Below are 1,153,433 nucleotides of genomic sequence, written 5' to 3'. Positions count from 1 at the left end.
AAACCGGAGAAAGCATTACCTCTTGCCTAAACTACACTGCCCAGAATTAAGCATGAAGTTCTTTCTACTGCATGTCAAAAAACAAGGCTCCTGAAAGAGGCATTAAGAGAGTAGATGGCACAGGACAGAGGCACTGTCATCAGTGGAGTCTGGGGAGAGGAGAGCAGCCAGCACATAGAGGCTGGAAAGGCCTGGACAAGGGTATTCAAGTATCCAAAGGTAGGAGGAGAGTGGCTACCGATCTGCTCACAAGGAACCTTAACTTGGACCAAGTATTTTAAAAAGAGCCCCTGCCTCACAGTGTGAGCAATTTATGTAACTTGAAACCCTAAGAAATAAAAATAAACATTGGTTCAGACTATAGATGAATTTACAGGTCAAAGCTCCCAAGCTATCTATGAGGGAGGGTCATTCCTGACCATTGGTGGCTGGTGACCTGGACAATAATTGTCTTTTTGTTTTGTTTTGTTTTGGATTTTAGTTGAGATGGGGTTTCACCATGTTAGGCAGACTGGTCTTGAACTCTTGACCTCAGGTAATCTGCCCACCTTGGCCTCCCAAAGTGCCAGGATTTCAGGCGTGAGCCATTGCATCCGGCCTCCTATTGTCCAAAGAAACCTCACCGTCACTGTTCTCAAGAGACTCTGTCTGTCTGTCTATCTATCTATCTATCTATCTATCTGTCTATCTATCTATCTATCTGTCTGTCTTTCAGTTTTTCTGCACTTTGCTTGTTTGATTTAATACATCAATATGTAAAATGCTTCATCACACCTTTTTACATTTACTTATTATTCCAGCGTTTGAGTGTATTTTCATTTATTTAACAAGGGACAGCACTTTCAATCACCTTTTTCATCAATAGGAACTAACTACATGCCATATGTAAAAAGTTAGAAATGGAGAGCTTTCTCCAGGCAAAAAGAAAATATAATCAAAGAACAATTTTTTAAACTGACTCTTTTAAGTTGCCCAATTCAATTAAAAAGCCTTTCAAGTCTATTCTGAAAGCTACAGCTCAGCCCCGTCATTTATCTGCAAGACCTTTGCTAGAGTTGGAGGGGAGGCCAACATGATAGACCTAATTTCAGATACAAGGTAAGTCTTTTGTCTGGAGTTGGGGGATAGGAAGATGATATTCCCACAAAACCAAGACAGGGCCTCTATTGTTCAATTTGCTCGCCTGCTTGTAAAGCCTCTGGCACACATTAAGGATTTGATCAATTATTATTACTTCTCCTCTAGTCATTTCTGTAAGTCCAAATATACTCAAATCACTTTACTCATAACCAGGAAAAATGTTTAGTTTGCTGCTTTCAATGGCTTTTTAATGACACCCCCTGTTTGTTCCCCTCATTAAAGCCGCGTTATTTATCATACTGGCATTCTTGCTATAAACCACCAACGACCGTACCAGTCAACATCGTTACCTTGTCTTTTGAGAACCCTACAATTCCCATCATGGACTCATTTACTCTTCTTCCCTTAAATCTTTCCTAAGTCACCAGGGTCATTATCCTGAACCCTTTTAATCTTTGTTCAAGTATTGATTGTCACATATTTTTTCCTTATTCCACCTTATAAGGCTAATATACCAACTATAAAAATCTAAAAATAAGTTCATTTACTTGGCAAGCTCTCGCTTCTCATCTTCTATGGCTCTAATGGCTTTCCTCTCTAAACTTCTGAGAGATGGTCGCAGGCAGTAAAGCTTGTAGTCACACAGGCAGCATGGGTAGAGATCACACAGGCCACAAGAGCGTGATCGCTTGGAATAGCACAGGCAGTACGGATATGGGTGCAAGTCGCAACAGCAATAGGGGTGCATATACAGGTCGCACAGGCAGCGCGTGCTAAATTCGTCGATGCATCTCAGTTGCCTTAGTTCTCTGTCCACCTTCTTTATGTCCCTTCTGACACTGTCCAAGAGACAACTCAGTGCAGCCATTACAGACACACCTTATTGTTCTGTGAGTACCCTCGGGAAATGGCACTCAGGGGAAAAAATTGTTCTAAGCCCTTCTCAGAAGTTGCTTTTAAAAATAAATGAGGCACGCATGACTCACTTACTTAAAAGCTTGTGTTCTATGACCTCACTGCCCTGTAAAGTATGTCATAGTCTTCTGGTTACCATGTGAACTGGACACAGTCATGGTCTCCAGAGACCCTTCTTAGAGTCACAGAGCTGCTCTCAGAACCACACTCATGTTGAGATTTCATTCACCCTCAAGGAGGATGGGTCTCCCAAGCGGGCGCATCCCGCTTGGGAGACTTTGGGGTGCATGAGCATTAACGTCCTTGTCTTGTGTGTGTTCTGGGGACCAGCCACGGCTGTGAATGTGTGTTTGTTGAACTTCGTGCAGGTGAAGGCAGGAGCTGCCCCCTCCTCTCTCTACACACCCTTCTAGCTCTAGCCTTGACTGGAAGCTTGACTTTGCTCCTTTTGTTCTAGAATTCATTCTGGCTCTAGATAGGTAGACTATAATGTTCTCATCATTCTCCTATCAAGTCAGCCATTGCCCTTGACCTTCTGAGTTACAAGTCTCTGAGTCCTGTCCATTCTTTATTACCTGTGGTCATGGCCGTCTGGGAACCTCATTCCTCTACTGGTTGGGGGTCCTTTCCTTAAGTTCCCATCTGTCAGTGCTCGGGGGCCTGTCCTGGGGAGCTACCTCCCAGCAAGTGTCCCTTTGGTCTTGCATCCAAGCCTCCAGATGCCTTGTCCCTGAGTGCTTCCCAAATGTTGGTCTTTGACTCTCTTGTAGCCAAGTGCCTGAAGGTGCTGGAAGCCAATTGCCTGAAACCCCCCGTTTGCCAGTTTCCTTTACTTCCCGTTCAGTTAACATCCAGACCTCTGACTCAGCCTCAGATCTGGCTCTCGGTGCCTCTGCTCCTCTGGTCCTTTCACCTCAAACTGCGGTCCAGCTCTCGAGTCTCCCTTGTACGGAGTAGAGCACAGGGTATTGATCACAGGTGGTTGGATAGGACACCGGTGACGGAGACAAGGGCCAGGTATGAAGGGACTTGTAGCCAGACTAAGGAGTTTGAACTTTATTTTGAGCCCAAAGGATTGTTGATTTTCTTTTCTATGGACGAAGTGAGATAGCCACACTGAAGGTGAGTTGCTAGGGACCATAGTAGAGGTGTTTTCTGCTGCAAGGCGAGAAGAGACAGCAAAGTCTGAACTGGGAATCATGGCTCTGGGGATGGCAAGGAGGAGGCCAGTGGGATCACCTTCCCCCACCTCCACCCAGGCCCTATTGGACCCATTTTCCACATTGTAGCCAGAGCGACTTCCATATAGAAATCTGTCATCCCTCAACCTTGCCTGCCCACCGTCCCACCCACCTTAAAAGTCTTCTCTGTCGGCAGGGTGTGGTGGCTCACACCTGTAATCTCAGCACTTTGGGAGGCAAAGGCAGGCGGATCAGGAGGTCAGGAGTTCGAGACCAGCCTGACCAACATGGTAACCCTAAAAATACAAAAATTTTCAGGGTTTTTAATTTTCTACTAAAAAAATAAAAATTAGCCAGGTGTGGTGGCATGTGTCTGTAGTCCCAGCTACTCAGGAGGCTGAGGCAGGAGAATCACTTGAACCTGGGAGGTAGAGGTTACAGTGAGCCAAGACTGCCCCACTGCACTCTAGCCTGGGTGACAGAGCAAGACTCCATCTCAAAAAAAAAAAAAAAAAAAAAAAAAGTCTTCTCTGTCCTCTTAGGAAAAGGACCAAAATCTTTACGGGGTACTGAGCAATGAGGCCTCTCCCACTTCCCCAGTGTCCTCTCCCATTGCAGTATTTCTGCAATTCATTACCCCTCAGCCATGATGGCCTTCCTGGAAGACCACTCACTTTCCCGAAAGCCGTTCCTTAGTCTCTTGAAGGACATTCCTCATTCCTTCCACCCCATTTGGAGCTCATACACAGGCCATTCTGTCTGCTTAGAAATTGAACTCCCCACCTATGCCTTTCATCTACTTAATTCTTAAGGGATCCTTTAGATCTCCCCCTTTCTTGGGGAAGCCTTCCCTGTATCCCAGACTAAACACTCCCATAATCTGGGACACATTTCCTTCAGGACATTGATTCCCGAGCTAGACTGTAAGCCATGAGGGCAAGGACCTTGTCTATTTTTGCTTCACAGTAGATACCTAATACAATGCCTGGCACATAGTAGGTGCCTGAAATGTATTCACTGAATGCCCATCTGGTTGAATTAAACAGGATTTAGTGAACAGAGTGAGGATGGAATAAGGGAGGAATGAGTAATGACTTCCAGCTTCCACGCTTGGCAAACCCTTGGTGCCATTGAGATAAAAAATAACACAGGGAGAAGAGTAAGTCTGAGGACTTGGTGAGCAGGTGGCACTAGCAACAACTTTAAGGTAGAAATCTGGAGTATCCTGTGGATAAATGGGTCTGGAATTTGAGAAAAGGCTGGGTTAGAGATATAAATTAGGAAGTCACAATTCTATAGGTAGTTGGAACCCTGAAAGCAGGCAAGACAACTCAGAATGAAAAGAGGGCTGAAGCCGACTCCCAGGGAAAAATAACTAGAAATGAGGGGAGTGAAGGAGCCCGTGGAGCCTATGAAAGGCTCACAGAGGGAGTAATAGAGGCCGGGCATTGTGGGTCACACCTGTAATCCCAGCACTTTGGGAGGCCAAGGCAGGAGGATCACCTGAAGTGGGGAGTTTGACCCCAGACTGACCAACATGGAAAAACCCGATCTCTATTAAAAATACAAAATTAGCCGGGCGTGGTGGCGCATGCCTGTAATCCCAACTACTCCAGAGGCTGAGGCAGGAGAATCACTTGAACCCGGGAGGCGGAGGTTGCAGTGAGGCAAGATTACACCATTGCACTCCAGCCTGGACAAAAAAAAAAAAAAAAACAAAGAAGAAGCAGAGTAATAGGTGAGAGCCCCCTAAGCTGGAGTCCCTTGGGTGTCACTAGATGAAGCATTGCATTCCCAAAGGCTCGATATTCCCCAGTCTTGAATCAGGAGGCCCTTTTCTGTGCAGATGATGTTTCTTAGCAAGGCAAACGAAGTGCCCCTAGAGGTATTAGAATGAGAGGCTGGTTCCTCGAATCACATGGAATGAGTCAAAAAGCAAAGTTGAATAATTCTCCTCTGTGGACAAATTCTCATGTCTTTAAAAGTGGTTCCACTGGGATTCGATTCTGAGGGGTGGAAACATGGCCTGCTCCTTCCTGAGAGTTAATTGTAGGAGCTGTATAGATTTCTCTAGCTCCAGATGATAGAGAAGTCTTCTATCACCTTGAATTCTATCCCTTAGCAAATGTCAGCAAAGGTGAAGCAGGCAAGCTCTCAGTTTAATATTGTTAAATACACAAGTTCAGGTGCATCTGTGTATACACACATCTGTGTATACATGGCACATTATTAAGATGGGTATAGCTATATTTCAACTAGGATTCTCCCGTTATCCCACTTTCCTAGTGTTTTTTGTTTTTTGTTTTTTGTTTTTTTGAGACAGGGTCTTACCCTGTCACCCAGGCTGGAGTGCAGTGGCACCAGCTCTCCACAGCCTTGACCTCCTGAGCTCAGGTGATCCTACCACCTCAGCCTCCCCAGTAGCTGGGGCTACAGGCATGCACCACCATGCCTGGCTAACTTTTGTATTTTTTGTAGAAATGGGGTCTCACCATGTTGCCCAGGCTGGGCTCAAACTCCTAGGCTCAAGTGATCTGCTCACCTTGGCCTTTCAAAGTACTGGAATTACAGGCATGAGCCACCACTCCAGGCCCTTTCTAGTGATTTTACTCTTCATCACTGTCAGGTCTCCATACGCAAGCCTGGAGCCTGAAAGTCTGAAGTCCTGCTTGCCTCGGCTAATGTCTCATCCAACCCTGCCTGCCATCTTAACTGTTCTTATGGTAATGTAAATACCTCTCACCCAACCCTGCCATTGTAACTGAACTTGTGGTCATGTATACTCCTTGTCCCTAACACCCACCATTGTAACTGATCTTACTCTGCAACACCCCTACCCCCCAAAAAACTACCCGAACCTATAAAACCAACCCCACTGCCCTTTGCTAATGCTCTTTTCGGCCTTAGCCCACCTGCACCCAGGTGAATAAACAGCCATGTTGCTCACACAAAGCCTGTTTGGAAGGTCTCTTCATTCAAAGTGTGCATTTTTTCCAACAATCATGAAGTATATTCCTATCATTTTAAGTGACTAAATAAAGGTAGTGTCTTCTTTAAAGATGAGATGGGGCCAGGAGTGGTGGCTCATGCCTGTAATCCCAGCACTTTGGGAGGCCGAGGCGTGTGGATCATTCGGTCAGGAGTTCACAACCAGCCTAGCCAAGATGGTCAAACCCCCGTCTCTACTAAAAATATAAAAATTAGCTGGGCATGGTGGTGAGAACCTGTAATCCCAGCTACTTGGGAGGCTGAGGCAAGAGAATCGCTTGAAGTTGGGCAGCGGAGGTTGCGGTGAGCGGAGATCGTGCCACTGCACTCCAGCCTGGGTGACAGAGGCTCTGTCTCAAAAACAAACAAAAAAGATGAGATGGGAATGTGATCTAGTGACATTAGAAGGACTCTAATATGGATTCTAATATGGTACTAGGACCCTTCCTTATGCAGGACTGTGTCTGTGGAAGCTCCCATTCACCTTGGCTGGTGTCCAGATAGAACCTCCTCTGGATGGAAGGCAGGTCTTGGCACTCTCCCGTTGGGCAACATTTGCTTGGTCCCCAGTATTGGTGAAATCATGAGCCAAAGAACGTCCCTCTTCCTCTTCCAGCAGGTGGTACAGCTACAGCTCAAATCTATTCACTAGACCAATGTTACAAAGACACTTTTCTAGCAGTTGTTAGATGAATACACAGTGTTTAAACATCAAATATGAAAGTATACACATAGTGTAATCTCAACTCTGTAAAAAAGAATCCATAGGCTAGGTGTGGTGGCTCACACCGGTAATTCCAGCACTTTGGGAGGCTGAGATGGAGAGAATCGCTTGAGACCAGGAGTTCGAGACCAGCCTGGGTAACATAGTGAGACCCTATATTCTACAAGAATATTTAAAAATTAGCCAGGTAGGCCAGGTGCAGTGGTTCACACCTGTAATCCCAGCACTTTGGGAGGCTGAGGTGGATCACCTGAGGTTAGGAGTTTGAGACCAGTCTGGCCAACATAGTGAAACCCCATCTCTACTAAAAATACAAAAAAATTAGCCAGATGTGGTGGCGTGCAGCTATAATCCCAGCTACACAGGAGGCTGAGGCTGGGGAATCTCTTGAACCTGAGAGGCAGAGGTTGCAGTGAGCCAAGAATGCACCATTGTACTCCAGACTGGGCAGCTGAGTGAGACTCTGTCTAAAGAAAAAAAAAAATTAGCCAGTTATGGTGGCACATGCCTATGGTCCCAGCTACTCAGTAGAGTGAGGAAGGAGGATCGCTTGAGCTCAGAGGCTCTAGGCTACAGCGTTATGATTGCACTTCTGCACTCCAGCCTGGGAAACAGAGTGAGACCCCGTTTCAAAAAAGAAAGGAGGGAAACACCCTGAAAAATTAGCTATGGTGAACTCTGGCTAATAGAATTATAAATGGCTTCTTAAATTATTTTTTCTAGACTTTTCTGTGATTTCCAAATTTCTTCAATGAGGATATTACCAGTTTTATAGTTAATCACTTTCTGATATTGTACTCTCCAGCAATCAGCTGTGTACTGAGTTGCTAAGCCCACCTTTGGCCCTTGTCATCCCCCTAAGCAGGCCATTAAGGACGTCACCCTGGAACGGACATCTGGAATTTGGTCTGTCCATCATCCATGGCACCTCCTCTTGGGAAAATTAACTTTCTCCACTCCCCACTCCTGCCCTCCACTATTAAATAAGTGCTGCCAATAAAGTTGCCTAGCCAAAGGGCAGGCATGAAACCAAAGCTGGCCAATCCAACTCTCTTCTGGGAGTTTGATCTTTAGCAGAGAAACATAAAGCCTGAAGATGGCTGGAGCTGATTCATTCTGACAGTGCACCCTAAGAGACTGCACGTTAGTTACTTCCCTCTTCCATCATTCTTAAGTTATCTCTGGCTTTTCTTTGGGCCTGAGAGCTTCATCATATCTTTCCAATAAGCTCCTTGTCAGTTACCCAGTCAGTTTCTGTTTCTCGTATTTAAAGAACTCAACTGAGATGACAGCTTGATCCCTGGATCCACCCACAGAAGCCCATTCCAGGCTGACTTTGCAAGTCAGCTGTGGCTCCAGTGGACATTGTTCCACGCAAGTCCAGCTCCTGCCTCTTAACCCAGATCCAGCAGCATCAGGGCAGCGGCCACTCCTGAAGATCCTGTGAGTATGGGTCAATGAAAGTGACCCACACTAGGGAAAATGGCTGGAAATCCCCAGGAAGACTCTTACATGGACACTGTTCCTGGAGCCAGAGAGGCTCCACTGGTGCCAGAATCTCAGAACTTTAGCTTTGGAAAACCCAAGTCATGCAGATAGCTTGCTACTCAGGTAGAAAATCTCTGCTAGAGCACCTTGGGCAGATAAGTATAGAAGAAATGAGAGCGTCTATATGGATTGAGATGCCCTCTTACTGGTGTGAATAACCAATACACCTATGACCAACCATACTGTAGTTAATTTTTTCTCCCTGGCCCACAAGGTCTTAAGCAAATATCTTCCTGCTAAATACAGTGAGGGAAAAGGAGGAGGAGGGTGTTGGCATATTCTCTTGCCGCTGTACACAACAGAAGTGAACCTGAGGGTCCAAGTTGCTATAGAGGAAGGTTGCTTTTGCCTGGCGGGGTCTGAAAGCTGGAGAGCAGTTTACAGTGTGCTTTCCTTTTGCTTTCAGCAGATCTTTCAGATACTGAGAAAGAGTCATGTGAGTTTTACATACCAAATAAATACATGAATAAGTTCTTCAGCTCTGTCTTAAAATTTGAGGAGTAGGCCAGGTGCAGTGGCTCACGCCTATAATCCTGGCACTTTGGGAGGCCGAGGCAGGAGGATCAGCTGAGGTCAGGAGTTCAAGACCAGCTTGGCCAACATGGTGAAACCTGTCTCTAATAAATGCAGCAGATCTGAGTTAAAAGGGAGGAGCTGGACTTGCATGGGACAATGTCCACTGGAGCTACAGCTAATTTGAAAGGTCAGCTTGGAATGGCCTTCTTTGGGTAGATCCAGGGGATAAGCTGTCATCTCAGTTGGATTCTTTAAATACAAAAATTATCCAGGAGTGGTGGCACGTGCCTGTAATCCCAGCTACTTGGGAGGCAGGGGAATCTCTTGAACCCAGGAGGCGGAGTTCACAGTAAGCTGAAATCACACCATTGCACTCCAGCCTGCATGACAAGAGTGAAACTCTTGTCTCAAAAAAATAATTTTTTTTGAGGAGTAGATGGGGGTGTTAGGTTGACCAACCACTCTGATTTGCCCAGAACTGAACCCATATCTGGAATGCAACTTGCATTCCCCGCTTACAACCTCTAAGGGTGGTAAGGAGTGTTTTTTGTTTTTGTTTTTTTTAGAGACAGGATCTTGCTACGCTGCCCAGGGTGGCCTCAAACTCCTGGCCTTAAGTGATACTCCCACCTCAACCTCCAAAAGTGCTGGGATTACAGGTGTGAGCCACTGTCTGGCCCGAAGTCTTATTAGAAGTCCTGAATTCTTTGTGACAGCTTTAGTTTCTCCTCTTTCTAACCCTCTCACCTGCCCTTGCGTGTTTCTCCCTCCTTCCCCTCAGTCTTGTGAATTATCCAAGGAAAATCATTAGCGGCTGTCTAGATCGTTCTTGATGAGAACAGGGACCCAAAAACTTTTCTTCAACTTCACACTGGAGTCATTCAAACATAGGAGCACACATTTTCATGTCCACCTAGGAACAGAAGGGCTTGCTTCTGTCACAGCTGGTGGCCTGATTAGCTTGAGGGAGTTGAAAAAAATATGAAATTCCTACCACTACCACCACCACAGCTGCCTATCTCTTGAAAGAGGTTTACTTGATTAATAATGATATTTCACATTTAATGAGTGCTTGAGTCGGTCCAGGCTAGTCCTCACAATGACCTCATGAAATAGGACAATTATTATACCCATTTTATAGATGAGGACACTGAGGCAGAGCGTCCACACAGGAAGTGGCTCCACCTGGGCAGTCAGCGCTTCGTCTTGGAAGAGCAGTGACCCTTGAGAAGAAAATGTCTCTTGGCTTTGACCTTAAAGATGAAAAAGAAATTGAACTCAAACATGGGGATTTCAGATTCCCTGCTTCGATCATGAACTGCACACATAGAGCTGGACTTGCTGCACGTTTTGTTGAGATGGAGTAAAGTGCCTTTCTGTTCCACGACACCCCTGTGTCCCGCCTGCAGCCACCCTGTGACGGGTGGGGCTGCTTCCTACATGACCCTGCAAGTGATCAACACCTCTTCTTGGCAGCAGGAGTTTTCCTCTCTCCCAAAGGAATGTTTCTCGCCAAGAATGCTTTTCCTCGCATGGCGGGGATGCTTATTCTGTAGAAGAGTATCAACCGTCTTTGTCAATGCATACCAAAATTTCAGAACAAAACATCTTCACAGACAGCCATTCTGCCAGGGCTTCTCTGCATGGGGAATGGATTTTCTACTCACATTTTTTTACCTCCAGCTGGGGTTGCTTTTAAGCAGAGAACATGGAGTCCAAAACCCTCTTTTTACCTGCTGCTCTGTCTGACTCAGCTTCCTAAGTAAAGCTCCCAGGATATGAGGTACATTCTGATCAATGACTGCTTTTCAACTCCCCTCAGGGAAAGAACAAGGTGGGGGCTCCTGGTGCTAAAAGCTGGAGAGAGGACAAGACCCAGGGTCCCTGTGAGTGGTGGGACTGGATGGCCCTAGGAGGAGGAGGGGCAGAAAAGAAGACAGACGGCAGTGTGAATCCCATCTTCTCCATCTCATTTAGAGTCTCAAACTGCTTGGTGTCAAGACCCCTTGACAGACGTCCTTAATGATTATTGAGGACTCCAAAGAGCTTTTTGTGATGTGGGTTTTATCTATCAATATGGACCGTATTAGGAACTAAAACTGAGAAATATACAAAATATGTGTTCATTTAAACATTAATGACAAACCCATTACATCTTAGCACAAATAACATTTTTTATGGGAATCATGTTTTTTAAAAAATTGAGACCAGGGGCATTGGTTTACATTTTTACAAAATTTTCTAGTGTCTGGTTTCACAGAGAGCAGCTCAAATATCTTCTGCCTTCAATCTGTTGCAATATGTTTTTTTGATTTAAATACAGAAGAAAATCCAGCCTTACACAGATGTGCAATCAATGAAGGAAGGACCTCTCAGACCCCTGAAAGGGTTTAGGGGATCACATGTTGAGACTTGCTGCTTTAATTCAGAGTCCTAGCTGCACAGTGCCTCAAAGCCACAATGACTTTGCTTTTCCTAAAGCAATTCAGTCTCACATTGCACAACTTTGTTACAGAGCTTTTGAGAAATCTGTCTACCCAGTAATTCCCTTCTTTAAACTGAACCCCTACCCACAGGGAAGGTTGGGAGGAACTCTGACAGGAATCCTCCTAAAACATGACCTACCTCCACCCTGGGGGCAAGTTTCTGCACCAAGAGAGAACCCAACAACTGCTGGGCCAACCAAGTCCTCTCTTGCGGAGACCTGGCACTGGGGGACGTGGGCTGTGGGGGATTGAACGCAGAAAGCAAGGCTGCAGTTGAGAACCAGCCTCTGTAACTGCAGAGCCCTGGGTTCTTCACAGCCTCTAGGGCCTGCTCTCCAATGAGGGTGCTCCTGGCTGTTGTTTTTGTTTGTTTATTTTGAGATGGAGTTTCATTCTCGTCACCCAAGCTGGAATGCAATGGTATAATCTCAGCTCACTGCAGCCTCCACCTCCGAGATTTAAGCAATTCTCCTGCCTCAGCCTCCTGAGTAGCTGGGACTACAGGCACCTGCCACCATACCCAGCTAATTTTTTGGTATTTTTAGTTCAGATGGGCTTTCAGCATGCTGGCCAGGTTGATCTCGAACTCTTGAACTCAGGTGATCTGCCTGCCTCATCCTCCCAAAGTGCTGGGATTACAGGTGTGAGCCACCGTGCCCGGCCTGAATCTTAAATTTAGAAATTCTACTCTCTGATTGCAATCTGCTACTCTCTAATTTCCTCATTCCCTTAATAACACACTGATTTTTTTTCTTTAACCTTAGGAAGGACTTCTGTCTCTTAACACTTCTCCTTCACCTTCTCCCAGCCTAGGAGCTCTTCCTCACCCCTCACCACCTCCCACCAGTCTGGGTTCCATGGTTCATTCAGATTGGAGGTGGGTGTGGTGGGGCTGGGGACTGTGGGAGAAGTTCCCAAGGGGAAAGTGAGTGTTGACGGCAGAGGTGAGACACACCTCGCTCTTTCCGTCTCAGTGCCTTCACAAAGCTGTTTCTATACCATCCTTCACACTCTGACCCCTCTCCACTCAGCTAACCCCACTCACCGTTCAGACCTCAACTTGAATACCACTTCCCTGGGGTCAGCCTCTTCTGTTTACCCGTAAGGTACCTCTAAGTGCCCAAGCCTTTGTCTCATAGCAGGCGTCATGGTTGTAATGGTTTCCTTACATGTCTGATTCACCCCCAGCCAGTTTCTAGACCTGCTCCGCATATCCACATCTGCAGTACCCAGCATAGTGACCGTGGCTCAACGGGGATGGATGAATGGATTGATGGGGAACAGGTCAGAGCCTGTGCTGATGGGGAGAAGCGAAGAGTGGTGAGGCAGAGCTAGGGCAGGCAGGGGCATCTGTCAGGATCAGAACGGAAGGTTTGTGTTCCTGAGAGCTCTGCTGGGCACCCGTCCTTCTTCCTGCTCCATCGGTTCCCTCTTGGCTCGAGTTGTCAAAACTCTGCACAGAATGGGACCAGCTTCCTTCCTGCCTCTCAAGACTCTGAGCCGGGACACACCCTTTTGGAGGTTTCCAAGGATTCTCCTACTGCTAGCACCTTCAAGGAGACAGTGCAAGGGGCCTAACAACTCCTGTCCTAGGTAGGACTTATGTGGGTGCTTGTACTCAGTCCTGCTTCTCTATTCATGCTGACGTGTGAGCGGTTAGATGGGCAGGATAAGAATGAGTGATTTGAATAGATATATGATAATGTCGCTGACACACTGAACCAGTGCACTCAGGTTACGTAAACCACCCTCCCCCACCACCCCCGACACACAGAGCCCTCCTGGATTATCATCCTTGAGACTGTTTTTATTGAAAGTAACAGAAAACTCCACGAAAAATGGACTAAACAATAAAAGGAACATATTAACTTACATAATTAACATATAAAATCCACTTGTCTATATATCTGGGAGGCAGGTATTGTTTGATCAAGACTCTAGCTCATTTCTCTGCCCTCCTCTGTTGGATTTTCTCCTGCTCATAGACAGCTGATAGCAACAAACAAGGCTACATGCTTCCTGGGTTATGCCTGAAGAGAGACTCCACTCCACAACTGCCAGAGTCCTGAGCTTCATTCTGATTGCAACCCTGCTGCATGCTCACTCTTTACTGCTGTAAAAGGTCATTGCTATTATTATGGTGCTCAGCGGGTCCTTTACTAATTTATTTACTCATACTTGAATGGAAAATTTCAGAGTCTGTGTTTCCTTATGGTTCTGTCTTTGGAAACAAGTCTGATGGCCACTGCCTTTCTCCCTGCCAGAGTCAGAATCTGGCATCAGGGATTTCCAGGGCCCCCTGGGAGAAGTCTACTGTTGCCTAACAGCTACGTGGCTAACAGTACCACTGCCAGCAAGAACACTCCTTTACTTCACAGAAATCACCCCCTTCCTGCTCCACCATCCTAGAGGGCTTGAAATGCCTTGAAATTCTCTCCCTTCGGAGTTGAAATACCACTTCCCTGAAAATAAAATGCACCTTCCTCAAGTGCCTGTCACATAGTGTTATGGACTAAGTTATGTCCCCTCACAATGTATGTGTTGAAGTCCTAACCCCCAATGTAACTGTATTTGGAGATGAGACCTTTAAAGAGGTATTAAGGTTAAATGAGGTCATAAGGGTAGGGCCCTAATCCAGCATGACTGCTGTCATTATAAGAAGAGGAAGATACCGGGCATGGTGGCTCACGTCTATAATCCCAGCATTTTGGGAGGTTGAGGCAGGAGGATCACTTAAGGTCAGCAGTTCAAGACCAGCCTGGCCGACATAGTATAACCCCATCTCCACTAAAAATACAAATAATAGCCAGGAATGATGTGCACACCTGTAGTCCCAGCTACTCGGGAGGCTAAGGCAGGAGAATAACTTGAACCAGGAAGTCAGAGGTTGCAGTGAGCTGAGATGGTTCCACTGCACTCCAACCTGGGCAACAGAACAAGACTCCATCTCAAGGAAAAATAACGAAAAGGAGGAGATGCCAGGAATGTATGTGCAGAGAGAAAGGCCACACCAGGACACATCAAGAAGACAACTGCAGCTCGGTGCAGTGGCTCATGCCTGCAATCCTAGCACTTTGGGAGGCTGAAGTGGGTGGATCACCTGAGGTTAGGAGTTCAAGACCAGCCTGGCCAACATGGTGAAACCCCATCTTTACTAAAAATACAAAAATTAACTGGTGGCAGGTGCCTGTAATCTCAGCTACTTGGGAGGCTGAGGCAGGAGAATCGCTTGATCCCGGGAGGTGGAGGTTGCAGTGAGCTGAGATTGCACCATTGCACTCCAGTCTGGGTGACAGAGTGGGACTCCAACTCAAAAAAAAAAAAAAAAAAATAGCCAGGCATGGTGGCAGGTGCCTGTAATCCCAGCTACTCCAGAGGCTAAGGCATGAGAATTCTTTGAATCCAGGAGGCAGAGGTTGCAGTGAGCCATGATTGCACCACTACACTCCAGCCTGGGTGACAGAGCAAGACTCTGCCTCCAAAAAAAAAAAAAAAAAAAAAAAGACAACTGCCTATAAGCCAAAGAGAGAGGCCTCACCTCAGGAGACACCAAACTCCCTGACACCTTGATCTTGGACTTTCAGCCTCCAGAACTCTGAGAAATAAATGGCTCTCATTTCAGCCACCCAGGCTGTTGCTTTTTGTTATGGCAGCCCAAGCTGACTAATACACATGGTTACAATCCAATCTCAGTAGGATAACCTGCCGGCAGCTGTGTGATGATAGATCTTTAACAACCAGCTCTCCAAGGACAAAAGACCTGGTTTGTAGGATTTGCCAATTACCATGGTGTAAATACTTTCACTATGGCCAGTTTCAAGTTGTTGGTGTGGTATTTCTGAATATCAGGTTAAAAAGAGACGTGTACCGTTGGCTTTTGTGAGCCAATGCAAGCTGGCTGCAGCATGCCACTGCTTGACAGCCAATGCCAGGAGCAAATACTTTTAGTAGCACATTGTATGGCAGGCTCTCATTTGCTTGTTTTTTTAAAAAATAAAATGGTATTTTCCTAGCATGCCTTCATCCCCACCCCCGAAAGCACTCACACACCCTGGATGGGGGTTCTCAAGACGGGAAGGGACTTGAAAATACGGCTGTCTTTCCACCCCTTGCTTCTCACACCTAATGTGCCCAGTACGTCAATGGGACATAGGAACTGACTTGTACAAAGTGGCTGGCTTTTATTTCGGAGCCAAGCCGCTCTCCGTGAGGGCCAAAAAGGGGAAGGATATTTTCCTCAAACCCGGGCTCTGCATTTTCGTGTGGGTTGTTCCCCCATCACCTCTTGCAATGTTTCTTAAGTTACACAAATGAGGAATTTCCCAGAAACCTCTTCTTTCCTTCCCATTATTTACCTAACACATTTTAACTTACTTGGGAAAATGTGTGCTAATTTTATTTCCATGATGGGTTTTACATCTCTCCCAAGAGCAGTTTTTAAAAGTGCTTGAAATTCGTAAATGAGCATCATGGTTCCTTAGACACAAATTTGAATGATTAATTGGATATTTTCCATTCCACAAGTCAGGCTGTGCAGAGCCTGCTCTCTGCCTCCGGCTGCTGCTGTGAAGAATCGGCTTGTCGGCTTGTCCTTGTACCCGGCGGCCAGCAGCATCTCCATTTCCTTTACTGTGAACTCTTCCTCTTTATGAGTGATTCCTAGCTGAATTCGAAAGGGGCCCCTTTCCCACCTGAAATTCTTAGCTCCTGCTTCCTTTGCTCCTCCCCACTTCCTTAGGAAACTGGGCTCTGCCTTAGGCAGGCTGCTGGCTTTGGGTTTGGAAACGCAGGCTTGGCCATTAAGCATCAGCTCCTGGCGCAACAAAAGCTGATCTCTGCAAACCTGCGAGAAGCCCGCTCCCAACCTCACAATCAGTGAGCCCTCCCGCCCAGCCGCTCCCGCCTAGAGGATTCCAGTATGGCCGCATTTTGGTGATGTTGCTGCAGGTCCTGCGGGATAATTGCAGGAAGCTCTTCTTTGAAGACGGGAAACTATGCAGAGGTGTGCCAACAGGAAGAGCCGATTGCGCAGGTCTCTTCCCAACTCCACGTTCAGTGACGTGATGCTGGTGGCAAGGAGATCAGCAAACATTACAAATCAGGGCGTCCCCCGCCACCTCACCACACCCTGGAGCAGCCACTTAGGACACGGCACTGGAAATACCCCTTTTAAAAAATCCCACACAAGAGACAGCAGCCTGTGCAATCAGAATCTTCTCCATCCCACCCTCCCGATCATTTTCTGGAAGCTCCCGGTGCTAAATGGGAGCCAAGCAATTGAGAATTGCACAGCCTCTTTTGAAGGGACATCCTTCTTTTCAGTCCTCATTGACTGCCTTCCCCTTGCTAGGCCCTCTAGTGTCCTCCACGAGCTCAGGTTCACTCAAAGCCCCTGCCATCGGAGCTTTGGCTTCTTTTCTTTACATCAACTTGTCTGTAGGTTTATTTCTGATAACTTCATGATCCAACAGGCAGTCCTGACTGTTCACAGTGGTTCCCAAATCCCAGGGAGGATCGCTACAAATACAGATTTCAGGGTCCAGCCTCCAAGCCAATCAGTGGCACAGGAATCTGTGTTTTTAGTCTGCTCCCCAGGTGGCTCTGGTATAGCCTGCCCAGCTCCAGGCCTGGGGTTGGGATGGCAATCGGAAACCACAGCAAAACCATTGCAAATGAGTATTCTGTGCTCTTCCTCAGCAGCTCCTGAGAGTTAGGACCCAGCCCGTTTGAGGCTGCAGGGCTCACCTGGCTTGTTCTCCTGTTCCAGGCTGACAGGCAACCTCCGAGGGCTTCCGCTCTGTCATCCTTCAGCCCACATGACATGGGGAGTGTCAGTGACTTTCCTGATTACCCAGGGATGCAAAGGCTGGCTCGGAGGTACAAGAGGGGGTGAACTGATTAACTGGCTCATGAAAAGCTTAATTGCACATCGTTTTCTAATTTGTCATTTCCAAATGAAGCATAGGCTGCTAGGTGAGCTCAGCTGCACTCATTCCGAGGTCAGACCCCGCCCCCCGACCTCCTTCATTACCTGAGTGACTCACAGTTACACCCCACCCCCATGCTGATGATGAGGGGGTGGCCCCCATCTCAGTGGCTCCCAAACTCCAGGTTGCAAACTAATCACCTGGGAGCTTGTTAAAATTCAAATTCCTGGGTCCCTGCTTGGGTTTCTGTTTCAGCAGGTCCAGGGTGGGGTCCAGAAAACCCCTCGTTTAATGAGCTCCCAGGTGAGTTCATTTATGCAGCTGGTTCTGCTTCAGCCAAAATGTCTTCCTGAAGTCTGGTCTCCTTAAGGGTATTAGCTTCCCTGAAGGAATTCCTCTGGAGTAACAATGAATCAGCTTTTTCCTTAGTTCCTTTTACAAATAAATACTGAGTTTCAGAAGTCCAGAATTCAGCGGAGGAAAGTGACTCATGGTGGGGGCCATCTGGCCAGCCACCCTTCTCACTGGGAACACTGGGATATGGTGAGTGATGGGGGGAACTCCCGTGGGCTGTTCCCTCGAAGGGAAGGAGGGCACAGATGAGGGCAGAAAAGGCCTCCGTACACGGAGCTGGATGGAATGTTCCCCTACCAGGGTTAATTTGTGCAGTTTCTTTTTGTAAGGATAATCGCCAAATTAAATGTTTTAATTACCGAAATTACTTATGCATTTCGAGAAAAGAGCATATCGGAACACAGTATCCACTCCCCAGAGGGGCAAATGCTTTGCTTCCCGGGAAGTGGGTGTCTGGGGGAGTCCATTTTAATTGCATTATAAAACCGGCTTGAGAAATCAGGGTCTGGGACTGACACGTATTCCCAGCCAGCTGTGACTTAATGAGCACAATTCAAAGCTTGGAACCTGATAGCCACATCCATATTAATATGTCTGTGGGAAAAAACAACATCAGAGAAAGTGACAAACTGCTATCTGAGTATTTGAAATGCATTTTAAATGATTGTTAAATGGCTAACACGGCGAGCATCACGTCGAGGCAGCCCAGCTGTCTGGCCTCTGCTCCCGTCAATAACACCCCTGGTAGGAAGAAGCTGTTTCGCACAGATCGGCAAGTCCTGAGTCCCAGGGGCCAGGTCAGCAGGTTTGGTATCAGAGGTGCAGCTGTGTTCTGAACCGGATCCACCCCCCAAACCCTGGAACCTGGAAGGGCCTCTCCCCTCCTTTGATCTTGAATTGTTTGTTGCATAACCATCAGAGTCATTATGATCATAATAGTCTTTGTGATTCTGATTTTCCCAGGCAGAAGTAAATGAAAATAAGAAAAATGTCTTGTTCGAACATTTTGAGATGCTAAAAATAAAAGGTGCTGGGTAAGCCTGTGGTGTTAATAAGTACAAGGCGAGAGGGTGGGTGTGGGTGGCAAAGACAAAGGAAATGCAGCCAGAGACAAACCAAGGGCTGTTGTGTTTTGACATTCAAGGAGAACAAGCCACCTGCTACTGCTGGGAAGAGGCCCCTGGGCGGAGAAGCCGGTGCCATAGTGTGTGTGGGTGGGGTAAGGCTCCTTTCGGTTCTGGAGAGCAGGGCATGCAGACCCTCAAGGTGAAGGAAGGTCTTTATATCCCCCTAAACTTGCACTCTGCAAGTGTCTGTTGCTGCTGTGTGCTGGGCGGTAGTCCTGACTCAGAGCCTGGACTCTGAAATCCCACAGATCCTGCCTCCTCCACTTCGTTTAGAAGAGTTTCAATTGGGCCATGGGCCTTGATTTTTTCATCTGGAAATTGAATTAAAATACCAATTTCATTGAGCATTTTCTGGGAATTAAATGAGAACGTTTAAGTACATGCTTTGTCTCAGGGTCTGGCACAGAGTAAGCCCTCAGTGGTTCTTGTTCCGTCTCTGACACACAGCTCAGTAGCATGGAGTTTCCAGGTTATTCCTCAATTAAAACCATCTTTTCATGCATGTTGTACACTCATCCTCTGAGACTAATTGAGCAAGCAAATCAAAGAGGGGGATCATTTTGCTTTGAGCTGCACAAACCCTCTTACTCATTTTCTCTTAAAGTGGTGTAGGTGGTGGGGGGGATGGAGGCAGCAAACCACCATGACATGTGTGTACCTTTGCAACAATCCTACAAGATCTGCACATGTACCCCAGAACTCAAAAAAACCCGGTATTGTTCAGACTATGTTCCCTGCAATCTGAGAATTCCTTGGAGAATTCTGTAAACATTTGCTTTCAATTTACATTTCTTTTGTATATTTTGCCAGCTTTAAATGGCAAACCTTTATCAAATTTGGTTGTAATTTTTTTGTAATTTGGTCTTCGGGTCTCTGGAGTGGCCATAAGCCAAGCTAGCCACTCTGTAAGAGAGTGCTAGTGTAGGAGATGGGGATGGGGGGTGGGGTGGGTGATGGTGAAGTTAGGTTCAGGTGTGTGCATCAGGCAGGCCACAATGGGGAAATGAAATCAAAATTTATGATACACATTATAGGTCCCAGAAAGGTTGGGGTCCCAACAGGAGGCCAACAGGAAGTCTGTAGGTGGTGGGGCACACAGCCATCAGATGGCGGGAGGGCTTTGAGACTCAGTCTTTTTTGAGGGGTTTTTGAGACCAAAAAAACACACAGCTCTGTCACCCAGGCTGAAGTGCAGTGTCGTGATCATGGCTCACTGCAGCCTCAACCTCTCAGGCTCAAGTGATCCTCCTGCCTCATCCTCCAGAGTATCTGGGAACTACAGGTGCATGCCACCACACACCCAACTAAATTTTAAATTACTTGTAGAGATGGAGGGTCTCACTATGCAGCCCAGGCTGGTCTCAAACTCCTGGCCTCAGGTGATCCTCCTGCCTCCCAATGTGCTGGGATTACAGGCAGGAGCCCCTGTGCCTGGCTGACCTGTCTTTATTAAGGTTCATGGGCCTTATCCCTTAGGCTTTTCTATAAGGAGTGTCGATTGGCTTGTTTAAAAAAAAAAAAAGAAAAGAAAAGAAATGGGAGGAACCTATTTATATGACTCTGGCATTGACGATTAGGTTTATTAGGGCCAGCAGCTCTGGGCTTTGTTGAGTTTTGTGTCAATGGGATAGAACAATGGAGCTATAGCACAATCACACCTGAAGGGGAGGATGTAACTAGGCCAAAGGTCATGGTTATGACTAGGTTTCAGATAACTTTGTCAGGCCTAAAACTAGACACCTTGGCAGGAACTATATTAAGCAAATTTGTGATGTTATTTACATGAATAGCTCATTTAATCTTCACTATTATCCTATAAAGTGGGTGCTATTGTTATCCTCCTTTTACAGATGAGGAAACTAAGGCACAGAGAATTAAGCAGGTTTTCTAAGGCCATGAAGCTAGAAAATGGCAGAGCTGAGGTTCGAACCCAAGGAATCTTGACTCCAGAGGCTTTCTTGGTCACTATTTCACATGTTGTCTCTACAAACTGTAACAAACACATGCAAACACAAACATGCACATTCAGATGTTCCATATCAGATTGTGACTTGGTGGAAACTACCACAGCACAAACTAGAGGGAAAAAAAACCTTATTCACCCATTCATTCAATGAACAAATGTTCATTGAGTATGTATTCTATGCTTTCATGACCTTCCTATAACTACACGGGTAAGAAACATCATAGCTCTACCCTCATTTCTTTTTTGTTATGTTGGAGATGGAGTTTCATTCTTGATGTCCAGGCTGGAGTGCAGTGGCACGATCTTGGCTCACTGCAACCTCCGCCTCCTGGGTTCAAGCAATTCTCCTGCCTCAGCCTCCCAAGGAGGTAGGATTACAGGCATGCAATAGCATGCCCAGCTAATTTTGTATTTTCAGTAGAGACAGGGTTTCACCATGTTGATCAGGTTGGTCTCGAACTCCTGACCTCAAGTAATCCACCCATCTCAGCCTCCCAAAGTGCTGGGATTACAAACATGAGCCACTGTGCCCAACATCTACCCTTATTTCTTAAAAATCATCAGATCTTGGCTGGGCTTGGTGGCTCACGCTGTAATCCCAACATTTTGGGAGGCCACGCCAGGTGGATCATCTGAGGTCAGGAGTTTGAGACCAGCCTGGCCAACATGGTGAAACCCTGTCTCTACTAAAAAGACAAAAAATAGCCAGGTGTGGTGGCACACACCTGTAATCCCAGCTGCTCGGGGATGCTGAGGCTGGAGAATTGCTTGAACCTGGGAGGCAGAGGTTGCAGTGATACAAGGTCGCACCACTGCACTCCAGCCTGGGCAAGCAAGGAGACAGAGCGAGACTTCATCTCAAAAAAAGAAATTTAGATCTGGTTCTCGCTTTGGCAGCACACATCCTAAAGTTGAAATGATACACAGAGTAGCATGGCCGTGGCCCAAGGATGACATGAAAATTCATGAAATGTTCCATATAAAAAAGAAGTGGAAAAAAAATTCAGGTCTGTACTGATCCATTCACTTTAAATCAAACCCAGCATAAAATAGTGAGCTGTGCAGTAACTGGCAAGTGAGGGCACTGGCTGGTAAATAGAACATATTCATCATTTGAATGTTGATTATGATTTGGATGCTATTCAATGGACTTGTATTCATGACAAGACGTGTTGGCAGTAGATTCCGTTTTTAAACAAAAATCGATTGCTTTTTCAAACATTTAGATTAGTTTAATTGAAGGATATCCTGAGAGTACCAGCAAGTAGTTAAAGGCTGTGACCATTTGTAGTCATGCATAGGTGGGAATCAGGATTGTACTGATTCCATGCAACAGAACCATCAGACAGGAGGAGACACTTGATTCTGAGGCCTAACTAAACCTAATTTAGTTTTTTATTTTTAGGCCAGGCTCAGGGGCTCATGCCTAAATTCCGAGTACTTTGGAGGCTGAGGCAGGAGGATTGCTTGAGTTCAGGAGTTTGAGACCAGCCTGAGACCTTGTCTCTACAAAAAATTTTAAAAATTAACCAAGCATGCTGGTGCTTACTTGTAGTCCCAGCTACTCAGGAGGCTGAGGAGGGAGGATTGCTTGAGCCTGGGAGGTAGAGGTTACAGTGAGTTGTGATTGTGCCACTGCATTCCAGTCTGGGAGACAGAGTGAGACCTTGTCTCAAAAAATGGTAACAATAATTTTTTTTCATTGGGAGAGGGTAACATTTTGATTGAGGTTCAAAATTGCTGTTCCCTATTATCAAAATCTATTGCAAATGTTCATCTGTTAATAATAATTCGTAATGAAATTTTATGTATTTCAACTGTGAAAATGTCTTTTTAGACAGATAGGTACTACCAAATACTGATAGCAATTTATGAGCATATAATTTTAATTAAGCATATTTATTGCTTAGAAGGCACTTACAGAATCTCCTCTGATTGTTCTTCTGTATCCTTTGTAACAAACTGATAAACGTGTGTTTTCCTGAGTTCTATGAGCCATTCTAACAAATGATCGAACCCAAGGAGGAGCTTATGGAAACCTCTGATTTACATCCAGTAGGCGAGAAGTGTAGGAGGCCTGTCCTTGCGACTGAGACCTGAAGCGAGAGCCCATCTTGCAGGACTGAACCCTGAACTTGCGGGTTCTGATGCTAACTCCAGGTAGATGGTGTCAGAATTGATTTAAATTTAGGACAAGCTGGTGTCCACTGCAGAATGGATGTGTGGGAGGAAAAAAACCCCATGCATTTGGTATCAGAAGGAAACAGAGTGAGTGTGAGTACAGAGAGAGAAAACTTTGGTTTTTCCTATTATTCAGCTTGTAAGTGGTGAAGCTGGACTGCAACACAGAATGACTGGCCCCAAGTCTATGCTCATATATTATTTTTTATATTTGTGTCATAGTCTATGAAGTGATTTTATTTTTTACTTTTATTTTTAAATTTTTTTAGATGGAGTCTCGCTCTGTCATGCAAGCTGGAGTACAGTGGTGTGATACTGATTCATTCTAACTTCCCCCTCCTGGGTTCAAGCAATTCTCCCGCCTCAGCCTCCCAAGTAGCTGGAATAGTAGGCAAGCACCACCACACCTGGCTAAGTTTTTTGTACTTTTAGTAGAGATGGGGGTTCACCATGTTGGTGAACTCCTGACCTCAAGTGATCCGCCCACCTCAGCCTCCCAAAATGCTGGGATTACAGGTGTGAGACACCATTCCTGGCCTGATTTTATCTTATTATTTTATTTTAAGATGAAATCTTGCTCTGCTGCCCAGGCTGGAGTGCAGTGGCGTGATCTCAGCTCACTGCAATCTCTGCCTCCTGGGTTCAAGTGATTCTCCTGCCTCAGCCACCCAAGTAGCTGGGACTACAGACCATGCCTGGCTAATTTTTGTATTTTTAGTAAAGATGGGGTTTCATCATGTTGGCCAGGTTGTTCTTGAACTCCCAACCTCTGGTGATCTGCCTGCCTTAGCCTCCCAAAGTGCTGGGATTACAGGCATGAGCCACTGCGCCCCGCCAGCCACTGTGCCTGGCCTGATTTTATTTTGAAAACCACTTTTCCTCCATTTAATTCACCCTGAACATCATAAAGATGCTTCTTGAAAAAATGCTCTAGCTTTGCTTAGACGTGTTAAGTCAGGGCATGTCTGCTAAGGTTCAGGCAAGCATTCTCCTTAAAAAAGCAGTTTATCATACTTGTAGCACCTAGAAGATGAATTTGCTTTTAACAAAGCAGAGTTGGCTGGGTGCAATGACTCAAGCCTGTAATCTCAGCACTTGGGGAGGCCAAGTCAGGTGGATCACAAGGTCGAGATATCGAGACTATCCTAGCCAACATAGCAAAACCCCATCTCCACTGAAAATACAAAAATTAGCTGGGCATGGTGACATGCATCTGTAGTCCCAGCTACTTAGGAGGCTGAGGCAGGAGAATCACTTGAACTGGGAACCAGAGGTTGCAGTGAGCTGAGATCACATCACTGCACTCCAGGTTAGTGAGTGAGACTCTATCTAAAAAAAAGAAAAAAATAAAAAATAAAGCAGAGTTACTCTTCCCTGCTTTGAAACCATAATGGAAGATCACAAGGTCAGGAAATACGATGATTCATGTTGATACCTGTGTTTGTAAAGATTTTTTAGGGGAAAAAAATCACATTCCTTTTTTTCAGGTTTAGTATAAATGGTTACTTGATAACAAAAGTTATAGCTCTGGTTAAGAAGATAAGAATTAGAGGTTAAAAAGAAACTGTAAATAGACTAAATTCCATTTATAGAGTCTTATTAAACTGGCATCATTCTAAAACATATAAGCAAAGATTAATAGTTTGACAATGTAAAAATTTTAAACTCCTTTGTATCAAAACAACAGAAGCCATATATAAAAAATAACAAACCAACTGAAATATTTGCGGAAACAAACCAATAGTTAACATACTTATAAAACACTCCACAAACGAATCAGAATAAATAAACTCCCTGATGGGCAAAAGCAATTCACAAAAGAAAATTTAACATATAAAAAGTACTTGACCTCGCAAGTACTAAAAGGAATGAAAAATGAAGCAATAACAAAATATTCTAGAGGAGGTAATATCCCTGGGACACTGTGCCATCCCTGGCTGGTTTCCTCCCTAAATCCAGCCTACACCTTTGTACCTTTCTTTTATTAGATATCCCTCAATTGCCCAGGTTGAGTGTGCCACCTGTTTCCTGTCCGGCCCTGACTGGTGCTGGCAGGATGTATGACATTAGAATCTAAATTCTATTTATAAGAAAGTTAATTAGCAGCATTAGCTATAATAGCAAAAACTCAAAACAGTAACATATAACCCAAATAAGAGACTGGTTAAGCAAATTATGGTACCTCCATATAGAATATAAAAATATAGATGGGTGAAGTGGTGTGTGTCTGTAACCCTAACTAGCTGGGAGGCTGAGGCAGGAGGATCACTTGAACCCAGGAGTTCAAGGCTAGTCTGAGCAACATGGTGAGACCCCTACCTCAAAAACAAAAGAATATAAAAATATATTAACAATCATCTTGTTAATATTGAAACGATGAAACATACACAATATATGCCTAAATTAAAAACACACAAAAATCAGCTGGGCGCACTGGCTCACACCTGTAATCCCAGCACTTTGGGAGGCTGAGGCAGGCGAATTGCCTGAAGTTAGGAGTTCAAGACCAGCCTGGCCAACATGGTGAAACCCTGTCTCTACTAAAAATACAAAAGTTAGCCAGGCATGGTGGGCGCCTGTAATCCCAGCTACTTGGGAAGCTGAGGTAGGAGAATCTCTTGAACTTGGGAGGCACAGGTTGCAGTGAGCGGAGATAATGCCACTGCACTCCAGCCTGGGTGACAGAATGAGACTTCATCTCAAAATATATATATATATAAATATAAAATAATGTCCTATTTAAAAACTTTAATGGGAAAAATCATATGTTACATTCTAATAGTATATAAATAATTGCTTATATTTACAAATCATATATAAAACAGTATATGTGTTATGTTTGTTGTATATAAGATTTATAATACACTATTACGTTGATATATACTATGTATACTATATATAGATTTATTGATTCATTATATTATGTCATTTTTATGAAGAATTCTCTACATATCTACCTGTATATGTTTATGTCATGCATCTGTTGTATAAACCACGTAATACACGTTACAAATCACAGATATGTATATACATGCATGAATGTACAGCACTCTCCCACGTGTCATCCGAAGTCACTCAGTCCTCTGGGACTGAAATAAAACCGGTTGTATCCTCCAGTCCACGTTGGTATAAAGTACAAATAACAGTATCCTCAAGTTTATCCAGATTCCCAGGGATTCACTGCTTTCTGGACCATGGGGTTCATTCTCAGACCAACCAGACTTATTTTTTTCCCTTCTCTGCCCCAGCTCAGAGGTGGGATTCAGCCATTTCTCCAAAACCACCTTTGTAAGGAAAATGAGCATGTGGCAGATGTTTCCTTTCTTTTTTTCTTTTTAGAGATCGGGTCTGGCTCTGTTGCCCAGGCTGGTCTCGGAATCCTGGTCTCAAACAGTCCTCCCACCTAGGCCTCCCAAAGTGGTGGGATTGCAGGTGTGAGCCTGTACCACACCCAGCCTAACGTTCTCTCAATGTTTAGAGCAGCACAGCGTGGATGCCTCTTGCATAAAAAGCCCAGGCTGCTTGCAGGGCTCTGGCTGCCGGGCGGGGCAGGGCCTCGGAGCTGCGGTGTTGGCGCCCCTCCAGGCTGGCCCTCCCTCTGGGATTTCCTCTCTTCAGTGTGTCCTCCACCTTCCCATCTTGTGCTACACCTCCTGACATTACAGACGTCTGGTCTGGGACAGAAGATAACAAGGAGAAAGCCTCACCAGTCCATTCTCCTACAGCCGCCAGGAGGAGTGAGAACGATGCCAGCACGGCTCAGCACACAGCACACAGCGCACGGCTCAGCACACAGCACACAGCACACAGCACAGCACAGCACAGTGCGCGGAGCACTTCACACAGCGCGCAGCACACAGCACAGCGCACAACACAGCACTGCGCGTGGAGCACAGCACATAGCGCGCAGCACACAGCGCACAGCACAGAGAGCACAGCACACAGCACACAGCACACAGCACAGCACAACACAGAGCACAGCGCACAACACAGCACTACACGGAGCAGAGCACACAGCCCACAGCGCACAGCGCACAGCACAGCACTGAGCGCACAGAGCACAGTGCACAACACAGCACAGAGCTCACAGCGCATACCACACAGCACAGCACAGCACACAGTGCACAGCCCACAACACAGAGCACACAGCACAGATCACTGCACAGCACACAGAGCACAGCACATGGCACAGCACAGCGCATAGCGCATACAGCGCACAGAACACAACAGCACAGAGCGCATAGCACACAGTGCAGAGTACACAGCGCACAGCACAGAGCACACAGCGCACAGCACAGAGCACATAGCACGCAGCCTATGGCACACAGTGCACAGCACAGAGCACACAGCACACAGCACTGAGCGCACAGCACAGAGCGCACAGCACACAGCACTGAGCGCACAGCACAGAGCGCACAGCACACAGCACACAGCACACAGCACAGCACAGCACAGAGGACAACGCACAACACAGCACTGCACGGAGCAGAGCACACAGCCCACAGCGCACAGCGCACAGCACAGCACCGAGCACACAGAGCACAGTGCACAACACAGCACAGCAAACGGAGCATAGCACACAGCACAGAGCACACAGCACACAGCATTGAGCGCACAGCACAGAGCAAACAGCTCACAGCCTACGGCACACAGCGCAGAGCGCACAGCACAGAGCACGCAGCACACAGCACAGCACAGCACAGCACAGCACAGCACAGCACAGCACAGCACAGCACAGCACAGGCTTCTGGAGCAGATTCTGGAGGAAGTCCCGGCTCCACCACTTACCAGTTGTGTGGTTTGGGGCACAGTTCTTTCCCTGCCTTAGTTTCTTTATCTACAAAATGAGAGGGCACTAGTATTGAGTAGGGTTGCTGAGAATTAAATGAGTTACATACACAAGAATATCTTTGAACTTGCAGGCAGTAGACAAAAGTTTCTTGGAGTTAATATGTATGAAGTGCTTAGTGTTTGGCACACAGTAAATAATATTCAATGTTAGCTTTTCTCCATAAATATGAATTATGTCCTCAGCCACCATAACCGCCCAAGGGGTTCGCCTTGCCCACAGCCTAGACAGAGCCGATTCATCATGATGGAGGAACTGCAATAGAGAAAGAGTAATTCATGCAGAGCTGGCTGTGCAGGAGACCAGAGCTCTTTTTATTACTCAAATCAGTCTTCCCAAGCATTCGGGGAGCAGAGTTTTCAAAGATAACTTGGCGGGTTGAGGGAAGCTAGTCAGCCAGAAGTGCTGATTGGTCACGGATGAAATCATAAGAAGTGGAAGCTGTTGTCTTGTGCTGAGTCAGTTCCTGGGGGCAGGGGGCGGGGCACAAGATCAGATGAGCCAGTTTATTGATCTGGGTGGTGCCAGCTAATCCATCAAGCGCAGGGTCTGCAAAATATCTCAAGCACTGATCTTAGGAGGGGTTTCTTGTAGCCTCCAGCTGCATGACTCCTAAACCATAATTTCTAATCTTGTGGCTAATGTTAGTCCTATAAAGGCAATCTAGTTCCCAGACAAGAAGGAGGTCTGCTTTGTCAAAGGGCTGTTACCATCTTTCTTTAAAGTAGAAAAATGAAGTCTCTTCCAAAGTTAGTTCAGCCTACGCCCAGGAAAGAATAAGGACAGCTTGGAGGTTAGAAGCAAGATGGAGTCAGTTTAAGTTAGATCTCTTTAACTATCTCAGTCATAATTTTTTTACAAAAGTGGTTTTGCCACCCCTCCCATCAACATGCAGGAACAGCTAAAGGCAGTTTAGTTTTGAATTACATGTTTGTACTTAAATCTAAACTACCAAAAGAATGTATTTCAAAATGTAGGAGATGGGTGTCAGGCAAGGTGGCTCACACCTATAATCCCAGCACTTTGGGAGGCTGACGGGGGCAGATTACTTGAGTCCAGGAGTTCAACACCAGCCTGGGCAATGCGAGGAAACCCCGTCTCTACAAAAAATACAAAAAGAAATTAGCCGTGCATGGTGGTGTACACCCGTAGTCCCAGCTACCTGGGAGGCAGAGATGGGAGGATTGTTTGAGCCTGGGAGGTCGAGGCTGCAGTCAGCTGCGATTCTGCCGTTGCACTTCAGCCAGTGCAACAAAATGAGGCCCTGTCTCAAAGAAAAAAAAGTGGAAAATGGGATTATGGTGCTTATTTTTTCCCTTTTCTTTTCTTTGTGCCCTTTTAAATTTTCCAAGTTTTGTATATTGAGCATTTGTTATTTTTGCAACTATGGAAGATGCCAGTATTTTTCCCCCAAAAGGCAAGAGAAGCTTCCTGGGGTGATCATGGTGTAGGTTAGGGGAAACTTGTCCCCTGTGAGTTGATTAAACCTCAAACACCAGGCAGGGCTCCTTGGGAAATGGGTGGACCTTAAAAATTAATGATTCCCTGCTGTTTGCATCTCAGAAGAAACCTGTGTTTATTTATTGCTCTTCAGACTTGCCATTTCAGCATGTTGAAAAGAAACCAAACAAAGAGAAATTAAAAGTGCATGACTCGATTCCTTCCTACAAACCAAATTGCTCTGAAAATTTCCACTTGGATACTGAGATTTTAAGAGGCTTAGCCTGCTTCCTGCCCCTAATTGCTCTATTAATTTAATCTGCTCAAAATCTCCCAAGAGTCTAAGTCACTGGCCTTTGGGGCTGGGCTCTGTCTGGTCTGGACTGGTCTCTTCCACAGAGAGTTTTGCTGAGCTGGTTTACATGTTACCTTTATGTTCTATTTTACTGGTTTTCTCCTTCCGAGAGGGTTTCTCCTGACCTAAATAATGAATTCTGGTATTTCCGTGAATTTGCCCATTAAAATGATGTGAACTTCTTTGCCTTTCTTAAGTAGAGACCTGGAGCTACATATTTGTCCTAATTTTCCTGCTTTGAGTTCCAATCATTTGTCTTATGAGCAGTCTGGAGCTTCATGTGTATCTGGCATGAATTGGCTCTTTGCATAAAAACAGACTCAGAAAATTTGTCTTTCTGAGCCTTCATTTCCTCATCTATAAAGTGGGGACAAAAACATACATATTCGGGCCAGGTGCAGTGGCTCATGCTTGTAATCCCAACACTCGGGGAGGCTGAGGCAGGTGGATCACTTGAGGTCAGGAGTTCAAGACTAACCTGACTGACATAGCAAAACCCCATCTCTACTAAAAATACAAAAATTAGCTGGGTGTGGTGGAAGGCATCTGTAATCCCTGCTACTCAGGAGGCTGAGGCAGGAGAATCAGTTGAACCTGGAGGTGGAGGTTGCAGTGAGCTGAGATTGCACCACTGTATTCCAGCCTGGGCAACAGCCTGAGACTCCTTCTCAGAAAAAAAAAAAAAAAAAGGAAGAAAACGATATGGTAATGTGTGTAATGCAGCTAGTATAGAGCTTGGCACACCGTAGGTGCTCAACCAGTAATAATCACCATAATTGCTATAACCACAAGAGTACTTACATTGGGCCAAGCATTATACCATGCCTATCTGTGCCAGAACTGGGGCTTCAACTCAGGTCATTGTGGCTTGGAGCTGATACACTGCTCTGCTGCACTCAACTGTCTTGGTCTTGTCTCTTTACTTCTCTAGCCAGCACCTCCCTGTCTACCCTTTCCACACTTTGCACATTGACCCTGAATTGTGCTTGGTGGTGTTTGTTGGGAAGAATAAGCAATGGAGGATGTGAAAGAGAGAGAAGCTTCTCTGAGTCCTTGTGAGGCCAGCTGACTTACCCCAGGGTGAGTGATCTAAGGAGGGAGTCACAGTGCCTTTTTTGGCCTCATCTGGAAAGTCACATGTCACTTCTGTGGCCCTTTATTGAGTCACTAAGGACAGCCCATACTAACTGGGAGGAGACATAGGTGTCACCCTTTGAAAGAAGTATCAAAGAATCTGTAGACATATTTAAACCCTACCACACTACCCATGGAAGAGAGATGGCCTTTGTCTAGGAACAGAATCAGGCTCTTTAGCCAAGCCACTATGAGTGGTGCAGAGGGAGGCTGCAGCTGGGTTAAAGAGCAGAGGATAAGGAGTGCTAAATTGTTCCAAGGCGTTGCAATCCAATGGGAAGAATTTGAATTTGATATCAAAAGAAGAGAAGAAGATAAAAAGGGGAGTGAGAAGAGAGGATGTAACTGACTGATTGGTTCATTTTGCCTGCTGCCCAGATACAGCCAGTTGATCAAGACAAGGGAATTGCAATAGAGAAAGAGTTTAATGCACGTAAAGATGGCTGAATAGGAGACTGGAGTTTTATTATCACTCAAATCAGCCTCCCCAAAAATTGGAAGTTAGAGTTTTCTAAAGATAGTTTGGCAGGAGGGGCTAGGGAATGGGTGCTGCTGATTGGTTGGAGATGCAGTCATGGGGTGTGGAAATGGTCCTTGTGTACTGACTCCACTTTTAGGTGGGGGCCACAGGACTGGTTGAGGATTGAGTCTCTGGTCCCAGTGGAGTCACCGGTCATCAGAAATGCAAGAGTCTGAAGAGACATCACAAAAGGCCAATCTTAAGTTCTACAATAGTAATGTTATTTACAGAAGTAATTGGGGAAGTCACAAATGTTATGACCTCCAGAACAATGGCTGGTAATAGTTTATGCCTAAATTTTAGCAGAATTCAGACCCCTCTCATCCTCCAAACCTGGTGGCCTTTTATTACTTTTACAAAGCAAGTTTAGTTTTGGAAAGGATTATTATTTAAGGTATAAGTTAAATTTCTCCCAAAGTTAGCTTGGCCCACACCCAGGAATGACCAAGTGCAGTTTGAAGGTTACAGGCAAGAGGTTAGATCAGATCTCTTTCACTGTCATAATTTTCTCAGTGTTGTAATTTTTGCAAAGGCAGTTTCAAGAAGGAAGAGCAGGAGTAAGCCTTTCTGGCCACAGTGGGGTGGCAGAAAGACTTGTAAGAATAAGACTTGCTAATATGTTTGATATTGTGTTGCTGGAATGCAAGACTCCTCCATTTTACCAAATCATCAATCAAGCTTGCTACACATGCTTTACACACACACACACACACACACACACACACACACACACACATTCCTTGTGTGAGAGGCTTTTAATGGTGACTCTAAGGGGCTAAGATTTAGCTCTAGGTTCACAGAGTGCTGAGCAGCGACCACACTTAAGGGCAGCAAGAATTCCCTGAATTTACTTGTGAGAGACAGGAAAGTTCTTCTTCAAAGTTTATATCTCAAACTACATTATAAGGAGTTACAATCTCTTGCTCTATGGCCATTGTCTCTTATTAGCATAAACATATACCCATGTACACATATTCTCTAAATCAGCTACGTCTTAAATCAGCTACCTTGACTCGCTCCAGCATGTCTGAACAGAACTGGGCAAGCTCCAAACCCTGGTACATGCTGTTCCTTGTTTGGAAACACTCCTGACCTTTTGACTAGCTTTGTCTTCTTTCTTATCTTCTTTCCCTCTTATCCAGGAAATTTTCAAGTTTTTAGCCAATTGGGTCAAGCATAGAATGTAAGGTCCCGTTCTGGCCAATGGAAACTGGACATAGCAGTAGGGCGATTGTGTCATGTGACAGTTATAAATGTCCCTGTCTCCTTTGTTCAGGTGTGCTCTCGTGGCAAGACTGCCAGTGAGTTGTACCCTTCCTGCAAGAAGTAAACTAGCCTTGCTGAGTGATCTATTGTCTCTGTGTGAATTTTTCCTGAAGGCATAAACCCGTTTCCAACATCACCTATGCCACAGAAGAAGCTACTTTGACCATGAGGCCCATGGAAATTCTTAGCAATCTAGGAAGAGGCAATGATGTTTCCCTGGGCCTGGAAAAGGAGGCAGTCTTAAGAAATAGTGACCTAGCAGCAGTCCCAACCCACCTCAGCGTGCTCACCTGGGAAGGGCAGAGCCTGTCCCTGTTTCCAGAAACAGCCTTCAGGCAAGAAGAAATCATGATTAGCTACTCTACTACAGCACAGGGGTGGATATCAGCTCTTTGGGATTAATTTTGTTATTAACTGTCCTTCGAGGCCTCCGTGTTTTCTGACAAATTGCTAAGATGTTGTTTTGCAGTTTCTCTTCTTTAAGTCATTTACTCTTATCTTCCATGATAAATGGTGATTTGGGAGTGAGGGTATTTGTGGGCTTCAGGCTTAATAAAGTCTGAAAAGTAGATTTAATGTCACTCAGCTTCAAGCCTGCTTGATAGTGTCTTTCATTCTATTCCATAAAGTTACTGAATTTGTACATAAGTTCTCGTTTGAGAAACATAAGGCCCTGTTGAGCGATCTCTTAGAAGAACGTTCCTGACATTTTAATATTCAACAACAACAACAACAAAAACCCAACCCACTTTTGGCTAAGTAAGCTACCAAAAGAAAGAAGGTTAAGTCTGGGAAAGAGTATTTTAAAGCTTACATGTTGAATGCTTCTTCAAGAATGTTTAGAGGCCAAGTCGTTGTGTATTTCAAAGTCTTTTCTGGATTTTAGTAAGTCATTGTGCTCCACAAGGGTGGGGCTGGGTCTTGGTTCTCTCTGTAACTCCCGGTGCCTGGCATGGTCTGTGCTCAATAAACATTTGTTGACTTGGGCCTTCACAGGAGACCATTAATGCTGAGAGATAAGTTAGGATCTTGTTCTAGAATATTTCCAAAGGTCAAAATATTTTGGAAGTCACAATGAAATTCCTGATCAAAAGGACCTGAGTTTCCTTGTTCCCTTCTAATTTTGATCAGGATTTGAAAGAGGGTAGTTCCCAGGGCAGGGTTTGGGGGAATGTGGGGGAAGATGACAGGTGTCTGGTATGTTTGTCCATGCTATGTACGCACGTTAAGACTAGTGGCTTTAGTCTATGGCCATACCACCCAGAATGTGTCCGATCTTGTCTGATCTTGGAAGACTAGTGTTTTTAGGCAGCTTGTTGACTATTTTCAAAAGCTTTCACTACCAAAGTCCATTCAAAATAACTAAATGGTGATTTTGGAAGGGATCTAGGCTGGATGAGGTGGCTCACATCTGTAATCTCAGCACTTTGGGAGGCCGAGGCATGAGGATTGCTTGAGGTCAGGAGTTCAAGACCAACCTGGGCAACATGGTCTCTACTCTGACTCTATTAAAAAAAAAAAAAAAAACACTGTAGTGGCACACCGCAGCTACTCAGGAGGCTGAGGTGGGAGGATTGCTTGAGTCTGAGAGTTCTAGGCTGAAGTGACCTATGATTGTACCACTACATTCCAGCCTGGGCAACAGAGTAAGACCCTGTTTCTAAAAAAAAAAAAAAAAAAAAATTTAATTTAAAAAACAAAAACAGGGCCGGGCTTGGTGGCTCATGCCTATAATCCCAGCACTTTGGGAGGCCAAGGCGGGTGGATCACAAGGTCAAGAGGTCGAGACCATCCTGGTCAACATGGTGAAACCCCGTCTCTACTAAAAATACAAAAAATTAGCTGGGCATGGTGGCGCGTGCCTGTAATCCCAGCTACTCAGGAGGCTGAGGCAGGAGAATTGCTCGAACCCAGGAGGCAGAGGTTGCAGTGAGCCGAGATCACGCCATTGCACTCCAGCCTGGGAAACAAGAGCGAAACTCCTCAAAAAAAAAAAAAAAAAAAGGAGGGGGGAGGCCACATTAATCTTTCCTTTTGATGCTTAATTAAATAACTTTTTTTCCCCTAAGACAGTGTCTCCCTTTGTTACCCAGGCTGGAGTGCAGTGCTGCAATGACGGCTTACTACAGCCTCAACCTCCTGGGCTCAAGTGATCCTCCCTCCTCAGCCGGCCATGTACCTGAGACTCCAGCTGTGCCAAATATACCTGACTACTTGTTTTAGAAATGGTATCTCATTGTATTGCCCAGATGGTCTAAAACTCCTGGGCTCAAACAGTCCTCCTGCCTTGGCCTCCCAGAGTGTCGGGATTACGGGTGTGAGCCACCTTGCCCAGTGAGATCCCTTCTTCCATTTTTTCATCTGTATATTTGGAATATCCTAATAGTTGTTGAATTCCATAAACATAAGGGCTACATCTATCCCATCTCAACTCCTCACAGCACTCTATTTTGGCCCCCACCCTCCAGCCACATTTGCTACTAGCCTATCCCCAAGCTCACAGATCCTGCCTCCAGGCTGGATACACACACCCAGTTTCTTAAATAATAGAAGAGTCAGCTGGAGCCTTCTTGCCCCTTAAGATCTGGAGATTTTCTGGAGTACACCATTCTACGAACTATAAAGCCCGGTGCCTCCTCTATGACCTCTGCAAGTTCCTAGGAGACCTGAGGTCTGGGTTGCCTCTTGTTCTGACCTTCTGCTTCTGTGAATTAGTTCATCTTAGGGCTCATCTTGCTATTTTGTATAACTCAAATGCAAGCCTCAGCCATTTCCTTATTTTACATAAATTCACACTGACACGTCTTTGCATGTACAGCAGACTATTTTTACTAAAAACTCAGGAAGATGGAGGGCTTTACACTGCAGAAAAGCAGGCAACTTTTTAGAGAAAGTCTTGCTATGTTGTGCAGGCTGATTTCAGACTCCTGATCTCAAGTGATCCTCCCACCTCAGCTGCTCCAGTAGCTGGTACTACAGGCGTGAGCTACCATGCCCAGCAAAACTCAGGCAACTTAAAAGTGAACATTAGTCATACTTTATAATCTCCTTGGTCGTGTTCTTAAAAACATCCCTCCGTCATTTCTACCACCTTCTGTAAGGTTACAGAATTGCCTTTCTGTTTTCTTCCTTTTCTCTTCTTGCCTCTTTTCCGTTCTCCCAGGAGTAAAGAAAACAACACAAAACATCATTACCACTGCTGAAACACACACACACACACACACACACACACACACACACACACACACACACACACAGAGCTCCCATTTTCCAGGCCTTCTTTACATATTCAAGGACTACATTGCAGTTTGTTTTTTTTTTTTCATGCCTGGGAAAACATTTGATGTTTTGTTTTGAGGTGGAGTCTTAGTTTGTCACCCAAGCTGGAGTGCAGTCACGTGATCTCAGCTCACTGCAACCTTGCCTTCTGGGTTCAAGCAATTCTCCTCCCTTAGCACACCCAGTAGCTGGGATTACAGACGCCTGCCCCCACGCCCTGCTAATTTTTATATTTTTAGTAGAGACGGTTTCACCATGTTGGCCAGGCTGGTCTCCAACTCCTGTCCTCAAGTGATCCACCCGCCTCAGCCTCCCAAAGTGCTGGGATTATAGGTGTGAGCCACTGAACCCAACCTGTTTTTTACTTTTATTTATTTATTTTTATTGCAATAGGTTTTTGGGGAACAGGTGGTGTTTGGTTACATAGAAAAATTGTTTAGTGGTGATTTCTGAGATTTTGGTGCACCTATCATTCGAGCAGTATACACTGTACCCAGTGTGTAGTCTTTTATCCCTCACCCCATTCCCACCCTTTCCCCCAGTGCCTAAAGTCCACTGTATCATTCTTATGCCTTTGCATCCCTATAGCTCAGCTTCCTATATTGCAGTTTTGAAAGTACCACTCTTAAAGGGCTGTAAATTCTAGGACAAACCAAGCCCCCCACCCCTGAACTTTGCTTGCATATTAGTAGGGAAATGTGATGATGGTTTAGTTTTCTAATTACTCTGATTCCCAGTTTCTCCATATATAAAATGAGGATATAATGGTGCTTGCTTCACGTAATTGATGTGATAATACGTTAATGTGTAAAGCCCTTAGCACAATGCTTGGCACACAACACGGAGATAAATATTACCTATTCTTACTTCTTCCCTCTTTCTGCCCACTGAGGTCCTGATCAGACACTTAGGCCCAGGTCATGTACCATCACCCCCGTGGACAGGTTTGGGAGCTATTCTGGCCAGGACTAATCACTCCTTCCTTGAATTCTTAAGGCACAGGGTTTACTTCCCTTCTGGCAAAAAGTGCAAAGACAAATAGGAAAGACAAGCCCCTAACCTGGAGGGAAATACACACAAAACCGTAGAGACAAAGGCACGATCCAAGAAAGCTAAGGATGGGGTAGAGGAAGGATTCTAGAACAGAAGCAAATTAGCCAGCTTTAAGATCTTCTTTTTTTTTTTGAGGTGGAGTCTCGTTCTGTTGCCCAAGCCGGAATGCCATGGCACAATCTCAGCTCACTGCAACCTCCGCTTGCCAGGTTCAAGCAATCCTCCTGCCTCAGCCTCCTGAGTACCTGGGGTTACAGGCCTATGCCACCATGCCCAGCTAACTTTTGTATTTTTAGTAGAGATGGGGTTTCATCATGTTGGTCAGGCTGGTCTTGAACTCCTGAATTTGTGATCCGCCCGCCTTAGCTTCCCAAAGTGCTGAGATTACAGGCATGAGCCACTGCGCTGGGCTCAAGATCTTAAATTCAAAACAACAACATGATGATGTTGCCAACGTTGTCAGCCCAGAATATCCATAAGCAGTTTTTCTGTCCATTTTTTATCAGTTGCGGATTTTACCATTTGTCTTTTTAGGGCTTGTCACTTTTACATTTGTTGACTATTTCAGCATACATGTATCAGTCAGGGTTCATTCAGGGAAGCAGGACCACTATAAGTTATGAGATAAGGAATTTATTCTGGGATGTGGACTTTGCACAATTTGGGGAGGAGATACGAGGTAAAAGTCTGGAAAGAGGAGATGAAGAATCAGAGGAAAGTTACTTACTAGCCCCAGCTCGCAAGGAAGCCTGGAATCCAGGCATATTCAGTCTACCAAGGGCTGTGGGATCTACATGACTGCAGCCTGAGTTTACAGCATAGCATGTGCTGGTAGTCCTGGGGTTGCTGTTGTTGTCAGAGTTAGTAGGGAGAAAGGACAGTTGGACCCAGAGTGGGGAAGAGCTATGCCAAACAAAGCTGCTGGCATGTCTGTGTCTGTATCTCATCACCTCTCACCAACATCAATCTTTAGATCACAGTGGTGCCTGCTTCATCTCTGCTTCCTAAATTTCACATAACTTCACTTTTTGCCAACTCAATCCAGAATCATACAAAGAAAGAAACTCTAGGGAACATAGTAGTTCCCAATGGAATAATCCAGAGTAACATCCATTAGAAATCTCAGTGTTCATTGCAAATTGGATAAATGACTGATCATTAATATCTATTTCTTGGAACAAGGAATAAAGAACATTAAGAGGGAAAAGTTATAGGATCTGGGTAAATGGCAGGGTCAGAATTTCAGAATAGAGAGTCCATAATCCGATTCACACTTATGACGATACGTAATATATGTTAGAGATGGTTCTGCTGAACAATGGAGAAAGGAAAGTTATTTTAAATAAATAGTGGCTGACCCAACTGGATGTACAAATGGAGCAAACATCAGTCTTGACCCCTACCTCACAACATATATAAACATGAACATCATGTACATTAAAGACCCAATTGTAAAAAACAAAACAATAAATCTTTTAAAAGATAAAATGTGACATGATCTTCATGACTTTAAGGTTTGCTAAACAGAGTACAGAAACCACTAAGCCTTTTTGGAGAAGATATAGGAAAATTGTAAAATATGTTTGTTGGGTGGAATATAAATTAATTCAACCACTTTGGAACAGTGTGACAGTATTTACTAAAGTTGAATATGACCATACCTTATATTCCAGCCAGCTATTTCACTTAGAGTACTCTATATACATATGTACATAGGTACACCAAACACTTCTATAAAAATGTTTGTGGCAGCTTTATTATTTATTATTATTATTGAAATAAAGTCTTGCTCTATTTTGCAGACTTGACTGCAGTGGAGCAATCTTGGCTCACTGCAACCTCCATCTTCCAGGTCCAAGTGATTCTCCTACGTCAGCCTCCCAAGTAGCTGGGATTACAGGCATGCGCCACCACGCCTGGCTAATTTTGTATTTTTAGTAGAGGTGGGGTTTCACCATATTGGCCAGGCTGGTCTTGAACTCCTGACGTCAGGTGATCCGCCCACCTTATTCTCCCAAAGTGCTGGGATTATAGGCAGGAGCCATCAGGCTTGGCCTGTGGCAGCCTCATTAAAGTCAAAGCCAGGAAGAAAGCTAAATGTCCATCAACAGTAGAATAGACAAATAAATACAGTACATTCATACTATAGAATGCTGTATAGCATTGAAAATGAATAAATTACTGCTACATGCAACAATATGGACGAATTTCTCAAGCATAATTTTGAGCAAAGAAGTCAGATATAGATGAATATGTGCTATAGACTCTATATAAAGTTCAAAATGGGCAAAACTAATTTATGCGGTTAGAAGTAGGACAGTGATTTTTTTTAGGTGGCGACAGTTAATGGTTAAGAGGAATTATTCAAGAGATTCCAGCTATGCTAGGGATATTCTGGTTTTTTAAAATCAGGAACGTGGTTACTTGATTGTGATAATTCTTTAAGCTATACATATATGATATACACTCTCTGTATGTATGTTTACTTCAACTGCTTTTTAAACATTTGCTTTAGAAAAGCATTTAAAACATTCTGTTTTGCCAAGCACAGTGGCTCATACCTATAATTCCAGCACTTTGGGAGGCTGATGCAGACAGATCACTTGAGGTTAGGAGTTCGACACCACCCTGGCCAACATGTTGAAACCCTGTCTCTACTAAAAATACAAAAATTACCCAAGGGTGGTGGTGCACACCTGTAGTCCCAGCTACTTGGGAGGGTGAGGCAGGAGAATCTCTTGAACCCAGGAGGTAGAGGTTACAGTGGGCTGAGATTGCACCACTGCACTCCAGCCTGGGAGACAGAGAAAGACTCCATCTCCCCTCCAGCCAAAAAAAAATTAGCTGGGTGTGGTGGTATGGGGCTGTAGTCCCAGCTACTCGGGAGGCTGAGGCAGGAGCATTGCTTGAACCCATGAGGCAGAGGTTGCAGTAAGCCAACATTGCACCACTGCACTCCAGCCTGGGTGATAGAGCAGGACTGAGTCTCAAAAAAAAAGTTCTGTTTTATCTATCACTAATTGTTGTATTTTGTAGTCTTTTTCTTTTTAAAAATTTAAAAAATAATTTTATTAATATATTTTGTAGAGATGAGATCACACTATGTTGCCCAGGCTGGTCTGGAACTCTTGGCCTTAAGCAATCCTCCCACTTCAACCTCCCAAATTGCTGGGATTGCAGGCATGAGCCACCACGCCTGCCTCTAGTAGTCTTTTTCTGACTTCTCAGCCCCATTTTTTTCCCTAGACAATTTCCTATCACCTTGCTCTAAAAATATTTTTCTTCCATGACTCCTTTTGCATCTTAGTCCCTCACTTCATTCCTCAACAAATATGTCTTGAGTGTCTACCACATGCCGAGCACATAGCCAGACAAAGTGATTATAAGGGTGAATATGTTGGCAAAGAACTGTCCTCATGGAGCTTTAACTTCCAGGACACAGAGGCTTCTGGGCAGGCATTTGATCACCCAAAGCTTTAGATTACGGCCAGCTTCTCAAAATCTGCCGTGTGTACCCATTAATGATGCTGTCACTCCTTGCATTGTCCCTGTGTCATCTTTGACAATTTCCTCCATCCCACATTCAAAGATCAACCTCAACCTGCCCATTTCTACCTCCAAAATGTGCTCATCCATTTCTCCTTTTTCCAGCCCTGATGCTTTTCATCCAAGTAGGAGTCCTTGCTAATTCTGTTGCAATGGCCCCAGTTCATTTGCAGAAACAGCCACTCAAGCTAGTTTCAGGAGAACTCAGGTTCATGTAACTAACACATTGTTAAAAAATCTGGGGAAGATATTTGAAACAGAGCTTCCAGGAGCAACACCTAACTCTTGGAATCCTGCTACCTCTGTTAAAAAAAAAAAGATTGGAAAGCCGTCATTGCCAAGCAGAAGTCCCTGAATGAAGAAGCAAATGACCCCAGCACTAAGCAGCCTCTGTATCACCTATGCCGGCTGCATAAATACTGTCCAGAACTCTAGCTACAAAGAAATGCATGAATTACAGTCTTCAGGTTTCTGATTCTACCAGCATGGGTTGGAATGGAGGCCTGGCCTCCACGTCTCCCTCCCCACCCAGCCCTGCCTCCCAGCTTCCCTGCTCTCCTGCACAGTTCCATTCTCTTTCATGCTGCTGACTGTAATCACACCACTCCCCAGCTCAAAAGCCTCAGATAACTCACCCTTTCCTTATCTGTCATTGAAGGCCCTCCATGATCAGTCCCCAGCTTGTTTTTCTGGTGTTATGTCCTCCTTCACTTCTACAATTTCCTCGACTGCATCCATTCTCCCACCACTCCCCAAATGCATGCTGCTCTGTACCACCTCAGGCCCATGTGGATCCTCTGTTCTTCCCACCATCATTTCCCATTAAAATGGAAAACAGCCTTCTAGGCCCATTCTAAATGTCCCTTCCTTTCTCCTTTGATTCCCTTAACCAAAGTGGCCTGTCATCCCAGCTAACTTCTAACACATTGTGGAAGAATAAGGCAGTTATTCTGACTGCATCTGTGGACAGATGTAGGCTAGAATCCTAGCTAAGCCCGGGCAAGTGAGATCTTCCTGAACTCAAAGCCTCAGTGTCCCGCTCTGTAAAATGGGGCTAATAATGGTACTTACTTCATAGGCAGGTTGGAGGAACTGGCTGAGATCAGCTGCCAGTGCCCACTTCTACACATGGTAAGGGCTACATGAGTATTGTCTTGTTCACCTTTGCACCCCTCACCCAGGTGCTCAGTAAATACTCAACTAATAAATGGACAAGCCAAACCAATCAGCAACGTCAACCTTAGGGAATGTAAGATCAAGCAAATGTGATACTGGGCCCCTGCTCAGAGGTTGGCTTAGGACATAGGAACGAGCGGGTAAAGAGTTTCCATTTGATTTATCAAGTCAGGAGAAAACAGTAACTAAGAGGTTTCGTGGTTGGGCTACAGCACAACCCCACGTGCAGACCACAACAAGTGAGCATGTTTCATGGGTCAAAAAACCCAGTTTAGATTCCCCACAAAAGCCTTTATTTGGAGAGCCCTCATCTCCATGCTCAGAGAAGTAGGTTACTAAACACAGAAAGGTGGAAAGAGGCAGGAGGTGACTCATTTGGCAGAAGGTACATATACCCTGCAGCCCAGGACTTCTAGGTCTCCACTCTAGACAGACCCTCTCACAAGGAGACGTGTCCAAAAAGATGCACTGCTGCATTGTTTACAAAATCAAGAAATTAAAGTAACTGGAATATCTATTAATGGTGAAGAAATAAAATTTGATGCATTTAAATGTTAAAATACAAACTGGCAAATGCAAAGGCATGAGCAAGATTTTTGTGTGTCAATATGGACAGATTTCAAACGTATAATCTTGAATGAAGAAAAATGCCATCAAACCATTTAAAGATATAAAAGCAGCCGGGTGCTGGTGCGGTGGCTCACACCTATAATTCCGGCACTTTGGGAGGCCAAGGTGGGTGGATCACTTGAGGTCCGGAGTTTGAGACAAGCCTGGCCATGGTGAAACACTGCCTGTACTAAAAAGAAAAAAAATAACCACTGTACTCACAGTGTACTCAGGAGGCTGAGCAGGAAAATCACTCGAACCCAGGAAGCGGAGGCTACAGTGAGCTGGTATCACACCACTGCACTCTAGCCTGGGCGACAGAGCAAGACTCAGTCTCAAGCAATACTGTAATATCGTTTAGAACTACATGTCTGTACAAGCTTTGAGCAATGGGCTGAAGGTGCATGCTAACGTCATCGCTGCAGTTACTTTCGGAAAGGGGAATTTGGGAACCAAGAGGAGTTAAATTTTATCTGTAATGTTTTCTCTCTTTCAAATACAAAAACGTTTAGAGTTTTGAAGGACAAATATTAATAATTGAATCCAGGATGATGGTTAGAGTATAAGGATACTTTTCTATCTTAAAAAGTATTTTTTTTTCTCAGAAAACAAAAATATGGCTTCTGTAGTCGGGTTTGGGATACATGTGTATGTTGTGTTGTATTGTGCTGGGTGGGGAGGGATTGGTGAAAAACTTTGACTATGATCCTTTAGAAATATCCTCTTGCTGACAACAGAAATTAATCATTGCCATGGCATTTAAATTCAAACAGTTAGCTGAGGCTTTTAAACACCTACAGCCCTCTTTGACCCTTTGATGGAAGCGGTGTCTTCTTGACTCTAGGGGGAAATGCACATACACAGTTTGGCATATAATTTCGGGGAGGTTGCAGCCCTCAGGTGAAGAGTCTGCACTGCTGCAGAATAGCATGCAGTTGGCTTGTTCTGACCTTTAGAGCTGCCAAGTAGACATGCATAACAGAGACCAAGAAGATTTGTTAAAATAAAATATAAATACAACATTCTCTTGGAAGAAGGAAGGTTTGGACTCCCCCGCCACCACCTCTCTCTCTCTCTCTCTCTCTCTCTTTCTCTCTCTGTGTGTGTGTGTGTGTGTGTGTGTGTGTGTGTAACTGCTGACACCCTAAAAAAGTAAGCACAGCTTCTCGTGAACTCTCAGTTTGCCTCCTGAACTATAATGTAAACAAGTCAGATCATTCTGGGAAACTCGAGACTTAGGAAGCCTGGCTTCTGCCAGTGTAAATGCCAGTGTTCGGGTCCTCGGAATGAGCCTCCCTCAGCCTGGAGCAGGAACTTTGGAGAAACACGGTTGGTCTTGCAGAAGGATGGCTCTGTTTGCTCTCCCTGCAGGGACCACGTGGTGGGCAGACTTTGGTCAGGATGAGCAGCTTGCTCAGGGCACAGCCAGCCTGTGACATTCCTTGATGGAAGGCTTTGGGGATTCATCCAACCTCTGTAATGAAGACAGAGCCTTCCCATCCAGCGCCCAGGCAGTTCTCTTGTGTCTGCCGACCTTAGGCTGGGATTAAGATGACTTTTTAAACAAAATTTTATTTATTTATTTATTTAGAGACAAGGTCTCACTCTGTCACCCAGGCTGGAGTACGTGGTACAATTATAGCTCACTGTAACCTCAAACTCCTTGGCTCAAGCAATCCTCCTGCCTCAGACTCCCCAGTAGCTAGCACTACAGGGATGCACCACCATACCTGAAACTTTTTTTTTATAAAGATGGGAGTCTTGGCTGGGCCTAGTGGCTCATACCTATCATCCCAGCACTTTGGGAGGCTGAGACGGGCTAGTCTCAAACTCCTGGTCTCAAGCAATCCTGCCACCTCAGCCTCCCAAAATGCTGGGATTACAGGTGTGAGCCGCAGTTCCTGGCTCTAAACATTTTTTTCTTTTGGATCATTCTGATCTGGAGACAGGAAATATCATTAAAAAAACCATTTTGGTATTTGGAGTTTTTGAATTTCTTTCTATCAAGGAAAGAAAAATAGAATTTAATTTTTTTTTTTTTTTTTTTGAGATGGAGTTTCACTCTGTGGCCCAGGCTGGAGTGCAGTGGTGCAATCTCAGCTCACTGCAACCTCCATCTCCTGGGTTCAAGCGATTCTCCTGCCTCGGCCTCCCAAGTAGCTGGGATTACAGGTGCGCACCACCAAACACGGCTAATTTTTGTATTTTTAGTAGAGATGGGGGTTTCACCATGTTGGCCAGGCTGATCTTGAACTCCTGAATTCAGGTAATCCTCCCATCTCGGCCTCCTAAAGTGCTGGGATTGCAGGTGTGAGCCACTGTGTCCCGCCTTAATTTTAAAACAATTCTTATAATGGTTAGGTCTGCTGCATTTTTTCTAGTTGATGCAAAAATCTGTTGAGCTGGGGCGATGAACTGCCAGCACCCCAGAGCACTGAGCTTCTCGCCAAGCACGCTTGTTGGCAGGGCTGTGGCCAAAACACTAGGGGATGCATTAGACATTTAGAGGTAACTTAATCACGTCCAAAAACCCAAAGTCAGATGTAGCTTTAAATATTTTATACAAACAATATTTGAAAAAAAAAAAATTGGCAATAAATCACAGCATGATACTCATTAATGTTACTCACTGACTCATTAAAGTTGAAATAATGATCCAGTTGTCAAGATTGTGTGTGTGTGTGTGTGTGTATAATTATTGTTGTTGTTGTTTTAACCTGTTCTGTAACTTTGCCAGGAGGAATTGTTTGGGGATTGGGTAAAACCAGAGGGACTCTAAAGTAGAATGAGCTCATTTCAAATCCAGAGAAGTGAGGGGACGTGGAACAGTAACACAGGGCCCTCACTCCACTTATGCTGAAACCATTTTTTGTGTGTGTGTGGCAGAGTTTCACTCTTGCTGCCCAGGCTGGAGTGTAGTGGGACTTCGCTCACTGCAACCTCTGCCTCCTAGGTTCAAGCAATTTTCCTGCCTCAGCCTCCAGAGTAGCTGGGACTACAGGTATGCGCCACCATGCCCAGCTAATTTTTGTATTTTTAGTAGAGATGGGAGGCTGGGCATGGTGGCTCACACCTGTAATCCCAGCACTTTGGGAGGCTAAGTTGGGCAGATCATCTGAGGTCAGGAGTTCAAGGCCAGCCTCACCAACATGGAGAAAAACCCCATCTCTACTAAAAATACAAAAAATTAGTCGTGGCACATGCCTCTAATCCCAGCTACTTGAGGCATGTGCCACCACAAGGAGGTTGAGGCAGGAGAATCAGTTGAACCCAGGAGGCGGAGGTTGCAGCAAGTCAAGATCACGCCACTGCACTCCAGTCTGGGCAACAAGAGTAAGACTCCATCTCAAAAAACAAAAAAGAAAAAAAAAGTAGAGATGGGGTTTCACTATGTTAGCCAGGTTGGTCTCCATTTCCTGACTTTGTGATCCGCCCACCTCAGCCTCCCAAAGTGCTGGGATTACAGGTGTTAGCCACCATGCCCAGCCATGTTGAAACAATTTAAAAAACATTTTTTTGAGACAGGCTCTTGCTTTGTCACCCAGCCTCAAATGCACTGGCACAATCACAGCTCACTGTAGCCTGGAACTCCCAGGCTCGAGCAATCCTTCTGCCTCAGCCTCCCAAGTAACTGGGACTACAGATGTGCACCACCATGCCCAGATAATTCTTTTTATTTTTTCTAGAGATGGGGTCTTGCTATGTTGCCCGGGCTGTTCTCAAACTTCTGGGCTCAAGCAGTCCTCCTACCTCAGCCTCCCAAAGTGCTGAGATTACAAGCATGAGCCACTGCACCAGGCGAAATAAGAAAAATTAACACCTCGATTCCTATAGCAATGTAACTCTCTTTAAAAATTCCACCTCTGCAGACGGGGGTGGATCTTTAAAAATTCCTTGTCTGTAGACAAGCTTTGGCTCCTGGGCCTCCCCTGGAATCTCCTGCAGGAGTTCTTATTCAGAAACCCGTGCGGCAAATGCACACAGCATTCAGGTGCCAGCTGTCCGGTGAAAACATCTCTACCCTAAAGGGACTATCCAGAGTGGCGCTCCTCTTCCCTTCATTCTGCTTACAGCCTCCATTCCGCTAACTTTGGAAGCTGTGGCAGATGTCAGTGACTCCTTTCTAGAGCTGTGGTTCTCAGACTTGAGCTTTAGAATCACCTGGAGAGTTGATTAAAACCTAGACTGCTAGCACCCCCACCCTGAGTTTCTAATTTGGTCGCTCTGGTGTGAGGGCCCAGAATTTGCATCTCTAGTGAGTTCCCAGGTGATGCTGACGCTGCTGGTCCTGGGATCACATTTGAAGAACCACTACATTTCATCTAAAATGTCATCATTCCTCAGTTTGGGTCTGATCCCAGAATGTAGGCTCAAACACAACCTTCTCTACACAATCATCATGGGAGGAAGGGGATGGAGCAAATGGTCCTATAGCTAGCCAGTGAAACATACACGGAGTCCGGAGTTATGTGTAAAACAGCACTTTCACGTTCAGTTGAATATTCCCACCCGATAGACCACAAAGCGACCAAGTGTCCAGAGTGGCTTGTGTGCTCCTCTCTCAGCAGCTTGCTCTTCTTGGGTTTCTCTCACTAACAAGGATTTCACTGTGACCCTCTGGCATCCAGGTGGCAGCTCCTTCCCTTTGGAGGAAGAGACTTTTCCCCTGGACATTCTATCCTGTCCCTTTCCCCACACAGCCCCTCTTTTGGTTCCTTTCTTCCGCTGAGCTGTGTGTTGTTCTTTTCCATCTTGATAGTATGAGGCTTTAGGACCTGGGGTGCGAAAGACAGAAAAGGGGAGGAGAGGCTTCTGCCTTGTCTGCTCTCAGGATGTGGTGCTTACGAGAGAATCAGAACTTTCACTCGGCCTCATTAACAAGGCTGTGGCTATGACTTATGATATTATGCTAAAAGTCTCCCTCTGTCATCCTAGTCTGTTCTGTGCCTAAACCCAGGGACACGGGAGGAAAGGCAGTCCTGCCACTGCACAATAAGGGGTCAGTGCTGCTAACCTCTCTGACTGCCTTACCCGTCAAAGGTGGGTTTAATGCTCAGAATCTCTATTCAAGTAGCTGAGACAATTTCAGACAGGGAGTTTTGTAATCTTCAGGCCACACCTGCTTAGCAGCTGTTACCTTTACCTACAGCTGGAGGTGGCCCACACATGGGACACATTCACCCTGATTAATATGCAATTTCCTAGCAGTGGTTCGCCAACCTGGCTGTCATTAGAGTCACCTGAGAAACATTTTTAAAAATGTATTTATTTTTAAAAATAGATTTAGAGTCTCCAATGTCTATTATTTCACTCTCTATGGGAAATATTTTTTAAATACGTATTCTGAAAAATATGTACAACACAGAAGGCAAGGGTATATTTATTTCCTTAATATATAAAGAGCGCTTACAAATCAATAAGAAAAGGCTGTTAATCCAATAAAGAAAAAGTACCAAAGGTATGAATAGGCAGTTCACATACTCACAAAAGTTCAAAATATTCATAAACAGACAAAAATATAATTGTTGGCCAGGTGCAGTGGCTCAAACCTGTAATCCCAGCACTTTGGGAGGCCAAGGCAGGTGGATTACAAGGTCAAGAGAGCAAGACCATACTGGCCAACATGGTGAAACCCCATCTCTACTAAAAATACAAACATTAACTTGGCATGGTAATGCGTGCCTGTAATCCCAGCTACTCAAGGGGCTGAGGCAGGAGAATCGCTTGAACCAGGAGGCAAAAGTTGCAGTGAGCCGAGATCACTCCACTGAGCTTCAGCCTGGTGACAGAGCAAGACTTCATCTCAAAAAATAATAATTATCACTCATTATTAAAGTCAAACTTTTAAAATGTTGAGGTACCGTTTTTCACTGTTCAGATTGGCAAAAGTTAAAAAGATTCATCAATACACTGTGTTGTGAAGAATGTGGAGAAAAGACACACTCCACGTGGCAGTAGATGTTGACGTAACCTTTTTGCATGGCAGCTCATCAATATCTATCAAAATGCTACAGGAATCTTCCTTGGTCAGAGATAGCTAAAGGAATAAAAGCAACAAAACAAAATAAAAAATGCTACAGGCATATTCCTTGTTCAGAAACAGCTAAAGGACGAAAAACAACAAAACAAAACAAAACAAAACAAAAAAATGCTGCAGACATAGTCCATTTGACCCAATGATTTTGCTCCTTTGAGTTCAGTACAGTGATATCATAAAGCATGTATGAAAATGTATCTACAGGAAGTTCATAGCAGCACTGCTTATAATGGGACAACCCATAGGTAACCTAAATGTTTATCAATAAGCAGGGTGTTAAATAAACTACACCATGGCTAGCCACTGCCACTAAATCTCTATGCCACTGCAGAAAAGGATGATGTCTGCTATGATCTAAATATGTTCCCTAAAATTCATGTGTTGAAATTTAAGGGCCCATATGATAGTATTAAGAGGTAGGGCCATGGCCGGGCACAGTGGCCCATGCCTGTAATCCCAGCACTGTAGGAGGCTGAGACAGGCAAATCATGAGATCAAGAGATCAAGTCATCCTGACCAACACTGTGAAACCCCATCTCTACTAAAAAATACAAAAATTAGCTGGGCATGGTGGCACACACCTGTAGTCCCAGCTACTTGGGAGGTTGAGACAGGAGAACCGCTTGAACCTAGGAGGCGGAGGTTGCAATAAGCTGAGATCACACCACTGCATTCCAGCCTGGCGATAGAGCAAGACTCCATCTAAAAAAAAAAAAAAAAAGGTGGGGCTTCTGGGAGATCATGAGAACAGAGCCCTCTCACGGATGGGACTAGGGCCCTTGTAGAAGGGCTTGGGAAAGTGGATTTGTTCTCCTCTGCTCTTTAGGATACAGCAACAAGGCGCCATCTTGGAAGTGGAGAGCAGCGCTCACCAGACACTGAGCCTGCTGGTGCTTTGATCTTGGACTTCTCAGTGTCCAGAACCATGAGAACATAAATGTCTGTTCTTTATACATTACCAGTCTTGGGTCTTTTGTTGTAACAGCACAAACAGGCTAAGACAATATTGATCTGTGATCATGTAACAATGTAACAGTCTCCAAAATGTGTTGGTAAGTGAAAACAAGGTTCAATACAGTGTTGGTGTACTGTCATTTCTGTGAAAATATGGGTGATATGTACATATATATGTATCAGAAATATGTGTAGATCATTTATGAAAGAATTTGAAAGACACTGGCAATAGGTTGGCTTTGAGCAGGAAGACTGATACACTTAAACTTTTAACACTGATAGTCCCTTTGCATTGTTTGGATTTATTTTTACCATGAGCATGTGTTATTTCATTTAATAATAATTTAAAAATCATATTCTTGGGTTTTTCTAGATCATCTGGGAGTAGGAGGCAAAAATGTGTGTTTTCTTTTTTAAATACTCCACTTGGGGAAATGGTTGCTTCTAGGACTGGGACAGGGAATGTAGAAGATGAGACCGGAGCATCTTATAATGCCAAAAAGAACAAAGCACCCCAAAACCAAAGTACAGAGCATGTTCAAGGGACACAGGAGCCAATCTGAAAGAAACTTCCATGGCCAAAGCTGGAAATTTTGAGCAATAAAATAAATGACATGGTGTTGGTTTATAAGCCAGAATATAAAATAAACATCCGTGAGCCCATATTGGTATAAATAAATGATTGAATAAATAAAGGGGGAAGAAACAGCACATCTCCCTTATGGCAATCCATTCCCTGCCCAGTTAGCCAAAGATTGGCAATCCAAGTTGATAAGTTATGTTGATAGTGTCTACCTTTGATATAATATGATAAGAAGGCTACTTCACTTCTGCAGTATTCTTCCCTAAATCTGTAACCTCAGTCTGATCATGAGAAAAATATCAGGTAAACTCAAATTGAAGGACATTGTACAAGATACCCAAAAGGTACTCTTCAAAACTATCAAGGGCCAGGTGCAGTGGCTCACACCTGTAATCCCAGCAATTTGGGAGGCCAAGGCGGGCAGATCACCTGAGTTTGGGAGTTCGAGACCAGCTTGTCAACATGGCAAAACCCCATCTCTACTAAAAATACAAAAAATTAGCTGGGCCTAAGTGGCAGCTACTGGGAAGGCCGAGGAGAATCACTTGAACCCGGGAGGCGGAGATGGCAGTGAGCTGAGATCACTCCATTGCACTCCAACCTCGGTGACAAGATCGAAACTCTGTCTCAGGAAAAATAAAAGAAACAATCAAGGTCATGAAAAACAAGGAAACACAGAGAAACTGTCACAGACCAAAGGAGACCAAAGAGGCATGATGACTAAAATGTGATATGGTACTCCAGATGGGGTCCTGGAACCAGAAAAGGATGATAGTAAAACAACTAGTGAAATCCAAATCAAGTGTAGAGTTTAGTTAGTAATTAGAAACAAAACTCCAGGCAGTTATGTAGCCAGCTTGACTCCAGGCTGCCATGAAGCACTTAGAGCCCCTTCAACAGGGTGGAAGTTCTCGAAGTTAAGTGTGCAGCAGAACCCCCAGAGAGTTGCTAGTCCTGTAGATTCCACGGTGGGTATTCTGATTAAGTAGATCCATGGCAGTCTTGTGAATATGGCTTTTTTTTTAAGCCTCCCGAGTAGCTAGGAATACAGACACACACCACCATGCCTGACTTTTTTTTTTTTTTTTTTTTTTTGCATTTTTTTGGTAAAGAAGGGGTTTCACCATGTTGCTCAGGCTGGTTTCCAACTCCTAGGCTCAAGTGATCTGCCCATCTGGGCCTCCCAAAGTGCTAGGGTTATAGGCGTGAACCATCGCCTTCAGCCTGCTTTAAAAAAAAAAAAAGAATCAAGTTTTTTGTTTGTTCATCTCTTGCCTTGGAAGTACAGTACTCTTGGCCAAGTATGGTGGCTCACGCCTGTAATCCCAGCACTTTGGGAGGCTGAGGCAGTCCGATAACAAGGTCAGGAGTTCAAGACAAGCCTGGCCAACATAGAGAAACCCCATCTCTACCAAAAGTACAAAAAATTAGCCAGGCATGGGGCACACACCTGTAATCCCAGCTTCTTGGGAGGTGTAGGCAGGAGAATCGCTTGAATCTGGGAGGCAGAGGTTGCAGTGAACTGAAATCACACCACTGTACTCCAGCCTGAGCAACAGAGCAAGACTCCATCTCAAAAAAAATTAAAAAAAAAAAAAAAAGGAAGCACAGGACTCTGATGACATTCTTGTCTGAGATTCTTTGCCATAGTCCTTAACTACCCCAGAACTTCCCAGAATGGCAACCAACCATTACTGGGCTTTCCCTCTCTTCAATTTCACAGTGGCCTACCCAGCCTCAGTTTCTTGATGTCATCAGCTTATTTAGGTGGATTTGGTGTTCAGCAAAGAGGGTCTCCACCAACTTGCCATCCATAGGCCATCACGGTGGGATACAAGCACACAGAGGTGGGCATGGCACTGGTCTAAGACTGACTGGCAGCTTTCAGAATTCCATTGTGGATGAGAGTGGTCTTTGGCACTTCTTGTAAAGCAATATTAATGCCCATGACACCTCCAGCAGCAATGCCTCCCTCAGCCACAGCAGCTGAATCCTAAATGTATCCAAGCCTTCACCTCCCACAGCTGAGTAGCTGAAGGGGGGTAATGGATATACATTTTTAATACAAACTAGTAGGGCTTCTGAAGTGTCACATTTTGGACACACTGAACTGGAAACCAAAATCTGATATTCTACTCATAATTACTATGCCTATCAATAAGATGTGAGTTCTACAGAAAATCAAACACTGCATGTTCTCTCTCATAGGTGGGTGTTGAACAATGAGAACACATGGACACAGGGAGGGGAGCACTACAAACTGGGGTCCATTGGGGGGAAATGGGGGAGGGACAGGGGAGTGGGGAGGTGCGGAGAGATAGCATGGGGAGAAATGACAGATATAGCTGAGGGAAAGGAAGGCAGCAAATCACACTGCCATGTGTGTACCTATGCAACAATCTTGCATGTTCTTCACATGTACCCCAAAACCTAAAATGCAATTTAAAAAAAAATTAAAAAAAGAAGATGTGAGTTCTATTGGAACAAAAGTCTTCTGAAGATAGAAAGATCATGAACTTCCTTCATTATGTAACATCTCTAGTCTATTTGGGGTACTCAGTGAGTTTCTTAATGGAATTCTTACCACCTCTTAACATGTGGTAAGTGTGAAATGAATAAATACTGAAAATAAGAAATTAATAAGAAACCTGTTGACACGTCATCCCTTTTAATTATCCTGACCTAGTATAACCAGAAGAGGCTATTTCCCCTGGTGCTTAATTCACATTTTGGTTATATTATTTTGTCTTTCTATACAGGTGCAATGCAAATAATCATGAATTCCTTTGCAGAATTAGAGCCATCTCAGGGCACGGTATGCTTCTTCCAGAGCAATCTGTGTGCCCCTTCTTCATGTTTTCCCCACTCACAGTCACTCTTCCTGGGACTTTCTTTTCAAACCAATCCCCAGCCCTTCCCCCATGCCCCAAACACACACAGCTAGTTAATTCCTACTCTAGACTTAGCTTCATGATCATTTCCTTGTCTCACCTCTGTCACGGGTAAGGACCCTTCCAACATCCCCCAGAGCACCCTGCCCTTTTCAGTTATAACTCCCAGTACCTACATTCTGCATCTTCTCATCACCACTAAACAAAGCTTTATGATGACAGGAACTGCATCTGTCACATATCCTGCTGTATCTCTAGCACGTGGCATGGCATGTGGCAAACATTAGGTGCTAAATATTTGCTAAAAGAATGCCAAGTGGATTTATCAGAGATTCCTCAATTAGGGTGTATTTGGACATAAGCCTATCAATAACCTAAACAGAATTCTAAAATCCCCAACAATTGGGATAGTTGTGCTGTCCGTTCTGATTTGCAGCCCATTTTAATGGTCAGCTCATTGTCACTAAGAGTGGCTTCTTTGAGCTGCAGACAGCAGAGTTGTGAAATTCTGTCATGAGACTGACTGGGAATAAGACTCTGGTGGGGTGTTGGGAGGGATGCAAAAGGGAATTTCGAAGACCGGGACATCCCGTTTTATTAAACTGTCATCAGATGCACAGACATTGCAGTGAAGAAAGGAGAGACTGTGGCACTGTGGAAACTCCAACCAAATCAGAGATGTCAGAATAAAACATTACAACTTTGGCATAAATTATAAGGTGATGGATTGGTCGTGAAGACAACCGAAGCTGGTCGAGTTGTATGACAGTGCATTAAGTCTACTGGGCACTTTCTACACACAAGGCATTGAAAGACACAAAGATGAACAAAATATGTCTCTGAACTCAAGAAGCAGTAATCTAGACAGGAGGTAAAAACCACAATTAAAAAGCATGAGAAGCCAGCTGTGTGTGGAGGCTCACACCTGTAATCTCAGCATTTTGGGAGACTGAGGTGGGAGGATCACTTGAGCCTAGGGGTTTGAGACCAGCCTGGGCAACAAAGTGAGACATGCCCCCATCAGCTCCCTATCTCTACATAGAGATGGCAGGTGTGGTGGTGCATACCTATCGTCTCAGCTACTCAGGAGGCTGAAGTGAGAGGACCTCTTGATCCCAGGAGGTGGAGGCTGCAGTGAGCTGAGATTGTGCTATTGCACTCCAACATAGAGCAGCGATAAGATAAAAATCTGATCAGTGTACCAATCATTCAATCAATAAAATGTACTTGGCAACAAAGCAAGACCCTGTCTCCAAAAAAAAAAAAAAAAAAAAAATGAGAAGTGAAGATTGGGCATTCTGAGTGATTTGTTGTAGCCGCAGGAAAATGGGAAGGCTGTGTAGATATATGTACCACTTCAATTGGAACTTAAAAGACTGTTAAACAATAATATAATATTGTTATTAACTGAGCCCAGTAGTTCAAGGTTTTGTGATGAGCCATGACTGTGCCACTGCAGTCTAACCTGAGTGACAGAATGAGACCCTGTCTCTAAAAAAAAAAAAAAAAAAAAAAAAAAAAAAAAAAAGTTAATTAAAAAAATAAAAACAGGCTGCATACAGTGGCTCACTCCTGTAATCCCAGCAAGGAGGTTGAGGTGGGTGGATCGCTTGAGTCCAGATGTTTAAGACCAGCCTGGGGAACATGGCAAAACCCCAGCTCTACAAAAAATAAGCCAGGTATGGTGGCATGCCGGTAGTCCCAGCTACTCAGGAGGCCGAGGTAGAAGGATGCCTTGAGCCCGAGGGTCATGGCTGCAGTGAGCCATGATTGCACCACTGAGCTCCAGCCTGGGTGACAGAGTGGATAAGAGATTAGCTTGCTTTTGAAGAGGGGATTACAGCCCAGAAGGCAAGATACATGTCAACAAATCATTACATGCAGAGGGGAGCGGCTATGGAGATGTGTGCCAAGTGTTACAGGAACACAGTAGGAGGACAGCTAATGTGCAGGAAAGGTTAAAGGAAATTCTCACATAAAAGGTAATATTGAAGGTTGAGAGCAGCCAAGAAGTGTTTTCCTGCAGAACAAGAGAAGTTCCTGCAGGCAGTCAGAACACCATGGACACAGGTTCAGAAGCACAAAACAGCGTGACAAAGAATAGGAGGTCTCTCAGTCACTGTTGTGCCTCAGGAAGAGACAAAGATATTCCCACACAAAAATTTCATATGAGATATGGAAAAAATTGATAATTATAATATTCTGTGTAGGCTAGGCATGGTGGCTCATACCTGTAATCTCACCACTTTGGGAGGCCAAGGCAGGCACGCAGATCACTTGAGGTCACAAGTTTGAGACCAGCCTGGCAAATATGGTGAAACCCTGTCTCTAATAAAAATACAAAAATTAGGCGTGGTGGCACATGCCTGTAGTCCCAGCTACTCAAAAGGCTAAGGCATCAGAATCACTTGAATCCAGCAGGTGGAGGTTGCAGTGAGCCGAGATGGTACCACTGCACTCCAGCCTGGGCAACAGAGCAAGGCTCCATCTCAATAATAACAACACCAACAACATTCTATGTTGTTATATATACAATAAAATTTAGGTAGTAATTGTAAGTCTGCTCTAATATTTAGAACAAAAAACCAAGTTAGTGTTGATTTAGGGTTTCGGGTCTACTTGTCCAGTAGCACATCTGACAAATACGTTGAAGTACTTAGTTTTTTCTCAGCAGCCTCCCTTCACCTACGATTGTCACAGGCTTCTCTTTTGAAGATCCTATTATGTTATCATCCTTGTCAGTGTCTTCTTTAATTGTTATCTGATTAACTCCATGTTTGCTTATGATTCTAGCAGTTCTACAGCATCACTTTCATCAGCTATATGAAACTTGCACAAAGGTTATTCAAAGTATGATTATTTTTGTGTCTCAAACTAACCAGAGACACTTGGATGAGACCAGCTGAAGAACTGCCTGCAGCTGAGTATGAGAGAGTGAGTCAGGGAGCAGTGGACAAAGGCTGACATTTACTAGCTAGAGGCCTTCAGAAAATAACTCCAACTTTCTGACCTTCAGATTCCTCATCTTTCTTGAGAAAATCATTGCAAGAGTTCAAGTAACTGCACTCATGGCCAGTGCAGTGGCTCATATCTGTAATCCCAGCGACTTGGGAGGCTGAGGTGGGAAGATCACTTGAGGCCACATGTTAGAGACCAGCCTGGGCAACATAGAGAGACCTTATCTCTTTTTTTAAAATGTTCTTAATTAGCCAGGTGTGATGGTACACACCCATGGTCCCAGCTACTCAGAACCCTGAAACAGGTGGATCACTTGAGCCGAGGGTTTCTAGCTTTCAATGAGCTCTTATGATTGTACCACTACGTTCCAGCCTGGGTGACAGTGAGACCCCATCGCTAAAATAATAAACTGCACAGTGAAAACACCTAATATTGTGCCAGGAATATGACTGTCCCTCAAAAAACAGCCACATTCTTCCTCCATAATGCCTTCGATATCCTGGAGTACATTTTATTGATTGAATGATTGGTACACTGATCAGATTTTTATCTTATCACTACTCTGTCAAAGAAACAGCAGGCCTGATAGATAAACTTGTGTCCTGCAGAGGAATAACATTTGTCAATTTTCAAGACAGAGGTCCCCATAAAGCTAGTTTCCCACTGAATACAGAGAAAAGGAGAACAGGAGTGGAAGATATTATATATGCTGAGGATGATTTCGCCAAGACTAAACAGAGCTGACATCTGCAAGATATGCAAAGATTTTTTATTCCAGGGCCATGGGATACTGGAATCCAGCCCTTCCCACATGTTGCTCATTCTAGAGAAATAAATTAGATAATGAAACAGGAGAATCAGCATGCCTCATTGCAATTTTAAAACTGAATATATAAATAAAAATTGGAAATGAAGCACACCCTGGACTCTTCTGAGAAATTATCAATAAATATGAGATTTGACTGACAGCTAATCTGAGATGCAATTTTCCTATTATTCTCTAAAATCATTTCTGAATTCATATTTTAGTGTATTTGTTTTTGGAGCATTTTATTTCCCTAAGAATGAAGAGACTCTGAAAAGAATCTTACGTGAAAATTAGCTGAGTGGTTTGCCATCATTTACAATGAAAATTTACATGTAGTGGCAGTAATCTGAAATGTTACATTTACCTTATACGATTCCCATTACTTCAGAGAAACCCCAGAGACTAAATCTCACCAGCAAGTACAGGAGTAAGGTCCTGATGTTCTAATCAAAAACTGAACATTATAATAACGTTTGTTATCAGATCATAATTACAAAACCATGAACAGAGTAAGAAAGAAGATTCATGATTTTAATCTTTGTGACCGTTGTTCCAACATTACTATTACTAATAGCAATAGTGTCTCAAGAGAAATTTCTCACAATATCAGTGAGGTGATAATTGCGGCTATTTTCCTGGTATGGGTTAATTTTATGGAAATAAATCCCAATGATGAATGATCATGTTTAAACAAGAAAAATGCTGATAAGCTGTGTCTTAATTGTACACATTCTTCTTGGGAAATTTTTAACCAAGAAATGAGCATATAAGCATTAAAGGAATATTTAAAGACTATTGATTTGAGAAAGTTTGTTTTGGAAGAGCAGTTCTTGATATTAACAGCTGGGCACAGTGAAATCTAACACAAATGTCAGAAAAGATCCACTTATCCTATCTTACTTGCAATTTCCAGTTCACTAATAAAAGAGCTTTCCTTTAGATAAATTTTTAGTGTATAAATAAACTTAGATAAATTAGTAAGACAAAGTTCCACAACCCCACAGAAGACATGAATAAGCAGTTCACAGAAAAAGAAACACAAATAGCTTTTAAAAATGGAAAATGCTTAAACCAGGCAATTGTTAACTCAGAAAAAATAAGAAGTTGTATAAGAAATGCAATCTGATTCACAACTTGGCTCAGCAACAAATAACATTTATGTAATATTAATACCCTAAATGCTGAACTTAATATACCTATAACAAGCTTACTGAACAAAATGGACTTGAAATGTTCCAGCACAAACCTTTTCATCTCACCTTTGCAGCTCCATGGAGGAAATATCAGACCATTTTTGTAGCTTTTCTGAGTACTCTTGAGTTCTTAATGAATAATCTCTTTTTCCCCCAAGGTAACCCAAAGTCCAATTTAGTCTAATATCAGAATACAAAGCACTTATCCAATTTATAGCTTTCTCCTGCAGCTTGGGCCTGACACAGGCTGAAAGTTGGTAGCGGGCAGGAAGTGTGAGTATTAGAGCAGCCAAATAAAATATAGGATGCTCAGCTAAATAAGAAGTCCAGAAAGCAACAAGTACTTTAATATAATTATGTCCCAAATATGGCATGGGATATACTTATAGTAAAAAAGCATTTATTGTCTATCTAAAATTCAAATTAAACTGGGCATCCAGTTGTTTTTATTTGCTAAATCTGGCAACCCTCAGTTCAGGGCCAATGTCACTACGTCCCGCCTTGCTCACTGTGCAGTCTCTGGCTCCTCTCGGGCTAGAGGAAAACGTGGAAAAGACAGACGTAAGGAGGAGGAGAGCTCTTGCCCACCTGGTTGTCACCTCCATGGGTGCCTTCTTGGTGTATCAGCTGTCCAATGGTGAGTCATGGGACCAGCCCATCACTGTTTTAGATGTACTTCCCTTGACCTGGGAGATGCCTCATTGGGCTGGCCACTGACAACTGTCCCCTTGGCACCTGGCTTCTGGTGGCTCACTCTTGGTTGGAGTCACTTTCCACCCTTCCAGATGGTACTGTTGGATGGAGTTTTCTTTATTATTATTATTATTGTTTTGAGACAGAGTCTCACTATGTCACCCAGGCTGGGATGCAGTGGCATGATTTCAGCTCACTGCAACCTCTGCGTCCCAGATTCAAGTGATTCTCCTACCTTGGCCTCCTGACTAGCTGGGATTACAGGTGTGTGCCACCAAGCCCAACTAATTTTTATATTTTTAGTAGAAATGAGGTTTCACCATGTTGGCCAGGCTGGTTTCGAACTCCTGACCTCAAGTGATCTGCCCACCTTGACTTCCCAAAGTGCTGGGATTACAGTTGTGAGCCACCAAGCCAGGCCAGGTGGAGAATTTCAAAAGCAACCCATTAGCAGTTCTTTTCCACAGAGTCCAATCTGACCCATAGAAAATCCCCCAAGCCCCTGGAAATGCTGGTCAACCTTGACTCTATCAGTCTGCTCCAGCCAGCTCCTGGCCTTCACACACTTTTTTTTTTTTTTTCAGGTTTGAGTCAGTTGCTGAGTATACTGAGTATGTGACTATCTTCCCAAACTTCAGGAAACACCTATCTGACTCGCTGAGGATGCTCTTGAAACCCCGCTCACTAGTTTAGGATGAAAGGGAGGAGTCTTTCATCCCATGTTGCAGATGGGATAGGATATGACAACTCTCCAGAGCAGTCCTCGATACTGGCCCTTCAGCCCCCTGCTTAATTCTTGGCTTTCTTTTTTATAGACTAGAGGTAGTCAGGGTCCAAGGCTGAAAAAGTCACTTTGGGGACACCTCATTTGCAAGCCCTGCCTGGATTGTCTAGAATTTCTGTGTAGAATATGGGAGCTCATTGTACCTATTGCTCTCAGTTTTAGAGTCTCAGTGGTTCTCAAAGACTTAAAATTCTATTTTAACAATCTATTACATAACTAAAAATGGTTATATAATCATGCTGTGAGGATGACAAAAGGGTGTGTGTGTGTGTGTGGAGGGTGTGGGGTGTCATAAACCAAAATCCTCATTTATTGTAACAGGGAGACAGAAGAGAGTTTGTGAAACTGATAAATCAGGAAGCAGCAGCATCAGCACAGCATTTAGAAAGATAGAGACAAATGGTGGAAGGAGGGTCTTAGTAACTGAAAATGCTCGCTTTGGGAAGTGAGACTGGGGGTTGAAGAAGAGTGGGGGAAGATGCTGGATTTTTCATTGCAAGCTTCCTAGTATTAAATTTTTAACAATGTATTGTTTTGATAATAATAAAACTATTTAAGTGATAAATTTTGCCAAAGCCACAAAGAAAACATTATGCAGTCATTAAAAAGAATGAGGCAGGTCAGCTGCAGCGGCTCTTGCCTGTGATCTCAGCACTTTGGGAGGCTGAGGCAGGCAGATCATCTGAGTCCAGGAGTTCGAGAACAGCCTGGGCAATGTGGCAAAACCCTCTCTCTACAAAAAACGGAAAAATTAGCTGGGTATGATGGCTTACACCTGTAGCCCCAGCTAATTGCAAGGCTGAGATGGGAGGATGGCTTGAGTCCAGGAGGCAGAACTGAGATCACATCACTACCCTGCAGCCTGGGTGACAAAGACCCTGTCTCAAAAAAAAAAAAAAAAAAAGGAAAGAACGATGTAGATCTATGTAATAATAATAGCTAATACTCATATAGTATTTCATGAATATCAGGCATAGTCTTAGATTCTGGGCCTATACTAACTCATTTAATGTATGTATATTGGTTTCCTAGGATTGCTGTCACAAAGTACAATACACTGGTTAACTGGGTGGCTTAGAACAACAGAAAGGTATTGTCTCACAGTCTTAAAGGCTAGAAGTCAGAAATCAAGGTGTTGGCAGGATCAACTTACTCCAGCCTGTAGGCAAAGGATCCTTTCTTGCTCCTTCTAGTTTCTAGTAGCCCCAGATGTTCCTTGTCTTGTGGCAGCATAAATCCAATATATTTTTTTAATTTATAAAGAAACAAGGTTTATTTGGCTCGTGTTTCTGCAGGCTACACAAGCTTGGTGCCAAATATGCTTCTGGTAATGACCTCAGGAAGCTTCCACACATGGTGGAAAGTGAAGGGGAGCCTGTATTTCTAAAATACAGAATGTGCAGATTACATGGTGAGAGAGTGGAGGCAAGAAAGAGGGGCAGGAGGTCCCGGGATCTTTTCAACAATCAGCTCTTGGTTGGGCACAGTGGCTCATGCCTGTCCAAGTGTTGTGGGTTATTGTTAAGCTGATAAATTCAGTATTCACATGGTATTCTCTCAGTGTGCATGCCTGTGTGTCTAGTCCAAATTTCTACCCCCACCTCCACCCCCTTTTTTTTGACATTGAGTTTTGCTCTTGTTGCCCAAACCTGGAGTGCAATGGTGCCATCTCAGCTCAGTGCAACCTTCATCTCCTCAGTTCAAGTGATTCTCCTGCCTCAGCTCCCAAGTAGCTGGGATTACAGGCATGTGTCACCACACCTGGCTAATTTTGTATTTTTAGTAGAGACAGGCTTTCTCTATGTTGGTCAGGCTGGTCTGAGACTCCTGACCTCAGGTGATCCACCCGCCTCAGCCTCCCAAAGTGTTGGGATTACAGGCATGAGCCACCGCGCCGGGCTCCCCAAATTTCCCCTTTCTATAAGGACACTAGTCATACTGAATTAGGGCTCACTCTAATGAACTCTATTTGATTACTTCTGCAAAGGCCCTATTTCCAAATAAAGTTACCTTCTAAAATACAGAAGATGAGGACTTTAACATATCTTTTTTGGAAGACACAATTCAATCCATAACACCATGCAAGAAAAGGAAACTGCAGCACAGAGAATTGAGGTCATTTGCCCCAAAATGCATGGCTAGTTAATGGTGGTACTCGAGTTTATTTACTTATTTATTTTTGAGATGGAGTTTCATTCTTGTTGCCCAGGCTGGAGTGCAATGGTGCAGTCTTGGCTCACTGCAACCTCCACCTCCCAGGTTCAAGTGATTCTCCTGCCTCAGCCTCCCAAGTAGCTGGAACTACAGGCAGGTGCCACCATGCCTGGCTAATTTTTTGTAATTTTAGTGGAGATGGGGTTTCACCGTGTTAGCCAGGATGGTTTCAATCTCCTGACCTCGTGATCCGCCTGCCTCGGCCTCCCAAAGTGTTGGGATTACAGGCGTGAGCCACCATGCCCAGCTGGTGCTCGAATTTAAACTCAGGAAGTCTGGTTCCCAAGCCATGTGCTCTTAACCACGAGACCGCACTCTCTATCTCCATTAAGTGCACAAAGCAAGATGAGAACAGTGTACCAAGTATGATGTCATTGCATGAAAAGAAACTGGGGATAACCATGACATGCATGTTTGCATATGCACAGAACATCTTTGGAAGAATGTCCAAGAAACTGGCAGTAGAGGCACCTCTAGGGAGGGAAATGTGGGGAGAAAGGCAGGAGCCATTTCTTTAATATATATACATGTAATACTTTGAAGTTTGCTAGTTGTTTTGTTTGTTTGTTTCCAAAGGCAGGAATTAATTTAAAATAGTTAAATTTAAAATGAAAACAAGAGGAACCTCCTGAGCTGGTTGCAGTGGGTCATGCCCATAATCCCAGCACTTTGGAAGGCAGAGGCTAGAGAATCACTCGAGCCCAGGAGTTCAAGACTACCCTGGGCAACATAGGGAGATCCTGTCTCTACCAAAAGAAAATTAAGAATTAGCTAGGCTTGGTGGTATACACTTGTAGTCCCAGCTACTGGGGGCTAAAGTGGGAGGATCACTTGATGATCAGAGGTTGAGGCTTCTGTGAGCCATGTTTGTGCCACTGCGCTCCAGCCTAGGTGACAGACGAGGCAAGAAAAAACAAAGAGAATGTCCTTTTATTAATGCCATCACCCCAGACTACAGGGGATACTTGGACTTGTGGAATAAATCTGTTTTGGAGGAAATGATCTAAGCGTTGAGCATTGGTTCCCAGACAACTTTTTTTTTTTTTTTTTTTTTTGAAGACAAGATCTCACTCTGTCACCCAGGCTGGAGTGCAGTGGCACAATCACAGCTCACCTCGCTGCAGCCTTGACCTCCTGAGCTCAGTTGATCCTCCCACCTCAATCTCCTGAGTAGCTGGGACTCCAGGCATGCCTTACCACGCCCAGCTATTTTTAAAATATTTTTTGTAGAGATGGGGTTTCACTGTGTTGCCCAGGCTGTCCCAGACAACCTCTTTAATTGCTTTAAAAGACTATTGTGATAGCTTAGTCTGTTCAGGCTGCTGTAGCAAAAATATCATAAACTGGGTAGCTTATAAACCACAGACATCTGTTCATAATTTTGGAAGCTGGGAAGTCCAAGATCAAGGGGATGGTAGACACAGCATCTGTCGAGGGCTAACTCTCTGGTTCATAGATAACGCCTTCCCCACTGAGTCCTCACATGGTGGGAGAGGAAAGGAGTCTCTCTGAGAGCACAAATTCCCTGCATGAGAGCTCCATCCTCATAACCTAACTGCCCCCCAAAGGCCCCACCTTCTAATATTATCGCATTGCAGATTAGGTTTAAATATATAAATTTTGGGACACACAAGCATTGAGACCATGGCAGTGACTATATAACTTTGGAAAGAGCCATAGAGTGAACTATTATAAAGCCATTAAACTTGACATTTGTGGAGAATTTTTTAATGATACTGGGAAATATGTTTATGATGAATATTGTGATCTTGTCTGTATAGATAGCCAATTCTCTTTTAAAAAAAAATACTAAACAGAAAAAGCTGTAAGAAAATATACCTAAATATTAACCGTGATTATTTTGAGTGAAGGTGGAAAGAATTATGGATGATGGGGGAGTTGTACTATTTGTTAATTTAAGCCGGAAGATAGTATTTAAAACATTTATCGAAATGTGCTAGAAGTGCTTCTGGTGAGCTGTAGTTTTACCCACACTAACAAACACTGACAGGCCCAGGAGAGATTTAGTCACATGATGAGTATGTATGCCTCAGAGATTTTTCTTCTTGGGGTGGGGCGCAGTGGCTCATGCTTATAATCCCAGCACTTGGGAGACCAAGGTGGGTGGATCATCTGAGGACAGGAGTTCAAGACCAGCCTGACCAACACAGTGAAACCCTGTCTCTACTAAAAATACAAAAATTAGCCTGGCGTAGTGGCACATGCCTGTAATCCCAGCTCCCTGGGAGGCTGAGGCAGAAGAATCGCTTGAACCTGGGAGGTGGAAGTTGCAGTGAGCCAAAATTGGGCCATTGCACTCCAGCCTGGGCAACAAAAGTGAAATGGGATCTCAAAAAAAAAAAAAAAAAAAAATCAGCCTAGGAATGCATTTTCTCATGTAGACACTTCTACTCTTTACCACTTTCCCTGACTTGATGCTTTGACAAGATTTTGTTTAAGAATCCACAAAAATTTTTAAACCTCCATTGAGAACCAGAGGGACAGGGGTGCTTTGTAGAAGAAAGTGTACATTTTGAGGTCAAAACCAACTTGCTCTGTGTGACTGTGGGAAAGTTATTTAGAATTCCCATGCCTCAGTTTCCTCATTTGTAAAATAGGGATAATTATTTCATTAATTTAACAAGTATTTACTGAGTACCTTCTCTGTGTCATGGACTATTCTGGGTGCTGAGAACACCACAGCGATCAGAGTGGCACAGATCCTGTCCCCATGGAGTGCTGAGTGGGGAGCAAAGACTCTCTCATGTGATTGTTGTAAGGATCAAAGGAACGAATGCATCACTGAAGAATCGGATGTCTTAATCTGATTCAGATGTCTGTAGAACCCCACGTCCTCCAAGTCGCTAGAATCACCCAGTCCTTTATCATTAAATAGAAGTTAAACAAACTCCCATTCCTCTTGCAGTGAGAAGCCCAGCACCCTCCTCTTATCTTAAGGGTTCTCACAGCGGCTGCCATTTCTCCCGGTCTTCTCTGACAACACCTCTTCTTCCACGGATCACTGCTTTCATCTCAGATCTTCTCTGTGCTGCCCCCTTTCAAGAACTCTCTGCCCTGCTGCAGCCATGGCCCCAGTGTCTGCCCTCCCCAAAAAGGCTAGGTGTGATGGCTCAGATGTCTTCTGAGGGTTCGAGACTATGGAGGAGAATTATAATTCAGGGAAGCACGAAGAAAAAATCAGAATCAATATTTTATATCCTTGTTCTTCACAATTCCTCAGCTGTTCCCAACACGTTCCACCCTTCTCTTCAAGCGGACAGTAGCCTTCCCTCAAGCCGCTGAGTTTCCTCTGCCTCTCAGTCCCCAGCCCTCCTCTGTAGAGCCATCTGCCCCTCACAGCCCAAATGCACTCCTCCTGCTGTTCAAGTGAGGGGAGTGAAGTGAGAAGAGGAGCTGTACCTTTCTTCCCAAAGGGGCCCAAACTCAGTATAACATCTCCCCAAGAGGAATTCTGTCTCCAGCTTTCAGAAAAACAACTTTTTTCTCCCTACCATCAATGGAAGTGAAATGTTAGGAGCCTGGGGCTGGGCACAGTGGCTTGTACCTGTAATCCCAGTGCTTTGGGAGGCCAAGGCGGGCAGATCATCTGAGGTCAGGAGTTCGAGACCAGCCTGACTAATATGATGAAACCTCATCTCTACTAAAAATACAAAATTAGCCAGGCGTGGTGGCACATGCCTTTAACCCCAGCTGCTCGGGAGGCTGAGGCAGGAGAATTGCTTGAACCTGGGAGGCGGAGGTTGCAGTGAGCCAAGATCACGCCATTGCACTCTAGCCAGGGCAACAAGAGCAAAATTCCACCTCAAAAAAAAAAAAATTGCATTACATTACATGTTTAAAAAAGAGCCTGGGACATATCAGCAGCTCAAAAGATGCTATTCCCCATTCTTTCTCTTCCTAGTGGAGCAGATTTGCTGCTGACCCTCATAAAATCAGGGTCCTCATTTTAAAGATGAAGACCCATCTTTACAGGCGCATGCCTCAGTGTAATCCGAGCTACCCAGGAGCGAGACAAAACAAAACAAAAACAAACCTTAAGAGCCGCGATGCAATGTTAATGTCTTTATTCTCTTTGTTCCCTTCTCTTTCTGTGGCTTATCTGCTTTTTGGTTTCCTGTAACTGGTACACTTCAGAGATTAAGAGTATGGTTTGGGCCAGGTGCAATGGCTCACACCTGTAATCCCAGCACTTTGGGAGGCCGAAGTGGGCGGATCACCTGAGGTCAGAAGTTTGAGAACAACCTGGCCAACATGGTGAAACACCTTCTCTACTAAAAATACAAAGCTAAGCTGGGCTTGGTGGTGCGTGCCATTAATCCCAGCTACTCAGGAGGCTGAGGTAGGAGAATCACTAGAACCCAGGAGGCAGAGGCTGCAGTGAGTGGAGGTCACGCCATTGCACTCCAGCCTGGGCAATAAGAGTGAAACTTGGTCTCAGAAAAAAAAAAGAGTGTGGTTTAGCCTTTAGTTATTTTTACCCCATTAATAGACTGCAGTTGAAAACCTATTGGCCCCTTAGGGTTTACTGCCCTACCCTTACGCCTCTCCATAACTACCCAGTATTGATTATTTCCTATGTGTGTGCTAGCCCACAGTAACTCCTCACCACATGCCACGAGGGACGAAGTACTAGCTTCATGAGACAGAGGAGGGAACCAGGACTCAGGGAAGGTAAGTTACTTGCTGCAGCCACACCATTTTCAAGGGACATATCTCTACCCTCTACCATTTTCCTTAACTTGAATGCCAGGAGGATTTCACCAGAAAGAGGAAAAAAATATATTGGGAGCCTTAAATATCTGCCCCATTTCCCTGGAGGCAGCATGGAAGGTGGGTAGACACACAGATCTTCAACTCAGAGTGCCAGGATGTGGGCTCTTGCTCTGTCAGTTACAATCTGTGAAACTTTGAACAAGTTGATGAAATTTTCTGTGTTGGCCTTTTCTCATCTGTAAAATGTGATGATGGCCTGCTAAGGCTAACATTTCCCTCATAGGCTGTTGGAAGACTCCAGTGAGGTGATACATGTCCAACACCTAGAGGTGGAGAATGTTTCATCTGAGCGTGGTAGCTCATGCCAGTAATCCCAACTACCCAGGAGGCTAAGGCAGGGGGATCACTTGAATTCAAGGCTGGAGTCTAAGACCAACCTGGGCAACAGAGTGAGACCCCATCTCTGATAAATAGAGTGTGTGGCACATTGGAGGTTCTGTTGCTAGTCATAGTTATTATTATTAGCATTATTTGTCTTCTACCAACTGGCCATAGGATGTAACTCTGTCCTGCAGGCCCAGCCTCAGCTGATCCACAGTGGTCCCATCAGCTAGGACTACTCATGCTGTGTATGGTACAACCCAGGGGTGTCATCCCTATAGACTGTGGTGTGAATAGTGCTGCCTAGTGTGATGCATGGGAGCCCTCGTCACAAAACTTACCTGGTTTTCTGGAATGGTTTCAACTTGTCTTCAGTAACTCATCACAGCAGTATCACAGGTACTGCTGATATAACACAGTCCAGGGATAGCTCTCAGCCCAGTGTCATCTCTGAGGGTATGTGTCTTCATGCTGGGCTTCCCTGGTGCCAGCTGGCACATGACCTCAGATGTCACCAAACTGGTGGTCAGCCCAGAGCTTGGTGCCAGTTCTCCAGAGAGCTGGAGAAGAAGGTCACACTCTCAGTTCAGAGTCAGTGGCCAGCAGCCCTTCCTGGATTACATTCCAGAAAGGATTTTCATGGCATTCTCAAGGAGAGCCACATTGAAAATCAGACTAAAATATAACTTGCTGTAAAGAATCTGTCACGTACTGGAAACACTGATCTCAAGTCCACCCTTCTGATGGGGCTGGGAGGTTCCTCTCAGCCCCAATCATTCTAATAACACAAGAGTATTAAAAGGGCTGCTGCTGTCTACCTGTGCTGGATCACCTAATGGAGAAGAAAAGGTAGATTGCAGGCTGGACACTGTGGCTCATGCCTGTAATCCCAGCACTTTGGGAAACTGAGGTGGGAAGATCACTTTATGCCAGTAGTTCAAGACCAGACTGGGCCAGATGCAGTGGCTCACTCCTGTAATCCCAGCACTTTGGGAGGCCGATGCGGGCAGATCACTTGAGGCAAGGAGTTCAAGACCAGCCTAACCAACATGGTGAAACCCCATCTCTACTAAAAATACAAAAATTAGCTGGGTATGTTGGTGTGGGCCTGTAATCCCAGCTACTTGGGAGGCTGAGGTAGGAGAATTGCTTGAACCCAGGAGGCAGAGGCTGCAGTGAGTGGAGATCACACCAGTGCACTCCAGCTGGGGCAACAAGACCAAAACTTCATCTATAAATAAATAAATAAATAAATAAAATGGAGATAACAATAATTTGCTTCATGAGACTGTGAGGATTAAATGTATTAGTATATGTAAAATACTGAGAACAGTGCTTAAAACATTGAAATGTTCAGTGCTATTTGTATTAGGGTTTTACAGGGAAATAGAATCAATAGAATATTGATAAGTGATAAACAGGTATCTGACCATATATGTAACTGAGTTAGTTGGCTATTACAACTAAATGTCCAGGAGTAAAAATTACTCAGTGATGTAACTTTCCAGGAGATGTGTGTGTGTGTGGATAGAGACAGAGAGAGAGAGAGAGAGAGAAGAGAGAGAGAGAGATTAATTACAGGAATTGACTCACACAATTTTAGAGATGAGGAAGTCCCACAGTCTGCCGTCTGCAAGTTGGAGAACCAGGAAAACCAATCAGAAGGCCTGAAATCCCGGTTCAGACAGAGGGCATATCATCTTTCTTCTGTCTTTTTATTCTATTCAGGACCTCAATGAATTGGATAATGCTCACCCAATTGGTAAGGACAGAACTTTCCTCAGTCCACCAATTTAAATGCTAATCTCTTCCAGAAACACCCTCATAGACATACTCAGAAATCATGTTTTAGCAGTCTGGGTTGTGCTAAAATGGTCCTTCTGCCTCAGCCTCCCAGAGTGCTGGGATTCCAGGCATGAGTACCCAGTCTGGGTACTCCTCAGCCCAGTCAAGCTGACACATACAATTAACCATCAACTACTGTGATTGTGTTGATGATGGTGGTCTTTAGTGTTACTTTTATTGTCGTAACTCCACATGCTACAGTGATGTAGGCAGGAGGGAAATTACTCAGAACAAAAAAGCCAAATTATTTTTGCAAGGCCATGAGCTAGATTAGTGATAGTTGAAAAGAAAGACATTGTAACTGGATTGATAGATTTCTACTGAGAGCCAAGTGGTCTGCTATATTAGTGCAACTGACAATTCATTGGCTACTACAACTAAATGTCAGGGGATAGAAATGCTTCAGCGAGGCAACTTTCCAACAGATAACTTGGCAAGAAACGCAGTGATTTTTAGATTGATGAATTTCAAAGAAATGTATAAAGGTCATAATGAGATAAGAAATTCTATATGAAGTGCCGTTACAATATATTGTAACAGTAATGGCTGTTTTCTCAGCAGAGACCCGTAAATGAGAATGTGGGAGGCTGGGTGCAGTGGCTCATGCTTGGAATCCCTGCACTCTGGGAGGCTGTGTGGCAGGAGGATTGTTTTAGCCTAGAATTTCAAGACCAGCCTGGGCAACATAGCAAAACCCTGTCTCTATAAAAATTAAAAACTAAAAATTAGCCAGGTGTGGTGACTGAAACCTGTAGTCCCAGCTATTCAAGATGCTAAAGCAGGAGGTTCTTGAGCCCAGGCGTTCAAGGCTGCACTCCAGCCTGGGCAACAGAAGGAGAGCCTACCTAAAAAAGAAAAAGAAGAATCTGGGAGGGAAGGGAGTGGGTGGGTGGGAATGGAGTTGTATATATCAAACCCTTGGATTTTCTTTGCAGTGGGGGTCTCTGCCTGGTATGTGTATATTGTAAATGTGTACAGTTCAGGGCTCCATGCTCTCAAAATGGTTGTGCCCTAGGAGCCCAATCCTGTTCGGGAAACACTTGCTCTGAGGCTCTTCCTAATTCAGTTCAAGGCTCGCTTGCCTGTTGGCAATGAAGGTGCCTAGACTTGAATTCCTGGTTCAGATTCCTTCGTCTGATGACAAGTGATAAAGGGTGTGGCAGCAAAGGTAAGTCATCAGTCAACCTGACTTGAACTAGGGAACCCAGGTGAAGAAACCAGTATGTGTCCTTCTCATCACCAATGATAAGCCTCTGAACAAGGCTGTGTGCCCACTAAAGATGTACAACAAGCAGTGATCCGTCACCATTCCACTTAGAGAGATTTAGTGCTTAAAATTCCATAGTAAATGTAGGCACTTTTCACTAGCAATGTCAAAGCTAAAAAGGGGAATTATTGTCAGCAGCATAAACAGATCATGCGTAACAACCAAGTCATAAGAAAGGAGTTCATACTTCTTTCTGGTAGATGAATGCTTTGTCACCCCATGTCACCCTATAGCAAAAGTATAACATTCAAAATCAACTGGTACAAAAGAGACAAAGACAGATTCCTCAAAGGTGTAAATAAAAACTCTTTTCCTATACATATATGAGTTCTTATAAAATAAAAAGTAGCCAGATGTGGTAGTATGTGCCTGTAGTCCCAGCACCTTGGGAGGCTACAGCTGGAGGATTGCTTGAGCCCAGGAGGTCGAGGCTGCAGTAAGCCATGTTTGTGCCACTGCACTCCAGCCTGAGCGACAGAGCAAGTTCCTGTCTCTAAATAAATAAATACTGCATATCCATTTGTTTGAAGTAACATCCAGTTTAGTGAGCTACCAACATGTGCAGGCTCAATGTTGTGTCATTTTGTTTATTTATACTGTACTGAGAAGAGCGATTACTTAGAAAATGAGTTGGAGCCCAGTCTGACATAGACGATGGAAAAAAGCCCAAGGCCTCCAGCCCTATAACAATACAGAAGTCATTTTGACCTTGAAGGTTTTAGAGCAGGTATACCAATGACCACGTGGGTCAATAAAAAAAATAAAAAATAAAAAACCTTTATTGATTTCAGCTGCATAGCTTCTTGGGGCAGCTTCCAAGATAAATAAGCTGCAAGATATTTGCTTGTCAGTATTTGTAGGCTACCAAGCAGCATCCCAAGAGCTTGGAAAGAGATGGTTCTCTGAGAGCTAAACTATAAAATAAAAACATATAGTGAGTTGGCCAGAAGCAGTGGCCTATAATTCCAGCACTTTGGGAGGCCAAGACAGGCGAATCACTTTGAGCCCAGGAGTTCACAACCAGCCTGGTCAACATAGCAAAACCCCGTATCTACAAAAAGTACAAAAATTAGCTGGGCATGATGGTGTGTTCCTGTAGTCACGTCTACTTCAGAGGCTGAGTGGGAAGATTGCTTGAGTTGGGGAGGTGGAGATTGCATTGAGCCGAGATTGCGCCATTGCACTCCAGCCAATGTCACAGAGAGTGAAACCCCATCTCAAAAAACAAACAAAAACAAAAGCAAAACCCATAATGGGTTAAGGTACAAATATTAAAAATTGCCTTCAAAGAAAAAGAATGACTGGCCAGGCACGGTGGCTCATGCCTGTAATCCCAGTACTTTGAGAGGCTGAGGCCAGTAGATCATAAGGTCAGGAGTTTGAGACCAGCCTGGCCAGGATGGCGAAACCCCATCTCTACTAAAATTACAAAAATTAGCTGGGCATAGTGGCACATGCCTGTAATCCCAGCTACTCGGGAGGCTGAGGCAGAAGAATCACTTGAACCCAGGAGGCAGAGGTTGCAGTGAGCTGAGATCATGCCACTGCACTCCAGCCTGGGTGACAGATTTGAGACCGTCTCAAAAAAAAAAAAAAAAAAAAAGAAAGAAAGAAAAGAAAAAGAAAGAAAGAAAGAGAATGACACCCAGGCAGGACTTGGCTGCCTAGAAAAAGCCTGGAGTGAAACTGGGCAATGTGCAGCCAGCGCTGCTTGGAGGAGCAGAAATCTCAGCCAACAGCTTTTGAATCTTGACTGTTTTTTTGCCTAGAAAGGCCATTCCCAATGTGGGGCTAGAAATAGGAGATTGTCACCAAGGGAATATAAATGTTTAGATCCTATAGACAAGACTTTCCCTAATGTGAGTGGTGTGTATCATGCTATGTGTGCCTGATACCATTAAAGATTCAATTAATCTAGCAGGACGGTGGCAGTCTGCTAACGAGTGTGTAACAACTCACTGCCAAAAAAAAAAAAAAAAAAATTCAATTAATCTGGCTCTTCTTGTTTTCATTCCATGTTGATAAGCAATCTCCTGATTACTCTGGCTGCTCATGTCAGTGTCCCTGCAGAGAAATTCTATGTGGAGAATATGGATGCCACGTATTCCCGTCTTCATAACAATTATCTTTGACACTGTAAATGAATTTAATTGATATTCAGTTTATGATTTCGCTTCCCACACAACTTGACTACAGGGAGGGAATGCACCGCCTGTGGCCACTCAGGTATCACAGTCTATGGCATTTGTTTTGATTTTGTAGCTTAAGTCTCAGCGGGCACCCTCATTTCCTGGTTCTTGGAGACTTCTTTATAGTCTCAAAGCATTGATGAAAGCAAATATGAAATATGCCTCTCAGTAAATTAATGCATTGAGTTTTGCTTTTCCATCTAATCTCATATGCCTGGTGAGTATAACTGGCAAAACCAGGTTTCTTAGCCTAAGACCAAAGACCACCCAGTGGACCATGGAAAATTGCTGAAGGTGACCATGCCACCTGAGGCCTCCTGAGAAGGAGTCTGCCTGCCTTCCCTGGAGAGGCACACCCGCTTGTCTCTGAGTGGACACTGCATGTCCCTCTTTGTTTTCTACCCAAGCCGCAGACCATGAGTGAGCTTACTGGTCTTAGGGGCTTATTTGGGGCAGACTGGGAAAATGTTATGGGATATCTGCTCAAAACAGTGAATTTGTGGCCAGGTGCAGTGACTCGCACTTGTAATCCCAGCACTTTGGAAGGCCGAGGAGGGTGGATCACTTGAAGTCAGGAGTTTGAGACCAGCCTGGCCAACATGGTGAAACCCCCCATCTCTACCAAAAATATAAAAAATTAGCCAGGTATAGTTGTGGGTGCCTGTAATTCTAGCTACTCAGGAGGCTGGGACAAGAGAATCATTTGTTCATTTTTTGTAGAGGTAAGGTCTCCGTATGTTGCTCAGGCTGGTCTCAAACTGTTGGGCTCAAGGGATCTTCCTGCCTCTGCTTCCTAAAATGCTGGGATTATATAGGTGTGAGCCACTGGACTTGTCCAAGTTTTCAGGGTTTTTTTCTTCTTCTTCTTCTTCTTTTGAGATGGAGTCTTGTTCTGTAAGCTAGAGTTCAATGTTAGCTCATTGCAACCTCCACCTCCCTAATTCAAGTGATTCTCCTGACACAGCCTCCCAAGTAGCTGGGACTACAGGCATGTACCACCATGACTGGCTAAATTTTGTATTTTTAGTAGAAACGAGGTTTTGCCATGTTGGCCAGGCTGGTCTTGAACTCCTGACCTCAGGTAATCTGACCACCTTGGCATCCAACAGTGCTGGGATTACCAACTTGATCCACTGTGCCCGGTCTTAAATTTTCAGGTTTTGTTTTTTTTTTTTTAAAGACAGAATTGAGCTTTTGTTGCCCAGGCTGGAGTACAATGGCGCAATCTCTGCTCACCACAACCTCCACCTCCTGGTTGGAGCGATTCTCCTGCCTCAGCTTCCCAAGTAACTGGGATTACAGGCATGCGCTACCACACCTGGCTAATTTTTTTTTTTTAAGTAGATGTGGGGTTCTCCATGTTGGTCAGGCTGTTCTCAAGCTCCTGACCTCAGGTGATTCGCCTACTTTGCCTCCTAAAGTGCTGGGATTACAAGCATGAGCCACCACACTTAATTAAATTTCTGTTTTGGGCTGGGCACAGTGGCTCACCTGAGGTCAGGAGTTCAAGACAAGCCTGCCCGGCATGGTGAAACCCTGTCCCTGCTAAAAATACAGAAATTAGCCGGGCATGGTGGTACGCAGCTATAATCCCAGCTACTCGGGAGGCTGAGGCAGAAGAATCACTTGAACCCAGGAGGCAGAGGTTGCAGTGAGCCGAAATCATTCCACTGCACTCCAGCCTGGGCAACAGAGCAAGACTCCATCTCAATAAATAAATAAATAAATAAATAAATAAATAAATTTGTTTTGGGATAACTGTAGATTCATATGCAATTATAAGAAATAGATTCTCAGGCCAGTGCGGTGGCTCACACCTGTAATCCCAACACTTTGGGAGTTGAGGCAGTCAGATGGCTTGAACTCAGAAGTTTGAGACCAGCCTGGGCAACATGGTGAAACCCTGTCTATACAAAAAATACAAAACTAAGCCGAAAGAAAATTAAAAACAAAAAAACATAATCTGGACATGGTGGCACATGCCTGTAATCCCAACTACTCCTGAGGTTGAGGTGGGAGAATCATTTGGGCCTGGGAGTGGGGAGGTTGCAGTGAGCCAAGACCGTACTACTGCACTCCAGGCTGGGCAACAGAGCAAGACCTTGACTCAGCAAAAAAAAGAAAAAAAGAAAGAGATTATCAGGTCTTTCCTGGGGGGGGGGGGAGGAAAGAAGGAAGAAAGGAAGGAAGGGAAGGAGGGAGGGAGGGAGGGAAGGAAGGAAGGGAAGGAAGGAAACAGAGAAATCTTGTGTATACTTTACCCAATTTCCCTCAGTGGTAACATGTTGCAAAACTAGAACACAACCAGGATATTGACATTGATACAGTCCAGATACAAAACAATTTCCATCATAAGGATTATCATGAAGCCCTTTAATAGCCATGGGCCTTCTTCCTATCATTCTGTAATCCCTGGCAACCACTAATCTATTCTCCCTTTCTGTAACTTTGTCATTTCAAGACTATCAAATAAGCCTGGCATGGTGGCTCACACCTGTAATCCCAGCACTTTGGGAGGCCAAGATGTGCAGATCACTTGAGGCCAGGAGTTCGAGACCAGCCTGGCCAGCATGGCAAAACCCTGTATCTACTAAAAATACAAAAATTAGCCAGGTGTGGTGGCGCACCTGTAGTCCCAGCTACTCAGTGGCTGAAGCACAAGAATCACTTGAACCCTGGAAGTGGAGGTTGCAGTGAGCTGATCGCACCACTGTACTCCAGCCTGGGTCACAGAGCCAGACTCCATCTCAAAAAAAGAAATCTCTTTTAGACCAATGATGTAATCATCCATGCCTATGTATGTAATCAACCATAGGTATAACTGAGTCAACAGTCATGCCTACGTCATGAGGCCTCCATAAAAATCCCTATAAAAATCTGAAGGGGAGGTTTTGGAGAGCTTCCAGGCTGGCGAACTTGTGGAGGTACTGGGGGGGTGGCACACCTAGAGAGGACATGGAAGCCCAGTTTCTTCCCACACCCCTTACCCTATGCATCTCTGTCCTAAAACCCTAGGAGGGGGTTGTAGGAACCCAAATTCCTCACATTTATAGCCAGTCAATCAGAAGCACCAATGAAAACATGGACATGAGATTGGCGTCTGAAGTGGGGGGCAGTCTTGTGGGACTGAGCCCTTAACCTGAGTGGTCTATGCTAACTCCAGGTAGATAGCGTCAGAGCTGAGTTGTAGGACACCCAGGTGATGCCTGCGGAGAACTGGAGAATTGCTTGGTGTGGGAAAACCCCCTACATGTCTGGTGTCAGAAGTGTTATGAGTATAAAGAAGACAGTTTCATTGGCTAGAGCAGCAGATGATTAAAAAACAAACACACCCAGTAGGCTGGGTGTGATGGCTGACGCCTGTAATCCCAGCACTTTGGAAGGCCAAGGCGGGTGGATCACCTGAGGTCAGGAGTTCAAGACCAGCCTGGCCAACATGGCAAAACCCTGTCTCTGCTAAAAATACAAAAATTATCTGGGTGTGGTGGCATGTGCCTGTAATCCTAGCTACTTGGGAGGCTGAGGCAGGAGAATTCCTTGAACCCGGGAGGCGGAGGTTGCAGTGAGCTGAGATCACGATCATGCTGCTACACTCCAGCCTGGGTGAGAGAGCAAGACTCTGTCTCAAAACAAAAAAAAACAAAAAAAAACCCAAAGTAGTTTTTCTATACGGTACCTAAAATAATTGCCTACATGATTAATTTGTGTACTACATTGTCTAAAAATAAAAAGACCTTTTGATATTGTTTTTAGAGTGGCAAAAAAAAAAAAAAAAATCTTTGTTCCATTGAATGCCTTCTGCATCTTTGTCAAAATCAACTGGATGACTTTTTCTCTTTGTGGCTTCTCTAGTCTATCCCATTGGTCTAAGTCTATCCTCTACCGGTGCCATACAATCTTAATTACTGTGGCTATATAATAAGTCTTACAATTAGGTAGACTGAGTCTTCTCAACTTATTCTTCTTTTACAAAACTGGATTAGCTATTTTTTGTTCCTCTGCCTTTCCATATAAATTTTAGAATAATCCAGTAAGATCTACAAAATCTTTCTGGAATTTTGATAGAAATTGACTTATGCCTGCATATCAATCTGGGAAGAATTAACATCTTTTTTTTTTTTTTTTTTTTTTTTTGAGACAGAGTCTCACTTTGTTGCCCAGGATGGAGAGCAATGGTGCGATCTCAGCTCACTGAAACCTCACTGCAACCTCCACCTCCTGGGTTCAAAGCGATTCTCCTGCCTCAGCCTCCTAAGTAACTGGGGTTACAGGCCTATAATCTCATGCGCTACCATATCCAGCTAATTTTTGTATTTTTAGTAGAAACAGGCTTTCACCATGTTGGGCAGGCTGGTCTCAAACTCCTGAGCTCATGATCTGTCTGCCTTGGCCTCCCAAAGTGCTGGGATTATAGGTGTGAGCCTTTGAGCCTGGCCGAGAGTTAACATCTTTACCAAATTAAGTTTTCAATCCATGAGCACAATTTTGTCTCTATTTATTTCAACCTTCTTTTATTTCTTTTGTCAGCATTTTGTAGTTTTCAGCATTCAAGTCCTACACGTTTTGTTAGATTTACACTTAGGAATTTCATTTTTAAAGCAATTTTAAATGGTATTATATTTTTATTTTATATGTATTTTGATATTATATACACACATATATGGAAAGAGAGAGAGAGAGACTTGCTCTGTCACTCAGGCTGGAGGGCAGTGGTGCAATCTCTGCCCACTGCAACCCCTGCCTCCTGGGTTCAAACAATTCTCATGCCTCAGCCTCCCAAGTAGCTGGAATTACAGCTGCATGCAACCACACCTGGCTAATTTTTGTATTTTTAGTAGAGATGGGGTTTTGCCATGTTGTCCATGCTGGTCTCTAACTCCTGGCCTGATCCACCCACCTCGGCCTCTCAAAGTGCTAGGATTACAGGCATAAGCCAGTACACCTGGCCTGGTATTGTATTTTTAATTTTGGTATTTGTGTCTTCATTGCTGATATAGAGAAGTATTCTAGTTATAAAGGCTGGGTGCAGTGGCTCATACCTGTAATCCCAGCACTTTGAGAGGCTGAGGTAAGCAGATCACTTGAGCTCAGGAGTTCAAGGTCAGCCTGGGCAACATGGTAAAACCCCATCTCTACCAAAAATACAAAAAATTAGGCAGGCATGGTGACATGTACCTGTGGTCCCAGCTACTCAGGAGGCTGAGGTGGGAGGATCATTTGAGCCCTGAAAGTGGAGGTTACAGTGCGCTGAGCTCATGCCACTACCCTCCAACCTGGGTGACAGAGTGAGTACCCCATCTCACAAAAAGAAAAAGAAAGAAAAAGACAGAAGGAAGGAAGGGAGGGAGGGAGGAAGGGAGGGAAAGGCAGAAAGAAAGAAGGAAAGAAGGAAGAAAAGAAGGAAGGAAGGAAACAGGAAGGAAGAAAGAGAAAGAGAGAGAAAGAAAAGAAAGAAAAAATAAGGAAAGAAAGAAAAAAAGAAAAAGAAGGAGTGGGAGGGAGGAAGGAAGGAAGGAAGGAAGGAGCTATAGAAATATAGTAGATTTTTATGTATTGTCTTGTGTCGGTCAACCTTGATGAACTCACTTATTTTTAGGAGTTTTTTGGTTGGTTGGTTGGCAGATTCCTCAGGACTTTCTATGTAGACAATCGTGTTATCTACATTTAAGGATAGTTTTATTCCTTTTCAATTTGTATGCTTCTTATTTCTCTTTCTTACCTATTGCACTGGCTAGAACTTCCAGCATTATGCTGAATAAGAGTGGTGAGTGCAGACATCCTTGTTCTCTGTCCTTCAGGGAAAGCATTCAGTCTTTCACCATTAAGTTGAATGTTAACTGCAGGTATTTGGTTAAGGTTCGCTCTCCAGTTTGAAGAAGTTCTCCTCTAATTTTACTTTTTCTCAGTGCTTTGACCATGAATGAGTGTCAAACATTATCAAGTGATTTTTCTTTATGGACTGATACAGTCACGCGTTTTTTTCTTCTTTATATGGTGAACCGCGTTAATTAATTTTTGAATATTGGACCAGCCTACATTCCTAGAATAACGCTACTTGGTCATAGTGTATAACTGTTTTATGAGTACCTGAATTCTGTCTGCTAATATTTTGTTCAGTACTTCTGTGTCCGTATTCATGAGGGATGTTGGGCTGCAGTCTTCTCTGTCTGTCTCTATCTTTTGTTGTTGTTGCTGTTCTGTCTTGTCTGGTTTGGGTAGTGTTATATAAGTAAGCTAAAGTTGGCTTTTCTTTGCTGTATTCCAGCTCATTTATTTTTTCACTGTAGGCTATTAGCTCAAAAGCCCATTGGCTTTTCAAACTGAAATTTTTACACATTCAATTATTTTATTTTGTTTTGTTTTGTGTTAGAGACAGGTCTCTGTTACCCAGGCTAGCATACAGTGGCACAACAATAGTTCACTGCAACCTCCAACTCATGGGCTCAAGTGATCCTCCCACCTCAGCCTCCCAAGTAGCTGGGACTGCAGGAGCACCCAACCATGTCTGGCTAGTTTTCTAATTTGTATTTTTACAGAGATGGGATCTTGCTGTTACCAAAGCTGGTCTCAAATTCCTGGTTTCAAGCATTCCTCCCACTTCAGGCTCCCAAAGTGCTGGGATTACAAACATGAGCCACCACACCTGGCTCAATTATTTTAAAAATCAGCCAAATAAGCAAATGTTTGGTCATTTAGGGCCTGCTTTCTTTGCATATCCCATAAAACGTTATCCACATCTGCTGTCTGTTTGTCAGACAGAAGCTTATGGTTATGAGACCCCAAGCCACTGATGGTCTTTAGAGTTCTCTGAACCAGAGACATCCACCGTGCTGCTGAGTGGCATCACCTAGACACAGAAGCCCTCTCTCCCATTCCCCTTCCTCTGGGAGCTCCCTGGCCTTTTTCCCCTTCTGGATAGTGGCGTGCTCACCATAAGTATCTGCATAGTCTCATGCTATGAGTTACCACCTCTTATGGTCAGATCTTTTTTTTTTTCTTCTTTTTTTTGAGATAGAGTCTCACTCTGTCACCCAGGCTGGAGTACAGTGACACAATCTCAGCTCACTGCAACCTCCGCCGTCCAGGTTCAAATGATTCTCGTGCCTCAGTCTCCCAACTAGCTGGGATTACAGGTGCACGTCACCATGTCTGGCTAATTTTTGTATTGTTAGTAGAGACAGGGTTTTGCCATGTTGGCCAGGCTGGTCTTGAACTCCTAGCCTTAAGTGATCTGCCTGCCTTGGCTTCCCAAAGTGCTGGGATTACAGGCATAAGCCAATTTGCCCAGCCCAGATCATTTTTCTTGATTAGCCCTATAATTCTTCAAATCCTTCAAATGCCCTACATGCAGCACTAGCTTCATAAAATGAAATGAAAAGTATTCTGTTTTCTAGACAACATCATGTAGAATTGATGTTAATTTTTCTTTAAGTATTTGGTAGAATTATCCAGTAAAACTCTATCTGGGCCTGGAGATTTTTTGCAGGAGGGGGGGGTGGAATTACATTTTCTTAGTAGTTATAAACTATTCAAATTATCTATTTCATACTAGGTGTGATGTGGTAGTTTCTGTTTTCAAGAAGTTGGTCTATTTCATCTAAATTTGCAATTCTATGTATATAGAATTATTTTAAGAATTCTGTCATTTTTTTAATGTTTGCAGTGTCAGTAACAATAGCCCTTGTTTCATTCTTAATTTTGGGAATTTGGCCTTCTCTGTTTGTTTTGTTTTGTTTTGTTTTGGAGTCTTGCTTAGGGGGTTGTTTATTTTATCCATTTTTTTTTTAAGAAACAGCTTTTTGTTTTACTAATTTTTCTCCATTGTTTTTCTGTCTTGAATTTTATTGATTTCTGTTTTTAATCTTTATTATTTCCTTCCTCTGGCTTGGGCTAATTTTGCTCTCCTTTTCTAGATTTGTTAGGTAGGAGCTTGATTTGAGGCTTTTCCTCTTTTCTTTCTTTCTTTTTTTTTTTTTTTTTTTTTCCCTTGAAACAGAGTTTCACTCTTATCACCCAAGCTGGAAGTACAGTGGCTCAATCTTGGCTCACTGCAACCTCTACCTCCCAGATTCAAGCGATTCTCCTGCCTCAGCCTCTCTAGCTATTACAGGCATGCGCCACCACACCCGGCTAATTTTTTGTATTTTTAGTAGAGCTGGGGTTTCACCATGTTGCCCAGGCTGGTCTCAAACTCTGGACCTCAGGTGATCCATTGGCCTCGCACTCCCAGAGGGCTGGAATTACAGGCATGAAACTACACACCTGACGAGCTTTTCCTCTTTTGGAATGGTTGTATTTAGTGTTCTAGATTTCCTTCTTGGCTCTGTTTTAGTTGTGTCCCACAAATTTTGATAGGCTACCATTTTATTTTCGTTCAGTTCAACGTATTTTTAGTTCCCCTTGAGACTTCCTCTTTGACTCATAGATTACTTAGAAGTGTGTTGTTTATTTTTCAAGTGTTTGTAGTTGCACTCATCATATTTCTTTCATTGATTTCTAATTTGATTCCACTGGCCAGAGAACACACTTGTGTTTTTAATATTTAAAATGTTCTGAAGTTTGTCTCATGGCTCAGGTTGTAATCTGTCTTGGTGTGTGTCCCATGGGTACTTGAAAAGAATGTGCATTCTGCTATTGTTAGGTGGAGTACTCTATAAAGTTTAATTATATCCTGTTGGCTGATGATGTTATTAAGCCTTCTTACAATCTTGATTTTCTGTCTACTTGTCCTAAGCAATTACTGAGAGAGAGGTGTAGAAATCTCCAGCTATAATTGTAGATTTGTCTGTTTCTCTTTTCAGTTTGTGTTAGGCTGTTTTTACATTGCTATAAGGAGCATCTGAGACTGGGTAATTTACAAAGAAAAGAGGTTTAATTGGCTCATGGTTCTTTCAGCTGCACAGGAAGTGTGGTGCCAGCATCTGCCTCTGATGAGGCCTTCAGGAGGCTTACAGTCATGGTAGAAGGCCAAGAGGGAGCATATCACATGATGAGAGAGGAAACAAGAGAGAGAGATGGGGAGAAGGTGCCACACACTTTTAAACACCAGATCTTGCATGAGCTCAGAACAAAAACTCACTCATCACTAAGGGGATGCTGCTAAGCTATTCGTGAGGAATCCTCCCCCATGATCAAACACCTCCCACCAGGTCCCACCTCCAACAATGGAGATTAAATATGAACATGAGATTGTCAGGAACAAACATTCAAACCATAGCACAGTTCTATTAGTTTTGGCTTCATATGTTTTCGCAGCTCAGTTGTTTGATGCTTACACACTGAGGATTGCTGTGTGTTATTAGAGGATTAAATCTTTTATTATATAATGTCCTTTTATGTCCCTAGTAATTTTCTTTGCTCTAAAGTCTACTTTATCTCATATTAATATAGCCATTTCTGAGTTTATTTGATTAATTTTTTTGATACTTCTTATTTCATCCTTTTATTTTCCACCTGCCTGTGTCACTGTATTTGAAGAGAGATTCTTGTATATTATAGCATATGTAGTTGGGTCATGTTTTTTTCTTTTGTTTTTATTTATTTATTTATTTGTTTATGAGACCGAGTCTCTGTCACCCAGGCTGGAGTGCAGTCATGCAATCTCAGTTTACTGCAACCTCTGCCTCCCGGGTTCAACCAATTCTCCTGCCTCAGCATCCCTAGTAGCTGGGACTAGAGGCATGCACCACCACGCCTGGCTAATTTTTAAATTTTTAGTAGAGACCATGTTGGCAAGGCTGGTCTCAAACTCCTGATATCAAGCGATCTGCCCACCTAAGCCTCCCAAAGTGCTGGGATTATAGGCGTGAGCCACCCCACTCAGCTGTAACTTTACCTCCTTTTATGCACTTTACTTTTCCTACTTCTAATATGATTGTCTTAAATTTTTCCTCTACATTCATTTCGAACCACATCAAACGTGTTATAATTTCTGCTTCAACCATCAAACACAATTTAGGAAAGGAAAGTCTACTATACTTACCCTTATTTTTGATTGCCATGTGTTTTCTTCTTCCCAGATATTTCAGGATTATTTCTTGTATCATTTTCTTTCTTTTTTGAGAACTCCTTTTGCCTATTTAAAACATGTCTGCTGATGACACAGTTTTAGTTTTCCTTTGATTGAGGATGCCTTGACTTCTCTTTGTTTCCTGAAGAATATTTTCACTGTGTATGGGATTCTTGGTTCTTTACTTTCAGCACTTGAAAAATGTTGTGCCACTTTCTTCCAGCATCCATGGCTTCTGATGAAAAATCCACTGTCATTAAGATTGATTTCTTTTTTTTTTTTTTTTTTTTTTTGAGACAGACTCTTGCTCTGTCACTCAGACAGGAGTGCAGTGGTGTGATCTCGGCTCACTGCAACCTCTGCCTCCCGGTTTCAAGTGATTCTCCTGCCTCAGCCTCCCAAGTAGCTGGGATTACAGGTGTGTGCCACCATGCCCAGCTAATTTTTGTATTTTTAGTAGAGGTGGGGTTTCACCTTGTTGGTCAGGCTGGTCTTGAACTCCTGACCTCATGATCTGCCCACATTGGCCTCCCAAAGTGCTAGGATTACAGGTGTGAGCACCATTCCCGGCCATTACAATTAATTTCTTTCCCTCTGTAAGCAAGACTTTTTCATTTCTTGCTGCTTTCAAGATTTTTCCTTGATCTTCAGTTTTTAGAAATTTGATTATGAAGTGTGTTGGCCTGGAGTTTTTGTTGCTGTCGTTTTATTCTGTTTTGGGTTTACTCATCTTCTTGAATGCGTAGCTTATGTCTTCTGCCAAACTTGGAAAGTTTTCCCCATTATTTCTTCCAATACTTTTCAGCCTTGGCCTCTTTCTTTTCTTCTTCCAGGAAATCAGTGAAACAAATATTAGCCTTTTTGTTATAGTCCCATAAGTCCTTGCAATTCTGTTCATTTTTCTGTTTTCTCTCTGTTCAGATTGAGTAATGTCTATCATTCCATCTTTAAGTTCACTGATTTGTTTCTCTGTGCCTTCTATTTTGCTGATGAGCACATTTACTGAGTTTATAATTTCTGTTATTTTATTTTTCACCTATAAAGTTTTAATTTGGTTCTACTTTATATCTTCCACTTCTTTGCTGAGGCTTTCTATTTCTTTGCTGAGTTTTTTTGTTTCCTTATTTGTTTGCTTCAAGCTCATTATTAATTGCTCATTGAGGCATTTTTACAATGGCTACTTTAAAATCTTTGAAAGATCATTCTGACCTCTCTGTCATCTTGGTGTTAGCATCTATTGATTTTTTTTTTTTTCCATTCACTTTGAGTTCTTCATGGTTTTTGGATCACTCATAATGTATGATTTTTTAATTTAAACTTGGAATTTGGGGGTAATGAGACTTTGGATCTTATCAATACCTTCTGTTTCTGGTGGCTTTCTATGACATTATTCTGGCAAGGCAAGAGGGAGTGCTGTCTCGTTACTGCTAGATGGAGGTAGAAATCCGGATCTCTCAGTTGGCTCTGTTGATATCTGCTGGGGGAAGGGGTGCTTATTATTATTGCTAGGTGTGGGTGAGAGATCCAGCCTTCCACTAGGCCTGCACGGATACCTCCCTGGCTGGTAGAGGTAGGAATGCCTGGTTACTACACCACATGTGGCCACTGAGGCCACAAGATGCAGAGTGACCTTGTTACTCCTAGGCAGTGGTGAAAATCCTGACCCTCCGCTAGGCTCCTCTGCCACCACTCCAATGGAAAAGCCTCTGCGGGTGCTCATTATAGTGAGTAATGGGGTAGAAGTCCAGGCCCCTCACATGGTCTCCATTGATTCCATAAAGTGGTGTTGCAGGGCAGGATGAGGTCATTACCTCCTGTTAGGGATGAAATTCTTGGCCCTCTTTCATAACGCCCCAGCAGTAGGTTCTATATATGCATTTTATGTTCAGAGTTTACATGATAGCCTCATGAGATGGGACTTCTAGTCTCCCACTCAACATTTAGTAGCATGTGCAGGGGTGAGGGCTAGAGTCAAAAGGAAAACCCAGGGAACTCACCACTGTGCTGTTCCCTGGCTCTCAATGTCCTTAGCCGGTCTGTCTTCTTCTCTTCATCTCTTGGGTTTCTTATGTTTGTTTTTATATAATATTCAGGGTTTTTAGTGGGAAAACCAGGGAGAAGTATGTCTATTCCATCTTCCCAGAAGCAGATGTCCCTAGTTGGCCATCTTGAAAAACAGACAAAACCTACACTCAGGGACAAAGCAGAGAGAACCATCGAAGGTTACTGAGCACTTGAGCTGACTCTTCTGGGTGTTACTCTCAATAACTCTGGGGTCCAGGAATCTCCTGCAGCCATTTATTCAGCTTGTTTAATTAATTAATTAATTAATTAATTTGAGTTGGATTCTTGCTCTGTTGCCCAGGCTGGGCATGATCTTGGCTCACTGCAACCTCTACCTCCTGAGTTCAAGCAATTCTCCTGCCTCAACCTCCTGAGTAGCTGAGATTACAGGTGCACACCACCACACCTGGCTAATTTTCATATTTTTAGTAGAGACAGGGTTTCACCATGTTGGCCAGGCTGGTCTCAAACTCCTGACCTTAAGTGATCCACCTGCCTTGGCCTCCCAAAGTGCTGGGATTACAGGTGTGAGCCACTGTGCCTGGCTGCTTGATGTTTTTTCAATTAACTATTTAAAGTAAGAGATAATTACTAGTATCCAGTCAGAGGAAGATCTGAAACGTTGCCCTTGTTTGGTACAGCGTGGGTCACCCATGTCTCGGGCAGGGGCTTGACTCCATGACTTTAACTGGCAAGTTTTATGTCTTCGCTAACTGTTCCCAGCATCTAAACTCATCACTATTGCTGACAGCCAAATTCATATCCCCCACTGGGATTTGTAGTTCCTACTTTTCTTACGTGATGGGAAATGTATAATTAACTTTAATTTTGATGATATTTTAGTCACATCCTCAAACTTTGTCCACACAAGTATTTGGAGAATGTCTACCAGGTTTGCCAGGACATTCTGCAGGTAGAACTGAGTTTTGGTTCCCAACAATGGCTAAGTGGTAAGAGAAGAAGTCAGAGTTTTAAGGAGATCTCAGCCAGTAAGGGATCAGCAATTGAAAGACTTGACCTCCTCATTCCAATCACATGTGCATTCAGGCTCAGTGTTACAAAGAAAAGAAAGGGAAAAGATTACTTAACACAGAATATTCATTCCAAAGATGGAGGACTTTATCATTTGGGATCCCACTCAGCTGCAAGTGACAGAAAGATCACAGTGACAGTGGCTTAAACAAGATAGCAACTCATTTCTCTCTTACATAAAAATCTGGAAGGGCAGTCCAGAACTGATATGGAAGCTCTGGATTCATCAGAGGCCCAGACCCCTTCCAAATTTCTTGCTCTAGCCTCCCAAGTACCTAGGACCGCAAGCATATGTCACCATGGCCAGCTAATGTTTCTTTTTTTTCTTTTCTTTTTTTCAGTAGAGATGGGGTTTTACCATGTGCCCAGGCTGGTTTCAAACTCCTGAGCTCAGGTGATCCACCCATCTTAGCCTCCCACAGTGCTGGGATTACAGGGGTGAGCCACGGCACCTGGCCCCCGTTTTTAAATTTTTTAATTTTTTTGTAGTGATAGGCTCTCAGTATGTTGCCCAGGATGGTTTTGAATTCCTGGCCTGAAGCAATCCTCCCACTTTGGCCTCCCAAAATGCTGAAATTACAGGCATGAGCCACTGTACTTGGCCTGGGGCAAGTAATTTCTGTCACAGAGATTAACAGTAATAAAAATTTATAATGTGGTCTATGGGTGACCACACCAATCCCTGATTTACCTTCACATACTGCCATTCACAAGGAGGTTGAGGATTTTTCCAGTTGATGACTATATCTGTCTGTAAGAGTGCAGCCCATAAAGAAGGCTCTTCTCTAGCAGCTCCAAGTGTGTGATCAGAATCACCGGCAGGCTTAGGGTTTGGTTCAGGCTCCATCAATGATTAACTTTGCCGTGGAGTCTGTGGGATAAATACAGAATAAATATCACGGCAAAGAGATCACAGTTCCAGGAAAATAGCAGGTCCTCAGCAGGGGAAACAGAAATGTTAAAGCCAATCACAGGCAATTTGCCAGGGAGCCAGATCTAAACCGTAGGAATCACCAGTCTCCCTGAAGTTAGCAGAGGTTTGAGTGACTAATCCACGCTTCTCATCATTTTCCTCCAAAATTGGAAAAATAAATTGACAAATACAGGAAGATTTATTTTAAAGTCTGGGTCGTGGGCAGGCACAGTGGCTCATGCCTGTAATCCCAACACTTTGGGAGGTTGAGGCAGGCTGATCGCTTGAGGTCAGGAGTTTGAGACCAGCCTGGCCAACATAGTGAAATCCTATCTCTACTAAAAATCCAAAAAGTTACCCAGGCAGGGTGGTATACATCTGTAATCCCAGCTACTCAGGAGGCCGAGGCATGAGAATCACTTGAACCTGGGAGGTGGAGGTTGCAGTGAGCCAGGATTACACCACTGCACTCCAGCCTAGGTGACAGAACAAGACTCTGTCTCAAAAAGAAAAAAGTCTGGGTCAGTTGTAAGTATATAATGTGATAACCCACCTGAAAAAAACAACGTTAAAAGGGTCAGAAATTTCGAGTGCCTACTTCCCATGGCACCGGGGACTAAGAACTAAGTAGCTGTCTCTGAAGTTTTACCAAAATTAAACAATTTCTGCTGAGACATAGAAGTTTATTCCAGCCTGGGAAATATAGCAAGACCCCGTCTCTAAAAAGATTTTTTAAAAGTTATTCAGGTGTGGTGGCACATACCTGTAAAGCCAGCTACTCCAGAGGCTGAGGCTGGAGGGTCTCTTGAGCTCAGGAGTTTGAGGTTGCAGTGAGCTATGATTATACCACTGAACCTTAGCCTGGCCAAAGAGCAAGACCCTGTCACAAAATAAAGGTTTACCAATTCACAACCTCTCACTTCTCTAGCAGGCTCAGCAATCTCCACCTGCTTAGGAACACAGCTAAAAACAAAACTGAACCACACATGTCTATGAGAAAATAAAATACAGGTATACCTCGTTTTATTGCATTCCACTTTATTGCACTTCTCCCGAGTAGCTGCGATTACAGGCGCATGCCATGTCGCCCAGCTAATTTTTTTTTCATGTTTTGTAGAGATGGGATTTCACCATGTTGGCCAGACTGGTCTTGAACGCCTGACTACAGGTGATCTGCCAACCTCAGCTTCCCAGCCTGCTTTAAGCAAGTCTATCAGTGCCATCTTTCCAACAGCTAGTGTTCACTTCACCTCTGTGTCACATTTTGGCAATTCTCATATTTCAGATTTTCTTATTATTATATCCGTTATGGTGATTTGTGATCAGTGATCTTTGATGTTACTATTGTAATAGGTTGGTGCAAAAGTAATTGTGCATTTTGTTATTAAAAAATAATAGCAAGCCAGGCGCAGTGGCTCACGCCTGTAATCCCAACACTTTGAGAGGCTGAGGCAGGTGGATCACCTGAGGTTGGGAGTTCGAGACCAGCCTGACCAACATGGAGAAACCCCGTCTCTACTAAAAATACAAAATTAGCCAGATGTGATGGCGCATGCCTATAATCCCAGCTACTCAGGAGGCTGAGGCAGGAGAATTGCTTGAACCCAGGAGGCAGAGGTTGTGGTGAGCTGAGATCGTGCCATTGCACTCCAGCCTGGACAACGAGTGAAACTCCATCTCAAAAAAAAAAAAAAAAAGTAATAGCAAGAACTGCAATTATTTTTGCACCAACCTAAATAATGTTTTTGGGCACTACGAACTGTGCCCATATAAGATGAAAAACTTAATGAGTGTTCTGACTGCTCCACTGACTTGCCATTCCCCGCTCTGTCCCTTTACTTAGGCTCCCTATCCCCTGAGACAAAACAATATTGAAATTAGGTCAATTAATAATCCTGCAATATCCTGTAAGTGTTGAAGTAAAAGGAAGAGTTGCATGTCTCTCATTTTAAATCGAAAGCTGGAAATAATTAGGCTTAGTGAAAAAGGCACGTTGAAAGCTGAGAGGATGAAAGCTGAGTCTCTTACACCAAACAGTTGACCAAGTTGTGAATGCAAAGGAAAAGTTCTGGAAGGAAATTAAAAATGCTACTCCAGTGAACACATGAGTGATAAGAAAGCTAAACAGACTTATTGCTGATATGGAGAAAGTTATATTGGTCTGAATAGAAGATCAAATCCAGGCCGGGTACAGTGGCTCACACCTATAATCCCAGCACTTTGGGAGGCCAAGGCAGGTGGATCACTTGAGGTCGAGAGTTCGAAACCAGCCTGATCAACATGGAGAAACCCCATCTCTACTAAAAATACAAAATTAGCCGGGTGTGGTGGCACATGCCTGTAATCCCAGCTATTCGGGAAGCTGAAGCAGGAGAATCGCTTGAACCTTGGAGGTGGAAGCTGCAGTGAGCCAAGACAGCACTACTGCACTCCAGCCTGGGTGACAGAATGAAACTGTCTAAAAAAAAAAAAAAATCAAATTCACCAAAACACTCCCTTAAGCCAAAACCTAACTCAGAGCAAGGCCTTAACTCACTTCAATTCTATAAAGGCTGAGAGGTGAGTAATCTGCAGAAGAAATGTTTGAAGCTAAGAGAAGTTGGTACAAAAGTAATTGTAGGTTTTGCTATTAAAAGTAATAGCAAGCCTGGCGTGATGGATCACGCCTATACAGAGTAAAAGAGCAAGTGCTGATGGAGAAGCTGCAGCAAATTATCCAGAAGATCTAGCTAAGATCATTAATGAAGCTGGTTATACTGAACAACAGATTTTCAATGCAGACAAAACAGCTTCATTTAGAATAAGATGCAAACCAGGCCTTTCTTACCTAGAGAAGAGTAGTCAATGCCTGGCTTCAAAGTGTCGAAGGACAGGCTGACTCTCTTATTAAGGGATAATGCCACTGGTGACTTTAATTTGAAGCCAGTGCTCATTGACTGTTCTAAAAATCCCAGGGCCCCTAAGAATTATGCTAAATCTACTCTATATATGCTCTATAAATGGAACAACAAAGCCTGGATGATGGCATGTCATTTACAGCATAGTTTTTTGAATATTTTAAGCCCCCTATTGAGACGTACTGTTCAGAAAAAAAAAATATTCCGTTCAAAATATTCCTGCTCAAGAGCTCTAAGGAAGATATACAAGAAAATTAATGTTGTCTCCGTGCCTGCTAACATAACATCCATTCTGGAGTCCATGGGTCAAAGAGTAATTTTGACTTTCAAGTCTTATTATTTAAGAAGTATATTTCCTAAGACTATAGTTGCAATAGAATGATTCTTCTGAAGGCTCTGGGAAAGTAAATTGAAAACCCTCTGGAAAGAATTTACCATTCTAGACGCAATTAAGAATGTTTCTGACTCATGAGAGGAGATCAAATATCAATATTAACAGGAGTTTGGGAGAAGTTGGCTCCCACTCTGATAGATGACTTTGAAGGGATCAAGACTTCAGTAGAGGAAGTAACTGCAGATGAGGTGGAAATAGCAAGACTAGAATTAGAAGTCCAGCCTGAAGATGTGACTGCAGTGCTGCAATCTCATGATCAAATTTGAACGGATGAGGAGTTGCTTCTCATGGATAAGCAAAGAAAGTAGTTTCTTGAGATGGAAGCTATTCCTGGTGAAGATGCTGTGAACATTGTTGAAATAGCAACAAAGGGTTTAGAATATTCCACAATTTAAGTTGATAAAGCACCGGCAGGGTTTGAGAGGATTGCTTCCTTTTTCTTTTTTGGCTGTTCCTTACAGAGCAGGGCTAACTCCAGGCAGTGTGCCCAGAGTCAGCTGACTCCAATTTTGAAAGAAGTGTGGTAAAATGCTATCAGGCAGCATCTCGTGCTACAAAGAAATCCTTTGTGAAAGGAAGAGTCAATCAATGTGGCAGACTTCACTGTTGTCTTATTTTAAGGAATTGCCACAGCCACCCCAATCTTCAGCACCACCACCCTAATCAGTCAGCAGCCATCAACATCGGGACAAGACCCTTCACCAGTGAAATATTGTAACTCACTGAAGGCTCAGATGACCATTAGCATTTTTAACAACGAAATATTTTGAAGTATGTACATTCAGTTTTTTTTCAATACAGAATTTTTTTATTTTTTTATTTTTTTTATTTTTTTGAGATAGGGTCTCGTTCTGTCACCCAGGCTGGAGTGCAGTGACGTGATCACAGCTCACAGCAGCCTCAATTTCCCTGGCTGCAGTGATCCTCCCATCTCAGCCTCTTGAGTAGCTGGGACCACAGGCACATGCCACCATGCCCAGCTAATTTTTGTATTTTTGGTATCACCATGTTGCCTGGGCTGGTCTCAAACTCCCGAGCTTAAGCAATCCACCCGCTTCAGCCTCCCACAGTGCTAGAATTACAGGCATAAGCCATCACACTTGGCCTGTTCTTTTTTTTTTAAACGTAATGCCATTGCATATTTAATAGGTTACAGTATAGGATAAACATAACTTTTATATGTACTAGGAAACAAAAAAATGCGTATGACTCACTTTACTACAATATTTGCTTTTTTATGGTGGTCTGGATCTGTACCTATAATATCTCTGAGGTATGCCTGTGATTTTATAAGCATTCGTGCGTTTTTCCCCTTAAGAAGCCAAGCATATCCATTGGATCCTGACTCACAGCCCATGTAATTTGTACTGCACACAATTCTAATAAGCATGTTACATGGCTTCCAGTTTCCAAGCATATTAGAATTCTGGCCAACAGAATGTAGACAAAAGGGCGATGTATGTGCTTTAAAATTTCTTGTCAAATACTTCATTCTGTCTCTCTCGTATGTCCCCAAATCCAGAGGATTCTGAGATGGAGTGTGAGGCCCTAGAAGATACTGGAGGCCCAGATAGTAGGCTGGTCCCTGAGTGACTGTGGGATGCACAGCACTTCTATAGCCCCACCCTACTGTGAACCCAGCAGGAAATACTTTGTTGGGTTAAAGTAGTGAGGCTTCGGGGTTGTTTGGAACAATACCCAGAATTCCTCATCCCAACTAATACAGAAATTAGGTCCAAAAGTGCTGTTAAAACACACACACACAAACACACACAGACACACACACACATAAATTTGTGCATCAGGTAGTAGGCAGCAAGGAAACAGATTTGGCAAAGTGGATGGCTGCAGATCCATTTTATAAAGTGGCAAGCAGGGTGCTGTGGCTCACACCTGTAATCCCAGCACTGTGGGAGGCTGAGGTGGGTGGATCATTTGAGGTTAGGATTTCGAGACCAGCCTGGCTGACATGGTGAAACCCTATCTCTACTAAAATACAAAAATTAGCTGAGCGTCGTGGCACATGCCTGTAATCCCAGCTACTTGGGAGGCTGAGAGATGAGAATTGCTTGCATCAGGAGGTGGAGGTTGCAGTAAGCTGAGATCACGCTACTGCATTCTAGCCTGGGTGACAGAATGAGAAAAGAAAAGAAAAGAAATGGCCAGCCATGGTGGCTCACACCTGTAATCCCAGTACTTTGGAAGGCTGAGGCAGGCAGATCACATGAGGTCAGGAGTTCAAGACAGCCTGGCCAGCATGGTAAAACCCTGTCTCTACTAAAAATACAAAAAATTAGCCAGATGTGGTGGTGGGCACCTGTAACCACAGCACATTAGTATTGTGTGTTGGTTGTTATTGACCGCACTGGACTGACTATTACAAGAAAGGGATGGGCACTGGAAAAATTGGCCAATTTACAAGCAGATGTATTAAAGGAATAGAGTGCAGAAATTCGGTGTCCTGCTGAGTCGAAAACCCCAACTTTTTTTAGGCTCTGAACTGGAAGATATGAGAACAAGGCTTTGAGTAACAAAGTTCCAAGAAAATTTATGAGTTAAACAAAGTGGCTGAGCCTTGTGCCAAAGATCAAATTAAGAGAATGGGCTCCTAAGCCAGGTATGGTAGTGTGAGGTGGCAACCATTAAGTTGAAAGAGGCATGGGGTGAAGAGGGAGGCAGAAGGGAACTAAAGAAAACAAGGCAGGCTTGAAAACTATGCCTTGGGGCCAGGCAGGGTGGCTCATGCATGTAATCCTAGCACTTTGGGAGGCTGTGGGCAGATCACGAGGTCAGGAGTTCAAGACCAGCCTGGCCAACAGAGTGAAACCCCATCTCTACTAAAAATACAAAAAATTAGCCAGGCATGGTGGCATGTGCTTGTAGTCCCAGCTACTCAGGAGGCTGAGGCAGGAGAATCACTTGAACCCGGGAGGCAGAGGTTGCTGTGAGCCGAGGTCGCACCATTGCACTCCACCCCAGGAAACAGTGTGATACTCTGTCTCAAAAAACAGAAAAAAAACTATGTCTGGGAAAAAAACTTTGAGTTACTGGCACATGGAACTGACTGGAAGTAAAGAGACAGAAAGCCTACAGAGTTTTTGAATCCAGGATCCCAAGCTTTTTGCTTTTGACTATTCAAGCTGTGAGCCTCTAATCTGGCTCAAGAAGGGCATCCTCCAAATACACACTTGAGTTGTGGCCAGGGAAAATGATGGACAATGAATGAAAGCCATGCTAGAGGGTGGATGCAGGTGCCACAGAAAGCAATAGAAAGTTCCTCCCAGAGAGAAAAGTTCAGGCCTAATAGAGGATTTCAGATTTTCTCTTGACCAATGACTGCTGTGTCTTCTATTTCTCTTCCAAAGTGAGTGACAAAGGCAGCAATTCTGTGTTCCATCATTTCATATTAGCATGGTAGGAGGCAGGGCCAGGACTAGAATGAGGCAAGTGAGATGGGAAGGGAACAAAATCTAAGGGAGCGTTCTCTCTCAGACTGCTGTTAAGTGCTGATTTGGCACAGAAGGAGCCACAGCCACACCTGACGGTGCAGGGCTCACTTTTTGAGCTGAATGGAGTAACCAGCTGGAACTTTGAACTGTTCATCTTTGCAAGTGGAAGGGGCAGTATTCTATGTGTAGAAGGAAAAATGAAACAAATATTTGGTTAGCAGAAGCAAATACTGGCTGTTCCCCCACCACCTATGCTTTTATTTCCTTGGCGCACCAGGAGGCCATGCTTGCTTGTTCCTTTGCGTGCGAGTGGGGCCACGTGACTGTGTCCTGTCCAGTAGCATGCATGCTGTCCAACAGGACAGGATACAACTTTCAGCCTTGTATTAGTCCGTTTTGCATTGCTATACAGGAATATCTGAGACTTGGTAATTTATAAAGAAAAAAGGATTATTTGGCTCATGGTTCTGCAGTCTGTACAAGAAGCATGGCACCATCATCAACTTCTGGGAAGGGCCTCAAGAAGCTTTCAATCATAGTGGAAGGCAGAGCGGGACTCAGTGTTTCACATGGCAAGAGAGGAAGAGAGAGCAATGGGAAACAGATCCCAGACTCTTTTTGTTTTGTTTTGTTTTGTTTTGTTTGTTAGAGACAGAGTCTCGCTTTGTCATCCTGGCTGGAGTGCAATGGCACAATCATGGCTCACTGCAGCCTCCACCTTCTGGGGTCAAGCAATCCTTCCATCTCAGCCTCCCAAGTAGTTGGGTCTACAGGTGCACGTCACCACACGTGGCTACACACATACATACACACACACACACACACACACACACACACACAATTTTTTTTTTTGGAGACAGAGTCTCCCTCTGTCACTCAGGATGGAATGCAATGGCATGATCTCGGCTCACTGCAGCCTCTGCCTCCCAGGTTCAAGCAGCAATTCTCCTGCCTCAGACCCCTGAGTAGCTGGGATTACAGGTGCATGTCACCACGTTCAGCTAAGTTTTTGTATTTTTAGTAGAGAGGGTTTTCACTGTGTTGGTCAGGCTGGTCTCAAACTCCTGACCTCAAGTGATCTACCCTCCTCGGCCTCCCGAAGTGCTGGGATTATAGGCGTGCTCCACCACGCCCAGCCTATATATATATAATACATATAATATATATGAGATAGGCCTCACTATGTTGCCTAGGCTGGTCTCGGATTCCTGTGCTCTGATCCTCCCATGCCTCAGCCTCCCAAAGTGCTGGGATTAGTCATGACCCACCATGCACTGGCCCCAGACTTTTTTTAACAACCAGATTTGTGAATTAAAAGAGCAAGAACTCATTCATTATCTCTAGGAGAGCACCAAGCCATTCCTGAGGGATCTGCCCCATGACCCAGACACTTCCTGCCAAGCCCCAACCCCAACCTTAAGGATCAAATTTCATCATGAGATTTGGAGGGAATAAATATCCAAACTATATCAAGCCTGATCCCTAAAACCTTTGGTGCAATCATCAGCTGCCATCAGATGCAAACAGTACAGTGGAACTCTCCCAGGCTCTAAAAGGTAGCAGAACCACAAGGTAGAAGGAGCCTGAAGTCTACTTCATTGGTCGTGATATGTCTTTGAAATGCAATGTTATAAAAAGTGGTGTCAGAGATGGGCTGCTGTGGACAGACAACTAAGGCAATTGGAGAATTAGAAACATTACATCTTGGCTGGGTGCGAAGGCTCACACCTGTAATCCCAGCACTTTGGGAGGCTGAGGCGGGCAGATCACCTGAGGTCAGGAGTTCAAGACCAGCCTGGACAACATGGCAAACCCCCACCTCTACTAAAAATATAAAAATTAGCCAGGCATGGTGTTGGGCACCTGTAATGCCAGCTACTGGGAGACTGAGGCAGGAGAATTGCTTGAACCCAGGAGGTGGAGGTTGCAGTGAGCCGAGATTGTGTCACTGCACTCCAGCCTGGGAGACAAGGGTGAGACTCTGTCTCAAAAAAAATAAAATAAGCAAAACATTAAATATTATTATTGTTAAAACAAGTGCTCTGAATGAAGAGAAGCCCCCAAAACAGGCTTTGTGTGAGCAAATGGCTATTTATTCACCCTGGTGTGAGCGGGCTGAGTCTAAAAAGAGAGTCAGCGGAGGGTGGTGGGATAGGAGCTGGTTTTATAGGTTTGGGGTAGGCAGTGGAAATTACAGAAGTTACAGTTTAGGGCAGTTTTTGCAAGCTGGGAGGGGGTTGTAGGGTCTGGAGTCACGAGGTTGACCAAGGTTGGTTACAAAGTCCAATTGTCTTATTAGTTGAGGGGGGAATAAGGAACAGTAGAAGAATGTCGCAAGTTAATTAGGTGTCACAGAGGTTGATCATTCTTCCCCCGTTCATGGTCTTCCAGTTACTTCAGACTTTCTAGTTCCAGGAAATCATCTGCAGTGTCCGTGCTGGTCACAGAGGTTACCACGGTGTAGTCCATGGTGCAGTCAGTCAGCCTTAAAGACCTTACTTTCCTGTCTTTTTATATCAGTAATATAAAGGAAAAAGAAATGAAGAGTAGAGGGCAGTGGCGTATTAGGAAGGCCAGCACAGAGGGGTGATGGGGCGATGTTTCTCAGGGCTTCTTCAAGCAGGATTGGGGGTGGCGCAGAAACCTAAAAATGGGAAGGAATTTATACTGCTGGGAAATCTCGGGGCAAGGGGTGATATTGTGAGGTTGTTACAAGGAGCATTTGTCCTATTGACTGATTGGTTATCTCCTGTATATGATTTCGTAGGGATTGAGAGATTAATCAGAAAACACAGGGTCCAAATAAGAGAAGGAGAAAGATAGGTATCAGAGGACAAAGGATTGGAAGAAGCCATGATACCCAGTTAGAGAGTGTCCAGCCAGTCCAGCCAGGTCCAGAATAACCATCTCCCTGATTAGTGAGCTTTTGGGCTCTGTCTTTTAATTTATTGATGGTATCATATATGAGGCCAGACTGGTTTACATAAAAACAACATTCTTCATTTAGAAATAGGCAAATACCTCCTTTTTCAGCAGTCAGTAAATCAAGACCACTGTGGTTTTGGAGGCCAATTGCAGCTAGGAAATTTACTTGAGCTTGAAGAAGGGGTAGTGATTGAGTTAATTGTGCAATGCTAGCAGAAAAATCATTAGAGACGCTATGGAAGGTGATGACCGAAGTGGTAAGGCCTGCTATGCCTGTGCCGAGTGCTGTAGTAATTCCTAACCACAGGTAAGGGGATCCATGGAGTAACCCGCTTGTGTCCTGTCGGGACCACAAGGGGAACAGGGAGGCTTTTGTCTGCAATGGCAAACTGAATTTTGGGAGTAAGGAAAACTAGGGTACAAGTGCCTATCCAGTTAGTAGGAAGGCAGATATAAGAAGAAGAACCACAGATGGAAAAAGTCCTTGGCTTAGACAGAACTGGAAGTGTAAACTGAAAAGATGAGAAAGTGTTCTGAGGGGGCTGGGGTCTTGTACCCAGATGCCAAGGGAACCAGAAAGGGCTGCAGCTGTTAAAGGTTGTAGCAGGGTTTGGTAGCGTAACTGTGGTGGGAGAGCTTTTGTTTTCATGGTGTATGAGGAAGCATGTGGTATCTATAAGTAACCACTCACTTTCATTAACAAGACTGGGTATGGGCAGAAAATGGGAGCAAGACTAAGAGTGAGTATAAAAGAAAAGAAGAGGTCTTTATCGGGGTGGAAGGACTGGAGAGTCTTTGCCACTGAAGATCATCTAATCACTCTAAAAGAGAGTCGAGGGTGGCAGCCTGGAGATAAAACCACGAAATATTGGCTATAATTGCCTGGAGGAAAAGTGTAAACCAGCAACTTAAACAAAAGCAGGGCATGTAAAAGTAAATGAGTACAGTGAATCTGAGCACAGTTTGACAGGAACCAATAGAAACAGAGAATTTCTGCGGTGTGGTTTAAGTAGTAAGGGAGATTGCATTAAATAGTGGTGTTAGGAAAAAGATGCCTAATGAAAATAAAAGCTATGTTAGGTTTATATAGGGTTACTCTTCCACTTTAGGGATGCGGGTGAGTTTGAGAGAAGTCAGGGAGAGAACTTGTGACTTCCAGGAGGAGGCAGAGGAGTCAGGCAGATTGTCCGATGGACACAGCTTTATCCTGGAATGATGGACCCACTGTGGAGGGTCTTGTAGACGGACAGTGGTTGGGGTGCTAGAGATGACCAGGAAGGGTCCTGTCCACCAAGGTTGCAGAGACCGAGGGGTTAGGCTTTTAACCAGGACTGACCTTCCGGCTAGGGTGCCTTCATATGGCCGGGTATCTGGAGTGGGTAAGAGGAAATTGGCAGCCTGGTGGATTTCATGTCTCACCTGTTGGAGGACTGGAAGATAGTCACCAAGAGGACTGGTGTCTGGAATAAGGTTAGGCCCAAGCAGAAAGGTGCAGCCATATAGGAGTTCCAAAGGGCTATACCCTGTGGGTTCTTCAGGAGTGGCTCGAATCCTGAGTCCTCTGCAGTTGATAACTCTGGTTTTGGCCGGGAGGAGAGCGGCCTTAAGGAGAGCCTTTGTTAAGGGGGCATTGATAATAGAGGACCCCTGCGTGGTGAGAAAACGTCTTTCTGCCCAAATGGCAGCATGGTGGTGTAGTATGTGTAAGGCGCATTTAGTCAGTATAGATATTAACATGTAGTCCCTTGGCAAGAGTAAGAGCATGGGTTAAGGCAATCAGTTCAGCTTGCTGAGACGTGATGGAAGAAGGGAGTGTGGCAGCCTCAGTAATAGTTGAGTGGGATACAACAGCATAGCCAGCTTTGGCCGGTGCCAACCAACTGGGCTTGGAGGAACTGCCTTCAAAGAAGCATGTGTCTGGAATAGGAAAAAGAAAAATATGGAGAAATGGGGAGGATGCTATATGGATTAGGGAAATGCAGTCGTGGGGCTCCGGGTTTGTGTTGGGTATTAAGTGAGAGGCTGGGCTCAAGTCAGGTCCAAGAGCAATGGTTGCTGTGGGGGTTTCAGTAAAGAGCACATAAAGCCAGAGAAGGCGAGGGGCTGAATGTAAGTGTGTGAGGTGTGAAGACGGAACTAAACTTTGGAGGTTGTGAGAGCTATAGAGAGTAAGTGGGGCATAGCCTATCATTTTACGGGATTTCAAGAGTAAAACAGCAGTGGCTGCCGCAGCATGCAGACACACTAGCCAACCTAGGACTGTAAGATCAAGTTGTTTAGACAGAAAGGCTATGGGTCGTGGGCCTGGTTCTTGAGTAAGAACTCCAGCTGGGCAGCTTTCACTTCTGTCGTGTGTAAGGAGAAGGGTTGGGGGGAGTTGGGAAGCACCAGTGTGGGAGCTGTTTCTAGGGCTTCTTTCAAAGAACACAAAGAAGAATGAGGGAAGGATTTAGGGTCTATGGGGCAGCCAAGTCCCTTTTTGAAAGCTTATAGAGTGGTTTTGCCAGTAAGGCAAAGCCTGGTGTCCAGAGGCAGAAGCATCCTACCACGCCTAGGAAGGAGACAGCTGCTGTTTAGTAGAAAGAGCTGGGGTCTGGGAGATCAACTGGACACGGTTAGCTAGGAGGGTGCGTGTGTTCTGTTGGAGGATTATGCCAAGACAGGTGATGGATGGGGAAGAAATTTGGGCTTTGGAAGGAGATACATGATACCCCTTTGAGTATAGATGCTGAAGAAGCAGGAGGGTATCTTGCTGGGAAGATTCATAAGAGGGACTGCAAAGAAGGTCATCCATGTATTGAATAAGGTGAGAAGCAGATGGAGAGAAGGAAAGTAGGTCATGAGAAAGGGCTTGACTAAAGTAGTGAGGGCTATCTCTGAAGCCTTGGGGCAGAATGGTCCAGGCGAGTGGCTGAGACTGCTGGGTGTCGGGGTCAGCCCACGTGAAGGTGAAAGGAGGCTGAGAAGAGGGGTGTAAAGGGATGGTGAAAAAGGCGTCTTTGAGATTAAGAACAGAACAACGGGTTGTAGAAGGGGGTATTGAGGATAGGAGGGTATAAGGGTTGGGTACAACTGGGTGGATGGGGAGTACAATCTGATTAATGAGGTGGAGGTCTTGGACTAGCCTGTAGCATTTGTCTGGTTTTGGACAGGTAGGATAGCGGAATTGTAAGGAGAATTAGTGGGAACTAAAAGGCCATGTTGTAGTAAGCGAGTAATAACAGGCTTTAGACCCTTCGAGGCTTGTGCTGGGGTGGGGTGCTGGCGCTGGGCAGGATACGGGTGGTTAGGTTTTTCAGGGGAAGATGAGGAGTGAGTGACTTGTAGCAAGGGATGGGGAGGTGGTGTCCCACATCCTAGGGTTAAGGTGGGGGACATATGGGGAGCTGTTGAGGGAGGTAGGGGTTCAGGGAGGAGGGCGGCAATGAGGTGTGGCTATAGTCCAGGAATAGTTAAGGAGGAAGACAATTTTGCTAGGATATCTTGGCCTAACAGGGAAACTGGACAAGTGGGGATGATTAGGAAAGAATGTGAAAAGGTGTGCTGGCCTAATTGACACCAGATTCGGGGAGTTTTGAGAGGCCTGGAGGCCTTGCCATCAATTCCCACAACAGTTATGGAGGCCAAGGAGACAGGTCCTTGAAAAGAAGGGAGCGTACAGTGGGTGGCCCCCGTGTTGATTAAGAAGGGGATGGACTTACCGAGTTACCCAAAGTTTGGCGTCCGTGATGGTCCAGGGGACCTCCAAGATGTCTGGGTAGCGTCAGTCTTCAGCCACTAAGCCGAGGAGATCAGGGAAAGAGTCAGCCTGAGGGCTACAGGGTTGGGCTCCCGGAGCCTTAGAGACATCGGTTTAAGTTGGGCAGTCTGACTTCCAGTGGGGTCCCGCACAGATGTGACACGGCTTAGATGGAATCCCAGGCTGCGGGCATTCCTTGGCCCAGTGGCCAGGTTTCTGACACTTGAAGCAAGGTCCAGAAGGGGCAGCTGGATGCTGCAGTCTGGGCGCCTTGAAGTCTTTGTGAGCCTGTGGTGTGGTGGGGTTTGTCTTACGGCAGAGGCAGCATCTGTAGTTCTGAGAAGTGCTGCTAGGCAGCTTCTTCCCTATTATCGAAGGCGAGGTTGATTAATTCCTGCTGTGGGATTTGAGGGCCAGATTTTAATTTCTGTAGCTTTTTGTAATGTCAGGGGCCGATTAGGTGGTAAAATGCATATTAAGCATTCTTCAAGGGTGAGAGTAGAAGGATGAGAGTATAGGACTAAATTAAGTATTGAAGCTCTTGTATATATTTAGTATGATCTGATGAAAAGGAGCCTAACTGTTGGCCAATTTGGGAAAGGCTGGATAAAGAGAAAGGAACGTGCACCCTAACTATGCCTTCGGCTCTAGCCACCTCTTGAAGGAGAAATTGTTGGGTGAGGTGGAGGAGTTAGCCGCAGGACTAAACTGTAAGCCAGAGCAGGTATGAGGTGGGGAGGTGACAGGAGGGGTGTAAGGAGGTGGGTTGTGGGCAGAGGAGGAGGAGGGAGGCTCTGGGGTGGAAGGGGTTTAGGGCCTGGATTGGGGTCTGGTTTGGATGGGCGGGGAGGAGAAAAGTTGGAAGGGTTGATGGACAAGGAGGATTCTAGGTCACCGGCAGAGGCAGGAGGGGCGGGTGGAAGGGAGAGAAGTAAAAGTTGGGACCGATTGCCTTGAGAGCAGAGATTAGGGAGGCGTTGGAGCGTAAAAGAAATGCCTGGATGTCAGGCACCTCAGACCATTCGCCCGTTTCATTTTGACAAAAATTGCTTAGGTCTTGCAGAATAGAAAAATTGAAAGTACTGTTTTCTGGCCATTTGGAACCATTGTCTAATTTGTATTGAGGTCAGGCTGTGTTGCAGAAAAAATTAGACATTTAGGTTTCAGATCGGGTGACAGTTGAAGAGGTTTTTAGGCTTTTTAGGATACAGGCTAGAGGCGACACAGAGGAATAGAGGGCAGAATATTGCCCATAGTGAAGGAGATAGCGTAGAGATGAGGAGAGAGCAGCTGCCAGGGTTTTCAGTAGGCGTCCCTGCCTGAATCCTGGGCTGTAACCTGGGTGAGTGATCAAGGCACGCATCCTTGCAATTGACCAGACACCAAGGGAAGACTGTCTTCTCAAGCCCATGACCAACACTGGAGTTTTTGAGTGAGAGGGAGAGACTCGTCTCCTCTTCCTCTACATGGATAAAGAGTGTCTCCTGCCTGTAATCCCAGCACTTTGGGAGGCCGAGGAGGGTGGATCACAAGGTCAAGAGATCGAGACCATCCTGGTCAATATGGTGAAACCCCATCTCTACTAAAAATACAAAAAAGTAGCTGGGCATGGTGGCACATGCCTGTAATCCGAGCTACTCAGGAGGCTGAGGCAGGAGAATTGCCTGAACCCAGGAGGCAGAAGTTGCGGTGAGCCGAGATCGCGCCATTGCACTCCAGCCTGGGTAACAAGAGCGAAACTCCGTCTAAAAAAAAAAAAAAAAAAGAGTGTCTCCTTTGTCTCTAGTAGAAGGAGAAAGATTTAAAGGAAAAGAAAGGGAGGGAGAGACTTGTATTCTTTTCTCTACCTAGAAGGAGGAGAAGGATTTAAAGGAAGAGAGAAAGAAAGAGGGAGAGACTGCTTACCTGATGCTGAGCATGAGCTGCTGGGCTGCTCTGATGTGTTGAGGTCTCAGGTGGGTCTCTTTCCAGAGGGGGAGCAGAGACAGGGGATCCATCTCCCAAAGGAGTACCCCATCCTGAATTTCGGCACCAAATGTTAAAACACAAGCTCTGAATGAAGAGATCCCACCAAAGCAGGCTTTGTATAAGCGACATGACTGTTTATTCACCCAGGTGCAGGTGGGCTGAGTCCAAAAAGAGAGTCAGTGGAGGGTGGTGGGATAGGAGCTGGTTTTATACGTTTGGGGTAGGCAGAGGAAAGCTAATGGAAGTTACAGTTTAGGGCGGGTTTTTGCAGGCAGAGAGGGGGTCATAAGATCTGGAGTCATGAGGTTGACCAAGGTTGGTTACAAAGTCCAATTGTCTTATCAGTTGAGGGGGGAATAAGGAACAGTAGAAGAATGTCTCAAGTTAATTAGGCGCCCCAGGGGTTGATCATTCTTCCCCTGTTCGTGGTCTTTAGACTTCAGACTTTCTAGTTCCAGGAATTCATCTGCAGTGTCTGTGCTGGTCACAGAGGTTACCATGGTGTAGTCCATGGTGCAGTCAGTCAGCCTAAAAGACTACAGTTATTGTCACAATTAGTAGTTTCTAATTCTTTCTCTCAGTTGGAAAAGGCTGTGCTAATGATGCCATCTGTGATTGTGGATGAAATCTTCGTGTGTACCAGTGGGTTTTCCTATTCTAAACCAAGGATAAATGCTGCCTATGCAGATCACAGACTGATATCTGTTGCTAGATTAGCGCTAAATAGTCTCTCCTACAATTAAAATAATATCTCAAAGCACATGTATTATTGATAGTATGTGGGTAGTGATGCCTTCATCTATGAAAGACTATTTTTGCATAACAAAGTTTTTTTCAATAGATGAGTCAAAGAAGTGATTTTTTATTGAGCTTGTTTTGAAAGAGTTTGGTCATTTTCTGTATAATAAATAAGACTTACCATATGCTTTTTTGGAAGTCTGTATCTCTGTCCATCACTTTTCATTAAAAATACATCACAAAATGAATAGAGCTGTACATCTTATCTGTGTTTTGCTTTTACTTAAAAGTAATTTTTGTTTTAATGAGACAGGATCTTCAAAAAATTTATATTTAGTTTTTATTTGTTTATTTGGAGGCAGGATATAGCTCTGTCACCCAGGCTGGAGTGCCTTGGTGTGAACATAGCTCACAGCAGCCTCGAACTCCTGGGCTCAAGAGATCCTCCCACCTCAGCCTCTGCTACAGGCACATATCACCACACTTGACTAGTTGTTTTATGTTTTTTTTCCTAGAGAGCTCACTGTATTGCCCATATGAGTCTTGAACTCCTGGACTCAAGTAATCCTCCCTCCTTGGCCTCCCAAAGTGCTGGGATTGCAGGCATGACCCACTGCACCTGGCCTAAAAGTTATCCTTAATGCTACTCACCCATTTAAATTTAAAAAGATGAAAGCGACCTAAGATCTAAATAAAATGGGATTAAATTCCCTAATAAAAAATAAAATCAAACTTACTAAAATCTAGATGGTAGGAGAGGAAATGAAAGGTGTTTGGCATTGGTGAAAGTAGGTAGCAATGGGTGCAGGTGTTCCCACCCAAAGATTTCCAAAAAAATCAGTCTTGATTTTTACCTACATTATGAAAGCTAAAATGTAATTTTCAATTGTGTCTATGGTTCAAAACATTTCTTGAGTTATGAACCACTCTGAGAGTCTAATGAAAGCTATAAACTTTACTCCCAGAAAAATGCATATAAATACATACATAAAACTTGGCATATGATTAATCATATTGCCTTGGAAATGTTTTTCCTTCTCTTAGAAAATTATTTTAAAAGTTATGCTTTTTTAATTTGGTTTTTCAAGCAAAAACGAATGACTATTTTTTGAAAATTAAAATAAATTTAAAAATCGAATGAATGTAAATAAATTAAAATACATTAATTTTTGAATGTTTAATTAAAATTAAATACAAGTACACAAAGAGAAAAATAGAACAAAAGGTAAATTTTAATTCTGCTCAAAAGTAATTTCAACAAAAACAATGCTGACCCTTTGGTTTAATAAGTTGTGGGGTCTTTTAAAAAATAAGACAAACATGTTCCTTACCATAGAATTGACTTTAAGTCTTGCTTTGATAGAAATGAGTGTTGAAACCCTGACTCATGATGGTCTGTGTTAACATATGGAATCTGTGGTCCAGTGATCAGTTGAGAATGGGCTTGGATTAAGAAGCCCATGCAGGATTGGCCGGACATGGTGGCTCATGCCTGTAATCCCAGCACTTTGAGAGGCTGCAGCAGGCATTCAGGTCAGAAGTTTAAGACTAGCCTGGCCAACATGGTGAAACCCTAACTCTACTAAAAAATACAAAAATTAGCCAGGTGCAGTGGCAGGCACCTGCGATCCCAGCTACTTGGGAGGCTGAATAGGGAGAACTGCTTGAACCCAGGAGGCAGAGGTTGCAGCAAGCCGAGATCACACCACTGCACTCCAGCTCTGGGCAACCGAGTGAGACTCCATCTCAAAAAAAAAAAAAAAAAAAAAAAAAAGGCCGGGCGCGGTGGCTCAAGCCTGTAATCCCAGCACTTTGGGAGGCCGAGGCGGGTGGATCACAAGGTCAAGAGATCGAAACCATCTTGGTCAACATGGTGAAACCCCGTCTCTACTAAAAATACAAAAAAAAATAGCTGGGCATGGTGGTGCGTGCCTGTAATCCCAGCTACTCAGGAGGCTGAGGCAGGAGAATTGCCTGAACCCAGGAGGCGGAGGTTGCGGTGAGCCGAGATCGCGCCATTGCACTCCAGCCTGGGTAACAAGAGCGAAACTCCGTCTCAAAAAAAAAAAAAAAAAAAGAAAGAAAGGAAGCCAGGCACAGTGGCTCACGCCTATAATCCCAGCACTTTGGGAGGCTGAGGTAGGTGGATCACCTAAGGTCAGGAGTTTGAGACCAGTCTGACCAATATGGTAAAACCCCGTATCTACTAACAATATGAAAATTAGCCAGGCATGGTGGTGGTGTGTGCCTATAGTCCCAGCTACTTGGGAGGCTGACACAGGAAAATTGCTTGAACCTAGGAAGTGGAGGTTGCAGTGAGCCGAGATCGCACCACTCCACTCCAGCCTGGGTGACAGGGCAAGACTCCATGTCAAAAAAAAAAGAAGAAGAAAAAAAAAATAGAACACCAGGATCCTCTCCAACTTTTCAAGTTCAATTCCTGTTCTTTCATGTCCTTTGTTCTCAAGTCAATGAAGTCATTTTTGGCAGTACTGGCCTTATTACTGCTGTCTCTGTCAACAGGGAAGGAATTACAGATTCACTTTGCACTTGAAGATTGTTGAAACAGAAGTAACACTCCAAAGTATTCTGAGAGTTTTCAGGTTACCACAGTTTCCTGACTGCAGAGAAATTAAGAAAGTGTCTTTGTCACACTCAATTCCAGCCTGCAGAAGAATCTGCTTCAGTGATGAACAGATTTGAAGGTTTGTCCTTCTAAGTTATTCTTCAAGTATATAGGCTTGGCCAAAAGAGCTTGTAGTTCTGTTTTGTTTTGTTTTGTTTTGTTTTCCAGCAGAAATATGTTTGTGATTCCAGGACCTGAACGGGAAGATTTTATTTTTTCAGTACAATCAAACTATCTGTTTAACAAACCAAGCAGTAAATGAACTCCTCCCAAAATTGTTTGGAAAATTGGCATTCCTTTTTCTTTTCTTAAGTATACTCACAAGCTTCTCTTCAAGTTCAATAAGGACTTCATCACCTGTCTTACTCTGTATGGTTGATAATATTGTGCTACAATTACTTGACAAAACCTCTTGGAAAGATGGTAATTCGAGGATCTGGCTTGTAGGAAGTTGAAGATATTCACAGCAGTAGACAATACGGCTAAGGCTGTTGACAGGATCTTTGACACCAATGCATGCCAGCCAACATACAGAGCTGCTTTCCTGTAAAAGGCGGTGTGGGACAGGCACAGTGGCTCACGCCTGTAATCCCAGCACATTAGGAAGCCAAGGCAGTGTATCACTTGAAGTGAGACCAACCTGGCCAACATGGTGAAACTCCATCTCTACTAAAAATATGAAAAAAATTAGCCGGGCGTGGTGGCACGTGTCTGTAGTCCCAACTACTTGGGAGGCTGAGGCAGGAGAATTGCTTGAACCCAGGAGGCAGAAGTTGCAGTGAGCTGAGATCATGCCACTACACTCCAGCCTGGGTGATAGAGATAGACTCTATCTCAAAAAATAAATAAATAAAATAAAAATTAAAAACTACAAGGCAGTGTGACTGGATGGGCTGGCCAATCTCAAAGGGGTGCTTCCCAGGACCTGAGCCAGAGTTTTCTGTCCCTCCGTGTGTACTTGGCAAAGGCTTTTCACAGTTTTGAAGAAGTTAGTGGTATCTATAGTTTCCAAAATGGTCTCAGAAAACATAGTTTTTGTTTTCATTTTTGTTTTTGTTTAGAGGACATTGGCGGTATGCAAATAATGCACAAGACCCAGAAAGTCACAAACAAATGTTTGTAGCTTTGTTCTTTTCCATGCCGCAGGGAAAGAGTATTACTTTCAGTTATTCAAAGATCTGCTTCAAAACATAAGATTTATTATAAAATTTAAAAACATAAGAAAGGAATATGACAAATTTTGGAGTGAGGAATCCAATGGAGATATTCTGCCTCAGCTTCAAGCCCTCAAAGAGACCAATTTCAAGACATGTGCCTTCACCAACATCTCTCCAATCACATGGAGGTTATTTGGCTTGGTAATGGGATAAGAAATCTTATAAGATGTGGCCAAGTGTGTTGACTCATGCCTGTAATCACAGCACTTTGGGAGGCCGAGGCGGACAGATCGCCTGAGGTCAAGAGTTAGAGACCAGTCTGGCCAACATGACAAAACCCCATCTCTACTAAAAATACAAAATTAATGGAGTGTGGTGTTGTAATCTTAGCTGCTCAGGAAGCTGAGGCAGGAGAATTGCTTGAACCCTAGAGGCAGAGATTGCAGTGAACCGAGATGGCGCCATTGCACTCCAGCCTGAATGACAAGAGCAAAACATCATCAAAAAAAAAAAAAAAAAGAAAGAAGATTGCTCATAAGTTCAGTGGAAAGGAAGAAAAAAAAAGAAAGAAAGAAGAGAGAGAGAAAGAAAGAAAGAGAGAGAGAGAGAAAGAAAGAAAGAAATCTAAGATACTTCCAAATAAGGTTATTGATTTGGGATGAATCCATTTGACAAGATTCTTGTCTTCCCCAAACAGGATCCTTCTCATGAATCCACACTGTCTGAGATATATTTCAGGATATGGAGATGTCAGCTGTTTTTTCAGCTTTGTTGGCATCAGGTTCTCATTGGCACAACTTCCCTCATTAGAACCACTAAGAACTGGTACCTGATTGCATTAGCAATGAAAGACAGATCATAGGGCATGAAAATGTGGTCATACTGTACTTTCTTTTTTTTCAACATTTTTAAAATTAAGCTAGATCCAACAAAAGCAAAGGAAGATATTTATATTCAAAATAATAGAGTATACTTTATTTAATTTTCATCAATGGTAAACTATTTTAGAAATCTTAAAGTGGCAATAGTAGCAATTGTGTATTATCCAACCACACACTTACTTATCATGTGATAAAGACAATTTAAGTAAGCAGAAAGTCAAATTTGAAAATCGATTCCAGCAAACTGCTCAATTCACTAGTTACCTGTGTAATTAAAGAGCTGACTGCAAAAGCTTGGAAGTCTTTGAATAATCTCTAGAAGTTCCCCACAGTAGTAAACTATATAATGAACTATTATGACCAATTCTGTAGGTTTAGAAAGAATTACACATCTTCTAGTGTGTTACACTTTCAACTACAGTAATAAACTATTATATTTATTATTTTATTTTACTTTATTTTACTTTCTGAGACAGAGTCTTGCTCTGTTGCCCAGGCTGGAGTACAGTTGTGTGATCTCAGTTCACTGCAACCTCTGCCTCCCGGGCCCAAGCTATTCTCCTGCCTCAACCTCCTGAGTATCTGGGATTACAGGTGCGCACTGCCACGCCAGCTAATTCTTTAACAGTCTTGACTTTTCTTAGCTACACTTGACTATAGCACTCTGTTAACTTTTCACTCATGTTAGCAGCAGTATCTTAGGCATAATCTTGTGTTTTATTCATTTTGACTGTGATCACCTGCAAATACTTCTATAACCCTGGAGAGCTAGTCTTGACCGTGTCTTCATCATCAATAAGACATTCTTTTTTTCTGTTCTTTTTTTTTTTTTTTTTTGAGACAGAGTCTCACTCTGTCGCCCAGGCTGAAGCACAGTGGTATGATATCAGCTCACTGCAACCTCTACCTCCCGGGTTCGAGTGAGTCTCCTGCCTCAGCCTCCCAAGTAGCTGAGATTATAGACACGTGCCACCACATCCGGCTAATTTTTGTATTTTTAGTAGAGAACAGGTTTCATCATGTTGGCCAGACTGGTCTCGAACTCCTGACCTAAAGTGATTCGCCCACCTCAGCCTCCTGAAGTGCTGGAATTACAGGCATGAGCCACTATGCCCGGCAAAAGACTACTTTTAAAGAGTGTCTTGGCCAGGTGTGGTGGCTCACGCCTGTAATTCCAGAACTTTAGGAGGCTGAGGTGGGTGGATAGCTTAAGCCCAGTAATTCGAGACCAGCCTAGGCAACTTGATGAAACTCGTCTCTACTAAAAATACAAAAATTAGCCAGGTGCGGTGGTGCATACCTGTGGCCCCAGCTACTCAGGAGGCTAAGGCAGGACAACCCCTTGAGTCCAGGAGGTCAAGGCTTCAGTGAGCTGAGATCACACCATTGCACTTCAGCCTAGGCAACAGAGCAATACTCTGTCACACACACATACACACACAAAAAAAGTAGTCTTTGAGGAAGGGGAATCAGTTTATCGAAAAGATATCTGCACCACCCACCCTCATGTTTATTGTAGCATTATCACAATAATCAAGATATGGAATCCACCTAAATGTCCATCAACAGATAGATGGATAAAGAAAATGTGGTGTATATATACACAATGGAATGCTATTCAGTCATAAAAAACAAAGATATTCTGTCATTTGCAGCAACAGGGATGAGCCTGGCAGACACTATGTTAAGTGAAATAAGTCAGGCACAGAAAGGTAAATACCATGTGTTCTCACTCATATGCAGGAGCTAAAAAAAATAAATGAACCCATAGAACTATTGTTTATTAGAGGATGGGGAGGGTAAAGGAGAGAGGAAGGTTAGGAGAGATTGGTTAACAAGTACAAAATTCGGCCGGGCACGGTGGCTCAAGCCTGTAATCCCAGCACTTCGGAAGGCCAAGGTGGGTGAATCACGATGTCAGGAGTTCAAGACCAGCCTGGCCAAGATACTGAAAACCCATCTCTACTAAAAATACAAAAAAATTACCTGGGTGTGGTGGTGGGCACCTGTAATCCAAGCTACATGGGAGCTTGAGGCAGAGAATTGCTTGAACCCAGGAGGCAAAGGTTACAGTGAGCCAAGATCGTGCTGCTGCACTCCAGCCTGGGCAACAGAGCCAAACTCTGTCTCAAAAAAAAGAAAAAGAAAAAGAAAAAGTCCTTGGCAGGGCCCAGCATGGTGGCTCATACCTGTAATCCCAGCACTTTGGGAAGCCAAAGGGGTGGCTTAAGCCAAGGAGTTCAAGACCAGCCTGGGCAACACGGTGAAACCCCATCTCTACACAAAATACAAAAATTTGCTGTGTGTGGTGGCATGCACCTATAGTTTGAGCTACTTCAGAGGCTCAGGTGGGAGTATTGCTTGAGCATGGGAGGTTGAGGCTGCCGTGAGCTGTGATTGTGCCACTGCACTCCTGGCTAGGTGACAGAGTGAGACCAGAAAGAGAAGGAAGGGAGGAATGGAGGAAGGGAGGGACGGTGGGAGGGGAAAGAAAGTGACAGAGAGGCTGTTGTAGCTGGAACTGCGGCATGCACTACCACGCGTGGCCGGTTAACAATAATTTCATGTATATGTTCAAAAAGCTAGAGAAGATTTTGGGGCAGGGCACAGTGGCTCATGCCTGTAATCCCAGCACTTTGGGAGGCTGAGGAGGGTGAATCACCTGAAGTCAGGAGTTCGAGACCAGCCTGGCCAATATGGCGAAACCCTGTCTCTACTAAAAATACAAAAATTAGCTGGGCGTGGTGGTAGGTGCCTGTAATCCCAGCTGCTCAGGAGGCTGAGGCAGGAGAATCGCTTGAACCCAGGAGGCAGAGGTTGCAGTGAGCCAAGATCATGCCACTGCACTCCAGCCTGGGCAACAGAGCAAGACTTAATCTCAAAAAAAAAAAAAAAAAAGAAAGAAAGAAAGAAAGAAAGAAAGAAAAAAGAGAAGATTTTGAATATTTCCAATACCAAGAAATGGTAAATATTTGAGGTGATCTATACACTAATTATCCTAATTTGAGTGTTACACATTATATACATGTATTGTAATATGACTCTGAACCCATAAATTTATACAGTTATGTGTCAACTAAAAGGAAAAGGAAATAATGAAGGATGCTAAATGCTTGCCCAACCTATCTTGTAGCATTGATGTCAGTATCGATTAGATTACATAATAAGAAAACATCTTGTAACGTCTCAAGAAAAGAAGTAGTCTTTGATATTTTCTGTGGTCATCTTGCATAAATCAATAGTTTTTTCTTTGTACTATCAGTCTTATAATACAGTATTGAATAAGCCAAGGAAAATAATCTTATTTATGATGTCCTGCAACTATCCTGTCTTTTTCATTTCAATTATTGTGAATTTGTATATTTATAGAAATCAATCCATGGACACTAAAAAATCATTTTTATTATCAGATGAAATTAACTCTTAAAAGCAAGTGCTGGCTGGCCACGGTGGCTCATGCTGGTAATCCCAGCCCTTTGGGAGGCTGAGGTGGGTAGATCACTTGAGCCCAGGAGTTCCAGACCAGCCTGGGCAACATAGTGAAACCCTGTCTCTACAAAAAATATAAAAAATTAGCCAGACGTGGTGGTGCCCACCTGTAGTCCAAGCTACTCGGGAAGCTGAGGAGGGTGGATTGCTTGAGCCCAGGAAGATGAGGGTGTAGTGAGCCAAGATTGTGCTACTGTACTCCAGCCTGGGCGAGAGAGAGAGAGAGAGAGAGAGAGAGAGAAAGAGAAAGAGAGAAAGAGACCCTATCTCAAAAAAAAAAAAAAAAAAAGGGGGAAGTGCTGTTTCCCTGAAATACTTTCACTTAAGAATATCTTACTCTTTTCAACTTGTCTGGAATGAGTGAAGGTAATCTATTGGCAGTGGTTTTAGCCAAAAAAATCAGACCCAGTACAGTGGCTCATGCCTGCCATCCCAGCACTTTTGGAGCCCAAAGTGGGTGGATCACGAGGTTAGGAGATAGAGACCATCCTGGTCAACAAGGTGAAACCCCGCCTCTACTAAAAATACAAAAATCAGCTGGGCGTGGCATATGCCTATAGTTCCAGCTACTGGGGAGGCTGAGGCAGGAGAATTGCTTGAACCCAGGAGGCAGAGGTTGCAGTGAGCCAAAATTGCACCACTGTACTCCAGCCTGGCAACAGAGCAAACTCCATCTCAATAAATAAATAAATAAATAAATAAATGTGCACTCTCAAGTTGCAATATTTTAAAATAAACTTAAACTGTTTCATGCTTTCTGAAAATGTTCAATGCTTCCTAAAAATTGTCAAAACAATTTTCCATCAGGAATTTTTTGTGACTGATTTTTTTTAAGTGGGAGAGAACAATAAGTATAAGTAGCAGAATATTGCATTCTTTGAAGTCCATATGCCACCAAAATTGCATTCTTAAAGCTTTGCAATTTGTAATTTGCAGGTAAGTTTGCATTAATACTGTCTATCACATAATTTTATGAACTTCAAGTTATATGCAGCTTCCCAAGTGGAAGCTGAATCATTCTCTGGCCAATAGATGAACTCTGATTAATTATTATTAATAGGAAATCTCTTCACTGCCCATTACCATCATTGGGATCATTCCTTGATTTATAGTGAAATATTAGCACATTTTATAAAAGATAATAAAAGACTTTTGTTTTGACAATGTTTTAAAATAGTGATGGTTCCAAAACAAACAAAACTCACATAGGTATACATGACTGATAACACTTGAAAAAATCAGACACTAAAGGAGAAAAATAACAACAAAAAAAAACTGTCTGCACCAAGCCTTGCAAAACTGTGCGGTTGCTGACAGAAACAAATCAGACCACGTGAGGAGTAGCAGGCAAAACACCAACTGTACAACAATGCTAGGTTCACTATCATTTTAGGTGAGATGCTCAGTAATGTCCCTAGTTTTAAAATTTTGTCTAGGTAAAAAATGGGGTATTTTTGGCCTGGAGCAGTAGCTCACGCCTGTAATCTCAGTACTTTGGGAGGCCAAGGTGGGTGGATCACAAGGTCAGGAGTTTGAGAACAGCCTGATCAACATGGTGAAGCCTCAACTCTACCGGGCATGGTGACATGTGCCAGTAATCCCAGCTACTCGGGAGACTGAGGCAAGAGAAGCACTTGAACCGGGGAGGTGGAGGTTGCAATGAGCTGAGATTGCACCACTGCACTACAGCCTAGGTGACTGAGACTCTGTCTCAAAAAAAAACACAAAAAACAAAAAAAAACAAATCAAAACCAAAAATGGAATATTTTTATGTTTTCTCAAGGCAAAGAGAACCATGACTTATATTTCATAATTTGCATAGCTTGTTTGAGAGGTATAATTACAGTTATGCTTCTGGGATGCAGAGCAGGCCCACAGCAATGCCTCCCGAATCTCTGCCACTACTTCGTGCCCCTACCTACATTGACACCATGCAGTTCTTCCAGGAACCAAATAACCACTCAGGCATAAGCCTGGTTTTTAGCATATGATAGTTTTTTTTAAAACCTTAAGTACTTTATTATCTCATAGTTGAGAAAAGGGGGCAGTGGTGTTCTCCTTTGAGATTAACAACCAGTTAAGATTTTATTTTGTTTATTTTTTCAGACAGGGTCTCAGTCTGTCGCCCAGGCTGAAGTGCAGTAGTATGATCATGGCTTTACTGCAGCCTCTACCTCCCAGGCTCAAGTGATGCTCCCACCTCAGCCTCCTGAGTAGCTGGAATACAGGCACAAGCCACCATACCTGGCTAATTTTTAAGTTTTTGTAGGGACAGGGTCACATTGTTGCCCAGGTTGGTCTTCAACTCCTGGGCTCAAGCTATCTTTCTGCCTTGGCCTCCCAAAATGCTGGGATTACAGGTGTGAGCCACCACGCCTGGCCCAGTAAGATTTTAAAATGTGTTTTCAAGTATATTTGACAATGATTTCAGAGAAAACAGTGACAAGATTACAAAAGGAACTGGAAAGGATGCAAAGCCTAGTAGCAAAATATCAAGTGTCTTTATTTGCCATGAATGTGCAAATAAGTGACAGGGATATCATAGGGGCCCAGAGAATGGTTTCATGAGCAATTGAGGTATTCCATGAGGAGTTTAGAACTTCTAAAGATGCCCTGGAGACTGCACAAACTACATCACATGCAAATCAAGGGCTCAAAGTCAATAAAATTGATGATATGTTACAGTTTACAGAAAAACTGAGGATGGCTGGGCGCAGCGGCTCATGCCCGTAATCCTAGCACTTTGGGAGGTTGAAGCAGGAAGATCACAAGGTCAGGAGTTCTAGACCAGCCTGGTCAACATGGTGAAACCCCATCTCTACTAAAAATAAATAAAGCTGGATGTGGTGGTGGGTGCCTGTAATCCCAGCTACTCGAGAGGCTGAGGCAGGAGAATCACTTGAACCAGGGAGAGGTTGCAGTGAGCCAATATGGCACCACTGCACTTCAGCTTGGGTGACAGAGTGAGACTCCATCTCAAAAATAAATAAATAAAAATAAAATTGTCTAAATTTCTCCCTTGTTCTCTATTAAATCATTTTTACATCTTTCTAGTTTTTAGGGTGCATTTTTTATTTCCCACCTGTTTCTGAATATACAACCGGGTATTATTTTTAAGTTATCCAATGTTCTCTGAATCATTTCTCTCTTCTTGGGCCAATTTCTCTGTTTAATTTGGTCCTCTTTCTTGCTGTAGCCTTTTCTTGCTGTCTGATGATCCTGGGTTGCTCACTGATATTAAAAGTGAGGCAATCGGAAAGCTTATTTATTGGGAGCTTGACTACGTGGATGAGCTTGTGGAATGGAAGGCTTTGATTTCAGATGAATAATTGGGAGTCAGCCGATTTACTTAGCGACCCCAAAATACTAAAACATAGAGTTCCTACACTGTCATCTAGTTCTCTGCAGAAAGGCTGGTCAATTTACTTAGAGAAGAGTCTTCCTATTTAGCCTCAAGGGTAAATGTTAGGCACCCTGACATTCTTTGAGCAGAGGAAGGAAAGGTGACTGGCCCATGGGCAAACTCTTGTTTTCACGAGTCTGGTTCATGCTTCACATCTGCCCTCTGTTATACTTGCCATTTTTGAGTCTTTGAGTCTTGAATGTCCCTGAGTTTCCACAGGGAAATTAGCCCCCTCCTCAGTTGAAGGCCACACCTGAAATACTCACTATACAATTTCCAGCACTGTGCTGAGCCAGCTACCACTCCATCTTCTTCTTTCTGTCTCCAGAAATGTGGAGGAACTCTCTCATCAGCTTACCATCTTTAACAGAAGGCTTATTTTGTTTTCTTCTTTTTAGTTTTTAGAGGCAGGGTCTTAACTCTGTCACCCAGACTGGAGTGCAGTAGCACAATCATGGCTCACTGCTGTCTCGACCTCCCAGGTTCAAGTGATCCTCCCACCTCAGCCTCCCAAGCAGCTGGGACTGTAAAGTGGGTGCACTGCTATGCCCAGCTAAATTTTAAATTTTTTTGTAGAGACAGTGTCTCACTATGTTGACCAAACTGATCTGAAACTCCTGGCCTCAAGCAGTCCTTCTGCCTCGGTCTCCCAAAGCACTGTGGTATTACAGGCGTGAGCTACCACGCCCAGCCTTTATGCTATTTTTTACTTAAATTCTATTTTGTTAGATATTAGGATTGCTCCCAGGCCAGGCATAGTGACTCATGCCTATAATCTCAGCACATTGGAAGGCCGAGGTGGGTGGATCACTTGAGGTCAGTAGTTCAAGACTAGCCTGGCCAAAATGGTAAAACCTTGTCTTCTACTAAAAACATAAAAAATTAAACAGGTGTGGTGGTGGATGCTTGTAATCCCAGCTACTTGTGAGGCTGAGGCAGGAGAATTGCTTGAACCCAGGAGGCAGAGGTTGCAGTACATCGAGATGGCACCAGCCTGGGCAACAGAGTGAGACTCCATGTAAAAATAATAATAATAATAATAATAAAAAGATTGCTCCCTTGGCTTTCTTTTAATTTCTTATGACTGCCTGGTGTGAATCTTTCTGTTTTAAATGTGTCTTTTATATAAACATCTTTCTTTGACTTCAACATAGGCATCTCTGTTTTTTTTTTTTTTTTTTTTTTTTTTTTTTTGAGACGGAGTTTCGCTCTTGTTACCCCAGGCTGGAGTGCAATGGCGCAATCTCGGCTCACCGCAACCTCCGCCTCCTGGGTTCAGGCAATTCTCCTGCCTCAGCCTCCTGAGTAGCTGGGATTACAGGCACATGCCACCATGCCCAGCTAATTTTTTTGTATTTTTAGTAGAGACGGGGTTTCACCGTGTTGACCGGGATGGTCTCGATCTCTTGACCTCGTGATCCACCCGCCTCGGCCTCCCAAAGTGCTGGGATTACAGGCTGAGCCACCGCGCCCGGCCGGCATCTCTGTTTTTAATTAGTAACTGTGAGGATTAATTTTATGTGTAGTTGACTTCGATATAGGGTGTTTGGATATTTGATCAAACATTCTGGGTGTATCTATGAGGATGTTTCTGGTTGAGATTAACATTTGAATTGGTAGACTGGGTAAAGCCAATTTCCCTCCTCAGTATGGGTGAGTCTCATCCAATCAGTTGTTGGCCTGAATAACAAAAAGGCTGAGTAAGAGGAACACCTGCCATCTGATTGCTTTATCAAGGGCATCATGGGTATGGCTTATCCAGGAAAGACAACTCAGAATCAAAACCTATTGATCCATGCTAAAAGATTTCGCTCTATATTTAAAGACTGGTGTTTACATGTTATACATACTTTTATGTTTTAAGTTAAAATAAAATATATATGGTGTATCTATGTGTCTTTTTTTCCCCAAAAACTCCAAGCTGTAAGCAAGTCTTTTGATTAACAGGCAAACTGTCCATCTTGATTGCCTCTGAAAAGATTTCCTATAAAATAGTGAATCATCAACTGCTTTTTAAAAGCTCTAAACCCCTGTTGTCCCAGGCTTGCGCAGTGGGGTGTTTTGCTTTGTGCACTTGATGGAAAGGTGCCTGTCATGGTGGGGGAGCTTTCCTTACCAGCGGACCTGTAGCTCTCCAGCTACAGCTCTCTGTGTTGTACCTGTGAGGAGGTGTGATTGGTTGTCGTGAATTTTCACAGAAATTTTTTGTTTCCAGGTGGGGTAATATCTGAAACAGTCTCCCTACCACATGAAAGTCCCTGAATCACTGAGCTGATACATTGCTGTCTTCAGTATCTCAGGTTGTTATTGTTTCAGGTGCTGGAAACTGAAATGTTTTAGGGGCAAAGCAGGTAACCTGCATGAGAAAAGTGGGAGAAAGGGGCCAGGTGCTGTGGCTCATGCCTGTAATCCTGGCACTTTGGAAGGCTTAGGCGGGTGGAGCACCCAAGGTCAGGAGTTCGAGACCAGTTTGACCAACATGGTGAAACACCCGTCTTTACTAAAAATACAAAAATTAGTTGGGCATGTTGACAGGTGCCTGCAATCCCAGCTACTCAGGAGGCTGAGACAGGAGAATTGCTTAAACCCGGGAGGCAGAAGTTGCAGTGAGCCAAAATTGCACCACTGCACTCCAGCCTGGGCAACAGAGCGAGACGACTTTGTCAAAAAAAAAAAAAGTTGCAGAAGATAGAAATGAAAAATAAGAGCAAAATAGAAATTTCGAGAGGTGTGCTTGCTTCGGCAGCACATATACTAAAATTAGAATGATACAGAGAAGATTAGCATGGCCCCTGTGCAAGGATGATATGCAAATTCGTGAAGCGTTCCATATTTATTTACAAAAATTAAAAAAAAATATTTTGAGAGGCAGTACGAAAATGGCCTTTGAAATTTTGATGATTGACTCAGAAACTATAGTTGTCTAGATAGTAGGTACACAGTCCACTTCAAAGTAAGTTCAAAAATATTCAATGATTTTTTTTTTTTTTTTTTTTTTTTTTTTTTTTTGAGATGGAGCCTTGTCCTGTCACCCAGGCTGGAGGGCAGTGCCATAATCTCTGTTCACTGCAACCTCTGCCTCCCGGGTTCAAGCGATCCTCCTGCCTCAACCTCCCAAGTAGCTGAGATTACAGGTGCCTACCACTATGCCTGGCTAATTTGTTTAGTAGAGATGGGGTTTTACCGTGTTGGCCAGGCTGGTCTCAAACTTGTGACCTCAAGTGATCCTGCCACCTTGGCCTCCCAAATTGCCAGGATTACAGGTGTGAGCCACCATACCCGGCCCTCATTGACTTTTTAAATACTGTCTTATACTCTGCAGAAGTCATGAAGATTTTCCATGTGCTTTTGAGAAATTTTCTTGAGAGATTCTGCTCTGCTCATCAGTGGGGAATTAATTTTGAGTGACTTCCGAATCTCTTTGATAAAAAATTGTGTGTATTGTTTTCCACTACTCAACTGCATTAGAGCATTAGCGTGAAGATTTTTGGCAGCGCAAAAATCGAGTGTATTATGATTATTTAAGTGTTAAAAGTTTTAGAGCAAGGTTTCATTTTGTCTACAAAGTCTGCCAAACTCTGGCTAAAACAAAGCAAATAGGCCAGCAGTATAAATTTAGACATCAGTTACCTGCCTTTTTTAATGAAATCTATTAGAAGTAGATAATTGAGTAAGAAAATTAGAGCTGTAGTAATAAGAAATTAAAAACTAACTAAAACTCATTAGAACCAAACACCCAGAAAGAGCTCTGCTTTATGATTCAAGCAAACAATAATCAAAAGGTGTAAAAGTTAATTCTCTGATAATGTATATTTTGGGGAGTTATTGAAGTTGCTGAAGGTTAAGGATATTCAAATGATTATAATTTCAGAGGCTGTCTTATGATGTTACCTTTGAACCAGGATGTGATAAGGAGGTGGTTTGTCACTAATAGGAAACAGGCAGCAGCATCTAGAAATAAAATATAGAATAATTGCAAATCAGTTACAACTTGTATAATTCATGGGTTAATTATTAATATTAAAGGTAAAAATATTTGATATTGTAACCTTAAGTAACTAGATAAAATGAAATGTAACACATAGTAGGGGACTTCAGTTTTTTGACATTTTATAACTTATGTGCACTTAAATAAGACTGTTTTGCCATAAATATTGAGTTTTTGAGTGATTATTTTAGGCAATAATCCAATACAGGAAATACAAAATTAGTGTCGAAGTCAAATGCCTGCAAGGGCCAGATAGAGGACACAGTAAATGAAGGTGCCCTGGTATGAGAGCCCAGAGACAGGGACCAACTGGGAATGTAAATTCCATTTGAAAGAGGCAGCTGTTGGCCAGACACGGTGGCTCACACTTATAATCCCAGCACTTTGGGAGGCTGAGGCGGACAGATCACCTGAGGTTGGGAGTTTGAGACCAGCCTGACCAACATGGAGAAACCACATCTCTACTTTAAAAATAATAATAATAATAATACAAAATTAGCCAGGTGTGGTGGCATATGCCTGTAATCTCAGCTACTTGGGAAGCTGAGGCAGGAGAATCACTTGAACCCAGGAGGCAGAGGTTGCAGTGAGCCAAGATTGCTCCATTACATTCCAGCCTGGGCAACAAGAGTGAAACTCCGTCTTAAAGAAATAAACAAAACAAAGTTAGTGTGGGTGCAGTTGCCCTCACCTATAATCCCAGCACTTTGGGAGGCCAAGGCCAAGGGATCATTTGAGGCCAGGAGTTGGAGACCAGCCTGACCAACATGACGAAACCCCATCTCTACTAAAAGTACACAAATTAGCTGGGCATGGTGGCACACGCCTGTATTTCTAACTAGTCAGGAGGTTGAGGCAGATTCCCTGAACCTGGGATGCAGAGGCTATAGTGAGCCGAGATCACATCACTGCACTCTAGCCTGGGTGACAGAACCAGACTCTGTCTCAAAATAAATAAGTAAATAGGCTGGATGTGATGGCTCATGCCTGTAATCACAGCACTTTGGGAGGCCAAGGCAGGCAGATCACTTGAGGTCAGAGTTCGAGTCCAACCTGGCTGACATGGTGAAACTCCATCGCTACTAAAAATATAAAAATTAGCTGGGCATGGTGGTGTACACCTGTAATCCCAGCTGCTCTGGAGGCTGAGGGAAGATAATCACTTGAACTCAGGAGGTGGAGACTGCAGTGAGCCGAGATTGTACCACTGCATTCTAGCTTGGGTGACAGAGCAAGAGTGTCTCAAAAAATAATTTAAAAAATTAAATAAGTAAACAAACAAAAATACTCTGTGAAGCCAACAAAACCCATACTGCCTGGATTCAACTTGCCAACCATCTCTAGATTACCAGAAGAAGGATGACATTTATGTTAATTAAATACCGGGTTATATACATTAAATAAGTATATTTATATTTCAAGTAACTCAGTACAATAGGTACAATCATCTCTACAATGAAATGATGAAATTGAGACTCAGGGAGGTTGGTATACCATTGATAATCACTTCCGTAGGTAGCAAAATGTCTCAAAAGAAAAATAAACAAATCAAGTGATGAATGGACCACAAATGACCTACCATAGAACTGCTGTTTAACTATAGTAGGGGGGAAAATCAGTATGAATCTGGAATACTTGTATGTAAGAGAACACACTTAGAGAGAACCTAGAGAGAACCGCATGAACAATGTAATGTTTCTTTTTTTTTTTTTTTTTAAACGGAGTTTCGCTCTTGTTACCCAGGCTGGAGTGCAATGGCACGATCTCGGCTCACCGCAACCTCCGCCTCCTGGGTTCAGGCAATTCTCCTGCCTCAGCCTCCTGAGTAGCTGGGATTACAGGCACGTGCCACCATGCTCAGCTAATTTTTTTTTTTGTATTTTTAGTAGAGACGGGGTTTCACCATGTTGACCAGGATGGTCTTGATCTCTTGACCTCGTGATCCACCTGCCTCGGCCTCCCAAAGTGCTGGGATTACAGGCTTGAGCCACCGCGCCCAGCGAACAATGTAATGTTTCTATTTAGCTTTTCCTTGTGTGATTTGGACGTGGAAAGGCACTCTGCATTTGTGAACCTGGTTTCCAGTTCAAAACACTCGGATTTTACTGAGATGGCCAAGCTCTTCCTCTGAGTTATGACTCTTTGTTTTTCAGCTTTTCTACTCACAATGGAGGTTGGGGGGCACCTCCTGGGATAAGGAGGAGTTACTGCAGGAATTTCCTCTCTCACTGCATTTGAATGCAAAGTTCCACAGGAGGTAGTTTTTAAGACACATTGCTGAGTTTTGTAACACTTAAAATATAGTAGGGATGCTCGAACCATATAATTACATTAACAAGTTGAGTTATTCTTTGTACTTTCTGAATTTCTAGAATGTTCTATATTTGATAATATTATTTTAAAATCAGAAGTAAATGCTACTTTTGAAGTGTAGTAGAAAATAGTAGATAGCACATACATTTCAAACACTAATTGAATGGAATGTAAACAGGTTGGAGAAACAGCTTTCCTGGACAACCTTAGCCATTAAGTGTTCATTCATCCTATGCTTAACTCCTGAGCTCAGACATTTGTGTCCCTATTTAGGCTTCTTGACTTTCCTGGAATTCCAATGACTGGTTTCTCGGAAGACCCAGTCTGGATGCACTGTCATTTAAAAATAAGTTTCCAGCCGGGGCGCTGTGGCTCACTCCTGTAATCCCAACATTTTGGGAGGCTGAGGCGGGCAGATCACGAGGTTAGGAGTTCAAGACCAGCCTGACCATGGCGAAATCCTGTCTCTACTGAAAATACAAAAAGTAACCAGGCGTGGTGGCAGGTACCTGTAATCTCAGCTACTCAGGAGGCTGAAGCAGGAGAATCACTTGAACCCGGGAGGCAGAGGTTGCGGTAAGCCAAGATTGTGTCATTGCATTCCAGCCTGGAGGACAGAGCGAGATTCCAACTCGAAATAAATAAATAAATAAATAAATAAGTTTCCCCTCTTCACAGCCTGGACTCATCCACATGTACTGGCCAGTCTGGGTGTGGAAAATTCCTTCCAAATCTATCCTCGTGGCATTCTTTTTCTCCTCTCTGAAACCATCATCCATTTTCCTCTCTTCTAGTTTAGAAGCCATTCACTGGATTTCTACTATTTTTGTGTTTATCCTTAAATTTTTAAGTAAGCACATGTAACTTGACGAAGTCTAAGTTAATCATCATTGCCGTATCTTTACTCCTCTCTGAAACCATATGAGACTGTAGAGTAAGTTCACTTGAATTATTTCCATTACTGCTCCATAGTTAAGTCTCACTTCTTCTACTTTTCAGTTTTGCTGTTTTTATTGTTCTTGTTTTCTATAATCAATACTTGCTGAATTTGCCCAGGTGTTTCCTGACTTTTTTTTTGAGGCCAAGTTTCGCTCTTGTTGCCTAAGCTGGAGTGCAATGGCATGATCTCAGCTCACTGCAACCTCTGCCTCCTGGGTTCAAGTAATTCTCCTCCCTCAGCCTTCTGAGTTGCTGGGATTACAGGCACATGCCCACTATGCCTGGCTAATTTTTATATTTTCAGTAGAGACAGGGTTTCACCATGTTGGTCAGGCTGGTCTTGAACACTTGACCTTGTGATTCACCTACCTTGGCTTCCCGAAGTGCTAGGATTACAGGCATGAGCTACCGTGCCCAGCCTGTGTTTCGTGATTTCTTTTTTCATCGTTTCTTGAGTGTTATGGTCTCCTGAGTTCAGTGTCCTTCTTCTGAATATACCTCTGCTAGTAGTCCCTACAGTGAGGCTCTCTTGGTGGTGAGCTCTCTCATATGCTTGAAATGTCTATACTTCACTGTTTCTCAACCATGATAGATAAATTAGAATGGCAGTTATTTTTTTCTCAGCACTTTGAAAATATTATTCCATTAGCTTTTGGTTTTTGTTGTTGCTTTTGTTGTCACTCTTTGTAAGTAAATTGTTCTCTAGCTCATACTTCTTGGTGTTTTGAAATTTTCTATAACATGTCAAGGTGAAGAGTTAATTTTATTTATTCTGGGCTGGGCACAGTGGCTCACCCCTATAATCGCAGCACTTTGGGAGGCCGAGGCAGGCAGATCACTTGAGGTCAGGAATTCAAGAGCAGCCTGGCCAACATGGTGAAACCCCTATGAACCTGCAATCCCAGCTACTCCAGAGGGTGAGGCAGGAGAATCGCTTGAGCCTAGGAGGTGGAGGTCGCAGTGAGTTGAGATCACACCACTGCACTCCAGCCTGGGCGACCGAGTGAGATTCCATCTCAAAAAGAAAAAAAATTATTCTGCTTGGAATCTAGTGTGAATACTAAATTTCTGTTATAATTTCATCTTCAGATTCAGCAGGCTTTTACCAGGACAGCCTCTGTGCAACCTGAGTTGAAGGTATATTTTTCAGAAATGTGTGTGTGTGTGTGTGTGTGTGTGTGTGTTTGCTTGCTTCTGCCAGAGTCCTGTTGTGTTGTGTTTGAGACAGAAATTTGCTGTGTCGCCCGGGCTGCTAGTGGCTGGTCTCAAATTCCTAGGCTTAAATGATCCTGCTGCCTGAGCCTCTTGTATAGAGGGATTACAAGTGCACACCACCATGCTCAGCTCCATGTTCTATATTAATGTCATAGCTTGAAGATTTGTGAATCACAGAAGTAGAATAAACTGAGCTCCAAACTCAACTGAGGGCAAGCCATAGTGAGAAATGATCAGATGTGACTTTTTAAAATCCCTATCTAAAGTCTGAGCTGAAACAGACATGCTTCCTTGTCATCTCCCTGTGTTAGTATGTGGATGTTTTCTAGTTCTTCCCTTTCCGACCGGCATAACCATTCACAGTTTTTAGCTACAAGCAGGGGTCTCAGTTCCAACTCTATGCCTACTCTACTGTCCCCTTGTGGTCATGAAAACCCAAGTGCCCTGATGACCTAGACGGAGGTCAGTACCCGCAGGCAAGCTGCTGCAGCATTAGCCCTTCTGTCTCTAGTTTCCAGTTTCAGCTTTGATTTTGGCCTTTGGATATTTCCCTTGCTTTCTCAGGAGCTCAGCTACACATTTAAAGGGATGTTTGTTGTGTTTTACCCAGCATTTAAAGAAGTTTGTAGCAGGAAGTTTTTGGTGGTGTTTTTTTGTTTTTGTTTTTTTTTTTGAGATAGAATCTCACTCTGTCGCCCAGGCTGGAGTGCAGCAGCACACTTTTGGCTCACTGCAAACTCTGCCTCCCAGGTTGAAGCGATTCTTGTGCCTCAGACTCCTGAATAGCTGGGATTACAGGCACCTGCCACCACACCTGGCTAATTTTTGTATTTTTAGTACAAAAAAATACATGTTCACCATGTTGGCCAACCTGGTCTTGAACTCTGAACCTCAAGTGATCCGCCCACCTCAGGCTCCCAAACTGCTGAAACTATAGGCATGAGCCACCGGCCCAGCCAGAAGATTTTTATGTTATCTCCTAATAGTTCTAGAAATGGAAATTCATGCAGTTCTATTCTTTCGTGTTTTTTTTTCTCTTTCTCCATATTCAAGATGTGGGAGTCTTTGGATTTTTCCGAATAAAGACTCCTCTATCTAGAATATGCACAAGAGTTCCAAATTTGGTCAGCATCCTTCTACACAATAAATCGCATCACAGATCTCCTGGATTAAATATTTTATTCCACTTACAGTTCATTATAAAGTACAAGAAGTCACTCCAAGGAATAGATTCCAGGGAAAACACCCCAAATTGCAACCATAATAGGATCTGTTGCCCGATGCACTCAACAACTCAATACGAGGAGACACCATGTTACAGCAGAGAAGGGGGTTTCATCCTAGGGCCACTGAACGAGGCAACAAAAGGAAACCTCAAATCCATCTTCCCAAGAAGTTTGGGGCTAGAGTGTTTAAGAGTTTGAGAGTGGGCTGAAGAGGGCAGGGTGAAACCATGGGACAGAGATGAAGAAACTATTTTCATGCTGATTTCGTTTTATGGAGGTCTTCAAACTGGCTGGTGTCAGCTGTTTGGCTGGAATTCAGGATCTGAAAAACATCTTAAGCAATTATTAGTATTATTATTTTTTTGTGAGATGGAGTCTTGCTCCGTCATCCAGGCTATACTGCAGTGGTGCAATCTTGGCTCACTGCAACCTCTGCCTCTTGGGTTCGAGTGATTCTCCTTCCTCAGCCTCCTGAGTAGCTGGTATTACAGGCGTGCACCACCACACCTGGCTAATTTTTTTGTATTTTTAGTAGAAACAGTGTTTCACCATGTTGGTTAGGCTGGTCTCAAACTCCTGAGCTTTTGATCCACCCACCTCAGCCCTGCAAAGTGCTGGGATTACACATGTGAGCCATTATGCCCAGCCATTTTAAGCAATTCTTAAAAGTCTTATGATTCTGTCAGAGATCCTATCCATAGGAACAATCAGGATGCAATTGGGCAGTATTAGGGCAACCTGATTCATGCTTAATTATAAATACATTTTGTCTGGCTGGGCTTGGTGGCTCACGCCTGTAATCCTAGTGCTTAGGGAGGCTGAGGTGGGCCAATCACCTGAGGTCAGGAGTTCGAGACCAGCCCAGCTAACATGGTGAAACCCTGTCAGTACTAAAAATATGAAAATTAGCCGGGCGTAGTGGCGGGCACCTGTAATCCCAGCTACTCAGGAGGCTGAGACAGGATTATTGCTTGAACTCAGGAGGTGGAGGCTGCAGTGAGCCAAGATCGTGCCACTGCACTCCAGCCTGGGGAACAAAGAGCAAAACTTCATCTTAAAAATATGAATATTGTCCAGAATTTTTATGTGTTTGTCTTTTGGGGGGGTACTTTTGTTTTTGTGTGATTTTATTTTATTGAGACAGGGACTATCTCTGTTGTCCAGGCTGCAGTGCAGTGGCACAGTCTCAGCTCACTGCAACCTCTGCCTGCCAGGTACAAGCAATCCTCCTGTCTTATCCTCCTGAGTAGCTGGGACTACAGGCGTGTGCCACCACACCGGCTAATTTTTGTATTTTTTTGTAGAGATGGGGTTTCACCATGTTGCCTAAGCTGGTGTCAAACTCCTGGTCTCAAATGAGTCACCTGCCTCAGCCTCCCAAAGTGCTGGGATTACAGGCGTGAGCCACACAATTTTTGTTAATCCTGTAAGGACAGATTCAAAGTCTCCTTTTATTCTTATTTTTGCAAGTTCATTTAGAATTTAAAAAACAATTTCAGCCAGGCACAGTGACTCATGCCTATACTTACAACACCCTGGAAGGCTGAGGCAGGAGGATCACTTGATCCCAGGAGTTTGAGACCAGCCTGGACATTATAGTGAGACCTTGTCTCTACAAAAAATAAACAAGATTAGTCATGTGTGCTGGTGCCCACCTGTGGTCCCAGATATTCAGGAGGCTGAGGTGGGAGAATCACTTGAATCCAGGAGGTGGAGGCTGCAGTCAGCTGAGATTGCACCACTGCACTCCACTTGTCTCAAAAAAATCAAAAAATAAAAATCTAATGCAAATGACCCTGATTGAGATGAAATCTCACCCATATTTTAGAGACTCCCAGGCGCTGGGGGAGACAACAACTCCTTTTATTGGATCTGTTAAAATGAGAGGTGGACCTAGTTTACAAGGCTGCCTTTAACTCATTGATTTGATTTGCTTTACATTTACTTTGGATGAAATTCATTTAAAAAGCGGGCCTGACAATTCTGTTAAAGGGGATTTGGTTGTTGTTGTTGAGGCCAAGAAACATTGCCTTCACTTAGTATACATCAATTGAAATGACCCAGCTTAGTACTAAAGGAACTGACAAGGAAAAAGATGAGCTTTGGTTTTTGTAAAATGAGAAACAGAGGAAAGCAAGAGGAAAATGAGAGAGGATCTCAGGAAAGGGGTGGAAGGTACATACAGACAGGTTGAAGCTTTGGGATGTATAAGAGTTAGGGACCTGGTTGGGTGCAGCGGCTCATACCTATAATCCCAGCACTTTGGGACACCGAGGCAGGAGGATAACCTGAGGTCAGGAGTTCGAGACCAGCCTGGCCAACATAGGAACACCTACTAAAGATACAAAAATTAGCTGGTTGTGGTGCCACATGCCTGTAGCCCCAGCTACTTGGGAGGCTGAGGAGAATTGCTTGAACCTGGGAGGCGGAGGTTGCAGTGAGCCAAGATCATACCATTGCACTCCAGTCTGGGCCACAGACTCCGTCTCCAAAAAAAAAAAAAGGTGGGGGGGGAACCTGCCTGGAATTAGATGGCACTCTTAAAAGTGGTAACTGAGGCTGGGTGCGGTAGCTTACACCTGTAATCCCAGCACTTTGGGAGGCCAAGGCGAGCAGATCACAAGGTCAGGAGTTCAAGACTAGCCTGGCCAATATGGTGAAACCCCATCTCTACTAAAAATACAAAAATTAGCCAGGCATGGTGAGTGCCTATGATCCCAGCTACTCCGGAGGCTCAGGTAGGAGAATTGCTTGAACCTGAGAGACAGAGGTTGCAGTGAGCTGAGATTATGCCATGGCATTCCAGCCTAGGCAACAGAGCAAGATTCCGTCTCAAAAAAAAAAAAAAAAAGAGGTAACTGAATAAAATTTAATAAAGGGACTATTTGAAAAAAAAAAAGAAAAAAAAAAAAAAAAAAAAACAAGGATTGGTGAAGCTCCCAGGGGCAAAGGCAGTTGCTAGAACCTGAGGAGAACCATAGCAGTGGCCTTCAGTCTGGAATGCACTCTTTGTGAAACATTGGCCCAGCAGGGAGAGCTGGGGGAATGAAAACCTGATCTCTCTCTCCTCCACCCATTGGGCAAACACCACTAGAATCCAGAAGACAAGGGACCCTCACCTCTGCAGTCAGGAGAGGTCAGCCTCCCAGGGCAAGAGCAATGTAGAACGGATCTGAAGAGGCAGACAGCACAGGTGGGGCCTGTGCCAGTGGTTGGGGGCTGTGTTAGTGTGGGTACAGGGCAAACACGTAAAACTTAACACTTGTCGATATCTTCATTTTTCACAGTCTTGTTTTCATACTGCTTCCATTAGTTACTTGTCATGTCCACGCAGGACCTTAATGATTGTTGAAAATACACTAGTTGGGCCGGGTACGGTGGCTCAAGCCTGTAATCCGAGCACTTTGGGAGGCTGAGGTGGGTGGGTCACGAAATCAGGAGTTCAAGACCAGGGTGGCCAATATAATGAAACCCCGTCTCCACTAAAATTACAAAAATTAGCCAGGTGTGGTGGTGGGCACCTGTAGTCTCAGCTACTTGGGAGACTGAGGCAGGAGAACGGTTTGAAGATGGGAGGAGGAAATTGCAATGAGCTGAGATTGGGCCACTGCACTCCAGTGTGGGTGACACATTGAGACTCTGTCTCAGAAAAAAAAGAAAAAAGAAAAAAGAAAGAAGGAAAATACACTAGTTTTGGAGACTGTCTTCAGAGAATGTAAATGCTCTCTCGATTTTCCACTTGCCCTACCCAGGTATTACTTCTCATGGAAAAATGACAAAAATTAAGACTATCAGGCCGGGCGTGGTGGCTCAAGCCTGTAATCCCAGCACTTTGGGAGGCCGAGGTGGGCGGATCACGAGGTCAAGAGATCGAGACCATCCTGGTCAACATGGTGAAACCCCGTCTCTACTAAAAATACAAAAAATTAGCTGAGCATGGTGGCACGTGCCTGTAATCCCAGCTACTCAGGAGGCTGAGGCAGGAGAATTGCCTGAACCCAGGAGGCGGAGGTTGCGGTGAGCCGAGATCGCGCCATTGCACTCCAGCCTGGGTAACAAGAGCAAAACTCCGTCTCAAAAAAAAAAAAAAAAAACACTATCGCCTGGTCATGTCTAGTATATTATAGTTCACTATATACAGAGAAACCTTTGGGTTGAACTTAAAATATGTAAGGAAGCAGCTTTAGGTTAAGCTTAATTTAACAATGCTGAAGTTCCAAGACTCTAACCCCAAACTGTGATGTTTATATGACCTTCTCAGAAATCAGGAGAGAGAGAAAGATAATAGCCAAATCCCCAAAGAGGCTGGAATTAGCCAGCAAAATAAGGGAGTTGCCTCTGCTTTAACTTTTATAAGAAAAGTCACTTTGAAAGGACAAATCTGCTCTTTATTTTCTATTACTGCTTTCCTCAGCCCTTTTTGGTCTATAAAATTAAACTCCAGGCCAGGCGTGGTGGCTCACATGTGTAATCCCAACACTTTGGGAAGCAGAGGTGGGTGAATCACCTGAGGTAAGGAGTTCGAGACCAGCCTGACCAACATGGTGAAACTGCATCTCTACTAAAAATACAGAAACTAGCTGGGCATGGTGGTACATGCCTATAGTCCCAGCTACTTGGGAGGCTGAGGCAGGGGAATCACTTGAACCCATGAGGTAGAGCTTGTAGTGAGCAGAGATTGTGCCACTACACTCTAGCCTGGGCGACAGAGTAAAACTCCGTCTCAAAAAAAAAAAAAAAAAAAAAAAAAATCAAACTCCTCTTCTTGGCTCCTTGGAACAATCATTCTATTTTATAAAATGAGGTGTGTTGCCCGATTCCAGAATCACGAATAAAACCTTATTAAGATCTATAACTAGGCCAGGCACGGTGGTTCACACCTGTAATCCCAGCACCTTGGAAGGCCAAGGTAGGTGGATCAAGAGGTCAAGAGCTCAAGATCATCCTGGCCAACATGGTGAAATCCCGTCTCTACTAAAAATACAAAAATTAGCAAGGTATGGTGGTGTGCGCCTGTAGTCCCAGCTACTCAAGAGACTGAGGCAGGAGAATCACTTGAACCCTGGACGCAGAGGTTGCAGTGAGCCTAGATAACACCACTGCACTCTAGCCTGGGCAACGGAGTGAGACTCCGTCTCAAAAAAAAAAAGATCTATAACTACATTGGGCGTGGTGGCTCATGCTTATGATCCAAGCACTTTGGGAAGCTGAGGTGGGCAGATCACCTAAGATCAGGAGTTCGAGACCAACCTGGCCAACATGGCGAAACCCCATCTCTACTAAAAATAAAAAAATTAGCCAGGTATAGTGGTGGCACCTGTAATTCCAGCTACTCGGGGGCTGAGACAGGAAGAATTGCTTGAACATGGGAGGCAGAGCTGAGATTGTGCCATTGCACTCCAGCCTGGGTGACAAAAGCGAAACTCTGTCTCCAAAAAGAAAAATCTATAACTAAATTTGTTGCAACTTTGTCTTTCGACAACCCCTTCCAATCTTGTGTCTCTACTTAACTGTTGACCTTTCCTCATTGGTTAGCTGTAGAGAAAAGAGAGTAAAATGAGAAGCATGAAGTGAAGAAAAGATAAGTGTGTGCCTTTTTCCTCTTCTCTTCATCACTGAAATCATACACCACTGATTTTCCTATGTATGGGTACTTCAGAACTTGAGCTAGTTAAAGGGAGGTGCCAGAGCCAACTTTAATCATTGGTTGATTCAAGAACCATGATCTGTAATATCATTCTCAGCATTTGACAATGACAGTACTCATAATGATTGGTGTCTCTGTGTGAACACGGCTTGGAGACCAAGACTAGGCTAATGGTCCTTTAGAGACTGCACATATAACGCTGATTTTCTTGTCTATGGAAACAGTCACTCAGTCACTTCCCTTTTGCAAAACTCATCATCCATTTCTGATTACAAAACACCAGGTTAGTCTGTCTGCCCTTGTCATTTCCCAGCTAATCACAAGTATGACATTCTGATTCTGCTAAATACCAGGAAAATCAGAAAGACAGAAGTCATAGGCTCTGACCGCAGTAATGAGTATAGCGTTTTACACATTAGGTACTGAAAAACATCTATTGAATGACTAAATACATGTTTTGAGAATTGTGTTTACTACTCCAAGGAAAAAGGATATAATGATACTATGACAGAATTTAAAAGCAATATTGGGGCCAGGCGCAGTGGCTCACACCTGTAATCCCAACACTTTGGGAGGCCAAAGTGGGCAGATCACCTGAGACTGGGAGTTTGAGACCAGCCTGACCAACATGGAGAAACTCCGTCTCTACTAAAAATACAAAATTAGCCGGGCGTGATGGCGCATGCCTGTAATCCCAGCTACTCAGAAGGCTGAGGCAGGAGAATCGGTTGAACCCAGGAGGCAAAGATTGCAGTGAGCTGAGATTGCACCATTGCACTCCAGCCTGGGCAACAAGAGCAAAACTCCATCTCAATAAATAAATAAATAAATAAATGCAAGCAATATTGGGATAATTAATAACATTATCTACTCGCAGATGTTGCTGAAGATGGAATGAACTAATACTGTGAAAACTCCCAGTAAAACTTTAAAGCCCTGGCCCTGTGAGGTGGCTCACACCTGTAATCTCAGCACTTTGGGAGGTGAAGGCAGGTGGATCATCTGACATCAGGAGTTTGAGACCAGCCTGGCCAAAATGGTGAAACCCACCTCTACTAAAACTACAAAAATTAGCTGGGTGTGGTGGCAGCTGCCTATAATCCCAGCTACTCAGGAGGCTGAGGCAAGAGAATCGCTTGAACCTGGGAGGCAGAGATTGCAATGAGCCGAGATCCTCTCACCGTACTTCAGCCTGGGCAACACAGTGACACTCAATCTCAAAACAAAAACAAAAACAAAAACAAAAACTTTAGCTCTTTTTCTTCAGCAAGGCAGCCAAGTTGCAGACACAGAGATGCAGAGCTTTGTGAAGACCCTCACAGGCAAGAACATCACCCTTGAGGTCGAGCCCAGTGACACCACTGAGAATGTCAAAGCCAAAATTCAAGACAAGGAGGGTATCCCACTTGAGCAGCACCATCTGATATTCGCTGGCAGACAGCTGGAGGATGGTGGCACTCACTCAGACTATAACATCCAGAAAGAGTCCACCCTACACGTGGTGCTGCGCCTGCGAGGTGCCATTATTGAGCCTTCCCTCTGCCATCTTGCTCAGAAATACAACTGTGACAAGATGATCTGCCGTAAGTGCTATGCTTCCCTGCACTCCTGTGCTGTCAACTGCTGCAAGAAGTGTGGCCACACCAACAACCTGTGCCCCAAGAAGAAGGTCAAATAAGCCTCTTCCTTCCTTGAAGGGCAGCCTCCTTCCCAGGCCCTATGGCCCTGGAGCATCAACAAAGTGTCCCTTTGGCTGACTGGAGCAGCAAAAAAAAAAAAAAAAAAAAAAAAAAAAAAAAAAATCACACCAAAACTTTAAAGGCCTGTACATGTGTTAATTCATATCAGTATATGGGAAATAGATACTATGGATAACTAGTGCAAAGATTAGAAGTCAAATATTCGTTCTTCCCCAATGGTCCCTAACTGTGTGACCCTGGGAAAGTTACTCAGAGTTGCTCTCTGAGGCTTATTTTTCGCACTTGTAAAGTGGGGATATTCATACAGTTATTTTCCTTCCATGCATAGCTCAGAGAGTCATTGCAAAATGCTTCGGAAGTTGTAAAATATGCTGTGGATGTTGATTTTGGTTTGTTTGGGTGATTAATACCACATAATCCAGTGGACAGAATGTCAATAGGTTACACACTATTATCCCAACAGTGACAATTTAAAAAAATACACTTCTCAGAAAGCATATCCATTTTGGGTCAATGCATATGGTTGTTGAATCTGTGGACCACTCAAGGGTAGACACACCACAGCCTGGCTGCCAGAGTGAAATGTTCCAGCCACTGAGGCAGACAGAATTAAATCAACCTCATTGTAAGTATCAGGAAACCCATCTCCCAATCAGCTCTTTCCATGATTTCTAATGGATAGCAAAATAGGAAAATTTGCATTCCTCATGAGTTTGATAGTGACAACACTGGACAGAGAATTGTGAGCTGGGTTCCAGGCCCAATTGTACTTTCTGACTGTGTGATCACAGACAAGTCATTTATCACTGCTTAGCTGGAAAAGAGAATAATGCAATCTACTCTGCAGGACTTTTAGGAAGCTAAAGTAAGTTTGTGCATGAAATGTCATGTTGTAGACTGCAAAACACCAAACAAATGTAGTATTAGTATTCTTCCCAGATACTGAGGGAGATGTTACTGAGCACTAAAATTTCCTCACACGTAAACAGCAGAAGTAGAAAGAGTGTGGGGCGACGGGGCGGTGGGGCGGTACGGAGGTAAAAAGCAAAAGGCCTGGATAATTCACAAACTGGAATAACCAATTCCTGAGTGATACAGACTTGGCCAACCTCGGTCCAATGTAGAGCTCTGGGCCAATTTCAGTGGCTGGAAAATGGGGCCTATCAGAGAAAGTTGAAGGGGCTGTTTCTTTTATAGAAAAGATAGATGAGGCTGGGCACAGCAGGTCATGCCTGTAATCCCAGCGCTTTGGGAGGCCAAGATGGGTGGATCACGAGGTCAGGAGTTCAAGACCAGCCTGACCAACATGGTGAAACCTTGTCTCTACTAAAAATACAAGAATTAGCTGAGTGTGGTGGCATGCACCTGTAATCCCAGCTACTCAGGAGGCTGAGGCAGGAGAATTGCTTGAACCCGGGAGGCAGAGGTTGCAGTGAGCTGAGATTGCACCACTGCACTCCAGCCTGGGCGACAGAGTTAGACTGTGTCTCAAAAAAAAAAAAAAAAAAAAAAAAAAGATGAGAGGGAACCTGCGCTTTCCAAGTACAAACAGGCAGCCTTGGCAAATGTGGCCAGCAGCTGTGTGCCATTTCCAGAGAAGGGCCTGACAGGTGGCCAGTGAGGATCTGTTTGGTTAGGCAGAGTGGGAGTTTTCTGTACCATACAGCAACTGGGCAGGCCAAAGCCAGTGCTAAAGCTGCTGTGAGCTGGTCACGTACTCAGCTGATAGCCCCTGGCAGGCTGAGCGGAGCAGGGGATGAAGTAGCAGTGTTTGGTCATGCCGAATAAACAGGCTGGCCCCTCAGAGTGAAAGTTTTGTCTTTGTGACACGGAGCTAAAGATGCCCCCTCAGACAGGGACTTGACTTTGGCAGGTAGCTCACCCCAGAACTAAACTGCACTTTAATCCCTAAATTCGTTCCTTGTGACAATTTACTACAGCCTTACATGACTCTAAATACACAGCAAAATTCTAAGCTGGGCATGGTGGGGCATATATGTAATCCCAGCTACTTGGGAGTGGGAGGATCAGGGAGCCCAGGGGTTTGAGTCCAGCCTGGGCAACATAGTGATAGTCTCATTCATTTGTTCATTTCTTATCTATTGAGCTGGTACTAGTGAGAGTTACACACTGGTGGATAAACCAGGGTGAATATCACCTCAGTTTTTCCAGGAGGAAGTACACTGAACAAAGACAAGCTTAGTGAATAACTGTGATATAAAGTAGAGGGATGGGAAGCCAAGGCAGGGGGTGGCTTGAGGCCAGGAGTTCAAGACCATTCTGGGCAACATAACAAGACCCTGTCTCTGCAAAAAATAAAAAAATCAATTAGGCTGGGTGTGGTGGTTCATGCCTATAACCCCGAACTTTGGGAGGCCAAGGCCAGTGGATCACCAGAGGTCACGAGTTCGAGACCAGTTCGGCCAACATGGCAAAACCCCATCTCTAGTAAAAATATAAAAAACATTAGCCAGGCATGGTGATGGGCACCTCTAATCCCAGCTACTCAGGAGGCCGAGGTAGGAGAATCACTGGAACCTGGGAGGTGGAGGTGGCAGTGAGCGGAGATCATGCCACTGCTCTTCAGCCTGGGTGACAGAGCAAGACTCTGTCTAAAAAAAATATATATATATATATAGCCAAAGTGGTGGCACCCAACTGTAGTTTCAGTTACGCAGGAGGCTGAGGCAGGAGGATGACTTGAGCTCAGACAGTCAAGGCTGCAGTAAGCTGTGATTGTGCTACGGCACTCCAGTCTGAGCGACAAGAGCAAGACCCTGTCTCAAAGTAAAACAATAATAATAATAGAGGAAAAAAGGAGAACTATGAAAAGTGAGCCATGGATTCAGGAGTAGATGCCTCTCCTAACTATAGAGGAGAATAATATCATAGAGGAAGTAGCATTGGGGTAAGGGACTGAGGACAGGGAGATTTTGGCAGGGCAACCAACAGCAGGAAGAGTGTTTAGGGCAGTGGCTATAGCATGAATCTTTGTGTGTAAGTGGGTAGTTGATCTTTTATTATTTACGGGTTTTATCATGTCTTTAACAGAAGTGTAGGCTTGTTAAGAACAGTGAGTGTGGCTGGGCTTGGTGGCCCACACCTGTAATCCCAGCACTTTGGGAGGCAGCAGGGTGGTGGGGGGTGGGGTGGGCAGATCACAAGGTCAAGGGCAGGAGTTCAAGACCAGCCTGACCAACGTGGTGAAACACCATCTCTAAAAATAAAAAAATTAAAAAAAAAAAAAAATAGATGGGCGTGGTGGTGCATGCCTGTAATCCCAGCTATTCAGGAGGCTGAGGCAGGAGAATCGCTTGAACCTGGGAGGCAAAGGTCGAAGTGAGCCAAGATCACGCCATTGCACTCCAGTCTAAGAGACAGAGCGAGACTCTGTCTCAAAAAAAAAAAAAAAAAGGAGGAGCGAGTATGCATTACACTTCTTTCATAAGCTGTACAGCTCCCAGCAGTGTTCCCTCCATATCCATGGAATGAATGTCCCATTCTGCCCTGCTTTCCTGCTTCTTGACCACAATTTCTCCTCAGAGACACTGCTCTAACCATATCCTTCCTTTAGGCTTTTATATGTCCTTCACATGTTCAAATCATATCCATCTTGTGAGGCCACCTTCCTTTTTTTTTTTTTTTTCAGACAGAGTCTTGCTCTGTCACCTAGACTGGAGTGCAGTGGTACGGTCTTGGCTCACTGCAGCCTCCACCTCCTGGATTCTCCTGCCTGAGCCTCCAGAGTAGCTGGGATTACAGGCACATGCCACCACGCCAGGCTAACTGAACCAGTTTGAGACCAGTTGGCCAGCTGGTCTCAAACTTCTGATCTCAAAGTGATCTGCTGGCCTCGACCTCCCAAAGTGCTGGGATTACAGGTGTGAGCCACTGCACCTGGCCAACCACCTTCCCTTTTTATCCTGGGGATAAAGGACTGAATCTCTTTTGAACTCCTATTTATAAAGCTGAATCACATGAAATTGTTGTTTCTGTAATCAAAAATGGCCAAACATTGGCTATTTTATGAGATTCAACCTAGTATACTCCCTTTTGCTGACTTGGCTCTCCGTCTTATTTTGTAGTACTTTCTGTTACTAGAATAACGGTTTCTTTCTTTTCTGGCTTTCTCCCTGCTTCCTACTCCCACCCCCACCAAATGGAAGCCCCACGAGAGCAGGACCTGTGCTCTTATTCTTTGTTGTGATTCTAGTGCCCAGCACACTGCATGGTACATGGTAGGAGATGGTTATTCGGATTATTTACAGTTTGAGGTTTTTACAAAGAATGCTGCTATGAACATCTTTTTCCGTGTCTCTTTTGTTCAAGCAATTCTCCTGTCTCAGCCTCTCATGTAGCTGGGATTACAGGTGTGCACCACCTCACCTGGCTAATTTTTGTATTTCAGTAGAGATGGGGTTTTACCATGTTGGCCAGGCTGGTCTTGAACTCCTGACCTCAGGTGATCCACCCCTCTCAGCTTCCCAAAGTGCTGGGATTAAAGGCATGAGCCACCACGCCTGGCCCATCTTTAATTTCTCTTAAAAAAAAAATCTTTTTGGAATAATATAATTTATTTAAAGGAAGGGAAGATCATTCAGCTTGGGTAGATGTAAGGAGAATTGATATCAGAAAAAGTCTTGGGTTAGTCAAGAAGAGATGCCATATGAGCTGAATCTTGGGGGAAAAAATGCAGGAGTAAATTAGGTAAATAGGACGAAAGAATTTCCAGGCAGAGAAACAACACAGGCAAAGGTACCAAGAAACCACGTGATTTATAACTCTAAGTAGCTGGAAATCATTGATAAATAAATATAAAAGGGAGAGTGGCAGGGGTGACTGATCTAGACAGGAATCACTACTTGGGAAGCACAGAATAGTCTACCAAAACTTGGGGATGTGGGTAGACCTTCTAGTTGCTGACAGGCTCACCATCTTCAGGTCCTCTATGCTACCAACCTACTCGCCCATGTTACAATAGAATTCAATGTAGTTGAAGCTTTTGCTCTCTGCGTAGCTTTCTTTTTTCCTTTTCCTTTTTTTTTTTTTTTTAAGATACAGGGTAGGCCGGGTGCAGTGGCTCATGCCTATAATCCCAGCACTTTGGGAAGCCGAGGCAGGTAGATCACAAGGTCAAGAGATCAAGACCATCCTGGTCAACATAGTGAAACCCCGTCTCTACTAAACATACAAAAAATTAGCTGAGTATGGTGGTGCCTATATACATACATTTCTGTAGTGGTCGTTTCAGTTGTCATTGACACATTTATGCTCAATTTGTACCATGAGGTATAGAGGAACATCTGAGAGGTTCCTCTTGTCTTTCAGAGCTTCTTTTTTCTTCATGAGGACATCACATTTGTATTTTCTGAATGCCTGGCTTTGACTTAGGTAGTGCTGTTTCATGAATTCCCTCCAGGAAATATCCTTACTGTGTACAAACAGCCTGCATAGGATGCAAGGCAGGGCCAAGAGAGTGTCCTAGGTCTTGAGAGAGGATGCCATCTCAGTCACCAGGGTCCACCATCTAGATTCCACGTTCCTGTTCACTGGTTGTAGTGGGGATCAGTACATGGATCTGAAGAGCAGAAGGTGTCCTCCTCCTTCTCTTAGACCCCAAGAGGTATTTACCAGGTTACGCTAAAGGATACAACCCAAGAACAGCCAGACGCAAGAGATGTATAGGACTAGGTAGGAGAGAGAAGGGTGAGGAGCTCCCATGCCTTCTGTGGTTGTGCCACTCTCCCAGCACCTCCACGTAGTCAGCAGTCTAGAAGCTCCTTAAAAATGTTTTTTTGTTTTGTTTTGTTTTGCTTTTTGTTTTTTTTGAAACAGAGTCTCTCACTATCACCCGCGCTGGAGCACAGTGGCGCAACCTTGGCTCATTGCAGCCTCAGCCTCTCAGGCTCAAGCAATTCTCCTGCCTCAGGCTCCAGAGTAGCTTGGATTACAGGCACCTGCCACTATGCCAGGCTAATTGTCTTGTATTTTTAGTACAGACGGGGTTTCATTATGTTGGCTAGGATGGTCTCAGACACCTGACCTCGTGATCCACCTGCCTTGGCCTCCCGAAGTGCTAGAATTACCGGTGTGAGCCACAGTGCCCGGCCCAAAAATGTTTTAAACCTGTGTACAGGCTTTGTGCATCTTTCACTGGTTGTTCTTATATATTAGATATTTAATAGTTCTTAATATTATTTTAAATGATATTTGTGGTCAGGCAAGGTGGCTCACGCCTGTAATTCCAGCACTTTGGGAGGCCAAGGCGGGTGGATCACAAGGTCAGGAGTTCGAGACCAGCCTGGCCAAGATGGTAAAACCCTGCCTCTACTAAAAATACATAAAAATTAGCTGGGCATGGTGGTACATGCCTGTAATCCCAGCTACTCAGGAGGCTGAGGCAGAGAACTGCTTGAACCCAGGAGGCAGAGGTTGCAGTAAGCCGAGATCATGACACCGTACTTCAGTCTGGACAACAGAGCCAGACTCTGCCTAAAAAAAAAAAAGGTATGTGTTCATTTCCTAATGCTTTTTTTTTGTATATAAGACAATGAATTTTTGTTGGACATTAACCTAGCTATTAACAGCTTAGCTAGTTAAGCAGTCCAGGAGCAATCCTTAACTACTTTGAGACGGAGTCGATGGATAAATATCCCTAGCTTCCTCCCTCCTTAGTAGGTTCTCAGGTATGTCCTGGTCTCTCAGAGGGTTCCCAGTGGGATTGGGTTCCAGTTGCCTGTGGTAGTAAAACACTTATCAGTCCACCTTTTATTTGTTTCTCCCGTCCTCATACATTTCTCCATTCCCACACAGTGCTTCTTGCAATCGCCTCCTAAATCAATGATTCACAGCCAAATCCTTGTCTCAAGGTCTGCTTTTGGGAAAACCAAATCTAAGATATGGCCTGTTTCAGGGATGGGGTCTTTCAGGTCTGAACACTGAATAAGAGGGGTTCGTTAGCACTCCCCACTGCGCTGGGGGAAACTAGACATCAATCCCTGTTGTCTTAGCCCCAAGTACCTGTAAGATGCTACCTCAGCATCTCACTTTGTATTTCTGGAATTGACAAGCATCCCAAGAGAAAAAGTGGCTCCAAACAGCGGACTCACTTGGGTCTTATTCTTCCCTTGGACCTTGGTTTGGTAATTCATCATGTTGTTAGCTTTCTTGTGCCACTGAACAAATTTGAAGAAATACTTTGCCTAACTTTTCCAGTTGTCCTCAAAGGGAGAATTAGTTCAAATTATTAGAAAGGAGCTCCCCAGGCCGGGCGTGGTGGCTCACGCCTGTAATCCCAACACTTTGGGAGGCCAAGGCGGGTGGATCACGAGGTCAAATACAAAAAATTAGCTGCGCATGGTGGCGTGTGCCTGTAATCCCAGCTACTCAGGAGGCCGAGGCAGGAGAATTGCCTGAACCCAGGAGGCAGAGGTTGTGGTGAGCCGAGATTGTGCCATTGCACTCCAGCCTGGGTAACAAGAGCGAAACTCCGTCTCAAAAAAAAAAAAAAAAAAAAAGAAAAAAAAGAAAGGAGCTCCCCAAGTCTATTTTCTAAGGTTGTATTGCACTCTGACTCTTCCAAGAGCTTCTGCTGACCCCTGCTTATCTCCATTTTCTTCTCTGTATCTCCTCACCCCCACACGCGATGGTCTTTCACAATGCCACGCCTTTACTTGTTTTTCTCTGTTCAAAGTGTGACCCACCAAGATGTTAGAGCCTTGGGAGAGGGAAATTCTTCCTAACTTGCCATCTGGGACAACAAAAAGGTAGCAATGCCAAGATGGTTATCAAAGACCAGATAGGCAGTTTGCCAAGAGGCTGTCTAGAGGGAGCTGACCAACTTTCAACCAGGAGAGAAAGTCTCAGTTCTAGGAAACTAGGAGTGGGTAAATCAAGTTGAAAGCAGGATAAAAGCATAATGAAAAGACCACTAGAGATTTGGAAGAAAGAGAAAAGACGCAAAGTATAGGCATGGTGTGGTCTGTTTGGGGCAATTCTAAAAACACTAGATTTAAGCCAGATATTCTATTTGTTCACAATATTCTTGAAAGCTCAGCTTGGGCGGGCGTGGTGGCACACACCTGTCATCCCAGCATTTTGGGAGGTCGAGGTGGGTGAATCACCTGAGGTCAGAAGTTCGAGACCAGCCTGGCCAACATGGTGAAACTCTTGTCTCTACTAAAAATACAAAAAATTAGCCGGGAGTTGTGGTAGCTGTAATTCCAACTACTCGGGAGGCTGAGGCAGGAGAATCACTTGAACTCAGGTGGTGGAGGCTGCAGTGAGCTGAGATCATGCCATTGCACTCTAGCCTGGGCAACAAGAGTGAAACTATCTCAAAAAAAAAAAAAAAAAAGCTCAGCTTAAGTGCTTTTCTTAATTCTCTTGGCTGGAATCACTTCCTCCTTTAACCTCCACAGTACTCTTCTTCCATTTAGCATATCATTTTTTTCCCCTATTGGCTTTGAATAGACTGTTCCTTCTAAATTATTAACTTCTGGATGGCAGCTGTGGTATAGTGGAAAGAACAATGGAATCCACATCAGAAGACCGGGGTTTCAGTCTCAGCTTCAGCACTTACCTCAGGTGTTTGAGCCCCAGTGTCTTCATCTATATAACAGGGATAATATAATTTACCCTATAGTGTGATTCAAGTATTAAGAGGTATAAGGTGTAAAAGTTGAACATAGATGGGAGGCCGAGGTGGGCTAACTGCTTGAGCCCAGGAGATTGAGACCAGCCTGAGTAACATGGCAAAACCCTGCCTCTACAAAAAATACAATAATTAGGCTGGGTGCTGTGCCTCATGCCTGCAATCCCAGCACTTTGGGAGGCCGCAGCAGGCAGATCATGAGGTCAAGAGATCGAGACCATCTGGCCAACATGGTGAAACCCCATCTCTGCTAAAAATACAAAAATTAACTGGGCTTGGTGGCATGCGCCTGTAGTCCCAGCTACTGGGGAGGCTGAGGCAGGAGAATCACTTGAACCTGCAAGGCAGAGGTTGGAGTGAGCTGAGATCATAGTACTGCACTCCAGCCTGGGCAACAGAGCAAGACTCCATCTCAAAAAACAAAAACAAAAAAATAAATGCCAAAAATTAGCCGGGCATAGTAGCCAGTGCCTGTAGTCCCAGCTACTTGGGAGGCTGAGGCAGAATTGCTTAAGCCTGCCAGGCGGAGGCTGCAGTGAGCTGAGATCATGCCATTGCATTACAGCCTGGGTGATGGGAGTGAAATCCTGCCTCAAAAAAACAAACAAACAAAGAAAACAAAACGGGCCGGGCGCGGTGGCTCAAGCCTGTAATCACAGCACTTTGGAAGGCCGAGGCGGGTGGATCACAAGGTCAAGAGATCGAGACCATCCTGGTCAACGTGGTGAAACCCCGTCTCTACTAAAAATACAAAAAATTAGCTGGGCATGGTGGCGCGTGCCTGTAATCCCAGCTACTCAGGAGGCTGAGGCAGGAGAATTGCTTGAACCCGGGAGGCGGAGGTTGCGGTGAGCCGAGATCGCGCTATTGCACTCCAGTCTGGGTAACAAGAGCGAAACTCTGTCTCAAAAAAAAGAAAAAGAAAAAGAAAAAGAAAACAAAACAACGAAAAAGAAAAAAGAAACAAGTGGAACACCAGACAAATAAAATGTTTCCATTAGCTGAGCTTACTATGTATATAAACTGCCCTAGATATCCAACATACATTATCTTATTTAGACCTCACTGTGTAGAAAGATCTATTACTACAGAATATTTAACAAATGAGAAAAAAGATGCAATGGTAGATTAAATCTAACTAATTTTTTTTTTTTTTTTTTTGAGGCAGATTCTCACTGTGTCTCCCAGGATGAAGTGCAGTGGTGAGATCTTGGCTCACTGCAACCTCTGCCTCCCCGGTCTGAGCAAGCAATTCTCCTGCCTCAGCCTCCAGGGTAGCTGGGACTACAGGTGGCACCACCACTCCTGGCTAATTTTTGTATTTTTAGTAGAGACGGGGTTTTATCATGTTGGGCAGGCTGGTCTCAAACTCCTGACCTCAGGTGATCCACCTGCCTCAGCTTCCCAAAGTGCTGGGATTACAGGCGTGAACCACTGCACCCTGCCAAATCTAACTAGTGTAAATCTAAGTAAGGCCACATAGGAGCAGAAAAAGAATTCAAATTTAGATCTGGGCCTGGCACAGTGGCTCATGCCTGTAATGCTAATACTTCGGGATGCCAAGGGGGGCTGATCGCCTGAGGTCAGGAGTTCGAGATCAGCCTGGACAACATGGTGAAACCCTGTCTCTACTAAAAATACAAAAATTAGCCAGGGATGGTGGTCGTACCTGTAATCCCAGCTACTTGGGAGGCTGAGGCATGAGAATCGCTTGAACCCAGGAGGCGAAGTTTGCAGTGACAGCATGAGAATCTGTCTCAAAAAAAAAAAAAAAAAAAAAAAAAAAAAAAAAAAAGCAGGGCACAGTGGCTCACACCTGTAATCCCAGCACTCTGGGAGACTGAGGCAGGAAGATCACGAGGTCAGGAGTTCGAGACCAGCCTGTCCAACATGGTGAAACCCTGTCTCTACTAAAAACACAAAAATTAACCAGGCGTGGTGGTGGTGCCTGTAATCACTTGAACCCAGGAGGTGGAGGTTGCAGTGAGCAGAGAACTCGACACTGCACTCCAGCCTGGGTGACAGAGCGAGAATCCGTCACACACACACAAAATTTTTTTTAGATCTGTTTGGCTTGAAATCTAGCTGTGTCTACTGGTCTCCCCTCCTTCCCCAGGGCTCACAGGGACTTTTAATAGTGACCTTGAAATGACTTTTTAGTGTAAACTAATTTGGGCCAATGGTGTAGCTGGTGACCTACAAAAGTGTCCCATTAGCTGCTTCAAGGATTACCTGGTCTATCCTGATTTATAAGTAATTTTTCAAATATTTTGCTCAAAAGAACTTCCTAAGGAAAACTGTGTGTGTAATTCATTAACATACCACCTCTGTAGAAGGAACTTTATGTTCTCAGTTTTTGGTTTCAAAGAGGTACTCAGTTTTTTAAAGGAGGTCATAGAAACTTTTGAGAAGAAAGCCATGATTTGTTTCCTTAGGAAAAAAACCAAACACATTTATTCGATAATTTTTTTTTGAGATGGAGTCTCAATCAGTTGCCCAGGCTGGAGTGCAGCGGTTCAATCTCAGCTCACGGCAACCTCCCAGGTTCAAGTGATTCTCCTGCCTCAGCCCCCTAAGTAGCTGGGATTACAGGTGTGCAACACCACGCCTGGCTAATTTTCGTACTTTTAGTAAAGATGGGGTTTCATTAAATTGGCCAGGCTGGTCTCGAACTCCCGACCTCAGGTCTGTTCAAGAATTTTACGTTGTGGGCCAGGTGCGGTGGCTCATGCCTGTAATCCCAGCACTTTGGGAGGCTGAGGAGGGCGGATCACCTGAGGTCGGGAGTTCGAGAGCAGTCTGACCAATATGGAGAAACCCCTTCTCTACTAAACAACAAAACAAACAACAACAACAACAACAACAACACAGCCGGGAGTGGTGGCGCATGCCTGTAATCCCAGCTACTGCGGAGGCTGAGGCAGGAGAATCGCTGGAACCCGGGAGGTGGAGGTTGCAGTGAGCCGAGATCGCGCCACTGTGCTGCCTGGGCAACAAGAGAAAAACTCCGTCTCAAAAAAAGAAAAAAAGAAAAGAAAGAATTTTCCGTTCTGATCCCACTGATCACAAATTGACTCCTTTATGGAATAGGTGTATCATCTTTCATTTAAAAGTAATAAAAAACCACGAATCATTTGTATCAGGAAATCAGTGGAAATTTCCATATTTCCTGTGAAAATCTGATGGTGGTGAGGAAACTGGGGAGGCCGGAGTGATAACAGAAGTTGCCACAAAGTCAATTCCATGATCCTACTATCTCTGTCTGGAAAGGCCCTTACATAACTACCTTACTTTTCCAATAAAAAGCTACATATATGTCTTGCCCCTTAACTGACTTTACCTTTCCACTTTAAATACAACTGCGGATGAAGGATGAGAACAAGAAGAAACACTTAAAGGTCGGCCAAATAATTAGGGCTGCCCCAGGGAATCCGGGCGAGAGCACGCAAAAGCGCCTCTTCCCTCCCACCTCCTCCGGGACACACGCTTACTCGCCCTCCCGGCGGGCTCGCCCGCCGCCTCCTCCTTCCCTAACACGTGCTCTCCGGAACACTCTGGAGCCATCCCACCCCCGGCGGGGCTGGGCTCGGGAGCCGAACGGACCAATCGGCACGCGCTTTACAGCGTCGTGGCCCGACGACGTTGAGCCGCCCAATCCAGGGGGCCTTACCGCCCGTTTCCCGGAGCCCCGCCTCTCGCCGCCGCGCCCCCGCCCGCCGGTCTCCTCCTCCTCCTCCTCCCGTTCGCCCCTCCCCCGCCGCTCGGGAGCGGAGCCTGCCAGACGGAGAAACTGGGGCAGAAGTGAAGATGGCGGCGGCGGTGTTGGTGGCGGCGGCGGCGGCGGCTTCTCGCTAGTGACGCGCGGTGCGGGCTCGTCTCCTTCCCCACGTCCCTTAGTCCGGACCTCTTCCGCCGCCGGGACCAGACTGTCCCCTTAGCCCGTAGCCGGCAGCCGCCCGTCTCCTCGACCAGGCGCCCCTCTCCCGACGCCCGGCTGCCGCTGGCCGGCGGCGCGCCCCACGTCCCGGCCGCCTGCCTCGCACTCCGCGCTGTCGCCGGGGGAGTGGGTGGCGTGTGGATTCGCCCTCCTGCCCGCCCCTCCGGGCCGCGGACACACGCCCGGCAGGGAGGCGGCTGCGGCCCCTGCGTATTTGCTTCCCTCCATTTGAGGACTGGGAGGCGGCGGCGGCTGTGCGTTTTGGGGAGGGGTTGGGGGCTGGGGGGCGGGCGAGAGCGGGAGGGGGCCGCCCTCGGGAGGAGGACGAGAAGGAAAGCACCATGACGTCCATCCATTTCGTGGTTCACCCGCTGCCAGGCACCGAGGACCAGCTCAATGACAGGTAATAGGGCTGGCGGGTCGGCGGGCGCGGGGGAGGGGCGCCCTTCCTTCCCTCCCCTCCCCCACGGGCCGCGTCGGGCGGGTGCGGGTGTTTACGCGCCGGCCGGCCAGCTAGGGTGGGGTGCGGGGGTCCTTACTGCCTCCTGCTAGGCTCCTTCCGGGGCAAACTTCTGGTCCCGGGGGCAGGGGGTCGCGGGGGGAGCGCGGTGTAGACCGGACCCGCGTTGTAAACCGGAGAGCGCGCTGTATACCCCCTCCCCCCTCCCGCGAGGAGCAGCGTTGAACTCGGCGGAGATGGGGGGGGGGCGGTTTCTGGCTCTCGGGGGGCAGGCTGTAATTACTGCCCGGCTCAGGCTCGAGGAATCCATATTAGTCAAAGTTGAATTGAGACAGACAATGCGGATGGGGGATGGTGGAGGTAAAAAGAGAGGGAAGAGGGGAAGTGGGGCAAAGGGCCTCGGGCTGGGCTGGGCTGGGCCACCGGCAGCCGTGTCCGGTGGGGTGGTCTGGACTTGGGGATCCCGGGGTGGGGCGGCGGGGAGGGAGAAGCCGATTCCCGGCAGATCGCTGGGGGCGGGCGGGAGGTGATGGTTGGGGGGAGGGAGTGAGGGAGGAAGCGCCATGATTATTGTTATTATTATTAAATTTGAGCCCCTGCGGTGAGGTTTGCCTGCCCCGGGAGGGAATGGATTCTAGCGGGGGTGGGGAACTGGATTGGATTCCCTTTGCTCTCCTCCTGAAATGGTGCTGGCAGCTCCTGCTACCAGCCCCTGTGGTGTGAGCTTTTTTGTTTCCTTTTCTATTCTAATGATAGTGTTTTCCTGAGTTGTAATTTGACAGCTGAAAACCGTGCGTAGAGTGTCAAAGGAAAACTCTTACGTTTGCAGTTCGCAATGCTGCTTTTCTTAACACGCTGTAAATTTCTGGGTTGGGCTTGCTATGGGCGGAGGATGAACTGTGATTTTATTTTGTTTTTTGTCTTTTATAAGAAGGCTGTTTTGGTTTGGATTTCTCCTTTTCTTCCTCCACGATTCCTTGCCAGTTTAGGATATTGAATTGCAGTGCCGCATGCTCTCAGGGAACTGAGATAAAGCAGGAAAAGTTCCTTCACTGTTGCAAAACAGACTCAGGAGGTTGGGGGAGGCCTTCATTAAAGCGTGTCTTAGAATCTAAGACTCAGAATCTAATGATGGACTAAATGTTTACAGGATGAGAAAGTGGAGCATTCATTTTACGTCTTCCTCTCCCCCAGTACTTCACTGCTCTCTACATTTCTTTTGTGAATAGAAGGCCATCTGGTTCCAAGTATAGAGGTTAGATATAATTTTTGCTAAGTGACCCGGTGACTTAAGTTGCCTGATGCCCTGTTGTCATGCGCTTCCGAGAGGAAGAGGCCTAACTTGCTGCTAAGATACTGACCTCTGTTTCGGTATGTCTAACCGCCTCAAGTGGAGCAGACAGCTTTTAAATCCAGAGCTTGTGGTTTAGTTTCTGCTCTGGGTTCGGATTTGCTAATCTTTGCTGTAGCCATATTGTGTTGAACATGTTTGGGAACCTTTTGAAATACTTACTGAAAATAGTAAACACTCGAGTTGTTACATAGTTCCTTTAAATACTGAAATAACTTTTATTTAACATTTTGTTAATGTGGTTCTTACTCCGACTTTACTTCATTAAAAATCTTTTGGGGACATTAACCAAAATTTTTGGTAAAATTTAGAAACAGGCTAGCAGTGAGGATAGTTTTACGGTCATTAGTGGAACCATGTTGGTAGTGCTTACCTTGTAACTTAGAAAATTGCACCAGAGAGGAGGGAAGTAGGGCATGTTTTCTATATTAGTCCTAACTTTATGTACCAAGAATCCTGACTAGCTTACTCAGTTGGTTGTGCATGCCAAAACCTATTTTGCAGTTGTGTTGGGCACTTTGATTCATTTTTGAGCATTCCTTTTGCTTTAGCTATTTGAGAAGTTTACAAGTAATGTATCTTTTTAAATGCGAATTCTTTTTCCATTCCGAGTATAAACAATCAGCTTTGTTTGATTCTTGTATTATTATACAACATTAAAAATATTTAGATCATTGTGACTTTTCATTTCATGAAATTAGGAAAAAGTTAAGTGGAGTTGAGTCATAACCTGTGCATCAAGGTGGCAGGTAATTGAAAAATAGAAAGGTGCTGTAGGTGAAATTATAAGGACCTATATGGTTGTATCTAGTAGTAGCGGTAAACATGGCGTGTCTGTTGAGATTTGTGAAGGTAGCGTTTAAGATAGTCACACACTCTTAGTTTTGAAGTAATTGATTTGTGGCAGGAGCTGTTCTGTGTCTCCCTTTCAAAAGGAAAGATTCTTTTTGCATGTCTAGTTGCAAAGTAATAGGATGAACCTATCACTTGAGAAGAATCTGTTTCCAAAAGAAACTGATTTTCTGAACCGCTTAATTAACTAGAATAAGCATATTTTCATCTAAAGATAAAAACTTTACCAAGTTTAAGTAAGCAATAAAAAAGAGACTGCTACTATAGCTTGACTTTTATTATGAGAAATGTATGAGAGTCACAAATGAAATGATAAATGATAGATATGAAAAGGGTGTAAATAGAAATACTTTATACTTTACACTAAAAGTAGTAAGACAGGAAGAATGGTACTGCAAATAAATTGCTCAGTTGAAGAAAACCTCTGGTCCTCAAAACATTAGTGTTTTCTTCTGCAAATAAGCTTTCTTTACCCACATCCTGTTAAAAAGTCAAATATTTTGTTCAGCATAATAACCTTATGTCTCAAGTGTCTAAAATGTGCAAAGCATAAAAAGTATCTGGTTTTTTTTCATGATTTGTGTTTTCAAACTTGCCAATAATGAATAATGATGATGCCTGAATGAAGTTGACGAAGAGAGGTGGGGATGGCCGGGGTGGAAAGAAAAGGTTGTTGGCTGTGACTTCCCAGAATGATTACAAGGTCCCTGGCACAGAATGCTGGGCCCTCAAGCAAATATTCATTGAGCTGATTGAAACTGTTCGATGTTCAGATATTTTGGAACATTTTGATTTCCTTTCCAATGGATTTCTTGAGTTAGTACTATGTTCCTACTTAAAACATTGTCTCAGAGAAACAGCAAAACAGTACAAAGAATGTGGTTCTGCATGTCGAGCTTGACGGGGGGAGCTGGAAAGGCCTGCTCACTAATAGCCTGGAAAGTGCTTCTCTAATGAGCTGAAAAAATAGGCCCAGAGATTTACAACGTTTATCCAGGGGTACAGCTACTGAGAGAGAGCTGAGGCCCACATAATGGGCTTCTGACTTTTCTTTTTCCCCCAAGTCCTTTCCACTTCATGTAGCTTGTATTCCAGAATGGTTCTGCTGTCTCAGACATCCCAGCCTTCAGGCAGCCACCTGTCTTAGAGTTTTGCTTCCATTTTCCTGTCAACTGCTCTCTCCAGGGCTCCTGATTGGTTTATGCCTTTTTTTTCCCCCCGCAGAGGCTGAGCCTCTTAACCTTTTCCTGCTACTAGGTTAGGAGAGGTCTTGAGGTGATATAGTTATGGCATTTATTGTCCTTGTTCTGAATTATTCCTCAAGATGCAGGTTCGTTACAATACAAACCAGTCCTCTTACTGCTTTTCTGTATGTGGAATTTTCCTGTGAGCTTTGCCTTTTGGCATTACAATGTATTGTGCAATCATAAACAGTCTTTATTGAGATTGGCATATCAAAAGGATTTTTCTCTACTGAGTTTCCCTTTCCAGGTTCTGTAACACAAGGTAAGATACTATAGATAGAAATTTGAAACTCTGTGCTGGTAGCCTAGCCATTTTACCTCTTACAACCCTCACATCAATCAGTGAATTAGATGTAGCACTCGCCTCAAGGTCAGGGAGGAACAGTTGAGACAGTGGATGGGAAAGATCAATATTATAATATGAATTCTGTGGAAAACATTCAAAGAGATGGTTACTTTTAACTTTTTATGTGTTGCTTGGTTTCCAGATAGCAAAGCAAGAACTCAAAAAAATTGCCCTAGAATGTGCTTACCATTACAGCAGAATTGACTCTTAATTCTAGATTAGTACTTCTCATATTGGTGTGATTTTGCACCCTCCACACCCAACACCCTTCCCATATTGGTCAGTCTCTGGAGACATTTTTTTTTAATTGTCGCAGTTGGGACATTGTTACTGGCCTCTAGTGGATGGAGGCCAGAGATGCTGCTAAACATCCTGTAATGCTCGAGTTAGCCCCCACAACAAAGAATTATGGGGTCCAAAATGTCGGTTGTGGTAAGGTAGAGGAAACCTGTTCTAGATGATCTTAAGTGCATTTAGTTATAAAAATAAGTGAAAATGACTTTCACAAAGAATATTTCAAGCAGTATGCATTTTTTTTTCTTGAGACACAGTTTTGTTCTGTCACGCAGGCTGGAGGCAGTGGCCGATCTCTGCTCAGTGCAACCTCCACCTCCTGGATTCTCCCTCCACAGCCTCCCGAGTAGCTGGAATTACAGATGTGCACCACCATGTCCGGCTAATTTTTGTATTTTTAGTAGAGATGGGGTTTTGTCATGTTGGCTAGGCTGGTCTCGAACCTGACTTCAGGTAATCTCCTGCCTTGGCCTCCCAAAGTACTGGGATTACTGGTGCGAGCCGCTGCACCTGGCTGCAGTATACATTCTTAATTTTTAAAACTTAACTATTTAAGGTTAACGCCTGGCCAGTGGCTCACACTTGTAATCCCAACACTTGGGAGGCCAAGGTAGGTGGGTCGCTTGAGTTCAGCAAGACCAACCTGGCCAACATGGCAAAAACGCTTATCTACTAAAAATAGAAAAATTAGCCAAGTGTGATGGTGGATGCCTATAATCCCAGCTACTCAGGAGGCTGAGGCAGGATAATTGCTTGAGCCCATGAGGCAGAGGTTGCAGTGAGCCGAAATCACGTCACTGCACTCCAGCCTGGGTGACAGAGCAAGACTCTTGTCTTAAAAAAAAAAAAATTATTAAGATTAATTAAAATTAAATAAAAATTTAAGTCACTTCATCCGTAACTAGGTACATTTTAAGTGCTCTGTAGCCCCATATAGCTACTCACTACCGAATTGGACAGTGCAGATACAGAGCAGTATCATCATCACTGAAAGTTTCGTTAGATAGTGTTGATATAGAAAGTGCATTTCTGCACAGATCTTGGCATTTAGTGAGTGTTCATTATGTTTATTAAGAACTTTGAGGTTTTAAAGACTCAGGTCTATCTTCACCCCCTCAGTAGGAGCCAGAAAATATGCCAGGGATTATATGAAGCAGAACAAAGGTTGTGGTGAGTAGAGGTTATAATAGTTGAAAGCTACTTCAAATGTCATTGTGCTGCACCAAAAACCAAAATAAAATATCGACACCCCCCCCCCCCCACAAGCATTAGGTTGTGTGGGATAGAGCATCATATCACCAAATCAATGGGAAATCTCACTATTTTATTATTGAGATTGTTACCTAAAAACAGTACTAAATTCATTATGCTGGGTATGGTGGCTCACGCCTATAATCCCAGCAGTTTGGGGGGCTGAGGTGGACGGATCATCTGAGATCAGAAGTTTGAGACTAGCCTGGCCAACATGGCGAAACCCCATCTACTATATGCCTGTAGTTGCAGCTACTCAGGAGGCTGAGGCAGGAGAATTGCTTGAACTTCAGAGGCTGAGAATGCAGTGAGCTGAGATTGCACCACTACTCTCCAGCTTGGGTTAACAGAGTGAGGCTCCATCAAAACAAACAACAGACAAACAAAAAAAAACCAATACTAGATTTACTGTATTGGAAAAATACAGTCTTGTCTAACTAAAATGTTTAAATGGATTTGTTTAAGGAAAGTAAGATTAAAAACTGTGTAGAATAGCCAAACAAAATAGAAAATCAAAACAAGGGCAGAGCAATTTTATAAATCAGGAAATCTGTGACTGATTCATAGGCCTAGGAATAAACAGACACTTGTGGATACACAGGAATACAACTGGAATAATGGATGAAATTAGGAAAGGTCAGGTTTTTGCCCTCTAACAATTAGACTGTTAGGTTATTTAGGAAATAGTCTCTAAAGAAAAATTTAATTGCTGAAAAATGTTGAGTGACACAGAAGTAGGTCTTACAAGGTAGATTAAAGGGAGAAATTTTATGTTGCAGGAGGATATACTTCATGTTTCCCCTCCCCCATTTTATTATACATACGTCTCTTTTTTTTCTTTTTGAGATGGAGTCTTGCTCTGTCACCCAGGCTGGTGTGCAATGGTGCGATCTCGGCTCACTACAACCTCCGCCTCCCGGGTTCAAGTGATTCTCCTGCCTCAACCTCCTGAGTAGCTGGATTACAGGCACGCGTTACCATTCCCAGCTAATTTTTGTATTTTTAGTAGAGATGGGGTTTCACCATGTTAGTCAGGCTTGTCTTGAACACCTGACCTTGTGATCCACCTGTGTCGGCCTCCCAAAGTGCTGGGATTGCAACCTTGAACCACTGCATCTGGCCGTATCATACACATATTTCTAATTAAGAAAACGGACTCTGGTTAGCGTCCACGTTTCTGTCCTTCTGGCTCCTTGGCATTCTGATCAAATGAAAATTACCTCTTTTCTTGGCTCATTGTAGTTATGAATTGTTGATTTATTTTTAGAATTGATTTTTAAGTTTTCCTCTGAGTATTATTTTTGAACTTTCTGTTTTGGAAAATTTTAAGCATATACAAGCGTAGAGAGAATAGTATAATGAACAATCATGTACCCATCACCCAGTCTCAACAGTTGTCAATTCATGGCCAATCTGATTTCAACCCTCTCTCCATTTATTCTCCTCTATCTGGTAATTTCACTGCTGTGTCTTCACTGTGTATATCAAAATATGTAGCCTTAAAAAAAACCTGAAAAATACCTTAATAACAGTGTTGTCGAGATTTTCCTGTTGTCTCATAAATGCTTATTTTTGATTGACAGTTTTGATAATTTTACTCAGTAAAGCTGATTGGGTTCTAACATGTTGAAATGTTGACATTTATAAAATAAGAGAAAATTGTTTGGATTGTAACCTTAGAAGAAGGGGCTGGATCACATTGGGGAATTATTCAGTTCCTTAAAGCTCAGTGCTGAAGCTTTTTTTTTTTTTTTTTTTGAGTTGGAGTGTCACTCGTTGCCCAGGCTAGATTGCAGCAGTGTGATCTTGGCTCACTGTAATCTCCGCCTCCTGGGTTCAAGCGATTTTCTTGCTTTAGCCTCCCAAGTAGCTGAGATTACAGTCATGCACCACTATGCCTGGCTAATTTTGTATTTTTAGTAGAGACAGGGTTTCTCCACGTTGGTCACGCTAGTCTCGAACTCCTGACCTCTGGTGATTCGCCTGCCTTGGCCTCCCATAGTTTTGGGATTACAGGCGTGAGCCACCGCACCTGGCCTCAGTGCCATAACTTTTTTTTTTTTTTTTTGAGATGGAGTTTCGCTCTTGTTGCCCAGGCTGGAGTGCAGTGGCACGATCTTGGCTGACCACAACCTCTGCCTCTGTTGTTCAAGTGATTGTCCTGCCTCAGCTTCCTGAGTAGCAGGGATTAAAGGCATGCACTACCATGCTTGGCTAATTTTGTGTTTTTAGTAGAGATAGGATTTCTCCATATTGGTCAGGCTAGTCACCTCAGATGATCTGCCTGCCTCAGCCTCCCAAAGTGCTGGGATTACAGGCCTGAGCCACTGTGCCTGGCCTGTGCTATAACTTCGTAACCTCCGGTATGACAACATTTTGTCAGCAGTCACTTGTGATTGTTAGGTAATGATGATAAGATAGGATTCTTGAAATTAAGTGATTTTCCTTGGGGTCACATTGAGAAATAAGATTGTCATGTGAAAAGTTTGCAACATTCTCATAAACTAATTAGAAGTGAGATATAATCTATTGAACTTGTCTGTAAGAAATTATTCTCTGAGATTGTATTTCTTACTACTTTCTTGAGGCAATTAGTGTAGTGGTAACAAAACACCTTCAAAATGAGAATTATGATAAATTCTTAGATAACTGTGGTTTGTAACATGTCATATTTTCAGGATATTAAAGAAGGTGTTAATATTTAATGTTATTTTACTTGTAAATGCACCATTTATGTTACTTGCACAGCTAAAGTACTATATTGGTTCATTTCTGATAGTATTATTCACTTAATAAAATGTCTTTGACTTTATTCTTACTTTCATCTTTATTGAGTTATGCTTTACATTCAGTAAGATTAACTCATTTTAGGTGTACAGTTTGATGAATTTTGGCAAATGTGTACTGTTGTGTAACCACCACCACAGTCAGGATATGGAACATTTTCATTACCCCAAAAAGTTACCTGGTGTCCCTTTGTATTTTCAGTCACTTCCCCCTAGGTCCTGGCTACCTAGCAACCACAGTTCTGCTTCCTCTCACTGTAATTTTTTCCTTTCTGAATTTCACAGAAATGGAATCATGTGTCTGGTTTCTTCCACTTAGAACAATGCTCTTGCGACAGATCTGTGTTGCAGCATGTAGTAGTTTCTTCTTTTATATTAAAAGTAGTATTTCGCTGCTTGAACTGGGGAGGCAGAGGTTGCAGTGAGCCAAGATCGTGCCATTGCTCTCCATCCTGGGCAACAGCGTGAGACTCTGTCTCAAAACAAACAAAAGTAGTAGTTATTGCATGACTGTACCGCAATTTTTAAATCTGTTTTCTAGCTGATGTGAAATTGGGTCGTTTGCTCTTTCTAGCTGTTTTCTATCTTGACTTTTTTCTTGTTTGTTATTTTAATTTTTTTTTTTTTTTTTTTTTTTTAATGAGACAGGCTCTTGTGCTGTTGCTGAGGCTAGAGTACAGTACAGTGGTGTGAACATGGCTCACTGCAGCCTTGACCTTCTGGGCTCAAGGGATCCTGCTGCCTCAGCCTCCTGAGTATCTGGGACTATAGGCTTGCATTACCACACCTGATTAATTTTTAAATTTTTTGTAGAGATGGGGTCTCTCTGTGTTGCCCAGGCTGGTCTCAAACTCCTGGGCTCAAGCAGTTCTCCCGTGTCAGCCTCCTCGGGGTGCTGGGATTACAGGCATGAACTACTGGCCCAGACTTATTTATTTGAAATTAGAGTCTTGCTGTGTTGCCCAGACTGGTCTTAGACTCCTGGCCCCACGCTGTCTTCCTACCTTGGCCTCCCAAAGTGCTGGGATTATAGGCATGAGAGACTATGCCTGGCCTGAAATTTTTCTTGCCTTTAATTTGTTACAATATTTTTCATAAGGAAAAGTCCACTGATAATAAAAACCTAGATTTTTCTTGACAGCAAATTTTTGTGTTAATTAAAAAACATACTAGTATATGTAAAAAGATTATATTTAAAATTCTGTTAAATGTAACGGTTGTGTTCTAGATTGCTAGTTGTAAAGATTACAGTCGTGGCTAGTCTTCAAAGTACTGTGATGAATGGATCAGTAGATAAGTTTTTATTTTCTTCCCCATGAGTTCGGGCCCCTTTTCTGTGATACAGAGGAAGTGTTGAGAACATACTGTTTCAAGAAATTGACTCTGCTCCAGGATGAATCTGCTGTTCCAGGATTCAGGTGATGAATCCTGGTGTTCCAGGTCTTCAATTGAATTCAGATACCAGGTCTACATCACAGACAACCTGGAACTCCAGAGATGGCTTTACTTAAGTGTCTCCAAGACTCTTGCTTAGGGGCATGGTGGAAATTCATTTGGGTGTTTTTCTGTGACAGCCTCCTGGTTATGAAGTGAGAAGTGGAGGAAGATTGTTTTGTAAGCCTTAAGAAAAGCTAAATTTGAGATTAATTTGATGGAAGAAGCTAAGAAAGCACAGACAATATGGTAGGGTTGTTTTAATTTCTAAATGATGAAAACTGTTTTATATGGTAGGTTTTGGGGAGAGGGGTATTAGGGTTTTTCAGCTGATTATCTGTTCTCTTATGTTGTAATACCAGCTTTATTTCTTGTCCAGAATTTGAATTTGTCCAATTACTGCTTTGTATCATCACCTGCCTCTAGAAACCCTGGTTTAAGTCTTTTAAGGAAGTAGCACCAAACAAACACTTTTTATGAAATTGTGGGCAAGTCTAGTTTGTGGTTTTTTTTTTTTTTTTTTTTTTTTTTTTTTTTTTTGGTGAGACAGAGTCTTGCTGTGCCACCCAGGCTGGAGTGCAGTGGCACAATTTTGGCTCACTGCAATCTCTGCCTCCTGGGTTCAGGTGATTCTCCTGCCTCAGCCTCCCCAGTAGCTGGGATTAGGGATGCACACCACTAAACCTGGCTAATTTTTGTATTTTTAGTAGAGACAGCGTTTCTCCATATTGGCCAGACTGGTCTCGATCTCCTGACCTCCTGATACACCCACCTTGGCCTCCCAAACTGCTGGGATTATAGGCGTGAGCCATGCGCCCAGCCTGCGAGTCTAGTTTAAACATTCATTCTCTTTCTCTCTCTTTTTTTCTTTTTGAGACAGGGTCTTACTGTGTCACTCAGGCTGGAGTGCAGTGATGCCATACTGGCTCACTGCAGTCTCAATCTCCCAGGCTCAAGTAGTGCTCCCACCTCAGCTTCCCTAGTAGCTGGGACTACAGGTGTGTGCCGCCACACATGGCTAATTTTTGTATTTTCTATAGAGACAGGGTTTCCTCGTGTTGCCCAGGCTGGTCTCAAACTCTGAGACTTAAGTGATTTCTCCTGGCTCAGCCTCCCAAAGTGCTGGGATTACAGGCATAAGCTACCATGCCTGACTAAACATTCATTCTTCTACTATGCTTTTATTTCTAGTGATGTTTAAACCTGTCTTCATCTTCAGGAAATCCATCGATGCTTTCCTTAAGTGTTTTTTTTCTGTTTATCAGGTGTTCTGATATTATTATTATTTTTTTGTGACAGCTGGAATGCAGTGGTGTGATCTTGGCTGACTGCAACCTCTACCTCCTGGGTTCAAGCGATTCTCCAGCTGGGATTACAGGTGCCTGCTACCACACCCTACTATTTTTTGTATTTTTAGTAGAGACGGGGTTTCACCATGTGGGCTAGGCTGGTCTCGAACTCTTGACCTTGTGATCCACCCACCTCTGCCTCCCAAAGTGCTGGGATTACAGGTGTGAGCCACCGCACCCGGCCTAGTATAGACTTTTAACAATACTGATTCTTCCAATCCTTGAACATGGAATATTTGGAAAAGGGTTTTTGCATTATGGAATGACTCAGGGAGAAAGAACTGTGAATCTATGATTGTCTGTGATTTCTTTTACTTAATGAATGGGAAAAAAAATGAACAAGGAAAGTGGTAAAAAGATTTTTATTCTTTAACTCAATTCAACAGCTATTTTGCCAGCTAACCTGTGTATACATTGGAATACAAAGATGATTGGCCTCTGCCTTCATGGTGGAGCTTTCAGTTTAATGAGGAGACAGACCTTTAAAGAAAGAATTAAGTGCCAGTTGATAATTCAAGTGATAAGGAAGAAGGATCTAATGGTTGCTTAGGACGAACTTTGAAGACAAGGTTGCAGGGTGTGGGGACTGGTTTATCCTCTTCCTTCAGTTCTCCTGAGTCTGATGAATTTTGGTTTATAGGCATTGATGGAGGGACGATGAGATACCTGAACCTTGCAGAGAGTCTGTTTGCTCATTGTGCACAGGCTGGGATTGACTCTGTGGCCTCTTCAAATGCAGCTAGCTAGCAAAGAGATTTTTAAAAATGAGACCAAGCATTGTCTCTTTGATTTACATTGTTGTCTTTATTTGAAATGCTTAGTTTTGGCTGGGTGCGGTTGCTAATGCCTGTGATCCCAGCACTTTGGGAGGCCGAGGCGGGTGGATCACAAAGTCAGGAGGTGAAGACCAGCCTGACCAACGTGGTGAAACCCCGTCTCCAGGGGGCCGGGTGCGGTGGCTCATGCCTGTAATCTCAGCACTTTGGGAGGCCGAGGCGGGTGGATCACGAGGTCAAGAGATCGAGACCATCCTGGTCAACATGGTGAAACCCCGTCTCTACTAAAAATACAAAAAATTAGCTGGGCATGGTGGCCCATGCCTGTAATCGAATCTACTCAGGAGGTTGAGGCAGGAGAATTGCCTGAACCCGGGAGGCGGAGGTTGCGGTGAGCTGAGATCGCGCCATTGCATTCCAGCCTGGGTAACAAGAGCGAAACTCTGTCGGAGAAAGAAAAAAAAAAAAAAGAAACCCCGTCTCTACTACAAATAGAAAAATTAGCTGGGCATCGTGGCTCGCCCCTGTAATCCCAGCTACTCAGGAGACTGAGACAGGAGAATTGCTTGAACCTGGGAGGCGGAGGTGAGATCGCACCACTGCACCCCAGCCTGGGCAACAAAGACTCCATCTCAAAATAAAAGTATATTTTAAAAAAAAGTTAAAAAAAAAAATACTTTTTTTTTTTATTTATTTTTTTTTTTTGAGACGAAGTTTCACTCTTGTTACCCAGGCTGGAGTGCAATGGCGTGATCTCCACTCACTGCAACCTCCGCCTCCTGGGTTCAGGCAATTCTCCTGCCTCAGCCTCCTGAGTAGCTGGGATTACAGGCACGTGCCACCATGCCCAGCTAATTTTTTGTATTTTTAGTAGAGACGGGGTTTCACCATGTTGACCAGGATGGTCTCGATCTCTTGACCTCGTGATCCACCCACCTCGGCCTCCCAAAGTGCTGGGATTACAGGCGTGAGCCACCGCGCCAGGCTTTTTTTTTTTTTTTTTAATTTTAAGTTTTAAAAGTTATAATTTAGAGACAGGGTCTTGCTCTGGTTGCCCAGGCAAGGGTTCAGTGGCACAGTCATAGTTCACTGCAGCCTTGAACTCCTGGGCTCAAGGGATTCTCCTGCCTCAGCCTCCAGACTAAGCAGTACTCTTATGCATACTATGCCCAACTAATTTTATTTTTTTGGTAGAGATGGAGTCTAGCTGTGTTATTGAGGCCGGTCTGAAGCTTCTGGCCTCAAGTGATCCTCCTGCCTCAGCTTCCCAAAGTACTGGGATTATAGATGTCAACCACTGTGCCTGGCAAAAGTGCTTAATTAAAAAAAAATTTTTTTTCTTTCTTTTTCTCAGTGTGAAAAAATATTTAATTTTATAAAGTGCCCTGCCAGTAAATATTTTCAATATTATTTATGTTTATGTATGTTTATGTGATATAACTATTTTAATGGATATAGAATTTCTTATCATACTTAGTCTTCCAAGGTGAGATGAAATAGGTAAAAATATATTTTTGAGGCTGGACGTTGTGGCTCATTTGTGTAATCCCAGCACTTTGGGAGGCTGAGGCAGGCGGATCACAAGGTCAGGAGTTTGAGACCATCTTGGCCAACATGGTGAAACCCCGGCTCTACTAAAAATACAAAAAAATTACCGGGTACAGTGGCTCATGCCTGTAATCGCAGCACTTTAGGAGGCTGAGGCAGGCAGATCACTTGAGGTCAGGAGTTAGAGATGAGCCTGGCTAACACTGTGAAACCTTGTGTCTTAGAAATGCAAAAATTAGCTGGGTGTGGTTGTGGGAGCCTGTAATTCTAGCTACTCTGGAGGCTGAGGCAGGAGAACTGCTTGAACTTGGGAGGCAGAGGTTGCAGTGAGTGAGCCAAGATCGTGCCACTGCACTTCATCCTGGGCGACAAAGCAAGACTCAAATTCAAAAAAAAAAAAAGAAAGAAAATCCAAAAAATTAGCCGGGTGTGGTGTGAGGTACCAGCGATTCCAGCTATTCGGGAGGCTGAGGCAAGAGAACTGCTTGAACCTGGGAGTCGGAGGTTTCAACGGGCTGAGATCGTGCTACTGCACTCCATCCTGGACGACAGAGCGACACTTGGTCCCCGAAAAAAAAAAAAAAAAAAATCCAAAAAATGAGATGTGGTGACGAATGCCTGTAATCCTAGCTACTCGGGAGGCTGAGGCAGGAGAATCGCTTGAACCAGGGAACCGGAGGTTGCAGTGAGCTGAGATTGCGCCACTGTACTCCAGCCTTGGCAACAGAGCGAGACTCAGTCTCAAAAAATGATAATAAATAATAATAATAATCAGAACTTAGATGTGTCTGTTAAGCCCTTTAAGTTTTGTAATAAATTTATCTATCTTTGGAAAGTTTGTTTTATGATCTTGACACTCATTTGCAAGTATTACAGTTCCTACAGCATTTGAAGAGTGATACTGTGTATCTGAAAGATACTGTGTACTTACCGCAATCAGGCTTTATGGGAGAGAGCTCTGAGAACTGGAAAGACTAGAATTGGAGTTAAAAGGCTTGGTCATTCCACTAACCAGTCACGTAGTCATTTTCATGCAGTGAGTTTCAGTTTACTCATTTGTAAGATGAAGAAGTGTATTTAATGTCTGAAAGTTCATTTCAGCCTTGAATCTGTGACTGTAGCAGTATAGATACTGTTTGATGACTTACATTTAATATACATTGGCCAGTTCTGCCATTTTAATGTTTGATTTTTATTTCCTGCCTCAATCCTGCTTTTCTACTTTTTTTTTTTACTTGTTCTAATAGGTATTTAGGAGTTGTGGACAAAAAAATAGAGCATTCTAAATGTTTGCTATTTGGTTAGTGTAACTGAAGAGGAGCTCTTAAAAAACATCCCCAGTTCTTCTGTATTGCTCCTCCATCCCTTCCCCCTTTATTTTACTTAGTTTTGTTTTAGTTTATTTTATTTTTGACATGGAGTTTCGCTCTGTTGCCCAGGCTGGAGTGCAGTGATGCAATTTTGGCTTACTGCAACTTCCACGTCCCGGCTTCAAGCGATTCTCCTGCCTCTGCCTCCCAAGTAGCTAGGATTACAGGCATCCACCACCATGCCTAATTAATTTTTGTATTTTTAGTAGGGAGAGGGTTTCACCAGGTTGGCCAGGCTGGTCTCGGACTCCTGACCTCAGGTGATCTGCCTGCTTTGGCCTCCCAGAGTGCTGGGATTACAGATGTGGGCCACTGCGCCTGTCCCCCTCTTATTTTAATGTGCTGTGACTGATGCATTTAATTTACCATGAATTTAGTCCAGTTATATTTTCTTCTGATTATGCTTTCTATATAAATTGGGTGGGGAAGGCTTTGTATGGGATACAGTTAATTGAAATATGTGTGGTAAAGCAAAAGTGCATTAATGGTGATGTATCACCTTCTGAGTCTGAAAGTGTTTACCTTTGATTTCTAATGGATTAAGAGTGTTGCTCTTGTTTTTGGGAAGGCTGTTTAGGAGGTCCTAGTACTGCCAAGTGCTCAATAAGAAACTTTTTATGTTTTCCAGGAAGCCTGTTATTCTGTATGCTAGACTGCAAAAGATATTACCTGGTGACTTGACACTGCTGAATAGAATGTCATTTTTGAGATATTCATCAAAACTTTACACCAAGGAGGATTTTAGGATGTTTTTTGAGATGGAGTTTTGCTGTGTCACCCAGGCTGGAGTGCAGTGGCATGATCTCAGCTCACTGTAGTCTCTGCCTCCTGGGTTCAAGCAATTCTCCTGCCTCAGTCTCCCAAGTAGCTGGGACTACAGGTGGCCGCCACCATGCCTGGCTAATTTTTAGTATTTTTAGTAGATACAAGGTTTCACTATATTGGCCAAGCTGGTCTCGATCTCCTGACGTCAGGTGATCTATCTACCTTGGCCTCCCAAAGTGCTGGGATTACAGGCATGAACCACTGAGCCTGACTTATTTTATAGCTGAGGAAACTGAGGGCTGGAGTGCTTAGATGACTAGTTAAGTGGCAAAGACTCCAACCTACATTAACTTAGCTTTATTGCTTTTCCTTTGAAAAGGGTAGAGGAAGTTACTTGTTTTTTCTACATGTGTGTATGTAATTATATATTGATACGAACACACTGTGGTTGTGTATATGTGCATTTGTGTATATATGTAATTATAAATATGAACACACTGTGTATATGTATGTAAAAGGGTGTGTATCTATATGTGTGAAGTAATTAAAAGAGTGTTTAATTGTTCAGCAGGATTTGAGGGCTTCTGTTTACTACCTGTCAGTTCTAGTCTTGGGTGTCTGGTGGTGTTTAGCTCATGAAAAAGAGACAATTAATTATAGGACAGTGTGACAAGTACAGTGAAAGAGGAGAGTTCAGGATTCTTCACTAGAAGCACCAGTTAAGTCTTGGACACGGAAAAGCCTACCTGAAGAAGTGTTGAAAATAAGAATTGGAATAGTGAATGAACAGGAGATAGGCTGAGGCCTGGTGCAGGGAGCTGTGGGATGTAGGACAAGATGTTAAAAACTGGAAGAACTCCCTGGCAGAAGGAACAGCACACGTGAAGACCCTAAGGTGAAAGAATGCTGCGTATTTGAGGAACTGAAAGATGCTCAGAATGCTTAGACTACTGAGTACATAGAGTTTCAAATCAGTTGAATAATTTTCTTGTAGAAAAGGATACTTTATTAATTATCTTAAATAATGATTTTGGTAATATCATGATCAAGTAAATTTGATGTGGTAGGCCGTACATTGGTCATAACTGGTTAATTTAGTTGGTTAGGCATAGAGTAATGGAATTAATGCACTAAGGGGTGTGAATTCCATCTTCCATGTAGGCAAGTTGCTTGATTTCATGGCTACAAAGAATGTACTTCTCTCCAGCCAAGTTGTTGGTGTTTGCTATTGTTAATGAGGACGACCAAGCTTGAATGGATGATTCAGTTGAAATGCCTCACTGCTGTTGGGAAAGAGACTGCACATCTTTCGGATAGACCAGTAGTATCATGGAGATGAAGTAAAGACAATGTGTTTTTCTCTCTAAGAGATGAAAAACTCTATGATATTAACCATGATAAAGACTAAAGTTTCCTAAGAAGTGCTAAAACAAAATGACAGTGTACTTGCCTCTGGGTTATGGTTGATTACTTTTGATATTTCTTAATATGGTTTTGTATTTTGTATACTTCTGTATGTGAGTATATATTATTTTAATAAAAAAAAATTAATTCCAATTGGGCGCAGTGGCTCACGCCTGTAATCCCAGCATTTTGGGAGGCCGAGGTGAGTGGATCATGGAGGTCAGTAGTTCAAGACCAGCCTGGCCAATGTGGTGAAACCCCATCTCTACTAAAAATATAAAAAATTATGTGGTTGTGGTGGCAGGTGCCTGTAATCCCAGCTGCTTGGGAGGCTAAGGCAGAATTGGGAAAGGAGAAATTGCTTGAACCCAGAGAGGCAGAGGTTGCAGTGAGCTGAGATTGCACCATTGCATTCCAGCCTGGGTGACAGGAGTGAGAGAGAGAATGAGACTTTGTCTCAAAAAAAAAAAAAAAAAAGAAAAGAAAAGAAAAAGAAAAAAAGAAAAGCATAGTGATTTAGTTTCATTTAAAATATATTTTCCTCTAAATTTTTTTTTTTTTTTTTTTTTTTTTTAAAGACAGAGTCTCATTGCCCAGGCTGGAGTGCAGTGGTAGGATCTTGGTTTACTGCAACCTCCGCCTCCCAGGTTCAAGTGATTCTTGTGCCTCAGCCTCCTGAGTAGCTGGGTCTCCAGGTGTGTGCCAACATGCCCAGCTAATTTTTGTATTTTTAGTAGAGACGAAGTTTGACCATGTTGGTCAGGCTGGTCTTGAATTCCTGGCCTCAAGTGATCCGCCTGCCTCAGCTTCCCAAAGTGCTGGGATTACAGGTATGAGCCACCATGCCTGGCCCTAGAAACTTCTTAAAAGAAGTATGATTGTTTTGTTTTGTTTTGAGATGGAGTCTTGCTCTGTTGCCCAGACTGGGATGCAGTGGCATAATCTTGGCTCACTGCAACCTTTGCCTCTCAGGTTCAAGCAGTTCTCCTGCCTCAGCCTCCTGAGTAGCTGGGACTACAGGTGTGTGCGACAACGCCTAGCTAATTTTTGCATTTTTAGTACAGATGGGGTTTCACCATGTTGGCCAGGCTGGTCTTGAACTGTAGACCTCAGTTGATTCACCCGCCTTCTCCTTCTAAAGTGCTGGGATTATAGATGTGAGCTGCCATGCCCGGCAGGTATATAATTCTTTGGGTAAGACTAACGAGGGATTATTTTATTGATTTATTATTTTAAAAACTTTGTTTTGAGCTTTGATGTTAAACCAAATCCAATGGGATCAGTTTCAGGGGCATAATTTGTGGCTCATGCTTACACAATATTTATTCACATCCTTGCCCCAAAGGAATGGTGTATAATGAAAGCCTTTTTGGGCTTTGGTCAAGAATTTGTTTTCCTTTTTCTTTCTTTATTTTTTTTATTTTTATTTTTGAAGAGACAGAGTCTCACTCTGTCAGCCAGGTTGCAGTGCAGTGGTGCATCTCAGCTCACTGCCGCCTTCACCTTCTGGACTCAAGCAGTTCTCCCACAGCCTTTCAAGTAGCTGAGATTATAGATGTGTGCTACCACGCCTGTCTAATTTTTGTACTTTTTGTATAATAGAGACAGAGTTTTGCCGTGTTGCCCAGGCTGGTCTGGAACTCTGGAACTCCTGGGCTCAAGCGATCTGCCCATGTTGGCCTCCTGCAGTGTTGGGATTACAGGTGTGAGCCACCACACCTGGCCCTTATTGTTTCCATTTTTACATGAAGAATTAATTCAGGGAGAAGGTAACTTGTAAAAAAAAAAAATTATAAAATTTAAAATTTAAGCCCCCCCCCCCTTTTTTTCCTACTAAATTGACCAGAATTTTCATTATAATTTAAAAATAAATGAAGATTCCCACAAGGCATTTTTTAAAAATTGACTTAAAATTTAATTCCTTCATTGTTAGTCAACAAGTATTTACTGAGGGCTTGTTTTGGGCCAGACATTTAGACTATGTCAGTCAGGAAAACAGGCAAAAATGTCTGCCTCTGTGAAGCTCACATTCTAGTGACGTGATTTTGCATGAAACACTTTTGAAATATGTGGTGTTTAATTTTCATACATTTTATCTATTTGAAGTGGCTTCTTAATAAAAATTGTAATCAGTTAAAAATGATAGGAAAGCCACTGAACTACTATTGTTTGTACTATCCTTAAGTGATTTATTACAGGTTCTTATCTTTGGTGCAGTGCAGTGCTTCTCTTTAAACTTGCTCTTCAGTTTGTGCCTGTGAGTGTCATCTGAGGGAACTGGGAGGAGACCTCTTTGATAACAGGCTCTTTGTTGCCTTTACATCCCTAGTACCTGACATACATTAGCATATGTCTCTATTAAATTAATTGGAACTTCAAAACTAAGCAGAATCCTTTATTTTTATAAAAATTAGTTCTTATCACTATATTCTGATCTTTAGAATATAAAGAATGAATCAAGTGTTTGGAATTTTTTTTTTTTTGGTATGTAATAGTCCTGATAACATTAAAAGATAGCACATTATACTTCACCCTTCCTTTTTTTTTTTTCCCCTGTATTTCCTTTAGGAGGCCTTCCTTAAATGGGGATCCTTGACTGTGTGGTTGGGTGGGGGTGGGTGGCTGTGTATGTCTGTGTGTGTGTGTATGTGTGTGTGTGTAGTTTTAGTGAGATTTTTATTTATTTATTTTTTTCTCCAGTATTGTACACATTTTCAAACATGCAGAAGAATTGAAAGAACGAACAGTGAATTATCTGGATAACCTTTTAGAAGGTAGATAATACCTTCTAGATTCATTAAGTTTTTTTTTTTTTTTTTTTTTTTTAAGTGAAAGCAAGTTTATTAAGAGGGTAAAGGAATAGAGAATGGCTATTCTGTGAGCAGTCTCCAAAGACTGCTGATTGCTAATTTTTATGGTTATTTCTTGATTATATGTTAAGCAGTAGCGTATACTCTAGTAAATAATACAACTGACAGGCCAACTTGCAACGGTCACAACTGGTAAATACTGAATAGAATGTTATTTCCTGAATAATAGGGATTATTCGTGAGTTTTTCTGGGAAAGGGGTAGGCAGTTACCCTGAACTAAGGGTTCCTCCCCTTTTTAGATCATAGGGTAACTTCCAGATGTTGCCTTGTCATATTGGCATATGCAAACTGTCATGGTGCTGTTGGGAGTGTAGCAGTAAGGACTACCAGAGGTCACTCACATCACCCTCTTGGTTTTGGGTGTTTTTTTTTTTTTGAGACTTGCTCTGTCACCTGGCTGGAATGCAATGGTGCCGTCTCAGCTCACTGCAACGTTTGCCTCCCAGATTCAAGTGTTTCTTCTGCTTCGGCCTTCCGAGTAGCTGGGACTGTGCATGCCACCATGCCCAGCTAATTTTTGTATTTTTAGTAGAAACTGGGTTTCACCATGTTGGCCAGGATGGTCTCGATATCTTGACCTTGTAATCCTCCCAAAGTGCTGGGATTACAGGCAAGCGCCACCGCGCCTGGCCAGTTTTGGTGGCTTTTAGCCGGCTTCTTAACTGCAACCTGTTTTATCAGCAATGTCTTTATGACCTGTATCTTTTGCTGACCTCCTGTCTCATCCTGTGATGTAGAATGCCTAACCATCTGGGAATGCGGCCTACTAGGTCTCAGCCGTATTTTAACCAGCTTCTAAAATTCAAGATGGATTTGCTATGGTTTGAACGCTTCTGACATATTTCTCCCCCCCCCTTTTTTTTTTAAATAAGAAAACCTATTTAATCTTAAGGATTGTAGAGAGTTGAAGATGTATATTTTGTAACTTTTTGGCTGAATAAGGGTGATGATACGCCTAACTTATTAACATTTTGCTGTATTTGTGAAATATGTGTGTATGTAAATAACTTTGAATTATTTGAAAGTTGCAGTCATTCTAATACTTTGTTTTTAAATACATGTGCTTATATCTTCTAAATATGAACCTTTTTCTCATTTTTCTTTACAATCACTTTACCATTATCACGCTTTATAGGAAATTAACAAACATTTCCTGATATCATCTTATACTCAGTGTGTATTCATTTTTCTCCACCTGTTCTCAAAATGTCTATGTATAATGATGGGAATTTACTTATTTAAGGTTTGAGATGGAGTCTTACTCTTTTGCCCAGGCTGAAGTGAAGTGGTACGATCTCAGCTCAATGCAACTTCTGACTCCACGAGTTCGAGTGATTCTCCTGCTTCAGCCTTACAGACAGCTGGGATTAGAGGTGCATACCACCATGCCTGGCTGATTTTTGTATTTTTCGTAGAGATGGGGTTTTGCTATGTTGGCCAGACTGGTCTTGAACCCCTGACCTCAGGTGATCCACCCACCTGCGGCTTGCAAAGTGCTGGGATCACAAGTGTGAGCCACTGCACCCAGCCCAGTTTTCTTTTCTTTGAGACAGGGTCTTGCTTTGTTGCCCAGGATGGAGTGCAGTAGCACCATCACCATACACTGCAGTGTCAACCTCCCAGGCTCAAATGATTCTCTTGTTACCCAGGCTGGAGTGCAATGGCGCGATCTCGGCTCACCGCAACCTCCGCCTCCTGGGTTCAGGCAATTCTCCTGCCTCAGCCTCCTGAGTAGCTGGGATTACAGGCACGTGCCACCATGCCCAGCTAATTTCTTTGTATTTTTAGTAGAGATGGGGTTTCACCATGTTGACCAGGATGGTCTCGATCTCTTGACCTCGTGATCCACCCGCCTTGGCCTCCCAAAGTGCTGGGATTACAGGCTTGAGCCACCGCATCAAATGATTCTCTTAACTTAGCCTCCCAAGTAGAGACGGGGTCTAACTACGTTGCCCAGGGCTAGTCTTAAACTCCTGGGCTCTAGGGATTCTCCTGCCTTGGCCTACCATAGCATTGAGATTATAGGCGTGAGCCACCACTCAATTTTCATTGTCTTTTAATTGGTCTTTTTATTTGTTTGTTTGTCACTGAAGTGTATGTATGTATTGATGAATTTCTCAACATTGCTTTCTCTAGACCTCATGAAGTGTTGTACCTTTTGCAAGATTTGCAATTTCATTTTGCAAATATTTAGCATTGGACTATGTGGTATTGTCAGATTAACGTTCTATGACTAACAGTGGCTTAGCTTCAAAAGATTTGGAAGCTATAGGCCAGGTTGTGCACTTACTAAATTTACGGGGATGTTTGGAGACCATTTTTCTAAGCAATTGGTGGTGGGTGAGGGTTTTGGCCTTGTCAGCTTTTGTTTCCTTATTCAGTCTCCTGATTGCAGGGATGGGGAAATAACATTCTATCACTATGCGTTACCGGGTATGATTGTTGAGAGTTGTCCTGTCAGTTTTATTATTTACTAGGGTATATAAAAATGTAGCTTTTTTAAAAAAAATTTTTATTTTTGAGACAGAGTCTTGCTTTTGCTGAAGCTGATGTGCAGTGACACAGTCTAGGCTCAGTCTCCTGAGTAGCTGGGATTACAGGTGCCTGCCACCATGCCAGGCTAATTTTTTTTTTTTTTTTGAGACGGAGTTGTTACCCAGGTTGGAGTGCAATGGCGCAATCTCGGCTCACCGCAACCTCCATCTCCTGGGTTCAGGCAATTCTCCTGCCTCAGCCTCCTGAGTAGCTGGGATTACAGGCACGTGCCACCATGCCCAGCTAATTTTGTTTTGTATTTTTAGTGGACACGGGGTTTCACCATGTTGACTAGGATGGTCTTGATCTCTTGACTTCATGATCAACCCGTCTAGGCCTCCCAAAGTGCTGGGATTACAGGCGTCAGCCACCGTGCCTGGCCTTAATTTTTTTATTTTTAGTAGAGACAGGGTTTCACCATGTTGGCCGGTTGGTTTTGAACTTCTGACCTCAAGTGATCCCACCCGCCTCGGCCTCCCAAAGTACTGGGATTACAGGCGTGTACTGGGATTATAGGCATGAGATACCATGCCCGGCCCAAAGTGTTGCTTCCTGATGCTACACAAGGATTAGCTTTTATTTTGAGTAAAGATTTACTATTCAGGCCGGGCGCGGTGGCTCAAGCCTGTAATCCCAGCACTTTGGGAGGCCAAGGCGGGTGGATCACGAGGTCAAAAGATCGAGACCATCCTGATCAACATGGTGAAACCCCGTCTCTACTAAAAATACAAAAAATTAGCTGGGCATGGTGGCACGTGCCTGTAATCCCAGCGACTCAGGAGGCTGAGGCAGGAGAATTGCCTGAACCCAGGAGGCGGAGGTTGCGGTGAGCCGAGATCGCGCCATTGCACTCTAGCCTGGGAAACGAGCGAAACTCCGTCTCAAAAAAAAAAAAAAAAAAAAAAAAAAGATTTACTATTCAGATGAGTCTATGGTTAAATACATTCATAAATAAGTATTTGAAATAAATGTTGAAGGAAGTTCATAGATGTAAATTAATAGAAAGTTTTGTTTTTTAAAAAAATCCTTAATAGGAAGGAAATTTGTTTTTTAAATGTAGTACAATAAAAGGAAGATGGTAAGGAAGATAGTAAAGATGAAGCATAAATGAGGCATTAGTCATATACCAATGGAGCCGGGCCCAGGAAAATGTTGAGGTTCTCTCTTTGTTCATCATCCCGATTTTTTATTGCTGAGCAATAAACCAACCCAAACTTAATGGGTAAAACAACAATCATATATTATTATTCCACACTTCCGGGAATTGACAGTACTTGCTATGTGGTTCTTAGTCTTTGTTTCTCATGCAGTTGCAGTCATATGGTAGCTGGAGTCATCTAGAAGGCCTCTTCATTTGAAGACTCAAACAGCTGGGGTCTGCAACAGCTGGGGTTCCTCAGGCATCTCTATCTGTGTAGTCTCTTTAACATGGAGACTTCAATTAGCCGGAGTCCTTAACGTGGTAGCTCAGGGATTCAAAGGCATGCATCCCAAGAAGTAAAACCAGGCTGCAATTTCTTTTTATTACCTGGCTTTAAAGGTTTGCAGCGTCACTTCTGCCTCATTATCTTTGTGAGAAGCAAGTCATGAGGCTAGCTTATATATGAGGAAGAGTAATTAGACTTTACCTCTTGATGGGAGAAGTATCAAATAATTTATAGATTTCTTTTAAACCACTGTGATCATTAAGAAAAATGATAATAGTAACGCATAATATTTAGAAAGAGGTTTGGGTAGTAAGAATGTTTTAGAAAAGACTGATACCATGTATTTGCAAACAAACTATAAAGACTTAACATTTATGGCATTGGACAGAATAATGCATATTATGGAAGTGTAACTACTAATGCAATTTCCAGAGAGTGATGGACGCGACAGTTGAACAATTCAACATCACAGAGGCCTCTCAAAAGCATCTAGGTCAGAATCACAAGGCACGTCAATATAAATGTGTTCCTTTGACATCATTGGTATTACTCATATAGTCAGGTGATTGATTAGGTGCATTGTTTAGGAAATGTGAAACATTTGAGGTATTCTGAGATTGAAATGTAAGCTAGTGATTAGTTCTTTACTATGACTATTCAGATTCAGCTTGTATTTTCTGTGAAATATTACTTGGTAGAAACTACTCAGGATTTTTAGTCTATAAGCGTGATGATTGGGTTTTCATATGCATATGTGAGATGTGTCACCCTCAAACCTTGTTAAGATGTCATCAGCATGTTACACTTGTGGTATGAAAGAAAGAAAAAACTACTTGGCATCATCCATTTAATTAGAAGCTTTAGGGCTGAGTGTTTTCTATTTTCAGAGGTACATCTGCCCTGAACTCCTACTGTTGTGTATAGGGCGGAGTGTTTTCTATTTTCAGAGCTACATCTGCCCTGAAATACTACTATTGTGTATATTTATTTAATAGTTTACATGCCTGCTGTGTGTCAGGCATTTTACTGGGGACTTGGTATGTTGTGGCACTCTATTTAATCTTAATGTCACATATTTTGTTTCTAATCAAAGTGGGCCTTATATCTGAAAGCCTTGTTGTTACTTGTAAGACGAGGATATGAGACCAGATAGTTTTTAAGGGTCTGCCAAGGTCTAACATTCAGAGGGGAAGGTGTAAGAAGTTCTGGATGGGAAAGATGGTAGAAGTGTTAGTGAAATGTTAAATTAAGTAGAATCATTTTTTAGACTTTTTTGAAGCCAAACAAAAACAATTGCTAAAATATTACAAAGCTCAGTGTATCACAGAAGAACTGTTTTTTTCTTTCCTTTGTTTTTTTTTTTTTGGAGAGAGAGAGTCTCACTCTTTTGCCCAGGCTGAAGTACGGTGGTGTGATCTTAGCTCACTGTGACCTCAGCTCTCCAAGTTCAAGCAATACTCATACCTCAGCCTCCCAAGTAGCTGGGGTTACAGGTCCAGGCTACCATGCCCGGCTACTTTTTGTATTTTTAGTAGAGACAGGGTTTCGGGTTTCACTGTGTTGCCGAGGCTGGTCTCAAACTCCTGGGCTCAAGTGATCTGTCTGCTTTGGCCTCCCAAAGTGCTGGGATTACAGGCATGAGCTACTGTGCCTGACCAGGAACTTAATCATGGTCTGACAGAAATGTTGGGGAATCTTTTACATTAGAGATATTTTTAAAACCTAATGGACTATGAGTTTTATAATTGATACAGAAGTCTTTATGTAATTATGTGGAGCACTGGTAAAAACTGACATTATAGTAAATCACTGTTTTGTGGAGGTCTCCCTATGGAGACTGAGGAATGTAAGTTTCTGGGCTAGAATTATATAATCTTTAGAGGCTGATCAGGTAAATCAGGAAGTTTGCACATTTTAAGTGTTATTTTTAGGATTGTTACTCCTTACTGTGCATGAAGCACTGTGTTTTCCAAACATTATTTTATTTAACATCCTGACAGTGTTGGGGAAGTTTGAGTTGAAGGAGATAGTGTGGTTCCCATGGTGTACAGCTGTGTAGTGGTGGGTCTCTAAGTACAGGTCTTTAGTCATTAGGACACATCAACAGGACCTGCAGCTGAGACTCATGGGCTGAGTTCTTATATGAACAAAAGTTTTATCTTAGTTCTTATATGAACTAAAGTTTTAAATATTTGTAGATAAAAACAAAATGTCATAATGAAGGATTGCACTCCAGCCTTTAAAAACCGTACATTAACTGTAACTTTTTTGTCTACTTGAAATTTTTTTTAAAAAATTGTATCAAAATTTTCATCTATTGTCAGAGGACGGGATCATTATCACATATCTTTTCTTCCCTCTTGCATGGGGTTTGATGGAGGAGAGGAGACCATGTATAAAGTGACAGACTCCATGCTCATTTTTTTTTTTTTTGAAACGGAGTCTTGCTCTCTCACCCTGGCTGGAGTGCAGTGGTGTGATCTCAGCTCACTGCAACCTCCACCTCCCATGTACAAGTGATTCTCCTGCCTCAGCCTCCCAGGTTGCTAGGATTACAGGCGTGTGCTGCCATACCCAACTAATTTTTGTATTTTCAGTAGAGACAGGGTTTCACCATGTTGGCCAGGCTGGTCTCAAACTCCTGACCTCAGGTGATCCACTGGCAGTGGTCACCCAGAGTGTTGGGATTACAGGTGTGAGCCACTGCACCTGGCCTCCATGCTCATTTGAATGTTGAAAAAGGGGCCACGGTTCATTTTTGGAGCCAGTATGCCAGTACCTATTTATGAAGCTTTTACTTCTCCGTCCTAACATGCTAGGGTGTGAGATGGTGGGCTGTACACATCATGTTAGAATCAGTACCATAGTGACACTGAATTGTATCTTTTTTTTTTTTTGGAGATGGAGTTTTGCTCTTGTTGCCCAGGCTGGAGTGCAATGGCGTGATCTCGGCTCACCGCAACCTTCGCATCCCGGGTTCAAGTGATTCTTCTGTCTCAGCCTCCCAAGTAGCTAGGATTACAGGCATATGCTACCATGCCGAGCTAATTTTGTATTTTTAGTAGAGATGGGGTTTCTCCATGTTGGTCAGGCTGGTCTTGAACTCCTGACCTCAGGTGATCTACCCACCTCAGTCTCCCAAAGTGCTGGAATTATAGGCGTGAGCCACTGCGTCCAGCCTTGTTTCTATCTTTTATGTGTTTGGGTGAGAAAGATTGTGAACAGTTGGTCTCTGGTTTTGTATAATATTACAGCATCTTTAGTCAATCCACACAGTACCTACTTTGTACTAAATACCTGGAAGTACAAAAAGTTAAGTGATAGGCCTTATTCTTAAGGGTAAGTTTACCGTAAAGTTGGGAAAATAAAAATGTAAACGGTAGACTAGCAGTATCAGAGTTGACACTTCAAAGCAGTAGATGATTAATTGTAAAATTGAATGGAATTAGCTGGGTGCAGTAGCTTGTTCCTATAGTCCCAGCTACTGGGAAGGCTGAGTGAGAAGGATCACTGGAATCCAGGAGTTTGAGGCTGTAGTGCACCATGATCGTGTCTGAATAGCCACTACATTCCAGCCTAAGCAACATAGTGAGACCCTGTCTCAAAAACAAAACAAAACAAACAAAAAAAAGAGTCGAAATTCTGGAAGAGGTCAAAAGAAGTGCTCCCTGGACTGTGGTAATTCTGGGATAGAAGTAATTCTAAATGTAATTGGGAGAAGTTGAGATAACCAGGATTTTGATAGATGCCATGCTTCACTTATTTTTACAGTAAATATGAAATACAGAACAGTTTATATGTTAACTTCAGTTATGTCCAGGTGTTGTAATGAGTTAGTTATGAGATTTATTTTGAATGTCTTTCAGTGCTTATTTTTTAATGAGGTATAATGATTGATACTTGGATTCACCTTTGATCTCCTCATCCAAAGTGGTACTGATCACAAATAGTAGTGCTTGTAATAACGGCAGTTCTGTGTCCTCAAATTCCTTTTTATGAGTCCCATTTAACAGTTTTTCTTTCCGTCAGAAATGGTAACGGAAGAAACAGCAGGAGCAGCTAGCATTTTGTACTAGGCTCTGTGTTAAGCAAATTATGTCTTGTAATACCCTGTCAATGCAAATGTCTTAAGTAAACTTTGCCATCATAGAAATGAATTTGTTCCAAATTATTTTTTGTATATGTTGAGGGACTCAGTAACCCTGTCTTGGTCAGATCAAAACTCTTGATTTAGTTTAAAGGTCAGGCCTTTAGGACCTGATTTTTATGGTTTAGAGTTTTTCGTGCTTGTCTGGTCAAGCAAATAACTCAAGAAATATTAAGAATTTACAGAAATAAAGTCAAGAACCTTTTAGACTTGCTGGTTTCAGGTAGAACTTGCAACTCCTTTGCAGCTCAGCAGAGTTCTTTGGTTTTTAAAGAGATTTTTGTCCCTAAATTTGTGTGTGTGTGTGTGTGTGTGTGTGTGTGTGTGTGTGTGTGTGTGTTTTATTTTGGTCTTTGCTCTTCTTCACCCCAAACTCATGTCTTCCATCTGCTGTTTACCCATTTCTTCTACTCTTGACTGAAGCATTGTACTGTATTCTCATGCCTTCTGTCTTACATGTTGCTATGCTTCTTTTTAGAGCATCTTGGGGCTTCTCAGTGGCTTCATGGAGCCTGGGGACCCTGTAACGATGGGCTGTCTACCTCTACTCGCTGATGTCCACAATTCAGATTTTTTGTTTTTCTTTTTCTTTTTTTTTTTTCAGACGAGGTCTTGCTTTGTCACTCAGGGTGGAGTACAGTGGCACAGTCATGCCCACTGCAGCCTCAACCTCCAAGGCTGAAAAGTGATACTCTACATCAGCCTCCCAAGTAGTTGCGACTATAGGCGTGTACCACTATGCCCAGCATAATTTTTAAATTTTTTGTAGACATGGGGTCTCATTGTGTTGCCCACATTGGCCTCAAACTTATGGATTCTGGGTTCCTTCTGCTTTGGCTGGGATTACAGGCATAAACCATCATGCCCAGCCGCAATTTAGGTTTTTAAGGCACTCCTGAGGATTTCTGTTGATGTATACTAACCTTTAAAATATTGAAAGGTGATTAAAATTGCCCTGTATACATTTAAAACACAAATAGTACCTTTAATGTTCTATCACCTTTGAAGAAAAGATGAGAATCATTGCTATAAAGTTGGTTGGACCAGTGAATGAGTCTATGTACAGTACTTTATTCATACAAAAAAGACAGGATTGATTTTTTTTTTGGGAGAAGTTGAGATAACCAGGATTTTGATAGATGCCATGCCACTGTTTTAGTGACATTTTAAGGAATTTTGGATCCAGTTTTGATTGTTTAAAAAGTTTTGTGTCGTTTTCAAAAAGGTTTGTCCCTACTCTGTTTTTGGTATGCCATTTTGTTGTTGTTTGTTTATTTAGGTAGAAATGGGGTTTCACCATTTTGGTCAGGATGGTCTCGATCTCTTGACCTGGTGATCCGCCCACTTTGGCCCCCCAAAGTGCTGGGATTACAGGTAGGAGCCACTGGGATTATAGGCATGAGCCTCTGTCCTCGGCCAGGTTTATTAAGATAAAAGCAAATTTATTATTTGGCTGTACGTTGTATTGGCTAGATATAAGATTTCTGGTTGGGAATACTTTTTCCTCAAAATTTTGAAGGCATTGCATCATTGTTTCATTCATGCTTCCAGTATTCCTTTTGAGGAGTTCAGTGCTATGTTGATTCTTTCTGCTTGACACCCCCTAACCCTGTGCCTTACGACCTCACGCTCTAAGATACTTTAGGGTCTTCTTTCAGTCCCTGGTGTTGAGAAATGTCACGTTGATGTACTTTGATGTAAGTCCTTTACTCATTCATTGTGTTTTGGGTCCAAATACTTAATGGGTCCCTTTATTCTGGAAGCTCATGTCATTCAGGAAATTTTCTTACGTTATTTCTTTAATACTTTTCTTTTTCCATTCATTTTATTATTTTTCTCTTTTTGGAATTTCTGGTGGTTGGATATGTGACATTTTCATAGCTACTCTGATTTTCTTACCTTTTCTCCTGTTTTCCATCAGACCAACTTCTTAAAAAAATTCTGTTAAATGTATATATTTTTTTCTTGTTGTACTTGTTTCCCTAAAGAGGAATCCTGGCAGGTAAGAGTGTGGCTGCAAGCATTCTGGGATGGGGGCTGATTACTCATTTCAATAGACAGTTTTCACTTTTGCTTCTGGTCTCTGGCTCCCCTTCTCCCTCTCACCCCAATTCTGAGTGTATTCCCAGGCTATCACTCTGGTTCAGTTTTGCTAAGCAGGAAATATTTAGCCTCTGGAAGAGGAGCAGTCTCCTTTCTCGAGGGTGGGGAGCTAGCAGTTGAAGTGCTCCCTATGCTAATTTCTAACAGTTTTCCTGTTTTGCGTTACCTTCAGGCTTCAGAGGAATGTGATGCCTCCAATTCCTAAAAATTGACCCGCTCATTTTTGGCTTCCCCCTACCATGTAGGGTTTAGGTTTAAAAGTTTTCTCTTGCCATGAAGTCAGTGGCCACTTGTCTGTCAGTTTTCCAGATTCCAAAATTTGTTGAATGTACTAGCCTCCTTTCTGGTTTTGTCCTTGTAACTTTAAAATTCATTTGTTGTCTTTCAAAATTCGTCAACTAAGTGGAATTGCAGGAGGTATTTGAGATATACATACATTTAACTAGAAGTTACATGCATGAAAATCATTCTTATTTTCTCTAAATATACTTCTCCATACCCAGTGTGATTTAAAAAAAAAAAAATGCAATTCTTTAGCGCACACACTTTTCTCACAATCTCTGCTCATGGATCTGTGGTTCTTGATTGTGGTCCTGTTGTTTGCTCTAAAGGAGAGGCTTGAAGCCTGCTATTGACTTGGTAATAATTCTACATTTTCCTACTGAAAATGAATATCCCAGGATATGCACCTTTAATAACTAACTTAACAAAATGCACTCAAGCCTTACTCAGGATTTAATTTTGCAAGCCTTCTGTTGATCTTCAGGCTTCTAAAGTCATTGTAATTAAGAGTTTGTGTTTTGTTTCCTTTTTTGTGTGTGTGCGTGTCTCCCCCTCTACCCTAGTGTTGCTTATTTCTTTTTTTTGAAATGTTTTTCTACTTACTTTGCTTTTACAAGTAGATTGTAAACTACTTGAGATGTGTGGATTCGAATCAGTGGTTCTCAGCTTTCCTTTTTTCCTGAGGAGTAGGCTTCCTGAACGGTAGGTTACACTGGATTCAGTAACTGTGGCCCACTAATAAGGGTGGTATTCCCGAGTATGTAGAGAAGCCCCCTTCACAGGTGATTCTGTTGGTCTCCTCTACCTCACCTCCTCCCTGCCATATTTTATAGTTCATTTTATTTCTCGTAAACCTTATAGGGCATTCAGGAAGTATTTGTTTTTTTTTTCTCTTCTGTTAGATGGTTAGTTTTCTGCATTCCTTTTTTTCCCCTCCCTCTTTTGATTCGAAAGTCATAGACCATGTTTCCATTATTTTAGTGGTTACTATTAAAATTTTCAGTTATAAAGTTTTCTACTAAAACTGTGGGCCCAACTGGCTTCCAGGATGAACCCAGCTCTGGCACCCAGTCTCTTTACTCTATTTTTCTTGTGTGGAGATGTTCATTTTTTATTTCTTCTCAGCTTTGTCTTTTGGTTTTCTCTTTTTTACAGTTGCCTTTCATAGCAACATAGAGTAGAAAAAGTCTTCCTCAGGGTGAACTCAATGCACCATCTCTATTTCAGCCATTCTTTCACTCTACTGGTTTGCATATCTGCATATAATATTCAGTAAATACTTTGTTAAAAAGTATTTTGTACTTTTTTTTTTTTGAGTTATTCACTTTTTTTTTCAACTTTTGATGGAAAGGAGAGAAAGTGGAGATAACAGGACCATCCACATCTGTAGTTTTTTCACTGACTGTCCACAACCAGGGTTGTTGGAGTGGTCAGGGTAAGAAGGAGGTATAGAGAATTTAGTCTGGGACAAAGGAACAAAGGAACTGTATAGCGCAAGTGTGAATTGACAGTATTTATTGATAACATTCTAATAAGACTTCCTCCATTTTGTTAGGTTTGTTTATACACACTGAAGTATTAGACAGATGCCACTTATTTTTGTGGGAAACAGGAGGGCTACACTATTGTGTTTGTAGCTATGATGATGGTGACTGAGTTTTGCATGCATTTGCACTAGTGGTTAATGACTAGTGCAGTTAGAGATGGTGTTTACATATACCCCTACTCACTCCTTCACCATCCTCCCCTTTCAGAAAACTGAAGAGAGGAAGTAGCTGATTATACCATAAAACACTTGTTATGCCTTGAGATGTATCTCTATGACTAGTAAGTAATTTCCACATTTTTTAAAAAAGCATGGAAAAAAAGACAGCAGTTTTGGGGAAGATAATTAGGGACTGGAAGGTAGGCAGCTCTTCTTCATAGTCCTTCCCAAGGTTAGCTCTCTTACTGTCATATCCATGCACTATCTAAAAGACCAAGTTGGCCCCCTCACTGCCCTGCATCTACTGGAAGAAGGTGAGAGTGGATGCTGAGATGGGATGAGATGTTACTTGGTCAGTAATATTAGTCCGTAAACCAGGAACCGCCGTTGAGTAGTCAGTGTACATTGAGTTATTAGGTTAGTGCAAAAGTAATTGCGGTTCTTGCATTTTTTTTTTTTCCCTTTTCTTTTTCTTGAGACGGAGTTTCATTTTTTTTTTTTTTTTAATGAGACGGAGTTTCGCTCTTGTTACCCAGGCTGGAGTGCAATGGCACGATCTCTGCTCACCGCAACCTCCACCTCCTGGGTTCAGGCAATTCTCCTACCTCGGCCTCCTGAGTAGCTGGGATTACAGGCACGTGCCTCCATGCCCAGCTAATTTTTTGTATTTTTGGTAGAGGCGGAGTTTCACCATGTTGACCAGGATGGTCTCGATCTCTTGACCTCATGATCCACCCACCTTGGCCTCCCAAAGTGCTGGGATTACAGGCTTGAACCACCGTGCCCAGCCGGAGTTTCATTCATGTTGTCCAGGCCAGAGTGCAGTGGTGTGACATCAGCTCACTGCAACCTCCCCCTCCTGGGTTTAAAGTGATTCTCCCGCTTCAGCCTTCCAAGTAGCTGGAATTACAGGCGTGCGCCACCATGTCCGGCTAATTTTTTTATTTTTAGTAGACATGGGGTTTCACCCTGGTTTCATGCTGGTCAGGCTGGTCATGAACTCCTGACCTCAAGTGATCCGCCTGCCTCCACCTCCCAGAGTGCCAGGATTACAGGCGTGAGCCACTGTGCCTGGCCTGGTTCTTCCAATTTTTTTTTTTTTTTTTTTTTTTTTTTGAGATGGAGTTTCGCTCTTGTTACCCAGGCTGGAGTGCAATGGCGCGATCTCGGCTCACCGCAATCTCCGCCTCCTGGGCTCAGGCAATTCTCCTGTCTCAGCCTCCTAAGTCGCTGGGATTACAGGCATGCGCCACCACGCCCAGCTAGTTTTTTGTATTTTTAGTGGAGACAGGGTTTCACCATGTTGACCAGGATGGTCTCAATCTCTCGACCTCGTGATCCACCCGCCTCGGCCTCCCAAAGTGCTGGGATTGGTTCTTCCAATTTTAATGGCAAAACCGCAATTACTTTTGTACCAACCTAATATTTATTTTAAGACAACTGGAAGCATTTGCTGGTGGATCCTTGAAGGCTAAAACCAAGCCTTTGTTATTATAGTGGTTGTGATATCAGACAAAGAGGAATCATTTGTGCTCCATACTGGTAAAACATAGTATTAGAGTCCTTAAATTTGGCTGTGGCAGTTTTAAAATTTTGATGACATTTGTTTGACTCCTTGGTTTAGATACCTGAAGGAAGGGTTTCTAGATTAGAGATCCATTAGAGTGCATTCACGTAGGTGCAGACTTCAAAGAGCCATTTGATACAGCTCTCAGACCCATTCTGATTATGCAGATCTGTAGGTTTTCAGTTAAATATGAGGTTGTTAGGTGGTTTGATTGTACAGCTCAGTTGATTAGTCTGGCTCATGAGAATAAAGATGCCCAGTAGAGTCTGCTTATATTGGAGAAAGAAAAACAATACTGAAAATCTATTGCTGTCTCCTAAAACAAGGCACTTTTGAATCATAAAGATCTGAATAAAAATACCTACTGCTGTATTATTTGGGTTTAAAACATGATTGGCTCTAGGTATTTTACTTTTTTTTTTTTTGAGACGGAGTTTCGCTCTTGTTACCCAGGCTGGAGTGCAATGGTGCGATCTCGGCTCACCGCAACCTCCGCCTCCCGGGTTCAAGCAATTCTCCTGCCTCAGCCTCCTGAGTAGCTGGGATTACAGGCACGTGCCACCATGCCCAGCTAATTTTTTGTATTTTTAGTAGAGACAGGGTTTCACCATGTTGACCAGGATGGTCTCGATCTCTTGACCTTGTGATCCACCCGCCTCGGCCTCCCAAAGTGCTGGGATTACAGGCTTGAGCCACCGCGCCCGGCCTACATTTTTTAACAACATGATTTTAGGCACAGTAGATTTTTGTTCTCTTTTAAAAATCCCTTTAGTTGATTAACAATAAGAAAAGTGGGAAACCATTTTTAGACGAGGAGAAAAGACAGAAGTTTGTCACTGTTGAGCTCTACCTTTTGGAAGAGGTTTTTATGTTCTAGATAACACTCTCTTGGGTTGTGGGGTAGAAAGATGACTAAGACATACTGTTTCAGGAGTCTTAGCTCTCAAACCAGTGTCCTCTGGTTACCCAAGGTCTTAGTAGCCTAGCGACTGTTCCATGTTTAGCTTTAATTTTGGAGGCGTAAGATTAAGCATAAACAGGCTTTTTCATTGCAGGGTTTATTGGAGGCTTAATAAAGGTGTATGAATTGTGAATTTCTAAGGAGGGCTGTCCTAAGTAACAGTCTCCAAACTTGAAATAGTATGCTTATTTACTATCTCCCTAAATGGACTCCTACTTTTGTGAATATTTTAATCCTTGTGTGAATTTGTGGTGGTATAGAGTAGTGAGTTCCAAACCTAGTTGAGCCATCAGAATTACTTCGCATGCGTAGACTTTTTTTTTTTTTTAATTTTTAAGTTGGTAATATGTTCATGTGATCTAAAAATAAACAATTGTAAACTGGCATACAATGAAAAGCCTCCGTACCTCTTCTGTTTCCTGGCCTTCTACTTACCTTCCTCATAGGTGATTAGTGTTATTCCTTCCAGAGATATTTCATGCAGGTACCAATATTTATTTAGCCAGAATATAAATTTTTGAGCCTTGTATTTAGAGATTTCTGATTTAGTATGTTTAAATGGGGCCTAAGAATATGTGCTCTTAATTGTTCCCCAGGGATTTCTGTGATGAGCCAGATTTAGGCATTCTTATTTTAGAGGGTATACATTACTTTTGCATGTGATGTTAACTATTTCTTAAAACAACTTTGTGAAACATATATGTTTGACAGAAGTGGAAACATGAGAGCAAGAGATGTTAAATGACATATCCAAGGTTATGCAATGTCAGAGCTGGGAGTCAAAACCCAGGGCTTTTGAGTGTCTAGGTTAGGACCAGGCAGGCACAAATGTTGCCTTTTCATGAAAGTTACAATGCTGATGATTGCCAAAACCAAAGAATAAATTTAATGTGTATGTTTATATCCAATTATTCTTATTCTGGTAAGCATTAGGTGTTAGAACATTTTATTGTATTACTTGTCATTGGAAAATGTCCAGTGATCAGACTTTCTATAATTTTCATATTAAGGCACTTAACCTTTAGATTTCTGTTACCCGTGTAAGGCACTTAGCCAGGCTCTGCACTGTAATAGGCTTTTATCTGTAATTTTGCTTCCTGATGAGCTCTCCTTCCCTTTCCTATTGCTTCCAGCTTCCTTTTGGTCCCTGCAACACGTTTCCCTAACACCAACCCAGATGAAATAAACCACAGAGGAGGGAGAGAGACAGGAGAAAGAAGATTGTCTTCTCAGGGGAGAGGACTGGGAGAGTATCCCACAACTATAAAGTACTGAGTGACTTTCCTGTTTGTGTGGTAAACTCTTTCCCGGGCTAATTCTCAGAGTCTCAAAAATTCCTCATAGTCTTAACAGCACCATTTTAATTGTAATGTAGCCTTCAGGGGGATTATTTTGCAGGACAGCATTTCTTTGATGTGTTTTATAAAACCTACTCTGCTAATACTGGTCACATAGCAGAATGTTTTAAAACCACTTTTTATTTTTTGTTTATTTTATTTTTATTTTTTGAGACAGTCTCACTGTTGCCCACACTGGAGAGCCAGTGCCATAATCTTGACTCACTGAAACCTCCGTCTCGCAGGTTTAAGTGATTCTCGTGCCTCAGCTTCCCAGGTAGCTGGGATCACAGACGTGTACCACTACCCCTGGCTAATTTTTGTATTTTTAGTAGAGGTGGGATTTTGCTGTGTTACCCAGGCTGGTCTTGAATTCCTGGCCTCAAGTGATCTGCCCGCCTCAGCTTCCCAAAGTGCTGAGATTACAGGCGTGAGCCACTGTGCCTGGCCAAAAATTATTTTTTAAACATTTAAAAATTTCAAAAGAAAGGCTTTTTAAAAAGTCTCAAATCCACCATTTTGAAGCAGTGTAGGGCTTAGAGCTAAGACATGAATGTACTTGTATTTAGCCCCCCATCCATATAAATAAGCATTACTATGTGTCAGGTATTGGGGATTTTGAAATTAATAAAACAGAATTCTTGCCATCTTAGAGTTTGTTGGGCAGTGAGAGAGATACTTGTGTATTTCATTATACAAGTAGTTTGAGTATAAGAAACACTATTGAGACCGGGCGCGGTGGCTTATGCCTGTAATCCTAGCACTTTGGGAGGCCAAGGTGGGCAGATCACGAGGTCAGGAGATGAAGACCATCCAGGCCAACATGGTGAAACACTGTCTCTACTAAAAGTACAAAACAAATTAGCTGGGCGTGGTGGTGCATGCCTGTAGTCTCAGCTATTGGGGAGGCTGAGGTAGGAGAACCACTTGAACCTGGGAGGTGGAGGTTGCAGTGAGCCAAGATCACGCCACTGAGCTCCAGTATGGGCAACAAAAGTGAGACTCTGTCTGAAACAGAGAGAGAGAGAGAGAGAGAGAGAGAGAGAGAGAAAGAAAAGAAAGAAACGCTGTTGGGAAGTATGCACTAGGTATATTGGAATTCAGAGAAATGCCTAGTTTAGCCTGGAGTAAAGGGTGAATGAATTAAGGTTTTCCACAGTTCATTTCATTATAGGCTTGAGACTAGTAGCTACACGTGCAGAAGGCAATAAGGATATAGTTACTCTATCAATCGGTCTGATATCTGTCACCTACCTACCTGTTTTCTTTTTTCTGACAGTGCCATTCATGAGGGATATGGATATTCTAAGGGCAAGGGAATAGGTATGTAAACAAAAAGAAGAGAGTAGTTTGTGAGTATAATTTAGTTAGGGAATTGTGTTTGGAGTACAGGCTGCATCTGGAAGAGAAAGAGAGATGTGGTTAGAGTGACAGTAGTGACAAGAAGAGAAAAAACTCTGAAATAAAAACTCATGTATAAGAAACAAAGAGTTATAGTGTCTTCACAGATTTCCTTTTCCAAGAATTCCCAGACTTGGCTGTCATTCCCTGGATCCTCAAGCTCCTAGCAGATCTTAGGAATCAAATTGGGCCCTATTTAGTTTGAGAACCACTTCAAACCAGAACTTGGCAGAGTTGAAGTAGCAATATAGTGAGCCATCCAAGGGTGAAAAATACAGTTGAGTAATATTGATAATGGCTGCCATTTATTGAACACTTAAGTGCCTGCTCTTTCCAAGGTACATTACAAAATTATCTTGAGTCCTTACAGTAACACTACCAGACAAGTGGTAGTTCTATCCTCATTTAATAGATTAAGAAACCTTTCGTGCCTCTGGGGTGTTAAAATAAGCCCTATCAAAATTCCAGAGCCGGTTAACAGTAGAGATGGAATCAAACCCAGGTTTCTGTGACACTAGAGTATGCTCTTCCCACCTCGTCAAGCTGATCCCTCACAAGAGGGTAGGTGTGGTGCCTGGGCCTGATGAGATGGCAGCTTAGGATGTAAAATGACCATTTCAAAGGCAGCAAAACTGCGATTTCATCTTTGATATTAATAAAATGGCAACAAGAAGCCATGTCAGTAAATCTCGTACAATGAATCTCCAGAATCTGATGGCATAAAGATCTTTGATCAGGGATATAACCCCCTGGTTGTCTTGTTTCTCTAGAGAAGTCAGATTTCATTATAGATATTTTATTTCAGTTTACAGTTCTTTCTCAAGGACTGAATAGCTTGCCAGATAGCAGTATTTATGCTGTGAAGTACGTCAGCTATCTCATGAGATGTTTGATTTGTATGTAGAGTTAAAATTGAATTTGTAATAATTTGAATACATTATCTGCATTTGGCAGATGCTTTAAGGAATGAAGTCACAGGTATTCAAAATGTGGATGGTCTATGGGTAAAGAAAGCCAAGTATATTCTCTTGAAATTTTGGTCAGATGTGACACTTTTTTGGTCAGGAGCTCTGAAGAAGTGTTTTGGTCCTATCTGCTAGCATAATTTGATTCTTGTATGTATGTATGTATGTATAGTCTTACTGTTAAGCAAATGAAATTAGTTAAGACAGAAGGACTTAGGAAATTATTAAGAATAGTGTATAAGGGCCATATCTTGAATCTTAGCGTGAGAAGAATGTTTGGCATGTGTATTCTTTCCCCTTTCCTGTCTCGAATGGAGCTGGAAATGACATGATTGATTTTGATTTAAAGGAACATGACTTTGTGTGTGTGCGTGTGCGTGTGTGTGCCTGTGCTTGTTCAGCATTTCGTTTTTCAGAGATGTGTTTATCTTTCAAATGGCCCCAGTAGTTTGGGATTTTGGTCTCCTTTTCACTTAATTAGGAAAAGTGTTATTTGTGATACAATATAGGAATTTCTAATAAGAATATTTTTCAGGTTAGAGGAAGAAATTGGTTGTGGGTATAAATTTTAAAAAAGTTTAGCTGATGAAATGACGATGAATACAATAATTTTTCTCTGGTTTGCAGAGCATTTTTGTTTGCAAACTAAAGAAACGTGAATTTTCTCAGTTTAATAGAAATCTTTTGACAGTTTCAACTAAAAATGATACTAAGGGGAATAGTTAGAAGTAGTTCACATTAAAAAAATTATATCAATTTATGAAGTTACAATATTTAGAAATTTCATTTTCTTTTTGAATGGATTTTGAAGGTGAATATTCTTATTTAGGATAATGTGAATGCATTATATATAAACTGGCATTTGTCATCTTCATAAGCTTTAATAAAAGTGTAAGTGGCCAGGCATGGTGGCTCACACCTGTAATCCCAGCACTTTGGGAGGCTGGGGCGGGTGGATCACCTGAGGTCAGGAGTTTGTGACCAGCCTGACCAAGATGGAGAAACCCTGTCTCTACCAAAAATTCAAAAACTTAGCTGGGCGTAGTGGCGCATGCCTGTAATCCCAACTACTTGGGAGACTGAGGCAGAAGAATCACCTTGAACCTGGGAGGTGGAGGTTGCAGTGAGCTGAGATCACGCCATTGCACTCCAGCCTGGGCAACAGGAGCAAAAATAAAATAAGTAAGTAAAAGTGTTAAGTCCTCCTTACAAACTATGATTCAAGAAGCCAACAGATGGAACTTACTTCACAAAAACCATCTTTCGTTTTTTGTCTTTTGTGTAATTTGGGGTCAGTTAATGTAAGAGTAAAGTCAGTCAGATGTTTGCTCTTGCCACAGATTTATTTGGGTAGGCAGTAAGTGAGAAAAGTGAGACCACTGTTCCTAGAAATAGTTGAGCCAAGTTTAATGAAACAAAATGTGGTTTAAGGCTTGTGACTGAGTAAAGGTTATTAGGGATCAATGTACAAGCTGAAATCTGAATTTTAAGACTGTGATCAGATTACTTTTCACCAAGGAAATAACCTTGTTCAGTGTGTGGAGGAGTAATTCTTTAATTCTTACGTGTTAAACCCAGATGCCTATAGCTGCTAGGCTCTGTGTCCAGGATGTAGTGCAGTGGGGATCATAGTTCAATTTTATTTTAAACTCCTGGAGTCAAAAGATCCTTCTGCCTCAGCCTCCTGAGTTGCTGGGATTACAGACAGACATGAACCATCATACCCAGCTGCTATACTGTTCTATAATTTAAACAGATTCAGGGACTGGGCGTGGTGGCTCACATCTCTAATCCCAGCAACTCTGGGAGGCCAAGGGGAGCAGATCACTTGAGGTCAGGAGTTGGAGACCAGCCTGGCCAACAAGGTGAAACCTCTTCTCTTCTAAGAATACAAAAATTAGCCAGGCATGGTGGCGGGCACCTATAATACCATCTACTCAAGAGGTTGAGGCAGGAGAATCACTTGAACCCTGGAGGCAGAGGTTACAGTGAGCTGAGATCACGCCACTGCACTGACTCGTCTCAAAACAACAACAAACACACACACACACACACACACACACACACACAAGCACAAACAGCAGTAACAAAACCAGAATCAGGTATGGACAAACAGTGTATTCGAAGTGCAGAATTAGACTAACGGATTTTCGTAACAGTGTGAAAAATTCATTGAGAGGGTTTCAGATTTAACATTGTAACTTACTCCTGAGAAACTATGACTTGTTGAGTTTTGGTGTAGTATCAGAGAATATCCAGTGCTGGGTGTGGTGGTATGCATCTATAGTCTTAGCTACTGGGGAGGCTGAGGTGGGAGGCTCACTTGAGTTCAGGAGTTTGAGGCATGGGCAACATAGTTAGACCTTGTTTTTAAACAAACAAAAAAAGGATATTCATAATTTAATGTGGAGAAAGAGAACTCTCATATACTGTTGGTGGGAATGTAAATTAGTACAGCCATTATGGAAAACAGTATGGAGGTTCCTCAAAAAACTAAAAACAGAACTACCATATGATCCAGCAATCACACTGCTGGGTATATGTCCAAAAGAATTAAAATCAGTATATTTAAGAGATGTTTATCACAGCACTAGTCGCAATAGCCAAGATAGGGAATCAACTTAAGTGTCCCCTCAGCAGATGACTGGATTTTTAAAAAGGGGTGTATATATACTATTCAGCCATAAAAAAATAATGAGATCTTGTCATTTGCCACAATGTGGATGAGCCTTGAGGACACTGTATTAAGTGAAATAAGCCAGGCAGAGAAAGACAAAAACATGTTGTCATTCATATGTGGGAGCTAAAAAAAAGTTGATCTCTAAGAAGTGTAGAGTAGAAAGAATGGTGGTTACTAAAGGCTGGGAAAGGTAGCAGGGAAGGTAGGATGAAGAGAGGTTGGTCAACCAGTACACAAATACAGTAATACGGAGTAGGTTCTAATGTTCAGTAGCATAGTATGTTGACTATAGTTATCTTATAACTTATTGTATATTTCAAAATAGCTTGAAGAGAAGATTTGGAAGGTTCTTGTCACAAATGGTAAATGTTTGAGGTGATATCCTGATTACCCTGATTTTATTATTACACATTGTGTACATGTATCAAAATATCACATGTACCCCCTAAATATATCTATCAGTGAATATCCATAATTTAAGAAGCATTTAAAAGGTGTATAAGTAGGAGGTTATTTTGGTTGGCGTTTGTGGCTGTTTGAGTAGGAAGAATGAACTGCTACTAATCCCCCCTCCCCACCCCCATTGATTTAGTATTGGTCACTTTACTGGCACTGTGCGTTTACAGCATGGCAGTTCTCAGAGTATGGTCTGTGGACCTTGGGGCTCTCCAAAACTCTTAAAGGGGCTCTGAGGTCAAAACTGTCTTTTATAATAAAATCGAGACTTTTTCAACATTTTCACATGTGTGCTGTGGTTTAAAAGCAGTAGTGGGTAAAATACTGGCTTTTTGACAGAAATCAAAGCAGTGGCACCAAATTGTACAACTAATTGTCATTATATTCTTTGTGTTTCTTGTAGGGGGCAAATGCCAGTTTCACATCAGAGTGTTCTTGATGAAACAGTAAAAGATACTAACTTTATTAAATCTTTACCTTTGAGCATAAGATCGTTTTAAAAGCACTTTGGCATTTGTTTTAGTTGTACCCTTTCTTCATGGAAACCTTTTTTATTTGAGACTGACTGACAAATAATAGTTATTCAGACTTGGATATTTAACAGACATTTCCTGAAAATGAACAAGTAAGCCTTTACTTTAAGGAAAACAACGAAGTTATTTGTTTATAGTGGTAAATTTGAGCTTTCAAGCAAATTTTAGAATTTTGGGATACTTGTACCCATTGCTGGAAATTTGACACTGTAGATTGATAGTAACATTAGCAAATGTGATTTTTGATTATTTGTGTCAGTCAATAAATCAATGTTTTTCAAATGACCAGTGTATACTGGTTCCGATGGCAAAATCATGCTTGAGTTATTCAAAGTTCATTGATAGGTTTCAGATTTCCACATTGCTCTCAACCTTTAAGAAATCACTTGTTGAATTTTGGTATAATATCAAAGAATAATGGCTGTGGTTATCAGAAAACGATATTAGAATATACCTCACTTTTCCCGTAACTTTTATATCTAGGGCCAGCTTTTCTTCATATACTGTATATACCAAAACAGTATACTGTGATAGAGTGAAGGCAGAAGCAGATCAGAGAATCAGATTTGTATAAAGCTTGATAATAAAGAGATTTGCAAAAATGTAAAACAGTCCGCCTGTTAGATATTTTTGGGAAAATTTTTATAGGAAGGTAATTCGTGTCAATACATAATGAGTTTATTTTAAAATATTCAACAATTTTATGGGTTAACTTCAGTTTTAATAAACATCAACAGATGTAACCCACATAAACAAAAGCTTTTTGTGGTCCTTAGTAGTTCAAGAGTATAAGGTGGTCCTGATATTTAATAAATTTGAGAATCAAACATTATAAGGGGTGAAGAAAGGAAGGTGCTAAGGAAACTGTGTTAAAAGAATATTTTATGTATTTTCCATCACAACCAAAGGTTAGGGTTTACTTTGAGAGAAAACCCTCCTAGGCTGGGCATGATGACTGACTGAAGATAGCCCAGACTCTGAATTTGCTGGGGGTGGGGCTAGAGTGGGAATGTGCCTTCTAGATGCTGGCACAAGTAAATTGATCATCAGAAAGGTCCCAAAGTTTATATAGTCTTTTCCCCCAGCTATCGTGGCTGGCATGTGGGACCACCATGTGATAGTTTGAATTTATTGATATCAGTTGTAACGTGAAACAGTTAGCATGAGAAGAAGCATTTAAGAAGTGGCAGTGTTTATGATATGGTGCAAGAGTTGTGTAAAAGAACTGTGTGAAAATTGAGGACTGACTGCCTGTGTACTTAGGAAAGTGCCTAATTTAACCGAGGACCATGTTCTGTGGTTAGAGAAAGGTTGTCTTGTTATAGAGGTGCTTGTTTCTGCCATCTGTGTAGTACACAGTAGTTGTGCCCCCCCAGCCCCCCCAAAAAAGAGACATGGGCAAAATCACCACTCTGAGACTTAGGCTTTAAGATTTAGATGGTTTGCCTTTGGAGAAATGCCAGAAATTAGATTCCTACAGTATTTCTTTTTCTACCAGAGTATATCTGGTCACAGATTTTAAGACTTTTTGTACAGGAGTCTATGATTTAGTGTAGGTAGTCTTCACTGACTGTATCTGTTGGTTCTTTGCGTGAATTATTAAGTCCTTTACTTCAAAATAGAACTATATGCATATGGAAAAGTTTTATTCCATGAGTGGATATCCAGAGTTGGGGTGGGGTCACTTTAAAGGCAGTTTCCTAATATGATTTATTGAGTTACATAGTGTTTTTTTTCCTTCCATGTTAAGTGACCTTTTACGAGTTTTATGGGCAACTATCTTAAAAGAAATCTGTATATTCACACTGTTCACTTGTCTAATTTGAGATTGAAGACCTGGAGAGTTAGTTTTGTTGAGATTAAGATCTGGAACATTTTCTGCTTCTGAAATGAGTTGTGTACCAGTAATGTACTCTCTTCATTGTTGGAACTGTATCCAGAAAAGCAGAGGGGTAAGGAAAGACTTGGCAAGTTGTATTCTGTCTTTGCTTAGAGTCTGTGAAGACAGTTCAGAGAGAAACACAAATGACTAGATATAAGAAAGAATTTGTGGACTTCTATAGAAAAGAAATTACAACTACCAGGAAAGGTTTGTGGAAGAGGTGGCATTTGAACTGGGTGGGAAATAAGTGGAACGAGACTGGAGGAAATGCACTGGTGGCAGATGATGCCACTCTTGCCATTAAGAAGATTGCTGAGAATCATGAAATATGGGTAGGTGTACCTTGTCTTAACAGTTCCAGGTATGTGGAAACCATCACCTTGTAGAAAATGGGATGTCAGGAATATTTTTCTGTCTTTGAGAATTGAGGCCTTACAGGATTTTTTTTTCTTTAGAAATTCAGCAAGAAAGATTCGTCAGGTTTAATGCAGTTTAGGGGTATTTGTCTGAACATGCAAATGCGTTACATGTCAGAGGTAGACAGAGAATTATGAAACTGAAGAACCTGTATTAAGTGCTGTTGCCAGTTCAGGATCAGTGAGAAGATAAATTATCTTTGAAACTGTAATGTTAAATTTGGGGAGAATGAGACTGAAATTATAGGGGATTTCAGGTATAGCAGTGAAAATATGTTAGCTTTTAGCAAGTACCGTTACACTGTTTTCCTGTCTCTGTTAACATCAGTTTGGTGTTACCTTAACTTTGTTGCTTTAAAGAAAAATTTCAGCCTCCAGATCTGTAAAATGATCTATACATTTAAAGGAATGAAATAGTTTATTTAATCAGAATATAGAATAAATTATAGAGAGTAGAGAGTAGAAGTGTAGAGTACTAAGCCTTGTAAGAAACTTTTTGCCAGCCTGTTCATTGTGTGTTACAACTACCTCACAGAAGTTCACCTGTGTGAGGTTATTTTCCTTTTTCTTTTTTGAGACGTAGTTTTGCTCTGTCACCCAGGCTGCAGTGCAGTGGCGCCATCTCGGCTCACTGATGCTGGCTTTCCACCCACCTCCCACCCCCTGCCCAGTTTCAAGTGATTCTTCTGCCTCAGCCTCCCGAGTAGCTGAGACTACAGGTGTGCACCACCATGCCTGGCTAACTTTTGTATTTTTAGTAGAAACGAGGTTTCGCCATGTTGATCAGGCTGGTCTTGAACTCCTGACCTGAGGTTATCTGCCCACCTCCGTCTCCCAAAGTGCGGGGTTACAGGCATGAGCCACTGCCCCTAGCCAATGAGATTATTTTCTAATGTTGTGCTGTACTCTTAAAATTGTTTTTCATAACCATGTGTAAAGATTTATTCTGAAATAGAATTTGGTGAGCTTTAGTGAGAGGATAAACTTGTTACTATTGCCTATGTAGTATTGCTTATTGTAAACATTGTATGAAGATCCTTTAAAGTGTGTCTCTATTAATTATATAGAATAATTAGCAAAATAAAATTAATTTTTTTTTTGAGGGGCTATAGGAAGGGAACAGCATGGATAGTTCAGCAAATTTAAATGTTATGACCGGCCTGCAGTGATTCCATGATTTGCCTGTCTACTGAGGGCTCTATAATGTAAAAGAGAATCAAGTATTCTTACAGTTTACTTTTTTGGGGGTGAAGATTTATTTGTCACTGTTATCTGGATTCATATAAACTAATTTGTAGGGCCCAGTTTAGTCAGGATAAGTGTCTTGAGATTTGAAAGGATGATACATTTTGTGTAAATCTATGGACTGAATTTAAGAGTTTTAAAAAATTTGGTATTTGGGGAAGTATTTTAAATGTCTATATAAAATGCATTTGAAAGTTTCAGATGGGTACAATAAAAAATGAACATTATAGTAAGTGCTATTTCTGTGTAAACTTGACATATATATCTTCCATTGATACACTGGCTTTTCATACATTCATAAAGATTTCAGGACTGAGGCTGGGCATGGTGGCTTATGCCTGTAATCCCAGCATTTTGGGAGGCCAAGACGAATGGATCCCTTGAGCTTAGGAGTTTATACTGGGCAGCATAGCAAAAACCCGTCTCTACAAAAAATACAAAAATTAGCTGGGTGCGATGGTACACGCCTGTAGTTCTATTTATTCAGGAAATGAGGCAGGAAGATAGATTGAGCCTGGGAGGTTAAGGCTGTAATGAGCAGTAATTGCACCACTGCACTCCAACCTGGGCAACTGAGTGAGACCCAGTCTCAAAAAAGTCTCAAAAAAGACAAAAAATAAAAATTTCAGGAATTAGAATTTTCAGAACCAGAGGTGACTAAAACAGTTCTTCACAGAGATGAGAACTTGAGACCTAGTGGACTTTTAGTGAGCCCAGGTAGTGGTAGATGAGCTGGGAGTAAACCCCAGATTTCTTGTTATTCGGTGGCATTGTTTCCAGTACAAATTGATGTGCATTTCAGATGTGTATTTCAGGTGTGGTTATGAGTCTCACCAGGACTTGTAAGATTAGGAAATTTAATTGATAGCAATAACCATTTGCTGTGTCTCCCCAGTAGCCTGAAATTAGCTGTTGAATTCTTGAGTTTAAATATTTTTTAGCATTCTGATATCCTCAAAGCTTATTTTAGTTTTACAAATATATATTTGGAATGATAATTTGGAGCCATGGAAACATTTAATTCTTAATAGCAGGCATTGTCCAGTTTTGAAAAAGGCCTTGACACTTTTTGTTTCTCTCCCAGTACTATATATTTTGTGACAGTTCTGGAGACAGTTTTGAGCTGCTAACAAAGGAATGGAAATGAACGAGTTTAGTTGCATGCCAGTGAACAAGTTATCTTCTGAAAGTGTCACTACTGCGGTTTTTGCGAAGTAAAACTTCTCTTAGTCCTTTCTAACACTCTGGCTCTACCCTGGTGAAAAGTTTTTGTGAATTACTCATAGTAAATGTGAACCCAGGAAAGTGAGAGTTGCTGCTGCTTCTTAGTGTCTTCTAAAGGCTGCTGTTACTCTCCAGAGCAGACCCACCCATGTTTATCTTCTCCCTATTGTCTAGTCAGCCTCCTCTCAGAGCTCATGGATTCAACAGCGCATTATTAAAGTGTTTTATCTTGGAACACAGAAGTGTGCTTTTTAAGTGGGCAAACTGGAATTCTTTGAAAAAGCTTAGCTTTCTTGGACCAATGAAAACATGTTTTGTTAATGCAAGTAAATGCAAAACTGGGCTACAAAAATGAAAATGTATTTTATTTGGGGCCAAATCACACATGATCAGATGCTGTTCTTTAGGAGTGAGAGTAACATCACCAGTAAGTATCAACTTTTTCAGAGAGAAATAAAATATGGCCGCATTCGAAAGTCACTTTAGGCTGGGCGCAGTGGCTTACACCTGTAATACCAGCATTTTGGGAGGCCAAGGCAGGCGGATCTCTTGAGGTCAGGAGTTTGAGACCAGCCTGGCCCAAATAGCAAAACCCCATCTCTACTAAAATACAAAAATTAGCCGGGTGTGGTGGTGAGCGCCTGTAATGCCAGCGACCCAAGAGTCTGAGGCATGAGAATCACTTGAACCCAAGACATGGAGGTTGCAGTGAGCAGAAAGTGCGCCACTGCACTCCAGTCTGGGCAGTGGGGCGAGACCCCTCCCTTACTTTAGCTACTGAATGCAATTTGGTATTAGTTACTGTGTGCCTTTGAAAGATGCTCTTCACTAGGAGGATAGAACTTACAGGGTAAAGTTAAAGAACAGTTGACTCGTAATTGAATTTCTTACTGAAATAATTATTTGTCCATAGATTATATATGCTTTGTGGCAGTTGTTAAGTCCTAAACTGGCTCTAACATGTCATTTATTTTTGGAGTATGTATAACATTTTCCTCTGTTAGTATAAATGATTTAAATTTGATTTCATTCATTTTTGTTACTCTGAACTGGCTCTAGCATGTCATTTATTTTTGGAATATGTATAACATTTTCCTCTGTTAGTACAAATGATTTAAATTTGATTTGATTCATTTTTGTTACTCGTTAGAGAGCAGAATTCATGGACTTTTCTATTGATTTAATGTTCTAATTTTTCCCATTGCTTCCTAAAATTCTCAGGTTACTTTTACAAGAATTATTTCTGAAAAAAGTTTTAAAAGATCAGATCAGGCAGTATTTTTCTTTTGATGACTTAATAGAATTGAACTCTTAAAATCTCTACATTTGATTACATCTTTACATTGTAAAATGACTTTCTTAGGTTGACAAAGTATCTAGTTTATTTTAGGTATTATCATGTTTTATATTCAAGACTGTTTTCTTAAGAGAAACAACAAAAACGTAACAAAATACAAGTTAATATATCTTTGTTATGTAGCCCTTTCAGATTTTAAAAAATCTGTTCAATACTGTTTTAAATACTATTAAAAGTGAGTGTTATCCTTACTTTATATAGATAAGGACATTGATGCTCTGGTTTATTCAGTTTTGGGTTATAAGACCGTTCACGAACTTGAGATGGTGCCTTAAGTCAGTTAGGCTTTCTATTTTCATTTCATGGTATCCATGTGCACTCAAGAATCCCTTGGCATGGATAACAGTTTTTTTTTTTTTTCTTGTTTTGTTTTTAAACAGATGAGCCTTTGGTTGGGCATTCGTTCAGGTACCAGCTTTACTGCTACCTTTTCTATAAACTCTAGAAGCTTCAGTTTTCTCACCTGGGATTACTGGGAAAATGGGATTAGTACGATTGTTATTGTTACTTGAGGTTGCAAATGGAGGGTGGGGTTGAGAGAAGGGAATCACAGAGACAGCTTGTGATCTTTTTGGGACAAAAATGAAAGAAGATGAAAAACATTCTTACCATAGCAATTGTTTTGTGCACTACTATTGGAAATTACCAACATAATGGTACAAGTACCTGTCAGAATTATTTTGTTTACAAAAGATTTATACATGTTGTTTGTTTTTGTTTTGTTTTAAAGGTTACGGGAAGTTTCTGAGAAGCTGAACAAATATAATTTGAACAGGTAAGAATTTTAAAATATTTTAAATCTGGCAAAGAACGATTTTTCTTTATTAAGAAAAAGCTCATATTTAGGCGGTAGCCTGATGTGATTAAGATTAATGTGATTATTAGACTAAGAATCTTGTAACCTTTTTATGAGTTAGGCTTACTTGAATTATAGATTGTATTTATACTGTTTTTTTTTTTTAAATCTGGCATACAGGGAGATACTATAAATGATTATGGAGATACTATTTTTCAATTATTGCTTTAAAATAAATATTAGTTTAAAAGAGAGGTTTTGCCAACTATTTTTGTATAATTGAATTTGAGTATAAACCTGATGATGTATTTACCATTTAAAAAATAATTTTACTTACTTTTTCTTTCTTTCTTTCTTTTTTTTAAATCTCCCAGCCACCCCCCTTTAAATGTATTGGAACAGGCTACTATTAAACAGTGTGTGGTGGGACCAAATCATGCTGCCTTTCTTCTTGAGGTAACTTATTCACTCTAAGATAGAGAAATGAAAAATAAACAGTTAAAATAGAATTATACTTCATTGTATTTCTTCCTTTATCCCAGGAAAACAGCAGTTACTTGAAAGAGTTATTTTGAAGATCTCCCAGTTCTGTTTCCTCCTCTGACCCAGAGAAAGCTTACATGATTTGCCAGAGCATGAAACTAATTAGTAACAGAATGGGGGAGGCTCCCAAATCCAGTCATTTTCTTACTCTGAATTTTGTCAGATTAAGATCTTGTAAATTATTTTCTGCTGGTTTCTTGATAATGTATGTGTCGCATATTTCCCCAACTCAGGTGTGAGCACCTTTTGGAAGTGAGTTTATTTATTTTCTTCTGAATTGACAATTATGGGCACAGAATCTGTTTGTTGAATAAATTCAAAATTCAATGCACATTTTTACTTGGAGAATTTCTTCTCTTTTCTTTGCTTTTAGGATGGTAGAGTTTGCAGGATTGGTTTTTCAGTACAGCCAGACAGATTGGAATTGGGTAAACCTGATAATAATGATGGGTAAGATATTATGTCCTTTCTATTTAATATGTATTTAGCTCTTAGGTATTAAACTTGTGTTTTGATTTTGGTAACCCTCAACCTAAAGCATCACAGAAAATTAGATACTTTTATATTATTTTTTGAGATGGAGTTTTACTCTTGTTACCCAGGCTGGAGTGCAGTGGCGCGATCTCGGCTCACCGCAGCCTCCACCTCCTGGGTTCAGGCGATTTCTCCTGTCTCAGCCTCCTGATTGGCTGGGATCACAGGTGTCCGCCACCACACCCGGCTGATTTTTGTACATTTAGTAGAGACAGGGTTTCACCATGTTGACCAGGCTGGTCTTTAGCTCCTGACCTCAGGTGATTCACCCTCCTTGGCCACCCAAAGTGCTGGGATTACAGGCATGGGCCACCTCACTCAGCATTAGATGCTTTTAAAACAGAGTGAAACTATTACTTTCTAGTTTGATTTTAATTTTTATGCAAGCAATGATTCATAGCCAAAGTAGTAACATTAAAAGTAGCAGGGAAGCCAGTAATCGCTTAACAGAAACAGGTTACCAGAACAATGGTATTACATGATTGGTAGGTACCAAGTCAAGTCTACTATTTAACTGAAATCATTTTATAGATCATTTCCAAATTAAGCAATGCAATTTGAAATAACAAGGATTTTAAAAATATTGGTCTTCAACAATTTACCTCTTGTTTTCCCCCAGGTCAAAGTTGAACAGCAACTCGGGGGCAGGGAGGACGTCAAGGCCTGGTAGGACAAGTGACTCTCCGTGGTTTCTCTCAGGTTCTGAGACTCTGGGCAGGCTGGCAGGCAACACCTTGGGGTAAGTTGTGACCAGCTGAAGGCACCGTCTTACAGAGATGGTCTGTACCTGTGAATGCTCTCAGTCTGAATGATCATCCTCAATAGTACATCTAGTGATGAAGTAGGAAAATTCTCCTGAACTCTGGGCAGGAGCTCATATTGCACAGGGTGAGCCACCATGATAAAAATAACCCACACAGGCTAATTACAATTAATCTAGGCTCTTGACCTTTTAAAAATGTGCATATTGTTTACATGTGTTTATAATGTCACTTATGCCATTATTTCTTTTTCCTTCCGTCCATCCGTCTTGCACTTGTTGCCCAGACTGGAGTGCAGTGGCGTGATCTTGGCTCACCATAACCTCCGCCTCCTGGGTTCAAGTGATTCTCCTGCCTCAGCCTCCCAAGTAGCTGGGATTACAGGCATGTGCCACCACGCCCGACTAATTTTGTATTTTTAAGAGAGCTGGGTTTCTACATGTTGGTCAGGCTGGTCTTGAACTTCTGACCTCAAGTGATCCACCTGCCTTGGCCTCCCAAAGTGCTGGGTTTGCAGGCATGAGCCACCGCACCTGGTCTGCCATTTATTTCATTTAAAATTTTAAATGATTTTGTCTTTGGTTATCTCTTACAACTTACTTTTGGGTAAAAGAGAGTCTAACATTTATTTATTTCTGGCATCCAAATCTGGTAGTTCCTTCTGAATCCATTTAATGAAGTTTGTAAATCATGTAATTAAACCTTATTTATTTTATTATTTTTTGTAGAGATAGGGTCTTGCTCTTTTGCCCAGGATGGTCTTGAACTCCTTGTCTCAAGTGATCCTCCTGCTTTGGTCTCTCAGAGTTTTGGGATTACACCTGTGAACCATTGCAGTCAGCCACTTTTATCTAAAGTTTATACTGTTAAACTGAAGAAACCCTATACGAATTTCAAGCCAGATGCTTTTATTCATTTTATACCTTGATTCTTGAATGGCCAGATTTTCTGTAAATACCCAGTTAATGATTAGATTATTCTACTTCAGTCGGGATATGTGTTCAAAGGTAGATCATAGAAAGCTAGAAGCAATTCAACTAGTTTCAAAATATAATTAAATGGAGGAAGAAGCAGTGTTTGTTTGTTTGTTTGTTTGTTGTTTTCCCGTATCTACATACCACAAATTGGTATGTAAAGTAAAAGTTAGATTTGAAAATTGGGCCTGGGTGTGGTGGCTCATGCCTTTCAGCATGTCGGGAGGCCTAGGTGTGTGGATGATTTCTTGAGTCCCAGATTTTAGGACCAGCCTGGGCAACATGGCAAAATGCCATTTCTACAAAAAATACAAAAAAGTAGCCCAATGTGGTAGCACACGCCTGTAGTCCTAGCTACTCAGGAGGCTGAGGTGGGAGGATCACTTGAGCCCAGGAAGTTGAGGCTGCTGTGAGCCATCATAATGCCAGTGTACATCATCCTGGGCAATGGGAATGAGAGACCCTATCGGGAAAAAAAAAAAAAAAGCCAGAGGGAGGGAGTGCGGGGGTAATCCCAAAATGATTACTTTCTTGCTTTTGTGTTTTCATGCTGAACTAAATTTATGTTGGAATGTGAGGAAAGTTACTTAGTTGAGTATATTCTTTAGCTATACTAAATAAAGCTCTTGTCTTTATTAAAATGTTATGTATGCTCTTTTAATGGTCCTAGGCACACAGTGTATAAAAAAGAATTCTGAAAGTAGCATATAATAACAAATGAAATTTTATTTCATGTGATAAAACAGGAAAAATTTTGATTATATTTATTTAAGTATGAGTATTACCTGTTATTGCCAAATAGTACCTTTCTTAAAGATGAACTTTTTTTTTTTTTTTTGTTTAGTTCAGGGGTTGGTAAAGTGTAGCCTGCATGCCAAATGCAGCCACCCTTGTTTTGTTTGAAAGACAGCCATACTTACTATCTGTGGCTGCCTTTGTACTATAACGGCAGAGATGAGTAGTTGGGACAGACTAGCCCCAAAGCCTAAACTGTTTATGATTTGGTTCTTTACAGTAAAAGTCTACAAATCCCAGGTTTTGTTTATTAGTTTATAAACTGGCATTTGTTCCTAATCTCATACTCTGTTTATTTTTTTATTTTATTTTTTTTTTATTTTTCGAGATGGAGTATCACTACTGGAGTGCTGTGGCGTGATCTTGGGTCACTGCAACCTCTGCTTCCTGGGTTCAAGCAATTCTTCTTCCTCAGCCTCCTGAGTAGGTGGGATTACAGGTGCATGCCACCATGCCCGGCTAAATTTTGTATTTTTACTATAGAGACGGGGTTTTGCCATGTTGGCCTGGCTGGTCTCAAACTCCTGACCGTGGATGATCCACCCGCCTTGGCATCTCAAAGTGCTGGGATTACAGGTGTGAGCCACTGTGCCTGGCCTACTCTTATCTATTTTTAAATTTAACTTTTCATTTTGAAATAATTTGACCTTCAAAAAAGTTTACAAAAATACCACAAAGAATTTTTGTGTACGTTGCACCCAGCTTTCCTATATATTAACATTTACCTTTACATAACCATATTATCAAAACAAATTAACATTGATCATTGCTTAATATATAGACTTCATTTAAGTCTCCCCAGTTGTCCACTAATACCCTTTCTTTTGTCCAGGATTCAATCCAGGATCCCAGTTGCATTGAGTTGTCCTGCTGCTGCTGCTGCTGCCCTTTTTTTTTTTTTTTTTTTTTTTTTAAAAAATAGAAATAGGATCTTGTGTTGCCCAGGCCTGAGTGCAGTGGCACAGTGATAACTCATTGTAACCTTGAACTCCTGGACTTAACGCCTCCCGCCTCAGCCTCCCAAGTGGCTAGGACTACAGGCATGGGCCACCACCACACCTGGCTGACTTTTTAAATTTTTTTGTGGCTAATTTTTAAATTCTCTATAGAGACAGGGTCTCTCACTATGTTGCCCAGGCAGCCATTCTTCTTTAGTTTCCTCTAATCTGGGCCAGATCCTCAGTCTTTTATCTTTGTAGACCCTGATGAGTTTGACATGTTTGGATTTGTCTGTTGTTTCTCATGATTAAACTCAAGTGATACAGTTTTTGCAAGAATATCAGCGCATTATATCAGGTGGCATGTGATGTTAGTGTGTTTTATTATTGGAAAAGAGGTTTCCTGTGATTAGTTAAGATTGTGTGTACCTGTTTCTCGTTTCCCATTTTTCATTAATATGTATTTCTTGGGGAGATACTATGTGACTGCAAATATCCCATTTCCCATTATACTTTTACTCACTGAGTTTAGCATTTATTGATAATTTTTTTTTTGGTCTGAATCAGTTGCTACTGTGGTGTTGGCCAAATGGTGATTTTTTTTTTTTTTTAAATTCTCATTATTTCTTTTACATTTATTAATTGGAATTTGGCTGTAAGGAAGAACTTTCCCTCCTTTTCCCCATTTCTTTGTTTACTTTGTTATTATTATCTATTTTGAGACAGTGTCCCTCTGTCACCCAGGCTGGAGTGCAGTGGCCCAATCTCAGCTCACTGCAACCTCTGCCTCCTGAGTTCAAGCAATTCTCATGTCGCAGATTACTGAGTAGCTGTGATTACAGGTGTGCACCACCACGCTTGGCTAATTTTTGTATTCTTAGAGTAAGGATTTCATTATGTTGGGCAGGGTGGTCTTGAACTCCTGACCTCGCCTGCCTCAGCCTCCCAAAGTGCTGGGATTACAGGTGTGAACCACCACTCCTGGCCTTATTTATTTTTTATTCTGTTTTATTTCTTTTTCTCTTATCATGGATATTTGTTTTGCTCTCTGGTTTATAACCCGTAGATTCTCTTATTATGTTGCTCAAATTGTCTTAGATTTAAATCCTCTTAAAACTTGGAAATAACCAGTTACGATAGAATCTGTGGCAGAATGACTAAAGTAGAATGGTAGAATTTTGTGACATTAATAAAAATATACAACAGATATAATAAGGGAGTATAGTTGAGTTTGAATAAAACCTCTGTAGACCTACTCTGAAGAAGATTAGGGCTAATTTTAAGACTAAAAGGCAGACAGAATCATTAGTTTTCTGAGTCCCCTTCCCATTGCTATACTCCCCCTAACTTGTGCCTCTCTTCCCTCTGCCACAACAGACTGTGTAAGCATTCTTTAAGCATTAGGTCCATGATTGCAGTACTGAAAAATGTCATAGTGCCTACTGACCAACTTGATGCCAGTCATTTGTTTACTTTTGGGTTTGCAGATGTTTACAAAATGTAAGCCACTTAAATTTTGATTCTCTTAGGCTGTATGAAAATTCTTTGCAATTTGTTGAAGGTGAAATTGTGATCAAGTTATTTTGTAAATCAAATTTATTTTAGAATCACACATATTCTCTTTTATAATGTGTTTCCTTGATTTGTACAGTGCTCTTTTTTTCAATTTCTGTGTTAATTACACTTACCTTTAAAGAAAGTTGCAATTTATAGCATGTATTAGAGAATCTGGGACAGGGAAATCTTGAGTCCTCAAAGGGGAGTCTTTTTTTTTTTTTTTGAGACGGAGTTTCGCTCTTGTTACCCAGGCTGGAGTGCAATGGCGCGATCTCGGCTCACCACAACCTCTGCCTCCTGGGTTCAGGCAATTCTCCTGCCTCAGCCTCCTGAGTAGCTGGGATTATAGGCACGCACCACCATGCCCAGCTAATTTTTAGTATTTTTAGTAGAGACGGGGTTTCACCATGTTGACCAGGCTGGTCTCGATCTCTCGACCTCGTGATCCACCCGCCTCGGCCTCCCAAAGTGCTGGGATTACAGGCTTGAGCCACCGCGCCCGGCCAAAGGGGAGTCTTTAAACCACAAATTTGCCAAATATAATCCAATAAGAAAGAGACTGTCCTCAGAGACCTTGGTCCCCACTCCCATGCTGCAGTTTCCAGGCCTGCTCACGGTTGCTGCTGGGAGTTGTCCTGGATCAAGTAGTGAGTGGTCTCTTTGAAAGCCACATTTGAAAGAGTTTGGGATTATTGGTACTTCTTTGTTGGTTTGTTTGTTTGTTTGAGATGGAGTCTCGCTCTGTTCCCCAGGCTGAAGTGCAGTGGTGTGATCTCAGCTCACTTCAACTTCTGCCTCCTGGGTTCAAGCGATTCTCCTTTCTCAGCCTCCTGAGTAGCTGGGATTATAGGCGTGTGCCACCATGCCCAGCTAATTATTGTACTTTTAGTAGAGATGGGGTTTCACCATGTTGGCCAGGCTGGTCTTGAGCTCCTGACCTTGTGATCCGCCTGCCTCCATCTCCCAGTGCTGGGATTACAGGCATGAGCCACCGTTCCCAGCCATTGGTACTGTTTCTTTTAATCTTGGATTTTTTTTTTTTTTTTTTTTTTTTTTGAGCGTTAGGGTCTCCCTCTGTTGCCCAGGCTGGAGTACAATAATGTGATCTTGACTCATTGCAGCCTCGACTTCCTGGCCTCAAGTGTTCCTCCAACCTCAGCCTCCCAAATAACTGGGATTACAGGCCTGCCCTACCACACCCTGCTAAGTTTTGTATTTTTTGTAGAGCAGGGTTTTGCCATGTTGCTCAGGCTTGTCTTGAACTCCTGACCTCAAGCACTCTGCCTGCCTCAACTTCCCAAAGTGCTAAGATTACAGGCATGAGCCACCATGCCCAGTCAGCGTGAATAATTGAGAATTGATCATTTATTTTGACATTATTTTTAGGAATACGTACTGGTTAATTTTGTTTTCTCGATTTTGCTAATTGTCAGATTTGTGTGCTAAAGATTTCTAGCTGCTACTCTTTTCTCTCTTTAATAATTAAGTTTATCCTCCAAGGTATTTCAAAAATCTCCTAGGTAGTTTTGTTAAACTCATTTAAACTAACTTAAGGGTAAGAGCACCAGATTTATTTGGGAAACAGAAGAAGTTTATTCGTGTTTAATAAATAATAAAGTGAAAATGGACCTGTTAGTGTCGAAAGTTCCTATTTTGCTACTTTTGACCATTGAACAATGATGATAGGTATAAGCTACTTTTCATTGATTTGAGCTACCATATTCCTTTAGGGTTTAATCTGAGTTAATAGTACATGAATTGAAATCATAATTTTACTTGCAAATAGTTGAAACTCCCCTTTAGATGGGTAAGATGGTTAGTAAGTAGCAGGATTCTGACACACTGGATTCCCCATTTCCAAAAGAGGCTGCTGGTAAACTGGTTTTTGCTACAGGGGAATATAGGACCATGGTTGGCAAATTCAAATCCTTGTACCCCTTCCCCAGCTTATTTTGTCCTAAGACAACCTGCAAATCTGGATTGTGTGCTATCTCTTACCTTAAATGTTGGGACTAATTGATACTTTCATGGAAATAAATATACATATATTATACACAGTTACATACATCATTCAAATGTGTGTGTGGACACATATGTATTCACATTTTAAAAACAAACTATTTTAGGACAAGGTTATTTATTTATTTAGAGACAGGATCTGGCTCTTGTCACCTGGGTTGAAATGTAGTGGCATGATTTTGGCTCACTGCAACCTCCACCTCCTGGGCTCAAGCCATCTTCCTACCTCAGCTTCCCAAGCAGCTGGGACTACAGGTACGCGCCACCATGCCTGGCTAATTGTTTGTATTTTTTTTTATAGAGACTGGGTTTCGACAGGTTGCCCAGGCTGTTCTTAAATTCCTGAGCTCAAGATCTGCCCACCTTAGTCTCCAAAAGTGTTGGGATTACAGGCTTGAGCCCAGCCTGCAGTTCTAGATTGACAAAAAAATTTCAAACATTGTACTGAGGGTTCCCACGTACCCCATGTCTAGTTTCCACGATTATTAAAATCTTGTATTAGTATGGTACATTTGTTACAATTAATGAATATCGATGCTAAAGTTGTCCATAGGTTATTCACATTTCCTTAGTTTTTCGTAATGTCCTTTTTCTCTTCTAAGATCCCATCCAGGATTCCCCATTTTATTTAGTCACCATTTCTCATTAGGTTCCTCTTGACTGTGACAGTTTCTCAGACTTTTCCTTGTTTTTGATGATACATACACATTTTAAACCAGCTGATTATGTGGACAGGATTTGGCCCATGGGCTTTAAGTTTGCGAGCTGTGAACTAATTCCATACTAGGTGAGATATATATGTTAGTTCATTTTGAGTCATTCTGTGTACCTTGACAACTATATGAAGGTATCAAAATTGTAGGATTAATTTGATGAGCATACCACAGAAAGTAAAAGGTTTTCCCAGTATTTTTTAGTTTAATATTAAAAATTATATCTCAAACTGTAATTATAGATAAAAGGAATCAACTGATTTCAGTATTGTCTTGTGAGCACTAATAAGCTTCTATTAGAATATGCTTAGTTTAACACATTAATCTTTATATATAGTGAGCTAGTTAGAGGAATGTTCAGGGGAGACTGAGATTTGGAGACCAGTTAGGTGGTTTGGATTCTGATAGTAGAAAATATTGCATAGCAGGCCAGAGTGGGAATACCTGGTATTCTCTGTGGTAGCAGGTGAATGGAGAAACCCGAGAGATATTTTGACGGTTGTCTTTAAACTCAATCAAGGGCTTGTGTAGCAGAGATTGTAAACTGGCAGCTGCTGGTTGTGTAATGGATTAAATCAGCAGTGCTTGAAGAAAAGAAATTGAGTGTTTTTAGATAGGCAGATAGTCTCTCTTGTTACCTTGGCTTCCCTTGTTTACTTAGCTTATCTACCTCTCATGGAGATTTGAGTTTGAGATGCCTGTGAGGTCTGCCAGGGAGCAGATATGTACTTGGATTTTCTTTCTCATCAGGCTTGTAATAGTACTTGCTTGTGGAAAAAAAAATGGTGATGTATTTCTTAGGGAAAATATTGAGTCTTCTCTTTTATCTATGATGGCCATGTAATTTATTGTCTGAACAGGGATATTTTTGAGTGAAATTAATAATTAGGCTTAGCCAGTAGACTTAAACTGGCATATATAGTTAGCATAATTATATCTTTTTAAGAGTCTTTAGTGTGATTTTTTCCTTTCAACTGTTTTCACATTGAAGTGATTTGTGTATTTAGCTCTTGAATACCTGAAGATTAATTTTTCCTGAAAGACTTATAGGAAACTATAAAGCATAAATGCTGATTTAATAGTTGAGGTTTCTTTTGTTGTGTTTTGTTTTGTTTTGAGATGGAGTCTTGTTCTGTCACACAGGCTGGAGTGCAGTGGCATGATCTCAGCTCACTGCAACCTCTGCTTCCTGGGTTCAAGTGATTTTCTTGCCTCAGCTTCCCCAGGTAGCTGCGATTACAGGCACCCACCACTATGCCTGGCTAGTTTTTGTATTTTTGGTAGAGATGGGTTTTCACCATGTTGGCCAGGGCAGTCCCGAACTCCTGACCTAAAGTGCTTTGCCCACCTCAGTCTCCCAAAGTGCTAGGATTACAGGTGTGAGTCACTGTCCGGGCCAATAGTTGATTTTTAATTTTAAAAAGTTAAAAAAAAATTTTTTTTTTAGAGACAGGGTCTCACTCTGTCACCCAGTCTTCAGTGCAGTAGTGTGTTCATAGCTCACTGCAGCCTCAAATTCCTGGGCTCAGGCAATTCTCCTGGCTTAGCCTTTTAAGTAGCTGGGACTATAGGTGGACAAGTTGTTGATTCGTAGTTGATTTTGTTCCCTATCTATGTTTCATTGGTTCTATGTTGTTTTCTGATGCATAATGGTCTTAATATATAACTTGAAAAGAAAACATGTCTACTTTCTAGAGTAGTGCTTTCTTTACTACAACTTAACTTTTAAATGGATTTAAAAGTTATCATTTTAATTGTAAAACCGTAGGATTTACCCTTATAACCATTTTTAAGTATACAGTTTGGTAATGTTAAATATGTCCAAACTGTTGTGAAACAGCTTTCTAGAACTTTTTCATCTTGTAAAGTTGGAACTCTCTCCCCGTTAAATAAATACTCTTCTTTTTTTCTCTCCCCCTAGTACCTGGCAGACACCAATTCTACTTTGTTTCTGTGAATTACTACTTAAGATGCCTCATATAAGTGGAACCATTGAGTATTTGTTTTTTGTTTTTTGGTGACAGGCTTATTTCAGTTCTGAATATTATTCTCATGTTCTGAAAGTTCATCCATGTTGTAGCATGTGATAGGATTTCTTTCCTTTGAAACGCTGAATATAGTAGGTATGTACCACATTTTGTTGACCATTTGGGTTGCTTCTACGTCTTGTCTGTTGTGAATGATGCTGCTTTGAACATGGGTGTGCAAGTTTTTAAGACCCTGCTTTCAGTTCTTTTGAATATATACCAGCAGTGCAGTTGCTGGATCATAGTTCTATTTTTAATGTTTTGAGGAATCTCCATATTTTCCAAAAGTGGTTGTGCCATTTTACCATCCCACCAACAGTGCACATGGGTTCCAGTTTCTGCATATACTTGTAACACTTGTAATTTTTTTTTTTTTTTTTTTTTGGATAGTAGCCATTCTAATCAGTATCAGTTGATATCTCGTTGTTTGGTTTGGATTTCTCTGATGATTAATGGTGTTAAATATCCTGTCATATGCTTGTTGGCCATTTATATATCATGTTTGGAGAAATGTTATTTCAAGTCATTTCAAGTCCTTTGCCCATATTTTAATCAGGTTATTCATTTCTTTTTGGTTGAGTTGTAGAAGTTATATATATATTCTAGATGTTATCCTCTTATCAGATACATGATTTGCAAATATTTTCTCTCATTCTATAGGTTGTCTGTTGATTGTGTCCTTTGATACACAAAGTTTTTAAGTTTGATGTAGTGCCATTTGTTTATTTTTGCTTTTGTTGCCTGTTTTCCTTTGGCGTCATATCTAAGCAATAATCACCAAGTCCATGAAGCTTTTCTCTTATGTTTTCTTGTAGGAGTTTTATAGTTTTAGGTCTTATGTTAAGGTCTTTAATTCATTCTGAGTTAGTTTTTGTGTATAATATAAAGATCCCAGTTCATTCTTTTGCATGTGGATATCCAGTTTTCCCAGCTCCACTTGTTGAAGAGACTATTTTTTTCCCCCCTTGGATCGTCTCAGCACCTAAGATATTATTTCTGGGCTCCATTTTGTTTCATTGGTCCTTTTTTTTTTTTTTGAGACTGAGTTTCGCTCGTTGCCCAGGCTGGAGTGCAATGGCGCGATCTCAGCTCACCGCAACCTCCGCCTCCTGGGTTCAGGCAATTCTTCTGCCTCAGCCTCCTGAGTAGCTGGGATTACAGGCACACACCACCATGCCTAGCTAATTTTTTTGTATTTTTAGTAGAGACGGGGTTTTACCATGTTGACCAGGATGGTCTCAATCTCTTGACCTCGTGATCCACCTGACTCAGCCTCCCAAAGTACTGGGATTACAGGCGTGAGCCACTGCGGGCTCGTTGGTCTTTTTTGTCATTATGCCCATGCCACACTGTTTTGAATACTTTGGCTTTGTTTTTTGCTTTGAAATCGTGAAATGTGAAGTGTGACTCCTTCAACTTAGTTCTTTTTCAAAACTGTTTGGCTATCTGGGCTTGCCTGAGATACCATGTTAACTTTTAGGACAAACTCTTCAATTTTTTTTTTTTTTTTCCAAAGACGGGGTTTTGCTCTGTTACCCTGGAGTGCAGTAGCACAGGCATAGATGGCTCACTGAAGCCTTGACCTACAGGCCTGAAGCATTTTGCCTGCGTTAGTGTCTGGTGGAGCAGGGACCACAGGCCCATGCCACCATGCCTGGCTAATGATTTGATTTCTTCTCTAGAGACAGGATCTCACTGTGTTGCCAGGATCTCACTGTGTTGCCAGGGCTGTTCTGGAACTCCTGGGCTCAAGCGATTCTTCCACCTTGGCCTCCCAAAGTGCTGGGATTACAGATGTGAGCCACCGTGCCCAGCCAATTTTTTTATTGGTTAAAAAAGAAAAGCCACTGAGATTTTGATAGGGATTGTGTTGAATGCTTTGGGTAGTATAGGCATCTTAGCAATATTCAGTCTTTCAATTTATGAACCCAAGCTATCTTTCTTATCTGTGTCTTCTTTAAATTTCTGTCAGTAACGTTTTTTAGTTTTCAGTGTATAAGTCTTAGGTTTTATTCTGAAGCGTTTTATTTTTGATGCTACTGTAAGGGGCACTTGTTTTCTTTTCCTTATCCTTCTTTTCCTCTCCTCTCCCTTTCTCTTTCTGTCACCTTTCTCATTTTGCTCTTCTGTCTCCCCTCTTCCCTCCCGTTTTTTCCCCTTGTCTTATCTCTTTGAGACAGTCTTGCTCTGTAGCCAGGGCCGGAGTGCAGTGGCACAATCATTGCTCACTGCAACCTCCACCTCCTGGACCCAAGCCATTCTTCCACTTCAGCCTCTGCTGGCACTACAGGTTCGTGCCACCATGGCTGGCTAATTTTTTATTTTCTGTGGAGATGAGGTCTTGCCACGTTGCCTAGGCTCATCGTGACCTTCTGGGCTCTAGTTATTCCTCCTGCCTGGGCCTTCCAGTGTGTTGGGATTACAGGTGTGAGCCACTATGCCCAGCCTGGAGTGTTTTTTAAAGTTCCTTTTCTTGTTAATGTAATGTACTCTTAATGAAACCCCTGTTTTTCATCTGGCATATGAATAGTTATTTAAACATGACATTTACTAGCTGAAATAAATGCTGTTTCATACTGCAGCCTTGAGGATGCACTGTATTGCTTTTCTCCAAAGTTATCTTGGGCAGTTCTTAGGCTATAGATACAGATACTACATAAACATGAATTGGTAGTGTGCATCAGCAAGTACAGAACAAAAGGATGACAACAGCTTTTCTAGGTTTATTTTTTCATTTTACTGAGGAAACTATTTAAACAGTTTTTTTTTTTTTTTTTTTTTAGCCAGAGATAGCGCTTTGCCAGTCAAGTAGGAGGAGAAACCACGGAAGTTTGATGTATACTGATTTGAGAATTGTTATTGGTTAATGTATTCCAAACTTTTCTAAAAGTGGGGTAATGGTTTGGAAAATCAAATTGAAATGAGGTCTGTTTGCGTTGGGAGTTTGAAGGTATCAGCCTTAGGTGAGCATAGTAAGAATTGAGAGTAAAATACCTCTCTCTAGGTCAAACGATCTCAAAGTATTAGATTCATTTTAAAGAGAACAGATTCTACCCTAATTGAAAAAGCTGTGTGACCGTTTTCTTTAAGATGTGATTAAGTGCAGAAGGCAAATCATTTTATGGTTATCTAGATGACTTGATTTGAATTTTCTTAATATTTGGGCAGTAAGTGAAGATGTAGATGTCATGCCCTTTCCAATTTTTTTCTTATAAGAAAAAATTAACATTTAAGTAGCAGCTTTCTCTTGGACAAGGTGGTTGATAGTGCTGAATATTAATGCAATACTATCCTAGCAAAATGAATGTTCTGTTTCATGTGAAGCACTTGAATTCTAAACTCTGAATTTTACTTGCTGTGTAACAACATTGGTAGTTAAGTCTCATAGGTCTTTCATGCAAAGGTAAAATGTGTTTATTTTATAGTTGTGATTAGAAACACGTACATGGCTTTAAGAAATTATTTTTCCCAGCAATTTGTGAGTCCGAGGTGGGCCAATCACCTGAGGTTGGGAGTTCGAGACTAGCCTGACCAATATGGTGAAAATCTGTCTCTACTAAAAATACAAAAATTAGGCAGGCTGTGGTGGTGTGCCTGTAACCCCAGCTACTCAGGAGGCTGAGGCGGGAGAATAACCTGGGAGGCAGAGGTTGCAGTGAGCCAAGATCATGCCACTGTACTCCAGCCTAGGCGACAGAGTAAGACCCTGTCTCAAAAAAAAAAAGTAATTTTTAAGGATGCAAAAGTGTAATGTTTATCTTTATAAAAAGCAAAGTTATATTTAAGCATTAAAAAATTGGATTGGACATGGTAGTACATACTGATAATTCCGGCTAGTCGGGAGGCTGAGATGGGAGGATTGCTTAAATCCAGAAGTTTTGAGACTAGTCTGGGCAACATAGCAAGACCTCATCTCAAAAACACAAAAACATTGAGACGATTGTCAGGTATGCTGGTGCATGCCTATAGTCCCTAGCTACTCAGGAGGCTGAGGCAGAAGGATTACTTCAGCCCAGGAATTCTAGGCTGTAGTGTATTTTGTTTGTACTTGTGAATAACCACTGCTCTCCAGCCTGGGCGACATAGCAAGAGCCCATTTCTTTAAAAAAAAAAAGAAACAAAACTATTATTATTTTAAAGCTCAGTTCTATTACCTTATTCTTTGTCAAAACACTATATAACACGTTACTTCAGTTAGACAAATAACTTTATCTTAGCTTAAAATAATAACAATGTGACCCAAGCAATCAGAATGGTTGTTTAAAATGCTAATTTAATAAATTCTTTAATATTTAGTAGCCGCTGGAGTTCTGGAGTGGGCGGAAGCGGTGGAGGATCCTCTGGTAGGTCGTCAGCTGGAGCTCGAGATTCCCGCCGACAGACTCGAGTTATTCGAACAGGACGGGATCGAGGGTCTGGGCTTTTGGGCAGTCAGCCCCAACCAGTTATTCCAGCGTCTGTCATTCCAGAGGAGCTGATTTCACAGGTATGTATCTTGTAGAATACTAAATGTCAGATAATAGGACAAAGTGAGGTTTACTGAATATGGTGGGTTGTAGTCATGACTCATACCATGAATTCGGAAATACTGTTTTTCTAGGAAGCTGATTTTTTAATTTTTTTTGGAGAAGGAGTCTCACTCTGCCACCCAGGCTGGAGTACAGTGGCATGATCTCGGCTCACTGCAACGACCACCTCCTGAGTTCAAGCGATTTTTGTGCCTCAGCCTCCCAAGTAGCTGGAATTATGGGTACACGCCACTATGCCTGGCTATTTTATTTTTTCTTTTGAGATGGAGTCTCGCTCTGTTTCCCGGGCTGGAGTGCAGTGGTGCAATCTTGGCTCCCTGCAACCTTCGCCTCCCGGATTCAAGTGATTCTCCTACCTCAGCTTCCTGAGTACCTGGGATTACAGGTGCACGCCGCTATGCCCAGCTAATTTCTTTGTATTTCTTGGTATTTTTGGTAGAGATGGAGTTTTATCTTTTAGTCAGGCTTGTCTTGAACTCCTGACCTCGTGATCTGCCTGCCTTGACCTCTCAAAGTGCTAGGATTACAGGTGTGAACCACCGTGGCTGGTGGTAATTTTTGTATTTTTTAGTAGAGACGGGGTTTTACTATGTTGGCCAGGTTGGTCTTGAACTGCTGACCTCAGGCGATTAGCCTGCCTTGGCCTACTGAAGTGCTGGAATTATAGGCTTGAGCCACCATGCCTGGTCCTAGAAAGCTGATTTTGATAAAGAATTTAATCAAAACAAAATTACATAGCACTTCTTTTTATTTTTTAATTTCAGGCCCAAGTTGTTTTACAAGGCAAATCCAGAAGTGTCATTATTCGAGAACTTCAGCGAACAAATCTTGATGTGAACCTTGCTGTAAATAATTTACTTAGCCGGGATGACGAAGATGGAGATGATGGGGATGATACAGCCAGTGAATCTTACTTGCCTGGAGGTTGGTGGTTCACTGTCATGTTTTTCTTATTTCTGGAGTGCTCTTTTGACTGGGAAATGGAATTTAACGTACAATAGACTTTTCTGTGTATTCTTTTCAAGGTGGTAGATATTTTTCTCTGTAGAGCTGATTGATTTGATTGTAAAGTTTCTTTTCAGGGAAAAATGAGGAAGTATTTTGACTCAGTGGATTTGTGCTTGTTCACTGTAGAGCTGCTTTATTTGATTGTGAAGTTTCTTTTAAGGGAAAAATGAGGAGGAAGTATTTTCACTCAGTGGATTGGTGCTTGTTTCCTGTAAAGACATGGTTGCATTTGCATGGCTTTATAACTGGGTGACACATGCCTCTAGAATATTGTTTTTTGATGCCCTTACTACTGAAAATATGTAATAACGAAACTACATTTAGATTTTGACCGTCTTATCTCTGTGATGTCACAAGTGTTGTATCTTAACGAGTGATCTTTCTTGTGATTATGTAGTAAGTAGCTCAGACAACATTTATGCATTTGATGTTCTTTAAAATCTTTGTTAATGTAGGTTGTTGTATTTTTCCTCAGATGATGTCAGTCTGTAGTTTTAATGTATTTTAATTTTCAGATATCTTTCAGTAGCCTGCAGATGCTCTTTGTATATATGCTTCAGTGATGTTTGTTTCTGTTTATAGAGGATCTTATGTCTCTCCTTGATGCTGACATTCATTCTGCCCACCCAAGTGTCATTATTGATGCAGATGCCATGTTTTCTGAAGACATTAGCTATTTTGGTTACCCTTCTTTTCGTCGTTCATCGCTTTCCAGGCTAGGCTCATCTCGAGGTAATTTTGCATTTATTTATTTTGATCACAGGCTAGCTGTATGGAAAGATAGTGGTAGAATCTACTTAGGTATTTGAACTTCTGATGTTACAGTTATTACTAGTTTTTTATGGATATTTTGGCATTGAAACTAATATTTTTTATTTTGAAGAGCCACAGTAATATTTTAGAGTTGATCTTACTTACATTGTGGAATTGATGTGAAGGACTATGACTTTACCTAACTGTATTTTTAATTAGGAATATGGATTCTGAACTAAAAGCAGAATTCTACTTCACAGTGACATGCAGCATTCAGAAAACAAGTCTTTGTTTGTTTTTTAAAAATAAGTCATCTGTTTATATTAAATCCTGGTTAGGTAAAATACTGAAATATGAAAAAACTTACTAGAATGTGTTTGGGATCGTTATTAAATGTATAGAAATGTTTAGTTTATTAAAATGCTTTTTTATCTTTTATTTTTTATTTTTTTGAGATGGATTCTCACTCTGTTGCCCAGGAAGGAGTGCAGTGGTACTATCTTGGCTCACTGCAGCCTCCACCTCCTGGGTTCAAGAGATTCTCCTGCCTCAGCCTCCTGAATAGCTGAAATTACAGACGCCCACCACAATGCCTAGCAAATTTTTGTATTTTTAGTAGAGACAGGGTTTCACCATGTTAGCCAGGCTGGTCTCAAACTCCTGACCTCAGGCGATCCACCTGCTTCAGCCTCCCACAGTTCTGGGATTACAGGCATGAGCCACTGTGCCCCGCCTAAAATGTTAGTTTCAAAAGTTTGAAATCCTTAAAAGATAAAGTACATGGTAGAGATTAGAAAGATTTTGAAATAATTAATCCTGCCTTTCTCTGTATATGTTTGTGTATAGCTTGCTTACATTATAGTTGTCAATATTTTTACTTTCCAGAATGTAAAACTACTTGATTCAGATAACAGAAATTACCTGTATTTACTGATCTTTAAACTGGAAAATATGCCATGTTATATTAAGCGCTTGCTGTATATACTTAGTACTTAGAAATAGAGTTTTAAAGTAACAGATCTGTGGTGATCTTTTAATATGTGGAATGCACTATGTAATAGCTTTATGAATTTAAAAATAAATGTATACTTTACAGCCTTAAATGTATCAAGTAATGTATTTTCAAATATTCCATATAAATAACTCCTTTAACCCCCCCCCCCCCACTTTTTTTTTTTTTTTTTGAGATGGAGTTTCACTTTTGTTGCTGTGGCTGGAGTGCAATGGCATGCTCTCAGCTACTGCAACCTCTGCCTCCCGGTTTAAGCAATTTTCTTGCCTCAGCCTCCTACGTAACTTGGATTATGGATTACAGGCGTTCACTGCCACACCTGGCTAATTTTGTATTTCTAGTAGAGACTGGTTTACTCCATGTTGGTCAGGCTGGTCTGGAACTCCTGAACTCGAGTGATCCACCCACCTCAGCCTCCCAAAGTGCTGGGTTTACAGGCATGAGCCACCACACCTGGCCAAATGTCTCTTTTCATATGTTCATCCTATGTAGGCATTACTTTTAGTTTGAAGCTAATACTTGGCCACTTTTAGCCTATATATATGGCAGTTTTGTATGGTTCAGTTATTGTTTCTAATCCTTATTTATCCTAGTCTTAGAAAGTTTATTTTCGTTACTTTATTTAAAAAGCAATATATGAGCAACTCGGGGAAAAAAAACTGGCTTTTTTTTTATAGGCCAGTAGCCACAGGAAGCATTTTGGTAAGGAAATCATTTTATAAAGATTTTTTATTTTTAAAAAGCCTGTTTGGTTCCTCAAAAACATTTAAATAAGACTTATTTGTAAAAATCCATTCTATAAAATTACTCTAAATAAAGGCTTGGATTTTTAGAATTTTTATAATTAGCTTATATTAATGGATTCATAGTTTAACCTTTTTAGGGTTTTTTTCTATGTGTAAATTATTTGAGTTTGCTTATATGCCTACTATGTGAAAGTTCTAAATTTTATGTGCTTTTTAAACCTACCAGTAGACAAATATTTTCTAATATATAAATTGAGTTCATAGTAAGCATTTCTGATGAAAGCCAATAATTTAAAACCCTTACGAAAACACAAATATAGTTCAAAATAAAGCAGTAGCACTCTAAAAACATGTAGTTGAAATATAGAAAAGTCTGCCTCTAATTTTTTTAAATATTAGGTTATAATTTTCTACATTCACTTGAAAGGGTTGATGTTTTGAATGTTGCATGTCAGCCTTATTAGATACACATTTACATAAATTTTTATGAGTAGATAAACTGCTGTTAGTTGCATCCTGAAGGGTCTTTACTAGAGAGTGGCTTACTTTTATCCCACTGGTGTGACCCAATTGCATACCAGTTCTCCTTCTTCCCTTAGAGAGAGACTCTGAGCTGTTGCGTGAACGTGAATCCGTTTTACGTTTACGTGAACGAAGGTGGCTTGATGGAGCCTCATTTGATAATGAAAGGGGCTCTACCAGCAAGGAAGGAGAGCCAAACCTGGATAAGAAGAATACACCTGTTCAAAGTCCAGTATCTCTAGGAGAAGATTTGCAGTGGTGGCCTGATAAGGTATTTGGAAAAAATTCACAGCACTTCCATTTGAATGGGTCCCTGACAACCCCTCCCTCCAAGGTTTCCATTTTATTTATTCTGGTTTTTGTACTATCACTCAATGAAAAACACAAACGTCAAACAATATTTTTGCTTTGTTTTAAAATATAAATAGAATATATCTTTATTTGGCCCTCCATGAGTCATCTCAAGTGAGATGTAGTCAGTGGTGCAATATATCTTACTGCTTGATGAAGTAAATCAGAGAAATTAGGATGGTAGTTCTAGATAACACATCAGCATTTTATTCCAGTACTTCTTTTCTGGTAATAATTACTCCAATGAAGTGATATTACATTCCTTGGTAGAAATTTGTTTTGTTAAATTTATGAAGTCAGGTGGACACCAGTTTCTGCAGGGCATGTTTTTGGTCATCGATACAGCATGTATATCATGACAAGATTAGGGATCTGTGTTTCTTTGATTAGTTAACTATGCCATTTAATGGCATTGAGTTCTGACAGATCCTTTGTGGTGAATGCTATAGGAGACAAGCAGACTGAACAGGAATGGGCTAGGGGAGTTATGCTGTGCATCCTGAGGAATAGTGCTATGACTGGATTATAGAAAGCATCTAGGATTTGGTAATTGATTTGAATCTTTGCAAATACATCACTGCCATCTGTGGCCATACCACCCTGAATGCAAAAAAACACACATCACTGCCATAAGTGAAACAGAGTTGATGCATTCTGTTGATGGTTGTGTATGTAATTGATAGTTCGTCTTCAGAGGCTCTTATTGGAACCCATATGTTTTTCACTTGTATTTTAGTGTGTGTTGTCTTATTTCTAGAACCATGTGGGTAGGAAATTTTCTAAAGCAGAAATAAACTAAAAGAACATGGGAACTTTGAGGCCCTACTAGCAGATAAAGAGAGTCTGATACGGATTTCTTTTCTTTCTTTGATTTTGAACTTGAATTTGGGATATTGAAGGGATATATTATTTAACTTTCCAAATTTATGTTTCCGTAGTTACTTTGAGTCTTGTAGTAGTTCATTTATTTTCCTCTGCATTCAGCTCATGCAGGAAGCTTGAATGCAAGAAGGAACATGAATTTTAATCAGTCTCTTTGGAAGCAAAAGGTTATTCTTTTTTCTTTGGCAGCTGCCATACTTTTCCTGAATTGCGTTCTCTTACTTATTTCCCTAAAACTAGAAATGTCCAGAGTTCGACTTTTATTTCATGTGGTAGGGAGTGATTTAAACCAGTGGGCTTTTACTTTTTTTTTTTTCTCTGTTGGTACATCATTTACCGTGTCCTGTTTCTTTTGCCAGGATCATGTTAGAGCGATGTGAATTTCATATTGGCTGGAAGTAAAAGAGGACTGTTGAAGAATTTCGTTTAAATAGGGCCATCACATTACTAATCAAGGCTTCTTTATCATGTATTATTTTTGATTAATGAAAATATTTCTGAATAGTACAAGTTTAGCAAGCTTTTTTCCCTAACCATTCTACCCTCTGTTAGATTTAACTAGCGCTTGTTGGCCTTGCTAAAAATATGGTAGATATGTTTTTAAGTACACCTTGCTTTTAGAGACATTTTAAGTGCATCGTCAAATCTTGGCACTGTATAGACTTTTAGCGCATCATTTCCTTGGTTTGTTTAGACACTGAGTGAATGGAAGAAGAGTGGTATGTGAAACAAAGTATATCCTACCTATATTCTTTTTATAGTCTTTAAATTTAAATACCAAATTTAAAACAGCAACATCGAAAAAACACTTTTTACTAGCACATGATTGAAATCTAGAAATTGATACTTGATTTCTGGGCAAGAAAGTAGCTTAAGCCTTTAATTAAACTGTTAAGCATTAGCATAGTGATCAGTAAATGCCATTAGGTGCTTGTTTGCAGGGCTGAGTGATACAAGAGAATGCAGAGAGCTGTTAAAGGGAAAGAAGACCTTGTTTTTTTTTTTTTTTTTTTTTTTTTTTGAGACGGAGTTACCCAGGCTGGAGTGCAATGGTGCAATCTCGGCTCACCACAACCTCCACCTCCTGGGTTCAGGCAGTTCTCCTGCCTCAGCCTCCTGAGTAGCTGGGATTACAGGCATGCGCCACCATGCCCAGGTATTTTTTTTTTAGAAGAGATAGGGTTTCACCATGTTGACCAGGATGGTCTCGATCTCTTGACCTTGCGATCCACCCGCCTCGGCCTCCCAAAGTGCTGGGATTACAGGCTTGAGCCACCGCACCCAGCCCTGAAGACCTTGTTTTTAAGAAACTTTAGGAAAACAAAATATTATACAGGGGCACATGATAAATACCATCTGAAGAAACTGGCAATATGTGAGACCTATATAGGTTTCCCAAAATTAGTTAGGGATAGTGATTCCTGAGGAGCACAAGGTTTTAGGGGAAGGCTTGATAGGGAATAGAGAGGTAGGTAGAGAATGCAGGGAATAGGGCGTCGGGATGCACTTGGTATTTACCACTGGTGGGAGGAGGTACCAGCACCAGATGAGAATGGTCTGCCAAGAATAGGGGCTTGTCTAATGAGGGGTCCAGTAGGAATTCCCAGCTCAGAACGGTTTGAATGTCATGCTCAGACTAATATTGGGAAATCGGAGCAGTTGGAGAGCATGAATCTATCATTTTATCTCCTTCACGAAACAGACATTGCTGCTGATTGCCTAGTACCTGGCTATTTTTGGGTGCTATATTAATCACAAGATCGGATATTGAGCCTGTCTTATGAAACTTTTGAGGTTTAGTGCAGGAGAAAGGTGATGATTAGTCATCCAAAGTTAACATTCTTAAAAGGTGGCTTTCTTTATAATCTTGATTGGAGTTTTCTTTTTTAAAAAAATCGTGGTAACTGTTGCATTATTTTGACTGAAAGAGTTATTTCTACATTCTCGACATTATCAGGCTGCTAAAGGATAGTCTTAATTTTGTACACAATAGTAAACTTGGAATAGCTGGAAAAGACCTTTTAGCTTGCCTCTGATCCATTCATTTTTATGGATAAGCAAACTTCATGTCTTGTAAATGGCAGATTCAGCAATGAAGTTACTTTTTAAATATGGAAAGGAGTAGTAGCATTTTTTTTTTTTTAAGGAGTGGGGATAGTCAATATATGCATCCTAGAATTTCAGAAATGACCTAATGCAACACTCTTATATGTTAAGTGTGGTTGTTAGTGTCCGTAATAATTTTCATTTTGCCTTTTGTTAGGGCACAAAGTTAATTCTGTTGGTAAATAAACTAGATTAGTACCTACTTTCCCAGCATCCGTTTAGAGGTACAGCTAGGTCTTCAAAATTTTACTTTTTTGTTTTGAGATGGGGTTTTCTTCTTGTAGCCCAGGCTAGTGTAGTGATGCAATCTCAGTTCACTGCAACCTCTGTCTCTCGGGATTCAAGTGATTCTTGTGCCTCAGCCTCCCCAGTAGCTGGGATTACAGGCAATCTCTACCATGCCTGGCTAATTTGTTGTATTTTTAATAGAGATGGGGGTTTCACCTGTTGGCCAGGCTTGTCACTAACTCCTGACCTCAGATGATCTACCCGCTTTGGCCTCCCAAAGTGTTGGGATTACAGGTGTGAGCCATGGTGCCCGGCGATTTTACCATTTTGTAAGCTAATAGAATTCTTTTGATGGTAGAATGTTCTCTTTTCTTTAAGGTTTTGTGGTATAGTCTTGAACTGAAAATATTTGAAGTGACTGTAAAATACGAATATTTCCTGAAATTACTCTAAGTTAAATGTCAAAACTAATATAATATAAAAGTATAATTAAAAATTATCATAGGGATCTTGAAAGCTCTACAAAGACGGAAGTGAGGGTCATTCGGTCATTATTAATTTAGAAACCTTCATGAAATGTAAGTCATGTGTTAGGCCTTTTGTTAGATGTTAGGGTGAGAGAGTTGGTAGAAAGAAGAAAAATAATGTTTATCTGTTTGAATGAGTACCATAACAGAGTCCATACATAACATGTATAATAGCTACACAGTAGCATACGAGGCATTGGGAAATCTCAGGAGGCTGCACAGAATGATTACAAAGAGTGTGGACTCTGAAGTGAAACTGCTGGATTTCCTGTCCTAACCCTGCCACTATCTAGTTGTGTGACCTTGATCAAGTTTTTTTGACCTTTCTCTGCCTTGGTTTTCTCATAAGATAGAGATAGTAATAATTTTTACATTATGGATTTGTTACGATATTTAAATGAGTTAGTATATGTAAAGTGCAAGGAGCAAGGAGAAGCATGGTCCTATCCTAGGAAGAGAGAACAAGGCAATTCCTGCAGGTCATGGGAGGATGAGAGAGCCCAGTTGGGTATTTCCAAGTAGGTTCATGTGGCAATTGCATTTTATGTGCCAGGTTCTCTGTTAGTAGTGAATTGGGCACAGACCAAAAAGATGCAGATCATGCCTGCCCCCTTGTCTGACTGGTCTAGAATGAATGCAAGTTATGAAAACATTTTATTATAGTAATAATTTAGTGCAATAGGAAATTAAGGGTAGCCTATATGTACCAAAGTGAGAAGGGGAGGGAGTGCCTAAGCCTGTGCTCTAAGTCCAAAGTCTTGATGTTCACAGTCGAACTAGCCAAGTTTATACTGGTTTCTGAAAGTTTTTACACAAAACATCAACTTTCTTATTATGCTGTCTCTACTCCCTAGAATCCTTCTTTTCTCTCTTCTCTCCCCCTCCCTCTCTTCAGTCCTCTCTTCTCCCGTACTCCACCCACTTCTCTCTCCCCGTCCCTTTATTCACCCTTCTCTAGCTATTCTTTCTATCCTTCCATCCATCCACCTATCCATCTAACCATCTATTGCATCTACTGATTTTTAATGTTTTTCTGGCTTATGTGACTGCTCGTTTTATTTTGTATTTCTGGAATTGCTTTGATAATTCAGTTACTTTGGTGAGAATAGGTAATCTTTCAATTAGGTGGTTCTATAATACGGCCCCATTTTTACTTCTCAGTCATTTTTGCAATTTATTTTTCCTAGATTGGAAATGTAGTAATATGCTGCTGAATGTCTGCATGTAAATTATAATTATATATGTGTTTATACCAATCTACTTCCAACAAGAATCTAAACCAAACACATTTTATAAGCCCCAAGCTAGACAAAGAGACCAGAGGAAAAGAAAACCATAGGCTAATAATATCTTTGATACAGAAATCCTCAAAAAAAAAATAGGAAACTGAATTCAATACATAACAAAAAGATTATACATCATGACCAGGTGGAATTTATTCCTGGCATTTAAGTCTGGCTTTATATATACATATTAATCAGTTGATAGATCATGTTAGCAGTATGAAACCTGAAAATCACACCAACACCTTGATTGATGCAGAAAAAGCATTTGAAAAAGTTGAGCGTTCTTTCTTGATAAAAACTCTTTTAACAGTTTGGATGTGGAAGGAAAGCTCCTCAATTTAATGGAGTCCATATGTGAAAAAACTCACAGCTAACAATCAACAGGAAGCAACTCAGAGCTTTTCCACTAACTTTTTCTTTTCTTTTTTGAGTGGAGTCTCGCTCTGTCACCCAGGCTGGAGTGTAGTCCAGTGGCACAATTTCTGCTCACTGCAACCTCTGTCTCCTGGGTTCAAGCAATTTTCCTGCCTCAGCCTCCTGAGTAGCTGGGACTACAGGCGTGTGCCACCACGCCCGCCTAATTTTTTGTATTTTTAGTAGAGATCGTGTTTCACTGTGTTAGCCAGGATGGTCTCGATCTCTTGACCTCGTGATCTACCCATCTTGGCCTCCCAAATTGCTGGGATTACAGGTGTGTGCCACTGCGCCCAGCTGCTTTTCCACTAACATTTAATGCAAGGCAGGGATGCCTACTCTTGCCAGTTCTATTCAGCATAGTACTAGAAGTACTAATGATAATCAAACAAGAAAAAGAAATAAAAGGCATCCAGATTGGAAAGGAAGAAGTATAGTTATCTCTATTTGCGGATGACATGATCCTATATGTAGACCCCCCCCAAACACCAAAATTCCACTAAAAAAACCTGTTAGAACTATTAAATTCAGTAAAGTTGCAGGCTGCAAGGTCAACATACAAAAATCAGTAATATTCCCATACACAGAATAGCAGCCTAGCTAAAAAAGAAATGAAGAAAATAAATCTTGGCCAGGTACTGTGGCTTATGCTTGTTATCTCAGCACTTTGGGAGGCTGAAGTGGGAGAATCACTTGAGCCCAGGGAGCTTCATGGATGGGAAGAATTAGTATTGTTAAACTTAGTCATACTACCAAAAGTAATGTGCAGATTTATATGTAATCGCTATCAGAATTTCAGTGGCATTCTTCACGAAATAGAAAAGGAATCCTAAAATTTGTAAAGAACCATAAAATACCCCAAATTGTGAAAGCAATAATGAGAAAGTTAGAGGCGCCATATTCCTTGATTTAAAATAATATTACAAAACTATAAGCAATCAAAACCATATGGTACCGGCATCAAAACAGAAACATAGACCAATGGAACAGAATAGAGAGCCCAGAAATAAATTCAAACATTTATTATTGACTGATTTTTGACAAGGGCCCCAATGGGGAAAAGATAGTCTCTTCAATAAGTGGTACTGGGAAAATTGGATTCTCACATGTAAAATTGGATGCTTATCTTGGACAATACAAAAATCAACTCAGAATAGACAAAAGACCTGGATGTAAAATATGAAATCATAAACACCATAAGAAAATATAAGGAAAGCTGCTTGACGTTGCTCATGGCAGTGATTTTTTTTGGATTTCACACCAAAAACTCAGATGTCAAAAGCAAGAATAAGTAAATGGAACTACATGAAATGAAAAGCCTTTGTATATAGTACAAAACAATCAGTAAAATAAAAACGCATCCTATAAACTGAAAAAATATTTGTAAACAATGCATCTGATAAGGAGTTAATATTCAGACTTCATTAGAACACTTGAAGTCAATAGCAGAAAAATAACCTGATTAAAAAATGGGTAAGGACCTTAAAAGAGATTTCTCCAAAGAAGACATAAAAATGGCTAATAGATTTTTTAAAAGATGCTTAATGCCAGTAATTGTCAGGGAATGCAAATTAAAACCACTGTGAGATACAATTAGGATGGTTGTTACCAAAAAGACAAGAGTTAGCAAATGCTGCAAGGGTACAGAGAAAAGAGAACCCTTGTATGCTGTTGGGAATGTAGATTGGTTCAGCTACTATGGAAAACAGTATGGAAGTTCCTAAAGAAGTTAGAAATAGAGCCACCGTAGGACCCAGCAATCCCTGTTCTGTAATCATGCCTCATAAAAGTATCTGCACTCTCATGTTCATTCTAGTATTATTTATAATAGGTAATATCTGGAAAAAACTTAAGTGTCCTTCATAGGCAGATGGATGAAGAAAACACACACACACACACACACACACACACACACACACACACACACGGACAAATGGATACAGAAAGAGAAAGAGAGCAGAAGAAAAGGAAAATTATTCAGTTTAAAAAAGGAGATCCTGCCATTTGCCACAACATGCAACATGGATGGACCTGGAGGACATTATGCTAAGTGAAATAAGTCAGAAACAGGGAAAAAACACATTGTATGATCTCACTTATATGTGAAGTAGCGAATAAAGCAGTGGTTACCATGGGCTGACAAGGAGTGGGGTGTGAGGGAGGGAAAATGGGGTTAAAGGATACATAGTAGCAGACACGTAGGCTGCACATCTAGAGCTGTGTGTATGTCAGGAGGATTGCAGTTAATAAAATGGTATTGTATTATGCATTTTTGTTAAGTAGATTTTAGCTGCTCTTGTCACAAAATAGTAACTGTGAAATGATAGATGTGTAAATATCTACGTGTATCCTATAACGTTGTAAACTTCAAATATACACTATAAAATTTATTTAGACAGATATTTGAAAAGGTGCTTTTTTTTGAGATGAGTCTTGCTCTGTCGCCTAGGCTAGAATGCAGTGCCATGATCTTGGCTCACTGCTTCCCAAGTTCAAGTGATTCTTGTGCCTCAGTCTCCCAAGTAGCTGGGATTACAGGGATGTGCCACGATGCCCAGCTACTTCTTGTATTTTTAGTAGAGGACAGGGTTTTGCCATGTTGGCCAGGCTGGTCTCGAACTCCTGACCTCCCTCAAGTGATCTGCCTGCCTCGACCTCCCAAAATGCTGAAATTTACAGGCATGGGCCACGGCGCCTGACCAAAATGTATTTTAATAAAAGGAATCTAAAGGGACTTAAAAGGGGCAAGATGCAGACACAGTAGTCACAGAGACTTAAAAGTCAAACACAAAGAGCTAAGTAATAAAAGTTAAAGGGAAAGGAAGGAGAAAAGTTACAGAGAAGTCTATTCTAGGTAAACTTGCTGAAGCTGAACATAAGAACTTTGCTTTGTGCTCCGTAACAAAACTGTTTCAATTTAAGAGATGCACACTTTGTGTATTTTCACTAAGCTCCCAGAGACATGCTTGGTAAGAGTTGTGTGATGAAGAAGCAAAAGTGATTCAGTGCCGTTGATTAATATTAGTTAAATTTATGTTAGACAGTTGCAGATTTACTGATTCAACCTCTGTCCTTCCAAAATATTCACTTTAAGGAGGTGAACATTACTGGCATGATGGGAGAAAGATAAAAACCAGAAAAATTGAAAGTCAGTTATGAGAATGCTAATGATTGTTCAAGGAAATTCTGAGGATCTCGACCAAAGCAGGGGTATGGGGAAAGAGAAGAATCTGAGAGGAATTTGAGACCAATGTAGACATGGGAACCTGGAGCACCCCTCAACACTTCTTTTCTGCTCATCAATCGATTCGATTGTCATGTCTCCCATTACCGGGTCGGTGATGATGTTATTCATAGAGATAGGGACTACAGGAAAGGCAAAGCTTTGCAGGAAATGGTGATTGCTCTTTAAGACAGCTGTAGGTAAGTCTGGAGATAATGAGATTTACCCATTTAACAGCATGGTGCTGTAGTGGATGCAGTCACTGAGGCTGGAAGGTGAAGCACAGTGTGAATACAGGGACAAGGAATCTGTGGCAGGGAGTGCATGGCAGTGCCAGGGAGATGGAAAAATGATGATGGAGTCATGAGGGCAGGTGGAAGACCAATAGAGAATGGTGACCTGTGAAATGGGGAGAGGATGGGTTCCAGAACAGATAGTGAACAGAGGCAAATTATTTGATGAGCATAAAGAGAAGATGCACTGATTAAGTACATTGGGCATTGATTTGGGAGTTGGAAAAAAGATTGTAACCATCATTGAAAACTAGCAAGATGAAACATATGCCAGGCAATAATTCACTTTACCACTTTGGACTGAAGGAGAGATTAGTTTGGATGGTCATTGGGAGACAGGAGAAGGAGTTGCATCCGTTATGTGTGTGACTTATATTTAAATAGGGGAGGAAGAGCCTTTTTCTCTGAGATGGGGAGAAGGAAGGAGATAAGAATGGTGCTTTCATTAAGCACATCTAGAGCTAGGAATATGAGGAAGTCTCTGCCTGAGAACTATCATTTTCTGCATGAGTCAAAGATGAAGTTAGGGGAGGAGATTAGTCATAGTCGAATTTAATTGTGCATTTTTTGCACTGGGCTCTGTGCTGTGTACTTTATACAGCTGACTCTTGAACTGTGAGGGGGTTAGGAGCACCCATTCCTCATTCAGTTGAAATCCACGTAACTTATGAGTCCCCCAAAACTTAAACTCCTTATAGCCCCCTCTGTTGACTGGGAGCTACTCACAACATAAAGTTGATTAACACATATTTTGTTATGTTATATGTAGTATATGCTGTATTTGTATAATAAAGAAGAAAATGTTAAGAAAATCATAAGGAAAAGAACATATATTTAGTATGCATTAAGTGGAAGTGGATTGCCATTAAGATCTTCATTCTTATCTTCTCATTGAATAGTCTGAGGGAAGGGGATGAAAGAGTTAGAGGAGGAGGAGTTGCTTTTGCTGTCTTAAGGATGGCAGAGGCTGAAGGAAACCCATGTATAAGCAGGTCCTAACAGTTCAAACCCATATTGTTCAAGGGTCAACTATATATCTTACTCCATTTGGTTTCACCCTGCACTCCCCTTTCCCTCACCATGATTTGCATTATCATGATACCCATTTTAGAGATGAAGAAATGGTTTCAGAGAAATGTATAATTTACCTGAAGTCACATACTTAAGTTGGGTCTATGTTTTGGACTCAGTCTGATTCCATTATAATTAATTCTTAACCAAAGGATTGAGAAGAGAATATGAAGTAGAAAGGTGATGCAGCTTCTATGGAAAAAAATCAATAATGGTTTGTAGATCTCCATGGTAAAGGTAAAGGAAGAATTGCTAACTTCGAGAATTTTAAATTTGGTCTCTTTTCCATCCCCCAAGAAAAGTGACTTGAAAATCAGGTTAACTGGTATCGCTAAAATAGAATTACTACTTTTTTATATTTCTATTATTTATAAAATAGACTTATTTATAAGATAGAATTATATTCTTTTTTTTATAAAATAGAATTATTACTTTTTATTATTACCGATAAAATTATAATTATTGCTATTTCTGTACAGCATTGAGGTATAACCTGTTGTTATTGTGTTATATTAATAAATCTTGTAGACTTCATAAACTTTAGCTGAGCACTATAACCCATCTGATCAAATAAGATTGGATTTTGGTAGAAAACCACAAAGACACCATTTGTTTATCATACCCTGGAGCCAGAATCCCAAAGAGAGTAGAGAAGTACTGTGTATAGACCAATAGCATTTTTGTAACCTAAAATCTGTTGTTGGTAATTTTTGCTCTGAGATTTCTAGGTAGCTTGTGCTCTGATCTTTGGTTTTATGTTAAAGAAAATTATTATTTATTTATATTTATTGGTCAAGCTTTTTATAATTTAATTGTATTCCAACTCATTGCATGTATATCAACATAAAAGTGAATGAATTACCTTAAATATGGGCACTTGTTTCCATAGCTTGAAAGAGCTTACAGCAAGAGTCTTCTGATTTGATGTTTTTCTCTGCTTTAGCTCCTTATTTTGTTTTTCTTTTCCCTTCACTCATTCAGCACATTGATTGAGCACCTATTTGTATGCTAAATTCTTAAGTTACAGTGATAAGACAAAGCTTATACTTCAGTGAGATAGTCTGTAAACAAACATGTCAAGTTGTGAAGTGCTGTGAGTTAAAAAGAAAGCAGTGTAAGGAACTGAATGTGAGAGTGATACTTCTGTACATAGTGTCATCAGAGAAAGTCTCTTGAGGGAGTGTCACCTGAGACAGTAACACAGGCAGAGGGAACAACAGGGACAGGATCCTCGGGTAGGGTTGTAGTGGACATGGTACAAGAACAGGAAGAAGGCCAGTGTGAATGGAGGTGAGTGAGTTAATGGAGGGAGCCAGCGCCATCTTAATTGAACACCTTGTAGGCCATGCTGAAAACTTCGTATAGTTGGTTTATGTGTTCACATATTTAATCTAGATCTGATGAAGTGATTAAAGTGACAGTGTTTTTATCATTAGATTTGGCAGTTTTTCTATTTATAGCGTTGTATTTTACTTTATAGGATGGAACAAAATTCATCTGTATTGGGGCTCTATATTCTGAACTTTTGGCTGTCAGCAGTAAAGGAGAACTTTATCAGTGGAAATGGAATGAATCTGAGCCTTACAGAAATGCCCAGGTATTTTATTTTATGAAGTCTTCCATTAAATAGCTCTACATATCAACAAATAAAATAGTAATCATTTTTCTTATGCTTTCAAAGAATCCTTCATTACATCATCCACGAGCAACATTTTTGGGGTTAACCAATGAAAAGATAGTCCTTCTGTCTGCAAATAGCATAAGAGCAACTGTAGCTACAGAAAATAACAAGGTATGAAACGCTTTGCCTTGATAAACATTTCATGCTTTAATTCTTTCTTTTTTAAACATTTTTTTTTTTTGCTCCTTTTCCATCTTTTCATTTTCTCTTTCTGTCTTAACATGAATACAAAGTGTCTCAAGCCTTAATAATCTAATGTATATTTTTGTTGGCTAGTTTATACTGTAACTGTAAAAATAGCTTTCTGCTTTAAGGAGAGGCAAAAATATTCAAGAAAATTGCTAAGAAAAGTTGTTGAGAAGCTAGGAAATACAGATTGAGAAAGTATGAATATTATGCCTCAAATTATCAGTTTGGCTTTAAAATCACTAAAAATTTTTTTGGTGGTGGGGGCGGTTATTTTTGTATTTTTGAGACAGGGTCTTGCTTTGTTGCCCAGGCGGAAGGGCAGTGGTGTGATCATAGCTCACTGCAGCCTTGAACTCAAGCCTTCTGAGTAGCTAGTACTGTAGGCACACACCACCATGCCTGGCCGATTTTTAAAACTTTTTCATAGAGGTGGAGTCTCACTGTGTTGCTCAGGCTAGTCTCAAACTCCTGGCCCCAAGTGATCCTCCCTCCTTGGCCTACCAGAGTGCTGGGATGACAGGCTTTTGACACCTGGCCTAAAGTCACTAAATTCTTTAAAAAATTGTTGGAGCAAATGTTTACTCCTAACCTTAAAGACGGCCGTAGACACTCATTTCAGTAACTGCTGTTTTGATTTGTGTGAAGAAGGTGTTTTAGTTTCTAGTTTTACTAAGAACCTCTCTGAATTACTTATTTTTACAGCATTTAGCTCAAAACATTTTAGAACTCCAAAGTATGTATGTCTTGCCCTAGTTGTTACCACAATCCTTTTGGAAAGATGCCTTGATTTTATTTAAAGTTGTAATATTTTATTCCTTAGGTTGCTACATGGGTGGATGAAACTTTAAGTTCGGTGGCTTCTAAATTAGAGCACACTGCACAGACATACTCTGAACTTCAAGGAGAGCGGATAGTTTCTTTACATTGCTGTGCCCTTTACACCTGCGCCCAGCTGGAGAACAATTTATATTGGTGGTGAGTCTATAGGGAGGAGGAATTTATCAGCAAATGCTTGAATATGTGTAGAGAGGTGCTTTGAGTAGTGGAATACCAACACCAGAAAGTCAATTAAAAGATAATGCCTTATGGAAGGGAAATTTGACTTTCGAACAAAGTAACTGGGTGTGATAGTGGCTACCTGTAATCCCAGTTTCTTGGAAGGCTGAGGTGGGAGGATCTCTTGAGCCCAGGAGGTAGAACTGAGATCAGCCACCTGCTCTCTAACCTGGGCAGCAGAGCAAGGCCCTGTCTCAAAAAGAAAAAAAAAAAAAAATGATGAATTTTCCATAAAATTTAATTATAAAGGTTTAATAAAAGCAGATCCAGTTACTAATAATTAAGATGAAGTTATACATATTAATACTTTCCTGAGGGGAAAATACTGGAGAAATACCAGAAATGCTTAACTGTTAATATGTTTAATTTCAGATTTATGTAATGAACTGTTTTACTGCTTATTTGACGAATTTATCTTTTTTGTTTTCAGGGGTGTAGTACCTTTTAGTCAAAGGAAGAAAATGTTAGAGAAAGCTAGAGCAAAAAACAAAAAGCCTAAATCCAGTGCTGGTATTTCTTCAATGCCAAACATCACTGTTGGCACCCAGGTAAGTGATTAGAATTAAGCCTATCTTGGCTGGGCATGGTGGCTCCCACCTGTAACCGTAGCACTTCAGAAGGTTGAGGTAGGTGGATGGTCTGAGCTCAGGCATTCGAGACCAGCCTGGATAACACATTGAAACCCTATCTCTACTAAAATACGAAAAACTAGCTGGGAGTTGCGGTGTGCACCTGTAATCCCAGCTACTCCGGAGGCTCAGGCAGGAGAATCGCTTGAACCCAGGACGGGGAGGTCGCAGTGAGCCAAGATCGCACCACTGTACTCCAGCCTGAGCAACAGGGCAAGACTCTGTCTCCAAAAAGGAAAGAAGGAGTTAAGCCTGTTTTAAGGGGACCTCATTTCTCTTCAGAATCACTTTCTTCCCTTGTAAGCAATTTTACAGATGAGCATCATTTGAAGACTTCGTTTCCAGTAACATGTTATGTGTCACGTCATTTTTTCTTCTTTCAGTAGTTGAGTAATACTGTATAGATGGTAGCCCAGTGTCAGTAGGTTTTCCTATGGGGCAAGGTAATTTGGGATTTTTTTTTGAGGTGGAGTCTTGCTCTGTCTCCTAGGCTGAAGTGCAGTGGTGTAGTCTCAGCTCACTGCAACCTCTGCCTCTGCCTCCTGAGTTCAAGTGATTCTCCTACCTCAGCCTCCCGAGTAGCTGGGATTACAGGCATGTGCCACCAAACCCGGCTAATGTTTCTACAGTTAGTAGAGACGGGGCTTACCATATTGGCCAGGCTGGTCTTGAACTCCTGACCTTAGGTGATCCACCTGCCTTGGCCTCCTAAAGTGCTGTGATTATAGGCATGAGCCACCACTCCCTGCCAGTTCCTGGTTTTAAGAATCACTTGGTACTTTTAAATGCAGAATCTAGATCCTCTTACTTGAAATGTTTAAGTTTGTTTGGTGGTAGGGCCAGGCACTGTTGTGTTTAACAAACATCCCAGGTGATTCTTAAGGACTAAGCAGTTTGAAAGATAACTGCTCTCTGGGGATGTTGTCAGCATGAGGCAGGCAGCTTTGTCAAATCCCCATTTCTACCACTTTGTGGTTTTTTACCATGAGATGATTTTAGGCTTCTATAGATAGTGTTTTCTGGAAGCTGATAATTCTTACAATGTCAGTGGTTCTCTAAGTACGGTCCGTATAAACCTGCCTTCTCCTCAGCCCTTTCAGGGAATCTGAAAATTTCCTTCCTTTTTCTATTACATATTTGTGTCAGGCTGAATTAGCTTCCTATATGCTTTTGTCAGAATATGGTATCAACAGATCGAATGCAGAAGCAGATGTGAGAATACAGCTGGCTTCTATTAAGTCTGACATTAAGAGATTTGCTAAAATGTAAACAATGTTATTTTTCTTGTTTTTTTTTTTAAATCTATTTTTCATAAAATTGTTCATATGAACATGGGGTTTTACTACTGTTAAATATTTAAAACTTTTCTCAATTTCAAATAATGTGCTTGATTTACTCAGTTTTAATTTACTAATTATTAAAACTAGGTATGATCCATATAAATGTAAGATTTTTAGGATATGCAGTAATTCTTTTTTTTTTTTTAAGGAAAGTTTGCATTGTTTTAATTATTTTTATGTACAGAAAATTCAACAGTGTACATTTAACCCAGTTTAGTGGCAGGTTCTTTAGCCTTTGCCTTTTCGAGCTTGCCAATGCGAGCCACAGACTTGGGACCCAGGACATTGCTTCCCCAGTGACAGCGGATCTCATCATATCCGTTGTTGTAATTTGTCCTGACAGCTTCCACCAGCTTAGCCAAAGCGCCTTGGTCTTCCTGTGTGAAGGCGACAGTGGTGCAGGTCTTCCTGTGGACTAGACGTCCCAGTCTTGCCTTCCTCTTGATAATGCAATAAGGAACCCCCATTTACAACACAGGGCAGGCAAGAAGACAACCAGCTCAATGGGATCCATGTCGTGAGCATCACCACCAGCTGAGCTTTCTGGTTCTCCACCAAGGTGGTGACGGTGTTAACTGCTGCTCGAAGGACAGGTGGTCTCTTAGTGGGGACATCCCTTTTGCCAGCAGCTTTCTTCTCTGCCTGGGCCAACAGCCTCTGCTGCTTCTCCTGCTTTGTCTCTGGTCTATACTTGTGGGCCAGCTTAAGTAGCTTGAGTAGCTGTTTGGCAGTCCAGAGCCTGGGTGAACTGGTTAATTGCAGGAGGCACTTTCAGCCGCTTATAGGGGATGGCTGTCTACCGCTGCAACCTGATATAGTGGGGCCATTTCACAAAGCGGGTGAGTTCTCTTTTGGCCTGGATGTCCTGTCCAATGCCAAAATTCTTAGGCCTTTTCTCAAACAGGGGATTCACCACTTTCTTGGCCTCCTGCTGCTTCACGACAACGGGGGCTGGAGCCACCTTCTTCCCCTTGGCCTTCTTTCCTTTCAGCATCTTGGGCAGCGGGAGGAGAAGGGATATGAGTAATTCTTAATATTGAAACAAGGGTCTGGGCGCAGTGGCTCACACCTGTCATCCCAGCACTTTGGGAGGCCAAGGTGGGTGAATCACTTGAGATCAGGAGTTCAAGACCAGCCTGGCCAGCATGGCGAAACCCACTGTCTCCTAAAAATACAAAAATTAGCCAGGTGTGGTGGCACATGCCTGTAGTCTCAGCTACTCGGGAGGCTAAAGGCAGGAGAATCACTTTAACCCAGGAGGCAGAGACTGTGACACTGCACTCCAGCTTGGGCGGCAGAGGCAGACCTTTGTCTTAAAAAAAAAAAAGAAGATGAAAAGAGGCCTTAAGATCAAGTAAGTCTGAGAACTGTTTTTATACTTCTAATTCATTACGTTGTAGTTGAGGTTTATCTTCTGGGTAAGACTTAATGCTTATATTCATTTCAGCAAATGCTGTTAATGAATATTTAAAAACTTAATAATCCTTAAAACTTAGACAAAATGATAGTTTTAAATTACAGAATGTGGTGTTGATTTCTTCATCTGACACTGTCAATTCAGGTTTTTTTTTTCCTCATTACAAGTGAGTAAAATGTACCAGTTTATTCTCTTTCTGCATGATGCCTTTTTTGGGGTCTTACTCATGGTTTTCTTCTGCCTGTTGGTCTTCCAATCAGAACATTTTTAGCGATTACCCACTATTTTGAACATTATTGATCAGCCTTGTATTAGTTTCTTTGGACAGGGTCTGCTCTCTTTTGCTCCCTCTGCTCCCACCCCTTTCTCATCCTCTGCTCCCACCCCTTTCTCATGTACTAGCAGGATGTTGCAGCAGCTGCCATATCAGCAGGTAGGATGGCATTACCGTAGGCAGGGAGAACAGAAAAAATACTTTAAAGATGCACTGAAGAAAAGCTTTAAATAAAAGTTAGGCACTAAATTGCTGAAAGATAGCATATTAAAATACCTTGGTGTAGAACCAAGTTTGTGTTTTAAACCTATAGAATACTGGAGGTTGAGGGCAGTTACAGATGCAGAACAAGGAAAATATTCATGTCTTAACATCAAAAAGAACTGTTGGTATTCAGCTGCATCTGCATTTATAGGTCATCTTAAGAACTATTCATTTTATTACACAGAGGTAACAAATGGTTAATGATACACAACTATTCTTTGATAGAACTGTACCTCTAAGCCAATGTTTCCAGTTCCTGCACTTCTCAGACGTACCACCATCATCTTATGTTTCTTACATTTAATTATAAGCCACTTAATTAATTACATTTATATGAAAATCATGATGTTCATATACATGTCTGGTCATCTGTCACATAGTAAGAGGGTATTGGAGACATCAAAAGATATCTCCAGAAATTATGTTCTTATCTAAGATGGAGCTGTCGTTGGTAGGTTTGACAGTGCCATCTTGAAGGCCATTGGTTTTCAGAGTATGACCTGAGGTTAGTCCCTGATAGTGAGAGGTATTTTTTTTCCCCTCTCCATAGGTTATTTACTCCTGAACCCAGTTAAACTTCTAAATCTAATGTCTATATATTCTTTTTTAATTTAAAAGAAAAATTATCTATGAAACCTTCTGGCCAGTAGGAAACAGTAGTCTTCTGGGAGAAAGAAACATCTATAGAGATGAAGTTATAGAGCCTATCATGAATTAAGGATTTCCAAATTGTGGGAAACAGACAAGAAGTATAGTTGTTTTATAAGCCCCTTTTAGTTTCTTCTCTGCTATTTCTGCTCTGTTTTTTTTTTTTTTTTTTTTTTTTTTTTTAATATGGAGTCTCATTCTGTCACCAGATTGGAGTGCAGTGGCATGATCTCAGCTCACTGCAACCTCTGCTTCCTGGGTTGAGGTGATACTTCTGCCTCAGCCTCAGTTGTTGGGACTGCAGGCACATACCATCATGCCTGGCTAATTTTTTTATTTGTAGTAGAGACGGGGTTCACCATGTTGGCCAGGTTGGCCTCAATCTCTTGACCTTGTGATCTGCTTGCCTCAGCCTCCCAAAGTGCTGGAATTACAGGTGTGAGCCACTGTGCCTGACCTGTTCTGTTTTTTTAATAGCAGAATGGTTGGAATATTTGCTGTATGAAAATTTAAGGTTAATGCTAAATTTTTAGCAAACATGTTGAAATTATTCCTGTTCCCTAATATTAGAAAAACATTTTCTTAAGACCTTTAAGGTGATGCTTTTTTGGCCCTATTGATTGTGTAAATAAGATTATATTGGGGAACCTAGGAAGCCCAGTACTTTTATGTATTGTATTTCATCCATTTGAAATAAGTATTATATATTTTTAAAAGCTATGTCATTTTGATGGCAGTTTTCTTTTGTTTTCTAGGTATGCTTGAGAAATAATCCTCTTTATCATGCTGGAGCAGTTGCATTTTCAATTAGTGCTGGGATTCCTAAAGTTGGTGTCTTAATGGAGTCAGTTTGGAATATGAATGACAGCTGTAGATTTCAACTTAGATCTCCTGAAAGCTTGAAAAACATGGAAAAAGCTAGCAAAACTACTGAAGCTAAGTAAGTGCTATACCTTAACTAATCTTGCTTTTATACCAGTTCCTTGTTGCTCTGCATATGAATGGGAATAATCAAAGAAGACTTAGAGGTGTATAGTGAAGTTGTAACATAAATTTGAAAGGAATCGCTAAATTTTACTGTTTGTAACATGGCTAATATTTTTATATTAATAGTTGATTTTGATGGCCAGATGACAGTGTTCTCTTTTGATATCCTTGTTTAAGATTGTATCCTTTGCAGGTGTTTTTGTGGCAGTAATAATATGTTTCAGCCTTACTATTAAGCCAATATTCTTCTCTCTCCTTGTGTAATTATCTTCTAACTAACATCCTGCCTACATCTTGATTATTGAAAAGAGTTTTACAGGTTAATGTACTGGAGAGGGAACTATCTGTAAAGAATTTGTAAATATTTTTTTGGGTTGAAGGAATATGTGAATAGAAACACCACTGAGTTTTGTATAGCGCCACATTCTGGGGCTGGCTTATTGTTTGGAGTGTGATACAGAGATCCTTTTTTTTTTTTCTTTTTTTTGAGACGGAGTTTTGCTGTTACTACCCGGGCTGGAGTGCAATGGCACGATCTCGGCTCACCACAACCTCCGCCTCCTGGGTTCTGGTGATTCTTCTGCCTCAACCTTCTGAGTAGCTGGGATTACAGGCATGCTCCACCATGCCCAGCTAATTTTTTGTATTTTTAGTAGAGACGGGGTTTCACCTTGTTGACCAGGATGGTCTCGATCTCTTGACCTCGTGATCCACCCACCTCGGCCTCCCAAAGTGCTGGGATTACAGGCGTGAGCCACCGCACCCGGCGATACAGAGATCTTAACACCTGTGCTTTTAGAAAAATCTGCTCATCTTTAAAAATAATGATTTGTACTATAATTTGGTTATTTGGTACATGAACTTTAAAACTTTACTAAAATTTAAAAATAACTATTTTTCGTAATCTTATAAAAATAGATGACCAGTATAGATACATAGAATTGTAGTGATATCGTGTTCCAGAAATAACATTTAAAACATCGGTGGATTTTTCTTTCCTAAATGTATTCAGGCGTTGAAAAATGATAGGGATTTTACTGTACATAGAGATATTTAAAGTTCTAAAATTTTTTGGTTTACTTTCCACATATACTCAGATGTTATCATTATAAATTTAATAAGTTTACTGCTGTTACTCGTCTCCGTGTTAAAAGTGCAAACTTAAATGTAGAAACAGTGATTACTGTTGTTAAGTGTAATTTTTAACAAACCAAAGCTATTGAACTTCATACCTAATTAAGGTTTTGCTTTCAGTTTTAGTGTTCTCTGTTTTGTTTTTTAAAAAAGGATTTATAGATTTTTCTCCCAATTACATTGAATTTTATATTAAAAAGTAACAAAACATTTTCCTTGTGAATGTTATAAAGAACATTTGAAATAATTTTGATGTGAACAAATATAAACAAGATTAGAATATGCTATTTAAAGCCTGGGATTTATGAACTTTTTAAAGATCTTCCTTGAAATCAGCCATTTCTATTAGCAAAAGAGCTAAGTGAAATTAAATGTTAAGAACATAGTCATTTTCACATCAGTAGTACCGGTGTTTGCTAGTCATTGAAATGCATTCACTTTAAAGGTATGCTAGTGATTAGTCAGTATTGGCTTCTCCCCACCATCACAGGATTTGTGGAGCAGCCAGGAGTATTCACTGTGTGCTTATACTGAACACTCTTGTTAAGATGCCAGTGAAAATCATACTGGTTTTCTTTTGGATTATATCTAAACTCAGGTGAAATTTCTGGTGAGAGTAATAAGAAACAAGAGGTTTAAGATGATAGTCCAGATTATAACAGGTATATAATAACGGATTTGTGAGTAATCAGTGACTTTTCTGATTAAAAATTTACATCTGCCTTTACTGAATAAAAATATTTATTATGTTTTTACTATCTGTAGAATACTGTTTAGTTGCTGTAGTTACTTTCTTAAACAGAGTATTAAATAACTCATTAAAGAGGGCTAAGTTTTTAATCTTGTCATTGGATGGTTTAAGAATAAATTTTTATAAATCATTGTGAATAGTGTTTCTTCTTTGAACTCTAAGAAATTAATGGTCCAATAGGATTTTACTTACTTGCCTTTACCTTTTTTTTCCAGTTAAATTGTCATGCCCAAATCTTAGCAATGTGGAACTTGTTTGCTCAAAAGGCTTTGATAAAGCTGTGTTGATAACTTAAGTATTGATGTTGTTGTTATTTCTAGATAAAGATTATCTGAATTATTGTCTCAAGTTGTCGACAGCCTTTATGTTTTTCCTTCCCATATTAAACCACTGTTTGAAAGCCTACATTGTGTACCTTTTTTCCTTGAGTCTTAAAAATACACAGTGAAAAAAAATTAATATAAATACACAATTTAAAGTTTTTAATATTCTAAGAAAAAAACTTGTCTAAAAAAATAATAGTTTTTATTATTTCATTTCCCTAATTATAAGGAGAATCTTATTTCTTATCTCAGGCCTGAAAGTAAGCAGGAGCCAGTGAAAACAGAAATGGGTCCTCCACCGTCTCCAGCATCCACATGTAGTGATGCGTCCTCAATTGCCAGCAGTGCATCAATGCCATATAGTAAGTTTTATTTGTTGTACACATTGGTCAAAAATAAGGTTTCACGCAGACAATTGTGGATAGTTTGTTTCTGATTTAAAACAACTCTCACCATTTTTTGTATCTTTTTGTATAATTTGTATTTCTACTTCTGTGATTTCTTTGCATAACTTCCTTTGAACAGAAAGATGGCATTTACAGTGTTGACTATTTCCATCGTTTCTCAGAATTAGAGTTTTGTAAAAAATGAGAAATTCATTATAGTAATGGAAATAATTGCCACTAGCTAATCTGTCTACTCACTTTTGTTGAGACTCGTATTATTGTAAATTGGTTATGTCTTGGTCACAACTTTTGCTGAAAATCTGTAGAATTTATAAACCTAGACTTAACTACCACACCATGGATAGAAGGAATTTTTCTAAAAGTTCCTTAAAATAAATTTTATAGTGTAAACTTTAATAGTTATGTGATAGTTTTAACAACAGTCTGGCAGATCTTCCTTTTTAAACTTCAGTCAGATAACCCTAATTTTGAGAGTACAAAATACTTTTTACCCTATTGCTTTGCACTTACTTATAATAGTGTTAATAATTAAACATGAATGGTTATAGCTGTTCTTCACTGTGAATTTATTTGAAGTACAGATTGATCAGAAAACTCCATAAAGCAGTAGCTTAGGAAGTTTTTGAGAAACTTCACTTATGTATCCCTTTAAAGGTAATTTTTCATATAAATGTAGATGAAATCTATAAAGTCTCTTTTACATTTTCTTTTTGGTACTTACCATTTTGTTGTTGTCTAAGAACGACGACGGTCAACCCCTGCACCGAAAGAAGAGGAAAAGGTGAATGAAGAGCAGTGGTCTCTTCGGGAAGTGGTTTTTGTGGAAGATGTCAAGAATGTTCCTGTTGGCAAGGTTTGTTCGAAATACCTAAGAATAAATTAATAACTGAACTGTATTGATGTTGGTTACCCAAGGATTTGTGATTGATACCTGAGTCCTTTCTTCAGGGCTGTTGTATTTACCACCTTCAGTGGTATCTTTAGTTGCACCCCTGCATCTGATGCAGGTCTTTCTTTGTCCCTCACACACAGAGAGATTATGCCTCTCCTTGAGCACTTATGATGATATGTTGCTTTTTAAAAAAAATATATTATTTGGGAATAATTTTAGATTTGTAGAAAAGTTACACAGAGATATATTACCTTTTGATACAGTCCATTCCTTGGATTTGTTAGACAGTTCTAATTGAGGTCATCTTCCGTTACATTTAAAATTCTTCCTTAGTACTGAAAAATCTTACTACAAATCACCTTCCACTTTTTCTCTTCTTGAAGAAAGTTTTGCCTTCTTTGAATGCCATTAATTTCACTCTTCTGCTGACACATATTTAAAATGTACCTGCAGTTGCAGAATATTTGCAAAGTAAAGGTTTTTGTGATTACTCAGTAGTTTCTGAAATGTGATAGTCTTTCATTTATACTTAAAAGGAAAGAGCAGATGTACCAGGTTCTGCAGCTTACAAAGGTCTTTCTCATATACTGTTTCATTTGATTCTCAAAATAGACCTGTAGTTTATGGGTAGGTGTTTTTTCCTAAGAGTAAGATACTGCCTTAAAATGAAAAGCATCAGGTAGCAGAAGTGGGACCCAGATTTGTACTGGTTTTAAATTCTGTGCTTGTCTTTCTGTGCATTACTGACCCTATTCCTGTGTTGACCATGTAGTAGCCACTACCTGTATATGTGGCTATTTAAATTTGTTAAAATTAAATAACTTTAAAAAGTCAGCTCTTTAGTCACATTAGCTTCATTTCAAGTGCTCAGTAGCCACTTAGGGCTAATCACTGCCATGTTGGACACTGCCAATATAGCACGTTGCCATTGTCAAGAAAGTTCTGTCAGAAAGAAAGCTGCTTTAATGTAGTTAAGAGAGGAAGGAGATGGGAAGGTTTCATGGACTATATACTTAAGTTTTTCAATTGATTGCTGAAAACATTTGCAGACTGTAATCACTGGCTTTGTGGGTCAGTTTTCTCCAGCATATGAGTCTTGGATATAGACGTCGATAGCAAAGCTTTGGTGAATCTGTCTAGGTTAATTTTTATAACTTGGTGATCATTGAAGAAACATACCAAGAGTTGGATTCCTTTAATGTTAAATTAGTTCAGCGAATAGAATTTGCGTGTTGATTTTATATAAGCTAATGTTAATGTTCATTGAATTTGCCTGTACTTCCAGGTGCTAAAAGTGGACGGTGCATATGTTGCTGTAAAATTCCCAGGAACATCCAGTAATACAAATTGTCAGAGCAGCTCTGGTCCAGATGCTGACCCTTCCTCTCTACTGCAGGATTGTAGGTTACTTAGAATTGATGAACTGCAGGTAAGGGTAAAGAAGTCATTCAGCAGATGGATATTGGGACAGACTCCTTGAGTTTGTTACGGAGTTTTGAAAAGCAAAATTCCTTTTGTGTCATGCAGGTTGTCAAAACTGGTGGAACACCAAAGGTTCCCGACTGTTTCCAAAGGACTCCTAAAAAGCTTTGTATACCTGAAAAAACAGAAATATTAGCAGTGAATGTAGACTCCAAAGGTAAATTTTGTAACTTTTTCAACTGGCATATTGTATATTTCATTAATACTTGTTCAGGAAATGGGAATATGAAAAAATAATTCAAGGCATTGGCATTTTTTGGTTCCCTATCTGTAACATTATGGAATGGTTTGACTTGACTTAAAGTGTGACCAGAGAAGTTAACTTCTAAAATGTCTTAGATGTTTATTAGAGATAAGATAGATAACATTTTTTCTTCTCATTTATGTGCTTCTGAAGGTGTTCATGCTGTTCTGAAGACTGGAAATTGGGTTCGGTACTGTATCTTTGATCTTGCTACAGGAAAAGCAGAACAGGAAAATAATTTTCCTACAAGCAGTATTGCTTTCCTTGGTCAGAATGAGAGGAATGTAGCCATTTTCACTGCTGGACAGGTAGAGGCTCGTTTTTGCTTTTGAAAAGTGATGACAACACTGGCATTTTTGTGAAGTTAGGGGGTCTGGCTCTGGTTAGCTTGACAGTAAATTATTCAGAAGTTTAGAATATTCGGCACATTTTAATACAAGGTCTCTTATTTGATTATTATCACTAAAATCTAATTTGGAAACAAATGCCTGTCGTAAAAGCGGGATACATTTTTTTTTATTAGGAGTCAAACTTTATTATTTTTCCATTATTACAGGAATCTCCCATTATTCTTCGAGATGGAAATGGTACTATCTATCCAATGGCCAAAGATTGCATGGGAGGAATAAGGGATCCTGATTGGCTTGATCTTCCACCTATTAGTAGTCTTGGAATGGGTGTGCATTCTTTAATAAATCTTCCTGCCAATTCAACAATCAAAAAGAAAGCTGCTATTATCATCATGGCTGTGGAGGTAATTTGAGTTTTGAAACTACTGGGCATTTTAATTCAGAAAACACCACTAATCTTGAATAGATCTTGCAAAAATATTGAATAGATCATTCATTGCCCCTTTCTTCCCTAAAAGAGCTAATAGTCTATTAGGACAACATAGACAAGTAAATCAGTGATTATGGTGTAATTGAAGTGTTTGAGTAAGGTGTGCACATGTTGTCGGAGCACAGAAGGGAGAGATATAAATCATACTGTAACTGTACAGAAGACTTCCTTAAAGAAGTGATACCTGGATGGATCAAATGGAGGTCCCCTAGACACAGGGATGGAGTTGGGAGGTGTCACCCAGGGACCAAGAGCAACCTTTGTGAATCTTAATTAGTAAGTTGGGAGAAAGGGTACTTTCTTTTGATATGACCAGAATTCTGGTAGGTGTCCTATGGGTCAGTGAGTAGCAACTGAAAAGGCTGGAGACAAGGCACTAAGGTGTTTGTGTGCTCACCTAATGTTACCTAAACTTTAGCCTGAAAGCTAGGAGGAGGAGGATTATAAGCCAGTGAATGACATGCTTCTGATTTTTAAGAAAAGATTAGCAGTGGCTGATGGGTGTTTAGAGAGCAGTTGATAGAGATCAGAAGTTTAGACATCAGATAAAAAGGTCAATGTAGGCTGGGTGTGGTGGCTCACACCTGTAATCCCAGCACTTTGGGAGGCAGAGGTGGGCAGATCACCTGAGGTCAGGAGCTCGAGACCAGCCTGGCCAACATGGTAAAGCCCCGTCTGTACTAAAAATACAAAAATTAGCCGGGCATGGTGGCACATGCCTGTAATCTCAGCTACTCAGGAGGCTGAGGCAGAAGAATCACTTGAACCTGGGAGGCAGAGGTTGCAGTGAGCTGAGATTGCACCACTGCACTCCAGCCTGGGCAAACAGCATGACTCCGTCTCAAATAAATAAGTAAATAAATAATTAAGGCAATAATCCAGATTAGAAACAAAGTAAACATCAAGTTTTGGAAATGTGGAAGGAGGGGATGGATTTAAGAGATCTTAAGGAAATAGAAGCTATAAAGCTTGGTAACTAGATTTTAGCAGTGAATGGAAAAAATAAAGCTTGTGATTTGGGCATGGTTGATGGTAGAGAGGAAATCTAGGAGCGGGGAACAAATGGGATAAGGGAAGAGGATGAATTTAGTGTTTTTGTTTGTTTGTTTGTTTGTTTGTTTTTTGAGACAGAGTCTTGCTCTGTCACCAGGTTCCAGGCTGGAGTGCAGTGGCACGATCTCTTCTGACTGCAACCTCCGCCTCCCAGGTTCAAGCAGTTCTCCTACCTCAGCCTCCTGAGTAGCTGGGACTATATACATGCACCACTACGCCCAGCTAATTTTTATATTTTAGTAGAGACGGGGTTTCACTATGTTGGTCAGGATGGTCTCTATCTCTTGACCTTGTGATCTGCCTGCCTTGGCCTCCCAGAGTGCTGGGCTCATGCCCAAATTACAGGCGTGAGCCACTGCGCCCGGCGGATGAATTTAGTTATAAACATGTTATGGTTTGTTGTAGTTGAGTATTTGTTAGATGTGGAGACAATGCATTAGAAGCTGTTGGAACAGTTTAAGTCGAGATTGACCTGATATCACTTAACATTTTAAAAGGATCACTTAGGATGTGCTGAGAGTATTAGGGTGAATGTGAGTAAGTAGGAGTGCCAGTTAAGAGGCTATTATAATAATCCAGGTGGGAGGTGATAGTGATTTAGCCCAGAGGGTGGAGATATGAGTGAGTTGTGACTAGATTCTAGATACATAGTCATGGCTTAATGACAGGGATACATTCTGAGAAATACATTGTTAGGTGATGTCATTGTTGTACAAACATCATGGAGTGTACTTACATGAACCTAGATGGTAAAGCCCATTGCTCCTAGGGAACAAACCTATATAATATATTTCTGTACTGGATACTGTAGGCATTTGTAATGTAGTGATAAGTATTTGTGTACATAAACAATATATCTAAACTTAGAAAAGGTATAGTAAAAATACAGTTTAAAGGATAAAAAGGTGCACCTGTATAGGGCATTTAGCACAAATGAAACTTTGAAGATTGGAGGTTGCTCTGGGTAAGTCAATGAGTGAGTGGTAAGTGAATGTGAAGGCTTATGCTATTACTGTACACTTCAGCTACGCTAAAATTATTTTTTAACCTTTTGACTTGTAATAATAATTCACTTAAAACACGTTATACACAGTTGGGCACAGTGGATCATACCTGTAATCTCAGCACTTTGGTAAGCAAAAGTGGGCAGATCATTTGAGGCCAGGAGTTCGAGGCCATCCTGGGCAACACAGTGAGATCCTGTCTCTACCAAAAAAAAAAAAAAAAATACAAAAATTAGCTGGATGTGGTTGCACCTGTAATCCCAGCTACTCCAGAGGCTCAGGCACGAGAATCACTTGAACCTGAGAGGTGGAGGTTGTAATGAGCTGAGATCGTGCCACTGCACTCTAGCCGGGTGACAGAGTGAGACCCTGTCTTAAACAAAATAAAAAACAGACACATCGTGCAGCTGTATAAAAAATACTTTCTTTATATCCTTAAGATACTTTTTTTGGGGCAGATGTTTATTTTCTTTTTGAAATAAAAAACTTTCAGGCTTGGGGGTACATGTGAAGTTTTACTGCAAAGTAAACTCATGCACAGGGCTTTTTGTACAGATTATTTCATCACCCAGGTATTAAGCACTTTTTTCTATTCTTAAAATTTATCTTTTTAACAAATGTGTAATTTACAATGCCTTCTGTAATATCTCCTGAAGGACCTGCCTTAGGCTGTTTAGTTAACTTAAAAAAAAATAGAAGAAGTACATTCTAAAATAACCAAAGAAAGTACAGTAAATACTTTAGAAAGCAGTAACCTAGTTTTTTAAATAACTATCAGATTTTTATATGATTGGCAGTATGGTAGGTTTATTTATGCCAGCACTGCCACAAACACATGGATAATGTGTTGCAGTATGATTTAACGACAGCTACAATGTCACTAGGCAGTAGGAACTTTTCAGCTCCATTATAATCTTAGACTACAGTCGTATATATGGTCCATCACTGACTATAATGTTTTTTTTTATGCATCACATGACTGTACTAGATTTTTAAGGTAAAACCAATGGGTTTTCTAGTGGCTAAATGTAGGATATCAAATAGATGAAGCAAGACGGTGAAAGGTTTTAGAAAAATGAAGTCATCATTTATTGAGTTGAAGACTGTAGAGTTGAAGATTCAATGAGAGTTTGGTTTTAGACGTGAAGTTTAAGATGTCTCTTCTGATAGAAAAAGTGAGTGTGAAGAAATTCTGATAGATATGTCTCTACTGATAGAAGTGAAGGTGAAGGTTTAGGAGTTTGGTTTTAGACTGGTGAAGATATCTGACAGACAAATTCCTGAACCAAGAGGAGGTGGTTAGTAGAAAGCTAGATGTGTAAGTCTGACCAAGAGAGAAAGGATCAAGCTGGAGAAATTTACTTCAGAGTTATTTTTTAGAGGAATTATATTGAACGAGATTATGGAGGTTGTGAGGAGGAAAGGTCCAAGGACTGAGCCATGAGAACAGTCCCAGCATTTAATTTTCAGGGTGATAAAAGAGTAACCAGCATAGGAGATCGAGAAGGAACATCTACAGGGTTGGAGGAAAGCTAGGATGAGTTGCGTTCTGGAAGCCAAATGAAGACCATGTGTCAAACAGGATGCAGGGATCAACTGTGTCAAATGATGCAGTAGGTCAGTGAAGTGAATACTGAATATTGACTTGGATTTGGCTCCATCTAGGTCGTTGTTGATGAAAGCATCATTCGAGTGAGCTTAGGAGAAAATGAGAGGTGAGAAACTGAAAAATACAACTTTGGAGCAGTTTTTCCATAAAGGATGGAAATGCAACTTAATATGGGAGCATACTCATCCTCCATTAGGTTGGAGGTGAGAAGTACTTTTTAGAACTCCAACCGAAACAGGCTGAATCCAGGTGCTTATGAGCACTGTCTGTAAGCTTTTATTTAGAGACCCAGACATTCTCAGTTTAGCTTTGCTTATAAACCACTACTAGTGGTTTCAAACTGTAAGGAGGTGATGATACGGAGATAGTGGTGGTCTGAACTTGATGCCTAGAAATAGCATTCATATCATTTTAGAATTCTTGATTGGTTACCAGCATTGAAAAATCACAGGATTTATATATAAAATCCAGATTTTCAGTTGCTCTCAAAAAATTAGTTCTGGTATAACTGGGCCTCATAATCTACATCCCCAAAACATTAGTCTGGTCTTTCCAATTCATTGCAGTCCTCCCTACTTAGAGTTTGTTGCTCCAAGTCCTAGTGATGTCGTTTAATATACAGCTTCTGTTATCGTTTTTACACACAGCCTCCCTCCCTCATTTATATTACTTCAGGTGTTGGCATTTGATTCTGTGATCTCTTTGTCAGCATCTGACAGGTTGAGTCATCGTCCCGCAGGTAGGGATAAGGCATGACATCATTAGTCTTTGCACCTCAGTGACTAGGGCCTACCACACAGTAGACCCACAATAAATTTTTTAGTGAGCTCTGACAGTGTGGCAATTCCTCAAGGATCTAGAACTAGAAATACCATTTGACCCAGCAATCCCATTACTGGGTATATACCCAAAGGTTTATAAAACATTCTATTATAAGGACAATGGACACGTATTTATTGTGGCATTCTTCACAGTAGCAAAGACTTGGAACCAAGCCAAGTGTCCATCACTGATAGACTGCATAAAGAAGATGTGACACATATACACCATGGAATACTATACAGCCATAAAAAAGGATGAGCTTATGTCCTTTTGCAGGGACATGGATGAATCTGGAAACCATCATTCTCAGCAAACTGACATAAGAACAGAAAACTAAACACCACATGTTCTCACTCATAAGTGGATGTTGAACAATGAGAACACATAGACACAGGGAGGGGAACATCACACATCAGGGCCTTTCGGGAGGTTGGGGGCTAAGGGAGGGATAGCAGAGGGTTAGGGGATTGGGGAGGGATAGCATTAGGAGAAATACTTAATGTAGGTGACCTGGGGGGATGGATGCAGCAAACCACCATGGCATATGTATACCTATGTGATAAACCTGCATGATTCGCACGTGTACCCCAGAACTTAAAAGTATAATTAAAAAAAAAAAAGTGACAGATATAACATACAGTGATTCAGGGTGAACTTTTCTGTTTGTAACACAACTAAATACTGCTGATACTCTCAGTGTGAGAGCCCATCTACTACAGTCTGACAGGTTGGAGATGAGAGTTTCATGTAGAGTAGCTGCTTCTAACTAAATAACTGGCTATTGCTTGAAACTCTAGTGTACATTACAGCAGTGTACACCAAAATATCTTGATTTTACTTGCCCTTTGGAAGTACTCTGCTCTTTGTTCTTCAGGGAGACTTTGACATTTTCTCTCAACATACTATGTATACATTTCCTTATGTTTTGGCAAGTTTAGAATTAAGCTCCTCTTGAACTGGAGCTTGCTGTTGATGAGGTTACTTTAGAGCCATCGTTAGTTTCACAATCAAAGAGGCCTATTTCACATGTGGTTGGTACTGAAAATAGTTGTTTAGGTGTGTTATCTTGTGTGGACATCTCCACCCACTCTAAAGTTGGGGAGAGGGGAAAGTTTATTTTGACAGTTTTCCAGAGGGTGGCAGGTTGTTCAAATGCAGTTTTTTTCTTTTATATTCCTACATGCTCTTTTCCCTCCTGCTTTTTTCTAGTTACAGTTAAAATGAACAACTTTGTTTTATAAAACTAAAGCTCCATACTCAGTTCATTAAATACTCCATAACTATAGTTTTTCCGTTCTGAAAGAATGAGCTTCTTGGTATGTTCATGCTCTTTGTCAGATAGTTAATGATCTGTTCTATAAATACTTATCAGTACCACCGTGTCTTTGGTAATTAAATTACACCTGTCATGATTACAACCTGCACACTTGAAGGTTTTGGTTTTAATATAACCTTTAAAAGCATAAGAGGTGTGTGGGTGGGTGGCTCACGCCTATAATCCCAGCACTTTGGGACGCTGAGATGGGGGCATCACTTGAGCCCAGGAGTTTGAGACTGGCCTGGGCAACATGGCAAGACTCTGTCTCTACAAAAAGTCAGTTTGCTGTGGTGGTGCATGCCAATGGCCTCAGCTACATGGGAGGCTGAGGTGGGAGGATTACTTGAACCCAGGAGGTCAGTGCTGTAGTGAGCTATGTTCACATCACTGCACTGTAACCTGGACAACAGAGTGAGACTCTGTCTCACACACACACACACACACACACACACACACACACACACACACAAAAGCCTAAGAAGGTGAGAGTAAGCCTGGAATAAAATTCATATCCTTTGCTTAATTGGCTATCATTATTAATAGGGTTCTAATTAGACAGTTACATAACATGAAAAAAAAAACCAGGGATTGACAAACTCTGGCTCAAAGGCCAAATCCAACCACTCATAATCATTTATGCATTGTATGTGGCTGCTTTCCTGTTTCAGTGGCAGAGTTGAGTTAGTTGAGAAAGCTAGAAATACTGTCCTAAACAGAAAGTTTACCCTTCGATCTCTATTCCTGTCGATTGTATGTTCTGCATAAGCTTACCCATAAGTTCTGTTTCTTTTGGTAGGCCACCTGAAATTATCTCTGCTTATTTGCAAATCTGATTATATATTATGGTGTTGGCTGTGAGAAATTTTTAATACAAAATGTGCTACTCAAATTAATTGAGGTTTTTTCCCCCTAATTTGTCTGAGCACAGAAACAAACTTTAATGCAACACATTCTGCGCTGCGACTATGAGGCCTGTCGACAATATCTAATGAATCTTGAGCAAGCGGTTGTTTTAGAGCAGAATCTACAGATGCTACAGACGTTCATCAGCCACAGATGTGATGGAAATCGAAATATTTTGCATGCTTGTGTATCAGTTTGCTTTCCAACCAGCAATAAAGAAACTAAAGAAGAAGAGGGTGAGATTAAGAACTGTAGCAAGGTCTTTGAAAGGAGTTTTTAGACAATTTTGAAAATGTAATAATTGTTAAAAGCAAATCACTATAAAGAATTTGTGTGTACTTTTTTTTTTACTTTCTCAGTCAGTAAAGATGAATATGTAACAAGTAAAATTTTTCATCAGTGTGTTTTCATTGTCTTTAATACTATTCTCTATGATACGTATGAATTGGATTTGTAATGCTAAATGAACTTTACTTATTTTGTAATCACAGATGACTTTTACTACATGGGAATTATTTAGCATGTTAAGCCAAGTTACATTGAGGCAACTTTTATCTAAATTTTCAGAATGTAGATGAAAAAAATAGTGAGGTGTGTTACATGTTTTTGGAAAGTAAACAAGCTTTTTTGCCATAAAGTTTTTAATTGGCTAAATGAAGGGAGAAATTGAAAACAGTGTAAATGTGTAATTGATAAATGTTTTTCTTATTGTGAATTTGCTGATGATATTCTGGCAGCTGCATTTTTGAGTAGTGCTTTGCAGGTTTCTGACCTTTATGTCATTATCATTGAATCAGTAAGGATTATACATAGTATATAAACTAAGACTGAAATACTGGTAAGTAGGTCTTTTTCTATTTTAATAGTTAAAGCTAAATTTCAGTCTTTTTATTAATGACCTTTGGAGTTTGAAAAGTAAGGCAGTATAAGGAAATACATCACATATGAAAGATCATATAGTTCAATCTGTCTTAAGTGTTTGTTACTCTAAGGAGGAAAAATTGAACAATTGGTTATCTAGTATGTGAATTAGAGTACTAAATATATAGAGATTAATGTTCAGTGGACTGTAAATACTCAGCATATTAGTTTTGAAACTTTAATTGATCTTAATTTTTTCTCTTATTTTTCAGAAGCGGAGCGTTCTGAAAGAAATACATTTGCAGAAAGGCTTTCTGCTGTTGAGGCCATTGCAAATGCAATATCAGTTGTTTCAAGTAATGGCCCAGGTAATCGGGCTGGATCGTCAAGTAGCCGAAGGTAATGTGATTTTTACCCGGAAACTTTAATTGGAGGAAAAAACCAAGTACAGAGAGCAGTGTATCTCTTACCTGTCATATACATGAATTGGTGGGTCCTTTTTTTATTTCATTTTTGTTCCTCCCAATAACACCCTGGGAAAAACAATCTGATAACAAATTAGAGTTTAAGTGTAGAGCTGGAACACTTAAAAATTTTCAGATAATTTAGACAAGTAGTTTAAATTTGTTTCTTTCAGTTTGTTCTAAATTCATTATTCTTGCTTCCTAGAAGTTATTTTCTTAGTTGGAGAACAAGTAGTATAATAATTGAAGGAACCTTAATCTTTTATTTCAGACTGCTTATTTAGGTCAGTTTCTCATACATCTTAATGATCTGGGAAAAAATGGAAGGCTGGTGTGTATTATGGATGTTTGGTGTTTAAATTTTCAGGCTGAATTTTGAGATGGACAAACTTTTATAACATTAAAAACTGCTAGCTATTTGACTTAGATAATGAATATGAAGAATTCAGGATATAGTTTTCTTTCTGTAGGAAAAAGCACATTTATTGTCTGACAAGATCATTAATGGAAGCACTGCTCAGTATGTGCTAATGTGGTAGGTTGTAAAGTCTACTTAATATGAAGATTCTCCTTGCCTATTTTCTGTTCCATAGTTATCTACTCCGTTAAAAATGTGTTTTCTTAAATTGGCAACAGGAAGGCTACCAAGTTGATTGATCCGAGTTGATATTTTCCCAGGTTCAAAAACATCCTGAAGTGATATCTATCAAAAAGTATTCATGGGTGACCAAATTATAATTTAAAACAGTGCAAAAACGTTATGTAGACTAAACAAAATGGAAATTACCACCAGTTTATTTATTCAGGACTATAGGCAGACAAAGTGTTTGCTCTAAAGTGGAAAACAACTTAAAATTCTTCATGAAGAAATTAGTGTCTGAATTATTTCAGGTATTTCATTTCCTCAGGGAAATTACAGGTGCAAATCAAGTTGGACTCTGATATGGTTGGTCCAATGCCAGTGCTGCCATCTTTTTTTCATGTCAGGATTATTTTGAAGGCAAAGACTAAAAGGAGCTTCAAGAGTGGGTGATGTGTTGCTCACAGAAATAATTTGCAGAGTAAGCTCCTTTGAGGAATTTGCCGAAGATTTCACTGCAGTGCTCTTAACCAGTTCAAACTCAGGGCTTCCGGTTGGACAGATGAAAGCACAGGAGTCTTATTATCCACGCCGGGCAGTAGGAAGTCCACAGACTGCTTCATTGAAGTGAAACCCTCCTCTAGCCTCCAATGGATTTTCTAGGCGATGCCCCTTGATGAGTATGCAGGCTGGGATTCATGAGCTGTAAGCTCAAAACTGATGCAATTTCAATATTGAATGGAATACTGTTAAATGCCTTCAGATGATGATTTGACTCAGAAGTTTTATTATGTGACTCAATAGTTCCTGAGTACAAAGGGCAGATTTAGTGGAAAGCTTGATTGATGCATCTGATTGCAGGTGTATGTACTCTAGAGATTGTTAATCTGGAAGACACATGACCTTCGCTTTTTTGTCACAGTGTTATGTTTGAACATGACTGGATTCTAAGGCTTCTGTAGCATGGATATAACGTGCTTACAAAGAGGAAATTACATCATCCTTGAATTCTTCCATATTGTCAGAAAATACGATGACTCCAGGCAAGCCTATACGAAGAAATGTCAAAACTCTGAATCTTAGCAGCCAAGGTGGTATCTCCTCAGTATTGTCCTCAGCCACTGAGGATACAGGTGAATCTTCATGAATTGTGTACAACATCTTGAAGAATAATTTTCTTTTTTTGTTTTTTGTTTTTTGTTTTTTAAGAATCTATATGAGGAGCTGGGCATTGTACTTAAAAATGTTCCCAAGACCTAATGAAGAAAAGAGGTTAAGGACAATTTTAAAAATGACAAGGAATGGCCCCCTCATTTAATATTGAATTGACTACATCACAACAACAAAGTTGGGAGTTTGCAAGTTCAAGATGAGACTATGGTCTCAATTTATCTTCATTTATTCTTAATCTGCTTTAAGCTAGAAGTTGGAGAATAGCCCACATATGTTTTTTGTTTGGCCTGCGCAATGTTAAAAATTTTTTTCTTTTAATCTGAATGCCTTTAGATAAGCATGTGTACCTCCAGCTTGTCACTACCCCCGTTTCTTACACCTGACTGCCCTTAATTATTTTGCCTTTCTGACCCATTAGCCATTGAGTTTGTGACTCTGGTGTAAGCATTCTTGATAAGGCCAAAAACATGCATTTATTTTCAGGTTATTTGCAGTGTCTCCCAATTATTGCTGGTTTTTTTTTTTTTTTTTTTTTTTTTTTGGTACTTTGAGTGAAACACATTAGGATACCAGGAGTCTGTTGAGCTTAATTAAAATTGTATAGGAGCATCACAGTGTGAACAGTCACCATGGTGTGTACTGTTACTGGTAAGGAGTCTTCCATTTCCTCTGGGTGATGTCTTTGGACAGGGAAGTGACCTGGACTGAAACAATCACTGTGCCATGCTCCCTCCACATTATAAAAACTCTTAAACTCAAGTTTCTAAATTGGAAAAAAGAAGACGTTGATACTATAAAAGAATTAACTATAGTTATTTTTTAATAGTGACTACTATAATGGCAAACATATTATTTGAGACAGTAACATTTCCATTGCAGAATCTATTCTAGTGTTTTTATTCTAAAAAATACATCAATAATAAGCCTTATAAAATAGATAAGTTCCTGAACATAGTCTCTAAAAGTAGTTTTTGTGAATGCTTTTTTAAAAAAAAAAAGTTCCTTATAAAATTAAAAACGTATTGATATGGAAAAACACATTTATCCGCAAAATTAAATAATAATTGCAATTAGAGATTTAAACATTAATAAAACCTTTGAAATTATTTATAGATGTATTACGCTTATCTAGTAAAGTGTTAGTTCTTTCACATCAGAATGTCATGTCTTTGAGATTCATTCTACACGGGAGAATGAAGTCCCCTATGTGTTGTCTGGCCAAGTTTTTATCCATTTATGAGCGCTAAAATTGTGGCTGAATGAAGGGATTTGCCTTTTGTGCTCTCTCTTAAATCATTGTTAGTTCTAAATGTATTAATTTTGTAGCTGTTGTAAGGTTTTATTCAAAGGTAAAGTATAGATTTTAATACAGGTAGTTACCAGTTCCCCGAACAAGTTCTGTGTTTGTGATTATTTCTTTTTCTTTTTAGTGATGTGTACACCTATACAGTATTTTTTTTTTATAGCAGGAGGAAAAAAAAAATCATGCCCACACATTAATCTAAAAACACATTTTATAAACTCTAGTTTCATTCATTAGTTTCTTTGGGATGCAAGTTGTACTGTTAAAAAATTCTTTTTTTTTTTTTTTTGGTATAAAAATTTAAATTGGTCTTTGTTTTAAAACTACTCATTGTGTGGATGTTAGTTCAGTTGCTTTTGAGATTATAAAAGGGATTTAGCGTTGAACAATACTGGTTTTGTGCTAACCAGTATGATTGCTGATGTCTACTATTAAACTTAATTCTTAACTGATTACAAACGGGGGATAGAAACTCTTTTTTGTTTTAATGTTTAGCTGTTCTTTTATCTGAACTGTATGAAAGATTATTTCTAATCTTACTTCACCGCAGCTTTCGTTCCCTTTGCTTAAGTTTGTGTGGGAGCTTAATATAGTGATTTTAGTGCTGAACGGTGTACTAGGAGCCCCCAGTTTTATTTCTATCCCTCACTGACTTACTCTGTGATTCCAGAATTGGCATTTGTACTTCACATCCCTTGCCTGGAGTGCTTGCTTGTAGGACATACTTTCATCTTCTCAGATGAGAAGTTACACCATTTCATTGTGTGTAGATGTGGTAGTGAGCTCTGATTTTGTTCATGTTCTTTTAGTTTGAGATTACGGGAAATGATGAGACGTTCGTTGAGAGCAGCTGGTTTGGGTAGACATGAAGCTGGAGCTTCATCCAGTGACCACCAGGATCCAGTTTCACCCCCCATAGCTCCCCCTAGTTGGGTTCCTGACCCTCCTGCGATGGATCCTGGTAAGATCTATTATTTGATTTCATTTAGTGTTTAGCAAAAAGAACAGGTCATGAAAGGAAATAATTTTAACATTTTAAAGGGATATTTAGAAATTTGAAATATTTGAAAGTATAGAACGATGAATATTATAACTAGTTATAAAATTAGATTTAAGGTATTTGTATTTTAAAAATTAAAATTCCAGAACTCTTGTCAGGTATTCCACTTTTAATGAAATATTTATTTCTATACCAGTAAGAAGCTCAGTTATTCCTTTATTAGTAATATATCAAGACAAGTCAATAGAGTTGCCTAGTGTATTCCTTCTTCTATAGTTTGGAAAAGAAGTTTCCACTTAAACTCTATCCAGTTTGACCTTTGGCTCGCAGAGAAAAGCCTTAAGCCCAGTTAAGAGAGCATGTTAGGAATATGTTGCCTATAATGATATACATCCTACTGTTCTGTTTACTGAAAGATGGTGACATTGATTTTATCCTGGCCCCCGCTGTGGGATCTCTTACCACAGCAGCGACCGGTACTGGTCAAGGACCAAGCACCTCCACAATTCCAGGTAAGAAACTGTACTCTTTGTCTGCCTAGTCACCTGGAAGAAAAAAGGACACACTTTGGATGTAGGGTTCTGCAGATCTTTTTCTTTGCTTGAGAAACATCTAATTATCTGAATTACCTTCTATATGTCAGTTCAAATATGTGGTGTCTGTGTATATATATTCAGAAATCAGATGAGATTTGTAAAATGTTCATAGGTTTACTTTCTTTGTGATGAAGTTAATCTATTACTGATGCTAGAATATTGTTTTGGTAGCTTATATGCCTGATATATTATTCCAGAATATTCTTTAAAAAAATTCTAACTGCTCTTTACGCTACAATAGGCAGTGTACCCCATTGTCTATGTGCTCATGTGCCCCATAGGCAGAGTAGCCCAGACTATTCTTTTACTCTGTCTTCTTCATTCTTGTTTTGTACCAAATGGATATGCTTAATTACAGGTCCTTCCACAGAGCCATCTGTAGTAGAATCCAAGGATCGAAAGGCGAATGCTCATTTTATATTAAAATTGTTATGTGATAGTGTGGTCCTCCAGCCCTATCTACGAGAACTTCTTTCTGCCAAGTAAGAGGATTTGATATGTTTTTCATATGAAGATTTAGCTTAGCTTAGCTTTTACTGTTAAAGTTTATCTTCTTACACTGTATGGACAACAGTTAAGTAAATTTAAAGTGATTAATCCAAGATGATATTCCCTCTACTACTAAGCTCTGTTCAGTGAAAGAGGCTGTTGCAACATCATGTAGTGTACATTAAATGACTATAAACTGGCTTTTATGTTAGCTTGATCGAGGGTGTATATTTATATATTAAAGACTAAAACAAAATTTAGTTTTTTGTTTTATCATGAACATTTGTAATCAGGAAGGAAAATAGTAATATTTTTACATAGAATTTTTCTTATTTTAGGGATGCAAGAGGGATGACCCCATTTATGTCAGCTGTAAGTGGCCGAGCTTATCCTGCTGCAATTACCATCTTAGAAACTGCTCAGAAAATTGCAAAAGGTAATTACAGATCCTAATGAGTTAGGTATTTTTCAACTTCTGTACACATATTATCATAATTATTCAGACTGAATTTCTGTATATGTAAATGATACAGTTGATTGGAAATGATCAAGATTTGTGTGTATGAAATTCATGGTTTATACTTTTTTCAAGTGTACTGTGTCTTCTAACTTTTCATAAAAAATAGCTAATATAAATTTATTGATTTAAAAATAAATCTTCCATAATGAACAGTGTAAAAGCTTTGGAAAATAAAGGTGGATTACTGATAGAACTTCTTGGTACTTAATTGGTATTAAGTAATATCATTTTATAGGATAATAGGGAGATGTCTTGTTGTTATTTATGACTTAGAATTCCTGCTAAATAGAAAGTATTAAGGATTGTTAGTTTTTACCATCCAGCCTTTGATAGGTTAAAGTAGTTATCTTTTTAAAACACTGATAGTTTATGATATGATCTGTAATTTGCTAAATAGAGCCAGGACTTGAATCTTAACTGCCTGAAACAGAGCTAAGGATTCAAGTGGCTAATGTATAGTGTGTTTGTATTGTCATCATATGCGGATATGATACAATTATGCTTTGCTTTATATTGTTCCAGAATTGGTTAGATTTATTTGCATGCTGTCTCTGTGTATCAATTTTTAAAACTATATATAATTTCTTATTTTATATATATATATTGTGTATACACCTAAAGCCTTTCCATTTGAAGATAATGGATGGCTAATTGAGTTCTTTCCTGAGAGATGAACTGCTATGTTCTTACTTTTTTAGCTGAAGTATCCTCAAGTGAAAAAGAGGAAGATGTATTCATGGGAATGGTTTGCCCATCAGGTACCAACCCTGATGACTCTCCTTTATATGTCTTATGTTGTAATGACACTTGCAGTTTTACATGGACTGGAGCAGAGCATATTAACCAGGTAAGTTATTTTTACATTTTCCTGTATTAATCATATCTTTGTGTCTTTTTTCCCTATGACCATCACTAGACTTTCAGTTTTCAGCTTTGGAGTTGTTAGGTCTGATATAAAGAAAGTTGATTTAATTCCTAAGTAAATGAGGCAAAAGAGCTGATTGCTCAGTTAAATATGGCATATCATGAAAATTTTCACTGGGTAGTATCTGATCCACAAATCTTGATTATAGATATTATAACTATAAAGTCTTTTTGGGGATGATATTTTTTTTCTGTCTGCATACAGTTATAAACTGTGTGTTTGTTGTAGTTCTTTATAATACCTAGTTTTCCAAAGCACATAATTTTGTTTTTTGAGATTGAATTGTTTAAGAAAATATCAGAAATAATTATGATGATGAGATATATGCATACTTTTAATTATTCCTTTAAAAGTACACTCTTAATTTTAGGATATTTTTGAGTGTCGAACTTGTGGCTTGCTGGAATCACTCTGTTGTTGTACAGAATGTGCAAGGGTTTGTCATAAAGGTCATGATTGCAAGTGAGTACAATTCTAGTTTTCTTTAGTTTAATACTATAAACTGTTTAGATTTATATTGCTGTATGGAAATAATCTATACTAAGCTATGTTTTAATTCAGAAAGCATGAGATTACATTTCCCTTGTTTAAGTCAGTTTGTGTATATGTGATTCTTGATTTCAAGTATACTTTGAAATGTTTGATTTCTTTTCTAGTTCTAATGTAGCCCTCCTTAAATAAAAGTAAGTGATTATACGTCATAACTAGGATCAGATTAGTCTTTTGAGAAATAGATCTACAGAATGTTCCTGAGTGTATTATGCAGCGAATTCTGAGGCCCCCTTTAGTAGGGTATACTAGAAGAAAATTGCCATAGACCTTGAGGGAGTCAGGGTGAATGTTTGAACTGTGTCTTTCTTACACTAAATGCAACAGTCTTCCATTCAGCAACAGTTGCCACAGCTTGCTCTGTTAGTTTTCACAAACCTAAGAAGCAACGAAATACCCTAGCACTAACGTCTGGGATGTTTTGGCATTATGGATAGGGACATCAGTATAAATGGCTTACAAATGTTATCATTAATAGAGAATTGGACTGTAAAAACCATCTACCATGCCATTAAGTAATTGTATAGGACAAGTGAAAAATTTTAATGGATATTGCATTGCTTATTTATAATTTTTGTTAAGAGAATTCTGGTTGGTATTTTTGTCTTCCTTATTTTAAGCATCTAAAAGTATAATAATCTGTTTATTATTGATTTTTTGGCAAGTGTACTAGATGCCAGGGTGGTAATGAATAGTCCTGACAGTGTTCACAGTCCTATGAGAGACCACAAGCAAGAAACATCTGCCAGTAGGGTTACAGGGCTCATTAGATGCATATAGGAGGACCACTTGAACTGCATTTGAGTTCATGAAGAGATTCCAAAAGTGACTATACCGGAGTCTTTGAGTACCTCTTCTCATAAGAATGAGAAATTGCTTTATGGACGCCATTACTACTGAGTGATCCTTTTTGTTATATAAGCTTTGACAGTTATACTTTGCATTTAGAAATTAACAAGGGCTCTCTCTAGTTTCAGTGATTTATGCCTTCATAATGTCAACATAAACCATTGTATATTTTAAAAATTCAGTTTTTGTACTTGTGTATGAATTCTCTGTAGACTCAAACGGACGTCACCAACAGCCTACTGTGATTGTTGGGAGAAATGTAAATGTAAAACTCTTATTGCTGGACAGAAATCTGCTCGTCTTGATCTACTTTATCGCCTGCTCACTGCTACTAATCTGGTCACTCTGCCAAACAGCAGGCAAGTAGGATTTTTAGGACAATTTACAATAAGTTAAAAAAGCGCAGCACCCCGGAGTAGCTTTTCAGCCTCCCTCCTCACAGCAGGGTTCTGTTTTGCAGGGGAGAGCACCTCTTACTATTCTTAGTACAGACAGTCGCAAGGCAGACAGTGGAGCATTGCCAGTACAGGCCACCTCGCATCAGGGAAGACCGTAACCGAAAAACAGCCAGTCCTGAAGGTGAGTAAATTAGACATTTAGGACACTTGTGGGAAGCAATATGTTTTATTTTTGTTTTGCTCACTTATTTCTTTTTCATTTTAGATTCAGATATGCCTGATCATGATTTAGAGCCTCCAAGATTTGCCCAACTTGCATTGGAGCGTGTTCTACAAGACTGGAATGCCTTGAAATCTATGATTATGTTTGGGTCACAGGAGAATAAAGACCCGTATGTATTCATTAAAACCTTTTGAGATTTATGTATTTCCTGTGTTAGTGTAGACTTTTTACAGTTCATTCTGTCTTTCCTTCCTCCTCAAGTCTTAGTGCCAGCAGTAGAATAGGCCATCTTTTGCCAGAAGAGCAAGTATACCTCAATCAGCAAAGTGGCACAATTCGGCTCGACTGTTTCACTCATTGCCTTATAGTTAAGTGTACAGCAGATATTTTGGTAAGTTCTTTGAATGTGTATTACAAGTACATGAAAAGTATGTTTTTCAAGTACTCTTTTTTTTGCCCTGAAAGTAGAAAAGAATTTAAACCTTAAGTCCCAGTGCTAATGAGGTTATGGTAATAACACACTCAGATAGGAATGGGGTGGCATTGCATTTCTTCCTCTCCGGAAAACAAATTGGCAATGTCAAATGCCATAAAACTATCAGTGCCTTCAGAATCTGTCATAAAGAAATAATTTACAATATAAGAAAAATAAACTCTTGTCACAGAATAATGTAAAATTTAGAAACAGAAATACTTTATCAGCTCAATAATAGTGGACTCTTGAATCAAATTATTAGCCTGACCACTTATTGGAACATGATGCAGCAATTTAAAAATAAAGCCTATTGTAAATAACATTAAAAAAAAACAAACTGAAAATTGGGGGTTCTCTGTAATTAATATTTATACAAGAAACTGTGCACAGAAAAGAGACTAGAAAGAAATGGTTCCATGAGGGAGGTGTGATTATGAATTTATTCACATAAATATTTGAATCTGCCTTGCTGTTTTGGAAGGTGCCCTAGAGTGAGTTAAATATATTCTGATTTGATGTAGTTGGTATTGTTCATCTAAATATTAGTTAATATATATATGGGACTATGGGACAAAAAATAAGAAATCCTACCTTTAGGACTCACTGTTTTGGTAGGTATATTTCATAAATTGACCTTATAAATGTTTTGGTTAAATTTGTTTTGAGATTTTAATTTGAAATGTTAATACTTAAAAAGTGTTAGCATTTATAACTTTATAAATTTCTGAGCATCTTAATCTTAACATTAATAGAGTGATTATAATTTTTAAAGCTTTTAGATACTCTACTAGGTACACTGGTGAAAGAACTCCAAAACAAATATACACCTGGACGTAGAGAAGAAGCTATTGCTGTGACAATGAGGTTTCTACGTTCAGTGGCAAGAGTTTTTGTCATTCTGAGTGTGGAAATGGCTTCATCCAAAAAGAAAAAGTAAGACATCTTTTTTGATTTTGGCTTGGATACCATTTTTCACACTGTTTTTGTGATAGTGGTTTATGCATATGAAAAGATAGATTGTTACATTTCTCTTTTTGTTCTAGCAACTTTATTCCACAACCAATTGGGAAATGCAAGCGTGTATTCCAAGCTTTGCTACCTTATGCTGTGGAAGAATTGTGCAATGTGGCAGAGTCACTGATTGTTCCTGTCAGAATGGGGATTGCTCGTCCAACTGCACCATTTACTCTGGCTAGTACTAGCATAGATGCCATGCAGGGCAGTGAAGAATTATTTTCAGTGGAACCACTACCACCACGACCATCATCTGATCAGTCTAGCAGGTAAATGCTACCAGTAACAGATTCCAGTTAATTCTCTCTCTGGAAATACCATGTTTGGCTTACTAAAACCTTTGTATAAGCACTCAGGTGGTGTATGTGATCATTTGTGTAATATAAAATAACAAGAAAGCTGGAATTTTAAATATTTTTCTACAGTAGCTGTATTATCAAGGACAGGGCTAAAATGACTCCATGATAAATGTTTCTGATTATAAGATTATTTGTTCTTTAGTCTCATTTATCTTTTCTGTTTGTTTGCTAGTTTCCCCAATTATACTATAAGCTTGTTGAATCAGGATGTTTAGAAACTAGAACTTTAATATGTACAAAAATGTCTTGGGACTCTTATTAAAATATAGATGCCCATTCTGGAGGTCTGGAGTAGGGGCCTCCAACTTCATATGTCTTTCAGGTTCTCAGGTGATGCCAGTTCTGCTGGTTTAGGGGCCATCCTTTTCAGTAGTAATGCTCTAGATCAGGCATCCCCAAACTTTTTACACAGGGAGCCAGTTCACTGTCCCTCAGACCGTTGGAGGGCCGCCACATACTGTGCTCCTCTCACTGACCACCAATGAAAGAGGTGCCCCTTCCTGAAGTGCAGCGGCGGGCCGGATAAATGGCCTCAGGGGGCCGCATGCGGCCGGCGGGCTGTAGTCTGGGGACGCCTGCTCTAGATCTTTGGCAAATATTTAGTGTATTTTGTTTTTCAAGTCTGATTTTATTACCGTGTGCATGTGTGAATGTTTTAATAGGACCTTTAGGATCTAAAGACCCTTTTCTGGAAAACATCTCTGTTAAGGATGGCCTGCTTTATTATTTGGGGTAGTTCCCAACTTGTCATCCCTGGGTTTGATCTGGGTTGGTGTTGAATATCTGCTCTCATCATTCTCCTCTAGGCCAGTATACGTGTCCCAACTTTTTCTTTAATGTCAGGTGTCCCTTTAATCTACATCTAGTTTTGTCTGACAGAGCTCTTCCATAGTGTCCTTGATACTGATATACCTCCAGGACTTGTTGAAAACTGTTATAAATCAAGCTGTGTATCCTCAGATTTGTCAAATCCTATCCCATTATTAAATGATTCTGCTAGTGAGATCTGCTTGGATATATCATGTTCCTAATCTTGATACCCTGTGAGGAACTCATCAATTACTTAAGTGGTATTACTTTGTGAATTCTTGGTATTCCTCCCTTGATCTTGTTCTAGAACATAAAAAATTGATAGCTATTGAACAGATTTCGGGATCATCTCATTTCTAAACACTGTTCATGAAACTGTTCCTAATAAGTTTCAAGATTTTGTGTCATCTTGTTCTTAGTCTCTTTATTAAAGTGTTATATACTCGTAAACTCTCTTTATTGCACTCCCTTTGCTTGATTCTTGAGGCAACTTCCTAAATCTTCGAGAAGGAGATCTCATGTGATAATTAAGAATTAGTGCTGTTTTCTTCAACTGTTAAAAGTTCTTTATTGTAATATAGTACATTCTTACCCATAAAGGGTGTATTTTGACTGGTGTTTCAAGGATGTCTTAAGTTTAAAAACACAGACTTGACCTTGTGCATAAACACGGATTTGAAATGACTTAAAAAGAAAAAGCATATTCTGAGATTTATGTTTTCTGATTTATTATAGATTAAATACTGATGGTTTATAAGAATTCCCAGATTTAAAGTCAGATCCTAGCAAGTGTCTCACATGTAACAAATGAGTTAAATAAAAGTATGTGTTGCCTATCTGAACTGTGGCAGCAGTATACTCACAAGCTCCTGATTGTTTATAGCTCCAGTCAGTCTCAGTCATCCTACATCATCAGGAATCCACAGCAGAGGCGCATCAGCCAGTCACAGCCTGTTCGGGGCAGAGATGAAGAACAGGATGATATTGTTTCAGCAGATGTGGAAGAGGTGGTTTTAATTGTTTTAATTGTGATATATGAAAAAAGCTTTTATTTTGTGGGAAAGGAAGAGTAGTCACTAGAAGCTATATTAATAGTAGCTTGAGATTATTATATGCATTTGCATCCAGTTTGTAGATGTTGTATATTCTCATTTGTGGTTTTACATAATAAAATTATTTTAATAATTCGTGACTTACTGGATATTAGGAAACTGGACACAAACTTGTCTTTACCTAAGGATTGAGAGTGAAGATACTCTTTGTTAACAGCAAAGATATTCTTTTTTTTTTTTTTTTTTAAAAAAAAAAAACAAGAGTCTCACTCTGTCACCCAGGCTAGAGTGCAGTGGCCTTTATCTTGGCTCACTGCAACCTCAGCCTCCTGGGTCCAAGTGATTATCCTGTCTCAACCTCCTGAGTAGCTGGGATTACAGGTGTGCATCACCACGCCTGGCTGGTTTTTGTATTTTTAGTAGAGATGGATTTTCACCATTTGGTCAGGCTGGTCTTGAACTCCTGACCTAATGATCTGCCTCCCAATGTGTTGGGATTAGAGGTGTGAGCCATCACACCCGGCCAAGGTACTCTTAATGTTAGAAAAATTTAGTAGTTTTGTGCAATGCATTTGAAAGAGGATACTACATATTTATGAAGTAAATTTTATCATGGCCACAGTATATAAAAATTTAACTCTCCTCCCTGCCTCCAGTATAATTTTTAAACTTCTAATTTGAGTGTTCTGTATATGTTCGGTAATAAACTTTGGGACCTGTGGATATAATTTTTGACAGCAAATTGTCACTGACAAATGAAGATTTTCAAAACTGCTTGGTATATGATTTAGAATTCTCTGTAGTTAGGGATCTTTGCATTTTAGTTAACTAGTTTCTTTGGGGGAACACTGGTAGAGATACAGGTTTATTATGTACTTTGATTGTCTACAAATAAGATTCTGGATTTAGGTTGAGGTGGTGGAGGGTGTGGCTGGAGAAGAGGATCATCATGATGAACAGGAAGAGCATGGGGAAGAAAATGCTGAGGCAGAGGGACAACATGATGAGCATGATGAAGACGGTATGCAGGTTATTTGAGATATTACTCTGTATGAATAAATCAGGGACTTTCAAAACAGAGAAACCTCTTTTGAATGTATAATGAAGTGGTCAACTTAGTTTCTGCCAAGTGTTTCTGTAGCATCTGTTTCAAAATTTTAGGAGCTATATAAATACATATATAAAATGATTTCCCTTTTTCCTTTTTGTTTAAGTCACTTTCTTAAAAGACTTTTTTAAAACAATCGTAGTCGCATTATGAAACATTTGGAAATAAGAGAAAAGGAAAATAAATCACCCTTAATTACACCTAGGTGCAATGATTTGTATATTTACTTTCAGTCCTCCTCTGCACTGCCCTGTTGTCATAGTCTGTTGACTACCATGATTTCCCTAGTCATTCTTTGAAGGTTGAGTTTTTACTTATTTTTATTGTAGTTATCCTTTCTCTCTCACACCATTCCCCTTCTCCCCAACTCCCACCTCCCATGCCTTCTTAGTTCCCACCCTTATGATATTCTGGCATAACCGACCCTGTTTTAAATCATTGTAGTTTGTGCTTTTTTCTTATTTAAATATATTTTTTAGGGAGTGATATGGAGCTGGACTTGCTAGCAGCAGCTGAAACAGAAAGTGATAGTGAAAGTAACCATAGCAACCAAGATAATGCTAGTGGGCGCAGAAGTGTTGTCACTGCAGCAACTGCTGGTTCAGAAGCAGGTATGTCACCTTATCCCGACAACTTATGCTAAGGCTGTGTGAGTATTCAGCATGGATTGGTTCATACTTCGTGTGATGTATACAAGGGTAGCTGAGCATTTTTATAACTCATCCATGTTCTCTGGATATTAGTAAAGAAAGTATTATTTTAATAATTCTTACCCCAGCGTTTCTGGCTATTAAATAACGAATGGATTTTAAAGTTCATTTAAAGGATTTTGATTTTCTTTTCTTTCTTTTTGTTTTTTTTTTTTGAATTGGGTCTCACTCTGTCACTTAGGCTGGATATTCCAGTGGTGCAGTCAGAGCTCTTTGCAGCCTTGAACACCTGAGTTCCTACCTCAGACTCCTGAGTAGCTGGGACTACAGGTGCAAGCCACCACATCAGGCAAAAATTTTTTTTCAAAGAGACGTGATCTTGCTGTGTTGCCCAGGCTGGTCTTGAGCTCCTAAGCTCCAGCAGTCATCCTACCTCAGCCTCCTCAGTTGTTGGGATTATAGGCATGCGCCACCACACTCAGCCAAAAGTTATTTTCTAATAAAAACCATTTTACTGGTGGGTTTTGTGGATTATTGAATACAGTCTGGCATTCTGTTTAATATGTATGTTTTCCTGAAGGAGGGAGGTACATTGGAATTCTAATTATTAACAAAAACAATGTTTTTGGTTTTAAAAATAAAAATTTTAGGAGCAAGCAGTGTTCCTGCCTTCTTTTCTGAAGATGATTCTCAATCAAATGACTCAAGTGATTCTGATAGCAGTAGTAGTCAGAGTGATGACATAGAACAGGAGACCTTTATGCTCGATGAACCATTAGAAAGAACCACAAATAGCTCCCATGCCAATGGTGCTGCCCAAGCTCCCCGTTCAATGCAGTGGGCTGTCCGCAACACCCAGCATCAGCGAGCAGCGAGTACAGCCCCTTCCAGTACATCTACACCAGCAGGCAAGTCTGAAAACTTGGTATTCCTAAGAATACTTAAATAGATTTTTTAAATTATGCATGCTCATCTAGGGAACAGATTAGTTTTATGATAGTTCGTCATTTTATTGAGTTTCAGATATAAAAATGAGGTGCATATGATAATAGCAGGGTTTCCGAGTCTTTGCATTATTGCAACTTGGGGCTGGATAACTGTGGGAGGCTATCTTGTGCATTGTGGGGTATTAAGCAGCATTCTTAGCCTACACCCACTAGATGCCAGTAAAACCCATCTCAGCTTTCTTCCCCTCCCCTTGCTCCCACAATTGTGATAACCAAAAATGTGATAACCAGATACTGCCAAATGTACCCCCTTTGGCAGGGTAGGGTGGTGGTGTGGGGATCCGGTTTCTCCTAGTTAAGAACTTTATATTAATTATTGTCCTCTCAATACCCCTTCCCCAAAATAGTGTGGTTTAGGCAAAGTTTTTGACTCCGCTACCACAATTGACCATTTAGATTTACATAAGTATGTTCAATGCCAGAGAAGCACAATTAGCACTTGACATTAGCTCACTGTGGTTGTCCTTTTTTCCTTATAGCAAGTTCAGCGGGTTTGATTTATATTGATCCTTCAAACTTACGCCGGAGTGGTACCATCAGTACAAGTGCTGCAGCTGCAGCAGCTGCTTTGGAGGCTAGCAACGCCAGCAGCTACCTAACATCTGCAAGCAGTTTAGCCAGGGCTTACAGCATTGTCATTAGACAAATCTCGGACTTGATGGGCCTTATTCCTAAGTATAATCACCTAGTATACTCTCAGATTCCAGCAGCTGTGAAATTGACTTACCAAGATGCAGTAAACTTACAGGTATGAACCCACTGTGAAGTTTCTCATTCCAATATATTTTTTTGGCTGTCAATTCTGAGAATTCCAGTATTAGGGGAATTAAATGTTAAATGTTTAAATGTTGACATACTGCTGCTATATCGAATTTAGTTCTATTTGGATAGTTTTAACTATTTTAGTTTGGTCTTCATAGAACTATGTAGAAGAAAAGCTTATTCCCACTTGGAACTGGATGGTCAGTATTATGGATTCTACTGAAGCTCAATTACGTTATGGTTCTGCATTAGCATCTGCTGGTGATCCTGGGCATCCAAATCATCCTCTTCACGCTTCTCAGAATTCAGCGAGAAGAGAGAGGATGACTGCGCGAGAAGAAGCTAGCTTACGAACACTTGAAGGCAGACGGTATGAAATTCTTCGTATATACAGAACGTCCCCAACTTACAGTGGATCCCCACCTTACAATCTTTTTTGACTTTATAATGGGGTCTTTGGGGGTATTAAATACATTTAGACTTATGATGTGTTTATCAGGACATAATCACATCTTTACTCGAGGAGTATCTGTACTTAATATTTAGATAGAACCTTTATATCCTGGAAGGTTAAAGCTTTTTAATTGCTATTATGTAAGTCCTCATCTTATTGTGAGAAAGAAATGACTTGTTTGCATGACTTAAATTGTTGAAGCATAATAGGCTGGTTATCATGCAAGCTATTTTTTTTCCTCCCAAGACAGAGTTTCACTCTTGTCCCCCAGGCTGGAGTGCAATGGCGTGATCTTGGCTCACTGCAACCTCTGCCTCTTGGGTTCAAGCAATTCTCTTGCCTCAGCCTTCTGAGTAGCTGGGATTACAGGCGCCTGCCACCATTCCTGGCTAGTTTTTGTATTTTTGGTAGAGATGAGGTTTCACCATGTTGACCAGGCTAGTCTCAAACTCCTGACCTCAGGTGATCCACCCGTCTCGGCCTAGGTGTAAGCCGCCATGCCCGGCTCTCCAAGCTATTTTTAAGAATACATTTACATCATAGGAATCTGATACTAAAGACTTTTCATTTTTTGAAGTTGTTGGTCTATGTCTTTGTCTCATCCCCAAGACTCCCTCACCTTAGAAAGCTAATTTGACTGTGATTGGATATAGATGTAGTTTGTACTCAGGAGGAGGAAAAGTATGTGTGATTACCAGTGCTGCTCTTTCATTTCTCAATTCACATTTCTTTTTTTCTGCCTCCCCTATCCTGTTGAGTTATAATTAAAATATCTATCTATGTATTTGTTATGTTCTTTTTATTCAGTTATAAAGTGATCTTTTTCAGGAGTAGGTATCAGCGCAAACACTGAACATCAGAGCAACAACAGTAGTATAGTGAAAGTGCTTCATGAAGTCAAAGTCCAAGGGTTTGGTTCTAGCTCTGCCTCAGGATAAATGCCTTTGTTAACTCTGGGTGGATCATACAGTGAGGAAAGACAGGGGTCTAGGAGATGACTTGGAAAACAAGACAGTGATAGGTAACAGTTACTAAAGTAGGGCAGTGATGACCAAAAGGAGGTGTGATAAGCACTGAAAGAAAACATAAACAGAATTTAGGGCCTTATTGAGGGATTTTTTTTTTTTTTTTGAGACGGAGTTTCACTCTTGTTACTCAGGCTGGAGTACAATGGTGCGATCTCTGCTTAACGCAACCTCTGGCTCCCAGGTTCAAGCAATTCTCCTGCTTCAGCCTCCTGAGTAGCTGGGACTACAGGCATGCACCACCATGCCTGGCTAATTTTTGTATTTTTAGTAGAGATGAGGTTTCACCATGTTGACCAGGATGGTCTCAATCTCTTGACCTCGTGATTCACCCGCCTTGGCCTCCCAAAGTGCTGGGGTTACAAGCGTGAGCCACCGCGCTGGTCTTTTATTGAGGGATTAAGTAGGAGGGGCATCATTTATATTTAGACCTTGATTCTGAATAACTAATAGGAAAATTAAAGAGAAAAACCTAGGGTACGTGTAATGGACAAATTTGCTTTTGAACACGTGAGAACTGGGCAAAAATAATTGGTAGAAATGTCAAGTATGCAGAATTGAGTGCTTGGCAAAGATAACTGTACTAGAGATAGAGATTTGAGAGGTAGCAGCTTTCCTGTCCTAGAAAATGTGCTCCACAAAGAGACAAAAGCCTTATCTTTGTTAGGCTTTAGTTCTTAACCCCAGGGAACACAGAATTCTGATAACAGGTCTTGATTGGTGGCAGTGTTCTCTCTTCTCTCTCTCTGTCAGCTTTAATGTAGTGATTCACCCATTACATATAATTTACTCATTTAAAGTGTCTAGTTCCATAGTTTTTCAGTCCTGTATAACTTTCATCACAATGAATTTTGCAATGTTTTAATCCTGTCTACTGGAAACCAGTTAGCAGTCATTCTTCATGTGTCCCTCCTTTGCCTCTCTAAGCAACCATTAATCTTTTCCCCTCTCAGTGGATTCTGGATATTTTACGTAAATGGAATTATACAGAATGTGGTCTTTTCTGACTGGGTTCTTTAACTCAGCATAATGATTTTCAGGTTCATCTATATTTAGCATACATCAGTACTTCATTCCATTCTTTTTCATTTCCAAGTAATATTTCATTGTATGAGTATACTATATTTTGTTTATCCATTCATCAGTTGGACATGTGGGTTGTTTCCACCTTTCCACTGTTATGCATAATGCTCCTATGAACCTTTGTATATAGATTTTTGTGTAGATAGGTGTTTTCAGTTGTCTTGAATATATACCTGGTTATGGAATTGTTGGGTCATACGGTAACTCTGTTTGTAACCCTTTGAAGAACTGGCAATACTGTTTTCCAAAGAGGAAAACATTCTCATTAGCAGTGTATGTATGAGAGTTTTTGTTTTTCCACATCTTCACCAGCACTTGTTATTATCTGTCTTTTGTTACAACCATCCCAGTGGGTGTGACCTAGTATCTTATTGTGGCTTTGATGTGCATTTCCCTAATGGTCAATGATGCTGAACATCTTTTCATGTGCTAACTGGCCATTCATATATCTTCTTTGGAGAAATGTGTATTTGGACCCTGAGACTGAGTTTCCTTCTTGTTGCCCAGGCTGGAATGCAAAGGTGTGATCTTGGGTCACTGCAGCCTCTGCCTCCCGGGCTCAAGTGATTCTCCTGCCTCAGCCTCCGGAGTAGCTGGGATTACAGGCATCCGCCACCACGCCCAGCTAATTTTTTGGTACTTTTAGTAGAGACAGGGTTTCATCTTGTTGGCCAGGCTAGTCTTAAACTCCTGTCCTCAAGTGATCCATCCACCTTGGCCTCCCAAAATGCTGGGATTACACGCATGAGCCACCATGCCTGGCCTCACCCATATTTTAAATTGGCCTGTCTTTTAAAATTGAGGTATATGAGTTCTTTATCCTGCATATAAGCCCATTATCAAATACGTAATTTGGGAAGATTTTGTCCATTCTCTGGAATATCTTTTCACTTTCTTGATTGTATGCTTGAAAGTGCAATTTTAATTTTCATAAAGTCCAGTTATATCTGGGTTTCTTTCTTTTGATTTTTGAGACAGAGTCTCAGTCTGTTGCCCAGGCTGGAATGCAGTGGTATGATCCTGGCTCATTGCACCCTCCACCTCCCAGGTTCAAGCAGTTTTGCCTTAGCCTCCCAAGTAGCTGGGATTACAGGCGCCCGCCACCACACCCAGCTAATTTTTGTATCTTTAGTAGAGACATGGTTTCACCATATTTATTGCCCAGGCTGTTTTCTTGTGTTGCTTGTGCTTTTGGCGCCATTTTAATAAAGTGACAAAGTATGATCCCTAGAACAGCACCTAAGAGCTATTTAGAAATGCGAATTTGGGGGCTTTACCCCAGACCTACTAAAACTCTGGGGATTAGGCCAGTGGTCTGTTTTAATAAGCCCTCCAGGTGATTTTGAAGGACCCTGAAGATGGAGAATCACTGTCTTCAGGGAAGGAGTTCCTTTTGCCATTCCAAAGGATGTTGGAATTTCTTTTCTGTACAAAGTATAAGACTGTAAATCATGCACAGTGGTTATATTTCTAAAGCTGAGCAACAGGCTTAATTACTTTCTATTTATGAATATCCTCAGCTCCTAATTTTGCATATGTATGATAGTAAATTTCATATTTGTGGTGGTGTTCTAATAAACATTTTCATTTTTTTCTGTTCTTATAGACGTGCCAAATAAACATTTTCATTTTTTTCTGTTCTTACAGACGTGCCACCTTGCTTAGCGCCCGTCAAGGAATGATGTCTGCACGAGGAGACTTCCTAAATTATGCTCTATCTCTAATGCGGTCTCATAATGATGAGCATTCTGATGTTCTTCCAGTTTTGGATGTTTGCTCTTTGAAGCATGTGGCGTATGTTTTTCAAGCCCTTATATACTGGATTAAGGCAATGAATCAGCAGACGACATTGGACACACCTCAACTAGAACGCAAAAGGTATCATACTTGCCATGAGGTTGATTTAAGAAATAATTGCTTGGTGTGATCTTCTTTAGTACATTGTCAGATTTTGGGGTAAGGAGAATAGCATTGCAAAAGAGAAATAGTACAGGACCATTTCATTTAGGAAGGTGGGCTTGAGTTTAGCCAACCTGTCCCCACTGCCACTCTTCAATTAAAATGGGAAACCTAAGAATCCAGTTAAACTTCCCGCTTGAGATAGTTTTATCTGATTATCTGTCTTTTCATTTTTTTCCTTTTTTGTGTGTTTTGAGACGGAGTTAGCGATCTTGTTGCCCAGGCTGGAGGACAGTGGCGTGATCTTGGCCCACCACAACCTCCACCTCCTGGGTTCAAGCGATTCTCCTGCCTCAGCCTCCCAAGTAGCTAGGATTACAGTCTTGTGCCACCACGCCTGGCTCATTTTGTATTTTTTGTAGAAACGGGGTTTCGCCGTGTTGATCAGGCTGGTCTCAAACTCCCAACCTCAGGTGATCCACCTGCGTCAGCCTCCCAAAGCGCTGGGATTACAGGCATGAGCCAGTGCCTGCCCCCACCCCCCCACCTTTTTTTTTTTTTTAATAAAAGAAACTGAGTCACTCTGTTTCCCAGGGTGGAATGTGATGCAATCAAAGCTCACTGCAACCTTGAACTCTTGGGTTCAGGTGATCCTCCTGCCTTAGTTTTTCCAGTAGATAGAGCTTAAAGGCATATGCCACCATGCCTTGCTAATTTCTTAATGGTTTGAAGAGACAGTGTCTCATCATGTTGCCCTGGCTGGTCTTGAACTCCTGGCCTCAAGTGATCCTCCTGCCTTAGCCTCCCAAAGTATTGGGATTATAGGCATGATTACCATGTCCAGCCCATGTTTTCTGTTAGTTTGTGTAGGCACTCATTATTTCTTGGGTGATTTGCTTTTTCTTCTATTGAGTCCATTTTGTAATAATAGTACATAAACCTGTTGACTCTACCATTTCCCAGATTCTGAAACTATACTGCAGTGTTTGAAATTGATTAAATACATTAGTGATCCTTTTAGTGAGTTTTTGTTTGTATTTCCCCTTACTTTTGCTCCTGTTCATATTATACAAATACTTGGTTTAAATGACTCACTTGTCTTTTTAAAGGACGCGAGAACTCTTGGAACTGGGTATTGATAATGAAGATTCAGAACATGAAAATGATGATGACACCAATCAAAGTTAGTGCACAGAAAATCTGCTAATCCAAGAAATGGCTGCCTCAGTAGTTCCCCTTCAAGCTTTTTAACTTCATTATTTTCTGTCTGGGTGGGAATTTCTCTTTTCTTCTCTATGTCGCATTTCTTACATTTTCTGTCCATTTTTGATTACACATTCTTGCATTATACATTTTAAAACTAAGGATGTATTAAAGAAATGTTACACACTTTCCAACCGTATTTTTAAAATCTATGTCTTTTTGTATTTGTCTTAGTTTTATGGTTACCTTTATTCTTAATATACTCTTAACTACATTTAATAAAATCTTAACAAAACCTTTAATATTGATGCAAAATAGATTTAGCCAAGAAAATGAGAATTACCAGTTATAACTTCCAGATACCAGAACTCTAGTAATTAATGCAATGAAAAGAGAAAATATCCCAACTCCAGACTTTTCTCTAAAAGTTTTAATACCATAACACTTCTGAGTCTAGTGAAGTTTATTTGTGGGTTTCAGTTATTTCAGTTGGTGCCAAATAATGCATTCTCCAGTTTCTTACTATCAACTAGTGCTTTTATTAGGCCTATAGAAAGACAATTGACCTAATTGCTATTTCTTGAGAACCCAGCCATAGCTTACTGCTGTTTATACACAAACAAGGCACTGCCAAAGTTTTATTCCGTTAAGGAGAGTTGGTGCTAGTGTGCTGACTTAGTGTTGAGATACGTAAGTTGCTCAGACATTACTCTCTGTTTAGCAAATGCTCAGGTGTCAGCTCCTGATCATCGCCTCTGGAGTTGTCAGTGAGTTGGGTCCTGAATATACTCATTAATCTAACTGTATTTGGGTGGTGGGTATCTCAGGAGATGAAGAGGAGGATATAGGAAACCTCTGTCTAATATAAAAGGGCACAATATTGATAAATGCTGATTTTTATTTTGCATTTTTTATTGTAACACACATAACATAAAACCATTGTAACCATATTAAACTGTTACATTTACTTTGAAAAAATAACAAAATTTTGGACTATTCACTTGTTTTTGAGTGGCATTACAATTTTTAAAAGAGATAAGAATTTTGGATTGAGCAAATTAGAGGTTTGTTATCCTAATCTAGTAATTAAATAATTTTCCTAAAAAAAAATTTTATCTTTTTATGTTTAGGTGCTACTTTGAATGATAAGGATGATGACTCTCTTCCTGCAGAAACTGGCCAAAACCATCCATTTTTCCGACGTTCAGACTCCATGACATTCCTTGGGTGTATACCCCCAAATCCATTTGAAGTACCTCTGGCTGAAGCCATTCCCTTGGCTGATCAGCCACATCTGCTGCAGGTGAATTAAACAAATTAGTCTTAAGGTTTTTTTCTAATTTTTTTCTTTTAAGTATTCAATGTAACTAGAATATTTCTGTTAAAATTCCAGCCAAATGCTAGAAAAGAGGACCTTTTTGGCCGTCCAAGTCAGGGTCTTTATTCTTCATCTGCCAGTAGTGGGAAATGTTTAATGGAGGTTACAGTGGATAGAAACTGCCTAGAGGTAAGACTGTAAAAGTTTTTCTAGTATATTATTTATTAAGAACAACTTGTTCCAGCATATAGATTTTTAGAAACACAGTAATTCAGAGTATTATATTTTCTGATATAATAGAAGTGTCAGAAATTCCTGCCTTGTGATACAATAGGAAGAATTCCAACACTGTCATTAACTTGCTGTCAGATTACTTCATCTATAAAATGGCAGCCTCCTCATATGCTTTGTTCGTTCCACAGAGCTGATTGTTGTATGTGGCAGAAAATTTAAATTTTCATATATAATAAAAATATGTAGATGACATGTAATTTTGGCTATAACTTGCTGAACTAATTTTACTCAAGACTGAGGATAAATAAGGTAACATTAGTAATGATACCTAATATTTGTTGACTAATTCTGTCTCCTGGGCATTGGTCTCCATCTTTATAACAATGTTTGATAGAATGCATTATCACCCTAATTTTATGGGTAAGAAATTGAGTCTTGAAGAGAGTAAATAAATTTTATGTGGGAATGTTTGTGTCACATAACTAGTTAAGCAGTAGATCTAGTTTTGATCTGATTTGGGAGCTTAAAATTAAATGCTACTGTTTTTCCACTGAAAAAGTAGTAAAACACCAAAAGGCAGGTTTAGAAGACATGTAGTTAAAAAGGATTTTTTTTATTATCTCAGTGATAAAGGAGAATGCACTACTGAAAATATTCAAAATATATGAGACTTAAGTACCGCCAATATTATCAAGATTCCTTTAAAAGTTCCCTGAAGTTCCAAGGCAGAAAGTTAGTTTATTTATTTTTTAAATTTTTTGAGACAAAGAGTCTTGTTCAGTCACCCAGGCTGGAGTGCAGTGGCACAATCTTGGCTCACTGCAACCTCCACCTCCTGGGTTCAAGTGATTCTCCTGCCTAGTCTCCCAAGCAGCTAGGAGTACAGTTGCCTGCCACCACACATGGCTAATTGTTTTGTATTTTTAGTAGAGGTGGGTTTTCACCATGTTGGCCAGGCTGGTTTCCAACTCCTGACCTCAAGCAGTTCGCCCACCTTGGCCTTCCAAAGTGCTAGGATTACAGGAGCAAGCCACAGTGCCCAGCCAAGTGAATTAAAAGAAAAAAAAAAAAAAGTGATTGGGCGCCGGGGGGCTCACACCTGTAATCCTAGCACTTTGGGAGGCTGAGGTGGGTGGATCACGAAGTCAGGAGTTTGAAACTACCCTGGCCAACATGGTGAAACCCCATCTCTAAAAGTGTAAAAAACATTAGCTGGGTGTGGCGGCAGGCACCCGTAATCCCAGCTACTTGGGAGGCTGAGGCAGGAGAATCGCTTGAACTCTGGAGGCGGAGGTTGCAGTAAGCCAAGACTGCGCCACTGCACTCCAGCCTGGGTGACAGAGGGAGGTTGCATCTCAAAAAAAAAAAAAAAAAAGTTACCTGGAGGTTGGTGTGGTAAATGCATTAGAATTGGTGGTCAGCCAGGGCCATCAGACAAAAGAACCACTGAAGCTCCAGAAAGTGAAAAAAAAAAAAAACAACAACAAAACTTGCATATGATTCCTGTATTACTAAGTTGAGGACAAAGTCTAATTAGTTTTTTTCCCCTTAATTTGTAACTTTTAAATGTAAATATTCATAGGTTCTTCCAACAAAAATGTCTTATGCTGCCAATCTGAAAAATGTAATGAACATGCAAAACCGGCAAAAAAAAGAAGGGGAAGAGCAGCCCGTGCTACCAGAAGAAGCTGAGAGTTCAAAACCAGGGCCGTCTGCTCATGATCTTGCTGCACAATTAAAAAGTAGCTTACTAGCAGAAATAGGACTTACCGAAAGTGAAGGGCCACCTCTTACATCGTTCAGGTATTTGCTAAGATCCTTTGTTTTTATTGTTCAATACACAGTTAAAGTGTATATATATATCCATGTCTAGTTACCATTTATAGATTTGGTATTATCAGCTCAGCTAAGGGGAAACTGAATAATTAGAGTAGAACTTTCTAGATTTGTGATTCACACTTATCTATGCTCCTTTGCCAATGTTGTAATTCTCTTACAAGAGGTAGGTTCTTTGCTTATCTAATAAAAATGTTAGTTTATACTGTGGTTCTGTATGATTTGACTGTATATTTTTTGGTCACATGGTATAATAATTTTTTTGCTTAGATTTGAGCTAACACGTTAGTTTTGAAAATAAGATACACTGTATATACATTGTCTAACAATCATATAAGGCAGGGGAGAATTATGGACTTGAGTGGCCCAAGCTTCCTAGAAGCAATATGGATTGAATTGAGATGGTTAGAATGTGCAGAAACCGATTGGAGAGAATTAGAGGTAGGGAGGCCAGTTAGAAAGATGTTTGTTATTATTAATAGTTTCAGTTAGTTGAGGGAAAGGTGCCGAGGCAGAATGTTGACTTCAGGGATAGAAAGGACAACATGGAAAGGAAGAGAAACTTAAGACGGACTTGATCACTTTGAAGGAACAGAAGGAAGAAAAAATCTTTAAGTCTGGGCAGTAGGGAAAGAGGTGGTACTACTGAAAAAAAGTCAGGAGAACTATCATTGTGGTGAAGAAACCATATGAAATGTTAGCCATGCTGAGGTTGAATTGAGCATCACTGATGTGAATATATTTTCAAAAGGGAAATTCTGGTTCATGGCGAAATCTTGAAGTAGAAGGTGGATCTGGGAGTCAGCTAGATGGAGATGGACACTGGACTTTAAGGAGAGGAGGCAAAATGAAAGGTGAAGATAAAACATAGCCCAGGGATTTTTTCATATTTGGAAGACAGAAGGAATAAGGGAGGAAAAATACTAAGTTCTGCAGGGAACAAGTAGCTATGAAAACGTTCTGTAGTAGACAGGACACAGTTTACAGAAGTTAAGAACTCAGAATTTTTTTTTTTAAAAGTAAATTACTACTGTTGTACAAAAACCAGTCAGTCTTTGAAATTGGCTAAATTATTCCGCCCGAATTTACTTACAGGCCACAGTGTAGCTTTATGGGAATGGTTATTTCCCATGATATGCTCCTAGGACGTTGGCGCCTTTCTTTAGAATTGTTCGGCAGGGTATTCATGGAAGATGTTGGAGCAGAACCTGGATCGGTATGTGTTTTGTGCACTTTAAATTCCATTCTGCTCGATAAGCACATATTTCAGAGAATAATCTGTTACGCTTTTCTTTTTTTTTAAGATCCTAACTGAATTGGGTGGTTTTGAGGTAAAAGAATCAAAATTCCGTAGAGAAATGGAAAAACTGAGAAACCAGCAGTCAAGAGATTTATCACTAGAGGTAAAGGTATTTAGATTTTCTTATACTATACCTATAGTATGCTATTTATATAAATTTTAAAACATGCAAAATAATAGCTTTGCTTAGGGTTATGCACTTACAGTTAAAAATTTAAAGAAAATAAAGAAATGTTAACCACCAAGCTTTTTTTTAATGTAACCACCAAATTTAGAATACTGGTTTTCTCTGGCAGTTTGGTTTCCTAGCATCCTCTAGGAATTTTTTTTGTTTCAGTTTTTAAGTATCATTATGCATTCACTGAATAAAACATTTATTTATGTGTTTAATTCCATTGAGACTATTATTCATATTGATGCTCAAATTATATCTTCTTTGGCTAATGGAAGTCTTGAGTCAATTTTGATTCCTGAGTACTTTTGACACGACCCCAATAATTTTTGATAACTTTCTTACTTTCTGGTATGTTTCATCTTGTGCGTTTCTTGTCACAGGCCTTAATTCAGCCATTTCTTCAAGTAGCCCTGACTCTTTTAGTAGGAAATTGCGTTTTGAGATAGGGTTTCATATTGCTACTGGGTTGATCATGGTATCTAGGCCTTTTTAATTGATACAGTTTGGAAATGCACTTTAATTTGTTCTTTTTTAAAAAATCAAATAAGAAATTAATATTGATACTCCCAATTCAAATCCAAAATTTAGGACCACAGGGTGGTGGTTGTTATTTTTGCTGCTTTTTTTTTTTTTTTTTTTCGGAGACAAGAGTCTTGCTCTGTCACCCAGGCACAGTAGCATGATACTGGCTCATTGCAACCTTCACCTCCCAGGTTCAAGCGAGACTCCTGCCTCAGCCTCCTGAGTAGCTGGGATTATAGGTGTCCACCACCATGCCTGGCTAATTTTTATATTTTTAGTAGGGACAGCGTTTTACCCTGTTGGCCCGGCTGGTGTCAAACTCCTGACCTCGAGAGATCACCTGCCTTGGCCTCCCACCTTGCCTTGCTTCTTAGGTCTTTATCTCCTTTCTTTCAAACTGAATATCCAACTTAACAACATTAATCAAATTACTCATTTGGTTTAATGCCCAACATACACAGAAGCAGTCTTAGAATTACATCACTAGAATCTGAGTTGGAAGCATCGCTTGAGTCCAGGAATTCAAGGACAGCCTGGGCACCATAGTGTGAGAGACTCTGTCTCTTAAAAAGAATTATAACATCAACACTACCACTAACAAAATGGTTATTCAAAGTAGTTTATTTGCAGATTTTTGTCCTTAGATCATGTGCAGTTACAGATACACCATTAAATAATTTTGTTTTAAAGTCACTTGAAGTAATTCTTTGTGTGATTTTGCTACCAGCTCTATGTAATTAGGGCCTTTTGTTTAATTTTGTGCTCAGATTTTAGGGATTCCTTTTTTGGTTTTCTTTTGTAATCATTGTAAAATATCTACAATGTGGCAAAGTGAGCTCTACTAGAATGGATATGTCTAGTTTCCATTCTGTCTCTTTTACCATTTTTTCAAAATTTATTTCCTTCCCTCCCTTTTGAAAAATATAAGCATATGTATGCATTAATTACATACCACCTCTCACCTACCCAAACATACTATATATTTTATCCCATCTTGCTTTTCCCAGTTAATAGTATATCCCAGAGAAAATGTGAGATGTTGTTACCTTCCTTTTATAGCTGCTTAGTATACTGCAGCCTGGGTCGTTACCCCGGGTTTGTAGTCAGTCCCTTGCTGACTAGGTATTTGAGCTTGTTTCCAGTCTTTTGCTGTTCCAGATAGTGTGATGAATGGCTTTGTGGGTTTTTTTTTGCTAGTGTGTCCCTGAGATAGATTCTTAGACATGGAGTTGCTAGGTCAAAGAGCATGTGCATGTAATTTTGCTAGACATTCATGAATACTTTTGCACAGTGGTTGCATAATTTTGCATTTTCACTGTCAGTGTGAGAATGCCTGATTCCTCACAGTCTTGCCAGCAGTTACTGAATTTCTAGATTTTTGCTAATCTGATAGGTAAGTAATAGCATCTCAGTATAGTTTGAATTTGAATTTTTCTTATTTTGAGCAAAGTTAAACATTATTTCATATATTTAGGATAGTTATATTTAACTCAGTTAATACGTTTTGCTCATTTTATTTTTCTAAGTTGGCTTTCTCTTAGATTTCAGAGGCTCTTAATGTAGCTGTAGGTGATAGACACACTCATTAATGAATAGGTGTCTTTGTGAGAGAAGGTGCAAACAATTTTTCCAGTTTGGTTAATTCCCTTGCAGCCTCCTGCCTGCTTAGCTTGTCATCAAGGAATTCATTTGTGTGTTTTTCTAGTGTTTTTTTTTTTTCAACATCCCTGACCATTTGGTATTTTGGTATATCCCACAATTGAACAGATTATTGTTTTCCAATAGACCTTTGAAAGCAAGTGTTAGAATTGCATTAAATTCTGTTGTCCTGATTTAATTTGCAAGACAGTCTTGTGTGCTTTAAAGTGTTGTATTTGGTAATGGATAAGCTTCTGAGAACTTCGATTAGTTTTAGCTTTGATTTTCAGATTTTACATAGAAAAATTCAAGCTGTCTTGCAATATTGAATTTATTACTTCTTGACTTCTTGATGTGCTTTAATAGGTTGATCGGGATCGAGATCTTCTCATTCAACAGACTATGAGGCAGCTTAACAATCACTTTGGTCGAAGATGTGCTACTACACCAATGGCTGTACACAGAGTAAAAGTCACATTTAAGGATGAGCCAGGAGAGGGCAGTGGTGTAGCACGAAGTTTTTATACAGCCATTGCACAAGCATTTTTGTCAAATGAAAAATTGCCAAATCTAGAGTGTATCCAAAATGCCAACAAAGGCACCCATACAAGTAAGTACTCTACACAAAACAAGCATCATAAAAATTATTTCCTTATTCATCAACCAACAGTGGTAATCGTGGATTATATATGTGTGAGTGTATAAATTTACATTTTTAAATAATTTTATTCTAGATTGATTTAATCTTGTTTATTCTAATTGACAGCAATTTGATCTTGTACAGACACATTTATTTTGATAAATGTTTGTGATTATGCTAGTTAGTTTTTCATCTCAATTGTTACATGTTGTGGAGGGGCTGGGTAAGAGGTTGTAAGATACATGATGATATAAAAATTCACCAAGCAAATCACAGCATTTCCTCCACTTCAATATTTAACTCACACAGTTTGAGAAAAAAGATGCTATTCAAATTACGATTTCCAAACTTGCTACTGGTCCCCAGTGAGATAAGGACTTGGCAACCAAATGTAAATCAACTGTGTCATGAAGCTCACTGTTTAGCAAGACTTTAAAAAAAAAAATCCCGGTGCGAGCTTATTACCTCACTGAGGATCAGCACTTTTGGGTTAGGACCCTTAGCTAAGATTTAAGATTACAGTGAGCAAAATTTAAAATTTGTGAACATTACAAAAGCCTTAGGAGATGATAACTGGTGGTTCATATCAAGTAGGAGCAGAAGATATCAGACTTGTAGGTAGATAGAGGCTGAATGAGATGTAGAAAGACTTGAGGGTGAAAAAATGCTGAGCGTTTCTAGGTTTTCATCAATTTCACCATTTCACTTTATATAATATTACAATGAAAAGAAATTTGGAGATGTGAATGAGGAAACTGGGAAACCATAACATTTTAGAAGTATCTTTTTTGTACACTTGCTGAAAACCATACTCTAGCTTGGGCTTAGGAATTTAAAAATAATAATAGCTAATATTCTGGCGGCCTTTAATGCTTTCATGCCAAAAACTAAGAACAGAGGATATTTAAATTACTCTAATCATGTGAGAAATTTCAGGATTATTTATAGTGACACTATCATAACCTCAGTTGCTATATATTATTTCACAGCTTTGACATGACAAGGAAGAAAATTCATTAACAAATATTGAGTGAACATCTATTATGTGCCAGGTACTTTCTACACAATCACTTCCAACCCTGAAATCCATAGGGAGAGAAAGGCGTTAGCAACACAGATGCTAGGGAAGATGATCTTTAGCTGTCATTTTTTTTTACATTTGTCTTATTTCTTTGCATTGACTTTGAAATTTAAGGTAGTTGCATTTGCAGTCATCTAAATAAAGTATATTTCTCATTTTCTTCTAGGTTTGATGCAAAGATTAAGGAACCGAGGAGAGAGAGATCGGGAAAGGGAGAGAGAAAGGGAAATGAGGAGGAGTAGTGGCTTGAGAGCAGGTTCTCGGAGGGACCGAGATAGGTAAATTTTGTATCTTTTATTCAATACCACCTGTTTGAATGAATTGGCGATAAGCCTGTAAATGAAAGAATCTTAATTATGGATTTTTTAGAAAAGTAAAGTTTTAATTTTGAATTTATGTTTAGTAACTAAGAATAAAATGCAATAACTAAGAATAGTCTGTTAACTGGTAATTCTGCTTTAAAAACCTAGAGGCAGTTGAAATTGTATTGAAATTATATTCATTTTAAATTTATCTGACTCAAGTTCCTAATTGTTTGAAGTTTTTATTTATTTATTTATTTTTTGAGACCGTCTCACTCCGTCACCAGGCACCAGGCTGGAGTGCAGTGGTGCGACCTCGGCTCACTGCAACCTCCGCCTCCCGGGTTCAAGCAATTCTCCTGCCTCAAGCCTCCTAAGTATCTGGGACTATAGGCATGCACCACCATGGCCAGCTAATTTTTTGTATTTTTAGTAGAGACGGGGTTTCACGATGTTGGCCAGGATGATCTCGATCTCTTGACCTTGTAATCCGCCCGTGTTGGCCTCCCAAAGTGCTGGGATTACAGGCATGAGCCAGCGCGCCCGGCCTGTTTGAAGTTTTTTACCCGTATCATTCTCTCCTAAGTTTATCTTAAAATTCTTAATTTTTCAGGCCGGGCAAGGTGGCTCACGCCTGTAATCCCAGCACTTTGGGAGGCTGAGACGTGTGAATCATCTGAGGTCAGGAGTTCAAGACCAGCCTGACCAACATGGTGAAACCCCATCTCTACGAAAAATACAAAATTAGCCAGGTGTGATGGTGCATGCCTGTAATCCCAGCTACTTGGGAGGCTGAGGCAGGAGACTCCTTGAACTTGGGAGACGGAGGTTGCAGTGACCTGAGATAATGCCATTGCACTGCAGCCTGGGTAATAAGAGCAAAACTCTGTCTCAAAAACATAAAATCTTAATTTTGGCAGATTGTGCTGTTTAAATCTTTGAAGTTTTCTCATCAGAATGGGTTGCACTTTACTTTTGACTAAAATTTCCAGATTTGTGTGTGGACTCTTGATATCTAATATATTAAGGTCCTATTCCCTTACAGTAAAATTTCTAAATTAAATAACTAGATCTAGATAATCTTTATTTCCCAACGATAATGTCTTGGCATTCTACCATCTTGGTACCATAACTGATTAACTTACATGCTCTGGTTTTCTAACGTTTTTACTAGTCGTGCTAATATTTTTACTTGGTAGTCAAAGGAATTGAAGTCATAATAGCTTTCTTCCTCTTACAGAGACTTCAGAAGACAGCTTTCCATTGACACTAGGCCCTTTAGACCAGCCTCTGAAGGGAATCCTAGTGATGATCCTGAACCTTTGCCAGCACATCGACAGGCACTTGGAGAGAGGCTTTACCCTCGTGTACAAGCAATGCAACCAGTGTGTACTGTGTACTTAGTCACCTCTTAACTGGCTGTGATTTTTTTTTTTGCTTTTGAATTAAAGATGGTGTTTAAAAAAATTGTCAACTACTGGCAAAACCACATGGTTGAGGACTGTTTTTAGTTCTGCAGTAAGAAGGAAGCTTAGGGAATAAGGCAGTGTTTACTGGACAATAACTGTATAGCTTGAATTTTTATTTTTCTCCACCCACCTTAGGTTGGGACCTATTCTACCTTCCTTACATACTAAAGAATTTGCTGTGCATTATATTTATTTGTATCTTTATTTGAACAAATTATTACTTCTTTTGGAGTAGACTATCTGTTAGCAAGCTGTAGGTGGAACACATTAATGCTGATTAGTATTGCAGGGAGAATTGTATTTTGAATGTTCTGTCAAGTACACAAATTAGTTATCTTTTTTGTCTTTATGCATAACAGTATATATATATTTTATAGCAAAAGAATAATAGAAAAAACTATTATTTCTTGCAGTAAGTCATCAGCCTTAAACATAGGTATCTTTTTCTCTTCCCTACCTGCCTCTTTTTTTCTATGCTAAATAAAAGATATTTCTGGCTCTCTAATGAAGAAGAAGAAAAAAAGGAAGTTACATATATGTATGTTTAACTCAGAGATTTAAAACTTAAAAAAAAAAAAAAAAAAAACTTGTCATACAAATATTTTAAGTAGCCTTAACAAGATTGTGGTAGTGCATGGACTGTTTATTCCCTTCCAGAGTTCTCTATAATTGATCTTGCAGTTTCATAAAAGACCTTACTGGTTCTGAAATTTTTGTATTTGTTACCCAAGTTTCTTATATTTTTTTTTTTTTTTTAATAAAAAATTATAGATGTAATTAGACTAGAGGTTTTAGAGAGTAGTCAAATAACATTTGTTCATCATTTATAGGCATTTGCAAGTAAAATCACTGGCATGCTGTTGGAATTATCCCCAGCTCAGCTGCTTCTCCTTCTAGCAAGTGAAGATTCTCTGAGAGCAAGAGTGGATGAGGCTATGGAACTCATTATTGCACATGGACGGTGTGTACAATTGGGGACATTTCAGTTTAAACGTCAACTACTTATTTTCATTATGTGGGTGCCATCATATCTTAAAATTTGTCATAAAGTGTAAGATGTTAAATGTAGTTTTACTCTAAAAATTTTTTTAAATGTATTTTTAAATGATAGCTTAAATTCCATTAGTAAGACAGCTCAGTTTCTTCTTATGTATTAGAAACTTAGGGTTTTAGAAGTTACAGGTTATTTAGAAATTACTTGAAAGAAGTACATCTCAAATTCACTTATCAGAATACCCTCATGGCAAAAGCCGTAAGTTTTTTCCACAAAAACTTATACCTGAGTTTTTGTCATAACTATGAATTTCTTTTAGGCTTCCTGATTTATCTTAAAAATTCATGCAAGTTTTTGCTTTCTGTTCTGTAAGGTATGAATTTAATGTAAAATCTAAAAAATAATTAGCAGATTACATACCCCTTTTTCCAAGTTGATAGGTAAAAGTGACTTTAGGAAGTTAAGTCTGGTCACTGTGGCTTGCACCTGTAATCTCAGCACTTTGGGATGTCAAGGCGGGCAGATCACCTGAGGTCAGGAGTTCAAGACCAACCTGGCCAACATGGCAAAACCCTGTCTCTACTAAAAAAATAAATAAAAAATTAGCCGGGCGTGGTGGCAGGTACCTGTAATCCCAGCTACTCAGGAGGCTGAGGCAGGGAGAATTGCTTGAACCCAGGAGATGGAGGTTGCAGTGAGCTGAGCCGAGCCTTGCCACTGCACTCCAGCATGGATGACAGAGCGAGACTCTGTCTCAAAAAAAGGAAAGTGGCCACATTTATGCTATAGCTTCTATCCTGGGCCTACTTTGATACCTAGTTTCCAAGTGTTTATTATTTTAGATGAAAATTTGTATTGTTTTTCTTCCTAATCATGATTTTGAGTTAGGAATTTAGAGTAGTTACAGTCCTAGAGATGTATAAGCTGGTAGGCTGGGCACTAGAGCTAAACAGCCACTTCCACAGCCTTTTAATGGTTCAAGGCAAAGACTACTAAGAGAAATGTATTTTATTTGCTTTGCTCCTACTTTTCTTCTCTGGATTTTATGTACTGTCTGTTTATTTTTCTGCCCTGTCTCTGGAGCTACAGCACACTGGTATAGCTTAGTCCATTAAAGAAAATTCAAGAACAACATGCATTTTTGGTAAAAAGATTTTTGTGAATATATGTAAGAGTTGCATATTTAGTCATGTTTTCTGTTGAATGCAACCAGTATACAATATTGATGGCTTTCACCTGGCTTGATGGAGTAAACAGTGAATTTATTAGTATTATAGAATCATTAAATTCACTAGAGAATTTTACTCCTATTGCATTGCTTTCTGAACATTTTTCTGTTCTTCTACAGTGCTCCCTCTGAGCATTGTAGAAGTGTTCCAGCACCCCATGAAGACTACATTCATTTAGTCAGGTAGCCTTTAGTCCATTATCTTGAATCATACATGTTGCATCTAGTAATAGACTTTTTAAAAGATTTGTATTACCAACTTCTCTGCTCCTATTGCATTAGTACTAGTGGGTGCATAACTTAAATGTATTTTCTCTTTTTAAATTTAAATTATACACTAAACTCGAAGTCTCCATTTTCTGGAATGTGAAAGGCTTTTTGTTTTTAGGGAAAATGGAGCTGATAGTATCCTGGATCTTGGATTAATAGACTCCTCAGAAAAGGTACAGGTAAGGAACATTTTGCACATCTGCTGATAATTACAGAATTTAAATTATAAGAAAATTTAAAGGGGGCAAAAGCAGAATTTCTGAAGAAACTATGTCTTTATAAATAAAATGAATGTAGGCCAGGCGCGGTGGCTCAAGCCTGTAATCCCAGCACTTTGGGAGGCCGAGGCGGGTGGATCACGAGGTCAAGAGATCGAGACCATCCTGGTCAACACGGTGAAACCCCGTCTCTACTAAAAATACAAAAAATTAGCTGGGCATGGTGGCACGTGCCTGTAAACCCAGCTACTCAGGAGACTGAGGCAGGAGAATTGCCTGAACCCAGGAGGCGGAGGTTGCGGTGAGCCAAGATCGTGCCATTGCACTCCAGTCTGGGTAACAAGAGCGAAACTCCGTCTCAAAAAAAATAAATAAATAAAATAAAATAAAATGAATGTTTACAGTACAGAGACAGAAGCAAAGACAAATATATTCGTGTCATGCATAGAATCAAATAATAAGATTGGCTTAGTTAGGCCTCAGTATAATCCCACTCATTGGTTAGCATCCATTTGAGCACAGCCTAAATTAAGCTTTACTTTGGAAATGTAACAAATTGAAGAGCAGAGAAGGAAAGACTATAGAATCCTAGGAGTCATTCTTTAAAGAAGTAGCTGGTACCAACATTGCAAAAACAAGTGACATATAGTGTAAGGGAGGCTTTTTAGTTGGCATTGAAACAGTTGCACATAGAAGGTGAGACTTCAATTGTAACCTAACTATGTTGATTGCCTACTAAATTCATATTAATTTAATAAGACTCAAGAGTTTTCACGGCTAAGGCATTCACAATGTCTAGGATACACTCTAAAATCATTCAGCATACAAAGAGCCAGGAAAGACTGACCTACCTCTCCCAGGAAAAGAACCAATAGATGGTCCATGAGATGACCCACTTGTTGGGATTATCAAAGACTGTATCCCATGTTCTGCAAGATAAAGGTGCACACTAGCGAATGGAAAGATAGAGGTTCTCAGCAGACACATTGGAACTTCAAAAGAGAGAACAAAGGGATATTTTTAGAATTAAAAGTGCAACATCTGAAAGAAAAAAAATCACAGGATGGGTGAGTAGCTGAATGAAGGTGTCAGGAAAGTGTCAGTCAGCTTAAAGATAGATGGAAATTACCCCTTCTGAAGAACAGATAGAGAAAATATTTAAAACAAAAGGACCGTTTCAGGGAGACCTGTGGGACAGCTTCAAAAGATCCAACATTTATGTCACTACTCGGGAAGAGAAGAAATTGCTATAGAAAAAATACTTGAAGAAATAAATCATGGCTGAACACTTCTTAAATTTGATTAAAAAAACAGATTTCCAGATTCAAGAGTCAGTGAAGTCAACAGAATAAACTGAAAGAAAACCATGTCCAGATACATTATAATCAGAGTTCTGTAAAATAAAATATTATTGAAAGCAGCCAAAGAATGGTTCTTTACCTATAGGGAAACAGCGATTTGAAAGACGGTGGATTTCTCACTAGAAAAGTATGGAGGTCAAAATGCAAACTCATCAAAGTGATGAAAGAATTCCATATCAAGTGAAAAGAACTTCAGGCAATAAAGTGAAAGCAGCTTACCTGAGTTTCATTAAATGCCTTTATTTTAACAACAGAGAGACGTTAAAGACTTACAATACTCAATCTTTATAAGTCATATTCTGAAAGAGCAAATTAAAAGTTTATTTAACTTAAATTTTGTTACACACATATATTTAAATATTTATGTTGCTTTTCCTACCTGACTTCATTTGAATGATTTCAGAGAACCATTTCATATGTTTTGTTTTTTTAGTGAATCTTGAGGCTTACTCTCTGATATTCTGTGTTAGCAGGAAAACCGAAAGCGTCATGGCTCTAGTCGAAGTGTAGTAGATATGGATTTAGATGATACAGACGATGGTGATGACAATGCCCCTTTGTTTTACCAACCTGGAAAAAGAGGATTTTATACGCCAAGGCCTGGCAAGAACACAGAAGCAAGGTTGAATTGTTTCAGAAACATTGGCAGGTAAAAGAACTCTAATCTTGTGTTTGAATTTTTAAAAAAATTTCAACTTATGAGATTTTCTAAAATATATTTGTTTTAAAATGTATGTAGGCTGGTCGGGCGCAGTGGCTCAAGCCTGTAATCCCAGCACTTTGGGAGGCCGAGGCGGGTGGATCACGAGGTCGAGAGATCGAGACCATCCTGGTCAACATGGTTAAACCCCGTCTCTACTAAAAATACAAAAGATTAGCTGGGCATGGTGGCACGTGCCTGTAATCCCAGCTACTCAGGAGGCTGAGGCAGGAGAATTGCCTGAACCCAGGAGGCGGAGGTTGCGGTGAGCCGAGATGGCACCACTGCACTCCAGCCTGGGTAACAAGAGCGAAACTCCGTCTCAAAAAAAAAAAAAAAAATGTATGTAGGCTGGGTTCAGTGGCTCACACCTTGTAATCTCAGCGCTTTGGGAGACTGAGGCGGGAGGATCACCTGAGCCCAGGAGTTGGAGACCTGCCTGGGCAACATGGCGAAACCCCATCTCTACTAAAAATACAAAAAAAAATTAGCTGGCATGGTGGTGCACACCTGTGGTCTCAGCTACTTGGGAGGCTGAGGTAGAGCCCAGGGAGGTTGGAGCCACTGTGACTGTGTCACTGCACTTCAGCCTAGGTGACAGAGTGAGACCCTGTCTCAAAAACAAAACACTCTCAGGCTGGTGTTCCTGGTTTGTTTTTGTTTTTTTAAAGTATATATGCTGTACTTTATGCTGGATAGAAATGAGGCTGTAGATAATTTCTCAAAATATTAATATGTATATTTATGTGGGGGCCACATATGTATTTAGAATTATTTAAATCTTATTTCTCTGTCTTTATTTTTAGGATTCTTGGACTATGTCTGTTACAGAATGAACTATGTCCTATCACATTGAATAGACATGTAATTAAAGTATTGCTTGGTAGAAAAGTAAGTGATTTTGATGAACCCAGTTGCATTCACAATTGCAAAAATTTTCTTTTATAAAATAACCAACATGTTAGCATATGTTCGTAGCATTCATTTACTATTAAATCTTAAAGCATTACAGCCATTGTAAATAACTATAAAACATTTAATCAAACAATTATGGTCAACAAAAATAATAAATTACTGAGACAGGAAAAGACTGTGGGGAGATGGCATAGCAGAGTGGATAACACAGGTGGCATTGGAGGTCTCACAGACCTACATCCTGTTGCAAGCAAATATGCTGACATTTCTGCCATATTTCCTAATTTATAAATTGGTAAGAAACACAACATTGTAAATACCTGGCAAATAGTAAATGCTCAGTAAATTGTATCCACGAACTATTACTTGGTACAACTCAGTAAGTTGAACCAAGTGTAGAGAAGGTAGTAGCATTGAAAAGAGCCTTCCAGGCCAAGCACAGTGTGGCTCTTGCCTGACATCTGTAATCCCAACACTTTGGGAGGCCAAGGCAGAAGAATCTCTTGAGCTCAGGAGTTTGAGACCAGCCTGGGCAACATATGAGACCCTGACTCTACCAAAAATTTTAAAAATTAGCTGAGTGTGGTGGCATGCACCTGTGGTCCCAGCTACACTTGGGAGACTGAGGTGGGAGGATCCGCTTGAGCCCAGGAGTTTGAGGCTTCCGTGGGGCATGATTGTACCACTGCACTCCAGCCTGGTGACAGAGCGAGACCCTATCTCAAAAAGGGGGGGGAAAACGCATTTCAGCTTCAAAAATACATATAAGAAGCACATGGGAGTAGCCAAAGAATGTAAGCAGTACAATACAGCATGCTCAGTACTGATCTCTGGGTGATGGAATTAACTTACCTTCTTTATGTGTTTTTACAGGGGGGAAAGAAAAAATGGTTTGCTCTAAAATTAATATACAATGCTAATTTTTCAGCTTTTGATTTAAAACAAAACCGCCTACATTCCTAAAAATATTTAGAGAAATTATGTGAAACAAAATAAATGGAATAGACAGAGGGTTTTTTTGTTTTTTTTTTAAAAAACACCGTCACCCAGGCTGGAATGCAGTAGCGCGATCTTGGCTCACTGCAACCTGTGCCTCCTAGGTTCAAGCAATTCTCATACCTTAATCTCCTGAGTAGCTGGGATTAAGTTCTTACTGTCCTCGATAGGTCCTTGGAAACTGCAACTTTAATTGAAATAATGTATAAAGAAACCAGTTTTTTCTTATCAACGTTCTAATGAAATGTTATTTGAGAACTTGCTGTTTGTCATTTCAAAGTTGCAGCTAAGAACCTATTAACAGCTTCTTTTTTTGAGATGGAATCCCACTCCGTTGTCCATGTTGGAGTGTAGTGGTGTGATCTCGGCTCACTGTAAACCTCCATTTCCTAGGTTCAAGCAGTTCTCCTGTCAGCCTCCCAAGTAGCTGGGACTACTGGCACATACAACCACACCTAGCTAATTTTTGTATTTTTAGTAGAGATGGAGTTTCACCATGTTGACCAGGCTGTTCTTGAACGCCTGACTTCAAATGATGCCTCCACCTTGGCCTCCCAAAATGCTGGGATTACAGGTGTGAGTCATCACATCACTGAGGCTTTGAGGATTTATAGTCTTTTTCCAGAGGTACATGTCACACATTTGATAAATAAGCATTGTGTTAAAGCTTGGTCTCCTAATAATTCTCTTTAATCAGACCTACTGATGAGTAATTTGTTAGTACAAGAATATTATTTTTTTCTTTTTAACTCTGACCGTATTAAATTCTTAATGTGTTTGGCTAAAATGTTCTTCTTTAAAGAACTAGACTCAAAGCTTGACAACATACAATTTTTGTTAGATTGAGTCTTCAGCAGGAGTTAGTAAACAGCTCATGAATCAGATAGACTCAGGTTTAACCCAATAAAGTGACCTGGGGGGCAAGTTACTAAATTTCCTTGAGCATCAGATTTATCATCTGGATTTAATTATATTTTATGTTACTATCAAGAATAAGGTATATATTAAGTTCAGAGCCAGGTGTTCCCTACAATTAGTGTTTGGTAAGTGCAAAGTTTTGCAGTTGTAGAACTTAAAACTATTATGCTTTCGCTTTGTTTTTTCAAAATATAACACTTTGAAAAGCAAATACTGTCAGAGCCAAAAATTTATTAAACTTACCTCTTTAAACAGTAATATACCCAGGGGGAAATATATCAGCATATCTTCAAATTAGATAAAATTCTGTATCATATTATTTTAATTTACTAATTAATTGAACGAAGATGTTGGTTGTTCCTTTCATAACTGAGTTTCATATGATTACTTTTTTAGGTCAATTGGCATGATTTTGCTTTTTTTGACCCTGTAATGTATGAGAGTTTGCGGCAACTAATCCTTGCTTCTCAGAGTTCAGATGCTGATGCTGTTTTCTCAGCAATGGATTTGGCATTTGCAATTGACCTATGTAAAGAAGAAGGTGGAGGACAGGTAAAGCAGTATATACTTTTCTGAATCTGGCAAGAGAATTTGGTTAAACTGCTGTGCTTGTCTTATGTATAGACAGTTTAGTTAGGGACTGAAAGAGATGAATGTGTGTATACATAGAAGAAATAAATACTGTAGGGAGATAAAGATGGATCAAGAGTTAGTGAGATAGACTGAGGTAGAAGGGCTTGTACTTTCTTTTGGCCTAAAATGTTTCCTTCTCTTAAGATTATGGTCAAATAAAGAATTGTCTTTATATTTTAAAATTTTAGGAACTAGTTTTATACACTGTTGATATTTTACTGCTTTGACAAAATTGCCTTTAAATAGCACTGGTAAATTTTTCACAGGTCGAACTCATTCCTAATGGTGTAAATATACCCGTCACTCCCCAGAATGTGTATGAGTATGTGCGGAAATACGCAGAACACAGAATGTTGGTAGTTGCAGAACAGCCCTTACATGTAAGTGTTTTCCTTAAAGTGTGTTGCATGATCTGATGAAGCTATTTGTGCATTAATGTGTGATAAACTAGCAAAGTGTATTCAGCTTGTTTATAAAATGCCAAGTTTTTTAAACCAAAATGAATACACCTAAATTAAGAATCCAAACCAAGTACTTTTTGATAATACTACTTGGAAAAACCATGTCATCGTGAGAAAGTAGTTTTGGCAAACAAAAGTGTGGAAAAGGGGCTTGTGGTACCAAAATGACTGTTTTAGGGTCCTACTGCTTTAGTGGTAGTCAGTGAGACAGACTGACAGGTACAAAGGCTTTGCGTTTTTGTACTAAAATGTTTCCATCTCTTAGGTTCTGGTCAGATAGTCCTTTGTCCTTCTGTGTTAGTGGTAGGACCCTGAAACAATCATTTTGTTACCACAAATACCTTTGGTTTTTTTTTGTTGTTGTTGTTTTTTGGGTTTGTTTTTGTTTTGTTTTAACCAAAGCTACTATAGGTAACCTGCTAAAAGAACTCTCACAGGACTCAAAAGCAGTTGTACTTAATAGTTATTGTTTATTGTAGCAAAAGGACCCACAGCAAGATCAGAAGGGAAAAGAACATAGGCAGCAGAGGAATCCAGGTGCAGGCTTTCAAAGTTTTCTCTCAAGGGAGGGGCATGAGCTATTTCAGAGAATGCACTTCCACCAGTGAGATGTATCGTCATTTATATATTACTTGTGCTTAGGGAAGCCCACTTTGGAGTCAGAGCTCTGTTTTCATTGGAGACTAGTTCCGTGGGCATTTTCTGACTGCACAACCAGCCATGATTACTGAAATTCCAGAATCCCTGAAGAAAGCACATATTCATCTTGAACTGTATTGTTTGCACAAATAGTCTAGGTAGTCTGATACAGCATGGTTCATAGCTCCAGTCAGCCCTGTCAGTTAGTAACTTTGGAATATTCCAAAAAGCAAGTTCTCAGACACTACTCAATGCCAACCCCAACCCTAAAGTCAGGCCCTTCTAAAGAGTAACATCAATCCTACTATGTTAATTTGTTCCCCACCCAGAGTAAAATGTTTTTTTGTTTTTGAGACGGAGTCTCGCTCTGTCACCAGGCTGGAGTGCAGTGGTGAGATCTTGGCTCACTGCAATCTCCACCTCCTGGGTTCAGTTCTCCTGCCTCAGCGTCCTGAGTAGCTGGGGCTACAGGCACATGCGTCCACACCCAGCCAATTTCTGTAGTTTTAGTAGAGACAGGGTTTCACCATGTTGGTCAGGATAGTCTCTTAACCTCGTGATCTGCCCACCTGGGGCTCCCAAAGTGCTGGGATTACAGGTGTGAGCCACCGCACCCGGCTGGTAAAATGTTTATGTAGATTTATGACTGGTGGTGGTTGAGTGTTTCTGATTCCTGTGCTACAGTAATTTTGCAGTCTTTGGAGTCGTACTGTTAAAGTTCAGATCATGGCTCTATCACCCGCTAGCTGTATGATGTTACCAAATTAAGTTTTTTGTGCCTTGGTTCCCTCCTTTGAAACACGAGGATAAGATTAAATTGAATTAGGTAAGGTACTCAGAACAATTTCTGGCACATGATAATTTCTTAGTAAGCCTCTAGCTTTTGGGTTTGTGTCTGGGAGATTTATTGTTGTCCCTGTGTCCTTCCTAAGATGCTGACAGGATAGCACTTTTGACAGATTGAAGCTATTCTTCATGACTAGCCTGTTTGTTATTATTCTTAATGACTAGCCTGTTAGTTATTAACATAATTTTAAAAATTATTTGTTAACCACTGGTATATAATACTACTTCACTTTTGAACCTATAGCTTATTCACTATGCCTTTCCTCCCCATGTTCTGTCTCTTTTGAATCTTAAATAAAAAATACAGGACTGAATTTTGTTTGCTCTCTCGTTTAAAATGGGAACTAATATTCTTAGAGAAGGCTGCTAAAATTAGTTATTGTGCTTTAATATGAATGTTACATGGAAAATGAAGTATTGTTTCTGAAATTCTTTAGGCAATGAGGAAAGGTCTACTAGATGTGCTTCCAAAGAATTCATTAGAAGATTTAACGGCAGAAGATTTTAGGCTTTTGGTAAATGGCTGCGGTGAAGTCAATGTGCAAATGCTGATCAGTTTTACCTCCTTCAATGATGAATCAGGTAGGACATTTTAAAAAAATGTTTAAAGAATGAACTATATAGATAGGTCAGACAGCTTCTGCTTCTTAGACCTATTTATAGGGCTTGGGAATTTGCTATATTATTTAAGCATTAAAAATTTTTTTTACATTGTTTTAAAAGATACGTTTGAACTAAATAGTATTTTGATGGCTTAGTATTAGGTTATTAACTCTTTACTGCTTAATTTTTCTAGGTTTCAAAAAATTTTTCGTGGTGAGCAACTGTGTAAAAAAAGATTTGTATATACTGATAAAGCAAAAGGAATCCCTGGCTGGGGCACGGTGGCTCACACCTGTAATCCCAGCACTTTGGGAGGCCGAGGCGGGTGGATCATGGGGTCAGGAGATTGAGACCGTCCTGGCCAACATGGTGAAACCCCATCTCTACTAAAAATATAAAAATTAGCTGGGCATGGTAGTGCATGCCTGCAGTCCCAGCTACTCGGGAGGCTGAGGCAGGAGAATCACTTGAATCCAGCAGGCAGAGGTTGCAATGAGCCAAGATCACGTCACTGCAGTCCAGCCTGGCAACAGAGTGAGACTCCGTCTCATAAAAGAAAAAGGAATACATATGACAACTCCCGGCTTTTCTGATTCATGTTGCTTGAACTCCCTAATGAAAGAATTTGTATGATGATTGCTTTATAGAGCTGGACCCAAATCATACTTCTAAAAACACAGTAGCACACAAACATGTGGAGAATCTAGGAGGAATAAGGAGTGGTGATGATAATTCTGTTGGAAGAAAAACCTTTATCTCCAGTGTTTGGCTGCAGTTCTTTCTTTTGAAAGTCCTGTGGTCTAGGAATAGGCTTTTTAACCGTGACTATACATTAGAAGCTCCAAGAAATTCTCTGAAAGCATTATACCTATAGTCCAAGATTATTATGTACACAAAGGTACTGTTTTCCTTTATTTTTCCTATTTTGCAAGCAGCTTTAGCCAAACTATATATTGTAATCGTTTTTGTGCTACTTTGTAATACAGTTTTTAATACTAGTAAGAATTTCTCATATACAAACTGAAAATTTAGGAAGGAAAACAAAGTATCCAAAGAAACTGCCTACACTCCCAAATGTGATCCTCAGATCAGCAGCATGGGCATCATCTGAAAGCATTTTAGATATGCAGAATCTCTGGTCTCCCCTCTCTGCATTCCCCACCCAGTGAATGAATGAGAATCTTCATTTCTTGAGGTCCTAAGAATAATGACATACAGATAAGATTAAAGTCATGTGAATATCAATTTTGAGGCTGGTGGTTTGTTGTTTTGGTCATATTAAGTCAGGATTGACTAATGAACTATAGAGGTTTTACATTATGCAAACACCGTTAATTCCCTGTATTAGGAATTAGACCCCCCCAGTTTTAATGTTTTAATCTTGTATCCTATAAGATTAATATTTTATAGATAACTGATATAGTATATTTTATTTACATTTTTCATTCTTAGGAGAAAATGCTGAGAAACTTCTGCAGTTCAAGCGTTGGTTCTGGTCAATAGTAGAGAAGATGAGCATGACAGAACGACAAGATCTTGTAAGTTCACGAGATTTGTAGAAGGAAATATAAAACTTAAAAATACCATGTATGATGGCCTTTTCTTATGGTTGGTCATTTTAATTTTGGGTAGAGCAATTTAAGAAGGTCACAAATAAGGAAGTTCTTGTTTTTCTACTCTATAACAATATCTGAAGTATTACTAAAGCTCTAAGCAGGGTGAAGTACATTTAGCTGTTAATATGCTATCTAGTCCGAGAAGATACCAGTTTATTGTTGCAACATGGCTTTTTATCTTTTTTATTGTACTGCTTACATATGTTTCTCCCTGTATACATCCTTAATCCTTTTGACTAATCTTGATTGTTGTCTGCATACTAAGAGGAGAGTAGCTTGTGATATGTGGGTATTAAGTCTTTCAAAATGTTACTAGTAAAGAGTCCCAGCTAACTTAGAATTATAGATAACAGTACCTTTGATCTTAGTGGAAAGTCTGCCAAGTCAGTGGAACTTATGTCCACCTTCAAGTAAAAGCACAACCAAATCATCTTGCCCATTAATCTTGAAAGGCATTATGCTGCAGACTTTCTTGTAGAAATTTGAAGGACATTCCTTATCAAGAAAACCCTGGAGGGTCCTTTCTATACTCTTACTCTTCATGGTTCCTGGAACATTTCCCTGTCTAACCAGCCTTAGTTCAAAACTAGACTACTCATGGAAAGAAAAGGATCATATTTCTAGATATATCCTTCATTTTATTTGAATAAGGGGAAATGGTTACTTGTGCAGGAAAGAACAAAACTTGCAGATTCCCAGTTACCTTCATTTAGGGAGGAGCTTATTTTGGGGGTAGAGGGGCACTCATGCTTTTAGCACTCCTGAATCTTTACATGGCTGTGAGAGCCTTCTAATATTTCTCTGCTATGGCGAGATAGGTTTGTTCAGCAGTTCTAGCTGCCACCTAGTTCATTTCTCAGTTTTTAGCCACCCTGGTAATTTTGACTTAGGTTGTTCCCCAGGTGGGTTTGACATAATTGGTCAGTATTTGACTTCCCCAGTCTTGCGGCTATTGACGTTCCCACTAGTACCAATATTATACCTGTCCCTGTTGGTTTCAGGATCATCTTAATAGCTTAAGTTCTACCACCTTTAGTCCTTAGATTGAGGGCACTGTGTTTCCTTAAGACAAGGCCCATATCAAGTCTGTAAGAACCACCAAAAACAGAAATAGAAATGATTGGCTGTCCAGTGTAACTTCTAAGTTAACTGTTTTATTCTGTTCCCTAGTTTTAATTTCCTGCTGTTTTTAAACTTGTATTTCCTCAGTCCAGTCAGCCAACTTAAATCTCATGGCAGTTTCTGCCTTTTACTGAAAGAAAAATTTGCTAGTGACTCAATCTTAGAAAAAAGAAAATCTCCTTCTATAAAGACTTCAAAATTTCCTGCAAAAACCTTTAATTTGTGAGTCTTAAACCCTTTTGGAAAATCTGTGTTTAGGGTATAAGCAGTATATCGTGGTATCTTGCTCCCCCTTACCCTTCTCTTTTGGGAAATCATTCTTCACATATTGTTGGTTTTATCCTGTTCCATCTAGAGGACTTAAGTATGGGGTTTCTGAAACAGCTGTCCCGTGAATTAATTAGTCCTGCAAAGTTTATTTCCCTCCTGGAGTGTTATAATTCACTAGTAGGAGTATTTCTCTTCTTCCATCTTCTTGGAGATCCAGCAGCGAGGTCATCTACCCTGGTTAACCACATTCATCCTTGGAGAAACACTACATTAAGCTTGTTTCTTATCTATGAAATGAGTGGTTTGCATCAGCTTCATCTCTAGAGTACCTCTTTTGGATTTCTTTTTTTTTTTTTTTTTTTTTTTTGAGGCGGAGTTTCGCTCTTGTTACCCAGGCTGGAGTGCAATGGCGCGATCTCGGCTCACCGCAACCTCCGCCTCCTGGGTTCAGGCAATTCTCCTGCCTCAGCCTCCTGAGTAGCTGGGATTACAGGCACGTGCCACCATGCCCAGCTAATTTTTTGTATTTTTAGTAGAGACGGGGTTTCACCATGTTGACCAGGATGGTCTCGATCTCTCGACCTCGTGATCCACCCGCCTCGGCCTCCCAAAGTGCTGGGATTACAGGCTTGAGCCACCGCGCCCGGCTTGGATTTCTTTTCAGATTTTATAGATCCTGATACCTTTCTTTTTCTGTTCCTTTATATAGAATTCTAGATGAGCTTTCCCATACAAGGTTTCCTAGTTATTCTAGGAAATTGGATATACTTCACTGTTGAGTTGTGCATTATAAAGGGATTAGATTAAAAAAGAAAAACTTAAGATATGGACACTGAGGAATGATTCATGTGTATGAATGGATGGATTGATGAGGAATGTTACATGTTGAGTGAAATATTTCAGGGAGACATATCCTTGGTTATATTTAAGTTAAAAAGTATAAGTTATTAATAACATTTACTGAGCATCATTTAAACTGTATTGCATCAAGTTTTATTATAGATAAAACTTGGTGTTTATATGGCTTATTGCATGAATTCTGATGCATAGATGTTCCCTAGTAATAACTATTATAAAATGATTCTGTATCACAACGTAGCAGTAAATACTTGTTTGCTTTATTATTTGCTCCTTAGTGTAAAATAACTTTTTAAGATAACCTGTGTGATTTTTTGTTGTTGTTGTTGGGCAGCCTTGTGCCTTTCTTCCACTAATAGACACTTTATGGAATGCAGCTTCCAGAAAGGCTCTTAGAAACCATTTAGTCCCACAGCCTCATGTTACAGGTGAAAACCCTGAGGCTCTGAGATAGTAGAGAGGGGAAAAAATGACTTTCTAACTCTAGACTTACTCCCTTGGGGGGAAGAGTTTAAAAAACAAACAAACAAAAACCTGTGTTGAGGTGTGAATGATCCCTTTCCATTTATAGCTCAGTTTAAAATAATATCTCCTCGAGGTGGCTCATGCCTGTAATCCAAGCACTTTGGAGGCCAAGGCAGGCGAATCACCTGAGGTCAGGAGTTCAAGACCAGCCTGACCAACATGGTGAAACCCTGTCTTTATTTAAAAAAAAAAAAAAAAAAAAAAAAAAAAAAAAAAAAAGCTCCTTTTAGGTTTTAACATAATAGGGCTCTGTATATATTGTCAGAGTTAAAAGTTAAATATTAACCTGTTAAATTCCTGTTTAGGTTTACTTTTGGACATCAAGCCCATCATTGCCAGCCAGTGAAGAAGGATTTCAGCCTATGCCCTCAATCACAATAAGACCACCAGATGACCAACATCTTCCTACTGCAAATACTTGCATTTCTCGACTTTATGTCCCACTTTATTCCTCTAAACAGATTCTCAAACAGAAATTGTTACTCGCCATTAAGACCAAGAATTTTGGTTTTGTGTAGAGTATAAAAAGTGTGTATTGCTGTGTAATATTACTAGCTAATTTTGTAGATTTTTTCCATTTGTCTATAAAAGTTTATGGAAGTTAATGCTGTCATACCCCCCACCCCCCGGGTGGTACCTTAAAGAGAGAAAATGCAAACATTCCTTGCTGAGTTTATAGCTTAAAGGCCTGAGGAACACTAGCAACATTTGGCTATATTGGTTTGCTAGTCAACAACTTCTGGGTCTAATCCCAGCCAAAGATGACAGCAGAACAACATAATTTACACTGTGATTTATCTTTTTGCTGAGGGGAAAAAAAAATGTAAATGTTCTGAAAATTCACTGCTGCCTTTGTGGAAAGTGTTTCAGCAAAGGTTCTTGTATAGAGGGAATAGGGAATTTCAAAATAAAAAATTAAGTATGTTCTGTGTTTTCATTTTAACTTTTTTTATGGTGGTTAATTTGTGGTTGGCTGCAATTGTGTATCATGTATATGGAACTTGTAAAAAAGTTCTTGACATTCAGATAGATCTTAAGAGATGAAATCACTTTTACCTATAAAAACCACTTTTATTGCGGTTTATTTTGACTGCATTGAGCTCTAGGACATTAAATGATATCACTAATATTTTGCATGTAATTTGCTCATTTGAGTGAGGGCACTTTTTTTGTACATACGATGGGGCCAATGCACAATACTTTATCACAATCAACCTTTTCTTTGTATCCCTTTTTCAATGAGCAGTCAGTCAAGGGGTTACTGCACTTCAGTTCTAACTAGACATTTGTACTAAGGTATTTCAGTTATGTAAACTCAGCCCGGGCACTTTCTGATAACTGTAAAATGTTTTATAAGATCATGATTATTGAAGATACATTTTGGAAAATTTTAAATGTTCGTGAGCAGCTTAACTACTTTTGTATCTAGCCTTTTTTAAGTATCTTGTTACATTTACTTTTTTAAATAAATAAATTACAGAAGAAATGTCAAGTAATACTGAAGAAACAATAGTTTTTATTTATGTAGTTGTACATTTTTAAACTAAGGGCAATACACTGACATGGTTATATGCATAAAAATTTTTGATTTAAAGAACTGGAAGTTTATATACATCTGGACTACAAGAAAAAGAAGAAAGTCAGTCCACATTTTACAGTTAGCAGAGAATCCTGAATGGCACTGGCCTGGCCACCTTTTCTTTTTACAAATGGAGGAAGTGAAGTGTGACCCTTACTTGGCATAGGAAGTTAACTTACTTACGCTTAATAACTGACAGGTTCTTTTTTTGATGATCCATTAATTATGTAGTCTAGGATTAATATCCCAAAATTATTGTGGTTTAAGTAGCTTTATTAGTGGCATAACAACACTGTTTTCTTTACTAAGTCTTCAATGAAGTGACTTAAAACAGTCACTTTACATGTTAAAAATGAGGACAGCAAATCTCTGGAATCTCTCCTACCTTTCAGTTCCTTTGTAGGACTTCTGGCCTTGAGGATAATCTTCATGTTCAAAGGCACTATGATTTTATTATATAGCTCTCGTCAGAAGACTGAACCACATGATATTCTCAGCCCTGTTAACACTAAAAATATTTAAAACTTAATGATAGTAGTGACTCATTGTATTACTTAAAACTTATATAACACGCTGTATTAGATGTGTGTAAATTAGCCAAAGGTTATTTTACAAAGCAAGACATTGGTTTTTATGTCTAAATGCTATTTCTGAATAAATGAAATAGTAATTAGATCAAGAGCTGATTAGCATCAATGTGTTTGAAAGATATACAGTTTATCACCTTAACCTTTGTATGCACATATGGGATTGATAAAATATTAAATGAGAACAACCTAGATATGATTAGGACATTTGAAACCCTACTTGTGAATTTATTTTTAATAGTTACTGAAATAATGAAAATATTTAAAATAATGCACAATGTCTTAAGTCTTCCTAAATCAAGATTTTGGTTTAAAAAAACTTTAGTAATATTAAAAGATTTTTTTTTTAAGTAAATCATAAAACGGTTCTAAATGTAAAATAAAGACATGTAAAATAAAGTTCTCTTTTGGTCTTGTTTAGTGTTTAAACTTAACAATTGAATACAAATTTAGGAAGAGAAGACCAAGAATGAACTTTACTGAGTGTTTTCAGAGTTTGCTGCTACCATTTTTTCCCCCTAAATCATCTGAATACGAGACTATACAGTGTAATGGATAACTGGGGCAGACGTGGGAGGGTATTTTAAAAGAATGATTTGACTATTTAGTAGCTGCCCTCAAATAACATCCCTCCCATAAAGATAATATTTTATATGTTAAAGGAAGTCATCAAATCCTATGTTTAAACTCAGGTTGAGACACCTACCTGAGGCAGTAGTTCCCATGCTTCTGTATGTTGTAAAATTCAGATGTAGAGTTTGTGAATGCAGTTTCTTAAGCATTCCTCATCTTCTTGCTCCCTTTCTGCTTCAGTCTTTGGTAGAGGCCACAAATCTTCATTCAGATCATCCCAGGTGATTCTGAAACACTGCCCAAAGAACATTCCTTTTTATTTACAAATATAAATGCCCTGTTGAAAGCTCCTGAGAGCCAAACCTTTCCTACTTACAACCTATGAAAAAGTACATCTATTGATAAACTAGTCCTGGATTGGATTCTTCCTCCTGATAAGGGGCTGGTTGGAAGTGCCTTCAATAGTGAATGAAAACATTTTTACTTTTTACATCAATCTATGTAAGTAGGCATGAACATAGATTCGAAACCATTTGATAACCACAGAAGTGATATCTGTATGAAAAACAATAGAAATATATTTAAAATGTGGCTTTTAAATTTACCTCAAGGTATCTTGGATTAAGCAAAATATCTTCTTACCTCTTAAAATTCAAAAAACACTTGACTGTGAAAATGAAGTTTCTCTAAATTACCGTTATTATAGTACTTACTGTGTGCCATACTTTTTTTTTTTTTTTTTTTTTTGAGAAAGAGTCTCACTCTGTCGCCCAGGCTGGGGAGTGCGGTGGCACGATCTTGGCTCACTGCAACCTCTGCCTTCTGGATTCAAGCAGTTCTCCTGCCTCAGCCTCTGGAGTAGCTGGAACTACAGGTGCGTGCCACCACGCCCGGCTAATTTTTTGTGTTTTTAGAGACAGCGTTTCACCGTGTTAGCCCAGGATGACCAGGATGGTCTCAATCTCCTGACCTCGTGATCCACCCGCCTCGTCCTCCCAAAGTGCTGGGATGACAAGCATAAGCTACTGTGCCTGGCCACATGTTGTTGAGTGTTCCACATGTATTATCTCATTTGACCCCATGAGAAAGAGACTATTAATGATCCTCAAGAGAAGTGGAGTCACAGGTTAAACAACTTGCCCAAAGTTACACATCTAGTTAGTGCTCAAGTGATTTATACCTCCAGGCATTCTGGAACCTGTATATACTACATACAGTGGTATACTGTTCTGTGGAAGGTATGATTATAAGTGAGTTGGTCATAGAATAATCAATATTCCAGTAAAATTCCTGGCTGCGTTATGAAAAGGCAATAATTCATATATTTTTGCTAATTATTTCTAAAAAAAATTTTTGTCCTGCATAATTTTCCCCAAGGATAACAGTGAACTCTGAAGACCTGTCTGAAATCAACCATGGTACTTAAAGTGAAAAGCTTAACTTTTTTTTTTTTCTTTTCTTTTTTTTTGAGACGGAGTTTCGCTCTTGTTACCCAGGCTGGAGTGCAATGGCGCGATCTCGGCTCACCGCAACCTCCGCCTCCTGGGTTCAGGCAATTCTCCTGCCTCCGCCTCCTGAGTAGCTGGGATTACAGGCACGCGCCACCATGCCCAGCTAATTTTTTGTATTTTTAGTAGAGACGGGGTTTCACCATGTTGACGAGGATGGTCTCGATCTCCTGACCTTGTGATCCACCCGCCTCGGCCTCCCAAAGTGCTGGGATTACAGGCTTGAGCCACCGAATTTTGCTCTTGTTACCGAGGCTGGAGTGCAATGGCGTGATCTTGGCTCACCGCAACCTCCGCCTCCTGGGTTCAAGCAATTCTCCTGCCTCAGCCTCCCGAGTAGCTGGGACTACAGGCGTGCGCCACCATGCCCAGCTAATTTTTTTATTTTTAGTAGAGACAGGGTTTCACTATGTTGGCCAGGATGGTCTCGATCTCTTGACCTCGTCATCCGCCCCCCTTGGCCTCCCAAAGTGCTGGGATTACAGGTGTGAGCCACCGCACCCAGCCAAAAAGCTTAACTTTTTAAGTTTTCTCATAAAGTATAAAGAGCTGCTTGCTCCAAAAGAGCAGATACGTGTTTCATGGGTAAAGTAAAATAATTCAATTTCCTGAAACTTTTTCAGACGCTACTTCTGGCAGCTAAACTGTAGCACTGCTACAGGCTGACTGATACAAGTAGGATCTCCAGGAAAAACACTACCAGGCCATGTATTTGTACCTGAGATGCTGTCTTCAATGGGGAAGATGAAATTTGGCTATTTATGATGTTTAAATGCATTGTCATTCTCTGGCAAGCTTATGGCATGGTTCTGGTTAGATGTGTTTTGAGTTAGCCTTAAGAAAGTTATCTGTAAACGAAGTGCCTCAGTCTCCCAGGGGGCCAACTACATTTTTACATGTTCAGTTTTGTCTAATGAAATCACAGGCATTGCTACTACCTACAGAAATGGAAGGCTTATGTGATGATCACTTTTAATATGTTTACTTTTTAGTAACTTTATGGAACAAATATATAAATTTGTGTTTTCTTAAAAATTCTGCCCACATTAAAACAGTCATAGTGATCCTCAACTATTAAAAGGGTTGGGGTATGGAGGAGTGAGCGAAAATAAAATAATCATAATACCCTCAAAATATAGGCACTCAAGTCCAAGTACAGTGATTAAAAGGAGAGAGTTTGATTCCTGGAGGTTTTGATCATCAGGTTTCTGCTTTAAACACAGACCAGAGTAGTAAAATTAAGACTAAGGAAGCTAGAAAACATTCAAAAAGCACAACATAAGTCATTTAATATAGAAACATTTGGTTAGTACTAGGTCTAGAAGTCTGAATACTGCAATGTGCCTACTACATGACATGCCAGCATCCTTACCCAATTTAAAAAAAACAGTACTCAAGGCTAACATTTACTTGAGGTCAGGATGGCTATCCACTAAAAACTGTTCTATATACTCTGGAATAAAGTGGAGAAGCATGCATTTAAAAAGATATGTCTGATGTTGAAAAAGTTTAAGATGTTAAATTTCATAACCTGAAATACAAGGCCTTGAACAAAGCACTCTTTTCCCGCCCCCCAGACAGATGGAGTTTCGCTGTCGTCCAGGCTGGAGTGCAGTGGCACAATCTTGGCTCACTGCAACCTCTGCCTCCAGGTTCAAACAATTCTCTTGCCTCAGCCTCCCGAGTAGCTGGGACTACAGGCTGCTGCCACCATGTCCAGTTAATTTTTGTGTTTCTAGTAGAGACAGGTGACCTTGTGATCCGCCTCGGCCTCCCAAAGTGCTGGGATTACAGGCGTGAGCCACTGTGCCTGGCCCTCACTCATATTTTTTGAATGCAAGAATTTATTTGTAAAAGATGCCAAATATCTGGAACCACTATATTACCTATAATAAATGAGGTAGTAGAGCACTATATAGGAAAGCTATGGTCCTTGACTTGGATGCGAAGTAATGTAAGTTTTCTTGATCACATGAACTTGGAAGCACTGCAACATATTCTCTTATTTTTAAAATAAAACTTAAGCAGATCTTGGGACACCTGTTTAAGGGAGGCAGAAAGTTGCCAATATTAAGGTACAGCAACTTAAGTGTTTAAGTGATCTAAGAAAGTGATAAAGAACTAAGGTTTTTGTGCAATTTTTCATCATTCTGTACTTTCTCCTACTGCTAATGCCCTAAACCAATAGAAGTTGATTGCAGTAACAAGGGGACCCCTGCCTGCCCTCCTACAGCTATGACTTTACCCTGAATGCTTCACAGATACTCCAACTCTCACCACCCTTGGTCCATCCATGTACTATCCGAACTTAGTTTACATGCTCATCATCTGACTTCTAGTGACCCTCCACAATAACAAAGGCTATCAGAAACTCTATCCTTGTTCACTTCTCTTAAGCCCAGTGTGTACAAGAGTGCCTCATCAAAACTCATTTATGAATCAGTAAGTTATCTAGTTACCATGTCAGAAACGTAATCATTCAATTTCTTCTTTACCCCTACATTCTTATTCACTACCAAGCCCTGTAGTTAAATACTGAACTCTTGAGTTCATTTACTTCTCTCCATATTCACTGTCATGACCTAACTCTGTCACCACCTTTTACCTACATTATATCAACAGCTTACAAACTGGTTTCTTCTGTTTGTTTTGTTCTTTTTAATATGTCGAGGCACAACAATTCCTAAAATGCATATTAACCATTTTACTCACCTTTTTAAAATACACTGACTTTCCACCGATGGCCATGTAAGATTAAGTTCAAACTCAACAAGGCCCTTCATGATTGGAATCCTGCTTTACCGCCTTATCTTTACCTGCTACCTTGTTATACTGAAAGACTTGCAGTCCCTTGGTGGGTTATGACCTCTGTCACCTTGAAGCCTGTATAAATACTGCTCCCTCTGACCTTACTGCCCACTCTCTATGGCCCCTCTTGGAATGGTTGGTTCCTATTAATAATTCAGAATCCGGTTTACCCACCTCTTTGAGGTGCTCTCCTTGACCTGCCCTCCACCTTGACAAAACTGTTTTACCCTTTCTTTGTACTCCTCTGAACAATGTATCTGCTCGATTTCCCCTTCTCTATAAGTTCCTTAAGCGTAAAAACTGTGTCTCAATTACCTTTTCCTCTCCAGTGCCCAGTGGAATGTTGAAAGGATCAAATGACCAACTTCAATACAATTTAGGAACATACTGTTGTAACCTGTTGATTTTATCTCACTGGAACTCTGCATCTTTGAAATGTTGTCCTATTATCCAACTCTATGACCCAAAACTACTGTCCTTCCAGTGCTAACACTTATAATCGGTAAAAGAAAGTTGTGTCCTTTCTTTTCTTCTGCATTTAGCCTATACATATTAGCAACTTATTCTGAAATAGTTGTGGGAAATGTTCTTTGTACTGCACTTGAAATATTTTTTTAAAATCTGTATTGCTTGCTGATTCTTTTGCAAAAACTGCTTTATTTATTATTCATTTGAAGGGTTGCTAAGTATGGCTTTCAGGTTGTCAGAGCTGGATCAGATCTATGGCCAAGCCAGTCACTTCTGGACCACATTACTAGAAACCCCCAGTTGGATCTCATGAGAATCATGATCTTGACATGCCCAAAACAACTCATTGTTTTCCTACTAAGACTTCATTGGCAAAAGGAGCTGCTAACTGCCTAGTCTCTGGATTAGAAACTTGTCATCCTAGACTCCTCCCTTTACCCTATACTCCAGCTCCAACCACTGATCAAGTCATCTTGAGTACATTTACTTAACTCGCATGCATTCTTCTTGCATTTTCCAGTACCACTGCCTTATTTCAAGCTTGCTTTATCCTGCACTTGGCCTATTCCAATTAGCTCTAAGCTAATCTACCTCCAACATTTTCACGTTCCTTCACACTGGAGTCTCCTGAATTATAAATGAATGACTCATTAAATATAGACCTGTTTAGCAGTTTTCAAACTAGGGTTCCAGATCTACCAACTTTCCACAAGCATCTTATTTTGATTCTTTATATACATGCAGCATCTTGAATTACCTGGTTGACCATTTATGATGGCACTGATGTCAAGCAATAGAAAAAATTTAGAGTGGAATATGTAAATGACACATTTGTTCCTTATGAAAGGCAACTGATAAAAAGAGTTGTAGAAAAAATTATCTATCCCGTGGCTAGAATGCAAAAGAACATACTTCATTAATGGTCACTGTAAAATTCACACTTATGCAATATAATTTCAGCAAAACATCATCATCATCCATTGCTTTTGGTTGTAAAATGGAATTTTACCATTTCTATACTCTTGTATTTAATTTACAAATCTACTTTTAATTGTGTAAAGCTCCAAGAATAAGGAGTTTATTACTGGTCTTAGGTTTGTACATACTTAAGTAACAATACAGTGGCTGTGAAAGTTTTTTTATTTAAAAGCCATGGTGGCTCACACTTGTAATTTCAGCACTTTGGGAGTCTGAGGCAGGCGGATCACTTGAGGTCAGGGATTTGAGACCAGCCTGGCCAACATGGTAAAACACCACCTCTACAAAAATACAAAAATTAGCTATACAAGGTGGCATGTGCCTGTAGTTTCAGCTACTCAGGAGAGGAGGCTGAGACAGAACTCCTTGAACCTGGGAGGCGGAGACTGCAGTGAGCTGAGATGATGCCACTGCACTCCAGTCTGGGCGACCGAGTTGAAACTCTGTCTCAAAAAAAAAAAAAAAAAAAAAAAAGCGCGGAGGGGGTTGAGACATTAAGTTTGAGAAATGAGGATTTTTTTCAGTGAATTACATACTGTAAGACAGCAGTAGCTTGAAATTACATATTTTCTATACAAAAGGCTAGCTTGTCTTCTTAGGTGATCACCACACAAATCTAAGTGGAATGGATGCTGGACTGTCTACTATGGCTGCATAACAAATTATCCCAAAATTGGTGGCTTATAACAACCATTTGTTATGCTCATGGATTCTGTGGGTTAGAATTTGGACAGAACACAAGATGGTGTTTTTCCTGCTGCATAATGTCTGGGGGTTTCAATTGGAAGGTATGACAGCTAGGAGGTGGATTCCTCTGAAGGCTCATTCATTCACACATCTGGAGGCTGATGTCAGCTATTGGCTGGTGCTTCAGCTGCTTTCCACGTGGGCTTCCCATGTAGTCTGTATGAGCCAGTTTTTGTTAAATGACTTCACTGTTGTGCAAACACTGTAGGGTCTATTTACACAAACCTAGATGGTACTGCCTACTACACATCTAGGCTGGGTATATGGTATAGCCTACTGCTCCAAGGTTACAATTTTGTACAGCATGTTACTGTACTGAATATTGTAGGCAATTGTAACACAAGAGTATTTGTGTATCTAAGCACAGAAAGGTACACTAAAAATATGATATAGGCCGGGCGCAATGGCTCACGCCTGTAATCCCAGCACTTTGGGAGGCCGAGGCGGGTGGATCACCAGGTCAAGAGATCGAGACCATCCTGGTCAACATGGTGAAACCCCGTCTCTACTAAAAATACAAAAAATTAGCTGGGCATGGTGGCGTGTGCCTGTAATCCCAGCTACTCAGGAGGCTGAGGCAGGAGAAATTGCCTGAACCCAGGAGGCGGAGGTGGCGGTGAGCCGAGATTGCGCCATTGCGCTCCAGCCTGGGTAACAAGAGCGAAACTCCGTCTCAAAAAAAAAAAAAGATATAAAGAGTTAAAAAAAGGCACACTTGTATAACAAGGGCACTTACTATGAATGGAGATTGCAGGACTGGAAGTTGCTTTAAGTGAGTCAGTGATTGAATGTAAAGGTTTAGAGTATTACTGCACACTCCTGTAGATGTTATAAATACTGTATGCTTAGGCTACATGAAACATTAAAATATTTTTCTTTCTTCAATAAATTAACCTCGCCTTACTGTAACTTTTTTACAAACTCTTTAATTTTTTAAGTTTTTTTTGACTTTTGTAATAACAGCTTAAAACAGTGTATAGCTGCACAAAATTTCTTCATATCCTTATTCTATAAACTCTTCTATTTTGAAAAATAATTTACTTTTTAAACTGTTTTGTTTAAACTAAGACACACACACATTAGTCTGTGCCTACACAGGGTCAGGATCATCAATATTACTGTTTTCCACCTCCACACCTTGTCCCACTGGAGCATCTCCAGGGCAATAAGTACATGAAGCTGTCATTTCCTCTAATTGCCATGCCTTCTTCTGGAATGCTTCCTGAAGGACCTGCCTAAAGCTATTTTACAGTTACCAATTTCTAAATATATATATGTAAGTAGGAGTATACACTAAAATAGTGATAACTGTACTAAATAAACCAGTAATATAGATTATCACTATCAAATATTATGTATTGTACATAATTATATGAGCTATACTTAATACACTGGCAACACAGATTTGTTTACAGTGGCATCACCACAAACATGAGTAATGCATTGTGCTACGACTATAATGTCACTAGGTGATAGGAACTTTTCAGCTTCATTATTATCTTATAGGAGCACTGCCATATATGGAGTCCATCATTGACCAAACTGTTATCTGGCACCTGACTGTATCCTACTTGTTAGTAGTATCGATGGCCCATATGCAAAGGGAAGTGCATTAGATGCCACCTTCTAGTGGGAGGTGTATCCAAGTTCTGGAACAGCATATGATACCAGAAATACTGCTGTGGCCATTTTTGGAAAATACAATTTGCCATAAAGGCCACATGAAGATGTAGAATCCTCCTACTCCTTGAGCCCTTTCAGTTACACATTTAATTTTTTTATTTGCTCTCCCAATAACTTTGAATATCCTGGGGGAAACTCATACTGCCTATACTATTCTAAGTACTGTGATGTGCTTTTGCTATGTTATTTAAGAATATTCAATTCTGCCATAGAAATTGAGAGAAACTAAGTATGGGAGCAAATAGCTCATTAGACATAATGAAATTTGTAAGGTGTATGAAGTATAAATAGTAAATAATTATGCTGTGAGGCATGTTAAAAATAGGATGAATGTATTCAACATAGTATTGGAAGTTCTGGCCAGGGAATCAGGCAAGAAAAAGAAATAAAGGGAATTTAATTAAGAAAAGAGGAAGTCAAATTGTCTCTATTTGCAGATGACGTGTTTAATTTAGAGATGCCATCGTCTAAGCCCCAAATCTCCTTAAGCTGATAAACAACTTTAGCAAAGTCTTAGGATACAAAATCAATGTGCAAAAATCACAGGCATTTCTATACACCAATAATGGACAAAGAGCCAAATCATGAGTGAACTCCCATTCACAACTGCCACAAAGAGAATAAAATACCTAGGAATATAACTAACAAGGGATGTGAAAGACCTCTTCAAGGAAAATTACAAACCACTGCTCAAGGAAATAAGAGAGAACACAAAGAGATGGAAAAACATTCCATGCTCATGGTTAGGAAGAATCTATATCATCAAAATGGCCATATTGCCCAAAGTAATGTATAGATTCAATGCTGTCCCTATCAAGCTACCACTGACTTTCTTCACAGAACTGGAAAAAAACACCTTAAATTTCATATAAAACCAAAAAAGAGCCTGCATAGCTAAGACAATCCTAAGAAAAAACAAAAACAAAAAAACCAAAGCTAGAGGCATCATGCCACCTGCCTTCAAACTATGCTACAAGGCTACAGTAATCAAACAGCATGGTACTGGTAACAAAACAGATATATAGACCAATGGAAGAGAACAGAGGCCTCAGAAATAACACCACACATCTACAACCATCTGATCTTTGACAAACCTGACAAAAACAAGCAATGGGGAAAGGATTCCCTATTTAATAAATGGTGTTGGGAAAACTGGCTAGCCATATGCAGAAAGCTGAAACTGGATCCCTGCCTTACACCTTATACAAAAATTAAGACAGATTAAAGATTTAAATGTAAGACCTAAAATTGTAACAACCCTAGAAGAAAACCTAGGCAATACCATTCAGGAGATAGACATGGGCAAGAACTTCATGACTAAACCACCACAAGCAATGACAACAAAAGCGAAAATAGACAAATGGGATTTAATTAAACTAAAGAGCTTCTGCACAGCAAAAGAAACTATCATTAGACTGAACAGGAAACCTACAAAATGGGAGAGAATTGTTACCATCTATGCAGCTGACAAATGGCTAATATCCAGAATCTACAAAGAACTTAAACAAATTTACAAGAAAAAAATAACCCCATCAAAAAGTGGGCTAGGGCTATGAACGAACACTTCTCATTAGGAGACATTTATGCAGCCAACAAACATGAAAAAAATCCTCATCATCACTGGTCATTAGAGAAATGCAAATCAAAATCATAATGAGATACCATCCTACACCAGTTAAAATGGTGATCATTAAAAATCAAGAGACAACAGATGCTGGAGAGGATGTGGGGAAATAGGAACACTTACTTTGTTGGTGGGAGTGTAAATTAGTTCAACCATTGTGGAAGACAGTGTGGCGATTCCTCAAGGACCTAGAAACAGAAATTCCATTTGACCCAGCAATCTCATTACTGGGTATATACCCAAAGGATTATACATCGTTCTATTATAAAGACACATGCACATGTATGTTCATTGCAGCACTGTTTACAACAGCAAAGATATGGAACCAACCCAAATGCCCATCAGTGATAGACTGGATAAAGAAAATGTGTCACATATACACCATGGAATACTTTGCAGCCATAAAAAAGGATGAGCTCATGTCCTTTGCAGGGACATGGATGAAGCTGGAAACCATCATTCTCAGCAAACTGACACAAGAACAGAAAACCAAACACTGCATGTTCTCACAAATGAGAGTTGAACAATGAGAACACATGGACACAGGGAGGGGAACATCACACACCAGGGCCTGTTGGAGGGTGGAGGGCTAGGGGAGGGATAGCATTAGGAGAAATACCTAATGTAGATGACGGGGTGATGGATGCAGCAAATCACCATGGTACATGTATAACTATGTAACAAACCTGCACCTTCTGCACATGTACCCCAGAACTTAAAGTATAATAAAAAAAAGGATGAATGGAACATATATGTATTGAACACACACAAAAATAATGGAACACATGAGAGTTTCATTTTTAGATTAAAAGGTCTGGAAGAACCAAGTAAATCTTTTTTTTTTTTTTTTTGAGACAGAGTTTTTCTCTTGTTGCCCATGCTGGAGTGCAATGGTGCAACCTTGGCTCACCACAACCTCTGCCTCCTGGGTTCAAGTAATTCTCCTGCCTTAGCCTCCTGAGTAGATGGGATTACAGGCTACTGCACCACCACGCCTGGCTAATTTTGTATTTTTAGTAGAGACAGGGTTTCTCCATGTTGGTCAGGGTAGTCTTGAACTCCTGACCTCAGGTGATCTGCTAGCCTTGGCCTCTCAAAAAGCTGGGATTACAGGCATGAGCCACCACACCTGGCTCCAAGTAAATCTTAAATATTCATAAGGTAATGATCAGGTTACCACCAGACTGTCAACTATGTTAACCCTAAATCAGCCACTCACTGGTGAAATCCATTCTGGCCCCACATGTGCTCTGTCCAAGAAACACAGATAATATTCATAGCTGCTCAGCAGTTAATTTATGGCAAATTATAGCTGGGGTCAGGTTCCTGCAGTTCTCCAAAAGAAAAGTGTGTGCTGACTACACCTTCTATCTGCTGAGCACTCTTGCTCATCCTCACTATGGTCCTTGTAACTACACCACCGGTGAGGACAGCTGATACATCAAACAATACATCAACAGTAACATTTAAATTCAGATGGTATAATCCTTCCACACTCTCCCCTCCCCACATCCTACCCAAAATATGTTAGTTCACTCCATTTCTTTCCCCTTCCAGTTACCTTTTAAAATGATTTAATAGAATATAGCTTGTGTGCTTGTTTGGCACAGAACTGGTACTCATTTTGTGAAGTGGCAGCTAAGACAACTCTGGTTGACAGAAAGCCCAAGGAAGGAGGCAAGATTGAGAACAATCGTATTAATTTGAAGGTGGCAGGGCAGGATGGGTCAGTGGTGTAGTTTAAGATTAAAAAGCATATTCCAGCTGGGCGCATTGGCTCACACCTGTAATTCCAACACTTCGGGAGGCTGAGGTGGGTGGATCACCTGAGGTCAGGAGTTCAAGTCACGCCTGGCCAACATGGTGAAACCCCATCTCTATTAAAAAATACAAAAATTAGCCAGGTGTGGTGGCAGCCGCTTGTAATCCCAGCTACTTGGGAGGCTGAGGCAGGAGAATTGCTTGAACCCAGGAGGTGGAGGCTGCAGTGAGCCGAGATCACAACACTACACTCCAGCCTGAGCAACAGAGCGGGACTCAGTCAAAAAAAAAAAAAAACAACAAAACAGGGCTGGGCGTGGTGGCTCCCGCCTGTAATCCTAGGACTTTGAGAGGCTGAGGTGGGTGGATCACAAGGTCAAGAGATCAAGACCATCCTGGTCAACATAGTGAAACCCCGTCTCTACTAAAAATACAAAAACTTAGCTGGGCATGGTGGTGCATGCCTGTAATCCCAGCTATTCAGGAAGCTGAGGCAGGAGAATTGCCTGAACCCAGGAGGCGGAGGTTGTGGTGAGCCGAGATCGTGCCATTGCACTCCAGCCTGGGTAACAAGAGCGAAACTCTGTCTCAAGAGGAAAAAACAAAAAAAAACATATACCACTTAGTACAATGAAAACCTATTGTGAACAGATGTGCAATGAGGCTAAGATTCTAGATTTGATGGGCAATCAATCAATGAAATAAGACACACCTGTAAAGTTGGGAGGCTAAAGATACAATTAAGGTGTTCCAACGACAGGAGGTCTTGACTAAAAAAAAGAGTGCTACTTTATCTCAGAACTCTGTTCTTAAGGACCAAGAATGCATTTTCAATTAGAAAACTGCAATTTGGTTCCACCATACCCTGACTACTACAGTAGTTTCCTCTGTCCTTTCATTTTCCTCTTATTACTTTATTGTATGTAAAGCACCTATATTAGTCACAATGTAACTGTATAAAATTAAATGTGTAACTGTAAGATTTCTAGGAGTAACAGGATTCTACATCTTCATACAGTCTTTATGGCATATTGTATATGCCATAGTTATAATGCATATAAGTGTATTGGATTTTATTTTATTATTATTTTTTTTTGAGATGGAGTTTCTCTCTTGTTACCCAGGCTGGAGTGCTATAGCATGATCTCGGCTCACCACAACCTCTGCCTCCTGGGTTCAGGCAATTCTCCTGCCTCAGCCTCCTGACTAGTTGGGATTACAGGCACGCATCACCATGCCCAGCTAATTTTTTGTATTTTTAGTAGAGACGGGGTTTCACCATGTTGACCAGGATGGTCTCGATCTCTTGACCTCGTGATCCACCTGCCCGGCCTCCCAAAGTGCTAGGATTACAGGCGTGAGCCACCATGCCCGGCTCAGCGTATTGGATTTTTTAACCAAATGGCCAATGGTTTCTTTTGATCCACACCAGATGAAGATAGGATGGGGGAGAAAATATGGTTCTGTGAAAAGACTCCTTTCTCCATTAGTGGCATGCTCATTCAGGTCTTATCTTTATATTCTAGTAAGCTACTTTGCTCCGTTTTAACCCTCCACCCCCCACCAAAAAAAACCGCACACACAAAACAAAACAACATTAAAGTTTTTGCATATCTCCTTCAGTTGAAGAATTGTAATGTGTTTTATTTATAATTATAAAGCCAAGCACTTTTTTTTTTTTTTTTTTTAGATAGAGCTTTGTTCTTGTCAAGGCTGGAGTGCAATGGCGCAATCTTAGCTCACTGCAACCTCCACCTGCCTGATTCAAGGGATTCTCCTGCCTCCGCCTCTCAAGAAGCTGGGATTACAGGCATGTACCACCACGGCCTGCTTATTTTTGTATTTTCAGTAGAGATGGGGTTTTGCTATGTTGGTTAGGCTAGTCTCAAACTCCTGGCTTTAGGTGACCCACCAGCCTCATCCTCCCAAAGTGCTGGGATTACAGGCATGAGCCACCGTGCCTGGCCCCAAGTAAATCTTAAATATTTATAAGGTAATGATGTTGTTACTGCCAGACTGACAACTACATTATCACTAAATCAGCCACTCACTGGTGAGATCCATTCTGGCCCCACATGTGCTCTGTCCAAGAAACACAGATAATATCCGTAGCTGCTCAGCAGTTAATTTATGGCAAGTTATAGCTGGGGTTAGGTTCCTGCAGTTCTCCAAAAGAAAAGAGTATGGTGACCACCCTTGCTCATCCTCACTACAGTCCTCATAACTACACCACTGGCAGGGAAGGTTGATGCATCAAATAATACATGAACAGTAACATTAAGGTTCAAATGGTATAATCCTTCCACTCTCTCTCCTCCCCACATCCTACCCAAAATATGTTAGTTTACTCCATCTCTTTCCCCTTGTGGTAATGTTTTAAAATGATCCAATAGGATACAGCTTGTGTGCTTGTTTGGCACAGAACTAGTACCCATTTTGTGAAGTGGCAGCTAAGAAGACTCTGGTTGATAGCCCAAGGAAGGAGACAAGATTGAGAACAACTATCGTATTAATTTGAAGGACGCAGGGGAGGATGAGTCTGTGGTGCAGTTTAAGATTAAAAGGCATATTCCAGCCGAGTGCAGTGTGGCTCACACCTGTAGTCCCAGCACTTTGGGAGGCCAAGGTGGGCGGATCACCTGAGGTCAGGAGTTTGAGATCAGCCTAGTCAACATGGTGAAACCCCATCTCTACTAAAAAATACAAAAGTTAGCCAGGTGTGGTGGCAGGTGCCTGTAATCCTAGCTACTTGGGCGGCTGAGACAGGAGAATCACTTGAACCCAGGAGGCAGAGGCTATAGTGAGCCAAAATCCAGCCACTGCACTCCAGCCTGAGCAACAGAATGAGACTGTCTCAAAGAAAAAAAGAAGATATATACCACTTAGTAAATTAATGAAAGCTTATTGTGAACAGGGTTTGGCAATGAGGCTGAGTTTCTAGATCTAAGGGCAACCAATCAATGAAATAGACACACCTGTAAAGTTGGAGATGGAGGCTAAAGATACCATGTGGTCCAAGGACAGGACATCTTGACTAAAAAAGGAGCCTGTTACTTTATTCTACCCAAGGGCAATTTTGTAAATTTTGTACATAGCTGTTACATGTAAGGCAATCTTTCAGCAGTGATACATTATTCTTAAAAAATCCTAGTTTTCAAGTCAAATGTCTTGTTTAAAATAAACTTATTTAAAATGAAAATAAATTGATTTAGTAAACTGTGACTCTAGGCATCTCAATTTGATCTGAGCCTTTTGAACTCAACCATCTGAGTTCCTTGACCCTCTGGGATGGCCTGCCTCGTAATGTACTTGGAAGCTACCATTGTATCAAGGTAACTTCTCGCCCCAGTGTTGTACAAGTAATATATTATCAAATTGGCACAACCTTAGGAGGAAGGGATTATTGTTCTTATCCTGTTTATGAGAAAGCTGAGTCTCAGAGAAGTGGCCCAAGGTAGCATAGCTAATAAGTGAGGGACCATGATGCCCGAAACACAATTACTGTTTGATGACTTTAAATGAATTTGCTGATTATTTGCCACGTGGCCTATAGTAAATCGAGACTCCATGGCCTCGCAGAACTTATGTGGCTATTAAAGTTCACAGATGAAAAAAGTTTCACTCAGCATTTGACCCCTAGAGAGTCTTTCTTAAAGTCAAGACTCTCTATCCCCACTCTATGGGCAGGTTTCAGAAAGAGCTTTCGGCGTTTTCAACGCGTCAAGTGAGACCTTGAGCCCATTACCATCCTTCAGCCAGCCACAAAACAGGTGCGTGCTGTCTGGGTCGTAACAAGTCGGGTCAATCTGTCAGCTTCAAGCTCCTTCCACAAACCTCTCTTCCACTTTGCTTTTGTTAGACTCAACTATTCTCTCTTTCTTCCTGTGGTAGTTTCCTTTAGCTAGTCCCCCCGCGAGACGGGCATTACTAAGTGAACCCAAGTACTGCCACCACCAGTAGTCACTGTCGGCTGCCATGGCGTGACGCAGAGGACGGTCATGGCCGGAGACCCTGGAGGCTGCGACTTGGGAGCGGGATCACCTGACGGCCTGGCTCGGTCCCTCACCCGCCCTGCGAGGAGAGTCGCTGCGTCCACCCGGGGATTCAATTCGTTCATTTCCACAAGGTGACTTCCCTCACCTTCCACAGTGCCCGGCCCTCAGGAGGATGAGCACCAATCAGTATCACGGAAAAGTGCTGAAACAACGGCACGGCGGTTTTCACGGAGGTTTCCAAATACTTTCCTGACGTGGGTAACGTGCCCCTCTCCCTCGCCCGCATTCACACACGTACACACTCCACCCCCCGCCACGCTCCCTGCTGGGTTGCTTACACACGAAACCCTCGCGCAGCGTCCGGCGGTGAGGCTGCGGCGTCCCGGCGCTTCCCACAGCAACGGTGCGCTCCCTTCGCCTCCCGCGGGCTCTCAGGACAGGCCGGCCTAACTCGAAGTACAGTGTTCTTGAGGCCCCACGAGGGCGAGCTGGGGAATCTCGAGCCGGCCTGCAGGACGCCTCCCGCACCAGGGGACTGGAGCCGAGGAGGCCGAGGCGAGGTGGGGCGCGCGGGGTGGGCCGCGGGCCGACTCCCTCACAGCGCTGGCGGGAAGGCGGGGCCGAGCTGGCCCAGGTCGTGCTCCTCAGGGGCGGGCGCTTGGAGAGGGCGAGCGGAGGAGGCGGGGCCCGGAGGCGCCCGAAGAACCCCTCGGTGGGCAGGCGGGAGGCGGGGCTGACGCGGCGAGGTGGGGCTAGCTGGAGTAGGCGGGGCCTTGCAGAGCAGTGGGCGCCCCCCAGTGAAAAAGCGGGCGAGTGACTGGGCCGTGCAGTAGCGTAAGGCGGCACCGGCGGAGGCAGAGAGATTTCCTTAGGCAGTAGGCGGGGTAAGCGGGGGCTGGCCGAGGTGGGCGGAGCTTCGAGGCGGGGAAGGCGGGGCCGCCGAGGCGGGGAGCATCCCTTTGGCCGCTGGAGGGGAGGCAGGGCTGGCTGAGGTAGGCGGAGCCCCGAGGCGAGGGAGCCGGGGCTGGCCGAAGCAGGGAGAATCCCGTGGGTCGCAGACGGGGAGGCGGGGCCGGCTGAGGTAGGCGGAGTCCCGAGGCGGGGAGGCGGGTCGGGTCGGCGCAGGGAGAGTCCCTCCGTGGGCAGGCGACACAGCGGGGCCGGGGCGGGCCGACCCGGTCCCTGGAGCTGGGGGCTGGGCGGACCCAGCGGACGAGCGGGCCTCCGGGTCCTGTCGTAGTTGGAGGTGGCCTGCGGAGCTCACTTCCCTCGGCGCCCGTAGCTTCGGCAGAGTCTGCGCGATGGGCGACTCGGAAAGGCCGGAAGCGGCCCGGCTGGATCAGGATGAGGTAAATATCGCTGTCGCTCCCTCCCCCGTTGCGCGGTCACGCCCGCGCGTTAGATTGGAAGTCGCAGACCGCTGTGGGCCATGTGATTCGCTGCGGTCAGAACAGGCCTCTCCGCCAGCCCTGGCCGCAGCCTGGCTTCGTCGTTGCGAGCGCCGGGGAGGCCGTGCCCGGGAGGGCGGAGGCAGGAGCCCGCTTTGGGCTTGGGTCTCGCTCCGCCGCTCTGCCCCAGAGCCAGCCAAGGACGACGCTCGGAGGCCTCAGGCCGGGGCGGGGCTCGCCCCTGCGTGCAGCCGCTTCACGCCCTCCCACCGTCCTTTCCTGTTGTGGAGCCCTGGCCAGGGAAACTGAGGCAAGGAACGACGACTGGCGGCCGTGCCGGAGAGGTGCACACCGTTCGAGATGGTGACAAGGAGTTGGAGAACGCTGTGGAAATTGACACAGGTGGATGGGGTGAAGATGGGCAGAAGGGGACACGAAGTCCTCGTGACCTCCTCCCAGTGAAAAAATCGGGGTAGGAGGCCAGTTTTGCTCAGGCCCGGCTCCTTAACTAGCTGAATCTTTGGGGTGTCACTTTCTTCCTTTATACAGTGGAAGTGATACTTCACAGAGGATTAAAAAAATGCTTTATGCAAAGTGCCACGAGAGTTGTCGGTGCTTGGTAAGCCCAAGTTGTTCGTCCCCTCCACAGATCTTATGCTGATAAAAGTGCGTAAAGTAAATAAACCAGGATTTGTTAGACTGTAAGATTGTATGGTAATTTAAACTGTTGCTGTGTAATTTTCGAATACTGTCATTTTGGAAATACTTCTAAGCCGTTTGTGAACAAGAGAAGTGCTTTTTACACTACTGAAACCGGTTTCTGTGTGTGGTATCTTTGATTTAATACTGTGAAGATTTGGAGGAAACGAACGTTTCCATCCCAAGAGAGTCATGCTTGGCCCTACATTTCTTTAGAAAGTTGTAGATTCCAGGTTTGGGATTTTATTTTATTTGACTTGATTTTTGTAAGCATTTAGTAACTAATTAAACTGTAAATATCCCTCAAACTTTTTCTTCCTGTTTTGAAATAAATGCATTTATTATCAACTTCTCCACTCAAAGGGGAAAATTGAGACTGCTGTTTGTGCTAATGGCACCAGCAGTGATTCAGCCTTAACGCCTAGAAGTTAAGTGTTAGTTATTACTCGTATCTCAGTGCTACAGACCCAGACAGACAGAATTTTAGATTCAGAATGAATTTCAGTGAGCAGCTGATCCAAAAGTTTTTAACTTGAGATGCTAGGATGCCTTAAGCACTTTGTTTTTCTAGATGCCAGAGTGCATAATAGGATGCCTGCATCAGAGTCACTTGGAGTATTTCGTAAAAAATGTGAATTGCTGGACCCACACCCCAAACATAGTGAATCAAAATCTCTTGAGATCTGCATTTTTAACAAGTACTTTAGGTGATCCTGGTATACATATTAAAACGAACAAACAAAACCCTACTGTCTTTTTTTTTTTTTTTTTTTTTGAGACGGAGTTTCGCTCTTGTTACCCAGGCTGGAGTGCAATGGCGCGATCTCGGCTCACCGCAACCTCCACCTCCTGGGTTCAGGCAATTCTCCTGCCTCAGCCTCCTGAGTAGCTGGGATTACAGGCATGTGCCACCATGCCCAGCTACTTTTTTGTATTTTTAGTAGAGACGGGGTTTCACCATGTTGACCAGGATGGTCTCGATCTCTTGACCTCGTGATCCACCCGCCTCCGCCTCCCAAAGTGCTGGGATTACAGGCTTGAGCCACTGCACCTGGCCCAACCCTACTATCTTAAAGTGTCCATAAATAGGCTAGAAGTGGCTTTATAAATCTCCCTAAGTGGTGTGTAGATTTTGTGCAGATGCGAATCTATTTGTCAATTTCTCAGAGTTAACTATTGCTAATCTTAATTTGCAGTCTATTTTCAAGATAAAGTTTAGGCCAAAAAAAACACTAAATGGCATGCCCAGGATTCAGTAGAGGAGCTGAATTTAAAACCAAGTTCTTGCACCTGGGCCGGCATCCCATTGGTTTTGTCAGATTTTGTGAGAATGTAATAATGAAAATGATACTTAGAAATAGCATATGACGGCCGGGCGCGGTGGCTCAAGCCTGTAATCCCAGCACTTTGGGAGGCCGAGGCGGGTGGATCACGAGGTCAAGAGATCGAGACCATCCTGGTCAACATGGTGAAACCCCGTCTCTACTAAAAATACAAAAAATTAGCTGGGCATGGTGGCGTGTGCCTGTAATCCCAGCTACTCAGGAGGCTGAGGCAGGAGAATTGCCTGAACCCAGGAGGCGGAGGTTGCGGTGAGCCCAGATCGTGCCATTGCACTCCAGCCTGGGCAACAAGAGCGAAACTCCGTCTCAAAAAAAAAAAAAAAAAAAGAAATAGCATATGACTATGACAACATGCAGGTATTTTACAGTAGTAAAAGAGACATAAAGGCAAAGACACAGAAGTGGTGGAATTGGGGCTGAATGAGAGGTAAGAGCCATGTATGATGCCAGTTTAGATTGGGACATCATAAGTGCTTGCTGGGGAATCTTGACCTAAATTTTCCTGACATGCCCAGGCATGTCTTCCAACTAGGTGACCAGAAATTGAGTCAGTCGGAAACTGGAAGTACCATTCTGGAAAATACAGTAGAATGTCACTAAGGAATGCCTACTGCTAAACTTTATTTCAAATTCTCATCACTTTACACCTGTGCACCCACAATAATTTGGTTGTTTCTGTCTCCTATCTTACCTGCCATTTAATCCTAACTACTATTGCCAAGTTAATCCTTCATTAGACCACTGCCTCCCTGTCACTGACCCTACGCCCCCAAAACTCCCCAAAGGGTCTCAATTCCTGCAAAAAAGCCTAGCCAACGCCTCAGGCTGGCAAAGTCTTGTTGAAGCTGCTTTTTTTCATGCTAACTGCCACATCTTAATTCAGATTCTCATTTCCGTCTTTGAAATTGGTTCCTTAGTTGCTAGGAAAATCTAGATTTTTATCGAATTAATCCTATACATGGGTTTCTGATGAGTCTTCCTAATGCCACCACTATTCATGTTAATTCCCATTCAGAAACTCTCCATGACTATCTTTACCCCCAAATCTGTGGGGTACACATTGTCAAACTACCCTGCAGTGAATGGGAGCACCTGGGATTGGGGGCAAATGGGGAGAATTGGAGTATGAGCCTTCCAGACCTCCAGTGTTTGAAAATCTTTGGCCACAAAATTAATTTCTAACTTCTTAGTCTGCTTTAAGAGTCTGGATTCTTTGCTTTAGCCAAATCACATTATTCCTACTTTTGCTTTTCCTTGTCCTGCATCTATTTCAGTTGATTTTAATCTCAGCTGGCTCCTCTTCTTTCATCTGCCCTTTAAATAACGGCATTCTCTAAGGCTGGATCCTCAGTTGTCTTGCTGCTCTGTATGTTCTCCCTGAATATTTACATCCATTCCCTTGGCAACCACTAATGGGAGCTCCATCACTCCTATGCTATAGTGTTTTATATATATGTATATATATATATATATGTGTGTGTGTGTGTGTGTGTGTGTGTGTGTGTGTGTGTATGTATATATATATATATATGTATTTTTTTTTTGAGACGGAGTTTCTCTCTTGTTACCCAGGCTGGAGTACAATGGCACAATCTCAGCTCACCGCAACCTCTGCCTCCTGGGTTCAAGCAATTCTCCTGCCTCAGCCTCTGTGCCACCACTCCTAGCTAATTTTTTTGGATTTTTAGTGTTGATGGAGTTTCACCATGTTGACCAGGATGGTCTTGATCTGTTGACCAGGATGGTTTTGATCTCTTGACCTCGTGATCCACTCGCCTCGGCCTCCCATAGTGCTGGGATTTCAGGCCTGAGCCACTGCCTGGCCTAGTGATCCATTTTTAACTGCTCACTGGACGTTTTGAAACTGAATTCATTATCTTTTTTAATGACCTAGTCAACTTTGTAAGGATACTGTGTAACTTTGTTGTCGCTTGGGTTGGTGGGAGGAGTTAAATTAAAGTTCTGTTAAACATCTAATGTGAGAAGCAAGATTTTTGTCTGATTTATTCGTTTATTCTCCAGGTATTGAGCACTTTCTGTGTGCCTTTTAGTTCTTGTTATCACCCAAGTTACTGGAGCTGGGAGCATCAAGGGCAACTCTTCCTTGTTTCCTTGTCCCAAATCCAAATTTTTAGCAAGAATAATTCATTCTACTTCTGAATATCTCTTAAATCAGTTTCTTGTGTGTTTCTAGTTCAGGCAAGAGATGGGTAGTACAATAATCTTTTCATTGTTCTGTCTGCCTCCAATTTCTGTTCTAATCTAGCCATATTTCTACAAAAGTGATCTTAAAACACAGATCTGATTATGTTGTTTGCCTGATTAAAAACTTTCAGTGGCTCCCAATAGAATACATGTTAGAGGTGTTAGATGCCAAAGTGTTTTATATCAAAGACCTCTTTGACCTCCGAAATTAAAAAAAAAAATCGGATTACTACTAAACAATTTTGCTCCTTAATTAACCCTGTAAAATATGTAGATACCCATGAGCTTTAGAATTTCTGTAGCTAGTAGGCTGCTCTCTCATACACCCATATATTTATTTTTGTTTTATTTTGATTTTTGAGATGGAGTCTTGCTCCGTTGCCCAGGCTGGAATGCAGTGATCTTGGTTCATTGCAACCTCTGCCTCCTGGGTTCAAGCAATCCTCCTACCTCAGCCTCCCAAGTAGCTGGAATTACAAGCATGTGCCACCACCCCAAGCTAATTTTTTGTATTTTTAGTAGAGATGGGGTTTCACTGTGTTGGCCAGGCTGGTCTCAGACTCCTGACCTCAAGTGATCCCCCCATCTCAGCCTTCCAAAGTGCTGGGATTACAGGTAGGAGCCACCACACCTGGCCAGCCACTGCATTCAGCGGCACTGATATATTTGTTTCCACTAGAGGCTGGGTGAAGTGGCTTATGCCTGTAATCCCAGTGCTTCCGGAGGCTGCTGCAGGAGGATGGCTTGAGGCCAGGAGTTCGAGACCAGCCTAGGCAACATAGCGAGATCCCATCTATACAAAAAATTAAAAAAAAAAGTTAACTAGGTATAGTGTCATGTATCAGTAGTTCCAGCTACTCTGGAGGCTGAGGCAGGAAGTTACCTAGAGCCCAGGAGTTTGAAGCTGCAGTGAGCTGTGATCACACCACTGCATTCCAGTCTGGGCAAAAGAGCAAAACCCTGTCTCTTAAAAAAAAAAAGAAAAATATTGAAACTAGAAAGTGTAGGTGATACATTATGGTGTGGAATGTTCAAAACACTTGGGGCTTCAATCAGCCAAGTCTAAAAAAACAAAAAGCTTTGACCTTAGGGCAGAAGATTAGTAAACATAAATATAAATGTAGTGTTTAGGCTGGGCATGGTGGCTCATCCCCATAATCTTAGCACTTTGGGAGGCTGAGGTGGGCAAATCACCTGAAGTTAGGGGTTTGAGACCAGCCTGGCCAACACGGTGAAACCCCACCTCTACAAAAAATACAAAAGTTAACTGGGTGTGGTGGCATACTCCTGTAATCCCAGCTACTTGGGAGGCTGAGGCAGGAGAATTACTTGAACCCAGGAGGCAGAGGTTGCAGTGAGCTGAGATTATGCCACTGCACTTTAGCCTGGGTGACAGAGAAAGACTCAAAAAGAAAAAATTACATGTTTAAGTCACATTGTTTTCTTATGATTCCTACCGTTAGCCAGTTTTCAACTACCTGTTTGGATCACTTTGAATAATAAGGTCTCTACTGTATTATTGCCACTATAAAATTGTTTTTTCAATTTTGTTTGGTTTTGGGGAAAAAAATTAAAAGCTTGGTTCAATTCCGAAAAATCCATACAAATGGTCACAAGTTTTTTTATTTATTTTTTTAAACTGCCTATTTTTCACTCTCATGGTATTCTTCAGTTAAGCAGAGGTACCCAGAGAAACTTTCATCTGAGGTCATCCAAGAAAAAAAAAAGGGAAGAAAGATAACCTGGAAACACAAGTTTATGCATTGGTGATTTGCTGATTTCCTTTCTGTACAGTAGAAAACATCTGTTTCAGTTATTTTTATTACTATTTTAAAAGGATGAAAACATTTAAAAGTGAAATTTTCTCCTGGTGATCATGACATTAGAGAGATCACAGAGTTCTTCAGAGCACATTTGGAAAAACCACTGGGAACTGCTCTCTGCCTTTTAGGTTTCATCTCCTCCCATTGCTCCCCACATACCATGAAGTCCAGACTTAGAAAATTACTTCTAGTTCTTTAAAAATGTCACATACCATCATATCTTTTTTTTTTTTTTTTTTTTAAACAGAGTTTTGCTCTTGTTGCCCAGGCTGAAGTGCGATGGCGCCATCTTGGCTCACTGCAACCTTCACCTCCTGGGTTCAAAGAATTCTCCTGCCTCAGCCTCCCAAGTAGCTGGGATTTCAGGCGCCCACCACCATGCCCAGCTAATTTTTGTATTTTTAGTAGAGAGGTTTTCGCCATGTTGGCCAGGCTTATCTCGAACTCCTGACCTCAGGTGATCGGCCTGAGTCAGCCTCCTAAAGTGCTGGGACTACAGGTGTGAGCCAACACGCCTGGCCACCATCATACCTTTTTTCATGTTGTTTTTTTCTTCTAAAATATGGGCCCTTAGATCAGGTCCACAGAGGGTACCCTGGAGAGCCTAGGGTTTCAAGATGCATGAACTTTCTGAAATTGTATTTAAATGCATGTTTGTGCACGTATCTAAGCACTATAAAATAATATGTCATCTCTAGCCCAGCTCAAAGGTTGATGTCGGTTAACCTCCTTCTCTTCACATTGCAAAATCCTTTGTAATATACTCCTAATCCAGCTTCTCCTCTTAACAGTCTACAGGTTATCAGGATAGAAAAGGAGACGGTATATACAAATGTGACTTCCATTCTAACTTAAAGGTACTAGTCTTCAGCAGATCAATTATTTATTATTATTTAAAAGCCTCATTCATTGTCAGTGCTTTTGGTGCTAAAGAGTGGCTAATTGTGGTGTCCTTCCCAACTTTCAATAACAAAAGTGTTGGAGTTTCAACTTTCATACTTTCAGTATATCCCAAATTTCAGTAACAAAAATAGCAAAGGCCAGAAGTTTGAGACCAGCCTGGGCAAGACAGCATGACCCCCATCTCTACAAAAAATTTAAAAATTATCCAGGAGTGGTGATGTGCCCACATAGTGCTTGCTACTGGGGAAACTGAGACAGGTGGATCGCTTGTGCACAGAAGTTTGAGACTGCAGTGATCTATGACCACACTACTGTACACTAACCTGGGTGACAGAGCAAGACCCAGTCTTTAAAAAATTGCTCTGGTAGCCGGGCGCGGTGGCTCAAGCCTGTAATCCCAGCACTTTGGGAGGCCGAGGCGGGTGAATCACGAGGTCAAGAGATCAAGACCATCCTGGTCAACATGATGAAACCCCATCTCTACTAAAAATACAAAAAATTAGCTGCGCACGGTGGTGAGTGCCTGTAGTCCCAGCTACTTGGGAGGCTGAGTCAGGAGAATTGCTTGAACTCAGGAGGCGGAGGTTGCAGTGAGCCGAGATCGCGCCATTGCACTCCAGCCTGGGTAACAAGAGCGAAACTCTGTCTCAAAAAAAAAAAAAAAAAAAAAAATTGCTCTGGTATTTTGTGTAATGAGTACCAACTACATGCCAGGTACTGTGCTAGGCACAAGGGAATCTACAAGGGTGAAGATGGTTTTTACTTTCAAGAAGCACAGGAAACTATAGACAATTAACAGGGAATTAAATTGCAGTGAACTATGTATTTATATCTAGAACCTAAACTAGGCCTTTGGGTGATGTGAAGAGGGGGAAACGTGATTGATTTTAGTGGTTATTAGGTTGTCTCACTAATATATTGTGGTCCTCTGTTAAATTAAAATTTTCTAAAGGTACCCAGAAATCTGAGCACAGGAAGAAGAGAAATTAGCAGCCCATTTACTTAGCTAACCATCTCGATATAGTACTAAGCTCTGGGAACATCACAGCAAATGAAAATTTGTTCCTCTTCTCCGGGGCTCAAATGCTGTATCTGAGGAGGCCCACACCTTTAAACAAGTAATTAAATTCAGGACAATCCATACTGTGATGGCAGTCGGTATAAAGCATGCAAGCCCCCCGTATTTGCATAGCCTTATGCTTATATTTTGGGCTTTCTTCTTGATAAGCTTTAGCCTCCTCCGCTATAATGCTTGATTTGGAGAGGTGACAGTGAGTGTGGGCAGGAGTAAGGAACATAACTGGCCTGTCACAGTAGAGGGAGACAGTTTGAGTTAGGAATCTAGAATTTATGTGTTCTAATCCTGATTCATACATGTTTAGCTTATTTGTATGGATTTTGTTTATACTTGTTATGCATGTGCAACTCTTCTGATCCTCTTCTGATGTTCCTACTATTTAAAAAATACATATGTGGCACCATTTACTCTTAGAGTGTCATCATGTTTTGAAGCAGTGTGAATATAGGTATGTGTTTCTCACTTTATTCACGAAGCTTTGAGACAGCCCACAGTGAGATCATCTGCAGTAATGTTAAAATGTAGATACCAGTAACAAATTGGAATACTGGAAGGTTAAAATGAACAAAGATTAAGTTGTAGGTAAATGGTTTTCAGATAGGTATTATAGTATTTCAGTGAAAAGTAGAAAGAAAGTCATAAAGTAGTTTATACCAGTAGCTTATTCATTCCAGCATTCTATATCAGAGAAGCTCTAAGGGACATTTTGTTTACAAACTTAGAAATTTGCCCATCCTGACATTTATGGGTCTAGCTTTGTACTTATCCTCAAACTAGCAATAATTACAATAAATTTTTGAGTGCATATTATATACTAGGCTTTGTTTAAAGCACTTTTAATCATCGGAATAAACCTATGAGGCAGGAATTATTTTACAGCTGAGGAAACTGAGGGTCAGAGAAGTTCAGCAACTCCCTGTGGTCTCACACACACTACTAACAGTATTAGCTACCAGGCAATGGTAAGGATTCAACCCAGGCAGGCAGGCTCTCAAACCAATACTGTCTCCCTGACTTCCCTAGATGAATATTTAGGTATGAATAAAGAGGAAATGTCTATATAAAAAGGCTGTTTGTGCTTTATTTTTCAAAGAGATCATCTTCAGATACCAATGAAAATGAAATAAAGTCAAATGAAGAGCCACTTCTAAGAAAGAGTTCTCGCCGGTTTGTCATCTTCCCAATCCAGTACCCCGATATTTGGAAAATGTATAAACAGGCACAAGCTTCCTTCTGGACAGCAGAAGAGGTACGTGGCATTGCCTTCATGAGCATTCATGTCCAATAGTGCAGTGTTCCCTTCTTGTTTTAAAGGATATTGAAAAACTTTAACTTATACGTTGCAGAAGATCAGTTGTAGAAGTTAAGTTTTGGAATTACTGAGACTAAGTACAATGTTCTCAATGTTTTAGTTTAGATTACTATCTATAAACAAGTTTTCTGCTGCAACAATGGCATCTAATTCTGCCAGATTTTTATTTCCGATGTATTTTAGAACCTTTTATTTTCTTTTGAAATGGAATATCGTTCTGTCACCCAGGCTGGAGTTCAGTGGCACAATCTCAGCTCACTGCAACCTCCACTCCATGGGTTCAAGGGATTCTCCTGCCTTGCCTTCCAAATAGCTGGGACTATGGGTGTGTGCCACCATGCCCAGCTAACTTTTTGTATTTGTAGTAGAGACACAGTTTCACCATGTTAGCCATGATGGTCTCGATCTCCTGGCCTTGTGATCCACTCACTTCAGCCTTCCAAAGTGCAGGGATTACAGGCGTGAGCCACCGCATCTGGCCCTATTTTAGAACATTTTCTATTTTAAACACACTTTAAGTTTAGTATGGCCAAGTAAGGCTAGTCTGACTGGTCTTATAAGGTCAGCAGAATAAGTAAAATTGCAGCTTTAGTCAAAAAATCAGTGAAAGCTGTAGCAACCCCGCTTTCAATTGAGAGACTTAACCTGATTGTAGAAAAGTAGCTGCCACATGAAGAGTTTGATCTTCTAGGAGGTGGAATTCACAGTGCGGCTCCCAATTTGGCCATGCCCTCAGCTACATCAAATGTGACAGATTTGCCACTAATAGATCAGCTGAGAATGCTTTTTGTTAATTCCACCTAGGAAATCATTTACTGAACACAGCAAACTAGAAAATATTTGCTGGTTGATAAGGACAGTGGTCATGAAAATGATTGCCCTGTAGTCTAACTGAACAAATTGTTCTTGTCTTCATCTTTAAATGTGGTGGATAATACCTGTACAGCACTCTTGTTCTCTACAGGTATAGAACACTCTTGTTCTATATCTGTATATGTTTGTATATGTATCTCTATAGATAGATGTATCTATTTGTATAGATATATTTGAATCTATTTTTCAAGAAATTAATTCTATAAATGTAAACACATGCTAAGAATGCAGGCTCTGTGGTCAGACTGCCTAGGTACAAATCCTGTTCCACTACTTACTAACTGTGGAACTGGGAGGGTTGCTTAATCTCTCTGTGTATCCTCATTGGTAAATTAGGCTAATTGTACTTGGCTATTTGGGTTATGAGGATTAATGAGATGTTTAAAATTGTAGTTGGCACTTAGTAAGCACTAAGTAAATGTAAGCTATTATTTTATATACAGAATGGGCGAAGATTTAACCTTTCTAGGTTAAATCAGAAGGCACCAATGTTCAAAGCTTTTGTTACACTAATTTTACCCACTTACCCATCTTTGTTATATTGGAGTATTATATTGTCAACATCTTTGTTACATTATAGTTGATATATGGAGCAAAAAACCAACCACACAAAAACACCCAATATTTTCATACTGGGTCATAATGCTTGACACACCTGACTGTCCCTAACTGTCTGTGGTTTTTAGAAAGTTTTTTTGTTAGATATGGTTCAGAGAGCAAGTGGAACACACAGGTGGCTTTTTTATTCATCATGTTAGAAAGGTACTTATGATTCTTAGGATTCTTGAGATTAATTTGGAAATTAACTTGCATCTTTTAGCAAAGGTAATATATCACCTATAACAAAGAAACATTAATTTTTGAAAACTGGAATTTGGCACGTTTTGTAGGTGTACATCTTTATAGGAAGATTCAAATACATATTTTGAAGATAAGCCAAACACATTTTTAGTTTTACATATTTTTCATTTAAACAAATTATGTAAGTTACCATTTAATCAGCTTAAATGGTTGAACTTAAATCTTAAATATGACTGATCAACAGAAACCCTGATAAAAGGACAATATGTCTGGGGATTGGGACTTTTTTCTTTAAAGCCACTCAGGCAATTATGATAATTGTCTAGTTAGGAATCAGTATTTAAATGATGAAATTGAGAATTTGCTCAAATAAGAAAAAGCTAGGCATGAAGGGAATATGACCAATGTAGTATAAATAAAATGTATAAGACCTTTGAAACTGAGTGTTCAAAGAGATAATATTAAGAGGAAGCATATTACAATATTAACATTTAATATCAAGTATATAATACATAAGAGGCTGGGTATGGTGGCTCACTCTTGCCTGTAATCCCAGCACTTTAGATGCCAAGGTGAGCAGATCACTTGAGGTTAGGAGTTCAAGACCAACCTGGACAACATGGTAAAACCCTGTCTCTACTAAAAACACAAAAATTAGCCAGGCATGGTGGCAGGTGCCTGTAATCCCAGCTACTCAGGACGTTGAGGCAGGAGAATAGCTTGAGCCCAGGTGGTAGAGGCTGCAGTGAGCCAAGATCATGCCACTGTATTCTAGCCTGGGCAACAGAGTGAGATTGTCTCAAAAAATAAAAATTTAAAAAGTGGAGGGTTATAATAAGAACAAAGAAAGAAGATGTCCTTCAGTTAAACCTGAGTTGAGCTTTTAATAGAACAGAACTTGATTTTTAGGTTGCACGTTTTAAATGATGAAGACAAATATTTCCCCCACCCTGCTCTGTTGTATCCCCAGTGCTTAGCACAGTGTCTGATGTGCAGTAAGTGCTTAGCAAACAAAGAATAAATTAATGGGAAAAAGGGTTTTAGAAAATAACATGTGATTAAAAGGATGGGACATTAGTCTTTTTTGGGGAGGTCAAAGAGATTGAGGCTTTGTTAGAGTAAATAAAAGAAGGGCAAAAGACAAGGACAATTACATATTTCAAATGTTTATGAAGTTAATTATGAAAAATATTTAAAATATTTTTTCCGACAAAATTGAAGTAGGATAGTTTCTGGGATCCCTTCTTGGGCGGAAACTGGAGTATGGGCGCTGGAGCTAACTGGCTGCTTCAGTGCTGGCAGAGGCGAACTCTACTCACTTGAACTCATTGTGCTCAACCCCTTGAGGGAGAGAGCATGCAGGTAAGCAGGTACAGGAGCTTGGGCGAGTGCTTTTGGGCACTGGCAGGAGGAAAACTCCATGCCGGCCTGACCCCATGGCAGCATCTGTGGGGAGTACCTGCAACCCTTGAAACCCCAGAAGGAACGTGTTATAGTCAACCCTCTTTTAGCTTTTCCTGTCCGAGGATGGCTTAATTTTTAACAGCTCAGTGTACCCTCTGCCTTTTCACATGAAGCATTTGCTCTCTACGAGCAAGGACAGAGGGTCAGTGTGACAGCCTTTAGCATCTGCAAGCTCTTGTTTAGCATCTAGGAAAAATCAGTTCACATGAACCAATCGAAGGGTGGTGAATACAGAGGATTTTATTGCCAATGAAAGTGGCTCTCAGTGGGAAGGGGAGCTGGAAAGGGAATGGAGTGGAAAGATAATCTTCCCCCGGAGTTTGGCCATCCTGGCTGACTCCTCTGCAAAGCAATGCTGTCAAGCTGTTGCTCTGAAGTTAAGTTGCTTCTCTCCGATGTCCAACCATAGTCTCTGACTTCCAGCTGCCTCTCCTCTTCTTCTCTCCTCTTCTCTGCTAGCAGAACCTGGAGTTTTTATGAGCCCAGAGTCGGGGAGAAGGGCGGGCCATGGGTGGTTTTGGAAAAGGCAACATTTGAATGGGAAAATAGGAATGCACGCTCTCATTTTGGGCCGCAGTTCCAGGATTGAGGGTGGAGCCTTAGCTGGGGACCACCTTCTTCTGCCCAGAATTTTCCTGCCTCCTGTCCCTATCAAAATGATATCTACATATGCTGTCTGGTAGTGTTTGGAGGTGGGGCCTTGGGAGATAATTGGGTCATGTGGGTGGAGCCCTCATGAATAGGATTAGTGCCCTTATAAGAAGAGACATGAGAGATACGAATCTCTCTCTCTGTCTCTGCTATGTGAGGATACAGCAAGAAGGTGGCCATCTGTAAACCAGGAAGAAGATTTTACCAAGAACCCAACCATGCTGGCATCTTGATCTTGGGCTTCCAGCTTCCAGAAATGTTAAGAAATAAAAAATTAAAAAAGGATGTTGTTTAAGCAACCCAGTCTATGGTAATTTGTTATAGCCCCCAGAACTGACTAAGACAAGGTACATTTAAAAACTATTTTTTGGCTGGATGCAGTGGCTCAGGCCTGTACTCCCAGCACTTTGGGAGGCCAAGGCAGGCCGATCACTTGAGCTCACTAGTTTGAAACCAGCCTGGGCAACATGGCAAAACCCTGTCACTACCAAAAATACAAAAAATTAGCCAGGCATGGTGCTGTGTGCCTGTGGTTCCACTTGTTCCTTTGGCGGCTGAGGTGGGAGGATTGCTTGAGCCCAGGAGGCAGAGCTTACAGTGAGCTGAGATTGTGCCACTGCACTCCAAACTGGGTGACAGAGTGAAACCCCATCTAAAAAATTTTTTTAAAAGACAAGTTTTAAATTGTACATTTCACCAAATTGTAAAGTACAACTCCCTTAATTCCAAGGACTAATTCTAATGAACATTTTCACAAATATTTCCATTTCCAATGGAAGCCATCCTTATAAACTGTTTTAAAAAACAGTTTGTTGGCCGGGCGCGGTGGCTCAAGCCTGTAATCCCAGCACTTTGGGAGGCCGAGGCGGGTGGATCATGAGGTCAAGAGATCGAGACCATCCTGGTCAACATGGTGAAGCCCCGTCTCTACTAAAAAAAAAAAAATACAAAAAATTAGCTAGGCATGGTGGCGCATGCCTGTAATCCCAGCTACTCAGGAGGCTGAGGCAGGAGAATTGCCTGAACCCAGGAGGTGGAGGTTGCGGTGAGCCGAGGTCGTGTCATTGCACTCCAGCCTGGATAACAAGAGTGAAACTCTGCCTCAAAAAAAAAAAAAAAAAAAAAAAACAAAAAAACAGTTTGTTGGCCACCTCTGGTGGCTCACGCCTGTAATCCCAACACTTTGACAGGCCAAGGTGGGAGGCTTGCTTGAGGCCGGGAAATTGAGACAAGTCGGCAACATAGTGAGACCCTGTCTCTTTAAAAAAAAAAAAAAAAAACAGAAGCAAAACAAAACTCAGGTCATTACCTGCCTGGCATTACTTCTGGATATAAAAGTAGATTACCTGGTAGTAAAGTAGCAGCTACAGTTGGTTAATAGGTGCCTAATTATCTATCTAACACCATAGCAAGTATTATATAAAATGTTAAAGCAATGACTGTTGAGAAGCATCAGTTCATTCACTTCAATGCCTTCTTGACTAGTTTTTACTCTCCCTTCACCTTTTTTAGGCCTTCTTTTATTTGCTCCAGTGCCACTAGATTATGTTAATTTTAATGTTTTTAAAGTGCATCCTGGCCAACTTAATTAGCCAGAAAATTCAATTCTGTTATAATTTTTTAAAGGTAAGTGTTACTGTGTATGTTTAAGGTGTAGGACATGATGTTATAAGATATATATATATGTAGTGAAATGGTTACCATAGTGTAACAAATTAACATTTCCTTTGCCTCACATGGTTAGCTATTTCCCCCTCCCCCACTAAGAGTAGCAATAATCTACTCATTTAACAAACATCCTGAATACAATACACTATTATTAATGTAATGTTTTTGTTTTATTTATTTGCAATGCTAACATCTTTCTTTTTCCACAGTTTACTGGTAGTGGCATATTCCTACTTAACTTTACAATGGAAGTTAGTTTCCCAAACACGTTGAGAAGAACTTAACTCCAAATTAAAATTTTTGAAAATCTTTTTATTCCAGGTCGACTTATCAAAGGATCTCCCTCACTGGAACAAGCTTAAAGCAGATGAGAAGTATTTCATCTCTCACATCTTAGCCTTTTTTGCAGCCAGTGATGGAATTGTAAATGAAAATTTGGTAAGGTTTTTGTTTGATTTAACTTTTGTTCTCCTTCAGCAGTTAAATGGTGATAATGTCAGTAAGACTATTAAGTTGAGCCAGAGAAAAGATCTCTAAAAAATGAACTAGATGAAGTTTAACTCTTTAAATGTTTTTCTGATGAACTGATTATCCTTTGACCTATTATGAAACCAATCATAAATATACCATACTAGTCAAAACTACTTACAATGCATTAACATGAGTTTGATTTTTACCCTCAGATGGTAAGCTTAATAGAGAACCTGCACCTTAATAACCTTTATAATAATTATGCTCTGTAATAGAACACTGAGTTCCAGCTCCCCATTTTAAAACTTGTTTATGGTTGATCAGGAGGCATAATTTCTTCTTAAAAAGAAAGATAAGAAGTTTCATCATGAACTCGAAGAGGCTTTAAGATCCCTCTACTGTCAGGAAAAAAATGACTTTAGATCAGTTCTACAAAGCAAAGCATTATTTTTGGTAGATGTTCTAAAATGTATTTGGCTCTATAGGCAGTATCTCCACCTAACAGGTCAATTTTTTTAATGCTTAGGAATATATTATGTAACTAATTTACCATGGAGGATTGATGGATAGACAGTGTTGCCTAGGATGCTGCTTAAAATAATCCACAAGGTCTTTCTGACCTGTTTGTTACATGACAGGCAGTTTTTAAGTGATAATGCTGATGTCCAGATTCTGATTTGCAGTGTTTAATGAGAGCCTATAGAACTGGATATATCTGTTTCCCTTATCTTCTTAGGTGGAGCGCTTTAGTCAGGAGGTGCAGGTTCCAGAGGCTCGCTGTTTCTATGGCTTTCAAATTCTCATCGAGAATGTTCACTCAGAGATGTACAGTTTGCTAATAGACACTTACATCAGAGATCCCAAGAAAAGGTATTATTGTTGGGATTTTATTTGCAAAATATTGCTTATTGCATGGTTATGTTCAGAGCAGAATTTATTCCAAAACTCAGTGTTAAGGAAAGATTATTCAAGTATGGAAGTTTCTGAGCATAATATTTTCTATTGCTTAATAATGTGTTGGTTTTTTTTTTTAAAAAAAAACTTGTTATAGAACCAATTAACCTTTAGATATTTTATCTTTAAGAACTGTTCAGTAGCATCTTCTGTTTAGAAATTGAAAATACGAATTTAGCTGGTTTTGTGTGAGACCAAATCTAAATCAATAATTTGAGTTTTATTTCTGTTTTATGGCAAGAAATAAATGTAAATAAAAAATTAAAAATGTAGAAAAACTACAGATCCGGTAGCATACCATAGAGTTACAATTATTATCTCTGATTAAACTATTACAGTGTAGTCCAATTAAGAAAAACAAGTGAATAACTCTGCTCTTCATTCTTTTGTTTTTATAGGGAATTTTTATTTAATGCCATTGAAACCATGCCATATGTTAAGAAAAAAGCAGATTGGGCCTTGCGATGGATAGCAGATAGAAAATCTACTTTTGGTATGTGGCTCTAATTTATGTATGATCAGATTTGCCTCAGGTGATAGGACAGTATTTTATGTGGTGTGACTATCCAGTACTAATCAAAAAGTTACAGCATGGAAAAGGAGTACAGATGTCTCAAATGCACCTTTATCAAAATCATTATTCCTAAGGATTAATTAGAAACTGATGGTTGTCTATTCTACTTAATAAGTTGCAAGTTGAAAAGTTAAGATGTTGGCACATAATGACGGTTAAATAGGAGTCAGTCACATAGACTCTAATGGGATAATATTATAGCAATCCACAGTTTGTACCTGTTTTTATTTTAGGAATTTTTTTTTTTTTTTTTTTTTTTTGAGACAGACGCTCACTCTGCCACTGGAGTGCAGTGACGTGATCTTGGCTCACTGCAACTGCTGCCTCCCAGGTTCAAGCAATTCTCCCTGCCTCAGTCTCCTAAGTAGCTGGGATTACAGGTGCCTGCCACCAAGCCCAGCTAGTTTTTTGTATTTTTTTAGTAGAGATGGGGGTTTCACCATTTTGGACAGGCTGGTCTTGAACTCCTGACTTCAGGTAGTCTGCCTGCCTTGGCCTCCCAAAGTGCTGGGATTACAGATGTGAGCCACCTCAACTGGCCTATTTTAGGAATTTAAAGCAAGTGAAATCTTAACATTTTTCAGGAAACAATCAAGTTTCTTAAAAAGATTAGTGTGGTCAACCAGGACAGAAACCAATTTGTAGTAACAGTCTTATTTTTCATAGATAAACTAAATGCAAACACCCTTCTGGTGAGTTGAGATCCTGTAGCATTTTTTAAGGAAGTATATTGTATTATGTCTTATACATAGTAGTTGCTCAGTAAATATTTACTAATTAAAATATTTATATATTTCATTTGGATAGTTCTAAGTACCCATTTCATTCTTATCTATTTTTAATTGGTGTTCTTTATTTTCTGATTTTATGTGTTATGTGGGGAAGCAAGTCTCAAAATTTTTGATCTCAGTCCCCTTTGTGCTCTTAAAAATTATTGAGAGCTCCAGAGTGCCTTTATTTGGGTAGGTTATAGCTGTTGATATTTCTGCATTAGAAATTAACATTGAGAAAATTTTAAAATATTTATTAGTACATTCTAAGATAGCACTAATTAACCCATTACATTTTAATACAGATAACATTTTTCTATAAGTTTCTATATTTTCCAAAAAAAAGAGTAGCACGCTTTTAAATTTCTATAAATCTTTTAAAGTCCGACTTAATAGAAAACAGTCGGAGTACCACATCTGCCTTTGCATTCAATTTGTTAGTGTGTATATATACTATATACACACATATATATATATATATATATATCAGATTTATATATATATGTGTATATAGTATATGCCTCATTTAAATATGTATTATAGTTAGAAAAGGGAGGAATATTTTGTTAAGCTTTTCAAATTATTATGGATATGTCCTGTAGCCTTTAGAAAATACCATTGTAAAGTATGAGAGACTGGTAGTTAAAACATGTGAATAATCCCTTAATGCTATTATGAAAATAGTTTTGACCTCACAGATCTCCTGGGTCTGTGGATCTCTCAGGGACTCCTGGACCACAGCCAAGAACCAGTGATGTAGTCTGTATATGGGCCAGCATGTAGTATATCAGGGATGAAACAGATATGTTTGCCTCCTTGCCTTCAGTTCATTTCAAGAATGAGAAAAGCAGCCAGGCTTGGTGGCTCATGCCTGTAATCCCAGTGCTTTGGGAGGCTGAGGCAGGATGATCATTTGAGGCCAGCAGTTTAAGACCAGTCTGGGCAACAAAGCAAGACCCCAATCTCTACAACAAATTTAAAAACTAGCCAGGTGTGGTGGTGTTCACCTGTAGACCCTGTTTCTTGGGAAGCTGAGGGAGGAGGACTATTTAAGCCCAGCAGTTTGAGGCTGCAGTTAGCTGTGATCCACTGTGCTCCAGCCTGGGTGACAGAGCAAGATCCAGACTCTAAAAAAATTTTCTTTAAAAAAAGGAAGGAGGAAAGCACTGGTTATCAATATATATAAAGTTCAACTGGAGAATTTGTGGAAAAACTCTTAAGTAACCTGCCAAAGGTAATGTGGGAGGCCCAGGTGGGACTGAGGAATCTGCATTTTGTATTCAGCTGGTTCCCTCACAAGGAGTTTCAGAAACACTTTGGGAAATGCTGGCTTTAGAGAAAAAAGAAGGGAAAAGGCAGGGTGTTCCATATACACTGAAAATATTAGTATGGATAGATAGTGATGGAAAATGATGAGCAGGCCCATGGAAAGCATGTATTTCATGAACTACCCAAGAAAGACAAACTAGAAATAGAGAAAATGGGGCAGGAAGGCTGGCAGTCACCACGTAACTACATGAGGACACCAGCTAGATTATCCGTATTGCTTAATCTCAAGGCAAACCCCATTTGGGGTTCTAATTTAGGGTCTCAGAGGAAAGAGTATGTTCTAAAATTGTGGAGGGGGAGTTGAATGGGTGGATAGTGGAACAGGGCAAGGGAAAAGAGTGAATAGTACATTGGTGGCTCTCCTTTTTGGGAGTGGAGCTAAAAGACAATAACCTGGAAATACATATCGCCTTGTTTTGCCGCACACTGCTACTTTCCTTTAACCAGCTGAGGACGTGCTGTTTTATGAACTGATTGGGCCACCTGCACCGTTGGTAGCTGTAAGTTGACAAAGGGCAGCTTTTTCATCTGGCTCAGGGTTTTGCCTAACATTTTTGGTGACCTTCGTGCTTTTTGTGCTAAGATCCAGCATAGCAACTATTTTTTCCTTATATCCAGACTCTTACAAGCCTTTATTTTGAGCTAAAAAGAAACTAAGAATATTTTTTAAAACATCATTAGTTTGTCTGAAAGTTTACATTATAAGAATATTCAATTCCTACGGAGCTAAAATTTTCCTAATTATATATCTGCATAGTTTTTTTTAAAAAAATTGAGATATCCTGTTTAATTTTTTTTTTTAAACAGAGTCTTGCTCTGTCCCCCAGACTTTAGTACAGTGGTACAGTTTCAGGTCACTGCAACTTCCATCTCCCAGGTTCAAGTGATTCTCCTGCCTTAGCCTTCTGAGTAGCTGGCATTATAGGCCCCTACCACTATGCCTGGCTAATTTTTGTATTTTTAGTGGAGATGGAGTTTTCTATCTTGGTCAAGCTGGTCTTGAACTCTTCACCTCATGATCCACCCACCCCGGCCTTCCAAAGTGCTGGGATTATGGGCATGAGCCACTGCACCTGGCCCATCCTGTTTAATTTTTAAAATATCTTGAAAGAACTTTAAAACATATGTAGATTAAGTCTTAATATATGTAATGAAATTTCGTTTCAAGCCCAAAGAAGTATTAGTCACACAGTCTTAGTACATTGCCATTATAGAGGTCAGCTGTATCTTAAAAATACATGCTACTTTCCCCTCTTTAAAATGAATCTTAAGGTCTTTACATTCACTGTAGTTTTTAGAAAAAATGTTCTGGAAGCCTCTTTTTACTTCATTTATGTTCTCAAAAAATTGTAAAATGTACCATTTATAATACTTTAATCTCCAAAAAAGAATAACCTTCTATAACTATGTTACTATTTTCATTCTTTAGTATTCACATGAATGTGTAGAATGGTTGCAATACCAATTTTCCACTATGCGTAGTGATTTGCACCTGTAATCCCAACTTCTTGTGAGGCTGAGATGAGGATGGCTTGAGCCAGGAGTTCAAACCAGCCAGAGCAACGTAGAGAGACCTTAGCTCTAAAAAAGTAAAAAAATTAGTCAGGCATGGTGATACACACCTATAGTCCCAGTTATGTCAGAGGCTGAGATGGGAGCATTGTTTGAGCCCAAGAGTTTGAGACTGTTTGAACCATTAATGCACCACTGCACTACAGCCCGGGTGACAAGAGTAAGACTGTCTCTAATAAAAATATAAATATCAATTTTTCTTTTATTCACATACTTGTATTTGTGTTTAATTATAGTCTACTTCCCTTACAGATAATTGTCCATATGATGTTACCTTAATGCCAATGAAAAATGTATCAATAACTATCAGTTATCCTAATAGTAAGATAAAAGATACAGTAAGTTTTATGTTAAACTAATGACAAGTCTCTATCTTAAGAATAGTGATGAAGATGATGACGACGATGATGACAACGATTTTTGAGATAGGGGCTCCTCTGTCGCCAGGTGGAGTGCAGTGGTGTGATCATAGTGCACTGCAGCCTTGACCTCCTGGGCTCAAGCATTTCTCCCACATCAGCCTCCCAGGTAGCTGTGACTACAGGTGTGCACCACCACACCCGGCTAATTTTTAAATTTTTTGTAGAGAAGCGGGGTTTGCTGTGTTGCCCAGGCTGGTCTCTAAGTCCTGCATTCAAGTGATCCTCCTACCTCGGCCTACCAAAGTGCTGTTATTACAGATGTGAGCCAGTGCAGTGCTTGACCTAGAATGGATTTTAATGACTTCTATCATCTGGTACTTACATAGGTTCCATTGAGTCAGTTTAGGACTTGTTTATTGACTTCTTTGTGTTTGGTCCTGTGACATGTACTGAGATATAAACTGTGATGTCATCTATAAAAAAGGTTTGTAATGTACTCAAGCACTCAGCTGCCTTTATGTCACAGTTTTATAGACCAAACTTTTCTTCTTAGACATACATAATACTTTTCTCAAGCATATGCAGTGTGGTGACATAAGCACCTTGTGAATGACCTTTTGGGTTAGACCTCTGATCATCCTGGTAATGTTACAGTTAGGATGCCACTGTAGACAATTTATTAACAGGAGATGGACCTCTACAAAGTCCTTGCTTAACCTTTAAAATTGCCCTTTTATATTTAGCAGAAAACAGTATTTTTGCTTATGTTATGGGGACTTTTTATCTAACAGATATATTTATTATCCTCAGTTGGGTTTATCTTTTTTCAATTGCAAATGCATGCCAATTGTTTTTGAAATGTCTACAGATAGTCTCTAAGATACCATAGGTTTCTAAAAATATAAACTTAAGCAACCTTTCCTCCTTTCAGAGGAAGCCATTTGTCATAAAGTCTACCTTCTCTTCTCCAGTGTACACACACATATGTATACATACTGCACACATATGCATGTACCTGCACTCACAGTCATGTGTGGTGCACATGTAAATCACGTCTTGTTTTGAGTATGGAAGGCCATTCTTTGTCCAGACACCAAGACCTATAGAAGTTCATTGTCTGACAGAGGATTTGAAGGAGGCATACCTTTCTGCTCCAGTAGGTGGAGGTGGCACATTTTCTCCTATGGAGATCTTTGGCTATGCTACTAACTTGTGTATTTTGTTTCTTTGCAAAACAGTTGTGGTGTTTATTGTTTATATATATGTGTGTGCAAATGTTTGCAGTATGTGATATTTCAAAAACTGAAACTATTTTACGTCTCCCAGGGGAAAGAGTGGTGGCCTTCGCTGCTGTAGAAGGAGTTTTCTTCTCAGGATCTTTTGCTGCTATATTCTGGCTAAAGAAGAGAGGTCTTATGCCAGGACTCACTTTTTCCAATGAACTTATCAGCAGAGATGAAGTAAGGAATGGAATGTTTTTCTAGTTATATTTGTATTCATATTTGATGTTCATCTATTTTTCTTTCCTTTCTTTCTTTCTTTTTATTTGAGACAGGATCTCACTGTGTCACCCAGGCTGGAGTACAGTGGCACTATCATGGCTCACTGCCACCTTGAGTTCCCTGGGCTCAAGCACTCCTCCCCTCAGCTTCCTGTGTTGCTGGGACTACAGGCATACTCCAGTATAACTGGCCTAATTTTTTTTTTTTTTTTCTGAGACGGAGTCTATCTGGTTCTGTTGCCCAGGCTGGAGTGCAGTGGCGTGACTTTGGCTCACTGCAACCTCCAACTTTTGGTTCAAGCAATTCTCCTGCCTCAGCCTCCTGAGTAGCTGGGACGACAGATGCGTGCCACCACACCTGGCTAGTTTTTTATATTTTTAGTAGAGATGGAGTTTCACCGTGTTAGCCAGGATGGGCTCGATCTCCTAACCTCATGATCTCGGCCTCCCAAAGTGCTGGGATTACAGGTGTGAGCCACTGTACCCGGCCTACCTGGACTAATTTTAGGGTTTTTTTTTTGTTTTTTTTGTTTTTTGTTTTAGACATGAGGTTTCACCATGTTGCTCAGGCTGGTCCTGAACTACTGGGCTCAAGTGATTTGCCTGCCTCAGCCTCCCAAAGTGCAGGGATTACAGACATGAACCACTGTGCCCCTCCCATTTATTTTTCTTTCTCCTGAAAAATGCTGTGGTGACACATGTATTGTGGTAATTAAAATAGGTAGTCACGTCTTCCTGCTTTTAAGACACTGCATTTTCCTCCGATGTCTCTTAATATTTTTCCTTAGTCTCCTGGTCATTCTTAATATCAGTATCCTCCTAGGTTACCACTGTGGCCTGTACATGCCCTCCTGGCTGATCTTATTTACTGCCATGGAATCAGCTACCATCTAAATGCTCGTAACTCCCAAAACTTTCCCTTTGTCCCAGATATTCTTTCCTAAGTTCCAAACCAATGTATGCTAGTACATGTTAGATATTTTCCCCTTGAAGTTCCCTCAGGCATCTCAAACCTATTCTTTCAGAAATCAAACTCATCATCTTCCTCCAAAAATTTGTTGTTCTTTCTGTTTTCCCTGTTTCACTGAGTGTCTTTACCCTTCTTTCCAGTTAACTAATTTGAAATCTAGGAATCATTTTAGATTGCTTCTTTTCTTTTTCAGCCACATCCAATCCGCAACTAAACCTGGTCTCCCTCTGCCTGCTATACCCTTTCCATGTTTCTTACCACCTTTTTTTTTTTTTAAAGCTTTTTTGGATTACGTTCTCAGAAGAGACATCCCAGAACTTTCCTGATCAATTAGGTAGAAGTGTCCACTCTTTCCTTTATGTATCCATTTGAAACCTGAACTGTCTGTGTCTTAGAGTCCACAGCATGTATTGTACTTCTTATTTCTCTCCTCTGCTAGAACTTAAGCTCCTTAGTGCAGGTACCTTGTCTTATTTCTTTCAATTCTTAGTGCTTTTGGCTATTTTAGCCATTCAGTTTACATTTATTGCCTATGCTAATCCTTAACTTCTCTGAACCTTGGTTTCTTCAACTATATAATTTAACCGTTTTGTTAGAATGCAATGAAATAGTGTATATGAAAGTATTTTTTAAATGCCATAAAAGCTTCATATAATTACTTTTTGCTTTGTCATGTCTTTAAATTTCTAATAACTTTTATTAGAAATGTCATATAGAATTATTATAGAGAATTGAGAGAATAAAAAATTAATCTCAACACACAGAACCACATTTACTGTTTTGTTAAAATCTTTCTCGACTTTTTTCTATATTTAATTCTATTTAGATATATAAACATTTTAATCATTCATGTTTTTAGGAGTTGACATGTTCTTTTTCTACTTGGCAAAATACTGCAATCATTTTTCTATGACACTAGCATCTTTTGAAAATAATAGTTTTGTTAAATATATAATATTCTAATGAATGAATCGTTTATTTGACGACCCTGTCTCACTGTAGCTTTGACCTCCTGGGCTCAAGTAGTCCTCCCACCTCAGCCTCCTAAGTAGCTGAACTACATGTGTTTAATTAAGCACCACATCCAGCTAATTTAAAAAAAAGTTTTTTGTAGACACAGGGTCTCACTGTGTTGCTCAGGCTGGTCTGGAACTCCTGGGCCCAAGTGATTTGCCCACCTTGTCCTCCCAAAGTGCCGGGATTACAGGCATGATCTCCTGTGCCCAGCATTCCAGATTAACTTTTGAATTAAAAACAATTCCATTTAGGCAATTGACCTCCATGCCCACTTGGGACTCTTCCAAGCGTACTTTACTTTCTTTTCTCCTCTAAAGCCTTTTAAAATAAATTACACACACACACATTCATTCATTCTCTCCCTCCCTTCTCTACCCTCCTCGGGATTTTGATTGGTATTGCTTTCTGTAATAGATTGCCTGTCACTTTTAATCAACACGTTAACAGCTTTCAGCCTTGATGGTAATTTCTTCTTTCTTCCTCTTGTTTTTTTTGAAGCAGGGTCTCACCGTCCCCCAGGCTAGAGTCCAGTGGCGTGATCTCTGCCCACTGCAGCCTTGACTTCCCAGTTTCAAGTGATCTTCCTGCCTCAGCCTCCTGAGTAGCTTGGACTACAGGCATGTGCCACCATGCCCAGCTAATTTTTGTATTTTTTGTAGAGATGGGGTTTTGCCACTTTGCCCAGGTTGGTCTCGAATTTCTGAGCTCAAGGAATCTGCCGACCTCGGCCTCCCAAAGGGCTGTACTACAGACATGAGCCACCACGCCTGGCCTGGGAATTCCATCTTTATATCTGACCTCTCTCTTTTTTTATTTTGAATTTTTTAAATTTTCTTTTTCTTGATATTCAGCTCTATACTATCAATTTTGTGTTTTGGAGTCCTGATTATTGTAGGTTGACTCTCCTTGGCCTATTCTTCAGTTACTTAACATTCTGTACTATTTATTGTATTTGTATAACCATACTCGGGTTTTTCACAAGTTTATTTTCATTTTTGGTTGAGTTATCTGTAAGATTCTGTCTGTTTTATACGGTGATATTCATCATTGTTCAGTTTCCATTTTCTTATTTATGTATTGGTTTTTTGTTTTTTTTCTTTTTGTAGAGACTGGGTTTTGCCCTGTTGCCCAGGCTGGTCTTGAACTCCTGGACTCAAGCAATCTGCCCACCTTGACCTCCCAAAGTGCTGAGATTACAAGCATGAGCCATTAAGCACCACCTTAGTTTCCATTTTCATTGCAACTGGATTCATTTTTATGAGTCTTTCTTATTTAATTATAAATGTTGTATTTTTGAAATCTGAGTTTCATCTATTATTTAAATACTGCTTTTTAAATCATTCCTTAATTATTTCTAAAATTTAAAAAATGAATTTTCATTTCAGGCTTTCTTATTTTCCTTTCCAAAATGCTTTTATTTGCAGATTTTGTTCATTCATAAATTAATTTTTCTATAATGTTGATGAATTAAGATTTGCTGCCATTGAAAATTTTATTATAGATTCTTGTATTGACATTTAATGAGATTTGAAGGAAGGAAGTTCCTAGTCCTATTAACCCCTCTTCCATTTCCCAGAAGTTCTGTGTTATATCCCTAGAACCACGTTATACGATGCTTGACCCATCATTGTGTGCAAGTAGCTGATTAAAAGTTATTTGGCAATGACATTTTTCTTCTCTTTTAGGGACTTCACTGTGATTTTGCTTGCCTGATGTTTCAGTACTTAGTAAATAAACCTTCAGAAGAAAGGGTCAGGGAGATCATTGTTGATGCTGTCAAAATTGAGCAGGTAAACAAGGAAGTTTGTGTAATTAGCACATCTCTCTTTCTCTGATGTTCATACCGCTATTATATTGACTCATATGAAATTGTCATTTTGTAGATCAACAAAAATACCAGCAATTTTATATGGTCAGTCTGACAATACCAATACATGATATATTACAATTATTATGTCAGTTTATAATTTTCTTTATTAAGTCAGTCTTTATTATATATTAAGGTTTTGTGTATATTAAAACCTGTTTCAGGGCTACTTTTCTGTCTTACTGCTCTCTGTCAAATTTTATGCCATAACCAGCTAATTATAGTAGCTTTGTATTTTTATATTTTTAGTGACTGGAGAACAGTGATGATTTTTTATTTGTTTTGTATTTTTAATAACATAGCTAGGTACCTAGCCTGAATCATACATAAATTTTTATAGAATGAATAAGTAAGTTAATGAATGGTAACAATTAAGTTAGAGTATGTAAAGATTTCTTACTAGAAAGAGCTAGATGCTCTACTTAGGATGTGTTTTTATCATTCTAAAATTACTTTTTTTTTTTTTAACACCGTGTAGTTTAACAGGCATAGTTTGTATACTGGAAGAGGAAAAAGGCATAACAGGCACTTTGGTATCTTTAATAATTTTGCCAACTAAATCCAAGTGGTTATTTTTATTTTTCCTCTATAAACACTTTACCAATATAGTCTTTCAGTATGGTTGGAATTCATTTTGTCTCACAACCCCCAAATCTGCTTCTATCTTTTTTCTCATTTTGTTAATTGAGTTTTTCTCTTTTCTAGCTCCCTTCCATAGTTATGCTCTTCATTATGATCATCTTTCAATCTTTTTCTAGATATTTTAGAACAAAGTATCTCCCTTTTTCTATTAAGAAACGATACCAATCCAAGTCTCATATCTGCTACTTTAAGAAATCCAGTAGTTTGGTAGTTCGTTTCCATTTATTTTGGCTCTTCGAAAACATGAAAAACTGTGAATAGTAATACTTCAAACATTTTTAAACATATGGACATTATTTGCCACATTGAAAGAATTTATCCTAGTATATTTTCCTTGGACAAAATCAGTGTCTTAGAAATAAAACGAAAGTCGTCTTTGTATTTGGAAAATGTATATTTATTGTTTTGTTTGTACTTTATTCTGTTTTTGTTTTCATCCAGGAGTTTTTAACAGAAGCCTTGCCAGTTGGCCTCATTGGAATGAATTGCATCTTGATGAAGCAGTACATTGAGTTTGTAGCTGACAGATTACTTGTGGAACTTGGATTTTCAAAGGTAAGGTGTTTAAAAATGTATTACTACTAGTTAAAATATTATAGGAAGGCAAGGACCCTAAAATATATTTTACTGAAAGCATTTGCAGCATACTATTCTATTTTTAAAATGTTCATGACAGAGACTTGTTTCATATTAACAAGGTTTTGCAAAATCCTTTGAAATTTAAAATTAATAACAGAAGCAGGAGGCTGAAAAATATAACTAATAAGCTCAATAAATTGTTTTTTAATAATCACAGCTATGTATTTAATAAAATTATTTTCAAGGAATTAGATTTAATATCCATATATATATTCACCCTCATATAAATTCTCACGTGTCTATATTGTAGTTTGGGAGTTAATACTTTTAAATAGGGAATAATTATTAAGAAGACATTAACTGTCATAATGTAACCTTTTGAACAGAATTATCCAAGTTATTTTTGTCATTTAACAAAGATAATGTACCAGAATTTTATCACAACATATGGTTTTTCTATTACTTAAGACATGGAGCCTGCAGCCACACTATCTGGGTTTGAATCCTGGGTTCCACCACTTTCTAGCTATATGACTGACCTTTGGCAAGTTACTTAACCTCTATCTGAATTTCTTCACCTATATAATAATATTTACTATTTACTACAAAGGATTGTTGATGAGTTGATACACCAAAAGCAGTTAAAATAATATTAGACACATAGCAAATTCACACTAGATGATCACTTTATACTTACGTGAAACACAGAAATTCACTATGTACTATACTATGGTAATTAGAAATTACAGATTTTGATTTCTTGTCATGAAAATGTAAGTTTAAATTGTCCTTAATGAGAATCCTTAGGAAATCTATGATGCTGTGGTAAATCTTTACTTATCTTGCTAATGTTGTGTTAGCAGATATAACAGAATTGTATTCTGATAACCACCCAAGTACTTAATGAGTCAGGTGTGGTGAAGGTTTTTTTGGTAAGATAAACTACATTTTAATGTTTGAGTTGAAAGATCCTCTTTGTGTTTACTAATTAATGAGAAATAATTTAAGTATAACTATATTAATATATCTTAAACTTATAAACTATGTATATTAAAAGAAATTGTGCTTACTCATAACTTTTACCAATATGTTTGTTATTAGAATTTAATTTGCTTATTTAAGTGAATTCATTATTCTTTTTAAACCCATTACCATATCCTCACATCCAAACATTTATGTTCTTTGGTGTATTAGAAAACCACTGACCCTTGGGTCTAATTTTCCTTTTGGGAACTAGCTAACTGGAGGTATGTAAAACGTGCTGCCTCCTGCAGAAGAAGATCTAATTACAATGTAAAACCTTGTTTTTCCACAGGCTTCAAAATATCTGAGTACATTCTAAAAAGCAGAAATGATAGAGGCCTTAAATTTTTAATGCAATAAAAGTAGAAATTGATTTAAAAATTGCCAAAAGGCTTCATCTACTTAGAGATTAAAAATATATCCTTTAGGCCAGGCACGGTGACTCATACCTGTAATTCCAGAACTTTGGGAGGCTGAAGTGGAAGAGTCTAGGAGTTTGAGACAAGCCTGGGCAACATGGCAAAACCCTATTTCTACAAAAAATTAGCTGGGCATGGTGGCATGCCGATAGTCCCAGTTACTTGGGAGGCTGAGCTGGGAGGATCACTTGAGCCCGGGAGGCAGAGGTTGCAGTGAGCTGAGATTGTGCCACAGCACTCCAACCTGGGCAACAGAGTAGAGACCCTTTCTTTATCTCTCTCTCTCTCTCTCTCTCTCTCTCTCTCTCTCTCTCTCTCTCTCTCCTCTCTCTCTCTCTCTCTTTCTCTCTCTCTCTCTCTATAGATATAGATAGATAGATAGATAGATAGATGGATGGATGGATGGATAGATCTCCCTACCTTGTGATCTGCCCACCTCGGCCTCCCAAAGTGCTGGGATTACAGGCGTGAGCCACTGCACACGGCCTAGAGTACTTCTGTGTGTCAAAAACAAGCCACTTGGCCAGGCATTGTGGCTGACACCTGTAATCCCAGCACTTTGGGAGGCTGAGGTTGGTGGATCACCTGAGGTCAGGAATTTGAGACCAGTCTGGTCAACATGGTAAAACCTTGTCTCTACTAAAAATACAAAAATTGGCTTTTGTGTGTGTGTGTGTGGTGGCAGGTGTCTGTAATCCCAGCTACTTGGGAGGCTGAAGCAAGAGAATCACTTGCACCCAGGAGGCGGAGGTTGGAATGAGCCGAGATTGTGCCATCGCACTCCAGCCTGGGCAACAAAAGTGAAACTTCATCTCAAAAAAAACACAAGCCACTTAATTTAGTTTGGTCTTGGTTAGCTTGTCCATGCCGTGAATGGCTTAGATCCAATTTTTTGAAAAGTCCTCAGTTCTAAAATCCAGTGAGTCTATGGCTATTGGTTCAGTGTCTTTCACTGTATCTTGCTGTGTATTACAGATCCAATTTTACCTCACTTTTACACACAATTTCTGATGGGGAATTTCACAGAATTTCATTCAGCCACACACAGCATATGAGATTTTTTTTAAAAAAAGATATATAGATATTTAAAGCTTTATTTAAAGATGTAAATCACATAGCATGCAATTCACCCATTTAAAATGTACAATTCAGTAGTTCTTAGTGTAGTCACAGAGTTGTGCAACCATCATAACAACCTATTTTAGAACATTTTTATCACCCCGAAAAGAAACTCTGTCCCTATTAGCAGTCACTCACTCCCCTTTCCTCCCCTTAACCACCTTGCCTTAGGCAATTGCTAATCTGATTTTTGTGTCTACAGATTTGCCTATTTTGTATATTCTGTTTCATGCAAATGGAATCATATAGTATTTGGCCTTTTGTGGTTCTCTTCTTTCCTTAGTGTAACGTTTTCATGCTGTATTCATGTTGTAGCATGTATCAGTGCTTTATTCCTTTATACGATCAAATAATATTCCACTGTATGTATATATCAACTGTTATTTATCCATTCAGTGGGCATTTAGGTTGTTTCCACTTTTGAGCTATTGTGAATGATGCTACTGTGAGCGTTCATGTACAGATTTTTGTGTGGACACGTTTTCATTTCTCTTGAGTATATAACTAGGAGTGAAATTGCTGTGTCATATGGTAACTCCATGTTTAATCGTTAGAAGAACTACCAAACTGTTTTCTAAACCAGCTGCACAATTTTAAATTCCCACCGATGTATGAGGGTTCCAATTTCTCCACATCCTCACCAACACTTACTAGCTCTTTTTTAAAAAATTATAGCCATTCAAGTAGGTGTGAAGTGGTATCTCATTGTGATCCTGATTTGCATGTCTCTAATGGATAATGATGTTGAACATCTTTTCATTTTGTATATTTTTTTAAAAGAAGTATCAGTTTGTCTATTTAAACACTGCCCATATTTAAAATCGAGTTACTTAAATATATGTTTATCTGTGGTATTCATATTTTTGCTGGGATACTCCTAAATTGAGAAATCTTCTTTTGCTACACCTTGTGGTTCACTGAAATATCCCACAGCTGGATCCCCAAGTCTGCTTCTTGACATTTTTTTTTTTGGAAATGGAGTCTTGCTCTGTTGCCCAATCTGCAGTACAATGGTACAACCTTGGCTCACTGCAGCCTCCACCTCTCAGGTTCAAGCAGTTCTCCTGCCTCAGCCTCCTAAGTAGCTTGGATTACAAGCACCTGCCACCATGCCCAGCTAATGTATGTATTTTTAGTAGAGATGGGATTTCACCATGTTGGACAGGCCAGTCTCGAACTCCTGGGGTGATCCACCCACCTGGTCCTCTCAAAGTGCTGGGATTACAGGCATGAGCCACTGCGCCCAGCTTTGCTTCTTGAATTCTGGAGCAGTAAAAAGCTTCTTGTCAGCATAGGCCCCCTTTTTATTTGGAGACATCCAGTCACTATGAATAACATTTATTCTGTCTTCCCTGATCATGGTCCCTTAATGTCAATTTGTGATGATCTGTTCTCTTATGAACTAAGAAGCATATTTAGAACCACAGTAGATTGTTGCTAATTTAACATTTTGTAGTATCATGTATGCATGATTATCTATTAGTAGTACTTATTAAAAAATGCTCATAGTTTCTATGGTATATTGGCTATATCAGGCTGCAAGAACATTTCAACTGGTTAGTATTAAATATTTTATTTCCTGAAATAGTTGTTTTTCTATTTGTTAGAATACCAGAGATGCTAGTATAGGAGGTTAGTAGTTGATGTTGGTCATCTTAAAATTTGTCACCCTTGAGTGCCTCCCAAGTCTTACGGGAGTGATGTGATCTTAAAGCTGACTAGACAGGTTTCGAGAAAGCTGACCTCTGTTTTTGTCATCTTTGCTCTTCTTGTGGGATGTAATTTGATCTCTTCAGAATGTCTAATAACATTTCTTTCCTTTTCAGTTTTTTCAGGCAGAAAATCCTTTTGATTTTATGGAAAACATTTCTCTAGAAGGAAAAACAAATTTCTTTGAGAAACGAGTTTCAGAGTATCAGCGCTTTGCAGTTATGGCAGAAACCACAGACAACGTCTTCACCTTGGATGCAGATTTTTAAAAACCTCTCATATTAAAATTCTATAAACTTGTCATTGATAAAAGTAGTCTACTTTCCTCTGCTTTAAAAAAAAAACTTAAAAGTATATTCTTTAAAGAACTGGGGATTTGCTCTAAAGGAAATCCAAAACCTGTTCCAAACAGTTTGCATTTATATAAATTTCCTATTTAACAAGAATGTGATCTAAACGCTTTTGTCTTGTCACTGAAATATAAGATGGCATTATGTAGTTAAGAGCACGGTTGAGGGGCCAGACATGAGTTTAAGGTTCTGTCGTTAACTCCACTGTGTGATCCTTGGCAGGTCAGTTAATCTTGGTAAACCTCAGTGTCCTTGTTTTTAAAATGGGAGTAATAGTGGGTCCTAAATTCTGGATATGAGGATTAGGATGCAAAAGTAAATGCTTAACCAAACACTACTGCTGTTACACCACTACTGATTATCATGTTGTGGATAATATTAATTGCAGTGATGTTGTAATAAAATACTCTCATTTCCTTAAAGTAATTGTGATTCTAGGTCCTAGGATCTAGAATTAGATCTTTGTATTTTTAATGCTTAAGGGAAAGAATATAAGTATCTCCTTAAAAAGAACATAATTCTCATTAACACAAGAATAAGTTATTTGAATTCCTCAGGATGTAGTAAAGAAAATTTAGTTCTTAGTTGCTTTGGGATGACTACTTATGGAGTGGAAACCAGGAGGTTATCCTGGTAGTTGACTTTGTAAGCAAAATGATTCTTCTTCAGAAATTAAAAATATAACTATTGCCAGATTTAGCCCTGGAATGTTCAGAATCAGGTTAGAGTAGCATGTTCCAAAGAATATTTTAGGAGCTGTTAGCCCCTTTAGATATTTTGTGGGGAAAAACGGGATTCTGTGGTCAGATGAGTTTGGGAAATGCTGAACACTTCATTCTTTTGAGCAAGTACAGTCATTACATCAAAGACTGAGCAATTCAGTGGCACATAAATTTATCTCACCCTGCATATCCCCAGCATACTTAACACAGATGTTTTTCACCTGTTAACATCTCATCCAGCTAGTGTTCCTCAGAACAAAGGTTGGAAAAAGCTAGCCTAGAACCATTTATATGTAGAGGAAGGGCTTATGGACTAAGAAAGGGAGAGCACACGGTAGGGATTATTGATTCGTTTCAAATTTATGCCAGGCTGAATAGTGTACCAGCAATTGACTTTGGCTATGCTCCTTTATGCTTTTAAAACTCTTTTGAGCTGTTATAAGAGATAGTTTTATTTTGTTTTTTTGTTTGTTTGTTTATTTGAGATGGAGTCTTGCTCTGTCACCAGGCTGGAGTGCAGTGGCGCGATCTCTGCTCACTGCACCCTTCACCTCCTGGGTTCAAGTAATTCTGCCTCAGCCTCCCAAGTAGCTGGAAGTACAGGCACCTACCACTATGCCCAGCTAATTTTTGTATTTTTAGTAGAGAAAGGGTTTCACCATGTTGGCCAGGATGGTCTGAATCTCTCAACCTTGTGATCCACCCACCTTGGCCTCGCAGCACTTGGGATTATAGGTGTGAGCCACCATGCCCAGCCAAGAGATAGTTCTTTTAATGTGACTATGCTACATGAAAGCCAATGGTGAGGGAAATGGAGGACACTCTAGAAGAGACTGAGGAAAGGCCAGGAACGAAGGTTTTTGAGAAGTCTGCCCCTATTTATTTTCAGTAAGTATCAAGAGGTAGCTTGAGTCTAGTTAGAGTTAAACCTATCTTTGGATGATGAAGTGTTGATACTGAAATACTGGATTTTTAATATATTAGTTTATGATTTGGTATTTTGTATACCCCTTCAGGTAGGTGTTTCCCGCTCCCAACAAACTACTTTATACAATTCTGGATGCTAAAACTTAAGAGATTTTCTCTTTGCATGAATTTTGGCTCCATTCTTTCCACAACAATCTAATCAAAACTGAGAGTTCTCAAGTGAATGCAAAAGGAGCAGGCCATAACTTTATTCGTTAGAGAGACTGTCAGAAACTTGAGCTCTTTTGGCCCATGATAATACCATTTATTTTTGCGTTGCTTCACAGTTTGCCAAGTGTTTTTACATCATCTCATTTGGTCTCAAAACAGCTTGACAGAGCAACTGTTATTGAAATATTACAGATGGAAAGAATGAGGCTCAAGGAAGTTAAATGACTTGGCCAAGATCTGCTTATCGTCACTGTCTGTACAGTGTTTTCTTTAGAGGTGGTAATGTCTTATATTTAGTCCTTTGTCATCTATGTTGATTTACTTTTGTGTATTTCCTCATTCATTGAATGTGCTTTAAATATATAAGTTAAAGTATCAAAATATAGAGAAATATTTGAACTATATTCAGGTAATATGTTTAAAGATATTTATATATTACCATACAAAAACTAAACATTTAAAACTAATAATATATATAACACCAGAATGAAAGAAAAAAGTTGTACAATATATATTCCTTTGTTTTGAATCCAAATCTTTTTCATAGGTAATGAAAAATGCCTTAATGTGAACCTTATTTATAATAGTAGTAAACCTAACTGGATTTGGATGAAGAAGTCTTTATACTGAAATACTGGATTTTTAATGCACTGGTTTATTATTTGGTATTCTATATCCTTTTCCAGGCCTCCAGGTTGCACATTTATTTATTATGTTCAATATTTTGGTTCTTAGTTTTTAAAGAATCAAGAAGATGTGGAATCTTTTTAAAATATTATGTTGCAGGTAAAGAAAAAAATTGAGTGTGTTATTGTGTTTACAACTGTTTTCTCTTTCTTACAGCACTTGTATTTAAATCATTGCTCTAATAGTTAAAGTTAAATTCATTATTTAGGAATCTAAAAACTTGTAGTTCTATGATAGATTGCATTTATTTAAAATGTTTCATTGTAGCACATAGAAATATGGCCAGGAAGGACTTGAGAAGATAGTCTGATCCATTGCTTTTAGACAGGACTGGGTTTTGCTGTCCAATTTTATACAATAATAGTTTTTCTTACAATGTAAGCTGGCCGCAGTCTTGTCTTGATATTAATATATGAAATTTTTACAGTCGTCTCATTGTCTCATTTAGGTACATCCAGATTTTTCTGCTTTTTTTGTTGCCATTTTTGTGCATGAACAAAGTGATTATTGACAAAATGTAGCTGTTTGCATATTTAAAAATAAATCATTTTGTATTTTACACTTAAATATGCTAACATTACTGTCATAGAATTCCCAAATTTCATTTGTGGATATTAAGCTAAGGGCTAATGTCAGGAGCTGATTTTTAATGATAAAGCTGCAGATGTGCTAAACGAAAGGCAAATTAGTCCTACAATTAGGTATTATTAAACAAAGTTTTTTTACGAAGTTGAGTGGATTGATAGTGGACTTGGGAAAATCATCTTCAGCAGAATCTGGATGAGTGGCACAGAATTCTAATCTCTTTGTTTCCCACCGTTTCCCTTTAAGTGGTCTGCTCCTTTGTAAACAGCTAAAGATTTGAAAGAGAATCTAATATTCCTGAGGCATTATGAAGAAAGGATTTAATCCCTTCTACTTGGGGCTTAATCCTGTTAAAGAAAATGTAAGTGAAAATGGAAGGCTGGAGAATGATTGCTTTCTGTACAGTTAAATGAGGTCACAATATTCTTATGTACTTTGTTTTACAACTGTGTTTTCATTTTTTCAAAGGTCTGGTCATTTAACAAAGTTATTTACTATTTACTGTGTACATAGAAAGCTTTATTATGTGTGGTATATCTATTTTTTTTTCTGAAATATGTTATGGTCAATCAAGTCTACCCTGTGTGTTCAGAATTTGTTTTTTTTTTTTTTTCCAAATAAATGAGTTGTTTTCTTATTTTTTTTTGGTTTAGTATGTTGAAATAAACTATTGTAGCTTCATCATTTTGTGTATTTTCTTTTTGAGGAAGATTTCTTTATAAGTGCAAGGGCTACCCTAATAATGGAATGTATGTATTTGCTGTTTTGTGTCTGCAGATAAATACATACTTGTTTTGTTCAATTATCATCCCAACCACAGTTTTTACATTAAAGGAGACCCCCAGTTCTCTCACCTGTCTTTCTCTCCCTATCCATAAGCCTCTCTTCATATCTCTTTGTTTCCAGCTGAGATTCCACAAACCATATTACCAGTTGTAGCACTCATATCAGTATCCTCAATGCTGTTTCTTATCTGCTTTTTACCATGCATAGAAAAATTTAGAAAAATCCCCAAGTCTGTTTTGAATGAAACAACTTAGTTTTTCCAGCATTTGCAACCCAGCAGCCAAATGCTGCCAGAGAAAAAGTCATAGAAGGCAATTGGATTCTCTATGAATTCATGATTACCCTATCTCAGTACTATCTGGTATTCCTACTACAATTTCCTGGTAAAGTTGACCTCCATTGTGCACAATTGCTTTTTCATACCTTCTTCTCTACCTTTACCTCTATTTCACAAAGAGGTGACCATGTCTTTTACTTTGTGGACTTTGCACACATAGAGATATTCTCAGAGTTAGTAGAAAAATTTGACAGTATAGGAGCCCCAAATCTAGAACCTAAGAAGGTGCCAGTAGATATAAATTCCTATATATGATTTCTGCTGTGAAGTCATTACAATCAGGGAGTGATTGAAAATGTCTGGGAGTAACAGCCATTTAATTCTGGGGACTGCTGTTCCCACTCCCACCACGTGGTTCTCCCAGGGCTGCCAGTACTAGTAAGTGCTCCATCTGTCTGGGCACAGGGTTAAGCATGTGATCCAGGCTCAGCCAGGTCCTTACTTAGTTTTTCTAATTGAAACTGAAGAAGGAGAACCACTTTTTTCTAATGACAAAGCCGAGAGAGTCCTAGTTTTAAACTCCTGTGATGCCCAACTGTATTCTTATTCTTTGCATAGTTTCATTTTCAAGGTAATAAATGCCACTTTTGGCCTAAGATAGGTCAAATTATGCTTCTTGATTTGCAGCTGAAAGGATTCTAGTTAAAACAGAAACTGGTCCCTGGAAGAAAAAAAAAAAAAAAAAGGTAATTGGAAATAATGAGGGTATTTATGTGAGCATCAGCCTCAGCAAGAACAGATGGCAATTCAAGTTAGGATAATTCAAAAGAAGTTTGGCAAAAAGTTTAGAAAGTAGGGAATCGTAGGGAATAGTGTAGTACAGGGGGCTACCAATTAATTACAGGGCTGTTACCACCCCTGCATTCAAGGAGTTAAGTTTGAGAGAGCAGTTAAACCAGGGGGAGAGAATTGTGGATAAGATGTGGTCTTAGTTTAGAGGGAGACAGCAAGCCTAAGGCAACTTGGCTGAGAAGGAGCCAGAAAATTCTCTCACTTTCTTCCTCTTGCCTCCTATCTCCTTCAATGGCTCCCCATTAGCCAAAACCAACTAGGAGCAAGAGGGCAAGGGAGCTTGACATTATCCTTTACAGATCAGCCTCCAGGTGCAGGGTGGAGAATGGATCCAGAGGACAAAATGAAAGACATGTCAAAAACAGTGTTAGAAATTATTAGTGATTTCCTCAATTATAAGAAAGAGATGAACTCAGGAAAGAATTGGTGAGTTTGTAGGAAAAACCAGAAGGAAGTTAAAAGACTCCAGAAATCTCCTGCAGGGCTGAAAAAGCAGGCTGATTGTAAACCCCCAAAGTGAGAGTTGGGATTGAGAAAAATTCTTGAGATAAGAATGCAATAAGACAATCTTGGCAAAGGTAAGAAGAGGGATGTGAAAAGGTAATGTAAGCATCTGGAGAAGGTGGGATGATGGAAAGCACAGGTGAAGGGCTTGACCTCAGATACTTCCTCTATTGCATCAGGAGAGAAACGGGAAGGTGGATGGATGGTGATGGGGTATCTCTGTAGTTTAGTAAAGGGACATGATAAACGCTTTGTTTGTTGACTTAATTTCTCTGTGAAAGAGATGATAAGGTCACCTCCTCTGGAAGTAAGAGTAGGGGCAGTGAGGGGAGGTATGAAGAAGCAATTGTGGAGGATGAAGATCACAGTAGATTCAGTTTGCTTTATTGCATAGTTTTTCTCTAGCAACATTTGCTGCTAGGATGCAAATATATAAAAACTGGATTGTTGGTTTCACAATGTAATTTTCCTGGATTTTTCTATGTATGGTAAAATGCAGATGAGGAACAGAGTGAAGGCTATTGATAGGAATGCCACTACTATTAATTATGATAGACTCTGGAATCTTAGCTGGATAGAGAGACATGAAGAGAGGCTCATGGATTTGGAGAAAGTAGATGAGTGAGAAGATTTGGGGTCTTGATTAGGTCTAAGAACTGTGGTGGGGGATGTAGGTGAACAAGTGCTCTGGAAGGGGAGGAGATTGTGGTCAGAATGAGATGCTAGAATTGGTGGTTCAGAACATGGTTACGTGTGGGAGAAGGCAGCTGGGGTTTGATGTTGGAGAAGCAGGTCGGCTCATTGGTAATGAGAACGTCGGGGAGCTGAGAGTCCAGGGTTTTGCATCTTGGGTGGATCTTGAGAGCCAAGGTTTGTTGTTGTTTTTTATTTATTTTTTTTTTTGAGATGGAGTTTTGCTCTTGTTACCCAGGCTGGAGTGCAATGGCGCGATCTCGGCTCACCACAACCTCCGCCTCCTGGGTTCAAGCAATTCTCCTGTCTCAGCCGTCTGAGTAGCTGGGATTACAGGCACGTGCCACCATGCCCAGCTAATTTTTTGTATTTTTAGTAGAGATGGGGTTTCACCATGTTGACTAGGGTGGTCTCGATCTCTCGACCTCGTGATCCACCCGCCTCAGCCTCCCAAAGTGCTGGGATTACAGGCTTGAGCCACCGCACCCAGCATGAGAGCCAAGTTTTAAGTATTCAGTGAAAGAGGTACTGTCAAGAAGACAAGATGAGGAGTAGGAGAGGGAGGTATAGCTGAGTTGTGAGTCTTAAAAGAGCAGGACTGTGGCAAAAGAATGGAGTGTCCATGGTCTGGAGATGTCAGGGGGGATCAAAAAGGACCCCAGCCCAACTTTTCCCACGTACCCAAGAGGTCCATGGGGTGTGAGAAAAGAAAAGCTTTCCTTTCAAAGGTAACATGGGAAGAATTCCCAGGGAAATGCCCTGTTTCAGGTAACATAAGGCCCGCAGAGAGAGGCTCTGACTGACTGATTTTGGAGCAGGGGTTACCAAAGGCTCAGGGCCAGCATTTTGGGAGGGATGGACAAGTGAGGCTGAGTTAGGAATGGGAACATGTACAGCACTGTGGGGACAATTGTGAGGTGACCGTAGATGGCTGGGGGTGGTACTGACTTGTTAAAACTGGCTGAGTTGAGGTACAGTCGGAGGGCAACAAAGATCCACCATGTGAAGGAGAGTTGTCCTGGTTTTATGGGACCTTACTAGGTGACGTGTTTATGGCAGGATAGCACTTACTGTGTATCTGGGCTTTCTGCATCCTGTGCCAACTCTCACAACCACATCTCCTGTTCTCTGATCATTTCTCCAGGTTAGCATGTTTACAGGTCATAGAAAAGAAGGGGTGAGAAGCATCCTCCAGTTGCCTACTCAGTTGTCTGAGTAATGGTCAAAGGCTGTGTTCTTGAGAGTCTCTTATCAATAGTGATAATGTCCAAGTTCTGACAGTAAAGTGCATGCTTCACCGTATCTTTAAAATTTCTCAGTAAACTAATAAATAGGCATACTTTAGAGTTTACAAGCTGATTTTACAGTCATGCCATTGTAATAATTTCATTGGTTCACCAATTTTATGAGAAATGGTTGTCATAATATCACTATTATGATGATAATAATGATATTTGGGACTTGAAGCTCAGAGAAGTTAAGTTCCTTGACCAAAGTCACACAACTAGTGAGTGGTAAAGGCATGACCCCAACCTAGGCATCGTGTTTTAAATCCCATCATCTTTTCACTTGAGTGTACCCAAATTTCTATTCCTACAGCTGGTGGAAGCCAAGACAATTTTTGGCGGGATATGATCCCTTTGACCTACACACACTCCATTGGAGGTTGTCAATTTAGAGCTTCATTTGTCCATCTCAAGGTCATGCTCCATGGCTTGCTGAGAATTGTGTTTGAGCATCACTTCATGACTGGAGTGGCAATAATGTTTGAAGATATCAAGACTGCAAGGGCAGTTGACACTTGTTTGCTAATTACATTTGGAAAATCTTCTTTGAAATTTTTTTTTTTTTTTTTTTTTTTGAGAATGGAGTCTTGCTCTGGTCGCCCAGTCTGGAGTGCAGTAGTGCGATCTTGGCTCACTGATCCCAGCTCTCTGCCTCCCAAGTTCAAGCAATTCTCCTACCTCAACCTACCAATAGCTGGGATTACAGACACACGCCACCAAGCCCAGCTAATTTTTGTGTTTTTAGTAGAGATGGGGTTTCACCATGTTGGCCAGGCTGGTCTCAAACTCCTGACCTCAAGTAATCTGCCCGCCTCAGCCTCCCAAAGTACTGGGGTTACAGGCATGTTTGAAGTAAAAAAGCAACTTAAAAGCATTAAGAAAAGAAATAGTACAGGTGAAACTCACAATGGCATGTCCGGCCAGTGGTTGCATGTGACGAATTTTGGAAACCTGAGAACACATCATGTGGTCTACGGTGTAAAATGTTAGATGCTGCTCAAAGAATTTAGAGGAATTTTCCAAGAAGTCTTGCCCAGAACTCAGGGCAATAAAGTGGTGAAAAATAAAGATATGCTTGCTTCAATTTATTTAAATTCCAGGCTGACATGTTTTGGATTTGTGTCCCCGCCAAAATCTCATGTTGAATTGTAATCCCCACTGTTAGAGGAGGGGCCTGGTGGAAGGTGATTGGATTATAGGGGCAGACGTCCCCCTTGCTGTTCTCGAGATAGTGAGTTCTTGCGAGATCTGATTGAAAGTGTGTAGCACTTCCTGCTTTGCTCTCTTCCTCCTACTCCAGGCTTGTAAGACATGTCTGCTTCCCCTTCACCTTCCACTGTGACTGAAAGCTTCCTGAGGCCTTCCCAGCCATGCTACCTGCACAGCCTGAGGAACTGTGAGTCAATTAAAGCTCTTTTCTTTATAAATTACCCAGTGTCAGGTATTTCTTTTTCTTTTCTTTCCTTTTTTTTTTTTTTTTTTTTTTTGAGATGGAGTCCTGCTCTGTCACCCAGGCTAGAGTGCAGTGGTCTGATTTTGGCTCAATACAACCTCCGCCTTTTGCGTTCAAGCTCAAGTATTTCTTTACAGCAGTACAAGAGCAGACTAATAATACACGGACCATAGGCCGCACCTGTTTCTAATTCCTGCAGTCTGTTGATTTGGTTCTGTTGGAGCCGAAAGTCTCAGAGAACTTGGACTGTGCTTCATACTGTTCTCCAAGAGACAGAGTCTAACTAGCTAAAGGCAACATTCAGATACATCTCTGAGGAAAGAGACTGGTAAAAAATTATTCCAAGCATATCTTTTGTGTGACAAAATTCATCAACTATTCATTTCCAGGGGCTCAGCTTTGTCAATGGGCATCAGAGTTCAACAGACATTTTTTTTCCACCTCCAGATTTTTCCCTGCTCCTGCCTTCTTTCCTGGCTAGTCTGTGTGTGCTCATGGCTCTCTGTATTTATGACTGCTGTGGCACATGGCGTACTGAAATTGTAATTGGACTGCTTTAAAGTAGGGCCATCCTCTTTACATTTTTATTGTCCTATGTGACTTGTAGCTGGTGCTCAGTATTTCTTCAATGAATGAATGGATAAAGTGACAATTATAATTAGTTGAATCAAGAAGTCTTGTGTCGTATAATCATAATAAGCTAGTGGTTAGAAACTACATTTATAGAGCACATGTAACCCAGATTCTTACATGTTATCTCATTTAGTGCTCTTAATCCTATTGGGAAAGTACTTTTTCCTCATTCCCTCCAAAATATTTATTGTCTTCTAAGCACCAGGCACTGTGTTATGTGCTGGAGATAAAACCATGAACAAGATAGGCACAATGTCTGCCCTCAGAGGAGGGTCAACACAGAAACAAGAAAAGGAAATAAAACATTTTTCTCATTTTTGAGATGAGTTTCAGGGAGGTTCTGCTCCTTGTTTAAAGTGATACAGATAGAACCAGACTTCTCTCCCAGTTCTAACTGATACCAAAGCCTATGCTTTCCCCATAATCCCCCAGTCAGCTCTAATGGGCACAGAGTGTCAACCCATCTCACAGGGCTGGAGGCCTGGGATGGAGATGGTGAGAGCTGGTAGTTGCAGGAGTGATCTTGCTCCAGGGGAGAAGCCAGCAGAGGTGAGGGTCAGACACTGCAGCAGCTGGTAAGCAACGCTATTGCAGTCAGTGGGGAATTTAGTGGGCAGAGCTGATGGGATAATTTAGCAAAGCTAATTGCATCTGATTCTCCTAGACGGAGAAATAGCTTTAGCATTTTGTCAGCTGCTACCAATGTAGAACTCAGTCAGTAGCCCCTATGTGCCCAGCATGGGGCGAGGAGAAAGGCAACAGAAGCTGCCATGGCCTTCTGCCTTCCCTGGCGCCAGGAGAAGCAAAAGGCAGGGCAGATGAGGGGACAGGAGAGACACTGTGCTAAGTCCCTTTCCTCACCAGACAGGCCAGAGCCATGACTGGCTGCTCCCCTGGTCCCCAGTCCCCATCTCTGGCCTTGGCCTTCCTGTGGGTAGTACCTGCTTTTGAAAATGACAGAAATGTCTTGCCTGAGGGCTTGTCTCCTGACTTCCTCATGGTGGAGCCCTTGAACCACTGGTTTCTCAGATCAGCGCCTGCTCCTTCATGGAGGGGACTGAGGATGCAGATTTTAAAGAAGATTCTGTTTCCAGAGAAACTTGGTGTCTGGCAAGAGAGATGCCTTTGGACGCAGAAGATATATGTGCTCAGCCCTGGCCCTTTAGTATGGCAAACTCCCAGCAGGAGCCTTTGGAGGAATTCTCCTCCTGGCTGGCTGTACAAAGATGAAAGTCTAGGGGATGGCATCAAGGGGAAGCCCTGCATTTTTGTACCAACTGAAAGAGGAAGAGCTTCTTCCCGTAAAGGGATCCCAAGCAGTTATGAAACAACTGACAAAACCGCACATCTTTTCTAAGTGTCAGGCAGCTTGGACTAGTCACGAATACCTGTGACGTTGATATTTGCTAATCCACCAGTTGGGTGGAGAGGGGAGGGTCAGAAATGTCAGAAAGACAGCACTTCTCCAGCCTGTTCTGAGAAGAGCTGGAGACAGATGGGATGGACTAGCACTTGTCTGTTGTCCCAGGATGGGTCACGTGAGGTGCTTTGGCCCTGGGTATGTGGAGTTGCCCTCAGTCTGAGGAGGGCTGTATCTCTGGTCAGGACAAGATGGGGGAATTTGTACAATTGGGTCTGGAGAGCAGGTTTCCTGGGAGATGGGGGTCATGAGATGCGGGATCCTAGGAAACCTAAATCTATCTTGACGCAGGTAACTCACTGGCAACCCATGGACGGTGCCTCGAGATGTGGGTCACTGCACTGTGAGATGTGGAAGAGCACAGGCTTTAAGGCCAAACTGCTTGGGTTCAAATCCTGGCTTTCCACTTGCTGGCTGAATGACTGGCAAATTGGTTGTCTTTGTGCCTGGAGTTTATTATCTGTGAAAGAACAGTAGTATGAACTTCTTGTGTTGTACAAATATGTGGAACACTTCAAATAGCGCCCAGCACACAATAAGCACTCAGTAATTGAAGGTACTAATATAGTACCTTCAATTACTCAAAGTTTCTATTTAGTACTAAAATTTTAACTCTATGCTGGAACATTTCCATTAGCTTAGAGGGACCTTAAAATCAATGTCTTCTAAGGGCGAGCTAATGGCTTCCTGCTGTATCACCTTTAACAATCTCTTCATTGTGTCGGTTTTCAGTCCCATCTTGCAGACTGGCTGTACACATTTTTAGCATCAATTTCTAAATGTTTTTAGTATCTAGCATTGTAGTTGGCTGGGAAAGCTATTCCTGTGTTTCCTTAACAAATAAGATAGCTTTACTCTGCTGACAGCATTAGGAGCAATTGACATTCCATTCACCTTAATTATCTGTGTAAGTTTAACATCCTTTATTGCTGTTATCATGAACATTTTCTTTTTAAGGCTAATGAACAAATCACAAGCCCTAATAAGGAATAATTTGTATTTCATTCTACAAATGGCAAGTCAAATAACTTTAGCAGCACAATATGTCACTGCTTGGAAAAGTCCCCAGCCCCGGTAGATCTCCTCCTGCTGTCCCTCAACTGGACTGATCGCTCGAGGGTGCAGACTTGTTGCCCCTCTGTCTTTAAAGCCTCTCCTTGCAATGTGTAGAATTCAGACCGGTTATCACTTGCAATACAGAGCTCAATTTGAGACTAGGCCCTACTCATGAATTTGGGCAATGGTGGCTCAACCAAAGTCTCTATGCATAGGCTCTCCTCAGAGAGAACCAACCTGGGGGAAGGAGACAGACCTGAGGGGGGTGTACCCTAAGTGATGGGATGGGGCAGAGATTCTGAATGGAGCATGGATGCCATTATACAAACCTTCCCAGGTAGAACTGAAGGTGGAGCTTCAAAGAATAGTTTTACAAAAGCTTGTCTGTGCTGGGCACAAAGCACAAAGAGGGTAACACAAAAGGAAGAGGGTCATTCTTCTCTCCAGACCAACTCTGTAATTGACCTCCGTGCCTGGCAGAGCAGCAGAACCGGGTGAGTTAGAAGTAGTGTATATATATGCATATATATATGTGTGTATATATGTATATATGTGTGTGCATATATATATATACACATGTACATGTATATATATGCACATACATATATACATATAACTTTGTACATATCCATGATTTTTCCCTGGGGCAAATTGGGTCAGGAATCCAGAATTTTGAAGCTGCCCTGTGGGTGGAGATGTATCTATATATACTCCTGTGTGTGCTTATATACACACATATGCATGTGTGTGTGTGTATATATGTATATACACATATACACAGGCTTTTAAACAAAATTAGAAACTTTCTTTTTACTAAAACTGTAGATACATTCTAAAACCTTTTTTTGGCCTGATGGGAAGAATTTTTATTTTTTTGACCACACATTGATTTATTCACATATCAGATACTCTTAGCTGTCTACCAAAGCCATTCCAAGCCCTTACCCACTTCCAATGTTAGAAGTTGGGAAAGCCACATACTTGGTTTCCCAGACTCCCTTGCTCAAAAGGACCAAGTGGCCCAGTTTAGCTAATGAAATAAAGAAATGTCTATTGGAGTCTCGTGGAGAAATATTTTTTCCTCGTTAAGGGTGAGGCTTGTGAAAACAATGTCTCTGCCAGGCATACCCCATTGTGCCCCTGCCTTCAAACAGTTCTGTGTGGATATGATCCTTTGAACAGTGGCAGCCATCTTGTGACCATGAGGCAGCAAGCACGAGGAGGAATCAGAACGCCAAGATTCTGATCATGAAGAGGAGAAGGAAAAAGAAGCTTGGGACTTGAATATACTGTGACACGGCTGCACCAGCCTTGAAACCTCCTATCACCCATTTTCTGTCCCATGAAACAGTAAATAACAAAATTACCTAAGCCACTCCTACTCATGGCTTCAATTACTTATAAGAAATACATCTTAATTAATTATTTTTTATTATACTTTAAGTTCTGGGGTACATGTGCAGGACATGCAGGTGTGTTACATAGGTATACATGTGCCATGGTGGTTTGCTGCACCCATCAACCTGTCATCTATGTTAGGTACTTCTCCTAATGCTATCCCTCCACCCCACTGATAGGCCCTGGTATGTGATGTTCCCCTCCCTGTGTCCGTTGTGTTCTCATTGTTCAACTCCTACTTATGAGTAAGAACATGCAGTGTTTAGTTTTCTGTTCCTGTGTTAGTTTGCTGAGAATGATGGTTTTCAGCTTCACCCATGTCCCTGCAAAGGACATGAACTCATCTTTTTTTATGGCTGCAAGAAATACATCTTAAACAGCCTCTACTATTTTTTCTTTCCTTGAGATGTGGTCTCACTCTGTCACCCAGGCTTAAGTGCAGTGGTGCAATCTCAGCTCACTGCAACCTCCGCCTCCTGGGTTCAAGTGATTCTCCTGCCTCAGCCTCCCAAGTAGCTGGAATTATAGGTGCTTACCACCACACCCAGCTAATTTTTGTATTTTTTTCAGTAGAGACAGGATTTCACCATGTTGTCCAGGCTGGTCTAGAACTCCCAACCTTAAGTGATCCCTGCCTCAGCCTCCTAAAGTACTGGGATTACAGGGGGTGAGACACTGTGCCTGGCCCCTATTTATTTAAAGACAGGGTCTTACTCTGTCACTGAGGCCAGAGTGCAGTGGCACAATCATAGCTCATTGCCTCCTTGACTTCCTGAGCTCAAGCAATCCTCCCACCTCAGCTTCCCAAGTAGCTGAGACTACAGGTATGCGCCACCACACCCTGCTAATTTTCTAATCTTTTTTGGTAGAGACAGAGTTTCTCTATGTTGACCAGGCTGGTTTCAAACTCCTGGCCTCAAGTGACCCTCCTGCCTTGGCCTCCCAAAGTTCTAGGATTACAGGTGTAAGCCACTGTGTTTGGCCTAGCCTCCCCATTTTAAAACAATTCAAAGTGAGTTCATTATTTCTTCCTTCTCATTCTGTGTTCCTCACCCGTAGGGAGGTTTCAATACTCCTATTCTGATTACATTCCTTACACAACATTTAAAACTGTAAATGGACTCTCATATCCACTTCTTAGCAATGCTGGGATCCTTAATGTACATTCATTTCTCAGCCCTCACTGGGCATGGCTTTTCTGCATTTCAGCAGATGGGACAAGGTGGTCCTCAGTAGTCAGGTGCCTTCCTGGTGGCCTCATCCCTGACAGTGGTGAGGTCACAGAATAAGGTGTCCAAGACACTCTTGGGTTCTGCCATTGAGGTGCCCCGCCTGCTTATCATTTCAGGACCATGCCTCAGCACCCTTCTTACCTAGGGAGGAGTGCTACTGCCTTTTAACTGAGACCAAGTTTAGCAATGCTTAATATTCAAACTAGAATCTTTGTCCTGGAGACAGTATATCGGATATCATGCCTAGAATACAAAGAACTCTGTGGCTCCTGCAGATTGGAAGACAGCTGGAATTGTTTTCCCTTCTGCAGATATGTTTGGACTGAACAAAATGTTTGATTGTATTACTCCCGCATGGCTGCTTTCCTGTTGCGTTGTAGCTAATATTCAAGTTTCCTGTGACTGGAATAAATTACAGAGCTTATTCTAACCTGTAGCTCACACCTTTCACAAACAGCCCATCAGAAGATGGTAGGACCATCTGCTTATGCAGGCAGATTAAGGAGTGGGAAGAGGCAGGCAGGTTAAGAAATGCCCCCTTCCTGGCTTTAGGGTTTTGTAACTGAGGAGGGCATAAAAGGAGGGGCACAGGCTCAAATGGAGCTATTGCCAGGTATGCAAGGCTGAAACCAGGATTCAAAGTGTATGTGGAAAAGAGTACCAGGTTGGGAGTGGTAAACCTGGTACAAAGACTGGTAAAGCGGAAAGATGAAATACTTCAGTCAGAAGAAGAATCTCACTTCCACTATTTATTAGCCATGTGACCTTATTTGAGTTACTTAAGCCCCTCTGAACCTCAGTATTCTTATCTGTAAAATGGGAATATATATTGATCTGTGGTTTGAAGGAGTTGCAGTGTAGACAAGAGTCTGGATCTAAGTTGAGTGTACAAAGGAATGAGTGCTGAGAGAGAAAGGAGAGTCATCCAATCCCAGTTTGTGGTTGGACTAGTCTTGGTGGGTTTTAATCCTGTGGTCAGCCCAGGCTATCCTGAAAGCTGTTACTCTCAGGGTGCCACCTGACAATCTAGTGCCACTTGTATTTTATAAGAGAAGGAGACTAAAGTCCCAAATAGTCAAGAACCTTGCCCAAGTCCATATAGAGCAGTAACTGGAACTAGAACAAGGTCATCAGCTTTAACTTTAAATCCTGCTTGATGACTTGGCTTTTAAAACTTGTTCTCAGCTGGGCATGATGGTTCAAGCCTATAATCCCAACAATTTGGGAAGCCAAGGCAGGAGGATCACTTGAGGCCAGGAGTTCAACATCAGCCTAGACAACACAGGAAGACCCTGACTCTACAAAAAAAAAACATTTTTTTTGAGATGGGGTCTGGCTCTGTTGCCAGGCTGGAGTGCAGTGACGTGATCTCGGCTCACTGCAACCTCTGCCTCCTGAATTCAGGTGGCTCCCCTGCCTCAGCTTCCCAAGTAGTTGGGTTTATAGGTAACTGCCACCACACCCAGCTAATTCTTGTATTTTTAGTAGAGACAGGTTTTCACCATGTTGGCCTGGATGGTCTAGATCTCCTGACCTCATGATCCACCTGCCTCAGCTTCTCAAAGCACTGGGATTATAGGCATGAGCCACTGCACCCAAACAAAAATTAAAAAAAAAAATTAACATGTGTGGTGGTGTACACCTGTGGTCCCACCTACTCAGGAGGCTGAAGTAGAAGGATTGCTGGGGCCCAGGAGGTCAAGGCTGCAGTAAGCCATGGTCATACAATTGCACTCCAGCCTTAGTAAGAGAGCAAGACCCTGTCTCGAAACATAAATAAGTAAATAAATACTCTTAGCCTCAGGTGAGCCATGGGTAAAATGAGGTTAAAATGAATAAATTAGAGGCCATTTCCAGTCTCTGTGCCTTTCCCTTCTCCTTACCCTCTGAACCTCCTCAGATGAAACAGTTTGACTATATGGCCCTGCTAAATCTCGTGGTGAATTGTAATCCCCAGTGTTGGAGGTGGGGCCTGGTGGGCAGTGTTGGGGACATGGGGCGGATCCCTCATGGCTTGGTGCTGTCCTCCCGATAGTGAGTGAGTTCTCACAAGATCTGGTTGGTGTAAAGGGTGACACCTCTGCTTTCCCCAACTCTCTCTTGCTCCTGCTCCCACCATGTGCTGTGCATGTTCCTACTTTGCCTTCTGTAAGTTAAAGCTCCCAGAGGCCTCCCCAGAAGCTGAGCAGGTGCCAGCACCATGCTTCCTGTATAGCCTGTAGAACTGTGAGCGAAATAAACTTCTTCTTAAAATAAATTACCCAGTCTCAGGTATTTCTTTATAGCAGCACAAGAACGACCTAACACAGACAGTTGGTACTGAGAGTGGGGTATTGCTATAAAGATACCTGAAAATGTGGAAGAAGCTTTGGAACTGGGTAAGAGGCAGAAGTTGGAAGGATTTGGAGGGATCAGAAGAAGACAGGAATATGAGGGAGAGTTTGGAATTTCTTAGAGACTGGTTAAATCGTTGTGACCAAAATGCTGATAGTGATATGGACACTGAAGTCCAGGTTGCTGAGGTCTCAGATGGAAATGAAGATCTTATTGGGAACTGGAGCAAAGGTCACCCTTGTTATGCCTTAGCAAAGAATTTGGATGTATTGTGTCCATGTCCTAGGGACCTATGGAGGTCTGAACTTGAGAGTGATGACCTAGAGTATCTGGTGGAGGAAATCATACCTGAACGGATTTCCCTCTCTGGGTTCCCCTCCCACGACAGCGTGGGCTAGCTGTCTTCTTTCTCTCTCTGTGTATAATAAATCACTCCCCTGCAAAACTCTTTGAGTCCATGATATTTATTCCAATGGTAAACTCATCATGCCTCCGGGGCCCCTTTCCCCATTCTCCCGGGTTAGAGAGGCCAAGAACCTAAGAGCACTGGGTAACCTCTGGTAACAAAAGGAGATTATTTTGGATTTTTAAGACTTAATGATTGCCTAGCTGGGTGTTGAACTTCCACAGGGCCTTTCCTCCCTTTCTTTTGGCCAAATTTTGGAATGGGAATGTTTACCCAATGCCTGTACCCTCATTGTACCTTGGAAGTAAATAACTTGCTTTTGATTTTACAAGATCATGGATGGAAGGGACTTGCCTTGTCTCAGATGAGACTTTGGACTTTTGAGTTCATGCTGGAATGAGTTAAGACCTTGGAGTACTCTTGGGAAGGCATGATTATATTTTGCACTATGAGAAGCATATGAAATTTGGGGGGCCAGGGGCAGAATGATATAGTTTGAATATATGTCCTTGCCAAGTCTCATGTTGAATTGTAATCCCCGATGTTGGAGGTGGGGCCTGGTAAGAGGTGTTTGGCTCATGGGGGCAGATCTCTTATGGCTTGGTGCTGTCCTCTTGATAGTGAGTCCTCATGACATCTGGTTGTTATAAAGTGTGCCACCTCCCCCAACCCCCTTGCTCCTGCTCCTGCTATGTAATGTACAAGTTGCCACTTTACCTTTTGCCATGAGTAAAAACTCCCTGTGGCCTCCCCAGAAGCTGAGCAGATGCCAGCACCATGCTTCCTGTGAAGAGCCAATTAAACCTCTTAACCTCCTTTTTTTTTTTTTTTTTTTTTTTACACAGAGTTTTGCTCTTGTTGCCCAGGCTGGAGTGCCATGGCACGATCTCGGGTCACCGCAACCTTCACCTCCCAGGTTCAAGTGATTCTCCTGCCTCAGCCTACTGAGTAGCTGGGATTACAGGTGTGTGCCACCATGCCCAGCTAATTTTGTATTTTTTAGTAGAGACGGGGTTTCTCCATGTTGGTCAGACTGGTCACAAGTTCCTGACCTCAGGTGATCTGCCTGCCTCGGCCTCCCAAAGTTCTGGGATTACAGGTGTGAGCCACCTTGCCTGCCTAAACTTCTTTTTTTATAAGTTACCCAGCCTCAGGTATTTCTTTATAGCAACACAAGAATGGCCCGATACTCAATGGTGGGAGACTGAAAGCTTTCCCACTCAACTCAGGAACAAGACAAGGAAGCCTACTTTCTTCACTGCTAATCAACATTGTACTGGAAGTTCCAGCAAGAACAGTTAAGCTACAGAATAAATAAATAAATAAATAAAAGACATGCAAATTGGAAAGGAAGAAGTAAAATGGTCTATATTCACAGATGACAATCTGACATATAGATATGAAGTTTAAAACTTGCTCAGAGTAAGGTGTAAATGACTGATAAATTTGCTTCCAAATCAAGGCAGTAAATTCTGCATGTGAAGTTTATTGTATCAATCTGCTGATATAAACTTTTTTTATTCTTGACTTTCCCATGGGCGCTGAAATCAGTCTGCATGAAGTGCCCTACCTCCATTGTCACAGACTGCCTCCTACCAGGCTCCTTCTCTTTGTCTCCAGCTTCCTTTGATCTTCTTTCACGTATTTAAAGGAAGGATGCTTTGTATCAGTGGTTTTTAAACAGTGGTACCCAGACCCAGCAGCATCAGCATCACCGTGGAACTTGTGAGAATGCAATTCCGAGGCTTTGGCCCAGCTGAGTCAGAAACCCTGGGTCGGGGCCCACAGACCTGTATTTTGATAAGCCTTCCATGTGGTTCTGATGCACACTAGAGCTGGAGAACCAGTGAACTGTGGAATGAAGAAAAGCCTGGAATTTATGTCTGTCCAACGAAGTTAGAATATTAACTGAATAACAGCTGGAAATAAGTCAGCAGCAATACAATTAAACACATTACATAGAATTCTACCCCTGGCTTAGCTTGGTGTTTTGGCAAGGGCTGCCTTCTGGGCTGTTGCCCTGCCCCCTGCCTCTCTAGCCCTCTCTGTGGGTTCCTGTCTCTCTCAGCTCACCCTTCAGACCTTCTTTCTCTTCCCTACTTCATGCCCTCTGGCTTTTCCTCAGGCTAAGGCAGATACCAACTCCCTTTGAGTTGGTAACACCATTGTGTAGACAGCTCCTTTATCACTGGTCAGGCCAGGCCATCCTTTAGGCTGTGTTACTCTGCCTATTACCTCCCATACCACCCTCACTTTTCATTCCAGGGCTCTGAAGTTTTGGGGACTCAGCTTCTGAAGATTTTATTCTCTCTTGAAAGCTCATAAAGACAATTGTGTTAGTTTCCTTCACTAAGGATGGTTCCTTTGTGTCTTCTTTCTCATCGGACAAGTTAACACATTTTCTTCATTCTACCCACAGAACAAAGCCATGGCACCTTGTTTGTCTGCCTCATTCATTTTTTCAAGGGTCCTTTCATGACTGACTGACTTCTGATCACAAGGCATATATATGGAAGTCGCAAGTGTCCTCAGATTGGTCCTGTTTGCAAAGGCCAGCTTTTCACTTGGCAGCCAGGTTGACACTTTTGTCACCTTTGAGACCTTCAGCAGCAAGACCTTTTTCAAAGATTTTTCCTGCTACCAGCAACAACTTGTTTGAGGACAGCGGCCAAGATAACCATTGGTGTGCAGACGTTCATCTTCAGTCTTATGGGAATTAAAATGTTTTCAATTTTTGGTCATATGAGCCAACTGGGTGGTTTATTACTGTTAGACAGTATTTGTCAAAGCTTAGGCCTTGGTTCACTGCTTGGAAGCACCTGAGGGTGCTTGCGAGCAGATAACCAGGCCTCACCTCACATCTGCTGAGTCAGACTTTCCAGAAATGAGCCCAGAATTTTTTTTTTTTTTTTTTTTTTTTTTTTTTTTTGAGACGGAGTTTCGCTCTTGTTACCCAGGCTGGAGTGCAATGGCACGATCTCGGCTCTCCACAACCTCCGCCTCCTGGGTTCAAGCAATTCTCCTGCCTCAGCCTCCTGACTAGCTGGGATTACAGGCATGTGCCACCATGCCCAGCTACTTTTTTGTGTTTTTAGTAGAGACGGGGTTTCACCATGTTGACCAGGGTGGTCTCGATCTCTCAACCTCGTGATCCACCCGCCTCGGCCTCCCAAAGTGCTGGGATTACAGGCTTGAGCCACCGCGCCCGGCCAAGCCCAGAATTTGCATTTACATGTTCAGAGGGAATTTTGAGATGGTTCTATGCAACCCAAGGTTGGAGTAGGTGCTGGATTGGTTTTCAGTCAGAATTTGCCCCAGATAAGCCCTAACTCATGCAATGTGAGTCATGTTATAAACAGGTTCAACTGTTTTCATAAGAGCTCCCATTGTATACACAGTGCTTCTTGGCTGAATGTCAGGAATCAAGGCTGCATCTGTCTGTGGGAGCACATGAAGGACTGTTACAGTTGGTCTCCTGCATTTCCTGTTCATTCTCTCACCTGATCAGGTGACATCCCCCAGCCTTAGGCATTTTGTGAGACCAGGAGAGGCTGCTTCAGGGACCAGTCCATCAGGCACAGCTGCTGCAGGGATCTGCTACCATCTCCTCTGGCTTTCCTGGCCACTGTCTTCTATTCACAGAACAGCCTGAGAGGCCCAAGTGGTACCTTGTGTTGTGCCTCGTAAGAACAGTGTCCAGGTTAAGGTGTCATCTCCTAGTCCTAGACTCAATGAAAAGTTGGGGAGGATAGTCCCATCTCTAACTTTGTACCTCATTCGTCTCCAGGGTTCCAAAGCAGTATCTCAGGTGGCCAGAGTTGTACACATTCCCTTATGAAAACACTTCTTCCAGTATCTGCCTCAAATTTTTATTCAGAGGTTCAAAAATAATCCAGGGGGCTGGATATGCATGTACACAAACACATACACACCCCTTAGGCCTACCACCCTGGGCAAATAAACACCTGGAAGAGGTCCCAGCCCACAGATTTTTCAAAGAGCCAGATTCTAGACTCCAGTCTGTACTGGACTGGACTAGGACTTCCTGGGACACTAAGTTTATTGGAGTCCTTCAGGGCAGGAACAGAAAGACTTTGACTTTAGGTTTTCCAGTCCATTGTTCAGTGGTGTAGCCAGGACTCCAGTAGCCACAGAGATTGCCCTCCTTCCCATACCTCCTCCTTGCAATAATACACAGCAGAACCTTTGCTTTGCAAGCTCAATTCCACCCATAAATGTTGACTATGGAGTTCTGACCACTGGGAGCTTCTCTGAAACCCTTTGTGTGCTGAAGTTTGGGCCACCAAAGAAGACATTGTTTTGGAATCATTCTGTGGCTAGCAGCGAGAGTTTGAGAAGAACTTCCCCAAAATGTGAAATACAACATTAAAATGTAATTATAAGAATTCACATTCATCTCAAAAGCCAAATGCCTTGGGCTATGTGTCTGCCTTAGGGTGTTTCTTCCAACTTGATATGGTTTGGTTCTTCTTCAACTTGGTAACACTTGGTTCTTTGGCCCTGGGAGAATTACCAAATTGATGGAGAGAATCATACTATCACAGACTGGACCAGAAGCCTGCCTACCTCTTGTGGAGCTCGTGCCTGAGAGAACAGCAAGCAGAGCTTCAGCTTGGCTACCCAGGGCTGGACAGAGGTTATTACCCCACGAGCACTGCTATTGTCTTTCCTGTTGAGTGGAAAAGGAGAACAGGTTTTCCCTGACTGTTTACTCATAATACTTAGTTAGTACTAGGACAGGCAGAGTGGAGTGGCTCTAAAATGGATGTAATTGGGATTTAATTTCAAGATGCCCCAATACAGTAACCAACAGGCACCAAAACAAGTGTAAGACTGATTCCTTCATTTACACAGAAAATTGTGTGGAACTGTTCCATATTGTTGAGCCCTTTAGCCAGATTAAGGAAATAGAGGATTGGAATGGAACAAGGAGAAAGCACGAATGAATTTCTTTGGAGAGAAATGCTGTCTGGTTGTAAGCCCCACAACCCTCCAGCGAGAAGTGAGGGCTACCCCCATTTCAAGTCTGGTGAGAGGGCTGCCATGGGGCCCCCTGGAGAGCTGACATGTGCTCCCTGCAGTTGAGAACACAGGCGACCTGTGAGAACTCACATGTGGTGGCAACAGGTGCCGTGCTGGGGTGGACTTGCAGCAATTCCCATATACAAGAAAAAGAGCTGGCCTGGACCTATCTGAGTCCCAACCAAGAGGGTCTTCACCAGAGAGAAGGGAACACCAACAGGTGCAAGTGGGTGTGGGTAAATTCCCAGGAAAGAGAGCTGTGGGGACTGGAAGCTGCTAGACAGGGGAAAGCTGGTGTCACTCCCCAACCCCCATGACTGAATCATAGCTAGACTAGCCTGCAGGAGAATTTCCCCAGATCAAAAGAGCCTACAAAAGAACACCAGCCTTAAACTTTGGCCAGAGCAGATAGTGTAACTGTAATTGTGAGGGGCACCAGTTTGGACCAGGCAAGCCAGAGCAGGGAGAGAGAAAGGGAAGAAGCCAAGAAGCGCCCCACCAACCAACATCTTTGTGCACATAGGAAAAGGCCTATGAGTATGAATGGTGGGCCTTTCCCACTCCCCTGGAGTTGCCTAGTGCCCAACTTGTACAGCAATGGTCATGAGGCAAAACCAATCACATCACTTTTTGTCACTGCAAGAAAATAGGTTTGAACTGGAGGAAGAGACTATATTTGGTATATATATATGTATTTTTTTTGAGATGGAGTCTCGCTCTCTTGCTCAGGCTGGAGTGCACTGATGCAGTCTCGGCTCACTGCAACCTTCCGCCTCCCAGGTTAAAGCAATTCTCCTGCCTCAGCCTCCTGAGTAGCTGGGATTACAGGTGCCCACCAACACACCCAGCTAATTTTGCATGTTTAGCAGAGATGGGGTTTCACCATGTTGGGCAGGCTGGTCTCAAACTCCTTACCTCATGATCCACCTGCCTTGGCCTCCCAAAGTGCTGGGATTAAAGGTGTGAGCCAACACACCTGGCCATATTTGGTGTATTTAACAGTAAATCAAATTTGAAGTTTTGACTAATGTCTTGGACTGAGCATTCAAATTACTCAGTTGATCTGTTTTGTAATTTATGGACCCCAGGAGAGTCTACAACCCAAGAAAGAACAGAAGAGGCCATGGCACCTATCAAATTTTCATTCAGTGAGAGGGAGTTGATTTTAAAAAGTCAGTGGGTGATACAAATAAAGTTGCACTTTGATTACAGCTCAGTTTGTGCCTGTTTAACACACAAAGAAGGAGGAAAGGAGAAACTCTGAGATATCAAATGGGTTGGACTGAATGGACTCAAACTTACAGATCTGAACTATTTACCATATTGGAATAAACAGCAAATAGGTTTAATTCATGTACTGAGCCTTTTTTTTCCCTGTAGATGAAGTCTTGCTCTGTCTCTAGTGCAGTGGTGTGATCTTGGTTCACTGCAACCTCCGCCTCCAGGGTTCAAGTGATTCTCTTACCCCAGTATCCCAACTAGCTGGGATTACAGGCGACTGCCACTGTGTCTGGCTAATTTTTGTATTTTTAGTAGAGACAAGATTTCACCATCTTGGTCAGGCTGATCTCGAATTCCTGACCTCGTGATTCACCTGCCTCGGCTCCCCAAACTGTTAGGATTACAGGTGTTAGCCACTGCGCCCGGCCATATTGAGACTTCTGTAGGTCAAAGAGTTACAAGCATTCAAGAAGCATTACAGGAAAAGAAAAGGAAGAAAGATAAACTTGAACCACGGAAAGGACCAAATTGATGTTGCTGGGAGAGTGAAGACAAAGTCTCCAGGGAATGGTATGATGACACTAACGTGACAAAGAGCATAGCTCACGGCCTCCGTCTTCAGTGTAGGAACCAGTGGATTGCTAAAGGTTCTGTTTGGTGCAGGACTTTGAGGAAAGACTGACAAGAAGACTTAACCACAGAGTTTCTTTGCTGCAAGCAACCAGGCGCTGAGATCTCTTTTAAGTACTGGATATGGGACTAACCTAGTTAAGGAAAGTCCTTATATGTGGCATTAAGACCAGATACTTGGCTGAGTATGCCCAGGGTTCACCACCCAGGACTCATTTGCAATATGTGAAGACATTCCTTAATGCTCTAATCATTGGAAACAACAAAAGGAATGAGTTGAGAACAAAAATATAACTATGGATGAATGATATAAAGTCTGTTAAAAAAAAAAGCAGTCACATGCATGTCAATCATCTAATATAATGACAGAGGTGTGTTCTTGCTTAAATTCCAATTCCTTCTCAAGATTTTGGCAAACTCTTCCTTCCAGGAATGGCTAATCTCAAATCTGATTCTAGCCCACTTTTTCCAAATCCCATCCTTCTGATCCCGGCCTGTGTTTATTATAATATTTCATACTGGTCTTTACCTCTCTGACTCCTGAATATCTCTTTTTCTATTGTATTTCATTTAATTTTAAATTTAAATTTGAATGTCTCTTAAGGCATGAGTGTTTGCCACCATGCTACAGTGCATTCATATGCAGCTACTCTGGCCTTGCCTTCTCTTGGGCTCAGAGCTTTCCCGTGTTGGGCTTGTTTTTACTCAAATTTTCTTCCACATTTTGTCCTCTACATGATCTCTAAAAGACTTTTTCTTAGGCCCTGCTCCTGAAAGTCAAATCTTCACCTCTAGACCTCTAAAGCAATGTTTCCCGACCTTTTACCCATCAGGGCACACTGAGAACATACTTTTGTTACACACTGTGGCAAACTGGCAAGATTTGGAGCCCCAGTGGAGGCTGCAGAGGCTGAAGGTGGTGACCAGCTTAGGGCTCCAGCCACCCAAAGAGTCAGTGTCTTGGGGTATACTTGCAGGGATGCTTTCTGTACTCTTAGGATCCTAATTGTGGGCCTCAGATCAGCACTGTAAGAATCACTGGGAAGCAGATTGGCAATGCAGAGTCTCAGGCCACACAGACCCACAGCCTAGGCATCTGCATTCTTATTTCTCTCTTCTGGTCCTATTCCTACAGTTTATTCTCATTGCCTTTCGCCATCAGTCTGTTGGTGTGTTTCTCTTCTCTGGAAACAGAGTAATGCAAGTTCTCTCTTTGAGAAAGAAATGTAGGAAACAGAAATATGAGTCTTCCCTTATGAAGAAAATCAGTTTTTATAGGGAAGTTCTCAAGGAGACATGGAAACCATTAATTCCAACACTGTAAATTGCTTTCTTTTCTTTTAGCTGATAAGAAAAGCTACAGAATTCAATATATTTTTGCCATTCAAGAGCTAAATATTTACTAATTAATCAGATGGAGACAAGGTCACAGATAAACTTGGCCTTGCTGTCCTAGGTGGTAAAGGTCTTTGCCATTTTGATCCATGTGACAGGTAAACTTGCCATGTAGTTGTGCCCCTCAAGAACCATGGAATATGTTTTAGACAACTATGGAAAATCATAAAACATGACTAGTATAGAAGGTAATAATGGTTTATAAACTGTATTTCTTAGTTGATTTAGATGTAACTGAACTTAAATCGACCTTCATTTTAAATTCTGTTGCTACCAAAAGCTAAATTCCCTGTTCCAACACTCTAAAAATTCCATTCTAATTTCTGGTATGTGAAATACCAGTTATCTGTCCTTCCTCGTATGGTAGTTAAAATAGAACCAAACCACTAGACAAACTATTTATTCTTTAGTCCTACACTCTCAGTACAATGATTTTACCATCTTTGGCAGGAAAAAATATCTTTGGGATAGAGCATTGCTAAGAAGACAATCCCTCCTGCCACTAAACAGACCCTTCATTTTATTTATTTATTTATTTATTTTTCTTTCTTTTTTATTGCATTTTAGGTTTTGGGGTACATGTGAAGAACATGCAAGATTGTTGCATAGGTACACACGTGGCAGAGTGGTTTGCTGTCTTCCATCCCCTCACCTGTATCTGTCATTTCTCCCCATGCTATCTCTTCCCACCTCCCCACCCCCCCGGCACTCCTCCATTTCCCCCCAACGGACCCCAGTGTGTAGTGTTCCCCTCCCTGTGTCCATGTGTTCTCATTGTTCAATACCCGCCTATGAGTGAGAATATACGGTGTTTGATTTTCTGCTCTTGTGTCAGTTTGCTGAGAATGATGGTTTCCAGGTTCATCCATGTCCCTACAAAGGACGTGAACTCATCCTTTTTGATGGCTGCGTAATATTCCATGGTGTATATGTACCACATTTTCCCTATCCAGTCTATCATCGTTGGGCATTTGGGTTGGTTCCACGTCTTTGCTATTGTAAACAGTGCTGCAATGAACATTCGTGTGCACGTGTCCTTATAGTAGAATGATTTATAATCCTTTGGATATATACCCAGTAATGGGATTGCTGGGTCAAATGGGATTTCTATTTTTAGGTCCTTGAGGAATCGCCACACTGTCTTCCACAATGGTTGAATTAATTTACATTCCCACCAACAGTGTAAAAGTGTTCCTATTTCTCCACATCCTCTCCAGCATCTGTTGTTTCCAGATTTTTTGATGATCGCCATTCTAACTGGTGTGAGATGGTATCTCAATGTGGTTTTGATTTGCATTTCTCTGATGACCAGTGATGATGAGCATTTTTTCATATGTTTGTTGGCATCCTGTATGTCTTCTTTTGTAAAGTATCTGTTCATATCCTTTGCACATTTTTGAATGGGCTTGTTTGGTTTTTTCTTGTAGATCTGCTTTAGTTCTTTGTAAATTCTGGATATCAGCCCCTTGTCAGATGGGTAGACTGCAAAAATTTTTTCCCATTCTGTTGGTTGCCGATTCACTCTACTGACTGTTTCTTTTGCCGTGCAGAAGCTGTGGAGTTTGATTAGGTCCCATTTGTCTATTTGGGCTTTTGTTGCCATTGCTTTTGGCGTTTTGGTCATGAAGTCCTTGCCTGCACCTATGTCCTGAATGGTTTTGCCTAGATTTTCTTCTAGGGTTTTTATGGTGTTAGGTCTGATGTTTAAGTCTTTAATCCATCTGGAGTTAATTTTGGTGTAAGGTGTCAGGAAGGGGTCCTGTTTCTGCTTTCTGCACATGGCTAGCCAGTTTTCCCAACACCATTTATTAAACAGGGAGTCCTTTCCCCATTGCTTGTTTTTGTCAGGTTTGTCAAAGATCAGATGGTTGTGGGTATGTTGTATTTCCTGTGAGGCCTCTGTTCTGTTCCATTGGTCTATATCTCTGTTTTGGTACCAGTACCATGCTGTTTTGATTACTGTAGCCTTGTAGTATAGTTTGAAGTCCGGTAGTGTGATGCCTCCTGCTTTGTTCTTTTTGCTTAGAATTGACTTGGCTATGTGGGCTCTCTTCTGGTTCCATATGAAGCTTAAGGTGTTTTTTTCCAGTTCTGTGAAGAAGGTCATTGGTAGCTTGATGGGAATAGCGTTGAATCTGTAAATTACTTTGGGCAGTATGGCCATTTTCACGATGTTGATTCTTCCTAACCATGAACATGGAATGTTTCTCCATCTGTTTGTATCCTCTCTTATTTCGTTGAGCAATGGCTTGTAGTTCTCCTTGAAGAGGTCCTTTACGTTCCTTGTTAGTTGTATTCCTAGGTATTTTATTCTCTTTGTAGCAATTGTGAATGGCAGTTCGTTCTTGATTTGGCTCTCTTTAAGTCTATTACTGGTGTATAGGAATGCTTGTGATTTTTGCACGTTGATTTTGTATCCTGAGACTTTGCTGAAGTTGTTTATCAGTTTCAGGAGACTTTGGGCTGAGATGATGGGGTCTTCCAGATACACAATCATGTCATCTGCAAATAGAGACAATTTGATTTCCTCCTTTCCAATTTGAATACCCTTTATTTCTTTTTCTTGCCTGATTTCTCTGGCTAGAACTTCCAGTACTATATTGAATAGGAGTGGTGAGAGAGGGCATCCTTGTCTAGTGCCAGATTTCAAAGGGAATGCTTCCAGTTTTTGCCCATTCAGTATGATATTGGCTGTTGGTTTGTCGTAAATAGCTTTTATTGTTTTGAGATACGTTCCGTCAATACCTAGTTTATTGAGGGTTTTTAGCATAAAGCGTTGTTGAATTTTGTCAAAAGCCTTCTCTGCATCAATTGAGATAATCATGTGGTTTTTGTCTTTGGTTCTGTTTATGTGGTGAATTACGTTTATGGACTTGTGTATGTTGAACCAGACTTGCATCCCCGGGATGAATCCTACTTGATCATGGTGGATGAGCTTTTTGATATGCTGCTGCAATCGGTTTGCCAGTATTTTATTGAAGATTTTTGCATCTATGTTCATCATGGATATTGGCCTGAAATTTTCTTTTCTTGTTGAGTCTCTGCCGGGTTTTGGTATCAGGATGATGTTTGTCTCGTAAAATGATTTGGGAAGGATTCCCTCTTTTTGGATTGTCTGGAATAGTTTCAGAAGGAATGGTATCAGCTCCTCTCTGTATGTCTGGTGGAATTCAGCTGTGAGCCCATCTGGACCTGGGCTTTTTTTGGGTGGTAGGCTCTTTATTGCTGCCTCGACTTCAGACCATGTTATTGGACTATTTAGGGTTTCGGCTTCTTCCAGGTTTAGGCTTGGGAGGATGCAGGTGTCCAGGAATTTATCCAATTCTTCCAGGTTTACTAGTTTATGTGCATAGAGTTGTTTGTAATAATCTCTGATGATGGTTTGGATTTCTGTGGAATCTGTGGTGATATCCCCTTTATCGTTTTTTATTGCATCAATTTGGTTATTCTCTCTCTTCTTTTTTATTAATCTGGCTAGTGGTCTGTCTATTTTGTTGATCTTTTCAAAAAACCAGCTCCTGGATTTATTGATTTTTTGAAGTGTTTTTTGTGTCTCTATTTCCTTCAGTTCTGCTCTGATCTTAGTTATTTCCTGTCTTCTGCTAGGTTTTGAGTTTTTTTGATCTTGCTCCTCTAGCTCTTTCAATTTTGATGATAGTGTGTCAATTTTAGATCTCTCCTTTCTTCTCATGTGGGCACTCATTGCTGTATATTTTCCTCTAGAGACTGCTTTAAATGTGTCCCAGAGATTCTGGTATGTTGTGTCTTCGTTCTCATTGGTTTCGAAGAACATCTTTATTTCTGCCTTCATTTCATTGTTTATCCAGTCAACAATCAAGAGCAAGTTGTTCAGTTTCCATGAAGCTGTGCGGTTCTGAGTTAGTTTCTGCATTCTGAGTTCTAACTCGATTGCACTGTGGTCTGAGAGACTGTTTGTTATGATTTCTGTTCTTTTGCATTTGCTGAGGAGTGATTTATTGCCAATTATGTGGTCAATTTTAGAGTAGGTGTGATGTGGTGCTGAGAAGAATGTATATTCTGTGGATTTGGGGTGGAGAGTTCTGTAAATGTCTATTAGGTTTGCTTGTTCCAGGTCTGAGTTCAGGTCCTGGATATCCTTGTTGATTTTCTGTCTGGTTGATCTGTCTAATATTGACAATGGGGTGTTAAAGTCTCCCACTATTATTGTGTGGGAGTCTAAGTCTCTTTGTAAGTCATTAAGAACTTGCCTTATGTATCTGGGTGCTCCTGTATTGGGTGCATATATATTTAGGATTGTTAGCTCTTCTTGTTGCAGTGATCCTTTTACCATTATGTAATGTCCTTCTTTGTCTCTTTTGATCTTTGCTGCTTTAAAGTCTATTTTATCAGAGATGAGAATTGCAACTCCTGCTTTTTTTTGCTCTCCATTTGCTTGGTAGATCTTCCTCCATCCCTTTATTTTGAGCCTTTGTGTATCCTTGCATGTAAGATGGGTTTCCTGGATACAGCACACTGATGGTTTTTGGCTTTTTATCCAATTTGCCAGTCTGTGTCTTTTGATTGGGGCATTTAGTCCATTTACATTTAGGGATAGTATTGTTATGTGTGAATTTGATACTGTCATTTTGATGCTACCTGGCTGTTTTGTTGGTTAGTTGATGCAGGTTCTTGATTGTGTTGATGCTCTTTTACCATTTGGTGTGTTTTTGGAGTGGCTGGTACTGGTTGTTCCTTTATATGTGTAGAGCCTCTTTCAGGAGTTCTTGTAGAGCAGGTTTGGTGGTGATGAAATCTCTGAGTGCTTGCTTGTTCACAAAGGATTTTATTTTTCCTTCACTTATGAAGCTTAGTTTGGCTGGATAGGAGATTCTGGGTTGAAAGTTCTTTTCTTTAAGGATGTTGAATATTGGCCCCCAATCTCTTCTGGCTTGTAGGGTTTCTGCTGAGAGATCTGCTGTGAGTCTAATGGGCTTCCCTTTGTGGGTAACCCGACCTTTCTCTCTGGCTGCCCTTAGCATTTTCTCTTTCACTTCAACCCTGGTGAATCTGACGATTATGTGCCTTGGGGTTGCTCTTCTTGAGGAATATCTTTGTGGTGTTCTCTGTATTTCCTGGATTTGAATATTGGTCTGCGTTGCTAGGTTGGGGAAGTTTTCCTGGATAATATCCTGAAGAGTATTTTCCAGCTTGGATTCATTCTCTTCATCACATTCAGGTACACCTATCAGACGTAGATTAGGTCTTTTCACATAGTCCCACATTTCTTGAAGATTTTGTTCATTCCTTTTTGCGCTTTTTTCTCTGTTCTTGCCTTCTCTTTTTATTTCATTGAGTTGACCTTCGACCTCTGATATCCTTTCTTCTGCTTGGTCAATTCGGCTGTTGAAGCTTGTGCATGCTTCACGAAGTTCTCGTGTTGTTTTTTTCAGCTCCATCAACTCACTTATAATCCTGTCTATGCTGTCCATTCTCGTTAGCAGTTCATCCAATCTTTTTTCAAGGTTCCTATTTTCTTTACGTTGGGTTAGAACATGTTCTTTTAGCTCACTGTAGTTTCTTACTACCCACCTTCTGAAGTCTGATTCTGTCATTTCATCACCCTCCTTCTCCATCCAGTCTGGTTCCCTTGCTGGTGAGGAGTTGTGATCCCTTTTAGGAGGAGAGGTGTTCTGGTTTTGGGAGTTTTCATCCTTTTTGCGCTGGTTTCTTCCCATTTTTGTGGGTTTATCCACTTGTTGTCTTTGTAATTACTGTCTTTCAGATTGGGTCTCTGAGTGAGCTTCTAGTTCGTGGATGCTGAAGTTACTTCTTTTTTTTTTTTTTTTTTTTTTTTTTTAAGCTTTCCTTCTAACAGTCTGGCCCCTCTGCTGTAGGACTGCTGAGGTCCTCTCCAGGCCCTGCTTGCCTGGGGATCACCTGCAGCAGCTGCAGAACTGTAAGGGTTGTTGCCAGTTTCCTCTTCTGCTATCTTTGTCCCAGAAGGATGCTCGCCTACTGTCAGTCCGTTCTCTCCTTTATGAGGTGGGTCTTTGGATCTATGGGGGTCAGGGAGCTACTTGAGGAGACAGTTTATCTTTTATTGGGGCTTAAGTCCTGAGTTGTGAGCTCCGTTGTTCATTCAGAGCTGCTGGGCAGGTATGTTTAGGTCTGCTGCAGCTGAACTCATAAAACACTTTTTGTTCCCAGGTGTTCTGTCCTAGGGAGTTGGAGCTTTATGAGTTTCCGCTGCACTACTGCCTTTTTTGATTTTTCTTTCAGGTCTGACCCGCCCAGCTAGCAGCATGCTTAGCCACTGCCTGCCCGCAGGGGCTTTGCTGAGCTGCTGTGGGCTCCGCCCAGCTGCCCTGAGCTCTTTCCTGCAGTCCTGTTTATATGGGCGTAGTTAGAACTGTCTCTGCAACAGTGGCCCCGCCTCTGTTATGGCAGACTCTCTCTGTTGTGGCAGGTTGCCTTGGCAACAGTGGGTTGCCTCAGCAACGGGGGCCTGCCCCTGTAGGGGTGGAGAGTCTCAGTAATGGTGGAAGCCCCTCCCCCGCCGAGCCCGACCATCCCAGTTCAGCTGTGCTTGGTTTGAAGGGCTCAACCCAGAGGGTTTCATTACTGTTTTTGTTTTCATTGTTGTTGGGGTGGAGGGGTGGGACCAACCGAGCCTGATCACCTGGCTCCCTGACTCAGAGTCTTTTCTTTTAAGTTGAACGACCCCGTGTTCCAGTCGCTTGTTGAAAAGGTGCCGGGCCCTCCGGTGCTGTGACTCACTGAGTCAGCTCGAACTGCGGCGCCGGCTCCTGGCAGATTTTTTGCCTAGGAATCTCCTGGCCTGGCTTGCTATTTCAGATGAATGGGCAACTCTGCCATCTCAGGGCTCTGCTCGCCAGCTAAGAGGGCTCCCAGACCAGTGGTTTTTGTATGGAGAACCGCAGCAACAGGGCGTGGTCACAGCAGCCGCGCGGGCCGAATCAGCCCCACGGGGGCCAAAACAGCCACACCGGCTGGGACTGCGACGCTGGCGACCCCTCTGCCTGGGTATCTCCTGGTCTGTGGGCAATAAGAGTTCGTCTGGAAATGCGGCATCCACTCACCCTCTGCACTTTCACTGGGAGCTGAAGTCCTGAGCTGTTCTTAGGCAGCCATCTTCCCAGCATCCCCGACCCTTCATTTATTATAACGTACTATTTCAGTTTGTAATGTTTCTTCCTTGGCTTTGCAGAACTAGCATTTTAGTGCTAAGTTCTGCTCTCCCAGACTAATAGAAATTATGTTCATGGTTAAAGAAATACCTTATATTATATTTTTAAAAAATCTATGACTAATCCCATCTTCCTAGGGTTGGGTTAATTGTCCTATTTTGTTAGGTGGGTTCCACAGATATGCAGCAGGCTTCTGCTGAATAAGGAAAAATGACCTTAGGGTCAGCATTGCCATTTAGAAGGAAACAAAATGTGAAGCTAAGGTCTAGATTGGACACCTTCAGGGTATATGAGTCCCTGCATGCCATGGAAAGTCAATGCCAGAAATCCTTCATCATTAACCTCTGTCATTCTCTTGGAAAAAGCTGGGATACCTACCTCTCATCTAGGTTTTAAGCTTCCATTTTGATTGAAGGTTGTGTGGCTATGAATACAGCAATGCTTCCTTCCTATCATCTTTATAGTACAGTGGGAAGAACCAGGGGTGTGGGTTAAACATCTGGCTTTGGATCTGTATTAATCCATTCTGATGTGCTGTGAAGAAATACCTGAGACTTGGTAATTTACAAATACAAGAGGTTTAATTGACTCATAGTTTCATGTGGCTGGAGAGGCCTCAGGAAACTTACAATCATGGAAGAAGGCACCTCTTCACAGGTGGCAGGAGAGAGAATGAGTGCTGAGCAAAGTGGGGAAAGCCCCTTATAAAAACTATCAGATCTTGTGAGAACTCACTATTATGAGACCAGCATGAGGGTAACTGCCCCCATGACTCACTTACCTCCCACTGGGATCCTCCCGAGACATGTGGGGATCATGGGAACTATAATTCAAGATGAGATTTGGGTGTGGATGCAGCCAAACCATATCAGGATCCTAGCTCTATCACTTACTATATGACCCTATAGTCCCAGCTATTCAGGTGGCTTGAACAGGAGAATTGCTTGAACCCAGGAGGCAGAGCTTGCAGTGAGCCCAGATTATGCCACTGCACTCTAGCCTCGGTGATAGAGCAAGACTCTATCCAAGAGAGAGAGAAAAAAGAAAAGCTCCCTGTTTATTTTTGCTATATGACCTTATCCACAACCTAACCATGGTCCTGGCTTAACATGAAAGTCCCAGAAAACTGTTTTTTTCTTCTTTTCACAAATGCCATTGCTCTCAATGTGCCAGGTAGAACAGTAAGCACAATCCAAATGGGATTAAGAATAGACTAGGGAATGTAGTAGCTCGCATCAGTGTGGCTTCAGGTGCAACTTGATCTAGGACTCAAGTGATGTCATCTAAATAAGATCTCCCCTCCCTCCATCTCTGTGTCTCCAGTTCATTAGTGTTGGTTCCATACTCTGGTCTCATGTGGTCATAGATGACTGTGGCAGTCTGAGCTACGACATCCTATCTCCTTTGTGTCCAGCAAGAAGAGAGTAAGAGTCTTTCCCAGGATTCCTCTGTGCCTCGGTTTTCTCATTTGTTAAATGGGATAAAACAACTGATTGGTAGGGCTGCTGTGAGAATTAAATACAATAAATTGATAAGAATAAGAATACAAAGTGTTGAGAGCACTATCTGGCATCACTAAGAGCTCAAATGGTGTTAGCTCTTCCTTTGCTTTTCATCTGGCCTCCTCCACTTGTTTCTTGGCTCATGGTTAGTTTAAGAATGCAGATGAACCTGGAGCCCAGCACAGTTCTCCTTCTCTGTATTGTTTAGTTTTGGTGTTCTCCAGCTCCATCTTGGGACCATCTCCTTTCTGTTCTGTCATGACACACTCTTCCAGTGTGATTTCAGGGTTTCCTGAAACACTGCTAACCATGTATCAGCGACTCCTAGATACCCTTCTTCTCTACTGAAACCCAGACCCAGATTTTCATCTACTCACTGGACATCTTACAGACACAGATGTCATTCACATCAAACTCATTATCTTTCCTTCACTTACAACATTATATTACAATTCTTTTTATAAGTATATCTTCCTGATTAGACACCATGATTCTTTTGAGGGCAAGGACTGTTTCTTACTATTAAATACTTAGAACAGATTTTGTTTACTTAAAAAAATCTTAATTTTACTTTCATAAAAGATAATTTTGCTAGGTGTAGAAATCTAGATCGAGCTGCACCCCCACCCCCTGGCCCCAATTCCCACCTGTAACACTTTAAAGATCTCCTTCCATTGTCTTTGGGCTTGTATAGTTTCTGACAAGAAGTCTTTGTAATTCTTACCTTTGTTTCTCTGGATACAATACGTTCTTTTTCTATAGCTGCCTTCAGGACTTTCTCTTCTTCTTTGGTTTACATATTGAAGTTTCAGTATGACGTGTCTATGTGCTTTTGTTGGAGGGTTTCTATCTTACTTTGGTCTCTCTAAGATTTTGAGATCTATAGTTTGATGTATTTCATTATTTTCGAAAAATTCTAAACCATATTCTCTTCAAATACTTCTTCCACCTCATTCTCTTTCTCCTCTCTTGGATTTTTAATTACATGTATGTTAGATTATGAATATTGTCCCACTGCATTTGGATGCTCTGTTCTGTTTGTTTTATTCTTTGTATTTCAGTTTAGGTAATTGTAATTCACTTACCATTAAAGTTCACTTTTTCTTTCCTCAGTTGCATCAGTTCTACTAATGATAACATTGAAGGCCTGCTTCATCTCCATTATTATGTGTGTTTAAACTTTTAAGCATTTATATTGACTTTTTCTCTTTGCTGAAATTTTTCATTTGTTCATACATGTTTTCCTTCCTTTCCACTAGAACCTGTAAGATATTAACCATAGGAATTTTTTATTTCCTGTCAGGTTGTTCAAACATCTAGGTCATCTCTTAGTCTTGTACTGTTAATTGCTTTGTCTTCTGGCAGTGGGTTTTTCCCTTACCTTTGTGTGAGTGTCTTATAATTTTTAATAGAATACTGCCCATTGCATGTAGGATAGAAAAGCATGAGATATCAGTATTTGTGCCTGGAAACGGGCACACAATTTCTTCTGTGAGACCATTAGTGTGTATATGTGATGGTAATGGTAGATGACAGAGGCCATTAGTGTGTATATGTGATGGTAATGGTAGATGACAGAGTCAGGAGTTGAGCTAGATTTGAGTGCTCTATTGTTATGGTCATGTCTGTACACTACTAACTACAAATTCCTTCAAATTCCTCTGTTAACCTTGTTAGAATGGGGACTGTGGTACCAGAGAGTTTTCCTCAATGTTCTGCTTTAGTTTTAGTTTTCTGCTTTCCTTGTGCACCTTTCTGCAGAGGGGTCTCTCTCCATGCTCTTGCCCTGCTCCTAGAGGTAGTCTATTGTTGCTTTTTACTTGGTACTTGCTAAATCTAGTGGTGGAGGTCAGGGTATTTTTTCTGTTATCCTGATCTAGTCTGAGTCTTAGGTCTTCTGTGCCAGCCTTTAGTATGGCATCTCAGTCATCCTGCTCTTCCTCTCCATGGAAGCCAAACTCTGTTTTGTACGTGTGGCAGATCTTGCATGACGGGAGTGTTCTGTTCCCCTCCAGTGGTAGGAGACCTTTAATTGTGTTAGCACAGTATTCTGGGCCGAGGACTCTTACCTTTTTTTCTTTTACTCTTTATTTCCTTTTTTCACCCTTTTTTTCTATTGTTCTTTCCCAAGCTGCAGTGGATCTTCATTTGTTCCCTGGGTTTGCGAGGGTGACAGAATTTGCTGCCCCATACTAGTGACTTAAGGCTTTTGTTTTATAGAGGAGAAGGGAGAAGGGTATAAATAGAGTTTCATGTTTTACCTGTTTGAGTCACAGTGTCAGAACCAGAGTGTCAGAGCTGGTGTACAGAGGTAAGTGCCACCGTGACCTGTTTTTCTTGCCTCCTACTAATGTCTTGCTGGTGCTTTCCATTGATTGAATCCAACTGGAAGCCATGTGGCATGGGAACTTGAAGTGTACAATCCACAGGGGTTAGCCTCCCAGGGCTAGAGCAAGACAGAGAAGCGTGGGGATTGGATGAGGGGTGGAGGAAATAATGAGCAATAACCAGCATACATATACATATTTTTATAATTGAAGTAAAAATAAAATAAATTCAAGAGGTAAGAGAATGTTTGAAGGGATGGGCCATTGGATCTGGCTGTACTGGAAAAGATAGATTTAGGGCCAGGCATGGTGGCTCATGCCTATAATCCCAGCATTGATGTGGCGGAGGCAGGTGGATCACTTGAGATCAGAAGTTTGAGAGAAGCCTGGCCAACATGGTGAAACCACACCTCTGCTGAAAAATACAAAAATTAGCCAGGTGTAGTGTTGTGTGCCTGTAACCCTAGTTACTTAGGAGGCTGACGCAGGACAATTGCTTGAACCCGGGAGGTAGAGGTTGCGGAGAGCTAAGATCACACCACTGCATTCCAGCCTGGGCAATAGAGTGAGATTCTCTCCAAAAAAATATGAATATAGAAGGACCTGATGCAATGGGAGATTAAATAGAGTTCCAGGCTCTGGAAGCCCTGCTGAAGGAGAAAGTTAATGAAATTGAAGTGAAAATTTGAGAGAGTAGAAAGGATCAAACACTGTACTTAGAGAGGAAGATGGAAGCTGAGATTTCTGAGATGCTGTCAAAATTGAGAGCTTGGCCATAGGTAAAGGATGGCTAAAGTGGGTTGTGAGAGTCAAAGTATTTATAAAACCAGAATATTGGATGGGTAATTTTTTAAGACCTTGAGGAACAAAAGATGCTGATAGTGCAGAATTGGAGGACAGAACTTTGGTACCTCACATTGTCCTCAAGGAATGAAAGGATGGAATAAAGAGATCAAGTGCCAGAGGTAAGGAGAGGAGGAGGCAGGTACGGCCACATAACTGGAGCTTGAAAAGAGCTGTTTTATACTACCTACTGCTTCTGCGCTTACTACTTCTGTTATCATTATACTCAGGTCAATTCTCTGATAATAGTATGGGCTTTGTGGTCTGAAAGCATCAGTAGAGAGCCAGAAGAATTCTGATCTGCTTCTCTTTGTTTGGTAGTTCAATTACCCTCTTGCACTTCACAGCATGCCTCAGCTACATTGAGTCTGCGTTTCTTAGATGATGGCCATTTAAGTTGTTTCAGGTTTTTCAATGGCCCATGTTCAGACTCCCAACCCACAGATACCATGAGATAAGAAAAGTTTACTGTTTTAGGCTGCTGAAGTTGTGGTATCAGTGTGCTATGTAGCAATAGAAAATTAATATGCTCTGTAATAAATACTTTGCAGATATTATCTCAATTGATTTTCACAACAGCCCTAAGGAGTTGATGATATTATTATCTCAATGTTTATGAATGAGGATTCTGAGGTTCAGAGAAGTTGAGAAAGCTGTCAAGAGTCACATATCAGGTCATGGATAAGGATTTAAAGACAGGCTTCCAACTCTAGATCCCATGGTCTGTGCTTGCCTTTGATAAGACTTCCAGATTCTTAGTTTTGAAAACACAGTACCAACTTTCAAAAATTTAATATTAAATTTATAGTTTTACCCACAATAGATAAGAGTATCTGTTTCTCAACATTCTTACCAATATTGATTATTTGTTTTAAAAATGATAAATTTAGAATTCCTAAAATTTGCCTTTCTTTGGACGTGTCTTCATATTTTTGTTTCCTATAGTGCCTCTTTCATGTATGGTTCATTTATGAACAGTACTCTCTTGGGGTTTCATAGTAAGAGAGGGTAGCTCATGAGGAAAGCATCTCTAATTTTCATCTTTTCAAGTAAGAATGCAAATTTTAGATTAATAAACACTGAATGAAATGACCATATAGAGAACTGCTGTAGAATGGCATTTTGGTGAAATGAATTGGCAAGCCTGAAGTGCCTGTTCGTTCACTTTTGGGCTATAGTCTAGTAATATGGCTACCATAGCTACCATGGCTTCCAAAGTACCTAGGCAAAAGTCACTCCTGTCTCAGGTATAGTCATACCTCTATGAGCTCTAGATATCCACACAAAATCATTTATTAATGTGTATTTTCCGTGCTTTTGGATGAACTCTAGACTATAATGAAATTTTCCCTACCATATCTTTCTGAAAAACATCATCCTACAAATTGTGCTTTGCCCAGTAACAATTTGATTATGCAAATAAAATAGTTTGGTAGCAATTAAGTTCAGAAGGCAACACTTTTTGGATGGATGTAAGTTTGTCTCTCAAGAGAACCACATAAGGTTGTGAAGTTTTTTTCAAATTTATCCAATGAAGAAATACAAAATGTCTGATTTTTGTGATAATTTTTCCATGGCATTATTATTAGGAGCAGATGCTTTTTCTTTCTGCATGAAGATGAAGAATCACTTCAGTTAATAAAATCACAAATTTCAGATACTTCTCAGTGAGAATGGAAATAGTTCATTTATGAAGACACTCATTTTTGTGGTTCTGTAGTTGCTGCTGAATTTAATGAGAAAAACAATTAGGACTGTAACACCCATATTTTCTAAACCCCTTTAAATAAGGCATTAAATAAATCACTAGTCAGTTAATTAATGAAAGTAATCATGATTTTTTAAAAATCAGAAATCTAGGCTACGTAGCAATATTATGAATGTATTTGTGAAAACCAACATTACCTCCACCAGCCTGTGGAATGTTTTATGATTGAGCTACCTTTGTAGCTCTCTAGATCCTTCGATAGATTGACTCATGATGATGAAGATGAAGATGAAGCTGATGATGATGGATTGGTTGATGACAGCTATGCTTTATTAAGGACTTACCATGTGCCAGGAATATTATCTCATTTAATCTCTACCACAGCCATATTAATAAGGGCTGTTGTTTTCATTTTACAGATAAGAAAATCAATGCTCAGAGAGGTTAGTTTATTCAAGGTCACATGGTTTGTGAGTGGCAGAAATAGGATTCAGAAATAGGATTCAGTCAAGTCTGCTTGACTCTGAAGACCATTAACTTTGCTAGACTATGTCATGCCAACTCCGCAAGCTTGGGTTAGTGCTTGATAGCTGAATTTTATGTCTTGATTTTGGTGGATACTGCCAAGACAGGATCCCTGGCAAAAATCTTTTAATTCTTCTCTGCCTTGCCAAGATCGCCTTTTAGGCATTTCTCTGATATCTGAAGATACAGAAGTAACTGTATTAGGCTGTTGAAGCTCTGTAGTTTCACTAAAATGCTTATATATTAAAGATAAATGTTATTTATTGAAGATAGTTGTTTTTATCTCAAGTATATTTGTATTGTTAGAAACTGCAAGTGGCATTCCATGACTCAAATGTTCCTTTTGTTTGAAAAGATGATAAATCTAGCTATTTATCCTAGAACTTCACACCTTTCAACAAGGAGAAATGTGTCCACTTTTGCATTGAGTTAGTGGGTTGTGCAGAATGCACTTGCCCCAGGACCATGGTGATTTTCTCTGCAGCAAAGGCCTGCCGTGGGAACTGTCCATGGTGGTTCCTGGCAGAACTAATAAGTCGTATTAGGAACTTCCAGCACTGGACAGGTATTGAATTTCTAGGTAGGTCTCCCCTCTTCCTCAATTCTCAATCTCAATCTCTCTCTCCCTCCTTCTCTGTCTCTCTGTCTCTCTGTCTCTCTTTCTCTCTCTCTCTCTCTCTCACACACACACACACACACACACACACTCATGCTCTTCTTCCATCCCTTTATTCATATTTTTGTGAATAAGGATATTAGGAAAAAATATAGGTATCTAGCTCACTTATGCCCTTATAGTTAAGATTTTGAGATTCTAATTGTCTGATGATTATAAATTGCTATATGTTTGTCACATGATAAAACAATGAAAGGATACCCTTTTACAAGAAAGATCACAGAATATGTACCACACATAAAAATATTTGGTGTCTTTAGATTGATTGCCTTTTATTGTTAATCTTTAAATCCAGGAATATAGAAAGGCAAAAAGTACTGTAGTTACAGACCTACTTTAGTTGAATTTCTGAGTATAAGGACCACTTTTTAAGGAGTAAAATAAAGCAACTCACTGTGGTCACCTATATTATAGTTCACTGATAATGTTGGTGCTTCTCTCTATGGTGTCCCTATCTATGGGAAGATTATACATTCCTACCCTGCTGAACCCAGAAGTGGCCATGGGACTTGCTTTGACCAATCAAATGTGGGAAACATTCCACAGATGTGTTTATTCTAAACAAAACAAAACAAATGTCAGCCACTTCTGAGGAGAAGCTGTTAACAGCCAGCGTATATGATTCAAAATGCCATAATAACTGGCAATGTTTCTGATTGAGGTGCTCCATTAGCCTGAGTCCTAAAGTGAAAATTAATCAAATCAGAGCAGCAGCTGACCCTCACTGGATGATATGGTTTGAATACACGTCTCTGCCAAACACCATGTTGAACTTTAATCCCCAATGTTGGAGGTGGGGCTGGGTGGGAGTTGTTTGGATTATGGGGGCAGATTCCTCATGGCTTGCTGCCTTGTGATAGTGAGTGAGTTCTTAGTAGATCTTGATTTTTTTAAATGTGTGGCATTGCCTCCACCCCTTGTTCTGCTCTGCCATGTGAGGCAGTATCTGCTCTTGTTTTGCCTTCCACCATGAGTAAAAGCTCCCTGAGGCCTCCCCAGGAGCCAAGCAGATGGTAGTACCATGCTTGTACAGCCTGTAGAAACATGAACAAATTAAACTTCTTTTCTTCATAAATTCCCAGTCTCAGGTACTTCTTTACAGCAATGTGAGAACAGCCTAACATAGAAATTGGTAATGAGGAGTAGGGCATTGCTATAAAGATGCCTGAAAATATGGAAGCAATCTTGGAACTGGGTAATGGGAAGAGAGGTTGGAAGAGTTGGGAGGGCTCAGAAGAAGACAGATGAGGGAAAGTTTGGAACTTCTTAGAGACTGGTTAAATGGTTGGGACCAAAATACTGACAGTGATATTGATAGTGAAGGCCAGGCTGAAGAGGTCTCAGATGGAAATGAGGAACATATTGGGAAGTGGAGCAAAGGTCACACTTATGCCTTAGCAAGGAACTTGAATGTATTGTGTCCGTGCCCTAGGAAGTCTGTGGAAGACTGAACTAAATAGTGATGATTTAGGGAATCTGGTGGAAGAAATTGCTAAGCAGAAAAGTGTTCAAGAGGTGGCCTCCTGCTTCTAATACCTACATGCAGAGGCAGGAGCAAATAAATGACTTAAAGTCAGAATTTATATTTAAAAGGAAAGCAGAGCATAAAAGTTTGGAAAATTTGCAGATTGGCCATGTGGCAGAGAAAGAAAAAGCTTTTTTGGGGAGAGGAATTCAAGCAGGCTGTAGAGCAACTACTCAATAGAGATATTTGCATGACTGAAAGACAGCCAGGTGCTGATGGCCAAGACAATGGGAAAAAGTACTCAAAAGCATTTCAGAGACCTTCAAGGCAGCCCCTCCCATCACAGGCCCAGAGGCCTAGGAGGGAAGAATGGTTTCGTGGGCCAGCCCCAGGGCCCTGCTTCCCTGGGCAGCTGTGGGACACTGCTCCCTGCATCCTGGCTGCTTTGGCTCCAGCCATGGCTCAAAGTGCCCCAGATACAACATGGGCTGCTACCCCAGAGGACAAAGTTGTAAGCCTTGTTGGCTTCCATATGGTGTTAAGCCTATAGGCACACAGAGTGCACTAGTAAAGGAGGATTGGTATCCTGTCTAGATTTCAGAGGATGTATGAGAAAGCCTGGGTGCCTGGTGCAGAGGCAGAGCCCTCACAGAGAACCTCTACTAGGGGAGTGTGGAGGGGAAATGTGGGGTTTTAGGGCCTATACAAAGTGCCCACTGGGGCACTGCCTAGCGGAGCTGTGAGAAGGGGCCCACTATCCTTCAGATCCCGGAAAGGTAGATCCCTACAGGTTGCACTCCACCTAGAAAAGCTGCAGGCACTCAACAACCTGTGAGAGAAGCCATGGGGGAATGTACCCAACAAAGCTGGAGGGGCAGAGCTGTCCAAATCCTTGGGAGCCCACTCCTTGCAGCGATGTGTCCTGGATCTGGGACATGGAGTCAAAAGAAAGGATTTTGGAGCTTTAGGATTTAATGACTGCCCTACTGGATTTTGAACTTGCATGGGGCCTGTAACCTCTTTGTTTTGCCTAATTTCTGTCTTTTGGAATAGCCAAAAGGCTTACCCCATGCCTGTACTCCCATTGTATCTTAGAAGTAACTAATTTGTTTTTATTTCACATGCTCATAGGTGAAAGGAGCTCATTTCTAGATGAGACTTTGGACTTGGTTCTTTTGATTGAGTTGGTGCTGGAATGAATTAAGACTTTAGGGGACTGTTAGTAAGGCATGATGATACTTTGCAATGTGAGAAGCACATGAGATTTGGAGGGTCAGGGGAGGAATGATATGGTTTGAATATATGTCCTCACCAAATCTCATGTTGAAATGTAACACTCAGTGTTGGAGGTAAGGCCTGGTGGGAGGGGTTCGGGTAATGGAAGTGGATCCCTCATGGCTTGGCCCTGTCCTTGTGATAATGATTGAGTTCTCAGGGGAGCTGGTTTTTTGAAGAATGTGGCACCTCCCTCCACTGCTCTCTCTCGCTCTTGCTCTGCCATATGAGATGCTTGCTACTGCTTCTGTTTCTACCATAAGTAAAAGTTCCCTGGGTCCTCCCGAGAAGCTGAGCAGATGCCAGTGCCATGCTTGTACAGCCTGCAGAACCATGAGCCAATTAAGCCTATTTTCTTTATAAAGTAACCAGTCTCTGGTATTTCTTTAGAGCAATGAAAGAACGGCCTAACACCCTGGATAAGTAGAATGAGGGAGAAACAAACCTTGTCATTATAAGTCACCGGGTAGTTAGAGCCATGTTTTGCTGCATCCTGGCTTATCCTGACTGATGCACTCATCCACTACTGTTTGCCATCACAAATCCCCCAGGGAAAAAGGCAGCCATAAAATAAATTTCTACTGGGGAAACATAATAGACTTTGAATTTAACATAACAAAAACCACGTGTATTACAAAGCTGTTAATCTTTTCTCTCATGCTGGCTATAACCAATCCCTCTTTCCCATCCTGGGATGTTCCAGTTAGCACTTCAGACCAATTTCTCAGCTGTCTGGAAGACACTTTTCGGTGGCTGTATGCCAAGGAAGAGCTGGTGGAGGTAGCTGTGAGAATTCCACTCACTATGTACAATATTTCCCTTTAAAAGCAACAGAGTTCAGCCAGGTGCAGTGGCTCAAGCCTATAATGCTAGCACTTTGGAAGGCTGATGCGTGCAGATCATGAGGTCAGGAGTTCAAGAGCGGACTGGCCAACATGGTGAAACCCCATCTCTACTAAAAAATACAAAAATTAGCTGGATATGGTGGCTTGTGCCTGTAATCTCAGCTACTTGGGAGGCTGAGGTAGGAGAACTGCTTGAACCAGAACCTGGGAGGCAGAGGTTGCAGTGAGCTGAGATCGTGCCACTGCACTCCAGCCTGGGCTACAGAGTGAGACACCATCTCAAAAAAAAAAAAAAAAAGAAAAAAGAAAAAAGAAAAACAACAAATTTGCCTAAAATGAAAAGGAAAATCTGATTGTACCCAGTTCCAATCTAAAACTAAAGAAATTCCTTGTTTTCTTTTCCATTATATTTACTTTGTTACATGATTTTTGCCCATCCCATTAAGTCCATATGTCTCTTTCTCAGATCTTTTTAACCCTGGTATTCCATTTCTCTTTCCAAGCTTCTGACCAACTTGTCAAGCCATTGCCACTCTGCATGAATCTGCATATATTCTTAGCGCAGGCTACTTCTTTTTCCACAAAAAGTGGGTGGCTATGTGCACTTCCTAGAACTCTGCCCATTGGAAGGACCTCCTTATCTTCCAGAGCCATGACTGAGTGGTGTTGTAAGTCAGCAGCAGACTCACATACTCATGCCAAATCAACCCAGCCATGAAACAAGGCTAGCCTACTTTTATCCTCTTTCAAGAGCTTCCCCACCTCCATGTAGCCCTAGGTGTGAGCTGAAGCAGAGGGGTTCTGAGCCTTCCGCATGTGCTGCTTCCGTATGCCCTCTGGCCTCCTTGTGTCTGATCCTGGACACACCACTTCCATCTTACGAAGGATTGCTCACCTTTGACAGAACCTACCTCCTGATGGGCAGCTCTGGCTGCATGGTCACTTAATGGTTCATGCTCTATCTTTACTAAGATGAGATTTTTTTCTCTACTAAGGCTCAGTAGTGCACTAATAGCTCCTTTAGGGTCATGCAAAGTGCATGATTCTCTGCTGGAGATGGCCCTGCTCAAAAACATTAGGGGTCTACATTGGGATGCTCCTCTTGCAGCTTGTGATGAAACACCTCATAGCATCTTTTCTTACCACAGGCACTTCAAGTACCATGGAGACTACTGAGTTGCATGGTTGAAGAAGCAGGGCTACTTGCCCCTCAGCCTGAATCTACTTCAGAGCCTTTTCTTGCCCAGGGCCCCACTTAAAGCTGGCAGCCTCTGGGCTATCCAATAGAGGAGATGAAATGATGTTCCAAATGTGCTTCTTTCTTAATGATGGAAGGTGTGAGATGCAAACGTTTGTATTTTATTTTGGAGAGGATGTCCCAGCATTCCCTGGATCAGTTTGGAATCTTCACTTATGTGGTGGTCTCCTGCATCTTTGTAGAATTTACCTCTCACCCTTGGAGTCTATATTTCTTCCCATGCTCCAACATCCTTTCTACTCCTTGATGATCAGTTCTGATTAACCTGACATCACTGATGTTGTGGACCAAACTGATGTTCTTCAGCGTGTCATGCCGTCTAGGTGCCCTCAGACTGTATTATGCCAGAAAGTAACAGAGATAACATAACCCTGGGGCAAGACCATCATCATGTAGGGTTTTCTGTCCTCTGCGATTGTGAACTACTTATCCCTCTTCCTGGTAGGAATGAACAAGGATCTGGATATTAGGTCAGTGGCCACATACAATGTCCTGAAGGCCCTGGCCAATCAACTGTAACAGAGATATCATGTCTGGCACAGCGGCTGCAACTGGCACTACTACTTGGTTGAGTTTGCTGTAGTCTGTTCTTATCCACCATGTTCCATCTTGTTTTAGTAGAGGCCACATGGTGAATGAAAGGAGGATACAGACTGACCACTGCCCCTGGATTATTTAAAAGCTTTTGAAGGTGGCACTAATCTGTGGTATCTCCCCAAGAAGTAGCCCTATTTTTTATATACGCTCTTGGTCAGGGATTTGGGACAGTTTCAGAGACTTCTACTTGACCTTCTTCCCTACAATATCTTACTTCACAGGTCAAGGAACCTGTATAAAGCATTTGATTCTACCAACTATCAGGTATCTCCATTCTAGTTATTCATGTGAAGATTAGAAAAACAGGTAGTTCTCTGTACCAAGTGGGCCTACTGTGAGCCAGACTTGGCCCAGGATGCCATTTATTGACTGGTCCCAGGCTATGAGGGCACTGAGGGTTTCTGAGTATCAATTTCACTATAGAAATCCTTGAAAGGTCTGGGTACTCCCCTTTCTCCAGTGCATAGCTATCCTAGTAAATAGAAGTAGATTCCTTTGGGGAAGAAACTGGGGAATTACTATGATTACACTTGCTACAGTGTTGCAGGATCACATTCTCCTGGTCACAATTAATACTTCAAGAATAGGCCAATGATAGTCATTAGGAATCCTGGGAAAGACTCTTACTCTCTTCTTGCTGGACACAAAGGAGATAGGATGTCGTAGCTCAGACTGCCACAGTCATCTATGACCACATGAGACCAGAGTATGGAACCAACACTAATGAACTGGAGACACAGAGACGGAGGGAGGGAAGATCTTATTTAGATGACATCACTTGAGTCCTAGATCAAGATGCACCTGAAGCCACATTGAAGCGAGCCACTGCATTCCTTAGTCTATTCTTAATCCCATTTGGATTGTGCTTACTGTCCTACCTGGCACATTGAGGGAAACAGCATTTGAGACAAGAAGAAAAAAAAGGTTTCTGTGACTTTTTCATGTTAAGCCAGGACCATGGCTGGGTTGTGAATAAGGTCATGTAGCAGAATAAACTAGGGAGCTTTTCTTTTCTTTTTCTTTTTTTAGGCAGAGTCTCACTCTATCACCCAGGCTGGAGTGCAGTGGCACGATCTGGACTCACTGCAAACTCTGCCTCCTGGGTTCAAGCAATTCTTCTGTTCAAGCCACCTGAGTAGCTGGGACTATAGACATGTGCCACCAAGCCCGGCCAATTTTAGTAGAGGTGGGGCTTTGCCATTGTTGTCCAGGCTGGTCTTGAATACTTGACCTCAAGCAATCTGCCCAACTCTGTCTCCCACAGTGCTGGGATTACAGACGTGAGCCACTGTGTCCAGCCATTTTCAAACCACTCCTGCTTGCTTTCTCTACCAAGATCCATTCTAGAATTCTCTCTCTCTCTCTCTCTCTTTCTCTCTCTCTTTCCTTCTCTCCCTCTCTCTGTCTCTCTGTGTGTGTGTGCATGCACATACTTATGAATGTGAAAAGTTTACATCACCTCCCCCAGGTGATTCTGATGCAGCCTAGACAAACCCCTGGACTCACTGAACTAAGAGTGAAACCGATTCTGCTGCCCATACCCTGGTCTTAAACATAACGCCTTGTTAATTACATGGGCTTGGTGTGTCACTAAGGACACCCCCAAAAAAATCTCACTTGCTAACTTTGTTCAAAGGGCTGAACACCCTCCCCGCTCTGAGGCCTTCTGTGGTACTCAGTCTTCAGCTTTCCCTCCCTCTGAAAGAACTATCTCATGGGCTCTCACTGCCCCTTTATCCCCATCTCTGCTCTTAGGACTTTATTCAGGTCAAACTTTTAGGTTCTATGAACTCATCTAGTCACAGAACTAAGAAATTCAAGGTGTGAATTCACAATACAATTCCCACTGATAGGAACCGATGACCAGGCACGGAAACAAAGGAATAGATATTTAAAGCAATGAGTGGGAAGCTGATACTAGCAGCAGCTCCTGTGTAGCCTGGAGGTCTGGCCCCTTCCCGCTCCTCCCACAGCGTTGCCGCACCAGTTCTCTCTCCTTTTCTTTCTCCCTACTGAATGGAAAGAGTTGGTGAAGATTTTGTAAGGTAGTTTTTCCTGATGTGAAGCTAGTTGGTCCTCCCTGTGCTTAGCTGGCCCATCAGCATCAAGATTCTGTTTCAAGGAACAGGAGAAGGGACAGGCTCTTGTACCACATTATTGAAACCACAAACGTGAAAGGGGAGTGAATCCAAAAACAAAATTGTGAGCACAGCATCCTTGACTGAAATGTACCATTAAGTAATTAGACAGGCTATCACCAAAGCACTCCTTCCAGCTGCCTCCCACAGACAGGGTAGTGCTAGCTGGCTGGAGAAATAGAAGGGGAGGTCACTGAGCATGAACAGAGAAAGTGACTATTTCTCAAAAGGCTCTGAAACTCCAGAATGTCCCTTTTCTGGTTGTTGTTTGAGACCGAGTCCTGCTCTGTCACCAGGTTGGAATGTAGTGGTGCGATCTCAGCTCGCTGTAGCCTCTGCCTCCCGGATTCACGCAATTCTCCTGCCTCAGCCTCCCAAGTAGCTGGGACTACAGGTGCAAGCTGCCATGCCTGGCTATTTTTTTTTTTTTTTTGTATTTTTAGTAGAGATGGCATTTCACCATATTGGCCAGGATGGTCTTGATCTCCTAACCTCGTGATCTGCCTGCCTTGGCCTCCCAGAGTGCTAGGATTACAGGCAGAAGCCATCGTGCCAGGTCCAGAATGTCCCATTTTGATATTGGAGAAAGACAAAGGTGATCTAGCACTGGTCATGGCCCTGTCCATGAAAAACGTTGGCAGATTTCTTAGAAAATGACGTACTTGATAGGTCACCTAGCACTGTACATGACCCTGTCCATAAAAGATGTTAGTAGATTTCTTAGAAAATGACATACTTGACAGGTCTTACTGAAGTTCCTTCAACCATAGGAGCTGCTAGGTGGGCCTTGATATGCTGTGAATACCTAGAAGGTGGAGGATTCTTTCAAGCACCACACTTTATTCTTTGGAATTCCTCCAGAGACTGAAGAGCATGTGGAGGAACAACCACACATATAATGGGGATAGCCAAGCACTGTATTTTAAGTAACAAAATTTATAGAAAGCAAAAAACTCTTAGCGAAGTCAATCCAATGGAGTTAGATTCCTTAATATTTTTAAACTCCGTCTACTCTGCCAGATCACCTACAGTTCAGCAACGACTTCAAGAGCTCACCTAGGCATAGGCCATTACCAGAGGGTGGGTCTTCTTTTCTTTCTGAGACAGAACCACTGTTGAAATCTTCTCCATTAATTATAATGAATGCTTGTGAGGGTGTAAGCCTTGCAGGCAGATAATCACATTGCGCATATCTTGGGAAAGTTGGTCTAGAAGTATTTAATCCTTGTCATATGCAGGTCATAGTTTTAACAGCACTTTATATGTCATATTGCTCTTAGTTTGTAGAAATAAGCAACAAAGGATGAGTCCCTTGAAAGTTGAAATTGTATTTTACTTTTGTATTCATCTTTTTTGAATTTTAAGTGATTTTGTGTTCTTCATTGTTATGTGTACTTTCTTGTTTTTCTATATGAATACATGTTACACATATATTTAAAAAGTTTACATTGTAAATTATTTATCACATACCATTAATTCCATACCATAAATTCCACCCTTTTAACGTGTATTCAAAATAAATAAATAAAGTGTACTGATCAATAGCTTTTAGAATATTCATAAAGTTTTGCAACTATTACCACTATCTAATTCAAGGATATTTCCTCACCCTACCCCGGCAAAGGAAATCCTCTACCATTAGCAGTTATTTCCCCAGTCTTTCTCAGCCTCTGCTAACCACTCATCTTCCACATAGGACACTGTAATCAGCTCTACAAAGTCATAGGTCGCTGTAAGTCAAGCTATTCTGATTACTTCTTTGTCTGTCTTGCCTTTGGCAATTAAGTGTCATCATTTGGCTTCCATGTTTTCTTTTCTTTTTTTTTTTTGTTTTGCTTTTGTTATTTTTAATTGATGCATAATAATTGTACACATTTAAGTGGGACAGTGTGATATTTCCATACATGGATGCGATGTGTAATGATCAAATCAGGATAATTGGCATATCCATCATCTCAATCGTTTATCATTTCTTTGTGTGGAAACCATTTAAAATCCACACTTCTAGCTATTTGAAAATATACAATAAATTGTGGTTCACAATAGTCACCTCATAGTACTGTAGAACCCTAGAACTTACTTAGGAAAGGAAATCAATATGTTGAAAGAATATCTGCATTCCTCTATCTATTGCAGCAGCATTCACAATAGACAAGATAATAGAATCTACCTAACTGCCCATCAACAGATGAAGAAAATGTGGTGTGTGTATACAATGGAATACTATTTAACCATATAAAGAACACAATTCTATCATTCACAGAGGCTTCCATGTTTTCTATCAACTTGAAGCAGTTGGCTTGATATGATTGTGGAATGGTCCTTTAGAGATTCAATTACAGCCAGCTAGTTGCAATACCTTGCAGGGTGGGGACAGTGTCCTCCATATTGTCATATATGCTCTGAACCAACATCTAATCTGTGGTGGTGTTTCTCCTATAGCCAGAATTCATGAGTCCAGGAGTCAAAAGGTAAAAATGGGCATGGGCAGTGATCCATGAGCAAAGATTTTGCTTTTTGTCCTCATGCACTTAGACTTTGATGGTCCATATAGGTTTTAGTTCCAAAAGGAGAAATACTTCTTCCAAGAGATACAACAATGATCCATTGACCTGGAAGTTGAGACTGCCACCCAGTCATTTTGTGCTCCTCATGCCTGTGAATCCACAAGCAAAGAGTTATTGTACTGGCTGAGGTGACTGATCCTAGATACCAGGATCAACTGAGTACACAGTGGAGGTGAGGAAGAGTTTGTCTAGAATACAGAAGACTCCTTAGAATGCCCCTTAGTACTACCATGTCTTTCGATGACTACAAGTCAATGAAAAACTACAACAACCTGATTTGGGCAGGACTACTAATGTCTCAGATCCTTTAGGAATGAAGCCTCAGTTTGTACTACCAGGTAAAGGGCCACAGCCAGCTCAGGTGCTTGCTAAGGGCAAAGGGAATATGGAATGGGCAGTGGAAGAATGTAGCCATAAATACTGTGACCAGGTAACCAGTTGCAGAAATGAGGATTGCGATTGTATATATATATGACCAATATTGTTTGTTTTCTTCTCATTATACCCTTGTCGTCTCACATAAGATGTGTTAGTAATGGTGACCTATGTATTACAGTATTTAAGTTACAGGCTATCAAAAGAGAAGAGTGAATATCACCTGAGGACTTTGCATCCTTTTTTGAGGAAAAGATTAGCTTGATTTGGGTTGCACAAAAGGTAGTTGTATCATGTGAAGCAGAGCATGACTTTGTTATTGTCCTTATCTGGGGATTAAATAAGGTTTGAGGAGATGTGTATGGGGGCCAAGTTGACAAGGGATGCACTGAGATGATCTTTTTGATGTGTCAACTGCACTTGGCTAAACTTCCCAGTTATTCAGTCACTCATCCAGGTATTGCTGTGAAGGTATTTCTTTAGATATGATAAAAATTCATAATCAGTTGGCTTTAAGTTAGAGAGATTTTCCTAGGTAACCTGGGAGGGTCTGATTCTATTGAAAGGCCTTTAAGAGCAGAGCTGAGGTTTGTTTCCCTGAAGAAGAAATTCTGCCTGTGCCCCAGAGTTCTGCTCTGCTCTTCTAGATGGCCTGTCCTGTGGATCTGGGACTTACCCAGCCAGCCCCTACAGTTACGTAGACCAATTCTCTGCAATAAAATCTATTACTATGTATCTCCTACCAGTTCTGCTTCTCTGTCTGAACCTGACTGAATGAGCCTGACTAAAATGATGTTTATATAATACTAACAGGGATTATTTCTTGCGACTGGGATTGATTTTTAGGAGATGTGCTTTACTTTCTTCTTTGTTCTACTCCATGATGTCCAACAATTTCAAAAGAGCATTGTAAAAATAAAAACAGTAGTTAAAAATAAGCATTTTTACAAAAATAAAACAGTTAAATGTCAATTCCTAATCATTACCTAAAGCCTAATTCTATTCACCAAATGTCTCAGAGAACTCTAGTAAATATTTGTAAAATTTAGAGCTTCTAAAAACACAATGAAAAAACCCTTTAGTTTTTGTCTTTTCCATAGAATTGAACAAAAATATTGTCTATATTGTCATCTCTTGTGCTTTTTTTGTTTCTTGAATGTTTATCGAGCCCAAGGGCCCTCTTTTACTCTTTTCTACTTGCTATAAACAATGTACGTAGGGCTGAAAATATTATAGGTCTCTGTCAATGTTTCTTCGTAAGTACAGCCCATATACATAAATGTGTATGTTCTAACTTCCCTTAAATAATATTTTTCTAGTAATTCACCACAATATCCACATCACCCTTTTAAACTAGAATATGAGCACTTTAGTTTTAAAACATACTAAACACCAAATTATTACATCTGTATTTTCTTTATAACTATAATTTACAGACTCTATTTTTATATAGTTGAAATAGCTATGTACTTACTATTTTGTACTTTGCCCTTTTATTAATATTTCAAGCCTACATAATCTTGAGTTAACATAATCCATAAACTTGTCTGTTTAATGATTACAGGGCAATCCATCATGTAAATATGTCACAGTTTGCTCATCTGTAGCTCTATTTTTGGACATTTGGGTTGTTTCCAGTTTCTTTCTCTTATAAATAATGTGACTGTGAAGGCTTGTTTAGACCAACAACCTTCTAAAATTTTCTCTTTGGGGTCATTTAGTTACTTTGGTATCTCTAAAGATGAATTATTTGGAAAAAAGACATGAACAACTTGTTACTTATTGCCAAATTGCTTTTTAGAAAGATTAAAACAATTTACAGCATCATCAACAATCTATTTCCCTGAAGCCACATTCAAGGAGTGTATTAATAATCCACTCAAGCCACATTGGATTATTAACATTATTAGGTATTTTTGCCAGTGTATAAGGCATAAAATGGCATTCAACTTGCTTTAAATGTGCATTTCTTTAATTGCAAGCAAGAATGTGCTTTCTTCCATCTGAGACACACTGTCTGTAAATCCACGTCTGTGAATTGTTCATCTTTACATTCTGAATGTTGACTTTGTACATGTATGTTTTCCTTATATGTGGTAAGTAAGGTGTGTTTTTAAATTTTTTATTGTATTGTGGTAGGAAAAATAATGGCCACCCAAAGATATCCACACCCTAGTCCCCAGAATCTGTGAATAGGTTACCTTAAATAATAAAAGGGACTTTGCTGATGTGATTTAGGGCCCGGGAAATTATCCTGAGTTATCTGGATGGGCCCAATCTAATCACATACATGTTTTAAAGTAGAGAATCTTTTCAGTCTGTTTGGAGAGAAAAATGATGACAGAAGAACATTAAAAAAGATGTGATATTGCTAGCTTTGAAGACGAAGGAGGGGGCCAAGAACCAAGGAATGTGGGTAGCCTTTAGAGGTTGAAAAAGACAAAAAAACAGATTCTCCGCTAGAGCCTCCAGAAAAAAAAAAAAAACCCTGCAGCCTTGCTAACACCTTGATTTTAACTCAGTGGGAGCCATGTTGGACTTCTGACCTATAAAACAAAAAAATGATAAATTTGTATTGTTTTAAGCCATTGTATTTATGGTAGTTTGTTATGGCAGCAACAGAAAACTAATACGTTTAAACAATGGATTTGTGAAGGGGAGGAAAGAAAAGGAGTGCAATTTAGAGTATTTACAACACATTTTTTCATAAAACTTCCACACTTCCAGATCTATTGTATCTTCTATTTAGATGTTGTTTACTCTCCTTTCTCAGTGAGAAGAGTGTATTCCATGGGAACTGGGTCTTTTATCTCTGCATCTCCAGGTTTTAATCTTGTGCTAGGCACAAAGCTATTCAGTATGTTCAAAAAACAAATAATTGTGGATGTTAAAAGACACTCTCTGTCTTTCCCCAGAATGAAATGGTGACAACATTTATACTTGTGCCTTTAACCCAAGGGACATACTGTCATGGCTATGGGCATGCTGCCCAGATCTTTGTTAAGTTCACGTTTTACTACCTATTGTCTCTCTTTTAACTGCCCTCTCAGCTTGCTTTCCGGGATTCTAAAATAAATTGTGCTTGGGCTATCTTTAAGAAGGGGAAGCAAAGCCCTCCAGGGGTTAAAAACATCGTTACCCTCTTCAGCGTGTCAGGTCAGTTGAGGAAACTAAGTCATGTGACAGAAGTTCTAACCCCTTTCAAATGTTTTCTCTACCTTGCAAAAAGTATGTGGCAGAATTACCTTGGTTCACCAGTTTCTGGCCCTCCTACTTCTGAAACATAATCGGAAGGAGTGGACTTTCCCACCCACCTATAGTTAGACATGGTTAGATGACTTGCTTTGGCCAAAGATATGTAAGCAGAAGTGTCACTTCTGGATGGTAGCTTCTTAATAATTGTTGCAATTTTCTAGACCAGTAAGGGAACTTATTTATTTTCTGCAACAGTAAGGAAACAGGGAAGTAAGACAAACAAGGAAAGGAAGCCTGCAAAGGGTGCCTTATAAAGCCAGTAACTTCTATTGGCAACTGGATTTCAATACAACTGGGGAACTCTTGGAAACAAGGTAGAACTTGCCGCAGAATTATTCCAACTGAGGCTGGGGTATTTATCCACCAATTCCCTATCTGTTACTGGTTTGAGAGCTGTTTCTAGGCATAATAACTGTCTAGCACTTCCAGTTTTTCCTGTAAGCACGCTCTTGGAGCTAGACAACCACTTACTAGAGCAAAGGGTCATAGGCGTTTGGAGAAAGCAGCCATTGGCAGGTTCAAGTGAATGTCAGTGAGGGTGTGGCCTCGACAGTGTCTGCCATACACTGCTTCAGCTATCATGAAAGTACAAGTTGATATCGAGATATTGAGCCATCATGGAGGACAGCTGCCCTATGATTACCCAGACCTGGAGCAAATTTTGTGAGAGACATAAGTCACTGAGATGAGAGAGAATATTTGTCACTACACAAATATAGTATAATACTGATTATTATAAAGCATGAATTGAGTGTTGTCATGCAGATGGGATTTCAAAAACATTTCTTTGTATCCCATAGCTTCCCAGAAAAACATTTATCCATCCAGTTCAGTTTAGCAAACATATATAGAACACCTGGGAAAGATCCTTTCAAGTTATGAAGAACTGTGACATGTGTAGATTTCATCATGTGACAAAGTTATATTTTATGACTGTATGGAAGTAATAAAGACAGAGGAGTTGCACGGCTAGAGCTTTTGGAAGAAGAGGAATTGATCCTTCAGAATATAATTTAGGTTTTAGCAGCTGACCTATTTAGTTTTCCTCTAAGAAGCAAAATCTGTTACTTTCTACTCTACTGCTTTTCTGTTATGGTGTCTCAGCTACTCTCTGCAATCTCTACCACTTCTCTAGGTTACCAACTGCCTATACTTTACTCTTCCTCCTATCTCAGAAGTGTGTCTTATGCTTGCATTGCTTCATAGATCCCAGTGCCTTATGGCCTCTATTGATCCCTGACCTCTATGGCTTCATGGTTTTACTCACATGTACAAGAATTGCAGCTGTTCATCTTACTACCAACTGCTGACTTCTTTTGTGTATTTCACATCATGACTCTTCAATAGAGGATCTGATTGGTTTAGTTGTCACAGTTGGCTATGTTGGGCTAAGCTCTTCTCCTTGGATATTGCAGAATCTGCAATAATGTCAGTTACCTATGACACGGATAATGAGCTGTGGCTAGTGTGACAGAGTCATTTGAAGCCTTTCCTTAGAAAGAAATAAGTGAAAGATACTACTCTCATTCATTTATTCATTATCAGCTAATTTCTTTTCATCTACAATGTGCCATGAACTGTTCTAGGCATTGTGGTTTGTTTCAGTATCTATTGCTGCATCATAAACTACCCTGATACCTAGGGACTTAAAACAGCAATTTTTTATTATATCCCATAATTTTTTAGGTTGACTGGGCTCAGCTTGAAGTTTTTTTCTGTAATGTTGGCAGTGGTTGAATTATCTTAGTGCTCAACTAGGCTGGAACATCCAAGATGCCTCACTCACATGGTTGGCAGTTAGTACTGGCTATTAGTTGGGACCCTGGCTGAGACTATCTAGAACACCTCAGGTTTCCCCCATGTGGCCTCTTTATGTGGCTTGGGCCTCCATAATAAAGTTGCTGGACTGTAAGAGGAGTGAAATGGAAGTTGAAGGCCTGAACTTAGGAGAACTAGATTCTATTGGTCAAAAGCCACATCACACTGGTCAAAAGAGCCACAGAACCAGCCTAGTTAGAAGGAGAGAGGAAATGGAGGAGTGGAATACATACACAGGTCAAGGAGGAATCAATTATGAAGATCTTTGGATAGTATCTACCACAGCCAGCCCTGTGGCCAAAACAATGAATGTCTCTCCCACATGCAGTCATACTCATCTCTTTCCCAAAAGTCATGTTTCTCTGTGGCGTTGTTGCAAGGTTCAGAGGCTTATCAGGCAGGTCAAATTTGAATATGAAGAGCTCCTTAAGTGTGGTGTCTTAGGTGCAACTCCTAGGGGCAGACAGATCTTTGAACTAAAAAGATTATCCATACATCATACATACAGTGGTGAGAAAGGTGCAGGATAATCACCGTAGACATCTCTGATCAAAAGGAAGCTGAGTGTAAGTCTGCCAGATGGAGAAGGCAGATATGAGCGTCTCATACAGAAAGAACATTGTATGAAAAGAGATAAATCTGAGAACACCATGGTAAGAATGTAGGCTGAGTAGAGTGAAGCTTCCAGAATGTGCCTGGAAGAGCAGGTTAGGACTCATTTGTAAAAGGCATGTCATAATATGGAGTTTGATTTTCATCAGGAGATGATTTGGAATTAATGGAAGTTTTCCGAATAGGGAATTATCCCCGTTCAGTTGCCTTTTGGAAAGGTGACTGAGACTTTAATATGGAGAAAGAATTGAGGGAGGGGAGGTAGTCAAGGCTTCAGATATGGAGAAAGCTTGGAGAGAGACTTTTCTAATCGTATATGAAAGAGAAGATGAGGACATGAACTTCAGTGACATTAATGCTTTGTCTTTATGATACCAACTTTTCAGTAGAGAAAATCTGAGGTTGTTGTCAGGAATTAGACAGACCTTAGTTTAAAATCCACTCTTGCCTTGACCTGGTTTTGTAACCAGGCAAGTATTCCTCAATATCTTGGCCTCAGTTTTCTCTTTGAAAATAATGGTTTTTCCATTTTGGGTCATTGTGAGGATTACATTGGATAACACACCTAAAACACTTAGCATGAATCTGGCACAAAATAAGTGTCCCATAGATATTAGAAAGAGTGATGATGATGGTACTGACATTGAACCATCTGGTGTGTGACAGAGATCCAAGTTCACTCTCTTCAGTTTTATTAAATGGTGTCATGGAAACAGCTTGAGATTTGGAAACAGAAGAGGCTAAGTCTCAACACTACCAGTCATTAGCAGTGCCACTTAGAAAAAGACAACCAACTTTTGTGAGCCCCAGTTTCCTTATCTACAAAATAGAGTTACTGTCTTCATACAGGGCTGTTGAGAAGTTCTAGCTACAAGAAGATATGTGAAAACCTTTTGTAAATGATGAGGGTCCAAACACATAAAAATTATTATTTATCTGATTGTTCCCAACTGCTTGTCAGCATGATTCCATTTTTTGTTACTTCTGGGATGTCATTAAAATGTTAAGACTACCAAATTAGAAAATTGGAAATGAAAAGAGACCAATTTCACAATTAAAGAGAGTAGCACTCAGCAAGCTCTGCTCTCCTTCAAACTCTGGCTCCTGAGACAAAGTGGCACATCTCCCTTCATGAAGTCTACAAAGCTGCAGTCATGTTCCCACCCAGACAAGAGCAGGGCATGTGGTAGCCATGAAAAACCAGATAGAGAACAAAATGAACAGAGAAGTTCTGCTCCCTCAGGTGGCCAGAGCTGGTGCCCTGGCTTTGAAAGGGTAGACTTTCGTGGTGTCTGTTTCCTGGATGCCATTGCAAACAGAGCTCATGCAGAGAAATGCTGTGCCAAGCCCATATTTTAATATTGTAGAATTTACTTCATAAGAGCTTCACCAGTAGTTTGCACACCAGGTTGGCTGCCTAAGACTCACTTGGGGGAGCTTATAAACAATTGTATCCACCCAAATATTTATTATATCTCTAACATGTACCAGTACTAACATGAACTCTAGACGCAGGGATACAGCAATGAACAAAACAAAGTTTGGACTCACATGGAATTTACACTTGAATGTAGGGATATAAGTGATAAATACATAAATATATCCTATGTATGAGGAAACACAAAGCAGGATGAAGCAGGCTGCTTCCATCCGTGGCTGTGCCACCTACAGCTCAGCATCTACACCTGCAAGCTGGAGGCAAGGAAAGAGAATATGGAGGGGGTGCCTCCATTTTTAAAATGGCTTGATCTGGAAGTTTTACATGTCATTTCCTTTTGTATTTTATTGGAGTGTACTAGCCACATAGTCACAACTAGCTGCATTCGATAGAAGGGGACAGTGTTTTGGTGGACCTCTAGTTGTCTTTATCATAGTCTGTGGTCATGTTTTCGTCATTATTGTCCTATTATCATGGATACACAGTTTCATGTCTACATTAGAAATCAATATAAGGACCTCGGACCCTATTTTTTTAGTGGGATTGCCAGCTTAATAATTTACTCTTCAGTTATATCTAATGGGTGATTCAAACTATCCCTTGGATATTGAAATTATAGTATCAGACAAGAGTTTTTTTATTATTATACTTTATCCCTTGGATAGTTTGAGTTCACTCAATTAGTGAATTTTTTATGTTTAGAAGTTTTATTTCTTTTTTCAAATCAGTTTGGTCACTCAAAAACCTTGTTCTAAGAAATCCAAATACCACATCTTCTCACTCATAAGTAGGAGCTGAACAATGAGAACACATGGACACAGGGAGGGGACCACCATACACTGGGGCCTGTTGGGGAATTGGGGGAATGGGAGAGGGATGGCGTCAGGACAAATACCTAATGTAGATGAAGGGTTGATGGGTGCAGCAAACCACCACAGCACTTGTATACCTATGTAACAAACCTGCACATTCTGCACATGTACCCCAGAATTTAAAGTATAATAATAATAAAAAAACTCTTGTCTGACACCATAATTTCAATTCCCCCTTCATTTATTTACACACGTTAAGTATTCTAATTTTATCCTCACTGTGTGATTATTTCAGTGCTGGTGGTCTTCATCCCATTTGTTTCCTAGGCTGACTCTCATTCAAGATGGCTCATTTCCCTTGTGCATGTCTGTGTGAAAACGTTCTGAACTTGGATCTTTACTCTTTAAGGCCTGAACTCAGGACATTTCTCCCCAGAGGAAATGGGCTTGCTATTTCCATGCACCTGGCAGGGCTAACAATCCAAAACTATGCTATGATACATTCTCAGCTTGGGTGTTTCTGGCTTTACAGGTAGGTTGGATTCCAGGCCCAAACTTATGACAGGGTAATTTGTTATGAATTTTTAAGTAAGATGTCAAACTTACATCTTAAGAAAAAAAGACTTAAGAGATCAAGCAAGTTTTCGTATCATCCACCTATGTGGAACATCCGTTTTTTTTTTTTGTTTGTTTGTTTTGTTTTTTCTAGTCAACTATTCTACTGTGGATGTCATCTTTTGGGGATCTTGACTTGGTACAAAGGTCTAATTCGATTTCTTTCCACTTCGTGGAGGCTCTAGGCTTTGTTTTCATGGGAACTATTACAACTGAAACTCTAAGCCACCACTGTTGGGGAATAACCCAGGACAGCCACTGCTTTACTTCACTTTATGGCTTTTTCCGTATTTTTGGTTTCTGAGAATGTCTTTTATTTTCTTACCCCTTCAGCAGTACGGAAAGAGATTTTAAAATGTTTTCTCTATCATTTTAGGAATGTGTCAAAGATAGCTGGAAATCATTTGCAGATATTGGGGGAGATACCTAAATATAATGAACGTGAAATTATGACTAAAATAAGTTAAAATCCTAAATATTTTGCTATCTTTCACCAGTGTTTCTATGGAGTCCTAAGAAATGTAAAAAATATAATCCTTTGGAACTAAAAAGATGTTTCTATTTGAACTTGTAGTGTACATTTTCAGTTAGTTCTTTTTGAGATTTCTGGCTCTCTCATGGATCACTGTCCTGTGCTATCTGTGGTCCAGTGTCTGAAACAGTTGTTATGTACATTTGTTTTCAGTTTTCCAACCAAAAAAGGTTAAGTCTAGTCTTTGTTACTCTACTACAATTGGAAACTGAAAGTTTTCGCTTTGGCTTTTTAACTATAGTTCCTTCTATTTATTTTTTATATTGATTGCTCTAAAGATTACATATGCATCATTAGCTTATAGTCTTCTTAGACTTTATACTGAATTATTTCAGAATAAATACAGAAAACTTGCAATAATATAGTTGCAATTTTTTTCTCATCCTTTTTGCATTTTTTTCATATACATCGTATCTATTTATGTTTTTTGGAGATATAATTCACATGCCATATGATTCACCCCTTTAAAGTATACAATTCAATGGTTTTTATTATATTCAGAAAGCTGCAAAACCAGAACATTTAATCCAGAACATTTTCTCACTCCTAAAAGAAAGGCAATACTCATTAGCACTCACTCTCTATTCCTCTCTACCCACAGCTCCTAGAAACCAGTATCTATTTTATGTCTCTATGGATTTGCCTATTTTGAATATTTCATACAAATGGAATCATATAATTTTGACATAAATTTTAGATCTAACAACACTGTGTTATGATTTTTGCTTTAAAGGGTTAAATGTCTTTCACATAAATTAAGAGAAAAAGGAACATGCAGTTTGTTTTAGTGTTGCGTCTCACAGATACACTTACTCATGCCATGAAATAGACCACAATTATGTGCAGGGATTCAAGAGCCCCACACATTGGGCACCAGAATGTAGGGAACCAGCCCACATCACCCATGGGTACCCAGAGTTCAGTGGCAACAAAGGATTGAGAAAAAGACAGATTAAGAATGCAAAGAGTGGGAGCAGGGGGCCATCACTTATTACTGGAGGCAGTGAAGGCACCGAGCTCTGATTTCTCACACTATTTATTGATTACAGTCACTTTGATCTATAGGGTAGGGGTAGAGTGATAGTGGAGAGAGGGTGAGTGATGGTGGAGTAAATCAGTGAGCCAGAACTGAATCAGTGAACTGGAACTGGTGTGTCATTCTAAAGACTGATAACTGTGGTGGTTTGGGAGTTTCACAAAACAAGAACATGTGGTTATCTTTAAGTTATTATCTATGTGCAGCTGGTGGAACTCAGGCCTTACAAGGAGCCTACAAGTCTGGCTACATCATAATGCTACGAAAGGGTTTTATGTCCTTGAGTACAATGTTTATGGTAACAGAGCCTAGGTCACCTTGCACTAGACCAAGAGGCATGGAGAGGTCTTCCTTCTCAGAGGCCTCCTGCAGCCTTCTGCAGTTTATTGGTCCTGATTTCTTTTATGCATGTAACCAGTTTATGTGGGCACACTGTAAGCCCTTCTTCCATTGCTGCTTCTCCCAACATTTCCCTCTTTGGTTTTTGTTCCTGATTTCTTTATACATATTGCCAGTGTATGTAGGCACACTGTAAGCCCTTCCTCATTGCTGCTTCTCCCAACACTTTAGTCCAACAGGACCCAAGGAACTGAATCTTTCCAACAGTAGTTTGAAAGTGAACTTAGAAGAGAATCCTCCCCAGCTGAGCTTTTAGGTGAGACCCCAGCCCTGGCAGATTGCAGCCTTATGGAAGTCCCTGAATGAATGGAATCTTGAGCCACAAAAGCCATGAGATAATAAATTGTGTTATTTTAAGTGGCTACATTTTGGGTAATTTGTTGAGCAGCCCTAGATAACTAAGGAGAGGCAGTGAATCCTTATGCATACTTCTGGGGCCCTTCCCATGTGCAACTCCTTCTTCTTAGGTATCCTGCTCTCGAAATCTTAATAGTTTTAGTAGCCCAGAACTCTGATCTCTATGCATGTCTGGATATTTTAAGGGCAAAGGTTGAGTTACAAACTTCTTAATGTCATGCACAGAACCTAAGTTATAACTAAGTTAAATTTCTAATGAGTATTCCTTTAGTGTTTGTTGACTGACATAGTTTTCAACTTGAACTGCCCCAATAAAGCCTTGATCAGGTACACATCTTAAAAGGGAGAATGTGAAAATCTTTGCAGGACTCCCCAGGTTGGAACTCCAGGGCTTCATGAACTTCCCCTCCACCAGCTCATCTGTGCTAAGTCACTCCTTCCCTTTCTAGCCATGAGTGGAATGCTGTCTTGCAGGATGTGGAATCTGGCTTTTCCAGTGGCCACCTGGTGGCTGGATGACATGGCCTGGCAATATAGGAGAGTTAGGTACCTCTGGGGTAAACCTTAACCAATAGGAAATGGGAGCCATGCATAAACTGGGCAGATAGATTCTATTTCCTTTCTCTCTTCTATAAATTTCTCTAAGGTACAGTTCCTTTTTGAAGCCCTCTCAGAAAAGTCCCATAGCTCCAGGAAATGAACCTGCTCAGTGACCTGTTACATTTCCTGTGACTCACTGTAAAGGAATAGCCAGCACAGTCATAAATCATCCAGTCTTGCTTTCCATCTTTCTTTGTCTCACTCCCACTTTTCTTTACCTTCACTTCCTCCTAGGCTTGCACCTCTCAAAGAAAGCATCTATACCTTGACCCTTGCCTTGGGCTCACCTTTCCAGAGGACCTGGACTTACAGAGATGGCACTCATGGTTTATCTTTGCTTTCCATGTTCATCTCAATAAACAATTTCTGCAGAGTATACTTTCACAGAATAAATCGAACTATGACTCACCTTTGATAATTCGCATAGTCAATGGCACATGTTACCATGTGTCATATTCTGCCACATTTTGGATGTCTTCTCAAAGACATCTAAGTTTTTCAAACTCTATGCTATAGCAATGGATGTTAGAACTGACTGATTTAGGAAAGGATCAATTCAAAGGAAATGATTGAATGCGTAGTTTGCAGGTGGCTCCCAGATTTCATAAAGACAGGACAGAAGGAGTTAAAATACTTTTAAAAGTGGACAATTTTCCAACTTTTCATGTGAAACTCAATCATGAATTTCACTTTTGCTTTTGCCTGCATCCCATGTCACCATCCTGCCAGACTTCTTGCAATTTCTGCCATTACTCTTCAGGCCCATGAAAGTATAAGAATAGTTTGTTGAAAGGGCAGCTCACAAAGAAAGGCACAGACCAGTGTTAGTTGGTCTAACTCCCTTCTCTAACCATTTCTTTTTCTTTTTTTTCAGATGGAGTCTCACTCTGTCACTCAGGCTGGAGTGCAGTGGCACATTCTTGGCTCACTGCAACCTCCACCTTTTGGGTTCAAGTAATTCTTCTGCTTTAGGCTCCCAAGTAGCTGGGACTACAGGCACATGCCACCATGCCTGGCTAATTTTTTTTTCTTTTTTTATTTTATTTTATTTTATTTTATTTTATTGCATTTTAGGTATCGGGGTACATGTGATGAACATGCAAGATTGTTGCATAGGTACACACATGGCAGTGTGGTTTGCTGCCTTCCATCCCCTCGCCTGTGTCTGTCATTTCTCCCCATGCTATCTCTTCCCACTTCTCCACCCCCCACCCCTCCCCCATTTCCCCCCAACGGACCCCAGTGTGTAGTGCTCCCCTCCCTGTGTCCTTGTGTTCTCATTGTTCAACACCCGCCTATGAGTGAGAATATACGGTGTTTGATTTTCTGCTCTTGTGTCAGTTTGCTGAGAATGATGGTTTCCAGGTTCATCCATGTCCCTACAAAGGACGTGAACTCATCGTTTTTGATGGCTGCGTAATATTCCATGGTGTATATGTACCACATTTTCCCTATCCAGTCGATCATCGTTGGGCATTTGGGTTGGTTCCAGGTCTTTGCTATTGTAAACAGTGCTGCAATGAACATTCGTGTGCACGTGTCCTTGTAGTAGAATGATTTATAATCCTTTGGATATATACCCAGTAATGGGATTGCCGGATCAAATGGGATTTCTATTTTTAGGTCCTTGAGGAATCGCCACACTGTCTTCCACAATGGTTGAACTAATTTACATTCCCACCAACAGTGTAGAAGTGTTCCTATTTCTCCACATCCTCTCCAGTATCTGTTGTTTCCCGATTTTTTAATGATCGCCATTCTAACTGGTGTGAGATGGTATCTCAATGTGGTTTTGATTTGCATTTCTCTGATGACCAGTGATGATGAGCATTTTTTCATATGTTTGTTGGCCTCCTGTATGTCTTCTTTTGTAAAGTATCTGTTCATGTCCTTTGCCCATTTTTGAATGGGCTTGTTTGTTTTTTTCTTGTAGATCTGCTTTAGTTCTTTGTAAATTCTGGATATCAGCCCCTTGTCAGATGGGTAGGCTGCAAAAATTTTTTCCCATTCTGTTGGTTGCCGATTCACTCTACTGACTGTTTCTTTTGCCGTGCAGAAGCTGTGGAGTTTGATTAGGTCCCATTTGTCTATTTTGGCTTTTGTTGCCATTGCTTTTGGCATTTTGGTCATGAAGTCCTTGCCTACACCTATGTCCTGAATGGTTTTGCCTAGATTTTCCTCTAAGGTTTTTATGGTATTAGGTCTGATGTTTAAGTCTTTAATCCATCTGGAGTTAATTTTGGTGTAAGGTGTCAGGAAGGGGTCCTGTTTCTACTTTCTGCACATGGCTAGCCAGTTTTCCCAACACCATTTATTAAACAGGGAGTCCTTTCCCCATTGCTTGTTTTTGTCAGGTTTGTCGAAGATCAGATGGTTGTGGGTATGTTGTATTTCCTGTGAGGCCTCTGTTCTGTTCCATTGGTCTATATCTCTGTTTTGGTACCAGTACCATGCTGTTTTGATTACTGTAGCCTTGTAGTATAGTTTGAAGTCCGGTAGTGTGATGCCTCCCGCTTTGTTCTTTTTGCTTAGAATTGACTTGGCTATGCGGGCTCTCTTTTGGTTCCATATGAAGTTTAAGGTGTTTTTTTCCAGTTCTGTGAAGAAGGTCATTGGTAGCTTGATGGGAATAGCGTTGAATCTGTAAATTACTTTGGGCAGTATGGCCATTTTCACGATGTTGATTCTTCCTAACCATGAACATGGAATGTTTCTCCATCTGTTTGTATCCTCTCTTATTTCGTTGAGCAATGGCTTGTAGTTCTCCTTGAAGAGGTCCTTTACGTTCCTTGTTAGTTGTATTCCTAGGTACTTTATTCTCTTTGTAGCAATTGTGAATGGCAGTTCGTTCTTGATTTGGCTCTCTTGAAGTCTATTACTGGTGTACAGGAATGCTTGTGATTTTTGCACGTTGATTTTGTATCCTGAGACTTTGCTGAAGTTGTTTATCAGTTTCAGGAGATTTTGGGCTGAGATGATGGGGTCTTCCAGATATACAATCATGTCATCTGCAAATAGAGACAATTTGATTTCCTCCTTTCCAATTTGAATACCCTTTATTTCTTTTTCTTGCCTGATTGCTCTGGCTAGAACTTCCAGTACTATATTGAATAGGAGTGGTGAGAGAGGGCATCCTTGTCTAGTGCCAGATTTCAAAGGGAATGCTTCCAGTTTTTGCCCATTCAGTATGATATTGGCTGTTGGTTTGTCGTAAATAGCTTTTATTGTTTTGAGATACGTTCCATCAATACCTAGTTTATTGAGGGTTTTTAGCATAAAGGGTTGTTGAATTTTGTCAAAAGCCTTCTCTGCATCAATTGAGATAATCATGTGGTTTTTGTCTTTGGTTCTGTTTATGCGGTGAATTACGTTTATGGACTTGCGTATGTTGAACCAGCCTTGCATCCCCGGGATGAATCCTACTTGATCATGGTGGATGAGCTTTTTGATATGCTGTTGCAATCTGTTTGCCAGTATTTTATTGAAGATTTTTGCATCTATGTTCATCATGGATATTGGCCTGAAATTTTCTTTTCTTGTTGAGTCTCTGCCGGGTTTTGGTATCAGGATGATGTTTGTCTCGTAAAATGATTTGGGAAGGATTCCCTCTTTTTGGATTGTCTGGAATAGTTTCAGAAGGAATGGTATCAGTTCCTCTTTGTATGTCTTGTAGAATTCTGCTGTGAACCCATCTGGACCTGGGCTTTTTTTGGGTGGTAGGCTCTTTATTGCTGCCTCGACTTCAGACCATGTTATTGGTCTATTCAGGGTTTCGGCTTCTTCCAGGTTTAGGCTTGGGAGGATGCAGGTGTCCAGGAATTTATCCATTTCTTCCAGGTTTACTAATTTATGTGCATAGAGTTGTTTGTAATAATCTCTGATGATGGTTTGGATTTCTGTGGAATCTGTGGTGATATCCCCTTTATCGTTTTTTATTGCATCAATTTGGTTATTCTCTCTTTTCTTTTTTATTAATCTGGCTAGTGGTCTGTCTATTTTGTTGATCTTTTCAAAAAACCAGCTCCTGGATTTATTGATTTTTTGAAGAGTTTTTTGTGTCTCTATTTCCTTCAGTTCTGCTCTGATCTTAGATATTTCCTGTCTTCTGCTAGGTTTTGAGTTTTTTTGGTCTTGCTCCTCTAGCTCTTTCAATTTTGATGATAGGGTGTCAATTTTCGACCTCTCCTTTCTTCTCATGTGGGCACTCATTGCTATATATTTTCCTCTAGAGACTGCTTTAAATGTGTCCCAGAGATTCTGGTATGTTGTGTCTTCGTTCTCATTGGTTTCGAAGAACATCTTTATTTCTGCCTTCATTTCATTGTTTATCCAGTCAACATTCGAGAGCAAGTTGTTCAGTTTCCATGAAGCTGTGTGATTCTGAGTTAGTTTCTGCATTCTGAGTTCTAACTCGATTGCACTGTGGTCTGAGAGACTGTTTGTTATTATTTCTGTTCTTTTGCATTTGCTGAGGAGTGATTTATTGCCAATTATGTGGTCAATTTTAGAGTAGGTGTGATGTGGTGCTGAGAAGAATGTATATTCTGTGGATTTGGGGTGGAGAGTTCTGTAAATGTCTATTAGGTTTGCTTGTTCCAGGTCTGAGTTCAGGTCCTGGATATCCTTGTTGATTTTCTGTCTGGATGATCTGTCTAATATTGACAGTGGGGTGTTAAAGTCTCCCACTATTAATGTGTGGGAGTCTAAGTCTCTGTGTAGGTCGTTAAGAACTTGCCTTATGTATCTGGGTGCTCCTGTATTGGGTGCGTATATATTTAGGATCGTTAGCTCTTCTTGTTGCAGTGATCCTTTTACCATTATGTAATGTCCTTCTTTGTCTCTTTTGATCTTTGTTGCTTTAAAGTCTATTTTATCAGAGATGAGAATTGCTCTTTTTTTTTTTTTTAGTAGAGATGGAGTTTTACCACATTGGTCAGGCTGGTCTTGAACTCCTGAACTCATGATCTGCCCACTTCAGCCTCCCAAAGTACTGGGATTATGCACATGAGGCACCGCACCTGGCCATTCCTTTATTTCTGATTTTCAAAAGCATATTGAATAGAAGTAAAAACTCAGAAATGTAGGGTTTTTAAAAAAAATTTAAATAGGTGGGAGCTGACACATAAAATAATTGCATGTCCATGCCTGTTTTTTTCTTTCCACTATGCTGCATACAGTCAGATGAAAGCATTTCTCCCTAAGCCTCTATCTTCATGTAAATTAGACACAATTTATTTTCCCTTTAGCCTCAAAGCTTGATAAGTATAGTCAGACCAAAAAGGCCATTAATAAAAATGGACCCTAAACATTAAGAGAAAGTGAGTTACTTCTAATGCTTTTCATTATTTTGGAGGAGCAAATTACTCGTTCTTTCATTAGCACCCTCAGAGTTCAAGAGAGGCTATCTGTGAGGGCAGCAGTAACACAGTTTCTTCTCCACTCTGATTTCTCTGCATTTACTGTGTCTCCATCATGGTTTAATGGACTTCATCATAGTCTGGAGGTTTGGCAGTCATGTGATTCTATGGTGGTTGTTAAACTTGCTCTGATCCTCATATGCATGAGACATGAGACATCAAACAGAGGCCTCTAATTTAGCTCATAGGATAGGATTGAAGAATATTAAAGGAACATCTTTCAAGAGTTTGACACCATTGAGCTAACTCTCGAAAGCTAAGTGGGAGCTAGCCATGTGAATACATGAGATGAGGGAGTCCTAGAAGTTAAAAAACATGTTCTAAAATGATTTTTGCCTTTAGTGAGTAGACCATGGTATATAATCATTCCTTGGATATCGAGCTTTTATTTTGCCTCAGAGGCACCTTCCTTGGATGATAATAGGTTGTTCACATAACAGGAATAAAATATAAGACAATCTGTACTACCTAGAGCTAAATAAATATATAAACACGTAAAATAAAACGTTTCTTATATTATTATCTTCTAAATAATTTCCTACCCAACTAACCCCCTTTCAACCTGAAAACATGTTCAAGTCATCTCCATCCAGAGAGAGAAATTCTTACCTATCAGTTAGGGTTCTTTCAGGTCAAAGTTGACACTGAGACAGAAAACTTCACTCTAACCTACTTGAATAAAAAGATAATTTATGAATATTTTTGACGGTGTAGGGTTAGTCTAGCTCCAAGGACAGCTGGATGCAGAGGCTGGGGTAATGTCACTAGAACCCGGTTTCTGTCCGTCTCATAGTTCTGACTTCTGCTGTGTTGGTTTCATTGTTTATTAGGCTTTCTTCTCATGGGGCAAGATAACTACAGAGCTCAGAACAGCTTTTCAGTTCAAATGTTTCTCCTTGAAAAAAAAAAAAAAAAAAGAGTATCTGCTTTCCTAAAAGTTCAAATGAAAATTGTAGAGTTGAATCTAGATGCCTTAGATTTCAAAGAACTTGGTTCATTTCTCCATCCATGCCAATTCTCGGGTTGTTTACCAAAAAACGATAGCAAGGCAAATGCTGGTGATACCCAGCATGTCCACTTTTGGGTCATATGAAGTACGTGGGTTGAAAATAGAGAAGTTGCAGCATCCCCATACCAATTATTTTAGAATTGTTATCCGAAGAAGCAGGGAGGTAGGTGCTGAGTGGCCAAAACAATCTGTCGTCTGCCATATTGCCTATGTTGCTTTCTCATCATGCTAGTGCCCTATGTATCTTACTAGTTGTAGGACTTAGCAGGTTTCTTAATGTTTCTGTGCTTCAGTTTCTCTACCTATGAAGTGGAGACAATGGTACCTCACAGGGTTGTTGTGAGGATGCAATAAAGTCATGCACATAGAGAACCTAGAAAACCTCAGCCCCCAGGAAGCACTTGGCAAAGCCTGGTTCCTTTGCTTTCCCAACCTCTTTATCCTTTGCTGCCAAAGTTCACTCTACATTCACTCTCTGTAATTTCCTACCTCTCATTCAATTCTTGATCCAACATAACTCAACTTCTGCCCTATCCACTCTACTGGAAGGTTCTCTGGACAAATGAGCTCTTCTTGGGTCTCATTATATTTGTTGCCCTGCAGCATCTGAAGCCCCTTTTTGAACCTCCATTTCCTCTTTGCACCTGTCACACTCTTCTCTTCTGATGCTGAGCCTATCTCAGTGGCTAGGCTGCTCCGATCCTTCCAGCGCTGTCTTTCCTCTCAGTTCACCCTTTCAGCATTTGTGTCTCCCAGTTCTAGCCATGGTTTGCATATTTTTACTCTGTGTGTTCCCTCTGAGGGCTCTCATCTCCTGTTCACATCTGTTATTTCTTTGCTGTGAACCTTCTGAATCTGAAACTCCACCTCAGATGTTTTCTTTCTTTCTTTCTTTTTTTTTTTTTTTGAGACGGAGTTTCGCTCTTGTTGCCCAGGCTGGAGTGCAATGGCGCGATCTCGGCTCACCGCAACCTCCGCCTCCTGGGTTCAGGCAATTCTCCTGCCTCAGCCTCCCGAGTAGCTGGGATGACAGGCACACGCCACCATGCCCAGCTAATTTTTCAGTATTTTTAGTAGAGACGGGGTTTCACCATGTTGACCAGGATGGTCTCGATCTCTTGACCTCGTGATCCACCCGCCTCGGCCTCCCAAAGTGCTGGGATTACAGGCTTGAGCCACCGCGCCCGGCAGATGTTTTCTTTAGAGTTCCTGATACAAATTTTCATTTGATAAATTAAGTGCTAACCATGTCAGGCTCTTTTCTAGTTTCTGAGGATACATTTGTCTTTAAGACAAATTTGGCCCTTGTACAGTCCGCTCCCAGAGTGCACTGGGGTTGGTCTTTGGAATCAATGGAATGTGACGGAAGTGAAAGCACGCCACTTTCAAGGGTAGGTTATAAAAGGCACTGCAGGTCCATATTCACTACATACTGTCTCAGACCCTGGGGAAAGACATGTATAAGCAGCCCTATAAATGCCACATGGTGAGGAAATGAAGCTGTCTGCCAAGAGCCACGTGGGAGAGCTTGGAAGCAAGTCCTCCAGCCCATTCAAATCTTCAGACCAGAACCCTAGCAAACAACTTGGCAATAACCTTAAGACAGACCCTGAGCCAGAACCACCAGATGAACTGCTCTTGGATTTCTGACTTTCAGGAACTGTGTGCGATAGTAAATGTTTATTGTTTTAAGCTGCTAAGCTTGCAGTTAATTGATCATGCAGTAATAGATAACTAATGAAGACCTTAAGAAGTTTATAGTCTAGTGAGAAAAAAAGGCAACCAAACAAGAAATAACATATGTGCTCAGGGAGACTATGGTAGGAACCTATAACAGTGTTATGGGCAAGGAAGGCTAGAAGAAACGTGAAAGCTAAGACCTGAAGGATGAATAATATGAGAGACTGGCTGTGAGAATTATAGACAGTTCAGAGAGAGGAAAAAGTGCAAAGACCAGGAGGCAAGATAAAAAATTCAAGGTGTTGAAAGGTTAGTATAGTGAAAGGATGGGCTGTGATGGGGTAGTGCCGAGCAACTAGGCAGGAGAGGGATGTCTTCCTTTAATCTCCACACAGATATCCCATTGGCTCCTCAGATTTGAAGTGTCCCAAGGGGAAATAATTCTCTTTCCACCCAAACCTCCTGTTCTTCAAATGTGTCCCAAATTGCTCTCCTTGATACCTCCTTTCCCCTCATCCACCATTTAGTTTCAAAGCTTCTATCTCTTGAATTCACTTTCTTGTTTCTATTCCCACTGCCACTGTTGTGTTTTGATTCTGTGCCATCTTTTTCTTGGTTATTTTGTTACCTCTTTTGGCCCCAGGTTAACTCTACTCACTAATCTTTTCTTCATTTTAAGAACCTAGTTTCAGGAACCCAGTCCCATTCAATTGATTGATACCATGGATTTCTCCATTTTAAGAACCTAGTTTCAGGAATCCAATTCCAAGGATTAAAACGATAAATCCTTGTTACCAGAAGTGTTTCAGTTAGATTTAAGTCAATCCAACTCTTAAAACTCAGGATTGCATTGAATCTGGGAGGATTCAACACATTTATAGTGTAAAGCCTTCTTATACAGAAGAAATAGTTATCTTTCACTAGGTCATTATTAGTTTATGATCTAATAAAAAAAGAAACAGTAATAATCATACAACTGATGATTCAAATGCGTTTTTCCATTCAATAAATATTGAGCATTCATTCACTGTATCTAAAGCTTAGTGCAAGATAAGAGGCAGTTACATTAGATAATGTAGGAGACTGGCTATGAGAATTATAGGCAGTTCAGAGGGAGTGAGCTCGATTGGCGGTTGGGCATTGAAAGATGAGGGATCTGGGGGACATCAGGAGCGGAGGTTAGGGTAAGGAAGCTGGGCTACCAGGAGTGTCTGGGGAGACCCATGTGATGGGAAGAAATGCCTTGAAGGCAGATTTTGTTTCCTAGGAAAGAGTCATATTTTGAAGGATCTTGCTAATTCGATCCTGGAAATCTATTTATATATTGTTTTTCCCAAAGTTGATTTCCTTATTAAACCTTTTAACAGCTTTATTGAGACATAATGGACGTATAATAAACTGCATCTATTCAAAATATGCAGTTTGAGAAGTTTTGACATGTTTATATACCTGTGCAACTATCATCTCAAAATACTGAAGCACCATCTTCCAAAATTTCCTGTGGCTTTTCATCGTTTCTCCTTCCTGCTTCTCCTATCCATCTCCAGGCAACCACTGTTGTGCTTTCTGCCCCTATAGATTGTTTGCGTTTTCTGGTATTTTGTGTAAATTGTGCTTTTTTTTTTTTTTTTTTTTTTTTTTTTTTTAGATGTTATGCCTTCTTTCACTCAGCATAATGATTTTAAGATTCATCCATGTTGCATGTATTCATATTTTGTTTTTATTCCTGAGTTGTATTCCATGATATAGATATATTGTACTTTGTCCATTCACCTGTTGATGGACACTTGAGTTGGTCTGAGTTTTTGGATGTTACAAATCAAACTGCTATGAACATTTACGTATAAGTCTTTGTGTAGACATGTGTTTTTATTTTTCTTGGGTAAATATTTTGGAGTAGAAACTCTGGGACATACAATTGGGATATATTTAACATTTTAAGAAACTGTCAAACTTTCCCCAAAGCAGTTGTATCATTTTATATTCCTGCCAGCAATGAATGAGAGTTCCAGTTGATCTATAATCCGCACATTTAATATGTTCAGTTTTATTAATTTACAGCATTTTAGTGGGTTTGTAGTTGCATCTCATGGTATATAATCTAGGTTTGCTTTTCTGTAATAACTAATGATGTTAAGTATCTTGTGCTATACATATTTACCATATATATATTCTTTTGGTGAAATGCCAATCCAACTCTTTTGTCCATATACTTATTATTTTATTTTATTTTTTATAATATGTTTGCAGCCCAGCCTGAGAAGCTGCAGAGCATGGCTGTTCCCAGAAGAGCTATCTATATTTTAAATTGAAGTTTCCTTTTATTGAAGGATAATGGTTCTTTTTATGTTCTATCTAGAACTCTTTGTTGGATATTTGAAAATAGCTCCACTATAATATATCTTTTTCCATCCTTAAAAAAAAGTACATCCTTATAGAAAAATTGAGAAGATAGTACAGATGGTTCCCATAATTCCCTCACCCAGTTTCCCCTATATTAACCTTTTACATTAGTATGGCACATTTTTACAATTAATGAGCCAGTATTGACACATTATTACTAATGTCTATAATTTATTCAGATAACCTTAGTTTTTATGTAATGTCCTTTTCTGGTTCCAGAATCTCATCTAGGATACCGTGTTATATCCAGTTGTCACATCTCCATAGGCTCCTCTCAACTCTGACAGTTTATCAGACTTTCCTTGTTTTTGATAACCTTGGCAGCTTTGAGACATACTGATTAGGTATTTGGTAGGATGTGCCTTGTTATGGGTTGAATTGTGCCTCCCCAAAATTCATACATGGAAGTTTTAATCTGTATACCTTGGAATGTAACTGTATTTGGCAATAGGGATAAAAAGATACTTAAGGTTAAATGAGGTCATTAAGGTGAGCCCTGTTTTAATATGACTGGTGTCCTTATAAAACGAGATTTGGACACACACACAGACACACACACAAAGGGAAAACTACGTGGAGATACAAAGAGAAGATGACCATCTATAAGCTCAAAGGAGAGGTATCAGAAGTCAACCCTGCCAATATCTTAATCTGAATCTTTGTTCTGCTGCTTGCTTTGACTATGTTTTTTCTTGCATTTTCACATGGCTTGCACCTTTTTTGTCCAAAGCCAGACATGATGTATTGAATGATGAGATCTTGGGCAAATAAGTTTTAATATGAGGTTTTATGCTAATGTTTGCCGAATCTATAAGTGCCAGATTCTTCAATTTCTTCTAGTGTTTTTATTTTTGTCTCTCTTGTTGTCTTTGGATTTTTCTAAGAACTTAAATAGAGACCACGCCTTACAGCTCTTTCAACTATAATCCACTCTTATTCTACTGGCACTCTGTTGATAAGGTGGCAAGATGTGAAAATAGGAAGCATTCTGTAATCTTACAATAAGTTTCAGTTTTTTTGTGAGTCTGTATCCCTGGGCTGTGGCCTCAAAAGTGTTTCTTAACTTTTTCCACTCCACTTCAGGGAGAAAAGGCTAAGGGGGATGTTGTTTAGTAATTTCCTTTTCCCTGGTCAGATAAAGCTCTCGTAGTTTTTGTCCCTCAGTTTATGTCTCCAGCAGCTTCTGCTTTGGGTCAGAAGGGCTAATATGGGCTGTGATTGTCTATATTTGCCTCTATCAATTTTGGGGTGATTTGCCCTGCAACCTCGGTTCTTTGAAGGGTCAAAAAAAGTCATTGATTTTCAATTTGTTCCACTTTTTTCTTGTTGACTTCCAGGTTCTTTATATGTCACAGCTCAAACTGGTCCATTCTCTTAACATATCCATATCACTATATTAAAATGAGTTTCTTGTCAAGAAAGTGTACTTGGATCTTATTTTTTATACAGTCTGATAATCTTTGTTTTTAGTTAGTGTGTTTAAATGATTTGCATTTTGTAATTATTGAGATGGCTGGGTTTAGTTCTACCATTTTATTATTTGTTTCCTTTTTCTCCTTTCCTTTTTCCTGTCTTCTTTTGGGTTTTTTGAAATTCATTAGTATTCCATTTAAACTTATCTATTGGCTTTTTTGACTAAATCTCTGTTTATCATTTAAATAAAAACTGGTTGTTCTAAGAATTACAATATATATTTCTAACCTTTGGTGGTATAATAAGAATTAACATTTTATCACTTCAGGTAATATAAAGAGACTTTTGAACCTTATAGAGTTCTTTATTCTTCACCATTTATGTTAAATTTTCATATGTATTAATCTATATACATTGAAAACCCCACCAGACAATGTTATAATTTCTACTTTCAACAGTCATGCATATTTAAAAAAACTTACAAGGGGAAAAGTATCTATTATACATTTTTATCATAAAAGTCACCTGATTTAAATCACATAACCTGAAATTCATTGTTTCCTTTCTTTTTCTTTCCCCTCTCTACTTTCTAAGCTTTGTGGAAACACTGAGCTCATCCTCTCTTTACTCAGACCTTTACTATTTCTGTTTCCTATTTTATGCAACATCCAAGCTCAATAGCCTCTCTCTTATGACACGATTGATGGGAATGTAAATTGGTGCAGTCTCCTTTGAGGACAATTTAACTATGCTTATCCTATTTTTAAAACGCTTAGACTTTTTGTTCTAGCAATTCTATGAGTTTATCTTATAGGTATGCTATGGTCTGAATGTTTGTGTCTCCTCAAAATTTGTGTGGTAAAATCTGAATCTCCAAAGTGACGGTAGTAGGAGGCAGGAACTTTGGGAGGTGATTATGTCATGAGAATGGAGCCCTCATGAATGGAATTAATGTCCTTATGGAAAGAACTCATAAGAGAACTCTTGCCATTTCCACCATGTGAAGACACTGCAAGAAGGTGCCACCTATGAGCCAGGAAATGGGCCCTAGTCACTAGACACTGAATTTGATGGCAGTTTGATCTGCACTTCTGAATCTCCAGATCTGTAAGAAAGAAATGTCTGTTGTTTACAAGCTACTCATACTCTATGGTATTTTGTTGTAGTAGCCCAAAAGGAATAAGAGAAGATATTGTCATATGAGCTGAAGATTTATGTACAAAATATTCATTATAACATTGCTTATAATAGTAGAGGGTTGAAAGCTCATTTAAACATACATCAATCAGGAACTGGTTAAATAAATCATATTATGGCCATACACTGAAAGACTCTGCAGCCATAAAAAATAAAGAGAATCATGTGCATCCATACGGAACCATCTCCAAACATATTGTTAAGCATAAGAAAGTAGGGGCTACAGAATGTTGTGTATCATATTCTCTCATACATATGCTAATAGATGCATAGAATATTTATGAAACATTTTATAAGAAACGTGTTAGTGCATCTGAAAAGGAAGGAATTAGGGAATTGGGAGCATTAGTGTCATGAGGTGTAAGGAAGACTTACTTTTTAATATATTCCATTTTGTATTGTCTAATTTTTAAAAACCATATGCAAGTATTCTTTTCAATTTGAAATGATAAATAAGACTCTCACACCTGGCCATAGTCAAGTAACAGATATTAAATTTACTCTCTTGCCCCAGTCATCTTAAAACAAGCACAAGTATATGAAAATGACAGTTATCACATATAGAACAGAAAGCACAAGAGAGGAATCTCCAAGAGAAGGCAAACAAACAAAATGAACCTATGATCTACCCCCACTTACTGCTTAAAGAGTCTCCAGACCAAAGCTCAAGGAGGAGGAACCCAGGTGGTGCCCAAAGATCTCTCTGACCTGAAGAGACAGAGTTGAGAATTTGGGAGGAGGGGATAAAACATGACTAGAACTTTTAAGGTCATATACCTGAGGGAACAGAGCTTCCCAGATGGAGAGCTCAAGAGATTCCCAGAGTCCTCCTAGAGATTTCAGCTGGGTATTGCTTACAGCATGAATGTGAAGAAAATGAGGTTGCGGAAAGAACTACCAGAAGAAAAACAGATGGAACAATCCCTAGAGTTCACACAGGGATGAAAATAATTCATATTGCCCCAAGCCAGCATGGAAAAGCCTTGCAATACACAGGGCTTTGGTCAGAATAGATAAAAGTGTTTGCTTCAGTAGTAGAGAAGAAAATTAGGCCTGAAATAAAGACTGCTTTTGTTCTGCCAAACATAGCTTAAGAGGATCAAACTGTTACCAAGTTACTTAACTGCATCATCAAATAAAACTCTAGACATGTAAAGGAATTTAAAGATACCTACAACCCAGAATAGTAGAATTCACAATGTCTGGATCTAAGAAAAATTTTCAGGCATGCAAAGAAGAAGGAAAACATAACTTATAATGAGGTTAAAAATCAATCTATACAAATAGACCTGGAAATGATGTAGATAATAGAAGTCATAGACAAGGATATTGAAATAATCATTATAAATATATTCCAATATGTTCAAGAATACAGAAGAAAAGTATTCATGTCAAGGAGAGCCACAGAAAATATATAAGACTCAAAGTGAAAGTTTAGAGATAAGAGATTCATTGGATAGGATTAAAACAGATTAGACACTGTAGAAGAAATGATTACTGAACCTGAAGACATAGCAATAGAAAATATCTACAGGAAAACACAAAGAGAAAAAAACATTGACCAAAAACAAAAAGGCAAAAAAAAAAAGAACAGAACATCAGTGAACTGTGGGACAACTTTAGCTTAATGCATGTGTATTTTGAGTCCTTAAAGTAGGGTGTGTGTGTGTGTGTGTGTGTGTGTGTGTGGTTGAGTATAATATTGAAAAACTAATGGCTAAAAGTTTTACAAATTTGATGAAAAAGAAACTTAAATGTTGAAAAAACGAAATAAACCTCAAGCACAAGAAACCTGAGGAAAACTACATGATGGCACATCTTAATCAAGTTTCTTGAAACTAGGGATTAAGAGAAATACCTTAAAATTAGCCAGAAGAAAAGACACATAATGGAAGGAAGAGCAAGTATGAGAGCAGACTTCCTGTTGGAAATAATGCAAGTCAGAAGACAATGGATCACCTTTAAAGTACTAAAAGAAAAACTGTCAACTATTTTGACAATAGAATTTTATACACAGCAAAAATATCAAAAATGAAAGTAAAATAAAGACTTTTTCAGATATATAAACTGTGAAAGAATGTGTTCATAGCAAACTCACTACAGAAAGTGTTAAAGGAAGTACTTCAGGTAGAAGGCAAATGATACCAAATAGAAATTTGGATCTATTTAAAAGACTGAAGAATACCAGAAATGGAAAATATATGGGCACATATCAAATACAGTTTTCTTATTTTTAAATATCTCAAAATATAAGTGACTACTTGCAACAAAAATAATGCCATTAGGTTGTGGGGTTTATAATATATGTAGAAGTAAAATGTATAAAAACAGTGCAAAGGTTGAGAAGGGGAAATAGAATTGTATTGCTGTAATGTTATACTATAAGTGAAGTGGTATATTATTACTTGAGAGTATAATATTATTAATTGAGGGCATATCATTACTATGATAGAGTCATCAATAAAAAGGGCATTCAGTAACAAAATAACTAAAGCCATCACTAAAATCACAAAACCAATCATATAAAATAAACAAAAGGAGGCATAGCTAATGGGTCAACAAAGAAAATAAAATGGAATAATAAAAAATAAAGAGGCAGAAAACAAAGAACAAAATAACTGAGGTGACAAATAACAAAGGAACAAAATGGTAGATTTAAGCCCACATATATCTGTAATCGTATTAAATGGAAATAATCTAAACATTAATTAAAAGGCAGAGATTGTCAAACAGGATAAAAAGGCAAAACTCAATGATATCCTACTTAAAAGAAACCAAATTTAAATATAATAATGCAAATTTGCTAAAAGTAAAAAGATAAAGAATATATGACGTGACTACTAATCAAACAAAGCTGGAGTGACTACATTAATATTGAACAAGGTAGATTTCAGAGTACAGACTATGACCAGGAGTCATGAGGATCATTTCACCATAACACACCAGTCAATTAATTAGAGAACATAAACATTTCAAAATGCATGAAGCAAAATACATGAAAGAACTTTAAGGACAAATACATGAAAGAACAAATACAAAATACACGAAAGAACTTTAAGGACAAATACATGAAAGAACAAATACAAAATACATGAAAGAACTTTAAGGACAAATAGGCAAGTTCACAATTACAGTCAGTCAATACCCCTCTCTGAAGATATTTCTAACTTTTCTTTAAACTTCTTTAACCAACAGGTAATTTATAAACGTGTTGTCTAATTTCTGACTATTGGGGGACTTAAATTCTAAATATTGCGTGGTGTGGTGGCTTATGCCTGTAATCCCAGGACTTTGGGAGGTCGAGGTAGGCAGATCACCTGAGGTCAGGAGATGGAGATCAGCCTGGTCAACATGGCAAAACCCCATATTTACTAAAGAAACACAAGAATCAGCTGGGCGTGGTGGCCATTGCCTGTAATCTTGACCATTGGGGAGGCTGAGACAGGAGAATCACTTGAACCCAGGAGGCAGAGGTTGCAGTGAACCGAGATTACACTACTGCACTCCAGCCTGGGTGACAGAGCAAGACTGTCTCAAAAAGAAAAAAATCCAAATATTTAGAGGTTTTTCCAGATATTTTTCTGTGATTGACTTCTAGTTTAATTCTGTTTTACATTCAGAGAACATATTTTGCATAATTTCAATTTTTAAAAATTTATTAAGATTTGTTATATGGCCAAGAATACAGTCTATCATGGTTAATGTTTCATATGAACTTGAAAAGAACACATATTCTGGTGTTATTGGGAGAAGTGCTCTAGTAATGTCAATGAGAACAAGTCAATAGCATTATTTAGGAATTCTATATCCTTTAAGAATTTCCTTCTACTTGTTCACTCTATTAACTACTGAAAAAGTAGTTCTGAAGTCTCCAGCAGCATAGTATAGACAGTGAGTTGAAACTGAAAGACAATAGTTTAATCACTTGATGCAGTTCACCTCTTTGGTCACTCAGCATTCATAACCACTTTTCTACATGTTTATACTTCCATACAACAATAAAAACTTATTTATACTAACTCTTAACAAAAGGTAACTAATTATTGTGTGACCAAATATTCTTTACTCTCTCTCCAAAATGAAGAAACAGAAAGTTCCAAAAGTCATTGAGTCCAACCCTATGAGACACTCATGGTGGCTATCGCTAGACTATGTTAATGACCTTTCAAATTCAGTCACAGTGCCACCTGAATATTTTGTTACCTAACAGTGAATCACGATGTTAACCACCACCATCAATTCTTATATTCAATAATAAAGGAAAAGAGGAGCGAGAATTATAAAGAAATACGATAGTAGGTATATATACACATTAATAATGAACATATATGAATTTTATAGCATATATATGAACACATACACACACATATATACATATACATGCACACACTAAATACATATGACAAGCAAGGAAGGAAATACACGTAACTGTTAAGAGTCCTCATGTCTGTAAATGGTCACAAGGAGGCTGTTGAACTTTCTTATTCCACTTCTATTCCATGTTTCCTTTGCTGTTATCAGAACTTCAGCTGATCAGAGTCATTTACCTGATGAAGTAACTCAAGCCTTCATTCTTGAGGAATCTGCATCTTTAGTAGCCCTGCTTTGTACATTTTTTTTTTTTGGCAATTTTTTTTTTTTTTTTTTTTTTTTTAGACAGAGTACCTCTTTGTCACCCAGGCTGGAGTGCAGTGGCACCATCTTGGCTCACTGCAACCTCCATCTCCTGGATTCAAGCAATTCTCCTGCCTCAGCCTCCTGAGTAGCTGGGCTTACAGGTGCAGAACACATGCCTGGGTAATTTTTGTATTTTTAGTAGAGATGAGGTTTCACCATGTTGGCCAGGCTGGTCTCAAACTCCTGACCTCAAGTGATCTGCCCATCGTGGCCTCTCAAAGTGCTGGGATTATAGGTATGAGCCACTGCGCCTGGTTTTCTTTCTTTCTTTCTTTTTTTTGGTACATTCTTATTAATTTTTATTCTTGGATATGGAAGTATTAAGAAGTACTTAGAGAATGAATCTTCTGGGAAGCAAACATAATGTTCCTCACCACCATTGTGCAACAGCCACCCTATTTCCTTTTGGTAGTTGGGAAAAATCATGCCAGCCAGCCAGAAGAGTAACCCTTTGCCTACTGGGTCAGGGGGACCCAAGGAACCCAGAATGGTCAGGCACCCTTTAAACTTCCAATTCGGTGGCACTTTTGTTGTGGTTTTTTTTTTTTTTTTTTTTTTTGTGGAAGAATTTCTCTTTTAAGAACCAAGACTGGCTGGACGCAGTGGCTCATGACTGTAATCCCAGCACTTTGGGAGGCTGAGGTGGGCAGATCATCTGAGGTCAGGAGTTCAAGACCAGCCTGACCAACATGGTGAAACCCCGTCTCTGCTGAAAATACAAAAAATTAGCTGGGTGTGGTGGCCCGTGTCTGTAATCCCAACTGCTTGGAAGGCTGAGGCAGGAGAATTGCTTGAATCCAGGAGGCGGAGGTTGCAGTGAGCCGAGATGGCGCCACTACACTCCAGCCTGGGCTACAGGGAGAGACAATGTCTCAAACAAAGCAAAGCAAAACAAAACAAAACAAAACACCAAGACCTCCAAACCCACCAAGCTCAAAGTTGCAGGGATGGGTAGAAAAAATTATATAATTGGGTTCATAAATGCAATAGTAAGAGACACTATTCTCATTTCCACCTCTTCATTCCTGGACGTGGATATTCTGCTTATATTCTTTTATACTGGTTGTTAATGTAAAGCCTAACTGCATCCTGTCTTAATCCATTCAGAGTGTTGTCTCCCAACTGTTGCTATAATTGAATTTTCAGCAGGCCATCATCTAGCTAGCTACTTTCTTTCTGGGTGATGGTGTGTATGGATCTATGGCACGAGTCCATTGCTGCGCTTCTTACTGTTACTAGAACCAGAAACTAAGGACTTCTAATATGAAGGGGAGCACCAGTGGTAGAGATTGTGTAGCCTGATAAGAAAACCTGCATAATTTTTAATCCTGAAGTTTGTGTCTGTGTCAGACCCTGAATTTGTTATAGCAGGGATTCAGCCTCTAATGCCATGTAAGGATTAATTAACAGCAAACCTTCTGAGTCTTTGTGGATCTAAAACTCTTATCAGCAAAGATAATACCAGTAAAGATAAAATAAAATGCCCCTTGATCAAGCCATGACAGACTAAGGTTCCTGTAGGGGTGCCTTTTAAATGGAAATGGAAATAAAACTTGTGGTTTATGAAGAAATTAGTATAGATTTGAATCACAGAATGAGAAAGGAGGTCATTCTCCTTTTAATTTGAAATAAATTACCAGCAAGGTGAAAACCTGTCAGAGGCAGAATGCAACATAAAAATGTCAGAGCGGTTAAGGGTACTTTGAATTTTAAAATTACCTTTTTAAGTGTAGTTCAGAATATTCAGAATGCGGTGGAGAAGAATTACTCCATTTATTTCTATTTACTATTAAAATTTAACACCAGACAGGGCATGGTGGCTCACACCTATAATCCCAGCACTTTGGGAGGCCGAGGTGGGTGGATCACAAGGTCAAGAGATTGAGACCATCCTGTTCAACATGGTGAAACCCTGTCTCTACTAAAAATACAAAAATTAGTTGTGCATGGTGGCACGTGCCTATAGTCCCAGCTACTCAGGAGACTGAGGCAGGAGAATTGCTTGAACCCAGGAGGTGGAGGTTGCGGTGAGCTGAGATTGCACCATTACACTCCAGCCTGGGTAACAAGAATGAAACTCCGTCTCAAAAAAAAAAAAAAAAAAAAAAAAAAAAAAAAAAAAAAAAAAATTAGCACCATTCCAGAACCCAGAAGGCAAAATGGTTTCTACTTAGATATCTTAATATATTTTCTCCACTTCCATTTCTTTAAACATGGCCATGATACCGTTTTGTAACATAATCATAAACATACTTCATGATTATACCTATCTATGTCTCATAGGATCTATAAGAAAGAAGAAAAAAACGATGCTTTGAAAGTGTTATCTCCTTAAAGAATAAATCTTTGCTCTGAAAATCTAATATGGAAACCCAGAGTGTCCAGATCTCTGAGGCTGGAGGGAAGGTGTTTATTTAAGAAGACAAAAAAGACCAAAAAGAAAGAAAGAAAGCAAAGCAAAGCATATTTTCCCACGAAAACTGAAAACAAAATAAAAGAAGCATAAGGAAATACTGTCATGTAGAGAAGATAAAGCAAGAAAGATGAGATCTACCTTCCTTGAAAGCACAAACAGATAGAATAGATAAAAGCAGAGCCACTCTGGCTGACTGAGGTTGGGAAATTGGGGATGGGAGTGAGGAAGTCAAGTCCAGATAAACAGTCCCTCCTCCAACTCACCCCGAGCCAAGCTATGCCAGAAGAGGACTCTGTGGGGCTTGATTCTGAAATCACTGTCTTAAGAAAAATGAGAAGATGTTTCTCTTTTCAAAATTACAAGTTTTAAAGGTATAGCTGAACTGATAGCAGTGGCTACATGTCCAGTCTTTTTTGGAGCAACTGTCATGCTCTTCTTACCTCTTCCTCTGTCAGTTTCTGCTTATTCCTTCACGCCTCTACTCACCTTGTACCTTCTGCTTCCCAAATCCTGCCTATCCCTTAAGATTCTGCTCAGGCTGGGCGCAGCGGCTCATGCCTGTAATCTCAGCATTTTGGAAGCCTGAGGTGGGTGGATCACTTGAGATCAGGAATTGGAGACCAGCCTGGCCAACATGGCGAAACCCTGTCTCTACTAAAAACGCAAAAAATTAGCCAGGTATGGTGGTGCACCTGTAATCCCAGCTACTCAGGAGACTGAGGCTGGAGAATCACTTGAACCTGAGAAGTGGAGGTTGCAGTGAGCAGAGATCGCGCCACTGCACTCCAGCCTGGGTGACAGAGCAGGGCTCCACCTTAAAAAGAAAAACAAATTTCAGCTCAAATCCTATCTCTTCTATGAAGTCTTTCCTGATCTTTTCAGTTGAATGTAATCTCTTTCTCTTCTGAAGTCCAATCATTTCACTTCATTTATATTTGTATCAATTCATTAAATATTTGTCATTGAGTGCACTAGGAGTTAGGAATGTGGTGGTAAATGAGATAGGTATGGTCCCTGCCCTTTAAAGAACTGATTTAGTAGTAGGCAGTAGTAGTAGGGATAGCCAATAAAAAAGTAAGCAAATAAATGACTTAAGTACAGTTTACGATAACTTCCATGGAGGAAAGAAACTGGGTGATGTAATAAAGTGTAGCTGGATCTCAGTGTGCACGTGTATATGGGGGTTGCATTGGCACATGGTGTGCCTGCTTGAGGGCTGGCATACGAGCTGAGAGCTACAGGAAGAAAAGGGGAGTGGAAGGCTGGGGAGGACCACACCCAGAATTGTAAATCCACACCCAAAAGTCTGAGGAACAGAGAACAGAAGGCAAGGAGCAGGTCAAATTGGGGTGTCAAGAAGCAGAAAAGCTAAAGATGGAGATAGCAGCAGACACCAAGGAAAACAATCTTGACACAACCCTTGGATGAGAGCCCAGGTGCCCGGGGGGTCCTTCTTGGAGGTCCTTTAAAGTCGCATGTTCTTCTAGGAGAGGATCCCCGTCTGGATTCATCTTTGTATTCCCTGCAGAATCTAGCACAGGGTTTAGCATGTGGGAGGTACTCAGCAATTATTGGTATAACAAGGAATAAAGGCTCAACTGATTCCTCCATGAAGATGCCTCTGATCTTAACCAAATGTTCTTTCTTTCCTCTGAACCTCAGTAAGTGTGTCTGCCCTGCCAATGTAACACATTGTGTTTTTATCTACATTGTATTACAGAGCCAGCGTTGGGCTTGGAAGCTGTACTTTTTCCTCATGGTTGACTGTCCTGTTTTCAGGTCCTCATGGCCTACAAGCTGAATGGCAGTCTTACTTGTCCTGCTGGCGTTTAAAAGCAAATAAATAAGCACCATGTTCAACATGCACACACCAGTGTGACCAGGTGGTATCCTGAGAAACCAGCTGTGGGGCAGGAAGGGGGAGGGGAGAAATCCTGATTTGTGACATTGTCCAATTCTGTTGGGTAAATGCTCCCAGTGGCTTGCAAAATTCCTGACTACTCAACAATCGGCTCTCAGGATTACAGCACACTTCGATGGCCTCAAGGTTGGTGCCCAGGTCCTTCAGCTGCCTGTCAGAAGGATCTTTGCAGAGAACCGCACTTTGTTTTGAGTGGCACCTACGAGAGACCTAGAGAATGTGTTCAAGGCTTGTGAGGTGAACTGCAAAGATGATACAATGATCAGTGGGTTGGTGCCCATGTAAGCAGGGAGAGGAAGCCTCTCTCTTCACTTGCTCTCTTGGTCTCTGGCAGCTTTGCAGAAAGCAGTGAAAACGATCTCTTATAGCCGGGAGCTGGATTCTCCCCTTCACTCATTCTTAGGGAGTTGTAGGCAAGGGAGCTGCCTGAACAAAGGCATTCTTCTCTCTTGAGAATGCCTTGCCTAGAACCAGACCAACTATGTGTTTGTTGGGACATAACTGAGGGCAACAAATCTCTACTTCCTGTCAAGCCACTAAGTATTAGGTTGGTGCAAAAGTAATTGCGGTCTTCACCATTACTTTTCATGATGAAAACCGCAGTTGCTTTTGCACCAACCTAATACTTAGGCTCTCTCCCATAGTCTACAAAAGTTTCAGGAGTGGGTATGATGGGTGCAGGAGTGATAGCCTGGCTGATAGGAGTTGTCACAGTGTGAATGAAAGTGCTGTCCCCTTCTGATAATGTCTTTTGCTTATAATTCTCTGACATTTTGAGCAATGTTCTGCTAGAAAATCAGACCATGAATCCTTCATCCTTCTGGTTTACAGGTGAATCAAAGATACTCTGAGAAATGCCAAAGGGATGGGGCAATGTGTGAAAGTAAAAGGCTGGTGGTGACTTTCAGAGTGGATAAGAATCAAGTAAGGAGTTCTGGGCCAAGTATTCAAAGCTTTATATCAGCTTACATTTTTTTCTAAATACTCAGGAAGAAGGTTCTGGAATTCAGTCCTATCCACTGGAATGAGAAAGAGTTGGACCTTTGCGTGAGACTTTTACTGGCGCTGTAACAAATTACTGCATTGTGGTTGCTTCAAACAACATGATGTGTTATCTTGCAGTTCTGGAGGTCAGAAATCTGAAATGAGTTTCATTAGGCTAAAATCAAGATATTGGCAGGGCTGTTTTCTTTCCAGAAGCTCTGGGGGAAAACCTGTTTCTTTGCCTTTTCCAACTTCTAGAGGAGGCCATCTCCAGGAATGGCCTCCATTCCTTGGGGCCCTTTCTCCATCTCCAAAGCCAGCAATGTTGCATCCCTCTCTGTTTTCTGTGGTTTGTGTCTTCTTCTGCTTCTTTTGCTCCCTTTTGTACATCTAAGGACCCTCATGAATTTGTTGGACCCACCTGGATTATTCGAGCTCATGTTCCTACTTGAGGCCAACTGATTAGCAATTTTAACTTCATCTTTAACTCTTAATTCTCCTTTAGAGCCTGGGATAATGATGTGAACATCTCTGAGAGGTTATTATACTAATGACCTCATGCTGGATTCCAACCCAGCATCTGCAGAGCTTTGTGACCTTGGACAAGTCAATAACATTTTTAAAAGCTTCATTTGACAGTGGGGTAATAGTAGTACTTTCCTTGTGGATTTTTGGTGAAGATTACATGTGCAAGTATGTGCCATGTGCTTAGAGTGCCTGGCACACAGTAAGCACTGAATGTTAGCTATTTTTATTTTAGACTCAAAGATACTGGCTCATCTGAATCTGGATTAGAGACCCCTCTTGTGAACTCTCAAGACAGCTGTCCTTCTCTGACCACAGCCCACCTCTCAATTATTAGATTGGTGCAAAAGTAATTGCTGTTTTCCCCATTACTTTTAGTGGCAAAACCTGCTGTTAACTTTTGCACCAATCTAATGCAATGTCACCATCTGTTTATGTGTCTCTTTCCTCTATTAAACAGTTCCCTAAGAGTAGGAGAATTAACTTATGGATCTTTGTAACCCCATCATGCTTCATACAGAAGAGGCTTTCCAAGAAATGACTGAAGAATGTTACTACTAACAGTAAAAAAAAAAGTCTTTTCATTTTATCAATTTGCCTTATCTTAATAAGGCAAATCAAAGTTAATGGGTACAGTTTTCTCAGTTGTATAATTTTCTCCCATAACATGTTCTTCAAACTTCTGGGACCTCCTACCATTTGTCTTTTATGGAATACTTTCAAGATTAAACAAAATTATCAAATTTATTATTATTAAAAGTGTTAATTGGCTGGGCACAGTGGCTCACTCCTGTAATCCTAGCACTTTGGGAGGCCAAGGCAGTGGATCACCTGTGGTCAGGAGTTTGAGACCAGCCTGGCCAATATGGAGAAGCTCCATCTCTACTAAAAATACGAAAATTAGCCAGACATGGTGGCGCATACCTGTAATCTCAGCTCCCAGGGAGGCTGAGGCAGGAGAATTGTGGGAATCCCAGAGGTAGAGGCTGCAGTGAGTCGAGATCGTGCTACTCCACCCTGGCGACAAAGCAAGACTCTGTCTTAAAAAAAAAAAAAAGTTGATGAAAAGCCTTTATTTCAGAAAATTAGTATTCATGAGAAAAGTTAGAAGATAACTGATCAAGTGTTACTGCCAACATTACTGGTCTGCTTTTTCACATCCATACTTTGGAGATGAAGAGTAGTCCTGAAGTAGTACTGTGCTATGACAGTGGACAACCCATTTTAATGACAACCTCTCTACTCACTCCCCTCCACGCAGTGAAGTTGTGACTTTGGTGGTGTATGTCAGCATATCCTTAGCTAGTAAGCATGAACTATAATCAGATGAAGAGATATTATTAAATACACATGTAGGAGGAACAAAAACCCATAATCTAGATGTAGTGTGTAGAGATATGTTCATCCTTGAATGGAGATAAAGGAAGAGACACTTAAAAGAAATAGAATCCTTTTATAGAGCGTGTAAACTGAAGGGGAAAGAAGAGATCTAAAGGGAAATTACAAAGTCTTAATTAAGATGTCAGGCTTAAATTACCTCAAAGGGAGCCTACAAATTCTGAGGTTTCACAGCCAAGAGAAAGACACTTCAATGGGCAAAATTCAGAAAAGATTGGCTTTTTGGTGGCTACACAGGATGTAGCTTTGATCTAAGGCACCGTGGATTCCGTTAGAGCTCAGTGTGCAGATCTCCTTTCCTTATTCAAGGATCTAGGAAATTAAGAAAGAGTAGAAGCAAATGCATTTGACTGTTAGAGCATTTTCCCTGCAATGAGTCTCTCTCAGTAGACCTTATGGTTGGTGAAGTATGTACTAAGCTTTGATTTCTGTAGATAGAGGGTCCGAAATTGTGCACGTCATATAGAAAACAGAGTAAATGCTTGAGTTGAATAAAGGAGCTTGTCATAGAATTTAAGATCCAGAAGGGAGGAAAGAAGTCTACATTGGTGGGCTCCAAATTTATCTGAACCACTGAATCACCTGTGGGTGGGTGAAGGTGCTTTTTATTAATAAGAATACGAATTCTAAAACACATAGAAGATACATCCCTTACTCTCTCCAACAGAGTCAACTCAAAGTACCCTCCTAACCAGTCTATCCAGGGGCAGATCTTTGCTATATCGACCTGAAATTTTGTGGCCCAGGTAATCAATCTCCCTTGCTTCACCGTCACCCCAGCTCTATCTTCCCAGGTGATTCTAATGAGATTTTGGTTCAGCTGTTTTAAAACCTCTGATGAATGGCATGTTCAATTTAGAGAGCATATGGAAAGCAGCTGGGCCAGGGGCGATGGCTCACGCCTGTAATCCCAGCACTTTAGGAGGCTGAGACGGGTGGATCACGGGGTCAAGAGATCGAGACCATCCTGGTCAACATGGTACCCCGTCTCTACTGAAAATACAAAAATTAGCTGGGCATGGTGGTGCACGCCTGTAGTCCCAGCTACTAGGGAGGCTGAGGCAGGAGAATTGCTTGAGCCCAGGAGACGGAGGTTGTGGTGAGCCAAGATCGCACCATTGCACTCCAGCCTGGGTAACAAGAGCGAAACTCCTTCTCAAAAAAAAAAAAAAAAAAAGAAAAGCAGCTGGGAATGTTTTCTACTGATCAACTCTCTTCCCCAAGCCTTTCCTTTTGTTACAGAGGTTTTGGTATGCCATCCTGAAAGAAAAATGTCTCAAACATTTTTTGCTACTCTAAGTGTGATTCCTGGACAAGCAATATCAGCATCACCTGGGAACTTGTTAGAAATGTGGAATATTAGCCCCAACTCCAGAGGTAGTTAATTACCACCCAATAGCCACAGCTGTCATTCTCCATTTCCCCTTCATCCCTGCAACCCTAGGAAATTGCTAATTTACTTTCTGTCTCTATGGATTTGCCTGTCCTGGACATTCCATATAAAAGGAATCATACAATATGTGATCTTTTGTGGCTGGCTTCTTTCACTTAGCATGATATTCTTAAGGTTCATCCATATTGTAGTATACATCAGTACCTCATTATTTTTATAGCCAGATTATATTCCATTTTATGGATATATCACATTTTGTTTTCCTGTACATTAGTTGACAGAAATTTAATTTGTTTCCACTTTTTGGCTATTATGAATAATGTTGCTGTGAACACTTATGTTCAAGCTTTTGTGTGGATATGTGCTGTGATGGTTAACATTAGATGTCAACCTGATTGTACTGAAGAATGTCTAGATACGTACTGATAAAGTATTGTTTCTGGGTATGTCTTTGAGGGTGTTGCCAGAGGAGATTGACATTTGAGTCAGTGGAGTGGGAGGGGAAGACCCACCCTCAATGTGGGTGGGCACTATCCAATCAGCTGGCTGCCAGTGCAGCTAAAACAAAACAGGAGGAAGAAGGTGGGATAAGCTGGCTTGCCGAGTCTTCTGACTTTCTTCTCCTTCCCTGTGCTGGGTGCTTTCTTCCCTTCCTCCTGCCCTTGGACATTAGACTCCAGGTTCTTTGGCCTTTGGGCTCCTGGACTTATACCAGTGGTTTGTCGGGGGCTCTATGGTCTTTGGCCATAGACTGAAGGCTGCACTGTCAGCTTTCCTGCTTTTAAGGCTTTTGGACTTGGACTGAGCCACTACTTGCCTTCTTTCTTTCCCAGCTTGTAGATGGCCTATTGCAGAACTTCTCCTTGTGATTGTGTGAGCCATTATTCTTAACAAATTCCCTTTCATATAACTGATTTAGTTCTGTCCCTCTGGAGAATCCTGATTAATAAATATACTTTTATTTCTTTTTATATACCTAGGAGTGGAATACTGGGGCATATTGTAACTCTGTGTTTAACATTTTGAGGAACTAATAAATATTTTTGCAAAGTAACTACACCTTTTTCAATCTCATTAGCAATGTATGAGGGTTCTAAGTTTTTCTGGATGATGGCTAATCATATCACAAGAACACTTGGGTCTCAGAATAAAGAATACACAACAAAAAGGTAAATAAAATTCATTTACAACCACACACACACACACACACACACACACACCCCTGAATAGGCAAGGAAATCATGAGCAAAAAGAACAAAGCTGGAGGACTCACACTATCTGCTTCCAATCTATGCCACAAAGCTATAATAATTTAAACAGTAAGGTACTGGCATAAAAATAGACACACTGATCAATGGAACAGAATGGGGAGCCAATAATGAACCATCAATTGATTTTTGACAAAGATGCTAAAAATACACAATGGGCAAAGGATAGTCCCTTCAATAAATGGTGTTAGGAAAAATGGATATACACATAAAAAAGAATTAAATTGGACCTTTATGTCATAACATATACAAAAATCAATTCAAAAGGAATTAAAGACTTAAGAATAAGACTTGAGACTATAAAACTACTAGAAGAAAACATAAGAGAAAAATTACATAACATTGGTCTGGTCACTGAGTTTTTGGATTTGACCCCCAAAGTATAGGCAACAAAATAAAAAATAAATGGGATTGCATCAAACTCTAAAGCTTCTGCACAGCTCAGGAAACATCAGTATGAAGAGACAATCTGTGGATTAGGAGATAGTATTTGAAAGCCATACATCTATTAGAGATTAATATCTAAAATATATAAAGAACTCAATAGCAAGAAGACAAATAATCTGATTTTAAAATGAGCAAGAGGCCTGAATAGACATTTCTCAAAAGAATACATACAAATAGCCAACAGCTATGTGAAAAATACTCAACATTGCTAATCATTAGGGAAATGCAAATTAAAACCACAATGTGGTGTCAGCTTATATGTATCAGAATGGCTATTGTCAAAAAGACAAAAAATTAAGTGTTGGCAAGGAAAGGAAGAAAAGGGGACCCTTGTAGGTTGTTGGTGGGAATATAAATTAGTACAGTCATGGAAAACTATATGGAGCTTCCTTTAGAAACTAAAAATAGAATTACCATATGGCTCAGCAAACTCATTTTTGGGTATTTACCCAAAAGATTTGAAGTTAACTTGTTTAAGAGATGTTTGTATTCCAGTGTTTGTTGCAGCACTGTTCACAATAACCAAAATGGAATCAACCAAATCGAATCAGCCGAAATGTCAACAAAGGAATGGATAAAAAAATCAGAGGAATGGATAAAAAAAAAAAAGTGCTATATAAGTATATACACAATAGGATGCTATACAGCCTTTAAAAGGAAGGGAATCCTGTCATTTGTGACAACATGGATGGATTTGGGGAACATTATGCTAAGTGAAATATGCTAGGCACAGAAAGACGAAAACTGCATGTTCTCACTTACACGTAGAACCTAAAGCAATCAAATGCATAAAAGCAGAGAACTGAATGTTGGTTATCAAGGTTGGGGGTAGGAAGGGGGAAATGACAATCAAAGAATACCAGGTCTTAGACAGGAGGAATAAGTTTTTCTTTTGTGATCTATTATTGCATGTCGTGGCAAATATAGTTAATAATAGTGTATTATACATTTCAAAATTACTAAGAGTAAATCTCAAATGTTCTTACCACAAAAAAATGATAAGTATTTGAGGTAATGGACATACTAATTAGTTTGATTTAATTATTCTACATTGAATTCATAAACCACTTTGTATCCCATAAATATATACCATTATAACTTGTCAATTTACAATAAAATTTTAAAAAGAATAACCAGAACTCTCATATATTGCTGTTGAAATGTAATTTCAAAAACAGTTTGGCAGTTTTGTTTTTATTGATACATAATAATTTTACATATTTGTGGGGTACATATGATATTTTGATAGAAGTATACGATGTGCAATGTGATCAAACCAGAATAATGAGGATATCCATCACCTCAAACATTTATCATTTCTTTGTGTTGAGAACATTTTAGATCTTCTCTTCTAATGATTTTAAAACATAATAAATGATTAGTAACTGTTGTCACCCTCCTGTGCTATCGAACACTAGAACTTATTCCTTCTATCTAACTGTGTTTGTGTACCTATTAAGCAGCTTCCTTTCATGCTTCTCCCCTTCCCAAACTGGTAATCACCCACCATTCTACTCTCCACTTCTATGAGTTTAATTGCTTCAAATTCCACGTATAGTGAGAACGTGGTATTTGTCTTTCTGTGCCTGGCTTAGTTTACTTAGCACAATGTTCTTCTATTCCACCTACATTGCTACAAATGACACATTTTCATTATTTTTTTGGCTGAATAATATTCCATTGTGTGTATATACCACATTTTCTTTATTCATTCATCCATTGACAGACACACTTGATTCCATACCTTGGCTATTTTGGATGCTGTTGCAGTAAATATAGGAGTATAAGTATCTCTTTGATATATTGATTTCCCTTTTTTTGGCTATATACCTAGCAGCTGGATCCTATGGCAGTTCTATTTTTCTTTTTTGGAGGAACCTCCATACAGTTTTCCATAGTGGTTGTACTAATTTACATCTCCACCAGCAGTGTGTTAGCATTCCCCTTTCTCCCCATCCTTGCCAGCATCTGTTATTTTCTGTCTTTTTGATATATATAGTTTAGCTATATATATCATAGTGATACACTTACCATGGGATCTAGCAATGCCAGTACTATGTATTTGACCAAGTATAATAACAACTTCTATTCACACAAAGAATGTAGGCAACTATTTTAGTAGCTTTATTAATAATTGTCCCAAATTGGAAATAACTTTCCGTCAACTGGTGAATGAATAACAACCTTTTTATGGTACATGCATACCATAAAAAGGAATACAACATTGAGATACTCAACAACACAAATGAATCACACATGCTTTATGCTAAGTAAAGCCAGACTTGAAAGGCTACATACTATATGATTCATTGATCTGACCTTCTTGAAAAGAAAGAACCACAGAGGCAAAGAGCACATCAGTGATTGCCAGGGGCTAAGGTTAGGGGAAAGGCTCGACTACAATGGGCAGTAACATTTTTGGAGGGTTGACTGTGCTCTGAATTCTGATAGAAGTGATGGCTACTCAATCATGCATTTATTAAAACTGGTAGAACTGTTTCTTAAGAAAGTAAATTTAATTGCTTGTCAATTAAAAAATAAATTTCAAAAGAGCCTTCAATGACTTTGCATTTTTCTTAGAACAAATTCCAACTGAGAATAACTTTTATGTTCTTGATCCCGAGTTGCAAAACAGTCTGGCCCTGACACTCTGTGAACTTTTTACTCTCCCTTTTGTCCACTGTACTAAACTCATTTTATGCATCCTCTAAGATTGATGATAATGAGCCAGTTTGCTAGAGCAAACCTAGCAGTGGTCTGCACTGTCACTGTGTTCAGGGAGCCAGGTTGCTGCTACTTCTGCTGCTACTTCAGTTTGAGGTGCTCACTGTGGCTGCTGCTCCCAGTCCCTCAGGATGCTCTCAGGTACAGCTAGCCCAGCAGTGCCTCACCTCCTGCTTCCACCTTGGGACTTCCCTGATGTTGTCCAGGCAGCTACTTGGTGGCCACTCACATGCAGCCTAGGAGGGCTAAGTTAACAATGACTAATGGGAGAAGGGAGCCTGCTAATACATTTTCTTTCTTTCAACCACACCAGTAGTCTTCCTCCACTGTTGACAGATGTTTGGAGCTTCAGAAGCATGACATTGTTTCTCTGAAGATCATAGATCAGTACCTCTCTCGGATCCCTCCCAAACTCTCAGTAATGCCCCCATGCTGCCTCCCGACCAACCCATGGGCTCCTGCAGACTTGAGTGGCAATGCCTGGCCACGGAATGCACTTCTTTGTGGTTGCTGTCCCTCTTCTCCTGACTCACTTCCCTTTTCTCTCAGTCCTACTTCCCTGTGATTTCACTTCCTTATGTAATGTTCATGCCTAACCTTTTGCTCAGGCTCTACTTGCTGGGGAGTTCAGCCAAAGGCGTCCCCACCAAGCTCCAGCCACATTTGACTTCCTTGTTTCCAGAATAAGATGTGTATTTTCCCACCCTGCCCCTCCCTCCCAAATTAGAGCCTTTGCTCTGTATTTCCTCTGCCTGGCTCCTTCCTCAGCTGTTCCGTCAATCATTCTTTGTGAATTATTGACATACACACTCATCTAATATGTGTCTCATGTGCTCTACTTTTCTCTCTCATTAAACTATAAGTCCCACAAGAGTTTGAACCTGTCTGTCTTGTTTAGTGTTATATCCTGAGAGCCTGGAGCAGTTCTAAGCACATAGGAGGCCTTAGGAAATATTTCGGTGTGTGAATGAATGAATACTTGCCATTGTTGGCCTGGCTAGTCTAAAATCTATACATTCAGTTGCTTGCTTGACACAAACTTGCCATTCAGTGCCCAAAGTTGACCAAATGAGGTGGTGAGAGAACTGTCCCAGCAAATGAGACCTCTGGAGGTGGGAGGCTCTCACTGTAGACTCACTGCTGCTGTCTCAGTGTTCCCAGTTTCCAATATCACACTGTTAAAAGACCACTTAAAAAAGCAGGGCTTGGCCAAGCGTGGTGGCTCATGCCTGTAATCCCAGCACTTTGGGAGGCTCAGGCAGGTGGATCACCTGAGGTCAGGAATTCAAGACCAGCCTGGCCAACATAGTGAAACCCTGTCTCTTAAAAATACAAAAATTAGCCAGGTATGGTGGCAGGAGCCTGTAATCCCAACTACTTGGGAAGCTGAGGCAGGAGAATTACTTGAACCCAGGAGGCAAAGGTTGCAATGAGCCGAGATGGTGCCATTGCACTCCAGCCTGGGCAACAAGAGTGAAATTTCAACTTACCGAAAAAAAGCAGGGCCCAACATTTAGGCATAAATCTTTGTGGCCTTGAATTAGGCAAAGCCTTTCAGATATGACACTAAAAGTACAAGCATCAAAAGAAAAGATAGATAATTTATGTTTCATCAAAATGGAAAACTTCAAAGGACACCACCAAGAAAATAAAAAGGTAACTCACAGAAATGGAGGAAATTTTGACAAATCATAGATCTGATAAGGGACTTATATCCAGAATATATAAAACAATTCTCACACCTAGATAATAGAATGATAAATGACCAAATTTAAAATGGGCAAAGGACCTGAATAGACATTTCTCTGAAGAAGTTATATAAATGGCCAGTACACACATGAAAAGATCAACACCATGAGCCATTAGGAAAATAGAAATCAATTATCATACCATTGTATGAGAACGCATAGACACAGAAAGGGAACAACACACACTGGGGCCTGTCGGGGGTGGGAGCAAGGGGAGAAAGAGCATTAGGACAAATACCTGATGCATGCGGGACTTAAAAGCTAGGTGATGGGTTGACAGGTGCAGCCAACCACGGTGGCACATGTATGCCTGCGTAACAAACCTGCACAGTTTGCACATGTATCCTGGAACTTAGAGTAAAATTAGAAAAAAAAAAAAAGATATCATTGTACCCCCACTGGGATGGCATAATTTTTTTCAGTGGCAATTAACAAGTGTTGGTGAGGATATGGAAGAAATCTGGAACCTTCATATACTGCTGGTGGGAATGTAGAATGGTACGGCTGCTTTGGGAAAAGGTATGGCAACTCCTCGAAATGTTCAACATGGAGTTACCACGTAACCTGGCAATTTTACTGCTAGGTATATAACCAAGAGAAATGAAAATGTACATCCACACAAAAACTGGAACAGGAATGTTCACAGTGGCATTACCCATAACGGTAAAAAAGTGAAACAATCTAAACGTCTGTCAATTGATAAATGGATAAGCAAAATGTGATAGAGCTATACAAGGAAATCTCATGTGTTCAGAAAGAGGAACAAAGTACGGATGTATGCTACAAGATGCAAGAGCCTTGAAAACATTATGCTGAGTGAAAGAAGCCAGTCACAAAGTCCTCACACTGTGTGAGTCCATTCATAGAAAGTGTCCAGAATTGGCAAATCGATATATAGAGAAAATAGATAAGTGGTCACTGGAAGTTGGGGGTTGGGGAAAGAAGGGAGTGAGTGCTAACAGGTATGGGATTTCTTTTTGGGGTGATGAAAATCAATTCCAAAATTGGTTATGGTAATGGTTTGTACAACTAACCATGCATATGCAAAAAATATTAAATTGCATACTTTGAGTAGTATGTGTGAATTATACCTCAGTAAAATTGTTTTTTTTTCTTTAACAGTAGAGATTATTAAAGAAAAGTCACATCACTAAAAAAGTAGATGAAGTGGACTTTAAAATCACCTCTCTCTCCAAGGAATCCCACCCGAGCACTGCTGTCTTCCTAACTGCTTTCTATACAGTCTATCCAGACCACAGGTGATGAACTGATGACCAGGGGACCACTTGTGGCCTACAAATCCTTTTTTTCTTGGCTTATAGAGCACATTATATGTGTGTGTGTGTGTGTGTGTGTGTGTGTGTGTGTGTGTGTGTATACATTTTGTATCTATCTATCTATCTATATATCTATATATATATATGTATTTTTTTTTTTGAGACAGAGTCTTGTTCTGTCGCCCAAGCTGCAGTACAGTAGTGCTATCTCAGCTCACTGCAACCTCTGCCTCCTGGGTGCAAGTGATCCTCCTGCCTCAGCCTCCTGAGTAGCTGGGACTATAGGCACACACCACCACACCTGGCTAAATTTTTGTATTTTTAGTAGAGATGGGGTTTCATCGTGTCAACCAGGATGGTCTCGATCTCCTGACCTCGTGACCCACTCGCCTCAGTCTCCCAAAGTGCTGGGATTACAGGCGTGAGCCACCGTGCCCAGCCTATTTTTAAAATAAGTTACTGATATTTTAAAATTAGAAGAGTTTACATTAAGCATGGACATCTGGCTCTCTTGGGGGCTGGGAGAACAAAACAAAATACCCCAACTTGATAGCCACACTGGACCTTCATTCACCACATAGAAAAACCAGGCCGCCTTTTTCAGGGCCATCGTGCCCTTCTCAGTTTGTCCCTGTATAACCACTGAAGTCACTTCTTTGTCACTCACTTTTATCCCTTAGGGATATTTGACTTTGCAACTCCTGTGCAGACCTTTCCCTGCATGAAAACTTTTGGTTTTTGGGTCCTGTTGCCTTAGGCCCTGCCTGATGATTGGCTAATCCCCTGGTGGTTTCCAATCCTGGATGTACATCAGAATCTCCTGGGGCCCATGTGAAAAAAATGCCCATACAAAGCTGGACACCCCTGAACCCTAGATTTTTTGACAATTAGACTCTCTTGGGATGGAGCCTAGGATAAGAAAAAAGAAAAAAAAAACCCCAAAACCAAAAAATTCCAACCTTCCAGTGCAAACTTTTGCTCGCATTGGGTCAGCAGGTTAGCCTAGCATTTCTCTTCCTGGTCCACAGTGTGACCTGGAAGGGAAATGCTGGGCTGATCTGCTAATCCAATGCAAGCAAAGGTTTTAGTATTTGATAGTGGTTTAATGGCCTCTCAAATAAATTTTTGTTTTTCAGTTGAAGGCAACCAGTTGAAGTAGGAAAGGGTGCTTTTGGTTAGACGAAACTTTTACTTGATGTTTAAATCAGCGTTGGCAGCTGTCTGGACCTCAGTGTAATTGTCCTTTCTATAACCAGTCATGTTAAAAGATTTTGTAATCATTACAACAAGGAAAGTCAGGTCACGATGCCTTTGCAGCCTTGCTATTTTTAACCAGCAACTTTTTAAACTAATGAAGTTGAGTTGCTGTTGAGACTTTCTTCGGGTTCTGGAAATGTCACCTGGGTTGACAAGCATAAGGAGTTAATGACAGTGACTTTTGAGAGGTCAAGAGTGGATGACACAGCAAGACAGGAAACAGGTGCTGGCAGCCAGCAGGCACTCGATAAATATTGGGTGAATGAATTGACAAGACATTTTCCCTCTCATTATCTACACACGAGATGAAAAATTTGGGGGGAGGAAGAGGAGGCAGGAGAGGACCCTTAGATGTCTTCCTCCGGAGTTTTTTTTAGCCTTCCCTAGACAGTTTACAGGAGGCTCTGGGTAGAGAAGAAACTGGTTAGACAAAAGCAGCCCCCTCCCACCTTGTGGGCATAATGAGCCCAAAGGAGGCCACCTGAGCTTTTCAACCGCCTTGCAAGGCTGCCTTGAACTTCACTGCAGGAGAGCCGGGACCCCAGGCCCCTACTCAAACTGAAGCTTCGAAGGAGGTGCTGCAGGTTGAATCTGACCTCCCATGACCCGAGCAGGCAAACAGATGGCACCCCTTGGAAAGTACCAGTGCAGGTTGGCTAGAGGCCTGGGCGGTGAGCTAGGACTAAGGGGCACAGTGGGGACACGCCGGGCCGCTGCGCCAAGGCAAGGCGGGGGCGTCCACTGCACCTGCAAACCCCGCGCCTCAGCTTGGCCCCCCTCACTCCCGCGGTCCAGTCCACCCCGGAGAGGCTGCCTGCCCGGCTGCAGTGGAGAGGGGGTCTGCGGCCGCGAGGAGGAAGGCTGCGAGCGAGGCTGGGGAGGGGGGCGCGGCTGGCGGCTGTGCTGTCCAGGGGGAGGCGGGCGGAGGGAAGGCGCTGTCGCTGCTGCCGCCGCCTAGCCCGCCGCGACACAGACGCCGGGAGCGGCCGAGGCGGTGAGTCGCAGCGCCTTCCCTCCGCTTCTCCCGAGCCTCCGCTTCTCCGAGCGGAGTCGGAGTTGCAGCCGGGGCGGGTGTGCCGGGGGCGGCGGCGCCGGGAGCGGCTGCTGGGGGGGACCCGCGCGCTTGGGGCGCTGCGGGCGCAGGGGTGGGTTCGAGGAGCGCGCGGTCCTGGGAACCTGATTCCAGCAGCTTCCTCCTGGGTGCAGTTCATCCTGTCAATTCCTCTGTCATTCCCCCAGTGCCTCTGAGGGAAAACAAAACAAAATCACAGACCCTGAGGGTGGGAGGCAGAAAAGGAGAGAGCAACTTTGCAGAGGGCCTCGCAGAGGCGCGCGGGGCCGGCGGGATGGGGCGCGCTGGGCGGAAGGGGGCGTTGGTGAGCCCGGAGGCCCGGGGTATTTGGAGCATCCCGCCCCGGGGCCAGGGCCGGGGTCCAGGGCAGCCGCCGGATCCCGGGCCTGCGGAGTCGGAGGGAAGAGGCCGCAGGAGGCGGGTGCGGGGCGTGGGCGTCTGGGGAAGGGGCCGAGGGAGCGGCCGAAAGGCGCTGGTTGAACCCGGACGAGGAAATGGTCTGCATTTTGGACTCAGGACCTGAAAGATTCGTGTCTCTTGCCCTCGAGGACTCGGGAAGGGTGTGCTGGGGAGATGTGTTTGAGTGTTTTTCAGTGCATACCGATTTATTTTTAGCTCCCAGAGAAGCAGGATGTGCAAAATGGGTTGTATCAGCCCGGGAGGGGCAGGAGGTCTCCCTGTCCGCAGGAAATACACAAGTGTGTGTGTGTGTGTGTGTGTGTGTGTGTGTGTGTGTGTGTTTAAATGCTGCAGATGCTTGCTTTAACTTTTGTGCAGGGAGAAAGAATGCCATTTGGCTCTCTGCAGAGCTCCTGCCAGGGTCAGTTTCTTCCTGCGGGTCTGTCGGAGGCTGCAGGCGAGGCAGCTGTGTGGGCTTCTGTGCTTACACATTAGCCCTGCAAGAAGGTCGGTGTTCTGTACCGTAGGGCAGGTGCGGTGAGACACAGAAGTAGGCTGCCAAGGTCTCACTCTCTCAGAAGAAAACTGCACAAGCTCGCTTGCTCAAAGTTTTCCCAGTTCTGGCTGATTTGAAAATAATAACCTAAGCCACTGTATTACCAAGGGTTGGCTGTCAGGGGTTTCTCAGACCTAACTGGAAATGCTTGTGAGGTTTTTCACTTCAACTGGGAGATCCCTGTGTTTTATGGCCAAAGGCAGTAATGCAAAGACTGCAGAGGAGAGGGGGTGTGGTGTGATGGTGGAGTGTGGGTGCTTGCAGGGGGCGGAGGGGAAGGACAGATCTAGGGAGGAGCTTCAGGGGAGGAGGCTCAAGAAACTGAAATTCACATGTTTACCTACCTAAGCCAGATCCCTGGAAATTGTCCTAGAATCTCCCTTGTCTCAACCACTCAGTGTTCAGTCCTGAAGACCCTCTGTCTACAGCTGTGCTAGGACCGTTGCCAATATGGACATTAGGAGTGTGGACTCTCAGCCAGAGAGCCAGGTTAGAGCTGTGTGGTTCATTCACTAATAGCTCCTGGATCTTGGGGTCCTTACTTAACCTTTTCTGATCTGAGGCCTGAGGTTGATAATAGATAACAAAGCTATCCCAGGGCTACTGTGAAGGTAAAATGAGTTAATACCCAGAAAGCACTAAGTATCATGCCTTGTAAGTGCTGCATAAATGTGAGCTCTTATTATTTTTGTTATTGTGGCTGTACGCCCTCTTCTCCCAATTCCGCTGTCACTGACTTAGTTCATATTCTCAGCACTTCTTGTCTGAATTGTTCCAATTGCTTTTGAGCTTGTTGCTCTCAATCAGGATCATCTTACTCCAGTCCATTCTCCAAACTGTAGATACTCATTCTGAAAACAAAAATCGAAGCCAGTCATTCTGCTTAATTTCCTCTAGAGGTTTTCTGTGGTTTTCAGGATAGAATTCAGACTCCAAGGATTTTCATGGTCCCACCTTTCTCTCCTCATTAACCTCATCTCCCAAGCCTCCCCCACCCCGCCTCACCCCCCCAGTGTAGCCCTGCTCAAACCACTGAGTCTCAGGATCTATCATCTCCCCACCCTTCCTTGTCTGGTCAACTCTGTGCATTCTTTCCAGCTCAGCTGCTGCGACACTGCCTTCCAGCAGGCTGCATGACACTCCCCCTCCCAGCTGATTGAGGTGGCTCTGCTTCATGCTGCCATGCTACTCTGCATATAGCCCTTGCATCATTCTGCACCATTATCTATGTATCTGTCTTCCTATCTGCAAGTGCCTTGAGAGATGGATTCTGATTGTAGGTACATGTTTGTTGAATGAATAAATGAATATCAGTCGGACAAAATCCAGTCCTTTTCACCAATGCCAGAATCAAACACAGAGAAAAATAGAGAGGAGAACCAAACCAAGCTTTAGATCTAACACTCTGCAATAAAAAACCTTGGGAAATACTAAGGAATCAAGAGTTAGTCAAAAGAAATGTGTCATACTATCTTGCAACTTCTTCAGGGGTGTCCTTTTAATGGTGAGGAGCAGACTAACAATGAAGTGTAACGATCCGAACCCTTCTCTTTCCTTACTTCCCTCATAAAAAGGTTGGCCATCTCAGATGTGGCTGTAGGGGATGGAGGTCCAGTTTTTTGAAAGGGTTGTGCAGTGAATTTGGTTCTGGAGGCAGAGGTGAAGTTCATAGCACACATGGATTTTATAGCTTTTCCTTGAATCACAGCATTCGTCAGAGTGTGAATTTCAGATTGCCTGGTATTGGTATAATAACAGGAAACCTCCTGCCAACAAAGCTCTTCTGTTCCTTTTCTGACACTCAGTATGTTCATGGGGTGCTTTTCTGTGCTTTTCTGACTTGGGCACCCACTCCAAGATCTCCCAACTCCTGGGATCCCAGCACCCCGGCACAGGAAGATAGGAAGGTGTCTGCTTCCCTGAGGCAGCCCTAGAGTCTGGTTTCAAAGCTCTAGAGCAGGAATTTTTGTACAACCGAGAGAGCAAAGAATACGCTTTATATTTTTAAAGGGTTGTAAACACAACACAACACAGCACAACAAAACATGGAGAAGAATTTGTGATACAGCTCATGTCTAACATACTTACTACTTAGTTCTTTATAGAAAAACTTTGCTAACTGTTGCGGTGAAGCTGAGACAAATTGGTTTCATTTTGCATGTCATCTGATTGGTAGTGGCTGCTGGGAAAGCTGGGTGGAATAGGAATCCAAAGCTTGATCTGGGCTCAGCCAGAAAGTGTGCTGTGGTCAACTAGTGATGTCTATCTGCGAGGGAATGGGATTAGGAAATACTCCTCACCATTCCTCCCTAGAGAATATCATTTGCAGATAATGAAGACAGAAATGAAGGATAGAGCACATGAGTTAAAAGTCCCTAGATGGCAGGAGCTTTCTACCATAACAATGAGCAATCACCATAGTTAACATTGATAGTTGCTATTTATTGAATGTGTACTATGTGCCTGCTTTACATGGGTTTCCTCATTTAACCTTTATAATAACTTTTCAGAAGATACTTTACTTAGGACTCAATTCTGTTGCAAGTATCAGGATTCAAACTGTTTTCACAAAAAAAGAAATGTTATTTGGCTCTGATAACTCCTCAGTTCGGAGGGAGACATTTCAGCTATGGCCTGATTCAGGCCTCAAGCATTGTTATCAGGACCTCATTTCTCTATTTTTGTCCGTTTGCTTTCATGGAGTCGGCACCATTTTTAGTGCCATCTCATTGATGTCCCATCCCGTTGTAGGATGGCTGGAAGAGCTCCAGACCTGGGCTTTAAATCCAGCCAGAAAGTGAGTCTCCATCGCAGCATTGCTCACCATGACTTACTCTGGCTCATCAGCATTGATGGGGTCTTGTGTCTCTTCCTGTGACCAGGGTGCCACATGTTATTAGGCTTGGGCTTGGTCAAATGTCACATGTTTCATCCTTAGTGATAGGTTAAGAAGTAGCAGCAGGGGTGTTTCTCTAGCAGAACATTGTTATATTGTCATAGATGAGATGAGCCCACAGATTTTGGATTGCAAAACAACCGATGTTCACTATAGGACTGTTAGCATTCCCTCTTCACAGATAAGGGAAACAGCCTTAGGAGCATGCACTAACTTGCTCAAGGTCACATGGCTAGTAAACAGTGGAGTTCTGATCCGAAATCCACAATTTACTCACTTAGTAGAATTACTTGTGAACAGAATATTTAAAGTGAGTTTAGTAAGTTTAGTGTGAAGCTCTAGCCCCTCTATTACCACAAATATAGCTATATAACTTCAAGAAATTTTAAGTTCTGACTAGCCAGAAGATATGAGAAAAATGACATAGATTTCTTTGCCTGATTTTTTTTTTTTTTTTTTTTTTTGAGACAGAGTCTCGCTCTGTTGCCCAGGCTGGAGTGCAGTGGTACGATCTCAGCTCACTGTAGCCTCTGCCTCCTGCGTTCAAGTGATTCTCCTGCCTCAGCCTCCTGAGTTAACTGGGACTACAGGTGCACACGACCACACCTGGCTAATTTTTGTATTTTTAGTGTAGACGGGGTTTCACCATGTTGGCCAGGATGGTCTTGATCTCCTGACCTTGTGATCCACCCACTTCGGCCTCCCAAAGTGCTGGGATTACAGGTGTGAACCACTGCAACCTGGCCTCTGGCTGGATTTTTACTCAACTATTTGACCAATAATTCTTGAGTGGTTTCTACATGCTCAGCATTCTGTTAGGTTGTAGGGGGATACAGGCTGAATAAGATTTTGTCCTGTCTTTAAGAATTTATATTCCAACATGAAAATGTAAGACATAATTAGGGAAGGGATTGACTAGAATCTGGAGCAGGTGGGGGAATGTGCAGGAGCTGAGCTCCCTTCCAGGTGATGGTGGTCTTGCATTTTGCTTCCTGAGGCAGCCCCTGTACAGTGCTTTGTGCCATACATAGGCAAGCAATAAATATTTCTTGAATACATCCTTTTAAAAAACTGTGGTTAAGTATACACAATATAAAATTTACCATTTTAACCCTTTTTTTTTTTTTTGAGACAGAATCTCACTCTGTCGCCCAGACTGGAGTTCAGTGGTGCCATCTCAGCTCACTGCAACCTCCGCCTCTGGGGTTCAAGTGATTCTCCTGCCTCAACCTCCCAAGCTGGATTACAGCTGTGCGCCACCACGCCAAGCTAGTTTTTGTATTTTTAGTAGATACAGGGTTTCACCATATTGGCCAGGATGGTCTCGATCTCTTGACCTCTTGATCCACCCGCCTTGGCCTCCCAAAGTGCTGGGATTACAGGCATGAGCCATCGCACCCGGCCCATTTTAACCATTCTTAAGTACAGTTCAGTGACATTAAGTACATTCATGTTCTTATGCAATCATCACTACTATCCATCTCCAGAACTTCTTCATCTTCCCCAGCTGAAACTCTGTTTCCACTAAACACAAACTCTTATTTCCTCCTCCCTTCCAACTTCTGGCAACCAGTATTCTACCTTCTGTCTCTGTGAATTGACTACTCTAGGTACCTCATATAAATGGTATTTGTCTTTTCTGTGACTGCCTTATTTCACTTATCGTAATGTCCCCAGAGGTCATCCATGTTGTAACATGGGCAGAATTTCTTTCCTTTTTAAGATTGAATAATGTTCCATGTATGTACCATGCTTTGTTTATCCATGCATCTGTTGATGGACGTTTGGTTTACTTCCATCTTTTGGTTATTGTGAAAACACTGCTGTGAGTATGAGTGTACAGTGATATGTTCAAGTTCCTGTTTTCAGTTCTTTTGGGTATATACCCAGAAGTGGAATTGCTGAGTTATATGGCAATTCTGTGTTTAATTTTTGGAGGAACATCCATTGTTTTCCACAGTGGTACCATTTAACATACTCACCAGCAATACACAAGGATTCCATCAACACTTGTTGTTTTCTGTTTTTTCTTTTAATATAATAGCCATCCTAGTAGGTGTGAAATGTAGAACACATTCTTGAAGGCAGGCTGGAATTGAATTGTGAGAAATAGTGGTAGAGTTTCAACTTCATTCTAGGGTCATGGGGAACCACTGGGTATTTGTTGCCTGTGATAATGGCATGATCAGAAGGTTTGGACATTAGAGAAGGAGGGGAGAAGCGGAAAGCAGCAGAAAAGTTACCTTTATTTAGGTGAGAGAATATAATAGTTTTCTCCACATCTGTACAACTGAAAATATTATGTCTATCACTCGTAAATGGTATTGAACTTGGGGAGGAAAGGTAAATACGGCACTGAGAGATGTCTTGGCCCAAGATTCCTTGGAGAAGTTGACTACTGTTGCTAGTAATAGCCCTAATGATAGCTAATGCTGAAAGGTGGTTCAACTATTGATTCATTCTGATAAATCCTATGAAGGATTCCTCCTCCAGCATCCCATAAGGAGACAGATGAACTGCTCAGAAGGGAGTAATTGAGGAAAGTTAATGAAGGGACTATTTACAAAGGTGGGGGAAAGGTCGGGGATCCCACCAGAAGTGGCCAGCAAGGCATGGAAGCCTTCACCGCCCAGCTCCGAAAGCAGGAGGTGAGAGAGCAGTTTCTGGAATGGGTCAGGGGACAGGGCTGCTGGCAGGATCTGTGGTTTTCAGTAGAGGAATATGGCTACTGCCCATTGTGGCCTGGTGGGGAGGCATGCATGTGAATATGGCCCTAACCATTCTCTTCCACCCTCTGGTCTGTTGCTGGTGCCTGCAAATTGTCCGAACTAGCCAGAATCCAGACAGCAAGAAAACCTGTTGATGTGAGACTATCGCATAGTCCACAGAAAGGAGGGAGGGTCTGGAGGTGCAGGGAGGGAGCAGCTGACTCCAAGAAGTGTTCTAATCATCCCTACTTTACAGGTAAGTGAACTGAGGCATTGAGAGGTTGAGTGATTTACCCCACATTGGGAGCTAGTACAGGTTAGGAAATCTGGAGACTGACAAATAGTCAGAAATCATCAGCACATTTCTTCTGTCTACGCAGCTGGGTCTGGAAGGTTACATTTTCCCCAACCTGTGTGTTTTGATTCTTTTTTTTTTTTTTTTTTGAGACGGAGTTTCGCTCTTGTTACCCAGGCTGGAGTGCAATGGCGTGATCTCGGCTCACCGCAACCTCCGCCCCCTGGGTTCAGGCAATTCTCCTGCCTCAGCCTCCTGAGTAGCTGGGATTACAGGCACGCGCCACCATGCCCAGCTAATTTTTTGTATTTTTTAGTAGAGACAGGGTTTCACCATGTTGACCAGGATGGTTTGGATCTCTCGACCTCGTGATCCACCCGCCTCGGCCTCCCAAAGTGCTGGGATAACAGGCTTGAGCCACCGCGCCTGGCCGATTCTTTTTTTTTAAATTGTACTTTAGATGCTGGTACATGTGCTGATCATGCAGGATTGTTGCATAGGTACACACATGGCAAGGTGGTTGGAAATAATCTGATGTGTATCAACTTGGCTTGGCTGTCAATAGGTGGTGTGGGTGCCTGCTCAGATCCCCTCCTTTTTACAAAAACAAAATAATATACTTCTAGGCATATTTCATACTTGATTTATTATGTTTAGATGAAAATAATATTTTCCATATACTCGATGGGAGTGACAACATGTCCTTGAATCACATTTGCTACATATGAAAAGGATGTAACTTATGTTGTTGTTTTTTTTTTGAGTTGAAAATGCCAACGGAGTTGATAGTGCCTCCTGGCTGTTTAAACATTAGTGAGACCTTGGGCTGCAATAAGAGAACACTGCTCAAAGTAAGGGAGAGGATAGTTCCCTCTGTGCTGCCCTGGCTGGTACAAGTTAAGGGGATTTCTCATGAGCTGGCGGATGCTGAGAACAGTAGCTGAGGCTATCTGGCCTGGAATCACTCTGTGGGAGTTTGATATTCTTTTCTTCACAGGCATGAAAGCACTACACTGAGGGAAAGGGATTAGACTCATCTGGGGCCAGAACTAGATCCACTGTGAACACAGAATGGGGCTGCTTTGGAAGGTTTCCTACAGTCCCTGGCTGGAGACTGTGAAGCTGAGGCCACAGGTGAGAAATGGGCTGTGAGCTTGTATTGGTTTCCTGTGGCCGCTGAAACAAATGACCACAGAATGGTGGCTTAATGCAAGAGATATTTATTCTCTCACAGCTCCGGAGGCTGAGATGCTGGCAGGGCCATGCTTCCTGCAGGGGTTCTAGGGGAGAATTCATCCCTTGCTTCTTTTAGCTTCTGGTAGCTGCAGCATTCTTGGACATGAGGTTGTATCACTCGAGCTGCGCTCCAGGTCACGTTGCCTCTTGCTCTTCTCTGTGTGTCTCTCCTCTGTGCATCTTTTAGGAATACATTTGTCATTGCATTTAGAACCCACCTGCATGATCCAGAATGATTTTATTTCAAGATCCTTTATCACATCTGCAAAAACCCTTTTTCCAAATAAGGTCATATTCACTGATTCCAAGGGTTAAAGCTTGGTTATGGTGGGCATGGTGGCTCACGTCTGTAATCCCAGCACTTTTGGAGGCTGAGGCAGGAAGATTGCTTGAGCCCAGGAGTTCAAGACTGGCCTGGCCAACAAGGTGAGATTCCATCTCTACGGTAATAATAAAAATAAAAATAAAATAAAAATTAGGCCTCTTGGCTTGCACCTGTGGTTCCAGCTACTTGGAAGGCTGGACTTTGGTAGGAGAATCTCTTGGGCCTGGGAGGTAGAGGCGGCAGTGAGCCATGCTGATGCTACTACACTTCAGCCTGGGTGACAGAGTGAGAACTTGTCTCAAAACAACACCACCAACCCACACAAAAAAAACCCACAAAAAAGTCTTGGATGTACCTTTTTTGAGGGGTCACCATCATTCGACCCATGACAGAGCTCAGTAGTGTACGTGGCAGCTCTCGAATCTCTGAGTCTGTTACAGTGCTCCTAGATTTGATTTACTGCCTGGATTCTAGGTAGTAGAGGTTTTCCAAATGCTTTTGATTTGATCATTTGGAATTTTAATCTAACTTTGAAGAACAAAATAAACAAACACTTAAAATCTACCATCTTTTATTTCTGAAATAATGGGGTGAGTGAAAGATACTGTCAAAAGTCAGTCTGATCCCTGTCTCAGCTAAAAGTTTCCTGGGCTTCACTTTGCTGGATAGCATTGAAGGAAATGAATGGGGAAAAGAGCTGCCACTGAACCTTCTGTTCTCACCTGAGGCTTTCCTAGATGCTTTTAGAAATGCAGTTCCTCAGAGGAAGGGTAAGGATGTTGGAGTCTTTCATGAAAGGGAAGCAGAAGCAGTAGAGACTCAAGTCTCTCAGCCCATGCTTCTGGAAGCATCCACTACAAATATCGTTTGTGAATGCCATTGGCATATCAGTGGGTCTTTTATTTATGTATTTTCAACAGTGATCCCCAAACTAGGGCCTATGTACATTGGGCACATAGGGCGGGGTAAAGAGTAGCTTTGGCAATGGCCTGGCGAATTCGAAGACTGTAGCCCATCAAATTAGTTGTATCAGAAAAGTCCACTCCAGGGCATCAATTATTCCGTTTTATTGTCTGCATTGATCGCCTTAACTGGGGAAGAGCCAAAATCCATTCAGTCTGTGCTATGGAGAGGCAGTTGTAATTAAGGTCTGTTTTTCTCTAGGGGGCAGCTAATTTTGGTTTCTCAGCTGCTTTACAGTTTGACTTCAAGAGAGGAAGGAAAGAAAAAAAGGTAAAAGCTCCTTCATGTTACCTATCCTACTGTATCATTGTTACTCTGGTTAATATTAACTTTGGATCCTTTTGCTTTGAACTGTGTATCAGAATACTGTGATACAGAATTTGGTCTCACTGCCTGAAGGAAAGGTTTGCCTTGCAGGGGACCAGCCATATAATTTGTGGGGCTCAGAGCAAAATGAGTGTGGGAACTTTGTTTAAAAAAAAATTAAGAATTTCAAGATGGTGCTAGCGGAGGATTGATGCCAGTGTGGGGCCCTGCTGAGCATGGGGTTTGTGTGATGGCACAGGTCATATGCCCGTGAAACTGGCCCTAGCTTTGCATATATGCTGAGGATGATGTCCTTTTGCCTACCTGGCACTCTAACTCCCAAAGAGTGGCCAGGCAGTTTCCTCTGCTTTGATTGGAGCACAGCTCTTCTGTAGGGCAAGGGCAGTAAGTGGCCTGGGAATCTCCCGTTGGCCCTTCCATGTCCCTGGCTCCCTTCTCCACCTGGCTTTGTGCCCCAAGAGGTGATATCTACCACTGGCGTCAATAATCACCTTTTCTTTTGACTCTTGGTATAATTTGGCAAGGAATCAGCAGGAGATTCGAGGGTGGGAGGAGAGTGATGTAGGGTGTCGATTCCCCTGTCCCTCCGCTGGGTTGCACGCTGCAGCTTGGTGTGTGTATGCTAAAGACCACAGCGGCTGCCAGCTGCTCTCTCCATATCACCACCCTCTGTGGGTTCCTTTAGCCACTTCCTTCCCTTGCACCTTCAGGGCCAGGGTGATCATGGCTTCCTGCTATTACTAGCTTTAGAGTCTTGCATCATCCTTCATTGCATTCCTGAACCCCTTTATGACTTTCCTTCCAATAGTCTCTTCAATGGGACTCCTCCGTAGGATGCAAGAACAGCCTCTTTAGTTTTCTGGTTGGGTTTTCACTGATTTGGTAACCCTTGGCCAGAGTTTGGCCACACCTTGCTCTGCTGCAGGGCAGAAAGAGAGAAGCTGATGGCTGGGCCAGCTCCTGGTAGGGATGGGCAATCAGAAGGCAGTACATCCACATCTACAGTCTTTGAGAACTAGACATTAGCATTCTCTGGCCTGACTTTGGGCAAATCATCTCATTCATAAAATGGGCAAGACAGACCTTCACTTACAGGGCTGTTTTGAGCATGAAGTGAGATCATGTGGGCATCATGCTGATCATAGTGCCTGGCACACAGTTAAGAGCTCAAGAGGAATTGTTGCTTTTAGCATTAGTTCCATGGAGTGACCCTCTCCACAGGGTTTCACTCGCTACTTTTCTCTGATCTGAACTAAGGAACCGACTACACCAATGATTCTCAAGTTTTCACTGATTCACTGATGTTCGGGGTGTTACTTCTGTCTTTTCAACTAGATTGTTCTGAAATTGCTCCTATCTTTTTAAAATGAATCTAAACAAATTTAACTGCCCAACCCAGTAGGTAACACATTCTAACTGGCCAAGAAATATTTCTTGGCTAAATATAAGAAGACTATATAGTTTATTGTTCACATCAGGACATTTTTGAGAGTGAAAGGGAAGTGCTTTCCAGTAATTACAGCAAAACGGCAGGTACAAATGGGGACTGTCCTAGGCAAGCCATGTAAACAGAAACATAATTATTCTACTTAAGTGGGACTTAAAGCAGTTTTCAAAATACATGTTTAACATTTGCCAGCTTACCATATTTTGTATTAGTCTGCCCCTGGTTTATGAGATTAAAAATGTGAGATTTGAAAAACACAGGGAAAAATATGTTTAATATGCCTAATAGATAGTTGGCCTGAATTTGAGGCAATGGGCCAGGGTCTCTTACCAGATAGAGAGCTACTTTAATACTTTGTTACCCTACTTTACACTAGGTACCTATTTAGAAACTTTCTTCCGTGCCAACTTTTAAAAAAAGATAATCTCCTAATTATTGTCTTTCTTGCAATAGTGATCATTTATGCTCAAAAGATGGCAAAAATGGATTTATAGACATGTATTTTTTGGAACATCTTTGTCTTTGTATTTCTGGTTGCCTGGGTGACATTTCCAAGAGAATATGTGCTAATCTGCTATAATTAAAACAGAGATAAGGTGGAAACTATTTTTAGGCCTGTCTATACCTTTATTTTTCTCCCCCAGACCATTTAATTGTTTTATTTTTTTCTGTTTCCATTGTCTGAAGGGCATGCATAGCTTCTGTCTTAGTCCGTTTTGCATTGCCATAACAGAGTACCTGAGACTGGGTAATTTATAAAGAAAAAAAGGTTATGGGCCAGGGGCTGTGGCTCACTCCTGTAATCCCAGCACTTTGGGAGGCCAAGGCGAGTAGATCAGAGGTCAGGAGTTCTAGACCAGCCTGGCCAACATGGTGAAACTGTCTATATTAAAAATACAAAAAATTAGCTGGGTGTAGTGGCACGCACCTGTAATCCCAGCTACTTGGGAGCCTGAGGCAGGAGAATTGCTTGAACCCAGGAGGTGGAGTTTGCAGTGAGCTGAGATTGCACCACTGTACTCCAGCCTGGGTGACAGAGTGAGGCTCTATCTCAAGAAAAAAAGAAAGAAAAAAGAAAAAAAGGAAAAAGGTTTATTTGGCTCATAATTCTGATGTCTGGAAAAATTCAAAATTGGGCATCTTTTGAGAGCCTCAGGCTGCTTCCATTAATGATGGAAAGTGAAGGGAAGCTGGCATGTGCAGAGATCACATGGTCAGAGAGGAAGCAAGAGAAGGGGAGGTGCCAGGCTCTCAATAATCAGCTCTCCACTGAACTAATAGAGTGAGAACTCACTCACCTCCCTCCTCCACCCAGGGAGGGCATTAATCTGTTTGTCAGGGACCCACCTCCCCATGACCCAGGCACCTTCCATTAATTCCCACCTCCAACAATGGGGATCAGATTTCAACATAAGATTTGGTGGAGGCAAACAACCACATTTAAACTATAGCAGCTTTCTTCCTGTAGTTCTAATTTGGGGACTGGATAACTTTTTTGAAAATTGATATAGTCGTTTGGTATCTTCTTCATTCACAATAGCTAGATGTGTATTGATAGCCAATTTGGTTCGTTGATAACTTTTTTTTTTTTTAATCACAGTTTGTCTGAAACAAGCTTAGGCAAGTGATATTTTTGGTATAAGAAAAGAATGTGGAGGCAATCTGTAGTTTTCCAGTGGAAAAAGTACATCCCCTCTGGAGGTGGATTAATCTGGTTTTGGCTTGAGTAGGGTCACTTATTTAGCTGTGAGGCCCCCTGGAGCTTGTATCTTCAGGTGATGATGGAAGCAATAGTAGTACCTGCCTTACAGGGCTGTTGTCAAGGTTGCAAGGGTTAAGTAGAGTAAGGCAAGCAAGGAAAAGAGGCAGCATCTCATGAACAGAAGTACTGCTGCTGCTCATCTCAATATCAAAGGCACAGGTGCACCCTACCTTTCAGAAAATAATCTCATACAAGATATTACAAATATTTGAATTTCCTAAAGAGATAAATTAGAGAGTTCATTATTTTCTGTACTAAACTGTTTTTTTTTTTATAAACATTTCAGAGAATTTCTTTCAGTGGCAAACATCCTTGGGTGTATTTATTGAAATTAAAATTTCCAATTTACCCCAAGAGTTTTAGGAACATAACTGTAGTGTTATCACCCATAATTCAAATGTTCAAAGTCAGCCAGAGTTAATATTTGGGGTTTTTTCTTCCCCTATTTTTACATAAAGATGTTTGTGAAGATACATCTATCATTTGCGTGTGATACATAACTGTAGTGTTGTGTAAGAGATTTTGAACATTTATCTGACTGTTGCATGTGCTTGAAGGGGAAATGTTTAGCCTAATTCCTTGAGATAGGGCCTTAAATACTACAGGTAGCGATCTGAGATGAGTAATTGGATTATATGGCAAGTTTGAGAGAAGAGATGGACTTTAACGTGTTGTTATTTAAAACTATTTAATATTGGGGTATTGTTCTGGCTGGGATTCCTTTGGTTCTCACTCATTTACATTGGTGTTGTATTTTTAAAGGCAGATTGTTGCACCATTGCTCTGGAGTTTGTCTTGCTGCCCTTGAAGATAGGGGAAGGAGAGAGGAGGCAACACTCAGACACATATGTGCACACCACACACACACACACCACACACACACACATACACACACACACACACACACCATGTCTCTTTAGACATATGATCTAAATTCTCTCAGTTGTTGGAAGTGGAGGCTGGGGATGTGGGAAGTCGATGATGTTGAGTTCCCACCACCTCACCCTTTGGAGGACATGATGACCATTTCCATGTCAGGCCAAAGGACAAGAAGTGAGAACCAGAAGTCCATTCTAGCCTCTGACGTTTCTTGGGAAAGCAACAGGAAGACATTTAAAGAGTATGTTCCCCGGACCTCTGGTGCTGTTCCCTCGGTGCCATTGTCCCCACAGTTTAAAAGTAAGGTATTATAAAATAAAATATGCACAATATAGAAGATGAGAAAGAAGGAAGAATTACTCTTATTTCAAATATTCAAAGGTAGCCTAGAGTATTTCTTTTCATTACTTAGCATAGAGATTTTTTTTTCTTTTTTCTTTTTTCTTTTTTAGGACAGAGTTTTGCTCTTGTTACCCAGGCTGGAGTGCAATGGCGTGATCTCAGCTCACTGCAACCTCCGTCTCCTGGGTTCAAGCAATTCTCCTGCCTCAGCCTCCCGAGTAGCTGGGACTACAGGCGTGCACCACTATGCCCAGCTAATTTTTGTATTTTTAGTAGAGACGGGGTTTCACCATGTTGACCAGGATGGTCTCGATCTCTTGACCTCCTGATCCAACCACCTTGGCCTCCCAAAGTGCTGGGATTATAGGCGTGAGCCACGGCGCCCGGCCCGAAATTTTTTTTCTTAGTTACGTAGTCGTATTTATCTTTTTTTAAATTATTTTTTTCATTTAACCACGTCTCAAACATTTTATGTTTTATTCTGCAATCTTTGTAGGCAATGCTTTATTGCATGCATAATATTTTATTGAGTGTATTATACCTCAGTTTACTTAGTCATTCCATTTTTGGTCTTTTGATTAACATTGTGTATACATTTTTTGCTGTTACTACTTTTTTACAATAACATTTTTCTCCATTTAACATTATATCCTAGGATTTATTTTTAGTGAATTTAACAGATTGAAGGTCTGAATATTTAAAAAATGTTAACACATCTTTAGCAAAAGTCAGTTTAATTTTCCAAATGGGTTAGAGCAATTCGTGTTGTATGACTGTGTCGATTTCATCTTCTTTTCCCCTGCCTTCAGCATCATTGCTTCAAAATACTTTTACTAACTAATATAAGTGCCCAGCCTAGTAGGTAGCACATCATAACTTGGCTAAGAAATACTTCTTGGCTAAATCTAGGATGACGACATAATTTATTGTTCACATCAGGTAATTTTTGAGAGTGAAAGGGGAGTGCTTTCTAATAATTACAGCAAAATAATAGGCACAAATAGGGACTGTCCTAGGCAATCCAAAATAATTTCTTTTCATTTGTGTTTCTTTGATGGCTAGTGTGCCTGAACATTTCTTTTTTATGTTATTATATACTAGTTGCATTTCTTCTCTCCCTAATTTTCAGTTACATGTTCTTTATCCTTAGATGTTTTTCATATCAGTTAAAATAAAAATTTTTTTTCTTCAAATTATAAAAGTAATATATGCTTGTGATAACAAGAGAAACAATTCAGGATGAAGATCCACAAAGGAAAAGCTTTGATGGCTTAATTCTTCTCCCAGGGAGCCCTTGTTAAAGGCTCAGGTATTTCCTTACCTTTCTTCTTGTGTATGCACACAAATACACTTCATTTCAAAGATACAAAGGGGGCTTGATCTTATGAGTCATAGTATATATAGTATTCTGTAATTTGCTTTATTTTTTGCTTAAAATATATATTGTGGACATAAGATCTTTATCAAAATAAAATACTTTTGGTACTTTTGTTACAAATATTTCCCCAAATGTTAGTATATCGCTTGCCCATTTGACATAGTTTGACATGTGTGAGTGAGCACCTGTTTCCCTGCAATTTCTTCCACTGGTGGGTCAGCCTGCTTTGCCCTTTCATAGAGTTTGCTACTTAGCTCTGCTGTCTGCTGGTTTTAAAAAATTTTTAACTTTCAAAAAAATTATTATTTAATCCAAATATAATTTATTTTGGTGTAGGATGAGGAGGAAATAAGGGGCCAAACTGATTGCTTTTCTCCTTTAACTTACTAATGAATTGTCCCATCACCCTTTATAGAATGAGGCTTAAAAAAAAACCCTTTTATTTCCATAAAGCCAGTTATCCTTTTTATTTGTACCTTTTTTTTTTCATCTATAAACTAGTGGTATGGTAATCAGAAGAGTATTTTTCTAAGGGAGGGAAGAATTTGCATTTACCTGGAATTAGGTGGTTACACTGAGAATAACCTGATTCCTCAGGCCCCAAATCTTTGCCTTGAACTTGAATATGAGGATGCCATGGGAGTGCGCAGTCTGAGAAGCTCAGAGTGCTTCTGCTAACGATTTCACATTCATCTCTACTGCATTGCTATGAGGTAAGAGGGCCACAAATATGATCTCATTTTACAGGGGACAAGACTCAGCCAATCTCAGTGATTCACACACTGTTATTCCTGTTTTCCAATCCGATAATTCACTGTTTTCTATAATTCTATCTGTTGTTGTAGTCATCCTTCTGATTGCCTTTCTTCGTGATAAATCTGCATTTGAAACTTTAATCTTGGTTGGCTACTTTTGTCACTGTGAGGAGAATCTCAGGAAGGCTGCCTAGAATTGATGGCTCTTCCAGGAGCATTATTATTATTATTTAACAAGAATTTGTTGTGAACCTGCTCTGTCCAAGGCACCATGCCAGATATGGGAAATACAAGGTGAATAAAACGCTTTTCCTCTCCTCAAAGAATGTACTAACGACTTGAGCATTGTTGTAGCTCCTGCTATTGTCCTTAGATGTTTACAGAAGGATATCAATATTTCGTGTTGCATCCACTCTGCTGCCTTGATTGCAATGTCGGAGGACGTTTTCTGTCCGGCAAGTCTCGCAAGTGCATTGCATACTACTTCCTATTCAGAGAACTACTATGAGGCGTTTAAAACACCTGAGGACTTGGCTGATGCATATTTTATAAGCTCAGATGGTCTTAGAGATCTTCATGTCAGTGTCCTCTGTTTCTAAATAACTACACTTTTTGGCCCCAACTTCTCTTCCTTTGGGCATTTAGGTTACTCATTTGGTCAACCAGGATCTAAAAATAAACCTAGAAACTTTGAGAATGTTTTTCCCCCCTTGGCTGATTGATGTATGTTTTTGTGTATGCCAAACTGCGCTGTGTAACTATTTACTTTTGCATTATGTATAGCACTTAGCAACCCACAGTGGAAATGAAAGCTGAGAGCACAGGCAGTCCCCAGCTGAGGCGGGGGAGCTGGTCTGCCCAAGTCTCAGCCAAGTCTCCTTCCCTCCCCCATCCTGTACCTTGCTGGCCTCCAGTTCCTGCTTTTTGCCTTCCCTGCTGGCAGCCAAGTGGGAACCAGGAGCAGGGGCAGGAAGGGCCCCTCCTGCCTCTACTCTTGCCCATTGAGATTTCCCTCTGCAGGTCAGCGTGGGTGGGGTGAGGGGAAGGACACAGGCCTTGGCCACCACTGGCATCTTGGCACTGGTGACAGTCCTGTAGGGTGAGAGGCACTGAGACACTATGTCTTATTTGGAACTCTAAATGCATTTCCAAAAAAGAAGGATACGAGTTGTGGCTGGACCCTCAAGACAAAACTATGTGACTTCTCAGGAATACTTTCTTTAGGGTGGCGTAAGTCAGTGCTTACAGCGTTGCTGTTAGAGGAGAATACATTCTAAATTCTAAACATTTCAGGTTAGAAAGAAACTTAGGACATGATCAACTTGTAACTCAAGGGACTGTCTCTAAAGTCAAAAATTGGCTTATTCCCACATGGGAATGCCCCTTTGCTTGGGACTTTGGAGTGTGCTGAATGTGCCCAGCCCTTCTTTCCTTAGCCCTCTTCTGTAGCTGTAAGAATACTTTAGTTCTCTGATTTTTAGAGTAGCAATTGTACTAAAAAATTTACACCTTGATTTTAACAGAAGAATGGGAGAAAGACCTTGGGAGTATAGATTTAATTCCTTGATTATTGCCTTTTAGAAAAGAATGCAAAACAAGGTAATAGGGTTATTGTTAAAGACTCTTACTTTTTTTCCTTAAGAAATCAAACTTTTGTTCCTTTTTAGGACTGTGTGCCTCTTATTTATAATACATTTTGGGGAACAGATTTGAAGAATATTTCTGTGTATATGTATATGTATATGTACGCACACACACATATATATATATAGGCTGTGGATAAAGAGTTTTTAAAATAAAAAGTTCCTTTTAAAGTTGATTTATATCACTTTCTTTAGCAAAATCAGGTTTTTTTTTTGTTTGTTTTGTTTTTTAAGGGCTGGATTGCATACATCAGCAGTTCAGAATGTTAAATAGTACTTACTTGGAAAGGGACAAAGTCTGTGAACTTACTTATGTGGTTTTCACAGACGGAGGTAAAGCAGTAGAAGAATCAAAACCCTCCAGCCTCAGGTGAATTTTCTTTCCAACCTCAGAAGGGGTGGGCCCACTTGACACAGGAAGAATCACAGGACAGTGGTTTGAGTAATGAGAGAAGGCTTATGGATTGGGCTTAGCTGTTGTCTACATACCAAAAGACAGGATGGTCTAAAGAAACTGTCCTCATTCCATGGCCTCTGCATTTTTTTGCAGAGTGCATGCATCACACACAGGACACCTTTCCTACAAGAACAAGGAACTGCAGAAATAGCTAGAGCTGTAGACTGCAATTGAAGAGGAGGCTGAACTTCCAGCAGCTGCAGACCAAGAGAGAAGTCTTAGAGGCTGGCATGTCAGCCCTGGTATATGAAATTAACCAGCCCTGAAGGTTCAGTGCAAGACCCTAGAGGATCAGGGCACAGTGCAGAATGAGGATGAGAAAAGGGATGTGTCCACACATCTGAGACACTTTCCTGTGCTACCCACAGCTGTAGGTATATATACCATTTTATATGTATTATGTAAAAATATATTTATACTTAACCATTTAGAAAATTGTTGTTCTAGGTGGGCCCTCTTGGTGATAAAGGACTAGGATGTCACTCAAACTAATTTGAATAACAGGGGTTCTTGTAGCAATGACTACTACTATCATTGATTCAGACTTCATTATGTGCCAGACACTGTTCTGAGTACGTTATCTCACAGAATCTTCTTGCCCATCCTGGGAGGTAGTGTGTTATTATCCCCATTTTACTGTGGAGGAGCAGGCATAGAGGGTATCCTCTAAGGCAGGTGTGTGAAAAGTGGGAATCAGGAGTCATACCCAGGAGGTAACTCTGGAGTCATGATTTCTAACCAGTATTCTAATCCTGGAAAAGATTTCATGACAGTGAATCAAAGTGCAGCTGGGCCTCATGGGGTCCAAAACAAGGGAATGGCAAATCAGGAATAGAGCCATTTTCTTTCTCAGAGGTCCTGTGGTCTCTGCTTCGTTAGCCCCTCTTTTTCTCTCCTGTCTTGTTTCTTTATCTTACATATGGCCCCTGAAAGGTCAACCAAACCCATAAGGCTGCACCATGAGACTTCAATTTCCCTCAGCATCTCCAGGCATAAATTTATAAGCAAGAGATTCCTATTGGTCCAGCTCATGGAGTCAGGCAACACAAACTGTTGAAGCCTGGGCAGCAAAATAATTACCTGCCTTTGTGTTACTGTTTATCTTCGTTTCATTAGTGGCCATTTTCCTGAGCAAGGGATTGTGGGAAAGGGAGTGCACTGGAATGGGAAGTAGTGCCCATAGCAAGAAATTAACATCTCTGGTATGAACTCATTTTATACTTTGATAAACATTTTTTCTTATCTTTACAAAGTTTTAACTTAAAAGAATATATATATATATATATATATATATATATATATATATATATATATTCTATATCTCTTTAGATTACAAATGATAGTAACCTGATTCAAAGGGACTTAGAAAAATCAGATTAATTGGTTCAGGCAATTGTAAAGGCAAACTTGCCTGGATCAAGGTCTCAAGCAATATTATCAGAAATCTGTCTCTCGGCTCTGTGTTCCTCTGGATTGATGTTATCCTCAGGCAGGTCCTCTCTACATGATACTGAGATACTATCAGAAGCTCCAGGCTTACCTGTTAGCTGAACAACCCCAGCAGAGAGCTTCTCTTTCCCTATAGTTACGGCAAAGTTCCCAGGTGTGATTCTCATTGCCCTAAATTGGTTTCATGCCTATCGCTCAGCCAAGCTGATTGGTCAGGTCTGGGTCGTTGTCCATCCCTGGAAAGGGGTTAAACCTCCTTCCACTCCCCACATGTTCATTAAAGCACATGGACTGGGAATGGGGTAGTGTGGTCTCCTGTGACAATTGACATGTTAGTACCACAAAAAATGGGAATGGATACTGTCCATGCAAAAACAACCCACATCAATGTTGAACATTTTCATGTCTATTACAAGTAACTGGAAATACAGACTGTTCCACAGGCTGATTCTTTTGTGAGAAATTTAAAGACCTAGGAAATCCAAAGTGCGGGGATAGGACTGCCTCCTCTGTGGTTTTTTTAGGTCAGAATCCTGAAAGATGATAATATTAAGTAAAAAAATTGTTATTATTAAGATTTGCAACTTTTTGAGAGAGCCAATCACAGGATGGTTGTCTTTAATTTTTTATCAAATAGAAGGATAAGACTTGAAGGGCCCTTGCTAGCTGCCCCCTATTTGAAGTCTAAGCTGTTCTGGCATTAAAGTGACTTTGGTAAATTACATACAGGCTTTGTGTAAACCTTCACAGTGTCTAGGATTTAAAACCCAGTTTATTTAGCTACTGATTAAAATGGCCAGTTTAGGTATCAGTGATCTTAATACTCACTGGGAAATAATTGCTTGGTTTTTAACTATATAATCAGGGACTAAGTATATAATCAGGGACTTCAAGTCCTGTGGAGGTTAAACCAGCAAGTCTTCATGCTTGCAGGTATAGATTGAGTCTATGTGACCTCAGATGTTCAGTAGCAGTTTGTGTGTGTGCATGTGTGTGCGTGTGCACGCATGCGTGCATGTGTGTATTCGTAGATAGAACTTCGTACTAACACAACTATCATATCTCTTTGCTTCCTCCACTTGCTACAATGATCCCAGCTGTCCACTGGAACAAATTATCAGCTTATTTTGCCCATAAAAATTTTCAGGCAGTTGCCTTAATTTCTTTCACTTACAGAAATTTGTATTTAAGGGATTAAAAAAGTCCCCTTCTATGCCAAAATATTTCTCTTCTGTTGATTTTCATGTAATGGTGACTTTCATATTTAATAATTGTTATTTCTTTACATGCTGTTTCGAGGTTTTCCAATTGCAAACAACAGTGAGATGAGCATGGAGGGAGTCAGAGGGCCTCCCTTCTACTCTAGAGGTTGAGGCAGGAGGATTGCTTGAGCCCAGGAGGTCGAGGCTGCAGTGAACTGTGATTGCACCACTGCCCTCCAGGCTGAGTGACATAGTCAGACCCTGTCTCAAAAAAAAAAAAAAAAAAGGAAAGAAAAGAAAAAAAACCAGCATGGGCTCTGGGGTCTGACTGAGCCTGGGTCTGAATCCTGGTGATGTCTTGCTAGCTGCATCACTATGGTCAAGTTACTTAACCCTTCTGAGCCTTTATTTCTAATAGTTTTATATAATTTCCCTAACACTGTGCAGTATGGACTCTCATTATTCTCTTTTTTAAGAGAGAAGTGGGTGTTAGGGAAATTATATAAAACTATTAGGGCTGTGCCATCCCATAGTCAGCAAGCACTCAATAGGTGTTAACTATTAATATGATTTGAACAGGCAGAGAATGGGTAGAGTGTGTTTAGGGAGAAGAGAGGTGGCAGTTGTCGGCCAGGATAGTAGAGGGGAGGGAAGGCACAGGGACAGCTGGGAGGTTGGCGTGGAGCTGAGTTCACCAAGGTTCCTTTCCTCTGAGTCTGTATTTTCCAAAGAGTCTCCTCCTACTCATCTGGTTTCCCCCAAAGGACTTCAAAACCCAAGAGAAGCATATCCGGATCCACCTGACAATATGTTTCCCAGGGTACACAGTAAAATGGCCTTCTGGTTTATCAATCAGTGTCGTGAGCGTTTAGTTGGCGTGAGTTGGTCCCCTAGGGTTTCATCACCTCCAAGTGAACTGATAAAATCAAATTCCTGCATGTGCAGAGTTGAGGACCAGGCCTGGAACCTGGAGTAACCCCTGAGAGGCACAAGAATTGTGAGGCCCAGCTGGAAACTGAGAGCTCACCCACCTCTCTCTCCTCTCCCTTGATCTTTCCCTTAAACTTTCATAAATGTAGCAAACTGCATCCCAGACATCTGGTGGTATTGGGCAGAGCCTGGCATGCAGAAGGAGGAGCTCAGGAAGTGCTTCTGCAGTAGATGAAGGGCACTCGCTGCTGCTGAGGCCATGGGCAATGAACTGGGGCTGGGAAGGGGGTCATGCCTTAGAAGCTGGGTTCCGGGTTCTGGATCCTTTTTCCCCTTGCTAGGTGCCTTTGGAAAAATCCCTTAACTGAGCCTCAAATACCTTATCTGTGCAATGAAGATCAAATCTGAAGGCAGAAGACTGCTGCATGTCCTCTGATGTTCCTGTCAGCTCTGACACTTATGCCCTACCAAGGGTACTCCCAGCAAGGGATAAGGGTATTATGGCACAAAATGTTTCCTCCCCATGGAACTCAAGGGGAGCTACAGGGGAGTTTCTGCCTTTGTCTGTGCGCTAGTTGTTTCATGTTTGCTTTTCTTGTTGCCCTATTTGAAATGTAAGCTATGTTGTCGGGTGGAGTGTTCATTGTGAGAGGAGGATGGACACAATTTTTTTGTATTACCTACTGTGGCCATCACAATTCTGGACATTGAAAAGGTGCTCAATACACATTTGTTAAAATGAATTGAATATTATTGCCTAGCAATCAATGAACTACATCATATTCTTACTCAAAAGACATTATTTGCTTCATTTATAGCCTAGCAATAATATGAAAAACACAACAAAGAAAATTGATTATTTTGAAGAACAGAGGATGAGTTTTAAGAGCTCTGAGTTCTGTTTCAGAGTTGCATTTAGTTAGTTACAAGTTGTGTTAGTTTATTATAAGATGCTTTATTATTTCGAAGTCATTCTCCATCCTCAGCTTCAACTCCATAAGATAGAAAATGACAACATTGATTTTGTTTTAAACATTTTGTTTCAAAATTCAGGCTCCTCCAGCCCCATGTTTAAGAGTAAAAGGTTTTAATACGGCTATGTTGCCCTTCATGTAATTTGGATAAATGCGGCTCACATCTTTATTATTCTACCCTTTCTTTAAAGGGGCATTCATTTCTAGTCTGAGACTAATGTGGGAATCTATTGCACTGGCCAATAAATGAACAGCCTGTTCTTATACATACAAGAATTCCCAAGGCTCTCATTTTAGCCACACAAAAGCAAAACAAAACACACACATAAAACACCCCATTTCCCCTTGTTCAAAGCTTCCAAGAAGAAAGTTATGGTTGCAATATATTCCTAGGCCTTCCTTCGTGAATGCATAGGCCAGCCCTACAGTCTGGAAATAATTCCCCGCACAAGCTGATACTGTTAGGACTCGGCTTTCTGCCCTGGATCCAGTACAACCTTCGTATATGGAGTGCTGCTAATTCAACACTAAATCAGGTGTCTGCTAAAGGCCTGCACACACCCTTTGTTTGACTTATAGTGTTTTAAAAACTTTTAAAATTTGTTGCTAACTTAAAAAAAAAAAGAGGATATTTTATAAAAATGCAGATTTCAGGCTTCTCCTGAAAAATCATAGTATCCGCATATAATATTGGGTCCAGTTCCTGCCTGGCAGCAATTGGAGAGCTAAGTGATGCATGCTGTCTTTAGAGAGGACATGTGCACACTGGCTCCTGGAATCCCCACCCTTCTTTCTCTCGCACATCCTGACTGGCTTCATGTGCCCACATGTCTGGCTCCTCCTTTAAGCACTTTTGTGGCTTTTTTCTTGCTGGTTGTGGTATAAAATATACGTAATGTAAAGTTTGCCATTTTAACCATTCTTAAGTGTGCTGTTCAGTGGCGTTAAGTACATTCATGTTATTATGCAACCATCACCACCCTCCATGTCCAGAACTTCTTCATCTTCCCCGATGCAAACTCTGTACCCATCAAACCACATCTCCCCACTTCCTCCTCCTCACAGCCCCTGGCAGCCACTATTCTGCTCTATGAATTTGACTATTCTAGGAAACTCATGTAAATGAAATCATGCAGTATTTGTCCTTCTATGACTGGGTTATTTTATTTATAATATCCTCAAGTTTCACCCATGTAGCATGTGTCAGAATTTCCTTCCTTTTTAAGACTGAATAATGTCTCATTGTCTGTATATACCACGTTTTGTTTATCCACTCATTTGCTGATGAACATTTGGGTTCCTTCCACCTCTCGGCTAATGTGAGTGATGCTGCTGTGAACATGTGTGTAAACTGAGTCCCCCAAGCATTTGTGTTTCCTGACAATCTTATCAACAATTTCCCAGCTCTGCTCTTGTAACTCCAGCTTTTATTTCTCTCACTGGTGCCCCAAAGTCTAAACACTCCAGGACTTCAGCTTAAATAATTAACTTTTGAAGAAGTGTTGAAAAACATTCTTCAAGATATCTCATGAAAATGACTTGGATTCTTTAAAATTGCTAAAAGTAGTTCCTGTGGGATTTTCAAGATTTAATATCACGTTAATACAAGTATCTGGATATAACAATTTGTGATTTATTCCTCCTTGAGTTTAGTTAGAAAAGCTCCTATTTGAGAAAGAAATTTGCAATATATATTTGATTTTTTTGATCCAAACAAAACTTGTTCATCTTGGTTTGTGCACTATATAGGCTAAAGAGGCCTTCTGTTGTAAGCGTTGATAAGTGAGGAATATGAAAATAATTTGGGTTTTAGTTCCAAATTTTGATGTTGCATTAAGCTAGGAAAAGTGTGATTTTTTTTTTTCAGTGAGTGTTAAATCAAAAGGACAAAATACAGTTTTTTCTCTTTGTTTTGAGAGATTGCTATTTCTTTCTTTCTTTTTGAGACAGAGTTTTGCTCTGTCATCCAGGCTGGAGTATAGTGGCACAGTCTCAGCTCACTACAACATCTGTCTCTCAGGTTCAAGTGATTCTCCTGCGTTGGCCTCCTGAGTAGCTGGAATTACAGGCATGCACCACCAAGCCCAGCTAATTTTTTTGGTAGTTTTAGTAGAGATGGAGTTCTCCATGTTGGCCAGGCTGATCTCAAACTCCTGACCTCAGGTGATCTGCCCTCCTTGGCCTCCTGAAAATGCTGGGATTGGAGGTGTGAGCACTGCACCCTGCCCTAGAGATTGCTATTTCTGATTTGTTTTTTATTAATGACAACATTAGCCTAAATGTCATTATCTGACAGAGGCACATGGCAATTTGACTTTATTATTATGTGAACAAAATCTTGATGTCAAGATTCGAGGATCAGTTGTGTATCTTGATATGGGCATATTCTCTCTTGATAAGGACTTGACTCTTCCTATTTACTTATGTTAAAACAAATAGATTTAAATTTTAAGACATGTAGGGGAAATCCCTAAAGTTAAGATCTAACATTCTTTTCTCATCTAAGTGTGTTGTACTTTGAAATGTTCTTTCCACCTGCTCCCCATTCTCTAAAGATACCATCAGTGACTGTGTGAAGGAATTCTTTCCCTCAGTAAGTCTTTGGTGCCTTGGACTATTGGTGTAGCATGAGTTAGTAAAGGAAGCCATTTTTACTACTCAGGACTGTTTTGTTTGCAAGTGACAGATATCTAACTCAAATTGCTTAAACAAAATAGCTTGGATAATTGAAAATTCCAGAGGTGGAATTCAGATCGAGGTGTACAAAGAATCTTAGGAACCTGTCTTTCTCATACTTTCGACCTCTCATCTCTGCTTTCATCTGTGTTGACCAAATTCTCAGTTGGTTCTCTCCAACATGGAAGCTAACATGGCCATCAACAGCTCCAGATATACATCACCCTCACAGTTCACAAACTTGGAAGAAAGAAAAAATCTTCTGTAGTAGCTCTGACAAAATTAACAGTGAGAGATAAAGTCAGTGCTGGGTTATATGCTCGTCCCTGAGCCCATCACCGTGGCAGGAGGTGAGTATCATAATTGGCCAAGCCTAGCTCATGTGGCCGTCATGGCACAAGAAACTGAGGAGTGACTGGTTACATTCCAAGTGTTTGGGAGGGCAGGGTCGAGTGCCTTCCTTCCTCATAGGGAGGGCAGAGTCTGACGTGAGAAGAAGAAAAAAGATGCTTAAAAATCGTCTTATGGGAAGGACCAGTTTTATTCATCTTTGTTTCTTTTAGAGTGAATGGCAAGACTTACCAAAGTTGCTCAATTATGGTTGCTGAGTAAATGAACGAGTGACTGAAGACAGTTTAATTGAAGAATTATTTCTATGGTGTCAGCAAGGTTCAGGGAAACCAGCGAGGGATGATGAAACACCCCGGGGCCAGCAACTTGGGAAGCTGTTAGAATCCTCAGGCCAAAAGAAGCTAGGGGAAGAATAATTCCTATAACCCGAGAAAGGATTAGCTGGAGAGGGAAGCCTGGCAGGAGCTGAGCCTGGGGTAGAGGAATGCACCATTGTCAAATGGGCCTGGCGAGGAGGAAATGGGGAAGGTAAATACCCCAATTGCTCTCTCATCCCACCCTCCAACCCTCTGCACTTCTTCCCATTACCTTAGCCCTTCTAGGAGCCAGAGGGTAGGGGACATAGTTATTTTAGCATGTGAAGATCAGTCTCCAGGGATCTGGATGGACCTCTGGAGGTCATCCCAGTCTTCCTTCTCACTCTCAGTTCTCTTTGGACTTAGTCCTAAAGCCTGTCTTAGCTGCATTCACCCCCGACCTACCACCTCTTATGCCCAGACACAGACTATACATATTTTACTGCCTCATACCACATGCCCTTCGCAGGGGCACAGAGATGGCTGTGCAAGAAGTGCTGTGCACATCGTGTGAGTGACATCTTCTGAAACTGTCCAATGCATGGCGTGTTGCAGCCCGGCCTTTGCATTGCATTGTGATTTGTGTTGGCTGCTGGTGAGGGTGGGAGAGTTTAAGGAAATAAGACACAAAGAGCTAGGGTGAAGGCTTGTCATGCCAAAACTTAAAATTAAGAAATAATGGCCTGTTGAGTTTCAGTGGTGAAACTCTGATTTCTCAGGTTATCAGACAGAGGGTGTCAGAGCAGAGAGTGGGAAGACCCAAGTTTTCAGTGGTAAAAATGATGAGCTCAGTTCATAAGAATCTACTATAAGGAGGTACTTTTGAAAAGAGATTATTGATGACTGCCAGAGAGGGATGCTAACAAGTAAGTGATATGCAGTCTCATGGAGGCATCCAGAACTGGTGGGCTTGGCCTTCACAACCCACTCAACTTCTGATGAAATAGCATCTATGTGTGTCACTGGGAAGGGATCTGGAATGAATATCTTATGATGAGCCACAGAAAGCACCAAGCCAAGAGCAAGAAATAATATAGTCACCATGGACTTAAGCACCCGCGCGGTTGGGACTGGGTATGGGGGCCTTTGGTTGTGAGTAAGGACCCTGGCTCACAGGCTTGTTGTGCATATGCATGCAATAATAGGTGGAAAATGCTCACAGACTATCAAGTGCAGTGTGAATATTAGATGCCATGAATGAACTGATTCTCTGTCTTTCATTAATTTTTTTTTCTTCTGTGCTAGTTCCTCTGCGGTTCCTAACTCTTAGTCTCACTTTTTAAAAATGTCTTAGGCTTTGGGACTTAGGTAAGTGAATACTGTGAAATGTAGGTAAGCTATCTGGGAACTGCCAGTCTTCTTAAATCTGTAACACACATGACTTCCGGCGCAGTTCTTGTTTTCAGGGCTGTAATTGCATTTCTTAGATGTCATCCACTGTGTTTAGTATCTTTCCCTTCAAAATTCATGTGTCGAAGACTTAGGCCCCCAGTGCCTCAGAATATGAATGTATTTGAAGATAGGGTCTTTAGAGAGGTAATTAAGGTAAAATTAGGTCATCTTGCTACCAGCGGAAGGTGTCCAGGTTCTTGGGGTTTTGAACAAAGAATTGGATAAAATGCACAAACAAAGCCAGGAAAGAATGAAGCAACAAAATCGGAGATTTATTAAGAACAAAAGTACACTCTACAGGGTGGGAGTGAGCCCTAGCATAGGGGCTCAAGAACTGGGATACAGAATCTTCTTGGGTCCAAATACCCCCTAGAGGTTTCCCATTGGCCACTTAGTGCTCCCCTCAGGTAAATAAAGTGGTGGCCTGCCATCAGTCTAATTGGTTGCAGAAAGCAACCAACCAGAGGCTGAAGTGAAGTTACAAAGGTCACCCTCCTATGCAAATGTCTGATTGGTTGCAAAAGTCAACCTATCAGAGGTTCTTTCAATTTCTCAACTGGAGTTTGCAAAGGGAGTAGTCTCTGGTCCTTTTGCTATTTAGGCTGGAAAATTAGGGTTTTTCTTTCAGTTCAGTTCTAGAAGGTCAGCATGAAACGGCCTTAGTTTCCCTGCCTCAACCCAGGTGACTCCTAATCCAATACAGGTGTCCTTATTGGAAGATGAGATTAGGATACAGACACACACAGAGGAGACAACATGAAGACACAGGGAGAGGATGGCCACCTACAGTCAAGAGAAAGGCCTTAGAAGAAACCAGCCCTGTGGTCATGAGAAGCCAGTGTGAGTGCTCTTGAAAACTGATCTTTGCTCTTTAGCTTGCTGGCCTTGTTTCAGCCTTATCCCTTGGACCAGTATTCGCCTCGTAAGATTCTTCTTTGAATTTGCCTCTTAGATCTCTGGATCAGTTTCCTGCCCTTTGGTGTTCGCTCATGTGACCGTATTCTTCTTTATTAGAGGCAGGGGGACAAAATTCCAGGTCTATCCGGGCCTGGGAAGATTCCTGGGATGCAGGACTTTTAGGGCTAAACATAGGATGTTCCCAGGCACACTGGAATGAGTTGTTTACCCTGATAAGAGAGAAGCCTGGCAAGATTTATTTATTTCAGCTTATTGCCTTTGTTGAAAGGTGATTGGTCTAACAGATTATTGTCTTTGAAATATTTATATACATACATTTAGAAACTATTTTGAAATGGGTGCTTCCACCATGAAGTAAGCCAAATAATGGAAAAACCAGCTTGAGATACTTTTCACTTCCATTATCTCCTACTTAGTTTCATTTTAACAAGAATATTGTCTTGGCTTGGGTTTGTATTATTAATAGTTTCATACATTTCAGGGTATATGTGTTCAGTAATTATCTCCCCAATGCTTCTAAGCATTTTCACCAGTTAACTGAACATTTTAATGAACCCGCTAACATCCTTGGCATTGTATAAAATATACAATTGGAGCCAGTCCCTAGTCAATGGGTTTTAGCTGGTCAAAGCCTAACAGATGCTCAAAATCAAAACACAGGTCCAAGAGGTTTACTTTTGATGGGCTCATTTTGGGCAACTGGAAAAAAACGAGGTCCTTCAGTTCTTTAGATCAAGTAACAAGGGCTCCTGCCTCACCATCGGAACACGTGTTCTTTATTCACATCTTGCTGGCCCAGCTCAGTTCTTTAGCACAAGCCACCCACCACACGTGGTCCTGCCTCCCTCACTCCATCTGCCACCCTCTTTCTTTCTCACTCTTCTCAGTGTCTTCCTGGACGGGGTAGGAGCAAGTACTGGACACATTCCCAGCTCCGTTTGACCATTAGAGCACCCCCATATCACATGACATGGGCATCACTTTATACTCAACAAAACGTAAGTTACTGCTAAAGCCAAGCAGGCCAAAGCCCAGGCTAACTTCTGTGTTCGTTTTTCAGGGCTACTACAACAAAGTACGACAAATTGAGTGGCATAAAACAATGGAATTGTATTCCCTTGCAGTTGTCTGGTGGTTAGAAGCCTGCAGTAAAGATGCCAGCTGGGCCCTGTTCCCTCCAATGGCTCTAGGGAGGCTTGTCCCTTGAATCTCCCTTACTTCTGGTGGCTTCCAGCAATCCTTTGTGTTCCCTGTCTGTGGACACATCACTCCAATCTCTGTCTCCAGCTTCATATGACATTCTTCTTTCTGGGTGTCTCTGTGTCCAGATTTCCCTCTTATAAGGACACCAATCACTGAATGAGAGATTTCCCTAATCCAATATGACCTCGTCTTAATTGATTACATCTATAAAGATTTTATTTCCAAATAAGGTCACATTGACAGGTAATAGGGGTTAGGGCTTCAGCATATCTCTTTGGAAGATAAAATTCAGCCCATAAGAATGTCTTACTATGAATCCCATGAAGAAGAGCATTTGCCAATTAATATGACTTAGTGTGATTTCAACCACACACTCAAGATACTAACAGTTGCTGACTTTGACGCAGAATGGAGTGGTGCAAATAGTACAGGATGTGAGGCAGATGTGTTTAAATCCTAGCCGTATTACTTGAGAGACCTTGGGCAGATCATTTCCCTTTTCTGGTCCTCAGTTTCCTTATTTATAAAATGAGTACAATATTTCCAGAGCTATGGGGAGGCTCCCATAAGATGGTTTATACAAAGCATCTGGCACAGTGCCTGGTACAGACTAAGTGCTCAATTCATGCTATCTCTGACTTCTCTTTTAAATTGAGCTGATTTCATATAAAGAAAGTTGCGAATTTCATTGTATCCCTCATAGAATTTAAAAGTAAAAACTCTCTGGCTAATATTGAGGTTATTAGCCAGACTGAACATCATGTGTTTTGTATTTGAAGACTGACCCTTTTGGAGTGTGATTGGTAATTTTGGATATAACAATAGGAAATGCCTTTCATCATGAAGTGGGTGGTGAAATGTCCGTCATTAGATACTTTATGGATAATCAAAAACCTTGGCTCATTTGTAAATAATTGCCTTAGGGATGCGATTGGAATCGATTAACCCTGATTAATTCTTGCCACACTGGACTCATCTATCCTATCTTCAGGAATTTGTAGGATATTAAGATATTTAAGGGCAGAGTTTGTTTCTTTTCATTAACTATCATATCAGTTAGGAATTGTGTTTGACTGCAGGGAAGAGAGCTGACTTCAGCGGCTCAAAAGCACAAGGATTTATTTTATTTGCTCTTAGAAAAAATGTTGGCAGATAGTAAGACAAAGGACTGTATGGCTATGTTTTGGTCATCAGGGACCCAGGAAACTTGCAGTTTTCTGTTCCATGTTTAGCGCGTATTTTTGTTCTTAAGACAGCCTTATAGTCCAAGATGGCTTTTGGAGCTGAAGCCGTCACATCCATGTTCCAGGTAGACAAATGGAGAAAAGAAGAAAGAGGCAAAGGACTATGTCACGCAGCTGAGTCAATGCTTTTGAGGATCTTTAGCCAAAGCCTACCTTCTGTTTTTGCTTTATGTACTTTTAATCTTACTGACTATACTTACCTTTAAGGAAAGCTGAGGGAATGTAAATATTTTTAGCTGGGCACTTTGCTACTCAATAATGTAGATAGGAGAGAAGGATATGTTGGCAGCTAGCAATCTCTAAGTCGGTTCTCTCAATGCATTTGGTAACCCCCTTCATGATTAAAAACATTTCCTACTGTCCAAACTATTAATCAGACCCCAAAACAGTCACTCTTTTTTTTTTTTTTTTTTTTTTTGAGATGGAGTTTCGCTCTTGTTACCCAGGCTGGAGTGCAATGGCGTGATCTCGGCTCACCGCAACCTCCGCCTCCTGGGTTCAGGCAATTCTCCTGCCTCAGCCTCCTGAGTAGCTGGGATTACAGGCATGCGCCACCATGCCCAGCTAATTTTTTGTATTTTTAGTAGAGACGGGGTTTCACCATGTTGACCAGGATGGTATTGATCTCTTGACCTCATGATCCACCCGCCTCGGCCTACCAAAGTGCTGGGATTACAGGCTTGAGCCACCGCGCCCGGCAACAGTCACTCTTAAAGAACAAAGAGAGTAGTTCTTTCTAGAGCACCTAGTTTAGTTCTTTAACTCATCAGAATTTAGCGAAGTCATTCATTTATACAACAAATAGTGACTTTTTTTTTTGAGGTCTCACTCTGTTGTTCTGGCTGGAGTGCAGTGGTATGATCATGGCTCACTGCAGCCTCAGCCTCACTGGGCTCAGGTGATCCTCCCTCCTCAGCCTCCTGAGAAGCTGGATCTGCAGGTGTAAACAGTGACTTTTTTGTGTGCCTACTAAATATCTGGCAATGTGCAAAGCTCTGTGGTTAGAGCAATGAGTACGACAGACATAGTCCCTGCTCTCACATAGTTATAATCCAGTGGAAGAGTGAAGGTGCATAAGTCAAAGAAGCAGTTGAAGACATGAAGAATTCCTACTGTGATAATGAGGAATGATGTGAGAGGTGCAAAAACTGGAACTGTCTTAATTGTAGAGCTAAGAAAGGCTGCTGGCTCCATGGATGAGTTGGGATTTGATGGCTAGGTAGGAAATAACCAGTTGAAGGGCATGTGTGGGTAAATAGCATTCCTGTAATTCTAGGCCTTCCAGGAAGAAGAAATAGTACAAAGGAAAGGTCAATGTGGGAGGAGCATGGCAAAAGGCTTGTTGCTGTGAGTGGAGCACAGGGAGCAAGAGGAAGCATGTTATGAAATGAGGCAGGGACCAGACGTGGGGAAATACTAGGCTTATTAAGGACTTTAGTCTTCCTTCTAAGAGCAGTGGGAAGCCACTGAGTTTTTAGGTAAGGGTGTTACCAGAAAGGGGTCCCAATCCAGACCCCAAGAGAGGGTTCTTGGATCCCACACAAGAAAGAATTCAGGGCAAGTCCACAGAGTAAAGTGAAAGCAAGTTTATTAGGAAAGCAAAGGAATAAAGAATGGCTACTCCATAGGCAGAGCAGTCCTGAGGGCTGCTGGTTGCCCATTTTTCGTGGTGATTTCTTGATTATATGCTAAACAAGGGGTGGATTATTCATGCCTCCTCTATGTAGACCACATAGGGTAAGTTCCTGATGTTGCCATGGCATTTGTAAACTGTCATGGTGCTGGTGGGAGTATAGCAGTGAGGTCAACCAGGTCACTCTCATTGCCATCTTGATTTTGGTGGGCTTTGGCTGGCTTTTTTTTACTGCAACCTGTTTTATCAGAAATGTCTTTATGACCTGTGTCTTGTGCTGACCTCCTATCTCATCCTGGGAGTTAGAATGCTTTAACAGTCTGGGAATGCAGCCCAGTAGGTTTCAGCCTCATTATACTCAGCCCCTTTTCAAGAAAGATTTGCTCTGGCTCAAACACCTGACAGGGGTGAGGTGTGAGAGCCATACGAAATGATCATATTTGCTCTTTGAAAAGATTACACTTACAGAGGATGGATTGGACTGGACTGAATAGTGGCAGACTAGACGGGAGTCCAGGCAAGAGATGACAGTGACTTGATTCAAGAGGGGGGTAATTATGGGTATGGAGAGAAGTGGCTAGATTTAGGTGGACAGGTTCTTTGAGCCACTTGACTTTTAGGAGCTGATGACAGTATAGGTGTGTCTTTCTGAGATATAAAATTTCATCTTTAATATGGAAAAAGACTGGTTACATTAGATTCATTGGGAGTAAGAGGGCTCTATTCTATAGGTTTGTTTAATCTTAAAATAACCCTGACATCACCAGACCTGGGTTGGTGATATTTCTGTCCTGGTTTGGTCTTAGTGCAGTATTTGTAATTCCATATATTTTTCCAATCATAAACTGATATTTTGAGAAAATGTGCACGAAAGACCTGTACAGTCTTGTACACTCAGATGAGCAATGCTCAAGTGATGTTTTTGTTACCTGTATGAGAATTGTTAGATTTCTTAATTTCTCAAATTTAGAATTTGAGAAAGAATTGAGACATTTTAGATGCCCAAATTTAAACATGTTTTAAACATGGTACCCAAATGTAATGTTTGCTGTTGGCTCTTTCCCATACTTAACACTGCAAAAATGTCAGGAAAAAAGATTAAGCAGCATAAATTCATAAGGACAAAGAAAATAGGAAATCAGATGACTACATATGAGAGTCAACAAAATTTTGACATATGGAGGGCAGTTGGATGAATGGTAATTGACTTGAGTTTTAGCTTTTTTGCTTGATTAAAAGCCTACAGCCAGTTATAAGCTGATTTTGCCACAAAACTCCAGACAGGCTCAGGTATTGGTAGCAGTAGATCCTTTTTCTGTTTGTTTGTTTTTTAGATGGAGACTTGCTATAGCCCAGGCTGGAGTGCACAGTGGTGCAATAGCTCCCTGCAACCTCCACCTTCTGGGTTCAAGCAATTCTCCCTGCCTCAGCCTCTTGAATAGCTAGGATTACAGGCACCCGCCACCATGCCCAGCTAATTTTTGTATTTTTAGTCAAGATGGGTTTCACCATGTTGATCAGGCTGGTCTTGAACTCCTGACATCAAGGGATCCGCCAGCCTTAGCCTCCCAAAGTGCTGGGATTACCTTCCAAAGTGCATGATCCACCATGCCTGGCCAGCACTAGATATTTCTAATGGTAGGGTTGATAGGAAGATTAGTTTAAAAAAGATTCCTCATCATGCTAGGGAAGTACCATTTATTCTGCATAGATAGGAGTTTACTGTCTAGAGAGGGTGACTGGGGAATTCCCAGATACAGGAAAAGTCAGTAGACATTTGGCAATGTTTGGAGGCATTTTTTATAGTTTCACAATTGGGGGGCAGTTTGCTAGTGGCATCTAGTGAGTAGATGGCAGAGTTCTGCTAAATATTCTACAATGCACAGAACATTCCCACAACAAACAATTACCTGGCCCATGTATTAATAGTGTTGAGGTTGAGATACCCCAAGCTAAGTGAAAATCTAGGGTGAGAAGATCTAGGTTTTTGTCTTCCATCCTGCCAGGCATGTGCATGCACAGATCCTGCAGGAATGGGGGAATAGCTCTATAGGGAAATTGACCAGCAAGTCAAAAGATATGGACACCTGCAGATTTCTTACCAAGACAAGTTCCTGCCAATCAGTTACTGTTTTACTTATTCTTTCAGAACTTCCATTCAAATTCTTATGACTCACTGTTAAATATAAGTGGAGGCTACATATGACCAGATAGTTGAGGAGAGTCTTTTACATTAAAAAAAGGAAATAAAATTGAAGAGAAAAAAGAATTAAAGAAGAAGAAAATAATGAATAAAAGCAATAGGAAAAAATGTTAAGAAAAACTTGATCATGGTGTCTCCCCTGCTGGATGTGGTGGCTCACACCTGTAATCCCAGCACTTTGGGATGCCGAGGCTGGAGGATCACCTGAGGTCAGGAGTGCAAGACTAGCTTGATCAACAGGTGCAACCCTTTCTCTACAATAATACACAAATTAGTTGGGTGTTGGTATGTGCCTGTAATCCCAGATACTCTGGAGGCTGAGGCAGGAGAATCACTTGAACCTGGGAGAGGTGGAGGTTGCAGTGAGTCAAGACCACACTGTGCCATTGCACTTCAGCCTGGGCAGCAAGTGTGAAACTCCATCTAAAAAAAAAAAAAAAAAAAAAAAAAAAAAAAAGAATAACTTGATTACAGTATTCTAGAAAGATCAGAGATGTTATTGCACTCCCTAAATTAGAATAATATGCTATTAACAAGAAAGGGATATTGACAAAAGAGTTATCAGAAATTAAAAATATGAGAGCAGGGATAAAAAATGAAGGGTTGGAAAATAAAGTTGAAGAAGTCTCAGAAAGTACAATAGAAAGACCAAGGGATAGGGAAATAGGAGGGAAAAGATAGCAATGAAGAAAAAAATCCAGTAGGCTGACCTCTAACTAATAGAATTCCAGAAAGAACATAGAAAAAAATCAGAAGATTAAAAAATAAAGAAAAAATTTTCCCAAAGGGTATGAGTTTCCAGATTGAAAGGGTCGGTCCACTGGGTATCTAGTAGAAGAGGTGTGTATCATCATAAAGTTTTATACCAGGAATGAAGAAAAATCTTATGAGCTATCACAGAGAATAAGAAGTCAATTATCAGATGGACACTAAACTTTTCAACAGAAATGCTGGAGGTGGAAGATGATGGAGCATGACTCTCAATATTTTGAGGGAAAATTATTTCCATTTAGAATTCCATGTTCTGCAGAAATTCTGACTAATGTATGTATAGGTGAAATAAATACATTTTCAAAGTTATGTGACTAAGGGAATTTCCTTTCTATGTATCTTGCCTTAGGAATAGCTGGGGATGGGCCCCACCAAAAAGACATCTAAATCAGGAGGGAAGAAGAAATGGGATCAGGTCAAGAACCCACAGAGTAAATAGGCGAAGGGAATAGCCAATTTACAGTGTGCATTAGGCCTGCAGAATTTGGAAAGATTCTAACGGGGGGATGAAGCACTCCAAAAGGATGTCTCTAGGGAAAACAAACGAATAAAAACTAAGTCATGTAATATGATTACAGTAGGTAGTTAGACAAAAGCAGAGTGGGAGAGCCCCCACCCCACCAACCCAATGAGGAATGTTGGGAGACCATCAGGTGATGGTCAGGCAGTTGTTAAACTGCCTAAAACAATAATTGGTCTCAAGCAGCACCAGGGAAAGGCAGTCGGCCAATAGGTAGAAAACACCTGAAACTGGTGATCAGCTGCTTCCCGGTAAGATCTCCGGAGCTGGGTGGGTTCAAGCATGTGGACTAAGAGGCAAAATGGTGGAGTTTATCTGGTATGTGGCCTTCTCGGAACACTCTGCTGGTAAGGGAAAAGCGCCTCAAGTAAGCTTGTGCACAGTTTCACACTTGGTCCTGTTCGTTTGACTTCCTTTCGTTTGTACTTGACTTCGTTTCGTTCCTGCTCTAAACTTCTTCGTAAGCTTTCACTCCTGCTCTAAAACCTGCCTTAGTCTCTCACTCAGCCTTATGCTCTTCAAATTACTTCTTCTGAGGAGGCAAGAACTGAAGTTGCTGCAGACTAGAACAGATTCTTGGCCACTAACATACTTTGGTGCTGTGTGACTTGGATACATTCCCTGGTGTATCCGCATACAATATCCACAATCAAAGAAATTTTAGGGTTTTGTTTTCAGGATACATAAGTGAAAGTAATGTAGAAAATTAAGTAAACGAAAAATGAGGCCGGGGCAAAAGAAAAGGCATGAACAAGAAAGGAAATCTATTCTGACTGTGCATTTAGAGAGTGTTCAATCTGCACCTGCCCTTATAAATGTTGGCACGTAATTATTCATTTAATCCTCACAGCAGGCCCATGAAGTAGGTGTGAATACTCTTTTCATTTTACATTTGTTGAACTTGATGCACAAGGTTACACACCCCGTGTCTGGTAGAGGCAGAATTTGGCCAAAGCTGTCTGGGATCATAGTCGTAACAATGTAAATACTGTATTGCTTTAATCAAAATAGCAATATGACTATGTAGAGGTGATGGTGGGGTCAGAAGGGGAGGAAGTAATGCAACAGCTAGGTGATCCTCTTTGATAGCAGGAAGTAGTAGATACTGTCTAAACGGAAAAAGGAAACAATAGCAATGGGAGTTTAATGTAAAAAATGTGGAGATTATGGTCATAGAGAATAGCTAAAAAGAGTTGAGAGTGCTTACTTGGAGGGAGTGAGACTGGGAGGGGATAAGGACGGGGAAAAATTGGCAGCTCGTTTTCTTTCCAGGCTTAGAGTGCTCTTTGACTTTAATAATACATATGTGTTAGTCTGATTTTTGAAAAAGTTAAAAGGAATAAAGGAAACTTTTAAGCTTTGTGTTGGATCACCCAATTGTAATCTAAGTTTCTACACAGGAAAGGTTCATTATCCCCATTCACAGAAGCATTTCACCTTTTTTGTATATTCGTAATTGCAGCCATCAAGCTTTAATTGGTTACGGGAAGGCTTATAGGATGTTCTAGAATGGTCTGCTAGTTGCCAAAGATAAGCCAAAATCATGCTGAGCTGGTTTGAAATACTTGTCTACTATTCATAAATTATTTCAATTAAAAAAAAAAAAGGTCTTCTTGGCTTGAGTTGGTAGATTTAATGAGACAATTTCAAAGTCAAAGTCATGGAATGAGTTGCCATTTTAGGGTTGAGTCAGGCTTTATGAACTCATCTGTCAGGAAGACGCTGAGGTTGTATTTCGCTTTTATGAGCGTTGCCTCCTGTAGTTATTTTTTTGTTCCTTATCTACTGAAGGAACAGTCACTGTTAATAAATACAAGGAGTGAAGTAAATTGACTTTTCTTTTGCCCTTTTGGAATTACGTAGGCATAGGAGACATTTGGATCTCAGTAGTAATTCTTGTTTTTGTTCTGAGCTCTCTGTGGCATTACTCACCCGTGGACTGGCAAATTATCTGACTCAGAGCCCTGGTAGGAATAGCCTCAACCAGGGACTGAGAGGCGGGCCTAAGGCCGCATGAATTTGCAGCCCCATTACAACTGCACCCTGCGTGGGGGAGAGCATAGCCTCCTATGGTCAGGAAGTCTCCTGAAGTGAATAGGCTTCTATTTAGCCACATGTGGTCTTAAAAACTCCCTCCTGTTTCTTTTTTTTCAATTTTAAAAACCTGGTGATTTCTTTCCTGATGTTCTAACAAAAAGAAAGATAATGATTCTAGCCGTGAGTGAGGAAATAGTAATTCCACGTGTTAAACAATGCCAAGGGGTAAGTTTTCGATGTGGGGCATTTGTGGATGCTGCATATTTCACCATCTGGAATGGGAGTTGGAGGTGGCCTGTTGTGATGCTCCACACGTATTTTATTTAGAGAAGGATCCTGGGAAAAGTTGCAACTTGAAGAAGCTCCTTTCATTTGTGTCAGTTTCTGGAGGAGACAGCTCATGTGTCAGTCATACCTTTAAAGAGAGCTTTACTTTTCAAATAACTGCCCATTGAAAGGGCTATTTGAGAATAATAAGCACCAAGAGAAAGTCTCTCAGGACAAATACACCATTTTATTGCTTTTTGCACTCTTAGAGGTAGAAAACAAGCTGCTAACTTGGTTGTGGCAGCATTAATGAGTATCCTTGTGGATGGCGCGAGGGAGCTGCTGGGCTATGAAACCAGATTTAGAAAGGCAGTGTAAAATACAACACTCAACTCTGCTCCTTTCATTGTGCGATTGTTATAAGGCAAAGCAGTAGGTTAGGGCCACTCTGATGGGACCACCTGACACTAATAGCTCATATTTACACCAGTAAACCAAATGGCTGCCTTTAGGGCTGGTCCAGCAGGGGGAGGGGCTTCTTAGGCTTGTGTTGGTGAAAGTGCCAGTCTTGCCCAGCCCAGGGTTTCTCCAGTGCCTTGTAAGGGGGCTGCCAGCAGAACTCTTTAATTTTTATGTTTATCAAATGATGTTCGTGTTTCTTCTTATGATGAAAAAGGAATTACCTTTAAATGTCAGCACGACGCGTGGCTTAAGTCCTCTGGCTGATGGACTGAACTAATGGGGAGAATTGCAGAGTTGGGAAGAGGAGGTAAAGTGTGCATGCACAAAACCAATGGGCTTTTTACTATTATTTGAATGCTCCTTGACTTAAATCAGTAATAGGTGTAAATAAACTAAACTGTTTTGAAGCCCAGGGCCCGTTTGTGCCACAGCATAATTTTATTTCCTTCACTGTGATATGAAGAACATTAAGGATCAATTTTCTGTTTGAAAGGGCTTTATTGAGACAGTGAAAACAACTTGTTAAAGAGATTTAACCTCAAAAATAATGTGTAAATATATTTGAGTTCTAAGCAGACCCAGTTGTAGCTGGTTATATTTTGGTCATGTGATTTTTTGACATTGTGGTAAACAATGTTTTCTAACGTTATTAAAAGCTTGAATATTTTGTTCTCTTCGTTTTTGACAAAGAACCACCAAGAGAAGGGATCATGAAAGAACCCTTTTATCGCTTCTAGTCTTAAGAGAGTAGTTCTGGAATTTGGGGCACTTGTATAAAGCTACCTTCCAGAGGTTTGGATTCCGAAGGTAAAAATAGGGGTCCATGAATCCGAACATTTAAAAAGTGCTGCAGGCAATTATGATGCAGGTGTTCGGACCACCTGCATCACAATCACCTGCAAATAAGATGGACGAGCACTTTGGGGAAAAGAAACCCAAACAAAAAGTTTCCTTCAAAGCTGCTTTGGCATAAAAACTTGTCCCGTGTCTCAAACCCTCAGGCCTTTGCACACTCGGAGAGGCTTTGTCTCACTGTTTAATGAGTGGGGAGGAGACTCAGACCAGCTGGGTCCTCGGAGCCCATTGGACTTGAAAAATCAAGAACCATAGATTAAGTATGACACATGCCAGCCCTGCTGTCTCCTTGCAATCACAGTTTTTATGGGAGCCCCAAGCCCTCATGCCCACCATGCAGCATGTTCACAGAACATTCAGTGTTCCCAGAGGTTCCCCAGAGCCCATGCTTTTGTTTGAGAGCCTTCCTTCTGAGTGAAATTAAACTCCTAAGGCTTTCTCTTTGATGAGTGGGAACACCTGTTAAATTCCTTCTCCCTACCCAGCTCCTGACAAGACTACATTAATCCAGTCGGATTGAGGTCCCCTGAAGTTCTATGACCAGCCTTAACAGGCACAGAACAATAGTTTTCCCAGGAGCCAACCCTTAAAATCTGCAGTGAAATACTTGGCCTGCCTCCCCCTATCTTTGTGCTATCTGAAAAAAATGTGCTGTGCCATGGTGTATTGTTTTTGGGTAATTCTGCAGGCCAGTCTTGAAATGAATGGTTGTAGGAAGCTATCAAGATGAACCTAGCATTAAGCTATAGAGGTCGGTTGGAGGTGGTTTAAATAAAAGCATTTGCTTGGAGTTGTACAGAATAATGGAACTCTTAAGTGAGAAGCTGAAATAGCAAACACTGCTGGCTACCAACAGCACACCGTGCCATTAACCTTTCATGTGAAGTCATTGGAAGATAAATGAATTATAATTCTTGGGTGGATTTTTTTTTTAAGCAGGTGAGTGGCAACAGGGATCTATTTTTATTAAAAAGGCTTGAGAAGTGCAGTGAAATGGCTGTGTGTTTGCAATCAGGTCTTCCCTGTTATTTGACAAGGCCTGAATAATTGGAGGCAGAAGAATCAGTAGTTCTGCCTCATTGCTGTGGCACTGCACTGATGTGCTTTATAATATTTGGGCAAATTTGCCATTATCCTTGTGTCTTAATTTCTCACTTCCCTAAATATGACTTAACACTTCATAGCATGATGGGATTTCCTTAAATGTTGGCAGATTGCTGTATGTGTTCAGATGTGCAAAAAAAAAAAAAATTGAATTAATTATGCCTTGCAGTTCATATTCATTTAAAGCTGTCAAGTGATTAGCTATGGGAAGTGCGTGAGAAAGGGACTGTTAAGATGACAGCAATTGTTGCTATAGATAGGGCTCCTTGCTGCTATGCCCATAACCTCTTAAAGGAATGCACATTGATACTTTAAAGCCTTATTTAATAAAAACCGGATTATGGGCAACAGAGTCGTTTGTATTTCCCCCTTTTTAGCGAGTGAAGGCTATCATGTGATTGTCTTCCTAAAGAGTGCATTCCATGTATAGAGATCACTTTCCATGAGAAGAGGTGCTCATCCTTCCTATTTGCAAATTCTGACTCTGCCAGGTGCTAGCAGGTGCCGTGAGAAAGACACATACACCTGTGGGTCTCAGTTTCTCTCCCTATAAAATAGGGAAAATATTGTGGTTGTGCGGTGTCCTCTTTGGTCCAGCTCACATCCGCAGGATGGGTTTGCTGTTTTGGGGTTAGAAAAGAAACATAACAAGGGTGGCTGGTAGCTCTGCAGTGTCTGAAGCTGGTACTCCATGCTGTTGGTGTGCACAAAGCTGCAGCTCACTGAAGCTAGCTCAGGTAAAGGGGGTTTCATAGAAAGGACACACCAAACTCTCAAACACAGGTATTGAAACGCAGCCAGCCTTCATGGGAACTGCAGCAGGAAATGACCAGAAATGAAGCGGTGGGCTCCAGTGGCAGGAGTTGTCTGGCTTCTCCGTATCTTCTCAGCTAGCTTTCTCCACTAGGTTCAAGCATGTTTCTGATCTCTGCAGTCTAGAACTCACCACTAACTGTCTGTAGATGCTAAGACTCTTATTCCTTTATTTACCAAGTATTAGTAAGTGCCCCAGACACTGTTTTAAGCCCTGCTCTCCTGTGGAAGGTTCAGGCAATAATCAGATAAAAAGCAAATCAATAAACAGTGGAATTTCAGATACTGGATGAGTGAATGTGAAATAAAATAAGATAATAAGGTAATTGGATGGGGGAATGTCATGCTGCTTTAAAGAAAGTGGCCGAAGGAGTATTTGAATAGACTTGACTCATGGGCAGAGCCTGCAATGCAAAGATCTGGGGAAGACAATTCCAGGCAAAGAGGACAGCAAGAGTCAAGGTTGTGTGTCAGGAGTGAAGGTGGTGTTTTGAAAGATTAGCAAGAAGTCATGATGGCTGAAGCGTAATGAATTAGGGGTGAGTAGTGGGGCTTGAGGTCTGAGAGGCAAGAGGTAGGGACATCTCACAAAAGGACTTGCAATGTGGTCAGACATTTGGACTTTTTTTCTTAGTGAAATAAAAAGTCATTGATTGGAAGGGCCTTAAGTTGAGTTACATTTGATCATGATTCACATTTTTAAAAGATCACTGTGGTGGCTGTGTGAAAAATAGAATGTAGAGGAGCAAGAGTAGAAGCAAAGAGACCAGAAAGCAGACTATTACAGTAATCCCCTTGAGAGGTGATGGTGGCTGGGATTAGTGGTGGCAGTGGAGCTGGCCAAAAGGGCCCGTGTAGGATATTGCAGGATTTGTAAGTGAGTTGGTTGTGGGGTGTTAAAATAAAAAGAAATAAGTTGAGGTTGATGGCTAAGTTTTGCCAGACCAACTGGTTGCTGATGTGGGGAAAGATGGAGAAGAGACCAGGATGGAGGTGAGGGAGGAGAGAAAATAAATTCATGTTTTGGACACATTAACTTTTGAGGTGCCTACTAGGTCTCCAAATGAATCTGTCAAGCAGCTACTTGGATATTTGAATCTGGAGCAGGGGAGAGGTCAGGACTGGAGGTCAGCTAAATCTTGCCAGAGGTCTAGCTAAATCACCCAGAGAGAGAATGTGTATAGAGCAGAGGAGGCCTGGAGCTAATCCCTGGAGCTAACCCAATATCTAGAGGTGGAGATGGGGAGGAGAGCCACCAGAGAGGACTGAGGAGCAGCAGCAGTGAGGTAGGAGGTCAAATTGCAGAGGTGGTGAATTCAGCTGTTACCTGGCCCCTTACAGGTATCTGCTCTCTGTCCTTGGCCCAGTCAGGAGTAGCCAAAGGGAATGGGCACATGAGGCCTGCTGTCTACTGCGTTTTGTGGGCAGGTCCAGATTTCATGAGAAGGGGAAGGGGTAGGACAGGCAGACATTCTAACACTTGCCTAAAGTGTAATTGAAATTTTGCTGACAGACTATTAAGGGATACTGTTTCTCTCTCTTTTTATCCTATCTTTTAAAATTTATCTCATTTTTACAGACTTTTTATTAGTTCCCTCTTTCCAAACAATTTTAGAGGCAATGGTACCACCAGTGTCAGGATTTCTTTCTACTCATCTGTCTTCTTTCCTTTCTTGGTCCAGCTTTTGAAGATTTCTTTCCATGCTCCCATCCATGCACACAATGTGGCCTCCGTATTTTGAACCATAGGATGGGGTAATTGTCATATTCAGTTCTTCTCCAGGCATTGGGGAAATGATCCTTGCAATTTGATATGAGTTTTGTTGGAATGAACCTTTCACCCTAGTAGTGCTAAGACATCCCAGGAGGTTCACATTAGCAATTCTCCTCAAAGAAGAGACAGGGAAGGAATAGAGAACAATGCTTAATTTGGGGAGTTATGTGACTAGCTGTTGAGGAAGAGAGACTATATGATTTCAGGATGGGCTTGAAAGGGAAGGGGCATGATTGGGGAAGATGGTATAGCATTGTTTCACTCTGGCCTCGGGTGAAATTCTCAATCCTGGGTAACAGGTCACTGTGCAAGTGTAGGTCGTGGATGGCCCACAGGGGACAGCAGGGTGATAAGTGTAGGCAATTGTACAAGTCTACCATCACCATTGGAAAAACAACTTCAGGTGTGTGTCATTTGAGATGGATGGCATGCTGTTTGCTTTAGGTCATTATACTTACCTGTAATTATAGTCACCTGCTCATCAGCATTTGAGGTTCGTGCTTAAAGATGCAACCAAAGAAGATTTATTCAATCCAGAAGCCTCTTAGGTGAATACATGTATTACTTTGTGCTGGTTCCCTAAATTTTCCTTGCTGTGAGAGGATGCATCGTCTCTGGAGAGTCATTTTAAGCTTCTATTTCTCACATATAAACTGCGGATAATAGAGTTGACCTTTCTCACTCTGATGATTGAGTTTAAGGGCCTTGAGATGTGGCAAATCCTATGTGGCTGCTAAAATCTTATTCTATTTCTATGTTCCCAACCTCTTGGTTTCATTTTTTAGGGAGGCATTTTGTGATAACCGGTACAGGCAGGTGGCTCAGCCTCTGCCAGGGGAGAATGAGACTGATTTTCCTTCTCTGCAAGCCTCTGTGTGGTCACTCATGAACTTGACTTGGCTACTTAAAATAAGTCACCTGTGTTGTCTTAGCAGACGATTTTACACACATTTTAAAAACATTTCAAAAGTTGAGGAAAGAAAGAAGGAAAATCTTCATAATACATTTTCTTTTTTTTAATAATACATTTTCTTAATAAACACGTTTCATGTTTTATAATAAATGTGTTTTCTTTTTTATTCCTTTTTGGTCTTTATACTATTTATATGTATTTTTAGAATTTTGATGATAGCATACATGAGTTGTATATTCCTTTGTAATGTTTTATAATTTTATTTTTTGCATACTGTTTCATAGATTAGAATGACCGTTGTTTATTTGCTATTCTCTTTGTGGGCATTTACTTGGTTTCCAGTTTTTGATACTCTGTCACTGCAGGGCTTTTTCTTTCCTTTTGGGAATAGTCCCAAGGGCAGAAATATGCCAGATAAAACACAAAAGACACCCAGTTAAACTTGAGTTTCAGGTAAATCACAAATACTTACTTAGTATAAGCACGTTTCGTATAACATTTGGGGTCTACTTTTACTAAAAAAAAAAAAAAAAGTGGTAATTTTAATCTGGGATTCAAATTTAACTTGGTGTCCAGTATTTTTACTTGCAAAATCTGGCAACCCTAATTATGGGTCAAATGTTGAAACATTTTCATGAGTGTTGATTCATCTTGCAAAATGCCTCTTAAATTTATTATGAAGATTCTCTTATTGATTTAAATAAGAAAGAACATTTTTCAGAAGAGAGAACTCTAGAGAAAAAAAAAATCCCTAAGAGATACAATAATTATCCAGGTTATTACTTCTAATTTTAGCAGACTTACATAATTCTATAGTATTATACAAACACACATGGTATAACATTGTAGTATTAGACAACCCTCTGGCTTGGTACCACTATTATCCCATTGAGTCCTGAGAAAATGAGAGCAGATTTTAATGAGCTGAACCTCCTGTTAACATTACTATAATCCTATAGTATGATGCAAGTGTAATCCTATAGTTTTATATTTCTGGTTCCATAAATATTCATGGACACATAGGGAAACATCTCCTCTTGGTAACATCTGTGAGGTTTGGATTTTTCTTGGTGTCACACTTGCTGTGAGTTGTCTGCTTGTTATATGTTCTCCTTTCTTACGAAGAGAAATCTGATTTGTTTTTTCCAGAGCAATAGGCCCTATTAAATATTCAGTTTCTCAGCCTGCCTTACAGCTAATTGGCCAGGGGACAAATTTGTAACTAATAAAAAGTAAGCCAAAGTCTGTGATGCTGTCTCTTAGCCTTTCTCGCATTCCTTTTGCCTGGGATGCAGCTGTGATGCACTGAGGTGTAGCAGCCACATTCTCAACTTAGGGAAAAGAAGCCATACATGAGAAGAAATGATGGAGCAGCATAAAAAAATTCACAGCTGAATGGAATAATAATGGCTCCACCCAAAATTGGTTAAAAACCCACAGCTGAATGGAATCATAACTGATATACCCCAAATTTATTTAAAAAAGAAACCCTATTCAAGTTTATTGCATATATTTTACGAGCATCTTCAAGTTCTTTATAGAAAGAAGTAGGTGTAAACCTATATACTCATTAGTAGTAATATTGTGTGGAAATAAATATGCCCACAGGAAGAGGTGAGCATTTCCAGTGGCGCTGACATGAGAGCTGCTGATGAAGTGCAGTTGGCACTTCTGGCACCATTTCCTCCCTCTAAGTCCACCTAATAGCTTAACCAACTCTCTGCCTTGGTACTACTCTTGTCCCATCAACTCCTGAAAAAATAAGAGCAGATGTCGATGAAAGCTGAACCTTCTGTTCCACATCTGATGATTGGGTGATTTTGTTTCCCCTGTGGACTAGCTTCTGGCACTGTACATTTCAAGCCTCGTTTCTCCTTCGCTACCCCCATACTTCAGTGCTAGACACCTGAGGATTTGTTCATGTCTTCTGGCTTTATACCTTCAGTAAATGATACTGGGTGAATCAGCACAGTGGGTGGTAGGAACGTTCCTGAAAGTCTTATCTACAGCAATAACTTAACTACACGTAGAAATGATCACAATACTCATTAATTATTTCCTGCGAAACCCCTAACTTGAAGCATTCCAACTCAACTGGAAGATTCCAAAAATATCTAGTGCAACTCTGGCTACCTTACGTGAGAACGAAGGAGAACTTGTGAAAAGAGAGAACAATTTCAACCAATTGCTGTTGAAATGCCTTATTAATGCAAAAGTTCTAAAAAATATGGCCATGAAGGTACAGCGTTAGGACCCTACCTAGGGCTTTAGAAGGGGCTTGTGTGCCCTCAGAAAGGGCCCTGAAACTTCAGCTCCTGTAGCTTTATGGCGAACCCACCTTTGTATACTCCTTTCAGGAGGTGTGCAAGCGGCACATAGGACACCCTGTGGACTGCTTTGTATGCCACCTGACAATTACAAATAGCTGTAAAAAATAATGTGTATTTGGTTTTGTTTTAAAGTTTTAGGTAATCCATGGTATTGTAAAGAGCAGAAAATATTTTTACTGTAATTCTGCCATTTCATATAATTTCTTTCTGATAATCTTTAGCTTGTGTTCTCTCTCTGTCTCTCTCTCTCTGTCTCTCTCTCTCTCTCTCTCTCTCTCTCTATATATATATATATATATATATATATATATATATATATCCATCTCTCCATCTCTATATCCTCATCACCAAAAACAGGACAACTTCCAAATGTCATTTTAAAGATGAGATTTATTGTGAGCTTTCTTTTATATCATCATATGTCATGAAATAGTCTTATGAAAGGGTGATTTTTTATTTTATTTTTTGAGTCAAGGTCTCACTCCATTGCCCAGGCTGCAGTGCAGCGACCGATCTTGCCTCACTGCAACCTCTGCCTCCCAGGTTCAAGCTATTCTTCTTCCTCAGCCACTTGAGTAGCTGGGGATTACGGGTGTGTGCCACCATGCCCAGCTATAAAAGGGTGATTTAAAAAAACTACAATATTATAAAATTCCCTATATTGGACATTTAGGTTATTTTAACATCTTTTGTATTACACATAAAGTTATGGTAGATATTGTTCTGCATACATATTTATGTTCACTTTTTATTATCCACATAATAAATTTCGAGGATAAATTCCTAGAAGTGAAATTATTGAGTCACAAGATATAGAAAATGTTAAGAATTTTATACATACAGATAAGTCGTTCTGTAGAGTCTCTATGAATTTACACTTATGAAAAGAATGTGTGAGGGTGTTTTTCTAACCCTTGCCAGAAAAATGTAGACTTATTCAGAAAAATCTTTCAAATGGTGTCCCATGGTTAATGCTTATTTCTCTGATGATAGTGATAATGAGCATTTCTTGTATATATTTTGGGTTTATATAACTTCTGTAAATTGTCAACTCTTGGGCAACAGTTTTTAATTAGGTGATTTTTAATTAAGGCAAAACATTCCTCAAAGTGCATAAAGCCTATTAAATATATTGTATTATTATTATTTTGCTTTCTTCCATCTGTCTGCTCTTTCTCTGGCTTTTCTTCTTTTTGCTAAGTAGAGGAGTGCCCAAAGAGCTGCCCTTCACAAACCCTGTTGTTTTCTTCAATTTAAACTGAGCCAGATGATACTGTCATTTCTGGAAGATTGAAAAATGGTTGAATATCAGAAATTTCATGTGGTTAAACCTGATATATTTCTCTTGACAAATCTGATTTAATTTCCCTTTCTCCTTAGAGCCGAATCTTTCCCCTCTTTCAAGGGTCATTTTAAATGTGATTGTCTTGCTGAGTACTGCCCTTCCCATCCTTCAGGGACACAGCTAGAAATTCCACCCTTCAATAACACTTTTCATGCACATCTCCTCTGTAATGTTTGTCCTCCTACCACCTGGTTATTTCAGAACTTTCTTTTATATTGAGATATCATTTACATGTAGTAAAAATACAAAAATCTTAATTGTACAACTTGATGAATTTTTACATATGAATATTTCTGTGCAACAGACACATCAAAATACAGAACATTTTCTTCACTCCAGAGAGTTCTCTCATGCCCCTTCCCAGTTAATAACCACTGCCAGCTACCAAAGGAAATGACTGTTCTGATTTCTATCACAGATTCCTTTTTCATGTCCTTGAAGTCAAATAGATGGCATCATACAATATATACTGTTTCGTGTCTGGCTACTTTTTCTCAACACAATGCCTTGGAGCTTCATGTATGCAATTATATGTATGAACAGCTTTTTTTTTTTTAAACTGTGTAGAATTCCATTGTCTGAATATATAATAGTTTGTTTATACATTCACCTGTTGATGGATACTTGGGTTTTTTCCAGTTTTTCACAACAGTGAACAAAGATGCTGGCCAGGAGTGCTGGCTCATGCCTGTGATCCCAGCACTTTGGTAGGCTGAGCTGGGAGGATCACATGAACCCACAGTTGGTCTACATCCTCACCATCATTTGATGTATACATCTTGTTCATTCTGTGGTATGTGTAGTGGTATTTCATGGTGATTTTAATGAGGCATGTTTTAATTTCCTGATGAATAACAGTATTGAGCACCTTTTCGTGTGTTTAATGTCTCTTTGGATATCTGCTCTTGTAAAGTGCCTATTCAAGTGTTTGGCCCATTGTCTTAATGACTAGTTTTATGGTAAGTCTTGAAGTCTGGCAGCTTAAGTCTTCCACCTTTATTTATTTACTTATTTCCGGAGTTGTCTTGGCCATTTTAGATTTTTTAAATTTCCACATAATTTTCAGAATAAGCTTGCCAATTTCTACAAAATAATACCCACTGGAGTTTTGGTTCGTGAGAACTGATATCTTCATCCATGTACATTGTGTATCTTGCCATTTATGTGGGTCTTCTTTCATTGCCTCAGCAATGTTTTCAATGTAGGGGTCTTGCATATCTTCTGGTAAATGTATTCCTATGTATTTGATTTTTTTATGCCATTGTAAATGCTATTGTTTTAAAATTTCATTTTCTGACTGCTGATTGCTAATATATAGAAATACAACTTGTTTGATATGCTAACTGTATTTTGTTTCTTTCCTTCATATAGTCTTACAGTTTTTAAGATATCTTTGGATTTGCTAGATATACAATTATGTAACCTGCCAATAAAGAAGGTTTACTTCTTCCTTTCTAATATTTATGCCTTTTATTTCCTTTTTTAAAACTTACTGCACAACTTCTGTACATTTTTCTCCCCTTCAGACTGTAAGCTGCCTGAGGCAAGATGCTTTGAGGCAAAACCTGAGCATGGTGCTTGAAAAATAGAAAATGCTAAGAGAAACTTGATTGGGTTATATGAATGATGAAGGGGAAAACAGTGAAATTAAAGCTGCAATTTGCTATTCTATATGATCAGTGAGCCGTCACCAAGAAAAAGGATATTGGTTAAAAACCATTCTTACGAGTTGATACATTTTTATTTGCAAGGGTTGCTGAAGGTATGTTAAAGACTCTTCCAGGTCATTCTGCTTGGTTTGTGGTTCCTGGTTCCTGGTTCCTGGATCCTACACTGATGTTATGTTAGTGTTCATTGCATTCTTTTATAAGACTCTTACTAAGCATTTTGAGAATTCCAAAATAGCAGTAACTGCTTCTCCCCAGGATAGCACAGACGGAGCAGATGGATCCCTGGACCTTATTGCCTTCTATCTCAATTCCCCAAGCTTCTGTTGGTGTAGAAAAAAAAAAAAAAATCTGTACTTTCAATATTGCTGGAGTGAAGCCTGGGAAATTTTCAGCTTTCTGTCTTTAAATTCCAACAAGCAACGTTATTTTTAGATTCCTACTATATACTAGGAGTTTGAGTGAAGTCATATTAAGGGGTGAGGATGAGGGCTTATGTGACTGGGTGGTGGTCTTTTCCCAGTAAGCAGCTCTTCTTGCCAGTTTTGAAGGTACATGGGACTGAACTGCCAGACTGTGAGCTACAGGTGACTCCCAAGGCAGGAGGAAAATCATTCACTGGACATTATTAACTATTTTTGCATTTGGTTGCAGTAGTTATTTTTCTTTTATAGATTCCATTGTCCATGTGGCTGGAAGATGCATGATGAGTTACTTTCTAAGGAGGTAATTCCATGTTTCTCTGCACGCTGCAGATATGCTGTTAAGCATTTAAACAGCAGATTTGTAAAATATTTAAGGCAGTTTTGACTCCGTGGTCACAGGGATCAATCTCTGGTTTTTTCAGAGAGCAGTCCCTGTGAATGAGCTAATTATGTTTTTGCTGTTGAATAAATATGAATCATCTTGAAAAAAATGAAAGTGACATAAAATAATAGAAAAGAGAAAAAAATGAATATTCTTGTATATTTGGATTAAAATAAATGCAGAGTGATAACTTTTTCAAATATTTTATATATGTGGTTCTTTTAAACATTTACATATTGACGTTAAAACAGTATTCTAGAAGTAATTTTGTGACTATTATTAATGGAATGCTTCTGTTTGCCCCAATCACCTGAATTCTTACCATCTAGAAATAATTACTGTTTATAATCATTTGTTATAAACTAATTATAATTGTTATGAAACAATTACATTTTTTTTTTCTTTTTTCAGACAGAGTCTTGCTCTGTCACCCAGGCTGGAGTGCAGTGGTGCGTTCTCAGCTCATTGCACTTCCACCTCCTGGCCTCAAGTGATTCTCATGCCTCCGGAGTAGCTTGGATTATAGGCATGCACCAACACATCTGGCTGAGATTTGTAATTTTAGTAGAGATGGGGTTTCGCCATGTTGCCCAGGCTGATCTTGAACTTCTGGTCTCAACTGATCTGCCTGCCTCGACCTCACAAAGTGCCGGGATCACAGGCATGAGCCACTGTTCCCAGCCTAATCACAATTACTTTCCAAACTTAAAAGAATATTATATATCTTGTTTGGAAACCTGCTGTTGTCACTTAACAATCTATATTACGGGTATGTGTCCATGTCGAGAAATACAGGGCTACATTAATTTAATAGCTACTTAGGATTCCTTGTGTGTGCAGCCACATGTCCATATAATAACCAGTTCTCTGTTGATAGATATTTTTGTTTAGAGTTTTTTTTCCCACTATTATAAACAATATTGCAATGGATATCCTTGTACATAAATATTGAGCATTTATCTGATTAGTTCCTTGGGTTAACTGCTAGGAGTGGAATTCTAGGACTCAAATTGTGGATTTTATTTTTTGATTCATATTGCAAAACTTTCCTGCAGAAAATCTAGATTAATTTATATTCTCATCAACATCAAGTTGAGAGTATTTGTTTGCCTGCACCATTGTCAACACTATTTGTTGTGAATCTTTAACATTTTTATTTTATTTTTAATTGACAATTATTTATATTTATGGGATATAATATGATGTTTTATATAATGGGATGTCATATGTTTGCATTGTGGAAAATTAAATACAGCTAATGAACACATCCATCCCCTCACATATTGATCATTTTGCTGTGGTGAGAACATTTAAAATCTCTTTTAGCAATTTTTAAATATATGATACATTATCATTATACTAGCCATGCTGTGCAATCAATCCCTTAAACTTACTCCTCTGTCTAAAACTTTGCACCCTTTGAACAACATTCTCCCATCTTCCTCTCCCCTCACCCAGCCTCTGGTAACCACCATTCTACTCTCTACATCTATGAGTTTAACTTTTTTAGTTTCCACATATAAGTGAGATCATGCAATGCAGCATGTGTCTTTCTGTGCCTGGCTTATTTCACTTAGCATAATGTCTTCCAGGTTCATTTATGTTGCTGCAAATAACATAATTTTCATCTTTTTTAAGACTGAATCGTATTCCATTGTGTATATAGATCACATTTTCTTTATCCGTTTATCTGTTGATGAACTCTTAGGGCGATACCATATCTTGGTTATTGTGAATAGTGCTGCAACGAACTTTTGTATGTCTTCTTTTGAGAAATGTCTATTCTGGTCCTTTGTCCATTTCTAAATGGGTTGTTTCCCTGCTTTTGAGTTGTTCGAGTTCCTTATATATTTTGAATATTAGCCCCTTATTAGATACAGGGTTTGTGAACATTCTCTCCCATTCTGTAGTTATCGCTTTACTGTTTTCTTTGCTGTGCAGAAGTTTTAAGTTTGATGAAATCCTATTTGTCTATTTTTGTTTCTGTTGCCTGTACTTTTAGGGTTATATCCAAGAAATCATTAACTAGGCCATGTTGTGGTTTGTTGTAAATCTTGCTTCTGTTTTTGAATTTCTATATATTTGTATCTTCAGGAGAATTGTAAACTAAATAAACTAAATTAGTTAGGATTCAGTTGGAAAACCCAAAACCATACCAGGTATTTCTAAGGCCAGAGATTTCATGCAGGGAAATGATTCCACAGGTCTTGGGAATCTGAAAGAGTTAAAAGGAAATGCTGAAGTCACCCAGGCATAGTAATAGAAAGAAGTAGCCATCTTCCCCAGGGCTGACAGTTAGGGTAGGGGGTACTTACTGGGAGAGGCTGGAGGAAGGGAAAGAGGACACAATTCAGACCATGACACCAGTACACAAACACCCTTAAAACGCTGTATTTTCAGCCTCAAAATGCTATGCTAGCTCTTGCTTTTTTCTAGTTCTAGGTACAAATAATGTACTTAATAAATTTTATATTAGATAATACATATTCATATTCAGACTTTTAAGTCTAAAGTCATACATTTTAAATTGAAATTAAAAAGAAAATCTGTCAGATTTTTAAATGTCAAATGTTCTTAAACTTTATAAACAGCTAAATACCACTTACATGCAAAGCGTCCTGAATATTATGAAACTTACTAAATTTAACACAAAAGTGTAAACTTGAGCTATTTCATCATCTCAGTATTTCATTCTTTAAATATTCCTAAGGTTGAAAAATCATTTATCTGGTGAGAAAAATGAGATTTTCCAATTCAAGTAAACTGAGGTTATTTAAGAGGGTGGAGGCTACTTCGTCAATTACTTAAAACCACTATGTAGTTGCTTATGGGTTATGTCTGGGACACAGGACCTGTCTTTTTAGTGTTCCTTCTGGGGATTCAGGAAAATGGAATGTGGCATGCTCTGATCACATTAGAGAATATAACTTGTTGCTATTGTTAGACAAGTAAAATAAAAATCAAATATACAAAGGAAAGCATGTTTTGAGGAAGTTTTGATGAGGAAACAGCAACCGGTTGAAAAATCTGTTGTAAAAAGTCAGATAAGAAATTCAGTTCTGAGAAAGGCTGAGTTTTCAGTTTCAACTGTTTAATACCAGGACTCTGCAACCACTAAAAAGTATACTGAAAAACAAACCAACCTTTTCAGGAGACCCAAGATCATAGATCATGTCCACAGGAGACCATTCCCAAGGGAAGAAGGGGAAATTTCACATCATTCGGAAGGCTTTGTTGGGAATTTACAGAATGGATGTCATGGATAAATTGCTGGGAGATTTTTCATAACATTTACTGTCTTGAACAAACCACTTAAGCACTTTGCTAAATGTGCTTTATGGGTAATAAGCTAAAGGATGTGGGGATGTATTAAAATATATACGATACCATATAGTTATCACACATTATTATAGTCAGGAGGTTCATCTTACCCTGACACTAACTTCATGTACATGGATTACATATAAAAACACTCTTTTGGGAGATGGCATCCAAAAGAGGGAGGAAACTTATGATCTGGGAATGTGGGGGTGGTGAGCGAATCTGGGTTAATTTGGAAAAGATTCATGAAGGGTCTGTTTCCGTCTATTACTAGGGTATTGCTGGGGGTGGACTGCTGCCATCACAGTGGTTAGGCTGAGCCAAGACTGAGGGTGAGTGAGGAGGGGATGCTAGGGAGGCAGTGATCAGGAGCCTGTCTGTCCATTCATTCTACAGTCACCTATCAAGCACCTACCATGGCCAAACGGACACAAACTCATCATTTTTTATGGCTGCATAGTATTTCATGATGTATATGTGCCACATTTTCCTTCTCCAGTGTATTGTTGATGGGCATTTGGGTTGGTTCCAGGTCTTTGCTATTGTAAACAGTGCTGCAATGAACATATGTGTGTATGTCTTTATAGAATGATTTATAATCCTTTGGGTATTGTTCTTAACTGAAACTAGAGTCCCAGCCTTCTACAACTGAATTTCTTTTCCTTTCCCCTTTCCCCTCTTTTTCCTTTTCTTTCATTCTCCCTCTCTCTGTCTCTCTCATGTTTTCTCTTTCTCTCTTTCTTTCTTATACAGTATTGCTCTGTCACCCAGGCTAGAGTGCAGTGGTGTGATCTCAACTCATTGCAACCTCTGCCTCTGGGGTTCAAGTGATTCTCCTGCCTCAGCTTCCCAAGTAATTGGGATTACAGGTGTGTGCCACCACACCCAGCTAATTTTTTTATTTTTAGTAGCAACAGGGTTTTGCCATGTTGTCCAAGCTAGTTTCAAATTCCTATCCTCAAGTAATCTGCCCATCAGTCTCCCAAAGTGCTGGGATTACAGGTGTGGGCCACTGTGCCTGGCCAGAACTGAATTTCTCATCCAACTTTTTATTATACATATTTTTCAATTGGTTGCTATTTCCCATCAAAATTTCCTCAAAATATGCTTTCCTTTATATATTTTAGTTTTGTTTTACTAACAAGTTATATTCTGTGTCAAGTTAAAATTTTTTTTTTAAACTTGGATCTTGTTTGGCTTTTTGTATATTTAATTAAAAATAGAACATTTCATTTGGCAATTAGAACTTTCACCTAACAATAAGAAGATGATATGGGTTATTTTTACATACTATTAGAAGGTCACTACTAATTTGCCCAAGTCTTATCCTATCAGTTCTGTAGGTTAGGAAATTCAACTCAGTCTATTCTGAAAATTATGTGTGTGTTTGTGTATTACTATTATGTGAGCATAAGCTCCATGAGGGGAGATACTTTTGTCAGCTTTGCACACTGATGTATCTCAACCATGCAGAAAAGCACCTGGCATGTAGTAAGTGCTCAGTAAATATTCATTAAAAATTAAATAGTGTGTGTTGGGAATACAGGCAGATGTGATTAAAAGACATCAACATACTAGGTTCAATCAGCAAATTCTCATGGCATTGTATGGCTGGTGATTAACTGAATGTTATTGACTTCATGCTTTTTTTGGTGATGAGTATTTTGCATGTTTTTGCCTTCAAGTGTTTTGGACTGTGGCATTATTAATTTCTATTTAATGTAGCAGGTATAAATTTCAGTCCAAAAATGGGATCTTAGTCATTCTTGAAGCTCCTTTCCATAGGAGGGTATGTGGAACCCAGAATCGAGGTATGTGGAACACAAGTGAAAGGAGGGACCCAGATCTGGGCTGAGGGTCCAGACTTCCTCGCTGTATCACACATGTCCCTTGCCATGATGTCGGAACATTGTCACCAAGTAGTGGTCAGATTCTACCCCTTTCATTGTGTCTCCCGGCCCCATCTAGCTGGCACTAATCCTGGTGGACAACTGTTGAAATAACCTGTGAACCTCAGTGCTTAACATGTTAAATGCATGTAAAATGCACGTATTCTGGTTGCACAGCTTTCTTCCAAGTTCTGACTCAGGGTTCCAGGCTGCTTCCATCTTGTGAAGCCACCATCTTCCAGGGCCTCAGAGTTCTTTGCCCCCACTGTGTGGAAGGAGGAGAGAAGAATGAAGTCTTTGGCCAGGCAGGGACACACATGACTTCCTCTCACTTTCCATTGGTGAGAACTAATCACGTGGCCTCACATAGATGCAAGGCAAGCTGGGAAAGGACCCTGGCTGAGCAGCCAGTTCCTGGCAACAGCTCTACACCTTGGAGAGGGACTATGGATCTTTGGTGCTTGCCCAGCTATTTCTACCATAACCCTTCTATGGTAGAAATAGAAATTAGCTGATGTTAGCTAATTTTTGCCCATATCCCGGTTGTCTTTAAGAGCACTTACTAATATTTTTAATGAGCTCAGGCTTTAGGACAAAAAAGTCAGAAAGGAAAATATCTTGCTGGCAACATCGCTTTGGACCTTGAAAAACAAGGTTTTTCCAAGAGAATTCAGCTTGGCTACTTCTATGGAACAGGGGAGAGAGAAATTAAAAAAAAAAAAAGTTAATTTTTAAATGAATTATCCTGTTGTGCAAAGGATTTATTGAGCAGATACTATAGGCTAGATATTTAAATATAGCAGTGTTCTTCCTCAAGTGCAACCCTAAGAGGAAAAGAAAAATATTGCAGTGCTCAAGACAAATGTTTTTTAAAAGCCAGATTATTTCAGAAGTAAGAGATAGAATGAAGGAAATGAACAGAGTGGTGGAATCTAGAGGGTGGGCAGAGGTAGGGAGGCAACTTTAAACTGGGTAGCCAGGGATGGCCCTTCTGGGGATGAGAAGGTGATTTCTACAGTAGCAACTGGAGCCCTGTGAAGAACAGAGGAAAGAACATTCCAGGCAGAGAAAACAGCAGTGCAGAGGCCATGAGATGGGATACAGTGTGGCCTATGCAAAAAGCAGGAGAGAGGCCAGAGTAGCTTGCACACAGAGAGAAATGGAGGATGCTGTGGATGAGGCTGGAGATGGAGGTAAAGGCCAGGATGCCCAGAGCAGGCCATGGAGGGAGTGAGAATTTTTTCCAGGTGCATTGGGCAGCCACAGGAGGGTTAAGTGGGGGAGTACAAGATCTCCCTGATTATTCTTGGTCTGGTACCTGTCCGTCGGTGTCCAGCTTCTTGATGCCTGATATGCTTCTACTGTGGTGTACTCCTGCATGTAAATACCTGAAATGTTCTCTCTCTCTCCCTCCCTCTCCCTTCTCCCTTACCCCCAACTCCCGGCCCTGGTCCCGCCTTTACATATTCTGGGCTTTCGGTGGTGGTAGGTTGCAAAACTAGTTCTCATGTGTGTCTGTAGATGAAACACTGGAAGATAAAGCCAATTGTGTAGACCTTGACTGATAGAACCGGAGGACTGGAAATGTAAATGCAATTCAACAGAACAGAGCAAAGGGGGAGCCTTCGAGAAAAAGGATTCAGGCATTGTGAAGCCAGATGGAAAGTAATTTTATTAGACCAGGAAAGAGAGAAGGGCAGGAAAACAGGGGCTGGGAGAATGTGACAGGGAAGTCTGTTTGCTAGATGTGATTTGGTTTTGTTCTTGGTTCTCTACCTACTCCCCCTTTTGTGGGGTGCCTGCTTCCTGCTGCAGGATAATGAGGTGTGTTACTGCAATAATATCTGGAGTGGACTTGGGCTACACATTCTGGCAGCTATAAATGATACAGCTCAGGCTGCCTGACAGGTGTATGTTCAACCTTCTGAATCTGGTTTAGAGTCTTCCATTCTTCAAAAATTACCAGTGTTCTGTGGTAGCAAGAGGCAGTTATGATGATTCAGAAAGATAATGGCTAGTGGTGCTTTACTAGATTCTCTTCCTGGAAAGTCCTTGATAAAATCATGTCAAGGTCATATAAGGACAGTTGGTGTGTGCGTGTGTGTGCGCGCATGCATGTGTGAGACAAGCCTGATTCCGTATCATTTTAAAAGTATACACTTGAAAGATGGGTAAAAAACACCAGCAAGGTTGTTTAATATTTTTTCAGTGATACCTGATCTGAGTTTGCTATCCTGACACAGCTGCCACTTTAGGTTTGGTGGTTGTTTTAAGATGGCTTCACATGTTTCCGTGTCACCTCAGGCACTTCAGAAGCCAGTGTGCTAGAAATGAGCACACACAGAAATAAGGCACAGCCTCAGGGTTTGCACATATGAGAAGTAGACCCATTTCTCTCCATGGGTTAGGAATGGGCAATGGTTCAGGGGGCTCTATTGGAGGTGGTTTGATGGGTCAAAGAGATAATTTTATCATTTAAATTTTTAGAATCTGAAAGACTTCTTTCAGTCTTCTGGAATCTTTTTTAAAAATGCAAATAATTCTGAACCAGGCCATTTTTACCCAGTACCTCTGTTAGAATTAGTAGAAATGAGCTTGGAGGTAGGTGTCCAGGTTGGGTAGAGCTTGGAAGAGGCTGGAAGGTGACCGGAGCTATGGAAGGATGACATCAAGGACATCAGGCCACCCACCTGCTTCGTGAGTTGGAGCTGTGTGTTCTCGCTTTCTGAAATGTTGTGCTTTGGTTGAAGAGTTTTCCTCACTATTTTGATTTAACATAAATTTGTGCATTTTGGTGCAAAGCTCATGCTGCTTTCCCAGAGTACAAGAAAGAATTAGGTGGAAGCTTCCTATTCAGACATGCCCCAAGTCACCTTAACCTGTGGGCACACACCTGCCTTGCTTGGGGTTTTTCCTCTCTTCTCTAAGGGCAAGTCTTGAAAGGAAATGGATTTCACAAGTTGTCTTCTTTTAAAGCCATGTTGCAATTGTCACTAGATAGCTAGTTGTGTAGTGAATGGCTGCCTCCCAGGCTATGCCTCAGTCATCTTGTTCTTCATGTGTTATCTGGGTCCTGCACCAGGCCACTCACACAGTGAGTGCCGACCCCGAGGAATGCAGTAAGATTCTGGAATTACTGAACAAATGCTTGAATGACTCCAAGATGGTATTAGAGATACAAACCTTCTCTTACATTAGGCAAAAAGCATACACTGATCCTGGTAGCAAATGAATAAGATCCCAGGAAATGAGAACAAGAACATAAAATATATTTCAGGAAGCCTGAGTGATGAGGGAGTGGTTCTCTTGGGGACAAAAATTATTTCCGGTTCAAAGTTATTGTGACAGTTCTGGAGCACATGATCTGTGATATTTCCTTCCAGGCTTCACCTGCCTGCCTTTTAATCATTTCAGTATTTATTGGCCTCACCTTCAGGGGAAGTGGGGAATGAAGGAATGGCTCATCTTACTACTTGTTAGCAGCTGTGAGTTGGGTCCGGGAGGGTGAAACTAACAGCTGAAAAAATCGTAAGAGTTTTCTGAAGACTTACTTGTTTATTTTCCTATGAATAATTGAGAGCCATATATAGTTAAAAAATCACATATAGTTACAAAAACTGTCAAGAAACCCACAACCCACTCCTGTCTCCTTGGAAATGTGGTATGGAAATGTGCAAGAATTTTATTTATTACTTTATTTTAATTTTGGAGACAGGGTCTTGCTACGTTGCCCAGGCTGGTCTTGAACTCCTGGCCTCAAGCAATCCTCCCAGCCTCCCAAAGTGCTGGAATTACAGGTGCACACCACCTTGCCCAGACTAAAATTTTGCTTTTGAGGCAGCATGGCTATGATATGCATATTAGTGCCTCCAATAGCAACTCCCGTAGCACTGACGAGTTTGAAATTGGTATGACATTGGATGGAGGATGCAGGTGGCAGAGAACGAAGAAAGCTGAATTCCAAAAACGTGCAGCCTCGATGCCCTGACCTTTATGTCTCTAACTGCCGTGTCCTAAAGGCCTGTCATGGAGGGATAACCTCCCAAAGTTTTGCACCAAGCATTCCTGGGGATCTGTTGGTAGCTTGGGTAGAAGGCTGAGTGCCTGGAGCTGTTCACATCCCTACTCTGCCTGCTGTCACTCTGCCATGAGGTAACAGGCAAGCTGCAGAGTGGCTTTCTTAGGTGGAGGTGCCTGAGTATGGAGCAGTGGAAATATATGGGCGGATATGGAAAAAAAAAAAAGCCTCGCTGATTCACATCAGGACCAAGTAATGTGACTGTTCAGATTAGCAGATTGAAATCTGTTGCAGCCACTCAGCATTTCTATTTCGAGCCTGGAGAACATCTCTCCAACTGTTTCTTTCTCCACTCCCACTGCAGCCTTCAAAGCCCCTTCTGCTTTTTAGCTTTTTGGTTCCTCCCGTGATGTAGGGTCCATTGCCTGAGGTTTCTTGATTTTCTTTTTTTCGCTGAGGTGAGAGAAATTGTCGAATCTGGAACTCTATTGTAGGCTGGACTCCACTGAAGGTATGTCAGGGAATGTCAGAGAAGCAGGGCTGGGGTTCCCATACATCCTAGTTGAATGAGCAGGGCCATGAGTGGATGGGGAGACACTTAGGGAAGAGCAAAGCACCAAAGTACAAAGCACAGCAGCGAGGACGCTTCCCACTGACGACACTTAACTTTGCACCCTGGCTCAAATGTGGCGTAAAAAAGTTTTTATTCCTGTGTGGTATGTAATTTCTGTACATTTCATATCATTGGAAAAGCAGGTTCACGGAGTAGCTGCTACATGTAGACACCGCACTTGACCCTGGGGTGTCAGAAGTTAATAAGCTTTAGTTTGATCCCCAAGGGGCTCTCTGTCTGTGGAATGCTGTTGGCTTTGGATCTGCATCACTTATAGAAGTAGAAAGGGCTCAACAAGTATCTGAGAAAGGGGAGTGATGAAAGAATAGAAAGTGATTCAGCAGGCCAGGCGCGGTGGCTCACGCCTGTAATCCCAACACTTTGGGAGGCCAAGGCGGGTGGATCACGAGGTCAGGAGATTGAGACCATCCTGGTCAACATGGTGAAACCCCGTCTCTACTAAAAATACAAAAATTAGCTGGGCATGGTGGCGCGTGCCTGTAATCCCAGCTACTCAGGAGGCTGAGGCAGGAGAATTGCCTGAACCCAGGAGGCGGAGGTTGCAGTGAGCCGAGATCGCGCCATTGCACTCCAGCCTGGGTAACAAGAGCGAAACTCCTTCTCAAAAAAGAAAAAAAAAAAAAGAGATTCAGCAGATATTATTTGTATGTGGTGGACTTGGGCCCAGTGGTGCTGTGGAGGTGTGGGGAGCCGTCCATTCATTCTCCCTCAACCTGCCTTGCCCTGGTGGCACCTGTTTCAGGGACCTGGGTCTAGGTTAGAGGAGCATGTACCTGACTCATACAAGCATCCAGTGACCCTTCCCCTGAGGCCTGGCAGTGTTGGGGAGTGGCTGTTTTTAATGCTCTCTCCTCTTGGTGTCAATATTTCCAGAGCTCTGGGGCTGGAGGATAGACAAGGAAGGGTTAACTCCAGAGTGGTGACAGCTGAATATAAAGCATAAACAGCATTTGGGGATGAGATCACTTCTGTTTTGGGAACCTAAAGGCAAACACAGTTGTATTTGTTCTTGTAATCATTGCCTTGTTTGAGGTTGTTTATGTTTAGAAATTCGTGTTGGAATATTTTATCAGTTGGGGTACAGAAACCACCTCTGGCTACTTAAGCCAAAAAGGAATCCACTGGTGGGCCATGGGGCAGTTCCCAGGATCAAGGGAAAAGCATGAATTGTACGTGGACCAGATATCAAAAGGATGTGGGGCAATTCTCGGGTAATAAATACTGGGAAACTAAGGGATAGTCTTTTCAGTTCTCACCTCAGGATGAATCAGGAGCTGTTTTCCATCCTGAAGTTCTTCCCTGGAGATTCAAATTCCTGGAAGAGCAAGTTGGCTGGGTCATTCTGCCCATCCCCTTGGGTCACTAAAGGAAGTCAAGTGCGAATGCTGGGAAGGCAGACACTGACAGCTGTCCACCCTATGAAATGATGTTTCTTTCTCAGGCCTCCTTCTTCCTAATCTTTCTGGTCTATTTCCTTTTAGACAGGCTTTCAAGAGTAGTTTTGAGCTTTTAGAGCATTGCTTCGGGAGGTAGTGGACATATTGGTAACTGTAACTGAAAGAAACCATGAGAACAGCGTGGAAGCCACACATGGAAAAATCTGAAGTTTCATTTAAATAATGATCTTAAAAATATGTCCCCTTATCTACTTATTCCAGAACATCTGGATGATGTTTAATACCACAATCATCTATTCTTCTATTAATTCATTTTTAGTGCATTTGGATTTTCTGGAGCATTGGTCCAGAGTTGAAATTCATTAATTGTCATGGTCTAATGAGAAACAAATAGGCTTAATATAAAAATAATGCATCTGCATCAAGTATAGGTCAAATGATGTCACAGAATGCTGTTTTTAGAAGAGAAAAATGTTTGGGAAAAGGGGTCTTTATGTGGCACATGGCAGCCCAGGCATGATGAATGCAAGGGAATGTGGGCTGTGGCAGTCAGCTCTGTATCCAAATTGAAAGTGGCAACTTAGTTTCAGCAAAGCAGTATAATCCTTTACATGGTACCAATGTTATTCTGAGTTTTATTGGCTTTGCAGTTTTGGGTTTAATTTGTGCATTCATTTTATAGTGGTAATGAGACTATAAGCATATAAATCATTTTGTATTTCTATATATTTAAGTGAGTTGTAATAAAAATAGCTGGTCAACTGTGAAGGTCCTTGAGGATTTTTTTTTTTCTTTAAAAGGAAAGTACCTTATTTAAGTTTTAGAAATGCTGGCCTATGGGAGAGATTTGCAACCTCTCTGACCCCACCTCTGTGGGAGGACACATGCTGGGCTTGGCCTTGTGACTTGCTTTGGCCAGTGGGATTTTATCTGACATGAAAGCAGAGGCTTTACAGGAGCTGGTGGATTGAGTTGCCCCTTGTACTCCTCTCTTTCTTTGGGAGAAGATCACGTTTCAAATTGCTATTGGGTCAAAGAGGGTGACAGACATGTAGAGCCTACCTGAACCCAGCTGAGCCCAACCTGGATCAGCTAAACTCTAGCCAATCAACAGATTTGTGAGCAAGAAAATAAATGTTTATTGGAGTGTGACACTGAGAGTCTGTGGTTGTGTGACACACAGCATTGTTGTGGCAATAACTGGCTGATATGGTCTAGCATATTGATGAGGTGGCCACACCCTGGCGCATGTGAGTGTAGGATTTACTGAGCACTTACTATGTGCCAGTCATTGTGGTGAGTGCCGAGGCTGCAACAGTGAATAACGAAGACCAAGTCTCAGCCTGTAGAGAGCTTCCATTCTGGTGGGTGTTCAATAATTTTGCTCAACTATTTATCTGATAAAAGCTTTATTTTTTCCTTTTTCAAAAAGACAAACTACCTCTACTCTGACTTCTGTTGTTTGTTTTTGAGATAGTGGCTTGCTCTGTCACTGTAACCTTGAATTGCTGGGCTCTCCTCTCAGCCTCTCCTGCCCTCAAGTGATCCTCCCACTTCAGCCTTTCAGAGTGTTGTGATTACAGGCATGAGCCACTGTGCCCAGCCAACTCTGACTTTTGGTTATTGTTGAGATTGAATCTCATTCTGTTGCCCAGGTCGTAGTGCAGAGGCATGATCTTACTTCACTGCCACCTTCACCTCCCAGGTTCAATTGATTCTCCTGCCTCAGCCTCCCGAGTAGCTGGGACTACTGGCACCCACCACCAAGCCTGGATAATTTTTTGTATTTTTCATAGAGACGGGGTTTCACCGTGTTAGCCAGGATGGTCTCCATCTCCTGCCTTGGCCTCCCAAAGTGTTGGGATTACAGGTGTGAGCCACCATTTCTGGCCGACATTTTTGAAAAGTGAAACATACCTAGGTAGATGTGATCTTATCTACATGTGGATTTTATATTTAACAAAAAAGTCAAGAAATAACTTGGCTAGTGATGTTGTCACCATTATCATCATAATTGCCTTTGTTAAGCCATTTGCTTCTCTTGACTCATGTCTAGAAATGTCTAGAAAGAATATAAAAATAGATGAAAAAATAAGAACATCATCATTTTGTCTACCAATTTTGCTCTTGGTTGATTTTGCTTTATACAAAGTTTTGACTGGGTTCCATAACTAAAAATAATCTCCCTGTGTACGTGAAATTTCACCAGGGTAGTTGTGCTTATATTTATGCACAGCTGAAAATTCTGCCGTGTATGGAGGTCTGTGGCGGCTGGGCTGGAATGAAAACACAGTCCTAGGAAGGGAATTTGAATGTAATGTTGAATACATTTAAAAATATTATTCAAATGACTGCAAAAGTTCAGTTTTATGAATTTAGGACTATTGGGAATCAGCAGCAAAATTTCACATTTCTTGTTTCGTGGAAAGCAGGGCTGAAACGCAGCTGCATATATTATATTCAGTTCTTGGAGGCCTTAAAGCGGCAAAGGCCCATTTCAGGTTTAACTTGAAGGAGTTGTCTAGGCCAGTGCTGGGTAGGTAGTAACAAAGAGCAGGCAGTTTGAAAAATAATCTGTTGCACTCTGGAATGCGTGAAATTGGGAATGTTTTTGCTTGAAGACCAGCTCCCTTTTGCTTAGGTCCCAAATGTCAGCGGTCCAGGGCTGGTGGTAACCCTATGAACCACCGTATGGACACAGTCAGAAAGTACTTGGATGCCCATCAGAGCCATAAAAGAGATTTATCCACTCACCCTGGGGGACTCCTACCAATAAGTGGGTATCTGTCGTTCTCAGAGAATCTGATGCTTCCTCCTTGCTCATTCTGCAGACGGTCATTCCGTACAGACTCAGCCTGACCCACTGTAATCTTTTGGATGGGATTCCTTGGTCTTTCTCCAGAACCTCTGCTTTATCTCACTGAGTTTTCACTTTTGGGGAGGGGAGAAAGGAATAGATTGTTGGGGTGTGGAATGTGTTGTGGGAGCAGGAGTCTGGGACATCTCTAAGTCTAAAAAAGCATGAGCAAGCTAAATGGAAGAAAATGAGGAAAAGCGGCTCTTGCTGTTTGTTTCCAGATGTAAGTAATACTGCCAAGCCATCCAGAGTTGGAAGTGAATTTTAGGTGTAATTTGGAAATGTTAACCATATTGTTTGACCTCATCTGTTTAGCTGTTTTCCCACTTGCCTAGAAACCATGTTTAACTTCTGGTAAAGAAGTCAGTGATTTCTTCTGGGGAGAGGGGATCTGACTGAGTGAAACCCCAAGTACTCGGGACACAGATGACCAGTTGTAATGTGATCTTGTCCTCAAAGCTGTTGAATTTTCCATACTTGTCTGGCAGCCCTGTGCTTCCCAGGCCCACATGCTGTGGCTGAACTGTTTTAATCATCAAGCTCTGGGGTTCAGTCAAGGGAGAGGTGTTGCCATTGTCAATGGAAAAGGAATAAGTACTGGGGAACCTGAAGCTAAATGAAGGTCTGGCTCCATCAGAAATAGTTCTGTATGCTCAGGGAAGGGAGGAAGGAAATTAGCATTTACCTAATCCTACCTTGCCCAGCCAGTGCCTGGACTCAGAAGTGAGGTCTCAGACTGGCTGTCCATAGAAGCCAGAAGTGGTCAGAACCAGACATCCAGGGTGATCTATGCCCTAGAACATTGGTTCTCAAATGTGTGTGTTCTCTGACCAGCATCTTCTGTATCACTGGAACTTGCCAGAAATACAACTTCATAGCCCTACCCCAGACATATTGCATCAGACACTCTGGGGTAGGCCCCCTGGCAGTTGTGTTTTACCAGGCCTCCTGGTGGATGCTGATGCCTGCAAATTTGGAGAACCACAGCCCTATCTTTAGATAGTTAAAGGGGACCAAGAACCCCCAAAATCTGTCACTCGAGACTGGGACAGGGAGTGGGGTGTTCAGGGTTCACCATAGAAAAGAAGACTTTTCCCCCCCCACCTAATAATTAACAAACTTAGCACGTAATTTTTATGAGATCATTAAACACTCAATCATTTGTCTTTCCTAAATGTTACTGTAGCATAGCAGTGATTCATGGAATGTTGTAAACCTAGAAAAATGAGTATTTAGATCCTACTTTGATATTTTACTAATGGTTTTACATGTTTATAGCCTGATTTCTTTCAGGTTTGCCTTGGCTTTTTTTTAGAATTCCAGTCTGTAAATATCCTTCCATCCATTCAGATATCAGGGACTGCCTGCTATGTGCTAGACCCTGAACTTAGATGAGAACACATGGTCTTTGCTATTAAACATACACAGTATAGGGAAATGATGGAGTTCTGTTTATAACAATAATCACAATATACCCACCTGAGGTGAATATATAAATATTTGGGAGCAAAGAGGATGGAGTAGCCCATCAAAGGACCTTGCAAGAGGATGTCCTTGGAAAGTCTTCACGGAGAAGATGCTATTTGAGGAACAGCAAGGAATGAAACATTTACCATGTAGCAGAGGCAGGAAAGAATGTCCTAGGTGGAGGGGAATTCGTGTGAAACTATATTTGATATCACAAACTACTGCAAACATGGTAGATTAAACAGTACAAGTTTGTAACTAGATCAGAAGTCTGACATGGGTCTCACTGGGCTAAAATCAAGGTATTGGCAGAGTGCATTTCTTTCTGGAGGCTTTAGGGGACAATCCATTTTTGTGCCTTTTCCAGCCAAGAAAGGCCGTCTGCATTCCTTTCCTTGTAGCCTCCTCCTCCACCTTCAATGTCAGTGACAGTGGACAGAGTGCTTCTCACATTGCCATTTGTTTGGTTTCCTGGACTCATGTGATTAGGTTGGACCACCCTGAAAAACCTATGATAATCTGCCCGTCTCAAGGTCATTAGTCTTAATTATAGCTGCAAAGTCTTTCTTGCCATGTGGAGTAATATACTCAGGATGTTCTGAGGATTAGGGCATAGGCGTCTTTAGGGGCCATTATGCTGCAACCACCATGGATGCCTGAGACTGTAGACTGTTTTAGAAAGAATAAGAAAGCCAGTGTAACTGTGCCAAGGTCAAGAGTGAGGGAGAGCTGCTGAGAAATGGAAGTGGTGTGTGGTAAAATGGAACAGCAGTGCTCTTAGCAGAGGTCCGAGTTTTTAAAATATTAGCGGCTGACTTAATTCAGTTGATGATTTTAGAGAATTAATTTCTTTCTTTGTGGAGGAAAAAATGAATGGTACCCACAGGGACAGGTATAGGTAGGTAGAAACATTTTATTTCTTCTTTTTCTAGTTTTTCTTATTTTACTTATCTAACACACTGACCCCAAAATTTACTGGGTAAGCCACTGTAACTGACAGGAGTTTGGGTGCAATAGATATGCTTTTCAATAAAAAACTAGTCATTGAATTGCAATAGTAAAAGAAATTTGTATTCATATTGCCTGAGGGGTGCTTTTGCAGTGGACACAGGGTCCCTGGGCAGTCAAATAATGGTAAATCTTGCTCACCTTCCTTTCTAACCATATCATTTGACCTGTGTCCTCATTTTTTTAGCTGCTTTCCTGGTTAAAGATGGCATATCATAAAAGGAGACCTTGCTGGCTGTTTTAAAGCTTCTAACATTTAAGTCTCTCAGCTGGAAAATTATCTTTCTTAGTGCTCTGGAATGCATCTTCAAATGCTCATCAGCTGATATTTATTGAATACTTACAATGAGCAATAGTGAATTTTAAATTGGCTGTAACCTACACACCCTTTTCTGATCCAATCTCCATAAAATGTTTTATTGTATTAAAAGCTCTGATTTTGAGAGCTTAGTGTTCAAGTGTTCCATGCTTCAAAACTACCTTGAATGTGAGTAGGTTATTATTATTCAAAAATGTTTTCCCTTAGTTTCACCCCTGGGAAAAGATAAGAGAAAGGAAAGTTAGGCAGTGAATGTAAGATGGATTTGAGAGATAAATGTGGAGAGTGTGGAATTAAAAGAAGTAATTTTAGCCCAAACTGGGAAGAATAGTAAATCATATGGTCACATAGTGAAAGCATGGGCTTTGGAAGCAGACTGACTTGAATTTAAATCCTAGCTCATCAAGGCAGGTGGAAATGTAAAATGAAACAGTTATGTTTCAGTAAAGACTTCCGTGGCATGAAAATTTTAGCAATATACATTTCTAACAGGAAAATTATAAAATATAGCCAAATGTACCCAGAGACAACTTCTATTAAATATCTGGTTGTGTATTGCAAACCTTCTTTGGTATACTCACAGATGTTGAGGTCATAAGTTGAAGGAGTCTATAAATAGCACTCTTCTTTCCTGCTTCAGTTTATAACTAATTAAGAAAGAGATATGGGAGCCAGACGAATGAGAAATATCTATCTATCTGTACGTGTGTGTGTGTGTGTCTTCACCTAATGTTTCACTATTAGAAACTTTCAGTATTAGAGTGAAGTCCTGAGCCATGAGAACTGCTCCCTAACCGAGGTGTCCCAGCTTGAGTGCCTGGACACAGCAGGTATACAGCATTAGGCTTCTTTCTCTAAAGAGTCTTTAAGTCTCATCAACTAAGATGGGACAAGGGAACACGCCTTTGGTCAGATACAGAGGGAAGGTTAAGTTGTGGTAGCTCCTTGTGGTTTCTCTCAGCTCAGGAAACACGTGGCCAAGATGGAGGATTTGAGTCCCTGGGGCAGCCTGGCCTCCTCACCATGACCAGCCAGCTCCACAGAGGCTCTGGGTGGTGTATTCAGTTGTTCAATTGTGTATCTACCCATTCCTTCAAAAATACACTGCATTTATTGATTAATCACTACTGAAATGTAGGTGTGCAGGGGTCTGTAATGAACATCGAGGGAGGTATGTATTATCTCAGTTTTGCAGATCTCAAAGCTGGTGACTTCCTCAGATCATGTGGCTATTTAAAGGGGCAGGCTCAAAGATCTGACTCAAGTTTGCTTCTCCCTAAATCTCAGGCTCTTAAAACACACACGTAAATAAATAAGGAAAAACAAACATAAGCCCTATTGGTCTTACTAGAGAAGTTACACAAATTCTCTGTCAAAAATTGAGAAAATAAACAATGCAGTTAGAGCTTTCCATGTGTCTTACACTGTTTTCCTTTTGGATGATTTCTCAGAAGTGGAATTAGTTAGTTCAAAGATACAGAAGATGTTAAAGCTTTAAAAGTGAATCTGGCAGACCAACCTCTGGAAGAGCGCCAAGCTACCTGCCAAAAATCCACGTTCTTCATTATACGACACTCTCTAAAAGATCACTAAGGATGTATTGAGACATACCTCTCAGTGTTTGTTTTGTGCTGACCATGAGCTCTCTGTGATGAATTCGAAGGGCTGTGTTTTGATCTACATTAGCGGGTGGGAAGAATGAGGTTTTAAACATAGTTTAGTTCATCAAGACCTAGGAAATAAAAACACAGTAAGAAAGCTGCAGGAGAAAGTTGATTTCAGTTTACTTCAGTTGTAATCAACCATTCATTGTGAAATTTCACACAATGGTATGTTGTGTGTTTAAGAGTGAGAGTGGTCCTCTTACCAACTGCCTGACTAATGATTGACTGATTCCCGCCGTTTGTTGATTTGGTGGAAAAAGAGTAAACCAAGCCATGTCTGAGTCAATGGACTATTCAGTAGAACTGGGTGGTTCCATCAAAAGGGGTCATTTGGCACCACCGTATACAGGGTAGCGATGCTAGAAAGAAGACAGACATGTTATGTAGCAAGTTGCTTAAAATAAAAACAATGAAATGTATAGTTTTGTGTCCTTGGTCATAGCTAATATTTGTCAAGCATGTATATGAAGACACTGTTCTAACGACTTTCTTCTCTTTATGTCATGAATGTAGAGTTTTTGCTCTGGCTTTGAGGACAACAGGCCATTTCTGGGTGGCTGGTACATGAGAGCAGCAGCTGCTTCTCCCTGGGAGAGAATGGGGTCCCAAAGTATTAGGCATGGCCCCACTGGCTGCTGCGGCTGCTGCTTTTTTAGCATATCATGAACGTGACTTAGGTCTCTCATTCTTGAATGATTTGAGATAGTTTTGAAATTGTCTCACTGAGTGGCATCTTTGTGTAAATGCCCTTGGCAATCATTTTGGTCCACTCAGCAATAATTCCTAGTGGGTTTGGCCCTGCAGTCCTTCCTGTTTGCTCTTCTGAGGCCAGGTCACAGGATGAGTGACCTAGATGTTGACAGATTGCTCCTCACAGCGGCTGCACCATCTCTACTCCCAGCAGCAGCCTTCTGTCCACATCTCATCAACACTGGGTGAATTTTAAGAATCCCCCCCACCCCACACACACAGTCTGATGGTTCTGAGGGGCTTGTATTAGTTAGTGTTCTTCAGAGAAACAGAATCAATAAGATGTGTGTGTGGATACAGAGATATAGAGACAGAGGTAGAAATATAGAGATAGAGATATAAAGACAGAGCTTATCTGTCATATATCAATATATATCTATCATTTAATCTATCACATATCTGTATATCTGTCATCTAATCTATCATCTCTCTCTCTGTCTATCTATCTATCTATCATCTATTTGAAGAGAATGAGAGAGACATATGAGGGAGACATATCACATGGAGCCTGGCAAGTCTGAGATCTGTAGGGCAGACCAACAGTCAGGAGAACCAGAGAAGAGCTGATGTAGCTAAAGTCTAAAGGTGGTCTGAATTCTTTCTTTTTTGAGGACCTCAGTCTTTTCTGCTGAAGGACTAATTGGACAAGGCTTATCCACATTATCTTGCTTTGTGATTTATTTTTGTATATTTAGGGGGTGCAGATGCAAGTTTCTTACATGTATAATTGTGTAGTGGTGAAGCTGGCCACCACATTATCAAGGGTAATCTGCTTTACTCTAATTCTGTGGATTTAAAAGCTAATCCCATCCAAAAAATACGTTTACAGTGACATCTAGGGTGGTGTTCAACCAAATATCTGGGTATGGTGGCCTAGCCATGTTGACATGTAAAATGAACCGTCAAGGGACATTATTCATTTTGTAAACCTCCCTGCCCCTGAGACAATGGCTTGCCTATGGTAAGCATGTTCAACGCATGTGTTTCTGACTGAATGTGTGAATGAATGACTGGAAGATCTGATTCTGCTTGATATCTTAGTTCTTTACGTGTATGGCATGCCATGAGGGTCAGTGAGGAAAATCACAGTTGACATGTTCTTCTATTTTAGAAAGAAAAATGTGAAGCATTTCAAATTGTGTAAGAATCACATATGGATAGAATTGGAGAGGATTCAATTTCTATGTGCATAAAGAGTTAAGCTTTTTTGTCCATAGTTGTGTGGCTTCCTTATATATATTTTATCTAAATTGGCAAATCACTTTCAAGACTGAGAGTCCATAAAAATACGCATTTATGTCAGTAAAAGTAAAATATAAATACATTAAAAATGACAGGCCATTGAAATCCTAAAAGATTACTGATTCAAAGTCAAAGAGAAACGACATCTCACTCCTCTGGCATATGCTAGTGTTACTAGGTAGTTAACATTGCCAGCTTTGGAGATGAATTGTCTGGGATCCTGGCTCCACTGTGTATTAGTTTCACGTCTCGGTTTCCACCACTGTAAAATGAGAATAACAAAGATTAGTCTCACAAGCTGCTGTGAGGATTAAATGAATCACACACGGAAAATGGTGAATCCAGTGCCTGATGTAAGTGGTCAAGCAATGTTACTCATTAGCACCTCTCCCTATTTAACTGCTTTCATAGCCAGTTAAGAATAGAAATTACATTTTTAAATATCCCAATTAAAAATATTTAATATTTAAATCTATATTTAAAATACCAAATAGATATTTAATATTAGTATTTATATACATTTCTCAATGTTGAGAGGACATATTAAATTAGATTTTAAAGAAATCAAGATTTCTTCATTAGGTTTGAATTTCATAAGACATAAAATGGGATTATGACATATGGTGGATTTTTAAACATACATACCAAGAATTTCTGGGCATATTGCTCTTTATATTTGCAAATTGGAAGCTTGTCTCCTTGTAGGATCTACAGTTCACTCCACTAGAAGGATCTGGCTCCTGTTTATATGTGACTATCAAATGTTTTGAGATTTCTTTTAGGGCAAACTCTGGTCTGTGGGTTCAGTCTGGCCCAATACTTGTTTTCATATGGCCCTCAGGCTAAGAATGGTTTCAACGTTTTTAAATGGCTGGGAAAAAAATCAAAAGACAGATAATATTTCATGACATATAAAAAATGACATGGAATTTAAAAATGTCCATAAATGAAATTTTGTGGGAATACAGCCACACTGATTCATTTGTGTCTTCTCTGTGGCTGCTTTTTTGCTGCAACTGCAGAGCTGAGTAATTGCAACAGACTCAGAATGGCCTACAAAGCCTAAAATATTTACTCTCTGGCCTTTATGGGCAAAGTTGGCTAATTTCATGCCTATTTCATTTCAAATGTGGGAAAACAAAGCTGAAGAGGTGAGATTCAGCTTTATCCATTTTGGAAACTTATCAGGTGGGGAAAGAGATAGAAGCCTTTAAAGAAAATAAAGTTTCTGAATTATGTGTGGATTTAACCACTTCAAGCTCTCCTTACTGTCCAAAATAACACAAGTGAAAATACTTTTGAGAGGGAGAAGTCCTCTCTGAGAGAAAGGCGGATGCCTTCCGAGTTGATACCAAAACATTGTCACAGCAGGTATGTCTGCTGTCCAGGCAGTCAAAAAGGAGTCTGTGAATGGAGTTCTGTAATTTGTAATTTTCATTAGGTCTTAATACATTCGATAAATTGTGCCTAACCCAGTGGGAGGGGTTTTCCTTTGGATTTCCATACTCTTAGGATGTAATATTTTCAATTGTGTCATCAAGATTGATCTGCTGCAATTACTGAGATCTGTAGCACATGTTATCAACACATCAGAACTAAGGAACCTTTCCTTAAAAATTAAAAAAAAATTATCTTAAGCTGCCAACCATGAAATACTTGAAAAATATTTTGTATAACTTCATACAGTGCTTGAGAGATTCTTCCCATTTACCTGGCTGTTGATAAAAAACCCAAAGAACATTAAATTCATTGTCTTTGCAAATGGACAGAGTCTGGAGGGTTTCATTCTCTGGGCAAGTCAGTTTGGAAATGTGCTTCTGCCCATTGGAAGTTCTACTTTAGTTTTTGCTGAAATTTCTTTTTCAACATAGTTCTTCGTTATTGTTCAGAATGAATATCCTAGAGGAGTATTTTCTAGAAGTCTTGGGTGTTAAGCATACTGAAGTAATGAAACGTGTTAACTTGGTACACTGTAGTTTGGATTTTGTATGGGACACTGTGATTTTGGACTTCTGTGTTCTGATAGCTTGGTCATAAACTGAAAGGGTACAAGGCTATTGTCCTTCAGAGTACAGTGCTGCTGAATAATGCTAATGTCCATTTCAGCAACATTGGAAAAACAGCAGCAGTTGGATTAGCAGAATGAATCTGAGATTCATCCATGTAAATAAGTTTGAGAGTCATCCATTCACCTTTTGTAAACTAGTTAACAAAAGAAAGAATTGTTGTGCAGAAAAGGCAGCTTTATGTTTTTATAACAGTAAAAAAATGAGTTAAAAATTTTAAGAACAATTGAGGTGACGAGGTAAATTGACAAGATTAGAAACTGTGAGAATTGCTTTGGGGAGCACAAAGGCTGCTGCCGTCCAGCCATACTGATCTCTCATAGGTGCCACGGACTGCGACCTGTCCACGTCCTTTTCACGCTTTAGCTCATGGATCCTCACCGAGGCACTCCAGGCAGGAGTTAGTAGCTGCATTTTGTAAATTGAATCTCAGGCTCTAAGAGGTCAGACAACTTACTTAGGGTCACATGGGTCCTAGAGGTGGAGCCAGGATCCAAACCTAGCACCTGCCTCCAGGAAATTAATGAGGCCAACTAAAATTTACAAGCAGGTCAAAACAAGACTGGGAAGAAAGGACACTGTTGGGGGTTGAGAGGGCAGAGAGAGTTGACCTGGACCTCACGCTCAGGCTTTGGACATTTCAGAATTCATGATTTTATATAAAAATACATACGATATATACAAACATATAATATATGCTATATAAATATATACTATATTAAAAATATAAATATAGTTTTTGTCATCTTTTTTGGTGTTTTTGATAAAATGAGATCCTAAAAAAATTGGAAGTGCTGCATTTCTGTCTTCCCCTGAGAGGCCCTATAACATATTATTGAAGTAATACCATTATTTAATACATAGAATAAATAAAAACATTGCATAATAGGTAGTAGTTTCACTTTTAGCACTTTGCATTAATTATATAACATTAACTCTATTCATTTGAAATATTTCGTAATAAATATATGACTATGTCCTGATTATTCTACTCAAAAATGAGATTATTAAGATAATGAAAAGGCAAGTTACAGACTTGGAGAAATCTTCGCAAAACACTTATTTGACCAAGGACTCACATCCAAAGTCTATGAATAATTTTTAGAACTCAACAAAAAGCAGCTCAATTTTTTAAAAAATGGAAAAAAGGTCTGAGAAGATACCTCACCAAAGACGATAAACAGATGGCAACCATGAAAGGTTATTTAACATAATCTGTCATTAGGGACTGTAGATTAAAACAGCAATGAGATACCACTACACATCTACGTTTCAAAACATGGACACCAACCAAATGCTGGTGAGGATGTGGAGTAACATGAACTCTCATATATTTCTGGTGGGAATGAAAAATAGTACAGCCACTTTGGAATACACTATGCTTGTTTCTTACAAAACCAAGTATTCTCTAACCATATAATCTAGCAATTATAATTGTTAGTATTTGCCCAAATGAATCAAAATGTAAGTATATAAAAAAACCTGCACATGAATGTTTACAGCAACTTTGCTTATACTTGCCAAAACTTGGAAGCAACCAAGATGTCCTTCAGTAGACAAATGTATAAACAATGGTACATCCATGCAATGGAATATTTTTTCACCGTTAAAAGGAAGTGAGCTATCAAGCCATGAAAAGACACAGAGGAAACTTAAATGCGTCCAGTTGTCCCTTGGTATCCATGGGGGATTGTATCCATGCAGTTGGCCCTTTGGAATACGTACATGGGAAAAGTTTCCTCTTGCACTCTGCATCCTCGGATTTCATGACCCTTAAAGACTGTTTTTTCTTCAGATGTCAGTTGAAACTGCAGATGCAGAACTATGGATATAGATGGCCACTGGCTGTGGGATCCTGAGTGGTTTATCACAGTGTTTTTCCTCTTTAAAATGGAGGAAAAGGCCATACCTACTATTAATAGATCTGCAAGGATTAAGTTAAGATACATAAAGTGCCTCATATACGATAAGCAAACAAATTGTAAACTTTTCCTTTTCTCTTCCTATGGAATTGGAGGAGCATCAAGGCTGTTACAGGCTTTGCACTCCTTTATCCTAACTCTCCCACCACCACCAGTTTAAAGAAAGTAGTAAGGAAAAGTTCAGTTAGAGGCAGCTGTGTACTCAAGGGTAAGAGACAACTAAGTCTTTAGTTCTGTTTGAGCTGGTAAAGTCAAGGCACCTCTTCTCACAAAGTCCCCATAGAAGTCATTGTTTCAAAGTAGAAGTGTGTACATGTATTTTTTGGTGCTTATTCCTCTTCTTCAAATAGAAGAAAGTACATAAGGAGGCAACACCTGCAAACAAATTCAAAACATTTCGTGAAACCTCTGACACACACATATACATGTCATGTATACACAGCAGTTCCGTTCAACTGCAAGTAAATTAAAACATGCAATTCCCCCTATAGATATTTCCCATGTTGGCCGAAATAGCATGCTTGTAGCCAAGTGGCCACTTGTCTTATTTACTCTTCTCCTGTTCTGCTGGTGTAGAAGGCTGCGAACCCCTATTTCAGTCCAGAGAGAGTCTCTGAGTGGTGAGCAGCAACAGTAGACACAGAGGCCATTCCTCTAGGACCAGTCAGGGAAGCCACATCTGAGTTAGTGATGGATGGACAAAAGGACACTAATATGCTATCAAAAGGTGAGTCTCAGGGTGATAGAACTTCTCAGAGAATTGCCTTTACTGCATTATGTTTTCCGGCAATATTGCCTGCATTTATGGAGGAAGAGAGAGACAGGAATTACTTGACCAATCCCATATCTTTGATGAAGCCTGCACACCAATTTGATTAATTTATTGGTCAAGAAATAACACATTCTGTGTATAACTTAAAACCCCAATATTTTGAGTAATTAGTTAATTTTATTTATATTTTTTGCCTTAGGTGGAAACATTTCGTCAATCTTCTGACTCAGAAATTGGGTGCTTAAAGACCTTTCTTCCATTGCTTTTTTTCCCCAAGTGATCTCTGTTCTTTATGATCCTTAAATGTCTTAAGCACCGTCTAGTTTATAAGCCCTTCAAACCCTCTCAGAAGCTGATAAGAATAAATCTTAAGTAAATGTAAAAATAGTATTATATGGGCAGAGATTCTCCAAATCTCTTGATCTTAACCTTTCTATTTAAATCACAGAGACATTTGGTTTAGAACTGGAGGGATCCTGTATTACAGCTTTTTTCCTGAAAAATGGGAAGAATAATAATAGTACCAACTAGGTAGGATTGTTGGAAGAAGTAAATTATATAAAGTATATAAAAAAGGCTTAGGCAAATGCTTGGTCCCTGATAAATGCTCAATAAATGGTACCTTTTATTGTAATTTTCTTTCATCAGGATTGTTAGCATATTTTAGATAAATAGCCTAGGTCTGCAGTAGTAAAGTAGCTGCAGGGCCCATGTGACTATTTACATTTAAATTAATTAAGATAAAACAAAGCTAAAATTTCAGTTTCTCAGTTGCGTGAGCACATTTCAAGGGCTTAATACCACCCATGGTTAGTGGCTACCATACCAGGCAGTGAAAATATAGAATATTTTCATCATCATAGAAAGCTTTCTGGACAGTGCTGCTCTAGAGCATATTAATGGCATTGGAAATTCATAAGCCAAAAATGTCTTTTAATGAATTAATATGTCAGATATCACCTGTATAACATTTAAAAAATACTCATTGTGCTGTTATGAATAGTGCTGCAATGAAAATGAAATCAACCTAAATGCCCATCAATTGGATAGACAGATTGGATAAAAAAAATGCAGTACATATACATCATGGAATACTATGCATCCATATAAAAGCACGAGATCATGTCTTTTGCAGGAACACCAATGCTGCCAGAGGCTATTATTCTTAGCAAACTAATACAGGAACAGAAAACCAAATACTGCATGTTCTCATTTATGAGTGGGAGCTAAATGATAAGAACCTGTGAACACAAAGATGGAAACAGCAGACACTGGGGTCTATTTGAGGGTGAAGGGTGGGAGGAGGGAGAGGAGCAGAAAAGGTAACTGTTGGGTACTGGGCTTAACACACCTGGTTTATGAAATAATCTGTACAACAAACCCTCATGACACGAGTTTACCTATGTAACTACTATGTAACAAACCTTCATGTGTACCGCCTGAACCTAAACTAAAAGTTAAAAAAAAAAAAGGAAAGAAAAAAAAAAAAACACCTCATTTTGGGCCAGGCATGGTAGCTCACGCCTGTAATCCCAGTACTTTAGGAGGCTGAAATGGGCAGATTGCTTGAGACATGGCAAACCTCATCTCTAGAAAAAATACAAAAATTAGCTGGGATGGTGGAGCACACCTATAGTCCCAGCTACCTGAGAGACTGAGGTGGAAGGATCACTTGATCATGGGAGGTGGAGGCTGTAGTAAGGTGAGATCTCACCACTGCACTTCAGCCTGGGTGACAGAGTGAGACCCTATCTAAAAAATAAAATACTTATTGTGAAATGAATTAAGATAAACCTATAATAATAAAAAAAAGGACTAGAAGATTAGATGTTTAGCTGGCAAAATTAATTGGGCAGTGGAATGCATTGCTATTGCTTTTCTACTTTGTAAAAGTTGCCTAAGAATATGCATGGGGAATACATACATGAGCATGAGTGTCTGATTCTGCCAGAGAAGCTTAAACAGATATGGAATCGTGAGATACAGTAAAGGGAAGGAAAGCCCGGCATCATCTTGGCAACATTTTTTTCTAGGGGAATCCTTTAAGGACCTGGGAGAGTTTCTCATATATTGTTCTCAACTGGTGAAGCACAGTTGATAGATACTTGGTGCAACTTCAGGGCACGTCCAGCCAACAATGAATTACTTTAATGTAATTGGTGAACAGTAAACTATGATCTTTAAAAGCAAAATTAATAACTATTGCTTATTTACAATGTACATGGAGTAATTTTTATCACATGCTAATTATTTTGGGGAATGTATTATCTAATTAGAAAGTTATCTTAGCATTTAGAGGCTAGCTCAGTGATTACCATGTTACAGGCTCAATAAACACTAGTGAACTTTGTCTTTGAGTTTTTAGAAATGGTTGGCAGAAACGATGCAACATAGCGTTGTTTAAATGGTGGGTGGCAACCAATTAGTGATCATGGAATCAGTTTAGTGGGTCATGACCAATATTTAAAAGATGAAATGGAGTGAAATAGAATGGAAAATATTTGAGTACATTGCATGTATTAAGGGAAAATATTGTGTTACAAAATGTCTGCTTTAAATATATATGTATGGGCATACAGAGTCACAATGAATTTTTTTTATTCTCCAGGGATTGTGGTAAAAAAGTTTAAAAGCAAGTGATGTAGAGCAAATTCAACTACCAATTGGTTAGTTGAACCTTGAGTTGGTGATGATGATGATGATGATGATGACAAAAACAGCCACAGTTTGACTGTTTATTATAAACCAATACTTTTTCTTTTTTTAAACACAAATTATTTTTATTTGGAAAATGCTATATATAATCCAGTCACATAATAAAAAATTAAATGTAAAGGGTTTCTAATTTCATTTTCATAAGCATCTGATATGGTAGGTACATAGCATTCCCAGTCTATTTGTGAGCTATGTGCATTTCAGTAAGGTTAAAGTGCAGTGCCCAAGGTCACACAGCTGGTAGAAGTTGAGATGTGATTTGAAGTGACTCTGCCTCTAGGGTTAATGGACTAGAATCACCATGTTGTACTTTAAGACCCCATAGGAGGAGGCAATTTTCAACTGCTTAATGACCCAGTCATAGAATATGGCAAGAGGAAATGAAACTAAACTTGATTTCTTCTAGTTATGGGCCCCTGGTCTCCTGGCAGCACTATGTTACTGTAGAAAGCCCTGGGTTTAGAAGTAGACACTTATGTTTGAGTGTGCTGCTCAACAGTTACTAACCTTTCTGAGTCTTGGCTTTCTTCTCGATTTTCTTTGTTCTTTTTTTTTTTTTTTTTTGGGGGGATGGAGTTTCGCTCTTGTTACCCAGGCTGGAGTGCAATGGCGCGATCTTGGCTCACCGCAACCTCCGCCTCCTGGGTTCAGGCAATTCTCCTGCCTCAGTCTCCTGAGTAGCTGGGATTATAGGCACACGCCACCATGCCCAGCTAATTTTTTGTATTTTTAGTAGAGACGGGGTTTCACCATGTTGATCAGGTTGGTCTCGATCTCTTGACCTCGTGATTCATCCGCCTCGGCCTCCCAAAGTGCTGGGATTACAGGCTTGAGCCACCACGCCCGGCCGATTTTCTTTATTCTTTATTTTTTTATTTTTATTTTTATTTTTATTTTTTGTAGAGCTGTTTTCCAGCAAGGGGCCAGTGCACTTAAATCCACCTTCTGTGCACTTCCCGTGTACTGATGCATTGAATCCTCACAGGGCTCCACCTAGTGGTCCTGCTCACATCCCTGTTCTACTGGTGTCCAAACTGAAGCCTAGAGAGGACCAGTAACTTGTCCAAGCTCACACAGCTACCCTGGAATTCATCCCACGTAGACCTGCTCCTGAGCTATGCTCTTAACCATCAGCTCTTAACTGTGGCACGAACAAGATTGTCCAGAAATGTTAAAGGAGTTGTTCTTAAGGTTTCCCCCCAAGGCTTTGGATACCTCTGTGAGTCCCTTCTGAATATCCATGGAAGTGCTTCCTAGCTTGCAGAAATGTTCACTCAGTAGTGTCATGCCATCTCTCTCCTTGCCTGCTAACTCCATTTGTGGAGTGAAATATGGCCTCATCCTTCTCGTGCCTGCAGAAGTTATGCTAAGTTTTCCCTCAGCCCAGAGGAGCATTTTCCCAAATGTACCTATCTTTCTACACCCATTTCTATGTGTCCTCACATTCCCTAGCAAGGATTAACTATTTTTATTTGCTTAGTCATAAATAATAACTTTACAGCATCTCCAGCTATTTTTCCAAATTCCTCTTCTGTTTCTTCCAGTCTTTGTTAGGCTTAAATTTATCAGACTTAAATTCTCAAAAAAGAATTTTTAAAAAATCCATATAGTAATGTTTCAAATGTTGTTTTAACATATTCTGCCTAAAATGAAGGTCATTACTGGCTGAAAGTAAGTGAACATATGTTGAAATTCCATGTGTTGGTGCTCAGAGATTCTGATACCATTTGAATTTCAGGAATTTGAGGCAAACTAGAGTCTTTGAATGCATGCTCAAATTATTTTTCTTCCCAGTAAGAATGTAACCAGAGCCCTTGTCTCAGGGCTTAGGATATCTTCTTTCTGCCTTGGCCTTTCCTTCAGGTAGGGAGAGGGAAGCAAAGAAAATGAGCAGTGATACAATTTTCTCCTTCCAAGCCCTCTAACTACTTCAGCCTGACTTAACACGACACATACAGCTGCTGCGTCTCCTTCTCCTCCTCCTCCTCCTCCTCCTCCTCTGCCACCGCCTCCTTTGTAATGGAGAAGAACAGCTGCTAACTAACCTCCTAACATTTTACCTTTTACACTTCAAGTCCAATTCGAGTTCACTCCTTAATAGTCTCAGTTCTTTTGACCTTTCCTTCTCCATGTCCTCAAATCCACAGCTTTTATTTTATAGCATTTTGCTTGCATCCAGATTTTCAACCTGTTAATGTTAGTTCATTAATGTTTAGTCAATAATAGAGATGTTTGCTGTGTTAAAGGCAAGATGGCTGTCAACTCTCTGGAAACAATTACAGAAGGCAGCAGGAAGAACACCAAAAACAAAACCAAACAAAACACTAAACGAATTTTAAAAACCTCTGTCTCTTTCATGCTAAAGAAGAGTTTCCAAAGCTTAAACTTTGGTAAATTATCATCCTCATATGGAAATGGGTGAAGAACACACATGATCCTTAGATAAATTGAGAAGTCCAGTTAACTGCCCATAACTGTGTTACGTGAAGCTCACATACAAATAAGCCCATGTGACCAAATGACTTCCTTGTGGGAGAGGTGAGGTTATACTTTGCTCTTAATGCATTGACAGAGCAGATTGAAGATAAATCTTAGCTGTTTTGGTTGGAATAGTATGTTGGCTACTTTCTTCGTGTTCTCTTCTTCCTTTACCTCCAAGACTGGACCATCTGGCTCCTCCACATTGGAATGGAAAGTTAAGGGGAGCCAGAAGTGTTGACTTGGTGTCACTGTTGTTACATCGCTTTGAACTCTCTGGGCCTGGCAGGTGCGTGTAAGGCTAAGATTTTTCCTTCTGGATGTTTCTGTGGATTTTTCAGAGACTACCCACCCCCTAACATCCCCCAACCCCCCTGCTTTCTGCCCTTACCCTTTGCCACCCTCATCACTGGGGTGTTTTCATCTCTAGCTCCTGCGATGAGGATAATGTGCCCTTTCTCCTGTGGCTCTTCACTCATTCCTTCTTCACCCCAAGGGGTCTGGTTGGTAGTCACCTCCAGCTTTCATTAGTTGGGGTCTCATGAAATGTCTAGGAGACCTGGCAAGACATAATCTAAAGTGACCTCACACCAGCTTTCTTGTGAGTGGCTCACTTCTTGTCTGTGGGACACATCCAGGCATCCTCTGCACTCAGAAACTTGTATTCCAACATGGCTACCTCTCCTTGAGCTCATGTCACCAGCTGCCGTGTATCACCTGCTATATGATTAGCAACCATGAAGTCTTCCAAACTGTAGGAGCCCCATGTGAAGCTCTGTGAGTGGCCTCATTGAATTCCCCTTCTCCAGGATTAAAGTGAGAATAGATACTCCCTAACCCTTTCCCAAGGCTTAAAGTACAGCTCTCTCCAAATAAATCCTTCTCACAATTCTTTTCTCAGTAGATTTTCTCTTGTCTCTGACTTTGATGTTCTTGTTGTGGGTGAGAGGTCTCCGTCTTCTAACTGGTTCTTGTTCATTAGCTTTGAAATTCCGCCTTGGAGTCTATTATCTCTAAACTGAGACATAAAATTTTCTTATTTTGGCATCCCATTATACAAATAACGAATAGATCAAACTCTTCAAGGACTGTATGTACTGTTAGGCCTAGACCAAGCTTTGCTAGGGCAACATTTGCTCTCAAGGGATTTTAGCAGGGAATTCCTCCCTGGGGAAAAGCTTATTTTAAAAACCTTCTCTACCCAATAGGTAATGCTCTGATGGGTGGAACTTGCCACTAAATGGTTTAAAACCCACCCTATAATAGTAGGTGATTTCGCTTTTTTGGTTAAAAAGAGAAAACATTTTTCTTTGATCAGCAGCTGAGGCATTTCCTCTTGACTGTGGCCTTTGCATTCAGACTGCTGTGTGGTTCCAGCCTCCTTTTTGGACTGGAACAAGCCGAGTGGAGAATTCTGAGCTCAAAAATCAGCTACGATGGCAGTTTTCTGAAAGCAGTTCTGATTGCTTTGACTTTCTCTTGAGCTCCTCCTGCCTTTTTTTCAGTGTCTGCATTCCCTGTATCAAGCTGGCTTTGAAAGAGCTTCCTATTCTCTAGGCCTTTGGTCATTGCAAGTGAGTGGCCCCAGGTCATATGTGGGTTCACTGTGGGGGTTGTATTGGGCCATTCTGTTAGGCCTGCACAGAGTTTTAAAAGGCGGGTCATCTCCGTTCCTCTGGCTGGTTCCTGCTAACAGCACTCATCCTGCAGGCATTTGGGCTCTACTTCTTGGATCTTCTAGGCCAGGCGTCCCCAAACTTTTTACACAGGGGGCCAGTTCACTGTCCCTCAGACCATTGGAGGGCCGCCACATACTGTGCTCTTCTCACTGACCACCAGTGAAAGAGGTGCCCCTTCCTGAAGTGTGGCGGGGGCAGGATAAATGGCCTCAGGGGGCTGCATGCGGCCCGTGGGCCATAGTTTGGGGACGCCTGGTCTAGGCCATCTTCCAGTGTGAATTAAGGTCTGAAACAAACCAACATGCCTTTGAGTTATTGGGAGATAAGGTTAAGTGATTTTAGTTGTGATTTTCCTTTCCTTTCAGCAATGATTTGATGTTGTTGAGCAGGTTGTTGGGGAATGACTTTTGGAAATAATGAAAAGATAGGGGACACTGGACATGTGTCACTATGTGGCACAAACGCTGCAAAGGTAAGCAATAGATAAAAAAGATAATAAAAGAAAGGAGATCAGTAGATATTTAGTCAGATATGCTTTTTTCCCTCTACCAGTAAGAGTTGTTCTTTAAAACCTGAATTGAGAAGTTAGCAGAACAGGCGAGAGATGACTGAGAATGTCTTCTGGCCCAGGGTACTTTAATGGGATAGAACAGCACAGTGGGAAAATATGCCTGTAACCACCCCTTAAACTTTTACGGAGTATAACAACATCAGCACCCAGAAACCAAAACTCCACCATTGGACCATAGCAGCCCTGAAATAGGGAGCTTCCCATTGGCTTTTTGGTGTATTCTTTGACGAGAAAGTGTCATGTTATGAGTCTGGTTCTGTTATAAAGATGGATGCCTGTTTGTGCTCAAGACTGTGATGCAGCTTATGTAATGCTGATCATAGTGGTAGGGAACCCACTTGGGTCTGTGTTCTCATAACAAGCCCAAAATCTTGTTTGACAAAAGGAAGCAACCATACTCCTCAGCCCTGGATCCTTTTTGGAGTATGCAGCAAACTCATTCATTCTTGCCTGTTTTCCCCTTTTCTAATCAGGATAACAGCTAGAGGTTAGGTGGGTGTTCTTCCCCAGCTACAGGTTACCTTTCTCCAGGTTGATACACAAGCTCTTTATTGCAGTATCTGTTGAAATCTTAGATTTTTTTGTTTTTGTTTTTGTTTTTGTTTTTCTTTCTTTCTTTCTTTCTTTCTTTCTTTCTTTCTTTCTTTCTTTCTTTTTTTTTTTTTTTTTTTTGGGACAAGAGTCTCACTGTGTCACACAGGCTGGAGTGTAGTGGTGTGACCTCAGCTTACTGCAGCCTCCATCTCCTGAGTTCAAGTGATTCTACTGCCTCAGCCTCCAGAGTAGCTGGGATTGCAGGCACACACCATCACGCATGGCTACTTTTAGTAGAGACGGGGTTTCATCATGTTGGCTAGGCTGGTCTCAAAACTTAGATTTCAGTTGTAGTAGCATGTTACAGTAAAAAGTGACCAAAGCCAATTTTGCTTTGCTAGTCTGTTTAAATAATGTCAATCACTGATACAAATAGCAGTAAACATGTATCCAATCCTTACTATAAGCTATACTTTATGTAAACTCATTCAGTGCTCACAAACCCCTAGGAAGTACATGTTATAGCAACCCTGCTGTCTTAGTTCCTTTTGTGCACTGTAAAGGGATACCTGAGTCTACGTAATATATAAAGAAAAATGATTTATTTGGCTCAAAATTCTGATGGCTGGAAAGTTCAGTATTGGGCATCTGGATCTGGTGACGGTCTCAAGCTGCTTAGATTCATGGTGGAAAGTGAAGGGGATCAGGCATGTAGAGATACCACATGTTGGGAGAGGAAGTGTTTGGGGGTGGGTGGTGTGCTAGGTCATGCGGGAACTGAGTAAGAACTCAACCTGAGGGACGGCAGTAATCTATTCATGAGGGATCTACCCCCTTGCCAAACACTTCCCACTAGGCCCCACCTTCCAACATCACCACACTAGAGATTAAATTTCCACATGAGGTTTAGAGAGGATGAACATGCAAACCATAGTACCTGTTTTGCAGGTGATTTAACTGAGGCATAGAGAGGTCAAGGAACTGGACTGAGCTCATCTAGTAAGTGGCAGAATAGGGAAACAGTCCCAAGCAGTCTGGCTCCAGAATCTTAGTTCCTATTCACTACTTCCCAAGCTCTATCATAGCAATGATGTAAAATGCAAATGAGATTGTATAATACATTGTATATGTATTGTACATCTAAAGGTTACTCTCCTTTAGACTCCTTGGGGTGAATATTATGAATACAAATAACACCCCCTAAGCTGTGTTCTTTCTGAAGAGAGTGCAAGTGTGATAAAGAACATCAGCAACCCGTATTCTAACAATGGTCATTATATTCCTTTTCTATCACTGTGTAAGAAAATTACAATTCAGGAGCTTTTGCTTAAATAACATGTATGTATTATCTCATGGGTGCCAGGGGTCAGGAATCCAGGTACAGAGTACCTAGCACAGGCTAGCTAGGTCTGCTGAGTCTCACCAGGCAGAAATCGAGGAGGTAGCATGGCCTGTGAATTCGCATCAAGGCTCAAGTTCCCCTTGGCAGCTTACTGGTTGTTGGCAGAATTCATTTCCTTGAAGTTGTGGGCCTGAAGCCCCTGTTTTCTTGCACGCTGTTGGCGGGGGTCCTTGCTTGGCTTTTAGGGGGCTCCTGTGATTCCTAGCCAAGTAGCCCCCATAGGCAGGTTGCAACACAGAGGTTTGCTTTCTTCCAGGTCAGCAGGAGCGTGTCTCTCTGACTTCTGATCCCTCTCCAGTTGGCTAGTATGGAATGACTAGCTCATCACGATTTGCCGTATAATGTAACCTAATTGAGGAAGTGACCATCCCATCGTTCCACCCACACTCAGTGGGAGGGGATGATACAAGATGTGTCCATTCTAGAATTCTGTCCAATATGATTGTCATGGTTTTGAAGCCCCTGGGGGCTTCAGACACATGGCTAAAGTGAGTTATGGGAAATTCTGGAATGGGGTACTAATGAATATGGATGTACCACTGAAATGTATTCATGTGCTATTCTGGCAAATGCCACAGAAGCTGGAGCCCTACCACTTAGGGCTTCTAGGGGCTTTGCTGCTATGGGAATAATCAAGGCCACCAGATGCCAGCTGTTGCAAATTGCCAAAGCAGTTCCTGGCCTTGATCCTGATGAAAGTTGATGCAGCCTTCTTGCTGGCTTACAGACTCCCTGTATTTCTTACAGACTCTGCAAGCCCCATGCAGAGTATCGTGTGATAAACAAGTCTTCTTCAGAGCAGGGATTGTTCTTGAGAGAATACAATTATTGCCCCTTTTTGCTGACCCATCAGCAATTGTTTTCTTTCCCCGTGGTGTGGGCAGAGTCTGTGTGGGAAGGTCTGTCACATCTCACTTGACCTTTTTTTAGGGGCAATGCATATCTCAAAATTGATTCACTTGGGAATTACCGTTATGAGCTCCAGGGTCAATTTGGAAGGCAAAAGCCACCTGGAAATCTCAGTCATGTGACATAAGGCCCTGTCATAAGCAGCACTCTTCTTCCCAGACTGGAATTTTGTGTGTGAAGTTTAAATTTCTGCAAACTGATAAACTGAGATGACTTATGCATGAAAGGATGTAAAGAAAGACACCTTATTTGGATATATGTTGGGGTCTTTGAAACCTCTGGTATTGAAATAATAAAAATCTTTTATTGATGTTTTTACTTATAAAGTGTTATCTGTTCAGGTCGACGGTTGTTTACTTTTTTGTTATACCAGTATGAAGCACTTCAGCGTGTTCCCCAATGGTCATGCTAAGAACTGGGTCCTCTCAAGTTCAAGGCTGAAGGCAGTGGCCTATCAGGAATACTTAAGAGCTGCTACAAGGAACATTTATGTATTTGCTATTATAAGTGCAATATATGTTAGTTATAAAAAAACCTGGAAAATTAGGAGAAAGTAAAAAATGCCCTTAATCTTAACACCTAGAGATAGCTACTGCTGATATTTTGACATATATAATACATGTGTGATATGTGTATTACATGTATACACACACCATATATACACACAACATCTACAAATACAATTTGGTAACTTCATTTAAAAACATTTTACAGGCATATTTTGAGATTTTTAACACGTTCTTAAATATTCTTCTCTAGTATAATTGTATGTTGGTGAAGAGCATGGAATCTGGGGCCAGATTGCTTGAGTTTGAATACTGGCTTAACATGATCTGATTTCATGGCCTTGGACAAGTTACTTAACTTTTCTATGCCTTTATCTCTGTAAAATAGCGATGATAATAGTACTGATCTCACAGAATTATAGTAAAGATTAAATGAGTTAATATGCTTATAAACTGCTTAGAATAGAGCCTGCCATGTAGCAGTGCCAAATAGCTGCTTGCTTTTGTTAATGGATACATACAGTTCCATCTTCTGAGGGAGCTGTGATTTATTTGACTCATCCATTATTTGATATTTAGGTGTTCCCAATCTTTATTACAGATTATGAAACCCTTGCATATACTTCATGTGTGCTGATTAAAAAAATTTTTTCTTTAGGTTACATTCCAAGAAGTAAAGTTTCTGGATCAAAATATATTAATCTTTTTCAGGTTTCTGTGATTTTTTTTTTTTTGCAAATTAATTTTATAAAAAGTTGACCAATTTGCACTTCCACCTGCGGTATTGAGAATGTCTGTTTCCCTTCGTTCTCACTTGTCAAGGCAATGGTAGTATCTTATATTCGTTTGTTTGTTTGTTTTGAGATGGGGTCTTATTCCATCACCCAGGCTGGAATGCAGTGGTGCCACCTCAGCTCACTGCAGTCTCCACCTCCTGGGTTTAAGGGATTCTTCTGCCTCAGCCTCCCAAGTAGCTGGGATTACAGGTGTGCGTCACCACACCCAGCTAACTTTTGTATTTTTAGTACAGATGGGGTTTCACCATGTCTGACCTCAGGTGATCTGCCCATCTCAGCCTCCCAGAGTGCTGGGATTACAGGTGTGAGCCACCATGTAAACCTCTCATGTTGTTTGATTGGCATTTCTTTGATTACAAACTAGATGTATATTTTGCCTTATGTTTAGCAGTTTATTCTTTATAAATTGTTATATATACATATATATACATATATATGTATACACACACACACACACACACACACATATATATATATATATATATATATATATCTTTTTGAGATTGCGTTTGTCTCTGTTGCCCAGGAGTACAGTGGTTAGATCTCAGGACACTGCACTCTGCAGCCTCAAAGTCCTGGGCTCAATGATCCTCCTGCCTCAGCCTCCTGAATAGCTGGGACTACGGGTATGTATTACTTCACCTGGCTAATTAAATTAATTAATTAATATTTTTAAGAGATGGGTCTCACTATGTTGACCAGGCTGGTTTTGAGCTCCTGGCCTCAAGCAATGTTCCTGCCTCAGCCTCCCAAAGTGCTGGGATTACAGGTATGAGTCACCATGCCCGACTAGCTTCTGATCTTCTATTAGAGATATATTGTTATAGTCTCTGTGTTCTTGAAACTCTTTATTATTAATATTATCATTTGGCTATGTTTCTGTAGCAATGATATAATTTTGTGATATAAGTAACATGTGCAATTAGTTGGGGAAAGGGTTGCCAAGAATGTCGCTAGAAATGCTGCAAGAATGTGACCATGTCCTGCCTCTGCAACTTCAGAAATCATTTTGAATGGGGGTGCTTTTGTGAATTAAATTCTATTAGTGAAAATTTTTATCTTTGCAATTGTGGTAAATGTTGTGACTACTTGGGGGAAAATCTTTTGATTCATTAAAGAGATAAGTAGTTACCTAATGAGAAACCATCTCATGGATATGTGGAAGAATATTTATTTTTAAAAGCCTAGTCAAGCAGAGGGCCTCAGAAACAAATGCTGATTCACTGTTTTCATTAGTTTCTGGATTCTGTTGCCTTTCTCTGGGCTATGGAGACCTCTGGCTACACAGTACACTGTGGCTGAGTGTTGGATCTCAGCAGAAGTTGATATTCTTTGTGTTTTCTGATTTTTTCCATGTGAATCTTTGTCTCATGGCAGGTTAAAACAAGTGTGATAAAAATATGTTTTAAAAATAACATAAAAATATTTAAACTCTGGAAGAGAGAGGCAATATGTTCTGTTCTGGAAAATAGACCAATATAAATGGGTAAAAGGTTACCATTTGGGTTAATATGAGAAAAGAACTTTGTTATTACAGGAAGAGCCCCCCATAGCATGGCTCATCCTTTTAAAGCAGTCACAGATTCTTCCAGCAGAGACTAGCTAATAAAGTATTTTACTGAATTTAAGATGAAAAAGGTGGGGCCCATGCACTGGGTGAGAACTTATACTCGATTACTTCTAATATTGTTTTCAACTCTTGGAGATTCTACACTTATGTAAATAAAAATAAACCACGTGTTGGCCTGGCACGGTGGCTCATGCCTATAATCCCAGCACTTTTGGAAGTGGGTGGATCATGAAGAAGTGGATCATGAGGTTAGGAGTTTGAGACCAGTCTGGTCAACATGGTGAATCTCATCTCTACTAAAAATACAAGAATTAGCTGGGTGTAGTGGTGGACGCCTGTAATCCCAGCTACTCGGGAGGCTAAGGCAGGAAGAATAGCTTTAACTTGGGAAGCAGAAGTTGCGGTGAGCCTAGACCTCGCCAATGCCCTTCAGCCGGTGACGGAGTGAGACTCCATCTCATAGAAATAGAAAAAACTATTTGCGTACTTATCTAAAGTAGTCTAATTCATAGAAATAGAAAATAAAATGGTGATTACCAGGGGCTAAGGGCAGAGGGAAAAGGAATGTTGTTGTTTATTGGGTATAGACTTTCAGATTTGCAAGATGAAGAAGTTTAAGAGGTTCATTACACAACAATGTGAACATAGTGAACACTACTGTACACTTATAAATGTGCCTACTGTGAGGATAGCCCTAGGCCAAGCACTGTAGGGGACACATAAGTTTAAGACAGTACCTGTTATCAGTTGTCTTATGGTCCACTTCTGCTATTAAACCAATGTTCCTGAGCAGCAGCCCAGAAGCCCACACTAGCCAGCCATGATGTCATCACTGCCACTGCCATCGAAGGCACTGCCATAGCCCAAAGAAACAAAAATACTTCTCCTTTCTTCAAGTCTTACAGTATCCTGCTAGTGTCCCCATGACAAAACCCAATAAGAAGCCAGTTGGCGAGTTAGTCGGAGAAAGTGGCATGCTACTTTCCTTCCCCATCAGTAGAGTGGAAGGTATAAGGATGAATGCGAATTTGGGTTGGTGATACACTGTTAGACACAGTCTACCCCTTTGTCTCTTTTTCATCTATACACAGCCCTCCACCCCTATATAAACTTGATAAAGCAACAACAGCAACATTATAATGCTTCTGTTGATGCAGTTATCCCTTGCACAAATGAAGGCATGCTCACCCTTTCCCTAATAAGGGAGATATACAAAGTTCCATGAGTTGGTGCATTTACATTTATATGTTGATGATGTTAATTCCCCTTACAGGTTAGTCAAAATCCTGTTTATCATGTAACTTAAAACACTAAATTGTAAAGTTAAGCACCTAGTTTGTAGTTAACTTATATGACACACCCCTTGTATAACAGACACACTTGGGGGAAAGGAAAAAGGGGAAAATGAGTTTTATATACAAATATGTACAAGGAAGAAAATCCACATAGTTGCTATAGTCCTCACTTCTGTAACTGATCACAAAGCTGTCTGTGTGCATTTATGTATATACATACACATATATAAATACACATATATGTATTTAGGGAGAGGAGAGAGACAGCAAGAAAGAAAAATATATAGGATTTATATTTTTATACATCGATATCTATATGTCTTCTTTCTTCCCTTATCCATTCCTATGTGCTTTTCTCTTTAACCCCTTGGTTGGTGAAGATTTTTTTTCTGAAGGGTTGATACAAATCTTTACTCCTGAAAAGTCTGTGTTCTTAGTCATCCCTCCTTGGTTGATACAGTAGAATCTTCTATTAACTTTAATACTAGACATGGAAATAATAAATGGCACCCCAGAGAATCCTCTGGATTACAGACATTTTTCTTAATGCCTCCATTATCCAGCAAGAATCTTATTTTAGCTTAATAATTGGGACCCCAGTTAGCGCAGTAGAACCTTTTTTGTTTGACAATGGCAGAAAGAGTCTGAATGACCAGGTGGTAATCTCAAATTCTGGTTCAGTGGAATCATTCTGGTTTCTGCAGCTGACTTTTTTTTTTCTTGGAAATGAATAACTCTAAACCAGCAGAGCCCAAAATCTTAGGCACAGGTAGCAAAATTTTTCTGACAGCCTTATTAGGCATAATAGAATAGACCCTCCCATTTTAATTTTTGATTCTCAGACCCATGTATTATAGGTATGGGAGGAATACCACACTCTAGGGGCTGTTGATTCAAAGCATGTACTACATCCTGTAAGTTACAGTGCCATAAGCTTTCAAGAGGTTATCTCCCACTTGGTGACATAATTGAGACTTCAGTAGGTGATTCCATCATTCTACCAGGCCAGCTACTTCTGGATGATGGAGTATATGGCAGGACCAGAGAATTCCATGGCTGCAAGTCAATTGCTGCATTTCTTTTGTTGTGAAATTAGCACCTTGATCAGAAGTGATATTGTGAGGGTTGCCACAATGATAAGTAAAGCATTTTCTAAGTATGTAATTGGTGGTACTTGCAAAAGGCAAACCCATATTCAGAGGAAATGTTTATTCCTCTGAGAAGAAATCTTTGACCACTTCATGATGAAGGAAGCCAGTGTAATTCACTTACCATACAATGGCTAACTAGTCCACCTGGATTATTGCTAGCCCCTGCTGTTGGCGGGGTGAACACATGGTAATGGTGCTAGCCAGATTCATTGTGGTGAGCCTATAGACTCCTTGATTACTGTCATGACCACTCAGAAGATAAGTCCATGGAGAAGGTAGTAGGGCGGCTGAGAAGAAATGGCTGACTGACATCCTCAGAATGTTATCTTGTCCCCAATTATGGACAGCCTCCTCTGCAGTGGACATCCTTTTGTGAGCACAAACATGAGATACAAATGTTTCCCACTCATTGCCCATTCCAAGAGGTCATCCATCTGCCTATTTCTAATTCCTCGTTCTTAGCAGTTTTTCGATTCTGTTCTTTCCAAGTTGCTGACCATCTGTCCAAATCATTATCCATTATGTATGAGTTAGTATAGATTTGTACTTCTGGCCATCTTTCAGTCTAGACAAAACAGATATCCAGATGTGTTATGAAGTTCTACCAGCCTGGAGGATTTTCTCTCTCCACTATTTTTCAGGGGCACCCCTGAGTGGATATACAACAGCCTACTTCCAGCTGGTGCTGATATATAATGGAGAATCCTATGCAAAACATATCTGAGTCTTTTTTTCCCCTTTATCTTCATCTGGTTACAGCAAATTCGTTTTGAAGCCATAGGTGTGGGCTGAGAGAGAGGAAGCAATGTAGTAGGAGTAGGTGGCTGTAGGAATGTGAGCCATCGAACCATATGGCTTTCTTGTATCGATAGGACCTGCTACAGACCCACCTTATATACCACTTCCACTTGGTGACAGAGTGTGGCTTCACTTAGCTGATTTTATGGTTTGGTGGATTAAATGATGACCAGTTAGTTTATGGCGGACAACTCGGCTCATTTCGTCATCAAGTGTCTGTAGGCAGGAGTTCTGCCTCCACAAAAGCCTGAGTATATGCTTTCAAGGGGAAAAATCAGCAACTGTTACTCATAGAGAGAAAATTAGCAGAAGAGGCCATTTTTGCTCCCAAACTCTAGTACTCTAAGGCATGATTCTTACAAAGGGCTTACTCTAGGCTTGTTACACAATCCCCTTTTATACAGGGGAAATGAACTATACCTCCAGGAATCACAGGGAGATCAGAGGCCACAGAGTTCCACAGATTAATGAACATCTTTCCTTTCATGTTTTTATACTCAAATTATATTTCTTCCTAGCTTTTTTTCTAATATTGATCATAGCAATTTATTGAATATATTTTTGCTCACCTTTCTCCGATAGGAATTATTGCCTTATTTACCTGTTATACCTCTGAAAACGAACAGATTTTTCATGTCTTTAGGGAGTTTGATGGAGATATTTTTCTTTACTCTTTTTAAATCAAACTACATCATTATAAAATAAAACATAGATATAAACCCTATTGCAAATCAAATATGTAGCATAATGAATTACCATAAGGCAAACACATTTGTAACCACCACTCAGGCCAGGAAAGAGAACTTCACCAGCCTTCCTAGAACTCTCTTATGTGTGCCCCGTCTCCATCATAACCCCTTTCACTTCATAAGTTACCATTACCTGGACTTTGATATCAGTTGCCCAGCTATGCATCCCTATGTACTATAGCTTAGTTCTGCTCATTTAATAAAAGTTGATATATCTTTATTTTAATTTGTACATCCCTGCTCCATCTCTTTCTTTTTCCTTACAGTTTATCTGTGGATGAACCCAGCCTTCTTACTTGTAGAGTTTTTCATAGGCTAGATTTTGCTGATTGCAATCTTATGGTTCATTTCATTGTGTTCCTCTGTACTTCCTGTAATGTGGTAGCTGGAATTTGAGGTTTGATCAGACTTAGGTGCAATTTCTTTGGCGAGATTATAGGTGTGTTTTTTCCATCAGGAAGCACATAACATTTGTGTCTTCTTTTTGTAATATTAACAGTGGTTAATGCTCAGTGCTTATATTCATTTAGTTATTGGTGTTTCTAAGATGATGATATTCCATTTTGACTTTTCTTTTTCATTTATCAGTTGGGATACCAAGAATTGCTTTCCCTTATCTACTTCATATTTTATTTTATTATTTTTGAGACAGAGTCTTGTTCTGTCACCCAGGCTGGAGTGATCCCAGCTCACTGCAACCTCCACCTCCTGGGTTCAAGTAATTCTTGTGCCTCAGCCTCCCAAGTAGCTGAGATTGCAGGTGTGCACCCCCATATCCAGCTAATTTTTGTATTTTTAGTAGAGATAGGGTTTTGCCATGTTGGCCAGGCTGCTCTTGAAATCCTGACCTCAAGTGATCCACTCACGTCCAAAAGTGCCGGGATTACTTTTGGCATGAGCCACTGTGCCCAGCCCCTTGTTTACTTTTTGGTTACTTGGTGATATCGTTCATACAGAGACAAGATAAATATTCGATTATTTTTATTCACCAGGTTTCAAAATAATAAGTTGATTCTCTTTCATCCTCCAAAGGTTTATATATATACATGAACTTGTGGACTCAATCATTTATAATGGGTTCCATTTAATTGCAGTTATCTTTTTGAAAACTCAAATTACTGTGTCTTTGACCAGAGGAAGCCTTTGAAAGCTGGCTTCTGTTTGTTTTTCCTGGATATTATTCTTGGATGTCCTTTGTGGATATAAAACTCCCATGAACTGAAAAATCAAGAACTACTTCTCCAGCTCAGGCCTTTCTTGAATTCATTTATGGCCTTAAATGACCAGGGAATATGTTTTGAAGAGTGGGGCACACCCTCTATAGAAAGAGAATACATGGTTTCTGTTTACAAATATTGCTGGCTTTGTCTTTAGAGACCAGAACGCTGGCTTCCTGTTGGGCCGTTCTCCTCTGGAAATGAGATTGCTTCACCAGTGTTGTTCACCTTTTCCAGAAAGATCTGATATTAATAGTTTTCTCTAGAATAACTTATTCTTTTAGGAGGCATGTGCTCTTGTCAAATATCTGGAATAAAACTGAAAATAGTTGAAAATCTGCCTTTTAACATTTCCCCCTGAAATTGTCTATGCAATCCAGTAAAGATAAATGAACTTTAGGAATAATTTAATTAATTTTATTAAATGTAAGAGTGCTTCAGGCTTCTTTGCATGTGGTAGAAGGACTTGCATTAAAGTGAGCTGTGCCTTCCAAATGTAATTTCCCAACCTGACAGCAAGCTTATTACATCCCTCCCATCTTAGGGACCTGCTTTTCCTTCAGCTTGAATGCTGTGTTTTCGGTTTTCATCTCTCGCTCGGACAGTTCTGAACATTTTAATTCTCTCGTTTTTGTTACTGTGACAGTGACTTTATGGTAATAGGGATGTGAAGGTTTTTATGATGAAACATTGACAGGAGAAACAGAATTACCCACAAGAAAGAATAAAGGTGATTCTAAAAAGCTTAGAACATCAATGTATGTGACAATTTCTTTTGGCTTAGAGCATTCATGTTTACAGGCTGGGTAATAGGAATTTTCACTTATAAGATCTATTGTAGAAGATTCTTCCCTCTGTAAAGACATGATTCTCTGGCTTTAAGTCTTTTTATCTGACATGTTGGTCCTCTGCACATTTAACTCCCGTCCTCCTCAAAAACACTTAGCAACTTCCTGTTGCCTGTTGGATTAAGTGTACACCTTTCACCATGATTCCATTCTTACCTTTCCAGGCCCATCTCCCTGCCTTTCCTATGGACACCTCTTCAGATAAGCTATTTTAGTTGCCTCTACTTTCCTGATACACTCCACATTATCCTACTTTGGTTTTTGCTCACACAGATTCTTCTATCCAGAATGATCTTTTCTTTTATCTCTATTTGCAGAGATCCTTTCATTATTTAAAAATTCCTCCTCCTCTATGACATCCTTCCAGATTCCTCCAAAGAAATGTCACTACTCTGAATTTCCAGGCAATATCTTTATGAGAGTTTCTTTATGTTATTTTGTTATGTGGTTAGCTGCTGTTGCTATTATTTATGCATTTGTCACCACTCTGGGATGACAACCATACATCCAAATGTTCCTGGGACAGTCCCAGTTTATACCTGTTGTCCCAGCACCTTGTCTGATTATCACCCCCTTTTACTCTCACAATTTTCCTGGTTTGGACATGAATTAAATGGTCACCTTTGGAATAAGTGACCAGAAGATTGGGGCTGCATCATACTCACATTTTAATCTCTGGTCGCTTAACACAAGGAGCAGTGTAATTCACATATGGTGGGCAAAGGAATTAGCAGAAAGGAGAGTGGCTTGTACTGGGGCAGGGACCACTTTGCCTGGGTCATTAGGAAGTACTAACCAGATTAGTTTTGATCCCTCCTAGAGATCATCTTCCTAATGGCACTTCCTGGGGTCCATGATTTTCCCATCAGAACGCTGGATTCCCCCAGGGTTTAATAAACAATCCTTCCCAACATGAAGGCTGTGGGCATTGTTTCTCCATCAGTGGCTAGTGCAGTTAGAGCTTCAAAGGAGCATACTGGGGCATTGTGTAGAATATTTAGTTCACATGTGAAAGAGGCTTGCTTTATTTACTTGCATTCCTTTTATTCAAAAAATAGTACATAGTCATACTCTCTTCATTTTGCTACATTTACTTTCTTTCTCTTGCCTTCTTCCTGTTTATACACATAGACTCAAGTTTGTGTTTAAGATGCATGCACAACTGTTCATATTCTTTTCCTCAACCACTTGAATATAGATTGCGGATATCATGATACTTCACCCTTCAATACTTCTACATGCTTCAGAAAATAAGGACATTTTTCTTTGTAAACACAATATCGTGACTACACCTAAGATAATAATTTCACAAAATCATCTCAAATATAGTTCATATTTAAATTTCCTCAAACTTGTTTGCGATCCAGAATCCATTTGTCCACTCCATCTCTCTGATTTCTTTTAATCTAGCATGTTTCTCACCTGTTTTTGTTATATGTACATGGGTGAGGGACAGCAACACGTATTATCAACATGTAGTGTTTGACATCCTTTCCCCTCATCCTGTTCCAAAAAGACTTTTGTCTTTATCTACTCAGCTTCTTTCTTCACCTTTCCTCTAAAGAGAATTCCATCTTTGCCAGATTTGCTCCCAGGTTTTTAGAGGTCAGCAGTGAAGAATCTGGAGATGGGTCAAAATGCTGGAGTAAAGAAAAGAAGGGAGGAGAGGGGTGTGCTTTAGAGTGACATTGGAGCTTGAGAAAGGCTAACATTTCTCCCACTTGAACTCAGGTGCTGTAAGACCTGAGTGGGTAGGAGATAAGTTCAAGGAGCTTTTAAGAAGTATTGCTATGGGAGGATCCAAGATGGCCAAATAGGAACAGCTCAAGATTGCAGTTCCCAGCAGGAACAATGCAGAGGATGAGTGCCCACCGCATTTCCAAACAAATTTTCACTGCCCACAGACCAGGAGATTCCTAGGCCGAAAAGTTCCAGGAGTTTTCAGCACAGTGGTTTCAGCCAGTGCCAGGTTGGCACACAGAAACTCACACAAATCTGGGCGGCCATTTCAACTGGCCCTGGAACTCCTGGGAGACAGAGCTGCCCATTCAACTGAAAGGGAGGGGGCACAGAAGGCAGCCAGGTGATCTGGCTTGGCAGGTACCACCCCCACAAAGCAATCTGAAACGCTCTGGATTGAGAGTTTCACAGCAAGTGCAGCTGGACCCAGGATGGTCCAGCTTAGTGAGGGGAAGGGCAGCAATCACCACTACTGAGGCAGTCCTCCACTACCAAGGCAGTCCGCCACTACTGAGGCAGTTCATGCAACAGCTGGGCAGAGCCTGTGGTGGCTCAGCAATGCCTCTGCTGGCAGACTGTGACTAGACTACTCTGTGTGGGGCAGGACATCTATGAAAAAAGGCAGCAGCATGATGGGAACTTATAAATAAAGCTGACCTTCCTAGGACAGAGCACCTGGGAAAAGAGGCAGTTATGAGTTCTGCTGCAGCAGACTTAAAAGTACCTGCCCAGCAGCTCTGCACAGAACAACGGAGCTCCCAGCACAGCACTTGAGCTCCTATAAGGGACATACTGTCTCCTCAAGCAACTCATATACCCAAAGAGATACCTCATAAAGGGCACCTCAGGTTGACATCTGGCAGGTACTCTTCTGGAATGAAGATAACAGAAGAAGAAACCGGCAGCAACCCTTACTGTTCTACAGCCCCATGAGTGACCCCCAGGCAAACAGGGTCTGGAGTGGACCTCCAGCAGTCCTGCAGCAGATGGGCCTGACTGTTGGAAAACTAAGAAACAGAAAGAAATAACTACAGCATCAACAAAAAGGATGTCCACTCAGAGACCCTATTTGAAAGTCACCAACTACAAAGACCACAGGTAGATAGAGCCACTAAGATGGGAAGAAAGAAATATCTTCATCAACAAAAAGGATGTCCACTCAGAGACCGCATCCGAAAGTCACCAACTGCAAAGACCACAGGTAGATAAGTGCAAAAAGGATGAAAACACCAAAAACAAGAATGCCTCTCCTCCTCCAAAGGATCACAACTCCTCACCAGCTAGGGAACAAAGATGGATGGAGAATGAATCTGATAAATTGACAGAAACAGGCTTTAGAAGGTAGGTAATAACAAACTTCTCAGAGCTAAAAGAACATGTGCTAATCCAATGCAAAGAAATTAAGAACCTAGAAAAAAGGTTAGATGAGATGCTAACTAGAATAAACAGCTTAGAGAAGAATATAAACGACTTGATGGAGCTGAAAAACACAGTACGAGAACTTCAAGAAGCATACACAAGTTTCAATAGCTGAATCGACCAAGCAGAAGAAAGGATATCAGAGGTTGAAGATCAACTCAATGAAATGAAACAAGAAGGCAAGAATAGAGAAAAAAGAGTGAAAAGAAATGAACAAAGCCTGTAAGAAATATGGGATTATGTGAAAAGACCTAATCTGCATTTGGTAGGTGTACCTGAATGTGACAGAGAGAATGAATCCAAACTGGAAAACACTCTTCAGGATATTATCCAGGAGAACTTCCCCAACCTAGCAAGCCAGGCCATCATTCAAATCCAGGAAATATAGAGAATACCACAAAGATAATCCTCAAGAAGAACAACCCCAAGGCATATAATCATCCGATTCACCAGGGTTTAAATGAAGGAAAAAAATGCTAAGGGAAGTCAGAGAGAAAGGTTGGGTTACCCACAAATGGAAGTCCATCAGACTTACAGCGGATCTTTCAGCAGAAACCCTATAAGTCAGAAGAGAGTGGGGGCCAATATTCAACATCCTTAAAAGAATTTTCAACCTAGAATTTCATATCCAACCAAACTAAGCTTCATAAGTGAAGGATAAAGAAAATCCTTTATGGACAAGCAATTGCTGAGAAATTTCATCACCACCAGGCCTGCCTTACAAGAGCTCCTGAAAGAAGCACTAAACAAAGAAAGGAACAATCAGTACCAGCCACTCCAAATACATACCAAATGGTAAAGACCACTGATACAATGAAAAAGATATGGCAACTAATAGCCAAAACATCCAGCTAGCATCAAAATGGCAGGATCAAATTCATACATAACAATATTAACCTTAAATGTAAATGGGCTAAATGCCCCAATCAAAAGACACAGACTGGCAAATTGGATAAAAAGTCAAGACCCATCAGTGTGCTGTATTCAGGAAACCCATCTCAGTTGCAAGGACACACATAGGCTCAAAATAAAGGGATGGAGGAATATTTATCAAACAAATGGAGAGAAAAAAAAAAGCAGGAGCTGCAATCCTAGTCTCTGATAAAATGGACTTTAAACCAACAAAGACCAAAAGAGACAAAGAAGGGCATTACATAATGGTAAAAGGATCAATGTGTCAAGAAGAGCTTACAATCCTGAATATATATTCACCCAATACAGGAGCATCCAGGTACATAAAGCAAGTTCTTAGCTACCTACAAAGAGACTTAGACTCCCACACAATAAGAGACTTTAACATTCTACTGTCAATATGAGATCAACAAGACTGAAAATTAACAAGGATATTCAGGACTTGAACTCAGATCTGGACCAAGCGGACCTAATAGTCATCTACAGAAATCTCCACTCCAAATCCACAGAATATATATTCTTCTCAGCACTGCATTGCACCTACTCTAAAACTGACCACATAATTGGAAGTAAATCACTCCTCAGCAAATGCAAAAGAATGGAAACCATAATAGTCTCTCAGACCACAGGGCAATCAAATTAAAACTCAGAATTAAGAAACTAACTCAGAAACTGCATAGCTTCATGGAAACGGAAGAAATGGCTCTTGAATGTTGACTGGATAAACAGTGAAATGAAGGCAGAAATAAAGATGTTCTTTGAAACCAATGAGAACGAAGGCACAATGTACCAGAATCTCTGGGACACATTTAAAGCAGTGTCTAGAGGGAAATTTAAAGAAATAAATGCCCACATGAGAAGCAAGGAAAGATCTAAAATCGACACCCTATCATCAAAATTGAAAGAGATAGAGGAACAAGATTTTTTAAAAAATGCAAAAGCTAGCAGAAGACAAGAAATAACTAAGATCAGAGCAGAACTGAAGGAGATAGACACAAAACCCTTTAAAACATCAGTAAATCCAGGAGCTGGTTTTTTGAAAAGATCAACAAAATAGACTGCTGGCCAGATTTAAAAAAAAAAGAAAAGGGAGAAGAATCAAATAGATGCAATAAAAAATGATAAAGGGGATATTAACACTGATTCCACAGAAATACAAACTACAATCAGAGATTACTACAAACAACTTTATGCACATAAGCCAGTAAACCTGGAAGAAATGGATAAATTCCTGGACACTTGCACCCTTCCAAGGCTAAACCAGGAAAAAGTTGAAACCTTGAATAGACCAATAATAAGGGCTGAAGTTGAGGCAGCAATTAAGAGCCTACCAACCAAAAAAAGTCCAGGTCCTGACAGGTTCGCAGCCGAATGCTACCAGACATACAAAGAGGAGCTGATACCATTCGTTCTGAAACTATTCCAAACAATCCAAAAAGAGGGAATCTTTCTCAAATCATTTTATGAGACCAACATAATCCTGATACCAAAACCCGGCAGAGACTCAACAAAAAAAACTTCAGGCCAATATCCATGATGAACATAGATGCAAAAGTCTTCAATAAAATACTGGCAAACTGATTGCAACAGCACATCGAAAAGCTTATCCACCATAATAAAGTAGGCTTTATCTCAGGGATGCAAGGCTGGTTCAACATACACAAGTCTATAAATGTAATCCACCACATAAACAGAACCAAAGAAAAAAAACACATGATTATTTCAATGGATGCAGAGAAAGCCTTCAACAAAATTCACCAGCCATTTATGCCAAAAACTCTCAATAAGCTAAGTATTGAAGGAATATATCTCAAAACAGTAAAAGCTATTTAGACAAACCTCCAGCCAATATCATACTGAATGGGCAAAAACTGGAAGGATTCCCTTTGAAATCTGGTACTACACAAGGATGCCCTCTGTCACCACTCCTATTCTATATAGTATTGGAAGTTCTAGCCAGAGCAATTAGGGAAGCCAAAAAAATAAAGGGTATTCAATTAGAAAATGGGGAAGTCAAATTGTCTCTATTTGCAGATGACATGATTGTATGTTTAGAAGACCCTATCATCTCAGCCCAAAATCTCCTTAAGCTGATAAGCAACTTCAGCAAAGTCTCAGGGTACAAAATCAATGTGCAGAAATCACAGGCATTTCTATACACCAGTAACAGACTAACAGAGAGCCAAATCATGAGCAAACTCCCATTCACAATTGCTACAAAGAGAATAAAATACCTGGGAATACAACTAACAAAGGCTGTAAAGGACCTCTTCAAGGAGAACTACATACCATTGCTCAAGGAAATAAGAGAGGACACAAACAGATGGAGAAACATTCCATGCTCATGGTTAGGAAGAATCCATATTGTGAAAATGGCCATACTGTTTGAAGTAATTTATAGATTCAATGCTATCCCCATCAAGCTACTGAAGACCTTCTTCACAGAACTGGAAAAAACCACCTTAAACTTCATATGGAGCCAAAAGAGAGCCCACATAGCCAAGACAATCCTAAGCAAAAAGAACAAAGCTGGAGGCATCATGCTACCTGATTTCAAACTATACTACAAGGCTACAGTAATCAAAACAGCATAGTACTGGTACCAAAACAGAGATATAGAATGGAACAGAACATAGGCCCTGGAGGCAACGCCACACATCTACAACCATCTGATCTTTGACAAACCTGATAAAAACAAGCAATGGGGAAAGGATTCCCTGTTTAATAAATGGTTTTGGGAAAACTGGCTAGCCATATGCAGAAAGCAGAAAGTGGACCCCTTCCTGACACCTTACACTAAAATTAACTCCAGAAGGATTAAAGACTTAAACATAAGACCTAACACCATAAAAACCCTAGAAGAAAATCTAGGCAAAACCATTGATGACACAGGTATAGACAAGGACTTCATGACTAAAACACCAAAAGCATTGGCAGCAAAAGCCAAAATAGACAAATGGGATCTAATTAAACTCCAGAGCTTCTGTACAGCAAAAAGAAACAACCATTAGAGTAAACCAGCAACCAACAGAATGGGAAAACATTTTTACAATCTACCCATCTGACAAATGGCTAATATCCAGAATCTACAAAGAACTAAAACAGATTTACAAGACAAAAACAAACCCATCCAAAAGTGGGTGAACGATGTGAACAGATACGTTTCAAAAGAAGACATATATGAGGCCAAAAAACATAGGAAAATATGCTCGTCATCACTGATTATTAGAGAAATGCAAATCAAAACCACATTGAGATACTACCTTACACTAGTTGGAATGGCGATCATTAAAAAACCTGGAGACAACAGATGCTGGAGAGGATGTGGGGAAATAGGAATATTTTACACTGTTGGTGGGAGTGTAAACTAGTTCAACCATGTGGAAGACAGTGTGGTGATTCCTCAAGGACCTAGAAATAGAAATTCCATTTGACCCAGCAATCCCATTACTGGGTAAATACCCAAAGTATTAGAAATCATTCTAGTATAAAGACACATGCACACTTATGTTCATAAAGCACTGTTTGCAAAAGCAAAGACCTGGAACCAACCCAAATGCCCATCTAGGATAGACTGGACAAAAAAAAATGTGGCACATATATACCATGAAATACTATGCAGCCATAAAAAGTGATAAGTTTGTGTCCTTTGTAGGGACATGGATGAATCTGGAAACCATCCTTCTCAGCAAACTGACACAAGAACAGAAAATCAAACACCGTATGTTATCAGTCATAGGCGGTGTTGAACAATGAGAACACATGGATACAGGGAGGGGAGCATCACATACTGGTGTCTTTTGCGGGGAGGCTAAGGGAGAGACAGTGGGTGGGGGGAGGGTGGCAGGTCAGGGAGGGATAACATGCAGAGAAATGCCAGATATAGGTGACAGGGGGATGGAGGCAGCAAACCACATTACCATGTGTGTACCTATGCATCAATCTGGCATGATCTGCATATGTACCTCAGAACCTAAAGTACAATTTAAAAAAAGAATTATTGCTGTGGGTTATGTATTGGATCCTCTTTAGTATTCTTTACGGACCAGTAAGATTCAAGGGCCTGGCACTGATGGCTCACACCTGTAATCCCCTTGCTTGAGGAAACCATGGTGGAAGGATTGCTTGAGGCTAGGAGTTCTAGACCAGCCTGGTCAACATAGCCAGAAACCATCTCTCTAAAAAGTTTAAGAATATTAGTTGGACATGGTGGCATGCACCTATACTCCCAGCTACTTGGGAGGCTAAGGATGGAATATTCCTTGAGTCCAAGAGTTGGAAGCTATAGTGAACTATGATGGTGCCACTGCATTCCAGCCTGGGCTATATTGTGAGACCTTATCTCTAAAAAGATAATAAATAAATAGTACAAGTAAAGTTATTCTTATTAGTTACTCTTGGACTGCATTTCCCTGAATATGACCTTCCCTTGTGGAATATCTAGGCTTTCTGGGCAGCCAGCATTTATTCTGATCTTAAATGCTCCTTTCTCTCTGAAGGAGAAAGCATTAACATTGATAGGGAGAGGAACTTTCTTATGGTGATAGTTTGAAGACTTAGGATGTCTTAAGAGGATTTTAGCAGATCACAGAAATTTATCATGCAAATTGGGTCATTTTTGATGGTGAAATATTTATAGTGCATGTGAATATAATAGTGAAATAATTATTCCAGGGAAATAGGCTTAAACCACAATGGTGTCAGGCAAACGAAGACATACAGTCACTTTGGTTATAGACCCCTGTTGTTTTCACTGCAACTTATCTTCTACAAATGGAAAAAAATTATAAAGAAACATAATGGAAAAATGTATGCGTATACACTGCCTCATCTAAGTAATAGTTTGAACTATGTAAAGCTGCCCTACAAAAGCAGCAATTTCATTGGTTTCATCCTAATATAAGATGTCCGTGATTTCAAAATTTTGATATGTCTTCAGTTTATTACTTTAATGGTAAACTATTTGAGGAAAAGAAACATTCACTTTTCATTCTATCATTCAGTGTGTGTGTGTGTGTGGTTTTTTTTTTTTGGCTGTTTTTTTTTGTTCATTCATCAGACATTTATTGAGTACCTATAACAGGCATGTGCTGTGCTAGACACTGGGAATAGACCAGTGGCACAGTGAGGGTGCCTGGTACTCCAGAGCAATGTCATATATTTGAACTCTCTTCCCTATTCCAGCTAGAATTTGATGGTGAATAAAAAAGCATAGTAGGTTGATGTTTACTATTTGATGTTGAAAAATCTAATGTGCAGATTGAAGTACGAAATTATCTTGCTTCCTGATACGGTTTGGCTGTGTCCTCACCCAGATCTTATCTTGAATCATACACCCATAATCCACACGTGTCATAATCCCCATGGACCCAGTGGGAGGTAATTGAATCATGGGGGCAGTTGCCTCTATGCTGCTGGTTTTTTGATAGTGAGTGAGTTCTCACAAGATCTGATGTGCTGTTTTTTTTTTTTTTTTTTTTTGAGATGGAGTCTTGCTCTGTCACCAGGCTGGAATGCAATGGTGCAATCTTGGCTCACTGCAACCTCTGCCTCCTGGGTTCAAGTGATTCTTCTGCCTCAGCCACCTCAAGTAGCTGGGGCTACAGGTGCACGTCACCACGCCCAGCTAATTTTTGTATTTTTAGTAGAGATGAAATTTCACCATGTTGGTTAGGATGGTCACAATCTCTTGATCTTGTGATCCACCCACCTTGGTCTCCCAAAGTGCTGAGATTACAGGCATGAGCCACTGGGCCTGGCCAGATCTGATGGTTTTATAAGGGGCTTTTTCTCCCTTTTGGTCATACTTCTTCCTGCCAGTGTACCAAGAAGGGTGTGTTTGCTTCCACTTCCACCATGATTGTAAGTTTTCTGAGGCCTCCCCAGCCCTGCAGAACTGTGAGTCAATTAAACTCCTTTCCTTTATAAATTACCCAGTCTCAGATATGTTTATATAGCAGCTGTGAGAATGGACTAATACAGTAAATTGGCACCAGCTGTGAGGCACTGCTGTAAAGATACCCGAAAATGTGGGAGCCACTTTGGAACTGGGTAACAGGCAGAGGTTGGAACAGTTTGGAGGGCTCAGAAGATAAGAAGATGTGGAAAAGTTTAAAACTTCCTAGAGACTTGTTGCATGGCTTTGACCAAAATGCTGATAGTGATATTAACAGTGAACTCCAGGCTGAATTGGTCTCAGATGGAAATGGGGAACTTGGGAACTGGAGTAAAGGTCACTCTTGCTATGCAAAGAAACTGGTGGCATTTTGCCCCATCCCAGAGATATGTAGAACTTTGAACTTGAGAGAGATGATTTAGGATATCTGGCAGAAGAAATTTCTTATCAGCAAACCATTCAAGAGGAAACAGAGCATAAAAGTTTGGAAAATTTGGAGCCTGATAATGCAATAGAAAAAATCTATTTTGGGGGGTAGAAATTCAAGCCTGCTGCAGACATTTGCATAAGTAATGAGGAGCCAAATGTTAATCACCAAGACAGTGGGGAAATGTCTCCATGGCATGTCAGAAACCTTCACAGCAGCCCCTCCCATCAAAGGCCTGGAGGCCTAGGAGGGAAAAACATTTTTGTAGGCCAAGCCCAGGGCCGCCCTGCTCTGTGCAGCCTTGGGATATGGTGCCCTGCATGTCACATCTCAGCTGTTTCAGCTCCAGTTGTGGCTAAAAGGGGTCAATGTATAGCTCAGGCTGTTGCTTCAGAGGGTGCAAGCCCCAAGATTTCACATGGTATTGGGCCTTCAGGTGCACATAAGTCAAGAATTGAGGTAGGTTTGTGAACCTCTGCCTAGATGTCAGAAGATGTATGGAAACACCTAGATGTCCAGGCAGAAGTTTACTGCAGGGGCAGAGGCCTCATGGAGAACCTCAGCTAGGGCAGTAAAGAAGGGAAATGTGGGGTCAGAGCCCCCATATAGAGACCCCACTGGGGCACTGACTAGTGGAACTATGAGAAGAGAGCCACCATTCTTCAGACCTCAGAATAGTAGGTCCACTGACAGCTTGCACTGTGTGCCTGAAAAAGCCACAGGCACTCAATACCAACCTATTAAGGAAGCTGACAGGGGGGCTGTACCCTGCAAAGCTACAGAGGTGGAGCTGCTCAAGGCCATGGGAGCCCACCTCTTGCATCATTGTGAGCTGGATGTGAGACATGGAGTCAAAGGAGATTATTTTGTAGCTTTAAAATTTAATTTCTGCCTTGTTGGATTTCAGACTTCCATGGGGCCTTTAATACCTTTGTTTTGGACAATTTTTCCTATTTGGAATGGGTGCATTTACCCAATTCCTGTACCTCTATTGTATTTAGGAAGTAATAACTTGCTTTTGATTTTATGGGCTCATAGGTGGAAGACACTTGTCTTGTGCCAGATGAGACTTTGGACTTGGACTTTTGTATTAATGGTGGAATGAATTGAGACTTTGAGGGACTGTTGGAAAGGCATAATTGTGTTTTGAATTGTTAGGATATGAGATTTGGGAAGGGCCAGGGGCGGAATGTTATGGTTTGGCTGTGTTCCCTACCCAAATCTCATCCTGAATCGTAGTTCTCATGTGTTGTAGGTGGGACCCAGTGCAAGGCAGTTGAATCATGAGTGTGGCTACCCTTATGCTGCTCTCATGATGGTGAGTGAGTTCTTAAAAGATCTTATGGTTTTACAAAGGGCTTTCACCCCTTTTGCTCATACTTCTTCCTGCTGCTGGTGTGAGAAAGAATGTGTTTGCTTTTCCTTCTACCATGATTCTAAGTTTCCTGAGGCTTCCCCAAGCCTGTAGAACTGTGAGTCAATTAAACCTCTTTCTTTTATAAATTACCCAGTCTCAAGTATGTCCTAATAGCAGTGTGAGAATAGACTAATATACTGCCATTTTTGTGGCACCCTTCAAAATTTATACCTGCAGACATATGTTACCCCTCTGCATACCTGTCATTACACTTAAGGATCCATGCCTCAAAGATATAACATGGTTTTTGCCCATGAGAAGTTTGTAGTCTAGTAGAAAAAAGAATATGATGGAAATGCATTAGACATCGTGGGTGCTCCAGTATAACTCTGTTCAGGGCACAGCTGAGTTACTAGGGAGGCAGTGATCTTTTCTACCTGCATGGTGGGGGACAACAGAAAATTATGTACAGAGGGAGTAAGGCTGGAGCTGCCACTCATTGATTTTTAGACTTTTATTGAGTGTTAGGCACTGTGCTAGCCTCTGGAGATGAACTTTGAACCTGAAACATCTCTACTTCACAGAAGAAGTGATTATTCATTGAGGATGATGAGCTTTGAAATAATAACCTCATTATTAAATATATAACCATCAAAGTGATAAATACAATGAAAGAAAAGAATAGTGAACTGCAGAACATGTAGCAAAGACCAGATTTCCTTTTGAGGTGGGAGTCACGGGGGAGGGGGGAGTCTCACTAAGAGAGTCACATTGATCCCGAGTCACATAATGAACCTGAAGAATGAGTTCAAGTTAGGTGAGTGAAGAGTATCTAGTGAGGAGCCTCCATGTTGAAATGTCTCCACTGAGGAGGGAAGCAGAACCTACAGAGGGCTGGCATAGCTGCAGTCAAGCCCAGGAGGAGGGTAGTGTCAGGCTGAGAGAGAAGCAGGGGACAGGTCATACAGGGCCCAGGGAAGATGTTTTTCTCTTGAGAAAAAAAAATTATCAGATGGATTCTTTTGGAGTTGGGATGGGGAGTGGTTGGTTTATTAGGACATGGAGAACAAAGTATCCTGATAATTGGAAAACAAAGCAACTTGACGAGGCTGAAATATGAGGTGTGAGGGAGAATATCATGGTGAATTTTGAGTTCTTCTTAGAAGCAACAGGGAGACATTGAAGGGTGAGTATGATCAGAGGGGTGATATATCGAAAGCGTATTTGAGAAAGAGAAATCTCAGGAATGAATGAATGAATTGAAGATGCTGAAGGGTGGAGGATCTTGCAGTTGTCCAATAGGTAGAAGACGAAGGCTTGATCTAAGGCAATGGAAACAGGGTGGAGACTCGAAGACAAAGATGCCCAGTCAGCACTATCTACAGGATTTGGTTATTGATGAGAAGAGGAGGAAGAGGAGTATTAAATGGTGTTCAGGCTCCTGGCTATGTGATGAGTGGAAAAAGATAGCAAGAGAAGGAATTGTTTGGAGCAATCGATGGTTTTGACTTGCTCCTGGTAAGTTTGATTTGTACCCAGTAAATGATAAGGGAAATCCAGCCTAATGTTACATAAGCAACTGATTAGTTCAGGTTGACTGGGCTTGAAGAGGTTCTCTCTGAATATTTTTGATCTGTTAGCATGGTATTTATTAAGCGAGTTAAAAGCACGTAAACTATTTATAAAGGAGTGCTTGCATTTTACAATTTACAGATCGCTTTATTTGGAATTACTTATGACAGGCTTTTTGTGTGTGTGTTTGAGAGACATTTGACTTTGCCACAGTTTTGAAAATGTGGTATTTCTGGTATGTTTAGATTGTGGGTTTTCAAAACCCGTTAAATATTACAATTAGGCTTGTTGTGTTCTGTTTTTTTTTCCATTAGTTTCCCATGAAATATGCAAGTATAACATCTGGTATTCTTTTGTGTAAGAACTCTGGCAAAAGAGCAACAAGGATTAGATTCAGCACTTGTCAAATCATCCAGTTGTAATATTTTCATTTAGAGTTGATTCTGAAGCTGGGTGAAACTGCTGTGTCAAGAGGAGTCCTGCGTAATGTCACAGAGGGTCCACTTAGGAGAATTCCTTTTACGGTGGGGCATTCTTGAGATGCCTGGAATAGCCCATTTGTATGGTATCATCGAGATGGAAACATAGCAGACGACAAGATCTACACAGCACTTTTTTTCTGTTATTTGTCAGACTAGAGCCCTGCTTAGCTGATAATGGCAGATCTTCCTTCTTAACTTCATTTTTCTATGGCAAATCCTTGATCTCATAACTGGAAAGCCCCTTTCCTAGCTTGAGGGCCGTATATTCTTAGAGCTGGAAGGGACCTTGATAACTCTTTTAATTCAAATCCCTGGCATTTTTGCAGATGAAAAAAATGAGACAGAGAGGTTATGCAATTTGGTCAAGGTTAGTCTGCAAGATACCCAACTCCCTGCCCCTGCTGGATCCCACTTCAGAATGGACAGCCTCTCTCCTCCTTGTATTTTATTTTTAACTTTTTTTTTTGGTCAGAAATCAAAGACTCTTCGTTCACTTTATGAAAGTCATCTGACTCATTTGAAAGTAAAAAAGAGATGTTTTTCTCTGAAAACTTATTTTTGTTTTATTCTAAATGAGTTTTTGTTCTAAGCCAGTGTGATTCCTGTCTATTCTGAGAGAGCTTTCATGGCACAGTATGACATCTCTCTAATGGCCAGTGTTGCCTAGTTGGACTTCAGTATAATGGTTACAGCAAAAACTTATGTGCTTTGGAAGACAGCATCATCTCCAAATTCAGGAAAGAACAGATGCTAGAAACTGTGGTCAGCGTTACTGCCTGGGCCTTTAGGGTGGGTGATGCCAGGAACTTCTTTAGAAGCAGCTATTTATTCAAATGAAATGTTTGAAAGGATCTTTGATTTTTTAAATGACAAATCTTATACCTTGGCCCTAGGACCAAGCACCCCATGACTAGAGAGTGTTGATGGGACTTGGTTGCCACTGAAGGGAGGGTGTGTGATGGGGTGGGTGATACCTGGAGCACTGGCCCAGTCAGGGGAAAGAATGAGAGTTTTAAAAATGAGTTGTGAGGGGGAAGAGGACAAGAACTATGTGTTGCTTACCATTTACTGGCTTGGACCTGGGGAAATGGATTCACCAGAAGCCTCTTTCTCAGGAATCACAATGACTACACAGTTCTAGCCTTCTCTCCATACCTTCCCCCAGCAGAAAAGAATGGTTTCTGGTCTGGATGTGTGGGAGAGGTGGTAAGTATTGCTCTAGTTCTTCATGTTGACTATGTTTTGAGACTTTGTGGGCTTGGCTTAGGAGGCCAAAAACCTTTGCTTTGCTTCTGCTGGAACCTGTTTTCTGTGAGGTAGTGGACACTGCAAGATCCTGTTTCTGAAAAGAAAAGGGTCTGGAGGATGAGCCCGGGGGGAAAACATCAATACTAGCTCAAAACAGAGTCCTCTTACATTGTAAGAGCTCAGTTAGAGAAAAACAGGGTCTGTAGAGTGTGGTGTTCGCAATCTGAACCATTTCCAAGAGCTGTGAGAGAGTGCTGTTATCTGAGCTAAGCACATGGAATGATGAAAAATTGCATCCCGGTGGATTTTCCTCAAGTCCTTGGAAGAAACATAAATCTCTTCTTGCTATTGAAAAGCTTAATGCTTTACTGAAATGATCATAGAATCCTGGATCATTCTCATTTCTATGGGGACTCAGATAATTGCGCTGGGTGTCTCTGTCCCTTTCAGACCCACCCTCCCCATTTTCCACACTCTTCTGGATCCAGGGAGGCTAGTCTCCATGGGGCCCATCAATGGGCTCCCCTGGCCTCTGGTTTCTATTTGGATTTGGTCAATGGGAGGCACCTGCATCACCACCTCTTGGTGGTTCCCTTAACCCTGTTTGCAAATAGTCCCCTGCATTAAAGCTCCCATTTGAGGTATTGTCTTTTTTTCTGCTGGGACCCTGTACAAGTACATCATCGAATTCTGTATGTCCATTTTACAGATGAGGAAACGGAATCACAGAGAAGGCTTTGGCTTTTATGGCCCTGTCCCTTTCCTCGTGTTCCCAGACATGGTTGAGTATTTCCAACCCGAGATCCTGAGTCCTAGAGTGCTGGATGGGAATTAGAAGACCTCAGGCACTCCCATCCTCTCTACTTCAATGAGATGGCACATGCCTAAGAAACTTCTATTTATCAAAAAACTGCGTCCTTAAAAATGGCATTTTAATAAGGCAAAAAAGTAGGGAGAAGAGTCTCTGCTGAGAGGGCACTGTCATCCACTGGGCTAGCAGAAGGTCAGAAGGTGTCTCTTTCCTCACAGTGGAGGCACCTGGTGCCAGGGCTTGGCTAGAGTCCTGTGGGCTGATTGACTTCAACCTACCTCAGCCTGGTGCTCTGGGCTCCCACCTCCCTGTTCCACTGTGTAAGGTGGTGGAGTGTGTGGTCATGCCTCTGACCACGAGTGGGTGAATGAGAGAGAGAGAGAGAGAGAGAGAGAGAGAGAGAGAGAGAGAGAGAGGAATTTGTATTCTTTATTACCTTTCCTAAGTTCTCTGAAGAGTCCTTTTTGAACTCTCATATTTTTTGAGATATTTTTTGTTTTTTTTTTTCTGTACATTTTAATACTCTGATACCACAGGTGTGCTGTGAAACCAAAAGCACCTTTTGCTGTAATTGGTCAGGTGGTAGTTGTGTTGTAGTTGCAATGCCTATGCATGTGTGAAGCTGGCAATTCTGGTCACATGACCAGACAATGGAAACCTCTGTCATTTCAGTCAGTGATCCATTGAATGACCATTTGAGGGAGGAATGTATGGCTTAGGTGTTGCCTGAAATTTTCTGCTGACACCTTTTAGTAAGATTTACTTGCCAACATCAACACTTGTGGAAAGATGTCAGCAGCTAAGAAGAATGTCCCAAATATGACACTTGAGTGTGCTTTTAAAAAATGCCACATCACTAATGCTTTTTGTGGCACAGAGAACAATATTGTTTTGTTAACACTGTAGTTCTGAATGTGAATACATAAGCCAATTATTTCACTTTTATTGTTGTATTTTCCTTTTTTATGGGCATCATAAAAATCCATATATATGTCTAATAGAGCTCTTTTAATATGCATAAAATAAAAATTTTAAGGTTAGCATTGTATCACACTATAATGTGCCACCACTTCTTTATAATTGGTATATAAAATAGTATTGTTTTTATAATCAGTGAGTCCTAATTAATGAAGTATGGTAGGAAAGTTATTATCAGCATGAATCAAAAGATGAATTGGAAAGCTAAGGACTGAGGATGGCTCTATTAATTCTTTTGCTCAATAAATATTTATTAAATGTCTTCTGTGAGACCAGTCCTGGGCTAGGCATTGAGGATCCAACTGTGAAAGACAGAAAGGTGATCTATGAACTTACAGGGAATACAAGAAATACTGAAACACATTTGTATATATGATGTTACAAAAGAAAAAGTGCAGTCTTCTTTGTGAGTGTCGATAAATGTGCTCAAGATGGTCAAGTGCAGCAGATGGCCTGACTGGAGAAGCGACACTTAAGTGGAGAATGGAAGAACAAGTAGGGAGTTAATGAGGTGGAGGTGAGTAGGGAAGGAGAAAAGGTGGTCCTGGCTGAGGGAGCGTGTGTATGACTGCTGGGAGCTGGCAAGGGGTGAGGAGGAACTGAAGGAAGTCTGAAGTATCTGGAGCTCAGACAATGGTACAGAGATGAGAGATGAGGCTAGAGAAATAGGCAGATGCTAAATGATGAAGTACTTTAGATGTCATGGCAAGGAGTTTGGCTTTTATCCACAGGTAAAGAGAAAATTGTTGAAAGGGTTTCAGGCGAAGAGCGTTAGGCTTAAATGTTAGAATGATCACTCTGACTCCTGGGCAGAACCAAGTGCTGTATGTCACAGATGAATCAAGCATGGTAGTAGTCATACTCACTTGATTAGAGGCTTGGAAGTAGGATGAGCAGATGATAGCAAATGATACAAGGGAATCCTGGAGCAAGCAATAATCCCCATCACTGATTGCATTCTGCAGACAGTATATTCTGATTGTAGAAATGATACTATTTTATATACCAATAATAAAGAAATAGTGGCATATTAAAGGTGGTACAATTCTGAGACTTAAAATTTTTATTTTAACATATTAAGAGAACCCTATTAGATGTATTTAGACTTTGTAATTACTTTTTCTTAGTTCCTGATAAGCTAAGCTAAGACAATAACTTCATTTTTGACAGAGTGGTTTCTTCTGATTAGAGTCTGCAGTGTGCTATGAGAGATCCACCACCAGATAAATATAGAACAAGTTTTTCTTAGGTTTATAAACAACACTTTCTCTCAAGATTCTCTAAGACACACATAAACCTAATATTCTATTTAATCCTCATTTTAGCCCTCTGAGTCTTATTCCTGTCTTATACATGAGGAAATTGAGGAACTGGTAACTTAACATGCACAAAAAATGTTCATCATAGCATATAATAGTAAAATAATACAAAATGAAAAGGAGAGAATGTAAATTTCCAACAGTAGGCAAATTGTATTAAATTAATTATGGTATATTCATTTGATGCAAGTATTTTAAAAACATCACCTTAAGATGTTCTCTTCCATTCCTAGTTTGCCAAAACTCTCTATCATAAATAGATGTTGAATTTTATTAAATGTTTTTCTATATCTACTGAGATGATTAAATGATTTTATCCTTTCATCTGTTAATTTTAGTTGGCGTTAATGGATTTTCTAATGTTAACCTACCTTGCATTGCTGAGATAAAACCAACTTTGTAATGATGTGTTATCTTTTCTATACTTAGCTAGATTTAATTTGCTAAGCTTTAGTCATAAGTGAGATTGGCTAAAATAATTTTTCTGTGATTTTTTTTTCAGGAATGCTTTTCAAAATATTGAAATTACTTGCTACTTGAATGTATGGTAGAACTTGACAGTAAAACAGTTTGGGCCAGATGTTTTCTTTGAGAAAAGAAATTTTACTAACTGATTTAGTTTATGATTTATTTAGGTTTTCTATTTCTTCTTGAGTCAGTTTTGTTATAGTTTCAGTTACATATACATATTTCTGTTGAATATATATGCAGGAGGGGAATTTCTGGATCATAAGGTAGGCATATGTTCAGCTTGGGTAGATACTATCAAACAGTTTTTCAAAATGGTTGTATCAGTTAAAAAATTTATACTCCAGGGATGTATGAGGGCTCTAATTAGTTCACATATTTTCCAAAACAAGGTGTTTTCCGTTTTTGTTTGTTTGTTTTAGTTAAGCTTTTCTGGTGGGTATGTAGTAATATCATATAGTTTAAATTTGCATCTCCCTATAGACTAATGAGGTTAGGCACCACTTTGTATATTGACCATTTGGGTATCTTGTTTTGTGAGAAGGCCTTTCAGGTCTTAAGAACGTGAAAAAAATTGGGTTGTTTTAAAAATTAAATTATCTTTCTTACTGAGTTGTAGGCATTTTTAATAATATATATTTTAGATTTATCCTTGGTAGGAAATAGGTGTTACAAGTAGCTTCTCTTTTTCTGTGGTTTACCTTTTTATTCTTTTTTTAGGAACAGAAATTTATTGTTTTATAAATTTCATATATTATTTTACCTTTAAATTTCTATAATATATCTGGAATTGATTTCATTGTACAGGGTGTGAAGTACACCATGTACAGTGTTAATTTTTTTTTTTTTTATGTAAAGATCCAGTTGACCAAGCACCATTCTTTTGCCATGGCACCATCTATCTATTTTGATTAGGGTTACTGAGGTATGATGAACACATAGGAAAATTCATTCTCTTAAAATAAATGATTTGATAAATTTTAAAAAATGTTTGTAATCATTATTTTACCTCACAATCAAGAGGTAGAATGTATCTAACACCTGAAAGTGTGTACCTTTATAGTAAATCTATTCTTTCTACCTCTAGCCCTTGACAACCACAATCTGGATTTGTCTCTATGGTTTTCCTTTTTTCCAGAATGTATAAATGACGTCATATAGTATGCAGCCTTGATTTCAGACTTTTTCGCTTGGCATATTTTTTTTTTTTTTTTTTTTTTGAGATTCATCCATGCTGTTATAAGTATCAGTGGTTTGTTCCTTTTTATTATGGAGTAGAAGAATTCCATTGAATGATATGTCACAAGTTTAACCATTTACCAGATGATGAGCATTTGGGTTGTTTACAGTATTTAGCTACTAGGAATAAAGCTGCTACAAACATTCATAAAGAGGCCTTTGTGTAAACATATGTTTTCCTTTCTCTTGGGTAAATTACTAGGAGTGGGATTATTGTATCATATGGAAAGTATAGCAAGTATATGTTAAGCATTATTCTAAAAAATCCCCAAACTGTTTCCAAAATGACTGTGCCATTTTACATTCCAATCAGTAATATATGAATGTTTTAGTTGCTCCATAGCTTCTCTAGCACTTGGTATTATCACTCTTTGTAATTTTAACAATTGGAGTGTATAGTATTATCTCATCATGGCTTTAATTTTCATTTCCCTAATGATATTGTGCTACTTTGCCATCTGCAAATCTTCTTTGATGAAGTGTCTGTTCAAATCATTCATCCATTTAAAAAATAATTTGCCTTAATGATATGTAGCTAATTGGAATATATTCTGGATACAAATGCTTTATTAAATATGTGCTTTGAAAATACCTTTTCTCAGTCTCTAGTTTTATTTTTTTAATTCTAAAAGTATTATTTAAAGAGTAGAAAGTTTTTCATTTTGGTGAATTTCAATTTATCGATTTTTAAAAATGGAAGAGTAGTTTTAAGTACTATTTAGGAAATCTTTGCTAAAATGAAGGATGCAAAGATTTTCCTAGAAATTTGAAAGCTTGAAGCTTTATATTTAGTTATGTGATCCATTTTCAGGCAATTTTTGTCTTTTGTGAGGTAAGGATAAGAATAACTTTTTATATGGATGTCCAAGTTTTCCAGCACCACATATTGAAAAAGTGACACTTTTCCCATTTTAATTGCTTTACACCTCTATCTTTCTCTCCCCTCTTTGCTACTCTAATTATATGCATATTGGACAACTTCATACTGTTTGACAGCTCTTGCATGATCTTTTTGTTAAAAAATATTCTTCTTTCTCTTTGGATTTCAGTTTGGATAATTTCTATTAGTCTATCTTTAAGTTTGTTTGTTTTCTATAGCTTCCCTCTCTCATATAAGATTCTTCATATTGTCTTGCATTTTCTCTTTCTTTTCCATGAGAGCCTTTAGCATATTAATCATAGCTATTTTAAAGTCTCAGATTGTTCTAACATCTGGGCCATCTCTCTTTCTAGCTCTGTTAATTGCTTCATCTTGACAATGAGTTAAGATTTTTTCTTTCTTTTTTCTTTTTTTTTTTTTTTTTTTTTTTTTTTTTTGCGTTTTTGAGTGTCTTGTAATTTTGATTGCATGTGGGACAGTGTTTGTAGAAGAGCAGTAGATAACAAAGTAAATGATATTGCTACCCAGATTGGGTATATTTTTTCTTCTGTAAGATTGTTGACATGAAGGGTTGAATCAATCTTGTTAGTAGTTAACAATACTGGTAGTTAGTATTGAGTTTGGGTGGAGTAGAATTTGTAATTGCTGTAGTTACTTTCAATGTACCAGACTCCAAAGTTCTCTAGTGGTCGACTGCAGAGACCTTATGCTTGGCATGCCAGAGGGTTTTTCTCCATGTCTAAGCTTCATCCTTAGCTTTCAGCAGATTCTTCACCCTTGTTCCACAAAGGGGACCTCTCTCTCCATGTTTGTGCTCTTTTCCTAGCAGTAGATTGCTCTTGTTCATTGTGCTGGGCAGAGCTGCAGAGGTGGTGGTGAGTTCTCAGTTCACCCGGATCAGCCCCAGTCTTAGGTAGGCCTTATGTTTCTGGGCCTCGGGACTGGAGCACAAGTGTTCCTGTTCTTCTTCAAGGCAGCCAAGCTTTGCCTTGTATTTGTGGAGTGTTTTGTGTGGGAGAGAGTTTCCCGCCCCTCCCTCAATGGTAACAGACCTCTTGTTTGTGTCAGTGCAGGATCCTGGACCTGCAAGTTTCTTTTCCTTCCTTAGGGCAGATGGCAGGCTTTTGCTTGTACCCGTTTTCAAGAATCAGTGTATCTTTGCTTGGGCCTTGGGGCTAGGAAGGTGTTTTGCTTCTCTACGCAGTTGTTGAAAGCTTTTGCTTAATATGAAATGAAGTTTGGGAAGTGGATGGAATTTCCTGCCTGTGCCCTACTAAAAGGAGAACTCCCCAATCTCCAGCCCCACCATTTTTCTTTTAAATGAGCATTCATTGCAGAGTCCTGGCAAAAAGCTTGAGGGAGTCCTGGGGCTCATCTCATGTTTCTGAGGCTCCCAGTGATACTGTCATACTAGCCCACACTTTCCCCTTAGAAATTCATTAATGTTTTAGGTGTTTTCTTATTCCTGCCTTCATGATGGCTGCCTCTTCCTACCATGCCCTGCCAAAGGGGATAGTTTGTGTGACCCCTTTCACCTTGGAAGGACATGTCACTCTTGGTAAACTTAGTTTACTTGGTTGCCTTGTGTCCTTAGCTCTCTAATGGGCTCAATACAAGTATGATTTTGTTGGTGATGAAGCTTTTCTTGTTAACATGAGAGATGTTCTCCATGGTTTTCTGTATCTTACATGGGTGTAGAACTGTGTTGCAACTTTTTAAGAGTCACTGGTTTGAAGAAAAATTTTGGTTGTAAATACAATTGCCATTCAAAAATGACTGGAAACTGAATTAAAAGAAGGCAATAAAACTACAATCTAAAACTTAATGGGAAAACTGAGAGGACTTAAATTTTATTCTTTTGAGTTGGCTGTGTTTGGCAGTTTTCTTTGTTCCTTCTCAGGAAACACATGGCTACAATGGCAGGAATATCACAATAGAATAGATTTATTCTGAGGTCTGGGATAAAGGAGAGAAAGATTGGCCTCTCCCTGCCATAAACACCTTCAAGACAAGGGTGATGAGAAAGGGAGAAAAATGAAAAAAATCCAAAAATGAGACAGTAGAATGGGCATTCTGTAGAAGTTTACAGATTCTCAGAAGAGGGGTATACAATTAAAGATCCTAAAGAAGGACTACTGATGTGTATGGTGTTAAGAAGTGCATCATTCTAATTCCAGAACTTACTGATATCCTAGCCATCTCGGGAGCATCACCTCAAGTTTCAGCTTGGATATATTAACCATCTACATCCTTGCTATTGCTATTCCAAGGGTGGTCCAGGGGCCAGCAGCATCTGCACACACTGAGATTTTGTTAGCAATGGAGAATCACAGGTTCCATCTCAGGCCTGATGAATCAGAATCTGCATTTCAGCAAGATCCTTGAGTGATTCTTGTGTACTGGAATGTTTAGGATGCACTAGATGTGTTTTACATAATGGTTTCTATGTTTTTTTGTAGTTGACTTTGTATTTGAGATTAAAATCTTTCAAAGTCAAAATATTGTGATGGTAACTCTACTGTAAGGATAATCTGTGGGGATATAGTGCACAGAATTAAGGCATTTAAATGCAATTTCTAGTTAAATTATTAATTATTGATACACTTATTTAAAAATTATTTTTCAACATTGTTTTTGAGCTTCGTGCTCCTAGTATTTAAAAATGTTAACTCTTTTTTGTAGCAGGGATTTTTCTGGTGCTTTCTCTCATAAAGAGGTTTTTTTAGACCTATTGCTATGATTTGAACATTTTTATAACCCCCAGAATTCATATGTTAAAACCCAACCCCTGAAGAGATGGTTTTAAGAGGTGAGAGTCTTTGGGAGGTAATTAGATTATGAAAGTGGTGCCCTCATGAATGGAATTAATGCCCTAATAAAAGAAACCGGTGGGAATTTTGCCCCTTCCATCATATGAGGATATAGCAAGAAGACACCATCTATAAATCAGGAAGAGGACCCTCACCAGATGGTAAATCTGCTGGCACTTGAATCTGAGACTTCCCAGACTCCAGAACTATGAGCAATAATATTGCTTATAAGCCACAAAATCTATGGTATTTAATTATAGCAGCCCAAATGGACAGAGACCCACATGAAGCCTGCTTCCTAGGGCAGTTCTGCCATTTCCATATTGGTTTCCACTTAAGAAGCAGGTTCCTGCATAAAGTTGCTATTGATGCTTCAAAAACCTGGCCCACAGGGTTGTAGCAAGGACCTGTTCCTCTGACAAGGTTCTTGCCAAGAGCTCTCAACTTTTTAATCTTCCCAACTTTGAGTATCTTGTTATTCAGTGAAAGGGGTGTGCTGCCAAAATTCTAGTTTTTTCGATTCTTGATAAAGGTTAATTTTACATTTATCCAAATTCTTAAGCTGTTCTCTTTCCTTTAATTCCATAGAAAATGCTAGCCATGATTTCTTGATTATAGCACCTGCTTTCCTTTTGTCTTTCCTTTTGTTTTTGGACTCAAGTATTTTAAGCTCATTCCTTTCCCTGCTTAGGAAGAGACATGAAGTCAAAACATTCTGGCAACATCATTAATTTTTTTTTAACTTATCTTGTTCAGTTTGGGACCATTACCTATGTGCTCCAAGCAGGGAGCCAGAGGAGGGCACAAGGCCATGCCACGCCATGGAGTCAGTCCAGGTAGAATTGTTCTGGTTGCCCTGGTCAGTGAATTCTGCCATAATCTCAATGATCACCCTTAGTTGCAAAGGAGGCTGAGAAATGTATCTTTAAGTTGGGCATGTTCTTTCTGCAAAAGCAACTGTGGTTTGGCCTGCTATGGTCGGAGAACTAAATGCAGACATCAGACCAACAGGGAGCTGAATATTAGTAGTATGACCAGTGCTGCTATATTGGAGAATGAGCTTAAATTATAAACAGGTTCATCTATAATGAAGCCTCCTATTACTTTGATTGCTGAAATCTTTCATGGAAAAGAGAAATACATTCTGCTGAGATCATAGGGATGTACCTAGCCCACCATGAACTTACCCACTCTGTCTCAGCAATTCAGTTCACTCCCTTGGGGAAGCATGGAGAGATATAGTGAGGTAGAAGAACCATCTTCTAGTAGATTCAAGAAGATAACCAGTTTTGTTTTATGTGCCCAGGGAGGAATGTTGAGAAGTAGAGAACGCTTTTTCTTCTAATAATTATATATCTATATGTGTAGGGGTATGTGTGTGTGTGTGTGTGTGTGTGTGTGAGAGAGAGAGAGAGAGAGAGCGCGAGCGAGAGAGCGAGCGAGCGCAGGCATATGTATGTATAAAAACACCTGACTGTTTTATATTATTACATATTGTGGCACAATAATTGTGTTGTATTAGTTGCTTTATATGTTTTTTCAACTCCTGCTATTAATGACCTCGCAGTGTGGTGATCTGCTCTGGAGGCTGAGAAAAGGGAAAATTCATGTGTGCTTTGCCGTCGTGAAGCCCTTTTAAAGGAGATGGGCATGAACTGCTTATAGATCTTAATGAATGGGTAGACTTGTTTCAGGTAAAGAGGAAGGGCGACTCAGGGTAAAGAAGCAGCAAGGACTACAGCCACTAGGCCTTCAGCTGCTTCAGAAGCTCACTGCAAATTCATCATTAGAGCCATCTGCATTGCTTCACAAGAAACAAACCAAATACAGATGACTGGGCAGTAGCTCCTATGATTACACATCCTGCTACTCCCCGAACCAGAGGAGGGTTTGAGGCAGGTGCGCTTGGTGTGTAGCAGGCTCTGGCCTCTCTTTGTGTCCTTGTCATCATTGACTGCTGAGGTAATGCTGATTTGGAAATGCTTAGCAACTAGCCCGGCTCCCTACCCGAGGCTCAGCCCAGGAGTTGGAGTTGACAGCTAATTGTCGCCACTGATTGCTTTGCTGACAGTGCTTTGTGGCTATTTTGGTTTTTCTTGAGAGTTCCTTAATTAGAGAAAATGACATCGTGTGCTGTCCAATCAGTTGCTTGTTAGATATTATTACATTTGTAGGAGAAATCAGGCAACATTCGGGCTTGTTCCTGCCAAGCTGGTATTAGGTTCATGACCTGCAGCACAGTTTGCTTGGCAAAGCAGCAGTGCCCACGCAGCTGAGACTAGTTTGCTACTGACTCAAGAGAAGAGCATTCTGCATTCCCAGTGTGGACTCAAAGTACCCAGGACTCCCTCGGGGCAATGTAGCTTTGCCCATTGAAACTTTACACCTCACAGTAGCCATTACCTTGACTTTCTTTTCGCTGAAATATTTCAGGATTCCTTTGATATTTGCCTTTCTGACTAACATGGAAAGACCCTTTTGTTTTTCCATGGGAGAGATACAAATATGACCTGAAGATGAGTTTCTATTTGGTGAAACTTTAAATGTGGTTTCTCTTACGGTATAGTAAGAGCTCATTATACTGCTTTACCTAACAGGAAGGATGACCTTAAATTAGAAAGTATTCTGAGTTGTAAAATAAGTGTGAAGAGTTTTACAACTCTAAAATACACAATAACTTTTACAAGCTGATTTTTAGGTGTAGTCTCTTCTGAGGCTATGTTTTGGAATTATTTTGGAATAGCACATACCTACTTTATTTACAAATAAACTAGGAAGGAAAGTTTGATATATAAGATTGTCAAATGAGTACTGACCCTCCTAGTTCCTTATTTCTGGCATTAATTCATTGCATCAAAGATATATTGAGCCTTCAGGGGGTACCCTTGGCTTTAGCAAAGAAGTATGAGACACAGTTTTTGTCCTCAAGAAACTTACATCCTAACTGGGAAGTTAACATTCTTAAATGAGACCTCATGATTTCCTTGAAGGGATCTATAAGGTTGTGTAGCTTTTCTCCTGGAGTTATCAGTGTTGGAACAGAGAGTAAAGAATACAAGATTGATCCAGGGTTGAAAAGATAAGAGGATAAGAATATTGAGGATCTATGGAGAGTTCATAAGGTTCTCAGATTGGGCACAGAAAGAAGGAATGCCAAGGTGTATCTGTGTCTGTGTCGGCGGAGTAAGGGTTGAACATAAAGATAGAGAAAGTGGTTAATGCATATGGTGGATGAGTAGAAGCTGAAGAGGACTCCGTAAGGTCAATAAAGAAATGGAGAGTGGGTTAGGGTCAAGAGAGATCAAATAATGTCTCTTTTCCATGTTTCCTGTGGGTCTGTCTTTGCCTTCTCAAACACATGTTAAAAAAGGGACCAGATATGACATTTCTCTTGTGTATTTTTCCCTGAAGAAAAATTCACAGCTCATTCATGGAATCTGTGAAGATCATTTGGTTGAAATTATCAACTTTCTTGTACATAAATAGAAATGAATAAGATGCTCATTTGTTTGTGTGTATGGTGACCTCCAAAGTGTCTCCTGATGCAATCTTATGTGGTATAAACACACCCACATACACAATGATGACGAAGAGGAAGTCCCCATCACCTGATAATTGTTCATTACTTTCAAGTAAAGGGAAATTATTGTCTCCAGGGGATGTCAGAGAGACCCACATGCTGGAGGTGATTTGCCTTACCAGCAAAGCCAAAGTTTCTCTTCCTTCCCACAGGCTGACAGCTCTCCTTTTACTCTTCCCGGGTTTTCAGGCTAAGTGCATTTGAAGGCCCCATAAACAACTTAAACTTCTTTCTGATCCTGTTACTGTTTCCCTGCTCAACACTCAGCTTATTCTCATGTTTATATTTAACCAATACAATCCTCATGAAAGACTTTTACAGTTGAAGTCACAGCAAAAACTAGAGAATAAAATTTTGATTAAAAAGCTAAATTTAAAAAGCTCAGACTTTATGATGTCATAGTTACTCTGTATTCTTGGATATTGTATAATTGCTGGTCCTTGGGCGCCACACCTGTTGGAGGTAGCAACTATTTGGGGCCAATGGCAAGGGCGGTAAAGGAATTTACCAAGACGATTGTAGGTTAAAAAAAAAAAAAAAGGGGGCAGATTTATTAGAGAAAGTATGAAAATATATTGCAAGAATGCAATGGGCAGCATGCAGAGAAGGGAATGTCTACAAAGAGGCAGAGGCTGGAGGGAAGTTTTATAGCATCCTGCCGGAGGGGGCTGCATGTTTGTGATGAGCTGTTTCTCTGAACAATTGATCATTGCTCTCCTCATAGTGGGGCCCTCCCCAACGCGGGATCCCTTCGTCATCGTTGCTTACTTACCTCATCAGGACTCCACAACACCCACTGTAAGTCCCTTGATATAGTGTCTTACATTCATCTTGGCTACCCAAGTGCTGCCCAGTACCATCAGACACAGCGGAGCCTTACAATTGTCTGTGCCTCTGAAGGGAATGTGTCTTATGTCCAGCTCAAACATACCAGCAGTGCCTATTATAAGAGCTTTTTTTCTCAGGTAGCATTTTAAAATTCTTTAAGCTGTATCCCAGACATGAAAGACTTGACCTGAATCACGTGGTTACCATGGCATCTAAAGAGAACCTTTAGGAGCTTATCGATTTTTCCAGACACAAAGATGGTAAACTGCTCCAATAGAACATTTTCTACCTTGCAGGCTGAGAATAAAAACTATATTTATCTGAAAAAGCAAATCTGATCTTTAAAACTTCTCTCTGGCATAATCTTTTATGAGCTATTTGCTGAAAACTGCTTACCAGTTTTTATGCCCCAGTGCTCACTTGTAGCAGCTTTTCTTTCATCTCTGACCTGGAAGCTTCTTTTCAAATAAAATAAAAATATGAAGGACCCCAGCTAAGAAATCCCTTCAAATTTCAGAGAAGAGTCTGACTACCCTTATTCAGGAAGACTGAAGCAAAAACAGGTCTACGCTGAATAAAACGGCAGATCCACTTTCTGCGCAGGCAACCTCTCCCCTTCTGACACAGTTCTTTGATGTTAATCTAATTTTCATTAATTACTAACTCTAAAGCAACAGAGCTTAAATCTTTGAAAGGACTGCTTTTCATACAATCTTATTGTCTGAAATTTGTGCTTAATAGAAAGGTCAGTGGACCACCAGCTTTTTCCCTTAAAGTTAGTAGGCAGGGACTAAGTCATTAATTTCGATTGCTTGACATTTCTATAACACTTGGCAGTATTCAAAACACTTTTATATCCATTGTTATTTGAGCCATAATGGAGTAACAATGCCGTGAGGCAGCAACAGATATTTTTTAAAATTACCCCTCTTCACTTTTTTTTTTTTTTTTTTTTTTTTTTTGGATTAGGGGAATTAGGTGGCACCACGGATTTGAACCATGCTACCGGAGTAGGGTGGTCCATCTTCTCTGAGTATTGCCGGAATTTCTAATCGCGATGGTCATCCCCTCCCTAGAGGAGGTGGACTCCCTCAAGTAGAGAGACCTGCAGAACTTAGCCAAGAGTCTGGGTCTCTGGGCCAACCTGAGGGCAGACAAGTTGTTAAAAGCCTTGAAAGGCCACTTTATTCGTGAGGCAAGAAAAGGAAATGAGAATCGGGATGAAAGTCAAACTTCTGCATCCTCTTGTGATAAGACTGAGATACAGATCAGCAGCCAGGAAGAAGCCGAGAGAGAGCCAATCGGCCATGCCACCAAAACAAGGAGAAGGCGCAAGACTGTCCATGTGGACCCTGACTCCCAGCAGGATCATTAAGAGATAAAAATAGGTGATCAATTTTAGTCTTGCAGATAGCAGGGCAGCCCCTTGGGTCATCAGCCATCCCCTTTAAGGGCATTCTTTTTACAATGTTAAAGTTAATTGTGAGAACAAGCAGAATTTGCAGGTTGCTTTACCAGCATGAATCTCATTTTCCTGGCTTAAAATCTGAGACTGTGAAATTATTCCATAGGAAAGTCAATTTTATTTTGCAGAGATAGCCTCTTAGATAAAAGTAGTTGTTGAAGTGTCTTTAAAATTGCTATCATGAGCAAAACTGGTTGCTATAATGCTTATTTTTCTGTATTTGTTTACACATTAAATTCTTACAAAATTGTGTTCCTTTGTTTTACAGTAAGATGTTTTATTTTGAACTTATTTAAATGTCTATTTGGTAGAGAAAACTAATTTGTTAATACAGATCTTACCTAGTAACTATCTATTGAGCAGGGATGCCTATTACAGATATTCTTGAATAAACTATCACCACAAACAACAACAACAACAACAACAACAACAAAAATAGGTTATCCCACTGAATTCCAGAATCAGGAAAAGCAAGAAAGCCAGGATCTCAGAGCTACTGCAAAAGTTTCTTCTCCAGATGAGCACCAAGGAGCTGAGAATGCTGTTTCCTCAGGAAACGTGAAATAAATGGTAACAGAGATTCAAAGGTACCTTGAGAAAGAAAGAAAGCTCTCTACACAGATGAGTTATCCAAACCTGGAAAAAATAAAAGAACTGCAATCACCACTCCAAACTTTAAGAAGCTTCATGAAGCCCATTTTAAGGAAATGGAGTCCATTGATCAATATATTAAGAGGAAAAAGAAACATTTTGAGGAACACAATTCTATGAGCGAACTGAAGCAGCAGCCCATCAATAAGGGAGGAGTCACGACTCCAGTACTGCCAAAAGGAAGACTCTGTGGCTTCTACTCCCATCAGCCAACGACGCTCGCAAGGCCAGTCTTATGGCCCTACAAGTCAGAGTACCTTGGGTCTGAAGGGGTCACTCAAGTGCTCTGCTAGCTCTGCAGCTGAAACAGGTGCCAGGTTTCCAGCTGCTACTAAAGATAATGAGCATAAGTGTTCACTGACCAAGACTCCAGCCAGAAGGTCTGCACATGTGACCATGTCTGGGAATACCCCAAAAGGCGAGGCTATGCTTGGGACACAAATTAAAGACCACCAAGAGGAATTCTGCTGCTGTTATTACCCCATTCAGGTTGACAACTGAGGCAATGCAGACTTCAGTCTCAAATAAGAAACCAGTGTTTTATCTTAAAGCAAGTTTATCTCGTCCCCTCAACTATGAACCACACAAAGGAAGCTAAAACCACGGAGGCAATCTAAAGAAAATAATTATCTGAATGGTCATGTCGACACAATTAACTTCCACAAGGAAACTTACAAACAACCCTGTCTCCAGACAAAGGAACAGCAACAGAAAAAACATGAGCAAGAATGAAAGGAGAAGAAAGCAAAGGTTTGGGGAGTGCGAAGGAGCCTCATTTTGGCCGAAGATTAGTAATTTTTAACATCTTGTCAATATTCCTGTATTCTGAACTTTTTTCCTTCTGTAATTTTTTTTTTGTTGCTGTCTTCCCCACTTTAGTCACGAGACCTTTTTCTGCCAACTGTTCATATTCTATGTCATGTCCATGGGTTCTTCATGTGCTATGATGTCTGAAAAGATGTCATCACCTTAAAGCTCAAATTATTTGGGATGGTTTTTGCTTAAGTCCCTGTACAACTCAGTTTTCTAGAGACCCATCCTGAGACTCTGGTCCCAGATTTTTAAAGTCAAGTTCCCCCTGCTGGTTCTAGTATGAACAGAACTGCAGTTTTCTGCTAGGCAATAGCATTTACCTTTTGGCAGCGAGTTATACAAGCTTCAGTAGAAATTGAACAATAACAAGAATAGGGTAAGCTGGGGTAGAAGGGCCACCTCTTCACTCTCTGTCTATAGATTATAGTGCCCTTTATGAAACGGGGCCATATGTTTGGTTATGACATCAATATTTTATCTAGGTGAAATTGTTTAGGCTCATATCCACCTTCATTCAAATAGCCTCCTGTAATTGCCATCTGTCACTCACTATATTTGCAAAAATAAAACTCATATAACTAAAAAACATGTTTTATCCTTTAAAAACTATTTTGAACTTTACCTTTCAGTTTGACTTAGTGCAATGTTTTAGAAGCCATCTTCAAAGAATAAAACACTACATGCATGTGGCGTGTTGGTGAACATGATTTTTATTAACATTTATGTATAATTTATTAGGTAATACGATCAGATAATAGGATCTCCATACAATAAAGAATCTGTCATCAGAAAAAAAAATTTTATTCTATTTTTTAATAGAACAAGAAGTTTTTTACTCCCACTCAGTAGTTCCTGGGGCTTTGATGTTGTCATGCATAATTCAAGAAATACCAGGAATCTTCTTTTTTTTTTTTTTTTTTTTTTTTTTTGAGACGGAGTTTCGCCCTTGTTGCCCAGGCTGGAGTGCAATGGCGCGATCTCGGCTCACCGCAACCTCCGCCTCCTGGGTTCAGGCAATTCTCCTGCCTCAGCCTCCTGAGTAGCTGGGATGACAGGCACGTGCCACCATGCCCAGCTAATTTTTTGTATTTTTAGTAGAGACGGGGTTTCACCATGTTGACCCGGATGGTCTCGATCTCTCGACCTCGTGATCCACCCGCCTCGGCCTCCCAAAGTGCTGGGATTACAGGCTTGAGCCACCGCGCCCGGCCAGGAATCTTCTTAATCTCAGTGACCATCTTTAACACCACCTCTACAGGGATCTCATTACCAGGTGTTGCAGGTATACCAGTCGTGAAGTCACTAGTAATAAAGGTTCGAATAACCACAGGTCTCTGGCATGAAGGCTGCTTTTGAAGTGGGTCCTGATCAAAACGCAATAGTGTCAAAATCACCGGCCTCTGGCTGATTTTCCCAGCATACCCAGACTCCCTGAGAATGTTATGGGCCTCAAAATCAGCTTGGCGTAAAGTACGGAGTACTCCTGTTGTCAAGAAAGTGGGAGTAACATCTGCAGGAGGTTCTTTAACTGGTGGGTCAAACATATAAACAACTCTGTTAATGCTGTGGCACATGCGAGGTATAAGCCTAGCCAGAAGAATAAGAGATTACTAGTCAGGTTCATCTTTACTGGAGATTCCACACACTTTTTTTTTTGGGGGGGGGGCTATAAAAATGTTTTATTAGGCCAAATTACTTACTATAAAAATGCTTTAAAATGCAGCAGGAGGAGATGTAAAAACTCAAAGAAGTATATAGTGACAATGGCTATCAGAACACACGAAAGAATCCACACTGCTTCCCCCCTTTACCTAGAAAAGGAAGCCTCTAGGCTACGTCCTCCTCCTCAGCAGTGGCGTTTTGGTATTACTGACATTCTGACACCAGGTCATTAAGGTTGCTCTCAGCCTCGGTGAACTCCGTTTCATCCGTGCCCTCGCCCTGTACCAGTGCAGGAAGGCCTTGCGCCTGAACATAGCTGTAAACTGCTCGGAGACTCGTTTGAAGAGCTCCTAGATGGCTGTGTTGTTACCGATGTAGGTGGCCGACATTTTTAGCCCCCGGGGTGAGATGTCACAGACGGCTGTTTTCATGTTGTGAGGGAGCCTCAGCCAAGTAGCTGCTGTTCTGGTTCTGAATATTGAACATTTGCTCATCCACCTCCCTCATGGACATGTGACCTCTGAAAATGGCAGCCACCTTAGGTAGCGGCCATGACAGGGGTCATAGGTGGCCGTCATATTCTTAGCATCAAAGAGCTGTTGGGTGAACCCAGCCACGGTCAGGGCCCGGTACTGCTGGCTGCCCCGACTGGTCAGCAGGGCAAAGCCAGGCGTGAAGTGCAGCCAGGGAAATGGAACCGTGTTCACGGCCAGCTTCCGCAGGTCAGCATTCAGCTGGTCTGGGAAGCACAGGCACGTGGTGACCCCACTCATGGCAGCAGACACCAGGTGATTCAGGTCACCGTACGTGGGTGCGGTCAGTTTTAAGGTCCGGGAACAGATGTTACAGAGCGCTTCATTATCGATGCAGAACATCTGGTCTGCATTTTCTATGAGCTGGTGGACGGAGCGGGTGGCATTGTAGGGCTCCACCACGGTGTCTGACACCTTGGACGAGGGCGGGACGCTGAATGTGTTTACGATCCTGTCCGGATACTCCTCCCAAATTTTGCCCTTGAGAAGGGTACCCATCCCAGACCCAGTCCCCCCACCCAGGGAGTGGGTCAGCTGGAAACCCTGCAGGCAATCACAGCTCTCAGCCTCTTCTCACAACGTCCATCACTGACTCCATCAGCTCCGCGCCTTCTGTGTAGTACCCCTTGGCCCAGTTGTTCCCGGCCCCACACTGACCAAAGATGAAGTTATCTGGTCTGAAGATCTGCGAAAGGGCCCTGAGCGCACAGAGTCCGTGGTGCCCGGCTTTAGATCCATGAGCGCAGTGCGGGCCATATACCTGCCACCGCTGGCCTCGTTGCAGTACACATTGATGCACTTAGCTGCAGGTCACTTTCCCCGTGGTAGGCTCCAGCAGAGTTGATGCCATGTTCATCAGAGATCACCTCCTAGAACTTTGCGCCAATCCGGTTCCCGCACTGTCCGGTTTGCGTGAACGCGATCTCCCTCATGGCCAAGGCGGGACTAGAGCAGTAGGAGAAACGCGAGGAGGAGGAGCAGTCACACAACTTTTGCCTTTCTGCGCAGGCAACCTCTCCCCTTCTGACACAGTTCTTTGATGTTAATCTAATTTTCAATAATTGCTAACTCTAAAGCAACAGAGCTTAAATCTTTGAAAGGACTGCTTTTCATACAATCTTATTGTCTGAAATTTGTGCTTAATAGAAAGGTCATTGGACCACCAGCTTTTTGCCTTAGAGTTAGTAGGCAGGGACTGTCTAAGTCATTAATTTCTATTGCTTGACATTTCTAGTTAACTCCTGTTGCTTGACATTTCTATAACCCTTGGCAGTATTCAAAACACTTTTATATCCGTTGTTATTTGACCCACAATGGAGTAACAGCCCTGAGGCAGAGAGACAGATATTTTTTAAAATTACCCACTTCATTTTTTTTTTTTTTTTTTTTTTTTTTTTTTTTTTTTTTTTTTTAATTAGGGGATTGAAGGTGTAAGAGAGGCAAAACTTTTCCTCTTCCCTTTTAGGTTTTTTTTTTTTTTTTTTTTTTTTTTTGGTGGGGAGAGGAGTGGTGGCTGGGCCTGGGTATTAAGATAAACAGGAAAAACCCAAATTTATGTAATGCAAGTTTTATGTGGCATGGGGGCCCTTAGGAAATGAAGACCCAAAGAAGCAGTTAGAATCAATTTCTTCTACACTGAATTGCACAAAGAGTAGTAAAGTGTGAAGTGGTGTCAAGGCAAAGGGGCTTGGTCTAGGGTAGTTAATTGGGTAAAGAAACTACTAGGAAAATACAGGTGAGTTTATCAAGGTTTGTTTGTACAGATTTTTCTCAGCCTCAACTTTTCCTTGATGTTAAGAATGTTGCTTTCCTTCTGGTACAGGGAGGACATTTTTCCACATGGAAATTTTATCTCCGACTTTTTTTTTTTTTTTTTTTTTAGCAAACATTTTATTTTATTTTATTTATTTATTTATTTTTTTTTTATTGCATTTTAGGTTTTGGGGTACATGTGATGAACATGCAAGATTGTTGCATAGGTACACACATGGCAGTGTGCTTTGCTGCCTTCCGTCCCCTCACCTGTATCTGTCATTTCTCACCGTGCTATCTCTTCCCACCTCCCCACCCCCCGCCCCTCCCCCATTTCCCCCCAACAGACCCCAGTGTGTAGTGCTCCCCTCCCTGTGTCCATGTGTTCTCATTGTTCAACACCCGCCTATGAGTGAGAATATACGGTGTTTGATTTTCTGCTCTTGTGTCAGTTTGCTGAGAATGATGGTTTCCAGGTTCATCCATGTCCCTATAAAGGACGTGAACTCATCGTTTTTGATGGCTGCATAATATTCCATGGTGTATATGTACCACATTTTCCCTATCCAGTCTATCATCGTTGGGCATTTGGGTTGGTTCCAGGTCTTTGCTATTGTAAACAGTGCTGCAATGAACATTCGTGTGCACGTGTCCTTGTAGTAGAATGATTTATAATCCTTTGGATATATACCCAGTAATGGGATTGCTGGGTCAAATGGGATTTCTATTTTTAAGTCCTTGAGGAATCGCCACACTGTCTTCCACAATGGTTGAATTAATTTACATTCCCACCAACAGTGTAAAAGTGTTCCTATTTCTCCACATCCTCTCCAGCATCTGTTGTTTCCCGATTTTTTAATGATCGCCATTCTAACTGGTGTGAGATGGTATCTCAATGTGGTTTTGATTTGCATTTCTCTGATGACCAGTGATGATGAGCATTTTTTCATATGTTTGTTGGCCTCCTGTATGTCTTCTTTTGTAAAGTATCTGTTCATATCCTTTGCCCATTTTTGAATGGGCTTGTTTGTTTTTTTCTTGTAGATCTGCTTTAGTTCTTTGTAAATTCTGGATATCAGCCCCTTGTCAGATGGGTAGACTGCAAAAATTTTTTCCCATTCTGTTGGTTGCCGATTCACTCTACTGACTGTTTCTTTTGCCGTGCAGAAGCTGTGGAGTTTGATTAGGTCCCATTTGTCTATTTTGGCTTTTGTTGCCATTGCTTTTGGCGTTTTGGTCATGAAGTCCTTGCCTACACCTATGTCCTGAATGGTTTTGCCTAGATTTTCTTCTAAGATTTTTATGGTATTAGGTCTGATGTTTAAGTCTTTAATCCATCTGGAGTTAATTTTGGTGTAAGGTGTCAGGAAGGGGTCCTGTTTCTGCTTTCTGCACATGGCTAGCCAGTTTTCCCAACACCATTTATTAAACAGGGAGTCCTTTCCCCATTGCTTGTTTTTGTCAGGTTTGTCGAAGATCAGATGGTTGTGGGTATGTTGTATTTCCTGTGAGGCCTCTGTTCTGTTCCATTGGTCTATATCTCTGTTTTGGTACCAGTACCATGCTGTTTTGATTACTGTAGCCTTGTAGTATAGTTTGAAGTCCGGTAGTGTGATGCCTCCCGCTTTGTTCTTTTTGCTTAGAATTGACTTGGCTATGCGGGCTCTCTTTTGGTTCCATATGAAGTTTAAGGTGTTTTTTTCCAGTTCTGTGAAGAAGGTCATTGGTAGCTTGATGGGAATAGCGTTGAATCTGTAAATTACTTTGGGCAGTATGGCCATTTTCACGATGTTGATTCTTCCTAACCATGAACATGGAATGTTTCTCCATCTGTTTGTATCCTCTCTTATTTCGTTGAGCAATGGCTTGTAGTTCTCCTTGAAGAGGTCCTTTACGTTCCTTGTTAGTTGTATTCCTAGGTACTTTATTCTCTTTGTAGCAATTGTGAATGGCAGTTCGTTCTTGATTTGGCTCTCTTTAAGTCTATTACTGGTGTATAGGAATGCTTGTGATTTTTGCACGTTGATTTTGTATCCTGAGACTTTGCTGAAGTTGTTTATCAGTTTCAGGAGATTTTGGGCTGAGGTGATGGGGTCTTCCAGATATACAATCATGTCATCTGCAAATAGAGACAATTTGATTTCCTCCTTTCCAATTTGGATACCCTTTATTTCTTTTTCTTGCCTGATTGCTCTGGCTAGAACTTCCAGTACTATATTGAATAGGAGTGGTGAGAGAGGGCATCCTTGTCTAGTGCCAGATTTCAAAGGGAATGCTTCCAGTTTTTGCCCATTCAGTATGATATTGGCTGTTGGTTTGTTGTAAATAGCTTTTATTGTTTTGAGATACGTTCCGTCAATACCTAGTTTATTGAGGGTTTTTAGCATAAAGGGTTGTTGAATTTTGTCAAAAGCCTTCTCTGCATCAATCGAGATAATCATGTGGTTTTTGTCTTTGGTTCTGTTTATGTGGTGAATTACGTTTATGGACTTGCGTATGTTGAACCAGCCTTGCATCCCCGGGATGAATCCTACTTGATCATGGTGGATGAGCTTTTTGATATGCTGTTGCAATCGGTTTGCCAGTATTTTATTGAAGATTTTTGCATCTATGTTCATCATGGATATTGGCCTGAAATTTTATTTTCTTGTTGAGTCTCTGCCGGGTTTTGGTATCAGGATGATGTTTGTCTCGTAAAATGATTTGGGAAGGATTCCCTCTTTTTGGATTGTCTGGAATAGTTTCAGAAGGAATGGTATCAGCTCCTCCTTGTATGTCTGGTAGAATTCAGCTGTGAACCCATCTGGACCTGGGCTTTTTTTGGGTGGTAGGCTCTTTATTGCTGCCTCGACTTCAGACCATGTTATTGGTCTATTCAGGGTTTCGGCTTCTTCCAGGTTTAGGCTTGGGAGGTTGCAGGTGTCCAGGAATTTATCCATTTCTTCCAGGTTTACTAGTTTATGTGCATAGAGTTGTTTGTAATAATCTCTGATGATGGTTTGGATTTCTGTGGAATCTGTGGTGATATCCCCTTTATCGTTTTTTATTGCATCAATTTGGTTATTCTCTCTTTTCTTTTTTATTAATCTGGCTAGTGGTCTGTCTATTTTGTTGATCTTTTCAAAAAACCAGCTCCTGGATTTATTGATTTTTTGAAGAGTTTTTTGTGTCTCTATTTCCTTCAGTTCTGCTCTGATCTTAGTTATTTCCTGTCTTCTGCTAGGTTTTGAGTTTTTTTGATCTTGCTCCTCTAGCTCTTTCAATTTTGATGATAGGGTGTCAATTTTAGATCTCTCCTTTCTTCTCATGTGGGCACTCATTGCTATATATTTTCCTCTAGAGACTGCTTTAAATGTGTCCCAGAGATTCTGGTATGTTGTGTCTTCGTTCTCATTGGTTTCGAAGAACATCTTTATTTCTGCCTTCATTTCATTGTTTATCCAGTCAACATTCAAGAGCAAGTTGTTCAGTTTCCATGAAGCTGTGCGGTTCTGAGTTAGTTTCTGCATTCTGAGTTCTAACTCGATTGCACTGTGGTCTGAGAGACTGTTTGTTATGATTTCTGTTCTTTTGCATTTGCTGAGGAGTGATTTATTGCCAATTATGTGGTCAATTTTAGAGTAGGTGTGATGTGGTGCTGAGAAGAATGTATATTCTGTGGATTTGGGGTGGAGAGTTCTGTAAATGTCTATTAGGTTTGCTCGTTCCAGGTCTGTGTTCAGGTCCTGGATATCCTTGTTGATTTTCTGTCTGGTTGATCTGTCTAATATTGACAATGGGGTGTTAAAGTCTCCCACTATTATTGTGTGGGAGTCTAAGTCTCTTTGTAAGTCATTAAGAACTTGCCTTATGTATCTGGGTGCTCCTGTATTGGGTGCATATATATTTAGGATCGTTAGCTCTTCTTGTTGCAGTGATCCTTTTACCATTATGTAATGTCCTTCTTCGTCTCTTTTGATCTTTGTTGCTTTAAAGTCTATTTTATCAGAGATGAGAATTGCAACTCCTGCCTTTTTTTGCTCTCCATATGCTTGGTAGATCTTCCTCCATCCCTTTATTTTGAGCCTTTGTGTATCCTTGCATGTAAGATGGGTTTCCTGGATACAGCACACTGATGGGTTTTGGCTTTTTATCCAATTTGCCAGTCTGTGTCTTTTGATTGGGGCATTTAGTCCATTGACATTTAGGGATAGTATTGTTATGTGTGAATTTGATGCTGTCATTTTGATGCTACCTGGCTGTTTTGTTGGTTAGTTGATGCAGATTCTTGATTGTGTTGCTGCTTTTTTACCATTTGGTGTGTTTTTGGAGTGGCTGGTACTGGTTGTTCCTTTATATGTGTAGAGCCTCTTTCAGGAGTTCTTGTAGAGCAGGTTTGGTGGTGATGAAATCTCTGAGTGCTTGCTTGTTCACAAAGGATTTTATTTTTCCTTCACTTATGAAGCTGAGTTTGGCTGGATAGGAGATTCTGGGTTCAAAGTTCTTTTCTTTAAGGATGTTGAATATTGGCCCCCAGTCTCTTCTGGCTTGTAGGGTTTCTGCTGAGAGATCTGCTGTGAGTCTAATGGGCTTCCCTTTGTGGGTAACCCGACCTTTCTCTCTGGCTGCCCTTAGCATTTTCTCTTTCATTTCAACCCTGGTGAATCTGACGATTATGTGCCTTGGGGTTGCTCTTCTTGAGGAATATCTCTGTGGTGTTCTCTGTATTTCCTGGATTTGAATATTGGTCTGCCTTGCTAGGTTGGGGAAGTTTTCCTGGATAATATCCTGAAGAGTATTTTCCAGCTTGGATTCATTCTCTTCATCACATTCAGGTACACCTATCAGACGTAGATTAGGTCTTTTCACATAGTCCCACATTTCTTGAAGATTTTGTTCATTCCTTTTTGCGCTTTTTTCTCTGTCCTTGCCTTCTCTTTTTATTTCATTGAGTTGGTCTTCGACCTCTGATATCCTTTCTTCTGCTTGGTCAATTCGGCTGTTGAAGCTTGTGCATGCTTCACGAAGTTCTCGTGTTGCGTTTTTCAGCTCCATCAATTCACTTATTCTCCTCTCTATGCTGTCCATTCTCGTCAGCAGTTCGTCCAATCTTTTTTCAAGGTTCCTATTTTCTTTGCGATGGGTTAGAACATGTTCTTTTAGCTCATTGTAGTTTCTTACTACCCATCTTCTGAAGTCTGATTCTGTCATTTCATCACCCTCCTTCTCCATCCGGTCTGGTTCCCTTGCTGGTGAGGAGTTGTGATCACTTTTAGGAGGAGAGGTGTTCTGGTTTCGGGAGTTTTCATCCTTTTTACGCTGGTTTCTACCCATTTTTGTGGGTTTATCCACCTGTTGTCTGTCTCTGTCCCAGGGAGTTGGAGCTTTATGAGTTTCCGTTGCACTACTGCCTTTTTTTATTTTTTTTTTCAGGTCGGACCCGCCCAGCTAGCAGCACGCCTAGCCTCTGCCTGCCCGCAGGGGCTTTGCTGAGCTGCTGTGGGCTCCGCCCAGCTGCCCTGAGCTCTTCCCTGTAGTCCTTTTTATATGGGCGTAGTTAGAACTGTCTGGGCAATGGTGGCCCCGCCTCTGTTATGGCGGACTCTCTCTGTTGTGGCAGGTTGCCTCGGCAACGGCGGGTTGCCTCGGCAACGGCAGCCTGCCTCCGTAGCGGTGGAGAGTCTCAGTAATGGCGGAAGCCCCTCCCCCACGGAGCCGGACCGTCCGGGTTCAGCTGTGCTTGGTTTGAAGGGCTCAACCCAGAGGGTTTCCAATTACTGTTTTTGTTTTCGTTGTTGTTGGGGGTGGAGGGGTGGGACCAACCGAGCCTGATCACCTGGCTCCCTGACTCAGAGTCTTTTCTTTTAAGTTGAACGACCCCGCGTTCCGGTCGCTTGTTGAAAAGGCGCCGGGATCTCCCGTGCTGCCACTCACGTAGTCGGCTCGGACCGCGGTGCCAGCTCCTGGCGGATTTTTTGCCTAGGAATCTCCTGGCCTGGCTCGCTATTTCAGATGAATGGGCTATTCTGCCGTCTCAAGGCTCTGCTCGCCAGCTAAGAGGGCTCCCAGACCAGTGGCTTTTGTACGGAGAACCGCAGCAACAGGGAGTGGTCACAGCAGCCGCGCGGGCGGAATCAGCCCCGCGGGGGCCAAAACAGCCGCACCGGCTGGGACTGCGACGCTGGCGACCCCTCTGCCTGGGTATCTCCTGGTCTGTGGGCAATAAGAGTTCGTCTGGAAATGCGGCGTCCACTCACCCTCTGCACTTTCACTGGGAGCTGAAGTCCTGAGCTGTTCTTAGGCGGCCATCTTGAAAGTCGGATCCGACTTTTAAGAAATGGAAAGTCACAGTGATCCTGCATGTGCTGCCTTTTTTTTCCCCCTAACTAACTGCCTTTAATTCAGAATAGATAATATGCCAGAGCAGCATATTTTGGAGTGGCACATTCTTAATTATTTTAGAGGTTGTGCCTCTTTTAAAATCAGTTCTTACTAGGAGCAGACCTGGAACTAGAACCTGTTCCTGTCCCTAAGGGTTGCTCAGTCATGACAGGCCAAGTATGAGGATGGGAACAGAGAGCTCACAGATTGTTTGGGAATTGTCTACTTGCTTGTCTGTCTTCTTGCTTTGACTGTCAGCTCCTTGAAGGTGGAGGTTCTTTTATTTATTGTTGGATCCTCAGTGACTAGAATATGACTGGCACATAATAGGTGCTCAGTTAACATTGTTAAGAAACAAGTCATAATGTCGACATTTTCACCTCTGCCTATCCCACCTCTCACCCATGCCAAAGGCATAGAAAATGTTGAACAGAAGAATTCTATCTACAATAAATAGGCCAAAATGTGGGCACAGACGAGGAAGCATAGGTTGTCGATTTGCCAAAAGCACTGGGTGAAGCACAGTGAGCTGAGCTTTAGAAAAGCTCAGAAGAAACTGAGAATCTAGCTCCTTTCTTCGGGGAGCTCAAAGTGTACTCAGAGTAACAGAACACCCACCATGAAAACGATGAGGAAGGTCACTCTCAGTCTGTTTGGTTGGCCCTACCTTCTTGGAAACTCAAAGTTTGGGGGAGGGTGTGGACAGGCACTGCAAACAAACCTTCATCTCAGACGGAGAAGGAAGTAGAAGAACTCTACTCCCATTTTCTTTGGTTCTATAATTACCTGCACCTACATACAAGTGTTTCTATGCATGAAACTAAATTCAGCAACTGGTCGAGGGATGAATCATTCTAATTAACTGGGATAGGTGAACTTTGACAAAGCTTCATTTGGCATTTTTCTTTAAATAGTCAAGTAATCATGCTATAATTTAGCATCAGTACACAATTGTTTCCATCCTTAGCCCTACCAGAACTAATATTTTCCAAGTCCTTTGCAGTTGTACTTTTCAAGGTTCAGTCCTCAAGTCACGTACTTAAGCATCAGCCTGTGAAATTTGGATTCAGGGCACCTGAGAATCTGGTTCTTTTCCCCTTAGTAAACACTTTATTTTGGAATAATTTTATATTTACAGAAATATTGCAACTGTTGCAATAAATGTTGCAAATATACTACAAAGAGTTCCTGTATTTTCTTCACCCAGCTTTTTCTGTTAACTTCTTATAGACCAAAATAACTTGTCAAAATTAATAAATTAACATTGGTATAATAATACGAACTAAGCTACTGACTATTCAGATTTCACCAATTTTTCCACTACTGCCCTTTTTCCGTTTAATCCAGGCTGTCACATTATATTTAATCCTTGTATCTCCTTAGAGTCCTTGGATCTGTGATAGTTGTTTAGTCTTTCCTTGAATCTGCATTTTTAATAAGCTCTCCAGGTGCTTCTTACACACTAGAAGTGAACACCATTGCTCTTCCAAAGCCAGGGCACACCTCACAGGTGCTGAGAAGGGGGACCTTCCCTGGCCTGAGTGGTGCTTTGTGCTCTTTGTCCCAAGCTGTGCCCATATCATTGGGGGATCCAGTAGGACACATAAGGCACACTCTGGAGAGAAGTTAACAAATGGAACACAGCACTATTTACAGAAGTGTAGACAGAAATAAGCGAAGAAATAAGGGTTGTTAAGGCAACCAGGAACTATTTACAGTGAAAAGCTTGATTCACTTTGGGAAGAGGGAAGAAGAGTTGGGGCCACCCAGCGGGAGCAGTAGTCAGAGATGTGCCATTGTAGAACCAGCCTCTGCTAGAATCACCAGGCTCTGAAATATGGAGGAGTGGAGGAGGACAGACCCTGGACTTACCTCCTTTAGCTTAGATCGCCTACTGGTGCCTCCTGTTGATGGAATTCAACAAGAAGCAGAGGGCAGGGAATGGACCATACTGTTCCTGTGCATAGAGAGGGGAGAGAAGGGCAGAGACTTGATGTGGAGACTAGATCCAGGGAGGAGGTGAAGTGACAAGAACCAGAATTGTTTTAAAGTAGAATGCAGTAGAGATCGCCTGGCTAGTTAATTGTGCCTGGATTAAAACTTGCGCTCTGTTTATTAATTTATAGCTACTATGTTATTAGAGGTCCACTGCTTAATTTTTTTTTAAAAAGTGAGAGATCCAATAAAAACATTATGTGTGGCCTTAGGAACTATGCAGTTGCAAATTCAACAAATATCCTTTTAGTGAGTTTATGATATGATGAAAAACCATAGCTTCCAGCTACGTAAGTAAATATCCAAACTGAAGAAAAGAAGTACCATCTAAGATACAGTCTTAGAATTGATAGTGGATTTTGAGAGTGACATATACTACCTTGTAAGGTTTGGATAAAACAGTGCTTGTTTTTTTTTTCTATTAACTCTCCCATTTTTGAAAGGAGAGATGATTACCCTTTCTGCAGTATAGTGAATCAAATTCTGAACTAAATGTAGAACTAAAGAAAAAGATTCAGACAATGTTTTTCAATTTTTTTTGTAATTGCAAAGGAATAAGCTTGAATGGAAAAGAGCTTATATTATTGTTTTTAGAGAATAATAGTCTACTTTTATTTTTTATTTTTAAAATTTTCCATATATATAGCTGCTTTTATTTCAGTAGGTTTTTGGGGACCCAGTAGCGTTTGATTACATAAATAAATTCTTTGATGGTGATTTCTGAGATTCTGGTGCACCCATCACCCGAACAGTATACACTGTACCCAGCGTGTAATCTTTCATTCCTCACCCCCATCCTACCCTTTCACCCGAGTCCCCAAAGCCCATTGTATCATTCTTATACCTTTGCATCCTCATAGCTTAGCTCTCACTTCTGCGTGAGAACATATGATGTTTGGTTTTCCATTTCTGAGTTACTTTACTTGGAATGATGGTCTCCAGTTCCATCCAGGTTGCTGTGAATGCCATTATTTCATTCCTTTTTAATGGCTGAGTAGTATTCCATAGTATAGTATACATCTATATGTACACACATACCATGATTTCTTTATCCACTCATAGATTGGTGGGCATTTGGGCTGATTCCATATTTTTGCAATTGTGAATTGTGCTGCTATAAACATGTGTGCAAGTATCTTTTTTGTATAATGACTTCTAAAGAGGTCATATTATTCAAGCATCCATGGGACTTTTGTGGAATCGCCAGTCTTTAGAACTGGACTTTCTTGGGCATTTTTTTTTTATAGTGAGTGTGAGTGGGTATGATTTTTTCCCCTCATTTCAAACCAGAAGTAGAAGTTAGAAAAGAGGAATATTAGCTATACTTAGCATTTTTTGTCATTAAGTTTGACATTAAATACATTGTTTGCTAAAAGAGAAGGCTAGTGGAAGTTGGTTTTACTCATGCATATTTTTCATAGGTATGGGTCTTTTGTGTTTGCTCATCATTTTCAGCCAGGAAAGGGACACCTTTATCTTTATTTTAAAGAGTGGTTACACTGGGGTCTTGGCTGGAAACAGAATTTTCCTCTGTGGGATTGAATGAAGAGAGTCTAATGAAGGGACTATTTGCAGACCCCTGGGGAGGATTATAGTGATAAACAGAGGGAAAACCAGCAGCAGTGGGAAGCCATCACCATCCTTGGGCCCCGGAAACAAGAGGAGCAAATCACGGGATCTCCTGAGGGTTATAATCACGGTGGAAGGGCCACTGAGGAGAAGCCGGAGCTGTGAAGGGATATGCTTATTGTGGGACGCTGCAGTGAAGTGAAGAGAGTAGGAGAAACAGCTCCCCATCACACTCTTCCTGTTCGTCAAACCCAACAGAAGCCGGGGGCATGGCAGTGTAGATGACATTGGGACAGTGAGAGGTGGAGTATGGCTGGAGGAAGTGTGGGTGGGGAGAGACGGGCATTACCAACAAAATGGCCCATTGCAATTAAGCCCCCCAAATTATTTTTTGTGACATTAGGTTTTCAGGAAATGAAAAGTACATGCATTAAATTAATGAGTAATCAATCCATTTTTTTTTTAAAGAGTCAGTTTTGTTTTAAAATGACTTGCTACTCTCCTAGTCTGTTCTTAAGTTTTAGTGCATAAAGACCCTGTTTCTCTGAGTTTTCTTAGTCTCACTATGTGGAGAGAAAGGTGTTGACCTTTAAGAATGTGGAGTCTGGCCTGGCCAACATGGTGAAACCCCATCTCTAAAAATGCAAAAATTAGCTGGGCGTGGTGGCACATGCCTATAATCCCAGCTACTCAGGAGGCTGAGGCAGGAGAATTGCTTGAACCTGGGAGGTGGAGGTTGCAGTGAGCCAACATCATGCCACTGCACTCCAGCCTGGGCAACAGAGCGAGACTCCATCTCAGAAAAAAAAAAAAAAAAAAAAAAAAAAAAAAAAAAAAAAAAAAAAAAATGTGATGTCTGCATTTGACCGCAAGGGGCCTGGAGGGATGGCACGGTTGTTACTGGTTGCCCTAAATGGCATTTTCACAGTTTAAAATGGCTGTCATTACCTGAATGCTCTTATTGTCTTAATGAGTTACTTCTGTTGGAGCTAAATGTAATTACTAAATAATCATTTCCAGTTGTCTGTTGATTATTTTTGCATAAATTATTTAATGAAAATAGACTTAGATGACCCAGTGGTAGAAAGACCAATTTCTGGGAAAAACATCCACTGTAGCCTCTCACACCCCCAGTTGTAGATGATTGAAAAACAAAAGCAAAGCAACAAAATGATCTTAAATGCTCTCGGCAACTTTAACCAAACCTGGTCCCAGGATCATTCAAGAACTGCTGCTGCGAGGCTCAGAGAAACAGAGCTGAAAATAGACCAGTTGCGGCAGTTTCAGTGGAGCGACCTGAAAATGTTTTCTTTAGAGGGAGTTTTCAGTGAGCAATAAAACGGTATGTCCAGAAGATTACATTCCTGGGAAAAGACATTTGTGTTTGATTTTCCTTTTCCCGGTGGACTACCTCTCTGAAGTATTTGGCATCAAGTCTTTAAACATGATACAGTGAAAGCTTCTCAGCCTCTTATCTGCTGTGCTGTTTTTGTCTTATTTAACCCTTTTCTTCCCCTATTTGTGATGGATTCTTGGGCAAAGCTACCTTCATCCGAAAGCCCCCAGAAAAAAATAAATAGAAGCATGCTCTTTAAAAAAATTATTCATGTATTTACATTGTTCATTCATTTACACTGTTTCCTTTGTTCCCTAGCCTGGAACAATGTCTGCTCTCAGTCATATTGGCTGCTCTCTTTGTATCACATAATGTTAAGTTAAAACGTCAAAAAGCGGTCATAAGCTATTTGCTTCAGTGGCTAATTGGCTTAAAGTTTCAGAGTCTTTGACTCTCAGATATTAAATGAGCTTAATTGAAATTTTGAGCAAAGCTTAAAAAGCCAGATTTCTCTATCATGCCTTGTGAAAGGAATGTCATGACTTTGAGTAGCTGGAATCCATAAGCTGCTCATAGTTAGTGACTCTAAGTAGATACCGAGGCCTATCTTGCTCTTACTGGTCTGACTTGGGCAAAGTGTTCCAGCCTGCAGGTATGGTGAATGCAACACCACGCTCGCTTGTGCTTTAACCTAAGAACCTGAAGCCCGTGACAATGGGGATTAGCACTGATGTAAAGATAGTCTCTGTCCTTTGCAGCTATTCTTGTCTGTGTCGGTATTATTTTCCAAATCACTGTGGTGGCACCATTGATGCGTCTTTAACTCTGTTGCTTGCCACAGTCCCTGGAGGTCAGTTAGTTGCCATGGTTTTCTCTTCTAGCTCTGAAAGAGATCTGTTTCCTTTTCCACTCTAAGTTTCATAGGCAAGGACCTTCTTTCTGTCCTGACTTACCAAGACGACCTCCAGCAAGTCTGCCTGCCCATAGTGTTCCCTTCCTCTTGCCACAGTAGGCTTCTTAGACCTAGATCGTATTTATCAGGATCTGCCTCTGCTTAAAAACTCTCAGCCATTTGTTACTTACAGAGTAAAATCCCTGTCAGTCACCAATGAAAACATTTTTTTTTTTTTTTTTTTTTTTGTGAGCAACTGCTATGGGCAAGATCCAATGCTCCATACTGCAGGAACCCAGATCATGTCCGCTTGCTTATTCACCTTGTGTCCTTGATTAGTTTATAATTTCCTGTAGGCCAGGAATTGTACTTGATGTGTAGAAGTGCCCAGCAACAGGACTGGCTTTTCATCAGCATTCTTGATTACATAGCTTCAGTTGATGATAGCTCATTAAGGTCTACAGCTTGGAAAATTATATACATAGTCCTCTGAAGGTTGTTAGATGTGATGCCTAATGTTTTTGAAACTGTCTATTTAGAATTCTCTTCAGAACTCATAAGTTGTGAAAAGAGTCTTATTACTCTGTCCTTTTGTTCAAGACACAATTTACTGAATGCCTGCTTAGTGCTAGGCACCATGTCAAGCCCTTGGTATGCCAGAATGTGTGAAAGCCCACCAAGCACACTGCCAGGAACACACCAGAGGCAAACAAGCTTAGGTTTATTACTTTGTGCTGCAGTAAGAGACAGTCACACCATGGAGAGGTGTGGGCATTTCAACAGGTGGAAGCTTGGGAAGAATATCTTATAGAGTTTTCAGGAAGAGATTGGTCAGAACTCGTAAAGCAGGAAGTTGCTGGAACAATCACTGCTCATATCTTGAGAACAGGTGACTGTGTGGCATTATAGGTAGATCAGTTTGTCTGTGGCCTTATTTAGAACATATGTGATGTAGTTTGGATACTTGTCCCCACCCAAATCTCATGTTTGGAAAATGTAAGCCCCAGTCTTAGAGGTGAGGCCTGGTGGGAGGTGTTTAGAATATTGGAGTGGATCCCTCATGAATGGCTTTGGCCATCCTCTTGGTGATGAGTGAAGTCTTACTCTGAGTTTACACGAGATCTGGTTGTATAAAAGCATGTGGTCCCTCCCCCTTCTCTTGCTCCTGTTTTTGCCGTGATGTGCCTGCTCCTCCTTTGGCTTCCACCATGATTGGAAGCTTCCTGAGGACTCCTGGGAAGCATAGGCCACTATGCTTTCTCTACAGCCTGTAGAACCATGAACCAATTCAATCTCTTCCCTTATAAATTACCCAGGCTCAGGTGTTTCTTTATAGCAGTGCAAAGATGGCTGAATACAGCATGTGTCTGAATGATCAGGTGTAGAGTCCGAGTTTAGTTTGTTTTGCATGTCATGGCTTAAACAGTTTTTCAGTTTCGTGAATCATAATCCATTTTGCAAGTTATGGTTACGGTTTGATTTTTCAGATCCCCTTCACATCTTAATTGCCAGCTGAATTGGCTTTCCCTTCATCAGAAGGATAATGACAAGTTCCTGTTCTCAGGAAGTCCCCAGTCTGGGCTATTATAATATAATTTGATATGTACTATAATAGAGATATAAATAAGGTGTTAGAGAGTTCAGAAGAAGCAAACTTTTTTTAAAAAACTAAAACTTTGTTGAAATCCTACCATATGTAAAGCTCTACACAATTATGTACTGCTCAAATTATGTACATTATTTTATTTGATCCTCAGCAATCTTACAAAGTAGGTATTATTTTTCTTTTAAAACTTAAAGTTCAAAAAAGTACGATGTCAAAAAAGTTAGATGGCTCACTCAAGCTCACCCAGCTAAGAGATGATTTTAGGACTTTATTAAACAAACATTTGCTGGGTATTGTTCTAGGTGCTTTATATAAACTCCAAAGTAGACCTTTGAAGTAGCTACTACTCTATTCTATTTCATCACTAACAGAAATGAGCCTTGGGGACATGAAGTAACTGGTGTAAAGTCACCAAGCTGGTGACCATGTAGTAGGGGCAGGATTCAGACCCCAGTGGTGTGGTTCTCTGAGCCATGCACATGGCCACTTTGCTCTGCTGCTGCTCCTCAGCCCTTATCATTGGATTTCCACATCTGTGTCTTTAACCACTGTGCTAGTGTGGCTCATGGACAGGAGAAGCTTCATGGAAGGGTTGACATGTGGGCTGGAGTTTGCTAGATAAATAGAGTATCTCTGGATGGATCAGGAAGAGAAGGCTGTGACATTTCATTCAGGAATAGCAGCCCTTGAGGAGCCCTGGGAACAGAAAAGCTCTGCTGGGCCGGGGGTGGGAGGGGTGAGGCTTGAGTGTGTAGAATCAGGGAGCTGTGGGTGGCAGTGGTAGAGATGGAGACAGGCATTGGAACCAAATTGGGACTTCACACTCGCCCCTTGCCTTTGGCCAACAGGACGCTTCTCTTCCCAATACCTCCCCTGGCTCTGAATGGTTACTGTGGTCTCAGTGCATCCCCTAAGGAGAGAGATCACCAAAGATACTCATACTGAAGGCAGTTCCAGAGAAGAAGTTCTAGAAATGTGTTAAGGAAAAGAAGCTTTAGGGAAAAAAAAAAGCTGCCTAGAGATATTCCTGCGGCAATTGCTTTGATGAACATTATACTCATTTTAATGTCTGCATCCTTATAAGTTAGAGAAAGAAAATGTCACTACTTTTCAGTCAGTCCAGAGTCTGGAAGAGCAGCTTTTATTTATGCAGTGCTGGGAGCTGACTTGCATTTAATGTTTACATCAATTTTTATATAAGGGAGATACGGTTCATGTCTCAGTTGTATAGATGAGGAAACTGAGGCTCAGAGGACTCCAAGGAGTTTGGCACACCACACAGTGATAGGTGGTAGAGTCAAAATTTCAACCCAGTTTGATTCCAGAGCTTGTTCTGTCACGTTACTTCAAGAAGTCTATGTCCTTTTAGCTTTTGAAAGTGCAGTATGTCCCAAACACAATGGCCAGTCTTATGTCAAGGAGAGTCAGTAGTACAGAGAGGCAGGAGCAGCCTGGAGTAGTGGGGAGAGGCAGTAGTAGGAGGACCAGGCGGAGGGAACTTGTCAGAGCCTCTCCCACCCTTCCGCATTCTGTGTCAGACCTGCCCGTGCTTCCCATCCTTGGGACTTCCTGGTGTAAAATAGTATCCCACCCAGTTTTACTCCTTAGACAGCAAGAGATAGTCCAAAAACTAGACTGAAATTCCAGGTCCTGCTGTGGGCAGTGGCACTCCTCTTCACTTTCCTGGGACATTGATTCAACAGCCAATTAGCATATGTATTTGTGTTGACCCTTCTGTTATCAACCTGGTAGTTTACTTATTTAACTAACGACAGGTGCCCTTGTTAGGTGCTGTGGCACAGAAAGGTCTTTGGTGGCTCTGGAAAACTGATGATATTTCTTAATTTGGGGTATGACATTCTAAATTTTTGGTAGCAACAGGGAAAAGGTGGTGGCAGCAGGTAATGAGCCCAGGGCTATACATTCTGGAAATAAAAGGAATGATTTGTTACTATCTTTTTTTCCCCCCAGTAGTGTGAACTATGGATCAGTTGTATTAGTTGATTAACTTACTCTAAGTAGGATTTGTCCCTTTGTCCCTTTGCATACCCCAGTGGCTAAAAAGAGTCTCCACATTGAGTTAGGACACCAGTGTCTGAATCCTGATTCCTCAGCTTATTTTGGACAAGTTATTTAAACTTTCTATGCCTTTTTTATTTTGAATATGGAAATAAGAGTACCTACCTTATAGGGTTATTCGAAAGATTAAGTAAAAAAGAATCCTTGAAAATCACTCAGCACATAGTAAAGGCTCAGTAAAGGATAAGAATAGTAAATGTCGAGTGAGCCCCTGTTGTGTTCCAGGCCTGGGCATAGGCTGAGCACTGCATAGCTCCCAGGGGTGCCTTCCACGTGGACAACGATGTGAATATTGCTCTGGAATTGTGCAATGCAATGACCCCATTCCAGAAACTGCTCTGAGTGCTTCACATGTGTTAGCTCTTTAATCCTTAAAACAACCCATTATTATTCCCACTTATAATTCAGACAGAGAGATGTTAATGGCTTTGCTCAAGTTTAGCCAGCTAGTAAGTGGCAAAGCTGGGGTGTGAGCCATTCGTATTACTGTGGTATGGACCAGCACAGTTGACCTGTCAGTCGTGAGATGGAGGAACACTCTCCTTAATAGTTTGGCTTTCTTTATTAACCCATAATGCATGGCTTGTCTTTGTGTATTTTAATATTTCTTAGAAGCAGTTTATATTTTGAGCTCTTTAAAATAATACGTGTAATTGCAGTTTAATAATAGAAATTCAGAAATTCACTTGACCTTGGGAAAAGGTTATATACTTTTACTTATCAAGTTCAACTATATGTGATTAGGGCAAAGGAAAGGAAAGAGGAAATGGGGATTGGTGAGAGAGAGGATGAGAACAAGCCCACTGGACATTTGAGTAGTACCAGCACATCTATCTGCCCATTCATCTGGCTCCACTGAAGGATATGTCACCAGTCCATGTTCTTCACTCAGATGGCTTCAGTTCTCATGTGACTTTCATAATGCAGGCATTGTGCCACGTGGAGTGTAGTAATGTACTTTTCATACAACATAGCCTATAAATGAAGCCAGATACTTAGCTGGTACTCAACCAGACAAGCAAGGATTTGCTCCAATACCAGAAGAAAAATCTAGCTGTGCTAGAATTGTTGACAAGTGACATGGAAAGTCCCCAGTGAGATGCCTTTCTGAGGGATTTTCAAGAGTACCAGCCTCTTCAAGAGACCTTTTTTTTTTTTTTTTTTTTTTTTTTTTTTTTTTGCCTGCGTGGTGATCAGTGACTTTTTGAAATGGTTCTGGACCCTCCATGGCACCTCCCTTGGCCATAGACCAACTAGGAAAAGCACCAACAGGTTTGTTCCATCCTTCTCTATTTTCTCCTACTCTCAACCTGAGTCCTCCCTTGCCCTAGCCAGCCCCTTTGCATAGGACGGTTTACTGAGCTGTATTGTTCTCTCTCTTCAGGGTCCTGTATTGCCTTTCTCTTTTGGCACTAAAAGCCTCTGACCCTCTATGCCCTTCCTGAACTTTCTTGGCTCTTACCTGCCTGGGAGGAGAGCTCAGACACATGAATTAGTACCATTTATGTTATAGGTAACTTTTTGCAACCTTCTGAATATTTCAAAATTAGTTTTCTTCTTTCCAAAATTTCATTCAGGAGGCCAAAATGAGAAGGTTTTTCATTTTAAGGTTAAAGTCTCTGTGATAGTGAGGTTACAATAGAGATAGATCAGTGCTGACCCCTTTTCCCTCAGATTCTCATCCTGCTTGCTGCTCTAAGGGTAGCAGCCTCATAGGAACAGATGGCATTGGTGGCATTTTCATGAGAGCTTCGGGGCACCTGATAATTGAAAGCAGTTATGACAAGGCTGTATAGTTTCTCTGATTGCCACATGGAAGCAACTCAGGGCACCATCAGAATTGGAGGAGATGAGTTTTTATATAAAAATAGGATGTTGTTGATACAATGCAGTCAAAAGATGAATCACCATGCCCTCCACACCCTAACAAAACATGTCTTCCTTTCTGCTTAAGACCCAAATAAATTACTTTCTTCCACTGCCATTCACAGAGTTAAATTAGAGCCTAGCTGAGATGGAGCAGAACTTCTTTTGTCTAGGACAAAGAAAATCAAAATGGCAAGATTACCAGTTGCTACGAGGGCCTAGCCGCAGTGGGTACTCGGTGTTAGTTCATCTGCTGTTTGCTGAGGGGATTTAGTTCCACAAGTTACTTTTGTCAGGGGGCTGTATTAGGAGAATACTTCTTGCCCTAATGCTGTGGGAGTCTGAGAGAATGTAGCTGTATTAGTCTGTTTTTATGCTTCTGATAGAGATATACCTTGGACTGGGCAATTTACAAAAGAAGTAGGTTTAATGAACTCACAGTTCCATGTGGCGCAGAAGCCTCACAATCATGGTGGAATGTGACAGACACATCTCACATGGTGGCAGACCAGAGAAGAAAATTTGTGCAGGAAACTCCCCTTTATAAAACCGTCAGATCTTATGAAACTTACTTATTATTACAAGAACAGCAAGGGAAAGATCCTTCCCCATGATTCAATTACCTCCCACCAGGTCTCCCCCTATGTGGGAATTGTGGGAGCTATAATTCAAGATGAGATTTGGGTGGGGACACAGCCAAATCATATCACTGGCTTAGAAATGTGAATACCGAATCTGAATTGAGCCTATTCTTCATTTTCTCACCTGATTGCTTTGAATTAATCAAGATTGAACTTAAGTGGAATGCTCCCTGGCTTCCTCAAAGCTGGGTTCATTGAACCTCTTAGGTCTTGCTCATAATTTCTCCCTCAAGGTTGTCATCACATTTTGTCAGAATTACCTGTTCTATGCATTTCTTAAAGGTTGAGACTGTGACATAATTCGTACCAAAACCAGTATCTGGCATATAATTGGTGCTTCCTTGTGGAATGAATAAGTGAATGAATGAATGATGTTAAGATGTTATATTTCTCCTTTTTTCAGCAAGTTTCTTAAATAAAAAGCCAGATTGATTCTACAGGGGATATGACAGGATCATGCAGGCTCTCAACAAAAGCACTATCTAGGCATTCTACTTACTGAACCAGCTGTGCTGGGACTTTTATTTAAAGAAATATAATGTGAAAGGCTGTGCTAACCCTCTGAACCCAATTGTTAGAGAATGTGAAATTGTAAAAGCTTGGAAACCTTAAGATGAATGCAAATTCTTTTTCTTACCATTTCTGTAATAGAACTAGGAGAATGAGAGGGCCTAGGACCAGATCTCTTTAAAGTGGAGTGGGCACTTACAGGTACTGCAGTTCTAATCAAATGAGGGTTAGTCCATAAGTCACTTATTCCAAGGAAACTAAAGGAGTTTTGAAAGCCAGGAGAAGCAAGTGAGTTAGCCAGAAGAACATCAGCAAACAGGACTATAGTCCATCACGCTAAGAAAAGGATATTTCCTGTCTCCTTTAAACAGAATCTGGATAGCTCCAGGATTAGAATCAGTGTTCTGGGTTTTTATAATTGAATATTATATCACAAAATTGTTTTCCGAGTTGCCACATTATCATTTTAAACAAAGTCATAGCATCCTATTAAATCATTCTGCTCTTATTTGGCTGGTTGATTATTTCCAATTTTTTTTTTTTTAAAAAACTATAATAAGTAATGTTGTCATGAGCATTTTATTGCATACAAAGTTTATTCCTTTAGGAAGAATTGGTAGTGCATTAAGGGTGAGAACCATTTTTGTGGCTCTGGATACATATTTCTAGAATATTTTTCAAAGGGCTATAGTGAATACATCTAGGGCCTATTTTAGCTCCTTTTGAAAACTGTGTGCTCCCACTCACTGTCATTCACTGCTTTGTGATCACCTGTTCTTGTTATAAATCTGAAACTGTATACGCCACATTGCTCCCTCTTTATCATTTACCACAAAGCTCATACAAAAGCCAGGTTCCCATGAGGTTCAGTCACAGGAGAGCACCAAATTCAAGGAAACGTCCAACAATAAAAGTCAATTAGAAATATTTATTTTCAGTCTTGATTGTTTCTCTCAAAGAAATCTAGTGGACATTCCTAAAACACTGGTCCTCTCATTTTCAGTCATGTCGTACGCTGCACTTGCTAGATGCCTCTCCGTCCCTCATCCCATTGCTGACTCACCTCTCATTGGCTTCTCTTTTTTTTTTTTTTCTGTTAGCACCTGCTGTCTAGTTCCTTTATCCAGCCATCTTCCCAAAGCCCACACAACCCAAAGGGCCTTCTTGCTGTACAGAACCTCTCCAGGGAAATAGAGTCTAAATGTCCTCTGGGGGATTTTCTCACTCTCAGACTCAGACGTCATGTAACAAGGGAAAAACCCTGAAGCTGACCTGGCAAGCAAGAATATACCTTCGTTAGAAGCAGACAAGGATGGGAGAGGACCATGGACCTGTTAATAATTTTGTCTCCACCACAGATGATAACAGCAATAATAACAACAGCACTTACATGTTAGTCCAGGCACTGTTCTAAGCACTTGATGTGTATTGTCACTGAATCCTTATAACAACCTTATGAATTAACTAACATGATCAACCCCATGTTTTAAATGAAGAAAACATGGGGTTGTTTTCTTCATTTAAAACTAGACAATGTTTCAAGTTTCTCGATGTCATACAGTAAGTGACAGAGCTTGGGATATACACTAGGTGGTCTGGCTCTAGAGTCTGGGTTCTTAACTACTGCACCATACTGCTTCAGATTGCTTATATACATATACACACATACATGCATGTGTTAATCTGTGATATATTACATATATAACACTTTTTGGATTTTTCTTATTTTGTCAAAATGTAGAGCAAGAACATGAAAACACTAAGGAGTACGCATTTCTTATGAGTTATTTCTTTTAATTAAAAAATTCCTTTTCCAGGTGACTTTGTGCTACTGCATCAGTCTGTGTGTCAGATCTTATTGATCCAGGCTATGGATCTTAATTACTTCTTGTGATGAAAAAGGCATGTTTTGACAAGGTCAGTGGAAAGATGCAATACATCTTAGACTCTGGAATATCCATCTAGTAAAATAGACGTGCTAGTTTACTGACAGGGGCAGTGCCGAGGCTCTGAAAGAAAGCAGTTTGTAATTTGATTTTTACCAATTTATCAAGTAAATGTACACATCCTGCCTAGGTCTCGGGTTTGTTTTTCATGCATCAGCTTTTATCATTTATGTTTATCTTTCAGATATGCCAATTAGGTGCCCCAGTTCATTGTTTTCAGCCCAGAGACATGCACTATGCAGTGATCAGATAAGATACCCCTTCTCCTTTAGAAAAAATGGTTGCATATTACATACATGGACACACTTTTCTCAGTCAGAGGATGAAAGTAGGAAGTTTTTGATTTTGTTCAAGAAGAAAATGTCTGGCAATTTAAGTCACTGTTCACAGGAAAAATTGCCTTTAAAAACATTAGTCAAACATTCACTTTGAAATGCTGCTGTGAGTCTGCTCTTCAAAGAGGAGTGCGTGTTGAGAAAAGGCAATAGCCATCCAGTTTTCTATAGTGGAAAGAATGCTGGAATAGGAGTGAGGAAATCTGAGGTTGTGGTCATTTCTGCTGATTTGGGGGGTTTATTACTTATCCTCTGAGTTTTACTGTCTTCATTTGTGACATGAAGGTTTGCACTAAATGATATCTATAACTTTCTTCATACATAATAAATTTAAGATAAACCTTTCTACCACCATCTGATCTTTGACAAACCTGACAAAAACAAGCAATGGGGAAAGTATTCTTTCTGCACATGGCTAGCCAGTTATCCCAACACCATTTATTAAGCACTGTTTAATAAATGGTGTTGGGATAACTGGCTAGCCATGTGCAGAAGGCAGAAACTGGACCCCTTCCTGACACCTTACGCTAAAATTAACTCCAAATGGATTAAAGACTTAAACATAAGATTTAATACCACAAAAACCCTAGAAGAAAACCTAGTGAACCATTCAGGACATACGCATAGGCAAGCACTTCATGACTAAAACACCAAAAGCATTGGCAACCAAAAGCCAAAATAGACAAATGGGATCTAATGAAACTCCAGAGCTTCTGTACAGCAAGGGAAAAAATCATTAGAGTGAACCAGCAACCAACAGAATGGGAAAACATCTCTACAATCTACCCATCTGACAAAGGGCTAATATCCAGAATCTACAAAGAACTAAAACAGATTTACAAGAAAAAAAAAAAAAAAACCATTCAAAAGTGGGCAAAGGATATGAACAGACACTTTTCAAAAGAAGACATATATGAGGCCAATGAACATATGAAAAAATGCTCATCATTGCTGGTCATTAGAGTAATGCAAATCAAAACCACATTGAGGTACCATGGCATGCCAGTTAGAATGGTGATCATTAAAAAATCTGGAGACAACAGATACTGGAGAACATGTGGAGAAATAGGATCACTTTTACACTGTTGGTGGGAGTATAAACTAGTCCAACCATTGTGGAAGACAGTGTGATGCTTCCTCAAGGACCTAGAAATAGAAATTCTATTTGACCCAGCAATCCCATTACTGGATATATATCCAAAGGATTATAAATCATTCTATTATAAAGACACATGCACACGTATGTTCACTGCAGCACTGTTTACAATAGCAAAGACCTGGAACCAACCCAAAGGCTCATCAATGATAGATTGGATAAGGAAAATGTGGCACATATACACCATGGAATACTATGCAGCCATCAAAAATGATGAGTTTGTGTCCTTTATAGGGACATGAATGAACCTGGAAACCATCATTCTCAGCAAACTGACATAAGAACAGAAAATCAAATACCGCATTTTCTCACTCATAGGCGGGTGTTGAATAATGAGAACACATGGGCACAGGGAGGGGACTAAGGGAGGCACAGCATGAGGTGGGGAGGTTGGGGAGGGATAATATGGGGAAAAATGCCAGATATAGGTGACAGGGGGATGGAGGCAGCAAACCACATTGCCATGTATGTACCTATGCAACAATCCTGCGTGATCTGCACATGTACCCCAGAATCTAAAGTGCAATAAAAATATAAACATGTATTTATATAAATAAATAAATATAATAAACCTCTATGTAGGTGGCCTTTAAGATCCGTATGTCCTGTGCAGGTGATTCCAGGGACTCCCAGGAATTGACAGTGCCTTCCTGCTGGAGGGTCCTCACTCCCCTCACATTCTTACATATCAACCTGAATTGGCTGGCTGAAACTCAAAATTAGCAATTCTTTCCTTAAGATTAAGCACTAGGTAAGATAAAAATATTCCTGGGAGAATCTTTGTTAGTTATTTGCTATAATTATTTAGTTCAGTTAACTAATAAGCAGTAACTTAGTATACAAACTATTATGCTGTGTTGGGCTCTGGGTGTGTGTGGAGTGGGTGAGGAGGAGTGCAAAGATGCATGAGAGATGGCCCTGCCCTTGATGCTGGAGAATGGGCAAAGCTGCATAGTGTCAGATGAGAGCTGCAAGTGATGAGTGCTGTACGAGTTTAAACGGGGAGAGGGATTGCTGGCAGTTGCAGTGTGCAGGGATTTTTTTTTTTTTTTTTAACTGAGATCAAGTTTGAACATGACTTTGCAAGATGGTTGACTGAACAAAAGACATAGGTAAGAGCCTATGGCTTGACATGAATCAGAACTTATAGATGGGAATAGCCAAGGCATGTTCGCAACCAGTTCAAGGTGAAGCCATAGTACCATGAAAGGCGGACAAAGAAAATTGGAATGTTGTGGGCTGGGTGTGGTGGCTCATGCCTGTAATTCTAGCAATTTGGGATGCTGAGGCAGGCAGATCGCTTGAGGTCAGGAGTTCGAAATCAGCCCGGCCAACATGGTGAAACACTGTCTCTACTAAAAATACAAAACTTAGACAGGCATGGTGACACCTACCTGTAATCCCAGCTACTCAGGAGGCTGAGGCAGGAGAATTGCTTGAACCTGGGAGCTGGAGGTTGCAGTGAGCCGAGATTGCGCTGCTGCACTCCAGCCTGAGCAATAGAGTAAGACTCTGTTTCAGAAAAAAGAAAAGAAAATTGGAATGAATGCAGTAAACAAAAAGGAGTCACCGTTTATTTTTGAACAAGGGAGTGATATACCAATAGCAGATTTGAGAAACTGTGTGTGGCAGGGCAAAATAGTTTTGAAAGGAAAGAGTCCCTAAGGCTTCCAAGTTCCAACCCTTACTCCTTGAATGTTATTGAATGTGTGTTTAAAAAATTTGATCTGAAGATCCTTTTAGGAAGAAATGTTGAGTATAAATAGTCTTTTCAGCCAGTATAAGCAGCTTGGGAAGAAAAAGGAAATGTTTGAGGGATGCTAACGTGAAGAGACAGGGCTTGGAATGCCCACTCAGGCCTGGTTTTCTAATCCCAGCAGCATTAATGTTCATCTTCTTTCTTCCTTCAATTTTTCTGGCCCTTAAGACAGAGCAAAATGTCAAACTGTGAAAGACCACAAGTACTTTTCTTTGTTATATTTAGCTTCTCACAGTTTTAAAAAATATAAAAGCTATAAAATCTGCCTTATCTCTCATTTCTCCACCCTTTCACTGGCTGAGGACGTATATAACAGGTTTCATATTGGAATTGCCAGGAAAAGTTTGGGCTGTTTATGTCTGCATAGCAAATCACCCTTGAGTCTAGGGGCTTAACACAACAGTCACTTCCATACCTCACAAATCTCTAATCTGAGCTGGTCCAGGTAGGGAGGTTCAGGTCTGCTCTGTGTGCCATCAGCTGGGATGGGTCGAGTGGAGGCTGGAGGGTCCACTTTCAAGATGGCTCACTTACATGGCTGGCAGCAGCAGATTGCAGCTGAGGGGTCATTAGAAGACCCAGCATGAGGGGAGCCCTGCTTCCTGTCCATGTGCACCCCTCTGTGGTTTGTTGGCTTCCATACAGCGTGGTGGCTGAGTTCCAAAAGTGAACATCAGGGGTTGTACTATGCTTTATGTGCGTAACTTGGGTTGTGCTTTGAAAATTCTAACCCTTAGAGGGATAAGGGTGGGTCCTTCAGCTACATAGTTCTTTAAAATCCACATCCCTGACTCTGGTGTCCTCTGTCACAGGCTACTTAAAGGACTGATGTCCATGGGAGGTATTCCAGCCCTCAAAGTATGTGGGGTGCCTGAGCTCTCAGCAGAGATGGGAAGTTGAGTCACAGTGATGTGAACTGAGGTGATGGTGGGGACTCCCCGGGTAGAGTTGTCTTGAAGAGGCACAGAATCAATCATTAAATACCATTCTCTGTGATTTAAAAGTCAAGTGCTCAGTTTTCGGCCCTCTCTTAATCTTGCTCAAAAGGAAACTTAGTTAATCAAGAGAATGTTGCTGTCCTGTTTTCTTCAAATGAATTCTGTGTGGCTAAAGTTACACTTAGTAGCTCTTGGCTTGTCTTTAGTTTCAAATGTGGTGGGGAGGGGATGTTGTTTGGAGAGTCCACTAAGCCCTCTCCGCTGATGGAAAGAACATGTTTCGGTGCTTTTTGGCCTCCCAAGTTTCTCCCAAGTTGTTTAGTCATTTAGAAATAATTGAACTGGGTTAAGCAAACCCTTTTGGCTTCAGTGCTTCAACATTTATTAGTCACTTGTCTTATGGAGCAGATTTTTGCCCTATAATCTTCAAGGCTCAGGCCATTTATTCTATGAGTGATACTATCTGATGTCACATTGATATACATCATTATACTGGTATTTATCAAGACTGTTTATGTAATGAAACCATATATTGGAAGAAGTCTATGCCTGTATCATTAGTCTTGGAAGTAGGAGCTTTTTCCATTGGATGCAGTACCTGGGATTGTGGTATATGTTATTTTAATTGAATACAGGATGTTTTGGTATTACAATATCTAGGAAGGTTAAAGAATTAGAAACAGAGAATTGTCCAAGTAATAAGGAGTGAGCCATTTTTATAAACATCCTGTTCCCTAGGTGCTCACGATTTGTGGAAACCTCAGGTGGAGTCATTTCTGAAGAATGCTAGACTGAAAATAATGTCACAGGGTCCAGGCAGGAAACATAGCATATTCAAGCAGATGATTTAGGAGAGACCTATTTACAAAAGTGTTGGCATGGTTAAAAGAAACTAACAAAGGATGACGGAAGCACCCTGAGAGGCCACTGTAACTTCTAAGCCTGGAGGGGGTTGGGTAGGGAACTAAACTCCTATGTGGGAGGTGCCACTGGACAGGGGCTGTGTCTTTCACAGAGGAGCATATCCACCCACCAGGAAGATGGTGGGGAGAGTAAACTCACCAGTTCCTCATCTTTCTGATCACCTGCCAAGGCCTTCCATTGGTAAACCTCAGCCAAAACCCTGAAAGGCCAGAAGGCTAATTGCTACGTTCCATTAAAATTCAGACTTCTGGAGTACAGAGCAGCATTAAGAAGGGTAGGGAGTGGATTTGAAGGAGCCAGTGGAAGGTATCCATCACGACACATACACACAATCTTACAGTTTGGATTTGTTTTACAAAGACAAGCTCATCAGGGAGGCCTAAGTTGTATGGGTAAATTTAACATAAGTCTCTCTCTACTAAGATAAGGGTGAAAATTCAGATTGCATAAAAATCATTTGAAAATCTCATTAGCTCTGGGACAAAGAGAATTTGAGACTTCATATCATTCTTCAGGCCATGGCATAGGGATAGAGTCCTGGGGTTAGAGAACAGGGGAGGGCTAAGGGGTTTGGAACTAATCTTTCCTAAAGAAAAGGAAATCCTAGTTCTGTAACAGAAAATAAGATCTCAGCAGAGCCCCCGAGATGGGCCAGGGGTGGGGTAGAAGAGGAAACATGCCCATTAATTAGGTGACAGCAGCCCTTACTACCTGGTGGCAGAGGGACAGAACCCCAAAGGTAGGTGAAAAATGTGCTCAAAAGGGAGGACAGCTCTGAGACTCATTCAGCCTGTGTTTCAGAAGTATACTTATCTGATAGAATGCAGCCACTTGAAGGTCTATGCACACTGTGGCTTACTGACCGTTTAAAAATGGAATTGTTTAGACTCTGCATACTCAGTGGGTTCATGCTGCGTTTTGGTGCCGAAGCTGCCCAAGATGGAAGGGAAGAGCCTGTGTCTGTTGAACCCCTCACATTTTCCAGTGTATGCTAACTTATTCGAGGTCACAGAACATGTGTTACATGACAATGGTATATGGAATTTTTTATGTATGAGAAATCATAGGAATTTTCAAGGCTATATCCTTTTATGAGAAGCCTAACTGCTTGCACAGTGGCCTTCAATGTACAAGGTAGGTCTGTGGTGTTTCCCATCCAGTCTGCCTTAATCCCTAATATCCTAAAGGACTTGGTGCATGACATGCTCACAGCACCTGCTCAAAAGCAGTATTTTAAGGTAGTTTCAATTTCTTTGGCTTAGATTGTGTGTTAGTCTGTTTATGTGTTGCTGTAAGGGAATACCTGAGACTGGGTAATTGATAAAGAAAAGAGGTTCATTGGGCTCACAATTCTGCAGGGTGTACAAGCATGGCACCAGCATCTGCTTGGCTTCTGATGAGGCCTCAGGAAGCTTACAACAATGCTGGAAGGTGGAGGGGGAGCAAGCACATCATATGATGAGAGTGGAAGCAAGAAAGAGACGGGGGTGGGGGTGCCACACTTTTTTCAACAACCAGATCTCACGTGAACTCAGAGGGAGAACTCACTCATTATCACAAGGAGGACACCAAGCCATTCATGAGGGATCTGTCCTATGACTCAGACACCTCCCAAAAGGCTCCACTTGCAACATTGGGGATCACATTTCAACATGAGATTTGGAGGGGACAAAACATCAAAACCATATCAGAATGAATCTGGCTCTTTCTCCCAAAATAAGGATGTGAACTACCTGTTGATACTTGGAATTCATGTACACTGAAGACTGTTTTTAGAAAAAGAAATGTTCACATAAATATGTTATAGTTCTTTAAAAAGCCAGGTTCAGCAGATGTAGCCATAAAAAGATTCACAGGAGCTGAGAAGTTCCTTATGGCCATTTAATTTGAAAGTCACCTTAATTTGTCATTGGTCTTGAATTCAAATATTCACAAAGGTAACCCTTGGGCAGCAGAATAAATCAGTACTGTTAATTGCACTTGTTTAATTCAACCATGAGAAAAATTAATCCTTTCATAAGCGGCTGGTTTTCTGATGACATTCTGCTGCTGAACCCATCCTTTTATTTTGCGATGGAAAGAAAGGTTATAAAATGTTTTTAATTAAAAGTTTTAATCTTTTTTCCCCTTCTCTAAAAATACATTGTGGAAAAATACTATTTTAATTGGAAGAAATATTTAGCTCAATAATACTAAAATATAACTGGCTATAATCAGGAGATGAAATAATCAAGATAGGACACCTGAAGGAACCCACAAGGTTTCTTATAGGTATGCACATAAGAAATTTACACTGAGATCTGTAGTTTTTCAGAATAGGCACCAAGGAATCTTGGTAATAAAACAACAGATTGGCCATTTGCTATGTGCAAAACTCGTTTGAGAAATATAAGAGGAGATTATTTCCTTCAAGGAGCTAATCTGATTGCAAGGATAAAACCCATGAAAAGTGATTGATATACAAGAATTAAATGACCGTTCAGTTGAAATGATGCCACAAAACTGTACTTATCTTCCAGATAAATAGTACTGGTAATATGTGCTTTATTTGGAAAAGAGAGAGATGGTTGTGGAAAGGTGTGCGGTGAGTTGGAGATGGAACTTGAATTGGATTTGTAAGGAGGAGTAGGACTTGGATAGATTTAGAAGGGCCTTGGACATGACAGAAGAAAAGCAAGAAATAATAGGGCTTAAAATGGCCTGGGATCTTCATGGCCACGCAATCTGGATGGTGCATGAATACTGCCAGTGACTCACTGCTTTCATGTATAACCTGCTCTATTTTTGCACAGCATTAGTCATCGGAAAGTACTTTTGTTTAGTCTTCAGGTGAAATCTATCCCTGCCCCCTTGAGCTTCTATTTGAGTTCTTTCTGTGTAGAGGAATATAAAACCCTCTTCCAAATATGAGCCCTTGAAATGTGTGAAGAGGACTATTTTGGATCCCCTAAGTTTTCTTTTCTTCCCTAGTCCTTCACTACGCCTCATTTTTCATTGTTTCCAGATACTTTGCCTTCTTGTTCAGTTTTCTCTATGTATCTTGATACCCTTCACCAATACGTCCTTCCCTTGCAAAGCATGGTCTGATCCCAGCCCTAATAAAAACCTACAGCCCCTCTGCAGCACTCACAGAATAAATCTGGTCTCCTTGCTTACCTGTGACATAGTTCTTCAATGGGGGCCAAAAAGTGTTTGCACGGTGCACCCTTCCTCCTTTTCGGTAAAATGCCACCTATGCCAGAAGACATGGCATAACTGTGACACAGCATCTAATGTGCCCTCTACCTCCGCTTTTCACCATGAGCGGGCAGGGAGAAATGGGAAGCGGGGTTTTGTGGTTGTACATGTTCCCCCTTTTCCCCTTTGGTGAGAGAGCAAGGCCATTGTCTGAATGCTATAGGCACTGTCTTTTGTTGTCTTGGCTACTATGTGGCTTCCAGGGATGCCAAGGCTGATGTGGAATCATCCAGCACCACCCCCACTGCTCGCCATTTTGGCCGTGGTGTAGTGCTGTGTTCTTGCCCTTCAGAGCTGCAAGCCTTCACAAGGCCACCGCCACACTGTCCTCCTGCAAGTGAGCTTATGAGGCCCCTAGGCCCTGATGTAACAAAAGGACTATCTTGGCCGAGTTTCTGATTTTCCCCATTTCTTGAAGCTAACAGGTTCTCCAGGGCATCTAGACTGGCTGGGAAAGTAGGTTAGCTGCCAGAAGGACAGAGGCTTGCAGAATCCGTGGGGAGTTACTCACTTTTCTATGTGCTGCCCCTGCTCTGTTTTATAATGATTTGAGCTGTTATAGCCTAACTCAGTCACACTTCTTTCAGCATTCTGAAAGGAAAACGACATCTATAAATTCCAGGAAGAAGAAGAGATTGTAGCTTTTGGCTTTACTGAGAAAACTCAGAATGACTTCTTGCTTTTATTCTGTGTTATTTTAAAGTGGGTAGCATGGTTTCGCTGCAGATCCCTCTTCCCATTCTGAGATTTCTCATGGTTAGTTGTTGATTTGCTGTAAGCTCCAAGAATGCTATGGGACTCCATTTGTATTCTCTGCATAGCACTTATTTCCTGATATTTATCATGCACATTTGGTATGATTTGTTGTCAGTTGCCTGAGAGTAGGAACACTGTCTTTGTTCATTACTCCGTCCCGAGCATCTAGGGTGGTAGACATGCAATGGACAGTGGAATGAATGCTAAGCCATTCTTGGTGTAGAATGCATTCTTCTCCATATTTTGGGGAAGGGCTGGCCTTATATAAGAGCCTTGTTACGTTTTAGCACAAGGAAATTTCTGCAGGATGACTGCTGCCTGAAAGACCCCCTCCTGGTTACTGACTAGTCCTTGGGGTTGCTCCCAGTGTCCCCTTGCCAGTGGTCATCTGCCCAGCCTCACTCTTGGAATCTTCTGGAATGAAAATCTGCCCACTGCCTTTTGCTTCTCTGGGGTGTGGCTCTCTGAGCATTTCTTGCCTGTTTGTATGTGGCTTATCTGATTGATCTGAGTAGTCTACCATTTGACTAATAGTTTGCTCCCCATCTTGTTCATTACTCTTTTATATCTCTGAACTCCTGAAAAATGGCATCCTTATTTCTTAAAGGACCATGGCATTCAGATCCAGGAATTAAGCTTCAGATAGTCATGTATTGCTATCTGCTTTTTACTCAACATTGCTTTTTTTTTTGTTTGTTTCTTTTGTTGTTGTTGTTGTTGTTGTTGTTTTTAAACCAAACACTGTTTTCCTTCAAAGAGCTTGCCTGCCTTCTTTTCGTCATTTCTTGCTTCCTTCCTCCCACTTCTCAGCACACATTTGTTGATCCCCTACTTTGTGCCAAGCCCTTGTGCTGAGGATCCATGGTGAATAAGACAAGCAGGATGCCTGCCCTCTCATGCATGTTAGAGATTATTATAAAACAGCGTCTTCACCACCACCACCACCTGCACACATTATACATGCTTCATTTGAAGGGTTCAGTTCCATTCTGACAGATACCATCATGGCATAGAAACTGGGTTGTGGAATCAGGCAGATCTGAGCTGACCTCCTGGGTCTTTCATTTATTACCCAGGTGACCTTGGGCAGGTAACAATGTCTTAAGGCATCAGTTTCCTCATTGGTATAATGCAAAGAATAATAGTCTTCACCTTGCAGAATTCATAGGAAGATAAAATGAAATACAGTTTATATAAAGCACTTAGGATGGGACCTGACTCTTAATCAATGTCAGTAATGAGAGTGAGGATGGTGATAATCTCTGGGAGCCTGGATGGAGGATTTGGAAATAGTTCAACCTTGACTATGATACAAATGCTCTTAATCGCCATTTGCTTAACTAAAGGATAAAAGGTTCTGTTTAAATTAGCAAAGGGGAAAAAAAGAGGTAAACGTAGTTGTGATACATGAGTACAGGAATCATTTTCTGAACTTGAAAAATCAGCCTTTGTAGTATGACCAGCAGGCATGTACACTTCTTGCAGTGGGTGGGGCAGGCACAATATTTGTATTTAGGTCACTGGTTGCTGTGTGGATGGGGCACAACTACCCTAACAAAGAAGCTGCTGAGAGGGGACAAGGGACTTGTTGGTGAGAGAGCACTGAGGGTGGAGAAAAGGAAGAGGAGAGGAAACAAAACCCCTGGGCTTGCTCATTTCCTGCTCTATTTACCGTGACTTACCTAGAGCTCTTTTAGCCTTTGTTTAAATAATTGAAGACCATCTGAAGTACTGGAGCCTTTATGAACGTTAAGTAATATGCCTAGTGGCCCTATGCTAAGCTGGGAGAAAAGTCCTGTGTATTTTAGTCTGAAGGGATTGCTGCATGGTCATAAAGGAGGAATTTGTCACCAAAATGGGAGGGCAGGTACCTGTCTCTACTCGTTCCAGAGTCTAGTTGAGAGCTGTCTAAGGATTGCAGCCCCCAGAAATGCTCACGGCAGAGCAGGTGCACCTGGAAGGACGAACAGTGAGTTATGAGTGTTCACATCTGTATGGCCTTTAGTGGGATGTCTGCTTCAAACAGAGTGAGAGCAGGAAGTGTCTAAGGGGCCAAGCCACTCATTAATAACAAATTTGTTGCTTGAACATTCAGCTAATTTGAAAATTATTTCATTTTTCAATGCCTTTTAGCAATTCAAGCACTTAGAAAATTTCTTTGGGAAACTTAATAACAATTCCAACAACAAAATGTCCTAAAGGATGGAAAAAAAGTCTCCCAATTCTCTTAGAATACTTTTAGCTCTTCAGCAGAGGTATCCAAACATAGAGTGTGAATGTTGAATAAATATAGTTTAGGACAAAAATAGAAAATAGAGACTTGTTCTCCTAGCGCGAAAACACGTGTTAACAACCACAATATTTTTCTTGTTTTTTCCCTGTAAAAAAAAATTCTGGCAATGTTTCATGCTGGGCAGATGGCTATTTTTCCTTTGCATCTTTTCATTACCTGCTGAGAGAGGTAACGAAAAAGTGGAAAGGAGAAATAACCATTTTTCTCTGTAAAAATCACTTACATTTTTAATGTCTTTGTTTCTCTTTAAATTTAAATTTCCATCAGGAAAAGGCTCAGAAAAGACTGTGGTGAGATGAAGTATCTCCATGTAAGCCTGTTATTTCCTAGGCGTGGTCAGGGGCCCACCCCAACTTCCTGGCACTGTCCTCAGCCCCCTACTACCTTCCCCCCACCCCGCCCCTTTGCCTTGGATGCTCTTACAGCGTCCATGTTTCTTCTCCATAGCTCTTATCACAGTAATAATTTATGAATAAATTTTGTGTACTTCCCTTCTTTGCTGGACTGTAATATCCATGAGGGTGGGGGGTCAGACTGTTCACCTGGGTATATACTGGGTCTGGCTACGTGCCTGACAAATAGTAGGAGCTTAGTTTATATTGTTGAAGAACAGCTGATGTTTTTTGAATAACAGGCATCCTCCTAATGAAAGAATCAGCCTTTAAAATACTTAGCAAACCATCAAAAAAATAAATAAGCTTCAAATAAAATCTAAAAGAATCTATGTGTACAATCTATTTTGTATATTGCTTTGGGTATTTAAGCTATTGCATACATCAAATGCTACAACTAGCCTAAACATGAACATTCGAGTTTCCAAAAGTATGAATTGAGTTCAAATAAATTGTTTTATCTCTTCTTCCCTGTGTGAGTGAGGGAAGGGGAAAGGAGTTTTGCTAAACTGAAGTTAACACAGGGAGAGAAGGTCATTGTTGGTGGGGGGTCCCCAAACCCAGGTCTCAGGAGAACAATCAAAGAGACATTGCTTGTGTACCATCCAGGGTTCCAACAGGAGGTGGCAGGCACTCAAATGGGTAATTTGAGGAGCATTTAACAAAGGGATGACTTGTGAAACTGAGGACAGGGTTTATAGAAATCATTTAGAGATAGTGCAGCACCCGGGGCTGACTACAACTGAGAGCCTTTACTCCCTCTAGGCCAGAAAGGTAGGGCATGAAGTTACCAGAACCCACAGAGAAGAGCTGTAAAGAGTTGGGCACCTAAAAGGAGCTTTGAAAATGGTAATGGCGCATAGCAAACCCACAGCATCTTGGCAGGGAGGAAGCTAGAGAAGTGCATGCTTTTCTCCTACCTCCCAACCTCCTGCCAATGCCTTCTATGAGTACAGCAGTCAGAGCATAAGGGAACCATTGCTTTAGTCCATGAGGGCCAATTGTACAAGGCCCAGAGCAGGGTAGAATAGGTTGGAGAGTGAAGGTGAAATGCAAAGAGAAGATACAAGGTAAAAAAGAAGGTAGAAAACACAGCGTGCATACTCTCCACACAAACCCATCAGAGGACACAGAAAGCCCGGAAAGTCTGAAAACTCCATATTAAAATGAGGACATTTATGTGAGCACCTTGGAAGGTCAACCTCAGCACTGTCCCAAGCAGGAGAGGTAATATTGCCAGTGCCAAGTTGCTGCTCACTGGCAGCAGCTAGCCTTAAATCTTAGAGGTCTCGCAAATTCAGTCATTTGAACAAATGCTAGTATTTGCGAGCACCTTCGTGTGTTGGGCACAGGAGCCTTACAAGGGTTATTTTTGGTGCCTCATTTTCCAGTAGAGCAAGGCTGTTTCTGTAGGCTTTTCTTTAGTATGGTGACACTCACTGACACTCACGGTGAGGCCCCAGGAGTAGCACCTGGGAGCTTATTAGTCATGCAAATCCATGACCACACCTCAACATTCTAAATCAGCATCTCTGGGGTTGGGGCTTAGAAAGCCACATTTTAACAGCTCTCCAAGTAATTGCTATGCACACTGAAGTTTGAGGAGCACTAGCTTTGCAGCTATTGCAAACTTTTGGAACATGAAGAAATAAACTTAGGCTGTGAGCAAAACACCCCTCACTGTACCAGTACACACAATTTTTTTCTTACTCTTGGCATATTTTCAAATAGTCCTATAAAATAAGGAAATTGGATTAGAGAGGTGGTTTTCAAACAGTATTAGTTGATCCCCTTAGAGCCAAAGGGGTCACTGGGCCAATTCACTCAACTAATATAATGTTTATCTTTATAACATTTCATCTGTATGTAAGATTCTAAGACTTAAGAAGCATTGAAAAAACCTCTGGTTGAGATGACCTAAAGTCCTCTCTTGCTCAAATGTTCTATGGTGTTGTGTATGTGTGTCAGTTGTATTGATTCATTATGTGTGGTGTCTATATTCAATGCTTACATAGATACATATTTTGTTTCATTTCAAAATATTAGCACTGGCTTATGGCCAGAGGTGCTATTTTCCCATTTCCTGTCCTTTCTGGCTTAACTAAAGTGTTTTCCCATAGATCTTTCTACCCTGAATATATGTATAATTTCTAGAATAGCAGTTACCCCTTGTTGGCATGTCATTAGTTGTTTTACTCGCTTTTATTGGTATTTTGAACATGCAAAAAATTGCAGGAAGTATCACTGCATGTTTGCTTATATCAGCTTATGTGTTTGAGCTAGCCATGTAAGCATTAGGCTATCATATATTTTTTAATGGAGTGGCTTCATCAGGCAGGATCAGAGTTGTTCTAATCCCTGTTGTGTACTTGACTTACATGACATCCCACATGCTCGAGCAAGTGCCTGTCCTTTTTGTGCTTGCATTTTCTTGTCAAAGGGCCATGAAAATATACTGCCTCCCTATGTCACATGGGGTAGCTCCAGAATTTCAACATAGAAGGGGGTTTGGGGCAGTAATCTTTTAGCTGGGGATAGGGAGCTCTCAGCACCTGGTACAGTGCCTGACTCACAGTAGCTCTTCAACAAATAGATAAAGTGCAGAAGAATTTGTAACTCGGATGTTGACTAGGGTCAGCTGATTCTTTGATATATAAAAAGGACTTGAACTCTGTCCTAGGTGCTCTGCAACCTTAGGAGCTTATGGTCTCATGATCCACTCTGGCTCTGATTTTTGGTTGCTACAGAACTCTTGGTCTCATGCTGAGAATGCCTCACCTGTGGCTCTTCCTCTCTCTGCTCTGTGTGAACCCACCACCAACTTATTCTCCTTGGTTTACCCCAAACAATTCTTATACATGCCATTTGTGTGCAGTGGATGCTCTTAAGTTATTTGTGGATACCAGTTGGGGAACAGTAGCACATAGATAATTTAAGGTTAGTTTTCTTTAAAAAAAAAAAAACTATATCCTGGGGAATAGCACCTTTGATACGATGTGATTAAAATAGCACTTTACTTCTGAAGTCTATCTCATCTGAACCCCTAACCTCAATCTAAGTATGAGAGAAACATCAGACAACTTGGAATAGAGGGCCATCCTATGATATGCCTTACCAGGAGTTTTCAAAACTCTCAAGGTCATCAAAAGCAAGGCAAGACTGACAAACAGTCACAGCCAAGAGGAGCCTATGGAGACATGGTGATGAAATGTAATGTGGTATCCCAGATGGGATCCTGGGACAGAAAAAGGACATTAGGGAAACACTAAGGAAATCTGAACAAAGTTTGGTCCTCTGTTCTCATACCTGGAACAGAAAATTTCTTTTTTTTTTTTTTTTTTTTTTTTTTTTTTAATTGCATTTTAGGTTTTGGGGTACATGTGATGAACATGCAAGATTGTTGCATAGGTACACACATGGCAGTGTGCTTTGCTGCCTTCCGTCCCCTCACCTGTATCTGTCATTTCTCCCCATGCTATCTCTTCCCACCTCCCCACCCCCCACCCCTCCCCCATTTCCCCCCAACAGACCCCAGTGTGTAGTGCTCCCCTCCCTGTGTCCATGTGTTCTCATTGTTCAACACCCGCCTATGAGCGAGAATATACGGTGTTTGATTTTCTGCTCTTGTGTCAGTTTGCTGAGAATGATGGTTTCCAGGTTCATCCATGTCCCTATAAAGGACGTGAACTCATCGTTTTTGATGGCTGCATAATATTCCATGGTGTATATGTACCACATTTTCCCTATCCAGTCTATCATCGTTGGGCATTTGGGTTGGTTCCAGGTCTTTGCTATTGTAAACAGTGCTGCAATGAACATTCGTGTGCACGTGTCCTTGTAGTAGAATGATTTATAATCCTTTGGATTTCTTTCTGCGAATTTTCCTCCTTGTTTTCTTTGTCAAGGTGCTGGCCCTGGCCTCCTGCCCCATCCATATCACTGCGCTTCTCCTCATATCACTCCTGCTTTGGGGCACCTCTCAATATCCCCCATAATCATTAATTTTTTTCATGGAGCATTTTGGGGGCTCTTTGTTCCTGGCTCATCTAGTTGCTCTTAAAGTGACAATTGTCTCTTCTCACTGCAAATGAACAAACTGACTGACTGTTGTGGGCTGATGCTCAGTCCAGATCCAGCTCACCCTAGTAGTTTCACCATAGGGTGAAACTCCATCTCTACTAAAAATATAGAAATTAACCAGGCGTGGTGGCACCTGCCTGTAGTCCCAGCTACTTGGGAATAGTGTGGCCTAACTCAGGAGAGCTGAATTGCACCAGCTGGAGCACTGCCCATCATGGAGAAGAAGGGTTTGCTTGTCTTTCAAGGCTTTATCTCAATATTAACTATATGTTTTCCTCACAACGGACATTAAACTACTTCCAAACTATGTATTTAGTTTGGGAAAAAGTAACTTCCAGTCCAGTGCCAGGCACTCAGGACACTCAAAATTGCCCTTAGTAATGAACCTTCTAGAAATAAGTTGAGTTCACTGAGTAGCAGATTTCATGGTAAGTTTTCAAATATCATTGTCCCTGCAGAAATTACGTTCAGGTTGAAAAGTGGGTTCTGAGCCATGTTATTCTTGTCAAGGCCATCCTAACAAAAATAAGGAGAAGAGAAGGAAAAAAATAGTTATACTTTTCTGGAGTAGCAGATGAGTTATCTCATTTAATCCCCACAACAACATTTTAAAATGGGTATTTTTGTCCCAGTTAGAGGCAAGGAAGCTGAGATGTGCATAGTAGTATAGCCTATGAATGGTCCAACCAGAGTCCAGAGTCCAGCTGTGCCTGATCCCAAAGCTTCAGCTCCATTCAAAGTCCTGCCCCCTCACTGTTTTTCCAGCAGTCCTGGTGGCAATGTCATCAGAAGTACTTGATTTTTTCCATGTTCTTGACTTGTGCTTTTATTTGTTGCCAGTGCTTTCTAGAGGTAGAAGTTTAAATATGCATGTCAGTTTTCATCCTCATCGGCATCTTCCTCCTCCTCACATACCTCTAGTGAGCCAGTGGGTTCCTGTGAGAGATTCTGTGAGAATACATTGAAAGCCTGTTCAGGTCCAATTCTCTTCCCACCCAAGATGAATCTAAGAGCCCAACCTCCCAGCTACAGAAGATGGCATGGCTTTCTGCAAGTGATTACATATTTTCTTATGTCTTTTCCAGCTTTCTCATATGTGGCAGCTATAAGATGAAGGGAAGAAGGAGCATAATTTGGTTTAGGTGGGCAGCCAGGTAAAGAAAAATAGAGTCAAGAGGTTGATCAGTCCTTCTGGGGTCTCAGGGTCTTTTATTAAGCCATTTCAGCCATCAACAGAGGACATGCCTTTGTGTTCATGCCCACTATGCATCCAGTTGGCACCACTTGGGACCATCACTGTGTTAGTCCATTCTCACACAGCTATACAGACATACCTGAGACTGAGTAATTTATAAAAGAAGGAGGTTTGATTGACTCACAGTTTCACATTGCTGGAGAGGCCTCAGGAAACTTACAATCATGGCAGAAGGTGAGAGAGAAGCAAAGGCATGTCTTACATGGTGGCAGACAAGAGAGTGCAATTGAGTAAAGTGGGAAGAGCCCCTTATAAAACCATCATATCTCTTGAGAACTCACTCACCACCATGAGAATAGAATAGTGGAAACTGCCCCCATGATCCAATCACCTCCTACCAGGTCCTGCCCTTGACACGTGGGGATTATGGGGATTACAATTTGAGATGAGCTTTGGATGGGGACACAGAGCCAAACTCTATCAATCACCTAACCTTTATTGTCTGAGGGAAGTAGTGATGCTGCAGACAGGAGTCATCAAGCTGAAGACCACAAGACACACTGACACCTCATGCTTCGTATCTGTCTTAGTCCATTCTGTGTGGCTGTAACAGAGTACCCAAGGATGGATAATTGGTAAAGAAAAGAAGTTTATTTGGCTCATGGTTCTGATGTCTGGAGAATCCCAGGCCGTGGTCCCAGTATTTGCTTGGCTTCTGGTGAGGGCCGTGTCCCGCATTAAGACAATGGCAGAGAAGCAGAAAGACAAAGAGGCAAATACAGGGAAGGACCTCAGTCTTTCGAGAATGAACTCCCTCCTCTAAGATGGCATTAACATACTCATAAGCGATCTGTCTCCATGACCCAGACACCTCCCATTAGGCCCTACCTTGCAACATGGCCACAACAGTAATCAAATTTCAGCATGAGTATTGGAGGGGAAACCCATATTTAAACTGTGGCAATATCTTTAGAAGACCTCAAGGGAATTACTTTTGGCATTGGTTGAGGAGGTAGATTTGAACAGCTTTGTAGCAAACACAGTTAATGCAGCTTATTGGGTTTATGGGGTTCTTCTGAATTAAAAAAATTAATCCAATTACAACAATGATAGCAGCAGAATTCTGCCATATGCCTTCTCAGGAGCAGCCTAGTTTCTGTTAAACCATGTTAGGCTTTGAACCCTGAAACTTAACAACTGTATAGAGTACTATACTGCTAGAATATAGTTATCCTATACAGCCAAAACAATTTTGGGAATAGATAGAGCTTTTCTGGTTGGGGCCACAAAAATTCTGCAAAAAGTTCAGACTCTCTTAATGGTAGAAATCTGCCCTCCAGGACGGGGCAGGCAGTACCATTGATGGAAAATTTGCAAGGAAGGAATTTGTTGTTATAGTACTATTACAATGCAATAATACACAATGCAATTAAAGGATGATTGTGGGTGAAAAGAGGTTGGAAGAAAAAGTAGAAACCAGTAGAAACAATTTAAATAAATGAACAAAATCTCCATTGTTTCCTTATTAAATAGTAAAAAGCATTGAAGAGGTTATTTCCTGCCTTCTAATACCCTGCAGAGTAGAAATGGAAGTAAGTAGGGACTTAGTCTGAGAAATGATCTGTGATAGCTAAGTTACTACAGAGACAAATCAGTGATTAAAAAAAATAAAGCCAGTAAGAATCAAGTTACAGGTCAGTTACCTAATATTTATAGAGCTGCTTTTCCTCATCTTTCGTCTCCTTCTCATCATTATTATTACTGTCTGTAGTATTTCTCTGAGAGTATCTTGAGGATTGTACCTAAGTGGCTAGGCTAAATGATGTACGCACTATTATCTGTAAACACGTGTGTGCACACACACGCTCTCTGTCTCTCTCTCTCTCTTAGATTTATTTCTACTTTCTACATTTTTCAGACCTGAAATCAATCGAAGAGCTTCGGCCTATCTAGTCTACAGGAGGATGAAAGTTGTAAAGTATTAGATCAAATCATATGAAATTGTTTTTATAAGTCAAAAACAGAAAAACAGCCAAACAGTCATTTCATATGAGTCAACATGGAAAATTCTAGATGTATCACAAAATGTAATGAAATGTCATCCATTATCTGGTAGTAGTTACCAAGATGAAGTTTCATGCTGGAAGAAATTAAAAGGTCCTTCTGAGGTGTGTCTTTTGTGCCAAGCAGAAGCCACCCTGGGCTCTTAGCCATTGGCCCTGTCTGAAAATCAGAAGAGACCTGCGTTTTACTTAAGTCTTCATTAAAAGATGTGATAATTAATTAATGCTCTCCCCCAATCTGTGTCTTTTTAAAAATTTCTACTAGTCAAATAAATAAATGTTGAAGGGCTTAGAAAAGCTAAAAATTATGTTGAAGTAACCGCATCATCATTTTGAAGTCTTAGGGGAATAGATTGAAGGCTGTTCAGAAACAGAAGAATGGAATCTTGAATAATAAAAACCCACTCAGATTTCTGAATTCATTCAGAGTAGTATATCCACTAGCTAATACAGGCACGAGATTTTTCCCCTTAATGTGAGAATGGGCCTGCAGAGCGTGGCTTAGATAAAAATGGAGACATCATTTGGATGGTACCATATTTTTTAACATTAAAAATAACTGTAGCTTTGTGCTGAGAACTGTAAGGAACAAATGGTTCTGTATGTCACCAGATTTAATGGAGACAGGTGGTGTGCTCGGCTCTGCCCTGGGGGCTTTCCTCACTTGCAGAGACTGCTAATGTTGCCAAATTCCAAGGTGGTTTAAGGCTGCACCGAAGAAAGCTCCAACCTGCTTCTCCTCCTGTGAACACAGTAGAATCTAATCACAACTCATTCAGGACTGGATTCTCAAGCAACTGGGGTCCTCAGAGATGCTTGGATTGCATTTTGCTAGCTGGCATTTTTCACCAGGTAATGGGGCTTCAGGCAAGCTCTTTCAGGATTTTTGCTGAGATTTTACTTGGAGGGGAAAAACTTTACGATAGAATTTGAAGAACACAATGTGAAGGAGGCATATGCCATTTGGACCAGCATGTTTTTTTTTTTTTAATGTGAGAGTGATGTGGAGGGTTTTGGGGCAAGGGGAGCTAGATGGCAGGCACAGGGAGTGGAGAAAGAAACTACAAGCCCTTTCCCTGTGCCAGGTACTGGGCCGTAACAGTGCAGGCATTATAGCATGGATTTTTCACAGCATCCTGAGTCAGGGTCATTGTGACCCATCTTAGGGATAAAAAGACTGAACTCTGACAGCAGAGCACTCTAGGCAGTACCTTGGTGTCCACCTCTGACCGCAAAGAAATGAGGTCATGACTTTTTGTTTACCATGGCTTAGTCCTAGATTTAACTCCAACCTGGAAAAATCTATTTGTCACAAAAATTATGTATTGATCTCCTTGTCTGATCCAGAAACATTGCTTTAAGATATAAGGGGATACATGAAGTGGAAGTTAAATCTATCATTCTTTTTTCTTTTAAGAAAAACTACCCTTTAAAGTTGGCCATTTGTTTCCAGCTTTTGTGATTTTCTCATCTTGGAGCAAAACCTCTTTATTCTTGGAAGACCCACTTGAGTAGCCTCTTTTAGCTATGTAGATATAAAGCTAATACCTACCTACTCTAGAGTTTGGGGCGTGGAGAAACCTGGAGGTCTGTAGATAGGTAGCATTGGTCATACGTTCTCCAAAACTTATTACTATATAAAGCTGAAAGTGATGAGCTGATTTGCTTAACACCTCTTAAGGAGAAACCCATCATATTCTATTTCTATCTGAGACTCAGATTTGTTCTCATGGCTAGGGATGTGGGTGTCACACAACACTGGAGTAGTCAGAGGGGAGGTTGCTGATGCTGAGACTTCTCTGGCTAACCTGCCTTGGCAGAGCATCTGGCCTGAAATGACTCTGAGGGTGAGTGCATGCGTATGTGTGCGTGTGTGTGTGTGTGTGTGTATGTGAATTTCAAGAGCAGGGTCAACAAGCAACTCTTATGCTGGGAATGCAGGCCTACTTTGGGATAGAGAGTCCAAGAGAGTGGGGCTGCGAGAGAAGAATCCTCACCCTCTGCTGCCTTGCTGGTAGCAGTGCGGGGCCTCGGTTCCCAGGACTCTTGTTGGCACTGATAACCCGTTAGGCCCTTGTGTTCTGAGACGCCTGCTAGTTGGCAGGCCTTGGCACTGGAGGACTGTGTTTTTAGCAGCACCACTGTGGGTGTCTCAGTGGCAGAGCATGGGACAGTTAACCAGTTGATTCAACTGTCTTCTTCCTCCTCTTCTAAGAGACACTAGCCACGTCTGACTACTTGGATTGAATAGGGGCCCCTAAGATTTCCGTCCCTTCCAGACTAGGGTTTCTCAGGAAGAAAGGCATTTTTATTACCAAATGAGGAATCGATCTTGGAGTCATATTGTTTTTACATCAAAATGTGGTGAAGATGCACTTGTCTTTCCTCATAAAAATCCTTGGATTTTAAACATTCCTTTGAATTCCTCGATGCTGTTTGCTTTCCTCCTAGAAGAATGGGGGTCCAGCACACTTCCTTAGCAACTTCCACTGTGGTTTACAACACTGTTCACAAATCAATTGCTTAAATTTTAAGAGCATACTAAGCACTATATTATCACCAACAGATAGGTAAAAAATGAAAATAATTTGAATTTTGTTTGTTCCAAAAATTTTTGGCAGCTATTTTGAAAGCTCTAGTTCCTTCCCTTCATCAAGCATTCCAATTGCTATTTATCATAGATACGTTATATACTACTGAACACACTACTGGTGTGTTCTACTGTTAAGTGTTTTAAAATTAGCATCATGAATATATTATTTTATATCCTAATTCGTTCCCCCATATGACATTATTTCATTATTATTTTTCAAAAACATGACTTCTAATGGCTGCATTCGCTTGTATAAATGTGCCGTGGTTTAATTAAGCAATGTTTTGGACACAATGGGCATTTCCATCTTCATCGTTAAAAATAATTCTATGATGAACAAATTTGCACCTGAATCTCTGTGATCTTCTCTGATTATTCCTTTAAGGTAGACTCTTGAATATGAAAGTTTTAGATTGGAGAGCAAGTTTAAGTGTCTCCATACCTAATGTCACACAGTTCCAGATAAGAATGTTAAGTTTACCACATTCTTGCCAACATGTATTCTAATTTTTTTAAAAAAGGGTTGCCAACTTGATTTGTAAAAAAATGTGTAACTTTACTCTTTCTCTCTTTTTTATTTGCTTTGATTGCCATTGAGTTAAACTATTTTATTTTACTGATACTTCGTATTTTGTGAAATGTCTAATAATGTTCTTTATTTTTTCCATCAGAGTATTTACTTTTTATTATTACATTATTTGCAAGTGTTATTTATATTTTAGGGATATTAGCTCTTTGTCATAATCATAGCAAGAATGTTCCTAAAATTTTTATGCTGTTTATTGACATACAAAAGCTTTTCTTTTCACCCAGTGAAACCTATCAGTTTACCCTTTTTGATCTATTTCATTTTATTAAGTGACAAATATGAGTAATGTGGGAATAACACCGCACAGCATTGCTATTCCTTGCAAATTATCCAGGCAATAGAAAATCTTTTCCAAAAATAAGTGTTTTTACTTTCAATCTGCTATTGCTCTTTCTCATGCTTGAGAAGAAGTGGGCATTCCTAACCCACTCCTTAAGAAGCCTTTTGGAGTCACTCTTCCTTCCGTGTTTCCCATTCTGTGCCAAAACATTTTCTATTTTTATGAAATATGTGTGCTGCCATACCTATTTTCCTGTGAGACATCATCTTCTCCCCCTGCAGGCTTCTAAGCAGAGGAAAAAAAAAAAAAAAACAACGAAAAGAGACATCATTCTTCTTTCAAAATTAGGCAAATCCTTGACTGTCCTCATGGATAATTTGGATTTCTGTAAATGTTTAGACATTTAGACAACTGTTTAGACATTTTAATATGGTATTTGTGGCAGAGATTGGCTTGCTCTTCATCAAACTTATATCCTCTTCCTTCTGGTTACATAGCTAAGTCTCTGGGTTATGGCACATCAAATGACTATATGAGCACAAGTCATGTGCACCAGTTCCAAACTTGGCCCAAACCACACCTTTCACCAGATGCTGTCCTCATACTGTTTCTATGGTGGCTTTGGAAGCTCAGCAGTGGAGTGGTGGAGCCACATGATGGAAGGCTACTGGGACCCTGAGTCATCACCAGTCAGAACCTTGCCTTTGAATCTATGCAAGGGAGAAATCAAAACTTCTATTGGCTTATACCAGTGAAATTGGTTATTGGTTATGGAAACTGGTGTTACCTTAACTAATACTGTATTCTTGTGGTCAAGTTAGAGAAACTTTAGATTTGTAATAGATTATATCATTGTATACAAAGAAAGTAGATTAATATAAGCTGATGTCAAAGTTGGGATATATGTCTAGAGGCATGCTACTGAGTTCTGTCCTTCTATTCATAGGTGAGAGGTGGTCAACAGTCTGGAAACTCAAGAATAAGATAGTTTGAAGAAAGCCATGATCAATATTTTCGTATATCTCAAGATTTTTAAATGTGTGGTTTAAGAGAAGATCATTACAACTAGTGACTAGAAATTAAGGAAAAGCTTATTTTAGCTCATTACAAATAATTTAAAATAATAGGATATACTGCCTTGGAAAGACATGATGTTCTATTCATTATAAGAAGCTGGTTATTTCCTGTCATGGATTTTTTTTTTTTTTTTTTTTTTTTTTTGTGGAGACCATTTCCTTTCCATCTCTAAGATTCAGTGAGACTGGGAACTACTGTATGACACTCTTATGATTGACTTCTTAGTGATATCTTTCCAGATGGTTTCTCTCTTCCTGAGATTGTGGAGCTGATAGGCTGTGTTTGTGATGCCCTCATTTGAATTCACAGTAGCTTATTGTGCCAGTAAGGAATTTACCTTTTAGATCCACTGTTAACAGGTTTGTTTTTCAGTTGCAGATGTGAAACTTGGATATTTATTGGCTCATGTAACAGAAAGTTCATAAGAAGAGCAAGTTTCAGGAAAGGTAGATCCAGAAACTCTAATATATTGTCAACACCCAGATTCTTTCCATCCCTTCGTCTGCCATTTGCAGTACCAGTTCTATCCGACAGCAGTTCTGTCCCTCATTGTGAGAAGTGATGCCAGCAACAACTGGGGTCACATGCCTTCTCAGTCATGCCCTCAAGAGTTGATAGGTTGCAGGAACAGAAGTGGGAAGCCTAGTGCCATGTTAAGGAGATCTAGACAATGAAGTGGGATAAGTGAGGTGCAATGAGATGAGAGGGAGTCTTAAGAAAACAGGAAAAGGAGGTTAGTTATGCGTGCTCAGGAATTGATAGTTTCTTAGGTTCTGGAGCAGAGGTATGGCATAATGAAAAGCATGTTTAGAACGTCTAGCTTGGTGTCATTTCATTTGGAAGAGGCTTGAGTGGAAAGAGGTTTCCTTTTCAAGGGCCTTTCAGTGGTATGTTGGAGTAGTTCATAAGAGTTTATAAAAGTCAATTGTTAAATTTTCAGGAATTTTGTATGCCAGCTATTAAACTATTGGCAGCCAGAAATGGACTGTGAAGGAGTATTTACACCATGGAAATTGGCAAAAAGTATGAATCAGGACTCTTCCCCTTTGTAAAGCCAATTTACTACTACATTGCAGGTATTTTGCAATACATCTTTTTTGTTGTTTTTGTTGTTGTTTTTAACCTGCCACAAGAGTATGAGAAATTCTAGTAAATAAAAAGGAAAAATAAATTATAAGACCAAAATAATATCACAAAACCCTCCATGGTGTCAATTATAAGTTATTGCTTTATGAGAAACAAACTTAATAATCTATTCTCCATTATTTCAAATTAATATGGGCTAAGTTTATTTAATTTCAAGTACTTCAAAGGCTTAACTCTAACTTAGTGCTTCTCAAACTTCAGTGTGCATGTCAGTTACCTAGGGATCCTATAAATGCAGATTCTGATTTCGTAAACCTGGAGAGGTATCTGAGATTTTGCGTGTCCAGCAAGATCCCAGGTGATGCCATTGCTACTGGTCTAGGGACTTTGAATAGCAAGTATCCAAACCTCTTTTAGGCACTAATTTTGTAACCTGTTGCAGGAGAAAAGGGTAAAGGAAGCAGGCTGTCAGAAGCATTAAAACTAATTTGATTGAAGCTAGGTCCTACGTAGGCCAGCAACCAGATTGGCTTGACTGGCTCAAGCAAATAAAGAAGTGAGAGCAAACTGAATGGAAGGGATGTTTATCCTTCTTTTGTGTTTGTTTCTGTTGTAGGTAGATCATATTTACTATCAAGGTAAAAAGATGAATTACAGACTCTCAGCTGGAGTTTGGCAGACTGTGTCATGACATAGCTTTGTCTATAAGACACATTGCATTGTTTTCAGACTTGTCGCCCATGAGTCATTTTTCAAGGGCAAATAATTGCCAAGTCACAGAGTTTGGTGTCACTGGGGAGATTATTATGGGTTTTTGAGTAGTAAGGTATAGACTTCTGCATTTTATTTTGAAATAACGAAATGAATAAGCCACATTTGGTCCTTTGCTTTGATAGTGTTTTTAGGAACTCTCTTTTGAGATAAACTGATGTCTCTTGGACTGTAGATTTTTATATAGGGTTTTGAAATTTCACTAAATATATCTGGGTGGCATGCCAAATTTTACTGCTCTTTCTGAGGTTTCTCTGGATTCTGTTTTGATAAATATTTCACTATGGCCCAAGCCAAATGACTGTAAAGCTAAAGCCAACCTCTGTTTTTTCCTTTGGAAATTAGAGTAGAGGAGAGAGTTGAGGTAGAGTGAAAATTCAGGGACCTTGCAGAGTTGGCTAGAAACTCCTTTGTAAATTTGAATTAAAAGCGTAATTAGCATGCTAGACACAGTGGCTCATACCTGTAATCCCAGCTACTTGGGAGGCTGAGGCTGGAGGATATCTGGAGGCCAGGACTTTGAGACCAGCCTGGGCAATATAGTGAAACCCCATCAATTAAAAATAAAAGTATAGTTATCAAATAGACACTGGATCCAAAATACCCCAGGAGTACCACAATCAGCCTTTCAGAGATACTGTGTAGGCAACAGTAGTTCAGTTTTTACCAACAAAGGACTAATTTATCTTTGGACAGGACTGAAAACTTTGACCATGAGATAGAAAAAAATGATTGAACTTTAATCCTGGAAGAGACCTAAGAAATACTCAAATTTACATTGCAGGATTTACAGATGAGAAGACTAAAGTTTAGAAAATATTATGGCTTTCCCAAAGTTATCCTGCTTGCTTGAAACAGAGCCAAGGCTAGAATTCAGTTTCCCTGATATTTTTTATTATACCACAACATAATTGATTTCTTGTTTAGCAGGTTCTGTGCTAAATATTTTACTTACATTATCTCATTTAATTCTCATCAAACCATCTATAATAACTACCATTTATTTATTCGTTTATACTATACATATTTATTACACACCTACCATGTACCAGCCACTGTCCGAGGTGCTAGGGATACAACCAGAGTTACGACACTTATGTTCTTTCTAATGGGAACAGTAGACAATGATTAAATATGCCAAACTGTGATCCTTTAGAAAGCAATGAGCGCTATGGTGAAAATGAAACAGGCTGTTAAGATGATGGTGGGTACCTGAGGAGGAAGAGAATGGTTTCAAATTTGGGAGGTGACATTTGGGTAGAGACCTAAGTAACAAGAAGAGTGTTTCAGGCAGAAGAAACAGCAAATGCAAAGCCCCAAGGAGGGAAGGAGCTTGGAATATTCAAAGAATGGGATCAGTCAGGGTGATCAGACTATATGAGTGAGGGTAAAAGTGAAGTAAAGGGTCCTCAATGCCAAGGTAAATTGCTGAGGGAGTGGAAAGCCTCTGGGGGGTTTTAAAAGCAAAGGAGCCAATCATCCAATTCATGGCTATTATTGTTCCTTTTCTGTTACTTCCTCATTTTACAAGTGAGAAGTCCGAGTTCACAGAGGTTCTGTGACTTGCTTAAAGTCATCCAGCTGTTAAGTGGCACAGGTGTCACCAGCTCTGACTCAAATAACTCCAGATCCCAAGCTGAGCTGTTTCCATTTTTTTTCTGATATCAGTTTTGGTCTCCTCTAGCCACACTATTCCTACTTGTAAAACAGTCATACTAGTATGTTAAATAAAATTTTTTGATTTGAAGTTTTCGATCTATTTTTTTTCCCTGTAAAAAATGGGACAGGGGCAGTATGCTTCACTACATTCTACTCTATTCTTCACTGCATCCTATTCTACCAAAGGAACTTATTTTTTCCTTGGGTAGGTTCTGATGCTTAAAAGTCATCTAGCAGCTACTTCAATGAGTTTTTTCTCTGACTGGTGCTGCCCTTATCTTTTGGATGCTGGTGAGGCTGATGCAACAGAATGGTATGGTAGGTACTAGCTCATCTCAGAAAATGCATAGAAGGTAGAAACAAATGATGTGGGAGCCCTTTAGTGTCTCTTCCAGTGAGCCAGAAAGACTTAGCAAATGATGTCATCTAAAGGCAGGCTCAGTCTTCTTCTTCTGCCCTTCTGGAATATTTCAGTACAAAAGCCCCATTAGATAGGGCTGAAGAAAGTAGGTGTTCACTCACTGTACATGGGCCTGAGTATTGTGGAATATGCTTTGGTGGTTCAAGAAGGACATTGGAGCTCAAGTGGGATGAGGAGGTGTCTGCACAATCTGAAGGTATTGAAGCCTGAGGGGGTGAAAATGTGTCTGCAGTAGGGAGGATGGGCAGGGATCAGCAGCAGTGAGCAATCTCTATGAGCACACCTACTGCCCAGATATTGGTTCCTAAATACCATTTTCCACTAAGAGAAACCAGGGCTCTTTGGAGAAATTACAGATTTCAGAACCAGGGCAGGCAAAGTACAAGTTGAGGCTGCAACAACATGTTGTACCAAAAAGTAAGACTTAAAGAATAATGGGGATGTTTCTGAGGGACATAGAAGCCTGCTGGATGGCCCTCCCACTGGCCAAATCTGGAATAATTTGAACATCAAGAAAAGTGATAACAGATTATAACTCAGTCAGTAAGACAGAAATCTGAGTTCACATTAATATAAATAAATTAACAAATAAATAACTGGAAAGTTTTTTTGAGTACTGGGATATTTATGCAGTCTTAAAGCACCTTCTTATGAAATATCTTCAAATTAAAAAAGAAAAATGAGTACTCTGGTGTGTTTGCCAGGTTTCTCCAGCTAACATCACCAGGAATGGGACAAATTGAGATTATGTGCCACCTGCAAAGTCCAGAAAGAAGAACACAGCATCACTCCTGTGATATTCCCATCAAAGATGCATAACCTGGACCTAATTGTGGGAATACATCAGAAAAACTAAAATTTAGGGCCATTTAAAAAATAACTAGCTTGTCATCTTCAAAAATGCTAAGTTCATGAATGTCAAGATCAAGAATCTGTTGCAGATTGAAGGAAACTCAATAGCCATGACAATTCAAGGCAACCGGTGATTCAGAACTGGCTCCTTTTGCTAGAAAAGACATTGTTGGGACTAATGAATGAACCTAAATGGGGTCTGAAGATGAGATAGCAATAATGATTCAATATTTTGTTTCACAATTTTGAGGTTTGTGTTGTGGTTATGGGATTACTACAGTAAAGCATTCATGGGATGATGAAAATGCCAGCAACTTACTTTCTAATGCTCAAATGTACTGTTTCTGTAACTTTTCTGAATATTAGGAGTTTCTCCCAAATAATACATTTAAAATATAAAATAAAAGTGAGCTAGAAGTTCAAGGAATTAGCATCATTCATATACTGTGCAGTTGTATTTATACTGAAACCTTGCGAAGCATGCTAGCTATGAAACCAGATCCCAGGTTCAAATCCTATTTCTGAATGTCCTTGGGTGAGTTATTTAGCCTCCTTGTCCTCAGTTTCTTCTTTTGCTAGAGCAGTTGAGGGATAATGACCCATTTTTTAGGACTGATGGGAGATTGTAGTGAGATAATCACACAAAGACTCTAGAACAGGTTCTGGCATATGGCAAACTGTCAACATCTCTTAGCGATTGTTCTTCTTATTTCTTAAGCAGGGAAAACATCTATGCAATGTAGCTCCCTCAGTCCTTTAATAACAGCTCCCTTGAAAGAGCTCCAAGAAGTTTCCTCCTTGGGCTCGATTGCTCCCTATGTCAGTGATATAATAATGAAGCTTCAGTTTATGTGACCAATTATGCTGTACAAGTAAATTCCTACAAGCATTATGAGATCACAGCAACAGGGTTATAGAATTTCCTAAAAGCCATTAGGAAGCCTGTTGGTCCATCCTTGGCCCACTAGACTTAATTGTGTGATTTGGCCAGACAAAAACCTGTTGATTACGAGTGCTCACAGCCAAGACTATGGAGGTCCAAAAGTTAATTTCTCTGAATTTAGAATTGTTCATTATAATTCCATTTCTAGAACTGAAAAGGACATCAGTGATTACTCATTCCACCCTCTCATTTTATAGGTGAGAGGACTGAGGCCCTGCATGGTGAAAGATGCCCCAGGTAGGCATACCACTGGAGTTTGAACCCTGAGCTACACTGACACAGAAGTAACATAGTTTGGGTCATGCTGAGGTCTCATAAGATAAAGAGAAAAGTGTTTCTGGAGTAGAAGTGCACATCTTTTATGGTGGCAGGAGGAATTTACTAGTTTCCAAGTAGGGAACCTCTGCTGTGGGGTACCTTAATCTATGACACCCCAGCCTGGGGGCTGCATTCTAATAGCTTGGTAGGGTCTCAGCTCCGAAATCTCTCAGTTTTTCTTAGGAGATCTGCATAACGTGTCTCACACAATAGACAAATCATTGTTTCATCTTTTACTTGCCGTCCTTGTGTTCCTTCAGCCTCTTGTATAACCAGACAAGGTGTCAGGCCTTAGCCCTGGGCTCCTGACTAATCTCTTCTGACTCAGTGGTTGAGCCAGATTCCTCAAGTGCTCTGCTCGCTTTGTGTCCATTTCACATTTTAGGAGACTCCAACTATTTTTGGTAGGAAAACAAATACCCTCCAGGCTGCCAGCAAGTTTGCCAAGACATATCCTGAATCATTATACAACCACCAAGATACAAAGCCCTAAAAATAGGGAACTTGCTTAAATGTTTCATTTGGCATCAGGATGCTAAGTTCATGTTAACTGCAGTCAGTATTTTAGACTCATTTCATTTGATTTCCTGGGTATTATGCTCTTTGGCTGTGGAGGGCAACTTCTTGTTTATCTTCATCTCTGCTTGGCTTCAGATTAAGGTTTTGCACTTTAAAAAAAAACCCAACTTTTCACTACCCATCTGTTTAATAATTATTTTCCCTTTTCCTTTTTTAAGTTCACTTGTTATGCTAACATGACTCTGTCTAAATAGAATATTCATAATTGATTGCACTGTTTGCTTTAAAAGTTTTTCCCTTTGTTTAATTAGAATTTATGGTATGCCAGAACTAGATCCATCTCAACAATGCAAGAATCAAAATTACTTTCAAGCATCCCAGTGAGTTAATGACAGGATCTGAGCTCCATTAAGGAAGAAACCTTTCCTGTTTTCATTTATTTCTTTGGAAGGGGTAATTAAAGTTTCATTTAAATATGGCATTTTCAGAATTTAACTTTTCCCTAATTGCTATCTCTATATTGTATTAAATTGCAGAGTAAACTTTGGGTAAAATGCATTTCGAGAATGAAAGTGAAGTGTAGCCATTACATGATTATATCCTTCCAGCTGAGCACAATGGTGTGGGCTAGGTAAAAGGAATTTCAGCTTTATGAAGGGTGTCCTTTTTTCAGTCATTTTTCTTACTCAGTTTTGTGAGGTTATGTAGGGGACTTTTACCTGGTTGTCCATATCATTTCTTAACTGTCATCCGTTATTTAATGGTCCATAGTAGATGTTTGTTCTCTCCCTCCCTCCCTCCCTGCCTTCCTCCCTCCCTCTTTCTCTTTCTTCTCCATCCCCTTCCTTCTTCAGAATGTATGTAGATACATATGTGTACCTATATTGCTATAAAATTTCAAAGCACTTGCCTTCAGTGTTTACAGTAACATTTGTGTTTACAGTAGCATTTGTGGCTTAGGGACAGTGGGGATTAGTGATTACGGTGACTTGGACAGTCTCACTCTGATTAGGTGCCTCTTTCTGCCAGCTGTGTTTGGGCAAACTTTGAGAAATTGGTTTGAGTTGTTTCATTTAAACATAGTCTTTGGCCTCACATTCTAAAACATGTTACCTTTCCATGCTTGGCATGCAACCATCTTGAGATTTTCTTGTGTTTTGGTTGCAGAAGAAAGGAAAACCATGATTCAGATTCAGTGCTAGCCAAATGAAGTCTCTTTGGGGGTGGATAAACAATGTTCCTTTAACATTCATGTTTTATTCATATCAATCATGAGAGTTTGGGGGTACTTTTAAATTATAATTTCAAATTTATAGAAAAGCATCAAGAGTAGTACCAATATTAATTCTAATTTCCTTACCTAGATTCTCAATAGGTTCACATTTTTGCTTGTTTACTTTCCATCATTTTCTGTTTCTTTCTTTCTCTGTATGTTTTTTTCGAAACTATTGGGGAATAAGTTAAAGATACCACACCCCATCACCCTTGCATACCTGCATGTGTATTTCCTAAAATGGAGCATATTCCTTTCATTTAGGAAATTACATGCTATAATATTAATATCTAAGCTACAGTCTAGATATAAAGTTTCTCAATTGTCTCAATATCTTCTATAACTATTTTTAAGATCAATTATGTTTGAAAACACTGAGTTTTGATTTTTCTACCTCTGCGTTTGGCCATTTCTCTCCTCCTTATTGTATTTAATTAAACTGAAAATATATGAAGAATTATCTTGTTTCAAAAGTACTAATTTATGTTTTACTAGAAACTTGTATAAATATGTGAGCCCAAGTCACTGAAGGGCAGAGTCTGTTATGTTGTTAAACACTGTGTTTCCTAGAGTCCTTAACTTACTGCCTATATTTGCAAAATGAAGAAATGAGTAAAAGCCAAATTTTAGACCCCAGATGTCTCACCTTCCTAATTATTAGTGATCCATGACTTTTGCTTTCTCAGAAGAGTCATGTCCTTGGGCATCAGCTTTTGCCTCTTCTAGGCCCCAAGGTAAGCCCAGTAAGTCTACTTTTTAGTGAGCTTACATGTGTTCACATTTGCCCTCTCTACAGAAGAGAACAGTTAGTGGACTCTCTGGAAGGTGTTTCCCTTTGTTTCCCTAGGGCCAATGTCTTCCTCCCTCTTCAAATATAAAACTAGGTCTAGGGACTTACTGTTCTATCCCTATCTTCTCATTTAATTAATGACTGTGAGGCATTTGGTGACACTTTCTCTTTAAGGTTCTTCTTCGTGGTCCCCTTATTCATTGCTTCTGCCATTTTTTCACTTGGCAAGACAGCAGTTATCTGAAGAGGAGAGGAGGAGCTGTGGGAGGGAGTGAAGATCTTCTCTGGGTTCTGAGCGACATGATCTGGGCCAAATCCTGGCTCGCTTATAGGCTGTTTGTGTGCCAGAATGGGGCAGAGCTCCGTTTTGCAGATAAAGAATTGAGGCTCAGAGAGTATCAAGGACTTGGGGAAGCCATAGATCAACTATCACAGACACAAGACTCCTCATCCCAGCTCTGCTATTTACTAGAGCAAGAGTTAACTTTTCTGCAACACTCATTCATAAAAATATGTTAATTCTAGAATAATACATGGCATTTATGATGATGATAATGATGATTCTTATTTCTATATTGTCTTTAACATAAGTTGTAGTCTACTAGTCTATTTACACTGCCAGGAATGATGAGCCAGTTTTGTCCTGAGTGCTAACTGGATCATTTTGTAGGGCCTGCCTGGAGTGCTGTGGAAGGAGAACTCTGGCTTCAATTCTTTCCTCTCCTCCCTTTGTCCTCTCTTCTCTCTCTTTTGCCCTCATGTCCAAGTTGCTCTTGCTTTTTATTGCAGAACAATGCAGTCATCCTTTCAACTGAAGGAAGACTATGGTTCTTTCTCCCCATGGTAAGAGTATTTTCTTTGATGAGGTATATAGAGAGAGAATGAATGAGGAAGAAGGGAGAAGCATGAGGGGTAGGTTCAGAAGGGAAAGAAGAGCAGAAAGCAGGAAGCCAGGAGAGATCAGGGGACGTGAAGAGGGCCTCAAGGCTCAGGGCGGGGAGTACTTCTGGTTTCTGTGTGGCATGACACACCTGGGAAAGTGAGAAGGGGTCACTCACTGAGCAATTTTTTTTCTTTTTCTTTCTTTTCTTTCTTTTTTTTTTTTTTGAGACAGAGTCTTGCTCTGTCACCCAGGCTGGAGTACAGTGGCACCATCTTGGCCCACTGCAACCTCCACCTCTGCCTCCTGGGTTCAAGTAATTAATACTCCTGCCTCAGCCTCCTGAGTAGCTGGGACTACAGGCACGTGCCACCATGCCTGGCTAATTTTTTTGTAGTTTTAGTAGAGATGGGGTTTCACCATGTTGGCCAGGATGGTCTTGATCTCTCGACCTCGTTATTTGCCCACCTTGGCTTCCCAAAGTGTTGGTATTACAGGCATGAGCCACTGCACCCAGCCTGAGGAATTTTCAAAGGTAAAAATGTTCTGGCCTGAACAAAGTCCTGTTATATTCTGTTGATATCCAAGTCACCATCGTGAATTGCCATCCAAAATGTGGATGAGTAAGAGATAGGCTTTTTCCTGAGGTCCCGAAGTGCTGAGGCTCCTTCTGCCACAGGAACCCCCATGCCAGGAATGTACTTCAAATGCAGCTCCCACAGTACTTGCTAGTGAGTGTCTGTCTGCCATGTTGGCTGGATGCTAAGCCCTTAGAAGGCCAGGACTGTGCCTGTCTTTCTCACCATGGTGTCTACAGAGTCTTTTGGAGTTGCAGGGCAATTCTGTTTGCTGACCACCTGGAGTTAGGTCAAGGGCTCTGTCTACAAGACTTCTCTTATTTTGGACACTAGCAACAAGCTCTGGGATTCTCAGGCCACCTGTACTGTTGACCAACAGGCTAAAAATTTGGGAATCGCCATCACCCCTCATGTTTGATAATTTACTGCATTCAACAAAAGATGAGGCAGTTGCAATTCTGTATGACAGAGATGACTGTACCCTCTAAAATCCACATAGTCATTTTATAATAGCACATCGGCCCGTGTTACCCTCCTTCTATCTCACTGAATGCAGTGTGCATTTATCAAGTGCCTGCCATTAGTGAGGCTCTGGCTGAGCCCTGTTTCTCTTTAAACTGTGTTGTTGCAGGACCCTCTTGAGATCTCTGATCCTTCATTTTAAACCTTGATTCTTGGAAGAAGATCTCTTCGGCTCTTGAGAAGGGCAGTTTGATAATTGCATGTCATTTTGTTTTATATGCCATTGAGTGCAAGGTAGATTTTTCCCTGACTTTGGTGTCTCTCCAGATTAGAGGCAAGATAAAGATGGTTGGCATAAGGTCAGGTCCTAACAGCCATCAGCTGACCCTCGCTCGATTCACATCATGAAGACCTCTGAGGGACTGTGGCAACCTTTCGTCTCCTACAATATATTTCAAGTTAGGAATCACCAGCAATGGGAGATTCTCAATGTTAGGTTGAGAAGCCACCATCAGCAGTGGCTAGTCTTCATCTGGTGACAGGGTGTGAGCCACTGCCCTATCTGCCCCAGGTTGGAAGAGCTGCTGTCATTCTCCCAAATGTGAATGTGATTGTCCTGACAGCTCCTCCGCTCTTGGGCCAGTGGCAGAAGCATTCCTGGGAGAAATCTGGGCTTGTTACCAGAGATCTGGGATGTGCAGCCATCCAAACTCCTCAAAACCTGTGGGAATGGAGGAAAGGAGGAAGATAGAAGGAAACACTGGGAAACAGAAGGTGTTATTTCTTAAAAAGAAAATAACAAGTCTTGCTGTTGCCTCTGACAGCTAGCTCTGTTAGCTGTGTTTGCTGCTATGGAGGCCGTTGGCAAGCTGGGCAGGGAGCTCTCTCTCATCTTCACATGGTGTGGACCTCTTGTGCTTCCTTAGTACCCTGGAAAAGATTAGCCCCAGGAAACCATGCAGTGGTGTCCACATGTACGGCCCCTCTCACCATCACAACATTCTAATTTTTCCCACTGTGTTCCCGTCTTTCTCCTTAGCCGGGGTATGTTAGGTGTGAAGCTCACCTTCAGGCCCTGTGGGCTTTGATTGCTGATGGAAAGCCCCCATCAAGAGGCTCGGACAACACAGGTGCTCTCAGCTATGACTAGAGATGAGGAGGGGCCAGCAGGCCTGGAGATGTCAACGCTGGGAACGATTCTCCCAGAAGGAGGGCTGAGATGTGTCTGATGAGTATCGCCTGAGTGACTTTGCCTAGTGCCTGCAGACCCCAAAACCAGGGGGTAAGAGGAAGTGGGGTTCTGCCAGCCAAGGATGGATGGCAGATGAGGCCACAGGAAGAGGAGATACTGGAATCAGAAAGAGACATCAGAGATTGGTCGAGGAGAGGCAGTTTGGAAGGCTGGTAGATTTCAGCAGGTCTGGTGTGAGAGGGAGCCAAGGAAGAAGATATGAGTGGTCAGTGGTTTCTTGGGACAGACTTGGAGCCCCATAATTGCATTCTTTGTGTGGACAAGACCCAGCACTCTCAGTTTCCTCAGGAACAGAGGACAAGGAGGGCAGCCATCTGGCGCTTCCTCCAGATACACTCAGCAGTTGGTTCCCACTTGCCCTCCTGCCGGGCATCTTCCAGGGAATCGAAAAGGAGCTTGGGTCTAACACTGCCTTAGGAAGAACTTGCTCCTTTTTTTGAGATGACAATAAAGTTATTAAGAAATAAGGTGTTTAAACAGTACTTAAGTAAGATGATCCCCTCTTCCCTCTTGCTTAGTCCACGCACGGCTGTGCCTGGGCTGATATTGGACTCCATGCTCTGGAGAGGACCAGAGGCTCAGCATGGAGGGTGCTGGTTACTTGGTCCTACCTGTGGATGTCTGAGGACAGTCTGAAGTGAGACAAACAAACCCCAGAAGTTCTCAGGTCTCTCTATAGCATGAGAATCAGGATGGATATCCATCATGGAAACTTCTCACTGAACGAGACCCAAGAAACTGAAGTAAGAGGGTTAAATGACTTAAGACCATTTATTTATTTGTTCAAGAAACATTTGCTGAGTACCAGGGACTGGGTGGAACATTAAAATATACACACATGAAGTTTTTCAGGAATCACCGGTTCCAGAAGTCTCCAGAAGGCTGATGGTGGGCACAGGCGCCTCTTCAAACCCAGGTGCCTCCAGATCAAGCCCCAGTGGAGGCAGGATTGAGCTGGGAGTCTGGGCTTACTCAGCCTTAGCCCAGCCTCTTGTGTGCTCCCTCCCCTATGTTTGTGGAGCATGGCCTCGCCCCTAAATTCTCTTGTCTTGGCCAGCTCCTTACTGTCTTTAGTCTAAGATTGCTGAAGATGCTCCAGTTGCCTCTGTCAGTGTGCTGCCTGGACACCTCCCTGCTGAAGGCTTTGAGTTCCTTAGGTATATTTTCAATCTTCCAAGTTACTGTAGGTAACAATTATACCAAACATTTTGCCATTAAAAAACATGGGGCGCCATTTTTCTAGTCTCTTATAATATTTTCCTCATCATTTTTTCTCACCTCTGAAACCATATATATTGCAACATGTTATAGTTATAATATATTTCCACCTATGACCTATTCCCAAAGCCAAGACCAACCCTGGAAGTGATTCTCCTGGAAGGAGGGCCGGCTGAGACGTATCTGGTTGGCACTGCCTGCATGGCTTTACCCTAGCGCCTGAGGCTTCCAGAACCAAAGGGTAAGAAGAAGTTGAGTACCTAGAAGTGGAATGCTGCTGTAATAAAAACTACACACTGTAGCGTTCAGTACTTCTAGGTACCTATTACCGTCTGAGTCAACTCTGCTGTGGAACAAATAACCTCAAAATATTGGTGGCCTATTATAGGTATAAGAGCTTGTTTCTAGCTCATGGGACTGCAGGTCATCTGAGCTTGGTTGGGCTTGGATTCAGGCTGTGGCCCTAAATCAGGTTTGTACCATGTGGCTCATTCTTCTTGGACTGACTGGCTACTCTGGAATTCTCTTCTACTGCAATGTCAGATCTTCAATAGGAACAAGTGGAGGGACACAATGTCTTTTATAGCCCAAGCTCAGACTTTGATCACTATACTTCTCCCCATATTCCATGGGCCAAGAGGCACAGATACACGTTCTGCTTTTAGTGGGAGTGGCTACAAAATCACACAGCAGAGGGAGGGCTGACAAAATGGAAAGATAATGCTGCAATCTATTATACTTACACCGCCGTATAGGAAGGCTATCTGAGGGTCTGATGGTCTCTTAAGAAGACTTCCAATGAATTCTTGCTTTTGGCCCCAACAAAATTTCATTGCTGTTGTGTCTTTTCACGTTTCCTACTTTTAGAAATGCCTAGTCCTGCTAATTCCTGAGCCATTTGGGGATTATGCAACGTAAATCTGGTTGCTGCTTGGCTTTCTGGCTCCCGCCTGAGGATTCATATTTTCAGGTTTGTTGAGTCAGTCACCACTTGCCCATCTGCTTTCCACCTTCCAAAATTTCATTACTGGTGTCTCTTTTCACATTTTCTTTGTCCTTGTGAGTTTATGTCAGCAATAAAATCCTTTTACTGTCATTTTTGTGGGGCTGGGGGAGAGAACAAAGCAAAGAAAAAGCATATTTTCAATCCATCACCCTGCCAACCTGGCTCTTTCTTGACACCTTAATGATCAGCCGCCTTTCCCTTTCTGCTGCTCCGGCTTTAATTACGTGCTACTCAGAGCCCCTTGTTGCCCGGTGACGACCAAGTGGAAGAAATTTGATGAAGTGCCTGATGGGTGGTGACTCACCTCTCAGTCTGGATGGTTGTTGGAATACAATGTCAGCTGCAGAATAACCCTTTCTGACTCAATGTTGTGTCCACAAACACAAATTTTAAGAAACCAACAATCTCTTCAGAGTTTTGAATACATAATATCATCTGATTTTTTTTTGTCTCAACCTGGCATGAGGATCATTCAGTTGCTGGATTTTCTTTTCCTAAGTTAAACTGCAAAAGAATACAAAAACATAACTACTTGATCGATTTGGATGGCCTTCATTTATTTTCTATCAGGCCATTGGAATACTCTGTAATTTACAGTTTGATCAGCTATTTAGCATCTTTCAAATGTGGATTGACCGTTGGAGCTTACCATATGACAGAGGGGGAGGCTAAGTTAAAGAGCAGTAATGACATTTGTGTCCTGATGTTGTTTGACCCACAGCCTCTCTAACAGTACCAGGTCTATACTGCTAGCATAGCAGGAGTTCTGCAGGTTAAAGCCATCTCCAAAATGAATGGAAACATTCTTGGAATGCTGTGGGGACAAGGACCCACAAATGTATTTCCAAGCAGAGAAAGAAGAGAGACTGACCTATGATGACTAGTGAATCTTCAACCAGATAACTAGGCTTCAAACCCTGAGTCTGCATCTTAGATTCTGCATGATCTTGGGTAATTTTCTTGATCTCTTGGATGAGAAAACAACTGTCTTTGCTCACAGGGTTGTGGGGGTAAATTAAAGGAGCAATGAAAGCTCTTTGCTAAATAAAAGTTCTATTCAAATATTATTTGGGGATAGTTATGAATATAAGTAGCTTATACAAGGTGATAGGTAATAAGCAGTTCACTTTTATGCACTTTTTATAACTTGGAACATGACTCCTGGCAAACTAAATGAACTCTGTAAGATGCTTCCCGTAAGATACACTTAACAGGAAGCACCTGATGGGCTCTTGGTACATGCCACGCCCTCTTGTGAGCACTGTATGCATAGTAAGTCACCTGAACCTCAGAACCACTTTATGAAGCAGGTTCTACAGATGTTATTATCACCATTTCCAAATGAGGGAAACTGGGGCCCAGGAAGCTAAGTAAGTTGCTGAAGCTCATCTTGCTTACTAGTGGAGCTAGGACCTCCCCATAGGCAGCCTGGCCCCAGGGTCTTTCAGGGTGACCGCTGCCCTGCACTCTGAGGTTGTGGAATGGCCACCATGTATATTTCCTATTCTTTTCAACTGTTCCTTTCTAGGCTCTTCTTCCTTTGGGTCCTGAAGTGAAAAAGAGGTGCATAGAGATTCTGAAAGAAGTTTACCATGGCTGTAGAAAAAGATGTAAGACAAACTGTGTTGAAATCTGAGGTTAAAGCAGAAGGATGTGGCCAGGTTATGGCCAGTCTTGGAAGCCAAGTTAAGGAAGTTGGCCATTATCTAAGGTCATTAGGAGTCCCTGAAGAGTTCTAAGCAGGAAAATGTATGTCTTGAATTGGTGGAACACAAAATCTTAGTCTTCTGAGTTCTTGCTCAGGCTTTATTCTCATCTCAGTACCCTCTCCCTGAGCAGTAGCTACCTATCTGTGGTTTTAATTATCATCTATATGCTAATGGCTTCCACGTCTGTGTCTAAGCCTGTTCTCTCTCCTGGCGCCCAGAGGGATTATTCAACTGTTTACTGAGTGTCTTGTCTTCCCTGCCTCTGGTCTTGCAATCCTTCAGTACTTATCCCACACTGCAGTCAATAGGACTTTTTCAACACACATATTTTCCTGCTTAGAACTTTTCAAGGACTCCTAATGACCTTAGATAATGGCCAACTTCCTTAACTTGGCTTCCAAGACTGGCCATTACCTGGCCACATCCTACTGCTTTAACCTCAGATTTCAACACAGTTTGTCTTACATCTTTTTCTACAGCCATGGTAAACTTCTTTTAGAATCTCTATGCACCTCTCTCACTTCAGGACCTGAACATGAAGCTGTTGCTTTTGCCTAGAACAGTTTTAATCTCTCACCCACTACACTTTTATGTCTAGCCCCTACTCATCCCTCAGGCATTAACTGAAAGTAAAAACCTTTTCTGGGAAGTCATCCTTGACTTTTCTAGCCTTGTGTTAAGTGCTTTATATGAGAGGGCTTCAGAAAGTTCATGGAAAATGGAATTAAAAGAGAAAAATAAAAAAATATAAACTTGATTTCTCAACAAAAGCTTCATCAAGGTCAATACAACGTTGTAAGTGATGGTATCAGCTATTTAGTCCATCCCTAAAGAACTGAGGGTCCTGGGAATTTAACCATGTCAATGCAGTCTCTTTTACATTATTAACTGAAGAAAAATGGGGGCCCTTTAATAATAAATTTTTTAAAATTAGGGGAAAAAAAAGAAGTCAAAAGGAGCCAGATCATGAATGTAAGGCGAATACCTAATTATTTAACATGAAAACTCTCACAGAATTCCCCTTATTTGATGAGAAGAATGAGCAGGAACGTTGCAATGGTGGAGGACTCTCTGGTGAAGTTTTCCCAGGCATTTTTTTTGCCAAAGCTTTGGCTAACTTTCTCAGAACACTCTCATAATAAGCAGATGTTATCATTCTTTGGCCCTTCAGAAAGTCAACAAGCAAAATTCCTCAAGCGTCCCCAAAACACTGTTGCCATGACTTTTGCTCTTGGTCAGTCACTTTTGTTTTGACTGGATCACTTCCACATCTTGGTAGCCATTGCTATGATTGTGCTTTGTCTTTAGGATTGTGCTGGTGAAGCCGTGTTCCATCTCCTGTTACAGGTCTTTGAGGAAAATACTTCAAGATCTTGATCACATTTGTTTACGATTTCCACTGAAAGCCCTGCTGTTGTCTGCAGCTGACCTGGTGCAATAGTGTTGGCACCCACTGAGTGGAAAATTTGTTCAACTTTAATTTTTTAATCAGAATTGTGTAAGCTGAACCAACTGAGATGTCTATGGTGTTGGCTATTGTTTGGGTCATTAATTATCAGTCCTCTTCAATTAGTGCACAAACAAAATTAATTTTTTTTCACAAATTGATCTGGATGGTCTCCACTACAGGCTTTGTTTTCAACATTATTTCATTTCTTCTTAAAATGCATTATTCATTTGTAAACTGCTTCCATAAACTTTTCATAAAGCAGCAATGATTTCATCATTCCTCTACCCAAGCTTCATCATAAATTTGGTGTTTGTTCTTGCTGCAATTTTAGTAGAATTACTGTTGCTCTGATAGGGCTCAACTGAAAATGATGTCTTACGCTTTTTAGTGACTCAAACTGGATTCTGTTCTGATGTGTTATAACAAGTTAGTATGAGTTGATTTTGGAGCAAAAAAATTGGGCTCCATGCATAGTTTTGAAAATAATATGTATTTTATATAAACTTTTTGAAGACTCAGTTGTAAACTTATGTGACACTTTTACTGTAATTTAATGCAATTGCTTCTTACTTGTCTGTCTCTCTGGCTGCACTGTAAATCCCTTAAGGGCAAGCTCCATGTAGGTCTAGCTCATCTATCCCCTGAGATTAGCACAAAGTCTAACACATAACAGGAGTTCAATAATCATTTATAGAATATTAAAATAATGTTATGTACAAATATCAAAGATTGTAAATTACCCCAGTCTCAAAGTAAGACCCTCCAAAATCCATCCACTTTTTTTCATAAATCACTAAGTGAAATGGCAAACTTAAGACAAAGCTTTGCTTTATTGAAGACATTGGATACCAGAAGAAAGTAAAAGGCAGATTTTCCTCCATCTCTTTTTCAGAAATTGATGCCTATTAACTGGGATTGCTTGTACTCCTAGGGAGGCAGTGATATGATGAGGAGACATTAGTAGATGAGGTAGGAGGGCTTCTGGAGGGTGTTTCTAAATGCTTTGTGCCTGCAGAAAAAGGAAAACATTGAGAACCTTTTTTCTAAATTGAACAAAGGACATGACTGGCACACAATTTAGCCTTGTTTAACAACTGTTCAAACACTAACATTCTTGCATGGCAGAAGATGGGTTTTCTAGAAGCTTAGGAACCTTTGAAAGCAGGGATTGAGGATGATGTCTGGACTAAACTTGGCCATGATAAAACTTGTCTTCCACATGACACATCTATCAAAACCAAGCATTGTCTGTCTTCCGTAGAAGATGCATTGTTGGAGGTGACATGGGTTCACAGTGCCAACCCAAGCATTTTTACCTAAACAGCTTATCTCACTCTCTTTTCTGTACTCACTGTGGTTTAATTTCCTCTGTATCAATCGCTTCAACCATAAGACAGAGAGTCTGGCCGATAGCAACTCCAGTCATTAACTAGAGATGAGGTTCTGCATGAGACCTTCTATCATCCTCTTACCTTGTTTCTATTTTCCTTTAAATAACTTGTCATGGTTTGTGATTATAAACTTGTTTGCATTATTTGTTTACTTTCTGCTCTATTCCCCATTTTAGCCCCTGCTCTTCTCATCCCCTACCTTCATCACCACCCACCATTATAAGGTCATGAGGGCAGGGACTGTGTCTTTTTTCATCCTCTATCTCCAGAGCCTAGCATTATGTCTGGCACATAGTAGGGGCTCAATATATGCTTGTTTGAAAATGGCTGGTTGAATGGTTACCATAATGAGGAAAGTCATGCAGGTGGCTCCCTGGTTTTTTGCATACATTACTGAGGCTCCCCACAGAGTCCTGCTCAGGTTACTGATTTATTGTAACAGAGGAACAAGGAAGAATAAGGCCTCTTAACAGATGTCACATAGGACATGAACATTGCTCTTATAGGCCAGCTGTCATTCCACTGATTTTATGTCAGTTGCTCTCTATTTTGTATTCTGTCACACATCAGCCCCAGCTGAAAGGAAAAGCTACAGACTGGGATTTGAAAGATCATTTAATGAAAGGATTATTTATAGAGGTGTGGGCAAGAGCAGGGGAACCAGATGGGTTGCTGAAGCACTCAGGCACTAGCAATAGTGAGAAGCTGTTGCTACTCTTGGGCCTGACAGGAAAAGCTGGAGCCTGGGAGAATGGAGGTGTGGACAGGGCTATGGACAGGAGCCATAGTTAAAGAGGGCTGCAGTCACCACTGGAAGCTCAGTGTCAGGTAAAGGGGTAAGAGGAAGAAATACTGCAGACTCTCCCGCTCTTTCATCTCTTGGATGGTCTCCAATTGGCACTACCCAATGGGAAAAGGGATCTCAGGTGATACAGATATAGGGCATAGAGGTCAGCCTTCTGGGGCACTGGAGGGCAGGAGAAAAACTGGCGTGTGCCATTACTGTTAGTGATTTTTTCTTTGCAGAGAGGGGTGCTTGTGATCAAGTTCATGCTGCTCACACATACTCCAGTCAAACAGGTGCCTGCTGTTCCTTGACTTCAGTTTATAGCATCTGTTTTTTTTTTTTTTAATTGTACTTTAGGTTCTGTGGTACATGTGCAGATCATGCAGGATTGTCACATAGGTACACACCTGGCAATGTGGTTTGCTGCCTTCATCTCCCGGTCTCCTATATCTGGCATTTCTCCCCATGTTATCCCTCCTTGACCTCCCCCTACCCTGCTGCCCCTCCCTTGGTCCCTCACAACAGACCCCAGTGTGTGATGCTCCCCTCCTTGTGTCCATGTGTTCTCATTGTTCAACACGCACCTATGAGTGAAAATATGCAGTGTTTGATTTTCTGTTCTTGTGTCAGTTTGCTGAGAATGATGGTTTCCAGATTCATCCATGTCCCTACAAAGGACACAAACTCATCATTTTTTATGGCTGCACAGTATTCCATAGTGTATATATACAGTCTATTGTCGACGGGCATTTGTGTTGGTTCCAGGTCTTTGCTATTGTAAACAGTGCCACTAGGAACATATGTGCGCAAGTGTCTTTATAATAGAATGATTTATAATCCTTTGGTTATATACCCAGTAATGAGATTGCTGGGTCAAATGGAATTTCTATTTCTAGGTCCTTGAGGAAGTGCCACACTGTCTTCCACAATGGTTGAACTAGTTTACACTCCCACCAACAGTGTAAAAGTGTTTCTATTTCTCCACATCCTCTCCAGCATCTGTTGTCTCCAGATTTTTTAATGATCGCCATTCTAACTGGTGTGAGATAGTATCTCAATGTGTTTTTGATTTGCATTTCCCTAATAATCAGTGATGATGAGCATTTTTTCATATGTTCATTGGCCTCATATATGTCTTCTTTTGAAAAGTGTCTGTTCATATCCTTTGCCCACTTTTGGATGGGTTTGTTTGTTTGTTTTCTTGTAAATCTATTTTAGTTCTTTGTAGATTCTGGATATTAGCCCTTTGTCAGATGGGTAGATTGTAAAAATGTTTTCCCATTCTGTTGGTTGCCGGTTCACTCTAATGATTGTTTCTTTTGCTGTACAGAAGCTCTGGAGTTTAATTAGTTCCCATTTGTCTATTTTGGCTTTTGGTTGCCAATGCTTTTGGTATTTTAGCCATGAAGCCCTTGCCTATGCCTATGTCCTGAATGGTTTTGATTAGGTTTTCTTCTAGGGTTTTTATGATGTTAGGTCTTATGTTTAAGTCTTTAATCCATTTGGAGTTAATTTTAGTGTAAGGTGTCAGGAAAGTGTCCAGTTTCTGTTTTCTGCACATGGCTAGCCAGTTTACTCAACACCATTTATTAAACAGGGAATCCTTTCCCCGTTGCTTGTTTTTATCAGGTTTGTCAAAGATCAGATGGTTGTAGATATGTGCCACTTTCCCTTTTACTGTTCTTTATATGTCTTGCATTCAGACTCTTCCAGAGAAAATCTGATGGTGTTACCCTCTGGTATTGGACAGGGTACAAAATTTGCCCTGGGGTCAGGCACCTGTCTCTGATCTGGTTAGCTACAAAGCAAGCTGGACTTGCCCGTGATAAAGACTCTCTCAAAAAGAGTGATGGGTGAGCAACTCCTCAGATGAAACAGTCTCATTGGAAGCTACCTTGCATGGCTTGTCTGGTACATTGTCATCCTCACTTCCACTCCAGTGGTGACCATCCTCCCATATGAAGAATAATAATATCCATACTAGGTTGCTGGAAGGGACTAGCTAATGCTCACTATTAGAGTAATGCAGGACAAGTTGCACCTGTTAATTAGATACACCAAATGTGCCCAGCACTGTGGGTCTCCTAATGTGATGCCTCTTCAGCTCTCTCCCCTGCTCCAGGATTAACTGGGATATGTGTCATGCCCTGGATGTTGTGTTTGGGGTCTGGTTCATGAGCTGATTTTCCTCTGCTTTTTATCACAATAGCCATAGCCATTTATATTCATACAAAGTAAACACCTCTGTCAATATGGTTCCTGATAAGAGGAATGGGGAATGATGCCTTTTTAGTCCTAATCAGCCCTGTAAAACCTCCTGCAAATAGGAACGGATTGTTTTCTGGCATTTTATATTATGCTAAAACTTGGATTTTAAAAAAATGATAGCACCTGGTTCTTGGTAAAGTTCTAGGATGGCAGCCTTGGTGGGTGGCAGGGATGCTTTTCTCTTTGAGTGCCTATTCTCCCTGGATGGGGAGTCTCTTTTGTGCCACCTCCTTCAAGAGCAGTCAGTGGGGCAACCCCAGAGTACTTACTGAGCCATTGCAAACCATGTCTCAGTGCCAGAACCCCCCACAATGTTTGCTTCTCTGTCCACACTCTTTGCTTCCCCCTCCAGAACACACTTCCCCTTTGCCTTCATCTTGCAAAATTTTCATCTTTCCAGTCCCAGCTCAAATGCCTCTTCTCATGAGGTAGTGTTTAGGGAAGGAGGCTCTGCTGTCAGCCACTTGCATGCCGTATCTAGTCCACCACTCAGCAGCTGGGTCTTAATTTCTTCATCTGTAAATATGAGATGGTAGTTGGATGAAGCTGTATGTTATAGTAGGTAAGCATGTGAATGTTACAGCCAGATTGTTAGGTTTCAAATGCTGGCTCAACCACCTACTTGCTATATGACCTTGGGAAAGCTAATGAAGCTCTCAAGCCCTCAGTTTCCCCATTTATAAAACAGGGGTAGTAAGATGTATACAAATTTGTTTTGAGGATTAGGTAAATTAATAAATACTATAGTTTCTTATTCTTTTTCTCACTGAGTTGTAAGAATTAGTTAAGTAAAGTGTGTAAACATTTGGGATCATGCCTGCCCCAAACTCTCTTCCTATGTAATTGGGGTAGTTTTTCTGTTCTGTTGCATTTTATTTGTTATTGCCCAATGTGCCAGAGAGTGGTTGTGCCTCCTCTGTATTCTCCTAGTATATTGATCATACCTCTAGTAGTATTTTTCATACTGAATTATCATTGTTTGGATTCTGTTTTCTACATAAGACTGTGATTAGATCTCTTTGCAAGCAAGAATAGATAATTAGTAAATATTTGATATTTGTTAAAATGAAAAGTTGCCTTAGCACAGAAAGGTTTTTGGCCTCAAGATTGGTGTTGGATAGCTCGTCCATGAAGTTTCTCCTGCAGTGAGAGGCCAGCAGCAGATGGGTTAAGACTTTTCCAATGCATTTGCCTCTCTTCATTGTCTCATATGGTTTTCCAAATGTAGTCAGAACATGAATTCCAGTTCTGAGAGTGGGAGTCACCTATTCTTTAGATAAGCTATATGCAGTGTTGGAAATGAATGATGTTAAGTGAGACTTGGATTCTCTCTTTTTCACTTCACTTTAAATAAAGTGTTTGCTTGGATTCAAATGTAGGTTTCATGCCCTTGATTCCAGATGGAATTCTACCACCATGAAGGACTGTTTGCTCTGAAAAAAGATGACTCATTCAGACAATGGCTAACTGAAATCCTGGGGAAAACAGAAAAAGAAAATAAATAATAATTTACCACTTACTGTTTTTGGTTTTCCTTATGCAATCAGACATATACCTTTTTCTATTTTGAAGTTATTTGGCTTGTGCTTGTAAGATATTCACCGTAAAAGAGCTGATATCAAACAATCTTATTTTTGAAGTTGCTGTAGTTAAGGCTGATGGTGCTTTTAGTTAACACCGCATGTCAGCCTATCATTCCTACGTCCCCATAAACATTTTTGCAGGTGCCTACATATGACAAATGTACCACAAAATATCCAGTATGAGCCCTTGTTTGTCATATTAGTTGGAAACATACACATAAGTTATTTATGGAATCTTGTTCGTAAGTTTATGTTATACATGGAAAGAATCACAAACACTTGTGTATATATATCTAGTGAGTGAATGAATGTTATGTTAGATTTCTGATTCAGAGTAGTCTATGTCAGGGATCCCAGGCTGGTGGTGATACTGGTCCATGGCCTGTTGGGAACTAGGTTGCCCAGCAGGAGGTAAGCAGCAGGCAAACCAGTGTTACTGCCTGAGCTCCGCCTCCTGTCAGATCAGCAGTGGTCTTAGATTCTCATAGGAAAGTGAACCTTATTGTGAACTGTGCATGCGAGGGATTTAGATTGCATGCTCCTTATGAGAATATAATGCTTGATGATCTGATTATCTGAGGTGGAACAGTTTTATCCCGAAACCATGTCCCTGTGCCCTAGTCCATGGAAGAATTGTCTTCCAGGAAACCAGTGCCTGGTGCCAAGAAAGGTTGAGGACTGCTGGTCTATGATAGAGAAACATAGACCACTTTTGAAGTTTAAAATGTCATATAGCCTAGACTACAGAGGGAAATTTATGTGATGGAATTTCTCCATTGCATTTTTTATTATTTCAGGCTAGATTAAAATCGTAGCTGTGTTGGTTTTGTTTCTTGGTGAAAAGTTAGTATTTACCATCTTCTTTAAAAAAATCCTTTTAATAAACAATTTTATCTTAAAATTATTTTATAGCTTTGATGGTGGGTTCTCTTAACTCAAGGTCCTGTTTGGAAGCCTGTGGAGCCATCTAAATATTCTGTAGCAAGGGCAGATTTAGCTGTTCTGTGTGATACACCTTTAGCTTAGAAACCACTCAGTTTTGTTTTGCTTTTTTTTGTTTTGTTTTGTTTCTTAAATTCATTGGCTGACCAGTTAGGCTCTGTGCAGTTTATCCAATATGTTGTGATGCTTTATAATGTCTTTTGTCCAAATCTGGAGCTTGTCCCCTTCTGGGTTTAGATCATCTGTTGGCTTAACAGCTGTGTTCATTGTACTGTGTTTGCCCTCTGAGTTTCCCAAAACCTGCTGTGCCAGCTGCTGTTTGTATAGGCTTAGTAGGAGAAAAAATCATCACACTGAAGATTACACAGAGGTGGGAGCTCGATCCACATTCAAATATCTGGGCTATTTGGTATATTTTTACTTTACCTGTTGGTGTCATCAGTTGATGGGGACATGTTGAGGCTATCTGAAATGGACTTCTCTTTTGCTTCCATATACATTTCCTATGATGGATAATGTATTACTGATTGTTATATATGTCCATACAGAGTGTCACTAAATTTTCCTGGTTCACTTCAGTGTTTATCCCTCTTTTTGTCCATAAGTTTTCATTAATATTTAACCCAATTTCTTCCTATTGCCATCTAGGGGAATCAATTTTCCTTGGATCTTTGCCCTAATAATTACTTTTCTAAAAGTATTTGAGATTTATTTCTACATGCCACATCCAGAACATTCTTCTAGGTACTCCTCCTCTTAAAATTGCAAATGGAACAAACTCTGCTATGATCAAGATGTGGACAAATGTTCAAAGAGTACAACTTTAACCTTAAAAAGAATATACGTGAAAAAAATAGCAATAAAGGCAGGCTAATTGCCACTCTCTTAAAAGCAGCTCTTATGCTCTGAGTTGGCTCTGAGAGATTTTGGTCTTTTATAATGTGATGAGAAAAGCACCACGGGCTTTAAAGGAAGACTGGCATATGATCACATGGCCACTTACCAGCTGTCTGATCTTGAGACCATTATTTAATTTCTTGGAATCTCTTAATAGTAGTGGCCTCATGGAATTGTTTGGAGATCAAAAGACATTATAAGATGGAAAATACCTCACCAATGGTAGGCATTCCACAATGCTTATTTCTCCCTTCCAGGTTTGTCAATGCAGTGTGATAGTTATGTAATATGTTGATAAGTACACTGAATTTAATTATTATAAAGTTTCATTAATTACATCAGAATTTGTAGCTGTTTGAATAGGGTTGAGCTGAAGTTTATTTATGTATTTTTTTACTGATAAGAAAGGATTAGTCAAGCAAATTTTTCTGTCAACCAGAATGGAGATAAGAAGAAAAGTTAAGCTACTTAAAGCTTTTAGAAACTTCAATTTGCAGATAAAGAGAAAGAATCAATCAAAAATCATCATTATCTAAGTCATTGAAAGGATTGGGGAGACAACCTACTTAGTAATGCTTGCCACTGGTTCATGTACAATTGGTTTCTTTGTTATTTACAAAGGTGTGCCTCATTAAAACTAGTCTGTATTTCAGACATCTTATCAATTAAGATATGCTTTTCATTCAGTGAATCTGAATCTGTGAATTTCCCTAGCATTGAAAAAATGGAGCATTGAATAGAGGTAAAGTGCTGTTCATTGGTCATCAAAGCTGTGGGAAAGATTTCCATTCACTTGTACTAATTTATGCTATCGCTGCAGTTCCTGTTTTCTATCCCTTCATTAATTTATTGGACATTTACTGAAAGACACCAAGGACTGTGGGCACTCGTTGACTAAAGTAGAATTTTTCTTCTGGCCTCAGGGTACAGAGATAAATCTTGCCTTCCCTAATAGTGAAAATGTGCTTTCTCCCTCTCTATGGAAATTCCAATCAGATCCAAGCACTGATAGATCTCAGACCTAGTAAGGTGTTTAATAATGACATCTATTGCACATTATACACCATCCTTTGAATGAGTACAGATGAGGCAAGAGTTAATTGTTAATTAATTGCAATTCGATTGTGAATACGAGGATAGTAAGCCCTTTGGCAACACAAGGTAGATGCTGGTGATCACTTTGTAATTATCAGGGATATGTGGGGTCATGTCCCTGTGCTCAGTACAGGTGGAGGGTCTGACCTCAGCTTCAGGCTTGAGGATATACCACAGGTAATTACCATTATTAAAACACTTCTTGGATGCAATTATTTGTTGCATCTTTCTATTGCCATTTACAAGTTTTTACCATTATTTCTTTGTTGCATTATTAAGAAATAATTAGAAATAACAAGACTGAGTTAGATTATCTTTCCTATCCTGATGCTATAACTTTGATCTTTTCTTTGCATTATTATCCAAATATATGTGACCTGAAAACTATAGCTGGTTATCTTGGAGAAAAAGACTGCTACTAGACTCTGTAGAATATAATTATTAAGAGCTCTGGCTCTGAATCAGACTGTCTGGCTTCAAATCTCCACAACGCCACTGAAGTATTATGTAACCATGGAGGACTTCTAAACCTCTGAGCTGTGGCTTCACCATCTCTTAAGTGGGCATAAGAATATGTACTTCATAAGAGTATTATAAAGGTTAAGTACAATATAGCATCTAAAATCAATTTTCAAATGTGTGTCTGTGTGTATATGTATATGTATAATATAAAATAAATAGTAGATTTATCATTACAGCCAGAAGTCTAATGAGCCAAATATTCTTACGACAAAATGAGAAAATGATGGATTCTTGAAATAGTTCCTTACTGAGTTCAATAAATTTTAGGATAGATTATTAAGCAGAAGGTTTCTTGGAATTTTTGGAAAGAGTCAGGGAGAAGCAGTAAGGGTTCATAAAGAACAAGTCATGGCACATCATGGTTAGATCAGGAGCATGCATTAGACTTGGAGTCTATGGAGTTCAGAAACATCTTTTCTTTTTTTTTAATTGCATTTTAGGTTCTGGGGGTACATTTGAAGAACATGCAAGATAGTTGTGTAGGTACACCCATGGCAGTGTGATTTGCTGCCTTCCTTCCTTTCAGAAACATCTTTTCTAAGTCTTTCATAATGACCTTATGGACAACTGAGAATTTGGAGCTAATATGTGGCTTAGGGGACCATAACTTTCAGTTATCTTTCTCAGTATTCTCCAGGACAACATTCTGTTTGTTTCCTTTATCACACACCACAAATCTTATTATTTTGCTGATTCATTTGTTTATTTATTGATTATTTTTCTCTTTACAAGAATGTAAGCTCCATGAGGGCAGAAACCCTGCCTGTCTTGATCACACTTGCATCCTATGGCTTCTTACAGGACCTAGCCCTCAAATATTTGTGGAATGAATAAGAAATGAGAAAATTCTTGGCTGGTCAAAAGGTGTGATCCCCATGAATTTCATTCTGGCACCATTCACAATAGCAAAGACATGGAGTCAACCTAAATGCCCATTAATGACCGATTGGATAAAGAAAATGTGCTACATATACACCATGGAATATGTATTAAAAAAGAACAAAGTCATGTTTTTTTCAGGAACATGGATAGAGCTGGAGGCCATTATCCTTAGCAAACTAACGCAGTAACAGAAAAACAGATACCACATTTTCACTTATAAGCAAGTGGGAGCTGAATGATGAGAAATCATGGACACAAGGAAGGGAACAGCAGACACTGGGGTCTACTTGAGGCTGAAAGGTGGGAGGAGGGAGAGGAGCAGAAAAAAAAACTATTGGGTGCTGGGCTTAGTACTTGGTTGACGAAATAATCTGCACAACAAACCCCCATGACATGGGTTTATCTATATAACAAATCTTCACATGTACCCCCAAACTTAAAATAAAAGTTTAAAAAAAAAGGTGTGACCTCAAGAGCACTGGATTCCTGGAAAGATGTCTGTTTTAAAGCATCACTTTTTTGTTAGGTTCTTCTTGGTAAGGCCCATTTGATTGTTTATTCATTTGCAGGAAAACATAGAAGGCTTGCTAATCATCTCCGTGGATGGCAGAAGTTGGAAGACGTAGCTACTATCATGAAACAAAATTTAAAATTATCTCAGTAAGCCAAACATCAAGTCAATAAGATTGAAGGGATTAAGAGGAAAAATAAAATGCCTACATTTATTAGATTTTTAAAACTCAGTTTCCCGGATAGGATACAAGAGACAAGGTCCTGCAGGAGGTCATGTGGAAGAGAGTTGGTTTTTAACTGATCACACATTAATCTGAGCTTAAAATACTATATCATGGTAGATTTTTAAATATAAACGTACCCTAGACCAGTGGTTCTCAAAGTTGACTGCATATCAGAATCTCCTAGGGTACCTACTGGTAAACAAACAAACAGATAAAACATATCGATGCCCAGATCTCACCATCAGAGATTTTGACTCAGTTTGTTTCAGGAAAGATCTGGGTATTCTAATACATTAGCAAGTCTAATGGGGTTAAGAACCTTTACTCTGACTTTGCTCTTTCTGATAACCATGTATCTTCTATAATCTGTTGCTAGCATTCTACTTTTTGATTATTACCTTCTAAATTTCTAAATAACTCCACTGCAACATTTTTTGCCTTCTAGGACCTTTGATCCATCGACTTTGCCATCTCTTGACTGTTTCTTTCTTCATTTCCCCATTTCTCTTCATGGTTCCATTCTAGTAGTCCCGACATTGCATATGCCTTCAATACCTTCCCTCCTCACCTGACAAGTCGTAACCATGATTAAATCTAAGAGAGACTGAATGTGTTTGGAGAAAAATATGCAAACTTGCTGACTGGTCTTACTGAAAATTCATGACTGCAAAAGTCAGGTAGAAAATGCCATGCTAGAATCTTACTAAATCTCCTTGGTCAATTTACTCTCATTCTTATAGATAATTGTTGTACCCTTCTTCCCTCCCAAACCTCAAACTAACCCCCTCCTCACTCTCAGCTGATGGCCCTGCCTTCTTCACAGAGATGAGGCAATCAAAGAACTTCCACAGATTACTGCTGCAAAATCTATTCACCTCCCTGCATCTGGACCTGTGCACTCTTCCCTCCTATTAACTGAGATGAATCATCACTGCTTTGACTAAAACCAGCACTTCTCATATGTCCTGCATCTCATCTTCTCTCTTACTTAGGACTCAGCTTCTGCACTTGGCTGCCAGTCACCACTGCTTCGCTGATTTCCCTGTCTTCCCTGCATCATTTCCATCATCTTACATAGCATGATGTCTTCCATCCTTTAAAAAAAAAAAATCTTGATTCTATAAGCTATAGCTCAATTTCTCTATTCCCGTTAATGGCAAAAGAGTTGTCTGGACTCATCATATCCACTTCCTCACCCCCCTTTCTCTCTGCAACCCACTCCACTCAGAATTACCTCCCCACTGCTCCACCAGAGACTTTGTCAAGGCCGCCATTGACCTTGACATTGCCAAACTCCAGTGATCTTCTCAGATCTCGTCCTGCTGTACTTTTCAACAGCATTTGACGCCACGGATTATCCCCTTTTTGTTCTTTATTTTCCTTTACCATTTAAACCACTTGTTTCCTATTGTAAACTGTAAACTTCTTAGTTTTATGCTAGAGCTATCAAAATCTTATCTGGCCGCTTCATTTTATAAAAAGAATATTTTAACATACTACTTAAACTCAACTTTCATTTTTGTGTTTATTGCTATCAAGTTTCCTTCTGAAGTAAATAAAATCTTGTCTTTCAGGTCAGTGCTTAGGAACTGTTTGCTAAATTTGGGATTAACTGTGGGAACCGGGTTTTTGGAGTACCGATTCCTGTTTCCTACTTCATCATTACATATTAATTATCTGAAATACCTTACCTATATTTAGTTTTTTGCCTTGTAATTTTCACATTTTGTCTTATTATTAATTTTGCCTTTTTGATGTAGAGTCTACTCCTTTGTCTTAAATTTTTCGTACTATTCCCACTTCTTTCTCTAGTGCATCTGCTTTCAGATGTCTTTAATTCTTCTTGTGATCTTTAATTTGAGACTTCTTTGACAAGTTTTTTATATATAGTCTCTTACTTAAAAAAATTTTTTTTCTTCCCAGCCAGCTTACCACACTGTTCTTTGGTGATATTTTCACTTATTTTAGTTTTGCCTAAGTCTGAGGAGGACGGTCCAAGTTGATTCTTATCTTCTCTTTGTGTATTTAAATCTTATCTCTTCTTTTTAGTGGCAGCTTGTAAAGCCTATTTTTGTCTTTAAAGTTTAAAAACCTGACAAGTAGGCCTGGTTCTCATTTCCTTCTCAACCAAGGTACTTGAAAGTGCAGTTACAACACACTGCCTCCACGTCTTCACTTCCATTTAGTTCTAAGATTTTTGCAATCCGTTTGTTTGTTTTTATTTGTCGTAATCTAATAAAACTGCTCTAAGGAAATTCACTCATGGCTTTCTATTGTCCCTTTCAGTACTTGTCTTACTGAACTCGCTCCTTCCTGAAGCTTCTGATTCTCTTAGATCCCATGGTGCCATTTTCTCTAAGCTTTCCTCTTTTTCTTTCTGGACTAATTTATGGGTCTCTTTTCTTTTCTTCTGATGCTTCTTTAACCCCCTAACTCTTCTCCAGGGATCCTTTTTTTTTTTTTTTTTTTTTTTTGAGACGGAGTCTTGCTCTGTCATCCGGGCTGGAGTGTGGTGGCATGATCTCGGCCTCACTGCAACCTCTGCCTCCCAGGTTCAAATGATTCTCCTTCTTCAACCTCCTGAATAGCTGGGATTACAGGGATGTGCCACCATACCCCACTAATTTTTGTATTTTTAGTAGAGACGGGGTTTCACCATGTTGGTCAGGCTGGTCTTGAATTCCTAACCTCGTGATCCTCCCACCTCAGCCTCCCAAAAGTGTTGGGATTACAGGTGTGAGCCACCGCACCCGGCCTCTGTTTTTATTTCTCCATTCTTCTCACTATGCATAATCTTCCTGGGGAAGCTTATCCACTCACTAGCCCCTCTGACTTTGTGCTGTTTTCTGTGACTGGAATTTTCCCCTTTCTTGCTCTCCCCACTCATTTTTCAAAACCCATTTAGCTATTATTCCCTCCAGGAAGGTTTTCTTCAGTGCTTAGGTTGGACTATCTCCTCTATTGTGCCCCTCGAGTACCCTGGTAGACACCATTATGTCACACATTACATTGTAATACAAATTATCTGCGATCTTAAGGAGAGAAACCATGACTATTGTTCTATCTCTGCACGGAGTACAGAATTCTAGAGTTTTTTATGAGGCTTGCTTTCTTCTGAATGATACATAATCCTCTTCATCATCTAACTGACATTGCATTTCAGCTCAAGAAAAAGTTTTAAAAATTATGCTCTGGATCACTTTCTGTTAACTTTCTGTGGTATCTCTGATATACATGTCATTTGCATAACAAATCCTCTTGATCCATTTCCTAGTTCTATCCAAGTCACTATCATGTAGTTACGAAGTCTCTCTGTGGGTTGACTTCAGCTATCACTTATGTGCTAATGATTCAAAATCCTTTTCTGTAGTCCCTACCACTGTCCTGAACTCTAGATTATTCTTGCACATCCTACCCCTTGCTTGCAAGCATTTCTTGTCTTCGTGGTGTAGAGATTCTGCCGCCTAGAGGCCTCCAACACCCAAGACATGTCCTTTAGGACTGATGAGGACCGAGGTACTCCCAGATTCCCTCATTTGAATATAATGTTTAGGTTGTGGGGGTCACGTGGGGTGGAGGTGAGTTCAGCATACAAAGGCAGTTGCAGGGTGAGAGGTAGCCTATCGGTTTCCTATTGCTGCCGTAACAAATCACCACTAACTTAGAGGCTTCAAACAGCACAGGCTTACTCTCTTCAGTTCTGGAGGTCAGAAGTCTGACCTCAGTTTTACCGGGCTAAAGTGAAGGTGGAAGGGCTGGTTTCTTCTGGAAGTTCTGCAGGGAGAATCCATTTCCTTGCCTTTGTCAGCTTCTAGAGGCTGCCGGCATTCCTCAGCTCTGGGCTGCATCCCTCTGGCCTCCACTTCCATCATAACAGTGCTTTCTCCCCTGACTCTGATTGCTCCTGACTTGGTAACATGGTGATCACAGTGGGCTCTCTCAGATATCTCTCCAGCTCAACACCCTTAATCACATCTGTAGTGTCCCTTTTCTCAAACAAACTAACATTTACAGATTATGAGGACTAGGACATGGACATATTCGAGAGGCCATTATTCAGCCTGCAACAGTGATCCTAGGTCAGGGTAGACAGTGATCCTTGGTTGAGGTAGAGACAGAAGCTAACCACTTTAGTAAAAGGAGATCCAGAATATTTGATTTTTAGCGGGTATGTGTATATGTGCATATGTGTGCATCTGGGAAGAAAAATTGTTGCTATCGATGCTATTTCTAGGTAATAGAAAATGAAAAATGTGAAGGGTAAAAAAATTCTAAATTCTGTTTTATGTGTGTGTAAAAGTAACAAACTTTAGAGTCATTTATCTGAACTGCCTGGAATTTATGCCTAAATACTTGACATCAAAATAATATTCTCTAGCTAACTAACTTGTTAGATGATCATCATTTAAGTTCCTTTCATTATAGTGTGCTCAGCGGTCTGCTCCCCACCTTAACAAAGTAAGGGGCTTTGTTCAGTGCTCAGTACCTCTAATGAGCTCTCCTTTTAATGGTGACATGAGGCAGCTGGGCTTGAGGACTCCGAGCAAAGGAAAAGAAGAAAGTTTAGACCTTCCTTTTTTTTTTCTCTCTCTCTCTTGCATTGTTTTCTTTAAAGAAAGCTGTGCTAAGGGAAATAATTGGCTAAGGGGAAAAAAAGTGGGAAGAAAGTCCTTTATTTGTACAGCTTGCCTTGGCCATATAAAAGACACACAGCCTGAGCAGAAGCGCTGCTGAACAAGGCAGGTAGAATGGAAAGAGTTATTGATAGATGGCTTAGTTTGGTTTCCCCTGGAAGTGGATTTTTAATAATTTGGGTAGGCAAATGGGGATGTGATTCTTTTGGGGGACATGCAGAGTATCTCCCAGAGGTGTGTCTGGGGGTCAGGAGGTAGGTATTTACCCATCAGTTCCCAGTCACCATTGGCTGAGGACTGTCCTCAGGGGCTTTTCTCCTCTGCTGCCTGGTCATGTCTGTGGACTGTGAGTCTCTGTGGCAGGGGAGGGGGCCTGGAGGCAGAAAGACAGAACATGCCCAGGACACAACTGACAGATCACAGTCAGCTCTAGAGAAGTCTGCATTCACCTTGATCTGCCTTCTAACTGCCGCTGAAAACAGAGGAGGTAGGTGGGATGTATCTTACAAAGCTCAAGGTGAGGGCTACCGAGTAATCCCTTCTCTAATGGCAGATAGTGTGGCAACGATGGCCTATGATGGCCACCTGCTTCTGAAGGGAAAAATGACAGGTGCTCCTAAGGGCCTGGGCTGTGAGTGAGACAGATATGGGGTCATACCCTATTAATACAGCTGCTCCCTAGCCAAGCCTCTGTTTTTCAATATGTAAAATGAAAACAACAGTATCTCCTTTTTAGGACTGCTTTGTGAAGAGTTAATGTGTGTAGTGTGCTTTGCAGGGCCACTGGGACAGGACTACACCCATACATGAGAGTAGTTTTATTAAAAGGACAGTGGTGCTGATGACACAGCTTTTGCCTCTGCTTATATGGCACTGATAAGGAGCTTCTAGTTCAGAAAGCAAAATCACTAGCAAACCCCCCTAAAAAAGGAATTGCCTAAGCCTTGCCATAGAAACAAATAACAAATCACAGACTAGCAATGTTGCTGCTTCCCTGGAATAGAAAAGGTCAAGGAAATGACCCAGGCACTTGATGTCCTGGCTGCAGAGGGACACACTCCCCCACAACTTTCACACACTCACTTCATGCTGGCGAGGGATTGTTTTGAATAAGTGCTCTCTGTATCGCTATCTCTGGGAAGTCTTTTAGAGCCAAGACTCCATGCAATTCCAGTGGGATGAATGTTGCTCACTCATTCTGCTGCAGTTTCCAGTGTGTGCGCTCTGTGTTGGTTGGTTTTGTGGAACAGGAGATGTGAGCTCTCCTCATTTATTAAACTGGGAGCATAGGCCCTCTCCTGCTTGCCATTTAGGGTGATGAGCGAGGAAGAGGACCCTCTGGCAGTGGAGCTGGAGGAGAAGATAGTGCTGGGCCAGAGGCACTGTGAGCTCAGGAGCTCAAGGTGCCCTGGCATTGAGCTTACATAGTCACGTTTTTGTAAAATTTTTTAAATACAGAGATTTTGCCTATGATTGATTAAGACAATTGTCCCTTTCCATAGGACTTACCCTTACCCTCTGTTGCGTTAATCAGCAGGGAGATGGCGTTGAGTAGCCAGAGGCATTTTGGGAATCAGACTAAAGGAAAACAATTGGAGATGCATTTCATTTGTATTTAATGAAATATGCAATTTACAGTTACTTCCATGTATACATGCATCTGGTAGTTAATTAATAAAATGTCATTTTTCTGGATTTTCGTGATGCTAAGCTGTCCTTTAGTTTTTAAAATTTGTAATTTTTGTTGTTTTTCTTACTCTAAAAAATACTCATATTTGTATCTAATTTTGTGACCATAATTTTTATTTATTTATTTATTTTGAGACAGTCTCACTCAGTTGCCCAGGCTAGAGTGCAGTGGTGTGATCTTGGCTCACAGCATCCTCTGTCTCCCAGGCTCAAGTGATTCTCCTGCCTCAGCTTCCCAAGCAGCTGTGATTATAGGCACCTGTCACCACAATGGGTGGGGCAGTCGTATTTTTGTATTTTTAGTGGAGATGGGCTTTTACCATGTTGGCCAGGCTCGTCTTAAACACTTGACTTCAAGTGATCTGCCCACTTAGGCATCCCAAAGTACTGGGATTACAGGCCATAATTTGCATTTTTAATAAAGGGGCTTGTATTTGTATAAGCTCACAGCCCACAAACCTGGATCTGCCTTCTCATCCCCATGGAAGTACCCTTTCCTCCCTCCCCCTTCTCCTCTCCCCCTCCCCTCCTCCCCTCTCCCCTCCCCCCTCCACTCCTCCCCTCCCCCCTCATCCCCTCCCCCTTGTCCTCTCCCCCTCCCCCTCCTCCCCTCCCCCTTCTCCTCTCCCCCTCCCCCTCCTCCTCCTCCTTCTCCTCCTCCTCCTCCTCCTCCGCCTTCTTTTTCTTCCCCTTCTTTAGGGTCTAGAACTTTTCAGTATTTACCTGGGTTCTTGATTCCTTGCTCCTATTCACATTCTCATAGAATTGAGGATAAAACATTTCATGTTTATAATGGATTAAATAAGATTTTACAGAATGATTTGACAGCCCGACCACCACGTAAAATGGGAATATCCATAAAAAAGTGTGCGCTGAGTTCTGAGCTGCCCACATGGAAGGCCTCCTGGATAACACTGTCTCCTACTTGATCTGGCCTCCCCCCACCATTCAGGCTTGCCTCTCACCTCCCCTGACACCCTGCACGTGCCTCCCTTTCAAGTCAGTCCTCCCAGTACACAGTATATTTCACAGCACAGTGTCTTTGTATCTAATACTGTTGACCCAGCTTCTCTTTATTCATCTTTTACTAAAAATACAAAATCATCAGGTTTCTCAATGTAAGGTAAATAACGACTAGCGCATTAATGTTTAGGGAAAAGTTGCACGAGGCGACCACACTGAAAGTTGCAAGAAGTCCTGAAAGTGAATAAACAGGAGATCAATAAAGAACAAAAAACTCCTGAAAGTTAATGAAGAGAAAGGGAAAAAAATAAAACACAGAAAACTTAAAAAAAAAAAAAAAAGTATCCGTAACCTGAGCCCATTTGGTTTAGAAGCAAGTGTTTGCCCCTCAAAGTACCTGAGGGCAGCATCAGAGATCTCTAATTTCATAATGGTTAATGTGTGGAGTTGGTATATAAAAGCCTGCAATCCAAGTGCTTTGGGAGGCTGAGGTGGGTGGATCACCTGAGGTCAGGAGTTCGAGACCAGCCTGGCCAACCTGATGAAACCCCATCTCTACTAAAAATACAAACATTAGCCAGGTGTGGTGGTGGGCACCTGTAATCCCAACTACTTGGGCGGCTGAGACAGGAGAATCACTTGAACCCAGGAGGCAGAGGTTGCAGGGAGCCAAGATTGCGCCATTGCACTCCAGCCTGGGCAACAAGAGTGAGATTCCATCTCAGGGAAAAAAAAAGGCAAAAATTTGAAAAATTCTCATCCAAAGAGGTATTTGTTTTAAAGGTTTCATTTTAACAGGATCTCTGTGGTCCAGGAGGCTCGTTTCTGTGGCATACATTATTTTTCAGTAGTATTAGTCAAACAAGATGGTATTGTACTAAATTAATGGAATTAGGGGAAAGTACAGCATAATAGTTAAGACTAAATTTGGACTGTTACAAAATAGTTAAGACTGTGACAAGCCTGGCTGTAAATCCTAGTTCTCCTATAGGATTAGCTGTGGGAACCTTCCAAACTTCATTTTTCTAGAAGATGAGAATAATAATCTCTACATCACGGAATCTTTGAGAGATTGTCCATTTATTAATCACGTTCTGTTAGGGACTCATAAAAGAGTTGCTATGTGAGTTTTTCCTTGCTTTTTGCAAGATCATTTTTCAGTTAGTTCCTGGCTTGTCATTCAAATTACGGTCCTGACAGATTTCCAGTGTTGTAAGAGTTTAGCACTTCATCAGTCATCTAGGGATTAAATAGATGTGAAAATAATTGTTAAAATATTTTCTCTTCTGTTATTTTTAGTTTTTAAAAATATTTTTTTTCCCTGAGAGTAATAGGAGAACAGGTTACACTGAGAATAAAATCTGCACTCAACCCAGGCCCTGACTTTGGCTTGAGTTTGGGTTCTCCCCTGTGGTCAGGGGAGTCGAAGTCTGGGATTGATTACCCCATCAAAGCCACATGGAGCTGGGAGGACAGTTCCACAAGGACAGGACACTGGGTAGACACAACTGCCTGGATTCCATAGACCCATTACAAAGGGCTCGGGAGGCCCTGCCCAGCAATCTTCTCTTGCCTGATTTTCCACTTGTTGCCTCAGTGGGCCTCATCTTATGCCACTTTTTTCTGTACCCACTGCTCGGAGGTCGGACCATGCCATACCCATTTCTATCTCTGGGCCTTTGCATGGGCTGTTCCCTCTGCTTGGATTGCCCTTCCCTGGCTCTTGGTAAGGTTGGCAGCTTCTTAGCCTTCACTCTTCCACTCAGCAGACCCTTGCTCAGATGCCTTCATCTCACGCAGACCCTTCTCTGCTATGCTGCATCTCAGGTCTGACTTCTCTGCTGAAGCTCCCTGACAACAGTGCAGCCTTGTTGTATAGATGCGTTTACTTGTATTCCACCTGTCCCCACCCCACCCCTCCCCCCATCTAGACTCTACGCTTCACCAGAGCAGGGACTTGGCTCCACTGTTGGCGGGACACTCCTGGTGCCTAGCACAGATCCTGACACATTTCAGGTCCTCACATGTTTTCTGAATGACTGATAATTAATAATAAACTGGTGAAGAGGTAAAATGAGGTGGGAGGAGGTGTGAGGGTGGGTGACAGAGGATGGCAAGGCGAGGATCTTGCTAGTGGGTAAATGAACTTGCTGGGATCTGGTCCCTGGTGGGCAGTGACTGCAATCCAGCAATACTCAAAGTGAAGGAGGCAGCCGTGGGAGAACGGGACCAGTATCTGTTAATCAAAGAGAGGCTTTGAGGCCACTTGTTTCAGGCACCTGTTTTAGTTCTTCTCAATAGGACACTGACTGCTGTAATTTCTTTGTATGGTATAGGAACAAAAGGTAATAACCCATAACACCATTCAGAACGTGAGAAGAGCATTCCTGGAAAGTGGCCACAGAAATTAGTACCACTTCCCATAACTCTACTCATTCCCTAGGGAGGGAGACCCACCACCCCCTCATCCATAACGGTAACCCTACTTGGCCATGATACAAGTGGCATTTCTAGTTGTTTATGATGTGCTAACACTTCCCAGGAGTTCAGTGAACTTAAGTGGGGGAACAGTGGGGGGAAGTTGTTCAGACTGTGGTCTTGGAAGCCAAACGCTGGCTCTGCCACCTGGTAGATTGTCAGCTTGCACATGTTATTTAACTTCTTTAAGTTAAGTAAGTTAAATTTGTAAACTTACTTAAAATGGAAACAGTCACTAATAGAGATGGTCTGAAGATTAAATTGGATAATTCATATAAAGAGCTTAGCTCAGTACCTGTGCATGGTTAGTGTCAAAAATTCATTACTGAGTCCTTCCAAGCCACAATTATCCTCTAATCAGCCCCTGTGGTTGTAGAAAGCTTAGCATGTAATCAACAGAAATAAACGGAGACTACTGGAGCCAGAAAAGAAAAGTTTATTGGAAGGCTATTAATAGCTTAAAGAACTGCGGGAAGAGCTGACCAAACAGGCCTCGGGAAAGATGAGAACCAGGGGAACTGGGGGTACCAGAAGCAGGAATGCATGAGCCATCTTTCCTGGGTCCTGCCGCTGCTGATGGCTCTGCTGCCAGTGCTCTTGTTATAGTTTTAAATGCCCAGGAGGGAGAATCAGACAGACTACGGTGGGTTTGGGCTCTCCCCTGTGGTCAGAGTCGAAGTCTGGGATTGGTTGCCCCACCAAAGCCACAGGGAACTGGGGAGACAGTGCCACAAGGACAGGACCCTGGGTAGACACAACTGCCTGGATTCCATAGACCCATTGCAAGGGGCTCCCGAGGCTCTGCCCAGAAAACTTCTCTTGCCTGATTTTTCAGGTTCTTCTTTACCAGCATTGAATTGCCTTTAATCACAGCACAGCATCATTTCCTCCTGTCTTTCCGGACAATCAATCATTCCTTCTTTTGAAACCTCTATAATGTTGATTCACTTATACATTTATTTTGCGTTTATTTAGTCAAATGCTATGTGAAGCTTTTATAGGAGCATATTTAATGAACACCTATTAGATATGGGATTTTGTTCAGGGAACTGGTTTAACTCAGTGAACCAAAGAAATCCCATGCCCTTGAGGACATGTCATTGACACCATTGCCACTTGATGCTATGTATCTATTTGACATATAAATAGGCTGGGCACAGTGGCTGACGCCTGTAATCCCAGCACTTTGGGAGGCTGAGGCGAGTGGATCACCTGAGGTCAGGAGTTCGAGACCAGCCTGGCCAACATGGTGAAATCCCATTTCTACTAAAATACAAAAATTAGCCAGGTATGGTGGCAGGTGTCTGTAATCCCAGCTACTCGGGAGGCTGAGACCGGAGAATTGCTTGAACCCAGGAGACACTGGTTGCAGTGAGCCGAGATCGTGCCACTGTACTTCATCCTGAGCAGCTGAGCGAGACTCCGTCTCGGAAAGACAGACTGACAGGCAGATGGATGGATGGAAAGAAGGAAGGAAGGAAGGAGAAAGAGAGAGAGAGAGAGGGAGAGGGAGAAAGAGACAGAGAGAATAATCTGTGAGACAGCCATAAATAAATAAATATATAACATGAAGTGGCAATGGTGCTAGTGAACCAAGTGCTACTGAGAAAGGGAACAGGTGTAGAATGCAGGGGATGTTGCTCACATTGGTTATTCATGTTTATATGCATCTATCCTTCAACTGACCACATTTTTATTGCTTTATTCTTACTTGTCTGGCTTCTGCCTTCTGGAGTGAGCACCTTAAAGTGCCCTACTCCTGCCTCTTGGTGGATGCAGAATAAATGTTTGTTGAATGAGTGGATAAATATACCCCTTATAGTATGGCTATCCAATGTCTGTAGTTTTCTGCATGTGAAGCACCCAGCCACTCTTCCAAGGGGAGCATTGCAGGTGACATGTACAGAAGGGAGAATTATGCCTGGGCTTTTCCCTTTTGGATACTCTATTTTTTTAGCTGACTGATTGACTTAACCCTCATTTAGCCAATCTCTTCTCTGGAATGAAGTTGGTTTCTTTTGTTTTTTTCTTTTGTCATACATGCTTTCTGAATTTAAGACCAACTTTAAGATATAAATGAAGAAAATATTCATCCCTCACAACTGAAGTCACAGAATCGACATCGAAATGAATCATAGCATCTGAAGGAATCTCAGGAGAGTGACAATAACAAGGGTCCTTTAAGGGAAGCCTGAATCCTCCTAAATCTATATTTAATGTCTCTGTTTATGAAAAATGGAAAGAACTAGATACATCCTCATTTAAGGACTCAGTCTAAAAGTAGACAACAAGACAATGGAATGCTTTAAAATTTTTTAGACAGTTGTGTAAAATGGAGCAGTGTGGATTGTATGCTGTTCAGAAATGGCCTCCATCTTAGCAGGATCTTCATCTTAGCAGGTTTTTCACTGCAGATCAATGAATGCGTGGCCATTGACACAGCTCTCTGGTCCAAATGGTAGCTGTGTTTATAAATGGTCAGGTGTGTTGTGTGTATATTTTGCTTATGCTAAATACCCCTGAGAGGATGAGTATCATCTGTTTCCAGTTTAGGTATGATTTGGAGCATGGTAGATTTTTTTCCAGATGAATGAATACTAAGCCTGTTCCACTTCCTGAGGAAAGTTAGGGTTGGATTCTGAACCGTAAATTGCCAAACTTCTTAAATCAAATTAAAACTAAATGTAAAATGCTGTTGACCCTATTTACAAGCACTTGTCAGGATATACTGTACTGCTCAATGAAAATGCCGTGTTTTGAATGAAAGATTACATACCAGCGCTGACAGACCAGAAACCATTTCATTCACCATTAGCATGAATGGATGATATGGCTGACTGATAGGATGACTAGAAATAGTGGCTAAATGGTATTGGTGACTATATAGTATCTATTTAATACTAAAACTTTTCTTAAAAAAACTTTTTAAGAAAAAGAAAATATTTTTTTCCATCTATGAGATCATGAGGGAAAAAAATCACCTTTCTATGGAATCATTAAAAAAAACAACAACAAAACCTCAGATTCACTGAATTACTCAAAACTAAATCAGTGGCCAGGTGCAGTGGCTCACCCCTGTAATCTGGCACTTTGGAAGGCTGAGGCAGGAGGATCGCTTGAGCCCAGGGGTTTGAGGCCAGCCTGAGCAACACAAAAAAATTATTCAGGCATGGTGGTGCACACCTGAACTGTAGCCCCAGCTACTCTGGAGGCTAAAGTGGGAAGGTCACTTGAGCCTGGGAGGCTGAGGCTGCAGTGAGCCATGATGATGCACTTCAGCCTGGGTGACAGAGTGAAACTCTGTCAAAACCAAACACACACAAAAAAACTGAAATAGTGGTACCCCAGGTACACACTCTTGTCCTTTGATTGTTTATAATCTTAGCCTATTTCATTATAGAATTCTAAAATCCTTAATCCATAATTCATAAAAATGTTTACATGACACAAGATTCTCCCCATTTTATAGGTAGGTAAATTATTCAAGAACAGAAAGGCACAGTAATTTACACCAGCATGATATCTCCCTTTAGAGAGCATAAAGTGTTCTACATTCTTTTTATTATTTATTATTTTTTTATTTTTGTTATTATTTTATTTTTAAAGATGGGGTTTCACCATATTGGTCAGGCTGGTCTCGAACTTCTGACCTCAGGTGATCCACCCGCCTCAGCCTCCCAAAGTGCTGGGATTACAGGCGTGAGCCACTGCGCCTGGCAAGTGTTCTACATTCTAAGCATCTCTCATCAATGATGAGAAAATGGGACTGAATTTCAGCTTCATCCCCAATCAACAAAAGATGGCTGCAGAAAGGGCAACAACAGCTGAATTTTTTATTCATGAAAACTCTTAATGACCTCTTCAAACTTCCAGAGTAAAAGCTTTTTTTTGTTGTTTGTTTAAAAAAAATACTAAAACTTTTCAAAGCCATTTTTATCTAAATGTTCTCAGAGTTTTCTATCTCTAAGGATGCAAGAACACACATGATGATAAAGATGGGAACAATAGACCCTGGGGATCAATGGATGGGGAAGGAGGTTGGGAGGCATAGGCTGAAGAACCACGTATTGGGTACGCAGCTTATGGCATGGGTGATGTGACTGTTGGACCTCCAAGCCTCAGCATGCACAGTTTACCCATGTAGTAAACCTGCACCTGTATTCTTTAATCCTAATCTGCACATCTATCCTTTAATCTACAATAAAAATTGAAATAAAAACAGAAGCTATCTTTCCAATAACAGTATCAGCCCTGATAAATTTGTTAATAAAGTCTTTAAAATAGTCAAGCTCAAATATTCCATGTTACATATTTCAAAACACAGAACAAAATGGGATGCTAGTCAATACATTTAATAAAGCAAATGGAACCCCAGCACAAAATATAAGAGAAAGAATTTACTTTAAAAAATTTAATTGTGTATGAAGTCCCTTAAAAAAGACCTTGAAATTTGTACAAACCAAAACATATAAAGTATCGTAAGCATTATCAATATTACAAAAGGATTTACTCTAGGATACTGAGAAAGTGAATTTGGCCAGCTACATTTATTTGTTTATTCATAAGCCATAAATTTCTTGATAGAGATCTTAAAGGAAAAGTTAGAACCAACTTGATGTAGATGTCAGCACTGGAAGGGGCTTTGCAGCAATTACACATCATTTTCTGTGTATAGAGAGCTAGTGACAGTGAGTGACTGCTCCCAGGTCACTTATCGGCTAATAAGTGGCCAAGGAGGGGTTAGATTCCAGACTTCCATTTTACCTATTTTACCTTCTTGCCTCCGGGAGTGAGAATTTAGGTTAGCAAGATAAATGTGTAGTTGTTTTGGTCTTTTCATGCTGCCATAACAAAATACTTGCAGCTGGGTTATTTATGAAGAACAGAAATGTATTTCTTGCAGTTCTGGAGGCTGGGAAGTCCAAGATCAAGGTGCCAGCAAATGTGTCTGGTGAGAGCTGCTGTCTGCTTCCAACATGGTGCTTGTTCTTGTGTCCTCACTTGGAGAAAGGGATGAAAGGGCAAAAAGGGCCAAATGCTGTGTGAAGCCTCTTTTATAGGAACCGCAATTCCATTCATGAGGGAGGAGCCCTCATGGTCTAATCATCTTAAAGCCCCCCTTTAATACTACAGTAGCCCCCTCTTGTCCAGAGTTTCACTTTCCTAGGTACAATACAATAAGATATTTTGAGAAAGAGAGAGAGAGAGACTACATTCACATCATTTTTAATACAGCATATTGTTATAATTACTCTTTTATTATTGATTATGGTTAATCTCTTACTGTGAGTAATTTCTAAATTAAACTTTATCATAGGTATGTATTTATAGAAGAAAACAGTAGTGTATATATAGAAAATATAATATATCAGATTCAGTACTATTTGAGGTTTTAGCATCCACTTGGGGTTCTTGGAATATATATTCCCTGTGGATAATGGAGCACTCCTGTATTGTACTAGAGATACTGTGATTCAACACAAATTTTGTAAAGACACAAAAATTCAAGCCATGGCAGCAATCTGTAGAATTTTCTTTATGTATCTCTTTTAATGAAAGCAGCTGTTATGTAAAGAATGAAATATATAATACTCTGTCAATTATTATCCTTGTGTTCCTACGTGTTCATGCTCTTCCAATCCCACCTTCACTATTTTCTCATTAATTACTGGGAACAAATAGGTAAGATACGGTGTGTTTCAATGTGCTTCTGTGAGTAGGTCAATGAAATGTGTCCAATAACAGAAAAAAGACAGAATTCTTCTCTTGGTCTCACCCAGTTGTCTTATACATCACCAAATAGCTTGGTCTTTAAATGGGCAGCCCACTCTGATGCCACAGAAAGCTGTCAGGGTTCTATCATAGGTCAGCTCTAGTAACTACTCAATTATTTACCTTGTCATTTAACCAAGCAGTTTTTTTTTTTCATGAAGCAACATCATTTACAGAAACACTGTTTGTTTTCAGTAAAATCTCACAGTCTAAAATTGAGTTATTTAAATCATAAAATGCTTTAAATTGACTTTGATGTGTTTCCACATCCTAGCAATAAAAACTTTTAGAATGTCACTTTTCAAGTTGTATTATGTTTGGATGTCAACAATATAACTTTGAAATGAAGGAAAATACATAAAAATTATTTCACAGATTTTTTTTAGTTAAAAACATCATACTTGGAAAGATTACATTTTATTAAGCCAAACATCTTCTATAGTATCTATATTATTAAAATGTACAGGTTATTATGACTAAGAATAAAATTAAGAATCTGTCTTAGATCAGGATTCTTAGATTGTTAGAACTAAAAATAAAATAATAGCTATCATTCGTGGAACATTCCAAGGTTCAATAACTTGCACGAAGTCCTTACCACTGAAATATACCACTTCTAGTCTATGTTCAAAGGGACACCTTTATTAACTCTTTGGTAAAATCCTGATTTCTGCTTTAACAGTATTACATTCTCCATTACGTGCTTAGAGGAATATGAGTCCTTAGTGTATTGACTGAAATGCATTTTGTAATTATTGGTACATCACCAAATACGTAGAAATTGGTAGTTACATGTTTTTCTAATGTTTCCTAACATGTCAGTTGGGATACCTTTTCTTGGGGATTGTTACAATTAATTTTTTAATTAAAAAAGATTTTAGAAATCCAAACAATTGCACATTTATTGATATTCCTTATAAAAATGATTGATATTTACAAATTCCACAATATAATTTGAGATTTTTTTTGTAAAGATTTCCGAAGAGGGCTTTGGTCCTCTTAATGGCATTGAAACTACACTTGACAGACTAATTAGATTGTCTAGACTGGCACTCTCAGAGCTACTTAAATGCACTTATATGTCAGACACAAAATCTGAGAGACCACTCCTTCCTTGTGCCCATTAGTAATGGGATCACACCCACTTCCTTGAAGCTTTCTCAATCAGACATGCTAAGTTAGGCCTTTCACAGGCTGACTAATCATTCTGTTCTTTTGATAAGCTCTTGGCCTATGAATCTAACCAAAATAATATTCCTATTTATTAACCCATTTGATTGTAATTTCCTGTTGTCACATTTCAGGGACTGTGTCTGCTAGTTCCTTTTTTTTTTTTTTTTTGATTTTTATTTTAGATTCAGTGGATATATGTGCAGGTTGTTACCTGATATATTGCATGATGCTAAGGTTTGGGGTTTCAGTGATTCTGTCACCCAGGTACTGAACACAGTACCCAATGGTTAGTTCTTCGCCTCTTCCCGCATTTCTCCTGCTCTCCTCTAGTAGTCCCCAGTGTCTGTTTTCCCCGTGTTTATGTCCATGTATACCAATGTTTACTTCTCACTTATAAGTGAGAACATGTGATATTTGGTTTTCTGCTCCTGTGTTAATTCACTTAAGATAATGGCCTCCAGCCGTATCCATGTTGCTGCAAGGAACATGATTTCATTCTTTTTTATAACTGCATAGTATTCTGTGGCATATATGTGTGCTATATACATACATACATACACACACACACACATATACCCAAATAAATATATATACTATACATAGAAATATATATACTATATATAAATATATATATATATATATATATATATATATACTGCATATATATGGTGTGTGTGTGTGTGTGTGTGTGTGTGTATGTGTGTATGTAGTTTTTTTTTTTGGAGACAGAGTCTCACTCTGTCACCAGGCTGGAGTTTAGTGGCATGATCTCTGCTCACTGCAACTTCTGCCTCCCAGGTTCAATAGATTCTCCTGCCTCAGCCTCCTGAGTAGCTGGGACTACAGGCACATGCCACCATGCCCAGCTAACTTTTGTATTTTTAGTAGAGATGCAGTTTCACCATGTTGACCAAGCTGGTCTTGATCTCCTGACCTCGTGATCCACCCATGTTGGCCTCCCAAAGTGCTGGAACTAACAGGCATGAGCCACCATGCCCAGCCTCAAACTGATTTTCTACAGGGATTGAACTAATCTATATTCCCACCAACAGTGTGTAAGGATTCCCTTTCCTTTGCAGCCTCACCAGCATCTGTTGTTTTTTTGATTTTTTACTAATAGCCTTTCTGACTGGCGTGAGATGGTATCCCATTGTGATTTTGATTTGCATTTCTCTAATAATTGCTGATTTGAAGCATTTTTGCATGTTTGTTGACTGCTTGTGGTTTTTTGGGAGATGTGTCTGTTCATGTTTTTTGCTTGCTGAATTTAAGCTCCTTATAGATTCTGGATATTAGACCTTTGTTGGACGTATAGTTTGCAAATATTTGCTTCCATTCTGCAGATTGTCTGTTTATTCTGTTGATAGTTTCTTTTGCTGTGCAGAAGCTCTTCAGATTAATTAGGTCTCATTTGTCAGTTTTTGTTTTCGTTGCTATCTCTTTTGAGGGCCTAGTCATAAATTCTTTTCCAAGGCTGATGTCCAGAATGGTGTTTTCTAGGTTTTCTTCCAGGATTCTTATAGTTTAAGGTTTTACATCTAAATCTTTAATCCATCTTGAGTTAATTTTTTATATGATGAAAGGTAGGGGTACAGTTTCATTCTTTTGCATGTGGCTAGCCAGCTATCCCAGCATCATTTATTGAATAGGAATTCCTTTCCCTGTTGCTTATTTTTGACTTTGTTGAAGATCAAATGGCTGTAGGTGTGTAGCTTTATTTCTGGGTTCTCTATTCTGTTCCATTAGTCTATGTGTCTGTTTTTGCACCAGTACTATGCTGTTTTGGTGACTGTAGCCATACAGTATAGTTTGAAGTCATAATGTGATGTCTCCAGCTTTGTTCTTTTTGCTTAGGATTGCTTTGGCCATCTGGGTTATTTTTTGGTGCTATGTAAATTTTAGAATTATGTAATTTGATTCTATATGAATTTCTTTTCTAGTTCTCTGAAAAATGATGTTGGTAGTTTGATAGGAACAGCATTGAATCTCTAGGTTTCTTTGGGTAATATGGCCATTTTAACAATATTGATCCTTTTAATCCATGAACATGGAATGTTTTAACATTTGTGTCATCTTTGATATATTTTGACAATGTCTTGTAGTTTTCCTTGTAGAGATCTTTCCTTGGTTAGATGTTTTCCTAGGTATTGTGTGTGTGTGTGTGTGTGTGTGTGTGTGTGTGTATTGTAAATGGGATTGTGTTCCTGATTTGGTGCTCAGCTTGAACATTGTTAGTGCATAGAAATGAGACTGATTTTTGTACATTGATTTTGTAACCTGATACTTTACTGAAGAAGTTTATCAGTTGCAGGAGCCTTTGGACAGAGTCTTTAGGGTTTCCTAGGTATAGAATCATATTGTTTGTGAAGAAAGATAGTTTGATTTTTTCTTTTCCTATTTGGATGCTGTTTAGTTCTTTCTCTTGCCTGAGTGCTCTGGCTAGGACTTCCCATACTATTAATAGATTGAATAGGAATGGTGAGAGTGGGCATACTGGTCTTTTTCCAATGCTCAAGGGTAAGGCTTCCAGTTTTTGCCCCTTAAATATGATATTAGCTATGGATATATCATAGATGGCTCTTAATATTTTGAGATACATTCTTTTGATGCCCAGTTTCTTGAGGGTTTTTATCATGAATAGATGTTGGATTTCATAAAAAACTTTTTCTGTTTTTATCAAGATGATTCTATGGTTTTTGCTTTTAATTCTGTTTTTGTGGTAAATCCAATTTATTGATTTGCATATGTTGAACCAGCCTTGCACCCTAAGGAATAAAGCCTACTTGATCATGGTGAATTAACTTTTTGGTGTGCTGTTGGATTTAGTTTGCTGGTATTTTGTTGAGGATTTTTACATCTGTGTTTATCAGACATATTAGCCTGTAGTTTTCTTTTTTTGCTGTATCTTTGCCAGGTTTTGGTATCAGAGTGATGCTAGCTTTGTAGAATGAGTTAGGGAGGAGTACTTTCTCTTCAATTTTTTTGGAATAGTTTCAATAAAATTGGTACCAGCTCTTCTTTGTACATCTGGTAGAATTTGTCTGTGAATCCATCCAGTCCTGAGCTTTTTGCAATTGATAGGTTTTTTTAAAATTACTGCTTCAAGTTCAGAACTTGATGTTGGTCTGTTAAGGGTTTTAATTTCCTTCTAATTCAGCCTTAGGAGGTTGTGTGTTTCCCAGAATTTACCGTTTTCTTTAAATTTTCTAGTTTGTATCATAGAATTGCTCCTAATAGTCTCTGAGGATCTTTGGTATTTCTGTGGAATTGGTTGTAATGTCACCTTTGTCATCTGTGATTGTGCTTATTTGTATCTTCTCTTTTATCTTTGTTAATCTAGCTAGTGGTCTATCAGTCTTGCTTACCCTTTCAAAGAACCAACTTTTAGTTTTGTTGTTTCTTTGTATGAATTTTTGGGTCTCAATTTTGTTCATTTCTGCTCTGATTTTATTTATTTTCTTCTGCTAGCTTTGGGGTTACTTTCCTCTTGTTTTTCTAGATCTCTAGGTTTGATGTTAGATTGCTAATTTGAGATCTTTTTAAATTTTTGAGATAGGTGTTTAGTTCTACAACTTTCCTCTGTTTTGCAGCATTCCAGAGATTTTGGTATGTTGCATCTCTGTTTTTAATTATTTCAAAGAATTTCTTGATTTCTGCCTTAATTTTATTATTTAGTGAAAGCCACTCAGGAGCATGTTGTTTAATTTTCATGTAATTTTTCAGTTTTGAGAGATCTTAGGGTTTATTTCTATTATTATTGCACTATAGTCTGAGAGTATGGTTGGTATGATTTTGATATTTTTAAATTTATTGAGACTTGCTTTTCAGTTGAGCATGTGGTTAATCTTAGAGTATGTGCAGATGAGAAGAATGTATATTCTATGCTTGATGGATGGAGTATTCCATAGATGTCTATTAGTTCTCACTGGACAAGTGTCAAAATTAAGTCCAGAAATCCTTTATTAGTTTTCTGCCTTGATGATCTGTCAATGGGGTGTTAAAGTCCCCCACTATTATTGTGTGGCTGTGTGATTCTTTTTGTAGGTCTAGGAGTACTTGTTTTATGAATCTGGGTGCTCCAATGTTGGGTGTATATATATTTGGGATAGTTAAATCTTCTTGTTTAACTGAAATTTTTATCATTATGTAATGCCCTTCTTTGTCCTTTTTTTTTTTTTTTTTTTTTTTTTACTGTTGTTAGTTTAAAATCTGTTTGATCTGATAAAAGGACAGCAACTCCTGCTTTTTTTTCTTTTTCCTTTCCATTTGCATGGTAGATCTTTCTCCAACCTTTTACTTTGAGCTTATGGGTCTCTTGAAGACAGCAGAAAATTGGGTCTCATTCTTTATCCACCTTGCCACTCTGTGCCTTTTAAGTGGGAGCTATTAAACCATTTGCATTCAAGTAATATTGACATGTAAGGTTTTGATCCTGTCATAAGTTGCTAGCTTGTTGCTTCATAGTTTCTATTGTGTAGTTGTTTTATAGAGTCTGTGGGCTATGTACTTTAGAGTGCTTTTGTGTAGCAAGTATCATTCTTTTGTTTCCATGTTTAGAACCCTTAAGGACCTCTCATAAGGCTGGCCTAGTGGTAATGAATTCCCTTAGCTCTTGCTTGTCTGGAAAATATTTTATTTCACCTTACTTTATAAAGTTCAATTTGGTGAGATAATTATTTTTTGAATATCCCTAAACTTTGATACATCTGGAAGGCAGCTTATCTGGTGCTTGCTCTGAACTGAAAATGAAGGCCTACATTCTTGAGTATCCCTTCACTTAACTCTCATATCCTCTTCCAAAGACTTATAAATATTAACAAGAAGTCCATTCCAGGTTCCCCATTGTTTCAGTCTCTGCTTTCTTTTCTCAGGGAGTCCATTTTGCGGAACCTCACCTCCACCCCAACCTGCACTCTCTTTTCCAAAACACATTATTAACAAGTAGTAAACCAAGTAATGGGACATAAGTCTTCCAGTGTTCTGCCATTAAAATAGGTGGGATAATGACCTTAGGACAAAGATTCCTTTAAGGTATTTGCATTCACCGTTACTGTTTTGCATGTTTTCTTTCAGACAATCTCAACTTTGGTTTCCTGGGACCACTCATTGGTGACAGTCATAAAGTAAGTGTACAGTTAAAATTTTCTTCTTAAGCTATAAATGGAAATCTCAGTTTTGTTCAGTGGTTTTCACAAGAGACGGTTCTGCTCAAATGTTTTATCAAGAATGGTAACATAATGAATGGTTTCATATATATGAAAGATACTAAAGCCCCTTCAAAAATTTTATGGAAATGATAACTAGAAACAAAGTAAATAAGGTACTGCCTGCCTATCACCTCTGAATATTACTTAGAGCATAATAAAGTATGTTTGCAGCCACTGAGTGTAGTAGTTTTTATGATATCATCATCCCAGGCAGCTGCCAAAGTCTTCTCAAGGGGCACATTACAACAGCCTTCTCCTTCATGTTAAATTGGATTATATTCCTAGAGGTATCTCAAATGGCATTAAGCACCAATTAACAGATATCAGATAGTCTGGCACCTAATCGGCACGTAAGAGATTTGTATTGGAGAACGAACGTGTGGGTGAATTAACTCATCAATTTGTGTGGCCACTCTGCAAGGTCCTCACCACTGTGAGGTAATGTGGAGTCAGCTCTAAATCTAACTCCAATGTGGTTAGCTCCAAATCTGGATCCAGATACTTGGGTTCAATTTCTGGCTCTGTCAGTTACTATCTGGGTGACTATGGGAACAAATCCAAATATCTCTGTTTCTTGTTTTTTGTTTGTTTGTTTGTTTGTTTATAAAATGAGACTAATATCACCTATCTTGTAGTTATGAGATTATTACAAGGATTAAATGAGTTAATATTTTCAAAGTGCTTAAAACTGGCTGGTACATAGTAATGACTGCAAAAAATGTTTGTCAAATTAAATAAGTTAAGAAGATAGGGATATTCTAGGCCCCATATTTAGAGATTGAAAAACTGGTTTGGTCTGGAAGCAAACAATAAATATACCTATTTCCCAGATCTTGGTTTCTGATACTATTTTCCAATGAAAGGAACGGGGTTCCTTGGAGAAATGGCTGATTTAAGAATGTGGCAGGAAATATACAAGATGAGCCTGGATTATCTTGTAGTGCTATAAGGTAAAGAAGTGCAAAAAATAAAAATCTGCAATGATGTTTTTATGTGAAAATAATACAGAAGCCAATAGAAAGTACTTTCAGTATCCAAAGACGGAAAATTCGAGCAAAGAAAGAAAGTTAGAATTAGGATATGATGTAAATACATTATTGAATAAATAAATGAAGAGAATGGACAAACCTCTCATGTGGAAGAATTCCAAATAATGTATGTAAGATACTCTGCCTTTCAGGAGGTAAAGCATGACCCTCCATGGGGGCTGCACAGAATGACTTTCTTCCAAAGAATGTACTAAAGAAAGGGAGTGAAAAAAGTAACTTTACACTGGAGAAACCTGAGCAAACACTATCTCAAGCCAGGTGATTAGGGTTGACATCAGCAGTGGCAAGTCACATTGGTATTAGGTACCCTTGACATGATGTGATGAGAAGGGCACCTTGCTTTTGTGATCTTCTTCCCCAAAACACTTGATCTAAGTCTAATCATGAGAAAAGCATGAGACAAATTATAATAGATGGACGTGCTACAAAATATCTGACCAGTACCCCTGGTCATCAGAAACAAGTGAAGTCTGAGAGAGAGTCACAATCAGGAGAAGCCTAAGGAGACGTGATGACTCAATGTAATGTACCAAAAATAGGACATTAGGTAAAAACTAAAGAAGTTGAACTAAAGTATGGAGTTTAGTTAACAATAATGTATCAACATTGGTTCATTAATTGTGATAAATATACCATGCTAATGTCAGATGTTAATATTTGGGAAAACTGGGCATGGGGTATACAAGAACTTTCTATATTATCTTTATAATAGTTCTGTAAATTTAAAACTGTTTGAAAAATAAAACATTTATTTAAAAAACAGTTAAGTATATATACCAAAACCAAAAACAACAAAAATGAAAGCAAAAAAAAAAAAAAACAAAAAAAAAACTGGTTTGGAGGTATACCCTCCAATTTTTAAGTACCAAAATAGAGTATTTTGATATTTTGAAAAATGTTGAATCCAGTTCATTTGTGTTTCAAGACTTACACATGGAGAATGATATTCTGCATTCAAGTTTCTGCTATATTTCTGTTATCCTCAACAGCAGGAAAAAAATAACAATTGGCAAAGCTGAGCTTTTTTGTCACTAATGGCTGTTATTTGAGTTCAAAGTGGATTATGATATGTGTTAGTTGTGTATTGCTACATAACAAATTACCACAAATATAGTGGCCTAAAGCAATGTGTATTTGTTATGCTCCATCTTTTTGGTCGGGAGTCTGAGTACAGCTTGGGCCTCTGCTTAGGGTCTTGGAAAGGTGTCATCAAGGTCTTGTCTGTGCTGTGTTCTTGTCTGGAGCTTGGGTTTTTCCTTCTAAGTGCACGTAGTTGCACGCGGAATCCAGCTGAGATTGTAGGACTGAGGTCTCCACTTTATTTCTGGCAGTTACCTGGGTCACTCTTATGTCCCAGGAATCACCCACAGTTTCCTCTCATGTGGCATCTCACAGGCTTGTCACAACATGGCCGCTGATGTCTTCAACGTCTATAGGAGACACTCCCCTTGCAAACTGCTAAGACATCAAGGCAGTGACATATTCAATCAAGGCACTGGCTTTGCCATATTCCTTTTGCTAAAAAGCAAGTCACAGGTTGTTCCTGCACTCAGTGAGAGGGGATTACATAGGACATGACTCGGTGGGGATCACCTGAGGGTGTGTCCACTATAACATGAGAGTTACAAAATAGATGCAAGTGGCTGGGCTTTGGGATTCTACCACAGATGAGCAACTCAAGGAGAGGCAAATCAGAAATGCTTGCTGCTTGCTTTCCAGCAAACTATAGCTCAAGGTAAATAAATAGGTTTCACCTCTTGCTCCCAACAAACTCGTTAAAATATACTGTTATCAAGTGAGAATTAGGATTATCTGAAGATGAAGGAGTCGGGGTAAAAGATTTGGAGACAGCTCATAAATATATCATCATTTCCCTGACTAATACTTTCTCTTTTTTAGTGAGGAAATTTGCACAAAAATATGTTCTCAACTCCATAGCAACAATGTCTATGTACCTTAATAACTGACTTTATAAAAGTTCAAATAAAATGATCTCATTTTCAACTTTTCATGACTTAATGTTTTTTCATTTTTGAGACTTTAGTTTTGGTTTTTTTAATGCTTATGTTTTAAAATTCTGTCTGCTAATTATTATTGCTAATAATAAAATTCTGTCTGCTAATAATACAATGATGCTGTTTAGGTTATTTTGTTATATTTTACATGATGTTTGTAAATTTTATATTTTAAATGTTTTCAATATTTATTTTCACTAATTTTTTAATGAGTTCTGAATCCTTTTCTTATAAAATATGAATTACAGAAATACTGGCATGGCCATTTTGCTCCAGCATTGTAATTGCCACCCAGATTTTTAAGACCTCAAAAACGTATTTTATTCTGATTGTTATTTGTAACACTCAACTGTCTAAATCCTTTTACTTAGTTATCTGAAGTGCATTTGCCAAGTTTCTGCTTGCATCTGGAATTAAAGCACAAGATTCCTTATTAGACCGTGTGTCTAACGGTGGGTTTGGATCATGTCATCACTGTGTCTATGAATATCCACAGAGATTACTGCAAACCTCTTAGGGGACTGAACCAGAAACCTTAGCTATTTATGTCTCAGATATGTAGCCACCACGAAGAAAGCAGGTAACCTGTGGAAACGCAGCCCATTACTAGCCAAGTTGAAATGCAAAGGAAACATATATTGCAGTAAATTTAACTAAGAAACTCACAAGAAGGACTGGGTGTGGTGGCTCATACCTGTAATCCCAGCACTTTGGGAGGCTGAGGTGGCAGATCACTTGTGGTCGGAGACTAGCCCGGCCAACATGGTGAAACATGTCTCTACTAAAAATACAAAAATTAGCCCAGCATAGTGTGTATGCCTGTAGTTCCAGCTACTAGGGAGGCTGAGGTGGGAGGATCACTTGAACCTGGGAGGCAGATTGCAGTGAGCAGAGATCATGCTCTTGCACTCCAGCCTGGGCAACAGAGTAAGACTGTCTCCAAAAAAACAAAACAAAACAAAACAAAACAAAACAAAACAAAACAAAACAAAAAAACTGAGAAGAGGAAAGATTTCTTGTGAACTCCTCCCTCTCTTCTCCTCTTTCTTTTTCAGTTCTCTACATACCTATATTTTTCTTTTTCTACTCATTCACAATAAGCCTTAAGCTGTAGCTACTGGTTCCTTTTATGACAAGGGGTACAAAGCGCTGTTATTCAGCACTGTGAGACTGTGATCACCTGTAGCTATTGGTAGCGTAACTCATTTAGCAGATAAAGGTCAGAGCTTACTTGCTTCCTTCTTTCTTCCTTGGGATTGTTTTCTTTGTAGGAATTAAATAAAGGGGTCTTTTTTGAAAATATGAAGTAGATTAAAGTAAATAGAAATAACCTTTCCTGTTTGTGAAGGAGGCATTCAGTGAAAGCACAGAGCAAGTGCATTTATCTTTAGCTGGAAGGTCACAGAGTGAAGTGATTCTTGATCAGGGCTAAATTCAGGGGAAAGATTTTTCAAGGTGGTTGGCCTGTGGTAGTCATCAGAGCTCTTTCTGATGGTTTTAACTGAGCTTCACTGGGGAATTAGGTTTGCCTAGTGGTTTTATCGGATATATTTGCCGTGTATCTTAATATGTAAATCTGGTACATTCACCTTTTACCGAAATTCTGGATCTATTATGTGAATGGAAAAACCACTATATCTTTTTGTCCAAAGAACTGGGTTTATTTTGAAGTAATGCATTTTATAAACAGTATCTTTGTACATTATATCCATCTTTCAGTTTTGTTTCTAGAACATCCTAAATCCTTTTTGTATTATGTTGATTAAATCCACATTGGATTTCCTTGTTAGGGAGTGCCTAGGTAATATGTGGCTGTGGCAGTCTGGGAAGACAGGCATTCACCAACCTGTTTGTCATTTCTCTTTATTTGGTCCTATTCCTGTGGCTGTGTGTCCCCAAAATTACCTCCTCTCATTCTGAGCTCTCCTTTTCTGGGATGTCCTATTTCATATGTATTCTGTATTTGGTCATTCCCTGTCTTATTTACCCATTGTTTGCTATTTATCCTTTTTCTCTTCAGACACTGTAAGCTCTTGGAGGGCAAGGTCCTGCCTTCCTGTCTTTTGTGCCATCACACTACTTAGCACCCTCAGCACTTGATGCCTACCTGCCACCATCCTTCATACCTCCTCCTCTCACATCGGATCAAAACACTGTTTTCTCAAGTCAAGTAAAAAATTACATACCTTCCATTTGCCCTGCCCTGTGCTAAGGGCCACAGAGATGGGGCCAGCCAAGCAAAACTTCCACAGCTGTCTTCAAACCTCCCATCCTCTTCTCACGACCACTTTGTCCATCTCAGAGGTCCTAGGCTCCTTTCTGGCCATTTCTTCTGTATCTCATCCTCTGACATCTTTATCCTCACTGAGGTATCGGTGTAGGATTGCCTCTGCTAGGGCGATCATGTTCAAAGAGAGCAATTCTGAAGACTAGAAAGGCTTCAGGCCAAAAGTAATGCACTCCCAATGGGGAAATTTCAGGCACCATGATAGGTAATGGTGGAGACATCTTTAATCCATCCTTGCCCAGCTTCCTGTGGCAGTCTGGGAAGACAGGCATAAACCACACATCACATTGGTAGACGCATACATTGCTTGCTGTGAGTCTGCCCTGTCTGGGAACTATTAAAAAATGGAAATGTCGGTCGGGAGCAGTGGCTCATGCCTGCAATCCCAGCACTTTGGGAGGCCGAGGCAGATGGATCACTAAAAAGCTCAGTCTCTACTAAAAATACAAAAATTAGCCAGGTGTGGTGGCATGTGTCTGTAGTTCCAGCTACTCAGTGGCTGAGGCAGGAGGATTGCTTGAACCTGGGAGGTGGAGGTTGCAGTGAGCTGAGATGGCACAACTACACTCCAGCCTGGTGACAGAGTGAGACTCTGTCTCAAAAAACAACAACAACAAAAAACGGAAATGTCGATCTCTGTTCTTAAGATGTAAATAATGTAGCAGGGGAGTTACACTAAACGTGCCTATGGGGAAAGATGAATGTACTGTTCCAATCACATAATCCTGAGTTGTCATCTCAGTTTTTCTATACTAGCTGTTTAGCCTTGGACAAGTTTCTGAAAATTTCAGAGTCTCATTTTCTTTGTCAATAACACTGGGATAACAAAGCCTAGTCTCAGGTTGTTATGAAAATTCAATGAGATATTATATGAGCTAGTACATGAGAGAATTATATGTAATTCTTGGTATATAGTAAATAGCATGACGCTTGTGCCATCAATAAGCTTAAGGAAGGCAATGTGGAAGTCTGAGGCTGAGAACAGGAGTGTGGAACAAGGCAGTGATGAAGGGGGAGGAGGCTGGAGGGCTTCACAGGAGGGCATTGCTTTGCCTCATGGGAAGCACTGAGTGTTGTCCACTATCTGTGCTTGCACAGGGTGGGTACTTTCTCCTCTGATCAATTCTTGGAAGCAACCTGCTGAGGAGTGCTGAAAAGTATGAGTGGAACCTATCAAAAGACAAAATTATAACAAATTTAGTTGTAAAATTGAATTGGCTTTTGTGATTTTAGACTTAGGCACCATCTCATTCCATAAAATAGAATGGATGTTCTGATGGGCTCAACAAGAGGGGCTTATAGGCAGTAAAAGGCTGAAGAAAGTAGAAATAGAGAACAAAAAGCAGATCAGTCATTTCAAAGACCGCTTTGAAAAAGACTTTCCTTATAGAGTTAAAACAGAGAGGATTTCTTTATCCTGCTGGCTCAGGTAAACTGGGCCTCTTCTGATTGGTTGCTGTGAATCTCTTGAGCTTTGGAAAACTGGCCCATTTCAAAGTTCCGTTTGTTGATGTGGCACTTAGCACAGGTGACTCCATTTTGATTTGGTCTGGTCTGCTGGGGCCTAGTGCAGGAGCCTAATCCAAAATAATGACCTTCCCTAAGTTTTTGTTTAATAAACCCATGCACATTATCACTCTACAGCTCGAGGGATAAAGGTAGCTTCCTCCCTTATTGTAGCTGTTTGTTTCTAAGTCTGTCTCCTCAATTGGACTATGTGGTCCTCAAAGCAGAGATCTGACATTTCATTCTTATTATCTTCAGGCCGTGAGTATGAGTACATGCTCAGGGCTTAATAATTGGTAGAATGATTGAAAGGGTAGAAGATGCAGGAGTTTTATTGTATGTCATCTTCTAACACCAGTGATCATATGATGCATTTACTAAGATGTTGTATAGAGATGTGATCATATTTTTACTGCATGCAAGAACATGGTTCAGTCAAAGGAAAGATGTTAATATGGTGGTTTGTGGTTCTCCAAAAAAACACTGTGGCGTCAGAGGAAGGAAAAATATGTGACTTAGGAAAGTTCAAACAGCCTAGAAAATGCTGGGTTTGGTGCTTGATGAGAAAGAAACCAAACAACGCCCTCCCCCTAAAACTCCCGAGCACATAAAACTGGAAGAAGAATCTGTGTAAAATCAAGCCGGATGCCAAAAGGGATGGGTTGGCAGATTGGAATGGATCACTGTGAATTCCTGCAGCCACCTGGCATGTGATTTAACACTTTTCTGAGCTTTTGTTTTTCCATGCTATTTGGGGCTGAATTTATTCCTATCTTATTGTCCTTGTCAAAAGCAATGATTTTTAAAAGGCTGTATATCTTCTTTCCATTCTTGTTTACACCTTGCTGTCCTGCTGTTTACAAGACTGGTCTCTCACACTCTGCCTGGGGTGTTTTCTCTTCTTGTGTAGTTAAAATTGCCAGAGGAGATTTTCGAGCTGCTCTATTTTAAAGAATGGGGGAGCCCTGCTGCCTTGTGGAATCCCAGCATGGCATGGCATCTCCCCAATAAAAGAGGCACGTAGCTATTATGAATTTATGACCAACTGTGAAACTTTGCGCATTCAAGTATTTTAAATGCTTGAAAGTGCCTGCTGTGCATCTCGTTACAGAGATGTAATACCAGACATGCTTCTCACGTGGGCTGTTGACTCCTTGGAAGTTGCCTGAAGAAGCATGAAATGTAATTTCTTTCCAAAGTGGAGCACTTGCCATCTTCTCCCTAGCACTGGGTTGGAAATAATGTTCTATTGCCTCCTGTCCAGTCCTCTCTGTGGGTTGTCATGAGAATTAAATGAAATGATGGATACAAAGTCCTTTAGCATAGTGCACCTAGGCACTTAGTAGGAATTTAATAAAATATGAGTTCCTGTCTCTGTTTAACATATCCTTATTCATATCTCTAGAAGTGACTCTAGAGAGCATAGCATAAGAGTGTCTACACACTTCAAATTTACCTGTGTCCTGGGTAGATCCAAGTAAGTGAAAATGGTATCAAAGTAGGCAGGAGGAAAGATCTAGTCCGAAGGCAATGTGAAATAGCTGCATGTCATTCTTCGAAATGAGCATGGATGTTGACAATGCAGAGGGTGTAGCAGGGCTGAGACTAGAGAAGGTAAGACATTTGCTTTTGTGCAAAATTAGAAGGTGTGAAAAACTCCATCATCAACATAAATAGCACTTAGCGCAATATTTTTTAAATATCAAAATGAATGCAAAGCAGCCATGATGGACAAAAGAGCAACGTTTTAAATAAAGACAGGATCAGTAACAGTGCTGTGCAGAGTCACGTTGGAACCCAGGGCAAAGGAAAAAAATCAGTAATAGTGATCCTGTCTTAATTTAAAATGTTGATCTTTTATTAATCATAAACGTCTTCATTCATTTTTACTTTCTTTAAAACATTGCATTAAAATATTATTTATGTTGATTAATGCTTTTGTGGCACCACCTTAAATCTTGTGCTGAAGGCAAGTACACTGCCCCCCTATCTGGCCTCTCCATGCCCTTGCCCTGCGATGATGTCCACTGGGCTGGGGCCTTCAAATATCCACTCCTTATTTTTTCCTGACTCACTCTGGAGTCCTGAGTTTAGCTTAGGTATATTCTTGTGAAAAGACTATACCAACTGAAATTCTGATGTTTTCCCCAATCAGTTGACTGCAGTGAAAGGTATAGTTTGGAAGGAAAACAAAGTAAATCATTCATCAGAAGTTTGGCTTAGGTTGGGGTCAGCAAGCGGTGGCTGGCATCCTGGCTGGCTGTTTTACAGATAAAGTTTTATAGGCACACAGTCCCGCTCATTTGTTTTTGTGTCAACCATGGTCCTTTCTGTGCCACGATGGCAGAGTTGAGTCATTGCAACCAGAGACCATACGGTATGCAAAGCCAAAAATATTTAGCATGTGATCTGTTGCAGAAAGAGGTTTCACCCTTCTGATTTAGGTTGTTAAAGCACTCGCATGTTCTTGGATCAGAATATGGTTTTGGCAGTGGTTTAGAACTTCCAGTTGTTTGGAGATTTACATATCAAAAAATTCAAGGATGTCTACAAAAATCATCTGTAAAAAGTGAGGGAAATGGGGAAGGGATTAGAGTTCCAAAAGAAATCGAGAGAAGCAGTGGGTGTTGTCTGTGTCTGTTCCTGCCCTGTAGAGTCCCATCAGGACCCAGTTGTGACTTGACATTATAGAGATATTAGATACTTGCATGAACGTGACGTCACCCATAATTGATGGTAAGCAAACAATGAGTTTGTAAAAAACTGCATTCATTTGCATAAATGAATCACATAAATGATTCATGGATTTAATTACTTCATTCTGTTAATGTGGTCAATTTCAATCTAACTTACTCCACTAATTCAGCAAGCATTTATGGAGCATCTATTTGTGCAGAAACTGTATGAGTCACCTTCAGAGTGTCAGTCTACATCTGAGTGTCAGCAGATAGGGATAGGGAGACCCTGGAATCATATTCTGATGCTCCTTGAATTTTGGGTACATAGAGGAGACCGCAGGGAGAGAAGAGGAGAAAGAAGGCTCATTGAAGGCTCTGGATGCTGGCTAAGAAGCTTCAACTTTACCCAGTAGCCAATCAGAAACTTCCTTGATCAAGGGAGTGGCATGGCCACATCTGGACTTTAATTAGGATGTTCACTGAGTGGTGGTGTGTGGAAGAGTGGAGGGTAGATGGAAGTAGAAGTTGGAGGACTAGTTAGAAGGCAATTTAAATAGTGTGGGATGATTTGTAGACATAGAGAAATGACAAAGGCCCCAAGTCAGTGGCATCCATGAAAATGGAATAAAAGACATCTGAGAGTGTTGATTAGCATAAAACCAATTAAGTGTTTAGCCACTTACTGATGTTGGCCTCCTAATTTGGAGTTGAAGTGATTGGGAGGCTAGAGAAGATATTAAAAGAAATAGTTCAGATAGAAAAGCAAGTGGGAGGTCAAAAATACTCTGGGGAAACAGAAATGCACCAGTCAGATGAAAGGGTGGGGGGAATTGGTGCTAGAGATAAAGATTTGGGAATTATCTGAGAAAAGATAACCATAGGACCCATGGGCATAGAAAGCATCAACAAGGGAAGAAGTTAGAGAATGGAGATGAGCTCTGAAGAAACAACTACGGTAGGATTGTCAGATTTTAAAAAACAGGAAGCTCAGTTAACATTGAATTTCGGATCAACAAAGAATAAAGTTTTAGTATAAGTGTGTTCCATGCCATATAAAAATTATTCATTTTGAGCTGTAATTTAAATTTAATTGAGCTTTCTATATCTTTATTTGCTAAATGTGGCCACCTCTGATTGTGGGGATTACTCTCATTTTTGGAATGGGCAAAAGAGGAGGAAATTGGAAGAGTCTAGGAATGGACAGATAGATCCCAGGAACACCAGGATGTTGTACTATCACAGAATCAAAGGGCAGAGTGAGTTTCTGAAGGGTGGAACAGAAAAGTCAAAGCCATTGCATTTGGCAGCCTGGAAATCAGTAGGGACCTTGCAGGAGGCAGATAGAGACCTGGTTGCAATAGGTTGAGTAATAAAGGAAGAGTGATGAAAATAATCAGTTAGACCCTTCTTCTGGGATGCATGATGGAGAAGAGGAGAGAGAGAAAATTGTAAAGGGTACTAAAATAGAAGGAACACAGAGGCCAAGGCTGTTTTCCAGCTTTGGGGAAGGATCCCAGAGAGAGGGCATCCAGAAGATGTAAGAGGGGTGGTGGTGAAGGGATAGAGCGAGATGTGGATGATGCTAGAGGGGAGATCAGGATATAAATGGAGGGATTAACCTTTCCCTGGAGGATGCTTCCTCTATTGGAGTCACGAAAGAAGCAAGGGGGAGATGGGAAAAGATGTGATGATTTTGAGAGTAGGGAAGGCAGGCCTTTTATTTCTTTTTGTTGTCAGACTGTGCTATGAGAGTTCATGTTATGAAGGAGGGATTAAGGGAGCAGGAGGGGAAAACTCAGGCTCAGAATACTTCCTCTTTGCTGATTGCACAGGACAGATATGAAGAGCTCAGAGGTGCTAATAATTCATCTAACTGGGAACAATTTATTTTCCTCATCTTGTCTCTTCTTCCAGCTCCAGAGATCCCTATCGATTCACAGCATAGCTGAATTACTCACCAGGGAAGGGAAAATAACAGAAACAGAATGGAACAGGCTTGCTGTCCTTTATTTTGTTCAACCAGGAGACTCTGGCCTCAAAAGGATCAGGGCCATTTAGGCTCATCCCTAGTCCTACAGGAGCACAGGAGGAATGTACAGCAGGAGGCATTTTGGGGAATGTGTGGAATTCCTAGTCTGGAGTTTCTGGCCACCATGCAGATTGTGTCATGTGGGGTTAATGGCTTTGCCATGTCACACCCGGCATACCAGGGACTCACAGATACACAGGAGACACACACTAACCCCAGCTAACCTTCTGTCTTCTAGAAGCTGAGGTCAAAGGCAGCCAGGTTATCCCGCAAGTGGGAGAGGATGAGACTGAGGAACAAAACAGCTTGCAATCTCTTAGCGGCTTTTCCTCTCTGCCGGTAAAGAGCAGGGATGCCTTTGCAGCGCAGGGAGGAGCCATTTGCAGAGCTGAGGAAGCCTGGGAAGGCTGAGAGAGAGAGAGAGTTATTTCAGGGAGGAGGTGGAGGAGTGCTGTCTGCCTAGGGAAGCTCTTCAGTACCTCCACCTCCAGAGAACAGCAACATTTCCAACTTCCCTACAGCCCTCTTTCTCCTCCTCACTCCCTCCTTCAACACAAAAGCACAAATGCAGTTCCTAAAAGTAGGCCGGGCGCGGTGGCTCATGCCTGTAATCCCAGCACTTTGGGAGGCAGAGGCCGGCAGATCACGAAGTCAGGAGATCCGAGACCATCCTGGTCAACATTGTGGAACCCTGTCTCAAAAATACAAAAATCAGCTGGACAGGGTGGCGCTCACCTGTAGTCCCAGCTACTTGGGGGTCTGAGGCAGGAGAATCTTTTGAATCCAGGAGGTGGAGGTTGCAGTGAGCCGAGATTGTGCCACTGCACTCCAGCCTGGCGACACAGCAAGATTCTGTCTCAAAAAAAAAAAAAAAAAAAAAAAATTCCTAAAAGTAAACCACTGCTGTCTAGTTATTTTTAGTATTTGCTATTAGTATTTATCAAACCGTTAAGTGTTAATTTGTCCACCCACTCGTTTCTCTTCCTGCCTCCATGTGTTGGGCTTGGGATGGAAGGAACACAAATAAGAAGCAGCTGGTGACCTCACAGAACTATGTCCTGGAGAGTGGAGGCTGTGGACCTTTAAAATAGATCTTCTCCACTCCTGCCTTGCAGAGAAGAAATGGTCTCTATGCTGTTAGACTTGGAGAGCAACACAGGTGTTGGTGCAAGTGAACCCATTATTAGAATACCTAGGTGGTGTTTAGTTAGATCGGGGGCCCTGGTGGAAGAACTGGGTCAGGGAATCCGCACATGTGCACAATGTCATAATGCAAGCAAAAATGGGTCAGAGGCCAGGTAAACAGGCAGAAATTAGGAGAAAGCACATGCTTGGAGAGAGAAAAGTATAAAAAGCCACGCAATCAGTCATGGATTTGAGAGCTGAAGGTTGAGTGTAAGATGAGTAGGGCTGGCACTGAAAAGGCCGGAGGAGGAAAGCTCTGCAGCACTCCGATAAGCTACGGCTTAATGCTGCAACGCGGCTTCTTCCTGCCTCGGCTGTCTGTCCAGTCACCTGGAGGCAGCCTTGCCCAGAGCAGCCACATTGCTCTGCAGAGGAACTCCAGGACATGTTCTAACAGAGGGCTGTTGAATGGAAGCAGGACCATTCCAAATATGTGTCACATCAGCCTGCATGGTTATTGAACCCGTGGCTACCCCATGAATTTATTCATTTCTTAGGAAGCAGAAAGAAATTGTTTCCTTTTGCTACTTCAAAATATGTATTGGCTTCCGTTTTGAATTCTTTTCTTACTTTATTATTTTTTTCCAGTTTATAGGAAAACATGAAGTAAAAAACTCAGTGGATGGGCTAACATGAGAATGGAGTGGATGGAGGAAAGAATCAGGGAACTTGTAAATAGAATAATAGAAATTACCCTATCTTAAGAAAACATAAATAGGCTGAAGGAAAAAAAAGGGCAGGGATCTTTGATGTTATAAAAATTACCTAATGTGTGTCATCAAGAGAGAAGAATAGGGTGGGTGCAGTGGCTCATGCCTATAATCCCAGCACTTTGGGAGGCCGAAGTAGGTGGATCACTTGAGTTCAGGAGTTTGAGACCAGCCCAGGCAACATGGTGAAACCCCATCTCTACTGCAAATACAAAAATTATCAAGGCATGGTGGTGTGCTCCTGTAATCCAAGCTACTCGGGAGGCTGAGGCAGGAGAATCACTTGAGCCCAGGAGGCAGAGGAGTTGAAATCACGCCATTGCACTCCAGCCTAGGCAACAAGAGTGAGATTTCCATCTCAAAAAAAATAAAAAAAGGAAAGAATAATTCAAAGAAGCAAAACAGGATAAATACAATAAACTTTCCTTCTCTTCTTAAATTTTATAAATTATATTTCATAGTTAAAGTGAAAATAGGCCAAGCACGGTGCCTCATGCCTGTAATCCCAGCACTTTGGGAGGCCGAGACAGGCAGACCACAAAATCAGGAGTTCAAGACTAGCCTGGCCAACTTGGTGAAACCCTGTCTCTACTAAAAATATAAAAATTAGCCAGATGTGGAGGCGGGAGCCTATAATCCCAGCTACTGCTCAAGAGGCTGAGGCAGGAGAATGGGTTGAACCTGGGAGATGGAGGTTGCAGTGAGCAGAGATCACGCCAGTGCACTCCAGCCTGGGTGACCCAGCAAGACTCCATCTTGGGAAAAAAAAAAAAAAAAAAAGCAAAAAATAACACTATCTGATGTAGTTCTTGATGTATATAAATAAATATTTAAGAAAATTATTTTATAAGTAAAGAAGAATAAAGAAATGTAAAGGGAGATAAGAATTCTACCAACAGACTCAGCTAAATTGTGTATATTTATTGTAATAAGGAGAACAACCACTGAAAAACCCATACAAAGATACCTGAAACACTATAGAGAAATAAAAATGAAGTTTTTAAAAAGTCCTAAATAACCACAGTAAGTTTAGAAAATCAAAATAAAGGAAGAAAAGTAGAGAACAAACAGGACGCAACAAAAATGGCAGATATGAGCCCAAATGTGTCAATAATTACATTGACTATAAATGGCCTAAATATACAAATGAAAGATAATGATTGATATAATGGGTAAAAAAAAAAAAAAAAAAAATCCAACTTTATACTGTTTATAGGAAAAGTCCCTTCAGATGTAACTATATAAGAACATAAAAATTATAGAATGAAAAAAATCTCTTAATGTACATATTAATCCAAAAAAGCAGGAATAGCTATATTAATGTTAAAGAAGACTTTAGAGAAAAGAAAATTACCAGGGACAGAGAGGGACTTATATAATGATAAAGGGGCCAATCTATCAAAGAGATATAGCAAGCATACCTATTTTGCATGTAAACTCTAAATATATACCCCAAAAAAGTGAGTTGCAAAATTTGTGAAACAAAATTGATAGAACTGAAAAAAGAAATAGACAAATCCATAATTAGAGTTAAAAACCTCAACACACCTCTCTCAATAATTGATAGACCAACCAGACAGAAAACCAGCAAGCAGAGAAGACAACAACATTATCAATCACCTGGATTTAATTTACATTTATACAATCCACCCAACAACAGAAGAATTGACTAACAAAATATATTCCAAAATATACTATAAATCATAAAAAAAACCTCAACAAGTTTAAGGGAATTGAAATTATACAGAGTATATTCTCTGGCTATAATCAAATCAAATCAAATCAAATCAAATCAAATCAAATCAAATCCTTGGCTAGCTATCCCTAACAGAAAGAAGGTAGGAAATTCTCCAAACAGTTGGAACTAAACAACAAACTTTCAAGTAGAATCTGTAGATTAAAAAAAGTTTCAAGGAAATTTAAAAAATAAATAAAAGTGAATAAAAATGAAAATACAACATCAAAATTTGTGTAACTCAGCTAAAGCAGTTCTGAGAGGAAAATTTATAGCACTAATACAATGCTTGCATTCAAAAACAGGAAAGTCTCAAGTCAATAATCGGAACTCCTATCTCAAGAAACTAGTTTTTCGAGAAACTAGAAAAAGACTCAAATAAACCCAAAGCAAACATAAGAAAGAATATAATAAAAATAAAAACAGAAATTAATACAACTACAAAGAGAAAAACAATAAAGAAAAAAATAAAACAAAAAGCTAGTTCTTTGAAAAGCTCAATAAAATCAATAAACTTCCAGCAACACTGACAAAGAAGAAAGAGAGAAGGCACATATTGCCAATATCTGGAATTAAAAAGGGGACATCACTACAGACCTGCAGAAATCAATGGGAATAATAAGGACATACTACAAATAACTCTACATGTGTAAGTTTGACAACTTACATGAAATGAAGCAATTTTCCAGAAAGCACAAACTACCACAATTCATACAATATAAAAAAGAAAATTCTGATAGTCTTATAACTGAGGAAATTGAATTAGTAATTTAGAAACTTCCAAACAAAGTTTCAGGCCCAGATGATTTCACTAGAAACTTCTATAAAACATTTAATTAATACCAATTCTCTACAACCTCTTCTAGAAAATAAAAGATGAGAAAATATTTCCCAATTAATTTTATGAAGCTGGTATTATTCCGATACCAAAACCAGAAAAAGTGCAATAAAAGAAAACTAGAGACTAACTACTCTTATGAAGATAGATGTGAGAATCCTTAAAATATTAGTAAACAGTGTTCAGTAATATATAAAAGTAATTATATGTCATAACCAAGGGTGCTTTATTCTAGGGGTGCAAGAATGGTTTTATATTTGAAAATCCTCAATGTAATTCACTATATATACAGTCTAAAGAAAAAATCACAATCATACTAATTGATGTACAGAAACCATTTGACAAAATTAAACAATAATTCATGGCAAAAACTCTCAGAAAAATAAGAATAGAGGCTGGGCGTGGTGGCTCAAGCCTGTAATCCTAGCACTTTAGGAGGCCGAGGTGGGTGGATCATGAGGTCAAGAGATCAAGACCATCCCGGTCAACATAGTGAAACCCCGTCTCTCCTAAAAATAAAAAAAATTAGCTGGGCATGGTGGCGCGTGCCTGTAATCCCAGCTACTCAGGAGGCTGAGGAAGGAGAATTGCCTGAACCCAGGAGGCGGAGGTTGTGGTGAGCTGAGATCGCGCCATTGCACTCCAGCCTGGGTAACAAGAGCGAAACTCCTTCCCCCCGCTCCCCCCAAAAAGAATAGAGGGAATCTTCCTCAAATTAATAAAGAGTATCTATAAAAACACCAATAGCTAACATTGTACTTAATAGTAAAACATTGAATTCTTTCTCCAGAAGATCAGATAAGGATGACTGCTCTCACCACTCCTATTCAACATAGTTCTGAAAATTCTACATGGTGCAATAAAGTAAGAAGAGCAAATAAAAGCCATACAAATCAGAAAGGAAGAAATAAAACCATTCCTATTTGCAGGTGACATGATTGTCTACTAGAAAAATTCAACGGAATCTACAAAAAATCCTCCTGGAACTAATAAATGAGTTTAGCTAGGTTTCAGAAGATAAACATATAAAAATAAATTGTTCTTTTATATACTAGCAATGTACATATGAATATTTAAGTTAATTATACAATATCATTTACAATCTCTTGAAAACATATGGAATACATATATATATATATAATTAAACATTTACAGGATTTGTATGCTGGTAACTACAAAATGCCAATAGAATCAATCAAAGAGTATCTAAATAATAGAGAAGTGTAGATTGCATTTGTGTTTGTGGATTGAAAGAGTCAACTTAGTAAAGATGTCAACTCTCCCCCAAATGATATTCAGATTCTGGTTTAATGAAATTCTTATAAAAATCCCAACAAGAATTTTGGAGACATGTACAAAATTATTTTAAAATTTATATGAAAAAGTAAAGCAACTAGAATGTCTAAAATAATTTCAAAAAAGAAAGAGAGAAATCACTGAACCTAATTAATTTCAAAATGAGTATAGCTACCATAGTCAAGACTGTGTGGAATTAGCAAAAGAGATCGACCATAGGACAGAAGAGAGAACCTGAAAACAGTCACATATACATCACCGCACAACCTAAAAACCAATTCAAAATGAACCATACATTTAAAATAAAACATAAAACTAGAAAACTTTTAAAAGAATACACACCAGAAAATCTTCAGTACCTATTGACTGTGTGAAGAGTTCCTAAACACGATATTGTAGCATGATCTATAAAAGGGAAAAAAAACCCAATAAATTAGACTTCATCCAAATGTAGAATGTTTGTTCTATGAAGAACTCTGTTAGAAGGATGAAAAAAGCTATAGACTAGGAGAAAATATTTGCAAAACACCTCTCTAGATTAGACTAAAGACCTCAAAAGTCAACAATTTTTTTAAAAAACCAAAAATCCAATGAGGAAATAGGCAAAAGATATATCTTACTCTGAAGTATACTTAGATAGCAAATAAACTCATGAAAAGATGTTCAGCATCCCTAGCTACTGGGGGAATGCAAATAAATGCCATTATGAGAGCACCACACACCTATAAGAACAGCTAAAATAAAAATAGTGATAATGCCTGTATTTTTGTCTGTTCTCACACTGCTAATAAAGACATACCTGAGACTGGGCAATTTATAAAGGAAACAGGTTTAATTGATTCACAGTTGGGCATGACTAGAGAGGCCTCAGGAAATGTACAATCATGGTAGAAGGGAAAGCAAGCATGTCCTTCTTCACCTGGAAATATTGAGGAGAAGAATGTGTGACCCACAAAGGATGAAGTCCCTGATAAAACCATCAGATCTTGTGATAACTCACTCACTTTCATGAGAACGGCTTGGGAGAACCACCCCTGTGATTTGAGTATTTCCACCTGGTCCCTCCTATGACACATGGGAATTACAGGAGCTACGATTCAAGATGAGATTTGGGTGGGGACACAGCCAAACCATATCAATGCCAAATGCTGGTGAGAATGCCAAAAAAAAAAAAAAAAAAAAAAAAAAAAAAAAAAAAAGAAAAAAAAAAAAGGAAAAGAAAAAAGAAAAAGAAAGAAAAAAACGACAACAAAAAACAAAATTACCATACATTGCTGGAGGTTAAAATGCTAGAGTCATTCTGGAAAATAGTTTGGTAGTTTCTTTAAAACTACACATACATTTACCATGTGACCCAGAATCACCCTCCTAGACACTTATTCCAGAGAAATGAAAACTTATCTACACAAAGCCCATAAATAATTGTTCCTAGCAGCTTTATTTTTAATAGCCCAACACTGGAAACAAACAAAATGTCCTGCAATAGGTGAGTGGTTAAGCAAACTGTGGTACTTTCATACTATGGAATACTACTAAGCAATGAAAAGGAACAAACACCACCAATAATGCAACAACTTGGATGAATTTAAAGGAAATTATGCTAAGTGGAAAAAAACAAAAACAATGTCCAAAGGTCATGTACTATATGATTCTATTTATTAACATTCTAGGAATGACAAAATTATAAAGATGGAGAACAGATAAGTGATTGTCAAGGATAAGGAATGGGGGCCCATGGGGTGGGTATAACTATAAAATGGTAGTAGAATGGAGTTCTGTGTGGTGATGGAACACTTCTGTGTCTTGATTGTAGTGGTGGTAACATAGATATACATGTGTGATAAAATAATATGGAGCTTTAAAAACAATTACATATGGGTTTGCCTCAACGAAAATATTGTTCAGTCTTGCTATTTTTGGACTTATTTTTATGTGAAAAAAGGTGCCATTTGTATGTAGTTGGCTGTTACTTGTTTGCTTTCGTTCATTATGTTTCTAAGGTGTACCCAAGCTGTTGCATGCTGCTGTGGTTTATTGATATTCCATGTTATCTAATATTCCATTTAATGACTGTCACTCAAGTTATTTCCTTGTTCTCCTGTTGATGGACATTTGTGTTAAATCTAGCTTTTTGCTGTTTTGAAAAAAAAAATCAATGTTTGTGCCTGTCTTCTGGGAAAGTATGCAAGAGTTTCTCTGGATGTCTCTGTCTGTACTGGTATAACTAAATACCTGAGACTGGGTAATTTGTAACTAATAGAAATTTATCTCTCATCATTTTGAGGCTGGGAAGTCCAAGATCAAGCTGCAGAAAGTTCCGTGTCTCATGAAGCCTAGTCTCTGCTTCCAAGAGTGTTGTCTCCTCTGGAGGGAATAAATAATGTGTCCTCAACACAGCAGAAGGGCAGAGGGCCAAGGGCACTCCCTTCTACCTGGATCCCTTTTATAAGTATGCTAATCCCATTTGTGAGGGTGGAACCCTCATGGCTTAATCACCATTCCCAAGGCCATATCTCTCTAAACTGTTGTATTGGGGATTCAGTTTTAATATAAATTTTAGAAGGGACACTGTCATTCAAACCATAGAACTAGAGAATATACATAGGAGTGATTTGCTCAGATGGAGGTTATGAGAACATTCAGCTTCATAAGATAAGGTTAAATTGTTCCGAGTGGTTATATCAATTTCTACCCCCACTATCAGTTTAATTTGCATTTTCCTAATTAAAGATGAGATTGCTCATTTTTTCCTGCATCCATTCACCATTCATGTTTTTCTTCTCTGTGATGTGCCTGTCAGATCTGCTGCTCTTTTTTTTTTTCTGTTGTGTTGTCTTTTTATGACTGATATATAATATTTTTTATATAATCTCAACACTGGTGTTTCATTCAAATTTGTCTCACATATTGGTTTGTGTTTTTTCCTTCTTCATTGTACCTTTTGATGAACACAAGCTCTTCATGTTATAGTTGCAAATTTATCAACTCCACTTTCCTTTTATGGTTAACACTTTTGTGCCTTAAGAACTTCTCTCCCATTTTAAGATGAGAAAGATGTTTTTCTGTATTTTCTTCTAAAAGTTTAAAACTTTTACACCGAAATCCTTAATTCCTCTGGAATTAATCTTTGGGTATGGTTCCTCCCTAACTTTTGGCTTAGTTATTCCATACTTCATGAGAACCCTGTTATCTTTTAATAGCCAAGTGGATGAGAAAGTCAAGGAAGGAAACCCTCATCCATGACAAGATGTGGAAAGCTGGCTAATTCCTCCTTAGGTAGCCTTGAAATAAATTTTGGTAAAATGACCTAGCTTTCCCTTGCTGTAGCCAAGGCATTTGCTTTAGAAATGTTGCAAATGTTTGAGTGTCACATGTTAAAAAGGAAAACAAACAAAAAGCAATGAATCCCCTCTCACCATTTGAGCTATGACTCAGATCATTTAAATAAGCTATTTATTGAGGGAAAAAAAGCATGCATTTAAAATGCCTGTTTGTGTATTATTCAGAGTATGGGTTCTGCAATACAGTTTATTGGAAATATCACTGGACAGTGAGTCTAAAGACCTGTGTTTACTGTAATCCCAGCACTTTGGGAGGCTGAGGCGGGTGGATCACGAGGTCGAGAGATCGAGACCATCCCGGTCAACATGGTGAAACCCCGTCTCTACTAAAAATACAAAAAACTAGCTGGGTGTGGTGGCGCATGCCTGTAATTCCAGCTACTCAGGAGGCTGAGGCAGGAGAATTGCCTGAACCCAGGAGGCGGAGGTTGCGGTGAGCCGAGTTCGCGCCATTGCACTCCAGCCTGGGTAACAAGAGCGAAACTCCGTCTCAAAAAAAAAAAAAAAAAAAAAAAAAAGACCTGTGTTTAAGCCTTGATCTGTCATCACCTGGTTGAGCAACCTCTTTGTATCAGTTAGGATTATGTGCAGTGGCCTGTAACAAGAACCCTTCTACAGTGGCTTAACCAAATAGGATTTACTTTTTCTCACCTAACAGCCCAGGGGCAGGCAAGCCAGGCCCAGTGCAATGGCTCCTGCTTTCAGTTTAGGCTTCCTTCACAGCATGTGGCTTTTGTCTTCATGTTTGTGACTTCATGACTGCAAGAGTTAGCTCTTCCTCCAGCTTTGCATCAGAGTTGCAGGCATGATGAAGAGGAAGGGCAAAGAACAAAAAGTGAATGGCAGAGATCTTTGAAAGTGCTTTTCCGGGAGCCCTGCCTGGTAACGTCGGTTTGCATCTCCAGAACCAAAATTGCTCTACTTGCCCATTATTCTTAGCTGAATTTTAACATGGCCAATTTTTGCCCTGGACAAAATCAAGGTTCTGCCAGTTGTCATTGGATAGGCAACTGGCAGTGTCTGTCCCACTGTCTAAGCTTCCAGTGGGGATGCCTGCCCACTACTGACAGGGTTGTTTGCATGACAAAATAGAAGATCAAATGTAAAAGTGCTTCATACAGTGTAAAATGTATTTAATAAACAGAGTGGAAATATTCTGAACTATTTTCTTAAAGAGCAAATCCAATGTTAAGAGAAAGTTCAGGCTGGATATGGTGGTCCATGCCTATAATCTCAGCAATTTGAGAGACCGAGGTGGGAGAATCACTTGTGGTCAGGAGTTTGAGACCAGCCTGGGCAACATAGTGAGTCCTCATCTCTATAAAAAAATTAAAAAGTTAGCCAGGCATGCCTGTAGTCCCAGCTATTCTGGAGGCTGAGGCAGGCTGATTGCCTAAACCCAGAAGTTTGAGGTTACACTGAACTGTGATTGCTCTACTGCACTCCAGCCTGAGTGATAGAGTGAAACTCTGTCTTCCTCCTCTCCCCTGGCAAAAAAAAAAAAAAAAAAAAGAAAAAAAAAGAAAAAAAGAAAAAGAAAAAGAAAAAATAAAGTCCAACTAAAGGTTAGAACCTTGGGTCATTAATATCTTTTGAACTTTCACTCACTCTATTTTGGACATCTGCAGATAACCTGAGTACCAGGGTTTTTATAGATACACGTCCTTAAATATCAGTCTTTAGATTATTGTCAAGTATTTGTTGATCCCCTTCCCCCTTTCTCTTTCCTCTAAGCACCCCCAATGTCTCTCTATGTGATTTTTGTTTGGATTGACCCTGCTTTTACCTCCAGGGTTAAGCCTTGGCTAGTTTAAGCCATTTGACATATGAGATCCCAAAATACAGTGGCCGAGTCAGCAATGGGCCATCAGAATGACCTCAGAACTTTCACCGGGACTGCCATGATGCTGACACTACCCTCTTGGATAATAGACATGTGATCTTGAACTGCTACAGCCATTTTTCTTGCACCAGGAGGGGAGCACTCTGAGGGTGAAGCCAATTGACAAAGAATACCTGTATCAAGAGAATTGCCTAGAATCAAATGATACAACAAACTTCTGGTTTCCCAAAAGCAATCTTACTTCTGAGTTTTTTCCCCCAGCTCAATGAACCAAATATTTCCTTATTTTGTTATTTATTTTTATAAGTGAGTTTGAGCTGGGTTTTCTGTTACTTGTAACCAAAAGATTTCTAAGTGATTGTTTCTATATGTATATTCCATGAAAATTTATATATATATATATATATATATTACATTGTTTTAACATATTATTCTTTTAAATTATATGTTTAAATAATTTATGTATTTAAGTAATATATTTAATATATGTGTATATGTATATATTAATATTTAAATGAGTTTATTCTAAAGTTCCTATCCTTCCTGAATTAAGGCCATAAGGCCTAAATGTTACTAAACATGCCTGTTTCTCCCTGTAATAAATTGCCTGCAGAGCATCTATCTGGAGGAGTTGACAGTGAGATGCTCAGAGCTGATTTCTGCTCTTTGGGGACTGTGCCTGTTACCCTTGGGTTACAAGACTCATTCTTGAGTACTTTGAACCAAAGAGCAATTAGGCTGACACATGTCAGTGTTCTTGTAGGTGTGTTTCCTGTTTCCTGTTTGCGAAGGCAACTACAAAAGGAATAAAAGTGACAGTCTCACCAAAACTTGTACAGAGCTGTCAAATGTTCAAGTACAATATTCACTAACTATGAGTGCTCTCAGTTGCAGGGCATCTGAACTCCTGGTGTTAAAATCTGTTGTGATACTGAGGAAGGCCTCGCGATCCCAGGCACTGAGTGACTGCATACAGTGAGTTAGTTTTTTAGTCTCTTGAAAGGGTTAAGTTGTGTAAATTATGATTCAAAATGCAAAGATGCATCCTAGATAGGTTTCTGTGTGTTTGTATATTTGTATTTGCTAAGTAGAAAAATAAGCTTTGTCATGGGGTAGCCATTTCCATTTTTAACTCTTAATGAATGTGTATGTTACTGAAAAGAAAGCTATGCACCCATTTTAATTTTAAAAAATTCCTATTCTGTTTTCTGGTGACTCTGATTAAATGGAAACCTTATTTAAGTATAAGAGATTTAATAAAACAAAACAAAACAAAACAGGATATATGATAATGAAGTAAAAACCTGGCTTGTTGATTCCTGGAAAAAAGGTAATATATACCCCTCCTTGCTTTCCAAATGGACTCATTTAGTATAGAAAATTGAAGAGGATGTTATGTAGCAAGTAGATGGGATGTTTTCTAATTCAAAAAAGATTCTTTTGAAATTTTATTATAGTATAATTAAGGCAGCAGCACCAGCAATAGTAAATTTCCTGTTAGAATAGGAACATTATTACTTTCCTAATTTGTTGATATGAGTCTCAAAAGCCATCTCATTAAACAGTTAGGAAATTGGCTTTTCAGGAAGGGAAATCTACTGAATTTCTTGGAAACTTTTCAAAATAAGCTAATGGGCCCAGATAAGAGCTAGTGAAGAATTACAGGCAAAGTCATATGGCTTAGACCTCAGTAATATGCTTTGTGCCTGTTTGGAAAAAAGGCAAGAATATTAATCTGATATTTACTTGGTGAAACAGTTGTGTATGAAGACAATAAATGGGGGCAGGGCAGATAAGCTGATATCAAATGAAACTTGAATTTTCTTAGCTCTTTTCATTCCGCTTTTCCCCCATTAAGTCTCTATGGTTTAATTAAGTACTAGCTGAGCAACATGGCTCACCTAGATGTGATAAAAAAGTGAAAGTGAATTTATTTTTATTTTTATTTTTATTTTTATTTTTATTTTTATTTTTATTTTTTTGAGGCAGAGTTTCGCTCTTATCTCCCAGGCTAGAGTGCAATGGCATGACCTCTGCTCACTGCAACCTCCACCTCCCAGGTTCAAGCAATTCTTCTGCCTCAGCCTCCTGAGTAACTGGGATTACAGGCACCTGCCACCATGTGCAGCTAATTTTTGTATTTTTTAATAGAGAGAGAATTTCGCCATGTAGGCCAGGCTTGTCTTGAACTCCTGACCTCAGGTGATCTGCCCACCTCAGCCTCCCAAAGTGCTGGGATTACAGGCGTGAGCCACCATATCTGGCCCAGTGAAAATGTTTTATTCTAAATTTGGTAGGCCAGTCCTTCTAATGAGTCCTACAGAAGAGTAATAAAATTGTTGAGTCATGTTCAATAAAATCTAATGTTTTTTCCCTCGTGGCATTGAGAACTAAGTCTCAGCCCTATTGCGTTTCTCCTGGAGGCCAGGATAGAGTTGTGCATTGTAACTAGTAATGATCAGGCAGTCTAGGAAGCTCCTTCTTCTTGAGATAATTTGGTTGAACTGCTTATGGATATCACAACCCTAGACATGGCAGTAGCCATTGCTTTAGTTCTTTGGCTCTTTCTGACTTCAAGCTAAAGCATAATAGGAAAATGTGTGTTTTTGCCTAAGACAGTACAGCTTGAGTAGGATTTAAGATAAGAACACTTTCCATTGACATGGAGGTGTAGTGAATCAATATGGTGCTATTAGCTCCTAGTCATTTCTGTTCCTCCTGCAGCACGTGGGTCCTTCTCTGTGTTTATTGTCTCACAGGCAAGCAATTCCTTACTAGAGTGAGCTGCAAATAAGCTTGACTTCATCTTTCATTCACATGGAGCAAAGGGAGACCATGAGAGTTCACGCTGCAGGTTTGCAGCATCTGCCAGACCCAAATGAGGATGATTTGGATGAGAAATTGACAGAAAAGCTGTTGGGCCAGTGAAGAAGTCATTCTCTGCTTGACTACAGTGGGCTCGAGAGAGTAGTGAGCAAGACAGGGAAGAGGGTGACCTCTTCAACAGGTGTTCAACTTCCTTAGAATGGCTTTCCGTAAGAATGGCCTGACTTAGCAAATATTGCCCAAATCTTCTGGGCTTTTTGGGATTTTGTTCAAGAATTTCAGACAATTTAGTAAAATTGCCTAGTGGCAGAAGTCCAGATAACCATAGATGGGAAGAATACCTGTGAAGAAATTATTTGAAAGCAAGATATATGAATAGACTCTAGAATTGCAATTATTACTGATTTCCTGTGGGTTGGATATCTCTCTTTAGCCTCCTTGAGCCTGGATTGTTTTTTCTGGGTCCCCAAGAAATCTCTGTTCTTCCCAAGACTCCATGTGACTAGCTTCTCAGTTATAGGATGTTACATGGAATTTCATTTTTTCTGTAGTTCTCTAAGCTAAGGACTTTGTTGCTCCCCTTCTTAAAAGAATGAATGCTGTTTTAGTTCTTTTAGTCTGGGAGATTATTATTCTGTATTTTCAATGTCCTACAAATTCCCCTCTGTCAAAAAACACTGATTTTTGTCAACAGGACACCTTTCATTTAGGAATAATATGGAGAGAGATTATCTCAGAGGCTGACAGCACAAGACACCGAATATTCAGAGGATAATTAAAGTATACTTCCAGATATTTTCAAATATAGCCACAGAGACAAATACTGATCAGCCGAGTAATTGATTCCCTGCCAAGTATTTTCCATCCAGTCATGTTCTTAATGCCAAAACAGCTAATAAATTCGGTGAAAACAAAAACAAAAACAGACTGCTTTTGTATGTAGAAAAAAATAGAAAGAGAGTAGTTTATTTCCCAGGAATTTTGCAACAAATTTTTAGTGTCATATAGACATAAGAGAATGGTGTTTACTGGAGATGAATGATGATTTCAATTAATGAACAAATGTTGATTAAGTAGCTACTAACCTGAGCCCTAGGGATGAATTATGTGCTATAATATGGACTTACATATTTGGTAACAGATTTTGTTTCTAGAAGCATAATTCATTTATTCATTCCGTAAATATATATTGAGCATTTGCTATGTGACAGGCACTGTGTTAGATGGCGGGGATATTAATAGGGACAGGAAGGCATGCAGCTGAGAGGAATGGGGTTGGGAGCAATGTTAATCAAAGAATCACACAAATAAATTTTACAAATGTATTAAGTACCACGGTAGAAAACAACAACAGCAAAAACAAAGAACCATGAAACTATAAAATGCAGGCATCACACCTAGTCTCAGTGGGGATCAGGGAAGGCTTCCCTGCAGAAATCTAGGGAGATAGGCAGAAGAATGGCCATGACAGAGGTTCCAAGGCAGAGAATAGAGTATGGAGCTTACTAAGAACTGAGCCAGAGGTAGTGTTGCTGGAGAGCAAGGTGGGCATCCTATGGGGCAAAGCTAGAGAGGTGGCAGGAGCCAGATCATGAAAGACTTAGTAGAGAATGAATGAGTGAACCAACATGAGTAATTTATTACACTATGGTCTTCTGTAAAAATAAAAGGAGTTTACAATTGTGTAATGACTCTGCTGATAGGGAGAAGATATTCATTTACTCACCCAGCCAATATTCCCAAGACAAAATCCTTGTTCCCATGGATCTTAAATTCTAGTGAAACAGGCAGATAGTATGCCAGTAGGCAAATATATAGGTTTTATACTAAGCTTTTGCTTAAAAGTAAGTAATATGTGTCTTTAGATGGAATTTTAAAATGTTTTCAAATATAAATTGCATTGTATGTAAATGTGGTTTTTCTTCTGTTTAGTTAAATAAAGGCATATGCTCTAGAAGTCCTAAGAAGATGCTCAGGACAGGTGTCCTTCATAGTACCTAATTCACAGTCAAAGTCTTTGAAGAAATTCCAAGAGAGGAAAATGTGAGAAACCAGGCTATGTATTAGTTTGTTTTTCTTTCTGAGGCAGTAATGATCCCATTGTCCTCCTTCTACTTCATTCTGGATTGGTGAGGGGAGGAGGAAGGGACAAAGATGAAGACTTAAATGAAACTCATTGAGTCTAACACTAATGGAGAAGGGTCTGAGAGGGAGAGCATTTCAGAGTCTTTCTGTTTCTTTGGTTTTATTTTCTTTGTTTGTTTTTGAAATGGGATCTCACTCTGTTGCCCAGGCTGGAGTACAAGAGTGCAATATTGGCTCACTGAAGCCTCAGCCTCCTGGGTTCAAGTGGTCCTCCTGCCTCAGCCTTCCAAGTAGCAGAGACTACAAGTGCACACTACCACACCCAGCTAATTTTTTGTGTTTTTTTGGAGTCAGAGCATCTCACTGTGTTGCCCAGGCTAGTCTAGAACTCATGACCTTAAGCAATTCTTCTGTGTTGGCCTCCCAAAGTGTTGGAGTTACAGACATGAGCCACCACATCTGGCCTCTTTCTATTTCTTCTTACAAAAAGATCTTATTATATCTTATTATATATTTAATATGCTTTATACATTTTGCACATTTAGTGTCTCTAGAAAAGGTTCATATTTTAGAATCAATATATACATTTAAGGAGAGGGATTTCTTTCCCACATTCTCAAAAGCTGTTATTTCATATTGCTTCTTAAAGTTATCAATGACTTACAACACAGAAAACAATACATGCCTGGAACCTTACTTCAGGTTTTCAACTGTGCCTGTCTTTTATGAAGGTCTGCTGGAAGACTTTTTGATGCTACATTTTGATGATGTTTACATAGCTACATACAGAGTATTACTAACATCAATGGAATTATACTAGGGCACCAGTGAAGATTACCTTCAGGTCTTGTTTGCAAAGTCAGAGGGTTTGATATAAGTAGTTCATTATATCAAAGGGAGGCATAATAATGATCAGTTCAGGAACCTCCTTGTTTCTGACTTTTCTACTGTATGAATCAAAGTGATTATTTTTGTGTATGTTATTTTAATCTGTTTAGGCTGCTATAACAAAATACCATAAACTGGGTGGCTTATAAACAACAGAAATTTATTTCCCACAGTTCTTGAGACTGGGAAGTCCAAGATCAAAGTGCTGGCAGATTCAGTGTCTATTGAGGTCCTATTTCCTAGTTCATAGATGGTGCCTTCTTGCTGTATCCTCCCATGGTAGAAGGGGAAAATGAATACTCTGGGGTCTCTTTGATAAGGACACTAAATCCGCCTTCATGTCCTAATCACCTGCCTCAAACTCCACCTTCTAGTGTAATCATCTTGCAGGTTAGAACTTTAACATAAGAATTTGGGGAGGGAGGCAGACACAAATATTCAGACCACAGCATATGCCAACAATCTCAGAGCTGGGGGGAATGATGGGCATGTTCTTAGGCTGATCCTTTAGTACAGGTTTTTCTCAACATAGCACTATTGTCATGTTGAACCAGATAATTCTTTTGCAAGGGACTTTCTTACACATTATAGGATGTATTGCAGTATCCTGGTACCAGTAGTAGATGCCCCAGCCATGACAACCATCTGTAGGCCCTGCCAAATGTCTCCTGGAAAGGACAAACATCACTCTCAGTTGAGAACCCTGCTTTAGTGCATCCTTTTCAGTGATTCACACTGCTTCGTTTTAGCCTTGTATTGTAGCTGTATCTCAAATGTGTGCAATTCTAAATGCGTAGCTTTCAGTTTTACAGGACGGTATCTTTACAGTTCTGTAATTCTCACATCCAAATTAAAGATGACCTTATGAAACCAGAATTATAAGATGAAATAATTAGATATTTATTCAGCCAAGTATGTGAAATTCTAATGTGATAATATGTTTTTTTGGGAGTTACACATTTTGAGAGCCTTGTTTTATTTGCTAAAACCTTAAAAAATTTTACCCTCAAAGTTTAAAACTTACTTAGTGGTTCAACTATTTCTTAAGAAGATACGTTTATGAGTGTCTTCATGTCACAAAGACTCCATTTCAGTCAGCTGCAAGAATTAAGAGCCTTTTGGTGCCCTGGCACCAAACTTAAATTAGACTTAAATGACGTACATTTAATGAAATCAATTCTAGTTTTATAGGAAGCTGAGAACAACAGAGAGAAAAAGTGCTGCTCTGTGTCCTTTGGTGATGGTGTTTGACATTTTAGTGTAATTTATTATAATAGTATACTAGTTTAATGTTCCCTCATAATCTGCGGTTTAATCAAAGTTTCTGAAAATGGGAAGAATGTGTTCTATCTGTCACTGTAAAGCTAAGAAATGGTATTTCAAAATCACTTAAATCATAAATGATTAGATCTTCTGAAGTGGTATTTTACTAAGCTGTGGTGCAGGGGAAAACTTCAAATTGCAAAAATGTACTTATAGATGTGAGTAATATATGACACCCTTAAAAAGATTATTTTTACATAAAATTCCTTCTTTGTATTTTTTATTTTAATAGATACTTATTTTGTTAGGTGGTTTTACGAAAGTGAAATTCCTTTTTACTGTTATTGTTTACTCACTTAAAAGCTTCCTGCCTTCCTTAAAGTGTCACATATAGTTCAAATGAAGCCAATATTATTTGTAAAAGAGCTTCTTTTGTGTCATGATCATGTTTAGAAGTATTGAAGACTTCTGATTATCAGGCCAGGCCCAGTGGCTCAAGCCTGTAATCCCAGCTGAGGTGGGCAGATCATGAGGTCAGGTGGGCAGATCATGAGGTCAGGAGTTCTAGACCAGCCTGGCCAACATGGTGAACCCCATCTCTACTAAAAATACAAAGGAAAATTAGCTGAGCATGTTGGTGCATGCCTGTAATCCCAGCTACTTGGGAAGTTGAGGCAGGAGAATCATTTGAACCCGGGAGGTGGAGGTTGCAGTGAGCCAAGATTACGCCACTGCACTCTAGCCTAGGTGATAGAGCAAGACTCCATCTCAAAAAAGAAAAAAAAGAAAGAAAAAGAAAAGAAAAAAGACTTCTGATTATCTCAAAAATAAACTTCTACCTTCTTTTCATGACATTTGAGGCCCTCTAGTAACTGGCTGCAATCAATCTTTTCACATTTACCTTCATTACCTCCCTTTGCCCTGTCCCCATATCATATTCCAGCCATAATGAATGAGGTGGCCTGGGTCATCTTTGCACTTTTCGGCCTACATAGCCTCTCTCATGTTGTGATTTCCACCCCTCAAATTCCAATTCACTCTTAAGAATCATTTATTTTACAAGACATTCTCAAACTTTTTTAGTTGGAATTAAACTCTCTCTTTTTTTGTATAATGCTTTGAAAGCACTAGACTAGTGCTTTTCAAAGTATCTGTGGAAGAACTAGATTTTTAAAAAACTTTCCAATTCATCACAAGTCAATAGGTGTCCTTCTGCCTATGACTAGTACTTAGAATCTACCACAGGAAACTCACCATGCAAGTTTGGCAATCTCCAAACCATTCTATATCACATTCAATGAGATGAGTTCACTTGATCATACATTTGGATGCTGCAGCAATGTCCAGCTGGTATAAAAGTTTATTGAAAATTACTTGCAATATCTGTATTTGCCTTACTGAAGTATAAGACTGGTCTGTACACACTTAAAGTAGTGCTGTCTTAGACTATAAGCTCCATGAGGACAGAACCTAGAGCTGCTTGTTTTCATTATCATAATCCTAGGACCTGGCATTGACTGTCACATAGCAGCACATTGATTACATGCAGAGGTTCTGTAGATATCAGTTCCTGCCTCCAAAGTTGCTTGGACCAGATCTTGGTCACGTTTTAACACCTATAAGATCATCATACTTTACTTATAACAGAAAATAAGAATAAATGGGACTATCAGGCTGATTTATTTTTAAAATACATGTTCTTTAATATAAAATCTACTAAAAGAAAACAGAATTTTAGCCTCCTGGGGCTGGTATGACCTCTTTATAAATAAAGATCACATGATCAATAATTTAATTTTTCTTCACTAGATAGTTGTAAAAATTCACTTCAAGTTCACTTAAGTAAAATAAAGGAAGCTTAAAAGAAATCTATAACAGCCTCTTAAATAGCAAGACTGTATGAGAGAAATGTGTTCCTTGTACAAGGGAACCCCTGTAAAAAACAAAATTATATTTAAAACCAAAACAGCTTTCTATTATACAGCTCAAGGAGATACACTGAATCTTGAACAGTCTAAAATTGTATTTCTGAAAATGAGAATCACATGGAGTTAGTTTAGCATCTACCAATGTAATTTCTATGTGACAGAGTAACATTTTTCAAATTTTAAAATGTAAGATTCTTTTTTTTTATTGTATTTTAGGTTTTGGGGTACATGTGATGAACATATGAAAAAAGATTCTTAATAAATTACTTGACAATGCTATTTGAACATAACGTCTCTGACTTTCAGTAGTTCAAGAATGTCTTCTGAAGTGGTAGGAAATTGCAGTTGAATGCTCATAGTTTTCACTGAATGTTTCATTATATTAATGTTAACAGCCAAGAAAAACAAGGACATTTACTATATGTTTTTCCCACCCTTAGCTACTTACTTTTCCATGGAACATTTGTTATTTCTGGGAAACATATGGCATATGCCCAGAACCATAATTAGTAACAGTTTGATGTTATAGGAGTTCAAAACGTAGTATTTTCTAGCTTCATCAGATCAGTGGCTCCTCTGAAATATAAAAGCAACAAATAGAAATATAAAAGCAATAAATACAGATCCTACGAGTACGTTCTAGGGTCAGCATTTTTCTCATTTACTAAATGGAGTATTTGCTTGTTTTGATGGGGAGGTGTTCAAATAGCTCTTCCCCAGAGCCAGAAGGAGGGACTGCTCTAAGAACTTTATATATATCAACTTATTTAATTATTGCAGTAACCAGTGAGGAAAAAAGAGGCACAAAGACATTCATTTGCCCAAAGTCATTTAAATGGGAAATTGTGTGATCAGAATTTCTGTTAGGTAGTCTGGCTCCAGGGTCTATGTTATAACATTCATACACAGTATCTTTTACACAATACTGCTCCACTGAAGAGATGAAAGCTTCCAGAATTCCATTGGTAAAATCCTGTTGAAAAGGTTATTTCCTTGTAGACTATTTTTGGCTAATGCTTACTTAGTAGCTGGGAAATGCAGAATGACTGGGGAATACTGGGTAACCAGGAATGCTGGATAAATGGGGGAATGCTGGGTAATTGGGAATGCTGGGTAACTAGGAATGCTGGATAATAGGGGAATGCTGAATAATTGGGAATTCTGGGTAACCAGGAATGCTGGGTAACTGGGGGCAGGGAGGCGAGGGACAAGAAGTCATTAGTTAGCAGCTCACCCTAAGCAAGCTTCTAGTAGTAGCTGTAAACCAGAGGGTTGTCATTAATACGGAATCTGGGACTGCTGCAATATTGGTGATCCTCACATAAGATCCTTCAAATCAGTATTATCTTTGAATCAGAGGATATATATTTAAAGTTGTATTTTACTTCAAATCTTTAACTGTATTTAAAATTTGCAGTTTTCTAGCACTTGCTGAATATACTTATACAATAGCAGAGAGGAGACATTTCAGGGAAAGCATGTTGCTTATTTATGAATTTATTTGTTTTTTACTTAAGACCTGAAGACTTTGTGGGGGAGTGGGTTAGCAGAGAGAACCTTTAGTCTTTCCAATAGGAAATTTACCACTGAGCTCTGATACATATCCTAGCCAGGGGACACTTTTGCTTTATGCTGGAAGCCATCCGTTGCTGAGGCTGATTACTCAAAGAAGGCAAAACATCTCATCAATTTAAAAATGTAGTTTGTCCCATCTTGTGTTACTAATGCAGTTATTAAGGACTGAGGATGCAACATTGCTTAGCAACATGCGTAATAGTATTTACTATTATTTTATTTGAGCAGCAGCAGCAGCAGCAATAGTACTATGTCTTATAAATGTCATGGTGACATTTTATTTTCCTTCTCATTTAACATTACTTGTATCCATTGCCATGGTATTAAGCAAATTGCTTAGTCTGTGGTAGATAGAGTGGTTTTACATACACTCCCTTAAGTAGAGATCAGCCCTGAAAGCTGGCATTTGTCCAATATAAAAATAAAAGGAAATTAGTCTGCAGGTAAGAAAAAGTAGTAAAGGATTCCTACAACTGTCATGGTCTATATAGGGCTTCTAATTTTCACTACCAGCAAGTATATCATGGTGGTGATGTCCTGTGAGATGCAGGAACTTGCTATACTGTTCAGGATATTTGTTTTGTTGTCTCTAATCTTTCAGGCAGCAACTAGTGTTCATAATATTATGCCGCCATTAAAAACGATGAATTCGTGTCCTTTGTAGGGACATGGATGAACTTGGAAACCATCATTCTCAGCAAACTGACACAAGAACAGAAAATCAAACACTGCATATTCTCACTCATAGGTGGGTGTTGAATAATGGGAACACATGGACACAGGGAGGGGAACATCACACATTGTGGTCTGCCGGGGGAAAAAAGGGGAGGGACAGCAGGTGGTGGGGAGTTGGGAAGAGATAGCATGGGGAGAAATGCCAGATATAGGTGATGGGGAGGAAGGCAGCAAATCACACTGCTATGTGTGTACCTATGCAACAATCTTGCATGTTCTTCACATGTACCCCAAAACCTAAAATGCAATTTAAAAAATTAATAAAACAAACAGAATCCCTATTTCCTCCTAATGAAAAGACAGCACTTTCACTAATAACAGTGCTAGCACTCCCTTGTAGTTTACACTTTACCCTAAGTTATAGGAGTTCAAAACTGAGAACAAGTGTGCTGGAGAACAAGTTGATGTCTCCGAGAATTCGATCGGGATGGACTTCTATCCAATCCCTCCTTTCTTCTCCAAAAAAGAAGAGCAACTGTCCATCTGTGAATTCGGGCATTCCTCTACTACTTTCCCTTTTTCTGTCTCCGCAGTCATCCTAGCTTGATCTCTTAAATCCTGGTATTCTAACTTGACTTCTGCTTGGGGAAGAGCAAGAAATCCCAGAGGTTAGGACCATCTACCTAGAAAGACTGTCTAAAAGAGTTGGAAAATTGTGAGAGGAAAGAGAGGCCAAACTTCTCTCATAAAAACAATAGAGAAAGAATCAGTTCACCACTACAACAGAGGCAGCCATTCATCCTGGAGCGGAGAGATGTTCCACTTGTGATTGTCACCCAGTGATTGATGTCTTTTCAATTCCAGGACATGTGGAGGTGCTTTAGGGATTTGAATCAGTGAGCAGATTGTTTAGTTCTTTGTCCTTCCCCAGGAAGGGGTCCTGAATATGGACATCTTCCTCATGCCATTTCAGTTTTTGGTGCCTTCCATGTCCTTGGCTTTGCTTTTGCTTTGTTGTGTCTTAGAACCATTAATTAATTATGGACCCAGTTCCTTCTGTGCATTTGCTAATTGGATGTTTTAAAAAATTGCTTCATGCTGGCTTCAATAATGAGGAGAGAATTAAATGGCTAAGAAGTGCTGGGAAAGATAGGCAGACCACAGTGGTTGTGGAAATCTAGTAAAAACCACCGGAGTTATTCACCCAGCAACCAGGGGACATGGAGCACTGAGCAGAACACTTAGAACAAAATACAATGAAGTGATGAAAGGGACAGGGTCAGTGAGGGTGCCTGTTTTTTAGAAGAACATTTGCAGGAAGGAAAATCCTGTGTGAAGGGTGCATTGGCTGGACAGCTTGAGCTAGCTGCTGCCTCCTGTTGAGGAGAGGAGTTCCCTGAACGGGACAAGGGGCCAGGACTTTGGAATCCAGCATCCTGACATCTGTGTCTGGACTCTGCCATTTACTGACTGTGGGATGTGCAACAGATGACTTTACTCTGATCATCCAGTACTTCATCTGTGAAATGAAAAATAATAGTGGGTACTTGTGTCATGGTGTTGTGGGGAGGAATGAGTGAGATCAAGTTGGTCAGAGTGTCTAGACTACTTCCCGGCACACAGCAAACTCTCAGTACTGGCTTGTTATTATTATTATGCAGTTATGTTGTCAACTTAATGATATAATAATAAAATATTAACATAGGTAACATGCTTAGCCTGGCATAGCTCAGAATTTAAAATACTTTGTAGGAGAATTATTGTTCCCATTTATTTATCTCCTTTCTCTTTCTGGTCAGTTTATTTTTCCCTCTTACCCTTCTCCCTCCTCTTCTACTTAGGAAGAGGAGAGGAGTTAAAAATTGGATAAGAGGTTGGGCACAGTGACTCGTGCCTGTATTCCCAGTGCTTTAGGAGGCTAAGGAAAGAGGATCACTTGGGCCCAGGAATTCGAGACCAACCTAAGCAGCATAGTAAGACCTCATCTCTACAAAAAATTGTTTAAATATTAGCCAGGTGTGCTGGGCACACCTGTAGTCCTCATTGTTCAGGAGGCTGAGGTAGGGGGATCACTTGTTCCCAGGAGTTGGAGGTTAGAGTGAGCTATGATTGTACCACTGAACTCCAGCCTAGGCAACAGAGGGAGACCCTGTCTCAGAAAAAAAAAAAAAACAAAAATTGATTAAGGAAAGTGCAGCTGTTCATGTGGGGGCTTTTGGTTGTTGGGATATAGCAAAAATGTGGGGAAATGCTGAGAGAGGCCATCAGCAGCCAGCTGGCCAGATAACCCATGGAAACCCTTCCCAGTGTGTATCCTCTCATCCTGGGCTGCTGCTTATTTGGCAGTTAGACGTAGGTGATTTGCAATTTCAGATACCAGACTTTCTCCTTCATTAACACATAAACCTTCACAATAGAAAAGTTTGTTGTGTCTTTTGTTTACTGTTAATTCTCTAGTGTCTAGATACAGTTATCAGCTCCACCTTTGGGCTGAACCTCCTGAAAGTCCTCAAACGGGCCTTCAAGTTCTGACACAATCTCCCCCACCCCATGTGACCTCTCTGATTTTATCTCCTACTACTCTCTAAAATCTGGCTGGATATATTCAGAGCAGGTAAGACTTTTAGGGCATATAAAAGACATCTAGCAGCAAAGTATAGTAGAAGGATTTAGAACGAATCATGTTCGAAGTCTAAGCTCTAGTTCTGCTACCATTTCCTGGGGTGAAACTGAGCCAACTCATGTGACTGTTCTAGGCTTTAGCCTCTACACCGAAAGAGTTTTGGATCAGGGTGCTTCTCATTGTAAATTTAATGGCAATGCTGTCCTTGGTTATAGCAAAATATAAAGTTGATTTATCCATCCAGAAACATTTCTGTGTATTTTTGGTTCCTGGTGTGAAATTATGAATCCTAGCTTGGTGATTCATAGGCTAACAGCTGCTTTCCCACCCTCTACCCCAAGCTCAGGGCTTTGCAAAGGGGGCGGCAGTATGTCCAGAGCTGACATCATGTCCCATTCTTCCGAGGTCCAGTCATTTCCCTCAAGCAGCATTTCCCAGGCTTTTGTCATTCAGGTTTCATCTCCATGATTTTTACTGTATCACATTTTAGCTATAGTATTTTTTACTTAGTGTCTTTCTTTAAACAATTTCCTCTTTATATTTTAACTTGCACTTGCCCTAAGCAGTGGTTATAGCTGTGAATAGCTTTGAAATTGGATGTGCCAGCTATAATTTTTTGTAAAGCACATGAAAATACACAACCACAATCCACCATAACTATGTACCACTAAAATTGTCTTGAGTAACTCCGGTGGTTTGCCTTTCACACATTGGGAAACACCACCATGAAGATGAGGGACAGAGCTCTGGAACTTTCACCATCTTCAGTGTCCTTCTTCCAGTAATCTTAAACCTTGGGAGGAAAGAAGAAGCCATTCTCAATGAAAATCGAGGGAAGCCCCTTCCAAGGCATTGGAGATTATTCATTTTATTTTGATTTGGAATGTAGTACAGAAATGACTAAGGCTTCCCCAGAGGCCAAAAGCTGCTGGAAAGAAGAAAGAAAGGTATTTTGCTGGCTTAAAACATAGAAGTCAATGGCAAAGCAACATGCCGAAGGGAAAAAGCAATTAAATGAAGCAAAATAAAACAGCAGAAAAGTGAGAGGAGTGGTGGGGGAAGCACTGCAGAGAAATGCAGGTGCTCACAGAAGCAAAGCATTAGTGGAAGGTGAGAGACTTTGCAGAGATCCTCATTCCTCCTCATTTTGGACTTACAGAGTCTCTCTCTCTTACAACGTGAGAACTGATTAGATAAACACAAAGGCTCAGCTCGGAGGCCCAAAGGATGGCATTCTTCAATACACTTCCTGCTATTGGGATCATGCTCTGAACACGTCAGCTCCTCCATGACATATAGTTTTGGCATGAAAGATAGATTTAAGACTACTAGAGAGAAAGAGTTAGAAATGACTGTGGACTTTCTCTACACCTTTTCATGCTTGATTAAGAAAGGGAAGGACGTTAGCCTTTATCATAATGTAGATTTGATTGACTTAGGCCCACATATCTGCAAGGGTCAGCCAAATTTAAATTGTAAACATGTTTTTAGAAAATCTGAATTCCACAGAACAACAGGTTTGAGCAATTGGAAACAAGATGTAGGACCAACGCAGGCACTAGTGGAATTACATCTTATGCAGAAAAGGCATCTCACCCCACAAGAAAATTCTGAAAGAATTGGAAGAGGAGACAGAAGGGGAGAATTGCATCCTCCAGCAGTCAGTGGTGACAACATATGAAGATATGACTTTGGAAGAGTTGGAGGGTCATGAAGACGAGTTTAATGAGGAGGATGAACGTGCTATTGAAATATACAGATGGCAGAGACTGGCTGAGTGGAAAGCAACAAAACTGAAGAATAAATTTGGAGAAATTTTGGAGATCTCAGGGAATAACTATGTTCAAGAAGTCACCAAAGCTGGTGAGGGCTTGTGGGTCATCTTGCACCTTTACAAACAAGGAATTCCCTTCTGTGCCCTGATAAATCAGCACCTCAGTGGACTTGCCAGTAAGTTTCCTGATGTCAAATTTATCAAAGCCGTTTCAACAACCTGCATGCCCAGTTATCCTGAAAGGAATCTGCCCGTGATATTTCTTTACCTGGAAGGAGATATCAAATCTCAGTTGATCGATCCTCTGATGTTTGGCAGCATGAACCTAACAAGAGATGAGCTGGAGTGGAAACTGTCTGAATCTGGAACAATTAAGACGAACCTGGAGGAAAACCCTAAGAAGCTGATTGAAGACGTGTTGCTGTCCTCAGTGCTGCGCTCTGTCCCCAGAAGGAAGGACAGTGATTCCAAGGGTGACTGAGGCTGCAGCTGCTATCACATGCTGAACTTTCTGGTGACAAATTGTCTGGATTTTTTTTTAAAAAGGAAGAAGCAAGAATGAATCCTTCTGGCTTTTAGTTTTATATAAATTATGTTTCAAATCTTTACATTTTAGAAATAATCATTCCTCAAATTCTGTTAAATATTTTGGAACTCTTTTTATTTTTAACTATAGTATTTCCTCTTAAAAAAATTAAATCCAGCTATTGGTATGGAAAAAATAATTCTGAATTCCAGAGGATTAAAATATCTGTGTTTGGGAACATCTGCCCTGGCACACAGCTGAAGTAAGTGCCTGCAGATGGTCCCAGCCCTGAGGAGGGGAACTGTGTTGAGGTCTAATATGCATTGTGCTGGGCCACTGTCGAAGCTGATGAGTCCCAATCTAGAATTTTGATTAGGAGGAGGGAGGTATGTTAGAAGCCAAGTCAGCTGCACAAAGGCCGATTGGGGGAAAACAACAACAAAAAACCAAAACAAAACAAAACAAAAAACTTCTGTATTGTTTTGTACTTTTCCAGATTTTTCTGTTTAAAAATAGTGCCCATTAAGAGGGAGTGCTGATATCATTTCCATCCTTTCTAAAAGGGGACAGGAACTGGGAAGCTCTGAGGAAACTATGTATGGTCCATACAGCAGATAGGACAGATTCAGCCAAAAGACGAAGCTCTTTGTTAAGCTGTGCCAGGAATGCTATCAGTTACTGTTTCCAGGGATGAATTTAGGGGAAACCTAAGAATTAAATTGCACTCAAAGCACATGAAATGCAGTTTCATATACTGTTTTTCTAAAACCTCAACTAGGATATTTATAATAAGGTTTTGGTTTCTTTCCAGACTTGAGAGAACATTCATTTGAAATTACATTTTTCAGGTCAATTTCGGCCAGCTGTTCTTTAGATATCTCATGAACATTTTCTTCTTTCCTTTATTTATTTATTTATTTTTTTTGGTAGAGCATAGTCCCCTGAACCCTTTTTGAACCTTTTTGGTAGAGATTGTTTCTTTCCTCACTCCCTCGTTATTTTCTCTTCTCTACTTTATTCTTGAGAATCTTTAGAGGTTGACCTGTAAGCCAAATCCTGTTTCTCCAGACCTTTGCCTTCAACAAAACAAAACAAACAGATGATCTTTCACTTTTCAGAATTTACAAGACTCTGTCAGTGCTTTGACTAAGTCCAACCTTTGTGTAGAGTACATGAATCTCAGCAGCAGCAGTGCTGAGTTGGCCTCTTCCAGAAGGGAATTCACTGCATGGGTGTGCGCCAATGAGTTAAAGTCAGTTTCAGTTGCTAACCTTGCCTAGTTCCTGAAATAGTTCAAGCAAAGTAACAACTCAAATCATTGGAATTGAAAAAAAAAAAAAAAAGGATTATTAAGTGCCTTCTCTTTTATGTGATTTTTTTTCTTGTTTATTTGTTTCATATGAACTTTATGTGAACAAAAAGATCTTGAGAAGTACATGCACAGCCAAGCCAAACTTTAACAGAATCCCCTAAGATAAGCCAGAAACTATGGGAAAAGGTTTTCTTATTAGATATTTGTTCTGTCTATTCTCTGAAACACTCATTTCTAACATTGCTCTTTAGTAGGGAAAAAAAGTCATTTTTATTTATATCTAAACTGAAGTAATTATATTTCAGATGGGAAATGTTTAAGTATATGAAATAAAGAGAATGATAGGAGGCTGAGTTGGAAAGAACACAACATCTAATTCAGTCCCCTTTTATTCTGGTGAATTAGGATTGTGCCCATGCTCATGAACTAGTATATTTTCTGTTTTTAACTTCCTCAATTTTCAAACTGTAAAATAAAATACTATGGTGTCTATTTCCTGGGAACAGAAAACACATGTACATGTTTGAGAAATTTTGATATAGAGAAATTGGGTTTGGAGCTTGTCAAAAAGATACATGAAATCAAGCCCCAGTAAAATATTGTTCTTGCTTGCATCTGGTTTTTCATTATTTGATTAAATAATTATTTGTAACACACTTATGAATGATTTTATAACAAATACAAAAGTGGGAGGATTACTTGTATGTCATTATGCTAACAATACCTAGAATTTTCGTCATTGCACAGATATGACACTTAAAAATTAGTACACATGTGTAGACTTTGGTTTAAGTCTTTTATTAAAACAGGACTTTGAGCCTGTATTGTTTTCAATTAATGATTGTTATCAATTAACATTTGAGCGTTCCTGAGGCAACAGTACAGATAGAAACCTGCAGCCCCTCACCTTCTCTTTCCTTCCCATCCTTGGCTCTTTGGGGCAGGACTCTCATGCAATCAAGCTGTATTAGTTTTCTGTAGCTGCTATAAAAAATTAACCACAAATGTAGTCACCTAAAACAATGCCAGCTTGTTATCTTGTGGTTCTGAAGATCAGGGTCTAAAATCAAGGTCCCATCAGGGCTGCATTCCTTCTGGATGCCTCATGGGGAAAATGTCTTTCCTTGCCTTTTGCCACCTCTCTAGGCTGCCCACATTCCTTAGCTCAGAGCCCCTTTATCTCATCAGTACAACCTCTTACTTCCATCACCACATCTCCTACTGCTGACTCTGATCCTCCTCCCTCTCTCGTAAGGATTCTTGTGATTACATTGGGCCTCTCCAGATCATCCAGGATAATCTTCCCATCCTGAGATCCCTAACTTAATCACATTGGTAAAGTCTCCTTACCATAGAAGGCACCATATTCATAGGCCCTGTGGACTAGGATGTGGATGTCTTTAGGAGGCCTATCTTCAGGCCCACATTGCTCCAGCTCCATCCTTTACCATCCTGCCCCTACACTAGAACTGTTTTGTCTGCCCTTGGGAGGATCTCCCCAGGCAAGGTTTCACACAGGCGCTAAAAGTGGCCCTGTTACCAGTAGAGGGTCTTGACTGCAATTTGTCCAGGTTCTTGGCATTTTGAACAAATAACAAAATACACAGCAAAGCAAGGAAAGAATGAGACAGTGAAAACAGAGATTTATTGAAAATGAAAGTATACTCCACAGGATGGGAGTGGGTGAGCAGTGGCTCAACGACACTGGTTACAGGATCTTCTGGGGTCCAGATACCCTCTAGTGGTTTTCCACTGGGCACCCAGCATACATCCTATGCAAATGAAGTAGTTGCCTCCGATCAGTCTGACTGGTTGCTATCTGAGAGACCAATCAGAGACTGAAGTCACAAAATTATATTCCTTTTTTTTTTTTTTTTTTTTGAGACGGAGTTTCGCTCTTGTTACCCAGGCTGGAGTGCAATGGTGCGATCTCGGCTCACCGCAACCTCCGCCTCCTGGGTTCAGGCAATTCTCCTGCCTCAGCCTCCTGAGTAGCTGGGATTACAGGCATGTGCCACCATGCCCAGCTAATTTTTTGTATTTTTAGTAGAGACGGGGTTTCACCATGTTGACCAGGATGGTCTCGATCTCTCGACCTCGTGATCCACCCGTCTCGGCCTCCCGAAGTGCTGGGATTACAGGCTTGAGCCACCGCGCCCGGCCACAAAATTATATTCCTATGCAAATGTCTGATTGGTTGTGGAAAGCAACCAATTAAAGGTGCTTTCAGGTTTCCATCTGCCATGCTGAAATGGGGAGGTTTGCAAAGAGAGTAGCCTTTGGTCCTTTTGTTACTTAAGTGTGAAAAGTTGGAGTTTTCCTTTTGATTTAGTTCTAGGAAGTCAGCGGCAATCAGCCTTAGGTTCCCTGCGTCCAGATCCTGTTCTCCTGCTTCAGCTCAGACAAGCTGTACAGGGAATTCCAGGATCCCTGGTACATGAAGAGTTGTCAGGGTTTAGGAGAAGGTTAGAGGAAGCTCAGTGTGGGCACAGGACTCTCAGACTTTTTGATGTATGAGAAGGAGCATAGACAAAAAAAAAAGGTGAAAGTGGGGCCCTCTAAGACTAGAGGCCCAGAGCAGGGGGCAGATGCTGGCATCTACAAGCAGTGTTTCTCCAGCAGCCAGGGAAGTGGCATGATTGGATGTCTGGAGGTGGACTGTGGGCAAATGGAGACTGTTGGACCCTTCTAAAGCAGGCAGTAGAAATACAGAACCAAGGAAGGGCCTAGTGTTGCTATATCTTAGCAAAACTAAAAATCGATTTTCATTTTGTTTCAAACAATGTGCAAGCCCCCCAGTAAGTAGGTGGGGGACCAGATATGGCTCTCAGCCCTCCAATTTGCAACTTACCCCTGGTTCAAATGAATGAGCACAGCATACCTAGGCACAGACGACATTTTATTGAATAAGTGAACAATGAACTTCAATGTCAAATTCAGAGATGGTGCATTAATTAAATTACCCGAAGCTGAAAAATTCATCCCTAATTATGTCACATTGTTCAGCAGGCTCATCATACAGGTAGCAGGGAGATAATATGACAACTTTAAGATAAATATTAATAAAATACCCACAATATGGCAATGCCTTCAGTTTGTATAAACCCTTTTCTATTATAAATTTCACAGACAGAAAGTTTACAAATTAAATCCCCTTGCCAGTGAAAATTCCAAAGTTAAAGTCCAAAGGAATTGAAGTCCAAAATTGAAAGCTCTTCTCCTGTGGAGTCAAAAACCCAATGGAAATCGAAGTTCCATCATGAAGGTGAAGTCCAAAATTACTTCAGGAATTTCTAAGAAGTTGTTTCATCATCATTTAGTCATTTGACAATAATTTATGGAGCTTCTACTGTGCACCAGGCACTGTGCTAGGTTCTGGGGATAGAGCAGTGAAAAAGATACAACCATGCCCTTATGGAGTTGATATTTAAATCGGAAACAACACAAAGAAGTAAAATATGTAGTATTTTAGGTAGTGATGATTGCTAAGGAGAGAAAACATAGGAAAATTGAAGGTGGGGCAGTTTGAAATTTTAGGTAGAATGGCCAAGGTTAGTTCTATTGGGAAGGTGACTTTTGAGAAAAGGCCTGAAGGAAATGAAGGAGGTAGCCTGACAGAGACTTGCTGGGAGACCATGCCAGGACGAGGGAGTATCCAGGGCAAAGGCCGGTGCTGGGTGTGGCCTGGTGTGCTTGTAGAATAGTGGAAGGCCAGAGTGGCTGGGGCAGAGAAAACAGAGACGGGGGGTTATAGAAGGTGGTGGTCAGAGGAGAAAAGGAAGCCAGAGCATGGAGGGTTCTTAAAGATAAGAACTCTGGCATTCACTCTGAGTAGGATGGGAGTGCTTGGAAGATCTTGAGCAGAGGAGCGACATGCTCTGACTTGAAGTTGAAGTCAGACCTCTCTGGCTGCTGCATTCTGAAGAGGCTGAAGAAAGTAAGGACAGAACTAGAGACAACAGTGAGGAGGCCATTGAATACCCCTTGGAATGGCTGGTAGTGTTAAAATTTGGTGGTGGGAATGGTGGTAATAGAGAAGAGGTCAGATTCTGGATCTGTTTTGGTAGTATAACAGGATTTTCTCTTGTATCTGGGGTATAAGGAAACATGGAGTTTTGAATGCCACCATGGTTGTGGTTTAAACAACCAGAATGAAATTGCCATTAAGAGAATGGGAATGACTGGGAAGGAAACAGAGTTTGAAGGAAAGATCAAGAATCTGGGGACATATGAAGTCCTAAGCATGTTTTAGGCAAAAGTAGATGAGTAGGTATTTGAAGGTATCTGGAGTTCAGGGGAGAGAGCCGGACTGGAGATATAAATTTGGTGATTGTCGGCATGTAGATTTTATTTAAAGCCTCAGGACTGGATGAGATTCCCTGGAAAGTGTGTGTGGATGGAAAAAAGAAGAGTTTCTAGACCGAAGCTCTGGTTGACTTCAACATAGAGATCAGGAAGATGAAGGGGAATCAGGCAAGGAAAATCATTTGGGAAAGTAGGAATTAGAAATCATTTCATGGAGAAGGTACTAAACAACTGTGTCAAATGCTGCTGGGAGGTGGGAGAGTGAAAGCTGAGAACTGACCATTGTCTTTAACAACATGGAAGTTAATGGAGACTGATATGAGTAGACTCAGCTAGACTGATGGATGCTCTGGTGCCTGGGGACAGCTGAGGCTCCTTCAACAGCTCTGGGCTGGCTATCTTCCAAGAATGGATGTAGTTCTCTCAAGTACTGAAGCACTAGGAAATAGAGTTAGACACAAAATCACCCAAGTAGATCACTTTTTAATACATCTGAAGAGTTGATAGTCAACCTAAGATTATTATTGAACCAGCCCCATCCACTTGAAATTTAAAATAAGACAGTCTGTGGCTCCTAAAAAATTATTTTAGGCACAAGGATAATCCCCAGACCAAGTATTTATTATTGTCAAAGACCATAGCAGAAATAAAACAGCACTGAGTAAAGGAGGGTAGGTAGAGAAAAATCTTGATTTCAGTTGCACCAGGATCCAGTAAACGTGCCGTACTGGAGAGCATGACTTGTGAATTCACACTTAATGGAAGAAATATCACACACAGAAACATCACCACTGCGGCCACCCAGAAAGAGAGAGGAGAGAAAGAAAGAGAGAGAGAGAGGAGAAAGGAAACCCCAGCAGCTCTCCCCACAATATAAACCTCCTTAAAGCACAGGCTATGGCCATGCAAATGTTCATGTTTCCTGCAGGCAGTTGACACCCCAAAGAGAAACAATGAGTGAGGAAGGGCTGAGGCTCCACATTCCTAGTTTCTATCCCCAAAGAACTGATGAGAGAAAACACTGCTGCTCCCCCAGGACAGTGAGGCAGGGAGACCAGAGGCTAGGAATAGCCCTCCAGGCGTCCTCCTAAACAGAAATTCAGGGAAAAGATTTGACTTCTGTGCCTCAAACTCCAACAAACAGCAGGAAAGAGAATTCAAACCATTTTATTTGATTGGTTCTTTGGTCTAAAATTGATTGGGAATAATGACAAATTGTCTTTGGCCACAATGAAATTAGAAATGTGCATTTTCATCATTCAAAATCTCTCTTAGTCTGGATGTAGAATATTTATACACATAATCTGAGATGTGCATGTGTGCATGTCTGTCTACGATCAGGGAGAAACTAGAACCCCCTTACTTCTTGTTGACTCCTTGAACTGCCCCATCTGCTGATGAGAGCACTTATCATAATATTCTAAGCAATCTGTTACAAACTCAAATCTATTTTGAGTCCTTCATTTAAGACAGGTAAAGATTACAAGGACTCTTCATCTTCTAGAAAATTGGAGCAATCCTATCAGGCCATAGAAAATATGGCTTTTCTTGTCAAGTGTTTATAAAGACACTGTTTGTTGTTACCTTAAAATACCTGTCTAAACTCTCTCTCTCAGAACTCCTCCTTTATTTACTCTGTCAGCATCTAAGATTCTACTCTTCCATGGAGGCATCTGTAATGATCCCACCAGCCCTCATCAGCACTGGCGTTCCATCCCTCTCACATGCACTGTAGCTTTTGTAGGTCATGGTCCTGCCTTGTTGTTGGTTGTTGATATCCTTGTAGAGGAGACACATCTGCCCACACTGTTAGCCTCGGAAAGAAACTGGAACTTACAACTCCACAGGTGAAAGTTTTATGTTCTCTGAGCCACTGATGGCAGTAAGTAGACTTGCTTTAAGTGTCTTATAGATTGATTGAGCTTAATCGAAATTATGTACAGCGCATGGAAATGCTTTTGAACGTATATAATGCTATCTGATTACAAGGTGCTGTTCTGACTGTTGGTTAATGTAGTTCAGTTCTCTGTTCTGTTTCATGTTAGATTCATGTGGGGAGATTTAAAAAAACACTAATGCCCAGGCCCCAACCCCCAGAGATTCTGAGTTACTGCTAAGGGATGCAAAGTGGGCACCAGTATTTCTTAAAAGCTCCCCTCCCTTAGTACTTAAACCACAACGCTGGTTTCTCCTTTCCTTCTGAGTAAGTCTTCCCCCAACGTTCACACGACTCACTACCGCCTTTCATCCAGATTTTTGTCAAATGTCACTGCCTCAGACAGCCCTTCCTCCACCCCTCTGTCTGAAATAGTCCTTCCCACTCTTACCTGTCGCTCTATAGCCTCTTAAAGTGCTTTTGTGTTTTTCAAAGCATTTAATGATTACCTAATAGGATATTAATATGTGGAATGATAAAGAACTGAATTCTATTCAATGCAGGAATGGAGGGCTGCCCTCCCAAGAAGCATCTCTAAATTTCCAATCCCCTATTATTGTAAGAATACCAACCACAGAATGGAATGCCAGCCTAAGTCCTCCTGGCTGGTGGGAGAAAGCAGACAATGATGGAGGAAGCCTCGGTTTAAAAAAAAAAAAAAAGTAAGAAACATAGTTTGAAGACATTTCAAAAAGAAAGGGGAGGGGATAGAAGTGATACAGTCTTTCCAAAAATTGAAAGCAAAACTTTGGCAGAGGTCAAGTTGGCAAATGGAAAGAAACTTCATCCCTGCAGTTATAGAATCGATATCCAGACTGAGTGGGTAAATCTAGTTGGTCAAAGAAAAACCCCCAGGTTGATAAGAAAATAGTCACAGGTGAGATAGGCTCTGATCTTCCTCCATCCCACACCTTGCACCATGAGAATAACTCCCAAATGAAAGGGAATGAGGAGGTGATGGAGTGAGGAGGAATTTTGGGAGCTGGGTGGGAGTTCTGAGGTGGTGAGCACACAGTGTGGAGAAAGAAACGGGTTCTGGGGTCAGCTTGCTTATATTTGATTTCAGAACCACCGCTCAGGAGCTGTTAGGACTTACACGCTTAACTTTTCTTCCTGGGTCTTCATGTCTGGAGATGACAGAAACTCCTGACTTATTTTGGTTGTTTTGAAGCTTAAATGAAATATTATGTAAAGGTTTGTAGCAGAGTACTTGGGAGACAGTTAAGTGCTTAACAAATGCACATTATTAATACTGCCTTTTGTCTATGGCCATACCACCCTGAACGTGCCTAATCTTGTCTGATCTTGGAAGTTAAGCAGGGTTGGGCCTGGTTTAGTACTTGCATGGGAGACTGCCAGGGAATACCGGGTGCTGTAGGATTTAAAGAAAAAAAAAAAAAAACTACCTTTTAAAAAAGGAGTAAACTGCCAGAGAAAGCTGGAAAAAATTTTCTTTAGTCACTTAACACTCATCCTGGGAAGCCGAGGACAGGGCTTGTGACCTGACTTTGACTCTTCCCCAAATGCTGAAGGGGTTTTCTGTTTGTCCCTGTTAGAGAAAACTAGTGTGCGATTAAATAATAAGTGAGAGCAAAGTCAGTGAGAAATATACACAGCTTTACTTGGGTATTTGCAATTTTTGAAAATTTTAATTAAAATTGAGTGTCTTTATTATGCTACGAGATAATAATCACTAATTACTATTTGCTTGTAATTCAAATAGTTTGCTTTTAGAAAAAAGCAAAGTGAAGCACATACTAAACATTTTCTAACTTTTGTCCAAGACTTTGAAAGATCACGACTAAGGAGGCCTCATGGATCATAATTAAAACACCATTCATTTGGAAACAGCTCCTAAAAAAGTGTTGTGCCTGTAGCCTCAAACTTGGTTAGGGGAAATTCTGTAAGTCCTAGAAAATATCAGTTTCCATAAGGAGTTTATTATTGTATAGATTTACCTTACGTTAAAAACTGTATTCTTGAAAAACCGCCACTAAAACAAATTTTTATAATTTTATCCATTTCTTCATTAACATATATTGTAATATCTGTGGAAGTCCATCCTCTGTTCTGGATTGATTTTAAGTCACGCTAACTTCGAATTCTTAAATGAATACTTGGTGGTATCATGGAAGGCAACAGTCTTGTTTACTACTTGAGGGCAGCCTGGTGATGAATCCTGCAGATTTGTGGAATTATTATTATTTTAAATGACAGTTGTATAATTGTGATATAAGTGATTGCAAATTGTCTGAGGGCAAGGAAATGTATCTTCTATTTAATGGCAGCATTGCACAGTGAAAAAAAAATAGTACCTGGATATGGGGTGGAGACCTGGGAACACACAAAGCCTTGAAAGCTAACTTACGTGGATGAGGCATCTACTTTTGGTGAACATTGATGTTCTCATCTTCCTTCCTATCTTACGAACACATAGGATTTCAAATGGAGTCATATATATATATAAGAAATGCAACGAAACATGAGCGAACACAATAGAAACCTAAGGTTGTCTTTTATAGCAGGTGCTCAACACAGAGTTGTCTAATGATACATTATCATCGGATATATTTGGTCTTTTAGATTGCAATTTTCATATTTACTTTTCTTGAGGTAGGACACTTGAATATTTTGGTAAGCTGTTTTGGTTTTGCTTTTTATCATGCATATGGGCTTAAAACATTTATTTTGGTTTGCTCAGACTATGTCTTCCAGGGTTTCATGAGGTCTTTGTTCCCTCTGCTCCTCCTACCTGTGTGTTCCACCCATGTTTTTTAGCAGTTCTGTATATAGTGTGGTTTGACAGCTAGAGCCACAGTGGTCTCTCCCAACGTAAACTGAGAAACCCCACCGAGTCGGAGGGTGGCAAGAATTTAGTGAGCTCCACAGTCAACTTCCCCTCAGCCAGGGATCTCTCAGTTTTCTGTCCACTCAGCCCCACAGCAACCCAAATCAAGAGGAAAAAGTTGCCCATATTAGTTTACTTTTGCTGATATAATAAATGACCACAAACTTAATGACTTAAAGTAACACAGATTTGCTGTCTTACAATTCGGGGACATCAGAAATCTGAACTGATACTCCCTGAGCTGAAACCAATGTATAGACAGGGCCAGTTCCCTCTGTGGACTCCAGGGGAGAATCCTTTCCTTGCTTTTCTAGTTCTAGAGGAGTGATAGTTTTTAAATGTATTACTTTGGCTTTTAAATATAATTTATTTTACCATAAGCTTATATAATTTAATTCTAAATCATGACTGTGTTTAACAACCAGCTTACAGAGTTTCTAAAAATGTAACAGTCAGATTTCAAGGTCAGTACAAGCAGTTATGGCTTACCACTCCCTCCATATTTCTAAACAATCTCCATATACTGCTGTTTCTCGATTTTTCAATTTTAACACAATCCCCTTATAATGGAAGATGATGATTTAGCTCCTCTCATTCCCCCATTCCCCAGCTCCCCCTCATTTCTCCAGTGCACACCTTCTCTTCCAGCTTTCCAATACAATACTATGACAATTATGAGTTAAAACAATATTCACTGTTTATTTCCTTATGGTCGCCTCATTATAGCCAACACATAAGCCACATGGATACATGTGATGATTACATTTCCTTTCTTGTACAACTTTTTAAATTCTCCTGGACTTAATTGCTAATGGCCACAGCTCCAGGAGAGCAGACCAATTTTCTCAGTAAGGGTCAACATTTCTGGTGCTTTAGTGGTTTCTTCATGTGTTTCTTGGAGCTGTCTTTATGGGAGCTCTCTGCTCTTCTGTTTCAATCAGGAGTTATTATTCTCTAAACCTAACTATGTACTGTTGTTCCGAGAATCCACTTCATCAAGCTCTTGGGAGGATTACCCTGTTTCTCATGTTGGATGTCCTCCATGGCCTTCATGTCCTCGTCTTTCCAAGTCTTCATCCTTGTTTTTATAGAACACAACCTTCAGTAATTTCCTGAGACAGGAGCTTAACAAAGGGTGCACTGCAGGTAAGTTTCAATACTTGAATGTGTGAAAATATATTGATCATCATTAAGTTCTTGATTTCAAGGTTAGCTTGGAATATAATTCATCACTGGACATCATGTCCTCTTAACATTTTGAAGAAAATGTTCCATGGTTTTCTTAAGTGAAATGCTGGTTTTGAAAAGTTTCAAAAATGCAATTCTGATTTCTAAGTCTTTAAAAAATAATAACCTATCATGTATCTCTAGAAAGTTTTGAATCTTCTCTTTATCTCTGACATTCTAAAAATTTCACAATGGTATGCCCTATTTGAGTCTTTTTAAAAATGTATTGTGCCAGGCCTTTGGGCACATGGGCACATTCAATCTGGAAGCTCATGCTCTTCATTTTGGGAAATGTTCTTATATTACTGTTTTCAGAATGTACTGATATTTTCTCTTTCAGAATTTCTATTGTTCATAATAGAACAAGGATATCTTGGTTTAATGCACTATTCTTCTTATCCTTTCTCTCTATCCTTCTTCCTCACATTTCTTTTCTTTCTTTTTATACTATATGTAGGAAGATTTCTTAAATTGCATCTCCAAAATTGTTTATGAAACTTAAAATATTTCTGCTCTCATGCTTTTAGCTTCTAGATTCACTTTGTTGATTTGCTAAGGGGTTCTTATCTAGCCTCCTATTATTGGTCATGGATATAGTGCCTTTCTGGGGCTTTTAATGATCGTCGTGTTAGTTAGGGAACAGAACTAACAGGATAAATGTATATATGATGGGGAGTTTATTAAGGAGTGTAGACCCACATGATCACAAAGTGAAGTCCCACAATAGGCTGTCTGCAAGCTGAGGAGCAGGGAAGCCAGTCCAAGCCCCAAAACCTCGAAAGGTAGTGCAGCTTTCAGTCTGTGGCTGAAGGCCCAGGATCCCCTAGCAAACTCACTGGTATAAGTCTAAGAGTCCAAAAGCTGAACAACTTGAAGTCTGATGTTCGAGGGCAGGAAGCATCCAGCACAGGAGAAAGATGGAGGCCAGAAGACTCAACAAGCCTATTCCTTCCAACTTCTGCCTGCTTTATTCCAGCCATGCTGGCAGCTGATTAGATGGTACCCACCCAGACTGAGGATGGATCTGCCTCTCCCAGTCCACTGACTCAAATGTTAATCTCCTTTGGCAGCACCCTCACAGACATACTCAGAAATGATACTTTGTGTCTTTCATTCAAGTTGACGCTCAATATTAACCATCACAATTGTCAAATTTTTTCTGCCTCCAATATTTTTTGTTTCTTCCAAGTTCATTTCTCCTCCTGTTTTGTTGCATGTCTTTCATTCGAGTTTGTTCTCAAATGTCCGGTCATTCTGTTTTCCATTCACAATTAAGTGTAATATACTCACAAGCTCATTGGAAACTCTGCGTGCAGGAAGGGAGCTCCTTGGGATTCTCTGTGGGGCTATCATTCAGACACTTGTTCATTTTGTTGAGGAACCCATAAATATCTGTACTGTAGACTTTTCCTTAGGGCTATTCTATTTCTTCAAAGAGAAATCCTCCAATGTTTTGCCAGGCTGCTGACATTCTAGATGCTGAGTACAGGATGGGAACTGTGAATCTCATTTTCAACCTCTGGTCTGACTCCCACTCCCTGCTGTGCCTTTCCTTCAGAACCTCTCTGGTTCAGTCTCTTGTGACTAAACCTCCAGTATCAGGCTGGGATAGGGAAGGGAGTAGCCTAGCTGTGGGGTGGAGAAGAGTATGTTGGGACAAAAATGCTTTCTAACTACCTTTTTATCACCCTTCCTGTTTTCAGTTTCACCCCTCACTTTTATTTTCAGAGGCATTACTTTTATTTTCCTGGGCCTTTTCTGGCTTCTGAAGGGCAAATCATTGACTCCAATCTCTGCAGATAGTCAATTTCAGTTTTCTCCACTCTGTAAATCCAACCACACGTGAAACTGCTTTCCATTTTCTGAAATTGTTTTGATATCTCTCTTCTGATGTTATGTCTTCTGCATCCTCTTTGACATGTGGATTTAAATTATATTCCTTTACTGTCATTTTTGTTAGAATTTTGTCTGGGAAATGATACCAATAGGTATACTCAATTTGCCATTTTTAACATGAAGTTTGTGTATTTGGTGGTAAGGGTTTTGTTGTTTTAACAAATTGCTCTCCAAAAAGATGGAATCAATATCTATCCCATTGATAATGCCAGTGCTCACTACTCTATGTCCTAGTATGTATTGTAAGTATATATTTGTATCTTTGCTAATTTGTCAGGAAATATTTTATATCTCATTGCTATGGTGATCTAGGGCTAGCGTGTTTTCTGGGATGTGGAATATTCAGTGCTAAATTGCTCACCTTACTAATTGCTTTAATCAACTTATCATAATTTCCTCAAAACTCTCTGAAGTTGAACTAATTGTTGATCCTGAAAGAAGAAAGAACTCTCTATCTCATTCTCCCTCTTTTGCTTCCATTCCCTTGACCTTTCCCTGTTTCAGCAGTCACCAGACTTTGACTTGCTGTCCTCTTCTGCATGAAAATCTCTGCCTTTTTTTCCTCTGGAGAGAGCAGAGCAAATCAGAGGTGCTGTCTGGAGGTGTGCTAGCAGGATCAATGGTATTAGCAAAGAAGTCTGAAGCCACTATTATTTATTTGGGCCTGATGCTTGAAGACTAAACTCAGTGAAAAGTCAGAGTTCTGTAGGAGAGAGAGAAGTCAGAATGCCTTTGAGTGAGTAGATATGTGCATCTGTGTCTTCTTGGCTGTGTCAGTGTTAGACTGTGTTTGGGATGGGAGCCATGTTGGAAATTCATGCCAAAGAGAAACTGAGAAGTTGTGCTCCCAAATAGGTTTTATTGAAACTATCTCAATCGAAAGAACTGTGAATCTAAAAGGAGACAGAGTTAGAGGAGGAAGATGGACAGTGTTACATACTCAGTGAAAGTTAAAATTTGAAGCAAATCTTAACATCCTATTATTTATTCACTATGTTGCTATGATACAACCTTCTGGTAGCAATGCTTGGTTTATAAGCAATTTTGGAATGATCTTCATTTATTTACTCTGGGGACACTTGAGATTAGAGGGGAAAGAGCTCACAGCATGGTGGGGAGGAGAGTACCATTTGTAATATACCAGAGGTATTAGTGAAGGACTGTGAGTGTGCGCACACTGGAAGGAATAGTTTAACCTGAGGAGAGGGGAGAGGGTCATAGTAGATAAGGCTCTATTGAAGGTGGGCATCTAAATGACTCCTAATGGAAATGAAGTAATTTGCCAAGAGCGGAAGGAGCCAGGACATCATAAGAAACCTGTATGTGTCATGACATTGTACCGTGAATAGCTATGATGTGTTTGGGGATTGGGTCTGGCTTTGTGGAGAGAGCAGCAAGCTATGGGGCTGGGTAAGTAGGATGAGCCTGGATTCCAGGGGCTCCTTTATACCTTGTTGAGGAGTAGGATTTTCAACCACAGAGGATATTTTATTGGCTCATCAATTATACTATAAGATTCCATATTTATATAAATAAGTTCTGATATTTTAGTTCACTTAGACTAGCAGTTTTCTTTCTTTCTTTCTTTCTTTTAATTAATAGCAGCACCATTTCTTCAAATAAAATCTTACACATAAGCTCATGTAGAAACATGTAAGATCAGGCTGGGTGTGGGGGCTCACACCTGTAGTCTTTGCACTTTGGGAGGCCAAGGTCAGCAGATGGCTTGAGGCCAGGAGTTTGAGGCCAGCCTGGGCAACATAGAGAAACCTCATCTCAACAAAAAATATAAAAGTTAGCCAGGCATGGTGGCAAGCGCCTGCAGTCCAAGCCACTCTGGGGCTGAAGTGGGAGAATTATGGGAGCCTGGGAAGTGAAGGTTGCAGTGAGTCAAGATTGTACAATTGCACTCCAGCCTCGGTGACAGAGCGAGACCTTGTCTTAAAAAAGATCAGACCAAACCAAACAAAAACAAACAAAACAATATACAAGTAAGATCAGAGCTGCTATAGTTAATGCAGGGTTGGGGCTTAGATCCAACCTTTTCCTATTCCAAAGCTGCCTCCAGGGAACCCCTGGTGTCCTGCAGAGGTGAATCTGAAACCCACTGACAGCCTGAGATTAAACCCTGAGGGTGCCACAGCAAGAATTATCAATGTTCGTGAAGATATCTACATTTGATCATATCTGGACTTCAAATAAAGGAAGGGAAAATCATTACTAACACCTTATTATTAGAGGCAAATAACATGACATCAACAGTGCAATAGGTACGTTAAGAGCTTTGAGCTTCTAAGATACCACTGTCTCTTATTTCTGTCTTTCTGGCCCCTCATTGTTGGTTCTGGGGATCATCCCTATTCCCTCTGATTTATTACTTATATTTCATGTTTTCTCTACACCCATAATGTCATTCTCCACCTACGTACCTGTACTCTTACCTTCCATCTGAGGCCCTGATGTATCTCTCTCAAGATGTATGATGATCATTGCAAACCCCCTTATTATCACTCCCTCTAAACTTGAGATTCAATTTCTTGAGTATATCCATGTCTCTAAATGTAGCCGTTTCTATCAGGACTGACTGTATTATGCTGCTCTAACAAACAGCCCCCCAAATCTTAGTGGCTTATTGCAACTAAAGTTTACTTCTCACTCACATGAAATCCTCTATGGGTACAAATGGCTCTCTGGAGCTGCTCATTCAGATGTACACTCAACATTCTAGACTTCCTCTCATCTTATGATGATTCACTTCCAGGAAAACGTAAGACTGAGGGATCTCACAACAGCAATCAAGTGTTCTGGTCTGGAAGTGACAAATATCACTTCTGCTCACAACTCATTGGCTAGAGCTAGTCAATGGCAAGGGGGATGGGGTATTAATCTCCTAAGTGTCTAGAAGAGAAGAGGTCTAGTCCCTCTCCATCATTTGCAACTACTCTTCTTTCTATTAGGGATGCTGGTCCCATCTGACTGCCTGACACTTGCTCATTCTTCATGCTCATAACACTGTTTTCATGATACTGTTTCTCTGACTCCTCTTTTTCCTCCCTACCCTCCTCCTCCTCCCCAGCAACCTCATCAGGAGGCTCTGACCCATGTGTCCAAGCACTGTGCTCACTTCTAACCAAACCCTGCCGTTGCTGGTGTATTTGTGTGGGCATACCAGTCTTTTCCCGTTGGAGCAGCACAGTGGCTATATTATTGATCACAGTATCCCCAGTACCTAGTTGTGCATGCTACCTTTAGGTACTCATTGAGGTTTATTGGGCAAGGTGAATGGATGAATGTTGCACTTCCTGAACATGTGATTCAGATGCCCAGTCTTACTCTGTTACTTTATGAAAAAATTTTTAAAAACTACATGATGTTATATCAAAATATGTTATACTTTAGGGTAATTGGTATGCTACCTGACTTTAAACATAAGTCCCTTTTTTTTTTTTTCCATAGGAATTTAGAAAAACTATATGTTTATTCAGCAGCAAAATAAAGATTGAAACTTAAACTATTGATCAATTTCTGGTCTTAAACTAGAAGGAATGAAGCATCAGGAAAAAGAAGACTTGCTGTCAAGACCAGGAAAATTTGACGATAGCATAGTAGAATACGAGAAATGAGGGGAAAGTGGAAAGGCAGCAAGTGGGAGAGAAAAAGTCCATGGACAGTAGAAAGTGAATGTAGTAGCTTTCTGACCCATGCACTTCAGGAATGCGGTTCATCCCTAAAATGCTGCTTAGTGTCATAGGTTGCAAGTAACCAAATTGAAACCAAATTGCAAGTAGAGTGAGACAGTTGTCATCATGAGAATCATGTGATCTGTTTAAAGGCGACTGCTTGTATACAGGGCCAACACCCATCTCTAGGGCAGCAGCTGGTGCACACTTCAAGCGCAGACCCTAAGAGCTACCCCAGGCAGCGCCTACTACCAATAGTGCAGACGACTCAGAGAGACCTCATTAGCACCAGGGAATACTCTCTCCTTTATGAGTAAAGAGCAAGTAGAACTAAAGATTTCACATTTTAAGCATGCTTTATATTCTTCCTCTTATGGGGCTCAAGCCAGCTTTTGGACCAAAGCACATGTTATATCTGACATAGAGTCCTCGAAGCAGCAGTTGTTTCTGAAAGCTCCTCTTTGGGTCTTTGTGCCTCATGCAGTGACTTACAGGTCAACCAGGCTTCTCCCCTGACTTTTGATGTGTAAGAGCTTGAGTTTCAAATGGGTTTGGTTTTCTTAATGTCACCCTAAGTTGGTGGAAAGGAGATTAAATGGAAATGAGGGGAGCAGGGTCCTTGGGGATGTTTAAACAGATGGAAGTCAATTATCTCTTGAGAAGAGAGGAGGCTATTGAGTTTTTATTCCTTGCTCTGCTCCTTTTCTGTTAGCAAAGAACAAGCACCACTCTCCAGCAATTGCTTTCCACTGAGCTCCTCCTCCCTTCCCCACCCCACCTCCCCTCCAGAAAACAAAAACCTAGGGTTCAACTTAGTTCACTAAAAATTAGAAAATTAAATAGTCATTTGTTTCTTCTTGTGCATAGGGGAACCATTTTCTTTCCCTCTTTCAAAATTTCCCAGGTCTTGTGAAGGGTTATTAACACCAGAAAGAAATACATTTTAATAAGCTTAAATTTCTTATCCATATAAGACCATCAGGTTTTAGTACTGGGACATTTTAATCCCTCTGTCTTTTAGGCTTGCCACCAAAATTGCCATAATGAAGGGTTTTCACTTCTTCTCATTTATTTTTATGGGATCTTTTATTCCCAAATGTCTTTTCATAGCAGCCAAAGGGAGAAATGTTACTATATCTGCCATCCAGGAGGCTCCAAATCTGGCCCTGTCAGGTTTTCTGTTTTCTTGTTTATTTATTTATTTTTAGAATTTTTGTTTTAAATACTTATTTACCATGTTGCTAATGCCTGATCGTATTGAAAGCACTTTCTGGATTTTACTTTATTTAATGCTCATGAAACCCTATGAGGTAGGTACTGATATTATCTTTATTTTACAGATGAGGAAACTGAAGCAAAGAGAAGTGAAATGAAAGTTAGTGAATGGGACCAGGGTTTGGACATGGGCAGTCTGGCTCTAAAATGTGTGCTTTTAACTACTATGTAATGCTGCCTCACAACTTATCTCACAAATCAATATTCTGGATCAGTGGATGTTGACTGGCCTGCAAATGTATTTTTTATGGCCCATTCAGAGGTTTAAAATATTTACATGAAAATCTGCATTTTCTGACTTCTTTTGAAAACGGGAATACCCAACATCATTAGGCTTGAGTTTCCGATATGGCAACGACAGCTGAACAACAGTCATCTGTTTGGATGAGGCACCTGCTCTCCAATTTGCAGTCCCTACCAGTGCAGACCATAGTAGCTACTTAATTTCCTGCCTGCCTCAGAGAAGCTTCTGAGCTTGTGACCTCTATTCTAACTGCTCTATGTATGCCCCGGTACAGCAAGGACCTCCTGCAAAATGCATTTCTTAGTCTTCAGTAGTCATTTCTCCTTGTAACTGGATTTCTGGTAAGATGTCTCATGGTGGATCTGCCCCAAAGATAGAGACTGAATGGAAGTGAGTCACTCGCCCTGGCCTCCGTTGTTCTGGAAAAGGTTCCAGTCATAAGGTTGATATTAGCTGGTTTGCCAGAGCCAGAGGTGGGTTGCAGGACAGACACACCTGCATCTAGTAGTGAAAGGCAAGGTTCAAAGGCCAAGGCCAGCCTGAGGTCTGAGGGACCAAGGGTATCACAGAGGCCAGAAGTTCAAAGGTGGACATAAAAAGTATTAGGAGAGGAAGGAAGTGAAAAAAGCATAATATAGTGTATCTGAGGAGGAGCTCCAAGCTAGGAAATGTAACTCCCTTGAGAAAGTCACCACCTGTCACTGAATTCACATTTCCTTACCCATGTGTCTCAGTCCATTCAGGCTGCCATAACAAAATCCCTTAGACAGGGTAATTTACAGAAGATGGAAATAGATAATAGAAAATTATTGCTCATGGTTCTGGAGGCTGGGAAGTTCAAGTTCAAGATGCCAGAAGATTCAGTAAGGTGAGAGCCTGTTCCTCATTCTTACTGCACCCTTACATGGTGGAAGGGGTGAATTAGCCTCATATGGTAGAAGGGATAAGAATGTGCTCTTCACCCTGTTTTTTATTTTTTATTTTTTATTTTTTTTGAGATCGAGTCTCACTCTGTTGCCTAGGCTAGAGTGTAGTGGCACAATCTCGGCTCCCTGCAACCTCTGCCTCCCAGGTTCAAGCAATTCTCCTACATTAGCCTCCTGAGTAGCTGGGACTATAGGTGCCTTCCACCACACCTGGCTAATTTTTGTATTTTTAGTAGAGATGGGGTTTGGTTTCATCTTGTTGGTCAGTCTGGTCTTGAACTCCTGACCTCAGGTGATCCACCTGCCTCAGCCTCCCAAAGTGCTGGGATTACAGGCGTGAGCCACCATGCCCGGCCCTTCACCCTGTTTTATAAGGGCACTAATCCCATTCATGAAAGCAGAGCCCCTATTATTTAATCACTTCTCAAAAAGGCCCCACCTCTTAATATTACTGTAATGGAAATTGGGGTTTATCATAGATTTTAGAAGGACATATTGAGACCATAGTACTGTACAATCGAATCAATATCCCACTTCATGGAGTTGTTGTAAAGATTAAATGAGATAATGTGCTCTAAGTACTTAGCATGGTGCCTGGTGTGATCAGTGCTAACCCAAAGGATCCAGGAGGTCTTGAGTGGCTTCTGAGAATACTAACGGGTGTTTGCAGTTTGCCTGTGTCCAGAGGCAGGTATGGAGTATGGGTGGGTCCAGTCAGTTCTCAGGGGGCAAATCCAAGACAGAGTTTGATTATTCATAACCTTAACATTGTGTTGCCATCATTTATTTTAATTTTTAGTATATTTATTTATATTTAGTTTGCTTTTATTTTAAAAAATGAATATGATAGAAGAGAGAGCTAGGGTAGATGAGAAAGCTGTGGGTGACAATGCTAAGTGCTTTTATCACACTTACTATTTGTCTTTTTTTTTTTAGTTCAATGAGAATGCCATACATTTTCCTCTCTCTTTAAATCTAGAAATGCTGTATGAACATGATTTTATCAGATATTTGCAGCTTTAGGTGAGCTAAGATTTTGCATTTTGTTATTTCTTCACTTCCTTACTCCATCATTCCCTTTCTTCCTTACAGAAATGTATAGATTATCTTATTTCCCAAAATCTAAGCTAAAGAATATTAATCTCATAATATTCTCCAGGAATAACAGGTTTCTGTGATCAAATAAATTTGGGAACTGCTTTATATTTTACCTCCGCTTTGAGATTGACTGTACATGTTGAAACATTTATCAGGCTTTGCATTGCCTCAAAGTAAAACAAAAACAAAAGCAGAAAAACAGAGAACTTTTAGTCCAGTATTGTCTCAGACACATTTGGCCATGAAACTTTTCCTTTCCTGAGTAAACCCTATTAACACCCGCTGGATCCAACTGGACAACTGTTGATCTGAGTCTTTTCATTAAATGATTTTCTAACCTTGGAACTGGACTGATGATTGTTACTGCTGCTTTAAAAGTAGTAACAATAATTGTTACTTTAAAAGCAGCTTCCAAGGTTACTTGGAAGTCCACTTCCAAGGTTAGAAAGTCCGCTTCAATTTCCACCTTTTCCTCCTATTCTCCCCAGAAGTTTTATACTTATAGATTTAGCTTCCTCCCAAAGATCTAACTTAAAAAAAAATCAGAAGAGTGTATCTTCTACCCTTTGCTTCATATGTACTGTATTTGAAAGCGTAAGAATACATCATGAGAAAGTAAACATACAACAAATGTAAAAGTTGCTCCAAATCTTTCAAAATGTTCTTATGTCTTCTACCTTATTATGGCTCAAGATATAGTAACTTTGTGGGGGTTTGTCATTGTTTCTGTTTTGTTTCGTCAAAACATCCAAGAGCCCCCCAACAGCCTATAGATTTGCAGTTCCTTTTCTTTCCTGGGTAGACTTGCATTCAAGTAAACATTAACCTAACACAAGTTCTTTAAAATAAGTGTGTAGTGATTTTTTTTTCTCCTGATAGGCTCTGCACATGCTTGTTCTTGTTCTCTCTCATCATTTACTTACAGAAAATAAAACCTGTTAAGAAGCAATTTGTTCTGTGTTAGGGTCATTTATACAGCAGGTGAGGAGAAGATGGCTAATGACATGAGGAGACACCAGCCATCTCCTAGTGTCTTGAAAGGGCCTTGACACAGGAGTCACCTGGGTTCTGGTTCATCTAAGGAGTGCTTCAGGATATTAGAGAGTTGAGAGAGACAGTCCCAGATCAAGCGAGCATTTTCCTCGGCAGGGTAGGGACAGATGCCCGGGCCTGTGACACTCCTTTGGCTCTTTCCGAAGCCTGTGGCCTCTTCAGTGACATGGACTCTAAGGCACAGTAACTGATCTTTCTGGATAACACCCTGCAGAGCTGGACTTGGGTACATGCTCGGTCCAGAGGCCTCTTCAGATGTGACAAGGGAATGACTAATCAGATGTGGAAAGTACCTTGAATGAATAGTCTCTGGAAAACAAACAAACAAACAAACAAACAAAAAGAAACCCTTTACATTGGCTTTATTGAATACAGGAGAACTTATTGAGTTCTGTGAATGGCGGGGGAAGCACAGCAAGCCCCTGTCTTCAGTGTGAATGCACTGTCTTCCCTTGCTCAGAGCCCGTGCCTTTGTTGTCTCTCTTTCTTTCAAATTCAGTGCCCGTCATGGCAGTAGAGATGAAAGAAGTTAGCGCTGGCTTGTCTCTGCTTGCTCATAATTCTGTTCAGGGCAGATTTATGAAATGAATGATTCTTTCCATCACAGTTGGCTAATTTTAGAAAGATTAGAATGCAGGAAACTTCCGTTCCTATGCTAATACAGCCAGGCAAGTTACTACCATCATGAAGCTGTGTTAACTGAATTTTACTTTTGTATCTTTCTGGTTTCCCATCTGAAAAATAGTCAGGGAAATGAAGACCTTTTACAGAGTGACATTAGGAATAATGGACACAAATTGATTATAGACTGCTTTACAAATTAACAGCTCCATATTTATGCTATGAATCACCATGTATTTTTTGTCTTATAAAAACCAAGGTGGCCACAAATTCCTAGTGCTTTTTACATCAGACACCAAATTCTTCTTTTTCTTCAACTTTTAAGTTCAGGGGTACATGTGCAGATGTGCAGGTTTGTTAGCTAGGTAAACATGTGCCGTGGGGGGTTGCTGCACAGATCATCCAGTCACCTAGGTATTAAACCCAGCATCCATCGGCTATTCTTCCTGATGCTCTCCCTCCCCACCTTCACAGGCCCCAGTGTGGGTTGTGCCCCCAACAATGTGTCCATGTGTCCTTATTGTTCAGCTCCCTTTTATAAGTGGGAACATGTAGTGTTTGATTTTCTCTTTCTGTGTTAGTTTGCTGAGGAAAATGACTTCCAACTCTATCCATGTCCCTGCAAAGGACATGATCTTTTTCCTTTTTATGGCTGCATAGTATTTCATGGTGTTTACGTACCACATTTTCTTTATCCAGTCTATCATTGATGGGCATTTGGGTTGATTCCATGTCTTTGCTATTGTGAACAGTGCTGCAATGAACACACATGTGCATGTATCTTTGTAACAGAATTATTTATATTCCTTTGGGCATATACTCAGTAACAGGATTTCTGGGTCAAACAGGTACCAAATTCTATTTGTCTTAAAATTCTTAGAAGCAATGTTGTAGAACAATATATTCCAGGCTGGATTTTACCTTTCACTTTTCTTTATTAGTATCAGATACATGCAAAAAATTGAAGTTAATATTATAAATCTTATTCTTTAAAGAGAAAACAGAAAAGGGACTGAGTTAGAGAAATTTTAACTTTCAAGAGCAGAAAGCAAATCAAGCGTTAAAAATCTTAGGACCATTTCAATGTTACTCTCCGTATAAAACCCCTAGATTCTGGGAATCATGACCTCTTTTGTAAATATGATTTCCCTAAAATTAGTATCAAACATTTTTAGGTCTGGAAAGCATCTTGAAAATGGAACCGCTGAGAGGTTTAACAGCTTTTTGCTGTGCCTGTTTGAGAGTTAATAGCTTAGAAAACCTAGAACTCAGATCTCCTAAATCTCTAGACAAAACTTTTTTTCAAGTTTTCTCTTGCTTCCTCACCTCAGAATTATTTTATAGTACCCAAGCCACTTCACTTTCCTCCTTTCCCTCCTATTCTCCCTGTAAATCGGTCCCTGTAGCTCCCTGCTACTCCGTGGAGACCCTGAGGTGCCATAGGAAAGGGAAGGTTGTTTGCTGACCTTCTGGGTTCTCTACAACTTATAGAACCAGAATAGCTCAATTTGTAGCTACTTTTCTTATGATGCTTTCCTGAAATAAGGGCTCCATGGCTTGAAAATGTTTACAAACCACTATTCTCCCCGACCAAATCCACATGCTTGTCTCACTCAGTGTTCCTCACCCAACCTCCAAAGTCTCTTCATGTCAACTTTTGTAAGGTTTGTTCCTTCTCTTTTCCCTTTTGTACCTTCCCCATCCCTGCTACAGACCCGAACGCTTCCCAGCATCTTCTTTTCAAGGACTGCTGTTTTTTATGAGTGTAAATGCCTGAAGTAAAACTGTCTTATCTAAGATCCCTAAGTTCAACCTCATACTTCAACTTTACGCTCTCTTCCCAGATCTCAATATTTTCAAAACAGTTCCTCAGGGCACCTGGGAGGTGTTCTGGCTGTTATTAACCTTAAATCTTCTTGGATCCCATGTTCCCTCAGGAGCTGTGTCGCTTTCTTATTCTCAAAGCTGCACCAAAGCTCCCTGAGGTTGGAAACATATATTTTTCATCTTTACATCTAGCACTGATTTTAACATGGTAGGTGAATTTCACTGGCTAAAGATAACATGACCCCCAAACAATGGCTTAAATAAATAAATGAGGGGTTTCTTTTTCTCATATAATCAGAGGTCTAGAGATGGGCAGTCTGGAGCTGGCATGACAGACATGATGCTGCAAGGCACCCAGGTACCTCTGTCCTCTCAAGCGTCCTTGACACTTGCTTATCACCTGCGGTCTCAAGATGGAAGACTCCTTCTAGCATCATGTCTATATCCCACTAAAGAAGAAAGGAAGTGCAATCTTTTTGTATTTTATGAGCATGATACTTGGGTGTTCATGTGCATGTGTGAGATTTGTCACCCTCCGAACCATGTGACGACATTGGCACATTACCCTTCTGAGCTGAACTTGAGACAAAAAAGTAGGAGGAAGAAATGAGGCATTTGTGGGTGAAAGACAGCAACAAAGCAAGATTCAGGCAAACTTCTTTAATGGACTTTCTAGGAGTCCCACTTGGTGACATCTACTTACATTTAATTCATAAAAACTGTGTCACAGGGACCCCTCTAGCTGAAATAAGTCTGAAAAATGTGTTTTTAAGGCTCAGTATGTTGTTAATAAAATTCATGTTCTGTTGGTAAAGAAGAAAGAGATGATAGATATTTGACGACAACTTGCGGTCTCTACTGGAGTAAGTATGCAAAAATACTGCTTATGGATGGAATGGGAAATGTCCACTCCCCACCATGGTCACCTGTGTTGAGTACCTGGAAGAGTGGTTCTCAAAGTGTGGTCCCAGGCCAGCTGCATCACTTGATAACTTATTAGAAATGCGAATTCTTGGGCCTCAGCCCAGACAGAGTGAGTCAGAAGTAGGTGGAGTCAGTAATCTGTGTTTTAAATGTCTTACAGAGGATTTTAGTGCTGCTGGAGTCTGAGGACCACTAGCTTACCATGATCTTGCACAGTGCTAGACTCTCAGGCTCTGCTTGTCTTGACATCACTGAAGTGGTCTGGGATGGGTTGATGGCTAAGATAGGCACTAGATAATCTTTACAACACAATTTAAGTTCACCCAAATTGAGCTAGAATGACCCAGGTTCCTGGTGTTTCTGGGTAGAGGGGAAGCTTGAAGAAAAACTGTCATGAAAATAGAACCAGGCCAACAAACTTTAATGTGCTGACAAATGCCAGAGGCTCCTTCCTCTCAAAATCATCTTTCATTCTTCTCAGTCAAAGGGCTTTAATTGTAAAACAAAAAGTATTACTCTAGGATCTTGCAATTAAAGATTATTTGAGATGTTGGTAAGGTTGTGGAGAAAGGGGAACTCTTGCATACGGTTAGTGGGAATGTAAATAGGCACAGGCATTGTGGGAAAATTATGGGGAGTCCTCACAAAACTAAAAATAGCAATAGAATATTATCTGATCTAGCAAGCCCACTGCTGGGTATATATCCACAAGAAAGGAACTCAGTAAGTCGAAAAGATATCTGCACTCCCATGTTTGTTGCCACACTGTTCACAATATCCAAGATATGGAATCAACTTAAGTGTTCTTCAACAGATGAATGATAAAGAATATGTGGCCTGTATACATGGTGGAATATTATTTAGCCACATAAAGAGTAGAATTCTGTCATTTGCAGCAGTATGGATGTGGAACATGATGTTAAGTGAAATCATCCAGGCACAGAAAGACAAATATCACATGTACTCTCTCCTATGTGGGAGTTAATAAAAGGTCATCTTATGAAGGTAGAGAATGGAATGGTAGTTACCAGACACTGGGAATGGTGGGGCAGAGGAGGGTAAAAATAGAGAGGCTGGTTAATGGGTACAAAATGCAGTTAGATGGAAAGAATAAGTTCTATTGTTCGATAACACAGTAGAGTGACTGTAGTTAACAGTAATCTATTGTATATTTCAAAATAGCTAGAAGAGAAGATTTGGAATGGTCTCAACACAAAGAAATGATAAATGTTGGAGATGATAGGTATCCCAATTACCCTGCTTTTATCTTTACATGTTGTATGCCTGTATCAAAATATTACCTGTACCCCATAAATATGTACAATTACAATTACAGTCAATGAAAAAGAAAAGAGTATTTGAAATGTATAATCTTTGAGCTTTGATGGGACCAGTAGGGATAGCTTGTGTGGAGAAGGTTTCAGTCATCCCATAATGTCCATCTGCTTCTCTCCCAAGTAACCCATAATGAACTCAGTACAATTAAGTACAATAAAAAGTATACATGGAGCACACACAGCTTCAAGTTAGCTCCTCTGGCCCAGGGCTCCTCCAAGCGTGGTCCACAGCCAGATCTAGCCTGAGAACTCTCTGTTACGGGTCTACAATGAGATAAAGAACTGAGATCAGAATGTAAATCAAATTCATTGCTGGGCTCACTCTTTAGTTCACCTGACTTTTTTCCCAACTAAGACTTTCTCAAAGAAATTAGGGGAGAACAAGAAACAAACAGTTCATAGACAGACCCCTCTGAGTGTCACCGCCCCTTCCTACTCGAGTGGCTTCCTTCCTACTAGACAGTCACCTCTGCCCTTCATGGTGATTCCGTAGCTACCACTTTAAGCATCCTCTGTCCTTCATTTCTTTAACAAGCATTAGGTTATACCAGCACAGTTGGGATGCTGGGAACACGGCGGGCGACAGGACAGACAGTCTGTAAGGATATCAGTTGTTATCAAATGGCAGTATCAGGTGGGACAATATGTGTGGGTGTACTTTATAAACCCAATTATATTTAAGAATCAGGTAGTATTCTCTTTCCTTCTTTAGATGGAATAAAAATTCTCTTTCCTTCTTTAGATGCAAAGAGACTAAGCACCCTACACAATATTGCTAGAATAAGAACTCGCCACTCCCTGGCCACTAGCTGAATTTGCTTCATTCTTTTCTCTTTACAAGTGGGTCTTATCTGAAAGAACATTGCTCTTGAGCTTAAGAAGGCAAAATAATTTAGAGGGTCAGGTGCAGTGGCTCATGTCTGTAATCCCAGCACTTTGAGAGATTGAGGCGAGAGAATCACTTGAGGCCAGGAGTTTGAGACCAGCCTTGGCAATGCAGTGAGACCCTGTCTCTACGAAAAAAAAAAAAAAAAGTTGGGCATGATGGTGTGTGTCTGTAGTCTCATCTACTCAGGGGAAGCCGAAGCAGGATGATTACTAGAGCCCAGGGGTTGAGGCTGCAGTGAGCTGATTGTGTCACTGCACTCCAGCCTATATCACAGAGCCAAACTGTCATCTCTAAGGAAAAATAACAATTTAGAGTTGCATTTCAGATGAGAAGCGTATGATAGTGACAATTCAGCTCACTCCCGACCTCTCTCATGGGTGTCTGAACATAAAGGCATCTCAGCATATATCACTGAAGCTTAAGGGAGAGGGGGCTAAAGCTCCAGGTAGTGAAAATGACTATTAACTTGGCCCCTGGTGAAACGCCAGTGAGAATATGCACGTCCACAGGTGCTCGAATTCTCTTGGCCAAGGGTTTTAGGAAGCCTCAGGCAACAGACAGGATGCTCAGGAATAGAGACAGGCTGTCAGAGAAGGATGGAAGGGTGGAAGAGAACAGTGCTGGGCCTAGTGACTTTAGAGACTGGCATGCCAGTATGGCAAATGTTAACATTTGTTAAATCTGAGGAGTGCGCATGTGGGTGTTTTTTTTTTCTCTGTAAATTTCTTTATGTTTTAATATTTCATAATTTAACATTTTAAAAAGATCCTCAGCTGGTATGGTGGCTCGCACCTGTAATCCCAGCAGTTTGGGAGCCTGAGGCTAGGTAGATTACTTGAGTCCAGGAGTTCGAGACCAGCCTGGCCAACACGGTGAAACCTCCTTTCTATAGAAAATACTAAAATTATCTGGGCATGGTGGCGAATGCCTGTAATCCCAGCTATTCTGCTCCAGAGGCTGAGACACAAGAATGGCTTGAACCCAGGAGGTATAGGTTGCAGTGAGCTGAGATCATGCCACTACACTCCAGCCTGTGTGACAGAGCAATTTTCTGTCTCAAAAAAAAATTTTTTTTTGAAGATTCATATAACAGAATAGTGTCTTCAGATGATCAGTGTAGCCCAGAAGAAGAGAAACTTCAGTGAATAAAATATTCATGGCCCTAAAATTATGAAAGGCAGAGATAGTTTAGCTGTGTGTGTGTGCACACATGTGTACGTGCATACACTCAGAAGCTTTAGTGTACATCAAAATCTCGTGTAGGATGTTTAAACTGTAGAGTATTGACTCCATCTAGTTCTGATTCAGGAGGTCTTGGGTGAGGCCTGAGAATTTGCATTTCTAAGAAGTTTCCGAAACAAATCCTCATGGTATCTTTTTGAGTAGCTATTTTGTACTCTTCCCACAATTACCTGGACTGGTTTGATTAATCTATTCAATAGATATTTAGTACTTACCTACTATGTGCCAAGTACTGTGTTACATGCTAGGGATGTATGGTTTATTGTGCACATATAACTCCTTATCTAGAGGCAATCATTAAATACATATTATATGTTTATGCCAAAAGGTGAGCAATCATCTAAACCCTTAAGCAAGCCATTGGGTATCATAATAGCTAATTATAAAAATTATTAAAAATGAACTATTATAAAAAATATAATAGCTAATTAAAAAAATAGGATGGGGAACACCATTGGACAGCTCTGTACAAAAACTGCTTTTTTATATATGGTATTTCATAATACAAGTGGCTTTCTTCTCTCTTCTCATCTTCCCCCCAGGCCCCAACCACCTCTTGTTTTTTTCTCTTCTTTTTCTCTCTTCCTCCCTGGGATAGATGTGGTTGATGGGCTCATCCAACAGCTATCTCAAGCCACCCCTTGCTGCTGCCTGTTACCAGAGGTTCTTTTTGAAAAGCCAGGTATTTGCTCTGCCAGATTCACTAGCAGTTGGGCTGGCCATGTGCCCTAGTTATGGCTAATGAGGTATAAATGGAAACAGGTTGGGGACCTTTTGGAAAAGATTTTGCTTCTCTACAAGAGGACAGAGGTAAGAAGAAGATCACTGGCACAACCTCCTTCCCTGTCTTCCTGCCTTAGGGCTGCAGTAGCCATCTGTGACCATGAGGCAACTAGCATAAGGATAAAAATTCCAAAGGTGGCAGAATGACAGAGACTAGCTTTCCATGACATTTTTGACCAACTCAACCAGCACGTCACCCATCAGACTTAATGTTAGTGATAAAAGCAGAGGTCTATTTAATGAAGTGTTAATTTCTGTCACTTGCAGAGGAAGTCACTCCCAACTGATACATCTCCTTCTTCCTCCTCTTGTTTTCCCCCCACCTTTTTCCTTCTCTCCTTGATATGTGTGAATTGTGTACCCCCTGCAAATTCATATGTTGAAGTCCTAACCTCCAAAACCTCAGCATGTGACTGTATTTGGAGATGGTCTTTAAAGAGGTGATTAAGTTAAAATGAGGTCATTAGGGTGGGTCCTAATCCAGTATGACTTGTATCCTTAAGAGAAGAGGAAATTTGGACATGATGGAGATGTAGAGAGGGAAGACCATGTGAAGACACAGGAAGAAGATAGACATCTACAAGCCGAGGGAAAGAAACCCCAGATAAAACCAACCCTGTTGACACCTTAATCTTGGACTTCTAGTCTCCATAACTGTGAGAATATAAATTGCTGTTGCTTAAGCCACTTAGTGTATAGTACTTTGTTATGGGAGCCCTGGCAAGCAAATATACTTCTTTCTTTTACCTTTTATTTTCACTCTATTCTTTCTTTTTCTTTATTTGTGTATGTGTATCTCCGTATCTCAGATGATTAATGTGGCACAGAAGAAGAGACACTGAAGTAAATAAAATATTCATGGCCTTAAATTTATGAGGGGCAGAGACAGATGTGTGTATGTGTACATATGTATACAGGCACATACTCAGAAGCTTTTGCATGCATCAAAATCCCCTGCAGGGTGTTTAAACTATAGAGTATTGACTCCATCGAGCTCTGATTCAGGTCTAGGGTGAGATCTGAGAATTTGCATATATATCTCCAAGGGGTATATATACAGATGAGAAACTGCAGTCAATAAAATATTCATGGCCTTAAATTTATGAGGGGCAGAAACAGTTTGTGTGTGTGTGTGTGTGTGTGTGTGTGTGTGTGTGTACATATGTGTACATGCACATACTCAGAAGCTTTTGCATGCATCAAAATCCCCTGCAGGGTGTTTAAACTATAGAGTATTGACTCCATTGTGTTCTGATTCAGGTCTAGGGTGAGGCCTGAGAATTTGCATATATATCTCCAAGGCGTATATATACAGAAGAAAAGAAACTGCAATAAATAAAATATTCATGGCCTTAAAATTATTATGAAGGGCAGAGATAGTCTGATTGATTGATTGATTGATTGATTGATCTCCAAAGGGTAGCCTAGAGAGAGGAATCCCTTCATTGGGGCCCCTCGGCAGAATTCTCTTTGTATCTCCTTGGCCAGAATTATGTTGCATTCTCATATGTAAACCAACATGTGAGAAGGGGAATGGAACCACCGTAATTAATCTAAACCCGTCTAGATTCACCCTCTTCAGCTGTAATGGAAGTTGCCTTTTTTACAGCTTGTAGATGCTTATAGTACTGTGGGGACAACAAGACTATAAAGCAGGGTTCTATAAGAGCAATGGTTATCAGCCTAAGGCAATTTTATATCTGCCTTTCCTCAATTCAACGGACATTTGGGTAATAGCTGGAGACGTTTTTGATAGTGACAACCTGGGGGAAGAGGGGAGTTGCTATTGGCTTCCAATGGGAAGGGGCAGAGATGCTGCTAAATATGCTACAATGCACAGGACAGTCCCCTACAACAAAGAAGTATCCAGCACAATTGTCACTTGTGCCAGGATTGAAGGGAAGAGGGGGTGGCTGTTAGGAGGACAGCAAGTGGTGTTTGCCATGGATGGAACAACACGTGCATGTGATGTTCTCACAGCCCCCCTGTGAGTCTCACCAGCTTCAGGCCACAGCATCCCTGAGTGACAGAAGCTGGTCTTACTACATTGGCCAACCCACCCTCAGTCTACAACTGTCTGTCAGAGACCCAGTGAATCAGAAAGATTTGTGCAGACTAAAATTAGAAAAGAGATGAAAAGTGATTATTTGGAAATATATCTGAATATTCCTATTTAGATCCTCCAAGACTGCAGTCTGACACGTAAATAAGACTAAAAATATGAAATTATGGTACCCTATCACTCTATTCACTAGATTTCACTAGCTCTGAATCTGATAGGGCCTTAGTCACTGTGTTAAATTAATGCTTTTTAATATTTAAAAGCTATTAATTACATTGCTTTGGTATATTGTTGGTATATATTTAAATTTAATAATTTCAAACAGTAGCTCTTCAAGTGTTAGAATCGATGATTTTTTATATCCACTTATCTTGTTGTTTTGCCTTAAATAATAAATGGTGCCATAAAATATCTTTGTGCTTAAATAATACCTCAGCAGTTTTTAAACTTCTTTGTAAAACTTAAATACAGTTTATGTATATGAGTTATAGGCACACATCTACAAATGTGGCTAGATTTTTAAAAATTAATGGCATGAACTGCAATTTCCTTTGCAAATATATAGCTTGCCCTGTTTGCTTTATGGCTGCTGTTTGCAACAGCATATTATCCCCTCAAATAAAAAATATATGAGTAACATAGAAGACTTTGGCCAAATTGGCTAACAGTTTCATAATGTTTTGTATTGTTCCAAGTTTTCATGTACCTACTTTTATATATACATAATGTATCAGCTTTTGATATAGCAAGAAAGCACATAGTTAGCTTAAACTACAAAGCATTTTCAGTTTTTCAGGCTGTATATTACAAGTCCTACCAAGCAGCATATTTGCTTAAATGTTCCTTATTTAATTGCCAAAGAATTTGCAGTAGACTTCATTTCGTAAAGAATCACCACAAATGTATTCACTTATTCAGCTCCTATGTGTTCACCTACAGTTCTTACACTATTTTCTTTTCTTCTGTCAGCCAGTGTCTAGAAGTAAGAACCATCATCTTTAATTCAATCTGTGGCTTATTATAGACCTAGAATCCTCACAGCAATATTTGTTCAATTTGAACATGCTCCTCAGCTGTGTGTGTGTGTGTTTATTTTGTTGCCTATGGATGACAGATAATGATGTTTTACACATTTAAGAGTACTTCATTTCCTTATTACATGAACATATTTCTAATTGGCTCCAGGCTCCTTACTATTAATAGCTGCTGAAGTTGCACTGTACATCTAATTTAGCACTGCCTGGGGCGACACAATTGGTTCTCAGTTACTTTACTGCCAATATATGTAGCTTATGTCACAGGGATGCTAGAACTAATTGGTGAGATCCTTGCCCTTCGAGACCAAATCTAACACAGGCTTCCCAGACAGCTTCCCTCTCAGGGACCACAGCATTCCTCATTACCCTGACTGTCTTTGATTTGGTGCCATGATTGACATTAGAAAGTTAAAGCCACTTTCTCATCTTGATTTATTCTAAAGACATTTGACTTTTATCTGTACACATCCCCATGGAATATGGAAGCCCTCAGGGGTGACTCATGAATTGCCATATAGGAGCTTAGGGGTAGCAATATAGAAGGCTAGGAGCTTGAATGAATGTATGTTTGCAGAGAAAACACACTTTGTTTCATTTTAAATGTATACTTTAGTGAGGAGGTTGATGGATATTTGGTTTGGGCAGAGAGTAGAGTCTCCCTAAGTCACCCTTTGAACCTTTGCAGAGCCACTGGCTATTCTCCTCATGGAAAACCCCTTTTGGTGCCACCACTGAGAGCCAAACCTCTTAGTATGACTTTTACATGTCTGATATCAACCAGTCCCTTCAGCCTTATGTTCCACCTCTCCTGCCACCCCAACCTCCCACTCAGCCAAGCTGCAGCTATTCCATGAACAGGACATACAGTCTCTTTTTCCCCTTCTGTTCCTTACTTTTTGGTGTCCCCAAGATCTAGAGCTGGTCCTCTCTCCCCTGTGCCAACAGCACTTCTTGCACACAGCATTGTCACAGGTGGGGTGTGGAATTCCAGCTGTTCAACATGCAGCTTTCCTCAGTGCAGACTGTGAGCTCTCTGAAGTCAAGGTTCATATCTTAGTCACTTTGGCATCATGAGTACCCAGGTAGGTTCTGACATTTGGCTGGCACTCAATAAAAGTGTATTATGTTAAGCTCTCATTGTTACTATGGTATTCTGTCTTTACCAGCAAGAGAAGGAGGGTTTCTCAAACAACATGGTGAATAGGCAGTTGAAACATAACCCTATAAATGCTGAACCACTTTTTGGATGAAAAACATCAAGTATGTCTCTGCCTTAGTAACAAGGCCTAACGTATGTTTTACTTCAAGACTCAAGAATATCATTGTGAACATTGGTTATGATACTGAGCTCTGATATTGACAGTGTTATACAACCTATGAAGGTGCCCTGAAATAACAGTGTCAATCAATGAAGCTTTAAATAAAAGATACACATTGACCAAAAAAAAAAAAAAAAAAAAAAAAAAAAAAAAAAAAAAAAAAAAAGCATGGGTCCACCAGTGATCTTCCTTCCAGTTAAGCACCAAAATTTATTTTGTCAGAATTTGATTTCAATGAGTGAATGCAGGTTTACTTGGCTCACAAGGCAGCTGGAATATATTTCTCTTTTTTTCAGATTATTTGCTGTGAACTCAGAAATGTTCCTGTTTTCTTTTTCTGGAAAGTATTAATATTCAGGACAGAAACATTTAACTATTCAATGACTACAGAGGTTACATGAACTTGATCTATATTATATTTCTCATGAATTAATTTTTCACCTCCTTTAGAGAATCAGGTTATTGTCACAACAAAAATGATTATACATTGTATTAATAATAGCACACTAAGTGGTTTTGTCTATCCTCTATTCTGTTGTTCAGCAAGTACAATTTACTATGCTTTGTGCTAGGTAGGATCTGAGGGTATACAAGACAGACATGATGCCTGTCTCAGGGTCTTCATGTTTAAAGAGGAGGAACAGACCAGCAAATAGACTTGCAGTATAGGATGTTTCAATTTTGAGACTTTCACCAGCCTATAAAACATAGGTCACCTTTACCATCACTTGAAATTCCTACAACCTTTTCATCACTGGTTCAAAAGACGATCATAACCTTGACTAGGACCCATGGTATTGCTCTGGTGGCAGGAATCAGAATTTTAAAAAAGTTCTATGATAATTTCCCTGGACGTGGTTATTTTTGGTGTTTCATGGTAGGGTTGTAGGGCTGGCTAAGGTTCATAAGATTTATATTCATAATCTCAGTGGCTTGTATGTGGAGAAGAATGGTGATGCCTATCAGTGGTAGTAGGTGGTAGTTACCAGGGGTAGCTCCAGTGGAAAAGACTGTGTCTAAGTAGAGAACAAGTGAAGTAATTACTGCTACTGGAAGTTGGAGCAGGTTTCTACTTGGAGATTTTCTGGAAATATATTTTGCAAATTCATGAAAACATGATTGAACTTTGTAGATATCCAAATGTTGTAAGTAATGGAATTAAACTGTTTGATTTATGCCTCTGTGGTCTTTGTCACATGTCACTTACACTATTTATTTGATGTATATTATAGGTAGAAAACCGCACTAGATACTGAGGGGACTCCGTTTTGGTCTCAGTGGGTTTACAGATCAGGAATGTCATCAACCAAGGTCATAGGGCATGCATATTCAAGGTCACAGGGAGGGTCCCAGCTGTGAATGGAAGTAGATTTAGATTCCTAATGAGAAAACAAGAGTGTTGTGTAGTACTGTTTTAAAAACTCATCCCGGTGAAGTGATTGGCAATGGAGAGTTCCCCTAGGTCTGAGAGCAGGGAGAAGAATCCTGTAGCCCTAGCAAAGCAGGGTGGTTATTAACCAGTGCTGGGCTTGAGAACAACTGTCAGAAGTTACATTAAAAATCAGATTTATTATAGATTTTTGAGATCAAGATTACCTATATTATAAATGTAATAACTAATACTTATTTAGAATCTATCAAGATTTTCTTTAAGCCATAAGGGATTTCATCTTGTATTCTTCTACATGAATGAAACTAACTTAAAGACGTAAAGGCTTTCTGACAATTGCAATCAGAGAATTAGGGGACTGGGCCACCCTAATTTTGCCTTTTTAATGGTAATTTAAAATTTCTTATTAAAACATTGTTTTACTGAGGAATGCACAGAAGTTTTTACTGAGATCATTCTAGTCTTGTGGACTAATCATAGCATATTAGAATTAGAAATGAGTAATCTTTATTAGAAGTTTTCAAATGTTTAGCCATAAAATCCTTTGTCTAAAAGTTTTAAACCAAAGTGTGGTATGTCAAACAGACAAAAGTGGAGTTGGGTGTGGGGGCTAATCCTTATTGATTTACTCCAGTCAAATGTTAAAGGGATCCCCCAGAGTCCCCAGGGATTCCCCAAGACAGAATTAGAAGACAGAAAACTGCAACTGTGTGTCACTTTCCACATTTCATAAATGCCAGTGCCAAGGACCAGAAAGGTAAGTGAATCTCCTCAGAGTACTGCTTGTTAGAGGCAGAAACAGGTCTAGGGGTCTAGGGTTTTTGACTTATTTTGGCCATTGAGCTTTTTTTCTGAAAACCTAACACAATTTGCATATCTTTTCATTTGTGTTTCCAAATGCCAATAGTTTCCAAGTTAACCTTGTGATTGTTTTGTTACTGAGTAAAAGAGTGACTGCTATGTCCTGAGCCAAGAGAGAAATGGGCTAAATTCACTGTCTGACTTCATCTCCTTCTTATATTTGACTGTATTTATCTTTGCTCTTCACGTGGAAAAGAAAGCCCTCTATGAACCACAGCCACAGCCATGTCCCTTCAGTGGGAAATGCAGTTCCACAGACGATGATGGATTTCCACGTGCATCTTTGTTGGAGAGCTTCTATGTGATTCTGTCATCCTGTAGCTAGAGCAGGTCAACTTATGAGCACAGGGGGATCTTTTCTAGACTTCCAGGGTTGCCTTTGGGAAATAAGGCCCTACACGATTCCACCTTACTACTGTTTAGGTGATCTAATGCCATCATTTTTAACCTCTGTTCAAAGATATGTCCACAGCTCTGCATGCTCCCCTTGGTGGTGTGGAATTGTTTCTGTGAAGTAGCTACTCAGTCAGACACCACCTCCATCTTCCACTTCTGCGCTGGCCACATGCACACACACACATGCACATGCAGAGCTAGGTATACCATATGACCAAGGTCTAGCTCATGAAATGTGAATGGAAGTGATGTGCGTCATTTCTAGCCCTGCTCCAGCAAACCCTTTCATGCAGCATTCTTTTTTTTTTTTATTGCATTTTAGGTTTTGGGGTACATGTGATGAACATGCAAGATTGTTGCATAGGTACACACTTGGCAGTGTGGTTTGCTGCCTTCTGTCCACTCACCTGTATCTGTCATTTCTCCCCATGCTATCTCTTCCCACCTCCCCACCCCCCCGCCCCTCCCCCATTTCTTCCCAACGGACCCCAGTGTGTAGTGCTCCCCTCCCTGTGTCCATGTGTTCTCATTGTTCAACACCCACCTATGAGTGAGAATATACGGTGTTTGATTTTCTGCTCTTGTGTCAGTTTGCTGAGAATGATGGTTTCCAGGTTCATCCATGTCCCTACAAAGGACGTGAACTCATCATTTTTGATGGCTGCGTAATATTCCATGGTGTATATGTACCACATTTTCCCTATCCAGTCTATCATCGTTGGGCATTTGGGTTGGTTCCAGGTCTTTGCTATTGTAAACAGTGCTGCAATGAACATTCGTGTGCATGTGTCCTTGTAGTAGAATGATTTATATTCCTTTGGATATATACCCAGTAATGGGATTGCTGGGTCAAATGGGATTTCTATTTTTAGGTCCTTGAGGAATCGCCACACTGTCTTCCACAATGGTTGAATTAATTTACACTCCCACCAACAGTGTAAAAGTGTTCCTATTTCTCCACATCCTCTCCAGCATCTGTTGTTTCCCAATTTTTTAATGATCGCCATTCTAATTGGTGTGAGATGGTATCTCAATGTGGTTTTGATTTGCATTTCTCTGATGACCAGTGATGATGAGCATTTTTTCATGTTTGTTGGCCTCCCGTATGTCTTCTTTTGTAAAGTATCTGTTCATATCCTTCGCCCATTTTTGAATAGGCTTGTTTGTTTTTTTCCTGTAGATCTGCTTTAGTTCTTTGTAAATTCTGGATATCAGCCCCTTGTCAGATGGGTACGCTGCAAAAATTTTTTCCCATTCTGTTGGTTGCCGATTCACTCTACTGACTGTTTCTTTTGCCGTGCAGAAGCTGTGGAGTTTGATTAGGTCCCATTTGTCTATTTTGGCTTTTGTTGCCCTTGCTTTTGGCGTTTTGGTCATGAAGTCCTTGCCTACACCTATGTCCTGAATGGTTTTGCCTAGATTTTCTTCTAAGGTTTTTATGGTAATAGGTCTGATGTTTAAGTCTTTAATCCATCTGGAGTTAATTTTGGTGTAAGGTGTCAGGAAGGGGTCCTGTTTCTGCTTTCTGCACATGGCTAGCCAGTTTTCCCAACACCATTTATTAAACAGGGAATCCTTTCCCCATTGCTTGTTTTTGTCAGGTTTGTCGAAGATCAGATGGTTGTGGGTATGTTGTATTTCCTCTGAGGCCGCTGTTCTGTTCCATTGGTCTATATCTCTGTTTTGGTACCAGTACCATGCTGTTTTGATTACTGTAGCCTTGTAGTATAGTTTGAAGTCCGGTAGTGTGATGCCTCCTGCTTTGTTCTTTTTGCTTAGAATTGACTTGGCTATGTGGGCTCTCTTTTGGTTCCATATGAAGTTTAAGGTGTTTTTTTCCAGTTCTGTGAAGAAGGTCATTGGTAGCTTGATGGGGATAGCGTTGAATCTGTAAATTACTTTGGGCAGTATGGCCATTTTCACGATGTTGATTCTTCCTAACCATGAACATGGAATGTTTCTCCATCTATTTGTGTCCTCTCTTATTTCGTTGAGCAATGGCTTGTAGTTCTCCTTGAAGAGGTCCTTTACGTTCCTTGTTAGTTGTATTCCTAGGTACTTTATTCTCTTTGTAGCAATTGTGAATGGCAATTCGTTCTTGATTTGGCTCTCTTGAAGTCTATTACTGGTGTATAGTAATGCTTGTGATTTTTGCACGTTGATTTTGTATCCTGAGACTTTGCTGGAGTTGTTTATCAGTTTCAGGAGACTTTGGGCTGAGATGATGGGGTCTTCCAGATACACAATCATGTCATCTGCAAATAGAGACAATTTGATTTCCTCCTTTCCAATTTGGATACCCTTTATTTCTTTTTCTTGCCTGATTGCTCTGGCTAGAACTTCCAGTACTATATTGAATAGGAGTGGTGAGAGAGGGCACCCTTGTCTAGTGCCAGATTTCAAAGGGAATGCTTCCAGTTTTTGTCCATTCAGTATGATATTGGCTGTTGGTTTGTCGTAAATAGCTTTTATTGTTTTGAGATACGTTCCGTCAATACCTAGTTTATTGAGGGTTTTTAGCATAAAGGGCTGTTGAATTTTGTCAAAAGCCTTCTCTGCATCAATTGAGATAATCATGTGGTTTTTGTCTTTGGTTCTGTTTATGTGGTGAATTACGTTTATGGACTTGCGTATGTTGAACCAGCCTTGCATCCCCGGGATGAATCCTACTTGATCATGGTGGATGAGCTTTTTGATATGCTGTTGTAATTGGCTTGCCAGTATTTTATTGAAGATTTTTGCATCTATGTTCATCATGGATATTGGCCTGAAATTTTCTTTTCTTGTTGAGTCTCTGCCGGGTTTTGGTATCAGGATGATGTTTGTCTCATAAAATGATTTGGGAAGAATTCCCTGTTTTTGGATTGTCTGGAATAGTTTCAGAAGGAATGGTATCAGCTCCTCTTTGTATGTCTGGTAGAATTCAGCTGTGAACCCATCTGGACCTGGGCTTTTTTTGGGTGGTAGGCTCTTTATTGCTGCCTCGACTTCAGACCATGTTATTGGTCTATTCAGGGTTTCGGCTTCTTCCAGGTTTAGGCTTGGGGGGATGCAGGTGTCCAGGAATTTATCCAATTCTTCCAGGTTTACTAGTTTATGTGCATAGAGTTGTTTGTAATAATCTCTGATGATGGTTTGGATTTCTGTGGAATCTGTGGTGATATCCCCTTTATCGTTTTTTATTGCATCAATTTGGTTATTCTCTCTCTTCTTTTTTATTAATCTGGCTAGTGGTCTGTCTATTTTGTTGATCTTTTCAAAGAACCAGCTCCTGGATTTATTGATTTTTTGAAGAGTTTTTTGTGTCTCTATTTCCTTCAGTTCTGCTCTGATCTTAGTTATTTCCTGTCTTCTGCTAGGTTTTGAGTTTTTTTGATCTTGCTCCTCTAGCTCTTTCAATTTTGATGATAGGGTGTCAATTTTAGATCTCTCCTTTCTTCTCATGTGGGCACTCGTTGCTATATATTTTCCTCTAGAGACTGCTTTAAATGTGTCCCAGAGATTCTGGTATGTTGTGTCTTTGTTCTCATTGGTTTCGAAGAACATCTTTATTTCTGCCTTCATTTCATTGTTTATCCAGTCAACATTCAAGAGCAAGTTGTTCAGTTTCCATGAAGCTGTGCGGTTCTGAGTTAGTTTTTGCATTCTGAGTTAGTTTTTGCATTCTGAGTTCTAACTCAATTGCACTGTGGTCTGATAGACTGTTTGTTATGATTTCTGTTCTTTTGCATTTGCTGAGGAGTGATTTATTGCCAATTATGTGGTCAATTTTAGAGTAGGTGTGATGTGGTGCTGAGAAGAATGTATATTCTGTGGATTTGGGGTGGAGAGTTCTGTAAATGTCTATTAGGTTTGCTTGTTCCAGGTCTGTATTCAGGTCCTGGATATCCTTGTTGATTTTCTGTCTGTTTGATCTGTCTAATACTGACAATGGGGTGTTAAAGTCTCCCACTATTATTGTGTGGGAGTCTAAGTCTCTTTGTAAGTCATTAAGAACTTGTCATGCAGCATTCTTCAAGGCTCTCTCCCTGTTTGTTGACTGGATATACAGAATTTAAGCACCTAGTCCAACATTTCTTAAGCTCAGTCCATTGGCATTTGGGGCTGAAGAATTCTTGGTTGTGAGGACTTGTCCTGTGCATTGCAGAGGGTTTAGCAACATACCTGGCTTCTACTCACTCCATGTCAGTGGCACCTTCCCCTGTTGGAACAGCCCAAAATGTCTCCAGGCATTGCCAGATGTCTCCTGGTTTGGCTGAAGGTGGAGGAAGCAGGTGTTGGGAAGGGCAAAATAACCCCTGGTTGAGAACTACTGTCTAGAGTGTTGCAGAGCCACAAGATGGAAGGGGCTGGCCAGGTGCGGTGACTGACACCTATAATCCCAGCACTTTGGGAGACTGAGGCAGGTGAATAATGAGGTCAAGAGATTGAGAGCATCCTGGTCAAAATTGTGAAACTCCATCTCTAGTAAAAATAGAAAAATTAGCTGGGTGTGGTTGCACGTGCCTATAGTCCCAGCTACTCAGGAGGCTGAGGCAGGAAAGTTGCTTGAACTCTGGAGATGGAGGTTGCAGTGAGCCAAGGTCACACCACTGCACTCCAGCTTGGCGACAGAGTGAGACTCTGTCTCAAAAAAAAAAAAAAAAAAAAAAGATAAAAAAGATAGAAGGGGCAAGGGGCCCTGCATCACCTGAGATAGAAGCCAACTGGGACTTCCTGCGTGGGGCTGTGAAGCTATGGAAATGTTGAGGTTTGCTTGTTACAGCATCTGGTGGTACCTAACCAAGCACACTTCTTTTTATCTGCTTTGCAAATTGGACTTCTATGTATGAGATTCCTTTTAAAGAATATGTTTCCTTCAAAAAGAATGAAATAAACAAAAGCTTTGGAAGCTTTCAGCCTAGTTTAGTCTCTTCCCGTTACAGTTAAGAACCAGTTACAAAGAAGCGAGGTGACTTCTTTGAGATCACACTGCTAGGGAGTTGCAGACGCAGCCCAGAACTCAGGCCTCCAGGTGCCCTAACTTGAAATCACTTATCTTTAACTTTCACTAAGCAGGAAAAGATGGAAGTGATAAAAACCAGCCACACCTGGTACAGTTTAACTTGGTCTACATGTAGGATGGGTTGATAAAGTGCCTTAAGTTCCTCCCCATCAGTGGTTAAGGGGTCTCCGCAACAGGTTTCTTCCACTTGTTCATTGTGTTTTATCAGGCATCCCCAAACTACGGCCCGCGGGCTGCATGCGGCCCACTGAGGCCATTTATCCGGCCCCCCGCCGCACTTCAGGAAGGGGCACCTCTTCATTGGTGGTCCGTGAGAGGAGCACAGTATGTGGCGGCCCTCCAACGGTCTGAGGGACAGTGAACTGGCCCCCTGTGTAAAAAGTTTGGGGACGCCTGTGTTATATCATCAGAGTCACTAATTAGGGAGAAGGCATCACCTCACTCGTCAAAGACCCTGTTAAAAAGCAGATTCTTTCCCGGGGGACATCATACTTCTATATGTGCTACCTAGCAGTACAGATCCCTTTACCAGATTGGTCGGGTACTCCAGAAGAACAAGGAATGCCTGAAATTGGGGTCCCGAGTAGGTCAGTCCCCAAAGCAGGGCCAGCCTGGGGTTCTGAATGGGATGAGGAAAAGATTGACGAACCGGGAAATGAGGGAAACTGAAGGCCCGTTGGTGGCCTGGCCACACCTGAACCACTCCCTGGTTCACTCAGGGAGTGAACAGCTAGTCACCAGTGGAAAAGATGTTTCCAGCTTCATGTGAAGCCTGGCTCTCATTGGCTTGGGCCCTGGGTGGGGCTCAGCTTGCAGTCCATTCCTGGGGCAACTGGGTGAGGCCAGCCCCAGCAGGGGTCACCAGCATCTTTTCACACCTTACAGTGGTGTCCTCTGGAGAAAGGTGTGAAGTAAATGCATCAACTAACATACCTTGCACACATTTTCACACCCTCCTTTTTCTGTTTCATGCTCCCTTTCTCCTTCAAGTCAGCTCTGAATGTGTGAGCCTTTCTAAATTTACAAATCCCCCTAGAAGGCACTCATTTTGTACTCTCTTTCTTGATCTTTGTTGCCAGTTATGGAGAGAAGAATGGACTCAAATTTCCCTAGGGCTATTATAAAACAATGATCATCTGTCCCAGGTGGTTAAGCGTCTATAAATTCTCACAAGCAGCAGAAGCCAGGCTCTCACCCACCAGGGAAAGCTGAGCGCTGGCCTTACCATTGCCAAGTGTATTTGGAGCAGTTGTTTTTCTCTTCTGCTAACCATTCCTTCCAGTCAAAACTGAAGTTGAGAGAAAAGGGACAATTATCCTCATTCTCTGAGAATTACAAATTTTATTTTAAACTGGCATATTTTCACCAGTTTTATATACATTTTCTCTTCCTCCCCCCCTCCCCAGTTTGGATAATAGTTCTTGGAATGAAACCTTGCCCTAGGATGTCTGAGCTGGGGGATTAATTGAATTGTCCTGAGCCAACAAAATTGTAAAAACAGCAACAACAACAGTAATTTCATCTTAATTGCTCATTGGAAAAAAGCAAATATGTCTGTAAACATTTGGGGTCTTATATGATTTGTTAAACTAAACTATAAACAGTCCTAGCCAAGGCAGTCTAGACAGTCTGCTATACTGTGTTATTGTTAAGAGACTTCAAAACATAGATATCCAGCATTTCTATATTCTATTGCAACATTTGTTACTTAACCTTTTTTCATCAGGTTGAATGGGATAAAACTTCAGTGTTGAAAGTTTCTTGGGAAGTCATCTAGTCCTTTGCTGCTCAAAGTCTGTGGATCCGCAGCACTGGCAACACTTGAGAGCTTGCTAGAAATGTAGACTTTTAGGCCTCACCCAAAATCTATTGAATAAGAAACCGAAGTTTACCGAGATCCCCAGGTGATCTGTGTGAACATTAAAATTTCAGACTCACTGGTCTAGTCTGACTCCACTCATCCTATGAGGAAACTCAGCCCCTGGCAGATTTCCAGAAGAGGAAGCTGTGACTCAGGAAGAAGGGCTACACCTTAAAAGTAAGCTGCCACGAACTTCGCTTCATAACCTCTCAGATCCAGGCTTGGGTATGGCCAAAAGCTTCATGACATCCCTTTTTAATCATGCTTAAACATGGCCACAATATAAGAAAATGTGCTACAGCTGCTTCTACTGTGCACGTTTTTCTAAAAATAACTGGTAAAGACTTACCCAGTGGACAGGCAGGGGCTGACATGGTAATTTCAGACCTGGCAGGTGAATCATGAGTCTCATCTATTCAGATCACTGGCTGCCGGTAGTTTCTCAAGGGTGGCAAGACGGTGGTTATCCACTCCACCGGAAAGGTGGAGGGCAAAGCCCACAATATTTATGTTGGCATTTTCACTGTTTATATGAGGAAATATTTTCATTAATTCCAAACGTGTATTATTAAGTCCCTGAAATCAGGTGTTTGCTTAAAAAAATAAACATAACCTATTTCTCATATTTCGGGTTTGATGCAATAACTACCTCTAGCTCTTTGGGGCTGTGTTAGATTTTATTTTTACTGCAAATAAGACTATAAATTCAACAGAAATGGTCAGCCATGTACAGAGTCTAACGTGTTACTGTCATTTTAAAGAAGAAACCATTTTTGATTGTTTGACCTTGCTATGTGCCTTGGGAGCAATGAAAACAATTATTTTAGAAGCCAAGATGGGGAGAATCAAATACCATGTATTTCTGATAAGAGAGGAAGAAGTTCAAAGCTCTGTCCAGGGCGTAGGTCTACGTTCCCTGCCTTGGGCAGAATGATCAGGCTGTTAGAGGCCTCAAGGAGGAGGTCCCGTGGATTTATGGGCAGGGAGAGAGAGTGGGAGAGAGGGAGATGTTTCTTTCCCCGGGTGGAGACCGAGAAAGAAGGATTTGCATTCCTTTGTGACAGGATTGGAAGCATGTAAGTGAGATATACTGTAAGTGAAAATGCAGACCATACCACAAAGCCTGGCTTACAGGAAGCACTCCACAGATGCTCTTTCCTTACTCTCTCTCCTCTTTTCCTCTCCAAGAATCAAGCTGATGGCACAGTCCAGGCAAAACCCAGAGGCAAGTTTGGTTTGCTTAAAAGGCCTTCATCTGTACTGGCAAAACACAAAGAAGAATGTTTTCATTGTTGCTAAGAAAAGAGCTGCTCTATGAATCATGGCTGCTTCATGGGAACAGCAGCAGCCCATGCCGAGTTTCCATGCCTCTGGGGGCATGGGGAATTTGGATTTCCTAATGAGAACTAGGGTTCCTGTGGCTTCAGCCTGAAGGGATAGGAGCCACTGAGATCTAGAATAGTTTAGATGAGGTTGGAGGGAGCACAGGTCAGTTCCGATTTAGACCACTGCACTGAGTTGACCCTGGGCAGGAAGGGAAGATGCTGGGGGCACAGGCAGGGAGCCCTGAGCAGGGGATTCTCAGGGACCACGAGGAACTGTAGGTTCACGAGAAAAGTTAAGAGGAACTCACAAAGTAAACAGTCTTTTGGGGAAAGCAAGTCTGTCTCATAGTCCCAGTTTTTCTTCAAAAGAATACATATAAGTATAAAAATGGGGAGGGGAACAAAGTGACCATGACCTACTCAGAATTTCAAATGTCCTTTGATAGGTTTCACTTATCAGACTATTACAATTCTGATTCACCAGTGAATTGAAGATGGATTTGAGAGTGGGTACATGCAAGGTAATGAGCCTAGGTTAAGATAATCCAAATGGTACAGGTAGCTCTTCCCAGGCAGTAATAATCATATCTGACATTGGCATGGCTTTTCATGGTTTCTAGAACATTCTCGTTCGGTCCTCATGGCAATCTTAGGAATTTCCCTCTCATTAATCCAGACAGCCTTGGGCCCTAGGGTTCATGCTCTTCCACTAGACCAGTGGCCTGCACATGTAGGGTGTACAGGAGAATCTATTGCTTCCAAAGTAACAACTATTTAGATAATTTTTCCCAAGAATAATGAAGAAATTAAACTTTACCAATACTGAAAATATGGATTGAGTCTGCCATATCGCATCCGTTCAATGTCAGACAGCCCCACATCAGGTACTCCCGAACCAGGTCAGCTGAGGATGGAGGGACTTTGCACACTTCAGAGGGTTGGGTTGCCCTCAGCTTGCTTCTTCACTTCCTGCACATTGTCTCACGCTGCCCTTCACTCAGCATGTGACATGAACTTACCGATTTTATTCTCTTCCTTACTCTGACAAAATGGACAGGCAACTTAAAAGTATTCAAGTATTCTTCCCCCAAAGTGCAAATGAGGCTAATAACATTGGTGCATGCATGCACAGCAAGTCCCAAAGGCAGCAGAGCCCACACTTCCATTATTCCTATGTGCTCTTTGTCAGCCATAATGTGAGATCAAAAACAATGACAATCTCATCTGAGCTAACAAGTGGCCAAAACGTTTTCTTCTCTCTCGCTCTTTTTTTTTTTTTTTTCTGAGATGAAGTCTAGTTCTGTCACCCAGGCTGGCATGCAGTGATGTGTGCAACCTCTGCCTCCTAGGTTCAAGTGATTCTCTCCTGCCTCAGCCTCCCTAGTAGCTGGATTTACAGGCATGCACCACTATACCTGGCAAACTTTTATATTTTTGGTAAAAACGGGGTTTCACCCTGTTGGCTAGGCTGGCCATCAACTCCTGACCTCAGGTGATCTGCCCGCCTTGGCCTCCCAAAGTGCTGGGATTACAGGCATGAGCCACCACGTCCCGCCCAGAACATTTTCAAGAAGGTTATTTGAAATGAGAATTATCTTCACCATCCTTGATAGTGAATGTCACCCAAGTACCCATTGTATCTTGTGAAATAAGCCCAAGTGTATTCAGACTCCATTGAGATCAGCATTTCATTAAAGCATGCAACATCCAAACAGGAAGGCAACCCTCCGCACTTCCCTCATCCTACGCCCATAGTGATTAAAAACGTCAAATTCTCAATAGTACTTTAAAATTTTGTCATATTTATTGATAAATATTTAGCAGCTTCCTTTCAAACTTGTTAGCAAAAAAACCCATGTGACTGCGTAAATGTTTGTTCTTCCTGATGCCATTAAAAAATGGTGGAAATAATACTTAAAATATATATACATGTGGCCAGGCGTGGTGGCTCATGCCTGTAATCCTAGCACTTTGAGAGGCTGAGGTGGGTGAATCATGAGATCAGGAGTTCAAGACCTGCCTGGCCAAGATGGTGAAACCTCATCTCTACTAAAAATACAAAATTAGCTGGGCACGGTGGCAGTTGCCTGTAATCCCAGCTACTTGGGAGGCTAAGGCAGGAGAATCACTTGAACTTGGGGGGTGGAAGTTGCAGTGAGCTGAGATGGTACCGCTGTACTCCAGCCTGGGTGACAGAGTGAGCCTTTGTTTCAAAAATATATAAGTGTGTTTGTGTGTGTGTGTGTGTGTGTGTGTCTGTGTGTGTGTGTGTCTGTGTGTAATAGCAAAGTACCAAATGCTTTTATTTGTCATATAATACTGTTGGAATAGAAATAGAAAACACTGCTGAATGTCTGAAGAATCAGGAATTAGAACACATGATGCTGTGTAGGATGTTTGCTGTTTAGTTGTATGAAAGCATACATGTTGTCGGTGTTTCAGTTTAGGGTATTTGCCAGGTTCAGTTTCAGTAATTCACAACCTAAAGAGCTGCTTTAAATTTATATGTGTGAGTGTGCCACATATGGGAAAATGTACCAGAAAAAATATTTCCTCAACTATTATTTCTTTAATTAAAAAAATGTTTTATGGAAAACCTAGGTAAGTGTGCCCACTGAGGCAGAGATTGAGCCAGATAAAAGTCATTCCATGAATTATTCACAGGAAAGCGTTTATAACAAAGTAGTTAATGCCAGAAGTATACAAAATGTTACAGGATGTCATCCATATGGGTTAACTTTATAAAAACAAGACCTTTAAAATATTAGTGGAGTCTTCATAACACTGTATAATGACATGGGTAGTGATCAAGAAAACCTTTTGTAATACATAGACCAGGTTCTTTGTAAGTTCCTTGTAAGTTATTTTCTATCAAAATATTAAAGGGATTGTTAAATTTAAGATGAGTTATTCAGTTATTCATTTTTCTCTCAGAAAAAGATGAGACTCAAATATACTGGCCTTTCTTTGATAGCAAATATTGTCTAGAAAATGGGTTGTGAAAAAATATTAGCAATATAAAATCATCATGAAGAATGAAGGTGAGAAGGAGACATTTTCATTGTCTAACTGACCCAGGAAGGCTGTGACTAAGGTGAACTAAACGCTTTGTCTTCCTCAAACCCATCACCTCAGACTAAAATAAGTACCCTCCTCCTCTCTGCAATCCTATAATACCCTATATACACATTCATTCATTCATTCATTCATTCACCTATCCATCTACCAACCCACCCACCCATCCTTCTTTCCACTTACTCACCTACCCAACCATACTACAAATATATATTGATCACTTATTAGGTACCAGTGTTCTAGACGGTGGTTATATAAAACAGACAGTGAACAAAAACATCGAAAACCCAGTTCTCATTAAACTTAATCCTAACTAGGAGACACAGATCATTTTAAAAAGGAATAAGAAGCTGATCATGGTGGCTTGAGCTGTAATCTTAGCTACCTGGGAGGCTGAAGCTGGAGGATTGCTTGAGCCCAGGAGTTTGAGGCTGCAGTGAGCTATGATTGTGCCACTGCACTTCAGCCTTGGTGACAGAGTGAGAGTCTGTCTCTTTTAAAAAAATGAGTTATATAAATTAGTGGTGATAAATATTATGGGAACAAAAGAAAAGAGAGAAGGAAATCAGGGAATGCCAGGCAATACATTGCAATTTTAACTTCAGTCATCAGAGAAAGCATCACTGAGAATATAACGCTGAGTAAAGATCCCAAAAAGGTGAGAGAGTGAGAACTGCAGATTCTGGGGTAAGGGTTTACCGAGCACAGGGAACAGTAAGTGCAAAAGCCTAGAGGGATTGTGCTCCAGCTTTAGTGTCAACTGAATGAGTGAGTGGGAGAGGAATCACTGAGTTGGGGAAGTAATCGGGAGTGGGGCTGACAAGCTGAGCAGAGCCTCGGTCTTGCAAGATTTGGGCCTATATTCCACATGAGATGGGAAGTCCCTGGAGGGCTCCTTTCATGCAGAGGCCCTGATGTGCTCTGCCTCATGTTTTAACAGGGTTGTTCTGGCTGTGTTATAGAGAATAGACTGAATGGGGGCAAGTGCAGAAGTAGAGAGCTGTAAGGAGACAGGGCAGGGATCAAGATGAGAAATGGTCCAAGGTGGCTTGGACAGAGTGGAGACGCTAAGCATTTGCATACTGAATCTCTGTATTACATTAAAATTGTCTATTTACCTTTTACCTCCTCCACCTACATAGTGCATTCCCAGCACCTACCGCAATGCCCCATCCCTGCAAAATCACAAACTATCTCTTTTTTGGAAATGAGCCATATCCATTTTGAGGGTGGTATAGAGCTCATTGCCTTCAATTGTGGCTAACATATCTATAAAGGCAGTTGAGGTAGAAAAAGGTATTTAAAGGATTAAAGGCAAAATCAGTGGTTGATTATGGGTTATTAAGAGAAAGCAGATGATTGGGGGAGTATATTCTTGATCTTAGAGACTAATTTTAAGGGAAGTCTTTCTTTCCTAACAACTCTGTGTGTTTTGGTCTAAGAAAGAAAACTGTTTCTATCTGATGTAATAACTTGGAACCATTGCATCTCACAATTCCAGGACATGCCTTTCCCACAGAATGCAGTGTGAATCCCTGCGGTTGTGCAATGTAGTGATGATTTATGGATATGTATCTATATCTTTGAGAAGTCTCCAGCTATTGGGAGGTATCTCAAATTCACATAATTGCAGAAACAAAGCAAAAGGCATGATCTCATATACTATTTGTTCAGGGACTTGTGGCTTTGGACAGTTGTAGTAGATTGAATAATGGTTCCCAAATACGTCAGATCCTCATCTTTGGTACTTGTAAATATTTCCATATGTGGAAAAAGGGTCTCTGCAGAAGTGATTAAATCAAGGATCTTGAGATGGAGAGATAATCCTGGATTATGTGGGTGGGCCCAAAATATAATCACAAGGGTCCTTATAAGGAAAAGGCAGAGGGAGAATTGACATGGACAGAAGAGGAAAAGACAGTGTGATACAAAGGCAGAGATTTCAGTGATGCAGCCATAAGCCAATGAACGCTGACAGCCATCAGAATCTGAAAGAGGCAAGGAAGGGCTTCTTCCCTAGAGTTTTTGGAGGGAGCTCCCACATCATATCTTTGGCCCAGCAATACTTATTTTTGGTCTTTTAGCCTCCAGAACTGTGAGAGAATAAATTTTTGTGGTTTTCATCTAGCAAGTTTATGGTAATATTATTACAGCAGCTACAGGAAACAAATGCACTATTAATAGTGGCTTTAATCTATTTCTTGCATGTTCATTTATCCTCTGAAAGAGCAACTACATTGTCTGTCTTTAGATTTTTCTATGAATATTTCATCAGTAACTCTATGCACAGCAGTGATTTTAAAGTGGAGGCAAGGTGATTATAGCACTCTCTGGTAGGGAATGTCCTGATACCTGCCCAACTGTTAAGCCAGGATCCTCCTAATTTTGGGTATGAGAAGTCTGCTTGCTAAATAGCATTTTTATAAATAGTAAATAGTGGTTGAAAGGAAATTATACGACTGAGCCATCTTGCTTTATAATTTTACTTACATCACGGCTAAAATCAATCTACTCAAAGATTCCAAATCACCCACACGCATATCCATCTTTCTTTTTCCTGAAAAAACTGAGAGCAAGCTTTTATCTGGAGTAGAAGCTGTATTGGGCATGTAGCAGATTAGTTTACACTGTGCACAATGCTAAAAACCTAGTTAAATGTGACTCCAAACTCAACGTTTTTTGTTTGTTTGTTTGTTTGTTTTGTTTTGTTTTGTTTTGTTTGAAACGGGGTCTCCCTCTGTTGTCACCAGGCTGGAATGCAGTGGTGCAATCTTGGCTCATTGCAACCTCTGCCTCCTGGGTTCAAGCGATCCTTCTGCCTCAGCCTCCCGAGTAGCTGGGACTACAGGCACATGCCACTACATCCGGCTAAGCTTTGTAGAGATGGGATTTCACTGTGTTAGCTAGGATGGTCTCAATCTCCTGACCTCATGATCTGCCCGCCTGGACCTCCCAAAACCAAACTCAGGCTTACTTGAGCTTTCTTCATCTTGATGCCTCTCAACTCTCAGTCTAACCCCTGAATCATGGAAAGATTCTAGAAGTCTCATGAAGAACAAAACACTGAGGAATGTTGAAGATGTTTTAGCTGAGAGGCTCATGCCTCAGTTCCCACAATCTCTAGGAGTGTTTTGTTGCTAATTTGTCGCATTTAGATGTGGAATTTATTACCAAAGATGGAAACCGTGCTGCCCAGGGTCCAGTCTTCTTGGGTGGACCATGAAGCTGCTCTTCTCTGAAGCCTTGCTATCTTCCCTTGTATCTTGATTGCTGGAGGTATGGCTGCAGCTACTCATGGAACCCATGAACCATGGCCATATTGTATCACTGTGACTCAGTGCTTTTCTCTGCCTTCCAAAAGCCCTCGATTCTCTCCTCTCCTCTAAGTGTTTTCAATGAGCTTTGATTCTAGCAACAGAGGCCATAAGGGACAAGTCTTCAGGTAACATCTTTTGGCCTTGCCGTCTAAATTCTCTAAGTCAGGTGTCAGAAAACTGTGGCCTGTGTGCCAAATCCAGCCTGCCTCCTGTTTTCTTTTTTAAAAGTAAAGTTTTATTGAAACACAGCCATGCCTATTTACTTGTATATTGTCTATAGCTGCTTTTATACTACAGCGGCAGAGTTGAATACTTGAGACAGAGATGGTATCACCTGTAAAGTCTAAAACATTTACTATCCAACCCTTTACAGAAAAAGTTCACAGACCCCTGCTTTAAGTCAAGGGAACTCAAGAGTCTGATTACCATCTTTTAACAGAGGTGGAAGGTACTGAGAGAACTGAGCCTGGCTGAATGCCTGCCACAGGATATCCTGCCACTTAGGTCCAGAGGTTGTGGGGAGTCTGAATTAACTGGAGGCCCAACATGACTTCTATCCAATTCTAAATGCCACTATGTTCTTGAGCTCTGCAGGGGTGGTGGCACACATCCTAACAATGACCTCACTCTCCATTTACCCACATTCTAAGGCAGATCAGATCTAACTGGGTTGTTCAAAGATGCTGCCATTGAGGCTGCACCCTCTGTTTGTGTCGGTTTCCTCACACCTCCTCCACAAGTCCTCAGGCTGCTTCGTGTGTGGATGAACTAGACCGAAAGATGCTGAAAGACAGGCCTTCCAGACAATGAGCTCTTCCTCAAGATCCACTGGCATGCTGTGCTCTGCACACTGGAGGTGCAAGAGCATCCCTACTGTATACTACGTTAACTGTGAGACCCAGCATTCTGCTCAGGGGATGACAACCGATGGATGCAAGTGGTCCTAAGATTGCTATTTCGGAATTGCCATTTGAAGACAGTGGTGACCTGTGGGTCTGGAGGAATCACTGCAGGGAGGGACATACATATCAAGATCTGCAAGCTGGGCCAGTTGTGGGGCTATCTACAATGGGACTCTTCACAAAGAAAGAAGAAGGAAATAAAATGATGCCTACATAATTTCCTCATGGAAAAGATTCCCTATCATGTTGCAGAAATATATTCCACTATGTAATGTCTCTGGTGGATGATAGCATCCAGATTCCTCTTCAGTATGGTGTGTGGTTGGTTGTTAGTTTGTACAGAATGAATGGTGGCCTCCGTTTGCCTGACAACCAAATGTGGGACATTCAGAAAAGTGGTTTTTTCACATTAGACGGATCTGGATTCAGACTTTGGGCTTCCTTCATTCTGCCTTTGCCACTTTGGTTAATTTACCCTTAGTTTGATCACCTGTAAGATGGGAATACTGTTTCTTGATTCATAATATTCTTGTCAAGATGAAGACAAAGAGTTAATAGAAAAGACTTCCACACTGCTGGAAAAAATAGTAGTTCACTCAAATCTTGGCCCCTTTCAGCTTGTCTTATTGTTGAGCTAAACAAAATTCACAAGATTTGTAAATTTATTGTACGCATTTTATCAAAGAAGTGGTAGGAGCATTGGTTCAGCCAAAAAAATAAAATAAAATTTAAAGATGAATATAAAGTAATGAGGATAGATCTACAATGGCTATTAAGAAAGGGCAGGATCTGTGTGTATTTGTACCCCAGTATGGTGATTTTCCTTGTAATCCTGGAAGCTGTTGTCAGCCTGAAAAAATAGCAATAACAATGTTTCATTTATGGACACAGCTTCAGGCCCCATCAGGACCCTGGTACAAAAGGCCAGTGGAAGCTTAGAGGGCTCAATGGATATGAAGCTTGGCACTGACAGTAACAAATACTGCCAGTCATAATAGCATATTCCAGCTTCTATATAAAGGTTGGGACTGGGCCAGGATGACAGTTAGAATAGAACACAGGTTCTGTGCTCTACTTCCAGAAGGAATTTTGTTCTTCCCTTATTCTTTGAGATCAGAACAAAGAAATGATTGACTGGATATAGAAGTTTCATGACAAGTAAATGACATTTTTGTTCAGGATAATTGTAGAGTTTGCATTGTTTCCTTCTGAGAGTTGATCAAAAGGAAATTTCAATGTGCAGGGCTAACTGCCCCCATGTAGGTTGATAAATACGCTAGTGCATTCAGTTTTTTTCCTAGGACTCTGGAAGGCAAACTTAGGAGTCTCTCCAGAATTTTTCTCCTCAGTTGACTCAGTTGGCATTTTCCTATATAATTGTTTCAATGGCGCTGCCACTGCGTGGTTGCCAGCCTTTACCATACTCAGGTAATTGTGTGGCTTCCTCCTAAAGCTTTGCTGCATTCGGTTCTTAAGTCTCAGTTAAAGAACAAACACCACATTCTGAAGATTGTCTTGAATTTTCTAGTGTTTTGAGAACCCATCAGACCTGTAATGTTCATTGGTTCTGTCCCTCTATTTAGAAACGTTTTTTCCATACTGTTGACATTAAGAAGCCAGGAGACTGGTGGTTTTTACATTTTTATTTCATTTTTATGTGTCTGTTTTTGAAACAGAGTCTTACTCTGTTGCCCAGGCTAGAGTGCAGCAGTGCAATCTCAGCTCACTGCAACCTTTGCCTCCCGGGTTCAAGCAATTCTCCTGCCTCAGCCTCCCAAGTAGCTGGGACTACAGGTGCATGCCACCATGTCTGGCTAATTTTTTGTATTTTTAGTAGAGATGGGGTTTCACCGTGTTAGCCAGGATGGTCTCAATCTCCTGACCTTGTGATCCACCTGCCTCAGCCTCCCAAAGTGCTGGGATTACTGGTGTGAGCCACCGCACCCGGCCCAGTTTTTACATTTTTATTTGCTTAATGTCTTGCCAGGATTGTCCAAAAATATTGTTTTAAAAACTTTGTCCTAACCTTATAATTGTGAAATTACAAGGCAGGCAAAACTCAGCATGTTGGTTTAAGAGACGTTCACCAATGGGGAGGCCTTATCATTGGAAACTTAGACTTGAAGGAAAACTGTTGAAGGATTCTTCTTGTCCTTCCTATTGATGCCTCTTAGAATTGTAGTCTTTTGAACAGAGGTTTCAGGACCTAGTTTTTCAGCCAGTTCTAAGATTTTTCTTATGCTTTTTTTCCCAGTTACATAGAAAATGGCCTTGCTAACAGCAGGAGGAAAAAAAAAAGAATTTTACATTCTACACACTCACTATATTTTTAATTGCCTAAAATTGTGACTACTTGCCAAAATCATTCTGATATTCTATGAAGAGATGCCATTTGTCATCAGAAAACTTTGAACTCTACATAAATGCAAAGTACCAGAGGATATTTTTATATCCAGGCAAGGCTTATAAAAACAATTAGACTGAAATTTATGGGTTTTGCTTGGGTCGAATATGATTCTGATCATCAGAAAGGGATTTCTCATTCATTTTCTGATTAATTGCATCAGTAAGGGTCTACTCAGGAAAACAGAAGCCATGTTAGGTATGTCAAACAAAGAAGGTTTAAAACAACTGATTGTAAAAGTAAGAGCTAAAGGACCAAAAAAGAGGGAGGGTTGGGTAACCCAGAAATTAGACTGTGAGGCTGCTACCACTGGAAGAACAGAGGGGCAGAGGGAGGCTAGCATCCCAACTTGTGCTCACTGAGACAGTTGGAGTTGCACCTGTTTTGGAACCTCCTCTTTCTACCTGCTGGAATCACAAAGGCTGCAGGAGCTCACAGCTGTTCAAGGCTGTTGCTACTGCTGCTGCTGGAATAGCCAGCACCACAGGAGCCTAGAACTGCCGGCTGCCACCACTGCCAGAACTGACTGCCACTGCTGGGCAGAGAGAAGAACAATGGCTTCTTCCTCTTCACCCTTTCCACGCCCGCCAATGTCTCCCACTGCTTGCAGCTAATTGGAAGCCAGTTGGCAGGATTCTGGGGAATGTAGTTGCAGGGCTTGCCGAGCCTGGAAGGGAAGGAATGGAATAGAAACCAAGCAGGCAATCAACCAGCTCCTTTCTCTCCTTCATGAAGAGGTGGAATGTGTTCTGGACGAACCTGACATGGAATATGGCAGTGTGTGACACCTCCTTGCCAGCTCTGTGAATGAGTAAAGGTTCACTTGGCTTTCTTTTCATTCCCCAATATATTTTTAATTTTGAGTAGCTTCCACTTATTTAATATTTAAAGATAGACTGACTACAAAAATCAAGCAATGCATTCTATAATTTGTCTTCTGTAATTTGTTTCTTTAGAAAGTTTTGGAAGGAAGGCAACTGACATTGACTTATGCTTTTACAAAGATGTTAAGTGACACACAAACATTTCTCTTTTAATATTTACAACAACCTTATGAAGTAAGAATAACTTTCATCTCCAAAAAGCAGTGTCTCAAGGAAAGGTTCATAGCTCTTCATCTCTAGAGCCAGGACGAGACCTCTGTCTACTTTCCAGCCAGCATGTGGGGGCCTCATATGCTGGGAAAAAATTACATTTTTTTTTCACTTACAACCCAAGAGATTCCTGGATATGGGAAGAATAGGATTTATAAGTAGATTGCCAAAGTGTTTTTTTTTTTTTAAACCCACTTTGTAGTGCTGCCATGAGCTCAAAGAAACAATGTAGCCTGTGGATAGAGGCACCCATCTTGAACTTGTAGAGGACTTTGCTTGAATTTATTGGCAGCACACGTTCCAGTCTGTCTTTTACAGTTTTCATTTACTTCCAGTAGATTGGAAGCACCTTGATGACTGCCATAGTGTTGTGTTCATCTCTGAATCCTACACAGGACCCCGTGGCGGGTTGGCTCCTGGAGAGACTCAACAAATGTGTGGCTGTGTAACTGTTAGGGTTGGAAGGCTCTGCCTCCTTCATGGACCACACAGGACCTATAGTATTCACAGACAACTTGGTTCAAATCCAGACTCACTACTTACTAGCTGTGTGACCTTGGGAAAGTTATTACTTTTTCTATAATCTCTTCTGTAAAATGGAGATAATACCTACCTATCAAAGGCCATTGTAAGAATATGTTGGTTAATGTACATAAAGTTCTTGGCATTATGGAGAGGATATGACAAATGTTTAATAACCTGTTTATCATTGTATCATTTCTTACAGAAGTTAACATATATAAAAATCAATTTGATCACTATTCATGGGCAATGCACTGATTTTAAAATCTTCGTAAATAAGAGAACAACTATATGTAAACGATCTTTGCTTCTTTTATACGTCGAGTGCCTGGAAACTTTCTGCAAGGAAAATCAACTGGTTAAATTTGAAATGACCTGAGTTTTGGATAAAGGTGGATGAATCAAATCTTGTGTATATGCATGTGTGTATTTGTGCTTTTGGTATCTTTATGATACTATTCTTTTTGAAAAACAATTCTTTATCCAGTTTGCCAGTCTGTGTCTTCTGATTGAGGCATTTAGCCCATTTACATTTAAGATTAATACTGTTATGTGTGAATTCGATCCTGCCATTTTGATGCTAGCTGATTGTTTTGCCCATTAGTTAATGCAGTTTAATCATAGTGTCAATGGTCTTTACAATTTGGTATATTTTTGCAGTGGCTGGTACTGATTGTTCCTTTCCATGTTTAGTGCTTCCTTCAGGAGCTCTTGTAAGGTAGGCCTGGTGGTGACAAAATCTCTCAGCAGTTGCTTGTCCAAACACTGCATGTTCTCACTTATAAATGAGTGTTGAACAATGAGAACACACAGACACAGGGAGGGGAACATCACACACCAGGGCCTGTTGGGGATCTGTGGGGTAGGGTAGGGAAGTGATAGCAGGGATTGGGGGATAGAGGAGGGATAGCATTAGGAGAAATACCTAATGTAGATGACATGATGATGGATGCAGCAAACCACCATGGCACATGTATACCTATGTAACAAACGTGCACATTCTGCACATGTACCTCAGAACTTAAAGTATAACTTTAAAAAAACAAAGAAAAACAATTCTTTGGAACTTCATGTTTGATTTACTTACCATGAGTTTTTTGTATATTTGATGATTAGAATGTCCCCATTTGGTCTTCTTCTCTGATTGCTTTCCCAAATTTCTGGTTATTTGCCATTTCATGCTATAAAAGCACTAGAAGATTGGTGCCAGTATAATTAACTCAAATATTCCCTGCATAGTTCCAAGTGTATTGTTTTGGAGAAGTTGAAGGTCAAGGGACAGCATATAGTGACATTTGTAGCTTCAGTTTAACCTGGAAAAGCTAATTTGGAATTCATGCACCATTACAGAGCCAGAATTTTTCTTTACAGCCTATCCCATTCTTCAGCAGGGATTTTCCTTCCTTACCAGGGCACATGTTATTTTGGCAAAAAACCATAGAGACTGTATATCAATTTTCAAAAAAATTCTCAACTGATATTAATTAGGTTTCCTTTTTTTTTTTTTTTTAAACAGTATAAAACCCTAATCCAAATTTAAGAAGCCATACTTGAGATCTCTAAATTCAAATCACAACTCTGTCTGTCTGGGGAGTCTTTACCCCTCAAAATGAATGTTTATTCATTTATTAATCGATTTATCTCAACAAATATATTTTGACTGCCTGTCATGTACGAGGTACTGTTCAATGCCATGAATACACACTGAGTGAACAAAACAGGCCAAGTCCCTGGTTTAAAAATGTTAAAGGTAAAAGGCACCTTAAATTTTGGTGCTATATTTTCATTAAAGGCAGGATTATATAAGTATATAAAATCACTGGAGGTCAGTAGGCAGAAGATGGGGAAACTGTCTTCCAGACAGCCAACTCTGTTTCATACCTGAAGTCCCTCTTAATAATAAAATAAATTAAAATATCCAATCCTCATAGTTGTAAAGGAGAATATCAGTTAGAATACTATGGCCAGTTCCAGCTCATCTAATTTGAAATGGTTAGACACTAAAGGGAGTTTAACCAAACAAAACATTGAAAGGAAGAGTGGCTTTAGGCACGTTTCATTCATAGGTTCAGGAGGTGACAGGTCCTCATCAGCCAGCTCATTTGCTCCTGTGCTCCCAGCAGTGTGTTTCTGGTTGGGCAGTGTGTTCTCCCCTTTCCTCTTCACTCTGTACCACGGGCACTGCTGCTACTTATCTCACTAAGTGTTATTCATATGAAGAATTAGAATAATGCAACTGCAAATGAGTTTATACCTTCTTTAAGATCCCAAATCTTTTCAATAATAAGTACAGAAATGTATGAGGGATGAGTGCCAAAAATGGCCTGGCACTGTCAAACAATTCTGGCAAAACCCAGGGGATGGGAAGAGATTTACAGGGAGGAGCAACATAAAGCTTATATAGTAAAAAATAAAGAATAATAATAATCTCACTGGGATAAATTTGGAATTAGGGAAAGAAATCAGTTTTAGAATTGTGCAAAGCTATGTATGGTGAAGAATTGAAATCTGGGTCTCAATAAATAAAGGTGGTATGGTCATAATACAGTTTATAGTTAAGAAAATACAAATGGCAAAGAAATACAACCTTTCCAGTAACTCAAGAAATAATAATCTAAATGATGCCCAGCTATTATTTGGCATTTATTAAACTAAGAACAGTAACTAAATAAAAATAAATATTGCATATTTATAAGTAAACAAAGATCTATGATGTAGTGCTGACAAGCCTGTGGGAAAATGGTATATTAATTCTTGTTAGTGTCAATAACAGTTACAATTCATTCAAAAGTCTAAAGAGAAATTCTGTCAACAAGCATAACAATTTTTATACCTACAATTAAGTAATCACTCTTTTTAGGATTATTCCCAAGGAAGCAACTTAAAGGAAGAAAAGTAATATATAAAGATGCTTATTTTTATTGTTTATTTTTTTGAGACAGAGTCTCATTCTGTGGCCCAGGCTGGAGAGCACAGCACAATCTCAGCTCACTGCAACCTTTGCCTCCCAGATTCAAGAGATTCTCCTGCGTCCGACTCCTGAGTAGCTAGGATTACAGGCGTGTACTATCATGCCTGGCTAATTTTTATATAATTAGTAGAGACGGGGTTTCACCATGTTGACCTGGTGGTCTTGAACTCCTGACCACAGGTGATACACCTACTTTGGCCTCCCAAAGTGCTGGGATTATAGGCATGAGCCACCGTGCCCAGCTGTAACGATGCTTATATGTTGTTATTTATAATAGGGAAAATCTAGAAGCAACTGAACTCTGGCAATCAGAAAATGGATAAAAATAGTATGGCATATTAGTTCACTGGAATTTGCCTAGAAACTGAAAAAGATGTAAAGAGGAGAAACAGAGGCTTTGAAGGCTTGTGGAAGAAATTTATTAGCCCACATTGATTGAAGAACACAAAGAAAACCTTTGGCTTCTCTAAGTTCTAGAATTGAGTGTCAGCTCTTACATAAATATTGAACTCTACCTGTGAAGTCTGACGTCTTAGGTGAGTGCATGTGCTCTCCTAAGACAACACTCTCCTGTCTGTAATCATGGTACTTACCTCCAGGGGCTAGTGTGAAGATCAAGTGAGATCATTCACATGAAACACTCACTGCAGTGCCAAGTGCAAAACAAGCCAAGAAAATCACTACCTAAATATTATTACTGTAACTGTGTTTATATTTTTCTCTGTCAAATTAAAGAATTAGAAGAGAGCCTGAGAAAAATGGAGAAAAGGTCCTGTGCATGATAATGGAATGGATGGGAGTTTTATTTTGGGGCATTTCACTTTATAATGTTCCATAATTTTTAAATGTTGACATTTTAAAGAATATATTTCTGAGTCAAAATACTTCCCAGGGCAAAGTCCTCATCCCAGGGCCTCATCTCTCGAGCAGCTGGAAAGCCTGACTTCATAGCCTGACCACAAATGCTCAGAATGCAAATACAAAACTGCAGAGTCCACCGTACAGATTTAAAATGAACCGATTGTGTCTTTATCCTTCCTGCAGCTGTTTTGGGAGAAACTGCTGTTCTTAGATGTCTGATTATTCCACACCTGTGAGGATATAGTATTGCTCCTTGAGAACCAAATCATGTTTGAAATCTCTGGTGTCAGAGGGTCTTTAAAAAATGGATGGCTTAGCATTTCCTCAGAATGCTGCATTCACGGGAGGGGTCTTCCACCTGACCTGTCAGGAACAATGCATCTTTCAGGCTGCTGGGCAGTGAATGGGATGCTCTGAACTCCTCTCTTTAGAGTTATTATTCTGAAATACTCATTGTCGGTGATGCCTTCTTGGCAGCTGGGCAGTAAAATGCATCTTTCTATCAATTCAATCTCTTTCCCATTTTTTTTCTTGGTAGCTTCTTGGCTAAAGAAGCAAAAACCAGCATAGCTACATTTTATTCTGGGCACCTGCATTATTTATGTCATCAGAAATTCAAGGCAAGAAGCTGAAACTGTGATTATTATTAGGCTTGGAAACTGTGTGGACAAGCAACAGAGACTTTATTTTAATGTGGGTGACAGGAAAATGAAATGACAATCCGGAAAGAACAAATTCTAAGGCATGAACTTTAAAAATGATCTGCCGATTAGCTGTGAAAAGGATGGCATCTTAATCAAGCACGTGATCTGCCTCCCAGGCACTCCCCGAGACTCTTCTGCTGGCTCCACCGAGTGGGCGGAGAAAGTGGATTCTGTTAGCCTTGTGGTGCACCTTCCCAGAAGGAAGAACAGGGGCTTCTATTCTTGCACATGAATCATTCTCAAAAGGGCTCAGTTTGGTTCAACCAAGGAATTGGACTGGTCAGAAGTGCAAAGAGAGGCAGGAACATCCTAGGTGTCTTCTTTGGTTTGTGTGGTGAAAATATCATCTTCTGGGTTTAAAAGGATAGAAACACTCTGAAGGGCAAGCCGTGAAGACAGCAGGAGATAGGCTGATTTTATTTTATTTTTTAAAAAAACACTTTTTAAAGAGTATTTTAGTTTCAGGTTCATAGCAAAGTTAAGAGGAAGATGCAGAGATTTCCCATTTACCTCTGCTCCCACAACATACATAACCTCCTTCATTGTCAACATCCACAGTGGCACATTTGTTACAAGTGATGAACCTACTTTGACACATAATCACCCAAAGTCCATAGTTTGCATTACAATTCACTCTTGGTGTTGTATATTCTATGGGTTTGGACAAATGTGTAATGACATGAATCTACCATTACAGTATTGCAGCAGGGACAACATTTTAACTCTGCCTCTTAGGGTTTTTCAGCTGGTCCCAAGAATTAAATTGATATAAGACACAGCAACAGGAGAAAAATATACAAATTTAATAGAAGTTTTATATGACCCGGGAGCCTTCATAAGGAAATGAAGACCCAAAGAAGTGACAAAACCTAAATGCAGCTACGTTCGGTTGAACAAAGACAGGCAATAGTGAAAAAATAACTAAATTATGTTGGGGGGTGGCACAGCAAAAGTAAGATAAGAATGATTTTAACAAGGCCTGTTTGTATAGAATTCTTTCAGCCACCACAGAATGTTTCATTTCTTTTGGTACAGAGAGGACATCTTTCACCTGGGAGTTTTTATCTCCTGTTTTCAGAGAGAAACTAGCGAGATTAGAGTCTCCTTCTTGCATACTGTTTTATAAGTGTGTTTTTCTCAAAATAATCCATATATCACAATAACATATTTTGGGGAACATATTCTGCTACCTTTCAGTATCATATGCAGTAGTTTCATTGCCATAAAAATTCTCTGTGCTTCACCTGTGTAAATCCCCCTCCTTCTGACTCTCTGGCAACTAGTCATCTTTTTATGTGTCCGTAATTTTGCCTTTTTAAAATAATGTCCTATAGTTGGAATCATGCAGTATGTAAGCTTTTCATATTGGCTTCTTTCATTAAATAATACGTATTTAAGGACCCTCCCTGTCTTTTCATGGTTTTGTGGCCCATTCTTTTTTAGCACTAAATAATATTGCATTGTCTGGATGTACCACAGTGTATCCACTCACCTACTGAAGGGCATCTTGGTTGTTTCCAAGTTTTGGCAATTATGCATAAAGCTACTGTAAACACCTGTGTGCAGGTTTTTGTGTGGACATCAATTTTCAGCTTATTTAGGTAAATACCAAGTAGTAGTGTGATTACTGGATCATATATTAAGAGTATGTTTAGTTTTATAAGAAATTGCCAAAATGTCTCCCAAAGTGGCTGTACCATTTTGTATTCCCTCCAGCAATGAATGAGAGTTCCTGTTGCTCCACATCCTCACCAGCACTTGGTGATGACATTGTTCCATATTGTGGCCATTCTAATAGATGTGTTGTAGTATCTCATTTTAATTTACATTCCCCTATGCCATCTAATGTGAAGCATCTTTTCATATGCTTATTTGCCCTCTGCATATCTTGTTTGGTGAGATATCTGTTAAGGTCTTTGGGCCATATTTTAATGAAGTTGTTTCTGTTCTTATTGTTGAGTTTTTTTGTTTTGTTTTTTTTTTGAGACAGAGTCTTGCCCTTTCGCCAGGAGCCAGGCTGGAGTGCAGTGGCATGATCACAGCTCACTGCAACCTCCGCCTCCTGGTACAAGCAATTCTCCTGCCTCAGCCTCCTGAGTAGTTGGGACTACAGGCATGCACCACCATGTCCAGCTAATTTTTGAATTTTTTAGTAGAGACAGGATTTCACCATGGTCTCCATCTCTTGACCTAGTGATCCACCTGCCTCGGCCTCCCAAAGTGCTGGGATTACAGGCGTGAGCCACTGTGCCTGGCCTATTGTTGAGTTTTAACAGTCCTTTATCTAGATTCATTTTTTGCATGTGGATATCCAGTTGTTCTAGCATCATTTTTTGAAAAGACTATTTGTGCTCTATTGTATTGCCTTTTCTCCTTTGCCAAAAATCAGGTGACTGTATTTATTTGGGTCTATTTTTAGGCCTCTATTCTGTTCCATTGATCTATTTGTCTATTCTTTCACCAGTACCACACTGTCTTATTACTGTAGCTTTGTAGTAAGATGTGAAGTCAGGTAATGCCAGTCCTCCAATGCTGTTCCTCTCCTTCAATATTGTGTTGGCTATTCTGGGTCTTTTGCCTCTTCATATAAACTTATAATAAATTTGTCAATATCTACTAAATAACATGCTGTAATTTTGATTGGGATTGCTTTGAAGCTATAGATCAAATTAGGAAGAACTGACCTCTTGACATATTGAGTCTTCCTATCTATAAACATGGAATATCTCTCCATTTATTTCATTCTTTGATTTCGTTTATCAAAGTTTTATAATTTTCTTCATATAGCTCTTGTACATATTTATTAGATTTATACCTAAGTATTTCAATTTGGAGGATGCCAATGTAAATAGTGTTGTGTTTTTAATTTCAAATTCTATTTGTTCATTGGAGAGATATAAAAAGGCAATTAACTTTGTATCCTACAGCCTTGCTATAATCGCTTATTAGTACAGGAGTTTTTTGTTGTTGTTGATTCTTTTGGCTTTCCTGCATAGATGATCATGGCACCTGCAAACAGAGTTTTATTCCATCCTTCCCCAACTGCCTACCTTTTATTTCCTTTCTTTGTCTTATTGCATTGGCTAGTACTCCCAGTATGTTGTTGAAAATGAGTGGAGACACCTTTGCCTTTTTCTTCTTCTTAGTGGGAAGCTGTAAGTTTCTTATCATAAGTATGATGTTAACCGTAGGTTTTTTTGTAGATAGTCTTTGTCAAGTTAGGGACATTCCTAACTATTCCCAGTTTACTGAGAGTTTTTAATCATGAATGGGTGTTGGATTTTGTAAATGCTTTTTTTTGATCTTTTGATATAATCATGTGATATTTATTTTTTAGCTCATTGATGTGATTAATTACATGAATTGATTTTGAATGTTAAACCATAGCTGGCATAAATCCCATGTGGTTATGGAATATAATTTTAAAAACATATTGTTGGATTTGACTTACTAATTTTTAATTGAAGATTTTGCATCTACATTTATGAGAGATATTAGTTCATAGCTTTTTTTTATACTATCTTTGGGTTGGGTACTAGGATAATGCTGGCCACATAGAATGAGTTAGGAAGTACACTTTCTTCTATTCTCTGAATGAGATAATTGAGAATTGGTATAACTTCTTACTTAAATATTTGGTAGAATTCATCAGTGAACCCATCTGGGCCTAGTGTTTTCTATTTTGTAAGGGTATTAATTATCAATTCAATTTCTTTAATATATAAAGGCCTATTCAGATTATTTATTTTGATATCATTTTCCAGAGATGCTTTCCCCAGTATAGTCACTAGATTATACTCAGAAAAGTCGGCAGTTTTATGTAGTAAAAATGGGCAAGCATCTGACATGTAGGGAAGGGTAGGTGGTGTTTTATGTATATGGACAGGTTTCCCCAATGAATTCTAATCTTGGGAGTTTTCTATGGCAAAATCTGGACCAACCCTATAATAAAAGTCATTTTAAAGACACCTAGTTTCTGCAGATATTCTGTTTTCTGAGGGTGATCACATGATGCTTTTCAAGCCTTCCACGTACATTGCACAAGCAGTGTAATGTGAAACCTGAGGGCATTTACACAGCGGTTTTTGTGCCAATAGAAAATATGTTCACTCTATAATGAGCATGTGTTACCTTTATAAATGGGAAAATTTAAAAGGGCATTACTTAAAGTATTTTAAATTGATCTCAAAATCAAATGACACAGGTTTCAGTTTGCCGTTGACTAGCCGTGTATCCCTGAGCAAGTAGCTCCATCACCTCCTTGTGACATTGGCTTACAAAACCCTCCCTAAGCTGTCTCACGTTTGCCCAGTTCATCATATGCTCCTTACTCTTCTCAGCATTCTGCCATTCTGGTTTCCTTTTCAATTCTAACATGCCATGCTGCGATGGTTTTAATCACACCTTTTTCTTTGCTTAGCACTTCTTCCAACTCCTCAGCTGGTTCATTTCTCTTTCTTCTTGACTCAAAGTTCATTATCTTTAGGGAGCCCTTCTATAAAACTCAATACTGAGTTAGATCCTCCTGGACTAGCACCAGTAGCTATCTTTCTGTATTACTCACTATTTGTTAAATGTTGAAATTCCTCAATAACAGTATTATGAGGCCAGGGTCTGTGTCTTTCTTGTTCACTGCTATCTTCCCCCGCCTAGCACAGTGCCTGCCACACAGAAAGAATGCATTGAAGATTTTTACAGGAAAAAAAATGAACAAATGAACTGAAGAAGAAAATCTCCAGGATTTTTTTCCATTTTGGGGAGTCAGTGGCACTAATTCAGTAGAGAACAAAGATGTGCTGATTGTGTTTGTATGTGCTCATTTGCTTTCAAGTGATAGAACACCCTCTCAAACTGGCTTAGGCAAAAAGTGGAGTTATTGGTATGATACTGAGGTGGCTCAGAGAAGCTAAAGAGGAATTGTAGGAACTAGAGAGGCCCTGAGGAGTTCACAGACTATAGTTGGGAACTCATGCTGGTAGGAATCTGATTCCAAGCCCCTAATTCCATTAGAGGGTTTTATTGTTACTCAATTCCAAATGGACAGACTTCATGGGTCAACATCTTCCTTTCATCTTGACTTCAGCATTCTCTTCCTCTGGTGAGGGTAACTCCCTATTGCCTCTTGGTTCCCATTTTTGGTTTTGACTCTCTTTACTGTCAATTGAGGATTTTATGTTGAAGTTTCTTATTAAAAATGTTTGGAGAAAAAGCCAGTGTCAAGCCTTGATGTTCTGGAAATTTTTTTTTTTTAGTTCTTCCCAGACATGACCCAAGTGGGTCCAGACTCTGTGCTCTTACTTCTCTTTAGTGAAGTTGCTAAGCTCAGAGGATATTGACTTTACATTACGGAAAACTCAATAACTAAATGTCTCATTTTGCATGTAGAAAATTTAGTCCTTAAAGGCCTCAGTGATGAGCTTGATTCATACATAGACTGCTTTGGTGATGGTTGTAGGGGGCTGGATTTTTAAATAGCCCCCTGAGTCTCTACCCAGTTCCCTTTGGATGACCACACTGCCCTCTTCAGAGAGAACTTGCATTTGGTTCTTTGGGTGATACTTGCTTAGAAAGCCAATGTTGTCCTTTCCCACAGATAAGAGTATAGAAAAGCAACATAGCCTCAAGGCAGGCTTAACAGGACAGATTCCCATGATAGCTGTATAAATTAACCATCCCACTCCATTCTGAGAACAAACCTTTTCCTGCAAAGCTAGATTTAAATTATAGATGATAGAAAAAGAGCAGTGTAGTCCTTAGATTTCTTTTCTTGCTTGTGTTTAACACTGTTGGAAATAGATGCTCAGTGCCACAAAGAAAAATTAGCACTGAGACAAAAGATATTTCAGCATGCGGTTTATACTTCCTGGACTGCAGGAAGGGTAGCCTCACTAGCCATCAGGCCATGGGAGTACAATGGACAAAGGAAAACAGACACATTTATTCCTTACGCATTTGGGGTTGTCCTTACTGTTGTATCTGATCTCCGCTGGTTGGAGCCAGACCTCACAATCTAAACTAAAACCCAATTGGCTAACAACTTAAAACTTTTCTAAACAGGTAAAGGCAATGGAGAGCTGGGACATGCCTGTGAGCACGTCCAGCACAGATAACTTGGTTAAAGTACAAGGACATAGAATGTACTATGTGTCTATAAGCATGGCATGTCTAACAGCTACATAGGATAGGGCTTAACAAAGTTATTAGCATACTTACTCTTTAACAAGAAAAGAAACTTTAAAAAGGAACTTTTTTACTTCCCACAATTTCCTCCCCTTTTACTTTGTAATTTTCCTTTTTAAACTTTATTTTTTAAAAAACATACTTTTGCTTAGTTGTTCTGCCTGAGTTTTTAAAAGAAGCTTCTCTCTCTTTTCTCTTTACACTATTTCTTTCTTTAATTTTACTTCCTGTCTTTCTCTTTCACACACATTTTCTCTTACAATCTTTTCACATACTTTACCTTTCTTTCTTACTTTTTTTTTAACATTTTGCTGGCTGGAGCAGGACTTGCCTTGGGCTGCTGCAGTCACTGCTCCTGCTGCTCGTCTTCCCTGCTGGTGCAGGTGCTGCACCTGTCTGCCCTGCCTCGGGTCATCTTGCTGCTGTTCTAACTTCTTCCACTGCCTCTGCGGCACTCTGGGCCACGGCCGGTTCCCACGCAGGCAGCCACTGTCACAGCCATTTGCATGCAGGCCGATCACCACTTCCGGTGCCACTTGCACTGCTTCCCAGCTCTGGGCCCTGGTGCCACTGGAGCACTGCCACTCAGAGTGGCCTGGCTTCTGTGCACCTGTGACCTCCACCTCCCGGGGCCCTGCCCCAACAGTGGCTGGCTGAGCTGCAGGCACTGCTGTGACAGCCTCAGGTGGCCTTTACTAGGGTTCCTCTGGAGTCATCTTGGCTCTCTTTGCCTTTCTTTACCAGGGGAAGATTTAACTATCTCCCCTGCCCTTTCAGAGGTCTCTCTTCTTACCTCTCTTTACTTTTGCTTTGCTCTCTCCTGCCTCTAGGCCATATGAAACAATCATCAGTCTTATAGAGAGGAACCACTCACACTGCTGTTTCGCATGCACACTTACACTTACTTAACCTTTAGGATTTTGCACAAAGCTTGAAGCCTTTCTTTTTCGCACATTACTGTGAAAATAGGTTGATTTATTCCTCGCACCAGGTGGATCGAGGCTGGAGACCACTCTAGAGGGAATGGGTCCCATCTGGGTTGCCAATTTGTTGGAAATAGATACTCAGTGCCACAAAGAAAAATTAGCACTGAGACACAGGATCTTTCAGCAATGCAGTTTTTACTTCCTGGACTGCAGGAAGGTTAGCCTCACTAGCCGTCATGCCATAAGAGTACAATGGACCAAGGAAAACAGACACATTTATTCCTTACACATTTGGGGTTGTCCTTACTGCTGTGTCTGATCTCCACTGGTTGGAGCCAGATCTCACAATCTAAACTAAAACCCAACTGGCTAGCAACTTTAAACTTTTCTAAACAGGTAAAGGCAATGGAGAGCTGGGACATGCCTGTGAGCATGTCCAGCACAGATATCTTGGTTAAAGTACAAGGACATAGAATGTACTACGTGCCTGTAAGCATGGCATGTCTAACAACTACATAGGATAGGGCTTAACAAAATTATTAGCATACTTATTTTTTAACAAGAAAGGAAACTTTAAAAAAAAGGAACTTTTCTACTTCCCACAAGCATATTCTCTCATATAAGCCACATAGGCCAGTTCTTGAAAATATTATCCTTGCAATTTAAGTCCTTTTGTAAATAGAAATTCTAGAATCAGAGGACTTAACAGAAACTGCCAAAAGCCAACTAGGCAACCTTTTGCCTCTGGGAGGCCTGTTATGAAGGCCTTGCAGTAGGTTTTTCAGTAGTGGATTCACCCCCAGCTGGAAGGAGCATCTCCCTCCCCTGAGGCCCCACAGCACTTTCTGTACTTCTCTTGGGATACTTACTCTTTCCCATTTTCTTCCTTATTACCATTTTAAAGTCTTATCTTTGGTTCTTCCATAAAGTCTTGCTCAGAACATGTACTCAGCCTGCATTTTTGGCCTGTATTAATATCCTATTGCTGTTATAACAAATTATCAAAAACTTGGTGGCTTTAAACAATGCAGATTTATTGTATTACAGTACTAGAGGTCAAAGTTCCAAAGTGGTCTCACTGGGCTAAGGGGTTGGCAGGCTTTGTTCGATTCCATAGCCTCTTGGAGAGGATCTACTTCCTTTCCTTTTCCAGATTCTAGAGGCTACCTACATCTTTGGCTCATGGCCCCTTCCTTTATCTTAATAGCCAACTGCAGTGGGCCAAGACCATCTTATGCTGCCCTATTTCTACCTTCTTCTTCCACTTTGAAGAACTTTTGTGATTACATTGGGGTCACCGTATAATTCAAGATAATCTCTCTATTTTAAGGTCGGCTGATTGACAACCTTAATTCCTCCTTGACATATGAGATAACATACTTACAGGTTCCAGGGATTAGGACATGGACACATGGGGGGCAGGTACAGGAAAGCATGAATCTGCTTTTCACATTGCCCAAACACAACTGAATTCAGTAATCTGACTATTGGAACAATATTGATGGCTGCCTCCTTTATTCAAATGGCTTTCTGAAAACTTATGATAAACATTTTTTTTTTTTGGAAATTGAATTTTTAAAATATTCCCTGGAGGGGATAGTTACTTTAAATGTCCTAATTAATTATTTTTCTGCATTAGGATTCATATATATTTAATTTTATTAAAGCGAGATTCATCTCTATTACAGTGTTAGAACACTTGATTTATATAAATCTGTATAAGCGTTATTATAGAAAAGCTTTTGCATTAAAAAAAGAACTAGGCATTAGCAGCTCTTGGAGTACGTGGTGTGTGCTTTTTTAGGGAAAGCTTTTTTAGAAGAGACGCTAATATCAGCAAAGTAATAGACATCCTATATCCTCTCTTTTGTAAAAATATAAATAATTTAATAGGCTAAATATTATCCTAGACTGTGGTTTATACCATCATTAGATGCTACTAAATGGAAATTTGGGCCATGAAAATATATATATAAATTCATAATTCTCCTGCTGTTAAGAATTGCTATAATTTACTGACTGAGAAATTCAGTGAAAGCAGAAAAATCACATTTCTAGCAGATCCATTTTTTAGAAACTATAACTTAGGGTAAACTGGACCTTAAATAGCACATTTCTTAATTATTCTCCTTAATTGTGGAGATTAGCTCTTTCAATTCAGCTGGACCAGATATACTGCTAAATTTGAACATTATTTCTTGTAACCACCCTGCAAGGTAGTTATTAATATTGCCAACTTACAGACAATAAAATCAAGGCATAAAGGGGTTAAGTAAATTATCTTAAAATCACAGAGATATAATGTCGTATTTGGGGAGTCCACATTTAATTTAGAGTATGCCTAACTTCAAAGTTTGTACTCTCTCTATTATAACACAGCAAGAGTCCTTGGTGCCAACATTTTGCACAGAAACTCAACAAAATGTGTGACTTTAGGCTGGAGATTAGTTTTAGAATTGCTTCTCTGTTCTTGTTTGTAGGCGTAGCACTGTCAACACAGGCACCACAAGGAAAGAATCTACATTTATCACTCTGCTCAGGCCTACTTCCTCATTCTTTGGAAGCAGAGAGAAATAGAATTTGTGATGATTTGTAAAAGTCAGATTTAAATATGTACAGTGGTGTCAGCCTGACAGCAAAGAGAGATTCATGGTCTAGAAACAATCTTTTTTTTTTTTTTTTTTTTTAAAGCAGGCTGGGCACAGTGGCTCATGCCAGTAATCCCAGCACTTAGGAGGCTGAGACAGGTGGATAACTTGAGATCAGGAGTTTGAGACCAGCCTGGTCAACATGGTGAAACCTCATGTCTACCAAAAATGCAAAAATTAGCTTGGTGTGGTGACACATGCCTGTAATTCTAGCTACTTAGGAGGCTGAGACAGGAGAATTACTTGAACCCGGGGGTTGAAGTTTACAGTGAGCTAAGGTTGCACCACTGCACTCTAGCCTGGGGGGCAGAACAAGACTCTGTCTCAAAACAAAAATTAAAAAAAAAAAAAAAGCAAAAACAGATTCTATTATAACATTTGCTCTAATTGTACTGGATGCTATTGATGAAAAAATAATATTTTGTAACTTTCCTTTTGTATGGGAGATTAAATATAAAGAGGTGACTTGTGGACCATTTTCCAACAAGACAAAATCTTTACTTTCCTGTGAGAAACTCTCTCTGAGTAAGAAATTATTTACCTTGTTCGAACTACAAAAAGGCAGGCAGGGTGAAAGGAGAGGCCATTTTTACTCCTTTAGTGATTGTGATGTCTCTTTTCTTCTTTTTCTTAGCCATCAATCCATATGACTCTTCAGTGGCCAGGAAGGCTTTAAAGAGTTTTTGCATGAATATTACCAAATATTAATAAAAGTTTACTACTTTAATACCTGGAGAAATAAGAGCTGTTTTCCAATATTTCTTCTGCAGTGATTTTAGAAGGCACTTCTATTTTCTTCTTTAGGGACTCCTGGAAATTTTATAACATTCCACAGCTTATTAAACATGTGGTATTTTACCTGCATGAGATATTTTTGGTGGTGGACACTCTTAGCAGTTGGGAATAGGTTTGGCATGTAATAGTAAATAGTGGTGTCTTAAATAAAATAGAAATCTCCCTCTCTCACTGTCTTCTTTTCTCTCTCATGTATAAGTCCATGGAAAAGCAATGCAGCCTTGAAATGGCAGCTTTTCCCCATGAAGTCTTCAGGAACCCAAGCTTCCTCCAGCTCACAACCCTGCCATCCATCTTTAGGGTGTATAGCCCACTTCCTCATGGTCTACAGTCGCAGTCACCATACTCATGGTCCCAAGAAGTAGAATGGTAAAAGGAATGAAGATAAAAAGGGAGCAAGACTTAGACAAGTTTCTTTGCCTAACTGTTTTTAGGAAGATTCTGGAAGCTACCATATGACATATCTATTTACATCACATCAGTCTGTTCTTAATCATAAAGCTGCAGAGCTAGAAAGGGAGTTAAGAAATGTCTTTGTTCTTGGCAGCTATTAAAAAGCTAAAGATTCTATATCTATGGAAGAAAGAGAAAATGGATATTAGAGGACAATTAGCAACTGCTGCCACACATATGATAGCTGCTCCTTGAGATCTCTGAAGGGCAGCCATGTGAACACAGCATCAAAGAGAAAAACATGAATTTTATAGTAAAGTTTTAGGGAGGACACATTTGGTTCATCATAAGGAACATTCTAACAGAGTAGTCCCACGGTTGTTAAGACCTGACATTTTGTAACGGAAAGCTCACCGTTACTAGAAAGTAGTCAAGCAGCAGGTGCTTACTACTTCTTAGTGCTAGTGAGAAGGGATTTTTTTCACTGAAAGGCAGATGGGACTGGTGACCACTAAGGTACCGTCTAGTCTATGCACCTGTGAAATTGATTATTTCTTAACAGCTGTAATTATCTTCCCTTTTTATTAGAGATATAGGTAATTTGAGCCTTCTTTCTCTTTTTTCTTACTCTTCAAAGGGGTTATTAATTTTATTAATTTGTTCAAAGTACCAACTTCTATCTTTTCATCTTTCCCTATTGTACATTGGTTTTAATTAATTTCTTCTCTTCTCATTTTATTATTTCCTTTATTCTACTTTCTTTGGTTTTATGATGCTCTTCTTTTCCCAAGTATATAAGGTAGAAATTTAAATCAGGATTATCAGCCATTTAAAAAATTAAATGCTTTTATTGATTCAGGATCAAAGGAAATAGAATCGTGAAAGTACTATGTGAATTATAAAGCACAATTCAAGAGTGCTGTTTTTTACCAGTATTTCAATAATTTGCTGTAACGCTTTTTGACTGCAGGTGATGGTGATTTGGAAGATTTTTGTGTCTGCTTCTAATAGTTTGTATGTGTCCTTCAGATGTTGGTTTTGCTTTCTTGAGAACTTGGCTTTATTCTACTTTGTTATTTCTATTGGGTTTTAAAACCATATAACCCTATTAATAATGTGGTGAATGAATATGAACATTATTTGGCTTTTTGACCCTGGGCAAATGATTTAATTTCTCTGGGTCTATGTTTCTGCACTATTTCTGGTTCTATGTTTATCCCTGTGGATTTAAATTATCATATACTGTTATTTTCTTACTCCCATACAGCTTTGCTCTTCCCCCTTTTCCTTTGTGCTGTTGTTGTTGAATGTTTTACAACAATCTTTTACAATTCTGTGTGTTACAATGCCAACATACAATTTTATGTATGTATATATATATTATGTATGTATATATATATAAATATATATATTATGTATGGATATATATACATACATAAAATATATATATATTATATATAATATATATAAAATATATATATATTATATATATATAATGTATGTATATATATATATACATACATACATATATACACATACATAAAATTGTATGTTGGAGTTGTAACACACAGAATTGTAAAATATTGTTGTAAAATATATATATATATATATATATAGAGAGAGAGAGAGAGAGAGAGAGGGAGAGATAGTGTGTGTTTTATGTAATTGCTTGTTTAATGACCCAAGAGAAGGAGAAGAAATATGAGTTTATGACATCTTTTATAATTACATAATTACCTTTTCTGATGCTCTTTTTATCTGAGGTCCCTTGCTTTAAGCATGAAGGACTTCCATTAGTATTTCTTGTGAAGTAGATCTATCAATGTATTTGCTCTGTTTTAGTTTATCTAGGAATATCTTTATTTTTGCCTTCATTTTTGAAATATCTTTCTTTGCTGGATATAGGCTTCTTGGTTGACAGCCATCTTCTTTCAGCACTTTAAATATGTAATCCCACTGACTTCTGGCCTCCATTGTTTCTGCTAAGTCAGTTGTTAATCTTGTTAAGTTTCCCTTACATGTAATGAGCCATTTTTCTCTTGCTCCTTTTAAGATTTTTTTTTTTTAGTTGTCTTCATCTTTCAGCATTTTTACTATGCTATGTCTGGGTGTGGATCTATTTGTGTTTATCCTGTTTTGAGTTCATTAGCTTCTTTGATGTATACGTTAATACTTTTATTTAAATGTGGAAATGTGTGCATAGGTGCGTATGTTCTATACACATATTGATGTCCCATAATTCTTTGAGGCTGTCTCTGTTCATTTTCTTCATTCTTTTTCTTCCTGCTCTTCAGATTTCATGTTCTCTACCAACCTATCTTCAACCTCACTCATTCTTTTTTCCACTCATTTAACTCTACTGTGATTTCTCTGTAGTGAAATTTTCATTTCAGTTATTCTACTTTTAAACTATGGCATTTCTAGTTGGTTTTTAAAATATAATTTCTATCTCTTTAGTGATATTCTCTATTTGATGAGGCATTGTCATTGTAGCTTCTTTTACTTCATAAAATATGGTTTTCTTTAGTTCTTTTAACATATTTATAATAGCTACTTTGAAGTCTTTTTTAAAATATGGCATCTAAATAATCTCACAGTTTCTTTGTCTGATTTTTTTCCTGTGTATGAGTTACCTTTTCCTTTTCCTTTTCCTTTTCATGTCTCATGACTTTTTGTTAAAAGCTGGACCTTTAAGCTAATATAGCAATTTCGGTTTCTGATTTTTCTCTCTTCTCTGGCATTTCTGTTGCTGTTTGCTTGGGGGTTTGTTGTTGTTTTTAATGACTCAATTAAACTATTCTGGTGAGGTATCTTTTCACTACACTGCAATGCCTCTACTATTGATTTTCAGAGGGCACAGCCTTAGGCATACCCACATTACCCTGGAATGACTGGTTTTGGTAGAGCTCTATTTGGCTGTCTCTTTCCCAGTCTCCCTGTTATATGGTCTGCTTCATTTGATATCACACCCAGCTGTTATGCTCCACTAATTTTTTGCTGATTTTTCTAGTATTTCTTAAAAAGCTCTTGGGCCAAATTATTTTAGTCTGATCCAATTAAATTCATCCAGTGAAGTTTTGGAGATTGATTTTTGAGGTTTGTTCTCATCCCCAGAAGGATTTTTTTAGCTATGTCCTTTCCCCATTCTCTTTGATAAACTAGCTGGTCTGTAGGTTAGCTTTTGCTCTCATTTAGTTACTTACCTCCTCTCAATTTTTTACCATCGAAATCTCCACTGTTTTCAAGAGAACCCTTAAACTTGAATTTTTCCACACTCTTACAAATGAACTCAGCTCCTTTGGGGAGGGCTTCAGAGCTCTCTGTTCTTATGCACTGCCTATCCATCTGGGAAAATTTTCTGAGTAATTGCTGTAGGCACTAGGCAGTGATGGTAGCCTCTAGTCTTCTCAAATTGCCTTCCCTGGCATAAAACCACTACCCTAAAAGCAAGCTGCATTGAAGGCAATAGGAGTCCTGGTATTTTTGATCTGCTGTGCCTAGAGTAAAGTCTCTGCCTTATGAATGGAGGATAGATAGAAGAAGGGAGTCCCCAGCCTCCTGGATGCACTCACTAAAGTTAGGGCTGGAGAAAGGCTGGTGTCCTGCCTTTCCAAGACAGATAATTATATTCCTTGACTGAGAGCTAATGGGAAAAGGAAGCCAAATTTATTGGCCACATCTTCTCAAGAGAGTAGCTTTTCCCAAACTGAGCTGAGGGTTAAGGAGGGAGTGGATCTTAATTCAAGTGCTCTAGTTCCTTAGTGTTCTTTCAGAGTTTTAGTATATTTTCTTCTTTTTTCAGAGTTTTAGTATATTCTTGAATAAATGTTTCTCATTATCTCCATGCCCTTAGAACAGGCATCCCCAAACTATGGCCCATGGGCCACATGTGGCCCCCTGAAGCCATTTATCCGGCCCCCCACCGCACTTCAGGAAGGGGCACCTCTTTCATTGGTGGTCAGTGAGAGGAGCACAGTATGTGGTTGCCCTTCTGTGGTCTGAGGGACAGTGAACTGGCCCCCTGTGTAAAAAGTTTGGGGACACCTGCCTTAGAATGATTAGTAGGACTTTATATATATGATTTTTAAAAGTATTTTCAGAAGTTATACTTAAGTCATTGGGGAACAGGCTCATGGAGCTTTTCAAAGTGCCACTTCAAACATAGAACCTAAGTTCTAATATAAACATACGTGTGCACTTTCATTAAATAATACTTTAGCTACATGTCAGTTTTGATATATTTTTGTCATTCAGTTCAAAATATTTCTAGATTGCAGTAGACAGGCATGTCTCAGAGATTTGGTTCCTAGACACTGCAATAAAGTCAGCATTGTAATAAAGTGAATTAGACAAAGTTTTTGGTTTCTGAGTGCATATAAAAGTTATGTTTGGCCGGGTGCGGTGGCTTACACCTGTAATCCCAGCACTTTGGGAGGCCCAGGTGGGCAGATCACCTGGGGTTAGGAGTTTGAGACCAGCCTGACCAACATGGAGAAACCCCATCTCTACTTAAAATACAAAATTAGCTGGGCGTGGTGGTTCATACCTGTAATCCCAGCTACTCATGAGGCTAAGGCAGGACATTCAGTTGAACCTGGGAGGCAGAGGATGCAGTGAGCTAAGATCGCACCATTGCACTCCAGCCTGGGCAACAAGAGTGAAACTCTGTCTCAAAAAAAAAAAAAAAGTAATGTTTATACTATATAGTAATCTATCGAGTGTGAAATAGCATTATGTCTTTAAAAATGTACATATGTTTAGAAACAATGCATTTTTATAGATTACTGTAATGTAAAATATTATTTTCTAAAATTGCCAATTTTTAGAAAATAATTTTTCTAAAAATGCTAATAATGCAGTCTGTAATGTAAAAAAATATTTTCTAGAAATTGCTAATGATCATCTGAGCCTTCAGCAAGTTCTAATCTTTTTGCGGGTGGAGTATCTTGCCTCAGTGTTGATGGCTGCCGACTAATTAGGCTGGTGATTGCTGAAGGTTGGGGTGGCTATGGCAATTTCTTAAAATAAGACAACAACAAAATTTACCACATAGTTGACTCTTCCTTTTGTTATAGATTTCACTGTAGCATGCAGTGCTGTTTGATGGCTTTACCCATTGTAGGAAAGTGGAGTTAATCTTCTCAAACCCTACTGCTGCTTTGTCAGCATACTTTATGTAATAGTCAAAACATTCACAGAATCTTCACCAGCAAGGAACTGCTTTCATCTGCAACTACTTCCTTCACTGAAGTCTTGAACCCCCATGGGAAGTCATCCTTAAGGGTCAGACTCAACTTCTCCAAACTCCTGTTAATAGTGATATTTTGGCCTCCTGTCATGAATTATGAATGTTCTTAATGTCATCTAGAATAATTAATCTTATCCAGCAGGTTTTTCAATTCACTTTGCCCAGACCCATCACAGGAATCAGTATCTATATACTATAAGAGCTATGGTCTTATGAAATGTACTTCTTAAATAATAAGACTTGAAAGTTGAAATTACTTCTTGATATTTGGGCTGCAGAATGGATGTTGTGTTAGCAGGCATGACAACAACATTAATCTCTTTGTATATCTCCATCAGAGCTCTTGAGTGACCAGGTGCATTGTCAAATAGCAGTAATATTTTGAAAGCAATCTTTCTTTTCTGAGCAGTTAGTTCTCAACAATAAGTTTGACGTAGTCAATAACCCATGCTGTAAACAGATGTGCTGTGATCCAGGCTTTGTTATTCCATTTATGAAGCACAGGCAGAATAGATTTAGCATAATTCTTAAGAGCCCTACAATTTTTTGGAATAGTAAATGAGTACTGACTTGAACTTAAAGTTACCATTTGCATTAGCCCCTACCAAAAGAGTCAGCCTGTTTTTTAAAGCCTTGAAGCCAGGCATTGACTTCTCTCTAGCTATGAAAGTTCTAGATGGCATCTTCTTCCAATAGAGGGCTGTTTCATCCACATTGAAATCTGTTTTTTAGTATAGTCACCTTCATCAGTGATCTTTGCTGGATTTTCTGCGTAGCTTGCTGCAGCTTCTCCATAAGCACTTGCTGCTTTACTTTGCACTTTTATGTTATGGAGATGGCTTCTTTCCTTAAACCTCATGAATGTTTACTAGCTTCAAAGTTTTGTTCTGCTGTTTCCTCAACTCTCTCAGCCTTTATAGAATGGAAGAGAGTTAAGGATTGGCTTAAGGAAATGTTGTGGGTGATATGATCTTCTCTCCAGTCTACTGAAATTTTCTACATACAAACATAAAGCTGTTTTGCTTTTTTATCATTTATGTGTTCGCTATAGTAGAATTTTAAATTTCCTTCAAGATATTTTTCTTTGCATGTATAGTTGGCTGTTTGGCACAAGAGGCTTAGTTTTCAGCCTGTTTTGGCTTTCAATATGCTTTTCTCTCTAAGTCTAATCATTTCCAGCTTTTGATTTAAAGTGAGAGACATGCAACTCTTCTTTCATTTGAACACTTAGAGGCCGTTGTAGGATTATTAATTGGCCTAATTTAACACTGTTGCATCTTGGGGAATAGGGAAGCTTATTTGAGGGAAAGAGATGAGGGAACGGCCAGTCGATGGAGCAGTCAAAATACACACGTCTGTCAATTATTTCATCCTATATGGGCATGGTTTGTGATGCCCCAAAACAATTACAAAAGTAACGTCAAAGATTACTGATTATTGATCACTGGTCACTATAACAGATGAAAAATGTTTTAAAACATTGCAAGAATTACCCAAATGTGACACAAACATGAAGTGAGCTCAGGCTGTTGGAAAAACAGCACTGCTAGCCTTGCTTGATGCAGGGTTGTCACAAACCTTCAGTTTGTAAAGATCACAGTATGTGTGAAGCACAGTAAACCAAAGCACAGTAAGAGGAAGTGTGCTTGTAAATCATACCACCATGGCTTTAACCCATGGACGATTGAGAAATGCATTGCTTAATTTCCATTTAGGGATTTTCTATTTGTCTTTCTAATATTGATTCCTAGCTTTAATCCACTGTTTACAAAGAGCATACTCTGTGATTTCAGGCATTATAATGTGTCAGGACCTTACTTGTGGCCCAGCATGTAGCCAATTTTAGTAAATACATTTGGGGGGAAAAAGTGTATTTTGCAATTGTCAAGGTCATCATTTTTCAAATATTGACTAATATATTAATTAGGTCAAGTTGGTTAATTTTGTAATTTAAATCAATATTTCTGCTGTTTTCTGCTGGTTGTGTAAGGTACTGAGAAAGAAAGATGTTTTAAATTAAGACTATAATTTTGCTTTTTAAAATTTATCTTGATGCTATTAAATGTGTGCATATTTGGAAAAGTGAATTGTGAAGCGTTTATATCTTTAGTTGTATTTCTTGCTTATATTTCTATAAAGCTCTTTCTTTCCTTTCTCCCTCCCTCCCTCCCTCCCTCTTTCTCCTTTCTTCCTTCCCTCCTTCCTTCCTTTCTTTTTTGCCTTCCTCCTTCCCTCTCTCCATCCCTCCCTCCCTTCCTTCCTCCTTCCCTTCCCTTTCCTTCCATTTCCTTCCTTTTCCTTTTTCTTTCCTTTTTCCCCTTCCCTTCCCTGCCCTGCTCTGCCCTGCTCTGCCCTGTTATAGGATACAATAAAATTCCTCTTCAAAAGTTTTAGCTTACTAACTTCCTTTAAAATCCAAGAGGGGAAAATTGTTAAATAAATTGAGTTCTGAGGTCCTCTTCAAAAAACCAGTGTGTCAGTATGTTCGGCTTCCTTGTTTTTTGTTCTCCATATTAAAGTTTACCTTCCTTGTTCTTTACATCTCCTTGCTTCTAGTTTCAGTAAACAGACCCCTCCTAGGCTCTGTTACCTGCTCTGTCCTTGGTCACCTGCTCTGTTCTTAGTCACCTTTAGTCACCTGCTCTGTTCTTAGTCATTCTTAGTCACCTGCTCACTGTCCTTCCCACCGAAACTACTCACCCCATCACTCCAACATGTACCCCTGCTCTCTTTAAAATAGCCAATTGAAATTAGCTTAGACTGTGTGGTCCAACCCTAGCCAATAGGGAAAAGACAAAGCACTAGGGACTAGCTGAGTTAGGATAAGACCCCCTTCCGCTCCATTTCATGGTGTGCTCTCACCATTGTTCCACCTGCAAGATGCACCCTTCTATAGAAATAAATTGCCTTGCTGAGAAAACGTTTGTGACACCAAGCATTTTACTTCTAACACTGTCCTGTCCTGTCCTGTCCTGTTCAGGTCTTGCTCTGTTACCCAGGCTAGATTAGGTGGCACAACCATAGCTACTGCTACCTTGACTTCCTGGGTTCAAGTGATCCTCCTGCCTCAGCCTCTAGTAGCTATAAAGTATTATTTATTGATATTAGTAGTGCTATACCAGCTTTGTCTTGGTAGAGTTTCATGATACATATGTGTCTATCTTTTTACTTTTAGCCTTTCTGTACTCTGGATTTCAAAGTGTGTCTCTTTATACAGCAAAGAATTAGAATATATCCATTAATATAGTATGATATTTATTTTCTTTGAATTGCAATATTTGGTCAGTTTATATATTATGGTAATTATTGATATATTTGAGATTATATCTTTGATCTTCTTTCTGTTATCTTATTATTTATTGTTCTCTTTTCCTCCTTTCTTCCTTTGGGAATCAAATAATTTTTAAAATCATTTTTTTCTGTTCCATTAACTTATTACCTATATGTTCTTTAGTTTTCTGTTTGTTTGTTTGTTTGTTTTGCTACTGAAAGGATTACATTGTACCTAATTAGAGACTATTCGTACTTTTACAAGAATGCAAGAGTCTTATGACACTTTAATTCTCTTCATCTCTTTTACTTTTGTGCTAATAGTCTATATTTGAAATTTACATTTATTTTATACCCCATACATATTTTATAAAACTGTTTTTTTAGGTTTATCTGTATATTTTCCCTTTCTATATGCCTATATTTCCATCTGGAATCATTTTTCTTATGCCTAAATGACTCTTGAGAAATTTGGCATAATTCTGTTGGAATTAATTCTCTCAGTTTTTTACTGAAAATATCTCACCTACATTTAAACATTCTAATTAAACTTTTATCTTGAAAGAAATATAGATTCACATACAGTTGCAGAATAATAGAGAGAGTGCCCATATGCCTTTTACCCATTTTCTTCGAAAGGTAACATCTTACAAAACTGCAGTACAAAATTATAATCAGGATATTGCTACTGATACAGTCAAGATATGGAAGGTGTCCAGCACACAAGGATCCCACTTTCCTGGCTTCTCTGCGTGCTCCTTAAACCCTTGCAACTATTCATCTATTTTTTATTTTGATAATTTCGTCATGTCAAGAATGTTATGGAATTGGATTCATACAGTCTGTGAACTTTTGAGACTTGCTTTTCTGCTCAGTAAAATTATCTGGATATTCATGCTGGTTTCTGTGTGGATAAGTAATTTGTTCCATTTTAGTACTAAGTAGTGTTCCTTTGAATGATATAGTACAGTTTGTTTACTCATTCACCCACCAAAAGCCTCTGAGTGGTTCCCAGTTCTTGGCTGTCATAAAGCTAGCTGCTCCAAACAAGCAGGTTCAGGTTTTTGTGTTAGCATGTCTTCATTTCTCTGGAATGTCTGAGTGGAATTGCTGAATTTGATGAGAGTGACTTTTTTTAATTTTTGAAAGAAACTGCCAAACTGTTTTCATAATAGCTTTGTCAGTTTACATACCCATCAGCAATGAATGATAAGTTTCTCTGCATCCTTGCTGGCATCTGGTAGTGCCACTATTTTTGATTTTAGCTATTCGGATCTCATTATGGTTTTAACTTGAATTTCCCTAATGGTTAATGATGTTAAAACAATTTTTTTGTAGTTGTTTGTCATCTGTGTATATTCTTTGATACAATGTCTCTCCATGTCTTTTGTCCATTTTCTAATTGGATTGTGTGTTTTACTGTTGAGTTTTGAGAGTTCCTTATGTATCCTAGATATGAGTCCTTTGTCAGATATTTGATTTGCAAATTTTTCCCCATTAACCTGCAGCTTGTCTTTTAATCTTGTTAACAGGTACTTGTCTATACTATCAATTATTTTATAGACTACGATTTTGGTGTTGCTCCAATACCATATACTGACAAAATATTCTTCTTCCATTGAATTGCCTTTGCAGATTCATCAAAAATACAACAGTCATATTTATGTGGTGAGCTATTGGGTTCTCCATTCTGTTCCATTGATGTACATGTTTGTCCCTATGCCAATATGCCACAGTCTTGATCATTGGTAGTTATATAACATGTTCTGAAATCAACTAGAGTGATGCCTTCCATTTTATTCCTTTTTTTCAAAATTGTTTCAGCTATTTTAGTTTATTTTTCAATATAAGTTCTAGAATAATTTTGTATATATCTACAAAAAGTCTTGCTGAGATTTTGATTAGAATTGTGTTAATTCTGTAAATCAGTTATAGATTAGTTGATCTTTGCTATGTTGAAATCTTTCAATCTACAAACATGGCATCTGTCTCCATTTATTTGATCCTTCTTTGATTTATTGCACTGGCATTTTGTAGTTTTCAGAATATAAGTCCTGTACGTTGTGTTAGATTTATACTTATTTCATCTGGTTTTGAGCCATTGTAAATGGCATTGTATTTTAAAATTCAGTCTCCACATGTTCATTACTAGTGTAGAGAAATACAATTAATTTTTATGTTTATCTTTTATCCTGTGATCTTTTCAAACTCATCTATTAGTTATAGGAAGTTTTGTTTGTTTTGCAGATTCCTTGGAGTTTTCTATATAGACAGTCATTTCATCCGCAAATGAGACAGTTTTATTTCTTCCTTTCCAACCTGTATGCCTTTAATTTCTTTTCCTCACCTTATTGAAATGGCTAAAACTTTGGGCATGTTGTTGAATCAGTGGTGAGAGTACATATCCTTACCTTGTTCCTAATCTTAGGGAGAAAACATTTACTCTTTCACTATTAAGTATAAAATTATCTGTAGACCTTTGGTAGATGCTTTTTATCAGGTTAAAGACATTCCCCTCACTCTCATTTTTCTGTGAGTTTTTAATCATCAATGGGTGCTGAATTTCTTCTAGAACTTTGAAGACATAAATATTAGATTTTTAAATAATCCCCTGGGTCTCAGAAGCTGTTTCTTATTTTATTTAATTTATTTTGTGCAGTCTGTATTCTTTGTGGGAACAGAAGACATTCCTTTTTTTTTTTTTTTTTTTTTTGAGACAGAGTCTTGTTCTATCACCAGGCTGGAGTGCAGTGGTGCTATCTCGGCTTGTTGCAACCTCCACCTCCCAGGTTCAAGTGATTCTTCTGCCTCAGCCTCTGGAGTAGCTGAGACTACAGGTGTACGACACCACACCCAGCTAATTTTTGTATTTTTAGTAGCCACAGGGCTCCACCATGTTGGCCAGGATGGTCTCAATCTCTTGATCTCGTGATCCACCCACCTCAGCCTCCCAAAGTGCTGGGATTATAGGCACGTGCCACCATGCCTGTCCTCCACGTTCATTTTTACAGAACATTTTCTCTGTATATATAATACAAAACTTGCACTTTTACCTTTTGTCATTTCAAAGTTTATGATTCCATTATCTTCTGGATTTGACAGTTTCTGTTAAAAAGTCTTTTGTTGCTCCTTTAATGTGGTGTTTTTATCTTGCTGTTTTTAAGATTTTTGGCATTGTGGTTAGTTTTTAGCAGGTTGATCATGAGGTTTCTAGGTGTGATTTTCTTTGTAGTTATTTATCCTTTTTGCAGTATATAGAACTTCATAAATCTGGTGTTTTGTGTTGTGAATCCCAAACATTTGAGACAGGTCTCAGTTAATTTAGAAAGTTTATTTTGCCAAGGTTGAGTACACATGCCCATGACACAGCCTCAGGAGGTCCTGAGGACATGTGCTCAGGTCATGAGGCCCCAGCTTAGTTTTATACATTTTAGGGAGACATGAGACATCAATCAATATATGTAGGAGATACATTGGTTCCATCCAGAAAGGTGTGGACAACTTGAAGCAGGGAGGGGGCTTCCAGGTCACAAGTAGGTGATAGATAAATGGTTGCATTCTTTTGAGTTTCTGATAAGCCTTTCCAAAGGAGGCAATCAGGATATGCATCTATCTCAAGGAGCAGAGGGATGACTTTGAATAAAATGGGAGACAAGTTTGTCCTGAGTAGTTTCCAGCTTTAATTTTCCTTTTAGTTTAGTGATTTTGAGGGCCCAAGATATTTTCCTTTCACAGTGTTGTTTTGTAAGTTTTGAAAATGTTTTCATTCTCTTCAAATACTGCTTATTCTTTATTCTCCTTTCCTCTCGTCTTTCAAATTCACGGTAACCTTTTCATCATATTCCAATGTGTCTTACATTTTTCTGTATTTTCTATTCTATTCTTCTTACCATGCTTCAGTCTAGGTATTTTCTGCTGCTCCATCTCTTTAATTAATTTTCTTTTTTTATGTGTGTTCTCTGTATTTAAACCCATCGATTGTGCTTTTACTTTCTGTTGCATTTTTTAGTTCTTTAATTTTAATATGTTTGTTTTTCATAAATTTCATTTTTGTGTGAGAATTCTTCAGCTTGCCATCTATTTCCTTGAACATACTTATTAGAGTTATTTTAAAGTCCCTGTCTGATGACTACAGAAAATGAATAACTTATGAGTCTACCTATATTGCCTATTTTTCCTCATAGACTTTGGTCAGTTAGACCTATTTCCTGGCATGCTTAGTGATTTTGGATTGAATTGTAAATAGTGTATGAAAAATTATAGAGGTTCTGGAAAATGTTATCTTCCTTTACAGAGGGTTGATTTTCTCAGAGGGTAGTCAGAAAGGGGGCAAATTATCTTGATCCAATTAGGGAGTGTAATGATTCCAGGATGGATCCTGGCTTTTGTGAGGGCTCATCTCTTTCCTGTTCTTCACTTCTCCTAGGACTTAGCCTTTCAGTTTTGAGATATGGAAACTTAGGTTTACCAGGTTCCAACTCCTTGGAGGATCTGAACTATAATTTTGGTCTCCCTGGCACTACATGACCGCCAAACTCTGCCTTTCTGTTTTAGCCTCTTTGCTGGATTTTATGCTTTACTTCTTGTCCTCTTGTCCCATGCCATTTACGAATTGGGAAATGCTTCGAGGGGAAAACAGTACAGATTGTTGGAATAACTTTTCTGTGATTCCATTTTTTCTTTCTCTCGCCAATCTTAGTCCCTGAAGTCTTGAATGCATTTAAACGTTTGTACTCCATTTTTTATCTCCTCAGCTACTGAGAATGCTAAAAGCCCCAAACCACTTAAGAATTATCCAATAATTTAAGAAAAGCAGTGGCAAATGCAGAGTCTGTACCTCAGTTCTTTGCTCAATGATTGTGTCTTCCCAAAATTCATATGTTGAAACTCTAATCCACAAAGTGATGGTGTTAGGAAGTGGGGCCTTTTGGGAGGTTATTAGATCACAAGGGTAGTGCCCTCACAAATGAGATGAATTCCCTTATAAAAGAGGCCCTAATAGCTGTGTTGGTTCTATATGCCTCACCTACCATGTGAAGACTCCACTTGAAGGTGCCATCTATGAACGAGGAAATGGGCCCTCATCAGAGACTGAATCTGTGGGAGCCTTGATCTTGGACTTCCCAGCCTCCAGAGACATGAGATATACATTTCTTTTGTTTATAAGCTAACTAGTTAATGGGATTGTATTATAGCAGTCCAAATGGAATAAGACACTCAATATATTTTCCTTTATTTTCCTTTTATCCAAGACCCTGGCACTTAAAATTTTTGCTTCCTCTGCCACTTTTCGATGTCTTCCAGTGGAAAAAAAAATCTAGCTGTTGTTATTTCAATGAGAGTATTGGTTTGAACACATGCTACTCTGTCATAGTGGGAAAGTGGGAAACGGAACTCACCCAAGCTTGTGCATTCTAAATATTGCTTCAGCTAAGACTATAATAATTTAGGCAGAGTTTTATTCAGGACATTTTCACTAGTTTACTTTGCCCATTTTCCTTGATTCAAAATTTTCTGACTAGATTCTTTACTTGCCATAGAACTCCTTAGGCCAAAGATAGATTAAGATCTTTAGAGTTCCAAGATGAAGAAAAGATAAGTTGGCCTTCTCCCTTTCACAAAAAATTAAAAATAAAAACAACCCTATAGTGTAAAATAAACATGAGAAATAATTCAATTTTTTCTAGAAATATATCAAATGTAAATTATTTCCAAAATTTTATAGAGCTAAGCTTCCTGAGTATAAATCCTGGCTCTGCTATGTAGTAGTTAGGCAACTTACTTAATCTCTTTGTGCTTCAGTTTCTTCAGTTGTGAAACATGGAATACTGCCTATCTCATAGGATTATTATTGTAAATGATTTAATAAATGTATAGTACTTAGAAAAATGTTCCACATAAAATAAGAACTCAATGTCAGTTAGTGTAAAAGATTTTCCAACATCAACAGCAAGAACCATTAAATATGTCCATGTATAACTTATATATACTTATAATAAATATTTGATTTATTAGGGTTAAGTTTGATTTACTTGGAGCCAACCATTTTTAGAAAAGTTTACGATAACTTAACATTTTTGTTCTTTCCTTTTTCTTCTTTGCCTTTTTTTGAGGTTGGGGAGTAGAGAGAGGCTCTCTCTTCCCTATTAGTAGGAGGAAAAAGGAACCGTTTCTTTCTACTCTTCAACATTTATTTCCCAATAGTCGAGTCATTCAACATTTATTGAACATTCACTGTGTTCTGGGCTGTGTGCTAATCATAGTGCTGTAGAGATGAATAAGATGTCATTCTTTCCCTGAAGATCTTTGTAGGCTTATCAGGGTCAGACAGAAAAACAAGAAACAACATGCACACTTGAGCCATCTACCCTGTGGCAAGGCATCAAAATTTTATAATATATAGACTTTGTTGGCCTCCAAACAACCTTAAGATGTAGGCAGTGCAGCTCAGGGGACTTAAAGTAACTTGCTCAAGGTCCAACCAGAAAAAAGATGAAATTTGAACCCAGTAGCTCCAAACAGTAGATGCAGACTTGCCGATTAATGTTAAGACAGAGTAGATAGCAACAACCCTACTTACAAACATCAACAAAAGACTGATCAGAATTGTCTCCTCATGGTCCAAACCACCTGTGAGTTCAGGTGTGTGAATCCAGGTCAGACTGTTTGTTTAGTGGCATTACCAGTTACTTCTGGCAAAGTGGTCAAACTAATAATAGGCAGCCTTGACATTCTTACAAAGAGTGAAAAATAAAAGATGCAGAACTATTTTTGAATGGGTATTTTTAAGTTTGGTGAATCATTTTCACCTTTAAAAAATGACTTGTCAATTAGAAAATAAAATGGCACATATTGTCTTCAATGAGTGGGCTGTGATTGGAGAAAGCTCTCATGTGTATTTCCTATGATACTTTCGACTACATTTGGGTTAATTAACCAATTTGGTAGAAATCTGAGCTCCAAGTAGATCACCATCATGCTTTCAACCCCACAGAACTCTTGTAGCTTCCTTGCTCTAAGAAACTCTAAGCCTGGGTTGTTTGCAAAGGAAAATAAGTGATGCCAGGTTGAAGCTTGTTATAGAAAACAGGGCTACATGCATCCACTTTTCATTTTGAAGGTCAGTTCACTGAATATATATATATATATATATATAATTTTTTTGAGACAGAGTCTCTCTCTGTTGCCCAGGCTGGAGTGCAGTGGCATGATCTCGGCTCACTGCATCCTCTGCCTCTTGGGTTCAAGTGATTCTCCTGCCTCTCAGCCTCCTGAGTAGCTGGTACTACAGGCGTGTGCCACCGCACTTGGCTAATCTTTTGTATTTTTAGTAGAGTTTCATTGTGTTAGCCAGGATGGTCTCTATCTCCTGACCTCATGATCTGCCCACCTTGGCCTCCCAAAGTGCTGGGATTATAGGCGTGAGTCACTGCGCCTGGCCAGTTCACTGAATATTTTAACTAATGATGAGCTGAAGCCCAAGGCAATACAAAGTATACTTAGTCTTAAAAATGTTGGACTAGTCAAAATAAGAGTGTTGCTTTTTGCTAATTTTTAAATCAATCCATTTAAAGTCCTGAATTTTAGACTTTTTTTTTTTTTTTTTTTTTTTTAGAACTGAGAACTCTTATTTCAGAGGACATCACCTATTAGCAGAATGTGGCACTGTAGTTTTTCTATCTAATGCTAAAGCTGCATAAGGAGGAGGAAGAGTTGATTAGGCAGCCATGGATTAGAGCCAGAGAGATCGTAAATTAAGCAGCTCAGAGAACGTTGGGCCCAGGAAAGCTAGAGGAGTGTGTTTCTTTGCCTCTTCCCATTGCCTCATTACTTTAATATGCGTTTCTAAAGATAAAACCAGAACCATAATTGGAACAAATTGCAAATTTATGAACTGTGGCTGTTGGTGAAATCTGCCCCTAGTGAGGCGTTAGATAGACATTGGATTCCATTGTCCTCGTTCAAACAGATAAATTCCCAACTGTCATTAATTGGAAATTAAAGGAGGAAAGTTCTTTATAGTTTGATTTCAGTTTTGTAGTGCTACAGCTAATAGCATCAGGAAAATAAGTTTTTAAATTAAAATCTATCTTTTCTTTCAATTAGGGCTGGGACAGAAGTAAAGGAAGATGAAAAGGAGGATAGAATAGGATAATTCTATGACTAAGCAGTTTGAACTTTAGTCTTATTATTAAAGAAGAAATTTCTGACTCTACTGAATAAATTTCATTCTTTTACAGTGCCACAAATGTAATCTGCCTGGCTGGCTTAGGTTCCATTTATATTTTGTAGCATACTGGAGCTACTCTTTTTTTTTTCTTTTTTTCTTTTTTTAAGAAACAGAGTAGAAGTCCTTATGAGCCTAGCATGTAAGGGTCCTTAGAGTTTTGAGGGCAGTCTCTTCTCCCGGACTTTTAACTCCTTATCTTTGTATGGGCATACATTTTCTAAATGTCTTTTTCAGAGTACCTTCTTGTGAGTTTCACTGATTTTGTTTAATTGGCTTCCCATTAATTAAGAAGGAGAATTAAGTAGGAAATAGGCACGTGTGCAGAGTTATAAGTAAGCTAGGGTGGTCCTAAAGGAAATAAAGCTGACCTTAGAAAACATGTGAGATTACTCTTTTATTCTGTGGCTCTGGGCTTTCCTTACACTTTGTGTTTGTGGAACACTGGACCTATTTACTCAATGTCGAGTCCCAGCAAAGTGGTGTGGATGAGAGGACTCAAGAGGGTAAGATTTGGCACCAATATGGCCCCAAAGCAAAGTTTTCAGCTTACTCACATGGTTATTTTAAAGGAACATTGCTTTGAAACTCCTTTGGTCATCATTTTTGCTTAGACATTTTACAATCCAGGAATCCTGAATTTTTGTTATCTATGTTATCTGATTTCTATAACCTACTTGGTATCAGGATTAGTAGACTGTCTCATCTGTCTCTGAGCCATCACCCACTGTTTTTTATTTTTCTTTCAATCACAAATATGGTCTCAGTACATTCATATGGATTGTGATGTAGTTTTTAAAATATATTTTCTTCCAACCCCTACACCTGAGCTTCTCTTTTTATATATTTGCTTGCAAGTAAGTTTAATTGGCTAAGAAAACTACTCCAGAATTTTTTAGTTTCTTTCCTTTTGTTATAGAGAAAGAGAGGTGTGCTTCATGCTGGCGATAGTGAGACAAATGAGGGTGGCATAGATTTTCCTGCAAGTAACTGTAAAGACAAGACACCAAAGCCTTAAAGAGGAAAGTTGTAGGCATGCTGGAGTCAAAACTTCAGGGGTTGAGGTTGTCAGGGAGCTGTCCGTGATGGTTATGTGGTGTGTGTGTACACACGCACTCTCTCTCACACACACACACACCACAGTGACAGATGACCTATTGAAATAATTTCAGAGCCGGTCTGTGGTTGCTACGACGACCAATGATCTCTTGGCTTTCATCTGGCCATGTGACAGGGACTTTGACGTCAGCTGGAGGCAGAGTCTGTGGCTGAGTCCACACAGTCAAAGGCTTGTGAGAATCTGGTGGATGCTGGACCTTGCTGCTGCTGCTACTGCTGTTTCCAGGGGCTGCAGAGCATGGACTGTTAAATTGTGCGCTTCTTCTGAGTGAGGTAATTAGTTTGCTTTGTATACAATTGTTAGATGTTTTTATAGCTCATTGTGGTTTTCCCCTCTCTCTTACCTCCTACAAGTTTGTATTCATGAGCAATTATTGTTGTACCAAGGGGAAAATGTAAAGCAGCTTCTGGATGTGAATTTCAGGCAGGCTTTCTGGAATTTGGTTAAATTTGGATTAATGTTCTGTGAAGTAGGTTAAAATATAATCGCCTTGCTTGCTCAACACTTGCTAACATAACATTATTTAGAGGTACGGATTTTGCAGCTTGAGCCAAATATTCTCTCTTGAATTCCAGGAATCCTCCCTTCAGTATTGTTTTAGGTTTAAAAACTCTAGCATAGCCTTGCAATGTGTTTCTAACTTTTCTTTTTACAATTGCTACTCAATTCTGAACCAGCCTAAAATAGTTTGGAATTTGGTTTCTATCTTACTTGCAGCATTCATATTTAGCAACAATAGGAACCACGGGAAATAACATTATAACTGAAACAAAAGTTGGAATTTTGCTTGCAAATAAGACCACTGGTATTTTGCAAGTACCAGGAAAAATTGTCAACAGCTTCCTGTTTAGAGAGAAATCATCGGGAATATGCCAAGGAAATCGGGGTGGAACCTTTACATGTGTGCATGCAATTGCTTTTGGGTTGTTAGAGCAAAGTGCACATTTCCAGGGTCCTCCACTGAAAATTCAGCTGTGAAGAGAATGGCATGAGATGGTCTTTACTAAGGAGTCATGTAAGCTGTTTTTATTTTTTAAAGTTGAAATAATTACCTAAAGAAGAAAACAATAGCCCTAAACTGAAATGTATCATTGATACAAGTTCTGCTTTCCCTCAAATACAAGTAGTCACTGACAATTTGCTCTGTATCTTCAATGAATAACTAAATAACTGTGATGAATAAGAATTTTATCTCTTTATTCCTATAATACTATATACCACAAATTGTTTTCATTGTATTGTAGTTTCTTTCCTTCCCAAGTTTAGTAATTTCAAATTTTCTTTCATGACATACAGGTTGAATTGTTTTGGAGGTTGTAATTTAAAGAATACCTGTAGTACTGAAGTTAGCCAAAGTCTAGATTTATAACCAGCTGTCTAAATCTTACAAGTTTAACAGAAAAATAGACAAATTTTAGAGTACTACATATAATGCAGCTAGTATTTTAAGTAGTAGAAAACACTGGTTTAACTGTATATATGAATACTATATATTTACAGTGTGTGAATTATACCTTAATTTAGTCCAAGAATATATTGTTTTAATTTTTATGTTCTTTATCTGTTTCACAATTCTAATAGTATTTATTTTACTCTAGGAGGTGAAAATTTTGAACAGCATTTAGGTACAGTAATTAAGTGAATAACTATGGGTATATCAATAATTTCTCATTAGCTCTCAATGAGTGAATATTCATTTAACTTGCTGGCATTTGACATGTCTATTTTTGGCCAGAGTTTCCATGGAGGATTTTCCGAAAGTCTAATGTGCTTTAATTCCAAGCACATCTACTGAGACATAATCTCATCATTTAATTGATCTCAAATAGTAACCCAGAGGCCATATTCTTAACACCCCTAGAAATATGGTAATGTATATGTAACATTTCAGTTGAGCACAGATGAAACCAGTAGCACTGTCATTTAAAAGCACTATCTTTGATGAGGTACACTTTGACATTTACTTCTTTTATTCAAAATGTGGAATTATTATTATAGTTTTTCCAGGTAGCAGAGACTTTCTTAGTGCTGTCTCTATGATGTTTTAAATTAAAATCTTATCATAAATGTATTCAATACTCTTTCAAAATAGACTGGATTTCAGCAGTATGAAATGTAAAAGAACAATTCAGTGTTGATGGCAAAATCTCAATGAAGTTTATCACTAAAAGAAAACAACCTATGCTGTGAAAGCAGAGATGCTCTAGGATTTACAGGTCTTTTCCTATCGCAAAATAAGAAAAAAAAAAAAAAAAGACTCTCAACAGAATCATTTATTTACAGCATTGAGACTATGTTGATTTCAAGGTCATGTTTGTTGCAGCTTCAAAAGGTGCTGGCAAAGAACAATTTACTCTTAGAAACCTGGCTGTTGCATTATTAAATATTTTGTGTATAGTTTCAGGCATTCTTTTTTGTTTTTTATTGAGACAAAAATCTCACTCTGTTTCCCAGGCTGGATTGCGGTAGCACAATTTTGGCTCACTGCAACCTCCATCTCCCCGGTTCAAGCAATTCTTGTGCCTCAGCCTTCCAAGGAGGTAGGATTACAGGCGCCTGGCTGGTTTTTGTATTTATAGTAGAGACGGGGTTTCCCCATGTTGACCAGGCTGGTCTCAAACTCGGGAGCTCAGGTGATCCACCTGCCTTGGTCTCCCAAAGTGTTGAGATTACAGGCGTGAGCCACCGCGCCCAGCCAATTTCAGGTATTATTAATCTTTTTGGTGCCGTGGACCTCTCTGGCAGCCTGGGAAAGCCTATGGACTTTTCTCAGAATTATGTTTTCAGATGCATAAAATAAAGTATGCAGGGTTACAAATGAAACCACTTGCACTGAAAAACATTAAATTTTATAAAATTGTGATATATGCTTTGTTAATAACACACTATTAAATAATGCAAACCAGCAGCAGGTACAGTAACTACAATAATTTTGAAGTAGTGGTGAGCATAGAAGATATTTCAGAAAATCTACAACAGCTGTAAAATGAGGTGAAAATATCTGTGATTTCTCTTGGCAACAGTATCACAGGTGCTGTGGTTTGTGGCCTATATTTTAATTGAAGGAAATACTAAATTTCAGTTTGAGGTTAGTGAAACTAAAGATGTAATATTTTTCCCAACCAAGTTCCCCAGGCCCTCTTGAATCTTATCCACTCCTGAGTCAATGGATGCAAGTTAGTGATGCCAAAAGTTGATGGAACTTCCCTGGACAAAACCCATCACCCCATTTCCACATTCAGTTCCACCACATCGGATTTTATTCTTTGAGTGTGTGCATTTTGCAGTATTCTCTAAATTCTGCATGGAAAGGAAGGATGTGTTTGTATAGCTACCAAAATGTAACTTTCTTTTATTTTCTTCCTTGAGATCCATTAACAGTCCTATGTCCCCTGGATTGGGAACCCTTACCTGGTTAGACGGGGGTTAAAAGGAAAACTCATAGTGTTATTGCAAGTTATGCAAGTTAAAACCATGGGCCACAGAAGTAAGACCATAGCTATTTACAAAAGAGCCTTGATACACTCAGAGAAGATAAGCAAGTAGTATTTAGATGAAGAATGCTGGCTGTTATTTGAGGTTGTAGCTGAAGAAATACTCTGGAAGGCACTTCGTGTACTCATAATATTTGAAGCAAGCATTAAAGAATGTATGTGGCTTTCCAGCTTAATGTAAAGCACGGGCACGTGTAAGTTGATCAGCTGTCACATTAATTCATTACTTGAGAGAAAGCCCTAAAGGTTAATATTCCAGAGATCTTTAAGATGCGGCATATTTGAAATTAAGTAGGAGTTGGAGACACTGCCTAAGTGTCTGAATGCAGCACCTTATTTGGCTTGTTGAATATTTAAGACCAATACAAAGGATATTAATAATATTGTTTAGTGTGACTTATGTAAGTAATCGTCTCATTCTACATGTTTCTTTGAATGTACAGAAAATAGTGCCTGATCTTCCCCTCCAAACCGACAGCGTGACTTTGCAGTTGGTCAGCTGCCGTCGCAGCCCTACATTCAGAACGTTCAAAGTCTTCCTTTCTATGACATCAGCACCCACTGCCTCCGCGTAAAAGAATGGGAGCTATGACATTTTGCACAAGCTGTTGTTTAAACTCAATCCAAATCCCTCACATTTGAAATGGAAGCTTAGCAATTTGTCTTCGTGTATTCTCAAAGGAATTACAAAAGAGATGTTCTCAAACATTTCTTATTCTTTGGATTAGAAAAGAACACTTGCCTTGGGAGCTCTGAGTCTCTGTAGCAACTTGATCAAGAAACTTGGAAAAAGTTTAAAATCTCTGAATCCAGGCTATACTGTCTGCTCCTCAATGCCAGGTGTTTGAAACTTTTCAAAAAGGAATGTGCCATTATTTTTCATAAAATCTACTTTTATTTAACTGGTGCTGCATGATGGAAATCTAACTAGAAATAGCATTCCAAAATGTAGTATTTTTTATTGTTTCCAGAAGTGATGCCATAAAGTTAATACTCACTGATTTTGATATGAAAATTATGTGATAAATATTTAAATTCACTGGAGCCACATTTTCCAAACTAAAAACAGTCTGCCCTTTTTATCTCAGTAGTGAACTTTAGGGAGTTTTTTGCATGTATTTCCATAAGTGCCTTAATATAAACTAAATTTTAAAGGGATGCTGTGTCTTTATGTAAGCCAGAATGTTCTCAGGTCACGATGAAGTTTCATATTTGATTTGTAGGAAAGAAATCTCTAGCCTGAAAGGTATTCCAGCTGTTGCCTGTCTTGATAGGAGGATTGTTCTCTCCCAGTGACTGCAGGAAGACCAAAGGCTGCACATTGCTTTTATGCAAGGATGATTTTTTTAAAAAGATGATTTTGGACTTTGCTTGCTTTAATGAATTTAAGCCCTATCTATTAGAGGTAAATGTCAAGAAAAGTATTGTATTCTTTGGCTATCTGCTCAGCTGACTCCCACAGACTTTGATATGATTTATATCACTCAAACCATGATCAGTTTCGTGATGACACCATATTTACAATATTGTTGGAGATCAAAAATAGGATCTCACAAAAGTTTCCCCATCCTGTACCTTGCCGTCTTACCATGGATCATGTGCAGCAGTCACTCAATTGGTAAACATTTATTAACTGACTGCTGCATTCACAGTGTTATAATAGGCATATGAGGTCCTCCCTGATGGGGCCCTCAAGTGAGATATGCCACTGGCACAGGGAACCCAAGCGTCTTTATGGATCCTGGCTTTTGTTTGCTTGAGCTTTTATTTGAACATTCAGTCTTTCACGCATTCAGCAGATTTTGAGCACATACTATGTATCAGGCATTGAGCTAGACCCCAGGGTTGCTATGAGGTACAACAGAGCACAGGTCCCTTCCATCATGGGACATGCAGTCTAACTATATAGAGAACTTGCTCAGAGACCTGTATGTACCATTAACTGGGGTTCTCTTTCCCACAGCCACACTGACCACTGGAGTCCAAAAGAGAATTCTAAAAGGGAACAGTACAAAACAGAACATCAAAACAAAACAGACAAACGACCTGGGAACCATTAGGTTTTACACTAGAGTGAAGCCCCAGAAGAGTCATTCTGCAGCTGGTGAACAGCCGGCCTCATTTGTGAGCAGTCTGTTCCCATCAGTGTCAGGGATTCCAGGTCGGTATGCTCAGTCCTATTCCCACTTGGCCGGAGGCTATTTGTCCTCTAGTTCAGAAGCCAAATAAGACTGGTAGGACTGACCTAGAGAATATTTTCTTTTATGTAAATAATAAAAACCATTGTATTTTATGAAAAGAGTCCTTAAATTAGCAACATCCAAAAATATCTCTCCCATCTTCGCTGTGCTAACCCAGTCAGGACAGGGTCACTGCTGTAATGAATAGCCCCCAATTCTAATGGAATAATCCAACACTTGTTCATTTTTTACTCACCCAGAAATCAGGATTGGGAGAAGGGCTATGCTCCACACAGTCATCCAGGGACTCAGGCTCCATCTACCTAGTTAAACTGATCGGGGGCAAATCCTGTTTCTACCACTTGCTAGATACTCTGGGCAAGTTACCCAAGTCACAGTTTTCTTTTGCTGAATTATATTAGGACATCCCTCTTGGATTTTTGAGTCAACTTATTTGGCATAGAAATTGACAGATATTAGGTACTCAATAATGGGAATGTTGTTATTAATCTTCTACTTCTGGTAGTGCTGCCACCACCATCCCTCAAGGAGGCAGGAGGAATCAGTCAGAATAGAAAAGTATTATAATAATAGATAACACTTAGGAAGCTAGATAGTCTTCAAAGTTCTTTTTTAAATGACCATTTTTTAGCAACATTCCGGTTTTATAAATGAGGAAATTGAGACACAGAGAGCTTAAACAAATTACTCAGTGTCACACAAGTATATAATAGAGCTCTAGGCATTTGGCTTCAGAGTCCTGGCTCTTTATTTACTATGCTATATTGCCTTTCAACTTGGAATATATAGCCAATCCTCAAATACTGTCATTTCATTAAACATTGTTTTGTTGTAACATTAATGAGAAGAAAGAATTGGTTTTGTTGTCAATGACATTAAGTGAGGACTTACTATTATATATTGTATTTTCCCCAGAAGTAATGTCATATATTGTGGCAGATTTGACTCAAAAATAGCCTTACCATTAATTACCACATTAAAAAAATTTTTTTAGAGATGAAGTCTTATTCTGTTGTCCAGGCTGGAGTGCACTGGTATAATCATAGCTCACTGTAACCATAAACCTGGGCTCAAGCAATCCTCCCATCTCAGCTTCTTGAGTAGCCAGGACTACAGGCATATGCCACCATGCCCAGCTAATTTTTTGTTTTTATTTTATAGAGATAGGATCTTGCTATGTTGCCCAGGCTGGTTTTGAACTCCTGTCCTCAAGAGATCCTCCCACCTTGGTCTCCCAGAGGGCTGAGATTTCAGGTGTGACTCACTGCATTACCACATGTTTTTCTAGAATCTTGCTCCTCATGATCAGGAGGTGAAGTCTGTCGCCTCTCCCTTTGAACCTAAATGGGCTTATGATTGGTCCAACTGATAGAGTACAGTGGAAATAATGCTAGGTGACTTCTAAGGATAGATCAGAAAAAGAATACAAATTTTTTTCTTTCTGGCTTTTCTTTTTCTTGACATTTTCCCTTAGAGTCCAGTCACCGCATTGTAGGAAACCCAGACCATGTAGAGAGGCCAGGAGTAGGTATTTCAGCTAACATCTCTTGCTAAAGTCTCAGCCGACATCCAGCAGCAACTGGCAGGCATGCGAGTGGGTAAGCTTTCAGATGACTGCAGGCCTAGTCTTCAGGTCTTCCTTGCCCCTCTTGTTGCAGGGGAACTAAAGATGCACTATCCCTGTTGAACCTTGCCTCAAGTCAGAGTTTCATGAACAAAATTAAACTTTTTATTGTCTTAAGCCCATAGGATTTGGGAGTCGGGGTAATTTCTTAAGCAGTCAGAGTAACTAGAACATTGGGGTACTTAGAAATGAGTGAAATGCTTATGTAGAGAGCTAAACTTCAGGTACATGTGGATTATTAAATAGACTTTTGTGATTTGGCCTAACCTAACCTAACTTCTGGAGGAAAATATATTTCTGTTACCAACCAAATTACAAATAAGCTTTAGGAGCACTTCCTGCTTGGAAATTTGGAACAATGTCCTATATGTTAATACTGTTGCTGGTTCTAGGAAAAGATTTGGGCTACAATGAGGCCACACTGCATGCCTTAGCAAGATCTCACTGCGCCCCCCCCCAACCACCCTGCTGGCTGGGACCCTCACTGCAGGAGAGTGCAGTGTGGATGGCAGTACTAGTAGCATCTGTCCTAGACTGCTGCTCAGTCCTCCTTGTCCACCTCTGTCTCCCCTTCCCGTACCTACTCTGTCTAAATTGCTGCCTACTTGTCTACTGTTAGAGCCTGCTGTTTCTTTGACACTCTCTTTTGGCCCATTTCCTATGTTTCTAGGACAATTTTTCTGCTCTAATGGTTTGTAGTAAAGGTAGGGTATTCTCCTTAGCCAGGTAAAATTTAGCTAATTCAACAAAATCTTTTTCTCTTAATAAAGTTGCCAAAATGGCAGCTGTCCCATTGGCTCCATGTTTTGGCCAAACCTTGCATTTGAAATCCTCAGAAATGTGGTCCTTGCATCCTTACTCAAAGAGGCATCCCTTTCCCTTCTAGTGTAGAGAAATCAGTGCCCCAACTCTCTTCTCATTTGCTCAAGCTTCACCCCATCCTAATAGTCTTTTCCTCTTCCCTCAACAAGGCTCTCTTCATTTATTCATTCTACATTTGTTAGCTGTACAATGAGCCCTAGAGTTGAACATCTATGAAAGTACTCCTTTCATGTCCGAGGACTGGTAAGGCTTCTCTAGTTGTTCCTTACTTGTTCACCATAGACACAGGGCAGATGTGGTGAAATCACCCAGACTGTCCAATAACCAGGATATGTCCCACCTCATCCAAGATGTTTCAGCTAAGTAGGATACTGCACGAGTAATATAGGACCAGCCGGTCTTTGAAAAGGTGACAGTCTAGTTAGGGACACTGGATGGCATCTGCAGTTGAGGGCCAGAGCTATGTCTGTCACCCTGGCCACAACCTCCCACAGTGCCCAGGGTCACACTGGACATACAGTGGCGACTCTTTACATCTCTATTAGGGGATTAGTGAATAGATTAACCCCAGAGGATATATGGCATTGAGATGACTTTGGAGAGGAAGTGAGCTTTTGAGTCGGGCCTAAAGGATGGAGAGTGTCTGGCATGAGTAGCAAAAGTGAAAGGATAATCCTTCATCAAGAAGCACAATGAGGACATCCTACTGACAGAAATAGGACACCTCCCCATCTAAAGTCAAGAACATGGTTGGGAAAAGCGAAAAAATGTAGAATCTATATGGTGGGTCCATGGAGGATCTAGGATTTATCCACTTAAGCTGGATTCGATCTGATAGACACTAGGAAGCTGGGGAAAGCCAGAAACAGGGAACTGATGTACATGTTAAATGGTGTGAGAATATTTTAGTGGCTCTGTTTCCTTTCACTTTACATAGCTCATTTAAATCCTTGCTAAGTTAGAGATTCCCTTTTTGTTCATTTTTCTCAAAGAGAAGTTTTAACTTATTAATTTTAAAAAATGTGAATTCTCTTTTGCCCTCCATATGGTATGAGTTGCCATTTTAACTTTAGCTGGTTATGTCCATAGGCAGAGCTGTGTAACTTCATAGTTTTAAACACATGACATGCTACTAATCAAAGTCATATTAAGTTCCAAGCCAATTGAGTAAGTCAAGCCTTTGCAACATTTTCTATAAAACTATACTGTAATGAGTATATAATGAAAATTGTTAAAATTATGTGTGTGTGTGTGTGTGTGTGTGTGTGTGTGTGTGTGTAAAATGAAACCCCTGGGACATTGCACCATTATGCTGAAAAATCTTTGAATCATGTCACCAATGAAAAGCTAAATGGTGTTCAGTGAAGTTTTAGTTGTAAGTTGTGAGTGCATTGTGTTACATCTGAAATCTCTGAATACTGATCGTCAATATTTGTATAGGGCAACTATCAGAATGTTCTTAACCAAAGCATGACATCTTTAAGAAAAATATTACAAATTATACATGCAAAAAAGTATGTATAATATGTATGTACAATACAAAAGATAATAGAAAACAAATCCCTGGGTAGCCAGCAAAAACACCATCAGTATACTTTACATTCTAGTAAAGGATACTGCGTTGATATTGATGATAATTTCACTCTAGCAGCACACAGATTCACACTGTCCCTAAGGTCCAAAACCAGAAGGAAATTGAATCAGCCATATATTTTTTAGCTCCTTGATCACATAACGATTTTAAGCCAGTTGAGTCATTTATTTCAGTCTCTGATGGTGAATGAAAGGTATGCTTTCCCCTTATAAGACATCACTTGCCATTGTTGCTGGCAATTGTGAAGGTCTGGAAATTGGTTTCTGTGTCCAGTCGCCTTTGCCCGAAGGCCATTACCCATGCTGTGCTCCTTGTCATCTCCTGGCTATTCAGGAGGGAATGGTCAGGGAACCCTTGGTGAGCCCTGAGCTCCCATACAAACCCAGCTGCCAGGGGTGGTTAAAGCAAACCATTCTCTCTCTCTCAGGGTCAATACATATGTATATATATTGGTATATTCAGAGTATATTTTACAAAATAGAAATTGTTTAATTATTAAAGATGCAACCTTTGATCCAAATTCCACTTTGTAAAAGAAATTGTCACTAGATCTGTTGTGCCCACTTTGAAAAATGTTGATCAACTTCCAGTTTTTAAAGGCCAATCTATTACTATTTAGAAATAGAATTCTCTTTCTCCTCAGACTGTCAAAACAGCCTACGGATTATAGCCAAGGATGGATTAAAAGTCCATTAAGTGTTCCATCAGCACCCCCGTCAGGAGGGGTATTTTGTTAGAGTCACAAAAGGCATAAAACTTAGTTATGCTACAGGTTAACTAAAAGACATTGATTATGAAATGCCATAACAAAGGAAAGTTTTCACTGAAATCATGTTATATCATACCTGGATTTAAAATTAACAGGGACTTTTTTGTTGTGGTAAAATATACATATAAACTTTACCATTTTAACCATCTTTATGTTATGTTCACTAAGTACATTTGCATTGTTGTGCAGCTATTACCTTTGTACATCTCCAGAACTTTTTCATCTTCCCAAGCTGAAACTCCATCCCCATTAAACTCACTCCCTTTTCATCCTTCCCATCAGCCCCAGCCAACCACCATTCTACTGTTTTTAAACAGGGACATTTTTGGGGAATTTAAAATAAACCTGCCTTTCTTCTTTCTCTTGCATAAGCTCTTTAACTAATAAAATCTGTTAGAAGTCCTAAATTAATTGAAAGTTTCTTAGGTTTACACACGTGGGCAAAATGTACACAAAAAACATCTGTTTCATGACAGATGTTTTAGACATACAACATTGGAGTATGTTTTGATGTTGAAAGGAGATGGTAGGCTGAAGCATGTGTTCTAAATCACTTATTTAAACCAGTGCAATTTTTATATAATCACTCAACTAACCAGCCATTCAGCCTGGGAGACTAGAACTTTCTAGTTTTAGTGCTATATTCAGATAGTCTTATGTTAGTCTTCTATTAATATTCATTTTAAATAACTTAAGTATCAAATCAATATATATTTGTGGTGTAACATTTGGAAAATACAGAAGAATATAAAACACAGAAGAAACATCATTCTTGTGCTCACTTTGGCAGCACATATACTAAAATTGGAACAATACAGAGAAGATTAGCATGCCCCCTGTGCAAGGATGACATGCAAATTTGTGAAGCATTCCATATTTTTTAAAGAACAAAGAGGGAAGCATCACAGTACTGGACTTCAAACTATACAACAAGGCTACAGTAATCAAAACAGCATGGTACTGGTACCAAAACAGAGATATAGACCAATGGAACAGAACAGAGGCCTCGGAGGCAGCACAACATATCTACAACCATCTGATCTTTGACAAACCTGACAAAAACAAGCAATGGGGAAAGGATTTCCTGTTTAATAAATGGTGTTGGGAAAACTGGCTAGCCATGTGCGGAAAGCAGAAACTGGACCCCTTCCTGACACCCTACACTAAAATTAACTCCAGATGGATTAAAGACTTAAACATAAGACCTAACACCATAAAAACCCTAGAAGAAAATCTAGGCAAAACCATCAGGACATAGGCATAGGCAAGGACTTCATGACCAAAACACCAAAAGCATTGGCAACAAAAGCCAAAATAGACAAATGGGACCTAATCAAACTCCACAGCTTCTGTACGGCAAAAGAAATAGTCATCAGAGTGAATCAGCAACCAACAGAATGGGAAAAAATTTTTGCAGTTTACCCATCTGACAAAGGGCTGATATCCAGAATTTACAAAGAACTAGAACAGATTTATAAGAAAATAACAAACATCCCATTCAAAAGTGGGCGAAGGATATGAACAGATACTTTACAAAAGAAGACATACATGAGGCCAACAAACATATGAAAAAATGCTCATCATCACTGGTCATTAGACAAATGCAAATCAAAATCACATTGAGATACCATCTCACACCAGTTAAAATGGTGATCATTAAAAAATCTGGAGACAACAGATGCTAGAGAGGATGTGAAGAAATAGGAACACTTTTACACTGTTGGTGGGAGTGTAAATTAGTTCAACCACTGTGGAAGACAGTGTGGCGATTTCTCAAGGACCTAGAAATAGAAATTCCATTTGACCCAGCAATCCCATTACTGGGTATATATCCAAAGGATTATAAATTGTTCTACTATAAGGACACGTGCACATGAATGTTCATTGCAGCACTGTTTACAATAGCAAAGACCTGGAACCAACCCAAATGCCCATCAATGATAGACCGGACAGGGAAAATGTGGCACATATACACCATGGAATACTATGCAGCCATAAAAAACGATGAGTTCGTGTCCTTTGTAGGGACATGGATGAACCTGGAAATCATCATTCTCAGCAAACTGACACAAGAGCAGAAAATCAGACAGTGTATGTTCTCACTCATAGGTGGGTGTTGAACAAAGAGAACACATGGGCACAGGGAGGGGAGCACTGCACACTGGGGACTGTTGCGGGGAAATAGGGGAGAGATAGCATGGGGAGAAATGCCAGATATAGGTGATGGGGAGGAAGGCAGCAAATCACACTGCCACATGTGTACCTATGCAACAATCTTGCATGTTCTTCATATGTACCCCAAAACCTAAAATGCAATAAAATAAATAAATAAAAAAGAAAGAAAAAGAAAAGCAAAAAAAAAAAGGAAGAAACATCATTCTTAATGTTCTGTCTAAAATTAACCACTACTTATATTTTAAAATTAAAAAACTTTATACTTACTTTTACTTTATTTCAACAGAAGAAAAAGAACTCTGAAATGAAATTGAGGATTTGAACTTCACACAGTTGTTTAAGAATTACTGTTTCTAACTGATTTTAATTTATTAAAAATTAGAGATCAAACATTAAGAGTTTGAGGAGTAACTTAAAAAACTAATTGTTTCATAATGAGTACAGGCTTATATTTTTAGTTAATAAAGCTTAGTTAACTGTCTCAGGAAGTTAACTGTCTCAGAAAAAAATTGCAGGTAATCAAACAAAAATACCCTTGGTAGGAGAAGGGGTTTTAAAACCGAGTTCAAAACCAAATCCCACCTTTAGGATTATTTTCTTGGTGAAAATTATATAAAGAAGGTAATCTGCAAGGAATATAGCTCATAAAGTCATAAACTACTTTCAGAAGGAAAAAGGAACTATGCAATAGGGAAGTAATTCTTTCCCCCAGTGAGCTAGCACCCATGGGAAATATAGGAGAACTTCCTACATCTCTTGACCCTCCTCTTTGACCAGAGAGGCTTAACTTTGTTTGCTTCAAACATCAGTGTTTTTTATATTCCACAAATTGTTTAAACACATACTGTATTTTAGTTTGCCTTATATTTGGGGCATGATTGTCCTTTATATATATTTATTCCTCTAAAGTTTCTAATTATCGTTGTCTTCTCTGATTGACCTGGAGAAACTAACATCTTCAGTACATATGTGGCATGTCATAGTTTAATTTTTGATGCTTATTCAGTTTAGTCATGGTAACCTCTTCCTTATTCAAGATACTCTCCACTGAGCCCTCTGTGCTACCATTCTAATGTGGACTAGATTTACACTCTTCTACTAGAATCTCTTTCCGTAACAACTGGATTATTTTCCTTGTCTCCACATTGTCTCCCTTTCCAGATTCATTTTCAGTTTTGCTAGAGCATATTTTTAATTTTTTTCAAAATAACAGAAGGGCTCTGTCTTTGTAGATCTTCATTTTGCCCTCATAATTGAAAAACACTCCAAATTACTTTCTATCACAATTTTAAGGACTTTGTTTCACTGTCTCCTAGGTTGCTAGGAGCATCTGCTGCCATTTTGATTTTGATGCAGCATCTGCTGCATCTGCTGCCATTTTGATTTTGATTCCTTTAAAGGTAGCTCCATCTCCCACCCCTGTCCCATGAACTTTTAGGATTTTCTTGTTGTACTTGGAGGTAATAAATTTTACCTGGAAATGTTGAGATTTTTTTAAAAAACTATTACTCCTCTTCAAACTTTTTAAAGCCAAAGATTCAAGGTTTATTCAGCCCAGAAAAATATTCTTCTATAATGTATTTGAAGTGTTGATTTCTATTTCCTTTGTTTTCTCCTCTAGTAGGTCTTACTATAGAAAGAATAGTAGGTCTCTTAGCTCTAGGAGATGTTAGGTCTCTTGGATCTCTCCTCTATAGTCTTAACTTTTCTCTCATCTTTTCTTTCTTCCCTTTTATATGCATTCATAGGATTTTCCCACTTTTGTATTCTGGATCTCAAATTTATTTCTGAGTCATTTCATTTCAATTATTCAGCCTTTCCACTGAGCATCTTTGTAAAATCATTTTTTATGTTTATGAATGCAGACTTCTTTCAAATATCCCTAAAAATAGTACTTTTTTTTTTTTAAGTTACCTTCTTTGTCCTTTGTTTCAACTCCATTTCCTTTATTATCAGATGTTCTGTTGCTCTTCTGGATCCTTCTCTCATACGTTCTTGGTTTTCCTTTAAAAACCAGTAACTTTTGACTGGCCGAATCGTATTTATAAATGAAGGGCTGGGTGGACTTTATTTATAAATGAAGGGCTGGGTTGACTGGTAGAGGTGACTGGAGGGATTTCCTTGGCAGTTATGTAGGAATGGTTTTCCACCAAACTTCTCCTCATGAATGGAAGGGCTGGCAATTTGGCTGGCGGGAGGCACATATCACAGTGGGAAGCAGACAGGCAAGCTTATGACTGTCCTGACTGCCAGAACCAGGAAGCCTTTATTTTTAGGGATGAACTACTTTTGTGTACTCCCCTTCTGTGCAAATCTTGAAGGGGGGTAGAAAGAGATGGAAAACAACATTCTTCAGTCTTTTTTATTAATTACCTTGACTGTTCCTTCTCCCTGTGGCTCCAGACCTGAATTCTTCAGGGTTCTGTTGAAAAGAACAGCTCTCATTTCTTCATTGTCTCTCTCTAAAATCTGTTTTACACTGTGGGTTTTGTTGGCTAATCCAAACATACCTGTTGGCCATTTTCTAGAAATTTCTTAAAATTTCTGTGTACTGATGGTAACTTTTCTTGACTTCCATCCCAGTTCCATGATTTATTCTTTTTTCATATATAGTTTCTGCTACTTAGTTGGAATTTGTGAAGGAAGAATAGGCAGACTGTCATGTTTAGTCTGCCATCCTGAAGAGAGATTATATTAACTTTAGAATGGCTACCCCATTGTGCTGATGCATGATTGGCATGAGGCCATGGCACATGCCTCGCTTTTCATGAGGCTATTTCTCCTTCTTTGATGGCCCAGACAGTACCCCCAGCCCTGACTGACCATATGATCAATATGGATTACTTATACAAGGAGACCAAAGTGAAAGCAGATGGGTCGTATGAGCCCATTCCATCCATCAAATCCACCATATCTGCCTCAACCAGGCACTGTATCATTCTTCAGGACTCTACCTAGGCCCCATTCCTAACTTCTCCAGTATTCCTGTCAAATGTACACCTAAATCAGACCACTAACCACACAATTCTACAATTTTTTATCTGTCTCATTCATTAAGCTACAAGCTTCCTAAAGGTAAACATGGTGCCTCATTTCATATCTGCATCCTCAGTGCACCCCATGGGGACTGGGATTAAGTGCTCAACGAAGACCGAATAACTCAGGATCTGAATGAATGAACAAAGAAATGAGTAAGCTTGACGTTGACCTGGGAAACAGGTGTGTTGTCTTTCTTTGCTGCTGAGGCTACTGACCTCCTTTTTAGTCATGCAAAGCTTTGGGGAAGCATGTTTGGGGCAGAAGCAACAGTATGGATGAAGAACCAGAGGCAAACTGGAGCATAGCTTCTTTAGGAGGGAACTGGTGGAAATTGTTTCCAAATGGTTATTAATTCATCAAAAAAAAAATCTCTAAACTGTCATATCCTTTTCTGCAGAGTGACAGTCTAACTACAGGGTTCTTCTCGTCTTTGCCAGTTCAGTGAATGCAAGTCTAAATAGAGCTGTTTTGTTCAACCCAAAGGTTGGGTCCTTAATTCAATAGGTGTCAGTAAAGGCTCTTTCATGGTTTTATATAATCAGTCTCCTTTGCAAATTTGCATTAAAGCATCTGCTTATACTTGTATTAAGTAGCATTACTTGTACTAAGCCTTCAGTTCACAGGGACATTATGAAATCATAGACAGCTTAGAATGGAGCTTTCAAGTCGTCCTTGGGCTCCTGTTGCCTGCTGGAAATGGATAAAGCATGACGCCCTCAGCCAACAAGCTCTGCTACTCCTATGATGTTTGTTAGAACTTTCTTGCTCCCGTGCCTCCAACTCCAGTCACCACCTGAAAGTCCTCTCCAGAAGTTGGAGTAGTTTGCCTCCTATTTCTGCAAACTTAATTTTTTTTTTTAATTACTAGTTTTCCAAAGGAAGCAGGCTCTTAATTCCTGGTTAATTGAAATTAGTCTTGTAATTTTGAGATCTGTTATTCTATTCACAAAGCAGTCACCTGATTAGTGTTTGTCCATGAGTGAGAGAATGAATTACACATTAGAGGAAAGATTGGGTTTGTCTTTCCTGCTATTGGAGTGAAGGGGCACATTGGCTGGAAATTATCCCAGGTAAGTACAGAGATCTGCTTTTGATCACAAACCATTAGTTCTTTCCATTTTAGCCATTTTCAGTCTGATCATGTGCTATACACATCATTCATCTCTTGGCTTTGGGGATAATTAATTCCAGGTTTTAGAACATCACTAAAGACATCTCAGTAGGGTTCTTTTGTTTGTCTGTAACAGGATTGTCAGGGGTCCATGCTGTTCACAAGGATCTTATTCCTCACCTGATGAGGCAGAGACCCTGACTCAAATGGTATACCCATCACATCCTCAACTTCTCAGCATCAAACTGAATTTGTTTTAAGAATGAAGCCACTAGCATTAGATGTGTGACACTATAAGACAGGATATTCTCAGCTATATGACTCAGGGGCTGCCTTGGCAACTATCAGTGAAATACTAGGCTCTCCTAATAGGTAAGTGAGGTCTTGGAATGCTAACAGTGTAAAGTCAGTGGCATAAAGGGACACATACTCAGCAGCCACGATGAAGTCAAGGCTAGAGATACCAGGAGAGAAATGGCTGCATGAAGGTTGCTCAGACAGAGAAGATAAAGTTCTCACATTATTCCAGCCTTCAGGTGGATCTGAGATGCTGGGTCAGTGGAGAGGAGCACCAGCCCAAACTGATCCCCAGGGGCTCTGGTTGGAATCTTCCCAGAAGCCTGAGAGGAGAGGTACAGTGTCTAAACACAGGGCCCTCCAGTCACTGGCGTCAGAATCACAGGAAGATTCCTGACGCCAAATTCAGAACTTTGTAATGAGAATCTACAGAGGTGGGGCTTGGGATCTGCCTCTATAAAAATCCTCCTGGGTGATTCTTAACTTATACCAGCTAAATTTTGAGAGCCTCCAACACCTCCTAATCTCCTCGCTCTATGAAGCAGCCTAAGGATGGGGCCAATCCACAAAGTTCCCAACAGAACTGACACAGATCACCTAAGTAGGGCTGCTCAAAACATTGAGGCTGTCCAGCTTGGATATCTGGTCATCCTAAGTTGACAAGCCTAAAGGGCAGACAGCATGCTCCTTTTTTCTTCCTAGAAGGCTAGCTGCAGCATTCAGCTTATAGTAGATACAGAGAGCCATTGTTAAATGTTTCTTATGCAAACAAGGCTGACTTAGGTGCTGGCCATATGGGAATGTGGTAGTGGAGAGCCCAGCTAGTGGACTGCCATGCCTTGGGTAGATACTCTCACATTCATGGCGCCTATTGCATCCACCATGACTCACTCCCCATGAACTCCATCACTTGTGAGACAAGATGTGACAAGCAGCTGTGAAAGTTGTGTCTTGTAACCTAAATATGTCTCTTTCTTTTGCTCTTTCTAACTTCACGGGAGTAAACCTCTCTTCAAATCACACATGAGTTAATATAAAGCTTTTAAAAATTAAATCACATTTCCCCATTGGTTAACTTGATCATTTCAGAGTTGCATCATCATTTTGGATTTTTTTTTCTCCTCAAGGGTAATACATTAATGAACTGTGCACAAGGGAAGTTCCTGTTTTAAGAAAGCTGTGTGAAGTGGAAGAATACTTTTTCATAGTAGGGCTCTGCCTTCTTTAAGTTGAAGCCCACCTGTTTCAAGGAAAACAGTTGGCCAACAAAACAGCACTGGCTTTGTGGAAATGTGCCAAAGAAATGTCAAGATATTGTATTTTTTTGATTCATACTCCTAAGTTGCGGTCCAGAGGAAAGATACTAGAGGAAGGAAAGAATAGCAGCCATTTATATGTAATTAGACTATGGTGCATGATTCATTGAATTCCACTCTAGATCCCTATTTATAATTATTGGAGGTTTCTTGGCAACGCTTAAGAGACAAGTTACCCCAATCCCTTACTTGTCATGGCACCATTTTAACTTTGCATGTGTGGTACTCCATGACTATTGAATTAGTCATTTTTCATTATGTACCTTTGAGGTACGTTAGCATTAATCCTCTTTACTGAATGAGAAAACTAAGTCTGCATAAAATTGATTCTGGCCCAAGAGCATATAATAATCAGAGTCATTTCCATAATTCTTAAACCTCTTCCCTCTGAGAAAGCACATGTTTTTCAGTGGGAAATAGCCTCAATGGGAGGTACACAGGCCAACATTTAGGAAATGCATTTTTATTCATGTAATTAGTCCTATGTTTAGAAAAAGGAATATTTCAACTCTAGTCTCATATGAGAATCAGCTAGAGAGCTTTAATAAAATGCCATTGTCGGGGTCTGTCTCCCAGGGGTTCTGATTGATTTGGTCAAGTATGAGGCCTAGGCATAGGTCTTTCGTATTAGGTGAGGAAAAAGCTTCCTAGGTGATGCTCATGTGCGGGGAGCATAGTGAATCCTAATCCTGGCAGAATTCTAAAACTGACCCCACAGTTTCCCCCATGGTCTTCACCATCCTGCCATTAGAACCCCTGCATGTGGAACCTTCTGGAAACTTACACATTTAGTCTGGCTTATAGCATTTTGTTATCAGAGAGAGAACACTAGCACAGAGTGGTTTAGCAGTTTAGCTGTAGTAGAGATAGATTGCTCTGGAAGAGGAACAGGGAGAGAAGAACAAGCCCATGGTATGGTGCACTGAACTGACTAGTGAGGGACGGGTGGAGCTGAGAACCCTGGGCTGCCCTAGGATGATGATGGCACAGGAGTGCCATGCTCCCAGGCAGGGATTCTTGAGGATGAGTTGGTAGAACCTGATGTGGAACGGAAAATCAAGGGAGGCTTCTTGATTCAGAGCAGCATGTCCTTTGAAGTCAGACTGCCTGGGTTCAAATCCTGACTCAATCACTAAAGCTCTGTGACCTTGGGCAACTTACAACCTCTCAAATGATTCATTTCCTGATTTGGAAAAGTAAAAAATTGCAACTACCTCATAAATTTTTGGGACAATGAGATGAGATAATATATGATGTAATATAGTAGGGTCCACTCCTATTCTTTTCTGGGGCCACTGGATCACCATCAAATTCTCTCTATTAAAATGGGGATGGACCATGACCCTCTTCTTTGAGGTAACCCATTCTCACAAGGAAATACAAGGTTAGATTTAAGATGTTGAATGCTATGTGGTCCCAGAAGCAAGAAATTTCATGGAAAGCAATTTAGAAGGGAGGTCCTTGGCTTCAGAATAGTAGAGTAGAGCCATGGGACCCATGATACGCCCTTGGACCAAATAATGAGCACAGGTACCAGGAGGCCAAATGGGATTGTGACCAGACTTGGGTCAAAGAACAAAGAGAGAACCAAAGCCAGAAGTTATGGGGCCAAGTCCAACAGAATTGATGACCCAGAAACCAAGGAAGGTGCCCAGGGCTGAGGGCAGTGGCTTCAGGAATAGCATGCTAGAGAACAGGTAGAGTTGTTTTGTTCTCTGCCTCCTTGGAAAGTTCGTTAAGCCAAAGAGGTCCCTGAAATCCACATCTTAACAGGCCATCTGACAAGCGTGTTGAATCTTCATAGGAAGATTCAATTTCTAAATCAGAGTCCCTTGGGTTCTGCTCTAAGACTGTGGGCCTATTAGCATTTCCCACAGTGGATCCTACAAAAGGCTGGTTCTAGGGTTGTTCCAGGATAAACATAGTTGCTGGATGAATTAAAGTTAGCATGTTTCTTCATTGGAGGACTCGTCAGTGCTTTTAATTTGCTTATAAATCTCTAAGAGGAGGATAGGATAAGACATGTTTCCCTAACTAATTTGACCGTGGGACCCCTTCTTAGCATTAGAATCCATAAGTCCTACAACTTTTGCCATCTCATCTTGAAGCTTCTGCCTTTAGGCCAGACCCAAGTCAAGTCTCAGGGGTATATAGGATTCTCTGTGGGATGTAGACCCAGGTTCCTACCACTCAGGTAGAGGCACAAGATGAAGCTATGAACTGAACGGAAGGCCCAGGCCTGCCTTGTTCGTATTCTCTCTGGCACATAATTGTAACTCAGTGCCTATTTGTGGAATAATTATTCATTGAATGAATGGGATAACCTAGTTCTTGCCAAACTCCGATTGCTGATATAGGTAGTACCTTGGGTATATCCAGGGTTCAGTACTCAACTGAGTGAAGATGTGTTGGGGAAAGGTGTTTTCTTAGGCTACTTTGTATGAACCTAAGAATAAGAAGACATAAATTGTCCTGAATTGGTGCTTTTCTTTTGTCACCTATCCAAAATGACTTCATAATAACCTTGCCCATCTCACTTCAACAGTCATGAAAATAGTTTGCCAAAATTAAGCTCTTCACAAATATAAAATATAATCCTAATAATTTCCTTAGGTGTTAGACTCATCTGTTGATGTCCTTGTAGGCTCTTTAGTACCTAGTGTGAACCTTTGTGAATATCTAAGCATATGGCAGTCAACCCTGCCCCCAAGTGTGTTTTATAACCACAGGCTTTGCAAGCTTAAATGGAGAAGAGAGATGAAAAAAGAATGGGCTATTTTCCTTGACTGTTTTATCATGGGTAATATTTAAGCAGTTTTCTAAATAAGCAAAGCTTTTCTTCTATGCTTCATGCTCCTGCATCCTAGGAATAATGTGTTTTGTGGGAATGTTTGTTCACCCCACCTCCACTCTGAACTTGCTGATCTGGAGGTACCATGATGCTAGCCGGAGTAGTCCCAGCCAAGGCTCTGCAGACACAGTCCTAGTCAAGGCACTGCCTCATGTGGGCACCATATCTTGTTATTGCTCGTGGGTTTCATCCAACTGCACCTACCCTATAGCAGTTCTTTTTTTACTTTTATTTTTTGGAGGGGGTAGGTAGAAAGAAAAGAAAGTAACTTTGATGTGGAGGTGGGGACCTGGAACTGAGATCCACAGCTACAACCGCAAGGAAAGTGAACAACTGTGTCTGAATTCTCTGAGTTTCAAGATGTGGAGAGTTGAATTTAAACCTTATTACCACACATAACAATGCATGAAAACACAGTGGCCATATTTTCTTAACCCTGCATAATACAGCCTAAGATTTTATCTATTTTTTTAAAATGTATTTATATAAACAGTCTTTAACCAGCGTAAAGATGAAACCACATTTAGTTTTAAATGAAAGAAATCACTGTGTTGAAAATAAAATCACTTGAAATCATGACTTTTGGGAAATCTGGACTGTGGCTTTCTCTGCCCTGTGCCTTGAGAGAGAAAGAGAGACTTGGAAGTCTGTGCTACTTGCCAAGTGTATCAGGAGTCCTGCTTGTCCCAGATGACAGCTGGCATGCACGGATAGCCACTCACTCTAACTTTGTTTTTTCCTGGTAAAGAAATAGCAACTACTTGCCTGCCCACTTCTTCTTTGCAGGAAGCCCCCCAGGAATTTGCATAGTCAATCTGTCATTTGAAATCATTTATTCAGAGTAAATCGTTACCATCTGAGAGTAAGAAGGAGTCTGTTTTCAAGGAGATCTTAGATAATGGGGGGAAATCCAGAAAAAAAAATTTACAATAATCTTGGCTACTGATTATAACATCACCTCTTGCTGAGATTTCTCATATGCCAAGCATATTCAGCTACTTGGAACTCTTGATTTTTAGAAATAAATAATACAAGAGAACCAATTAATATGCCTTTGGCTATTCCAAACCAGTCTGGTACCTACATGAAAACACTGGTTATTTTGGTATCCGATTGGATGTGGACATGGGGACACATGGTAGGTTTTCTGAAAATCAGAGCTCTCTTCCTGAAATATATGGCCACAAAGGATGCATTTCTGGGATCTAATGTTTCCTGGCTTATTCCAATAATAATGGTGCTGTTAGGAACCTTTCACAGCTATAGGACTCTTCTTTATGCTCAGTGCCAGGAACAACAAAAGCCTCATCAATCTGTGAATGATCTTTGCTCATGTTAGAATTCTATCCCTGGGCTGCTGGTTCTCCTATCCAGGGTTGGTCTGTTCTCCCTTCAGCTGGGCTGGCCAGCACTGATCCAGAGTCCTTCGAAGGTAAGTAGCTCAGCCTTTGTTAATTAGGTTACTTGATTCCCCCCATCCCATCCCCGGGCTAATTTTGTTTGAGATTTCACAGTGCTTCTAAATTTATAGATGTAAACAGATAGGGACGTACTTTTCTTCAAGTAATTTATTAGAATCAAAATCAGGAAGAGTTTTTAACCTTGATGCAGTTTTGCTGGTGAAAGATTCTGTTATAAGTTAAGTGTTGGAAATGTTAGCCAGTATCTCAGCAAAAAATAATAATAAAATAAAAAAGAAAAGAAATGTGCATTTACTTCTAGCCTTGCTTGCTGGTTTTTGTTTTTTAAGATGTGGGTCAGTGAATCAATGTAAGCCAATTTGAGGATCTAATCCCTAGATTATTTTCCAAGGGAAAGAAATATGATCTTCCACTATTAGGTTTGGAAACATCTAGAGTATGTTCACCTAAAAGCTTATAGGTAGTATATTGTAATTAATTTTCTTTATGAAGAGGGAGAACCAGAGCAATAGGACATCACTAATGAGCTGTTTAAAATACTAGGGAACATTAGTCTCATGGATATAAATAAATTGGGCGTAGAACACCAAGTTTAATACTGGGCACTATGGTTATAGAACACAAAAAGTAGACATTGTATTAGTTTCCTATTGCTGCTATCACAAATCATACCAAATTTAGTGGCCTAAAAGCAACAAATGGATGATTTTGCAGTTCCGGAGGTGAGAAGCCTAAAGGTCAGCAGGGTAGCCTTTCCCTCTGGAGGCTCTAGGGGAGAAGCCGTCTTCTTGCCTTTCCAGCTCCTCGAGGTTGACTGCCTTCCTTTAGCTCACAGCCTCCAGAACTCAGACCTTGCTTCCACCATCACCTCACCTCTGACTTCAAAGCCAAAGCTTCTGCCTCCCTCTTACAAGAACCTTGGTGTCAATACTGGGCACACCTGAATAATCCAGAATAAGAATAACCTTCCCTCCTCAAGATTCTTTTTTTTTTTTTTTTTTTTTTGAGACGGAGTTTCACTCTTGTTACCCAGGCTGGAGTACGATGGCACAATCTCGGCTTACCACAACCTCCGCCTCCTGGGTTCAGGCAGTTCTCCTGCTTCAGCCTCCTGAGTAGCTAGGATTACAGGCATGCGCCACCATGCCCAGCTAATTTTTTGCATTTTTAGTAGAGACGGGGTTTCACCATGTTGACCAGGATGGTCTCGATCTCTTGGCCTTGTGATCCACCCGCCTCGGCCTCCCAAAGTGCTGGGATTACAGGCTTGAGCCACCGCGCCCGGCTCCTCAAGATTCTTAACTTAATCAGTTACACAAAAAAATCCCTTTTGTCCTGCAAAGCAACCCATTACTGGTTTCAGAGATTAGGATGTGGATATCTTTGGAAGACCATTATTCTGCCTACCACAGATATCAACATCATAGATAATTTACCCTTTCTTTTCTTTTCATTTCTTTTTTTTGCAGGGGATTCTCATTCTGTCACCCAGGCTGGAGTACAGTGGTACAATCTCAGTTCACTGCAACTTCTGCCTCCCGGGTTCAAGCAATTCTCCTGCCTCAGCCCCCTGCGTATCTGAGATTATAAGCATGTACCACCACACCTGGCTAATTTTTGTACTTTTAGTAGAGATGGGGTCTCACCATGTTGACCAGGCTTGTCTCAAACTCCTGACCATATACGATCCTCCAGCCTCTGCCTCCCAGGGTGCTGAGATTACAGTCCTGAGTCACAGCATCAGCTAATCTACCCTTTCTGATTGGTTTTCTCATTGGCCTTCCTACAACTCTGAAGGACTTAATTGCAACTATGATCTGCAAGTACAGACTGTGAGTGTGACCATGGCATGCTGCAGCAAGACTGCCTGTGAGAATAAGATCTGCTGGTGCTGTGGAATCTGCTCTGTCTAAGGCAAATTTCTGGTGGGCACTAGACTGACATTTTCTTCTTTTTCACAAGACTCTTGCAAATGTAACAGGTATTATAGCTCACCACTCAGAATCAAAAGCTGATTGTGGTAGAGTTTATAGGTAAGGGCTCTAGATTGAAGCAGTTCAAATCCTGAGTCTGCTCCTTAGTACATGTGAAATGTTGTCCAGTTTCCTTATTTTAATTATGCCTCAATTTCTGAATCTGAAAAATAGATGATAACTTCCATAATTGCTGTGAGATTAGAAAAATAAAATATGCAAAATTTTTAGCAGACGCCTGACATATAGTTGTCTCCCAGTTACTGGCGATTACGGTGGAGGCTTTCAACAGGCCTACTCTCGCTCTAACCCGAAGAGAACAAGCACCAGGAGTGGAGAGTGGCCACAAGCATGGCAGAGAAAGATGTGGGTCAGGACACAGACAAAGCCATTCCCTGGCTAACCCATGAGACTTGCCATCAGCATTGTGCGGGGAAAGTAGAATTCTGTATTTACATTGAACTTGCAGCATTTGCAGATGCAAAGTCTAAGAACTAGTAATAAAACCTGGGCAAATCCCAACATGGAATGGTATGGATCATGACCTTCTCAACATCATAGAAGAGGGTTAGGGTCCAGAGGAAAGGAGTCCAGATCAGATGAGTCCACAGGCAGTTTTCTTAGCCATCACAGTTGCAGCTGACACTTGGTCCATTAGAACATATGCAGCTGTATAATCGTCACTAGCTTGCTAACTTACTCCCAAGGAATGGAAAATACCGTCTTATCCCAGAATGTGGCTTCAGCTTTATCTCAACAGTCTTCCTTATTGTCATCCTAAGGCCTGATTTTAAAAACCTTCTCTAGATGTTCATATGTGTATATGTGTGTGTGTGTCCATTCAGTAAATGGATTCTACCAATGAAAAATGTCAGTACTTATTGCGTATTTACTCTATGCCGGTCATTAAGTGTTGACTGCTTAAATATATTTTATTTATTACTTGCTGTATTTTTATTATAATTCTAGTAAATCTATTATTATTTTGACTTTACAGATAACCAAACTGAGACTGTTAAAGTCTAAATACACACACACACACACACACACACACATATATATATATATATAGTTTTAAACCTTCTTTACGGGGCCGGGCGCGGTGGCTCACACCTGTAGTCCCGACACTTTGGGAGGCCAAGGTGGGTGGATCACCTGAGGTCAGGAGTTCAAGACCAGCCTGGCCAACATGGTGAAACTCCATCTCTACTAAAAGTACAAGAAATTAGTTAGGCATGGTGGCATTGCCTGTAATCCCAGCTACTCGAGAGGCTGAGGCACAAGAATTGCTTAAACCCAGGAGGCAGAGGTTGCAGTGCGCTGAGATTCTTAAACTGCACTGGGTGACAGAATGAGACTCCGTCTCAAAAAACAAAAACAAAACAAAAAAACTTCTTTAGAAACAAAAGTTACGTTCCCCTTTAAAACACATATGTATACATACACACAAAATTTCACGCACAGCTTAGTAGCTCAGGTTAGGGTTCTCTGATACGTATGTATCACATATAAAGAAACATTGTTAACCATGCCCTTTAAGGGATAAGATTTCAAGACATTTTTCATGTTATCTTTTATGTTTTTCTGTGTGGTGAATTTGTTTTCAGTGAGCATGTATTATTCCTATAATCAAGAAAAATATGTTAAAGATTGTAAATGAAAGCCAATTGTTTCCAGTTTAAAATGGAATTTACTGCTTCTTTTCCTCTTGATGGGCAGGGTTCTAAAGTTTTCCTCTGTCATACTCAGATATGATTGTGAACATCTGAAAAAATTCAAAGGACACTTTTGTGAATACACTAAGTGTGAGCTGTTTTGTCCAAAAAGAAACTTGCCCTAAAAGTTAAGAATAAACAGAAAATAAGGACATGTTGGCGGGTTGTTGGGGGAGGGATCATAAAGAGCATTTGGGACATCATCATCAGTGACCTCCACTGTGAATGACATGTGCGCATGAGACTTTCAGTGGTGTTCTCTATGTGAGAAACAAGGGACCTTTCTGCCTAATAATATGTGCCCTGTAGAATTAAACAGTAAATGAGGTTAATGCCGCATTGCAGAGCAGAAATATGTTGTAGTAGAGAACTGTATGCTAAGCAAATTATCCTTGAGCTATTGTTTGAAATGACCTCTTAATCTTCATTTCAACTCAGTCTGGCACTAATTGAAATGGCTGTTTCCAGGGCACCCTGGTGCTTAACGAGGGAGTTTCCTTATGCTCTTGACCTGCTCACTGTTGTGGTCCCTGCCAGTTGCTTGGGTTTAGAAGATACTTTCTCTCCCTCTTCCTACTCCTCCCCAACATACGCACACCCACCTGTCTTCAGCCCAGGAGTCCCCATAAGCTAGATAATCAATTCATATTCTGAGCATGAACAAAGATTCCAGGAGCATCTTACTTTTCACCAAGAACAAAATTTTTAGTTATGCATGTTTTTTAAAGGAATCTGTAATATTGCAGACAGATTTATTCTTGCTATAATCTGATTTTTTGCACATGTTGGGGTTTAATAATAGCCAGAGACCCCAGTAGTTCTCATTGCCAAGGGTAGTGATGAGCCTTTCCCAAGGCAGTCTCTCTCCAGAACATTGCCCCACTCAGTTTAATGCAGCAACTGCAAGAACAGCAAATATTTATGAAGCTCCTTGGATCTGTACCAGTGTGCTAGGTAAAAAACGACAGGACTTCTTTTCACTCCCCTGCTCAGTCTGAAAATAGAATTTGCATGCCACTGTTTGTTCCCCTCCTTGGATGTGATGTAAGTTCCGTTTGCCTGGAGTGCTGTGTATAGAAGTCTATATTAGGATAACTGCATTATACATCTTGTTCCTAAAGGTTGGGGCCAGAGAAGGATACAAACTTCTTGGCATACTGCTTTATATGATTAGAAGCTTCCTATATACTGATGAGGATCCTGGAGATTCCCATTTGGCTGGTACCTTCACAGGCCTGATCTTCCTGCAGGAGGCAGGCTCTGTGATTAGCAGACTATCATGGGACCTAATAGACTGTAGTAGTAAAAAGTCCCTGTGTTCAAGTCAGAACAACATGAGTTTCAGTCCTGACACAGCCACTTTCTGACTATGGTTTTGTATAGTTTCTCACTTTCTTTTAGCATCTGTTTCCCTGTATGCAGGATAAAGATATTAATATCTATACTGCAAAACTAGTAGGAGGATTAAATTGGAAAGCACCTGCCACCACAGTGAAGTGCTCCATAAATGGCAGCTAATGACATTATTAACATGCTGGTAGTGCTCCCATTAAAAACAAAACAAAAACCGAACTTTTTCTTGATCCCCCTTTTCCCTGCCAACAACTATCCCATTTTCCTGCACTCCTTTTAAGCAAAGGTCTTTCAAAGGGAGCCTGTACTCATGACCTCTGACTTCCTTCCTCACATTCATCCTAAACCCACTCCAATGGGACTTTGGCGCCACTTCTTGGGTATTTTTCTTCTCAAGGTCACCAGTGGCCGCTATATCGCTAAATGCAATGGCATTTTCCAGTGGCAGTGACCAACAGGAGCATTTGGTAGAGGGGATCGCTCCTTCCTCCTTGCTGTGAGGCAAGGCATTTCCCTTGTCTCATGAAATCACACTCCTTTGGCTTCCTTCTATTTCGATGGCTGCTCCTTCTCAATGTCTGCAGCTGAAGTCTCTGATCTTAAATGTTGGAGGATTCAGTAATTGTTCCTCTTTCCTAGCAATATTGATTCCTTCAATGAGCACATCCAGTCCTATGGCTTTGAGTACCGTTTTGTGCCAGTGATTTCCAAATATATAGTACCAGTTTTCAACTCGGTCCCAATTCCAGACTCAGATCCATCTACCTACTTGACTAGAATATCTAATAGGCACCCCACGCTCAGTGCATTATTCAAGATTATTTTGAGAGACAGGCCAATAGGGTGTGTGTGTGTGTGTGTGTGTGAGAGAGAGAGAGAGAGAGAGAGAGAGAGAGAGAGAGAGAGAAATCTGTCATAAAGAATTGGCTCTTGGGAGGCTGAGGTGAGAGGATCACAAGGTCAGGAGTTCAAGACCAGACTGGCCAACATGGTGAAACCCCGTCTCTAGTAAAAAATACAAAAATTAGCTGGGCATGGTGGCTTGTGCCTGTAAGTCCAGCTACTTGGGAGGCTGAGGTAGGAGACTTGCTTGAACCGGGACCTGGGAGGCGGAGGTTGCAGTGAGCTGAGATCACACCACTGCACTCCAGCCTGGGCTACAGAGTGAGACTCCATCTCAAAAAGAAAGAATTAGCTCATGTGATTATGGAAGTATGCAAGTCCCAAGATCTGCAGGGTGAGTTGGCAAGCTGGAGACCCAGGAGAGCTGATGGTGTAGTTCCATTCCGAAGGCCAGCAGGCTCAACACCAGGAAGAGCCAATGTTTTAGTTCAAGTCTGAAGGCAAGAAAAAAGCCAGTGTCAAGGTTTGAAGGCAATTAGGAGAAATTCTCTATTACTTGGAGGAGAGTCACATTTTTGTCCTATTCGGGCCTTCAGTTGACTGAATGAGGTCCACTCATGTTAGGGAAGACAACTGCTTTACTTAGTCTACTGAAATGTTCATCTCATCCAAAAAACACCTTCATAAAAACTCCCAAGGTAATACTTGACCAAATATCTGACTCCTTGTGGCCCAATCAAATTGACACGTAAAATAAATCATCACACACAGCGTGTCTGAAAGTTGGACTCTCGATCTTTTGGGCAAACATGATTCTGTCTGTACCTTCCCCTGTCATTGGTTACCAGTTGCACACTTCCAGTTTTAGCTCAAGCCAAAAACCTTGTAGGCAGCTCCTCCTTTCATATCTTAGTTACAACCTGTCAGAAAATTTTGTTTACCTTCCACACCTATCCAGTCTTCAACCATAGCTTGCCCCTTGCATTGCTACTACCTCCCTAATTTAAGCCATAATCATTGCTTAAGGAGCCCTGTTCGGAATACCATGTTTGAATTGCTGCCACTGATATTCCTGGTCTCCTTTACTCTAATTTTATTCATAGTACTCACCAGTTTTTAATATTCCATATAATTTTCTTACTTTTTCTATTGCTTTTCTGTTTGCCTCAGATAGAATGCCTAGCACAGTGCCTGATGTGTAGTATACACTCAATAAATACTTGTTGGATGAATTGCCATTGTAGAGATGAAGAAACTGAGACTAAAAGGAATTAAGTAATTTGCTAGGGTAACACAGTTAATAAGTAGTAAAGCTATCCTAAAACAGTACCTAACAGAATCATAGGCAAGAAGTGCTGACATTAGGGAAGTTTCTTCAGTTAAGCATCAATTGTCCATTTTTTAATAAAAGTAGGTCTGGTCCAGATAGTAGTGTCTATAGACCAGTGTTGATTTACATAATCCTGTTTGACCATAAGCTAAGGTTTATTCTCTTATCTATTGTGTCTTTCAGCCATCTGATAAAATCCCCTTGTTTTGAAATATTTTTACCTTTTATAAACTACTAGATTAATATTACATTCCTTTTGCCTTTTCTTAAGTCTCTTAAGCCAAGCCAGACATCATTTTGGAGATTTTTCCAAGTTAATCCTTTTATCTTTTTATAATACATATAATAGTGTTAAATCATCTCACCAGAGCAAAATTGAATTTTTATTAGCTAGATCTTTGTATTATGATTTGCAGTTATGGGGTAAGCACCTACTTTATGAAGGCTCCTACTTTATGCAGATTGGGAAAATGAAGCACCTACTTTATGAAGGTTGGGGAAATAAAGAGGTATCCAGAAGCTCCTGGTCTATGTAGGGGAAATGCATATATATTAGTGTGGATATTGATTCAGCTTATTTAACAGAGACTAAATCACAGTGGCTTAAACAAGATAGAACCATTCTCTCTCTTGCTGTCTCTCATCTCAGCTGAACAATTAAGGGAGAAGAATTCCCCTTATCCTCCCAAGGTCACCTGGGGCCCAACTCCTTCCATAGTTTTGCTCCACCATTCCCTACTGTGTTCTCATCAGATAGTGGAATTTGGCTTATACTCCCACATGTGCGTTCTAGGCCCTGAAACGGGGGGAAGAGAAAAAGTGAGTAAGTGGTTTCTTTTTAAGGTGTGACCCAGAAGTTGTACATTTCACGTCTATTCACAACTGATTGGCCAGAACTTAGTCACATGATCATACAAAAGACTATCTGAGCAACATGGTCTTTAGGGTAGCTGCATGTGCAGCTCAGGGGATCCCATTCCTAAAAGGAAGAAGGGGAGATTGACTACTGAGAAACAAATAAGTCCTTGCTTAGCCCTATCTGTAAACACTGCTGTCACCTCCAACTAAGTAAGAAGGTCTGAAAGGGTAGGGCTGTATTTCACACTTTCAGTGCCTTCAGATGATAAGTTCTCCATAAATATTTTCTGATTGGGTGATTTGGGGAATGCACTTTCATCCTAGAGATTTTCTGGAGAGTTTTTATTATAATGCTAAAAACAAACACTATTCAATCCCAGAATAAACACTGCAGGAAAATAAATGTCACAGGGCAATGGATTCATAAGTGGGTTCTCCCTACGCTCACATGGCCTTCATTTTAAGCTGGGGAGGCTGCTATAGTAACACAGATGCTAAAGATAAACTTCTGACTAAATGGCTTCATGTTCCAGATGATTGGCCACCTCATTAAAGCACCCAAAGATGAAGCTACTGCTCCAGCAAAGTTGCTGACCTAATTTTGAGAACTAAAAGATGGAGCTAAACGTGGTTCCATGGCATTCCACATTCCTTTCTGAATTCATCATGCTTCATGGGAACCAGGATCTCAGGCTGCCCCTCCCCCAGGTAGCAGCTAAGCTGCTGGAATTGTTGTCTCTAGTCCATAAGGAAATTGAAATGGATTCTGCTTGAGGAAGTAAATAGAGCAGCAGTAAAGCATCCCTCCCCACTGAATGTGAACATCTGTTCAAACTTCTCACAGCTCCCAGGAGGAAGGGGGCAGAACACAGGGCTCCTAACTATAAAGGGAAAACTGCACCCATTTGCACTTGGCTAATTTGAAATTTATGATGATTTGACGTGACCTGGCTGTGGCTTTACCTCTATGATGCCTTTGAAGAAAGGCCAAACTGAGTAAATAAATGTGATAAACAAGAGTATAAAGGGTGCTGTCATTATATTCATGAGAACAAACCTTTGCAGGACTTAACTTCATGAGGTATTTGAATATAAATTACTACTGCTTATAGCAAGTGAGGTAGATTCAATAACATAGGTTACAGCCACACCTCATCTTGAAAACTTATGTTTACCGTAAAGTTGAGTTGCTGCATGGATTTGACAGAAACAGCCTATGCACTATGGGTCAGGAATTTCACGAATGAACACTGGCCTTTCTTCATTTATCTGAAATTTTTTTTAATATTGAGTATTATATATACATACATATATATACATATATATATATATATATATATGTATATATATATAAATGGCAGTCCCTCCCCCACCTCTAGTTGTCATTCCCAGAATATTTCGCAGTAGGGCCTGTGGCAATCCTTTTCTTCTTGCTCGCTCTGAGTGGAGAGCCCCCAGATGGCTCTGGTTTCCAGCTGCTTCAGAGCTCACTGGCCTGGAGGTGAAGCTGCAGAGTGAGGAGCATTGTAAAAATAAAGCCCGTTGCTAGCCAGGCCAGCCAAACAGTGTGGGAGGAGTGGAAAATTCAGGCTATGTGTTCTTGGCGTGACAAATTGTCAATATCTGAGGTGTTCTGCTGGGGGAAATGGGATGAGATGTTCTCTAACCAGACCTAATCTGTGTATTATCAGTCAGTAGCCCTTGGAGAATCACGTCAGAAACAGGCTCATGGGACTGGGGCTGTAACTTTGGGTGGGCTTGTTTATTGGCCACCATCTTGACTTGACCAACCCCTTGGGGTCTGGTGTGGCCTTGGGAATCGTAGTGTCTGAATACAAGTGTCACTGCCCTTAATTAAACTATTAAGGGAGAGTAAGTGCTAGGTTTTGTTTAATCAGAGATCAGGCCAGTCTGTCCCTTCACCTAAGCCAGCCATGCGCCCTTACTGATGATACATTTTTATCTAACACCGAGTGACATATATACCCACATCAAGCTTTGGGGGTACCTGTACCTTTTTATAGTTCTCACACAAAGGAAGTGACTGTAGCTCCTGGGAATTCAGGCTGGTCACCTGAAACTTTCGTAATTAGGTCTGGTCTTCTTTGGGGATGTATGTCTGGTTATATGCTTCCCTGTTCCTTGGCCCCCAGAACTCTTTACTGTGTGGCAGAATTGAAATAAGAGTAGGAAAGAGAACATTGCTCTCTTAGCCCTGAGAGTAGGCAGGTCACTGGGATACTTAGAAGACTCACCTTGAATTCAGATGAGAACTCCTTCAAGAAAATAATCTAGTATGTTTCCTCATTTAACTGCTTACAATTTTCCCATCTGTGTATCAAGATATTAAAGGCAAGTCCCTATCTCTCTCCTCCTCATTCTCCTCCCTGACTCTTTTCCTCCCTCCCTCCTTTTTCCCCTCTCCCTCTCTCAATTTCTTTGTCTTTGAAGACACTGACAACCTTTCTGGCTCATCGCCTAGGCTTAGGAAAAGGGATCTTTATAAACATTTCTTCTAGCCATTGGCTTGGAAGTACTATATAAATCAGCAAGTCACTTTATTATAAAACTTTCTCATTATCAACATTCACTACTGTTCCATTTTGTAAATGCTTCTTTGTCTTCCAAAAAAGCATTTCGGATTAAGCAATGCTCTTATTGAAAATGTGGGTGGTTTCCGCTGGTGTGCTTAGCTGGTTGAATTATAAATGGTTGCCACAAATATTACAATGCCAGGTTCCTATAAATGAGTTAAAAATATTAATGTATGAAGTAGGCTGTGGATGGCAAGTGGAGATTCAGTATCCTTATCATCCAATTGAGCCATTGGATTTGTACTTTGTAGTGAAAGAGCTCTAGGATCTACATGTGACTCAGCTCTCCAATTCAAGTAGGGTTTGGGATACTTCTTATTATTGGATACGTAGATTGAAATTTACAAAAAAAAAAAAAAAAGGATTTTGCACGTCCTGTGTCCCAGCACCATGCTAGACACTAGAGAGGCACAGATATATAAACACCAGACCTGCTATTGAGGTGTTCATAATCCCATGTGCGAACTCTCATCTGTAAACAGAACTCTCTTGCAATGTAATGAGTGCCATAGAGAGAAAGGTCTGAGAGGTGCATGCCTAGAGTCAGAGGCACATGGGGGTAGGAGGCATGTGGTGTACATGGTGAGTAAGAGCACCTGGCCTTTGATGACAGAGATACAGGGTTAAATCCTGGATCTGCCATAATTCATGGAGGAACAGATTACTGAATGAATGAATAATAGCTTTTATTGTTATTGAGATTCAAGGAAATACTGCAGTGTTATATAAGGTGCTCAAGACAGTGTTTGGCACCCAGGATCAATGGTGATTTGTCATTGGAAAGCAAGCCCTTGTTTCAGGCTTTATTTGGTGGGAATCCAAGCAGGATGAGTAGAAACAGTGGAGACTTGGATGTCAACGGGAGACAGCTTGTGGAGGCGGAGGGCTGGGGCCTGCTAAGAAGGGCCTGCTTCTCTGTAGAGTTGGAGCAGGAGTGGGTGGAGAGAGGGTCAAGTGCTTCAGGCAAGGCAGGCTGGGGCCAGATTACGAAGCCATCTGTAGTGTCAGACTGAAGGATCAGACATAACATTGAAGACGGTGGGGATTTAATTGGTGTTGGTGAGCAGAAAAGTGGCATAAGAGAGATTAATTTTAAAAACTCAGCCAGCATGGTGGCTTATACCTGTAATTCCAGTGCTTTGGGAGGCTGAGGCGAGAGGATTGTTTGAGGCTAGGAGTTTGAGACCAGCCTGGGCAACACGACCAGATCTCATTTCTACAAAGAATTAAAAATTACCAGGCCGGGCGCGGTGGCTCAAGCCCGTAATCCCAGCACTTTGGGAGGCTGAGGTGGGTGGATCATGAGGTCAAGAGATCGAGACCATCCTGGTCAACATGGTGAAACCCCGTCTCTACTAAAAATACAAAAAATTAGCTGGGCATGGTGGCGCGTGCCTGTAATCCCAGCTACTCAGGAGGCTGAGACAGGAGAATTGCCTGAACCCAGGAGGCGGAGGTTGCGGTGAGCCGAGATCGCGCCATTGCACTCCAGCCTGGGTAACAAGAGTGAAACTCCGTCTCAAAAAAAAAAAAAAAAAAATTACCTGGATGTGGTAGCACACACCTGTAGTCCTAGCTACTTGGGAGGTGGGAGGCTCTAAAAATTTGTTTTAAATAGACTCTCTGATAGTTGTGTGGGTTAGGAAATAAGTACAGTAGTGCAAGCAGGAAATTATGTTCACATTTACTTCACCATATTTGTTGAAGGCCTACTGTGTCCCAGGCATTTTGCTAAGTATAAATGCAGGTGGAGTGCAGGCAAGGATGGAGAATAGGGAAACACTATAATAAATTTTTAAGGTAAAATTGATATTTAAAAAACACCCTATCATCTAGAACTGGGGTGATGGAGAAGGCCAAGTGAAAAATTATTTCAAGGAAAAATGAAATCTTTTGGGACACTGAAATTCAAAATACTTCATTAGACCTGGGGAAAAAGTAACGACAGCCATTTTTCTTCTTGCTCGTCTTCTTGTTCCTTTTCTCTACCTCCTTCTTATTCGTTGGGAAAAGTCACAGAAAGTAGAGGTGACAGGTCCTTTCTGAGTAGTTGTCTGTAGCCCTCAGAGGTCGGGACATGCTCCATGTTAACCTGAGATAAGGAAAATGGAGTGAACAGTTGGAAAGTAACAAATAGCTTCACCTAGTATTATCATGGCTCACCCATGTAACCTTGAATGTTCAATTACTTTTCTTTTTAAAGGAGAGACTAGTACTCAACTTTGGAAAGTTGTTTTCCTATTGAAATGGAAATGTTATGAGAGGTTCTACTGAATAATGGAAAATATATAGGGTTATTTGAGGAGAGGTTGAGGACAGGATCTGAAGGCCATTGTGGGTGAGCAGTAGGAGTGAGCAGCGATGTGTAAATATTGACATGGAACTCAGGAGGAAGCAAAAAAAGAAAAAAGGATTATGGCATGAAATAGTTTTTGCTTATGGGAATGATGTTATTTGTAAAGAATAATAAAATCTTAAAGAAAAGACAAAGAAGAGACTAAGAAGGAAGCTATTATTGTCTTTGATTGTTTCCATCCTTCCAGAAGTTCTCAGCAACACCCATGTTGGAAAGATGACCATGGTACTGTGGCATTATTCATTGCGAGAGTGAATAAGTCAGTCTATAACTTATGTACTGCATAGTAGAGATTCTAAAAGGATAAATTTAATAATCATGAAACAAGACATATGATGTATATCAAGCTATATTCTTACCAGAAAAATCTTGTCCAGTCAGATTCTCTGGTCAGTTGCATTTGTAACTGATAACCACTCACAAACTACAGTGCAGGTGAAGTCACATCCCTCTTATTTTAGTTAATTCTTCAGAAATCCAATATACCCCATTAGCAGGCAAACCAGTATCTCTGTCTTGTTCTTCTTCCTCCTCTTAATTGTCCTGAAATCTCCAGGGCTTATTCAGTGCAAAGATGTCCCTCGACTTCCAAATGCATAGCATAGACGGCTGAAGTCTCATTGGCAGACCCTGCACTTGCTTTTCATTGCCACACAGTGGCACTGTTGAACACTGGGCAGGTACAGTTTGACAGTCATTGCCTGTCCATTGCTGCAGTTGAATCCTAGCTGGTCCTACTGACCATTCAGGCCAAGAGAATGTCCCAGCCAGGAGAGTTCACCTACACAGTAACATCTTGGGTCTCAGGACAGCCCCAGTTGTGCTGAGTCAAGGCCTCTTAATGATCTGCTACCTCATGGAAGCTTTCTCCCAAGGTCCTTCACCAAAACACTGTGAACCAGCTTTTCTGTTAAATCCTCAAAATAAAAGATCTTGAAACATTTCTCTCCATGGACAGTGGAGCCACTAGCTGTACATTTGTACTCATCAGTGAGGCCACTTCTGACCTGATCTGATTTTCTGCCATTCGTCTTAGTTTAAAAAAAAAAAAAAAAAAAAAAAAAAAAAAAAAAAAAAGGGAGGGGGATGGAGTGGAGAAAAACTTAATCTCTCGTACAGGCACCCCCAAACTTTTTACACAGGGGGCCAGTTCACTGTCCCTCAGACTGTTGGAGGGCCGCCACATACTGTGCTCCTCTCACTGACCACCAATGAAAGAGGTGTCCCTTCCTGAAGTGTGGCGGGGGGCCAGATACACGACCTCAGGGGGCCGCATGAGGCCCGTGGGTCGTAGTTTGGGGACTCCTGCTCTAGTAGGTCCCCTCTGATGATAGCTCAGCACACAGCGTGTGTTTAGGAATTGGTCTTCTTCTTCTTCCTACATCAGTCATGATTCCAGAACTTGAAGTACTTCAAAGTGAGCTCACAGTGGTATTTAACCTGTTGAATATCTCTTGTCACCACTGCATGTTTTCACTGGTAAAAGAGTCATCTGGCTTACCATGTGTCCCCATGTTTTTTTTTTTTTTTTTTGAGACAGAGTTTCGCTCTTGTTACCCAGGCTGGAGTGCAATGGCGTGATCTCGGCTCACCGCAACCTCCGCCTCCTGGGTTCAGGCAATTCTCCTGCCTCAGCCTCCTGAGTAGCTGGGAACAGGCACGCGCCACCACGCCCAGCTAATTTTTTGTATTTTTAGTAGAGACGGGGTTTCACCATGCTGACCAGGATGGTCTCGATCTCTTGACCTCATGATCCACCCGCCTCGGCCTCCCAAAGTGCTGGGATTACAGGCTTGAGCCACCGCGCCCGGCCGTGTCCCCATGTTCTTGAAGCATACATATTCACACAGAACATGGAAGCCAAAATTAAACAGCCACCAAAGGTTTGTTTTCTCCCATTTTGTTGTTCACAAAGGCATGTTATCTTAAGTTGAAAAGGATTTCGGCCAAGAACAGCACTGAGGCAATAGGAGCCATGTCACAATGTGTTTCCTTGGCTTTTCTGAAACCTCTTCTCCCATTTCTGCCCACAAGCCTTAGGATGTGAGATGCAAGCTTGGAAAAAGCTGCTGGAGGGGAAAGCAGTGATAGGGAAAAAAAAAAGAGATTTTGAGAGACAGGAGAAGGTGGGGTGAATGGTGGAGGAAAGAGGTAAGGAAGAGTTGTGAGCATGAAAATTACCTGTGTCCTAGCATTGGGTATGAACCCCAATGGCTGTTGTATCCATCTTTAGCCAAAGACAGCTGTGCTCGGTATGATTGACAGAGCATAGCTGAAACAGGCCAAATTGAACTCTTGTTTACCATGATTAAGGTAACTATATAGTTGTCCAAACAGGAATAATTCTGAGAGTAAAAAGGAACCCTATTTACTGAAGCTGGGGCAGTAGGTATCAACTGGGACTGTTGAGGGCAAACCAGCAGTTAGAGTCATTTGCATTTTGAAGATAGTTTCTTTAAAAATCAAGCCTTTAACTGTGAACAATGCATTATTCTGATTGCCGTGTTAGCTACAAACAAAATAAAACTGTGCCACCTCAAGGAATTGACAATCTAGTTGCAGAGATGAGACTCATACACAAAGAAATTATCAGTCACCATTCAAGGTGGTGTCCAACCAAGTGCCAACTAAGTGATAGTATAGTCATAGTATGTGGTAGGAAGGGCACTGGCCTTGGAGCTAGAAGACCTGTCTGGATGTCTCTTTAGCGGAGTGACCTTGTATATGGTACTTAATCCCTTTGAACATCCATTTATTTTTTGGTTCATTGATTTATCCGTGCATCTATTCATTCATTCAGTAAACATATGGACTTGCCCTGTGCCCACTGTATCTTGGTGGTAAAGAACACAGTCTTTACAGAGAGACACCTGGGTTCATGTTGCACCTCTGTCACTACCTCGAGACCTTGAACTTGTAGTTTAACCCTCCTGAGCTTCAATCCCTCATCTGTTAGATGGTGATAACACCTGCTCTGGTCTGAATATTTGCATTCCCCAAACTCATGTGTTAAAATCCTAACCCCTAAGGTGATGTTGTTGGGAGGTAGGACTTTTGGGAAGTGATTATGTCATGAATGGGATTAGTGCCTTCATAAAAGAGGCTCCAGAGAGACCATTGCTTTCCTTCCACCACATGAGGACACGTCAAGAAGGTGCTATCTGTGAACCAGGAAACCAGCCCTCATATCAGATATCAAATCTGCTGGCACCTTCATCTTGGACTTCCTAGTCTCCAGAACTGTGAGAAATAAATTTCTGCTGTTTATAAGCTCCCCAGATTATGGCATCTTGTTATAGCAGCACCAATATATCAAAACAATACCCAACTGTAGAGCTGTTGTAAGCTATTGTAAATGAAAGAATAAAGTGAGATTTTGTATAGGAAACATCCAACAGTTTGCAACATATAGAAAAAGCTCAAGAAATGATAGCTAAACTTATTATTCCAGATACTGTACTGGTTGCTGAAAATGCGAAGGAAAACTAGGGAGAGGGTTATACCTTGTAGGTGAAAGCAGACGGTGGCACTTGCCTACACACCTCCCAGGGCTGTTAGGAGGGTCTAGTGAGGGCATCAGGTGAAAGCACTTCATAGGCTCCGACATGCTGCATGACGGAAACACCTGATGGTTCTTACCAGTGGTTGGGGCACTGTCCAGCTCCTTCTCTTTTCCTATTAGGATGCTGTCAGCTGTAAATAAGAGATAACCCAAAATATCTTAAATTATATATTACCTCACAGAACGAGAAGTCCAGAGGTAGAGTATTTCCAGGGTTAGCTAATTCTGTGGTTTAATGATGACATCAAGAGTCCATAACTTCACTCTGCTAATCTCAGTTGTTGGTAGACTCACCCACCTCAGAGTGATAGCTTGGCTGCATCAGTTCCAGGCATTTCATCCTCAGCACACCACACACTAGATGCGGAAAGAGACTATCCCTTCCTTGTGTCTTAAGATATAAGAAGCCCTTCTCCGAACCCCACTTCTACCCTTGCAGACGTCTTGTTTTATTGGCCAAAATTGGATCCCAAGTCCCTTCCCAAGCCAATCCCTGATAAGACAAAGGTACTGTAACTGCCTTATGCTAAACAAGATCTGTTCTCCAGAGGCTGGGGATCTTTTTATCTTCCCTAAAAACATGACGTCGTAGAGAGTATAAAATACCTGAACAAAATCAAGTTTTTGTTAACAGGAAAGTGAAGAGAAATCGTTGTCGCTAACCACCAATAGTGTCATAGATTGTCGCTACAGATCCAGTTCCGAATTCTTCCTCTAAAACATCTCTTAAATTCACGTTGGCCTTTATCCAGGTTCCCAACCTCTCCCGCCTAGGCTCTTGATTCCTCCTCTCTATCCTTGTCCCACCCACTGATCTTCCCTTTGTCAATACCAGTCAGCCCTTTATACAGGTCAAGCCTGATTATACCATTTCTTAACTTAAAGACTTGGAAGACTCAATTCAAATGCAACCACCTCTTTGAAGGTGTCCTAGATGTTTTATTTATGTCTCTTTCATATCCCTGATGAGAGACAGTCATGCATTTGAATTATATGTATATTTTCTGTGCCTCCCACTATCTTTCCTGTTCAATATGGTACCATTGGCCACATATGGCTACTGAGCACATGAAATTGAGCATTGAAATGTGGCTAGCCCAAATTGGGATGGGTTGTAGGAATAAAATACACGTTAAATTTCAAAGATTTAGAACAAAAAAGGAGGATTGTAAAATATTTCATTAGTGACTTTCAAAATTGTTACATGTTGAAATCATGTTTTGGTTAAAGTTTTCTTCTTAATTTTCAATGTGGTGGCTAGAATATTTCAAATTGCATACATCATTTGACATTTGTAGCTCACATTATATTGCTGAGCACTAGATGGCTAGCTCTTGTAGAGCAGAGCTGTACCTTATTTATTCATGATTTTTCATGTCAGCTTTCTTTTCTCACCTCAGGGGCCATTAGCTTCGGAACCTAGTCCAAACACTTTACTTGGTAAAATAAGGCTTAAGAAAACTCATTATGGGGATGAAAGAGCACAGGATAATTTCATGTTATTTGACTACCACTGTTGGATTTCTGATACATGATGGGTTATCTTTTGTGTGTTCTAATTCATCTAAGCTTTTAGCATTTGCCAGGTTTGGAAATCACTCTTTGCTGTGGTTACTTCAGGGCACTAAGCTGTTAGGGACTAATCCAAATTGAAAAAAAGAGAGAAACTAGAACTTAATTATTTTGGTTACATTTGTTTTTCTCTGTTGGTTTTTATTCATCTGCTCAGATGTTACTCAACAAATTATATTTTACATTTTTAAGGTAGTGGTAGTGTCTCCATGACTACAACCTCTAGAATATTTTAGTTATTTTTACAATCATTATCAGGAATAAAGAAGCAGATGTAAATCATCCTCTTTTTATTCAGCTTCACTGAACTCTAGCTAAAAGTTGTTTTTTATGGATGAACTATATATATTTTATTGTTTATTGTATTCTTAGCAATGATCATTTAGAAGACCAAGACTGTATTATACAAAATATTTAAGAGAAAACCTGTTTCTAATGGCACCATGAAACAATGAAATAAGAAACTTTAAAAAATATATTTAATTAGCAGAAGTGATGGAATTAAATTTTATATGTACAGTAGCCAAAACATGCCATTGTTAGGGTGCGATAATCTTTTTCTGGAAATGTCTGGTAAATGCATGCTTAACTTAGAAATAGATAATATTCATGGTCATAAACCATGCGATGAATAATACAACAGGAGTATGTTGTTATCATCTGGTCAAAGGGCCCAGCAGCCTTTGAAAGCTGAGTCGTGGCTGGCCCCCTGCCTCTGGGGTGGGCTGTCTCCACAAATGAGCAGAAATAATCATGGAGTCCATTATTTTTCAGTGGGACTACTTAATACGTGCTCTTTGCCAGATCTTGTGAAGATCATTGTTTTCTTTGTCTTTGATCTTTCCTCAGTCACTGAGTACAGTTCTGCCCCAGTGACATGTGGCTGCCGGGAAGCTAGGGTAGAATTCTGGGCTGTCCTCTTTCATGGTGTTGTAATCCCTGGACAGCTGGGCAATTCATTATTTCCTTCCTTTCCCCGTCCCCTTCCTCTTCCCCTTCCCCTCCCTCTTCCCCTTCCCTTTTCTCTCTCTCTCTCTTTTTTTTTCTTTCTTTCTTTTCTTTCTTTCTTTTCTCTCTCTCTCTCTCTTCCTTTTCTTCCTTTCCCTTTCTTCCTTCCATGACAAAATATACATAACAATGAAATTTACCGTATATTTTAGGTAATGAATATTACCATATATTTTAGGCATAGAATTCAGTGGCATTAAGTATATTCACGATGTTGTATAACCATCACCATTACCCATTTCCAGAATTTTTTTTATCATTCCATAGAGAAACTATGTACCTCTGAAATCCTAACTCTCCAGTCATCTCCTTCCCTGTGCCCCGACACCCCGGCCCCTGGTAACCTCTGTTCTACTTTCCATTTCTAATTTGCCCATTTTAGGCACTTCATATAAGTGGAGTCATGCAATATTTGTCCTCCTATATCTTGCTTCTTTCATGTAGCATAATATCTTCAAGGTTCGCCCATGTTGTAGCATGTGTCAAAACTTCATTTTTTAAGGTGGAATAATATTCCATTGTATGTATATACTGCATTTATTTATCCATTCATCTGTTGATGAACTTTTGGGTTGTTTCTACCTATGAGCTATGTGTGGTTTATAATAGAGCATGAAACAAGTGATGTTACTGGTCATTTCTGGACATATTTCTGATGGAACAGAGAAATCTAGGTGTTATTGTGCCTAAAACTTTTTAGGTGATGTCCCCTAGAAACAAGTGTGACTTACTTGCTGAAAAGGAGAGCCACTCTGCAGAAGGTGTATCATAATGTGGGGACCTCTTTACAGTTCAAATTTCCCAGGGCCAAGTGCAAACACCTCCCAGAGAAGGCAGCCTTGCTTATCACCTGGCAGAAGGTGAGGGTAAGGGCTGCTCACCGCCCCCAGACGTTCCTAGGCAGGAAGGACTTCAGAGGTTCTGACAGAAAGTACCAGGCCAAGTGTTGCTGTTGTAGGGAGAAAAGGGAATTTTTAAAAGAAGAATGAAAGTGTCCTTGTCTCTAGAATTGAAGCCATTTGGAGGAATGAGTGGAGCCTTTGTTTAGGTGAGTGACATTTCTTTTTGGTGTGCCTGCTGCCATTTTATTCCATGTTGTAGCCAGAGACCTGGGAATATCCAAATCCTGCTCTGCCAATCCCACTTCACTTCTGGGGTTTCCCTAGGGGCTACAAAGATATGGACCTTGGAAAATCAAAGAACCTTTTTATCACCAATTGGGAAACCAGAATGGGCCTCTCTGGTGATCATATCAAGAGAATGGTTTGGACTCAAGGCCCAGATGTGGCCTCTTCTGCTCTTTCTGGTAAATTCCAGTGTTAACACCTGATATGAGTTCGCTGTGTCCCCACCCAAATCTCATCTTGAATTACAGTTCCCATAATCCCCAAGTGTCGTAGGAGGGACCTGGTGGGAGGTGATTTAATCATGGGGGCAGTTACCCTCTATTCTGTTCTCATGATAGTGAGTTCTCATGACAGCTGATGGTTTTATAAGGGGCTTTTACCCCTTTCGCTTAGCACTCCTTTTTCCTGCCATCATGTGAAGAAGGATGTGTCTGCTTCCCCTTCCACTGTGATTGTAAGTTTCCTGAGGTGTCCCCAGCCAAACTGAACTGTGAGTCGATTAAACCTCTTTCCTTTATAGATGACTCAGTCTTGGGTATGTCTTTATTAGCAGCATGAGAACAGACAAATACACCACCATCCAGCTGCTGTGCTAGAAGGGACAGCAGGCCTGTGCTATGTGGAAGCATATCTCAATGATGAAAGAGAGAGATAGAGGGAATATATTTGACTACAACCTTAGTCCTTGCTCTGGCAAATAGTGGCCTGGAGGCTCACCAGTCATATCAGTGCCTCTTGCAAAGTGATCTGAATAGAGGTAGAGGGAAGGGCAGTAGTTTCCTCCTTCCTCTGTGTATGCATAGGAACCAAGCTAAGGGTTTTATGAATGTTTCTTTATACAACCTTGTATACTATGCACTCATTATTATTCCTATTTTCCAGGTGAGATTACTGAGGCTCCAAGATAGCCAGCCTGTCATACACTTAGTGAGAAATCAGGCTCTCACCCAGCTTTACTGGACACCGTGGTCTGTGATTAATTATTCCATATAGTCTTCTTGTCAGACTGGGTTCCAGAGGCCCCAGAACTCTCACTTCAGTCAGCCCTCTTTTAAATCCTATTCAAAAAGTAGAATGGGAATTCTGTGACAGGTCAATTCCAGGATTAGCTTTTGCTTCTTTGGAGAAGCACTTCTGATCATGGAGACCATCCATTCTGCAGAGCCATTTATGAGGCTTAATTTAGAAACAATTGAAGTGATTATAGCAAAACTATTTCAAAAGGAAAAGACAAATGGCCTTATTTCAGGATAATGTAATTATGTTAAGGATTTATTTCTAATCCACAGTGGAAGCCTGGTTAGAAATAAGTGTTAGAAAGCAAAGTATTGGCTTTGGGAAGTTTTATTGAAGGAATTTTTAAAAGCACATAGAATTAAACTCATAAAACTGGCAAGACACTGGTGCACAATTACATATGGAAAACACCCCCACCCACACATGTGCACATGCTCTAGGGTGAGTAGAGCAAAAGAGACCACACTCACATTGCACAGTGATTATCCTGTGGAACCAACAAACCTCACACACACCCTGGCCTTGAGAGAGCCTAACCTGCTTCTGTTTTCCCGATCTGCTCATCCCCATAGTTTTATGATTGTATCAGCACAGAGATGGCATAATGTGCTGGTTAAGAACAAGAGTTTAGGGTTATGGCCCTGCATTTTAATGCTGACTCTACCACTTACTTGCTGTGTGATCTTGGATAACTCGCTTAACCTCTCTGTGCTTCCTCCTTCATCTGTAAAATAAGGATGATGGTAAGACCATCTTCAGAGTGTTGTTATGACACTCTGAAGATTAAATGAGTTAGTCTCTGTAAAGCACTGGCTCATAGAGAATGCTTTGCAGGAACATGCTCAATCACAAAAAACCACAGTGGCCAGCCAAGCCCACCATGGGCAGGGTGGGAGGCAGATGGAGAAAGGCGTTTTGTTTTTTTATAACCCAGGCCTCATATTCACGAAGGATCACACTTTTGTCACTCTCTCTCTCTCCACTAAGTGGATGGTGATCAAAGCAGGGACTTGGAGTCTGGTGTGTCTGGATTCAAATCTGACTGGGCCACTTACTATCTTCCAGACCTTGGATAAATTATTTAATCTCCCTAATCTTCAGTGCCCTCATCTGTGAAGTGGGGTGAGTGATACTCTCTCTTACAGTTGTTACAGAGATTAAATGAGATGATGTGCAAAACACATTTAGCATATTGCTAGGCAGGTGACCAGTAATGAAGTAAGGGTAAGCGTTAGGGCTGGGCACACTAAGAGACCCTTGGATGAGCTAGAGACCTATCACATAGCAGGTGACTGTGATCATTCCAAATGGCAGGACAGAACAGACTTAGGGAAGCAGGACCCACTCACTGCATTGGGACATCACTTTGTAATCAAGTGTTTTCCCAGAAAAGAATTGTCTTGGCTGGGCGCAGTGGGTCATGCCTGTAATCCCAGCACTATGGGAGGCCAAGGCAGGTGGATCACGAGGTCAGGAGTTCAAGAGCAACCTGGCCAAGATGGTGAAACCAAGTCTCTACTAAAACTACAAAAATTAGCTGGGCATGGTGGTGGGCACCTATAATCCCAGCTACTCAGAAGGCTGTGGCAGGGAATTGCTTGAACCTGAGGGGCAGAAGTTGCAGTGAGCCAAGATTGCACTATAGCACTCCAGCCTGGGAGACAGAGCAATACTCCATCTCAAAAAAAGGAAGAATTGTCTCAACCAAGTCCTATCTAGAAAAGTTTCTAATTAACTTGAGCCACTGCACAATGCTTGGAAAGACCACTGTGCAGTATTCTTCAGCTCTAGTACATCTAATTTTGTCTTCAAAGAAAACCTGACACCACATGAGGGAAGCTGAAAAGTGAAAAGAAGGTATTCTGTGGACAGATTTTCTCCACCTAACTCTCAGTCATTGCATTTCAAAGCCCATTTCCACATAATCAAAACTGCTGCTCACCAGGGCGTGACAGCTGAGCACTGGACATCACCCACTGGGATTTATGTGTATTTTGAACAATGAGAGATGACAGGCTAAAATAGTAAAGTGGATCTATCATCTAAGAAAAAGCAGTTGAGTTATTCTGAATCAATGGCGGGGCCTGCATAATAGATTTGTTGGATTTTCTCTTTTCTGCAATTACTAATTTTTTTTGAGAGTTCACAAAATTTTAATTTTTATTGCTTCATCAAGGACATTCTCAGTAAAACTAGTAGTACCCCTCACCCAGCAAATGCTTGATGATGACATGAAGATCCAAAGACTAATGCTTCAAAGCCACTGCTTTGATTTCTACAAAGGCATCAGCAGTCTTTCTTCACCATACAATTACTAAATTTTATTTTGATTATTGAAGTCAGGATTTCTCATCCCAGGTGAGCTGTGAATGAGGTGTTAGCAATCCCTTTGCTTCCCAGGCAGCAGGAGTACCCCGCTTCCTAGAGCCTTCAGCATTCTCATCCACCTACCAGAGCACTGCCTAACTGCTGCCATTTTCTCTGTGTGCCTAGACATATTAAGGGCCAAGCACTGCTGTAACTGCCTGCCAAGTGTAATGGCTTCCTGCCCCCATGGCGAGGCTGGGGAGAGGACACGTGGTTAGTAGAAATTCCCACAGGTAGTTTGCCTGACTAAGCTTGATCTTGACAATGAAGACATATGCTAGCAGTTAAACTAGCAGTGAAATTGGATCTCTGCACAGTCTGAAACTCAGACCCTAAGATTTTGAAAACATGATAGAAAGAAGCTTTAAACAAAACATCAAAACTCATTTTAAGAACTGCCAGCACTATGTATCTTGCTAAAGATGGAGACTTCTCAGTTACTCTGGGACTGTTTCTTTGACTATGACAACCACCCAAGTGAATCTTGAATTATGCACTTGTAAGGATTTGGTTCTGTTTGGAAATGGAAATGTTTAAAATGCTCTAGTTTCAAGAAGCTAAAAATATATTTGCTTTGGGAAGAGACGGAGGTCAGGGATAGTCTGCTGGAAAGGCAGAGCTGGGATTCCCATCTAGGTTGATACAGGTAGACAGCTGATACAGTGCTTCCCTGCCTTTAGTAGGTGAGCACCAGGGGACTGAGGGGGCTGGACTGGAGTCTTTGGAGAGGATCATGAGGACCCCAAATGCCAAAGTGGGAGCTGAGGAAGGGAGAAAGGGGCAATCAGAGGTGGTGTGATGGTCCAGGGCCTGAGCCTTGATCTGTTGAGCTGTCTTGGTTCCTTCCACCAACAAATGGTATTCTCCTTGGAAGTCACGTGGACACTTCACCAAGTCAAGGTTCTGTGCTCTTTACATCTCAGTGCCTTCCTAACTTCTCTCAGGTTAAAGGAGTTCACACACTCTCCAGACCACCTCTGTGATTTCCCAGCCAACACCCTGGCCCAAGGGGATCCTTTCCTACTTACTCTAGTTACTCAAGTGTTGGGGGTTACTCAGTCGTTTGCTCCATTTGCAATTAGGAGCAGATTTCAGACAAAACTTGGTCATGAGATGCTGTATACAGAGCTGTGCTGTGCACTTCATCCTCAGGACACTTTTATAATTTGATTCTGATATCTGTCCTCAGAAATTCATGAAGAGATTGGTTTATTGTCATCCTATTTCTTCTGGCATCTGTGACTAATGAAAACAGCCTCAGAATTTATAGGGTCACTCACAGCTCAGTGTTATTTGAGGGAGTCCCAGGAATGAAAGGCAGGGAAAGTTCCAGAGGAAAGCACCACTTTCTCTTTGTACTCACCTGTCATCATCTCCCTGTGACCATAAAACTACCTGTACCTTTCTTAATAGGCTGGGTTATAGGCAAAACCCAACAATTCTAATTGCTCCTTGACCCAATCTCATAGTGAAGAGAACATCTACCTTTGTTGTAGACTTCAGTGTTTCATGTGTAATGTGTTATTGCCTTAACTAGATTATGCTATTTGAATATAGCTATCACAACTTTTCTAAAAAGCAATCATCTGCTCTACTACCTGACCAGTCTCCCCTGTCATTCCATCTCATATAATGCTTTGGACCTACTAATATCCAGGCACACAGTGAGTTTTCAGGAAATTCTTGGGAAATAACTCAAAGGGAGATGGAATCATCCTGAGTAAAGACATTATTCCAAGCTTCTCTCATGTGCTAAACTGTATACCTCATGGTTTTTATTCCAGGAATGATATCCATTCTAATTTTTCAGTCCTGTTATTTGATCTATTGGGAATAAATTTTAATATTTAAAATACAGTCTTTAACACATATTAAATATATATTTAAAATCCTTGTAAGATAAAAAGGAATGAGGTCATGTCCTTTGCAGGGATATGGATGGAGCTGGAAGCCATCATCATCTGCAAACTAACACAGGGACAGAAAACCAAACAACACATGTCCTAACTCATAGGTGGGAGCTGAACAATGAGAACACATGGACACAGGGAGGGGAACAACATACACGAGGGCCTATTAGTGGGGTGGTTGGAGGGAGAGCATCAGGACAAATAGCTAATGCATGTAGGGCTTAATATCCAGGCAATGGGCTGATGGGTGCAGCAAACCACCATGACATTTACCTATGTAACAAACCTACCTGCACATTCTGTACTGTATCTTGGAACCTAAAATTTAAAAAAAAATTTTGTAATCTAATGAGGATCAGTTTGTCAAATTATATACATAGTACTGTTAAAATATAGGCTTTAAAATTTTGTTATTTTTTTCCTGTAAAACAAAAATGTGTTCAACTCAGATTTGATCACTGATGTGTTCATTCTAGTATCTTACTGTACTTCTGTGTTCTTTTACTATCACTTGTCTATGAATACAATCAAATTCTGTTTTTGCATAATCTTCTTATAATGGAAAATGCTACTCTTAAAGAAATAAGCAATTGACTCAGGATTGAAATAGTGCTCTATATCATTTCATACATTATTGCACATCATAATTCATGATGAAGGGAAAGAGAAATACTAGCAAATCTATCTTTGCAGTTATTCAAATCGAATACTTACATATAGCATCCTTCCTTTATTGCTTTATTCTTCAGTAAAATTATTTGGATCTTCCCTTTCCTCCCCTCCCCTAGACTCCCCTCACCTCCCTTGTTCCCTCCCTCCCTCCCTTCTTCTCTCCCTTCCTTCCTTCCTTCCTTTTTTTTTTTTTGAGATGGAGTCTCACTCTGTCACCTAGGTTGGAGTGTAATGGTGTGATCTTGCCTCACTGCAACCTTTGCCTCCCAGGTTCAAGAGATTCTCCTGCCTCAACTTCCCAGGTAGCTGGGACTACAGGCTCCCATCACCATGTCCAGCTAATTTTTTTTTTTCATATTTTTAGTAGAGATGGGATTTCACTGTGTTGGCCAGGCTGGCCTCAAACTCTTAACCTCAAGTGATCCACCCACCTTGGCCTTCCAAAGTGCTGGGATTACAGGCATGAGCCTCCATGTCCAGCCCTTTTTTTTTTTTTTTTTTTTTTTTTTTTGGTGAGACAGGCTCTCAGTCTGTCACCCAGGCTGGAGTACATCATGGCTCACTGCAGCCTTGACCTCCTAGGCTCAAGCGATTCTCCCACCACCTCAGATTCCTGAGTAGCGGGGACCACAGATACATGCTTGGTTAGTTTTCTTTTTTTGTAGAGATAGGGTCTCCCTATGCTGCTTAGGCTGGTCTCGAACTTCTGGGCTCAAGCAATCCTCCTGCCTCAGCCTCCCAAAATGCTGGGATTACATGAGTGAGCCATCATACCTAGCCTCTCCTTTTTAATATTTTCTTCCTTTCTTTGTAATCGTTTCTGTTTCAATCCCATTCATAAAGCTGAATTTGACTATAGGATTAAGCATATTTGAACCTTTAGATCTGTCTTCAATGAGGAAGGTTTAGGTTAGTTCCAGCCATTTATCACATGATGGTATTTGTGCTTCTGAGTATATATTGCATGTCAGCTGTATAAATTTAATGTGTTTGCCAGCTATACATGATAAATGCATACCTCTAAAGTCTCTTCTTAGATCACCTCTGTGGAGCTGTGTTTGCTGACGTCATAACTACTAAGCTATGTGTACTAATAAGCTCGTCTGTGCTGCAAAATTAAATAGATAAGGCCAGAAGTCATGCTATTCAGCAAAAAGCGGAATGTAATTTTCTTTACAATATCTTTTAATGGAGTGAGCACATCTTGTGATTCAGCAGCATGTGTATTTTTAAGTGATTTACTGTGTGTGTACACAGGATACAGTTTGCAGAATTCAGGGTGCCTCCCCTGCTTGGCCTGGGCTGGCTAGCAGGGAGTAGCATCTACGTGACCTTGCCTCAGCTGCCCCTAGCCCAAGTAGTGACAGTCCAGGAAAATACTACAAGCTTTTTAGAACAACTTTAGAATATTTGGGGAATATATTTTTTACACTGGTTCTACAGAGTTGTTTGTTTTTGGAGTGTTTGCTATAATGTAAAGACTAGAAAAAATAAAGATAGTTCAATAGAAGTGAAATTCTCTTATAGCATTTAGAACAAGCAGGAAAAATCTTAGGTGGTTCCTGCTGGGAAGGGGGATGGATGGGTGTGCAGGGTGGTATGTTAGTAAACCCACCCAGGTACACACAGACAGCCTTAGATAGAAGGCTGTTTGCCCACTGGCACACAGAACCTGACTTACAGAGATGTGGGGAGCCTTTGTTGGTTTTTTGTTTGTCTTTTTGGGATTTTTTATAACCACTTTATGGATATATGTTCACCTTTCCTCTCTTTAGATTAAGCTTCCATTTTCATTTTCTCTTAACAAGACATGGAAATAGCAACCAGAGAGTAAGTAGCTAAACAGGAAAGCTTTTCCTTAAGCACACAAATATACACACATCCTCAAACACTTGACAGCATCCTCTTTGAGCCTCTGCTCTGTTTTCCACCATGAGAAATGCTGCAGAGTGGAAGGAGTACAAAGATCTGTGTTTTCCTCCACCTTCGGCACTTACGGGCTATACATATAAAACCTTGGGCAACCCTTAATTCTTTACCCTCCACTTTGTTACTATGAGGATAATGAATCTTCCCTCTTCCTTTGTCATATTTCAAGGATCTGCTGAAATAGTGTATGTGAACGTCTGTGGATTCATGCAGGAAGGGACTGGCCTTTATTTCAATCAGCAGCACTGGGCAGCCAGTCTAGTGCTGCACACACCTTGAGTTCAGCAGATATTAGTGGTAAGGGTGAGTGGATTTAAGAGACCCTGTACCTGATTCTAAAAGCAGTATCATCTGCTCATTTAAAGCTTTTATAATCTGTATGGTGAGATTAGGAGTAGAGGGAACAGAGGTCAAATTAGAATTAAGACAAAATTAGGTTTTAACGATTTCTTCATTCAGGCACCAGATTTTTATTAAGCAACTATAACTTGCTAGACCTTGTTCTAGGCATTGAGGTTACAGACCCAAATCAGTGGCCTCATGAAGCCTCCATTCTAGCAGGGTATATTAGCCAGGGTTCTCTAGAAGAACAGACCTAATAGGATAGATGTATTATGAAGGGGAGCTTATTAAGGAGAATTAACTCACACGATCACAAGGTGAAGTCCCACCATAGGCTTTCTGAGGAACAAGGTGAGGAACAAGGAAACCAGTCCAAGTCCCATAACCTCAAAAGTAGGGAAGCCAGCAGTGCAGTCTTCAGTCTGTGGCTGAAGGCCCAAGAGCCCCTGGCTCCATCAGTGGTGTAAGTTTAAGAGTCCGAAAGCTGAACAACTTGGAGTCTGGTGTTCCAGGGCAGTAAGCATCCAGCAGGGGAGAAAGAGGGAGGCTGGAAGACTCAGCAAGCCTATTCCTTCCAACTTCTGCCTGCTTTATCCTAGTCACGCTGGCTGTTGATTAGATGGTGCCCACCCAGACTGAGGGTGGGTCTGCCTCTCGCCATCCACTGACTCAAATGTTAATCTTTGGTAGCACCTTACAGGCACACCCAGGAACAATACTTTGCATCCTTCAATCCAATCAAGTTGACACTCAATATTAAGCATCAGGCAGGGGAAGATAGACACTAAGTTAAATAAAACTGTTAATCTATTAGAATTGCAAGTGTTAAGGCAACCCAAAATGTAGAGAAGGAGGATCAGGTATTATTTTTTTAACTAGGGGGTGAGAGCAGGCACTGCTGACAAGGGGACATTGGAGTAGACCTGTAGGAGGTAAGGAATGAGCCATGAGGATGTGGTGGGGAGAACCGGAGCCATAAGGACAATCTGAATTATGAGGATACAGGCGGTGATATTCAAGCCATGAAGATACGAGAGGGTCCTGGAGCCATGAGAATGTGAGGGATGGAGACATTCAAGCTGTGAGGATGTGCATTAGAGGCAGAGGGAACAGCATGTGTACTCTAAGTAGTGGGAATGTGCCAGGCATATTTGAGGAAAGACACCAATGAAGCGAAACTGGAGGGAGATAACTTGAAATAGAAGAACATAGAGAGACAAGAATGATAAAGATGAAGATGGTTAAGATGAAGAAGAGGATGATGAAGATGCAGAAGATGAAGATGAAGATACTGTTGAGTGCTTACTTTGTCAGGTTCTGTTGCATTATCTCACCTGGTCCACACAAAAACCCCAATGTGCATTTGAGGAAACTGATGCACGGAGAAGTATGAGTTCCCAAGGGTCACACAAGCACACAGTCTTGAAGCCAGGACCGGCACTCAGGGTCCTCTGATGCCAACAGCCCTGTCCTTACCCACTGTGTCTTATCATGTCTCCTGTGTAAGCAAGCCAACCCCAGATAGCGTTGTCTGGTGTTCTGTGTCCTGGGCAACTTTTATTGTTAGTCAGCTTTGTAGTGAGTTTACTATCACCAAAAAAGTCCCCTGAGACTACTCTCAGTTTCCTAGGAGCAACAAAACTTAAGAAGAAAACCAATACCAGTACCATTGCTGATAAACTTTGGACCCAGGTAAAGAAAATCTCAGTTTCCCAGGTATAGAAAGAAGACTTACTGAAAAGATGACCACAGACAGTAGCTATGGAAAGGTGCAATCTTTAGTTATTGCTAACTGAATGATTGCCAGGAATATTTTCCAGCTACCTTGCTATTCACCTAATACCAAAATTTATGAATGGATAAATATTCTGCTTCATGGAATTCTTGAAAATGGCAAAAGCAATGTAACACCATCTACAGTCAATACGAAATAGGTGCAACAGAATGGGGCCATTGTTTCTTGAGCATCTACCACATGCCAACACTTTTCTCAGTGCTACAGACAGAAGCACAACAAAACTCCATAGGTGCACCCAGTGCTCCCTGGGGAGAGGAAGGACACCGAATGGACACAACCATCTCCACCTGAACACCAAGAAAGAGTTCAAGGAGAAGGAGGGAGTCACAATTTTAATATTAACTCTTGGAAAACTATGCATGTTTACAAGAAGTTTTGTCTGTATTCTCCCTCGAGCTTCCTTCATAGGCGTGGAGTGGCAATAAAAACACTGGTCAAGGTCAAGGTAGAGTGAGGACTTTGGTGATTCCAGTCAGGTTGGGGTGCAGCCTTGAGAGGCCCTGAGTACGAGGCTACAGGGTTTGGCATTTAATCTGTCATGAGTAGGGAACCATGGAAGACTTTTGAGAAGGGACATGACATGGGTAAGGTGGGGAGCCCTAAAGAGGCTGAGCAGTTAATATTTTTGAGTTCAGATGGGAGACAGTGAAGACAGTGACAGCTTGGATTAAGAAATGGTAGTGGCTGGGCGCAGTGGCTCAAGCCTGTAATCCCAGCACTTTGGGAGGCCAAGGCGGGAGGATCACGAGGTCAAGATATCGAGACCATCCTGGCCAACATGGTGAAACTTTGTCTCTACTAAAACTACAAAAATCAGCTGGGCATGGTGGCATGCGCCTGTAATCCCGGCTACTCAGGAGGCCGAGGCAGGAGAATCGCTTGAACCTGGGAAGCAGAGTTTGTAGTGAGCCAAGATCACACCACTGCACTCCAGCCTGGCAACAGAGTGAGACTTTGTCTCAAAAAGAAAGAAAGAAAGAGAAAGAGAGAGAGAGAGAGAGAGAGAGAGAGAGAGAGAGAGAGAGAGAGAGAGAGAGAAGGAAAGAAACAAAGAAAGAGAAAGAGAAATTATAGCAGTGACAGGAAATGAAGTTGAGAGCAGCCTTGGCAACATAGACCCTGTCTCGGCCAGGCGCGGTGGCTCAAGCATGTAATCCCAGCACTTTGGGAGGCCGAGGCGGGTGGATCACGAGGTCGAGAGATCGAGACCGTCCTGGTCAACATAGTGAAACCCCGTCTCTACTAAAAATACTAAAAAAAAAAAAAAAACTAGCTGGGCATGGTGGCGCGTGCCTGTAATCCCACCCACTCAGGAGGCTGAGGCAGGAGAATTGCCTGAACCCAGGAGGCGGAGGTTGCGGTGAGCCGAGATCGCGCCATTGCACTCCAGCCTGGGTAACAAGAGGGAAACTCTGTCTCAAAAAAAAAAAAAAAAAAAAAAAAAAAAAAAAAAATATATATATATATATATAGACCCTGTCTCTACACAAAATAGAAGAAAATTATAGTCAGGTATGGTGGTGCATGCCGGTTGTCCTAGCTACACAGGAGGTGGCACTGTGGTGAGCCATGATGGTGCCACTACACTCCAGGCTCTTAAAAAAAAAAGAAGTGTTGAAATACAAGGATTTTCTTATGGCCGTATTTTGTTTTTCTTATGACAAATGAAGCTTGTTTTGTGTTTTTTAAAAATTAGTTTATTCCTCTTTCTCATCTCTCTTATATTCTTATGAAAAGCTGATTTCAAACACAGCAATAAAACAACTGAGAATCATTTCCTCCCCTAGGTAAGAAAGAATTGATTCACTCAGTCAATATCCTATATGTGTTACTCCTCAGTGACCTCTAATTTGTTCTGAAAATATGATTCTTGTCCAGCTAGAGCCTGGGAATGGGTGACAAGTTGCCCTTAACAGCTCTAAGACCTTTCCCGAGCTAGGTGGCCGTTTGCTGTGGGGCTTCTCTGGGTCTGCTCTTATTCTGCCCAGACCCCACTTGGTTTGGTCTGTTTAGTGATTGATGGGCCTTGAAAACCCCAGAGGTTCTTACTTCTTCGGAGGCTCTTTCCTCCCTGAACTCTGAGCCATAGCTACCATTTCTACTCGCCACTGGGTATCCTATTGGCTGGGCGTGAGAAGTGGTCTTTGTGTTGGACATAGCCAGGTTTAACTCTGTGCCTTTAAGACAGCACTCTGAGCCTCCAGGATGAGGTGAAAACACCAGCAGGGGCAGTTAGGGCATCTCCGCACCTGCTGTATAAATAGGGAATAGATATACTTTTTAGCACTGTAATTGGCATGCAGTAGGAACCCAAAATAGGAATTCCCGTCCTTTCCTGTCCCTGCAGTTTGGTTGCTGAGACATGAATAAACTACAGAAGGACTTTGAGAGGTGCTGTGACCACTCTTTAGACATAGAATGGACCACTATCCAAAATGTGGTTCAGATATCAAGACTGAGATGCTATACACACACTGAAGGGATAGGAACACATTTTCTACTTACATAATGGGGGCTTCTGGGCACAGGAGGGGATGCCTACTAAGCTAGTCCCAATATGGCTTGAGAGAAAAGGAAAATAGACAGCTTGGGGTTTTGATTGCAGTGAGGGGGTACATACAGAGTGAGGGCTCCTGCATGTGAATGGGGGCCTGCCTGGTTTGAGTCTCCCACTGGTGTCAAGAAGGGAGTACCTTTTGTTATTAGGTAGCCCAGATGTGTGGGGCACAAGGGGAATAGGGAGGAGTGATGCTCAAAAGCTGTGAGCAGTCAAGCATCAAAAAAGTTGAGTCAGGGCTGTGCACAGTGGCTCACACCTGTAATCCCAGCACTTTAGGAAGCCGAGGCAGACGGATCATAAGGTCAAGGGATTGGGGCCATCCTGGCCAACATGGTGAAACCCTGTCTCTACTAAAAATATAAAAATTAGCTGGGCGTGGTGGCATGTGCCTGTAGTCACAGCTACTCAGGAGGCTGAGGCAGGAGAATCACATGAATCCAGGAGGCAGAGGTTGCAGTGAGCCAAGACGGTGTCACTGCACTCCAGCCTGGCAACGGAGTGAGACTCTGTCTAAAAAATAAATAAATAAAATAAAATAAAATAAAAAGAGTCAGACTCTATTACAAGAGCTTGATGTTGAAACAGGATTGGATGGAAGTGAGAATCAAGGGTGACTCCAAGGAAGGAGAAGGAGCCTCATTCCTCATCCCAGATGTAATATTAGCCTCTGCTGGCCACAGCAGAGATCAATATAATCCTGACACAAATGGAATCCTTAGACTGTGGAAATATGATCACATGGCTTCCTTTCAGCCATGAACACAAGGGAATCTGAAGGAGGGAATAATAGAGTGAATTATGTGGATTACTGGAGTTAGCAAATAAAAATACAAGATATTCAGTTAAATTTTAACTTCAGATGAACAACAATAATTTTCTTATATAAGTATGCCCATCAAAATTCAGGACATACTTAAAAAAGTATTCATTGTTTATCTGAAGTTCACATTTAACTGGATATCCTGCATTTTATATGACAACTTTAGTGAGCCCTTAAAAGCCCTGAAGACCTGGGAAGGGAGGCCGGGGAAGAGAAGGGGATGGTAGAACATTTGTCTTCAGGTAGCACAGAGCACCTTCCTGCCACCCTTAGGACTCATCCATCTTTGTTCTGAGGATGCCATTGTGTGCTGCCTTTTCTATGGGCTTGGTAAAGCAGTAGGAGCAAAGCTTCCTTTTATACAGATTCTTATTTAGCTGGCAAGGTTAGCCAGAAGACTGGATGCGTATAACTTTCCATGTTCTTTTCTCTCTTGTCGGTTTAATAGGTGGCTGCCTGCCTGTACTGGTAACCACAGACATGACTAATTGCCTTCATTTATTATCTGATTTATATTTTCTTCAGTCTTTGTTACTTCCTAACCTCCCTTCAAACTATCATTTTATCCTGCTCTCTACCCCAACATCCATCCTGCCATCTGCCTTCCCTCCCCCCATCCCTTCCTTCCTTCTTTTTGTTTTCCTTCTTCTTGTTCTTTCCTTCCTTCAGTGGCTTTTTGGAGCACCTCCTAATTTCTAATCTGAGGCAGTTGTTCTGCCTCCTCTTTTATCCAAAATTAGTATTTTTTTAGCTGCTGCTGGCCCATTCAGAGCAAACTCACAATGCAAATAATCTAATTAATGCAGGTTCTGCTTAAGTAACTTCATGGTAATGACAGATTTTCTTTAGTGAGATTCAGAATGGGGTTAGAAAACATCATGGGTTTGGTTTGGTTTGGTTTAGTTTTGTTTCGGCGTTATTTATTAGCCTGGTAATAGGAGAAATGTAATGTGGTTCTTACTGCAAAGCATTGATTCCTGCAGCAGGAGTTTCTTGAATGCACGGTCTGGGTCCTTTAGGGAATATATCCCTTGCAACCAGAGCTGTGTCCAATAAGGAAGAGGTGCCCACATTTATCCAGAAGAGCAAAAAGCCTAAAGGTGGGATGCTGGGGCCATAGCAGAATAAGATGCTCGTCAATGGCAACAAATTGTCAATTTGTCAATGACAACAGATGCTTATTAAGCATCTGTCAGGAATGGCATTAGGTGCCAGAGATGATACAATATGAAAGAAGACAGAATCCCCCTGTAATGGAGTTTAGCATCTGTCAGGAGATGTAGATTTTAAGCATATAACTGTGCAAATAATTCCTTTCATAGTAAATGCTTTTCCTAAGCACAAGATGTGACTGGAGCAAGTGATGTTTTGGGTGGTCCGAGAAGGCCTCCCCAAGGGGGGGGGCATGCAGGGTGAGGGTGGAGAAATTAGGGCAATGAGGACGTTTAGAAAATGGGAGAGGTTGAGTTGGAAAGGAGGGCATTTCAGGTCCTGAGAATGGCTGTCTAGTGAATAACAGATCTGATGGAGCAGGGGCAGAGGCCAGAGGACCAACTACAGGCAGTGATCCAAGAAAGTCTCCCCTGCTCCTGGGGCACTGCTGACATAAGGGAGCCCTGGGGCTCCTCCTGAAGATGGTGGCCAACACAGCTTTCTGTTTCAGCAGCAAGCACCACACAGTTGCTATGACTGATGAGTGACACTCAAGCAAGGCTCATGGGATCTGAATACAGGGCCACAGCCTCCTCAGCCCCAGGAAAAAAGAACAGAAACAACCAACCAACCAACCAACCAACCAAAAGCAACACAGCATTCTGCTCACCTTCAACTGCTTCTCTAATGGGTCTCTAATGAGTCTTTGCTTAATTTCAGGTTAGGATAAGGACTTCCATGCAAGGAAACCCCCAGTGGGCGGCTGGCAGTCTGTGGCCCTGCATTCAGATGCGTACACACCCAAAGATGTCATTCACCCCTGGCTAGCAATCTGAGGAGGGGAGGAGTCAGGCTGGAAGCCAGCAGTGGTTCTCTTTCGTTCTTTCTTGCTTATGTTACTCTCATGGTTTTGTTCTTTCTAGTTCTCCATGGAAGCAAAACAATGGGGAGAATGTTGAGAGCCCCCAACTCTGGAGGGCTCATTGTTGTAAACAACCCAACCAAAGTGAACCTTTATCTCATTCAGATTAATAGTTCTGTTTAGCAAGCACCTGCTAGAAGCCAGCCATGATGCTGACATTTTCCCTATTCATTGGGGAAAATGAGTTTTTTCTCCTTTTCTCATTTGGTCCTCCAAACAGCCCTGTGAAAAGGGTGCTATTGTACCTATTTTACTGGAGAGTAAATGATACCAAGACATGTTCAAGGACTTGCCCAAGGTCACATAACACAGCCCCATAATACAGACTTTGGTGGACTTCTGCTACCAAGTCCAATTCTCTATCTACAGCCCTTGCTGGAGGAAGCAAAAGATGCAAGAAGTTAAGAAGTTACTTCATGTTCTCTTCTTGTTGGCCAATTAATGGGATTCTCACTTGTACATGTTTGATGAATAAACATTAATGTTTTCATAAGTTTGATAGACAAACATTAATACTTTTAGCCATGTTGGCCAGGATAGGGATTGACCAGTACCTTCCAACAGAAGTAGCCACTGAAACCCTGAAAGTGATCTAGCCAGAGACACAAAAGGGGTGAGGGTGGAGAGGATGGTTCTGGTTGTATACCCCTGAGACCATGAGTTGCATGAATTTGTCATGGCAGTTAGCTTCTCTGCACCCCTTATCCTTGGAGAAAAACCAAGATATAACATCTCTCACATCAATTCTACAGTGAAATCATCAGGATAAAACATTATTGAAAATGCTTCAGACTGGGCACGGTGGCTCATGACTATAATCCCAGCACTTTGGGAAGCTGGAGCAGGTGAATAACTTGAGGCCAGGAGTTTGAGACCAGCCTGGCCAACATGCTCAACACCTGTCTCTACTAAAAATACAAAAATTAGCCAGGTGTGGGGACACATGCCTGAAGTCCCAGCTACTCCAGAGGCTGAGCCACGAGAATCACTTGAACCTGGGAGGCAGAGGTTATAGTGAGCTGAGATTGTGCCACTGCATTTAGCCTGGGAGACAGAGCAAGACCCTGTCTCAAAGAAAAAGAAAACAAAAGAGAAAGAAATGTTCTGAATTACATCCAGAATCCCAGATTCCTGTTATTTCTCTGTCCTATGTAGGATACTATTTTTACAAAAAGATTTCTTCTAAACCAGGAAACAGTACATGTTAAACACATGTGTGCCAAATAAATTTTAAAAAATTATGAACTATTCTTTGAATCAATTTACTGAATGAACTTGTGGCCCCTAAAGGACATCTAAAAATGGGGACTTGAGCTCTTTATACCTCTTCTGCTAAGTTTAGTGATGAGGCCTGGATCAGCATGATGGATCTATTTGCCTCCCCAGTCCATGAGGACCCTGACTGTTTTGCTTTATGGTTTTATCAGAACCCAAAGTAACATAATGAGTTTTAAGTAAGAAAATATTTAGTACTCTAGTTAAGCAGACATTTACTGCAACCGGAATTCCTCAGAAGTTTCCTAGAGTAGTCTTAACCAGTGGCAGCCTTGAGGGGCTGTTGAGGCCCCAGAGCACCTTCCTCTTCTGGCTGCAGCCTGCCTTGGTCCAGCATCTGGCTCCCAAGGCAGCCATAACAGGCACCTCTCTTGTAATGGTCTGATGGCCAGGTGGTCTGATGGTGAAGGGACATGTGGATCTCATCTGAAGCTACTGACTTCAGACATTCCCACAATTTGTTTGAGACAGCGTTGGCATTTCTGTAGGCCTGGAATGTGACCATTTAGTAAGTCCTCTGTTCACTTCCTCATGCACCTTTTATTTAGTTAGTTATTTACTTATTTATTTATTTATCGAGATGGAGTCTCACACTGTCGCCTGGGCTAGGGTGCAATCTCGGCTCACTGCAACCTCCGCCTCCTGGGTTCACGCGATTCTCCTGCTTCAGCCTCCCAAGTAGCTGGGATTACAGGTGCACAGCAGCACACGCAACTAATTTTTGTATTTTTAGTAGAGACAGGGTTTCACCTTGTTGGCCAGATGAATCTCGAACTCCTGACCTCATGATTTGCCCGCCTTGGCCTCCCAAAGTGCTGGGATTATAGGTGTGAGCCACTGCGCCTGGCCGGGCCATTTAAGCAAGCAGTGCTGGCAACCTGGAAGTAAGTGGAGGCAAAGTTAGACATTAGATGGACTTGGAGTAGCTGGGAGCCATCAGGAGTTGAATTTCAAGCAATATAAGATGTATGTATGTAGAAGATATAGGGTACTGTTGGGGTGAAATAGGTCTTTAGGCTGAAACAGAAGAGAGGGTATTTACATGGTTACAACAGTGTACTCTTTTAAGAGCAGGGTGGGTGTGCCCTCCTAAGCTCTGGAATAGCAAATGCCAAACTCACATGTGCATCACTGTAACTCAGGCAGACCAGTGGGGGCAGGGGAGTGAGGCATGGAATTCCAATTCCAAGTCCAATTTAATTCTCATCTTAGCAGATATGTAAGCTCTTGCAAGATATGTAGTTGGGTTATAAAGGCTTTAGAGGAAAATGGCTTACTGGAGAACTCACTGCAAAGAGAGTTCATCATGTCATTGGCAAGAATAAGTTCTTGGCAATATAAATCAGCTCTGTCTGCTAAAAGCCCTGCAGTGGCTCAGCCTCAGTCCAGAATGAAAGCCAAAAGTCCCTACAGTCACTTTCAGAGAAGTCCCACATGACCAGGCCCCTCATGATGGTGCTGATGTCATCTCCTCCCCTCCCTCATGCCCTCCACTCCAGCCACATCCTGGATCGTGCTAGTCACACCTGCAACTTAGACCCCTCTCGTTCACTGTTCTCACTCCTGAAAGAGTCTTCTCACAGTTATCTCCATGGTGACCTGCCTCACTTCCTCTGGTCTTTTTCCAATGTTGCTTTCTCAGTGGGGCCTTTCGTGGCTTCTGATTCAAAACTCTGACACACATTCACCCACTGCTGGTATTCTGTAGCTACCTTCTCTTCTTTACTTTTCTCCATAACGTATCTTCATCTGTCATTTTACTTATTTATTTATTGTATGTCTGTTGCCACCATAAGCACCATGAAAACAGGTTCTTATAGTCTAGTGGCAGTAGACATACAAGAATAAGTTCTTGCCAATGACATGAAGAACCTCTCTGCAATAAATTCTACCTAAGGGACCATGACCAAGTATATAAAAGAAAAGTAGAATCAACCTAAATGTCTACCAACGGGAATTAGTTAAATAAATTTCATATACTGGAATACCAAAAGGCTGTAAGTCTCATATTATGAACCATTGTATCTGTTACCTAATTTAGTGTTTAGCACAAGAGCAGTGCTCAATTGATTGTTGAATCAATCGAAAAATGAAAATTTAGCAATTTAAAAGGTTGAATGATTTACATTCATATGTATAATATGGAACAATTTCCACAATATTGTTTTAAGTGAAAATGAAGGTTAAAGAATAATATAAAATTATCCCATGTATAATTAGAGTCTACAAATTTCATATATGCACATTTAAATGTCTAGGGGGACATATGTAAACTGTTAATAGTGTCTTTTTATGGAGTCCTATTGGATCAGAATGAGTATGTTCACTTTCTCATTTTTATATCCCTTTATTACTTAAATTTTTTCAGTAGTGATGTAATGCTTTGGTAATCTGCAAAACAAAAAATAAATGATATTTCCATATTTGGAGGAGGAAGAAAGAATTGCTGTTAGACAAGATTCTGCTCAGATTCTTATCAGAAGTATGTTTTATTGGCAGTAATGTGGTTGCACTTTATGAAAAATAAAACTTGGAAAAACCCTAGGCCAGGCCCTTTTCAGCCTGCAATGCACACTCTGATAGAGCAAGGTCTCTGATATTTTGGAGACTGTAACCTCTGCTCACCTGGAGAAACAAGATGATTTCCTGGGCTTTATCTCATGATATAGGGAAGGCAAAGGAAGAGTGCCTTTGTTTCTAGGGAGCCTCCTGCTCACCAGATTTTTTGTACCATTTCAGTTCTCATCTCAAACCCAATCACCTCTCTGCAGGGGGTGTGAGAGCCAGGTGTGTGGCTGGGGAACCCAGGCCATGACCCTTTACATAGGAGATATGAACCCACATGCCCATCCCCACTGGGAAAAGGCCTCACTGGGGGCAATGGCTTTGTAACATATTTCAGACAATTCCAGCAAAGCCATTTTGTGATCCAAATGAGGCGTAGGTCTCATTTCCTTACATTGGCTCATCTTAGCAGAGGCGAGAAGAGAGAATATTCTTCAATCAAGGTAAAGACTAAGTTAGTGAGATTATTATATAACTTCCAATTATCTCTCTTTTATATTTTAATTTTTCCTGATGTACTACTGTGTTTTATTTCCTAATTTGCCATATATATATATATATATATATATATATATATATATATATGAAGTTTGTACATATAGTCTCCTTTCAAATTCCCACTGGTTCCATTGAAGAGAAATTCTGAAGCAATGTACCCTTCAGGTTTTTGTTTAGTCTTTCTTGTTTTTTTCTTAGTGAAAATCAAAGATAGTTGACCTAGAAATGAACTTGTGGGACTTTAGTCACCAGCAAAATTAAGCAGCTAAAATACCTAATGTCTAAGTCATGGTAAATGAACACACACTCTTCTTCATCCATAAATTTGATAGTTTTCTTTCCTATATTTTAAGAATCTTTTTTAAGTTGCGTTTTCACAATCTAGACATTCCATTGGTTGAAAATTTAAAGAAACTGTTAGTGGACAAGATTATGCAAATTAGGCAAATGTTTTAATGAACCTGGTCTCTTTCAGGAATCACTGTGGGTTCTGGGTTCCTTGTTGCAGCCAAGCTTGACTTTAGCTGCTCGCATCTTGCAAATTCCATTTTAGGAGACTTTGGTGCAGTTTGCATTGAGGCTTTTCCTCTGAAGTTAATCAGGCTGTCCAGGATAAGTTATGTCCTTTTCCCTGGAAAATCTAACTCTGGGCTCTGAGGAATTAAGCCATGGAGCTTTCAGAACCTTATGAGGAATCACAGAAATGCAAGGTTTCAGATCTTTCCCTCCATGGATACACAAAATAAAGAAGGGAATGCGCTCTTTCTGAAAGCCTGTTCACCAGCCACCATTTCTTCTCACTGTGGCATCATTTTTAGTTGTCATTCCTTGATTTTTCTTTTTAAGTGGAAACTTAATTTTAAGTTCTTATTTTAGATTCCCTGTAGTGGTTCTTTGTTGGTGATTTGGTGTCTCCTCTTTGGATATTTTTTTTTCTTTTTCATCTGTAGTCAGTATCAACTCCAGATTTATTTTTTGATCTCTAGGAGTCTGGGTGTGACCCAAAATAAGGTGAGCAATTTCACATTCCCCTTCCCAAAGTAAACTACTGAATAACAGGATGCCGGTGTCTAATAGAATAGGTGAGCAGTCAACTTAAGAAAGTACAGGGCTGAAGCAAAGGTCCTAAAGACGTAAAAGATGGGACATCCAGGAGGCCAAGGTGCTTAGAATACAAAGAGAACTGAGAGGTAAGTCAGAGATGGCCCAGGGCCAGCTTACACAGAGCCTTGTGAGCCAAAGAGGGAATTCTTACTTTATTCTAAGTGCAAGAGAAGCTTTCATAGAACTTTAAGCAAAGGACTGACATAGTCTGATAAGTGTTCTTAAGAGGATACTTTTATGCTGGGCATGGTGGTGTGCATCTGTAGTTCCATCTACTTGGGAGGCTGAGACAGGAGAATTGCTTGATCCAGGAATTCAAGGCTGTAGTGTGCTAGTGCACCACAATTGCCTGTGAATAGACCCTGCACTCCAGCCTGGGTGACATGGTGAGGCCCTGTCTCTAAAAAAATGAAAATATTTTATAAAAGATTACTCATTACTCTTTGAGGCCAAGTAAAGAATAGATTGGGGTAAGGGTGTAGGGAGAGGGAAGATGAGTGAAAAGTGAGATTTCAGTGTGGAGAGTTGTTGTAGATCAGGTAGGAGTAATAGTTTGTATTGAAGTGGTGACAATGGAGATGGTGGGAAGTGAATGGATTCAAGACAAATTTTGGACACAGATTCAACAGCTTGCTGATGGAACAAAAATGAAAGAAATCACGGATGAGCCCAGGGCTTTAGAGAGAGCAGTTGAGTAGAAGATGGTGTTCTTTACTGAGGTGGGGCAGGTTGGGGTTGGGGAGGGCACAAGATTCAGAGAAAATACCAAGAGCTCCAATTCTTATTTGTCTGGTTGTACTGAAACCTTTCAATGTGCAGCCTGGAGCTGGGCATGAAGGACACAACGTCGAAGTGGGCATGGTTTTAGCCTCTTTGTGTTTGTCTACCTACTTCACCGGCCATTCCTTCTTATTCTCCTTTACTGGCTCCTCATCTCCCAGAGTCTAAATGTCACGGTGATCAAAGGCTCAGTCCTTGGTCTACACTGACTTCCTTGGTGCTGTCATCTAGTCTTTGGGTATACGCAGTATACACATTCACTTCCTTGGTGCTTTCTATCCACATTCATGTCCCTGGTACACTCATTCAGTCCTTGGCTGTAAACTGTCAGTATACTGATGACTACCAAATTTATGGCATCTCACTGAGCCTCTTCCTCTACCTATAGATTTATATATTCAACTGCCTACCTGACATTTCTAACTGATGTGTAATAGGCATCTCGGGGTTAACACATGCACAACTAAATACTGATATTCATGCCTTATCTGAAAGCCCTGCTTCTCTTACATTCTCCCCATTTCTGTAAGTGTCAATTTTATCCTTATAGCTGCTTAGGCCCAAACCTTGGAGCTATGCTGCACTGTTCTCTTTTTACACGTCCTACATCTGAACCATCAACCAAGCCTGTTGAGTCTACCTTTAAGCTGTACCCAGAATCTAACCACATGCCCCTTTTCTGCTGCTGCCACCCTGGTTCTAGCCACCATCACCTCTTGCCTGGATCATTGCATAGACATCCTAACTGGTCTTCTTGGCTCTGTCCTTTTCCTCTTTAGCTTACTCTCAACACAGTCAGAGTGGTCCTGTTAGTATATAAATCAGCCCTATCACATCTCTGCTAAAAACCCTACAATGGTTTGGCTTCAGTCAGAGTGAAAGCTGAAAGTTCCTACAGTCACCTCCAAACCCCACATGACCAGGCCCCTCATGATGGTGCTGATGTCATCTCCTCCCCTCCCTCATGCCGTCCTCCCCAGCCACATCCTGGATAGTGCTGGGCATGCCTCTAGCGTAGACCCCTCTCATTCACTGTTCTTACTTTTCAAAGAGTCTTCTCACAGTTATCTCTATGGTGATCTGCCTCACTTCTCCTGGTCTTTTTCCAATGTTGCTTTCTCAGTGGGGTCTTCCTGGCTTCTTATTCAAAATTTCAACACCTGTTCACCTGCTGCCAGCATTCCACAACTCCCTTCTCTTCTCTACTCTTCCCCGTGGCACATCTTCATCTTCATTTCACTTATTTATTTTATTTATTGTATGTCTATTGCCACTAGACTACTGGACTGTAAGTGCCATTGAGATGGGAGAGCTCCCTTGACCCCTTTGTGGGACTTGCAACAGGGACGTGGCTTGCTTACTTGGATGCCATGCTCAAACCCCTTGTGAGAGGAGGAGCATGCATGCAAGCAGGTGTGGGGCCAAGGTGAGCACTTTTGGACTCTGGCCCCTCAGCAGTGTCTAGTGGTGTGTAACAATTAATGTTCTTTGTGTCCATGGATGGCTAAGTGTTAACTAGCTCAGTGGAGAGTCAGGGTGACAGCCTTTTACACCCTGCCCTTTGGTTTGAAAGGTGATGAATGTGGAGGATTTTATTAAGCAGTAGAAGTGGGTCTCAGCAGAAGGGGAGCTGGAAAGGGGGTGGTGCAGGAAGAAGGCAATCTTTCCCTGGGCCCCAGCCGTCTGTGGCCAGGCTCCTCTCTGAAGTTAGGCTGTCTGAAGTTAAGCCATATCTATCCATAGTCTCTGGTGCTCAGTTACTTCTTCTCCCTGAATGTTCAACTGCTTGTCTCTCTGCCAGCTGAGGTCTGGGGTTTATATAGGCACAGGATAGGGGGGAAGTACAGGCTAAAAATATAACATTTGGGCGGGAAAACAGGGATAACTATTCTTATTTAGGGCCATGGTTTCCAGGCTTGAGGGCAGGACCTTTCCCTGGGAACCACCCTCTTCTGCTCAGTATTTCCCTGCCTCCTGTCCATATCACCATGAAAACAGGGGCTTTGCCTGTTTGCTCCCTTCTGAATTCCCCAGTGACAGAGTGCTCACCCCAGTAGACACACTTAGTACCTGTGTGTGGAATGAGTGAGTTCCAGTAGGAGGTTGTCTCCTTGTTTTTCACTACTTCTCTGACTTTTTATGGACTGTCTCAATCTCTGTAAATGCTTTGTCCTTGGAGCTAGCAGAGCATGGGGCTAAAACCACTGGGCAGCCCAGCAGCAGCCCACATGTACAGTTGGGCTCTCTCATTCACAAGCAGTGTGACTCGGGATGGGATAAGTCACCTCGCCTCTCCAAGTTTTCATTTCTTTGCTTATGAAATGGAGAAAGCCTGCCTGCCTATCACACAGGTTGTGAAAGTTTAATAGGATGTCTCATGAAGGATCATCTAGGATAAGGCATCATTTTCATTTACATCAGTGTCTGGCCCTGACTCAATGCCAGAGCTTTACATGTTTGACTCTCATTTAATTCTCAGCAGATCAATAAGAGATGAACTCATATCATTAAACTCATTTTACAGATGAGAAAACTGGGCAGCACCAAAAAGTTAAGTGAATTACCCACAAGCTAGTAAACAACAGAGCCAGGCTTTGAAGCCAAGCATTTTTATTCCCTTGTTTTCCCAACGTTTGTCCAGTGGAATATCCAAGAAGCCAACGTGCCATAGTTCCCAACAGATTATATTCCGGGTTATCTACAAACATTTATGAGTCATTTGAAGATTTGTCTTTACAGTCTGATTATAGTTCCCACCAGCCCATGCAGACTGTCAAGTAGGTCTCATTTTTTCCTCTTAGAAATGGTAAAATATTGTACAGTCACTTATAAAGAAAAACTTGGATTCGAAAAAAATTTAGCATTATCTGTTTATGGTCATTCAAGAATGTTAAGTGTGAGCAGAGAACAATGGTTCTGATTAGTTCATAGTTTAACATGGATGTCTGAAAGTCATATATATGTAATTTCTTAGGATTCTTTTTTTTTTTTTTTTTTTCTGAGATGGAATCTTACTCTGCTGCCCAAGCTGGAGTGCAATGGCATGATCATAGCTCATTGCAACCTCTGCCTCCTGGGTTCAAGGAATTCTCCTGCGTCAACTTCCCAAATACCTGGGGGACTACAGGTGCATGCTACTATGCCCAGCTAGTTTTTGTGTTTTTAGTGAAGATGGGTTTTCACCATATTGGTCAAGCTGGTTTTGAACTCCTGACCTTATGATCTGTCTGCCTCCACCTCCCAAAGGATTCTTAAACTAGTAAATCTAGTTTACTGAAGCAGTATTAGCATCACTATTTTAGATAGCAAAGATACCTTAATTGTGTAGTATTGGCCTATAGAGTGGTACTTAACAAAAATAGGATTCTACCTCTATTTCTATTGTAGCACACTTCAACAAACAGACATGAAAAAATATATTCACTTTCATAGAAATGTTTTTGTTTTGTGAATAGGTTAATGATATGGTAAAGCCCATAGGATAACTGAATTAACATTGTTTATATTAGTATTACTGCTATTTATAAGACAGTATGAATTTGTGAGTTTATCTGAATTGTAGGCCATTCCCATTATTAAAAAATAAAGATAAAACTTTAAGTTACTGTTTGTTAAAACCTTATTGTGCAATATAGAAATATTGAACTAATATTAAAATATTTGAATGCTTTGATTTCAGGGATTGGTTTAAAATTGTAGTCCTTTTTTATTGGTTAGTCTCATAAAAATGTAAGCCTTTACATTTTTGACTATTTACATATAAACATATTATTTTAAATGTACAGAATAGATTAACAGTATAGAAGAGCATAAGTTCTTCATAGGAACTTTAGAAAAGAGAACTGTATGCTAATTCAGTTTTTTAATCTTCTGTACTGTATATATGCTCCTGGTAATTATGAACTCAATTTTGTTTTTTGAAAATATCTGTTCATAATTTAGGTAATTTGCTACTTAAAGCACTAAGTCTTTGATGCCTGAAAAGTAAATGTAAATGGTGACGGTGAAATAATGTTAGATATAGTGAACTCCAAGTTTCTTCTCAAAGAATCAATATATCAGTATGTTCAGCTCTCTTATTCTTTAATTCTCCATTTTAAAGTTTAACTTCCTGGTTCTCTGCATCCTCCTGCCTCTGGTTTTGGTAAACAACTTTCCCACCAGTTCTAATCAGTAGTTCATATCTGTTCCCCTGGTCACCTGCTCTGACCCGTTCAATAACCATCCTTCCCACCAAACTACCCACCCCGCCACTCCAGTCATATCCCTGCTCTCTTTAAAATAGCCAGTTGGAATTAGCTTAGAGTCCCAGGTGTCCCCAAACTATGGCCTGCGGGCCACATGCGGCCCCCTGAGGCCATTTATCCGGCCCCCTGCCGCACTTCAGGAAGGGGCACCTCTTTCATTGGTGGTCAGTGAGAGGAGCACAGTATGTGGCGGCCCTCCAACGGTCTGAGGGACAGTGAACTGGCCCCCTGTGTAAAAAGTTTGGGGATGCCTGGCGACTGTGCGGTCTAACCCTAACCAATAGGGGAACAACACAGTAGTAGGGGCTACCTGTGTCAGGAACAAGAACCCCTTCCCCTTCCTTGTCCAGGTGTGTGCTCGCCATTGCTCTGTCTGTGAGAAACACCCTTCTATAGAAGTAAATCGCCTTGCTGAGGACATTTATATTTGAATGCTACTTCTTTTGCAGCACCAAAAATTTACATATAAAAATAATACTTTAATTAACTTAATAGAGAAAAAAATTATTAAAAGATGGTCCATCATACCTATTTTGTTCAACTAGCACAAAATAAATGTTTTAATGACTGATTGGAGTTATGAAAACAATTTGACCCAAGGTGCGATTTTTGTTCCCAGACTGCTAATTAATGTAGCATTTCCCTAATGTTATCCTGCCCTAACCCTTCAACTCAAACAGGCAGAAATTTCTGTCTTCCCAAAGAAAAGGATATTGTCAGGCTTTCCTCTGTCTTCCTCCTCCCCACCTAAAGAATGAAACTATATTAAATGTCCCTTGAGATTTCTGTTGTCCCATCTAACCAAGTCCAGATGGTGTTCTCAAGTTTAGTCCTCATTCTTAGTGAAGTGTTTGTAGTTGTCTACTAAAATGAATTCTGGGCTTAATTGTGTGAACACTCGTTTTCCCCATAACTTATTCCATGCTTTTCTGCCTTGTTTGTGTTATGGCCTTTCTTTGCTGATGAATTTGTAAATGTGGTTTAATTACTGTTTACTGAAAAATAGCTGCACACAGATCAGTCTCAGTGGGAGACTTAGCCAAAATGTTGAGGCAATTTGGTTGTAGTGCAAAAGCAGCTAATAAATGAGAAGCACTTTTTAAACATCGGGAAAGGCACTTAAGTTTGGTTTTGAAGAAATAATGCTTTATACATCAGAGACATAAATTGTTCTTTAAAAGACTAGATTTAAATGTCAAAATGGCATTTTCCCCCCAAGCAGGCAGGCAAGGCCAGGCAAGCAGCAATTTGCACAGAACCAAACTGTAATAATGGTGATTTCATTGAAAACCACACCAAGGAGATATATTCTAAAGAACTCCCCAAAAGGAAAACTTGAAATTACTTGCAAATTTCATAAAATGTTTCAGAGCTCTATAAAGCTGGGTGTTATGTATAACTGCATGTTTTCTGAATTCTGGCCTCAGGCAAATTGCCAGCTTAGCAACTAAATGACAGCTTTACAATTCTAATACAAACCAGCCTCTGTAACTTTGTTTTTTTAATCTTCAGGGGAAAAAAAAGCAGAGAGGGAAGTGAAAGATATTAGATTGTTCAATTTATAAATTCCATTTGTTCTCCATTTGAGTTGTGGTTTAATTTTGCTTTTGCATAAAATGCTGTTTGCTTGGTTCTGCCTAAAGAGGGAACTCTGGCCCAAGTCTGGTGGCTCATGCCTGCAATCCCAACACTTTGGAGGATGACATGAGGCCAGGAATCTGAGACCAGCCTGGACAACAAAGCAAGACCCCTGTCTCTATAAAAAATAAAAAATTTATCCAGACCTTGTGGTGTATACCTGTATACCAGCTATTTGGGAGGCTGAGGCAGGAGGACTGCATGAGCTCAGGAGTCTGAGGCTGCAGCGGGCCATGATTGCACCACCACATTCCAGCCTGGATGACAGCCTCAAAAAAAAAAAAAAAAAAAAAAAAAAAAAAAAAAAACGGTGGGGAAACTCTAAAAGTAAGTTCCTTCCTACGCAGTTGCCCATACTCATAGGTGGAGTGCCCCAGACTCCCATCCCTCTGGATGCCTACATATGATCAAGGCAGGCTATGCCTCCAGTGCAGAAGTCAGAAAACAAAATCAATAAACCTGGCAATGAATAAGGCTTGCTGGTCATCATCTGAACCATGAATATTACGGAAGCAGTTTCAGCAGTATAAGACATAAACGCCGCCTTGTAAAAGTTTATTTTTAGGCCTCACTAATTAAATATAAGAGATCCTATGCTTAAGTCTTAACCACCAGATAGTTTGCAGTGTGTAAAGTAACATTCTGAAAACCAACCTCGTGCTTCTGGCAAGAGCCTCCTTTTCAAAATTGTTTCATGTTTCCATGTGATAGTTACCTGCCAGTCATTTTACTCAGTCATGGCTTCATTCATTTATTTGTTCACCAAATGCCATTTGTGGTGGGCCCTAGCAAGACAAAGCAACCCCAGTGGAGACTCTGCCTCAAGGGGCTGACTGTGTAGCAGGAGGGAGACAGACAGAAGCAAACCCCACAGCGCATGAAATTGTCAAGAAGATTGGCAGTCATGATTAGGATGGGGATAGGCTGTCTTTCAGGTATTCTGTAATTTTTCTAAGCCTTGCTTTCAGGTTTTTTTTTTTTTCCAATAGAGGAAAAATGCAAAATACAAGTGTAGAACTTTTTTTGAGAAGGGGTTTATCTTGACCACACTTAAATCATATACCTTGATAGACTGGATAGGGAAAATGTGGTACATATACACCATGGAATATTATGCAGCCATCAAAAACGATGAGTTCACGTCCTTTATAGGGACATGGATGAACCTGGAAACCATCATTCTCAGCAAACTGACACAAGAGCAGAAAATCAAACACCGTATATTCTCGCTCATAGGCGGGTGTTGAACAATGAGAACACATGGACACAGGGAGGGGAGCACTACACACTGGGGTCTGTTGGGGGGAAATGGGGGAGGGGCGGGGGGTGGGGAGGTGGGAAGAGATAGCATGGGGAGAAATGACAGATACAGGTGAGGGGACGGAAGGCAGCAAAGCACACTGCCATGTGTGTACCTATGCAACAATCTTGCATGTTCATCACATGTACCCCAAAACCTAAAATGCAATAAAAAAAAAAAAAAAAAAATCATATACCTTGGGAATTAGGAACCAATATCATGTCACCTCCTCCAGGAAAGCTTCCCTGTTAGCGCCCATGCCCCCTTTCCTAGGCACTCTCACTGAATCCACTGTCCATTCTGTGGCATGTCTGTCATATTGTCCCTTCACTATCACCACTGTTCCCTGCACACACACCTAGGTGCCCTTAGGGAGAAGGGACCACATCCTATTCTGCAACCACAGCACCAGAAACACACTGGTAATTGAGAGCCAAAATGTTGAGGCAATTTGTCCCTAGAGCAAAAGCACTGTAAGTGAGAAGCACATTTTGTACATTGGGAAAGTAAGTTTGGTTTTGAAGAAATGGTGCTTCCTATACTCAGGAAAATAAATCATTCTTTAAGGGAGTAGCTTTAAATATCAAAGTTGCATTTCCCCCCAAGGCTGAAAATAATTACAGATATTTCACCACCTAGTAAAAGTTGCCTTTATCTTCCACACTATATTAAATTTAAAAATAGATAAAAGGTGTGCATTCTTTATGTTTAATGTAAATGTATGGAAACATATATTAACAGCATATTTAAGTACACATACAAAAATCTGGAAGAACACATATCAACATGCTAGCAGTTGATATCTCTAAGGGTTAGTACTTGAAATGATGCTGATTTTTTAACATATCACTGTTCTGTCTTACTATTTTACTGTATATATTTGCTACTGCTATGATAAGGAATCGCAAAGTTATTTGTATTTTCAAGAGAAACATTTGGCCTATTTCATAAGCCAAAATCATAAGACATAACTTTATGAAGCATCACCTTTACTATCAAAACCCAACATTGTCAGTGATTTATTCCATGCATTTAAATCACTGCACTAGCATGGCAGAGTCCAGTGCTATTGGATAGCTTTGCTTCCATTTTCCGTCTTCATGTCTGTGTTTATGATACTCAGAAGGTATCCAAGCAGCATGTGACTTGAAAATATTCTAGCAATAAAACCTGCCAAATTCTTTCTCTTCCTCCAAATTCTTTGGTCTCTCTTTTCCTCCTTTCCTTTAATTTTCCCCGCTAATACTTGGATTCACTATCAGAACCCCAGCCTTCTTAAATTTAAGCTCAACCTCTGGTAAATTGGTGTCAAAATTAAGTAAGCAATTAATTCTCTTTCCCTCCCTCCCTCTCTTCTTCTGTCCCTCTTTTCCTCCCCTCACTTCCCTGTACTTCACCCTCTCTCTGAGGTATCTTTTGCTTTCAAGATGGCTCTATATAAAAGACATTTTTCTGGTCAGTGATAATTCTACTGATAATTCATCTTCTACTGGCCTATCTTTCTATTGTTTTCTTTGGCTGTCCAGTATGTTGCAAAATCTAGACAGTGTTATTGGACTAGTATAGAGTTTGTTTTTTCTTTTTCCCAAAGGAACAATCACAAATTACAAAATGCAGCCCTAAAGAGCAGCTCTACAAATTATATATGGTTTTTTTTTTTCTTTATCTGCAGCTGAATTCTTGCTGCCAAGATGGGGAAACAGAACAGCAAGCTGCGCCCAGAGGTGATGCAAGACTTGCTGGAAAGCACAGACTTTACAGAGCATGAGATCCAGGAATGGTATAAAGGCTTCTTGAGAGACTGCCCCAGTGGACATTTGTCAATGGAAGAGTTTAAGAAAATATATGGGAACTTTTTCCCTTATGGGGATGCTTCCAAATTTGCAGAGCATGTCTTCCGCACCTTCGATGCAAATGGAGATGGGACAATAGACTTTAGAGAATTCATCATCGCCCTGAGTGTAACATCGAGGGGGAAGCTGGAGCAGAAGCTGAAATGGGCCTTCAGCATGTATGACCTGGATGGAAATGGCTACATCAGCAAGGCAGAGATGCTAGAAATCGTGCAGGTATGTAGTCTGAGCCCTTTAAAAACAGAAGAGCATGTATCTTAAGTAAGAATTGGAAGGTGCACAGTATAGCACAGTGCAGAGGAATCTAAGAAAAAAAATGTCATTAGGCACTGTAGATGAAAAGTCAAACACTGCAAAACATTTGGAGATTTATTCTGAGCCCAATATGAATGATCAGTGGCCTGTGACACAGTCCTCAGGAGATCCTCAGAACACATGCCCAACGTGGTTGGGGCACGGTCTAGTTTTACACATTTTAGAGAGACATGAAACATCAATCAAATACATGAAAGATGTACATTGGTTCCAACTGGAAGGGTAGGACAACTCAAAGGCCGGGGGTAGTGGGACTCTCAGGACATAGGTACATTTAAAAATTGTCTGCTTGGCAATTGGTTGTAAAAGTTATGATCAATAAAAAGGTATGTCCGGATTATGATTAGAGGTTGTGGAGACCAAAGTTTTTTTTGTTTTTTTTTTTGAGACGGAGTTTTGCTCTTGTTACCCAGGCTGGAGTGCAATGGCGTGATCTCGGCTCACCGCAACCTCCGCCTCCTGGGTTCAGGCAATTCTCCTGCCTCAGCCTCCTGAGTAGCTGGGATTACAGGCACGCGCCACCATGCCCAGCTAATTTTTTGTATTTTTAGTAGAAACGGGGTTTCACCATGTTGACCAGGATGGTCTCGATCTCTCGACCTCGTGATCCACCCGCCTCGGCCTCCCAAAGTGCTGGGATTACAAGCTTGAGTCACCGCGCCCGGCCGAGACCAAAGTTTTATCATACAGATGAAGATGCTAAGTAGCAGGCTTCAGAGAGAATAGCTTGTAAATGTTTCGTATCAGATGTAAGTGTTGCTGTTAATGCTGGTGGGCATTTCCTGAATCCCAAGAGGAAGGAGGGTATAGGAGGGTAGAATGAGGCATCTCTGACTTTCCTTCCATCATGGCCTGAGCATGTTTTTCAGGTTAACTTTGGAATGCCCTTGGCTGAGAGGAGCAGTTCCTTCAGATGTTTAGAGGAGCATTCGAATTTTATTTTTTGGTTTACAGCACCATGTTAGCTCCTGCCCAATACTTTTGCCCAGTGGTCCTGGCTGCTGTTGGTCAATGGTTTTGTGATCAGCACTGATGAAGATGCAGACACTGGGGCAGGCAGGAACCTTTAGTCCTTGTGGGATGATGAAATCAAGACTCTCCTAAGAACTCAGCCCTGAACAAATAGTTTAGGGAGGAAAATGGACCCTGTCCCTTTTCTGTGGAATCCAGTTTGTGAGAGAGAGAGGGAGAATTGCAGAGAACATGCAGAAGGCAGGAATTGGCCCCCACCCAGCTCTGTTGACTTCACTCCACCACATTTGCTAAGGAATGTAAAAAGTGATCATTGAAAGGAAGGTGCTTTGGGGCAATGTTGTTTGGAAAAAGTAAAAAATTAAATAAATAAATAAATAAATGAAGGAAGGAAGGAAGGTGCCTCAGCCTTGCAGAGGCATTTGCTTCACTGTAAAGCAACCTCAGTCCATTCACAGGCCACAGTGTTTCCAGGCCATAACTATAAGGATGCCCATTCCTTACAAAAGGCTCAGATACTCGTGGCTCTTCAGAAGCCTGCAAAGGAGAGCTTGAATTTCTTAAAGTGTTTTCTACAGCACTGAGCCCTGAAGATTAATATTCATGACCACAGAAAGGAAATATTGTAGTACCCTGAGGTGACTTCCATATCATCAAAGAGATTAAATTAAACGTAGAGCCATTTTCATATTAAGGGCTATATTATTCTATTCTGCTACTTTGCAAACTGACAATTCATGCATTCTGCCACATTCTTATGCTAATCTCCCTGCTTTCAATTATTCTAGATAAATTAGAATTTACTGTAGGATCTTACAGAGCTTCCCATTCCTTTTCTTTTTTCTTTTTTTCCCTCACTTGTTGAAAACTCATACTCCTCAGGCCTTGTCACTGCCACAGGAAGCTTTGTGCCTTTGGGGGCACCATCTTTTCTTTGTTCTGGCTGGTCTGCAGCACTTAGGAGAATGCCCATTTGCTTCAGAAGAGACACTGTCTGTTAAGTTTCTGTTTTGCACCTTTCTAAATATGTTAGAAAGTGATGAGTTGGGGGCAAGCCGTGGACCAGAACTGTAAACAAATTAAGGTTCTATTTGTTAATATGAGTAACACCTGTAGCTCAATAGCAAGTCTTGATACATAAATTTTTAGCTGAATCTCTGTCCCTCCATGACTCAGAAATTCAAGCAATTTATGAATGTTCACCTACAAACACCAGTAACTGGTCAGGGTGAAGACTGGGGTGAAAACAAGTTTAATTAATTAAGCTTGACAATGAATGGGATATAGGACTCCAATTCATAAATTTTCTAGTTGTTCTTCCCTGACATTGCTTCCTGTGGTTTAGCTTTGGTATCCACAGAATATTGTTTATAGGGACAAGCTGATTTTTTTTTGTATTTCCTAACATTGATAGAAAAAACTCTTAAGATTTATGGGACAACTGTGGATTCTGTGTAGCTCTGGATCATACCGGATTAGTTTCCCTCTGGCAGCTATAACAGTGTTTCAGAAAGCCAGCTGCTTAAAAATACAATTTATTATCTTATACTTCTTGAGGTCAGAAGTCTGAAATCAGTTTCATTGGGCTAAAATTAAGGTATTCTCAGGGGTATGTTCCTTCTGGAGGCTGTTGGGAAGAATTCTTTCCCCTGCCTTTCCCTGATTCTAGAAGCTTCCTGAGTTCCTTGGCTGACGGCCCTCTTCATCCATCTTCAAAGGCAGCAACAGCAGATCGAGTCCTTCTCAAGCTGCCGTCCTCTGTGTATGTTACTCTGCTTTTCTCTTCCACTTAAAAAGATCCTGTGATTACACTGGGACCACGTGAATAGTTCAGAAGAATTTTTCTTTCCATCTCAATATTCTTAATGTAATCACATCTGCAAAGTTTGTCTTCCTATGCAAGTTAACATATTCACAGGTTTCAGGATTAGAATGTAGACATCTTTGGGAGCCACAATTCAGTCTACCACATATGCCAAAATGCAGTTGTGTTCCTTTTTAAGAAAATATTTTTGTACTATGTCAACATCTGGGTGATTGAGTAAAACCATACGCAGATTTATTTTTAGGACCTCAAATGAACATTTTTACATTCCTGTGTTTTTTTTTTTTTTTTAATACTTTTTTTAAAAAAAATTATACTTTAAGTTCTGGGATACATATACAGAACATGCAGTTTTGTTACATAGGTATACACGTGCCATGGTGGTTTGCTGCTCCTATCAACCAGTCATTTACATTAGGTATTTGTTCTAATGCTATCCCTCCCCTTATCCCCCACCCCTGACAGGCCCTGGTGTGTGATGTTCCCCTCCCTGTGCCCATATATTCTCATTGTTCAACTCCCACTTATGAGTGAGAACATACAGTGTTTGGTTTTCTGTTCCTGTGTTAGTTTGCTGAGAATGATGGTCTCCAGCTTCATCCATGTCCCTCAAAGGACATGAACTTGTTCCTTTTTATGGCTGCATAGTATTCCATGGTGTATATGTGCCACATTTTCTTTATTCAGTCTAATATTGATGGACATTTGGGTTGGTTCCAAATCTTTGCTATTGTCAACAGTGCTGCAATAAACATATGTGTGCATATGTCATTATAATAGAATGAATTATATTCCTTTGGATATATACCCAGTAATGGGATTGTTGGGTCAAATGCTTGCCTGTTTTGATTACTGTAGCCTTGTAGTATAGTTTGAAGTCAGGTAGTTTGATGCCTCCAACTTTGTTTTTTTGTTTTGTTTTGTTTTGTTTTGTTTTGCTCAGGATTGTCTTGGCTATGTGGGCTCTTTTTTGGTTCCATATGAAGTTTCAGATGGTTTTTTCCAATTCTGTGAAGAAAGCCAATGGTAGCTTGATGGGGATAGCATTGAATCTAAAAATTACTTTAGGCAGTATGGCCATTTGCACGATATTGATTCTTCCTAACCATGAGCAGGAATAGTTATATCAATGTTAAAGAAGACCTCAGAGAAAAGAAAATTACTGTGGACAGACAGGGACATTAGATAATGATAAAAGGACCAATCTACCAAAAAGACATAGCAAACATACATATTTTGCATGCAAATCCTAAATATATACCCAAATAAAGTGTTATAAAATATGTGAAACAAAACTGATAGAACCGAAAAAAGAAAGATAAATCCATAATTAGAGTTAAAAACCTCAACATACCTCTCTCAATAACTGATAGAACAACTAGACAGAAAACCAGCAGACAGAGAAGACAACAGCATTATCAATCAACTGGAGGCCCACTCCAGACCCTGTTTGCCTGGGTATCACCAGTGGAGGCTGCAGAACAGCAAAGGTTTAGCCTGTTTACATTTAAGGTTAATATTGTTATATGTGAATTTGATCCTGTCATTATGATGCTAGCTGGTTATTTTGCCTATTAGTTGATGCAGTTTCTTCATAGTGTCAACGGTCTTTATATTTTGGTTTGTTTTTGCAGTTACAGGTACCAGTTTTTCCTTTCCATATTTAGTGCTTCCTTCAGGAGCTCTTGTCAGGCAGGCCTGGTGGTGACAAAATCTCTCAGCATTGCTTGTCTGTAAAGGATTTTATTTCTCCGTCATTTATGAAGCTTAGTTTGGCTGGTTATGAAATTCTGTGTTGAAAATTCTTTTCTTTAAGAATGTTGAATATTTGCCCCACTCTCTTCTGGCTTTTAGGATTTCTACAAAGAGATCTGCTGTTAGTCTGATGGGCTTCCCTTTGTGGGTAACCCAGCCTTTCTCTTTGGCTCCCCTTAGCATTTTTTCCTTCATTTCAACCTTAGTGAATCTGATGACTATGTGTCTTGGGGTTGCTTTTCTCAAGGAGTATGTTTGTGGTGTTCTCTGTATTTCCTGAATTTGAATGTTGGCCTGTCTTGCTATGTTGAGGATGTTCTTCTGGATAATATCCTGAAGTGTGTTTTCCAACTTGGTTCCATTTTCCTTGTCACTTTCAGATACATCAATCAAATGTAGGTTTGGTCTTTTCACATAGTCCCATATTTCTTGGAGGTTTTCCTTATTCCTTTCTGTTCTTTTCTCTCTAATCTTGTCTTCACACTTTATTTCCTTAAGCTGATCTTCAATTGCTGATATCTTTTCTTCTGCTTGATCAATTCAGCTGTTATTTGTGTATGCTTCACGAAGTTCTTATGGTGTCTTTCTGCTCCATAAGGTCATTTTTGTTCTTCTCTAAACTGGTTATTCTAGTTAGCAATTCCTCTAACTTTTTATCAAGGTTCTTAGCTTCCTTGCATTGGGTTAAAACATGCTCCTTTAGCTTGAAGACATTTGTAATTACCCACCTTCTGAACCCTACTTGTGTCAATTTGTCAAACTCATTCTCCATCCAGTTTTGTTCCCTTGCTGGCAAGGAGTTGTGATCCTTTGGCAAAGAAAAGGCATTCTGGTACTGGGAATTTTCAGCCTTTTTGCACTGGTTTTTCCTCATCGTCATGGATTTATATAACTTTGGTCTTTGCTGTTGGTGACCTTGAGATGGAGCTTTTGCATGGTCATCCTTTTTATTGATGTTGATGCTATTGCTTTCTGTTTGTTCATTTTCATTCTAACAGTTAGGCCCTGTTCTGTGGGTCTGCTGGAGTTTGCTGGGGGTCCACTGCAGACCCTGTTTGCCTGGGTATCACCAGTGGAGGCTGCAGAACAGCAAAGGTTTCTGCTGCTCCTTCCTCTGGAAGCTTCATCCCAGAGGGGCACCTGCCAGATGCCAGCTGGAACTCTCCTATATGAGGTGTCTGTGGACCCCTGCTGGGAAGTGTCTCCCAGTCAGGAGACACAGGGGTCAGGGACCCACTTGAGGAGGCAGTCTGTCCCTTAGCAGAGCTTGAGCTCTATGCTGGGAGATCCACTGCTCTCTTCAGAGCTGGCAGGCAGGAATGTTTAAGTCTGCTGAAGCTGTGCCTTCAGCTGCCCCTTCTCCCAAGTGCTCTGTCCTAGAAAGATGAAAGTTTTATCTGCAAGCCCCTGACTGGGAGAGGAGGAATCAGAGATGCCCAACCCAGAGAGGAGGAATCTGGAGAGGCAGTCTGGCTACAGCAGCTTTGTAGTGCTGTGGTGGGCTCCTACCAGTCTAAACTTCCCAGTGGCTTTGTTTACACTGTGAGGGGAAAACCACCTACTCAAGCCACAGTAATGGCAGATGCCCCTCCCCCAACCAAGCTCGAGAGTCTCAGCTTGACTTCAGATTGCTGTGTTGGCAGTGAGAATTTCAAGCCAGTGGATCTTAGCTTGCTGGGCTCCATTGGGGTGGGATCCACCAAGTGAGACCATTTGGCTCTCTGGCTTCAACCCCCCTTTTTAGGGGAGTAAATGGTTCTTTTTTGCTATCATTCCAGGAACCACTGGGGTATGGGGGGGGGAAACAAAAAACAAAAACAAAAAAACTCCTGCAGCTAGCTTGGTGTCTGCCCAAATGGCTGCCCAGGTTTGTGCTGAAACTCAGGGTCCTGGTAGTGCAGGCACCCAAGGGAATCTCCCTGTCTGCAGGTTGTGAAGGGTCCTGGTGGTGCAGGCACCCAAGGGAATCTCCTGGTCTGCAGGTTGTGAAGGGTCCTGGTGGTTCAGGCACACAAGGGAGTCTCCTGGTCTGCAGGTTGTGAAGACCATGGGAAAAGCATAGTATCTGGGCTGGACAGCACTGTCCCTCACAGCACAGTCCCTCATGGCTTCCCTTGGCTGGGGAAAGGAGTTCCCTGACCCCTTGTGCTTTCTGGGTGAGGCAACACCCCACACTGCTTCTCCTTGCCTTTTGTGGGCCACACCTACTGTCTAACCAGTCCCAGTGAAATGAACCAGGTACCTCAGTTGGAGATGCAGAAATCACCCACCTTTTGTGTTGGGCTTGCTGGGAGCTGCAGACCAGAGATGTTCCTGTTGGGCCTTCTTTTCTGGGAACCTTATGTGTTTATTTTTAAGTGACAAATTTAGGAGCACTATTTAGGCTCAATATTTTATTATCACATCAAAAATCATCTCTCAGGAGTATTAGGCCAGATCAGAACCCTGATCTGTCCTCATGTTACAGCAGATTCTCTCCTCCCATTGGTGGCCAAGGTCAGCCCACCACTCAAGCAGAAGAATTCTCCCTGCCTGACACAGCTCCTGTCCCTCAGGCCTGCTGGAGACAGGTCTGAATGCCCATACCATCACAGCACAAGCTGTGTCTGAGGAAGGGGTCAACCAAGCAAGTGAGTGGCATCACTGATTCTATCATGAATGCTTATATGTGTTTGGCATCTTGAGGCGTGGATGGAATGCTGACCTTATGGATCCATGAATGGGACCACACCACTTTTAGGGAGATAATGTGGGAAGAAAATGGAATTTCATTTGCCTCCCTTCTGTTCTCAAAAAGTAAGACCCTTGAAAGGTCAAGTTTTAACTATAGGATGCTCATTGACTATACATATACATGCTGTGTTGCTTTATCCTTATGACTCAATGAAAATGATAGGCTTAGACAACATTTGATAATCTACCCAAAGCAAAGATGAAGCAGGAACCAAAGGAAGAATAGGCATGTGAGGGTGAGGCAGGAAAATAGGGACTGGAGCCAGGAAACAAGGCCAATTCACACTTCAGCCAACAGGAAATATCCTCTCCTCGCCATAAATGACTTTGTAACTTTACTTCATCCTCTCCATTTACATAGCGTGTACCCAAAGTAACCAACGGAATCTTCTGGTGGTTATTTAAACTCCCAGAAATTCTGTAGTGGGGCCTTTGAGCCTCTATGCTCAGGCCCGCTCCCACACTGTGGAGCGTACTTTCATTTTCAATAAATCCCATTATTCCTTCTTTGCTTCGTGTGTTTTGTCCAACTCTTTGTTCAAGATGCCAAGAACCTGGACACCCTCCACTTTGAACAAGAGTAGCTGTCTTGGACAAAGCAGGTTGATATTGCCTTGCCTTTTTAAAATTTCCCTTTTCCTCCTTTCCCATCTCCTTGAGTCACAATTTTCTGTCATTGAGCGCCAAGCTCAACTTCTCTTTTTACAAAGGCAGCAGTGTCACTGATTCTGCCAAGAACGCTTATATGTGCTCTGGGATCTTGAGGGGTGGGGATCCATGTATTAAGGGTATAGACCCCAGGGTGGAGTGCCTGGCTTCCAGTCATGATTCTACTCCCTTAGTAGCTATGTGACCTTGAACAAGTTACTGAATATTCTGGCATCCATTTCCTAATTTCTGGATTGGAACTAACAGAAACACCTAAATGATGGATGATTGTTAAGTGTTAGTCGTTTCAAGTAAGCTGCCTACAACAGTGTCTGCATGGGCTATCACTCAATAATTGTTGGCTACCATTATTACTGCCACAATTTCCAGAGCTGAGACAGAATGTTTTCCTACTAAATAAATGGAGTTCATTTCCAATTTAATGGAGAAAGTAATGGATAGAGTCTTCCATTAAGTTTTCAGTTAAATTTAATTAGTTATAAAATGCATGTTCACAAAGAAAAGGGAGGTGCTCCACTAAATCTCCAATTGGTGGAAATCACAGAAGAGCTATTCTTGACTTTAGGACTCCTAGCTTCTTTACCTGCTGCCTCTATCAGCAGAGAGCAGCCCATGTGGGAACAAACTAAAGCTTCTGAGCTATGATGTTCAGAGGACTCAGATTAAAGAAATAATCAAGTTTACAGGAAATAATGTAGTTGGCCCCACGACTTCCCCAAACCTTGCTGATCTGAGCCCACAGTCACACATCATGCACCAAGATGGTTTGGGAGACAATCTGTCTGGGTTTGTTCTTAAGTTCAAATTAGAGCCTTTCTAAAAGAATCCAAAGGTTGACATCACATTACTCATAGCAGTCCTTAGGGTTCTGCCTTTAAAGACCTGAGATGAGAATAACATGTAATTAGCATTTTCACTACTTAGATGTTAATGATTGTTTCAGAAATACTTGGGAGTCCACACATCTGTTGTTTGTTTGTTTATTTATTATTATTGAGATGGAGTTTTGCTCTGTTGCCCAGGCTGGAATGCAGTGGCATGATCTCAGCTCACTTCAACCTCTGTCTCCTGGGTTCAAGAGATTCTACTGCCTCAGCTTCCCAAGTAGCTGAGACCACAGATGCCTGCTATCACGCCTGGCTACATACCTGTTGTCTTAGAGCCATACTTTCCCTCCTAGTTGTGATTCAGGGTTAATTGACATTTTTGATGAAGACAAGGTGAACTTAAGAACACCCCAGTCTATATTTCATACCTTTTAAATGAGTGAAACCTGAAGGAAGGCATTTGGAAATATACTGGCAACCCACAACAGGAGAATTTGGTTTTGTTACTTTTAGCAGAATGTGAAAAAAGTTTTTCTGATTCATCCCTGTGATGAATGAGGTATATGTATCTATATAGCAGCCAGGTGAGGAGTGGGGAGTTATGGGGATGGTGGTACCCATACAAAAGCAGCTTATCCTCCATGGGCACCAAATGAACACACAGAATAATCCCCACTCATTTCCAGAGTTCCCACCGTGACCAATTCATACAACCAGCCTGTTAGTAGTTCTGCCACTGAGGATGAAAATAAGGGCCAGAGAGACTTCCTTATTATTATTATTATTTTTTTAGAAGCACATTCTGAGTACCATTTGTAGTTTTTCCCTCAAAGACCGTTCTAAATAGACACTCTGTCACTTTTAATATGGTCCTTGGAGACCTGAAACACTGTGCTCCTCTGATTCTGGTGGTGGGGGAGGGGGAGGAGGGGTTAGGGGAAGAGTTTCTAGTTCATCTTACATTACCCCCCTGGGAATTCACCTCCAAACCCGGTGTAATTCTCAGTTGTGAGCGTGGACCACAGACATGGCTCTAGAATGCAACTTAGATTTCTTTCCTGGAAAAAACTCTTTAATGCAATTGTTTAGGCTAGTGACTTCCTCCAGGAACTGACTTTAGTGCTTACTTATCAGATGTTGTTGGATTTGTTCCTTTCTTATCAAGGGATTAATCTTATTATTGCAAACCACACTATGGCTTAAGAGTTTAAGTCAAATCAAGTATGGCATCTGGCAAACATGAATGAGTGCCTCCTAGCTTCTTGTGCTTATTGGCAATCCTTGATGTTCCCTGGATTGCAGCTGCATCACCGTATTCTCTGCCTCCATCATCATCAGAGGGTGTTATCCCTGTGATATACCTATGCCCAACTTTTTCTCTTCTTATAAAGACACCAGTCATTGCATTAGGGAGTATGCAAATCCATTATGATCTCATGTTAACTTGATTGCATCTGCGAAGACCGGATTTCCAGACAAGGTCACGTTCATAGGTTTCAGGTAGACGTGAATTTTTGCAGGATACTGTTCAACCTAGTATACAAGCACTACCTCATTTAATCTTCATGACAACCATATTAGTCCCATTATATGGATGAAGAAGCAACTTCCTTCCTGATCTTCATCTCCACTGTGTCCAACTCTTAATGGATCTGTCTATTAAGATGTTGCACTGGTACAAAGTCAATATTCCAAAAACAAATTCATCCTTGCCCAAACCTCCCCACCACTCCATTTTTTAAATAGTCTTACTATCCATCCTCTAATCAAGTCAAACACATCTTTGGCACTCCTCCACCATCTCTATATTTAGACAGTCACCAGATCTATTAAATTTGCCCCCTTGGTATTTTTTACCTTATCATTCCTGTACATTCCTTCTGCCACTGTCTCATTTCAAGTTGGTGGTGATACTCGTCACTTTTAGATAAGAGCAATTAGAAGTTTTCCAATCTAGCCGGGCGCGGTGGCTCAAGCCTGTAATCCCAGCACTTTGGGAGGCTGAGGCGGGTGGATCACGAGGTCGAGAGATCGAGACCATCCTGGTCAACATGGTGAAACCCCGTCTCTACTAAAAATACAAAAAATTAGCTGGGCATGGTGGCGCGTGCCTATAATCCCAGCTACTCAGGAGGCTGAGGCAGGAGAATTGCCTGAGCCCAGGAGGCGGAGGTTGCGGTGAGCCGAAATCGCGCCATTGCACTCCAGCCTGGGTAACAAGAGCGAAACTCCGTCTCAAAAAAAAAAAAAAAAAAAAGAAGTTTTCCAATCTTATGTAAAGTGCTATGCAAAGGCAGCTTCAGATGACTCCCTCCAAAAAGGCCTTTACCCTCCTAAACAGTCGTTCTGGAGTTGCTGTGTTTCAGGCTTCACATTTCCAACCTATATTACTATAACTTTTTCCCAGTTAACTATTCTGCATATCGAAACCTACACAAAAATTACTGACTTAAAACAACAATCATTTATTTAGCCCATGAATATGATATTGGGCAGAACAGTGGGATCTCATTTCTGTTCCATGCAGCATCAGCTGGGGTGGCTCGAAATTGCCTGGGAGCTGGAACAGCTGAGGCTGCTTGCACCTGGGACCTCCCTCTGTATCTCTGTGTGGTCTCTCTCCTCCATGGTGGCTTTGGGGTGGCCAGATTCCTCACATGGCAGCTCAGTGCTTAAAAAGTGCAGGTCCCAAGAAAGAGAACCAGGCAGAACTGTTTCTCCTTTTATGACCTGACTTCGGAGGTCACTGAGCTTCACTTCTTCCATCTACCCCTACTCCAGGCAGTCACAGAGCTCTACAGTTCACCAAGGCCTCCAGGCTCAAGGGGAGGGGACCTAGAGTCCTCCTGGAGGGGGCGGTGGCGAGGTTCTGGAAGATTGTGTGGGATTAGAAATCCTGTTCTGGCCATTTCTGGAAAACACAATCTTCACAACACATTTCTAATAGCTCTTCCTGCCTCCTGTCAGGCCCTCCCCCAATTCATTTTTCCCCACTGATGCCAGAGTGATCTTTCAAGACTGAGTATGATCATGTTAACCATGTTTCTATCCTGCTTAAAATCTCTGAGTATCTTCCCATTCACATTCACTTTATTTATTTTTTATTTTTATTTTATTTTATTGAGACAGAATCTTGCTCTGCTGCCCAGGCTGGAGTGCAATGGCACGATCTCAGCTCACTGCAACCTCCATTTCCCAGGTTCAAGTGATTCTCCTGCTTCAGCCTCTTGAGTAGCTGGAATTATAGGCATGTGTCACCATACCCAGCTAATTTTTGTATTTTTAGTAGAGACAAGGTTTTACCATGTTGGCCAGGCTGATCTCGAACTCCTAACCTCGTGATCTGCCCATCTCAGCCTCCCAAAGTTCTGGAATTGCAGGTGTGAGCCACAGCGCCCAGCCTATTTTTTTATTTTTTTGAAACGGAGTTTTTGGCACAATCTTGGCTTACTGCAACCTCCGCCTCCTGGGCTCAAGCTATTCTTCTGCCGCGGCCTCCTGAGTAGCTGGGATTGCAGGTGCCTGCCACCATGCCTGGCTAATTTTTGTGTTTTTAGTAGAGATGGGGTTTTACCATGTTGGCCAGGCTGGTCTTGAACTCCTGACCTCAGTTGATCTGCCCGCCTCAGCCTCCCAAAGTGCTGGGATTACAGGCATGAGCCACCGCGTCCAGCCCCCATTCACTTTAAATGATATCCAAATTTTCTTAATGAGGCATGTAACCACTTCTGTGACTGGGTCCCCATCTCTCTCGAGACTCATCTCACGTTTGTGGCCTTTGAATAGCCATTTGTGGCCTTCGAATGCTCCATGCCTCAGCTAAATGTCAACTGGAAGATTCCAGAAGGCACCGTGGCCTCTCACATCCCACAGCCTTTTCTCATGTGGGGTCCTAGAGTGCGCTTATACAACATTTCCCTCTCACTCAGTGGAGGTGTCTCCTCTGCTCCCCCTCCACCACACCCCAGTCCCACACGTTTCACTCTGTTGTTGATCTCCATCATAATAATCTTATTTTTTTGTTAATTTCAAGTAGATTGCTATTTTGTAATCATGAACAACTCCACTAAAAGATATAATTACTTTATGATCTCTTCAACAGGACTTTACCATGTTGAGTGCTGGATATTTTTATAGCTCTATAAATGTTCTTAAACTTTCTTCCGAGACACAGTTAAATTACTTGGAAACAGTTTGAACTTTCCAGGTCTTGCTTCTCAGATTCATTAGCTGACATGAGAGTAGCTCTCAGCTAGGACTGATTATTCCCACTACTGAGGCCAGACCTTTCTGAATAGCCAGTGCCCCACAAATCATGAGGCTCTCCCTCTGACTGATGGAAACAGGCACACTCCTTGACCTTGTGGGAGGGCCAGGCACTCTTCCCTTTAATCCTTTTGCTTGGTTCTTTTTTCCCAGTACTGGTTAGTTTATTCCCATGTGTAGACTGACTGTGCTGAATACTTGAGGGGGACTTGCCACAGCTCTCTGGAGTTCTCTCTGTGCTGCTCTCCTCTCTCTCTCTGTCTCCCTCCGGCCTTTTTTTTTTTTTTTTTTTTTTTTTTTTTGGTGTGTATGTCTGTGTGATGACTCACTTTGTTGTCCAGACTGGAGTGCAATGGCACGATCTTTGCTCACTGCAACCTCCACCTCCCTGGTTCAAGCGATTCTCCTGCGTCAGCCTCCTGAGTAACTGGAATTACAGGCATCTGCCACCATGACCAGCTAATTTTTGTATTTTTAGTAGAGACGGGGTTTCACCATGTTGGCCAGGCTGGTCTTGAACTCCTGACCTCAAGTGATCCACCCGCCTCACCAAAGTGCCAGGATTACAGGCGTGAACCACCATGCCTGGCCCACTCTCTCCTCTCTGTTACTCTGTCCAGTGATCCACTTTGGTGTCTCCAGACTCGACGCCATGTGCCCATCAGTGAGTCCACCAGTTATCACAATGGGTTCCCGCTCCTGACATTGTGGCTTGGAAACTCTCTCAAGGCATTAGGTGGGGAATAATATAGGACCTACCTATCTTGTTTTCATTTTCTCAGGGATCACTGTCCTTTGTTGGCCAGTTTCCAGTGTCTTATAAACTGTTGTTTTATGTCTGTTGTTTTGGGGGTTTGTTGTTTCCTCTGCTTTAGGTGGGAGGGTGTGTTGAATCCCTATGACTCCATCTTGGCCAGAAGCTGCACTCTCTGCTCTCATGCTAATGTGGTTTTGTGTTGACCTGACCTGCTGCCACCTGCCCTGCAAGTTCCTTCAAGGCAGGACTGTGCTGATGCCAAAGGATTTAGTATCATTTTTGTGCTATTCATAAAGTCCACAAATGTTTGTTGAATAAAGAAGTGTTAGACTCCAAAACATACAAAGATAAGTAAGACAATATCTCTGTCTTGAAGAAACTTAGAAACCATTGGGAAGACAAATCTCATGAAGAAGCATTCTAGGCTAACAGTTTTGTTTTGTTTTGTTTTGTTTTAAAAAAAAAAAAAAAGGAGGAACAGAAAACACAGCCCAGATGAAGAGGGAGTGAGAGTAGGAGTCAGTCCCGGTGCAGACAGAACTTTCTTGAGGCACTACTTTCATAAACTGTTCACAGATATTTTGAAACAGAAGGGTTCTAGTCAAACCAGTTTTAGAAAACCTGGATTAAATAGAGTCCCACAGGTGTCTTTTCTGCAGGAATTCCCAGAATCTTTAATATGTTCATGTCCATTGTGACATTTGGAGAAAGGGATAAACTAAGCAGTGTTTTCCCGATACTGTTTCGATGATGGGATCTCTCTGATCTTAACACATCTTGGAAGGCTGACATTTCTTGGAAAGCATATTGGGAGAATCCTTTACAGCACTGTCAACATGTGATTGTTCAGTCTTCATTTCTGTGTCTTCAGTATCCATGGACCCGCTTCTGCAGAGAAGCCTCTTGCTCTTCTGCCATTGGACACCTCAGAACATAAAGTTCTTACTGTGTTAAGGCTCCATCTAACTTCCTATAACTCTTCAAGTTATGAAAGGGCATAGTGCTGGGTGATTTTGAATAGTACTGTGTGCAGGGAGTGCAGTGTGCAGATCTTGGACTTTCTCATTACGTTTAAGAATCACAGTATCGAGCTGGGTGCAGTGGCTCATGCCTGTAATCCCAACACGTTGGAAGGCTGAGGCAGGAAAATCAATTGAGCCCAGGAGTTTCAGACCAGCCTGGGCAACACAATGAGACTCCATCTCTACAAAACTTTAAAAATTAACCTGGTGTGGTGGTGCATGCCTGAGGTCTCAGCTACTCAGGATGCTGAGGTGGGAGGATTGTTTGAGCCTAGGAGGTCCAAAGCTGCAGTGAGCTATGATCACGCCACTGCACTCCAGCCTGGGTGACAGAGTGAGACCCTGTCTCAAAGCAAAAAAAATTAAAAATCACACTATCACAAAAGGACCAATACACAAAGTGGGTCAGTGGTTTCAGACTCCATTTTCAGCAGCAAAAATTGTTTTGTTTTGCTTCGTTTTCTGAGTACAATCTTACATGTAACCTGACATGGAACTGGTTGGTTGAAAAGGCGTGGGGCTCCTGTTTTTCTCACTCTCTCTCTGCCTGTGAAAATGCTTAAAGCACTTTGGAAGAATTCTACAAAAGCATGAAAATTACTGATTTAATTTCTTCTTCTAGCTCTAAATAAGAAAGTACTTACGCTATTCCAGAATATAGATGTTCATCTATTTTAAGTGTTTCCAGAAAATATTTTCATCCTTCTCCTTTCCTGATATGTAATATTTTTCTAAGCAAGGTGCTGTATTTGTTGTTGTTTTTAATCTATAATCTAAGGACAACCTTAGATTGTTGTCCTTGACAACAGTCAGTCATTGGTGCTGCTGAACTTCTGTGTCCGCAGCCTGCTGTCAGAGAGACTTGGGTGTCTGGTTTCCTGTTAGAACACCCTACATTTTGTGATGAAATATCTGGTTTCCTTCAGATAAGTGGTTGAGTGTTAACTCTTGGAATTTTACCTGCCCTCAGTTAATTGCACAACCTTGATCGGTGCGGACCTGAGTTCTCTCTTTCCAACATTCCAAGAGATTTTCCTTCAAAGAGAAAAAGAAAAAAAAAAAAAAATGTAGGCCACAAGGAAGCTGATAGGGGCTCTGGCCACAGCGGGGAGCTGTCTGAAGCCTGGCTGGGCAGAGTCAGTGCTGGGCTCCTGGGTGTCCCAAAGCTCTGCATTTACCCAGAGACAAGAAAAGGACTTTTCAAGTTTAATTAAAAACAGGATGTCCCTGCTAGGCCTCTCACTGACATTGCTAAAAATAAAGGAGGGAAGTAGCCTGGTCTCTTCACGGTTTAATCTCATTAAATGTAAGAGGGGTGGAGACTGGAGCTAGTAAAAGACATGATTTGTCTCAAATGGCTGTTTGGGGTAGTGTTGCTTTTTCCTCTGTGCTATGCAGTCCTAGATTTCAAAGTTCTGATACAATCAACCGTTGGCTGTTGATGGCATGGGAAGGGAGCAAAGGGACAGATAGTCTTGCCACTGTGGCTCTGCAGGGCTGTCACCCACTCACTCACTCTGGAGGCCGCTGGGACTCGTCGCGTCGGCTCTCTGCTCACTGCTCTGGTTTCACCCCTGGCATAGGCCTGGCTTTGTAAATAACCCACTAATTCCTATCTGATCTGAGTGTCACGAAAGAGTCATCTGTGAGGCCGGGCCCATGGCTCATGCCTGTAATCTCAGCACTTTGGGAGGCTGAAGCAGGTAGATCATGAGGTCAGGAGTTCAAGAACAGACTGGTCAACATGGTGAAAACCTGTCTCTACTAAAAAATACAAAAATCAGTTGGGCATGATGGCTCATGCCTGTAATCCCAGCTACTTGGGAGGCTGAGGCAGGAGAATTGCTTGAACCAGGACCTGGGAGGCGGAGGTTGCAGAGAGCCGAGATCACACCACTGCACTCCAGCCTGGGCTACAGAGCGAGACTCCATCTCAAAAAAAAAAAAGTCATCTGTGAGCCCCTTAAAAAAGACCCCACTTCCTCCTCAGACCCACAACACATACAGCCATCATGCCTCTTACCCTATTCTAGAAGCCCTGCATGTACATGTTCGCACTGGGGCTTTCTGACTGTTCATTTTGTGGGGGAAGTAGTGGGAGCTGTTTGTTTTATTAACTGACCCTCATTTCTCTGTGCCAACCCGACTCCTTTAGCCTAATACTGAAGACCAAAACTCCACTGAGTGTGAGAGCTTCATATACATTCATGTGTTTGCTTGAACTTTTATTCATTTCTTCAACCAAGGGTGTTAAGGGAATAACCTCTAGATTATTACACAGTTGATTTTGCATCAGAATCCCAAGAAGAATAATTTCATGGGCCTCAACCTTAGAGGCTGAAAGTTCCAAAGAGTGCTCCAGACCAACAGGTTTTATTTGCCACCAGGGGACCCAGAGGTAGTCTAGGCAAGGGCTTTCATATCAGCTGTCAAGGCATTACTGGGATGACTATACCCATCTAAATGATGATCACTGAAAAATAATGTGCTTTTAGTGTCCCATGTGAGACCTCCCAAGGCCTGTGCTAGAGGACTGTGAGACATGAAATAAGAGAGTGGCCAGGCATGGTGGCTCATGCTTATATTTCCAGCACTTTGGGAGACTGAGGCAGGAAAATCTCTTGAGCCCAGGAGTTTAAGACCAGCTTGGGCAACATAGGGAAACCCCATTTCTACAAATATTTTTTAAAAATTAGCTGGGTGTGGTAGTGCATGCCTTTGGTTCCAGCAACTCAGGAGGCTGAGACAGGAGGATTGTCTGGGTCCAGGAGGTAAAGGCTGCAGTGAGCTATGATAGCATCATTGCTCTCCAGCTTGGGCAACAGAATGAGACCCTGTCTCAAAAAATAAATAAATAAATAAAAATAGGGAGCATATCACTCTTGTTGACAATTTTGCATCAGAATCCCAAGAAGAATGTCATGGGCTACAACTCCACCACTTAGCACATAGTATACAATACATCATTATTAAATAATTTACAAATGACTCGTTTCCTTTTTTTAAATTTTAAGTTCTTGCTTACATGCGCAGAACATGCAGGTTTGTTACTTAAGTATATGTGTGCCCTGGTGGTTTGCGGCACCTATCAACCCATCATCTAGGTTTTAAGCCCTGCATGCATTAGGTATTTGTCCTAATGCTCTCCCTCCCCTTGACCTCCACCCTACAGCTGGCCTCAGTGTGTGTTGTTCCCCTCCCTGTGTTCATGTGTTCTCAGTGTTCAGCTCCCACTTACGTGTGAGAACATGCAGTGTTTGGATTTCTGTTCCTGTGTTAGTTTGCTGAGTATGATGGCTTCCAGCTTCATCCACGTCCCTGCAAAGGACATGTTCTTATTCCTTTATATACCTGCATAGTATTCCATGGTGTACATGCGCCACATTTTTTTATCCAGTCTATCATTGATGGGCATTTGGGTTGGTTCCATATATTTGCTGTTGTAAAAAGTGCTGCAACAAACATACATATGCATGTGTCCTTATAGAATGATTTATATTCCTTTAGGTATATACCCAGTAATGGGATCACTGGGTTAAATGGTATTTCTGGTTCTAGATCCTTGAGGAATCACCACACCGTCTTCCACAATGGTTGAATTAATTTATGTTCCCACCAACAGTGTAAAAGCGTTCCTATTTCTCCACAGCCTCGCCAGAATCTATTGTTTATTTTTTAATAATTCTCATTGTGACTGGCATTGTGATTGGTCTATACATCTGTTTTGTCTATACACCAGTACCATTGTGGTTTTGCTTTGCATTTCTCTAATGATCTGTGATGGTGAGCTTTTTTTCATATGTTTGTTGGCGTCATAAATATCTTCTTTTGAGAAATGTCTGTTTATATCCTTTGCCCATTTTTTGATGGTTTTTTTTTCTTGTAAATTTAAGTTCCTTGTAGATTCTGAGTACTAGACCTTTGTCAGATGGGTAGATTGCAAAAATTTTCTCCCGTTCTGTAGGTTGCCTGTTCACTGTGATGATAGTTTCTTTTGCTGTGGAGAAGCTCTTTGGTTTAATTAGATTCCATTTGTCAGTTTTGGCTTTTGTTGCTTTTGGCATTTTTATCATGAAGTCTATGTCCATGCCTATGTCCTGAATGGTATTGCCTAGGTTTTCTTCTAGGGTTTTTATGATTTGAGGTTTTATATTTAAGTCTTTAATCCATCTTGAGTTAATTTTTGTTAGTGTAAGGAAGGAGTGCAGTTTCAGTTTTCTGCATATGTCTAGCCAGTTTTCCAGCATCATTTATTAAATAGGGAATCCTTTCCCCATTGCTTGTTTCTGTCAGGTTTGTCAAAGATCAGATGGATGTAGATGTGTGGTGTTATTTCTGAGGTCTCTGTTCTGTTTCATTGGTCTATATATCTGTTTTGGTACCAGTATCATGCTGCTTTGGTTACTTTAGCCTTGTAATATAGTTTGAAGTCAGGTGGTATTATATCTCCAGCTTTGTTCTTTTTGCTTAGGATTGTCTTGGCTATATGGGCTCTTTTTTCACTCCACATGAAATTTAAAGTAGTTTTTTTCTGGTTATGTGAAGAATGTCAATGGTAGTTTGATAGAAATAGCATTGAATCTTTAAATTACTTTGGCCAGTATAGCTATTTTCATGATACTGATTCTTTCTGTTCATCAGGATGGATTTTTTTTTTCATTTGTTTGTATCCTTATTTCCTTGAGCAGTGATTTGTAATTCTCCTTGAAGAGGTCTTTCATGTCACTTGTTAGCTGTGTTCCTAGGTATTTTATTCTCTTTGTAGCAATTGTGAATGGGAGTTCATTTATAATTTGGATCTCTGTTTGTCTATTGTTGGTGTATAGGGATGCTTGTAATTTTTGCACACTGATGTTGTATCTTGAGACTTTGCTAAAATTACTTATCAGCTTAAGGAGTTTTGGGGCTGAGATGATGGGGTTTTCTAAATATAAAATCATGTGATGCAAACAGAAAGTTTGACTTCTTTTCCTATTTGAATACCTTTTCTTTCTTTCTCTTGCCTGATTGCCCTGGCCAGATTTCCAATACTATGTTGAATAGGAGTGATGAGAGAGGGCATCCTTGTCTTGTGCAGATTTTCAAAGGGAATGCTTCCAGCTTTTGCTCATTCAGTATGGTATTGGCTGTGGGTTTGTCATAAATAGTTCTTATTATTTTAAGATATATTCCATCAATACATAGTTTCTTGAGTGTTTTTATCATGAAGGGATGTTGAATTTTATCAAAGGGCTTTTCTGATCTATTGAGATGATCATATGGTTTTTGTCATTGGTTCTGTTTATATGATGGATTATGTTTATTGATTTGCATATGTTGAATCAGCCTTGCATCTCAGGGATGAAGCCAATTTGATTGTGGTGGATAAGCTGTTTGATGTGCTACTGGATTTGGCTTGCCAGTATTTTGTTGAGGATCTTTGCGTCAATATTCATTAAGGATACTGGCCTGAGGTTTTCTTTTTTTGTTGTGTATCTGCCAGGTTTTGGTATCAAAATGATACTGACCTCATCAAATGAGTTAGGAATGAGTCCTTCCTTTTCAATTGTTTGGAATAGTTTCAGAAGGAATGGTACTAGCTCCTCTTTGTACCTCTGGTAGAATTTGGCTGTGCATCCATCTGGTCCTAGGCTTTTTTGGTTGGTAGTCTATTAATTACTGCCTAAATTTCAGAACTTCTTATTGGTCTATTCAGGGATTCAGCTTTTTCCTAGTTCAGTCTTGGGAGGGTGTATGTGTCTTATACATTTCTTCTAGATTTTCTAGTTTATTTGCATAGAGGTGTTTATGGTATTCTCTGATGGTAGTTTATATTTCTGTGGGGTCAGTGGTGATATCCCCTTTATCATTTTTGATTGTGTTTATTTGATTCTTCTCTTTTTTTCTTCTTTATTAGTCTAGCTAGTGGTCTGTTTAATTAATTTAAAAAAAAAAAAAGAACAGCTCCTGGATTCATTGATTATTTTTGAAGGATTTTTTTGTGTCTCTGTTTCCTTTAGTTCTGCTCTAATCTCGGTTATTTCTTGTCTTCTGCTAGCTTTTGGATTTGTTTGCTCTTGCTTCTCTAGCTCTTTTAATTGCGACATTAGGGTGTTGATTTGAGATCCTTCTAGCTTTCTGATGTGGGCATTTAGTGCTATAAATTTCCCTCTTAACACTGCTTTAGCTGTGTCCCAGAGATTCTGGTACATTGCAAATGACTAGTTTTCAATTCTCTGAACACCACTGGCTGCACATAAGGAAGGGAACAGAGGTAAATTTGGGAAATGAACATGAAAAGGAAAATCAAATTTAATGTCTCTTCCATCTTTTGTTTCTCATTGGAGAAATATAGATCTATAAACATCGTCTGTGAGGCCTCAGTGGTCTGTCCCTGGTTGCTTTAGAGCCACATCCTGTACCACATGCCCCCACACTCTGTGACCTCCTTGCCATGCTCCCACCCTGGGCTTCCACATGGTGTTTCCCTCACCCTTGACTTCTTTAAGCCCTGCGCTTTGTGTCTGCTCAATCGTCAGTCCTCAGAGAAGCCTACCCTAACCCTTCTGGCAAAGCCTAACCCTTCTGGCAAAGCCTAACTCTCCCACTGTATCATTGCAGAAGCCATGCACTCTCCTTTCTAGCACTTTTTTCAACAATGGTTTTATGTTTATTTCTTTATTTTACTAATGTCTGCCTTAGTTCACAGCAAAACCCATGAGGGAAAGGATTAGGTCAGTAAAACAACTACTGGTACACAGTAGTTGTTTATGCATATTTGATGGATGACTGAGTGAGTGGATGCATGAAGAGGCAGTCACTTAAGAGGAGGGATTTCCATAACCTGGGGTCTGTGGATCAGCTGCTAAATCCCCAAACCTCTGAGATCATCTGCAATGGTGAGTGGATTTGCATGATTTCTAAGGGAAAAGCTCAAAGCTTTTGACACATTAAAAATCTTTAAGGGGTTTCACATGAATATGTTTAATTATATGAAGAGAGGGAGGAGAAAAGAAATGAGGAAACTGGAAAAAAACATAAAAGGATAAAGGGGAACTTTATAAAGAGGAGCAAAGCAGAAGAAAAGTGAGAAAGGAGAAAGAATGAGAGGCCAACTTGGGGACAGTTATTCTTGAATGAATTCTGTAAACTAAGTGAGGTTGACTTTATTCAAGACCCTATGAACTATCTGGGGTTCAAAAAATAGCCAGATGTGATTGCCACCCTCACATCTAAAAGGAGAACATCCTGGGTAACAATTCAGAGTAAATGGAATGAAGTGATACAAGAGAGGTTAGGGTAGAACTCTTTGCTAGCTCAGAGGGAGGGAGATTACACATAGCAGTAGAAGAAGGAAAGATGATGGAAGGCTCTGGAGTTCAGTAAGCACATTGGGTGGGTTTGAGGCAGACTCTGGGAGCCTTTCCAGAGACATGCCTGAGGGACGGGATCAGCCTAAGGGCCAGCACACTGGGTGACTCCATTTTCATTCTTATTTTGACTGAGATAAGAAAACTTACCCCACTTTATCCAGAACATGTTAGGAACTTCTGGCAGGGTTGGTCCTGAGCAAGACTGTAAAGCAGCTTGGTTGAAATTTCAGTGTCTTTTTCTGCTCTTGCCTTTCCCACCTGGAGGCGACTCCCCTTAGCTGCCTTCCTTTCTCTGTCCTCTCTACCTGCCTTGCTGCCCCTAGAGATCCAGAACTTTCTGGAATTTTCTTCCTACTCCCTGGCAAAATCTGTTTTTTCTAAAATTTGTCCCCAGGGCTAAGATGCCCAAAGTGACTCTGATTAGCAAAGTCATGATCTGGGAATAAAAACAATGACTTACTTTTTCTCTTCCCAAATAAAACTACCTTTGACCACAGAGGCCTTTCAGCTCTTACTGAGTCCCATGTGGAGGTCACGGGAAGTGGAGTGATAGTCTCAGTAGTGCTTACAAAACTCTTTCCACAGAATCCTCTTTTGCCTATCAGATCTCACAGCTGTACTCAGTTTAGCTCAGGCCTGAGGTTGTATAATAACTCAGAGTTCTGATGGCAGGTGGTTTCCATCTTAGGATTACTTGGGAGCTTGCTGAGAAGGAAGATGAGACCATTGCCACACACAGGGGAAAGCACTGGAATGGACTGGAAGTCTGCCTGGGGGAAGACATGGCATGCACTTACAGAGTGTCACATGTTTATCATCCTTGAGGGGGTCGTTGTGGACCCTCAAGGGTCCATGATAGGCATCCACTTGCCTCTCTGGCCTGAGGAACAGTCATCTTCAGTCTTGCTCCTCAAAGTGGGGACCTTGCTTCTCAAAGCAGTGTCCACAGAACAGCAGCATCACACTGGAGCTCATTAGAAAAACAGACTCTCAACCCCACCTTGTCCCCTGGGACTACCCAATCAGATTCTGCATTTTAACAAGATTCCCAGGGGATTTGTATGCACATTAACAGTGGAGACGGCTGAGAGTGGTGGCTCATGCCTGTAATCCCAGCACTTTGGGAGGCCGAGGTAAGAGAAGCTTGACCCCAGGAATTCAAGACAAGCCTGGATGACATAGTGAGATCTCATCGCTACAGAAAGAAATTAGCAAGGTGTGGTAGGGTGTACCTGTAGTGCTAGCCACTTGGGAGGCTAAATTGGGAGGATTTCTTGAGCCTATGAGACAGAGCCTGCAGTGAGCCATGAGCATGCCACTACACTCCAGCCTGGATGACAGAATGAGACTCCTCTGTCTCAAAAAAACAAACAAAAAACATTGGAGACAGGGGTCTAGTGGGTCTTCCTGCTGGTTGTCCCTCCTGAAGGTCCTCACTGGAGGAGAACAAGCTTTGTGTGCCTGGCTTCTTCTATCTGCACCTCCACGTCTTATACCAATCAATAGGGACAGGACTAGGTCCAATGCAGATGGGGACATTCCCTTCCACATTCACCCCTGCATTTGGGAGGTTTAATGAGAGGCCTATTGTGTGCCATACTGTCTTTCTGTTTTACTACCATGTGGCTTCTGTCCCCAGGCAATCTATAAGATGGTTTCCTCCGTAATGAAAATGCCTGAAGATGAATCAACCCCAGAAAAAAGAACAGAAAAGATCTTCCGCCAGATGGACACCAATAGAGACGGTAGGAAATGGGGGCTGCACTGCTTTGCTCAGATGAGGGCTGCTGGAAGGATGGGGGGAGTCCAGATTGAGAAATGCTGCTCAAGGCCCTTCATGCCAGTGGCTCATCCTCCAAGGATCCTGGGTGGGTAGGAGGGGAGAGGGCCAGGTGGCCACAGGAGAGCTGAGCCCAGAATTGGGGGAAATGCCTTATTTCTAGTCTTTTCTATCTTCCTTGTAGGTCATCTTCTACCTCTAAGAAAATAGAATGGGTCTTGTGGGGCAAGAATGGAAGGACCTGAGAAACCATTGTTAGCACAGACCAATCCTCAGGACAGTCCTAGGCCACAGCAGGCTGGGTCCCTGCAGTCCAGTTCATCAAAATGGAGAGAGGGTTGTTATTCTATTACTCTACCCAGATACGGACAACTTTCACTCCAGCTGACACAGTGAAAGCTGTCGGTATTTTTCACTGAAGCAGTGAAGGCTGTCGGTATCTGGGTAGAATAACAGAATAACAAAGGGGTTTTGCTGGAGTCTCCTGTGCATGCACTGAGAGAAAGCGGGCTCCCTCAGTCACTGAGTCACTGGGGTACCAGGGGCAGCGGTGAGGGAGTAAGGCGCCCAGCAGGTTTCCACCCTGATGGTGCCACCCACAATTCAAACCCAACAAAGTGAAAAAGAGGGTTGAATTTCAAATGTAAGAACAGAAGGATTTTAGATCTTAAATTACCAGATAGGATATAGAAGGCCAAGTTATCTTTGAATTTCAGATAAACAGCAAATAATTGTTTAGTTTTAGCATGCCAAACTAAAAAAGTCACTTGCTGTTTAACTGAAATTCAAAGTTAATGGGGAGTCCTGTATTTAGTTTGCCAGATCTGGCAACCCTATTTAAATGTTATACCCAAGTTTAAAGTGCCCAGCTCAGGGTCAGGCTCTGTAGCCCTCGCTGTTATTATCAGCTCACCTGATCTGTTCAGAGGCCCCCCGCAATTCTTGTTAACCATGTGCACATGCACTTGCATACCCCACCTGGCACTGATCTAGAGCACAGCAGAAGGCTTCGCAGTAGAGGGAACGTCTGTCTCTTTTTGTCCCCCGCCCAGATATAGCTGCCTGCAAATCTGGATATGTGTGGTGCAGGCCAATCTGCTTGCTTTGTTTCCTACACAAAGATGCCATTCCATCCTGTGTCCCCTTATTTGCTTTGATTCACAATGAATAGTTGTGATGAAACAAGCACAGGGTTATTTTAATAGTTAATTAACTTGCTGATGTTAAACTCCAGGTTTTACTGGTGCTCAAGGGACTACAATGGGTTTGTGCTGTGCTCTAGGTCCAGACACCTCTGTAGGATAGGGATAAGTGATGGGAGAAGATCAGATGTCATAGGATAAAGCCCTAACTCCATGTTGATCATAGGCAGTGAATTAGGGGCTTTCCATTGGAACTTTGCTGCTATGGGATCACAGAGCCATGACTGAGTCACCATTCTAAGAACTCAGCTCAGCTGTGCCTTTCTAAGGAAAAAGCCTGTGTTTAAAATTAAATTAAATTTTCAAAGGTTGGGGTGACAGGAGTGGGTGGGAGCCATAGAGGGAAGAAGGAAGAGGGGCTGTAAGTTCACAGCTGTCAGAGGAATATTAGCCCAACCAAGAGACTGGGTGCTTCAGCTCAGTGCTTGGCTGCTGGACCCCAGGATTGATGCCACCTGCACCCCTCCCTGACTAGAGCAGAGCAGACATCACCTAGAGTCTCCTACTCTTAGATTTCGCTTGCCTGACACTCTTGGAATCTAACCTTTGGCCTCTGATTTGAAGAGAAAAATCTGGGCACACAGACAACTTCTCCTAGGAGCCAACCCTGAAGCATGCAGACAGTTAACTGGAGAAAGCCAGAGTCCTGCTGAGCTCCAGGTCTGCCCCTGCTCCCTCCAGCTGCTGCCTCCCAGAGCCAACTGCTGAGAGATCACAAAGTCTTTGGAGACCACGCCTGTCCCTTCCCTTGTGCCATTCCAAGACAGAAGAAGAAGTTATCACCATTCTAACTACAATGTGAACAGGGCAGGGCTCATAAAAAATGGCCAGAATGCAAAGCTTGGAGGGGATCAGCTCTACAAATTAAAAATAATAAATGCATTTTGAGATCCAAGATGGCTGAATAGGAACAGCACAGAGGGTGATAAAATGGATTTTAAACCAACAAAGACCAAAAGAGACAAAGAAGGGAATTACATAATGGTAAAAGGATCAATGTATCAAGAAGAACTAATGATCCTAAATAAGTATGCACCCAATACAGGAGCACCTAGGTACATAAAGCAAGTTCTCTATGACCTACAAAGAGACTTAGACTCCCACACAATAATAGTGGGAGACTTTCACACTCCACTCTCAGTACTAGAGAGAGAAAATTAACAATGCTATCCAGGATTTGAACTCAGATCTGGACCAAGTGGATCTAATAGACATCTACAGAAATCTCCACCCCAACTCCATAGAATATACATTCTTCTCAGCACTGCATGGCACCTACTCTAAAACTGACCACGTAATTGAAAGTAAATCACTCCTCAGCAAATGCAAAAGAACAGAAATCATAACAGTTTCTCAGACCACAGTGCAGTCAAGTTAGAACTCAGAATTAAGAAACTAACTCAAACCACACAACTTCATGGAAACTGAACAACTGGTTCCTGAATGTGGACTGGATAAGCAATGAAATGAAGGCAGAAATAAAGACGTTCTTTAAAACCAACAAGAATGAAGACATAACGTACCAGAATCTCTGGAACACATTTAAAGCAGTGTCTAGAGAGAAATCTATAGCAATATATGTCCACCAGAGAAGCAACGAAGGATCTAAAATCGACACCCTATCTTCAAAATTGAAAGAGCTAGAGAAGCAAGATCAAAACAACTCAAAAGCTAGCAGAAGACAAGAAATAACTAAGATCAGAGCAGAACTGAAGGAGACAGAGACACAAAAAACCTCCAAAAAAATCAGTAAATCCAGGAGCTACTTTTTGAAAAGATCAACAAAATAGACAGACCTCTAGCCAGATTAATAAAAAAGAAAAGGGAGAAGAATCAAATAGATGCAATAAAAAATGATAAAGGGGATATCAACACTGACTCCATAGAAATACAAACTATAATCAGAGATTACTACAAACAACTCTATGCACGTAAACTAGTAAACCTGGAAGAAATGGATAAATTTCTGGACACTTGCACCCTCCCAGGCCTAAACCAGGAAAAAGTTGAAACCTTGAACAAACCAATAACAAGGGCTGAAGTTGAGGCAGCAATTAATAGCCTACTAACCAAAAAAAGTCCAGGCCAGATGGGTTCACAGCTGAATTCTACCAGATGTACAAAGAGAAGCTGGTACCATTCCTTCTGACACTATTCCAAACAATACAAAAAGAGGGAATCTTTCCCAAATCATTTTATGAAACCAACATAATCCAGATACCAAAACCCAGCAGAGACTCAACAAAAAAAGAAAACTTCAGGGCAATATCCATGATGAGCCTAGATGCAAAAATCTTCAATAAAATACTGGCAACCTGATTGCAACAGCACATGAAAAAGCTTATCCACCATAATCAAGCAGGCTTCATTCTGGGGATGCAAGGCTGGTTCAACATATGCAGGTCTATAAATGTAATCCACCACATAAACAGAACCAAAGACAAAAAACACATGATTATCTCAATAGATGCAGAGAAAGCCTTCAACAACATTCAACAGTCCTTTATGCTAAAAACTCTCAATAAACTAGGTATCAAAAGAACACATCTCAAAACAATAAAAGCTATTTAGACAAACCTCCAGCCAATATCATACTGAATGGGTAAAAACTGGAAGCATTCCCTTTGAAATCTGGCACTAGACAAGGATGCCCTCTGTCGCCACTCCTATTCTATATAGTATTGGAAGTTCTAGCCAAAGCAATTAGACAAGCAAAAAAAAAAAAAAGGAATGCTGGGAAGATGGCCGCCTAAGAACAGCTCAGGACTTCAGCTCCCAGCGAAAGTGCAGAGGGTGAGTGGACACTGCATTTCCAGACTAATCTTTATTGCCCACAGACCAGGAGATACCCAGGAAGAGGGGTCGCCAGCGCCACAGTTCCAGCTGGTGCGGCTGTTTTGGTCTCCGCGGGGCTGATTCGGCCTGCGCGGCTGCTGTGACCACGCCCTGTTGCTGCGGTTCTCCGTACAAAAACCACTGGTCTGGGAGCCCTCTTAGCTGGCGATCAGAGTCCTGAGACTGCAGAGTTGCCCATTCATCTGAAATAGCGAACCAGGCCAGGAGATTCCTAGGCAAAAAATCCGCCAGGAGCCGGCGCCGCTGTTTGAGCCGACTCAGTGAGTCGCAGCACAGGAGATCCCGGCGCCTTTTCAACAAGTGATTGGAACGCAGGGTTATTCAACTTAAAAAATAAAAGAAAAGACTCTGAGTCAGGGAGCCAGGGGATCAGGCTCGCTTGGTCCCACCCCCCACCCCCACCACAAGGAAAATAAAAACAGTAATTGGAAACCCTCTGGGTTGAGTGTTTCAAAGCAAGGACAGCTGAACCCGGGATGGTCCGGCTCTGTGGGGGAGGGGCGTCCACCATTACTGAGACTCTCCACCGCTATGGAGGCAGGCCGCTGTCGCCGAGGCAACCCGCCGTTGCTGAGGCAACCTGCCACAACAGAGAGAGTCCGCCATAACAGAGGCGGGGCCACCATTGCCAAGACAGTTCTAACTACGCCCATATAAACAGGACTGCAGGGAAGAGTGCAGGGCAGCTGGGCGGAGCCCACAGCAGCTCAGCAAAGCCTCTGCAGGCAGACAGTGGCTAGGCGTGCTGCTTGCTGGGCAGGGCAGACTTGAAAGAAAAATCAAAAAAGGTAGTAGCGCAACAGAAACTCATAAAGCCCCACCTCCCTGGGACAGAGCACCTGGGAACAAAAAGTGCTTTATGAGTTCAGCTGCAGCAGACCTAAACATACCTGCCCAGCAGCTCTGAACGAACGACGGAGCTCACAGCTCAGGACTTAGGCCCCAATAAAAGATAGACTGTCTCCTCAAGTAGCTCCCTGACCCCCATATATCCAAAGACTCACCTCATAAAGGAGAGAACGGACTGACAGTTGGCGAGCATCCTTCTGGGACAAAGACAGAGGAAGAGGAAACTGGTAGCAACCCTTACTGTTCTGCAGCTGCTGCAGGTGATCCACAGGCAAGCAGGGCCTGGAGAGGACCTCAGCAGTCCTACAGCAGAGGGGCCAGACTGTTAGAAAGAAAGCTTAAAATAAAAATAAAAATAAAAAAGAAGTAACTTCAGCATCCACGAACTAGAAGCTCACTCAGAGACCCAATCTGAAAGACAGTAACTACAAAGACAACAGGTGGATAAACCCACAAAAATGGGATGAAACCAGCGCAAAAAGGATGAAAACTCCCAAAACCAAAACACCTCTCCTCCTAAAAGGGATCACAACTCCTCACCAGCAAGGGAACCAGACCGGAAGGAGCAGGAGGGTGATGAAATGACAGAATCAGACTTCAGAAGGTGGGTAGTAAGAAACTACAGTGAGCTAAAAGAACACGTTCTAACCCAACGCAAAGAAACTAGGAACCTTGAAAAAAGATTGGACAAAATGCTAATGAGAATGGACAGCATAGAGAGGAATATAAGTGAACTGATGGAGCTGAAAAACACAACACGAGAACTTCGTGAAGCATGCACAAGCTTCAACAGCAGAATTGACCAAGCAGAAGAAAGGATATCAGAGGTCGAAGATCAACTCAATGAAATAAAAAGAGAGGCAAGAACAGAGAAAAAAGCGCAAAAAGAAATGAACAAAATCTTCAAGAAATGTGGGACTATGTGAAAAGACCTAATCTACGTTTGATAGGTGTACCTGATGTGATGAAGAGAATGAATCCAAGCTGGAAAATACTCTTCAGGATATTATCCAGGAAAACTTCCCCAACCTAGCAAGGCAGGCCAATATTCAAATACAGGAAATACAGAGAATACCACAAAGATATTCCTCAAGAAGAGCAACCCCAAGGCACATAATTGTCAGATTCACCAGGGTTGAAATGAAAGAGAAAATGCTAAGGGCAGCCAGAGAGAAAGGTCGGGTTACCCACAAAGGGAAGCCCATTAGACTCACAGCAGATCTCTCAGCAGAAACCCTACAAGCCAGAAGAGATTGGGGGCCAATATTCAACATCCTTAAAGAAAAGAACTTTCAACCCAGAATCTCCTATCCAGCCAAACTAAGCTTCATAAATGAAGGAAAAATAAAATCCTTTGTGAACAAGCAAGTACTCAGAGATTTCATCACCACCAAACCTGCTCTACAAGAACTCCTGAAAGAGGCTTTACACATATAAAGGAACAACCAGTACCAGCCACTCCAAAAACACACCAAATGGTAAAAGAGCATCAACACAATCAAGAATCTGCATCAACTAACCAACAAAACAGCCAGGTAGCATCAAAATGACAGTATCAAATTCACACATAACAATACTATCCCTAAATGTAAATGGACTAAATGCCCCAATCAAAAGACACAGACTGGCAAATTGGATAAAAAGTCAAAACCCATCAGTGTGCTGTATCCAGGAAACCCATCTTACATGCAAGGATACACAAAGGCTCAAAATAAAAGGATGGAGGAAGATCTACCAAGCAAATGGAGAGCAAAAAAAAGGAGGAGTTGCAATTCTCATCTCTGATAAAATAGACTTTAAAGCAACAAAGATCAAAAGAGACAAAGAAGGACATTACATAATGGTAAAAGGATCACTGCAACAAGAAGAGATAATGATCCTAAATATATATGCACCCAATACAGGAGCACCCAGATACATAAGGCAAGTTCTTAATGACTTACAGACTTAGACTCCCACATAATAATAGTGGGAGACTTTAACACCCCGTTGTCAATATTAGACAGATCAACCAGACAGAAAATCAACAAGGATATCCAGGACCTGAACTCCGACCTGGAACAAGCAAACCTAATAGACATTTTCAGAACTCTCCACCCCAAATCCACAGAATATACATTCTTCTCAGCACCACATCACACCTACTCTAAAATTGACCACATAATTGGCAATAAATCACTCCTCAGCAAATGCAAAAGAACGGAAATCATAACAAACAGTCTCTCAGACCACAGTGCAATTGAGTTAGAACTCAGAATGCAGAAACTAACTCAGAACCACACAGCTTCATGGAAACTGAACAACTTGCTCTTGAATGTTGACTGGATAAACAATGAAATGAAGGCAGAAATAAAGATGTTCTTCGAAACCAACGAGAATGAAGACACAACATACCAGAATCTCTGGGACACATTTAAAGCAGTCTCTAGAGGAAAATATATAGCAATGAGTGCCCACATGAGAAGAAAGGAGAGATCGAAAATTGACACCCTATCATCAAAATTGAAAGAGCTAGAGGAGCAAGATCAAAAAAACTCAAAACCTAGCAGAGGACAGGAAATAACTAAGATCAGAGCAGAACTGAAGGAAATAGAGACACAAAAAACTCTTCAAAAAATCAATAAATCCAGGAGCTGGTTTTTCGGAAAGATCAACAAAATAGACAGACCACTAGCCAGATTAATAAAAAAGAAAAGAGAGAATAACAAAATTGATGCAATAAAAAACGATAAAGGGGATATCACCACAGATTCCACAGAAATCCAAACCATCATCAGAGATTATTACAAACAACTCTATGCACATAAACTAGTAAACCTGGAAGAAATGGATAAATTCCTGGACACCTGCATCCTCCCAAGCCTAAACCCAGAAGAAGCTGAAACCCTGAACAGACCAGTAAAAAGGTCTGAAGTCGAGGCAGCAATAAAGAGCCTACCACCCAAAAAAAGACCAGATCCAGATGGGTTCACAGCCGAATTCTACCAGACTTACAAAGAGGAGCTGATACCATTCCTTCTGAAACTATTCCAGACAATCCAAAAAGAGGGAATCCTTCCCAAATCATTTTATGAGACAAACATCATCCTGATACCAAAACTCAGCAGAGACTCAACAAGAAAAGAAAATTTCAGGCCAATATCCATGATGAATATAGATGCAAAAATCTTCAATAAAATACTGGCAAACCGATTGCAACAGCATATCAAAAAGCTCATCCACCATGATCAAGTAGGATTCATCCTGGGGATGCAAGGCTGGTTCAACATATGCAAGTCCATAAACGTAATTCACCACATAAACAGAACCAAAGACAAAAACCGCATGATTATCTCAATTGATGCAGAGAAGGCCTCTGACAAAATTCAACAGCCCTTTAAGCTAAAAACCCTCAATAAACTAGGTATTGATGGAACGTATCTCAAAACAATAAAAGCTATTTACGACAAACCAACAGCCAATATCATACTGAATGGGCAAAAACTGGAAGCATTCCCTTTGAAATCTGGCACTAGACAAGGATGCCCTCTCTCACCACTCCTATTCAATATAGTACTGGAAGTTCTAGCCAGAGCAATCAGGCAAGAAAAAGAAATAAAGGGTATCCAAATTGGAAAGGAGGAAATCAAATTGTCTCTATTTGCAGATGACATGATTGTATATCTAGAAGATCCCATCATCTCAGCCCAAAATCTCCTGAAACTGATAAAAAACTTCGGCCAAGTCTCAGGATACAAAATCAACATGCAAAAATCACAAGCATTCCTATATACCAGTAACAGACTTAAAGACAGCCAAATCAAGAACAAACTGCCATTCACAATTGCTACAAAGAGAATAAAATACCTAGGAATACAACTAACAAGGAACGTAAAGGACCTCTTCAAGGAGAACTACAAGCCACTGCTCAACGAAATAAGAGAGGACACAAACAGATGGAGAAACATTCCATGTTCATGGTTAGGAAGAATCAACATCGTGAAAATGGCCATACTACCCAAAGTAATTTACAAATTCAACGCTATTCCCATCAAGCTACCAATGACCTTCTTCACAGAACTGGAAAAAAACACCTTGAACTTCATATGGAACCAAAAGGGAGCCCGCATAGCCAAATCAATTCTAAGCAGAAAGAACAAAGCAGGAGGCATCACACTACCGGACTTCAAACTATACTACAGTAATCAAAACAGCATGGTACTGGTACCAAAACAGAGATATAGACCAATGGAACCGAACAGAGGTCTCAGAGGAAATACAACATACCCACAACCATCTGATCTTCGACAAACCTGACAAAAACAAGCAATGGGGAAAGGATTCCCTGTTTAATAAATGGTGTTGGGAAAACTGGCTAGCCATGTGCGGAAAGCAGAAACAGGACCCCTCCTGACACCTTACACCAAAATTAACTCCAGATGGATTAAAGACTTAAACATCAGATCTAACACCATAAAAACCCTAGAAGAAAATGTAGGCAAAACCATTCAGGACATAGGCGTAGGCAAGGACTTCATGACCAAAACGCCAAAAGCAATGGCAACAAAAGCCAAAATAGACAAATGGGACCTAATCAAACTCCACAGCTTCTGCACGGCAAAAGAAACAGTCAGTAGAGTGAATCGGCAACCAAGAGAATGGGAAAAAATTTTTGCAGTCTACCCATCTGACAAGGGGCTGATATCCAGAATTTACAAAGAACTAAAACAGATCTACAAGAAAAAAACAAGCCCATTCAAAAATGGGCGAAGGATATGAACAGATACTTTACAAAAGAAGACATACGGAGGCCAACAAGCATATGAAGAAATGCTCATCATCATTGGTCATTAGAGAAAAGCAAATCAAAACCACATTGAGATACCATCTCACACCAGTTAGAATGGCAATCATTAAAACATCTGGAAACAACAGATGCTGGAGAGGATGTGGAGAAATAGGAACACTTTTACACTGTTGGTGGGAATGTAAATTAATTCAACCATTGTGGAAGACAGTGTGGCGATTCCTCAATGACCTAAAAATAGAAATCCCATTTGACCCAGCAATCCCATTACTGGGTATATATCCAAAGGATTATAAATTGTTCTACTATAAGGACACATGCACACGAATGTTCATTGCAGCACTGTTTACAATAGCAAAGACCTGGAACCAACCCAAATGCCCAACGATGATAGACTGGATAGGGAAAATGTGGTACATATACACCATGGAATATTACGCAGCCATCAAAAACAATGAGTTCACGTCCTTTGTAGGGACATGGATGAACCTGGAAACCATCATTCTCAGCAAACTGACACAAGAGCAGAAAATCAAACACCGAATGTTCTCACTCATAGGTGGGTGTTGAACAATGAGAACACATGGACACAGGGAGGGGAGCACTACACACTGGGGTCCGTTGGGAGGAAATGGGGGAGGGACGGGGGGTGGGGAGGTGGGAAGAGATAGCATGGGAGAAAGGACAGATACAGGCGAGGGGACGGAAGGCAGAAAACCACACTGCCATGTGTGTACCTATGCAACAATCTTGCATGTTCTTCACATGTACCCCAAAACCTAAAATGCAATTAAAAAAAAATTTAAAAAAAAGAGTATTCAATTAGGAAAAGAGGAAGTCAAATTGTCTCTTTTTGCAGATGACATGATTGTATATTTAGAAGGCCCTATCATCTCAGCCCAAAATCTCCTTAAGCTGATAAGCAACTTCAGCAAAGTCTCAGGATACAAAATCAGTGTGCAGAAATCACAAGCATTTCTATACACCAATAACAAACTAACAGAGAGCCAAATCATGAGCAAACTCCCAATTGCTACAAAGAGAATAAAATACCTGGGAATACAACAACAGATGTAAAGAACCTCTTCAAGGAGAACTACAAATCACTGCTCAAGGAAATAAGAGAGGACACAAACAGATGGAGAAACATTCCATGCTCATGGTTACTAAGAATCAATATCATGAAAATGGTGATACTGCCCAAAGTAATTTATAGATTCAATGCTATCCCCATCAAGCTACCAATGACCTTCTTCACAGAACTGGAAAAAACCACCTTAAACTTCATATGGAACCAAAAGAGAACCCGCAGAGCCAAGACAATCCTAAGCAAAAAGAACAAAGCTGGAGGCATCATGCTACCTGATTTCAAACTATACTACTAGGCTACAGTAATCAAAACAGCATGGTACTGGTACCAAAACAGAGATGTAGACTAATGGAACAGAACAGAGGCCTTGGAGGCAATGCCACACATCTACAACCATCTGATCTTTGACAAACCTGACAAAAAAAAAGTAATGGGGAAAGGATTCCCTGTTTAAGAAATGGTGTTGGGAAAAGTGGCTAGCAGTGTGTAGAAAGCAGAAAGTGGACCCCTTCCTGACATCTTACACTAAAATTAACTCCAGATGGATTAAAGGTTTAAACATAAGACCTAACACCATAAAAACCCTAGAAGAAAACCTAGGCAAAACCATTCAGGACATAGGCATAAGCAAAGACTTCATGACTAAAACACCAAAAGCATTGACAACAAAAGCCAAAATAGACCAATGGGACCTAATTAAACTCCAGAGCTTCTGTACAGCAAAAGAAGCAATCATTAGCGTGAAGCGGCAACCAACAGAATGGGAAAACATTTTTGCAATCTACCCATCTGACAAAGGGCTAATATCCAGAATCTACAAAGAACTAAAACAGATTTACAAGAAAAAAACAAACTCTTCCAAAAGTGGGTGAAGGATATGAACAGATACATTTCAAAAGAAGACATATGAGGCCAAAAAACATATGAAAAAATGCTCATCATCACTAATTATTAGAGAAATGCAAATCAAAACCATATTGAGATACTACCTCATGCCAGTTGGAATGGCGATCCTTAAAAAATTTGGAGACAGCAGATGCTGGAGAGGATGTGGAGAAATAGGAACACTTTTACATTGTTGGTGGGAGTGTAAACTAGTTAAACCATTTTGGAAGACAGTGTGGCACTTCCTTAAGGACTTAGAAATAGAAATTCCATTTGACCCAGCAATCCCATTACTGGGTATATACCCAAAGGATTATAAATCATTCTATTATAAAGACACATGCACATGTATGTTCATTGCAGCACTGTTTACAATAGCAAAGACCTAGACCAACCCAAATGCCCATTGAGGATAAACTGGACAAGGAAAATATGGCACATATACACCATGGAATACTATGCAGCCATAAAAAAACGATGAGTTTGTGTCCTTTGTAGGGACATGGATGAATGTGGAAACCATCATTCTCAGCAAAGTGACACAAGAACAGAAAATCAAACATCTCATGTTCTCACTCATAGGTGGGTGTTGAACAATGAGAACACATGGACACAGGGAGGGAAGCATCACACACTGGGGTCTATTGGGGGGGTGCCAAGAGAGAGATAGCAGGGGTGTGGAGAGGTCAGGGAGGGATAACGTGGGGAGAAATGCCGGATGTAGGTGACAGGGGGATGGAGACAGCAAACCACCTTGCCACCTGTGTACCTGTGCAACAATCCTGCATGATCGTCACATGTACCCCAGAACCTAAAGTACAGTAAAAAGATTTTTTTTCAAAAACATAATAAAAATTTTAAAAAATGCATCCCATCTTCCTCTTTCATGTAGATAAAGTGGGCTTCATTAAACAAGAACTAGTTTCTGGTGGGGAGGGAGCTGTGTCTGAGGGACACGTTTGTTGGTGTTTCTGTTGGGGTAGCCTCTCCCACAGTCCGGTTTGGAATAAGTTGAGAAATAAAAGAGGACAGAAGTCAAAAGACAGAGCAACACTGGAGGCTATGGCTTAGCATGTGAGTCCAAAGGTGTCCTGACAACACCCACAGGTGTGCAGAGCCGGGCAGGCCTGGTGCTGTCCTTGGAGGAGCAGATGGAAATAAATCCTCTCTGGGGCAGCTCCTTCCAAGGGAAAAAGGGAGGGCAAAGCTGGGCAAAGATGCCCAGCAGTTCCTCCCAAATTTACCAATCGAGTGCATCACTTCACTCCCAGGGGCAGAATAGAGAAAGGGGAAGGGCCCTTCTGGAAGCACCAGGAATGGGGAAAGCCTTGTGGTCCCTCAACTCCTATCCTGCCACCCCCTTCTCCCCACAAGTGACAGAACGACCTTCCTGGAAGAGAATTCTGCACATGCTCCAGTGTATGCAGAAAGGAAAGGTCACCAGGGTTGGAGCGGGAGCCCCAGCTGCTGAGCCTCCCTCCTCTAGCCCATCAGGGTAGCAGGGGGCACCCTGATTGAAAGGCGGAAACCCATGGGTTACCCTCTGCCTTGAACACATACCCTGCTCTTCTCCTGACCTCAGATGGAGGCACAGCTGTCTTCCCGTGGTGTCTGAATGCAAAGACACTTATGTCCATGGCTTCTTCCCCAAGATAGGATGAGCTCTTGAAGCAAACCTAAGAAAACAGAGTAGCCTGAAGAACACGAAGTGGCTCAGAAAGCTCCCAGGAACATCATGGGAACAGCCTGGGTGCTGCCAGAGCCCAGCTTGTTCTCATAAAGGCAGGAGGGCCACTTATTTTACAAATGTGAGTGAGCGTCTCCAGGGCACCTGGAGCCAGGAGGTCAGGGACCAAGTCAGCGTCATCTACCACCCTCTCCCTAGCCCCAGCCCAGGGCCGGGCACACAGTGGATTCTCAGACAGTGGTGTTTGGTTGCTACATGCACTGTCCTAAGTGCTAGCAAAGACATGGTGAACAAGGTGGCAGAGTCCCTGCCTCATGGGTCTTATACTGGAGGGTCCCTGGGCTCTTCCCTGGGACAGGTGAATGCTGTGTGTTACAGGAGCAGTGAGGCTGCAGGCAGAAGGTGAACAGACGCAGCCCAGCATATAGTGGGAAGGGTGTAAGCTCATGCAGCTGCCACCAGCCACCACTCACCTGTCCTCTTGCTTCCTAGGAAAACTCTCCCTGGAAGAGTTCATCCGAGGGGCCAAAAGTGACCCATCCATCGTCCGCCTCCTGCAGTGCGACCCGAGCAGCGCTGGACAGTTCTGAGCCCTGCACCCATCAGTTGAATCTTAGAGCTGCTTGTGTTCCCTTTTTATTCTTCTTTTTAACAGGTTTTTTTGTTTTGTTTTGTTTGCCAAACAATATCAATGGTGATGCTGTCCCCTGTGCGGTCAGATGCGCCTTCCTCCGTGACGCCTTCAGCTTCTTTTGTCGTGGATGCTTCGTGGGAATGCCCAGAGCCCCAGTGTGCTTGTGGAGAGCATGGACAGACTTCGTGGTGTTCATTGTTTGACGATTTTTAATCATTACTATGATTTTTTATTTTGATTCTAATGTCTCTGTTCTAAAACCTAAGACTTGAGGGTGCGGGCAAAAGAAGGGAAACCCATCCAGTCCCATGATTCTGGTACAAGCTTCAAGGGACTTTTGTTTGAAAGACAAAACTCCCCACCTGGGTCTGTTGTCACACATGCCATAGGGGTGATGGATGGTACTGGATGCTGGATTCCCCAAGAACAAGTTACCCTCTGGGGTGAGGCTATTCAAGGGAGCTGGGACATTTCCCCATGGGGGCCCACTCCACCTTCTTCCCCAGCAGGCTGTAGTTTTTAAGCTGTGAACATTTCAAGGTAAATTAATAGAGGAGAGAAAAAAGATGGCTCAGCTATTTTTTCACAGGTTTACACTAGTTGAGCTAATATGCGTGTCTTTGGAAATTAAATACAAATAGTAACGTATTCCAAAACCAGACCCATCTTGTTGCCTATTGTGATAAAATTAAAAGACTGCTGTATATAAAATATTGGGTATTGCAGACCAAATTAAGTGTTTTGCCTTGTTTAAATGAAATGCATGTTTAGTGAGCACTAATACAATCTTATTCCAGAAGACTGTTTTCAGTAGCTTATTGTGAAGTAAGCCAACTATAATGAATGTCTGTGTCTTGTTTTGACGTCATATCTGTCTTTGCACAAATATACCAATCAACAAGTATATTTTATATATTCCATAAAAGTACGAAGTAACCCTGACTAGGGCCCAACCTGAATTTGGAATGCATTTCCAGAGTGGCTGTGCCTCGAGGGCAGATGCAGCGCAGGTGACAGTGGGACAGGTCCGTTGGAGCATAGGAGGTTAATATTATGACAGGGGCCTGTAGGGTGGTTTGCCTCCCAGGCCCTGCAGCCCACTGACAGCATTAGACTGGAAGGGTAGTGCTTTTCTGAGCAGATTTATATACTCTGCAGACTCGAAGAAAATTGCATACATTCATGGGACTTCCAAATGGTTTAATCCATGTGCATGGTTAGGGAGCCATGTCTGGAATATTCCATTTCTGTGGCTCTGTTTTCAAGAGTTGGAGGTTGGGCAGTCATCAAATTCATCATAAAGACATGAGCAGGTGCATCTGTGGTTTCCAAGGCCCCCGCTATGGAGAATCCAAAAGTATTTTCCATTGCTGTGCTCTTTGAATGCAGACTTCTGTTTCCAGAAGTGACAGCACAAGGCTGAGTTGCTGTTTGGTCTGGTGACCTCATATACACTGATTTGAATTGAAAGCTAAGAGTAAAATTGCTGGTTACAGGCAAGTCGTACTCTTGCAAGTAGCTGGCAAGGGGAAGCCCAAATACTCAGGGTTGTTGATGGGGACTTTGTCCCTAAGAGAAGGCAAAGAGATCTCCAGTAGGTATATTTGCTGCCAAGCCACTTCCCAAAGAAAAGGAGCCACAGGAAGAGAGACATCATAACCAGGAGAAAAATGTGCCTAAGCATGATGATCTCCAGGTTTCTATGTATGATTCGAATCTGCTGTAATTGGTAGCAAAAATCCAAATTTGTATGGTAGACCAAAAATAACCAAATCTATAGGGTGAAATTTTGAGAACTGGACTCTGTAAAAATAATCCTAGTCTTCCCCCAGGGGTCAGTTCCTCACAGTAGTTCTGTACCAAGACTTGCCAAATTCCTCCATGGCCAAGTGTTAAAATCTGTTTTTGAAAAATAGCGAATTAACCTAAGACATGGAAGGCAGACTGGGTGAGGGGACCCAGCATGCCCTATTGGCAGTGCTCAAGAGTTACATCCCACCTTTCCTTTCTCTGGATCCAAGTCCTAATTCCTTCAATTCTCCTTTAGGTAGGTGGAATCAGGTAATGTTTTGAGAAACTGCCTGGGCTCTGCCCTTAATCATGCCATCTCGTTGAGCCAGACCCACTCTGTTCCTTAGAACCTAGAGCTGGAGTGAGGAATAGAGGTCTCCAGCTATTCCGGAAAGAAAAGAGAGCCATATGCAGGCCAATGAACGCTGACACTTCCAGAACATATGGAAATAGTACCTGTCCTGGCCTGCCGCTGACTCGCTATATTTTCTGGAAGGTTGTTTTTCTCCTTCTCCTTCCCAGGAAGGCATGTCTAATCCAATGCACTCAAGTTTGGCCAAGGGACTCCACAGCATCCAGAAGGCTGCATGCCTCAAGGTTTATGTCACTCCTGTGCTGGGCTGTTCATCGTCATTGCTGTGTTCAAGGACGTTTTGAAATGAGGCCTGTTCCGTTCTGAATAAAACCAGTCTGTGATGTTCAAGGGACTGAAATAAAGTGGCTTACAATCTGAATGAGTCCACAGAGTGCTCGACTGTTTGTTTATATGTCATTCAGACTGGAAGGGGTCTGGGGGTGCTGTCCCATCCCATCAGTATGCCCACAGTGGATTTAATAATATATAATTTATAAATCATAGCCTACAGAGTGGCCCGTGTGTTAACTGTGTAGCTCGTGCCTGGCATTAAAGCATGTTTTGGGTTTAACATGATTGTCTGGAACATGAGATTTTCATGCCTAAACTGCTGCCCCAGCTGAACCAGTGCCTTACTGAGGCTCTAGCTTCTGATGCTGGCCTCCTCCTAGGTATTCCTCCTGCCTAGAGCAACACAAGGAACCAAGGTTTGTGACTGGGGGGTGAGAGAGGCTGCTGACCCCAAACTTTTGTCCAAAAGCATCCCTGGCCTTCATACAAGCTTCTTTACTTCTCTCCCTTCATGCTCTTCACTTTCTTCCCATCTCCTCTCCTTCCTCAAACTAGAGTCCAAATATTAGGTACAATAAAAGAAGAACTGAAGCAACCTCCTCTTCAGTGGGATCTAGGTAAGCTTCAGGAAATTAATAACCTCTTCACCCCTCTCAGCCTGAGAAGATTCAGTGAAAAAGATGACATGAAGTAGGGCCTATGCTCTGCAAGCCAGTTCAGATAGATCACAGTGTTGGTTTTTGTTGCTGTCACTGGCCTTGCCTCCAGCACAGGAGGCCATTAATGTAAAGAATAGGAGCTACCAACTTGCTAACCTGAGTGTTAGCTAAGGGAGAGCCTCACGGGCCAACTAGACCTTGTGTGGGAGTAGAATTGCCCTCGAGGGAGTCTTTTTCTTCTGCACACAGTTGTCCACTAAGGACCAGTCATGGCCCTGACACCATGAGTCCTGAGCATGAATAACACAGTCTGATCCTGAGAAGGTGGCTGGGTGTCTCCAGCCTGATCAGGAGCCTGCCTACCAGCAACCTGGGAATTTGCAGCCAATTTCCAAACCCGAGGATCCTATTTTCAGGGCACTGTCCTGCTGCCCCAACCCAGCTGAGTCCTCGCACATCCTAGTTCAGGATCCACCAGCCAAAAAAACAGTCCAAGGGTTCTTCTAGTCAAGGTAGAACAGAGAGCACAAAAACTGCCTTTGAAGGAATGGAGATCCTTCTCTTGCCTCGCTTGTCTTTGCTGGAAGTATGCTGAACACTTCCCTGAAATTTTCTGATGTTGAGGTGGCCAAAGAAACAAGAGAAAAAAAAACATTGAGTCTTATATTTTCTAAGTCAGTAGAATATCAGTCAAATCCACCTAGAATAGATCATCACATAGGGAAAGATGTTGAGGCTGAGGGTATCACCAATGATCTATTCATTTAAAGCAGGGTTCTCTACAATTGAATGCTGACCACATGTCCAGGACTTAGGTCCTGGGCACTTGCTGTACTAGGTGCTAATGTACAATGCATGGTCCCGGGCATCCTTGGGGATGCACACAATGACTACTCTGAGAGCATCTCAGCCTTATTTCATGACTTCTTTTCTCAACGTTATTCTAGGACATGGCTGACATGCTAATAGTACTCTAAAAGAAATGATGAAAATGCTTCAAAGTGCAGGGGTAGCTAGGCCTCCCCACCCTTATTAAATACTCACCTCTGCTACCAATACATAATCCTCATGAAGACAGGTAAAGAGACTGTCTCAAGATGTATTTTGTTTCCAATACCAGTATTTAATCATTTCATTAGATTCCCGTTGAGTGTCCAGTGGTGGCCAAACACAGAACCAAGCACTATATACAGTCTTGGAGGTATGCTTAGGGGTGGGGATGGTTGGGGTTATTAGCAAACAACTAGGAGACCAAGCTCACAGCCAATGCCTTGAAAACAATTACAAAGTAGCTTACATTGTTGTCCCATGGCAGAACAGAAAGCAAGTTCTTTCCTCAGTGGTCCATCAGGAGTGTTTGCTGCCAGGGATCAAGTGGATGTTCAATGTGGTGCCTTTTCACCATCTTCTTCCTCTTTCTTGCTTCTTCTAGCTGATCAGAGGCCCCACTGTAGAATTCCTGAGTTTCCAAAATGAATCTCATGTACCCTGAGAGAACTCAGAGATGTGCAGGGATGAAGGACTCCTGAGGCAAAGGGCATGTTGTACTAGGGTGATAGGGCAGAAAACCCACTTAGGGAAGTTAAGTGCAGCCTGAATGGCTGTTTACTGGTGATCTTTTTTTGGTTTTTGTTTTTTTTGGAGACAGATTCTCTGTCACCAGGCTGGAATGCAGTGGTGCAATCTTGGCTCACTGCAATCTCTGTCTCCCAGGTTCAAGCAATTCCCCTGCCTCAGCCTCCAGAGTAGCTGGGACTACAGGTGCGTGCCACCATACCTGGCTAGTTTTTTGTATTTTAGTAGAGAAAGAGTTTCACCATGTTGGCCAGGATGGTCTTGATCTCCTGACCTTGAGATCCACCCGCCTTGGCCTCCAAAAGTGCAGGGATTACAGGTGTGAACCACCACACTCAGCCAGAGATGTTTTTAAAGAAGGGAATAGTTTCAGAAGGAATGTACCAGCTCCTCTTTGTACATCTGTTAGAATTCAGCTGTGAACCATCTGGACCTGGACATTTTTTGGTTGGTAGGCTATTAATTGCTGCCTCAACTTCAGCCCTTGTTATTCAACACAAAAAGAGGGAATCCTTCCCAAATCATTTTATGAGACCAACATCATCCTGATATCAAAACCCAGCAGAGATTCAACAAAAAAAGCAAACTTCAGGCCAATATCCATGATGAACATAGATGCAAAAATCTTCAGTAAAATACGGGCAAACCGATTGCAACAGCACATCAAAAAGCTTATCAATCATGATAAAGTAGGCTTCATTCCAGGGATGCAAGGCTGGTTCAACATACGCAAGTCTATAAACATAATCCACCACATACACAGAACCAAAGACAAAAACCACATGATTATCTCAATGGATGCAGAGAAGGCCTTCAACAAAATTCACCATTTATGCATTTAGCCATTTATGCTAAAAACTCTCAATAAAACAGATATCGAAGGAACATATCTCAAAACAATAAAAGCTATTTATGACAAATCTCCAGCCAATATCATACTGAATGGGCAAAAACTGGAAGCATTCCCTTTGAAATCTGGCACTAGACAAGGATGCCCTCTGTCACCACTCCTATTCTATATAGTATTGAAAGTTCTAGCCAGAGCAATTAGGCAAGCAAAAAAAATAAAGGGTTTTCAATTAGGAAAAGAGGAAGTCCAATTGTCTCTATTTGCAGATGACATGACTGTATATTTAGAAGACCCTATCATCTCAGCCCAAAATCTCCTTAAACCGATAAGCAACTTCAGCAAAGTCTCAGGATACAAAATCAGTGTGCAGAAATCACAAGCATTTCTATACACAAATAACAAACTAACAGAGAGCCAAATCATGAGCAAACTCCCATTCACAATTGCTACAAAGAGAATAAAATACCTGGGAATACAGCTAAGAAAGGATGTAAAGGACCTCTTCAAGGGGAACTACATACCACTGCTCAAGGAAATAAGGGAGGACACAAACAGATGGATAAACATTCCATGCTCATGGTTACTAAGAATCAATATCATGAAAATGGTGATACTGCCCAAAGTAATTTATAGATTCAATGCTATCCCCATCAAGCTACCAATGACCTTCTTCACAGAACTGGAAGAAAACACCTTAAACTTCATATGGAACCAAAAGAGAACCTGCAGAGCCAAGACAATCCTAAGCAAAAAGAACAAAGCTGGAGGCATCATGCTACCTGATTTCAAACTATACTACTAGGCTACAGTAATCAAAACAGCATGGTACTGGTACCAAAACAGAGATATAGACTAATGGAACAGAACAGAGGCCTTGGAGGCAATGCCACACATCTACAACCATCTGATTTTTGACAAACCTGACAAAAAAAAGCAATGGGAAAGGATTCCCTGTTTAAGAAATGGTGTTGGGAAAAGTGGCTAGCAGTGTGTAGAAAGCAGAAAGTGGACCCCTTCCTGACACCTTACACTAAAATTAACTCCAGATGGATTAAAGGCTTAAACGTAAGATCTAACACCATAAAAACCCTAGAAGAAAACCTAGGCAAAACCATTCAGGACATAGGCATAGGCAAGGACTTCACGACTAAAACACCAAAAGCATTGGCAACAAAAGCCAAAATAGACAAATGGGACCTAATTGAACTCCAGAGCTTCTGTACAGCAAAAGAAACAATCATTGGAGTAAACTGGCAACCAACAGAATGGGAAAAATTTTTGCCATCTACCCACTGACAAAGGGCTAATATCCAGAATCTACAAAGAACTAAAACAGATTTACAAGAAAAAAAAAAAAGCCATCCAAAAGTGGGCAAAGGATATGAACACTTTTCAAAAGAAGACATATATGAAGCCAACAAACATATGAAAAAATGCTCATCATCACTGACTATTAGAGAAATGCAAGTCAAAACCACATTGAGATACCACCTCATGCAAGTTTGAATGGTGATCATTAAAAAATCTGTAGACAACAGATGCTGAAGAGGATGTAGAGATATAGGAACACTTTTACACTGTTGGTGGGAGTGTAAATTAGTTCAACCATTTTGGAAGACAATGTGGCAATTCCTCAAGGACCTAGAAACAAATTCCATTTGACCCAGCAATCCCATTACTGGGTATATACCCAAAGGATTATAAATTATTCTATTATAAAGACACATGCACATGTATGTTCATTGTGGCACTGTTTACAATACCAAAGACCTGGAACCAACCCAAATGCCCATCGAGGACAGACTGGACAAGGAAAATGTGGCACATATACACCATGGAATACTATGCAGCCATAAAAAACGATGAATTTGTGTCCTTTGTAGGGACATGGATGAATGTGGAAACCATCATTCTCAGCAAAGTGACATAAGAACAGAAAATCAAACATTGCATGTTCTCACTCATAGACAGGTGTCGAACAATAAGGATGCATGGACACAGGGAGGGGAGCATAACACACTGAGGTCTGTTTGGGGGGTGTCTCGGGAGGGATAGTGGGGGCGTGGAGAGGTCGGAGAGGGATAACATGGGGAGAAACGCCAGATGTAGGTGACAGGGGAATGGAGACAGCAAACCACCTTGCCACGTCTGTACCTATGCAACAATCCTGCATGATCTGCACATATGCCTCAGAACCTAAAATGCAATAAAAATAAAAATAAATAAAAAAAGAAGGGGTTGGCCCCACTCCAATCTTCCCTTAGGAGAACCTGCAGCTGGGAGCGGAGTGGCTTGCCAGGCTCTGGCTGCCATGCCTGTGGAGCCCCTCTAAGCTACATTCTCCCAGGAGGTCAATGGCTGCACACAGCAGGGGTGTTAGGACTGTGGCTGCCTGTGGCAAGGGCATTAGGACTGGCCCTTCTTGCCCAGAGTGGGACTCCTCTTGTTGACGACCATTGCCTGGGGCTCCCCACTGACCTGGCTGTAACCTTCTGGGAACTGTGTTGTGGTCCAAGGCTCTTCCCACATGGATTTCCTCCAATAAGTCTGCGCTGAACTTGTAATCCCATCATGGCATCTACATCTTGGAGGACCTCAAGTGACACAGTGGCCGTGCCTTTTCGCCTTCCCGTTGACTTCCCAGAAACAGAGCTCCAACCCTCGAGTTGGCAGCCTTCCCAAAGTGAGGATCATGGTGGTGATTTCTCATCATATCCAAAATGTCTAAGGATAAGAGGGGTTTGTGTACCTTAGGACTAGGGAGATAACAGTCCTGACTCTCCTAGGAGAAATGTTTATCATTGTGTTGACAGACACTAGATCACTATCCTTTTGCACCACACCTCCTATGGGAGGAGACCGTGTCTAACTTGCCTGTCTCTCCAGCACATGGCGAAACATCAGGTCCTGAGTAACTGAACTGAATCAGTGTAGGGAGTGGAAGGCAAGAGCTGGTACTGGACTTCACGACACTCACAATTAGTCATTATCGCTTATCCAACCAGCATCTCATTCCAGGGAGCTGGGTGGCACATGTTGGGAGTACCTGACAGCAGGACAGTGGCTGCCACAAGCCAAGGGAGAGGCTGCCTCTGGAGACATGGAGACCAGCTTGTGTTCTCAGCTGGATCTACTTAGGCAGCTGGGGAGAGCACGGAGACCTCCTACTGAGGCTATGGAACAGTCCTGATAACAAGCCTTGGGGCTCATTTCTTTACTTTTCTTTTTTGTTTGTTTGTTTTTTGAGATAAAGTCTCACTCTGTCGCCAGGGCCAGGCTGGAGTACAGTGGTGCGATCCTGGCTCACTGCAACCTCCGCCTTCCGGGTTCAAGCGATTATCCTGCCTCGGCCTCCTGAGTAGCTGGGATTACAGGTGCGCACCATCACGCCCAGCTCATTTTTGTATTTTTAGTAGAGACAGAGTTTCACCATGTTGGCCAGGCTGGTATCGAACTCTTGACCTCAGATGATCCACCCACTTTGGCCTCCCAAAGTGCTGGGATTACAGGTGTGAGCCACCGCGCTTGGCCCTTGGGGCCTATTTCTAATCCCAGGATCTCTCCTGAAGGCTCTGCAGTAAGTGCTTCCTCCAGCCCCTCACTTCCCAGCCCCTGGTCTAGGCATGGAGGCTGCTGTAGATGCCACTGGGGTTGAAGTTGGTCAAGCAGGCTTCCTGAAGGCTAATGTTTAGCCAGGATTTGAATGCTGTGGACATGGATACACAGAGAGATGAGAAGGTGCAGAAGAATGTAGAAACGCTACTTTTTTGGAACAGAGCTGCTCTTGAGAGATAATTATGGACAGCGGTTAAAGGAATGTGGGTGGCTCCACAGACTGGGGCCCACCAAGAAAACCCCAGCAGGTACTGGCATATAGTCCATTCACGCATTCACATTGGAGCCAACCGATTTTAGGGAGCTTGTGGGTTCCAGGGCCAGAGATTGCGAGAAAACTGGAGTTTCAGCCACATGGTTTCAGCCTCCACATGGAGGTTGGTGCAGGTGAACTAAAGAAGCAGAAAGCTTTTTTGGGAATTCAAGGGCAGGTGAGCCTGCCTGGGAGTGTGGATGGGCATAAGCAAATGCATGGAACCAACTCCCTGCCCTGAGGGACTGGAAAAAATAACCACCCAGGGGAGACTGCGGTGTTCACACCGAAGCCTTGGAAGGTCTTCAGCCCTTTTCTCATTTAACACTGGGGCGAAGCACAGTGAAGTAACTTTAACAGGAAATGCCCAGGACATGAAGGCGGGGTGGGCAGCTAGAATTTTCTCACGTCACACAGAAACCGCTCTCCAACCAGGTAAAAATGCCCAACACTCGCCTCGCAGAAAGCACCAGACACTGTCGTTTTACCCTTATGTTATGAATATTTATTTTTTCTTCTTAAAAATGTACAAAAAATAAAATAACTGTATTTATAGTTTATAGATTCCCCCTCTCCCATTTACAAAACTATTAAGTTACATTTACCTTTTTTTTTTTTAACATGAGAGCAAACTGTACATATATCAATCTCCCTTGCTTGTCTTTAAGAAAGGGCCGTTCATAGCATTTGGCACAAACCCTCTATTTCTGTTGCATTTTCATGATTTTAAATAAGGAGGAAAATAAACGTTTGATTCATTTCACGCATCCTAAGTTTCTGGGCCACGACATGCCTTACTTTTTTAGAAACCAATTCCAAGATGACATCTAACTGCATTTTCTGTTGGTCTCAACTTCTAAACACTCAAAGTCTAAACAATTTGGAGATGTATAAGAAAAACTCCCGTTCTGTTCAGACTTTAAAAAAGGAAAAATGCTCATTTCACATGTCCGTGATCTTCCATGGATTTTTTTTTTAAGCTTATTTATTTGAGTGTGACTAATTTAAGGGACAAAAAAGAGGAGGCGGCAAGTGTTCCTGTCTCTTTGGAGTGTTTTGCTCAGGAAATTTTGCTTGTCAAAGCTCTGCTAACATACACAGCGAAGGACACATCAAAGCCAAGCTGGGATGCTCCAAGGACGCAGAGGGAACGGATTGGAAGGGAGGTGGCACTTGGCACCACTGTCTGGTGGCACTGGCCTTGTATCCCTTGTTGTGGCAATTGTCACCACCATGATTGCTCAGGGACTTAGGAAACATGCAGAAGCATCTTCAATTCATCTTCTGCCTTAGGGCAGGGCTGGCAAACTGTTTCCTAAAGAGGCTGGAGAGAGAGGGTAGGTTGCCTGTGGCAGACTGCCAAGCCGTTGTCTTTTTCCTACTCCAAAGTCCTATGTCCCAGCCCGAGTATTTGCCGTTGTTATGTCTGCCAATCATGTTTGAAACTATTCCTAATGCAAGGAGCACGGGAAGTGCATAGTACAACATGTATTTCCAACACTGAATTTGTCCATCTCAGAGCAGAGCCCCATTAGCGCCCTGGAGGGCCCCCAAGCTGTTGGTCCGGGGCATGGCAGTCAGAGTGGAGGAGGAGGGGACAGACCGGAGCACAGCTGGATCCACGATGCAAACCTTTGGCACCACAGGAAGGGTTAACATGCCCAGAGGACACACACAGAGCTGGCCCCCAAACTGCCGCAGAGATCTTCTTGGGCACAGCACCTGCTCTCTGTCCAATTCGATTCCTCTGCAGCCTCAAGGAGAAACAGCTGAGCTAGCTCTGTCCTGAGCTAGCAGCCCCTCTGTCCTGCTCTGCATCTCAGGGCAGATGAGGTGGGAGCTCAGGAAGCCCTGAGAGAGGGCACCTCCAGGTAAGAGTCAAAGTGCTTTCCAAACAAATCTGGACCTTTAAAGAGAAACTGTCCTAGACCCAGGGCCTTGGGTGCAAGATGTGTCTAGCTACCAAAAAGCTAGTGCTTCAGCCCACAAGGGTGAATGCAAACCCCTAAATGAAACCTGTCCCCTCAAAGAGAACAGCGGTCCGTGATGGTGCATCATTTTGTGATTGTTTAGGGGCGTGTTTTTCTCTTCCAGCTCCCAGGCATGTAGCAGGAGAACACTCTCTCCTAGTTTGCCTCCTGAGGCTGGTTTCACAGGAGCCAGCACTCTTGGCGCATTCTCTCACTCACTTCCTTAAACCCAGCATCCAGGAGTGATGCAAACCATCCCTCCTTTCCGTCTAGTGGGCCAGGAGGAAGACCCGGCCTGCCGACTTAGAGCTGAGCTGTTTGCAGCTCTCAGCAGGCCTTTGAAAGGACCACTTGAGATGAAGGGCGTGCTTGTAAACTGCGAGGCACAGGCACAGTGTCCAGGATTCTTATGATAGCTGAGCAGCTCTGTAGCAGGCCTAGTCACAGGGCCCCCTGCAGAGGCTCTCCAGAATGCTCAGGCCGTGCCCGCAGCCAAAGCTGGAGGAGCTGGGGTCTCAGACAGGATGACCTTTCCCACGAGTCAGAGAGTCAAGCAAAACACATCATCGTGAGATAAACGTGGTGGCCTCGAAGGAGAGTCATGGCCATGGAGAGGGAGAGGGGGCTTCCCCTGGGGACAGGGAACGAGCCTCAGGTATGCCCACTGCATATCCATCTTGGCATCAGCTGCAGTCACCTTGACATCCCAAAGGCCCTCTCCCTAGCCCTGCTTGTCTCCTAAACAGGCACAGAGGCAAAAACTCCCGTTAAAACAGTCTCCAGGTCTGTGTCTTTCCTAGGCCAGTGGCAGTAAACATGCCCACACACCACAGGTAAAATATATTATTACAATATTATAAACACTATGTACAATGCAGGCAGCCAGACTTTCTGTGTTACTTACTAATTACACGGTGGCTGAATGTCTTCCTGTACAAGGCCTGGTGGCCGCTCGCTGGGAACCCTGGAGATATTTAGTAAGACAACCTTCCCCAGAGCAACCTGAAGGTGTTTGACCAGAAAGGGGGCATCCACCTCTTATCCCACCGATGACTACTACACTCAGAAGTAGCTCATTTTGTCCAGCCACTCGGGAAATGTGGAGGGGTAAGAAAGAAAGGATGGAAATTTTTTAGGCTGTTGGAGATGAGTTTCTCTTGAAGGGGGAATGCTGGACGGTCTCATCTGGAGCTAGCAGTGACCTGCAGAGTCCTGGCGGGCCTGGACCCTGGCTCCAGGAAAAAGTGGGCAATAAATAGGAATCCGACAGGCCGAAGGCACCTTCCTGAGGGGCTCAGGCTTCAGCTCCATGGTAGGTGCCGGTGGATGGACCGAGCACACTGACAGTGAGGCCTGTCCTTGCCCCACTCCCCAGCTCAGTCTTGTAACAGCAGTTGAGAGATTGGGGAGATGGGTCTCCTGGTTCTGGGACCGGGGCCTCTGTCTCTCCCAGGGAGGAACGCACTGAGAGCTCCAGCCAAAGTGAGATGCCAAACCCAGGGCTAGATTTCCATGAGCGTGACCTTGAAGCCCTCCACCATGCTCTCCATGTTGAGGATGAAGGTGTCCTCATTCGAGTAGTGCTCGATGATGTTGTCATCCATGTTCACCAGGATGCTGCCATGGAAGGGGAGGGTGTGAAAAACAAAGATTCCATGAACAATGTGCTCAGGGCAAGGGGAGCTCCAGGCTGGAGGTTCGTCGCCATTCTTTTCCGGTGGAGGCTGGGAGAGTGGAGGACAGAGGATACAGGCGGGGAAAGACACTCATTCTGTTTGCTTTCCCCAAAACTAGTTTGAGGAAAGCAAAGCCTCAACTTCTCAGAACTAACATTCAACCCAACCTGCTTGCTTTATAGATGAGTAAACTGAGGCCCAGGGAAGTTAGGAAGTCCAGAATCACAGAGTTAGTGATTACCAGGGCCAGGACGTAAATCATTAGGCCCCCTACCTCTTTCCATTAAACCATAGGGCCTCTTGAAAATGCATCTTTAAAAATGCATTGCCTCTGCTCTTAGGAGGAAGAGGAAAATAAGCAAGAATTGCAGCTCCCCTTTTTTGAGCATGTAATATGATCTTGTATTTAGTTCTCACAGCGACTTTGAAGGTAGGTGTCATCATCGCCATTTTGCCGATGAGAAAACTGAGCTCAGCAAGGTTAAATTGTTTCCCCAAGTTCATTCAATTAACAGGCGTCCCCAAACTACGGCCTGCAGGCCGCATGCGGCCCCCCGCCGCACTTCAGGAAGGGGCACCTCTTTCATTGGTGGTCAGTGAGAGGAGCACAGTATGCAGCGACCCTCCAACGGTCTGAGGGACAGTGAACTGACCCCCTGTGTAAAAAGTTTGGGGACGCCTGAGTTAGTACATGGCCAAGCTTGATTTTGAAAATAGCTTTACCTCATTCTGACACTTTACCACCTGTCACCTACTCCTTGGCTAACTATCCCTGGTAGAGTTCTAAGAAAGTCAACAGCTTCCAGAGACTTCTGTAATTTCCTTAAAGCCAATTTCATGATTTGAAGTCAGACAGATGCTAGTTTGAGAATGGAAGTACTAACGACCTGACACACTATCATTTCACAGTGTGTCAGCAGGCGAGCTGTTTAGCCTTTCAGAGCCTCAGTTTATTCTTCTGCAAAAGTAAGAACAATCATCCAGCCTTAAAGGATTGTTCATAGGATAAAAACATTTAGCACAAGACCTGACAATAGAGTTCAACAAAAGCAAAACGTTATCATCGGCATGTACCTCTGCACTGAGGATTTCTGCTCAGCAATAGGACTGTGAGACACCACTCAAATCTCACTGTCAGAGGAATACACCCAGCCTATTACATTGATCTTGGCAAGAGAATAATGTGCATTTTAGTAAATCTTCCAACAAGAGCTCAGGTGGAAAGGGTTTCCTGTCATATCCTCCAACCAACCAACAGGACTCATAACTGAGAAAGCCTGAGCATCCCAGATAATCCAATTTCCTAAGAGTTGAAAGACTCATCTTCTGCTTTTGGTAGGAAAATACTCCAGAAGCTGAGTCAACAGATACTCTCTCCTGGGACTTAGGCTAGCTCTGTGGCTCTTACTGTTAGACCTTCTCACACAGGAATCCCACGCAGGAAGTCAGACAGCAGAATGTGGGAGCTAAGCACTTGAGCCTTGAGGACACAGACCTGGGTTCAAATCTGTGCTCTACCTACTGAACATGAGACCTTGGGTGAGAAGCTTAAGACCCCTCTGCCTTGGTTTCCTCATCAATAAATCAGAGGTAAGAGATTCCACCTCATACAGTGGTGAGAAGTAAATAGAGGCATACATGTAAAACACATAGGAAGGGTCTTTGTACCTACCTAACACCCAGTAAATATGACCTATTGTTCTTAACAATGAGAACAGATAGGTCCAATGATTATTTGAGAACCTTTCTCAAAAATTACCTTAGAAGAATCCCCTATGTTCCAAACCATTTTTTGTTCCTAGTATGCCACCCAGAAACCAACCGCAAGAGCCACACGTGATTCCCTATAAACTCCACTCCCTGCAGAGAGGTGACTTTGCCATTCTCTTCAGTGTCCTCAACACCTCCAGACCTCACTGGTCTGCCTGCTCATCCTGTCATTGGAATAGGGCATCTCAGTTGACATACTGCCAAGGCACTGCCTCCCTCCCTCTCTCCCTGAGGATCTTCCAAATACAATCTGCTCTGCAATTCTCTGGAAGAAAGACACAATTTTTAAGAAAAGTGGGCCACAGACCTAACAAAAGACAGGCATCATTTTATTTTTAAGGCATCATGTAGACTTATCTGATTTGGAAGTCAATGTAAGTTGAGTCTTTCTTACCCTTTTTTGCTTTTCTTGTAAAGCTTTGTTATCTTCTCCACGGGCAGCCCATATTTCTCAGATATCTGTAATACCAATAACAAGAAGACAGATGAGCACGGAAGGAAACCCAAGTGGAGGCAAGGGGAAAGTTCCAATTTCACTCCTTGGACATTTTCCCGGGCATAGAGTGCTCTTCACTCATGAGCCAAACTCTCAAAACACTCATTTATGAGGCTCTCCCTTTGGATAGACTTTAAATCATTCAACAAAGGATTTAGCCTCATGGGAATTCAATCTATGATAGAAGTAGCATTCCAAGTCAGTCAGAAAAAGATGAACTGTAACCATGATGTTGGATGAAATAGTAGCCATCTAGAAAAAAATTTAACAAGTTACATTGGATTTCTTCTCCACTCCTTACACCAAAATAAATTTGATACAGATCAAAGATTTACATATGAAAGATAAAATCATAGAGGTGGAGGAAGAAACCATGAGTTTTTTGGATAGCCGTCATCTTAAAAAAGATCTTTCTAAACAAGACATGAAACCTAAAGAAAAAGGACACAAGGTCAACAAAAACAACACAATTTTTAAAATGTAATATAGAAAAAAAATTTAAAAGCTGAAGACAAAAAATACACTGGGTAACATTTTTGCAACACAAATGACAGAAATGGAACTAACTTTCGTAAGTTAAAAAGAACTCCTGCAAATCAAGAAAAAGATCAGCAATTCAATGGGCAAAGAAAGAAAAAAAACCTGAAGAAGCAATTCACAGAAGAAAAATAATTGGACAATGAGCATATGAAAAAATGTACCACAACAGTCATAATTTAAAAATTTAAAATTAAAACAAAGTAGGATACTACTTTTATTTTTCAAGCTAACAAAAAACTAAAACTTGATAATGCAGTATCAGCCAGAGTATGAGAAACAGCAGTTCTCATATTCTGTATTATTACTCTCACATGCAAGAATAACAAGCTCAACCCTTTGGAAAGAAATTTGGCAGAAGCTATTAAAATTTAAAATGCATGTATCCTTTGACCCACATATTCCACATCTAGTAATCGAGTCTACAGAAATACATTCAGATGTACACAAAGATTTTCAAAGCATCACTGTTTAGAATGGAGAAAACCTCATATAACAAACATCAATGAAACACATTTTAACATTTCACACTTAAAAACCGTGCAGTCGTCAAAAGAAATGTGGGAAGCCTACATGAATTCACATTAACAAAAATATTCTTAACATACTGAGGAGAAAATACCAAGTTACAAAATTGTGTATATAGTGTGATCCCACTTGTAGTTTCAAATATATATATATATGTATGTAAGTACATGAAAATATTTGAAGGGTCCACCAACCTATTAACAGGGGCTACCACTATAGAATGGACAGAAACAAGGAGATCTTTTACTTTTTATTTTGAACAATTCTGTTCCATTTATTTTATTTTTACAATGATTGTGTTTCACATTTATATAGTAGTATTTTACAGATGGATTCTCGAAAGCCCTGCTCTAAATGTCTTTTATGCTCTCTCTACTCCCAAATCAAATCTGTCTGCCCCTTCAGAACCCAGTGGCTGGTGGGGCTCACAGGCAGCTGAGAAAGGTGAAGTTTGAAACGTGGATTATTGGAAAGTCTAGCAGAGGCTGGAAAGAGAGGCTGAAGAGATCTAGAGCAGAGCTGGAAGAGCTTTGGATCCTGAGAAGAGTTCACTCTACAGAGAATGACAGATTCCCACCCTTCCATCCCTCTCACCCCGCAAGAAGAATTCCCCATCCCCTAACAAGGCTAGAAGGCAGGGGAACAGGTAAGCAGAGAGCTGCGAGAGCAACAGGAGACTGGGAATGAGCAGGGGGCCTGACAGACACCACTAATTCATCACCAATCAGATTGCCTCACAGCAGCCACATCTGAGCCAAACGAGCCAAGTATGAAAAACAACACAGCCAATGTCGGCCTGTAGATTGCAAAGAAAATTGGCAAAACTTGTGTTGGAGGCATCCATTTGAACAGAACATAAAAGAGCACTTAAGAAAAACAGAACACTTGAGAAGTATGTGCATGCAAAATTCTGATATACAAACATGATTATTGATCTAAAAACTTTTTTCAAGTTGAGCAAATGAATGAAAGCATAGGTGGTCAATTTAGCAAACTCAATAGTGTCAGGAAAAATCAAGTCAAAAACAATTTTAAAGTGAAAGCAAAAAGATAGAACATAGATAGAAATCATGAAGGAAAAGAAGAAACACTTGAAAACATCCTGGAACTTTCCAGACAAAAAGAACAAGTTACCCCAAAAAGTGATAGCCTGGCTTCAGTTTTCTCATCTCAACAATAGAAACCAAATGACAATGGACAAGAACTCTTACAGATTACAGGAAAAAAAGTACTTTACTCCATGAATCCCATCTACCAACAAGCTATCTCTCACTCATCAGGGTGAAAGAACAGTGTATTTCACCCCAGTATCTCATTTCAAAAATACGAACCCAAATGTCCATCATTGATAGACTGTATAAAGAAAATGTGGCACATATACACCATGGAATACTATGCAGCCATAAAAAATGATGAGTTCGTGTCCTTCATAGGGACATGGATGAATCTGGAAAGCATCATTCTCAGCAAACTGACACAAGAACAGAAAATCAAATACCACATGTCATCACTCATAGGCAGGCATTAAACAATTAGAACACATGGACACAGGGAGGGGAGCATCACACACTTTGGTCAGTTGTGGGGGCAGCAAGGGGAGGGATGAGGGGGGTGGGGAGGGATAACATAGGGAGAAATACCAGATATAGGTGATGGGGGGATCAAGGCAGCAAACCACCTTGTCATGTATGTACCTATGCAACAATCCTGCATGATCTGCACATGTGCCCCAGAACCTAAAGTACAATAAAAAAAATAAAAAATAAATAAAAAAAAGTACAGTCAGCCCCCAGGAGTCAGCCTTATCTCCAGGTTCTGCATCCTTGGATTCAATCAGCCATGGATTGAAAATATTAGAAAAAAATGAAAAATACAAATATAATGGCAAAAAATAATATAAATAAAAACAATAGAGTATAACAAGTATTTACATACCTTTACAATGTATTACATACTATAAGTAACCCAGCAATGATTCAAAGTATGTGGGAGGGTGTGTATGTGTTATGTGCAAATGTCTATGCCATTTCACATGAGGGACTTGAGCATCTGTGGATTTTGGTATGGGGAAGATGTCCTGGAACCAATCCTCCCAAGGACCTCAAGGGACCACTGGACTCACAAAAGAACTCCATTCAAACAGCAAATGCATCCAAATGGTGACATCAAACCACAGAAAGGGGGAAGGAAAAAAGCCACCAGTGTTGGGCTGTAAGCTTGAATATATAGCAGGGGTGTCCAATTTTTTGGCTTCCCTGGGCCACAGTGGAAGAAGAATTGTCTTGGGCCACACACAAAATACACTAACACTAATGATAACTGATGGGGAAAAAAATTCATAATGCTTTAAGAATGTTTACCAATTTGTGTTGGGCCATATTCAAAGCTATCTTGGGCCACATGCAGCTTGCAGGCCATGGGTTGGACAAATTTGGTATATAGGGTTATGTGGACTGCAAATGTGAAATGTAAGTGCTAAATAAGGATTCTGGAAGAAAAAAGGACATAATACAAAGGAAAATCTAATCGTTTTCTAGAAATAAAGCAGTAAACTATTTTTGCAAAATCTAGAATTTGGAAGTTGATGGGGAGAGGGTAGGCATTTCAACTGGCTCATTTTAGGAAGAGAGGGCAAGGGAGAGAATACAGCTCTAAAAGTCTCATCTCACAGAGAGAGTAGTGGAGCTGGAGGGTGTTGGTGGAGAAAATAGTTGGAAGTTTATTTTCAAACAGTAGAGAAGGATTACTTTAGGAATTTGAAAAATTTAGAAAAAGTAAATAATAACTTTCAAATTTAAAAGTTGAAATACAACAACTTACAGATGTAATCATTTTTGCTTGAGTGCTATGATACTGCAAAATGAAAATGCAATTATGATGAGATTCCACTTGAAAACCTTGAAAACATGCAATTACAGTGAGAGATTTCAATAGACCCTTTTTAGAATTGAACAAATCTATTAGACAGATAAGTAAAAACAGTTGAATAATATAATCATTATACTTTATATAACATAATCAAATTATACATACACACACAGACACATTCATATAAAGAGATATACACATGAATATTATAAATATTATATATCCTAAGGAGATTCATGTGTTGGGTAACAAAATAAGCTACACTGAATCACAATTCAATAAAATTAGAAATAAAAATGTTTTAAGTTTCCAGAGACGTTTAACCTCTTCGAAATACTTCTACATAACCCTGGCTGTATAGCAGCTCACCATCTCTTTAGGCAATCAAATTCCTTTAATGACTGCTTGAGAAGATAATATATCTGCCTAAAGGAACACTAGAAAGTGTCCTTGAACATCTTAATGCTGTTAATGCTGTTTCCAAACCTGATGAGACACTCAATATGTACGGTTGACAGAGCTTTCATCACTTCTCCCTGAAAACTCCCTTTGGGAGGATTTATGCTTTCTATCTTTCTCCCATGCCTGGCATCTGCACTGTTTGTCATGTCTCCTGGTGCCCATACTTGCACATGCGAATTAAAAGGGAATCGCCAAGGGGAGCTGGTTCTGCTCCCAGAGGGCTCTGAGTGAAGCTTTGCTGAAGGGATGAAGGAAGAGGGACCCAGATGTAGCCCACTCTCAGGAGTGAGCTCATTACCTTCCCCATTCCGTTGGGTTCTAGAATGACAGTTAACAGAGATGGTGACTAGAAAAAATCCTTGAAGGGCAACCTGCTTCCACATCATTTCTAGAGCTGTCATTTCCTCAGCATGGTTGATCTGAACCTGGGGTCTACAGGTGTACAAAGAGTATATATACGAACTTGGACGGGGAAAACGTTCATCCTTATTTTCACTAAGTTCAGACTGGAATGTAGCATTTTCTTCAAGTATGAACATACAGTAATAGCAGTACCTGTGTCTTTTTTATCAATGGAAACCAGATATTTCATGTCATATTAGAGTCCTGCAGATGTTCCAAAATACTGATTACATTCATTCATACCTTGAAATTACAGTAGTTATTAGTCTCACTCATAGATCATGATATTTAATGCATGAATAAGGAACACATATATTTCTATATCTCAAGCATGCTTTTTTATTATTTCGATGACTGCATATCAGTATAATTGGTTTCCTTTGTAATCATATGTATTTTATTTCATACATCTAAAAACATTTTTCTGAAAAGGGTCTGTATATTTCACCAGACTGCCAAAGGTATCCATGGCACAAAAAAGCAAGCACCCTGCTAAAAATTTTTTGCTGTATATAAGAGCTTGTTGCCTACTTGGAATTCCCATAGACTATGTTATTTGTACCTAACAACCATTCTGACCTCCTTGCTCTTCACAAGTTTTTTTGAACTTTGGTTAGTGTTACTTGGAACTTCTTTTTAAAATAAAATGAAAAATAGGGAGTTTTTTCCACTCAACACCAACCAGCTTATATCTGTGAGTTCTCCCTGTTCCGAAAGAAAAGTGAATCTGATACTTGGGTTTTCTTTTTGAGGGTTTGATTCCCAGCTCCCCAAAGCATGAAAGGAGACACCTTGGCTCACAAATCGGCTGATGCAAGTCAGTATTGAGTAAGGGGCAGAAGATCTAGGGTAGCAGCGGCACCATCCATAGCTAGCATTTATTGAATGCTTTCTGGGTCCCCAGCACACAGGTTTGTGGAGCTTTGCATCTATTATGATGCTGAGTCCTCACATCATGACAATGAAATAAGTGCTTTTGTAAGCTCTGTTTCTCAGACTAGAGAACTGAGGCTTCCAGTCATTAAGTAACTCACCCAGGATCTCTCAGCTAGTTAAGTGGCAGAGACAGAATTTGAAAGGGAACACGTGGCTGATGGCTTTTGATTCTGAACTGCTAGAGAAAATGGGCATATGTTGAGATGGTTTGGGGGCAAGACTCACAGACCCCATCCAGTATCAAGAAGCAACTGGCCAAGGGGAAAACTCTGCCTCCAGGAGGGCAAAGTCCTGCTCTCAGTGCAACTCCTGGCATCAAAGGCAGCTTACAAATGTGCCACACTGGGACAGTGTTCTCTGCCTCCATGCATGTCAGGGAGATGCACTTTGCCAAATTCAGAACCCTGGAAAGTGAGACGGGGCAGGATATCATGCAGAGGAAGCTGGCTGGCTGTCAGAGGTGACAGAAAATTCCTTCTGCCCAGGGGCTGGATGAGATCACCCACACAACCATCCTTCCTTCTATGAATGGAAAATGTGTGCCACGTGATCGCTCTGTGGGAAAAGAGTGATTCAGAGTGCTTGGGGTTTTTTGTGTTTTTCCAAGTTGTCTGAACTGAGCATGCATTTTTATAATTTTAAAAGTGCATTATCATTATTGTAAAGACTCCACGGATTTCTTTGACACCCAGGAAGATTCTAGGTCTTGGAGATATTTCATCAATGTGTTATTGGTTGTCTGATGATGTGTAATTTTTATACTTTTTTTGTGGAAAGTTCTCTTTGCCCAGAAACCTCATGTATGTGATAGGCAGAAGTTAGTGACCAATGCAGGATTCAGTCAGCCTTCTCTAGAGGCAGACAACAGAACTGCCTGCCTGTAAGTCATTACTTTCCATTATTTTTATGTAGAGTTACATGCTGTTCATTCACTGTGGGCACTTAAGGTACACCTCAAAAAAGCAGTGGACTCTTGCTTGTAAATGCTTCCTGTGTGGCTGTGTTTGACCTATCAGGAGAACCAGGTAGGATTCATGAATCGCCTTCACACATGAATGACACATTTGGACAAAACGTGGGTGCTACTAAGGCCATGAGTGACCTTTTTCTTTATAGACATCGGTTAACTTCACTGAGAGAGAATATCCCTTTCACTAGCCTCTTTGCCTTAGAGGAAACTCAATCTGTCTCCTCGCCTCATAGCACTCGCAGTCATTGTCTGTGTGTGTGTGTGTGTGTGTGTGTATAAAAAGCATAGGCTATATATATATGAGTGTATATATGTGTATCTATGTACATATGTGTATATATATACACACGTATATATGTGTGTGTCCATGTGTGTGCCCATGTGTGTCTGTTAGACACATAAAATACACTGACAAACACACACACGGACACACACACGGTATATATACATTTATAATTTCTGTGTGCTACTTTAAGTACCGTGTATATATACCGATTTATCTTCACACCAATCCTATATCCCATTTTATTATCCTCATAATACTATCACATATTATCAATCTCATTTCAGAAGGAATGACACTGGGGAGTAGAGAGGTTGAGTAACTTGCCTAGTGCAGCTGTCTGACTGCATGGGGCCACCACCACCCCTGCTGCTTCTTGCCCTTCTTGCCTGATGGCTTAGTATTGCCTAATCTCTTTTCCTTTAGTTGGGGTGAGCTGTGATTGGGTATGTTTATCCTTGTAATAACTTTTCAGCTGTAAATGTCTCCCTAATTGAACTTAAACTGCTTGAGGTCTTAAGTTGGCTCCATCACTTTGCAGCACTATCAACCCTTTGGAAATCACACCCTCTGGGCCTCAGTTTCCACATCTGTAGTGATGATGCTATTTGCCTGCCATGTTAATGGGGATATTTAAGAATGAGATGAAGCAGTGCATGTGAAGATCACGCCACCCATAGCACTCAGTCTGAGGTTATACATACAGTGGATGCCCAATTCAGTCAACAAATACTTATGCTGAAGGCTCTGGGAATACACCACAGAAAAGAAACACAGCCCCTGATCTCGTGAACTTGACATTCAACTGGGGAAGAGAAAAAGAATAAACATGGAACAAATATAACTATGTCACGTGTTGATAAGTGCGCTGAATGACAGAGAGTGGTAAAGATGCTATTTACGTAGGTGGGCTGGGAAGGCCCATCTGATAAAGCAACGTGTGAGCAGTGGCCTGCAGGAAGTGAGCTTTGTCCATATGGAGGAAGGACATTCCGGGCAGACAGAACAGCAGGGACAAAGGCCCTGAGGTGTGAGTGACCCTGTTGGCCTTCGGGGTTAGCCAGAAGGTACAGTGGCCAGAGATGCTTTATTTGCAAGATGACTAGGTAAAAATCACTAGAAATGCAGAAAGAACTGGAAACTCATCTTACTACCACCATCGCCACCACCAAATTTTTTGTCTTTAAGACAAATTCTTTGTCTTTAAGGCACTTAAAACCCTTATAACAATTTATAACAAAATTATAACAACAAAGAAGCCAAATTGAATCATCAAAGTTATGTGGATGGCTTGATTGACATAATACTAAATATGCAAATGAAAAGAAAAATAGTCTGTATTCTCCAAATGATACCAAGTATGGGAATATTTAGCAACATCTGGCTGATAAAGAACTTTTTTTCTTGTTCTATCTGGATATACAGATATGTATGGATAATGATTTTCTGGCAGGTGAAATGAAGGTCTGGGAGGTTTAGGATTACTGAATAAGAAGAATCATCTAGAAAAGTGACTCTGCTTGGCATAGATTAAACCATAATTTCATTCCTCTTTGTTGTGGTCAAAGAGTTCTTTCCAAAGCAGTAAGAGTTCAAGGATAGTACAAACAAAACTATTCTTCATGGTAGGCATTTTTCATAAGTTGCAAAGAAGGAAACCAAACATTCAAAAATGGACACACACAAGACTACACAGTCATGATCTGAAACAGGTCAGGCAAGTTTCCCAGCCCACTCTCTCCTCTCATGCTGCTGCACTTGCCCTTATGGCAGTTTCCTGACGTCACTCTCACATGGAGACTTTTTTAATGAAGGCAAACTCAAAAATATTATCTCAAGGAAGAATATAATGTCTGCTGAGTGTAAGAACAGCCCCATTTTTAAATAACAGAACTCCATCCTATCAAGCGGCTTAAATTACAGACTCCAGGAAACCTGTGTAGGCTGTAGGAATACTGTCACCATCCCCAAACTGTCCCACAAATCTGCCTGATGTGACACCTTCTGACTCAACCCTAAGCTCCTCGGAAGGAAGGGTGGCAACACTGTTCTATCAAGATGATGAATTCACATTTCACCACCAATTGCTAAGAATTACTTTTTTAAAAAGAAAAAAAAAATGAAAGCTTTTTTTAAGCTCTTCATCCTCCAGTCCAGATTTTCTTCTACATCTGAATAATGCCTGGCTGAGGATCAGAGCAATAAAAGCAGGTTCTCCAGGGGAAAGCAATCCAAATATCCCCGATGTGGAAACAGCTGCATCATCAACAGCGTTACCATCCTCTGCTCAGCTAATATCTACTGAATGTTTGTGTTAAACTCATTCAATGCTCTTGATGACTTCACTTTATGGATAAGGAAGTTGAGGCACAATCAACCTTTCAATAACTAGTTCAGGCAGGGAGCAAAACAATGTAAATATTGATAGGAAGCAGTTGTTTCTATTTCCAAAACAATTGCAAGATTCACACAGTCACACTTTTACATTAGGAGTTGTGAATTCTGCTGGCCTTGGAAAACTATGAGTTCCTTTCTCAACAGAGAGCATTTGGTCTTCCCAAGCCCTTCATGAAGGTGATAGCCTAGACCCAGGCGAATCCCAAAAATCCACTGGGATGGAATTAAGAAATAGTCTGTAGGGCCATGGCTTGGTTTAAAACTACCTTTGCAGAGATATGGAACCAAAACAGTGTCATAAGGTGACTTATACCATTCTAAATGAATAATGCATGTAGGACCTAAGGGGAGAATCAGACTCTAATACCAATTTCCAGCCAAGGTACACACCAGCCAGTGGCTCTCACGTTAGTGTGCTTAAATTCAACCAGGAAGCCTGTTACCAGTGTGATTCCTGGGCCTACTCCTATAAAATCTGATTCTGAAGATCATGGGTGGGGTTCTGAAATGGCATCTTTGTTTTTTTTTATTTTTTGTGATGGAGTCTCATTCTGTCACCCAGTCTGGAGTGCAGTGGCATTATCTTGGCTCACTGCAACCTCCGTCTCCTGGGTTCAAGTGAGTCTCATGCCTCAGCCTCTTAAGTAGCTGGGACTACAGCACATGCCAGCACACCCAGCTAATTTTTTCATAGAGATGGGGTTTCACCATGTTGACCAGGCTGGTCTTGAACTCCTGACCTCAAGTGATCTGCCCATGGGATGGCATCTTTGAAAGGTACCCCAGGTGATTCTGCTGGGCCCAGTTAGATAAGCAATGCCCTAGGTCCACAGTAATGAGTAGGGGACTAGGTTTGTGTTTAGGGGAAGCCATTTTCAACCAGTGACAGGGTTCAAAGTGATAGCCTGAGGTCAAGTATAATATCTCGATTAAACGAGTTTTCTTAAAAGTTAAGATTTTTTCCTTTTCTACTCACTGACCATTTTTTTCTGTCTATATAACTTTCAGTTGTTAAACAGTATAAGCCCCCCCACAATGATGTTATTTCGAAATTAAAAGTCAAAACAAAACATGGAGGCCGGCGTCACGTTGCCTTCTTGTCTTGAGATTTTGTTTAATGTGGGACTTTGGACTGTGGGGCATAAAGATAATTTCTTGGGAGCAGCTTTCTGCTTCTGGACTCAGGAGAGAGGACCTCCCCACATGACTTTGGAGTTTCAGATGCAGATATCTGCCCATTTCCACAGCCCTGTTCCTCCGCTGAAATTTCACATTTGTGGGGTATTACATGAGGGAATCAAGAGCAAAAATAACATTATGCCTTTTGGACTGTAGAAAAGGAGTACTTGAGAAATCCAAAATCTGAGGATTTCTACCCAAACAATGGTTTAGTAACAAAGGCTAATTGACTGTGGATTTGGTATATGCCGTGGCCGGCAGAGTTTCAGATCTGTTATCTCATTTAATCCTCACAACAACCCCATGAGACAGGCAGTATTATTGTTTCCATTTTAACGGTGAAGAGGTTAAGAAAAAGGTCCAGCTAGCAAGAGGAACAGTCAGAATCTGAACACAGGTTTCCTGAGGCCAAGCCCATATGCTGACCCCTAGGCTGTACTGTCTGTATAGTACATGTGTGTATTTGTTTTGTTTTATACACACACACATTACCAATATACATTTGTATATACCGATATAGACATACAATACGTCATACTGTATATATTTATATTATACATGTACATATTACCCATATATGAGTGTGCACTGGTAAGTGTCACTATGGTAAAGTGTCATGTACTAGTAAGGTCCTGGTCCTACGAGAACCCAAGGAACCCTGAAATGAACACTTTCTTTCCCCACCCAGGTCCCACATAAATTTAGGGTACAACTATAGTGAGCAGGAGCCACTTTTCTTCAAAATTCTACCACCTCATTTCACGGCATGCTTATGCCCTCGCTTAAACAGAGCCTGCTGTTCTTCATGGTTACCCCCAAGTTACAGGGGCTGCTTTGTCATTCCAGACGGCCCCACCTGAGGATCCTGGGGGAACATCTCTTGCATTGCTTTCCCATTTGCATAACTTAGGAAGCAAGGACATAGCTTGTGTTGGTGCTTCAAGGAAACCTTTTCTTTTTAGACATAAAGGGGAGTTAAAATCAGAATTGCCCTAAGAAATCTGACCAGAGTCAGCCTAGGGAACCTGACCTCTCTGTGGCTTACAGGGTCAAAGGATACATCCCAACCCCTCACCCTGTACCTTCAGCTAACCAAAGCAAGGCAGTTGGAATGAGCACCTGCTAAAAGCGATTAATAGCCGGATGCTGCTGTGGCGGGGACAGTAGGCAGGGGTTGCCGAGCTGCTTTTTAGATGGGAGTGAAGGTTACATTGAGTTCCACTGTGGTCCAGTGCAATTCCATCTACAGAACACTTACAGAACCGGTGAGATGCCGTGGAAGGTAAAAAGACATCAAGGCAAAAGGAAGGCTCGGAGGAGTGTAAGGAATCAATTCAGAAACAGTCTAGATCAGAGGTTCTCACACCTAGCTCATCTCGGAATATTTTTAGGAGCTCATTAAAAATACAGGTTCCCAATCCCCACTTCCTCCTTTCCTTGATCTACCTTGCAGAAGTATCTGAATCTCCAGAGTTGAAGTCAGAGAATATGCATTTAAACAACTGCTTTTGTGGTTTTTAAACACCACTGTCGCAGTTAAGTCAGTCTTGGTAATATGGTCTTAAAGGCCAGACTGGAGTATGAAATTACCCAAAAGTTGTCCAGAGAGGTCTGAATATTTTATGAGCTTTTCCAGCTTTTTATTCTATCTTCTAGCAATTTTAGATTCATTTTTGAAATCCTGGTTCATTTGAAGGGATGCAGGTCAGATTTTTGTTGCATTGATTTCTGTTTTTGTTTTTCCTTAATGTGAGGCAGATTCAGTAATGACAAACTCTATCCTATGGAAAAATCCTGTAGAACAAAAAAGATGACCTAGCCCTCCATCAGTGTTTCTTGGATGGAGGTCCTTGATGCTCCACTTGGAATTGCCTGGGGACTCGTTAACAACAGATCAAAGGGTGGCACAGTGACTTTGGTAACATTCCAACATGGTTTTTAAAATTTTCTGGTTAATTCATTTTAAAAATGAATACCAGATAGATAGATAAATAGATAGATCACAATTCACCATTTTAACCATTTTAAAGTATATAATTCAGTGCTATTTAGTAGATTCACAATACACAATATTGTACAACCATCACCTCTATCTAATTCCAAAATATTTTCATCCCTCCCAAAGAAAACCGATTAAGCGGTCGCTCCACCTCCTTCCCCCAACCCCTGGCAACCACTAACCTGCCTTTCGTTTCTATGGATTTGCTTATTCTGAATATGTCCTATAAACTGAATCATACCACATGTGGCTTTTTGAGTCTGGCTGAGCAATTCCATGCCTTGGAACATACCCAAAAGAAATGGAAACAAGTGTTCAAACAAAACTTGTCCATGAATGTGCATAGTAGCAGTATTCACAATAGCCAAAAGGTAGAAAAATTCCATGTCCATGAACTGATGAACGGAAATACAAAATGTGGTATATTTATACAGGGAAATATTATTTAATAAAAAAAAAAGAGTGAAGTCCTGATTTATACTACAACACAAAGGAGGCTCAAAAAGAGTATCCCAGATGAAAGAAATTGTATGATTCCACTTATCGGAACTATCCTATATAGTTTAACATTCGGCTTCATAACCCAAGACACTGTTCCAATGCAGCGGTTTTCCAAACCAACCAACAATTTTAAACTGTGTTCCTGGCAGTCATGTTGTCTCTATCACTATAAAAAAACAAATCTTCGACAATATAGTTGTACAGGGCAGTGGAGGAGGAAGGGGTTGGGAGTAGGGGGAGTTAGAGATTATATTCGGAGTTCTATTACAGTTATATTCAGGTGAATAACATATAAATAAAATGTAAAACAACTTTTTGCAAGCCCAAGGTGGGTAATACGAGACAAGAATCAGGGATAGGAAGGGAAGACTCTTACTGCAAATCACTATAATTCTGCGTTAATTTTTTTTCTTAACCAAGAAATTGTATTTTTATTCTGGACACTTGTTAATTGCTTTTGTTTTGTATATATTTGAGAGTTAATCATGTCTAATTTGGTTTCATACCAGGAGACATGTGAGAACTCAGTTTTACCCTTCTCCACAGCATCTAACTCTGATTAGCCTTAAACTGACAGAGAATTAGCAGTTTTTCAGTTTCCTTCTCCTTAAGATGCTAATAAGCCTTGACAGTACAGAGATCAATGCCTCCACAAATCTCAGGTTTTCATTGTTCTGCGTAAAGCTTATTCTGAAACCACCTCGGTGGCTGCATGTTAGTACACAGATTCCAGAAGGGAGAGAACAGAGCAGGTTTCCTGGAGGCTGCAAGGGGCACATGGCTTACCGCTTCCATCAGGCCCTTCACCGTGGGAGACTTCAACATCAACGCATCGAAAACATCGTCAGTCTCTTTCCTCACGTACAAGAGCACTGGAAGAGAAAGGCAGGAGAGCCACGTGACCAAGGGCCCACACAATTCCACCGCTGCCCCAGGGGACTGTTTCCTGTCACATAGGTGTTGCAGGCTGGCACCTCCTTCAAAGCCTCAGACCCCTGGCCCAGACGACATTCAACAAGGGTGACTGAGACATCTCCATAAACAACCTGTGGCTAGGGACTATTAAGGATTGATTCAATGAGATAAACCAACAACCCGGCTGTAAGATGCTTTGACATCAGTGTTCCCATTGGAATTTCTCCAGATGGGTACATGACATCTCCTTCTACAGCCTCTTTCTTCTACGTTATCTGTTCCTTTGACAAATATTACTGAATGTCCACCTGGGCCCAGAGGCTGTGCATGCTAGGAGCTGGGGTTGTAGCAGTCATAGCCCCTGTCCTTAAGGAGTTTGCAGTCCCTTTAGAGAAGCAGGCATGCCTCACATAAGCAGACTAGACACAGGTTATGAAGGAAATGACATAGGGGCCTGGCCTTGACCTGTAGGGGTTGAGGGAAAGCTCCTGGAAGGGTCCTTTGAAAGAGAGATCCAAGTTGTGAATTGTGTGTGCATCAATGCAGGCAAGTGACGAGGTGGGAGCAGTGGGGAGAAAGAGAGGAGAGGGAGAGCAAACTCCAGGCAGGTAACCAGCATGTGCACAGGCCAGGGAGGGAGACGGACACTGTCTGAGACCAGGGAAGGAAGAGACTTAGGATCTGGAGTCCCACAGGGCTGGCTTTGACCCCAGAGTGCAATCCCTGCTATGGGCCCTGGTCATTTAAAGTCTCCAAGTCTTGGTCTCTGTGAAGCAGAGATAATAATATCTGCCTTGCAGGGCTACTGTGAGGGTTAAATGAAATAAAAGCCATGTGGCTTGCTTAGCCCAGGGCCTGCTTATAGCAAGTACCCGTCCTCAATCAATGGGGGAGCAGCTGTCACAGCTCTAGTGCCCTCGGTGAGGTGGAGTAGAGCTTTCCTATTTCTTTCTCTGCAAAATAACATTCTGAATTTGAGAATGTAGAGAGTATAAGAAATGGTAGGGAGGTCTCAGCTATCTTTAAAGATGTACACACTCAAGTTCAGAGAGGCTGAGACACTCCCCCTGGGTCCCACAGATGTGACAGCTGCTGGCAGATGTTCCTTCTGCCAGCCTTGCCCTTCACCTGTCCCCATCCTTACAGCAGTTGTATTCTGCGGCTGAGCTCCCAGAATAAACTTGGAACTGTCATTCAGAGGCTACCCTCATCCCCACTGAGCAGTTTCCCTCTTCCCAGGGAGATGGCTTCTGATTCTTCCTTCAAAGGGAATGAAGAGGGTTAAAGCTGAAGCCCCGTGCCCATCTAGGGAAAATGCACGGGTCAAAAAACCCTGCCAACTCTGGGTACCAGCGACACTCAGATACCAACGAAGTTGAAGCTAGAAAATGCAATCAGCTCTCATCCAAACTCCCACCCCTTCTCCCTCTCCTCCCAGTCCCAGAGGACTTCATTAAAGCTGGTTGCTTCACAAAGGCCAAGTCTACACGGGTACACGTGGCTTCTGCCTGCATTTATTTTCTGCAGGTTGTGGATGTTCAATTAGTGTGTGGGGGGGGGGCGGGGGGGGAGGGTGGGGAGAAAGAAAAAAAATAAAGAACAAGTATTGCTGATTCTCTTCTCTTTACCAAATATAAAAATAAAGTACCAATTAAATAAATAGAATGTGCCTCCAAAGATTTCCAAATTTAGTTCTTTGGAAGGAATATTTTGTAGCCTTCATTTCGGCTAAAATAATCTAATGACCTAATGGCTATTACAAGAGGACTCAGTGTTAGCAGTACAAGGAAAAATAATTAGAATACAGGACCTCAGTTACATCCAGATAAGGAAAATTCAAGTCAAGGAAAAAAGCCATTGGTTACTGCTGCAGATGAACAGTCTATAACTTCTCTCTGCAGCCCCAAATAGGAAACGAAAAGTAATTTCCAGCAGGCTGACCCCTAAATTACATTATTTTATTTTGAGACAGAGTCTTGCTTTCACCCAGGCTGGAGAGCAGCAGCATGATATTGGCTCACTACAACCTCAGTTTCCTGGGTTCAAATGAATCTCATGCCTCAGCCTCCTGAATAGCTGGAATTACAGGTGTGTGCCACCACATACGACTAATTTTTTGTATTTTTAGTAGAGAGGGGGTTTCACTATGTTGGCCAGGCTGGTCTAGAACTCCTGGCGTCAAGTGATCCACCTGCCTGGGCTTCCCAAAGTGCTGGGATTACAGGCATGAGCCACAGCGCCCCACCCCACAAACCATATTCTCTTACGAATACTGTTTCCACTGGATTTACGAATCTCTTCTTTTGAAATCATGGTCTTCGAAATGATACGGCTGCTACTTTTGCTTCAGGTGTGGCTGGAAAGCGTGAAGGGAGCACCGTGCCATGTTGATGGGCCTGGGAAAGGCACCAGGCAGGGCAGCTCCACCATTCCCCTTCTGGGCCTGTTGACAGCAAATCGTGGGGCGTGCTGGGCTCACAGCTTACCCGCACAGCTTTCGCAGGGAGTCAGCTTTCATTACTCTGTAATAATCACTCTGCTGATAGTTGCAAGAACAACCATACGCGTCACAGGCATTGCGCAGCCAAAGGCAGGTAGCCACATGGCAGCCCACAAGGGACTCCCACCCGGCTACCTTGACAAATGGCCACAAAGGCAAAAACCAGCACTCATGGCATTAGTGATAATTATGCTCATTCTCTCCTTTTGGAGAACTTCTAACAAATGAACAATAGACAAAGTCACTGAGCCTGATTCTCCTACTTGTCAAAGACCGGCTCAGTGGATGCTCCAAGCAAGGGGTCCTCCGGTAACTCCACTGACCTTTTCTCAAGAAAAGTCACACCTGGGGAGAGTCCTTCATTGCTGAAAGGTTACAGCGCCCTCAAGTGTCTATGATTCAGATGTTTCAAAGGCCACAGCCCAATACAATTTCTAGTGGCAAGTTTGGTGCTGGTTTCACAATCTCAAAATAATCTGAATAACAGTCTTTGGGTTAGCCTCAGGCACTCTATGTGAAGGCTAGCTATAATTAGTTTTACCTGTGCGATTCTCCGATTCCTGATTTCCATGTCACTGCCCTGACTCTATAGAAAAGCCATCCGAGAATGAAGTTCAAATGTACTGCAATATTTGATGGTGAGTTTGTGAAGTCAGAAATTCTTTTAAAGGTTTGGCGGGGCATGGTAGCTCACACTTGTAATCTCAGTACTTTGGAAGGCAGGCAGATCAAGACCAGCCTGGGCAACATGGCAAAACCCTATTTTACCAAAAAATTAGCCAGGCACGGTAGTGTGCACCTGTGGCCCCAGCTACTCAGGAGGCTGAGGTGGGAGGATTGCCTGAGCCTGTCAGGTGGAGGCTGCAGTGAGCTGAAATCATACCACTGCACTCCAGTCTGGGAGACAATGAGACTCTGCCTCAAAAAAAAATTTTTTTAAAGAAAGCTTTGTAAAGATTTAAATGTTTCTAATGTAGCATTTATGCTGTTTCCATTCTGAAGCAGTAATCACTTACCTACAGTTATGATAATATCACTTCACTAGTTACTAATAATAAAACGAACAGTTACAACCGTGAACACAGAGTGCTGCCTGTGTGTGTGGTGCCAAGCCTGAAATGTCTCCCAGGTATGAACTCCTCAGTCCTCACGAAGATCTGTGAGGTGGCACTCCTGCGATCTCCTCTTTACAGATGAGGACTCCGTGGAGCAGGAGGGTGAGGAACCTCTCCAAGGTCACACAACGGTAGGTAGCTGTGGCAGGGTACAGAGAACTGACCACAGTGCAAATCCCATCACAACACACAGGAAAAATAAAATCAACTTTCTCAATAACAAAGCACTCAAGTCTATGCAGATGGCAGGCATATTTAACATGGTGAACTGACTCACTCAACGTCCATACTGCTGGGAGGCTGAGGCAGGAGGATAGCTTGAGCTCAGGAGGTTGATTGAGACCAGCCTAACATATTGACACCTTGTTTCTACGAAAAACTAAATTAGCCAGACATAGTGGTACATGCCTGTAGTTCCAGATGCTCAGGAGGATGCGGTGGGAGGATAGCCGAAAGCCAGCAGGTCAAGGCTGCAGCGAGCTGTGATCATGCCACTGCACTATAGCCCAGGTGACGAGGTAAGATCCTGTCTCAAAAAAGTCTAGTACTAGCTAGGTCTTGGGTTTCTAGAATCCTCAGTGTTGGCTGCAGCAGAATACTGGGGTGAATGTGCACCCACACTCTTTCCTCTTACTCCAGGGGAAGGCAAGGAATCGTGCACAACAGTGACATGCTGAGCAAGACCTGAACACAGCCAGGCTTGGTTTCTTACCCTCTTGGTGAAGCAGAGTAAGACCTTTGACTGAGAGAAAATGAGTCAGTGGTGATGCCACAGAAACCTAACGCTCATTTATTTGTGTGAAATGAATCATTTGCATGTATTGAATGAGGCTCAATCTCTGCTTCTTATGAAGTGTGACTGTTACACACACACACACACACACACACACACACACACAAACACACACACCCCAAGAGTTTCATTCTTAACCTTGTACCTCACTGCAGGATGAGTCTGTTTATTCATTATGTTCTCCCAAGGCAAAGGAACCAAAGAATAACAAATATTTACTTAAGGTGTTTAACATGTCAGTGTTTAAAGCACAGGAGAAGACTACAGTCTTCCCGTGTGAAGAGAGTCACCAGGCTGGCACAGAGCCACAGAGGCCTGGGCAAGAGGGCCGCAAGCTCTTTCCGGGAGAAATACCCCGCACCCCTTCCGGGAGGGCATGCCCCAGCAGGAAAGATACCTCGCTTCGTCCCTTCTTCTTTCATCTGCTTAGAAGGCACTGGACCAAACTCCTCTTCCATGGGCCTGAACATCCGTTTAACAAGAACACTGCTGCTAGAAAAGATAAGCAGAAATCCTTAAGTAAAACCAGCAAGGTGTCAAAACACACATTCACATGCGTGTCAGTTTCTGTCTTTTCCTTGGCTTATACCATCCCTATGCTCTGTAACTGGATCCACTCACCAACCTCCTTCTTCCCCTTGCAGGTCCCAAGCAATCCCTGTCCGAAGAAGCACACAGCGCTAGCTTCAGGGCATGGACCCAACACGTGCTTCCCACTGTGGAATATGGATCCACTAAGGTGAGACTTCAGGGTCTTACCCACTCCATCCAACACCTATCCCTTCTTTCTGCTCAGGATCAAGCCTATGGGGAAGGAAATCCCTGGTGTCGGTGTGGTGTCCAAGTCACATCAGCTCCTCCCAACCAGCTGAGGCCTGGGTGGCCTATCCCTTTTGTCAGCCCCCTGGGGCACAGCAGTGACCTCTGGAAATGCTGTGAGCCTGCCGTGGGTTCTGTGATGCGGCTGTCCTGCCTTCCTGATGCTCTGCCTCTCCATTTGGCAGCAGCAAACGGACTGTGGTGGTGGAAGTTCCTTAGACACTCAGACCTCCGCTGCGCAGGCCTTCGCTCCTTCTCAGGGGAGGTTTGCAGTCTCCCTTCCCAGAAGCCTGCGGTGCTGAGGCCCTGCATGTACCCAGCTCAATCAGTTCTGATGGGTCTCCATTTCCTCCCACAGTCCCTGACCATTCTGGGCACCCTACGCAAGGAGAGGAATATTGATTGATTGATTGATTGATTGATTGAGAAACAGAAATCGAGAGGATAGAAGTCACTGATACTGAGAAAATGCCACCAAATGGAATCTTAAAATAGTAAGATTCAAACCTTCAATGGAGCAGATGCAGGTTTTTAGAAATATTTAGCCTGTCTAAAGATTCCTGGGACCCAGTGCTGATCACTATCCCAAGACACAATCCCAGATTCCATGATTTTGAATGTTGAAATCCCAAAAATATGACATGAGGGATTTTAGACTTCAGGGCTTTTGATCTTTTGAGATTTCAACATTTAGGATTAAGGCCCAAGCCCCTGGGACCAGGCACGTGAAACAATGCCAGACAGGCAGTTTGGCAGAACTGTTAAGACAGGAACTCTGGGACCAGATTACTGTGTTTAAATCCCTGCCTTACAATTTGCCATAGGAGCCTGGATCTGTTCCTCAACTTTCTTGGGTCTCAGTCTCCTTATCTTTCAAAGGAGGCTGCAAAGAAAATTAAACAAATCCCCATGTGTAAAGCACTCAAGTGTTAATACATAGTAAGCACTCTTCAAGTGTTAGATGAAGATGATGATGACAATGACAAGTTGGAGAGACTAGAGGAAGAGAGAGCTTGAGAACAGTAAACAAGGCAGACAGTGTGAAAAAGGTGAGAGTATCCATTTACCATCAGAGAGTGGATATTCCAAACAACCACTTTTGGTCCAGCTGAAAGGACTAATGTTGGTAAAGCTCCCTGCATGGGAGATTGACAGTATTATCAGTCCCAAGCTTTCAAGATCATGAAAACCTTCAACTCTCCATCAGCGTTATTATTATTATGACGTTACATATCAATTCTCAAGTGAAGCTAATAGTGGGATTTAGTGATAAAAAGAGCACATGGTATGGTCAGGCCTGGTTGGTCACACTTGTAATTCCAGCACCGTGGGAGATGGAGGCAGACAGATCACTTGAGGTTGGTAGTTTGAGACCAGCCTGGCCAACATGGGGAAACCCCATCTATACTAAAAATACAAAAATTAGACGGGCATGGTGGTGCATGCCTGTAATCCTAGATACTCAGGAGGCTGAGGCAAGAGAATCACTAGAACCTGGGAGGCAGAGGTGTCAGTGAGCCAAAATTGCACCACTGCACTCTACCCTGGGTGATACAGCAAGACTCTGTCTCAAACAACAACAACAAAAAAAAAAAAAAAAAAAAAAAAGATGCAAAACTGTAAACAGTCCCCAAAGCATTTCTGTTAAGTCTAACAGTTTAATTTATTAAATCAATGCTGTCTTAAGTTACCTTCTCATACTAGCCAGAGTATACCTTCTGGAGGTACAGTATACCTTCTCTATATATCCAGAAGGTATATCTGTCCTTTGAAGTCCTTAATAAGACATCAGATATTACAAAGCACATATTGCCTCAGTCACTGAAGTCTTATGTGCACCTGAGAGCTGGCTGGGGCAAGAACTAATTTTATCCATTTCAGTCATGACAAAAGGTACAATGTGTTAAGTGTTAGATGCAGGGCAATGCAAATAATACGTGAAACAGGCTGTTCAGAGAAGCATCTTTGAGGGAGCAACCTCAGGACAAAGCTACTCAATAACCCTGAGATAATGAGGACGGGCATAAGAAATGCTCTTCAGCATCAGCATCCTCTTAATTTATCCCCTAGTAAGTCAAACTACAGAAACAGCTAGAGGAGAAACTTAAAACCCAGGTCCCAGCTGAAGGTGCTAACTTATTAAGAGTTTTAGGGCACTGTTCCCTCTGCTTTCCTCTCACTACCTTGTCATAAAAGCAGGCCATGTGACTCTGCTGAGGTGACCATGGCCTCAGGGCTAGAAGACTTAAAAACCCATTCACACAGCAGTGACCAGTAGGTTAATAACGGGTAAATAGCCTAAAATATCACCAGACACTCATCATGCTGTGCAAGGGTTCCTAAGCTAGTGACTTTCCTTTTCACCAAGCAAAATTTATTTATATTTTTCCAGTTCTGCTGACTTTTGATAGCACCCTGTTCTGAACCATGGCAAACTCTGCCATTAAAATAACATCTTGGATAAACACATTTCTTTTGGGAGTTCAAAAACGTTTTTTCACACTTTCAAATCTGTAAACTCAGTAGGAGTGAATAAGTTTGTGTGGTTCAAATTCAACTGTTTCATTTATTTTCAAAGGCAAGAAAAGAAGGGCGATATGACTGCCTCATTTAACAAATGAAAAAAGCAAATTTCAAGTTCTCCAATGCCCAGTCCAACTGCAGCTCGCCATGTGTATCTGTCACTTCCACATCCATGGCTTCGACCAACCACAATAAGAAATATTCAGAAAAAATTTGCATCTGTACTGGACATGTACAGACTTTTTTCCTTATCATTAGTCCCAAAACAATACAACAGATCAATTACTTACATAGAATTTGCATAGGATTGGGCATTATAAATAATCTAGATACTATTTAAGGGAGGATGTGTGTTGGTTATATGCAAATACTACGCCATTTTATACCAGAGACTCTTTAGTCTGCGAATTTTAGTATCCGTGGGAGGTCCTAAGGCCAATCTTCCACAGATACTGAGGGATAAATGTACCACAAAAAGACTGGAGAGCAAGAACAGAGTGCTTTCTCTGACATCAATTCCATCTCTCTAGCACAACGTGGTAGCTACTATGTAGAATGATTATAGGCCCAGCAGCACATTCAGCCATTACCTTGTAGGGTCAACTCAGGGAGAGCAAGACCCTGAGACATGAAGGTAGTGTTAAGTTTCATCAGAAAAAACAGTGGGAAGGTATCAGGTCTGAAGCATGGATCTCTTGCCATTCCTGTGAAAGGCAACGTTGCATCCTACCTGCCAGGTGCAACTTTACTAGGCATTGTTTGCCTACTGAGGAGCTGCACAAGAAGAGTACAGAATGGGGTTGCAGGCACCACAGAGACGTAGTTCGCCTATTTCTCAACTCTGCTTGTGGCCTAGGTATGCTGCTTCCATGAATGCCCTATCTAAATGGAAGTCCCTCGCCCATGTTATCCTCAGAAAAGAGGTCATCTTCTATTCAAATCTGCACAAAGTTTTTCACATTATAAAGTAGGATCTGAATGAATTTATTTTCAACATATTACTCTTTGGGGAAGAACTTATCCCAAAATGATTTTAAACAATCCTAGTTTAGGATATTTAATGGAATCCATTTGAGCTGTCAGTAAAACAAAAACAAGAACAAACAAACAAAACCACACAGCATAGATTTAGTAACTATTATTGAAAGATGAGCTCAAAATTGCAAGTCACAAATAACGAGGTCGGTAGGCCCCAGAGGAATCATTTTCAAAGACAATACAGATATTTGTTTCCTGCTAAAATGTTATAGGTTGTGGTAGAGCAATGTTCTAGCCAAGATGACTTGAAAAACTGTCAAAATTTTTTTTTAAATCTTATTGAAGGTATTGGAGAACTGCTGATGAGGGAGCTGGAACCTGAGGAGCTGAAATCTCAGGAGAGAACTTCAGAGAGGTGAGCTGATCATCAGTGACCACTTCTCCTCTCAAAGCATTTGCCAATTCCTGGCAGAGTGTAGCGAATGATAAGCCCACCAGAGCTCAGACCTAAGAGCAAGGACACTTTCATAGCTTTTGGCAATCTCATAGTGTTTGAGAAACAAAAATTGGGGCTTAGGATTACAAAGGTACCCAGAACTTATTGTCAAACTTCCAGAGAGAAGAGAGGTATAGAGAAGTGAGCCAGACACTCTGCAGTATTACTGTTAACGTATTTGCCACATTCTTAGATGCATAGGACAAGAGAAGTTTTGCAAAAGCCCTTGAAAAATTATTGAAGAGGTTGTGGCAGTTTTCACTACCCTAAGGAATCAACAATTAGGTATCAGGCCTCACCAAAAAAAAAAAAAAAAAACACTCATCATAAGTCCCTCATAACTACAACCTAGGATGAGCCAGAGGCAGCCTAAGGCTAATACAAACTGCAACCCGGGTTTGTGTCAGCTCTGTCCCTGACTCATTTATGGTGATCTGCACCCACTGAGGCAGCACAGCCTTGATAAGAAAGAAATATCATCATATATAAGCTCCATAATTTTTATCTACATTGTTCACCATTGAATCAATATTTATCAAGTAGACAATAAACACGACCAAAGGAAAAACAGATGGTAAAAGCAGGTCCACATATAACATTTATATCAGTTACTTCAGGTAAAAAGTAACTTCAGTGATGAGAAAGGACCTGATGTTGAAGATGAATTATGAAGAATTTCAATAAGTGTGTTTCGCAAAATATGATAGCTATTTCTAAATTATATAATATGTTTTTCTTTAAATGTATGTATAATTAAATTAACAGAACAAGCATCAGTAAGTCATTGACTCTTTTGGCAATAAAGATTTACCTATTCAGGTTGGCCCCAAAACTTTATGTTTTCATTTTCTCCTTGGGAAACTGCAGAAATTGCTCAATATTCGTAATCACTTTATATTCAGTTATATTTGGTAATGCATAACCCATCACCTCCCACATTTCATGATTTGCTTGGCATCCCTGATAACCTTATCAAAGAAAAGCACTTGATTCCATGGAAAATTGTTCCTTTAAGAGAAATAGTACAGGACTCTAGAAGAATTTTATTTTGTAACCCCATAAAAACTGATAATAAACACAGAGTGATGACTTTTTAGATTTAACATCATGTTGATTAAATGCACTCACTGTTGATTGGTTAATAATGTCTGACTTCCCCAAAAGGCAATAAATTCTTGCCAAAACGTGTGCTTCCATGGAAGATGAGCAGGATCTTGTTCTATTCTCCACAGCGCTTTGATCGAGCTTATGGTTTGGTCTGGCAGTGCCTACGGGGCCTCTGCTGCAGACACTCAGAGCCCTATGAGTGAAGCCAACTCTCTGAATGGTGTGAGACCAACCTGGAGGGGTGCATGCTATTTGCATATCAACTTGCAAATTATTTCAGGGGCAATTAAAGCCTTCCCCCCTTTCTCTGTAAGAGACATCCATAAATTTCACATTAAGGGACAATCCTCTACAGAAAATGATTTCTGTTTGGCTTGTTCTTTCTTTTCATCTCTAGCTCCCTCTCTTCTGTTTCTCAATTAAGTATCATTTTTTTTCATGGTCTGAATAGGAATCTTAACAATAACAATAGCTATGATTTTTTAAAAAATCAAATTCCATGTGTTAGGACATTTTATATATTAATGCTTATAATAACGCGAGTGGGGGTATTATTATCCTGCTATTTTTAGATGAAAAAACTGAGACTCTAAAAGATTGTTATTTTAAGTTAAGATTCAAGTTCAAAACTAGATTCTAATTGTGGCTGACTGGCATGATATTTTTTAACACTCCAGGTGATTCGATTGTGCAGCAAGAGACCTGCTGTTGAGAACTGGTGTCCAAAACACCGTGTGTCTGTAACTACTGTATCCCCTGCCCACCGGACTGGTCATAGAGAGAAGTCAACAAATCTGCATGATAGTGGGGTTGCCAGGAGACAGGCTCTTGTGTGTTACATCCTCAGTCTGGTCATTGTGTGAGTGATGCTTTTAAGCACTCATTTGCATACTTGAACACTAATGTGAGCATTAATTAATGTGAGTATTCATCAATATGTCAGTGAGAGGGAAGAACACGGCCAATGAGTAGTCCTGATGAAAGTTGTACAATTGCCAGTGAAGCTGGCACTCCTTAGGACGAGGTGAACACATACGGTGGCCTCAGATCTGGTCCCCTCTGCCAGATACACACATCTGGGCTTGTTACAATCTGGGTCCTACACTCTACAGAATGAACAAAGGATGTGCCTTTGTCAAGGCTGGAAAGCTATCTCAGTGAGGGCCTGTCTCTCAATACCTGCTTTGTAGCCACAGGTTGAGAATTAAGAGAGTTAGACAATAGGGCATCATGGCTAAAAGCCAGTGATGGGAAATGCAGTGAGACCCAGGTTTAAATCCTGACTCTATCACTTATCAGCTGTGTGTATTTGAACAAGTCTCCTAATCTTTTGAAGCCTCAGTTTCCTCATTATAAAATGGGAAATCCGGAGGAATTCAATGAGATCATGCATAAAGCACTTAGCACAGTACCTAGCCAAGGTATCAAGTAACATTAATTATCACTCATACACCACAGTAGCCACACACCTACCAGGTCTTAACACTCAGACTCTGACATTGTTCATATCGAAAAGTCAAACTCTAGTTAGATGGGTCAGGGTAAACGATGCAGGCCTTGAGTCTCATGGTTATAAAGTAACACAGGGTGAGCCAACACAGAGAAGCCAAACCAATGGAGTTACAAGTAGGTCGATGGCCATCTAACTGCACTCAGCTTGCAAGGAAGGACAGTTTGAGGTGAGGCAGATTTACAGCTGAGGCCTGCCCATGAAGACTCATTCAGTATCTCAGTCCCTTCTCAGTCATAATACTAAGTTTTCCCACGAGAACAATAGCATGCTAGTGTTAGATGGAATCTTCAAGATCGTATGCAAGATTCTCAATGTCAATTAAGGAAACCAAAGCCCAGAGATAAAGGAGCTGGCCCAAGGCTTCGCATTGGTCAGCGGCAGCCCAGGAGGAGATCTTGGGCTTCCTGAGCTCAGAGTCAATGTTGTTTCTGGGACACCACATTGTGCCTCATTAAATGTGGGAATTACTGATTAGAATTGACAGTGCTAGTCACTTCTGTTCATTCCAACCACTGGGAATATATTATCTATGTGCCAAGATAGAAAGAACAGTCTAATTAAGTATTTAGAAAATTTAGAACTCAGAATTTAGAGGTTAAATCCTGGATGAAGTGCTGCTCCTAATTAGCCAGGGAATCATTTGACTCCTTTGAGATTTTCTATCTTTTAGGATAGAAGGTAGCAAACATTTTCTGTAAAGAGGCAGGCAATAAATATTTAGATCAGGCGTCTTCAAACTTTTATACAGGGGGCCAGTTCACTGTCCCTCAGACCGTTGGAGGGCCGCCACATACTGTGCTCCTCTCACTGACCACCAATGTAAGAGGTGCCCCTTCCTGAAGTGCGGCAGGGGGCCGGATAAATGGCCTCAGGGGGCCGCATGTGGCCTGCGGGCCCTAGTTTGGGGATGCCTGATTTAGACTTTGCAGGCCATATGGTCTCTGCTGTAACTACTCAGCTCTGCTGCTGTAGCAGCAAAGAAGCCACAGACAATACATAAATGAATTGACACAGCTGTGTTCCAGTAGCACTTTACTTAAGGACACTTGGATTTTATTTAGTTTTCACATGTCAAGCAATATTATTTTTCTTTTGAATTCTTTTCAACCACTGAAAAGTGTAAAACCCATTTTTAGTTTGCAGACTATACTAAAATAGGCAGTGGCCCCAATTTCGTCCTGTGGCTACAGTTTGCCAACCTCTGCTCTAGGAATAAACTCAGCAATATCTGCTCCATTTAGCCAACTGTGAAATGGTTTGCAAGTAAATATATTAATTGTTTAAGAATAGGAAAGCCCTGGTTTGATTGTAGTGTGAAGAAAAAAGATCTAAAGATTTTGGTGACACATATGTAATGCAACCGAGAACATAAGGTAGCTATTGAAAATGCAGGTAGTTCTAGACTACTTTGAGTATAAAATAGCATCCAGGTCCTAAGAAGGAATCTCTTAATATAATCTGCAACTCCTGTGGTTCAGAACATATATTTATTCTGACACAGCCAATTTTAAGGAGACTACTAACAAATTTAGTATTATACCTTGGAGAGAAATTAAGATGTTGAAAAGTAAAACTATATTTTACCAAGAACAGTTGTAGGGAGGAAGGGGATGTTTGAACGACATGGGAAGATGAGACTTATCCAGAGAGCACAACTAAGGCCAATGGGTAGAAGTCAAAAGAAGGCAGACATCCACTCAACAGACAAAATAACTCCCTAAGAGCTGGAATTGTCCAAGAGTGTCGTGAGCTATCTCACACCCAGTGAATTCTCTACCACTGGGAATTTGCAAGTAGAACATGCTGGCTGCTCATCAAAGAGGTGGTATAGCTGTTACCATCATCTACAAGAAGAGGTCAGCTAAATGACCTTAAGGTTTCTTTTTGGCCCAAAAATTCTACAAAATGAGTTAGTGTATAGAAAGCACTTTGAAGACCTGGCTCCTCCTAAAAGCCTGCAGGACCACATTCAGGTGTGTATCCTAGGCAAAGATGGAGAACATCTCCCATCACTCTTATGCAGACATGATGTGGAGACACTGAGAGTTTCTGTGACTGTCTCTTGCCTACAATTGAAAAGGTCCTCAGTCCAATTGGTCTTTAAACCAGCCTCACTACTGGACTGCTGGGCTAACTTCTCAGGGAGAGGCTTTGAGAGTTGTGCATGCAGCCCAGGCAGTACTGGAAGTAGGTTAGGCTGTCATCTTCGACTCTTGCCTCAAACTCATCTTAATCTTGTGTTGGTGCCGAACAATGAGTAAGAAGGACTATCAAGAAGATTTCAGCAACTGGATTATTAATGAAAGAATAGAATGGAAGGGACGGGGCCCTTAGAAAACAGCTAGTTATTTAAAGAGGTGGGTCATAGGCAGGAGCAGGTGGGGAAAGAGTCCTGAAAGTAGAAAGCTATTCATTCTCCAGCCCCCAGCCTCCCTCCCAGATGGTCCCCAGAATCAAGCATCTCTCAGTTCTGAGGTGAGAGGACAGTTTTACTTCCTACCTAGAGTTACCCAGTGCTGGAAGTGCCATTACCACTGACTTGAGGTGTTGAAATGAAAGAACTGAGTGTCTTACCCTTCTCGTTCATCATCCGTGTTGTAATACACCTGTGGAACAAAACAATAGGCTTACTGTAGGTCAGAGACACGAAACGGAAAAATATCACGTGATGTACAGACTTGCCTAAGGCATAAACTGTTTCTTAAAAAGGCAGATCCTAACCTTTTTAAGGATACTGTGTGTTGTGTGTATGTGTATTTCTAAGGAAATGCATTTTTAACCTCCTTATAATCTCCGTGGGGTTAATGTTTAGATTTTAGTGAAATACAATTGGAAATCTAATTATTTCTAGCTACAGTCAGTCTGATTAGATTAACTCTGGCATTAAGCCAAATCTTACTCTTGACATTAAGGAGACATTTTGGTGGGATCTAAAATCCACACAAAGGCTCTGGCTTTATAGGGTGGGTTCTTTTCCTGCCCCCGTGTAGCGCAGTGTCTGGAGTCAACTTGGCTGTGGACCATGTTGGGGATGGTGAGTGGGGTAAGAGAGCAGCATGACAGTAACTAGGCCGTCTACTTACTCCCCAAAGGGGCCCAGGTTATCCTGGCATCCCAGAACCATGGAAATTTAGGAGTCAACAGTCTTCAGGACGGGAAAGGTCATTTAGCTCTGGAAGGTGTTCCTGGCCAGAAGGAAGATCTCCAAAGACAGACTAGGAGGGAGTTGGCATGGCAGAAGGCAGAATCAGATTAAAGAAATTACAAAGCATTCTTATTATTTTATAGAACACTGGGAGAAACCCAGAGGGAATCTGCTATGTATATGTATCCTCTTAACCCCATTATTTGTAAACATTAATTGTGGGCCTTTTTTTTTTCAGCTTTATCTGTATGTGTGTCAAGACTGTTGTGTTTGGGTGAAGAATAATACCTGAGTTAGTATCAGACATTTACATATTAACTCAAAAGTAGCCTCTGATGCTAGTACATCTAGTCACTAACTCTGCCCCAGCCTTGGAAAGAAACAGCTATGCCTAGACGGACAATCTCCCCACAAACCTTCTCAAAGGCTCTTGGCAGTTCCTGGGATGCTGCAAACCTAGACCTGGTTATAAAACAAGACTGGTTACTTGGAACTCTGGGAATGAGTCATTCTAGTCATTAGCTCAGATTTCTATAGGAATTTTTCCTCTTGATTTTTTAATGGCTAGTATTGTACTGTATTCTTAGTTTCTTCTTAAACGGAAGACAATGGAGGTAAGTTTTTTCTCCCCACCTCAAGTCTCAGTGTGGCATTCAGAGCATGAACAGGACTGCCTAATTTCATGAATATGGAGTAACCTACCTAAGTGAAGGAGGCTGTGGCATTCCACCAGCCATACAACTGGATTGTTTTGAAAAAGTTCCCCATGTTGGCTTGCGTTTTACTGCTTTCTTTCAACGTGACATAGTGCATCTCTCTGACCTGACTACTGGCCTCTGCAAAGTTGGTTGGTGACTCAAAGATGGAAGCAGCCTTCTCTTAGGTGTCTTCCCACCCTCCTGAATGGCCTCTACTTCACTGTCCCAACCACTGTCTCTTCTTTGTCATTTCTCCTTACCCATAAGGACCGACGATTTCTTCCTTGTCAGCTGTTGGGTCCATTGCCCTAACTTAATTTTTAGAGCATGTTTTTCAAACTTTAGAGTGTACAAAAATATCTGGAAACTTTGTCATAAACAAAAATCCCTGGAACTCACTTGGGAAATTTTAATTCAGAAGATCAAGGATGGAACTCAGGAATCCAAATCCTTATCAAGAACTCCCATGATATGGGGGAAGTTTGTTTACAAACAACAGTGCAAGAGATGGTTTCTGAGCGTGTGAGGGAGAAGAGTCCTCTTTGGGTTCAAGTGTTTTGGGGAAGGCTGATGCCTGCAAAGTAGCTACTATCTATAATGCTGATGCCTCTGCATCCCACCAATTTTTCCCAATCTCGCCTAATCACATGACCTTTAAAAGCATCTAGAAATAAATAGCCTGAATATCAGGGATTCAATATCAGGTGAGTAAAACTGAAGGGCTCCATAGAGCTTGCACATTGGATTTATTCCTTCATATTAGTTTTGATAAGTATCTGAAAAATATTTCAATCCATATGTGAATCAATGAGATAACAGGAAGGTTGGGGGGCATGTGGACTGACAGTGATAAAACCCATTCCCCAAGTCATGTCCTTGAGTGAACAGGGACTGCTGCCCTGTAGTTTTAGTATAGCTCACAGGTGCCTCACTGGCCATGAGAACCACAGGACTAGCTGGCCCTGAAGTTGGGCACAGTTGCAATGCAGCTGACTTTAGCAAGTCTCAGGACTGCAGTGGTTTCTGAGATACACACCAGTCCTTGAGTCTCTCTTGCTCCCCTTTATCTTTCTATCCCCTTAAGGGAAACCAGCCATATCCTTTGACCTGCCACTGAGAGCTCTTGTTTTGCAGGTCAAAGTTAGCCAGCCTCTGCCCCATCCCCAAATCTAAGGCCATGGCACTGCCTCTTCCCTCCTGTCTTTGGAAGGATCTCCCAGGCATCTATCTTTTTTGGAGAAAACGCAATCTTAAAGTCCCTAGCCAGCCACTGTCCAAGCTCCTTTCCTTCAGCTAAGTTAGCTGATCAGCCACAGCATAGTCACAGGTTATTCTAGAGACAGTTGAGTGTGTTTCTTTGTTTCCAGAAGCTCAGAGCAGGCTTCTTCACTGACCCCTCATCTCCAAATCCAAGGCCATGGAAGAAGCCAGAGAGCTCTGAGGAAGGCCTACAGATACACAGGGTTGATATACAAGCAGGATACACAGGGGGATATACAGGCAGGACATATAGGGGGATACACAGGCAGGACATATAGGGGGATACACAGGCAGGGTATACAGGGGGATATATAGGAAGGATATATAGGGGGATATATAGGAAGGATATACAGGGGGATATATAGGCAGGATATACAGGGGGATACACAGGCAGGATATATAGGGGGATATACAGGCAGGACATATAGGGGGATACACAGGCAGGATATACAGGGGGATATATAGGAAGGATATACAGGGGGATATATAGGCAGGATATACAGGGGGATATATAGGCAGGATATACAGGGGGATATATAGGAAGGATATATAGGGGGATATATAGGAAGGATATACAGGGGGATATATAGGCAGGATATACAGGGGGATACACAGGCAGGATATATAGGGGGATATACAGGCAGGACATATAGGGGGATACACAGGCAGGATATACAGGGGGATATATAGGAAGGATATACAGGGGGATATATAGGAAGGATATACAGGGGGATATATAGGCAGGATATACAGGGGGATATATAGGAAGGATATATAGGGGGATATATAGGAAGGATATACAGGGGGATATATAGGCAGGATATACAGGGGGATACACAGGCAGGATATATAGGGGGATATACAGGCAGGACATATAGGGGGATACACAGGCAGGATATACAGGGGGATATATAGGAAGGATATACAGGGGGGCACTGATTGGGCTGCCTGACAACTGCTGAAACCAACAGATTGTAAAGTCTGCACTTTCCTTCTGATTCCATCTCAGGCTGACAGCTGGGCTCATGACACCCAGGCCCATGACATTCAGGGGACAAGACAGGTCAGTAGACTGACAGTCAGGAGCAACCAGATAGGGCCACTTTTCCTCTTAAGATTAATTTACACTTTGTATATTTTGGAGAAATCTTGTCAAAAGAACTGGTCAGGTTATCAGCTTTGACATGGAACTGAGGCCAGAGTCATGACAATAAACCAAACAATTAGAACAATTTAACTCGATTATCCCTTCTTCTGGAAGGTGTGGAAATTTAGCTCCAAAAAATACCATGGGGCACAGACTGTGCAGACACAAATCACCACCAGGGTCTTGGGAACTAAGTAAATAAATAAGTGCTGGCACACTTATCTTAATAAATTACAAAATTCTTCCTATTTTGTGTCCTTGTTCTTATCCATCAAGACAGGATGAAAATGTTAAATTGGTTTTTAATGTTTTTTTGTTTGTTTGTTTTGCTTTTGAGACGGAGTCTTGCTCTGTCGCCAGGTTGGAGTGTAATGGCGTGATCTCGGCTCACTATGACCTCTGCCTTCCAGGTTCAAGCAATTCTCCTGCCTCAGCCTCCCAAGTCGTTGGGACTACAGGCATGTGCCACCACACCCAGCTAATTTTTGTACTTATAGTAGAGACAGGGTTTCACCATGTTGACCTGGATGGTCTCTATCTCCTGACCTTGATTCACCCACCTCCCAAAGTGCTGGGATTACACCACACCCAGCCATTGTGTTTTAAGAAACAGCTATATGCATTTTATTCCCATGTTGGGTCATGAATAACAACAAAAAAGCTGTGGTTGTAGAGTTGCTTTGTCTCATGAATATAATGAAAGAACACACTGACTACTGGGGGTCAAAATACATGCAAAAGAGAAAGTAAAGCCAATAGTGATTTCTTTCGACGCTAAGGTCAATTCCAATGAGTGTTTGCATGCTTAGAATGGAAGAAAAACTTAAATGTGTCAGTATGCCTTTATTTCTCAAAACAGATGTTTCCTTATAGGACTTTGGGTTTAAAAGAAAACGAATGGATACAAAAATTCATTAAAACCCAATTGGTTTGGTAAAAAATAATTCTGGCTAATGCTAAGGAAATAATTATTTTTTCTTTTTCACACAATTTATTTATTACATAACAGAAATAATAGTAAAAAGAAAAAGAAAAATCAGCCATCTCATAACCCTGTAAAAAGTGTTGCAATTTTTCTTGCTCCCTTCAAATTCAGTTATATATTTGGGATGATAATAGAAACAGAAATTACTATTCTAGATTTTCTTCCCACTGAACATTATCATAACGAGGTCCCATGTTGCTATGTAGCTTCCATAATTAAAATTTTAGTGACCACATAATATTCCATCAACTTGACCTACCATGAGTTAATTATTGGACACGTATGTTAGTTTGAGATCTTTCGTTTCACTTGTAGAGGTAACTAGAAGAGAGGAATTTTTTTAAAGGGGGATTGTCTACAACCTTATTTTTCTTTTGATGTGAAATGATTTATCTACTAAATGAGAACTTTTTATTTACTAAGTGAAAATTTGTTGACGGAGTTTTCTTTAAGCCGAGACTTTCCCCTTGTGCAACTCCATGAAGTTTTAGGTGCAGTTCAACTTCCCACCATTAGGTGGAGCTCTATTGCGTCAGGATAATCCCGGCCACGACAAAGCTGTCAGAACACAGCTTAAGGTTATCCGCCTTCTTACTTTCTTCCTCTTCCACTCTTTGTCAAGACTTCACTAATATCAGCTTACTCTCCTCTCCGACTTAGTCTCCTCTCCTGAGACATTCCCTTCTATAAAAATGCATTTACTAGAGGGAATGACATTGACTTTTTCTCTAGTAAATGGAAGGTAAGTTATTTTTGAAGTCAACGCTGTGCTTCTATTGTAAGGCCCTACCTGCCCTGTGGATGAGTGGGAGGTGGACATTCGCTGGTAGGTCATACCTGTCCGGTCCTCTGCAGGTTTGCAAAGTGAACATCAGGTATGAAGAGAACTGGCTGGGAGTGGAGATCAGGCATGGTTTTGAAGTAGGTGATGTCACTCTTCTTCTGTAAAGGGATGGCGGCCAACTTCCCATCAGATGCTGGATGGGATCACAAAACTCATAAATGACAGAGCAATGTATGCCTAAGAACTCTCAACTCTAGGTCCGAGTCTTAAAGTCCATGGCTTTCTCCTATGAAGCTTTTTGAATACCACAAATGTGAATAAACTTTAGCATCCCCCACTACCCCTAACCCAGCAAAACCAACAGGAGCGTGGACTTCAACTGAGCACTCCTGAGGTGAAGCATAGGATCCCTCACACCCTTCTGTCCCTTTATGCACCCAAGATTCCTTGTCTGCAGAAGGAGGATGTTGATCTCCACGCTATTACGAAGTCCTTCCTAGCTCAAACACACTGTGCTCATGTGATTCTATTTGCTTTTCACAGGGATAATCAATCACCTGTCTCCACTGCCAGGGGAAAGCAAGCCATGCCTTGTATGTATGTAGTTATACCTGCAACCCACTTTTTCCACCTATTCCCCTAGTGGACACAGCCCACATCGAGTCTCCCCTGTAGAAAGCAACATTAGTCTCGGTGAAACTCACAGCTGTTGCATTGAGTTTGGGAAGGCTGGCCTTTCCCTTTCTTCCTGTTCTGCTTTCTCTCTTCGTCTCGAATTTTTCTTTCTGCTCCCTGATAGGAAAAAAGAAAAAACAAATAGGCAATGCGAGGCATATTAGCAGAGCATGCAAAAGTCATGTCACACGTAAGTCATGAGGATATGAAACAATACAGCAGTGGAGGAAACCAGGCAGCCCCGTTTCCATTCCTCTGGTAAGGCTGAGCTTTGGCCCTGAAAGCCATGAGCACTCATAAGTCTATGCCACATTTGTGACCTGTGAGGGATCCTGCCTCTCCTGGATTTTCTCTCCTTTTTTGGTATCTTTCCTATTTAAAGAAATTCCGTTTTCAATCCATATGGAAAGAATCAACCCAGTTCCCAAACCCGGTGAAACCCATTAAGTAACTTTAGTGATTATAATAAAATGACAGAAGATGAAGCATTGACCCATTAAATTTATTCCTAGGCATGAAGAGGGCTTTAAAATGTGAATTCCCTATAAAATGTTTCCTTTGCTTTACTTTTAAACTTCAAAAAAATATTATAGTAGTGGAAATGAAAGAAGCCATCAGAAAAGCACATAAAACGTAGGACCACTTTGTACATATAATTTTTGTTTTTGTTTCAATATTTCGATATGTTCTTAGAGATGGTGCTCATCCAACCAAACAAAAAAATGTTTCATCTATTCAACTCCTTTTGGCTCCTCTGTTTTTGCAGCTTGGCTTTTTCATGGGTTCCTCTTGCTAAATTGCCAAATCGTATCCTACTTAACCAATTGACCATCACCTTATATCTCTTTACTTCATTGCCTATGGTGATGCTCTATCTTTTCTCTTTGCTTATTTCTCTATACAAGCTTTGCTAACTCATTTTAATTTCTCCTTGTCCCCCAAATACAGACATTCCAACATGGGTTCCTTTACCTTGCTCTATTTCCACTCTTGCCGTGGAAGAATTAATCTGCATCTTTGTTTTCACAAGGCACTAGGCAGGTGACACTCTGATCGACATCTCCAACCTAAACTCCTTCCCTAAGTTTCAGATTCACATTTGCAGTTCTTGCCCATTGTGGTGCCATATTTAGTGAGCAGCAATGCACAGCAGTCAGCAACCTTTCACCCTTCAGAAATTGTCCCCACATCATCATGTATAAAACAGGTAAGATTTAATAATATAAAAATGTAATCCTTCTGTATGCAAATCAATTAAGAGACAAAGGACAAGTTGGTGAAAATACTTGCAATAAAATAGCAAATGTCAAATCCTTAACATATAAATAATGATTCAAATTTTAAAAACAGCTAGCATACTAAAAGAAAAATGGACAAGAGTCATGTAGTAGGCAATTCACAGAAAAAGACACACAAATGGTTTGGCTTATATAAAACAATGAGACATAGTTTTTGCCCATCAAATTGGCTTTTGTAGAAAAGCAGATTCCCAATTCTGGCCAACATGATGCTATGACACAATGAGAATTTGTGGTCCATGAAAGCTCCACAGAAGAGATGGTTTGTGGCTTTTAAACTAATTTTTAGAGAATGAGTAATAACAGCTAACTCTGTGCCAGGGGATTTCTAAGAGCTTTACATAATAGAATTGAAATAGCTTCATATTTTAACCAGATGATTTAAATATACATTTTTATATTTTTAAAACTACCAAATGGAATCATTATTTTACTTACTACCAAGGGGGGTAATTTTATAGTGCTTCATTTGAAATTTTGAATTGTCATTTACACTCGTAGATCATGGCAACTCACAGCAAGAGGAGCATAAAATATAAAACTGTTTGGGAAGTCTCTTCATGATATATAAAGGTTTTACACAGTTTTTGTGCTAGAAAACATGTTTTCAAAAACTGAAGTGTTAAATGTGCAGACACAATCTTCAATGGGATGTGAAACATAAGCAAATGGGTTCTTCAAAATAGTAAAGTCCGTAATAGAAACTATTTTTTAATTGGGTCCATGAAACGCATTTTTCTATGTGTTTGGAGCTCTGTATGATGTAACATTTAATATAAATAAAATTTAGATATTTGTTAACCTGTATAAATTACAGCTGCCCCAAGAAACACCCAAAGTTGGGTCAAGGAATTTGATTTCTGACTTAATGTTTTATTCTGTGCTATTTATGAGGAAGGCGACAAGAATTAATCTGTTTCAAGATTTATATACAGGCATACCTCAGAGATACTGTGGGTTCAGTTCCAGACCCCCGCAATAAACCAAATATTGAAATAAAGAGAGTCACACATTTTTGTTTTTGGTTTCTCAGTACATAGAGAGGTTATGTTTGCACTATACTGTAGTATATCAAGTGTGCAATAGCATTATGTCTAAAAAACATACATATTTTAAAAAATACTTGTTTAAAAAAAAAGACACACTGAGGCTTTAGCAAGTTGTAATATTTTTGCTAATAGATAGTCTTATCTCGATGTTGATAGCTGCTGATTCACCAGAGTGAAGGTTGCTGAAGGTTGGGGTGATATAGCAATTTCTTACAATAAGACAAAAATGAAGTTTGATGTACCAATTAACTCTCACTTTCAGGAAAGATTTCTCTGTAACATGTGATGCTGTTTGATAGCACTTTACCCACAGTAAGACTTCTTTCCAAATCGGAATCAATCCTCTGAAGCCCTGCTGCTGCTTTATCAACTAACTTTATGTAATATTCTAAATTCTTTGTTGTCATTCCAACAATGTTCATGGGCTCTGCACCAGTAGTAGATTCTGTCTCACTTTCTTTGCTCATTTGTAAGATACAACTCGGCATATGTTCAAATTTTCATATGAGATCACAGCAATTCAATCACATCTTTAGGCTCCACTTCCAGTTCTAGTCTTGCTATTTCCGTCACATCTGCAGTTACTTCCTCTACTGAAGTATTGAACACCTCAAAGTCATCCATGAGGGCTGGAATCAACTTCTTCCAAACTCTTGTTAATGTGAATATTTTGACCTTCTCCCACATGAATTGTGAATGTTTTCAATGGCATCTGAAATGGGGAATTCTTTCCAAAAGGCTTTCCATTTCTTTTGCCCAGATCCATCAGAGGAATCACTATCTACAGCAGCAACAGCCTTATCAAACGTATTTCTTAAATAATAAGACTGGAAAATCAAAATTATTCCTTGATCCATGAGCTGCAGAATGGGCATTGCTGTGTTCACAGGCATGAAAACAAGACTAATCTTTTTGTACATCTTCACCAGAGCTCTTGGGTGACTAGGAACACTGTCAATTAGAAGGGATCTCCTGAGCAGTAGGTCTCAACAGTGGGCTTAAAATTAAGCCCACTGAAAACACATCAGCTGTCATCCAGGCTTTGTTGTTTTATTTACAGAGCAAAAGCAGACTAGATACAGCAAGATTCTTAAGGACCCTAGGATTTTTTAAATGGTAAATGAACACTGACCTCAACTTAAAGACAGCAGCTGCATCACCCCCTAACAAGAAAGCCTCTCCTTTCAATTCCTTCCAAGCTAGGAATTGACTTGTCTCTAGCTATGAAAGTCCTAGGTGACATCTCCCAATAGGAAGCTGTTTCTTCTACAACGAATATCTGTTGTTTAGCATAGCCACCTTCATCAATGATATTAGTTACATCTTCTGGATAACTTGCTGCAGCTTGTACATCAGCACTTGTTTAATCTTGCACATTTATGTTATGGAGATGACCTCTTTGCTTGAATCTCATAAAGTGATCTCTGTTAGCTTCAAACTTTTCTTCTGCAGTTTCCTCATCTCTCTCAGCCTTCACAGAGTTGAAAAGAGTTAGGGCAGTGCTCTGGATTAGGCTCTGGCCTAAGGGAATGTTGTGGCTGGTTTAATCTTCTATCCACAACTTTCTCCACAACATCAATAGGGCTGTTTGGCTTTCTTATCATTTGTGTGTTCACTGGAGTAGCACTTTTAATTTCCTTTAAGCACTTTTCCTTTGCATTCACAACTTGGCTAAGTGTTACAAGCGGCCCAGCTCTTGGTCTATGTCAGCTTTTGACATGCCTTCCTCCCTAAACTTAATCATTTCTAGCTTTTGATTAAAGTGAGAGAGATGCAACTTTCCTTTCCCTTGAACACTCAGGGGCCATTGTAGGTTTATTAATTGGCTTGGTTTCATATTGTTGTGTCTCAGGCAATAGGAAGACCAAAGGAAGAGAGGGGAGAGACTGGGGAAGGGCTTCTCAGTTTTCATGCATATTTATAAACATGTTCACACTAATAAGTGGTTTTCCCAAGTCTCTCTTGGAGCAGTCAGAACACTACACAACACTGATCAATGAAGTTCACCATCTTATATGGGTGGAGTTGGGGGTGCTCAAAAACACTTGCAATAGTAACACCAATGATCACTGATCACAAATTGCAATGACAGACATAATAATAATGAAAACATTTGAAATGTTGAGAGAATCAACAAAATGTGACACAGAGGCATGAAGTGAACACATGCTGTTGGCAAAATGGAGCTGATCAACTTGATTGATATGGGTTGTCATAAACCTTCTATTTGTAAAAATTTATTTTCTGTGAAGCATAATAAAGCAAAGCACAATAAAATGAAGTGAGCCTGTATGTTCAATGTAGATTTTTAGAAAAATCACTTGCTTGTTATTTTTCAGGCATTCTTTTGTATGCCAAACCCAAAGAATTAACATAAAAGATAAGGTATCTATAAAGCAGATGGTGAGTCTTCTACAAAAGAGATTTACTGCCCAGAATGCCCGGCTATCAGCATGACAAAACAATTTTGATAGTATCTACTCTTGAGAGAACCACAATTCTTATTTCTAGAATAAAGCTTTCCACTTCACAGTGACCCCGGGAAGCTTCAATACATTCAATGAAGGTGGAGAAAACATCCCTTGAGTGAGACCTTCCAAATATTCCACCTCTTCCTATGATTCTTTGTGACCTAAGGCTTTTAGAAAATATTCTTTCTATTCTTATTAAAGTGCAAAAGTCTAGTTCTTCCAGAAGAGTATAATTCACTACAAATACCAAATTCATCATTTGAAAATAATTCCCTCCATCTAAATATTCACTATAGAGTGTTAAATTTGGAAAACACATCTGAAAAATTCCTGCCTATATTGTGATCATTTTTGCTGCCACTTGAGAGGTGATGGCTGTCTTTGTTTTTTATTTAACACTTAAGTTGTTCCTCTTACATTTTAAGAAAATGTGGCTTTCTCAGTTTTTCCATAATATGTAGCTATTGTTTTCAGTAATACAAAATCTTCACAAAAGATTGCAAAAGTATTTAATGTTAGCATAAAGATATACACATAGGCATCTATATAGCTATATACACAGATCCTGAATTTTTAAAATGTATTAAGACATGCATTCCAGTAGAAGCATCTTAATACCCCAGGTTAGGGAAACCCTTTATTTTCATCTGCAGTCTCACAGGTGTATTAATTAGAAGTCAAGGTGGAGAACTGTAAATAGCACAGAATTCCATCTTTGAAAACTGTAGACTGTGATGAGAAAATTTATGGTTTTAAAATGGAATAGCTCTCAGCTCTTTTGCCTGAAAGGATAATTCGAATTGGGCATTTGTATTTACACACCCATTTGAAAGGTACAAATATTAAACTTTTTTTTTAATCTCTCAGGAATTAGTTTTACCTAGATTTTGAAATGAAAGCTGCAAACATGATGACAAATTATATCAAAAGATTTGGGGTCTAGTTTGTTAAAGAAATTGGCAGTAATTACGATGAATCCACCCTGCAGGACCCATAAGATTTCCTCCTTATGAGTTTCCTGACCCCACCACCCCCCACCCCCAAACCTCAACATTAGGATGTGTAACTACCTGCTAGAACTTCTGGACATCACTACTGACTTGGAATAAATGCTTACCATTTACCCAACATTCTCCAGCCATTTTCTTTTATTTAGTACTGAAATTTACTAGACTGATAGGCAAAACAGGAGCTATTGGAAATGCCACCTACTTTCTGATTGGCAAGGTATTTGTTGACATACTCTTCCCAGTTTTCATGCATATTTACAAACATGTTCACAGAAATAAGTTGTTCTCCCAACCGTGTATTTCCTTGTCACAGATTACCCTCTTAGCATGACTTCAGGAAAAAACTGCTTTGGAAAAATCCATATAATCCTTTTTTTTTTTTAGCCCTCTCCCTTTTAGAGGTTAAAATAACTGAATGAAAATGTATAAAAATATTTTTAAACAAAAGGTATAATCAATCAATAATTTTCTTTGCCCTCTTAGCGTCTTATAGTCCCTCTCGTTCTAGGACATAGGTGAACAACAATAGAACATTCTCCATGCATTCTGCAGGCTTTTATTCTTTTTCTTATTACTTATTGCATTAACACTATAATGTAAAATAATTTTAGAAGAATCCTTAACCCTTTCTCTCACTTTTAATTCCAACTGCCAAAGTGAAAATGAATGGATTGCCACATTCCTCTAATTCTTCCCCCTCTTTCTACTCATTTCTAACTTTATTCCTTATGTCTAAGAAGGGGATTCATAGAGGAGGATTCTACAGTCTCCCCTGCAATATCTGAAATGAAGTAAGGGAATTCAAATTATTTAAATGCTTTGTTATTTAGGCTTTAAAAAAGATCTCTTACACATTGCTTGAAAATGTTTCTTAATATTTAATATTGCTGAATTAAAGACATAAGCTGATTTTTTTTATTTGTTTTGTTTTTAAAGGCCACTTTGGCTCTTTGTTGAGGTTTTGAATTGCCAGTTGTCATTTCAGTATTTTTTGTATAAAGTTATTTATCAATTCCAGGAGAATGAGTTTGAAATTAGTCCTAGATTTCAAACTGATGTGTCTCTGGGGAAATTACTTATGTTGTCAGTACCTTTGATATTTCACCGTTTCTACACAACTATGTCTATTGATTTAACAGTCCTCTAGAAATTGTCACAGAAACCTCCCTGCTGTCCTGGAAACTGTCCTACTGATTGCTGTGTCATGGAAACTGTTCTACTGTGTACTGTGAACTGTCCTACTGTGTACTATCCTACAGTCCTACTATGTACTGTGAACTGTCCTATTGTGTACTATCCTACTGTGTAGTGTGCATTGTGAACTGTCCTACTGTGAACTGTCCTAAACTGTCCTACTGTGTACTATTGTCCTACCAGTGTCATGGAAACTTTGATTGCTGTGCTGCTCTGATAGCTGGATGCTTGGCATTAACTGAAATTGTCATGGCCCATCTCTGCTTCCTCCTGCCACTGCTCTCTGCTCACAGGAGGCTACTTCTCTCAATGCTCGGTTATTGCTAAACCAGAACTCTCAGGAACGCTAACAGCACATAGACCTTTAATACAACTGACTGCAGCACATTTAAGAGTGATGGGCTGAATTAACAGCATCTGCAGTGACCTGGATAAGATTGGAGACTATTGTTCTAAGTGAAGTAACTCAGGAATGGAAAACCGAACATTACATGTTCTTACTGACATGTGGGAGCTAAGCTATAAGGATGCAAAGGCATAAGAATGATACAATGGACTTTGGGAGATTCTGGGGAAAAGTGCGAGGGGGGCAAGGGATACAAGACTACAAATATGGTACAGTGTGTACTGCTCAGGTGATGGGCACACCAAAATCTCACCGATCACCACTAAAGAACTTATGTAACCAAACACCACCTGCACCCCAATAACTTATGGAAAAATAATTTTTAAAGAAGAGTGATGGGCAATAGTGAACTGGCTACTAATATCATCTCTCCCTTCCTCTCTCTCCCCAGCATCTAATATGAAGTAGTATTCTTTCATTTACAAGGAATATCTATAAGCGGTCAGTCAACTTATTTTTATATACCCTCCTTCCTATCCTTCCCGATTTTAAAATAATTGTACAATGTCTACCTTATCAGAATATACTGTCACACTGTCTCTGCCATCATTTGGAATAAGATCTACAGGCAAACACATCCTGAATGCTCACCACCAGTCATTTTATCAGTGTCTTTACAGTAACATTGCTTGTCTAAAGTTTGTTCATCACTGGAGTCTCTGAGAAGAAATATTCTCTGGATTTAGGGAGTTTATTTTATTTTGTTGTGCCTGTTTCTCTTTATGCTTCAAAGTCATTTTGGCTGTGTGTAAAATTCTTGGCTCATATTTTCTTTACTTCATTACCTTAAATAACATTGTCTTCTGACAAGGTATTGCTGTTGAAAAGTTTGATAATCAAATTTGCCTTATAAGTGATTTAATATCTATTTTATTTACTGAGATGCCCAAATAATATTATTTTCTTTTTTCAAAAAGTCCAATAACTTAACTATTTGGTATTGGTTATACTGGATCAATTTTCTTAAGTGGGTGGTGGGCTGCTTAAATACATACATTTTCTGTTTAAAGTTTTCCTTAGAGCATATGTATTTAAATGCATATTTAAAGCATATATATTTTTATTATTCCACCTTCCCACTTTTTTTTCTCAAAGATTTATATTATACGTGTGCTGAATTTTTTTTTAAAGATAGGGTCTCACTCTGTCACCCAGGCTGGAGCATAGTTCACTGCAACCTCAAACTCCTGGACTCAAACAATCATCCTGCCTCAGCCTCCTGAGTACCTAGGACTACAGACATGTATCACTGAACTTGGGTAATGTTTACATTTTTCTGTAGAGATGAGGGTCTTGCTTTGTTGCCTAAGCTGGCCTCAAACTCCTGGATTCATGTGATCCTTCCACCTTGGCCTCCCAAAGTGCTGGGATTACAGGTGTGAGCCATGCACCTGGCCTATATTACATCTTCTTTACCTTTCATCTATATCTGTATTTTCTCTCACACCTCTGTCTTCATTTCCTCTGATTTTAAAAATTTTGTTGATTTCCAGCTTGTTTTCTTAAAGCATTATCTTTTACATTTATTTACTCTGTACTGCTTCTAGCACAGTTTTTATTTCTAATATATTTTAATCCTTTATTTCTAAATTCCATAAGTTCCATCTCATCTCCTTTCAAGTCATTCTACTTTTTCTACACATCTCAAGTTGAGTTTTTCAAATTGTGATTTATGTTGATCTTCAAACTTCCATTATTTCTTTAATTTCATTTAGCTCATTTTGAAATATTAGGCTACAGATTTCACCTGTTTTATAGGCCTTTTTGATAGGTATTCATTATTCATAGGGAAGGCAGTCTGATCTTAATCTCTTTTCTCATGAAACATTGTATGGGATTTAATTGCTTTTTCTTTTCTCTTGGTCATTTTCAAGTGAAATGAGTCAGCCAGGATTTCCTCTAGCTTCATGCTCCCAAGCTCCCCATCTGCTGTATTCACAAAGTGATACAAAAATAGTCAGATTTTTCTGAGATCTGCCTACTCTGTATTTCGTCCCATCTTCATCTTCACTTTTATTTTGACCTCCTCTTTCCTTTTCACCTTTTTTTTTTTTTTTTTTTTTTTTTTTTCCAACTCAGCTTAGACTTTACTCTGAGCACTTTTTGTTTCCAGAGCCGGGTTTTGCCTTAGAAAGAAACTTTAGTTTCTAACTTCTCAGAGTTCATAGAGCTCATAATATTTCAATGCTCAGTCCCCTGCACTCACCAGCAAATGCAAATCCACTAGATCTGTTCCCTCCCACCCGAGTCTCACCTGCTGTCCTGAGACACCCACTTCATTTTCCAGTGAGTACTTTGGACAATTTTGTAGGTTTTCTGTTATTTGGCTATCAAGTGGCCCCATTACTTTCCCTCACAAATGCTGATATCACACAGGTTTTGAAACTGTTGATGCTTGGTCCTATTCATATTTGGGATTTGTGACGATCTCCTGTCACCTAATCATGGGGTTTTAAGTTTTGCTGTTCAAATTTTTTTACTCTTTTGGGGTGGGATTGAGGGAGATTCAAAGTACATGTTTACTAAGTGCATATGTACTAATGAACTTATTTTGTAAGTGCTATTTCCATTCCAAAAAGTCCTGGATAAGGTCCCATTTAACCCATAATAACAGATGTACCAATATGCTCTGGGACAGGGTTTCCACCCAGTAAAGAGTATTAATCTATTATTTGAGCTATCTAATTGGATCAAACTTACAGCACAATGTGTTATAAAGTTTGTGTGCCCCCAAAGTCATAAGTTGGACCCCAAATTCCCAATATAATGGTATTTGGGGGTGAAATTTTGGGGAGGTAATTGGGTTTAGATGAGGTCATGAGGATAGAGTCCTTATGATAAAATTAGTGTCCTTAGGAAGAGAGATACCAGAGAGCTGTGCACGTGCTCTATGCCACGTGAGGACACAGTGAGAAGACAGCTGTCTGCAAGCCAGGAAGAGAGCCCTCACTAGGATCCACATTAGCTGACGCCTTGACCTTGAACTTTCCAGCCGCTAGAACTTTGAGCAATACATTTCAGTTGTTTAAGCCACCCAGTCTATGGTAGTTGGCTATAGCAGTCTGAGCTGACTAAGAAACAGTCAGTCAGTCATTAAGTTAGTGATAAAAATGATAAACTGAAAAAAAAATACCATTGACTGAAGACTTCCTAGATATCTAACAGAAACTGAGAATAAAAGATTACCACTCCCACTGTGAAGAGTTAAATAACTATTTTGACACCACTGGACAAGTGAAGGTGACCAGGGAGAAATGCCATTAAAAGTAATATCTAATAACAAAGACACCTTTATTAAAAAAAAAAAACACTGTCATCTTTACTTACTTTGTCACAGAAGACCTTGATCTGGCAATAAGCTCTATGAATGGGTTTATTGCTACGATTGTTATAACTGTATGTGTCAATCTGAATCATCAAAGGAAGTCCTTTCACCCCTTTTTGGGAGGAGAAATCTGTACTCAAGCAATTCACAGTGATGAAAATCTGAGGAAAGGAAAAAAAAAAAAGTTCACAAGTCACCATAAAAAGAATGTACAACAAATGCATAAACCTTAGACTTTAAGTCAAAACACTAAACAACCCCGTAAGGACAACTGAAGAATATTTTAATGTTCTTTTCACATAAAAATATGCTGAGCATAAAACATATAATTTATAATTACACATTATTTTTTAAATCTGCTTTCATATTTAATCTTGAAATAGGTCACTTAAATTACTTTCCTGGAAGCATATCAGCCAAGTCTTACTTATTTTTTAAATATGCATAAGTGGCCTGAGTAAAACACTGTTTCCTCAGTACATCAAAGCTACCACTTTTAATAGTTATAGCAGTTATTCTAATCTCTGACCTGTGGAATATAAAGAAAAAATCAGACAGCACCTTCCTTTGCACATTATTGCATTGAAACCTAGTTATTTGTTTGCATATCTATCTTTCTTCCTTGATTATAAAGCATGCAATTTGAGACCACCTATTATTTTTGTACTGGTACCTAGTGCCTGGAGGAAAATAAGCATTCAATAAACATTAGATGAGTGAATCACTGAGTTTATCTGCAGAAAGCCTACTAAAATGGGAGTCAAATGCCCCAGGTTTTAGCCCCAGCTGTAACATCAACCAGCTAAAAAACTTTACTCAAGTCACGTAATGTCTTCAGATTTCATTTTTCCCTTTAGGATCGCTCCCTGCAGGACAAAATATAGATACCAATATACTTCCATGTTAGCGAAAAGTAAAAGAGGAGCTGGTAAAAGTAAGATCTGAAACAGGGGAGGGAAGGTGTAGTGAAGGCATCAACATCCTCACCTTACAGCACAGGGACATCAAGAGACACAAGGGAAACCACATGAATTCCAAAAAATGGAAACTGGAGGAAATTCATAAGATTATAGTACTGACCAACAAAAGAACTAAAAATAATTTTATTATAAAATATTGGTAAGAAGAGAGGGAGGAGTGTAAATAGCTAAATTTCTACTCATTTTACATAGTGGGTGGCAGACCACTGATACTATTTAAAAGTGATTTATCGTGGAGTTGAGGTATAAGTGTAGCACACAGATTTACGTGGTAACTACAGTGATGATTAAGAGGTGGTTTGTGGGGAGATCCAGGCACACTCTCTTATACTCTTGGTACGATTTTCACTTGATGCCACATGTATTATTTTTATTTAAAATGTTAAATTATTCATTGCTTTAAAATTGTACAATTATGTATTCTGAAAACTATGTCATTAGATGTACTATTTAACACTTGTCTTATTTGATTCCCTGGGTTTTCCATTCACCTTGAAGCCTTGGACCTGAAGTTCCTCACATCACAGCAACACTATGGAGAGCAGCTTTGTAGGATGCAAAGCCATGAGAAACGGGCTGCATATTAAAGGTCTTTCAGCCAGGTGCAGTGGACCACGCCTGTAATCCCAGCACCTTGGGCAACCAAAGCATGGGGGTTGCCTGAGCTCAGGAGTTTGAAACCAGGATGGGCAACACAGTGAGATCTCATTTCTACAAAAAGGTTAAAAATTAGCCGGGTGGTGCACGCCTGTAGTCCCAGCTACTTGGGAGGCTGAGATGGGTGGATTGCTTGAGCCTGGGAGGTCGAGGCTGCAGTGAGCTGAGATCGTGCCACTCCACTCCAGCTTGGGTGACAGAGCGAGATCCTGTCTCAAAATAAATGAATAAAATAAAGGCGTTTTGAATTTTTGATCTAACTACTAGACCCAATCTAGTTCATTTCAAACCCAATGCCTGCAGGCTTCTGGCAATCCAGGCATCTCACTTTTAGTGCTACATCTCTATAAACCTCATTTTTATTTTATTTGTGAGGTCCTCAACTGGCACTGAGGAATGTCTTAGTAGGGTGCCACATCCATAGCAGTCAGGCCAGGTGACAGGGCTTAGTGACAGGCTGATCACAGCAACCCTGTGCCCTGACCCCTGGGCTCTCACACTTCCAACCACTGTCTGAAAACAAGTGCTCACCGACAATCTAATTCTGCCAACAAATCTAGCAACCTATGGTACAACATGAGGATCATCAGTAATAAAACTGTACTGTAGATGGGAAGTCAGGGGAAAAAGAAAAAGTGTACTGTATATGGATTCCATGCTAAATGAGTAGATTTTAGCTGCTCTTGCCAAAAACAGAAATGGGTAACTATGTGAGAAGATGGATATTAGATGATAGATAAAGTATCTCCAGGTATTCCATAACATCATGTTTATATCTTAAATATATATCATTAAAAGTTGCTTTAAAAAATAAAGATAATCTAACTACCGATACATTCATTTTCTTCATTCATTTCTTTAATTCATGTTTTCAGTCTGTAAACTTCCACACAAGCCCACAATGTGTGAAACACAACATTAGATACAGGGCTTAGAAAAGAAACCCAAACCTCTGCCTCAGGGAGCTGACGGTCCAAGAGGGAGACAGATGAGTGATCCAGCAATGACCAATGGAGAGTGGTCTTCTGTGTTGTGTGCAGAGAGGCAGGTGTGTACAGAGTCCCCAGGAAGACAAAACAGAGCCCCGGGCCTGGAGAACACTAGTGAAATACAAACCCACACATTCACTGGACTTAGAGCAGGGGCCTGACAAGGACTGAGAAACAGTAAAGAAAAAGAGAGTGACTAAAGATGCAAATGTCAGGTGATTCAGAGGAACTGGGTGATAGAGACTACTAAGAAAGAACACACAGGCTGGGTGGCTCAGGCCTGTAATCCCAGCGCTCTGAGAGGCTGAGGTGGGTGGATCACTGGACATCAGGAGTTCGAGACCAGCCTGACCAACATGGTAAAACTTCATCTCTACTAAAAATAAAAATAAAAATTCGCCAGGGTGGTGGAGGGCATCTGTAAACCCAGCTACTCTGGAGGTTGAGGCAGAAGAATCTCTTGAACCTGGGAGGTGGAGGTTGTAGTGAGCCGAGGTAGTGCCATTGCCCTCCAGCCTGGACAACAAGAGCAAAACTCTGTCATGGGAGGGGAGGGGAGGGGGAGGGAGAGAAAAGGGAAGGGAGGGGGAAAGGACAGGACATGCTGTATCTGATTCTCCTACCGATTTTCCATGACAAAAGTATTTTGCCCACTACAGTCACACAGACAGAAAGTGCTGTCTACTGTCCCTAGAGAAGGCCTAATAGCAGGGAATTTTTATTTAAGTCATTCACGCAAGAAATATTTTTGAAGTGCCTACCAACCTCCTGGGGCTGTGCTAGGCGCTAGCATAGATGCACTAGTTATGGTTCCTGGGATCACAGAAGTCAGAGGGAAAATTGAGAGAGAACGTATGGTGGTGCTCTAAAGATTACAACAGCTTCATCAAACACTAACCTTTAGGTTAACAAAAAAAAAAAAAAAAAAAAAGGATACTTTTCTGAGAACACCTGAAAGATATCTTGGCTGAATGTACCAACGCAGTTATGTGTCAGCAAAGCAAATGATCACTCTGGTGAGCTATGCCGCTGTTCATCATTCTGGCCATGTGCTTCATAGAGATCTTCCTGCTGGTGGCCATAATATACAAGAGTCTTAACACGGACTGGTTGTTTTCCACTCCCTCATAAAGCCTGTCTAGAACTACAGGAGCCAGAGGAGAAAAGTGTTCTGCTGAATATTTCCTAAGCTATTAAGATTCATGGTTGGCTCACTGATTTAACCACATGTCACTCACAGTGGACACACACTCAGACAGGCAGGAAGCAGTATTAAGTGTGGCCTTATCAGCTCGTCTCAACTAAGAGCCAAAGTGATGGATTGTGAATATTTACAAGGGCCATTTAAGTGGGACAGACCCACTAGACCCACTGAAATAACTGCTTAGTGGTAATATACTACAATACATAGACTAAATTTTCCCTGGAGAAGTTATAAAAACCAGCCACCCAGGAGAGATGGTCTTTAAAGGTCAAATAAGCTACCACACATCAGACTCAACTGGGAGACACTTGGTCTAGGTTCTCTCAATAGAGAGAAGTCTTTAGAAGAAGCTCTAATGGGCTCTCTCTGATTCAAGGCCTCCTAATTCCATTAAAAGTAAACAACACAAGAATCTGCTTTTTCTGCTACATTGTGTTGTCAGCTCCCAGGGAACTTAAAAGGCGGGGTTGGCATTGTTTTCCTTTTGCCCAGCTGCCTGACCCACTAGCAAAGCACAGTTTCAGGGCCTGATGGTATCAATTATAGTCTCGCTATACTGCACTCAAAACCCAAATGGTTGAACTTTAACTGAAATTGGGGGTGGGGAGGAGTATTGGGAAGTCATAGAAGGACATTAACTAAAACCCTGGCTTGGAAACTGATAAGCATTCATTTGTTTCATCTTGCAAACCCAACCATATCTCAGCTCTAAGCACAGCAGGCAAATGTGAAAGCAAATTACTTGGAAGTACATCTACAAAGCACTTGTTTGTAAATATGTATTAGAGAGGCTTAAGAAAAAGGTATAATTTCCTCTACCAAATGTTCATCCAAATGTCAAGCACAGAAAGTTATTTTTTACTTTGGTGGAAGCCTTGATTATGTAAAGAGTGTATAAATGCCATAAACAATCTATCTGTCTCCCAAGTGTTAAGAAAGTTACGAATGCTCATATAATATTTTTTAAACCTCGCTTGTTTTTCTATAATGCTAATAGCACATAATTTATTTTTTAAGAACGAATTCATTAGATCAGGTGTATTCAGGAAGACAATAGACAAATTTTAATTTTGTCATCAGTTCAAAGATTGATTCAGATAGAAAGATTGTTTCTAAATGTGCCAAGATCTTTTACAGAAATAGAAGTAGTCTCATGACAAAAGACTTCAAAAAAAAAGAAGTCATTTGTTTCATATGAATTGCAATTCCCATTTTGTGGATTCTACCCAAGACAAGTGACTTTGCTGAAATTGTAATACCCCTCACCTGTACAGGATGCATGCAGTAAGCTTTATTAAAATAAACAGAAATCAATGAGCTTTAGAATTGCCACATTAACTTGGTTATTAACTCCTAAGCCTTTTTCTGAGAGCTTTCTATTAAAATAAATGGGTCTACCTTTGAATCAGAAAGCAATTTGGGATTCAAAACATTGTTAACGTCTGTGATGTGGTACGATGTATTTATTTTTCTCTTTAAACAATTGTATTTTGCATTTTTAAGATGTTTCTCTTTAAAGACTGAGAAAGCTACTTATTTCCTGATACTTGAGACTGGGGGGAACAGAAATCTTTTCCAAGCAATTGCACACGATGTCTCTAAATTACAGGTACAAGGTATACATCAAGAAATATTCATTTTAACACTAGAACACATTTTTCTTTTACAAACAATATATAACTATATAAATGTGCTCTTGCCAGTTTCTCTACTCTGTTCTTTTCTTGGTTTTTAGAGTTTTTACAGATGGCTTTCTCACATTTTACCTTTCTTCTTCCATTTTGATAGGATTTGTGTGCAGATGCAAGGCCAAACTGAGACAGAAGACAGACTAAAAGTAGATAATATGAAAATGTGAAATCTCAGCTTTGGGCATCCATCCATTTGTTTTACACATGGATTCATCAGATAGTCATTTGATGTCTTCTCTCTGTGCCTGACATGGTGCTGGGAGATGGGAACACAGGGTGCAAGGCAGAACACCCACCCTCAGGGAGTTTGCCATTTTGCTGAGGATATAAGAAATGCCTAGATTTCATAAAACGTACAATTACATAGCACTTTCAGGAAGTACTTTATTCAAATTGTTATTTCATTTCTTTCTTCCTGATCATCTATTTCTTTCCTTTCTCCCCTCCATTCCGCGGGTGTGTACGTACACACAGATGCACACCTGCGGACTCACATACCCTGCCATAGTTCCCCGTATTCTTTCAGTGCTCAATTGTTGGTTGTTCTCCTTTCAAGCCTTGGCTGCCTGCTGTGCCCTCTGCCTCCTGTGCTGTCCCAGCAGATCATCACACCGCCAGCTCCTCCTTCTCACTCAGATTCAGTCCAGTGACAACTCTCAGAAATACCTGCCTTGACTATCCCATGTCACCCCTCTTCCTCCTCTTCCCAACCCCTTGGCCCATGACCTGTGGCAGAGTCTGTCCAATTTTTCTTTTCTCTTCATAGCACATACAATTATTTGAATTTATCTTATTACTTATTTGTTTACTGTTTAATTATCTGCTCCACGAGGCTGAAAAGCCCTTAAGAGGAGGGTACTTGTCTGCCTCAAGCTCACTCCATTCCTAGTACTAAGCCCATGGTAGACAGTCAACAAATATTTATCCAATAACTTAAGAGAAGACAAATTGTTTTTCTAAATACAACTTTATCTATGTTTTTGGTTTCATAAGCAATACCTCCTAAGAGCTGAGATTAATATGAGTAGTTAAAGTCAGTTTAATATCGCGGATTTAGCTGCTCTAACCAGAAGTTATCTATCAACAATCATAAATTGAGCATCAACTATATATTCAGCATGAATATCTTAATCTCTCTCTCTCTCTCTCTCTCTCTCTCTCTCTCTCTCTCTCTCTCTCCATCCATCCACGCTATGAAGATGCCATATATAGAGGCCACGGGAAATACAGAAGTCTACATATAGCAGGGAACTGCCCTAAAGGAAAAGGTGGGTATCCAACAGTATTCACTGTTGTGGAAATTGTATAATTAGATATTAAATTGAATACACCAGACTTTGCTTGCTTTAAGAAGTAAGGGAGAAGGCCAGGTGTGGTTCCTCACACCTATAATCCCAGTACTTTGGGAGACCAAGGTGGGTGGATCACCTGAGGTCAGGAGTTCGAGACCAGCCTGGCCAATATGGTAAAACCCATCTCTACTAAAAATACAAAAATTAGCCGGGCGTGGTGGTACATGCCTGTAATCCCAGATACTGGGGAGGCTAAGGCAGGAGAATTGCTTGAACATGGGAAGCAGAGGTTTTAGTGAGCTGAGAATGCGCCACTGCAATCCAGCGTGGGTGACAAAGCGAGACTCCATCGAAAGAGGGAGGAGGAGGAGGAAGAAGAGAAGTAGTAATAGTTAGTAGTTGTAGTGGAGGAGGAAGGAGGAGGAGGAGGAGGAGGAGGGAGCTCAACGAAGTAACCGGGGAAGACTTCCTGTAGGAGTCTTACAACAGGAGAAAGAGAGATGGAAGGGAAAGAAAGAGCATGGTGGCTCTGAAAATACGGAGAGATCACCCTAATGGGAAAGGAGGGTTTATATCTGGAAGGTGAGGAACGAACCTGAAAGGCGGTAGGTGGTGAGGAAAGAGGCAAACCAAGATGCTTTGATCACCGTTATCCAGTAACAAGCACTGAATGAGGCCAAGTATACATCACTGAGGCCGAGGCAGATAGAGCTGTGGCCACAACCTCCAACATCCAAGTTACAGAGAGGACGGGAGAATGAGAACTGAGAAAAGGCTATTGTGTTCAGTAGTGGAGAGCATCCATGCTCTTTCCAGAGGCCAGAGCAATGGAAGGGAGGAGAGGAAGGTGATTGCTGGGCAAGTGAGACAGGCCAAGGAGACGGAGCAGCAGCACCTCAGCTGAGGGAGGGATGGGAGCAGTGGGAGCAGGCAGCTGGCCAAGCAGAGGTGCGCTTCTGAGATGAAGGAGGTGTCCACACGCAAGAGATGAGGTAAGTAAGAGGCTGCGGAGAGGAGTGGCTGTGGGACCCAAGAGCCTCAGAAGCAGGGGATAGAGGAGATCAACTCACAAGTGAAGTTTCGTGAGAGGAAGAAAGCGCTTTCTCTGAAGCTTGAGGGTGAGGTGATGTGACAGTGAGACAGCAAAAGAACTAACATAAGTAACTCTATTTTTGTTTAAGGGGTCTTTACCCATTCCTGCACATAGGCAAGGATGATTTTAGAGCACTGACATAATACGCAAAAACAGCAGTCATGTAGCTTTTAAAACTAAGCCTGGGAAGTATGTAAACAACTATGTGTGTTTTGCTAACGATTTTTAGGAGCATTGTGACCTGACCAAGGACAAGGAAATTCCCAGGGATCTCAACCCCTCCTTGTCCTCCTACCCCTGACATCAGAAGAGCTTAAGGTTTGTACTGACTTAAGATGGTACCTTAGAACGTTAGCTCTAAGGTACGGTTATGTTGGCTTTCTAAATAAACCTGCTTTTCCTTCCACCAACCTTTGTCTCTTGAGTCTGGCTTTCAAGTGGTGAGAAGCCAAACTCAGGTTCGATTATAATGAGAGGAAAGCACAGCCAGAAAAACATCTGCCAAGAGGCTCAAACAGTGTCCCTGGTGCAAACCCTCACACTGCAGCCTTGGACTCACTGTCTGACCTTTCTGGGCCTTATTTAAATAGGAATAACAATCCCTACCTTGGTACTGTGACACTTAAATGAGATCATTTTTTAAACTGTAGTGTCATGAAAATCTAAAGAATTTTACTATCATCAGCATTATCTCTCTCCTTTCAGACACCCAGTCTCTCAGCTGGTCCTGTTCTTGAAATCCAAGCCCTCACCCCCATGGCAGAGTCAACACAGCCCTCTCCATTTTACCTTCCTAAATGCTCCTGTCTGGAGGACTTCCTTAGCCCGCCCAGGGTCCCCCAGTTCAAGCCCTCCTTCCTGTAAGATTACTACTTCCTCCCACAATTGTTACTTTCCAACTGGATTCTCTCCCAGGGGATTTTGTGAAGCTAACTTCAGATGATCCAAAAGTTCTATTAGTTATGATTTGCATTAATGGAACTAACATTTAATTAAGGAGAATTCATTTAAAAACATTACATCTCTCTTTCCAGAGCACTTTGGAAGAGGTTGAGTCCCAGGTATTGCTGGGGAGAGCACAGGGAAGTCTCTCAGGCAGAAACCTTCACTGCTCTTTGAACTGCCACAGCTTCTCCTGCTCTGCTGTCACTTGAACAGATATTACGCAATGTCAAAAGTCTCCCTCATACACAAGCAGCACAGGAGTGTGAGGGAGACTTTTGACACTGCATAACCAAGAGATTAGGCTGCTTGGTGAAATCATGAGCTTACAGGCAGAAGAATAATTTTTTTTTTTTTTTTTTTTTTTTGAGACAGTCTCGCTTTGTTGCCCAGGCTGGAATGCAGTGGTGCAATCTTGGCTCACTGCAGACTCCACCTATTGGGTTGAAGCGACTCTTCTGCCTCAGCCTCCCACATAGCTGGAACTACAGGTGAGCGTCACCATGCTCAGCTAATTTTTGTATTTTTAGTTGAGACAGCTTTCACCATATTGACCAGGATGGTCTCAATCTCCTGACCTCATGATCTGCCCGCCTAAGCCTCCCAAAGTGCTGGGATTACGGGAGTGAGCCACCATGCCCGGCGTAGAAGAATTTAAGAACAGACTGAAAGATTCATTCACTCGACTTTTTAACATTTGTCATGTGAAGCTTTTTCTATTCATGTTTAATACTTAAAACTTGTTTTGAGCTTTTAATACCTGAATATGGTACAAAATCCAAAAGGCACAAAAGGATAACTGCAAAAATTATCTCCCTTCCTTGTTCCCCAGCCAACCAACAATTTCTTGAGTATCCTTCTAGAAACATGTTATGCAAATACAAATACACATCATTTCCTATTTTACACAAATAGTAGCATAAAATGCATACAGGTCTGCATCTTGCTTTTTCCACTTAACAATAAAGTCTGAAGATGGTTTTCCCTCTCTCTTTAAAAAAAGCATGAAATATGGAATGACAATTTCTTCAACATTAGATTGTTTACGGACTTCCCCTCCCATAAACAATGCTGCAATGAACGCCTTTCTATGTGGCTTTTGTTCACATGCATATGTATAAATTACTGGCATGTATAAAATTACTTCTGAAATTGCTTTCTTCAAATCAAGGGCAGCCTTCTCAGCAGCATCTTTATAACAGGTGTCTCCTAATTTAGTGTGCATCAGAACTGCCAGGAGGCCTGGCTGCAACACAGGTTACAGGGCCTCAGCCCCAGAGTTTCTCATTCAGTGGGCCTGCGTTGGGAGACACAAGCATTTGTACTTCTAACAATCTCCCAAGTCAACATTGTTGCTGCTTGTTGAGGACCACAGTTTGGACAACCACTGCCTAAACCATTGGACTTTGTCGGCCCTCTCCCTGTCCTCTTCGTCCCCCTTCTCCTTCCTTCCTTCCCCTTTCTTCTCTGCTCTTACTCACCACCCCATCCTTCTCTGGCTCCTCTTCCTCACATTTTCTACATGGAGAGGGTCTGAGTCCCATCCTTGATCCTGTTTTGCCCACTCTCCAATTCTCTCCACAGCAGTATCATCCTTTCTCGTGACTTCTATCATCCCCTCTTTACAACTAACACTAACTTCCCTCCTGAGTGCCACACTCTCCTGAATGGCACAGTGCCCTATCTCCTTGTGCTTTCCAGGTTCTGCACCTCTGGACACCCCTTTGCTCCCCACCACATGCTCTTCTTCCAACTTCCTCATGTCAAAGTCCATCTGACCCTGAAGACACATCTTACACCCTATGTCCTTCCTTGTGTCTTCCTGATCCCGCAGAAAGAGGACCATCTACATGCTGAAGTACTTAGAAGAGAGTGTCGTGTGTGTGTGTGTGTGTGTGTGTGTGTGTGAGAGAGAGAGAGAGAGAGAGAGAGAGAGAGAGAGAGACAGAGACAGAGACAGAGACAGACACAGAGAGAGAAGATATAAAGCAAATCTGGCAAAATATGAACAGTGAGTCAATGCAGGTGAAGGGTAAGTGGTGTTAAATGTATTTGTCTTTCAACTTTTCACTTGAAATTTTAAAAAATAAAATGTAGAAAAATAAAACATAGAATTACCTCTCTTCAGACCTCTTCTAGCACTTTTTCTCCCATAGAGTCACTGTCACTTACCTACCTTGGGTCACAGTTATTTACATGTGTGTCTCAGTGCCTAGCGTAGTCCGAACATTCTCTGAATGCGGGGATTCTGCCTGACTTGTTCAGGACCCTCCGCCGCCTGGCCCACTGCCTGATACGCAGTGGGTGTGCTGCTTCACAGGAATGATTGTTCCCTCGTCAGAAATAATAAAGGAGGCATTAATTACTACTAGGTCCTCCCAACACAAAAAGATGCCGTGGAATGAACAAATGCTTCAGAACCAGACAGCCCAAGATGAGAATTCCAGCTCTACCATGCACTAGCTGTGTAACCTCAGGTAAGTGAGCTAACTTTTCTGGGCTTCAAATTCCTCATTAACTTCAAATTCAAGTTAAATAGAAACTGCTATTCACCTAAAAATATGAATACTGCATAATGTATATAGAGTGCTTGGCAGAGTGTCTGGTATATGGTAATCACTGAACAAATATTAGTCATTGTGTACACATGTACAATCATTTTATGAAACCCAAGTATGCAATCTAATTCTCTGCACTATACAGTAGTTCGTACATGTTACTTACAGGGTCCTAAGCAAAATTCAGTCCAGAAACCACGGATACTTCACATTCTAACAAAGATCTAGACATTGATATCTTTGGTGAGATGCCTTCCAAAGATTATTCCTTTTATATATGAATTAACTCTAGGTTTATAGCTTTTCCTAATATCCGCTGCCTTATAAAACTGGAACAAAGGCACGGCTTTGTTTAAGTTCAATACCAAAGACTCCAGCAAATGTTTACCTTTCTCTTTTAAGGCTTCCTTTACCCACACCACACCTCAGCAAATACATAAAAATGCCATTTGCCCTGCTTTACAGTGTGCAATTCAACCTTTCAAGACCCGTCCCAGGAGTGTCCCCCAACCCTATTTTTACTTTTGAGACCACAGGACATATTCTATAATATTCTGTAATTTTTCACAAGATCGCCTGTCTAAAATCAGCCAATACATTAATTTAGGCCAAAAATGGAATATAACTTTTCTTAATCATGAATATCTACCAGCCCCATATCATCCCAGACTGTCTTGTAAGCAGAAAGAGAACTCCCCAGCAGAAAGCACTGGGCTGCTGAGGGGTGCGGGGTGGGAAATAAGCAAGGTCATGAACCCACAGGGAACTCGGGAGTGCAGTGTCCTTTGGACAGTCCTTTGGTTTCCATTTTCATCCTGAAAAATAGTGTTCACACATCTTCCCTTCTTTGGTATCCAGCAGTGGAGTTCAGCAGAACAAGGATGCTGTCCATTTAGGAACAGCCCTTTGGAAAGCATGATTCATTAAGACCACCAAAACCTTAATTTTCAAAAGAGCTGTGCTTGGCACAATAGAGGCCCAATAAAAACAGATTAACTAGTTTAGACCACAAGAACTGGAAGAGAGATAGAGGGAAGGGGGAAAGGAGAAAAATAACACATTTGAGACAACTTAATGGATTTGCCATGATTTGGTACCGAATACAAGCCAGACTTTCAATTAGCATAACCTTATTTTTCGCCCAAAGACACTAAATAATTTGCAGCGTACAAGAAGTCAGAACACCTATGTTTTCTCCAATTTACTGCCTTTTCATAAGCCATGGCCAAAGCCCTACAGTTCACCATCTTATCTTTTAAGCTACTAAAATTGAGATAATGAGGACACAGAGCTCTTTTTCCTTCCTAGTTGCAACTGATGGAGCAGAAAGCTAGGCTTGGCTTGCTGACCTTGAAAAGACAACACTGGAAAGAGAAAAGGACCCACACAGTGAGAGAAAGACGACAGCTAAAATTTCTATGGAAACAGTAAGTCAGCCTTTATGATGGCTTTAGTCACGTCTCACAACATGAAGCCAGTCACTGTAGTCACCAAGACCTGGGCCACATCAAAGGCACCCTTAAGTCTGGGGCAGCTTTGAGGCAGTGCTGGGACATTAAATCAATTTCATTTTCTCCCTTAAAAATGCATTTACAAATATAGATGAGAACATTTTACTTTCCATTCGTACTTTTAGTTTGCTCTAAGCCAGCCAACTCACCCTAGCACATCCCTGTTTACCTCCCTGAGACTGGCTCCCAGTTCTTAGATGATATCTCCTTGGTATTAAAGCAAAATCCAACAGGAAGGCAATGGGGCAAAACTATTAATGCAAATAGGGCCCAGAGGAAATACCAACATGTCTCCTCACCTCACATTTCCCACACTTTCAAAAATTACATGCACACTTCTTTTGTAAATCTAATGCATTTGAAGCATCCAAAGAGACCCAAGATTAGAGGAATCTCTTTATGGAAGGAACACTGGCGTATGTGTAAGTAGTCACTTCCAATTACCACCCTGGTAAATGTGAGGATTTGTTTGTTGAATTTCTTAGTTGCACATGCAGAGTGAAGGGTTACTGTATGCCTCCTGCAAGCTTCATCTTCTCTGATCATAATCCTCATTCCTGCTTTGGAAATTTTTTAGTGCTGCGCTTCTGGCTTGGTTTTGAAAAAAAAAAAGCAAGGAATCACATCCACTACTCATAACAGAAAAAATATAATAAAGAAAGGTGCACAGAGATCATGTAAATGAATAAAAATTAAATTCAGGATGCCAGGGAAAGGAGCTAGAGAGAGATGGGGGAAATGAAGAATAAATGTGTAAAGGTGCAGAAAAGAAAACACTGATATGTCTCAGCATTGTAACTGAAAGCATGCAGTGATCTTTGGAGTGAGGTAAGAATTAGGCAGAGGAGCTCACTAGTATTAGGCTAATCAGCGTGCACAGGCTCTGTTGAAGAGTGCAAGGAATTTTCACTCCCACATCACTTCTGGTCAATGATATGTATGATATGGACAGGTGATGTACTTAATGAGGAATTTGAAGCCCAGAAAAGTTAACTAGCGTTACTTCAGCTTGTACAGCTAGTGCACGGTAGAGCTGGAATTCTAACCTTGGCTGTCTGATTCTGAAGCATGTGCTCTTTCCATGACACCTTTTTGTGTTGGGAGGACCTAGTAGTAATATTTCCTTCATTATCTCTGACCAGGGAACAAGCAGCACACCCACTGCATATCAGGCACTGGGCCAGGTGGCGGGTTCTGAATAAACAAGTCAGGTAGAATCCATGGATAGGGACAGTTCTATGTGCTGGAAGTGCTGGAGCAGCAGGACCATCTTTGTGGGCAGGAGAAACTGAGGACAGGGCAGGTGGTGAAAGCAGGATGGCCTGATTGAACTGCTTTGCTCAAGAAAACGGGGTCAGCCATTCATTTTCTTTCTTTCTGGATGCACAAGGGTTGTACCCTATAGATTGCTTGAAGAAGGAAAATCATAGCTTGCTTTGACTTAAAACAAATTTCAGATTTCTCTCTATTGGAATAGTCAGCAGCATGGACTCTGGACTCAGAGGGTCCTGGGTTCTAAATTCACTTGTTCCATTTGCCCAATCCTGCAGGGCCTGATATGTTGAGAGGTAATATTTAGTGGAATCAGAATCTAAGAGGCACAAGAAGATTATCCATGATGTTTCTTAGCCTCTCTGCTCCTTTTCCCACCTCCGTCGGGTCTCAGCCTTGCCCACCTCCAATCTCATTAGGAAAATTTGTTAACAGAGATAAAAACAGATGCTTTACATGTCCTTGGCTCTTTCTAAAACTGCAACAACTTCCTGTCTAGAAGGTCCTCCCCAATCCCAAAATTGCAGGAAGAACATTTGCTGATGATCTGACACAGCGGAAGGCTAGACAAACCAATACCCCTAAGTCCTTGCCGGCAACTCAATACACAGGGTGGCAGGAGGAATGGATAGACAATGTAATCACTCTGCTTCTGAAAACTGAGGTGCTGGGCTAGAAGGAAGCAAAGAATAACACTGGAAGCAAAGATCAGAGTTTCATGTTAATGAATTATAATCGACTTTTCTAAAAATCATAGCGATCAGAGGTAGCCTAGTAGTAGATTTGTCAGCATGATTATTTAGTGGGGATGGTAGTGACCATTTTGACTGAATTCTAAACTAAGGTCATTTTAAAAGGATTGCATGAAGAGCAATTTAAGAAAAAGATTCATGGAAAGAAGCCTTTTTTATCATATGTATTATAAACTACAGAAGGGTGAAGCATAGAGATGTGGAGAAATTGTTATGGTGTTCTAGTGAAAGGATGCAAAAAAGAAACTTGAAAGTCAGCACAAAGCACTAAGCAGCAACTTTAATGCTCAAGTAGTTCTCTGTGGTCACATGACAGAGGTCTTTGTAGCACATCAAGACTGATTTAATCTTAAAATCACTGTGGTCAGAGAAAAGAGCCTTGGACAAAAATAAGGGGCCCAGTTTCAAGACTCTCCTTAGAAATCTAGGAGAAAAGAAAGGCTGTAATTAGGCTTTGCTGCACTGTGTTCTGGGAGTGATGTCATCGCTTGGAGGAAGGCAGTGCTCAGTGCCAGGAATCTGAGCTCACAGCCCTTTAATAACTCAATAGGGTCTTGCGTGGGAATTCCTCATCTTAGGGATTAGTGACCAACAAATCTACTTCTTAGGTACCAGTGTTTGGGTAAGGAGAGAAAGAAAAATTAAACATTCTTGTAAATGGGAGTCATGTGAAAGAATATGGCACGGAAGTCCTCCCATTGAGATCATATGGATAGGATCTTAATCTAAGCGTATGCGCGTGCACGCACACACACACACACACACTTACTTCCCCTTGTTTCATAACTGAGAAAACTGAAGCTCAACAGGGGAATTCAAAAGTTGGCTCCTCAGGTGCCAGGGCTAGAATCTGGTTGTCTGAATCCCATTTCAGTGCTCTTTATGCCGCAACACACTGGGGACTGCCCCCTAATAATTTATAAGCAGTGACAGTGTGAACACTCAGAACCTTGTCCACCTAGATAACAGAAACCCAGTGACACCTGTTCACATTACATAGGCTTCCAGACTGCAGAGACCCTGAGGGCAAAAGCCAATCCTGTTGGAGACCATTTCTGCTGCATGTGTCATTGTGCAGAAAGACTCCATGTCACAACCAACGAAACAAGTTCTGGGTTGAAGAACTCTGCAATAGTTCTGCCAGAATCCGCCTGCAGAGAACACTGTGCAAATCTGGAATTAATCCCCAAATCTCATTTTAGCTAATAGCTTTAACACCTTCCTTGACCAAACGTTGTCCTATAATTTAATTAAATGATTAGAGTTTCATGTCTTACCTTTTTTTCTGTTCATACTAAATGAGAGGTAGAAATAAAATCTAAGTCACAATGAAAGAAAGAAATAGGAGTATGCTTTAGAAAAATCTATAAACTTTATCATCAGGTCTTGATTATAGATCTGTATGTAGTAAGAATACCAAAACATTGGGCTGGTATTTTTTTTTTTTTTTTTTTTTTTTTGGTTTTTGTCTTTTAAATAAACGCATCAAAACTGGAATATACAAATAAAAGCCAACCTTTAACATAATCATCTTGGGAAGACATACAGGTTTCTCAAATGATGCTGCCATGGCTTTAAAGCATATTTGGAAGTCCTCTTCTGATATGGCCGCTTCAAAGATGACATATAAAACTTTGTGTTAAAAAAAAAAAAAAGAAAAAAGAAAAAGAAAAAAAGAACTTTTTTTTTTTTGGAGACTGTGTTTTGCTCCTTGCCCAGGCTGGAGTGCAATGGCGCAATCCTGACTCACCACAACCTCCACCTCCCAGGTTCAAGCAATTCTCCTGCCTCAGCCTCCCAAGTAGCTGGGATTATAGGCATGCGCCACCACGCCAGGATAATTTTGTATTTTTAGTAGATATGTGGTCTCAAATTCCCGACCTCAGGTGATCCACCCACCTTGGCCTCCCAAAGTGCTGGGATTACAGGCATGAGCCACCATGCCCAGCCCAAAACTCTCTTTCTTAATCCTCAAGTGGTATTATCCAGCTTGTTGATACGTATTTACATTTGGATCGAAGTGGTTTCTGGTGGGTTTTTAAAAAACAATTTGAAAGATCAAGATCTACTACTACTGTGAGTATTCAGAAAAATGTCACAGATTCTCCCTTCAACAGTGAGGACACAAATTAGTGTCTGGCCTGCTGCCACTGGGGCACCATGAAGCCTGGGCCAAAGGAGCCAGGGAGCCAGGGAATGCTGATGGCTTTGCTCGCCCCATTCCTCTAAGCTCCAGACAGACTGAACTTACTACAGCCTCAACCTGCATTGTGTCACTACCCTACTGAATGCTGAAAGGCAGTGAAGATCTAATCTGCATGTCAGTTGCCTAGGGGACATGGTTGGGCATGAAAACTCAAATGTTCAACAGGCATAGGCAGGGAAAGTTCCAGAATGGGGAATGCTAAAGAAAGCAGTAACTAGAGAGCCCAGTACCTCACAAGAGCCACTCATTGCCTTGCAAACCCTCGGGCCTATGGTTGCCAGAATCTCTAATTATCCAAGAGACTTAAAAACCTTGATTTTTAAAAATAATAATCTTCTGATTATTGTGGGCAAAAAAAGTTAAAATTTTAAATAGAAGTACAAAAATGCATAATACACACATACCTATGTGCATTCGGTGGACCATCTAAAGGCGGCAGGTCACAAGATTGTGGCCTCTGGCCACACAAACCAAAATATCATGTGATACTGAAAGGGCCTACTGCTCTGAAGCCTATGAAAGATTTCTGTGCAGATATTACCAACTGGAACTGGAAAGCAAATGCGACTGCTCCTGATAGATAAGTCCGCAACATGAAAATCACAAACAATTCCACTGGGAGAGGGCTGCCTTTTACTTCTTGCTTTGTTGAAAAGCTTCTTTTTCAGTGATCATGCAATTTTGCCTTTTGTAATCTGTTTATTATAAAATCAATGATACTTTAGAGAAATGCCTTGGGCTCTGCAGATAAAAAATCCTCCCAGCCTTTCTAATGAAGTGGGTTTAACTTCTATGGTTTCTCTTTAAAAGCTCTTCATAACTAACACAGGAACAGAAAACCAAACACTGCATATTCTCACTCATAAGTGGGAGTTGAAAATGAGAACGCATGTACACAGTGGGGGAAGATCACACACTGGGAATGATCGGGTGTGGGGGGCAAGAGAAGGGAGAGCCTTAGGACAAACACCTAATCCATGCAGGGCTTAAAACCTAGATGGGTTGACAGGTGCAGCAAACCATCAAGACACAAGAATACCTATGCAACAAACATACACATTCTGCACTTGTATCTAGGAACTTAAAGTAAAATAAAATTTAAAAAAATTTTTCAATGCTCTTCAGTAGTCTTGAGAAATGTATTTGGAATATATTTTTTAATTATTTATTGATTCACCCAAACCTCAAACAATTGCTGCAACCAAGTATAATCATGGAAAATATTATTAGCAAAGTTAAACAAACTTGGCAGTGTAAAACAATGCAATACAAAATATCCTCCACTGCCATTTCTCAAAGCATATGTGAGCTTAAACTTGTCTGCTTGAGCAACATGCATGTTCATACACATGCATACTCACGTGCACACCCACACACACACCAGCACACACATTTAGACAAGAAAAGTAAGCTCCTGCTTACGGTGAATGAGTAGTATGGTATGAACTGCGCTGGAAGGTCAACTCAACTCCACATTAACTATCTCATTGGTTTATTACAGAGCCTGAGGCTTCCATCATTAAACTGTCCCTTTCAGTTTAGGCATTTTCCATAAAAGGTCCCTATTCAAACAGAACAGTTAAAACATTCACTCCCTAGCACTCATTATCACAGATGGCGTGATAATAAAAATTATGGTGATGATTACAGCTCATATTTATAGCTTGCCTTAACATTTGTTGGTGGAGAGTGTGTGTGTGTGTGTGTGTGTAAGACAGGGTCTCGCTCTGTTACCCAGGCTAGAGTACAGTAACAGCGATTACTGTTTGCAGCCTCTACCTCCTGGGCTTGAGCAATCCTCCCACCTCAGCCTCCTGAGTAGTTGTATTTCAGATGCATGCACCATGCCCAGCTAATTTTTATCTTTTATTTTGTAGACATGGGTTCTCCCTGCTTTACCCAGGTTTATCTCAAACTTCTGGCCTCAAGGATCCTCCCACCTTGGCCTCCCAAAGTGCTGGGATTACAGACATGAGCCACTATGCCTGGACCTTTAACACTGGGAAGACAATTCCAGTGACACTATCATACTTTCTTCCCAGGGCCTCTGACATAGACCCTGTCTCTCCTGGGAACCAGTAATGGAACAACAGCTGAACTGTTGTTCAGTTACTGGTTCCCAGGCCTCCCTCCCCAGAGCACTGGATCATCATGCTGTACGCCCTCAGCATGACACTGGCTGCAGTGGACACATTTGGACATCTGTGTGTTTATCTGCACACCAGAACCGAGGCCCAGAGAGGTCAGATGACTTGCTCAGGATGACTCAGTGGCCATTCTAGTCCTGTGCCATCACAGACTGCCAGTTACTGATCAGGTCCAGCAAAGTAGCCTCTGAGAGAACAGAACATGATGAGAAGGGACAAGCATTGGCTGGACTAAGGAGGTGCTAGGCAGGGATGTGGGGAAGGTGCAGGCAGCCTTGAGCACAGGAGCCCAGTGTTCTCAGGAGAGGGCAGGGGCAGGGAGAACGGGGCTCGAGTAGTCGAGGAGATTAACAAAGTGCCAAAAGCACATGGCTTGGGCAGGGAACTTTAAATGAAGGAGGAGTGGACCTTGGAGTCACCTTTGTCTACAGTTCCCTGTGGGACCAAACTTGTACCGCATGGCAGGCCTGGATCCTTTCTGGGAGGCACTGAGCCACGGAACCTTCTCCAGGCTGTACGGGTGCTCTATCACCACTTGCCCATTTGGGCTGCCTTTCTCAGACCTATTCTGCATTGTTTTATACTTAAGTGAAATGAGACACTGGGCAATTCTTCTTCTGTAGCCATGCCTGCAAGCTCCCAACCCATTTCCTTTCTCACCCAGCCTTCCCCCTGCTCACAGACAATAAAGCATTGACCAGGGCAGTGTACAACAACCCTTTCATTAGTTTGAAGACAACCTCTTCTAACACCCTCCTAGATGGTCCGGAACTGAAGCAGAAAACAAGCTTAGGTTTGACCTGGCACCTTCCCTTGAGTACAGAATAAGAATCAAGGATCAGAAACTAAGGAGCACAGAAAGGAGGGTAGGCTTAGCAGAACGGCTTGGGGTTTTCATAAAACCAAAGAGACTCATGACTGGAAAGCAAATCCAGCTATCAGTGACTCCACCTTCTTTTAACCAAACAGTGCGATGGTGGACGTCTTTTCTCAGGGCTCACTTTGCCACAGATTTTACCTTTGTACTTCTTAAGCATGTGGGTACCCCAGAAAACAGAAAAAGGTTAGTCAAGCAGCCAATATGAAGCAAGTGGCTGAAGGGCACAGTGGTGGCTGCACCTCCATCAGCAGAGCTCAGAGACCAGCAGCCTGCTTCCTGTATTCTATTCTTTAACCAGCTTCAGCCTGGCAGGGGCTGTGAGGTCACAGGTCTGCCCAGCGGTTTACCTACAAAGACATCAGCTCTGAACTCTTCCCTGTGCCTGGAGGAGGCTGCATGGAGAGACCTTTGCGGGAATCTGCACTGCAGGGAGAAAAGGTTTTCTGTTCTCATCTTCCCAGCTCCCAGTGCCAAAATGAAGCCTAGGGCCTGAAGGATTTGGGTGGGACACGTAGCTTGGCTCATGAAATTCTACGGGAAGCCACAGAGGAGCACACTCCCTTTTCTCCCTTACCCTCCACAAAGGCAAAAGATGAAAGGTTCATTTTCTTTCTAATAGGAGGCTACAGATAGAGGCTTTTAAAAAACAAACTGCAGAGGATGGGCACGTTATGAAGAGGTATGAACAATTAATCAATGCTATTTTGTCACTCACCTTCGCCTCTTCATTCACGTCCCAGGTAAAGGAAACAGCATTATATGCAATCTCTTCAATGTTTCCAATTGTATTAAAGCTCTCCTTGTAATCAGCTGTAATATTAAAAAAGAAAAAGCTTTTAAAGGAGTAAGAGTGACTCGGTGACATGTACTGAATCATCATTTTCCAATGGGTAAATTTAAACTTTATTTTTCTGGCTATCTCCATGATAACTGTTAAGGATTGGTGCTCACTAATGTTCTTTGACTAATATTTACTCTATAAGAATGCAAGCGTGTTCCTCTATTAAAAGAGTAAATCTGCCCAGGCGCAGTGGCTCACACCTGTAATCCCAGTACTTTGGGAGGCCGAGGCAGGTGGATCACGAGGTCAGGAGATCGAGACCATCCTGGCCAACATGATGAAACCCTGTCTGTACTAAAAAACAAAAACAAAACAAAACAAAAAATTAGCTGGGCACGATGGCGGGTATCTGTAATTCCAAGCTACTCAGGAGGCTGAGGCAGGAGAATCGCTTGAACCCAGGAGACGGAGGTTGCAGCAAGCCAAGATTGTGCCACTGTGTTCTAGCCTGGCGACAGAGTGAGACGTCATCTCAAAAAAAAAAAAAAAAAAAAAAGAGCAAATCTAAGCGTACCAATGTTCGTTAGTTTCAGTTTTTACTAGTTTTATAAAATTATTAAGGTTTTCTTTTATCTCCCAAGCCCCATGTCACCTACCCACTCTCCCACCTGCTCACTTTTCTGCTGCTTCATTTTGATAGAAGTACCAGGGTACGCCATAAGGAAATTTTTTTTTTTTTTTTTTTTTTTTTTGAGACTGAGTTTCGCCCTTGTTACCCAGGCTGGAGTGCAATGGCGCGATCTCGGCTCACCGCAACCTCCGCCTCCTGGGTTCAGGCAATTCTCCTGCCTCAGCCTCCTGAGTAGCTAGGATTACAGGCACGTGCCACCATGCCCAGCTAGTTTTTTGCACTTTTAGTAGAGACGGGGTTTCACCATGTTGACCAGGATGGTCTCGATCTCTTGACCTCGTGATCCACCCGCCTCGGCCTCCCAAAGTGCTGGGATTACAGGCTTGAGCAACTGCGCCCGGCTCAGCCATAAGGAAATTTTTGTAGAACAGAATATTCTGTTTATCAACCAGGCAGTGTCATCAGGACTTTAGTAAAAAAATTCCAGGAGACCACAGTAAAGGTTTTTAAAAATTGCTTTTTGGGGCCAGGTGTGGTGTCTCATGCCTGCAATCCCAGCACTTTGGGAGGCTGAAGTGGGAGGATCACCTGAGTTCAGGAGTTTGAGACCAGCCTGGCTAACATGGTAAAATCCTGTCTCTCTTAAAAATACGAAAATTAGCCAGGCATGGTGGTACATGCCTGTAATCCCAGCTACTCAGGAGGCTGAGGCAGGAGAATCTCTCAAACCCGGGAGGTGGAGGTTGCAGTGAGCCAAGATCATGCCACTATCCTCTAGCCTGGGTGGCAGGGTGAGACTCCGTCTCAAAAAAAAAAAAAAAAAAAAAATTCTTTTTGGACTTAGGTATGGAGAGTTGAGTTAATCATACTTAGCTCACTATCAACATTGGTCTATTCAAGCCCTCTCTTATTTTATGACTTTATTTGGGTAGTATATATTTCTTTTTATTCTTATCATCCTTCCCACAAATGCAATAGCTATAAATGTGTTGATATATATTCTTATGGAATGTACTATTTTGACTTGCCTATGTACATAGCTTTAATTTTCATAAATTCTATTGTTCTATGGCTAAGGTTCCCAGATTGACCAAATATATGGGATATACTTATTCTCAAAATGTATTCACTACTTATAAGAATTTCGAATTTAACTGGCACCCTGTATTTTTATCTGGCACCCTGCACTATGGACCTTTTCAGATCTAACTGCACGGCAAGTTGCACACCTATTTCTAACTGGGGCTGCAGGGACCATTGACCAGTTTACTTATCCCCTCTCCCCAGAGATGGACCCTTCAGTGATCTCTGCTCTCTGGTACCACAGACAACTCTGTGATAAAAATTTATATTCCTGGGAGCTGAACTGAAGGATGACCACAGAAAAAGCTGCTAAATGTGCTCTCCAGAATGGCCCTGAAACTCACTCTCCAGGATGCATCAGCCAGTGCAGCCTCCCATCAGAACTCTCTTTCCGTCTTTCTCCTTTCTTTTTTGCCAATCTGATGGGCACAAGGCAGCATTCCATTGACAATATATTTGCACTTCTTCTACCACTTTTAAGTTTAAACATCCCTACTCACACAGGATAGTAAACAAGGTGTCTCCTTACAGAAACTGCTTACTAATGTCCTTTGCCGTGTTTCTATGGTTTCCCCCATAGAAATTTTAAAGCCAAACTACATATGTTTGCATTTTAAATAAAGCACACACTTCCATATAAAAGCATGTGTGGACACCACAGGAAAGTCAGAGACTATGAATTAAAAAAATATTTAAAAGCAACCACAATCTTCTCATCTTCTCACCCACAAATAACCAATAACAAACAGATCTGTGGTATACTTCATCCGTCCTATCTTTCTCTCTGCCTCTGTTTCTCAAAAATATATAATTTTTATTTTAGATAGAGTTTTGCTCTTGTTGCTCAGGCTGGAGTGCAGTGGCATAATCTCGACTCACCGCAACTTCTGCCTCCAGGGTTCAAGCCATTCTCTGGCCTCAACCTCCCGAGTAGCTGGAATTACAGGCATGTACCACCACACCCAGCTAATTTTGTATTTTTAATAGAGTTGGGGTTTCTCCATGTTGGTCAGGCTGGTCTCAAACACCTGAGCTCAGGTGATCCACCTGCCTCAGCTTCCCAAATTGCTGAGATTATAGGCATAAGCCACTGTACCTGGCTATAAATATTTTATATAATACTGTAACATTTATTTCTTATTTTTTACCTAACACATCATCAGCATCTTTTCATGTCAACAAACTGGTATAAATTTACTTTTAATGGCCAAATACCACTATATTGAATTATGTGCCATGACTTTATTTTGCTCATCTTGGTCAGATGACGTTCAATACTTTCCTATTTCAAATAATGTTTTATTTAATTATCTTTACAGCTAAAAATGCTTATGTGCTTAATTATATTTCATTAATATATATTCTTAGAAGTGAAAGTAGCAGGTCAAAGGGAAAAATATTTTTAAGGCTTTTAATTCATTTTGTGAAAGTGTTCCTGGAAAAGTTGAAACAATTTATGCTCACAGTGACAGTGCACATGTTCCTGTTTCCTCAAATGTTTCTTTCCAATTTGATATGCAAAGCATGGTAACTCATTATTTTAATTTGTAACTTATTGATTGCAAAACAGATTGAACCATTTTTCATTGTGTTTTTGACTCTTTGTATTTATTTTTTTCTCTTTATTTTAAAAATGTATTTATTTATTCCTGTTCTGTCCTTTGCCCATTTTTCTCTTAGAGTCTTCAGTTTCCTTACTGATTTTGAAATAAAGTTAAAAGAGAAAGCAAAAAGCAAAGAAAAACAATTTTATATCTTTCAAATTTAGAATAAGGTTATACAACTATACTTGGAATGATTTCAAATGTAAACCTGTGCTTTTAGCAGGCCAGCCAAACTTTTAAAATTTTGAAGAGAAAAGAAGACAGCTGAATTTAGCTCAACTGAAGTCTTTGGTTCTTTATAACTAATTATTTTAAAAGACAGTCTTGCAACTTTGAAGTTTTAAATATACATTTAAAAATAAACAGCTTTTAGGTGAATTGTAAAAAAGAAAGCAAATGTCATATCTAGAAATAAAGATAAACCAAGAAAGTTTGGTGAAATATGTATCCTAGCTCTCATTAGTTACAACATTATGAGGTTTTACTTCCCACAGCTTGTCCCCATAAAAAATGTCTTCTGTAAAAAGTGTATTCACTCAAATAAGGAAAGAATTTCAAAAACAAATGCAATACAGATACAGATAAAAACACTCTAATCTTGTTCAAGGTCTCTGTCAGTTTCTATCACCTTCACTTAATTAACAAATGCACTGAGGAAACATTTACTATGGGCCCTCTATATGCCAGGCAGTGTCCTTATGCTTGAGAAAGAGCAAGAAACAAAACTAGGTCCCTGATCCTATGGCTTTTTGAGACAGAATACAAATAAGTATACAGACAAATAAACAAACAAGATGATTATCCTTAATCTGCTTTTTTATGCCCAAAGCAAAAGGAATAGTAAGACTGCTTTTTACTGGCTGGTTCCATTACCTTGTATATGTCCTTTATGGCATGTGCAAGTATTTTATTCACTAGTTTACTATTTATCACCAGCACGTCTCATTAGCTATACATGTTATACAAGGACAAGAAACCTATCTTTAATACTGCTGCTTTCTCAGTGCTCAGTATCATACCCATAGGATGTGCTCCATCAGTTCATTGAGTGAATGAATGGATGGATCCATAAGCATTCTAAACAAAAAAGATAACTAAGAGACTAATGTCATGCACTCCTCTCTAGCCTGATACCATACAAGAAGTATCTGCTCATCCTCTACCCTTTGTGTTCAGTCTCTACAGGTAGTACAATAGCTCTGCTCCCACGTCACAACTGTCAAAGCCTTCTAAGAGACTAACCAGCTGATGCACACCAATGCAGCTTTGTCCACATGCATAGCTGTCCAAGAAACAAAATGCTAATAGATGTGTCTCCGGTTTCTGAAAGCTGGGTGAATGTCCTTTGGTGAATGTCATATGCTTAAGAGTTTATGGCCCATGGTAGGAATAGAAACTCAGTAACCCTTGGCCGGGCGCGGTGGCTCAAGCCTGTAATCCCAGCACTTTGGGAGGCCGAGGCGGGTGGATCACGAGGTCAAGAGATCAAGACCATCCTGGTCAATATGGTGAAACCCCGTCTCTACTAAAAATACAAAAAAATTAGCTGGGCATGGTGGCTCGTGCCTGTAATCCCAGCTACTCAGGAGGCTGAGACAGGAGAATTGCCTGAACCCAGGGGGCGGAGGTTGCGGTGAGCCGAGATCGCGCCATTGCACTCCAGCCTGGGTAACAAGAGCAAAACTCCGTCTCAAAAAAAAAAAAAAAAAGAAACTCAGTAACCCAGTGCTGAGCCTGCCTCAACTTGTTTCCTCAAGAAAGCTTCTCAAACCCAAATGTAAATGTTGACAGCTGTAGTCAGGAAAAGGCATAGTAAGGAGCTGCTGTGCTGGTTTCCTTGAGCTGCTATCACTAATTATCACAAACATGGTGGCTTTGAACAACAGGACTATTTTTGCTCACAGTTCTGGAGGCCAGGAGTTTGAAATCAAGCTGTGCCACGCCTCTTGTCTGTTCCCTCTTCTTTCTCCCTCTCTCTCTCTCTCTCTCTCTGATACAGAGTCTTGCTCGTGTTGCCTACGCTGGAGTGCTATGGTGTAGTCTTGGCTCACTGCAACATCTGCCTCCCAGGTTCAAGCGATTCTCCTGCCTCAGCCTCCTGCATAGCTGGGATTACAGGCACCTGCCACCATGCCTGGCTAATTTTTTTGGTATTTTTTATAGAGATGCAGTTTCACCATGTTGGCCAGGCTGGTCTCGAATTCCTCACCTCGGGTGATCCATCTGCCTCGGTCTCTCAAAGTGCTGAGATTACAGGTGTAAGCCACCACGCCTGGCCTGTTCCTTGCCTTCTCTTCTAAGAATTTGTCATTGACTTAATCACAATCTGCAAAGATCTTTTTTCCAAATAAGGTCATATTTACAGATTCCAGGAGTTAGGACACAGACATCATTTTCGAGGCCCTCCAGTCAACCTCCTGCATCTGAGATTCCTTCCTGTGATTAGAGCTCATGTGATCTGAATGAATGGCTTCTTTTTGCAATGATAGTTACCATAGCTGAAAAATAATCACCCAGCTTTAAACGAATTACAAAACACAGCATTGTGAACATATTAAATTTCAAATGAACTTTTTCCCCTAAAAAAAAAAAAGACAAGGCAACATAAAAACTACATATTTTAAATACTAGTTTGTAAACACAATACTAACATCTACCTGGTGAGGATGAGTGAACAAATAGGAAAATGGCTTAAAATTTCCCAAAACAGGAATGATGCAATAATATTATTGGCTGAAACAGGTTTAGAAAATTATGCTGGCCAGGTGCAGTGGCTCACACCTGTAATCCTAACACTTTGGGAAGCCAAGGCGGGTGGATCACCTGAGGTCAGGAGTTCAAGACTAGCCTGACAAACATGGTAAAAACCCTATCTCTACTCAAAATACAAAATTAGCCAGGTGTGGTGGCAGGTAACTGTAATCCCAGCTACTCTGGAGACTGAGGCAGGAGAATCACTGGGACCCAGGAGGCACAGCTTGCAGTGGGCCAAGATTGTGCCACTGTACTTCAGCCTGAGTGACAGAGACTCCATCTCAACAACAATAACAACAACTAAATAAATAAATAAAACCATGGAGAGAAAAAATAGAAGTCTTTCTAATGAAATAAGAATGAACCTGATCTCACTGTTAATGTCATATGCTGCCAGTGATACAGCCAAAATTTTCAGGGTCTTCTCTAAGGCTGTGTGTGTCCTTGGAATGTCAGAGTGAAGAGTATGGGAACACATGGAAATTCTCTAGGGCCTGCTAGAATCCTCCCAAAGCAGAACAAGTGTTTCCAACTTCCTATGGCTTACAGGCTTGAGTGGATATTCTGTAACGGTGCCTCTTGAATGTTGCAGTGCACCAGAATCACCTGAAGAGCTTTGGTAAAATGCAGATTCTGAGTCCACTCTCAGAGATTCTGATTCCATGAATCTGGAATGTGGCCATGAATTTGCATTTCTAGCAAGCTCCCAGGTAGAGCTGATGTGGCTGATCTGGGGACCACATTTAATACTGTTCTATGGCAAATGGAAATGCCAAAATAATTAAAAGGAGCAATTTCATTATTGGATTATTTGGGTGCATTCGATTTACTCCACACAGTATTAGAAAGTGCTATATCTGTCATTAAGGTCCTACATCAACTATCAATGAAGTCCATGTGACAGTTTCTCTTTGCTCCTCAGATTTCCCTTCTTAGGAGGGCTGAATAGCAATACTAGAGGACAGGCAGTTAACCTGCACAGTAAGATTCAAGCACCACCTGCTGCAGGATGTCTGCTTATTCTTACGCCTGGAAGCCCATCCTGAAACACTCCATCCTTTGGATAAAGACTTTGTCATCTCCTGGCATTAAAATGCAAATAGTCTCCGGGTGATAGCTGCTACAAACTGAGAACTTACAAGCTCGTTCCAACCCTATGTGAAGCCATTCACAACTCTGCTAATCCTAGCAACCACTCTATGAAGCAGGAATCAGCATCTCCCTCTCACACAGAAGTTAAGCTGCTTGTGGAAAATCATATAGCTGGTAACAAGCCAACCTATGATTTGAATCCGGGTCTGCTTGATGCCAGACGCCATACTTTAAACCACTGTTCATATTTATCTTGCAAATTCAACAATATATTGTCAGCAGATATTGGGATCATAGCACATCCTACAGTGGCTACTGGTTTGTTGGGAAGCACTGAAGGAATGTAAGCTTGAGAAGGCAAAGAGACTGGACATTTTGGGGTCACTGCAAATTCCTTGACAAGAAAAACAAGGTTGGGATGCTTCAGTAGAGAGGAGACAAGAAAATATCTCCATCTACTGCAAGCACTGTGAAGATTGAAAGAAAAATTCAGAAGTTAGCCTTTCTAAGAAAACCTGAGGAGTCAGTGTTGGGGAAATGATGATAAACTGTGCAGTGCTTCGGCAAAAGACTGCCGAGGATGCGTGAATGTGCAATGCTTTGTGTTTGTGTTTCTGGCAAGTTATATTTGGCACAGAAATAACAGGATCCAATTCTATGTGAATTGTTACGATGAATCCTCTTGCAATCTTTTTTTTTTTTTAATCTTTTGCATATAATCACTGGCCTGTTAATAGGTTTTTAAGTTCAGACTTCTGTAGGCTGAGCTTTCTTCAAACTGATTGTAGGTGCAAATGTGATTCTGGGAATCCCGTCAAAGGCAATGTTAATTCCTCTACCTTAATTAAGCTTCACACGCTTGGTAAATTATAACTACACCTTTTAATTATTTTTGTATATATTGTTGGAGATTAAAAGGAGTGGCATAATTAATATAAAGATTGTGTCTCTTCTGAAAGGTGAGGATTCTGTCTGGACTAGTGAAATAATGAATGCTGAAAATTGCTCTGGGCATGGTTGCCGACTCCATGTGCATATACCACAGCCTAATAAGACCCCTTTTACAAAAGCTGAGAGCTCAGCATAGTTTACATATTTGGGGTCCTGATGCTTACAAGTCTATTTACAGGGTGGCAATCAAGGCATAAAGAGAAAGGACATGGTATGGAAACACACAAACCTGAATTTAATTTTCCATCCGTCCTCCCACCAAGCCCTGAGACCTTCAGTGAGTTAACTGAACTTCTCTGAACTTGAAATGTCCTCATCTACAAAACAGAGACAATAGCTAAGAGAATCAGGCCCTGCAAGTCTCAGTGGAAGGTGGGACCGGTACTAGTCTCCATTTTGCCCCTCCCACCTGTCAAACATCTGCTTCTGTCTGTCTGCAGTGCCAGATAGGATCGGCTCCAATTCAGGAAACAGGAGAGGGTCATCCGAGGAGCATTTGCTCTGACTTGAAATAGGCAGAATAAATGAACCCTAGTCTAAGTGGATTCTGAGATTTTTTTTTTCTTGTTTTCGATTCAAAGCAGTCGCTTCTTAAAACCTGAATGACTCACAAGAACTCACTTATGAGTTCATTATTTTCTTTATAATGTTTTACAGTCAGAGGTGACCTGACTGGATTTCCTTAAGTGTGTTAACACTAGAGCTGATTTCTAAAGGCACTAAAGTATTTCAATCATTGGAATACCAGCCCGTGAGCAAACAATAATAATGGCCACCATTTTTTGAGAGCTGAAGGTATGCTAGACCCTGTGCTAAACATACGTACTTCATAAATAAGACCTCAGATAGTTTTGCTTGGTAGCTTTTAAAAATTATTATTCCCTCTTCCTAGAATAGGAAACAGACAAGCATGTTAAGTACTCTGCCATCCCCACAGTCAGTTTGTAAGGGGCCAGGCTGGGATTAGAACTTATGAAATTCATCTACACACAATGCCAGAGGCCTTTGCCTTCTCTGTTATACAGCCAAATGGGCACCTTTCCATACATAATCCAGGAGAACAATGGCTAAAATTATGAAAACATGTGTGACCAGCATAGAGTGACTCTTCTATTCTTATATTATTAAAAGCATAATTATTAAGAATATGACTACTCTTTACTCTCCATGGCTTACTATAATACCCTCACAGATAACATTGTGTTTCTTAGAACTTTCTCTTTAGGCTACATTTAATATTTTACTTGTGTTTGATTCACCCTCCTGTTTGTAGAGAAGGAATTATATACACAGTGTTATCACTTTCAAGTTGTACTAAGCACAGAATATGAAAAACATTTGACACTGTAACTCATTACTATGTTCTGTGTATGCTAGTATTTTTGATTCTATCTGATTTTGCTTTTTAAGAATGTTGGTCTTGACTAGCAAATCTGATTTTCAACTGACAATAGGCCATATCCTGTATGTAGACACACGTAAACACACATGCCATGTGCCCATGCTTGCACCATGGCATACAGTTCCAGATTTAGTAACTCAGACGGGCTTAACATTTAACTCGTCTCATTAGTCCATGTGGTTCAGGGAGATTTAACTATAACCATTTTGTCTCTGTCTACAAATTTACTTTGTAAAGCACACAAAAGTACCTGAAAGTTCCTGACAGTTTTCTGAACGAAGACACAGACTGTGCTTTGGGAAGTAACATGCTTATAACACTGCATGAACTGCTGAAGCATATGCCAGTTTTCCATTCTTCATGCTGTCGTCTAATATACTGACACTCTTGGGAGCAGATGTGGGGACAAGAAGTTACGGGCACATAGGATTAGAAGTTACTGCCCAGAGTGGTTAGTCAGCAGTAATCATCCCTGCAAATAGAGGCCCTTCTAGCACAAAGCTCCCTAATCTTTTCCCACCTCAGATGATATATCCAGAAACTATCGCACTTGGTTAAATTGACTCTAATTTATAAAAGGAAGCTGAATTCTTTCTGAAATGATGGTATTTTATACTATGGGTAAGAGTCTCAAGAATTTCTGTTCTATAAGATTCCACAGCCGCATTCTAGTGTCTAACAACTCTCAGTGTGAGAAATAATTTTCAGACACTTAGAGTTGTACTTCAGAGTTGCAGACTGAATAGATTCAAACACTAAAAATAACTTTTTGGTAATTGGCAGTGCAGTACAAAGACCAAATCTTCAAGTGGATTAGCTTTCACTGAATTTAAACCACAAGCCCAATTACTTGAGTAACTCAAATTATAGTAAGATAAATTGACATTTTCAAATTCCCCACTTACCCCTGGCTGCAAATCACATGCACAGAATGAGTTAAGTGAAGTAGGAAGGTAAACCTCTTACTTGTGTTAAGGGGTTGGGTCCCAGTGGGAAGTAGCTCATAGACTATTCTGGTTTGTTGTAGGAGTGATTTCTGCATTAACTGCTACTTCAATTACTCACGTTACTAGTCCTGGGTACTTTTACTTTATTTCATCAATCCTGGAATTATTCGAGGATTTTGATACTATGTCAAAATAGGAATTTGAATTCTCTTAAAGAGGGAAACTGCTGTTGCTGTTACAGTTAACCGTTCTAGGCGTGAGCGGACTTGAGTCCACAGCGACCTTTGGAGAACTACATGACCTCACTAAGCTGGCTGCCTTAGCTGTACAATGGAGACACTGCAGCACCTATCACACAGGATTGCTGAACTATGACGAGAATCATTTATTAAGCACTCAATTATTTCCAACACATGTCTTCAAAAACAAGAGAAACTGGTGGTGGTCCACATTCCTGGAGCCTGTTCAAAGAGTTTTTATTCAGATTAGCTTTACCTTATTTTGGCTTCTACAAAGAAGAAGAGTTTAATTTAATTTTGAAAAAACTTGGCAAGTTTTAGGTTTTGTAAACAAGGAAGAAAAAGTTTAAATTTGCCTAATTTCTACTTGTGGACGTTCCAAAGACATACATTTGTTTCTATTGAAGGCTACAGGGAGAGAAACTTCTAGCAAATGCTAGAGGGTAGCTGAATAGACCAGCTCTATAGTTTTGTTCATGAAATATATGAGTCTCAGGAACGATCTAATTATATCTCTAGGGTTTTTTTTGGGGGGCGGGGGCATATTTTTTTTTTTTTTTTTTTTTTTTGAGACAGAGTTTCGCTCTTGTTACCCAGGCTGGAGTGCAATGGCGCGATCTCGGCTCACCGCAACCTCCGCCTCCTGGGTTCAGGCAATTCTCCTGCCTCAACCTCCTGAGTAGCTGGAATTACAGGCATGCGCCACCATGCCCAGCTAATTTCTTGTATTTTTAGTAGAGACGGGGTTTCACCATGTTGACCCGGATGGTCTCGATCTCTTGACCTCGTGATCCACCCGCCTCGGCCTCCCAAAGTGCTGGGATTACAGGCTTGAGCCACCGTGCCCGGCCGGGCGGGGGCATTTTTAAGCCAATCCAATAATACTAAAAACTGTAATACGATGAGAGTGCCAGAAGTTTCCTTAAATGCACCTCTGAAAAAAGAAAATAATGAGGTCCCAAACAAAAAACATGAAATTAAATAAAAGTATAAATTCCACATTGGAGATGAAAGAATGATGTTATAGCTTTGGATATAACAGAAGTCCCACTAGTTAGGGGAAAAACAACTCAATGTCCAGTAAATGTTTTTTTTTTTAAAAAAAAAAAAAAGGATGGAAGATAGGAAATAGAGCATTGTATAGTACTAAACACAGCAGGCCTATGAGTGGTTTCAGTTATCCGTGCATGTGAGTGTGTGTGTTTTGATTTTGAAATCTCATCATCTAAACCAGTATCTCTATGGGACAGCTTTACCTGTCATTAAAACAGACTCTCAGAGTGTTCTGAAAGCATTTTATGCTTTTATCTTCTCTGTAACATTCCTTCTGGTTAACCACTCATGGCTTTAAAATTGTCAGGAGTAGCAGAGCTATAAGAAATGGTTTATTGAACAATAATGTGCTGGAACCAGACAAACTGAGTTCCTAGGAGCAGTGAAGAAAAATGATAAAGGGACACATTAGTTGTGAGTTTTAATTCCACAGCTAGCTACTTTTTAAAAAAAAATTTTTTTGCCTTTCAACAATTTCCCACATTTGTTTCAAGAAAACAGAAATAATTTCTAGTTAAGTTTAAAAGGAGAAATTTATCCTTGTTTATTAGTATATATATTATGCTTATAGGATAGAAATTATGTCTCAGAGATATTTAAGTTATATCAAAATATTTATAGTACAACAAAATGATATTTAAATATAAGAAATGGAAGTACTAAAGGCATATTTAGCCTCCTAGTATCCAGAAAAATACTACCAAAAACAATTCTTTCAGCATGAAAGAGGAGAGTCCAACCCCAGTCAGATTTCTCAGTGAACCAGGCACATGCCTGCTTGCTGTCACTGTCGCCTAGATGCACAACACCACGCATGGCAGTGTGTTCATCAACCATGTGACACTAGTTGAGCCTCTATTCTCTGCCAGGTTCTGTGCCAGCTGCTAAGCATACAAAGATTAAAGGTTTAAAAAAATCCTATCTTTATTCAAAAAGTTCAGCATTTAATAGGATTAATAAATGAATGAATGAATAAACCAAGTGAAACACGGCCAAGTGCTACTGTTTAGATCTAAACCAAAGCCCACAGAGGGAGCAGTTGACTCTACCTGCGAAGATTAGGAAGATCTCACCCAAGTGAGGACAGGAGAACAAAGTCTCAAGGTGTGATAGGTCTTCCAGGTGAAAAAGGGAGGGAGGGAGGGCTATTCTAGATAAGGAGAACTGCAGAGAAGGGACAAACAAGAGGCTGAAAGTAAGTAAGAAACAATAGTGAAGGGTGAAAATAGATTTGTCATTTTAAAATATTAATAAAAGGTTCTGCTGGATTGAGAAACAAGTGATAGTTTCAGATGTCGGGCAGGAAGTGTAGGCTCCTCTTTTAAGAAACATGGGTGGAAGGAAAGAGGAGGGCCCAGCAATAGCTTGAAAGGGAGCCTGCAGGGATCAGGAGCTGGAGCTCGGGATAGGATCCTGACCCTTTCCCATGGAGGGAACCAGAGGGAGCCTGAGGACCATCCTCATCACACACGCAGGGGAAGGGATTCTCCCCAGAGATGCTGGCCTCAATTAAATGAGTTTCCAGGATTCATCCTGAGACAGGTATGAAGTAGGTGAAAACCCACATTAGCTCAATTATGATTGAAAATTATTTCCTGCCTAAACAAAACAAAACTTTCCTTTTACAGTGTTTTAATTAACCTTCACAGCCTACCATACTTTGATCACATAAATGTTTCTAATCAATGTTGAGATGAAAAGGAGTGTTCCGTAACTGTGGCTTCAGCATTTCTCTAGAAAATAGAGCATGTCTCACACTGCACATGAATTCATGATAACAGCAAGAGTGGATATAACAGAGAGGGAGGATCTGGAGCTGCAAGTGAGGCCGTTGCTGCCCTACACTCTCAGATTCCCCCTCGCATCTGGTCGTGGGGAGGACGTGGGGATGGAGCTCGCTCTTCTGACTGAGCTCTAACTACAGCCTTAATTCTGACCAGCCCTTGGATCTTGCTTTCTTAATTTGGGAGCTGTCAAGAGGTTTGGTTTGGTTTGTAATCAAATTTATTTTTCATATATATGCAGAAGTGTGGAAACAGCCTAGAAAAACATCAGAAAATGAAATTCTATTTACTTGAGTTATTTTTAAAGGAGGGAAGACCTACGTTTTCCAGACTGCAGGGAGAGCGCAAATCTGTGTAAGGTGGGGAAAGGGACAGCCCTCCAGAGAGCCAGAGAGCTAAACGAGGTGGGAGAGTGGGAAACCCTGGTGAAAAGAGTAAGAAGTTCCTGGTGCTCTTAGCTCCCAGGCCTGCTGGGGCTACAAATTCACACTATCTGATCACCTGGCCACCTGATCACCTGACCTTCCAACACGTGGAAGTCACCTCTTCACACATACCACCTCAAATCTCCACCCTCTCACTTTTCTACACAGCTCTCGGAGCAGTCCAGCCCAGGACTGGCTATAAAAACTGTGAGAAAGCACACTTGTAGAGCATATCCACAGCCAGCTTCCTCTAAAAAACTCAAAGAAAAAACTCTACTTTTTTAACAGTTGAAGTAAACTGTCCTTTAGTTTTAATTACAATTTCTGTTTGAAAGTAGAGCATGATCCAGATTAAACAGAGCTTCTATTTTACAGAATTGGCTCTAAAACAAAAAACAAAGAAAAAAGAAATTAAAAAATAATAATAAATAAATAAAAGCTTCTAGACCTGAACAAGACAGCCACGCTGAAACACAGAGCTCAACTAAAGTCTGTGATCAGATGATCAGACATCTTTTGAGAGGCTTCCTTTGCCCTTCAAGAGAACTATGGAGGATCAAACCTGAAGAAATGTTTTGATTTCATTTTAAAAACTTAAGTTTTCAAAAAAGCATGACCTTAACATAAATTACTTTCAACAGAGCACAATTTAAACATTGTCTCTTAAGAAATAGATTGCATTAGGGCACAGATGAAAATCCTATAATCACATGCTAATAACTGAAATTGTACTATAATTGCCTGCTAATTACCATGAAAATCTATAGGATTAATATTAACAATGTAACTAATAAATCCTGATATAGGAAACATTACTGCGAACCAAATTAAAGACAGAGACTGCATAGAGAGCAGTTTATTTCACAATTAACTACAACCTTGTATCAATAATGCTTACACTGGATGTGACTATAAAGTAATGATGTCTATTTGGATGTGCTTGTGGAATCAGGCTCATCACATCACAACTTGTACTGCCCATTCTGAAAGCACAAAAACTGTTACGTGCATTATTTTGGAACATACACACCAGAAAGTAGTACAGGAATGAGTTCTGTTCAATATGGAGAAATTACATATGAATGTGCTACCAATTAATGGTCGTAGCTTCTGGCCACCACTCTATGAAGTTAATGCTGCTTGCTGAATCTCTTCTAATTTTTCTTCCCTGTTTGAAAGGTAACAAATAGGTATACAAAAAGGTATAGAAAAGTATACCTTCCCCAGAAAGTGGTTTTAGAACTATCCACTATTTGGGGAGATTGACCAATATCTAGTCCAGTAAACTTTTTTATTTGTGATCCATTTTAAATATTTTTTAAATGGCTCACACACTGTGCAGAAGTGAATAACTCTGCTGTGCAAATAAGTCCTGGGAAACTCCCAGCCTGTTCTATGTGTAGATGGTGCCTCAAAATCAACATGCCCCTGGCTGAACTCAGCACTTGGCCAACCTCCACATGCCCCAACACTTGGCCACACTGCTCCTTCTGTCTCCCCTGCCTCTTGGGAGGGCATCCAACCAGTTAGCAAAGCTACGCTTTTCTTCATGATCCTTTTCTTCCCCTGTATCTCCCACAGCCAATCAGTCATCAAGACTATCAGTTCTGCAGTTTGCCTCTCACTCCTGGGTTAACTTTGTATCTCCCCTCTGCAGTTCGGGCCTTCAATCCCAGTCTTTCACCTGGCTATTAGTGGTCTTCCATTGCCAGTCCAGCCTTCACTGCATCCATCCCACATGCTGGCTCAAAATTACCTCTCTGAAATACAGATATCCTATTACAAACCTGCCAAAAATCCTCAATGGGTATCCAAAGCCTCCAAAATCAACTCACTGGAGAGAAAGTTCACTTTATCACAGTATTCTATTTGACTATTATTTCTGCATATTCTCCACAGTATGACCTTACTAAAGTTCTGGGAAGACTGATAAGCAAATGCAACACAGCCACTTGGATAAATGGCAATTTGCAGGTACAATTTCTATTATTGCCCTCTCTTACACATCTTGTTTCATTCAACAACAGAAAGACATGGCTGAAACAAGATATTCATGTTAAACCTCAGGATAAAAAAAGTGTGACACACACACACACGTGCACACACACACCCACACACACACGAATATCACCCCAACAAAACTGTAAAACAAGACTTTGTGGAGACAAGGTATTGTTAAGGCAAAAAAAGAGCAAGAAACTCTGAGCTCCACATCTGGCTTAGTGATGTTCCTCTGCAAAGATACTAAGGTGAGTGATCGCAGAGGAACTCAAATAGTACTTCCCTATCATTCTACCTGCAGCTCTTAGGTTTGCCACCAGGACTCAGATGTCAAGAAGCAATGAACCTCTAACACTCAGAGCCTTCTGGGTGTGTGGATCCCTAGATCCTTCCTGGGCTCAGTCAGCTGCCATTGGGAACCCAAGGCTTCCGCCGGTGCCACACAGAAACAGTATAACCAGGATTTCTTTCAGTTTGAGACTAGCACATTCCATCTATGCTTCATCTCCCTGCCACTGTAAGATCCCCTTTAAAAATGAAAGCCTTGGCTGGGTGAGGTAGCTCACGCCTGTAATCCCAGCACTTTGGGTGGCCGAGGCAGGCAGATCACCTGAGGTCAGGAGTTCAAGACCAGCCTGGCCAACATGGTGAAACCCTGTCTCTACTAAAAATACAAAAATTAGCTGGGCATAATGGTGGGCACCTGTAATCCCAGCTACTCGGGAGGCTGAGGGAGGAGAATCGCTTGAACCTGGGAGACAGAGGTTGCAGCAAGCCGAGACTGTGCCACTACACTCCAGAGCGAGACTCTGTTGCAAAAAATATAAACATAAATATAAATAAATAAATAAAAATGTAAGCCTTTCCACAATCCCATTTACTAGGGACTTCCTTCCTTCACCCTGCTCTCTGCATAGGTCGAATCAACTAGCACTCTTACTAGTATGCATGAGAGTATCCACCCCCACTCACCTTGGCTAATAGTGTTATCAGACTTTGTTAAATAATTTGTTAGTCCTTTTTTTTTTTTTCTCCTTTTGGAGACAGAGTCTCTCTCTGTTGCCCAGACTGAGGCAGAAGAATCCCTTGAACCCAAGAGGTGGAGGTTGTAGTGAGCCAAGATCACATTAGTGGTGTGATCTTGGCTCACTGCAACCTCCACCTGTCGAGTTCAAGGGATTCTCCTGCCTCAGTCTCCCAAGTAGCTGAGATTATAGGTGCCTGCCACCATGCCCAGCTAATCTTTGTATTTTTAGTAGAGTTGGGGTTTCACCATGTTGGCCAGGCTGGTCTTCAACTCCTGACCTCATGATCCGCCAGCCTCGGCCTCCCAAAGTGCTGGGATTACAGGCGTGAGCCAGCACACCTGGCCTCAGTCCCACTTTTTTTGTCTTGAGTACTGTACCTATGAATGTACTATTGCATGAGTTACAGCACCTTTCTCTACCTTTCTGACCTCACATGCCCTAGTTATCTTTTCAGATGAGTCTCAGAAGCTTCTCTGGGAAGCTCTCTTCTAAGCTGCCACTTACCAAGTGGTATTTTAGCTAGTCATCATCTTGCCCATCATCTTGAGCAGTCCGAGTACAGGGCTCTGCCTTCATTACACTTGTATTGCCAGTGGCTAACAAAGGGTCTGGCACATAGTAGGTGCTCAATAAATGTTTGCAGAATGAATGTGGAATAACTATGCTCTTCCTCAAGTTGGTGTTAACCAAGCTGTTGCTAACTCCATACCTTCTTTTAAAGAAGCTTTCTCACTCAGAGAAAATCAACCTGCAAATGTCATTTATGTAGCAATTCTACACAGGAGGTACAACTGGCATAAGATTGCTCCTGGGACCACAGAATGTAACCTTATTTATGACTTTGAATACTTGCTGTTATTCAAGGAGCTCACAAGAATGAACTTGTGAGACTTAGAGAACTTTGCTTATGTGTTTTGAAAAGCAGCAGGATCCCCTTGGGCCTGAGTTTATTTGGTTTACTTGTATCAAGTTAGAGCTCATTGCTAATATTTTCTTCCCCTGTCCCCAGCTCCTGCCAAACAGTTTATGACCTAATATACTAGAACTGCATATCGAACTGACTTTCACCAATGTCAGAACTAGCAGCAGCCAAGAAGTCCACCACCCAACTGCAAAACGTCCTCCAGGTCTGGAGAGGAAGCCACAGACAGAAGAATCGGAATGTCTGTGAATCAGACACTCTCCATGTAGTCAGGGCCTGGTGGGTGCCAAGAACTGGCTAGGGGCTGGAATACAGGGGCAGAGTATGGTGGAGAGAGGACTTCAAATAATTGTGTTTGTTTTATTATACTTTAAGTTCTGGGGTACATGTGCAGGAGGTGCAGGTTGTTACATAGGTATACACGTGTCATGGTGGTTTGCTGCATCCATCACCCCGTCACCTACATTAAGTATTTCTCCTAATGCTATCCCTCCCCTAGTCCCCCATCCCCTGACAGGTCCCAGTGTGTGATGTTTCCCTCTCTGTGTCTATGTGTTCTGATTGCTCAACACCCACTTACGAGTGAGAACATGTGGTGTTTGGTTTTCTGTTCTTGTGTCAGCTTGCTGAGAATGATGGTTTCCATCTTTATCCATGTCCCTGCAAAGGACATGAACTCATCCTTTTTTATAGCTGCATAGTATTCCATGGTGTATATGTGCCATATTTTCCTTATCCAGTCTATCATTTGGGCATTTGGGTTGGTTCCAAGTATTTGCTATTGTGAACAGTGCCACAATAAACATACGTGTGCATGTATCTTTATAATAGAATGACTTATAATCCTTTGGGTATATACCCAGTAATGGGATTGCTGGGTCAAATGATATTTCTCTTTCTAGGTCCTTGAGGAATTGCCACACTGTCTTCCACAACGGTTGAACTAGTTTACACTCCCACCAACAGTGTAAAAGTGCTCCTATTTCTCCCTCTCTAGCATCTGTTGTCTCCTGATTTTTTAATGATCACCATTCTAACTGGCGTGTAAGATGGTATCTCAATGTTGTTTTGATTTGTATTTCTCTAATGACCAATAACAAATGACTGCTTTTAAAAAATGGTGCACATTCTGGCATTCTTGGGTTTCTATCCCACCTCCATACCACTTATCAGGTGTGTGACCTTGGGTAAAATTCTCCCCTCTTAGCATCTTGGCTTTTAAACAAGAAAATTAGTTTTTTTGGCCAGGCACAGTGGCTCTTGCCTGCAATCCCAGCACTTTGGGAGGCCAAGGCAGGTGGGTCACTTGGGGTCAGCCTGGCTGGGAAGGGAGACAGGAAGAGTGGGATGAAGAGAGGTTGGTTAATGGGCACACAGTTTGATAGCAGGAATAAGGTCCAGAATTCAATAATTCAATAGCAGAGTTGAGTGACTATAAGTAGCAATACTTTATTATATATTTCAAAATAGCTAAAAGATTTGGGATATTCTGAACACAAAGAATTGGTAAATGTCTGAGGCGATCGATATCCTAAATGCCCTAATTTGATCATTGCATATTATATGCTTGTATCAAAATATCACAGGCACTCCATGAGTATGTGTAATTATGTATCCATTTAAAGAAAGAATCCTTGCTTTCGCTAAGGGGGCCTCATCTCTGTCTCTAGCTCCAGCTTCAGGGTCACTGCCTGGCTGGCGTGGTTGAATCTACAGACCACAGATGCTGGTGGAAATTTGAGAACTGTGACTTTTCAGCCCTGACTTTAACCTCCAGCTTCACAGAGGTCTTGAAAAAGAAATGCATTAAATAATTCTGGGTAGTTTTTTGTGTTTTTTTGTTTTGGTTTGTTTTGTTTTGTTTTTTTAATTTTTAGGCCATTAGAAGGTTCCTAACCCAAACCAGCAAATGTATGGCCCACGCACTCTCTGCCTTCCTTCACCTTCTGCAGGCACCCATAACCCTTCATGATACTCCTGGTGGAGACAAGGGGTGACCCCAGAAACTTTCTCAACATCATACTCCAGAGTTAAAGCTGATGATGATGTGACAGGCAGACATATGTGCCAGGACACCATCAATGCTCCTTTACATGGAAAATGGTATTTACAACCCACTAGCAGAGAAATACATGATTTGGTTTTTTTTAATCTAGCAGAAGAATGAATTATATGAGATTTTTGCATATTTTCTCACTCTGTGTGAGCAGATGTCAGGTTGAGGTTAGGGTAGAGACTGTGCTCAGAAAATATATGTTTCATTGAAACTAAGTGGTGGATTTAATGCCTTGTTCTCAGGTTGGAAGCAAGTAGCCAAGTTAGCCATGAAGCTACTTAGTAAATATCATGAATCTCAGAGAAAAAGCATGTGTGTGCCTATGGGGACACATGCGTATACAGAAAGAAAAGTCTGAAGGCAGACAAGAGATGATAAAGAAGAGAAGACCTGAAGTCTCACAAGATCTGAGAAATCATGCCAGTCTCAGAAAAGTAAACCCTGCAACACTAGCAAAGTTGGATCAACAGGTATGCCAGTAAAATGCTTTTATTATTTGCCTTATTTGGACCTAGTCCATATTTCTCTTTAATTGCTCCTTTCATTTTCTTAGGTAATAATTATAAGGCTAACTTTTCAAATAAAATAAAATTGTTCCTCTGCTCTATGCAGATTTAACTAAACAGGTTAAGGCAAGTATCCCCAACCCCTGTCCTAGTCACCAGGTCTTGGTTTAGTTTATCAACTTCGGGTCGGCAAGACAGATCTTATCCTACCTCTTGCACGAATTATCTGAGGGGGAATCAGTGAGCCTACCTAGGCCTGTTTCCTTGTTTATTCAATAAATATGTTTCACTAGTTAATACAATGGGTGTATGTATGTGATGCAGGGGTGAGATGTGGCTTAACTATTTTCCATTAACTAGTCTCAGTATCTTCTATGGTGAGACTCTGACCCTAACCTAGTGACTAAACTCTGCCACTGTGGTCAAGGAGTCTGAGCCAGGGTAAAATGGAAGTCCTGAAAAATCCTCATTGCAGTGTATAAGAAATCAAAGTAATCATCCTTTGCAAGTCTCAGTAATACCTCGTCATACCCAAGATGAAGGGAACCTTCACTTAGCCCACACTCATCTGGATGCAGCATCTTAGTCAGCAAAATGGGGTAATAAAGTCTATAAATGAGAAATGACTTCTTATGGAAAGTGTTAAAATTATATGGAAACACACACACTACTGTCTGCTTTTAAGCAATTTTTGGAAGCTTGAAGTTCCATTCCCTGACTTCCCCTATGATGCCCTGCATCTCAGAGGTTGATTCTACAAGCTGCACTTTCCAGGGTAATGTGCCCTCTGACTCTGAGTGCAATTCTGCCAATGGGAGGCAGAATGGGAGGCACTGGCAGGAGATTGGGAAGCAGAGAGAATCCAGGACATTTCTCCTCCTCCCTCTTGGCATTGGGAATGTGTCTGGCAGCGATTCTGCTGTGCTTTCATCTCCCATTGGAAAGCAGCTCCCTCTGTGGTCCCGGCTCCTGCTGGGTGGCTTCTCCAACAACCACCTCCTCCTCCTCCCTTTGATTCTCCAGCCCTGCAGGTAATAGCTGGATTGCCTCACTGTGCCTTCAGCCTTTCCAACCTTGGCAATGAGTTCATGCCCAGTGAATTATTGGGCATGGGTGTTGCCTTCCAGATTGGACCCTGAGTAATGTGCCATCTAGGGGGCTGCTGATCTCTACAGAATGGACTTCATGTTTAAGGGTATACAGACTCCTGACAGATTCACTCCTTCTTTAAATGGTTCACTTGCCTGATCACCTAGCACTGCTTACACTAGGCATGTGTTGAAATGGAAAGAATACCTGACAGAGAACTAGAAACTCACTGTGTAGACACGTGACCTTTGCCAAATGCCCTAGGGTCACATAAGCCTGAGTTTATTTACGTCATAGGGATAAGGGTTCATCTGACCTGCTGACTGCCTATTAGGCTCAAACGGGGAGTCCATGAAAACACGTTTTAGAAACCGAGATGGTCATTGCAAATCTAAATATATGACTATGATTTTATGAGACACAGCTGACTTTATTAGAATAGAAAAGTCTTTGCTCTCAGCTTAGCCTGGTTTTGGTTACTCAGTCTGATCTGCACTTAATGTCCTGACACAGGACAGGTGCATAGACTAGTGCCTGGCACATCACAAGAGCTCTGTGGCTCCAGCTGTGATTACTGTGCCGGGCTCCCCTTGGCATCAAGACAACATGTCAGTCTACTGAGGACTATGCAGGGAAGTCAAGGTCAACTTACCAATGTCAAGGACCCTCTGCTTCGCTGTATGCTGCCGAGAGTGCCAGTATTTCCAGTATTTGAGCTGTTCGTCTCTGTTCTTGTCTTCACTGAAGACCACCATCACCACGCTCTGCAGAGGCGAGAATCGTGGAGCTTACTTTTTGTCCAGTGCCTCTGTTGCCTCAGTCTCCAGTTCTAGAAGTTCTACCAGAGGTGTGTTTGTGTCATGCTGCTTTACTTGCTTTAGAAAAGCCCAGACAAGCTTGGTTATATGGTCTGTTTTGCTATAAAATGGACTTACTTAAAAAATGATTGAAAAGTAAGAACAGCATGGAGGGGGGGAAAAAAGAGTCCCACATCGGTTTTACCAGGAGGTTATAAACAAGCAGATACACCAATTATCAACAAATGTATTAGTTTGTGAGGTCAGCAGAAACCCCTCAAAATTTTTCTTTCTTGTATTAGAAACAAGCATACTTTTGACATCCCTACTCCTTAAACATAAAATGTGATGCCATTTGTAAAGTAGCAAACATCTGTTTGTGGTCTAATTAAGTGCCTCAGGCTGGAATATCAAAATTAATGAGAAAAATACTAAGGAAATGAGGAAAATGCTAAAAGACAAATTCCTATTGATGAACATAGATCTAAACTACAGATATTTCATACACGGAAAAATACAAGGGCAACTATGATATCTATTTAAATATAATGTGGATGTACTTTAAAAATGAGCTTGAGAAACTAATTATATCTTGCAGAAATAAGAATTCAAAACTCTTTTCAGTTCTAAATTATCAACAGCCTCATTAAACTAAATACACATTAATTCACCATCATTTATGAAATGGAGACAGTACCAAAAACAACTTCTTCTAAAAAAAACCTTTAATTAAAGTATCAGGAATACTCCTCCTCTCGCTCCACATCCAAAACACTTCTTAGGCACTTTCCTACTATTCCAGAAGAATATTTCATAGACTCTCATTCCTTAAGTACTTCTTAGGACTGGGCCGGGTGACTCACGCCTGTAATCCCAACACTTTGGGAGACTGAGGTGGGAAGATCGCTTGAGTCCAGGAATTCAAGACCAGCCCGGGCAACATAGTGAGACCTTGCCTCTTCAAAAAATAAAATAAAACAAAAATCCAGGAATAGTGGTGCACATCTAAAGTCACAGCTACTTGGGAGGCTGAGACAGGAAGACCCACTTGAGCCTGGGAGGTTGAGGCTTCAATGAGTGGTGATCATCCTACTTCACTCCAGCCCGGGTGACAGAGGGAGAGACCCTGTTTTAAAAACCAAAACCAAGACCAAAATCACCTTCTCCTTTGTAGCAGTTTACACATTTGTAGTCACTTTCTTATTTACAATTATTCAGTTGATGGCAATGTCTTCCCAATTAATATCAAATTTGAGGACAGAAACAGTATCTGCCATTCACCTTGGCACCTGACAAATAACATACAGCAAATACATGCTGGTGCTGGCTGTTCCTCCAAACCCTGGCTCCTTCCTAAAGTAGATGTAAATAATTTTTACACAAGAAAGCAGATGTTGGTTAAGAAAACTGTTTAGAAATACATATCCATATTACTGCAAATTCACAAGCAGTGTGATCTTCAGAGGCACTGGGTACATGACAATAAAGAAAACCATTCTCTGTGCTGGTGCAACTGTGAGCTCAGCCAGCTTTTCATTCTACCCTCTCCCACTTCCTCAAGCTTTTCCATTTATGTGTAAAACTTTACTGTGTGGCTTCCTGGTATTTATTTCTACCTCAAAATAAAAATAACATTTAAAGTAATATTTTTTCTGGCAAGTGTCTAAATTAGCATAAATAATGGCATATTCTTGGTATGGAAATTTATTTCTTCAGTGATAAAGAAAAAAGCAGTTTAAAACTGTTATTACCACTCCTTACATGCTTCGACTTGGAATGAAATGTTATTATGACTCTTGTTATGACTCTTCACAGAAATAAATGCTGGTAGGTTACAAGCACATTTCTCCTTCCTGCCCCAGAGCCAGGGAGTAAGAAAGAGTCACTCTGAGAGGTGCCAACTTAACCTCCAAGGGTGGAAGTTAAAGTCCTTAAAAAAAGGGCCGGCGGGGGGGGGGGGGGGCGGGGATTCTTCATTTTAGCCAAAACAGAACATACAGAAATAAAATTTTCTCATTATATTATTTTCATAATATCAGCAAAGTAGAATTCTTGGGAAAGTCCCTGTATGCCAAACTGTTGTCATGACCTTAGAATACTAACCACCCATCATTTATTCCAGGTTGATGGTAACGGTGTTTAAAAGGGTGTATATGAGTTATACCCACACTTGGAATTTACAGGCTTAAAAAAACAAAAACAAACAAACAAACAACAAAACAAAACAAAACAAAACAAAAAAAACAAATTTATTCAGTGTCTTCTCACCAGATGCTCATATATGGGAGAGGGAGGATGTAATTTATAGAAAATATATTCAGAGGCCGGGCACAGCGGCTCACACCTGTAATCCCAGCACTTTGGGAGGCTGAGACGGGCAGATCACGAGGTTAGGAGTTCCAGAGCAGCCTGACCAACATGGTGAAACCCCACCTCTACTAAAAATACAAAAATTTGCTGGGCATGGTGGCATGCACCTGTAATCCCAGCTACTCAGGAGGCTGAGGCAGGAGAATCGCTTGAACCTGGGAGGCGGAGGTTGCAGTAAGCCGAGATCGCACACTTGCACTCTAGCCTGGGTGACAGAGTGAGACGCCATCTCAGAAAAAAAAGAAAATATATCCAGAGGGAAATATATCCAGACTAACATTTCCCTGTATTTCAGCCCTCCATGCTGCTCAACACAGCACACCCTTGTGGTAAAGAGAGGTGGGTTCAGGCGTTTGATGACCTGGGGTAGATCCTGGTTCCCCGACCTTTTAGCTATGTAAGCTTTGCCAGTTACGAGCTTCCGAAATTTTATCACCAGGTTTTCTTATCTGTAATATCATAAAAACAATAGTGCCTTTTTGATAGGGTTTCTGTCAGTTTCAACAAGTTGCTAGACAGATGGCACCTAATACAGTGCCTGGTGTTAGAAGATAATAAATATGAATTGTTCTTTTATGACACTTATTATTATTGTGATAGCATATTCTCTACCAGGGTCTTAATCACAGCATTAGAACTTATAATTCTCCTGATGGGCACACAGCACGCCAGGCAACTTTCTCCCTGCAGCGGGTTCAGCCTTGTGCGGGACCCGTGCCCCACCTGCACTGGGGGTCATGCCCGAGTTGTGTGCACTCTAGGCACACCATGTGCCCCCTTCTTAAGTGTTCTTAAGTGGTTAAGAGGAGGGAGCTGTGACTAAAATCAGGTGGGCTGGGCATCATGGACACAACAGCATAAATCAGTTTAGAACAGACTGGGAAAGTCCTTTCACTTGTTTCCAGAGCTGTGCTACAATTTTCCTTTTCAGTAGAGAGGGATTACTGCCCCCCACCACCCGCCTCACCTTCGTGGCAGTAGCAAGTACACCAGAAGCTGGCAGGCTTCCAGAGCAGGGAGTGCCAGTTTCATTTCACACAAGTAGCACTAACACTCATGAATCTGAAAACTCAGTCTGAAAACTCATGAATCTGAAAGTCACTAAGCGACTCCTAGTGGGGATCATGCCTCTCTCTGGAACCCTGAGAAAGCACTGGGCTGCAGAAGGCTTTTAAACCAAGTTCCACCAGGCCCAGGGATTCAGAGTGAATTGCATTCTCCTTTACAGAATAGAACAAAGCTCTTTCTCACCTACAGAGAGGTTCTGCTTACAGCTACTTACTTGAAAAATCAAGATCAATTGTTTGAAAACAACAACAACGAGGAAGCACGCAAGCAGTGAGTGAAGCAGGAAAATTCCTTGGATACAGTCAGATAGCACGTTCAACCATGTCCCTTCCCTCGGGTTTACTGGTTACTGATTACAATGATAAACTGCAAGCCAGTAAGTGCTCTTGCCCCTGCTCTCTGACATTCGTTCTAGAATTATTTATGTTGAAGGTTTTATTTTTTTTTTTCCAAGCCATTCCACAAGGCTGTGAGGTAGCCATTCCATTCATCAGATTCCTTTGTACTTTATCTGAGAAATGTGGCCCCTACCCTGACTTTGCTGATGGGGTGTCGGAAGCATTTGTTGTCTCCGGTCTCGCTGAGTGTTATGGCATAGAACTGTCCTTTGTTGAGGTAGGTCATGGGGCCCTCCCCCTGCTTCTGACGGAGAGATTTGGTGGCTTCCAGGGTGTACTGAAACGTGCCACTGTGAACAGAAAACAAACAGTGGTCAGATCCACTCATTTGGACATTTCTGCTTTTTTGATCAATTGCACATTAATAGCATCTCACATGAATACTAATCAGAGTTTACTGTTTTGGAGACAAAACACAGCGTATGGCAAAAGAGATGAGACCAGACCGAAGGTCACTGCTAATACAATGTATACAACATTTCTAATAGTGGCCCATAAACCAGATGGTTTGGAAGAGGAGAAAGTCCACGATGTGCCTGGCCAATTGTGCAAGCTCTACCAGAAGAACCCCTGATAGATTTTAGCTGGCAAATAGGTAATGCTTGAAGCTTAAGAGTCGAGAGAATTTGCCACTTTTACCCTAACAACAAAACAACTAAATAAATGATTTTGTTCAATTCCTATATATACCTAATGTTTTATTTTTTGTCTAACCAAGATGTTACAAATAGCTGTATCTTACTTTAAAACATCTCAAAACATGAAAATCCAAAACTCAAACATTCACCTGAGACTCTAGTTCCCTAATCACAGCAAGTACTTTGTCTTTTGCTTCTTGTTTTCAAGCCTGTAGAATAACTCATGACAGGGTTGTTCTAAACCAGGGGTTTGCAAATATTGGCCCAAGGGCCAAATCCATCTCACTGCCTGTTTTTGTAAATAAAGGTTTATTGGAACACAGCTGCACTCATTTGTTTACATACTGTCTATGACTGCTTTCATACTACAACAGCAAGCTTGAGTCACCATGGTAGAGAGAAAGCCTGCCAAACCTAAAATTCCTACTCTCTAGTTCATTTCAAAAAAAGTATGCAGATCCCTGCTTTAAATAGTGTCCCTCATATTTTTTTAAAAACATGATATAGGCTGGGTGAGGTGGCTCACGCCTGTAACCCCAGCACTTTGGGAGGCCAAGATGGGTGGATCATGAGGTCAGAAGATTGAGACCATCTGGCTAACATGGTTAAACCCCATCTCTAATAAAACTACAAAAAAAAAAAAAAAATTTAGCTAGGTGTGGTGGCATAGCCTGTAATTTCAGCTACTTGGGAGGGTGAGGCAGGAAAATTGCTTGAACCCGGTTAGTAAGCCGAGATCGTGCCATTACACTCCAGCCTGGGCAACAGAATGAGATTCCACCTCAAAAAAAAAATAAATAAATAAATAAAATTTACAAAAGAAAAGCACTGATTTTTCCCAACTTCAAAGAGTATATCAATTATTTAAAATAATGCAACAGGTATGAATCACAATCTTTTTTTGTTTAACACATTCATTCAGAAATATTTCTGCTATACTAAAGGATGGCACACAGTGACAATCTAATAACATTATGTGTTTTCCAGATCATCAGAAAATTTCCATTGAGTTTCTTGTTTTATTTTGTTTTAGCACTTTTATTTCATAGTTGCTGAAAGGCTGGGCACAAAGATGACTCAAACTTTGTCTCTGAAAATGGCCTCCTGATAGGATTATGGGGGGCTCTTGCTTTCTATGTTAAATATTTATGTAATATTTTATTTTTTAGCTTTTATAATGAGAAAAAATCTGAAGGACAAAATAATGCTCCTCTTTTATGATTTAAAAAAAATTATAGGCTTAAGCTAATAAACTAAGCAAATTCCAAAGAAGGTGGAAAATAAATCATTCAAAACAGAAATGATTCCACTGCTATTTTGTCTGAAAAAGCAATTTCAGTAGAGTACCACTGAATCCTCACATTTTAGGCCTGGACATGATATTAGGAATCACCTAGACCAGTAGCTTATGTCTTGTCTTGGTCACAGACTGCTTTGAAAACATGAAGAAAGCAGTGAACTTTCCTTCCCAGATAAAGGCGCTTATGAACATAAAGAATTTTTTTTTTTTTTTTTTTTTTTTTTTTTTTTTTTTTTTTTTTAAGACGGAGTTTCGCTCTTGTTACCCAGGCTGGAGTGCAATGGCGCGATCTCAGCTCACCGCAACCTCCGCCTCCTAGGTTCAGGCAATTATCCTGCCTCAGCCTCCTGAGTAGCTGGGATTACAGGTACACACCACCATGCCCAGCTAATTTTTTGTATTTTTAGTAGAGATGGGGTTTCACTATGTTGACCAGGATGGTCTCGATCTCTTGACCTCATGATCCACCCGCCTCAGCCACCCAAAGTACTGGGATTACAGGCTTGAGCCACCGCGCCCGGCTGAACATAAATAGTTTTTAATATAATTTCAGGGATTTGTGTCCATCAAGCCTGTCCATGACCCAGGATAAAAACCCAAGATTCAGCCCACCTTCCTCATTTCACAGATAAGGAGAGGCTAAGAGACGTACTCACTCTGCCGGGCTACGGCATCAGGAGAAAGAGAAACCAGGTCAAGTCACTGTTAAGTCCTCGCTCTATCCACTGGCCTGGCAGCTACTGACATAGTACTCTAGATTTACAGCATGCAAATTAAACTCCTATTCCCACCTTTTAAAGGACAATTTCAAATTCAGTTTTTCCTGCCTCCCGCTCCATGCCCCCACTGCCATAACACAACCAAATTCTAAATAAGATGATCTGGGGAGGATGAGTGGGGAGCCTGAGACTAGAGTAAGACCCAGAAGGAAACAGAGGATGCTAAGAGAAAACAGAGAATGGAAGAGGGGCAGACATGTAAAAGCAAAGGGGCAAGAAACATAATAAGAGATGGGATTTTAAGTAAAGAGGGACCAAAACACAGAGGACCTTGATGACCCTCATAAGGAATTTGAGTTCAATTCTGCCGAAATGATGAAATCTTTGGTAAGTTTTGTAACGGGGGGAGACAAATTCATTCTTGCCACTCTCTTGCTCTCTATTTTTTTAGTAAGTAACAGAGATGAAGTCTCACTATGTTGGCCAGGCCAGTCTTGAACTTCTGAACTCAAGTGATCCTCCTCCCTCAGCCTCCTAAAGTGCTGGATCATAGGCATCAGCCACCACACACAGCTGCTAGTCTCTCCTGTCTTCAGACATGATCATAACCAAGGCCTTAAAGCATGACTTTTCTATCTGAATGTTCTTAATCGTCTTTCCTTAGAAAACACCTGCTATTAATCCTTCAAGATCCAGTTCAAATGCCACTTCCTGTGAAGATCTGCCCCTACCCCCACATGCTCTCCTACTCCTACATACATGTCCAGGCCTATAGGTCCACTTAGCTCTGTTTATATATCTCTGTAGCAGGATTCATCTCTTAGCAAGTATTTTGCAATTCGTCTGCCATCACATTTGTCTCCTCCAAAAGTGTATGGACCTCTTGTAAGGAGAAATTATATCTTATCCCCAATCCTACTCACACCGCTGCACATGGAAGGCACCTGAGTGCACGACAGCGGGTAGCTAGCTATGTGCACAGTGGAACAAAAAAGAAGGGTTGGCAGGGAGATCCAATGTATTGCACTAGTTCAGGAGAAAGTTGACAAGGGTAATTTGGAAAAGAGATGATAGTTGGAACAGACAATTCATCATTTGGCAAGTGCTTGGAAAGTCCAACAGGAAGGAAGCCAGATCCTTTACCTCTAACTGGGGTGGCTTGGATAATGGGTACATCATTAGCCAGAACAGGAAATAAAAGCAGAACACCAGGTGTGAAACAAGAGGAAGAGGAAGGAAAGAAGAAGAAAAAAAAGTAGAGCTTCATATTACATTTGTTGGGTTGGAGGCACATGAGTACAAGGTTCAGAGGAACACCTAAGAAGTAATGTCTAGCCAACAGAAGGAAGAAAAGGGGTGCAGGCCCCAGAAAATTGGTCAAGACTGGAAATAATGATATAGAAGTTCTTTGTATATATATAAAAAAAAAAAAGCACTGAGGCAAAGAAAATCACACTGTTCTGTAAAAGTTTACAAAGAAAAAAGGCTTAAAACTATAATTTGAAGGTACATTAAAAGAGTTATTAGTTAATCAGTTTCTAAGAATGCATCTCCTGGTAACTCACCTTGAGGTCTGATCATACATGTACTCCTCAGCACCAACTGAAGCACTCCGAAATTTCTGCAAAACATGAGTCATTGAAATTAAAACAAATAGGTAAGTCATTATGCAAAAATGATAATAATCAATGTATCCCAACTATTTTATTCTCTCACTAGGAAAGTTATGTATTTGATATTATGTTTTCAACTACAGCAAAAGTAGTCATAGAACTCACCCATCACCTGCTCACTAAGAGGTACACTCAACAGAAAATACATTTGTGCTTTGTATGTTACTCACATGTCCACAGGTGTTTCTACAGTGTTGGAGGTACTGGAAACTGTTTCCTCAAGTACATAATACATCTCTTTCATTTCTTATTGTCTCCAACACTTATTCCAAATGTCATAAATTCTGAATTAATAGAACACTAATTACACAGAGGTCATATAGCACAGCAAAAAGCAATACAGTAGAATGGTTAAGAACATAGTTTCTGGAACAAGATTGTCTAGGGTCAAGTTCCAGCTCTTTTATCTGCTACCTGTGTAAAATGAGGCAAATGCTATATTTTCTTCATCTATAAAATTTCTATTTATAATAATTATAAGAATTAAATAAGTTTTTAAAAAGTGCTAAGAATAGGCTGGGCATGGTGGCTCATGCCTGTAATCTAGCACTTTGGGAGGCCAAGGCAGGAGGATAGTGTGAAGCCAGGAGTTTCAGATCAGCCTGGACAATAAAGCAAGATCTGTCTTAACAAAAATTAAAATAAAATTAGCTGTGTGTGGTGGCTCATTCCTGTGGCCCCAGCAACCCAGAAAGTTGAGGTGGGAGCATCACTTGAAGCCCAAGAGTTAAAGGCTGCAGTGAGCTATGATCACATCACTTCACTCCAGCACCTGGAAGGCAGGTGCTGGAGTGCCTATTAAGACCCTATTTCCTTTTTAGTTTTTGAGACTGAGTCTCGCTCTATCGCCCAGGCTGGAGTGCAGTGGCGCAATCTCAGCTCACTGCAACCTCCACCTTCTGGGTTCAAGTGATTTTCCTGCCTCAACCTCCTAGGTAGCTGGGATTATAGGCACTGGCTACCATGCCCAGCTAATGTTTTGTATTTTTAGTAGACAGGGTTTCACCATGTTGGCCAGGCTGGCCTTGAACTCCTGACCTCATGATCCACCCACCTTGGCCTCCCAAAGTGCTGGGATTACAGGCATAAACCAGCATGCCCAGCCTAAGACCCTGTTTTCTTAAAAAAAAAAATAAAGTTACTTAGAATAGAGCCTGGTACATAATGAGCATTAGGTACATGTATAAATACTATTATAAAGTAACAGTTTGACCCTATTCTGTGCCCTTCTCTAAGGATTTTCATTATCACAATATTGTAAGAGTACGTTTTCTGGGGAAACTAAGTTTAGTATTTCACACAAAGCAGCTTGGGTCTCAAGATGTTCAGTTATATGTACAGTGCATATAGGCTGTGTTTTGCTACATTTTAGAAACTTTTAAGTAGATGACCAAAAGCCCTAGTTCTTGATCTGAAGTGAGTATAGTAGAATACTGCTGACCACACATCTAGTTCTTTCACTATGACCATTTTCCAAATGTCTCTTCCTATGAAATAACCTTCCTGCCTCTCATTTCTGTGCAATAAATTTGTATTCTTTGACCAGCATTTCAAGGGTTTCCTTCCATAGGAAAAAGGTTATCACAGCTATTTTCCAAACTTCCTCACAACCCCTAACCATCATCTCTGGAATTCAGCATACCTTATATCACAGTTTCCATAGGTATTTATGATCCTTCTTTTTATCCAATCTTATTCCTTGAATTCAAGGAGGTGGTCTTCCCTTCAAACTTTAAAATGAATCCCACGAACATTGCCCAAATACTTTTTGGCTGATTAAATAATCATGACAGACAGAGGTACAGATTTGTATTTCTTTTGCAATAAGTCAGGTAATCAGTAAAGCAGTCAATGGAAACTATCTGCTTTGGTGCCAGAAGAAATACAGAATTATATGTGACACTTTCCTGGCCTCAGAGAGATAAAAACTGGTTAAGGGGATGGAATAAATTTACATTAAAAAAAAAAAAAAACTAAAAGCAAATGACTATATATGAAAGTCTATGTTGATTGATTGATTGATTCATTCATTCATTCATATGTTCCTACTGGAAAAGCACAGAGTGGGCATTTCCAGGAAAGAAAGATCAGCAAAATTCATAGAGCTGGTGAGCTTTGCTCTGACCCTTGGAAACCAAAGAGAGCCTGGATTAATTGAAGGAACTGAGACAAAGTAACCCAAGCAAGAGAGGGCCACCATGAGTCAAGACAAAAATGATGAGCACAAATGTGGTGCATACATGAAGCCAAGGACACTGGCCTTGCCTGGTTATTTAGGAGGGACTTGAAAATTTAGGTCTTGCTCCCCAATACGGTAGCCCCCAGCTCCATGTGCTATTTAAATTTAAGTTGATTAGACTGAAATAAATTTAAACATTCAGTTCCTCAGTCAACTAGCCACATTTCAAGTACTATATTAACACATTGGCTAGTGACTAATATTGGATAGTTCAAAAAGAAATTTTCATCACTTGCAGAAAGTTCAACTGGACAAGGCTGATTTAGAAAAATGTATTTACATTTAATACGGTCAGGAATTAGAAAATTCTGGAGTAGGAGGGTAATATGAAAAAAGCATTTAGAGAAGTGACTTGGAGACACAGAGGTATTATTCAAAGTCTTTGCTCTAAGGAATATGCAGTAATCCATAAAAACCATAGTGAATCAGCATTAGTAAACATGGCAAGAATGAATTACTGTCCATGCCATAGACTTCTGCAGCCTGAGGATAGGCTAGCCTCCTAAAGCATATTGGACTTGTAAATTCTATGGTTCTAATCCCCATATGGGATTAGTAAATTCTATGGTTCTAATCCCCATATGGCATGAGAAAGTGTGATACTAGAAATCTTCAGACTCAGAAAGACTCAACTACATGCTGGCTGAAATACAGAATCCCACTTCAATGCATGAATGCCTGAGGACAAGAATTGTGAGAAAGTAAATGTTTGTCATAGTTCCATGTTACAGTAGTGGTGACTACTGTAGTTACCATGCTACAGACAAAGATATTACTTCTTGTCAAGCTTAAAATTTTCTTTTTAATTCTGTTACATTATCTTCATAATTTTAAAAGAATTAAATGGATAGTGTACCTAGAAAACATCACCATCCTTTAGATGAGACCTGATTATATTATTGGTCACATGGCTCTAAGGAATTAGAACCAGAATGCCCAGGCCATTCTGGTTATAGTTATCAAGTTTCCACAGTTGCTTGGAGATCTGTATAATTTGTAGGATCCCAAAAGGCAGTCAGACAGCCAACATCACTGCATTTTACTGTGACTTGATGTAGTGCTTCTATAAATTTGAACTCAGAAAAATGATAGTAAAGAAGGTATGATAACATATATTTGATAAATTACTCTTAAAGGACCTTAGACATTAGGCAATAGTAAACATATTTAAATCTCAAATATTGGAATTCTGTTTTTTCTCTTAGGTTGGGGAGAGGAGATATCGGCTAAGAATCTGTCTCAAAAAGACAATTATTCTTTAACTGTAAGGAAATCATAAATTGTTAAACAACTTCTTGTCTTTGACCAGCCACTAATTTTTTAGGTCCCATTATTCATTCATTCATTTACTCTTTCAATAAAAATTTACTAAACATTTACTTTATATCAGGCACTGTGTTCAGTGCTACAGACACAATGGTGAACAAAAGGTCCCTGCTCTCATGAAGCTTCTGGTCAAGTAGGAAAAAACACTAATCAAACAATTATTTATTTTTAAAAATTACCAACTATATGCAGGCACTCTGAGGAAGAGCAATAGCTCTATATGAGCTCATCACATTCACGGCTATGAGAAAGCGAAAACTGGCACCACTGACAGTCAACCTTAATGTTCCTAACAGAGTGCAATGTTCCCAGAGAAATACGGATAAGGGCGACAGGAGGTAAGCAGGGCAACAGGAGGTACGCAGTGCTTCCAACAGAGCCCCAGAGGACAATAACACAATGACAAGGTGAATAATGTCTCCTCCTTCTGAACAATAATCATGAGATGCTCAGTTTCTGGGTGTCCCTACATCTTGACAGTATCCAATCCAGAGCTGGTTGTCACTTCTGTAATCCCTCCCTGGACTCATCCAGTATATGACCAAACATTATGAAGAGCTCCCAACCCTGCCTAAGATGCTCGTAAGGGTTCCCTGGTGAGACAGACTAAATAAATGTAACTTTGACTATGGATGTGTTCATGGTGGTCTTCGGCTGGTGGATTTAGATACATAGAAAACTGATTCTAGTAGGAATTGGAATAAGAGAATAAAAAGGGATTCCCTAAGGAAATCACATAGAAGGAAGGGTATAGAAAGGTAGTAAAGAATATTCCAGAGGAGTATTGTCCAGTAGAGCTTTTTTCAATGAGTAGTGTTCTCTATTTTCACTGTCCAATATGGTGGCCTCTAGGTGCATGTACACATAAAATATAGTTAATGGAACTGATGAACTGAATTCTTAATTTCATTTTAAAAATCACACATGGCTAGTGGTTATTGCATTGCACAGCTCGATTCTACCCCATGGACCAACATACACATAGGTCCTGAGTCAGAAGGGGGCATATGAGGTTCACAGAATCTGTTGGAGCCCAGAGCAGAGAGCAGAAGGAAAGAAGGTGTATGAGACAAGATGGGAGAAGCATTTGAGATGCAGACTCCAAAGTGCCTCATAAACCTGTTAAAGATTTAGATCTTTGGCTGGGCGTGGTGGCTCAGGCCTGTAATCCCAGCATTTTGGGAGACCGAGGCAGGCAGATCATTTGAGGTCAGGAGTTCAAGACCAGCCTGGCCAGCAAGGCCAAACCTTGTCTCTACTAAAAATACAAAAATTAGCTGGGCATGGTGGTGGACACCTGTAGTCCCAGCTACTCAGGAGGCTGAGGCAGGAGAATCACTTGAACCTGGGAGGCGGAAGTTGTGGTGAGCCTAGATAGCACCAGTACACTCCAGCCTGGGCAACAGAGTAAGATTCTATCTTGGAAAAAAAAAGATTTAGATCTTTAATCCTAAGAGCAGTGGGATTAAGTAAGGGGGTGATATGATCAGATTTCCATTTTGAAAAGACTATCACAGGCACAGTAAACAAAAGCAGAAATGGCAATATTAGAGGACAGATGTAATGAGAGTGCTTGGGCCAGTATGGTGAAGTACAGTGGAGACAAATGGATGAATTTCAGAGATGTTAAGAATGTAAAACTGATAGAATTGATAATGGATTAGATGGACCGAAGGTAGAGCTTGAGCAACCAGAAGATGGCAGCGCCACTTATGAAGCTGGAGAGCACAAGGGGAACACAGGGGAGATGGTAAGTTAGATTTGGGATAAGTAAAAAATCAAATGGGCAGTTAAATATAATAAAGATTATTCATTCAGAAGAGAGGACTGGGCTGGAGAATAAAATTGGAAGGTCTTTTGGACACAGATGATAACTGAAGTTGTGGACACGAAGCCAAGAGAATTTGCAAGAGGGAGGAGTGATCAACAGTGTCAAATGGTGCTGCAAAGTTAAATAACAGCTTTAACAGAACTGGGACATTCACAGACATAAATGCTCTGTTAATCTAAATAATGGGTCATCTGGTCTTATCAACTTTGACTACATATAAAGAAACTTAAATCCTCCTAAAGTATAAAATGTAAATGTTATAGATTTTATAAAATTTTGCCTCATGTTAAAACACATTAACAAAGTGATAGAAATTTGGTGGCATCATAGCCACTGCATCATGTTTAAGACAAACACAATAAAACTGGGTGCATTAATCAAAAGTGAGGCCATGATTTTATCCTTTGAATGTGTTGGGAGAAATGGACTACCAGTTGTCAATCAATCAAATTGAATAGGGTTTAGATCCAAGATCACTTTCAGACTACATAAATATAAAATCAATGGACTAATGATCATACATCTATCCAGATAATAACAAATAGTCATTCTTGCTTTTACTCCAAGATGCTCTGCAAACTATGTTAATTCTACAAATAACGTGCCTGGAGTTAATTATGAAATACACAGTAAAGCTGTCTGATGTTCACTCATAAATAGTTCTTCTCAATTCCTGGGCACGTGAGAGGACTAATAGGAGAATTAAATTTCTCAGCCCTCTTGCAGTTAGGTTGATCATGTGACTAGTTCTAGTCAATGAAATGTGAGCTGATGTGGACTAGGTCAAAGTATTTACCAATCAGTATGCCATCTCCATGGCCTCCCTTTCTCTGCTGGGGTGATACTGGAAACCACATTCAGAGGTGATAATGTCACAAGATGCAGGGACCCTGGGTTCCTGAGTCACTAATTGGAAGAAAGCTGTGCAGTCATGCATCAGGACTTTTATTAGCAAGAAATAATATTTCGTTGTATTAAATCACTGAGATCTTGGTGTTTCTTTGTTCCTAAACAAGGAACTATTGTTAACTGATTTAAAGAAAATTGTAGTACAAAATGAACAAATTATTCCTTCCATTTTTATTATGTATCTATATGATTTTTGATAAAATTTGTTCCATCTCTTAATTTTTAAATGTTTCCTGAAACATTTTTGGTCTTAATTATTATTCCAATGTACATTTATCAACTATACTCTTCATTTAGTAGTGGGATGATCTTTGGCTTGTTTCTTAACCTCTCTGAACCTCTGTCTCTTCATCTGTAAAACGGGAAAAATAATGCACCTTCCTTGCAGGATGGTAGTAAGGATTAGAAGTAAAACGCATAAGCCATGGTGCCTGGCACAGAGTAGAACTCAATAAATGGCATCTATCATTATTTCCCTTCACACATACAGATTGTAAACTTCTAGAAGGCAGAGATCAGACATGCCTTCTGCCTTAAGCTTCCACGTCACAATGCCTAACACCCGGTATAAATCAACACATATTTGCCAAACGTTATTACAAAGAGGATGTAGAAAAAAAAAATAAATCAAATTAGCTAAAATTCATCCATTAAGATGGTTTTCTGGTTTTGTTTTTTTGTTTGTTTTTGAGACAGGGCCTTGCTCTGTCTTCCAAGCTGGAGTGCAGTGGCATGATCATAGCTCACCGCAGCCTGAACTTCCCGAGCTGAAGCAATCCTTCCACCTCAGCCTCCCAAGCAGCTGGGAACACAAGTGCATGCCACCACACCTGGCTAATTTCTTTATTTTGTATTTTTGTAGAGACAGGTTCATCAACTACAGGCTTAAATGATCTTCCCACCTCTGCCTCTCAAAGTGCTGGGATTACAGGCACAAGCCACCATTCCCAGTCTAAATGCTACAACTGTCTCTTCAAAAATCTTAGTCTGAGTTAAGACAAACTACTCCCTTCCCTGCTACCACTACACGAGCACATGCGCATACACACAGAAGAATTGGCCTCAAATGGCAAAAGAAATTTGATTTTTCAACCAGGGTTCTAGATATTTTAATAGTTTGCCTAGAATAAATGAGTTTATACAAATTTTCCTTAATGAAATTTTCTTGGTGAAATTACTCTGAAATCACTTAATCTTATAACAGTTGACAATAAAATAGCTAAATATCGTAGTAGGTCATTCAATTTAATTTACATCAGGCTGAAATATGATATGCCATGTAAACACTGATTTCCAAGACAAGGAAAGCAGCTCAACCAAAATCAGTAGGAATAGTCTTTATATTTAGTTTCTGGTAAGCTTCTTTACTTTCTAATCTACTTTAAAATAAAGCCCAAAATACAATAGCTTCCTTTCACAAGCCTCTTTATAACACAAACATAACTGATAACACATCCCCCAAATAGCATGACGATTCCATTGACATTGGACCATGTCCATACACTCCTCTGTGACTAATGGAATATTTCTACACTGCGTGAGAAAAAAACATCAGTGGAAATCTTTTGGTGAAAAAGTATGTATCTCACATGGGATTGTAGAGTGATAATTTCACTTATTTGCTTTTCCTACAGAAGCACCCCTGACTACTTGAGAGAAAATCAAATAATCAACAATACCAAAGACTCTACAAGATCCTTCACTCCATTTACAAAAAGAAAACAAGAAAGTTTGCTAACTATTTTAAGCCATATGACTCAGGAAGCTAAGAAAAAATAATATTAAGACCGTTTTTTAAATTTCAAGGGCACTGAAAATTTGATTGTAAAGCTACCAGAACCCAAGAAATATGACAGACTCTGAAGGACAAGGAATTTGTCATGTGTCACTTTCATCACTCTCTGATTCCACAGAATACAGCAGGCACTCAGAAATGACTGGTGCCAGGAGTCATTGCCTGCCGGGCTGCTAGTACCACTTCTATGCCCTAACAAACAAGAGTTGCTCCCTGCAAATTTGCAGAGAGCTAGTCCCTGCTTGCCACCATTTTGTACTCTTTGCTCACCTGAAAGATAAAAAAAAACAATTCTGAGATGGATCAAGGACAGTCAGATATCTTTAAAAAGATTTTGGTGAATCACTGTCCTAAGCAATGGAACTACTGAGAATTAGAAGGCCCCAGTCTTCCCTGAGTGTGCAGTGGTATGGTTAAGGATTTATGTTCTGGAGCCATACAGCTTAGGTTGAGGCCCATCCCTCCCACTTACTGCTAAATGACCATGAGCATACTTGTGTTCTCTGTCCCTCAGTTTCCTCATTTAGAATATAGAGATGACAATAATGGTACCTACCATATAGAGCTTTTGTGAGGCTTATTTATATATCACTTAGAATGACGCCCAGTACATAGTGAGTACCTATCAAATGTTCATTATTTTTAAATATTATTATTTAAAGATGAAATATCAAGCTCAGGTAGTTGCATTTTGCCCCAATGGAAATAGACAGCAGGCTGAAGACATTGTCACACTGCCACTACACTCGTTCTTCTTTAGGTGGAAAACCACACATTCTCCCCTTTTGTTCTTGTCTTTTATTGGCCCAGGTGGGCTGAAAAATCGGGAACCAATGACTCTCATCTCAAATACAGAGGCACTGCTCCTAAATGCTAAAGAAACTGATCTGAGCTAATAAAAATACACATTATATATTCTGGGTCAAAATTTGGAAAAAGAACCTACAATTATATCATAAATTGCTGTTTTACCAAGAACCCAAGGCAATTCAATGAATACAAGATCATCTTTTTAACAAATGGTGCTGGAACAAAACCAATATGGCTGGATAAAAGCGTGGAGAAAAGTGTCTCAATCTTTACCTCACACCATATATAAAATTTACTTCCAAATAAATAAAAAACCTAAGTGAAAGAAGTAAAACTAATAAATGTCTAAAGAAGAACAAAAAGCAAATTGTGTGACATTGGGTTAGTGAAAGATTTCTTAAATAACAAAAATATAAACTATAAATGACAACATTAATAAAGTAGACTTCATTGGATTAGACACTGTGGCTCATGGAAAGATAAAATTAAGAAAAAAAGGCTAATGGACTGCAAAATATGTGACTAATGAAAGGCTTATACTCACATTATATAGAGAACTTTTAAAACTTAACAAAAGGAAGAAAACTCAATTTAAAAATTGGACAAATAATTTGAACAGACACTTCACAAAAGAAGTTATAGGAAGGACCAGATAAGTACATGAAATGCTGTTTAACATCACTACACATAAAGAAATGCAAATTCAAGGCACGGTGAGACACCATCACATATCCACTAAAAGAGGTGAAGTTTAAACGTTACCAAGTTTAGGCAACAGTGTAGAAAACAGGGATCCTTATACATTGCTAGTAGGAATCAAATGGTATAGCCACTATGAACCACTGTGTGGTACTACCTTATAAAGTTAAACATACATGAGCCACATGGCCCAGCAGTTTCAGCTCTAGGTGTTTACCTGAGAGAATTCAAAGTGTATAAATATAAGCAGGAATGTCCATAGCAGTATTTTTCTTTTCTTTTTCTTTTTTCTTTTTTTTTTTTTTTTTTTTTTTTTTTTGAGACGGAGTTTCGCTCTTGTTACCCAGGCTGGAGTGCAATGGCGCAATCTCGGCTCACCACAACCTCCGCCTCCTGGGTTCAAGCAATTCTCCGGCCTCAGCCTCCCGAGTAGCTGGGACTACAGGCGTGCACCACCATGCCCAGCTAATTTTTGTATTTTTTAGTAGAGACGGGGTTTCACCATGTTGACCAGGATGGTCTCAATCTCTTGACCTTGTGATCCACCTGCCTTGGCCTCCCAAAGTGCTGGGATTACAGGCGTGAGCCACCGCCCCCAGCCATAGCAGTATTTTTCATAATAGCCAAAAGCTGGAAGCAACCAGATGTCCATCAACTAGTGACTAGCTGTAGTGATATACACTCACTATGAAATACTACTCAGCAATTTTAAAAACAACTATTAAAGCAAGCAACAAGGCTGGGTGCAGTGGCTCACACCTGTAATCTCAGCATTTGGGAAGGCCAAGGTGGGCGGATCACCTGAGGTCAGGAGTTCAAGACAAGCCTGGCCAGCATGGTAAAACCCCATCTCTACTATAAGTACAAAAGAAAAAAAATAAATAACCAGGCATGGTGATGCATGCCTGTAATCCCAGCTACTCAGGAAGCTGAGGCAGGAGAATCCTTTGAACTCAGTGGGCAGAGGTTGCAGTGAGTTAAGATCTCACCTCTGCACTCCAGCCTGGGCAATCCAGTAAGACTCCATCTCAAAAACAAACAAAAAACAAGCAACAACATATATGAACCTCAAAAATTTGCTAAGCAGAAAAGGCACAATAGGAGACTATATTCTCTATCATTTCATTTAAATGAAATTTTAGACAAGGCAAAACTATGGTGACAGCAGGAAGATCCATGCTCACCAAACGCAAGGGGACCAGGGAGGGCTTCAAGTGCAAAGAGGTTCAAGAAAATTTTTAGGGCGAGGGAACTTTCTATGCTTAGATTCTGATGTTGGTTTTACAATTGTATACAACTACCCAAATTCTCAACTGTGCACTTAGAACTTGTGAATTTAAAACAAGCAAAGAAAATTGCTTCTGTTAGTCCTATAGGCTCCTGAGAAGAATACATATTCTCTATTTGTAAGGTAGAAAGAATACACACATACACACACTTTATTTTTGATAATGCAAATTCTCCTTCTTGAGTATTCCATCAGGTTAGGTTTTTAAAAGTTACATTGTTTTCTTTCGTTTTTGAGATGGAGTTTCTCTCTTGGCACCCAGGCTGGAATGCAGTGGCACAATCTCAGCTCACTGCAACCTCTGCCTCCTGGGTTCAAGAGATTCTCCTGCCTCAGCCTCCAGAGTAGCTGGGATTACAGGCATCCGCAACCATGCCTGGCTTATTTTATTTTATTTTATGGTATTTTTAGTAGAGACAGGGTTTCACCATGTTAGCCAGGTTGGTCTCGAACTCCCAACCTCAGATGATCTACCCACTTCGACCTCCCAAAGTGCTGGGATTACAGGTGTGAGCCACCATGCTGGGCCAAAGTTATATTGCTTTTTAAGAAAGAATGGACAAGCCCTACCTTAAGCTACCAATCATTTGGAAGGTTACAAACTAGAGAAGGTCAAGGTGAAAACTTTACAAAGCAGAAGTTTCCACACAAACATCTCTTAATTTCTCAAAAATATTTAATCTTAGCACTAAAATGAAAACAAAACAAAACAAAACAAAATCCATCATCTAAGAATCAAGAAAAATAATCCCCCACACACATAGACATAGATAGGTTTATTAGTATCTGTCTAGAAAGAATGCCAGACTACCAACAAACACATCTTTTAGAAAACCAGTTGAAACTAAAACTCACTGTTTAATTCACTTATCACACTTTGAAAGGAAATAGAAAAGAAATTAGCTAAGGGCTCTGGGTCTGGGTTCCGGCCGAGGTAGCCTGGGACTCACCTCTGTGGCTGCGTCCTTGAAGCTCTCGCTGTACGTGCTATCTGGGGTGCTGCGCTGGTCATCCTTGAGATAGGCACTGTGGGTAGCCAGCGAGGGCAGGTCATACTGAGTCTGTTCAAAGATAACCACTCGTTGCTCTTCCCCATCTCCCCGGGGATAGTGCACAGGTGGGGTCATGAAAACCGGTGTGAAATCTTCAGCTTTCACCACAGTGATTCCCGACACCGGGATGATGGCAGAGCTCTCGGGGACGCTGATGCTGTACTGTTCCCGCTTGGAATTTTCCAGGTGATCTTGATTTAGAGAAAGGTTCACTGGAACAGTCTTTAGGACTTGCACTCGGTTTTCTCCTCCACTCAAATTACTCTGGGCTTCACTCGTGCCAAGGCAGTTTCTGTGTATTCAAACCCGCCCCGCAACATGATAGAATTAGAAAAATTACCATTCTGCAACACCTAATAAAATAACCAATGCAGGCAATAATCATTGGATGCTAATGCCATTCAGGGACAGGGGGTTGGCAAACTTCACAACGAAATGCAATGAGATGCTTCGTCACTGGAAGTAGGATCACAAGTGAGCCATGCGCCCACTGGTATCATGCAACCTGAAGTACTCAGCCCCACTGTAAAAAAAAAAAAAAAAAAAAAAAAAAAAAAAAAAAAAAAAAAAACCAAGGCCGGGCGCGGTGGCTCAAGCCTGTAATCCCAGCACTCAGCACTTTGGGAGGCCGAGGCGGGTGGATCACGAGGTCAAGAGATCGAGACCATCCTGGTCAATATGGCGAAACCCCGTCTCTACTAAAAATACAAAAAAGTAGCTGAGCATGGTGGCGCATGCCTGTAATCCGAGCTACTCAGGAGGCTGAAGCAGGAGAATTGCCTGAACCCAGGAGGCGGAGGTTGCGGTGAGCTGAGATCCCACCATTGCACTCCAGCCTGGGTAACAAGAGCGAAACTCCGTCTCAGAAAAAAAAAAAAAAAAAAAAAAAAAAAAAAAAAAAAAAAAACACCAAAAGGGACCGGATGCTGTGGCTTAGGCCCATAATCTCAGAACTTCGGAAGGCCAAGGCGGGCAGATCGCAAGGTTAGAAGTTCAAGACCGGCTTAATCAACATAGTGAAACCCTGTTTCTACTAAAAATACAAAAATTAGCCGGACATGGTGGCGCACACCTGCAGTCCCAGCTACTCAGGAAGCTGAGGCAGAAGAATCTCTTGAACCCGGAAGGTGGAGGTTGCAGTGAACCAAGATCGCGCCATTGCACTCCAGCCTGGCGACAGAGCGAGACTCTGTCTCAAAAAACAAAACGAAGCAAAAACAAAATGAAACAAAACCTGACCCTAAATCTAATCGAACCTTCGTATCTAACTTTTGGCACTTAGGAAATACAGGAGCAGAAAGAATGACTTAACATCAAAAAATTTGCTGACCTAAATTTGTCAGCAAGTCAAAGGCATGGAAAAAGCAGGAAGGGTGGGAGAAGCATTCTAGATTAAACAAGATTTAAAAGTCATAAAAATCAAGTATGATGAGTAGCTCTCCTTTGGATCCTGACATGAACAAACCAAAAAGACATTTATAAGGTAATGGGAATTTTGAGGCAGTTGAATACGGACTGGGAATTGGGTGATACTAAGGAAGTATTGTTGGCCAGGCTCAGTGGCTCATGCCTATAATCCCATCACTTTGGGAGCCCAAGGCAGGCAGATCACCTAAGGTCAGGAGTTCGAGACCAGCCTAGCCAAAATGGTGAAACTCCATCTCTACTAAAAATACAAAATTAGCCAAGTATAGTGGTATGTGCCTGTAGTCCCAGCTACTCGGAAGGCTGAGATGGGAGAATACTTGAAACCAGGAGGCAGAGTTTGCAGTGAGTCAAGATCACACCACTGCACTCCAACCTGGGGGACAGAGCCAGAGAAAAAAAAAAAAGAATTGTTAATTCCAAAAAAAGAGAATTGTTAATTTAGCTAGGGGTGATAATGATTTTGAGCTTATGTAATAAAATGTCCTTTTTTTTTTAGAAATACCTATCAGAAGCCGTTAGAGGTTAACTAATATGATGACAGGATGACAGGGATTTATTTTAAATACTACTGCAATTTGAAAAAAAGAAAGAAGGGGAAAGAGAAAAGGTCAATATCAAGCAGCTATTAAGCAATGGCAACGATTTATCATTGCTGAACTGGAGAATGGGATGGGTATTTGGGCGGGTTATTACACTATTCTCTGTACTTCTGTATATGTTTGAAAATTCTACCAAAAAAGTTTATTTTAAGATACAAAAAGAAAAAAGCAGAAGGAGGACAAACATAATAATTTGAAGAATTGGGGAGTGGTGAGGATATGTTTCATCATTCTGCGGTCATCTTAAAGGAGAAATAAAATAATGAGAATTTATCATTAAAATATTTTCACCAAATTGAGAGAGAACATGAGCTCACTGATGTCCTTAGCACTGAATTCCTTTGGGGGCTTAAGGAAGTGGTGTAGCTTGGCTTACGTAAAGCAAGAGCTCCCAGATCTCAGACCACCTGGGTGGTACAGAGAGAAAGGAGAGGATGTAGAAAATTAATTCTTCCCAGACTAGAATGAAATATTTTCATCTATACTAAAGAAGTCTGGGAGATAGCAGAAACAAATAGGAACTCACTAATGGAAAATTATTGTTGAAAGCAAAATGATTACCAACAAAGTTCCTCTGGTCAGTGCAATTCTGAGATCACCTCTCACTAATTTATGGATTATTCTGAGTGATATGGAGAGAAAATACGTGGTTTGCCCCCCGCCGCCCCCTCTGCTGTCTGGGTTGTTTGTTTCTGTTTTTTTTTTTTTTTTTTTTTTTTTTTTTCCTCCATTTATTTATTTATTTATTTTATTGCATTTTAGGTTTTGGGGTACATGTGAAGAAAACCATCATTCTCAGCAAACTGTTTCTGTTTTTTTTAATTTAGCGTGTGCTTTCTGGAGCTTTCTGGCATCTCTCATTGAGAGGAATATTCTCTTAAAATTTGTTCTTCTGGGGCTGGGTGCCGTGGATCACACCTGTGATCCCAGCACTTTGGAAGGCCGAGGCAGGAGGATCACCTGAGGTTGGGGTTCAAGACCAGCCTGACCAACATGGAAAAACCCCGCCTCTACTAAAAATACAAAATTAGCCAGCTATGGTGGCTCATGCTTATAAAATCCCAGCTACTCAGCAGGCTGAGGCAGGAGAATTGCTTCAACCCGGGAGGCAGAGGTTGCAGTGAGATGAGATGGCACCATTGTACTCCAGCCTGGGCAGCAAGAACAAAACTCCATCTCAACAAAAAAAAAAAAAAAAAAAAAAAATTGTTCTTCCAAGAACTGGGCTCTCCTGGCTCTTGCGTTTAAAGAAGGAAGCCCATTAGCCTTTGAGCTTGCCTAACTACCAAGCAGAACTTGGTATTTTCAGCTTTGATTTTTCAGATGAAACTTCAAAGTGAAACTTGTGAAAAGAATTTCTCCACATGAACACAGCAAATAGAGAAATATTTAAGATATCTAAAACTCTATCTGTAGGAAGAAATAAGTCTAGAAAATAATTTCCTAAGGAGTAAAATCACAAGTCTACATACTTTTTGCCTTTAAGTAATGACCTGTTTTTATGGTCAAATCAATAGAGCGATCCTGTACATAAAAAAACAGTGAAAATTTAGAATTTATGTTTCATCTGAATCCAGCTAGTTGGGGGATGCCAAAACCCAGACCACCCATTTACATTACCGTTTCCTAAATCTCATTGTTTAAACATTGCATGGAATATTAATAGATATTCTTCGCACACACACAGACACACACAAGAGTCCCTGATAAAATCAGTAATAATAAAACAAACAAAATTGCCATAACAAGACCACCCTGAGTGGGTCGCAAACATCATGAACCCAGTAGAGGTCCCAGCATTCCTTCACCTGTTTAATCAAAACCCAGGATTTCCTGAACTCATGTCAGTGTAGATCCTTCAGTGAAGAAATAACCACTAATACCTGAGGATAGGCCCCTACAGGTTAGGAGTAGATAAGTTGGTCTACATTTATTGGCTACAAAGTTGTTACCCAGTTTCCACTCTGAGCTTTGCACACGCACAGTCTCACTAGCTTTGTCAAAATATTCAAAGGTAACCAACTTCTCTATAGTTAGAGTCCATCTGGGGCCAAGTTTCTTAATTCTTTAATTCTTTAGAATTCACATATGAATTCTAAAGAAAGAATACAAGTCCCAATTTTTTTTGGCTTTGGTGTCCTAATAAACAAAGAAGCAAGCTATGGAATTGCATAAATCTAGTTGAATGTTATGATAACACCAGAAAATAACAGATTCAGCACCACCCTAAAATGTGTAACTATACCTCTGGTAAACAGTTTTAGCTTTCGAAGCTCATGCCAGAGAACTTCACAAAGACATCTAAAAAATGGGTAATTCAAACTAAGAATTATTGTGAGATACTAATTACCTGCAATAGAATTTAAAATTGAACCAAATGTTATACTATGAGAAAAAATGCAATGATAATAATGGTATGTTAAATATATTTTTGAGAAAATTTGGATGTCATTGAGATTCTGTTATTTTTCCAGGTAGCATCTTCTGTATACAAACAGTTGTAATGATACTCTGTTAATACATGGTACCTTAATTCATGAATATGCTGCAGATTATGATATCTTTTCCAATCTATATTCAATGAGAAGTCTAAGTCATAATTAATCTATACAAGGTAGTTTAGTCTATATTTCACTGCAGTTTTTTTAAAATGCTGTGAAAAATTACAAAAATAACCATTAAAATACAATGAGCAGCTGTTGCTTTGTAATGTCATCCTAAGAGAAGTAGACAGTGCATATGTCTTAGACTCGCTTTTGCCCTGATCCTGCTATAATTCCAGCACAGGACTAAGCAGACAGCACAAGCTTAACTCAATAAAACTGGTTGGGTCAAGGAAGAGTTTTGGGGCCTGAAGAGTGTCAGCCTCTTCTTCCTTGTCATCACTTCTGCCAGTGAGGTCCCAGGACCCCAGGGCAATGTGGAGCTTCAGGAGATCCCTAATGGAACAGTGAATCAGATGCAGGAAGCCTTCATGTTCTGCTGGGGTTGTATCTTGGAGTTGCTACACAGCACAGGGCTGCTGGTTGGTGGAGTGGCCCCTGCTGCTCATCACAGAAGATGTAATGTCCCAAGCAGTTCCTATCAAGGCCAGATCAGATTCTGACATATGTGTTAGCAGGGGATTTTATTTCCATATGGATGAACTCCCAATAGAAAAACACTATGGCTTCTCTCCATCCCACTGCAAGGGAAGAGATTTATTGATGGGTGAATTTGAAAGAAGTGGATGAGTTTGGGTCAGGCACGTGGTTCACACTTGTAATCCCAGCACTTTGGGAGGCCGAGGTGAGTGGATCACAAGGTCAGGATACCAAGACCATCCTGGCCAACATAGTGACACCCCATCTCTACTAAAACTACAAAAATTAGCCAAACGTGGTGACATGTGCCCATAGTCCCAGCTACTCGGGAGGCTGAGGCAGGGGAATCACTTGAACCCGGGAGGCAGAGATTGCAGTGTGCCAAGATCACACCACTGCACTCCAGCCTGGCAACAGAGTTAGACTGTGTCTCAAAATAATAATAATAATAATAATAATAATAATAATAAAAGTTTGAAAGAAGTAGCTGTGCAGGGTGATTCATTCCCTTCTGGTCCTGTCTCTTTTTCAGGAATCATCCTGGCCAAAGAAAGGGGATTCTCCCTCCAGTGCCATAAATGGTACAAAGACATGCCTGGGACTGAATGGGTAGACTACCTAAGTCAGGACTGAAATGTTACAAGTTGCAGTCACATTTTCCAATTGGCTTCATCAGAAATAAAGCTGCTTTTGATTTTTCCCCCCTTTTTAATCTCAGTTTATCTGACTGCTTTTCAGCTGGTTCTTGACTAAGGCAGGCAGAGAAGTGGTGTTCCCTAGTGATCTCCTGCAGCTGTCCTGCCCCTTCACCCTGACAGCAGATACCCCTCACAACGGCCTTCACCTGTGCCTCTCTTGGCTAACAGCCCAAACTTCATTCTTTCCCCTCCCCCGATCTCCAAAAGCAATCCTTCAAGTGTCTCACTTCCTGGGAGGCCTAATTGCAGTTATAATGCCATGGGGTTGATCAGAAAAGTTCATCCCCTCAGTGGGCTATCTTGCCAGCATCTCACCTCTGACTCAGGATTTTAAGCCTCCCCTTGAAAGGGGTTATTTGAAGAGGGTGCGGAGACCCTTCAGATGCATCACCAAAAATGTAATTTGCTCTCCTGACTGAGAGATCTAGCATTGGTCCAGACTCAAAAGACAGACAGAAGATGCTAAGCTTCTTAAACCATCTCAGGAACAAAACACATAGTTTAATAACATCATTTTCAGAAAACAGAGTTATTTTGGGGAGGCAGGCATGTTCCTTTACCATACCTTTTCTCCTGGTCTTCTTGGCTGTCACTTGCTTTGCTTACAGACAGCAGCCTCTTGTCTCGAGGAACCTGGAAACATGACCAATCATCAGTCAGGCATACATTGATGCAACCATGACCATGTTCAGAGCTGGACACCAGCATCAGCAAAGAAACCAAAATAGAATGTTCTCCAGGAAATGGTGGAAAAGTTGCTATCACCAGGAGATGTTAAAGGTGAGTAGCCTGAGTGACAATGATTATGGAGTCAGAGACAAAGGGTTGGTGATAAGCACATGGCCACAACGGACATGATTCAGCTGCTCATGGCTGGCCTGAGTGACTCTCCCTGGACCTGAGCCCCTCTTGTGCACTCCCCACCATGGGAGTGAAAGACCGGAGAGGAGCAACATGAGTGGAGGTGAATCTAGACATGGGTGCCTCTGAGCAGACAGAAAACAGAATGGAGTTACAAGATGAGTCACCGTAAAGAACAGGGGTTTACCCTCCTCTCTGATGAGGGCTTTAGGTGCTAACATGGTGGGGGTCTCAGGCACAGGGAGCCATACTGTCAGCCAGCAGCGGGGGGAAGTATCCAATATACCTGGGCCCGGCTTTGTCCACCTTCCTACACAGCTTGTGGACTTGCTTCCAAGATTTTGTTTCTAAATACACTTTCATTATTGGCTTAAAACCCCTAATGCCAACGTATTACCTGAAAGATTATTGAAAAAGTGCTAATTGAGAGATGGGCCATCCCACCAGCTGTGTCTCTGAAACCTGCTGCATCCTAGATCCTTTACTCTGCCATAGTTTTCAAACACATGAGTAAGTAGGCTTGAATTGGGTTGGTTGGTTGGATTTTTCATTTCTGTATTTTTCTTCTTCTTTTTTTGCTATATCTCCAGATCTTCCTTCTAGGCAAACTCCTTTGCACCCAAAAAGCAGCCTTTGCTTTTTTGAGATAAAAGCACATTCAAGAAAATCATTCCTCTACTGGAGTCCCCTAGCAATTCCTGTGGTTTCCACTTAACTGAATGTGTACACAAGCCCAGACACCTGGCTTAGGGTGGGAACAGAGCAGGGTGGCCAGGAGTCCAGACCTAGGGCATGCTTGCCTGGATTCAAACCTTCAGCTCTACCACTCAGTAAACTCTGTCCCACTGTCCTCATCTGTACAGTGGGAATAACCGTAGTCCCTTATCTCACAGGTTTTTAGTAAAATTAAATGGGTTAATTTTTTAAAGCACTTGGAGTGTCTGGTACTATATTTGTTAAATAAAAATAAAATATATCAATTGTAAGAAATTCATGTTAACGTTCAGAGTCTATACTATACTAGGCATTGCTAAACAATGTATAAAAATGAGATAAATAATAGTTCTCATTACCTATTGAACATGACAGATAAACATACAATTTCAATACTCAGTACACCTGCATTCATTGTGGCACTATTCACAGTAGCCCGGAGGAGGAAACCACCCGAGCATACATCAGCAGATAGACAGAAAAACAAAATGGGCATTGCCATAGAACAGAATACTATGCTGCCTTAACAGAGAATGAAATTAAGGTACATGCTATAATATGGAGGGACCCTGAAGACATTACACTAAAAAAAACTCAGCCGGATACAAGAGGACAAATACTGTATGATTCCACTTATATGAGGTACCCCAGAAGAGTCAAATTCATAGACAGAAGGTAAAACAGAGATGACCAGCAGGTAGGAGGACAAGAAAAGAATTATTGTTTAAGGAGTACAGAGTTTTCTGTTTGGGAAAATGAAAGGCTCTGGAGATAGATAGATAGATGGTGGCGATGTTTGCACAACAATGCGAATATACTTAATGCCACAGAACTGGACACTTAATAATGGTTAAAATGGTAAATTTCATGTTATATATTTTTGACATTTTTAAAAGGCATTAAGAAAGAAGTAGATATTTAAGAAGACCCCACAGCCATAAAAATAGAATGAAATTATGTCCTTTGCAGCAAGATGGGTAGAGCTGGAGGCCATTATCCTAAGCGGATAAATGCAGACACAGAAAAGCAAATACCACGTGTTCTGACTTATAAATGGGAGCTAAACATTGGGTCCACATTGACATAAAGATGGGAACAACAGACATGGGACTGCTAGAGCGGGGAGCGGGAAGGATGCCGGGCAAGGGCGGAAAAACCACCTTTTGGGTACTAAGCTTATTGCCCGGGTGGTGGCACAGTTGTACCCAAACCTCAGTGTATATCCATATAATAATCTATATATCTATATCTATATCCATATACACTATATATATCTGTATATATATATCTATATACTATATATATCTATATATATCTATACAATAATCTATATATCCATATAACACAATATATCCATATAATAAATCTGCACAAATACTCCCAAATCTAAAACAAAAGTTGAAATGATACATTTCTTTTTTAAAAATAAGGATATCTGGCTGGGTGCAGTGGCTCACACTTGTAATACTAGCACTTTGGGAGGCCAAGGCAGGTGGATAATAAGGTCAGGAGTTCGAGACCAGCCTGGTCAATATGGTGACACCCCATCTCTACTAAAAACATAAAAGTTAGCCGGGCGTGGTAGTGGAAGTCTCTAATCCCAGCTACTTGGGAGGCTGAGGCAGGAGAATTGCTTGAACACAGGAGGTAGAGGTTGCAGTGAGCCAAGATCAGCCACTACACTCCAGCCTGGGTGACAAAGTGAAACTCCATCCTCTACCCCCACAAAAAAGAGAGACCTGCACATGGATCCCAGAACTTAAAGTATAATGGTTTAAAATAAGTACATAAAAATAATTAAAGAGGGGGGAAAAAGGAGAACGAAATTCCACTGGCATTCAGATTAAAAACTTAATAAACTGGAAAACTACAAAAAAGAAAAAAAAAAAGAGACCTACTTCTCCAGCTCTACCTGCCGCTGGGTCCTGAGTTTATGACTGGCCCAACTCCACCAGAGAGCACTTAGTTTCTCTCCTAAAATAGTTATTTCTATAGTGTTTCAAAAATGTAATACCCCGTGATATGAGATAAAACTGACCTACTGGCAGGGCTCTCTGGAAGCCTCCAAGACGGAGTTCCCCAGAGGGCCTGAGCCATGGGTAGAAAATTGTCAGGTAGAGGTAGAAGGCTTGAAGCCACCAGAGCTGCTTATAAAAAGGTTTCAGAGCAGGACAGAACAAGGAAGGCATGGCCAGCGTTACGAATGAGCTGGAGGAGATGTGGCCTCAGAGATGAGCAAAGGCCAGAGGAGGAAGGGCCCTGAACCAGGGACAAATGATTGACTTCTTTTGTCGGGTGCTATGGCACCATCACATTTTTCTTTACTGTCAAGGATCCCTTGCCCCCTCCTCTTCCAACCAGGTGTCACAAAGTGTTCTGGACCTCTGAAACCCATCCCCTGCCCCTGGACACCAGCCTCCAGGCTCAGCCTCCAGGGTCCCTTGCTTGGGCTGCCATCAGCTCTAACTGGTCTCTCCTCTCCTTCATTTCATTCCTGTGACTTATTTCTGGATCCATTAGGAAAACGCAGAGTGATCTGCTTAAAATGCAGTCTGATCTCATCATGCTGCTATTCTACTTAAAATCCTTCCACGCTTCTGGTTACTCTCAGGTAGGTGGCCTCCAAAAAGTCTCCCACATCAACATGGGCAGCCCGTTTTTGCTTTTCACACTTGAGCCAACTGTATCTATGACCATGCAATGCTCCTTCTCACAAAAGAGCCATCACACAAAGTCCTCTCTGCCTAGAACATGTCCCCCCCTCCCACACCCACACCACCACCCATGCCTTCTCCAGGCTAATTTGTGCCCGTACGTTGAGTCCCATCTAATTTTCTGTGTCCATGATATGGCAGTCTCTATGTGTACCTTGTACATGGTTACGTCCTGAGTGCCTGGAATGTAGTAGGCCCTCACCAAATACTTATCGAAAGAATCAATCGATCCATGAAAATGCCTGGAAAGGGCAGAATCAAAGAAATAGCAGAATAGACATTCCAAACACTGAAACATGTTAGCAACTCCCAAAGATGCATGGAAGTGAATGTTATTGTTGCCAAGAGTCCCTGATGTGAGTTCTGAGCAGACAACTGTGCTCAGTCTATGGTGCCGGGCACAATGCCAGAAAGGTGGTTATTAATCTGCAGGTTTGCTCTTCTTTGAACCATGCTCTCTTTTGAAACTTTGGCTTTGCAAACCATCTTTAGATAAACTGAGAACTCTGAACTTGATCTCCTCTCTTGAGTCCTAGCCTTACCTACCAGACATCCCTACCTGGACTTCCTGCAGGCACATCAGACTCAACCCATAATTATCGTTCTCCTCAAAGCCTTTATTCTGTACGCTCTGCCTTGATTAATCCAGGAATCATCTTAAGCATCTTGCCCCTAGTTATGAACCCCTCTCACCAACTCTGTCTCTCTCTCTCTTTCTGTCCGGTCTGTGTATGTGACAGATTGCCTTCTACTCTGTGGCAGAGTAGGCATTGCTTCCTCTGGAAAGCCTGAATTATCTGAGAGGTTGTCAGTCAGCCCACTCTTCTTGGAACACACCCCTTTTAGAGCATTGACCTCCATAAACCATGGTTATAGGTTTATAGGACTGTGTTTGTCCTGGACTGTGATTGTTGGTGATCTCTCTGAGGTGGTGAACTGAGTCTCACCTGCCTTTGGATATCCAATATTTATCCCCATTGCTGGGAGGTTATAGCTATTTAGTGAATATTTGTTGGGTGAGTGGGTGAGTGGGTGAGTGGGTGAGTGGGTGAGTGGGTGAGTGGGTGAGTGGGTGAGTGGGTGAGTGGGTGAGTGGACGGATGGATGGATGGATGGACGGACAAACAAATCAACCCACAAACTGGTTTCCAGCAGTACTGGTCAGTAGGACAGATAGAAACCAACTGACCAGGGGAGCCTATTTTCACTACAACTAGAACCAGATGATGACAAACCAGCTTTCTCAAGAGAAAAATAAAGTTAAAGTCAGTCAAAACATTTTTAAAATATCTGGCTAATTGGGTCTGTCAGGTCTTTCTATCATGTCTGAAATTCATGGAAAGGTTGCGGAACTCTGGAGCTATTATTGGTAAGTAGTTTACACTGGTTAGAGAACCGAGCTAGGATTTGAGTCTCTAAATTATGACAGATTCTATACATTTGGGTTTTAAAAAATAAACACCACTTGATTAGTAAACAACATATTAAGCCTCAAATGCATACTTTTAAAATTTGTAAATGGATTTTAAAAAATGGAATTTTTAAAATGGTGGGTATTGCAAAACAATGGCTATGAAAAAAAAATATAGGATTGCCCTGTGATCTTGGGTAAATCCCACTTAGTTACCTGAACTATAAAATGTAAAACCTGATGGACTTCACTGCAATGATCCTGTGGTGACAATTATCAAATGTAAGTGAAAAGACTTTGAAATTTATAAAGCATTATGCAAAGGTATGCTTTTGCCACGTTCAAAGGATAGGGCCCACCATTTCTAGAGTGCCTGCATGTATCTCATGAACTCCTCCCTCTGCACAGACCCCATGACTGTCTCCTCAGGGGTGAACTACTCCAACTCAGAAGCAAGGAAAAAACGGTTTCTTTGGCAAAAAGAATTCATACTCTGAAGAGACATAGAAAGTCTATAAAATTTAAATGATAACTTGGCAGCAATTTCCCAGAGTTTGCACTAAAAACCCAGAACTGCTTTGTTTCATTAACATTTCACTTGACTACAGAAAAAGTTCTATCCTCAAGGGACATTTAACTTTCTTATAACCGTAACAGCAACATATATAAGCTGTGAACATCCAGGAAACTGAAAAGGGCTTCAGAATGATCATTTGAACATAGAATGAAAACAAGACTCATTCTTTCCACAAACACTAAAATGTTCCAAGCAAAAACATAGCAAAGCTCATGTGAAATAAAAGAAGCTATGTAACTCTAGTAGCCCACATGGCCTTGGAAAATATTAATTCACAGAAGGAATCAAAGACTTGGCTGCAACTTGAGTTTTATGTAAACTCCCTACCTGGTATCTCAGAATATTTACAGAAAACAGTATTTCAACTTTCCTTTAAATGCTAGCAAATATACAAAAGGACAGGTAATCTAGGTAACACATTTACTAGTACTTAATCACTCGTATTTACTATACCTAATTATCCCCTGCATCTGTGGGAAATAAAACACATTGGCTTCACAAATTACTAATTATGGACTGGATGTGGTGGCTCATGCCTATAATCCCAGCACTTTGAGAGGCTGAGGCGGGTGGATCACTCAAGGCTGGGAGTTCAAGAGCAGCCTGCCCAACATGGCCTAATCCTGTCTCTACTAAAACTGCAAAAAAGGGCCAGGTGTGGTGGCTCACATCTATAATCCCAGCATTTTGGGAGGCCAAGGCAGGTGGATCATGAGGTCAGGAACTTGAGACCAGTCTTGCCAACATGGTGAAACCCTGTCTCTACTAAAAATTAAAAAAATAGTGAGCATGGTGGTGCACATCTGTAATCCCAGCTACTTGGGAGGCTAAGGCAGGAGAACTGCTTGAACCCGGGAGGCAGTGAGCTGAGATTGCGCCACTGCATTCTAGCCTGGGTGACAGGGTAAAAACTCCGTCTCAAAAAAAAAAAAAAAAAAAAAAAAGAATAACTAATTATGTTTGTTTCAGGGTATGCTTCTCTTTCTCAGCCAATATTAAAAAAGAATTGCCAAAAAAGTTACGCCCTCAAGAAATGGCCCAGAACACAAGGCACCCTCATTTAATGAGTTCTGTGCTTCCCAACTATCCTCAATACGTTTTGAAAATTTTCTGAAACATTTAGAATTTATCTTTGCATTTCTCACATGAGATCCTCAATCAGAAAGGATGAAAACTATAAAACAACCACAACCAGAAAAGAGAAGAAAAAAGCCTACCATGAAATCATTTTGGTTTTCAGACTTTTTTTTCTCCCCCCAGGAATTCCCCTTCACTGCAGAGAAAATAGCCTTACTTACATGTAATGTAGTTTAGGCCTTAAAGTATTCTTTCATCTGGGGCCCAAGTTCCCCAAAATTAAAGTCCTTCCTGCTATGTCAGGAGTCCTGCTGGAAGTTTTATGCCTTTGCAAGAGCGTGGTCACAACCTGCCAGTGCTGGCTCTCTTGATAAGCATGAAGGTCAGCCTAGATTGGAGCAAGCCTAGACCAATAGAAAGCCCTTTATATATTTCTCCTGCACTTCCTAACTATAAAAGATGAATTTATTTGAGTTAGCAGTATCCTTATTTAAAATACCCTGGTCGGACCTACCTGTCAGTCATTTGCACCTGCCACTCATACCTTGCTCTCTATCTTAGATAAAGCCTCGCTTTGTTTTCAATCATCTCCCCAAGGAGGAATTCCTCTTGAGTGTTTTAATGGGAAAGAAGTTGGAAAAGGAATGTGTAATTTTAGAAAACTCTGGCAGAAGAGTAGGTGTGGTGGCAATGCCAGAGGTGGTGGTAGTGGGAGATCTTTTGAATGTGTGAGAACTCTGTTTTGGGGGAGAGACAGGAGACAATAGCTTGTGAAGTGGAGGCTGCTCAAAGTTAACAGAAAGTAGGAAGCAGAAAGGAAACAGAAAGCAGAGACCAAAGGTTACTAAAAGGGAAATTATCTCTCCTGCATGATTTTGCCAAAACCTCTGGGTTTTTCCATGATGGAGGGAGAAGGGGAGGTGGGATTCAGTTCTTATTCTAAAATAAGAGTTCATGATGCCCAACCACCAAAATGAACACAGCCATCCTCACACTTGTGCCAATTCCCAGCATCAGCCAAAGATGTTCACAATCAAGGCAGGCAATAAATTTCAATCAGTAAATACTTGTCGATCTTTTACACTTCAGTAATTCAAAAGGAGTAGGTCATACCAGGCATAGTTCTTTATGCTTGAGACAAACCACTGTTTTTTGTTTGATTTCCTGAAACACTCCATTTTATAGGTAGTATATGGCAAGTAAATTTCTGTAATGTAACTGCATTATGTTTATTTTGCTTTAAGAGTTTTTCAAAATAAAAATTTAGTATTCATCAATACAAATGGAGAAAGTTAGGGTTGTAACAAAATGAGGTTTTGAAATTGCTGCAAATGTCTTCCATAAAAGTGTTCATTAAAATGTTCCTCATAAAACTGAAAAATCCAGAAACCCTGACTATTTCTTATAAATGAAAAAATCTAGAGGCAACCTAAGTGTTTAACCACTGAGCAATAACTAAATTATGGTACAGCCACTGAGACGGTTTGGTTCTGTGTCCCCACCCAAATCTCATCTTGATTTGTACTCCCATAATTCCCAGGTGTTGTGGGAGGGCCCCTGTGGGAGATCATTTGAATCATGGGGGCAATTTCCCCCATACTGTTCTCATGATAGTGAATAAGTCTCACAAGATCTGATGGTTTTATCAGGGGGTTCTGCTCTTGCATCTTCTTCACTTTCTCTTCCACTGCCATGTAAGAAGTGCCTTTTGTCTCCTGCCATGATTCTGAGGCCTCCCTAGCCATGTGGAACTCCAATTAAACTTCTTTGGAAGTCCAATTAAACCTCTTTCTCTTCTCAGTCTCAGGTATGTCTTTATCAGCAGAGTAAAAATGAACTAATAAGGGCACACAATGTAATATACCTCCTTCAGCAAAAGTAATAAATCCTAAAGTAAAAATGGTAACAAGGAAGTATCTGTAATATAAGTAAGGATAATATGCAAAGAATATTTATGCATGTGAACAAAGGACAAAAAAAATATTCATCCCTAAACAAACACTTCCTCTGGGTTAGTGACAAATTTGAGCTTCATAGATGGGGAACAGGGGGCAATGAGAGCAGGAAGAGGCTGAATTCTACATTGAGTTTGTAAGTACTGTTAGTTCCCTGGCCTGGGACAAATAATCTGTTCCTTCTTCCCACCAGCAAGGGGCTGTCCTGGAGCGGGAGAAGAGGAAAGTGGAGGCTGGGACCTACCTTGTAATAGTCATAGAGCAGGCCGAGGGCAGCAGCACTGTCCTCATCACCATTAATGCTCATCATGGCCTTGGTGGCCGCTGTCAGGGGATTCTCCAAGTATGACTTCCAGGCTTCATCCTCACTGGTATAGGCTCTTCGGGTATTGAATGGAGGGTCACTGGGCATGGGCACTAAGGCCACTAGTCTTTTATTACTGTAAAAGCAAAAGAAATATGAGGTTCATTATCAGAGAGGGCACATTTTTTTACCCCTAAAAATTACACATTACATGACTACAAACATTAATTTTTATTTCCCCAGAATGGGGAAGCGGGATGGGAAGAAGATTAAAGTTAAAGTGACAGCCATTGGTTTATGTTTTTACTGTCTATGAGAAGTAATAGTAAGTCTTTAAAAAGTAGTACCAGTAGTATAAGTTGGCGTTATGCTTTGAATGTTCATCCCCTCCAAAATCTAAACTAAAATTTAATCAACATTGTGATGGTATGGGAAGGTAGGGCTTCCACGTGGTGTTGAGCCCACTCCTCATTAAGAGGTGTTTAGGTCATGAATGGATTAATGCCATCATCAAAGGAGTAGGTTCTTTGTGACTGAAATAGTTTCGTCCATTCATGTTCTCTTTCCATCTTGCTCTCTCTTTACCCTTCCACCTTCTACCATAAGATGACGCAGCAAGAAGGCCTTTGTCAGATGCCGCCCTTCGATCCTGGACTTCCCAGCCTCCAGAACTGTGGGCCAATCAGTTTCTACCCAGGGTCAGGTACCCTGTTACAGCAGCACGAAATTGACTAAGACAGTTGGTTCTCTTTAAACTCAGGGCTTTGTATCCAGTCATTCTAGTGGCCAAGTAATTTTATTTAATTATTATTATTATTATTTTTTGAGATGGAGTTTCGCTCTTATCCAGGCTGAAATGAAATGACACAAGCTCAGCTCACTGAAACCTCCCGCGTTCAAAGATTCTCTGCCTCAGTCTCCCAAGTAACTGGGATTACAGTTGCCCGCCACCACACTCAGCTAATTTTTGTATTTTTAGTAGAGACAGGGTTTTGCCATGTTGGCTAGGCTGGTCTCAAACTCCTGACCTCAGGTAATCCATCTGCCTCAGCCTCCCAAAGTGCTAGGATTACAGGCATGCACCACCACACCTGGCCTGATTATTCTTTATTAATGAATGCAAGAATGGAACCCTAAGAGAGAAGATTTTTTTAATTCTCCGAGTTCTCATTATAAATATGTGCAAGACATTAAATGTAATCAATATGCTAATGATTTTTGAAAACTGTTTTATCTAGTTTAATCTATGATTGAAATTACTAGAAAACTAAAGACAAACCCATGTCTCAATTTCAAAAGGCAATGTAAGCTATTTTGCAAACACAATGTATGTTTGATGCTGTGTAAAATGATATGGAACAACAGTAATGAGATGGATTCTATTACAGATCCTGTGCTGCTACAGAATTCTACAATATTTAGGTGATATAAAAGCTACAAGCTACAGGCATGAGCTGACAGATGTAGGAAAAAAAGAAACAAGCTACAAGCTACAAAGACCATCATGGAGAATGAGGGAGTCTAAATGGAGAATTGACAGTAGAGACAGAAATGGATAGGAGTAAATCCTAACCAAGCCAGCCTTGCATAAAGCAGCAATTGACAAACAAGGCAATATCCTCCAGTGAGTGTGACGACTCAAGTACCCAAAGGCCATGACAGCCCTCAGCATCTCCCCATGCTGGGTACTCAGCTATCAAATAACAGAGTCTGCAGAGGTTTGGTCACTTCTCTCCTAGCCTAGCCCTTGTATGCTTGTTCATTGAAATGGAACAATGAGATATTGTATTTCAGTAACATCTATGTCAACACATCGTAACATGGCAGGGACACGTGAAAGGAAGGAAACACCAACATCAGTCAATGGAAATGCAACTGCTAAGGCCTTCTGACGGTCATGCAGTCATGAAAGAGGTCTCATTTTGCCAAGAACCAATATATATTGGAGCAGATGTGCTGCAAAGGGAACACTTATACACTGTTGATAGGAATGTATATTAGTACAATATCTATGGAAAACAGTATGGAGATTTTTCAAAGAACCAAAAGTAGTTTTACCATTTTTTCCAGCAATCCCGTTGCTAGGTGTTTATCCAAAGGAAAAGAAGTCATTATATTAAAAAATGACACCTCCACTTGTATATTTATTACAGCACAATTCACAATTGCAAAGCTATGGAAAAAACCTATGTACCCATCAATTGATGAGTGAATAAAGAAAATGTGGTGTACACACACACACACACACACACACAATGAAATACTACTCAGCCATAAAAAAGAATGCAATAAGGTCTTTTGCAGCCACATGCATGGAACTGGAAGCCACTATCCTAAGTGAAGTAACTCAGGAACAACGACAAAAACAAATACCACATGTTCTCACTTAAAGTGGGAGCTAAGCAGCTATGGATATGCAAAGGCAAACAGTGATATAATAAACATTGGTACAAAGTACACTATTCAGGTGACAAATGCACTGAAAGCCCAGACTTCACTACTATACAATTCATCCATCTAACCAAAAACCACCTGTACCCCTAAAGCTATTGAAATGAAAAATGTAGAAATAAAATAGAAAAATAAAATAAAAAAAGGAAAGGAAAAAAAGAGGTCTATTTTTGCTGACACTCCTGTGAGATCTCCTAATGGTAGATGGTTCCTTAGGTCACTCTGTGATGGAGAACTGGTGTGAACTCACAACCAAGACTGTGTCAAGGGCCCTTTATATGCTGTCATGGTGCATGCCTTTATATAAGGTCAGAAAAAAGACACTGACATTGGTAAGACATATTTGGGGTGGGGCAGATGGGAAAGGCATGTTTAGCTGAGTGGAATTCTGGGCTAGATGGTTGTTAGGCCTCTGAATCAGGCTGTTTCAGCCAGTGGTTTGGTGAAACTCATTGGAAAGAAAAAGAGAATATTGACTCAATTGCAAATGAGTTGGATGACAAGGGTAAAATGAGACTTCTTAGAATACATGAAAAAACACCCCGGTTAGCAGACTTACTACCATACCATTAGGCACCGTCGTGACATGGAGAACATAGGCCTTAGAAGAAGGTACTTGTACACCATTTACAGTGGGGGAAAGCTGGATAACATCTAACTTTCAGTTTGTCCTGCCTTAAATAGGAATAGCAATGCCCACCCAACTTAACTTACAATGTGCTTATGAAAATCAAATAATTGAAAAAATAAGATTCTGCAAACTGCAGAGTGCTTTGCAAATCACAGGTATGATTATCACTGCACAGTTTTATGTTCCTGTAAAGTTTGCGGGTATATCAATTTTTAGTAAAGTTGAGTGTAATTTAAAAGCTTTAAAGATAGTCGTTAATTGAAGGGAAATTGAAGTTGTTCATTTAACTATATTCTTAAAATATTTATTAAGAACCTAATAGGTGCTAGACATTGTGCTGGTTAAGGATGGAGTGGCACGTGACATACTGTTCCTTACCCCATGCACCTGCTGGAGAGAGAGAATATCACTATTACAGGGCCATGCGTGTGAGAAAGGACACGGGTGGTGTGGTGAGGACACACGACAGAGGGAACTAATGAGAGGACAAAGAAGTGGGCCAATGTTTCTACACAAAGCCGAAGCATAGGTGGGAATGTGCTGGTCAATGCTGAAATGGAGGGATGTGGGAAATGCTTTTTAAAGTGAAGGATAAGGCTCACGCCTATAATGTCAGCACCTTGAGAGGTTGAGGTGGGCAGATCACGAGGTCAGGATTTCGAGACCACCCTGGCTAACATGGTGAAACCCCATCTCTACTAAAAATACAAAAATTAGCCAGGTGCGGTGGTACACACCTGTAATCCCAGCTACTTGGGAGGCTGAGGCAGGAGAATTGCTTAAACTGGGGAGGCAGAGGTTGCAGTGAGCCAAGACTATGCCATTGCACTCAAGCCTGGGTGACAGAGCAAGACTCCATCTCAAAACTGAAATAAAATAAAGTGAAGGATATTTTGGTAGTACAGAATAATGGGATTTTCTTACAAAAGGAGCACATTTGTATTTATTTTGGAGACTCCGTTAGAAAAATTTACATATTCAATCTAATGATAAAATAACATTTCCATGTAGAAAACTTCTAACTATGCAGGGTTGGATTTGGAGACAGGAAATGCTGGTGGACTCCTGAGGGCCTATCACAAGGCCTCCGGGAACTAAGAAGGCAGAGGTAGTGGGCCCGGGCTATGACAGTGTCACCTGACCCCCCACAATTGATTAGTTGGGGCCACCCTGGATGCCTGGTCTGCAGCCTTACTCGGAGAGTAAATAGAGGATTTGGAATCTCGGGTGTTGCCCACAAGGGCACAGGCAGCATGCAAAGTTCCAATAATGCCCAGTCCTGCGGGAAGGACTTCACATTATTTGTAGTTATCACTCCATTGAAAAGGATGAGGAATTTACTCTGTCGTGCCTCAAAGAAGTACACGTTGCTGTGGAGGAGCAGGAGTGGGGTGAGGTGTTAATTATAACACTGGCTACATTTCAAAAGTTTAGCAGGAAGCACCAAGCTGAAGGATCAGAGCCAAGTCTCAATTTTCACTAAGATATGCCCTGATTCACTGGAGAGATTTTCCCCTAAATCTTCCTTCTTAAAATCCCTACTCCCTCCTGCTGGGTCTCTTAGCTTGTTGATTTCATCTTTCCTGGCACAAAGCTTTGCTCATAAATGTAAGAGCTCCATCAGCCTTTCTCCTATAATGAAATCGCTGCTGAGTCCTTATATAATCAGCGGAAACAATATTCTGGGAAATCACAACTTTATTAGCCGTTTCTTTTGACATTCTTGACAGCCACAGGGACCTTTTATGCTCTTCCCTTTACGCAATGACTTTGTTTTTTTTTTTCGTAGATTATAATCTCTCTGGTACAGAGCACTGTTGAATGAAGTTTAATTTAATAAAAACAGAATAATCTCTCTGGTACACTGAACAAAAATATAGACTTGTAAAGAAAGGAAAGTTTCATAGAGCAGCTTTCACCACAGTTAGGAACACTCTGAAGCTGTTCTATTATTGCTCTTTTAGAAGGGCAATTCTAATTCTACTCTGGTCCACTTCTTAAATGTCCTTTGTGAAGCTTTAGGTGGGCTATGTCCTCACACACAGAATGGTAAACAGTTATTGTAAACTCGATCTCAAGGGCCTTCTTTGGAGAAGAACTTCAGTGATCACAAGAGCAATCACAGCAAGGCTAAGGTCATGTCACCCTGACAATTCTTTTTTTCATTCGTTTTCTTTAATCCATGACTTCACTCTGTGGATGCTGGAAGATGGCCAAGAGACCAGTCATCAGCTGAAGCCATGAAGAGGACCATGCAGCTGTGCGGCTGAGACTAAGACCAGCCAGTCTGCACGGCTCCAGATCACTCTGCCAGGACAGCCTCTCCATGCTCCCCTGAATATAGAGGAGTCTAATGCAGGAATGCTTTGCTGGGAAGAAGCATAAGCTTAACACATAACATTTCCCCCTTCTAAAGATATGTGCAGTAACGGTCAACAGATCCAGACACAAATCCACTTGTAAAAGACACTTAGAATCCAAAACAAAAAATAGGGCAATGCCGGTCACAGAATGCACGTTCATGGGGAACCCAGTGCTAAATCATTAGTGGATGATCTGCTCTGGGTCAGTGCTTCTTATGTAGTAGGGCAGCTACCACTTTATGATCTATTGAAAATCAGCCCTCGCCGGGCGCAGTGGCTCACACCTGTAATCCCAGCACTTTGGGAGGCTGAGGCGGGTGGATCACAAGGTCAGGAGATTGAGACCATCTTGGTGAAACCCCATCTCTACTACAAATACAAAAAATTAGCTGGGCGTGGTGGCAAGTGCCTGCAGTCCCAGCTACTTGGGAGGCTGAGGCGGGAGAATCACTTGAACCTGAGAGGCGGAGGTTACAGTGAGCCGATATCACACCACTGCACTCCAGCCTGGGCAAAAAGAGTGAGACTCTGTCTCAAAAAAAGGAAAGAAAAGAAAATAACAGAGGAAAATCTAGGATGGTGAAGTCTGCACACAAATTATTACTTTAATCAACTTCTCATATCCATTTCTTTCATAGCTCCTACAAGGGCATTGGTTTGTGTTTTAGGAAATTTTTGTCTTGATCTAGGGGGAGGATGCTTTTGGAGTTGAGTAACTTCAGGTTATCAATGAGTGAATTTAGATGAGTTGCTCATCTCCTTGATGAGCAGGTATCTCTTTAGCTTCCATCTCTTCCTCTGTATCATGATATATTCTAAAGGAACCACTCAGATATTTACATATGAAGTCCCAGGTACATTACAGATCTTCAATAGAAAATAGATAGTAGTAGTACCCTTCATAAAACTGATTCTACTAATAACCAGCTCAAAGTACAGTGGACCGTTCTCAGGTTTTAACTCTTGGCGGTTTTTTACTTTTGTAAAATCCTGCTTTACTTGTGAGACACTATGCTAAGGTGGTTCTTCTCTTTAGCCAACTATTCTTTTCTAATTTCTAATACCTGAAATCTCCTCTTATTTCTCTAACTCTGACCATTCATTAGCCTTTTTCTTATTTCTCTCCATCATTAATTCTTACAGCTTTCATTGCTCTACCTTAATGACTAACAGATATGTTACGTGAGAACCATTTTTATATTTCTATATAGAATCCTTTTGTCATGGAATCAACTCAAATGCCCATCAATGGAAGAATGGATAAAGAAAATGTGGTACATGTACCTCATGGAATACTACGCAGCCATAAAAAAAAAATCATTTTTTTTTTTTTTTTGCAGGAACATAGATGGAGCCAGAAGTGATTATCCTTAAACTAACGCAGGAATAGAAAACCAAATACTGCATGTTCTCGCTGATAAGTGGGAGCTAAAAGATGAGAACAAATGGACACAGACAGACAACAGACACTGGTGCCTAGCAGAGGGTAGAGGGTGAGAGGAGAGAGGAGCATACAAAATAACTATTGGGTACCAGACTTAGTACCTGGGTGATAAAATAATCTGTTCGTCAAACTCATGACATGAGTTTACCTATACAACAAACCTGCACATGTACCCCTGAATGTAAAATAAAAGTTTTTTAAAAAAGAATCTTGTTGTCAGTTTAAACTCAATGTCTTCAACATCATCATTTCATAACCGGGCACCCCTCATCATTATTTATCCCCAGTCACCCAAAGCCAAACCTTATCTACTGTTTTAAAATCCAGACTCTGCAGCCAGACTGCCTCAGTGAAAATCTTGGCTACACCACTTATTCGTTGTGTTACTCTGGATACTTAGTTAACCTTTCTGTGTATCAGTTTCTTCACCTATAAAATGGAGATATACCCCCAAACTAGACAGAATAATGACATTCACTTTCTACAACTTTTGTCAGAATTAAATACACTGACACACTATAAAAGCTGCATACATGCTAGCTATTATTTTTTCTCTTTATCCCTTACATGAAGCCATCTTTGTTATTACAGCTTTAGTCTTATCTCTTCATGCCTTCAATTTTCCACTCTTTTATCCATATTGAAGGCTAGTGAAATAATCTTCATAGAACCTAATTTTTCAGAGTGTACTATGACTCTTTACTGCCTATAAATTCAAGTCCAAAATCCTCTGTCTGACATTTAAGTCCTCCACTATCTGACCCCAATCTACTTTTCAAAATTTACTTCCTTCTACTACCTAATAGAATGAATTAAGCCATTTTCTCTGCAGCTCCCTAAAGATGCCCATTCCTACTTCCATACCTTTGCTCAGACTCTTTCCCTGCCTGAAATTCCCTTCCTGCTTCTCTATCTAAATTGTGCTCTTATCAAAGTCCAGTTCCAACATCCCATCCTCCAAAAAATTTTCTAGGATTTTCCCCATTTTAGTCTTTCAGGGCCTCTCTTTGCTAAAAACCTGTACAGCCTATGTGATATTTATTATATAATCTACCATTAAATTTGTATCATGCAAAGTTGACTGACTATGCAAAGAAAACTGTCACTCAAGGCCTGGTACAGTGGCTCATGCCTGTAATGTCAGCACTTTGGGAAGCCCAAGTTGATGGATCACCTGAAGTCAGGAGTTCCAGACCAGCCTGGCCAACGTGGTGAAACCCTGTCTCTACTGAAAATATAAAAAATTATCCAGGCGTAGTGGTATGGCCTATAATCCCAGCTTCTCAGGAGGCTGAGGCAGGAAAATTGCTTGAACCCGGGAGGCAGACTGGAGTGAGCCGAGATCACACCACTGCACTCCACCCTAGGTGACAGAGCGAGACTCCATCTCAAAAATAGAGAAAAGAAAACTGTCACTGAGCTGTCAGATTCACCAATAACACCAAGACAGTGGCATTCCATCAAATATTACACGCACACACACAAAGGTTAACTAAGTTGTCCAGAGTAACACAACAATCAAATACTTCCAGAATCTGACCAGAATTTGACCACAGGAAATGGTTATTGAGTCCAGGTGGCATGGCCCCTTGAGCCCGGCTGCGTTTTCCTTGTACTTCTGTGTCTTGTCTCTTTACTTCTTGGATCCTGTGCCTCAGCACAGCATAAGGGACACCCCATGACCCTGTGGGGCCTTCAGCCCTACACATCCAGAACCTGACCAGAATCTGATAAAAGGAGATGGTTATTGAATCAAATCCCTATCACATAGAACTTACTAGCCCTATCACATAGAACAAGTGATTCAGCCTGTCTGAGCCTGACCTCAGCTTTCCCATTTGTGAAAGAGCCAATAAATGAGAGAAAAATGCACGTGATGCACGTAGCAGAGCATTAGACACAGAGTAGCGCCCTCTAATTGGGCCGTGATGAGGATTAGAGAAGAGCAAAACAAATAATGTAGGGAAGCCAAACATCTGGTCTTCAGTCGGTGCCACACGTCACTATTTTTTTTTTTGAGACGGAGTTTCGCTCTTGTTACCCAGGCTGGAGTGCAATGGCGCGATCTCGGCTCACCGCAACCTCCGCCTCCTGGGTTCAAGCAATTCTCCAGCCTCAGCCTCCTGAGTAGCTGGGATTACAGGCACGTGCCACCATGCCCAGCTAATTTTTTGCACTTTTAGTAGAGACGGGGTTTCACCATGTTGACCAGGATGGTCTCGATCTCTCGACCTCGTGATCCACCCGCCTCGGCCTCCCAAAGTGCTGGGATTACAGGCTTGAGCCACAGCGCCCGGCCACACGTCACTTTAAATCCTTGTCTGCCCTCAGCCTTTCCTGTCTCTGTTGGCAAAAACTCGACCCTTCTAGTTGCAATACGTGGATTCGTACTAGATTCCTCATTCTGTTACATCCACTTCATTAGAAAATCCTATTGTTTCTACCTTCAACATATATTCAGAATCTGACCATTTCTCACCACCTCCACTGCTAGCACCCTGGTCCAAGCCACCATCATCTTGCACTTGGATTATTGCATTGTCTCTGTGGTAGCCAGCCTCCCATAAGGCCCTCATTGATCCTTGACTCCTAGAATTCACACCCTTGTGAGCCCTCTTCCACATTGGTTCAGGGTTGGTCTATATGACCAATAGCACCTAGTAGAAGTGATAGTATATCACTACAGACTTAGATAATAAAAGTCTGCAGCTTCCATCTTTGTAAGTCTCTCCCCGACTCCCATAGCATCCCCTTGCACTAGCAAGCTACCATATTGTGGCATATTTTGGCAAGGAACTGAAGGCAGCCCACAACTGGGTGAGTAAACTTAATAGACTCTCCAGTCTGAGTCGAGTCTTGAATCAATGATGAACCCAGATGACAACTTCACTGCTACCTTATAAGACCCTGAGCCAGAACCTCACAACTGAGCTGCTCCCAGATTCCTCAGAAAGTGCGTGAGATCATGAAAGTATGCTAGTTTAGCTGCTAAGTTTTGAGATAGTATGTTAACAGCAATAGAAAATGATACAGTTTCCTAATAGGTCTCCCTGCTTTTATGATTACCCTTCTCTCCTTCCAGTCTATTCTCAACAAAACAGCATCTAGAGAAATCCCATTGAAGCAGAAATCACATCATGCCCTTCTCATGCTCAATTCCATCATGACTCCCCATTTCCTTTAGAATAGACAGGAGGGTTATTACAGTAACCTACCACATCCTCCAGGCTTATGGGTCCCTTCCTTCTCCAGTCTATTCTCCTGATGCTCTCCTTCTCACTCATTCTCATCCTACTGCACTGCTCCCACCTTAAGGTCTTGACTTTAGCTGTTTCATCTTCCCAGAATGTTTTCCCCCAAATACCCATGGCTAACTCTCTCACCTCCTTTAAGCTTTTATCCAAATCTCGCCTCCATGAGACATAACCTGACTACGCTATTTAATGCAGCAAACTGCCTCCATCCACGCTGGAATTTCCAATTCCTTTAAAACTTGCTATCTTCCTTACCCAGCTCTCTACTCTTTCTTTTTTCCACAACAGCCATCACCTCCTTAAACATAATGTAACTTACTTTTTTATTACGGTCAATGTTCCTTGTCTGTCTACCTCCACTATAGCGTAAGCTCCACAGGGCTGGGATTGTTTTGTTCCTGAATATATCATTAGCACCTTGAACTGTACCTGCCACATACTTCGTGGTCAATTAATATCTGTTGAATGAATGAATAAAAGCTCCATCTCCATTGAGGAATTGAAGTAAAAGTTGAGGCTTAAAATATTAATGAGAGAATGGGAGGAACTTCATTCTTCATTTTCATGAAATCAATTCACAGCATGTTTGTAAAGTTGGTTGTGAGCTATAAAGTGCTATGGAAATGTAAGTTGCTTTGATTTTAGGAAGCATAATTACAAATTTCATTTAAAAAGCTTCGATATAATTTGAACTATCTTTCTCCTCCCTCTTAATTCTCTTCTTCAAATAAAAAAAAGTGGGGATTCATTCTTCTAGTCTCCTTAAATGTGAGCTATAGCTAGGAAACCAAGGATATTTACATTCAGACCTGAGGCAACTGGAGGGGAAGGCTCAATTTCAATCAGCAAAGGCCCGATATTAAGAGCTCCTTTCTTCTATCTGTTGGCCATCATTCCCAACACTGACTTGACGAAGGGTCAAAAAAAATTTTCTGCCACTTCCCTTGCTTTAAGACGTAGTGGTGAAACATTTATATATTTTCCAGGATTTCATGCTGTGTATGCTCTCTCAACTGTCTTCTCCCCCACCTCTCTTTCTCTCCTATACACGTGCACACACACACACACACACACAGCCTTTTTCTTGAGATCACATGAATTCTGCTCTCCAAATAGCCTATATTCTGAGTCTTGAGCACTTGAGATTCATCTCAGTTTCTTGTAGCTGATTCACTGTAGCTGATTACTGACTGACTTATGCAATCATTTCAACTTCCTAGCAAAAAAAAAAAATGACCATATTCAGACCCAAAATGAAAGAGCAAAGGTTCAAAATGTGATAATTTTTTTTCTCTTTTGGAATATTGGCCTTTTTCCCATTAACAGAATAAGACTTTCAAATGGAAACTAATGAACCAATTTTTCTATCCAGGGTTAATGTCACAATTTAGACAGTAACAATGATGGTTTGACTGCTAGTTGCTTTCAGCAATATCCTTCCTTTTGGTGCTTGCTAGGGGCAAATCACAAGAGACAGCAGATACTTTCCACGTTAGAACTAGAGTTAAAATTTATTTGGAAGACTCTATGCTCAGAGCTTGTCCTTGATGACTCTAACCTTTTGCCATTGACCTAACAGGTCTAAGATTCCTAGGAAATGAAATAAATCCGTAAGTCCAGGATGATATTGATAAGCTTCACGTTAAAGATGGCTATGCTTGGGAAAGAGAAGATTCAATTAATTCAGTGAAAATATTATAACTACTACATAAAACAATAAACTGCAAAACAACATTTATGTTCATTGAAATTAAGATGTTTTCATTTTAGATACTGATTGCAAAATATACTGATCTACTGCTTGAAGCATGGTCTTGCTCTGTCTCTTTCTCTCTCTTCCTCTCTTGCTCTTCCTCTAGGGTGCTCCAGCTTTGTAGTGCCCTAAGTATGTTCTTAGTTCGCCTATTAAGTAAAAGGATTAGAAATAAAATTGAGGAGCTACAGGAAAGGTAACCCATTGAGCTCTAGAAACAATGAGAAGGGTATCACAATAGAAAGTAGAAGGAAGTGTACAAGAAAATAATTTAAAAACGGAGATAATTTGTAGATAGCAACTTATAAAATGACTAAAATTGGTGAGAGAGAGTGTGTGTGTGTGTGTGTGTGTGTGTGTGTGTGGTGTGTGTAAATCAAAATCCAAAATGTTAACAATGATCATAGGTGAATGTCTGCTTCCTACTTTTTGACTTTTCAAGTAATCTTCAATAATAACGTCATACTACTTATTGAGCATCTACTGTATACCAGCTAATGTTCTAAGCCCCTTACATGGGTTAACTCATGTACTTGCTATATTAATAGCAAACTTAAAGTCAGATATGGATATCATGCCCTTCATACAGATGAGGAAATTGAGAACAGAGCGTTAAGTAACTTGGTCAGTTTCAGCTAGCAGTCAGCATTAGATTAGCATTGCATCCTAGAACCTGAGTTCTCTCTCTCTCTCTCTCTCTCTTTTTTTTTTTTTTTTTTTTTTTTTGAGATAGGAGCTTGCTCTGTCCTCCAGGCTAGAAGGCTAGAGGAATGCAATAGTGTGGTCATGGTTCACTGCAGCCTGGACCTCCCAGGCTCAAGTGATCCTCCTACCTCAGCCTCCAGAGTGGTCCCCACAGGCGTGCACCTTCATGCCCAACTAATGTTTTCTTATTTTCGTAGAGACAAGGTCTCCCTATGTTGCCCATGCTGGTCTTGGACTTCTGAGCTCAAGTGATCCACCTGCTTCAGCCTCTCAAGGTGCTGGGATTACAGGTGTGAGCCACCACGTACAACCTCAGAGCCTGAGTTCTTATGCATCCTTCTCTATTTCCTATTCTTGACCATGCTCTATTTTCACAATTAGAAAAAAATTTAGTTGAAAAGGAAAACTTATAAACAGACTGGATACAAAAGACCAGTAAAACGGGATGATGTCCAAATTCAGAATAATAGAGAAATTATGCAAAAGGGGACTTCGCAAGCTCCCCGAAGAAGGACAACATGTTTAAATTATTTGTAGAATTCCAAGGCCCTGGAACATTCTAGAGAGTACATATCAGGCAGACAGGCAGGTAACACATATTTATTGAATGAATTGAATGGGGTGATGTGTAGCAAGACCTAATTTATCTCTAGTATAATATTACTAGAGGTCATCTATTTTTAAATGTCCTGCAGAAAATGATAGCAAATAATCCATGTAACAGAAATATAGATTAAGGAATTGGGAAATACATTTAAGAGTGAACAAAAATATGATTTTTAAAGGAAAGAATTATGTTATAACCAAATTAGCTTTGAAAATTAAAAAGTCAGTTTTTCTGAGGGAATGACAGCAGCTGAATCTCTAGCAGTAAGAGAGAAAGCACAAAAGTACTTTACAAGCCTGCAGGACTGATTTCCATTTAAAGACTATTTCATGTGTTCACCTCTAACATATATAGCCAATGTGGAAAACAGAAATTTTAATGTAATTCTAGAAGACAGAAAAGAGAAGAGACTGGAATAAAGGAGAAGCCAGAGTTAAGGAGGCTATACTCCACCAATGTGTGCTTGAGGACTGGTTTTCTCTCTGAGCTTGGAAAACTCAGTCTTCAGTGCCTATGGCCAATCCATTTCCTGTGCAATGTGCCCAGTGGAACTGACTACAACATTAGTTGGCTTCTTAAATACAGAGTAGTCTGCCTTTGAGGTTTGCAGGGCCAGAGAGAAAAAATAACACGGTAAAACACCTAGAGTAACTTCAAACTGCCACAAATGGAAACAGAGAAAAAAAACAAGCTCTAAGCAACGGAAAAGTCTTCTCATGAGTGTAACTGCCAGCTTGCACTGCAGGGCCTCACTTGTATATATATATGCAAAGGACCCTCTGGGTACCCTCAGAGCCTGTGGCCAGACCTTCGAACACAAGAGCAACCACCTTGGGAAGAGTGAGCTCCATTCTGCTAACAGCCCACTGCCCAGACTGAAAAGTTTTCAGTCTAACTCTTCACTTTTGATATGAGAACTAAGAATAAATAGATACTTAAGGAACCTTACATGAGTAAAAGAGAAGCTCCAAGATAAGCAAAAAAGGTTATTTATGAGGAAAATAATTAATGCTGGATACAGAAAATAATGTTAAATGGAAGATACTGGGAAGTCAGTGGGGGTCTCCTGGAGTGAGGAGTAACAAGATGGTGACCAAGACGGTGGCACCGTAACTGGAAGATTGCTAAACTAAAGCAAGAATGTCTTTGGAGACCAAGGAAATACAACAAGATGTCATCAGAAGGCTCCAGGCATCTCTTTTAGAGCACGCTGAGGAAGAGGCAAATGAAGAAGATGCGCTGGGAAACAAAACAGAGGAAGAAGAAACAAAGCCCCATAGAAGGCCCTGTCAAAGAGGAAGAACTCCCTGAAAAAACAGTTGATGTGGAAGCAGAGAAGAAAGTGGTAAAAATTACATCTGAAATCGATGTAGAGAATGCAAGTGGAGAGAATGTAGAAGAGGGCAGAACAAGTCCATGTACCCGTGAGCTTGTAGAGTAAGAAAACTGCATGGGCAGCCAGCTTAGGACTTCTTCAGTTCCCACAAAAGTCTGTCATCTGACAACAAACCAATGAGGAACCTGGATAAGCTAAAGGAAATGGCTCAAAGATTTGGTTTGAATGGCTCTTCAATCTCCAGAAAGTCTGAAGATGATGAGAAACTGAAAAAGAGGAAGAAGCAATCTGGGACTGGCACTGGTTCAGCTGGAACCGGAACCACAGAGGATACAGACATGAAGAGCAGGAAAAGAGCAGCGCGCTGTGGGATTGCCTGCTGAAAAATTCCTACTGCGTTCTGTTCTCCAGTGATTTCCATTTATCTGATTATTCTTGGTCACAGATGTACCTAAATGCACAGTCACGTGCCTGCCTCCTGCCTTGCAATGAGGGCACATATACCCCAGGTACATCTGGGAACCCCAGCAGCAATTTGACTTACTGCTATTCCAACTTTAAGGCTGTTGTGTTTTTTTTATTTTTTGCTTGTTTAAAAAAAAAAAAAAAAAAAAAAAAAAAAAAAAAAAAAAAAAGCAGCAGCAGCTACTGCACCTACAAGGTAAGTAGAAAACCAAAGCCACAAAACAAGTTACATGATTTTTAAAATAAAAATTTTGTAAGAGGACTGAATAGGAAACACAGCAAAAAATGAATTAATAAACTGAGTGATCAAAGCATTGTCTAGTTTTTAAACAAACAAAAATCTTAAGACAAAGTTAAAAGGTATGCAGAATGATTACAGGTATACAGTTCAATTAACAAGAGTTACAGAAAAAGCAATGGAGAGGATGAAAGAAGAAATAAATACACAAAGGGAAAATAGACTAGACTAGAATAATAATGTCTTCCAGCTGAAAACACACCTGAGTATTAGGAATGAAAGGGACCAAAGTGTTGGAAAGAATAATGAAAAAGTGGCACTTCTATTCATATCCTGATAAAATTTTGGGGTTAAAGATTAAATTTTAAAATGCTACAACTACTGGAAAAAACTTAATATTCAACAGAACAAGAAACTGCCAGCCAATAAACTTCTCATCCACATCACTAAATGCTGCTAGACAAGAGAAAAGGAATTTGAACATGAAAGTCTAAACACAACAAAAGATCAATCAAGTGTAACGGCAAAATAAAGACCTTTTTAGTCGTGAAAAAATTCAAAAACGGTTCCACTCATATATCCATTTTGAAAAATTGATGCCTGAGTCAAAGTGAAGAAAGATATGCATCGATAAAGAAGAAAATTGATACAGCCATCAGAGAATAATATCATGTAAGCCAGTAAAATATTAAATCAATTGTAACTGATTTCTGATCATGGAAATGAAATGTATGCCACTAAGAAAGAATTCTGAAAGATAATGCCAAACTAAAATGAAAGGTGATAGGAGCAGTTGTTTAAAAGGTGTATTGGACCCAGTACAGTGGCTTATAGCTATAATTCCAACACCTTGGGAGGCCAAGGTGGGAGGATTGCTTGAGGCCAGGAGTTTGAGACCAGCCTGAGCAACACAGCTAGACTCTACCAAAAAAAAAAAAAAAAAAAGTAATAATGAGATAAAATAAAAAGCATATTGACCTTGCTTTGTACATAAGAATAATAGATAACAATTACTAGGATAAAGATAGGATACAGAAATTAAAGAGCAACAATTTCCACAGTATGGTATGTAGACACCTAGAGAAATCCCTTACTTTCTTATTTTTTTAGATGGAGTCTCACTCTGTTATCCAGGTTGGAGTGCAGTGGTGTGATCTCTGCTCACTGCAACCTCCACCTCCCGGGTTCAAGCGATTCTCCTGCCTCAGCCTCCCTAGTAGCTGGGACTACAGGCACCTGTCACCATGCCTGGCTAATTTATTGTATTTTTAGTAGAGATGGGGTTTCACCGTCTTAGCCAGGATGATCTTCATCTCCTGACCTCGTGATCCACCCATCTCAGCCTCCCAAAGTGCTGGGATTACAGGTGTGAGCCACAGCACCTGGCCATCCCTTAGAAACTTTCAAGGGTCTGTGAGTTGAAAACTATTTCCATAATAATACTGAGACATATTTGCCTTATTCCCTCTGTTGACATTTGTGGTAATGGTACAAAACTAATGTTGGGCAAAAGTTCAAGTTTCTTACATGAATCAAGGCAGTGGCATTAAACCAGGCGTCCCCAAACTATGGCCCGCCGGCCGCATGTGGCCTCCTGAGGCCATTTATCTGGCCCCCTTCCACACTTCAGGAAGGGGGACCTCTTTCATTGGTGGTCAGTGAGAGGAGCACAGTATGTGGCGGCCCTCCAACGGTCTGAGGGACAGTGAACTGGCCCCCTGTGTAAAAAGTTTGGGGACCCCTGCATTAAACTATACTTGTGGCATTACATTCTTATTGTCACAATAAAAACAAAACAAGCAAACAAACAAGCAAATACATGCTAATTTCACTTGAGAATGTCCTTCATCAAGCAGTATAGATTGTTTTATCAGTCTCAAACTTTGGGTACCAAACTTTTTAATATTCTGTGTGACAAAGCAGGAAGTACATGTAAAGCACTTTGGCTGCATACTGAAATACAGCGATTGCCTCAAGGAAAAGCACTTGAGCGGTGGTTTGAGTGGGAGTTGTGCTAGCTGCTTTTTTCAAGCGATTTCCTTTTTACCTGAAAGAATGACAGATTGACGAACTATGTGTTCAGACTGGAGTGTTTGGCTGACGTCTTCTCAAAAATAAACCAAGCGAGAGTCTATCACTTCAAGGAAACAACTGACAATATTTGTTGCCAATGATAAAATTTGAGCTTTCAAGCAGAAAAAAAGAAAGGAAAATTTTGAAAACTTGCATCCACCACTACTGATAACTTTCTAGTACTTTATTTTCTGATGAGATTAATGGATGTGATTTTTTTGCTAATGTACCATGAAGCACATTAACATTTAGAAAATTCAAATAACTCAAAAAAAACCTCAAAAAACAAAAACAAACAAAAAAATTCAAATAACTCAATCAACCAATATTTCCAAATGCCAATGTGTGATGTTATGGAATCACACACAAGTATAAGGTCTATTCAAAGTACAAGACAGGCCTACAGATTTTAATGTAACAGAGAAAGTTCAATGTATGATTTCAGTTTCCACATTGCAATTAACCTTTAAGAACTACCACTTTTGCATTTTGGTGAGGTATCAAAGAATATCTACAGTTATATGAAAGGGCTATGAAAACATATTTTTCTTTTCCATCTATCAGTGTGAAGCAGGATTCTTTAATCAAAATAATACTTTGTAATAGACTGAATAAAGAAGATGTGAGAATCCAGTAGCCATCTGCTATGCCAAGCATTAAAGAAATTTGCAAAAATGTAAAATAACACTACACTTCTCATTAAATTCAGATATTTTGGAAATTTTAGTTTAGGGTTTTGGTTTTTTTGTTTTTGTTTTTGTTTTTGTTTTTGTTTTGAAATAGAGTCTTGCTTTCTTGCCCAGGCTGGAGTGCAATGGCGTGATCTCAGCTCACTGTAACCTCCGCCTCCTGGGTTCAAGCCTTTCTCCTGCCTCAGCCTCCCGAGTAGCTGAGACTACATATGTGTGCCACCATACCTGGCTAATTTTTGGTATTTTTTTTGTAGAGATGGGGTTTTACCATGTTGGCCAGGATGGTCTCAAACTCCTGACCTCAAGTGATCCACCCACCTCAGCCTCCTAAAGTGCTGGGATTACAGGCATGAGCCACCATACCTAGCCAGTTAAGTTTCATTTCAAAAATGTTATTTCAAGCTGGGTGTGGTGGTACACACCTGTAATCCCAGCTACTTGGGAGGCTGAGGCATGAGGATGGCTTGAGTCTGGGAATTCAAGACCAGCCTGGGCAATATAAAGATTTCATTTCAAAAAGAAAAAAAAAAAAAAAAAAAAAAAGGTTAAAAAGCATAATAATAAAACAAAACACCGGGCGCGGTAGCTCACACCCGTAATCCTAGCACTTTGGGAGGCCGAGATGGGTGGATCACCTGAGGTCAGGAGTTCAAGACCAGCCTGGCCATCATGGTGAAACCCTAGCTTTAAAATAAATAAATAAATGAAAAATAATAAAATAAAACATATGTTTATATGCTTTATAAGTATCATATGGTTTACAATTATTATAGTTGAACCATATTTTTTAAATTTTCATTTTAAATTTTTAATATGATATATATCAATAGATAGAATGCATGCAAATACAAGCTCTTCAGGGACTTTGATAACTTAGGAGTATTAAAGAGATTCTGAGAACAAAAGTTTGAAAAACAGTCCTCTAGAAAATAACCAGAGAAAAATCATGAAAAAAGATACATTGATCAATCCAACAAAAACAAAAATAAAAATGATATGAAATTAAAAAAAGAAAAACTATATAGCAGCAATTGTAATATGTTAAAGTGAGTTAACCCTACCTTTAAAAGATAAATACTTTCAAACTGGATTTAAGTATTATTTATTAAGTACCATGATACATAAGAAAACTGATCTAATATCGGGCCACCAAGCAGAACTCTATCCATTTCAAGTAACTCTTTTCTTACAAACCAAATTCTCTGACCACAACATAGTTAAATTTTAAACCAACAGCAAAGAAGATGAAATTTCAAGACTGTATGTTTTGAAATTATAACATACTTCTCTGGATATGCACAGGTCAAAGAACAGCTCTTAAAGGGATTTTTAAAATTAGAACTCAATGATAAAAAGCTGTATATTGTAGGATACAGATAAATCATCACTTAGAGGCAAATTTCATACTTTAACTGCTTATGTTAGACAGGAGTAAAGGCTAAAAATTTAAAGAGCTAAGCAGACAATGTGTTAGAAAAAAATCAAAGAATTAACCCGAAGAACTTAGAAAGATGGATGTAATAAAGATAAAACAAATTAATGAAGGCTTGGCAGAAAGGACAATTTAAGACAAAAGTTGGTTCTCTGAAATGGCAAAGACAACTAACAAACTGGCAAAGATAATCAAATATTAGAAAAGGAAGACAATTTTAGATACAGCACACATTTTAAAAAGAGAATTTTATGAATCCCTTTATGCTAATAAATTTGAAAACAGACAAAATGGGAACATTTCTAGAAAAATATAAATGATCAAAAGTAATTAAATTATTTGGAAAAAGAAAAACAGTAATTTTTCAGTACAGAAACCCGGTAGCTACTACCTTAACCAAGTGATGAGGGTGCACCCTGAGAGAGGTATATCTTAAAGAGAAAACATCAGACAAACCCAAATGGTGGGACATTCTATTAAACACCTGATGATTGATAATTATGGTATCAATTGTATTAAAACAAACCAGTAAGTATGTGAGTCAAAAAAAACAAATAAGTTTATAAATCAGAAGAAAACAAGTAACTTTTGGAGGTGGGACTATGAGTGATTCGTCTTTATTTAGTAGTTTAAAAAATATATATGTATAATATGTACGTGTGTATAGCTTATGTAACTGAATATAAATGGAAGAGAAGGCTGGGCCATTGGCTCACACTTGTAATCCCAACAGTTTGAGAGGGCAAGGTGGGATGAGTGTTTGAGCCCAGGAATTCAAGGCCAGCTAGGCAACATGGCAAAAACCCATCTTTATAAAATAATCTTTAAAATTAGCCAGTACGGTGGTATATATTTGTAGTCCCAGCTACTTGGGAGGCCAAGGTGGGAGGATCACTTGAGACCTGGTGATTGAGGCTGCAGTGAGCCATGATTGTGCCACCACACTCCAGCCTGGCTGACAGAGTGAGACCTCCACCCAGCCCCAAACCACAAAAAAAAGACCTTTCAGGAGATATGGAAGTATTGGACTAAAGAAACAAGCTGGGTCAGGGTGGGGGGAACTAATAAGTTTGGGTATTTCCTCTCTATAGCATCCAGCATTCTTGATTTCCTTTCCCCTGCTTCATACATAAAAGCCCGGTCACAGTCTTTTTATGCAGTTCCCCACTCCAAGGCATGAGGCTTCTATTGTGCACCTTTCTCTCTTCACATGTATGGGGAAAAAAATCCCCTTTCATTCCTGATAAGAATAATAGATTTTGGCTGGGTACAGCAGCTTAAGTCTGTAATCCCAGCACTTTGGGAGGCTGAGGTAGGTGGATCACTTGAGCCCAGGAGTATGAGACCAGCCTGGGCAACATGGTGAAACCCATTTCTACTAAAAATAAAAATTTAAAAAAATTAGCAGGGTGTAATGGTGGGCACCTGTAATCTCAGCTACTCAGGAGACTAAGACACGAGAATCACTTGAACCCCAGTTCAAGTGAACCTCTTTCCAAAGGCAGAGGTTACAGTGAGCTGAAATCGTGCCACTGCACTCCAGCCTGGGTGACAGAGTGAGATTCTGTCACAAAAAAAAGAAATAATAGGTTTCTACTTTGTGGCCCCAGTCTATGACCAGAAGTCCTATTTAGAAGAGCAATTAAAGTCAACAAAGCAAGTTGTATTTCATGCAACTTCAATACCAAAACAACTCAGATGTGGATGTCACTCATATATACACATATATAAACACACTTATATTTGTAAGGCTTGCCAATGGCCTGAGGTACTCATTTTTGTGTTTATAAATAGACTTGCAGCATACAAGTGCTGAAAAGAAATCTTTATGATCATCTACTCCAAACTTCTCACTTTACAAATAAGAAAACTGAGGTCCAGAGAGGTTATACCATTTCCCTGGGATTACACAGTCACTTTTGTTAACATTGAAATAATTAAAGGACAAATTGCTGGAGGACACATATCCACAGGGGATGGTTTCAGGCCCTCCATGGATATTAAAATCCACAGATGCTCAAGCATCTTATATAAAATGGCCTGGTATTTTAGGTATATAACTTATGCACATCCTCTTATATACTTTAGATCATTTCTAGATTACTTATAACACCTAAAACAATATAAATAGGTGTTTTATTTATTATTTTCTTTCTTTCTTTCTTTCTTTTTTTTTTTTTTTTCTATCTTTGAACTACAGTTGGTTGGACCCACAGTTGTAGAATCTTGGCTATAAAGAACCAACTGCATACTGTTGGCTAATTGTTAGTGCTTCGCAAACATATAAGCACTCTCCTATGAGGACAAAACGAAAATTAAAAATAGCTTCCTGCCAAAGTTTCCTTCCTCCATTCACAGCCCCTGCCCTTAATTTCCCACTCAATTCATGGATCACACCTTTATTGAGATCCTGCTGTGGCCGGGCGCGGTGGCTCAAGCCTGTAATCCCAGCACTTTGGGAGGCCGAGGCGGGTGGATCATGAGGTCAAGAGATCGAGACCATCCTGGTCAACATGGTGAAACCCCATCTCTACTAAAAATACTAAAAATTAGCTGGGCATGGTGGCACGTGCCTGTAATCCCAACTACTCAGGAGGCTGAGGCAGGAGAATTGCCTGAACCCAGGAGGCGGAGGTTGCAGTGAGCCGAGATCATGCCATTGCACTCCAGCCTGGGCAACAAGAGCAAAACTCCTCCGTCTCAAAAAGAAAAAGAAAAAAGAAAAAAGAAAGAGATCCTGCTGTACTACAGGCTCTGAGCTAGGTGCAGGGGGCAGTGTTGACCAAGCCAGACAAAGTCTCTCCTATTAAGGAGCATTTCATCTACTAATTAATTAGTTCAAGTAAGCTTATTACCAGAGCTTTCTCTAAAAGCTAACAAAATTTGCATTTTGAGAACTTTTCTTCATAATCAGCCCTAATCCCTAGGTATATAAGTCCAGGTATAAAGATGTAATGAAAAATCATATCATGGAAGGTATGTCTTGTTAAATAATGGAAGCACTGCTACTTAAAAACCATGGAAGTTAAGACTACATTCATTCAACAGGTCTTAACTGAGCACTACTGTGAGCAGGTCCTGCTTTGAGTACCGGGATACAGCAATGAAAAAGACAGACCCAGTCTCTGCTCTAGTGAATCCCTGACAGAGGAATATACAATTGCAGATGTGACAAGTGTTAATGAAGAAAAGCAGAAGAGAAAATGTCACAGGGACCATGTGGTAGCCAGGCACACCTCACAACACCTCCAACCACAGAGAACATCAAAGGCCAAGGCTCCTGCTGCCTGTCGCTGAAATCTCTCACCGCATTTGTATTGAGACCACACTTTGCCATGGACTACCTCCAGCCAGCGATCATGTGTGGCAGGATTACCAAATCAGGTGCATTCTTGGGGATCAGGGATTCCTCTGATGGCTGACTCTGACTCAGAGACCCTCACCCCCACCCCATGGCCCTGCTGCATCTTCTTTAGACTGCACAGCAGTCCTGAAGCTTCTGCTCAACACTCCCTCCCTCTCTCCTTCACTCCAGGTCAGATTCACCCTGTGGTCTGGCAGCTCCTCTACTTTGCCAGCTCCCTTTTTTTTTTCCTCACAGGTGGTTTCCCAACACAATTATTGCATGTGTAATCCTGTCTTAGATTATTCATCTCAAAGAACCCAGACTGATTCAGAATCTAATTTAGATTGAGATGGGGCTGCTCAGGATGGAGTTCCTAGGGAAGTATGGAGACACAAATCGAGACTTGCAGGAGGAGGAGGAATTTCTCAAGGAAAAGAGGAAGGAATGTCATTACAGGAACAGCATGTGCAAGGTCCCTGAGGCAGGATGGAATTTCTCCCAATCGAGGAACTAAATGAAGGGCAGTATAGCTGGACTGTAAAGTTTCAAGAAGGAAGAGAGTGGTGGTCTGCTGAAACTTAAGAGATAAGCAGAGAAAGATTATGCACGGGTTTGAAATTCACTTTCAGGATTTTATGTTGTATTCTAAGTGCACAGGTAGTTATGCAAGATCTTTAGCCAGGGAACATTTTGATCAATCTCTTTTCTGTTCAATCCATACACAGGGTGATCTTTTAAAAAAACAAGATATTCCCTTGTGACCTTTAAAATATTACCCTGGCTGCTGTGTGGGATTGAACAGGATTACTGTGTAGGAGGCCAAGGAGGCAGCTACTGAAATGGCCCAGGAAGGATAAACTAAGGATTACTTTCTGCATAATGAAAAAAAAATCATCTTCATAAGGTCTTCCTTAAGATTCTGTGGCCCTTTTATTTCAAGGCAGTCAGCATTTTCTGCCATTTTCTTTATTCAGATACAGTCGTAAATTTTACACCTTTGTGCAAGTGGGTATTATGTCTTACTCAGCTTGCAGCCTCACATACTATGTGAATCAGTCTATAATCTCCAAAATTAACAGAGATATTCTATGGTAGAAATGTTGGACTCCACCCGTCTTTAAAGCTAAGAGAACAGATTAGAGACTTACAAGAGTTCCACAAGAAAGTAATGGGGAAGTCCGTATAAAATCCATACAGAATAGGTTGCTTACACAAGATGTCCCTTCTAGAAAAGGAGATAGGGCAAACAAATTGACTTCATTATAAGTTTGATCTAAAATTAAAATGCTGGAAATAAAAGCCAATTAAACGTTGGTTTGCCTGATTAGAATTTAGATGGGCTTCTGAGGAAACTATTAGGAAAATAAGAACTAATCATTTGTTTTTCCTCTTGCAGACATTAATTAGAAGCACTCAAAGAAAGTCCTCTAGTCCTGGATCTGTGCTTGGATTTTGAAATATTCTCATTGTATAAATAGAAAAGCTTTTACACTGTTGGTGGGAGTGTAAAATCCACTGTTGGTGGGAGTTCAACCATTGTGGAAGACAGTGTGACGATGCTTCAAGGATCTAGATCTAGAAATAGCATTTGACCCAGCAATCCCATTACTGAGTATATATCCAAAGGATTATAAATCATTCTGTTATAAAGACACATGCACATGTATGTTTACTGCAGCATTGCTCACAATAGCAAAGACTTGGAACCAACCCAAATGCCCATTAATGATAGACTGGATAAAGAAAATGCAGCACATATACAACCATGGAATACTATGCAGTCATAAAAAACAATAAGTTCATGTCCTTTGCAGGGGCATGGATGAAGCTGGAAACCATCATTCTTAGCAAACTGACACAGGAACAGAAAACCAAATACTGCATGTTCTCACTCATAAGTGGGTGTTCAACAATGAAAACACATGGATACAGGGAGGAGAAGATCACACACCAGGGCCTGTCAGAGGGGGCAGAGGGGGCAGAGGGCAAGGGGAGGGATAGTATAGGGTGGGGGCCTAGGGGAGGGATAGCATTAGGAGAAATACCTAATGTCAATGACAGGGTGATGGATGCAGCAAACCACCATGGCACACGTAAACTGCACAGTCCACACATGTACCCCAGAACTTGAAGTATAATATTTACCAACAACAAAAAACACTATTCCAAAAAAGAAGTAAATAAAAATAAAATGAAGAACATCAAAAAAATTCTCATTTTAAAACTGATTATCAGCAGTGAATAGAGGGGGGAAAAGCCTTTCATCTGTAAATGCATATGTTATGTGAATGTACATATACACATATATATTTATCTTCATACATACGTACATATATGTGTTTGCAATACACAGGGTTTGGGTGGGGTGTGTGTGATGTGAATGAAGGTCATTTGTGTGTTAACTTATTTAAATTAAACTTTTACTTGAGATGATTTAAATAAATTCCAGACAATTTTTTTTAGTTGTTTTGTATTCAATCATACCAAAAAAAAAAAGCTGGGCATGGTGGCACACCTGTAATCTCAGCTACTCTGGGGTAAGGCAGGAGGACTGCTTAAACCCAGGAGTCTGAGGCTGCAGTGAGCTGTGATTGCACCAGCCTGGGCAACAGAGTGAGACTATCTCTTAAAAAAAAAAAAAAAAAAAAAAAAAATCAAGTAATAAAGGAGGAATAGTTAATCTGACCTTGGATTTGGGAATAGCTACGTTAACATAAAAAACATAGAAGAATCAATGAAGAGCAAGTACAGCAGCTCACACCTGGAATTCCAGCACTTTGGGGAAGCCAAGGCAGGAAGATTACCTGAGGCCAGGAGTTCAACATCAGCCTGGGCAACATAGCAAGACCCTGTCTCTTAAAATCTTTTTTAAAAAAAGAAAATCAATGAAGAAAAACTGTTAGCTTTGACCACAAAACTTGAAACACTTAATCAGTAGAGATTTCTGGTGAAAGGCATCAGGGTAAGGCTGCAGTACAAACCCACTCTCCCATAAAACCTAACCAAAATGGACAGAACTTGTGTGTGTGCGTGCATGCACATATGAAAAATTTACCAACAGCACAGCCCCACGCCATGCATTCCAACAGATAGGGCCAGGGGAGGAAATGCAAGACTCTCATACCAATGTGCCTCACAAACAGAGCACAGGAGACAGAAGTCAAATCAACAGATTACATAGAGTGGTTGCTAATATCCTCCCAATATAGACAAAAGGCCAAAGGGGTAGACAACACCTTAGAAAACTCTTTGAGACGTCATTACCTCCACTTTCAGACTTTAGCGGAGATGGAAAGAACTCGGGGGATCTTCTTAGTATGGAAGAGAAGCAGCACAGAATGATCTCAAACATACAGAGCTAACTATTGGCTAGGAGGGAATCGTTCTGCTGAAGGATCATTGATCAGTGCGTAGAAAGAAAACATGTGGCCCGGGCGCGGTGGCTCATGCCTGTAATTCCAGCACTTTGGGAGGCTGAGGTAGATGGATCACCTGAGGCTGGGAATTTGAGACCAGCTGACCAACATGGAGAAACCCCATTTCTACTAAAAATTCAAAATTAGCAAGGCATGGTGGCACATGCCTGTTATCCCAGCTACTCAGGAGGCTGAGGCAGGAGAATCACTTGAACCTGGGAGGCACAGTTGTGGTGAGCCAAGATCACGCCATTGTACTCCATCTAGGCTGGGCAGCAAGAGCAAAACTCTGGCTCACAAAAAAAAAAAGAAAGAAAGAAAGAAAAGAAAACACGTGGCATGGGTGATGAGCAAGAAGGCAATGCCAAAAACAGCTGAATACCAGGTACCTGCAGAATGGTTCTATTATATTCTTGTAACCAACCAAACACACCAGGAGAACTCAAGTGGAGTTCCTCCAAGTGAGGAGGTGGTCTTGTATGTGTACCACTCCTGGCACACTGCAAATGGCTTCCCTTCCCTATAGTAAGGATTTTATTTGTTGTTTCCTTTCTTTGAGACAGAGTCTCACTTTGTACCCAGGCTGGAGTGCAGTGCCACAATCACAGCTCACTGCAGCCTCGATCTCCAGGTCTCAAGCAATTCTCCTACCTCACTGTCCTGAGTAGCTGGAATCACAGGTGCATGCACCACCCCACCCAGCTAATTTCTCACATTTTTTTTGTAGAAACAGAATTTCACCATGTTGACCAGTCTGGATTACTGATTTTCTAATAGGGAAAGTCACAGGGAGGTGGAGGATATGATCATTAGAGAGAAGGCAACAAACATGTCATGCTGGGGAAGGTTCACGGAAGAGTTCAGGAAAAGGCTGCTATACTGTAGATGAAGCCTTGGATCAGGAGGATGAGCTGTGTTACATAGAAAAGACTGTGGAGCCTGAAAGCTCTAGAACTTCTAGGACACTGCACTCACATGGGCTCTCCTGCTGGCCGTGTATCGTAGCGGGAATAAGCGAGGCATTGGTGAGCCCAAGTTGCCTGTCTCTTCTACCTGGTGTCACTGCTGCACGAAAATGTGGAGTTCTCTCTTCCAGGTTCACTCATATCAAATAGGTACTAGCCAAGCAAGCCTGTTAGAAAGTCAGGTAGGGTTGCAAGAAGCATAAAGTCTTAAAGCTTTCCAGGAACTATAGCTGGTTAATTACAATGTTTGTGATGCTTGCATCAGATGACCGCAAACAGACATAAGTCTAAAGAAAAAACAAAAGTCAGTCTTGTACTTCTTTTTTTATCGTCTGATGCTCTATGAAAGCCTCATCTTGTCTGCCTTGTCTCTGAGGCAAGTGATAATTTTTTAATGACACAGACTCCCCAACAACTGTTAGAATATTGCTCAAGGAAAGTGTCTTGCAGAGCTGAATCAAACACAAGGTGCAATCGGATTTTGTTAGCAGAAAGAGTTCACTAGACTGAGAGAACAGCCCTTTGTGCTAATGGCATTAGTGGCTTGGTTGGTGTTAGTGTGGCAGCTGCCTGGACACTTTCCCTGTTCTCTTTACTGTCCCTGGGGTGCTGGTCCATCCAGAGGGGTTAGGCTGAGTGGAAGGAGGCATCCGTGAATCATCCCCAGAAGAGAATAGGAATTTAGCAAAACTGAAGACAAAATGGGAGGTAAACATGGTAAGACCCTTTGAAGGAGGGAAAACTGGGAAGGGTCAGGGAGAAGACTGCTGAGAAGCCCCAGATGAAGTTTTATAATAAGAGTTTTCTGGCTGGGCACAGTGGCTCACGCCTGTCATCCCAGCACTTTGAGAGGCCAAGGTAGGTGGATCACAAGGTCAAGAGATCGAGACCATCCTGGCCAACATGGTGAAACCCCATCTCTACTAAAAATACAAAAATTAGCTGGGCATGGTGGCACATGCCTGTAGTCCCAGCTACTCAGGAGACTGAGGCAGGAAGATCACTTGAACCTGGGAGGTGGGGCTGCAGTGAGCCGAGACCACGTCACTGCACTGCAGCCTGGTGACAGAGTGAGACTCCATCTCAAAAAAAAAAAAAAAAAGTTTATTGATAGGGCTCCAACACCTCCAGGTTCCCTTTACTTTTTTATAACCCTAGTGACTAGGAGACATGAGGGTGGAAAGGGAGATGTGAAGAACCAAAGTGATGGTCCTCAATAGAAGCAGAGGCCCCAGGACTCCATGATCAAGTAGAGGACTGACCTAAAACCCAAAGGCATCCCACCACAGGAAGACAATGGTGCTGTCCTGCAGATACGGAGTGAACTTGATCCAGAACATTTAACCAAGGTACACAAGCTTTCCCAGCCTGCCATACCTTCAAATGCCCAGGCTTCTTGCTGGCCTTAAAGTCCATGAAAGCAGGTTTCAGATGGTGGCAATAAGTGAAGAAATAATTGATTCATGCAAGTGGGGTGTGGCAGAGTCAAATCTCTATCTTCATGGTTGGAAGTGAATGGATAATACATAAAATGATAGATCAAGAAATAGCAGTATTTATTTCGGAGACGTATGGCAGTAAACAAGAAGAAACAGGGCCCGGGCTTGGTGGCTCATGCCTGTAGTCTCAGCACTTTGGGAGGCCAAGACATAAGGATCACTTGAGCTCATGAGTTTGATGAGACCAGCCAGAGAAACACAGTAAGACTCTGTCTTTACAAAAAATTGTAAAGTAGCTGAGCATGGTGGCATGTGCCAGTAGTCCCAGCTACTTGGGAGGCTAAGGTGGGAGAATCCCTTGAGCCTGGGAGATCAAGGTTGCAGTGAGCCAGTAAGCCATATTCACACCACTGCACTTCATCCAGCCTGGGCCACAGAGGGAGACCCTGTCTCAAAAAAAAAAAAAAAAAAAAAAAAAAAAAAAAAAAAGGCCGGGCGCGGTGGCTCAGGCCTGTAATCCCAGTACTTTGGGAGGCCGAGGTGGGTGGATCATGAGGTCGAGAGATCGAGACCATCCTGGTCAACATGGTGAAACCCCGTCTCTACTAAAAATACAAAAAATTAGCTGGGCATGGTGGCGTGTGCCTGTAATCCCAGCTACTCAGGAGGCTGAGACAGGAGAATTGCCTGAACCCAGGAGGCGGAGGTTGCGGTGAGCCGAGATCGCGCCATTGCACTCCAGCCTGGGTAACAAGAGCGAAACTCCGTCCCAAAAAAAAAAAAATGGAAAGAAAGAAAAGAGGTCAAAAAAATCCAGCACAATTGCTGCTGGAGATCAGAACCCAAAAGAAGAGTAGGTCTTAGGAAACTGCTATTTTTTACAAATTGTTTTATGTATTATTTGATATTTTAAACTAAATACATTTCTTTAATAAAAGTTAAAATTACATTTTAAGAAAATACTATGTAGGTCATTTGCAACATGTCTGCAGCCCAGAGGCAGCCTGTGGTTGCCAGTTGTCAATCACTAAACCACCAGGTTTCTGGAGGGAGGCAGTAGGCAAATGGGCACTGGACCTCCTGAGAAGCAGGAAACCAAAACCCCATTTGATCCCTTTTCAGGGAACACGTAGTGAAGCGTGAGGTTAAATTCACAGGTGGCAGAGTCAGACCACAGGGTTCCCATTCCATCTCTGCTGCCTGTCAGCCCAGTGACCTCTGACAAGCTACTGTGTCTACCTGTGCTCCATATTCTCATCAACCCTCAGAGATGCTATTTGAGAATTGAGTTACCCATGGACAGTACTTAGAGGGGCACCTGTGATACACTATGTACAGTAACCACCTAAGAGAATGAATAACATTATTGTAAAGTGAAATATTATTAAGCCGTCCTTGGTAGACTATAACGGTCCCAACATCAGTCTGCTGGCAAAAGACATGAGGAGTTTGTAATGGGAAACTCACCAAAAAGGAAGGAGAGAGGAAAGTCAAGGTGATGTCTTAGATGCAATCCCAGGCTTTCCTGGACACCCTGTCTCCTTGATGCTGGAAATTGCCCTCCTCCAACCTCTACACTGTGGGCCTCGCAGGAGAAAGGCTTCCATATGAAAATACTTAAACTGCCTCTCATTGAAACATGAAAATGCAGTGCCCAGCATGCAACACATCTTGGTTTTCAACCAAGAGACTCTGAAGGATGGGAAGAGCAGAAGTGGCAGGAGAGACCCAGGCTTCCTGGTTCTATTTTACTTTTTTTTTTCCTCACTTTATTGTAACAAGGACAGAAACCCTGACTTAAGTAAAACCCTAGTTCCTGAACTTGTCGACAATGAGATGGGACCCTGGGAGAGAGGGAGGGAAGAAAGACATTCTCAGGCTGGGAAAGGGGAAGGAGATGTTGAACTGCTGAATTTAAGCCTCATAAGGCATTTTTAAAATTTGTTAACAAAGCTGATAAAACCGGAAAAGTGGTGACCACCCCCAACCTCATAATAGTAGTGTGTGTGTGTGTGTGTGTGTGTGTGTGTGTGTGTGTGTGAGAGAGAGAGAGACAGAGAGACAGACAGAGAGACAGACAGAGAGACAGACAGAGAGACAGACAGAGAGACAGAGAGACAGACAGACAGGGAGTTGAGTCTACTCTCTTTTTCCTACTATAAGACTTCATTGCAGTGATCCTTATAAAGAGGGAGGGAGGGAGGGAGGGAAGGAAGGAAAGGAAGGGAAAGAAAGAAAGAAAAGAAAGAGAAAGAGGAGAAGAGAGAGAAAGAAGGTGTTGGGGGAGAGAGAGAGACAGAGAAAGAAAGAGAAAGAAGCCGGGCGCGGTGGCTCACGTCTGTAATCCCAGCACTTTGGGAGGCCAAGGCGGGAGGATCACAAGGTCAAGAGATTGAGACCATCCTGGCCAACATGGTGAAACCCCGCCTCTACTAAAAACATAAAAATTAGCTGGGCGTGGTGGCACGCGCCTGTAGTCCCAGCTTCTTGGGAGGCTGAGGCAGGAGAATCGCTTGAACCTGGGAGACGAAGGTTGCAGTGAGCAGAGATCACGTCACTGCACTCCAGCCTGGCGACAGACCGAGACTCTGTCAGAAAAGAAAGAGAAAGAAAGAGAGAGAAAAGGAAAAGAAGACAGGAGGAGTAGGAAGAGAAGAAAGGGGGAGGAACAGAGAGTAGAGGAGGAAGGAGAGGAGAAGAGGCAAGAGAAAAATGAGCACGGAAATGGAACTTAAAGGTTGAGACTTTCTCCTTCAAACAGAAAGAGCCCCGTCCCAACATTCTCTTGCCTAAACATCTCTGGAAATAAGCCACTACCTGAAAAATCTCTTCATTCCACTGTCATTAGGAAACATTTACTCTACTTTGTAGCAGTCACTAGTGGGTACCTTTCAGGGAGAGCAGCTACCTATGGGCCCAGCTGCAGGCAGGCTGCCACGAGCTGCTCCCAGTTGGAGGTTGCACTGGCCGATTCCATGGCAGATGCAGGACTCTTCTGATGGCACAGAATAGAGGACTCCTAGGGCTTTGAGGAAGCTTTTTAGACTGCAGGCTCTCTCCAGCCATCGGGCTGGGCTTGTCTCACAATCTGGAGGCTCTCTTTGCCCTGCTCAGCTCCCCCACTCCATTCCCTCACAGGTGCATTCCCTTAGGGAGATCCTCAAGTGTTTAAACTCATCATGGTGTCTGCTTCTTAGAGCATCTGGACTAACACATACATAAACTGAGACAAAAATCTCTTCATTTTTACCTGTTGGTCCCAGTTCTAGCTACAGGAATCACCTACATAAGTCTCATCTACTGTGGCTCCAGTTTTTCTTTTTTTTTTTTTTTTTTTTTTGAGACAGGGTCACCCAAACTGGAGTTAACTAATACAATCTTGGCTCACTGCAGTCTCTGCCTCCCGCGTTCAAGCAACTCTCCCACCTCAGCCTCTCAAGTAGCTGGATTACAGGGGCACACCACCATTCCCGGCTGTTTCTTGCATTTTTTAGTACAGACAGGATTTCACCATGTTGGCCAGGCTGGTCTCGAACTCCTGACCTCAGGTGATCCACCTGCCTCGGCCTCCCAAAGTGCTGGGATTACAGGTGTGAGCCACTGTGCCCAGCCTCAGATTTTCTAGGCAAGTATTCACAAAGGCATGCACATATGTGTATGAACATGTAAATGTATGTGTATGTGTGTAAGAGTGGGGCTGCGGTGAAGAGAATGGCAGGAGAGGTAAAATCTGATGAAGAAAGGGTGAGAAGACAGACCCACTGAGATAAGGGAGATCTGAAGCTGATGACTTCCTGTAAAAATGTCAATGCTGAAACTTGGCCTTAGTGCGAAAGCCTCGGTAGATACACAAAGGGAGCATAGAAGATATTGAAAGGTTAGTCAAGGACTTTCATGGGCCCAGCAACCTTCAAGGAACAGATAATCCAATGCTGTTTGAATTCTTGCAGAGCATAATAAAGCATGGAAAGTTTCCCAGCTCATTCTAATCAGCTGGTACAACACAGTTATCAAAATGCACAATGGCCAGGCGCAGCGGCTCACACCTGTAATCACAGTACTTTGGGAGGCTAAGGTGGGCAGACCAGCCTGGCCAACATGGTGAAACCCCCGTCTTTATTAACAATACAAAAATTATCCAGGTGTGGTGGCAGGCGCCTATAATCTCAGTTACTAGGGAGACATAGGCAGGAGAATCATTCGAACCCAGGAGGTAGAGGTTGCAGTGAGCCGAGATGGCAGCAATGCACTCCAGCCTGGGCCACAAGAGCAAAACTCCATCTAAAAAATAAAAACCCACAATGATAGCATGCGTCCATATACAGAGACACATACACACACCCCGGAAACAGGACACCAGTGTCAATTACAGCAACGAGAACGAACATTTATTGTTTACCATGTCTCACAGATGGTTCTAAGGGTTATATACTTCACCCTAATTCTGGGAGGCAAGATCTCTCACTATTATTCCCTTTTTATTCATGAGAAACTAAGAGAGATGAAGTAATTTAGCCAAGTAAGTACTTACTGGGGAAGTACTTACTACCCCAGTAAGTAGGAGATTATGATGAATATAGATATAAAATCCTCAGAACAATATTGATGCAACTGAATCTATTATTTAAACAACAACTACAACATGACCCTGTAAGGCTTATCCCAGGAATGCAAGACTACTCAAAAAAATTTAGGAAATTAATTTATTGATATCACTGTATTAATAAAACAAAAAACAATATAAAAATTATTAACAGCTGCAATAAGCTGAATGTTTGTACATCCCTAAAATTCATATGTTGAAATACTATCCCCAATATGATGGTATTTGGAGGTGGAGAGGCCAGAAAACTAGCTAGCTAAAAAGAGAGCCTTCACCAGAACCCCTCCATGCTGGCACCCGGATCTCAGACCTACAGCCTTTGAAACGGTGAGATATCAGTTTCTATTGCTTAAAAGTCACCCAGTATTTTGCTATAGCAGTCTGATGGCACTAAGACAATAGCCAAGAAACCAATGGCACCACTATGCTCAGCAGTGAAACACTGAAAGCATCCTTTGCCATCCTCCTTCTCAAGAGTATACTGGAAATCCCAACCAGTGCAATAAAAGACAAAGATTTAAGAAATCAAAACAAAGCCTGACCAACATGGCAAAACCCCATCTCTACTAAAAATATAAATTTAGCCAGGCACGGTCGTGCACACCTGTAATCCGAGCTGAAGCTGGAGAATTGCTTGAACACAGGAGGCAGAGGTTGCAACGAGCTGAGATCATGCCACCATACTCCAGCCTGGGTGACAGAGTGAGACTGTGTCTCAAAAAATAAATAAAATAAAACATATTTTAAAAACAAAGATATCTCTTAAAATAGTACCAAAAAGGGCTGGGTGCAAGTAGCTCACACCTGCAATCCCAGTACTTTGGAAGGCCGATGTGGGCGGATCACCAGAGGTCAGGAGTTCGAAACCAGCCTGACCAACATGGAGAGATCCATGTTGAATATAGATATAAAATCTATATAGATAGATTCCTCTACTGAAAATACAAAATTAGCTGGGCGTGGTGGTGCATGCCTGTAATCCTAGCTACTTGGGAGGCTGAGGCAGGAGAATCGCTTGAACCCAGGAGGCAGAGGTTGTGGTGAGCTGAGATCGTGCCATTGCACTCCAGCCTGGGCAACAAGAGTGAAACTCCATCTCATAAGTAAGTAAATAAATAAATACCAAAGAGAACACATTTTTTTGATAAACAAACTTGTAAAAATAAATATAATAAAAGTACAAGTTCTAATGAAGAAAATGTTTTAATGATACTGAGGAACATCAAAGATAATTTAAATAAATGAAGCAAAACATTTGTTTTTAGAGGAATACATGATGTTAACAAGATGTCAACTCTAGACTAAAGTTATTCATAAAGTTTAATGAATCCCTTCCTTTCTCACCACTCTCAAATCAGGATTTCTTAAGACATACAGAAGCTGATTTCAGTTTGAATTAAAAAAAAAAAAAAAAAAAAAAAAAGCCAAAATAACCAGAGAGATTTTTGTTAAATTAATTAGATGGAACAACACTTCCAGATATTAAAACATTGTATAAATTTAAATAAATAGTTGCTTCACGGGCATAAATAGATCAATGGAACACACTAAAGAGTTAAAAATCAGTCTTAAATATACAAAGGCATTTAATATGTAATAGAGGCTGGATTTCAGACAAGTGAGGGAAATATGTACTGTTTAATAAATGGCATTGGCACAATAGTTTGGCCATCTAGAAAAACAATTAGGTAAAAACCTTACCTCATTTCTTCATTGAATGAATTCCAGGTGGATCAGAGCTTTCAGTGGAAATGTGAAACCATAAAAGAAAAATAAACAGAATGATAGAATAAAATTTAAGAGAAGTTTGTGAGGGAAAAGTTTGTCTGTTTTTAATTTTAGAGCAGAGAAAGCCTTCCTAAGAGAGGCATAAAGCCTAGAAGCCATTTAAAAAAAAACAAAAACAAAAACAAAACAAAAAATAGTATGAGGCCCGGTGTGGTGGCTCACACCTATAATCCTAGCACTTTGGAAGGCTGAGGCAAACAGCACTTTGCCTCAGGAGTTCGAGACCAGCCTGGGCAACATGGCAAAAACCCATCTCTACTAAAAATATAAAAATCAGCCAGGTGTGTGGTGGTACACACCTGTAATCCCAGCTACTCAGGAGGCTGAGGCAGAAAAATCGCTTGAACCCAGGACATGGAGGTTCAAAAAGACTGATAAGATGCACTGTTGGGACGGTAGGCAGCAGTAAGCATATGTGACCATTACTGATTGGATTCTAAATTAAAGTAGTATTTTTGGACAGCAATCTATCAAAGGTTTCAATATATGTAGCCTTTGCCCCAAAGGCTCCGCTTCTATGAATTTATCCTTTAGTCACTTGTATATTCATGCTATGACGTATCATGCAACCAAAAAAAAGAAAAATGAAGCAACTGTATTATTGATACGCAATTATCAAAATCATAAAACAATAGGTATAAAATTATTTTTGTAAAAAACAAGACAAGTGAAAAAACTGTTGTTTTTTTTTTTATATGGAATCTTGCTCTGTTGCCCAAGCTAGAGTGCAGTGGCATGATCTTGGCTCACCGCAACCTCCGCCTCCCAAGTCCAAGGGATTCTTTTGCTTCAGCCTCCTTAGTGGCGGGGATTACAGGTGCGCACCACTACACCAAGCGATTTTTTTTTGTACTTTTGGTAGAGACAGGGTTTCACCACATTAGCCAGGCTGGTCTCAAACTCCTGGCCTCAAGTAATCCACCTGCCTCAGTCTCCCAAAGTGCTGGAATTACAGGCATGAGCCACTGTACCTGTCCAAGTGAAAAAGTTTAAAACTCTCAAATGCGTGTGCATTCATATGTGGTACAATTCCTAGAAAAACATCTGGAAGAATATCCACAAAAATTGTTAAAGTTATTTTGAAAGTAGGAGAAAAGTATAAAAGGCAAGTTTATCTTTTTTCTCTCTAAATTGATAGTTATTATGTAATAAAATTTTTTTTTAATATTTGAAAATTTTAAGCTAGGAAATTCTACTTGTAGAAATCCTAGGACATAATCTAAAAATCTTTTTTGTCTTTGCTCTCTGGTCCTTAATTCAGGAATATAAAAATCTTGAAAGATTTTTATGCCTCAGGAGTTATATAGAATTATGATTTTATAATAGTGAAAAGTCTGGCAACAACCTACATGTAACCTAAATGTAAGTCACTGATAATAAATCCACAGTATATAATGTTCTGCTGACATTAAAATATTTACTGAAAAAAAATCATAAAACTTATGGACAAATACTTAAGGTTAGTTTTCAAAAAGATAAAAATATGGCTAGGTGCTCATATCTGTAATCCAACCATTTTGGGCAGCCAAGGTAGGTGGATTACTTGAGCCCAGGAGTTCAAGACCAGCCTGGGCTACATGGAGAAACCTCATCTCTACAAAAAATACAAAATTCAGCTGGGCATGTGGTGTGAGCCTGTGGTTCCAGCTACAGCCACTCGGGAGGTTGAGATGGGGAGATCATCTGGACCTGGAAGGTGATCAAGGCTTCAGTGAGCCGAAATCGCACTACTGTATTCTACTCTGGGCAAGAGTGAGACCCTGTCTCTAAATAAATAAATGCAATATAACCAGTTACTTAAAGATTGCCCTTCATTTACATAAGTACTTTATAGGTTTCACGGAGGAAAACCATTATTTGTTGCTTGCAAATGGTAGACTTCCTAATCAAGCAATTCTTAAATTTACAGCTTCAAGAACATTAAAAAAAAAAAAAAAGAAAGAAAGAAAGAAAGAAAAAGAAAAAAATAGGACAAAGTATAGCTTGGATCACATGAAATCCTAGATAATCTAAGAATGTATTTAAAATAATGAGTTTAACCTTCTACTAGAATTAAGTATGTTTTCCCCTTAATCAGTAGCCAAACTAATTAAGCTGAATTTTTCTGTTCATACCATCTCTGCAAGATTTGTAGAGGAAAATACATATATATATATATATATATATATATATATATATATATATATATATATATGTATATATGGTTAACTATAAGAGGAAAATTGAAGAAAATAGCCTCAATAATTCAGAGCAGATAATGAGTTCCTGATTAATGCAGCTGGCTCTAATGCCATCAACACTTTTAAGACAAATTTTAAATTGTCCTACATGTTTTAATGTTGTATCTCAGTTTAGAAAAGTAACAAATTACTCCCATCAATTGCTGCTTTCCACAGATGTCACCTCTAACATTTTAAGCAACACGTATATGACGGATGTTTTAACCCGCAGCTCTAGAAGAGGTTTTTTAATATAAAGCTTAATTGCAGAGCCCTGAAGCCTTATCTTTGAAAAGTGACTTCATTTTAAATAGCCTTCTGACTTAGATAAACAACCAAAGTGTTTCTTAACCACTAATAGGCGCCACACACACACACACACACACACACACACGGAAGGGATGAAAGGCTAACCAAACCTGAGAAATGAAAAATAGTGGCAGAACTTTTGAAATCGAAAGAAAGCAGAAAATTTGAAGATTCGCACCTATCTTGCCTCATTCTGGACCTCCCACCACATTTCCCACAACTAATTTTCTGAAGAATGGAAGGTAATGTGCAATTGCTTTTTTCCCCTAAATTGTTTTTCTAATTACAATCTTAAACCTTAAGCTAACACATTTAGCTCAGTGCCCAGCTTTGTGTCTGGCTACAGGTATTCAATAAATCACATAGTCAAACAGGCTTTTATGGTGGCCAATCATTTGTTGTCATTTGGATGTATTCATCCTGAACTCACCATCAGTCTGCTGAGAGATGTGTGCCCCCATCCCTGGACTAGCTTCCTTGAATTTGTGGTCATCTATCAGGGAACTTTAAATGCTGATCTGAGTCTCTGCTTTCATTGGCAAAGGAATGAGGGCTGTGAATTAGGGATTGTCTCAGACCCAGTAACATACCGAGAGAAGAGATCGTGGCTCCACACTCTGCTAACACACTTTTTACTTACTGTAAATGCTCTGCAGCTGAACTCTCTACAAAACCCTAAGCACTTTCAAGATCTCAAAATCCTCTCTATATATTTAAAACTAAGATAAAGCTCTCCTGTGATCAAAAAAACAACTTGAGTAAATGGAAAGGAATGCAATTCAAAACAAGTTACCATTTTTAATCTACCAAATTGGCAAAGCCTAAAGAGAGGATTATAATACGCATTGTTAGAATGTGGAATCTTAGTCTCAGATATACCATTGGTGAGAGTGTTAATTATGAGAAAATATCCGGATGGCAATTTGGAAATATGAACCAAATGTCTTCAAAAAGTACTTACCTTTTGATTAGGAATTTGTATTCATTGGAATGCATTTCAAGGAAATAACTAATAAGTGTGCAAAATTTAGCAATAAGGATAATCATTCAAGGCCAGGCCTGTAATCCAAGCACTTTGGGAGGCTGAGGCGGGTGAATCTCTTGAGACCAGGAGTTCGAGACCAGCCTAGCCAACATGGCAAAATCCCTGTATTTCTGCTGAAAATACAAAAATTAGCTGGGCATGGTAGCACATGTCTGTAATCTCAGCCATTCGGGAGGCAAAGCCACAAGAATTGATTGAACCCAAAGGTGGAGGTTACAGTGAGCTGAGACTGCACCACTGCATTCCAGCCTGAGTGACAGAATGAGACTTTGTTTCAAAAAATAAAAGATAAAAAAGGGTAATCATTCAAGTATTGACTTTAGTAGTAAAAAACTGAGGGAAAAATATAAACGTACAACAAAAGAGAAATGGTTAATTTGGAATTTTTTATCCAATGTAAAACTATTGGGCCATTAAAAATGTTTATTGTCGCCGGGCGCGGTGGCTCACTCCTGTAATCCCAGCACTTTGGGAGGCCGAGGCGGGTGGATCACGAGGTCAAGAGATCGAGACCATCCTGGTCAACATGGTGAAACCCCATCTCTACTAAAAATACAAAAAACTAGCTGGGCATGGTGGCGCGTGCCTGTAATCCCAGCTACTCAGGAGGCTGAGGCAGGAGAATTGCCTGAACCCAGGAGGCGGAGGTTGCGGTGAGCCGAGATCGTGCCATTGCACTCCAGCCTGGGTAACAAGAGCGAAACTCCGTCTCAAAAAAAAAAAAAAAAAAATGTTTACTGTCATGGAAAACTATCCGTAATAAATATCAATTTAAAAAATAAGTTACTAAACAGTATATAAATCACTATCTTTTCATACATAGTGTAATTGTATGTACATGCACAGAAAAAAGAGTAAAAATATATATTTCAAAATGTTAACAGTATTAACATCTCTTCAGTGGTAGAAAATTATTTTCTGATACCTTTTTTTTTTTTTTTTTTGAGTAGCTGGAATTACAGGAATGCATCACCATGCCCAGCTAATGTTTTGTATTTTTAGTAGAGATGGGGTTTCACCATGTTGACCAGGATGGTCTCGATCTCTTGACCTCGTGATCCACCTGCCTAGGCCTCCCAAAGTGCTAGGATTACAGGCTTGAGCCACCGCGCCGGACTATTTTCTGATACTTTTATATTTAAATGTAAATTAACTACCTCTTATAGAACCTTTGAAATGACACTAAAAAAGGCTAAAACAAAAGAAAAAATTTTAATGAGTAAAATCGATAATGATTCATCTCAAACTTTCCACATGTGAAAGGAACGAAAGTACTCACACATACGTAAGACCAGTATATTTTACATTTAAACCTCTGGACATTTTTTAAATCATGAAATTAAAATAACATGTTGAAAGGATAGCCAGGATTTTAACAAATGGGTTAATAGTTTTAGGTGTAAAAAGAGCTCTCACGGCCGAGCGCGGTGGCTCAAGCCTGTAATCCCAGCACTTTGGGAGGCCGAGGCGGGTGGATCACGAGGTCAAGAGATCGAGGCCATTCTGGTCAACATGGTGAAACCTCGTCTCTACTAAAAACACAAAAAATTAGCTGGGCATGGTGGCGCGTGCCTGTAATCCCAGCTACTCAGGAGGCTGAGGCAGGAGAATTGCCTGAACCCAGGAGGCGGAGGTTGCAGTGAGCCGAGATCGCGCCATTGCACTCCAGCCTGGGTGACAAGAGAGAAACTCCGTCTAAAAAAAAAAAAAAAAAAAAAAAAAAAAGAGCTCTCACAAGTCAATGATAAAAATATAAGTATCCCTTTTTTTTTTTGTAATAAATGAAAAATAAAGAGGCCTCTGTTAACCCATAGTTCAACCTTACAGATGTTGGAAGGTACAACTTTGGGTAGATGCCAGAGAGAAGCACAGCTGGATCTCCGCCCCAAAGTCCCCTCAGCCAAGTTCCCTCTCCTTCAGAACATAACAAAATCATAGGTAGTAGCCAGGGTAAAAGCAAGAGCTTCACTAAAGAAGAGATACAAATTACAAAATAAAAATCTGAGATGATGTTTAATCTCTTTAACTACCAAACTGCAGGGTGAGCATAGTGGCTTACACCTGTAATCCCAATATTTTGGGAGGCCAAGGTGAGTGGATCACCTGAGGTTGGGAGTTTGAGACCAGCCTGACCAACATGGTAAAACCCCATCTCTAATAAAAATACAAAAGTTAGCCAGGTATGGTGGCAGTTGCCTGTAATCCCAGCTACTTGGGAGGATGAGGCAAGAGAATCGTTTAAACCCAGGAGGCAGACGTTGCAATGAACTGAGATTGCGCCATTGCACTCCAGTCTGGGAAACAAGAGTGAAATTCTGTCTCAAAAAAAAAAAAAAATCCTAAATCCTAAGGAGGAGAATACTTAAGGGATTGTTAATGAACCAATAGTATAGTATTAAGTGGACAATGCAGAATGGCATGAATAATGTGAAAAAAAGAGAATCATAATGTGCACACTCTTTGTAAAACCACATTGATATAGCATGCATGCACATATTGGAAACTAAGAAAAGGCAAAGTATTAACAGGGTACTGGAATTATGAGTGATGTTTCTTCTACATCCTTTTTTCTATTTTCCAATTTTTCCTCATGAGCATATATTATGTTCATAATCAGAAAAAGAAACCTCCTCCCAGGAAATGCTTCTGTTAAAAAGGAAACACATACAATGCAAAACTGTATCATAAAGCAGTTGCAATAAAAGTCAGCCTGGGCAATAGCATAGAAAGCTATGAAGCAGGTCATTCAGAAATGCCTCACAACAGCAATTTATAAAAAATCCATTAAATATCCAGTACAATTAAGAAAACTCAGTAGCATAAAAGCATTTTCAACTTCTTCCATACTCTAGAAACATTCACTACAAGGACAACAGCAAAGTCTAGTTCACCCTGAAAGCTCTAAATAGCATGTTTAATTTTGTTCACCTTTCCAAGCACACATGGGTATGCTGCAGTGGAAAAACTTGGAGCTTGTAATTCAATGTGTCCTGGGATTCCATCACACAGGTATTTCATTGCTTATGAAGGATTAGAAAGGATAAAAAGCATAACAATACTTCTGCCCCAGTGCAACTTCAGGATGCTAAAAATGATAAACGAATTGTGTCCCGAGATTTGTGAAGAAACTCAAAATGCAAATGTGTTTTTCATGCGGCTGAACATAATACAAAATATACCTTATAAAATGTTTGCCAAAACTGAAGATAAACACAAGATAAAAGGAGACTGTAGTCCTTCCCTCAACCCTCCCACAAGCCCCGTAAGGATAAGTGCCTTTATCTAGACTTTTAACATCCAAAGAAGATCATGATTTTTTGAAATTATCAGGTACAGTATTTGAGGTTTGAAGAATTTCTATACAATATGAAGGAAAAGATGGGGGTGGGAAGGGCCAGTTAGGAGTGGGAGAGAGGTGGCAATTGCAAATTCATTTTTGAGCATGCAGACAAAAGTATACCTACTAGTTCTGTTTCCCCACCTCCATGTCAATTCTGCAGTCAAAGATTGCTTTGGTTTTTGCTCACATTTTACAAAAGTTCATTTCCACCTTTTTTTTAATTTATTTTTTTTTAACCCTCTTGGTTTGTTTTTGTTTTTGTTTTTTTCTTCCTAATGCAATTTTGGGAACTTCAAGTGACTCTGGAAGGCCAGTTTACCCAGCAAGTTCACATCAGGTACTTTGTGTTCCCTGCTGTGGAGGCTTGTTGGATAGGTTGATAAGAAAATAAGTTCACATTGGCGACAATGTGTATAACGCTTCCATTAAAGACGCCTGCAGTAAATCCTATGATGCAATCTCCTACAGCTTAACTAACAGACCCAAGCTGGTCTGGCATGATATATGCACCAGCTTGCAGAAGCACTCAGATGAGTCACTGTGTGGCCCTCCGGGGAGAAGCAAGTCGATACTCTGAAAAAAAATAAATTTTTATTCTAGAAAAAACAAACAAACAAACAAAAAAACTCAACCTTGCCTACAACTCTCTTTTGTTTTTAAAGGAAGTCATATTCCAGGTTCTCCTTGTCCCTCCCAAAGATCTCAAAACTGAGCCCAACACCAACTCTCTCCCATGAACATTCAGGCGGGGTCTGAGGCGGGTGGCTGGCAGGTTTGCCTCCAGAGAATCTACTGCATGAAACTACACAGACACATGCAGCCCACAGAGTGGAACCAACTGAGTTTCTCTCATTCTTAGTCATTCCTCAGCTTCAGAAACTCCTATACCAGCTTGTGCTATTTTGAAAAATATTAATGGATTTAATAATCAGACTTAACACATATGCAACTCTAAAAGGACAAGGTTGTTGAGACACAGATAACCAATCTACAGTCACTGAGGAATAGCACAGAACGAACACGTAGCATGCCAGCGTGAAGGGCAGCGTGGCATTCCTGGGACTTCAGGAGAGGGCAGGGACTTCTGCAGGGGATCAGGTCAGTTCTACTTGCAACAAGCAAGCAGCAAGCTGGCTTCTCTGTTTTATTTAGAGATGTGTGTATTATTTTTAAATATCTCCATGGCAGAATAACTATTTTTATAAATAACCTTTAAAAATTAAAAAAAAATACATAAATGCATAAGTAAAATTTATTCTTAATTACAAAAGCAGTGCAAGCTTACATCAGCACAGTAGGAAAACAGAGAGAAAAACACTAACAGACAAAAAAGTACCTATATTTTATCCTTAAGAGAGCAAACCACTGTTAACTTTTTTCTGTGTTCTGAATCCTTATTCTTCTTTTATGCCTATGAACATTCTGATATAATACATCATGAACAATTTCTTTTATCATTAAAGGTTTTTTCATAATGTGATTTATAATGCTTGCATAATGTTGCATTGTGCCACTAACCCATGAATTACTAAACCAACACTTTACGGCTAGGCTTTTAGGGTTATTTTGATTTCTCACTTTTAAAAATCATGTGGCACTTAATATCTTTGATTATGTCTTTAAGACAAATCCCTGAAACTGGAATTTAGCTATCAACGGGTAGACCCATTTCAACAAGTTTTGCCAAACTGCCTTCCAGAAAGTTTGTGGTAATTTGTAATTCCCCAAAGATATATTTTACCCAAATCCAGTTTTGTTAAGTTTAGCCATTTTGACAAGGAAATTTAGAATGTCTCTGTTATATGATCTGTATTTTTCTTACCATGAATACAGCTTACAGCTAATATAATTTTCTGTGTTAATTAGCCATTTATACAGCTTTTACGAATTTGTCTACTCATGCTCTTTGACCGTCTGTTGAGGTATTTATTCTCTTTAAAACTGTTTTCCAAAATGTGTTAGACATATATATTCTTAAAAGTATACACCAGGACTCCAGAGCAACTTAAAAATCCCAATATGCAGGGGAAACATAAATAAATGTTCTATGACCTAATCAAAATTCCCTCCAACATGAGAACCTACCAGGGGCCACTGACTTCAGAAAAAGTCAGTTTCGGAGACTTTTAAATTCCATAACACAATGGGATACCAGAGATTTTAGTCCTGACCTAAATGAATGATCGTTGTGTGCCCTGAAGTGAAATAATATATCACCTTATCCTTGAAGTGAAACTGCAGCTGCTACTCTTATCCTTATATTATTTGAAATGTCTTCTGAACATTTACTCAACTACTCTCCTGGCAATATTTTTTGACAGTGGGTGTCTGTGAATCACATTCTATTAAAAGGAGTAATAGGGAAAAGGAGAAGGGGGAGAAAGAAAAAAGAAGAAGGGAAGGGAGAAGACGAGGCGGAGGAGAAGAAAGAGTATGAGGAAAAAGAGGAGGGAGGGAAAGAATAGAAGAAAAGGGAGGAGGAGGAGGTCGTTCCTTTCATCTATTTAAGGTTTTCAGCTTATTAAATTTTAGTCAATGTTCTGTTCATTCTGATATTGCCTCACTCTCACTCCAAGAGCCTGCAAGAATGAACCACTTCCTGGGCTGTCTCTGGGAAGAAGTTCTCAGTGTCCCTGCCAGCCCATTTTATCTGATTTTCTTGTACCACCTTTCTACTAGTCCAGGAAGGCTGTGCAGGAGTCCTCTAGTTAAACCATTGATTTCACCGCCTTGCTGCCCTTCTAAATTCCATGTGACCCTCTGAATTTCTCCTGCCTGCCAGAAATCTGTTTGTCATCTGAATCAGACCACCGTAGATTTTGATAAAGGAGGTGAGGGGACTTGGGAGCAGAAGCAGGTCCCACTGTGCCTGTAACCCCCCCCCCAACTCCCCGTCTTGCTAATGTTCATGGCCCCTGCTGTGAACCGCCACCAGCCCAGACCCCTCTGGAGGGAGAAAATAAGACGCAGAATATTGGAGCAGGTGATTATTCTCAGAGATCATTTAGTTCAACTCCATTTTACAGATGAAAAACAATGAAAGAAGAATCCTCTGATTTTATGTTAATTATCTTATTGGCAATCCGAGAAAGAGGCAAAAGCCACCTTTGTTCCTTGTTTCTTTGAAAAGTTAGATCCAAGAAGCACAGAAGGCAGTTATTTTATGGGGCTCACTGAGCTGAGAACCACAAACAATGATTTGGGGTGAGTGAGGAAAGAAAAGTCCATTTTAGCTCCCAGTAATGATATCAGAATCTTACCCAGGTATTTCACAGACTCACGTTCCTGGCTTAAGAAGTAAACATGCGTGCTTATCCTGCTCTCAATCTCCATTTAAAAAAATGAAAAATAAAAATAAAGTATGCTTTTTCAAACTAATCAAAACTTTAAATTTTCAACTTATACTTAGAATCCCAAAATGAAACACAGAAGAAATGTAAGATACTTTTCTCCTTAAACCAGGCTTTTAGATCCAAATCCTACACGTGCCCACTCACAAGCTCTAAGCTGCATTTGGATGACACCTAAGGCTCTTCCTAGCTCTAGGATTCTAGGCTGCAAACTAAAACCAAAACCAATTATCTAGGAGGCCAAACAGCCACATGCTGTCACACCGTAGGCCCCAAAGGCAGCCCGTGCTGGCCACTCAAGCTCCACTGAGAAAACACTGCAACCTAACAACAGTTAAACAGTTTCTCCTGCTCTCTCGTCCTTTTCTTTTTCCATTCCTCCTTCCTTCACTTCAACCCTTCCCTGTCTCCTGAAACCCTGATCTAAATTCATGGGCCTTAAAAAGGAAGAGACTTTGGCTCTCAGGGTTTTGTTATATTTGTAAATTCAAGGTTCAGATGAAAGGCAGGCGCCAAAATAAAGAGAAGCCACAAGCAATTTTTACTTTCCGTTTCTGTTCCGGAGGGTATCTGCATTCACACTTGTAAAGGAAGCATTTCCTTGAGAGTGAAAGTGAAGCATTCCCCACAAAGTTCATTGCCATGTTCATTACAAAGTAAAATAAAGCGCTTCATCCGCCACAGGCATCGATTGCTTTCCACTGAATGCCCATTCAAATGCATGAACAATCTCCAGAACTCTGACTTATTTTCAAAATATACATTGAAATCCCCTGAAATGTACCAGCTTTTCTAGTACTTCCTATTAAGAATTCTTAAAATGTGTCATTTGATGAGTATTGTATGTGGCAAATCAAAAGTGCTGTTTTTACAAACAATATTACTACTGCCCACCAAAACTCATGAAGCAGAAACACTTCTCTTTTCCCAGTATAATTGGGGATGGGAGGTAGAGATCCCCAAAGGAATGCATTCTTATTTCTATCCCACTGAATCCATTACAATCCAGTACTTTTTTATCATTTACTATTAAGAAACTTACAGCATAAAATACACTTTCAGTTGGGCACGGTGGCTCACGGCTGCAATCCCAGCACTTTGGGAGGCAGGCGGATCACCTGAGGTCAGGAGTTCAAGACCACCCTGGCCAACATGATGAAACCCCATCTCTACTAAAAATACAAAAAAAAAAAAAAATAGGCTGGCCTAGGGGTACATGCCCTTAGTACCAGCTATTCAGGAGGCTGAGGAAAGAGAATTGCTTGAATACAGGAAGTGGAGGTTGCAGTAAGCCAAGATTGTGCCATTGCACTTCAGGCTGGGTGACAAGAGTGAAACTCCATCTCAAAAATAAATAAATAAATACACTTTCATTAGAACCTATTATAATCCAGTACTTTTTACCATTTACCATTTCTTATGTTATAAGAAACTTAAAACATAAAATGTACTCTCCTGGTAATGGAAAAATAAGCAAACTGATCTGAGGAGCCTGGATTCATCCAAAGGAAGAAAATATGCAGGCAGGTGGATGGTAGAGTGAATCTGAAATTTGGAGGCCTAAATTTGAAGACCAGTGAAGCTGTCTGAGGGACTCCCAGGTACATATTGTTGTTACCAGGCAACCCACCAGTCCTCCTGGGTCAAAGCAAAAATTCCTATCCAGCCTGTTGCTGCTCGTTAAGGAATTTTCCCTGGACAAGTCTGCCAAACCAATCACTACCCCGTTTCAGGTTAGGCCTAGTTTTTATAATTGAACAAGAGTCATTGAAACCCTCTTGAAAAGGAAGAGAGTATCAGTGCCCTAATGTGATCGTGAGTGAGAACTCCAATTAACTTAGGGTAAGGCTTTTCTTATACTAAAAAGAACTTTAAATTTTTCCAAGGTTAAACTAGTTAACATCATCTGCTGCCATGATCTTACCTCTTGGTCCAAGTAACAAGGGTGGACTGCTGATACTATAAATACTAAAAGAATGCAGCAAAGTTCACTAACTATAGCAGCACCTAAAATCAGACTCACATTTATCTCTATGAGCAGAAGCTGTGCAGCCGTCATTTCTCATCAAGCAATATGGGAGAAAAAAACCTAGGAAAGTGGCGTTAGGGAGACAAACCAAGAAAGGAACCAAGGGAAGGAGGGAACAAGAAGAAAATGTGGGTTTAAATGGGGGAGGAAGTAAGAGGGGAAAAATACTATGTAACCACTGTTAAGTTTTTAACCAGAAATGGTTACACCAAAGCCGTGAAAAGAACTGAAGCAGTTGCCTGAACTATCTAAGACTTTTTAAAAAGTAAATTTGACAACCTAACATCCAAAAAAGTCTTATTTGAATTTTCTATACATATGAAACAAACACTTCTTGAAGTGATTGGGTAGTGGTAATGTTTAAATGCTTCTATGTATGTTTCATTTATCCAACTACTTTTCTAAATTCTCCTTTTTACTTTCCTGAGCCTAGTAGAAACTTCTGGGCATAGCTTTTCATTGATTGCTCTAGTATTTACTCCTAATCTTCCTTAAGTCAGGTGGCGCTGGGCCCATTTGAACGGCCTGGACTCTGCAGTCCGTTTAAAACAGACCCTCACTAAAAGCCAACAGAAGCTCTAGTACTGACTTATCAGAGTAGTACTTCAAGCTACCATGAGCCTTAGAAATGAAACTGCAATCATCAGCCTATCAAATCATTTCACCAGGGATAATATCAAACTAGTACTCTTTACCTTTGACTTTGTGCTACAAAAAGAATCTGAATTCAATGAAACAACAGTCCTCAAAAACGTGAACACCAGACATGGTGGCTCACACCTGTAATCCCAGCACTTTGGGAGGCCGGTGGGGAGCGAGGGGCGGGGGTGGGGGTGGGGGGCAGATCACTTTAGGTCAGGAGTTTGAGACCAGCCTGACCAACATTATAAAACCCCATCTCTACTAAAAGTAAAAAAAAAAATAACCTGGCATGGTGGTGCACACCTGTAATCCCAGCTACTAGGGAGGCTTAGGCAGGAGAATCTCTCAAACCCGGGAGGTGGAGGTTGCAGTGAGCCAATATTGTGCCACTGCACTCCAGCCTGGGCAACAGAGCAAGACTGTATGAAAAAACAAATTAAAAAATCCACAAAACATTGAACACCAGCTCACACATGAGTGGCATTCAGCCAGAAACCCTAGCAAAACCCTTGGCAAGCCTGGCAGAGGCCCATGTGGGTGACATCACTTCAAATCAGGTCATTAGCAGCTCTGGAAACACATGCCCTGTCAAAAAGACCCCTTTCTTCTAGAAGCAGCAGTTCAGCAAACAACATCAATAGCAGGCCTAAATCTTATATCCACATTAAAATCATATCTGAAGCAGCTCATCCAATGTAGCATAAAGTAAAAGTCCACAGGTTTCTTTCACTTACACACTGGATATGCACCTGAAGAGCTACATACAAATTGCATCTATTACGTAAAGTAACATTAAGTTTCATTTCAAACAGTGTTGCCCTACCTAAGGCAATTATAATGCCTGGAACATTGTTTAAATGCAGATTCCCTGTGCTCTCTCCTGGAGAATCTGATTCAACACTGCTAGGTTGGGACCTGTGTGCCTCAGATTGTATTTTATATGTTTTAAACTCAGATGAGTTTGAAATGCAATGATTTTAAAAGCTCCTGTGGAGATTCTTATTTTCAAGTATGTGTATCAACTTCAACTTGTTTTTATTAGCTCAGATTTTTGTGCTGTTGTCCAGCATTTTCTTCTGTTTCAGTTAGATTAACTTCGCCTGTATGTCAGTTTATGTCACTGATTATGGGAAAGTCACTAAAGCACACACTATGCACTGTTTCTCCAGACACAGTGGACAAGTCCATGTTTTCTGATGGATATAGTTTGTAGAAACTGAACAGGAGCAAGAGGAAGGCAGCAAGGGCAATTTTTATCTTGCATGAGGCTAATGTTAAGGAATGGAGAAGGTAGCTGAAGGTAGTAGATTACAAGTTTTAGGGAGGTGGGCGTGTCTGAGCAAACACTATCTGTACTTTGTCCCTCTTTTAGTTTGAATCCCCAGGGATCCTCTAGAGTGTGTGCATTTATTCAGCTCTGAATTAAGGAGTGTACAAGATTTAATCCACTGAAGGGAACAGAACTCTGGACTCCTCAGCATTAAACTGGTGATACTTAGGAAAAGAGAAAGGACTGATGGCATTAGCTCTTTCATCATTTACTCAGTGGGTATTAATATCACTTGACTACCAAGACCGATTACAAGAATACTTCTGACTGTTTTGAGTATGCAGCTGTCTGGATTAATAAGCAGAGAACTGATCATGTTAATTACTTGATGGTGCCATTATCTCTGTCTCTGATTTCACCCACACTGAGCGCCTTTCTGGTTCTAGAACATGCTAAGCACACTCTTACCTGAGGACCCTTGCACTTGTTCTTCCACCTGCCTGTAACACTCCTACACTAGGTATCTTAGAGCTTGCTCTCTCACTTCACTCAGGCCTCCACTCAAAGCTCATCTCATTGGAGAAGCTGTCCATGATCACCCTATATAAAAGACATTCCCATTATTCTCACTCCCTTCACCTGGTTTGGCTTTCCTTCACAGGTCTTATCATCTAATTAAATGTTTACTTCTTTGTTGATTTACTATCAACAAGGATTTACTGTCTGCTCTCCCTCACCACCACCACCCCACACACACTAAGCACCATGCAGGCAGGGACTAGGCTCTGTTCACCAGTGAATCTCAATGCCCACTATACAATGGCATTCAGGCATATTCATTGAAAAAGTGAATGGGTATTTGCATTGGTTTGAAGAAGATATGATAAATTCTTGACGTTTCTGACCTTAAAAGATATTTTGCATAGCCAAATGTAAACAAACATATGCATTTATAAAACTAAAGACTAGAGAGTTTAATTAAAATAGTCATCCACAGCCGGGCGCGGTGGCTCAAGCCTGTAATCCCAGCACTTTGGGAGGCCGAGGCGGGTGGATCACGAGGTCGAGAGTTCGAGACCATCCTGGTCAACATGGTGAAACCCCGTCTCTACTAAAAATACAAAAAATCAGCTGGGCATGGTGGCGTGTGCCTGTAATCCCAGCTACTCAGGAGGCTGAGGCAGGAGAATTGCCTGAACCCAGGAGGCGGAGATTGCGGTGAGCCGAGATCGCGCCATTGCACTCCAGCCTGGGTAACAAGAGCGAAACTCCATCTCAAAAAAAAAAAAAAAAAAAAAAATAGTCATCCACATGAAATACCTATAATTTCAGCCATTTTCTAAATAATAGCAAGACTCTTCGACATAAAACACACAAAATGACTAAAATTAATCATCAAAGGCAAAAATGGGATGAGTAGAAGCAATATTTATCATGACCTGTATTGTATTTTTAGAAACTTTTTTGTAACTATTGTATTTTTTTTTGAAACTGTTAAGACACTTACCAGGCATTGTGTTCATTAAAAGTATGTCTGTTCATGAGTTGCTTTCCACTACAGTGTAAGCCCCCTGAGAACAGGATTCATCTTATCCATCTTCACATGCCTCTATTATGCCTATCTGAATGTGCTACAAATAGTAGGTAACCAGAAAACACATTTACCTAATGAAAAACACCTTTGAGTATCAAATAACATAGTACCTATATATTCACTGAATATATTTCATACATTTAGACAGTAAAATAAGAATTTCTTAATCTATCATTGCTTCATTTGTACACATGCTTGCTGACAAAAGATCTTAAATCTTCATGAAATTTAAGATAGGGGAGTAAAGAATTTTAAAATATGTACGAAGACAAAATGTCCTAAAAATACTTTAATTGGCGATAGCATCAACACTGCAGAATATCAAAAGTAGAACGTTTAGATCTGAAAAGTCCACACCATAAAAAAGACAATGCTACTTCAGTCAAGCCATGTTAACCAGAAATACCTTCCTGTGCAACGCCAGAGATTGCCTAAATCTCAATGGGATTATGAAAGAAGATCCAGTGTGCGTTCGTTCATGTGATTTCCAGAAACTACAGGCAGGCCTCGTAAGGCAGATTTTCCATGAGGCTGAAGAAGCTCGAGCTTCAGGGCCTCTCACTTGCTCAGGAAGGAAGCCCCACGGTGTGACCACCCCATCTCATACACATAGTTGCGTAAGCTTCAGACCCACTCCTGCCAGGGCTCCCTTAGAATATTAAGATTAAGAAAACTAGGCTAGAATTCGCAAAAATGATCCAGAAGCCATATAGTGACTTAAAGCATCTTCCAACAGCCCAGGAAGAGAGACAAACCAGGTCGAATTGTCTTTTTGTACTATTGTTATGATTATTTTTCCCAAGATACACAATTTCGTCTTGGAAACCACGACTAGAAAAGCAACGTTCATTAAATGTAAGCATTCATAATCCCAGATACTTATCACCCATAAAAACTAGGTGATGCGTGTGGTGAAACCAGGTTGCGGGCACTCAATACTTACTTCCGACGGTAAACACATTGTTCTGATTGCTGCTAAGCAGACCTGGTTAAAGACCTACCCGTTTTCTTACAGAATTCGAGTCCTGTTGTATCACAAAACTAGGCAGTCAAACCAAATGTTAATTGCGCGATTAATTAAACTAGATTTGCAACCATTTTTGACGCGAGGATCAAAACAAACCCCAAAAACGTGCGTCGCCTCGGCATTTGGATACTGAAAATTTCAAACGTGAGTCGCGTTTCCTTAAAGATTATTGAGATCTAGGGAGAAGCTGGGGGTATTCTCAGACAACCACACACTCTCCGCTTCCTAACCTGCCGCGAACCCCTCCCTTGTTGGTAACGCTAGTTTTTCCCACTCCGGCATGCTGTACTCGGTTAATTCCTCATCGGTGGCTAACTGGGTACAACTATCCGGCAGTTTTTTGCTTTTTAACTGTGACAGCGCATGTTCTTAGAGGTTCGCCTAACCTACCAGCGGCCTTAACTTGAGGCTGGTCCTTCCCCTCCACCCCTGAACAGGTCCGCAGGGCCTTCCCACTGCTCCCTCGTGGTCCCTCCACTTGGGACGGGTCCCCGCCACTTCTCCATGACACGCTTCGGCGGCCCGCGGCCTCTGGGCACCGGCCCTCCCCGGCGAAACACCTTCAGGAAAGTCCCCTCGGGGTGGCCGCAACGCCACGGCAAAGTTACCGGGGAAAGCAAAAGGGCGGCCCCGCGCACTTCCAATAGGACGCAGCCGGTTCCCAGGCCCGGACGCGCCCGAGAGGAGGGGGAAGGGAGTGTCCCCGCCGAATCCCGAGAAACGCCGCGGGACTCACCTCCGGCTCCCTCCCGCGCCCGCCCAAGCCCCACCTCCCCCGGCTCACAAAGCCTTCGGAGGGCGAGGGCAAGGGCGAGGGCGAGGGCGAGGGCAAGGGCGGGGGCGGGGGACAGCTCGCGGGGAGGCCGTCGTGACGCGGCGGGACTTGGCCCAGCGACCCGCGGGTGGCTCCGGCCGCGCAGGCTGCCGCTCCCCGGCGCGTCTGGAGTGCCCGTCCGGGACGCGAAAAAAACGAGTCCAGCGGCCCCGCCGCCCTGAGCCCCCGGCCTCGACAGCGAGCGCCCCCGAAAAGGCTCGGCGCGCCCCACTCAGTCCCGCCCGCCGCGTCTGAGGTGGCCGCCAACTGCGTGGAGGGCCGCGAGCTCGAGGGGCGTGCAGACGCCGTCGGGGCGCGGGGGAACCGCTCCGTGGCAGGCGCCCCTCTGCGCCCCGCCAAGGCCCTAACTCGAGGCCTCACATGAGTTCTCCGGTTGGCAAACTGTGCTTTCCCCCAGGCACCTGGGGAAGTTGGCCAAACAATGCGGGGGCGGACCCGGGGGAGGCAGGCGGGGGCAGGGAGGAGGGAGGAGGGATTTGGGGGCAGTGGGGGACAGTGCCGGCCGCCCCCGCGCCCCCCGACCTCTCCGAGACTCGCCTCCCTTCGGGGGCCACAGGCGGGCGGCACTCACGCCCACCCTCCTGCCCGGTGCGAGAAGATGGCCGTTTCTGCCTCGGTATAAAAGCTCTTTGTTGCGGTCACACAAAAGCGACCAAGCCCCACTTTTCCAGCAGGCCCTTTGGACAAATTGAAGGAACTCAGCTGAACTTCCAAATGGCCCTAAACGCCAGATCGGTGGGAGCAGCTAAAGCAGAGGGGGAAGAGCAGGCCTCCCGCGCCCATCTACCAAAACCTCTAGCAATATCCAAGTATTTATCCGGGAGCGGGAGCTGAGACCATTCCTAAGGGAGAAAGGAAAAGGAAAATCCACTTTTACTATCAAGGCCCAAAGTGGGTATTAAACATTCACGTTGTGGTAGGGTTTCTCCCCTTAACCAGGGTAGAAACATAATGCGGAAAAGTCTGGATCCACCAAAAAGAAAAAAGAAAGAAAAAATACCAACAATAGCAACTTAAAAACAAAAACAAAAACATAACAAACCAGTTGCCATCAGCCCAAAGTGGTAGTAGCAGCAGCAGGCGCGTGTGATCCACTTACTTGTCCGACTCTTGTGACATGTTTGATCCAATGAACTTGCTCCCCTTTTCCTGGAGCCTCAGCCTCTGGTGAAACTGGACTTTCAAGTCTGTGCAGGTGAAGGTGTGTGAGAGCGCCCGAGATGGCAGAACAAGAGCTACAGGTAATTCTGCTTTTCCGTCCCCCCTCACCACTCTCGCTCGCTCGCCCGCTCGCGCCCTCACCTAGCCGGAAAGGTGGGATAAGGGGGGGGCCCTCACATGGGGCCCGAGCTCGGAGGCGGCCGGGCGGCGCAGAGTCCTCCTGGATCGTGGCAATGGGCGGACACAGAGCAGAAAGTGGCGGACTTGGGCGGCCACAGGTAACTTTCTCGCAAGGAGCTGAATTCTTTCACTAAAGGGTACAAGCCCGAGGGACGAGCTGCGCGGTGATTGGCTGCGGATCTCCCTCAGGTGAGCTGCCATTGGCAGAGGCGCGCTCAGGTAAGGCCCTTCTCCAAGTGCAGGTAACTCACTCCGAAGTTTACCTGAGTGGAGCGGCGGCATGCTGGCAGCTCGGCGGCAGCCTGTGGAAGCTGAGGGCCAGTTCTTCGAGTAGACCTCAAGCTGCGTTTTCCTCCTTCACCAAGGCCAGGATGGGAAGGTGGGGGTACTGGACGAAGCGAAGAAAGGGGCTGGGGGAATGCAACACCTGCAAACACTAGGGATTGTGGGTCGAGCGGAAGAAACTAAATGAGAGCCGAGCTCAGGTGTCCCAAGTGAACAAGAATCAAATGCGCAGTACGTCACAGGGCATTTAATGCCCGCAGTAACAGGGCTGTTTGACAGTGGCAGAAGAGAACGGGACTAAACTTACTTTGTGCTGAAAGGGGAAAAGAAGCACAAAGTTTGATCTGTTGCGTAATTGAATTTTTAACGTGCTTATTCACAACAAACACTTTTCGTGTCCTGCTGTATAAAAGACATCAGCTATATTACAGATTTTAAACAGGTGAGCATCATTTTACAAGCTGGGCAGGTGGGGAATGGCGTGGTTTTGATGAAGTGAGGAGATTGGGTTGAATGGACACTAAGATGGCCAGGTGCACCTCTTCCATCTCAACTCTGCAGCCCGGGATTCCAGAGCTGCAAACAACCACTGAATTCGTTCTGTGAACCTGTTGTCATTTGACGTTCCCAGGCAGGCATCAACATTTACATTGTAATTCAATAGACGCTACTGCTACAAAGGTGCTTTATCCTTCCAGCTTAATATAGTTGCTACGGAAACACTGCAGGATGAAACTGACTTTTTTCTGCGGTAATGTTTCTCCTGGTTGGGAACAACGCAAATTAGCAAAGGTGTAATTTATAACCGCTGCTAACAAAGAGTAAACTATCTGTGAAGTTCTGACTGGGATCTAGCTCATACATATGGATTGTGGAAATAAAGGAGGATATGGAAAGCTTACCATATTTTATTTCAAGTTAATACTAAAGCTGCCAGACTTAATACACGTTTTTTTCATCTTTATGGATCACATATTTTCAGAAAATTACATAAAACAAGGTTTGGTTTGTTCCATGTGTCCATTCTCAACAAATTTCAGAATTGTATTTTTTAAGGGCAACATAAACACACACTTTAAAAAATAATATATTGTAAGACAATGCAGGTACTATTTTAATATAGTAAGATACATAGCTATCGTGTTCCTCTCCTTTTTAGAGGCAGCCACATTCCACTTTTATTGGTCTCTTCTGTCATTTACCTCCCTATTTCTAAATAATTTATACTGCTCTCTTGATTTCCCAATAGATGTGGTGCTCTAACTGTTGCTTCAGATTAGGATTTAGTTCTCTCATGCCAAGCAACTTCTCCTTCCAACATAGCACTTTCACGGTTTAGGAGCTAAGTGACTATGCCAATAGCAATGACAACAGAGCCAGCTCGTGTGCTATTTTTGTTTTCTTTCTTGTAAAACCTTGTATCTATTTACTTAGTTTATTATGCACCTATCCTGATATTTTTCTACAACTGATCTATCGAATGACTATCATGCTTATTTTCCAAATGATCAAACAATTCCAATTTTCCCCGGAAAACAATTCCTCTAGAAATTCATTGTTTTCCTGTTTCAATGGAGAAGAGTTACTCTGTGGATCCACTGCTCAAGTGTCAACCTGCGACGCTCCTTAATTTGTAGGGTGAGAATCCCCATTTCTATGTTTTGTGCCTTCTTTTTTGGTTTACTGCTTCATTTTCCATGGCATGTGTTCTAGTAAACAGCCCAAGAAAGGGCACAGAAGGTAAAATTTTGAGTTCTTACATAATTATTATGATTTTATTCAACTTTTACTTTTAATGGAGAGTCTGACCAAGTGTAGAATTCTAACCAGAATTTCATTTTTAAGTTTGTAGAAATTTCTCTTTCACATATTTTAATTTTTTAATTAAAAAATAATTTTAGGCCATGCACAGTGGCTTGTACCTGTAATCCCAGCCCTTTGGGAGGCCAAGGCAGGAGGATCACTTGAGTCCAGGAGTTCAAGATCAGCATGGGCAATGTAGCTAGACCTTATCTCTACAAAAAATACAAAAATTAATTGGGCATACTAGCATGCACCGGTAGTCTCAGTTACTCAGGGGGCTGAGGTAAGGCGATTGTTTGAGCTGGGGAGGTCAAGGCCATAGTTGAGTCGAGACCATGACACTGCACTCCCGCCTGGGCAACAGAATAAAACCTTGTCTCAAATAATAATAATTAATTTAAGTTTTTAAAAACAAGTTCTTACTCTGTCACATCAGGTGGAGTGTAGTGACATGGTTATAGCTCTCTGCAACCTCAAAATCCTGGACTCAAGTGATCCTCCTGACTCAATTTCCCAAGTAGCTGGGATTTCAGGCAGAAATTGCTGTTTTATCTTCTAGCTTCTAGTGTTACTATTGGAAATGTCACCTAATTTTGCTGTGCTTCAGTTTCCTCATCTATAAAATGGAGATAATAATAGTAATTACCTTAATAATATGTCTGAGCCACTTAGAACAGTACCAGGCACTAATTAAAATCTTAATTATTATTCAATCTTATTATTTTTTAAACTGGATTAATCTCAGAATGTTCTTATCTTTTTTTTTTTTTCCTGTGACATAGCTCTTCATCTTTTGTCCTATTTTGGAGGATATTTTACTTTCTACTGCAGTTGTTATCTCTGCTATTTAAAGAGCTCATTTCATGCTGTTATAAATAGAGTTTTGTTGACTATGTCACAGTTGCACTAACTTTTCCTGTCTTCTAAGAGTGTTTGCTTACTGTAAGGTTTTCTTTGCCTTCTGCCTTGTCTCGGCTTTCTTCTAGCTTCTCTTCTCATGTATTTGTTTTTGTCCCATCATGTTAGAGGCTTTCGTCAACTGTCTGCAAACCTTTTCCTCTCCTTTCATAAGTAAGAATGAACTAATAGAAACCTCACCAGAAACTCTGTATGGGGGTGAGAAAAGTGTACTTGCTCTCTGGTGGGCCTGCTGTGTGGTGATCAAACGAAAGCTCATCTTTTCATGGGAAGATACCTCAAATGTCAGAAACTAGATGTCTTTTCTTTGGGGTGTGTCAGTTTCTTATGAGAAATATCTTAGAATCTCTTGCCTAAGGAGGCATTCACTTGGCTGCCAATGTTCTGGAAGTGGTTCAGGGGAAGGGGTCTGGATGAGTAACTGTTTAGGATGCAATCTTTCATACTTTTTTCTTTCCAGCAGGTGCCTTATTCCTGCCCTTCTTTGTGCCTGCTGGACAAGCCTCTCTCCTCTTTCTTTTGCTGACTACAAGGAGTGGGACAGGGCACCTGAGACTCCGGCAACCCCAAGTGCCAACATTGACCTGGCCCCTTACGTTTAGCTGCTCATGTCTCCCTCACCCTTCTGGGGCCCCTCATCAGCATTTTCTTCTGGTGATCTCTGACATCTCCAAGGCCTAGACCACTCTAGGGTTTTGTAGGGAATTGAGGTCTTTCTGTGCTGACCTCTAGGGCCACATTAGAGTGCAGTTTTCACTGTTCTGTTAAACTAGTTTTCATTCCTCCATCAAAATTGTGAAGCAGGGCTTTTGCTGATGACTCCTCCTCTGTCTTCTTTGCCCCAATGGATTTATCCCTTTATGTTCTTTTACCGTCCTTTTTAGGGAAGAATGAAGGTAAACAAATGTGTTTAATCCTTTAATCTGAAGTCCGTTTCCAAAATTACACAAAAGTTTTTACCAAACTGTCCCAACTTTGTTTGCGCAAAGAAATCCAGTGTTTATGGTTAAACCATTCCTTTTGTTGGTTTATGATAGTCAAGAATCTTTTCTTCCTCTTTGGTATCTAGTAACTCAACTTTGATCATGTTGTCCCCAACTGGCTAACTACTGCTGTATTCATTAGTTAGATTAGTAAAGGAAAATGTTTGAAAGGACTGTTTTAAATTGTCAACCATGAAATTACCTGTTACCCAAATATTTTTATTCCTTTGGCAGAAGAGTAGCGAATAAACAGGAAAGTTTCTGCCACACTCACCATGAGACTGTATTACTGTCTCTCCAAATGTCTTTATTCATAAACACTTAAGTACAGCAGTGGTTTCCAAGGTGTGGTCCCTGGATTGACTGTCAACGTCAGATCCCCTGGGAACTTGTTAGGAATGCAGATTGACCAACTCTCCCCAAACCCATGGAATCAGAAATTCAAAGAGGTGGGCAGCAACCTGTGTTTTTAACAAACCAATAGGTGGTTCCGATGCATCTTTAAATTTGAGAAACAGTACAGTATTCTGACAACATGAAGTTGCACACCCTTAGCCATTGAAGACCTCATCCTAAATTATGCTGGACATAGAGTTTTGCAACAGACAGGCATAGAGTAAGTAGTGGATTATTCCATTCTCAATGTAGTGATTATTTATTTAATGGTTGACCACTGTCCTTAGTTGGCGTAGTTAGCTCCTCAAAATAGTGATCCTGAAATCTGCTGCAGTATGCCTCATGAACTTGGAAGTTTCAGCACAGTTTAGAGTTTGATGGTTATTTTAGGAGGCAGCAACAAAGCAAACGTTCATATATAAAACTGGAAAAAAGATAGTGCTGTTTTTAAACCAAATTATTTTATTTATGAAGTAAAATTTTTAATTAAATTCCTGGGTCAAAATGGTGTTATTTTTATTATCATTTAAGTAACAGCCTTTAACATCTATTAAAATGGCTAATCTCATTTTCTATTTAGAATTTGATTCTAAATTGTCATTTCATTACGATGAACCTTTTATAATGAGACTTGGGGAAAAGGATGCCATTCTGTGGCATCTAGGCAGAAGAATCCATTTTGTGTGTGTGTGTAATGGAGTCTTTGCTCTGTTGCCCAGACTGCAGTGCAGTGGTGTGATCTCAGCTCACTGCAACCTCTGCTTCCTAGGTTCAAGCAATTCTCCTGCCTTAGCCTCCTGAGTAGCTGGGATTACAGGTACCTGCCACCATGCCTGGCTAATTTTTGTATTTTTAGTAGAGACAGGGTTTCATCATGTTGGCCAGGCTAATTTGGAACTCCTGGCCCCAAGTGATCCACCTCAGCCTTCCGAAGTGCTGGGACTACAGGCGTGAGCCACGGTGCCCTGGCCAGAATCCAGTTTATAAGGGCTGCAGATCTAGTTGAACAAGTCTGCCTGCTGACCGTCTTCTGCCATGTGTCATCATATGCGGGGCCACTACAGCAGACCTGCCATTGAATCTGCTGTGAAGCCGTGACAGGCACTATCTCCTGCTATGTCGTTTTGCACTATAAAAACACTAACTAGCTGGGCGCGGTGGCTCAAGCCTGTAGTCCCAGCACTTTGGGAGGCCGAGGCGGGTGGATCACGAGGTCAAGAGATCGAGACCATCCTGGTCAACATGGTGAAACCCCCGTCTCTACTAAAAATACTAAAAATTAGCTGGGCATGGTGGCACGTGCCTGCAATCCCAGCTACTCAGGAGGCTGAGGCAGGAGAATTGCCTGAACCCGGGAGGCAGAGTTTGTGGTGAGCCGAGATTGCGCCATTGCACTCCAGCCTGGGCAACAAGAGCGAAACTCCGTCTCAAAAAAAAAAAAAAAAAAGCAAAAAAAAAAACAACACTAACTAATTAAATTGACTGTCATCCCCAAGAAGGAACCTGGAGAAGAATAAAATGTGCCGGGATGCCTGAATTTGAAATCGACCTAAGGATGCATCACTTAACCAACTAAGCATTCATGTGTCTTTTTTTTTTTTTTTTTTTTTTTTTTTTGAGTCTAAGTCTTGCTCTATTGCTCAGGCTTGAGTGCGGTGGCACCATCTCAGCTTACCACAACCTCTGCCTCCCAGGTTCAAGTGACTCTCCTGCTTCAGCCTCCCCAGTAGCTACGATTACAGGCACGTGCCACCATGCCTGCCTAGTTTTTGTATTTTTAGTAGAGACGGGGTTTTACTATGTGGTCCAGGCTGGTCTTTTTTTTTTTTTTTTTTTTTTTTTGAGATGGAGTTTCACTGTTGTTACCCAGGCTGGAGTGCAATGGCACGATCTCTGCTCACCACAACCTCTACCTCCTGGGTTCAGGCAATTCTCCTGCCTCAGCCTCCTGAGTAGCTGGGATTACAGGCATGTGCCACCATGCCCAGCTTTTGTATTTTTAGTAGAGACGGGGTTTCACCATGTTGACCAGGATGGTCTCGATCTCTTGACCTCATGATCCACCCGCCTCGGCCTCCCAAAGTGCTGGGATTACAGGAGTGAGCCACCGCGCCCAGCCCAGGCTGGTCTTGAACTCCTGACCTGATGATCCACCCACCTTGGCCTCCCTAAGCGCTGAGATTACAAATGTGAGCCACCGTGCCCAGTCAAGCACATGTGTTTATCTCTAGTCCTTCATTTTGTTGTTGTTGTCGTTGTTGTTGTTGTTGTTGTTGTTCTTTTAAGACAAGGAATCACTCTATAACTCAGGCTGGAGTGCAGTGGTGCAATCCTAGCTTACTGTAGCCTGCCTCAAGCTTGTGGGCTTAAGCAATGCCTGGCCTCTCAAAGTGTTGGGATTATAGGTTTGAGCCACCACATCCTGGTCCTCTAGGGCCACTAATAGAATCCTCGCTTATAGAAAAGTAAGGAAGGAGATGAAAGTATCGAAGATGAAAACAAAATTGGAAACTGGAAAGTGACTGAAGGAGTAGAAACTGATTTAGCAGAGTTGAGACAGATGAGCTTAAACATCTGTAGACACTGAGGATCACGATCATTTAGCCCAGGCGTCCCCCAACTTTTTACACAGGGGGCCAGTTCACTGTCCCTCAGACCATTGGAGGGCCACCACATACTGTGCTCCTCTCACTGACCACCAATGAAAGAGGTGCCGCTTCCTGAAGTGCGGCAGGGGGCCAGATAAATGGCCTCAGGGGGCCAAATGCGGCCCGTGAGCTGTAGTTTGGGGACACCTGATTTAGCCCGTAGAACTTCAAAAAGGCCTAGGACAGGGGTGTCCAATCTTTTGGCAGCCCTGGGCCAAATTAGAAGAAAATTTGTCTTGGGCCGCATATAACATATACTAACACTAACAATAGCTGATGAGCTATTAAAAAAAAAAAAGTCTCATAATGTTTTAAGAAAGTTTACAAATTTGTGTTGGGTGCATTCAAAGCCATCCTGGGGCACATGTGGCCCGCAGGCCAAGGGTTGGACAAACTTGGCCTAGAAAATCAAGTGTCTGATTATCATTGCAGGTGGGCGTGAGTGATAGGACTGATGCCAGATGTACTGATTCAAAAGCTTGATGCAAAGCTGTTAGGCACCCAGGCCCCCACCCCCACCCAGTGCAAGCAAGCTCCCATCCATAGTAGTTTTCCAGGCTGCCATAACAAAATACCACAGATGGTGTGGTTTAAACAACAAAAATTTATTTTCTCACAATTCTGGAGGATAAAAATCCAAGATCAAGGTGCCAGCAGAGTTACTTTCTTCAGAGGCTTGCAGGTGGCCATCTTACCATGTCCTCACATGGTCGTTTCACTGTGAGTCCACCTGTCTGTGTTCTAATCTCTTCTTATAAACGTATGGATTAGGGCCCACCCATATGACTCCATCTTACCGTAATTACCTCTTTAAAGGCCCTATCTCCAAATACACTCACATTCTGAGGTACTAGGGCAGGTGTCCCCAAACTACAGCCCTCGGGCCGCATGCGGCCCCCTGAGGCCATTTATCCGGCCCCCCGCCGCACTTTAGGAAGGGACACCTTTTTCAGTGGTGGTCAGTGAGAGGAGCACAGTATGTGGCGGCTCTCCAACGGTCTGAGGGACAGTGAACTGGCCCCCTGTGTAAAAAGTTTGGGCACGCCTGTACTAGGGGGTTAGGACTTCAATACTTGAATTTGGGGAGATACAATTCACCCCAAAACTCCATCCCATCTCCATGCTAAGAGGAGACAGAGTATACTGTAGTGAAATGGAACCAGGAGGGCTCCCCACTTGGGTACATCAGGGGAACCATCAGGAGGGAGGCACAGGACCTACGAGAAGGAAAGCAAGTGAAATAGCATATGCTAATCAGTGTGATACCAGCTCATAGTTTCCTCCACCCAGCTTAGTAAGCCAGGAGCCAAGTTTATACCACCACCACCCATGCCTCTCCCCCAAGGCAAGAGATCAGAGGATGTTTCTTTAAATAAATTATAAGGTCCTAGAAAAAGATCTACAGCTGTGAATGTGTAAGTGTTCCCCAATCCAGAAGAAAGGAGGGAGGGAGGAAGGAAGGGAAGAAGAAAGGGAGAGACAGAGAAGGAAAAGGAAGGAAGGAAGGAGAAAGAAAAAACGAAAGACGCTTGCTGTCTACCAAATCTCCTTTCAAAAAAAATCCTTCAGTCCCACCCTCACAGAGAGCCTCTAATGAGCTTTTTATACCACACTTAAACATAAACATGAGGTCAAAGATCTTCAGTGTTGCAGAAAAGCCTCCAAAAGGAAGTACAAACTCTAGAACAAAAGTCTAGCTAAAGAAAAACTGATAGTACCAGGATGGGTTGAAGAATATATGATTAATATGTAAACAAATAATGCGCCAATGAAACAAGAACAATGTACTATTTAAGAGCAACAAACGGCAGGGCATGGTGGCTCATGCCTATAATCCCAGCACTTTGGGAAGCCAACGTGGGCACATCACTTGAGGCCAGGAGTTCTAGGCCAGCCTGGTCAACATAATGAAACTATCTCTGCAAAAAATACAAAATGTAGCTGGGAGTGGTGGCAGGCCCAGCTACTTGGGAGGCTGAGGGAGGGGAATTGCAAGAATCCAGGACTTGGAGGTTGCAGTTAGCTGAGATCGTACCACTGCACTCCTCCAGCCTAGGTGAGAGAGTGAGACTCTGTCTCAAAAAAAGAAAAAAATCAATAAAAGCAACAAAAACAAATATTAGAGGGCCAAAAGGAGCTTCTGAACATTAAAAACAGGAAAGCTGAAATAGAGCCTTTAATGGAATATTAAAGATAGAATATAGATGGAGGCCAAGGCGGGCAGATCACCTGAGGTCGGGAGTTCAAGACCAGCCTGACCAACATGGTGAAACCCCATCTAAAAAAAAGAAAAAGCCGGGCGCGGTGGCTCAAGCCTGTAATCCCAGCACTTTGGGAGGCCGAGGCGGGTGGATCACGAGGTCAAGAGATCGAGACCATCCTGGTCAACATGGTGAAACCCCGTCTCTACTAAAAATACAAAACATTAGCTGGGCATGGTGGTGTGTGCCTGTAATCCCAGCTACTCAGGAGGCTGAGGCAGGAGAATTGCCTGAACCCAGGAGGTGGAGGTTGCGGTGAGCCGAGATTGTGCCATTGTACTCCAGCCTGGGTAACAAGAGCGAAACTCCTCCTCAAAAAAAAAAGAAAAAAGAAAAGAAAAAGAAAGAAAAAGAAAAAGAAAAAAAGATAGAATATAGGAAATCTTCCAAAAGTAGACCAAAAAAACAAGAAAATGGACAATAAAAAGAAAAGTTTACAATCAATTAAGAAAGAATAATAGGTGGCTGACCGATGTTTCAGAAAGAGTAGAAAAAAATAATGGGGAGAAAATTATTAGAGAAAAGATAAGGTGGGACGCAGTGGCTCGTGCCTGTAATCCCAGCACTTTGGGAGACTGAGACTGGTGAATCACGAGGTCAGGAGTTCAAGACCAGCCTGGCCAAGATGGTGAAATCCTGTCTCTACTAAAAATACAAAAATTAGCCAGACTTGTCGGTGGGCACCTATAATCCCAGCTACTCAGGAGGCTGAGGCAGGAGAATCACTTGAATTTAGGAAGCAGGGGTTGCAGTGAGCCAAGATCACGGCACCACACTCCAGACTGGACAACAGAGCACAATTCCATCTCAAAAAGAAAGAAAGAAAGAAAGAAAGAAAAAGAAAGAAAGAAGGAAAGAAAGAAAGAAAAGAAAGAAAGAAAGAAAGAAAGAAAGAAAGAAAGAGAAAGAAAGAAAGAAAGAAAGAAAAGAAAGAGAAAGAAAGAAAACATTAAATGTGACTTTTAAGAACTAAAGCATTATGTTTCTTATTAATAGGACCCACTTAATGCTCAGTCCAGTGAATTCTGAAAGGCATAGAGGCAATTATCAATTATCATTACATTTCTTGACTGAACCTTTCAGAGTAAAAATAAAATGAAATAAGCAAAGAACTGCTTGCACATGAAGGGTTAAGAATAAGAATATATTAGACTTTTTAGCAATACTGCCACCTTGAAGAGATTAGAAAAATGCCTTTAAATATTGGATTCCATGCCTAGACAACTTATCAATGAAATATAGAAGTAGAATAAAATTTCATTTCAGAAGTGCAAGGTGTCAAAAATTGCCTATCATGCACTTTCTCAGAAAGGTTTTGGGTGATATCCTTCATTAAAACATGGAAGAACACCAAAAAAAGGAATAGTCCCTAAGAAGTAGAAAACGGGGTAGGCAACAGAAAAAGAGGAAGGGCTGGGTGTGGCAGCTCATGCCTGTAATCCCAGCACATTGGGAGGCCGAAGCAGGTGGATCACTTGAGGCCAGGAGTTCAAGACCACATCTCAAACCTGGTGAAACCTGTCTCTATTAGCCAGGCATGGTGGTGAGCACCTGTAATCCCAGCTACTGGGGAAACTGAGGCATGAGAATCACTTGAACCCAGGAGGCTGAGGCTGCAGGGAGCTGAGATCACACCACTGCATTCCAGCCTGCACAACAGAGTGAGACCCTGTCTCAAAAAAAGAAAAAAACAAAAAAAGAAAGAGGAAAATCAGAGAATGATGACTTCGTAGCCAGCTTAGAGTAACTATACTTCTGTTTCAGCAGAGGTCTCTGGATGGGATAGAGGAGGAGCATCCAACTACTAAATTTAAGATTGTAAGAAATCATATTGATAGAGTCTTTGTGAGTGTGGAAAGTATTAGCAATAGGTACAGAGAAAACAAAGCAGATATTTAGCATTCAGTAGCTCCAGGAAAATAAAAAGTGTAAGAATGAAAATACAATCATATTAACTTAGAACATACTTGGTTCAGCTGCATAATATTCATATGCTCATAGTAATAGAATTACTGAGTGATAATTTACTAAAATCGGTGATAAAACTCAATTGAAAAGATAAAGGGAGAGAGGTACTGAAGTTGTGTGGATAAAAAGGAAGTGGGCCTGGCACAGTGGCTCACACCTATAATCCTAGCACTTTGGCAGGCTGAGGTGGGTGAATTATGAGGTCAAGCGATCGAAACCATCCTGGTCAACACGGGAAACCTCATCTCTGCTAAAAATACAAAAATAAGCTGGGCATAGTGGCGCATGTCTGTAGGCCCAGCTACTCAGGAGGCTGAGGCAGGAGAATTGCTTGAACCCAGGAGACAGAGGTTGTGGTGAGCCGAGATTGCACCATTGCACTCCAGCTTGGGTAACAAGAGCGAAATTCTGTCTCAAAAAAAAAAAGAAAAAAAAAAGTGGAGGGTTGTGAAAGAGTTAAACCAGCTGCCATAATAGTAAGTCCATAGTTGCTGCCTACAAATTATGAATCATAAACTAGCAACATTAATGTTAGTTAGGAATGTGTTAGGCTGCTAGTAAATCAAGGCTAATCATTTTTTGAAAAAATAGTATTTAATTTTTCTCAAATAAATAATAGTCTCAAAGTTAGCAACACTGGCTTCAGTCCTGATATTCAGTGATGTCAATTCTGGTATCTCAAGGATTCTCTTGGCCTTTTCTCTGTGGGCAGAAGATAATCCCTTCAACTGTAACCATTACATCTGTGTTTAAGGCAGCAAGAAGGAGGTAGGAATAATGCTAGCCTCAAGCAATACCAGCATTGATATTAGAAGCTTCCAACATGCCTTCGTCTGATATCTCATGGGCCAGGACTAGATCACACAGTCACCTCTATCTGCAAGGGTGGCTGGAAAAGTGGTTATCAAGCTTTTCCAAGCCTTAAGGCAGACAAGAAAGAATAAACTGGAAATGTATTCGCAAATCAGCATATTATTTGGAAACGCAGGAGTAAATATTAGAATTTTTAAAAGAAAGTTCAAATGATGAAAAAGAGTTGCTGCCAAGCACAGTGGCTCACACCTGTCATCCCAGCACTTTGGGAGGCCAAGGTGGGGAGGATTGCTTGAGCCCAGAAGTTGAAGACCAGCCTGGGCAACATGGGGAAACACTGCCTCTACAACAAAAATGCAAAACTTTAGCCAGGCATGGCAACATGCATCTGTAGTCCCAGGTGAAGGTGGGAGAATTGATTTAAAACAAGAAAGAAAGGAAAAGAATTGTCTCTTAGGAGGACTGGGAAGTGGGTAGGAGTGAGGCATGCATTGTAAACAATATTATTTTTAAAAGTATTAATGTTATCATTTGACTTTTAAACTACATACATGGTTTTATATACACATATAGTTAATACATATATACACACACTTTTGATCAAAATATGGTTAATGTGAGAAATTACAGTACAAATTGCAAACATACCATGCACTCTCTTGCCCATTTACAGATCTGTCTCCTCAAAACTCTTGCTTTCTTTCCTCCCTCACCCAGCTAGCTCCCAACCTTCCTTCATGCCAGTGTTCAATTATCTCTTCCTCAGGGAAACCTCTTCAATGCTCCCAGATGACAGACAGGTATTTTGGAAAGATACATCTCTCCGTAATTGATTTACAGAGCAACACCTCTCTTCCTGAAAACACTTAATACAGTTGTAATTTCACATTTACTTGTGTGGTCTTTGATCACCAACCATCTCCCACCACTAGACTCTAAGCACCATGAAGGCAACTAGCATGCCTATTATTGATTCAGCATCATCTCTCCAGTGCATAGCTGGCAGGTGTAAATATCTGATGAATGAATAAGTGACAAACACTCTCAGTCACAAGCATCCTTCCCATTCTACAACTGTTCCATGGTTGGGGAACTTCAGCTGAGCGAGGCATCACATTGAGCACCTTCATCAGAACTGTCAAGCAAATAAATTCCAGAAGCGGCTGGGTGCAGTGCTCACGCCTGTAATCCAAGCACTTTGGGGGCCAAGGTGGGCAGATCACCTGAGGTCGCGAGTTCAAGACCAGCCTGACCAACATGGTGAAACCCCGTCTTAAAAAATTAAATAAATAGGCCGGGCATGGTGGCTCAAGCCTGTAATCCCAGTCCTTTGGGAGGCCGAGGCGGGTGGATCACAAGGTCAAGAGATCGAGACCATCCTGGTCAACATGGTGAAACCCCGTCTCTACTAAAAATACAAAAAATTAGTTGGGTATGGTTGCGTGTGCCTGTAATCCCAGCTACTCAGGAAGCTGAGGCAGGAGAATTGCCTGAACCCAGGAGGCGGAGGTTGCGGTGAGCCGAGATAGCGCCATTGCACTCCAGCCTGGGTAACAAGAGCGAAACTCCATCTCAAAAAATAATAATAATAATAATTAAATAAATAAAAATAAATTCCAGAAGCATTTATGGAGCCTCTGCTGTACTCCAGGTGAACTGGCTCCTTCATTTAGGTCTCAACAGTACTCTATGAGATGGTAATGATAAGAGTTAAGGATGCATTCTGCAGCAAACCAAAGAGCAGTCAACTAGTAGAGCTAGTAGGGCCTTTGCCAAGACTGGTTAACTTCTCTTGCATGATAAGAAATCTGGAGCCCGGGACAGAGGGAAGCATTTGCTGACATTAGATCAAATATTCGTAATTCACAGGTCTGAATCAGTGTCTTTGCACTAGTCTGCTGTTCATGGTAGAAAATATAATGTCCTTGAGTAGTCTAATTTAAAAGACACAAAGACAAAGCACTCAGTGCAGGGATGAACATTTTTCCCAGAAGCTGTCATCAGACTTTCATTTGTATCTCATTGGCCAGAATTGGGTCATATGACCAGTATAGATCAGGAGCTGGAAGAACTGTCCATGAGATTAAAACAACCAAAAAGTCTCCACTCAATAATTGAACAAATCAGGGTTATCTTAGCAAGAAAGAAGTGAGAGACTGGTGTTTAACAGGGCTGGGCATGGTGGCTCATGGCTATAATCCCAGCACCTTGGGAGGCAGAGGCAGGCAGATCACTTGAGGTCAGTAGTTCGAGACTGGCCCAGTCAATGTAGTGAAACCCCCATCTCTACTAAAAATACAAAAAATTTAGTCAGTTGTGATGGCTCATGCCTATAGTCCCATCTACTTAGGAGGTTGAGAAAGGGAGAATTGCTTGAACCAGGGAGGCAGAGGTTGCAGTGAGCCAAGATCACACCACTGTACTCCAGCCTCAGTGACAGAGTGAGTTTTGAGACTCCATCTCAAAAAACAAACCAACAGCAGCTGGGCACAGTCTGTAATCTCAGCATTTTGGGAGGCCAGAGTGGGAGGATTGCTTGAGGCCAGGAGTTTGAAACCATCATGAGCAACATAAAGAGACCCCTTTTCTACCAAAATTAATTTTTTAAAAAATTAGCCAGGCATGGTGATGCATGCCTGTAATCCCAGCTATCCAGGAGACTGAGGAGTGAGGATTGCTTGAGCTCTGCAGTGAGCTGTGATCACACCACTGCACTCTAGTCTGGGTAATAGAGCAAGACCCCACCTCAAAAAATATATAAAATAAAATAATTTTTTAAACCCAGCAGTGATACCACAGTATTAATAGTTCCATAGTACAGAAAATAAATTTGACTTTCATTTTGGATAATGTAAGTAGCAGAGCTACAATTCAAATCTAGATCTGCCCTTTTTCAAAGCCTGTACCATGCCACCTCCTAGCCTTGAATATGAAGTTGTTTCTGTTCCTGTATACAGATGTGGTAGATTGAGTCAGGAATGGCTTCAGAGAGGAAAACTACTTGAGGCAAGGTTTTGAAGGAAATAACACAAATTGGGTAGATAGAAAGAATGAGAGTGTGGTTGTGGGATGTTGTATTAATTGGACCCTCCTTGACTTTCACTCTGTGTGAAAATGTTTTTTATGTATACTATTGATTATTAGAGCATCTCTGTCTATTTAGGGGATTATTATTATTGCTTTGATGATCTAAATGAACTATAAATAAACCTAGATGAGATAACATTTACCCAAGGGAATATGCCAAAAGAACCCAGAGACCATGGCTAGGGCCACAGCAGAACAGAATGTTCCCTCTGAGATTTTTAATGAGACATGCTTGTTGTTGATGCGTCAACATCTTGGAAATGTCTCAACCTGGAAAAACATATATTCAGATAACTTAATATCATGAAACTTCCTCATTCCTATTTGAACATCTTCAGCAATTCCTCAGTACAAATATGGCTACCTAACATACCAGTTGCAGCCTTCCTCTAACCCCAATTGCCTGAACCTATCTCCAATGGTCTTCCACATAAGAAGAAACGAGGTGGGTGTAGCCTGATATGGGATCTGCAAGTTACAGCCTAAAGAGAATCATTCTTGTCCAAGCCTTGGGACCCCTTCCCAACCCCCACTCCCATCACAAATTTGACCACCTAAGCCATGTATAAACATTTGGAGGGCAGGTCAAGAATACTAGAAAGGCCGGGCGCGGTGGCTCAAGCCTGTAATCCCAGCACTTTGGGAGGCCGAGGCCGGTGGATCACGAGGTCAAGAGATCGAGACCAGCCTGGTCAACATGGTGAAACCCCGTCTCTACTAAAAATACAAAAAATTAGCTGGGCATGGTGGCGTGTGCCTGTAATCCCAGCTACTCAGGAGGCTGAGGCAGGAGAATTGCCTGAACCCAGGAGGCGGAGGTTGCAGTGAGCCGAGATCGTGCCATTGCACTCCAGCCTGGGTTAACAAGAGCGAAACTCCGTCTCAAAAAAAAAAAAAAAAAAAAAAAAAAAAAGAATACTAGAAAGAGTATTTGGAGGCTGGGCATGGTGGCTGATGCCTGTAATCCCAGCACATTGGGAGGCCAGGGTAGGTGGATCACCTGAGGTTGGGAGTTCAAGGCTAGCCTGACCAACATGGAGAAAACTCATCTCTACTGAAAATACAAAATTAGCCAGGTGTAGTGGTGCATGCCTGTAATCCCAGCTACTCAGGAGGCTAAGACAGGAGAATCACTTAACCCAGGAGGCAGAGGTTGTGGTAAGCTGAGATCACACCATTGCCACCGCACTCCAGCCTGGGTAACAGAGGGAGACACTGTCAAAAAAAAAAAAAAAAAGAGAGAGAGAGAGAAAGAAAAAAGGAAAGAAAGAAAGAATAAAGAAAACTGGACCAGGAATCTAGGATTTCAAGCCAAGAGATCTGAATGAGTGAAAACCAAATGGGAGCATAATATTCAAACAGTGCAAAACCTAGGACAATTATCGGCAGCATTTGCTGGTGGGATAATTTGCTTTTATTGTCCCACCTGGTCCTGGCCCAGCCCCTCCCTCCCCTGCATAAGGTGCTATCAACTGCTCCTAGATGGTCCTGGTAAAAAGCCCTGACATTTCTCAGTGTACTACAGAGATATTAGCCAGGCCTCTGTTACAGCTTATTGTTTATGCTCTTCTCAGTATACTAGGTTTGGAGACAACCAGGGCACCATACATTTCCACTGTGCTTTGTCTATCTCTGGTTGCAGAGCTTCAGGTAGAGATATTTGCGGGGTAGGGAGTAGGACGTGGCTAGGCCGAGGTGTTCCAGCCCAGTTGGTAAGTGGTCTTGTCACGTGTTCAGGCATTCGCAGCAGAAGGCAGGTGAAGGAGGCGTCTGAGGCCATGACTTGCCCCACGTCGTAGATTTCCAGGTTGGGAGACAGCAAATTTGCTGGGAAGAGAGCCCTGCAGTGTTGCCTAATTCAGGCATCCTCTCTAATTCTTAGGCAGTTGGCCTTTCAGTCATGAGAGAGGATCTCAGAGTGACCCACAGCTCCTTCTGGCTTGTGCCTGGATGTCAGCTATCAGAGATGCATTAAGGGCTTGCTACTTAAAGTGCAGCCACAGACCAGTTTGCTGTTGAAATAACCTGGGAGCTTGTTACAAGTGTCGAATCTCAGGCTACAAATCAGACCTCCTGAATCAAACCTGCATTTTCACAAGATTTGTATGGGCCTTACAGTTCGACAAACACTCATCTGAGACTTGGAGATACAGCCATGAGTGGAAGCTGTAGCTTCTGGGGGTTCAGGGCTAAGAATGACATGGATTTTTGTAGGTAAATTGTGACCAAGGGACCAAGTCTATTGTATCAGAGATTACGCTTCAAAAATCAGCTGTGATTATCAATGAATGAAGTGAATATGGTGAAGGGTTGATGGGAAGCTTTAGAATGAGTTGGTCACCACCTAAACCCATTGATCACTCTTAACATAACCAGACATGACCGGCCTCCTGAAGGACCAACATGGCCAAGCCCATGGCACTGCCTTTGAGATGTTCTTGTCTGAAAAATGAAGCTGAATCTAATCAAGCCTCCAGAGCTAATACCTACAGGAAGTAAGGGAGCTAAGAAACAAGTTGAATGACACTCCAAGGAGCCAAGCGAAAACAATCTCAAATGTTGGGAAGCCTACGGGCAGCAGAGTTAGTTACTGCAAGAAGTCAGTGGCATGGGGGGAAAATGTAAAGGTTGGAGAGGGGAAGAATCTATATTAAAATGGATTTAGCCAGGCTCAGTGCCTCACATCTGTAATCCCAGGACTTTGGGAGGCCAAGGCAGGTGGATCATGAGGTTAGGAGTTTGAGACCAGCCTGGCCAAGATGGCGAAAACCTGTCTCCACTAAAAATACAAAAATTAGCTATGTGTGGTGGCAGGTGCCTGTAATCCCAGCTACTGAGGAGGCTGAGGCAGAGAATTGCTTGAATTCAGGAGGCAGAACTTGCAGTGAACTGAGATCGTGCCACTGGATTCCAGCCTGGGCAACAGAGCAAGACTCTGTCTCGTAAATAAATAAATAAAATAAAATAATGAAATGGATTTAAAAGGCAAACAACTAAATGTAATCTGTGGACCTGGTTTGGATTTTGATTTAGGCAATTAACAAACAGCTGGTACTTGGCTCACTGGTTGCTCATTCCATCCCTAAGGGCCAAGAGTAAAAGAACATCAATTTACTTTTCTGTTTTCCTCCCCAATACTTCCATTCATTGACTCTGTGCACCAGCTGAACTGCTCTGCTCTGCACATTAAATACTGCATTTTCCAGGGTTTTTGTTTGTTTGTTTTGAGACAGAGTCTTTCTCTGTCACCCAGGCTGGAGTGCAGTGGCACCACCTCAGCTCACTGTAAACTCCACCTTCCAGGTTCAAGTGGTTCTTGTCCCTAACCTCCCGAGTAGCTGGGATTACAAACGTGTACCACCACACCCAGTATTTTTAGTAGAGATGGGTTTCACCATGTTGGCCAGGCTGGTCTCAAACTCCTGTCCTCATGTGATTTGCCAGCCTCAGCCTCCCAAATTGCTGGGATTACAGGTGTGAGTCACTGAGCCCGGCTATTGAAACAGTTTAACTTAATAACTTAAGACTGGCATAGCAATTAAGAGAGAAGCAGGAGGAAGACAGGTGATTGCTCTTTATTTTAAGTATTTTCAGTAAACTACCTATTTAAGCTTCTACCAGACCCATACATGATCCAGAAAGAAGGGCCCACAGAAATGATCCTGGAACCCCTGGTTGAACCTTGCTTTTTGCTCACTCTATCAGTTGCTGCCACCTATTTGCTGCAGCCATGGTGTGCTTAAAGTCAGTTGTCTGCGATTCTGCAACATGTAGGTGTTAATTATTAGGCAATCTGCTTTAAATGTGACATTTCAACAGAAGCAACTCATAAAAAGTAAGCATTTTATTTATTTTATTTTATTTTACTTGAGACACAGTCTTGCTCTGTCACCCAGGCTGGAGCACAGTGGCGTGATCTTGTTTCCCTGCAACCTCTGCCTCCCAGGTTCAAGCAATTCTCTTGCCTCAGCCTCTCCAGTAGCTGGAATTACAGGTGCCCACCAACACACCTGTGGCTAATTTTTATAAAAAGTAACAATTTTATTTATTCTATTTTTGTTTTTTTGAGAGACAAGATCTCACTCTGTTACTCAGGATGCAGTGCAGTGGCACAATTACAGCTCACTGCAGCCTTGACCTCCCAGGCTCTCAATAAGCCTCTCACCTCAGCCTACTGGAAATACAGCAGGGACGGGCCACCACACCTGGCGTGTTGCCCAGGCTAGTTTTAAACTCCTGATGTCGAGAGATCCTCCCACCTGAGCCTTCCAAAGTGCTGGGATTACAGGCGTGAGCCACCATGTCCTCCCAAAGGTAACAATTTTAAGAGTTCTATATGTATTTGTAACTAAGTAAGCATTTTAAAAATGAAACAATGGTGTGTTTGTTAACTGTTGCTGTGTAACAAACTATCCCAAAGTTTAGCAGCCTAAAAACACAAACACTGAACATGCTACATCGTTTCTAAGAGTTAACAATCCAGGAGCAGCTCAGCCAGGGTTCCAAGTCTCTCACGAGCTATGGTCAAACTACCAGCGGGGACTGTGGTCATCCAAAGGCCAAAGGATCATGTGGTTCTTCCACAGACTGTTGGACAGGCTTGAATCACAGGCCTTGTGAATCTCTCCACATTGATGTCTCAATATACTCAAGACATAGGAAAGCTGGTTTCTCCTAGAGCAAGTGACAGAAAGAGACAGAAACAGAAGGTCGCCACATCTTTTATAACCTAATTTTGGAAGTGAATGATTATTCTTTCTGCTGTTTCCTATTGTTCATACAGACCAATCTTGGTGCAGTGTGAGAAGAAACTGTACAAGGGCTACTGGATCCTCAGGGGCTGTCTTAAAGACTGCCTGCCCAATATGGATAATTTCCAAAGCTTTAAAAAACAAAAAACAAAACAAAAAAAAAAAAACCTCAAACCCTGTTTTAAATACAGCTTATTCAAACAAGATGCTTGTAAAACTAAAATAAGTGTGAGGATATTGCATAATACATAGGTGTGCATGCATCCTGTCAGAATATCCAATCAGTCTTAACAGGAGAGCTTAAAGTGTTTCATAGGTCTCTTATTTTGGATTTTTTTCTTTAATTTTTTTAATCTTTTCCTTTTATTTTTATTAGTGCATGCTGCTTCAAACAAGACATGAGGGGCACTTTAATGATTATACGTTTTTATAATAAATGCAATCCTTTCTTGTTTTTCCTGGTTGCTCTATTTTTATCCCAGGCATTTTGCCTTTTTGGTTGCATTGATTTTGTCTTCCTTGTCTCAGCTGTCTAGCTGCGTCCTTCAGCTGGTAGAAATTTACCAAGTATCTGCCAATCTACAGAATCTCAAATGAGTCTAAACTTCTCTGGTTTAAAAAATAGAATCAGGGAGGAGAACAGATTAGGAGGGAGAGGAAAAACAGTCTGAGAGTAGAATTCTCCAGTGAGTCACCAGCTGCCTAAGTTGCCCCAGGCAAAATGCAAAATGGGTCCTTAGCCAGGATCTGCCCACTGTCCCCACTGGCTCCATTCCCTGCTGCAGGTATCTCAGCCCTTTGAAAGGAAGACAGCCTGTCCCTAAGAGGGGCCCCAACCCTCCCTGCCACAGATTTCATGATATAGGCAGCTACCTATGCCAAACAGCCTTAAAGGCCTCCTGTTGTCTCTGATAACAGACAAACTAGGCTCACGCCTGTAATCCCAGCACTTTGAGAGGTCGAGGCCGGTGGATCACAAGGTCAGGAGTTTGAGACCAGACTGACCAACAGGGTGAAACTCCGTCTCTACTAAAAATACAAAAATTAGCTGGGTGTGGTGGTGTACGCCTGTAATCCCAGCTACTCAGGAGGCTGAGGCAGGAGAATCGATTGAACCCAGGAGGCGGAGATTGCAGTTAGCCGAGATTGCACCACTTCACTCCAGCCTAGGAGACAGAAAAACTCTATCTCAAAAAAAAAAAAAAAAAAAGACAAACTGGCAAGCCTGAGGGGAGGGGAGGGAATAGGGAATTCAGCCAAAAAATGTACTTTGTTGATATCTTTGTTGATATCTTTAGTAATTTTTTTTTAATTGAGACAGTAGTTTTAAAATAGAATGTTACTTAAAAGTCGAATTTCATCTTCTCTGAAAAAAAAACAAAAAAACACATGATCTGACAATACTGGGCCCACATAGCAATAATGGCCCTAAGCAAAGATAGACACCTCCTGTTTGCTTAGTCTCTACCATGCTCTGCATTTCCGAAATCCTCAGGCTAGGTGTCAGCTGCCATTTATTATCACTCTTCTACTATTTTTCTTTTCTTTTCTTTTTCTTTTTGTTTTTTGTTGTTTTCTGTTGCTGGGCTAGAGTGCAATAGTGTGATCTTGGCTCACTGCAACCTCCACCTCCCGGGTTCATTTGATTCTGCCACCTCAGCCTCCTGAGTAGCTGGAACTACAGGCTCACGCCACCACACCCAGCTAATTTTTGTATTTTTAGTAGAGATGGGGTTTCACTATGTTGGCCAGGTTGGTCTCAAACTCCTGACTTCATGATCCCCCTGCCTTGGCCTCCCAAAGGGCTGGGATTACAGGCATGAACCACTGATCCTAGCCCACTCTTCTACTATTTTTCTAACTTTTTTTCCTGAGCATATTTATTTTCCTTTTATTTATTTATTCATTTATTTAATAAGATGGGGTTTCACCATGACGGCCAGGCTGGTCTTGAACTCCTGACCTCAGGTGATCCACCCACCTTGGCCTCCCAAAGTGCTAGGATTACAGGCCTGAGCCACCGCGCCCGGCCTCTGAGCCTATTTCTTTATCATTAATGGGGGAAAAAGCCAAACTAAAAGGATCACCTATTTTAAGAAAATTACACGAGATCCTCTTTCTCTATGAAAAGAAACAAAATTGCTATGTGTTTATTATGTAAAGAATGACTGTATCTAAAGAACACAAATTAACAATTGCCATTTTTAAAACTACCTTCAGAGGTAGGATAAATGAAACAACACAGGATGAAAATGTTGCCAAACTGAAAAAGAAGATAGTCACTTCAAGAGTTTGTTTTTACAAGTAAAGTTGCTATAAAAATGTAGTTACAAATTTGATGTCAGGGCATTTAAACCTGTTACAGATGGTGAATGTATAACAAAGTATCTATTGAGCACAGAAAACAAAAGATATCCACCCCAACCAGCATTGAGAAACAATGTAACAGCATGTTGCAGATAGGGCTGGGAAAATTAGAGAAATAGTTTGTTGGAGTCTCCAAGAGGGTCCCCAATAAATTGCACTCTTATTTTCCTACCTAGTTTCTACTGTGGTGAGAAACAAAATAAAGATCAAAGATCAGCAATGTCGGGCCGGGCGCGGTGGCTCAAGCCTGTAATCCCAGCACTTTGGGAGGCCAAGACGGGTGGATCACGAGGTCAAGAGATCGAGACCATCCCAGTCAACATAGTGAAACCCCGTCTCTAATAAAAATACAAAAAATTAGCTGGGCATGGTGGCACGTGCCTGTAATCCCAGCTACTCAGGAGCCTGAGGCAGGAGAATTGCCTGAACCCAGGAGGCGGAGGTTGCGGTGAGCCGAGATCGTGCCATTGCACTCCAGCCTGGGTAACCAGAGCGAAACTCCGTCTCAAAAAAAAAAAAAAAGATCAGCAATGTCAACTACAAAAGACCATTACAAATGTCAAAATACAATTGAGAGAGGAACAGTTGAGGTTGTGACTTCATAAGAGAGCAAAATTGAGTCTGGAGATTGAAATCCAGAATTACAGTCCCCAATGTGCAAACTGACACTATGGGAGATCAAACCTATAGGCAGATTTTGTTCAAGAGAAGGAAGGAAAGCTAGAAGCCAAAACAAGTATGTCCTGTTTCCCTTTGTAAAATTTCAAATCAGACAAATCACTCTAAAATCACCAATGATCAGCTGGGTACGGTGGCTCACACTTGAAATCCCAGCATTTTGGGAAGCCAAGGTGGGTGGATCATTTGAGGTCAGGAGTTCCAGACCAGTCTGGTCAACATGGTGAAACCCCATCTCTACTAAAATTACAAAAAAAAAAAAAAAAAAAGGAAGGAAAAAGAAAGAAAGAAAGAAAATCAAAAATCAAACATTAGCCGTGCTTGACGGTGGGTCCCTGCTGTCCCAGCTACTCAGAAGGCTGGGGCAGGAGAATTGCTTGAACCCAGGAGACAGAGATTGCAGTGAGCCAAGATTGTGCTGCTGCATTCCAGCCTCAGTTACAGAGTGAGACCCTGTCTTAAGAAAAATAAATAAAATAAAATCACTAATGATGTATTCTTTGATGAGAGCACAGGTATAAACAAGACCCTTTAGTTAGCTTTACGAATGAATGGTGTTGATGAGAATTTAGAGGGAACTTTGGGATTCTTAGACATGGCAGCCATGACAGGAAATGATTTGGTTTTATGACTGTGTAGTATAATCCTGCACTGGTGAAACTCTTTAAGTGTGACTACTAGGGATGTTTAGTGAAGAATAGTGTGAATGTCAGACTTGCTTCACATTATGACCTAAGATGGTAATGCGTTCTACATTCGTGGAACATAGAAATGGAAGCTACTGAAAGCAGTATAATGTAGCAACCAAAGCAAAATATGCCCATACTGGAATACCTAATTCTGTAAGCAGCTTGGGAGAAAATACTCCAACTATAAAAACAGAGGTACTGGCCAGGTGCAGTGGCTCGTAACTGTAATCCCAGCACTTTGGAAGGCCAAGGCGGGCAGATCACAAGGTCAGGAGATCACGACCATCCTGGCCAACATGGTGAAACCCTGTCTCTACTAAAAATACAAAATTCAGCCAGGCATGGTGGTGTGCACCTGCAGTACCAGCTACTTGGGAGGTTGAGACAGGAGAATTGCTTGAACCTGGGAGGTGGAGGTTGCAGTAAGCCGAGATCATGTCATTGCACTCCAGCCTGGTGACAGAGCAAGACTCAAACAACAACAACGACAAGACAGAGGTACCTACATTTGCACATAGTTGTTTTTTATTCTGAAATAGAATGAAAAGAATCTCACCTAGAGAATTCCATGCTAAACTTGGAGTAGCACAGCATGAAGGATAAGACCTGAGATAGCAACAGGAAAGATAAAGGAATATTCTGTGGTTCTATGCAAAAGAGGAATGAAATGCCACCTCCTATGGGAAGGTTTACAAGGCCTCTTCTCATCCCTAGAGAATTAGTCACTATGCAGGTTGGACTCCCACAGCACTTGGGATTTATGCTTTTTTCAGTTAGAACTCTGGGTTGCAAACACAGAAACCCACTTGGGCTGTTCACAGGTGGCAATAAATCATACAGTATTGATGTATTGATTCTATGAGACACCCTGTCTCATAGAATTCAAAAACTGACATGCAGTGAGGCCTGAAAAGGGAGTCATGGCCATGGGTGGTCACAGAGTCCAGAGCCCCTTGGCTTCTCTGTGGCAGTCCCTTGCTTCTTTCTGGGCAACCTTCTTTGTTCTGCTGCTAAGTCTGCTTGGTGGGTAGAAGGTGACTTCCCAACCCACTCTTTTTTTGTTTTGTTTTATTTTGTGGTTTTTTTTTTTTTTTTTTTTTTTTTTTGAGACAGGGTCTCACTCTGTTGCCCAGGCTGGAGTGCAGTGGCATGATCTTGGCTCACTGCAACCTTGACCTCCTGGACTCAAGGCATCCTCCTGCCTCAGCCTCTCTAGTAGCTAGGACTACAGGCACATTCCACCACATCCAGCTAGTTTCTGTTTGTGTGTGTGTGTGTGTGTGTGTGTGTGTGTGTGTGTGTGTGTGTTTTGTTTTGTTTTGTTTTGTAGAGTCACTGTTTTACCATGTTACCCAGACTGGTCTCCCACTCCTGGACTCAAGCAATCCACACACCTTGGCATCCCAAAGTGCTGGGATTAAAGAGTGAGCTACCATGCTCAGCCTCACTCAAGTTTTCACGTTTGAGCTCTGTAGAGGGAAATGACCAACCAACTCTACCTCTCAACATTTTTCTTAGCCATTCTCTTTCCTCCCCAGCCAACTCTTCTCGCCCGACCCTTATTCTGGATTCCTAGGAGAAAAAAAAAAAAAAAATGTGATTGGCCTGAATTAGATTAGATATTTACCCTGTGGGCCAATTGTTGTTGCCAGGCAGGCAGGATCACGTAGAAACATAGCTACCCACCCTCCAACCTCACTGCCACCACCACCACCAAGACTACCAATTTAGACTGGCTGGACTGATAATTCACTAGGTAGCTGCTAAAATACAGTGTAATAAATGTATCTGATTTTTCTCCTGGCTGAACATGGGCAGGGGGACTTTGAAGCAAGGTAATTGCATCTTGCTCCTTTTTCTACTTTCTGTACCTAGCTTAGTAGCCTACATATTAGTGAAGGGAATGTATGAAGTAACCTGAATAGATGTTTTTGTTGAGTTACTGACTGTAAAAATGCACAGACCCAGGCTGTGCTTTGAGAGCAAAACACAAATGTGTGCATATGCACATACACGTAAACACACACAAACTTATACACACATACACGTAAACACACACAAACGTATACACACATATGGCTGTGAGTGGCGTCCTTCAAGATTTTTTTGTTACAATCAGAGAAAAAAAAAATTAGCTCTTGCTACTTTAATCAGAAAGGCTTCTTTCTTTCTTTCTTTCCTAAATTTATTTATTTATTTATTTTTCTTTCTTTGAGAATGAGTCTCATTCTGTCACTTAGGCTAGAGTGCAATGGCACAATCTCATCTCTCTGCAGCTTCTGCCTCCTGGCTTCAAGCAATTCTCCTTCCCAGCCTCCTGGGTAGCTGGGACTACAGGTGCATGCCACCACGCCTGGATAATTTTTGTATTTTTAGTAGAGATGAATCTGAGCCACCGTGCCCAGCCAAAAATGGATTTCAATAGAAGGATATGGGCAGCTGACAGAATCAAAGGGAAATCTTTATATCAAAGCTCGGCTGGGGCTGCTCCTCTGGCTCTCCATGGGAATGAGTTGGTGGTTGGCACAGGGCACTGTCATGCCACTTTCTGCTCCTAGTTTAATACTCAGAGCCCAGGGAGAAGGCATCCAGTGGGACAAGGATAGGGCCCCACATCAAGACTGGAAAGAGGAAAATTGTCTAGATAGGCAAAGATAGTGGAGTCTACTGCAGGAGCCACTTTAGACCACTGGAGCAGTTACTGCAATGGAAAGTGAGCTGGCTGCTGCCTGTCCCCTTCATTGTGCCTGCTAGAAAGCAGCTGGGAAGCTTCTGATACAGGAACTCAGGAGAGACAGAAACATCCCCCAGCCTTGGCACCCCACTGCAGCTCCACCTGTGAATGCTGCCTGAATGTCGCCTTCCAACCACACTTGGAACTAGTTCTGCCTCGGGGTTCTGGAGCAACACAGCTTTGGGGGAGGGTTTTTCATTCATTCCTAAATTGCCTCCAGTACTTTTCAAATCAGGAAAACTGAAAGGAAAAGCCAATGGTGTGGAATGGGAGAGAGGTGAAGCACTTTTCCTGGGGTGGCAGGGGAAGACAGGCTGGTGTTTACCTAAAGTGTTAATCAGTGACATCCACAGATTCCTCAACTGAGGGATCTGGGGTAAACTCAAAAAGTGTTTGGAACTAGCAGATGTTGTTGGGAATCTCTTCAGTCCTCTAGATTTGGAGATTCTCCAGCTGAGTGATCTTATCTCAAATGGTGGGGAGGTGAAGTCCACACAGTGTTCATTTCCAGATCCTGATGTATGGGGCTGAAGAGAGCATCTGTGATGGCCCACGTGGCTGCCTCAGCTGCCTGCCCCAATCCTGCCCACTACTGTCTTCAAACACTGGCCTGCAGTGCCTGGGAGGGGTGTCGTCTTGATCTGGAATGAGGCACTTGCAATGCCAGCTGAGTGCAGAACACTTTTGACTCTAAAATCTTGCCTTGATGGAGTCTTTCTAAAGCATTCAATTTAGCTGGCATAGAAAGAACAATTCTGGCTGGGCGCGATGGTGCACACCTGTAATCCTAGCACTTTGGGAGGCTGAGGTGGGTGAATCACTTGAGGTCAGGAGTTTGAGACCAGCCTGGCCAACATGGTGAAACCTCATCTCTACTAAAAATACAAAAATTAGCCAGGCGTGGTGGTAGGCACCTGTAATCCCAGCTACTTGGAAGGCTGAGGCAGGAGAATCACTGGAACCTGGGAGGCAGAGGTTGAAGTGAGTGGAGATCATGCCACTGCACTCCAGCCCGGATGGCAGAGCAAGATTCCATCTCTAAATAAATAAATAAACAAATGAGTAAGCAAAAGAACAATTCTGTTTGTTTTCACACTCATATTCCCTTAGTTTATGTAATATTCCAGCAAATCACTTACATTATAAGGAGCATAATAGGTCTAGTGGCAAGCTCAGCTGAGCTTTGTCATGCATGCCCCTGAACCTAGGGAGCCAAGGTCTCTCCCAGCCATCCTGGCTCCATGTCTGGGGGCAAATTGCCTATTTCACAGAAATATTGACAATGACTGACTCCGGTTTATAGGTTTATGGGTGATATTTTTGGGTGGTACTATTTTATAGTCTCTAAAATTTCTGTAGGCTTATATTACTTTTTATAATCAAAGAAAAATATGTTTTTAAAGACGTATTTGCACATTCAAATGTATTTTTGACATTTACGAGGAATATACCAAAGACAATTTTCAAGGATTTTGTTGATAAGAGACAAAAAAGGAAAAAATAATCAGTTTTTGATGATGGTTGATAGAAGTGGTTTTACAGATTTTTTTTTTTTTAGTGCCTTTATGTGTTTACCCTTTATTAACCAGACCTCTATTTACAAATGGAAATTAGCGTAAGAATTAACCATTGTAAAACCTCTTTAAGTGGGCCAATCAAGATAGGATTTTTAAAAGTTACCTTATGGACCAGGGGTGGTGGCTCATGCCTGTAATCCCAGCACTTGGTGAGTGGATCACCTGAGGTCAGGGGTTTGAGACCAGCCTGGCCAATGTGGTGAAATCCTGTCTCTACTAAAACTACAAAAATTAGCCAGGCATGGTGGCAGATGCCTGTAGTCCCAGCTACTTGGGAGACAGAGGCAGGAGAAATCACTTGAACCTGGGAGACAGAGTTTGCAGTGAGCAAGATTGTGTCACTGCACTTCAGCCTGGGTAACAGAGAGAGATTCCAACTCAAAAAATAAAAATAATAAATAATAAACAAAATCAAAAAAAAGTTACCTTATGTAGCATCATGTGTTTTTCTATTTACTATTTTTTTTTACTATAAATGTAATAAAAATCATTTTACTAATCAACATTGAGAGAAAGGATACAACAGTTACTCAATCTAACCACTGAACTGTGACATTTTTCTTCAAATTATTTTCTCCCCTAGACTTTCAAACATTGAAGAAGTGTTGCCCCGTGCTAGCCTCAAAACAGTGTTCAGAATAGGCCAGGCAGATGTGATGATTCCAGTAGGTTCTATGTAGACAGACAGCAGGTCAAACGCCCACTGCCTGATTGCTTTGTGCCAGGCGGTTCTTCCAGAGTCAAGCTGGCTGTGTCCAATGAGGGATACCTGTACCCTGGGAACGATTAGCACATTCCCCAGAGATAAGGCAACTCCCACTAACCAGACTACTCCATGGATGGCTAAGGACAACCAAGAAATACTAAGGTCACTTATGTAGATGAGTTTTGTTTCTTTATGTGCTTATATATATATATATATATATATATATTTTTTTTTTGAGACGGAGTTTCGCTCTTGTTACCCAGGCTGGAGTGCAATGGCGCGATCTCGGCTCACTGCAACCTCCGCCTCCTGGGTTCAGGCAATTCTCCTGCCTCAGCCTCCCGAGTAGCTGGGATTACAGGCAAGTGCCACCATGCCCAGCTAATTTTTTGTATTTTTAGTAGAGACGGGGTTTCACCATGTTGACCAGGATGGTCTCGATCTCTCGACCTCGTGATCCACCCGCCTCGGCCTCCCAAAGTGCTGGGATTACAGGCGTGAGCCACCGCGCCCGGCCTATGTGCTTATATTTTTAAGTTTCTGATATTTGCTTCATCTCTTCTTTCTTTCAGAAATTTTGTATTGATTGTTTTAAGTCCCTGTGTCAGAAATTGATATAATCATATGGAATATTTAATCTGCCATAGGGACCCTTTGTTAATGACCTGAATACCTGTTTAGCTAAAATTTAACATGAGTTTAAAATTGTTTACCTTTCTGTGGTAATACAAAGCAATTGAAAATATGCCAAACATTTCCCCTCTCTTCTCTTTAACTATTAAAAAACCTCTGAATTTGTTTGTTTTTTTTGTTTTGTTTTGTTTTCGTAACATTCTCTGAAACTATTTTCATATCTCAGGACAATTTTTGTCTTTGGGATAACTTGCTGGCACTTTGGGGATAACTTTGCTGGGTTTTAGTCCAGAGAAACTGAAAGGTAGAATCCAAACAAAACCTTGTTTACTTTTTCCACACTCCAGGAACTAGAGTAAATTCAGTTCACAGAACCCTAGGGGGATGGAAAACAAAAAAGGGGCTTTTCATTGTGCACAGCTGAAATTAGAAAAGAAGGCTTTGTTTACACTGGACATTAACATCCTAATTAAAAGGGTAAGGCAATACACTGATAATGATAGATAATTGCCCTTGAGAGCAGCCATTGATGAGCTCTGGTAATCAAATGTTTGGAGGCATTGAGATGTTAATGGAATTAAATTCTAGGAGCTGCCCAATTTTTGTGGAAGGAACTTAGGTTCGGACAGAGTACGTTTTTCTGGCAATCTCCCTTGACAGTGCTTCGCCAAGGTTCAAACAGGCCATATATTCTCTTGGGTGCCTGTCACTTTATTGTTGGCTTCAGGGAAAGAGACAGGGCCCCACAGGTCTCCCTGTCCCAGGTTGAGGCTGGTGGCTGCAGCAGGCTGTCCAGTCGGGCAGTGTGCCAGCCAGCCTTCCTCTGTTTGCTGTTTCACCTTTCCATTCCCTCATTTCCATCCATTGGCTCCTAATGTGGGGCACTGCTGTGGGCTTTGGTTTTCTACCTCAGTGAGCATTTAACAGTCTGTTTTGATGCCTTGCTTTTACAGCCAGGTTTAACAAAGCAAGGCATGGAATCACTTTTCCTAGGAAGTCAACAAGAAAAACAAATCCAATCGAGCTTCCACTGGTAGGTTGTTGCTACTATTTCTGCTTTATTATTATTTATTTACTTTTTGAGACAGAGCCTCACTCTCTTGCCCAGGTTAGAGTGCCATGGCACAATCACGGCTCACTTTAAGCCTCTTCCCCCCAAGCTCAAGCAAGCCTCTCACCTCAGCCTCCCTACTAGCTGAGGCTACAGGTGCACACCAGCATGCCTAGCTAATCTGTATTTTTTGTAGAGAAGGGGTTTTACCATATTGCCCAGACTAGTCTTGAACTTCTGGCCTCAAGTGAGACATTCACATCGACCTCCCCAAGTGTTGGGTTAACTGGCATGAGCCACTGCACCCAGCTATTACTGCGTTATATTAAGCCTTCTTCCTTCCATACTATGTTAGGGCATATACAATGGTTGCTATTTAGCCATTTTTACATGTATTTTTTAAATTGTGGTATAAAACACATTTACCATCTTAACCATTTTTAAGTGTTCAGTTCAATGGTATTAAATACCTTCATAATGTTGTCCAGCCATTACCACCACCCATCTCCATAATGCTTCTCATCTTGTAAAACTGAAACAGTCACAGTGGCACACGCCTGTAATCCCAGCACTTTGGGAGGCCAAGGTGGGTGGATCACGAGGTCAGGATTTTGAGACCAGCCTGACCAATGTGGTGAAACCCCGTCTCTAGTAAAAATACAAAAATTAACCAGGCCTGATGGTGGGCGCCTGTAATCCCAGCTACTGGAGAGGCTGAGGCAGAATAATTGCTTGAACCGGGGAGGCAGAGGTTGCAGTGAGCTGAGACCATGCCATTGCGCGATGAGGCAAGAGACTCTGTCTCAAAAAAAAAAAAAAAAAATCTGAAACTCTGTACAAATTAAACCATAGATTGTCATTGTCCTTTCCACTCAACCCCGGCAACCACTACTCTACCTTCTATTTTTACGATTTTGTCTACTCCACTTCATGTAAGTGGCATCATATAGTATTTTTCTTTCGTGACTCACTGATTTCACTTAGCATAATGTTCTCAAGGTTCATCCAAGTTGCAGCACGTCAGACTTTTTTTCTTCTTAAGGCTGAATACTATTCCATTATCCGAAAAGCGCACATTTTGTTTATTCATTCCTCTGTTGGTAGACACTTGGGCTGCTTCCATGTTTTCATGAAAGTGAGTAATGCTGCTGTGAGCATGGGTATACAGATATCTCTTTGAGACGCTGCTTTCAATTCTTTTGGGTATATACCTAGAAGTAGAATGGCTCGATTCTATGGTTATTCTATTTTTAACTTTTTGAGGAACTGTTTTCCACAGTGACTGCACCATTTTACATTCCCACCAACAGTACACAAGAGTTTCAATTTTTCTGTATCCTTGCCGACATTTGTTATTTTCTATTTTCTTGATAGTAGCCATTCTGATGTGTGTGAGATGGTATCTCACTATATAGTCTTGATTTGCATTTTTCTAATGATTGGTGATGTTGAGCATCTTTTCATTTGCTTATTGGCCACTGGTGTGTCTTCTTTAAAGAAATGTCTGTTGGGCTGGGTACGGTAGCTCATACCTGTAATCCTAACGCTTTGGGAGGCCGAGGCAGGTGGATCATCTGAAGTCAGGAATTTGAGACCAGCCTGCCCAACATGGCGAAACACCATCTCTACTAAAAATACAAATATTAGCCGAGTGTGGTGGCATGTGCCTGTAATCCCAGCTACTCAGGAGGCTGAGGCAGAAGAATCACTTGAACCCAGGAGGCAGAGGTTGCAGTGAGCCAAGACCACACCACTGCACTCTAGCCTGGGCAACAAAGCAAGACATTGTCTCCAAAAAAAAAAAAAGAAAAGAAAAGAAAAAGAAAAGAAATGTCCATTCAAGTCCTTTGTTCATTTCTGAATCCTGTGTTTTTTGTTGTTGATTTTTAAGATTTCTTGGTATCAATCCCTTATCAGATATATGATTTGCAAATATTTTCTCCCATTTTATGGGTTTCTGTTTTATTCTGTTGATAGTGTCTTTGGATGCACAAAAATTTTAAATTTTTCATGAAGTTTGTCTAGTTTTTCTTTTGTTGTCTGTGCCTTTGATGTTGTATCCAAGAAATGTCTGCCAAGTCCAATGTCATAAAACTTTTTTTTTTTTTTTTTTTTTTTTTTTTTGAGACAGAGTCTTTCTCTGTGCCCAGGCTGGAATGCAGTGGGATGATCTCAGCTCACTACAACCTCTACCTCCCAAGTCCAAGCTATTCTTCTGCCTCAGTCTCCCAAGTAGCTGGGACTACAGGTGCCTGCCACTTCTCCTGGTTAATTTTTGTATTTTTAGTAGAGGTGAATTTCACCATGTTGGCCAGGCTGGTCTTGAACTCTTGACCTCAGGTGATCCCCCTGCCTCGGCCTCCCAAATTGCTGGGATTACAGGTGTCAGCCACTGTGCCAGGCCTATGAAGATTTTGCCCTGTGTTTTCTTCTAAGAGTTTCATAGTTTTAAGTTCTACATTTAGGTCCCTGAACCATTTTGCATTGACTTTTGCATATGGTGTTAGATGAGTCCAGCTTTGTTCTTTTGCATGTGGATATGCCACTTTTCCATGTACCATCTATTGAGAAAACTGTCATTTCCTCTTTGAATGGCCTTCACACTCTTTAAAAAAATTGTTTGACTATATCTATGTATATATATATATACACACATACACATATATATACACACACACGTGTATATATATATGTGTGTGTGTGTATAGTCTATTTATATATATATATACATGTGTATATATATGTGTGTGTGTGTGTATGTAACTTTGTAGTAGGTTTTGAAATCAGGAAGTGTGAGTCCTTCAGCTTTGTTTTGCTTTTTCAAGATTGTTTTGAGTATTTCAGGTCCCTAGAGATTCCATATGAATTTTAGTATGGGCTTTACTATTTCTGCAATAATTTTACTGTTTTTGACTTTTTAAATGTCAATTTTATGTCATTCAACTTAATAGTTGAACTCTATGGCCCACAATAAGGTGAGGTAGGCTAAAGGAGGAGGGAACAGATATTTGTGGAAGACACAATATATGCTAGGCCTGATAACCCACTTATACCTCAAATTACCTCTGGAATATAAACAATGTGAGGGTGAGTATATGGCTTAGCTATTCGCTAAGCAAGTAAATGCTAAGCAGTGGCATAAAATGGACTGGGATATGACAACATGTTCCAGAATGTTTATGAATGTAAGCCTTGTATACAAAAAGTATATATGAAAAGTGTACAAGATACAGTTAATAATAACTTAATTGTACATGTTATAATAACTTAAAGAGTACAATTAGATTATTTGTAACTCAAAGGATAAATTCTTGAGGGTATAGACACCCCATTCTCCATGATGTGTTTATTTCACACTGCATGCCTGTATCAAAATAGCTGATGTACTCCATAAATATATACACCTTCTATATACCCACAAAAATAAAAAATAAAAATGAAGTGTGCAAAAAGGTGCCTGGCATATGGTAGCAGCTCAGTGAATGTGGGGATGGAGAAACTGGGGCTCAGAGAGGTGAAATCACATGTCCAAAGACAAAGTCGATATGCAGTGGAGACAAACACCAGCATTTTTGGTTGAATTCAAAACCCTCCCATTCTTCCCATTTCACTCCCACAGTTGTATTTTATACAAGCTCCAGTCTTGGCAGCCCTGACAGCTCTATTCCCCACAGTCCCCCAGTGTCCACCCCAGGTCTTAGCCACATGATCAGTAAAGTCTGTGAGATGGTCCTCATGTGTCTGGACCACCAGAGCTGGAGGAAAGGGCAAAGACTAGAGGACATCCCTCACATGCATCACCACTGACCCTGCTCAGCTTCCTCACCACCCCGACAACCTGCTGATGGCCGAACTGGAGGCCAGACTATTAGAAGTGTGTGAACCAGAATAACTCCATCTTGAATAAAAGCTGGGTAAAATGAGGCTGAGACGTACTGGGTTGCATTTCCAGATGATTAAGGCATTCTAAGTCACAGGATGACATACAAGGTTGACACAAGATACAGGTCATAAAGACCTTGCTGATAAAATAGATTGCAGTAAAAAAAGCTGGCTAAAATCCCCCAAACCAAGATGGTGATGAGAGTGACCTCTGGTCTTTCTCACGGTTACACTCCCACCAGCGCCATGACAGTTTACAAATGCCATGGCAACATCGGCAAGTTACCTACATGGTCTAAAAAGGAGAAGCCCTTGTTTAGCATATTATTAAGAAATAATCATAAAAACAGGCAACCAGCAGCCCTCAGGGCTGCTCTATTTATGGAGTAGCCATTCTTTCTTCCTTTACTTTCTTGATAAACTTGCTTTCGCTTTACTCTATGGACTCACCCTGAATTCTTTCATGCTCAAGATCCAAGAACCTTCTTTTGGGATCTGGATTGGGATCCCTTTCCTGTAACAAGACTGTACCCCCTTGACAGACAAATGATTCTGCACCCCTGCTTGGTCTCCAGTTTCCAGGGATGAGAAGGAGGGAAAGGAGGGAAAACGCTTACTGAGGCATCTTCTATGAGCAGTCACCACACTAAGCTCTTTACTTACATTGCTTCTTGTGCTGTTCACAACAATCCATGATTATCTTCATTTTACAAATGTGAAAACTGAGGTCACTGATGCAAAGCCAGACACTGTGTTTCAACCTGGCTCTCTCATTCCAGAGCCCTTATCACCCAAGATGAAACTGAAATACCATCCTATTATCAAAAAGGAGCATAAGAACAGCTAGAGGAGAGATGCAAGATTGAAATATCATGGAATGGGCTATGGTTTTTCCTTTCTTCTGGGCATAAAACATCATCAGGTTGCAATTGTTCAGATCAGAAATTCCCAAGCTCTTAATAAGGTCCTCAGGGAGCCTCATTCAGGGGCAATGCCCTGTCACCGGGAATAAGTAGAGTGTGTGGGAAAGATGTTGTCCTTGGTAGAACCACCCCTTAGGAAAGAAGGCAAGAGAATTGAGTCAGATAATGATGGGCCGAAAGGAGAAAATAGAGAAAGAGGCTGCATGCCACAGAGAACAAGAGCAAAGATTTGAAAGCCTGGTACAGTTAAGCTTGAAACCTGGCTCTGTCAATGGTTTGCTGCGTGACCTTGGAAAAGTTCCCTCCCCTCTCTGAGCCTTAATTTCCCATCAGTATAAAAGAGGACTAATAATGCTGACTTCACTGGGTAAAAAATGACAGTTTAAAATGATGGTGTTTGTAAGGGACCTAGCCCATATTAAGAATTTAATAAACATTGAGGCACTTTGGGAGGCTGACTTGGATGTATCACAAGGTAAGGAGTTCAAACCAGTCTGTCCAAGATGGTGAAACCCCATCTCTACTAAAGACTACAAAAAAAAATTAGCTGGGCATGGTTGCAGATGCCTGTAATCCCAGCTACTTGGGAGGCTGAGGCAGAAGAATCACTTGAACCCCGGAAGCAGAGGTTATAGTGAGCTGATATTGCACCACCGCACTCCATCCTGGGGGAGAGAGCAAGACTACGTCTCAAAACAACCAGGATTTAATAAACATTGGTTTTTCTCCCTTCTAGGGATTAGAGAGAGCAACACCACTTCACTTAAATGCATATAAAGAGGTTCTGACTGCTTCTTAACAATGAGAATCTTTGGCAGTGAATATGCAAGCCAAAAATGAAGCGTGGTTAAGAAACTTTGGCCAGTGGTATCCCTAGCTCTGCCTACGATCTGGCTCACCATGAGGGTTTTCCAACTTGGAAAACATCAGAGGCTCTGGTTTGCAAATGCTCGGTCTCTGACTGTGGTGAGCTTGCCCCTTCCCTGACTCCAGCCCCTTGCTGGGAACAAACGGATTCTGGGGTGAAAAGCCCTCCCTCTTGCTGTCCCCTTTGTCATTAGCAGAAGACAAAGCTAATGACACTTTGGGCCAACTGTGGTAAAGGGAAGACTAGAGGTGGACGGGGTGGGGGAATTGAGCTGTTAGAGCTCAGTTTTTCTATGTGCTATGAAAAAAAGAGAGGATGAGGGCCTATAGAATAACAATTCATGAAGAGTCACAGAATTCAGAATCTAAGGTAAGATCAATAATGTGTTGTTTTGATCATTTTATTGACATTCTCTCATCAATATCAAGCTGATCCTAGGTACAACTCACTGAGACATTCAATGTTCTTTTTTCTTTTCTTTTTTTTTTTTTTTTTTTTCTTTTTGAGACAGAGTTTTGCTTTTGTTGCCCAGGATGGAGTGCAATGGCACAGTCTTGGCTTACCGCAGCCTCCGCCTCCTGGGTTCAAGCGATTCTCCTGCCTTAGCCTCCCGAGTATCTGGGATTACAGGCATGCGCCACCACGCCCGGCTAATTTTGTATTTTTAGTACAGATGGGGTTTCTCCATGTTGGTCAGGCTGGTCTCCAACTCCTGACCTCAGGTGATCTGCCCACCTCAGCCTCCCAAAGTGCTGGGATTACAGGCATGAGCCACCATGCCCAGCGACATCCAATGTTCTTAGCATTCACTTTGTTTTTCCTTTAGAAGTATAAGAAGCATTTCAATTATTTTTTTCCATGTGTAATTGTTTCCCTTGGACCCTGATGCTTTAGTTCCTGTCCATGCTGCTTGTCAAAGAGCTTCAGGGAGTTCTGCCTCAGAGCGGGTGTTGAATCCCAACATGTTCCCTGAGTCCTTCAGGGTCGGTGTTAGCCAGGCCCCTCCTTTCCTGTCCCACGTTTGTTCTGCTTTCCCGCTCACGTTACTGAAGGCAAACATCTCAAATGAACCATTTAACCCCCACCCCCACTTTCTTCCAGCTCTGTTGGATCCCGAGGCTTTTTAAAAAATTGACTCATTCAAATGGACTTACTCAAACTGACAAAATGCAGTTTTCTACAACTCCAGCCGTGAAAACACTGTAGAAACAGGCTTTAGGTCTTTATCATCCTGCAGAATTAAAAAACAAAACAAAACAAACAAAAACAGGAGAACCAGAGCAATTCAAATGGCTGTTTGTTTATTGCGTGCACAGGGCTTTGGGGACCAGGCTTGGGGGGCAGCCTTGTTTCCTCCTGATTCATTCCTCTGCTCTGATACATTAGCACTTGCCCTCTGGGCAAGTGGGCTGATTATTTCTATTGGGAGACTGCCCACATTTTACTTTTTTTTTTCTTTTTTGAGAAAGAGAAAAAGAATAAAGAAGAGGAAGAAAGAAAGAGGAAGAGGGAGAGAGAATGGGGGTATTGCTTTATTGCCCGGGCTAGAATGCAGTCAAATATGGGTATGCCTATAATTGTCCTTAATAATGGAGACATGAAAGAAAATAAGGGAAGAGAGTAACAAACAAGGAGCCAACCAACATTTCGTTTAAACTTCTAAGTTGATATGATGTGGTACTGATAAGAGTGTATATTTTGTGTATTTGAAGTGGAGAGTTCTATAAATGTTCATTACGTTTACTTGTTCCAGATCTGAGTTCAAGTCCTGGATATCGTTGTTAATTTTCTGTCTCATTGATCTGTCTAATATTAATGTTGAAGTCTCCCACTATTATTGTGTGGGAGTCTAAGTCTCTTTATTAGTCTTGTATGTCTGTGTATTCCTGTATTGGGTGCGTATATATTTAGGATCTTTAGCTCTTCTTGTTGTTGCATTGATCCTTTTATCATTATATAATGTCCTTCTTTGCTTCTTTTGATCTTTATTGCTTTAACGACTATTTTATCAGAGGCAAAAATTGTAACTTCTGCTTTTTATTTATTTATTTTAGCTCTCTGTTTGGTTGGTAAATCTTTCTCCATCCCTTGTTTTGAGTCTTTGTGTATCCTTGAATGTGAGATGGGTCTGGATGCAGCATACTGATGGGTTTTAGATTTTTATCCAAATTGCCTGTCTGTCTTTAGATTGAGGGATTTAGTCATTTAAATTTAGAATTAATAATGATATATGTGAGTTTAATACTGCCATTTAATATTAGCTGGCTATTTTGCCCATTAGTTGATGTAAATTCTTCATTATATTGATGCTCTTCACTTTTTGGTATTTTTTAGAAAGGCTGATACTGTTTGTTCCTTTCTATGTGTAGTGGTTCTTTCAGAAGCTCTTGTAAAGCAGGCCTGGTGGTGATGAAATCTCTGAGTGCTTGCTTGCTCACAAAAAACTTTATTTTTCCTTCACTTATGAAGCTTAGTTTGGCTGGATGTGAAATTCTTGGTTGAAAGTTCTTTTCTTTAAGGATGTTGAATATTGGTCCCCACTCTCTTCTGGCTTGTAGGGTTTCTGCTGAGAGATCTGCTGTAAGTCTGATAGGCTTCCCTTTGTGGGTAACCTGACCTTTCTCTCTGGCTGCCCTTAGTATTTTCTCCTTCATTTCAACCCTAGTGAATCTGACGATTATGTGCCTTGGAGTTGCTCTTCTTGAGGAATATCTTTGTGGTGTTCTCTGTATTACCTGGAGTTGAATATTATCCTGCCTTACTAAGTTGGGAAATTTTTCCTGAATAATATCCTGAAGCATGTTTTCCAGCTTGGATTCATTCTCTTCGTCGCATTCAGGTACACCTATCAAGCGTAAATTAGGTCTTTTCACATAGTCCCATATTTCTTGGAGACTTTGCTCGTTCCTTTTTATCCTTTTTTCTCTAATCTTGTCTTCTTGTTTTATTTCATTGAGTTGGTCTTCGACCTCTGATATCCTTTCTTCTGCTTGATCAATTGGGCTGTTAAAACTTGTGCATACTTCCCGTAGTTCTTGTATTGTGTTTTTCAGCCCCATCAATTCACTTATATTCCTCTCTAAATTGTGTATTCTTGTTAACATTTCATCAAACCTTTTTTCAAAGTTCTTAGTGTCTTTGGATTGGGTTAGAACAAGTTCTTTTAATTCACAGAAGTTTCTCATTATCCACATTTTGAAGCCTGCTTCTGTAATTGGAACACACTCGTTCTCCATCGAGCCTTGTTTCGTTGCTGATGAGGAACTGTGATCCCGTGCTGAGGGAGAGGCATTCTGATCTTGGGTATTCTCAGCCTTTTTTGGCTGTTTTCTTCCCTTCGTTGTAGATTTCTCCATCTGTGGTCTTTATAATTACCGTCTTTGTAACTGGGTTTCTGAGTGGACGTCCAACTTACTGATTCTCAGCGCCGAAATCTGAGCAACCCACTGCGCCGACTAAATCAGCGGCGTTAAGATTGATGGTGCTTTTCTGACTCTGCACCAAGAACCGACGCTCCGAGGCGCCGGCAAAACCGCCTCGCCAGTCACAAGAGTCGCGCTGGTGACCCGTGGGGCTCCTCCGCTGGGAATCTCCTGGTGCGTGAGCAACAAGAATTCATGTGAAGGTGTGGCATCTTCTCGTTCATTGCGCTTTCACTGGGAGCTACAATCCCGAGCTGCTGGTGATCAGCCATCTTGGATCTCTCCACATTTTACTTTTTTATAACAACTAAATATATTTTAATTTGAGCTTGATTTTAGCTTAGGGGCCACACAGTGGGCCTGGGAGAGGAAAGAGTTGCATGTTGAGAGAGGGAAGGCCAAGGCCAAGATCAGTGTGGATATCGGGTAAGTCTGTAAGGATCTACTGAATTAAACAGACACATGGCAATTACTTCCAAATGCTTGTGTTTCCTCTACCACCCTCACCATCTGAAACCTACTGTCTAGTTTATGGAATACCGGGAAATGGCTGTATGCCATGCGGTGGTTCTTTATTCACCAAGGAATTCAAGACAGCAACAGTCACACTAATTTTTCTTTTTTTCTGTTGTTATTTTTATTTTTCAGTACCTTGAGAAAACAACTAACTTCATGTTTCTAAGACGCCCAAACCCTGCTTACCTATGGAATGAAAAACTGTTCCCCAATCACCAATAGAGTTCTTGACTAAATAAAGTGTTAGTTTGGCCAAGCAGCAAGAGTATACCACTCTTTTTCTTTTTCTTTTTTTTTTTTTTTTTTTTTTTTTTTTTTTTTTTTTTTGAGACAGAGTCTCACCCAGGCTGGAGTGCAGTGGCTCAATCTCCGCTTACTGTAACCTCCGCCTCCCGGGTTCAAGCAATTCCCCTAAGCAGGATTACAGGTGTGCACCAACACACCTGACTAATTTTTTTGTATTTTTAGTAGAGATGGGGTTTCACCACATTGATCAGGCTGGTCTCGAACTTCTGACCTTGTGATCCGCCCACCTTGGCCTCCCAAAGTGCTGGGATTGCAGGCTTGAGCCACCATGCCCAGCCTGAGTATATCACATATTGGCTAAACAAGTGGGTTTCTGCCTTCTCTATGTGTGGGGGTGTCAAAAAATATGTAGTTCATTGTTCAGATTCTGCCCCAGGGAGATTCTGAGTCTATCGACTTAAGTCTAAGTGTCTTTGGTTTTGTTTTGTTTTTTGTTTTTTTTGAGATGGAATCTAGCTCTGTTGCCCAAGCTGGAGTGCAGTGGTGTGATCTCAGCTCACTGTAACCTCTGCTTATGAGGTTCAAGTGATTCTACTGCCTCAGCCTCACAAATAGCTGGGATTACAGGCATGTGCCACTGTGCCTGGCTTATTTATTTATTTATTGTATTATTAGCAGAGACAGGGTTTCACGATGTTGGCCAGGCTGGTTTTGAACCCCTGACCTCAAGTGATCCACCCACCTTGGCCTCCCAAAGTGTTGTGAGCCACCATGCTTGGCCCTAAGTGTCTTTTAAAAGCTCTTCAGGTGATTCTAATAGGCAGCCAGGGTTCAGAATACTTTGGCTAGGTGCTCTCTTACAGAAAGATCCAGAACTTATTTTAGAAAGATCTATAAAATAGATTTGTTGTTTGGAGGTCTCCAACTACAAAACTAGAGCTATTGGATTGATTGTCCCTTATGTAAATTGTTCTTCTGTCATTAACAACCACCCAGCAACTACGTGAATACACTAGACCCAATCTCCTTGTCTGTAAAATAAAGTCCTCACTTTTCGGGTTTTCAAGGTCCCTCCCAGCTCTAACTTTTTATCATACTATGATTCTTAATTGCTCCGGTTACTGAAGAGGATTTCAGCTGGAGGAAATAAGTAGGAATTTGAAAGAAAGAGGCTACAATCATCATTATCGCCATAAACAATACTTGATAGAGCCAGATCTTAGATCTGGGTTCCTCAAGGGGCTATTTATGTGGCATGGTTAAGAACACAGACTACTTGAACTGGAGATCCATGTTTTGGTTAAAAAAATAAATAAAAAATAACACAGACTACTTTGGGAGGCTGAGGTGGGTGGATCACGAGGTCAAGAAATTGAAACCATCCTGGTCAACGTGGTGAAACCCCATCTCTATCAAAAATACAAATATTAGCTGGGCATGGTGGCACACACCTGTAGTCCCAGCTGCTCAGGAGGCTGAGGCAGGAGAATCGTTTGAACCTGGGAGGAGGAAGTTTCAGTGAGCTGAGATGGTGCCATTGCACTCCAGCCTGGGCAACACAGCTAGACTCTGTCTCAAAAAAAAAAAAAAAAAAAAAAAAACTTAGACTTAACAATGCTCAGCTCAGCTGCTTATGACCTTGGACATATTACCTAACTTCTCCACCTCAGTTTCTTTATCTGTAAAGTGGAATCAGTAACAGCAACTATGTCATAGAATAGAATTTTTGAGAAGGTTCATTGAGTTTATATAAAATTTTTTTATGTTGCACAGTCTGGTCTTGAACTACCTGAACTTGCAGGAGAATAGTTGTTTATAGGCACATCATTTAAATTCTCTTTTGCCACATCTATTATGGTCCTGGGTTGTTTTTAAATAACCACAGAAAATAGGTCGTTTTGAAGAGTAATCTACTTAAATCTTGCTTGGAAGAGTAATCTTCTTCAAGCACATCAAAATAAATACTTTTTGGCCGGGCATGGTGGCTCATGCCTGTAATCTCAACACTTTGGGAGGCCGAGGCAGGTGGATCATGAGGTTAGGAGATCGAGACCATCCTGAACAACATGGTGAAACCCTGCCGCTACTAAAAAAAATACAAAAATTAGTTGGGGGTGGTGGCATGTGCCTGTAATCCCTGCTACTCAGGAGGTTGAGGCAGGAGAATCACTTGAACCAGGGAGTCAGAGGTTGCAGTGAGCCAAGATCGTGCCATTGCACTCCAGTCTAGTGACAAAGAGACACTTCACTCAAAATAGATAAATAAATAAATACTTTTTATTTATGTGGAAGACAAAACAGGAGAAAATGATTTGACTTATTTGAATATTTATTTTCTTACCTAATGGTAAAATTCCCTCCAATGGTTTTCCTATTGCATTACAAATATGAGTGGCTATACAAGCGTTTGATTTGTTATTAGGTGTTAAATGAGGAGGGAGAGTGTCAGAAGCCTCAGGTGGACATCAGAACACTTTGGTTTCCAATCTTACCTCTACCTTGGCCACACCACCAGCTCTCAAAGCCTCAACCTCTTTGTCCAAGGTCAAGCATGAGTAAGTTGTCTAAAGACCCTAACCACAGTGAATTCTGTTTAGGAGTGACTTTTGCCCAGTTTATTTTATTTTTATTGTTTGAAGTGGAGTCTCACTGTCACTCAGGCTAGACTGTGGTGATGTGATCTTGGCTCACTGCAGCCTAGACATCCTGGACTCAAAGGATCCTCCCACCCAACCTCCCAAGTAGCTGGGACTACAGGTGTGTACCACCGTTCCCGGATAATTTTTGTGTTTTTTTTTTTATAGAGACAGGGTCACTATGTTGCCTAGGCTGGTCTTGAACTCCTGGGTGCAAACAATCCTCCCTCTACATCCTCACAAAGTCCTGGGATTATAGGTGTGGGCTACAGCACTTGGCCAACTTTCGGTCAGTGTGTTGATCTTTTCAAAGAACCAGCTTTTGGTTTCATGGATTTTTTTCTCTATTGTTTTTCTAGTCTCTATTTTATTAATTTCTGCTGTAATCTCTCTCATTTTCTTCTTTTTGCTTTAGAAAGCAGTAGATTTAGTTTGTTGTTTTTCTGTTTCTTAAGGTGAAATGGTAGGTTACTGATTTGAAATTTCTGTCCTTTCTTAATGTCATCATTCAGAGCTATAAATTTCCTTGTAGTCACTGCCCTGGATATTTCCCATAAGTTCTCATATGTTGCATCTTCATTTTCATTCATATTAGACTATTTCTGAATTCTCTTTTGATTTCTTTTTAACCTGTTGGTTATTTAGGAGTGTGTTGTTTAATTTCCAGATATTTGTGAGTTTTTCAATTTTTTTTATGCTATTGATTTTATTCCACTATGTTTAGAGGACATACTTGGTAGTATTTCTTTCTTTTCTTTTTTTTTTTTTTTTTTTGAGACAGAATTTTGCTTTTGTTCCCCAGTCTGGAGTGCAATGGCACTATCTCTGCTTACTGCAACCTCTACCTCCCGGGTTCAAGCAATTCTTCTGAGTAGCTGGGATTACAGGCATGCACCACCATACCCAGCTAATTTTGTATTTTTAGTAGAGACAGGGTTTCTCCATGTTGGTCAGTTTGGTCTCCAACTCCTGACCTCAGGTGATCTGCCCACCTCAGCCTCCCAAAGTGCTAGGATTACAGGCGTGAGCCACGGTGCCCAGCCACACTTGGTAGTATTTCTATCTTTTAAAATGTATTGAGATTTGTTTTGTCACCTAACCCATGGTTTATCCTGGAGAACGTTCCATTTGCACTTGAGAAAAATGTGCATTCTGTTGCTGGGTGGAGTGCTCCATAGATGTCTGCTAGAGCTAGTTGTTTTACATGCCATTCAGGTCTTTTATTTCCTTGTTGATCAGTGCAGTTGGTCTATCCATCATTGAAAGCAGTATGCTGAAGGATGTACTTGACCACTGAAAAATACTATGACTATGTGAGGCATACAGTACAACTAAGGAATATTTATATCTAGGAAGCACAACTGTAATCACAGTATCATGAAAAGCAGATAAATAGTGATATTTATTGTCCTTTCCTTTTTCCCTAGGAGGAATGTGTCTTAGAAGAATTCTCTTTTTATTTCATTTATTTTGTTATTTATTTTTTGAGACAGAGTCTCACTCTGTCATCCAGGCTGGAGTGCAGTGAAATGATCTCGGCTCACTGCAACCTCTGCCTCCCTGGTTCAACCAATTCTCCCACCTCAGCCTCCTGAGTAGCTGGGATTTCAGTGGTGAGCCACCATGCTTGGCTTTTTTTTTTTTTTTTTTTTTTTTTTTTTTTTTGGATTTTTTTAGTAGAGCCTGCTGGTCAGGCTGGTCTCAAACTCCTGACCTCAAGTGATCCTCCTGTCTTGGCTTCCCAAAGTGCTAGGATGACAAGTGTGAGCCACTGCACTTGGCCAGTATTCCTTTTTTTAAAAAATGGACAAGTAGAAGCCTGGAGCAACTAACTGAGGTGACCAGGACACAATGAAGGAGTGGGTAAGCAGGGACAGTGGGCATCTTTGAGGGCTCTTCAGAAGAACTGCCTTCCTTGTGGGCCGGTTACAAGCTGATAGACATGCGCCAACATACCTTGTGTGTCAATGTGACATGAAGAGAGGAAGGGAGTGTGTGTGTGTGCAAGAGCATGGGGCAATTGCGGCGCTAAATTTCTGTTTATCCTGGAGCCACAGTCCGGTTTAATCATTCCTGGAATTTTCGTGCATGAACAGGGTGTAGTTGTGGACTCATTATTTACATAACATTTTTCTTTCCTCTCCCTCTCACCTGAGGGAGAAAAGGGCTTTCTCTGGAGCCAGGAGAGACACCTCCTCCCCTTATCATTCCTGCTGAAAGCCCAGAGGCATGCCTGCTGTGTCCTCTGGACTGTGTTAGGGGCATGACTTGCAGTGTCAGAGCAACCATTCATGTGACAGATATGCACAAGGCGTTTCTTCTCTCTTGTTTCCTGCCTTCCCTCATTCTCACCTGACTGTCCACATAGTAGGCACTCAATCAATATTTATTGATTTGGTTTTGTAATGAGGCCAGGCCAAGTTATATCCTGGTTAATAAACTACTGACTTCAATGAGAGGTGGGGCTGACAGAGACCCAGGTTGTCTCTGGGTCTCCCTCTGAGAATTTTCTAGAGTCTCCCTCTGAGAATGACAGATGAAGACCAAGAGAGAGGAAATACGCAACATCCCAGGGTCACAGCAAGAATGGGACACCTGGACTCTGGTCCTGCCATCTCTTGGGGGAGTCGTGACCTCTGTGTTCATGACTGTAATGTATGGAGGCTTAATCTAAAGACTGGCAGGGTTTACTTCTGCCTTAATATTTTCTCATTCTGTGAAATGTGCTGTTCCTTTGCTCACCTGCTTTCATACTCATAACCTGATTCAACAAATATTTATTGAGCACCTACTCAGTGCCAGGCACCAAGGAGACCTGGAGTGGGAGGTGGGGATGGGGATGCACAGATAATGGGCAGCTCCAACTCTTGAATCCATCTTACTGGGTGCAGGGCGAGAATGCAAGACAGACATTTACATGGATAACACTACTGGGTGAGATCAGATTGATAGCTCCTGGGGTAACTCCCCACACAGGCCTGTACAGAGGGTGCTTCCTTCAGAAATCTGGGAAACTGAGGCAATGCCAAGGGGAAGCTAGAAGACAGCAGGGTTCTTGAATGGGTAGGAAGGTTCAGTGGGACTCCCCTGAGCACTTAACTACATTTGAAGAGATCCCAGATCACCTCTCACCCACCCAACGGAGACATCAGGAATGTATGCACATGATGACTGTGTGTCTAGATATTTTGGGTTGAGTAAAAAATTCACATGGAAGTGTTTATGCTATGGGCTGGGTCTGTCAAACAGGCTACCAGTGTTCTCTGAGGTTGGTTGCTCTTAAGATCTGTTGTTCCTCAAAGATCAACAGAACTCAAGCAGGCCTTAGAAGGAGGCCCACAGGTCTTCCAGGACTATGCCCCAGGTAGCCACAGCCTGACCTGCAGTTGAGCACGAGCCATCACCTTGGCTCAGCTCAGCCTCATTCCTAGCAATCACAGAGCCCACAAGCCAATCCAGCCCATGCAAATGCCCAGCAGAGCTTGCAAACAAAACCAAAACTAAAAAACAGAAAATTAAAGGAAATCCCAAGTCACACACTCTCTCATGCAGCCTAAATAACCCTGCTGCCATACACAAGATCAGGCCACACATCTGCTCTTGGTTACTAGATGATGGGACTCTAGTACTCTATTCATTTCACCTCTCTTCCCAATGGTCCCGAAGAGAGGAGGAAATCCCACCTAGATCTGTGCATACCACCAAAAAGAGATGCAACGTGGATTCCATTCAAATCCTAACACGGCAGTGAAAATAACAACATAGCTAAATTGCCCGTTCACTGTACACCAGGCACTGTGTTAAGCGCTTTATATACATTATCTTATTCCGTTCTTCAATCTTACGGGGTAGATCTTTCGTCGTCCTTGCTTTTATTGATGAGTAGACTGAGGCCTGGAGAAAACAAACAGTACAATAATTAAAAGCCAGAGTGTGCAACTCCTAAAGGCATATCCTCTCTCTCTCTCTCTCTTTCCCTGGAGATAATAGGGTTTTGCCAAATTGGGCAGCTGGTCTCGAACTCCTGACCTCAGTGATCCACCCACCTTGGCCTCCCAAAGTGCTGAGATTACAGGAATGAGCCACCTTGCTTGGCCAAGGCATATTCTTTTTTTTTTTTTTTTTTTTTTTTTTTTTGAGACAGAGTTTTGCTCTTGTTGCCTAGGCTGGAGTGCAATGGCAGGAGCTTGGCTCACCGCAACCTCAGCCCCACCACCCCAGGTTCAAGCAATTCTTCTGCCTCAGCCTCCCGAGTAGCTGAGATTGCAGGCATGCGCGACCACGCCTGGCTAATTTTGTATTTTTAGTAGAGATGGGATTTCTCCATGTTGGTCAGGCTGGTCTCAAATTCCTGACCTCAGGTGATCCTCCCACCTCAGCCTCCCAAAGTGGTGGGATTACAGGGGTGAGCCACTGTGCCCGGCCGGGTCAAGGCATCTTTTATTTTTTTTTGAGACAGAGTTTCACTGTTGTTACCCAGGCTGGAGTGCAATGGCGAGATCTCGGCTCACCGCAACCTCTGCCTCCTGGGTTCAAGCAATTGTCCTGCCTCAGCCTCCTGAGTAGCTGGGATTACAGGCACGTGCCACCATGCCCAGCTAATTTTTTGTATTTTTAGTAGAGATGTGGTTTCACCATGTTGACCAGGATGGTCTCGATCTCTTGACCTTGTGATCCACCCGCCTCGGCCTCCCAAAGTGCTGGGATTACAGGCTTGAGCCACCGTGCCCGGCCGGCATATTCTTAAACATTACCCAGTGTTGGACCTCTCATGGCTTTATCTTACCATAAATGAAAATTAAGCAACAGAACACACAATGAAACCTCTTTCTCTTCTATAGAATTGAGTTTCAATCTGAGTTTTTGAAGCATTTCTGTTGGATGTGTGTTTTTAATATTGTAAGCCACTGTAATTCCTTGATGAACATCGGCACATCATAAAGCTCCTTTTTTACAAAAGCAACAGAACACACACAGAGATCATGGAAATCGGCTCCACCTTCTGTCTGGTTATAACTGCTTTGGAGTGGGGGCTGGGGGAGCTGTCTTCGTGGCTTCCAGACAGAAGGTTGTTTGAACTTGGCTGGTTCTGAGAGCAGACAGAGTGAACTTGAAGAGAAAGATAAACATACAACAACTGTTCAAAGCTTTAGGCATCGTGATTGCTAATTGAGAAAGGCTCTAAATGATAGCTGCTGGGTTGCAGGGATTTCATTCCTGGGGGATTAGTGACTCGGGGTAACTCAGGGACTGTGTTCCTTCAGGCTCCCCCTGACAAACATAAGCGATTGTAGCATCCTAGACAACCGGGAACAGATATACTTCAGAGTGACCCCGAGCAGCAAAAGCACCTTAACTCTGAAGCTCTTCAGGTGGACTCTTCACATGTACACATGTAGGCGCTCTCAGACACGTACCCACACACATACACGGATGCTGTCTTACACACTCACACTCAGACATATCCATGTGCAAAAACACCAGCTCATGTGACACACACACGTTTACACATCCACACATCCACGTGTAAACATTCTCTCTCTCACACATACACACACCCCTACTCTCTCTTGCCTGCACACGCATATTCCTGGCAAGCCTGTGGCCATCAAACCTGCCCAGGTGGCCATTATACCTGGCCAGGTCTCTTTCTGGGCCAGCCCCAGCCAGTGCATCCTCAAGCCTGGGTCATTAGGCTGCCATGCTGTCTTCACCTTTCCCTCAGAACCTGGCCACTCCATCCTGCACTTCAAATGATGACTGTGAGAGACCCAAAGCCACTCTTTTTTTTTTTTTTTTTTTTTTTTTTTTTTTTTGATAATTTACCAATTTAACAGTGGGCATTGTACACCAAGTTTAGTGACACTAACATACGTTCTTATAACCCACTACCATGGGCCTTGGTTTTCAAGACTGGAACCAGTGGCTTTACTTATTTCTCAACTTCATCACAATGTATTGACAGAAGTATGACTGTTCTGACTGTGTGGTCACCGGGGTGAAAGGCAGGCCTCCTAGCTGGCCTCTCACAGGGGCTACTGGTGTCTTTCACCTCTCTGGCTTCTTCCTCTTCTTGAGACAGCTTGATGAGGTGGACAGGGCTTTGGGAAAGATAAGGCTTGGGGCAAGCTGCAGTCCTGGGACCTTGGGTAAGCTGCTGAAACTTCTGAGTCTTGATTGTCTCTGCTTTAGAATGGAGCTAATATGTTATGGAGTTGGAGAGAGTATCAAATCCTGTGCCTGATAGGAACTTGCTATGGCAACCAAGGTTGTTATCAGTGATTCCTCTGGCTGATAAGTTGTAAAATGTCTCTCTGACTCACTCTCAACTCATATTGGCAAACTTTCCTGCCAGATGAGTCAGTTTTGTGTTCATGTTGCTCCAAAATCTTTTTTTAAAAGAGGTGCCAATATACTATACCAATTACCCTCACAAGAAAAGCACCTTTACACTATGTCTGATCAATGAATGCATGAAGAGGAAACTCTCAAAAGCACCTTCATATTTTTTATGTGTAAGAAGTTCGGGAGAGAGTTTACACTATGATTGATGTCGGGGGTTATCTCCATCAGTGGTTTTGAAGTCACAGAGGTTCAATCTCCTCACTTCTTCCTGCAAGTATTTAATGGTGCTTTTAAAAAATACATTTTTTTTGAGACAGAGTCTCTGCCCAGGCTGGAGTGCAATGGCACAATCTTGGTTCACTGCAACCTCTACCTCCTGGGTTCAAACAATTCTGACCTCAGTCTCCCAAGTAGCTGGGATTACAGGTGCCCGCCACCATGCCCAGCTAATTTTTTATATTTTTAGTAGAGATGGGGTTTCACGATGTTGGCCAGGCAGGTCTTGAACTCCTGACCTTGTGATCCACCCACCTTGGCCTCCCAAAGTGCTGGCATTACAGGCATGAGCCACCATGCCTGGCTGAAAAATACAAATTTTAATAAGAAAAAAAAGAAATTTCATAGTTCTCCAGAAGACGAAAAAAGCAGTGAGAGGAAATCTGCAGAGACCAAAGATGAAATATCTCTTTTCCCAATTTTACTGAACATGGTCCCATTAAACATTCTCCCAATGATAAGGATGATTGTAAATTTCATTTTCTGAGTACCTACTATGTCCTAAGCACTATTTGGCATGTAACATACTTTGTCTTTCTTCTTCCTTATAGCACTAATCACAAATGTCATGACATCGTTACTGTTGTCACAATCTATTTCATGTCTGTCTCGCTCGCTAGATGACAAACTCCAGGAGGACCTGGTCTCTGCTGTTTGCTGTTATGTAGTCTATGTCTAGTGTAGCACCCAGCATGTGGCATTGCTTAGTAAATGCTCATTGAGTGAATGAATGAGCTACAGTCCTTGCAGCAGAGTAGCAAGTGAGGCATTATCATCTCCATTTTGCAGATAAAGAAATGGATGCTCAAAGTGACATGGCTTCCCTAGGAGATACTGCTTTGTGGTGCTGGGAACTAAATCCCGGTTTGTTGGTTCCAAACCATTTGCTCTCCTGGCTACTGAAGTGACTATTCTATTAAGGACTTCCACTGGATTGTTTTGGTTGTGTAAACACTGATGGGTACTTGCTTAATAAATACTCTTCTGGGCTTAGCTCCTTTAGCTAGTCCTTAGTCTCCCTGATAGGTTTTTTCCCTTCCTTTTAACTTCTCTCGTTTACTTTCTTGTATCTTACTTTGTATTGTCTCTGCTTAGTCAGTCCCTTTCTTTTTACTCAGAGCAGAGGGCCCATCCTAAACAATCCCATCAAGTCCTCTCGGGTCCTTCTTAGCTCTAGTGCCTTCCTCTGTACCAGAAACCCCAGCCAAAAGTCTCAGGGTAGGTATCTCCAAGGCTGTACCGTGAAATTATAACAGTCACCCCGACTGACCTGGCTAGAGCCAACAATAATTTTCTTGTTTCCAAATCCCACGGACACTCCAGCATTCTCACCCTACTTGATCTCTTCTCTGCATTTGCTACTATTGACTGCTCGCCCTGGAAGCCACATCTGTTTCCTACTCTTACCCTATCTCTTTTGCAACTTCTATCTTCTTCCCAAATGGTAGTGGCGCTGGGGTTCTCTTTTCATCCTATGTAGTTTCCCTTGGATGCCTCATCTACTCTCCCTTGGCTTTGATGTCATCTTCATCCAGAGCTTCTCAATGTTAGTGGGCATGAGGATGATTGGGGAATAATCCTGACTACTGATTTGTCAGGTCAGGCAAGGGAGCTGCATTAGGATGATCAGATGTAGGCTGCTCTCAGTTCTCAGACCACAGGATGAAATACATTGATCTATACAAGTTAGTATTTCCCAATACCATGCCCTGCCAAACTCCAGGCCTGAATAGATACTTTCCTACTATGTAGTTGAGCTGCTGTCTCCTTGGCCATAGCAATCACAGTGCTGTGCCACTCAAATCCCCTTCAGGAAGGGACTTCTTGCCCCCAGCTACAGGAAGTGCTGTCATCAGGATTGCCTCAGCTGTAAACAACCTGCTTTTCCAAGGTCATGTCACTTCTTAGGGAAGCTCGTATTCAATCATCGATCAATGTAGGAATATAGAAGCTCTGCCACGTTGGCTTAACCTGGAACAGCTCTGAGAGGCACTCCTAGCTCCAGAGCTCCCTGAGAGTGAGTTAATGTGCTGGTTATATAAAGCTGTATAACAAACCACCTCCAAATGTAACAGTGGCATTTACTTTGCTCATGAATCTGCATTCTGGACAGGGGTTAGGGTGAGGGAAAAAAAGAAAGAGATCGTCTGTCTCTGCTCCATTTGGTGTCTGCTGGGATGGCTACAGGTTGGGGCTGGATACATCTAAAACTGAACCACTCAGAGGCCTGGCACCTGGACTGAGCACACTCGAACTGTGGGGGTTGGAGCCACTGGGCTCTTTGGGCATGTGTGTGTGTGTGTGTGTGTGTGTGTGTGTGTGTGTGGTGTGTGTGGTCTCTCCATGTGCTCTCTCCAGCATGGAGGCATCAGGACAGCCAGGTTTCTTACTTGTGGACTTAGGGCACCTGAGAGAGAGAGCTGAGTGGAAGTCATGATTGCCTTTCTGTGATCCGATCTCAGAAGTCATGCAGCATCACACTGGTCATGCAGTCACAAAGCTGCACCCAGTTTCAGCGGTATGGAACGTGGACCCGGCCCTCCATGGAGGAGTGCCAGCATCACACTGTAAGAACACATGCTGGTGGGGCTGTCTTTGAAGAGTGCACTCTGCCACAGCCAAGTCTGTCATTAGGCCTGCTCTGCAGCTCAATGTCTCCCTCTCCGCACTCCTGTGTCCTTCCCCCACTTTCTGTGTCGCCCTCAAGAGCACACTTTAAGAAACACCCTACTCTCTAAACTCTGTCTCAGAGCCTGCTCCCCAGGAGCTCAGCCCGTAAGACCAGACCCTCAAAAGCAACATGTCCAGGACAAAGTCACCATCTTCCCCACCCCCTCCTCCCACCCAGGTCTTCTCTTCTCTTTGTGCCTTTTTTCAACACACACCCAACTGCCTGTCTAGTGCCGGCTCTCTCCCACAGCCTGAGATCCAGGTACTCTCCAGTCCTGTTTCTCCCAAACATCTTTCACATGTGTCCTCCTCTCTCCCTCCCCAATCCTTCACTCTCATCCAAGCCACCACCCTCTCCCACCCAGATCTACACAATAGTCCCATAACTAGCCCCCTGCATCCACTCTCAGCTCCCTGCAGCCCAGCTCCATCTGTTTCCAGAATGATCTTTTAAGCCTCATCTATGATTATTTTTGTATTTATTTACCCATTTAGAGACAGAGTCTCACTCTGTCACCACAGCTGAGTGCAATGGCACGGTCTTGGCTCACTGCAACCTCAGCCTCTTGAATTCAAGTAATTCTCCTGCTTCAGCCTCCCGAACAGCTGGGATTACAGGTGCCCGCCACTACACCCAGCTAGTTTTTTGTGTTTTTAGTAGAGATGGGGTTTCACTATGTTGTCCAGGTTGGTCTCAAACTCCTAACCTCATGATTTGCCCACCTCTGCTTCCCAAAGGGCTGGGATTACAGGAGAGAGCCACGGAGCCCAGCCTGATTATTTCATTTCTTATCGCCCATGAGTTAAAGTCCATGCTTCTTAATTTGGACCACTAGACCCTGTGTCAGCAGGCCCTGTCTTTCTTGGAAGCCCCATTTTGCATGCAGCTGCTTTGCTGTGTTGAGAGCACAGTAACCTCTCCCTGTCTTGTCAGGGATGCTTCCTCTGGGTATATAACACTGTTCTTCTTCCCCAGCTCCAGTA

General features: G+C 40.9%; 6 protein-coding genes, 5 non-coding genes and 5 pseudogenes across 31 annotated transcripts in view; 13 read left to right on the top strand and 3 right to left on the bottom strand.

Moving 5' to 3' along the window:
* The window catches only part of ODF1 (outer dense fiber of sperm tails 1), an 8,803-nt gene extending 6,716 nt beyond the window's left edge, over positions 1-2,087 (bottom strand). The window contains exon 1 of the mRNA XM_003940675.4: positions 1,629-2,087. Within this exon, the coding sequence (XP_003940724.1) occupies positions 1,629-1,948 (320 nt within the window). The 5' untranslated portion in view covers positions 1,949-2,087. The remainder of the gene's footprint in view (positions 1-1,628) is intronic.
* A 19,606-nt stretch (positions 2,088-21,693) lies between these two features.
* On the top strand, positions 21,694-21,797 carry LOC120362415 (U6 spliceosomal RNA). The gene has a single exon (XR_005578324.1). It is a non-coding gene; the product is annotated as a U6 spliceosomal RNA (small nuclear RNA).
* Positions 21,798-116,165: 94,368 nt separating this feature from the next.
* On the top strand, positions 116,166-116,272 carry LOC120362380 (U6 spliceosomal RNA). The gene has a single exon (XR_005578297.1). It is a non-coding gene; the product is annotated as a U6 spliceosomal RNA (small nuclear RNA).
* Positions 116,273-130,024: 13,752 nt separating this feature from the next.
* On the top strand, positions 130,025-130,441 carry LOC101030173 (ubiquitin-ribosomal protein eL40 fusion protein-like). Of its 2 annotated transcripts, XM_039464397.1 has the most exons (2): positions 130,058-130,160; positions 130,248-130,441. In XM_039464397.1, the coding sequence occupies exons 1-2, from the start codon at positions 130,058-130,060 to the stop codon at positions 130,439-130,441; spliced, it is 297 nt and encodes a 98-aa protein (XP_039320331.1). The 2 variants fall into 2 exon arrangements, with proteins under 2 accessions (XP_039320332.1, XP_039320331.1); XM_039464398.1 differs by having other exon boundaries at positions 130,025-130,441.
* A 12,433-nt stretch (positions 130,442-142,874) lies between these two features.
* Positions 142,875-292,698, top strand: UBR5 (ubiquitin protein ligase E3 component n-recognin 5). Of its 6 annotated transcripts, none has more exons than XM_010351417.3 (59): positions 142,875-143,456; positions 192,108-192,152; positions 192,548-192,629; positions 193,090-193,166; positions 193,870-193,989; positions 207,331-207,520; positions 208,328-208,487; positions 209,154-209,303; positions 211,664-211,875; positions 223,466-223,582; positions 223,667-223,777; positions 224,676-224,830; positions 225,342-225,459; positions 230,239-230,423; positions 232,931-233,040; positions 233,826-233,938; positions 235,263-235,406; positions 235,505-235,616; positions 235,857-236,011; positions 236,260-236,457; positions 243,278-243,488; positions 244,386-244,512; positions 248,443-248,594; positions 249,050-249,145; positions 249,588-249,711; positions 250,057-250,154; positions 250,937-251,085; positions 251,534-251,625; positions 252,774-252,920; positions 253,022-253,140; positions 253,225-253,351; positions 253,444-253,573; positions 254,430-254,590; positions 254,701-254,940; positions 256,724-256,847; positions 257,802-257,913; positions 258,480-258,611; positions 259,301-259,558; positions 260,137-260,405; positions 260,578-260,789; positions 264,629-264,859; positions 265,990-266,063; positions 267,214-267,386; positions 267,477-267,590; positions 269,218-269,438; positions 270,567-270,687; positions 270,776-270,874; positions 273,473-273,716; positions 274,994-275,105; positions 276,370-276,514; positions 277,429-277,559; positions 279,209-279,269; positions 281,143-281,318; positions 282,176-282,260; positions 284,595-284,750; positions 285,098-285,211; positions 287,215-287,359; positions 288,833-288,918; positions 292,077-292,698. In XM_010351417.3, exons 1-59 carry the CDS (start codon positions 143,395-143,397, stop codon positions 292,287-292,289), a joined length of 8,397 nt encoding a protein of 2,798 aa, XP_010349719.1. In that variant the 5' UTR covers positions 142,875-143,394; the 3' UTR covers positions 292,290-292,698. The 6 variants fall into 6 exon arrangements, with proteins under 6 accessions (XP_010349719.1, XP_003940725.1, XP_010349718.1 ...); XM_003940676.4 differs by having other exon boundaries at positions 281,140-281,318; XM_010351416.3 differs by having other exon boundaries at positions 143,327-143,456; positions 270,776-270,880.
* LOC120362455 (small nucleolar RNA U13) lies at positions 167,827-167,929 on the top strand. Its single transcript, XR_005578362.1, has one exon. It is a non-coding gene; the product is annotated as a small nucleolar RNA U13 (small nucleolar RNA).
* An 18,407-nt stretch (positions 292,699-311,105) lies between the features above and the next one.
* On the top strand, positions 311,106-347,331 carry RRM2B (ribonucleotide reductase regulatory TP53 inducible subunit M2B). Of its 7 annotated transcripts, none has more exons than XM_074386993.1 (10): positions 311,106-311,163; positions 311,323-311,431; positions 320,615-320,770; positions 326,612-326,728; positions 327,498-327,631; positions 328,114-328,208; positions 333,649-333,782; positions 337,496-337,600; positions 338,761-338,874; positions 343,286-347,331. In XM_074386993.1, exons 2-10 carry the CDS (start codon positions 311,384-311,386, stop codon positions 343,436-343,438), a joined length of 1,056 nt encoding a protein of 351 aa, XP_074243094.1. In that variant the 5' UTR covers positions 311,106-311,163; positions 311,323-311,383; the 3' UTR covers positions 343,439-347,331. The 7 variants fall into 7 exon arrangements, with proteins under 7 accessions (XP_074243094.1, XP_003940726.1, XP_010349712.1 ...); XM_010351410.3 differs by lacking the exons at positions 311,106-311,163; positions 311,323-311,431 and adding exons at positions 311,747-311,872; positions 318,332-318,397; XM_074386992.1 differs by lacking the exons at positions 311,106-311,163; positions 311,323-311,431 and adding exons at positions 311,955-312,136; positions 318,332-318,397.
* A 94,627-nt stretch (positions 347,332-441,958) lies between these two features.
* Positions 441,959-909,416, top strand: NCALD (neurocalcin delta). Of its 5 annotated transcripts, none has more exons than XM_039464488.2 (6): positions 441,960-442,161; positions 666,731-666,780; positions 690,265-690,351; positions 868,449-868,845; positions 892,762-892,867; positions 906,750-909,416. In XM_039464488.2, the coding sequence occupies exons 4-6, from the start codon at positions 868,468-868,470 to the stop codon at positions 906,845-906,847; spliced, it is 582 nt and encodes a 193-aa protein (XP_039320422.1). In that variant the 5' UTR covers positions 441,960-442,161; positions 666,731-666,780; positions 690,265-690,351; positions 868,449-868,467; the 3' UTR covers positions 906,848-909,416. The 5 variants fall into 5 exon arrangements, with proteins under 5 accessions (XP_039320423.1, XP_039320422.1, XP_074243089.1 ...); XM_074386988.1 differs by lacking the exon at positions 441,960-442,161 and adding an exon at positions 617,050-617,103; XM_039464489.2 differs by lacking the exon at positions 690,265-690,351 and having other exon boundaries at positions 441,959-442,161.
* On the top strand, positions 545,292-569,093 carry LOC101046484 (nucleolar and spindle-associated protein 1-like; annotated as a pseudogene).
* Positions 570,071-571,370, bottom strand: LOC101030493 (tubulin beta-8 chain pseudogene; annotated as a pseudogene).
* Positions 700,762-708,865, top strand: LOC101030809 (phosducin-like protein 3 pseudogene; annotated as a pseudogene).
* LOC120362486 (5S ribosomal RNA) lies at positions 714,354-714,473 on the top strand (annotated as a pseudogene).
* LOC120362448 (small nucleolar RNA U13) lies at positions 730,258-730,362 on the top strand. The gene has a single exon (XR_005578355.1). It is a non-coding gene; the product is annotated as a small nucleolar RNA U13 (small nucleolar RNA).
* LOC120362374 (U6 spliceosomal RNA) lies at positions 806,154-806,260 on the top strand. Its single transcript, XR_005578292.1, has one exon. It is a non-coding gene; the product is annotated as a U6 spliceosomal RNA (small nuclear RNA).
* Positions 909,417-915,264: 5,848 nt separating the features above from the next.
* GRHL2 (grainyhead like transcription factor 2) lies at positions 915,265-1,100,441 on the bottom strand. 5 transcript variants are annotated; one of them, XM_074386986.1, is made up of 16 exons: positions 1,100,019-1,100,441; positions 1,046,256-1,046,451; positions 1,037,268-1,037,335; positions 1,030,793-1,031,186; positions 1,018,838-1,018,893; positions 1,014,749-1,014,905; positions 1,010,635-1,010,746; positions 988,350-988,444; positions 967,463-967,621; positions 956,737-956,824; positions 956,086-956,225; positions 950,588-950,619; positions 940,975-941,069; positions 936,041-936,126; positions 922,091-922,155; positions 915,265-919,867 (listed from the first exon to the last, which is right to left on the bottom strand). In XM_074386986.1, the coding sequence occupies exons 2-16, from the start codon at positions 1,046,421-1,046,423 to the stop codon at positions 919,753-919,755; spliced, it is 1,830 nt and encodes a 609-aa protein (XP_074243087.1). In that variant the 5' UTR covers positions 1,046,424-1,046,451; positions 1,100,019-1,100,441; the 3' UTR covers positions 915,265-919,752. The 5 variants fall into 5 exon arrangements, with proteins under 5 accessions (XP_074243087.1, XP_003940729.1, XP_010349724.1 ...); XM_003940680.4 differs by having other exon boundaries at positions 1,100,076-1,100,441; XM_010351422.3 differs by having other exon boundaries at positions 940,975-941,066; positions 1,100,076-1,100,441.
* On the top strand, positions 1,060,664-1,061,242 carry LOC120362318 (SAP domain-containing ribonucleoprotein pseudogene; annotated as a pseudogene).
* Positions 1,100,442-1,153,433: the final 52,992 nt, after the last annotated feature.

This window comes from Saimiri boliviensis, chromosome 15 (assembly GCF_048565385.1).
Source record: "Saimiri boliviensis isolate mSaiBol1 chromosome 15, mSaiBol1.pri, whole genome shotgun sequence".
Taxonomy (NCBI): domain Eukaryota; kingdom Metazoa; phylum Chordata; class Mammalia; order Primates; family Cebidae; genus Saimiri; species Saimiri boliviensis.
Note: the sequence above shows the minus strand (reverse complement) of the source record. Positions and strands in the feature narration are given on the sequence as shown.

Excerpts from the sequence above, each read along its gene's own strand:
- UBR5 (XM_010351415.3), top strand. The coding sequence starts at position 143,395 with ATGACGTCCATCCATTTCGTGGTTCACCCGCTGCCAGGCACCGAGGAC. Across the intron at positions 249,146-249,587 it reads AAGCACCTCCACAATTCCAG|GTCCTTCCACAGAGCCATCT; the intron begins GTAAGAAACTGT and ends GCTTAATTACAG. Across the intron at positions 260,406-260,577 it reads AAGATGCAGTAAACTTACAG|AACTATGTAGAAGAAAAGCT; the intron begins GTATGAACCCAC and ends TGGTCTTCATAG.
- GRHL2 (XM_003940680.4), bottom strand. The coding sequence starts at position 1,100,095 with ATGTCACAAGAGTCGGACAA. Across the intron at positions 1,046,452-1,100,075 it reads ATGTCACAAGAGTCGGACAA|TAATAAAAGACTAGTGGCCT; the intron begins GTAAGTGGATCA and ends TTGCTTTTACAG. Across the intron at positions 941,070-950,587 it reads ACGGATGATGAACGAGAAGG|CAGCAGTGTTCTTGTTAAAC; the intron begins GTAAGACACTCA and ends TATCTTTTCTAG.
- LOC101030173 (XM_039464398.1), top strand. The coding sequence starts at position 130,058 with ATGCAGAGCTTTGTGAAGACCCTCACAGGCAAGAACATCACCCTTGAG.
- RRM2B (XM_010351410.3), top strand. The coding sequence starts at position 311,831 with ATGGTGACAAGGAGTTGGAGAACGCTGTGGAAATTGACACAG. Across the intron at positions 328,209-333,648 it reads AGATAGAAAATCTACTTTTG|GGGAAAGAGTGGTGGCCTTC; the intron begins GTATGTGGCTCT and ends TACGTCTCCCAG. Across the intron at positions 338,875-343,285 it reads TGGAACTTGGATTTTCAAAG|TTTTTTCAGGCAGAAAATCC; the intron begins GTAAGGTGTTTA and ends TTTCCTTTTCAG.
- NCALD (XM_039464489.2), top strand. The coding sequence starts at position 868,468 with ATGGGGAAACAGAACAGCAAGCTGCGCCCAGAGGTGATGCAAGACTTG. Across the intron at positions 868,846-892,761 it reads AGATGCTAGAAATCGTGCAG|GCAATCTATAAGATGGTTTC; the intron begins GTATGTAGTCTG and ends TTCTGTCCCCAG. Across the intron at positions 892,868-906,749 it reads GATGGACACCAATAGAGACG|GAAAACTCTCCCTGGAAGAG; the intron begins GTAGGAAATGGG and ends CTTGCTTCCTAG.